At 43.2% G+C, this 1,153,433-nt stretch overlaps 4 protein-coding genes and 1 pseudogene across 5 annotated transcripts; 2 read left to right on the plus strand and 3 right to left on the minus strand.

Moving 5' to 3' along the window:
* Positions 1-5,016: 5,016 nt before the first annotated feature.
* On the minus strand, positions 5,017-84,348 carry LOC126198595 (zinc finger protein 330 homolog). Its single transcript, XM_049935045.1, has 7 exons — positions 83,939-84,348; positions 83,839-83,858; positions 26,668-26,818; positions 24,898-25,129; positions 14,378-14,542; positions 8,488-8,589; positions 5,017-5,226 (listed from the first exon to the last, which is right to left on the minus strand). Exons 1-7 carry the CDS (start codon positions 84,056-84,058, stop codon positions 5,084-5,086), a joined length of 933 nt encoding a protein of 310 aa, XP_049791002.1. The 5' UTR covers positions 84,059-84,348; the 3' UTR covers positions 5,017-5,083.
* Positions 84,349-221,727: 137,379 nt separating this feature from the next.
* On the plus strand, positions 221,728-913,999 carry LOC126198462 (protein goliath). Of its 2 annotated transcripts, XM_049934806.1 has the most exons (11): positions 221,728-222,940; positions 276,361-276,640; positions 819,622-819,757; positions 854,313-854,414; positions 896,423-896,540; positions 900,850-900,921; positions 901,362-901,444; positions 902,040-902,136; positions 908,373-908,504; positions 910,893-911,037; positions 912,340-913,999. In XM_049934806.1, the coding sequence occupies exons 1-11, from the start codon at positions 222,623-222,625 to the stop codon at positions 912,567-912,569; spliced, it is 1,713 nt and encodes a 570-aa protein (XP_049790763.1). In that variant the 5' UTR covers positions 221,728-222,622; the 3' UTR covers positions 912,570-913,999. The 2 variants fall into 2 exon arrangements, with proteins under 2 accessions (XP_049790763.1, XP_049790764.1); XM_049934807.1 differs by lacking the exon at positions 854,313-854,414.
* Positions 914,000-971,756: 57,757 nt separating this feature from the next.
* LOC126200032 (5S ribosomal RNA) lies at positions 971,757-971,873 on the minus strand (annotated as a pseudogene).
* A 5,941-nt stretch (positions 971,874-977,814) lies between these two features.
* Positions 977,815-1,070,018, minus strand: LOC126198605 (uncharacterized). The gene is made up of 7 exons (XM_049935057.1): positions 1,069,564-1,070,018; positions 1,040,655-1,041,018; positions 1,036,409-1,036,559; positions 1,013,972-1,014,128; positions 1,004,469-1,004,631; positions 981,704-981,829; positions 977,815-978,492 (listed from the first exon to the last, which is right to left on the minus strand). The coding sequence occupies exons 1-7, from the start codon at positions 1,069,693-1,069,695 to the stop codon at positions 978,305-978,307; spliced, it is 1,281 nt and encodes a 426-aa protein (XP_049791014.1). The 5' UTR covers positions 1,069,696-1,070,018; the 3' UTR covers positions 977,815-978,304.
* A 114-nt stretch (positions 1,070,019-1,070,132) lies between these two features.
* On the plus strand, positions 1,070,133-1,102,055 carry LOC126198606 (transmembrane protein 165). Its single transcript, XM_049935058.1, has 6 exons — positions 1,070,133-1,070,627; positions 1,070,707-1,070,926; positions 1,071,297-1,071,472; positions 1,090,267-1,090,455; positions 1,090,537-1,090,642; positions 1,101,352-1,102,055. Exons 1-6 carry the CDS (start codon positions 1,070,520-1,070,522, stop codon positions 1,101,423-1,101,425), a joined length of 873 nt encoding a protein of 290 aa, XP_049791015.1. The 5' UTR covers positions 1,070,133-1,070,519; the 3' UTR covers positions 1,101,426-1,102,055.
* Positions 1,102,056-1,153,433: the final 51,378 nt, after the last annotated feature.

Genomic DNA, 1,153,433 nt, shown 5'->3' on the forward strand with positions numbered 1-1,153,433 from the left:
TGGGCATCTACTCCTTGGCATACATGGGGAGTAAACGGCGCAGGCATCAGTAGAGCTATCCCTGTGTTGTCAGGGGGCTACAACCAACAGGGTACATGGCGGCCCCACCACAACGGACTGGCTACCGTGCTGGATCTTAGGTGCAAAAATGTATGAGGTCGTCGTCGCAGCGAAAAGCAACACTGCACAGTGCAGCGTGGAAATTGCACCCATGGACATATCCTTGCCCAAGAGATGGAAAACGAGCTGGACACCATTGCAACGACGAGAAAGCTGGCTAAAGGTCTCAATGCACGACAGATACAGTGCACCATGTAAGGCGCCCTTCCCCAATTGGCTCGCTCTTCGGAACAATTTAGAAAGATGGAGGTCAAACCCGAGAGGGGACCATCACATAAGGCCGAAACATTTGAGACTCCTTTTAGTCGCCTCTTACGACAGGCAGGAATACCGCGAGCCTATTCTAACCCCCGAACCCGAAGGAGGGAAACATTGTGCACATAGTGATAGTTATGCGCACCTGGTTATGTGAGGTGATGGTTCCACATCACATAAAATTATGTACAGGGATATATTTATATACGAAAGAGCTATGAGTGTTTACGGTTATGATGATGATATTACACTAGTATGTGTACATTGGAGAAGGAGAACATGTTACATCGTATACTTAAGTGTACAGAAATATATTTGGATTTGGTGTCAGTCTAACAACTATTCTCATGAATTGTAGGATAATGGGGAAAGCAGAGTATAAATAAAAGTGTAAGTGTGTGTGTGTGTGTGTGTGTGTGTGGTATATATCTCCAAGTGTGGTCTATTGGGAACATAGGACTGGAAGAATAATGGAGGACTCTAAAGGGTTAAAAAAAGTATTGAGAAGCAAGTTTAAGGAGTGAAGTAGGATCTTAATTTCTCTAAGAGGTATTTGAATTCTAGGGTACATAAAGAGGTATGCTAGGGCAATGTACTATGGAGCTTACTCAGGAAGAAGGAGGGCGTACCCAACATTGATTGAATGGAAAAGTGCAGGTAGGCAAACCCAAGAAATGCTGACCTATACTGTGTGGGCAAGGGCACCAAGAAGGGGATTGCTCTGTACCATAGTATATTAGGAATTTGTTTAACGGTGTGTACCTACCAAAATGGAAGGAGGAAGTGCTTCTATAGTATCAACCCATATGTAAGGTATATGTACTGTACCTAAAGGAAAAGGGCTGTACCGTGACAAAAGTCGCACATTTTGTGGAGATTATTCTGCGAAGTTTGAATTCTCGTTTCCATTCACATTGTTATATTTGTGTGAAGTTACATGCGTTGAAAAGAACACCTTTATTTACCCAGAGTTTCTCCAGACTGTAAAAGGTATTCAATAAATCCTTACTTAGAAAAAGTAGTGCGCGAAGTAAGAGCAAACAGCAGCATACACAGGGGTAATGCACACTTGGAATTTACAACTGGAAAGGGAACAGTAAGATTCTTGTCCTTATGACTTTTACATTGATCAGAAGGTCCATGATTATAATGCTGTTAACATGGAAAAGGAAAGAAAGCTATATATGAAGTACCCGATGCCTAGAAAAATGTTATATAAATTGATGGAAATGTAAAGTAATATTATATGAATACAATATTGATGCACATAATGAACATGTATAAAATATCATGTGTTCTAGCTAAGGGGAGGGATATGTACTGCCTCAAGAATTTCGGGGTAAATTCTAGAGACCCTCGTATTTCCACCATTTCGAACATGTGGTATTTTAGAGATGAGTGTGGTAAAGTAGAACTGGGTCTACTGCACCACAATTGTGTGTGTGTGTGTGTGTGTGTGTGTGTGTGTGTGTGTGTGTGCGTGCGTGCGTGCGTGTGTGTGTGCGTGTGTGTGTGTGTGTGTGTGTGTGCGTGTGCGTGTGCGTGTGTGTGTGTGTGTGTGTGTGTGCGCGCGCGCAGGACGGATGTGTATTGATCGGTGCGGGCAGGTAGTTGCCGAGCTCTCCTAAGAAGTTACATGACCAGCTCAAGGAATAAATGCGCCATACTCCGTGCGATGTCAAACATCATCGTGTGAACATTTGAATGTCATTGAAAGAAGAGAAGAGACAATTGCTTATTCATTCATTCTCTTACTTTCGTACGGTCTAGACAGTTGTCTTGTTAAACTTTGAGAGATTTGTAGACTGTACTTATGGAAAAATGAATGTGATAGTTTCTGATGGACCAGAAGGTGTTGAGCTTACGAAAAATATTTTAGTTTTATGCAAACTGGTATGTGTGATGAAAATACAGTGAGATTGAGTTCATAGTATTCTCGACTGTACGTAGTTATTTTAAAAGTACAAAAAATGCCTCCAAAGTAGCATCTTTTCTTTGGAGAAGAAGTTGTTCAGGACATCGCAGCTGGCTAGCATGAAAAGATGATTGGCAAAGCAACTCCAAGTAAGTTCGATAGCCAAGGGGGAGTGCGAGTATTGCACACCAGTACCACACTGCCACCCTTGATCACTGGAAACCACCAGAGAACCTAAACGAGTGTCTGCCTTCATAGCTGAGTGATCAGCTTAGATGGCCACCATACCTAGGTTTGATTCCCGATACTATAAAGGAGTTTTCCTTAGTGGGGGAGCTGGTATATGATGCACTCAGCCTCATGATACCAACAGAGGATCTGCTTGAGTGGGAAGTAGTGGCTCCAAGGTCTGGCAGTCAGCAAGACGGCCAGGAGAGAAGTGTGCTGATGACTTGCCCCTCCATACCATATTTGCATGATGCCGAATGGCACACGACAACATTGCGGCCAGTTGACATCCCTTGGGCCTTCTGGACCTGGTTGAGGAAGCTCCAAACCCTCAGTAAATGCTATCTGATGAAGTCAAATATTTAATTTCCTACATATAACACTGTATTAGGTTTCATATATGAGGCTATATTCTTTCTAGTTGTTTCAAAATGTTTAAAATACCTCAGACTTGCTAAGATAGTGTGTTCCCAGATCCACTGATGTGACCATAATATCACACAGCTTTCGTCTGTCCCAACACAGGACTCATAGAAATCCAGGACATTTGACTCATTTCAGCTTCCTGGTTATGTACTTACTCCTCTTACCAGTCTGCATCCTTCAACATATGTCTACTAAGTTTCTGTGATTCCAAAGTGATTTGCTAATATGCACAGCACAACTGCAGTTCCACTAATTGCCATTTTACTCATGTTCCTGGATATTTAAAGAACTGTAATGATCATTTTTTATTTAACAGCATAATGTTCACCTCACTAGAGACCAAAGATGGGGCATGAGAACCACAGCTGTAAACAAGCATCTGCACTAGTTGTGATGAAAACAACCTTATGTTCACATTCCCAAAAATACATGGAGGAGGCAACAGCATATTTGTAGTTTCATTAACAACTCCTGGATTCCCTAAATTTTCGAAAAGTCTATAGGATCACCAAGACATCATTAACTTTATTTCTGGAACATTTAACTAATTAACTTATCAATTTATAAGTTCACACGAAAAACGGTGTACAATATTTTCTCTGATTTTTTGCTTCATCACTCAATTATGAACTTTAAAACATGAGCTCTCCAGAAATGGCCTGTTAATAATGTGACTGTTTTAGATGGATGCAAAAGCTGTGCCTCTTCCAACACAGAGATCATATCGTCCTGAGAGTCCCGAAGTTTGCAGTTGCTAGCACTCCACACTTCTTCCAACTCAACATAATCCAGTTTAGCATCCACCCACGTCAATCTATCAAATAATATGAATTGATGTATCTTAACCACCACTATATTTCTCTTAACTCATCTCCTTCTTCCACTTTCAACTGTAATGCACTCTTTGTTGAATGTTACCATCTTTCTCCCATGTCTTATGGCACCACAAACAGTGCTTGTGTGCTTTATTTCTCTGCTTCTCTCATCTAAATTCTGTATCAGCATTCAATTATTAGCAGTTCAGTAGCACCTCAAATTACAAACAAACTTTTGCTCATCCAATGCTGAACAATGATGATGTGGTAGATTGAAAGCTACAAATGTCAGCACTCCTCATACCACAACTCTCTTACTGAATATGTCACTTTCTGTTAATTATGTAATTGGACAAAGACTCCATTTAAAAAATAATAATTATTGTATATTATGCAGTCTAATTACAAAAATAAAATGGTGGCATTCCAGTAAAGGTGCCATTATTAAAAGCAAAATCTCTGATAAGAATGATGGAGAGGACACAAATAGGGTCTTCCGTACACGAAGAACACAATTGTTGGCTAGAATGCCTTGTTTATTGTTGTGGTCTTCAGTCCTGAGACTGGTTTGATGCAGGTCTCCATGCTACTCTATCCTGTGCAAGCTTCTTCATCTCCCAGTACCTACTGCAGCCTACATCCTTCTGAATCTGCTTAGTGTATTCACCTCTTGGTCTCCCTCTACGACTTTTACCCTCCACACTGCCCTCCAATACTAAATTGGTGATCCACTGATGCCTCAGAACATGTCCTACCAACCGATCCATTCTTCTAGTCTAGTTGTGCCACAAACTCCTCTTCTCCCCAATTCTATTCAATACCTCCTCATTAGTTATGTGATCTACCCATCTAATCTTCAGCATTCTTCTGTAGCACCACATTTCAAAAGCTTCTATTCTCTTCTTGTCCAATCTATTTATCATCCTTGTTTCATTACCATACATGGCTACACTCCATACAAATACTTTCAGAAACGACTTCCTGACATTCAAATCTATACTCAATGTTATAGTGAAGAAAAATACATTTAAATTTATGAACTCCCAACATTTTTCCACTTCATCTGTTACTACTTCAGTGGCCTACGACTGGAACAACAATGGAATTCTCTTACAATTCTTCAAATTATTTCAGTAGAGAACAGTAGACAAAAACTGCAGTAATTACAGGAAGTAATAACAAAAGTAAATTAAATATAAAGCAAACAAAGGAAGCATATTCTTTGGCATCAAGAGAAAACAATAATTTTATACAAAATTTATAACAAATATATATTTGCTGGATAACTTTTACATTTCTTTATAACTGAATTTGCAAAAAAAACTCATTTGGATTTGGTATCTTGTTCTTCATCTTTTGTTTCTTCTTCACTTTCTGTATCATCATCTGATCCCTCATAATCATCATCATCATCATCGTCGTCTTCATCATCATCTTCATCATCATCATCATCATCATCAGCTGCATCTGAAAGAAAATGTATTATTTATTGTGGGCATGAATGAACATATTTTAATATTACTTCTCAATTTTCCAACTGCATCTAGTCTTCACACAAATTCAACAACCATAAAATTCTAGCAAACTATTTGTTGAGATGTTGAGTAATGTTGTTCATATTAGATATTGAGCTAATTTTTGTTCAACTTTTTAAATATGTGTAGGACAGTACAGGAGTGTTACTTTTCTTCATTAGATCACAAAACTAAACAAACAGATTCTTGCATATGTGCATATGGATAGACAACATACATCTAACTTTTGCAACTAGCAGTGTTTCATTGGGAAAAAATTTCAGATTTAGGAAAGGATGTTACAAAACAATACAGATAATGGATGGAGGGAAAAATCACTCGTAAGGCCATGTCAAAATGAATCTAAAGGTGCATAAAATTTTTGCATGTGTGTGCATGTTCCCACACACAAACTTTTTCCTTCTCTCCAATAAATCTTTTTCTTAATATTTTGCCTTTTATTTTGTTTTGAATTATGAAAGAAGCAGTCATCATTTCAAATATGTGCAAATGTATCTACAAATTTTTTGATGGCACTTGTTTTTGTTTTCTGGCAGAAAACTTGTTAATATATTTGAGTTTGAAGACAGGAGGATGTATATGGAAGTTTTGTCAGAAAGATATCAATAAAGAAAGTGCAGTGAAGGTGTCTGCTCAATAGTTCTTTGATCTAAAAGCATATTCGGCAAAATTAAAAAGCTTTGATTAACACCAATCAAGTTGTGATGATTAAAGTTACTCATCACACAGGTATGTCACTTGTGTACAGAAATTCAGTATTAAGCATTTGGGGTAAGCTCACATTGAGACCTCTCCACACTTTGAAAAATTTCTCCTGCAATTTACTTGAAAACCAGTTCTATATGAAACAGATCTAGAGGGTTTGTGGCTTTTACCAACAAATTAAATGTTGTAATAGTTTATGGAAATCATACTGGATGTAATTTAATGTCTCCAATGAACTGTATGAACTGTAATGTGGCAGCTGCTTGTCACTCCAGTTGAAAATGAAAACCGCTTGCAACCTGAGTGGACTGTTAAATTTTATGGCAACATAATGTGTGACATTTCTGGAAGCAGAACAGTGAGAGACGGTGGGCACAGACCCACTTTCCTTTGACTTCAACAGACAACCAATAAATGAGATAAATTAGGTCTTCATGGGTAGGTGTCAGAATCCAAGGGTTTGTCTTCTATTCTTACTGCCCTTAATAAAATTTTAATCTTTGCCAATGTTTTGCACATGTCAAAGATTTCAATCTGCACAGTGTTTCTGGCACACAATTTACAATAATGCAGTGACTAGTAAAGTAGTGTGGAGATGAAACTAAAATTTAGTTTGATGACTGTCCTTTTTTAAAAACCTGATGTGCATTTAATGGTCTCCTATGTGCCATGTGCATCTTCCAAAACTTTATCATTGTTCAAAACTACTACATTCTGGAATGGTATAAGCCAAAGTTTATGACCTTCCACAATAGTATTCACATTGAATCTGGCTCACAAACTTTTGCCCTTTTGTCATGTCCATAATTTCTGTAGCTGCTTTTGACTCAATACAACTTTTTTTAGAAACAGAAAAAGACAATAACTGGATCACTGTTAACTAGAATGTGGTTAGCAAGCGCCAAGAGAGACAATTATACACAGTTCTACACAGCATGAAATAAGGTGGGGGTACTATCTCACATTCACCTCCTTACTTATTCTTAAAGAAAAGGCAGTATTACTTTTCACAAAAATTCACTATCTACGAGGGCGGTTCAGAAAGTAACCTCCGATTGGTCACAGTGCGGGTTGTGGGGGGAGTAGCGACGCCATCTGTGTGTTCACGCACTCAACAGGTCAGTCGGCATCAAGCCGTGGTCGAGTGAACGTCGTACCTGCGCTAGTTTAGTTTTTGTGGCAGTTTGAAATGTGTGCTGCAATAGAAAACCCCACCAAATGTGAAGTGCGTGCTGTCATAAGGTTTTTTACAGCCAAAGGATATTCTGCAGCAGCTATTCATCGTGAGCTTTGTGCCGTGTATGGACCAAGAGTTATGAGTGAAGGAGTTGTCCGTGAATGGGTACGTTTATTTAAAAGTGGACGTGAAAATGTTCATGATGAAGAGAGGAGTGGTAGACCATCATTGGTGACTGACGAACTCGTTCAGACAGCTGATGCAAAAGTTTGTGAAAATCGACGTTTCTCAATGTCGGAGTTGTCTACTGGTTTTCCACAGATTTCTAAGACTGTCTTGTACGAGATAGTGACAGCAAGATTGGGTTACCGTAAGTTCTGTGCACGATGGGTGCCCAAAATTCTTACCGACCACCACAAAACTCAAAGAATGGCCTCTGCATTAGACTTTCTGTCACGTTACGAGGACGAAGGAGAACCATTGTTAAACAGAATCGTGACCGGTGACGAAACCTGGATTAAGTACGTGAACCCTGAGACAAAAGAACAATCAAAGATGTGGGCACATTCAAATTCGCCTACCAAACCAAGAAAAGCCTCGCAAGATTTTTCTGCCAGAAAACTGATGGCAACGGTGTTTTGGGATGCCAAAGGGGTGTTGTTGGTTGAATTCATGGAACGTGGTACGACCATTAATCAAGACGTGTACTGTGAAACAATAAAAAAGTTACGATGGGCTATACAGAACAAACGCCGTGGTATGCTGACTTCCGGTATCGTTTTTTTGCACGATAACGCCCGTCCTCACTCTGCTCGCAGAACAACAGCCCTTCTTGAGTCCTTCAAGTGGGACGTTATCAACCATCCACCTTACAGCCCAGACCTGGCGCCAAGTGATTATCACCTCTTCATGCATTTGAAGAAATGGCTCGGGTCACAGCAGTTTGATGACGACGAAGAGCTCAAAGATGCGGTCACAGGCTGGCTCCAGGCACAAGCGGGTGATTTTTATGCAGAAGGAATTTCAAAGCTTGTGAAGAGATACGATAAGTGCCTCAATCGCTATGGAGACTATGTAGAAAAATAGTGCAAAGATGTAGTTGTAAGATGTATATATTAAAATATTTTTATTTAACTTGGTGTATTTTTTTAAATCAACCGGAGGTTACTTTCTGAACGGCCCTCGTATAATTATGTTTAACAGTAAGAAAATTCAAAAATTGTATTCATCTGAAATTGCAAATAAAACTGAGTTTTGCACTAAGTTTTACACATAAGAAACACCTCCATCACAAATAAAAGAATACTTTACCTTCAGTATATCCACCGTAATAACCATTGCCTCCTTGGGTATAGTCTCCATCATCATCGTCGTCAACGGCTTGACTCTGCCGACCAAATTTGTGGCTTCTCGCTGAAAATACACCCATGTTTAAGTTGCATTAAAAACAACGAAAGAAGCAGAAAACAGTTCCCACTAAGAGAATCAGATGGGGAAAGATATATTTAACTGGAAAAATCTCATTTCGCCCCCTCCCCACCCACCACCACGTACGCGCACACAAATATTGTCAAAGCTATATTAAATTTTGTCTTCAGATTCCGTGGGACCTTCTGAGACAAAGTAATGGGACAAGTTGCTACATATAAACCTCATAAGAGTACTAAACACCGCTACAATGTAGAACAAAAGAGGTATCCTGGTGCAGAATGATGTTTACATCCCTATTTAGTGCTCAGCAGTCCCTATACACTATATAAGGATTTAACTTTATATTCCATCAAATTATTTTCTCAATATAATAGAGGGAAACATTCCACGTGGGAAAAATATATCTAAAAACAAAGATGATGTGACTTACCAAACGAAAGCGCTGGCAGGTCGATAGACACACAAACAAACACAAACACACACACACAAAATTCAAGCTTTCGCAACAAACTGTTGCCTCATCAGGAAAGAGGGGAAGGAGAGGGAAAGATGAAAGGATGTGGGTTTTAAGGGAGAGGGTAAGGAGTCATTCCAATCCCGGGAGCGGAAAGACTTACCTTAGGGGGAAAAAAGGACAGGTATACACTTGCGCACACACACACACACACACACACACACACACACACACACACACACACACACACACACACCCCATGGTGGATGTATATGTGTGTGCGCGCGCGCGCGCGCGCGCGAGAGTGTATACCTGTCCTTTTCCCCCCCTAAGGTAAGTCTTTCCGCTCCCGGGATTGGAATGGCTCCTTACCCTCTCCCTTAAAACCCACATCCTTTCATCTTTCCCTCTCCTTCCCCTCTTTCCTGATGAGGCAACAGTTTGTTGCGAAAGCTTGAATTTTGTGTGTGTGTTTGTGTTTGTTTGTGTGTCTATCGACCTGCCAGCGCTTTCATTCGGTAAGTCACATCATCTTTGTTTTTAGATATAAATTATTTTCTCATATTCAGAAAACAAAAAAGAAGTCACAGGAGTGACTAATCAATATCATGTAAGTATAAATGGTTCAAATGGCTCTGAGCACTATGGGACTGAACATCTATGGTCATCAGTCTGTAAGTATAAATAAAAGATATAAACCAGGGAAGCAATGCTGTCAAAGCCACTGCCCCCCCCCCCCCCCCCCCCCCCACCCGTTTCACACCATGCTGGTGTGAATGAAATTAATTTCCTGTTTGTTAGTACTGGACTATAACTGTGAAACAGCAGGTTTCCTAATTGTATAATTACAAACAATTTTATCTAATCACATATTTCAAGGCCTACTATTCAATTTATGACTGTCATGTAAGTGATTCAAACAAAGAATACTACATTCCAGTTCCTGATGGGCTTCCTTTGCTGTAATCAAACTGAAGATCTGAGAAGCAGTTATGTACACTATGATCTGTTCTTAATATTTTGATGGGTAAATGTGAAATTTGACAGGCACTCTGTTTTTGGTGCTCCTTCTCTCTGTACACTGTTAATGTTTTGCCTATCTCTCTGGGTTCCTGTATCTCTACTCTGTTTGCTTTGGCAGGCACAGGTGCTGATGGTGGGCACTGCATCACTGGACATCGTTTACATTGAATTGTGTGTACCTTGGGAACAGGTTTTGTCACCAAAGGAGCATAAGAAGTGGTAAAGGTTGGGTGTTTAATTGCCTTATATTCTTTCCGAGTAAGGGATTCACTTTGTCACTTATTTTTTGAATTTTATGGTCCTTAACGAATATTTGGCAGTCTCGGCTCCAGGATGGGTGGCTCCTAGAACAGTTGATACATGCTTCTGGAGATGGGCAATCAGTGCACAATAACAGGCTGCCTTTCCACATTTCCTGCCAGTTGTTTCACCTCTGCAATTCACTGGCATTTGTAACACCTCATAGGTTTAATCAAACAGTGAAAAGTCCAGGTTAGAATATCAACAACATTACGAAAAGATAGATTGCTACTCACTGTACAGGTGACATGTTGCGTGCAGACAGCTGTTGTGCCACTGTGAGGCACAGTTTGGTGGTGGCCATTCATTCTGATGGACAGATGGATGGCCATCATACCAACATAAAAGTATGTACTTGTCTGCAACTCAATGTGTTCATCTTTACAGTGAGTAGCAATCTACCCTTTCTATAATATTTTTGACACAATAAGTTTAGGCATGTAGGGTCTTAAATCTAAGTCAGAGGAACCCTGCCATGGTGTGTTCACACAGAATAGATAATTGAATGTCACAATGACAGTTGCATTACTCTCTCTCTCTCTCTCTCTCTCTCTCTCTCTCTCTCTCTCTCTCTCTCCAGTATTCTTGGTGTCCTTTGTACAACAACGACTATCCCCAGTGATGTCCATTCTTTATTCAGTTTCAATATATATCCATGTCCATAATATCACAACATTTGACCACACCCTTGCTTGAGTTGAGGGAGCTGTGCATCTCAAACCCAGCCATTAGTTTACTTCCTTAGAAGTTCCACCTGCTTTGACCTGTTAGTTTCAACCAGCAAGGAACCATTTCACTATCTTTAAGTATATTTTAAGGTGCTAACAAGCTGTTCTAAACTTTTCTGAATATAGAAAGAGGATACTTTTTCTAAAGTCTCATTCCTCTTGATCACTAATGCACATTAACACATTTTGGTTTATGACTTCTTGAGCCCCGTCACTAAAGATAACATGATCATCAGGAGTACTAGCCTCCTTCAGTCTTTTGGTTCAGTGTGTACACCCACTGTGTTCCGTTATGTTGTGGATTTGCCACAGCGTCTGCACGAACAGCTAGAGATACAAAAGTCCACCTAGGCAGAGCTCCACTTGCCTTAGAAGGCCTCACACAACTAAGGTGCAGCAATATCCCCAGGGATTGTTTTCTAATGACCATTCTACCTCAATGGCCATTCATCTCACCAGCAAGCTGCGCACTTTGAGACAGAGTTTTATTGTAAAGGTTTTTATAATCCTCATGATCCAGGCAGGTAAGCCTGTGACACACAATGTTCCACCACCACACCACATGGTGGTCAGTGAAGCTTGCCTGTAATTACTGTTATAGAGGACTGGCAGCACTCGCCAATACCCAGCTAAGGAAAATCAGGACTGCTAAACTCGTACCCAGCCACTGACGATGTGCACCCTGAGGTGCCCGCCATGTAGCGTGACCTGGGCAGCACATGTGGCTTATTGAGCGACACAGACACGGCGAGCATCAACCTCCGGTGATTGTGTAAATCACAGTTAAGCTGAAACGGATTCCTGCTGACATTGAGAAGTTAATGTCTTGGGAAGCGAGTGAGAATTCCAGGATCGATTAAAAGTCTACTGCAAGATAACCAGTTACCTACTTTAAACAATATTCTTACAGCTTACTTCTGACAAATAAATACTGTATTTAGTCTAGATGCACTGCCTAGAGGTCAAGTCCATAAGACAACGGAAAGCGAAAATCTGCAAAATCAGCTTTCAGGTCAAATCACAGAGATGTTGCTACAAACTGACCTGAGCTCCTTGGCTAGTTTGTCGGTGTGTTGACTATTTTAACTTTTTATTCAACTGAACCCAAGGAACAACAATATGGAAAGGATACATTGTTACTCACCATATGCAGGAGACACTGAGCAGCAGATATGCACAATGAAAAAGAGTGCTACAATAATTAAGCTTTCAGGCAAAGTACTACTTCAAACAAAAAAACACACTCTCTCTCTCTCTCTCTCTCTCTCTCTCTCTCTCTCTCTCTCTCTGCACCTCGTGGCAAGAAGGGCTTTTTGAAGATAAACCAATTCGGCTGTATGTACTTAATTTATAAGCATGACCAGTTTTGCAGTGTTAAAGCTTCATCATCAGTTGCAATCTGTACAAAGTGACAGACAAGAACTCATGTAAAGCAAGAAAACATAAAAAGTGAAAAGATTTACAGGATGAACATAATTGCAAAATCAAGTCAAGTTCTGAAGGAGAGAGAGAGAGAGAGAGAGAGAGAGAGAGAGAGAGACTGGGATGACCCAGTGCTCATAGTTTCATGCTAAGCCTTAAAATGGTTTTCTATTGGATTTTTTTTTTATTGGGGGGGGGGGGGGGGAATGACCCACAGTTTAAGACTGAATAATGTGGGTCTTTACCAGTATCTTTTTCAGGTACATCAGGAACTGGTGCTGATTACTTTTAAATAATCCCATAGATGATCATATACGGACAGTTTCTGACTGCTTTTTCGGTATATGGGGACCAGTCAGCTCACCTACAGAGTGGTGAGAACAATTTTGTAGTATTTTATCTGCCAGCTAGTTTGTTAGTATGAAGTTCTCACTTTAGCTTTTGTCATTCGTAGATATCATGGGACTGTATCACAGGTGCGTTCTGTGTCTTCGTAAGCTATTTAATAATTAACAACCACTATACAGGAAAAAAATTGCTGACTTTGAATGCTGGGTCATCGCATTCTCTTTTGTAGTAGAATATGACCTGATTTTCTGAGTATGTTCATCCCATAAATATTTTCATTTTTTTTCTTGCCTTACATTAGTTCTTGTCTATTACTTTGTACATACTGCACCTGATGATGTAGCTATAATGTTGTGAAACCAGCTATGTTTACAGATAAAATGCAGACAGCTGAAACAGTTTTACCTTCAAAATGATATATCTGTGCTGTAGCTGCCCCAAATATGAAGGACTTTGTCCAAAAGCTTCATTATTTTAGCAGTCTTTTTCACTGTGCGTGTCTGCGGCTTAACAGCTCCTCCATGTGGTGAGGAGCAATTTATCCTTTCCATATTGTTGTTATTCCATCTTGGACTTCCCAGTGTGTGATTTTTGACCCAAGAAACTTTACACAGGGTGTTTCATTTAGTGTCTGATCATTACTGTCTATCATTAATGCTTGTTTAGAAACACTCAGTATGGGCCTTGTGAGCTTAAGATTTAAACAGTTACCTGTGAACTACTTGTAGGCACATTCAGCTATCATGTGAACTGTGCCTGCTAAGGTTGAATCTGAACCCTTGATTAGCACACTTGTGTCTTCACCAAACATTACAGTTTTTGAACTGTCCTTTAAAGTCAATGGAAGGTCATTTATGTAGGCCACAAACAAAAGCGGTAATTCTTGCCTGTGACACAATCAGACACATTGATCTCTGTTATGGCATAATTGCAATAATAATTTAATTTGCCAAGTAGAATTACATACAATGTAACAGCTTTAAAGCAATTACTAGACAAGGGAGAAGACTACAGTAACAATCTGATATCTAAATAGATGTTCCACACGTTGAAAATCAATCAAGTGTGTGTGTGTGTGTGTGTGTGTGTGTGTGTGTGTGTGTGTGTGTGTGTGTGTGTGTGTGTGTACCTGTCCTTTTTCCCTAGGGTAAGTCTTTCCGCTCCCGGGATTGGAATGACTCCTTACCCTCTCCCTTAAAACCCACATCCTTTCGTCTTTCCCTCTCCTTCCCTCTTTCCAGATGAAGCAACCGTTGGTTGCGAAAGCTTGCATTTTGTGTGTATGTTTGTGTGTCTATCAACCTGCCAGAGCTTTCGTTTGGTAAGTCACATCATCTTTGTTTTTAGATATATTTTTCCACGTGGAATGTTTCCCTCTATTATATATATGAAGTTATGACAAAAATATTACAGGTCAGACAACACATTAACCAGGTCTGTCACAGTTATCCTTAAAGTTAAGAGACATTACAGATAGCATATACATAATACTCACTGGACATGCTGAGATCCTTGGTCTGAGATGTTTCATATCCACACTTTGGGCATGGGATTGGCTTGTTCTTCTCATACTTGAAGCCTTTCCTCCTAACATGATCCTCACAATAACAGGTTTTACAGCGAAGACATGAATACTGTCCCAGTTTATTGCACGACTGACCTAAGAAGCAATTAAAACATGCATATTTATCACTCTTAATATTTTCTCCTCTAACACTCAAGTCACTTTCCTCAACATTGTTAAAAAGCAATAGATTGCACATGATAATCAGTTGCAATGTAATGTATTAATTTTGTGTAACATTTGAAGATTGACACCACACCTTCTTGTAAGATTGGTCTTTATTTGAACACTGTTACTGTGGCTTTTCATGAAGCATTCAGAAATTTGAATAAATGAAATGAACACTATGAACTTGTTAACATTTTTGCTGAAATTTATAATAAAATATTTGTTTTCCATTACTCGGTGATTACAGACATAACATTCGTTCTCTCAATATTTCTGTGTAAAGATAAAACTGTTACTGTGATGATACAGATACAGACAAAGGTAAATGCTAGAAGACATTTACCTCTTACTTCTAATGGTGTATCATACATCAACACATATGGGTATGTGGAATGCTATTCAGCAAGGTAGGAAAAGATAGATTGTTACTTACCATAAAGATGACATGTTAAATTGTGGACAGGCACAATTAAAGGACACTTACACCAAAGCTCTCAGCCACAGCCTTCATTGGAAGAAGAGTAACACACACCATTCATTCACACAAGCATGCACACCTCACACACACATGACCACCAACTTCAGCAGCTCAGGCCAGAATGTCTGATTCTGGTCCAAGTTGCTGAAGTTGGTCATCATGTGTGCGTGAGGTGTGCCTGCTTGTGTGCTTGAATGGTGTGCATCTTGTGAAACACAGCTTGCCCTTTTCATTCATACAATATGCTGTGAACTATCAGAGCAAGACTATATGCAGGCACTCAACTCCTAAATTTGAGTGAAATCATTTGAAATTGGACCATTAAGTATAATGTTTTAAAGAAAGACATCAGCACACACAAAACAACCTCAAATACATGAATGGCTTTATGAGTTTTCGTTTGAAAGTGGAACCCTGTAATTGTCCTGGACGGCTAGTTTACCAGGGGTAAAAATAACATACAGAATGTTCCAGAGATGTGTAATACAACTAATCCTGTTCTCCATGTGTGTAAATGCTGGCAAGAAGAGTGAACAGCTGGCAGGCTGTTTGTCGATGCCACTGTTGGCATACTGAAACATGCTGTCAGTGTGACTGACTTGTGGATTCATGATGTCATGATAACTTTGACAGAATTCAAGTCTGATGCAACAGTGATGAGCTAGTTAATGCAGATGGGTAAAAGAAACATTTGTAGAATATTCAAACACATAATTAGTGGTATGTTGCTTGACTGTCAGATTGATTTGACATTTTGGTGAAACTTTACCAAATACAAATTGGAATGGGCAGGTATCAGCTGTAAGGAAAGAAAATGACCCGACTACGTAGTTGGATAGATAAAAATCTACCTACCATGTGGTGACAAGGTGGCCTTTGTTTTATGCGTGTTCTCCTGTCCACACTTGGCAAGTAGAATTTTTATCCATCCAATTACATTATATTGTTAAAAATGACTATGATTTATTGGGAGGGTTCTGAGAAACTGAATGGCACCTGTAAAGAAGACCACATAAGGACACTTGCGCAAAGCATTCATATTATTACTCAAGTGTTTGGGATTCCACTAGTCCAAATTAAAGGAAGAAGTCAAAAAGTATGCAGTATGCTGATAGACTTGTTACTGAATGGTTTTAGCTGTATAAGAGAGTTACATGATGATGTCTTTATAGAATGAGATTTTCACTCTGCAGCACAGTATGCGCTGATATGAAACTTCCTGGAAGATTAAAACTGTGTGCCGGACTGAGACTCAAACTCGGGACCTTTGCCTTTTGCAGGCAAAGGTCCTGAGTTCAAGTCTTGGTCTGGCACACAGTTTTAATCTACCAGGAAGTTTCATATCAGCACATACTCCACTGCAGAGTGAAAATCTCATTCTGGAAACATCCCCCAGGCTGTGACTAAGCCATGTCTCCGCAATATCCTTTCTTTCAGGAGTACTAGTTCAGCAAGGTTTGCAGAAGAGCTTACGTAAAGGTAGGAGATGAGGTACTGGCAGAAGGGAAGCTGTGAGGATGGGGCATGAGTTGTGCTTGGCTAGCTAGCTCAGTTGGTAGAGCACTTGCCCGCAAAAGGTAAAGGTCCTGAGTTCGAGTCTCGATCCGCCACACAGTTTTAATCTGCCAGGAAGTTTGATGTCTTTCTAGTTTTTCTTAACACTATGCCGTCTGATGACATCACAAAGGTGTTGTGCGTGAAATAGCGGTCAATGGCTGGCGACAATGCAGTGGTGTCGTGTACACAGTATCACTCAGTGGCCGGCGACAGCACGTTAGTATCTTTTGCATTCTGTTGGTGTTCTGTTTAGGTAACAATAAGTTACACACGTCAACATGCTTTTTGTTTTTATAAGTACATGTGCCCTTTCACCGCAGCAGATGAAAGAGATGATACAATTATTTATGATGAATATGTGGACATCTTGTCCAACATTCTAGATGATTTGGCCGTTTGTGAAGAAGACGTTGGATATCAAAAAAATTGAAAGTGAAGCAGAATCATATGAAGATAGTGAAATACGTCCAAGAAGAATTCCGTGAACACTACAGTAGCCAACTGACTCGTATGAATCAGACGAAAAAGACAGTGCACAGTGGTCAGACTGATTTACCGAGGACCAATAATAAATTTGAAGGAACTCCGGGTCCAAACACATCTCCCGAAGATACACAGAGCATCGAGGATATCGTAGAATTATATAATGGGAATGATCTATTTGAATATGTTAGCAACAAAACCAACGAGTACTACAGTCAAAACTGCAATACAAGGAAACTGGATAAATATAGTGCCAAATTTGTAGATGTTACAGAACCCGAACTTAGAAAATGGTTTCAGCTTTCTATCCTTATGGAAACAGTAAAAAAAAAGCAAGGATCGATGATTATTGATGAATGAATCCATTGATAGACACTCCGATATTTTGCAAAAATGTCCTGCAACCAATTCAGACAAATACTATCATTTTTGCATTTTCCCGACAACAACAATAAACCAGATAATGCTGACTGGCTTTACAAAGTGCAATTTGTAATTGATTATTTTCCCATAAAAGTTTAAAGAAACTTTTAATCTAAGTCGAAACACCTCAACTGATGAAGGAATGTTACCGTGGCATGGACAGTTAAATTTTAAAGTTTACAATCCGTCAAAAATTACAAAATATGGCATACTTTTTTGGATGCTATGCAGTTCGAGTACGGGATACATTTCCTCATTAAAGATATATTCCGGCGCTGGACCGCCGTCAGCAAAAACAGTGATGCAACTATTGACACCTTCTTATGGAAAGTGTCATCACCTCTACATGGATAATTATTATAACAGTGCAGAACTCGCAAAAAGTTACTTGAAAATAAAATTCGAGTTTGTGGAATGATAGGGCAAAATAGAGGATTTCCGGAAAAATTAAAGTGTGAAAGTGTGCAAGTGTGCAAGAGTCAATGTGTTTGAAGCTTGTCATCAATGGAAAGGTGAAGTATTCGCCCAGGTATGGAGAGCTTCGAAAGCTAAAACTATACGAATGATCTCTACAATACATAATGCCACTTTGACTAGCACTCACAGAAAATGTAGAAAAACCAGTTACACAATAAAAAAACCTGATAGTGTATTAGACTACAACAAATATATGAACGGATAGGATCGGGCAGACCAACATTTGAGTTATTACCCTATATATATAGAAAAATGATAAAATGGTCAAAAAAGATTTGTATGTACTTCTATCACTGCACATTATTTAATGCATTCTGTACATGTCAATATTTCAATACAGAACAAGAGTCTCCGATTTTACGATTTTTTATTGGAAGTGTCCGATTCGTGGATAAAAAGACCATGTGCCTGCTTCTGAGCAAAACTTGGAGGTTGCCACTACATTGTGTACGTCTCATCATGTTCTGATTGACAGACTTTACAGTCACACAAACCAACACCAGCTAATACTTATTTCCAAAACGAATAAACGAAAATGGAGAAACTGCCATGTATGTTCCAAATAAAAAAAGAAGAACAACAAACTTAATGTGCAAGTCTTGTGGAGTTGCGTTACATCTTGGAGACTGTTTTGCTGCATATCATATGAAAGAGAAATACTAAGTACCAAAGACAATGCAAATAAACAAATATATGAAACAAACAAATTTTGTATTTTTTTACGTATGCATACCTTCAACATTTTAATAAAAGTAGGGGAAGAGGGTCGAGAACTTATGAGAACTAACGATGAGATTACTAAAACTTAACAATTTATAATCTCCCAATAATGTCAAGAACGGCCGGTACCAAGCCAAGTAATCCGAATTAGTGCTGCCAGTGCCAAGCGAATACATCTGTACAAGACATGCGGACGGCAAAGTGTTAGGCCACAGCCAAACAGGTTCTATGAGCTTTGATGGAAATATGTGGAGGGAAGAAGATGAGCTTTTCAAGAAATGCAGTCACAAAGTTTAAAAAATCAGCTTTTGTGATAGACTTATGAACAATTCTACTGCATCTAACATTTATCTCACATAAGGAAAGTAAGTACAAAATAAAGGAAATTAGAATTAGCACTGGGATGTAGGGGGCTATCATCCTTTCCTCCATTTGTGAGGGAATGGTATTACTAGCAACAGTATGAACTATCCCTACAACATTCATAGCACAATGGCTTGCAGAGTACGTATGTATGTAGATACCTGTTCATTACAGCTTGAATAAAATTACTCTGTGACTGATGGATTGCAGAGGTCGGGTGGTGGTGGTGGTGTCAACATGCAGAAAGCTGATACATTTGGTAAGGCCTTGTAGGTACCTATGAAACAGGCAACACAGCAAGCATCTGGCACTCAAGAAAGAACTATGATTGGTTCATGGCTGGCCCAACTTGCTAAAGCATCAATTATCAAGTTGCTACAATCTAAGTATTGTTACATGATCTATGCAAATAATCTTCAACATTCTCATGTAGCACAAATCTCAAAACCTTATTCTTGTCTGTACTGTTTATTGCCTACATTTCACTTCAGTACAATTCTGCAGTCAACATAAAACATTTTAAAAGAGACTTCATGCAATGAAATCCATACACATTTTCTGAAAAATTCTCTTTTGAGGGAAGCTTTTCTTGCTTTTGCCAGTCTGCCGTCTATACCCTCCTTACTTCTGAAATCATCCACTATCTTGATCAGATGGAAACCCAAGCTACAACAATAAATCCTTTTATTGTTGCCAAAGTGGGTGCAGAAACATGCAATAGTAGATCATAAGTGCAAGGGGTGGGCACATGCCAGTCAGTGTCAGAAGGTGGGTGGTGGTCAGCAGCTACTGCACCGGGGCGAGGGGGGACCTCAAGCAAAAAGTGTTCTGAGCTGGAAAAACATACTGCACTGTGGGCAAACTCAAGGAAAAAGTGTTCTGAGCTGGATAAACAGACACAAACTGTTTTGCACAAATGACTTATGTGCGTTTTCTATTATTATTGGTTGGTAAAAAAGTGAAAAGTTGTCTCTGCTTTGATCAGACTGATTTCCAGCATGTTGTTGTTGTTGTTGTTGTTGTTGTGGTCTTCAGTCCTGAGACTGGTTTGATGCAGCTCTCCATGCTACTCTATCCTGTGCAAGCTTCTTCATCTCCCAGTACCTACTGCAACCTACATCCTTCTGAATCTGCTTAGTGTATTCATCTCTTGGTCTCCCTCTACGATTTTTACCCTCCACGCTGCCCTCCAATGCTAAATTTGTGATCCCTTGATGCCTCAAAACATGTCCTACCAACCGATCCCTTCTTTTAGTCAAGTTGTGCCACAAACTTCTCTTCTCCCCAATCCTATTCAATACCTCCTCATTAGTTACGTGATCTACCCATCTAATCTTAAGCATTCTCCTGTAGCACCACATTTCGAAAGCTTCTATTCTCTTCTTGTCCAAACTATTTATCGTCCATGTTTCACTTCCATACATGGCTAGACTCCATACAAATACTTTCAGAAACGACTTCCTGACACTTAAATCTATACTCGATGTTAACAAATTTCTCTTCTTCAGGAACGATTTCCTTGCCATTGCCAGTCTACATTTTATATCCTCTCTACTTCGACCATCATCAGTTATTTTACTCCCTAAATAGCAAAACTCCTTTACTACTTTAAGTGTCTCATTTCCTAATCTAATCCCTCAGCATCACCCGATTTAATTTGACTACATTCCATTATCCTCATTTTGCTTTTGTTGATGTTCATCTTATATCCTCCTTTCAAGACACTGTCCATTCCATTCAACTGCTCTTCCACGTTCTTTGCTGTCTCTGACAGAATTACAATGTCATCGGCAAACCTCAAAGTTTTTACTTCTTCTCCATGAATTTGAATACCTACTCTGAATTTTTCTTTTGTTTCCTTTACTGTTTGCTCAATATACAGATTTAATAACATCAGGGAGAGGCTACACCCCTGTCTCACTCCTTTCCCAACCACTGCTTACCTTTCATGTGCCTCGACTCTTATAACTGCCATCTGGTTTCTGTACAAATTGTAAATAGCCTTTCGCTCCCTGTATTTTACCCCTGCCACCTTCAGAATTTGAAAGAGAGTATTCCAGTTAACGTTGTCAAAAGCTTTCTCTAAGTCTACAAATGCTAGAAACGTAGGTTTGCCTTTTCTTAATCTTTCTTCTAAGATAAGTCGTAAGGTTAGTATTGCCTCACGTGTTCCAACATTTCTACGGAATCCAAACTGATCTTTCCCGAGGTCCGCTTCTACCAGTTTTTCCATTCGTCTGTAAAGAATTCGCGTTAGTATTTTGCAGCTGTGACTTATTAAACTGATAGTTCGGTAATTTTCACATCTGTCAACACCTGCTTTCTTTGGGATTGGAATTATTATATTCTTCTTGAAGTCTGTGGGTATTTCGCCTGTCTCATACATCTTGCACACCAGATGGTAGAGTTTTGTCATGACTGGCTCTCCCAAGGCCATCAGTAGTTCTAATGGAATGTTGTCTACTCCCGGGGCCTTGTTTCGACTCAGGTCTTTCAGTGCTCTGTCAAACTCTTCACGCAGTATCTTATCTCCCATTTCATCTTCATCTACATCCTCTTCCATTTCCATAAAATTGTCCTCAAGTACATCGCCCTTGTATAAACCCTCTATATACTCCTTCCACCTTTCTGCCTTCCCTTCTTTGCTTAGAACTGGGTTGCCATCTGAGCTCTTGATATTCATACAAGTGGTTCTCTTCTCTCCAAAGGTCTCTTTAATTTTCCTGTAGGCAGTATCTATCTTACCCCTAGTGACACAAGCCTCTACATCCTTACATTTGTCCTCTAGCCATCCCTGCTTAGCCATTTTGCACTTCCTGTCGATCTCATTTTTGAGACGTTTGTATTCCTTTTTGCCTGCTTCATTTACTGCATTTTTATATTTTCTCCTTTCATCAATTAAATTCAATATTTCTTCTGTTACCCAAGGATTTCTATTAGCCCTCGTCTTTTTACCTACTTGATCCTCTGCTGCCTTCACTACTTCATCCCTCAGAGCTACCCATTCTTCTTCTACTGTATTTCTTTCCCCCATTCCTGTCAATTGTTCCCTTATGCTCTCCCTGAAACTCTCTACAACCTCTGGTTCTTTCAGTTTATCCAGGTCCCATCTCCTTCCAGGTATACAACCTTCTTTTATGATTCTTGAACCAAGTGTTAGCTATGATTAAGTTATGCTCTGTGCAAAATTCTACAAGGCGGCTTCCTCTTTCATTTCTTCACCCCAATCCATATTCACCTACTATGTTTCCTTCTCTCCCTTTTCCTACTGACGAATTCCAGTCACCCATGACTATTAAATTTTCGTCTCCCTTCACTACCTGAATAATTTCTTTTATCTCGTCATACATTTCATCAATTACTTCATCATCTGCAGAGCTAGTTGGCATATAAACTTGTACTACTGTAGTAGGCACGGGCTTTGTGTCCATCTTGGCCACAATAATGCGTTCACTATGCTGTTTGTAGTAGCTAACCCGCACTCCTATTTTTTTATTCATTATTAAACCTACTCCTGCATTACCCCTATTTGATTTTGTATTTATAAATCTGTAATCACCTGACCAAAAGTCTTGTTCCTCCTGCCACCGCACTTCACTAATTCCCACTATATCTAACTTTAACCTATCCATTTCCCTTTTTAAATTTTCTAACCTACCTGCCCGATTAAGGGATCTGACATTCCACGCTCCGATCCGTAGAATGCCAGTTTTCTTTCTCCTGATAACGACGTCCTCTTGAGTAGTCCCCGCCCGGAGATCCGAATGGGGGACTATTTTACCTCCGGAATATTTTACCCAAGAGGACGCCATCATCATTTAATCATACAGTAAAGCTGCATGCCCTCGGGAAAAATTACGGCTGTAGTTTCCCCTTGCTTTCAGCCGTTCGCAGTACCAAAACAGCAAGGCCATTTTGGTTAGTGTTACAGGGACAGATCAGTCAATCATCCAGACTGTTGCCCCTGCAACTACTGAAAAGGCTGCTGCCCCTCTTCAGGAACCACATGTTTGTCTGGCCTCTCAACAGATACCCCTCCGTTGTGGTTGCACCTACGGTACGGCCATCTGTATCGCTGAGGCACGCAAGCCTCCCCACCAACGGCAAGGTCCATGGTTCATGGGGGAAGATTTCCAGCATATGGACAAAATACAGTTTAATAAACCTAGGAAGGAGTAGGTTAGAATAACTGAATTTGCATTCACACTGTGCTAAGTCTACCATTAGACCATAAGCAGATGCAGCACTAGAGCAGCTTGAACATGAAACCACACAAACTTCTGTGTCCCATATTGTTGTCAGACCACACAGAAAGCCAGACTTACGATTCGAGAGATGACAAAGTTTAATAACATCTGAAATGAACAGCATATACATAGTCATTGCAACAGCCAGCCGGGTTGCATGTCAAAGACTACACTTTCATTCCATCTTCTAACACAGTTCCAATTGGTAATGTATTTGAACCTGAAATGAAAACTAGAAAATCTCAAACTACACTATGTGATCAAAAGTATCTGGACACCCCCCAAAACATTCATTTTTCATATTAGGTGCATTGTGCTGCCACCTACTGCCAGGTACTCCATATCTGTGACCTCAGTAGTCATTAGACATCGTGAGAGAGCGGAATGGGGCGCTCAGCAGAACTCGTGGACTTTGAACGTGGTCAGGTGATTGGGTGTCACTTGTGTCATACATTTCTACGCGAGATTTCCATACTACTAAACACCCCTAGATCCACTGTTTTCGATGTGATAGTGAAGTTGAAACGTGAAGGGACATGCACAGCACAAAAGCGTACACTCAGACCTCGTCTGTTGACTGACAGACTGCCGACAGTTGAAGAGGGTCATAATGAGTAATAGGCAGACATATATCCAGACCATCACACAGGAATCCAAACTCCAACAGATTCCATAGCAAGTACTATGGCAGTTATGAGGGAGGTGAGAAAACTTGGATTTAATGGTTGAGTGGCTGCTCATAAGCCACACATCTTGCCAGTAAACGCCAAATGACGCCTCGCTTGGTGTAAGAAGGGTAAACATTGGATGACTGAACAGTGGAAAAATGTTGTGTGGAGTGACGAGTCACAGTGCACAATGTGGTGATTTGATGGCAGGGTGTGGGTATAGCGAATGACCGGTGAATGTCATCTGCTAGTGTGTGTAGTGCCAACAGTAAAATTCGGAGGCAGTGGTGTTATTGTGTGGTCGTGTTTTTCATGGAGAGGGTTTGCACCCCTTGTTTTTTTGCATGGCACTATCACAGCACAGGGCTACATTGATGTTTTAAGCACCTTCTTGCTTCCCACTGTTTAAGAGCAATTCAGGGATGGCTATTGCATCTTTCAACACAATCGAGCACTGTTAATAATGCACGGCCTGTGGTGGAGTGGTTACACGACTGTAACATCCCTGTAATGGATTGGCCTGCACAGAGTCCTGACCTGAATCCTATAGAACACCTTTGGGATGTTTTGGAATGCAGACTTCATGCCAGGCCTCACCAACAGACACAGATACCTCTCCTCAGTGCACCACTCCGTGAAGAATGGGCTGCCATTCCCTAAGAGACCTTCCAGTGCCTGATTGAATGTATGCTTGGGAGAGTGTAAGCTGTCATCAAGGCTAAGGGTGGGCCAACACAGTATTGAATTCCAGCATTACCGATGGAGGGTGCCACGAACTTTTAAGTCATTTTTAGCCAGATGTCTGGATAATTTTGGTCACATAGTGTACGATAATTTGAAAGAAGAAATATGAAATCATATACTTACATTTAAAGTTCTCCGATTCAAGAACCTGGCATGATGCTTGGTGCTCAAACTGATCATCTTCACATAAGAAGCTGCCACAGAATGAACAACAAAAGATTCGCCCACCATGATCCCAAACACTTCGTTCACACTCAATGCAAACGGCATCCTGCAGTGGACATGTGCATGCATGTGTTGTGAGGCAACGCCGCCCATGGCATACCCATGCCTCACAAAAGTCACAAATGGCTCCCTAAAAACAAATGTGAATGAAGACGAATTTTTTACAGATGAAAAAATTATAATGAAAGTGGTCAACAAAATGTAACTGCAATTAAATAAAAGCAATATGGAAAGGATACATTACAAATTACCATATTGAGGAGGTATCAAACAACACACAGGTATAATGAAAAAGACTGCTAAAATATTAACGCTTTTACACACGTGCGCGCGCACACGCACACACGCACGAATTATGTTCCTCCATGACACTAGTTTGAAAAAAATAGTGCTGCTGTATTTTGACTGGTGGATTAGACCAGAGTGGCAGTTGTGTCATGTGGTGTGGATAAAGGAAGAGAGAGCTGGGAGGCAGGAAAAGGGGTTGACGATGGGAGGCTAATGGCTTCGAGGGAGACAGCTGGTTTTCCAGCTAGGAATGTGCAAGAGAGATGGCAAGTGCATGGGCTAGGCATGTGATGCACAGTTGTTAGAGCCGGTGGGGAGCAGTGCACACTGAAGATGAGTTGAGGAAATGAACTGGAAAAAAGGGGGGGGGGGGTGGACAGAGGAAGGGGAAATTGTTGGGTGAAGCGGGTGGTGTCAGTTGGTTACTGAAGACAGAGCAGGATGATTACAGGAGTAACAGGTGTGTTGCAAGGATAATTTCCATCTGTGTATTTCAGAGAAGCTATGTTGATCATCTGGTGGCACAACATATCCATGCTCCTTTAATCGTCCTGGCCTCAATCGCTGGTAACTCACTGTTGCCACACCATCTACGCAACAGTTTCCCTTTCCTTTTCTCTGGCTTGTCGTCACCCCCCCCCTCCCCCCCTCCCACACACACACACACACACACACAAACACAAAATCTCTATCTTGAAAAAGGATTAATCCAAAAATTAGCAAGTTTTCTTTCTTTTTTGTGTGTGCCTGTCAATGATTCAAAGCTTCTGGTTTTCGGTGAGTGGTCCCTTTACACCACAGTATTTACATTCTACTAAACTTTTCTACAATGATCTGTTTGTCTTTTAACAACTTCCTAAGATTATCATTTTTGTTCTGCCTGAAAGATACACACAATGTTCTCCTTGCTGAAACTTCCTCTCTGGAGGTCCAATATCACCTGAACACACTACAAAGATATTACTTCCTAACAAAGCAATAATTTTGAAAATGGTAACAAGGAAAGCACTTGTCACTAGGATGTCTCAATTAGAAGTAACAGTATTTGTCAGACAGGCTGAGAATAGGTAAAGATATGCCTCAATTTATGTGAACTAATTGATGTCTATGACCATTAATTCGAACACAAGAAACTAATCCTATAAGCTGCAGATACACTCAAGAAGCACACACTGTGACACCCTTCACTGCACTTTTAATCTTGCTGTTGCTTGTAAATGATATGCCTGACCTCATTCTTGAATTTTAACATTGTATACAACTTAACCAAAGAATATAAGGACTGACCAGTAAAAACAGTTTTAGGAATCTCTGGGAATTAAGCAAAATATGAAATGTTCCACAGGAGATAGTGTTATTTGGAGAAACATAAAAACTTACCACCATGCCAAGGCCAGTTGTGAAAACTCCTGCGTGACGTACAACACAATCTCCAGTCTTGAGCATGCATTTTACTTTTCCACATTGGGCGCATTGGGGTAGTCTCTGGATACTTTGACAGAAGTAACAAAATGCACGGTTCTTCTGTTTCCTATAAAAAAAAGGCAAATTCATAAATTCAAAATTCACTAGCAGAAGCAAGAATCTCTCATTCTAGACAAATTATGGTCTGATATATTCTCATTTTCAATTTCTCAACCACATAGCACATTTTCTAGTACTGAAGTTATTATCGCACAGACTCTGCAAACTCAGCAGTCCAGTTTTTTAACTGGAGTTATGCCTGTTTTTGTAGCAAACAGAAATACAATGGCATGAAACCATCTAACTTCTTTTCTCCACTCAACCTCAGGTGAAACAACAAATACATTAAAGTAACAGATCTGATAAAATTTTTAACATTTGTTAGTTTGTAGGACTGTAAGGATGTTCACACACTGTAAAAACTAATATAAAATACATTATTTCTATCACATAAAAATATGTCTCTGTGGTTCTGGAAGTGAGTCACTAAAGAACATACTTACCCCACCAAAACATTCTTTTGGTGATCACAAAGAAAAATCAGGAAACTAGTTCGAATATTGGAACACATGATAGCTTTTTATAAATCTGTCTACTGAGAACAGCACAAGCATAAACACCAACTGTATCAATACAAGAAAAGTAAGACAGCTCTGGTCTCAAGGCTTTACAGTGTACCGAAGCCAGTCTTCGCAATATGCCAATATCAAGTGCTAGGCCTCATTGCCAGAACATAACTGAGCAATCAGCCTCACCAGCTGAATGTCATACAGACCAGCTGCAACACTTATTATATGCAGTCCAGTAAGACTATTTGCTACTGGTTATGTTCAGGGGGTCAAATGTAGCACTTTATAAGGGCATAATGTTGAAACCTTCTGTGCTGAATGGTACATAGTTGCAACTGGAACTGTCTTTTGCTTCTTAGATAAAAATTTTGCTCGTCATAAACATCAATGTACTGAACATGGAATCAGTATAATAATAATGGATTCATTACCCCTACCTACATAGTATAATAATACTCAGAACACCTACAAAGACAAATGCATCCATACAGTAAGGATTTGGCAAAGTACTTTGAAATGAATTAATGCTAATGTAACATCATCAGAAATTGTAACAACTGTAAAATATCTCTGAGTACGCATCTGCAGAGTCTTAAGGCACCACATAAAAGCAGTTGTAGGGAAAGCAGATGAAAGAATTTAATAAAATGTAATTCAATCACATTAAAGGTAGCTCACAAAACCTTTGTTCGGCTGATTCTTGAACACTGTTCACAAAACTGGGACCCTTATCAATTAGGATTGATAGAGAGAATCCAAAGAAGACATTTTGTCATGGAAATCTTTCATGGTCGCAAGAGATCATCAACCAACTCCAGTGATAGACAGCTCAAGACAGGTGTTTTCCATTATACTTGCTGTTAAAATTCTGAATGAGTATGACTCGAGAAGAATCGTGTATCATACCATTTCCTTCAAAATGCACCTTCGTGAAATAACCATAATGATAAAAATCAGAGAATGTGAGCTCAAGCAATGGACTGTAGGAAAAGATAGATTGCTACTTACCATAAAGAAGACACGTCAAAGTTGCAGGCAGGCACATTTACAAGACACTCAAACGTAGCTTTCCACCACAGTTTTTTTGCCTGTAAACACACACACACACACACACACACACACACACACACACACACACACACACACACACACACACAAAATCACTAAGTCCGGCATCTCGGGCCGGAATGCAACATCACATTGGATGCAAGCAGCACTCTGAAGGGGTTGGGGAAGGGGAAGGGATAGTAGTGTATGTGTGTGGGGAGAGACGAATGCTGTCTGGTGGAGTGTGCAGGGACCAGAATCCAACAGCTGCAGTGTCAGGAGGTTGTGGGGTAGGGAGGTGAGGGAAAAAGGAACAAAACACGAGAGAAACAGGTAAAGACAGTTGGATGCAGTGGCAGAGGGCTACAAATAAACAGGGTGGGAGACAAGAATGGGGAGGAGATGATAGGACATACAGGGTGGAAACAGTTGGGTGGAGGATGTGAGGACAGTATCTCACAGTAGGTTGAAGCCAGGGTAATTACGGGAGTGGAGAATGTGTTGTAAGAATAACTCCCATCTGCACAGTTCAGAAAAGCTGGTAGTGGAGGGAAGGATCCAGATGGCTTGGGTAGAGAAGCAAACATTGAAATCAAGTTTGTTGTGTTCAGCTGCATGTTGTACCACAGGGTGGTCTACTTTACCCTTGCCCACAGTATGGCTGTGGCCGTTCATCCCGGTGGATAGCTGGTTGGTAGTCATATAATATAAAAACTGTGCAATGACTGCAACAGAGCTGGTAAATGACATGGCTACTTTCATAGGTGGCCCAACCCCCGACGTGGTAGGATGAATATGTGGCAGGGCTGGAATAGGAAGTACTGGGTGGACTGGGGAGGATTTGCACCTGGGTCTTCCACAGGGATATGATCCTTGGGGCAAGAGGTTGGGATTGGGAGTAGCATGGGGATGCACTAGGATGATGTGGAAGTTGCGTGGGTGACATAATCCCACTGTAGGAGAGATGGGAAGTATCTCAGGTAGGATGTCCCTCATTTCAGGGTGCAATGAATGAAAGGTAATCAAAGCCCTGGCAAAGGATGTGGTTCAGTTGTTCCAGTCTGGGTGGCGAAGGGGAAAATTCCTTTGTGGCTGGTTTTTGGGGGTGGTGGGAGGATTGGGATTGTGAGGGAAATGGAACGGGGGATCTATTTGTGGACTAGGCCTGGGGAATAGTGCCTGTCTGTGCAGGCCTTGGTGAGACCCTCAGCATACTGCAAATTCACCGTCCCCAGGTAGCCAGACTATATAGGAGGGATTTTTTTGGTGTGAAAGAAATAACAGGTGTCAAAATGCAGGTACTGTTGGTGCTTGGTGGTTTTAATGTGGACAGAGGTGCTGATGGAGCCATCAGAGAGGAGGTGGTCAACATCTAGGTAGGTGGCATGCTGGATTGAGGAGGACAATATGAAGTGGACAGGAGAGGTGGTGTTGCGGTTGTGAAGGAACAAAGATAGAGTTTTGGCCCTGGGTTGGGATCATGAAGATATCATCAATGAACCTGAACCAGACTAGGGGTTTGGTGTTTTAGGAGGCTATGGAGGTCTCCTCTAGATGGCCCATAAAATGGTTGGCATAGAAGGGTCCCATGCGGGTGCCCATGGCTGTGCCGTGGATTTGTTTGCCGTCAATTCCTCCAACCAAAACCACCCTAATTCCAATACTGAATCCTGCCTCTTACAGTTCGTACCACCATCCAACCACAATCCCCCCCCCCCTCCCCTCCTCCTCCCCAACACCAACCTTTCAGTAGAAGAAAGAACAGCCATACATAACTTCAAAACAAATCCTGACCTAACCATTCTATCTGCAGACATAGGTTCCACCACTGTTATCATGAATCACGGTGACTACCTGGCAAAAAGCCTCTGCCAATTGTCTGGCTCCACCACCTATAAACTTTGACAGAGTGATCTCTTTCCAGAAGAGAAACAAAACCACCAATCCCTGCTTAACACCTTACACCCTTCCCAGAACATCTCATTCGAATTCTTTTCCCTCCTCACCCCTGTGACACCCCACATGCCCTTCTCCTACATTCTCCCCAAAATCCATAGACCCCACAATGCTGGATGCCCCTTTGTGGCTGGTTATTGTGCTCTCATAGAAAGAATTTTGGCACTCATTGAGCAATACCTCCAACCAACTGCCTGTATTCTAGCCTAGCATGTAAATGATACCAACCACTTCCTTCACTGATTCTCCACCATGCCTACCCCTTTACCTCCTGGATCCCCACTCGTCAATGTTGACATCGCCTCCCTATACACCAACATCCCTTATGCCCGTGGTCTTACCGCTAATGAATATTACCTCTCCCATCGTCCTTTGGACTCCAAATCCAATACCTCAATTCCTCTTACACCTTACTAACTTTATCCTAACCCATAGCAACTTCTCGTTTGAAGGGAAGGTATATAAACAAATTGGCAGCACCCACATGGCACCCTTCTATGCCAAACTTTTTATGGGCCATCTAGAGGAGACCTTCCTAGCCTCCCAAAACACCAATCCTACCCTCGTTCTGGTTCAAATGACTGAGCACTATGTGACTTAACATCTGAGGTCATCAGTCCCCTAGAACTTAGAACTACTTAAACTTAACTAACCTAAGGACATCACACACATCCATGCCTGCAGCAGGATTCAAACCTGTGACCATAGTGGTCGCGCGGTTCCAGACTGAAGCGCCTAGAACTGCTCGGCCACACCGGCTGGCCGTTCTGGTTCACTGATGCTATCTTCATGATCTGGACCCAGAGCCAAGACACATTATCTTTGTTCCTTCATGACCTCAACAACCGCTCTCCCAACCGCTTCATGTGGTCCACCTTAACCCAACGTACCACCTATCTAGATGTTGACCACCTACTCACTGATGGCTCCATCAGCGCTTCTGTCCACAATAAACCCACCAAGCACCAACAGTACCTGCATTTTGACACCTGTTATTCCTTTCACACCAAAAAATCCCTCCTATATAGCCTGGCTACCTGGGGACAGTTAATCTGCAGTATGCCGAGAGTCTCACCAAAGCCTGCACATACAGGCACTATCCCCAGGCCTAGCCAAAAATAGACCCCCGTGCCATTTCCCTCACAACCTCAATTCTCCCACCACCCCCAAAAACGTGCCATAAAGGAGTCTCCCCTTCGCCACTCAGTACCACCCAGACTGGAACAAATGAACCACATCTTTGGCAAGGGCTTTGCTTATCTATCATTGCACCCTGAAATGGGGACATCCTACCTGAGACACTTCCCACCCAACCTCCGCATCATCCTAGTCCATCCGTATGCCACTCTCAATCCCAATCCCTTGCCACAAGGATCGTATCCCTGTTGAAGACCAAGGTGCAAAACCTACCCAATCCACCCATCCAACACTTTCTATTCCAGTCCTGTCACAGGTTTATCCTACCCAATCAGGGGCTGGGCCACCTGTGAAGGCAGCCATGTCATTTACCAGCTCTGCTGCAATCATTGCACAGCTTTTTATATTGTGTGACTACCAACCACCTGCCCACCAGGATAAATGGCCACAACCAAACTGTAGCCAAGAGTAAAGTAGGTCTACCCTGTGGCACAACATGCAGCTGAACATAACACACTTGATTTCAATGGTTGCTTCACTACCCGAGCCATCTAGCCCAACTTACAGTAACATACTATCCCCACACCCTCCACCCAACAGTTTCCACCCCCCTATATTCTATCACTCCCCCTCACCCTCATCTCCCACCTTGTTTATTTGCAGCCCTCTGCAAATGCATCCACCAACCTTTCCCCGCTCCTCTCATTTTTTGTTCTTTTTTCATGCACCTCCCTGCCCCACAACATCATCACACTGCGGCTGTTGGAGACTAGTCCCTGCACACTCCACCAGACAGCATTCATCTCTCTCCCCACCTGTACACTACTATCCCTTCGTCTTCCCCACCCCCCTCTAGATTGCTGCTTGCATCCCATGTGATGTTGCATTCTGGCCCAAGATGCTGGAGTTGGCAGTCATGTGTGCATGATGTGTGCTTGCTTCTGTGTGTGTGTGTGTGTGTGTGTGTGTGTGTGTGTGTGTGTGTGTGGTGGTGTACCTGAATTACCCTGTGCTAGACACTGTAAGACAGACTGCACAGAGCAGATGTAGATGTAAATGAAGGGAGTATATTTCCTGATTAGTACAATTACAGGAATTGTAAAAAAAGATTGACATACTGCTTCTCAGAGATGAAATATTGTAACTTATTTGTTCCAGTCTTGTGGTTCAGTCTTTCAGAAAGGGACAGTTTCATTCTATTTCTAAGACTACAAGGACATGATATGCATGTTTACAGGCTAAAGTGCACTTCCAATGTCTGCAGTTCTTGTGTCACATGTAGATGTTCACAATTCATTGATGGTGGTCATAGCCAAACACAACTGATGAATCTGATTATTTCTTTCAGTAGGAGATACAAACTGACTTTTTTTATACAGAGAGTGCCAGACTAACTTTTCCTGATTTGCTCCTTAAGAACTGTCCGGTCACTTATTGATTTCTATATTTCTTTGGCGACTGAAAAAACCAAGGTGTGCTGTTGAGCTAATTTGTAACAAAGCCTGAGCTCCAGATTAGACTGAAATAGACAATCTTGTTGTGAGATGACAAAGCCAGTGAACGTATCAAAAACCCTGGTTGTGGTGAAAGACTGACCTGTAGAACAACCCAAGACCTAGGTTAGGTTGGAAAGCAACAATCTGCTTGCGAGTTACCAAAAGCAACGAATCTCAACACGAAAATAAGATTGTCATAATAGATAGATGTGTAGCACAGCCCAAGATATGCATTTGTCATTGCAGCAACCTAATTTTATGTTTTATTTTAGATTTTGCCAAAAATTCCAACTATGTGGTTGAATTCTACCCTCAGATAAATGATAAGAAATTATGAACAAGAATCCAATTGGCAAACTACATCTCTCTCAGTTCTTCATATTGGATTCCCATTATTCATCATGCAAACTGTAACCAACAGCAGTGTGGAAACGAAAAAGCCACTGACTCTGTAAGTGCACCTTTACCTATTTGCATGTTCCGAGGAAGAAATAACACTAAAAAATAAGGAAACATTACTGTCCTTTTCATCTGATACATTTTTAATTAGTAACAAAAATATTCCATAGAAAATTGTGATATACTTTTGTAATCACACTAACACTTAACTATGCATGATGTTACAACACCTTGAAATATTACTGCAACAACATACAATACAATACACTGGTTCATTTACTGAAATTACAATTTCTAAATATCTTCCAGTGCATTTACAACTTATGTACATCAACTTTCAGTTTTGAGACGTATATGGTCATTAATCTGTTAAGTTTCAGTACCCAGCCCATAGTTCTGTTGATCACTTTGAACCTTGTACTATGGACTGTGATGTGCTTTAAAATGAACCTCAGCAAAGTTATCAGAGGTACAGACTTTAATATTCATATCAAAACATTTTTCACATTAAAAACAGAGGCTGTTCTGTATTTACCACATTATTAGAAGCTACGTGTTTAAGCCACGATCACTTGTGTTGCTAGAAAATATCTAACATTTATGATTTTAGTTAAATATTCCAGCACATTTCAAAGGTAATGAACTGACGATCTATAAATGCTTTCTTTCATATCCTGTGCTTCAATTTATCTGTGACTTGACAGTCAAATTTCAACAATAGCTGGCTAGTTGTGCGCAGTGTTAGATTTTTTTCTAACACGGAAGTCTTTACGTAATAATTACCTCTCCTTTTGTAGAATACCGCCTTGCTTCACTTTTAGTCTGTTTCTTGTACTTGTAATATGTGGCTGTGTTCGTTTGTTTTCTCCTGAAAGTGGTACGTTACATCTTTTATACAAAAAGTAAGTATTCTTATAGGGTTTTACGAACTTAATTGAAGCAATTGTTTATACAGAGTACATGACATTCTCTGTCAGATATGAAAATATATAAAACTTTTCAGGGAAGAAGTCATGTCAGAGGAACAGATATTGATGTGGCTAGATGAACCACTAGACGAGGATATTTACATAGAGGGTCTGTCATCAGATACTGACGCACCCTCTGAGCATGAAGAGAGCAATACTGCAACAGATCAGACAGACAGCAAATCTGATACTTCTGCTACAGCTGTTTCTCAATATACAGATCGTGAAACCTTTCTTGGTAAGGATGGAATAACAGAATGGTTGAAGCAACATGCTCCTCCAGCAAAAACTGCCTGTCAGAATATTGTAACAGCTTCCAAGTGTGGAGGGCATTGCAAAAAATTCAAAAACAATTTTGGAACGCTGGAAATTATTTTTTCCAGATAGTGTAATTGGTCGCATTGTGGAATAGACAAACCAAGAACTTTACAGAGTGGCAGCATCTTATTCATGGAGTGCTTAAGATTGCTCAGACAGATTTTGAAGAGTTAAAAGGCACAGCATCTCAATACTGATGAACTATGGGCCACTGATGGGACTGCACTGGATTTCTTTATTGCATCGATGAGCAAATGAAGGTGCCACACACTTCTCCAAACTATATGTTTTGACGACAAATCTACGAGAGTTCAGAGAAAGGAAACAGATAATCTGGCACCTATTAGAGAAATATTTGGCAAATTTGTGGATGTTTGCAAGAAGAGCCATAGTGCTGATGCATTGGCAATGATAGATGAGATGTTAGAACCATTCCGTTGACATTGCAAATTCAGGCAGTATATAGTAAACAAGCCTGCAAAATATGACATCAAGGTATACACACTCTGTGATGCCAGAACATTTTATACGCTAAATATGGAAGTATTTGCAGGCAAACAGCCTATTGGGCCATATCAAGTACCCAATGATGCAGAGAATGTGGTGTTAGATGGATTCGACTGATGTACAAAACAGGAAGAAACGTGACGATGGACAATTATTTTACATCTATACCATGGGCTAACAAAATGTACGCCTATCATCAACTCATGGTCGTAGGTACTCTACGGAAGAATAAAAGAGAAATTCCATCGGAACTTCTGGACGTAAAGTGTAGGCAACTAAACAGCAGCATATTCATGTTTGGAGAAAAACCAAGCAACAACGACTTTATTTGCTCATACGTCCCCCTTTCCCCTAAAAAAAAAAAAAAAAAAAAAAGTTGTAATGTTATCAACCATGCACAGCAACGATGCTGTAGATGCTGGCAGTAGCGAAGTGAACAAACCTGAAGTCATTGTATTTTACAATCTCACAAAAGGAGGTGTAGATGTTGTCAACCATTTGAAATCAGAATATTCTGTTTCAAGAATAAGCAACCGCTGGCCTCTTACACTGTTTTTCAGCTTGCTGAACTTCGAAGCAATAAATGCTCAGATAATATATAAGGTAAACACAAATGACTTAATTCCACGGAGAAGATTCATCACAGAATTGATTGTGATGCTTACAAAAAGCCTACAGGATCAAATGCATGTTGACTCCGAGGACATCACTTTGCTTAAAGGAGAAAATAAAAGGTGTTGTACACATTTGAAAACTACTGCCAGCTAAAGAAGAAGAAGAAGAAGAAGAAGAAGAAGAAAATCGAGATGCCACTACTGCCCTAAAAGGAAAACCAGATTCAAACAGCATCGCTGCCATCATTGTTCCAACGCCTATCTGTAAAGAACATACAGCATCGAGTGTTCTTATTTGCCAGGAGGGTAAGTCACAAAAAGCCATATCTGAATCTGACGAGTACAAAGGAGTGTAGTTGACCTTAATTCGTCACTTGCTATAAATATTAAGAACTGCTGTTCACACAGGTGTAACTATTCAAAAGAGTTTGTGAAATCTTTGCATGTTGAAATATTTTTAAGTTTAGCAAATTACATGTTCCGTGTACCATGTTTATACTAATTTATAATGCTTTGATAATAATAAAGAAATGATTTATTGTACACTACTGGCCATTAAAATTGCTACACCACAAAGATGAAGTGCTACACACGTGCAATTGAACCAACAGGAGGAAGATGCTGTGGTATGCAAATGATTAGCTTTTCAGAGCATTCACGCAAGGTTGGCACCAGTGGTGACACCAACAACGTGCTGACATGAGGAAAGTTTCCAACCGATTTCTCGTACACAAACAGCAGTTGACTGGTGTTGCCTGGTGAAACGTTGTTGTGATGCCTCGTGTAAGGAGGAGAAATGTGTACCACCACGTTTCTGACTTTGATAAAGGTCGGATTGTAGCCTATCGTGATTGCGGTTTATCGTATCGCGACATTGCTGCTCGCATTGGTCGAGATCCAATGACTGTTAGCAGAATATGGAATCAGTGGGTTCAGGAGTGTAATACGGAACGCGGTGCTGGATCCCAACGGCCTCGTATCACTAGCAGTTGAGATGACAGGCATCTTATCCGCATGGCTGTAACGGATCATGCAGGAACATCTCGATCCCCGAGTTAACAGATGGGGACGTTTGCAAGACAACAACCATATGCACGAACAGTTCGACGACGTTTGCAGCAGCATGGACTATCAGCTCGGAGACCGTGGCTGCGGTTACCCTTGACGCTGCATGACAGACAGGAGCGCCTGCAATGGTGTACTCAACGACGAACCTGGGTGCACGAATGGCAAAACGTCATTTATTCGGATGAATCCAGGGTTTTTTTTCTTATTTTCTCTCTCTCTCTCTATCTTTTTTTTTTTTTTTTTTTTTTTTTTTTTTTTTTTTTTTTTTTTTTTTTTTTTTGAACGCACATTGGAAGCATGTATTTGTCATCACCATACTGGCGTATCACCCGGCGTGATAGTATGCGGTGCCATTGGTTACACGTCTCTGTTACCTCTTGTTCGCACTGATGGCACTTTGAACAGTGGACGTTACATTTCAGATGTGTTACGACCTGTGGCTCTACCCTTCATTCGATCCCTTCGAAACCCTACATTTCAGCAGGATAATGCATGACCACATGTCCACATGTTGCAGGTCCTGTACGGGACTCTCTGTATAAAGAAAATGTTCGACTGCTGCCCTGGCCAGCACATTCTCCAGATCTCTCACCAACTGAAAACGTCTGGTCAATGGTGGCCGAGCAACTGGCTCATCAAAATACGCCAGTCACTATTCTTGATGAACTGTGGTATCATGTTGAAGCTGCATGGGCAGCTGTACCTGTACACGCCATCCAAGCTCTGTTTGACTCAATGCCCAGGTGTACCAAGACCGTTATTACGGCCAGAGGTGGTTGTTCTGGGTACTAATTTCTCAGGATCTATGCACCCAAACTGCGTGAAAATGTAATCAAATGTCAGTTATAGTATAATATATTTGTCCAATGAATACCCGTTTATCATCTGCATTTCTTCTTGGTGTAGCAATTTTAATGGCCAGTAGTGTATAAACATGTCTGTCTGGCATAAAGAGATAAAAAATGTGCAAGATCTCATTGTTAGAAAAAATCTAACACGGGACAACGTGACAACAATATACGCGAGTAATGACACATTGATTACTATCATAATATAGAGAATATTTAGGCGCAAGAACTTTCTGTAAACTGAACAGTACTACCATTACACGGAAGTAGTTTTGTGTACAAAATATCACGTATTACAGTAGAACCAGTGGAGGTGTTAGTGTTTTGATGTGTTTGGTTGAAACTAATGAACTGCTGCTATGCTCACACTCAAAATAGCAATGTTGGTCATGCTGGAAAATACCGCAAACATCTGCGCACTTTAATAATTACAGGAAAGGACAAAATTCTGGTAATGACTGGAATTTGTAAGAACTTGGTATTACATGCTATGAGTAGATGGCACGCAACTTCTCTGCCTCAGCACAAACAATGGGTATAGAATTTACTCTAAGATCCACTGGCTAAGTTAATATTCTCAAGGTACTACGAAGAATATTAAGTTGATAGAGATTTAGGCCTTTGTCAGCAGTAGACACACACACACACACACACACACACACACACACACACACACACGTCTGCAGTAGAACCAGAAACTGTAGACAGTACAAACTGTAGTTTCAGCTCTCTGAAACTGCAGACGCGTGTGTGTGTGTGTGTGTGTGTGTGTGTGTGTGTGTGTGTGGGCGCGCGCGCAAATATTGCCAAGTTACCTTAAATGTTCAAAAAAAGCAAAATTTTGCACTTTACAAAATGCAAAAATGTTGTATGACATGTCTATGGTATGATCAGCCACAACTGCAGTAAGTACGTTTGTGCAAATGTCTGTGTTGGACAATCTGTAGGCATACAAATCGGAATGATTGCTTAGGATCAGTAATACACAAATCAGGTGGTACATTTCAGTTCAATAGTAAGATATTGCAAAAATGCAATAGGTCTACAAAGGAGATTGCTTAAAAAATACTTGCTCAAGTGAGTATAAGATTAACAGGGGGCGTGCAGCACAAATAGCCACAGGTTCATTCAAACCATGGAAGAGAATTAATGAGCTGCTCAAAAACCTGAAAAGGTAAATGCTTGAAGTCAGATGCCAACCATCCAGTGAAAGCCTACTTACAATGTTTCAATGAATGTACCCCATAGGGATTACGAAGATCAGAAGGCTAATTATGGTGTGCACTGCAGCATTAAAACACCCAATCTTCTAACCACTAAATGTGAATGGAACAAAAAGAAACTGCAATGGGAAGAACCCTCTGCCATGCACTTCATAGTGGTTTGCAGTATATACTCTTAGATGTAGCCATGGCTTCTCACCAAATCTTAAGTCTAAGAATGTCAGCACCTTCCTAAATGAGGGAATATATTCCTCAACTGAACTGTTGGAAATAGGCTGATGAATGTTAAAATAAAAATAAGTTTCTTTCTTTCTTTCTTTCCTATTCCATTCCATTAATCCAACCTCTTTAAGCACATGCTTAAGTAAACATCGTGTAAAATAATGACTACAGGAAAAAGCTGGAATGTTACAAAACAACCGATGATTTTACTTGTGAGTGCAAATAATAAGATATTCATGTCTACAATGAACAAAGTGATATCTAAACATTTTAGTGAAGGACACTGTTCTCTTGAGAAATTTCCAAATACAGATTCCTGAGAATGTTTAGGTATTTTCTTTCAGAGAGAAGTGCAGCCATCTAAGGCTGGAGATAGGATAGCCACATTGATATAACCAACGAATAAGAGTGACGAGTGGAATGGTACTGACCGAATGTGGGTGTGAGGTAAGTTGAGGTTATCTCTTGTTTCATAACTTCAAACAGGGCAATGGTTAATCGTGTGCCCTAGGATCTTAATGGAAAACTACTCAGAACTATACTGCAATGGCTACTAGAACTCATATAGCACTTTCCTATTTTGAGTACAGAGATCATAAAAGTTTCTTTCATATATCAAGATATTGCCCACTGCACAAGATTTTGTTACTTCAGAGGAGAAGGATTTCCTTGAACTACGGACAAAAAAACAAAATGTGGTACTGAGACAGAGCGAGATGGCCCTGAAAAATTACCTTAACCAACGACAATGGAATATGTCATTTCCCATGAAAAAGGGTCAGTTTTTTTTTTTTTTAATTTCAACACTGTTGGAACCTAAGAAATCACTCACTTTTTGTCACATTGTGGGGCATAAAGAAATCTCTTTGCTCTGAGTCATATGATGTCTCAGTTACTTCTTTTTGTGTCTTCAACAGTTCCACTCAGCAATCAGTGGAATTACCTTTACATTCCTGAAATTCGGAATCTCTCATGTTTTGGAGCATAGTGTGCAATGGTTTAATCATTTCAGGGTGTGAGGTTCTTGACCAACTGATTGTACCTGAAACTGTGGAGTACCATTTACAGTGTAGAGGAACACAATCCATCCTGTCATAGGACGCCTTACAGCATGTCCTCACAATTTTCGTGTGAATGGCATCTCCACCACTGTTGTTTTCACCCAGATCTGAACGATGTCTCAGTATTCAAATAATGTTTATCTTTCCCCTTCCCACAATTCTTGTCAGAGATGACACCAGAATGGAATGATATCACTTGATGGCTACTCCCTACTGAACAGTATTGAAAAACTGGAGAGTGAACTATAGGAGTAATCATTGTAATCCTATACAGTGAGGGTGCATAACTCAACAGCATGACCTTCCATATGTGGTCTAAACAGGCCGCCTCACAGCAACACAGACAGTGCAGCAAGCTCTGTACCATGTGCAAACACCTTATATAAGATGGCGCGCCATGCCCTTCGCCACTCTAATGTTTTCAAGAGTATGGAATGCTTCACTGTTAGACTGTGCCTTAATTATTCTCCAATTTGTGTGTCGCTACTTATCATCACATCATTCAGTGCGCGCGTGTGTGCGGTATTCTACTCAGCATGCTTCTTTTCACAGTTTGCTATGGCCAATATGTTGATGGATGAAATTCTTCAATCTCTTGTTGAACAGCAGCAAGCTCTCACCAGCCAGCAATAGGGTCTTTCCGTGGCACTAAACAAATTGGCAGCTTTATTGACACACCAGGGTTAGTTGCTGTTGACACAATCTCCACTGCTTCCTCCATAAAATGATACTGCAGAAGATTTGGACACATGTGAAAAATGCCTTTGGCAACCATTTACAAGCTTTTGGTGTTGCTGACCACAATGTGTACAAGGCTTTGTTTCAGTCATTGATTTCTCCTTGTGTTTATCACCTTTTGTGTGTCAGCTAATTGCTCTGTAGGAACCTGGCAGTCTCTCTTTTGACGAAATGTGTCACCTGCTCTCTATTATCATTGCAAATGCACTTATATTATTGGTGCTTGCATTGAGTTACACCACTGTCAAAGTGGTTGCAACAGTCGTACAGAGCTTAGACAGCGGAACTGCACGGGCTTAGCCATAGTTGCCAGTTTGTTACTGAAGCTCACTGGGACTCTTAAGTTTATTCGATGGTTTGTGATAGTTGCTGTTGCTTCTCTACCTCGGCCACCACCATTTAAGCTCACAGGCGAGGGCGGGCTGGAGATCGCATCACAACCCACCCACAGCCATGCAGTCGCAGTCTCTGTGCCACATGGGGGACACACTGTTTAACAGCAACAGCACTCAGTGTTGCAACAGCAGCCATGTGCTCATCTCCCATCATGCCCTTACTGCTTTGTTCAACATGAGTGGGTTATGTGCCCAAAGCTTTGGCCAACGCACAACCAATGTAAAAAAAAGGGAATATTGAATGTTTACAATTCTCAATCTCATTTACCAGACAAACATGGATGTCACTAGTGTTTCCCAAGTGATGGTAGCTCCTACCTTTATACTGAAGTACGTGTTATAGACAAGCTGTTGAGAATGCAAGTAGACACGGGTGTGGCAGTGACTTTGCTAAATTCTCAAACCTATGTGGATATTTGATCACTCGTCGTCCTCCATCCCTTGTCAGTTTTTGAGTTACAACGAACCACATATACCCATACTGGGACAGTTTATTTCTCCTGTAATGTATAAAGCACTTGTTCGACCTTTAACTTTTCTGGTGGTACATGGTACCAGCATTCAAAACTTACTTGGGTTAGACACAGTCAGAATTTTTGGATTATTTTTTTCTGGTGAAATGCATCTGGTATCACATCAAATTCCACACTAACAACTGGATGTGTTCTGGTTGGAACATTCCTCACTGTTTCCAGATGGCTTAAGCTGTGCTACCAATTTCAAGGCTAATGTCATAAAATGTCGGTGTGCCCCCCTTTTTTTTGTGCCTGCTGGATCCCAATGTTTCATGGGAGCCAGTCAATGCAGAACTTGATCGACTTACATCCTTCGGTATTGTCACACCTGTCTCCTCAAGTGAAATGTCTATTCCATTGGTAATTATTGTAAAACTTTCAGCTCTGAGGTGATTTTAAGTATGTAAATTCACATTCTGTTATTGATACCTATCACTTACATTGCCAGGATTAACTCCTAGCACAGCTTTCCAGGGGCCAATATTTTTCCAAAATAGACATGTCGGAATTCTATTTGCAACTGCTTCTGGATAGTAATTTGGAATGTGTCTTTGAAAAGAATATCCTCTTCAGATTATACCAACAGCAGTGCCTGCCATTCAGTTTCTCTAGCAACTTCGCTATTTTACAATGATTTTTGGATCAACTCATGGACTCTGTGCTGGGATGCACTAACTGCCTGGATGATATTGTGGTTTCCAGTTCTTAAACAGATTAACACTTGTGGAACATTCTTGCCTCGTTCACGGTGCCGCAGGCCATCAGGTTGATATGTAACTTAGACAAACTGCTATTTTTTCAGGTGTCAATTGTCTATCACAGTTCTGAAGTCTCTCGTGCTGGTGTCATGCCCTTGCACCAGCTTTGCTACATTCTATCAATGTCGAGGAGTAGCACGCCTTTCTCTGAAAGATTGTGTACTACCATAAATTTCTTCTTGATGTGGCCATGGTGGTTCAGCACCTTCATGCTCTCTTACGTGAAGGTGTTCCTTTTCATTGGTTGCCCACCTGCAAGCAAGCATTTACCCTGTTGAAGTCCAAATTACACTCAGCACATTGCTAGGTTACCTTCCAACCAGACCAACACCTCGTTTTGGCCGCAGACACTACTGGTATTGCCCTGGGGCTGTTCTCACACACAAAAATGTGGACGGTTCCGAATGCCCTATTGCAAACACTTCCAAAACTGTTAATCAGCCGCAACAAAGCTACTTCCACACAGAAAAAGAAGCCCTTGCTATTGTGTACGCACTCAAAAAATTTCATGTTTTCCTCTATGGTTCTAAATTTCATTTGATTACTGATCATAAATATCTAGTTTCTCTATTCTATCCTTCAGTGTCTTTTCCAGATAAAACAGTCCATTGCCTGCAATGCTAGGCTCTGCTTTTGTTGCGTTATAAGGTTCACTTATGCCCCACAGCACAACACGCTAATACAGATGCTCTTTCTTAGTTGCCAATTGGCCCCAATCTAGCATTTGATTATGATGAACTGTTATGTTTCCCATTTAGATGTCGAAGCCTGAAACACTGTGGATGATTTTCCCCATTACCAGTTCTCAGATTTTGGTGGCTGTCGCGGCCAATCCTGTCTTATGTCAGTCTGTTCAGTTTGTCCACCACAGCTGGATGGATAAACCATCATTCTGAGTGTCAGATCCTCTGCTTAATTATGATGCTCTCTGCCCCACCTCTCAGTTTTTGATGGTGTGGTACTCTTGGGTACTGAAGAGTTGGCACCCAAGGTTGTGATCCCATCTGGATAGTGGGAGGACATTATGCACCCTCTCCACCTGGACCAGTGGGGTGCTTCTCATACAATATTGCTGGTCTGCTACCACATGTTTTGGCCAGTACAGACACTGAGCTCACGAATATTGTGTTGGCCTGCCCGCAGTGTGCCACCCATCAAGTGGCACCACAGTCCTCTCTTTCTCCATGGCCCACCACTCCAGCACCCCTGGGAGCATACTCGTGCAGATTGAGTGTCCCTTCCAGTTGACACTTTCTCAAAATGTTCTTATGTGGTTCATAGTCTGTCCAAATCCACAGTGACTACGGTCCCAGTCCCTGCAAAGATTTTTTCCTTGGAAGGATAACAATATACGCTTGCGATGGATAACAGCCTTCAACTTGTGTCTCAGGTTTCTGAAGATTTTTTATAAAGAGTAGTATTTGGCATATTACAGCCCCTCCATTTCATCCTCAGTGAAATGGTGATGTGGAGGGGCTGGTCTGTACTCTCAAAACTCAGACCAAAAAATACACCTGACAATCTTCTAATGAGGAAGCTCTCAATAGGTTATTGAGCTCCTCTAGGTTCACTAGGTTCACTCCTGTTGGAGACCATAGCCCAGTGGAGCTGCTTCACAGCTGATAGCCCTATATGCTGCTTCATCTGTTTCACCCAACACCCAGTTACCTGCTGGCACTCACCTTGCAACATTTCCATCCAGGCTCCGCTGTCTGGACATAGGGTTTGGCCAGCACTGTAAGTGGATATCAGTGGTCATCCCTCATTGCTGAGGCCACCACCCATGCATCGTGCACACTTCTGATGGCTCCGTGTCTTGGCACTGCAAACAGCTCCACCCACATCTGACCGACTATATGCCACAGCTGCCTCTTCCGTCCGCACTGGCCCCTATAGAGCACCTGCCAGGTGGAATATTTAGTGACAGGCTGCCTCCATCTTCACAGTCTGTCACTGTTGCCTCTCCTACTGCTGCCTTTGTCTCCTCTGCTGCTTTCTACGCTGAGTGCCTGCATGGAGGTGGACCTGGATGTGGCACCTCAATCATCAGGTCTCTGACGGGGGAATGGACACCACGCCTGTCCATGTATACACCATTTCAGACCATATTCTCCTGCAACGGCATGGAAGCTGCTCCAGCAGTGGTCCCCTTCCAATGAAGACATGGACATCTCCACTGTGAACAGTTTTCCTCAAGGGGGAAAGAGTGCTGTAACCCAAACCTATACAGTGAGCACGCATCATTGACAGCGTGAGCCTCCATGACAAGCCTAAAGAGGCTGCCTCACAGTGGCACAGACAGTGCAGCAAACAACTGTATGTAAGCCAGTGTGTCAGGCCTTCAGGCACTCTTATGTTCTGGGATGGGCCTAAGGATATGACAGCAGACTGGAGATCCTGTTGGATTTCTGGAATGGGGTCACTGTGGCAGTGTAGCCTCTCCTGTGTCTCTTGCTCTTTCTCCTCATCTCTAAAATTCCCTGAACTTCTCCATTCTACATGCTTCCTAAAGTCCATAAACCCAACCACCCAGGCTGTCCCACTGTGGCTGGTTGCTGTTCCACCCCTGAGAGAGTCCCTAACATTAGTTCTCAGCCACTATTTAACAATATCTTTCCCAACACCTGACTGATTCCATACTACAACCTTCTTCCTGGTCACTATAATGAACTATATCCTCACCCGCAATTACTTCACCTTTGAAGGCATACCTATAAACAAATCCATTGTAGGATAATAGGCACCCACATGGCATCATTTTATGACTATGTACTCAGGTGCTGTCTAAAGGAGCCCTTCCTTACCATACAGAATCCCAAACCTGGTTCAAATTTTCTGATGACATCTTCACGATCTGGATCAAAGTTGAGGCACCTTGTCCACATTCCTTCAGAACCTAAAAACGTTCTCCCCCATTTGCTTCACCTGGTTCTCCTGTACCCAACAAGCCACCTTCCTTGATGCTGATCTCCACCTTAAAGATGGCTACATCCATCCACATCAAACCTACCAATCAACAGCAATACCACCACTTCAACAGTTCCCACTCACTCCATACCAAGAAGTCCCTTCAATACAGCCTAGCCACCTGTGCCTGTTGCATCTGTAGTGTAGCAGGACCTCTCCAAATATACCAAGGGTCTCACTGAGGCCTTCACAGACAAATTACCCTCTCAACCTCGTACAGAAAAAGGTCTTCTGTGCCTTCTCTCTCCAGCCATGCACCACCTCCCGAAGTCCCATAGTCCAGCCACAAAGGAGCAGTCTGCTCGTGACTCAATTGACCCCAAGACTGGAGCAACTGACTCATTCTCCCATAGGGTTTTGACTATCACTCATGGTCTGAAATGAGGAATATACTACCCCTATCTTTCCCACCCTTCCCACAGTGGTACTCTGCTGCTCACCAAATCTACACAAGATCCTGGTGTGTGTGTGTGTGTGTGTGTGTGTGTGTGTGTTTTTCTGTCTGCTGAAGTAAACATAGTGTAAAATAATGACTACAAGAAAAAGCTGGAATGTTACAAAACAACCGATAATGTATGTGTGTCTGGATCTGATGGGCACCCAACAGTGACGTCATCAACACCCTTACACTTATGAAAACAAATGAATGTGGAGATGAACTGAAAGTGTTGTACATGCATGCACTGGAAATGACAATACAGTCACTCTGTACCGCATGCACTCGCACATGCACTAAAACGAATTAGGAGGACTAAAAGAAAAGCACAGGGAAACATGACTGGCTGGCCACTTACAAAAAAAAATTAGGGTGAGCCAGCCACCCTTTGACACATTAAGAACATCTCCCTAAAATCTTGTTAAAAAGTTGGACAATTCACAAAACTTTAAAACTCTAACCACATTCATTTGATCATTACATAAAAAAAGACAGCAGATCCATCGGCAAATCTGCCACAGTCCACTTGTCGGCAAAAAAAATTTAGTGCGCCGTGATCTGCACACCACAAGCACCACACATTGGAGGGTCCTCTTGCTGGAGTAAGAATCCACGTGTCATAGGGCTGTGGCCTACGCGAAGATGAGTAAGAAGGACCCTGTCCCACCAATGTGGCTGGAAGGAACAACTCCATGGCCGAGTTGTGGGATTGATGACACGGAGTTTGTTATCGGTCACTGCCAGCCACTCGTCTTCCCACTGACACCTGACTTTGTACCTCAATGGCGAGGTGATAGCATGTAGGGGGATAGCACACAGAAATACCAGAGGATCACGACACACCTCCTTGGCTGCTTGATCTACCCTTTCATTCCCCACAATTCCAATGTGCCCAGGTAACCAGCAGAAAGACACCTCCTTCCCTAGTCGTCATAGTTGTAGGAGGGCATCCTGGATATTCTGGGTTATTGTATCTGCTGGGCACAAACATTAGAGAGAGTAAAGGGCACTCGGAGAATCTTAACAAACAACAGGAGAACATCTCATCTGCTCCAGTGCTCACAAGATCACATATAATTCTGCATCGAAGATGGTAAACTCTGGAGGCAGTCTGACATTGAGGACATGAGCCAGGAAAATGACAGAACAACCAACAGAGTTCCCCTGCTTAGACCCATCCATAAAAAACAACTACATGGTTGTGGTACTAAGTTAAAATATCAGAGAATATCACATTAAAAATGAAAGCAGTGGTGCTATCTCTCTTGTACTGCACAAAATCTAAAATCACCCTGGGTCACTCCAGTAACCAGGGCAGCAGCCGGTTAAAACCCTGGATTTGGGGTCATACTGGCTCCACACTGAGTGATTCCAGCACACACTGCACGCAGTACCAAATGGCATCGTGGCTCATGCACAGTTGGGAAAAAAACATTCAAGAGGTGGACTAGCAACAGTACAGTGTACAGGTGAAGTTGGCGCTGCAAGGAACTTACAAGCCAGATGCACCATGAGGAGCTGGTGCCATATGGTCAGTGGTGGTTCCCCCACCTCAGCACAGATGCTAAGTACAGGACTGGTTCAATAAGCACCCATGGCCAGCCAAATCCCCTCATGATGAACAGCATCGATGATCCACAAGTTAGAGGGCCTCACTGACTGATGCACCACGCAACCATAGTGCAGCCGTGAATGCACAAAAGCCCAATAAAACTCAAGGAGATGCACGCTGTCCGCTCCCCAAGACCTGTGGCTTAGGTACACACACACACACACACACACACACACACACACACACACACACACACATTTATCTGCAGAAAACTGGGAAGTCATCTTTGCAGCCCACTCCTCTAACCTCCACACTAAGTTGCAACTGACAGTTCGCCGTTACAACACTGGAGGAGGAACAGAAAACAGCAAAATAATCTACAAATAAAGAGCACTATACAGGACTCCTTACTGTAGATGTGATACTGTTGATGGCTAGGGCAAAGGGGGTAACACTTAAAACACTGCCCTGAGGAACACCATTCTCCTGCTCAAATTGATCAGACAGTGTGTTATCAAGCGTGGGTCCTAAAAAACCGCTGAGACCGGAAAGACCATATGAAGATGGGAAGGTGGCCACGAAAGACCATTGATGTAGTTGGGCGAGAATATAGTGTCTCCAAGAAGTATCATATGCCTTACTCAAATCTAAGAATATGCCAATACAGTGATGCTTACAGAAGAGAGTAAAATTGTTGACAGTGGACCAAAATCTTCAGAATCCACACTGAGAGCGGCTAAGGAGTTGCCTGGTCTCTAACAACCAGACCAGATGATGGTTAACCATTCGCTCCAGGGTCTTTCCCACCCAGCTCGTTAAAGCGACACTCCGATAACTACTGGGACATATGCAGTCCTTTCTTGGTTTGAGGAGAGGGATCAGAATTGCCTCCCTCTATGAGTTGGTGAAGTTGCCTGTCTGCCATATTAGATTAAAACATTCAAGGACGATTTCCTTTGATGCTGCTGGCAAATGTTGAAGCATGCAGTACCGGATTTGGTCGTGACTGGGGAATGTTCAGTCAGCATCTGAGCAATATCTCTGGGTTTTGTTTGGAGGCACCCCTGTTTCAGCACTACTGCTATTGGTAAATGGCTGCATTTACTGGAAATCCTCTGGACGGCTTCCCATACTTTTATAGAAGTGAAACAATTGACTGAGTCGAGGATAGCTTGCCATGACCTTTTCTTACTCTCCCTAATGATGCGTTGAGACTTGGCCATCGCGACTAAATGTCGAACAGCCGCACACCTTTCCTGGATCTTGGGACGGCCCTCTTCTGTCCACCAAGGTACTGGTTGCCTCCTAAGATGACCTGAGGACTGTGGGATGGAGAGGTCCGTGGCATGATGGATCACTTGTGCGATGTGGTCCACCCATCCTTGGACGCTGTCGCAGTGTCTGAACACAACCAGATGGCTGAAACATGTCCAGTTAGCCCTGCTGACCATCCACTTTGAGGGCTTAACTTCAGGTGGTGAGTCATTTAGTAGGTGAAGGCTTTTTTGTTATGGTTTTAGGGTGCAAAACTGCTATGGTCATAAGTGCCCATTCTATGGCTTAGGGAGGGGTAAAATAACCGAAAGTTAAATCAGCAGAAATGGGAGCGAAACTCAAGAAGGAGGGAAATTAAAAATGGAAGGAAATCTTAGAAAACTACTATTGGTTGATTGGTTTAAAGGCGAGAGAAGAGACCAAACTATGAGGTCATTGGTCCCTTGTTCCTAATAAAACAATGCCCCAAGTATGAGAATAAAACTGACGAAACATATAACACAAAACGGAAAGAAAGGAAAAACCACAAGAACGAAGGGAAGGCAACGAACACTAAAAGGAACGAAAGAGGACAAGAAAACAACAGAGACGTTAGAAACAGAGGAGAGTAAAACATGAAAGCAGATTACAGTGGCTGGCCAACCACGAGAATAAAAAGGGAAAGTCAGCCACTCTGCAACACATTAAAACCACCACCCTAAAAGCACTAGGGTGGAAGACACAGAGGGACACGCACTAAAACCTACATAGAAGTATAAAACCCACTCTCATGGATAAAAAGTAAAACTAAAGCTGCTGTGGAGGCATTTTCGTCCAACACCGAAGGCAGGGTGCTGGGACAGTTAAAAGTCTACCACAGAGCACCTAAAAGTGGGCAGTACAGCAAGAGGTGTACGACTGTCATTTGAGAGCCACAGCAAAACTGAGGTGGGACCTCGCAACAGAGTGGGTAACCCTGCTTTAACCACGTATGGCCAATGCGGAGCCGGCAGAGGACAACTGATTCCCTGCAAGAGGCCTGCATGGAAGACTTCCACACACTCAGTCTGCTTAATGACGCACAGTTTGTTGTGCATGCTTTTATATGCCATTCCGTCTCCCAAAGCCGGAAAACCCTGTTGTGTAAAACAGAACACAGGTAGCTTCAGAGAAGCCTATCTCCAGAAGCGGTTTCCATGTCGCCCATGTCGCCTGTTTGGCCAGCCTGTCAGCAAGTTCGTTGCCGGGGATTCTGACGTGTCCTGTGGTCCACACAAACACCACCGAACGGTGGGACTGTTCCAGGGCATAGATGGACTCCTGAATGGATGCTACCAGAGGGTGGCGAGGGTAGCACTGGTTGATAGCTTGTGGACTGCTAAATGAGTCAGTACACAGGAGAAATGACTCGCCAGGGCATGAGCAGATGTACTCAAGAGCACGAGATATGGCCGCCAGCTCTGCAGTGAAAACACTGCAGCCAACTGGCAAGGAGTGCTGCTCAATGTGTCCTCCATGAACAAATGCAAAGCCTATGTGATCATCAGCCAATGAGCTGTTGGTGTAAACCACTTCAGAGCCCTGGAACACGTCAAGAATCTAGAGGAAGTGACAGTTGAGAGCGATGTGGTTAATTGAGTCCTTAGGGCCACGCAAAAGGTCCAGACAAAGCTGCAGCCGAGGTGTACACCATGGAGGCGTACGTGAACGGACTGCAAGTAGAGATGGTAAAGGGACGAACTCCAGTTCAGAGAGCAGGGACCGCATGCGAACCGCAATCTTTAGCCCCGATCTGGACCGCCGATGCGGGAGATGGACTGCCGCGGGTGGGAAAAGGAGACGGTAATTCAGATACTCAGGGGAAATATGAATGTGTGCTGCGTAACTGGTGAGCAGTTGCGCACATCTGATCTGCAGTGGAGGGACACCAGCCTTCTCCGGTACGCTGGTCACTGGACTCTTCCTAAAAGCTCCTGTTGCTAGTCGAATCCCGCAGTGGTGCACAGGGTTGAGTAAATGCAATGCTGAGGGCACTGCCAAACCATAAACCACACTCCCTTAGTCAATACGGGATTGGACAAGGTCTCTGTAGAGCTGCAGCAGCATAGAGCGATCTGCACCCCAATTGGTGTTGCTCAGACAACAGAGAGCATTGAGGTGCTGCCAACACTTCTGCTTAAGCTGACGAAGATGAGGGAGCCAAGTCAATCAAGCGTCAAAAAACCAGCACTGGGAACTGATATGTCTCCACTACAGTGAGTCGATCATCATTACGGTAAAGTGCGGGTTCTGGATGAACAGTATGATGCTGACAGAAGTGCATGACACACGACTTTGCGGCTGAAAACTGAAAGCCGTGGGCTAGAGCCTATGACTGCGCCTTGTGGATGGTTCCCTGGAGGCGCCGCTCAGCAACAACAGTACTGGAGCAGCAGTAAGAATTGCAGATGTCGTCTGCATACAGAGAAAGTGAAACGGAGGGCCCGACAGCTGCTGCTAGACCGTTAATGGCCACTAAAAATAGAGAGAGAGACACTCAATACAGAGCCCTGCGGGACTCCATTCCCCTGGATATGGTTGGAACTATGGGAGTTACCAACTCGGACATGGAAAGTACAGAGCTACAGGAAGTTTTGGATAAAAATCGGTAGTGGTCCCCAGAGACCCCACTCATACAATGTATCAAGGATATGACGTCGCGAAGTCATGTCATATGCTTTATGTACGTCAAAAAGATGGCAATCAGGTGTTGCTGTCTGGAAAAGGCTGTTCAGATGGTAGACTCGATGGACAAAAGATTATCAGTGGTACAGTGATCCTGGCAGTAGCTTCCCGACACGGAGCCATCAAGCCACGTGACTCCAGGACCCAACCCGACCACAAAAATACCATATGTTCCAGCAGCTTACAAAGAACGCTAGTGAGGCTGATGGGCCGATAACTATCCACATCAATTGGGTTTTTACCGGGTTTGAGCACTGGAACGATGGTGCTATCCCGCCATTTTGATGGAATGATGCCATCGCACCAGATCCGGTTGAAGATGACGAGAAGATGTCGCTTGTAGTCAGATGAAAGAAGTTTAATCATCTGCCTGTGGATGCGATCAGGCCCAGGAGCTGTGTCGGGGCAATGTGCAAGGGTACTGAGGAGCTCCCACACTGTAAATGGGGAGTTATAGGATTCACTGCAACATGTAGTGAATGAGAGGACGTTCCCTTCCAGCCACCGTTTGAGCTGTTGGGGCATGGTACCCGAAAAGATGTTTGATCTATGCCCAGACTTGTGAAGGTGACATGTGGCACCCAATGGTGGAGACGTATCTCTCCCAACATTCCATCTTCCGTTGTTTGATAAGGTAGTGAACACAGACACAGAGCCGTTTAAAGGCTATAAGGTGCTCCAGGGAAGGGTGCTGCTTATGCCGCTGTAGAGCTCACCAACGCTCCTCAATTGATTCTGCCGCAGAAACAATTGTGCTAGTCACCTGCTCAACCATCACATCGATGTTACTGTGTGGGGGAGATGCAGCGATGACAGCAGAAGTAAAAGTTCCCCAGTCCGCCTGGTTCGAAGCCCATCTGGGCAGGCGTCTGTATGCCTGACGCTGGAGGAGTGACAGGAAGATGGGGAAGTGGTCACTACCACACAGGTCGTCATGTGCTCTCCAGTGGATAGATGGGAGAAGTCCTGGGCTGCAAATTGATAAATCAATGGCCGAAAACTACCATGAGCCACACTGAAATGTGTGGTGGCCCCAGAATTTAAGAGCAGAGGTCGAATTGCGACAGTAAAATTTTGACATCTCTGCCTTGGTCAGTAAGCATGATACGACACCACAAGGGGTTATGGGCGTTAAAATCTCCCAGAAGTAAGAAAGGTTTAGGGAGCTGACCAATTAGTGCAGCTAATACATTCAGGGGTACTGCACCATCTACAGGAAGATATACATTGCAGACAGTTATTTCCTGTGTCATCCTTATTCTGACAGCCTCAGCTTCAAGAGGGGTTTGAAGGGGCACATGTTCACTACAGACCTAGTTTAGGACATCAATGAAAACTCCACCTGACACTTATTATAGTCACTACGGTTCCTGTAATAGCCCTTATGGCCGCGGAGGGCAAGGGTCCGCATTGCTGGGAACCAGGTTCCCTGGAGGGCAATGCAGATAGCAGGTGTAAAGTTTAACAGTTGCCATAGCTAAGGCAGGCAGTGGAAAAAACTGCCACAATTCCACTGGAGGACGACAGTGAGACTGGTAAGGCATGGAACATTCAATGAGGCAATTTACACCTCAGAGTCACCTGCTGCCACTGATTTTTTGCTTGAGCAGTCTATATCTATTGTGTCTGAGAGTCTGGTGAGATCTAGGTCCTCAGTGGATGCTAAAATCTCCACCCCATCCTCAGCCACAGAGCTTGTAGGTAGTGGTGGTGTGGGTGCCACCACAATTTCCTTGTTCTTAGGGGGTTTTCTTTTTGGATTTCTCTTGCTGCTCCTTGGGTTTCCCTGGCTGGGAGTACTTCACTGGCTCAGTTTCTGGGACTGAGGATGAGCGTGAAGCCCTACGACCAGCTGCTTTTGGGCTCTTCAGCTGCTGGCGGGTGTCATGTTTCCCACTAGAAGAAACATGGGAACGGAGTGACCCAAGTGACCCCATCCTAGCGAGAGAAGCCGAAGAAGACTTACACTTCTCCAGCTTAGAAGTGGGGACAGACGTCCCCGATGGTAGGGGGGTGGGGGAGGGTGGGGGGAGGCGTTGCTCCCGAAGTAGGTGGTGCAGGAGCACCAGGGAGGGAAATGCCTCCCCCCCTTCCCACCATCAAGGGCACAGGTGTAGTCTTCAGGCTCTGTGAGAGGTGACCTGCATTGGCTGAATTGCCTGAATTGTTGTAGCGGCGGCTTAAGATGATGTCATACGCACAGAATGCAGGCGTACAAATTTTCTCTTAGCCTCACTTAGGTTAGTCTGTCCAGAGTCTTGTACTCCATGATTTTCCTTTCTTTCTGGGGAATCCTGCAGTCAGGCGAGCAAGGCGAATGGTGCTCTCCGCAGTTGACACAGATGGGAGGAGGGGCACATGGGGTATTGGGATGTGATGGGCATCCGCAATCTCGGCATGTGACGCTGGAAGTACAGCGGGAAGACATATGGCTGAACTTCCAGCACTTAAAGCACCACATCAGGGGAGTGATAAAGGGCTTTACATCACACTGGTTGACCATCACCTTGACTTTCTCGGGCAATGTATCACCCTCAAAGGCCAAAATGAAGGCACCGGTGGCAACCTGATTATCCTCAGACCCCGGTGGACACGCCGGATGAAATGTACACCTTGCCGCTCTAAATTGGCACGCAGCACATCGTCGGATGGCAAAAGAAGGTCTCTGTGAACTATGATACCATGGACCACATTTAAGCTCTTATGGGGTGTGATGGTTACAGAAACATCCTCCAGCTTGTCACAAGCAAATAACTCCCATGACTGAGCAGAGGATGCTGTCTTGATCAAGACTGACCCAGATCTCATTTTGGACAAGCCCTCCACCTCTCCAAACTTGTCCTCTAAATGCTCAACAAAAAACTGAAGCTTCATCGTCATGAAAGATTCTCCATCAGCTCTCGAGCATACAAGATACCGGGCCAATAAGATCTGCTGCTGTCCTCAACTTGACATTCCTCCCATGGTGTGGCCAGGGAGGGGAACGATTTGGGGTCGTACTTCTGTGCGTTGAATTGAGCTTGTGCTGCTTAGAGACAGCTGGTGTTTCACCACCAGCAATAGATGATAGACTATGCTTCATCGCGTGTCATCCACCCTGATGCCACCGACTCTGACCAGGGGCCCTCTCCAACGGTGCCACCCAGCCGCAGCAAAGGCCCGATGCCCCAGGGGATGGGCATCTACCCCTTGGCATACGTGGGGAGTTAACGGTGCAGGCATCAGCAGAGCGATCCCTGTGTGGTCGGGGGGCTAGAACCAACAGGGTACATGGCGACCCCACCACAACGGACTCACTACCGTGCTGCATATCAGGTGCAAAGAAGTCCACGGTCATCTTCGACACAGATCGACGCTGCATAGTGCATGGTGGAAAATGCACCCAGGATGGTGTCCTTGCCCAAGACATGGAGAATGGGCAGGACTGAAATGCGACGAGAAAGTGGGCTAAAGATCTCAATGCACGATGGACACGATGCACCTTGTAAGACGCCCTTCCCCAATTGGCTCGCTGTTTGCGAAAGTTTTGAAGAATGGTCAAACCCTACAGGTGACCATCACATATAAAGGCCAAAACATGTGAAACTCCTTTTAGTCGCCTCGTACAACAGGCAGGAATACCATGGGCCTATTTTAACCCCCGGAAGAGGGGGGAGGGGAGGGGGGTTGTATTCCCCAAAAAAGAGCTTCAAATGACCAATGTCATCTCATTGACACTGATGAACTCAAGGACGTTATCGGCTGAGCACATGTTATCTGCTAAAAGGGAAGATATAACAGACGACAACTGTAAACGGGCGCATAGTGGATTAAAATAGGGGCACTGAAGTGAAAGGTGTCTCACCATACACGGTTGAGAGCAGTGGACACAAAGCGGTGGAGGATCACCACTTACAAGATTGTGATGTCTAAAAAAGACTATGGCCTATCCGGAATCCAGTTAAAATTACCTCCTCTCAACAACAAGGCCACGAGCAAGAGGTCCAAGCAAAGGGAAGAGGTTTTGTCCCCCCTAATTTATTACTGAAAAGAGTAGCCGAATGTGTGTGCCATTAAAGAACAACACGATGACATAAAATGCTCTGTAGATCAGCAAAGGGAACCATGCAAACAGTGGGCCGAGGAAGAGAGACTGCAGCCTTGGCCGCTATATCACCTGCCTTGTTTCTGCGGATACCAATGTGCCCTGGGATATAGAGGAATGCCACGGAGACGCCCCCAAGTGAGCAAGTGGAGGCTGTCCTGAATCTGGTGGACCATAGGGTGGACGGGATAAAGAGCTTGGAGGTTGAGAAGAGAGTTGAGTGAATCAGAGTTCATAATATACTTAAGCTGCTTACAGTGACGGGATGTATTGGACAGCCTGGAGAACAGCATAAAGCTCCGAAGTAAAAACCGAAGCTGAAATCTATTAGGTGCGTCACCAACAATATAGGCACTCCCAACACCAAGTGTGGTCTTTGAGCCGTCAGTATACATAAATGTGGCATCCTCCATTTTGGCACATAGAGCAGCAAATGCCCGATGATAAACTATGGGGGTGGGGGGGGTTACTACCCTTGGGAAGCTGACAAACAACATGGAGAGGTCCGGGGATGAAGCCAAGGTGGCGCCACAACCCCATCTGTCAAGAAAGTCTAGGAAAGAGGAAGTAAACAATGTAACAGTTGACGGAAGCGGACACCCGGTGGTGGTAGAAAGCAAGGGCGGCCTGCATACCTTAAATCCAAGGAGGCGTCAAAAAAAATGGCATAGGTCAGATGGGCAGGCATGGAAGACAGATGACTAGCTTAACGATTCACTAGGACAGCTCGTCGATTGGACAGCGGAGGTTCAGCAGTCGCAGTGTAAAGGCTCTCCACAGGGCTGGTGTCAAAAACCTCCACACACTAAACGCAATCCACGGTGGTGGACAGAGTCGAGATGCCGAAGAATAGATGCCCGTGCAGAGGAGTAAACTGTGATTCCATAGTCCAATTTCGAGCACACTAAGGTGCGGCAGAGGAAAACCACTCGGTCCACTCCCCAGGGGGTACCACTTACAACGCAGAAGGTGTTGAGGGATCACAGACAACGAGCCGAAAGATATGAAATGTGGGAAGACTAGCACAGTTTTCTGTCAAACATAAGTCCCAAGAAATTGGCAACATCCGCGAATGGAAGGTGAACAGGGCCTAGGTGTAGGGAAGGCGGAGGAAACTCTGTGCAATGCCAAATATTTATACAGGTGGTCTAACTGGGAGAAAAGCGGAAGTTGGTTTCGATACTCCGTGAGTGGAGGCGATCGAGACATCCTTGAAGACGTCGTTCAAGAAGGCTGGTCTGTTGAGAGCTGTAGTAGATTGTAAAATTATCGACAAAGAGGGAGCCCGAGACATTGGGAAGGAGACAAACCATAATTGGATTTATGATGATGGCAAACAGTACAACACTTAGCACGGAGCCCTGGGGCATTCCGTTTTTTTTGGGAGAAAGTACGGGAGAGGGTAGGGTTGGGTTGGGTTGGGTTGGGTTGGGGAAGGAGACCAGACAGCCAGGTCATTGGTCTCATCGGATTAGGGAAGGAAGTCAGCCGTGCCCTTTCAAAGGAACCATCCCGGCATTTGCCTGGAGCAATTTAGGGAAATCGCGGAAAACCTAAACCAGGATGGCCAGAAGCGGGATTGAACAGTCGTCCTCCCGAATGCGAGTTTAGTGTCTAACCACTGTGCCACCTCGCTTGGTAAAGTACGGGAGAGAGTAGTGTTCACCCGCATCTTAAAGGTGCGCTTTGTCATAAATTCATGAATAAAAAGGGGTAGCCAACCTCAAAAGCTTCAAGAAGACAGTGCGCGGAGGATGCCCGTCCTCCAACAGGTATCGTATGCTCTCTCTCCAGATCAAAAAATATTGCTACCGTTTGGCATTTCCTGAGAATATTCTTCATGACAGAAGTGGAGAGAGCAACAAAATGGTCAACTGCAGAACGATGCTTTCGGAAGCTGCATTGGGCAGGTATAAAAAGGTTTCGGAACTCCAGCCACCAGTCTAAACAGCAATTCACCATACGCTCAAAGACCTTGCATACACTACTCATGAGACATATGGGGCAACAGCTAGGTGGAGGGGGGGGGGGGGAGGGAGATATTTGTACTTTTAAGGTTTCAGAACAGGAATGATGATAGTTCCCCATCATTTTCTGGGAAAGGTACTATCGATCCAAATTCAATTATAAAGGTGAAGGAGGTAATGCAGACTACAGTATGATAAATACAGCAACATTTGGATGTGGATGCCATCCAGTCCTGGGGTGGGAAAGTGAGAGGAAGAGTGTGTGTGTTGGAGATCCAGCACAGAGAAAACAGTATTATAGCTTTCACGATTTTGAGAGGAGAAAGCAAGAGGCTGCACTACCACTGCTCGTTTCTTTGGGAGAAAGGCTGGCAGGTAATTTGAAGAGCTCGAAATCTCAGCAAAGTGTCGACCCAATGAGTTAGAAATTGCAACTGGGTCCACTAAGGTACCATGTGTGACAGTGAGCCCAGAGATAAGGGAGAAACTAGATATGCCGGATAACCATCGAATTCGATTCCAAACTACAGAAGAGGGAGTGAAGGTGTTAAAGGAACTGGTAAATGAGTACCAGCTTGTCTTCTTGCAGTCACGGATGATGCAACATCATCGCGCACGTAATTGCTTATAGCGCATACATTCGTCCAACGTAGGATTGTGGCGGAAAACGCGAAGAGCACGTCTCCACTTGTGTATTGCGTCATGGCACGTCTCGTTCTACCAAGAAACTGGGGGGACACCAGTGCAAAGAGGAGGTACGAGGTATTGAATATTCCGCAGCTGTAAGAATAACTTCCGTATCGTGAGTGACCTGATCATCGATGCTAGGAAATTGATGGTCATTTAATGTTGCTTGAGAGGAGAAAAGTGTTCAATCAGCTTGGGAGGTGGCAGTTGTGGCTGTAAATGAAGGACACATGGAAAATGGTCACTTGAGTGTATATCAGCAAGAGTGAATCATTCAAAGCGCCGAACTAGCTGAACAGTGCCAACCGAAAGGTCCAAATGAGATAAGTTTGACATAGAGGCAGACAAAAATGTAGGTTCCCCAGTGATGAGGCAAATAAGATCCGCTTGGTGGAAGAGTTCAATCAATAGGGAGCCTTGCACACAAGGATGTGAATTTCTCCAAAGCGGGTGGTGGGCATTGAAGTCCCCTACCAGCAAATAGGAGGCAGGAGCTGACCAAGGAGATGAAGGAGATCGGGTGTTGCCATTGGTGTGGCCGATGGAATGTATAAGGTACAACGAGAGAAGGTGTATCCAGAAAGGGAAAGACATACAGTGGCATCTTGTAAGGAGCTGTTTAAGGGGATTGGGTGATAATGTACAGTATCGTGGAAAAGAAACGTAAGTCCCCTGTGTGCCAGAGTGCAATCAACAGAGGGGAGATCAAAACAGATCGATTGGAAATGAGGGAAGACAAAGGGATCATGGGGATGTAGTTTCGTTTCCCAAAGACAGAAGACGACCAGGGAGTAGGATAGTTGAAGGCAGATTGGGAAGTGATCACTGGAATGAAGGTTGCCAATGACCTCCCACTGAACAAAGCCAGTGAGGACAGGAGAACAGAAAGAGAGGTCGATGGCAGAGAATGACCCAGTAGCATTAGAGAAATGTGTATGAGTACCCATGTTGAGGATGCACAGCTCGTGAGATATCAGGGGGCCCTCCAAAACCTGAACCCAAGGGCAAGTATTGATCGAGCCCCACAGAACGAGATGAGCATTGAAGTCTCCCATGGGAGTTTTGCGATAAGATCTGTGGGAACCTCAGAGTCTATTGCATCTTTCGGAGGTAAATAGAGTGAGCAAACAGTGATCTTTCAACATACATGAATTTGAACAGCAACCACTTGCAGGTCAGTAGCCAAGAGGAGAGCAGAGGAGTGGTGTTTTTTTTTTAAGGGCGCAAAACTACTATGGTCATTAGCGCCCGGTCCGTGACTTAGGAAACAGTAAAAACCGAAAATGGAAACCAGCAGAAATTGGAACGAAACTCAAAAAATTGGAGAAACTAAAAGCAGAAGGAAAGCTTAAAAATCCACTACAGAAAGGGGTTGGTTGTCCCCAAAAAAAGCTTCAGATGACTGACGTCATTTCACTGGCACTAATAAACTCGAGAACGTGATCGGCCGAGCGCGTGTCATCTGCTAAAATTGACGATATATCAGGCGACAGCTGTAGACGGGCGCGTAACGGAGTAAAATAGGGGCACTCAATTAAAAGGTGTCTTACCGTCCACAGCTGAGAGCAGTGGGGACAGAGTGGGGGAGGATCGCCGCTTAAAAGATGTCGATGGCTAAAAAGACAGTGCCCTATCCGGAGTCTGGTTAAAATTACCTCCTCCCGACGACGCGTTCAGGAGGAAGAGGTCCAAGCACAAGAAAGAGCTTTCACGTCCCACAATTTATTATGGGGAAGTGTCGACCAATGGGCGTGCCATAAAAGAACAACTCGACGACATAAAACGCTCCGTAGATCGGTGAAGGGAATCGATTGAATAGCTGGCCGAAGAAGAGAGACAGCAGCCTTGGCCGCTATATCGGCCGCCTCATTTCCACAGATACCAACGTGTCCTGGGAGCCAGAGGAACGCCACCGAGACGCCCCCCAGGTGGAGCAAGTGCAGACAGTCCTGAATCTGGTGGACCAGAGGGTGGACAGGGTAAAGAGCTTGGAGACTGAGGAGAGAGCTGAGAGAATCTGAGCAGGTAACATACTGTATCCGCTGATGGCGGTGGATGTAGTGGACAGCCTGGAGAACAGCATAAAGCTCCGCAGTATACACCGAACACTGGTTGGGAAGCCGAAATTGATTTGGGGTGTCGCCAACAATATAGGCACTCCCTACACCAAACGATGTTTTTGAGCCATCAGTGTAAATAAATGTGGCTTCCGTCATTTGTGCACATAGAGCAGAAAATGCCAGACGATAAACAAGTGAAGGGGTACCATCCTTGGGAAACTGACAAAGGTCACGGAGCAGGCAGATCCGGGGACGGAGCCAAGGCAGTGCTGTACGCCAAGTTGTCAAGAAGGGTTTACGAAAGCTGAAGGAAAGAGAATGGAGCAGTTGACGGAAGCGGACTCCCGGTGGTAGTAGGGAGGAGGAGCGGCCTGCGTACCCTACATCAAAGGAGGCGTCGAAAAAAATGTCATGGGCTGGATTAGCAGGCATGGAAGACAGATGGCTAGCATAACGACTCAGAAGGACTGCTCGCCGATTGGACAGCGGAGGTTCAGCAGTCTCAGCATAAAGGCTTTCCACAGGGCTGGTGTAAAAAGCTCCAGACACTAAACGTAATCCATGGTGGTGGATAGAGTCGAGACGCTGAAGGATAGACGGCCGAGCAGAGGGGTAAACTATGCTTCCATAGTCCAATTTCGAGCGCACTAAGGCACGATAGAGGCGGAGAAGGACCACTCGGTCCGCTCCCCAGGAGGTACTATTCAGGACACGGAGGGTGTTGAGGGATCGCAGACAGCGAGCCGAAAGATAGGAAACGTGAGAGGACCAGCACAGTTTTCTGCCAAACATAAGACCCAAGAATTTAGCGACGTCCGAAAACGGAAGGTTGACAGGTCCTAGATGTAAGGAGGGTGGAAGAAACTCCTTATGTCGCCAAAAATTAACACAAACGGTCTCACTGGGAGAAAAACGGAAGCCGGTTTCGATGCTCCAAGAGTGGAGGCGATCAAGACATCCTTGAAGACGTCGTTCAAGAAGGCTGGTCCGTTGAGAGCTGTAATAGATCGCAAAATCGTCCACAAAGAGGGAGCCCGAGACATCAGGAAGAAGACAATCCATAATTGGATTTATGGCAATGGCAAACAGTACAACACTCAGCACGGAGCCCTGGGGTACCCGTTTTCTTGGGAGAAAGTACGGGAGAGAGTAGTGTTCACCCGCACCCTAAATGTGCGTTCTGCCATAAATTCGCGAAGAAAAAGGGGCAGCCGACCTCGAAAGCCCCAAGAGAACAGTGTGCGGAGGATGCCTGTCCTCCAACAGGTATCGTATGCCCTCTCCAGGTCAAAAAATATTGCTACTGTTTGGCGTTTCCGGAGAAAATTGTTCATGATGTAAGTGGAGAGAGCAACAAGATGGTCAACTGCAGAACGATGCTTTCGGAAACCGCATTGGGCAGGTGTTAAAAGACTGCGGGATTCCAGCCACCAAGCTGAACGGTAATTCACAATACGCTCCAAAACCTTACATACACTACTCGTGAGAGAAATGGGGCAATAGCTAGAGGGGAGATGTTTGTCCTCTCCAGGTTTCGGAACAGGAACGACGATAGCTTCCCGCCATCGTCTGGGAAAAGTATTGTCAGTCCAAAGTCGATTATAAAGGCGAAGGAGGTAACGCAGACTACGGGTTGGTAAATGCAGCAACATTTGGACGTGGATACCATCCGGTCCTGGGGCGGAGGAGCAAGAAGAAGAGAGTGCATGTTGGAGTTCCCGCATGGAGAAAACAGTATTGCAGCTTTCGCGATTTTGAGGAGAGAAAGCAAGAGGTCGCACTTCCGCTGCACGTTTCTTCGGGAGAAACGCTGGCGGGTAATTTGAAGAGCTCGAAATCTCAGCAAAGTGCTGACCCAATGAGTTAGAAATTGTGACGGGGTCCACTAATGTGTCATGCGCGACAGTGAGCCCAGAGACCGGGGAGAAACTAGGCGCGCCTGATAACCGTCGAAGCCGACTCCAAACTTCCGAGGAGGGAGTGAAGGTGTTAAATGAGCTAATAAAGAATTTCCAGCTTGCCTTCTTGCTATCGCGGATGACGCGACGGCATCATGCACGGAACTGCTTATAGCGGATACAGTTGGCCAAAGTAGGATGGTGGCGGAAACGCGAAGAGCACGTCGCCGCTCACGTATTGCATCACGGCACGCCTCGTTCCACCAAGGAACTGGGGGGTGCCGGGGCAATTCGGAGGTGCGTGGTATTGAACGTTTCACAGCTGTAAGAATAACGTCGGTAAAATGTGTGACCTCATCGTCGATGCTGGAAAAGTGACAGTCATCGAATTTCGCCAGAGACGAAAAAAGTGTCCAATCGGCTTGGGCAAACTTCCAGCGTCGAGGGCGCATACATGGCAGTTGAGGCTGCAGTCTAAGGACACATGGAAAGTGGTCACTCGAGTGTGTATCATCAAGGGCGAACCATTCGAAGCACCGAGCTAGCGGAACAGTACCGACCGAAAGGTCCCTGTGAGAGAAATTTGTCGTGGAGGCAGAGAAAAATGTAGGGACCCCAGTGTTGAGGCAAACTAGATCCGCTTGGTGGAAGACGTCTAGCAATAGTGAGCCACGTGGACAAGGATGTGGAGATCCCCAAAGCGGGTGGTGGGCATTGAAGTCCCCAACCAGCAAATAGGGGGGTGGAAGCTGACCAAGAAGATGAAGGAGATCAGCTCGTGCCATTGGTGTGGACGATGGAATGTATACAGTACAAAGAGAAAAGGTATATCCAGAAAGGGAAAGACGGACAGCGACAGCTCGGAAGGAAGTGTTTAAATGGATTGGGTGATAATGGAGAGTATCAGTGAGAAGAATCATGAGTCCTCCATGGGCTGGAGTGCCTTCAACAGAAGGGAGATAAAATCGGACGGACTGAAAATGGGGGAGAACAAAGCGGTCATGGGGACGCAGCTTTGTTTCCTGAAGACAGAAGATGACTGGCGAGTAGGATCGTAAGAGGATCGACAATTCATCCCGATTGGCTCGAATGCCGCGGATATTCCAGTGGATAATGGACATAGGGTGAACAGAAAATGGAGGAATGTGACCAAGGTTGCTGTCAACTCATCGACTGCTCAGAGCTTGCGACCGACAGCATGGAATGGCATTCAGCCGAAGGCAGAAGATTCTGATCCATAGGTTGTTCTGGAGCAGCTCCTGCCACCAGAGATCGGCCGGTTGATCGGCTGCCAGCAGTGCGCCTCTGTGACACAGAAGACGGCCGAGGGCGATTTCCGCCAGGTGGTGCTGTAGATGGGACACGCCTTGGCGGAGGAGGAGATGAACTGGGTTTCTTAGTAGCCTTCTTGGAAATATGATGTTTAGATGGAGGAGGAACCGATGGTTGTGAAGTTGGGGTATGTAAAAATTCTTCACGAGTATGCTCTTTTTTCGAAATCTTGGTGTCTGACTTGTGGGTTCGAGATTTAGCAGAACCTGACGAAGGGTGAGCCATAGAGTGGGCAGGCGAAAGAGGTGAGGTTGAACGGGCGATCTTTGCACTGGCCGATCTGACGACCGTGGCACTAAAGGTGAGGTCGCAAGTCTGCGTGGCCGCCTCCTTTGTTGGCCGAGGAGAAGCAAGGACAGTGCTGTATTTTCCTGTCTGAGACACGGTGGGCTGTCGACTGGCGAATAATTTTCGAGCAGCAAAGGTCGACACCTTTTCCTTGACTCTGATTTCTTGGATGAGCTTTTCGTCTTTAAAAACGGGGCAATCTCGAGAGGAAGCAGCGTGGTCACCCATACAGTTGGTGCAGCGAGGGGATGGAGGTGGACAAGCACCCTCATGGGCATCCTTGCCACAAGTAACACATTTGGCCGGATTGGAACAGGACTGGCTGGCGTGATTGAACCGCTGACACCGATAGCAACGCGTAGGGTTTGGGACGTAAGGGCGAACGGAAATTATCTTATAGCCTGCTTTGATTTTCGATGGGAGTTGAACTTTGTCAAATGTCAAGAAGACAGTGCGGGTTGGAATGATGTTCGTGTCAACCCTTTTCATAACTCTATGAACTGCCGTTACGCCCTGGTCAGACAGGTAGTGCTGAATTTCTTCGTCAGACAATCCATCGAGGGAGCGTGTATAAACGACTCCACCCGAGGAATTTAAAGTGCGGTGCGGTTCCACCCCGACAGGGAAGGTGTGGAGAAGTGAAGTACGCAGCAATTTTTGTGCCTGGAGGGCACTGACTGTTTCTAACAACAAGGTGCCATTCCGTAATCTGGAACAAGACTTTACAGGACCTGCAATTGTGTCGACACCTTTCTGAATAATGAAAGGGTTGACCGTGGAGAAGTCGTGACCTTCGTCAGACCGAGAAACAACAAGGAACTGTGGCAACGATGGAAGAACTGTCTGTGGCTGAGACTCAGTGAACTTACGCTTGTGAGCAGACATTGTGGAAGGTGAGGAAACCATTGTGGAAGAATCCCCCATGATTACCGGCGTCTCCGATGGCGCGCTCCTCCCTTGTGGGGGCCCTCTCTGAGGGCACTCCCACCTTAGGTGATTGTTCACACCTCAGGTCACACCTCCCGACAAACGGACGGAGGGACCAATCGCCACTTTCGGAAGGTGCCTTGGCAGCGCATTTTCTGGCAGACCGACATGACCAAGAACCAACAGAAACATCACACTGGCTCCACCAAGAGTGAGCAAGTGACAGTTTTCCTGGACCCGTTGCACTAAGGGATGGGCGGTGTACAGCGCACACAGACTTTGAAGGGCGCTGAGTGAGTCTGAGCAGAGGATACAATCGAAAAGGCTGTGTTGCTGGATGTACTCCGTGGCCTGATACAGGGTGAAGAGCTCAACTGTAAATATTGAGCAGTGTGCCAGAAGCCGATATTGAAAGACAGGGGTGCCAATTACAAAGGCACACCCGACCCCACAGTCAGTCCGAGAACCAACAGTGTATACAAAGGCACTATCACGAAGTTCCACGAGAAGGGTGTGAAACTCAAGGTATTAGACCGAGGCTGGAGTAGTGACCTTAGGAAACTAATGAAGGCCAAGGTTAACATAGGCCACTTCACAAAGCCAAGGTGGTGAACGGTTCATAGCCACTGGGAGAGGTGCAGGTAGTGTGGAATACCTGCTGAGAAGAAAGTCATGGCAGTATGACAGTGGTAGTTCAGCAGCTTCAGAATCGAGACTCTCAACCGACCTAGTGTAAAAGGCACCTGTGGCCAAACTGATGCCACAATGGTGGATAGTGTCGAGATGGCGTAAGAGGGATGGACATGCAGACGCATAAACAAAGCACCCATAGTCGAGTTTCAAAGGGACAAGGGATAGGTACAAATGGAGGAGGGTGGTTCGATTGGCACTCCAGGAAGTACCATTGAGGACACGTAGGACATTGAGGAACCGTGTACAACGGGTTGCCAGGTAAGACACATGGGAAGACCAAGAGAGAACATGAGCCCCAGGAATTTTGTAGTTTCAACGAATGGAACGGCAACAGGCCCAAAATGTAAAGATGGTGGGAGAAGCCACTTGCGTCACCAGAAATTCATGAAGACACTTTTGTTGGTGGAAAAGTGAAAGCCATTGTCGATGCTCCAGGAGTAAAGAGGATCAAGGCATCGCTGAAGACGCCGCTCAGTGAGACAGGTCTATGGAGAACTGCAATAGATGGCAAAATCGTCAACAAAAAGGGAGCCAGAGATGCCAGGCAGGAGACAAGCCATTATAGGGTTAATGGTGATAGCAAAGTCGATGACACTCAGAATGAAGCCCTGAGACACACCATTTTCTTGGATACGGGTGTCCGTCAACGCAGAACCCACATGCACCTCGAAAACTTTATCTTTCAAAAATGCCTGAAGCAAACAGGGCAGGTGGCCACGGAAGCCCCATGTCTAAAGAGTATGGAGGATACCAGTTCTCTAGCAGGTGTCTTAGGCCTTTTCCAAATCGAAAAACATGGCCAGTCTGGGATTTCCGCAGAAAACCATTCATGATATGGGTGGACAAAGTAACGAGATGGTCAACTGCAGAACGCTAAGCTTGAAATCCACACTGTGCATTCATCAGTAAATGTGAGACTCGAGCCTCCATACCAGTCGGGCATGAATCATACATTCCATCACCTTGCAAACACAGCTGGTAAGAGATGGCGTGTTAGCTAGAAGGAAGGGTTTTGTCCTTACCGAGCTTATGTGTGGGTATGACGGTGGCTTCATGTCAGCATCTGGGAAATGTGCCCTCTGCCCAGATGCAGTTGTACGTGTTAAGCAGAAAGTGCTTGCCTGCAAGAGGAAGGTGCTGCAACATCTGAATGTGGATGGTGTCTGGCCCTGGGGTGGATCATGATGAACTAGCTCCCTCATAGTAAAGGCGGCATTGTAGCACTCACGATTCAGAGAAGAGAAGGGTACTGCCCAAGCCGCCTCCGCTCGTTTTCGATGGAGGAAGGCAGGGTGACAGTGGGAAGGGCTCGAAACTTCCACAAAATAGTGGCCCAAGGTGTTGTAGGGTCCACAATAACATCGTCTGCTACTGTCAGGTCAGAAATTTGGGAACAGATCTTGGTCCCAGACAGCAGTTGGAGGTTGGCCCACACCGCTAGCTCTTTTGCTATCCCGAAGAATGCTATGACACTTTGCACGCATCTGTTTATAATTAATGCAGTTTGCCATTGTAGGATGATGGTTAAAAACGTGGATAGCACATCTCCATGCGCAAATTGCATTGCGGCATGTCTCAGTCCACCAAGGGACTGGGACACGACTTGGTAAAGAGGAAGTGCAAGGAATGGAACGTTCTGCAGAAGTAAGGATAATGTTTGTGAGATATTTCACATGGTCATCACCACTGGGGAATCTTGTTCATCGAAAGTTGCCAGAGAGGAGTAAAGCTACCAGTCAGCCATAGTAAGCTGCGATTTGGGAGGGCATGTGCATTGGATAAGAGTCAGCAAACAGATAGCGCATGGGAAATGGTCGCTCGATTAGGTGTCAGAGAGAACGGACCACTCTAGACGATGGGCAAGCTGGGCAGTGCAAAAGGATAGGTCCAAATGGGAAGAGGTGTTCGAGAAACTGGAAAGGAAAGTGGGTGTGCCAGTGTTTAGGCAGAAGGGGTTAAGTTGGTTAAGAAGGCCAGCCAAGAGGGCAACTCTCTGACAGGTCCTGAGAGAACCCCAAAGTGGATGATGCGCATTAAAGTCACCATGCAGCAAAAATGGGGGAGGTAGCTGCCCAATAAGCTGAAGGAAGGCTGCCCTGGCGACATCGAATGACAGAGAGACATAAATGGTACAGAGGGAAAAGAAATCAGGTGGGAATGGAAAAGGCGAACTGTAACAGCTTTAACATGGGTAGTCAGGGAGATGGGTTGAATATGAATGTCATCCCATATGAGCAGCATGATGCCCCCATGAGATGGAATGCCGGCCACAGGGGAAAGGTCAAAACAAATCAGTAAGAAATGCAAAAGCTCAAAGTGGTCGTGAGGGCGCAATTTCATTTCCTGAAGGCAGAGTGCAAGGGGAGGCTGTCATGCTAAAAGCTGCTGTAAATCCTCTTTGTGGGACCGAAGGCTGCAAACCTTCCATTGGAGGACAGACATGATGAGGAAGACATAAGAATGTCAACTCGATGGCCACCGAATAACAGCCGGTATAGAGTCACTACTACAGGGCACAGAAGCAGGAGGATCCCGCTCCATGGGTTCCACAGAAGCTTTGGCTTGCTTGTGCGGACAGTCTGTGGAGTCCAAAGCTCAAAAACAGTTGGTGGTGTGCACCAGCGATACGGAGGCTGGCTGGACTAAGGTACCATGGTGCGACACCGTCAAAGAGGATCTTCAAGTTGGCGAAGGAAAAGACAGTTTGCCTTTGGTGGACTTCTTCGAGCCTTTCCAGTTGGAGGAATGCTCAGGTGGTGTTTGAGCTGTAGGGACGGAGGGAGTACTACTCCTGTCTTTCCTGCCTACCGGTTGAGAAGCTGGTGGCTTCACCCCTTGAGACGAGATTGGTTGGATTAAAAGAGGAGGGAAAGGAACCAAACTACAAGGTCATCAGTCCCTTGTTCCAAATAAAACAATGCCACAAGTGTGAGAATAAAACAAACAAGATTGACAACTCAAAACCGAATGAAAGGAAAAATCACAAGAACGATGAAGGGCAACAAAAATGTAAATGGACTGGATGGTTGGTTTAAAAGAGGGGGGAAGGGCCATACTACAAGGTCATCGGTCCCTTGTTCCCAATGCCTTGCCCGCTGTTTTGACTCTTGGAAATACAAAAAAGTCGCATAGAGTGATATCTGGTGAATTAGGTGGCTGTGGTAGTACTGAAATTTGTTTTGAGGTTAAAAATTGCTGTACTGACAGCAGTATGGGATTGCACATTATTGTGATGCAGAATCCAATTATCAGCAATGTTGGCACGGACATGAAGAATTCTTTTACAAAGCCTTTCTAAAATTTATTTGTAGTAATATTGGTGAACTGTTTGTCCAGGAGGCACCCACTCTTTATGAACAATTCCCTTGGAATCAAAGAAGCACACAAGCACGTATTTCACTTTTGACTATGATATGCATTTTTTATTTTTTGGTCTGGGTGATTCCTTTGAGTACCATTGCGAACTTTGGCGTTTTGTCTCTGGATCATACTGAAAAAACCAACTTTCATCACCAGTGATAACATGGCTCAACAATTCTGGACTGATTTCCATTTGCTCTAACAGATCGGCTGCCACATTTTAACATGTTTCTCGCTGTTGTGGTGCGAGATTTTTGGGGACCATTTTTGCACAAATCTTTCTCATTACCAAGATCTTCAGTTATTATTAGACGAACCGTTTCTCGACTGATGTTGAGTTTTTCTGCAATCATTTTCATGGATAATCTTTGATCAGATTGTACAAGTTCCCGCACCGTGGCCAAGTTGACATCCGTCCGTGAGGTTGATGGTTGCCCACTGTGGTCTTCATCTTCAACATTCGTTCTGCCTTCACTAAACATTTTATGCCAACAAAAAATTTCAGCTCTAGACATAACCTCCTCTCCAAAAGCCTTCTGAAACTTACCGTAAGTTGTTGTCACGTTTTCACCCAATTTAACGCAAAAAGAAATGGCATACTGTTGCGCAATATTATGCAGTTCAATTTCCATGATGAGAGAGACAAACAAGTGTTTTATTACAGCGCAACTCACGACTGAGCAGTTGCATTGATGTGCCACTTGGACTACAAGCAGCTTATAGACCAGGGTCAAAGATATTGTGCCTACACAAGCCTGCAGGATTGCCACATCCTGCAAAGAAAATCAGTCTCATTACTTTATTGTTGCACCTCGTAACAATCGATATGTCTCCACTACAGTGAGTAGATTGTCATGAAGGTAAAGTTCTGGGTCTGGACAAATGGTACAACGCTGACAGAAGAGCATGACACACGACTTTGCGGCTGAACACTGGAAGCCGTGGGCTAGAGCCCAAGACTGCGCTTTATGGATGGCTCCCTGTAGGTGCCGCTCAGCAACACCAGTACTGGAGCAGCAGTACGAAATGCAGGAGCAGTCTGCATATAGAGAAGGTGGGACGGAGGGCCCGACAGCTGCTGCTAGACTGTTAATGGCCACTAAAAATAGAGATACACTCAATACAGAGCCCTGCGGGACGCCATTCTCCTGGACATGGATGGAACTATGGAAGGCACTAACTTGGAAATTGAAAGTATGGAGTGACAGGAAGTTTTGGATAAAAATCGGGAGCGGGCCCTGGAGACCACACTCATGCAATGTGGCAAGGATATGAAGTTCCCAAGTCATGTTTTATGCTTTACGTAAGTCTAAAAAAGACAGCAACCTGGTGATGGCATCTGGAAAAGGCTGCTCGGATGGCAGAGTCGAGGGTCACAAGATTATCAGTGGTAGAGCGACCCTGGCAGAAGCCGCCCTGACATGAAGCCAGTAGGCCACGTGACTATAGGACCCAACCCAACCCAACCCCCAACACACCATACGTTCCAACAGCTCACAAAGAATGTTGGTGAGGCTGATGGGCTGATAGCTATCCACATCAAGCGGGTTTTTACCGGGTTTGAGCATTGGAATGATGGTGATCTCCTGCCATTGCGATGGAAAGACGCCATCGCACCATATCCGGTTGAAGATGACTAAGATATGTCGCTTGTAGTCAGATGAGAGATGTTTAATCACCTGGCTGTGGATCCAATCAGGTCCAGGAGCTGTGGCAGAACAATGTGCAAGGGCACTGAGAAGCTCCCAATCTGTAAATGGGGCATTGTAGGATTCACTGTGGCGTGTAGTGAATGAGAGGACTTTCCCTTCCAGGTGCTGTTTGAGAGTGCGAAAGGCTGGGGGCTAATTCTCCAACACAGAGGCTCGAGCAAAGTCTCAGCAATCGCATTTGCGTTGGTAGATAACACGCCATTTATGGTAACACCTGGAACACCTGTTGGGGTCTGGTATCCGAAAAGACATTTGATCTTTGCCCAGAGTTGGGAAGGTGACGTATGACACCAAATGGTCGAAACATATCTCTGTAAACACTCCTGCTTCCGTCGTTTGATAAGTTGGCAAACACGGGCACGGAGCGGCAGGGAAGGGTGCCGCTTATGCCACTGTAGAGCTTGCTGATGCTCCTTAATTGCTTCACTGACTTCACGCGGCCACCAAGGGACTGTCTTACGCATCGGGCACCCTGAAGAGTGAGGGATCGCATTTTCTGCTACAGAAACAATTGTTGTAATCACCCGCTCAACCATGACATCGATGTTACCGTGTGGGGGAGATTCAATAGTGACAGCAGAGGTGAAAGTTTCCGCACTTCGCCTTGTTTAAAGCCCATCGTGGCAGGCATCCATGGGCCTGACACCGGGACAGTGACAGAAAGATGGGGAAATGGTCACTAGCACAAAGGTCATGTGCTCTCCAGTGGATAGATGGGAGAAGTCCTGGGCAGCAAATTGACAAAGCAATGGCCGAGTAGCTACCATAAGCCACACTGAAATGTGTGGTGGCCCCAGTATTTAAGAGGCAGAGGTTTCAACATCTCTGCCTTGGCCAGTAATCACAGTGCCACCCCACAAGGGGTTATGGGCGTTAAAATCTCCCAGAAGTAGTAAAGGTTTAGGGAGTTGATCAATCAGTGCAGCTAATACATTCAGGGGTACAGCACCATCTGGAGGAAGATATACATTGCAGACAGTTATTTCCTGCGTTGTCCGTATTGACAGCCACAGCCTCTGGAGGGGTTTGAAGGACACAGGTTCACTACAGACTGAGTTTAACGCATAAACACGAACTCCACCTGACACTCTATTATAGTTGCTACGGTTCCTGCAATATCCTTTATAGCCACAGAGGGCAGGGGTCCACATTGCCAGGAACCAGGTTTCCTGGAGGGCAATGCAGAAAGCAGGTTAAAGCTTAACAGTTGCCATAGCCCAGCCAGGTGGTGAAAAAAACCGCCTCAATTCCATGAGGCAGTTTACAGCTCAGGGTCACCTGTTGCCAGAGCAGTCTACATCCATTGTGTCTGAGGGTACGGTGAGATCTAGGTCCTCAGTGGACGCCAAAGTCTCCACCCCATCCTCAGACGCAGAGCTTGTAGGTAGCGGTTGTGTGGGTGCCACCACAAGTTCCTTGTTCTTAGGGATTTTCTTTTTGGATTTCTCTCACTGTTCCTTGGGTTTCCCTGGCTGGGAGGACTTAACTGGTTCAGTCTCCGGGACTGAGGATGAGCCTGAAGTCCTATGACCAGCTGCTTTTGGGCTCTTCAGCTGTTGGCAGGTGTCATCTCTCCCACTAGCAGAAACCTGGGAAGGGAGTGACTCAAGCGACCCCTTCCTATCGAGAGGAGCCGAAGAAGCCTTACGCTTCTCTGTCTCAGAAGTGGCGACTGTAATCCCCAATAGTGTGTGTGTGTGTGTGTGTGTGTGTGTGTGTGTGTGTGTGTGTGTGTGTGTGTGTATAGGCAGTGCAGGAGCAACAGGGAGGGCAGTGCCCCCCACCATCAAGGAGGCAGGTATAGTCTCACAGTTCTGAGAGGGGACAGGAATTTGAGGAACTGACGCGAGAACTGTTCTTGTAGCGATAGTGTATGTGGAGGTCATAGCCACAGGATGCAGGCGCTCACATTTCCTCTTGGCCTCTGTGAAGGTCAGACTGTCCAGGGTCTTATATTCCATGATTTTCCTCTCTTTCTGTAAAATCCTGCAGTCTGGTGAGCAAGGTGAATGATGCTCTCTGCAGTTGACACACATGGGAGAAGGGGCACGTGGAGTATTGGGATGCGATGGACTTCCACAATCTCTATAGGTGGGGCTGGATGTACAGCGGGAAGACATATGGCCGAACTTCCAGCACTGGGAGTCCTGGGGGGGTGGCGATGCCACCTTGACACTGGGCGATTTCGCAACCTCAGAGCCGAACTTGAAGGCGCATGTTTGCGTGGCTATGTCCTTCGTGCAGCGAGGGGTAACAAGAACAGAACTATTAAGTGCCAGACGGAAGAACACAGGGTTTGCGACTAGCCAATAACTTGCGAGCTACTGGGTAAGTTATTTTTTCCTTTACCTGAATCTCTTGGACTGCCCGCTCATCAAGATACACAGAGCAAAAAGAGGCGACAATCACCCTTGTGCACATCCCTACCACAGGTTACATGTTGGGCTGGGTGTCGACAAGACGTTCTGGTGTGTTGAAATGATGACACTGGTAGCAGTTTGTAATGTACGGCCGGACTGTGATAATTTCACTGCCTGCTTTGATCTTGGATGACAGCAAGGGGGAGGAAAAGAGTGCGGGTGGGCACTAAGGAGGAATCTACCTTTTTCATTACACAATGAATGGCAATGACACTCTGATCATAGAGGTAAGACTGGGTGTTGGCCTCGGTTAGACCATCGAGCAGCCTGGTGTAAATTACACCATGGGAAGAATTCAGAGTTCTATGGGCCTCGATACAAACAGGGTAGCTGTGGAGAAGCGAGGCAGCAAGCAGTTGTGCTTGAGAATCAGAAGCAGCATCCAAAAGCAAAGTGCCATTCCATAAATGAGAACAGGATTTCACAGGGCCAGCAATTGCATCAACACCTTTCTGAATAATAAATGTATTGACTGTGGCAAAGGACTGACTGTCTTCAGTACATGAGAGCATGAGGAACCGTGGTGCAGCAAGAAGGGTCATTGAATCATTAGCCTCATTACATTTACATTTCGTCAACATCGATAGGGTGTATGTTTGACTCATTGCAAGAAAATCCCCACGATTGCCAGCATCTCTGATGGCGCGCTCCTTCCAACTGGGAGCTCCCTTCACAAGGGGATGCACCCGCCTTAGGTGATTGTTCACACCTCAAGTCACACCTTCCGTATACCTGACAGAGGGACCAATCGGCAATTTGGGAAGGTTGCAGCTCAGGCAATCGCCCCTCCCTGGGCCTGGCCTATACTACGGGGTATGTGCGAACCCTACCTGTTGACCCGGGGCTGGGATTACATGTTACGCAGTAACCTGTTACGCAGTAACCTGTTACGCAGTAACCTGTTACGCATCAGACACGTGAGCCGGCCTTCAGGAGGGCACAAGGAGGAAGAAGAAAAACAGGGACCTTAAACGTCGAAGCGGAGGAACAAGAGAAGAAGAGGAACAAGAGAAGGGAAACAAAGAAAGGAAAATGGAGCAAAAAACAAAGGTGGGACTGTCCTTATGTCAGCAACAGACAATGCAGAAGATTCCGAATAATACCAGAGACATGTTCCTCAAGGGAGGAGTAAAAGAATAGCAAGAGGATTGACATGCAGCACTGAAGGGAAAAAATGCTGCAAAGGCTGGGGCCCCGTGGTAGCCAAGCATGAATCTGCCAAAGAGTGGCGAGCCCCACAGAGATAACTACCAACACATCATTTAAAACTTTATGCCCAAATGCCAGATTATATGGGGTTCAAAATTTTCAAAAAAACAAAAGGCAGTAAAATATATAAGATAGAGTTTGGTTTACTGAAAAGATTGCTCTTTACTCTTCTGGTGTAAAAGTGTTGTTATTCTGTCGATGAATTCATTGCGGACAGCTTCACATCCTGAACACAGGGATTGTATTACATGTATTATTTTATGTACATGTGTAGCTGTAACATAGAAATGTAAAATATAATTTAAACTTTTGTATTTCTCTTAAAAAAGTGAAAAAAGTTTCTTTTATAGACCTTGACATGTCTCCTGTACATCAGATCAAATGATTTGAAAATTGTATGTAATGAGATGAATAAATCACATATCACAACATCCTAAATGCCATGGCTCAAAGAAATTAGGTAGATGCAGTATTTCTTTACTTTTAAAAAACATCTTATTCTGTACTACAGCATTGTTTATCAACAAAACTATGATTACACAGGGTGTCAAACAAAATTTGTGCCTGGCTTGAGAATTAATTGGTAGGCAGAATGCAGCATGTTATCTTGGATGAAAACTCAGTAACAAAAGTAAAAGTAACTTCAGGTGTGTCCAGGAAACACATTGAGACCCTCATCATTAATTTGCATATTAATGACTAGGCAACTGTAAGCTTGTTCCGTTATTCTCTTTGCTGTCTCTGGCATGGGTGTATTTGGGCCCTTTATAATTATATTTGTGTCATCAGAAAATATCATACTTTCTGAATAGTCCCTCGGTGTCTTGGCTAAATCGTTTATGTAGATTTAGTTTAGTTTCCCCTTGCAAAATTTTGTGACATACACAATCTAAGGACTTGGCAGGAACACAGAAAATGCCAATGGGGTAATTTTCCTCGTTTAGCAACACCATATATTGCTTTTTTTCAGTAAAGACTCCTTTACAGAAGCCACGCTGAGCCACTCTGTAAATGCTGTTGTCAGAGATGTGGTTCAGTTTTCCTATTTTAAGCTACACACTCAAAAATTTTTATATCACTGGAACAAGGGAGGTGGGTTGATAATTAGAGGCAAGTTGCTCATCTGCAGTTTTATAGATAGGTGATACTACCACAATCTACAATTTGTCATGAAATACACCTTTTCTCATTGGTTGGTTCAAAGATAAACTTGAGGGGGCACTATCAACTCAGCACAAGGTTTCGGTACTTTGGTTCAAATACCATCATAAACAGAAGAGTTACTGTTTTTCAGTGGCTAATGATTTTTGTAGCCTCTCTAACAGATGATTTGGCAAAACTGGTGGTGGAGTATGCAATGCCAGTCATGGGCCTACTTTCATTGGTATATTTTTTCTCCCGTGTTTTTAGCTGCTATTAGGAAGAATTCATGGAATATAGTGACCAAGAGTTTAAATTTAACTAATCTGTGCTCACTCCTACTGCAATTAGGTTTCATTTGCATTAATGAGTTTATCATCTCATGTCTAATAATGCTCCAAATTGTCTTTGCTTTGTACTTGGAATTTTGAATTTTTTGTGCATAGGACACGGCTTCTTGTCATTCTATCACATGCTAAAGAATTTTGTACTTTTAGACCTTGATTAGAGCTAGTCCTCTGTATTAAATTATCTCATCATGGCACAAGATATTTTGACCCCTGCTATTGACACGGGATCTCAAATTGATTCTGCATTTCTAGATTTCCAAAAGGCTTTTGACACTGCACCACACAAGCAGCTTGTAATGAAATTGTGTGTTTATGGAACATCATCTCAGTTGTGTGGCTGGATTTGTGATTTCCTGTCAGAGGTGACAGGTCGTAGCAATTGATTGAAAAATCATTGAGTACAACAGAAGTGATTTCTGGCATTTCCAAGGTAGTGTTACAGGCCCTCTGCTGTTCCTTATCTATATAAATGATTTAGGACATAATCTGATCAGCCGTCTTAGGTTGTTTCAGGTGATGCTGTCATTTATCATTTTGTAAATTCATCAGAAGGTCAAAACTAATTGCAAAAAGATTTAGAAAAGATATCTGAATGGTATTTTCTGAAAGTATGTGTGTGGAATGTAGCCATGTATTATGGAAGTGAAACATGGACGATAAATAGTTTAGATAAGAAGAGAACAGAAGCTTTGAAAATGTGAGTCTACAGAAGAATGCTGAAGATTAGATGGGTTGATCATGCAAATAATGAGGAGGTACTGAAGAGAATTGGGGAGAAGAGAAATTTGTGGCACAACTTGACTAGAAGAAGGGATCGGTTGGTAGGACACATTCTGAGGCATCAAGGGATCACCAATTTACTACTGGATGGAAGCGTGGAGGGTGAAAATCTTAGAGGGAAACCTACGGATGAACACACTAAACAGATTCAGAAGGATGTGGGCTGTAGTAGTTACTCGAAGATGAAGAGGCTTGAACAGAATAGAATAGTGTGGAGAGCTGCATCAAACTTGGACTGGACTGATGACTATGATGACAACTGAATGGTGCGAAAATTGGCAATTGACCCTAAATAATGAAAAGTGTGAGGTCACCCATATAAGTGCTAAAAGGAATCCATTAAACTTTGGTTACATGATAAAATAGTCTAATCTGAAGGCTGTAAATTCAACTAAATATCTAGGAACTGCAATTATGAACAATTTAAACTGGAAAGAACACTCAGAAAACGCTGTGGGGAAGGCAAACCAAAGAGCGTGTTTTATTGGTGGAACACTTAGAAAATGTAATAGATCTATTAAAGAGCCTGCCTACAATACACTTGCCCACCCTCTTTTGGAGTACTGCTGCACAGTCTGTGAGACACATCAAGAAAGTTCAAAGAAGAGCAGCACAATTTGTATTATCATGAAAAAAAGGGGGGGGGGGGAGTGTCAAGGACACTATACAGGATTTTGGATGGACATAATTAAAACAAAGGCGTTTTTTGCTGCGGTGTAATCTTTAAGAAATTTCAGTCAACTGTCTCCTCAAAATGCGAAAATATTTTTTTGATGCCATCCTACATAGGGAGCCACAATCATCATCATAAAATAAGGGGAATCAGAGCTCACGGAAAGCTAGAGGTGTTTGTTTTTTACACGCACTGTTCGAGACTGGAATAGAGAATTATTGTGAAGGTGTTTCAATGAACCCTCTGCCAGGCACTTTAGTGTGATTTGCAGAGTATTCACGTTGATGTAGAAGTAGATGTTTGTCATCTTCCCTGCTGGCTTCCATTGAAATTGACGTAACAATGGAAATAATGTTGTGGCACTTGATATAGAGAAAACTCACTACCTGGACTGTTCAGGCAACTGCAGTCATGTTTTCTCCACACAATTCCAAATTTGTTGGCTATTACAACACACGACCAAATAACCACCCTTCAATCTAACTTGAGACTTCAGGCTACAATGAGGATCAGTCTTGTCACAGAGCCTTAATGAAATATCAGGAAGGGATAGGAGGGATCACACTATGCACAGTGAATGTAAGCCTGGAAGCCTAATTCAACATGCTGAAGGGACTGTCCCAGCAGCTACTGAGGAAAGAAGGTGCAACCACCTGCAGCTTGTGGCACACATTTGAATAATCAATGCCTGTTATCTGGGGTCTGAATTCATACTTTCATCATTCCGGCAACTGCTAGAGAGGACTGAGAAGACCAGAGTTGTGGGCGGAGTTTCAGCAAAGCTCTCAATCTGCACCCTTGTCCTCCGTAATTGATCATGGCCTGCTAGTTCTGAGCAGAGTGGAAGGCTGGAACCAGAGACTACGAAAATTTTGTAACAAGCTAGACTATGGCTTTCAGAATTTATGCCATAGGGTTGAGGACTGCAGGGGTGACATAAATGGGTCAGGGGTGCACAATGTGAAACCATTAAGTGGAGCATTTGCAGCAAAGTTGCACGAGTTTTAAGTAGTCCTAAAAAGCAGTGCAACTCCTGTAAGACTAGGTGCAGAAATCTGGTTAAAATCCGAAATTGATAGCAGTGAGATTTTTGGTGTAAATACAAGTGTACATTGAAAGGACAAACTAACTGCAAACAGAGGTGGTGTACAATAAATTTATGTAGTAGACAAAAATATAAAATCCACTGAGACAGAAGTCTGCATGTGCAATGGTTAGGGCAAGATTCATTATCGAGGTGGACATGTAATTGGATATTCTATCCACCGCCAAACTCAACTGCAGATGTAACAGAAAAGTGTCAGTTCACTAGTATGTATGTTCTCTATTCATGCTGTCATGATTGGAGGACAATTTAATAAATCAACAATTGATTGGGATGCTTACAGTTTTGTATGTGGAGGTCAAGACAAAATAGCTCACATAACATATTAAATGTCTTCTCTGAAAAGTGCTTAGAGCAGATATTTCAGAAGCCCACTCATGATGGAAATATGTTAGATCTAATGGCAACAACAGACTCACCTCTGAGGGTCTCCAAACAAAGTACTAACAGTGATTATGAAGTGGTTGAATGTGTTTAGTTATCAAAAGCCTTCAATGTCTAAATAGAGTATAAATGAAAATACAATGGTATCTGATACACAATTAAATTTGTGACTGGACTGAGGATTGCTTGGTAGGGAGATCAAAGTACATTATCTCAGAAGTTGACATAACTTCAGGCATGCTTCAAGAGCTTGGGAGCGTTGAGAGTCCTTTTGTATGTTAATGATATGGGAGACAATACTTTAATAAACTGGAACTTTTGCAGATGGTATGGTTATACAGTATGTAATGATGTATTATCTGATAAAAGCTGTGCAATTGTCTAGTCAGATCTTGTTAACATTTCAAAGTGGTACAAAGATATAACATGCACAATGTAAAATTGCACACTTCACAAAACGAAGAAAGGCATAGTCCATATCAATTCAGCCAGGCTACGAAAAACTCTTACCTTCATAGTCTCTGATGTTATTGAATTTAACATAAGTTAAAATAAGGGACTAAGTAAGGAATACTTCTTTTTTTCTCTCCAAAAAAATTTATGCTCCCCGAGATACAGTCCTCCAAAGATGAGATCGCACATAGCATTTTGAAGATGCGAATATTGGAAAAAATTTTAAATATTCTATCTCTGAAACAGTTCTAGATTTTTTTTTTTTTTTTTTTTTTTGGGAAAGATAATTGATTTACAATTACAAAGAAATTTTCTATTTGAATTATCTGTCAAAGTACTTTTACTATAGCATTCTGAACTTCTTTTGCCAATTCATACGATTTTGATTTTTTTTTCTGTTGGTTGGTACCATAAAGTTCTACATTCCCTGAAAAGGAGAGCTTCCACTTTTAGATTGAACAGGTATCATAAACAATTAAAATTTCTGCCATACATAAAACCTGTTTTACATAACAGGTTCATAAAAATCAAAACCTAGCCTTATTTAACTTAATTTTACTTTTGAAAGATGAGTAAAACACTCATTTTTCAAGCATTGTAAATGGTTCCAAAATGTATGCGAAAGGTCCAAAGACTTAAAGGTTTCCATTTATACAACTTCTGTCCACTCCGTTTTGTCCTGAAATTAGCCAGTCAATGAACTAAAAATGTGTCCAACTGCTTCAGTATCTTCCTTTGATATAGAATGATGCCGTCCTGTTGAACCAATAAGAACTGGAGCACTTACAATTTTCAAAACATTGTGAACAGGAAGGGAGCACTCATGGCATTGTTGGTGTCCTTCAGCTGGAAATCTATAGCCAGCAGCTGGTCCATGTGGTAGCATATACTTCACTACAATTTCGTTTAACTCATAACTGGTGTCTATAATCCCTGCAATCCACCAGTCACAGCCCCCCCCCCCCAAACACACACACACACACACACACACACACACACACACACACACACACACACACACACACACCAATTCTCATGTTATGAATCTGAATATTATCCTGCTGTTTCTGAGGTGTACACATACACCCATTCTCATGTTATGAATCTGAATATTATCCTGCTGTTTCTGAGGTGTTGGCCGAACAAACGAAATTTCCTCTTTCCTGCGTGCAATATAAGTTCACCCATCACCGAGTCCAAAAATGTGTCTTCTGAATTCCTTTCACAGGAGTAGTTTGTTTGGACCATTCTCCTTTTTTCTGCTCACAGAATCCTTCGATTTCCTCTTTGGACAAAAGAATGAGGGCTGTGGATGTGCAAGATTTCACGACGCTTGTAAAATCCTAAGCATTCTGAATCACAGCTGTATTTGGTCTGGAAAGATTATGTTTCATAGCATGGTGCTTCAGCAGGCCGCCTACATCATCGCAAGGCCCCTTCCCGTGACCAGTAGCACTGTATACGCAGTCATTTGGCACAAGCAACTTACTCAATTCAAACAGCTGGTAATGACTTAAAATGACTAGGAGCACCATCAGAAATAATGATGATCATCTCTGACCCTTTTTGCAGTTGAAGAATTTTGCCCATTGCTAGCAAAGCATGTGCTGCATCAAGTCCTGTGTCATCACTAATAACAGCAACACTTGTGGTATTTTTTTGAAAATATGTCACTCCCGTAAAAATTGAAACTTGTCATTACTCCAATGATATCCTCGTACTTCTTGTAGGAGAATTACAGACCAGTTCTCAGCAATATCACAGTGAAGCACTAAATACAGTTCTTCAGCCTGTACACACCCTTTCACTTCTGCAACATGATGATGTTGCAATTTCTTCAGATACTAGTGTGTTACTGCTTTCACTGGCCATTTACCAACTTCATCAATGGAACTGTCAAAGGCAACAGTTTTCTTAATTAGTTTATTTTCCTCCCATGTCGCATATGCGATTTCTGCAGAGTTATCTGCTATGTCTTCCAGGCCAAGTGTCTGTAAAGACAGTCCTCCCTTTCCAGGGCAGTCACCACTTTCTTGAAACAAACAAGTCTCTCACTTTACATCACAAACTGCTAATGACTCCACACACCCAACCAAGGTGTCATATGTCACGTGCTCCAGCATGTTCTTCAAAGGTACCACACAAAGTTCAAAATCCGCGCAGTACACACATAAACAGACATCTCTAGGTGGGTGTGGATCTACCCACTTAGGTCATAGTGCATAAAATCTTGAGCTTCCAATATGTGGAGTTGTATAGTTGCTCTTATAAATTGCATAAGGTTCTTTAATACTGTGAGTCATGTACCTCTTCACTTTCACAACTTTTTGACCTTCAACTGTTACAGTTATGGTACTTTTTTATTGGCACTCTGGTGAGAACAGTCCCATTTATCTTCTAGATAAAATGAAAGGACTATTTGAACTTTAGCTGCTTTTACGGGATGACCATAATAGGGGTCTGGTCTTCCAAAGACTCCTTTTACAGACCTCACATTTCTTGATTTGTCTACCATGTGCTTTGATACTGATGGAATGTGGTTCAACATTGTTTTCTTTGAAAATGTCTCTGGAATAATAGTTGAAACTTGCACCTTTTCACTGTAGGATGCACAATATTCCACAGCTGAATTGATATTTGTGAAAAATTCCTGGTAAGAGGTGCAAGAGTGCTTTGGTTCATTTTCTTCTGAAGACGAAATTTCTACTTTGAAGAGTGTGGTCGGTTTTGCTGTAGTGTATTCATTCACAGCTTTAATAATTTCTCTGCACTTTCTTGATGCATAAAGCTTATGACTCGACTTCACTGACCACGGTTTCTTAACAGGACTAACACCTACCTCTGTAGTTGACTGATTCAGGGTATTTAATTCTTCCTCTATTGATGCAAAATTTGCAACATCTGCACTATGGGAGGCTTCACCTTGTTCAGATACTATCATTGTTGTTATTCTGTCAAACATTTAGAACACAAAAAGTCGTCACTAGAAACATCTTCACTTTGAAACAGAGTCTTCAAATGAGAACTCTTATTCCCAACCTGAACAAAGTCTCTTTTTTTGTTTGCCTTGTGTATCACTCTTTTATGGATATACAAATAGTCAGCACACTTCACTCTTCTGTGGCCCCATTCAGAAGACATTTCAAGCACTCCTTTTCACAAAACACACTAAAACTGTGTCAACTGGCAAATTCATCATGAAAACACAGAACTCATTGATGGTCTCAGGTTTCTTAGAAGCCTCATCAGCAAACAAATTAGCACTGAATAGCTACAATATAGAAACCTGCAGTGAACAACCTCGGCAAGGAAACTGACAAGAAACTACAACAAAGTACGAAATATCTGCAACAATGAAAGTGAAAAGAAATGACTGCAACAAAGACAATAGAAATAAACATTGAAACAAAGAAATTAGTAAGAAACAATTTCAGTGAAGACACACATTACCCTGGAATGTTAAAAAAAATGATTTTTTAAAAATAAAACCTGTCCAACTTAAAGGTGGAAGCTCTCCTTTATAGAGAATATAGTACTACATAGTACTAATCAACAGAAGAAAATCCAACTTTTCTGGATTGGCATTTTGAAAAAATCTGTAAATTATTAAAAAAATTCAAAAGGTGACAGTAAAAGAACTTTGACAGAAATGTCCAAACGGAGGACAACTAATCATAAAGCATTATCTTTCAAAAAAAATCTAGGACAGCATTTAAAATTTTTTTTTCAATATTCACATCTTCAAAATGGTGTTCACAGTGTCACCTTTGGAGGTCTGTATCTCGGCGCAGGATTTTTTTTTTTTTTGAGAAAACAAAATACTACATGTTTCTTTCTTACCCCTGAATTTTAAGATATGCTAAATTTAACAACATCCGAGACTATGAAGGTAACCCACCCCCCCCCGGCTGAAGTGATACGGATTATGCCAAAAAGTAGGATCTAATGACTACTATATCACTAAAATATTACATTTGGGATCAGTCAAGTCACTCAAATATATGGATATAATAGTTTGTACAGATACAAAATGGAATGAAGACTGTTCTAGATAAGCCAAGTATAGGCAGCATCCCATCTTAGAAAATTAGGAAGGTGAACTCAAACATGGAGTTTCCGTCTGAAAATATAGTTCAAGTGCATGGGATACATACCAGATACAACCAAGAGGAGATATTGAATATATACAAAGATTAGCATGAATGGTCACACATTTGACCTACAGGAGCATGCCACAGATATGCTGAAAATTCTGAATTAACAGACGGTCTAATCTAGACACCCATTACCCTGAGAAACTAGAGATATTCTTTCCACAACTCCTGCAGACAAGATTAAATTAGTTACAGCACACAATGGGGTAATTAAGAAATCATTCTTCTTGTAACCTATTACCGGGCTGGAATAGAAAGAAACTAGTAATCAGGACTGAAGTACTCTCTACAAACCACTTCACAGTGGTTTGCATAATAGATCGAGATACGAAAGCTGTGGCATCCGCAATCCTAGGATACCTTCAATAACGATAACCATGAATAATATGAAGAAATTTGATTTGTTTCAATTTCAGCACTGAAATCTTTCGTTTCAGTGTGATAGTGTACACTACAAAATATTGGTAGCGGTAGGAGAAAAAAAACTGTTTTGAGATGATTACACCAACGAATGTAAATACAAAGAGGTTACCGTAGTTTTTACGTGCTAAGCTTAACAGCAACAGATTAGGTAACTCATGCAAAGTGTCCTAATTTGCTAAAACACTGGATGGCGTTGTTATTACAGTACATACATACCTCTTGCACCTGTCGCATTCCTGAAATTAAAAATTCTGTTTAATACTTGGTAACTAGCAGGATCAAACTGTAAAACATGTATTAAACAATTAAAACGCACCATCGCAGCATTACACGGATACTGTGCCAAGGTCATATTATCTTTTGCCGTTCGGATTTCTTTCTGTCTCATCCTTTGCTTTTCGGCTTTTTTCCGCTGACCTGTCTTCTTTTTCGGCATGTTGGACTACGCCAGACGTACTCGACTTTCTACTGTGCGAGTGAACGATTACTTACGTCGCACCAAAGCAACGTCAACCAAATCCACAGCTGTTACTCTTTAAAGATGTTCGGTCCCAGTTTCCTCAACAGCGGAACCTCTTTCCTTTACAAAAACTGTGCAGCTATATATTTGGTTTGTACTATCACAGCCCACTTTTTCGGTTGTAATACTAGGTAGGACATAACTGCCGACTTTATGTCAGCTGTAACTGTCATAAAGCCGCAGTAGTGTATAAGTGCACAGGGCAAATTCCTGTCCAGAAATATTACCTGTGACATTTCCATGGATATTAGGCTGTCGCTTTTGATGTGGAATAGCTTCGGATCCTAAGCAGAGTTAACATAATTAACGGCGCGCAATTTCAAATTATATTCCGCATTGTACTTTACATCATTTTACTAGTACCGTTGTTTGCTTACTTTGATTCCTTTAATTTCCATTACGTTTTATGGAGGCCGTGAGAAAATTCTGAATTAAATATGTATCTTCACGCGATCTGCTGCAAATAAGGTAAATGTGATGCAGGCGGAAGTTAATGGCAACATACATTTCTAATTAGCGCTTGCAGGGAGCCGAGAAGTTGATGTTTGCCTTCTGTCATACTTTTGATATAATTAACTTCAAATGAATATATATCGATAAGTAAGGATCCAAGTCATAGTCTGCCCAAGCATCCAAATCGAGGTCAATAGTAGTTTCATGAATTCAGTTTGTATTCCCTTCGTTTCTGAGTGTTTCAGCTCAATTTCTTTTTAGTTATTTCTTCAAATCAATTTAAACAATTAATGCACTCGATGCTGTCATGATTAATTTTAAAAATAACTTTTACTTTGGGGAGTGACGTGTCGGAGAAAACGTGCACTTAGCGTGTAGTAATAGGCCTACAACTTATACACTAAACTATACACAGCCAAAGATACAGAAAAGTACAATAGAAAAAGTACATCATTTCTTTCATGGAGGTGTAGTCATCACCGTAGGGAAGTTAATAGGAGTACACAAACCTGAAATGATGGTTGACAAAAGATTTTTATTGGTAATAAGCCTCCACAAGCTAAAAGCACATATTTACAATTCAATAGTCAGAGCTAGACTGCCGGAAACAAAGAATGTCTGTGTTAACCTGACTCTGGCATACATCAGAAAAGTTTCTTCGCCAGAGGTTGTTCATTTTTAATGTTTTTTGACTGTTTCACAGTATGCAGTAATCATAGAGCTCCACCCACCCCCCCTCCTCCACCATCCCTTCCCCTTCCTCCCCCCATGGTATGGAGTACAGTTGAGGGAGAATGTACTTTGCCTTCGGTCAGCCCAGAATGTAATCCCATAAAAGCCACAGAAGATGGTGGAGGGAACCGAAACAGAAGTGCTGTTCATCATCCGAACACATGGATGTGAGTGCAGCTAGGAGCAATGTTTGTTGTTTAATGTAGTGTGGTGAAGGAGCTTGAGGCTCCTCTGGCAGGTTCACGGCATTGTCTGGTGTGCGTATGAGAGGATCTTTGTTGAGGACCCAAACTAATTTCAAATGGTGAGTGGAGATCATTGTAAGATGTCATACAGTAAAATGATAAACATGTTGTCTCCCTTTAGGAGAACTTTATGTGGCCCTGGATATGATGCTGCAGTGCCAGATGCATGGTGTCATCTCTTAACATCATGGAGTCACAATGTACAAGAGCCTTTTCATGAAAAGTATTGGTGCACTGTGTCATTGTGGCAGCTGTTTGCAGGCCCATGCAATATGTTTTCATATTCTGCTGACTAGTTCCATCAACTCCAGTGCATTTGGTGGATAACAGGTTCAACAAATGCTGCCAAGAGCTGTAAGGGTTCACCATGCAATACTCTTTGACGGAAGTGTGTACACCCAACATCACCCAAGGGGAGTGTGTTGCACTATTTCCCATGTGGCACTTTAAAGCTGCCCCAAGAGTGCAAAGCCACTACTCAGCCAGCTTGTTGCTTTGGAGGTGGTAGGCAGTTATGTGAAAGCACCTGAAACCACAAGTCTGAATAGTTCTGTGAACAGTGATGACTGAAACTGACAGCCTTGGCCAGTAGTAATCACATCCTGGCAACCAAATCTAGAAATCCACAACTGTATGAATGCTTTAGTTGTTGATTCTGTGGTAATGTCTGCCAATGGTGCTGCCTCCAGCCACCATGTCATATGATCAGTCACCAAGAGAATGTGTTTGTAACCATTTGGCCCTATAAGGGTCCCAACCAAGTCTAAGTGATCATGTTGTAATCTGCCTGTTGGGATCTCAAATTGATCTTGGGTGAGGGTGGTGTGACATCCTGTTTTGCTTCTCTGACATGCTGCACATGCTTCTGTCTGTTATCACTTTAGTTGAGGGTCATACCCCTGGATAAGACAGTCAACGCAAGCAGTCAAAGACACGTTTCCGCATAATCAAAGAAACCAAAGGGTGGGCCCTGCACTGCAAAATTTTGCACAAAATCTGCTTCTCCAAGCCATGGAGTGTACAAAGTTTGAACTTGTGGCTGATGTTTGTGTTCTGTGAAAGTTCTTGAGTTTGTGGGCCTTGTTCCTGTACCACCGCAAGATCCTCATAATCTACACTTGCCAATTTATGACAGATAGCTAGTCACCATGTTTTTGGGGCCCCTGAGATGCTCTACATAAGTTGTAAACTGACTAACATAATCAAGATGTCAAAATTTCCTTGGTGAACAGTCACTGCTTGGCTTTCGTATTGCTTCTGCTAGTGGGTGGTGATCTGTGAAGATAGTCAACTGTCTAACTTCCAATTTGACCTTAAAATGGTGTATTACTTAATACACTAATAACTATACTGATAACAACTCTCAACAGAATGCTGGCTATTTGCGTTGCAAGTGCGTGAACTTCTATAAAAAAACATATTGATTATTGCTTACCATCTATGAACTGCTGCAGCACCATACTGATGACTGTATTAGCCTACTTGCATCAGCTGTGATAGAGAGTTGAGCATCAGGTTCAGGGCTTGCTAATGTGATTGTGTTGTAAGCACAGCTTGATGTCATCAAATCCATATTGCATTGCTTAGGTTCATTTCAATGGTTGTTTTTCCTGTTTGTTTTTTCCTGCAAGGAAATCAGCGAGTGGTACTAATAGTGCTGCTGCCTGAAGCAAATGACACCTGTAGAGGTTCACTGCCCCTAAAAATCTCCTTGGTTTTTGATAAGTGGAAAGTTTAGGTAGTGCTTCCAAAAGTTCTGTACATTCCTGCATGGGGTGGATGTGTGCCTGATTTACTAGGCGATCTAGGAAAATGGGTTCATGTTATCAGAGCTGGCACTTGTCTTCATTTATTACCATGCTGTGCTGTTCTAGTGTATTGAAAACCATGCAAAGGTGATCCTCATGTTCATCCAGGAAAACTGAGAAAACTAGGATGTCATCTGGGTAAGAAAAGCCAAATGAAAATTGGAGTAATGACTTGTCAATGAAGCACTGCCAGATTTGTGAGGCACTTTTTTAATCCATACGAGATAACCAAAAACTTATAGTCAGAATGGGGTGATCACAGTCATTTTTGACATGTCTTCACTCATCATAGGAATTTGCAAATATGCTTTCTTGCACTCTATTACACTGCAAATGGTGGCATCTGCTAACATATGGGAAAATGTTTGGACATCTATTTGGTACTGTATGTGCATTAAGAGACCAATAGCCCCACAAAGTTTGTATGAACTCCCTTTTATGGTACTAAATATATCAGTGAAGCCCATGAACTGTCCAATGGCCACACTATTCCCATGTGAAGTCGCTCGTCTGTCACAGTTTTAACCACACACAGTCTAACTGGCACTAGGCACCACACTTTAAAATGCTTTGGTGGTCCAGGTGTAGTGTGTACATTATGCACACTATCATGGTTGACTACACGCTGTGGACCCTGAAGTGATTGTTTGATGTAAGGTCACACAATGGAGCCACTTTCACTCTCTGAGTATGGTACTGACTTACCTGAAAATTCCATAAGGACCATGGCTGTTGTTCTTAATACAGTGTGCTGGATTACAGATTTTGCAGTTGCTGTTGTGATGTACAATGTTGCTGCTGATGCTGAAGTCTGTGGTGCTATTGCTGTTTGCATTGTAGTATCATGAGACATGCTTGCACCTTACACAATTCTTCTTCTGCTGTCTATTGAAGCTTTGAGTGCTACATTCTCCTTCTGCAAGTTGAATTCTTTCACACTTGACTGCTTTGTATCTCGTGATTGCATCTGACAGTATGCGGTTCGGTTTTCTTGCAGGAGGAGAAGTCGGTAGATTTGGTGGATGAAGCTAATGCATGAAATCAGCATTTTCGTTTACGATTTCACTTGAAGTCATTTACCTAAGGACTTTTATCATTAGATCTGGCATAAGGTGAAAATGATGAAAGAAATTCACTGCTAACATTGATTCACACATGCCTGCTTTTACGAACTGCCATGTGCACTTTGTCACCAATCTGAGCTCAACCATTAATTTGACAGTTCCAAGTTGTCTCATTATTGTGTCATTAGCTGCTTTCAGTTGTGTATGTGAAGATCCTGCTGTTGGTGGTGCTCTGCCTGGGATGACACTGACTGCCAATCCTGTATCCAGTCAGAATTACTTCTTTGACATGTGAGCAAAGATATGGACATGGGTGTTGAGCATAGGCGTAGACAAAATGGTTTGGAATTTCTTCTCATTGTGTAAGCATCTTGATTTATTGTGTGATCCAGTGTGCCTATCATGGGACACCACCGGAATTTGGGAACTCACAAGGAGTTGAACAGTTGAGCACTCTACTGCCAAAGTGTATGGAAAATAGCAAAGACAAGGCCACGCCCTTCCCCCTTCAGCTGTCATACTGTTATTGTTTCCAGTGGGAGGGGTGTCGCATGTATCTGTGGGCTGGCATTCTGCAGTCAGTTGTTGTCGGCTGTGCTTGTGCTGGCAAGGTGTCCAGTGTTGTTGCGTAGTCTGTGGCTGCCACCGCAGGGCAGCTGGTTTAAAATCCATGGCGTTTTTGTACCTTATAGGTGCTTCTTGTTGTCTCTGTTGGAATGGATAAAGCTCATCTGCCAAATTTAGCTTAATATCAGGGTCCTGTTTTCTCAAAATTAGCACCGTCTGTAGTGAGGGAGGTAATCGTAGCATCCAAATAGACCACAGTACAAATTCTGGCATGAAGCTATAGTCTACTGTTACTTGAAGATGTCTCAAAAATTGTGAAGGTGTTTGTGGGTCAATCTTCTTAAAAAAAAAAAAAGAAAAAAAAAAAATTTTTTTGCATAGCTGTTGTTTCCACACTTCAGCGAAACATTGAAAGAGCGCAGCTTTAATTGCATCATATCCGCTGGTAATGTGCAGTGCACTTATGATGTCACTTATCAAATACACAGACTCTAAGAAGTTGCTCAATAATGCTGCAAATTTTGATGTGACGTCTGTAATGCCGTGACCCTGTAGGATCATGTCGGCAATGTGGAACCATTGCCACATGGTCGAGTTGGAAAACTTGTAGTTTGGAGATCGGTCCAGTCTGAACTGAACTCCATGGGTATTATGTCCTTGACACACAGGCTCAAGCTCATCAGGTGAAAGCTCATGAGTTGTTCACGGTTTCGTAGGAACCACATTACATATTTCTGGTTGGGCTTCATAATTAATTGTGAATGGGTTGGTGTATCCAGTGACCAGCATGAATGGACCAGATAACGTGCATGAATGTCCATCATAAGCAACCAAAATGCACTACAAGAATAAACTCTGTTGCTGTGATGCATCTTGATGAATGGTATAAAATCACCTTGTAAGTCTTGTTGTTATATGTAACATTCACATCCACTGATAACCACTGACAGTATTGGACACATAACACATCGAGGTTGCACTTTCACTTTTTAGTCTTGCATCTGTGCCTGTGAAAATGTTTCACAGGTTGCACAGAAGATCAGCATTTTGCATGATTTGTCCAACATTCCATTGTCTTTGTGATTGGTACACTCTTGAGCACAGCATAGCATTATCATATGCACTTCATAGGTAAAAAACTAACAAAATTTGCTGTACTCGTAGGTCATTACTGTTATCACCACTGTAGGGAAGTTAATAGAAACGCGTGAACTTGAGATGGACTGAGCAAAGTGTCGCAGTGGTTAGCACACTGGACTCGCATTAGAGAGGATGACGGTTCAGACCTGCACCTAGCCATCCTGATTTAGGTTTTCTGTGATTTCCCTAAACCGCTTCAGGCAAATGCTGGGATGGTTTCTTTGAAACGGCGCAGCTGACTTCCTTCCCTAATCTGATGGGATCAATAATCTTGCTGTTTGGTTCCCTCTCCCAAATAAACCAACCTGAAATGATTGTTGACAAAAGATACTTTATTGCTAGTAACATGCACACTCTGGAAGAACATATTTACAACCCAATAATCAAAGCCTAACTTTTGGAAGCAAAGAAGTCTATGTTAACCTACCTCAGGACAATGTCGGAGTGGTTGCTTTGTCAGGTGTAATTAGTGCAACTACAGTGTTTTTTGACTGCCTCGCAGTCTGCTGTCTCCACAAAGGTATAATCACTTTTATGAAAAAATTATTAATTCAGTTAAAGTTTCTAACAGTTTTCAAATCCTTTGAATGTGTAAAAATTCCTTTGTTTGAGTAACTTTTGGGTTTTATTTTAGAAGAATTTTATTGAGACATGGTGTACCTGTAAAGGTAATATCTTATAAAGCTTTATATGTAGGCCTAGTTATTGTGATTTATCCAATCAAAGGATCCGAATATAGATGGAAAGCTAAATTGCGTTTTACCCTAGAAAGCTAATTGTTCAGTGGTGGAATAAAATGCAAAGGGTATAGCAGGAGTAAAACTGTTCATTTTAGTTTGCAGTTACGATTGGATTCAAATTCCACCATTAACATGAAGCTGCACATTGTTACCTGTTACATTTCCTGCTGTGGTGAAAAAGGGTGTGGATAATGCTATAGGAGATCAATAGGTTGTGTGATGGTTGACCCTGTTAATATGCAATATGATGTGACAAAATATGTCGCAGTGTACAGTAAGAATGATTGGACCTCATAAATACTCTGTAACTTATATGTGTTGTGTCGTTCTGAAATATATTTGTTAAACTTGACGTTATAACAATTGGTGATGAAGTAGTGGATTTTTCCTTTTTACCATTGAGCCATAGGGTTCCATGGCTACTGTCGAGCAACTATTGCAAAATCTCCTTGAACAGCAAACGCTTCTAACAGCGGCGATTCGCGATTTCGTCACGCCGTCAAATGCGGGGCATTTCTCGTCGTTGGCTGTACCTCCTTTTCCTCCTTACGACGAGACGGCGGAAGACTGGTCTGATTATGAAAAACGTCTTCGACAGCACTTCTTGGCATTTCATGTCACGGACGAACAACCATGTAAGTCTCTGTTCCTTTCCTGGATTTCACCTCAAATGTATCGGTTGTTGTCGCAATTGGCTCCATTGAAGGATCCTGCATCTTTGTCCTTTGCTGAAATGTGCTCACTTCTGTCTGTCTATTTTCAAAAGCAAACGCATGTGGTAGCCTCTCGTGTTGCCTTTTATCGTTGTCAAAAACAGCCACATCAATCCTATCACGCTTGGGCTGCTGAACTTCATGGCCTCAGTCGAAACTGTCAATTTGTTACTGACGTTCAAAAAGAATCCTATGCCGATTCCATGGTAAGGGATGCTATTATCTGGTCGGCGCCCGGCAAAGAAGTTCAGCAACGTGCCCTTCAGTTGGCGAATCCGACTCTAGATGAAGTTCTCTCCATTGCGCAGCCTTTTGAAATTTCTCACGCCGCTGGGGCGCAAATAGAGGCATGGGGTGATGTCGTGGAAATACAACCTCTGTGCACTGTTGACGACGCGTGCGACGCGTCCCCGCCGGCCGACGTGGCCGCAGTGCGCTCCCACGTGCAGCCTCGGCCTAGCCGTAAACAACCCGCTAAGAAACTGCAGCAAAACCCCCGGCAACTTCCTTCATGTCCGCGGAGTTTTACGAAACATTCACGCGAGGATTGTCCCCAACGTTGGGCTGTGTGTCACAATTGCAAAAAGAAAGGTCATGTGTCTTCCGTTTGCAAATCCGACCGCATACATGATCATGAACATGACGCTGATTCTGATTCTGTGTTGTCTGTCAATTGCACTTCTTCCCTTTCAGGGAAGTTATTCCTCACTGTCCAAATCCTTGGTCGAGATGTTCGCATGCAAGTGGATACCGGTTCTGCTGCCACTATAATTAATTCTCAGACGTATCTTCAGTTGGGTTCTCAACTCCTGTCACCTGTCACTCGGCAATTACGGACGTACAATAAACAGAAGATTTCTCTCTTGGGACCGTTTAATGCTGAGGTATCTTACAAACCCATCGTTCGCACTGTTCCCATATTTGTGGTCAACCAGAGAAATGCAGAAAATCGTTTTGGTTTCGATGCCTTTCGCGTTTTTGGGTTCTCCATAGATGACTCTGTCAATATTGTCTCTGATGCTATTCCTTATGCTCAACTGGATTCCTTGTCGACGACATTTTCGTCCCTTTTTTCTCCTGGGTTAGGCCGTGCAAACGACTTTGAAGCTCATATCACGCTCAAACCCACTGCTCGGCCTAAGTTTTTTCGGGCTCGGCCCATTCCTGTGGCCCTTCGTGATCGGGTAAAACGGGAGTTGGATCGTCTCACTACTTCAGGCGGCCAAAATGGAGCCCGGGCCACATCTTAAGACATCGTGGCAGACGCCTGTATGAAATCCAGATGGACACGGGTGTTGCAGTGCATCATTCGGACCAGCTTCGGCCTCGTGTGCCGGCAACGCCTGTTCCGAATGCCGCTACACCACTTTTGGCCCTACCTGACGCTCAGGATCTTGGCATCTCTCAATACTCACAACGCAGCCCTCTCACCGTCATTGCGATGCCAGCACAAGAACGGGCGCCACCAGGAGACGTGCCCATGCAGGAACCGGATGACCATCCTCTGTCAGAGCAAATCTACTCGCCTCCTCCTCCAACGGACGCCGACACATCGCCCATGTCTCCTGTCATATCAACTGGACTTGCCGCAATGGGCAGATTGGTGCAGGGGGCCCCAGCAGATTCGACCCCTACGTCTCCTGTCATCTCGACCCGTTATCATCGGGGACACTTCCGTCCGTACGGGAAGCCTCCTCCTCGAGACTTTACGGCGAGTCAAACAACGCCTATGGACGTTAGCCATCTCCAGGCCACCTCCATCAAGACCAGTGCAACAATTTCAAAGGGGGGAAAAGTGTTGTGACTCGCCGATCATTCAAAGCGCTGCCGCGCAATTACGCGCGTCCTCTACGTGCGGCGCTGTCTGCCAGCCATGCAACAGCTGCGCTACCTAAGCGGCCAGCCGAACAGCGGCCGCTAGACTGGGACTCAGTGCTCATTCGAATGCTAATGTGTACACATGTCTTGCTTGTCAACTTACTCTGTGACTTATATGTGTTGTGTCATTCTGAAATACATTTGTTAAAGTTTACGTTATAACAGAAAGTATTATTGAAACAAAACAACAGTTTTCAGAAACACATGTGTGTAGTTTCACAGCTGTTTACATAAATATTCTGTATGACTGTTCCAATGTAATTTTGATTTCAAATATATACCAAGGAGTTTAACAGTTGTGCACTCAATGTCAACAATGGATAAACTGAAAATAATATGTCAGTCTTTTCAAAACTAGTAAAGAATTCCTTAATTTCAACCATGTATTTGATAATTTAAGACACTCATTGTTTTGTAGTGTCACTTTGTTCACATCTTTTTCAGAATTTATGAGTATTATGTCATCTGCATAAAGTACAGATTTAAAATGCATGTTGTTGTGCAAGTCACTTACAAATATTACAATACAGGGTGAACATTAATAAAACCAACAAGCTGTAGGGGCAGATTTCTGGCTGGAAAAGGGGGGAAAATGTCCTATGAACTCATATCCAGAAACGCTTCATTGCCAAGGTAGGCGGCACTGACAATTTACAGGTCCTCTGACCATGTGTCTTCTGTCCCTTGTGCGCATGACTGACACAGCCTACTGTAAGCAGCAGACTGGTCCGGTATTCATGTTGGGAACAAGTCAAGATGGTGTTTGATTATGGCCAAGCAGATGGAAAATGGTTGAAAGGCAGTATGGCTATACCAAAACAAGTATCCTCACAGACACCAACCACATCACACAACATTTCAAGCTATTTTTGAGATTTTGCATGACCATAGGTCCTTTCAGACAGATGAACATGCAGGGAGGAGGTGGACTATGCATACACCAGCTTTAGAGGTCCAGGTTCTACAGGATATTGAGGCGAACCCTAGTACAAGCTCCAGATCTGGTGTATGCACAGTCCACAGCCTCCCTGCTGCATGGTCATCTATATGAAAGGACCAATAATCACACAAATGCCCAAAAAGGGCTTGAAATATTGTGTGATGTGGTTGGTGTCTGTGAGGGCACTTCTTTTGGTGTAACCATGCTGCCTCTCAACCGTTTCCATCTGCTTAGCCATACATAAACATCATCTCGGTTTGTTCCCGACATGAATACCAGACCATTCTGTTGCTTACAGTATGCTGCATCAATCGTACAGCCTGCAACATGCAAGGTACACATGGCATGTGGTCAGAGGAACTGTCATTCATCAGTGCCATCTACAGTGGCAATGATACATTTCCAGACATATGTTCATAGGACCTTTTTCCCTCCATTTGCAGTCAGAAATCCGTCCTTGCAGTTTGTTGGTTTTATTAGTGTTCACACTGTATATAAAATAGTTGGGAGCAGATGGATGTCCATGTGGTACTGTGAGGGCATGTGACATGGCATAACAAAATAATGTCCTGCCAACAGTGTTCTCTGCCGTGACAGGAACACTGCCTGTCACTTTGGTGCCCCTAGAATATGTAACTCTGTGGTAAACAGACCAGGCCATCAAGGAGATTATGAGAGGCATTTATGCACATCCTCTCAGCGGCAGCTCCCCACACAGCCTGCCTGGCATTTGGAGGAATTGACTGCCAGGCAGATGCAACACCCCTCCCTCCTTAAATAGAGATGGGACTGCCATCTCAAAGATGCATCACACACATAGCAGGAGGCTGCCCGCCAGCAGTGCTGTCTCTGTAAATGGAATGATCTACAATCAAGTTAGCAAAAGGAAAACGTTTACCTGGGAATTGACAATAAAAAATAACAAAAACTTGCATTCCATGAGCAATGAACTGAAGAAAAATAATATGAATATACACTGCTGGAAAAAAATTAGTACGCCCTTTTAGAGGTTTCAATTCACTCAAGATTTATTGCTGCAACATGCATATGGAGTACATGAAATGATTACATTTACAGATCAATAGTGTGAACAGTCCTGAGGTACCAGGTATCTACCCATACTGAAACACTGATATTAGTACATGGTGTAGTCTCCATGGGTGCCAATGCAGGCACTGACTCTGGCATCCAGTTGATCGTACAGATGGTGAATACTCTCCTGGGATATCTTATTCCACATCTGCTTCACCTGTTCATGTATTTCTGTAACAGTTGTTAGTTGACATGTTACACAAGTCACTTCTTGTCCCATAATATACCTCATGTGCTCGATTGGAAACAAGTCCGAAGATCGTGCTCACCAGGCGATTGCTGCATGGCTTGCAGAAGATGTTGAGTTTTATGGCAACGTATGGGCAAGCATCAGCTCGTTGGAACAACACATCACCTTCTTGTTGCCTGAATGGCAAAAGAGGGGCTCTAACAGTCTAACAACATTCTGCATGTAATGAGTGCTGGTGGGTGTCCCCTCCAGAAACACCAAAGGTGAACAAGAGCTGTAGCTTACCACACCTCAGACCATAAGGCCTCGGGTGGGGTCAGTGTGTCTTGAACGAATGCAGTCTACAAGACAGTGCTCACCAGGTTTACATCAAACATGTAAATGACCATTGCTTCAATGCAGGCAGAATATGATTTCATTGCTGAAGACCACAGTGTACCATTCCATCTTTTGAGTGGTCCTCTGATGGCACCAGTTGAGCTGTGCACATCAATGCCATGTCATGAATGGAAGATGGGCTAGACGTGTACATGCCTGTAGTCCCACTGCCAATAACTGGTTTGCAACAGTTGACATGCCTTGTCCTGCAAGTCCTCTTCTCACTGTGGTAGTTGCGTGATCTAGCACTGCTGCCCTTACGAAATGACAATCCGGGCCGGCATCTGTGCTGCATGGACTTCCAGAACCTTACGTAAGGGTGTACAAATGTTCATGAGATAACTGATACCAACTTTGTTGCACAACTGACACAGTACATTCAACTTGGGTGGCAACTCTCTGAAAGAACTATCCCGCCACTCAGAAGGTCACAATTTGACCCCTTTTAAATTCGCTCAATTTGCTGTACGAAGCGCAAGGACATTTCTGTGGCATGGTTGCCTCCTTGCTTCAGATGTTTACACCACACTGAGCCTTCTAGCTGTGAGCATTCCCTATTAAAGGGTATACACAGATGGCACTCTGGTAGCTATGCCACTATGCAATCTGTTGGTGGATGATGTTGAAACGATTATTAGCACATCTGCTATCACCAGGTGGCTTATGCCATCATTGGATCAAAATCAACATAGTCATTCCAGTTGTACTAATTTTTTGCCCGGCAGTTTATAAGAACATAGGAAAGTACATAACCACTGAATAAGAATGCAAGAGAGAACTAAAAAGACTGCTGAGCATGGGGTGTAGGCCCCATGACTTTTGATACACAAGAATACTACAGAAACTTTGCAAGAACTCAGCAGCACACACATGAAAATACCAAACTGAATAACTAATTAATACAAGAAAATGATCCCAACAAAACAGGTGTGCCATGCCCATGGAGCACAATAAGAGACTGCCTACACTACACTTGTCTATCCTCTTTTAGAATACTGCTACACGGTGTGGGATCCTTACCAGACAGGACTGACAGAGTACATCGAAAAAGTTCAAAGAAAGGCAACAAATTTTGTATTATCGTGGAGTAGGGGAGAGAGTGTCACTGAAATGATACAGGATTTGGGATGGACATCATTAAAACAAAGGTGTTTTTCATTGTGGAGGATCTTCTCAAGAAATTCCATTCACCAACTTTCTCCTCTGAATGTGAAAATATGCCCTGATAAAATAAGGAAAATCAGAGCTCACACAGAAAGATACAAATGTTCATTCTTTCTGCACACTATACAGGATTGGCATAATAGAGAATTGTGAAGGTGGTTCCATAAACTCCCTGCCAGGCACTTAAATGTGATTTGAAGAGTATCCATGTAGGTGTAGATGTGAATGACTGGCCACCACTTCAGGCAGTGACTGGAAAGGGCCAGGCATTGGCAGGGCTTTCAATGAAACTTCCAAGAAGATGCTACCCAGGGCCTGGTTGAACTCATGACTGGATCAATAGTGACAGTGCAAATCGTGGAACTAGTGACTAGGCCAGCAGCAACAACAACAAAAACAACAACAGGAGCATCTGTGGCAGTGCTAGTGGGAACAAACGGGCTGGCCACAGGGATGGTGGTGGCGACAGCAGCAGTTAGAGGACAGCTGCCACAGGGTCGGCACTGAACGCACAGTGTCAGGAGGGCCAGCTGGAACAGGGGCAGCAGTGAGGAAACTGATGAACAGGTGGATGATGTCACAGATGGGCCTGGCGACAGCTTGAGGACTGGCTGGAACAGAGTCAGTGATGACACAAGAGACAGCTGGGACAGGGTTGGTGACAGATGGACAAACAGTACGACCGATGTCATTGCAGGCAGACATGTCGATGATGACAGAGCCAGCCAGATAGTTTATGGACAAGATGACTGGTAGTGGCGTTGGCAGGACAGTCAAAAACATGAGGTGTGGCCAGGACGGGGCTGGCAATGGACAAACTTACGAGAAGACTGATGTCATCACAGACAGAAGTGGTGATGATAGGATGGCAGGCCGGGTCAAGGCCAGCCAGCCCAGGATCAGCGAGTTCCGGACCAGTGAAAGGCTGACATCATTGCAGACAGACTTGGTGACGACACTACGGCAGTCCGTGACAGCAACGGCACTGACAGGAGAGCTGACAGTGACGTGGCCAGCACTGACAGGGCTGATGTTGACAGTGAGAGAGTCAATATCTGATGGTGTCACAGGCACAGGCTGGGCTAAGAGTGGCAGTACTGCCACCATAGAACTCTGCAAACGGGATACAGCATGCTACATAGCATCACAACATTGTTAACAATCTGACTGAAGGGGGCCCAGCTTGCCACACATACAGAACTTGGATGCGCTGTCTGGACTCTGTTCAGGAACAAGCTCACTCGATCACTGTGGAAAAGACTGTCTGTTATTACCTAAGGGAATTATATGCAAATTGTTTGGCTGGAGGTGACTGACACAATGAAAATATACATGTAACTGTTCCACTAATGAATTATAGTCTAAATTCTCCAGGCATGAGTCGGAGAAAAACTGACAACACAAAATACAAATTTCTGCATCTGCATTGGCAAGAAAAGTAGCACTGCAATGTGCATGTTGTATGCTGTAGGCTTTAAAGTGCAACTCCAACTGTTGACAGTACAGATCCCAGTCCTCTTTTAGACCATCAAACACACAAAAAACTGGTGCAGATGCACAAGTGGTGTGATGAGATGTGGCTGTAGTAGCCAAAACCTCAGCGAGCTGAGTTACGCCCCGCTGTTCCTGCAAGCAAACAACTTGAGACAATAGCAGCTCTGATGATGAGACAGACATTATGATACACTTTAACATACAAACTTTGTATGAGAACACTGCTAGCAAATGAGAAACTTTAACCTTTCAACACTGAAAACAATGTAGACCAACAGCATGGCATTTTATTAAATCATGAAAGAGATTTTAATCTGGGATACACTTGAATGAACCACCTGAACTAAGCAGGAAAGACAACTACTACTAATAAACTTGCCACAGAGGTGGAAAACTGTACCCAGGTGTAAGAATCATGAATGCAAGGAACACTGCTCTCTGACAGGGGGAACAAAATAAATGTGAAAACACTGCCCCAGTAAAACTAATTAGCACATGATGAACAACATGAAAACAAAACCTGCTCCTGCAAAGAAGCAATACACAGAAAAACTTTGAAAACAGTCTGAAAGAAAGCTGAAACATAAAACCCGTGAGAGGTGACAATGTCAAAACACACTTTTACCTTGTTGCCATTGAAGTATGGCAGATGAGAGGAGAGAAGACAATGACGACAACAACAACAACAACAACAACAACAACAACAACAACCTGCTTTCACACATGTGGACACAGACTCATCACCAATAATTTGTGGCAGACAAGAGGAAGAGGAAACAACAGCAGTCCTGTAAACATTAAAACATAGTAACACTGCATGAAACCCTTTTCCTCACTGCCATAAAGCATCCTTGTATTGAGTAGTGATCAAAGACGCTTTTAAAAGAATAATTTTACTAAAAAAATGAAACTCAATTACAATGTCCTTGGATGAATATCCACACAACTACATACAACAGAAATATTTCTCCTGAGGAGTTTTATGTGATGTGCCTACAGAACAAACCCCATAGTCATGAGGCAGTGGTGCAAAGATCTGTGACACTATTGGGCTGGTGCTGCCAGCTTATAATGGCTGATGTGCTGCCGATGAAGAACACGATGAACGGATCGGTTCTGCCACTTATTATTATTATTCTCGAATCAGAAACATACAAATTTACAGTAGCCATACACATCAATTAATATGTACATATATATACACAAATTGTATTTATATTACATGTGCCCAGTACTTTGCAACTTCCAAGGCGCTTGGAGTGGCTTGCAGGAGATCAATCTTCGTGCAGGATGTAGGGCACAAAAGGCACTGGAGCATGTGGCTTGTGGTTTGTTCTTGTCCACAATCACAGGACGTATTTTCTGTTATGAAGCCCCATCTCTTCAGATTGTCTCTGGATCGTCCAACTCCTGATCGTAATCTGTTTAAAGATTTCCACGCCAGCCAGCTCTCATTGTGTCAAGGTGGTAGTTCTTCAGCTTCTGGCATCTGCAGGTGGGGCGTCGACTTCTTCCATAACTCCAGCCTTGCCTTCTCTGGTGAAATGGTGAGCTTCTCAGATGTTCTCAGGAAGCTCTTTCGCGATCTCAGCCATTGCTGTGGTGGATTATGTCCATGCAGTGGATGGGCACTGTCCTGTTCCACTTTCAGTCTCTCCTTGTTGGCAGCCACTGTTCTGCGTATCCATGGTGGTGCTATTCCAGCCAGGCAGTAGAGCTTATCAGTTGGGGTAGGTCTTAAGCAACCTGTGATCAACCTGCAGGTTTCGTTGAGAGCAATGTCTACTTGTCTGGCATGAGACGACCTGTACCAGACTAGAGAAGCACTGCCACTGTGGAGCAATGAGATGAAACTATTGATACTGCCAAATTGTAGTGCTGTGACTGAAATGCTGATGCGGCCAGATGGAACTTCTAGTACTGAAGACTTGAGTTGTAGGGTGTAACTGACTTCACAATGTAGCAAAATAGTGCCCTGCAGACAGTGCTCTCTGCCGCAACAGGCACACTTGCTCTGTGTGAAGTTGGTGCCCCCAGATGCTGTGGAGGTGACTAACTCTGTGGCAAATAGCCCAGGCTATACAGGGAAATTTTGATAACCATTTATGCATGTCATTCTGATGGATGGCTGCCCACACTGCCTACCTCGTAAGTGGAGGAATTAACTGTCAGACAGATACAACAAAATTTAACCTAGAAAATTAGAAAAGAAGCTGCCACTCAGTTGTATTAAATTGCTGCAGTTTACCTCTTAAAGAGAAGGATGGAAGATTGGGTTTAATATCCTGTTGACATTGAGGTCATTAGAGATGGAGCACAAGCTTGGATTATGTCAAGGGTGGGGAAGAAAATCGATTATGCCTTTTCAAGGGCACAATCCCATTATTTGCCTGGAACAATTTAGGGAAATGAGAAAAATCCTAAATCTGGATGGCCAGAGTTGGGTTTGAACTGTTGTCCTCCTGAATGTGAGTCCAGTGTGTGTGTGTATCCTGTTGGTAAGTTAATGTATATTTGTTTACTCTGATATTTTTTTGAAAGAAAAGAATTATCTGCACCTGTAAATACAGAGTCACCTTTACAGTACATTACTGTCACCCCAACTACTTTACAAATATGTTGCTCTCCAGCCTGAACAGAACTGAACTGAATTGGGAGCATACAGGGATGAGGTGGAGGGTGGAGAGAGCGTAGGGCAGTTAGGTGCAGTCAGGAGGTAAGGCAGAGGCAGTGGGCAGTGGTCGGGGGGCGGGGAGTAGTAAGAAGACTGTGGATGCACTTTTGGAATAGAAGGCTGTGTAGTGCTGAAGTGGGAGAAGGAAAGGGGATAGGTGGATGAAGGACAGTGACTAACAAAGGTTGAGGCCTCGAGGGTTACAGGAATGTAGGATATATTGCAATGTGGTTCCCATCTGCACATTTCAGAAAAGATAGTGTTGATAGGAAGGCTCCAGATGCCACAGGCTATGAGGCAGTCATGGAAACGAAGAACGTTGTATTAGGCAGCAGGCTAAGCAACCAGTGGGTCCAACCGTTTCTTGGCCACAGTTTGGCAATGGCCATTCTTGGAGACAGACAGCTTGTTGGTTGTCATGCTCACATAGAACGCACAACAGGGGTTGCAGCTTGTCTTGTAGATCACATGACTGGTTTCACAGGTAGCCCTGCCTTGATGGATAGGTGATGCTTGTAACTGGACTGGAGTAGGTAGTGGTGGGAGGATGTATGGGACAGGTCTTGCAGCTAGATGTGTAGCCATGTGTGTGTGAACTGCATTTGTGTGAATGTGTGTGTGCATGTTTTCTAATTGAGAAGAAAGCTTTCTGGCTGAAAGGTTATTTGTTTAGTAATCTTTTTATTGGAACTATATATAATGTTAGATTGAGGGAAGGTTGTACAGAGCAAGCATCTCTATAAAACCCAGTTACATTCCCTCAAAAATTATGTGCACTGATGCTGGTTCTTGATTGCACACCTTAACAGTCATACACTGCAGAATCATATGACATCTCATTTGGAAACATCCATTTCCCAGCTATCAACAAAATCTTGTGTTGTTGTACAGTTACTCAATCCCATCTCTATTTGCTTATTCTTAACAAGACTCTCATAATATCACATTACATACATCTGCTAAATAATTTTATACTCAAACACAAAAGAATAGCTGTTTGAAATAATCCACAATGGATGGCCTTTTGCACTTCTTGATATCTTTCTTCATGGACATATCTCAAAATTTACACTAATAATCTGTCATTCCTGTACTGCTGACACAGACATTTCTTTACTCCCATTAACACTGAAATCTGTCCTTCAGTATTACCTGTAGATATAAAACCATTGTCCCCCAGAAGATGTATTGCCAAAGCACATGCAATTATAAGGAGATTTATATATGGGTTAAGGATATTTGTACGTTGGTTTTGCTCATGACACAAAAAAGTCAGAGGGGCTAACCCTCTATACAATATTTGAATCTAAGCCAGGATGACACTCATATGGTCATATATATGTGGTGTTTGTTCTTTGCTTTGAGACATGCCATTGATTTAATTCAATGTTCACTAGCAGCTAATGTCATTATTCCTTTGATTAATTGTCAGTAATTGGTTTGCAACATACCGTAATACAGAGGTCCATTCTGAGAACCACTGAGATACATTATGAGCTCCTGTAGACAGCTATGTAACACCAGAATTTTTTGATAATTTGCATGTGCAGTCCATCTGAAGCTAAAAAACAAAGAAATTTTGGCCACATATTAGCGCTGTCAAGTGACATGAGAGATGCCAACTTGATCATTTCAAATATATATTATTGATATTTACTTGTAAGGGGTTAGATGGTGGGTTATTATTATAACTTATTCCAGTTGTAATAATAAATTCAAAACTATTGAAATTTACTTGTAGGGGGTTAGATGGTGGGTTATTTTGAGAAACTATTCCAGTTGTAATAATAAATTTAGAACTTTGTAATGTATTTAGGAAAACATTTTTTCAATTCAGATTTGTTTTATACAATGTGTACCAGGCAACAAGTCTGCACATTAAGCTTGTAACTGAAAGACATATTTCCACATAATGCCTTGTTAGGCTATTACTGCATTTTAATAGTTTTGGATCCCTGTCAGACTCATGTACAGCAGAAGAGTAGCTGTTCACAGTTGAGAGTAAGAATGATATGTGACTCCACTGCAAGTGAGATTAGTGTTGCATTGTGCAGTTCTTCTGGAACCGTAGCTTTCTTGGTTCGCTGACACAAACTCCAAAGTCAGCAGCATTATAACATAGCAAACTGGAACCACCCCATGTACTATGATCACATTCTGTTAGTATTTAAGTTTTTCCTTCTTTTTTTCAAGTTTCATCTAGTTATCTACTTAGTGCCTGAATGTTTCAAAACATTAATAAGGTTGTTCTTCATGTAGATTTATTATTCAGATTATGGAAACCATACTAATCAAAAGTAACTGAGAATTGAAATTATTACTATAGCCAGTAATACTAATGGGCAGTTTAGAAATAATGATACTACTCATTAAAAAGACTGCCATCTAGACTTTACAGTAACATGTTTTGATTTTCCTCAAAGCTATTAATTTAACAGATAATTAATATTAATTAATAATTTTCACTATGGCAACTGTACTCGTAAATGTATTATTCCCAGTGTAGGTGTCCAAAATGGTCCCATAATCTTTTACATTTTACTAACCCACTCTGTATTTTGTAATCCCAATTACTGTTGTAACATAAAACTAATCTAAACTTAAAAAAAAAAAAAAATGCGTGAGCTGTTTTTCAAACTATTATATACTTTCTCCAGTACTAAGATGTTCATATGCCAGTCTTTAAAAGGCCAACGCCTCCCCAAAATCTTCAGTCTAGTCTCGGAAATGTTAGCGGCAGCATCATATAGCAAGTCTGCAAAGTAAACTCTGTCCCTAGCCAGGACTATGCTAACATCTATGCAACGAGTCCAGTAAGATCCTAGTAACATGCGTATGTCTGTCACCAGTCCTCACATATTCAGTGTATCTGTGTGACTTACTTAATGTATCAAATCCAACTAACGACTGGTATTAACCTTTATAAAAACTTTTTCGAATAAATATGTGAATAATTTTGACTCTGACTATGTATTGTGTCAACTTGGACACTCATTTATTTGTGCCATTGATTAAAAGACAAAGCATATCCATCACATACATAAACTGAAGCCATTATTGTAAGCTGTTTGTTGTGCTGAAATTTAGTTGTGACTGTGTGTATTTGACCACTACCACTGATGAGAAGTAAGATGAAGATTCTTGCCTGTGTGACAGCTGTAACTGGTCATCACACTCTCTACAGTGACAATAAATGCAGGAAAAGTCACATTAATTAAAAGTTTTATGGTACACATTATTGGAATATTTTCTGCAACACTAGTTTTACAGCAATTCAACAAACATTCATCAATGATACACCAAGTGCAGAATACGAGTTTTTGGGTACAAAGTCTGTTCAAAAAATCTCAGAACATTCATAATTTCGCGCCAATGATGTATTGCAGTTGGCATCCCTGCACATGCCTGTGTTTAATGTGTACCTGCTGGAAAGTTCATTGTTGTATGTCTGTTATTATTGTTCAGTGCTCTATTGAGTAGAACATTGTGTTGCACAGTTTCTGGATTCTGAGATGGCAGTGCTAGAGGAGCAAAGTGTCCACATTAAATTTTGTGTGAAATTCAAGAAAACCTTTGCAGAAACACACCAAATTATGCAGGAAGTCTATGGTTACATTTGCTTAAGCTGTACTCAGTGTTACAAATGGTTCACATAGTTTAAAAATGGCCAGAAGAAAGTTAAAGATGACCCTTGTTCAGGATGCCCTTCGATGTCAACTGATGAAGCTCATGTCAACAACGTCAATGGAATTGTGCAAGCCAATCGAAGACTGACTGTCCGATAGATTGCAGAAGAATGTAACATTTCAGCTGGATCATGTTGTGAAATACTGACACAGCATCTTGGAATGCATAGCGCTGCCGCCAAGTTCGTGCCAAGGGTCATGAGTCAAGACCAGAAAGATCTTCGCCTTGCAATCGATGAACAGCTTTTGGACTGCACAAATGAGAATGGAAGGTCCCTTCAGAGAATCATAAATGGTGACTGGATGTGGGTCTATGGTTATTATCTTGGGTTGGAAAAGGTTTCCCAAGACCAAAGAAAACTCGACAGGTCAGGGAAAATGGCAAAGCCGTGCCAATAGTTTTCTTTGAGTCTGAAAGATTAATTCATTGTGAATTCATGAAACAGGGACAAACTATTAATTGATGGTACTATTGAGATGTGTTGCAATGCCTGCGAGAAAATGTGAGAAGGAGATGGCCTGAAATGTGGTGAGACAATTTATGGCTCTTGCATGGTGATAATGCACCTGCACTTTCATTTCTATTGGTGTGTGACTATTGTACAGAAAACGAAATCACTGTGCTGCCTCTTCCTCCATACTCTCCATACCTGGCCTTGTGGACTTTTTTCTATTTCCAGAGTTGAAAACCCAGGACTAAAGAGAAAGATTTGCAAGAATAGATGAGATAAAAGAAAATTTGCAGAAGGAGCTTCATGCAATCCAATGAGAAGCATACCAAGGCTGCTTTCAGAAGTGGAAATGGCATTGGGAGTGGTGTATCAATTGTGGAGGAGAGTATTTCAAAGGAGACCATACTCAATAAGTAAAAGGTAAGCACAGAAAAATTTTGTGGACAAAGGTCCGGAATTTTATGAACAGATCTTGTAGGTAATTTCACAGCATGCTTGCACAAGTGTGGATCTAGTTTACTTAGCCTATCCTTACCCTGCATAAGTATGTGAATTCTTTGTGCTCTTACACTTTCTGTGTTTGTCACTGACCATGTGTCTGGACACTCTGGCTAGGTTGACACCCAGTTTTTTCATAGGCACCATGCATTGTGGAATGCCATGCTACTTCCAGTCATTTTTTTGTGGTTGCTATCATCTTGCTATGTGAGAAATAGCAGTTGACAATGAGAATTTGTTCTCACAAGTACATTCATTTCCATGTTAGTGCTGTATATTGTGGCCATCAGGGCCCCATCATTTTTGGAGTGTTGGCGACAACAACTGCAAGTGCATGAGGAACAGCTGAAACAGCAACAACAATAACAACAGTTGAAACAGTAGCAACAGTAGTTGGAACAATAACACAAATGGCAACAGGAGTAGATGCAAGAGTTCATCCATTTGCTGAGCAACCATTGCCACTGGCCTCATTCCCAGGTTTTGATGAGACCACAGAAAGGTAGGAAAATTATTTCCACCATTTTAAGCTGTACTTTCCAGTAAGGCAAATCATCGAGCCTGTCAATCAGAGTGCTTTGTTACTTTTGACCATTAGTAGTTTGTATCAGGTAGTATAGAAATGGCGTTGACTTACAGACTCTGAGAATGTGTAAATTAGTAATGCACTACAACAGTGAGCAAATGCATGTGGTAGCTGCCCATTTAAAGTTCAGTCAATACCATAAGTATCCTGAGCAGTCATATGCAGCTTAGGGAGCTGACTTACAGAGGTTAGCACATATATGTAATTTTGAGCGTAAACAGTGTAGCACCTTATATGCAGATTCCGTAGTCCACAGAGTAGTGGTGGGACTGGTGCCAGAAAGAGCAGTACAGACTAAAGCATTAGTACATTTGGGTCTGGTGTTAGATGAGGTAGCACAAATTGTGAAGCTGCAGTGCAAAATGTGTTTGCAGATGAATGGCAGGTGACAAAACTTGATCAGTCATGCCAGTGGGACAGGTGACCTTTCGAGGCTGTTCAGACGTCGAGGTGTTCGGTCCACCGTAATAACAGAATGGATTCTCCTGCATCCTGGTGCCAGCCAGCTACAAAATTGAGGGCCGCAGCAGACTGCTCTCTGCCACGAGAGTCGCCCACAGAGTTTGTAGCAGGTGCAGAGCGCTGTCCTTCCAAGGCATTAGACTTGCCCCCGCAGGCACAGCAGTCTTACCTAGACTGCTGATCATTACATGTGAGGAGACAATGCCCCTGTTTCTTTGAAATATGTTGAGCCTGCTCATGCCAAGTTATTTAGCAGCTGTGTGCAGGAAACAATGGTGAACAGTGCCACAGGACAATGTTCTTGAGTTCTCAAACAAGTCCACGAGCATGTCAGTGCACCTACAGCCACATCACACTGTAGGAGACTTGGAGATAGCTGGGTGTAATGCAAAGGTTCAGTTAGACACAGAGGCCTCAATCAGTGTGATAAATTTACATACTTATCACCATTTGGGGTACCGCCTCTAACTAACCTAAGGACATCACAAACATCCATGCCCGAGGCAGGATTCGAACCTGCGACCGTAGCGCCCTTACAGCACTCAGTGTCAAGTTGCATCTTAAATAGGGCAGTGGATTCCTTTACAGGGACAACTAGTCATGGTCAAATACAAAAATGCAGAATGCCAACTCATGCTTTTGTTTGTAAATTAACTGTGGGCAGAAAACATTTTCAGATATGATGCTTTCACTGTTTTTGGATTTGAAGCACCCAATAAAATTAACCTTGCTTCTCAGGCAGTACCATTGCAAACCTTGGGTGAATTGCTGAAGTCCTTTGATCAATTTTTTGTTAGTCTCTGGGTAGAGCCACTAATTTTGAAGCTCACATGACATTAAGACCATCAGCAATTTCTAAGTTCCATCGAGCTTGCACTGTGTCGTCTGTTGTGCTAGATAAGGTGAGGGCGAAACTCGACAGATGACGTAATCTCAGAGTGATGGCATCACATAAGTATGTTAGCATAACAATAACCATTTATCATTTATTTGTAGTTTAGATCATGCAACAGTTTTTTCTCATGACTGTGGTACTCCTACTTTGGGCCATTGAAAAGCCTTCCATGTCCAGCCACCCTCCATTACTGTAACTTGTTACCCTTCCTGTTATAGTAATCTATAATATATACTTAGCATATATACTTCATTTAATGCATATAACAGAGGGAAACATTCCACGTGGAAAAAATATATCTAAAAAGAAAGATGATGAGACTTACCAAACAAAAGCGCTGGCAGGTCGATAGACACACAAACAAACACAAATATACACACAAAATTCAAGCTTTCGCAACAAACTGTTGCCTCATCAGGAAAGAGGGAAGGAGAGGGAAAGACGAAAGGATGTGGGTTTTAAGGGAGAGGGTAAGGAGTCATTCCAATCCCGGGAGCGGAAAGACTTACCTTAGGGGGAAAAAAGGACAGGTATACACTCCCACACACACACACATATCCATCCACACATACAGACACAAGCAGACATGCATGTCTGCTTGTGTCTGTATGTGTGGATGGATATGTGTGTGTGTGGGAGTGTATACCTGTCCTTTTTTCCCCCTAAGGTAAGTCTTTCCGCTCCCGGGATTGGAATGACTCCTTACCCTCTCCCTTAAAACCCACATCCTTTCGTCTTTCCCTCTCCTTCCCTCTTTCCTGATGAGGCAACAGTTTGTTGCGAAAGCTTGAATTTTGTGTGTATATTTGTGTTTGTTTGTGTGTCTATCGACCTGCCAGCGCTTTTGTTTGGTAAGTCTCATCATCTTTCATTTAATACATACTTAGATAAATTCAGATATCTATTTCCCCAGGCAGTTTCCACAACACTTATAAAATCTTTGTTTACTTCCTTTTTTGCACTCTCAAGAAATTAAGCGGTATTAGGAAATTGTGTCTGCAATTTGTAGAACCAAACAAGCTAACATAAGGGATCCAAAGGCTACACACAAGCACCTTTCAAAAAATGTTGCATTCCATTCCCTTAACGTAAATGTAACAATCCCTGCCTCCTCCAGTTCCAAGTAACATATCAATATTATTTTTCTGTTCTAGAAGATTTACTTATTTCCCTAAATTATACATTACTTATACATACTTATAAATAACTTCATACAAATTTCATCTTTTTAAAAGTTCTTCCATCTTCCTTATGGATAAAACCTTTTGCAAAAAACTTTGGAGGTAGAACAAAGATTTTCAAATTTCTTCAAATAGATTGTTGTTTCTTTGTGTTGAATATCTTCCAATCACATAGATCTCTTTTACTATAAAATACTCAAGGAATGGATTAGTCTTCAAACAGCTACTGTAGCTATTCCTTCTCCATTACCAAATATGAGATTTGATGACAATCACCCCATTTCTAGGCCTTAAAACGAAGTCTACTATTTACACAATAAACACACCTGCTCCAAAATAATGTCTTGCAATCTCCTATGCTCAACCCATGAGCAAAACTGTAACTGATTATTAGACCCATTGGCCCACAAGGCTCAATACTCGTATTCTGTCCGACTGGCCAACTTAAACTGCTTAAGCCAATGCATTCTCCTGTCCATAGTCACTGCAACCACAAGGACCATTTCCTTGCTTCCCACCATTTTATACTGCAGCAGAATTTTCACCTGTTTATCCATCCTTGAATGTTATACCTTTTTCTTCCAATCCTTCATCAGTTTTACACTTTACCTCTCTTGAGAGTCACATCTAAGAATCAAATTACTGCCTATGGAAAGCATTTGAGCCATTGTGCCTCAAGTTCCCACACTACTCAGATTTGACAACTGGTATGTATGGAACCGTTCAAAACACTCGTTCCCTAATTGAAATTATCTTGTTTAATATTATATTCCTCTGGTTACTTACTCCTGATATAACTATATCTCCTGTACAGTCATCTCCTAAAGAGAAAAACCTTATGACTGTCCCTTCACAGATTCTTTTATGTTCCCTGTATATTCTGATATTTGTCTATTTATGTTCTCTTAATTATATTTTTGTTAATTTCACCATTGGGCTATAATAATGGTTTTCCAAAGTTTCTGATTAATCTAGCAGCAGATTTCTCTAACAACTCAGTGTTACAGGTAATCAATAACTGCACCGGGGATCATTTTGCTATGTACACTTATCGACTCACATCCACTCCTCTACTTTATGTATGCACAAGGTTTTAGAATAGAATAGAGTAGAAGTTTATCGCCTTGTAACATATAATTTCAACCCATTGACTTAATGTACAGGAGACTCTTCAAAACACAAAAACTGGTTTACAATTTTCCTTATAATACCAGTAATACAATTTACAGTACTGAATAATTACTTAATTAAGCAATTAATAATTTTTCTTCAAAAGTAGCAAACTTTTAAAAGTTAAGTGTCCTAAGTACTTGCTCTCTCCTGCTCAAATTTTCAGGTTGTCATTTATGAAATCTTCTACCGAACAGTAAGTAACATTTCTGCACTAGTTTCTCTTATAAGGATTTTTTGAATGTTTCTAAATTTATGCTGAGCAATTCTCTTCCTTTCACTTTGTTATAAATTTTCATACCCATATAATGTGGAGTTTAGGCATACAGTTTTAAACAGCGAGTGGGCAGCATAAAATTATTTTAATTTCTGCTGTTGCAATCATGTTGAAAATGATTTTCTACGAATAAATCAGGGTTACTGTGTAGAAAGATAATTAGCTCATATATGCATAGTGAGGGAACCCTTAATATACTTAGACTGCTTAGGAGGGAGTGACATGATTTTCTTTGCCCTACATTGTGCATATTTCTAATGACGGTTTTCTGAAGTTTCAGTATTTGACACCTACAGTTTGAGTTACCTCAAAATACAATTCCATACCTTATTACTGACTCAAAGTAGCTGTGACACACTACTTTTCTTACGCCCATGTGGTAGCATTGCACAATATTTTCATTGCAAATGCTAAGCTATTCAATTTATTAGCAAGGTGCTATATATGTGATCCCCATGACAGATTTTTATCTAATTGCATTCCTAGGACTGAGTTCTTATCAGTGGGATGACTGGAGTGATAGCTTGTTGACTTGTCACATCGTACTGGCTATCACAATGTTATACAAATGTCCCCCACTCATGGTCAGGTTCAGCTCACGGCTTCCTCCTTTCTGTACAGACCATCCATGTATCGAGATAAAAATTGTCCACTTGATATATTTTCTAACAACCCTCTGGCAGGTTCGCCAGTTTGTAACTCCTCTCTAGCTCTCTATGCACCAAGTCTCTCATTACTAGAGAAGATAGTTACAAAATATCCTACTGCAGTATTCTTGATTGGACAGATTGCTTCTCATTTCTATAATTATCTCAGGTACAACAGTACTTGTCGGAACTGAATCATATTTGATTATGAAAGCTTTAACATGAGTGTAGGTCTTCAGTGAATTCTCAGAAGACATTAGTTTTCACAGACTTTTACTACAACAAAAGTAATATTTATGAGACCATGATAATTCAAGGTCTTTTGTTTTAGATGAAATACTTATGCATTTAGGTCTCATGAATTATCTTCAATATGTCTTATTAAATGCTAATTTTACTTTTAGTATAGGTCTGTGAATAATTTTACCGCAGGCTCATACTATGATTTACTTCATAGTTAGAATATCGCGTGTATTTTTCTTCTTCCTTTAGAAAATATTTCCCTTTTTGCTGTTTCTTTTAATTATATTGTCACATGACTGTGATCAATATTTCTTAGCGCTATTATTACCACTCTTTAAACGAAAACACCTTGTTACAAATGGAACTGTCTCAGGAATACATACATATAGATTCTTTTAAAGGCAGTTCACACTGGCCATCATGGCACTGTCATGACATGACACTGTCAGATCATGGTGTATTCACAAAGCCTGTCACATCATGTCAAATCACATGATCTCAATCCACATGGCTGCCCTCAAATGTTTTCAATATACAACAAATGATGAAGAACAAATAACAAAGACTTAGAATAACAACTGATATCAATCATGTTATTTGTATAAAAATGAGTGGGATAAGCCAGGCAGATAGAGTCCAATGCCTTAATAGGGTGTAATTTGATAACTAACTAAGAACAGGGATAAAATGGTGGTGGCAATTAGGGATAATTTGTTTTTTGATTTTTTATTTTAGATCTAGTGGTAGAACTAGGAGACAAGGTAGAACTTGTTTCCAACAAATGTATGAACTAACTAAGAATAAAGGTCTGCTTTTCATTATTATAACACAAGGAAAAGTCTGTCTAAATGTTTCTAGCCTTCATGCTAGTTTGACATTGCATAAACATAATTGGTTTCTCCACCAGTCAAATTGAAGGCCAATTTACAATGGCCGTTATGTCACATCATGTCACATCACATCTCGTCACATCATAGCATGTTAAAACAGTCCACAATGCATTTCAAATGGCGGCATTCACACTGGCTGTCACATTGTATCATGTCGCGGCAGCATCGAGAACAAAATTTTGATAGACGACATCCTCATTTGTTGTTAATCAAGTGACCCCCAAGCTCATTTCCTCTTGATACATTGCCATGATCTCATCCTTCATATTTCATTTCATCTTCCTATTAACATGTCATGGTTTTTTTGGCTGATATCAGTTGTTATTCTATGATAGATAGAGACCAGTTCATGAGCAGAGTGAGATTTGAAAAAAAAATTAAAGGACGGGGAGAAAGTGGTGGCAGCAATTAGGGATTCTTTTTTAGATCTAGTAACTGAACAACTAAAACCACTGTTCTCTAGTTCTCAGTGGTCCTGTACCTTTATAGAAATTGGATAAGTCCAAAACACTTCTAGAGAAGAAATCCTACCATTCATCCAGTTACTTAATATGTTTGGTTACTTTACTCTTCCAAAAACTTAACCATGACCAGGCCCTGATCAGAACTCCATTGAATGGAGACTAAAAGTATACTGTGGACCAAAGTCTAATACTGACTTAGTGCGACTTAGAAGAACTCATTACTGCTGACTCAAACTTCATGTGTTAGCGGCTTCTGTCCAATTACACTTCATTTCTCAATTGAAAAAAATATTGTTTGGTACAGAACCAATGATCCACTTCACTGCTAATTACACATTAAAGAAAAATGCTACAGAACTATTCAAACTACAAAAGAACAGTGTTTTTAGATCTTATAACAATAATTCTACCTTTTGCGGATGGCTGTCATCACCCATTTACACAGCCAGCTTCTCAGCTGCATGAAATGACTGTCAGCCAAGAATTTTCCACCAGGGTATTGCTCTCCTATGTCTGCAATTATGCCGCTTCTGCATTCTCTTTACATATCTACAGACCATACAAACACTAACATGTTAACATAACATTAATCATTTATCATTGGTCTGTATTTGAGATCATGCAACAATTCTTTTTCATGACAACGATCCTTCTGCTTTGGCCTATCACAAGGAGCTATTTGGCTATTAGAGGTAGGTGCCTTGCACAATTTCCTGTATGTTGCTAAATTGTCCTCCACAATATTGCATTCTACAATTAGAACCCTATTTTTGCTTTTGTGTGTGCACTGTGCATCCTGGTCTCAGACAATGGTCACCACTTACAGACAACAATCTGAAGCTTTTTGCCACCAAAATAAAGTTTATTACCTGACCACTCTGCCATTCTATCCAGCATCAATCACAGAGGTTGAATGGTTGGTCAAGACATTCAAATCATAGCTAAAGAAAACAGTCTCAGCAGTACATTGGGATGATTCCTTGTCCAGTTTTTTGGCATCTTACCAAGCAACTCTGAACTGCAAATGCAGTCTGGCTGAGATGCTGCAATGCGGTCTCTTCGGCAACTGGTGCCATGTGCCCCTTGCTCAAGGGCCATGCCACAATACTGGCAAGGTTCTGCCAAGTTGGCACACTTGTTCAAGCGAACCTTTGAATGGACGCAAAGTATTGTGGTGGAAGATATGGGGAGGCAACTTTATATGGCTTTATATAGCAGCCTCTGGCACACCAAACGTAACAAGCTACGCCTACATCAAACTTAGCAACAGGTGCCATGAATCGGACAAATAGGAGACATTAGCACAGAAGGGAAGGACCAACCAATCCTCACTCCAAACACTAACTGGCACCCGTAGATGTTCCCACTACATATGTGCTTCCTGCCATACTGTTTATGCCTGGAGAAACCCACCATCCAAGAGAACTGTTTGCCATGAGGGATCTAATGGAAGTGGAGTTCCTCCCTCCATCATCGCCACATCCAACAAAAGTTGCCTTCAGTCCCCATTAGTTCTCAACCACTGGTCTCTGGTGAAGCATCTGTATGTAAATACCCCAAGCAGAGCCCACAATGTCCCAGTGGAGGGTACCCAGCTGGGACCCTGGTGGAGATCCCAATCCCCTCTTACCCATTGATTTGGCTGTTCCGGCACAGGCCTTGACGTTTTCGTCCCTATGTACCTCTTAAAGGGGGAAGGGATTTGGTATCCCCCACCAGACTCATGTATATCAGACAAACAGTGTTCGTGGTCGAGTCAGAGTGATCTGCGACTCCACCGTAAGCTGCGTGAGTGTTGCATACATTGGGCATTCTCTGGAGTTGTACTTTCCTGGTTTGGCCATGCAGACTCCGATGTCAGTCGCATGCTTGCATGAGCCCTGGTCCTGCATACTCAGCCTACACTCTGCTTACATAAGTGTGTGAATTCTTTGCGCTATCATGCTCTTACAGTTTCTGTGTTAGTCAATGACTGTGCCTTCAGACTCTCTGTTTGTCGTTTAGATTGACACACAGTGTTTTCATGGGAGCCATGTGTTGTGGTATGCCACGCTCAACCAGAATTTTTGTAGTGGACACTACCATCCCCCTATACGAGATATAACAAATAGTGTCACAGACAATCATTTCTGGAAATGCACCATAGCTCTGTGACGAATAAAAAGTCTGCACTCCAGATTTTAGGGAAAGGTATTCAAATGAACCCTTTCTCAGCCCCCCCCCCCCGCCCCTCTTTCTTCCTGCCACTGCCAATGATATGGGAATACTATCCTTCTAAGTGGCCTGACAACCTGACAATACTGATATTTCCTTATATCGTACTATTTCTCAGGATTAATAGTGACTTTTTCTTCTCTTTTTTCATGAGAGATAATGGGACTGGGACTGTTCAATAATGTCAAATGATTCGAATCTCGTCATTGACGCGTCTGGAAATGCTGCCAAACATTCCGGCATTTCCTTAACTCTCGTAACGGCCACCACCCATGTCAAGATGTTCAGCGGCCGTGTCCCTGTGCTCGTTTGCTGTTAATCGGAAGCCTTAAATGTGCACTTGTTGAGTGTGGCAAATCGTCTTTCGTACGTCGGAAAGTTCGTCCGAGTCTATGCCGTATCCTGACATTGCAAGCAATCCTCTTATAGCTTGACCATAAAAGGAATTAATGTTTTTGGCATGAAGCTTTTAAATGTTTCGAAATTTTGAACATCGATATGAAACATTCGCAGGTGGAATTTGAGTAGAGAGTTCAGAGAAAACTACAGAATCATAAAGAAAAGCTGAAATAGCCTAGTGCTTCGGCTGGTCTTGTCCTACTGAGGCGGAAGCCTTACGTACGAGACATAATGCACCGCACGTGGCGTGTTACTTTCAGTGCTAGATGTATGTCTTCACAGCAAAGTCACGTCATGACCTTATGTAAATGTAGTGTGACTACCTGTGAAACAAGAATCCATTTTTCACAGTTTCTTTGTTAAGCTTATCTTCCGGAATAGAGCGTCGAGTGTCCATGTTTCATACATGGTGGGAAACACAGAGATGCAAGGAGATCGAGTGTGTAACGCGTACTAACTCAAAGAAGGCATTTAAAGATCAGCATTCACTTGCATTTATACTACGTACAAGCTAAAAGAAGGCATTTAAAAATCAGCAGTCACTTGCATTCACACTACGTGCAAGCTAATTTCCCAGCAACGTAGTCCGTCAGATTAACACATCAGCACATATGCAGATTTATAATGTGGGTAATACAGTCGTCTTTTCAAAATCGGAAATTGTATATTAAGGAGAAATCGCTAGAGAACTCACTTAATTTAGCAGTAATTTACACTGCAACCAGGAGCAGACAGGTATATAGAGAAACATAAAAAAGAAACAAAGAAGTATATTCAGAATAATGAGACTGCAAAACATCTCTGGTGTCTGGCGGACAGCAAGCATTTGCTTGAATGAACCGGTAAATCCCTTTACCCCTTTCTCTTCCGCCTTTGCTGACTCCTATCACCAAAAGGACAAAAATGACAGTAAAAATGAAGTAGATTGTACAGTGGGACAAAATTAGGTATGCACGGAAGTGGTAACAAGGAATGCTATTGCCCTAACATTTACGGCGAACACATTTTAAATTCACGTATACTGTGCCCTGGGCAATAATCGCCTGCCACAAGAAAAATGTATGGCGGCAGGGCTATCGTGCTAGTGAAGGGCATCCACTAGACGCGTGATAATTAGAATTCTAAACTCTTGACTCCATGTGATACCCATCACAACTGAATTCCTCAGCTTTTGCTGATCCGCCTCCAAAAGCAGTCGTGGGGCCATGCAACGGCTGACACTCTACATTTGTTTTCTGGAGGAGCGCCGTTCGAATTGCTGTCAGGCCATTCTGGTTGAGGACTCTCGTAGGTTCTGTAAATCATTTAACACGGATGACGTTACGGTTCCTTCAGTAAGGCCAAGCCGATTCCTTTCCATCCGACCAGCTGCTCCGTATTTTACGATTTCTACGCCGTAGAGTCATTATACCCCTTCCTTTGAAGAAAGCAGGCCTAGATAGCAAACGGACTGATTAACAAACCTGATTAATAACACAAAGTATCATGAGTCTTATGTTTGTGTTGGAGCCTGACTGGCAGTGGATAAATGTTCAGAATGTTGACCTCATTGAAGCCCAAGATGGCGTAACATTTACTCAGGATAATATTGTCAGTTTTGATTATTTCATCACATTATTGATTATCCTCAATATTTATTCACTCGCCAGTAAACTGTGTGTAGAAGAAAATAATTTTTTATTGTGTAGCCAGAGTTCCACTTAATTTGTTATTCCCTTGTGGGTATTGTGTGAATAATAGCTTACCTTTGATGATTGGGCGCTTATCAAAAAGTCAGTGAAGTACATTGATTCGAAGGTAGCGCAGCCCTGTTAAAGCTATGCGGAATGGATTCAAATATTTATAATCTGCATCAGCTAAGTGGACGCACAACCAGAGCAAATTGTTGATGGCAGAGCGTATTGATTCCCATTTTTCTGCTGTTCTACACGTAATGTTCACCCCTTCCGACCATTATTAATTTAAAGGTGACATAAAAACCCGAGAAAGCTACGAAACACTAATCGTGAAAAAGAAAGCTGTGCATGTTGGCAACTAAAGAGCGTGGATGCTTTAGATACGTCGCAGTCGTGCCAGCAAAGTTTGCGAAAAACAGTGGTTACAAACATTCCATTGACATTTGGAAGCTGTAGCACTGCTCACAACCCATTAGTAATTAGATGTTTTCACTAGAGTTCCATGCACGCACATACCAAGGGTAACTAAATAGGGAGCTCGCCATCAATTACAGTAGTACAGAATATCATTCGTACAGTCTATTACGCAGAGGAAAGACTCATTGTGACACTCAACTGAATGCTACACCGGACGTTGTACACTGGTTGATACCTCCCGTAGAAGGAGCTGATATATTGGTTGATGCTTCCAGGAACGTATGCTGTCGGAATTTTAACAGTAAATCACACTGCGACGAAACTCTCTAATTTTACCTTCATGGCCATCTCTCGATATATACGGGGAGGAACCAATCTACTTGTCGATGCTTCCCGTAGGAGGAGCCGATATATTGGCTGATGCTTATAGGAACGTATGGTGTCGGAATTTTAACAGTAAATCACACTGCGACGAAACAGTCTAATTTTACCTTCATGGTCATCTCGCGAGATATACGGGGAGGAACCAATCTACTGGTTGATGCTTCCCGTAGGGGGAGCCGATATATTGGCTGATGCTTATTAGGAACGTATGGTGTTGAAATTTTAAAAATAAATCACACTGTGATGTACAACGTCTCGTTGCCAACTGAATTATTAAACAAGTCTGTGACGAAATGCACTGCGAGCAGTATTCAAGTGTCGGTCGAATGACGGTTTTGTGAGCTACTTCCTTCATGGGTGAACCACAACTTCCTGAGGATTCTTCCAATGAAACTCAGTCTGGCATCTGTCTTTTCTCTGATTAGTTTTATGTGGCCGTTCGGCTTTGAATCGTTTCGTACTTGTGCTAACAGATATTTAATGGATGTGACTACTTACAGTGGTTGTTCGGCACTCTTATAATCGTACAACAACGGATCTTTCCGCCTATTTATGTGCGATGCGTTACATTTACTTATGCTGAGGATCAACTGCCACACACTGCATCAAGCGTCGATCCTCTCCATGTCTTCCTACATTTCACCGCAATTTTTTAACGCTGAGACTTTTCTATGTGCAACAGTATCATTCGCGAACAGCGTCACAGATATGCCGATGTTGTTCACCAGGTAATTAATATACAGGGTGTATCAAAAGAATCATCCGATTTGGCACGCCTATATTTATGCAGCTAGTAAACATGTACAATGAATTTTGTTTTTTTGATGAACGGGAAACTCAAAAAGTTTTTTTAAATACCTTTTCATAGGTGTTCAATATGCCCCCCTTGAGATGCACGGCATATGTCAATGCGGTATTCAAACTGTCCCCACACTGCAGCGAGCATGTCTTGAGTTACAGCTTTCACAGCTGCTGTGATGCGATTTCTCAGTTCATTCACTGTTATTGGTAACGGAGGCACATAAACAGAGTCTTTTATAACCCCCACAAGAAATAATCACATACAGTCAGGTCCTGTGACCTTGGTGGGCAGTAATGTAAGGCTGAATTATTTGGTCCAGTGCGACCGACCCATCGCCCAGTAATCCTTTGATTTAAAAATTCCCGCACTTCCAGATGCGAGTGTGGCGGTGCCCCATCTTGTTGGTAAATGAAGTCATTCGAATCAGTCTCCAACTGTGGGAAAAGAAAGTTCTCTAGCATATCGAGATATGTGCTTCCTGTAACAGTGTTCTCAGAGCATGTCAGACACTCGGGGGCAACCCACTGATTTGCCTTACCCAAACAACCTACACACACCAAAAAGGTTTTGCATCACCCCGGTTCCCAGAGCTCCTGTGGCTATTGTATCACAGACACAGTCCCTTTGACTGTTCAGAGATGTCACTGAACCCGCCAAAGATGTAAAAAACCATTCATGAGCAGCGCGTATTAGACGGAGGGTGACAGACAGCCGACCAGTTCCACCAGGAAGGAAGTACACGGTTCGTGTAGTCTGTAGTTCAACCATACCTAGACGGTCAATGCCGCGGTTCGATCGCGTCCGCGTTGTTACTTTGTGCCAGGAAGGGCTCTCAACAAGGGAAGAGTCCAGCGTCTCGGAATGAACCAAAGCGATGCTGTACGGACGTGGAGCAGATACAGAGAGACAGAAACTGTCGATGACATGCCTCGCTCAGGCCGCCCAATGGCTACTGCTGCAGTGGATGGTCGCTACCTACGGAATATGGCTCGGAGGAACCCTGACAGCAACGTCACCATGTTGAATAAAGCTTTTCGTGCAGCCACAGAACGTCGTGTTACGACTCGAACTGTGCGCAATAGGCTGCATGATGCCCAACTTCACTCCCGACTTCCACGGCGAGGTAAATCTTTGCAACCATGACACCATGCAGCGCGGTACACACGGGCCCAACAACATGCCGAATGGACTGTCAGGATTGGCATCATTCTCTTCACCGATGAGTGTCGCATATGCCTTCAACCAGACAATCGTCGGAGATGTGTTTGGAGGCAACCCGGTCAGGCTGAACGCCTTAGTCACACTGTCGAGCGAGTGCAGCAAGGTGGAGGTTCTCTGCTGTTTTGAGACGGCTGTTTTGAGGTGGCTTACGGAAGACGCCGTAAGGGCTGTACGATACGTGAACGCCATCCTCCGACCGATAGTGCAACCATATCGGCAGCGTATTGGCGAGGCATTCGTCTTCATGGGCGACAACTCGCGCCCCCATCGTGCACATCTTTTGAATGACTTCCTTCAGGATAACGACATCGCTTGACTTGAGTGGCCAGCATGTTCTCCAGACATGAACCCTATCGAACATGCCTGGGATAGATTGAAAAGCGCTGGTTATGGATGACGTGACCCACCAACCACTCTGAGGGATCTACGCCGAATAGCCGTTGAGGAGTGGGACAATCTGGACCAACAGTGCCCTGATTAACTTGTGGATAATATGCCCCGATGAATACAGGCATACAACAATGCAAGAGGATGTGCTGCTTGATATGAGAGGTACCGGTGTGTACAGCACTCTGGACCACCACCTCTGAAGGTCTTGCTGTATGGTGGTACAACATGAGCAATAGAAAGGGCGGAAATGATGTTTATGTTGATCTCTATTCCAATTTTCTGTACAGTTTCCGGATCTCTCGGAACCGAAGTGATGCAAAACCTTTTTTGCTGTGTGTATTTCTCGGAATTGTTCATCCCATCGTCTAATGTCCGCAGATCGTAGTCTAGTGGCTAGCGTTGCTGCCTCTAGATCGCAGGGTCCTGGGTTCAATTCCCGGTCGGGTTGGGGATTTTCTCTACCCAGGGAGTGGGTGCTTGTGTTGTCCTCATCATTTGATCATCATCATCATTCGTGACAGTGGCTAGATTGGTTTGTGTAAAAATTGGACTGCGTAAAAAGTTAGACTTTGTATGGGCTCTGATGACAGCGCACTTGAGCGCCCCAGAAACCAAACATCATCATCATCGTCTAATGCTCTGTGCTGTAGGAGGATCCACACCATACCTAGTACGAAAGTCACGCTGTACAGTTATTACTGACCCGCAATGCGCAAAACGCAGAACACAAAACGCTTTCTGTGTTTCGACACCATATTTACTAAAACTGAAGTGTACGGACACTGCTGCTACCTAGCGGGAACCACGTAAAACTCGAGAGTTTACTCCTTCCAACAGTACGTTGTTCACGCACGTATCTCAAATAACATAATAGTTAAGCTTTTTAAATCGGGTGATTCTTTTTGACACAGCCTGTATATTGTGAACAGTAATGTTCCTATAACATTACCGTGCGGAATAACCACAGTTACTTTTATGTCTGAAGATTTCTCTTAGTTCAGAATGACATACTGTGTTCTGTTTACTATAATCTCTTGAATCCAATGACAAAGAATTTATGATACTCCTTCCACTCGTATTGTGGTCAGTAGGTGCCTGCGGAAGTCCAGCGAACTGTTTCCAGAAGTCAAGGAATACAGTGTGAATCTAAGCACGAGACCTATTAAACATGTGCCCGGGACCTATTGCTTTCCGGGTCTCGTGGCCGGACAGAGCGAGTTGGGTTTCACACAACCGTCGTTAACGGAAATCTTGCTGATCCCTATAGAGGAGATTTTGGTCTCCAAAAAAGTCACAATACGCGCGCACAAAAGTTCTGAAACGCTACAAAGACTCGTCAGCGATATAGGCTCATAGTTCTGTGCGTCTGTTCGACGTCCCTTCTTGAAAATGATTTTTCCAATCACAAGGTACGCTTCGCTTCTACAGCATGCTATGGTAGACTGCTGTGTGGAGCAAGTTCAATACAGAATCACTGTGCAGAATAGTACAGGTATCCCATCAGTTCTTCTTGCCTTTCCTCTGTTGGGCGATTTTTATTGATTTCCTATTCCGCAGTCACTTATTACAATATCTTTAATTTTGACTTCCGTGTGGCAACTGAAACAGGGAAATACAGTACGCTCTTCCCAAGTGAAACAATTTTGGAAAAAGGGAGTTGATGTTTCAGCCTTGCCTTCGTCATCCTCCGCTTTGATACCATTATGATCACTGAGGGTCTGTGGAGATGGCTTTATCTGCGTATTGCTTTAACATAAATTCTTAAGGCTTTCTGAAATATCGGTAGACAGAATTCCACTGTCGAATTCACTGAACGCTTCACGCACATTTCTCCCTACGCTGATTTTGGCTTCCTACAAGTTTTGTTTGTTCACAAGGTTTCGGTCAGGATTTGAGAGCAGCATTCTAATTCACCTGTCGAACCACGGCGGGTCTTTCGCATTCTTGACATATTTGCTCACCACAAAGCTGTCTAAAACGTGTTACAGACTATTCTTGAACTTTGTCCATTTATACACAATATTTTCAGTCTCGGCCATGAGTATTTCATTTTCACAACTCAGTTAATATGAAATCTGTTTCTTGGCGCTCTTGCTAAGCAGAGATATCGTCCTACCTTTCTCTAAATCCCTATAGTCATCGATACTATAACGGTCTTATGTTCATTGATTTCCTCCTCTACGTTGAATTGAAAATTTCGGGTCTCTTTGGAATTAGATCTAATAATAAGATGTCATCCCCAGGGTTTTCTAGTCAACGTAATTTTCGGATAAGGCGTCTAGAACAATTACATGTGTCCTAGGAGACGGAGCACAAACTCAGATTGGGAAACGATGAGGAAATAAACGTACCGTGTCATTAACAAAGGAACCATTCCAGTATTTAATAAATTTAGCGAAACCATGGAGAAACAAAATTTTGATGGTCGGACGGCGATGTGAATGCTGTTCGTCCAGAGCGCACGTCCAGTGTGTTTATCATTGCGTTATCCCTTTCGGTAAGGAAGAGTTACATGTAAAACGCAACTATAACGGTCTTATGTTCATTGATTTCCTCCTCTACGTTGAATTGAAAATTTCGGTTCTCTTTGGAATTGCACTGCAATATAAAAAGAAATATAATCAAGTTGAGAAAGAAGGGAACATTTCTTACGAGGGGAATTACACTTAATGTAACTAGCAAGGGACTAAAATGGCATATTAATTACATTATTAAGTGCAGATGATCTCAGACATCCGCATGTACAACCAAGCCACATCTTTAATCGACTCCCCGTAAAGACTTGGGCGCTTCTTGTCAGTAGTTGAAAGAAACTCTGAATTTTCCACTAACATCAACTTTAACTGCATGCAGACCTGCACGCGAATATCCTTTTTCTCGGGAATGAACAATCTAGGAACCAATCGCGCATAAACAGGTGTTATTTGTAATTTTTCTGTCACTAACCATATTGTTACTGCCATTTACACGCCTGTGTAAAGTGACCGGCTGTACTATGCATTGTACCAATCAATAAAGATTGATCATAATTTTTTTTGACAACATACCTTTACTCATCCTCATAATTTTGATGGTTCTTCTCAAAGTAGTCTTCCATGAATGCGATGCACTTGTCCCAGCGTTTCTGCCAGTCTTCAAATACATGCTGCAAACCATTTTTTGAGAGGTCCTTCAAAATCGCCTCCGCACCTTCACCACTGCTTCTGATGATTGATAATACCTCCCACGAAGGCCTTTCTTCATGTTAAGGAATAGAAAAAAGTCACATGGGGCTAAATCCGGACTATAGAGAGGGTGAGGGATGCACTTCACGTTGATTTTTGCAAGATATCCAGCAACAACATTGGCAATATGCGGCCGCGCATTATCGTGGTGCAGCATTCAGCCTGCTTCACGGAAATGTGGTCTTTTGCGCCTGATATGGACTTGCAACGTTTTCAGGACATCCCTGTAGTATCGTCCAGTTACCGATGTGTCTGCAGGTACAACATGCTGATAAACCATTCCATCAATATCAAAGAATCAGATGACATTAACTTTCCCAGCAGAAGCAACCAGCTTTTCTGTTTGTTCTCAGGATCAAAATGATGTAGCAAACTTTCCTCAGCAGTGATTACATTTGAAAGAAACTTCCACTAACATCAACTTTAACTGCATGCATACCTGCACGCGAATGTCCTTTTTCTCGGGAATGAACCGTCTTGGAACCCATCGCACACAAACAGGTGTTATTTGTAATTTTTCTGTCACCAACGTTTGGGTGGCACCCAGTGAAATGTTCAGTATTTCAGAAAGTGATCTTAAGGTAATTCGTCGATCCTCTCTCACAATGATAGCAGCAGTGTTGATGTTTTCTTTCGTAAGAGCAGTAACTGGAGCACCGGGTCTACCAACCTTCGAAATTGATTGTCTCCCCTCTTTAAATATTTTAAACCACCTTCGAGCTGTACTGTAGGAAAGAACAGACTATCCATAGGCCCCCTGTAACATTGTATAGGCCTCAGCTGAAGATTTGTTGAGACGAAAGAAGAAAGCGGCATATTGTTCCTCGCGTTTTACCTCCATTGCAGCACTAGGCGACACTGAACATGTCTGCCTTGCCTGCCTCTCACAGGCGGGAGCCAGGAGTCCCAACAATGAAACTACTACGGCGCGTTTGTTGCACATTAAGCTAACAGTATATCATAAGTTTAAATTTTAGCGCGAAAATTATGACCATAAAAAATTATGACCATTCTTTATTGAACAGCCCTCATATGTTATCTTCCAGTGTAGAGTCCAGAAACTGCAACGCTGAGATAGTTGTTGACATGCAGATGGAAGAGAGAGAAATTTCTGTCATGGTAGAATCTTTCTTCCCGTAGTGGCCGAAGGATACTTCCTCCAACCAATGAGGTAAACACTTTGTAGAATCTCCACCTGCAGACGGTTCATTCGGGAAGGCGGGTAAGAGATATACAGCTCAATGAGTAGTCTGTGAACAATACAACCCTGATATTTACAGAAAACGTTACTTTACGGCGGGTCTGCCAAGTTAGAAGTTTCCGGTAACACGTCTCAGTACGAGATGTCTCTAATGTGCGTCTGGGAGGCGCGCCTCATTTTAGAAGCAGCAGGCTCTATTCCTACAGGTAGAAGACGTTCTCTTCGCCAGTGCTGGGCAGTAAAGGGGAGTACAGGTAGTAGTGTTAGGGTGGTGCATAAGTTCGTAGCGTTTACGTTTTGCATGTTAGTATACCGGTTGCTGTGGCTTTATTTATCGATTGTCATTTTTTTATTTGTAATTCACTGTTGCTATTTGAGTTTACATATTGTCATTTGAGGATAATGAGTGGAGATCTGGACTCTAGAAAATGTAGAGACAAGTGGAGAAATCGGAACATTTCTGACATATTCTTCCGTTTAAGTTCAGTAGAGGGGTGACATTAGCGAAGGCTGCCAGAAACATTTGCGCCGTGTATGGGGATAATGCCACTGGACAGAGCACGGCAAGCAAATGGTTTTGGCGTTTTAAGGAGGATCATTTTGTCAATAGTGACTCTCCACGTTCAGGAAGACCTTCTGGGTTTGATGAAGTGCATTAATCCAAAATGATCCACGTCATTGTACTCGAGAACTGGCACATGTAATGAACTGTGATCATTCCACCATCGTACGACATTTGCATGCAGTGTGGAAGGTTCAAAAATCGGGTGTACGGGTACCGCATGCTCTAAGCCAAAATCGCAAAAGATAATGTTATGTATCTGGTGGAACAGAGACGCTGTGGTGCATTACGAATTGCTTCCCCGAAGTGTAACAATCTCTGCTGGCGTTTACTGTCAACAACTGAGATGTCTTCGAGAGCCGGCCGCTGTGAGCGAGCGGTTCTAGGCGCTTCAGTCCGGAACTGCGCTGCTGCTACGGTCGCAAGTTCGAATCCTGCCTCGGGCATGGATGTGTATGATATCCTTAGGTTAGTTAGGTTTAAGTAGTTCTAAATCTAGGGAACTGATGACCTCAGAGGTTAAGTCCCATAGTGCTTAGAGCCATTTGAACCATTTTTTGTCTTCCAGACGAGATTCAAGAACAACGACCAGAAAGACTGCGTAAAGTGATGCTACTTCATGATAACGCCCGCCCGCATTCTGGTAGACTGACGGAAAACCACTATATAGGAATTGGGATGGAAGTCATTCCGCACCCACCTTATCCACCTGATATTAGGCTCGCGGATTTTCAACTTTTCCACTCTCTATCGAACTACCTTCAAAGAACTTCCTTTTCGTATGAAAATGCGGTGGTGGTGGTGGTGGTGGTGGTGGTTAGTGTTTAACGTCCCGTCGACAACGAGGTCATTAGAGACGGAGCGCAAGCTCGGGTTAGGGAAGGATTGGGAAGGAAATCGGCCGTGCCCTTTCAAAGGAACCATCCCGGCATTTGCCTGAAACTATTTAGGGAAATCACGGAAAACCTAAATCAGGATGGCCGGAGACGGGATTGAACCGTCGTCCTCCCGAATGCGAGTCCAGTGTGCTAACCACTGCGCCACCTCGCTCGGTTATGAAAATGCGCTTCGGGCATGGCTCGACGAGTTTTTCGCCTCAAAATCACGTGATTTCTACAGTCGCAGACTCGAAAAGTTACCCCAATTTTGGCAGACTGTTGTATATGGTGGTGAAGAATATATTATTAATGAGTAAAAACTCTGTTGTATGTATCCGGTTGTGTTTATTAAACTTATAGAAAAACGCTACGAGCTTGTGAAACAACCCAATATAAAGTTTCTAATTGCCAAAATTTGCGCTTAATCCTTAACTTAAACTCCAAAGCTCTCCGCAGGTTGTCATCGTTAGAGGGCATATGGAAACGTTGACAGTGAGGCGTCGCTAAGCTTGGCGGCGCCTTAGTACTATGAGAGAGGTGCAGGCTATGCGTCGGTGGCCGTTGTAGCCCTTTTCCTTTGCGTCATATTCAACAGCACAAACATACTCATCACAGACACAGTCTCATAAGACATGTTGGCTTATCGGTTGAGAAGACAAATCCCAAGACATCGAGAGATCGTCAGTTCGGTAATGGAAGTTAATGTGAGGAACAAAAATTGTAGGGGAAGACTAGGGATTGAGTACAGTAAGCAGGTTCGAAGTGACGTAGGTTGCAGCAGTTACGCAGATATGAATCTTGCACAGTATAGGCCAGCGTGCATAGCAGCATCAAACTAGTCTTCGAACTGAAGACCACAACAAGAGTAACAACAATATCACCTGTTCAAGCACTACGATGAAACTAGGAAAATTTGTGCTTTACGCTGAAGGATGTGTACGTGGTGTGTATCATCCGTGATTTTAATAACAAAGGGAGGAGGGAGAGAAGCAATGTATTCACTGTGTCACACACCGTACTGTGGCTTACGAATTACGTATGTAAATGTAGTCTGGCGACGCCAGTGTTTCTGAAGGACGTGGTATCATCGTGGGAGTATTACTATGCAGTCTTAAAAAGTGACGGAAGTACGGGAGGCGTTCAATAAGTAATGCAACACATTTTTTTCTTGGCCAATTTCAGTTGAAAAAATGCAGAATATGTTGTGGGACATCTTGGAATATTGCAGCTTCTGCCCCTACAGTTTCATGAAATTTCGATAGATGGGGGGGCTTATAAGTAGCCTTCAAAATAGTGTCTTTAACAGAGGTGCGTTTTAAGCAGAGAGCTGTAACTGAGTTTCTTTTAGTGGAAAACCTGAGCATCGTAGTTATTCATAGGCACTTGCAGAATGTCTGTGAAGGCCTGACAATGAACAAAAGCATGGTGAGGCGTTGAGCGAGGCGTTTGGCATCAACGGAACAAGGTGCCGCAGATCTGTCCGATCTCCCGAGTGCGGCCGGCCGCACATAATTGTGGCTCCTGCAACGGTGGTACGTGCGGACACTCTCATTCGAGGTGAACGACGAATCACAATCAAACACCTCGCTGTATAACTGGACGTTTTCTGTTGGTAGTGCTGACACACTCGTCCACCAGTTGGGGTACTTAAAGGCGTGTGTCCGCTAAGTTCCTCTCCACCTAACAGAAGAGACAGTGACAATTTTTTGCCGAACATCGTCACAAGTGATGAAATATGGGTTCATCACTTCGAATGGGTACAGAACTTCAATCCATCGAGTGGCGCCACACGACCTCTCCTCCGAAGAAAAGGTTCAAAGCGGCAAACTCAGCTGATAAAATCATGGTGACGATCTTCTGGGACTCTGAAAGGGTTATTCTGTTTTGTTTTCTCCCTCACGGTGCAATGATCAACTCTGAAGGGCTCAGGAAAATGAAGAAACAACTTCAGCGTTTTCGTCGCCACAAAAATGCTAATAAGCTTTCCTCCTCCATGACGACCAAGGCTTCACAAAAGTCTGCGCAACCGAGAGGAGCTCACAAAACTTCATTGGGCTGTTCTTCCTCATCCACCCTACAGCCCGGTTTTTGCCCCCTCCGACTTCCATCCGTTTGGCCCAATGAAGGATGAACTCCGCAGTACGTGGATAATGTGGAAGTTATTGATGCAACAAGACGTTGTATCAATGACGTCGACCGGTAGAGTGGTACCATGCGGGCATACAGGCCCTCGCAGTAAGGTGGAGTAAGGCCGTCGCATTGAACGGAGATTATGTTGAAAAATGGGGTTTTGTAGCCAAAAGAGTGGGGAATAATAAGGTGAACTGGAATCCTTAATAAAACCAACCTGCGTTCAGAAAAGAATGTGTTGCATTACTTACTGAAAGGCCCTCGTAGTAGCAGACGAAATTTTGGCATTGATGCTTGTGTATTAACGGGTAGTAGGACATCCCTTCTGACAGCTAAAGGTTTTGGTTCAAGTCCTGCTCCAGCACGAGCTCATCGGGATCCGAGACGAGACAGGTTACAGCGCCTCGGTCGTCCGACCTCTGATGCTCCACAGGCCTCCTACCTACTCGACCGCACCGCCAGCTGCGGCAGGACGTGTTTGCGCTCCGCCCCGCAGGTCTTCAGCTCTCTCGCCCGAATCCCTTTATTTGTCAAACAAGATTATCGCTGCGTCACTTCCGAGTCCCACTTTGTTTGGAACCTTACGTCACCGCCGCCGAAAGACGTGTTCAAGGTGCTGCAGGGTAACACCTCGCGAGCGGCCTCGCCTTCTGACGCCGCGTGCGAGACATCTCCGTCTGTTTCACGACCGGTTCGTTGTTACGATTTCGTGTTAAACTAGGACTCCTTTTGTTTATACTGCTTTCTGAATCATGAACTTCTCAAAACACATCTTATATGAGGAGGTACTGAACATATACGAGTTGTCTCTCCTATCAGTCGTCAGGCGCATTTTCTGGTGGTTCGGCAGATATTTGTAATTTCTTTTCTATACGGCGTATCTGTAGTCATCCTAAACAATACTGCTCATCAGGTCCTTCTTGTGACGCTCAGTGTCGACGGAAAGTGCCAGTTTGTTTCCTGTTACGAACAAAATTATTCTTAAAACGGAATTTGACGGGCCCATTCGATAGACCTGCCCCAAATAATAATAATAAATGTTCAAATATGTGTGAATTCCTAAGGGACCAAACTGCCGAGGTCATCGGTCCCTAGACTTACACACTACTTAAACTAACTTATGCTAAGAACAACAAACACATCCACGCCCGAGGGAGGACTCGGACCTCCGGCGGGAGGGGCTGCGCAATCCGTGAAATGGCGCCTCTAACTGCGCGGCCACTCCGCGCGGCTGCCCCAAATCAGTCTAGTAAGATATTCGTCTTGTCAATATGAGTTAAATGGGATAGTAAAACAGGAAGAATAACAAGTACTCCAGCAGCGACCGTACAGGACGCTGCTGCATGTCGGCAGTTGTCAGCACGGGCCAGGGCGGTGTTATCACTGCTGTGCTGGTTATTCTTCGTGTTTTACTGTCCCTATTAATACATATGATAGGACGAATATCGCACTAGACTAATTTGGGACCGCTCTATTGAAAGGTCACGTAAAATTCAGATTCAAAAATCAATTTGTTCGCAGCAGGAAACACCCGAGCATTCCGTAGACAATGCGCGTCGCATGTAAGATGTGATGAGCAGTATTTGTTTGGCTAAATCCAGCTACACACTGCAGAAAAGAAAGTGCAAATATCTGCCGAACCACGAGAGAAAACGCGCTTGGCGACTCTTAGGGGAGACACCCTGAATAATTCTCACAAAATTGGATGCCATCTAAGAAGGGTAGTCATAAAGTTTAAATTATCACCTTGAAAAAAAAATCAAGTTTCAGTCACGAAATCAGCAGATGGTGATAGCCCTTTCACCTTCAACGCGAGACTTTTTTTCCGGAGTCGTAGAATCCTCCTCCGTATTGGAAGTCCCCTGCCACACAAAGTGATTGGCCCTGCGCCTTGTTGATGCTCATAGAGAAAAATTTTAGAGATTTTTGTTAGCAACCTTTCCCCTTTTTATATTACATACAGGTAAACAGTAATCTGTCATGAAGATAAAGTGTGCAAAATTCCATCAAGATCGGAATAAAACTGTAGATTTGCATGAATTACAAACAGACAGCTCAAAGAAGCAGCATGTGAGACTGTGTCCAGTGCTGAATGAAATGGGGCCGTGTCATGTAGGAAAAAAAAAAAAAACCCTCTTGAACACTTCGTCTTCAGGTCGTCAGGGTATTTCGACAGTATGCTCCTGTGATGGTTTATCCCTTACGAGCATAATCCGTTAGCGCCACACCAAGGCAGCCCACAAACATACTCTCCTTTTCTTCCGGCTTTGATGAATCCACTTATTTCGACTTTGATATGCATCTTTGCCCCATGGTCAGGGTGATACACCCAGAAATCGTTCATTTTCATTAGACGGCTGAAGAAGACATTTGGTTACTTCACACAGCTGCAACATTTACGCTGCTGTTTCGGTTCGGAGGGCTTTTTGAATGGTTGTCGGCAGTCGCGGAACCCGGCAGGCGGCATGTTGTGCAAGACGTTGAAAGCGATACATTACTGATTTTCACTTTTTTTTCGATTGTGATACACCGTTCTTGCAGTACTAGGGCCTCCATTTCTCACGTGATCCCTGGTCCTTCACAGAGCGATTGTCTGTCACTTTGTTCTTCGTCATCCCGGTTGGTTTGATTATATTGGAAGGGCCGATGGCGCCACACTTCTCCGTCATATGATGGTGCACTGTTGCCATAAAATTTCACTACCTCATCTGGTATTGTTGCAGCGTTGTTTCGCTTCAAATGCAAGAGAGAAATTATCGCACTGCACTCCACTTTATTAATTGGAAGCATCGTTTTGTCTTGTCTACTCTAGCGGTTGCTACCTAACCGTGGGACAGGGATTTACACTGAGGAGACAAAAGTCGTGGGATACATCCTAATACCGCGTCGGACCTTCTTTCGCCCGGTGTAGTGTAGCTACTCGACGTGGCATGGACTCAACAACTCGTTGGAAGTCCCCTGCAGAAATACTGACCCGTGCTGCTTCTATAGGCATCCATAATTGCGAAAGTGTTGACGGTGCAGGATTATGTGCACGAATTGACCGCTCGATTATGTTCCATAAATGTTCCATGGGTTTCATGTCGGGCGATCTGGGTGGCCAAATCATGCGCTCGAATTGTCCAGAGTGTTCTTCAAACGCAATAATGGCTCGGTGCATTCGCACATTGTCACCCATAAGAATTCCATCGTTTTTTTGGGAACATAAAGTTCACGAATGGCTGGAAATGATCTCTAAGTAGCCGAACATAGCCATTTCCAGTCAGTAATCGCTTCTGTTTGACCAGAGGACCCAGTCCATTCCTTGTAAACACAGTCTACGCCGTTATGAAGCCACCACCAGCTTCCACAGTGCCTTGTTGACAACTTGGGTCAATGGCTTCGTGGGGTCTGCGCCAGAGTCGAACCCCACCATCAGCTCTTACCAACTGAAATCGGTATTCATCTGACCAGGCCACGATTTTCCAGTTGTCTAGCGTTCAATCGGTGTAGTCACGAGCCCTGGGGAGATGCTGCAGGCGATGTCGTGCCGTTAACAAAGGCACTCGTGTCTGTCATTTGTAGCCATAGCCCATTAACGCGACGTTTGGCCGCACTGTCTTGAAGCACACGTTTGTCGTGAGTCCCACATTTCTGCGGTTATTTCACGCAGCGTTGTTTGTCTATTAGCACTGACAAATGTACGCAAACACAGCTGCTCTCGGTGGTTAAATTAATGCCGTCGGCCACTGCTTTGTCCGAGGTGAGAGGTAATGCCTGAAATCTGCTGTTCTCAGCACACTCTTGACACTGTGGATCACGGAATATTGAATTCCCTAACGATTTCCGGAATGGAATGTTCCATGCCTCTAGTGTAGTGTCGGCAGACTTGCCAACACTACGCACACTAATTGAAAGAGGCGGCCAAGATGCACGCGCTAACTCACGAAGGATGGAGTGAGGTCTGAAACAGGATTCGTAATTAATGCTAAAAAGAAAAGCACGTAGCTCCTTGAATACTTAACTTTTAATCCATCCTTGTATACATCGTTCTTGATGAGACATCTGGAGATTGTGGCGATACAAGTGAGACTCTTTAGATACATGCAATGTTACAAATGGAGCCTTGCTAGGTCGTAGCCATGGACTTAGCTGAAGGCTATTCTAACTGTCTCTCGGCAAATGAGAGAAAGGCTTCGTCAGTGTAATCGCTAGCAAAGTCGTCGTACAACTGGGGCGAGTGCTAGTCAGTCTCTCTCGACCTGCCGTGTGGTGGCGCTCGGTCTACGATCACACAGTGGCGACACGCGGGTCCGACATGTACTAATGGACCGCGGCCGATTTAAAGCTACCACCTAGCAAGTGTGGTGTCTGGCGGTGACACCACATCTAGCTCCTACTACCGTTCCGCGTTCGAAGGGTGTTAATTGCCGTCGCGCGGCGCGGCCACAACCACATGCATCACCTACTACAGATGACAGCTCCCCTAACGCATTGCCCTTTTATACTTCGTGTACGCGATACTAGCGCCATCTGTATATGTACATATAACTATCCGATGCCTTTTGTCACTTCATTGTAAATGTGAATCAGGACTGCAGACATTTACCTGGAAACAATGAAGAAAATTAATTACATAACCATAGTTTTTTGCGAAGATGATTAAAACTCCCTGACTACCTATCGAATGCCTCGCTCATACAGCGTAATGCACAGTGCGCTAGCTTGCGAAACCGGGAGATAAACCTTTGTCAGATCGTATCTGTAAACCTCATTGGCCTAGTCTAGCACACATACCACCCTGGGTTTGGTTTTTTGATGATTTCCTATACTCATCCAGACCTGATTTTTCATTACAGTCCCACAAACGCAAATTGGGATCAGTTAAAATATGAAAACACAAACTGCAAAATTTACACTATTCACAGACGGACTGCATTTTCGGGTTTCTATCCTATCGCATTTCCAAATGAAGATTCGGCGAGAAGAATGGCACGAAGGTCAGAGAAATGTAAGAATTCTTGGTCCCTGTACGGGCAAATGTCAAGCATTTGTAGACAGTGAAACCGGGAATAGCGCTGTAAAAAGTGAAAGAGAAAAGGAACCGCGATTAGGATTTCACGTCCCACCGACGACGAGGTCATTGAAGTCGTAGCACAGGCTCGGAATTGGAGAGGAAACTGGCACTATCCTTGCAGAGGGGATTTACATAAAGCGATTTAGGGAAACCAAGGAAGTCCAAAATTTGGATACTCAAAAAGGAAATGAACCCCGTTTTCCCGAATGCGAGGCCAGTGTCTTATCCACTACGCCACCTAGTTATGCGCACCAGAGAAAGAGATATCATGTAGTATTTAGACAGCGTATGACTTTTTTGCGGTCTGGCGTGCGCTACGTGTTATAATTAAACGTTATTGTAGAACAAGAAATGCTATCGTATTGTTATTACAGTGACACGATTAAAATTTTTCAAACTAAAATATAAACAATGATTATGCTACATTCTAGTTTATTATACGAGGATTAAGTCCAAAGTAGAGATATTTTTGCCTGACAATATTACACTCTGAGACCAAATGAAAAAAGGACGCACTGCGAAGGCATTATCTGAATGGGTTGGAAGACGGTAGATGTGATGTCCGTGTACCGACTAACAAATGACTACAATTCCAGAAAAAAATGGATGATTTATTCAAGAGAAAGAGCTCGCAAATTGAGCAAGTCGATAACGCGTTGGCCCACCTCTTGCCCTTATGCAAGCAATTACTCGACTTTGCATTGATTGACGGAGTTGTTGGATGTCCTCCTGACGATCAATTTCGTGCCAAATTATGTATAACTAACGCGTGAGATAGTAAAAAATCCTGCACTGGTTGGAGAGTCCTGGCCTTAATACTTCAAACTTTCTCAGTTGGAGAGAATTCGGCGACCATGCTGGCCAATCTAGTATTTGGCAAGCACGAAGACATGCAGTAGAAATTCTCGCCTATTGAGACGTAAACCCTGAATGGCTTACCATAAAGGGCAACAAAACGGGGCGTACAATATCGTCTACGTACCGCTTAGCTATATCGGTGCCGCCGTTGCCAACCAAACGGGTCCCGCTATGAAATAAAGTGGCACTCCACATCATCACTCCCGTACGTTGGGCCGTATGGTTAAGTTGGTATACCACTACTGCCCGTGGCGCCTCCAGACACTTCCTCGCTGGTCATCGAGGCTCATTTCGAAGAAGGACTCATCGCCAAAGACAATTCTACTCCAGTCAATGAGATTCCGGACTGAAGATGTCTGGAGACGTCCAGGTCAGCGGCGAGTTACCAACCTGACTGACGCCTGCCATATGGCCCAACAACCAGTAGTGATGGTCTGGAGTGCCATTTAATTTCATAGCTGGACGCCTTTAGATGTCATTCGCAGCACTGTTACAGCACAGCGGTAAGTCGACGATATTCTACGTCCTGTTTTATTTCCCTGCACTGCGATCCATCCTCAAATATTTCAGGAAGACAATGCTCGCGAGGACACAGCGAGAGTTTTTACTGCTTGCCTTCGTGTTTACGAAACCCACCCTTGGCCAGCAAGGTAGCCGGATCTCTCCCCAAATGAGAACATTTGGAGCTACATGGGCAGGGCCCTCCATCCAGATCAGAAGTTTTACGATCTAACGCATCAGGTGGACAGAATTTGGAACGATATACCTCAGTAGGACATCCAACAAATCTGTCAATGAGTACCAAACCGAATAACAACTTGTGTAGTACTAGGAGGTGGAACAACGCGTTACTAACTTGCTCAATTTGTGAAGCTCTTTCTCTTGAATAAATCATCTAATTTTTCTGAAATTGTAATAATTTGTACGCTGCCATCCATAAGTTTGGAAACACTATGAAGCGTATTACAATGGAACAATATGGAAGTGATCTATGTGAGTTAATGGTTAGAATACGGAATAGCAAGCTCAAACAACGGTTAATAATAACACGGACAGTATTGTACATATACATACATACTGGAACATACTAGCATTGCTCCGTTTTATGTAAACCGACGTTACCTGTCCAAGCAGATCTACTAAACACGCCAGGTGGCGCGAGTAGACCGCACGGCTATGTAGAGGTACGATGTTTACATTTCTGTTCACTTGTAGTTGCGTTTGCATAAAGGTATAACACGCCGCGAAAGTAATTGAAAATGGCACCAAGGAGGCAATAGTGTCCGGCAAATAACAAAGAAATTGATGATGTCCATCAGCGGAGTTGTCAAAACCATTCACCGGCATCGAGAAACAGGCTCCTATGGAGATCGTCCTCGCTCAGGAGCACCCAGGAAAATATCAGGACGCCAGGAAAAGTATTTGGTAGTGACCAGTAAACGTAACAGATTAAAAACTGTCCGTGAACTGACTGCTGAACTAAACGCAACGAGGGATTCACCGGTGAGTGAGTCAACAGTGAGACGACGCCTGGCAAACAACTTCCGAAGTTATGTAGCAACAAGGAAATCACTGTTGCGCCCAGTTAACAAGAAGAAAAGGCTTCAGTGGGCTAAGACACACCAACATTGGACAGCAGGGGATAGGGAAAGAGTCTTATTCACTGATGAATCCAAGTTCGAAATATTTGGAAGTAAACGCCGTCAATTTGTGCCCCGTTTACCCCATGAACGCGTGAATCCTCAGTGCGTAATTCCAACTGTAAAGTACGGAGGGGGTTCTGTGATGGTATGGGGATCCTTTGGAGGGAGTAAAGTCGGAGATTTGGTGAAAATAGATGGAAAACTGAACCAAAATGATTATCATGCCAGTCTCCAGCGACAAGCTATGACATCTGGTTTGCGTCTGATTGGGAAAGGGTTTGTCTTGCAGCATGACGACTCGAAACATACGTCTCGCTTGTTTCAGAACTATGTGAAGTCTCTAGAGGTTCGTAAAATGTTGAAAAACATGGAATGGCCGCCCCAATCCCCTGATTGTAACCCAATCGAGCTGCTATGGGATGAATTGGACAGGAGGATCCGAAAACGGGAAATCATTAGTGGGTCACAATTGTGGGAGGTCCTGCAGCAAGAATGGAGATTAATTGCAACTGAAACCTTGGAAAAACTGACGCAGCGCATGCCGAGAGTGAGCAAGGCAGTGATGAGAGCAAAGGGTGGCTATTTTGAGAAATCGAAAATTTAATTTTTGCATCTTCCTGTGTATTATTTGAGCTTAATAAACATTTGGAAAACCGCAAAATGCATTTTTATACTGTATTTCCTTTCCATTGTCTATAATTACTGGGTGTTTACAAACTTATGGAGAGTAGTGTATGTCTATACATGTACATCACATCTACCGATTTCCATCTCATTCCCTAATTCCTTCATGGTGTGTCATTTTTGTTTGTTGGAGTGTATTTACCTTTATTACTCCAAAAGAAAATGCTAAATCAACAGTTCTGTTATTTTGAATATTGAATCCCTTGCAGTAACATCTCCATTACATAAAAAAGAAGCCATAGATCCCCAAAACATAGTTTTATTCAAGTATTTCACTAACAGGTGTGTGTGTGTGTGTGTGTGTGTGTGTGTGTGTGTATGTGTGTGGGCGCGCGCGCGCTCGCGTGTGCATCAGTCGCTTGTATGTAACCAGGGCAGTAAGATGGGTCAACACGATGGAAAGGAGCTGTCATGAGCTACCAAAGCAATTTCATGCAATGAACATTTAGAGTCTGAAACTTGCAAAATGCCATTGCTCACAGCGGTACATAATGCTGCACGCCTTCAGTGGTCCAAAGAACACAGAATCGGGGCAGTAACTGACTGGAGGCGTGTAGCATAGTCCAGCGTGTGATGGTTTTGACTCTTTTCAATTGATATAAGGCGTCGCGCGCACTGGTAGCCCTATGAGACGTTCAACCCGCAGTGCGTAGAGGTGTAGTTCAGGTTGCAGCTAGTTCTGCGATGCTATGAGCGTGTTTTTCATACCGTAGCTCGAGCCTACTCATTCATGTTACCAATAACATGATGCAAGCTGTTTATTTCAACATTATGATTGACAAAGTGTTACGCTTGCTTTTATATCTTCACGATGATTATGCTGTGTACAATCTTGCCTTCGAAGATAATAAGTGCCGTATACACACGTTCGTTCCTGGACTCTCTGGGCTGTTCCTGGACGTTCATGGTTTGACAGACACTCAGACATCTCCGTGTTAATTTTACACCAAATCTTTGTCTCATGTGTGAGAAGGCTATTGAATTTGCAGTAATGAAATTTCTACCAGACGTTAAGTAGCTGCTGTGCATTACACTGAACCTACAATATGTCCTTTAAGTCGCTTTTTTTAAAAAGGGGGAAAACGAAAGAATTCAAAATTTGACACATTTTTCACTTATAATTTTATTAAAAAATTTCACGCCACTTTAGGTTTCCATAGTTGAAGATGGTGCACACTAAATTACACTGAATTATCTTGTATAGGTCTTTAGAAAAAGGGTTTTTTTTTCTGGTAAAACGTGTTAGATCTGGGAAATCTCTTAAATAAAATGAGTTGAATATGAAAACTTACTTTCAGTTTATTAAAAACAGCGTGATGCATATGTTCTGTCTTCTTCTGCCTCTAGTGTGTCTCTGGCTTTGTTTTGCTACATTTCGCTAACTCTCTGGCATTTTTGTCATTACTGTAACAGATATTTCAACCACATTCTCCCCAGAAATAATCCCTAATTTTTGTAGTACCCAACACTTGGCAATATTTCCACAGTTGTATATGAGAACAGCATATGGACTCCTATTTTTAACGTCTGCGTACCAACAAATACAGTTTTTGTATAAGGTTCCAAATCAAGCTGTTCAAACACTCATTTCGATTTTGTGTTCGCCTATGCAGCAGCTCACGACTTGCAAAATCTCTAAATATTGGCTTTATAGCACCAAGTACAGCTGCTGGAAGACTAAGTTTTAAGCAAATAAGATTCTCCTCTCACATTTTAGTTATTAAACTTGTGCCATGATATGTCACCTTTTGGGCAGAGACCATAACATGGACTCTCATCTGCAAAGATTTAGAACTAAGTTGCCCAAAAATTCTGTGTTTCAAAAAAACCTGTAATTCTAATTAAAAACATCCTGTCAGGGTCACCATTTTATGGAAGATGCAGACTGACCCACTCGTGAATCTGAATTTGATAAGTACCAGCCCCAATCGGACCTGTGCATGACAGTCGGCTCCCACAAACACAGTTACCTATCCAAGGTGTGTACATCAGATCACTGTAATTCTAATAAAACCAAATTAAGACAAGTGATAAGGAAAGGTTGAATGTCAAATCTTACTGTCACAGAAAATCTGGGCGTGAGCAACAAATGCACAATGCTAAATAAAACAAATGTCCCAAACCAATTTTTCAGGAAAATGCTTTGGAGAGTATATGAACAAGATTCCAAAAAATCAAATTCCATCAAAAAATTTCATGTTTTTTTGAATCACTATCACTTATTGGTTCCCTCCCCATAGTGGTTGTAATGCTTGAGATGTTGTGTACAGTCTCCCCCCAATTGAGTACAAAGTAAAAAAACTGGTTGGAACGCAGATGGAATGTAACCACCAACACCTCCACATCTACAGAATCTAATCATCAACAGTGTACCTAAAGAAACTTGTAGGCTATCTTCCTGACTGAACTGAGGCCATTACACAGGTTAGATGCAGTCTTCCATGGTATAAGCGTGAGGTCTCCAGGGGTTGAATAATTTTTTGTCTGGTGTGCTTGTTGGCGTTCAATTAACATTCGTTACCATGCTGCAGATACTTTATTACCTAAATGGTATATCTGGTAAGTTTTAAAAAAGATAAGGACATACATAGCACATGGCACAGAAACTCCCCATGGAAATATACTCACTCATACACCGATGAGCGAAAACATCTGCTTGATAGGGCGTTGGTCCACAGTTGGAACAAAATACAGGAGCGATCTGTGTGGTGCGGATTCGACAAGTCCTTGGTAGGTTTCTGGGGGTTATGTGGACCAGAGGTCTGCGCACAGGTCATGCATTTCCCGTAAATTGCGGGTAGGTGGTTATGGGCGCGGAGCTGGCGCCCAATAGAGTTCAAGGTGTGTTTTATCAAGGTGCAGATCAGGCGAACCTATTTGTCAAGTCGTCAACGCGAATTCACTGTCACGCTCATAAAACTACTGCAGCACGATTCTGCTCTTGTAATGCAGACAGCCATATTGCTGAAAGATACCATAGCCATAGGGAAAGACGTCAAGCATGAAGGGATGCAGGTGGTCCGCAGTATGTTTACATAGTTCGCATCCGTCATGGTACCTTAGATTACTATCACAGGTCTCAGTGAAGAACAGATAAATGTCTCCCATAGCGTAATACGAGGGTCACTCCAAAAGAAATGCACACTATTTTTTTAAAAATACAGTTTTCATTCTGAATGTGTGAAAGTTTTACAGTGTGTAGATACATCCTTCCCGCTTGTTTTCATACGTAGTTCAACCTGTTCCCGTGAGTGGCGCCGTCACAGCATGTCTTCAGGATGGCTCCTACACTTGACGTTCGTCAGAAGCAACGTGCTGTCATAGAATTCCTGTGCTGTGAAAACGAGACAGTGGGAAACATCCACAAGAGGTTGAAAAAGGTGTATGGAGATGCTGCTGTAGATCGCAGTACAGTTACTCGGTGGGCAAGCAGGTTACGTGATGAAAGCGGGCACGGCAATATTGAGGATTGTCCTCGCAGCGGTAGGCCTCGTACTGCACACACTCCAGACAATGTGCAGAGAGTTAACGAATTGGTGACTGCTGACAGACGCACCACAGTGAATGAATTGTCACGCTACGTTGGGATAGGGGAAGGAAGTGTTTGCAGAATACTGAAAGTGTTGGCGTTAAAAAAAGTTTGTGCCATGTTAACAGTGGCTCACAAAGAAACAAGAAAAACGGTATGCAGCGAACTTTTGCAACAGTACGAGAATGATGGAGATGAATTTCTTGGAAGAATTGTGACAGGTGATGAAACATGGCTCCATCATTTTTCACCAGAGACGAAGAGGCAATCAACGGAGTGGCATCATGCAAATTCACCCAAGAAAAAAAATTCAAAACCACACCTTCTGCTGGAAAAGTTATGGCTGCAGTGTTTTTCGATTCCGAAGGACTCTTGCTTGTGGACATCGTGCCAAGCGGAATCACAATAAATTCTGATGCATATGTGACGACACTGAAGAAACTTCAAGCTCGACTGAGTCGTGTTCGACCACATCGGCAAAAGCAGGATGTTTTGCTGTTGCACGACAATGTATGGCCCCATGTCAGTCAAAAAACCATGCAAGCGATCACAAAACTCGGATGGACAACACTAAAACACCCGCCTTACAGTCATGACCTGCTGGCTCCATGTGACTATCATTTCTTTGGGAAACTGAAAGACTCTCTTCGTGGAACAAGGTTTGAAGATGATGACACCCTTGTGCACGCTGCCATACAATGACTCCAACAGGTTGGTCCAGAATTTTACCGTGCGGGTATACAGGCGCTGGTTCCAAGATGGCGTAAAGCAGTTGAGAGGGATGGAGATTATGTGGAGAAATGAAAATATTGTTCCTAAAGGATGTATCTACACACTGTAAAACTTTCAAACATGTAGAATAAAAGATGGCTTTAAAAAAATAGTGTACATTTCTTTTGGAGTGACCCTCGTACTATCCCCATGGGCCTGCGACTGACAGGGTGCGTTTCTTGAGTAGCCATTCGCCTGTTCAATGGAATATCCGGACACGGCCATCGACATGGTGCAACAAGAAACGTGAATTCATCCTGCCAAGTGACATCTTTCCTTGATGCACGGTCCATTGCTCACTTCAATCGTAATTGATGTCACTGGGGCAGTATGAGTACATGCAGGGGTTCACGTTGTGCGGGATCCCATTTTCATGTCTGCAGCAGCACTGTAATCTGTCGTCACGTAACGCCTCAGATCACCGCCTAACCTGCTTTACAGAGAGGGCAAGCCACTGACCTCAATGTTCCGTGATAAGGCGTCGATGTCCAACACCTTATCGCCTGCCCGTGATTTCACTCTGCCTCAACCACTTTCCACAGATGCTCACGACAGTATCACGCTACCAGCCGACCAGCTTCACCGTTTTCGAGATGTTCGCTCACAACTTTGCCAGAGTCTTTATATCTGTGGATTTCCCCATTTTTGACGCTTATCGTCGCTAGAATATTCTTTCCTTGCCGTGTTACAGAATATTCTTTCCTTACGGTGTTACACGTCCGCAACGTCACAAGGTACCATTCAGTCTCGCAGTGGACTGTGGTCATAATGTTTCGGCTCATGAATGTATGTATAGATCACAACTTTTATACAGTTCACGGAAGTAATAACAATAGAAATGGACAGGTGATCGTAAGCGCAGTGGATGCTCAAGAGGATCACAAAGACCGCAAACAAGAATAGTAGAAGTAGGTCTGAAAAACCAGTGGAATGTCCGGTCCGTACTGCCTTTCATGCTACACAGAAGTGGAAAATACACTCCTGGAAATTGAAATAAGAACACCGTGAATTCATTGTCCCAGGAAGGGGAAACTTTATTGACACATTCCTGGGGTCAGATACATCACATGATCACACTGACAGAACCACAGGCACATAGACACAGGCAACAGAGCATGCACAATGTCGGCACTAGTACAGTGTATATCCACCTTTCGCAGCAATGCAGGCTGCTATTCTCCCATGGAGACGATCGTAGAGATGCTGGATGTAGTCCTGTGGAACGGCTTGCCATGCCATTTCCACCTGGCGCCTCAGTTGGACCAGCGTTCGTGCTGGACGTGCAGCCCGCGTGAGACGACGCTTCATCCAGTCCCAAACATGCTCAATGGGGGACAGATCCGGAGATCTTGCTGGCCAGGGTAGTTGACTTACACCTTCTAGAGCACGTTGGGTGGCACGGGATACATGCGGACGTGCATTGTCCTGTTGGAACAGCAAGTTCCCTTGCCGGTCTAGGAATGGTAGAACGATGGGTTCGATGACGGTTTGGATGTACCGTGCACTATTCAGTGTCCCCTCGACGATCACCAGTGGTGTACGGCCAGTGTAGGAGATCGCTCCCCACACCATGATGCCGGGTGTTGGCCCTGTGTGCCTCGGTCGTATGCAGTCCTGATTGTGGCGCTCACCTGCACGGCGCCAAACACGCATACGACCATCATTGGCACCAAGGCAGAAGCGACTCTCATCGCTGAAGACGACACGTCTCCATTCGTCCCTCCATTCACGCCTGTCGCGACACCACTGGAGGCGGGCTGCACGATGTTGGGGCGTGAGCGGAAGACGGCCTAACGGTGTGCGGGACCGTAGCCCAGCTTCATGGAGACGGTTGCGAATGGTCCTCGCCGATACCCCAGGAGCAACAGTGTCCCTAATTTGCTGGGAAGTGGCGGTGCGGTCCCCTACGGCACTGCGTAGGATCCTACGGTCTTGGCGTGCATCCGTGCGTCGCTGCGGTCCGGTCCCAGGTCGACGGGCACGTGCACCTTCCGCCGACTGCTGGCGACAACATCGATGTACTGTGGAGACCTCACGCCCCACGTGTTGAGCAATTCGGCGGTACGTCCACCCGGCCTCCCGCATGCCCACTATACGCCCTCGCTCAAAGTCCGTCAACTGCACATACGGTTCACGTCCACGCTGTCGCGGCATGCTACCAGTGTTAAAGACTGCGATGGAGCTCCGTATGCCACGGCAAACTGGCTGACACTGACGGCGGCGGTGCACAAATGCTGCGCAGCTAGCGCCATTCGACGGCCAACACCGCGGTTCCTGGTGTGTCCGCTGTGCCGTGCGTGTGATCATTGCTTGTACAGCCCTCTCGCAGTGTCCGGAGCAAGTATGGTGGGTCTGACACACCGGTGTCAGTGTGTTCTTTTTTCCGTTTCCAGGAGTGAATATGAAGTAAAGGCATAATAACTTAGCATCCTGCAGAATCTTTGAGACAAAGATTTTTTGTAGCTATTTTATAGTTACATGCGGAGTTAAAATACTACAAGAGCTTGGAAGATACCAGGTATGGTATGACTATAACACCAAAAGAGCACGTTGATCTAAAGAGTTACTGCTACATCTACACCGCGCAACACAAAGGATCACATTTTCGAAACTCCATAATTGTCTCCCATTCCGACACATAAATTTGAAATTTGGCTCAAAGGTACGTGCAATCTTTCTCTAGAATAGTACTAAAGCCTGGCGCCCTACGACCTCACCCGCGGGATCAGCGACACAGCAAGGAGTCAACAGATGCGAAAAAAGGCTACAGCTCAGAAGTTCATGTGAGGTGTACGGCAGCACCCTTTGCACTAGTTGCAAGGGTAACAGTCTGGAAGAATGACTGAACTGGCCTTGTAATATCAATCAAAACAGCATTGCTGCGCTGGTACTGCAACGGCTAAAAGCAAGGGAAAACTACGGCCGTAACTTCTCCCGAGGGCATGCAGCTTTACTGTATGGTTAAATGATGATGGCGTCCTCATATTCCGGAGGTAAAATAGTCCCCCATTCGGATCTCCAGCCGGGGACTACTCAGGAGGACGACTTTATCAGGATAAAAAAAACTGGCGTTCTACGGATTGGAGCGCGGACTGTCAGATTCTTTAATCGGGCAGATAGGTTAGAAAATTTAAAAAGGGAAATGGATAGGTTGAAGTTAGATATAGTGGGAATTAGAGAAGTTCGGTGGCAGGACAAACAGGACTTCTGGTCATGTGAATACAGGGCTACAAATACAAAATCAAGTTGAGGTAATGCAGGAGTAGGTTTAATAATAAATAAAAAAATAGAAACGCAGATAAGCTACTACGAAGAGCATAGTGAAAGCAGTATTGTAGCCAAGATAGACACGAAACCCCCGCCTACCACAGTAGTACAAGTTTATATGCCAACTAGCTCCGCAGATGACGAAGAGATTGATGAAATGTATGATGAGATAAAAGAAATTTTCTCATAGTTAAGGGAGACGAAAATTTAACAGTCATGGAGGACTGGAATTCGATAGTAGAAAAAGGAGAGAAGGAAAAGAAGTAGGTGAATATGGACTGAGGATAAAGAATGAAACAGGAAGCCGCCTGATAGAATTTTGCGCAGAGCATAACTTAATCATTGCTAGCACTTGGTAACATGAAAGAAGGTTGCATACATGGATGCGTCCTGGAGACACCGGAAGGTTTCAGATTGGGTATATAATGGTAAGTCAGAGATTTAGGAACCATGACTTAAATTGTAAGGCATTTCCACGGGCAGTTGTGGACTCTGGCCACAATTTATTGGTTATTAACTGTAAATTAAAACAGAAGAAACTGCAAAAAGGTAGGAAGTTAAGGATATGGGACGTGGATAAACTGAAAGAACCAGAGGTTGCAGAGAGTTTCAAAGGCAGCACTGGGGAGTGATTGATATGAACTAGGGACAGAAATATAGGAGAACAAGAATGGGTAACTTTGAGAGATGAAGAAGTGAAGGCAGCAGAAGATCAAGTTGGTAAAAAGACTAGGGCTGGTAGAAATCACTGAGTAACACAACAGATATTGAATTTAACTGATGAAAGGCGAAAATATAAAACTGCGATAAATGAAGCAGACGAAAAGGAACACAAATGTCTAAAAAATGAGATTAACAGGAAGCGCAAAATAACGAAACAGGAATGGGTAGAGGACAAATGTAAGGATTTAGAAGCATATATCAGTATGTGTAAGATAGATGCCACCTGCGGAAAAATTAAAGAGACCTTTAGAGAAAAGAGAACCACCTGTATAAATATCAAGAGCATAGATGGTAAACCAGTCCTAAGCAAAGAAGGGAAAGCCGATAGGTGGAAGGAGTATATAGAGGGTCTATACAAGGGCGATGTACTTGAGGACAAAAATGGTTCAAATGGCTCTGAGCACTATGGGACTCAACTGCTGTCGTCATAAGTCCCCTAGAACTTAGAACTACTTAAACCTAACTAACCTAAGGACATCACACACACCCATGCCCGAGGCAGGATTCGAACCTGCAACCGTAGCAGTCGCACGGTTCCGGACTGCGCGCCTAGAACCGCGAGACCACCGCGGCCGGCTACTTGAGGACAATAATATGGAAATGGAAGAGGATGTAGATGAAGATGAAATGGGAGATATGATACTGCCTGAAGAGTTTGACAGAACACTGAAAGACCTGAGTCGAAACGACATTCCATTAGAACTACTGATAGCCTTGAGAGAGCCATTCATGAACAAACTCTTCCATCTGGTGGGCGAGACGTATGAAACAGGCGAAATACCCTTAGAGTTCAAGAAGAGTATAATAATTCCAGTTCCAAACGAAAGCCGATGCTAACAGGTGTGAAAATTACCGAACTATCAGTTTAATAAGTCACGGTTGCAAAATACTAACACGAATTCTTTACAGACGAATGGAAAAACTGGTAGCAGCCGACTTAGGGGAAGATCACCACGAATTCTTTACAGACGAATGGAAAAACTGGTAGCAGCCGACTTAGGGGAAGATCAGCTTGGATTCCGTAGAAATGCAGGAACTCGCGAGGCAATACTGACCCTAGGACTTATCTTAGAAGCTAGGTTAAGGAAAGGCACACCTACGTTTATAGCATTTGTAGACTTAGAGATTGCTTTTGACAATGTTAACTGGAATACTCTCTTTCAAATTCTGGAGGTTGCAGGGGTAAAATATAGGGAACGAAAGCCTGTTTATTATTTGTACAGAAAAGGCAGTTATATGACTCGATGGACATGAAAGAGAAGCAATGGTTGAGAAGGAAGTGAGACAGGATTGTCGCCTATCCCCGATGTTATTCAATCTGTAACTGAACATGCAGTAAAGGAACCAAAGAAAAGTTTGGAGTATGAATTAAAAACTTTGAAGTTTGCTGATGACATTGTAATTCTGTTGGAGACAGTAAAAGACTTGGAAGAACAGTTGAACAGAATGGCCAGTCTTGAAAGGAGGCTGTAACATGAACATAAAAAAAATCAAAACGGGGCTAATGGAATGTAGCCGAATTAAGCCAGGCGATGCTACGAGAATTAGATTAGGAAATGAGACACTTAAAGTAGTAGATGAGTGTTGCTATTTGGGCAACAAAATAACTAAGGGTGGTCGATGTAGAGAGGATATAAAATGTAGACTGGCAATGGCAAGGAAAGTGTTTCTGAAGAAGATAAATTTTTTAACATCGAGTATAGATTTTTAAGTGTCAGGAAGGCTTTTCTGAATGTATTTGCATGGAGTTTAGCCATGTACGGATGTGAAACATGGACGATAAACAGTTTACACGAGAAGAGAATATAAGCTATTGAAATGTGGTGCTACAGAAGAATGCTGAAGATTGCATAGGTAGATCACTTAACTAATAAGGAGGTACTGAACAGAATTGGGGAGAAGAGGAATTTGTGGCTCAACTTGACTAGAAGAAGGGATCGGTTGGTAGGATACGTACTGAGGCATCAAGGTATCACCAGTTTAGGGCTGGAGGGAAGCGTGGAGGGTAAAAATCATAAAGGAAGACCAAGAAATGAATACACTAAACATATTCAGAAGGATGTAGGTTGCAGTAGTTACTCGGAGATGAAGACGCTTGCACAGGATAGAGTAGCATGGAGAGCTGCATCAAACCAGTCTTTGGGCTGAAGACCACGACAACAACAACAACAACAACAACACGGTGGGTTACAGATGGCACCAAATTTCCTCACAATGCTGCACGCCACCGCGGATGTGTCACACGATGCGAAGGTCGCCATACCCCCTCTTACCCACATTTCACCCCTTCTCTTTTATGCGTTCGCGATGGAAGCCAGAACCACGACGCTCAACGTTGAAATCATGCGGTTTTCTTGTGGTTGGCTGAGACAAACATTTAAGAAAAAACCGCCTGTTAGAATCGATACGAAAAGACTTCTGAGTGTGGCATAAAGGGCGTCAATGAAATTATCCCTTCCACTGAGGTGTTAGCAATCGAAAACGGCTGTTTACAGAGCGATGAGCAACAGCACGACGTTCTTGACAATCTTTGACACTACCGACACCCCACGGACGCTTCAACCCTTCGCCGAGGACATCATGGTCGAGCAACTTCAACGAACGTGATCGCACCCCTAGGAGAGACTACTCTGTCATGTGCAGTGTGACCACAGTTTTTGCTCTAGAGTACAGAGTGGAAGCAATAGGGACCTTTCAAAACTATTCAACGAAATTTGAAAGCGGTGCTTATACTTTTTCAGGCCTCCCGTTTCGCGCCCTCCTGTGACGTGATCACAGAGGGGAGTAGCATTGACACGTGCATGTGTAAAATGGTAAAGGGTCCCTCTAAGACCGCACAGTTTGGCAACACAGTGCCACCGCACACGTTTGTTGAGTACTTTTGCCCTCGCTGGTAGGAAGGCCCTTCACATCCCTCTGACCCTGCATGCCTACTGGCAGGTGCTTAGGATCCCCTTACAGGTTTTCTCTGTACACAGGTACAAAATAAGTGCTCAACATGCATCACATGCGTGTACACACTACACCTATGTAATATATGCACCTGATGGCATTTCAGTGTAGATGAACAGTAATGTCCGACCTCTCTAGGGAATACAGTAGAGTTGTGAGCGAAGAAGAATAATGGACTGGAGAGACTACTCTGTAGTGTGCAGCGTATCGAGATTTAGGTCGGACGGGAGATGTGCTCAGATAGCCGGGTGATTAAGGCAAACGCTCACATAAAGCGGGAAATCCAGGTTCGAATCCTGGTATAGCACAAATTTTCATCTATCATCACTATCGATACCCCATTGCAGCAAAAATTCGGAAATTTGTTTCGTCAAGTGCGGTGTGTGTGTGTGTGTGTGTGTGTGTGTGTGTGTGTGATGCTCAAAAAAAGCGTCACATATTTTGAGAGGTGGTAGTACTCATTGAAGGAATGACTCACCCTTTGTAGTCTGTCAATGGGAGGGGAAATGAGTAGGCCAAGGTGTGCACATCCCACAGCATATTTCTTTACTGTGTAATGCCCAGATTATACATGCGTATAACACCTAACAGTGATGTTACAGTAAAGTTCATGGCTTCCTGTAGGCTATTTGTTCATTGCCTGCGTTATATATGTACAATGAGTCTCTTACAGTAAAGATTACAGTAGAAAATGGAGTCATTTTGGTACCTAAAAGGACTCTCACACAGACGCTAAAGACTTCCTGCAGCAATACATTCTCGTATGACAACTCACCTGAATAAATAGACGTCCTGTGTACCATATAGCGATTGTATTCAGTAGGATAAACCATCATTGTACATTTTATAAGCCTCTTGCTGACTATCAAGCCCTTGAGACAGTGTTTGCATTTGGTGGGATAAGTCATCTGAACAGATAAAGGTTCTCTCCTGTCTGTACTTCCACTGAAACTAAAACTCTTTCGTCAGCGTACTCTCTCGTCTGCTGTTGGTTAGAAAACAAAAAAATAGCGGGAAGTAATTTGACTGATTGGTTGTGTGCGCATCCTATCCCGTCCCCATGGGTTAATTCTACATCTACATATATACTCCGCTAGCCACCAAGCGGTGTGTGGAGGAGGGCACAATTCGCGCCAAAATCATATCCCCCCCCCCCCTCCTCTGTTCCACTCGCGGATCGCGCGAGGGAAAAATGACTGTCTGAACGCCTCAGTACGAGTTCTAATTTCGCTTACCTTTGAATGGTGATCATTACCCGATTTGAAAGTTGGTGGTAATAATATATGCTCTACATCATCGGCGAAGATCGGATTTCGAGATTTAGTGAGCAGCCCCTTCCGTTTAGCGCGCCGTCTATCTGCAAATGTGTCTCACTTCAAACTTTCTATAAGATTTGTAACGCTCTCGGATGGCTAAATGTACCAGTCACGAATCTTGGCGCTCTTCTTTGGACCTTCTCAATCTCTTGAATCAGACCGAACTGGTAAGGGTTCCATACAGATGAACAATACTCTGGACGAACTAACGTATTGTAAGCTATTTCCTTTGTTGAAGGACTGCATCGCTTCAGGATTCTACCAATAAACCGCAATATAGAGTTTGCCTTACCCGTTACTTGTGTAATCTGATCATTTCGAATAGTCAAACCCAGATACTTGACGGATGTTACCGCTTCCTAAGACTGGGCATTTATTTTGTACTCTTACATTAATGGGGATTGAGAGATAACTGGCAGTCATTACATCACGCATTTATTTTCTGCAAATCCTGGTTGATTTGTTCACAACTTTCGTGTGATACTTTTTTCCTGTAGACTACAGCATCAGCGGCAAACAGTCTAATGCCGCTGTCAATACCATCAACCAGATCGTTCATGTAAATCGTAAAAAGCAGCGGACCTATTACGCTGCCCTGGGGCACACCTGATGTTACGCTTGTTTCTGTTGAAGTCTCCCCATTCAGGACGACATACTGCTCTCTGTCAGAAAACTTTCTATCCAACCGCATAGTCATCGGGCAGACCGTAAGCGCGCACTTTTTGGAGCAAGTGACAGTGCGGAACTGAGTCGAACAGCTTTTGAAAGTCGAGGAATATGGCATCAACCAGGGAGCCGGTATCTAGAACCTGTTGTATATCACGCACAAAGAGGGCCAGCTGTGTCTCGCATGACCGCTGTTTCCTAAAACAGTGCTGGTTTCTGCCGATAAGCTTTTCAGAGTCTAGAAAGGTCATTATGTTGAACACAAAATATGTTCCATGATTCTACAACAACAAATCGATGTCAGTGAAATCGACCGGTAATTTTGTGCTTCCGATTTTCTACCCTTTTTATAGATTGCTATGACCTGGGCCTTCTTCCAGTCCCGTGGAACTTTCCGCTGTTCCAATGGTCTCTGTAAGATGATGGATAAGAATGGTGCTATATTTGTAGCATAGTCAACATATTATCTTAGGGGATACCGTCTGACCCAGATGCCTTCCTGGCGCCTAAGGATCTTAACTGTTTTACAATCCCAGATACACTAAACACTATGTCAACCATCCTTGCGTTTCTTCGATAATTGAAAGACAGTTGCGTCAGAATTCTTCTCTTGACTGAAAAAATGGTGGGACATCATCTCATTGGCTGATGCTCCCCTTCCACCCACACCCGAGGGTATAAATAGGCCATGCTCAACATACTGAGTTCACTTCTGTGTTACTCTATCCGTCAGTAGCAACAAACACCACAGTTATGAAGTGATCCTTTGATCAGTCTGGTGATAGCAGGGATGGGAGCAAGTAAAATCACTTGGATGGTGACAAGACTGCAAGTATGTACCTGAAACATTTCATATATGCTTGTGTTTCCTTGTATAAGCATGATCTGATGTTTTTTTTCTCTATTCTTACAGACTGCATCATACCGTCCCCTCTGACGGGAAATGACACATTAGAGCTTTAATGGCTGTGGGAGGCGGATGGTTCAGAATGTATATATATATATATATATGTATATATATGGGCAACGGCCTTGCCGCAGTGGATACACCGGTTCCCGTGAGATCACCGAAGTTAAGCACTGTCGGGCATGGCCGGCGCTTGGATGGGTGACCATCCAGCCGTCATGCGCTATTGCCATTTTTCGGGGTGCACTCAGCCTCTTGATGCCAATTGAGGAGCTACTCGACCGAATAGTAGCGGCTCCGGTCAAAGGAAACCATCATAACGATCGGGAGAGCGGTGTGCTGACCACACGCCCCTCCTATCCGCATCCTCACCTGAGGATGACACGGCGGTCGGATGGTCCCGATGGGCCACTTGTGGCCTGAAGACGAAACTTTTATAGCTTGAAGGGGGAAACCAGATCGCGTTATGGCCCGACAGATGGCGCTGCCATAGGTCAAACGGATATCAACTGCGTTTTTTTAAAATAGGAACCCCCATTTTTTATAACATATTCGTGTAGTACGTAAAGAAATATGAATGTTTTAGTTGGACCACTTTTTCGCTTCGTGATAGATGGCACTGTAATAGTCACAAACATATGGCTCACAATTTTAGACGAACAGCTGGTAACACGTAGGTTTTTTAAATTAAAATACAGAACGTAGGTACATTTGAACATTTTATTTCGGTTGTTCCAATGTGATACATGTACCTTTGTGAATTTATCATTTTTGAGAACACATGCTGTTACAGCGTGATTACCTGTAAATACCACATTAATGCAGTAAATGCTCAAAATATTGTCCATCAACCTTAATGCATTTGGCAATACGTGTAACAACATTCCTCTCAACAGCGAGTAGTTTGCCTTCCGTAATGTTCGCACATGCATTGACAATGCGCTGACGCATGTTGTCAGGCGTTGTCGTTGGATCACGATAGCAAATATCCTTCAACTTTCCCCACAGAAAGAAATCCGGGGACGTCAGATCCGGTGAACATGCTGGACATGGTATGGTGCTTCGATGTCCAATCCATGAAATATGCTATTCATTACCGCTTCAACCGCACGCGAGCTATGAGCCGGACATCAATCTTGTTGGAAGTACATCGCCATTCTGTCATGCAGTGAAACATCTTGTAATAACATCGGTAGAACGTTACGTGGGAAATCAGCATACATTACAACATTTAGATTGCCATCGATAAAATGGGGGCCAATTATCCTTCCTCCCATAATGCCGAACCATACATTAACCCTCCAAGGTCGCTGAAGTTCCACTTTCGCAACCATTGTGAATTTTCCGTTGCCCAATAGTGCATATTATGCTGGTTTACGTAACCGCTGTGGCTGATTGACGCTTCGTCGCTAAATAGAACGCGTGCAAAAAATCTGTCATCGTCTCGTAATTTCTCTTGTGCCCAGTGGCAGAACTGTACTCGACGTTCAAAGCCGTCGCCATGCAGTTCCTGGTGCACAGAAATATGGTACGGGTGCTGTCGATGTTGATGTAGCATTCTCAATACGGGCGTTTTTGAGATTCCCGATTCTCGCGCAATTTGTCTGCTACTGATGTGCGGATTAGCCTCGTCAGCAGCTAAAACACCTACTTGGGCATCATCATTTGTTGCAGGTCGTGATTGACGTTTCACATGTGGCTGAACACTTCCTGTTCCCTTAAATAACGTAACTATACGGCGAACGGTCCGGACACTTGGATGATGTCGTCCAGAATACCGAGCAGCATACATAGCACACGCCCGTTGGGCATTTTGATCACAATAGCCATACATAAACACGATATCGACCTTTTCCGCAATTAGTAAACGATCCATTTTAACACGGGTAATGTATCACAAAGCAAATACCGTCCGCACTGGCGGAATGTTACGCGATACCACGTACTTATACGTTTGTGACTATTACAGCGCCATCTATCACAAAGCGAAAAAAGTGGTTCAACTAAAACATTCATATTTCTTTACGTACTACACGAATATGTAATAAAAAATGGAGGTTCCTATTTAAAAAACGCAGTTGATATGCGTTTGACCTATGGCAGAGCCATCTAGCGGGCCAACCATAGCGCCATTTGGTTTCCCTCTTAAAGCTAGACGAATTTCGTTCTTTGTAGTTTTTTGGTTTGGTGCTTATTTCGTGAGATATTTGGCCCAGTCACTATCAATGCATGGTTTTATGCTTTTTTCCATAGAACTGTAGAACAATATTAGGGATACGCCGATGAATGAAGGTATTCTGACAGCGCCCAGTCCACTGGCTATACCAAACGAGGCCAGTCGGCCAGTTGGAGATGATGAAATACATGAGTCTCTGTCTATGTCTAAATACGTGTGTGTGTGTGTGTGTGTGTGTGTGTTTAAACATAATACGTCATCTAATGTGTGCCCCCCCCCCCCCCTGCAGTATTTATGAACATTCTCGATCTCAATGGAATGCATTTGATTGAGACCAGTCCACCAGCAGCTTTAGATCCATGTGTGTACCATGATTCTGTCTCTACATGTGTGTATGTTTATGCATGATACTTATACACTGTCGTCTGTCGTGTTTTGTAGAAATACTGAGGGCTGGTCACGTACGTGAAGGGATGCCTACGCCATGTGTCGATGACGTGCAATCCATGAATCCATTTTCGGCTCTGAGTTCTCAGGGCTGTCTCCTATGGCAGAATACATATATGCTAATTCGTATAAAAGTGTTATACTTTATGCCTGCATACATTGCTTATGGGACTTTTCTTCCGTTTGCTGGGGAGTTTAGATACGAGGTTCTACTATCTCAACCCATGACACAATTTTCTGCCTAAGATCGCAGGGATGGACTGAAATCGTAGATGGTCGAATACGTGAGTAGTAATTCGCTTAAGAGTGCTATAATTTACGCTTGCATACGAAGCTGAAGATAATTTTTCTTTCATTTCTAGGTTCTATAGATAATGATACTACGATGGAAGAATGAGTGTATGTCACAGCCGTGAACCATGCACACGATAACGATCTCCCACCCCAACCCATGATCCCATTTGTACCCTAAGCTCGCAAGGATGCAATAAAATTACAGACAAGCAAATATGTAAGTAGTAATCATACATATTTCTTCTACAATTATTATTATTATTTAGAATTTCATACATTGCTTATGAGATGCTTTTCTTGCTCTTTGGGATTGTGGATCATAAAGCGATGGAGAATATAAATCACCACACAGAACCGGATAAAATATTAATAAATATTATGACGAATTCTGATGATGAAAGGCTAATGGAGTAACATGGACGATGTTGAATTTGTACGCAAGCACCAAAAATTATTTACGCTTGCATACATTTAGGGCGAGGCTAGTCGGCAGTTAAAACTACCACAGAATACTGATCAACAGTAGCTGTCAAAGCTTCTCATATACTCTAAATATCCAAGATGAAAGCATTTCCATACGTGTGATCATGACTGCTGGTCATGCCTTCCGAATTTTGCTTGTACTTGCAGTCCAGTTGTAAACTTCTAACCTCTATTTTGTGTTGTGTGTGTGTGTGTGTGTGTGTATGTGTGTGTGTATGTGTGTGTGTATGTGTGTGTGTATGATGCTACTCTTGAGTACCATCCCATAGTTCCACTTTAAATAAGGTATCACGATGCGATCTTTATCCTTAGGGTGTTCAAATGGCTCTGAGCACTATGGGACTAACATCTGAGGTCATCAGGCCACTAGAACTTAGAACTCTTAAACCTAACTAATCAAAGGACATCACACGCATCCATGCACCGAGGCAGGATTTGAACCTGCGACTGTAGCGGTTCCAAACTGAAGCGCCTAGAACCGCTCGGACACACCGACTGGCTCCTTAGGGTGTACAAGAAACTTTGACAGCTGCTGTTGATCAGTATTCTATGGTAGTTCAAAGTGTTAACATGTCTGAACGATTTACGACTACACTGTTTGACTCTAGGCAAAGAAACAGCATTCACAATGAGTGCCAAATGCTTCTACTTTATGTAAACTATAGAACAGTTCCTGTGCTGTGTTCTGCATTGCGTCCACTCTGACCATAAGACTTTCTGCTTAGCCCCTACAACCAGTACATTCCATTCCTCCATCATGGCAGACTGCTATCCAGTTATAAAATTGAAACATGATTAAGAGTAAAACAGTGTAGCTTTTGATATGCGTCTGTGCTCTAATTGGAAGTGATCACTTAGATAACTTAGAGCACGGAAAATGGCATCGCTTTCTAATAACTGGTCACAGTTATACATTGGACATAGGTGCTTGCTTGGTGGGGCAGCCGTTCCCGGCCTCAGCCTAGGCGCCTGGCAGAGGAACGCACTCTCGTGGCTGGACTAGATAGACAGCGACTGCGGGTGATGGAGGAAAATGCGACGCATGACGGCGATGCCAAATATGTACTCTGGTAGAACCGTGTAACATATACTACTGGCCATTAAAATTGCTACACCAAGAAGAAATGCAAATGATAAACGGGTATTCATTGGACAAATATGTTATACTAGAACTGACATGTGATTACATTTTCACCCAATTTGGGCGCATAGATCCTGGGAAATCAATACCCAGAACAACTACCTCTGGCCGTAATAACGTTCTTGATACGCCTGGGCATTGAGTCAAACAGAGCTTGGATGAAGTGTACAGGTACAGCTGCCCATGCAGCTTCAACACGATACCACAGTTCATCAAGACTAGTGACTGGCGTATTGTGACGATCCAGTTACTCGGCCATCATTGACCAGACGTTTTCAATTGGTGAGAGATCTGGAGAATGTGCTGGCCAGGGCAACAGTCGAACATTTCCTGTATCCAGAAAGGCCCGTACAGGACCTGCAATATGCGGTCGTGCATTATCCTGCTGAAATGTAGGGTTTCGCAGGGATCGAATGAAGGGTAGAGCCACGGGTCGTAACAGTTCTGAAATGTAACGTCCACTGTTCAAAGTGCCAGCAATGCGAACAAGAGGTGACCGAGACGTTTAACCAATGGCACCCCATACCATCAAGCCGGGTAATACGCCAGTATGGCGATGACGAATACACGCTTCCACTGTCCGTTCACCGCGATTTTGCCAAACACGGATGCGACCATCATGATGCTGTAAACAGAACCTGGATTCATCCGAAAAAAATGATGTTTTGCCATTCGTGCACCCAGGTTCGTCGTTGAGTACACAATTGCAGGCGCTCCTGTCTGTGATGCAGTGTCAAAGGTAACCGCAGCCACCGTCTCCGAGCTGATAGTCCATCCTGCTGCAAACGTCGTCGAACTGTTCTTGGAGATGGTTGTTGTCTTGCAAACGTCCCCATCTGTTGACTCAGAGATCGAGACGTGGCAGCACGATCCGTTTCAGCCATGCGGATAAGATGCCTGTGATCTCGACTGCTAGTGATACGAGGGCGTTGGGATCCAGCACGGCGTTCCGTATTACCCTCATGAACCCACCGATTCCATATTCTGCTAACAGTCATTGGACCAACACGAGCAGCAATGTCGCGATACGATAAACCGCAATTGCGATAGGCTACAATCCGACCTTTATCAAAGTCGGAAAATGTGATAGTACGCATTTCTCCTCCTTACACGAGGCATCAAAACAACGTTTCACCAGGCAACGCTGGTCAACTGCTGTTTGTGTATGAGAAATCGGTTGGAAACTTTCCTCATGTCAGCACGTTGTAGGTGTCGCCACCGGCGCCAACCTTCTGTGAATGCTCTGAAAAGCTAATCATTTGCATATCACAGCATCTTCTTCCTGTCGGTTAAATTTCGCGTCTGTAGCACGTTATCTTCGTGGTGTAGCAATTTTAATGGCCAGTAGTGTATGAGAGAGTTGCTGAACTGGTCGACACTATTCTTGAGCTGGATCTGCAATTACTTAACAAGCCGGGCCAGATGTCAGTGTACCACATAAGACAAGCAGCAGGAACACAATGTAGTCTAGATTCAAGCACTGGGGTAGGTACATGAATCGATAACTAAATAGAAATCCTTGGGAAATACCATATAAGATTGTGATGGAAAGGATGAGAGTGCCTACTTTATAGTTAACCATCCGAAGAGATGACAAAATGACAACAAGATGGGAGGGTTCGGCCGAATACCTGGTCGCCTCCTTGTTGCCAGGAGACGTAGAGGAGAAAGCTAACTATTTATAGGGGCAGTTGGAAAGAGACGTGAATGGGCCATACAACAACGATGAAACAGCTTTTCTTTGCTCACGGCATTGTGAAACGAAGGATAGGGAAATATCCCGATCCTGACGGCCTACAGTGGGAACTAACTAACTGCATTAAAGACCAAATAGTGTCCCATCTGACCCATCTGATGAATCAGTATTCAAGACATAGTACCAACTGTCTGGTATGAGGCTGTGGCGATAGTTATTTAAAAATTGAGGGAAATCGTGCAGAACTATTTGCCTGCTGAACACTCTGGCTAAAATACAGAAACGACTCTTATGCGATAGGCTAAACGCGCACAGAGAGAGATTATTGGGCTTAATCAGACACAGTATGGGATGCTTTAACTCCGGCGACTGCAAACCGTTGGTAATAGTAGTGAGAGATACATTATTGCCATCATGATAGACCTGGCCGGTACTTTCAATAATACTTGGTGGCCGTCTTTGTTTTGTGAGGTTCAGACACTTGAAGTTATTCAAATGTTTATATAAGTTTTTCAGAGACTACTGTCGCCGTAGATTACTGACGTGGACACCTTCTGATACGACAAGCAAACTAGAAAAACCAAAAGGATGCCGCCAGCAGTCTTTATGTGGTCCTATATCCTGAGAGGACGTAATCGAGAAAATTATAGAGGAGATTGGAATGGTCGTTGACGTCTTTGCATATGCGGGTGATATCCTCATATGAAGTTTAACGGAAATTCTAGAGCTCAGACAGTGAAAAACTGTAACGCATGTCTACATCCATGATTCAGGAGTGGTACGAACAAAGTGAGAACTGTCGCAGGCGAGACTCTATACACCGCAAGTATTCAAAACTACGTATCCTTGATTACATATTCTGAACTGCAGGACAGTGGTAAACCGCTATTGGGAGATATACTTGTACGATGGTAGCACGTACAGTGCCCATCATGTCCGAAGTGTGTGAAAAAGCCTCTAAGCTCCTGCACAAAATAGCCACTATTACAACAATAAAGTTTAGGTTACCATTGAACCTAGTCAAACTTTAACATGATTCCATACTTAACTCTATTGTCTGTCTCGTTGCAAGTGTGTGGCCGTTCAAACTTCAGGAAGTGAGATCCGTTCAAATACTTCGAAGGAGGTAGCACACCGTCCTCAGAAAGCTTTCTTGTGCCTATCGGACAACGTCGGTAGAAGGTCTCTTAGTCCCGGGACACATATCTTACCATGTTTGTGTCCATAGATTCAGTACAAATGGAACGACAGATGCAGTTGTGGAGAAATGGTAACATCTGAATATGCAGTGATAGAATGCATCTATCAAAGCACCTCGCTTGATACGGAGACAGACTGTTTAAGAGGTCGTAGTTTATGTGGTTTTATACGTGACAAAGAAGCATGTACTATTCTGAATATATTCCAGGAGTGAGCACAAAAGTATATTAATCTTCAGATAGGAAGAAGCATGAAGCTAGGTAAACGTAGATTCGCTGTAGATGCAGCATCAGATGAGACAGTGGAAAAGAAAGACTGGCGTCAGCACTTGGCACGGAGCGCATGATGTTCCCTTGATGCACCATGTGCCAGATGTCTCGAGGCCTGAGTTCCTGATGTTACCAGCGGTACCAGCCTGCTGCGAACATCAGAAAAGAAATGGAAAACAGCAAGCCACGTTAAGTAATATACGATAAAAAATATGATCAGTACAGTCATCTGCCAGAAAGTAGGAAGCCGCGTTTTCCGATTCCGACGCCAGGAGCCGGAGTACTACAACACTCCGGTAAGGAGTCATGAAATAGAAGACATTAGTGAATTGTCCCTTATCAAGTGCACCTAAGACGGTAACAGGATTATCAATAATTACTATCTGTGTACGCCAGAACTATCTTACAACTTCCGTACTTTTTTCATATCATCATTACAAATTTAATGTCATCATTTTTAACGTTTATGCGTAACTAGATAATAACTTACTTTCCTCAATATCATTCTCTCTTTCCCATTGTCATTCCTCTTTCTGACCATCACTTTTAATTAATTCCTTTCCTTCATTCTAAGTATTTAAGTAGTGTACTGTTGTGTTGTATTTTGGAACTGCACAGATAACTATTTATAAAAGAATGAAACAGTTTTCTTAATTTACTATGTTTTATAATGCCTGCAGTTACTTCTAGGGTGCAGGTCATATGTAAAAAAACTAATAATTAGATAAATAAAATTCCCTAACTTACTTTCTAGAAATGTCAGGACGATACCTTTGAAAATGACACTGCTGACTTGTGCTTTGTCTCTAATGATCTCAGTGGAATGGAGATTAAACCCTAATCTTCGATTATTCCGACTTAAACTACACCTGCTGTACAGTATGCTTTGAAATTCTTACAGTTACTCTAACATTACACTCCACCACCAGTCGCGCAGCAATTGCTTTTCTATTATGAAGAACAGTTAAAATTCCACTATCCAGTTTCTTGGATGATGTAGAGAAGTTCAGCGTCATAATGACAACTAATGGATTCAACCTCCTTCGTCGATTTTCACTTTGTACTTAAGACCTCAATGGGCGTAGGAGGTGGATTCGAGCTACACACAGACGTTCTAATTTCGATTTCCCATTAATTACAATCAATGTTCAGATTGCATCGTGAGTTGTGGAATCGCCCTATACGATCCACAGCGTTTTCGCGGTGTTCATTTTCATCGCTTGGGGTATCCCAGTATGGAATAGAACTCTTCACCATCAATAACTGTCGTTTGCTGACTTGATCTAATATGAACTCTGTTTGGGAGCCAGATGCACTGTGTAACTTACAATGAACATTCTGGAGACAAGAGACAACACCTCTTCATATAAGTGTTGCCGGAAGTTATGCACAGCGGAGCAAAACAAACTGCATCCTGGAGGAGATGGGTTCAAGTCGCACTCTACGTTCTAATTTCGGTTTTCCGTTGACTCACTGCGCAACAAATTAAAGGGTCATTTTTTTGAAACCCTGTAATTGTATCCCATTGCGATGCATAAGTTTGAAATTTGGCTCAAGAATGCCTATAAATTTATTCTGTAACGGTGCAAAAGCGTGGCGCCTGTGACACCACCCTCGAACTCGGCAATGCTTCAAAGAGCAAGGTGTTGACACATGCGAAAAAAAGGCAACAGCTCAGAAGTTCATCTGAGATGTAAGGTGAGTTAATGATGTTACATTGGAACAAAATTTCACCACAATTCTGCCCAGCGCGACGGTGGACACGTCACACGATGAGAAAGTCGTTACTGCTCCTCTTACCCACGTTTCATCCCTTCTTTAGCAATCAGCGCGATGTAGCTCGAAACCGTAATATCCAGCCTGAAAATCACACTGATTTCTCATGGGTGACGGAGGAAGACATTTCAGATAAACCGCCTCTTAGAATCGGCACGAAAAAGCTAGGGGTGGCAGAAAGGGCTTTAATGAAACCATCTCTTTCCCTGGTGCGTTTTTCGCCCTGCTGTTGCGTACTCACGCGAGAGTGCAACATTAACACGTGCATGAATAAAACAGCAGAGTCTAAGACCCCACCAGTTCAGCAATGCCCTCGGTGCCACCCACGCACCTATGTTGAGCACTTTCCAAATGTATTTGTCAGAAACTTCGACACCGATGCAGCCTGGCGGCTGCTCTAGCGCCTGAAAGCAGGCAAACCCCACTCAAGTGGTGCGAAAGGGGTTGCCTAACCCTCAGGCGACAGAGAAAAGCCCAGCTAGTGTTGGCGGGTTGTTTTGTGGGAAGAGACCAAACTGCGAGGTCATCGGTCTCGTCGGATCAGGGAAGGACGGGGAAGGAAGTCGGCCGTGCCCTTTCAAAGGAGCCATACCGGCATTTGCCTGGAGCGATTTAGGGAAATCACGGGAAACCTAAATCAGGATGGCCGGACGCGGGATTGAACCGTCGTCCTCCCGAATGCGAGTCCAGTGTGCTAACCACTGCGCCACCTCGCTCGTTGGAGCCCAGCTAATTTGATGTCAAAATTTCTGAACATACATTTCTAACGTGCTCAACTAATGTGCGTGATTGGCACCGAGGATGTTGCCGAACTAGGAGGATCTTATAAGGATGCTGTGCCGTTTTATTCACACTCGCGTTAATGTTGCATTCCTGGGTGGTTACGTCACAGGAGGGCGGAAAACAGGAGGGTTGAAGAAGTGGAAGTACCCTTTGCTGCTTCGGATCACGTTCAAATGTCGCTGAATGGCTTGAACGGTCCGTAGTGGTCCCGACCAGTACATGAGGGCAAAAACAGTCTTCTCGCTCCAAAGAGGAACGATCACGTTCAATGGGGATGCAGCCCAACAATGCCCATAAACAAGAGTTGGAACGTTCGTTGGTGTCACCAGTGTCAAAGGTTGTCCTGAACATCTTCCTGTTGTTCAACCTCACAGCAAACTGTCGTTTTCGACCGCGACGTATGTGGGAATCAACGCCCCAATGAAAGGAGTGGTTTCATCGACGCCTTTATGCCGTCCCCTGAGGCCTTTTCGAGTCGACTCAGCGTCTGGGTGTCTTAAATATTTTCCTCGGCCGCCCATAAGAAAACAGCATGATTTCAGTGCTGGGTGTCTCGGTTCTAACACCCATCGCAGGACGTCATAAGAAGGGGTCAAATGTGGGTAAGAGGATCTGTGACGATGTTCTCATCGTGTGACACACCCACAGTGGTGTTAAGCAGAATTGGGGTGAAATTTGGTGCCAATGTGACATCATTAACCACCTTACAGCTTACTTGAAGTTGCGAGCAGTGGAATTTTTTCCCCGCATGTATCAACACCTTGCTGTTTGAAGAGTCGCCGAGTCAGATGCTGACGTCGCAGGGCGCCACGCTTTTGCACCATTACAGAGGAATGTTGTTGGAAACCTTGAGTCAAATTACAAACTTATAAGTCGCAATGGGAAGCAATTACGGGGTTTCGAAAAAGTGATCCTTTAATTCTGTTGCGCAGTCAGTAATCAATGTTCAGCCCGCATCGAGATTCATTGAATCATCCTATACCACGTACAATTAGCGCTTTTGTACAAATCCATCATTAGAATCAGAAATAAATACAGTGTGTAGATTGAATTCATTTCTAATTCTGATGATGGCGATCTAGACTGAATGTCAAAGTTAGCGTAAGGAGGGCTATGAGTGAAGCGTTCAGTGAATTCGAAAGTAAAATTCTATGTACTGACTTGACAGAAAATCCTAGGAAGTTCTGGTCTTACGTTAAATCAGTAAGTGGCTCGAAACAGCATATCCAGACACTCCGGGATGATGATGGCATTGAAACAGAGGATGACACGCGTAAAGCTGAAATACTAAACACCTCTTTCCAAAGCTGTTTCACAGAGGAAGACCGCACTGCAGTTCCTTCTCTAAATCCTCGCACAAACGAAAAAATGGCTGACATCGAAATAAGTGTCCAAGGAATAGAAAAGCAACTGGAATCACTCAACAGAAGAAAGTCCACTGGACCTGACGGGATACCAATTCGTTTCTACACAGAGTACACGAAAGAACTTGCCCCCCTTCTGACAGCCGTGAACCGCAAGTCTCTAGAGGAACGGAAGGTTCCAAATGATTGGAAAAGAGCACAGGTAGCCCCAGTCTTCAAGAAGGGTCGTCGAGCAGATGCGCAAAACTATAGACCTATATCTCTGACGTCGATCTGTTGTAGAATTTTAGAACATGTTTTTTGCTCGAGTATCATGTCGTTTTTGGAAACCCAGAATCTACTCTGTAAGAATCAACATGGATTCCGGGAACAGCGATCGTGTGAGACCCAACTCGCTTTAGTTGTTTATGAGACCCAGAAAATATTAGATACAGGCTCCCAGGTAGATGCTATTTTCCTTGACTTCCGGAAGGCGTTCGATACAATTCCGCACTGTCGCCTGATAAACAAAGTAAGAGCCTACGGAATATCAGACCAGCTGTGTGGCTGGATTGAAGAGTTTTTAGCAAACAGAACACAGCATGTTGTTATCAATGGAAAGACGTCTACAGACGTTAAAGTAACCTCTGGCGTGCCACAGGGGAGTGTTATGGGACCATTGCTTTTCACAATATATATAAATGACCTAGTAGATAGTGTCGGAAGTTCCATGCGGCTTTTCGCAGATGATGCTGTAGTATACAGAGAAGTTGCAGCATTAGAAAATTGTAGCAAAATGCAGGAAGATCTGCAGCGGATAGGCACTTGGTGCAGGGAGTGGCAACTGACCCTTAACATAGACAAATGTAATGTATTGCGAATACATAGAAAGAAGGATCCTTTATTGTATGATTATATGATAGCGGAACAAACACTGGTAGCAGTTACTTCTGTAAAACATCTGGGAGTATGCGTACGGAACGATTTGAAGTGGAATGATCATATAAAATTAATTGTTGGTAAGGCGGGTACCAGGTTGAGATTCATTGGGAGAGTCCTTAGAAAATGTAGTGCATCAACAAAGTAGCTGGCTTACAAAACACTCGTTCGACCTATACTTGAGTATTGCTCAACAGTGTGGGATCCGTACCAGATCGGGTTGACGGAGGAGATAGAGAAGATCCAAAGAAGAGCGGCGCGTTTCGTCACAGGGTTATTTGGTAACCGTGATAGCGTTACGGAGATGTTTAGCAAACTCAAGTGGCAGACTCTGAAAGAGAGGCGCTCTGCATCGCGGTGTAGCTTGCTCGCCAGGTTTCGAGAGGGTGCGTTTCTGGATGGGGTATCGAATATATTGCTTCCCCCTACTTATATCTCCCGAGGAGATCACGACTGTAAAATTAGAGAGATTCGAGCGCGCACGGAGGCTTTCAGACAGTCGTTCTTCCCGCGAACCATACGCGACTGGAACAGAAAAGGGAGGTAATGACAGTGGCACGTAAAGTGCCCTCCGCCACACACCGTTGGGTGGCTTGCGGAGTATAAATGTAGATGTAGATGTTGGTTCAAACTGCCAACACGATTGGTGAATGCAGCAAGAAGTTTTTATCCTATATTGTTTCCAATACTTCTCAAAAATCACCTCTAACGAGGTTCTCACGATAGGCCCTTTCACAATTGCTTGCGAAAACTCCAGTAATTGCACGAATTCAAAAGCACCACGATACATGCGTTTAGCCACGGCAATCTGATCACAAATGGGCTGAAAACTCATATCTTGCATATTATATTGAGAAGCTGCCATTCAAATGGCCAGTGCGATATGAGACGACATGTTAGACGCTGCTGCTTAACAAATGATTAACCAAATCGGGAGAACACCATCTCTTCAGAGTGGCTTCTCTCACTCTCTTTTTCATTTTTAATTCGTTACCACAACTAGTAAAGTTTTTTTAATGTTAACTTTGTATTTATTGATGGTTATGATGTATGTAGAGCCCTGACTCATGTTGATGTTAGCGTTTTGAAAGACAATTGAAATTTTTGCTGAGTGGTTCGAATCTAATGTTTTGGGAAGATCTTTCTTTCACATTAATTCAGAAAGAAAAGGGGGCGTTGTGGAGCTTCACGAGGCCTATCGATAATGGTCCATCCATTAAATATCAATTTTCTCCGTACTATGCAGTAAATGTAAGGAATTCGTATCATTTTAAAAAGCCCTTCAAAAACAAAATAAACATTACAAAAATTAATTAGTTGTAGTATAATAGCATCAGTGATTAGGTTTCTGTTATTGCCACGGCTTCAGAAGGGATACCTACAGCGCCCGTGTTTCTCCAGGACCTCCGACGTCAAAGACCTTCGACAAGAAAGTCACAGTCATCCAAAGAGAAAGCGCTGTTGAAATAAAATATTTGGCTGCACTCACGTATATGTAGTAGTATTTGATAGCTTCCATGTGCAGATGTTGAGAATAACTAGTAGGCCGTAATGTAGTCAGTTTGTACTCAAAATGATCCCTAGCGGGAAAGTTGTGACGTAGTTTCTATTTCCTTCTATTCTAGATGCTACTTGGGTGCTGAATCCGAATCTGAGGTTTGCCAACAAAATTCCGTGACGCAACATTGAAAAATGATAAAAAGGTAAAAAAAACCAGTTTTTTCCTAATAACTCGGAAACTATCAACTTTTCGTAATCCTAATTCGAAATGAAAGTATATAAAATTTCCTACAAATTTCACTATTTTGGTTTTAATCTCTGACGAACCGTTGGCACTCGAGCGCTAGTTGAAAATTGGCGTATTTCAGCTGTCTCCGCAAAAATCCACTTTTTCCGCTCCAAAACTCTGCTCACTGATATATTGCTAAAGGTTATAATTCAGTGAATTCCTTCTAGTTTTAAACTGAATACAATGTAGACTAGTTTCATCTATTATGAAAATATAACTCCGTCTTGTAAGTAATTTTGTTTGTTCTCTCCCTTCACCGGTTCGAGAACATTTTTCCACATAAGCGACTTATCGTTCGGCGCCCTCCCACTCCCTCCTTTTCCCTTGTACACTTTCACCTGTTTCATTTTTCGTTACTATTTGTGAAACGCACCGTCTACAAATCTTGCACTTGCGTGCCCCTCCCACCTAGACGCCCCAAGCCGTACACCAGAACGACATTGCTGAAGCAGGAAACATGTTTCATATGGCTCTGTATGAGAAGGCATGAGACTAGCCTGAACGATTTGAGATACAAGAAATACGTATATTCATCGTATAAAAGTAAAGCCAATATTACCCACTACTGCCCCCCCCCCCCCCTCACAGAGAATTTACTTTCAGATGCAGCAGTGGTCATACCACATTTGATGATCAACAAAGATATGCATAGGAGTGGAAGTGGAAAACAACAGGGCAGGGTCTCGTGCAAGTGCTAAACAGTTTGAACCTTGCACAGGACTCGATACTCCGACCGTATCACCAATGTCAAAACGGCTGCCAACGCAGTTGTGAATGCAGGAAGGGAGGTCTTCATTGTTCCCCCGTGCACATCGTGTGAAGGGCTGAGTCAAAACGTCGGTCCGCAGCCCGTGGTCTCGCGGTCGCGTTCTCGCTTCCCAGGCACGGGGTCTCGGGTTCGATTCCCGGCGGTGTCAGGGATTTTTCTGCCTCGAGATGACTGGGTGTCTGTGTTGTCCTCATCATTTCATCATCATTCATGAAAGTGGCGAGTTTGGACTGAGCAATGATTGGGAATTTGTACGGGCGCTGATAACCGTGTAGTTGAGCGCCGCACAAACCAAACATCATCATCATCATCACGTAGAGCCCGGAAGACAGCATTGACGCAGATGAAGAGGAGACCAAAGAAAAAGACTGAGAAGAGATTGAAGAAAGACGCTTAGGGGGAGGGTGCTATTTCTCTATCTGTTTCGTAATTATTCATCTCTCCTTGAGATATGATCACGGGTTTGTTGTTCTCTGATCATCTCTTTCATTTCCTAGATGAACAAACCCCAACACTGCAAAGATAGAATGAGCCGAACCTGTGCCACGACCCGCCGCCTTCGTAGAACCTCAACCAGGGCCCCTTAAACATGGCATACATAATTTTTGCTCGTCTAACAGTGTAATATATAACAATATGTAATACAATAATAATTTTTCAAGATTTTTTCGTTGGAATTTCAACTTCTTATAACTGAATTTGTCCAATTTCGCACTTAATTAAATAACAAACACTATGTAATTTTTGAAAAAAAAAGGACCTTCACCTTTACATACATGATCTAAATGAGGAACGTGCAGAGAACTAGGAGGAATTGTGTGATAACCTTTAATAATAAATTAGAATTTAGGAGTTAAAAGAGAGTTTTGCGGAGACAGCCGAAATACGCAAATTTTCAACTAGCGCTCGAGCCCCAGTATTTCGTGGGAGACAAAAACGTTAGCAGTGGATTTTGAGGACATTTCGTGCACTTCCGTTTCGAACGTGGAAGTTATTTACGAAAAGTTGTTACTTTTCGAGTTATAAGCAAAAAACCAACAAAACTAAGATTGTTTCTTACCTTTATTTTTTTTCAATGTTGCGTTACGAAATTTTGTTGGAAAACCTCAGAATGAGTTTAAGCACCCCAAAAAATGTAAGGAATGGAAGAAATCAAAACTACCTCAACTTTCCTGCTAAAAAGATAATTTGACTGGAGTATAAGAAATATCTGTCACGGGCCACGTCTGCAGTCAAAGCGCCTGTGTGTGCAAATCAGCACGACTGCTGAGTACAGCGTGATGCATATTCCGCACCTCGTAGGCGTTTCTAACTCACTCAGCAAGAAGAGGAATAATAGTTATTAAAACTAAGAAGTTAAAGGCGGATGCTTGAAAATACGATGATAAATGAGGTTTAGTGTGAGGAAGTCAAGCAAAATCTATCACATAACTGCAATGGGAGACTCCGCATGTTATGAGAAGTACTGAATGTCGCAAATATTTTCTGCTCATTTTCTCGACTAAGCTTCAGCGAGTAAACCTTCTTTTGGACAATCCTTCGTCTAATCAAACTGTTGACACCCACAAATTAGGAATCTGCGAAAAACTGGACGAAACAAAGTCGATTTGTAAGCGCCGCAACCGCGTACAAACCTGCGTGTTTGGCGGTTTTCTGCCCCTGCTGGTACCGTCTGGTGGCGGCCTAAAATTCAGCAGGACTCATGACAAATTAATTTCGTACACCTACACTTTCAAGAGGGTGGGAGACCCACCCTAAAAGAGTTCGGTAAAGTTACTCACCTCCTCGTTGATTCACAAACCAACCACACGAAGCGCAGCTTACGCACAGCACTTGCCCTTTCACTACACTGCACAGGTGGAGGGCGTGCTAAGTAACGTCCGACAAGTTAACAACACACTTGCGTATATTCTGAAAGTGTTTTATCCAAGCACTCAGTTGCGCTTTACGCAGTTCTGTGCACATTGATTCACTAGTGGTTATGACAAGCTATTGCCAAACCATTATTGTAGTTGTAAGCCCCGTAAACTATACAGTAGTTACGGGAGGTTTCGATTTTGATTACCAAAATTGCTCTCTTTCTAATTTAATGCCGCATTCTATTAACTAATGGAGAGTATTGAACCTAGAGGCTAATGTACCTAGCAACACACGATGTTTTTTGTTGGTACTTCAATCTACTGAATGATTTTAAAATCACATGAAGGAATGCGCACAAGAGACCACTATATGCTGTTTCTGCCATTTTATACAGTTTTGTTGTTGTTAGACATGATGTGTTTTGCACAGCATTTATAAATATTTCGCCTTCTACACATTTAAGTGCTGTTTAATAAATGAAAGCCGTTTAGAATATATTATTCATTCTTCTGGTTAAGAATTTTATGATGAGTAAATTATTTTATATTTTAAGAACTATTCATGTAACATGCGAACAGTTAAGCCATATTTCGTCGGTAAGGCACCATCTTGTACCTTGAAATAGAAGGTCTTACCACGAAAAACGTGATACTTGGAAGTGAACTCAATTTCCTTAATGTCTTAGCAATTTTACCTGTCTTGAAAATTGACATTTCTGTTAGTTTCCAACAGGTTCTACTTCAAAATGTTATTAACTTGTAACAGGTTTTTAATAAGATTTCTCCTTAATTTTATTTCACTAGGTGTTTATAAGTTTGTAGCAGAGTAATAATGTAACAGATAAATTAATTTTTTCAACTGCAACGCTTTAAAATTTCAGTCGAATATTTGTTGCCATGTACACAATAATGTTGTACTTTGGAACCTTAATTTTCTGGAGTAATTTTTTTTCGCAACTTCAGAAAAAGACTGCAGCACATAAAGAATGAGTGCCACCATTTAAACGCGGAAAAAGAAAATACATTAAACTTTTGTTACAGGGTTGGCTAGAGGCGAAAGTTTGAAAATTATACCAGCACGCAACACACTCTCCTACACATATTTTTTTGTCTGACTTATGGAAATATTTCAGAGTTCGTCCCATTGTTGGCCTGGCAGTATCACACGAGTGCGAATATATTGCTTCTAAAGTCAGTCACATTCTGTTCACCAGATGTTATTACTGTACTCGTTTTAAAAATAAGTCCCACATTTTTACACTGTTATCAACACATTAAAATTGTATTTTATTCTTAACAGTAACTCCATGTGGCTTGTATGATGCAGCAGTGCGTCGTCGAGATATAAACGCCGTCTCTCTCTGACGGAGACTGTTGACGCGCAGTCGATTAAGTTAAAACCCGGCGACAATACCCAGCTGTACTCAGCAGTATGGGCGCATAACTTCAAATGTTGAAATGATTACAGACTTCAGAATCTGTTGAAAGAAGATGGTCCAGAATTAGTGTCACTGAACAGAGGTGTGAAAATCGAACGTTTTGTGTCTAAAAGGGGGATTTTTATGGGTAACGTCGATTTGATGACATCGCCAAAAAGCTTCTTGTCTAGCCAAACCACTCATTACAAAAGAAACTTTTTTGGAGTATTACATACGCTTAAAAATACCTTACTAACGCTGTAATGAGATAAAGGCTCCAATCTAGATATGAAATTAGAGATCAAGTAAAAGAACGACTTAGGTAAACACGCTAACCCTTTGCCAGGGCCATAAATCTTACCTGGTACCCGGTACACACGAAGACAATGAAGATCTGCTGTCAGAACGAAGCAGCAGGCACTTGGATATCTGGTACAGTATTCTGAAAACACGAAAGATTTTTTCTGTTGTATTGATTAACAGAAGTTGCTGCTCTGCAATTACTCCAGCATGCTAGAAGTTCGTAAACAAGAAAAGGTATTATTTTGTATTAACATTAAGGTGAACTATTGTAAAACTTTTACCGGAAAAGAATAACAAAAATCGTTTACTTAAAATTATAAATCTAAAATCCATTTATACCACTAAAAATTTAAAAGGGCATTTCCCAACACATCCATTAACCTGCACAGTTTATGTTTCTTTCCTAAACGTTGTTCAGCTTGTTACTGTCAGTAGTACAAGGTCATTTATAAGTACTTATGAGGTTTCAGAAGACCACTGTGCGAAATCAACACGACGCATTGAAAACAGACATTCTGATATTGGCCTCTCAATACATATATTCTTTACTGTTTCTTGTTAACAATATCAGCTTATTCCCAAGAATTAGCAGCGCTCACTCAGTTAATACTAGGCAGAAAACCGATCTGCATTTGGATCGCACTTCCTTGACTCTTGTGTAGAAAAGTTTGCAATACACTACTGCATCCATTTTCAATAAGCAACCACAAGAATACAAAAAATCTTAGCAGTAATCGACGCACTTTCAAATCGAAGCTAAAGAGTTTCCTCATGGGCCACTCTTTCTATTCTGTTGAGAAGTTCCTTGAAAAATTAAGTTGATTCCCGTGTTATGTTGTTGATTTCGTTTACATAAACTTATGGCTTATCTTTTTTGGGTTCATAAACATTTTATTTTATCTGTTATTACTTTTATGTTGTAATTTCAAGTACTGCCACGTTCAATGACCTTCGAGATTTGCTCCTCAATTTAGTCCTGTGTGTTAGTGTTATGTTGTTGATTTCGTTTACATAAACTTATGGCTTATCTTTTTTGAGTTCATAAACATTTTATTTTATCTGTTATTACATTTTTGTTGTAATTTCAAGTACTGACACGTTCAATGACCTTCGAGATTTGCCCCTCAATTTAGTCCTATGTGTTAGTGTTATGTTGTTGATTTCGTTTACATAAACTTATGGCTTATCTTTTTTGAGTTCATAAACATTTTATTTTATCTGTTATTACTTTTATGTTGTAATTTCAAGTACTGCCACGTTCAATGACCTTCGAGATTTGCCCCTCAATTTAGTCCTATGTGTTAGTGTTATGTTGTTGATTTCGTTTACATAAACTTATGGCTTATCTTTTTTGAGTTCATAAACATTTTATTTTATCTGTTATTACTTTTATGTTGTAATTTCAAGTACTGCCACGTTCAATGACCTTCGAGATTTGCCCCTCAATTTAGTCCTACGGAACTAGACGTGTAAAATAAGAATAAATAAAATAGAGACATGTCAGTTGATAGAGAATCTCTCCAAGCTTTTAACTCACGTTAAATGGGTATCACTTGTGATGCGGCAAACGTCAGTACGATAGTGAAACTCTTTCCACACACGTCCGAACACATCATGGTCGATATCAACGAGCACATTAATTAACCTTTTTTACAACTCCTCAAAATTAAATGACGGTGAATGCAGGAATACACGATCTTTGACATAAACTCATAAGGAGAAATCACATGGAGCTAAGTCAGGTGACCGTGAAGGCCACTGAAGAAGACGAGCGTCATGATACGGAGTACATCCAATCCTACATTGAGGCAGTTAGGATTCAGGTAATCATGAACGTCTGAAAGTAATTTTGGCGTGCACCCTCTTTTTGAAAAATGAAGTCTTCTTTGTCTTGCTTTAATTGTGGCATAACCATGGCTGCAGTTTCTCCAGACAGACGAAACCAGTCACAGTTTTTTCCGCAAAGAAAAATGGTCCACAATTTTTTTAAAAGGCATGTCACAAAAGACGTAAACTTCAGGTGAATCACAATTGCGTTCTAGAATATCGTGTGGATGTTTCGTGCCCCAAAGATGCAAATTATGATTCACCTTTCCAGACATGTGAAACGTGACTTCGTCACTGAAAGCCAATTTCTGTGAAAACCATCTTCCTCCAGTAGCCTCTGCACGTCATTGCGAAAATCAGAACGGAGCTCATTGTCCCGAGTAGTCAGCGTATGTAACAAATGCAGCCGTTACGGTTTTACACGCTGCCATTTGCGTAGAAAGGACTACCAGTTGACTGCAGTAATAGCAGTTCTGTGCTTGCACGAGACGATTTCTTCGGGCTCGTGACGAATGATTCCTACACACGTTTCACCTCTGCTGACTGCCCCGGCCGGCCTGCTTTCTTCACACCACATAAGCAGCCAATCTCACGCGATGTGTTCTACCACTCATGGATCGCTATGTCATTTGCAGACTCACATTTACTGAACTGAAGGACAAGACGCACGCATCGTTCCATTATGCTCTCCTTCTTTTGACATGCCTTCTCCCTGGTGGTGCCCTCTGAAAGTACAACACGGCGCGTATTACGAACCGAAACTTGCAGAGATGAATTTTTCACTGATGTGTCTTTTTATGTCGTTTGGTTTACGCGCCACCATATTCTAAATCCCCAGATGTATTTATGAATATACCTATATTCTGACAGTGTTAGTGAGTCGTTGGAACACATCAAAAAAAATTTGACCGACAAAATATGTTATAATTTGAGAGCTCTCTTTGACGATACTGTTTTTAGACTATCTTCCTGTGTGAAATTCTACAGCCTACTCGTTTCCTGCTTTTTACAGTTCATTGCTAGTAATGTGAGATTCACTGACACTGATAGTGGCCACAATTTGGTTCTCACCTTAATAGAAAATATAACCTAATAGAATTTACATAATCTAAGGATTAAGGATCCACTCGCAACACACAAAAAAGTTGTGAAGAAATAAAGACCAATGTGAAGAGAGCAGAGGAAAAATTAAGTGGTAAACAGAAGCGCGTATGTAGGAAGGAACGGCTAGGCAATGAGATATTTAATAAAATGAAGAATAAGAAGAATCGAATTAAAAATAGAAGAGAAGCAAAAAAAAAAAAAATCAGACCCCACCCCCAATAGCAAGTGTGTGTACACCAATGACCATCCATCAGTTGTCAACCGCTCTGGTGGGGAAAGGGAACACCCTACCACAAGAAATTGTAATTTTTCTAAATAAAAATGTTATTTGTTGTTAATTAAACTTGGACTAGACTTTTTTCCTCTCTTTAACTTCGTGTATCTGTATTGTTGTCCTGAAGAATGCAAGAGGTAGTTACGAAGAGCTGTCTGATAAAATGAGTCGCCAACTGTCTGAAACTGTAACAGTACACTTTTATTGCAATTAGCTCCTACCAAATTAATTAGGAAACCAAAAACTAAACTAACTGAGCTGTCCTGTGAAACGTGTGTAGAGTAGTGAGTAGTGCTACAATGCGTGAGGTCACAATACGTAACTTGCAGTTTCAATACATAAAGCTAACACAAAAATACTACACAAAACTACAAATCGAATTGTGAAAGAATAAATAATGAAAATGTTTCTCTAAAAAGTTGATGTGAATTTTCGTACACAGTCTGACTAAAATTATAAACACTGAGTAATACTCATTCAAATAGAACAGTGCACTGTAAGTATACGGCTGTCTGCATAAGAAATGTAATTTGAAACAATTTTATCCAAACTGAATCCGATGATAATTTTGAAATGCAGTGCCTCGCTGTGAATGATTTAACTGTATCCTGACTGTAATGTGAAACTGACCAACTAATTTTCGTGGCTTATCTGTGGCAACGGAAACTCGGTACTGCTCGCAGTGATAAACATTAAAAATGCAGCGCAGCAGCAAACTAGCAAAAGGAAAGAAAGCATTGCGTACTTCAATGCAACGACGTGCGTTAGGTTTTACCACTGTGTTGTACAATGCGCCGTCAAACACAACCAGAAAATAAACTTCCGTAAGGAGACACTGGAACAATTTAAACTTATTAAATGATTGCAAAGAAACTAACCTTTTTTTAAGAACCATATTGTGAATAATGAAACTCATTGTCTGACTTATTCATCTTTACAATAATTTCTCCTTATTTAAAATTATGACTGCCATGAAATTAATTACTGAAATGGTAAAGGAGTGGTAAATCTATAGCTTCTGAGTGCAAGCCTTGTGACTAAACTTTCCTAATCAGTCTGAACAACGAATCTAACTAACTCAGACCAATATAGAAAGTCCTATTAAACCTTTCCGTTATCCAAACATCACAAATTACGTGTAGTAATTTAGTGCAGTAGTAGTGTAGTAAGTAGTGCAGCAACAACAGTACCTGGAAATCTTCACCTCTCAAATTAATATTTGTGCGGTTAAAGGCGCTGCAGTCTGGAACCGCGAGACCGCTACGGTCGCAGGTTCGAATCCTGCCTCGGGCATGGATGTGTGTGATGTCCTTAGGTTAGTTAGGTTTAACTAGTTCTAAGTTCTAGGGGACTAATGACCTCAGCAGTTGAGTCCCATAGTGCTCAGAGCCATTTGAACCATTTGAAATTAATATTTGCCAAAACATATTCCAAAATTTATCATCCTCTGTATCTTTATCTCCGTACTCTGCGGGCTATTTCAGACCGCTCAGTGGCATAGCAACATCTGACTCACTCGCTAGCGCAGTCGCGACAATCACTGCTGTGAAAGTTCTTACCGTCTGACTGGTGGTACGACACTAGCGTCCCTAGCGGCGAGAAAGCAGCCATAAAATTTAAGTTTTTAATTCCAGAATGAGAATCTGCCAGGAAGTTTCAAGTTTTTAATTATTTTTCAAGTTAATACGCGAAATAGATAATTTTTTCATTCCAAGTATTAGTAAATTATCAAGAGACATCAATGATCATGAAGTACATGTAAAAACAGCCAAATATCCTTGCTTCAATGACATAAGATACAAATTAATGATTAAGAAATACTTTCCAATTGTTTATAGTTGCAACTCACTCCTCTGAATACAAGATAATATAAACGCATATTTCATGTATTAGAATATTTCTTTCATTCTCTGTTCTTACTATGACAGGCACTTTTCTTGACACTTAACTTTGTAGGGAGCCTAATGTTTTACACAGTCTTACACTTCACTCAACATTCTGATACATAAATATTTTTTGTTAATGTATTTACTTTTGCTTGCAAAGAAAAATTGTTTAAGATTCTTGCCGTTCGTGGCTTATATGCAGCAACAGTTGTGGAACTGGTTTCTTCTGTGTTGGCAAACAGTTTCATTGCTTTTGTTCTTATATCATCACGTCTGCAGTGGCGGCTGCTGTGAAAGTTCACATGAAAACCCTAACTTATGACACCTTGAGCACTTACTGGTTATTTTTCTTTGAATGCTGTTAAACGTAATGTAGATGTGACCATAAAGCACATCACCGTCGATTGTGAGACTGTAGCACTTATTCATTCTTCTTACATCTGTTGATCTTATGGTGGGTCAGTTTATCTGTACTGTAGGCCCAGTTGTACGTATATCTGAGCATTCACGAGAAGCTGTCGCACAGATTTCTCTGATATTCATTTAAATATGAGGGGAGGGAGGGAGGGGAGACGATTTATGCGCCACTTTACTTGTATTAGTTTTACATACGGTAGTTCCTTCAGTGCACTTGCTGGAATTCCTCTTTACAATAGTCCACGTCTTGGCGCTTCTGCTTAGAATAACTTACGATACTGTTAACAAACCTACTAGCACGATGCATTGTAAGAAGTAACAGCTCTTAATTGTTGTTGTTGTTGTGGTCTTCAGTCCTGAGACTGGTTTGATGCAGCTCTCCATGCTACTCAATCCTGTGCAAGCTTCTTCATCTCCCAGTACCTACTGCAACCTACATCCTTCTGAATCTGCTTAGTGTATTGATCTCTTGGTCTCCCTCTACGATTTTTACCCTCCACGCTGCCCTCCAATGCTAAATTTGTGATCCCTTGATGCCTCAAAACATGTCCTACCAACCGATCCCTTCTTCTAGTCAAGTTGTGCCACAAACTTCTCTTCTCCCCAATCCTATTCAATACCTCCTCATTAGTTACGTGATCTACCCACCTTATCTTCAGCATTCTTCTGTAGCACCACATTTCGAAAGCTTCTATTCTCTTCTTGTCCAAACTGGTTATCGTCCATGTTTCACTTCCATACATGGCTACACTCCATACAAATACTTTCAGAAACGACTTCCTCACACTTAAATCTATACTCGATGTTAACAAATTTGTCTTCTTCAGAAACGATTTCCTTGCCATTGCCAGTCTACATTTTATATCCTCTCTACTTCGACCATCATCAGTTATTTTACTCCCTAAATAGCAAAACTCCTTTACTACTTTAAGTGTCTCATTTCCTAATCTAATCCCCTCAGCATCACCCGATTTAATTTGACTACATTCCATTATCCTCGTTTTGCTTTTGTTGATGTTCATCTTATATCCTCCTTTCAAGACACTGTCCATTCCGTTCAACTGCTCTTCCAAGTCCTTTGCTGTCTCTGACAGAATTATAATGTCATCGGCGAACCTCAAAGTTTTTACTTCTTCTCCATGAATTTTAATACCTACTCCGAATTTTTCTTTTGTTTCCTTTACTGCTTGCTCAATATACAGATTGAATAACATCGGGGAGAGGCTACAACCCTGTCTCACTCCTTTCCCAACCACTGCTTCCCTTTCATGCCCCTCGACTCTTATAACAGCCATCTGGTTTCTGTACAAATTGTAAATAGCCTTTCGCTCCCTGTATTTTACCCCTGCCACCTTCAGAATTTGAAATAGAGTATTCCAGTTAACGTTGTCAAAAGCTTTCTCTAAGTCTACAAATGCTACAGACGTAGGTTTGCCTTTTCTTAATCTTTCTTCTAAGATAAGTCGTAAGGTTAGTACTGCCTCACGTGTTCCAACATTTCTACGGAATCCAAACTGATCTTCCCCGAGGTCCGCTTCTACCAGTTTTTCCATTCGTCTGTAAAGAATTCGCGTTAGTATTTTGCAGCTGTGACTTATTAAACTGATAGTTCGGTAATTTTCACATCTGTCAACACCTGCTTTCTTTGGTATTGGAATTATTATATTCTTCTTGAAGTCTGTAGGTATTTCGCCTGTCTCATACACCTTGCTCACCAGATGGTAGAGTTTTGTCATGACTGGCTCTCCCAAGGCCATCAGTAGTTCTAATGGAATGTTGTCTACTCCGGGGGCCTTGTTTCGACTCAGGTCTTTCAGTGCTCTGTCAAACTCTTCACGCAGTATCTTATCTCCCATTTCATCTTCATCTACATCCTCTTCCATTTCCATAATACTGTCCTCAAGTACATCGCCCTTGTATAAACCCTCTATATACTCCTTGCACCTTTCTGCCTTCCCTTCTTTGCTTAGAACTGGGTTGCCATCTGAGCTCTTGATATTCATACAAGTGGTTCTCTTCTCTCCAAAGGTCTCTTTAATTTTCCTGTAGGCAGTATCTACCTTACCCCTAGTGAGACAAGCCTCTACATCCTTACATTTGTCCTCTAGCCATTCCTGCTTAGCCATTTTGCACTTTCTGTCGATCTCATTTTTGAGACGTTTGTATTTCCTTTTGCCTGCTTCATTTACTGCATTTTTATATTTTCTCCTTTCATCAATTAAATTCAATATTTCTTCTTTTACCCAAGGATTTCTACTAGCCCTCGTCTTTTTACCTACTTGATCCTCCGCTGCCTTCACTACTTCATCCCTCAGAGCTACCCATTCTTCTTCTACTGTATTTCTTTCCCCCATTCCTGTTAATTGTTCCCTTATGCTCTCCCTGAAACTCTCTACAACCTCTGGTTCTTTCAGTTTATCCAGGTCCCATCTCCTTAAATTCCCACCTTTTTGCAGTTTCTTCAGTTTCAATCTGCAGTTCATAACCAATAGATTGTGGTCAGAATCCACATCTGCCCCTGGAAATGTCTTTCAATTTAAAACCTGGTTCCTAAATCTCTGTCTTACCATTATATAATATATCTGATACCTATTAGTATCTCCAGGATTCTTCCAGGTATACAACCTTCTTTTATGATTCTTGAACCAAGGGTTAGCTATGATTAAGTTATGCTCTGTGCAAAATTCTACAAGGCGGCTTCCTCTTTCATTTCTTCCCCCCAATCCATATTCACCTACTATGTTTCCTTCTCTCCCTTTTCCTACTGATGAATTCCAGTCACCCATGACTATTAAATTTTCGTCTCCCTTCACTACCTGAATAATTTCTTTTAAAAAATGGTTCAAATGGCTCTGAGCACTATGGGACTCAACTGTTGTGGTCATCAGTCCCCTAGAACTTAGAACTACTGAAACCTAACTAACCTAAGAACATCACACACATCCATGCCCGAGGCAGGATTCGAACCTGCGACCGTAGCAGTCGCACGGTTCCGGACTGCGCGCCTAGAACCGTGAGACCACCGCGGCCGGCTGATTTCTTTTATCTCGTCATACATTTCATCAATTTCTTCATCATCTGCAGAGCTAGTTGGCATATAAACTTGTACTACTGTAGTAGGCATGGGCTTTGTGTCTATCTTGGCCACAATAATGCGTTCACTATGCTGTTTGTAGCAGCTAACCCGCACTCCTATTTTTTTATTCATTATTAAACCTACTCCTGCATTACCCCTATTTGATTTTGTATTTATAACCCTGTAATCACCTGACCAAAAGTCTTGTTCCTCCTGCCACCGAACTTCACTAATTCCCACTATATCTAACTTAAACCTATCCATTTCCCTTTTTAAATTTTCTAACCTACCTGCCCGATTAAGGGATCTGACATTCCACGCTCCGATCCGTAGAATGCCAGTTTTCTTTCTCCTGATAACGACGTCCTCTTGAGTAGTCCCCGCCCGGAGATCCGAATGGGGGACTATTTTACCTCCGGAATATTTTACCCAAGAGGACGCCTTCATCATTTAATCATACAGTAAAGCTGCATGTCCTCGGGAAAAATTACGGCTGTAGTTTCCCCTTGCTTTCAGCCGTTCGCAGTACCAGCACAGCAAGGCCGTTTTGGTTAATGTTACAAGTCCAGATCAGTCAATCATCCAGACTGTTGCCCCTGCAACTACTGAAAAGGCTGCTGCCCCTCTTCAGGAACCACATGTTTGTCTGGCCTCTCAACAGATACCCCTCCGTTGTGGTTGCACCTACGGTACGGCCATCTGTATCGCTGAGGCACGCAAGCCTCCCCACCAACGGCAAGGTCCATGGTTCATGGCGGAAGCTCTTAATTAAGATGTTTAATAACGGTAACAAAAAAGCAATTACAGGTATTAGAATTATTTCTTGGCATTAAACGCCACAAACTTTTAATTTTAAGCTAATTTAGCCGTCTGTGAATTAAGCCAATAGATGATTGCTCACTCTCATGGTTCAAATGGTTCTGCGCACTATGGAACTTAACTTCTGAGGTCATCAGTCCCCTAGAACTTAGAACTACTTAATAGGTTTAACCTAAGGACATCACACACATCCATGCCCGAGGCAGGATTCGAACCTGCGACTGTAGTGGTCGCGCGGTTCCAGATTGTAGCGCCTAGAACCGCTCGGCCACTCCAGTCGGCTGCTCACTCTCATGCCAACTTAAACCAACAATCTGAGTGACTTTCAGACACCTCAAGTAAGAAGTAATTATTTGACCAATGCAAGCAAGAGCACTTGACTTTATGAAACAATTCCGGATCAAGAGCACTGCCAACAGTTTAAGCCAGTTAATAGTACTCCATACGCACTCAGTAAGTCAACAGCTAATTCACAAACACCTCCTAGGTTTACGAGAAGCAATAGGTTCAGCCCACTTAACTGTACTACAATTACAAACAATTCAGTGACCATCCACCCAGATAATCTATGTAATGGTTGAGTAAAAGAAACTCCCTTTAAAGCACGAAATATCTAAAGTACGCTAAAACAACAGCAACAGCAAATGACTTTTTTTAAAGAAATATGAGCACCGTGCTAAATTTCAGCCAACTGAGGTTAACACATTTCTTAATGGACGAAAGAAACTTGAACAGTAAAACTTGGGGAAATTACTAATACCAAATCACTTAGACCAATCAGCTGTTTCGTAACCTGTACGCTCAGTAGTGCAATCCGGTTACAGAATAGTATATAACAGCGAAACTGTACCCGTACTTCTTTTGTAAATGGGCTGTGGGTCACACTAATGCGTTGAACAGCCCTTCAGCCACTAAACCAACCAAATTAACAGGTCACCGCTGTTTGTGAACACCAGTGAAAATTGGCCCTTCAGACCAGAGTATAGTACTGTCGTCGGACTCGTACTCAGCGACCAAGCGGGCACCGCACAATCACGGCGGACAAAACGCCCCTCACTGCACCGTCCGCTCGCTCTCTCACACTCTGCCAGCAGCCGCGTGGTGACCTGGCGGAGTATCCTCGCACCACCCTGGAACCAAACTTAAAGGACTCGAGAGCAACCGACATTTTTTTTCCTTTATTGTAAATCCCTTTGATACAAAGGATGGGAGGGGGGGGGGGGAAGCAGTGGCTTACAGACGCCGCTCTACGGCCAATAGTACACTCCTGGAAATGGAAAAAAGAACACATTGACACCGGTGTGTCAGACCCACCATACTTGTTCCGGACACTGCGAGAGGGCTGTACAAGCAATGATCACACGCACGGCACAGCGGACACACCAGGAACCGCGGTGTTGGCCGTCGAATGGCGCTAGCTGCGCAGCATTTGTGCACCGCCGCCGTCAGTGTCAGCCAGTTTGCCGTGGCATACGGAGCTCCATCGCAGTCTTTAACACTGGTAGCATGCCGCGACAGCGTGGACGTGAACCGTATGTGCAGTTGACGGACTTTGAGCGAGGGCGTATAGTGGGCATGCGGGAGGCCGGGTGGACGTACCGCCGAATTGCTCAACACGTGGGGCGTGAGGTCTCCACAGTACATCGATGTTGTCGCCAGTGGTCGGCGGAAGGTGCACGTGCCCGTCGACCTGGGACCGGACCGCAACGACGCACGGATGCACGCCAAGACCGTAGGATCCTACGCAGTGCCGTAGGGGACCACACCGCCACTTCCCAGCAAATTAGGGACACTGTTGCTCCTGGGGTATCGGCGAGGACCATTCGCAACCGTCTCCATGAAGCTGGGCTACGGTCCCGCACACCGTTAGGCCGTCTTCCGCTCACGCCCCAACATCGTGCAGCCCGCCTCCAGTGGTGTCGCGACAGGCGTGAATGGAGGGACGAATGGAGACGTGTCGTCTTCAGCGATGAGAGTCGCTTCTGCCTTGGTGCCAATGATGGTCGTATGCGTGTTTGGCGCCGTGCAGGTGAGCGCCACAATCAGGACTGCATACGACCGAGGCACACAGGGCCAACACCCGGCATCATGGTGTGGGGAGCGATCTCCTACACTGGCCGTACACCACTGGTGATCGTCGAGGGGACACTGAATAGTGCACGGTACATCCAAACCGTCATCGAACCCATCGTTCTACCATTCCTAGACCGGCAAGGGAACTTGCTGTCCCAACAGGACAATGCACGTCCGCATGTATCCCGTGCCACCCAACGTGCTCTAGAAGGTGTAAGTCAACTACCCTGGCCAGCAAGATCTCCGGATGTGTCCCCCATTGAGCATGTTTGGGACTGGATGAAGCGTCGTCTCACGCGGTCTGCACGTCCAGCACGAACGCTGGTCCAACTGAGGCGCCAGGTGGAAATGGCATGGCAAGCCGTTCCACAGGACTACATCCAGCATCTCTACGATCGTCTCCATGGGAGAATAGCAGCCTGCATTGCTGCGAAAGGTGGATATACACTGTACTAGTGCCGACATTGTGCATGCTCTGTTGCCTGTGTCTATGTGCTTGTGGTTCTGTCAGTGTGATCATGTGATGTATCTGACCCCAGGAATGTGTCAATAAAGTTTCCCCTTCCTGGGACAATGAATTCACGGTGTTCTTATTTCAATTTCCAGGAGTGTATAACAGAAATCGTACAGGAAGACATAACTACAGATGGACATGAATGTTAAAAACACTTGGTATACGTAAGAGTGTGATGGAGGCGTTCGATGGAAGGTACATGACACAGAAGAAAGGTTGACAGAGCACACAAACGAAGGCAGTCAGTTGTCCACCGAACGAAGGAGCATACCGAAGAGAACGCTGACGCACAGTAACGACGAAAAACACTGTTGCACAAAACACTGCCGACGATCTTCGGCGCTAAGAAAACTGAACACAAGCACAAGGACGTGGGGGGGGGGGGGGTGGGAGGTGGGAGGGGGGGGGGGCTGCCACCGCCGTGGGGCAACCGACAAGCCGCGAGCGCTTAAAATAGTCTTCCAGTCAATACCCTCAAATGGGCGTCTCTGATCGGAAGACAAAACCACGGACGACCATCAAGAGGCACTACTCTGGCCGCGAAGCCAGCGTTTACGGCTCATCAACTACAGAATACAGATATGAAGTATGACATCGAATGAAAACACAGAACTCACTGGGAGCATGCATTACCCTCCGCCACACACCGTCAGGTAGCTTGCGGAGTATGGATGTAGATGTAGATCATAAACGATATTAAGAACAATGTCCCCCTTCGTTACGTCCAGGGTACCATCATAAATAGCGGTGACTCCTGTGTAATTATTATCTATGCATAAAACTGTCATTTCTGTTCGTCTCATTGCGTATTGCTGTCAGTTGCCTTATGTACCATATTCAAGCAGTTCTTTCTATGTGTGATTTAAGTTTTATCGAGCTATGTTACGTCACAGTGACACATCATGCGAAAGTTACTTTCGTCCTTAAGTTTTGTACACCAGTGCATAAGTTAACGTCCCACTTGCAAATCAGGATAGTTTCTCCTAGACTGGAACGGTAGTCCTCGCTAGCAGAAATTCGCCGTTATACGAATTAATATTGTAAATTCCCCAATTTTGTTGGACATACATACGTTGCGAAAGTCTCTGGTTTTCTGTAGAACAAGGAGGTCGTTCGTATAGAGAGCTACTCCTACGGAACGATGGGAATTGCTGACAATAATCGCTTCCCGTTACGGTTTCAATAGTGCGGTGAAATGTACAGGAAATTTTGTATTCAGATATTCTTTCACAGAATGTCATCTGAATCCAATGTCTCAACAGGACCAAAGTGTGTTTCCAGTGCCACATAAAAAAAGGCTAAACGTTAGCTCCAAGGTGCGAGTCTATGACTGAAGAGAAGATCGTAACATGCTACTTCAGCATAAGATAGACCAAGACGAATGATAAGAGGTGAAACGAAGTTTTAGTTAGCACGTAGGCGGAATCTGGTATACAAATTACAAATTCTACGGCAGTCTTTCTTAGAAGCATGTGAAATGCATCTAGAGCTCAGCTCACGAAGCCACCGCGTATTTCTTTCTACTAGAGACGCAATAAGATTGATCGTAGCGTGTTCTGTATGTAATTTGGCGCATTTATGTTCTCAATATCGCATATTTATCGCACAACGAGATTTAATTTCTTCCTCTATGTTCTTTATTTTTCATGTATTTTACCTACACCGACAATAGTTTTCTTACAACAATGGTTTCGTTTTATGAAATGCATTTGCAAATTGCGAATACGATTGTACGACGACTGTACGATTTACTAGTAACACATGCAAATTTGTGCGGGATCGCGACTTGAACCTGGATTTCCTGCTCTACGCGAGCGATCGGTCTTAATCGCCTCAGTCATCCAATAAGCTTCCAGGACCGACAGAAACTTCCATATGTCCTAGTGCCTACGTCCCATAGTGATCGCATACAGATCGTACCATTCCAGCACAGAGAAACATTATTTTGTTCGTCAGATTACCTTGCTTTGGCATGAAATACAGGGTGTTTATAAATAAGTTATACAAAAGTAAATTGCAGGTTAGAGCATTTAAATCATAATAATTAACTGCCCAAGGATTCGCAAAAAATACCAGAGCTGAAGCACTCCTAAAAAGCAATGGAGCTCACGTAATACTAGGTACAGAAGCTGGTTAAAACCCAACATTGATTGCAGTAAGATTTTTGGGGAAATTCTAAGTGTATATCGAAAGGATGGGTTAATGGTAAATGGATGTAGTGTATTTGTCGCAGAAGACAAAAAACTCAGGTCCACCGAGCTAGACATTTAAGTTGCGTAGGAGGTTGTCTGGGCAAGACTCAATGTTGAAGATGGGTATAAAACTGTAAAGGGACAATTCTATCGTGTCTCATGCTCACTTCGAGATGTAACAGAAAGTTCACTAGTATTTAAGTTCCCCAGTCAAACTATCATAGAGGGAGAATTTAATTATCCAGCAATCAATTGTAATAAGAACAGTTTTGTAATTCGCGGGCGTGACGAGACCATCTGCAAAACATGCCAAAAGTCTTCTCTGAGAACTAACTTGACAGATTGTTCGGAAGCTCACTCATGATTGCAATATACTGGATCTGATAGCAGTAAACAGACCTGACCTCTTTAGGCAACAATGATTGCCAAAATACAAATGGCAAGGAAAATATGTAGAAGGATGTATACGTTCAGAGAGCTAGCAAAGGAGGCCGTAATGTCGTATCTCAATAAGGTACTCAAAACATTTAGCTGTGGAGAGGAGCGTACGGCAGAACTGTTATTTAGGTTTAAAAGAGTGGATGACCATGCACTTGATAGATATGTATGTAGCAGAATAGTTAGTTATGGGAGGCATGCTCCACAGTATACAGTCACTATAAAAAGCCTATATGGAAACATAGGCTGTGGCATAATAGATGTAAAACAAAGCATTGGAGCATAGATCGAGATTTGCTGTATGAAACGTTTGGTTGTGTGGATGACAATGTGTGGAGCCATCAGACCCTACTGTAGCAAAATGTAATCAAAAAAGTCTCACAAAACCCAAAGAAATTCTGTTCATGTAAAAGTGGTACCAAAGTTACTGTCCAGACACTCACAGACGAGACGGGAAATGAAACTTAGTGTAGCAAAGCAAAAACGTAAGCACTGAACTCCGTTTCCAATTGTCTCTTTACAATGGAAAATCCAGGTGTAGATCCCTAATTTACTTCTCACACCAACGCAAATATAAGTGATATTGATAGCAATGTTAGTGGTGTTAAGACATAACTGAAATCGCCACAATCAAACTAAACTCCAGGGCGTGACAGAATCCTTATCAGTTCTCGTACCAAATTTGCGGTTGATTTTTCCCCCTTTGTAACCAAAAATTATCTTAGTTCACTCGAACAAAGAACCGTGTTCAGTAGATGGAAGAAAGCACGGGTCATACCTGTTTACAATAAGGGTTGCAGAAGTAATCCACGAACCAACTGTCTACTGTCCTTGACATCCATTCGTTGTAGAATCTTAGAACTTTTATGAGCTTAAACGAGAGAAGGTATCTCGAACAGAATGACCTCTTCCACTCTAACCAATAACGAATCAGAAAACATCGATCGTGTCAAACCAATCTCGCGCTTTTCTCATATTACACCGTGAAAGCCGTAGGTGAAGGCAGTCAGATGAGTGCAGTACTTCCCGAGTACTGCCACATCTATGCGAGGTATAAAAGTGAAATTTTTCACTGGACTGAGGGTTTCTTGCTAGAGAGGAAGTAGTATGTTATCGTGGATGAGGAGTCATCGACAAATGTAGAAATAACTTAAGATGTGTTCCATGGAAGTATATTAGGACCCTTGCGGTTCATGTTGTGTATTAACGACATTTCAGAAAGTGTTAATACACTCCTGGAAATTGAAATAAGAACACCGTGAATTCATTGTCCCAGGAAGGGGAAACTTTATTGACACATTCCTGGGGTCAGATACATCACATGATCACACTGACAGAACCACAGGCACATAGACACAGGCAACAGAGCATGCACAATGTCGGCACTAGTACAGTGTATATCCACCTTTCGCAGCAATGCAGGCTGCTATTCTCCCATGGAGACGATCGTAGAGATGCTGGATGTAGTCCTGTGGAACGGCTTGCCATGCCATTTCCACCTGGCGCCTCAGTTGGACCAGCGTTCGTGCTGGACGTGCAGACCGCGTGAGACGACGCTTCATCCAGTCCCAAACATGCTCAATGGGGGACAGATCCGGAGATCTTGCTGGCCGGGGTAGTTGACTTACACCTTCTAGAGCACGTTGGGTGGCACGGGATACATGCGGACGTGCATTGTCCTGTTGGAACAGCAAGTTCCCTTGCCGGTCTAGGAATGGTAGAACGATGGGTTCGATGACGGTTTGGATGTACCGTGCACTATTCAGTGTCCCCTCGACGATCACCAGTGGTGTACGGCCAGTGTAGGAGATCGCTCCCCACACCATGATGCCGGGTGTTGGCCCTGTGTGCCTCGGTCGTATGCAGTCCTGATTGTGGCGCTTACCTGCACGGGGCCAAACACGCATACGACCATCATTGGCACCAAGGCAGAAGCGACTCTCATCGCTGAAGACGACACGTCTCCATTCGTCCCTCCATTCACGCCTGTCGCGACACCACTGGAGGCGGGCTGCACGATGTTGGGGCGTGAGCGGAAGACGGCCTAACGGTGTGCGGGACCGTAGCCCAGCTTCATGGAGACGGTTGCGAATGGTCCTCGCCGATACCCCAGGAGCAACAGTGTCCCTAATTTGCTGGGAAGTGGCGGTGCGGTCCCCTACGGCACTGCGTAGGATCCTACGGTCTTGGCGTGCATCCGTGCGTCGCTGCGGTCCGGTCCCAGGTCGACGGGCACGTGCACCTTCCGCCGACCACTGGCGACAACATCGATGTACTGTGGAGACCTCACGCCCCACGTGTTGAGCAATTCGGCGGTACGTCCACCCGGCCTCCCGCATGCCCACTATACGCCCTCGCTCAAAGTCCGTCAACTGCACATACGGTTCACGTCCACGCTGTCGCGGCATGCTACCAGTGTTAAAGACTGCGATGGAGCTCCGTATGCCACGGCAAACTGGCTGACACTGACGGCGGCGGTGCACAAATGCTGCGCAGCTAGCGCCATTCGACGGCCAACACCGCGGTTCCTGGTGTGTCTGCTGTGCCGTGCGTGTGATCATTGCTTGTACAGCCCTCTCGCAGTGTCCGGAGCAAGTATGGTGGGTCTGACACACCGGTGTCAATGTGTTCTTTTTTCCATTTCCAGGAGTGTAGTAACCTCAGACTTTCAGGTCATGCAGTTATCCATAAGGAAGTACTGTATGAGAAAAGCTGTACAAATATTTAGCTGGGACTTGATAAGATTTCAAAGTGGTGCAAAGATTGGCACCTTGATTGAAATTTTCAAAAATGTTAAATCTTGCACTTCAGAGAACGAAAAAAGATGGTTTTCTATGAGTAGAATATCAATTAGTCAGAACTGGAATTGATCAACTCGTAGAAATAAGTGGGTGTAACAATTCGTGTGGATACGAAATCGAACGATCACATAGGCCCAGTCGTAGGTAAAACAAATGTCAGACTTCGGTTCATCGGTAGAACACTAGGGTAATGTAATCAGTCTACAAAGGAGATTGCTTACAAATAACCCCTTGGCATCCATCCTAGAGTATTACTCAGTTCTGTGGGATATGTACGAAAAAGAACTAACAGAGGATATTCAATTTATACAGAGAAGGACAACATGTATGTCACAGTTTGTTTGATCCGTGGGAAGGCGTCACGGAGCTGGAGAATAAACTGAACTAGCAGACGGAAACTAGCGCGACAAAGCCTACATTCAAAGTTTCAAGAATCAGCTTTAAATAATGATCCTAGGGATCTATGTAACCATCCTGCAGGGATTGCGAAGACAAGATTAGATTAATTACGGTGTGCACAAAGACGTTTAAAAGGTCATTTTTCTCGTGCTCCGTACGTGAATGCAACAGGGGAAATCCTAATAACTGGTACAGTGGTAACTTCAGCCATGCGCTTCACAGTGGCTTCCAGAGTATCGATTTAAATGTAGAAAATTAAATTTCCCACATAAGACTGTGAGTTGACAGACTTGCATCTATAAATGATAACAGATTCAAGCAGGTAGTTGTAAGGTGTCAGGCAAATCCAACACCTTCCATGAAAACCCTGACATGATAAGCAAATCCAGTAGTATGTCACATAGCTCCGAATAAATCGTGACATTAAATTAACCAAAGTAATACGAGTAACGAGTGAGCAAATGGAATACCATAGACTAACACAAGAATGCCTAAATGCATGTCATACCTTCCCACCGTGAGACAGACGCAGTTCCGAGGGGAGAAACGAGAACAGAAGCCGAGAGCAGAACCGTGTTAAGCTAGAAGGCGATAAGGGACGGACACCCACGTCTCCAGCTAAACGCTAGGACCACCCCCCAGCCCATGTTAAAAGCTAGAGCCCTCCAGAAGAACAGTATAGATCTTACGATAACACTGAAAGGGCCACCCCAGCCGCAAGTTTTAGCGTGAGACTTTTTCGCGTCTCTGTTACGTCGGGACCACTCCCCAGCCCATGTTAAAAGATAGAGCCCTCCAGAAGAACAGTATAGATCTTACGATAACACTAAAAGGACCACACCAGCTGCAAGTTTTAGTGTGAGACTTTTTCGCGTCTCTATTACGTTGCAAACTTTAAAAACATTGACCCACCAAGAAAAGTATAACGTTTCTCATTGGATAGAATTTTTGTAGGCGGAGCTTAAGCTTAACATTGAGACCCTGATTGGTCAGATGAAAACACAGAAGATAGTTTTTTTAAACCAACTTCGGTAAATTGTAGTAAGGAGAAGTTAGAAAGGGGAGAGTTGCTCCCGAGACGGCGAGGTGAGCGGAGCTGTGCTGCCCGCCGCCCCCAGACGATCACCGACAAGGTAATGAAGGCACGCGATGCCGCATAACAGCGCGTAAAGCTTCACTCAGAACTGCAGAAGTCTCATCTGTTACACCCCCTTTTTGCGTAATACTGGTGTCGATCGTCAATTAAAGCTCATGTTGTTCACATTTGCCACTTGAAGTAAAAATCTGAAACGCGATGATTTTTCTGTTATATAGTTATCGAGAAGCCACATCAGCCACTGTAATTTACGACAAGTTAGATAAGTAATTAAAGATAATTGAGGGTCACTGTAGACCATTTTGATAGTTTTCTCTTTTGTGAAACTTAATTTAAACCTAGATTATAGATGTGATGTGGCACAGGTCATCCTTCGATCCATTGTAGAACTTGGAAACCCATTCAGGGAATATTCGTTCACATTTTTGTTGAACGCAGTTGGTTTTTACCATCCTGTATTAAAACATTTCCTTTTATCAATAGTGCAATTTATAAACAATGTTTTGTGAGTAGAATAAAATTTCCAATGGTAAACTTAACTGCTTTTTCGACGTTATTTTACCAGCTAACTAAAATAGGAAAGCCTTGTGCCCCTTCCACTAAATTTAGTTAGTATTAAGATTCTTTTACAGGGAGTGCAGTGGAGCTGACGCTGAAATCATTATTTGGTTATATCATCGCTAGTCTCACTGAACTCTTCTGAACTCTGCCGGCCGGTGTGGCCGTGCAGTTAAAGGCGCTTCAGTCTGGAACCGCGTGACCGCTACGGTCGCAGGTTCGAATCCTGCCTCGGGCATGGATGTGTGTGATGTCCTTAGGTTAGTTAGGTTTAATTAGTTCTAAGTTCTAGGCGACTGATGACCTCAGCAGTTGAGTCGCATAGTGCTCAGAGCCATTTGAACCATTTCTGAACTCTACATGTCATGTGTGGTCTGGCGTCTCCTTACCAGCAACAAGTCCCAGGTTCAAACTAGTTAATTCCCTAAAAAACACGTTCAGAGCGTCGTTGCGCGAAATTGGTAGGGAGACACGATATAGAACAAACAGAAACCATGCAGAATGTTAGATAGTTCTTAAGCCTTGTTCATTCTGGGAGTGGCGGCGGATGGGGAGGGGGGGAGGGGGGAGGGGGGAGGGGGGAGGGGGAGAACCCCGTATTGTATAATGCAGAAATTTCGTGCCTACAAACCAGTTATCACAGTCTACCAATATACTTGGCGTTACATCGAGCATATTGCGTACAGAAATGTACACACAGCCTACACTGCCATACCGAAACCGGGACTCTAGGAAATCGACGGAACACGTTAATACACGGATTAAATACGCATCCTCAAAAGAATGCTGTAAGACTTGGACGTACCATAAAGTAAGAGAGGTAATTTGTGGAAAGTGTGTCATAAGGATACAACAGCACTCAAAAGCTGGCAATCATCTACATTCGCTGTTGATCTTCTTGAGCTCTTCTCTCAAAAGACAATGGCTGAGTTACTTTTTATGACTCTTGCACACAATGGAATCTCCCTAATCCCAACAGCTGTTAACGTCGATTTTGCGTTCCAGAAATGATTGATGACAAAGAAGACTATAAAACAAGACAAAAGCATGTCTTTTCGATCTGTTTGGTCGCTGTTATCACTGACGTTGACGCAGTATTATTTAGGCTCAACAGAACTGAGCACTATTAATTTTCTCTTGATATGATTTATGAGATTCAGGAGAATCTATAAGTTATTTTGATATTCTCAAGCGAGAAAAATCCCTATTCCGAGTCTGCAGAAAGCAGTTCTGCACCCGACTGGCGCCTCAACCGACGGACGGCGCTCGCCACTATCTTTACCGCGAGGAAAACTTGTTCTTTAAGAAGCTAGATAATGGCAAGTCGGATTATACGCCTATTACGGCAAAACAGAGGATTATGCGACGAAGTTTCTTGCAGGTGTTATCGCGTCGTATTGCCGCTATTTGTCCATCCTCCCCTATGTTACTTCAGACGGTGTCGTAACTGCCGTCTGCGTCACGTCTGCTGTGTAGCGAGCTACGTTAATTTAAGTATTAACTGCATTTTTCTTACTTGTCACTTCTTCTTTCGAGTGTTTTTGCTTTTAGGAAGCTTTAATTGTCGAGTGCTAGTAATAGTGTTCCATAGATTTCGTGTTTGTTTTGAATACAGTCAGAGAGAGTCCCTTTAGTCAACCATAGTACCAGTAGTGCTAGTGTTTGTTTTCAATACAGTCCAGAGACAGGTAGTGCTATTTTCATTGTTTTCTACAAGAAGTGTCTAGTAACCACAGTTTAGTCAACAATCAGCCGCCTTTAGTGAATTAGCAGTCTAGTTAAAAGTTAATTAACTCTCTACAGTAAATTGATTTCTCAGAATGGATAGAATGTGTGACTGCTGTGTACGGACGCAGGAGGAGCTGGCCACAGTTCGCGAACAGCTGAACGTGTTGATGGCCGCGGTCAGCCGTCTTTAGGCTTCTGCCTCGGAGTGTAGCGGCAGTGGGGAGTCTGGTGCGTCGCATGGTACACCCCAGGTGTTACATGCTTCACCCACTGTCCCTGCTGTCGAGACATCTTCGCAGGTGCCGGGCGTGGTTGGGCCACCCTCTCCCCAAGGGGAGTGGGAGGTTCAGCGGCGTTCGTGGCGCACGAGGCGGAGGGTCAATGTGGAGACTGGCCGTGTGGCATCGCCCGCTCTGCCTATGAGTGGACATGTGGCCGCTCCTCCAGCAAGGTCCGAGCAGGCACTCGGGGGGAGGGGTTTATTAGTGATTGGGAGCTCCACCGTTAGGCGGGTGATGGAGCCCCTTAGGGAAATAGCGGAAAGGTCGGGGAAGAAGGCCAGTGTCTGCTTGCCTTGGGGGTCTCATCCGAGATGTGGAGGAGGCCCTGCCGGCGGCGATAGAGAGCACTGGGTGCACCCGACTGCAAATTGTTGCTCATGTCGGCACCAATGACTCCTGCTGTCTGGGTTCACAGGTCATCCTCAGTTCGTACAGGCGGTTGGCGGAGGTGGTGAAGGCGGAAAGCCTCGCTCGCTGGGTGGAATCTGAGCTAACTATTTGTAGTATCGTTCCCAGAACCGATCGCGGTCCTCTGGTTTGGAGCCGAGTGGAAGGCTTAAACCAGAGGCTCAGACGATTCTGCGGAGATCTGGGGTGCACATTTCTCGACCTCCGCTATCGGGTGGAGACATGTAGGGTCCCCCTGAATAGGTCAGGCGTGCACTACACGCAGGAAGCGGCTGCAAGGGTAGCGGAGTACGTGTGGAGTGCACATGTGGGTTTTTTAGGTTAGAGAATTCCCTCCCTAGGCACGACGCATCCTGAGACGCGGCAAGGTAGGAGTAGGCAAAATGCATCAGGGAATAACAATATTAATCTGCTAATAGTAAACTGCAGGAGCGTCTATAGAAAGGTCCCAGAACTGCTCTCATTAATAAACGGTCACAATGCCCACATAGTACTAGGGACAGAGAGTTGGCTGAAAGCAGACGTAAACAGCAATGAAATTCTAAACTCAGATTGGAATGTATACCGCAGAGACAGGCCGGAGAGTGAAGGGGGAGGCGTGTTTATAGCGATAAGAAGTGCAATAGTATCGAAGGAAATTGAAGGAGATCCGAAATGTGAAATAATTTGGATGAAGGTCACGGTTAAAGCAGGCTCAGAAATGGTAATTGGATCTCTATAGGCCCCTGGCTCAGCAGCTGTTGTGGCTGAGCACCTGAAGTATAATCTGGAAAATATTTCGAGTAGGTTTCCCCACCATGTTATAGTTCGGGGTGGAGATTTTAATTTGCCGGATACAGACTGGGAGACTCAAACATTCATAACGGGTGGTAGGGACAAAGAATCCAGTGAAATTTTTTTAAGTGCTTTATCTGAAAACTACCTTGAGCAGTTAAACAGAGAACCGACTCGTGGCGATAACCTATTAGACCTTCTGATGACAAACAGACCCGAACTATTTGAAACAGTTAACGCAGAACAGGGAATCAGCGATCATAAAGCGGTTACTGCATCGATGATTTCAGCCGTAAATAGAAATATTAAAAAAGGTAGGAAGATTTTTCTGTTTAGCAAAAGTGACAAAAAGCGGATTTCAGAGTACTTGACGGCTCAACACAAAAGTTTTGTCTCAAGTACAGATAGTGTTGAGGATCAGTGGACAAAGTTCAAAACCATCGTACAGTAGAGTTAGATGAGTATGTGCCAAGCAAGATCGTAAGAGATGGAAAAGAGCCACCGTGGTACAACAACCGAGTTAGAAAACTGCTGCGGAAGCAAAGGGAACTTCACAGCAAACATAAACATAGCCAGAGCCTTGCAGAGAAACAAAAATTACGCGAAGCGAAATGTAGTGTGAGGAGGGCTATGCAAGAGGCGTTCAATGAATTCGAAAGTAAAGTTCTATGTACTGACTTGGCAGAAAATCCTAAGAAATTTTAGTCTTATGTCAAAGCGGTAGGTGGATCAAAACAAAATGTCCAGACACTCTGTGACCAAAATGGTACTGAAACAGAGGATGACAGACTAAAGGCCGAAATACTAAATGTCTTTTTCCAAAGCTGGATCTGCAAAGGAGGATCTGCAACGAATTGACGCATGGTATAGGGAATGGAACTTGAATCTCAATGTAGACAGGTGTAATGTGCTGCGAATACATAGAAAGAAAGACCCTTTATCATTTAGCTACAATATAGCTTAAAACCATCTGATTTCTTCCTGTGGGGATATGTTAGACAATATGTTTATGTTCTTCCCTTACCTCGTGACATTGATGAACTAAACACCAGAATATCAGCTGCTGTAGCTTCAGTGACAGACGACACCTTACGCTCAGTTTGGGATGAATTCGGCTATCGGCTAGACGTCGTCCGTGCCGCCAATGGAGGACATATTGAACATTTATGATGGATTTTTATAAATTTCTGTCGTTTCTGAGTAATTAAGCATGCAATTTGTTGGTGTTAAGTCCTTCTTCCTAATAAATATTTCTGTTTAAAATCGGGTCATTCTTTTTGGGACACCCTGTACTTAGGATTAATGCGGCGGTCGATTATTGTGCTTTGCATAGTGTAAGAATCTTGAGTTAATCGAGAGGGTTGCAGAGGAAAGCAGAAACACAAAATTGAAAAAGTAAAATACTTTCCACGGAGACTACTAACGCCGATCATAGTACTTCCAGCAGTTGGGTCGGGTCTTTGGGTATTTCTAGCGATAGTTCAAATACGGTTCAAAAGTGATAAACTGAAACAATATTCGTTTATTACTGTGCAGCACCGTAACTTTATCGAGTGCGCAACTGGAAGTAAATAGCTAAATAAAGAAGGGAGGTCTGAGGAGTTACATCGTTCGGGGTATCGCGAAACTTACCAACGGCTGAGAAAATCGCAATCTTTATCGTCAAGTTTTGCTTCCCTTAGTGCCAAAGCATACGTTAAGTGCAAAAGTCCTGACACACCAGGTTGGGACATAATACGGAAAACGACGTGTGCTATCCACGATCGAGGATTATAGTGTTTGGATGTGCACGTGTACGTCAATCACCAAGGCACCTATCCAGTGCAGAACAGGGATTATTCAATTTCTCTTGATGGTATGGGCAAACATACAAAGCTCATTTCGTAGTCTGAGGCAAGGAAGGCGTATAGAGCCAAATAATGTCGACTATTTGCAACGTTTTTCACACCAACCCTGAAGAAACAGGTTGCGCCGTTCAGCTCTTCGTCAGAGACTGGCAGTAAAAATATAGCACAAACACCTGTCATTTCAAGAGCACATGTAAGAGCTAATTGACTCTACTTTTGCTATCACTCCCAAGAAAAGCACACAGCTGGTAGTAACGAAATCAAGAACTACTCTAGGAAAGGAAACTACCAACCAAACCTCCCTGTCACAGTAAGAAACAATAAACAGGCAAAACCGAGGGAAAGCAATTAAATAACATGACACTAATTTTTTTGTGTGAAGAATCCGTGTACGCTTCTGCAGATCACATGGTATTGAAGCTTGTCTGAAAGAACTTTCTAATTTGTACTGAAGCGCGTTACAGCATCTTTTTCAACTCCACGGTCATAGACGTGATCGGCGACGTGTACCGCGGTTTGGATTTAAGAATTTATTTTTGGACGGACAGTCACTTCAAAGCACGTGGCCTCCCCCCGTACGACTGTAACCTATCCACCTAAAATCTCATCTGTTGTTATCACAACGTTCAAGGCCTTCACAGATAAAACCCTTAAATTCTCCAAAAATAATATTTCTCCGGAGTAATAAGTTCAAATCGCAATACCGATCAATTGCTCAGATTAAGAGAAGTCCTCGTTTAAACATTTCTTACGAATTACTGTTCACAGTAAGATATACCATTTAGTACCTGTTGTATACGCGCACCCCCTTATCGCGAATTCGTGAAATACAGGATGGCGCACGAAATGTGTTACCATTTTGTTTTCGAATATAAACTTTATTGTCAATGCAATCTGAAAGGAACATATACTACAATGAAGAGCCGTCCATGGAGATTTGTTCTAGCTCAGCACATGCTTAATATGTCCACCATTTCGTTTCCTAACTTCCTTCAAACGAACACTGAAGTTAGCGATTACCCTACGGCACATGTCTTCCGTAATTTCACTGCAAGCTTGAAGAATAAGTCTTCTGAGCTCCATTAAATTCCACAGCTTCTTGCTACTACCTTGCCCTTCAACACGCAGTGGTTCATGCAAGATGGAGAAAGGCCACATACTGCAAACACTGTGTTGGAGTTTTTACACGAGCATTTCGACATGCGGAACATTTCACTCAGGTTTCCAGGTCGCTTCAATGACGGACGAAATTGGCCCTCCAATAGTCCAATCCATGAGACTTTTTTCTTTGGGGGTACCTAAAGGAAAAAATTTTCCCGAAACGTCCACGTGATTTAATGGAGCTCAGAAGACTTATTCTTCAAGCTTGCAGTGAAATTACGGAAAACATGTGCCGTAGGGTAATCACTAACTTCAGTGTTCGTTTGAAGGAAGTTAGGAAACGAAATGGTGGACATATTGAGCATGTGCTGACTTAGAACAAATCTCCATGGACGGCTCTTCATTGTAGTATATGTTCCTTTCAGAGTGTATTGGCAATAAAGTTTATATTCAAAAACAAAATGGTAACACATTTCGTGCGCCACCCTGTATTTCAAAATATGAAAAGATAAAAATTGACAGTCAGAACACCTCGACGGTGCCTGAAGTGTTTAGACTTAGCAGTACTCTTGTTGCTGTTTTTCTAAGTCTCTAACAGATCGCTGGAAAAACTTTTAGAAGAATAGCCCTGAAATTCAGGCACGGTAGGGAGCATTTGCCCTTTCTTCAGTTCGGACGCAATTGCTTTGCTGGTGTCGTCGTTTCGGACTCCAGTAGGCCCCATGGCCTTAGTACCTGTGTACAGCCGTATAAACATTGTTTTGATGTTCCTGTAAGTCACTGGAGTCAGAGGTTGTTCATCTCTTGTGGTCTGTCATCGAAATTTTCAAGTTTGTTAGTCTTGTGCGTCAGAAGTAAACTGGTTTTACAGGTGGCTGATGAATCTGTTTATCGTCTGCCACACTTGGTGTAAGAGAGCAGTCCCTGAGATTCCTGAGATAGCGTGGAGCTGGCGTACTGGGCAGTTCTGAAGAGGAAAAGTTGAAACTTCATCACTATGTTTTGCTCGCTCTGGAACTGATGGATGTACGTGCCAATGCCCTCGCCCTATGACAGAAAGAGTATGAATACAAGGTACAGTGTGATTCTGTAGGATGTGAGATTAAGAATGGTGTAAAGAATGCGGAGTTGTCCCAGTGTCTCCCCAAGTGCTCCAAGCTCACACCTAGGCATTCAGCCTTTCCTCGATCATGGTATGGGGAATCTACTGATTTGTGCTGCCTGGATGTCGGCAGGCAGATTCTTCTTAGGAAAATTAAGCGTCTGGTCCTTGTTTGCTTCATAGAACGATCTCAACTTGGTGGCGTTTACGCCAAGATCATCGCAGGCTCATTGGAGTTGACAGCGCTGTAGCCGTCTGTCGGAGCTGTATGAACTCAACGAGACTAAAAGAGAAAATACAACTTCCTACAGTTTGAGCATTCCCGATGGCTCAGATTACAGATCCAAAGATCTGGGATTCCATCCTCAGTTAGTTCTAAGCTTTTTTTGTCGGTCGCCTATCAGTTCTTTCACCTAAACTAACGTTTGTTAATGTGGTAAAGGCTGAGTTACACTGTGTTTTGGATTTTGTGTTAGACTGTAGGGCCTCCTATAAGTAACTGCGCAAGTTCGATTAAAGGTCAGAGGAAGGCGAGGTCGAAGCACCTCCTGTAGGATGTAGCCTTCTAAAGCACTGCAACATTCAAACCTACGTTATGGCTGATGTCAGAATTACATTACTATCATGCTGCTACCAGGTTGAATCTGTCAACCGAAAAAACTTGAAAATGTGACAGTAACTATTAAAATAAATATAATGGACAGTTAATATTGACATAAACCTAATATAATATCATTCTCCAGTCAATTAGAAATCTGTTTACATTCCTAGTTTGTGCATTTTATACATTTCACACAAATAAAATAAGTGATTGTAAGGTGGCTATAATTTCGCACCTTACGAGCACTCATCTACATACTTTGCTGTGATCTACAAGCACATTAAGCATTATTTGATAGTAATACATCGTATATATGAATATTTAAAGGAGACTGACATTGTCAAGTACGCCTTGTAAATAATTGTTAACGTTTATTGCATGAAAGGTGACGGAGTGTCTTTATTATCATACTAGTAGAGGTTTGAACGACAGTGGAAATGAAACGGCAGATGGAACTCAAGCCCTGGGTGGAAGACCCACACAGGTGTGTTGGTCCTGCTTAAACACAGGAAATAGCAAGACGGATGTCGTAGCACCTAAGAGCTGGAGCAATAGAGTCGCGACCGGCCGGTCGTGTAGCAGAACCGGAAGGATTATACTTCGGAAATTACGAAAATCTTGGACGCAGCTGAGTGGAACGAAGAAGCGGCACCTCGGAAACCATGCAGTCTGGGTTATTTCCAAGGGTTTTTACTCAGAAGCGTACCATTGTATGAGTATTGGTTTTTCCTCGCAAACTTTCCGCGCTGGACGACAAAAGACTAAAATGTGGTTGGTCGGCGTTCGGAAGAATCTGTAAAGAGGGAGAATATTCCGTGGTTTCGGGAATATGATTCGTTTTAGGAATTACGATGGTGGGGAGCCGAGACTTGCTGGGAGGCCAGCGGTGGAGAGAAGAAGGTCTTCCGTTTTGAGCTCCTGTGTGTGACGGTCGCTCAGTATCAGCTTCTTGTTGATACAGACGGACTTGCTGTCTTTGCTCTCAGGAGAGTTTATAGTTAGAACGGTTAGGCACTGTACTGTTGGGAACTTATACGATTCTGGACTTGGCCTCCGGGTTGGAAGTCGTCGTTGAGTACGCAGCGTTCAGTGACTCCTCTGCCTATACTTACGTTGAGACGTTTTCTGAACTCCGTCCTTGCTGTTGGGAGTTCGCGTTTCTCGTCTGTAGAACACAGAGAGGAGAAGACAATATTGGAGTATATTAGTCAGAGGACTGTCTTCTGCCGTCCTAGTGTTTGAAAGAGTTTTTTATTTTTTATGGTTGGAGTTCTTACATCGACGCAGACGTGTACGAGAACCAGCACGCTGACACACCAGACGCAGTACATACGGTGATATTGCTAATTGCTTTCGCTTATTAGGGGCTATAAGGCTAAACAGCTGTGATCATGTCGGATTCATTTCCACTGACGTTGCACTCCATTGTAGATCATCTTTGAAAGTAGTCTCTTCTTGTGTTTGGTTCATAGATGATGTCAGTCATTTCGCGTTATTTATATTACATCTCGCAGTCATAATAAAAGGACAGAGTTGTTCAATGGATCAGTAATTTTAGTTAGGATATATAAGCATTTGAAATGAAGATTGTTTTAATATACAATAAATGTATAAGCAGCAACAATGTTTATCATTTAGTATAATTAGTTCCCTTAACCATTCATTTCTGTTTAGGTTGGAATTTATATGTTAAAGAGTATTAAGACATCCTAAGATCTGCTTCAGGGGGTAGTCAGACAGGGTCAAATCTTCATTTTAGCGTTTATTATTTTCCGTTGGGCACATTCAATTTACGCCCGCCTGGAGTAGCATCTTGAATGATAATGACAAAGTTCATACCTGAAAGAAATACTGTGCACACAAAATGATAGTAAATGAATTGATGTAGAAATATATTGGAGGTCGGTATTACAAGATCCATATCCAGCAATTCTCTTTCTCATGGGATTCCACATTTTCTCTGTGTGGATGCAATTTTTAGTGTACTTCCATTTCTAACTTTACAATTTTAGTGGCACTCATTTGCCAATCTTCCGCATTCCACTCGATAACTCATGGCGCCCGAGGAGTTTACAGTCCCTGCAACTTACGTAGTGTCTAAGTCGTATGTCATAGTACACTAGATAACAAAAATCAAGTTTCTTGTCGCTAATCAAACTGAGTAGGAAGTATTTTCTGAGACAGTGATTTAAATAAAAATATATACACACTTTTTGCTAATCTTCGATGTTGTATCTGTTAACTTTCTGTTTTGCCTGTATAATTACAGTGAAATATTTGCTAATGTACTTAATACAAGATGTATTACTATTGATCACCAGGTGCAAAGATTTCTTAATACTATGACTGAAAAGTAGCATCCCTTATTCAAATAAATGTTTGTCAGATCATGTGTTAATACGCCCTTCTGTAGTCAGCTTTTAGATCTATCACATTTTTGTGTTCGAATACTCTCTAGATTTTCGATGTTCAAGCCGATAAGTGTCAATGTGTGGAATGTCAACTACTTTGACTAGTCCCTGACAGATCTCTTAAATTAACATTTTTTCTTTTCGCGTTGTGCCTTCCTTTTCATGTGATCTCTGAGTAACTCTTTTTTTTTTTTTCAATGAAACCGAAATGTTGGTGAAAAGGTGATCACTTCTTTTCAAAATCTATTTTTTAACACATGTAGTACCCAGCCAGACTCCATGCTAAATGACAGGCAGATATATGGACAATACCTATGCATTTCCAATGCATCTCATTCTTCCATATCTCAGATCTAAGCTGCGTCTGACAACAGACTATGTATTTTTTAGTTGGTCTATCTCTACAAAATAGCCATCAGCCAATGTGATAACGCACACTATCGTGTACAGGGTGTCTCAAAAGAAAGCTTACATTTGTAGAGCTCTCTGCGCATGCGCAACAAATCGGAGAGTGATGGGTACGCCCATCGCTTACTTGGTCTTTAGGAATTCACTCGATATGGAACGCTTCTCGGGAGCAGACCGCGAGAATTTTACAAAAGCGGGGATTCGGCGACTGTAGCAATGCGTAAATTTTGCAGTGATCGAGGCATGCATAACGTAAATGATGCTCAGGAGTTCCCCTTACCTGGAAACGGACCAAAACATCGCGGAGATCGGTTCGACGCTGGTCAAACTGAAATCCGGGCGACCAAGTTTACCAAGAACGGGAGAACTGGTGGGAGATTGGGTTCGTTGGTTTTGGGGAAGGAGACCAGACAGCGTGGTCATCGGTCTCATCGGATTAGGGAAGGATGGGGAAGGAAGTCGGCCGTGCCCTTTCAGAGGAACCATCCCGGCATTTGCCTGGAGTGATTTAGGGAAATCACGGAAAACCTAAATCAGGATGGCCGGACGCGGGATTGAACCGTCGTCCTCCCGAATGCGAGTCCAGTGTCTAACCACTGCGCCACCTCGCTCGGTACTGATGGGAGAGTGTAAATCGGTCTGTTCGTGACGATCCTAACCTCTCCATTCGTAAGCGTGCAAGTTCTTTAAGAATCAAAGCCTCAGGATGCTAGACATAGGCTATAGTTCGTTAACAATGTGACTAAGTGCCTTTCATGTAACATCTTGTTTTCTGATGAGGCTCATATTCGCCTGAACGGTCACACCAATAAGCAAAATTGCCGCTGCTTAAGTCCAAAGAATCCTAAGCAGGAGCATGAGAATCCCTTTCATTCGCCAAAAGTTACTGCAAGGGCTGCGGTCTCGGCTCCAGCAATAATTGGCCCGCACTTTGTCGAGGACGAGAGCGGCCGAGCAGTTATGAATTCGAAACTTTACGTGACGATGTTGAATGAATTTTTTGTGTCTGAATTCCATAACCTTCCTGGCTATCAGCAAAGAGCATCGTTTCAGCAAGACGAAGCCACAGCATACACGTCCAATGCATTTATACTGCGAGGAGTACGTGGAATTTTCCCTGGCAAATTGATCTCCAGGAGGGGTGACATAAATTGGCCCCCATGCAGTCCAACTGTGAACCCGATGGATTTTTTCTTATGGAGATTATCAAACCTGATGTGTATGTCAACAATACGAGCAACTGAAAGAAAATATCCGTAGCGAAGTGGCAGCCATTCCAGTGTCTACATGCTGAGCCGTCCTGAAGAATTTTGTTTCATCGTTTAAATGAGTGTCACAGACGTGTTAGGTTGTATCTGAATGACATTATTTTTAAGAAGTGAGTTCCTAAACTGTATATTTCAATAATAAATAAAGATTTTGTCGGAAAACTTCAACCTCTTTTTTATTCTGACAGATCAAATAGAAACTTCCTTTTGAGACATCCTGTGCTACGCAATGTGTATAAAAGAACAGATGTGAGCACCACACACGTGTAATCTCATCCAGTCAACTTCAGAACGCCAGTTACATGAGGCAGAACAGCATTCACATGCAGGTGTTTTACTCCCGCTCCGTTTCCACGATTATAGATGAAACTCAAGGCTGCAGACCTTCATCTCACACAAAGCTAGACCCTGATAGAAAGAAAAACACACACATATGTTCTCTTTGCGTAGCACTGGTTATCATATTGGGCATAAGATCCTGGTAATGTAGTAAAAGCTAGAATCGACTTTCAGTCTTTGCGTGAAACTGCGTAAATCAGTTACCTCTTCCTCTTTAAAATACTTTTTTTGACGGAAGTGTAATTAAGCATGGTAATTTGCCTGGTCCAAAAGATAATGGTAAAATTCACGTTTGTCAACTTTGGACACTGTTAACATATTCTATTGAATAAAGTAACTACTGATGGTACTGTGTACAACATATCCAGTAGCTGGAGTGAGGAGGCTTTCTCCATCCGGAAAATCTTACGCTGGTCTTTCTGCAGTTCTTATGAATGGATTGTGTTGGAAGCCTAGGATGTGGGAGTAGAACTGCTATGGCGAGTTTGACGCAGTTTGACCTACGCTGAACTCTCTTGCCGGCATACGTGCAACTCGGTACCATACGCATGGGGCCATACACGCGGGTTGCCTAGACGCAGGGGCGAGATGCTGTTAGTTAGGTTTAAGTAGTTCTAAGTTCTAGGAGACTGATGACCTCAGAAGTTGAGTCCCATAATGCTCAGAGCCATTTGAACCAGCCATTTAAGCATGGTGGTGGAAGTGTGATGGTGTGGGCACCCATATCATGGTATTCTGCTGGTCACATCATCACTCTCAAAGGCCATGTTACAGCCAACGACTATGTCAACATATTAGGTGATCAAGTGCACTCCATGATTCAAATGTTGTTCCCCAGCAGTGGTACCATATTTTAGGACGATAATGTACCCATTCACACAGCCAGGACCGTACAATCGTGGTGTGAGGAGTATGTAACTGAACTGCAACGTCTTTTCTGGCCAGCACTGTCCCTGGACTCGAACATAATCGAACCCATGTGGGCGGTATTTGAGCGCAGACTCCGGAGCAGATTTCCGTCTGCCTCGACAAAGGTTCCGATTGAAGAGTGGCATAATATTACACTGGAGGCTATACAATCGGTATTCCAAGAAGAATCGTAGCTGTATTACGGGCAAATGGGGGTCCAACCCATTATTAATAAACCATTCGCAAGTAAATACTGATGATCACATTATTTTGCCTATCCCCCCAACATAAATACGTATCAGATAAAAATAGGTTTACTTACAATAAAGATAAAAGAAGTTAATGTTCTATCCTACATACTATAAGTTTTTAGTTCATTCATTTTCATTACTCTTGGCCTAAATTAAGACGTGGACTATGTCAGTGCCAGAGTGTAGCTTTAAATTCAGTCGAGCCTAAAAGATCGTCGGTTTATAGTGAATCTCAATTGTCTTTCTGCAGCAGCTTCAAGTCTAGCAGCTCACACGAGTACTAAAGTATTCACTTCGTTTTGGTAGTCACGTCGTCGCGCAGATATCTGAATCTTCAACAATGGGTGCCAGACTGAATATTGACAGTAAGTGCCAATGCGATCACTGAATGCAGTAAGGTGTTTTTATGCTACATCCCTATACTTCTCAAGAATCACCTTTGTCGAGGTTTCCACAAAAGGCGCTCGACACAACGGCTTGTGAAAACTGCGTTATCAGGTTACCGCTTACACAGTGTCAGCGTACGACGATATCCGTCATTTAGTTTTGATTTGCGCCCACTATTACATTTACACCATGGTGTATTTCCATGTTTTGTGTAGGCTTTCATGATTGTTGAAGCCGTTGCTCCTGAAACATTTAATAAATTGGCTGTCTTGGTACTTATGTTCCAGCTAAACGGGTCCCTATAAGCTACCCTCTTTGGAACTCTGTTAGGTCTTTCATTGTACATCGACCTAGGCCTTTGAATGCATATACGAAGTGTGCGCTATTCGTAAACAGCCTGCAACTGATACCTAGTCCGTACTGAACACTCACAGTCCAGCGCGACACGTGCCTTACCTGCATTGTTGACCGCCAAACACAACCATCCCATTACTACCACTGTTCACATTATTTTGCCTATCCCCTGTATGTGTTTCTAGTTTTGTACGAGGGTTATCCGTAAAATAAGGTTCCCATGGCGCTACAGTCCTCAAAAGCGCTGTTTCGGTGCATCCCGCGATTCTGTAGTGTAACTTGGTTCCCCCACTCCAAATCCCCTCGCTAGCGAGCTGCCTGCGGAGCTGTCTTGGCTTGGCAGCTGTACGTAACGGATCTCCACCTTGCTTCGCTACGCTCGGTGATCCGTTTCCTGCCTGCGAAAAACATTGCACCGACAAAAATCTATTCCCAGCTATGCAAAACCAATGGAGACAAATGTATGAGCGTACAACACGTGCGCAAATGGTGCAGAGAGTTGAAAAACGGGCGTCCATGATGAGGAGCGTTCAGGACAGCCATCTGACGAAACAATCGCAAAAGTGGAGGCAGCGGTACTCACAGATCGAAGAGTGACGGTTCGTGAGGTCTCCGAAATGATTGACAAGATTTTGACGGAGCATCTAGGGTATGCTACGGTTTGCGCGAGGTGGGTACCAAAAATGTTGACCGAAGACCACAAACGTCAACGCGTTGAACCAGCCCAAGACCTTCTTCAGGATCACGGAATTCATGGTGAGGAATACCTCGATCCATCGTCACTGGAGACGAGACTTGGGTGCACTACCGCACACCCGAAACCAAAGAACAGTCCAAACAATGGAAGCACCCAGACTCGCCGAGATCGCGAAAATTCAAACAAACGCAGTGTCGGCAAAGTGATGGCAACAGTGTTTTGGGAGAGGAAGGGGGTATTGTTGTGCGAGTTCTTGCCCACCGGTACAACAATCAACGCTTCCTGGTTCTGCGAGACACTGCCAAAATTGCACCGTGCAATTCAAAACAAGAGGAGATGTATGCTGTCCAAGGGGGTGCGTTTGCATCAGGATAAGGCAGTAAATGAAGCAGGCAAAAAGGAATACAAACGTCTCAAAAATGAGATCGACAGGAAGTGCAAAATGGCTAAGCAAGGATGGCTAGAGGACAAATGTAAGGATGTAGAGGCTTATCTCACTAGGGGTAAGATAGATACTGCCTACAGGAAAATTAAAGAGACCTTTGGAGATAAGAGAACGACTTGTATGAATATCAAGAGCTCAGATGGAAACCCAGTTCTAAGCAAACAAGGGAAAGCAGAAAGGTGGAAGGAGTATACAGAGGGTCTATACAAGGGCGATGCACTTGAGGACAATATTATGGAAATGGAAGAGGATGTAGATGAAGATGAAATGGGAGATAAGATACTGCGTGAAGATTTTGACAGAGCACTGAAAGACCCGAGTCGAAACAAGGCCCCCGGAGTAGACAACATTCCATTGGAACTACTGACGGCCTTGGGAGAGCCAGTCCTGACAAAACTCTACCATCTGGTGAGCAAGATGTATGAAATAGGCGAAATAACCTCAGACTTCAAGAAGAATATAATAATTCCAATCCCAAAGAAAGCAGGTGTTGACAGATGTGAAAATTACCGAACTATCAGTTTAATAAGTCACAGCTGCAAAATACTAACACGAATTCTTTACAGACGAATGGAAAAACTAATAGAAGCCAACCTCGGGGAAGATCAGTTTGGATTCCGTAGAAACACTGGAACACGTGAGGCAATACTGACCTTACGACTTATCTTAGAAGAAAGATTAAGGAAAGGCAAACCTAAGTTTCTAGCATTTGTAGACTTAGAGAAAGCTTTTGACAATGTTGACTGGAATACTCTCTTTCAAATTCTAAAGGTGGCAGGGGTAAAATACAGGGAGCGAAAGGCTATTTACAATTTGTACAGAAACCAGATGGCAGTTATAAGAGTCGAGGGACATGAAAGGGAAGCAGTGGTTGGGAAGGGAGTAAGACAGGGTTGTAGCCTCTCCCCGATGTTATTCAATCTGTATATTGAGAAAGCAGTAAAGGAAACAAAAGAAAAATTCGGAGTAGGTATTAAAATCCATGGAGAAGAAATAAAAACTTTGAGGTTCGCCGATGACATTGTAATTCTGTCAGAGACAGCAAAGGACTTGGAAGAGCAGTTGAATGGAATGGACAGTGTCTTGAAAGGAGGATATAAGATGAACATCAACAAAAGCAAAACGAGGATAATGGAATGTAGTCGAACTAAGTCGGGTGATGCTGAGGGAATTCGATTAGGAAATGAGACACTTAAAGTAGTAAAGGAGTTTTGCTATTTGGGGAGCAAAATAACTGATAGTGGTGGAAGTAGAGAGGATATAAAATGTAGACTGGCAATGGCAAGGAAATCGTTTCTGAAGAAGAGAAATTTGTTTAACATCGAGTATAGATTTAAGTGCCAGGAAGTCATTTCTGAAAGTATTTGTATGGAGTGTAACCATGTATGGAAGTGAAACATGGACGATAAATAGTTTGGACAAGAAGAGAATAGAAGCTTTCGAAATGTGGTGCTACAGAAGAATGCTGAAGATTAGATGGGTAGATCACATAACTAATGAGGAAGTACTGAATAGGATTGGGGAGAAGAGAAGTTTGTGGCACGACCACAAGACGGGACCGGTTGGTAGGACATGTTCTGAGGCATCAGGGGATCACCAATTTAGTATTGGAGGGCAGCGTGGAGGGTAAAAATCGTAGAGGGAGACCAAGAGATGAATACACTAAGCAGATTCAGAAGGATGTAGGTTGCAGTAGGTACTGGGAGATGAAGATGCTTGCACAGGATAGAGTAGCATGGAGAGCTGCATCAAACCAGTCTCAGGACTGAAGACCACAACAACAACAAGGCTCGACCGCACACCACTAAAGCCACTAACGAACTCATCGCAAAATTTGGATGGGGTATTCTCAAACACCCACCTTACAGCCCGGACTTAGCCCCAAGTGACTACCATCTCTTCCCTGACATGAAGAAACACCTGGGTGGAACGCATTTAGGCGACAGAGAAGAGCTGGAAGAAGCGGTTCTCAGGCATCTTCGCGGCTTGGCGGCAGATTTTTTTGACTCGGGCATTCAAAAGCTCGCACACCGCTTGCAAAAATGCATTGACCTCAGTGGCGACTATATAGAAAAACAGGTTAAAGTCTGAACTTTACAAAAATGTACGTTTCGTGAAATAAACATGTTTTACAGTGTGAAAAAAAATGGGAACCTTATTTTACGGACACCCCTCGTATGTGCCGTATGGTGCATCTTTTTCCAAGAAACTAATATTATACTACGATTGTTCCATGAATCCTGAAATGTTGGCAGTGGAGAGTGAATAAGAGTAGACACCGAGGTGGGAGGCAACTAACCGACGCTGCACACGCGGACAGCGAAGTGCACTAAACACAGCTCGTGCCCAGCCGGTCGTCACCGACCGATTGACGTCACTGAAGCACCTGCGACGTCACTCCAGCACTGGACTGACATACTGCACCAGTTACCGCGCACAGACACGTCATTGGACTGAAATACCCTCTTGTCCTCGGAGCAATGAGACTGCTCAGACATTAAATTAACGCCTGGTGTACGAATAACTCCTGGGTCAATGACCGAAAATGACTTGTCTAGTTGCTTATTTAAAACGTGTAAAATTGTGTAGCCTTTTTTTTTTTGTAATACCGGTTTTAATTTACCAGTTTTAATTGCCGGAAAGTTTAAATACTTGGGAAAAATAATAACACACAACTTGAATGAGAAACCATAATGGCAGAGGAGAATAAACAACTTAATTAAAACACATCATATTACCAAGAACACATACAACAAAGTAATGCCTCTCAATAGCCACAAAACTGAAACACTACAAAATAGTCACACAGCCGTAAATAACATAAGCTAGCGAAACTATTTTTAAAACAACCAACACTGTAGCAGTAGACAGATTACTCAAAATAGAAAGAACGATAGCCAGAACACGTATAAATAACAAATACCAATAGCACGAGATTTGGAGAATAGCTTGAAATGAAACAGCTTATAAAGAAATAGAACCAGCGACAAATACAATGAGAAAGAAACGGATCTATTTCCTGAGGACAACAGATAATAGAATTAGCAGGAGAATAATTGAGAAGTTATGGAATAGAGAGAGCGGTGTTAGATATTCATAATATTGACTGAAGAGGTCCAATGTACGTCATGAAATAAATTTAAACAATATACCAATCTTGTAATTTTGTTGTATTTATAATTAGAATTACTACTCACGTAAGAAGAGCCTGTCTCATAGTTATTCAAGGGGGCAAATGTAAGACCTCAAGAATTTTTTTTTCTTTATATTTATGAAATACGAAATTAATGTCCCAGAGAGCCCACAGATGTTAATAAGTACTTGTAGTACTTTCTGCGATAATAAAGGATACTTTCTATGATAATAAATAAGGCCGCAGCTTTGCATCGTTTCCTGCGGCCAGCAAGGAGGTGCCTTGGTGTTTCGTATCGTCTCTTGTTCTTCAACCTTCACCATGTAAGCATCTATCTTCTTAGCTCTTAAGAACCACGAATATGTTTACGTACATTTAAATTAACACCTTTCAGATCTATTTATGTAACAGCCCAGACATATCCCTCTGTATTAATCTCTTGTAATTATCAGCTTTGTTTGCAGCTATTCGTGAAAGAAGTGCTGACAAGCCCGTCCTCCATTGGCGTGGTCCAAATACTGATTACCCAGTTACACAATATTTTACCATGCACCAAAGAACCTGCGGTCTCTCGGAAACGAGCCGACCGTGGTGGCCACGCGGTTCTAGGCGCTGCAGTCCGGAGCCGCGCGACTGCTACGGTCGCAGGTTCGAATCCTGCCTCGGGCATGCATGTGTGTGAAGTCCTTAGGTTAGTTAGGTTTAAGTAGTTCTAAGTTCTAAGGTACTGATGACCTCAGATGTTAAGTCCCATAGTGCTCAGAGCCATTTGAACCATTTTCTCTCGGAAACGAAGAGCGACACTGATTAAGCGTACAGGGATTGACCGATAGCGTTATGCTCTCGCCTTTTCGAAGTTACATTGGGCCTCATCTGTAATTTTGCGTTGCTCTCTAACACCAGTTTGGATTAATAGGAAATCACAAGAGGGACCAACAAGCACCGCTCGGCTTATTTCAGTTATCACAGCTGAGTTGACTTCCTGCTCGAAAGTGGTAGGTGATTAGGACTATATTCTTTGCATTCTGTATCTTCCTTCCAACTTCGCAAGCAGGCAAAGTAGCGGTTACAACTCAATCTCCGCGCTGCTGAGTGGACGTCATTTATCAGTCTCCCTCTCATACACAAGCTACCTACAAGTAGCCGGCTGAAAACTACTGTGAATGGTGTTGATTATCATCGCAAAGTAGCAGTGCTGTCGTTTCGGCTAATTTGTTAGATGACATGTTTTATGTAAAAGCTACATGTTTGAGAAGATGGAATCAACAAGAAAAGTAAAAAGTACGTAGAAAAATAAAAGCCCAACCCATTTCCTCAACATGACGCAAAAAGTCCGTCAGGTGGACAACGTTTATATAACAGACATTTGAGTGAGCAACGGGTTTTATTTTAAAATCTACATTTCGGCCTTAGCCCATTATCAAGTGTTACAATTATTAAAAAACAATAACACTTAAGTAGAACACGAGTCATTATCAGTATATGTATCTTCGCTTATATAAACCAATTTTGTCAAAACTAAACACGGGAACATTTGTGAAATAGTCCGATTTACTGGCAATTAGTACGATTTCTTCTCTTTATATCGTTACGCAATAAAATAGATAGCTGGCCGTTGTGACCGAGTGGATCTAGGCGCTTCAGTCCGGAACCCCGCGACTGCAACGGTCGCAGGTTCGAATCCTGCCTCGGGCATGGATGTGTGTGATATCCTTAGGTTATTTAGGTTTAAGTAGTTCTAAGTGTAGGGGACTGTTAACCTCAGATGTTAAGTCCCATAGTGCTTAAGGCCATTTGAACCACTTGAACCAAATTTTTGAAAAAATCTAGTTTTAGGAAAGAAAAATTCCGCGGAAAATCTTAGGGTGGAAATGCGAAAATGGAATTTGGATGAAGAAGAAATAAAAGTAAATTTGTCACTTTGCAGAAAAAAATCACAGATACAATCAGGAAATGGCGATAACAATATTAGGGTCACTTCGCAGAACGAATAACAACAGGTTCACAAAAAATATTCTGTACTTAGCTTTATCGATAAGAACAGAAATTCATGAAAACCTACAGGGAATTTGCATAGACGAAAGAACGAACCAAAATTCAGAATCATAATTAGCAATCACAAATTTGCTGATAAACCGCGCCGACAAGCTACAGGAAGAACAGGGGAAGAGATACATCAAAAGAATGAAGAGACAATGGGAGGAAAAGAGCTGCTTGGTTGGACACAACGAAAAAAGTAAAAAAAAAATGCGGTAATATTAAAGTGGTATGACGCGAAGTACTAGAGGAGCAAACGAACTTCACTCCTGAGACAGCCCACAGACCAGTGAAGATTCCACCATAGGGAAAAAGTGAAAACGTCCTCGCTAAGACACGCAAAATCTCAAAACGGACTAGCCACTACGAAGGGCTTACGAATCGTGTACATACACCAACGGAAAAATGCTCCTCTCGGAGCTCAAAAAATGCTAATATGTCCCTGTATATTTAAATATATTATATTAGCAGTTCACACAATATGCTAAAAAAACTGGTTGTTTCTCAAACTGGGGAACAATCAAGAATGGGGTGCCACAAGGTTCGGTCTTGGGTCCTCTGCTGTTCTTAATATACACTCCTGGAAATGGAAAAAAGAACATATTGACACCGGTGTGTCAGACCCACCATACTTGCTCCGGACACTGCGAGAGGGCTGTACAAGCAATGATCACACGCACGGCACAGCGGACACACCAGGAACCGCGGTGTTGGCCGTCGAATGGCTCTAGCTGCGCAGCATTTGTGCACCGCCGCCGTCAGTGTCAGCCAGTTTGCCGTGGCATACGGAGCTCCATCGCAGTCTTTAACACTGGTAGCATGCCGCGACAGCGTGGACGTGAACGGTATGTGCAGTTGACGGACTTTGAGCGAGGGCGTATAGTGGGCATGCGGGAGGCCGGGTGGACGTACCGCCGAATTGCTCAACACGTGGGGCGTGAGGTCTCCACAGTACATCGATGTTGTCGCCAGTGGTCGGCGGAAGGTGCACGTGCCCGTCGACCTGGGACCGGACCGCAGCGACGCACGGATGCACGCCAAGACCGTAGGATCCTACGCAGTGCCGTAGGGGACCGCACCGCCACTTCCCAGCAAATTAGGGACACTGTTGCTCCTGGGGTATCGGCGAGGACCATTCGCAACCGTCTCCATGAAGCTGGGCTACGGTCCCGCACACCGTTAGGCCGTCTTCCGCTCACGCCCCAACATCGTGCAGCCCGCCTCCAGTGGTGTCGCGACAGGCGTGAATGGAGGGACGAATGGAGACGTGTCGTCTTCAGCGATGAGAGTCGCTTCTGCCTTGGTGCCAATGATGGTCGTATGCGTGTTTGGCGCCGTGCAGGTGAGCGCCACAATCAGGACTGCATACGACCGAGGCACACAGGGCCAACACCCGGCATCATGGTGTGGGGAGCGATCTCCTACACTGGCCGTACACCACTGGTGATCGTCGAGGGGACACTGAATAGTGCACGGTACATCCAAACCGTCATCGAACCCATCGTTCTACCATTCCTAGACCGGCAAGGGAACTTGCTTTCCAACAGGACAATGCACGTCCGCATGTATCCCGTGCCACCCAACGTGCTCTAGAAGGTGTAAGTCAACTACCCTGGCCAGCAAGATCTCCGGATCTGTGCCCCATTGAGCATGTTTGGGACTGGATGAAGCGTCGTCTCACGCGGTCTGCACGTCCAGCACGAACGCTGGTCCAACTGAGGCGCCAGGTGGAAATGGCATGGCAAGCCGTTCCACAGGACTACATCCAGCATCTCTACGATCGTCTCCATGGGAGAATAGCAGCCTGCATTGCTGCGAAAGGTGGATATACACTGTACTAGTGCCGACATTGTGCATGCTCTGTTGCCTGTGTCTATGTGCCTGTGGTTCTGTCAGTGTGATCATGTGATGTATCTGACCCCAGGAATGTGTCAATAAAGTTTCCCCTTCCTGGGACAATGAATTCACGGTGTTCTTATTTCAATTTCCAGGAGTGTATGTTAATGACTTGCCATTCTATATTCACGAAGATGCAAAGCTGGTACTTTTTGCCGATGATACTAGTATAGCTATCACACCCAACAGACAAGAATTAACTGGTGAAATTGTAACGATGTTTTTCAGAAAATCATTAAGTGGTTCTCTGCAAATGGGCTCTCATTAAACTTTGACAAAACACAGTATATACAGTTCCACACAGTAAGTGGAATGACACCATTAATAAATATAGACTTCGATCAGAAATCGGTAGCTAAGGTAGAATATTAAAAACATCTAAGTGTATGCACTGATGAGGGGTTGAACTGGAAAAAAACACACTGAGGATCTGCTGAAACGTTTGAGTTCATCTACTTATGCTATTAGGGTCATTGCAAATTTTGGCGATATACATCTCAGTAAGTTAGCTTGCCATGCCTATTTTCATTCTCTGCTTTCGTATGGCATCATATTCTGGGGTAACTCATCACTGACAAGGAAACCTCCCCATCGCACCCCCCTCAGATATAGTTATAAGTTGGCACAGTGGATAGGCCTTGAAAAACTGAACACAGATCAATCGAGAAAACATGAGGAAGTTGTGTGGAACTATGAAAAAAATAAGCAAAATATACAAACTGAGTACTCCATGCGAAGATAGGCAACATCAAGTATACTGTGATCGCAGGAGCGCCGTGGTCTCGTGGTTAGCGTGATTAGCGTGGTTAGCGTGATCTGTGTTCAGTTTTTCAAGGCCTATCCACTGTGCCAACTTATAAATAAATCTGAGGGGGGTGCGATGGGGAGGTTTCCTTGTGAGTAAAAGAGTGTTCATTGCACAAAAGTGTGTAATCAGAATAATTGCTGGAGCTCATCCAAGATCATCCTGCAGACTTATTTAAAGAGCTAGAGATCTTCACTGTAGCCTCACAATATATACATTCACTTGTGAAATTTGTTATTAACAATCCGAAAGAATTCAAAAGTAATAGCAGTGTACATGGCTACAACACTAGGAGAAAGGATGATCTTCACTACTCAAGGTTAAATCTAACTTTGGCTCAGAAGGGGGTAAATTATGCTGCCACGAAAGTCTTTGGTCACTAACCTAATAGCATCAAAAGTGTGACAGATAGCCATATAGCATTTAAAAGGAAATTAAAAGAATTTCTTAATGGCAACTCCTTCTACTCATTAGATGTAGTAAGTGGGTAATTTCCCCAACCCCCACAAAGAAATTAAGTGTCATGTAATATCTGGTGTAATGTAATATCTTGTATAGACACCTTTTATTAACTTGACACGTTCCACATCATTACGAAGTGTCGTATTGATGATCTATGGAACAAGTACGAATCTAATCTAATCTAATCTAAAAGACTCTGGCTGAAAAGTGGTGTACCAACCGCCTCACTCTACATTCCTCAGAACCTTTAAAATTTTTTCCAAAACTTTTTGCAAGTTACCTCAAATTCCCACAGTCTCCTCTAACTGTAAGTCACTCACATCCATTAGTCCATCCCTATAAGTTGCTCCACCCCCAGTTGCCCTTTCTCACTGTCTCATTCAGTCCAAGTCATTGTCATTATCTCTTTGTGTCTCTCTGTCATTGTCTCCGGTCTCGCAGCCACAGTCCCCTTTCGTTCTGTCCTACTACGGTCTCCTCTCACTGTCACTATCTCCATCTTGTTCTCTCTTCATCTACATCTACGTGATTGCTATTCACAATAAAGTGCCTGGCAGAGGGTTCAATGAACCACCTTCAAGCTGTCTCTCTACCATTCCACTTCGAACGGCACGCGGGAAAAACGAACACTTAATTTTTTCTGTGCGAGCCCTGATTTCTCTTATTTTATCGTGATGATCATTTCTCCCTATGTAGGTGGGTGCCAACAGAATGTTTTCGCAATCGGAGGAGAAAACTGGTGATTGAAATTTCATGAGAAGATCTTGTCGCTACGAAAAACGCCTTTGTTTTAATGATTGCCACTCCAATTCACGTATCATGTCTGTGACACTATCTCCCCTACCTCGCGATAACACAAAACGAGCTGCCCTTCTTTGTACTTTTTCGATATGATACGTCGGTCTCACCTGATGTGGATCCCACACCGCACTGCAATACTCCAGAATAGGGCGGACAAGCGTGGTGTAAGCAGTCTCTTTAGTGGACCTTCTAACAACCCTTCCACAACAAAGGGCAAAAATTAATTATGGTTGTAGTGTTGCTCACGCTGCTAAATATTGCATTTTCGGTCAACAACATAGTTATATTATGTGGCAGGTGTCATTAGAGCACAGTTAATAAAGTCATTTCTTGAAATAATGGATAAACTAGGCACTCATCTTTTCGTGTTTCCGCTGGTCTCGTTGTGAACTCATAGCTCAATCGTCGAAAATCTAGGAAGTGATGATTCCAAGCTCGGATGCAAAGAGGCCTAGGTGTTATTCTGCGGTATTCGAAAGTTTTATAGATGTGTTTCATTAACTATTCTTGAAGATTAAACTTTTGCAAGTTAGCACAATGGTGATGTAAAAAAGTAATCAGCACTCCGAATTTAAGTTACACTTCTTTTTTATTACTTTTCTTGCAATATCACGTAACTCACAAAACATCACTTCACAATCTAAAATATACTTGAAAATATCTTCCTCACTGTTAAAGTTTACATTTTATAAACTGATTACAATTTGCGTCTTTTGAACATGACGTCCAAGACTTGACTCTCTCTAATAACCGCTTACACGCCCAAAAATCAGAGTTACAAGTACGACAAAGATCATAGTGACAAAAGAAAGAATACACATAAGAATAATATCATTGCAATATAAAAATATCGATGTATCAAAGTACCTCTACATTAATGAAATCAAATCTGAATGTTGTCTCAGAAATATGTTAACCACTTTACAGAAACACAGTAGAATATTGTGGGTATAGAGAGGTTGAGGTGAGGTGCCGTAATGGTTACGTAATTCAAGTACCATTACAACCTGTTGCACTTTCTAAGTGTTCTGCCAGTGAATCGCAGTCTTTGGTTTGCTCTGCCCACAATATTATCTATGTGATCGTTCCAATTTAGGTTATTTGTAATTGTAATACCTAAGTATTTAGTTGAATTTACAGCCTTTACATTTGTGTGACTTATCGCGTAATCGAAATTTAGCTGATTTCTTTTAGTACTCATGTGAATAACTTCACACTTTTCCTTATTCAGGGTCAATTGCCACTTTTCGCACCATACAGATATCTTATCTAAAACATTTTGCAAGTCGTTCTGATCATCTGATGACTTTACAAGAAGGTAAATGACAGCATCATCTGCGAAGAATCTAAGACGGCTACTCAGATTGTCTCCTATGCCGTTAATATAGACCAGGAACAATAGGGGGCCTATAACACTTCCTTGGGGAACGTTGGGTATTACTTCTGTTTCACTCGATGACTTTCCGTCTATTACTACGAACTGTGACCTTCCTGACAGGAAATCACGAATCCAGTCGCACAACTGAGGCGATAGTCCGTAGTCACGCAGTTTGGTTAGAAGACGCTTGTAAGGAACGGTGTCAAAAGCCTTCTAGAAATCTAAAAATATGGAATCAATTTGATATCCCCTATCGATAGCACTTATTACTTCATGAGTATAAAGAGCTAGTTGTGTTTCACAAGAACGATATTTTCTGAAACCGTGCTGACTATGTGTCAATAAATCGTTTTCTTCGAGGTACTTCATAAGGTTCGAATACAGTATATGTTCCAAAACCCTACTACAAATCGACGTTAGTGATATAGGCCTTTAAGCTGCTTCGTTACTCCGAGGATATCTACGTCTATGTTTCTCATCTTGGCAGTTGTTCTTGATTGGAATTCAGGAATATTTGCTTTGTCTGCCTTGGTGAAGGAGTTTCAGAAAACCTCTAATATCTCATTCCTTCCTATGGCTACTTTCTGTTCTCACTGTCACTGTATCTCTCTTTCTCGTTGTCATTGCCGTATACTCTATGTGTCATTGTCACTGACTCTCACCACTCACCGCTCACTTTTTCTTTCTCTTTATTCTCCCCCTTCGCCGGCCGGTGTGACCGAGCGGTTCTAGGCGCTTCAGTCTGGAACCGCGCTGCTGCTACGGTCGCAGGTCCGAATCCTGCCTCGGACATGGATGTGTGTGATGTCCTTAGATTAGTGTGTGATGTCCTTAGGTTTAAGTAGCTCTAAGTTCTAGGGAACGGATGACCTCGGATGTTAAGTCCCATAGTGCTCACAGCTATTTGAACCCCCCCCCCCCCCTTCACCCCCCTCCCTCTCCCGCCACTACCTCCTTCACTCTTTTCCTAGCACTGTTCTGTCAGTGTCAGCTATGTTCCACTGCCACTGTGTCCCTCTCTCTCTTTCAGATTGCCAATGTCTCCTTCGCTTTTTCTACATCACAATCACTGTCTACTATCTTTCAGAATTTAATACTTTTCCGTCTCTTTCCCACTGCTAGTATATCCTTCACTCTCAGCATAAAAAAGCGCGGAAATGTTCGCATGCCAAAATTTTTGGGAAAATTTTTGAAGTTGCTGACGGAGGTAGAATGAGGCAGCTTCTACATCACTTTTCAATCACAGCCCTTTAAATATACAAGAAGATGTTCGCACGTTTGTGATCTCATAGGAGCATTTCTCCGCTGGTTCGCTTCTTTACCCTGCTGCGGTAGGGATGTAACTCATATGAAAAGAAACATACTGGTCAATGAAATTTAGATAGTTAACCAACGTGATATTCAAATAACGCAGAACTAATTTTAAACCTCAGACGGGATTTTACGCTCGAAAAAGCTTTACATGTTCTTCAGTACTACAACATGGAGTTCCCAGATTTCTCCGTGTTACGTCACCTTATAAATTACGCTTTCGCCTAACACTGTATTTCACGTGCGTATTTTACGTGTACAAGTAAGGTACACTTGAACCTCCGTATCTCGGAAACTGATGGAGATATGAAGAAAATTTTCAAGGCTGTTCGAGAACGGGATCTTATGAATACATTGTAAAAATTACAGCCATTTGCTGTGCGTAGCCGTCTCAGAATCCACGGCTGGGTTTTGATACCCAAAATCCAGCCTTTTCTCGATAATGGACAAAGATTTTTGAAAACAGGGAGATGTCTTTGCTAGATAAATGCCTAGAAAATGTACCATTAAAATTTGAGCACTTTGCTAGGGTCATTTATTATCTAGATTTCGTCTCGTACCGTATTTGACGTGTACAAGAAGGGTTGCTTTCAATCTCTGTATATCGGAAACTGATAAAAATATCGAGTGGTTCGAGATTGGTATTTTAGGAAAACATCGTATAAATTTCAGTCATTTTCTGTGCATGGTCTTCTTGGAATCCTCAGCTAGATTTTGGTCTGCTTGTGACGGCGAAAACATAGCAAAAAACCTTTTGTTGAGGTTTTCCGAGGAACCGACCATGAACTAATGGTCCCAATGTAAGTCCCATTAAGCACATCATAGACCACATCAAATGCAAAAAGTACCGACCGATTTGTTCCATTTGTCCAAGCAGGAGGAAGTGTGTGATATTCGAACACACACCAAGCATGAAAAAAGGGAGAAGGTGTACCGAATTGTAAAAGATAAAGCAAAATGCAAACAATGGATGGTCCGAGGTTAAGATATGCAACATCGGGAGAATAGCAAGAGCAATAGTGAGAGCAGGCGAGATGCCGCACAGACTTCTCACAGAAATGAAAACAAGAAATAAACGGGTATGAACTATGTTACAACAAAGGAGTTCAAAAGACAAAACTTCCAAAACGGAACGCTAGTCATCACATGTAGTACTTACGCGGAACACATGGGAGATACGTAGGTCTAGGCAGTCCCTCCCTTACAGCTCGCTATAGCAAACGGATGTTACACAGCCACACAGACACAAATTTGAAAACAGCTAACAGACACGGCAATGATCGGACGGACAGTTCATAATTTTGAGAAAAACAAATACGTAAGTGGGGCACGAGGGAGATTTGAACACCGATCTCCCACTTCACAATCTAACACCGTGACCACACAACCGCCGGCCGCGGTGGCCGAGCGGTTCTAGGCGCTTCAGTCCGGAACCGCGAGACTGCTATGGTGGCAAGTTCGAATCCTACCTGGGGCATGGATGTGTGTGATGTCCTTAGGTTAGTTATGCTGAAGTAGTTCTAAGTTCTAAAGGACTGATGACCTCAGATGTTAAGTCCCATAGTGCTCAGAGTCATGTGAACCATTTGAATCAAAATGAAACTCTTTGGGACACAAAAGCAAGTTTTCACCACACAACCACGGCGGCCTTACCACTCAGATTTGATCGATGTTGCACATAATGAGCTTGGTACGTTCAGAGTTCTGTTTTGCTTCTTTTTTCGTAATTCAGCACACCTTCCTCTTTTCATGCTTGCTCTCTGTTCAGTTTTTGGCAGACTATCCATTGGGACATCCTACATCTACATCTACATTTATACTCCGCAAACCACCCAACGGTGTGTGGCGGAGGGCACTTTACGTGCCACTATCATTACCTCCCTTTCCTGTTCCAGTCGCGTATGGTTCGCGGGAAGAACGACTGCCGGAAAGCCTCCGTGCGCACTCGAATCTCTCTAATTTTACATTCGTGATCTCCTCGGGAGGTATAAGTAGGGGGAAGCAATATATTCGATACCTCATGCAGAAACGCACCCTCTCGAAACCTGGACAGCAAGCTACACCGCGATGCAGAGCGCCTCTCTTGCAGAGTCTGCCACTTGAGTTTGCTAAACATCTCCGTAACGCTATCACGCTTACCAAATAACCCCGTGACGAAACGCGCCGCTCTTCTTTGGATCTTCTCTATCTCCTCTGTCAACCCGACCTGGTACGGATCCCACACTGATGAGCAGTACTCAAGTATAGGTCGAACGTGTGTTTTGTAAGCCACCTCCTTTGTTGATGGACTACATTTTCTAAGGACTCTCCCAATGAATGTCAACCTGGCACCCGGCTTACCGAAAATTAATTTCATATGATCATTCCACTTCAAATCGTTCCGTACGCATACTCCCAGATATTTTACAGAAGTAACTGCTACCAGTGTTTGTTCCGCTATCATATAATCATACAATAAAGGATCCTTCTTTCTATGTATTCGCAATACTTTACATTTGTCTATGTTAAGGGTCAGTTGCCACTCCCTGCACCAAGTGCCTATCCGCTACAGATCTTCCTGCATTTCGCTGCAATTTTCTAATGCTGCAACTTCTCTGTATACTACAGCATCATCCACGAAAAGCCGTATGGAACTTCCGGCACTATATACTAGGTCATTTATATATATTGTGAAAAGCAATGGTCCCATAACACTCCCCTGTGGCACGCCAGAGGTTACTTTAACGTCTGTAGACGTCTCTCCATTGAGAACAACGTGCTGTGTTCTGTTTGCTAAAAACTGTTCAATCCAGCCACACGGTTGGTCTGATATTCCGTAGACTCTTACTTTGTTTATCAGGCGACAGTGCGGAACTGTATCGAACGCCTTCCGGAAGTCAAGGAAAATAACATCTACCTGGGAGCCTGTATCTAATATTATCTGGGTCTCATGAACAAATAAAGCGAGTTGGGTCTCACACGATCGCTGTTACCGGAATCCATGTTGATTCCTACAGAGTAGATTCTGGGTTCCAGAAATGACATGATACGCGAGCAAAAAACCTGTTCTAAAATTCTACAACAGATCGATGACAGAGATATAGGCCTATAGTTTTGCGCATCTGCTCGACGACCCTTCTTGAAGACTGGGACTACATGTGGTCTTTTCCAATCATTTGGAACCTTCCGTTCCTCTAGGGACTTGCGGTACACGACTGTTAGAAGGGGGGCAACTTCCTATCACTAAATCCGAGAGGAGTGAGATGGGGAGTTCCCTTGTAAGGCGAACCTTCTGTTGGGTATAAAAATGGTCCCCAGCCATGCAAAACACTTTGCCCTACCTTTTTATCACCAATAGAATCAGAAATACGAGCACCGGTTTTTACGCGCGGAGTTTTGGTACATGTTTGTAAGCGTGATGTCGCATGCATACCGATTTTCATTAACGACCTGGTTATACTGCCGCGTTATAATATAAAGGAGCGAAACCAATAAAATCCCAAGTCTCTGGAAAACTACCCTAATTCACCCTTTGTTTAAAAAAGGTGACAAAAGGGATGTTAACAACTATCGTGGAATATCGCTTCTCCCAGTCCCATACAAAATTCTATCAAAAGCCCTGCTCAATCGTGTATCACCAATTATAGAGGGAAAACTTGGAGAATATCAAGCTGGCTTCAGACCAGGAAGATCCTGCGCCGAACAAATTTTTAACCTCAAAACAACAATGAACTATTTATCTACAAGGAGCAAGAAATATTTCATAACATTCATTGATTTCAAAAAAGCTTATGACTCAATCGATAGGGACACACTCATCAAAACACTTCGAGAATATGAAACAGATGAAACAACAATCACCATAATCAAAGAAACATTAACAAATACAACATCAAAAGTAAAATTCCAAGGAGAAATTTCACGGCATTTCGAGGTCAAAACCGGCGTCAGACAAGGAGATGCGCTGTCCCCGGTACTCTTCAACTGTGTTCTGGATAAAGTCATAGCAGAATGGAGAAAACTCACGCAAAAACATGGAGTTGAGAAAGTCCAAATTGGAGGGAAGTGCTACAAAGCCATTGAAACCAACTGTTTTGCCTTCGTTGACGATCTCGCCTGTTTAGCTTACACACAAAAAGACACAATAAAACAAATAGAATTACTTAAAGAAACTGCTGAAAAAGCAGGCTTGCAGATTTCATTTGAAAAGACAGAAATCATTACAAATATCAAATATCCACCAAAGAAAATAACTACGAAAAGCGGGAAAATACAGGTATCTAAACATTTTAAATATCTTGGTGAACTAATTCAGCCTGTGGCAAAAGGTCATCCAGCCTGCAGGGCTAGAATACAAAAACTAGAGACAGCAACTCACTACTGCAGACAAATGTATTCAAAAAAATGTATATCCAAAAACATTAAACTCAGACACTACTAGACTGTCATTAGACCGCAGATACTATATGCATCAGAAACACTGGCAAATTTTACATACGCAGAACAGATAGAAAATCGTGAAAGAAGAATTGTGAGGACAATTCTTGGACACAGGAAAATAACATATGATCAAGGCAAGCCTGTATACAAAAAAAATGGCTCTGAGCACTATGGGACTCAACTGCTGAGGTCATTAGTCCCCTAGAACTTAGAACTAGTTAAACCTAACTAACCTAAAGACAACACAAACATCCATGCCCGAGGCAGGATTCGAACCTGCGACCGTAGCGGCCTTGCGGTTCCAGACTGCAGCGCCTTTAACCGCACGGCCACTTCGGCCGGCTGCCTGTATACAGACTAAAAAGCAACAAAGAAGTGTATACGAAGTGCAGCAAAATTACAGACGAAATTAGAAAAAGAAGATGCTCCTTTTATGCTCACATCATGAGGATGAGCCCGAATAGGCTTACAAAACAAATATTTTCGTACATCGCAAATCTAAAAAATAAAAATTTATGGTTTATCAACACAGAAAAAGATCTAAAAGAAATGGACATAGATCAGGAAACAATATTTAACAGAAACCTTTTTAGAAAAAAACTGAATTCATTCACGGGTTTCGGTGTGAAAATTAAGAAGACTTGTGGAACTAAATGGTCTGAAGAGAGAAAAGCCGCCTTCAGCGCAAGAATGAAAGAAGTGTGGACTGAGAGAAAGAAGACTTCCCAGAAGCGCAAGAAATAAGTGTTTTCACGGTCTTTAACGGCCAAATTTGTATAATAATAAATAATAATAAAGGAGTGTGACATCTGCCACGGAAGCTTGTGTGTTTATATCGTTTGTGTGTAGCATAGAGAGGCCAGCTGTCTGGCCAATCGATTCGGTGAACTAGCGCAGACAGGAAAGGGACGTGAACGTCTCGAAAATAAGATCTCCATGCGGAATGTACAAGATATGTAGACATAAAATATATACGGTACTAAGTGTGCAGGCTAGGCCCGCAAGCTATTGATCACAACTTTTCTCTTTTAGCAGGGCACCTCCGTCCGCGGGTGCCGAGAGGACGCAAGGCGCAAGGCAAATGCATCGCTTGTTATTGCAGAGGGCCGTCACCGCCTAGGTTTCTCTAGCCGCTTTGTTTGGTTGTACCGCCGGGACGCGCCGAGTGGTAGGGGGGACAGTCGGCGGTGGCGCCTCTGGCGGCGCAGGGCTGCACCAAGGCCGCGCGTGCGCGCTGACCCCGCGAGAGTCGGCTTAGCCGCTTTGTTGTGTGCCGGCCGCGGCAGCGAACAGTCGTCGCCCTGCGCTCAGCTGCGAGATCGGTGGCTCGGTGTGGTGTCTTCTGCACATCTCCGAGAGCTCCGAAGCCGTACCCCGGCGCGCTGCACTCGCGGGTCTTCCTCCCCCCAGGTCGACGCGAGACAGCCGGCAGCCTGACGCAGTGCGGCTTACGCGCATCGCCGTCGCTATATATACGGACGCCGGGCGTCGCGACGCGCCCGCCACGGCCAGACGAGAGACTGCCGTCGCTCGATCTCTCTCTCTCTGCACTCCCCGCACCGCCAACGCACTCGATTTCCTCCGCACATCCGTTTCTGTACCGGTCCGCAAGGAGAATACAGTAGACAACGGATATATCGGCCGGTAGACCTTACACACAGGTGACGGCGTCTGTCTGTTTGTGAGTGCAATATTGTGTATCATCATCTGTAGAACCCGTCCAACTCCGCACCACGTTGATCACTGTTGTCGAGCATCATTTGTACCGAACCGAAGATCAGATCCTGTTCAACTGCGTGCGAATTAGCTACGAGTCTGCAAAGGATAGAATTGCTGTGGAGACACGTTCACCCGCAAGAGTAGAAGTAATTTAAACTTACTGCCCTCCAGTGGGTCCTATAGTTTCTACTGCTACCGTCCACTTCCGACTGGCTTTCGTTGTTTGGCAGTGGTTGCGCCCGTAATATACTCAGCTGAAATCTCCACCAGTGACTGTGAAACAACAAAAGAATAACACCCCAAATCCACATTAGTGAATCAAAATTTTGTGAAGTCCAGACATAGAGAAGGTGTCATCCCGTCGACATTTGAAAGGGTGTGAGGAGCAAGCAGTGGGCTCGGGAAGAGAAGACCAGGAGAACCACCGGCGGCGCAGACTGCGTCCGCCTCCGATGCATGCCTGGTGATCGCGAGCGTCGCTGGGGCCGCGGTCTGTGCGCCATGTGGGCGTGCGCGCTGCTGCTGCCTCTCGTGGTGCGCGCCGCGTTGGCGCGCGCCTCCGCTTCCACGCCGCCTCCTCCGCCCCCGCCGCCCCCGCCTCCTGTCACGGCGGGGATCGAGCCCTCGGTGGTCGAGTGGCCGCCGCCGTCGGGCGCCGCCTCCGGCCTGGGCCCGCGACAGCACGCCCACCCCACCGACTACAGCGGGGGCGGCGGCAGCGGCGGCGCCGTGAGCTGCGGGGGCGTGCCCGCCGTCCTCAACGTGTCAGCGCAGGTGAGGAGGCACCGCATCCGGAAACTCAATTTCATCCCATTGTTATTGCAGAATCAGGCTTTGCTTTCTTATCAGTCTCCCCCCCCCCCCCGCCCCCGCCCCCAAGTCTTTAAAGCAGTGGCCGTCAAATTACGGGCCGCAAGTGTACATTAGACCAGCGGTTCTCAGCTGTATTTTATAATAATATTTATCTATACAGCGTTGATCGTAAGAATAAACCTGATGTAAACATTACACTGTCTTCTTCCGCGTTTGCTGGCACGCCATGATTTAGTTTCACGTGGAGCGGAAGCCAAGCTATCTCGAGTATAGTAAAGTACGATAATAAGAGTACGTTTGATGCTGTGCTTTACGCGCACATCGATTCGGGACAACAGGTTCACCAGCGCATTTCACTTAGACTGCACCAGCCAGGCAAGTGGTCCGACTAATTTGCAGTGATGTGGACAGTTGCAGTTAAAACGTAAAATGAGACGAGCAATGAAACAGTATAGCTTCGAACGTAATTGAATTTTTTCAACAGAATGAAATAATATATGGCAAAACTCCGACAAGACGCTTCTTAGGTGACCAGACGGAAAACATAACATGCTCTCGATCTCTGCTAACATAGTACTGTAATTAAAAACAAGAGTGATGAAAAATTCTAGCTTAAGCACAGGGAAATTTGTTTTACGTAAGTTATGTGTGACATAAAAGCGTATTGCGGGGTTTTCACCGTATAGTTATATATTGAAACAAAGTGTTAGTCATTCGTCTGGTAATCGTCCAACTCCTGCAGTATCCGACTCCGAGGAATACATTTTAGGAGCTGTTACGTTGATGACGAGGCGATAAACAGAATCCCCGAAAACATAAAAAAACCACATTTTCTCCCCTTGTTTATGACGTGCTGTTCTGCATGTCACCAGCGACGTTTGACAAAGCTTCGCCCTTTAGTTCCAATACGCCCAGTAGTTTAAATGTCTTGTCATTTCTCGCGACAAATCTCCTAACTTGGATACAGATAAATTTTGTTGGGTTCAGATAGCAGCAGTATGATGGAAATTATAAAAAATGCAGTGTTTGTACGGTGTGCTCGATATCGTGAACATTGTTTTCCGTGTTTCTCGTGTGAGATCACTTCTGTGGCATAAAACAATTGACAAATTCAAATAAGAGTATTTGATTTTTTCATTTTCCTCCCAAAAATTTAACTGTGTAATGTTTTCTTAAGCAATCTTTAAGTCTTTTGTAAATTATCGATACTTAAGAAATATTTGCAATGATAACAGAAATTTTGCTTGTGTTATATAATTGGAAACAAGACGACGAGAATTTTATATAAAATCATTAAGTATGTGTTAATTAGCACATATTTGATGACATATTTGATGAATGTCATATCTAAACGATGTAGGTACGGTATTTAAACTGAAAGAAGAAAGAAAAGCGGCACACCAAGATTCGAACTGGCGCCACAGAACATACGTTTACCACCCTTGAACGCTACTGATTCCGCCTTGCATTATATGTACACAATTGTCTAATTTTTAGTAAATATTGCTTCTCGAAAAGCTCCATAATCCATTTTCTTTGTAATCATGTGGAAAACATTGAGAACATCTAGTTTCTCACCGTTTGTAAATGTGATCCTCGTGCTTGTTTAATTACTGCGATTGCACACAATTTTTGAAATAAAAACTACGTAGCTAAAGTATGATTAAGTAAAACTTTGATGGCTTTTAATAAATTAGAATATCTCAGTTTCGTTTATAGTGATATAGTAATAAGGTATGTAACGCATAAGTTGGACCGACTTCCAAGAGCGTAACTACATTCGGGTGTGTGTGCTACGACTTTTGACCAATCATCACGTTTGTGTTTGTTTACATCAAGTTTATTCTTATGATGATGAACGAAGTATAGCAACTAGCTCGTGATGCTTCTTCAGGGTTTATTTTTCTTGTTCAGTAACAAACAAAAATTCTTACAGATACAGTGATATTTTAAGATGTGCTTCATTTTAACTGAAGTTCGTCTATTCGCCCGCGAACTTCCGTCAGTGGCAGAGTGGTATCTAGCTCGGTCACTGTAGGTTTAATAGAAATGAGAGGGGATATATATTATTGTTTGTGTTCCAGTGCTGACAACTCACTATCTTACGCATATAGCACCCACCGATCTGCTGTTGTGGTATAGGTGCCAAACAAAAGTAACATGGTTTCGTGTAGGCGCGTTTATACAGACGGTCATCTTCAAATGTGGTTCATGCTTGTAGCAAGTAATGTGAAATCAAATTAAGGATGTTGTAATCCAATGCAATGGATAAAAAAATGACATTCAAAACATTTAGTGAACATTTGTGATCGTGTCTCATATTGCAATGGCTGTTATTTACTAATATAGCGCACAAATTTACAAATGTTACCAATTAACAGTAAGAAATGTAGGGGAGAATGAAGAAAACTGGCCAATACATATCTTTTGATATGAACAGCACAGCTGCTTGTCGAGAAGTGGTCTGACGAGTTGCAATATACATCGCCACTGTTGTCAGTGAGATTGGCAGAGAGAGCTTGTTCTTTATTTTTTTTAGTAAAAGCTTTTGTTTTGAGGCATCTGACTTAAAACAATATATAATTTTTACACCTCTCTTGTATAAAGAGTAATACTTTGTTCAGTATCAATGTTTTAAGGTCTTGTGGTCTAAAAGTGCAGGTCCTTGTTACTTATTTCAGTCTGATAGTTTTTTCTATGGATCACTAACGCCGACGTAGCGTCGCATCTTGAAGAGTGGTCAAAATGTTCACGTCAGTTGGAGTTAGTTACTTCCATATATCGCGCAGAATATTACTGATCAGACTGACTTTTACATCCTTCTATATATATGCTAAGCTATCAGCCGTCATTCTATGCATTTGTGACAATTTTGAGTTAATAAAGTTATATTATTTAACATCGTCTCTATTCTATTTGGACTAATACAGAAGTCTGATTCAAAACGGTGTGCTGCAGTCGCTTGGTGTTCTATGAGATAAGATTAGTAGGGTGTGAAGATGCCTAGAAAATGTGCCCGTGAATCAGAACAACAGACATGGGATCTGGTGGCGAGGGCACCGGCTTAGGTATCGAAACTTTTTCACTATGTAAGCCTTTGGAAAAATGCATGTAGTACCAATACATTATTTACTTTTCCACGTATGTTTGGTGTGATACCATAAAATATGTAGAATCAAAACGTGATAAGCCTCCATCAATACCAACCATGGTTTGGTGAAAACTGAATTTCTCTTTCTCTTTGAGGGGCCTCTACAACCGCCAACCCCCTCCCGCCACCTTACAATGCGGCCCGAGGTGTCTTCCCCACAATGTCAGAATTGGCTCTTAAGCAAAAACGTTTGACCACCTCTGCTTTAAGGTATCTCATTCCCATGTGCGAAACAACATATCTCCCGAGAGCTGCGTGTCGATACAACTTTACAGGTACATTCACTGGTATAAGTGGTAGAAGTGAATACTGTTTGCAAAATGTGTTGCGAACACGTAACGTCTGGTGTTGAAGTTTTGCTGCACGAATAAAGAAAGTGGAGTAGGCGATAAACTTTTTTCCTTTCAGTAATTTTTGAGAACATTTCACATAGAAAAACAGCGGTCTGGCTAAATTCAACTTAAAAATGGATTGAAAACAGTTTCGACTGCAATAAATCATTTATTTACAGTGGTTAATGGTTTCGGTCAGAATGTCACCACCTGCGGTGGAGTGAATGGAGCCTGTGTTTAAGATTTCACGACGCCTCCGCCTACCTTGGTTGTAGAAATAGTCCGTAGATGGCCAAATCCTGACCGAAACCCGTAACCACTGTAAGTAAATGATTTATACCGATCGAGACTGTTTCTAATCCTGTTATAAAGTTTTTTTCCTTTCATTACTTTGTGGGGTTGTAAGCGAGAAAAATTGTGTGTAAAATATGTTGGAAGTCGCTAAGTATCCTCATTCTCAAATACTGGATGTATATAGTCAAGGTAGTTAGCAGGTCGTGAGTTACAGTTTCTAGCTGAAATATTTAACGTATTGCGTTAAATATTTTACATAAAGTTATAGCTACTAATGAGTAGGTTATTACAGCATTCTAAATTTTTCAATTCTGTCAACTAATGGATGAGATAATGAAAACAAATATTTTATTGCCGCCGGAAACGGTTAGATACACGACCTGCAATTGGGACGATGCTACGGGTTAGCCGTTTATAATATAGAAAATAATGCATTCTTCACGTTTTACAACGTGAAAGCGGACTGTAGGGGTCGCTATGTGATGTCCATCTGCATCTCCGTGACTCCTCAGCAATTAACTCTTAAGGGTTTGGCAGACGGTTCATAAAACCACTTTCAGACAATTTCTCGACCGTTCCACTGCCAAACAGCACGTGGGAAAAATAACCTCTAAAATTTTCTCATATTTTATTACGATAGACATTTCTCCCTACGTACGTGGGGGTCAACAAAATGTCTTCGCAGTCGGAGAGGAAAATTAATTCTTGGAATCTCGGTACAACGAAAAACACCTTTGTTTTAATGATTCGCGCCCCAAAACACGATATCCGCAACACCTACTCCTCTATTACACGGCAATAACGACGATCTGCCTTTCTTTGAATTTTTTCGATGTCTTCCGTCAGACATGGTTGGTAAAGTCCCCGTACTGAGCGAAGTACTCCAGAAGAGAATGGAAAAGCCTAGTATTGGAAGACTCTTTAGATTTCTTGCATCTTGTAAGTGTTCTACCGATGAAATTTAATCTTTGGTTCGCCTTCCCCATAACGTACTCTATTTAATGGTTCCAATCTAAGTTGTTCGCAACTGTAATTTCTAAGTGTTTAGTTGAATCGACAACCTTTAAATATGTTTGATATATCATATGTCGTTTGTTTTCAATAATGGTGTGGAATGCCTCACACTTTTTGTTTTTGTAGAGTCAAAATGGTTCAAATGGCTTTGAGCACTATGGGATTACGGTCGTGCGGCTCCAGACTGTAGCGCCTACAACCGCTCGGCCACTCTGGCCGGTTTTTTTTTTTAGAGTCAATTGCCACTTTTCGCACTAATCAAATATCTTGCCTAATCATTTTCCAATACGTTTCCGTCGTTTAGCGACTTTATTAGACGGTAAACAACAGCATCATCTAAGAGGGTTGTTCAGATTGTCTCATAAATCGTTTGCATTGATTAAGAACAGCAGAGGGGCTTGGGGAGCCCAGGAAATTATCTCCGTTTTACTCAGACTTTCCGTCAGTTATTACGAACGACAGGAAATCGCGAATACAGTCGCACAACTTATTGAGACGACATTGAATAGGCACGCAATTTTATTAGAAGCGGCTTGTGAGGAACGGTGTCAAAAGCCTTCTCGAAATTTGGAGATATGAAACCAGCTCGAGATCTCCAGTCGATAGCACTAATTACTTCGTGGGAATAGTGTGTCAGTTGTATTTTACAAGAACTATATTTTCTCATACCGTGCTGGGAATGCGTCAATAGACTGTTTTCTTCGAAGTATTTCATGATTTTCGAGAACAGTACAGCTTCCAAAATCCTAAGCAACAGATAAGTGGACTAATGGCTACAACCAGATTCCACATCTATACCTATGCCCTTCAGGGCACCTTATGGTGTGTGGTGGAGGGTACTTTGTCACTTCCCTCTTTCCCCGTCCCATTTGCGAATGGTGCGTGGGAGCCCTCTGTGTGAGGTCTAATGTCTAATTTTACACACTAATACTAACAATAAAGTAAAAATAACAACTATCCACTACTAATAGAGCTATGCCTTAAGAATAAATAGCGCTATTATCGATTTCGAACACGCTGGTTCATCACCAGACGGCTTATTCTGTACGTGTAATATTGGCTCACTGCTGTCGTAGCGAAATTCAGTGAGATGGTGGTGCCCTACAGAAAAAAAAACTTTAATTGGACCTAACAATAAATTAAAACATCGTAAACAACTTTTTAAATTAGTGGCTGAAATAGTTTTGTGCATCTTTCGCGAAGTAATAAGCAAGATACAATACTTTTCTGAACTTTGGAGGTACAAATAGTGCACAGCACCATACATAGGATGTTCATACAGCGAGATGGCGATTTACAGAGACAGAACTATGCCAAAGAAAGTGTCATTCAGAGAAGCTACAAAATTCTGTATTGGCTCTGTTATTCATTTGGTGTATCTATGTCTGGTAATTTTGAAAGGATCTTTTAGAGCTTCCTAACTTCTCGAAAGTCCCAAGAGGCCTAGTAGACAAAATACAGGGTGTTTCACAATTCCCATTTCGGGCTCTAGCGGTTGTAGTGGAGACTCAGTAGATAAAGCTTTGATAAGGAACCTATGTTCTGAAATGTACCACTTGAATGCAAAATAAGTCTCAAGATGGATCACTGTCAAATCTCCCGCTTCACGATACGCACACAAAGGAGACAATGAGCCCTAACCTGTCTGCCCCATTTGGCGATGTTGCTGTTCTTTTCAAAACGCGTATCTACTACTCAGACTTTCATAAAAAAAACTGTGGTGCTCATCCGTGGAGCAACTCAGTCAACCCACCTAGTTGCGAATGTGGTAGTTTTTCGCCACCGTGGTTACTGTCAGACGAAAATGGTATGTGCTAAACTAAGGCCACCCGGAAAACGTTCTCGGCACATGCGTTGTGCAACTTTACCATTAGCAAGGAAAACTCCCCTCCCCACTCCACCGAGCGAGGTGGCGCAGTGGTTAGACACTGGACTCGCATTCTGGAGGACGACGGTTCAGTCCCGCGTCCGGCCATCCTGATTTAGGTTTTCCGTGATTTCCCTAAATCGCTCCAGGCAAATGCCGGGATGGTTCCTTTGAAAGGCCGCGGCCGACTTCCTTCCCCATCCTTCCCTAATCCGATGAGACCGACGACCACGCTGTCTGGTCTCCTTCCCCAAACCAACCAACCAATCCCCTCCCCTCGGATTTAGAGGTAAGATGCCCAGCGAATAGCCTGTGAAAGACTGGAAACAGATCAAGCATGAAAACAGGAAAAAGGTATAGTGAACTGTGAAAAAAGATGCAAAATAGAAACATTGGGCGGTCCAAGATAAAATTGTGCAGCATTGACGGAAGTACTATAGTTACGATTTCGTGGTTACGTGGTCGCTTTGTTGGACTGCTCAGGGGAAGATACGTGTTCAAACCTCCTTCATGCCCCATATTGTTTTTCTCCTCGAAATTATGATCCGTCCTTCCGGTCATTGACGTGTCTGTTCGCTGTATTCAAATTAGAGTCTGTGTAGTGGTGTAACGTCCGTTCCCAACAGCGAGTTGTATGAAAGGGACCTCCAGATGCACCTACCTCCCATGTTCTGCACAAGTACCACGTGTTATCTCTTGCGTTCCGTTTTGGAAGCTTTGGCTTTTGAATTCCTTTGTTGTATCAAAGTTCACAACCGTGTATTTGTTGTCATTTCTGTGAATGGTCTGTGCAGCATATTGCCTGCTCACACTATTCATCCATATACTTGCGACGGTAATATACACATTCTTACCACATGACTCGTATTCTACAACCAATATATAGTATGACAGTTGCAAGACTACAGGAGGAGGACACCCACATGAATGACCGGAGGGAAAGTTCATAATTTTGTGAAAATAAAATGGAGGCACGAAGGAGATTTGAACAAGGATCGTCCCGCTTTGCAGTCCAACACCTTGACCACAGTACTATAAAGCCTTAGTTTCTGCAATTCGCTCAATGTTGCACATCTTCAGCTTGGATCATTGTCTGTTTCTGTTTTTGCTCCTTTCTTCACACTTCAGTACGCCTTTTTCCTCTTTTCATGCTTGATGTGTGTTTAGTTTTTGACGGGTTATCCACTGGGCCACTTTACCATTAAATCTGAGGCGGGGGCTGCGACAGGGAGTTCCCCTTGAGAGTACCCTACTGTGATTTGAAACTTACCCGATCTTTAAACTTATTTTACATCCACACGGTACATTTACAGACACGAGTTCCTTATCCAAATTTTATCTACCAAGTCTCCGCTACAACCTCTATAAGCCAGTTAGAGATTTTGCGAATCAAATCCAAATTATGTACTATTCAGTTCATTCAAATCAGTTTATGAACTATGAATCTCGATCGATTACGGTCATTAAAAACTGATAAACGTTCACGATATCTACTGAACACAAGTCGAAACGTTGAGATTTTAAGATGGCATTTTAGCCCTAACGACTCTGGTGACTTCTATTGTAACCTATATTCCGCAGAAGTGGATATTTATAATTTGAAAACGGCCGTAGTCTCTCGAAAACGGACGAGAACAAATTGAGCTTCTTGCGCCGGTGTTGTTTCGTGCCGATTTATCTATTGACAGGTGCAGTCAACGCTGGTGTTACCAAGGACAAAGTGGAGAATGATCAATATTTTCCTACGAGGAGTTTGGAACCGCGCGACCGCTACGGTCGCAGGTTCGAATCCTGCCTCGGGCATGGATGTGTGTGATGTCCTTAGGTTAGTTAGGTTTAAGTAGTTGTAAGTTCTAGGGGACTGATGACCTCAGATGTTAAGTCACATAGTGCTCAGAGCCAGAGCCTACGAGGAGGCGTCGACAAAAGCGAATATAGGAATTGACATATCACAAAGAAGTGTAACAGCACCGTTACTATTCAGTACGTACATTGTGCACAGTGTAGCACGAGCACGTCCAAATGCTTCAGAAATATCTAAGTTATCAAAAGAGTTTCGGCACGTAATTGTTAACAGGAAGAACAATTATTTTTCTCCATGGCTAAGACTCGTAACGTACTGTAGCATGTATAACTATTTAACGGTATAATGTACTATTCTTCAGTCACATAACGTTACCACTTCCGAAAAAGCTGTTTGGATATCTTTCACCGCTCATAATACGTTACAGGTGTCCACTTTACTTTTTCGCGACCCAATAGATAAAGTCGGAGAATCTCGAATTTTTCGCTTACGAAACAAGTGGAGGACGCACCTTTAGAAAATTCTTGCGAAAGTTAAATGCTTGTTTACATCATCATAACCAACTACATTGTAATGCGTAAAAAGAATCGGTATAATGAGTCACAACTATCAGATATGTTGGAGATGTGAGTGTTGAGGCCGCACAATTAGCACACCCGGTCGGGCATGCTCCACTCGCTCTCATGGTTGATGCTTCGTCCACTGTCATTGGTGCCTTACTTCAGCAACAAATTGATCAGTTATGGCAGCCCATTGCATTCTATGGTCATAAGTTGTCACCATCTCAGCAACGTTGGGCAACATATGACCGTGAACTGTGGGCCGCTTATGCGGCAGTAAAAAAATTCAGACACGCATTAGAAGGGCGACAGTTCACGATTAACACATCATAAACCGCTTACCTATGCCTTTAAGGTAATGCCAGAGAAAACATCGCCCAGGCAGCTGCGACACTTAGATTGTATCAGCCAGTTCACGACCAGCATTGTGTATGTGGAAGGGAAGCTAAATGTTCCAGCTGATGCACTTTCTCGCATAGAAGCAGTGTCCACAGTGGCAGATGACATCGCACAGGTGGAAGCAGTGACAAAGGCCATTGATTACGACGCCCTCGCGCATGCGCAACAATGTGATAGTGAGTTGCGTGATCTATTGCAACGAGAGAAAGGATTGAAGCTACAGCTCGTGACATTTCCTGAAGCAAGCATTGAGTTGTACTGTGACGTAGCAAGAGGAAAGATACGTCCATTTGTGCCACAGCAATTCAGAACACAGGCAATTGCATCAATGCACAATCTGTCACACCCAGGAGTAAGAGCCACACTCAGATTGGTCAAACAAAAATTTGTGTGGCCATGTATGCACAGTGACTGTAAAACATTTGTGAAGCATTATTGGCGTGCCAGAGGAGTAAAATCACACGGCACGTCAGGGCACCATTAGGCACATTTCTTCCACCAAATCAGCGTTTTGACCATGTGCATGTTGACATCATCGGCCCACTCTCGACATCGGATGGTTACAGTTTTTGCCTCACGGTGATTGACAGATGTACTAGGTGGCCTGAGACATTTCCAATGAAGGACATCATTGCAGAAACTATAGCTCAAACATTTTTTCGTGGTTGGATTGCCCGGTTTAGAGTTCCACTGAGAATTACAATTGATCAAGGACGACAATTTGAAGCCTACGTTTTCAAAGCATTGGCTACGTTATTAGGTACGAAACGCATACGCACCACGGCATACCACCCCGCATCAAATGGCATGGTTGAGCGTCTTCATCGACAGTTAAAGGAAGCACTGAGATGTCATGCAACACCGAATTGGACAGACACACTACCTATCATACTTTTGGGTCTACGAACGTCATTCAAAAGTGATCTGAAAGCAACAATAGCAGAACTGGTGTATGGACAAACGTTACGCCTACCTGGAGAATTTCTGCACAGCATGGCAGATGATACAATCACAGCCCCAGAATTCGCCACAAGATTAAGAGGGCATATACGCCAATTGAGACCAACAATGCCTAGAAACCAGCTTGGAAGACACTCGTTCGTGTTTGCGGAGCTAGACAAGTGCACGCATCTATTCTTACGCAATGATACTGTGTGTAAACCACTGCAGTCACCATATGACGGACCATATCTGGTAGTCAGTAGGGATACCAATACTTTCCGCATAATGATTAACTGTACACCCACCACAGTTGCAGTGGACCGTATCAAGCCTGCATTTCTGGACGCAACAGACACCACAGCTACCACTGAACACAAACCAGAGAAGACAGGAGAAGCTACAAGATGTGTTCCTGTACCCCATGAACACCACAACGCTCAGCGAACACCAGTCACTGCAACACCAAGACCGACGTCTAGGACTACTACACCACTCCCTGACACAACCACTGACACACGTGACACACCGCCAGGTTTCAAGAAAGAAGTAGTTAAAAGAGCTGGACGGCGTGTGAAATTTAATCTGCGGTATCGTTAGCATTAAAGGGGGGAGTCATGTAGTGACCCATTTCTGACAAACGATCCCTACAAGTGTACAGTGCTTCATAAACATTCCGTGAAGTGTTAATTTACGTGCAGTGATATAGTTATTCTTTGACTTAGCTTTTGTTAGTTATTCCGTGCTGTTCATGTCTACACAATTCATTCATGTGTGTAGTGTTAAGTTATTGCTAAATATATGAGGGAATAAAGGAATTGTTTTCTCCAACACCCACAGAGATATATGGACCATGAAGATAAAAGTAAGTTCTGGCTAATACGGAGGTATATCGACAGTTGTACCAGTTTATCTTCAATAAATATATTAGAGATCACCAGTGTACATTCGACAAGTATATTAAAAATAAAGTAAAATAATACTGTCCCACCAAGTGCTCTCACCGTGCGGTGGCTTACGAAGAACAAATGAAGACGTCTATAGATGTTTAACGAGAGGCATTGTCGTGATAAAACCATGGAAACGTCTATAGCAGCCTATAAAGGGAAACTAACATGTCTAGAGCACTTTGACATGTGTAAACACAATGATTTCCACCTCCCCCCCGCACCCCCGCCTCTATCAATCTCCACCCCCGCCTCTATCAATCTCCTCTTCTCATTGTCCACCTCCTCTCCCTTCCTCCTCTCTCTGTTCGTCACCTCATCACCTATTATCTCCTCTCGTTTTCTCCTTCCCTTTGTCTCCCTCCCTCCCTCCCTCCCTCCCTCCCTCTTCTCCCCTCTCCCCATGTCGTCCCGCCTTTTCTCTCTCTGTCCATCTCCTTTCTCCTCTCTATGCCCATTTCCTCCTAATCCTCTGTCCATCTCCTATTACTCCCTCTCTCTGACTTTGAACCTTGTTTATTGTTATTGGAAATTCAGGTAGTGAATGTTTACTGAGTACCCTGTAAAATTTTCAGTAAAAATGGTCAAGAACTTTTCGAAATTTTTGCTAACATTATTTCACTATTACATGTTATATATATCCGTCCAAACGTTTTGTAGAGTAACGTGTACAAAATTTACGATAAAACAGTCAAGTACTTTTGAAACTTTTGGTAACACTATTTTCCCTTTCAATATTACATTTTTATTTATATATTACATATGTTAAAATAGGTATATAAAACATGCACGTATGTGAGTGGAACGTTATGTCAAGATGTCAAGTCAGTCGGCTGATTCCTTTTCGAATTTTGCGAGCACAAATATACGTTGGCCACATTCGTTCGGTCCCCCATATTTAATAAAATGCGTGGTTATATTTTATGTTTGCTGTGGTGTCGTAATAGAAACGAAAACTAATTTTACTATGAAAGTCACATTATCACCTTCGTAGTGTATTATCTGCGTTATCAAAAGTGTCTTGCACGCATACATGCAACCGTCCCATGTTTAACGAGAGTTGATTGCCGCTTGGTGATGACCCTGCGAAACTGAAAACGGTTTATCATCAGAAATAAATGCGATTAGAATATTCGCAATTAGTTTGTTTCGTTTTAAAAATGGAACAGTTCTTCCGAAGACGTTGCCCTTCTATTAAGCTCGAGAAGACTAGTATATTGCTTAGCCCCGGCTACAAGTGTTCTGCACCGTTCGCAGCGATAGAATGAGAAATGTTTGGTTCTCATGAAGCAGGTTCCGCGGTCTAGAAAAAACTGAAAGCATCCAGATGCCAATGGTTACAGCTGTCCAGTCCACCGTGCCTTAAAAAAACGTACAAATGACGGAGTATCAATACCTAACAACCACTGTGAAAAGTAATTACCGGGATGAATACAAAAATGTAGTTATGAAGAATCAAGTAAGCATCGCCATTGTCCCAGAAACGGCTAAGGAGTAAGCTATCTGCAGAATGTAAGACTCGCTCTGTACTGCGGTCAATGCATCAGGGACTGGCGAACCAGACGCGCTGGGTTCAAGGACACCATGCTCGATGCGTGACTTGCGCGCCCAATAGAGTCCATTCCAAGGCGTCACAAATGTGGCGCTATGTTTTTTGCAATCCGATAACCATTGTGTCAAATTTATAGCATTTTTGTGCGACAGGAAACAGTCACTACTTTTAAAATTATCCGATTTCGTGTGTCAGGTTAAGTGAACCTACCGATACCAAACGCCGGCTTTGACCCGTGACGTAACGATGACGTGCCGTGTGATGTCATATGCACGCAATTTTGTCCTTACGTTATTGTGTGGGATGTATTCTGTGGCGACAGACTGATCTGTAGCCTAGCCTTAGGTCTGGATTGTGTTGAAATGTGACTGAGTCATGGAGTTTGTTTTACACACGTTGTTTTGCGATGAGTAGTTCATGCCCACAGTTTCGATGTCATGGATCAAAGCTGACGAGCGGTATCGGTGGGTACGGTACTCTTAATTATTTGATGTTATGGGTCAAAGCAGGTAGGTACTATCGGTAGGTTCAATATGTACTGAATCCGATGTTTGATCTATATTTTCGGGATCGCGAGACCGTTATATGAATAGTTGTATACATGTTCCGCAGTGACTATCACTGTCAAGGCTAGTAGCCGCACGGCGTCCCCAAAAGATCTCGGCGGTGTCGAGCCGCAATTTTACTGTTTACCTTTGCTACGACATTTGGTGTACCAGGTGCAGCGGAGGACTAACAATCGTACTACCTATCTGTGCCGGCCGGAGTGGCCGTGCGGTTCTAGGCGCTACAGTCTGGAGCAGAGCGACCGCTACGGTCGCAGGTTCGAATCCTACCTCGGGCATGGATGTGTGTGATGTCCTTAGGTTAGTTAGGTTTAAGTAGTTCTAAGTTCTAGGCGACTGATGACCTTAGAAGTTAAGTCGCATAGTTCAAATGGCTCTGAGCACTATGGGACTTAACTTCTGAGGTCATCAGTCCCCTACAACTTAGAACTACTTAAACCTAACTAACCTAAGGACATCACACACATCCATGCCCGAGGCAGGATTCGAACCTGCGACCGTAGCGGTGACGCGGTTCCAAACTGAAGCGCTTAGAACCGCACGGTCACACCGGCCGGCTAAGTCGCATAGTGCTCAGAGCCATTTGAACCTATCTGTCACTCCATATTAAGTTTTTATGTCTTTCTGTGAAAAGATTTTGACGTCTACATTTGTTTCAACAGCGTTTCTTAAAGGATTTTAAGTGTGCAGGCTTTCGCGGCCGCAATCAGTTTCCGTAAAATTCCTCTGAGGTTTCACCACTTCATAGTGTAAGAGGATGTACCAGCGTTTCGGCCTCTGTTGCAAGTGATCTTCGTCCGTCTACATCTTACAACGTGATGTGGTATGCAATCCAGGCGATTTTACAAAGTTTAGTGTCGTCTTCGGCTGGAACCAGGGTAGTATTGTGCTGCTTGGAGTCATGTGATCTTAGCTTTACGAGATTCCATTAAGTCATTGTGTACACAATTTCCCGCTATCTCTTTCCCTAGAAATGTTATAGCTCCAGAACTGTCCCTCACTTATATTAACAGCAGTGCTCTGTCCATGACATTTTCCCTTGTGCAATAGTGAACAGAACATTTCTGTGCAAGCACGAAGGCGGCGAAGGGCATGGGAGATTATCCGCTCTTTCCACTACCCCCTCCTCCCCAGAAAAATTATTTCTGTAGTGACGTTTAAAATAAGTGACTGAAGCAGTAAGTCAATGCTTTTTCTAGTTTTATCTATTCATTCGTAGCCCTTGAAAGACAGTCCATTGTGGACGAACTATTTTTTTTTACCTAACTGACAGTAAAGTAATACATACAAATCTCATACAGCCTATGCTCTCCCGATTAAGTACATCGTAGGTAGACGGGGTTTCTGTTATACAGTGGTATAATTACTATGTTTAGTATGTTGTTGGGTTAATAAACAAAGCTTTGAATTAGTTCTGAGTTCTATTTTATGTTTTCCCTCTCCGTTCATCGAACCTAATATGAATTACTCTCCCCCGACTAAAATCCCGGTAAGCTCATGTTGCTGCACACGCCAATCTCCAAATAAATGATCATATTTGAGACAAAAATTTCCGCTCAAGACCTTTTTGTACTGTTCTGTTAGATATACTATGTAAGTGAAATCTACGAACTTCATCGTAACTGTGCTTATTCTCCACAATAACGCACATCAAATGTCTACGGTTTCGGATTGAATTTTCTACTCCTTTGAGGAGGAAGGAGAGGCACACAGCAATCAGTCGTAATTCCATTAGTTTTTATTGTGCTTGCAAATATAGATTTCGGCTATGAATAGCAATCTTCAGTGCATTCGAATAACAATTCAACAAAGGCGGGGCAGTACGCGTTACTGTCTCATCGCCTATCCTTTGAGGAGTGTCGCTTTGGTATAACTCGCTGTATACAGCAAGTTACAATTGCGCGCCGAACTGGAACTCAAATTGAGAGAGAGAGAGAGATTGACCCGTTAAGACAATGGACTCAAATTCAGGCGGAAGACGGTTCAAATCGCCGCCTAGCCATCCAGATTTAGTTTTTTCGTAATTTCCCTATCTTGCTCCAGAAAAAGGCCGGAATGGTTCCTTTGAAAAGTGTACAACCGATTTCCTTCCCCATCTTTTCGTAATCCAGGCTAATGATCACGCTGTCGATGGAGCGTTCAACTCTAAACTGTCTACCTTGATTCCTTCAAACTGTGATCATGCTTCAACAGCCACGTCACCATCTGGAACTTAACCCCCAAACATCTTTCGTCGTGGAATATGAAATCGGCACTTATTAGTCGCATTACCATCGCTAGGGTTCTGTACCTTTTTCTGAGATTACGCCCCTTGTCAGCTTCAGAGTGTTGCCTGTGGAGATCGGTGATACAGTAATGTGCACAGTTTCCTCGTGAGGCGCATTCATTGCGGCAGCATGCGTCAGTGATTCCCCTCGAAGCTGCCGGCCTTAGCACGTATGCTGCGACACACAACCTCAACACTGGTGCACAGACCGCCTGGAAGCGAGCGTGTAGTAGACTTTCCTTACGTTTCTCCTGGGCTCTACGAGTAGTTGCCATCAGAGACCATGAAACTTGGTGAAGATGCTAATCTTTCTCTATATCTTCACGGTAAATGATAACAGCCAAACAGTTGCAGGATAAAGATTTATTAAAATTATTGACCACGTTTTCAGTATATGTAAATATACTTTCATCAGAAGTAAAATACACTAAAATCACATCCTGCAGTGGAGATACATAAAACAATTATGCCAAAGGCGTCGTCAGTAGTTAAAACATCATCTCCATGATGACGACGCCTTTGGCATAATTGTTTTATGTATCTCCACTGCAGGATGTGATTTTAGTGTATTTTACTTCTGATGAAGGTATATTTAGATATACCGAAACGTGATCAAGAATTTTAACAAATCTTTATCCTGCAACTGTTTGGCTGTTATCATTTACTGTGAAGAATTTCAACAGTTGCTGTTTCAGCCATGTCTAAAATCTTAAAACCTTCTCTATATGTTCACCCTTCAATGCGACACATTTTACCCAACGGTGGACGATTTGGCGGGGACTTTGGTTGTAGGAGTCTACGTCTTGGCTGTCAAGGAAACGATTTTGTGATTCTGGATATGCGTGCCATGCAATGGTTTTCATCCGAGGAAAGGTGAAGTAGTCGGTGGGTGCCATTTGAGGTAAATATGGAAGGTGCAGGTAAAATTTGATTACCAAAACAAACAGCACATGTGACTGTGTCTTGTGCAGTATGAACAGCATCGTTGTCGTGAAGCTGAAACAATCACATAGGATAGCTTTCTGCAAAGCTTCGCCTAGATAACCTCCCGTAACGTCGTCAGGATATTTCGCTAGTATGCTCCTGTGATTGTTTGCCATTTACGAGTATAATACAGCACTTCGTCTTCAGGTCACAAGTGACGCATCGGGACCATCCGACCGCCGTGTCATCCTCAGTTGAGGATGCGGATAGAAGGGGCATGTGGTCAGCACACCGCTCTCCCGGACGTTATGATGGTTTTCTGTGACCGGAGCCGCTACTGTTCGGTCGATTTGCTCCTCAATCGGCATCACGAGGCTGAGTGCACCCCGAAAAATGGCAACAGCCACGATCGACAGCGCTTTACTTCGGTGATCTCACGGGAACCGGTGTATCCACTGTGGCAAGATCGTTGCCCACGAGTATAATATAAGGGGCTGTCGAATGAACACGAGACAGATGGAAAAAGTAAATAAACTACTTATTTCAAAAATAACCGCCATAAATTCATTTATTCCACTGAGAGACTGGATGGTCAATGCCTTCATGGAAAAATGTTTACGGTTGCATTCGAAACTGATTATACCCAGGCGTGCGCCCGTTCGTCTGAAGCAAATCGGCGACCATCAATGTCTTTCTTCAGGGCTCCAAAGAAATGAAATCGTATGGGGTGAGACAGGGACTGGTATGGAGGATGTGTAAGGGCAGCATACTCGAAAGACAAGGCACGCTAGCTCCGGGAAAGTCATCACGGTCTTTTTTGTTGACTGCAAGAGCCGCTGCTCATTGACTCTTTGAAACAGAGCGGTACGTGGACACTTTGCGAAAAGTGAACGGCGCTATCAATCGCAAACGCTCAGGCATGTTCATGGATTACATGGATTACATCCGAACAAGAAGATTGATGGCTTCAACCTACCAAGAAGAGTGTGGACAGCTCTAAACCGGGTCAGAACGAGTGTTGGGAGATGTAAACACCTGATGAACAAGTGGGGCCTGGCAGACAGCGCTCTATGAGAGTGCGGTGAAATACAGACAATGGACCATCTACTCGTGTGCAAAGTGTATGGCTATGGTGGTGAACTCATGGACATACATAGACTCAGTGACTCAGCCATAGAGTGGCTCAAACACATATCTAATATAGTGTAGAATTATAGTGTTTTCTTTTTTAGTATATAGTGATAAGAATATTGTAAATTATGCCTCTGTGATGCCGAACGAGTAAATAATAAATGGATTACATCATTCTGGTGCAGGTTAACGCCCAGTCACCTGTTGCCGACGTTGCTACGATTACGCTGCAGAAGTTTCACTCACACATCCTTCATATAGGCCCGATCTCTCCCCATGCGAATTCCATATTTTTTGGAACCCTGAAGAAAGATATTCATGGCAGTCGATTTACTTCCGACGTAGACGAGCACTCCTGGATACAATCAGGTTTCCGAAGGCAACCACAAACATTTTTCTATGAAGGCACTGACTAACGCGTCTCATAGTTGGGTTAAATGTTTTATCAGCTTACTTAATTTTTTTCCATATGTTACCTTTGTTTTCATGTGATCGTCTCTCGTGTGTTAGCACCACACTATGGCAGTCACAAAGAACACTCAGCATCACCTCGCCTGATGATCGCTTAGTCTTCGCCTTCTTCGGCGATGGTGAACCCACATATTGCCACTGATTGCTTTGCCCCTTTGTTTAGGTGTCATGGAAACACAGCCATCATTCGTCTATGGTGATTACGTGGTTAAAGAAGTCCTCTGGAATGTTATCACACAGCTGCGTTTCTGCTGCTGCATCTGTGCTACAGGATTTTTGAATGGGTGTGAGCAAGCGCGGAACCCAGCGGGCAGTGACCTTTGTGGTGTTAAAAGTGTGGTCCAACATGATGAAAACTGATGTCACCTAACCACTGTGTCATATGATGAAAGTGATGATAATGAGGATGTTGAAGTGCTGGTATAGTTCATAATACGGTGTGGTGCATTTAGTATCTGCTCTTTACGTTTTGATTCTCGTTTTATATTTATTACAAACTTCACAACTGTCAAAAAGATAATATTGTCACTAGCCTACATATTGACATTAATTATAATAATATTAATTAAAATTTCGGAACTTGAAGTGGGTTCATAATTTTTATAGGACATAAAGACATAATTAAAAAAGCAAGTGAAACATATGAAACGAGTGGTTTGCCTATAAATTTGATTTTTCACGAACATTTATTTTTCTCAAAACTTTGTGTCTCTGCTTTGGGTCCTTATGGTCCTCAGTCCCCCACTTAAGGGGGAGTCAAAAGAAAATGGAACAAATTGAAAGAAGTCAGTAAACTGTTTATTATTTCAGGAGTAATCGCCGTAACTGTTGATATATATATATATCCCAGTGTGAAACAAGACGGTCAATGACTTCATGGAAAAATGTTTGCTGTTGCCTACGGAACCGTGCACCTCTTCGTCTGTAGCAAAAATACGGCTACGAATGGCTCCAAAAATAGGAGCATCGCCTGGGGAGAGATCGGGATTGTATGGAGGACGGGCCCGCCCGCGTGTTGCCAGAGTTGTTTAGAGTATCCCGCGGAAGTTTCTCTGGGAAGCCTCTACTCGTCCTTCATATAGTCTCCATCTCTCCCTATGCGATTTTCATTTTTTTGCAGTCCCGAGGGAAGGCATCATTCGTGACCGCCGATCTGCCGTGAACAATGAGGTGCACGGCTGGGTACAATCATGGTAGGGAACCGTAAACTTTCTCCCCTGAAGCTATTGACAGCCTCATTCCAGAGTGGCATAAATGTGCTGACAGTTATGGCGTTTATTTTTGAAATAATAAACAGTTTACTTGCTTATTGCCGGTCGGAGTGGCCGAGCGGTTCTAGGCGCTTCAGTCTGTACATACGAACACTCACGAAAAGCCTCGGGCATGGATGTGTGTGATGTCCTTAGGTCGGTTAGGTTTACGTAGTTCTAAGTTCTAGGGGACTGATGACCTCAGAAGTTAAGTCCCATAGTGCTCAGAGCCATTTGAACCATTTGAACTTGCTTATTTTCCATCTGCCTCGTTTTCATTTCACTGCCCCTTATACATCAGATGAGTCGCCGAAGATCCCAACTGATATTTCGTCATTTAAATAATTTATTATGTTTCACTAAATGTGTGATGCCTATCTTGGTAATGCAGCTCTTTTGAAATCAAAATTTTGTTTGTCTAAGAATCTCATTATTGCATAGGTAGCAAACACTGCTAGAGTTCGTGGCCTTCACAAAAATTTTCTAAAATGACGTAAGTAGGAACACTGACGCTCGTATTTGGAATCTGAGAGCCACATTTATATTCCACTATAAGCCACAGGCTCACGCAGCTGCAAAAGAAAATCATCAATTGAACTAAAAATATGAACTTTGCCCCGACTTTGCTCTAATGCTGTTGATATGTCAAACACACAGTCAGACTTCGAAATCCTTGTCCCCAGATAAAGCGCCATCGTCAGTCGCCTTCCTAAAAGTCAAGCGTATGCACTTAAGCTATTCATTCCTACCACTTACAATGGGTTTCGGGACAGCAGTGATTTCTATTATTCGGATTAGTGTTCCCAGAATGAGATTTTCACTCTGCAGCGGAGTGTGCGCTGATATGAAACTTCATGGCAGATTAAAACTGTGTGCCCGACCGAGACTCGAACTCGGGACCTTTGCCTTTCGCGGGCAAGTGCTCTACCAACTGAGCTACCGAAGCACGACTCACGCCCGGTACTCACAGCTTTACTTCTGCCAGTACCTCGCCTCCTACCTTCCAAACTTTACAGAAGCTCTCCTGCGAACCTTACAGAACTAGCACTCCTGAAAGAAAGGATATTGCGGAGACATGGCTTAGCCACAGCCTGGGGGATGTTTCCAGAATGAGATTTCCACTCTGCAGCGGAGTGTGCGCTTATATGAAACTTCCTGGCAGATTAAAACTGTGTGCCCGACCGAGACTCGAACTCGGGACCTTTGCCTTTCGCGGGCAAGGAGTGCTAGTTCTGCAAGGTTCGCAGGAGAGCTTCTGTAAAGTTTGGAAGGTAGGAGGCGAGGTACTGGCAGAAGTAAAGCTGTGAGTACCGGGCGTGAGTCGTGCTTCGGTAGCTCAGTTGGTAGAGCACTTGCCCGCGAAAGGCAAAGGTCCCGAGTTCGAGTCTCGGTCGGGCACACAGTTTTAATCTGCCAGGAAGTTTCGGATTAGTGTTGTTGTGACTAGAATCGGAATTTGATTTTTTGTGTGGAAAGTAGTTACTTAGCTGTTCAGCAATTACGCCGAGTCAAAATTGGGGCGTCTGTGGACTAGAAATAAAAGAAGACAAGACAAATTGCTAAAGAAATTTGATATGACACATACAAGTAACTAGCGAGGCTAATGAATTGTATACATAATCAGTTTCCATGTCTCGTGTGTTTGAAATGAACGGAAACGGTGTGATTGCTACATACGTCTCCAAGACGAATACCATCAGCCTTCGACACTGTGATTTGTTTTCACTTGAAACATGGCTTTTATTTATTTGAAGGATAAAAGTACGCTTCCAGATGCAGATTATGAAGAAGTGTGTCAGACATGAGCTGGCTGTTGGTTTTCGAAACGCAGTATCTGTTCCGAAATGTAAACTGTTTTTGAATCCCTTTATCCATTATTAATGAGTGCGATATCGGGGGAAACGCGCGATCTGACAGATGACGTCTTCACGAGTGTCTTGGCTGAGATCCGACTGATAACTTATGGCCTGTCAAGTGTCCCGTTTCTGAAAACTGTTGCTCTACTTTTTTTTTTGCCTGAAAATCGGTAGAGTAAGCTTACTGTGTGTATTACTTCCGTTTTAGTGTTGCTTAAGTGATCAGACTGCCCTGTGTCACCAAATAAAAAAAAAACGCATTCATACATACACACTCTAACATATTTTAAATTATATCGAAATAATCAGCAGCCAGTTGCATAAAAGAAATTTAATTTCTTAACCGGTTTCAGTTGCTTAGTCCCCTTCTTCAGAAAGGTATAACTATCGTAATATTTGCGAATGTCAGTGCAAAGAAACCATCTGAAGAAAAGCACTAAGCAACTGAAACGGGTTAAAGCAATTAAATTTCCTTTGTGCGACTGGCTGCTGTTTATTTTGATATATATACAGCTGCAGTTGCTGAAGGCGGATTTTTAATTTTTATCTGGGATTTCCTGCAAATTTCATTCAGCTATCAGGTGAATGCTGGAACTGAAAATGCCGCCTAAATATAACGATTTGGCAACCATTTTGTGTCATTCGAGCGTAGCTAGGATTCATTCGAAAATAACCAAATTTTGCAACAGCCCAACCAACCATGTAGATAGGTAATTAAAAACGCAAAAATAAATTAAAAAAACTTTTTCACGTACCACATCGTTTTACCATGGTCTCTTGCGATCGTAACAAGAGCACCGTGAAATCTACAGGTGGCAGCCGTTTAGAATACTTGGGGGAGAGGGGTGGGGAGGAGGGGACGGGGGAGGGGGAACGTTTAAATAAACGGTTCTGAAGTTTTGTTTCTGGCGCTACCATTACACAAAAACTTTCAGCTAACTTTAATAACTACGTCCTCTTAATCGTATACACTTTTAGTGACATTATCCACCTTTACGTAGACCCCAAGATACATATTCTTCAGCTGTTTTCTCTCCTCGACTGTTTTCTAGGGCAGGACTAGGCGGCCCCTAGTGCGGCAAAATTTTAGGGATCGCAAAGGGCGGAAAAGGTTAATTTCGAATCAAACAGCGAAAAAATTGAACAAACGAGGAAAAAAAATGAAGGGGAAAAATGAATACACTGAATTGTTTCCAAAAGCAACGGAACAGTTACTCAATATATCTTTAAGTACTTTCACGAAAGCAAACACATTGCCTTTGCCTACCTCAAAACTAATGCAGCCCCTTCTTATACGAAACGGAAACAAAAATTACATTGATTCACCGATGTCGAGCGCTGAAGCGAGGCACGTGCGCTGGCTTGCAATCGTATTGCGACTTGCCTCCATACCCATCTTCAATACCTCTTTCTGTTTTTATCTCCGCAGATCATTTGTCGAGCGTCAGTTGTGTTCAGAGGTTCTGTTGATGTTTCTAGTTCTACTGTTATTTCCTGTGGATAAGCTAAGTTTTCTACTTCTCTTTCAACACATCTAAAAGGAGTAAAACGTAAGTGCAGTTCGTCATAGCTATTCGTAGAAATGAGTTGGTGTCTGTCTGTAAGTCTGTCTCTGAGTGTCTGAGACTCGCATCACGAGAAAAGAACTACTTTGTATTTTCTCAAACAAATTAGCTACCGTTTTCTTAAAAATTGACGTAAAGGTAAGTAATAACCAGGATGAGTGTGTCATGACTCGTTTATCGACGTGACATTTTCATAGAAATTGTATACCTCGTGCTTACATTCTGTTGTCTCAGTATAATTTAGACATTAGTGCATACTGAAATCTCTCTGTTGCATACTGCATTTTGCTGACGGTCGCATTTACACAAGTAACGTGCTCAAGGATATTTCCTGCTTCAAAGCGTATTGAGACTAGGCTTCGTGTGCTTTTAAGACAAGAATTCTTAGAAGCATTCGAAATCTTGAACATTGAAACAGATTATTAACAACATTGCTGTTGTGCTTCATGACGAAGTTGTAGATGAGTTTGCCGCGTCGTTCAAAGATTTGACGACGTTTCTGATTCATTAGTCAAGTTTCAGTAAAACTCACCAGGAGCGATAACGTCGTAGAAACGCAGTGTTTATTTGAGAAGAATGTAGTAATTCCAGTTCCAAAAAAAGTAGTTGTTGACGGGTCTGAAAATTACGGAACCATCGTTTAATAAGTCATAGCTGCAAAATATTAACACGAATTCTTTACAGAAGAATGGAGAAATTGGTAGAAGCAGACCTCGGGGAAGATCAGTTTGGATTTCGTAGAAATATAGGAACACTAAAATACTGGCCCCACGACTTACGTTAGGAGATAGGCCAAGGAAAGGCAACCTACATTTATAGCATTTGTAGACTGAGTTTTTTGACAGTGTTGACTGGAATACTCTTTCAAATTCTACAGGCGGCAGGAGTAGGGAGCGAAAGGTTATTTACAATTTGAGCAGAAACCAGACGGCAGTTACAGAGAGTTGAGGAGCATGAAAGGGAGGCAGTGGTTTAAACGGGAGTGAGACAGCGTTGTGGCCTGTCCCGGATGTTACTCAGTCAGTACATTGAACAAGAAGTAACGGGAACCAAAGAAACATTTCGAGTTGGAATTAAAGTTCAGGGAGAAGAAATAAAAACGGTGAGGTTTGCGGATGACGTAATTCTGTCAGAGACAGCAAAGGACTTAGAAGAGCAGTTGAACGGAATGGACAGCGTGTTGGAACGAGGATATATGATGAACATCAACCAAAGCAAAACGAGGATAATGGAATGTAGTCAAATTAAATCGGGTGATGCTGAGGGAATTAGATTAGGAAATGAGACACTTAAAGCAGTAAAGGAGTTTTGCTATTTGGGGAGCAAAATAACTGATGATGGTCGAAGTAGAGAGGATATAAAACGTAGACTGGCAATGGCAAGGAAAGCGTTTCTGAAGAACAGAAATTTGTTAACATCGAGTATTTATTTAAATGTCAGGAAATCGTTTCTGAAAGTATTTGTATGGAGTGTAGCCATGTATGGAAGTGAAACATGGACGATAACCAGTTTGGACAAGAAGAGAATTAAAATTCATGGAGAAGAAGTAAACACTTTGAGGTTCGCCGATGACATTGTAATTCTGTCAGAGACAGCAAAGGACTTGGAAGAGCAGTTGAACGGAATGGACAGTGTCTTGAAAGGAGGATATAAGATGAACACCAACAAAAGCAAAACGAGGATAATGCAATGTAGTCGAATTAAATCAAGTGACGCAAAGGGAATCAGATTAGGAAACGAGACTCTTAAAGTAGTAGTGAGTTTTGTCCTTTGGACAGCAAAATAAAGCAGAAAGGATGTAAAATGTAGACTGGCAATAGGAAGAAAAGCATTTCTGAAGAAGAGAAATTTTTATCATCGAATATAGATTTAAGTGTTAGGAAGCCTTTTCGGAAGGTTTCTGTCCGGCGTGTAGCCATGTATGGAAGTGAAACCTGGTCCATAAAGACAAGAAGAGAATAGAAACTTTTGAAATGTGGTGCTAAAGAAGAATGCTGAAGATTAGTTGGAACGATCACTTAACGAATGAGGAAGTACAGAATAGAATTTGTGGCATAACTTGACAAAAAGATGGGGTCGCTTGATAGGTTACATTCTGAGACGCCAAGGATCACCAATTTAGTATTGAGAGGAAGTGTAGGGGGTACAAACGGTAGATGGAGACCAAGAGATGAATACTGTAAGCAGATTCAGAAAGATTTAGGTTGCAGTAGTTATTCAGAGATGAATTGGCTCGCACAGGGTAGAGCATCATGGAGAGCTGCATCAAAACAGTCTTAGAACTGAAGACCACCACCACCACAACAACAATATATTTTATAATTTAATCAAAATTTTAATTGAAATATTACCTGTGTTAATGTAAGGTACCAGAATTTGTTAGAGTTCTTTGCTGCGTATGCCCCGAGCCCTAATTGGATACCTTTTTCCATTGAACAGTTAGAATTTAAAAATGTACTAAAACGTTATAAAAAGTACTGTACTCTAAAAAATTGCCGCCTTCAGCTGCCCGGGGTGGTAACAGCCGCTGCCGGCTCCCTTGCACGTTTCATCCTTATCACCGGCCCCTCGCATCAATACACCACCAGGGCCCATTGTACCCAGCCCGACCCTGATCGTTCGCTTATTAGTTCACTTTTTTCCATTTACATAAAATAAGTAACTAAAGGCCAAATTTGTTTGCATTGGTGTATTCAATTAAGTTCCAGTATAAAATGTGCAGTACATTCTTCGTAGTTCAATTATTTTGGAAAACGTCAAAGACTGAGGACGAAAAATTAGTAATTGAGGACATTTGTTGTCCTCAGTCAGTTTTAAAAGAATTGACGACTGTGACAGAAAATGGGGAAAACTGATCACCTTAGTTTAATGATTGAAAGTATAATAGGGGATCTGCATTTATAGTGCCGCTGAGTGTTGGTGATGGTGTGCATGGGGGGAATATCGGGGAGACCGATGGTAGTAAAAAAGAGAGGACGACATTTTCAAGTTCTCGCCTAGGGCGGCAAAACACCTAGCAACTGCCCTGCTCTTTCCCAGACCAGGTTGGTCTTTAATAAACGAATAAATTGTATAATTATAGTAAATGATAAGGCTACTGACGATAAAAGTCTTGCACCGAGTAACAGATCGCAAAGAGGGCTAATATTTTAATATTAGTAATGTTTTAATCTACTGTTTTATGGATTTATGAAATTTCCTATCGAGCGGGTTTTCTAGAGCCTATGCAAGTGTACTCCTGTTTGGGAGAAGCGGGGTTTAGATCCCCATTTTCTCACATTAAAGTTTTACGCTTTTTCCTAAATCGTTTAAGGTAGTTGGTGGGTTGATTCGCTTGCAATGGTCGCGGCTGATTCCCTTTTTCTTCCTTGTCTTACTCGTACCGATTCCCGCCTCTCTCGCTTTCGTAGTCGACGGGACATTAAATATCGATATTCATTGTTTCAGTTTTTTTCTCTGTAGGATGGTGGTTCAAGTATCCTCCCCAACCAGTTCCCGTTAGTATCTCCAAAATGCTTGAGAAGATTACCAGGTTGATTTCTTTGCTGGATTCCCCATCCTTCAATCCGATCGTATGCTCCTTCCTTCCTTCCTTCCTTCCTTCCTTCCTTCCCGTTGGCTGATTCTCGAGGAAAGGAACATCACGATGTATCGCTTTGTATGTGTTTGAAATGAAACACATCGCAAAAACTATACAGACGTCGTGCTAAAATGTCAAGGCGAAGATTTCCGTCACAGCCTGTTCTTGTAAACATCACACAATGAGGTTTAGTGAGAGCCATCTACTTCTTTAACACTGTTTTTTGTCCGCTAACAATAGTAGTGCATTTGTTACTGAGCCTCTTAGCACAAATGTTAAGAGGGAAATAACTTAACAAAATTATATGTGGGAAATTCATTTATCTCATATTCTGGTGATGGCCTATGCCCGAAACGCGTAAATAAGAGAGCTTTAAGAGCAACTGGTCTCTTGTTATTAGTAGTCAAAACACGGTGATCAAGACGTACCCGGTATTCATATAATGGTGGCAGGCCTCCTGCGCGACTGTCGCAAGTTAAATTAATGTCAGTCTTCGTAGTCTATGTTTATAATCGTGCATGAGAATTAGAATTAACATGGATTTTGGAAACAACGGTCTTGTGAAACACAGATCGCTGTCTTTGACCATGTGACACAGGAGGCAGTAGGACCGGAGGCCAGGTTGATAGTATGATTCCTTGACTTCCACGTAATTACATACTCTCATCTAATGAACAAAAGACGAGAGTGCGATGTATCAGAGTTTCTAGCAAACAGCACAGAACGTCTTTCTTATCGGAGAGAAATCTCCTTGTATAAAAGTAGCTAGGGGTGTAGTCCAGACGAGTGATAAAGGGCCGTTATTGTTCATAATACACATGAATGACCTAGTTGATATCACTGGACGCTCAATGAGATTGTTCGCCGATGATGCTGTTTTACATAGGATATTTTAAAAAAGTACCTAATATTTTGTGCGGCTGTAGTACTCATCAAAACCAGAAAAATATGTCTGATAATCACAGGGGCAGCAAAAGCATCGTATCTTAAAAAAAATCAAATAGCTCTGAACACTATGGGGCTTAACATCTGAGGTCATCAGTTCCCTAAAGCTTAGAACTACTTAAACCAAACTAATCTAATGACATCACACACATCCATGCCCGAGGCAGGATTCGAACCTGCGACCGTAGCAGCAGCGTGGTTCCGGACTGAAGTGCCTAGAACCGCTCGGCCACAACGGCCGGCATCGTTTCTTAGATTTGAGGAGCTATTCCTGTGAGGGGCTCAACGTGACATCCTTTCATGACACTTGTTCATGGGTGGTGCTTGACATGAAGTCAATCCGAGGAAGTACACTCGTTTGCCCTTCGGCGTACGCAGTCGTGAAGTCTTAGAAGTACAGTAGCCGTTCATAAAGTATCGCGCAGACAAGTGGACGTCTCGCGCGTTTCGTTGCTGTCAATCATTGCACATTGGTTCCAGGATTTTCGTCCGTTAAACGTATCGCACGGGCCTCCATCTTAGGCGTACGGGACGAACGAAGCCTTCCACTTTTTACATTTCGGGTGCCAAAGAACCTATTGGCACAATAGACTGGCAAACTCTGCCGAACAGCTTATCAAGTGGTACTCTGACTCTCGCAAGTTACACTACTGGTCATTAAAATTTCTACACCAAGATGAAATGCAGATGATAAATGGGTATTCATTGGACAAATATATTATACTAGAACTGATATGTGATTACATTTTCACGGAATTTGTGTGCATAGATCCTGAGAAATCAGTACCCAGAACAACCACCTCTGGTCGTAATAAGGGCCTTGATACGCCTGGGCGTTGAGTCAAACAGCGCTTGGATAGCGTGTACAGGTACAGCTGCCGATGCAGCTTCAACACCGTACCACAGTTCATCAAGAGTAGTGACTGGCGTATTGTGACTAGCCAGTTGCTCGGCCACCATTGACCAGACGTTTTCAGTTTTTGAGAGATCTGGAGAATGTGCTGGCCAGGGCAGCAGTCGAATACCTCCTGTATCCAGAAAGGCCCGTACAGGACCTGCAACATGCGGTCGTGCATTATCCTGCTGAAATGTAGGGTTTCGCAGGGATCGAATGAAGGGTAGAGCCACGGGTCGTAACACATCCGAAATGTAACATCCGAAATGTAACATCCACTGTTCAAAGTGCCGTCAATGCGAACAAGAGGTGACCGATACGTGTAACCAATGGCACCCGATACCATCAAGCCGGGTGATACGCCAGTATGGCGATGACGAATACACGCTTCCAATGTGCGTTCACCGCGATGTCGCCAAACACGGATGCGACCATGATGATGCTGTAAACAGAACCTGGATTCATCGTAAAAAATGACGGTTTGCCATTCGTGCACCCAGGTTCGTCGTTGAGTACACCATCGCAGGCGCTCCTGTCTGTGATGAAGCGTCAAGGGTAACCGCAGCCATGGTCTCCGAGCTGATAGTCCGTGCTGCTGCAAACGTCGTCGAACTGTTCGTGCAGATGGTTGTTGTCTTGCAAACGTCCCTATCTGTTGACTCAGGGATCGAGACGTGGCTGCACGATCCGTTACAGCCGTGCGGATAAGATGCCTGTCATCTCGACTGCTCGTGATACGAGGCCGTTGGGATCCAGCATGGCGTTCCGTATTACCCTCCTGAACCCACCGATTCCATATTCTGCTAACAGTCATTGGATCTCGACCAACGCGAGCAACAATGTCGCGATACGATAAACCGCGATTGCGATAGGCTAAAATCCGACCTTTATCAAAGTCGGAAACGTGATAGTACGCATTTCTCCTCCTTACACGAGGCATCACAACAACGTTTCACCAGGCAGCGCCGGTCAACTGCTGTTGATGAGAAATCGGTTGTAAACCTTCCTCATGTCAGCACGTTGTAGCTGTTGCCAGCGGAGACAACCTTGCGTGAATGCTCTGGAAAGCTAAACATTTGCATATCACATCATCTTCTTCCTGTCGGTTAAACTGCGCGTCTGTAGCAATTCATCTTCGTGGTGTAGCAATTTTAATGGCCAGTAGTGTATTTCCATTTGCTGCCCAATAACATAAAATAGTACCTCCCATATCACATGTGGAGTAGTAAGTCCCTATTGCTAACAGAAAATAAAATTTACTGGAGCATTCATATCTACAAAGAGCACTATAACAGTTAACAAAAGAAGTTATCTGAGTAAGTAGGTGAGACACCACGACAGCTACAAGGAGGTGCATAAAATTTACTTAATTACAGAACACGACAAATCGACCAACAGAACTAACTACAGACTAACTAACTAATCGTCTTCTTCAGATGAATATGGTTTTCCTTGTCTGTCAGCCTCATTCCGTGGAGACTACATTTTACGATCACCCTTCGCAATGTTCGACTGTCCACGAGAGCCATATAAGTTAATACCGTTTTTATTTATTTATTTAAGTAATGATCGAAGCAGACGAAATGAATTAAAATTTGTGCTGCGTCTGGGACTCGACTCCGGATCTTTTTGTTTGCTAGGCAGAAATGCTAACCATTACACCACCGCAGTTCGATGGTTAACATTGTTGCGCAAACTGCCTAAGCTGAGTTCCCTTCCCAACACATACTTAAATTCATTTTTCCCTTACATATTGTTACTACTGCCAGGGCTCTCCGATATTCATTTCGTCTCAGGGAAACATTTAATTGTAAGATCTAAAAGATCACCAATGGTACAAGTACGTACACGGGATTTCAGACCCACTGATTACCAGGACCTCTGCTTCAACAGAATCACTATACGGCGGCCAGACTAAAAAAAAAATTGTTAATATGTCAGGTATGACGTCGGGCGACAGATCCATGAAGTGTTCTGAATCAACATCAACTACAAGGAGCGAGCTAGCAGCTACTTAAAACCATAAAACAGTAAGAAACACACTAACAAGGGAACCTCCCCATCGCACCCCCCTCAGATTTAGTTATAAGTTGGCACAGTTGATAGGCCTTGAAAAACTGAACACAGATCAATCGAGAAAACAGGAAGAAATTGTGTGGAACTATGGAAAAAATAAGCAAAATATGCAAACTGAATAGTTCATGCGCAAGATAGGCAACATCAAGGATAATGTAAGCTTAGGAGCGCTGTGGTCCCGTGGTTAGCGTGAGCAGCTGCGGAACAAGAGGTCTTTGGTTCAAGTATTCCCTCGAGTGAAAAGTTTACTTTCTTTATTTTGGCAAAGTTATGATCTGTCCGTTCGTTCATTGACGTCTCTGTTAACTGTAATAAGTTTAGTGTCTGTGTTTTGCGACCGCACCGCAAAACCGTGCGATTAGTAGACGAAAGGACGTGCCTCTCCAATGGGAACCGAAAACATTTGATCGCAAGGTCATAGGTCAACCGATTCCTCCACAGGAAAACACGTCTGATATATTCTATACGACACTGGTGACGGCATGTGCGTCACATGACAGGAATATGTTGTCGACCCACCTAACTTGTACACTTGGCGAATGGGTAAAAAGATTCTTCTACCTTGCCCGATTTAGGTTTTCTTGTGGATGTGATAATCACTCTCAAAAAAGTGATTGCATCGGACGGACGGACGGACAGGCAATAATTGTCTGAAAAAAAAATTAAACTTTTCAGTTGTGGGAAGACTTGAACTAAGGACTTCTCGTTCCTCAGCTGCTCACTCTAACCACGGGACCATGGCGCTCCTGCGCTCATGCTGTTCTAAATGTTGCCTATCTTACGCATGGACTACTCAGTTTGTATATTTTGCTTATTTTTTTCACAGTTCCACACAACTTGTTCCTGTTCTCTCGATTGATCTGTGTTCAGTTTTTCAAGGCCTATCCACTGTGCCAACTTATAACTAAATCTGAGGGGGGTGCGATGGGGAGGTTCCCTTGTAAGTATCCTCCGCCAAGCACCGTGGATTGTCCTAAGGACAATGAGTGCAGATGCAGATGAAGGTGTAGAAGTCACGTAGTGGTGACAGAAAAATTCTAAAATAAAATTTATGCTACACAGAAGTGTAGAGTAGCCGTCAGCGAATGCCAAACAAAGCATGTTACGCACACAAGACGTCCACGAACATACCCACAACCTCGTGACTCGACAAACCGTGACCGTGCGTGGAAAGGACACAGTGTGATAACTTGTGATACAGCACTTGTTATCTCTGACCTAGACGATGAAAGTCTTCGTTCGAGTCAGCGGCTTTGTTCGGATCATTCCGTGACGCTGTTTGATAAGATATGTGCATAACGCGGACTGATACCTTTGTTTTGTAAGCTGCGGCGTGAGATGCAGGAGAGCGTTACACCACTGCAGCGCACGTGACCACCTTGTTTTCTCTCAGTGACTCAACACAGCAGCTGATGATCGGCCAGGTCAAGTGTGTCTGCCGGCTTATCTCACCGCGACATCGACCAGATCGCTTTCGGCGCTCCGTATTCTCTCTCTTGTCTGGTTCCTACATCGTGTTACACCTTGACACACAGCGCACCACTAGTGAGGAGCGTTATAGTGAACTCACGTTGAAGTCTCTGCGACGAAATTCGCCTCATGTAAATCCTATGGGAACCATCTGGGTCGCTATCCGGGCGCCATCACCGCGTACGCAAATGAGCGGCCCATTATTTACGCGAATTACATTACCTATGCGTAGACATCTAATGTCACATACTTCCAAAAAACCTGCAACAAACTGCCGAATCTCTGATACGTAGAATCAAGGATGGATTTCTTCCAAAGACGAACAAACAATCTCTTAAGCAGATGGTCATGATGTTTTGGCCCATCAGTACAGAAACACTAACAAAATTCTATAACTCAAGAAACTATCATGCGATCATGTACCAGTGGCAACAACGATTAACAAAATAATCTTCATAAGAACTATAACAACAATAATTGCTCATCAATGGAATCGCTGCAGCCATCTAACCCAAAACAGAAATCTGAAATAATATTCAAATCAAATGGCTCTGAGCACTATAGGACTCATCATCTTAGGTCATAAGTCCCCTAGAACTTAGAACTACTTAAACCTAACTAACCTAAGGACATCACACACACGCATGCCCGAGGCAGGATTCGAACCTGCGACCGTAGCAGTCCCGCGGTTCCGGACTGCAGCGCCAGAACCGCTAGACCACTGCGGCCGGCTGAAATAATATTGATTATTACCATCATCACAACTGAAATCACGACGTTGTCAGTTGAATAGCTATCACTACCACCACCCCTCCTCCCCCCCCCCCCCTCCCGACCACCACCACAGGCAGGTTTCAACGCAAGAGGGTTTTACTAGACACTCGTCTGCCCATCATTTCCCCTAACAAGTGCATTTCAAAGTGTCTGACTCTATGCAACGCTCGCTTTTTGAATTTGGTACGATTTTTTTGTACCAGTAACTAGTTTTCGGGTCACTGCAGGCTTAATATCAGGAGGTGGTATTACAGAAATACTTGCATCTGATGTTGAACATGGCTCGGAAATTAGTTAATGGTATAATAAATTATAGAAAGTTCAGAAAGCGACTGGTTGCATTCATATCTACATAAACAACCGCGTAATGAAAGCCTGTCATGGGGCTGTAGGTGAAAAGGAACGGTCGTACCACAAAAATAACAGTGGAAGGAGCCCAAATCTGGCTCATTAATTGGAATGTATTCTGCATTTAAGATTTACACGCAAGCAGGAAAAAGAATAGTAGCGATGTAATCGGGAGGACATAGTACGATCATATTGACCATCAGGTTCCACATATGATCAAGCATAAATTAAGAATAAAAGTTACAGAATGATGTCCAGCAGGCCACTACAGCAATGAGACGGGCGAGAGAGAGAGAAATGCTAGAACTGAGTACTGTTGAAGCATGATAGTGTGTTACATGCCCGATAGACCGAGCTTCTTATATCGGTCCGGCTACTGTCATCAGTCATCTGGCAGAGTCTTCATGGAATGTGCGTGCAGCGCCTTTTATTTCATGGCGACGCACGTTATCTTGCATTTATCCAAATATGGAACTGTACTAATTGGAAGTTTCGTCCAAATTACTTCTGTTCTTGTTTTACTGAGCTCCTATGTGTACAGTGTGCATCGTAACGAATAGCGAACACTGCAGCGGGTGAAAGAATACGATAACAGAAGCATATACAGCCCAGTAAACATCAGGCCGCTAACGAGTCTTTCGCTGGATAATTGTGCATGTGCGATAACAAGCATCCACTGACTTCAGTATGAAATACTGTCCGGGTTCGATTCCCGGCGGGGTCAGGGATTTTCTCTGCCTCGTGATGACTGGGTGTTGTGTGCTGTCCTTAGGTTCGTTAGGTTTAAGTAGTTCTAAGTTCTAGGGGACTGATGACCATAGATGTTAAGTCCCATAGTGCTCAGAGCTATTTGAACCATTTTTTTTGAAATACTGTCCTAGTTACTGTAAATATATTTGAAATGTTCTCTTTTCGATTAAGTCAGTATGTAATTGGGCCTGACTTTCACCTATGTGGAATTATAACAAGAGTTATAATAATACTGCTTCAACACGTAATGATGCAATACACGCAGTACACTAAGGTGACAAGATTCGTGAGATAACGATTAGCACATATACAGGTACCGGTAGTATCGTGTACAGAAGGTGTAAAAGAGCAGTGCATTCGTGGAGCTGTCATTTGTAAGATGAAAAGGCTTTCGACCTGATTATGGCCGCACGACGGAAATGGACAGACTAAAGGTGGAATGGTAGTTTGAACTAGACGCATAGGACATTTCATTCCGAAAATGATTGGGGAATTAAATATCAGAGATCCACAGTGTCAGGAATGTACCGAAAATACCACATTTCAGGCATGACCTTTCACCAAGGAGAACGCAGCGGCCGATGGCTTTCGCTTAACGACAGAGAGCAGTGGCGATTGTGTAGAATTGTCAGTGCTAACAGACAGGCAACGCTGCGTGAAATAAGCGCAGAAATCAATTTGGGACGGACGACGAACGTGTCTGTTACGACAGTGAGACAAAATTTGGCATTATTGGACTGTGGCAGCAAGACGACCGGCAGAGGTCCTTCGCTAACAGCACATCACCTGCAGCGCCTCTCCTGGGGTCGTGACAATATCGATTGGACCTAGACGACTGGAAATCCGTGGCCTGGACAGATGAGTCCCGATTTCAGTTGGTAAGGGCTGATGGTAGGGTTCGAGTGTGGCGCTGACCCCAAGAAGCTATAGACCGTTGTCAACAAGACACTGTGAAAGCTGGTGGTGGCTCCATAATGGTGTGGGCTGTGTTTACATGAAAGAGACTGGGTCCTGTGGATGTTCGACTACTTGGAGACAATTTGCAGCCATTCATCGAAGTCATGCTCCCAAGCAACTATGGAATTTCTTCGGGCCACAGTTGTTCGCGATTGGTTTGAAGAACATTCTCGACAGTTCGATCGAATGATTTGGCCACCCAGGCCACCGGACATTAACCCCATCGAACATTTATTGGACATAATCGCGACGTCAGCTCGTGCAGAACATTCAGCACCGGCAACAGTGTCGCAATCATGGACGGCTACAGAGGCAGCACGGCTAAATACACTCCTGGAAATGGAAAAAAGAACACATTGACACCGGTGTGTCAGACCCACCATACTTGCCCCGGACACTGCGAGAGGGCTGTACAAGCAATGATCACACGCACGGCACAGCGGACACACCAGGAACCGCGGTGTTGGCCGTCGAATGGCGCTAGCTGCGCAGCATTTGTGCACCGCCGCCGTCAGTGTCAGCCAGTTTGCCGTGGCATACGGAGCTCCATCGCAGTCTTTAACACTGGTAGCATGCCGCGACAGCGTGGACGTGAACCGTATGTGCAGTTGACGGACTTTGAGCGAGGGCGTATAGTGGGCATGCGGGAGGCCGGGTGGACGTACCGCCGAATTGCTCAACACGTGGGGCGTGAGGTCTCCACAGTACATCGATGTTGTCGCCAGTGGTCGGCGGAAGGTGCACGTGCCCGTCGACCTGGGACCGGACCGCAGCGACGCACGGATGCACGCCAAGACCGTAGGATCCTACGCAGTGCCGTAGGGGACCGCACCGCCACTTCCCAGCAAATTAGGGACACTGTTGCTCCTGGGGTATCGGCGAGGACCATTCGCAACCGTCTCCATGAAGCTGGGCTACGGTCCCGCACACCGTTAGGCCGTCTTCCGCTCACGCCCCAACATCGTGCAGCCCGCCTCCAGTGGTGTCGCGACAGGCGTGAATGGAGGGACGAATGGAGACGTGTCGTCTTCAGCGATGAGAGTCGCTTCTGCCTTGGTGCCAATGATGGTCGTATGCGTGTTTGGCGCCGTGCAGGTGAGCGCCACAATCAGGACTGCATACGACCGAGGCACACAGGGCCAACACCCGGCATCATGGTGTGGGGAGCGATCTCCTACACTGGCCGTACACCACTGGTGATCGTCGAGGGGACACTGAATAGTGCACGGTACATCCAAACCGTCATCGAACCCATCGTTCTACCATTCCTAGACCGGCAAGGGAACTTGCTGTCCCAACAGGACAATGCACGTCCGCATGTATCCCGTGCCACCCAACGTGCTCTAGAAGGTGTAAGTCAACTACCCTGGCCAGCAAGATCTCCGGATGTGTCCCCCATTGAGCATGTTTGGGACTGGATGAAGCGTCGTCTCACGCGGTCTGCACGTCCAGCACGAACGCTGGTCCAACTGAGGCGCCAGGTGGAAATGGCATGGCAAGCCGTTCCACAGGACTACATCCAGCATCTCTACGATAGTCTCCATGGGAGAATAGCAGCCTGCATTGCTGCGAAAGGTGGATATACACTGTCCTAGTGCCGACATTGTGCATGCTCTGTTGCCTGTGTCTATGTGCCTGTGGTTCTGTCAGTGTGATCATGTGATGTATCTGACCCCAGGAATGTGTCAATAAAGTTTCCCCTTCCTGGGACAATGAATTCACGGTGTTCTTATTTCAATTTCCAGGAGTGTATTTCTGCAAGGGATTTTCAACGACTTTTGCGTCCATCCCGCGTCGAGTTGCTGCACTACGCCGGGCAAAAGGTCTGACACGATGTTAGGAGATATCCCATGACTTTTGTCACCCTAGTGTATGGGAGCCAGAATCGCCGAAGAACTTACGGATGTTGCTACGATGTCGATTCCTCGGTCTTAGCTACCTGAACTGTGACGATAGGCCTGTAGGAAGCGGTGGTTTCATAAAGAATTTAAAGGCAACAACGTCGGGCAGAAAGCTTTTGACAATGTTGACTGGAATACTCTCTTTCAAATTCTAGGAAGGCTATTTACAATTAGTACAGAAACCAGATGGCAGTTATAAGAGTCGAGGGGCACGAAAGGGAAGCAGTGGTTGGGAAGGGAGTGAGACAGGGTTATAGCCTCTCCCCAATGTTATTCAATCTGTATATTGAGCAAGCAGTAAAGGAAACAAAAGAAAAATTTGGACCAGGTATTAAAATCCATGGAGAAGAAATAAAAAAGTTTAAGGTTCGCCGATGACATTGTAATTCTGGCAGAGACAGCAAAGGACTTGGAAGAGCAGTTGAACGGAATGGACAGTGTCTTAAAAGGAGGGTATAAGACGAACATCAACAAAAGCAAAACGAGGATCATGGAATGTAGTCGAATTAAGTGGGGGTATGCTGAGGGAATTAGATTAGGAAATGAGACACTTAAAATAGTAAAGGAGTTTTGCTATTTGGGGAGCAAAATAACTGATGATGGTCGAAGTAGAGAGGATATAAAACGGAGACTGGCAATGGCAAGGAAAGCGTTTCTGAAGAACAGAAATTTGTTAACATCGAGTATTTATTTAAATGTCAGGAAATCGTTTCTGAAAGTATTTGTATGGAGTGTAGCCATGTATGGAAGTGAAACATGGACGATAAATAGTTTAGACAAGAAGAGAATAGAAGTTTTCGAAATGTGGCGCTACAGAAGAATGCTGAAGATTAGATGGGTAGATCACATAACTAATGAGGAGGTACTGAATAGAACTGGGGAGAAGAGGAGCTTGTGGCACAACTTGACTAGAAGAAGGGATTGTTTGGTAGGATATGTTCGGAGGCATCAAGGGATCACCAATTTAGTATTGGAGGGCAGCGTGGAGGGTAAAAATCGTAGAGGGAGACAAAGAGATGAATACACTGAACAGATTCAGAAGGATGTAGGTTGCAGTAAGTACTGGGAGATGAAGTAGCTTGCACAGGACAGGGTAGCATGGAGAGCTTCATCAAACCAGTCTCGGGACTGAAGACCACAACAACAACAACAACAACGTCGGGCAGCACAGTAAGCTAGACTCGGGAGAGGTGGTCACTATGGTGCTAGCTAGCACCAGCATAGAAGGATCAGGACGACGATGAGGAAGACGCAGGCAGCCAGTTAGGCCGCTGCTGCAGTATGTGCAAGCGGCTGCCGCTGCGGCGTTGCCATTGCCCGCTTCAGCCCTACTGCAGGGATACGCCGACCCGACCTGACGACCCAGCCGACGCTGACGAATACGGCGCGAGCTCTACGCTCCAGATTCATAAAGGAACCTAACACACTGATCTTCTTAGATTGTTTTCGTATTCGTATAGGATTTGAATGTCACTGCCTGGACATTAATTTCCTACAGCAGTACGTCAAAATAAAAAAAAAAAAGCTCCATAAAATCGCCTTTGAGGATCAGAAAATTTCCAAGCGCTGTTCGAGTATAGAATATTTCTAACGTATTAACATAGTCATCGGTAGCTGATTCGGTAGCATAAACGTCTCGTAAAGTCGCTGGATCGAATCTCGCTAGTAGCGACTTCCTTTTGTATTTTCATGTAAGTGGAATGCTAATTGCCGGCCCGAGTAGCCGAGCGGTTCTAGGCCCTTCAGCCTGGGACCGCGCGACCGCTACGGTCGCAGATTCGAATCCTGCCTCGGGTATGCATGTGTGTGATGTCCTTAGTTTAGTTAGGTTTAAGTACTAAGTTCTAGGGGACTGATGACCTCAGAAGTTAAGTCCCATAGTGCTCAGAGCCATTTGAACCATTTTTTGGGATGCTAATTAACAAATATTGAATCATATTTTTAATAAAATTAATACTTATTTTTAACTGGTCGATAAACCCGGAATTGCCAGGGTATTCATTTTGCGAATTTCCCATTAGAAACGAAAACAAAAACTGAACAGTGTTTGTGGTAAAATGCCGAAAAAATTCCTTTCCATGTATTCGGGAAAATAACTTTGAAACTATACAGAAGACGCGATGTGACATGACACTGGACTGTTTCTGTGTGCGGGGCGCAGCTGTTTCGGTTGCGTACATCCGATTTTGCAAACCTCTCTATGGCAACGCCTCTTCGTAGCTCCATAGAGGCTATTGTTATTTTCCACAACCGTTTGCGCTTCGCAGCTGAAAACTGTCAAAAGCGCTGCCAGATGACGGCGATTTCGCTAAGCTGACTTGATTGTAGGAGTGTCTTAGGAATAATAATACATACGTTAAAACTTGCAATTGCGTAGTACTCTCTCACACATCTCAGCGTTTATGACGTCATATCTCCTATTTGACATAAAATAATATAATTTTTTAGGTTCGTTCAGTGGGATATGTGGAAACCATTTGAAAATTGTGTTGCGAATAGAGTTAGTAGCACAGAAGTAATAAATTTAAACGTCATGCATTATGCGACAGCTTTTCGCGCATCACATAGTTTATGATGTCACATCACCTGAACTATGATTCATAGGCATTCCCACAGAAATTGTTACCTAACAGTAAGGAATAAGTGTCTGAGTTTGGTTGGCATCGGTCCAGTGGGTCAGGTGGTGATGTGGAACATACACGCATACATACATCCATCTCTATAATATGTATGGGTTACCAATTGCAGGATTAGCAAGTATGCACAATAAATTATAATTTGCAGGAAACATGTGAAACATGAAATAGAAAATAAAATAGTTTTTTTTTCTAGAGATTGAGAGATTGAGCAGTATTATTGATGTGTGTAATTTTTTTTTAACAATAAGATATATCGAATAGCTGTATGACATTCTAATTTATTTTCATACGACCAGTAATTAAAGATAAAATGTTACATTTATTAAAAATTATGATTCAATATTTGTTAATTAATATTTCCATTTGGTAATAAATACAGAGCATAATAAAAGTGAAGCTGCTACAAACGATAATTGCACCAACGATTTCACAATCACAAGACGAATTTGTTACACAATCGGCTGCAGGCGACTGTGGTGAACAGCTAGAAATGTTATGTACGTAACAGTGCTTGGAAGTAATTCTAATTATCAAGGCATTTTTTAGAACTGCTTTACGGAGCTGACGTCTGGACACTGAGCTTCAAATCTGATGACCAGGCTTGGCGAAATCCCAATTAGATTCCACACTGAACAGCTTACGGAACTAGTGCATTTCCTAGCTCATGTTTATCGTGTATCCCACGCACAACAAACATTCCTACCTGGCTGGAAAAGAGCACAAGTCACTGATGTCTATAAACAAAGGTAAGAGATAGGATCCACAGGAGGAGGACTTGCTGCAGGATGAGATTACTGTGCAGCACAAGATGTAGAAAAGAAAGAAGCAGTCCTGTAGCAGATGACCTGCCTGAACAATGAAGAGAACAAAACACTGCCTTGACAATTCGTAGGTACATGATGCAGGTGTAACAGCTACGGTACCACAGTGACCAGTAAGCAATCGAGGCGAGACGATACCCTACGAAGTACCTATTACTGTTACTAAAATGCCTAAACGGTCACCCCGTTATCCCGCCATAGTTGCAGAGTGGCTATGTAACGGCTTGTAAAGGCAACAGAAATTTGATGTTCATTATTTGATATAATAGTTGACTGAATTTAAATATTTAAAATACTGTCATAATGTATTCACTAAGAGCTCAAAACTTACGTTAAATGTAAATACAGTTACGCAGGTATCACAGTCGGAATCTGTTTACAGTATATCTTTCAAAAATAAACGATGTTGTCATATAGTGCCATATATTCCCGGATGTCGCGAATTCGCAGACATGATTGCAACTGTTGCAATCAAGTCTTCAAATGAACCACTTGGCACACGGCTTTGAACCCACCACGTCCAGGAATACATGTCACTGCATGACAGTATCGTCAATTTTTGAGAGATGCATATGGGGCCTGAAGATGTGGAATGCCGAAATTGGCAGTCAAAATAAAATAAAGTAACATCTCAGTTACACGGCCGTTCGCGAATTTCGTTGATAATTTCTTGACATTCGTCTGTTACTGCATCCTGGAGCATATTACTATCCACGACTGGCATGAAAATTTTCTGGCAGGGGCCTCTGCCCAAGAAGGAAAAGTGGCTCGTGTAAAATCAGCTCGAGGTTCTTTTTTATTTATTTTATTTAATTAATTAATTTATTTATTTATTTTTTCCACACACCGTTACTTGCAAACAATGGATGCAGGCGAGTAGGTAGGTTCTGTCATTCAATACTTTCGAAAGGCATCCTTCGCTTCATAACATGATAGCTACATAACCTGTATCTGGAATATCTACACAAAATGTGACATTGTATGAATTGCGGTCAGTAGAATTCAGTTCGTTATACCGGATGGCGAATGTTAAACAGACTCGACGGTGATACTATTATGTTCTCTAAGTGTACATTACCACCTCGCTAATTTTCTCCATATACATAAACGATTGGATAGGACCGGCAGTGCTTTCGGATTATTCGCTGGTAATCTTGTTCTCTATAAGAAGGTATTGTCCTTACATGACTGTAAGAAAATGCAGAATGACAGCTGCCTTCAAATAAAGAACGCGAGATAACGCCATAACAGAAAGAACCCGATAGTATCCGATGAGCAGATAAGTGGTAAACTTCTGGCGCCTGCGAACTCGCTTAAATCTCTAGGAGTAATATTACAAAGCGTAGTGGAATTGAATGTACTCGTACAATTTGTAGCAGTGAAGGCGAACGGAAAACTTAGATCGTTTATTAGGCGCAAGAGCGTGTCGGAGATGCTAAACAAACTCTAACGGCAGACGCTACAAGGCAGGCGTCTGCTTCACGGGAAGGTTTACAGATAAGATTCCGAGAATATGTGTTCCAAGAAGATTTGAATAACAAGTCGCTTCCTCCCACGTATGCTCTGCAAAATGACTGTTGTTGTTGTTGTTGTTGTGGTCTTCAGTCCTGAGACTGGTTTGATGCAGCTCTCCATGCTACTCTATCCTGTGCAAGCTTCTTCATCTCCCAGTACCTACTGCAACCTACATCCTTCTGAATCTGCTTAGTGTATTGATCTCTTGGTCTCCCTCTACGATTTTTACCCTCCACGCTGCCCTCCAATGCTAAATTTGTGATCCCTTCATGCCTCATAACATGTCCTACCAACCGATCCCTTCTTCTAGTCAAGTTGTGCCACAAACTTCTCTTCTCCCCAATCCTATTCAATACCTCCTCATCAGTTACGTCATCTACCCACCTTATCTTCAGCATTCTTCTGTAGCACCACATTTCGAAAGCTTCTATTCTCGTCTTGTCCAAACTGGTTATCGTCCATGTTTCACTTCCATACATGGCTACACTCCATACAAATACTTTCAGAAACGACTTCCTGACACTTAAATCTATATTCGATGTTAACAAATTTCTCTTCTTCAGAAACGATTTCCTTGCCATTGCCAGTCTACATTTTATATCCTCTCTACTTCGACCATCATCAGTTATTTTACTCCCTAAATAGCAAAACTCCTTTACTACTTTAAGTGTCTCATTTCCTAATCTAATCCCCTCAGCATCACCCGATTTAATTTGATTACAATCTATTATCCTCGTTTTGCTTTTGTTGATGTTCATCTTATATCCTCCTTTCAAGACACTGTCCATTCCGTTCAACTGCTCTTCCAAGTCCTTTGCTGTCTCCGACAGAATTACAATGTCATCGGCGAACCTAAAAGTTTTTACTTCTTCTCCATGAATTTTAATACCTACTCCGAATTTTTCTTTTGTTTCCTTTACTGCTTGCTCAATATACAGATTGAATAACATCGGGGAGAGGCTACAACCCTGTCTCACTCCTTTCCCAACCACTGCTTCTCTTTCATGCCCCTCGACTCTTATAACTGCCATCTGGTTTCTGTACAAATTGTAAATAGCCTTTCGCTCCCTGTATTTTGCCCCTGCCACCTTCAGAATTTGAAAGACAGTATTCCAGTTAACGTTGTCAAAAGCTTTCTCTAAGTCTACAAATGCTAGAAACGTAGCTTTGCCTTTTCTTAATCTATTTTCTAAGATAAGTCGTAGGGTCAGTATTGCCTCACGTGTTCCAACATTTCTACGGAATCCAAAGTGATCTTCCCCGAGGTCCGCTTCTACCAGTTTTTCCATTCGTCTGTAAAGAATTCGCGTTAGTATTTTGCAGCTGTGACTTATTAAACTGATAGTTCGGTAATTTTCTCATCTGTCAACACCTGCTTTGTTTGGTATTGGAATTATTATATTCTTCTTGAAGTCTGTGGGTATTTCGCCTGTCTCATACATCTTGCTCACCAGATGGTAGAGTTTTGTCATGACTGGCTCTCCCAAGGCCATCAGTAGTTCTAATGGAATGTTGTCTACTCCCGGGGCCTTGTTTCGACTCAGGTCTTTCAGTGCTCTGTCAAACTCTTCACGCAGTATCTTATCTCCCATTTCATCTTCATCTACATCCTCTTCCATTTCCATAATACTGTCCTCAAGTACATCGCCCTTGTATAAACCCTCTATATACTCCTTCCACCTTTCTGCCTTCCCTTCTTTGCTTAGAACTGGGTTGCCATCTGAGCTCTTGATATTCATACAAGTGGTTCTCTTCTCTCCAAAGGTCTCTTTAATTTTCCTGTAGGCAGTATCTATCTTACCCCTAGTGAGACAAGCCTCTACATCCTTACATTTGTCCTCTAGCCATCCCTGCTTAGCCATTTTGCACTTTCTGTCGATCTCATTTTTGAGACGTTTGTATTCCCTTTTGCCTGCTTCACGAGAAAATCAGAGAAATTACGGCAGATTGATAGTCGTCCTCCCAACATATCAGTCGTGAGTGAAGAGTGAAGGGTAAAGGCGAAATGACTTGTGGTGCCGGGAGTAATCTTGACCTCCTGAGTGCGTTGCACAAGATACAGGCTAAATGCAAATTCCACCGACAAAACTTCGGAGATCAAACACTTTCTCCATGGACGCGTACAGCATAATTACTCTTAATTACTCTACCACGCAAACACTGGGGTTTAGGGTTACACTCGTCTGGTGTGAGACGTTGCCGGCCGTGGGGGGGGGGGGGAGGAGGAGGAGGGGGGGAGTGAGTGTAGGCGTGGGGAGGGGAGGGGAGGGGAGGGGAGGGATCCACTGGGGGCCGAACCGCACAATAACCCTGGGTTCGGTGTGTATGGGAGGGGGAGGAGGGGGCAGTGGGGTGAGTGGACTGCTGTAGCCTGTTGGGTGTTGAGGACCACTGAGGGTTACGGCGGGGACGAAGCCTCTCCGTCGTTTCTAGGTCGCCAGATCCATAGAATAGGATACAATACAATACAAATTTCGGAGATTGTTCAGTGCTTTTCTGAGTATTTTAGCACAAGGGATTTGCGGCGTCTAGTGGCTCGTCATTGAGTAAAAGCGGAAAAAAATGTGTTTTATTGATGTCTGTATGCAGACTGAAGAGACGAATCAAAATTTGTAACAAGGCCGGGATTCGAAGCCGGGTCCCCTACTCACTAGGAAATTGGTTCACAACCTTTCTTAGATCATAACCCCTGAGTGCAATTAGACATTAGCTAGTACCCCCGCTCTCCTCCCCCTCCCCCCTGCCATCTGTTGCCCCCCCCTCCCCACATCATTACAAACATTACCAGCTAACTAAAGTGTTGAATGAGAGACTTTCCACGGAACACTTTATTTTTAAATGATGAAAGATATTTAGTGTGTGTGTGTGTGTGTGTGTGTGTGTGTGTGTGTGTGTCAGAGAGAGAGAGAGAGAGAGAGAGAGAGAGAGAGAGAATGAATGACAAAGGAATTCGTGGTGCATCGCAGTGCTACCCACAATTCCTTCTCAGAAAAGAAAGCTGACTATACACAGTGGGGGTACACAGTTGTTACAAAACGTACTTCCCCCAGCACTACTCCTCTCCATTGCTTCACTTTCATGAACTGCACACTGCAACCGCATTTAAAATCAACCGAGTTCAAATGTGTGCACTATACTTACTGCTCGTAAATAACTTGATTACTGCACTCCTTACTTCTGAACTGGCAGAAACTGGAGGACTTCAGGCTGTTAATGCCTTGTGTCTGACCAAAGCCATTAATAATAGTAACAATAATAATAATAACAATAATAATAATAAAGAATAGGCCTCCGGTATGTTCTGCCAGTCGTAAAAGGCGACGAAAAGAACAAACCACTAATAGGGCTAACCCCCCTTTTAGTGTGATTAGTTGGTTCAGGACAGAACTAAAGAAGCCTCGGACAAGCGCCGTCATGGTCGGGGACGACGCTTGAACCCTATGCCCGCCCACAATGGTAACGACACTGCTACCCAACTGGAAAATGATTTAAATCCAAATAGAGGTGTTTTGCAGGATATGCTTCCTGCAACCACCCTAGAAGGAAAACAAAGACAGAGGATGAGATGGTCAGATGAAGTTAATCGACACCTCATGGTCTGTTATTACCAAGCAACAAACCTAGGAACCAACACAACTGGATACAGATCACAAGTATACACAACATTTATCACCAGATACCCAGAATTAAAATTTTTAACAGAACAACGACTAGCTGATCAGATCCGTGTAATAATCAAAAATAACAGGATACCCCAGTCAGAATTAGAAAACATCAAACAACAAGTTCAACAAATACTGGAACAAAATAATGTGCAATCAGAAGAAGAAGAAAATACAGTAATGGACTCAAACATCCCAGAGCAAACAAACAAAGAACAACACGCATCAATTAAACAGTCAGAGGAAAACGAAATCTTAAGACAGCCACCAGAACAAGCACAAATAGAACACGAATTGACACACATGTTAGATATAGAAGAAAAATTTCAGCTGACATATATAGAATACAAAGACACAAATACAGACATTAGACCATTCTTGCATAGACCGCCAAATAACCCACAAGTCGAAACAACAATAAAAACTATCAACACAATCATACACAACAAAATAAATGAAAACACAACTATGGAAGAGTTAAAACTACTGGTTTATATAGGAGCACTCACTACACTAAATATACACACTAGGCAGAGATCAGAACCAACCAACACACAGAAGAAACCCACAAAACCAGCATGGCAACACAGGCTACAGATCAGAATAGAAAAACTGAGAAAAGACATCGGACAGCTAACACAATTTATAAGAAATGAAATGTCAGAAAAAAAATGAGAAAGGTTAGGTAAAATCTCACAACGAGAAGTGATAGAGCAATTAGATGAAAAGAAGCAGAAATTACAAGCATTGGCCAAACGACTTAAAAGATACAAAAAAAGTGAAAATAGAAAGAAACAAAACCAAACATTCAACACAAACCAAAAGAAATTTTACCAGACAATAGATAACACACATTAAAATAGACAATCCACCAAACATAACAGACATGGAACACTTCTGGAGCAACATATGGTCAAACCCAGTACAACATAACGGGCATGCACGGTGGATACAAGCAGAAACAGATACATACAAGATGATACCACAAATGCCTGAAGTGATAATTTTGCAACATGAAGTCACCCAAGCAATTAATTCTACTCACAATTGGAAAGCCCCTGGAAAAGATAAAATAGCAAATTTCTGGCTAAAGAAATTCACCTCAACACATTCACATTTAACTAAATTATTTAACAGTTACATTGCAGACCCATACACATTCCCTGATACACTTACACATGGAATAACTTATCTGAAACCTAAAGATCAAGCAGACACAGCGAACCCAGCTAAATATCGCCCCATAACATGCCTACCAACAATATACAAAATATTAACTTCAGTCATTACACAGAAATTAATGACACATACGACACAGAACAAAATTATAAATGAAGAACAAAAAGGCTGTTGCAAAGGAGCACGAGGATGTAAAGAGCAACTGATAATAGATGCAGAGGTGACATATCAAGCTAAAACTAAACAAAGGTCGCTACACTATGCATACATTGATTACCAAAAAGCTTTTGATAGTGTACCCCACTCATGGTTACTACAAATATTGGAAATATACAAAGTAGATCCTAAATTGATACAGTTCCTAAACACAGTAATGAAAAATTGGAAAACCACACTTAATATCCTAACAAATTCAAATAATATCACATCACAGCCAATACAGATTAAGCGTGGAATATACCAAGGAGACTCATTAAGTCCTTTCTGGTTCTGCCTTGCTCTGAACCCACTATCCAACATGCTAAATAATACAAATTATGGATACAATATTACTGGAACATACCCACACAAAATCACACATCTGCTATACATGGATGATCTAAAACTACTGGCAGCAACAAATCAGCAACTCAACCAATTACTAAAGATAACAGAAGTATTCAGCAATGATATAAGTATGGCTTTTGGAACAGACAAATGTAAGAAAAATAGCATAGTCAAGGGAAAACAAACTAAACAAGAAGCTTACATATTGGATAACCACAGCGACTGCATAGAAGCGATGGAAAAAACAGATGCCTATAAATATCTAGGATACAAACAAAAAATAGGAATAGATAATATAAATATTAAAGAAGAACTGAAAGAAAAATATAGACAAAGACTAACTAAAATACTGAAAACAGAATTGACAGCAAGAAACAAGACAAAAGCTATAAATACTTATGCTATACCAATATTGACCTACTCATTTGGAGTAGTGAAATGGAGTAACACAGACCTAGAAGCACTCAATACACTTACACGATCACAATGCCACAAATATAGAATACATCACATACATTCAGCAACTGAAAGATTCACATTAAGCAGAAAGGAAGGAGGAAGGGGATTTATCGACATAAAAAACCTACATTATGGACAGGTAGACAATTTAAGAAAATTCTTTATAGAACGAGCAGAAACTAGCAAAATACACAAAGCAATCACTCACATAAATACATCGGCTACACCACTGCAATTTCATAACCACTTCTACAGCCCTTTAGATCACATAACATCAACAGATACGAAGAAAGTAAATTGGAAAAAGAAAACACTACATGGCAAGCACCCGTATCATCTAACACAGCCACGCATCGATCAAGACACATCCAACACATGGCTAAGAAAAGGCAATATATACAATGAGACGGAAGGATTCATGATTGCAAGACAGGATCAAACAATAAACACCAGATATTACAGCAAGCATATTATTAAAGATCCCAATACCACAACAGATAAATGCAGACTTTGCAAACAACAAATAGAAACAGTAGATCACATCACAAGTGGATGTACAATACTAGCAAATACAGAATACCCCAGAAGACATGACAATGTAGCAAAAATAATACATCAACAACTTGCCATACAACATCAACTAATAAAACAACATGTTCCCACATACAAGTATGCACCACAAAATGTACTGGAGAACGATGAATACAAATTATACTGGAACAGAACCATTATAACAGATAAAACAACACCACATAACAAACCTGACATCATACTCACCAATAAAAAGAAGAAATTAACACAACTAATCGAAATATCCATATCCAATACAACAAATATACAAAAGAAAACAGGAGAAACAATTGAAAAATACATCCAACTGGCTGAGGAAGTCAAGGACATGTGGCATCAGGATAAAGTTGACATTATACCAATTATTTTATCAACTACAGGAGTCATACCACACAATATCCACCAGTACATCAATGCAATACAGCTACATCCAAACTTATATATACAACTACAGAAATCTGTAATTATTGACACTTGTTCAATTACCCGAAAGTTCTTAAATGCAATGTAACATATACCGTACAGTTAAAAGGAAGTCACGCTTGATCGAGGTCCGCGTCGCTTTCCATTTTTAACCAGACATAACGTCTGAGACAAGAAAGAAATAATAATAATAATAATAATAATAATACTGCGTACAGCTCTATAATAGCCCTTATATAGTTACTGCTGTATCGTGGTGAGGATTAATTCATTTATCTGACGAATTAAGTCAGGTGATGCTAAAGGGTATTAGATTAGGAAATGGGACGCTTAAAGTAGTAAATGAGTTTTGCTATTTGAGGAGCAAAATAACTGATGATGGTCGAAGTAGAGAGGATAATAAAATGTAGGCTGGCAATGGCAAGGAAAGCGTTTCTGAAGAAGAGAAATTTGCTAACATCGAGTATAGATTTAAGTGTCAGGAAGTCGTTGCTGAAAGTATTTGTATGGAGTGTGGCCAAATATGGAAATGAAACGTGGACGATAAATAGTTTGGACAAGAAGAGAATAGAAGCTTTCGAAATAGGGTGCTACAGAAGAATGCTGAAGATTAGGTGGGTAGATCACGGAACTAATGAGGAGGTATTGAATACAATTGGGGAGAAGAGAAATTTGTGGCAATAGTGGACTAGAAGAAGGGATCGGTTGGTAGGACATGTCCTGAGGCATCAAGGGATGACCAATTTAGTACTGGAGGGTAGAGTGGAGGGTAAAAATCATAGAGGGAGACTAAGAGATGAATACACTAAGCAGATTTAGAAGGATGTAGGTTGCAGTAGGTACTGGAAGATGAAGAAGCTTGCACAGGATAGAGTAGCATTGAGAGCTGCATCAAACCAGTCTCTGGACTGGATTCCACAACAACAACAACAACAACAACAACAACAACTGCTTTTAAGCGAGTAATGAAGCAATTTCTGGTTTACTGCAGGTACTATCGACAACTGGGAGAAGACATTTTCTTGAGGTACTTAGCATTTGTTGTGTATGTGTCTTAGTTTTATCGTCGGCGATGTGCTAAGTGCTGTGTTTATACAATGATCAGCACAAGGAATCCTTTCGTGATTTCCCACAGCCTCTATTACATTGGCACCCTAGTCGGAGAAAAAAACAAAACTGTGCAACATGTCCGGCGAAATGTCCCAATCAGCCATCCTCTCTTCAATTTCTTTCATAATATTTACTTTAGTCTTCTTAACGTCCTGGAAGTTTGTTGTAAATAAAACATTGTTCACATGGGACCAATCTATGTTAATGTAATGTGTTGTAAGCGTCAAATAGTGCACCGGATTATGCGAATCAGTCCACATATCAACTGTCGCAGCACATGTTTTATTAATAACTTCCACAATAACAGAAGGCATTATGCTGTTTCTTATTGCATCAGCTTGTTCTTTGACGTCTGCTTATAGTAGAGGGATGTGGCATGACATCTGCCACGTTAACTTCTCCGTAATGCGCACCTAGATCCATTAATTCTTGGCCTAGTTCTCTGAAACCTTCACCGGAAACAGTATTAAAAGGTCTCGTATCTTTAGCACACATTGCAACACACTTTGCTATAATACTATTTTTTTATTACTGCTGGTATCCCTGAAGTAGCTGAATCTTTGTGAGGTTTCTTGCAAATGTGTTTCTTTAAATGAGGGGTTTCCGACTGGAATGACAATAATTTGGAGCAGTTTATGCACGATACGTACCCAGTAGACGCACTGTTTTCGTCTACAACCAACAGAAATGTACTCCATACTTGGCTTTCAGACCTTCCAGTTTCTTCAATGTGTAAACGTTGGTTTCAGCCTTACATCTTACAGCACTGGCTTCCTCACGCTGCATGATTACAGAGAGAGACACACAACACACATGAGAAGCCCGTACCGGCTGTAGTCGCACACGGATAATGACACGTGTAATGTGTTTGAAGTTACGTGCTACGTGTTCGGTCACGGCTTCTATGCTCGGTCACTAGGACTCGTGCGGGCAGCCTATCCAGTTAGGGTGTGCTCGCCCCATCTCGTACACTCCTGGAAATGGAAAAAAAGAACACATTGACACCGGTGTGTCAGACCCACCATACTTGCTCCGGACACTGCGAGAGGGCTGTACAAGCAATGATCACACGCACGGCACAGCGGACACACCAGGAACCGCGGTGTTGGCCGTCGAATGGCGCTAGCTGCGCAGCATTTGTGCACCGCCGCCGTCAGTGTCAGCCAGTTTGCCGTGGCATACGGAGCTCCATCGCAGTCTTTAACACTGGTAGCATGCCGCGACAGCGTGGACGTGAACCGTATGTGCAGTTGACGGACTTTGAGCGAGGGCGTATAGTGGGCATGCGGGTGGCCGGGCGGACGTACCGCCGAATTGCTCAACACGTGGAGCGTGAGGTCTCCACAGTACATCGATGTTGTCGCCAGTGGTCGGCGGAAGGTGCACGTGCCCGTCGACCTGGGACCGGACCGCAGCGACGCACGGATGCACGCCAAGACCGTAGGATCCCACGCAGTGCCGTAGGGGACCGCACCGCCACTTCCCAGCAAATTAGGGACACTGTTGCTCCTGGGGTATCGGCGAGGACCATTCGCAACCGTCTCCATGAAGCTGGGCTACGGTCCCGCACACCGTTAGGCCGTCTTCCGCTCACGCCCCAACATCGTGCAGCCCGCCTCCAGTGGTGTCGCGACAGGCGTGAATGGAGGGACGAATGGAGACGTGTCGTCTTCAGCGATGAGAGTCGCTTCTGCCTTGGTGCCAATGATGGTCGTATGCGTGTTTGGCGCCGTGCAGGTGAGTGCCACAATCAGGACTACATACGACCGAGGCACACAGGGCCAACACCCGGCATCATGGTGTGGGGAGCGATCTCCTACACTGGCCGTACACCACTGGTGATCGTCGAGGGGACACTGAATAGTGCACGGTACATCCAAACCGTCATCGAACCCATCGTTCTACCATTCCTAGACCGGCAAGGGAACTTGCTGTTCCAACAGGACAATGCACGTCCGCATGTATCCCGTGCCACCCAACGTGCTCTAGAAGGTGTAAGTCAACTACCCTGGCCAGCAAGATCTCCGGATCTGTCCCCCATTGAGCATGTTTGGGACTGGATGAAGCGTCGTCTCACGCGGTCTGCACGTCCAGCACGAACGCTGGTCCAACTGAGGCGCCAGGTGGAAATGGCATGGCAAGCCGTTCCACAGGACTACATCCAGCATCTCTACGATCGTCTCCATGGGAGAATAGCAGCCTGCATTGCTGCGAAAGGTGGATATACACTGTACTAGTGCCGACATTGTGCATGCTCTGTTGCCTGTGTCTATGTGCCTGTGGTTCTGTCAGTGTGATCATGTGATGTATCTGACCCCAGGAATGTGTCAATAAAGTTTCCCCTTCCTGGGACAATGAATTCACGGTGTTCTTATTTCAATTTCCAGGAGTGTATTTTAGATTAGATTAGATTAATACTTGTTCCATAGATCATGAATACGACACTTCGTAATGATGTGGAACGTGTCGATTAATAAAAGATGACTGTACAAGATATTACATTACACAAAATATTGCATAACACTAATGTTAAAGATTTTTTTATTTATTTATTTTTTGCCCCCCCTCCCCTTAATTTATATCTAAAAATTCAGCCAATGAGTAGAAGGAGTTGTCATCTAGAAATTCGTTTAACTTATTTTTAAATGTTAGTTGGCTATCTGTCAGGCTTTTGATGCTGTTTGGTAGGTGACCAAAGACTTTTGTGGCAGCATAATTTACCCCTTTCTGTGCCAAAGTCAGATTTAACCCTGCATAGTGAAGATCATCCTTTCTCCTGGTGTTATAGCTATGCCCACTGCTATTACTTTTGAACTGGGCTGGATTATTAACAACAAATTTCATAAGTGAATATATGTACTGTGAGGTTACTGTGAGGATCCGTAGATCCTTAAAAAGATGTCTGCAGGATGACCGTGGGTGGGCTCCAGCAATTATTCTGATTACACGTTTTTGAGCAATGAATACTTTTCTACTCAACGATGAATTACCCCAGAATATGATGCCATACGAAAGCAGTGAATGAAAGTAGGCATAGTAAGCTAATTTACTGAGATTCTTATCACCAAAATTTGCAATAACGCTAATAGCATACGTAGCTGAACTCAGACGTTTCAGCAGACCATCAATGTGTTTCTTCCAGTTTAACCTCTCATCAATGGACACATCTCAAAATTTTGAAAATTCTACCGTAGCTACAGACTTCTGTTCAAAGTCTATATTTATTACTGGAGTTGTGCCATTTACTGTACGGAACTGTATATACGGTGTTTTATCACAATTTAAAGAGAGTCCGTTTGCTGAGAACCACTGAATAATTTTGTGAAAAACATCATTTACAATTACATCACTTAGTTCTTGGTATTTGGATGGTATTACTATACTTGTATCATCAGCAAAAAGAACTAACTTTGCATATTCATCAATGTGGAATGGTAAGTCATTAATGTATATCAAGAACAGTAAAGGACCTAAGACCGAACCCTGTGGGACCCCGTACTTGATAGCCCCCCAGTTTGAGGAATCAGCTGTTGTTTTAACATTACATGAAGCTTATCTAAAAGAATTCCATGATTTCCACAATCAAAGGCCTTTGAGAGATCACAAAAAATACCAATGGGTGATGTCCGGTTATTCAGAGCATTTAATATTTGATCAGTGAAAACGTATATAGCATTTTCTGTTGACAAGCCTTTCTGAAAACCGAACTGCTCGCTTACTCGCTTACTCGGTCATGCCCTTGTCTGCAAAGTGGCTTCACTTTGAGTTGGCACGGTAAGTATTCCGGCTGCGCTGGGTTCCCCGGCTAGTGCGGCAGTAGTGCTGTGGTGTGGTTTGTGCGGCGGCGCTGACGTGTTCTCGTTCTGTGGGCAGGGCCGCGGCGCGGTGCTGGACGCGCGCTACGTGTCGGGCGCGGGCGGGTCCGTGTCGGGCCGGCTGGTGCCGGTGCCACAGCCGTGCTCGCTGCAGCCGTCGCAGGCGCACGCGCAGCCGTGGGTGGCAGTGGCGCCGCTCACCTCGGGGGACTGCGCCCTCGCCGACAAGGTGCGCGCCGCCGCCAGGGCGGGAGCCGCCGCGCTCCTCATGTTCGGCGACGCCAGCGACGAGCGGCGGGCCGCCGACGAGGCCGCGCGCGACGCCAGACTCATGCACGGTCAGTACCCGCACACTCGCTCCGCTCTAAAAAATGTGTGTGTGAAATCTTATGGGACTCAACTGCGAAGGTCACCACTCCCTAACCGTACACACTACTTAACCTAAATTATACTAACAAGGAAACCTCCCCATCGCACCCCCCCCCCCCTCAGATTTACGAGGTGCATTCAAGTTCTAAGGCCTCCGATTTTTTTTTCTAATTAACTACGCACCCGAAATCGATGAAACTGGCGTTACTTCTCGGCGTAATCGCCCTGCAGACGTACACATTTTTCACAACGTTGACGTCATGATTCCATGGCTGCGGCGAAGGCTCATTTAGGAGTCTGTTTTGACCACTGGAAAATCGCTGAGGCAATAGCAGCACGGCTGGTGAATGTGCGGCCACGGAGAGTGTCTTTCATTGTTGGAAAAAGCCAAAAGTCACTAGGAGCCAGGTCAGGTGAGTAGGGAGCATGAGGAATAACTTCAAAGTTGTTATCACGAAGAAACTGTTGCGTATCGTTAGCTCGATGTGCGGGTGCGTTGTCTTGGTGAAACAGCACACGCGCAACCCTTCCCGGACGTTCTTGTTGCAGTGCAGGAAGGAATTTGTTCTTCAAAACATTTTCGTAGGATGCACCTGTTACCGTAGTGCCCTTTGGAACGCAATGGGTAAGGATTACGCCCTCGCTGTCCCAGAACATGGACACCATCATTTTTTCAGCACTGGCGGTTACCCGAAATTTTTTTGGTGGCGGTGAATCTGTGTGCTTCCATTGAGCTGACTGGCGCTTTGTTTCTGGATTGAAAAATGGCATCCACGTCGTATCCATTGTCACAACCGACGAAAAGAAAGTCCCGTTCGTGCTGTCGTTGCGCGTCAACATTGCTTGGCAACATGCCACACGGGCAGCCGTGTGGTCGTCCGTCAGCATTCGTGGCACCCACCTGGATGACACTTATCGCATTTTCAGGTCGTCATGCAGGATTGTGTGCACAGAACCCACAGAAATGCCAACTCTGGAGGCGATCTGTTCAACAGCCATTCGGCGATCCCCCAAAACAATTCTCTCCACTTTCTCGATCATGTCGTCAGACCGGCTTGTGCGAGCCTGAGGTTGTTTCGGTTTGTTGTCACACGATGTTCTGCCTTCATTAAACTGTCGCACCTACGAACGCACTTTCGACACATCCATAACTCCATCACCACATGTCTCCTTCAACTATCGATGAATTTCAATTGGATTCACACCACGCAAATTCAGAAAACGAATGATTGCACGCTGTTCAAGTAAGGAAAACGTCGCCATTTTAAGTATTTAAAACAGTTCTCATTCTCGCCGCTGGCGGTAAAATTCCATCTGCCGTACGGTGCTGCCATCTCTGGGACGTATTGACAATGAATGCGGCCTCATTTTAAAACAATGCACATGTTTCTATCTCTTTCCAGTCCGGAGAAAAAAAATCGGAGACCTTAGAACTTGAATGCACCTCGTAGTTACAAGCTGGCACAGTGGATAGGCCTTGTAAAACTCAACACAGATCAATCGAGAAAACAGGAAGAAGTTGTGTGGAACTATGAAAACAATAAGCAAAATATACATACTGAGTAATCCATGCGTAAGATACACAACATCAAGGATAGCGTGAGCTCAGGAGCGCCGTGGTCCCGTGGTTAGAGTGAACAGCTGAGGTACGAGAGGTCCTCGGTTCAAGTCTTCCCTGGAGTGAAAAGTTTACTTTCTCTATTTTCGCAAAGTTATGATCTGTCCGTTCGTTCATTGACGTCTCTGTTCACTGTAATAAGTTTAGTGTCTGTGTTTTGCGACCGCACCGCAAAACCGTGCGATTAGTAGACGAAAGGACGTGCCTCTCCAATGGGAACCGAAAACATTTGATCGCAAGGTCATAGGTCAACCGATTCCTCCACAGGAAAACACGTCTGATATATTCTATACGACACTGGTGACGGCATGTGCGTCACATGACAGGAATACGTTGTCGACCCACCTAACTTGTACACTTGGCGAATGGGTAAAAAGATTCTTCTACCTTGCCCGATTTAGGTTTTCTTGTGGATGTGATAATCACTCTCAAAAAAGTGATGAAAACGTAAGAGTTTGTCACATAAACTGCAACAAATGAATGCAACAGTTTCACAGTCGCACAGTTTTCCCTGTGCTCTGTCAAAACATGTGTTTTTAACGTTTTCAAATTTTTCGGCGTGTAGACCGTCAAATCCTGCATATGCCCCAGCAAATCTGAACATGTCTTGGAATTTTGGAGAGCGAAGTTGATTATGTAAAAAATTAAACTTTTCACTCCAGGGAAGACTTGAACCGAGGACCTCTCGTACCGCAGCTGCTCACTCTAACCACGGGACCACGGCACTCCTGAGCTCACGCTATCCTTGATGTTGTCTATCTTACGCATGGACTACTCAATTTGCATATTTTGCTTATTTTTTTTCATAGTTCCACACAACTTCTTCCTGTTTTTCTCGATTGATCTGTGTTCAGTTTTTCAAGGCCTATGCACTGTGCCAACTTATAACTAAATCTGAGGGGGGGGGGGGGTGCGATCACACACACACATGCCCGAGAGAGGGACTCGAACATCCGCTGGGACCAGCCATACAGTCCATGACTGCAGCGCCTTAGACCAACACCGACTCAAAGGAAGGCCTCGGCGCTTGTTCGTGACGTCACGCCAGCTGCTAGGCACAGCGAACGCCAGCTCTCTTGCAGGCATACTCATAATGGTGGTGTCTCCCTTTCTGACACAGGAAAATGTGAAACTATTGACCAACACACATTGTTCTGAGAGATTACTGCAATCAATTAATTGTGCAATTCATTACACTTCTTAACAAATAGTGCACTCCTGAACTTAAATTTCCACCTGTTTTAAGGATTGACATACAAAAACAACTTCATGGTTCAGCAGCAGCAGCAGAATACGTGCTTCTTTACCTTATTTGTAAATCTGAGGAAGTTAGTTTGTACCGGGTTGTTTTTACAAGAAACTGTTAACATATTGGTGCTCTTCTTTAGGTATCTTGGTTGACTATGGGGTGAGGAGCACTGAACGTCAATGAAATATCTTGCGATTGTACACGTTGGGGGAGGGGGTGGGCGACATAAGAAGAGGCAAAAGAGAGATACTTGTTTTATCAAATAAAATTTTTTTATCTTATAAAGTTTCTCCTTTCAGTTGCAAGAGGGGAATATTTATCTTTTCTAATGTGCATGTTTAAAAATGTTTAAGCTCATCAGTATTTTCCATGTATGAAGCTATTTTGTTTTCTGTTTAGAATTCCTTTCGTTGAAAACGACTCTAATCTAATGACTGGCAACAGTTGGACAGCCGGCCGAAGTGGCCGAGCGGTTCTGGGCGCTACAGTCTGGAACCGCGTGACCGCTACGGTCGCAGGTTCGAATCCTGCCTTGGGCATGGGTGTGTGTGGTGTCCTTAGGTTAGTTAGGTTTAAGTAGTTCTAAGTTCTAGGGGACTGATGACCTCAGAAGTCCCATAGTGCTCAGAGCCATTTTTTGAACAGCTGGACGTTTACACATGTAAATTAGTTCACATTTCCAGTGAGGATGTCAAACAAAAATAAAGAAAGAAACGAGTTACTTGTAAGGGGGTTGGGGCAAGTTTCGATAACAAAATGGATCAAGTAAAATTTCCGAAGCTTGCAATGGGGCAAAGCATCTTTTCATATTGATCTACGTTTCCTTCGACAGGATTCAGTAATACAGAACTATGATCTTCATTTGTAGCTTTACGATAGAAAATCTTTCAACTAAATAAAACTGTAGAACACGCCCGGGTTCCCGGGTTCGATTCCCGGCGGGGTCAGGGATTTTCTCTGCCTCGTGATGGCTGGGTGTTGTGTGCTGTCCTTAGGTTAGTTAGGTTTAAGTAGTTCTAAGTTCTAGGGGACTTATGACCACAGCAGTTGAGTCCCATAGTGCTCAGAGCCAAAACTGTAGAATCCAAAACAATACCAAACATTTTGTCCAAAAATAAGAGATTTATAGTGATAAGCACGCCCAGGCGTTTCTGCCTGCAACAGACCTGGCGTTCGCCGTGCCTAGCTGACGTGACATCACCAAGCGCCGAGGCCTTCCTTTGAGTCGGTGTTCCTCAGACCGCTCGGCTAATCCCACGCGGCGTTCCGCTGTAAACTCTGTCTCACGATGAAAGCTACGCGCTTAGACGGCCGATGGTATTAGTGGTGCCGATAAGAGAGAAAGTAGACAGTCAAACCAGTTGCCAGAAAAGTTTATACCTCCTACCTACCGAGGCCTACGAGAAAGACAGGCCGCGGCGAGTAACTCACGAAGGTAGGCCTGCGGCCGTTCGCTCTCTTGCTCGCTCGCTCGCTCAACTCAGCAGGCAAACTACATTTCTACACTTGTTAAGGAGAGGTTTACTATCTTTGACGCGAAAAAAATCATGTTCTCCGAGAATTTTTTTCTCGGGATGTGTTATACAGGGTGCTCCATTGATCATGACCAGGCCAAATACCTCACGAAATAAGCGTCAAACGAAAAAACTACAAAGAACGAAACTTCTCTAGCTTGAAGGGGGAAGCCAGATGGCGCTATGGTTGGCCCACTAGATGGCGCTGCCATAGGTCAAAAGGATATCAACTGCGTTTTTTAAGAAATAGGAGCCCCATTTTTTATTACATGTTCCTGTAGTACGTAAAGAAATATGAATGTTTTAGATGGACCACTTTTTTCGCTTTGTGATAGATGGCGCTGTAATTGTCACAAACGTATATGTACGTGGTATCACGTAACACCCCTCCAGTGCGGACGGTATTTGCTTCGTGATACATTACCCGTGTTAAAATGGATCGTTTACCAATTGCGGAAAAGGTCGATATCGTGTTGACGTATGGCTATTGTGATCAAAATGCCCAACGGGCGTGTGCTATGTGTGCTGCTCGGTATCCTGGACGACATCATCCAAGTGTCCGGACCGTTCGCCGGATAGTTACGTTATTTAAGGAAACAGGAAGTGTTCAGCCACATGTGAAACGTCAACCAAGACCTGCAACAATTGATGATGCCCAAGTAGGTGTTTCAGCTGCTATCGCGTCTAATCCGCACATCAGTAGCAGACAAATTGCGCGAGAATCGGGAATCTCAAAAACGTCGGTGTTGAGAATGCTACATCAACATCGATTGCACCCGTACCATATTTCTATGCACCAGGAATTGCATGGCGACGACTTTGAACGTCGTGTACAGTTCTGCCACTGGGCACAAGAGACATTACGGGACGATGACAGATTTCTTGCACGCGTTCTATTTACCAACAGCGGTAACGTAAACCGACATAATATGCACTATTGTGCAACGGAAAATCCACGATGGCTGCGACAAGTGGAACATAGCGACCTTGGCGGGTTAATGTATGGTGCGGCATTATGGGAGGAAGGATAATTGGCCCCCGTTTTATCGATGGCAATCCAAACGGTGCAATGTATGCTGATTTCCGACGTAATGTTCTACCGATGTTACTACAAGATGTTTCACTGCATGACAGAATGGCGATGTAGTTCCAACATGATGGCTGTCCGGCACATAGCTCGCGTGCGGTTGAAGCGGTATTGAATAGCATATTTCATGACTGGTGGATTGGTCGTCGAAGCATGGCCTGACAACATGCGTCAGCGCATTGTCAATGCATGTGCGAACATTACGGAAGGCGAACTACTCGCTGTTGAGAAGAATGTCGGTACACGTATTGCCAAATGCATTGAGGTTGACGGACATCATTTTGAGCATTTATTGCATTAGTGTGGTATTTACAGGTAATAACGCTGTAACAGCATGCGTTCTCAGAAATGATAGATTGACATGAGTACATGTATCACATTGGAACAACCGAAATAAAATGTTCAAACGTACCTACGTTCTGTATTTTAATTTAAAGAACCTACCTGTTACCAACTGTTCGTCTAAAATTGTGAGCCATATGTTTGTGACTGTTACAGCGCCATCTATCACAGAGCGAAAAAAGTGATCCAACTAAAACAGTCATATTTCTTTACGTACTACACGAATATGTAATAAAAATGGGGGTTCCTATTTAAAAAAACGCAGTTGATATCTGTTTGACCTGTGGCAGCGCCATCTAGTGGGTCAACCATAGCGCCATCTGGTTTCCCCCTTCAACCTAGACGAGTTTCGTTCTTTGTAGTTTTTTTCGATTGATGCTTATTTCGTGAGATATTTGGCCCGATCACTATCAATGGAGCACCGTGTAGATATCAATGTCAAATCTGGTTAAAATGTTTATTGATATTTCCTCTACAAACTGGATTTTTTCCGACCGAAAATGTCGAACAGCAAAGACGGAAGTGCCGTCGGAACGAAAAAAAATTTCGCTGTAGACCTCCACGCGCGGTATCTCACAGGTCAGCTGGCTTGTCTGAAATCAAAATTGAGTTGACGTTAGTGAAGTATATAAGATTCTTTAGGAGCTGTACCTCGCTTACGTTATTTGGACCATAGGAAAACAAAATGGCGGCCTTTTGAACAAAAACATGGTTTTGTTCATCGATTTTTCGACTTCGTCGACCAAGTAAAAATATTTATAGTTGATGGATCGGAATAAAAGTGGTACAACTCGTAGACAATTTAGTTAGCTTCGTCGGAAACAATCATGCCAATTGGTTCAATATATTTGAAGTTACCATATCGCGCGATAAAAAAAGAAAGTCATTTCGAGAAAACCGGTTTTGAAGTTTTGACTACATATAAATGCAATATTATGCAACGTACGTTCAATCTGCTATTCCGGGTACATAAACTAGTTCTTCATTTTCCTCATAGAGGGCGTTCTGCTCGATCTGGGTCATCCTGCGCTGCTCCAGAGCCGCTCGTACGGCCGTTGACAAGCGGTTTTCGACCGCTTGAATCGTGTGGTCGTCCGAATGCTTGGCGAACTGCGTCGAATAGAGTCCCAGGGTGACTTTCATCGCTGTCATGGTCTTCAGAATTGCTGAATACCCTACGTTCAAGCTGCTCACTACCAGGAAAGTCGCAATCTCCACAGTCATCGCAACAGAATGCAAATGCTTGGGGGCTAACTTCCAAACATACGTGTTCAAACTTTCATTTGAGTTTTGTGTGTTTCCTCCCAAGCACCTGTACAATAACTCGATCTCCGAAAGAAAAAAAACTGGTGCGTGGAAAAGGCCGATTTCAGGCACGTGCAATTTTTTGTTCAACCTCGAATAACAAACATTTCCTTTCCGTATTCGAAAAAACCGTTTCAGGGATGGATACTAAACACTTTTATGGATCCAAAAATGCAATTTAAAGAAAATCGATTTTTTTAAACAAAAGATAGTAAACCTCCCCTTAACTCGTAACTGGGTGTGTACGTGCAAAGGAGAATTGCATATTCTACTGCAATCCGCTGTTACGGAATCCTACTGTTATTAGTCCTGCAAACACTGGCGACGAAATGTTTTCACGATTAACAGCGTCCGAACTAAATACTCACGGGTTGGTCGCCACCACACTGTCGTGCGTTAGCTATTTCAACGATAGAGGTATTCAGTAAATGCAATGATTTGATTAGAGATTTGAAATTCCGAGAACACTGCCCTATCATTGTCATTCTAGACAAAAGAAGCATGATCTCTTAGTCATTTGTTCTTATTCGCAACACACGACCGGGAATTTACTGTAAGTGCATGATATTTCTCCGGTGTAACCGTTACTTTCTATTCTTAGGCATCTCTTGATATTATTCTGATTTTGCTCTGGTTCGTTTTAAAAGTTCCCGGAAAGAGAAGCCGATCATTAGAGTCGTTCCATATGCATAAAACTGCTGATGAATATGCAGTACTTCAATGAAACGCTCAAAGATCGCTAGCTTGCGGCCTGCTAACGAAGATCCCAATTAATGTGGTATCTGCATTTTAGACAGACTGCACCGGTTGTTTTTACAGCTTTCCCGTATAATTCATCTTCGCACACAGACTTGTGATTTTTCTTGGGTGCCCAGCAGTAAAACAATAGAGGCCAAAGCTTTAGAAACTGGTACGTTTTACTGCCCGCTGCTAAATCTGGGCTGAGCAAATAAGACTCGCTGTTTAACACATCTGGACGAGAGAAATGCATTTACATTGCATCAACAGAGGAGTAAACAAAGATTACTTAACCTCAAGGATTTAAATCATCCTCCTATTTCTTATCTTTACTTAAATTCCAACGAGAAGTAAATCTAAATAAAGCAAGGGATGTACCTGCAACACCGACTGTATTCATTCTGTGAACGCTCTCTATAAGATCTTGTCTTACGGAATAAGTTTATAACATCTTTTATTGAGTTGCTGATCTCCATAAGAAATTGGATTTAGCAACTCTTAAGGGAAAATTCAAGGTTGTTCTGCAAAATTACATAAAAAGATTGAGACTACTGTGAAACAAATTAGACACAGTGAAAATGCAGCCAAATTACTTAACAGAGGTAGCCTGTTCTTGGACCTAAGGATGCACCTGGTACGGTGTTACAGACAAGGAATCAAATTTTTACCGACGAGACTCATACATTCACGGGAACCGAGAAAGCTAAACGAAGTTGTCGGATTCCTCCGTTGGAGAAGCGTAAAAGGAAAGATAAACGTGAATTACGCCTTAGGAAAACAAGGAAAAGTTAGAAAATCGTATTATTATTATTATTATTGGTGTTGTCATCTCAAGAGCGACTTCATGCAGCCACAACGTCAGTGTATTATCACGAACAGTTTTCGTTGACCCTTATTTTGCTAGTCGTTGATTCGACTGGAGCTGAGCTGAGTTGTTAATAAGCAAAGAAACATTTCTAACCTAGGACGTATGCGTCAGCTCTCATATTGGCGGGAACATCCGAAGAACGGCGGATGTTTGAGAACCAGTTTGTCTGTTGCAACGTATACTTCCGCCCTTAAAGGGAGAAAAATGTGATGCTCATCATCATACTTCGGGAAAAAATCTTTGGGACGGAGCATGGTTAATTACAATCGAGTAGAAGTAGCTGGAGAACGGAAAGTGTTTCATCAACACCACTGTTCACAAGTATGCATGTACTCCCTTCCGGAATGTCTTCGAAGTTGTGAGCTCTTCTCTCCATCATTCGAGCTGATTCAGTCTTGTCACAATGCAGTCAAGTTTATATCAGAGTTCCACTGTTCAAAAGTCCGCTGAGGTATTTATCGGTAAATTTGGGTCCACCAACACAATGCAGAGCAGCAGATCTATACTTACGGAATTTGTATGTTTTGGTGTTAGTACAGATTCGATTTATGATTAGAACAACTGTCTGCTGGTACAGTATGAAGTACGACCGTATGTCGGGTGTAAACGCTAAGTGGCAGATAGGAATTTCCAGCAGCGTGTTATTTGGGTTTGCTTAGAACGCATTAGATCCTCATCTACAGACAATGCCTGCAGTTGTAATGCTGCTGTCCATCTGTTATTGAGGAAACTGATAGTTTGGGGCGACGTCTCATCGTCTAGTAATAACCCTGAAACTTCGATTGCATTATTATCAGTGAGCTGTTTAGAGTTGCTCGCCTTGGGAGCAGGAACATGCCGAGCGCCGAGGCACTTCCAAGTGTGGACGCGAAGAAGGCTACACAAATCAGCTCCATGAAGATCTTCGTAGATGATCCTATTGCAACGCTAGGAAATTGTAACAGAATGCGGAAAGATCTGCAGACATCCAAAGTTCGGTGCGTCGGTTGATAGACCCTAAATTTAAATAAATCCGCTGCGTCTAGACGAAAAGGCGCGTTGTCGTTTGATTGAACGACTGCAGAACGCTTGCTGGGAACAATCACACCCTTTAAATATCCGGCTGTGCGTACGAAGCGATTTAGTCGCAGGAAAGACAGACCCCAGACAGAGGTACTCACTGAAAGAATCATTAGGAACTGCAGCTATCAACGAAAGGCATTGGTTGCAAAATCCTCGTTCAGCAGACACTGACGTGTTACTCCCTAGGTATGTGTCCCTTACTAAACAGGGCCTTTCGTGTCGTCATCCCGTTATCCCCTCCTCCCCGCTCCTTCCGCCGTGATTGTCTGGATACATGTACCTCAACTACCTGCATATAGTGTTAATTATGTCAAAGTGAGAGAGAGTTTTCTAAATATTTCTGAATCAAGTAACTGAAGCGGGAATTGGGTACCAGTCCACTATTAACTTCGTGGTATGTGGGAAATTGGCCGAAAAACCACCCTGTTGTGAGAAAAAATGGGTAGCATTACTTACTGAACGTCTCTCATATAAGCAGGAAATGGTCGTAGAGTTGGTCATCCACCTCCAGTGGCAGACGACTGTTAATCTCGGTGTGCTTTACTGATGAAATTCTGAGATCCTACGTTCATAGAAAAGTCAGACAACTTACAGTCATGAGCCAAAATTTTATCAACGCCTGCTGAATAACTCGTTGGTTCATATTTGAAACACAATAAGGCAACGATTGTGTATAGCGTGTATTCGAAATGTCCTTGGTGGATTTACGGAGGAAAGTGGCACCAGATATCCACGCAAAAGTCACCATACGTTACGGATAGGTGCCTTGTGTGCAGGAAGTTGGCAGCCAGTAACGCCACAGGTATGTTCCATTGGGTTAAAATCAGGGGAATTTGGTGACCAATCTTCACTCATGCTCATAAATTAAGGATAATTTCAGTATGTGGTTCCACACAACGTGGCACTACACAAAACTGGCTAATCGGAAACACATACGACACAGATCTGTAAGTCCACAGTATTGGTGATAAGTTGAGGAAACCGTCCCGAAACACATGTGCTACAAAACGCCAATGTTTCCTGTGCATGTACCCCGACGTCAATATGGGATATGATCACCATGCACACGTACACAGGCCGCAGAACGGGTTGGCATACTCTGGATCAGGTGGTCGAGCAGCTGCTGGGTTATAGCCTCCCATTCTTGCACCAGTGCCTGTCGGAGCTCCTGAAGTGTCCTAGGAGTTTGAAGACGTGCAGCGATACGTCGACCAAGAGCATATGATGGGGTTTAGGTCTGAAGAACAGGCAGGCAACTCCATTCGCCTGATATCTTCTGTTTCATGGTACTCCTCCATGATGGCAGCTCGGTGGGGCCGTGTGTTATCATCCATTAGGAGGAAGGTGGGACCCACTGCACCCCTGAAAAGGCGGACGTACTGGTGCAAAATGACGTCCCCATACACCTGACCTGTTACAGTTCCTCTGTCAAAGACATGCAGGGACACCCAGGTCGGGACACACATTTTCAACTGTCCCCGTTGATGTATTGATGTCTATCAACGCCTGTCGACAGCTTAGGGTCTTGATTCAATTATCGTTTGATTGTGGAATATTCCCGCTTAGGCTCCTATTGTCTCATGAAGTTCCCGTAGTGTACGTGCACCAGTCATTATCCCACCCCCCACCATCAAACCACGGCCTCCATACAGGCGCCTTTCAGGGACATTAAGCGGTTGGTATCTGGTTCCTGGTTCACGGGCCAGATGAAAACCCGGTTAGAATCACTGTTCAGACTATACCTGGACTCGTACGTGAACATAACCTGGGACCACTGTTCCAATGACCATGTACTGTGTTCTTGACACCAGGCTTTACTGGCTCTCCTGTGATCAGGGGTCAGTGGAATGCACCTTGCAGATCTCCGGGTGAATAAACCATGTCTGTTCAGTCGTCTGTAGACTGTGTCTGGAGACAACTGTTCCAGTGGCTGCAGTAAGGTCCCGAACAAGGCTACCTGCAGTACCCCGTGGCCGTCTGCGAGCACTGATGGTGAGATATCGGTCTTCTTGTGGTGTTGTACACTGTGGACGTCCCGTACTGTAGCGCATGGACACGTTTTCTGTGTGCTAGAATCGTTGCCATAATCTTGAGATCACACTTTGTGGCACACGGCGGGCCAGTGCTACAACCTGCTGTGTTTGACCAGCCTCCAGTCGCCCTAGTATTCTACCCCTCATAACGTCATCAATATGTGTTCTTTGAGCCATTTTCAACACACAGTCACCATTAGCACGTCTGAAAGGTCTGCACACTTACTCGCTGTACCGTACTCTGACATGCCCCAACACACCTCTGCGTATGTGGACTGCTGCCAGCGCCACTGTGCGACGGCCGCAGGTCAAATGCACCGCATGGTTATACTCAGAGGTGATTTAAACCCGCAAACCTCCCGCCAGAGCGTTGTTTCACCATGTATCAGCATTATCCTTAATTTATGAGCATAAGTCTAGATGCAGTTTTCATCGTGCAACACTTCAACAACCAGTCGTTGAAGTACCTAGAACTGCCTTACAATATGAGTGTTGCTTCGCCGAGGTAATTGGTGAATGGTTTCAAAAACTGAGTTCTCTGCTTGTGGAGTACGTCAAGTCCTTGTATGACCTTTGTCCAGTACTTGTGGACGACGATTAGTGGTTTCCCGATGGCGTTGCGCTAGGCGACGGAAAAAAATCTTATCGGAATGGCGTCACTGAGGGTACTGTGCAGCGTGCAAACGATTCGCAGCAGCAGTGTGGTTATCGGATACATCCTGCACCAAAAGCACATCGAACTATTGGTCGTTTGTGTTCTCCATCTGGAAGTCGCCGTACAAGAACTTGACAGGACCAGTTATGGTTGTGCACTTCGCTGTTGGTAGGCACTTGCATGCAATTGTATGGATCCCATTGTCATGGGATAAGCTACTGTCATGTGACAAAACGATATATTGCTAATAAGAGACGAGAACAAGGGAACGGAGGTCTGAAAAATAAGAAAATAGGAAACTGGAGAAGATTTGAACCATAGCTCAATGATGGGCATCCCAGCGGTCCATTTTGTGAGCTACGACGGCAGGTTGACTTTGCAATGCACTTCACGATATGATAGTGTTGCAAGGTCATCATTTTCATTCATGCGTTTTTAGAACGCAGGCGATCTGATTTTGCTAAACAAACTGTTTTCTTACGTCTGGATGAGTAATCGCATGCTGAACTCAAAGTGCAGCATTTTTTTCTGCACACTGTACACTTTTCTTATCGCATCTCGTGCCCGCAACACCGCATTCAATGTCGCAGTGGGATGTGCTCCAATATTTTGGCTCATCACTGTATTAAGTCCTGCTACATACACTACTGACCATTAAAATTGCTACACCACGAAGATGACGTGCTACAGACGCGAAATTTAACCGACAGGAAGAAGATACTGTGATGTGCAAATGATTAGCTTTTCAGAGCATTCACACAAGGTTGGCGCCGGTGGCGACACCTACAACGTGCTGACATGAGGAAAGTTTCCAACTGATTTCTCATACACAAACAGCAGTTGACTGGCGTTGCCTGGTGAAACGTCGTTGTGATGCCTCGTGTAAGGAGGAGAAATGCGTACCATCACGTTTCCGACTTTGGTAAAGGTCGGATTGTAGCCTATCGCGACTGCGGTGTATTGTATTTCGACATTGTTGCTCGCGTTAGTCGAGATCCAATGACTGTTAGCAGAATATGGAATCGGTAGTTTCAGGAGGGTAATACGGAACGCCGTGCTGGATCCCAACGGCCTCGTATCACTAGCACTCGAGATGATAGGCATTTTATCCGCATGGCTGTAACGGATCGTGCAGCCACGTCTAGATCCCCGAGTCAACAGATGGGGACTTTTGCAAGACAACAACCATCTGCACGAACAGTTCGACGAAGTTTGCAGCAGCATGGACTATCAGCTCGGAGACCATGGCTGCGGTTACCCTTGACGCTGCACCACAGACAGGAGCGCCTGCGATGAACTCGACGACCAACCTGGGTGCACGAATGGCAAAACGTCATTTTTTTCGGATGAATCCAGGTTCTGTTTACAGCATCATGAAGGTCGCATCCGTGTTTGGCGACATCGCGGTGAACGCGCATTGGAAGTGTGTATTCGTCATCGCCATACTGTCGTATCACCCGGCGTGATGGTATGGGGTGCCGTTGGTTACACGTCTCGGTCACCTCTTGTTCGCATTGACGGCACTTTGAACAGTGGACGTTACATTTCAGATGTGTTACTACCCGTGGCTCTACCCTTCATTCGATCCCTGCGAAACCCTACATTTCAGCAGGATAATGCACGACCGAATGTTGCAGGTCCTGTACGGGCCTTTCTGGATACAGGAAATGTTCGACTGTTGCCCTGGCCAGCACATTCTCCAGATCTCTCACCAATTGAAAACGTCTGGTCAATGGTGGCCGAGCAACTGGCTCGTCACAATACGCCAGTCACCACTCTTGATGAACTGTGGTATCGTGTTGAAGCTGCATGGGCAGCTGTACCTGTACACGCCATCCAAGCTCTGCTTAACTCAATGCCCAGGCGTATCAAGGCCGTTATTACGGCCAGAGGTGGTTGTTCTGGGTACTGATTTCTCAGGATCTATGCACCCAAATTGCATGAAAATGTAATCACATATCAGTTCTAGTATAATATATTTGTCCAGTGAATACCCGATTATCACGTGCATTTCTGGTTGATGTAGCAATTTTAATGGCCAGTAGTGTACATCTCGCGAAATGGACGTGATAGTAAAATCGATTCAGGGTCACCAACCGGGACTTCGCAACAGTCATTTTTCTCCCGAACCACATGAGACGAGAAACTTGAGGGGAAAGGCGAGGGTGATGGCTGTTGTAAGCGAAGTACCCTCCGCCACACACAGTTCCGCGAGCTGTGGAGTGTAGGTGAAAATGTGTATTCAGGGTGACGATCAGCACGGCTTGAGCTGCATGCCATATAGTCGGTAAGCCACTTTTGGTTTATGTGGAAGGTGATGTAGGCGAGTTAGTGCTGTGAAGTATTCGACGTCAGGCGAGTGGCGTTGGAGAGCTCAGCCAGGCGTCAGCGAACGCAGCGGGAGCAGAACGGAGCGAGTAAATATAGTCTCCGCGTGGGCACTGCCTAGGCCGCGATACGCGCCGCGATGCGACGGTGGCAGCTGGAGGGGGCAGGGGAGAAGGGGACCCCGGCAACAGCGGCGGAGCAGCTGCTGCGGTGCATCTGGGCTCCCGTCGCTTGCGCTGCCCTCCCAAAGAAGTTTCCGTCACTGCCTTGTTCTTGTTTTTTTTTTTTTTTTTTCTGGGAATAGAAGTGAGGTGGGTTTTGTTTTCAGATGACAACGCTTGCATAACGTACATAAAAAAAGATCTGTTCTAACAAGCCAGGGTCTTATTTAGAATCCACAGGTCCCTTGGTTGAACCCCTGGTCCGGTCCTGCCATGGCAATTTATGTGGTAACGAATCTGTAAAAATAACATTTTAGAGCAGTTTAAAAATAAAAAGCTTGTAAGGTGTAATATTTCCTGTACAAAATTTATGGCTCAATGAACTGATGGGATGAAACTTCCTGGCAGATTAAAACTGTGTGCCGGACCGAGACTCGAACTCGGGACCTTTGCCTCTTGCGCGCAAGTGCTCTACCAACTGAGCTACCCAAGCACGACTCACGCCTCGTCCTCACACAGTTTTAATCTGCAAGGAAGTTTCGTATCAGAGCACACTCCGCTGCAGAGTGAAAATCTCATTCTGGAAATTGATGGGATATTTAAAAAAATGAAAAACGTTGGAGTTACCATAAATACTGGACGTCAACATAAATGTGGTAGGAAGAAAACCACCTACCACCGAAAGTAATTGATGTTATCAAGGTATCTTGCTAGATGGAGCAACTGCACAGTTTGTCACAGGGTCAAATACTTTTAGGCAAACTACGGCAGACATTTTGGCAACATAGAGTAGCTCTGCATAGGGGACTGCAAAGAAAACTGTAACCATAAAGGTATTCAGCACGATTTATTCACTTGCCTGTCAGCAAATACACTTTAAAAAAAGTAGGACAACAAATCGCAAAAATCAGTATTTCAAATTTAAAAATGACGACGTGTTGTAACTATAAGCAAACATGTTTGTTAGTCAAATTCAAGACGACAAATGGAACGTAAAAAAATATACACTGTCGCAAAAAATATAACAATCTCAAGGAGAAAGTCATAATACTGAAAGTCAGTTAACATGCAGTAGGTGATAACAGATTCAGGCCAAATGAAACACCTATTGAAACGTCCCCTTTGGAAAATTATAAATAACTGTGCTGATAAACCTGTTACGTTATTTGATTTTCAAACAGCTGAGCAAAACTGAACGTACTCATTTCTCTCTTTACTTATTCTGATCATCACTAAACTGACACACAATATTTTTAGTGCAACGCAATCTGACTTTCAATAATCCCCACCAAAGAGTGGCCCTGACTAACAATAACCTATGCCTTTCATGAATCACTTACCTCACAAAAATCTTCGTTACTCGAACTACTTCAATACAGCGAGCGCCACTACTGCTAGCTGTTTGTTTGTTCTCCATCAAAATCTTTCATGTGCTAACTAGGCCTATCAGTAGTTAGTGCCTTCAGTAGTTTGAATCTTTTATTTTGCTAGCAGTAGTGGCGCTCGCTGTATTGCAGTAGTTCGAGTAACGTATATATATATATATATATATATATATATATATATATATATATATATATATATATATATATATATCAGTTTATGACATCCAGTCTTACAAATTTCTTTTTTTTATGACGGACACACGTCCAGATCGTCCGCTCAAAACTCTGGCATCTCTCTCCCCACATCCACCACTGCTGGCGGCTCACCTCCAACTGCCCAACGCTACGCGCTGTTCACATCAAACAGCCCAATACTACACAAGCGAATATTCCAACAATGCAAACCAGCCACAGACTGTACACAGCACAGTCAGTGATTTTCATACAGAGCGCTATGTAGCGTTGCCGTCATAAAAACCCAAACAGCCTACTTACACTATGTGCCAGTAAAGGGTGCCTTAACACATCAATACATGGTGTACCTCCCTGTTGTTGCAACGCAGGCGTGTATTTTCGCATGCAAACAATCGTTAAGGTCCCGAATGTCATCTTGCGATGGATTGTTGCTTGTATCTTGCGCCTCTTGTTGTAATTCGGCAATGGTTTTTACAGACCCTGGAAAACGAGTAAGTTCCTGCTTCATCGTGTCCAGTACGTGTTCAATTGGCGAGGGATCTGGTGGCATTGGTGCCCAGGGCAGTTGGTGTACACCACGAAGAGCACGTTGCTTCCCACCAGCCGTATGTGGTCGTGCATTGTCCTGCTGAAGAAGCTTATTAGCTTCTTGTCGAAGAAGTGACAGTGTCACGGGGATAACAGCCTATGCAAAGTAGCGTGCACTGTTGTAACAGCAAACGTGACCGCGCATTGTAACTGATGGTCATCTCACACCATGAAACCTGTGATGGTACCTGCGTGTCGTGGGCGACTGCGCTCTTGAATAGGCATCTTACTAGGTCCAAGCAGTATAAGCGTGCGTCCACCATCGACATACATATAGAACCTAGTCTCATGACTGAAGAGAGCAGATGCCATCCCACTCTCTAGTCAACTCTTTCTCGACAGCACAGTAGCCATGCTTGGCGGTGTCCTGTTGTCAGTGATAGTCTGGACAGAGGCACACGTGATCTTAATGCTGCTAGAAGTAGATGATTCCCAATGTTCCCTGATGACACAGCACGTACAACACGTGCACGGTATTCGTACCTGTATGACGTTCGGTCAGCCACCACTGCTCGCACAATGCGTCTATCTAGAAGAACGTCTGTTGTACATAGACATCCAGAACCTGGTCTGTAGGTGTGGCAGTGTTCCACAGACCTCTGTTGAAAGCACTGGCACATCACTGATACACTGAGCCCAACATCCGTCGATACGTCCTTCCAACTTCCAGCAGGCCCACAGTGCGATCCCGTTCAAATGGCTAAAGCTTTTCGCAGTAGTACTTACTCGTCGGCGGGGCTTGGTTGTACCCTAGAATGAATGTTGCAAACGCTGTTCACCTCTAAGCTCAGCACTTTTTCTGCTTGCAGACTCGATACACAGGGTGCACACATAAGTCTTCTGAGTGCTCTCTCATCGCCGATAGCCGTCACAAATTAATGACTACAGCAGGGCTTAACAACTGGCCGGTTTTGAGCGCGAGTACTCGCGTCTGCTCACGCACGTGCTCGCGAGCAGGTGCAAAGTCACGGAGTGGGGAGGGAGGGGAAATGCGCGCGCACGTTTGAATGTGATCTCGCGTTCTTAGCAGATTTAACTAGCCTTCTGAATGCTTTGAACATTTTACTACAAGGTAAAGATCTGCTAATTACTCATTTCATAGATCGAATACGAGATTTTAAAATGAAATTGACACTTTGGGTGAGTCAGCTGGAAACAGGAAACCTAGCTCATTTTCCTAAATTATCATCCATGCAAGATGTTCACAAAGACTGTGAACGTTATTCACATAGTTTAGTTGATCAGCGCTTTCAAGGTCTGACAGCACTAGACAGTGATTTTGATCTGTTCTCTCCATATTCAGCGAATATTTAAGAGATTCGTCCTGAGCTGCAGCAAGAAGTTATTGACCTGCAGTGTGACAGAGAATACAGAGACGAATTTCAGAACGAGAAAAACATTTTGGAATTCTACAGACACTTCCCTCAGGATAGATTTCCTCGTTTGCACAAACTGGCGGCTACAATAATATCAATGTTCGGTTCCACGTATGTTTGTGAACAACTGTTCTCTGCAATGAAATGTAACAAGGCGCGCCTGAGAAACGCGTTGTCTGATCGAAATTTAAACTGCACGCTGCGCCTAAAATGCACAAGAACAATTACTCCGAACATAAACGCAATTGTAAAGGCCAAAAAGTACAAGATAACCGAGAATCCCACACTTCAGTGACACCTTTTATTGTGTAACAGTTCACAAATTAATGCGAATGTAGAGGCATACACTAAGCTAATAAAATTATGTGGCATGTGTACATTCTCCTCTATATGTTTCGTTTGTCGCAGTAATAATTCGTGAGTGATATCCCTGCAGGTGGCCGCGGATTTACATTGACTGGCGGCAGCTGTTGTGTGCCCCACGTGACTCTCCCCACTCTCCGCTCTGGTCCGGTAGTGGGGGTAGCGTGCTCGCGCTGCTCCGTGCTCGTGCCTTGCTGCTCACAGCTTGCTCCGCGAGCACGTATGTTGTGAAGCCCTGGACTACTGCATTAACGCCTCAGTATGCAGATGTTATATCCTGGTGCCACTAAGCATCTTTCCTGAGGGTGTAGCATTCTGCTTCCTGGCAGTGTATTTTTAATTTAGAACCGACAATTTCTCGCAATATCTCGTTAACGAATAACGTTATATGAAGACGATTTCCCCGCGCTTCACGGGTTCAAAAATCCGCTTGTGGAGACCGAAAGTAAAAATATTTAACAGTCCTGGCCTTGGGTGAAATGAAGTATGAAAGAAATTGGCTTTGGGCGAAATATGTCACTTCAAACTGCTTAATTTCTTTTAAATGTTCTTTTTAAAAGTCTGAGTGAGCTTGGCAAATTAATCCTACGCGATCGTCTGGAACCGAGCAAGGTGGCGGCAGTGGTTAGCACAGTCAACGCGCATTCGGGAGGACGACAGTTCAATCCCGCTCCCGGCCATCCAGATTTAAGTTTTCTGTGATTTACCTAATCTTTCTAGACAAATGCCGGGATGATTCCTTTGAAAGGGCACGGCCGTTTTCCTTCCCCATGCCTGACACAATCCGAGCTTGTGCTCCGTCTCTAATGACCTCGATGTCGACGGGACGTTAAACCCAAACTCCCTACCTTTTTTCGCGTTCGACTGGGTCCACTGCCAATTTATCGCGAGGGAATGCGAGATTTGAAAGGTAAATACTGAATCAATTCTTATCAACCGTCCACTGATAAATTCAGCCGAGTAAGTACAAGTGTGATTGTAGGGACCTTGGCGGGAGAGTCCTTTTAAGCGGTATTTTTCTCTCTCTTTCCTGTTTGGTTATCAGAAAAAGTGCGACGATCACTGTCTTAGTACCTCCGTATGCGCTCTCCCCTCTTATTTTTTTCTTGTTGTCTTTCCGCTAGATAATCGACGGAGGAATTAGTACAGCTGCACAATACATTGTTATAAGGTAAATTTTGAGAAGAGCGTCGACTTTTTGCTAAATTTTTCGCCTAAGGTACCTACTTACTACGGCACGTTACATTCTAGTTGAAGGCCTCTACATATCTTCAGTCATTTCCTTTAATCATTCCAGGTGAGGACGCTAAACACATGGGTAGTACTCAAATATGGGTAACACCTAAATCGTATTAAAAACGAAATAGGTTGGTACTTCAGGTAAAAAACAGAGGTACAGTAGCTCTGTATTACTTTTTTTATTTTATTTATTTATTTATTTTTTACTACACTACCAGTTTCGGTCAAACAGAGCATTCTCGGCACTGAAGAACCACATTAATTACTGCAGGGGGACACCACTCGTGTTACCTGACCAGTGCACCTCTGAAATGAGATGGACGTACATATCTTATAGGAGGAAGGAAAACGGCAATTAAATTGTTTCCAGAAATAACAAATATGACTAATTAAAAAAACGGAACTACAGGGTTGTCACCAGCGTTACAGAGGCCGAAGTGTTACAGTGTGGTATCTAAAAGCGTTGTAGATACGAGAAACAAAACTTCATCTACCAAACACAGCATTAAAAACCGAAGGAATAGACCGCCAGAGGTGATTTGTTTTCAAGTAAACGTAAAAATAATTAAATCATTGTTTACCATCTCCCCTCCCTACCATCTACTGTACATTGGCTACAGCCAGACACAGGTATGTAGAGTCCAGATTCAGAAATCAGTCCTAGTTTTATTACCATTCTCTTTTGCAGTGCACCCCAATAGCGTTCAGTAAATATTACCCGGGATTACAGCCATTACAGAAACAGAGGTTGTGACATCACTCCACGCAGTGCTGCCCTCACATAAAATTCCGAAATGTGAACCCTGCATGGCTATACGTACATTGTGAAGTACTTTCGGTTAGCCATAAATTGAGAAACTATTTGATGTGGTGTACTCCGTTAAGCGACTCTGGCCAAATCGTTTCGTGACAATTGCGTTGCCTTACTCATTCTTAGTCAGTTATAAATAATACACGAAGATGCGGCATACTCCAATCAGAGATACTACTATAAAGAATGCACTTGAATTTGGGATTTACAATAAATAAAATTCAATGAATACGTGCTCCAGCAGCAGTACTGTAATTAAAGTAGATCATAATAGCATTTAATTCTGCATGAATTATAAATTATGAACAGTGGCTAAAATGTTAGTTTTCCAAAATTACTTAACACGTTATACTGTGACACTAAAAATAATTAACGATTCCCTTCATAAACTAAGATTTATAAACAGTGATATGCCCATTTAAATGATGATAACTCAGAGTCGTTTTCCTGGATTGTAGTAAATTCTAAACATTGACAGGGAGGACTTATTGAGACGACTTAATGTATTTCCTCATCATACGCCGCACAGGTGGTGTGTTGATGCTGAAAGATTCGTTGTTTTCCTGCAGCAGGTGTGATGGTACTTGCATGCGGCTGTGGCTAGGGTGAACGGCACCGGGCATTAACCAGCAATGACTCTGACTGGCTGACATCATTTATACGCACGCTAAAGTCTTTACCGACCTTCCAGCAGAAACTGAAATGTCTGACATGTGTAGAGGCAGAGTATGCCACAGTAGTGGTATATCGAAAAATGTCTGTCCTGGAGTTCTGCAAAATTCACCGTGGGATTATCCTTATTTTTTTATTAGTCAGCTAGAATTCTACCACTCTGTTTGTAACTTCTGTTGATTTCGAGTAAGACCACACACACTTGCCAAGACACTCTTCCTCTAAACCTATCCCAGAGTAATTGTTAGTTGTGTAATACCGCTCTCGGAATATGCAAAATTCTGTGCCGTTGAGGTTTCATAAGTTGTGAAGCCTTTGAATCGAGCTTCAGCTCTCCCACTGAGCACTATCACCTTCTTACAGACTGAATGCAGGAGTGTCGTCCATCTTGCAACTGCAGTGGAACCCACGCAGACGCCTGGGGCCGTTGTATTCTTCCCTGTCTTCTGACTTCCTCGTGTGTAGACACATCAGTGTCTTCTTGGGACACAGCAAGGTCGCTCTTCACGACGTACAGTGTCACGTAGGTATCTGAATTTAAGGTATGCGTTCAGTATGTGAAAGCAGTTAATGAAGGCAATGGCTGCTTTAACACAACATTTAGAAATGTGATGGAGATGGTGACATAATCTCCAAGATTAGCGATGTTTTATTGAAACTCGAAACTTAGAGTCGAATTCAGTACCAGATGCTTTTAACAGCTTGCACAACGAAACTGTTTCTCGAAATCTGATAGAAAATCCAAGGAGTTCTGGTTGTACGTAAAGTACACCAACGGTAAGACACAATCAATACTTTCACTGCGCGATACCAATGGTAATATAACCGATGACAGCGCGACCAAGACGGAGTTACTGAAAAGTTTTCCGGAATTCCTTCACCTAAGAAGACGAAGTAAATATTCCAGAATTCTAATCGAGAACAGCTGCAAACTTGACTAACTTAGATTAGATACCTTCGGTGCAGTGAAGCAGTTTATATCACTTATCGTCTAATAAAGTCATCAGAAGATCAAACTCAATTGCAAAATGTCTAAATCGTGAAAAAAGTGGCAATTGTCTCTCAATAAGGAAAAGTGTGAGGTAGTCCAGATGAATACGAATACGAAAACGAAATCCTTTAAATTTTGATTACACGATAAAAGAGACAAATCTAAACGGTGCAAATTAAACTAAATACTTGGGGATTACAATTACGCGTAACTTAAACTGGAACCATCAGACGGATAATGTTGTGGAGAAACCAAACCAAAGAGTGCGAGTTATTGGCAGAACACTTAGAAGATGCGAAAGGTCTACTTTAGAGACTGCCTACACTAGGCTTGTCCGCCCTCTTTTGGACTATTGCTGTGCTGTAGGCTATCATATAGGATTGACAGAGGTCATAGAAAAAGTTCAAAGAAGGGCAGGTCGTTTTGTATTACAGCGAGAGTGTGTCGCGGACATGACAAACTAGTTGGGATTGCAAGAATGGCAATCATTAAGACGAATGCGTTTTTCGATCCGGAGAGATCTTTTTGCAAAATTTCAATCACCAACTTTCCCTCTGAATGTCAAAGTATTTTATTATTGCCTATCTACATACGGAGAAATGATCGTCATAATAGAAATGAAGTCCCATGCTTCTTGACAGAGCATAGGTAAACGATGGGGGGGATCCGCTCCACCGTACTAAGCAAGGTCCTAATGGAGGTGGTTTGTCATTGCCTTCCTCCGACAGTAACGGGGATGAATGATGATGAAGACGACACAGGTGAAAATCCCTGACCCGCCGGGAATCGAACCCGGGACCCCGTGTTCGGGAAGCGAGAACGCTACCGCGAGACCACGGGCGTCGGACATCGTCATACGAGTAATAAAATTAAAAAGAAAATCAGAGTTCTTACAGAAATATTTAAGTATTCATATTTCCGACGCGCTTTTAGATAGTTGAACGGTAGAGAAATAGCCTGAAGATGGTTCGAGAAATCCTCTGTCCGGCATTAAAGTTTGAATTGCAGAGTGTTGACAAAGATGTAAACGAAATGTATTCTTTTCGCTGGGTTTACAAATCATTCGGAGATTAAAACGACGTGACAGGAGTAATGAGTATGTTTTTTAGCTCGTTCGATGCACTTACACTTCACTATAAAATTTGTCAACGTTCACATAATTTGTTTAATGGCTATACCTGTTTCGATCGCTAGTCATTATCAATACCCCATAAATACTCGTTGGTAAACTAATAATGATTAGTCAATTGAACCTAGTCTAGGCATTAAACACATTACGTAAGCACTGATTGTAATTAACCTTACAGTTAAAAAAATGTGCTCACTTCTGTTCTCTGCCAGTAGTATGGCAAATATGAACAAATTACCTGCATTTTTTCCGCTGTCCTTAAGTGTTACGTCTTGATATGCAAATTGTGGTGGTAAAGTGTATAACAGGTTGCTTACGCTTGTACGTGCGAATTACGCGACCTGGCATACCTAAACCTGCTGTAGACCGCACAGTACCAAACGACATCCATTACTAACTTTTCGTCTGTGCTACATCGCACACGGACTCACCCGCTACACCGCGTACGATATGTGAAACATTATTATTAACGGGCTAATAAAAACGGTAAAGTTACCACCGGGCACCCAACCTTGAATAAAGTATGCTGAATCAAAAGAAAATTGAGTGCTGAATTTACTATCTTTGAGCCCATTAAACACATTTTACACCTGAACACTCCCCGTTGAAACCCTTACCGCATATGTTATTCTTTTTTGTTTGGTGCTCTCGGCACACTCTTGACACTGTGGATCTCGGAATACTGAATCCCCTAACCATTTCCGAAATGGGATATACCACGCGTCTAGCGCCATCTACCATTCCGCATTCAAAGTCTGTTAATTTCTGTCGTGCGGCCACAATCACGTCGGAAACATCTTCACAAGAATCACCTGAGCACAAATAACAGCTCTGCCAGTGCAATGCCCTGTTATGCCTCGTGTGCTCGAAACCACCACCATTTGTATGTGTGCATATCGCTGCCCCATGAAAATCGTCGCCTTAATGTAGCTTCATCTGTACGAGAATTAGTAATCGAGGTAATTTGCAATGTAATGGGTGACTGATTGAGGATTCGACCCTCCACATGTATCTGCGAAATAAGAGCTTTAGTCTCGCAACGAGTGGGGGAACTGCCAATCCCGCTTGAATGAACTAGCATTTCGATCCCTGTCACAATCTCCTGACCGGCGCTTTCTCTGATACCGTCATGTGGAGTGAAGAGCGGTTGTCCCCAGCGCTGCACCTCGCCTGTCCTCGCTGTACAGGCCGCAGTACCAGACACAGCAGCGGCTTAGCCGCAATCGCTCAGCGTCACCGCTAATACTGCCATCACGTGGCCAGATGACGCGTACAGCTGCAGATACATGGACTGCTACACACAGCGCAAAACTGCAACACTCGCTGTGCGCCACTGTTCTCCGGAAACTCACTGACGTTGTTCACCGTGAACTGCCATTCACAATTACAGTTCTGCAGTGAGCTCCTCAAAACTACGACGGTTTTAGGCTGACAACAGTACACGGTGATTCTTATACTGAGGCGCCGAAGGAACTGGTATAGGCATGCGTATTAAAATACAGAGATCTACACTGCTGGCCATTAAAATTGCGACACCACGAAGATAACGAGCTACAGACGCGAAATTTAACCGACAGGAAGAAGATGCTGTGATATGCAAATGATTAGCTTTTCAGAGCATTCACACAAGGACGGCGCCGGTGGCGACACCTACAAAGTGCTGACATGAGGAAAGTTTCCAACCGATTTCTCATACACAAACAGCAGTTGACCGGCGTTGCCTGGTGAAACGTTGTTGTGATGCCTCGTGTAACGATCAGAAATGCGTACCATCACGTTTCCGACTTTGATAAAGGTCGGATTGTAGCCTATCGCGATTGCGGTTTATCGTATCGCGACATTGCTGCTCGCGTTGGTCGAGATGGTCCAAATGGTTCAAATGGCTCTGAGCACTATGGGACTTAACATCTTAGGTCATCAGTCCCCTAGAACTTAGAACTAGTTAAACCTAACTAACCTAAGGACATCACACAAATCCATGCCCGAGGCAGGATTCGAACCTGCGACCGTAGCAGTCGCGCGGTTCCGGACTGCGCGCCTAGAACCGCGAGACCACCGCGGCCGGCTTGGTCGAGATTCATCGACTATTAGCAGAATATGGAATCGCGTGGGTTCAGTAGGGTAATACGGAATACCGTGCTGGATCCCAATGGCCTCGTATCACTAGCACTCGAGATGGCAGGCATCTTATCCGCATGTCTGTAACGGATCGTGCAGTCACGTCTCGATCCCTCAGTCAACAGATGGGGACGTTTGCAAGACAACAACCATGTGCACGTACAGTTCGCCGACGTTTGCAGTAGCATGGACTATCAGCTCGGAGACCATGGCTGCGATACCCTTGACTCTGGATCAGAGACAGGAGCGCCTACGATGGTGTACTCGATGACGAACCTGGGTGCACGAATGGCAAATCGTCATTTATTCGAATGAATCCAGGTTTTGTTTACAGCATCATGAAGGTCGCATCCGTGTTTGGCGACATCGCGGTGAACGCACATTACCATACTGGCGTATCACCCGGCGTGATGGTATGGGCTGCCATTGGTTACACCTCTCGGTCACCTTTTGTTCGCAATGACGGCACTTCGAACAGTGGACGCTACATTTCAGATGTGTTACGACCCATGGCTCTACCCTTCATTCGATCCCTGCGAAACCCTACATTTCAGCAGGATAATGCACGACCGCATGTTGTAGGTCCTGTACGGGCCTTTCTGGATACAGAAAATGTTCGACTGCTGCCCTAGCCAGCACATTCTCCAGATCTCTCTCCAATTGAAAACGTCTAGTCAAAGGTAGCCGAGCAATTGGCTCGTCACAATACGCAAGTCACTACTCTTGATGAACTGTGATATCGTGTTGAAGCTGCATGGGCAGCTGTACCTGTACACACCATCCAAGCTCTGATTGACTCAATGCCCAGGCGTATCAAGGCCGTTATTACGGCGAGAGGTGGTTGTTCTGGGTACTGATTTCTCAGGATCTATGCACCCAAATTGCGTGAAAATGTAATCACATATCAGTTCTAGTATATTTGTCCAATGAATACCCGTTTATCGTCTGCATTTCTTCTTGGTGTAGCAATTTTAATGGCCAGTAGTGTATAAACAGGCAGAATACGGCGCTGCTGTCGGGAACGCCTAAATAAGACATGTGTTTGGCGCAGTCGTTATCAGTTACTGCTGCTACAATGCCTAGTTATCATGATTTAACTGAGTTTGAATGTGGTGTTATAGTCGGCGCAAGAGTGATGGGACACAGCGTCTTCAAGGTAGCGATGAAGTGGGATTTCCCCCGTACGACAATTTTACGAATATATCGTGTATATCAGGAAACCGGTAAAACATCATATCTCCGACATCGCTGCGACCGGAAAAAGATCCTGAAGAACGGGACCAACGAGGACTGAAGAGGATCCTTCAACGTGACAGAAGTGCAACCCTTCCGCAAATTGCTGCAGATTTCAATGCTGGACCATCAACAAGTGTTAGCGTGCGAACCATTGGATGAAACATCGATATGGACGTTCGGAGCTGAATGCCCGCTCGTGTACCCTTGACGACAGGAAGACACACAGCTTTACGCTTCGCCTGGGCCCGTCAACACCGACATTGGACTGTTGAAGACTGCAAACATGTTGCCTGGTCGGACGAGTCTCGTTACTAATTCTGTCAAGCGGATGGACGTGTAAGGGAATGGAGACCACCTCACGAATCCATGGACCCTGCATTTCAGCAGGGGACTATTCAAGCCGGAGGAGGTTCTGTAATGGTGTGGAGCTTCTGCAGTTGGAGTGAGTGATGTGGGACCCGTGATACGTCCAGATGCGATTCTGACAGGTGACACGTACGTAAGCATCCTGCCTAATAACCTGCATCCATTCATGTCCATTGTGCATTTCGACGAACTTGGGCAGTTGGAATTGAAATGTGGTGCTACAGACGAATGTTGAAAATTAGGTGGACTGATAAGCTAAGGAGTGAGGAGGTTCTGCGCGCAATCGGAGAGGAAAGGAATACGTGGGAGACCCTGATACGGAGAAGGGACAGGATGATAGGACATCTGCTAAGACACCAGGGGATGAATTTCTTGGTACTAGAGGGAGCTGTAGAGAGCAAAAACTGCAGGGGAGACAGAAATTGGGATACATCCAGCAAATAATTGAGGACGTAGATTGCACGTGCTACTCTGTGATGTAGAGGTTGGCATAGGAGAGGAATTCGTGGAGGGCCGTATCATATCAGTCAGAAAACTGGTGACCCCAGGAAAAAACGTAGAAATCCTTTAGCCGGTCTGTAACGTATTAAAATACTGTCCTACATCAAACAATGTATATTTACGAGAGTGAGTCAAATGAAAACCTTAAATTTTTTTAATATTATTTATTGTGCAGAAGTGGTACAAAGCTGTATCACTTTTCAACATAATCTCCCCCACGCTCAATGCAAGTCCTCCAGCGCTTACAAAGTGCATAAATTCCTTTAGAAAAAATTCTTTTGGTATTCCGCGCAACCACTCATGCACCGCGTGGCGTATCTCTTCATAATAACGGAACTTCTTTCCTCCCATTGCGTCTTTGAGTGGTCCAAACATATGGAAATCACTTGGGGCAAGGTCTGGTGAGTATGGTGGATGAGGAGGACACTCAAAATGGAGGTCTGTGATTGTTGCGACTGTTGTACGGGCAGTGTGGGGCCTTGCATTGTCATGTTGCAAACGGACACCTGCTGACAGCAGTCCACGTCACTTTGATTTGTTTGCAGGCCGCAGATGATTTTTTAGGAGATCTGTGTATGATGTACTGGTGACAGTGGTCCCTCTAGGCATGCAATGCTCCAATAGGACGCCTTTTTCGTCCCAGAAGAGACTCAGCATAACCTTCCCTGTTGATGGTTCTGTTCGAAACTTCTTTGGATTTGGTGATGGGGAATGGCGCCATTCCTTGCTCGCTCTATTCGTTTCCGGTTGGTGGAAGTGAACCCAGGTTTCGTCCCCGGTAACGATTCTTGCAAGGAAGCCATCACCTTCTCGTTCAAAGCGCCGAAGAAGTTCTTCACAAGCATCAACACGTCGTTCTCTCATTTCAGGAGTCAGCTGCCGTGGCACCCATCTTGCAGACACTTTGTGAACCTGGAGCACATCATGCACAATGTGGTGCGCTGACCCATGACTAATCTGTAAACATGCTGCAATGTCATTCAGTGTCACTCGGCGGTTTTCCTTCACTACGGCTTCAACTGCTGCAATGTTCTGTGGAATCACAACTCGTTTTGCTTTACCTGGACGAGGAGCATCTTCCACTGAAGTCACACCACTTGCGAACTTCCTTCTCCATTCGTAGACTTGCTGCTGTGACAAACATGCATCACCGTACGGAACTTTCATTCGTCGATGAATTTCAATTGGTTTCAAACGTTCACTACGCAAAAACCGAATTACAGAACGCTGTTCTTCCCTGGTTCAAGTCGCAAGTGGGCGGTGTAGTGGTTAATAACAAAAAAAAAAAAAGAGAAGAAAAGAAAAAGTAAGGTTGAAAATGTGGTAAGAAATGGTGAATAAAAAGGGGGTTTTAAAATCGTTAATGACCGTGAAAAAAGGGAAAGAATGAAATGCAAATCGGACTTCGTATTACAGAAAAGTTATCGGACTTCGTGATTCGGAAAAGCTATTGTTGGGGTGGTCCTTGTGGCGTTTCTGAGCAAAAGTCAAACCAATTTCCACTACAAAAATTATTTGAAGGAGAACAGAGAATAACAAAATGTAACTGACAGGGGGAAATGGCGTAGATAAGAGTTCATCCTTTACCATGTTAACATGTCTTCTTTCGTGCGGCGTCCAGCTCTTCAAAAATCTCCTACTTCATTTCTGCGTGAAAAGTCTGCTCCGAAATCTTGCAGTCGTCCAGGAATCACTAATTTATACAAATCAAAATCATCTTGACACTGAATGCAATTTATTTTAAGTTGCTACTTCCATCCTCCGAATTTCATAACAACTTCCACAATACGTCTACACTTTAATAACTTTTTTCGTCTTAATCATATCATATCAAGACTAGCTAATAAGTTTTTTTTTACGTCTGAATTAAGCTTCCGCTCTCGAGAGACAAAAGACGGATAGAAAACAAAAAGGCTTACATTTTTAGTACTTTCCTTTTCTTATATATATTCTCTGCCGTCGAACGCTCATACAGCTGCGACGGTATAATTTATATCTGAGGGAACGAGTGTAGCGCGGCGAAATTCAAAGTCCCGCTACAGCGGCCATCTTTATACTGCGACGGTATGTGTGCATCTGCACGCTGTTTGTAGCACGCTTGGTTCAAATGGCTCTGCGCACTATGGAACTTGACTATGAGGTCATCAGTCCCCTTGAACTTAGAACTAGTTAAACCTAACTAACCTAAGGACATCACACACATTCATGCCCGAGGCAGGATTCGAACCTGCGACCGTACCGGTCGCACGGTTCCAGATTGTAGCGCCTAGAACCGCTCAACCACCCTGGCCGGCGTAGCATGCTTATCAACGCGGAATTTCGATTTGTTATTACAAATTTAAGGTTTTCATTTGACTCACCCTCGTAATTCATCATTCTGTCTATCGTTAGTTTCTTCGACGGGGAAAGTGTCGAAGCCCTTTCGTGGTAAGGCGTGTTGCGTGTTGGTGGCGCATGTGAAATGCGACATGGACAGTATTGCCGTCCCCAGTTGCGTCATGGCGGCGATCCTAATCAGCGATGGATCTCAGGTGCTGGAGCTACTGTACGCGGGTCGGTCCGGTATGGCGTCCGACTTCCGTCAGCCCTTGTACAGTAGCGCGCCGCAGGGGCGGGCGCGCTTTCGCTGCCTGCTCACTGCGCAACCCGCGCCGGCTATCGCAAAGCTCCCGATTCTGCGGGATTACCAAACCCAGAAACACGGCAAACCGTTCAGGCGCGCTGCCGATTAGAGCTCACCGTATCACCGAATGGCGTCACGTAGCGGCACTCGACAAGTGGTTTCCCGATTCGTTTTGTTTCTTCTCTTTTCAATTATCATTTATTTCTGCTGGTGTTTGATGTACATACCATATAGCCAGCATAGTAATACACAAGTTATTTATATGACGGTTGAAAAAATTTACACTGACATACAAGAGCACATAATACACTACTGGCCATTAAAATTGCTACACCAAGGACAAATGCAGATGATGAACGGGTATTCACTGGACAAATATATTATACTAGAACTGACATGTTGCAATTTGGGTGCAATTTGGGTGCATAGATCCTGAGAAATCAGTACCCAGAACAACCACCTCTCGCCGTAATAACGGCCTTGATACGCCTGGGCATTGAGTTAAGCAGAGCTTGGATGGCGTGTACAGGTACAGCTGCCATGCAGCTTCAACACTATACCTCAGTTCATCAAGGGTAGTGACTGGCGTATTGTGACGAGCCAGTTGCTCGGCCACCATTGACCAGACGTTTTCAATTGGTGAGAGATCTGGAGAATGCGCTGGCCAGGGCAGATGTCGAACATTTTCTGTATCCAGAAAGGTCCGTACAGGACCTACAACATGCGGTCGTGCATTATCCTACTGAAATATAGGGTTTCGCAGGGATCGAATGAAGGGTAGAGCCACGGGTCGTAACACATCTGAAATGTAACGTCCACTGTTGAAAGTGCCGTCAATGTGAACAACAGGTGACCGAGACGTTTAACCAATGGCACCCCATACCATCACGCCGGGTGATACGCCAGTATGGCGATGACGAATACACGCTTCCAATGTGCGTTCACCGCGATGTCGCCAAACACGGATGCGACCATCATGATGCTGTAAACAGTACCTGGATTCATCCGAAAAAATGACGTTTTGCCATTCGTGCACCAATTTTCGTCGTTGAGTACACCATCGCAGGCGCTCCTGTCTGTGATGAAGCGTCAAGGGTAACCGCAGCCATGGTCTCAGAGCTGATAATCCATGCTGCTGCAAACGTCATCATACTGTTCGTGCAGATGGTTGTTGTTTTGCGGACGTCACCATCTGTTGACTCAGGGATCGAGACGTGGCTGCACCATCCGTGACAACCATTCGGATAAGATGCCTGTGATCTCGACTGCTAGTGATACGAGGCCGTTGGGATCCAGCACAGCCTTCCGTATAAACCTCTTGAACCCACTGGTTCCATATTCTGCTAACAGTCATTGGATCTCGACCATCGCGAGCAGCAATGTCGCGATACGATAAACCGCAATCGCGATAGGCTACAATCCGACCTTTATCAAAGTCGGAAACGTGATGGTACGCATTTCTCCTCTTTACACGGGGCATCATAACAACGTTTATCGAGGCAACGCCGGTCAACTACTGTTTGTGTATGAGAAATCGGTTGGAATATTTCCTCATGTCAGCACGTTGTAGGTGTCGCCACCGGTGCCAACCTTGTGTGAATGCTCTGAAAAGATAATCATTTGCATATCACAGCATGTTCTTCCTGTCGGTTAAATTTCTTCGTGGTGTAGCAATTTTAATGGTCAGTGGTGTAGTTGACAACAGACCATATCAACACAGCACAGTAACAAAGGGTTATACCTATTGTGTTTCAGAAGACGTTTACATCAAAACTACAAGGTATACAGAAAACAGATACATACTGGGGTACAGAGTATCTGTCGAAGCTTTAACTCATATCACAGGTCTCTGTTTGGTCACCGTTTGTGAAGCAGCAAACGTCAACACAATCGTCAAACGTGTGCCATACACGTGACAAGATGTCTTGATCGAGATCAGCGACTGCTACGCCTGCCATATTCTGTAAAATAAAAGAAGTGCCGACTAGTTATTTGGTTATAACAAAGTTTTCAAAGCAAAAAATGAAATGATCGTATGGCATTGATGGCCGGGAGTCCCCACCTGGGGAAGGTCGGCCACCGAGGTGCAAGTCTTTTAAGTTGCATCCATGTTGGGTGACTTATTTGTCGATGTCAACACAACCACCAGTCCCCGAGTGGAGAAAATCTGACCCGGCCGGGAATCGAACCCGGACCCTCTGTATGACAATCAATCGCCCTGACCACTCAGCCAACGTGGCGTACTCTCAAAGCTAAAATACACATACGTATTTTATCATACAAAAAATTACATAGCCCCTCGTTACATTTAATAGGGTGCACAAAGTATTAATGGTGCAGCAGTACACATCTAATGATCACAAAAGTACATATTTATCATTATCAAGGACTAGTCAACCACCATCAGATTGAGTCTCATTGTATCTCACTGAATCTTTAGCACTTTTTAATAATCGAATACGACCATTTAAAAAGAGAGTGCCTGTTAACCCTAGGGGAAGCAGCTATTTCAGTTATAAGCACGATTTCAATGTTCTTTTATTTGGTCTCGTCGACACAAATTATTTTTGAATCAAAGCCGCTCGTAAAGGAACAAGGACGTCTTCAGTAACTCAAGAGTCACGGAATCATTCCTCTTCTTCCATACGTATTCGTCGGAAGTACGAATAAGTGTTTTTATTTGTTCGTGGTTTGCCTCTGTTGTTTCCAGCATGTATGTTCTGTGAGGATATTTATTTAGTTCCACTCAGCGGAATTATTGCTCTGAGCACTATTGAGACTTAACAGCTGAGGTCATCAGTCCCCTAGAACTTAGAACTACGTAAACCTAACTAACCTAAGGACATCACACACATCCATGCCCGAGGCAGGATTCGAACCTGACCGTTGTGGTCGCGCGGTTCCAGACTGAAGCGCCTAGAACCGCTCGGCCATCAGCGGAATTAACCAACGACAGACAAGGAAATGCACGGCAATGATCTTCAAATTCAAAGTGTTTCTCGTTAGTCATATTGGCCAAAGTGCTAATGCAAAGGCAAATCTTAATGCGTGAGTTGAACATCCTTCGCCGAGGAGGAGGGGAGATTCCGGCGCCTGCGCGAAGCAGAGGCATGAGTGACTTTGCACCGTTGCATGCCCTCCCTTCCACTTCATTCAACGACCACATGCATCTGTGTGCTCACAGTGTTGCTCGGGTGTCAATGCTCCTTCAGGGACTAAAGAGGTGGGAGAAATATTGCAATGAGACACAAATACGTACTTGCGGATTACGGCATCAAGCAAAGGAACTCAGTTTCTTACAAAAAATTATTGTACTTCTGCAGGGGCTCTTTTCGTAGCCCGTAAAATGTCTAGACGATACTCCACACGAGTCTATCTGCCCAGAACTATGTCTGGAGTGATGCAACCTCAATTCTTCTGCAGAAATCGCCAAGGTCACATACAGGCGAGGCATGCACAATGTTTTTGAAATTCTCTCTAAGGGAAAAATCCCGAAGGATTATGCCCAGTGATCGTGATGGGACGTGGTTGGTCCGTCATGTCCTATCCACCGCTGTGGAAATGTTCGGTCCAGAAAGTTATGAACATGTAAACTCCAGTCCGGTAGTGCACCATCGTGCAAAGAGGAAACAGTTTAGGGACAGCAGATTCCTCAAGCATTCCCAGATAAACGATTTCGAGTACTGTTTACTCGTTGAAGAAAAATCGTCCAGCTAAGCAGACTTTCACCAATGCAAACCACCCATTCATCTTTTGGGAGTCTCTGACGTTTTCCCAAAACTGTGTAGGTTTTTGAACATATGTGAATTTTGTGCCGATTAATCTTCCCACGTTTGTGGAAGGCTGATTCGCCACAAAAAACGACGTTCCTAAGTAGTTGGGGTCTGTCCGATTTGGCCAAACATCTCAGTAGCAAATTCGGGAGGAAACTGCAGGTCGTTTCGCTTTAACGCCTGCATAATTCGAGCTTTGTAAACGTTCAAGCAAAGTCGTTTGTGCAGCACTTCGTGAACTGTTGAGTGAAGCATGTTCAGCTATCGTATTGCTTGGCGACCAGATTTTGATGGGCTCCTTTGGAAGGTCTCTCAGGTTTCCTCCGCCATTTCATTATATGCGAATTTCCTGTTCAAACCTGAATGTCTGTTTACAGTCATAGTCGTTAGGAAGTTGTCATACTATGTATAAATCGTCTTAACGTCTGATGCTCCCTTTGAAATTCACATCGAAAATTTATTTGGCCAAGATAGGGCTCTTTCTTGAGCTGTAGTCATTTTGGCAATTATTAGCGCTTGAAACAAAGCAAAGGGAATCGTCTAGAAAAGTAAGATACAAAGACTTTTTTAGTTGCTGCAAGTATGTATGTCTCATACACTGCTTGACAACTGCTAAGGCATAGACACATTGCTGGAGAGGATTAATCACAAGTAATGATGGACGATATGAAACACAGTACATATGTAACAGAGGTGGAGTGGTGTATTTCTAACGAAAAATGATGCAGATTTCACCACAACGGGAAAGCAGAAAAACAGACATAAATAACGTTCATGTTTGTCACAGGTCAGACTCCCAACATAAAAGGTCCATATTGAACTCTCAGTAAAGAGTACGCCATCCTCGGGCATTAAGGAACATTTTGCACATGTTATTCATGGTGCTACGAAACTGTTGAGGAATCCTTTGGGAGATAGGATCCCACTTCTCACTCAGGGCGCTTTTCAGTTCTTGCACGGTTTAGTGACGGGGTATCCGTTGAGCATTCCAGATATTCTCTATGGGCTTTAGGTCTGGGGAGTTCGCACGGCATTTAATACCTTCAGTATCTTTACTTTCCAGCGTGTCACACCTCAGCGGTCGAGTGGCGGGCATTGCCTTCCATAAACAAAAAGTATGTACCTACTGCATACCTAAACAGACGGACACCATCCAGAATAATGTTCATGCAGTACCGTTGTGCTGTAACGGAACCTTGCTCTAAGACATGCAGCTGTGTACGGCCATTGTGCATAATACCTGCACACAACGGAACTTCTAGGGCATACCGATAACGTTCATGAACATTCAGTGGTGCGTAAAGTGTTCTGGTGGCCATTGCCGCAGTGAAGCGGGATTCGTCAGAGAACCTCACTCTGGAACACTGATCCCAACGAACACGCTCCCTACACCAACGAACACTTTATCTACAATGCCGTGTTTGAAGTGGGATGCATTTAAATAGGCTTCAGAGAACACAAATTAGCCTGATTTAATCGTCGCGACATGGTCCTGACAGCCACACGTGTACTGGTAGTGGTTGCAAGGTCTGCAGCCATCTGCGTAGGAGTGTGATGTCGCCACTAGGGCTACGTACCAATCATCTTGTGGTGTGGTGGTCCACCTACGACCATCAGCATGTTTTCGCATAGTATTTCCACCTTCATTGGCCTTTTTAATCGCTACATTACACTTCTGTGTGCTCCCATTACATTACCACAGTAGTGACACTTTGCCTGGCTTCGAGCCGTCCAACTGCTCGCCCACGATCGTAATCACTCAAATGATGTTTTGCAGACATGTTGCCTTATCAAACGGACTATCGTCAAACACCATACCGCATGAACTGTCAGATGCATACATGGCGTTCATACACGGGCTTTGCTGCCCTTAACACTTCCCGCCCTCTACATTTCCTTTCACTATCATTGGTCCTTTGCATAGAGTAAATATCCCTGGAGTGAGCATTGCATTCTGCGCATGTTTTCAACATTATACCAGGATTGTCACGTGATCTCGGGACTTCGCTGTGCCTGTGTGCTTTCTGCAGCGTTTGAAGTTTATAATACCAAGAGTTTTTGTTGTGTTTCACCGTTTGTTGATAGTGTAATAGCGATGGTGAATTACGTTGTTGCTACGGATGGAAAGAAAAATATGTGAAAGGAGGGATAGTAACTTTTCATGGATACATTCCATATAGCTCTAATTATAGTTTTCATTTTAGTAAGAGACACTGTAGACGTTAAAAAATTTCGAGACGCATTAGAATTAAGACTTGATTCTGTAGACCTATTTTTCTACGATTTTATGACTATATAATAGATATTACGGCTCGTACAAAAGCTTACAAACAATCGCTTCCTCTCGTAAATTTGCTAGTGGAACAGGAAAGGGAAAGGTTAGTTGTTTCAGTAAATACTATCCTCCATGCATTTATCAGTGACTTGTCAATTATGTATATAGATTACTCCGTCTACTATTTATTTAATGAACTGGGAGCAAGTACTTAAAATGCGTTAAATAAATACCTCAAAGTGCTACCAGTAAGAAAAATTGTGCTTTAGGTCGAAAAAACGAGAAAATAAATACGCAGAAATACAAGAAAAAAGGACGAATTAGCGGGGATATAATTGCTAATGTGTGGTAAATTCGGTGTTTTTCGGACACTTGCGAAAGTACTAACGTACTGTCAAGTCGTTTTGCAGGACTATCACTGCAAAAATGTACTTCAGGCTCTATAATACTATAAAGTGCGGTATCATACCAAAAACTACCAAAAATCGAGTGCATCTGAACTATGACACCTATCGCAAAGAAGCTGAATGTAATATGACTTGCCCTTAAAAGTTATGTAGCTGGTTTATTCCCGGTATCAAATGGATACTGTTAAAATGTCTTCGCAACATATATAAATAATCCACGACACGTACGAAAAGAATCCGTCTGTACTAGGGATGTAGCGACATTCTAAATATACAGGGCGCTATACGAACAAACACACGACGTCCAGAGATCACGTGACCAGGCCGGCAAAGTATGTTGACAACACAAAATCTGTTCTGCGCATGTGAGTGCTCACTCCAGAGATATTTACTCTATGGTCGTTTGTCCCATAGCAGCGGTCAGTTGTTCCATAGCAACTGTCGGTTGTTCCGTAGCGGCTGTCGGTTGTTCCGTAGCGGCTGTCGGTTGTTCTGCAGCAATTGACAGTAGTTCCTTAGCAAGTGTCGGTTGTTCCACAATTATTGTCAAACAGTATACTTTTGTAAATCAGGGGGGTTTCATCATGTGTATGTCTTTGTTATCCAAATAATATAGACATATGACAGTCGACTGCATGAAACACAGTTTTGTTTTTTCCTAACCAGCGGAAGCGCCACCTGGCTTCACAACGAGTACTGGTGGCGGAAGCACGCTGGCCCGTGATAAGATAAGCTCCGTTCCTGAGGCTCGTGTAGGAACGCATAAGGAGATAAGCGCTGTCAGAAGTGGTCGCTCGTATCAGGATGACGCTGTCGTGCGCGACTTATTCCTTCCTGTCTATCAGTATCAGCTGCGCGCACCGGGAACCCGTGTTCACTTTACAGCTGCTCCTGACGCTAAGTCAGTTAAAATTTTGGCCAGTGTGAACCGCTGTCGTGACGGAAGAACAAACAATGGGGTATTTTCAATGGAGTAACAGATTTGAGTGTGTCCGCGAATGGAGCCACGTCGTGTTTTCCATAAAATTTCTCTGTAAGTGTTTATTTGATAACGGAGCACCGCAACATTTCAGCATCGTCATGTAGTGAAGGAACTATCGCCTCCTTTTCATGCACCATGAGTTTTTAAATGTGACAGATATATCCTTATGGTCAGGAAACAATTTCATGCTTTGAAATTCCTTGGAATGGTTCAAATGGCTCTGAGCACTATGGGACTTAACATCTGAGGTCATCAGTCCCCTAGAACTTAGAACCACTTAAACCTAAATAACCTAAGGACATCACACACATCCATGCCCGAGGCAGGATTCGAACATGCGATCGTAGCGGTCGCGCGGTTCCAGACTGAAGCGCCTAGAACCACTCGGCTCTGAGCACCATGGCACTTAACTGCTGTGGTCATCAGTCCCCTAGAACTTAGAACTACTTAAACCTAAATAACCTAAGGAAATCACACACATCCATGCCTGAGGCACGATTCGAACCTGCGACCGTAGCGGTCGCGCGGTTCCAGACTGTAGCGCCTAGAACCGCTCGGCCACCCCGGCCGGCAGAACCGCTCGGTCCTTGGAATGTACCGGGTGATCAAAAAGTCAGTATAAATTTCAAAACTTAATAAACCACGGAATTATTTTTATTTATCGTATCCAAGACATCACCATTTTACAAAAAAAATTATATTACAATGCAAGAGAATCAGTTATAATACAATAATACATGGTTATAAGGTAAATTAACTACAATAATATAGAAAAGTATGTAACATATAATGATAAGCGCTAAGGATGCGAAACAGAGCGATTTTCATATCCCACGTGAAGCCCAATACACTGCAGCTTGAATAGCCTTCTCATTTGCTTCAAATAGGTCTTGAGTCGAACACGGGTTGTTTAGTTTCCAGCAGACCAGTAGGTGTTGTGGGTCTTGCTGTTCTCCACACTCGCAGGGCTCGTCTGCACTGATGTAGCCCCATTTTTCCAAGTTTGCTCTGCATCTTGACACGCCTGTTCGTAGTCTATTCAGGGCTTTCCATGTCGTATATGGGAGTTCAGAGCCAGCTGTGGGTTCTTCCCTGGGGCTATTCCCTGGTCTTCCTGGATCCACATTGTACCACAGCTCTTCTCGTCGTGCTCTAGGCGATAAAAGAGTTGCTTCAGTTGTTCGTAGGAAACTCTTCCTTGATTTAAGTCGGCGAGATTGAAGATTGTATCTGAACATTGGATGCCTGGGATCTGTCTCCTGTTTATGTTTCTCGATTTCTGCGGCAGTCCTTCTTCTGATGTCTGGCGGGGCTATGCCCATGAGGTGGTACAGCTGCTTTGTGGGAGTTCGGCGGAGGCATCCTGTCACGATGAGTCCAGTTTCATTCAATGCTATATTTACTTGTTCAGCGTGGGTGGAATTTTGCCAAACGTGTGCCGAGTACTCCGCAGTGGACAAACATAAAGCTAAAGCTGACGTGCGGAGAACTGTAGGTTGCGCTCCCCATCTGCTATTTGTTAGCTTGCGGATGATGTTGTTCCTGGCACTCACTTTCATCTTTGTGGCCAAACAGTGTTCCTTGTAGGTGAGAGCACGGTCAAGTTTAATCCCAAGATATTTTGGTGTGTCGCAGTGAGATAGATGTTGTCCCTTCCAGCTTATGTTGAGTTTCCTCCTTGCTTCCTTATTACGTTGGTGAAAAGCACAGACCTGGGTTTTTGCTGGGTTTGGCTTGAGGTAGTTATTATCATAATAGTCACCCAGCTTTTCAATCGCTAAAGTTAATTTACTTTCTACCTCTTCAAAGGTTTTTCCCTGGGTGGCAACGACTGTATCGTCTGCATAGATGAAGGAGCGAGCGTCCATGCTGATCGGTTGGTCATTGGTATAAATATTATACAGCAATGGGGCGAGGACGCTACCTTGAGGTAGGCCATTTTTTCTGGGTCCGCCATCGGCTCTTCTTCGACCGCAGCGTGACAAAATACCGTCTATTCTGCAACAGGCACTGGATGAGTTGCGCCAGTCGGTAGTCTTTTGTGGTGTTACATATTTTTGATATTAACTTACTGTGGTTTATGGTGTCGTAAGCTGCTGTAAGGTCGATAAAGGCTGCACCTGTAATTTGTTTCCGCTCGTATCCATCTTCTGTGTACTGTGTAAGGTTGAGGATTTGTCCGCAGCATGACCTTCCTGGGCGGAATCCTGCTTGCTCTTTAATTATATTCTTGTCTACATGTTCTGAGATGCGGTTAAGGATCATTCTTTCTAAGACTTTATAGAGCTGACAAAGCAGGGAGATAGGCCGAAAATTTTTAGGGTCTGTGGGGTTTTTTCTAGGTTTTGGTATAGCTACTATATTTGCCTTCCGCCAAGTCTCGGGGGTTTTCATTTCATGAACACATTTGTTCATCATATCTAGTAACCACCGTCTGGTAACAGGTCCGAACATTTTTATTTTTTCTGGGCGTAGATCATCTAGGCCAGCGGCTTTATTAATTTTCATTATGGAGATGGAATCTTCTAATTCTTTCAGAGTAAAGGGGGTGCCTAGGTGGTCTTTTTCTTGAGTGCCTCTTGGGTGCTTCCTGTTGGTTTTACCATTAAGTAGAAGTTGATTTGCTATTTGATTTGGTGTGACCTTATAAAAATTTTGTGTATTACATGAGGGGTCATTATTGATGTTTTTAAGAAGTTGCCAGGCCTTTCGGCTATTCTGTTTCATGTCTAGGTTTGTAATTAGATTATACCATTTCATTGTTCTTGAGGCTGATATGGCCTGGAGGAGTTCTTCTCCCGCCATAGTTGTTTCCTCTGAAAAAGGGTTTTCCTCGAAGAGCTGTTGGTAATGTTCCAGAAGAACCTTTGAGTTTCCGTCAAGTCCAGGGATATAACTAGTTCTGCAGCCTCGGGGGATATTTCTTCGGTAGACAGTTTTAACTAATTCAATGAAAGTGTCATATTTTTCCGGGCTAGCATCAAGGTTCTGCACCTCTTTGTCAAGTTCTTCAGAGAATTTGTCCCATAGGGCACGTTTAAAATTAAAACGTCTTTGGAAATGGGTGGTTGCTGGTTTAACAACTGCTTCAACCAGACATAATATAGCTCGGTGCTGTGTGTGTGGGAGGGGTTCTCCCACATCCTTCCTGGTTTGATGTGCTACGTTTTCGCTGACAAAGATGTTATCTGGATTGTATCCACGGTTCCACCTGCTGCTGTTGAAGGAATATTGAAGTTTGGGGTCGTGCATTAATTTAAGGCCAGTTGAGTCTGCCCAGGTTTCTAGGTCGTCCCCACTTTTGTCTGTGTGCCTGTACCCCCAGGCTGATCCATGACAGTTGAAGTCGCCCATTACTATTTTCGTTGGTTGTGAGTTGAAGTTGGTTGGCTCACTGAATCTGAACTCCCTGCTCGGTGGCTTATATATAGACGTCACAGTGCAGGACTGTAACTCTACAGTCAAGATTTCGATGTCTTCTTGAGATGTCAGTTCTGCAGAAATAATAACTAAGCTCATTTTGGCGAAGATTGCGCTGCCATATTGCTCGTGTGGTCTTTCAATTACTAATTTCATTCCGTGGATCTTTGGTCTTCTATTTGTGGGGCCAATGTGGGTCTCTTGGATTAGTAAGAGATCACAGTTGTGAGTTTTACATGCTACAGCAAGTAGCACTTCTTTCTCATGAGAGAGCCCTTCAGTGTTTATGGACATTATATTTAGCGCTGGCTTTGATAAAAGCCTTTTTGTGGTGTCTTGGTGTTGAAAGGATTGGCCATTAGGCACAGGCCTAACGTTGCCTGGGGTACGCCCGATCGTTGTCATGATCTTCGGGGAGGCTCCTTTCGTGTACCCCAACCACGGAATAATGTAGATAGAGAAGTAAAAATTGACACACATGCTTGGAATGACATGGGGTTTTATTAGAAGCAAAAAAAGGTTCACAAAATGTCCGACGGATGGCGCTGGACAGCAAAACGTCAGTGACTGCGCATGACAATCGTGTATAAAAGGAACTGTAATGTTTAGATGGTAGACCCCGTACTGGCCGACCGAGCACAAGGCGTAATGCTGCTGAGACAGTTCAGGAAGAACTGGAGACTGTAGCGGGTTCGTGTATGCACGGGGAAGTCAGTGCTCGTGCAGTAGCACGTCGCACCGGCATTCCATACACTACTGTTTGGTTGACACTTAGGCGTACCCTCCGATGCTATCCGTACAAAATCCATCGGCATCATGAACTGTTACCTGGCGATTTAGTGAAGCGGAGGGCATTTGCGGTGTGGGCGTTTCAAAAGATGGCGGAAGATGACAATTGGTTGAGTAACGTGTTATGGACCGACGAAGCTCATTTCACGCTCCGAGGGTCTGTCAACGCCCCCAACTGCAGAATTTGGGCTACCGAAAATCCTAGAACTGTCGTGGAAACTCCATTGCACGACGAGAAAATCACGATATGGGTTGTATTTACCACATCTACCGTTACCGGGCCTCTTTTCTTCGAGGAAATGCCTGATTCTGGTTTTGTAACTGCTACCGTGACGGGTGAGAGGTCGCCGATATGTTACAGAATCGCATCAGCCCCAGCCAAGCTGATAAACACCTGCTGGAACGTACGATGTTTATGCAGGATGGCGCTTCACCCCATATTGCTAGACGCGTGAAAGATCTCTTGCGCGCGTCGTTTGATAATGATCGTGTGCTCAGCCGCCACTTTCGTCATGCTTGGCCTCCCAGGTCCCCTGACCTCAGTCCGTGCGATTATTGGCTTTGGGGTTACCTGAAGTCGCAAGTGTATCGTGATCGACCGACATCTCTAGGGATGCTGAAAGACAACATCCGACGCTAATGCCTCACCATAACTCCGGACATGCTTTACTGTGCTGTTCACAACATTATTCCTCGACTACAGCTATTGTTGAGGAATGGTGGTGGACATATTGAGCATTTCCTGTAAAGAACATCGTCTTTGCTTTGTCTTACTTTGTTATGCTAATTATTGCTATTCTGACCAGATGAAGCGCCATCTGTCGGACAATTTTTGAACTTTTGTATTTTTTTGGGAGCTGTAGAGGGCAAAAACTGTAGAGGAAGACAGAGATTGGAATACGTCAAGCAAATAATTGAGGACGTAGGTTGCAAGTGCTACTCTGAGATGAAGAGGTTAGCACAGGAAAGGAATTCGTGGCGGGCCCATGTCATTCCAAGCATGTGCGTCAATTTTTACCCCTCTATCTACATTATTCCGTGATTTATTCAGTTTTCAAATTTATACTGACTTTTTGATTACCCGGTATTTCGTCAACTGGAATAGATTTATTGAAACAGCGACAAGCAACTCACTTTTATATGAACACGTACATGGAGAGGGGAGAGGGCAGGAGGAGATGGTTGGTTGATTTGGGGAAAGGGGGCCAAACAGCGAGGTCATCGGTCCCATCGGATTAGGAAAGGATGGGGATGGAAGTCGGCCGTGCCCTTTCAAAGTAACCATCCTGGAATCTACGTTAAATACATTAAGTGAATACGCAATTGCAAATGAGGACAACCATCGGCTATAGAATGTAATGACGACAATGAAAATTTGTGCCGGACTGGGACTCGAACCCACATACCCCGCTTATCGCGAGCTGTCACTAACCATTTGGCTACCCGTGCACGACTCACGGCCAGACCCAAACTTCGATGTGTCGTCAGTGTTCGGGTCTGACAGTAAGTTGTGCACGGGTAGCCAAATGGTTAGTGACAGCTCGCGATGAGCGGGGTATCCGGGTTCGAGTCCCAGTCCGGCACAATTTTTCATTGTCGTCATTACATTCTATAGCCAATGGTTGTCCTCATTTGCAATTGCGAATTCATTTAATATATTTCATAACGGCTATAGTTGCCGCATTGCCCACATGTCCAAAGGAGCTTTGCATCGTAATCAGAATAACACAGTCACTGCAATATCGTACCGTATATATCCCGGCATTTGCCTGAAGCGATTAACGGAAATCAAGGAAATCCTACATCTGGATGGGCGAATGCGAGTCCAGTGTGATAACCACTGCGCCATCTCGCTTGGTAAGACCGAAGTGTGATCTATTTCTGTTAGAGGAGTGGGCTGCGTATCCGAAATAATACGTCCTCAGTTGCGCCGTAGTTTAATGACTTTATTTTAGTTTGATAATCTCCTCTATAGCTTGACTGGGAGCACGCATTACATAGAATTTCCTTGAACTACACGAGCAACAAAGGATACTTCTAAGAGACTGTTTTGTACTTTACTTCCAAAATTTCAGTTTTGAATATACAATTTTACTAGATGTGTTAATTTTTCAGGAATTCCAAGTTCTTTCACTGTCGTCTATATGTAGCTTTGGTCATTACTTTCTAAAGCCTTTTTCATATCTACAAGAAATTTCTAGATTTCTTCCAGCTAGGATCAGTAAAATGAAAATATTACCTACTGTTGTCTGTTTTTTTCTAACACCAGATTTCGAATCATCCGCAATTTACAGAAGATGTAATAAAACCGCCAAATGCTGTTTCATTAAAAAATTTTATTCTTTCGACTAATTTCAGTTTTAAATGATCATGAAGTTGACAAATGTTTTCGACACAACACGGTAGACGGTTCATTGACATCAAAAGTACAGCTAGAATACACGAGTTCAGTGCACAAGGTATCATGGATTTGTACTATAGTTCACTTTGTTGAAATCAAACGAACACGTTATGAGTACACATTGTCTAGCGCAGCAATGATTCTTCGGGATATGGCTGTATCTTTGACAAAATTAGGTTTATAAACATTTCGTACGTATTATTGGTTAAAGAAATTCCCATGTATTTAATGCATATTGGCGGTTCTCTATTTTTCTAGTGTTGTGAATGAGAACATCTTCAAGTCTAATAGAATTTGCTCTCCTTAAAAAATTTTACCCATTAGTTCACGATGTTTTTCAAGTACGGATGTATAACTTTATGGAATATGGTGATTATAGCAGCTGCTACGGTCGCAGGTTCGAATCCTGCCTGGGGCATGGTTGTGTGTGATGTCCTTAGGTTAGTTAGGTTTAAGTAGTTCTAAGTTCTAGGGGACTGATGACCTCAGATGTTAAGTCCCATAGTGCTCAGAGCCATTTTGGTGATTATAGGGTAATTTTACAAGAAAGTGAGCAAGAAGTGAATTCATTAACCATAACATTGTACAACAGCTTACTTGGAACAGGACTAGAAATTAATGCCCATAAAACTAGATACTTCGTTGCCTCGTAGCAAACTGCATAGTTTCTTACATATCTTAAACACGTTTGCAGAAAAAAGACGGGAAAACACATTCTTGTAGATTCGACATTAATCAAATCAGAGATCGCCAAAATTAAAAATCTCGGATAGGAGATTTTTAAAGAAGCGGAAGCCAATTAAAAAAACAGAAAAGAAAAACTACCAATTCTGAAGTCTACGATTTATATGAAGACAAAATATCATATCCAGAATGATAGAAAGCGGATACTTTGATGAGGTAATTTATTGCCGCTGTAAGCCGTTAGATGGGGAACCTGCATCAGGGCTCGTGCTCCAGACTAGCTGTTTAGCAAACAGATAGTGCTACAATCTTCTAATTATTGATGAAGAATTCGAATTTTGAAGCTGCTCCTAAGAAATCATTTTAATAATCTAAATGTGGACCTAGCGGGGTAGCGCAGTGGTTAGTATACTGGACAGTCATTCGGGAAGACGATGGTTCAAACCCGAGCCCGGCCATCCTGATTTAGGTTTTACTTAAGGCAAATGCCGGGATGGTTCCTTCGAAAGTGCACGCCCGCTTTCCTTCACCATCATTCACTGCTCAGAGCTTGTGCCCCGTCTCTAATTTCCTCCTCCTCCTCCTCCTCCAATTGTGGTACAGTATGAGTTCTCTTCTCCAAGCACTTGGTACGTCTTCTCGAAGCGAACCTACGAAAAACTGTTCCTCATTTGCAATCTCTGTTTATAGACATGGTCAGCATCTGCGCCAAAACTAACGGGATTATGAGATTACGTGGTTGATAATGGGACACGCAGATTAGCAGATTATAACTTGTCTGCATAGAGTCCAACATAGAAAAATTATCCTAGTGGCCGTTTCTTTGGGCCGGGATTTGTCGCCGGTTTCCGACTGGCTCACAGTGAAGTGCATAACTGTGTAAGTCGAGTAACTGGTACCTGTGCGGCCGCTTCCTGTTGTCATTGTTTTCGCCAGTCTATGGGAAGATAGACAGCAGTAGGTGGGTGACGTGTTGTGGCACTGACTCACAGCAGCTTTGCGTGGGTGTCACCTCGGTTCCACAAGCTGTTCTGTTCCGTTGTGTTCTGTTCAGTGCTGTTGTTAACCGACGGGATCGCCGCGCTGTACCATTTAACACCCTTTTAGAGACAAGGTCAGGTCTAACACAGCTAATGCCTCGTCTCGCCTTGTGAAACACCCAACTGGGGGTAGCGGCTGTCGGCTTTCTAAAGATCTTCCTGTATTTTCCAGTATAGTTTTTTTTACTTGTTTCATAGATCATATTCACATAAACATTTAGATGCGGATAAATCTTTATATTTTTAACATTTTTATGCAGCGACAGCAACTGATATTGTTTATATAAGAATATACAGCCTACAGTTGCAGGTTAACATATTTTGTGTAAGTACTACACGTTGCATCCTGTAGGATGACCATATCTAATACAATTTACTAGCACTTTATAATATTAAATTTTTGCGTGTTCTGAAGAAGACGTTATTACTAACGTTGAAACCTAGGTAAACGATAAAGTTAACCTGCAACTGTAGGCTGTATATTCTTATATAAATCTTTATATACCTACACGTGGCTATTTACAAGTTTTTTTCGCTAAAAATTACTAAACATTTCTATTCAATAGTTCCTCTACGGCATAGTCAAGGAAAAACATCTTTAACTCTCATTTGAAAAAACCTCTGTTATCTGTCACACGTTTTATTTCCCCGAGTAGAATGACAAGAGTTTTATATGCATATTTCACCCCTTAATGTGCCAAAGCTGGATTCACTATAGGCAATGCAGATCATTTTTCCTTCTATTATTGTATCTGCGTTACTCTCAAACCCAGGCGAATTGTTGATAAGAAATTTCATAAGTGAATAAATGTGCTGCGAGCCTATCGTTAATATTTCCAGCTATTTAAGAGATGTCTACAAGGCATACGTGTATGAACCCCGAACGTAATTCTAATCACTTTCATTTATGCAGTGACTTCTTTTTACCTAAGAGAGGAGTTGTCTCAGAACATTATGCCATCGGTGTGGGCATCGGTAAAAATTTTTCCAAGATGGGGGAAGATTCTAAATTTTCCAATTTTGATATAACTCATATGGTGAGTTTGAAAAACGTGTGCCTCAAGAATAAACTTGGCAGGAAATACACAAAACTTGTTATATCTCCAACCATTGATATCCATTTCGTATTTTTAATGTAAGTTACTTTGATATCCTAACGATAACCATACTCAGCGTTATGTTCGAAAAGATGTACCCTTTTCGCATTAATAATAGCAATGTGGACATCGCATTTTTGATTCAAAGATCTGAAGTTACGTCCTTCTCATAATTAATCTCACAGTATCCAACGAGTTACGAAGTAAAGTTAGAAATTATCCACAAAAGTATTTATTGACATTCGTGAAACGTCAGGCTGAAACTGAACATGAAACATCTGAAAGAGAAGAGTCAGAACGACTGAGGAAATCCCTTTGATTATCAACGAAAATAACCGACAAATGATAGTTCTCGAATCGGAGAAACAGGAAATAAACTTTAAAAGAGACTTGTGTAACTGACTAGAGAAACTCCCCCCCCCCCCCCCTCTTCTCAGATTTAGAGGTAAAGTGGCCCAATGGATAGCCCATTACAAACTGAACACAGATCAAGTATGAAAACATGAAAAAGGTGTAATGAACTCTGAAAAAAGAAGCAAAATAGAAACAGTGAGCAGTCTAAGCTCAAGATTTGCTACATCGACGGAACTGTAAGAATCAGGGCGTCGTGGTTGTGTGATCACGGTGTTGGACTATAAAGCGGGAGAGGCGCGTTCAAATCCCCCTCGTGCCCCCTTTTTTCCATAAAATTATGAATTTCCCGTCCGGTCATTAGCCTGTCCGTTCTCCTGTAATATTGGCAATTGTCAAGCTACACACTGGTTATAAAATTTGAGTCATGTGGTAAGAATATATTGCCGTCGAAAGTAAATGTGATGAATAGTAAGAGCAGGCGAGATGCTGCATAGATCTCTCACAGAAATAGAAACAATAAACAGGTGTGAATTGAGTTATAACAAAGGCGTTGAAGGGTGAAAACTTCCAAAACGGAATGCATAAGTCATAACACGTGGTACTTATGTAGAACAAACAGGAGTTACGGACTTCAGGAGTTCCCTTCCTTACACCTTGCTATTGCAAACTGGCGCTACGCCATGATACAGACAGAAGTTTGAATACAAAGAACATACACGTCAATAACCGGACAGACAGTTCATAATTTCGTGGAAAAACAAAAACAAAAAAGGAAACGGCCGAGAGGGAGATTTGAACACGGATCCCCCCGCCCCCTCGTAAACACCGTGACCACATAACCATGACACCGTTGCAATCCAAATTCGCTGGATATTGCACGTCTTGAGCTTGAATCGTTCACTGTTTTATTTTTGCTGCTTTTTTCAGAGTTCGGTAAGCCTTCTTCCTGTTTCTTTGCTTGATATGTCGTCAGTTTTTGACGGGCTATCCACTGGGCCAAGTTACTAATACAGGGTTATTACAAATGATTGAAGCGATTTCACAGCTCTACAATAACTTTATTATTTGAGATATTTTCACAATGCTTTGCACACACATACAAAAACTCAAAAAGTTTTTTTAGGCATTCACAAATGTTCGATATGTGCCCCTTTAGTGATTCGGCAGACATCAAGCCGATAATAAAGTTCCTCCCACACTCGGCGCAGCATGTCCCCATCAATGAGTTCGAAAGCATCGTTGATGCGAGCTCGCAGTTCTGGCACGTTTCTTGGTAGAGGAGGTTTAAACACTTCACCATTAAGAAAAAATGTTGCTTCATCACTGAAAACAAGTTTCGCACTGAACGCATCCTCTTCCATGAGCTGTTGCAACCGCGCCGAAAATTAAAAGCGTTTGACTTTGTCATCGGGTGTCAGGGCTTGTAGCAATTGTAAACGGTAAGGCTTCTGCTTTAGCCTTTTCCGTAAGATTTTCCAAACCGTCGGCTGTGGTACGTTTAGCTCCCTGCTTGCTTTATTCGTCGACTTCCGCGGGCTACGCGTGAAACTTGCCCGCACGCGTTCAACCGTTTCTTCGCTCACTGCAGGCCGACCCGTTGATTTCCTCTTACAGAGGCATCCAGAAGCTTTAAACTGCGCATACCATCGCCGAATGGAGTTAGCAGTGGGTGGATTTTTGTTGAACTTCGTCCTGAAGTGTCGTTGCACTGTTATGACTGACTGATGTGAGTGCATTTCAAGCACGACATACGCTTCCTCGGCTCCTGTCGCCATTTTGTCTCACTGCACTCTCGAGCGCTCTGGCAGCAGAAACCTGAAGTGCGGCTTCAGCCGAACAAAACTTTATGAGTTTTTCTACGTATCTGTAGTGTGTCGTGACCATATGTCAATGAATGGAGCTACAGTGAATTTATGAAATCGCTTCAATCATTTGTAATAGACCTGTAAATCTAGGGGTGGTACGATGGGGAGTTTCCCTTGTTAGAAGCCATCTACAATTCTTTGTTTGCTTTCAAAACTTAACATTTCATGACGTTACTGGATATATTGCGTTGTTTTCACGGCTTCTACTTTCTTGCGTGAGGGAATTGTGGACTGATGACTGGTACGTAAATCAGTGTCACGTCTGTGTTGTGCGGAGTGTCTGCGCGTCAGGGTGTTGGATCGGTCCCTTTCTGCAGGTCGATCAGAGCGTTACAAGGAAGTAGCAAGGAAAAGATCGAGGGCACTATTACGACAGTGTTCTGTATAGGTTCGCATTCATATTCACTGAGGAACGGTGCCAGAACCGACGCCACATCAAGGGATCGTTCTGATTTCCATAAACAGCACAACAGCAAAAATTCAAGATACATAGTGACTGCTGAAGTCACAGTATTTCACGTCGCGGTCGGTAATGTTAAATGTGCAGCTTAGTAGAGCCGCATTCTGTAATGAATAGCGGTGGTCGTGCGGTTCTAGGCGCTGCAGTCCGGAACCGCGGGACTGCTACGGTCGCAGGTTCGAATCCTGCCTCGGGCATGGATGTGTGTGATGTCCTTAGGTTAGTTAGGTTTAAATAGTTCTAAGTTCTAGGGGACTGATGACCTCAGAAGTTAAGTCCCATAGTACTCAGAGCCATTTGAACCATTTTTTTTTTGTAATGAATAAAAATCGAGTACCCTGATTGTAGAAGGGGGCAAGTGGTCCTTCGTGCCTACCCCTCCCCCCCCCCTACCCAGCCACCCCTTGCGGACACCTGTGTCCATAATACGTGCAAATGAGTTAACATTCTGACGTCTGTATGCCCAACGTTGGTAGTTACTCTAATGGGAAAAGTAGCGGAGCGTAAGCGTTTTAACAGGATTACTATATAGTTTTTCCAGTAGATTAACGCGAAAACCTTACAAAAACTTGGAGTTACTGAGCTAAAAATGGGTCGATGCGTGTTAGGAATTGCTAGGTGAGGCAGTAGAATAAATAAACGGATTAGGGAACAGGCTGCAGTAGTCAGACACATCTGTAATGGAAGTGAAATGAAATGGAGATGGATGCGACTGTAGTCGTTGAATGATGGTAGCTGGACCAAGAAACGACTTTGTTGGATGCCAGGAGATACGAAATGGAGACGACTACCTAATGGGAAGTCGGAAGATGATACTAGAAATTATGAAGGGGGAACCAAAAGTCTGCATAGTTGAAGCCCGTAATGTATGTAAAAATTCAGAGAAGCAGTGCAAATCATGATGATGACTGCCATAACCGATACATCGTAAAAAAGTAAATGATGATTTCCGATCCCTACACTCTAATCACACAAGTAAATTATGGTTGTACAGCTTCCGGAAGAACAGCAACGCCTACGGCAGGTATGTACCATATTCCAACAGCAGACCGCGCTGCCAACATTGTGGAAGCTGACTGACTAGCACCACACAGTCACTCTCGGTCTGCCACGGCCTTGTCAAAGAGAGCGGAGCAGCGGACAGATGTTAAGAGCATTCTCTTGCCCTTGGGGTGGTATACTGTCCCTAAAAGGCGCAGGAATTAGAAATAATCAACTGCAGGAGGGTGCAGAAGGTCATGGAAACCACGGCCTTAAAGACTCACAACGTTTATCCAAAGGACATATGGTCTGTAATTGAACAAGTGTCATGATGATCTCTCCGTCGGCAAAGTATTCCGGTTTAGTCCCCCATTAAGATCTCCCGGAGGGGACGGCCAAGGGGGAGGTGTCTGTGAGAAAAAGATTGAATAACCAAAGAAGCATTCTACGAGTCGAGGCGTGTAGTGTCAGAAGTTTCAACACGATACGGAAGCTAGAAAATCTGGAAAGGGAAATTGCAAAGGCTCAATCTTCGAGTGGATACAGTGGGAATCAGTGAAGTGAAATGGAAGGAAGATGAAGATTTCTCGTCAGACGAATATCGGGTAATATCAACAACAGCAGAAAATGGTATAACTGGAGTAGGAGCCGTTATGAGTAGGAAGGTAGGCAGAGACTGAGTCACTATGAACAGTTCAGTGCTCGAGTTCTTCTCATCATAATCGCCGGCAAACCAACACCGACGACAGTAGTTCAGGTATAGATGCCGACGTGGCAAGTAGAAGAGAGAGAGAGAGAGAGAGAGAGAGAGAGAGAGAGAGAGAGAGAGAGAGAGAACGAGGCTACTGAACGGGTAATTCAGTAGGTAAAGGGAGGTGAAAATCTGATAAATATTGAGGATTGGAATGTAAGTGTAGGGGAAGAAATAGAAAAAAGCGTTAGTTGAGAATATGAGTTTGATAGCAGAAATGAGAGAGGAGAAACACTGAGTTCTGAAATAAATTTCAGATGGTAACAGCGAATACTCTGTTCAAGAATCACAAGAGGGGGAGACATGCGTGAAAAAGGCTCGGACGCACGGAAAGATCCCGGCTGAATTACATCATGGTTAGATATGGATTTTAATGCGTACCCAGGAGCAGATACAGACTCAGACCACAATTTACTAATGATGAAGAGTAGACTGAAGTTTAAGAGAATCATACGGAAGAATCAGTGTGGAAGGAATTGGAATACTGAACACTGAGGAAGGATGGGATGCGATTTAAGTTCGCTAAAAATGTGGATATTGTAATAAGGAATACCACAAGAGGCAGTTCAATTGAAGAGGCCTGGACATCTCTAAAAAGAGCAAACACGGATGTTAGAATGCCAAACAAAGGTATTGGGAAGATGACTGTGAGGAAACATTGGCTAACAGAAGTGTTCATGGAAAGGCAGGAATACAGAAATATAAATCACTCGGGGATGAAATAATTAAGGAGTACAGGGAAGTAAAGGTGAAATGACTGCAGGAAAAATGTGATGAAATAGAAAAAGAAATGATCGTCGGATGGGACGACTCAGCGTATAGACAGGTCATAACAACCTTCGGTGAAATGAAAAACAATGCCGGCAACGTTATAAGTGCAATAAGAGTTGCACTCTTAAAATGTACAGGAGAGAGCTGGTAGGTGGGAAGAGTAAATGGAAGGCTTCTGTGAGGGGCAGGATGACGTGATAGAAGCAGCAATTGGTGTCGAAAAGGGAGAGATAGGAGATCCAGTAGTAGAGTCAGAAATTAAGAGAGTTTTGGAAGACTTGAGATTAAATAAGTCAGAAGGGAGCATTCCATCGGAATCTCTAAGATTATTTGAGGAATTGGCAGTCAAACGATTGTCCAGGTCGCTGTGTAGAATCTGACGCTTGCGATATAACATCAGATTTTCGGAAAAATATCATTCATATAATCCCGAAGACAGCTGTAGCAGGTAAGTGCGAGAACTTTCGCAGAATTAGTTACAATGGTGATGCATCCAAGTGCTTGACAATAATAACTAACAGAAGAATGGAAAATAAAATTAAGGATCTGTTAGATGTCGATTTGTTTGGCTTTAGGGGAGATAAAGGCATCATAGGGGCAGCTGTGACGTTGGGCTTGACAATAGAAGCAAGACTGAAGAAAAATGAAGACGCTTTCATAGGATCTATCGGTGTGGAAGAAGCGTTCGACAACATAAGATGGTGCAAGATGTTCGTAATACCAAGAAAACTGGGTGTAAGCTACAGGGAAAAACGAATAATGCACAGTATCTAAAAGAACCAAAAGATAGAAAGACCAAGAACGAAGTGCTCGGATCAATAATGTGGTAAGACAGGAGTGCAGTCTCTTTCCCCTTCTGTTCAAACTATACATCGAAGAAGAAATGACTGAAATAAAAGAAATGTTCAAGATAGGGATTAAAATTCAGAGTGAAAGCTTATCAGTGATAACATTCGCTGATGACCTTGCTATCCATAGTGTAGGTGAAGACGAATTACAGAATCTGTTGAATGGAATGTACAATATAATGAATACAGAATGTGGATTGAGAGTAAATCGAAGAAAGATGAAAGTAATGAGATGTATCATACACGAGAACAGCGAGAAACTTAACATCAGCGCTGGCAATGACGACGTAATGAAGTTAAGGAATTCTGTTACCTGGGCAGCACAATAACAGATGACGGACGGAGCAAGGACATAAAAAGTAGACTAGCACTGTCAAAAAGGGCGTTCCCGGCCTAGAGAAGTCTGCTAATACCAAACATGTGCCTTGATTTGAGGAATAAATTTGTGAGAATGTACATTTGGAGCATAGAATTGTATAGTAGTGAAATATCCACTGTGGGGGGAAAAACCGGAACAGAAGACAATCGGAGTATTTGAGATGTGGTGCTACAGAAGAATGTTGAAAATTAGGTGGACTGATAAGGTAAGGAATGAGGAGAGGAACATACGGGAAACACTGACAAGAAGAAGGAACAGAATGAAAGGACATGCATTAAGAGACTTGCATACTACTAAAGGGAGCTGCAGAGGGTAAAAACTGTAGAGGAGGACAGATATTAGATTATACACAACAAATAATTGAAGACGTAAAATGCAGGTGCTACTCGGGGTCGAAGAGGAGGAATTCGTGGCGGGCCGCATCATGTCAGTCAGAAGACTGATGTCTCAGAAAAAAAGGCTTCATCCTCGAACGCGTTAGTTCTATGATGAATGTGCATGCAACAGCAAGTATATCCGAATACAAAAAATGGTTCAAATGGCTCTGAGCACTATGGGACTCAACATCTTAGGTCATAAGTCCCCTAGAACTTAGAACTACTTAAACCTAACTAACCTAAGGACATCACACACACCCATGCCCGAGGCAGGATTCGAACCTGCGACCGTAGCAGTCCCGCGGTTCCGGATTGCAGCGCCAGAACCGCTAGACCACCGCGGCCGGCAATATCCGAATACAGTCGCGGTGGTATATCATATCGATCACAGAGCTAAGGGCCTGCGATGAAGCCGTAGTTGCTTCCAAATTGATAGTAAATGAACGAAAAACAGTAAACAAGATGAAATGGTAAGAGAAGGTCTTTATTCTCCACAGCAAAACTCTGCTAGAATTCGGATCCTCCACTAACTTAATTTCAATACTAAACTACAGACTAAAAATAGGAAAGGAAGGAAAAAATACCGTTTCTCCGATAGCTGCATACTTAATGTTCTGCGAGTTTTCCGTTTAAGATAACTGCATGTATAATCAGTCCTTTTACATATTCATGTTTCACCTTCTCAGAATAGCTGAGTACTGCCCAATTCTTTGTCTTGTCTGTCAAAGGGAGTCTGAGGATAATATTTAAAGCTATGCACTGTTTCCTCATTCACAGTTTTCGTAGGTTCCAGGAGACATTAAAATCTCAAAACGGCGATCTCATGGAATGTGGGTGCATGATATTATGAATCATGTAGGAGCAGACTTAAAATGGAACGATGAAGACCGCAATGGAAAAGACTAGAGCAGCCCTTTATGCAGCAAAGGATGTGAGATGGCTGCTGCTGCTGATTATGATGATTATGATTTTATTTTATTTATTTAGCGTACGGCTAGCATCATGTCATACATGGAAACACTTTTTCTTTACCAATACATATAGAAAAGAAAGGCATGATTATGAGGCGATTAAATTTACAAAGCGGAAGTGGTCACAGCTTGTGTCCAACTGCTGAACATACACAACTGATGCCTTATTTGCTAAGAGGAACTCTTTCGTATCGCCAGGAAATGGTCGATTTGAGCACGTACGTATTACGTGCTGAACGGTTTGTCGTTCTGCGCCAGTCACAGTTGGACGATGCTTTTAATTCCTATCTGTGCATTGAGTCAGCACATCTTCCACTATTTTTCTTTATTCCATTGAGTGCAGACTAGATCTTGCGATGTGCTTTAAACCCTGGTGGCCTGGTCGAGATGCAAGGCATCTTCAGCTGTTCTGGTGTAATGTTGTCCTGCCATACTTCTGTCCATCGGTCTGCTGCTATTGCACCATTGTCCACGAGAGATTTTGAACCATGTAGAGGTGGTGACGGGAGCGAGTGCAGAACTGTCCTCGCGTTTAGGGAGGTAAGGATCAGCTGTTTGGGGGAGCTACATGGCTGAGAACACGCAGGTGGAAAGTCTGATTATTTCTGATTGTTCCTGTGATGATGCACGTAGTCTGGTTGAGCTGCGTATTGACGAGTCTGGTGTATGGGCTGTTGATCCAGACTGCAGCGCAATATTCTGCCACGGGGTATACCAGTCCAAGGGCAATTGACCGAACACTCAAACCTCCAGACGTTGGCCACTCAGATCAGTAACAAACGTTGTATGTCAATAGCGTATCAACTGAAACTCCGATTTAGTTAGCACTATGTGCTATCGTTCTGCAGAACGGGCGTAAACGTTAATTAGAAGTGGCATCAGAACACAGGAAAATCGTAACTGTGAGTAGTTTTTAAGTATAGCTCCGTGGGGAAACAGGTAGAGCCTTGAATCCGCGTGTCAACAGCCATGGATTCAAACACGAAAATAAAATCAAATCAATGCAATCACGACCAGAAACACGCACATGCACACACTGGAACAAAGGCTCGACAGTACACACACACACACACACACAGGAACAAAGGCTCGACAGTAATGGTTGCATACGAAGAGGTGTGACGCAAATTACATAATATAAGTTTCACGCGTAAACAGTTTAAAAAAAATTATCTATTGGGTTTAAAAGCGAAAGCTTTGGTACGAGAACCTCACACTCTACCAACGCACCGACGCAAGATCTACCAGGAATAACTCACAAATACGCTTTTCCTGCGCTTCGTAGTTCTGATGTTATTTTAATGACCGTTTACGCATGTTCTACTGGACGACAACACATAGTACGAACTACATCGGTATTTTCGTTGATACTCGATAGACATATAACGTTTGGCACCGATATCAGTGTCTTACATCTGAAAGTCTAAGGCTAAGTATTAGAACTGAAGACCCCCATGTCGTGCCACAAAGTTTCTGTAAGATGCTGTTTCTTGACTTCATCTTAGTGGCAGTTTTCAGCAAGTGCTTGTTGAAGCTAAGCGTCCTGCCAATAGTTATCTAGGGGTAACATAACTATTTCCTTTCAAAATATACCTTTATTGGCTTCTAGTTAAGATGGAAGCTGGTGACTTCTGTTTTGGCAGCACTTGGCTTAACCTCCAGTTGCGGAAGTGTTTGCCGACAATTTGTAGATCTCCAGTCAAGACAAGACTCAGCAACGCCAAGGTCTTTGTGGGTCCCATAAAGAGCCCAACCGCCAGCATATTCAAACTTACTGCCAGCATATCCAAATTTCCTTGATGTTGCTTAGGCATGTCTGCTATTTACAGAGAAAACAGAAGAGGGGAAAGCTTCATTAGAAGGCTCATCTTATTACACTAGAATTCGGAAGTTTCTATTGCTTAACATAGCATCGATGGGGTTTCCAGTTTTAAGACATGGCTTGACTCGTAAAGTTTGAATGTAACCCCTTGCTTCCACACAGTATCATAGACTGCTGTTACATCCATAAACATAGTTGAAGTCTCTTGTTTGCTTTGGAGTCCTGCTTCAACAGAAGGTGTCACTGAGAGTATCTGGCCGGTGCAGCTCCTGTTTGGACGAAATCATGCCTGTTCAGCAAGAAGGTTTCGGGAAATATTATGGCTGATTATATTATGCAGTATCTTCCCAAAAGTTTATATACTACACTAAGTAAATTAATGTGTCGGTAGCTTTGCAGTTTTTCATTTGGTTTGCCTGGTTTTAAGATGGATATGATTTTTGCTCTTGTCAGATCATGGGGAATATTACCACTTTGCAGGATACCAATAAAGAAAACTAGTAGCAAAATTTTTACGTGCTTCCCACTGTGAATTGGAATCATGAATAGAGGCCATGCAAGCCACGTACCTTTTCTGCTTTCGTTGCTTTGACAGCTGTTGTTATTTTCTCACAGCTGAATGGTCTGGATTAATATGACTCAGGTTTAGTGGCTGGTTTGAGAGCATTTAATTCATTTTTAATCTTAACTATATGTGGTCGAATGTTCGGAGTGCTAGAGGTGGTCACAATGTTACGTATTTGCTACTTGCGTGGAACTAACAGCCTCCTTCGTGCGGTCTGTTGAGTGGGGACTTCCAAGTTTTCTCAGCAAGGACCGGGCTTCTCTGCATAAGCCTAAGGCCTCAACTGTTGCAGTCGACTACGTACGACGACGATACTGTAGATGATGCAGATGACACAGAAGCCACGGAAAAATATACAGAAGAAGGAATTCTCTTACCCACTGACCCCTATTCGGTTAGCACACTGTACTCCCATTCGGGAGGACGACTGTTCAAACCCGCGTCCGGCCATCCAGATTTAGGTTCTCCGTGAGTTCCCTAAATCGTTCCAGGCCAATGGTGGGATGGTTTCTTTGAAATTCGCAGCCGATTTCCTTCCCTGTCCTTGTCGTAATCCGAGCTTGTGCTCCTCGCTAATGACCTCGATGTCGACGGCACGTTCAACCCAGTCTTCCTTCTCTTTTCCTATCCTATTGTCCTATGGCGAGTAAAAAAGGATGATCTGTGCCCATATGAACCCGCCATGAGCTCTCTCATCTGATTTAAGTGGTCCAAAGATGAAATATAATCTCAACAGGCAGTATATTAATCACTCCCTTGAAAGAGTACACTGGTCGTTTTCAGTGATGGTTTAAGACTGCTTCGTTGCGGTTACATGGCCCTTACGCTGGCGTCAGTTATGACAATGAAGCGGTGTGCTTGTGTCAATCGATTGTATCTAATGAGCAACGTAAGACGGGACAGAAAGAAAAGAGCTATCGTGATTAGACGTACTGTAAACGCACCGTTAATAATGAGATCTGAATTGTTGATGTATAAACATGACATGTCCAACGTGTCTACAGGGAACGGCATACCACTCGCAACCGTGTGTCACAACGTAAGAACAACGGCCGTAAAAAGATCCTGATTGACAGGGATAAGACATGAGTGTCACGCATTATCAGTGACAGTCAAATGGCTCTGAGCACTATGGGACTGCCGGCCGGTGTGGCCGTGCGGTCTAGGCACTTCAGTCTGGAACCGCGTGACCGCTCCGGTCGCAGGTTCGAATCCTGCCTCGGGCATGGATGTGTGTGATGTCCTTAGGTTAGATAGGTTTAAGTAGTTCTAAGTTCTAGGGGACTAATGACCACAGATGTTAAGTCCCATAGTGCTCAGAGCCACTATGGGACTTAACATCTGTGGTTATCAGTACCCTAGAACTTAGAACTGCTTAAACCTAACTAACCTAAGGACATCACACACATCCATTCCCGAGGCAGGATTCGAACCTGCGACCGTAGCAGTCGCGCGGTTCCGGACTGAGCGCCTAGAACCGCTAGACCACTGCGGCCGGCATCAGTGACAGCCTGTCTTAGTGAACGTAAGTTCATCTCAACCAGTTCTCGATCGAGCATTGCGAAGGGAACGGCATCCAATCTACATTTGAAGCGGGGTACCTAGGAAAAGGCCGTTTCTCACAGACGCTCTTAAACTGCTTGTCTTTAGTGGGGCATATAACATAAACTTGACAATACCTGACCGGAAGCGTGTAGTCGCGGTTTTGCTTCTTTTCAAGTGATGCAAGGCCGAGTGCACAGATTAAGGCACTTCGGTTCCCGCTATTTTACTACCGGAAGACGTCCTTTTCGTCTCAGGCATCTCGATTGCCGTTCTGCCTTTTTTTTTCACCTGAGAGAGGATTTCGTATATGTAAGCACTTCACTAAATCGGGCAAACGTTGATGGAGTCCAGGGCAAACAGTGATTTCACCTTCCTCATTTAAATAAACCATGAAGTCCTTTTGACCAGCATTTTGTCAGAGTGTTGAACGAACAAAACAAGCCCGTAACATGTGTCGACTGATTCCTAAAAGTCCCATTTTTAAAGTATTTAAGTGGTACCTGATATTTTAAAAGTAATAAAAATGGCTACAGAAAGCAGAAATGTATAATATTTATGTTTACGTGATGATGCAGTCTGGTGTTTTTGACAGTTCGTAAGTTTGGCCGCTGCTCTTCCGGGTGAACATACAAACTATTTTCTGCTTTCAAGGTAACGAGGAGATGTTTATATATCATCTGCACTCTCTTCAGTCTCGCTATAAAAACATATCTGGATCATGTTTGGAGAAACATAACCTGGAAGAATTACGTGCTCCCTCTAACACACTTCATACCTACTTCACTTCTGGACACAAAAATTTCAAGTCTGTCTCTTACACATGTTACAGTCTTGAACTGTTTAGTTCATGAGCTCTTGGGCTCCAGTTTGACGCTTAAATTAGAGACAGGTTAAAAATTTAAAAATTCTGATGCGAATATTTACAGGAACCGCAAAAAAGAAGAAAGAAATAAAACAAGCATCTTTCACTAAATGTAAAGTTCATGGCCGGCCGCTGTGACCGAGCGGTTCTAGGTACTTCAGTCCCGAACCGCGCGGCTGCTACGGTCGCAGGTCCGAATCCTGCCTCGGGCATGAAGGTGTCTGATGTCCTTAGGTTAGTTAGGTTTAAGTAGTTCTAAGTCTAGGGGACTGATGACCTCAGATGTTCCATAGTGCTTTTTTCTGTAATGCTTGTTGTTTACGAAGACTAACGTATCATACTTGGTAATGCTGAAAGGAAGCGTGGTGTGTTCTCTTGTCACAAGTGTCACAGCACAGAACGCTGCCTAACTGAAGCTTACTTCGTGTTCTGAATTGCAATGGAAACGTTCGACGTCTTTGCCAGAACCGTCCAACTTGATTTTCATTGGAATGGAAATAGAAGTAAATACTACCGTCGAGGAGCAGCGATGTTTCCATTTTTCTCTCTGAAATACGTCTCCATATATTCGAGTTCAGTCATTAATTTACAAAGTCTGTTTACTTACTACAGACCACATACTGTAGAAGTCTGTTTGATAGAAGACAAATGCTCAAATTTATCAGTCTTCATTTTCTTGCGACAAAGATCACAAAAAAATTTCAAACGAAAATTATCAGTTTCGATCAGTCAGCTGTCATGACACTGTCCACACGGACATATGCAGCTACTTCTGTTAACAACGTTACGGAAATCTTACGTCATCGCATGCAGCAACGGCATTTAGACAGTGTGAGGACCCCTAGTTGATCCAAGCTTGTAGCTGTTTCTAGAAATGTTTTTGTGATTGTTACCGCAAGAAAAATATTTAGTCTATCCTTTTGTAATATGGCATTTTTTAAAAATCATCTACTTCATCTACATGTACTTTCGGCGCCTTCCGTAATCTTATCTATTGCTAACTTGCTTATCCAGACGCCGTGAGATCGATTTCCACTGAATTTACAAAGTCGCCATGGCGACCTCGAAAGTTTTTTTCCGAACAAAAGACTACCTCATCCACTCACAGGCGCTTTTTTAGAAGATTAATCTTTTAGTGTTTTGTTGTCTGATAATGTAATGATCACTACATCAAAGATCCAAACAGCTGATGCTTTTTTTTTTTTTTTTTTTTTTTTTTTTTTTTTTTTTTTTTTACTGTACGCTGTCAGAAGAGCCTTGTCACCTACATACGCTGCTTCTACAAATGCACCAAAAGCGTATTAGGAAAAGGGTATAGCGAAGTTGTTCTGCAAAAATTCTTTGCGGAGATGAGTAAAGAATTCTCTTGCAACCAACTAATCTGTATGCCATTCACAGTTTTTCACTTGCTTATTCCGTGAAATTCTATGGTTTCTACAGTATAAGGAATGTGGTTACTATGTCTCATATTTTAATAACCAACAAATTTGCCCATTCGTATCCAATGATACGATGTTTCTGACGAATTTTTCTGTGGTAGATAAACTTTGTATGGACAAGTTAAAATAACGGACTTACAGATTCTGGAGACTCGGCATGTTTGCTGTTCGTGGATATGGTACAAAAAGTTCCCGACTGTCAGGGTGTAGAAGATCCGGCTTGTGGACTATCAGTACATAGTCCGGCGATTTATATCATACGACGAATATTTTAGTTTAGAATTCAAATTTATGCTCTGAAAACGCAGATAACGAAACCATCAGTAAATGGTTAAATAGCAGTGCGTCTGAACCAGGATTTGAACAGCTAGGTGACGCGGATATAGTGAGAAAAGGGTGTTCGGTAGAGGAAGAGAGCGACAGACGAGGGGATCGAGGAGCCAGTTATCACACAAACGAAGACAGTGAAATTCGTTATCTGTAATTAGAGTACGCAAGAAAAAGTTCGTTTGACCATACCAAATGAAGTGTGTGAAAAACAAAAACACAAAAAATTGACGCTTGTTTCCCGAAAGTGAACTGGAAAACAAGTGATACGATATATACAGGGTGAGTCGCCTAACATTACCGCTGGATATATTTCGTAAACCACATCAAATACTGACGAATCGATTCCACAGACCGAACGTGAGGAGAGGGGCTAGTGTAATTGGTTAATACAAACCATACCAAAATGCACGGAAGTATGTTTTTAACACAAACCTACGTATATATATATATATATATATATATATATATATATATATATATATATATATATATATATATATATATATATATATAAAGGCTTGTGTGTGTACGTACTGGTGAATCTGTCGTCAATTCGCTAGGACAATTCGGGATGTTTGGAAACGGGTACAAAAGGCGAATACAAAGGCTTTGGAAAGGCAGGAAGACGCAGTAAAGCGGAAAGGGAGTTTACCGCAGTATAATTTGCTGTCAAGACCCTATACGCAAAAAGGGAAAACGAAGAAGTTCCACACGAGGTATCAAGGGCCATACCAAGTTGTTGAAACCACATCCCCCGTTAGTGTTAAGCTTCAGCTACCAACTAGAACGACGGTAGTACACATTGGGCGGTTACGGCCATTTAAGGGTTGCCCGGATCTGATTCCAGGAGTGTCACAGGAAGGAAAGAGGAAGAAAGAGAGAGTGAAGAGAGGTGCTAAGCACGGAGAAAACCAGGAAGATAGAGTACAGCATGAAGCAACATATGCTTTGCGATCTAGAAAGGAGTAGCGTATTTGTAGTTTCTTTTTGTTTTCTTGTCATGCGTAGAGTAATTAGGCATTGTATTTTATGTGTGTGTTCGAGTATTGTGAGCCTGCTAGGGGCAACAGTCTTTTTGAAGATGGAGGAAGGGTGATGGTGATCCCTGTACTCAGGTCACTGAAAAGGGAAGTGTAGCGTCTGACGTATGTGGAGTGTTGTTGGAGGAGAAATCAAACACAGTTCTGGAGAAATAAATGCGTCAGAGTAAATTTTGCAGCAAAGCCGTAATATGTGTTGAACGATGTCAGAGTCGTACTGTCAGACTTTTCTCCGTCACCACCAACTCCCACCAACTCGTGGTTGTGCTGCTAGTAAGGGAGTTTGGTCGCGGTGAGTGGCAGTGGGTGAGTGTGGCGATCGAAAATCAGCGAATTATCGAGCAATAAATATTCTTAGAAAAGGTTATATACTCTGTGACTTACGGACTTTACCGTACATGTGAAAATGCATTTACTGTTTAATTCATCCGTAATAATGATACTTGAGCGGTTTCGTCGTTCAGACTTTAATAACGACATTTAATACCATACAGATTAGTTTTTGATCTCTCTGCGCTTTTTCATCAATCACACTTCACCGCCGATGAAAAGAGAAAGAAAAGCTCCACATAGACTGTAAGATAAAAATACTCGTAAATAACAGATGAGTAATCGAGAAATACACTACGGTGGTTTCAGATAAACATTACGCTTATTCTTAGTATGTATAATATTTTTCATAATTTAGCGCATTTACGTCGCTTATTCTTCTTTTGCAAATTACTTTTGCATGTAATTAGACTAGTATTGGCCCCGTGCTGTTATCCGCTATTAAATATGTCTGTGTAACGTAATATTAATGCCAATATGTATGGAAGATGGTGAGGACTGAACAAGCGAGTACATTCACTAATACGGTAAAGTTGGAAAGTCATAGAGAATATAGCTTTTTCTAAGAGAACTAAGTTGTACACATCACGCGTTACATTGAGATAGCTGCCAACAGCAATCACCCACTTCCACCCACCACAGTATGGATGAAACACGTTGACGACTCTATTTTCATATGTACGGTAAAGTTCGTAACTCATTATTTAGCTTTATCTAAGACTATTTATTGCTCCGTGTTTCGTGGATGTTTGTCCTCCACATTCACCCACTGCGACCAAATTAGCTTACTAACAGAATAACTGTACTCATAATATCTTTTGTGAGATGTACGTCTGTACGTGTCTCGTATCTAGAAAGGTACGCGTGCCTTCCCGCGTGCCATATATTCTTATCGGGGCAACGCCTGATTTCTAAGCTAATTCTGTATATACGTTGACAGCTTCGACGAGTTACGCGTAAATACTACGAGGTGCATTCAAGTTCTAAGGCCTCCGATTTTTTTTCTCTGGACTGAAAAGAGATAGAAACATGCGCATTGTTTTAAAATGAGGCCGCGTTCATTGTCAATATGTCCCAGAGATGGCAGCACGGTATGGCAGATGGAATTTTACCGCCAGCGGCGAGAATGAGAACTGTTTTAAATACTTAAAATGGCGACATTTTTCCTTACTTGAACAGCGTGCAATCATTCGTTTTCTGAATTTGCGTGGTGTGAAACCAATTGAAATTCATCGACAGTTGAAGGAGGCATCTGGTGATGAGTTATGGATGTGTCGAAAGTGCGTTCATGGGTGCGACAGTTTAATGAAGGCAGAACATCATGTGACAACAAACCGAAACAACCTCAGGCTCGCACAAGCCGGTCTGACGACATGATCGAGAAAGTGGAGAGAATTGTTTTGGGGGATCGCCGAATGACTGTTGAACAGATCGCCTCCAGAGTTGGCATTTCTGTGGGTTCTGTGCACACAATCCTGCATGACGACCTGAAAATGCGAAAAGTGTCATCCAGGTGGGTGTCACGAATGCTGACGGACGACCACACGGCTGCCCGTGTGGCATGTTGCCAAGCAATGTTGACGTGCAATGACAGCACGAATGGGACTTTCTTTTCGTCGGTTGTGACAATGGATGAGATGTGGATGCCATTTTTCAATCCAGAAACAAAGCGCCAGTCAGCTCAATGGAATCACACAGATTCACCGCCACCAAAAAAATTTCGGGTAACCGCCAGTGCTGAAAAAACGATGGTGTCCATGTTCTGGGACAGCGAGGGCGTAATCCTTACTCATTGCGTTCCAAAGGGCACTACGGTAACAGGTGCATTTTACGAAAATGTTTTGAAGAACAAATTCCTTCCTGCACTGCAACAAAAACGTCCGGGAAGGGCTGCCCGTGTGCTGTTTCACCAAGACAACGCACTCGCACATCGAGCTAACGTTACGCAACAGTTTCTTCGTGATAACAACTTTGAAGTGATTCCTCATGCTCCCTACTCACCTGACCTGGCTCCTAGTGACTTTTGGCTTTTTCCAACAAAGAAAGACACTCTCCGTGGCTGCACATTCACCAGCCGTGCTGCTATTGCCTCAGCGATTTTCCAGTGGTCAAAACAGACTCCTAAAGAAGCCTTCGCCGCTCCCATGGAATCATGGCGTCAGCGTTGTGAAAAATGTGTACGTCTGCAGGGCGATTACGTCGAGAAGTAACGCCAGTTTCATCGATTTCGGGTGAGTAGTTAATTAGAAAAAAAAAATCGGAGGCCTTAGAACTTGAATGCACCTCGTATAGTAGGGTTTCAACTGTGAAATCTGGTATATGTTTGAACTCTGGAAAATATGTTTCCTGTAAAAAAAAAAAATTGTATTTTGGATCAGCCGTGTGCTTCTGTTATCCTTTCAGCCTCCGAAACACATTAACCGGAATAGCAGTGAGGCTTCTGTACTTATATCCATAATAAAAAAAAAATTAAGACTTTATAACATTAACTGACTCTCCTGTTGGTATTTAGCAAAATGTGACCACAATATAAAATAGGAAGCACTTTTCTAACGTTCTGTATAATTACATTTTTTTGATCACGAACGACTTTCGGCTTGTTAGCCCATCGTCAGGTGAGAACTGAATGTCACAAACACAAATAAAATGACGTGCGACTCGTGCAGATATTACTTATACAGAAGACACAAAAGTTACAAAACTGATGACATGTGGAGTAGTCACAATGGCTTTATTGGAAAATGTAAACTTTCGCGGCCGGAAATGTAACAATTAATAAAAGTTCGGGGCTGCTATGTTGTGATCGAATGGATTTTACAAAAAAATGTTAAAATGTTTGTGAATTCCTAAGGGACCAAACTGCTGAGGTCATCGGTCCTTAGACTTACACACTACTTAAACTAAGTTACGCTAAGAACAACACACCCACCCATGCCCGAGGGAGGACTCGAACCTCCGGCGGGAGAGCCCCCGCAATCCGTGACTTGGCGCCTGAAGCCGCGCGGCGGATTTCACATTAAAATCCAACGTTTCGTCCTTGTGTGCGGAGGACGCTTTGAAGGGGGAACGTAACTTCTTTGAAAGTCAGATTCACACCCTGGCTCGCTACTGACTGCAGCAAAATTCCGCTTCCGCGAACGACGTGACGACACGTGTTTTGAGTACCCGAGCGCAATCGGCCGTTGTCGATTGCCGCCATCCGCTGTTGCTATCACCCCACGGTGAAAGACCGGTACACATCATCTTCAGCGCCGGATTCCAGATGCCATTCAGTTTCACACCCTTCTTCTTCCTTACTGAATTTCCTGTGGTGTTTTACAATCTATATGGCGTCTCTATATAGCCTTTCATGGTATTCAGTTGTGGCTGCCAGTACTTGAGTCCTATCAAAATGAATGTGGTGGTCGCCTGGCTGCAAATCATGTTCCGCAACAGCTCATCTGTCAATCTCCTGTCTTCTGCAGTTGCCCTTGTGCTCTTGTAGTCGACAACGGAATTAATAGCGTGGAACATTTTACTAATTGAAAGGATTTATTATCTTTTTATTTCATAGAAAAGTCATTAAATGGTTCAGATGGCTCTGAGCACTATAGGACTTAACATCGGAGGTCATCAGTCCCCTAGAATTTATTACTACTTAAACCTAACCTAACCTAAGGACACCACACACGTCGATGCCCGAGGCAGGATTCGAACCTGCGACCGTAGCAGTCGCGAGGTTCCAGACTGAAGCGCCTAGAACCGCTCGGCCACAGCAGCCTGCAAAAGTGGTTATATTTAGCTGAAAATGAAGTGTAAAATGTAATACTTCCTTTGTAAACACTCTGTATGGCATCATTTTAGTATGTTGTGTGTAGGTAATAGCTATGTAAGCCGAACGTCGTTTGATCTTTGTTTGCGATCTACATCTACATCCATACTCTGCAAGCCACCTGACGGTGTGTGGCGGAGGGTACTTTGAGTACCTCTATCGGTTCTCCCTTCAATTTCAGTCTCGTATTGTTCGCGGAAAGAAAGATTGTTAGTATGCCTCTGTGTGGGCTCTAATCTCTCTGATTCAATCCTCATGGTCTCTTCGCGAGATATACGTAGGAGGGAGCAAGATACTGCTTGACTCCTTGGTGAAGGTATGTTCTCGAAACTTTAACAAAAGCCCGTACCGAGCTACCGAGCGTCTCTCCTGCAGAGTCTTCCACTGAAGTTTATCATCTCCGTAACGCTTTCGCGATTACTAAATGATCCTGTAACGAAGCGCGCTGCTCTCTGTTGGATGTTCTCTATATCCTCTATCAACCCCACCTGGTACGGATCCCATACAGGTGAGCAATATTCGAGCAGTGGGCGAACAAGTGCACTGTAACCTACTTCCTTTGTTTTCGGATTGCATTTCCGTAGGATACTTCCAATGAATCTGTCTGGCATCTGCTTTACCGACGATCAACTTTATATGATCATTATATTTTAAATCACTCCTAATGCCTACTCCCAGGCTCTGAGAAGCCGAAAGCCGGTTCGCAACCAAATAAATAAAATTTTGCGGAACACCAGGAAAGTGTTTTACATTTAATGTTATTATAAGATACTCTGCAAGTATGCTGACGTTATACATCGAATAACTTGGCGAAACAGGCGACGGTATAACGAGCAGAATAATCAGCTGCAAATAGCGAACACGTTTGTCTATCTTCAATACGAAGAATGTCGCGCCACGGTTAAATAAAATCATTGTCTTGAGTAATGCCCAAATATCTGAGCGCGGCTTAATCACCGTAGAAGACTGGATACTGAAGTCGTCTGCTCGTCTCCCGTGACGACCAGCTGACTCCCATTCCCATCCTGACAAGCGCGTGCCCCTTACGTGTTGGCACTGCGCAGTGGACGCAACCAAGGGTTACCTCAGGCTGTTGAGACACGCCTGCCAAGAGCTCCTTGGTATGCTGTAAGAGCCACGGTCAGCCTTTCACTCCCTCCTGCAGCACGAATTGCGCTAAGCGCTCGTGCACTGCTAAGTCCTCGCCATTTGCTCCCGTGGGGAAGTGAGGCAGTCTCTATCTCTTGCATTGACCCCAACTTGTGCGTGTCACGTCACCTGTGAAATCGTGCACCGTGCATACCTGTGTGAAGTCTTTTGTTGTATTTGTGTTGTTATGGAGAAACATGGAAATGTAAATAAGAGAAACCGCGTGACCTGATTCCACCTTACAGCCCATCCCTCTCGAAAGCGACCACAGGATTGGCGACGCCGAAAATGACAACGAAATATCGGAAATACCGATATTATGACAAATGATAGCGATATTCACACATCGATATTGTTGTTTTGTTGTTCTGGTCTTCAGTCCTGAGACTGGTTTGATGCAGCTCTCCATGCTACTCTATCCTCTGCAAGCTTCTTCATCTTCCCGTACCTACTGCAACCTACATCCTTCTGAATCTGCTTGGTGTATTCATCTCTTCGTCTCCCTCTACGATTTTTACCCTCCACGCTGCCCTCCAATACTACATTGGTGATCCCTTGATGCCTCAGAACATGTCCTACCAACCGATCCCTTCTTCTAGTCAAGTTGTGTCACAAACATCGATATTATGCTGTCAATTTATCGACCACATAGACACGTTTACAATACATCGAGATTTTGTGAGTTGTTAGTTGTTTTCACGCATCCTGCCAAGTAAACATAGCAAAATGAAGATTGAATATATCGTCTGGGTCAAAATTTCAACTATCACTGCGTTAGTAGCTCAGTTTTATTGTGTGTAATATTTAATGGAGGTAATTTTCTTTTCTTTATTTACCCTATCAAGGTAACCCTTTAACTAGGTACACCATTCTTCTTTGTTATTTGGTATACAAATTAAAACCATTGTTTTGTTTCTTTACGTATATTTTGGTTTGAAGTTATTTAATTTTTGTATTTCAGAACTGTAACTTTTGTTCTTTGTGCTTTTCGTTTAAATAATTAAATATAATGCTCTCATTCAATATATCAGTATGTTTTATTTAATTAATATTAATTGATTACTCTAATTTACGTATCAGTTCATTAAAAGTATTTCAAAACGAAGATTCATTGAGTATCTTATTGCTGATAACACCTCGGGTCATCTATATAACATGAACGATATTATCTGCTAGTGAATTCATTATGAATTCTTGGTAATCTAGATACGTTACACACTTTCCTATCTCTCATTCCAAATAAAAATTGAACAATTCGATTGATAACCGAATTTGCACAGCCGACTAAGAACGGTACCGCTGTATCGCAACCCATCGAGTGGATAACTATCCTACTAACATGTTGACAAATATTCTTCTGCGTTTATTCATAGCATATACGATCAAATCCATGTCGCTGATGTGACGTGTGTGTGTGTGGGGGGGGGGGGGGGGAGGGGGAGGATTTTTGGATTTGATGCTCCTTGTAGCAACTGCTACACAATTTTCAAAATGTCTGCAAACATGAATAACTTGAAATTACACATGAAACTTTACAAATTAGATGACAGTGGTTGATGAAAAGCGCTTATCAAGGGCGATCATATGAACTGTAATGGATCATTACAAACTACTGGATGACAATATGACCTCATAAAACTCCTATGGTGCGTCTACACCTACCGTCTGAATTAAACAATTCAATTACCAAAATTTGGAGAAGTTCGAATATTTCTTCAGGTTCATCAACCATGTACATGGGGCAGCCCGTGATCAAGAGCCAAAAATCGTCTAATAATCACTCTCACAACGAAGAAAAATGGACCTCCTGCAGAATTTAGAATAAAAATTGACAGCACTTTTGAATATCGTTTCTGCATGTCAATGTGTAGAGATGATAAATAGAACTTATGAAAATGTTAATGTGATACGACATCGTTTTCAGCCGCCGCGTGTAAACATTTTGATGAATAATCGACCCTAGCGACATATCCGTTCACGATAAGGAGCTTTGCGTGTAGTTATCCTTACTTATTTGCCCATGTTTACGTTAATCTTTAGTTGACGCTCACATAAGCGTTGTTCTACGTTTTTTCGAGCTCACATTTCTTCTTGGGGAAACTATTTCAGTAAAAGTGAGAGCATAGACGGCTATGAGACTTGAGGCAGGCCGTATTATCCAGCAAGCTATTTGTGTACTTAGTGGGCAGTATCAATCGCAGTGCAGGAATAAGGCTACTTTCGATCCCGGCTTGTGTTCCTGATGAGAAGACATACAGAAAACCCTTAGTTGGGGTGTACATTCCAGTCGCGTATCTGGCAACGACTCTTCTGTTGCAGATCAACTGTGTGGAGAGTAATGGAAGTAAGTGGGAGGGATGGGGTTGAGGGACAGAACTGTCTGGAAGATTGTGTTACCAGAAAAGGTTGAAATTGTCATAACTAGCATATGGTCGAAGTATTTCGCCCAGTTCAGCTGTCCATCACCCTCTCCCTCGTCACAATTAAATAACTTCCGAAACAGAGAAATTTGAAATGGAGTGTTGTGTTTGTTGACGAAGCCGTATTGACAGTTTACTTGCGGTGAATTGGAGAAATCACGAAAAGAAAAACAATAAAACACTTCTCACTGAGGAGGAAAGCCATGACGGACATCGTCAAGCAACTGGTTGAGTTTCTCTGTCTTCGTCACGTTCCTGATCAACATTTCCTTACATAGGAAAAAAGGTACATAAGAAGCATCGTTTTTTACGTTTCGTCCCCATCTAGCGGACTGCTGCGTTGGTTGAAATAGTGCCTGTTTCACCAATAGCTATAGGCAAGGGCCAATACCGTTTCAGCAGCAGCCCAGGACGTATTCGGTTGTGCGCGTCTGATGTTGTTGCTATGTTTATAAGCTCCCTAATTGGTTAAATAGGCACCGAGTGTGGTGGTGCAGTGGTTAGCACCTTGGACTAGCATTTGGAGGGGGGGGGGAGGGAGAGATAATGGTTGAGATCCGCGTCCGGAAAGCCTTTCTGTGATTTCGCTAAGTTGCTACGGACGAATTCCGATATGATTCGTCTGAAAGAACTCGGCCGGCTTCCTTCGCCATATATGAAAAAACCCGCTCTTTTGCTCCGTGTTTAATGACCTCGATGTCGGCGCGGTCTTGAAACTGAATCTCCTTTCTTTCTGCTTATAAAAGCATAGTGTTTGCTGTTCCCTATTCGCCCTGGTACGACAGTAAACCGTTCTTGGCTGGTGCACTATGTGCCTGAAACTCACGCGATGCGTATTCGAAGTAAAGTGCACTGGCTCTCACAATTTAGAAACTGTGAGAACATCTGTAGAAGACAGTTCTTTAAAGTCGCTCACCTTTCCGTTGATTCATACACTCCTGGAAATGGAAAAAAGAACACATTGACACCGGTGTGTCAGACCCACCATACTTGCTCCGGACACTGCGAGAGGGCTGTACAAGCAATGATCACACGCACGGCACAGCGGACACACCAGGAACCGCGGTGTTGGCCGTCGAATGGCGCTAGCTGCGCAGCATTTGTGCACCGCCGCCGTCAGTGTCAGCCAGTTTGCCGTGGCATACGGAGCTCCATCGCAGTCTTTAACACTGGTAGCATGCCGCGACAGCGTGGACGTGAACCGTATGTGCAGTTGACGGACTTTGAGCGAGGGCGTATAGTGGGCATGCGGGAGGCCGGGTGGACGTACCGCCGAATTGCTCAACACGTGGGGCGTGAGGTCTCCACAGTACATCGATGTTGTCGCCAGTGGTCGGCGGAAGGTGCACGTGCCCGTCGACCTGGGACCGGACCGCAGCGACGCACGGATGCACGCCAAGACCGTAGGATCCTACGCAGTGCCGTAGGGGACCGCACCGCCACTTCCCAGCAAATTAGGGACACTGTTGCTCCTGGGGTATCGGCGAGGACCATTCGCAACCGTCTCCATGAAGCTGGGCTACGGTCCCGCACACCGTTAGGCCGTCTTCCGCTCACGTCCCAACATCGTGCAGCCCGCCTCCAGTGGTGTCGCGACAGGCGTGAATGGAGGGACGAATGGAGACGTGTCGTCTTCAGCGATGAGAGTCGCTTCTGCCTTGGTGCCAATGATGGTCGTATGCGTGTTTGGCGCCGTGCAGGTGAGCGCCACAATCAGGACTGCATACGACCGAGGCACACAGGGCCAACACCCGGCATCATGGTGTGGGGAGCGATCTCCTACACTGGCCGTACACCACTGGTGATCGTCGAGGGGACACTGAATAGTGCACGGTACATCCAAACCGTCATCGAACCCATCGTTCTACCATTCCTAGACCGGCAAGGGAACTTGCTGTTCCAACAGGACAATGCACGTCCGCATGTATCCCGTGCCACCCAACGTGCTCTAGAAGGTGTAAGTCAACTACCCTGGCCAGCAAGATCTCCGGATCTGTCCCCCATTGAGCATGTTTGGGACTGGATGAAGCGTCGTCTCACGCGGTCTGCACGTCCAGCACGAACGCTGGTCCAACTGAGGCGCCAGGTGGAAATGGCATGGCAAGCCGTTCCACAGGACTACATCCAGCATCTCTACGATCGTCTCCATGGGAGAATAGCAGCCTGCATTGCTGCGAAAGGTGGATATACAGTGTACTAGTGCCGACATTGTGCATGCTCTGTTGCCTGTGTCTATGTGCCTGTGGTTCTGTCAGTGTGATCATGTGATGTATCTGACCCCAGGAATGTGTCAATAAAGTTTCCCCTTCCTGGGACAATGAATTCACGGTGTTCTTATTTCAATTTCCAGGAGTGTAGTTCATCCACTAGGGTCCTCGGCTTCGTGGGGTCTGTGCCACACTCGAACGCTACCATCGTATGTTAGCAACTGAAATCGGGTCTCATTTGACCAGGTCACGGTTTTCCAGTTGTCTAGTGTCCAGTGTATGTGGGCACGAGCCCAGAAGAGGCGCTGCAGGCGTTGTTTTGCTGTTAGCAAAGGCAATCGCGTCGGTGGTCTGCTGTCGTAGCCCATTAAAGTCAAATTTCGCCGCACTGCCGTAACGGATACATTCGTCGTACTTCCAAATTGATTTGTGCGGTTATTTCATGCAGTGGTGCTTGTGTTTTAGCAATGGCAACTCTATTCAAACGCCGCTTCTCTCGGTTCATAAGTGAAGGCCGTTTGCCACTGCGTTGTCCGTGGTGAGCGATGATGCCTGAAATTTTGTATTCTCTTCACACTCCTGACTTCGTGAATCTCGGAATACTGAATTCCCCAACGATTTCAGAAACGGAGTTTTCCATGCGTCTAGCTCCAACTGCCACCCCGCGATCACAGTCTGTTAATTGCCGTCGTGCGGCCATAATTACGTCGGAAACTTTTTCGCGTAAATCATCTGAGTAGAAATGACGCCTTCACAAATGAACTATCGCTTTATACCTTGTGTATGCGACACTGTCGCGATCTCTATATGGGTACATCGCTGTCCTGTGACTTTGTCAGCTCAGTGCATTACGAGGCAGTTTCTTTCCATTCAAGAAAGAAGCTCTGATACAAAGGCTTGTTTACGCTCCTCCGTGGCAGATGTAATGTTATCTGCACGATTTCTCGACGGAGTCGCTGAGATGCTTGAACTGGCAGATGCTCGAAAACAGACGCGAACTATCACGCGAAAGTCTACTTTCAGAATTTTAAGAGAAAAAAAAGCAGTATTACGGGGAGAATCTAGGAATATACGACAAACCTTTACGACTGCTGTTGCTGGAACAGAGAAGAGATTAATTACAGCGAGCGCAGAAGCGTTTAAGCAATCATACTTCCCCGGCTCCATACTAGAATGTAACGGAGATAAACCGTAATATGTGGTGGAATGGGAAACATCCTCTGCCATGCATCTTACAATGGGTTTGAAGACTATACCGCCGGCCGGGGTGGCCGACGGTTCTAGGCGCTACAGTCTGGAACCGCGCGGCCACTACGGCCGCAGGTTCGAATCCTGCCTCGGGCATGGATGTGTGTGATGTCCTTAGGTTGGTTAGGTTTAAGTACTTCTAAGTCCCATAGTGCTCAGAGCCATTTGAACCATTTTTGAAGACTATACCGGGTGGCCCTTCTAGCAATACCACCACTTGCAAAGTAGGTTAGAAATCAGATTAATAATGTTGCTCACGCACCATATGTTCGCTCTATCGGGCAACAACAAAGTTATTGACTGTGGATGGTATCGTCAGAATGGAAATAATGAGGTCACTGTAAAAAAGTCATTAATTTGACACTTATCTTGAATGGATTCCCACATAGATTTCGTCGAAGTTGTTATGGCTCATCTTGTTGATTCTAGTGTGATTCCACTTTGACTGCTAGAAGGTCGAGATCTGTATTTTAGCAATATTTGAAGACCTAACAAATGCGTTTTTCAGGAAATTCTTTATGATCAAACAATCCCAGATCAGAACAATGGTATGGCAGAAGTAATTTTTGCCTTGGTGTTCACGATGCACATTTTTATTAAACTTCTTGTAAATTCACATATACTTCTTCTTAATTGTCACATCATCAAGAAAACAGTTTTGTATCAATCTTCTGTATTTAATTTTCGCTTTAACGAAACATAAGACTAAACTGTTCTTTTACAAAGCGAAATAACAACTTAACTTCTGCCAAAGTGAAACAAAGACTGCTCTGTGCGCATTCGCGCCAAAACGGTTACAAGTAAGTCAAAGATTATGACACTCTCACAGAAATGAATACACACAAGAACCATATCACTGTAATATATCGATACATCGGAGTACCTATACATTAATAAAACCAAATGTGAATATTGTCACAAAAATATGTCTGTTACTTAGCAGAAAAGTAGTATCGAGAACTGGGGTTGGAGTGCCGTACTGGTCACGTAAATAGAGAACCATTCATCCTGTTATGGGTAGTTAGGGGCAGTTTCTCTGGAGTTTCGGCAGGTTTCAGCAGTTTCGTCCTTGCGATATGTAGGTGTTCATTCTTTCCGCGCGCTATACAAGATCGGAATAATAGAGAATTGTGAAGATGGTTCGATGAACCCTCTGCCAGGCAGTTAAATGTGATTTGCAGAGTATCCATGTAGATGTAGATCAGCTCAAACAAATCCTGGTCACCACGTCTTTCATGCGGCTATCGTCGACGGAATAATCGAGATTTTACACGCCCATTCGATAGAGCGCTACCAGATTAGTCTAGCGCGTTATTCGTTTTACCGATAAATGTTAACAGGAGCACTAACACACGAAGAATAATCAGCACTCCAGCAGCAACGGAGCGGAGTGCTTCTGCATGGCGGCAGCAGTGAGCACGCACGACCCAGGGTGGTACTGTCGCTTTCCAAGTACTCGGTATTCCTTGTGTTTTTCTGTTCCTGTTTATACATATGTCCGCAGCTCGTGGTCTTGTTAGCGTTCTCGCTTCCCGCGCACGGCGTCCCGGGTCAGGGATTTTCTCTGCCTCGAGATGACTGGGTTTTGTTGTGTTGCCTTCATCATCATCATCATCATCATCATCATCATCATCATCATCATCATCGTCATTCATCCCCATTACGGTCGCAGGAAGGCAATGGCAAACCACCTCCGCTACAACCTTGCCTAGTCGGCGGTGCGGGTCTCCCGCATCGTACCCTAGCTCCTAGGAGTATGGGATCTCATCATCATCATTTATACATATCGCTAAAATGAATAACGCATAAGACTAATATGGTAGAGCTCTGTCGACTGGACATGTAAAATTTCAGTTCAAAAATTATTTTGTTTGTAGCCCAAAGGATGGGGCGCCTCCACGCCCACACCAACGTGGTGACCAAACCAAAATTTCTACTGTCACCTCCGTATAACATGTTAGGTTTTGAATAAGGAGTCACAGGATGCGCGATGTGATGTTATCCATGGGTCTGGGTATGATTACTCATTGACATGGTCCATCAGGAGATAGAAAGTGGACGAAAGCGATCGAAGGGCAGAGGAAAAAAGTGACAAGGCAAGCGCCAAGGGAAAACAAACCTCTGCGACAGTAGGACGGGTAGTAAGGGCAGTAGCGGCTTGCTATCTGCGACAGTACATGCAAGGTGTGGTTATGTTAGTGCGAGGTATCGTGCATCGTTACCCTTGTCCTTGCGGAAGCTCGTTGTGGGCTTGCTGCAGTTGCTGCGTCCCTGCAACAGTTCAAGGTCGTCATACATAAGTGGGCGATCGGACATATATCGGCTCACAGACAGTGTAGGGTGTGTGTGTGTGTGTGTGTGTGTGTGTGTGTGTGTGTGTGTGTGTGGCTGGCTGGTTTGCGTGCTGTGTACAGTACGGTTTCCCTGCGGTTGCCAGTTTTTCGGCGGGTCGAGCATTTACATCTACATTTATAACTCCGCAAGCCACCCAACGGTGTGTGGCGGAGCATCTGGGGTTACCAGTAGTAGCTGTGTTACAGGGGCTCGCCAGCACTGTCGTGTTAGCCAGTAGTGTTTTTGGTCTATTATGTTTCCATCTATGGCTGTGTTCGTAGTTACCCACAGGAAGGATAAACGGGTTGCGCGAGTGTCTCGTGTTATGGTACAGTCGTGTGGTGAGTTTTTGGAATACCTGCAAGATGGTATCTAGCCGACATTCCCGGTGAAGGTCCGCGGAGCATTGCTTATGATTCTGAGTACTATATTCTGTATGAGCTGCAGACGGCCCAGGCGTGTGGGCGCAGCGTATCCCCAGACAAAAAAATGGCTCTGAGCACTATGGGACTTAACTTCTAAGGTCATCAGTCCCCTAGAACTTAGAACTACTTAAACCTAACTAACCTAAGGACATCACACACATCCATGCCCGAGGCAGGATTCGAACCTGCGACCGTAGCGTATCCCCAGACAGGGGCTGCGAACGTCATCAGCGGTCGAATAAGTGTCATGTACATGGACCTAGACAACCTTCCTATTCAGTGTGCTACGCCTGTTAAGGAAACGTATTGGGCGTGCATGTAGTGTTATTGAGTTGCAGTGCTGATGTTTGCGCAGTAGTTTCGGTCTTATAGTGAACAGGACGGCTTCGCACTTTCACTGACGTTGAGCGGCGTAAGAAAGGCGTGATGAGCAGGTCTTGTTTCGGCTGACTCCACCTAAACGTCGCAAAAACAAAATTGCAAATATCTGCCGAAGCACCAGAGAAAATGCTCCTGACGACTGTTAGGGGACACGATGTAGATGTATACATAGAGGGACCACAGCAGTCCTAGTTTCCTCCCTCAACACTCATTCTACATCCACAGATCTACATCCAAGTCTGTTCCCAACAAACCAACTCACGGTGTGCCGTGGAGGGTACTCTATGTACCAGTATTAATAATCCCTCTTCCGGTTCCAGTCTCGACTGGTTTGGGGGCAGAAAGATTGCCGGTAAGACTCCGTGTGGACTCGGATTTCACCAATTTAACTATATGAAGATGCTATATTCATGGTCTCTGCGCGGGATATTCGTGAGAGGAAGCATTAGGTTGGCCAGCTCTTCTAGGACCGCACGCTCTCGGTATTTCAGCAGTAGACCATATCGTGATGCAGAACGACTCTCTTGCAGCGTCTTCCACTGAAGTTGAGTGTTTTGTGAGCTACTTCCCCTGTTGATGGTCTACATTTCCCGGGAATTGAATCTATCTGTCATCTGCCTCACGCGTGTTAACTTTATGCGGGCGTTCCATTTCAAATCGCTGCCTATGCACATTTCTAGATGTCTTATGGACGTAATTGCTTCCACTAATTGTTCTGTAACAGTGCAATCATACAATAAAGAGACTTTCTCTCTATGTATTCGCAGTACGATACATTTGTTTGAGAGTCAATTGGTATTCCCTGCACCAAGCATCGATCCTCTGCTGTTCTTCCTGCATTTCGTTACAATTTTGTAGCACTACAGCTTCTGTGTATACAACAGCATTATGCCTTACGGAACATTCGACGTCTCCTACTAGGCCATTTTTTTAATACATTTTGTGAGAGAATGGTCCTATAACACTCCCTTAAGGGCACGCCCGAAGTTACTTCTATGTCCGAAGACTTCTCTTCGTTCAGAATGACATTCTGTTCGCTAAAAACTCTTCACTACAATCCCACAGTTAACCCGATATTTCATACGCTCGTATTCTATTGATTACACGGTAATGCGGAACTGTGTCGAACGCCTTACGGACCTCATGGGACACGCCCTCTACTGCTTTCTGGCTCTCGAGGATGAACAAAGCGAGCTGGCTTCCACATGACGGTTGTTTTAGAAACCCATGTTGACTCCCACAGAGGAGATTTTCGGTCTCCAGAAATATCATAATACACGAGCATAAAACTTGTTTCAAAATGCTACAACAGACCGATGTCAGACACATTGGCCTATGAAATGATGATTAAATCAATACCCAAAGCTGTCGACAGGCGTTGATGTACATCAACGGGGACAGTTGAAAATGTGTGCCCCGACCGGGACTCGAACCCGGGATCTCCTGCTTACATGGCAGACGCTCTATCAATCTGAGCCACCGAGGGCACAGAGGACAGTGTGACTGCAGGGATTTATCCCTTGCACACTCCCCGTGAGACCCACATTTCCAACTTCGGACATGTCCGAAAGAACAGATAGCACCTTCATACAGTTACGGCTAACCGGCCATTGACCACCTCCTGTGCTGGATGCACACGCATTGCCCAAACACTTACGGGACTCAGATTGTCTGTCGCGAGTAATGAGTGTAATGGGCAGGGGCACTATGAATGTAGTGTGTGGACATTAAGTTGGGAATGTGGCTCTCACGGGGAGCGAGCAAGGGATAAAGCCCTGCAGCCGCACTGCCCTCTGTGCCCTCGGTGGCTCAGATGGATAGAGCGTCTGCCATGTAAGTAGGAGATCCCGGGTTCGAGTCCAGGTCTGGGCACACATTTTCAACTGTCCCCGTTGGTGTATATCAACGCCTGTCGACAGCTTAGGGTCTTGATTTAATTATCATTTCATTCTAAGAGAGCTGCATGGTCACCGATTGTATCTGTTCTTTCGGACATGTCCGAAAGAACAGATACCATTTTCATACATAGCCCTATAGTTTTGTGCGTCTGTTCGACGACCCTTCTTGAAATTCTAAAGATGTTGTGAGTCTGTTTTCGTTCGGTGTTACGTTTCTTTCTTCCTGCTACTCAGACAAATCAAAATTTTCAACATTATTGCTTATCTCTACAGTGAGCTGAATGAAACTGTGACAATCTGTATTACATTTACCTGCCACAATACCGTAGATATCTCGCATTTTTCTAGTCTGACAGAGAACGCACGCAGAAATTAGAATCCCGGTGTAGATACAATCAATCTTGTATTTACATCTACATGATTACGTGTGGCAGTTCACAATTGCGTGTCTAGTAGAGGTTTCATCGAACCACCACCTAGCTTCTTCATTTCTGTTGCCATACTGCCCGTAGTTGCTTTACAATTCTTGAGGGTATTTTTGTTCTTTCGTTGCAACTACAAAAATGCGTGATTTTGTTTTCATCAGACGCGTTCCGCTTTATTGAGGTACAGCATCATCAGTGGTGGTGATTTTCGTTTGATTTCCGTTTACATCGCGAAATGCTGTCTGCTAGCACATCGCTGATGGTTTTTCTGCATTGTTGTTGTTGTGGTCTTCAGTCCTGAGACTGGTTTGATGCAGCTCTCCATGCTACTCTATCCTGTGCAAGCTTCTTCATCTCCCAGTACCTACTGCAACCTACATCCTTCTGAATCTGCTTAGTGTATTGATCTCTTGGTCTCCCTCTACGATTTTTACCCTCCACGCTGCCCTCCAATGCTAAATTTGTGATCCCTTGATGCCTCAAAATATGTCCTACCAACCGATCCCTTCTTCTAGTCAAGTTGTGCCACAAACTTCTCTTCTCCCCAATCCTATTCAATACCTCCTCATTAGTTACGTCATCTAACCACCTTATCTTCAGCATTCTTCTGTAGCACCACATTTCGAAAGCTTCTATTCTCTTCTTGTCCAAACTGGTTATCGTCCATGTTTCACTTCCATACATGGCTACACTCCATACAAATACTTTCAGAAACGACTTCCTGACACTTAAATCTATACTCGATGTATAGACACTCATAATTTAGGCCTAATTTTCAGTCATTCTACAGCACTATGCATTTCTTACACTATGTCATCAAAAGTATCCGGACACCTGCTTGAAAATGATCTACAAGTTCGTGGCGCTCTCCATCTGTAATGCTGGAATTCAGTATGATGTTGGCCCACCCTTAGCCTTGATGACAGCTTCCACTCTCTCAGGAATACGTTTAATCAGGTTGTGGAAAGTTTCTTGGGGAATGGCAGTCCATTCTTCACGGAGTGCTGCAATGAGGAGAGATATCAATGTCGGTCGGTGAGCCCTGGCACGAAGTCGACGTTCCAAAACATCCCAAAGGTGTTCTATAGGATTCAGGTCAGGACTCTGTGCAGCCTAGTCCATTACAGGGATGTTATTGTCGTGTAATCACTCCGCCACAGGCCGTGCATTATGAACAGGTGCTCGATCGTGTTGAAAGATGCAATCGCCATCGCCGAATTGCTCTTCAACAGTGGGAAGCAAGAAGGTGCTTAAAACATGATTGTAGGCCTGTGCTCTGATAGTGCCACGCATAACAAGAGGTGTATGCCCCCTCCATGAAAAACACGACCGCATCATAACACCACCTCCTCCGAATTTTACTGTTGGCACTACACACGCTGGCAGATGGAGGTCACCGGGCATTCACCATACCCACACCCCGCCATCGGATCGCCACATCGTGTACCGTGATTCGGCACTCCACACAACGTTTTTCCACTGTTCAATCATCCAATGATTAAGCTCCTTACACCAACCGAGGCGTCGTTTGGCATTTACCGGCGTGGTGTGTGGCTTATGAGCAGCCGCTCGACCATGAAATAAAAGTTTTCTCACCTCCCACCTAAATATCATAGTATTTGAAATCGATCCTGATGCAGTTGGGAATTCCTGCGTGATGGTCTGGATAGACGTCTTCCTATTACACATTACGACCCTGTTCAACTGTCGGCGGTCTCTGTCAGTCAACAGACGAGGTCCGCCAGTACGCTTTTGTGCTGTACGTGCCCCTTCACGCTTCCACTTCACTATCACATCGGAAACAGTGGACCTAGGGATGTTTAGGAGTGTGGAAATCTCGCATATAGACGTATGACACAAGTGACACACAATCACCTGACCACGTTCGAAGTCCGTAAGTTCCGCGGAGCGCCCCGTTCTGCTCTCTCATGATGTCTAATGACTTCTGAAGTCATTGATGTGAGGTACCTGGCAGTAGGTGGCAGCACAATGCACCTAATATGAAAAACATATGTTTTTGTGGGTGTCCGGATACTTTTGATCAGATAGTGTACGTTTTTACAGCACACTTTTACACACACCTGTCTGTAAAAGTGTTCCGTGAAAAATATAACTACTAAGCAAAACGCGTCTGGTGCAAAAAATAACGCATTTTTGTAGTTTCAACGACAGAACAAAAAAGCCATCTAGCTATTTCTCTACCGTTTCTCTCTCGAACAGGGCGCGCAAGAAACTAATCTTTCCGTGCGAGCTCTGTTTTCTCTTATTTTATTACAACGATCGTTTTTCCCAATGTGGGTGGGCGCCAACAAATGTTTTTGGTGATCGAAATATCACGAGAAGATCCCGCCGGAACTAAAAACGCCCTTGTTTTAATGATTGCCACCTCAATTCGCTTATTATATCGCGGAAATTTCTCCCCTATTTCACGATAATACAAAACGAGCTGCACTTCTTTGAACTTTTTCGATGTCCTCGGTCAATCGTAGATGATGCGGATCCCACACCGCGCGGCAGTACTTCGGAAGAGGGTGGACAAGCGTAAGCGTGGTGTAAGCTGTTCCTTAGTAGACCTGTTGTATGTTTTAAGTGATCTGCCAATAAATCACAGTCTTTGGTTTGCTTTCCCCGCAACAGTATCTGTGTGATCGTTCCAATTTAATTTGTAATCCCTAAGCATTCAACAGATCTTTGTCATTACCGTGTAACCGAAATTTAGCGGAATTCCTGTTATTGAGATGTGGATGAACTCGTACTTCCCATTATTTGGAGTCACTTGCCACTTCTCGCACCACACAGACATCTTGTCTAAATCTTTTATTAATTGATTTTGATCATCTGTCGACGCTACAAGACGGTAAGCGCCATTATTATCTGAAAACAATCTCAGAGGGCTCCTCAGATTGTCTGCTAAGTCGTTTATGTACATCGGGAAGAGCAGAGTGCCTATAACACTTCCTTGGGAGACACCACTTGTTTGTTTTATTTGTAGACTTTCCGTCAGTTACTACGATCTGTAACCTTCAGCAGCATAATGCGCGACCGCATGTTGTAGGTCCTGTACGGGCCTTTCTGGATACAGAAAATGTTAGACTGCTGTCCTGGCCAGCACATTCTCCAGATCTCTCACCAATTGAAAACTTGTCAGGTGGCCGACCAACTGGCTCGTCACAATACGCCAGTCACTGCTCTTGATGAACTGTGGTATCGTGTTGAAGCTACATGGGAAGCTGTACCTGTAGACGCCATCCAAGCTCTGTTTGACTCAATGCTGAGGCGTATCAAGGCCGTTATTACGGCCAGAGGTGTTTGTTGTGGGTACTGATTTCTCAGGACCTATGCACCCAAATTGCGTGAAAATGTAATCACATGTCAGTTCTAGTACAATATATTTGTCCAATGAATACCCACCCGTTTATCGTCTGCGTTTCTTCTTGGAGTATCAGTTTTAATGGCCATTATTGTAAATATGGAGCTATGTATCAACATACTCTGAAATGAACCTGACTGGTATACAGTCTGGGCAGGAGTCCTTGACTATATTAAATGATTTGAGCTGTTTAGCCATACCGAAGGTAACTACATCTAAGTTCCTCATGTTGACAGTTGTTATTGATTCGAATTCTGGACTCTAAAGTGCGCGAATATACTACCAAACACCGGATACAGCACGGTGCTTTACCAGGAATCTACGTGTTGTTTCAATTGTTCATCCAGCCAGGTAACTGCAAATCATTGCCGACTCTGTTATGAGTCTGTATCCGTGATCTCAAAGTACGTATTTTCACTGTGAATGCTGAGTACGCTGAGATATCTGCACGCGACATCTGCTCCTTTCTCCGAGTGTGAACAACTTTGCCCTTGGTGCGGAGTTTCTCCGGAACTACGGGGCTAAGCACGCCCGCAGGCACCCTCAAGTCGCGCCCTGTCTCCAGGGCTACGTTACGTCAGACGGCAAACACAGGCGTGCGGCTGGGTAGTCGCGAAGGACAACACGCGCCCGCCTGCCGGGTCTCACTGCTCACATTCTCTGCAAGGCTGCACTCGATGCACAGTTCTGTCAGTTCTAAACTGCGTTCTCCAAATTCTGTAGTTGTGTAATTAGATGCAAATGTAAACGAATTACAAAATCGCGTATGTTTTTAGAAAGTCATATGAATTCTTCCTAAATGAATTGTGTAGCTGCATGAATATTTATCATAGCGGTCTGTTTTACCTATCACTGAGCAGAGTTATGAATAAATTTATAAGAATATAGTCGGATACCTGAAAATCAACACTTCCATATACACTACTGGCCATTAAAATTGCTACACCAAGAAGAAATGCAGATGATAAACGGCTATTCATTGGACAAATATATTATACTAGAACTGACATGTGATTACATTTTCACGCAATTTAGGTGCATAGATCCTGAGAAATCAGTACCCAGAACAACCACATCTGGCCGTAATAACGGCCTTGATGCGCCTGGGCATCGAGTCAAACAGAGCTTGGATGGCGTCTACAGGTACAGCTGTCCATGCAGCTTCAACACGATACCACAGTTCATCAAGAGTAGTGACGGGCATATTGCGACGAGCCAGTTGCTCGGCCACCATTGACCAGACGTTTTCAATTGGTGAGAGATCTAGAGAATGTGCTGGCCAGGGCAGCAGTCGAACATTTTCTGTATCCAGAAAGGCCGGTACGGGACCTGCAAACCGCGGTCGTGCATTATCCTGCTGAAATGTGGGGTTTCGCAGGGATCGAATGAAGGGTAGAGCCACGGGTCGTATCACATCTGAAATGTAACGTCCTCTGTTCAAAGTGCCGTCAGTGCGAACAAGAGGTGACTGAGACGTGTAACCAGTGGCACCCCATACCATCTCGCCGGGTGGTACGCCAGTATGGCGATGACGAATACACGCTTCCAATGTGAATTCACCGCGATGTCGCCAAACACGGATGCGACCATCATGATGCTGTAAACAGAACCTGGATTCATCGTAAAAAATGACGGTTTGCCATTCGTGCACCCAGGTTCGTCATCGAGTACACCATCGCAGGCGCTCCTGTCTGTGATGCAGCGTGAAGGGTAACCGTAGCCATGGTCTCCGAGCTGATAGTCCATGCTGCTGCAAACGTCGTCGAACTGTTCGCGCAGATGGTTGTTGTCTTGCAAACGTTCCCATCTGTTGACTCAGGGATCGAGACGTGGCTGCACGATCCGTTACAGCCATGCGGCTAAGATGCCTGTCATTTCGACTGCTAATGATACGAGGCCGTTGAGATCCAGCACGGCGTTCCGTATTACCCTCCTGAACCACCCCGATTCCGTATTCTGCTAACAGTCATTGGATCTCGACCAACGCGAGCAGCAATGTCGCGATACGATAAACCGCAATCGCGATAGGCTACAATCCGTCCTTTATCAAAGTCGGAAACGTGATGGTACGCATTTCTCCTCCTTACCGAGGCATCACAACAACGTTTCATCAGGCAACGCCGGTCAACTGCTGTTTGTGTATGGGAAATCGGTTGGAATCTTTCCTCATATCAGCACGTTGTAGGTGTCGCCACCGGCGCCAACCTTGTGTGATTGCTCTGAAAAGCTAGTCATTTGTATATCACAGCATCTTCTTCCTGTCGGTTAAATTTCGCAACTGTAGGTGTAGCAATTTTAATGGCCAGTAGTGTAACTTACGCAATGTAAGCAGCGCACAGCAAGAACGTTGTCTGGAGGCATGAATGTTGTGCGTTTCGTATCGAATTGGCTTTTGGAATGACATCTCACTGCAATTATGGGTCTACATCGTGATAAGAGTAATATGTTCACAATCAGTATAAATAGATTATGTGCTGTATCTCTCTCTCTCTCTCTCTCTCTCTCTAGCCGGCCTTTGTGGCCGAGAGGTTCTAGGCACTTCAGTCTGGAACCACGCTGCTGCCAGGTCGCAGGTTCGAATCTAGTCTCGGGCATGGATGTGTGTGATGTCCTTAGGTTTATTAGGTTTAACGAGTTCTAAGTCTAGGGGACTGACACACACACACACACACACACACACACACAGAGAGAGAGAGAGAGAGAGAGAGAGAGAGAGAGAGAGAGAGAGGGCTGGGGGGGGGGAGGGGTGGAGGTTCAGTATGTATCGGAAGTTGGCCGAGAGATCATAAACGAGCCACAAGAAGAAACAACGCATGATGTATACGTTCAGCTCGTGTGACAGCATTCTTCTCTTGCGAAGCTTAGTACGCAGTGTGACGCATGTTGAGATTCATAGCCACAATTATCTGTCATGGACTCTTTATGGCAGACTACTACTTCGTGCCACGCAAAGAATCGCGTCCACATCTAGGTTTGATTCAAAGAAGACAGAGATCTTAAAGCTGAGTCATTTGCTGCGCTGCTGAAAGAACGCACTGAATGTAAACGAAGCAAAGTTGTTGAAGTAGTTTTTTCGGAAAACCTTAACCTTATAGGATAAAAAATAAAGTACCACGTATTTTTGATTCACACGTTTTTTCACAGTGCAATTATCTCAAACGATTGCAGGGAAACTGTTCGTTAAATATTTTTGATTATTGATGTTGTAAGTCTCACATCGCAGCCTGGTGGTGAGGCATATTGGCAGATTTGGTCACATTTGTTACGATACTTCAAAGCTGAACAACTCACTGCTCGTTCCTCGAAGAATTTTTAGTGAATTATAGTGTGAATTGCAATTGCTAATCCGAGGGAAGAAGACATTGGCAGTCCGAAATTATCGTCATATTTCGAAATGCATATTTCGACATTACGTATTAAGAGGAGAATGCTAGGTTACAAGACAGAGGGGGGAAAAAGTGACCAGCCACATTCGATCCCACAAACTTTCGGTTTCGAGCCAGACGTTGTAGTGCTAGGTCACCATAGCAGATATGAATTTGGTTTCTCTTCCTGCTTTCTCATGGCACTGCTTCTCCCTCCAGTTACGGCGGCTGTTGACTAGATGGCAATGGCATCGTTTTCACAACTTAACTTGAAATCGTTACCAGCCAGACAATTTGTACAAAATATTTATAATTTATATATAAAAACCTCCCCGTAAATCTGTGTATCTGTTAGTCGAAACCGGATCAAAATCTCTATAGCAGTTCCAGACATTAGCCTGCATATATACACTGATCAGCTAGAACATTGACACTGCCCTACTATCGATATAAACCTGTCCAGGCCACAGCAGCGTCACGTGGCGAGGAACAACTGCTGGTCAGACACATGCGTGCTGCATGTAGTACCAGTGAGCGTGACGTCCATGTGTAGAATGGGGAAGGCGCGCAATCCATCTGTATTTGACCTAGGGCGGATTGTGATGGCCCGCAGCATTTCGGAAACTGCACGACTTGTCGAGTAGTCGAGTAGTGCTGTGGTGAGTGTCCTCAACACGTGGCGAAACCAGGGAGAAACCACGTCCAGATGTCTTGGGGTTGGACGGCCACCCCACATTACACATTTCGGACGTCGTAGGCTGGGCAGACTGGTAAAACAGGACAGGTGGAGAACTGTGGCGGACCTAACATCAGACTTCAGTGCTGGGCAGAGCACACAGGTGTATTTGGACACACAGGTGTATTTGGACGCACAGGTGTATCTGGACGCACAGGTGTATCTGGACGCACAGGTGTATCTGGACGCACAGGTGTATCTGGACGCACAGGTGTATCTGGACGCACAGGTGTATCTGGACGCACAGGTGTATCTGGACGCACAGGTGTATCTGGACGCACAGGTGTATCTGGACGCACAGGTGTATCTGGACGCACAGGTGTATCTGGACGCACAGGTGTATCTGGACGCACAGGTGTATCTGGACGCACAGGTGTATCTGGACGCACAGGTGTATCTGGACGCACAGGTGTATCTGGACACACAGTGTACCGGACACACAGTGTACCGGACACACAGTGTACCGGACACTCTTAATGATGGGCCTCCGCAGCTGATGATCCATGCATGTGCCAATGTTAACACGACGTCGTCGGCAACTACGACTAAAATGAGCAGGTGACCATCGGCACTGTACGCTGGCGCAGTGGCAGAGCGTTGCATGATCTAATGGATGTCGATACCTTCTTCACCACGCTGATAGGAGACCGCGAATCCGTTGTCTTCCAGGAGGACAGCTCCTTGACACCTGTACTGCGGGATGGAGACAAGCTGGCGGCGGCTCCATTACGCTCTGGGGAACATTCACGTGGGCATACTTGGTTCCAATGGAGCTCGTGCAAGGCACCGTAACAGCAAAGGAGTATCGTACAGTGGTTGCATGCCACGTACAGCCGTTAACGACGATCATGTTTCCCGACAACAGTCACATTTTTCAACAAGATAATGCCCCAGTCACAAGGCTGTGAGTGTGATGGAGTGGTTCGAGAAACAGTGGTGAATTCCAATTGATGTACTGTACCCGATCGATGACATCTGGAATGTGACTGAACGTGGTGCCAGACCTCAAGGCATCCCTCCCTGGAATGTACAGGAATTACGTGACGTGTGTGTGTGTGTGTGTGTGTGTGTGTGTGTGTGTGTGTGTGTGTGTGTGGGCGCGCGCGCGCGCAGATGTAGTGCCAACTCCCTCCCGACCTAACAAGGCCTCATTGCTTCCATGCCGCGACGCGTTGTCGCTGTTATTCGTGCCAAAGGTGGCCATACTGGCTATTACCTAGATGGTCATAATGCTCTGACTGATCAGTGTAGATGGAAGCGAGCAGGCGACTTCAGTTTATATCGAAAAACTTTTGTTTAGTCTATAGTCGCAGTTCATTTATTTTGCCTACTGGCTACCGGTTTCGGTACACAGTACTGTCGTCAGACCATCCACTGGCAGTGTGTTTGTTCTTGAGAAGCGAATGTGACGACTGGGTGCCAGGGGATGGATTGAGGATGGTACTCTGTTCCGCAACCGATAGCCAGTATGCAAAATAAATAAACTGCGACTATACAGAGGGGTCCAAAAAAATGTATCCACTGTTTAAAAGTCCATAACTTACAAACTAATTGACGGAGTTGTCTCATTTTTGGTGAAAGTGTAGCTTAAACTCCAACTTAAAGATATCACTGTAGGACTTCGAAAAAGTCACAATTAACATCCACAAACAAACGATGCCACCAAACTACAGCTTGAACTACTGACTGCAACGTGTTCAGTTGGATATTTGCACATGAATGTACGATGGATTCTCGAAGTTCATCCAATGTGCGTGGCTTTTGTCGATAAACGACGTCCTTTAGTGCTCCCCACAGGTAAAAGTCCAGAGGAGTTAGGTCTGCGGAACGTGGTGGATACTCCACAGCACCTCTACGGCCTATCCATCTTCCTGGTAGATTTTCGTCGAGATACGCCCTAACACGATTTTGGTAGTAAGCTGGGGCACCATCTTGTTGAAAGTAAACTCTTCTGCCTCCATACAAGTCTCGAATGTCAGGTACAATGGATGTCTGAAGCTTCTGAAGGTACACCTCACCGGTAATTCTGCCGTCAAAGAAGAATGGCCCAGTCAAGCACCGGTAAGACAACCCACACCACACATTTACTCCTGGCAAATTCACGGCTTTGTCTACATGGACGTTCGGATTTTCGGCGGTCCAGTAGATGCAATTGTGGCGATTTACTGTAAGATTGAGTTTGCACTGTGCCTCATCAGACCACACAATCATCTCTGCAAACTCTTCATCGTTGAGCACCATGTTAGTAAACTACTCGCAATACTCCATTCTACGATCTGGGTCGTCCTCGTTCTTTGCGTGTAGCAATCGTGGGATGTAGCACTTCCACTTTGCTGTCTTCAAAATACCTCCAACACTTGAACGACTCACTCCAGTTTCACGGTCACACTGTCTCACAGACTTCTGTGGTGATCGAATTGTTGTAACACACGACGGGAGTTAGCTGGACTTGTTCCTGTTATAGGTCGTCCAGATCGTTGTTTGTGTACATCTTTAACACAGCCTTCGGCTTCAAATTTGTCTCGAATGCGACGAATCGTTAAACGTGTCGGTAGCTCTGTTTGATACTCATTTCGCCATTGCCGTTGAACCTCATTAATGTTTTCGTACTTAAAATACAACATCAAAACTGACTTCATTTCATCAAATGTAAGCGTTGCGCCAGCCATGTTCACTCGAGTAACTAGGTGCAACTCAGAACGAAACACTATCTGGCGACTGTCATCTGACAAAACAAAACAACGCAATACAACGCTTGTGTGGCGATTGCCGGAAGTACAATCTATCACACTACCAAAGATGAGACAACTCTGTCAATTAGTTTGCCAGTTGTGGATTTTCAGACAGTGGATACATTTTTTGGACCCCTCTGTAGACTAAATAAAACTTTTTCAGTAATGTACTAGTCGCTGTTCCACTGAAACTGTCGGTAATATGTTTAGTTTACATATATAGATATGACGAACATAGTCAGCTCCTACTTGGGTCGCTTTAGAGGAGCGGAAAATTCAAAAGGTGGGTAGATCTAAATATCTGATAGAAATGGTTGTAAGTGGTCTCACAGGGAAGAGCTGTGGGAGTTAAACAAGTAGAACTTAAGATACAAACTCACAGTGAACATCTACAAAAAAGAATCTTTCGATCACTGCAAAATTTCGACACAACCAGTGGCCAGTCGTGAAGAAGTAGTCTAAAACCTGTAAGAAAAGAATTGCCTTACGAGGCTACAACTTGTGGAATGAAGGATTTCTTAGGAGGATACTGGGACTTCGAGAGGTGAGCGTATCGAGGATTATATACTCCGACAGAGGGGGCATTGGAACACCATCTGGAAAATGCGGACTATGTTCTTCGGACACTTAGAATGGTCAATTGGATGTTGACACTTCAGATATTGAACACTTCAAATACTGAAACATCTTGTCAGCGGGAGACCAAAGCATGCTGGATCCAAGAGTCACAAAGGGTTTTGGAAGAAATGAGAATACAGGAAACAAATTCACCACAGAGTGACTCAAAACAATGAGATCGCCGCTGGATTCTAAACCGCAGAACAAAAACGTCAAGGGGAGTTGGGACCTTCAGAACCCCTCTCACACCGAACCAGGGTTTTATAAGCAAAAACCTCTGACGTTACAGATTAAGTAATGACAAAGATTATAAATCTATAAATAATAATAGTAAAAGAAGTGAAATGATGGTTTGGACCAGATTTGCAAAGGACGTCTGAAAAGGAATAACTGTGGCTGGGAATTAATAATAATGACAATCATCTACTACTACTACTTAATAATAATAATAATAATAATAATAATAATAAAGAAGAACTAAAAGAAAAATATAGACAAAGACTAACAATAATACTGAAAACAGAATTGACCGCAAGAAACAAGACAAAAGCTATAAATACTTATGCTATACCAATATTGACCTACTCATTTGGAGTAGTGAAATGGAGTAACACAGACCTAGAAGCACTCAATACACTTACACGATCGCAATGCCACAAATATAGAATACATCACATACATTCAGCAACTGAAAGATTCACATTAAGCAGAAAGGAAGGAGGAAGGGGATTTATCGACATAAAAAACCTACATTATGGACAGGTAGACAATTTAAGAAAATTCTTTATAGAACGAGCAGAAACTAGCAAAATACACAAAGCAATCACTCATATAAATACATCGGCTACACCACTGCAATTTCATAACCACTTCTACAACCCTTTCGATCACATAACATCAACAGATACGAAGAAAGTAAATTGGAAAAAGAAAACACTTCATGGCAAGCACCCGTATCATCTAACACAGCCACACATCGATCAAGACGCATCCAACACATGGCTAAGAAAAGGCAATATATACAGTGAGACGGAAGGATTCATGATTGCAATACAGGATCAAACAATAAACACCAGATATTACAGCAAGCATATTATTAAAGATCCCAATACCACAACAAATAAATGCAGACTTTGCAAACAACAAATAGAAACAGTAGATCACATCACAAGTGGATGTACAATACTAGCAAATACAGAATACCCCAGAAGACATGACAATGTAGCAAAAATAATACATCAACAGCTTGCCTTACAACATAAACTTATAAAACAACATGTTCCCACATACAAGTATGCTCCACAAAATGTACTGGAGAACGATGAATACAAATTATACTGGAACAGAACCATTATAACAGATAAAACAACACCACATAACAAACCTGACATCATACTCACCAATAAAAAGAAGAAATTAACACAACTAATCGAAATATCCATACCCAATACAACAAATATACAGAAGAAAACAGGAGAAAAAAATTGAAAAATACATCCAACTGGCTGAGGAAGTCAAGGACATGTGGCATCAGGATAAAGTTGACATTATACCAATTATACTATCAACTACAGGAGTCATACCACACAATATCCACCAGTACATCAATGCAATACAGCTACATCCAAACTTATATATACAACTACAGAAATCTGTAATTATTGACACTTGTTCAATTACCCGAAAGTTCCTAAATGCAATGTAACATATCCGTACAGTTAAAAGGAAGTCACGCTTGATCAAGGTCCGCGTCACCTTCCATTTTTAACCAGACATAACGTCTGAGACAAGAAAGAAATAATAACAATAATAATAATAATAATAATAATAATAATAATAATAGAAGCACTCACAGTAGAAATACTAATGTTGTCATAAGTAAGAGCACAAAAAAAATTACAGAATAGAAAGTTCTAAGAGACAGAAATCTGTTAGATTGAGTCAGCCAGGGACGTGGTGGCATAGGAAATACGTGGTGCGGACGTAATCGTTGTTTCAGGAGATAGGTCACTAGCAGTCTTTTGAAGCTGGATCTGTCATTCAGTTATCTGATATTGTGCAGCAGCTAATTGCAAAGTCAGGTTCCCTTTTCGGAAGTGGGTTTAGAGAAGGATGTAGTGGACCAGCGGAAAGACTGAGAATCAAATCAATGACAAAAATGAATGTTTGTAAAGGTAAATAGTATATCAAATTTTTACTGGAGAACTCTTGCAAAGGAAGGTATTTAAAACTTAAGTTTTGAATGTAATAAGGCATTATTGAGCCTACAGCCAAACTGTAACTACTCTAGTCAGATCTGATTGGCGTGATTCTTGATACAACAGCTCTGCATCGGATCATTTCTCCGCGTACAACAATCTGACGTAGGAAAAAAAATTTAAACCTGCAAACAAATGACTCAGAATTCCTGAGATCGCTTCTATTTTTAGACAGGCGTACTGTGATGTGTATTTCCTCAGCATCTGTGCTTGATAAACTTCTGCAGAGTTTTCCGATCCCTGGAACTGATACTGTTATCTGTGGCTATCAGAACCTAGGCATTCCAGACATACGCGTAACATTACAAAAGCCGCGGAAATTCCCTGAAACTGCGGATTCACTAACAGGGTTTCAAGGAGTGTACTCTGCTGAACACCGAACAGTACAAATAGTATCTTTTTCCGTGAGCCGGCGTCCGTATTTCGCAGAAAGCAAACAAGCGCTACTGTTCTTTGTGGTGTGAATGTTGCGTCACTACTTGCAGGCACACGCCATGGTCACACTTCTGTGGTTGTTGTCACTCACACACCGCGACGGATACGTCTGTATGACAGGAATGCTAGCAGTAAACAAACAGCTTGATGCGCATCTCCGTAACAATACTACAGAATGCTGTTGCTTCTGTGTTTTATCACACACTTCAGACAAAGCAGTTTCGTTCTCCCCCGTGTAGTTCTGCGACCACGACGTCCTACGACCGTTCTACTCCTCGAAACAGTAAACATCTATAGTCTGCAAATCACTGTAAAGTGTACGACAGAAATCGCTTTCTTTTAATAGGCTACGTCAAGGATTCTTTCCGATCCGTTTGCAGACAGCGCGGGAAAACAGTGCTTATGTATTTCTGTGTGAGCTCCTACCTCTACCTTTTTTTCTTATTACTTATTTGCAGTCTCAACGGCAAGTTCTGTACGGGGTTGAACAGCGGTCCTACATTCTTTCTTCAAAGTGAAGATGAGCTTCAGTGATTTTTCGTGAGACATTAGGCATCTTTCTTTTCAGTAACTGGTATTTTTAATTTTGCAGCATTTCTGCAACTCTCTCCCTTAATCTAAATATTTTTCGACTAATCGCACCACCATCCTTTGTACACTATCTGATCAAACGTATCAGGACACCCTTATGAGATGAGGAATTGACCACAAGATGTCACGAGGGACGGACCAGTACCAGTATAAATGGAGGGGGGAGGGGGGAGGGGAAGAGTAATGTGTTGTCGGTAAAGAAGCAGTAACACCAGAATGAGTCCGCAACGAGAACTCAGCGACTTCGAAAGCAGAGGAGTCATTGAATGTCACCTGAGTAACAAAACCATCAGGAACATTTCAGCCCTTCTAAAGATACCCAAGTCAACTGCTGGTGATGCATCTGTGAAGTAGATACGCGAGGAATTAACCACAGCTGTGCCAAAACCATGCAGCCTACATGTACGAGGTCTGTTTAAAAAATTTTGTTACTTTGGTTCAAATGGCTCTGAGCACTATGGGACTTAACATCGGAGGTCATCAGTCCCCTAGAACTTAGAACTACTTAAACCTAACTAACCTAAGGACATCACACACATCCAAGCCAGAGGCAGGATTCGAACCTGCGACCGTAGCAGTCGCGCGGTTCTGGACTGAAACGCCTAGAACCTTTTGTAATTTTGTCCACAAATTTTTTTCTACGCTTACCTTTTACTTATTGCGCATAGTGTCTTTCGAAATACTCTCCTCCACAATTGATACACCGCTCCCAACGGCGTTTCCACTTCCGGAAGCAGTCTCGGTAGGCCTTTAGTTGGATGGCGTAGAGCGCCGTCTGCGAATTTTCTTTTATCGCCTCTACCGTTGCAAGTCTTAGTCCTTTCAACGGTGTTTTCAACTTTGGAAGTAGAAAAAGTTCGCATGGGCCACGTCTGCAGAGTACGGAGGATATGAGGCAGCAGTGATTTCGTTATTTGTTCAATAGTCACGTACCAACGGGTATGAATGGGTCTGGTGCGTTATCATGATGCAAGAGCCGTGAATTGTCTCGTCACATTTCAGGCCGTTTCCTTCTCACATTTTCTCGCAGGCGTCACAACATGTCCCGATAGTAGCATCGATTAAAGAGTTTGTTCCTGGGGCACCAATTCATGATGAACTAATTCTTCAAAGTCAAAGAAAACTATCAGCATGGCTTTGGCATTTTTGCTGACCTGACGAGTTTTTTTAGTGTTGGAGAACCTTTCCGGACCCACTGTGAAGACTGAACCTTGGTCTCAACATCGTAACCGTAGGCCCACGTCTCATCACCAGTTACATCACCACAGGAAGATCTCGTTATCATTGGCGCGATCCAAAAGTTCTTCACAGATTGCGAGGCGAAGGTCTTTCTGGTCTTGACTTGTGAGCTGGGGACGAACTTGGCAACACGATGCATTCCAAGACGCTGTGTCAGGATTTCTGCAGTCTCTCGGACAGTCGGTCTTCGAATGGCACGTACAGTTTTGTTGACGTTCCTGACACGAGAATAGTCGGTAGACGTCGAAGGGCTTCCTCAACGAGGGTCACATTTAACTTTCGTCTGGCCATTTTTAAACCGTGTGAACCATTCCTAAAACCTTTATGGCATAAGCACTCATCACTATAGCCTTCCTGGATCATTTGGCGTGAGTTTCACGCAAAATTTATTGCAGACGCGTTGATTCTTTAACTCTGCCATCTCGACATTCGCAAACTATGCGACACATCGTTCTACTCAATACAGTACTGAACAGTAACTAACAGACATATGAAAATGGAACTTCCGGCAGTTACACATAAATGTATGCAGCCATGCCAACCGCATTTCGCTCCAACAGACCACTGGCACGAAATTACCAATGTTCCAGAATGAACAGACCTCTGCAGTCAATACCAAGCGACGCTTGACGTGGCATGGTGTAAAGAACGACGCCATCGGACAGTGAATGACTGGATGAATCACGCTATAGCATGTTTATATCCGATGTAAGGGGTTTGGATTCGGCGAATGTCTGGAGAATGTTGCCTTCAGTCGTGTGTAATGCCAACATTGAGGTACGGAGGAGGTGGTGGTAGCGCATGGTGGTGTTTTTTGTGGTTAGTGTGTGTTCCCCTCATTGCGCTTAAGAAAACGCAAAATGCGGAAGGATGTAGAAATATTTTATAGGGTAGCGTACTTGGTACAGTAGGGGAACAGGATGGATTGTATTAGTATGAAAATGCACGTGGTCATAAGCTAGCATCTGTGAGACAATGGTTTGTGGACATTCTTGAAATGGACTGGCCTGCCCAGAATCCCGAACTGAACGCAATCGAACACCTTTGAGATGATCAAAATATCCACGGGTGTACTGCCGGTCTTCAGTGTCCAACGGGCACAATATTTCGGCGTTCATACATGTCGCCATCATCAGGTGAACTGACGGACTGAGCTCCTGTGAACGTGCCGGCACGGAGATCCGTACGCTAAGGCGGCTCAGAGCAGCTCTGAGGTGGCTTGCGGAGTATAAATGTAGTTGTAGATGTAGAATCGTCGACAATGGTTAGACAGCCGTTTGAAAACATCTTTGCTAGGTAGGTTTCCAACAGGGTAGCCATGATGTGTGCTTACGTTGGATTGGCTGATGTTTCACGTGTATCCTACCTCTCTCACCTGTTTGGAGTCTCATCCAAGTGCCCGTGAGTGTGAAGAGCAACATGGCTGAGTACACGTTTGCAGAATACATCGACATCTCCCTTCGGTACGGCGAAGCTCACGGTAGTGGAAGAGCTGCTCGTCGGCTTTATCAAGATTGTTATGCGCAACGTCCGACTCCATCGCATACCGTTTTCGCCTCAGTTATGCAACGGCTAAGGGAAAGGGTAGTGTAGAACCGCGATTTATCGCTGAACGCAATGCGACGCCATTAAAGAGCGGTCCGTGTCTCCCACACTCCACACTAGGACTGTTGATATTTTTAAAAGTATAGGGAATCCGATATATCAGATGGTTCAAATGGCTCTAAGCACTATGGAACTTAACATCTGAGGTCATCAGTCCCCTAGAACTTAGACCTACTGAAACCTACCTAACCTAAGGACATCTCACACATCCATGCCCGAGGCAGGATTCAAACCTGCGACCGCAGCGGTCGCGCGGTTCCAGACTGTAGCGCCTAGAACCGCTCGGCCACTCCGGCCGGCGCGAGAGTGAAATGTACAAATGTGTGTGAAATCTTATGGGACTTACCTGCTAAGGTCATCAGTCCCTAAGCTTACACACTACTTAACCTAAATTACCCTAAGGACAAACACACACACACACACACACACACACGCCCGAGGGAGGACTCGAACCTCCGCTAGGACCAGCCGCACAGTCCGTGACTGCAGCGCCTCAGACCGCTCGGCTAATCCCGCGCGGCGGCGCGAGTGAGAAGCTGGCCCGCAGTTGCATATGCGTATCACCTTATGCAAATAATAATTCCAGTCTTAATGAATTTGCATATACCGATATTAAACGCCGAAGATAGAATATTTATTCTCAAACGCGCGTTAGGTGTAGTTAAATAAATGTTTGTGATCAGGTGACCGATAGTTGATTGTATTATGTTATGGACTAAATTAGGGCTCCTACTAAGACTTATAGATAGTCATTTTTCTTGCCATATATCTGCAAAGTAGAGCAAGAAAGAAGGAAATGACTACTAGCGGTACGTGGTACCCTTGGCCAAGCATCGTATGATGGTTTGCTGAGTACTTTTGTAGATGTAGAACTCAGGGCTATGTTTTCAAGATGCGCTTACTTGTTCAGAACAGTAATCTGCAATGTTTTATAGAAGATTTACAGACATCAGAACCACGGAGCAACAAAGCTGTATCGTGAGCTCTGAAAGATTTTCATGCACTGTATTAGGCGAGAATGTTAAAAGGGTCTGCTCAGAGAGACAGAACACGATGGACTGTACCGTCTTTCATGTAAACACAATCCTCTGATATTCATTACTACACACTTCAGCAGTAGTACATACACAGTGCTGAATTTAATAAAATAAACCCTTACGGGAGTTTTATCTACATATCGTTTAAGTAAATATCTTCAGAGCCAAAAACTGGCAACAAACTGCTATCCTCCGAGATTATGGCACACTTCAGTGCTTTAACAGATCGATAACATCTTGTTTACTTCTCATGTTGCACGCCTGCAAGGCGAATGACACTGACATAAAATCTTCTGGAGTTTGACGCCTCTCAAAGTCGATAAGGTACCAGTCTATAACCCTTTCTGTGGCAGTTAGAGACAGCTCCACTAATTGCGTTTTCTGTTGCCTCACTCCTCCAGACAAGTATACATAACATTTACGGTTACGACTTGGGAAGGTCTTCTCTTGCCTGCATATGACTAAGACAGACAGTAGTCATGTCGTTTCGTGCCTCGGTTGGCAAGCTCGTAACCGCCGCGTTCCCTGAGCTTCGGCTCAGTTACGTATTGCCGTGTTTCGTAACTAAAAGTCGGATGCCGTGTCGCCGAAAGAAACCCCTCGTACCTCGTATTGCACACCCGCTGTCGAGAATAGCGCAGTTTCGCGTTTTTAGGTCTTCTTCGCGAGTGCAATCGTGTTACTTGTCGCCTTCCCTCACACGCTACCGTGCCTTTGTTTACTTCCTTGTAGGAGGAGAGCGGCTTCATGAGGAACGCACAAACATGATACTTCGCTATACCGTACTATTAGCCTATTAGAAAGGCAGGTAGATTAGGGTTTAACGAAGCATCGACGTTGTGGTCATAAGAGGCGGAGCACAGTGCGAAATTTCACTGTCCACAGATGGTCAAACAAGTTTAAACTCTAGACTGAGAATAGACGGAAGGCTTTCCTGCAAGTATCAGTTTCAAGATGATGTGCATATACTGAATGCTGCTACAGTCACTATTAGCTGCAGTGCCCAGCGTTGCCCGTGATGATAAACACACAAAGTGATTGGACTTGTGCGTTGTTGATACTAATAGCGAATGTAAGGTTGATAAACTTCGATGGGAACTAAATAATTTTCTATTAGCATTTCTAATCCATTTCTTGAAGCAACTTCTTTTTCATTTGTGGTAAGTTCCTATGGGGCCAAACTGCTGAGGTCATCGGTCCCTAGGCATACACTCACTACTTAAACTAACCTACACTAAGGACAACACACACACATCCATGCCCGAGGGAGGACTCGAACCTCCGACGGGGTGAGCGCGCGAACTGTGGCAAGGCGCCCAAGACCGCGCGGCTATCCCGTGTGGCAAAGCAACTTTTCGCAAACTTTATATTTTCCCTTCATGAATACACGATTAGTTGCGCCATCTGTTGTTACATTTTGTGATAAGTATCTGATTGTGTTTTTGCACAATTCGTCTTCTATTGTTTCAATTCACTCTCCACTGTGTCAAGTAGGGCTGTGTTTGAGCACGACTCGAACTGTTCGAATAATGTACGTCACTGTTGAGGATATCTCGGGTTGTGATCGATATTTTGATCGGCTGTCGATCTAGTGATTTTTGTTGCCACTATATCCACGACCTGCCTTAGCGTATGTATGGCACTGTGGATGTTAATAATAAAAATAACTGTGAAAGAAGGAATAAAATATCTTCAATCGTATATGTCGTATGTAACAACGGCAACTAATCACTAAATAAGAGTTTGCAATCACGTTTCTGCCAAATTCTCGAGCTTTCGCTCGTCCCGCGATCTGGTGACGTCAGATGGTACAACCTCCAAGGTGGGTATTGCCGCTGTAATTTATTCTCGCGATAGGAATTACAAACACTTTACCACGATATATTTTATTGTTAAGCAATTAATTTACCAATAATTTTCCACATTGTTTCATCTCAATGTATAACTTTGAAGGCAGTTAGCTAAGAACTTCGAAGTAAATCGGTCAAGTACTTTTAGAGATGTTTGGTAACAATGTTTCCCGAAAATGTGAACGAAACTGGCCAAGAACTTCGACATTTTTGGCAACAACCCCCTTCATGCACTGAAGAACCAAAGAAACTGGTACAACCTGCCTAATATAGTTAGTGCCGTAAAACGACGTGGCATGGACTCACTAATGTCTGAAGTAGTGCTGCATGGAATTGACACTATGAATCCCGCAGGGCTGTTCGTAAATCCGTAAGAGTACGAGGGTTGGAGATCTCTTCTGAACAGCACGCTGCAAGACATCCCAAATATGCCCAATAACGGTCATGTCCGGGGAGTTTGGTGGTCAGATATGGTGTTTCAACTCAGAATAGCGTTCCTGGAGCCACTCTGTAGCAATTCTGGACATGTGGAGTGTCGCATTGGCCTACTGGAATTGCCCAAGTCTGTTGGAATGCACAATGGATATAAACGGATGCAGGTAATCATATAGGATGCTTACGTACGTGTCACGTGTCTGTCGTATCTAGACGTGCCAGGGGTCCCATATCACTCCAACTGCACACGCCCCACACCGTTACAGAGCCTCCACCAGCTTCAACAAGCTCCTGCTGACATGCAGGGTCCGTGGATTCATGAGGTAGTCTCCATACTCGTTCACGTCCATCCGCTTGATACAATTTGAAACGACTCGTCCGATTAGGCAACATGTTTCCAGTCATCAACCATCCACTGTCGGTGTTGACAGACGTGTCGAGGCGTATAGCTTTGTGTCGTGCAGTCATCAAGGGTACACGAGTGGGCCTTCGGCTCCGAAAACCCATATCGATGATGTTTCGTTGAATTGTTCGCACGCTGACTCTTGTTGATGCCTCAGAATTGAAATCTGCAGCAATTCGCGGAACGGTTGCACTTCAGTCACGTTGAACGATTCTCTCCGGTCGTTATGGGTCCCGTTCTTGCAGGATCTTCTTCCGGCCGCAGCGACGTCGGAGATTTGATGTTTTACCGGATTCCTGATATTCACGGTACACTCGTGAAATGGTCGTCCGGGAAAATCTCCACTCCACTTCACTACCTCGGAGATGCTGTGTCCCATCACTTCTGCGCGCCGACTATAACACCACGTTGAAATTCACATAAATCTTGGTAACCTGCCATAGTAGCAGCCGTAACCGATCTCATAATTGCGCCGGACCCTTGTTATTTTATATAGGCGTTGCCGACCGCAGCGTCGTATCTGCCTATTTACGTATCTCTGTATCTGATTACGCATGCCTATACCAGTTTCTTTGGCGCTTCAGCGTATTACATACATACATGTTTTAAGTCAGATTACGAAAGCTTATGTAGACAGGAAACGTCAGTTTGTCTTGAACGTAAAGTGTAAAAAATTTCATAAAGATTGGAATAAAACTGTGAATTACAAACAAAGAAGTGAACAGTCTTCTTTAGATATGTTGACGAGAAATAGATAAGAATAATCACCATTGTCTCTGACACTGAAACACGAAGGCTTTGTAACGCTGCGCTTTTGGCACACGATACTCCTTAAAGCCTGTACTATGGTAAGTTGACGGGCTTCACCTTATGAGAAAGGATTTTTGTATAGAAATTGACCGCGTGTACCTGAATGGAGGCAAATCAGACTTACTCTCTCTTTGTAATAACAATGGTACGTCAAGCAAGTTCGAAATGCAACTACACGTCAGTACGGACAAGAAACAGCACAGAAGATGCTACAAATTTGTTAATAATACGGTCGCCAGCCTAATTAGGCATTAACTGAGTTTCTTCCCGGTACAAGTTGATGTACGTTCATGCAAAACAACACGTAATAACACTGCATAATATGGTAAATTTTAGGACCACAAAATCTACTGAACTGATAATTTCACTTTTTGTACTAATATGGATAAACCATAAATACATGACACCACACTGTAATGTTTACTACAAAACTTCGTACTGTCTATTGATCTGATTAAAATCGGGCATAGGTTACCCTAGAAATAGCACTTTCGAAACACACACACAATGTCAATTTTGATAAAGGTAAAACACTGATAAATTTTGGTTTCTATTTTGGCTTTGACTTTGCTGGTCAAATCAGTTTAGAACACTTCAGAATTCAAATGAATAAAAAGGGGGGGAGGACCCTGAAACTGTTATGATCACTGTATTAAAACAATTAATTACTGAAATCATTATGCCCTCAAGATTTCCAATATATGATTTACTACTCTTTTTGTCTTATTTCCTGCTCATTTAAATACCATTATATCTGTCTCGAAATAATTAAGCTTCATTACTAAATCAATATCAAAATTATCTCCCAACTTTATCAGACCTTTGTTATTCGTCTATTAGTTCATTAACAAAAAAGTTCTTTAAACATCATCCTAACATAGCTAGGTCTGCAGGTAATTATTATTAACACAAACTTTAATTTTTCATCTCGGGACACTCGGATTGCACAACATTTGGAAAGGACCCTGGCTAGGTTAGTTGTGAGGATAATTAAATGATAGGACAGTTCTGGTAAAATTTAAGTTGTTATTGAACAGTATGGAACAATAGTAACATTGGTCCACACGAATACAGTACTAAAGGTTTCAACCTGTTCGTATCGATGCGGCGGTGGGCGGGCGGCGAGATGGCGAGCACAGAGCACACATACAACCACAGCAATGGCTCTTGATGTATCGGCACTTCTTCTTAGCGTCGCAATACTTTTCCATTTAGTGCCTATGGAATTTTGCCATGCTGTAAGGGCGTTGGGACGGCTTATCCGAGGCTCAATGAAACTGCGTCTTACAGGAGAGCCCCCTCGATCCAGAACGTGTTGCTCAGACCAATGCCCAACTCCGACTACTACTGCTGAGCCCGTTATGCCGTGCAGCGCCCGTGTGCATTTTCCCGCGCTCGCCTGCCATCCACCTTTTACCGCTCCCTACAGACAGGGTATTCACCAGAGGTTTTGCATTCTACATATCCTAATACATTGCCTACGTATGGACCAGACGCACAATTACAATTTTAACATCTTACAACAGTTTCAACGTTTCTTACATTTCAATTCTGTTACAATATTGGTTGACATTTGACGTAAGCATTAATATTCACATCGAAATTTGTTTACAGTTTTCTTAACACTATGACATGAAAAAAAAAAAAAGAAATGAAATCAGAACATCGATTACACTAATTTATCGAAAATTCAGAAGAGAAAAAAACATTTATATGTACAATAGTACAGCCGGCCGAAGTGGCCGTGCGGTTAAAGGCGCTGCAGTCTGGAACCGCAAGACCGCTACGGTCGCAGGTTCGAATCCTGCCTCGGGCATGGATGTTTGTGATGTCCTTAGGTTAGTTAGGTTTAACTAGTTCTAAGTTCTAGGGGACTAATGACCTCAGCAGTTGAGTCCCATAGTGCTCAGAGCCATTTGAACCAAGCCATACAATAGTACAGCGTTGTTGTTGTTACAGCTTGTTTTCGTTGCTTACCTTAACTTAATTATTTCGTATGGTTTCACATTCTCAGAAACTGTGTTAACCTAGAAAAAGGGCTGCCAGACTGATCTGCGGTGTTACTTCGAGAACTTCGTGCAGGCGGTTGTTTAGTTATCTCCGAAGTCCAACTCTGGCATGTCTGTACATGCAGGATGTCCAGAAACAGTCTGAAGAGCTCGTGAGGGTTTTGCAGGGTAGGTTGTGCTGAGAAATAACTGTTGAGACAAAAATTGGAAGCGTAGTCCTGTTCTGGGTTAATTATTGTTGAAGTTAGCCAGTCAGGCCTTTGCGCGCGCAAATTCAAACAGCCCGCCAGATACAATTAGTGGCAGTTGTTCTCATAACATAGAAATGACAGCTCTCGAGACTGCTCTGCCTGTGGCTCGGGTTCGATCATTACTACCATCCCATGTCCAATTTTTTATCGCTTTCTTGTTTGGTTTTAAGAAACCAAACGAAGAACAGGAGGATAGCGTGAATTTTCGCTTATCGTACACCACTCAAGGATTATATATAAAATGGAACACCCATAGCCGTCCTTATGATGTTATTTATTATATTGCTACCAGTTTCGGTGATTCAGTACACCATCTTCGGGCCTCAACTGACGTTGATTGGGTTAACTCCAATCGTATACTCGATTCATCAGTGGCCAAGATCTATGAACAAGTTTTCGCATTCTGCCGTCTGTGTCTGTTAGCCCCCTCAGTTTCAATTAAGGCGGGAAGATGGTGTCCTGAAGCACCGATTCTGGTAGCGATATAATAAACATCATAAGGAAGGCTGTAGGTGTTCCATTTTATTACATAAGTGAACGGCCGAAGTCCCTCAAACCTCCAATCAGAAGGATGGACATAAAAAAACTCGTGGATTAGGTCTTGGGCCTTTTCCGACTGGCTTACAGCTCACTGCTGCCTGCCAGATAATACGTGGAGCGATCTGTGTTCTTAGTACGTGCTACGACCATCTCACCAATCCCTTGCGTCGGTATTACCAGTACATGAATCCCGGGTTACCTCGTGTAGCGAGTTACGCCGTCCCTTACCGTAATAGGGTCGCTCCAAAAGAAACACACTATTTCTTTAAAAATCCATCTTTTATTATACATGTTTCAAAGTTGTACAGTGTGTAGATACATCCTTTAGGAACAATATTTTCGCCGCCCGTTGTGGCCGAGCGGTTCTAGGCGCTGCAGTCTGGAACCGCGCTACCGCTACGGTCGCAGGTTCGAATCCTGCCTCGGACATGGGTGTGTGTGATGTCCTTAGGTTAGTTAGGTTTAAGTAGTTCTAAGTTCTAGGGGACTGATGACCTCAGATGTTAAGTCCCATAGTGCTCAGAGCCATTTGAACCATATGAACAATATTTTCATTTCTCCACATAATTTCCATCCCTCTCAACTGCTTTACGTCATCCTGGAACCAGCGCCTGTATACCCGCACGGTAAAATTCTGGACCAACCTGTTGGAGCCACTGTTTGGCAGCGTGGACAAGTGAGTCACCATCTTCAAATCTTGTTCCACGAAGAGAGTCTTTCAGTTTCCCAAAGAGATGATAGTCACATGGAGCCAGGCCAGGACTGTAAGGCGGGTGTTTGTGTTGTCCATCCGAGTTTTGTGATCGCTTCCATGGTTTTTTCACCGACATGTGGCCGTGCATTGTCGTGCAACAGCAAAACATCCTGCTTTTGCCGATGTGGTCGAAAACGACTCAGTCGAGCTCGAAGTTTCTTCAGTGCCGTCACACATGCATCAGAATTTATGGTGGTTCCACTTGGCATGATGTCCACAAGGAAGAGTTCTTCGGAATCGAGAACCACCGTAGCCATAACTTTTCCAGGAGAAGGTGTGGTTTTGAATTTTTTTTTCTTTTGTGAATTTGCATGATGCCTCTCCATTGATTGCCTCTTCGTCTCTGGTGAAAAATGATGGAGACATGTTTCATCACCTGTCACAATTCTTCCAAGAAATTAATCTCCACCATTCTCGTATTGTTCCAAAATTTCGCTGCGTACTTTTTCTTGTTTCTTTGTGAGCCACTGTCAACATCCTGGGAACCCACCTGGCACAAAGGTTTTTTAACGCCAACACTTTCAGTATTCCGCAAACACTTCCTTCCCCTATCCCAACGTAGCGTGACAGTTCGTTCACTGTGATGCGTCTGTCAGCAGTCACCAATTCGTTAACTCTCTGCACATTGTCTGGAGTGTGTGCAGTACGAGGCCTGCCGCTGCGAGAACAATCCTCAATATTGCCGTGCCCGCTTTCATCACGTAATCTGATTGCCCACCGACAGCAGCATCTCCATACACCTTTCTCAACCTTTTGTGGATGTTTCCCACTGTCTCGTTTTCACAGCACAGGAATTCTATGACAGCAAGTTGCTTGTGATGAACGTAAAGTGTAGCAGCCATGTCGAAGACATGCTATGACGGCGCCACTCACGGGAACAGGTTGAACTAAGTTTGAAAACAAGCGGGAAGGATGTATCTACACACCGTAACACTTTCGCGCATGCAGAATGAAAACTGTATTTTTACAAAAATAGTGTGCATTTCTTTTGGAGTGACCCTCGTATCTTCGACCAACTCCGCACTCATGTTTGCTGAAGCATGGCCATCGATCTCAGCGTCTGTCCTCATCTTTTTGAAGTTTGTTCGAGACGGCTGCCGAGAGCAGCGGACGGTGAACGATGGAGGCGGCGCGGCCACGCCTCTCGTGCGCCGGGAACGCCTCTCAGCGCACAGAAGCGACGGGTAGCGCCCTGGCTGGCGGAAAGGTCGGGGGTCAGCTGCAGGGCCTCGGTATTTACGATACGCCGTGGCCAAGGCTCCGCTGCGCCGCGGCCCTCGCTTAATGTGTCGAGGACGGTCAGCTCGCGACACCTGACGCGGAAGCCAACCAGGGGCGGCCGGTAACGTCGCCGTTTTCACTGGCTGTTTCACACTGCTCCTTCCGCATCACGGCCAGTGTACCCACGACTTCTTTTCTGTAACATACAACTGTTTGAATATTGGTTTTGGTTCATAAATCGCTAATGAAGTACACTGCTGACATCGAAAATGCAACACCTTCCAACGAGGGAAACTCGCCATCCCTACCCCCTTAAATGGCTCAGTGGACACACCTTCAAAAACTGAACACACATCAAGCAAGAAAACAGGAAGAAGGCGTACTACAGTGTGGAAAGAGAAGCAACATACAAACAGTGAAAGGTCGAAGTTTAAAATGTGCAACATCGAGTGAATTGGCTTAGCGACGTCGAGGTGGTTATGTGGTCACGGTGTTAAACTGCCAAGGGAAAGATCTGTGTTCAAATCTCAAAAAGAAAAAAATGGCTCTGAGCACTATGGGACTAAACTTCTAAGGTCATCAGTCCCCTCGAACTTAGAACTAATTAAACCTAACTAACCTAAGGACATCACACACATCCATGCCCGAAGCAGGATTCGAACCTGCGACCGTAGCGGTCGCGCGGCTCCAGACTGCAGCGCCTTTAACCGCACGGCCACTCCGGCCGGCGTTCAAATCTCCCTCGTACCACCCCCCCCTCCCCTTTCTTTTACAACATTATGAACTGTGGGTCTGGTCACTGACGTGTCTGTTCGCTGTATTCGGATTTGTACCTGTGTCGTAATGTAACATCCGTTTGTAGTAGCCAGTTGTGCAGAAGGGACCTCCAGACGTACGTTCCTCCTATTTGTACTACACAAGTACCACACGTTATGACTCTTACCCTCCGTTTTGGAAGTTTTGACTCTTGGATTGCTTTGTTGTGACATAATTCACACCCCTTTCATATGTTTGTATTTTTTCAGTTTTGTGAGAAGTGTACGCGGCATTTCGCCTGCTCTCACTATTCATCACATTTACTTGCGACGGTAATATATTCTTACCACATGACTCATATTCTCTAATCAATGTGTAAATGGCTCTCAGCACTATGGGACTTAACTTCTGAGGTCATCAGTCGCCTATAACTTAGAACTAATTAAACCTAACTAACCTATGGACATCACACACATCCATGCCGAGGCACATCCATGTCGCTCGGTTCCAGACTGTAGCGCCTAGAACCGCACGGCCACTCTGGCCGGCTAATCAATGTGTAGTATGACAATTGGCAAGCCTACAGGAGGAGGATAGACACGTCAATGACCGGACAGAACGTGCACAATTTTATGAAAAAATGGGGCACGAGGGAGATTTGAACGCGGGTCTTCCGCTTTCCGGGCTATCAACGTGAACACACAACCACGACGCCGTGGTTCTTGCGATTCCCTCGATGTTGCACATCTTAATCTTGGACCTTTCATTGTTTCTATTTTGCTTCTTTCTTTACAGTTCCGTATACCTTCTTTCTGTATCGTGCTTGTTCTGTCTTCAGTTCTTGATGGCCCATCCACTGCCCCATTTGACCACAAAATCTGGGGAGGGGGAGTGTGTGCGAATGGCAGTTTCCCTTGTAAGCGGCATGCAACAAATGTCAAATTGGCTATGCAGGGTGAGTGAAAAAGGAATTCACAGCTTTCGAATGATACAGAAATTTATTCAGATAACTTACAGAAACAGTAGGTGTGTCATTTTATAGCAAGCATCCCCAAATTTGATTCACGTAGTGCATCTGAACCCCATTCCGTCACGAGGAGCGCTAGCCTTGTGCAGTCAAAATGACTACCTCCACCGGTGCGAAGCCTGTCCACTGTGTGTTTTGGTTTCATACAACGAACTCTGCGACAACTGTTCGGCGTACATTTCGCACCGAATATGCTAAGAACCTCCAAGCAGCCCTAAATTTGCTCATGGCCCAAGACTTTTGTTGTGACCCAGATACACGTTCGTGACAGCCCCAAAGGTAGTGTGTTTTGTGCCCTTAGCACACAGAAAGCGGACAGCTTTTTCTTCTTCATCGAGAAAACGCTCATTGTCATAATTCCACAGATCGATGAAGATGACCGAGATGGCATGGTTTACTACCAGCAAGATGGTGCATCACCTCTCTTCCGCACGGAAGTTGGAGGTTTCCTCGATAATCGCTTTCCAGGTCGAAGGATTGGCTGTATCTCGCTCCCCAGACTTCAAACCACTGGATTTCTTTCTCTCGGTCTTGATTAAAGACCTGTGCATTGTGGCGGAACCGGTTTATAGTATTTCGTGACTTTAATTACTTATAAATGATATTTCAGGTAGATCAAATATAAACCAGTTACCTATTGTCAGCGTAACAATTCGTTTGATCTCGAAAATGATTATCCCGGCTAATATTTTTTTCACTCTGGTAAAGAAATCTCCCCTCGACGTTGTGAAGAAATGTTGTCTGTAAAGTTGTGTGAGTGGCAATAAATTGCATGTCAATTATCAGGTTTTACACAACTGTTACTTAAGATGGATGCACTTTCCTCTAGCAAAAGGAACATTTAGTCACAAAATACTACCCGCGCACAACACTGACGTATGTCTCCTATTAAAATATTTCATATAAATCGTCCGAAGTCATTAGGCTTCAAACATCTGCAAATAAGAAATTGATATTACGTAACGTGCTGTGAGCACTATTTTTAAAGATTGAATCTGAGTTGAATTGTGTCTTTTAAAGTAGATTCGGGACCACCGGTGCACATTTACTTCCATTCATTTATATCTAACAACATTTATGCTTGTTGAAATTCTCGATTTCGTGCTAAGATTGCAGCAGACAGACGATAGTCAATTTGTCTATTGTTAGTCTCGATTCCTTTTATATCAAGTTAAAATATTTAGATAAAAGTCTTTAAGCCTTTTGCTTTCTATTCTTTACCATTTAAAATTACCCTCAATGAAAACTACTTCATATTTTTTTTATACCAGCTACTACTAAACTCCGCTGTAAGTTACTAGCGCTAAGGGCTGCGATCTTAATTGCGGAGCTGAAATTTAACACTTAAAATCATTAATTACATTGGATTACAATTGAAATAAATACAAATCCACATCTAGACAATAGCGACTCTATTTCTCAAATAATAATTAACAATATAGTTACAGGCTTTCTCTTTACAGCCCGCACACATCTCACGTCCGAACAGTTCATCGGTTAGCACAGGGAGCACAACTGAACCACAATTATCACAGATAACAAAAAGATTATAATTGTCGTTGTCTATTAATGTAGTTCTCTGATAATAGTTTTAATTCACACAGAAATTAAATTATTATAGAAACAATGAAATAATTATCCGTCATTTTTACACGATACAGTCTTTTTTATACGTAGTACCGCTAATATTTGTTTAAGTTTGTACACTTCGTTCATTTTAACATCTTGTGGCTATAACATAGCGTCATGGATATTACACCATGTTCCTCCCTTACCAAACACTTCAGCCGACATGAGAAATTCAGATCTACGCTGCCGTTGCCCAAGTTACGCCCAATTTGCTGGAACGAGTGTGGGGAGAAATCGATTACCGGTGGGTAGTGTGCCGCACCACAAATGGTAGTCACATATAACTAAAATGACACTTTACACTTTCATCCAAGATTTGAGGTTGTTTGCTACAAAATGACACGTCTACCGATTCTGCAAGTTATCTCCATTAATTTCTGTGTCCCTTTTCATTCAACCTGTCTAAGGAAATATTAACCTCAGGTTTCTCCCTCAGAAATCAGATTTGAATGTCGGTACTTTCTGAATAAATCGTGTTTTGCTTGGTCTAACAAGGGCAGGTCTCGACATTCGGGTCCCGGATTTTCTCCAAACTTTGTACACATTTAATAATCCTTTAGTAGAACATAATGTGCAAGTAATAAGGCGTACTGGTTAGGTAATTTCGAGAAAATTGCAAGAGAAGCTTCACACTCCAGTGATGGACCGGTGCGTTGCAACCCTGAAAACGAGCTAGCGGCGGTCATGTGGTTTGCCTTTAAGCTCCACAATCTGTGGATTGCTGGATCGAACCTCGCTCATGTTCTTCTCTTTGAAATTTATAATTTTTTCAACACTAGTCGTATTATATATATATATATATATATATATATATATATATATATATATATATATATATATATATATATAGGGTGTTTCAAAAATGACCGGTATATTTGAAACGGCAATAAAAACTAAACGAGCAGCGATAGAAATACACCGTTTGTTGCAATATGCTTGGGACAACAGTACATTTTCAGGCGGACAAACTTTCGAAATTACAGTAGTTACAATTTTCAACAACAGATGGCGCTGCAAGTGATGTGAAAGATATAGAAGACAACGCAGTCTGTGGGTGCGCCATTCTGTACGTCGTCTTTCTGCTGTAAGCGTGTGCTGTTCACAACGTGCAAGTGTGCTGTAGACAACATGGTTTATTCCTTAGAACAGAGGATTTTTCTGGTGTTGGAATTCCACCGCCTAGAACACAGTGTTGTTGCAACAAGACGAAGTTTTCAACGGAGGTTCAATGTAACCAAAGGACCGGAAAGCGATACAATAAAGGATCTGTTTGAAAAATTTCAACGGACTGGGAACGTGACGGATGAACGTGCTGGAAAGGTAGGGCGACCGCGTACGGCAACCACAGAGGGCAACGCGCAGCTAGTGCAGCAGGTGATCCAACAGCGGCCTCGGGTTTCCGTTCGCCGTGTTGCAGCTGCGGTCCAAATGACGCCAACGTCCACGTGTCGTCTCATGCGCCAGAGTTTACACCTCTATCCATACAAAATTCAAACGCGGCAACCCCTCAGCGCCGCTAACATTGCTGCACGAGAGACATTCGCTAACGATATAGTGCACAGGGTTGATGACGGCGATATGCATGTGGGCAGCATTTGGTTTACTGACGAAGCTTATTTTTACCTGGACGGCTTCGTCAATAAACAGAACTGGCGCATATGGGGAACCGAAAAGCCCCATGTTGCAGTCCCATCGTCCCTGCATCCTCAAAAAGTACTGGTCTGGGCCGTCATTTCTTCCAAAGGAATCATTGGCCCATTTTTCAGATCCGAAACGATTACTGCATCACGCTATCTGGACTTTCTTCGTGAATTTGTGGCGGTACAAACTGCCTTAGACGACACTGCGAACACCTCGTGGTTTATGCAAGATGGTGCCCGGCCACATCGCACGGCCGACGTCTTTAATTTCCTGAATGAATATTTCGATGATCGTGTGATTGCTTTGGGCTATCCGAAACATACAGGAGGCGGCGTGGATTGGCCTCCCTATTCGCCAGACATGAACCCCTGTGACTTCTTTCTGTGGGGACACTTGAAAGACCAGGTGTACCGCCAGAATCCAGAAACAATTGAACAGCTGAAGCAGTACATCTCGTCTGCATGTGAAGCCATTCCGCCAGACACGTTGTCAAAGGTTTCGGGTAATTTCATTCAGAGACTACGCCATATTATTGCTGCGCATGGTGGATGTGTGGAAAATATCGTACTATAGAGTTTCCCAGACCGCAGCGCCATCTTTTGTTGAAAATTGTAACTACCGTAATTTCGAAAGTTTGTCTGCCTGAAAATGTACTGTTGTCCCAAGCATATTGCAACAAACGGTGTATTTCTATCGCTGCTCGTTTAGTTTTTATTGCCGTTTCAAATATACCGGTCATTTTTGAAACACCCTATATATATATATATATATATATATATATATATATATATATATATATATGAAAGGTAATACGATAAAATGACACGTTTATTTGCATGGATATTTATTAAATTTCCAGTGCCATTTAGCCATTTACTAATTAAAGTTAAAAAATTTTAGACATGGAAAACATTAAGTGAGACGGCATCTACTACGTTCAATGAATGCCGTTTTCCCCTCAAGCACAAACAACATTCAGAGTTTTCGAGACAAAACAAAGCGCTTTAACATTTTGAAAAATTCCTCTTTCTTACGACAACTTGGATGGAAACCACGCGTAACGCAACACCTTTGTAAATATCGCTATCGCAAATTGGAGATGTACGACTGAATATATTTTAACAGCATCTTGACGAGAAGGAATTTCTCGTTCGTTGTAAATTACAGTTGTGGGCCCAACGGCAGAACTGGACATGGTAGCGGCACCTGTGCCGGTTCTCAAATGGCTCTGAGCACTATGGGACTTAACTGCTGTGGTCATCAGTCCCCTAGAACTTAGAACTACTTAAACCTAACTAACCTAAGGACATCACACACATCCATGCCCGAGGCAGGATTCGAACCTGTGACCGTAGCGGTCACGCGGTTCCAGACTGAAGCGCCTAGAACCGTCGGCCACAACGGTTGGTCCGGTTCTCATAATCTTGGTATTTCTTTACTAATTGGTAGTGGTTATTCATCGTGTCATCGTTAATATTGGTTTCTTTCTGATCTAAGGGTGTGGTAATTATTAATTTTCTTTGTGAGGAGATGGCATAATTTACTGTCTTTAAAGTTTGTCGTGGAACAGGGTTCGTCTTGGAACTGAATATTTCGTAGTATCTTTCTTTAACTTTGATGGATTAATCAATGAATAAAGACGATAATCTTTAAACAAGTACTGTCCATGTTAATTGTTCACTCTTGCAAGTAAGTGAAATTCACATCAAAAATCATTTTTGCGAGTTATTTTAAAGTCATTGCTCATTCATGCATGCCGGTAGCATTCATCTCATGCTACGTGTGGAGAACTCTACGTCATAGTGACATAACGCTACGTCATCCTAACGAAAATAACCTAAATCGACTACACGAGTACGTGTATCGATCTTTGCTGTTGTACCACAGAGGCTGCACCGATAACGTGAAAGCTAAATGTAAATAGACGTGTACAAACGAAGTGACAGCTGTTGTGTGGTATGCCCATCTCAGTCGAATTAGTTATCAAGCTTGAATCCCAACAATTTTGGTTCTTATTGTGTGTGTCTTGACGTAATGAATATCTGAACGAAGGAACCATAACAATAACGAAAGTCAAAAATAGCGTCTAGTCATTTTTTTAAAAGAATCCGATTAATTGTGCATAAATCATGTGGATAGAAACGTGAATTAGAGAGAAATGAGAGTGTTTCGTATTTTTATAAAAGCCAATGGATTGTACATAATTCTTCTGGGCAGAAACGTTAAATTGAGAAATTAATGCGGTTCCAAAGACAATTCCGAATGTTGCTGGAATTTTAATTTTGCCTTCATGCTGTAGATCACACAAACTTTTGCTCTTCAGAAATAAATTATTTCTGATGATTATAATGTACTGACCTGTTATAACACATGTCATTATTTTTCTTCATATGTTGTATACTGTGAAAAAGCAATGACATGCAAGTCACATTTACCAGCGTTTTAAGCAGTTGAAAGCAGTGAGTGCTGTTGCTACTTTTTGTACTTTTTGTATGACTCTTAGGCAATATGGAAATAGCTATAGTAATCGTGCCAAACACCCCCAAAATTTATACCATGTCTATTGACAGAATAAACAAACATAGTATTCAAAAAAAAATGGCTCTGAACACTATGGGACTTAACATCTGAGGTTATCAGTCCCCTAGAACTTAGAACTAGTTAAACCTAACGAACCTAAGGACATCACACTCATCCATGCCCGAGGCAGGATTCGAACCTGCGACCGTAGCGGTCTCGCGGTTCCAGACTGCAGCGCCAGAACCGCGCGGCCACTTCGGCCGGCAAACATAGTATTCCACCCTCGCATATGAAACATCACTAAGTGCTGCTAAAAACTGGGCTGTTGAGGTTATTTTGTCAAGTAGCTCACCCATTGTGACAGTCAGTGTTAAACATCATTTGGAAACTGCTAGGAAACGGACTTTTTTACAGTTGATACTGCTTAAATATTAAAATGTAACAACTGTAGACGAAATATCAGTTTTTTCACAGTTATAAACAGGTTACATTGTACGTTATAATCATCAGCAATAATTTATTTCTGAAGAGCAAAATTTTCTGAGTTGATCTGCAACATGAAATCAAAATGAAAATTCCAGCAACATTCGGAATTATCTTTGGAATCCACTTTAATTTCTCGGTTTAATGTTTCTGCCCAGAAGAATTATGCACAATCCATTGGCTTTTATAAAAACACGAAACACTTTAATTTCTCCCTATTCCACGTTTCTATCCATTGGCTTTTATAAAAACACGAAACACTTTAATTTCTCCCTATTCCACGTTTCTGTCCACATGATTTATGCACAATTAGTCAGATTTTCTTTTTAATGACTACACGCTGTTTGAGACTTTCGTTGTGGTTGTGGTTCCTTCGTTCAGATATTCGTTATGTTCATGAAACACACAATAATATCCCACATTCTTGGGATTAGAGCTTAATAATTAATTATTTCACGTTTCTGTCCACATGTTTTATGGACGATGCATCGGATTTAAAAAAATGACTGCGAGCGTTTATTTTTTTCTTTCGTTATGGTTCCTTCGCTCAGCCATTCATTATGTTCAAGAAACACACAATAACATCCAAAATTGTTGGGATCACAGGCTAGTAGCTAATTCAGCTGGGCTGAACATAGTACACAACTGCTGTAACTTGTTTCTACACATGTATTTACATTTAGCTTTCACGCTACCGTGCAACCTCTGGGGTACAACTGCAATGATCGAAATGCGTACTCATGAAGACGATTTAGGTTAATTTACGTAACGATGACGTAGCGTTACGTCACCATGAGGTAGGGCTCTCCTCACCTAGCGTGAGATGAATGCTACTCATTAATGCTGGCAATCAAAGATCCTATGCCTATGTTAATTTTCGTTCAATTTGATGAAAAAATGACGATCACTGTGCTGCTTAATGTAGCAATTGAAAACTATGAAAGTTTTCAAAGTTCCAGCTTCGAGTTAATTCCTATCCACTGAAAAACTCTATTTCATTCCCTAAATTAACTTAAAAAATTTTAATTATCAGTTCCTGATAATAAAAAAAACTTTACTCTCCCACAAAGATAATTAATTACTTTCACAGAAGGTGGAAGTACTTCTGAAATTAAAGTTTTGAATACTTTCACTCTGTATATTTTCACAAGTAAACGCTCACACAAACTAACGCAATACAGACAAGATGAGCTGAAACAAAATGAGAAAAGGAGAGCGAGACACTATTCTCTCGACTATTAGACTTATACAGATGTTGACGTAACTATAACTTCTTACCTTAAGGTGATTATTCTGAAATAAATGACAGTTACACAAATATATGTACGACATTATTTAAAATCATAGCTTATGGCCGTATAAGAGTGGCTTCACACCATATCGTCTTTTCAGAAGAATCCTGCTTCTGCGTATAGCATCACAATATGCAAATCCATGTGTGGAAGCTCTGAGTAGATCGTATTCGTCACTGTCGTATGGGCCAAGTATCTGGAATGTTGCTATGGCGTGCCGTTGGATACACAACACGGTCACCTCATGCTCGCATACCCTGCTTTGCCCCATTATGTTATTTTTCAACAAGATACCGCGAGACCGCCTGTTGCCCTTTCTGTTACACCGCACCTCGATACAGATGGTCGTCGACTGTTGTCCTGGTCAGCACGTTCTCCAGATCTCTCACCCACTGGAAACATCAGGTCGAAGGTCGCCGAGAAACTGACATGACGTCACTCACAAGCGTCTAAGGATTGATGTTCTCTGTTATAGAGAGCAAGGGGCTGGAATGACATGTCACCCATGCTCAGTTCGACTCCGTGCACAGCCGGCTTAGATCCGCTGTTGCTGCCAGAGGTGACATCTCTGCGTACTAAATTTCGCGCTCTCGCTCTGTATGACCCCAGATCACCTACACTTTGTCTAATTATGCTTTCTTTCGACGATACTGTATACCCACAGTAAGGAAAATTTCGTTACCATATGTTTTCCCCGTCGTATTAATGGCGGACAGTGGATATATAATTATATTCCAAAAAAAAAGATTAAATTTCTTTTCAAAAGAAGACTTGAAATAAGAGACACAGAGATAATTTTTGTCTCTTTTTACAATGTTAAATCTAGAGCGCGAATGTTATATTACCCTCAGAAATGGCCGGTTAATATCGGCAGTGATAAAATATAGCTATAACGCTGGTGCATCATACAGAGCCGATTTAAACCTTCTGATACAACCTGCAACCCCACAGTTACGCGTTGCTGGTAGCTCGGGCAACATCTACAAGCTACGTTAGTAATGCCCCATAGTTATGTGTGTCCCCCACAACCCGTGGGCGCCGCTTTTGTGCTGTGGAACTTCGCTATATTAGTCGCAAAACTATTACTGTGTATTAATTAAATTGCAATGTAATAATATGTGTAATACCATTATATAGTACTGCGAAGGACATATAACAGGGAGTTTCCACATTTAAGTAAAAAGCAACTAGGAAAATTACATTTTTTTTCTTTTAGGTCTGAACTTTTTGTGTAAAACTTATCAGTTTTTGAAACTTCCTGGCAGATTACAACTGTGTGCCGGACCGAGACTCTAACTCGGGACCTTTGCCTTTCGCGGGCAAGTGATCTACCATCTGAGGAACCCAAGCACGACTGACGCCCCGTCCTCACAGCTTTACTTCCGCCAGTACCTCGTCTCCTACTTTCCAAACTCCTACTTTCCATATCTGTTTTTCTTTTATCGAAGTGTGGTAACTCATGGTTACACTGAAAACGATCTTCCTGTCTCGTCCTCGAAGCTTCCAGAGGGTAGCGCTAAGTCCCAAGCGCAGCCGCACCCAGAATCCACATACTTGTGGCGCGAGAGACAAATTGCGCGGTATAATACTACGCAGATGTTTACTGGCGCACCCAGATTAATCACCTGTACGGTTGCAGTATTTAATCAGTCTATATAAGAGTCGCCAGCCTAGCTTTGACCCGCGAGATGGGGTTAAAATTGTCAGTACTCCTATACCAGTAAACACACTCTGTAGCAAAGCAGCTACTTTCAAAAGACTGATATCCGACCACTAGACTGGACAACGAACATCACAAACAGCCGTACACAGCTTCCAACAGCTTTCTGAAAACTCATACCGATAATACCCTCTACAAACAAAACAGCTCAACAGCTCGGTGTTAAAAAGGAAGAAGAAACCACTGAGAACCGCAGCTTCCTCTCGAACAAATCGAATTTGTTGCCATCAATTCTCGCCAACTCCGCCTCTTTCATTACAGGTTCTATGTCCTGCTACGCGGCTTCCTTCTGGTGAGCGCATGTACGCTCCGTAGAAAATCGGCAGATCAAGCTGAATTCTACGCCCGCACAGTGAAGAATTGTCATTTTAGCGAGCTACAAATCTGTTCCACGAAATTGTTTTTGACATCCATGCCTTTCAGCCAGTCAACCTCAAGAGGAGAATGCAGGTGTTGCCATTCTCCTTTTCCTCCTCCCACCAGTAGCTTGCCTGCTGACTGCCACGGCATTTCGACAGTTTATTGGGTTCAAATGGCTCTGAGCACTATGGGACTCAACTGCTGAGGTCATTAGTCCCCTAGAACTTAGAACTAGTTAAACCTAACTAACCTAAGGACATCACAAACATCCATGCCCGAGGCAGGATTCGAACCTGCGACCGTAGCGGTCTTGCGGTTCCAGACTGCAGCGCCTTTAACCGCACGGCCACTTCGGCCGGCTGACAGTTTATTACCAGCACGAACTGGAAAGCACCTGTCATCACGGGAAATTCGCCAGCCCATGTCAGCATAGTAGGTCCCGACTGCAACCCATTTAGTAGGATTATGGAAAGATCGAACCATAATCTTGAGGAAGGGCAAAAGTCCCTTGTCCCCTGGTGTTCACAATACTCGGGAGGTCAAGCCTAAGGCTGTGGGCATCCGGGTTGAGTTGACTGACGTTGACGTTGCACCCTACGAGTTTTGTGACGTCATTACCTGCTATTTTACGTTGAGGAGCCGTTTCGTCATGTGAAACACAAAATACGTTCTGCGACATTTCGGCGACGTGTCACGTAAAGTTGAACCAATAGGAAGCAAGAACGTTTCCTACGTCACAAGCAGAAAGCTTCCGGCCCGCAGAAATCAAGACGACACTTCGTTTTTGTTGTGTTCAGTAGAAGCCCATAGTCGGTGGGTTTTATGTTATATCTTAATGCTCGTGAACATAAACTGTTTGTTAAGCTCTAGCACATGGAATGTCTCGAGAACGAATCGTTATTGATACGATTTGTTGTGTTAAAACGATGAGAAACGTCTTGGTGGTGATGAAAGTATTTTCGTATTTACGTATTATTGCGTTATAACTCGCGTGTTACGGCAGCAAGCGGTTTTAAGGCACGGCATTTTGAAGATTCATGAAAAATCTGTCGTGCTTGTTGGATTTGTTATAATTAAAAGTAAATTAATAACATTTCGACGATTAAAGTCTGTAAAAGACTCTAATACACAATACAAAGTCGTTTATTACGAAGTTTTGTAGTTGGTAGACGCACTACGTTCCAGAGCAGAGGTTGTGTCAGTAAAGAATTGGAGACTTCCCGTATTTGATTTTTTTGCCCCCTTCACGTTTTCTAAAAGGTTGTGAGACTTTCTTACGCAATTAATAGAATTTCTGTAGCACTTGATCTTACACAAATAAAAGTACACTATCAGGAGCGAGTTTGCTCGGTTTGGTGAATTTTCATAAGTTGATGTCCTAACTGACTGGACATGTATCTTTCCTTTTTGTCTTACTACATGTTCACGTATACTAAAGTTTTTATTAATGTATGCCACAGACAGTACAACATGACCAGCATGCTGACAATGGAAGAAATGTGCGTTTTAATGCAGCTAACGTAAGAATTTTACGCGTGTCCACTTTCGTGAACAAACTGTATGGTTTGCTAACCAAATAAAGCCGAGAGCTGCCGCTGGAAAGCTCTGAGAGCCCAAAATCACGTTAACCAGATCCTCTCGTGTGCCGACGGCGCTGTTTCTGGTGACGCTGGTTATCCCGTATGCGTGCACACCAACGTTAGCTGTCTCTTCCCGTGTGCCGACGGCTTAAGACTCAGTCAGGAGTAATACGTCACAACATGGCCATCTGAACTATAAATCCTGACTCAGAGTCTTCGACGAATGTGGGCATCTGACTGGTACCTAAAATCGACTGAAAAGTATGCCAGAGTCTCGTTGTGTTGAAATAATGTGCGCTTTGTATTATCAGTGAAATAACTTCCTTGAGGTGTGGGAGGACATGGCTAAGGAGTTATTCCTACGTACAGGGGTTGGACAAAACTATGGAAACATGAGACGTGCATGCTTGAATATAAATTCAGGTCCTGGCCAAGCCTGCAAGTATTGTATATGACCACCAGCGGGACCTGTGCAATGTCCTCAACACCTTCCAAGTGTCATTCGTGAGCATAACAGTGTTCTGTGCGTAGTTGTGAGTGCATTACATAGGACCTCAGCGAATTCGAACGTGGGCACATCCTTGATGCTCGTACAATGGGCTCTTCTGAAATCAAGATAGCCGATGTGTTTGGTGTTTCAAGAGGCACCGTGTCGAGGATTTATACCTCATACAGGGAGCATGGATAAACGTCATTCGTTAAGTCACAATACGGACGAAAGTGCATGAATAATCGTGACAGACAATGACTGAAGAGGACTGTGAGAAATAATAATAAGAGGACAATAGCTGCGGAACTCACTGCTGACGTGAATGTCGCACTCGTGATTTCTATCACCACTAAAATAACATGAAGGGTGCTTCTTAAGCAGGGAACCGCAGGGCGAGCTGGAAATCCAGAACCACTCATCGGTGAGGTAAATGCCAGTAAATGGAAAACGTGAAGCCATAAAACCAGGATTACGGAGCAGTGGAAGAAACTCCTATGGTCGGATGAGTCTTGTTGATCACTTGCTCCAACTCGTGGCTGACTTTGTCCCAAGAGCGTAACGTGGAGTGGATTGGGTGGTGATTTGGTTAGCGATATTGTGCTATTCTATGTGACCCATGCTTACTCTGCAAGGTCACATTGCTGCAAGGGTTATGCGACCGATATGGCTGATGAGGTCCAGCCCATGGAACATTGTTTGTTACCCAATGTTGGCCCTGCGTCCTAAGACTACAGGGCCCCTGCTAACACAGCTATGATCCTCCAGGGCTGGTTGTCTGATCACGAGGATGAATTGTCTTATCTGCCCTGGCCACCAGTCACCAGATTGCAATATTATAGAGCCTTTGTGGTCTAATTTGGAGAGAAGCGTGCATGATCGCTATCCATCTCCATCATCATTATCTAAACTTACCACTATCTTGCAAAAGATATGGTATAAGATTCGCTTGAAAGCCATACAGGACTGTATTTATCCATTCCGAGACGACTGAAAGCTGTTTCGAACGGCAAGGGGTTTCCTACACCCTGTTAGGCATGGTAAAGTGTTTCGTATTTAGTGTTTCCATATTTTTCTCAAACCCCTATAACTTGCGGCAGACCTAGGGCCCAACATATCAGACTTTTAAGCTAACATATCTAACCACTTCTGAAGATATGTCTGCAGAATTCCCTTCCGCCATCTGCAATTTCTTCTTTTGCATTCATAAATACTGCCATGAAGCAGATTTTGAGACACAAGGATGTTTTCAAAAAATTGTTTGCAGTGGTTGGTCTATGTAAATGGTAATAGTTCGCAGCTGCTGTTCTTAAATTTAGAATTCTTGTTCACATGAACTTTCAGCTACCGAAGCAGATAAAAATCAGAGTCCAGTAATCAGAATGATATTTTTCACTCTGCAGCGGAGTGTGTGCTGATATGAAACTTCCTGGCAGATTAAAATTGTGTGCCGGACCGAGACTGGAACTCGGGAGCTTTGCCTTTCGCGGGCAAGTGCTCTACCATCTGAGCTACCCAAGCACGACTCACGCCCCGTCCTCACAGCTTTACTTCTGCCAGTACCTCGTTTCCTACCTTCCAAACTTTACAGAAGCTCTCCTGCGAACATTGCAGAACTAGCACTCCTGAAAGAATTGTCCGGCACATAGTTTTAATCTTCCAGGAAGTTTCATATCAGCGCACACTCCGCTGCAGAGTGAAAATCTCATTCTGGAAACATCCCCAAGGCTGTGGCTAAGCCATGTCTCCGCAATATCCTTTCTTTCAGGAGTGCTAGTTCTGCAAGGTTCGCAGAAGAGCTTCTGTAAAGTTTGGAAGGTAGGAGAAGAGCTACTGGCAGAAGTAAAGCTGTGAGGACGGGGCGTGACTCGTGCTTGGGTAGCTTAGATGGTAGAGCACTTGCCCGCGAAAGGCAAAGGTCCCGAGTTCCAGTCTCTGTCCGGCTCACGGTTTTAATCTGCCAGGAAGTTACAGAGTCCAGTAATGTCTGTCGATTTTGGAGACGACAAATACGTCTAATGCTTCGCGTGTCGATACACGTAAAACGGCTGGTAGAGAAATAAAGCATTGGTCCTTAGGAACATTTTCACAATATTCAGGCAGAGCAATTATTTCCTACTAGGTATATATTACTGTACACAACCTGCACCTGTCGGATAAAACGTATTGCACCAATCACTATCGGTATCTTCTACAACATGATTTATGATAAGGACACGTGTTGTTGACTGGTTACAAGATGAAGTCATGTAGCGTGAATTCAGTTTGCAGTTAGTAGTTCTTGATGTGAAAAGTGAAGGAACTGTGCATGTACGCCATGTGAATCGAGAAGGCTCAAATTCGGTTAACTAACGGTTTTCCTATTGATGTATTCTTCTCACTTTGTAAGACATTTTCCTCGTGTTGTCAAAAACGGACCTAATGTCACACTGAGAACCCGAAAACACAGTGGCACTCTTATTACAATAATTTTCATTCATTGATCGCATATGTACTTTATGATGGTTATTGGTTTCTATGTTAGCCGTTTTCAGATCAATTTTTTCACTGCTCAATATGAAATGTAGCACGTCGTAAGATTTTATATACAACATGTACACGTCACAATTTAAGTGAGTGAGAATAATTCAAGTAATTTGAATTCTACCTTAACTGCACGAGGAAACAGAATGGTGGCTGTAACTGTTATGACATACAGTTACATGAATATATGAACACCTTGTATATTTGATAAGTTGCGTATCCTAAGATAGTACTGGACTTCGACATTTATACGACACTTCTCTGTTTCAGGTCAGTATGCACGGCGATAGTATCTCACCGTACTGTAAGTAACCACCAGTTAAGACACAATAGCGACAGACGGTCGATGATCGCGATATAACGAAGCCAGCCCCTTTATTCCTTAAATCTTTATAAATAGTTTGACTTAAAGTAACTATTCTTGACTGAAGTAACCTGCATGCTCTTTCTTCCAATTACGCACGTCATGTCTTCGTTTGTGACATATTTTCTTTTTCGCAGTAAATTACTGCGTAGACAATTATTTTTTTCCGCGTTGGATTTGACATTGAAGGTGGAAGTGCAAGCTCATATGCGTGAAATATTTTGTAATTATAGAGCTGTTTCAAAGCGTGGTCAATTCGAAGCTTGCCTTTGAACTTCCTGATAAGGTATTGCACCATCATTTTATGTTACAATTATTTAGATAGAAAGTATGGTACGTGAAGTGTTTCCTCTGGTATACACCTTTCCTTCTGAAAGGGTTGGTAACACTGAGTGGTAGAGATGGACCTCTGACCAGAAAGAGCAACGCATGAACACGATAGTGCAACTCAACGTTTAGTATCCATTTGCAGGAAAAATGTCGGTAAGAAATCCCGTCAAGTGAACCACGAGCTGTAATCCGCTTCGTACTTGCAGTAAGAATAAAACCTACTACAATTTTCTCGCGAATAAAAGTGGTTTGCGACGAAGGTGTTATGAACACAACGAGTGTGTAAGTGGTGTAGAGTGCTTAGTCGAGGCAGAACAAATGTTCATGACGAACAGAGTAATGGAAGACCTTCCATTTTGACAAATTAGCGCAAAACATCGAGGAAACGGTCCGCGAAGACCACCGATTGACAGTGGATGAAATTTCTGCAATGTTTCCACAATTCCACAGAACTCTCTTCTACGAGACGCTCGCAGAAACCCCGGGATACCGGAAACTGTACTCAAAATGAGTCACAAAACGACTGACTCAGCAGCACAAGTAAAATCGGGTCAGTTGCGCCCGCGGGTTTCTTGAGAACGATTTGAATTACTGGAATATGAAGATTTTTTGAGCTCTATTGTGGCTGGAGATGAAACGTGGGTGATTCACTACACGCCTGAGACGAAAAGACAGTCATCGCAGTGGAGTCACATACATTCCCTATGTGCCAAAAAATTCAAAATCATAATTTAGTGAAAAAAAATCATGGCCTCAGTGTTTTGGGACCGAAAAGACATACACTACTGGCCATTAACATTGCTACACCAAGAAGAAATGCAGATGATAAACGGGTATTCATTGGACAAATATATTATACTAGAACTGACATGTGATTACATTTTCACGCAATTTGGGTGCATAGATCCTGAGAAATCAGAACCCAGAGCAGCCACCTCTGGCCGTAATAACGGATTTGATACGCCTGGGCATTGAGTCAGAGCTTGGATCGCGTGTACAGGTACAGCTGCCCATGCAGCTTCAACACGATACCACAGTTCATCAAGAGTAGTGACTGGCGTATTGTGACGAGCCAGTTACTCGGCCACCATTGACCAGACGTTTTCAATTGGTGAGAGATCTGGAGAATGTGCTGGCCAGGGCAGCAGTCGAACATTTTCTGTATTCAGAAAGGCCCGTACAGGACCTGCAACATGCGGTCGTACATTATCCTGCTGAAATGTAGGGTTTCGCAGGAATCGAATGAAGGGTAGAGCCACGGGTCGTAACACATCTGAAATGTAACGTCCACTGTTCAAAGTGCAGTTAATGCGAACAAGAGGTGACCGAGACGTGTAACCAACGGCACCCCATACCATCACGCCGGGTGATACGACAGTATGGCGATGATGAATACACGCTTCCAATGTGTGTTCACCGCGATGTAGCCAAACACGGATGCGACCTTCATGATGCTGTAAACAGAACCTGGATTCATCCGAAAAAATTACGTTTTGCCATTCGTGCACCCAGATTCGTCGTTGAGTACACCATCGCAGGCGCTCCTGTCTGTGATGCAGTGTCAAGGGTAACCGCAGCCATGGTCTCCGAGCTGATAGTCCATGCTGCTGCAAACGTCGTCGAACTGTTCGTGCAGATGGTTGTTGTCTTGCAAACGTCCCCATCTGTTGACTCAGGGATCGAGACGTGGCTGCACGATCCGTTACATCCATGCGGCTAAGATGCCTGTCATCTCGACTGCTAGTGATACGAGGCCGTTGGGATGCAGCACAGCGTTCCGTATTACCCCTCCTGAACCCACCTATTCCATATTCTGCTAAAAGTCATTTGATCTCGACTAACGCGAGCAGCAATGTCGCGATACGATAAACCTAAATCGCGATAGGCTACAATCCGATCTTTATCAAAGTCGTAAACGTGATGGTACGCATTTCTCCTCCTTACACGAGACATCACAGCAACGTTTCACCAGGCAACGCCGGTCAACTGCTGTTCGTGTATGAGAAATCGGTTGTAAACTTTCCTCATGTCAGCACGTTGTAGGTGTCGCCACCGGCGCCAACATTGTGTGAATGCTGTGAATAGCTAATCATTTGCATATCACAGCATCTTCTTCCTGTTCAACGCACAAATGTATTGTTACACGCTAAAAAAAAATCTCAAGAGGACATTGAAAACAAAAGGAAGAGAATGCTGAGAAGAGCAGCGTGCTTCTTGCATGACAACGCCTGTCCTCACACAGCTTTAGCCACCAACTCCTTCTTGGATTAATTTGGTTGGCATGTTTTGAACCACCCCATTATTGCCTCGGGAAGGCGCCTTAAGATCATCTTTTCACCTCCCTGAAGGCAGGCATGAGTGGAATTAAATTTTCAAACGATGAGCAGGTGAAGAAACAGGTTCTGAAGAGGAAAGAAAGAGCTGGAGGGAGAATTCTTAGGGGAGGACGTAAAGCAACTTGTGCCACGGCTCACCGCATGCATTGCATGGAATTGCGATTATGTGGAAAAATAGTCAACAACTGTACCAACGATATCCACGAATTCTTTTTCAAATACACTTTTTCTAAAAACATACAAGAAATCTAGTTGTCTTAGTTTCTGAAGATGCCTCGTACAACGCGGAAGTTGCTACTGTGCCTAAAGAAGGAATTTTCTAGATAAAGGACAGGAGTCGATTTCTTAACATACCTGACCTGTGGAGTGAAGAACAGAAGTGGGACGCCACTTCTAAAACTGAACAAGTGACGCAAGGTAAAGAGGCCGGCTCATCGTGTGTTTACTAGTTGCGTAGTCAGTCGTTCGCCGGGCTGTTTTGCGCACCGTTAGTAGTCAGACAAGCGAGTGTGCTCTGTAGCCTCGTTCTGCAGACGTGGTAATCAGACTGCCCACCGTTTGGGATAGCGGGCCGCACGTCTCCTAAGTAGGGAGACAGCAAGACGTACTGTAAATTGTGTCGACACTGGAGTCTTCAGAAGTGGGCCCTCTCACACCGTATTGTGACAGAGATGATTCGCTTTCCTCAGTATTTGGTGTCAGTGTCACGTGGCACTGACAGTACCATTCTGTGAAACATCGGAAATTATTTATTTAATCTGATGCGATTAGGACCTTCACACCAGGCCTTACATCGGACCACGTTTCACTCGTACAGTATCTATTACATCACAGTTACGCAAGAAATAACAATTGTATTATGACAGATAATATTAAAATTAATTCTCTATAGTGACAATACAGGGTGGTCCTTTGATCGTGACCGGCCAAATGTCTCACAAAATAAGCGTCAAACGAAAAAACTACAGACAACGAAACTTGCCTAGCTTGAAGGGGGAAACCAGGTGGCACTCTGGTTGGCTCGCTAGATGGCGCTGCCATAGCTCAAACGGATATCAACTGCGTTTTTTAAAAATAGGAACCCCTATTTTTATTACATATTCGTGTAGTACGTGAAGAAATATGAATGTTTTAGTTGGACCACATTTTTCGCTTTGTGATAGATGGTGCTGTAGTAGTCACAAACATATGGCTCACAATTTTAGACGAATAGTTGGTAACAGGTAGGTTTTTTAAATTAAAATACAGAACGTAGGTACGTTTGAACATTTTATTTCGGTTGTTCCAATGTGATACATGTACCTTTGTGAACTTATCATTCCTGAGAACGCATACTGTTACAGCGTGATTACCTGTAAATACCACATTAATGCAATAAATGTTCAAACTGATGACCGTCAACCTCAATGCATTTGGCAATACGTGTAACGACATTCCTATCAACAGCGAGTAGTTCACCTTCCGTAATGTTCGCACATGCACTGACAATGCGCTGACGCATGTTGTCAGGCGTTGTCGGTGGATCACGATAGCAGACATCCTTTAACTTTCCCCATAGATAGAAATCCGGGGACTTCAGATCCTGTCAACGTGCGGGCCATAGTATGGTGCTTCGACGACCAATCCACCTGTCATGAAATATGCTATTCAATACCGCTTCAAGCGCACGCGAGCTATGTGCCGGACATCCATCATGTTGGAAGTACATCGGCATTCTGTGATGCAGTGAAACATCTTGTAGCAACATCGGTAGAACATTACGTGGGAAATCAGCATACATTGCACCATTTAGATTGCCATCGATAAAATGGGGACCATTTATCCTTCCTCCCATAATGCCGCACCATACATTAACTCGCCAAGGTCGCTGCTGTTCCACTTGTCGCAGCCATCGTGGATTTTTCGTTGCTAAATAGTGCATATTATGCCGATTTACGTTACCGCTGTTGGTGAATGACGCTTCGTCGCTAAATAGAACGCGTGCAAAAAATCTGTCATCGTCCCGTAATTTCTCTTGTGCCCAGTGGCAGAACTGGACACGACGATCAAAGTCTTCGCCATGCAATTCCTGGTGCATAGAAATATGGTACGGGTGCAATCGATGTTGATGTAGCATTCTCAACACCGACGTTTTTGAGATTCCCGATTCTCGCGCAATTTGTCTGCTACTGATGTGCGGATTAGCCGCGACAACAGCTAAAACACCTACTTGGGCATCGTCATTTGTTGCAGGTTGTGGTTGACGTTTCACATGTGGCTGAACACTTCCTGTTTCCTTAAATAACGTGACCATCCGGCGAACGTTCCGGACACTTGGATGATGTTGTCCAGGATACCGAGCAGCATACATAGCACACGCCCGTTGGGTATAGTGATCACAATAGCCATACATCAACACGATATCGACCTTTTCCGCAGTTGGTAAACGGTCCACTTTCACACCGGTAATGTATCACGAAAATACCGTCCGCACTGGCGGAATGTTACTTGATACCACGTACTTATACGTTTGTGACTACTACAGCGCCATCTATCACAAAGCAAAAAAATTCGTCCAACTAAAACATTCATATTTCTTTACGTACTAGACGAATATGTAACAAAAAGTGGGGGTTCCTTTTTAAAAAACGCAGTTGATATCCGTTTGACTTACGGCAGCGCCATCTAGCGGGCCAACCATAGCGCCATCTGGTTTCCCCCTTGAAGCTAGACGAGTTTCGTTCTTTGTAGTTTTTTCGTTTGATGTTTATTTTTTCAGATATTTGGCCCGGTCAGTATCAATGGACCACCCTGTATAGGTAAATACTGACTATGAACTGCTACAGTTAATACTGGCTGTACCAGGGTATCGAGGGTGTGCACGTACAATGGTTATAATTACTGGTGATTCAGTAGATATGTCATTAACTGTCTTCTGAAGCTGGAGTCATTATTCATTTCTCTAATATACCGCGAGATGTTAATCCAGAGTTGGATTCCTGCTGCTGAGGAGGACTTCGGTAAAGTGGCAGAACGATGAAGTGTGACAAAGGATTTTGCTCTGAAGCGAACGGGTGTTCCTGCCATGCCATTCAGACAAGAGCGTTAAGGTCGAGCAGAGCTATGGAGGCAGTATACGTTGATAAGACAGTGGAGGAGACAGAGGGTATGGAAATCTCGAGGCTTGTCTGCAGGCAGCCAGGATACCTGAACATATGATGGGGGGTATGATCAAAGAGTCGAACATCACAGATGTAACGAACACAGGCATTCATAACCAGTTTCAGGTGCCGTGAGCTTTCCAGAGAAAGACCTTGAAGGATGACATTAGCTGTACTAAATAGCTGGAAGTAAAAGTGTTCATACAAGATTCTTTTTAACATCTAGACAGAAGAGCTTTTTATATTTTTGTGGGGCATAGAGAGATGCTGATGCCTTCCTGTGCATTTGTTACGTGCTCTGTCCAATTTAGACTTTCGTCTGTTATTACTACTAGGCTCTTTGCTGAACCAGAGAAGTTGTTATTTGTCTCGTTTGGGGTTAAAGATGGTAGGGATTCCGATAATTCGGTTTAATGAGCCTGGAATGACCAGGCATTACCGCTTGGATTTTGGATGGATTGAGTTTTAATTCAATATCCTACGCCGATTTTATAGTCCACACAGATCGGTATTGAGATTATCGATTGCTGTTTTCAGATTTACTTGTTTTGCACTTTGGGAAATTAGACTGTAAATGGTTATCGACTACTTGGTCCATTTTAAGCATCTACTTTTACTTCATTCATCATCTCAGTCTAGTTGATAGTACACTTGCTCTGCATTTCCAGTGCCTGCTTTCGGTTCGGATTGGTTTTCACCGATCCCCTTTCTTGATTTCCTTTGAAGATGACGTCTTTCCATCTGATCCGGGCACTCCTTCGCGTTACGTGTCGCCTTTTACTGCACCTTTCTGTCAAGCGACATTCTGCCTTATGGGTTCCTCATGACATATCCTACCAGATTAAATGTTCTCTCATTTGATTTCCGTTACTGACCTGTGAATACCGTTCCAGAAACTCTTTATCTTCTTTTTAGGGTTCCGTGCGTCATTCGGTAAAGACGGAACCCTTACAGGATCACTTTGTTGTGTTTCTGTTCTCCTATTGAGACCTCTTTTTCTCTGGAACGGGAAGAAGTATCAAGTTGAAATTTACGTCAAATATTAAGGTCTACGGACCCATGGAGATGTAAAAACTTTAAGCTTCCAAGTCAATGCAATGCCTCGATACTGCCATTTATGTCTTATATTTAGATACTCGCAAACTCGCTCATCAAAACATATAGATGAACTATCTATATGCATAACTAGCGAAACCATTCCGTCGTTGTCCTAACTGTGTGTATTTATTTACCTCGGAAGTATAAAAAAGGATGATCTGTATGTAATCTATAATCAATAATTCGTTGCAGGAAAATGCGGAAAAATGAAATATGGTTCATGCGGATGAAATTCCATTACTTTTATTGATATAAACTAATTACATATGATGAGGCATCCAAAGATAGTTTAGTTGTGTGTGACACAAATTTCTTTCACGTGTAATAAAAAAAGTATGGAATGTCATTCGCTTATAAACAAAAGAAGAATCGTTGTTCGCTTATAAACAAAAGAAGAATCGTTGTTCATATCGGCGTCGAGCACTCAACAAAATGAAAATGGTATTCCACATCAAATTCAATCATCAATTACTAATCATAGTCACAATCACTATTTGTTATAGAGTACTGAGGCGTAGATACGATTTTGCGATCCATTGAACGATATAGAAGCTGGTGTGTTTCAGCTCCATGTAGTGGCGAGTTACAACAACGTGGATAGCGCGCAAATATTCTCCGTGCTCGAACACGTATGAATACCAATTTTCATGGCGAGAACGGTTGAATTATGTAGATGATGATATGCTGCAGTGCCATTTAGAGGCGAGTTAAGGAACAGTGGCTAGCAGAAAACCCTTCTCCATAAAAAAATACGTGTATGTGCCAACTTTCATGGTGATTGATCTAACGGTGTCGAAGTCTGAAATTTCAAACAGATGTACAATCAGCCATTTTTATGCATACGATTAACTTTTTACGGAACCCTTACAGCCGTGTCCGTAATAGATGATCTCCACGTTTGAGATTCAGGACCTCCTACGGGATCAAATATCTTTCTTAGGTTATTGTCATAGGCTGACAATTTGTGTGTGATTGTTCCTTGTAGTTTGACCAAGATGTAGACAAGACTAAAAAATGATCTGTTGGATGCTGATAGAGTAGGTAAGGTGGAGTACTATTACTAATTTTTACCTAGTTGCAAATTTTGGAATTTTTCTTGCTCTTTTCTGATACTGGGTCTCGGAGACGTGGCGTAGTGGTTCAGATTTACGCTACCATGGTTTTCCCAAGCAGTGCAAGGCAAATTCCAGGATAATTCCTCTGAGAAAGATACGACAGAATTCCTTCCCCAATACGAGCTTGTACTCCGTCTCTAATGACCTTTTCGTAGACGGGATATTTATATTAACTAAACAGCTAACCAGGGCACGGTACCAGTCGCCGGTTGCCTATCTCACTGCTTCCAGGACCAATAAGAATTATTTTCAATACTTCGTACAGTTATTGACAGAATCTAAAAATTTAAAATGCTGTCATAATCTACTCATTAAGAGGTATAATTTCACTTTAAAGATTTAACACAACAACACATGTGTTAAAATTAGAAACTGTGTATGTCTCTTGTGACAGCTGAATTCACGGCGCGCAAATTATCCGGACTATATTCACCCAATATTTGAGACTGAGAGCACTTAGCTACTTCCAATAAACATCACACTTCAAACCATTTCGAAACCTTTACTCGCTCACCCCCCCCCCCCCCCCCCTCAAAAATAATGAAAGGAAAAAAGTTTATCACTCCCTACATTTTCGCTTTTCGTTCAGTCAGACTTCAGCATCAAATAAATGACGTTTTAATTTGTTACATCTTCGCTACGTACTCTATTTGCAAAGCATTCTGCACAGTATCCAAATATACCACCGAATTCACCTAAAAATATTATTCAGGAGATATGATGATTTATACATAGGAGCTCTATTCTTTAAAGAATACGTGGTAAATTAACTCTAATCTTCCTCCCATTCTTTTCTTCTAATGAGTAGCCTGTTCAGAATTCCTGCAAAAGATAATACTTTACAGGAAGTATGTTGTAAACATGTATCAGCTAGCTGCACTTGCCTTACGGAGAACTGAAAGTCGTGTAATACACGTGGTATGGATTATCTGTTTGTATTGCCAGATGCTCAAAAAAATATCTTCGCGGAACAGGTGTGTGCCAGTGTAAAATTTCTATAACATGTCACCATGTTGACTCACGGCAAAAAGGCAATCTGCCTGTGATGTGTTTCCACAAAATGCACGCTAGTGTTCTGCTATCGTTTTTTCAGTTTGTTTGTGGAGAATATCACCAGTGAAAGAAAATCGAAATAAAGCTACAGCCGGATAAATGTGCGTGTATGTATGTATGTACGACATCTCCTAAACCACTCTACCGATTTCGACAAAACTTGGTACATATACCACGTACTATCTGAAAAGAATCGCTGTGGCGGTAAGGACCACTTACTTATCAAATGGGTGGTGTGTTGGGAGTGAAAAAGCAGTGTAGCCAACGACGCTCGAATACTCAAACTTTAGTCATCCAGTATTTAAGAATGAGAGCTCTTAGTGACTTGTAGCAAACTTTGCAAGTAATTTCAAATCTTTACGAAACTTTTTCTAGCTGGCAATTCCCACAAAATGATGACGGCAAAAAGGTTTATCGCTTCCTACATTTGCACTGTTCATACACTGTCGCGCGAAGCATGGCATTTTATTACTTCTTTAGTACCATATCACTCGCGAGACGTTTTGCATGCAGCATTCACTTATACCTCTGAATTTACTAGCAAAATTATATCAGAGCACGACACACAGGTCAAGAGATATGACGTTAGCAACACTGAGAGGCGTGAAGAACTGCCGCATCGTGCAAGACATTTAAATTTATTACTTCCTTGCTACTAACTCTGTTCGCGACACTTTTCTAACGCACTATCCACTTCAGTCACTGAATGGTTCAAATGGCTCTGAGCACTATGGGACTTAACATCTGAGGTCATCAGTCCCCTAGAACATAGAACTACTTAAACCTAACTAACCTAAGGACATCACACACAGCCATGCCCGAGGCAGGATTCGAACCTGCGACCGTAGCGGTCGCGCGGTTCCGGACTGAAGCGCCTAGAACCGCTCGGCCACACCGGCCGGCAGCAGACCCTTGTTTTCCCTAAATGTGCACGAAGCAGGTCAGAAACGCATGCATGAAATAAATGGTCAAGAGTCCGCCTACCGCCAACGCGCTGCCGGGCGTGGTTTTCCGAAGCCCGGTGTCGGACACGTGGCTTTCCCTCACGTGGGCGGTCGCTGTGACCGGCGAGCACAAGCCGTGGGCGTCAGACACGGCCAGCTAGCTAATCCTCTTACCACCAGGCGGGTGGGTCGGGCCGGCCCGTGTCGGCGGTTGCTACGTGTCTCGAGGCCGGCGCACGGCGCCGCCAAACTTTAAGGCGGACTACTGTGGGGAGGTTTCGACGTTTTGCTAATCAGAGCGAGTGTCTTTCCGTCCAACACACGTACTCGAACGTGATACCAGCGCATTAAAATCGCGTTCGCAGAAATCTTACGTCGTGGGGGAATTCCCCACACATTGTCTTGCGTTTGTTAAGTAGCAAACTACTGTTGTCATAAACACAACACAAGAGCACCTGTAATGTTATTGTGTTTAGTAGGAAGCGGTATATTGTGTTAATTTTGTTAGCGGAATCTGTGTAGCCAGACGGCCACAACAATCGCACATCCCAGTTCAAGCCTGGCTTTCTAATGGGTTACAAGAGCAGCAAACAATTGATTTTCAGTGTTTCATCTAATTACGGACCGAATTAAACAACTTAAAATATTCTCGTACTGTTCTCATTAAGAGGTATATTCTTACGTTAAAGGTTTAACACAATAAATGAAGTGTTAAAGTTACGAACTCTGCATATGTCTTGACGCAGCGTACCTCAGAGCACTCAAATTTCCCAGACTATATTTATCCAGTATTTGAGGAAGACAGCACTCGGAGACCCCTAACAAACTTAACATACAATTTCAAACCTTTTCGAAGTTTTTTCTCGCTTACACCCCTCCCCCATAAAATGATGAAAGGAAAAAATAGTTATGAATGAAGACTGGGTCCGCCGTTTTGCAAGAGCCCAAATTATTGTTTCCCTTTAAACCCAAACAGCCGGTCGCGGTGGCCGAGCGATTCTAGGCGCTTCGGTCCGGACCCGCACTACTACTATGGTCGCAGGTTCGAATCCTGCCTCGGGCATGGATGTGTGTGATGTCCTTAGGTTAGTTAGGTTTAAGTAGTTCTAAGTCTAGGGGACTGATGACCTCAGATATTAAGTCACGTAGTGCTTAGAGCCATTTGAACCATTTTAAACCCAAACACGTTTCACTACACTTGTTGCATTCTCAGTTTTTTTTTCTGTCACACTTCAGGACGGTTCAAATACTACAATGGTAAGGCAAAAACGGGTGTATGACACAATTTTTACCTGAACAGATATTTTAAAGATTGAATTATGAACAAAAATTCAATGCATCTACATCTACATCTACATTTATACTCCGCAAGCCACCCAACGGTGTGTGGCGGAGGGCACTTTACTTGCCACTGTCATTACCTCCCTTTCCTGTTCCAGTCGCGTATGGTTCGCGGGAAGAACGACTGTCTGAAAGCCTCCGTGCGCGCTCTAATCTCTCTAATTTTACATTCGTGATCTCCTCGGGAGGTATAAGTAGGGGGAAGCAATATATTCGATACCTCATCCAGAAACGCACCCTCTCGAAACCTGGCGAGCAAGCTACACCGCGATGCAGAGCGCCTCTCTTGCAGAGTCTGCCACTTGAGTTTATTAAACATCTCCGTAACGCTATCACGGTTACCAAATAACCCTGTGACGAAACGCGCCGCTCTTCTTTGGATCTTCTCTATCTCCTCCGTCAACCAGATCTGGTACGGATCCCACACTGATGAGCAATACTCAAGTATAGGTCGAACGAGTGTTTTGTAAGCCACCTCCTTTGTTGATGGACTACATTTTCTAAGCACTCTCCCAATGAATCTCAACCTGGTACCCGCCTTACCAACAATTAATTTTATATGATCATTCCACTTCAAATCGTTCCGCACGCATACTCCCAGATATTTTACAGAAGTAACTGCTACCAGTGTTTGTTCCGCTATCATATAATCATATAATCATACAATAAAGGATCCTTCTTTCTATGTATTCGCAATACATTACATTTGTCTATGTTAAGGGACAGTTGCCACTCCCTGCACCAAGTGCCTATCCGCTGCAGATCTTCCTGCATTTCGCTACAATTTTCTAATGCTGCAACTTCTCTGTATACTACAGCATCATGCGCGAAAAGCCGCATAGAACTTCCGACACTATCTACCTCATGTTTGCAAATGACATGGAGTACTAATTTAGATCTGTGGTCACAGGACACACACAGGATTTAAAATCTACGGTAAAGTGCATATAATTTAAATAACAACAAAATTATGCGTAACATATTTCTCAACCCAAACATAACCCGTACGCCAGTGTTTCAGAAAAATAAAAGACAAATCAACTGAGAATACTACAACTATGGTGAAACTGTTTGGGTGTTAAAAGCAAAGCGATAACTTGTGTACTTGCAAACAGGCGGACGCATCCTTATTGGTTCACTATTATTTTCTGCAAGCACGGGAACTAAGCTTAAAACTCCAATATGAAAGGAAAACGGTTCTCCGTTACTGCATTTTCCCTGTTCATGTAGCACGATTTTAGCAGTAGACATAAAGTTGTAATTCACTACATTCTTACCGCTGTATTCGTTCCCCATTTTGTAGACATACATCACTCCCTATACCTATAACATTATATCATTGAACGACACATAATTTAGCAGAAAAACCAGCTTTTCAGAAGATTGTTGGCTTTGAATGTTTCATTAGTCTAAGGATGAATAATTCAAAATTAATAAAACCGACATAATCAGGGCTTCGCCTCTTAAACCATAAGGCTTTTGCATGATTAATGTCAACATTTAACGTAGTAATAAATTTATTAAGTAACTTGGCATTTCAAGCTGTTTTATAGAAGAGAGTTGGATTCCTTAAATAACGGGGGGTGGGGAGTTACCCATTAAGTTATAAATAAAAATAAAAGTGTTGCCTCCCTGTTTTCTATATGTCTTAGAGACGACAATGTGTCAGGTATTACATATTATTATTCCCTCTTTACAGATTAATTTTGGTCCAGGTTAATTTTATGCAACGCCTTTCAAGTTGTAACTGGTGGTCACCAATACGGTGGTGAAGAAGAACGCCAGGAACCAGGGATGTCTGTGTGGGAGGTAGTTGGCGGTTAGAACCAGATGGGTAGTGGCAACCTAACACATCTGGAGAGTTACCTCAGAACTCGCTTGTAAGAAGGACAAGCATCTTGTCGGAACGACCAATTAGAGTGACAGCAGAAGATAGTTCCTACACTGACAGTTTATTTCCTTGGTGGTTTTCAAACAGAACACAGTAAGATCACTCAGCCTCACTCTTTCCGGGGTCCTGGAACAGCCAACACGGAGCCTACGTGTATTCAGCGCCCATCACAGAGCGACTCGTAGTAGGTGTCATTTTAGCGAAGGTTTGGCTCTAAGCCTCACAATTTTATAGGAGCGGCGAGAACCGTTGTAAATCGAGTAAAACGTCATTATACTCCACACTTTTGATCTTCACTGCTATTATTTCTCTCTCTCTCTCTCTCTCTCTCTCTCTCTCTCTCTCTCTCTCTCTACCATATAGTGGTTTACATAACATCATTTCGTAACTGTAATTTCTATTTGATGCTTGATAAATGTGGGACCTAATACTAGATACAAGTGCACTCTTTCCTTCCAATTTTAGTGCTCAACATTCGTTTTGCTGTTTGTAAATTTGAAATACAAAATACGCTTAATTAATGAGTCAAGTTTTGGTTGCTCACATTGTTATGATTATTGTGCTTAGGCCATTCCCGTTCACCTACATCTGCATGATAGTTTTTGATTAATCGATGTTCAAATTTACTGCTTGATTCACGTCGAAAATCGAACCAAATTCATCGAAGGTCACACGGCACAGCATCACCTTCTTTCGGCTGCACTTGTTAGAGGAAGTGGAGGTGTGGGCAAGGTGTACAACTACTACTTCTCACTATTCTATCCAGTTTATATGAATGGACTGTGATTAATGTTATCAAACAGGGACTACTTATTCGTTCATTCGTTCAAAGAGACTGCTTACACTACGCTTGTCCGTCCATTTCTGGAGTACTGCTGTACAGTGTGGGATCCCCATCAGGTAGGACTGACGGATGACATCGAAATAGTTCAAAGAAGGGCAGCTAGTTTTGTATTGTCGCGAAATAGGGGAGATAGTGCCACAGACATGATACGTGAATTGGAGTGGCAATCATTAAAACAAAGGCGTTTTTCTTTGCGACGGAATCTTCTCATGAAATTTCAATCACCAGTTTTCTCCTCCGATTGCGAAAACATTCTGTTGGCACCTATCTACATAGGGAGAAATGATCATCACGATAAAACAAGAGAAAACAGGGCTCGCACAGAAAAAATTAAGTGCTCGTTTCTCCCGCGCGCCGTTCTAGAGTGGAACTGTAAAGAGACAGCTTGAAGGTGGTTCATTCAATCCTCTGCGAGGCACTTTACTGTCAATAGCAGAGTAATCAAGTTTAGTAGATGTAGGTTTTACTGTCCTTCCATTCGCAGTCGCGGTAGGTTCGTGTGTATGCACTGCTTATGCAATTACAAAAGACGTTTTCTTCAACATCACATTACTGAAACAGTTTCCTTCTTTATTAATGAAAAGCCGCAGCAAAATGTTTCGGAATCTTCTCAGCATCTAGCCATTGAACAGAAAGGGGAGAATTCTTGTACAAAGAAGTTTAAGCGGACCTGGTCGTCATGATCTGTAGCTTTTATTAGTATTTTGAAAGTTAATGATTCAAAAACTTTAATAGATATTGGAATGAAACTTTAACCAAATAATTAGCGCATTGTGACCTATATGAGAAAAAATTTAAAAACTGTGGAATACGTAGTGAATGAATTTTTATCTTTTTTTATTTTTGTTTTACGTTCTGAATTACGTGTAATAGTACTTCCACTCTATTAAAAATAAAAGGTCAAAACAAACTTTATTCTTTTAATTATTAACTTTTAGAAACAATAAACTAGGAATATTTACCAGTTTATCGTTTTGTGTATTTAAGAAGTGTTTTTTTGGAAGTCAATTTTTTCTCCTAGTAATTTAAGAACGTATGGCATGCTCCAGCTTAAAATATTTAATACACCGTCCAATAATGTGGTTCACTGTCCAGGCAAATACTATATTACTATTCAAGCAAAATTTGGTTTTTGCAGCTGACCCTCCCCCTCCCCCTCCCCCCCCCCTCCACCCCCCCTTGTCAAGCGTTCAGCAGGTTTTCAGCTTCAGCTTCAGCGGCACCTTGCCTGTCCACTTGTAGCAGCCCACTTTTCATGTTGTCCCCATTTTCGATGGCTACTCTGGTCAGTGCTTTTCATCGCTTGTTACTCCAGTAAAACATGATGGTGTCCACCACACCAATCGTAACAGCTGAGTTGCGAACAAAAACACGAACGCTCGCGAAAACATGAGTAAACTCAAATAATCTACTTGTACCGACAGGAAGATCGATTCCAGATTAGATTAGATTAGTACTTGTTCCATAGATCATGAATACGACACTTCGTAATGATGTGGAACGTGTCAGGTTAATAAAAGGTGTATGTACAAGATATTACATTACACAAAATATTAATGACACTTTTTTGTGGGGGTTGGGGAAATTACCCACTTCCTACATCCAAAAATTCATCTAATGAGTAGAAGGAGTTGTCATTAAGAAATTCTTTTAATTTCGTTTTAAATGCTATATGGCTATCTGTCAGACTTTTGACGCTATTAGGTAAGTGACCAAAGACAATAAATCTTTGCTCACAGTACAGCCGATATCTACAAAGATATTAAACAAGAGTTGCTATGGAAACAGAGGCTCCAAAATTAAATAATGATGCATTGTAGGCAAGGTTTTGTGTTTGGCAGTAGTGTGACAGCTAGGCATTCACACGCCGCATTGCTTTAGAAAGGCATTTGCTCACAGTACAGCCGATATCTACAAAGATATTAAACAAGAGTTGCTATGGAAACAGAGGCTCCAAAATTAAATAATGATGCATTGTAAGCAAGGTTTTGTGTTTGGCAGTAGTGTGACAGCTAGGCATTCACACGCCGCATTGCTTTAGAAAGACATTTAAGCACGAAAATGATGATGGACTATACATCAGGAAGAATCAGTGTTTTATCAAACAAAAAAATCTATTGTTGGGCCCTCATGTCGTCCAGGTCCCCTTAATATGTTATGTAATGGATACTATACAACAGAACCTGACGGCTCCGGCAGATGAGTGTTAAAGTCAATATGGGGCGTAAGGCAGGGTTCAATCTGTGTATCGAATAAAAAATGAAGCAATTAAAAGTTTCAGAACTGAGATAAAGATCTGGGTCGAAGGATGTTGTTGTTGTTGTTGTTGTTGTTGTTGTTGTTGTGGTCTTCAGTCGTGAGACTGGTTTAATGCAGCTCTCCATGCTACTCTATCTTGTGCAAGCTTCTTCATCTCCCAGTACGTACTGCAGCCTACATCCTTCTGAATCTGCTTAGTGTATTCATCTCTTGGTGTCTCTCTACGATTTTTACCCTCCACGCTGCCCTCCAATAGTAAATTGGTGATCCCTTGATGCCTTAGAACATGTCCTACAAACCGATCCCTTCTTTTAGTCAAGTTGTGCTACAAACGCCTCTTCTCCCCAATACTATTCAGTACCTCCTCATTAGTTATGTTCCACGCTCCGATCCCTAGAACGTCAGTTTTCTTTCTCCTGATAACGACGTCCCCCTGAGTAGTCCCCGCCCGGAGATCCGAATGGGGGAATATTTTACCTCCGGAATATTTTACCCACGAGGGCGCCATCATCATTTATCCATACAGTAAAGCTGCATGCCCTCGGGAAAAATTACGGCCGTATCAATGATGAATTCGCTGATGACATTGCTATCACCTGTAAAAGTGAGGAAATAGTCTGAGATCTATTGAATGAAATGAACACACTACTGAGAACGGAGCTTAGCCGAAACGAGATTAACGATAAACATCGGGTAGTCTTCTGCTACCTTGGACTCAAAATAACGCATCACGGACGAAGCACCATAGATATAAGAAATAGTCTTTCACGGGCAATGAGGACATTCCCTGCTAATATAGGCTTTAATTGACGAAGACATCCCTGAGAATGTTCCCCTGCACCACAGCGTAGTATTGTATGGAGGCGAATCAACGACTGCGAGAAAACTATAAAAGATGAGATTCGAAGTATATGATGTGTGATTTTACGGAAGGACGCATAAAATTACTTGGACTGATAAAAAAGAAGGAAGCTCTCAACAGAATCGGCTAAGACAGTAATGCGTTGAAAACACTGGCTAGAAGAACGGATAGAATGACGGGAAGTGTGGTTAGCATGTTAGGAAATACTTTCCGTGGTGTTACAGGGAGCCGTAGAGGGTGAAAACTGAAGGGGTGACAAAGAGATTGAGATGTATACAACAAACAATGTAGGACGTTGGCTGTAAGTGCTACTCTGAGATGAAGAGGCGGGTCACTTCAGACGAAAAAAGAGAAAAAAAGCAGCAATTACTCGTTGTCTGTCACTCTCTGCCCATTCCCTCTTTTTTTAAATTGTTCTTTCGCTTTATTTCGCTGTCATCTGTTTGCCGCCAGCTGTATTTTACTCTGCCAACTGTTCGACGCAGACGCTATGCAGTGATAAAAATGCAGTTTTGTAAACGAGCCTTTCATTTAGCTTCCAAACACAAACATAATATCTGAAATGGGTTTCTCTTTGCCCAGTTACATTACTGTTGGCAATTTTTACACATCTGGTTAAAAATGCTTTTGTAGTGAAACAGTTAATCAGTACAACACTCGAACTTTTTATTTTAATTTAATGCGGTCGAGCGGCAGGCAAATGTTAAAATGATAAATGCCAGTGGGTGAAACGAGGATCTGTAATTTGTTAACCTCTACCTGTCGACATATCTACATGCTAGAGGCGTGGCAACCGCAACTAGGGTCATTGTGGAAATGTTATGTGCGTCACACAGCACTAGACGTAGATCAAATTGGAGAAACATAGTGATTAAGACCATCACACTTCCCCTATTGAGATCTGTTTTATAAAAAAGGTCACACAATTCGGTCATGTGTTACGTTGGTCAACAGACGTTGTGAAATATTAACTGTGTAGAATGATGAAGCAGTGCATTGTCCCGTCGTAATCGATACTTCTATTTCCTACTGTCTCGCAAAGTCGCCAGCGTAAATAGTCAATTCTCATTAGACTCGTCTGTAATTAATTGTCGTGATTGTAAATCTCAATACAGAATGAAGAAAGAAGGTAGAGTATCTGAGTTTGTCATACTGAATGCAGTTTACTCTGAACAGTGCGTCATATTATTGTCTGGAGCCAACTTCTTATCACTTCCAGTGTGTAAAGCAAACTCTTGTAATCGACGCTTACCTAAGCAGTCGTAATCAAGATAAGAGTAAGTAACCGCAACCTTTCAGGCATTATCTGTTATGTTTGTGTCGATAATGGACTGCAGCCAGTTCGTTTCAGCTGTGTATACTGTGCATTTATGAATGCATGCCATAAGACATACACCTGTCAATGTTTTGCGTTGTTTTATTGAATTTCTTCATGACGATGTCATGTCGGAGGTGTCGGTAAAACTCAGTCAATTATCCAGACATGTCATGCAAATTGAGTCGTTCATACGGCCTTTATTCTCCCAAATACATAGATCACGTTCAGTGGGTGTCACAGCAAGACCTCTTGATTTCTGGAAATTCTTCGGTTAATTAACAACAGAATCACCGCGATAAAATGTGACATGTTTTTATTATTACTTTTTCGTCACACATTTCCAAATCATATGGCATTTAACAACTGCTTAAGAGCGAGTATTCACAGGGAGCTAGAGAGAGTGATTCTAACATTAGAAACAAGAGCGTGCTAAGCGAAGACAATAGTGGGCGAAATTTCACGTAAGAAAAACTAGAATAGAAGTGTTGCGCTGTAACACCACCTTTATCCTCGCAAAAACGTAGCCCCCATTGACAGGGTAACACAGCAAGATCACTAATATTCTAGCGACTCTTCATCTCACTGCCAGTTGCCACTCCTGCCGTGTTGCCACAGTAAAACAAAAGTAAGTTACTACTTTGAAGACAAAAATGAATACGCACCCTGTACTATATTACGACTGTGGAGATTAACCCACGTATCTTACAGCTTGCAGCTGCAAAGAGAAAATCTTACTATTGTGTCGTTACCGAGTCATTCAAGCATAATTTCATACTGTAACGTGAATATAATTTTCTGGTTGTCCCAGAAACTTAAGATGAAAATTGTAGAAACGATGAACTTGCGAAACTGAAAATTTTAAGGCAGGAAGCAGTGGATGGAAATGAATATTTCAGTCGCTACGAGATCTTGAAAGACGTCGTGTGCGCTCGCTCGAGTGTTTGTACTCGTAAACTGGTTATGTTTCATAACAAAGCAACTAGCTGCTGCATCGACGCCGGTTACGCTACCTTGCAAACCGGTACGCTGTCATTTGTGATGTATCTATTGTGGAATTCACCACTGTTTACCGTTCATGACTTGTTGTCGGAGATGGAATTCTCGTTACAGGAACTCGCAGAGATGCAATTGATATATGGTGCAGCAGAATAAAGTGCCCGTAAAGCCGATCGAATGCACAGAGAAAAGTTTCGCAACGGGCGTCGTTATGATTGGAAGAAATTTATTTCCGTGGATAAAAACTTCGGTGGAACTGAATCTCTTAAGTACCCGAAAGCTGGACAAGCTTCTCGGCAACAAATCTTCACCTAGTAGCATTTCAGGAGAATGTTTTGGGATCGTGTGGCCGAAGATTCATCGACAAACATACGTCGATCTGCACGTGAAATGGCCGGCCGATGTGGCCGAGCAGTTCTAGGCGCTACAGTCTGGAACAGCGCGACCGCTACGGTTGCAGGTTCGAATCCTGCCTCGGGCATGGTTGTGTGTGATGTCCTTAGGTTAGTTGGGTTTATGTAATTCTAAGTTCTAGGGGACTGATGACGTCAAATGCTCAGAGCCATTTGAACCATTTTTTGCACGTGAAATGCACGGTTGGAAGAATACAACGTGGAGAGTACCGGTGGAACAGTAAGTACACATCTGTCATAGACGACGTGTGAAACCAGTAGGGATAAATGATTTTGAATCCGAAGTTCAGTTCTGTCACTGGACAAAACAGAGCTGTGCTGCTGAAACTAACTAATTGCGATGGCATGATAAAAAGAAATTCCTCCAAACTTTTTATGTGAAAACTCCTAAAGCTTTCTTATGTAAAACAAACGTTATTAATATTGTACATTTTTATTCTTCGCGCCTGTATATTTGCTGCCGCCTGGCACTAGAGGGGTCCGAATTGTAGCGTGTATTGTGGCGGTGTCCAATGGAACTACGAGGGGCGTTTGAAAAGTCCGTGCCAAGTCCAAGAGATGGCACCACCAGTGCGTATCGAGGTAATGTTTAGTTATTAGCATCTTTGGAATGAACGCACTCAAAGTTTCAACTATATTGTTCTATTTCTTTGTGTTACGCCTTCGTGTGAATCAAAGAAGTCGATTGATTGTCAAAAAATGGATGAAAAAGAATTTCGTGTCGTGATTAAACATTACTTTATAACTGGTTTCAAAATTTTCGGAGTGGCCATATGGGCACAAGTGAGGCTGAACGTTCTGAACGCTCTGTGGAGGTTACGACTCCAGAAATCATTGATAAAATCCATGATATGGTGATGGATGACAGAAGAGTTAAGGTGAACGAGATTGGTAGTACTGTGGGCATCCCGAATGAACGGGTACATACAGGGTGTTTCAAAAATGACCGGTATATTTGAAACGGCAATAAAAACTAAACGAGCAGCGATAGAAATACACCGTTTGTTGCAATATGCTTGGGACAACAGTACATTTTCAGGCGGACAAACTTTCGAAATTACAGTAGTTACAATTTTCAACAACAGATGGCGCTGCAAGTGATGTGAAAGATATAGAAGACAACGCAGTCTGTGGGTGCGCCATTCTGTACGTCGTCTTTCTGCTGTAAGCGTGTGCTGTTCACAACGTGCAAGTGTGCTGTAGACAACATGGTTTATTCCTTAGAACAGAGGATTTTTCTGGTGTTGGAATTCCACCGCCTAGAACACAGTGTTGTTGCAACAAGACGAAGTTTTCAACGGAGGTTTAATGTAACCAAAGGACCGAAAAGCGATACAATAAAGGATCTGTTTGAAAAATTTCAACGGACTGGGAACGTGACGGATGAACGTGCTGGAAAGGTAGGGCGACCGCGTACGGCAACCACAGAGGGCAACGCGCAGCTAGTGCAGCAGGTGATCCAACAGCGGCCTCGGGTTTCCGTTCGCCGTGTTGCAGCTGCGGTCCAAATGACGGCAACGTCCTCGTATCGTCTCATGCGCCAGAGTTTACACCTCTATCCATACAAAATTCAAACGCGGCAACCCCTCAGCGCCGCTAACATTGCTGCACGAGAGACATTCGCTAACGATATAGTGCACAGGATTGATGACGGCGATATGCATGTGGGCAGCATTTGGTTTACTGACGAAGCTTATTTTTACCTGGACGGCTTCGTCAATAAACAGAACTGTCGCATATGGGGAACCGAAAAGCCCCATGTTGCAGTCCCATCGTCCCTGCATCCTCAAAAAGTACTGGTCTGGGCCGCCATTTCTTCCAAAGGAATCATTGGCCCATTTTTCAGATCCGAAACGATTACTGCATCACGCTATCTGGACATTCTTCGTGAATTTGTGGCGGTACAAACTGCCTTAGACGACACTGCGAACACCTCGTGGTTTATGCAAGATGGTGCCCGGCCACATCGCACGGCCGACGTCTTTAATTTCCTGAATGAATATTTCGATGATCGTGTGATTGCTTTGGGCTATCCGAAACATACAGGAGGCGGCGTGGATTGGCCTCCCTATTCGCCAGACATGAACCCCTGTGACTTCTTTCTGTGCGGACACTTGAAAGACCAGGTGTACCGCCAGAATCCAGAAACAATTGAACAGCTGAAGCAGTACATCTCATCTGCATGTTAAGCCATTCCGCCAGACACGTTGTCAAAGGTTTCGGGTAATTTCATTCAGAGACTACGCCATATTATTGCTACGCATGGTGGATATGTGGAAAATATCGTACTATAGAGTTTCCCAGACCGCAGCGCCATCTGTTGTTGAAAAGTGTAACTACTGTAATTTTGAAAGTTTGTCTGCCTGAAAATGTACTGTTGTCCCAAGCATATTGCAACAAACGGTGTATTTCTATCGCTGCTCGTTTAGTTTTTATTGCCGTTTCAAATATACCGGTCATTTTTGAAACACCCTGTAATATTTTGCATAAACATTTGGACATGAGAAAGCTATCCGCAAGATGGGTTCCGCGACTGCTCACGCTTGACGAAAAACGGCGTCGTGTGAAGTGTTGCAAGGATGGTTTGCAGCTGTTCAGGAAGAATCCGGAGGACTTAACGCGTCGTTTCGTCACTGTGGATGAAACATGGATACATTACTATACTCCTGGGACCAAACAACAATCTAAACAATGAGTTACCAAGGGAAAATCAGTACCAAAAAAGGGGAAGGCCATTCCTTCCGCCAGAAAGGTTATGGCGACTGTCTTTTGGGATTCCCAAGGGATAATCCTCATCGCCTCTCTGGAAAAGGGTAAAACTATTACAAGAGCATCGTTATTGGACGGTTTGAAAACCGAGCTGCAAGAAAAACGCCGGCGATTGGACAGCAAAAAAGTCCTTTTTCCATCACGACAATGCACCAGCACACACCTCAGCAGTTGTGGTCACAAGATTTATGGAAACAGAATTGCAACTCGTTTCACATCCGCCCTATTCTCCAGACTTGGCTCCCTCGGACTACTATTTGTTCCCCAATCTGAAGAAATGGCTGGCGGGACAAAGATTTTATTCAAACGAGGAGATGATTGCAGCAACTAATAGCTATTTTGCAGACTTGGACAATTCCTATTATTCGGAAGGGATCAACGAATTAGAACAGCGTTGGATGAAGTGTGTAAAAGGAGACTATGTCGAAAAAGGAAGAAGGTTTACCCCAAACACGTAAGTAGTTTTTATTTTTGCACAGACTTTTCAAACCCCCCTCGTATGTTGGTGCGAGAGAAACAGTGTGCTGTAATAGAGTTTCTAATTCGAGCAGTTTGTCCACACGAGGCGCGCCCTGCCTTTAAGCACGACAGTGCCACAGCACACACGATCGCTGCGAGATCTACAACAATCAGATTCCTTGGGCTCACTGTCATAGATAGTCCTCCATATGATCCCGAGTTGTCACCATCCGATTTTCATCTGTTCACAAAACACCTTCGAAGACTTCAATTTGATAGCGATGAAGCGGTGCAAGCAAAGGTGAGAATGCGGCTCCGTCAACAGAGTTAACATTCTACAGTGACGGTATCAACAAACCTGTCTCTCGTTGGGCGAAATGTGTTCGTCGCTAGGGTGACTATGTTGAGAAATAGCCATGTATACACGAAGAATAAAGATGTAGAATGATAATTACGTTTGTTTCATCTAAAAAGTTTGTAAGTTTTCACATAAGAAATTCAGAGGTATTACTTTTAAGCATATCCCCGTACGCTCTGATAAAACGTAAACTCTCTAAAACTGTGCCTGATCAGTGCTGTTTTTCGATTTTGGTGAGCGGTGGTCTGTTACTGACAGAGAAAACGTTAGTTCTTGGTTTGCAGATTCCGGCTCAGCAGAAGATATCACAATCTTAGTCGAACTTATTAGTGTGAAATGCGCCGTCTAAGTTTGTTTGTCACGAAACATTTTTTTCTCGGAGATTTTTATAACTGATAAGTCTGATAAATACGCCATCGTAATACTGATGCGGCTTAAGAAACTCTGCCTTGGTATCATCACTAATGTTTTCGTGTCAGGAATTTTGACACAGAGGTACTCGGCTGATCGATAGTACAATAGTACAACTGCTTCTCTCTCTCTCTCTCTCTCTCTCTCTCTCTCTCTCTCTCTCTCTCTCTCTCTCTCTCCCCCCCCCCCCCGCCCCTCCCTCCCTTTGCGTCTGATCATTACAGCTAAACGATGGACGTCTTTTTTCACTTGTTTCTGTTACTTAAAATATTCTACGATTTTATCAATTCTCGCTAGTTCGGTACTTTATGCCAATGAATATTTTATTTGAGACTTCTTTTCTAAATTGGCACCCACTTCAGCTGCATCAGATCGTGTCTTTGAGCTACACTCTGTAGAATTTAGCTCTTGGCTCACATCCGACACTGGACTGTTCTACAAGGAACAGCAAAGTGGGAGAGGTGACTCTGTTATGTAACACCATGTCCATTAATATACAAACGCAACGAGTAAAAGGAAATTCCACGAACATTTTAGCGAAACAGAATGCACCTAATCTCTTGACGATAGCGTTTTTCGAACGTGAAGTGTCAGGGAAAGTACTGGGGCACAGTATTTAACTGTTTATGGGTAAAGGCAAGAAACAATATCATATGTATCGAACAAACAAAATCAATATCAGGGCAAGCGAATGGAAGGCTTAGATTTGTTGGTAATGTTCTGGGAAAGTGAAGTGCATCTATAATGGAAATTAATTGACACATTATCATTTTATTCCTACTCATGCAACTACACTTAAAAACAATTTTTTTTTTTTTTTTACTGAAACTTCCTGGCAGATTAAAACTGTGTGCCGGACCGAGTCTCGAACTCGGGACTTTTGCCTTTCGCGGGCAAGTGCTCTACCAACTGAGCTATCCATGCCCCGTCCTCCGCCAGTACCTCGTCTCCTACCTTCCAAACTTCACAGAAGCTCTCCTGCGAACCTTGCAGAACTAGTACTCCTGGAAGAAAGGATATTGCGGAGACATGGCTTAGCTACAGCCTGGGGGATGTTTCTAGAATGAATTTTTTTACTAGCTACCATTTTTTAAGTAGAAATTCTCAGTCATCAATGGAAGAGAGTTAGTTGTCCAGGAAAAATGATTTTAAATTAGATTTAAAACTTGCTCCGCTGTCAGGCATTATATGTTATTGGGCAAATGATAACATTTTTTATAATTTTTATTGCTTCATACTGAATTCCTGTCTGGATCACTGAGAGGTTTAACAATGGGTAATAAAAGTCATTTTTCCCCTCTAGTGTTGTAGGTATCACTGTTCTTCTCAAATTGTGATGGATTATTTATGACGAATTTCATTAGCGAACGCAGTTAAAATGCCTAATTCCTTCAAGCGGTACCTACATGACGTCAGTGGGTGAATACCACATGTTATTCTTACTGCTCGTTTTTGTGGAATCAATACTTTCTAAGTGATGAGCAATCACAGAAAATTATTCTGTGCGGCATTACTGAGAGGGAATGTGCAGAATATGTCAGGAGGCTGATATGTTGATATGTTTCCAACATTAGTAATTATACGAGGACCAAAAGAAGCTGAACTTAATTGCGTGAGTGGTCAGCAATATGCTTCCTTCAGTTCAGGTTTTCATCAGTATTTACATGCCAAAATTTGGAGCATTCTATCCTACTTACTGATTCCTGCTCGTGTGCTACATCAGTTGTTGTACAGAACTGAATATAGCGTGGTTTTTCAAAATTCAGGGGAGTCTGTTTTCAAAGAATCACTTAGTAATTCTTTGGAAAATATCATTTGCCATCTCTTCTGTTGCTTCCTCTCTAATGGAATTTATTCTAACGATAATATCGCCAGCAAAAGGTACAAATTTTGCTTGTTGAATATTAAGTGAAAAGTCATTCACATATGTAAGGAATAGAAGTGGACCCAGAATTGAACCCTGTGGGACTCCCTTTGTCACTTTCACCCCTGTCACTGAACTTTTCTAGCTTTCCGGCACTGTCCGAGTTATCGTCACGTCAAAAAGCGTCAGACTTGAAGCAGGTGGACCGCAACTGGTGGTGTTTTCACACGGTATCTTTCGATTAGTAGGTTTCTTTATAGCTGTTGCGAAGTGAGGTAGCCACTTCTAGTTAGCAGGTTGACGATGACGGACGCAACTCGGAAGCGACAGCTCACGCTGGTGGTGTTACGGTACTGGAGGCCCACGACGCAGTAACACAGTTACCCCGGAATGAGGCCTGCAAACTTTGGAGGGCTCCCAGTAAACGGGTCCGTACTGACGCAGGCGGAAGCTGCGCGCGGCAAAACAAGGGGATCATCTGTATGTTGCCCGCAGCGCCGCGCCGCGCCGGGGAAACCGGGACGGGTTGCGCAACCCATTGTTCGCTCTTCGCAGGCGGTCAGGTTCGAGGCCCACTATCAACTGTGCCGCTCGGTGGCTTCCGCGACCCGCTCAGGCGAAAACACGGTGAGCTCTCCTATCGCTACCTGGCATGTGGGACAGTCGTGGGTCCGGGGAGAGGGCCAGTGGGGGTCATGGCCCCGCCCCTTCTCCCCCCCCCCCCACCCAGAATAGAATAGAAGAAGCGTTTATACACAGACAGAAAAAAATCCAAACACCAGAAAGTAATTTACTAAACACAGCCTTCCGAAATGCCTTTACAAAAGACGAAGTAAATATTCCAGAATTCGAATCGAGAGCAGCTGCCAACATGAGTAATGTAGAAGTCAATATCCTCGGAGTAGTGAAGCAACTCAAATCACTTAATAAAAGCAAGTCTTCTGGTCCAGACTGTATACCAATTAGGTTCCTTTCGGAGTATGCTGATGCATTAGCTCCATACTTAACAATCATATACAACGGTTCGCTCGACGAAAGATCCGTACCCAAACACTGGAAAGTTGCACAGGTCACACCAATATTTGAGAAAGGTAGCAGGACTAATCCACTAAATTACAGGCCCATACCGTTAACGTCGATATGCAGCAGGATTTTAGAACATATATTGTGTTTGAACATTATGAATGACCTCGAAGGAAACGGTCTATTGACACAGTCAACATGGGTTTAGAAAACATCGTTCCTGTGAAACACAACTAGCTCTTTATTCACATGAAGTGTTGAGTGCTATTGTCAAGGGATTTCAGATCGATTCGGTATTCCTGGATTTCCGGAAGGCTTTTGACGCTGTACCACACAAGCGGCTCGTAGTAAAATTGTGTACTTATGGAATATCGTATCAGTTATGTGACTGAATTTGCGATTTCCTGTCAGAGGGGTCACAGTTCGTAGTAATTGACGGAAAGTCATCGAGTAAAACAGAAGCGATTTCTGGCGTTACCCAAGGTAGTGTTATAGGCCCTATGCTGTTCGTTATCTGTATAAACGATTTGAGAGACAATGTGAGCAGCCGTCTTTGGTTGTTTGCAGATGACACTGTCGTTTATCGACTAATAAAGTCATCAGAAGATCAAAATAAACTGCAAAACGATTTAGAAAAACTATCTGAATGGTGCGAAAAGTGACAGTTGACCCTAAATAACGAAAAGTGTGAGGTCATCCACATGAGTGCTAAAAGGAACTCGTTAAACTTCGGTTACACGATAAATCAGTCTAATCTAAAAGCCGAAAATTCAACTAAATACCTAGGTATTACAATTACGAACAACTTAAATTGGAAGGAACACACAGAAAATGTTGTGGGGAAGGCTAACCCAAGACTGCGTTTTATTGGCAGGACACTTAAAAAATGTAACAGACCTACTAAGAAGACTGCCTACACTACGCTTGTCCGTCCTCTTTTAGAATACTGCTGCGCGGTGTGAGATCCTTACCAGGTAGGACTGACGGAGTACATCGAAAAAGTTCAAAGAAAGGCAGCACGTTTTGTATTATCGCGAAATATGGGAGAGAGTGTCACAGAAATGATACAGGATTTGGGCTGGAGATCGTTAAAGAAAGGCGTTTTTCGTTGCGACGGAATCTTCTCACGAAATCCCAATCACCAACTTTCTCCTCCGAATGCGAAAATATTTTGTTGACATCGACCTACATAGGGCGGAACGATCACCACGATAAAATAAGGAAAATCAGAGCTCGCACGGAAAGATATAGGTGTTCATTCTTTCCGCGCGCTATACGAGATTGGAATAATAGAGAATTGTGAAGGTGGTTCGATGAACCCTCTGCCAGGCACTTAAATGTGATTTGCAGAGTATCCATGTAGATGTAGATGAATTAATACAGAATAATGAAATTTCGGGAATGCATGTGTCTGGGTAACATTCTTAAGTGATTAACATTGCAAGAATACAGGTTAATGTTTTGTTTTGTTTTATGGTGCAAAAACAACTAGGGTCATACGCACCCATGTCAAAACTGTAGAACACGAAGACAAAGATAGGAAATAAAAACTACTACACGTCAATCCCAATCGTCGGAAGAGAAGACAGTTAAACAGGGACGTGGAGAAAGGTTTATAAAGTGCGCCATAGAGAAACGGAGGTCGAGAACTAAAAATTAAATGACCTTCGCCACATTGCTGCGACGGATAAAAAGTAAAACTTGGTCGACAGCCCGCGTGTCGTTCGCTAAAACGTCCGGTAACTCAGACGGCAAACACAAACGAGGACGTAAGCGGTTTAAGAGCATTCAGTCAGGAAATGGCAGACCGTCAAAAATTGAGCGCAGGTGTAATGTAGGCCGTCTCTTTAGTGGGTTTGTCGCATCTTCTAAGTGTTCTGCCAATAAAGCACAAGTCTTTGTTTCACCTTACCCACAATATTATCTATGTGGTCTTTCCAATTTAAGTTGCTCGTAATTGTAATTCCTCGGTATTTAGTTGAATCGACAGCCCTTAGATTTGTGCGATTTATCGTATACCCAAAATTTACCGGATTTCTTTTAGCACTCATGTGGATGACCTCGCACTTTTCTTTGTTTAGTGCCAATTGCCACTTTTCGTATCATACAGAAATTCTCTCTAGATCATTTTGTAATTACAATTGATCGTCTGATGATTTTACTAGACGGTACATTACAGCGTCATCTGCAAACAATCTAAGGTGGCTGCTCAGATTATCACCTAGATCATTTATATAAATCAGAAACAGCAGAGGGCCTATGACACTACCATGCGGAACGCCAGATATCACTTCAGTTCTACTCGATAATTTACCATCTATCACTACGAACTGTGACCTCTCTGAGACGAAATCACGAATCCAGTCACACAACTGAGACGATACTCCATATGCACGGAATCTGATTAATAGTCGCTTGTGAGGAACGGTATCAAAAGCCTTCCAAGTCTAGGAACATGGAATCGATCTGAGATCCCTTGTCGACAGCACTCATTACTTCATGGGAATAAAGAGCTAGCTGTGTTGCACAAGAACGATATTTTCTGAATTCCTTTTAGTCATGTATCAATAAATCATTTTCTTCAAGGTGATCCATAATGTTAGAGTACAGTATGTGCTCCAAAATTCTACTGCAAATTGAGGTCAGTGATATGGGTCTGTAATTCAATGGGTTACTACCATTTCCTTTCTCAAATATTGGTGTGACCTATGCTACTTTCCAGTCTTTAGGAACAGACCTTTCGTCAAGTGAGCGGTTGTATATGATTGCTAAGAAAGGCGCTGTTGTGTTTGCATACTCTGAAACGAACCTGGTTGGTATACCAACTAGACCGGAAGACTGACATTGATTTGAGTTGTTTCGCAACACCAAAGATATCTACTTTTATGTCACTCATGCTAACAGCTGTTCTTGAAGCAACCAATTTGTAATAGTTTGTTGTGTCTCTGTGGTGCCAACTAGTGCTTACATTGCTGCTTCAGACGCAGTACGATGAACGGCAGCCATACGCCGAGCAAGATGGTTTTACCTCTCGGTAGTGCCACGTGGCAGCCCGGAGTCCGATCTTCGTGCGACTGAACATTCTCGTAACCGCAGCTGCCAGCGATCATGTACAATGGCTCCATTCCTGCCAACTCTTTTTGCATTATCGCAGAAGGAACATCCAGCTTCTCGTAGCCCTATTACACGATTTCGTTCAGACACGGTGAGATGTTGATAATGGCATCTTTGTCACCATAAATCATTCTTCACTAACATCAAACCTCACGCCCCATCCCAAAGATAACTAACGCTCACGACACTTACAGCGTGTATTAGTAGCAAACCTGATTTGCATCCTCATAGTGGCGCTACTAGGGTGACCCGCCAGAGTAGCCGAGAGCGCTAACGCGCTGCTTCCTGGACTCGGGTAGGCGCGCCGGCCCCGGATCGAATCAGCCCGGCGGATTGACGACGAGAGCCGGTGTGCCGGCCAGCCTGGATGTGGTTTTTAGGCGGTTTTCCACATCCTGCTAGGTGAATACCGGGCTGGTCCCCACGTTCCGCCTCAAGTTACACAGCTCGCAGACATCTGAACACATTCACACTATTTCATGGATTCCACTAGACACAGACAGTTGGGGTATGTTAATTCCGTCCTCGGGGGTACGGGGTGGCGGCAGGAAGGGCATCCGGCCATCCCTTAAACTTAACATGCCAAATCCGATTAACCATGGCCGTCCCTGCGTAGCACCGGGACAAGGCGTAAGCGAGCGAGCGATCGATCGATCGATCGATAGATAGATAGATAGATAGTGGCGCTACTAGGGTCACTTTTATGCGACTGGCGCGAAATTTGAATATATATCATATTTCAAATGCAAAAAAACCCCTACCAACTTTCGTTTATCTCGCACAATTTCTTCTTGGTGTTGTTTCGTCAGTGTATCGTTATATGAATCATATTCCGCAGTTATCCATCGGAGATTAAAGTAGCGTAAAAGCATAGTCACGTAAATGATCATTTTCGTAAAAGAAGATGAATTCTAAGTCTTACAAGCTACGTTTAACACACAATACTTTTCAGTTGTTTGCGTGAGGTCGTGCCCACGCGCATTGCCTTGCTCCCTTATCTGCAACATTCCAGCCAGGTTGACGATACATGTTGTCAACAAGAAACCGAACAAGTTCCGTGAGTCCACAGGCAGCACCGGGAAACCGCAAGAAGTTGAGTAAAGCCGGTTTTATTTGGGTCGCAAACCACATAGTTTGTTTATGAAGATAGGTGGGCATAAAATGCCTTCAGTAGCTCTCTTAAAAGTGACGTTTACTCCATTGTCCAAATGATAGTCAAGCTATGTCTGTAGTAAACATAAATAAAAACTTCAGTATCCAAGAATATGCTAAAAGGCCGTCTTGCTCACTTGTACGGGCTGCTTCTACTCTTCCCAACATTGGGTTGCCCTGCCGTCACACCGATGCAGGCTAATTTTTAAAACATGGCTCTCTAACTACATGAGCCACCCTCCAGCAATTTTTACGATATTAATGGAACACATTTTGATTATCCTCCGTTCGCAAATGTAATGTACAAAATATCCACTGATTAATATTTCTTGACTTAGAGTGATGACCACACCTATGACCTTTTAACACTGTTGCACCTGATGATGGGCTTTAGGGCTCGAAACCGTTCGTGTTTCAATAAAACAATTTTACCAGCTGTTAGCGGAATTATTCTTAACATCAAGCAAAAAAATGGTTCAGAGCACTATGGGACTTAACATCTGAGGTCATCAGTCCCCTAGACTGTGAACTAGTTAAACCTAACTAACCTAAGGACATCACACACATCCATAACCGAGGCAGAATTCGAACCTGCGACCGTAGCAGCAGCGCGGTTTCGGACTGAAGCGCCTAGAACCGCTCGGTCACAACGGCCGGTATGAAGCAAAAAGGAAAGTTGCATGTCGTGTAAGTGACATCAGCTTATCCAGTTTTATTGACCACTGACAGCATTTACAAAGGAATAGGCTTATTCCTATAGGTAATTAAAGACAGTTACCAACATATTTACTTCCACGCGTAGGCTTTTAGACTTATCTTGAATTTTGGAACTTTACCAAATCGGACGAATTTACTCCTGAGAGACAGCGCACTAATATTTACGTGACGTAGAGTATTACAGAAACTACTTCTATTAATTTAATAAGAAAGTCACACAACCTTTTAGAAAACGCGAACGTGAAAAAAAATAATGAATATAGCGGGACGTGAAACCGCTACAGAATGCTTCATATCTCGGCGCCTCCGTGAACTATATTACGCTGAATCTCAGCAGTGAGCGATCTTGTATTTTTAATCGCCGACATGTTGCTAATTGGCATTTAATTACACCGAAGTTTACCAAGAAAGGCGAGTTTTTAATTAATGCTCCGTGTGCCGATTCCTTGAAACGGCGTACTTTCATAACGTCCATAAAACGGAAACAAGTAAGTACGAAAATTCTTTAAGCGCCAAGATGAGGTTTTCATTTTATTACAACAAATCGTATCAAATGGTTCAAATGGCTCTGAGCACTATGGGACTTAACATGTATGGTCATCAGTCCCCTAGAACTTAGAACTACTTAAACCTAACTAACCTAAGGACAGCACACAGCACCCAGTCATCACGAGGCAGAGAAAATCCCTGACTCCGAATCGTACCAAGAACGACACTTGTTCGAGATATCCTCAGTGCGATGGTACTTTGAAACAGCGTATATACACAGGGTCTACGTTCTAAGAAATTGGCCGAGTGGTTCTAGGCGCTTCAGTCTGGACCGCGCGACCGCTACGGTCGCAGGTTCGAATCCTGCCTCGGGCATGGATGTGTGTGATGTCCTTAGGTTAGTTAGGTTTAAGTAGTTCTAAGTTCTTGGGGACGGATGACCACAGCTGTTAAGTCCCATAGTACTCAGAGCCATTTGTGAAGTAGAAAGTTTTCTTGCCTTTTACTGGTTGTTCTTTACGTGGCACGTACAAATTTTGGGATATATACTTTTCTGAATTACCATTTCTTGCTAAAGCAATGTACTATTGACCGATGGAAACACATTACTGTTATTGCAATAAAACGTGTATTTTATGGCAATTAAAAATTACTTATAATTCTACTTACTTATTTTTATAAGTGGTGTTTGACTATTGTAAATAGAAACGAAACGGGCGGCTGGACAAAAATGAAACAAGTAAATAATCCTAGAAACGTACACTGATCACCCACATCATTAGGATCACCTACTCAATAGCCGGTATATCCACCTCTGGCACGGATAACAGCATCGATCCATCGTGGTGTGGAAGCAATGAGGCCTTGGTAGGTCACTGCAGGGAGATTCCACCACATCAGTACACACAAGTCACCTAATTCCTGTAAATTTCGGGGAGGGGGGCGATGTGGTCTTGATACTATGTTCATTCCCATCCCAGATGTGTGCGATCGGGTTCAGATCTGGCGAGTGGGGGGGGGGGGGGAGCACATCAATTGGATCTCGCCACTCTGTTCCTCGAACGACTCCGTCACACTCCTGGCCTTTTCACATGGCGCGTTATCCTATTGAAAAATGCCACTCCTTCCCGAAAACATGAAGGGGTTTATGTGGTCTGCAATCAGTGTACGATACTTCTTGGCCGTCTTGGTGCCTTGAACGAGCTCCACTGGACTCCTGGATGTCCAAGTGAATCTTCCACAGAGTATTATAGAGCCGCCGACAGCTTGTACAGGTCTCAAGGAGCTGTTTGCCAGGAAGACGACGGATTCGCGCTCCGCCCCTCCCCCCCTCCCTCTCCCATCGGCATGATGGAGGAAGTATCTGGATTCATCAGACAATGCAACGCTTTGCCACTGTGCCGACGTCCAGTGTCTATTTCGGTCGTAGCTGTCGATGTCGTGGTGTTAAGACTGGCACATGCATGGGTAGTCGGCTGCAGAGGCCCATCGTTAGGACTGTTCGGCGCACTGTGTGTCCAGATACACTTGTACTCTGCCCATCATTAAAGTCCTATGTTAGTTCCGCCACAGATCGCCACTTGTCCTGTTTTACCAGTCTGCTCAGCCTACGACGTCCGACATCTGCCCAACCCCACGACGTCTGGATGCGGTTTCACCTTGGTTTCGCTACGTGTTGAAGACACCACAGCACTCCTCGAACGCATGACAAGTTGTGCAGTTTCCGAAATGCTCGTACCGAGCCTCTTGGCCATCACAATCAGCCGTCAGTCAAATTGAGACGCATCGCACGCCTTCCCCATTCCACACACGGACAGCGCGCTCACTTCACTGCTATCGCCTGGACGGGTTTATATTGATAGTAGGTGGTGTTCATAACGTTCTGGCTGATCAGCGTAATTATGGAAACCGTTGGTACATCGATACGCCGTTTTTATAGTGCAGCACAAGCTAATCGACTATTTGGATGACGTTCCTTATTGTGAAAGAGTGCCTATGTGGTACATGCATGATGATGTATCGGCACACATCTCACGTGATTGTTCGGGAATAGGTAGCACGAATTTTGGAGGACAAGTGTAACGGTCATGGCCTCGTAGTTTCCTCGACTTCTCGACTTAAGCCCGTTGGATTTTTTTGTGTGGGGATATTTAAAAGCTTCGTTGTATTCCAGTCCTGTTGATAATGAACACAAACGCATTGTGGACAGTTGTCAGTGCATTCGGAACACACCTGGGATATTTCAGCGAGTATGGGCGTCGATGAGGAGACGTGCTTAAGGAACGGTGGAAATGTGCTTGTCCTCAAGTGAATATCTGCAGCTGGTGTACTCGGGGACTGTATTATAAGATGTTCATGTAATCAGTCGTAATAAGTCGTATCGGGAATACCGACGGTTCTGGGCCTACGCTTATTAGGATCGCTTCCTTGTTTCATTGCCCTATACTCGCCTGTAGTAGTCAATCACACTGTACATTTTATTGTTGTTATTAGTAAGATCGTATACATCTGTGGCACGTCACATGTTTAGGGATACTGGCAAGTTATATTTGGGAGGGGAGGGGGAGGGATAGAGACATTAGCTAATTGTAACTCCCACCCAACGACCTGAATCAAAACCTGGATTCGTCATTGATCTGTTTGGGGCCCCAGGAGACTTTCTGGACCACCAGCCTCGGACTAATGCTGCTCTCTGAACTGTATTACAGGGCGTACGTTAAAAAGAATGCAACCCTACTCTGATCTCTGAAGCAGGCTACACCTCTGATGTTAAATATCACTTTCAGTACTGAACGAATCCACTACACTGAACGTGTGTTACAACATGGAGGTTCGAAAAACTTAAATTTGGAAAATTCCTTTCCCCGCTGCTGTTCGTGGTTGTAAGTGACAGGTACATTTTTAGGTAGACCTCAGTTATTTGTAAAACGATCTTGGGCGTTTTATGGTTCTTGTTGGAATACAATGAGGTGTGGAAGAATGCTTTTCGCAAATTCAGACTGCAAAAATCCGTTAACCATTCTTTTAAACATCTTAACGTCTTTTGCAAAATGAAGCACCACGCGCTTTACTGGGTGCCATTGGAAATTCGATGTGAGGAAGTGCGACGTTCGAGAAGTGAATGCTGACGCAGTTCAAATCAGCCGCCCACTGAGAAATTCAGACGTCGACTAAACCCATATAAATAATTGTCTGTGTCTTTTACGACTATAAGGTGACCCGCAATTTACTATTAAAATAGACTATTTTATTTTAAATTTTAGTGCTTTAGATGCCTTTGTGGTGCAAGTTGCACGCTGCAGGGTAGATAGCCACACGCAAATGTGGCGCTGCTCTCAGGTTTCCTCTACGTGATTGACTAATGGCGAGCTTTCTCGCGTCCAGCCGAACTGTTGATTCGATTTTTCCGTACGATATTTCGACGTCCAACCCATCGTCTTTTTCAAGTGCTGTCAGCTGTGTGCCCGCTGTCTGGACTCCAGCCAGGCTGTGATCTATTGTTGTTATCTTCCCGCTATTTATAGGCGAGTTTCATTCCCGGTTCCCGCTATGCCTCGCACTTTTATTCTCTAAAACGCACATCTCTTCATCGTTCTCTAGCTCTAATGGACAAGATGGCACAAGAGATCTTAATAAATGGGGTTCGCTATTTACAGGTATTTACAAATAATGAGTCAGTGCCCCACATAAGCTTTTATGATATGTTCGACACCACAGATTCTCTTATTTTATTTTATTTTTTGTATAATGTTTGTATTTATAACAGTTTACCACTATCATTTATCCTTACTGTCTTAGATACAAAGATAATTGCTTAGCCGTCGAAAACAGGCAACAGAACTATATCTTGCTATCATGAGATACACAAATTGATATTACGGATAATTGTAAAAACTGCGGGAGGCTCAATGGCGTAGTGGAGGTCCTTCAGTGAAACGCCGCTTCGATTACCTGCGTGTCCCTAATCTACCCCATTTATCCAACCGGAGAAAGTGGACCTTCAGTTGAACTTGGAATTTGCTCATGAATCAGTCCTGGCGATGCCGCACATCTTTGAGAGGTGAAGACAGATTAAACGCAGACTGAAAATCCAATCCCACGACTTATCGACGTCCAGGTACGTTTTTTACCGCAAGACCACCAGGCCGGATTACTTTGAAGATGCACTCGTTTATATGGTTCAAATAGCTCTGAGCACTATGCGACTTAACTTCTGACGTCATCAGTCGCCTAGAACTTAGAACTAATTAAACCTAACTAACCTAAGGACATCACACACATCGATGCCAGAGGCAGGATTCGAACCTGCAACCGTAGCGGTCGCTCGGCTCCAGACTGTAACGCCTAGAACCGCACGGCCACTCCGACCGGCTACTCGTTTATAGTCTGTCTCTGTAGCCGGAGACACGGCAGAGCTGTGGCGCTCGTCTCGAGGGTAGGCCGGTTCGAAATCCTTGAGTTGAAAAATCTTCACTGCCAGCATTTGGCCAGGAAAGTGAGAAGCGGTGTTGGCGCAAAATTCCTCATCACGAATGTTCTGGACTGAATTCCAAACCTACGCGCAGCGTCTCGTGAAGTGAGGGCATGAGACACAGTTGATGGTGATTCGTCCAGCGTATAGGAACGTTAGATTTTGCGGCCCCCTTTGTGCTGTTGGAGAGAAACAGGCTATGTGCCGGTACCGGATTTCACCCTCTTTCTCCCCTTAAGGCCAGGTTCTCATTCAAATGAGCAAAAAGCTGGGAAAGTTTGGAAATTATTTTGAGACAATGAAAAGAGATAGGATGTTTGGGGATTATGATTGAGGGTACTTTGAACTTTATTTTAGATTTTCAATACAAAACAGAAAAGAAAATGGTGCCTGTAATTATGATTTGATCAGGAGCGTGCAAGTCTGAAGCATGCAGACTTCGTGCACAGGAACCGCTCAGGAGTTATCTCAAATCGAAAATGGATAACGTCAGTCGACACTACGTTTAAATTTGTGGGAGCTTGTACCTAACCGCAATGAAAACACCTCAAATTTAACGATATGGTGCTAACTCGAACTTTGAGTTCGATGATTTTTTCATTCATTATGGCATTACAAGAAATAGTTAATACTAACAAATTTCATGTATTATAAGTGTAAGCTCCCAAAGAAAGTGCTTACTTTTCGGTGGTCAAAGGCAGAGGTTAATAGGTTGAATCGTTTTTATTTGGTGCTGAACGCAGATTTGAAAAATTGTGTCTCGACAAAAACATGCTTAAAGTTTAGGAAAAACTTCTATATGTATAGGTTCAATTTGCATACAAACTTCGTTATATATTTTTGATGTTGCTGAGTACAACTCTGAAGTTAGATTTTCAAAATTAAAAATGACTATCCAATATGGCGGACCAAAAACTGTTTTGACCACTATTGACCAAAATTAGACCAAAAAAAGTGTTCTCGTTGCTTATATTTAGTCTGCGATTCCAGGACCGTGGCCGGCCGGAGTGGCCGAGCGGTTGTAGGCGCTACAGTCTGGAACCGCGCGATCGCTACGTTCGCAGGCTCGAGTCCTGCCTCGGGCATGGATGTGTGTGATGTCCTTAGGTTAGTTAGGTTTAAGTAGTTCTAAGTTCTGGGGGACTAATGACCACAGCAGTTAAGTGCCATAGTGCTCAGAGCCATTTTGAGCCAGGACCGTGTATCACTTCATCTAACTCGAATTGTTCCTGGAGAGCAAGTCCCTCGTTCTTCTTGGCGAGTAAAGCCGGTGTGTCTGACCTGGATATGCTGCGTTCAGCAGCCTGCACAAGTTGCTCGGCAGCTTTTTCGGTGAATATGTTTGCCTGAATATTGTAGTATAAATCATTTTGTGAACGTGAGTCACGGCACGATAAATTTTCTACCTAAGCCGGGCGTCTCCGGCTAAGAGCGACCCACGGCGGCCGTGACACTGCTTCGAATAATGGGCTGAAGAAACTTTTGCAGCGCATGGATTAAAAAACCTTTTCGGTCCAACATTCTAGACACATATACCTTTCAAAAAATGCAATAAAATCGAATTTTCAATCATTTTTAATGAGAACCCGGCCTTTATCCATAAAAGAACACACAGAAAAAGCGCTGATCAATCATCCCCACGGCACGCAGACAGACACTTCATAACAAGTCGGAGGAAGGCAAAGGCAACCCCCGCCCCCCCTGCCATTGGGACGTAGCCCAGGACGGCAAAGCAGCGTTCCTGCAACTGCACCCCTATACTCTGTTCCCTGAGTATGGGGCATCAGTGCAAACAAGAGATGTGTCTGTCAGGTGACTGGCATAGGGGTGGCGCTTATCGCTGTAACAACCAGTTTTCGGTTGCAGCGGAGTCTTCCATGCCAGTTTAGCGCAACTATTAAAACCGCTCAAAATAACCTGTTTCTCGAATAGCTGATTTTCGTTTTCTTATTCCTTTTATTTCCTGCAATAAACGAATTAATCGAACAAAGGTTGAATAATGTTGACTCTCTGTTTTAAGACAAGTGGAATCAAGATATTAAAGTAAATAGGCAAGGAAAATAAAACTTAGTCCGTCCAATGTACACAGCTTTTCTCGAGAACTGATAAAATACAACAAAAACCATGAGTATTCTGTTGATTCTAATTTTTTTGAACCTCTGCTCAAAAATCATTTTGTAATCGGAGATCGTATCAGTATTTGCTGAAGGATGAAAACAGAGGCTGAAGAATTCTGTTTTTCGTGTTAATTTGTCCGTTTTCAAGGGCTACAAGCAGGTAAAGATTATTATGTAGACACAGGCAGCGGATCAGTTGCTTTCTATTTTTATTGTACACTATGAATGACTTGTTAATTTAATACTGTTACGATAATTTCCATACTCTTTTATTATTTCCCGGAAATGGCACAGAAATCTTTAATCTTTTAAAGGAAATGAAGCACTGTACCTCACTGCTATGTCACTTCACAAAAATATTTCCAGATTAGGGTTGGTGCCTTCTGTAAAGCAACTCACATTCGGCAAGTCTTGGATATTGTACATACACGCGTACCTTGAGCCACGATACACGGCAGCAGCGACATTATCGTCTCAACAATGCGATAGCAGTTCTTATGCCGTGTTTTTGCTGGTTTTTCCTGTCGGCATTGTTATTAAAATAGCATTAATCTGTCTTCCCATTTTCTATACTAAAGCAATATTTCAAAGAAATGTAAATTTGACGAATAAAAATTACTCGCTCTTTTAAAAAAGATTTACTTGAAAACCGAAAATGTAGCACTGCTGCTGTGGCTAATGGACATTTCGGAGGTTTTATTCGGTTGTCAGTAAAAAATAAAAGCTTATTACAACGAATCCAAACAAGTACCGAAAATACCGGTGATTCAAAACTAAACTACCGGTATCGGTTTGAACCGGTCGGTTTCTCCCATCCCTAGTATGAGGGGTGAGGTGGCTGCCGCCATCACGTGACCGGCGACGCACGTGTGCGGCCGGCTGGCTGTGGAAGCCGCAGTGCAGCACAAGCCAGCAGCAGCAGCAGTAGCAGCGGCCGTGGCCTTGGCAACCGCTCTGCTCTCCCTTCCGGGAGCCAGCACCGGCACGTGCTCGCCGCTGTCCCGACACCCACAGTCCGATTAATATTACTTCGTACTTCACGTCTGTCACTTACCGCTACGGCGTTGCCATATCGGCTGCCGCTCGGCCGTACGTGACACACAAATATGGCGGGTCATTTAACAAATGGTTCAAATGGCTCTGAGCACTATGGGACTCAACTGCTGAGGTCATTAGTCCCCTAGAACTTAGAACTAGTTAAACCTAACTAACCTAAGGACATCACAAACATCCATGCCCGGGGCAGGATTCGAACCTGCGACCGTAGCGGTCTTGCGGTTCCAGACTGCAGCGCCTTTAACCGCACGGCCACTTCGGCCGGCGTCATTTAACAAATGCTGTTAATGCGAAATGCGGAGCACTGTCGGAAATGACCAGTGCGAGAAATTCAGTTGAATGAGTCTGATAGTTGGTCCAATGTTTCTTGTTAATGAGCTCTGAAAAGAACTGTTTCTGCTACTGTACCAACACTTCCAGCAAAGTGGTGACCCAGAGATAGCTACGGAACTATTGTCCAGCTTGGACATGTCTCGGAGGCAGAAATGGGCAGAAACAGTCGAAAATATGGACTTTACCCACTCGAGAAGGAAAGCGTGGCGTCTTCTGAGAAAACTGGGAGGAAGTGCACCAGCATGCAGAAAAAATTCCGCAGACCAAATTCCTTCCCACATTATTACTACCTCAAGAGTACCTCCTGACAAGAAACATACAAGACATATCAGACGACAGCTTCGTGACCTGAAAAAGAAGGCATCTCCCTCATCTGAGTATACCCATCCCTTCACAGTTTCAGACATTGACTCTGGACTGAAGGACCTCAAACCTCTTAAGGTGCCTGGATTCGATGGTATCCATCCAGAATTCCTGATCCATATGGGAGGAAAAGCTAAGAAATGGCTGGCAGAATTCTTCACTGACATCCTGCTGACTGGTCAACTTCCATCGGAGTTTAAAAAGGCGAAGATAATATCTGTTCTGAAACCTGGCAAACCCAGCAATAAGGTAGAAAACTATCGCCCCATTTCCCTACTCAGCTGCTGCTACAAGCTTTTTGAAAGGCTAATATATAACAGAATAAGCAGCGCTATCTTAGAGAACGTTCCAGTTCATCAGGCAGGCTCCAGACCAGGGCGTAGCTGCTGCGGCCAACTATTGTCTCTCACATCATTCATAGAGTCAGGATACCAAATGAAGCAGAAAACATCTGTGGCATTTGTTGATCTAACTGCCGCCTTCGACACTGTGTGCAGGGAAGGCCTTATCTACAAATTTCTCCGCGCCATACCCTGCAGAACAATGGCTGGACCGATTAACAGCATGCTAAGTGATCGGAAGTTCCAGGTAATCAGTGGAAGCAACATAAGTAAGGAGAGGAAGCTGAACAACGGATTGCCTCAAGGATCAGTTCTCTCACCCTTACTGTTCAACCTATATCTATCTGATCTACCTGACGCTTCGTCCAGAAAATACTGCTGTGCCGATGACCTGGCTCTAGCCGTAAAACACCAGAAAATGAAGACAATAGAAGAGATTCTAGCCAATGACCTGTCTGCATTAGATAATCAAAATCTGGAGACTCCAACCCAGTGTGAGTAAAACAGAAGTGTGTTGCTTCCATCTAAATAACAGGTTGGCGAACGTAAAACTGGAAGTAAGTTTCAGAGGCAAAATTCTTCGTTATAATTGGAACCCAAAATATCTTGGTGTCATCCTGGATCGTACACTATGCTTCAGACAACACCTTCTGAATTTACCTCAAAAGCTGAGGACTCGAAACAACATCCTCCATAAGCTATGCGGAACTACCTGGGCATCTTCAGCAACCACCCTGCGATCTTCAGCTCTGGGCTTGGTGTGCTCAAGTGCTGAGTACTGTGCACCTGTTTGAATGAACAGTCATCATACAAGGATTGTTGATACCCAGCTGAATACGACAATGCGCATAATATCTGGCGCAATCAGATCTCCAGTTTATTGGCTTCCACTGTTAACCGGTATAATGCCTCTTGATCTACGCAGATGTACTGCCCTTATGAGAGAATTCTACAAGCTCTCCAGGAATTCTAACCTATCCGTGCATAGCGACCTGCCACTTTTAAATCGCAAGAGACTGAAATCACGGCATCCAACTCTGTGCGATGCTGCTGACATGGTTGCTAAGAATTTCAAACCTCCTGAAGAATGGAAAGGTCGGTGGGAAGCAGTGACAGGTGTGTACCTGCATAACATCTTCTCAGGTGCTAAACTTCCAAGTGGATTCGACTTACCACGCAAGACCTGGACTACTCTCAACAGAATCCGTATCGGCCATGGCCGATGCAGGGATGCTCTCTTTAAGTGGAAGGAGCTGCCTGATCCAGCTTGTGACTGCGGGGCTCCATACCAGACTGTTCACCACATTGCAGGATTCGAACCTATCACTGCTAGCAACTCCAGATGCAGTGCGCTGGATTGAAGGACTGGATATTCGGTTGTAAAGACAAATTTAAGTTTCTTGTGTGTCAATATGTACATATGTATAGGTAATTTAATTTCATGATATGTCTGTATTAGCCATACGCTAAATAAATAATAAACTGCGAGAAATGTCGGAAATGGAAGAAGACGCTTTGTAGACAGGTGGTTTTAAGGGACGGATGACTGCGTTGCGTCAGGCGATTAGTTTTGTGGACTTGAATTTAAACTCGTGTCCTAAGTCTTAACCACAACCTCGTGATTTGCGATGTATCCGAGAAAACGGCGGCAATAATCTGCAGCAGAACTAAAATCATAATAATTTTCTTCACGGCGATTAAAGCCAACTAAAATTAAAACAAAAAAATACGAGTTTCTGCGCTAAAAGCAAACTGTGATTTCTCGCTATCATTCGGTACCTGAACCTATTCTCACACAGACTACTCGAGTTGCCGCGTTACCAACACACGACCATTCCTCATTGGCACTTGGCTGCTGACTAGGCGACAAAGGGAGGAAAATAAGAACAAAAAAATCTCAATACGATGATGATAATGACTTGGCGAAGAATTAAAATTAACAAAAATAAATTTAAAACAATTAACTAAATAAAAATAATAAATTCTTTTGATTAGATTCAGAAATAAAAAAAGATACATTTGACAAGATTCGAAGCTCCTACCTCCAGTACGGTAGGTTAATACGGTAACCCTTGCACTACGCTACAACACTGAGTTCAGTAGTTACATTTATGACTGTTGTGCCCCAGGCGCAACGATGACTTGAAGTCTTCAAAAATTCGGCTTCACGCAATGTCGTTCGAAGCTTACCTAATGTAAGCCGACTTCTGTGATTCTGATAACTCTGTATGTGACGGTCAATCGCGTCTTGAGGAAATGTATCCGGTAGCGTTTAGTTAGTGCTGTGTATGAAACATGTGTATTGCATTAGAGTCCTTGTGTATAATATCGGTATGTTGTTTTTGGTGTGATTATCATCTGTGATGAATTACGAAATAATTTCTAGATCCAAACATGTCAAGAAAGAATGCCGGGTAAGAAATTGGATGCGAACTGACCAATTCATGTGGCAGTCTGCAAACGGCGAACGATTTGGGCATGACGTCCAGCGCTCTGATACGAGGAAACCATCTCCAACGAGTGAAGTGTCAACTATCAAGTAATTTTAATCAGACTATAGGCACCTGGGAACTACGGCACCTGTTATCGCAGCATCCCAGGATCTCAACCAGGCGGCCGGGGTGACCGAGCGATTCTAGACGCTACAGTCTGGAACCGCGCGACCGCCACGGTTGCAGGTTCGAATCCTGCCTCGGGCATGGATGTGTGTCATGTCCTTAGGTTAGTTAGATTTAAGTGGTTCTAAGTTCTAGGGGACTGATGACCTCAGAAGGTAAGTCCCATAGTGCTCAGAGCCATTTGAACCATTTTTGATCTCAACCAGTGCTTCGTCCAACGGGCTCAGATTTTCGCCATACGCTTTTCTTGCTGTTGTGCTCCTTTTACCGTACCAGGCTGATTAGACACACATTCTTATGGGTAAGGAATAACTATTTCTCTTTGTTGCATGCACCATGCTCTACGTTGTATTTATTACTTTCAAAGTAGCTGACCAGTTTCGCTTGGCCTTTGTTTCCCATTTCTTTCTGAACTAGAAAACAATATACTGTTCATCATGAGATTATATTACGTAATCGAAGTATGTTCTTATAAACTCAATTTGGTGTTTTGCGTCCGGATGCAAAGACGAATAAGTTCTGTTGTTGTCCAACACGCGAACACGCTACGTGTAGATGACCGTGTGAGAAACAAGAGTCTTTCAAATTGACTTCTCAACATTCGAATGTCTTTGCCCTTGCGCTTTATTGATAATAATGCTGTGCGTTAACCTGGTCAGACTAGTAAACAGTGATCAACTGTTAATTGCCCCTCCGTGGTATGAATCTGTTCGCAACGTTAACGCCGATTAAAGTTTTAATACGAATGTGTACACTCCCTAGCACAGTTTTTATAGATCGACGACCTAATTTATATTACGATATCACGGGAGCGTATTGGTCATTGTTTTTTTTACCTTACTATAACGATTGCATATTTCACCTAGCACGACGCTGTGAATACTTTTATGAACTCGACGATGGTCAAATGACTGAGACGGCTTGTATAAAGTATTTTACCAGCAGATCAAGGCGGTAATATGACATTTTGCAAATTTGTAATAGCTGCGGAGCACCACCTCCTGGTTGTATATTAATGACATAACTTAATTTTTTCGCACACATTGGTAGCAGTTACAATATTACTAATATTACAAGGTGTATCAAAAAGAATCATCCGATTTGGCACGTCTACATTTCTGAAACTAATAAATATATAGAACGAATTTTGTTTTTTGATGAACGGGAAACTGTTTTATCCATAGCTTTTCATAGGTCTTCAATAAGCCCCCCTTGAGATGCACGGCACATGTCAACACGGTATTCAAACTGTTCCCACACTGCAGCGAGCATGTCTCGAGTTACAGCTACCACAGCTGCTGTTATGCGATGTCTCAGTTCATTCATTGTTGCTGGTAACGGAGGCACATAGCCTTCTATAAACCCCAACAAGAAATAATCACATAAAGTTAGGTCTTGTGACTCTGGAGGCCAGTAATGTAAGGCAGAATCATTTGGTCTAGTGCGTCCGATCCATAGTTCAGCATTCCTTTGATTTAAGAATTCCCGCACTTCCAGATGCCAGTGTGGCGGTGCCCCATCCTGTTGGTAAATGAAGTCGTTCGAATCAGTCACCCACTGTGGGGGAAAAAAAGCTCTCAAGCACATCGAGAAATGTGCTTCTTGTAACAGTGTTCTCAGCAAAGTAAAATTGACCATACATCTTTTCCCGTGAAGCTGCACAAAACACATTAAATTTTGTAGAGTCTCTCTCATGTTGTACAACTTCATGCGCTTGTTCCATTCCCCATATTCTCACATTATGACGGTTCACCTTTCCATTTAAATGGAATGTTGCCTCGTCACTAAACACTAAGTGTGGAACAAAATTGCCATCCTCCATCTTGTCGAACAAAATTACAGAGCTCCACACGTTGTTGTCATCCACACAAAGAGCTTGCAGTAGCTGAATTTTGTACGTTTTCATTTGTAAACGCCGACGCAACTCACGCCAGAGGGACATCGGGGGCATGTTGAGCTGTCGAGCTGCCCGGCGATCGGAATTCTGCGGACTCCTTGTGATACTTTGGCCCTGTGATCTGCCTTTACACAGACAAGCTGTTTCTCGGAATAGTTCATGCCATCGTCTAATGCTCTGTGTTGTAGGAGCAGCCTCACCATATCTAGTACGAAAGTCACGCTGAACAATTATTACTGTCCCACACTGCGCAAAACGCAGAACACGCTTTCTGTTGTCCCGACACCATTTTTACTACAGCTACAAGTGGGCGTACACTGCTACTACCTAGAGGGAACCACGTAAAACTCGAGAGTTTGCTCTTTCCAGAAGTACGTTGTTCACGCACATATCTCAAATAACATAATAGTTATGATTTTTTAAAAATCGGATGATTCTTGTTGTTACACCCTTTATTATATTACGATTTTTTTAAATACTGAGTTTAATATTAGCTGTGGAAGTTAATTTCTGATATCTGCTTTAAATATTCCCGATTGAAATTAATTTCACTCCCCAAAAGACATTTAATCTGCTTTAAATATTCTTGATTGAAATTTATAACTCCCCAAAAGACATTTACTGTTTGTTAAACAGTTGGTACGCAATATTACAAAACTTTTAATCACGTCTGCTGGTGACAAAGCTTCTGAAATGATAAAACAGTGCATAGAAAATGTTTACTTGCTTATTAATTGCTTTTCTTTCCGCCGTCCAGCATCAGATTTCATGGAAGCGACGAGAATGTTGACCGACGGCATTGTTGAGAGGCCAGTGATCGTTCCCGAAATCAAGCAGTTTGCGTAATTACATTGCCTGGATACTGATAGAAAAGATTGGTAAAAGAGCTCTCAGCGATGCTGAAATAAAAGCTTGATAAAGTAGCTTGCGGCTGTGGCCACCAAACAATTCGTCGGCAACTCTCCTCCGCTGCCGGCTGGAAAAGTTCCAAAATGCGGCATAATAAATTGAGATGTGCCATTAATGGAAGAGGAAAGTATAGGTTTCTTGATTCAAACACGGCTGTTACCATTAAATTAAGGTAATTATTTAACCAATATATACAGATACGAGAGCGACACTTATATGTGTTGAGACAGCAATCAGTAACAAACGAGAGAGGAAAAGAGAAAGAGAGAGAGAGAGAGAGAGAGAGAGAGAGAGAGAGAGAGAGAGAGAGAGAGAGCTGCTTTTATTCAGTCAAAACAAATTAGGGCGACTGCTTTCAGCTTGCTTTACAGTGTGTCTTATAAAGTTTTAATATATAAACACTTCTTTGGGACATCCGTTCAAAAACAGTAAAAAATACGTTTTTATATTAAAATATGACCATTCTCCTTATTTTACAGATCTATTTATTCTTATTTTATTCTTAATTTTATTCTTAATGTCTTTTAGCGTTAATTAGACGTTTGGGGTACATATTTTATTAATTACCCAGAAAGTAACATTTCACAGTGATCACTGCGGCTGACTGCCTTGTGTGGGACCCAGATTCAGTTCCCGGTACTGCCAGGGATTTTTCCTTGGTGGGAGGACTGGAACAGGGTCCATTCAGCCTCGTAATGCCAATAGAGGAGCTACCTGAGTGCGAGGTAGCGGCTCCAAGGTGTGCAAAACCAAGGATCGGGAGAGCGGTGTGCTGATCCCCGCGTCCTCTATATGGAATCCGAGTGACTCCATTGGCTCAGGATGAGACGGCGGCCGGTCGCTCCCGGTTGGTCCGTCTGAGACCATAACGGCGGTGCTTTCTTTCTTTTTTGATGTGATGATTGGAATTTTATAACTACACTTCGTATTCATCTGTGCTCCCCATCAAATTAAGAATTACTGCACGATATTCCACTTGATTAATCATTCTAGCGGTGTGCTACGGAAATGCGGCGTTGGGATATCAATGCCAACCAACTTTACAGACCATGTACCCGCGAAGAACGAAAACTTTATCACCAACTTTGTTTTTTCGAAGTGATAATTATACATCTGGATATTGAGCAAGCAGTAAAGGAAACAAAATAAAAATTCAGAGTAGGTATTAAAATCCATGGAGAAGAAATAAAAACTTTGAGGTTTGCCGATGACATTGTAATTCTGTCAGAGACAGCAAAGGACTTGAAAGAGCAGTTGAAACGAAATTGACAGTGTCTTGAAAGGGAGGATATAAGATGAACATCAACAAAAGCAAAACGAGGATAATGGAATGTAGTCGAATTAAATCGGGTGATGCTGAGGGAATTAGATTAGGAAATGAGACGCTTAAATGAGTTTTGCTATTTGGGCAGCAAAACAACTGATGATGGTCGAAGTAGAGAGGATATAAAATGTAGACTGGAAATGGCAAGGAAAGCGTTTCTGAAGAAGAGAAATTTGTTAACATCGAGTATAGATTTAAGTGTCAGGAAGTCGTTTCTGAAAATATTTGTATGGAGTGTAGCCATGTATGGAAGTGAAACATGGACGATAAATAGTTTGGACAAGAAGAGAATAGAAGCTTTCGAAATGTGGTGCTACAGAATAATGCTGAAGATTAGATAGGTAGATCACATAACTAATGAGGAGATATTGAATAGAATTGGGGTGCAGAGGAGTTTGTGGCACAACTTGACTAGAAGAAGGGATCGGTTGGTAGGACATGTTCTGAGACATCGAGGGATCTCTAATTTAGTATTGGTGGGCAGCGTGGAGGGTAATAATCGTAGAGGGAGACCAAGAGATGAATACAGTAAGCAGCTTCAAAAGGGTGTAGGTTGCAGTAGGTACTGGGAGATGAAGAAGCTTGCACAGGCTAGAGTAGCATGGAGAGCTGCATCAAACGAGTCTCAGGACTGAAGACCTCAACAACAACAATTACACATTTGTGACTACATATCGTATCCATCTTGGTTGGCCAACTGGCTTTAGCGGCATCCGCCCACTGAAGTAAATAAGAGTGGCCTTCGGGGTGCGTGAGAGGTGTCTAGCTTTCCCGTCCTTCAGGGTACCCAGAACCATTGAAGTGCTGGTCGCTGCACGTAACTCGTGTCACACTATACATGTGAAGTCATCTGATTTTCCTAAACAAATTGCTTTATGTAGTTGAAGGAAAGCTACATCTGCCTCTGTAGTCAGTTTGTTAGTAAACTTTTTCTTTCGCGTAAAAAAAATAAAAACCATTGTTTTGGGATTCGCGTGTTCTCCGCCAAGCAGTGTTTCTAATTATATTTTGAGGAAATTATTCGATAGGAAAATATTATTTTTCCACATCTAATAACCACACATTGCAGCTTGATAATGAGTTTTTTTTTCTTTTCGTTATGGCACATAATTATTGTGAAACTTCAAAGTAAAGTACAACACTGCACATATTTTGAAAAATTTGCAGTGAAAAATGTAGTAGCAGGCCAGTTTAGCTTCAAATGGCTCTGAGCACTATGGGACTTAACTTCTGAGGTCATCAGTCCTCTAGAACTTAGAACTACTTAAACCTAACTAACCTAAGGACATCACACACATCCATGCCCGAGGCAGGATTCGAACCTGCGACCGTAGCGGTCGCGCAAAATGGTTCAAATGGCTCTGAGCACTATGGGACTCAACTGCTGAGGTCATTAGTCCCCTAGAACTTAGAACTAGTTAAACCTAACTAACCTAAGGACATCACAAACATCCATGCCCGAGGCAGGATTCGAACCTGCGACCGTAGCGGTCTTGCGGTTCCAGACTGCAGCGCCTTTAACCGCACGGCCACTTCGGCCGGCGCGGTCGCGCAGTTCCAGATTGAACCACGGCCGGCGCCAGTTTAGGTTTGGTGCGTTTTATACCCGTCATTGATGCGTACGGAATGTAGCTAAGATAGCGAAATTATTGTTAACGGTGGAAGGAGAGTCATACCTCTTTCCATCCTCGAAAAAAATACGTGAGATATGTTAGAGATTGTTGGCACCTAAGCGCTAGTGACGCGGCCGGTCCCGTTTTCTCTGTGGAGTGAGGAGCTGTCGCATATTTCTCTTCTTTGTATACTGCCGATACGAACGGAAGCTGGAAGCAAAAGAAAAACTTTGTGAAATAACGCTGTCTGTACGTTTTCCCGGTCTACGTTGCCTGGTTTCAGGAAACAATATTGCCTATATTTTTTGTTCAAAACGTTACCTGTAGCATCGGATTTATTCACTCATTTATGTGTAACCTGTTCACTTTACAATTGCCATTTCAGTAGAGCGTGCTGCAAACTGTTGATACATTCTGCTATTTGTTGTTAGACTAGTGTTATAACTGCACTGTATGAAAATGTAACACAGTTACTGAACTGTGCTTGGTACACATGCGGCAAATAAGACAAACATACATTCTGTTAACTCATACTTTTACAGAAAAGATCGAAAAACGTAATAGGAACATAAGCTTGTTTTACGGTTGAACAATTTAACTGTACGTGTAAGATATAGCGGTGCTTTCGCTTTCAGTATTATCTTCTTCAGAAGGGCGTCACTATGTAATAACTGAAGCGAACGTGTAATACATTTGCTGTTAATACATTCTTCTGCAGAGAAGCCTAGGAAATTAAATAAAATTGTTGTTTTACGATATAAAAACTGAGTTGGGGTTCAGATCATAGTTGTAGGTTTCTTCGCACCCTTCTCGTTTTCTCTCATTGCTCGAAGAAAACGTGCAGAGCACGTTATAATGTTCCCCCTTTCAACCAGAAATGTTCTGCTTTTTACATTTTTTTTAAAACGAAACAAACATTTCGGTTTCTCTTCTGGACAGAACTGAATTGCATTAGTTATCAACACGTTTCCATCCAAGCGTACTTTGCGATAGCTTATACACTCCTGGAAATTGAAATAAGAACACCGTGAATTCATTGTCCCAGGAAGGGGAAACTGTATTGACACATTCCTGGGGTCAGATACATCACATGATCACACTGACAGAACCACAGGCACATAGACACAGGCAACAGAGCATGCACAATGTCGGCACTAGTACAGTGTATATCCACCTTTCGCAGCAATGCAGGCTGCTATTCTCCCATGGAGACGATCGTAGAGATGCTGGATGTAGTCCTGTGGAACGGCTTGCCATGCCATTTCCACCTGGCGCCTCAGTTGGACCAGCGTTCGTGCTGGACGTGCAGACCGCGTGAGACGACGCTTCATCCAGTCCCAAACATGCTCAATGGGGGACACATCCGGAGATCTTGCTGGCCAGGGTAGTTGACTTACACCTTCTAGAGCATGTTGGGTGGCACGGGATACATGCGGACGTGCATTGTCCTGTTGGAACAGCAAGTTCCCTTGCCGGTCTAGGAATGGTAGAACGATGGGTTCGATGACGGTTTGGACGTACCGTGCACTATTCAGTGTCCCCTCGACGATCACCAGTGGTGTACGGCCAGTGTAGGAGATCGCTCCCTACACCATGATGCCGGGTGTTGGCCCTGTGTGCCTCGGTCGTATGCAGTCCTGATTGTGGCGCTCACCTGCACGGCGCCAAACACGCATACGACCATCATTGGCACCAAGGCAGAAGCGACTCTCATCGCTGAAGACGACACGTCTCCATTCGTCCCTCCATTCACGCCTGTCGCGACACCACTGGAGGCGGGCTGCACGATGTTGGGGCGTGAGCGGAAGACGGCCTAACGGTGTGCGGGACCGTAGCCCAGCTTCATGGAGACGGTTGCGAATGGTCCTCGCCGATACCCCAGGAGCAACAGTGTCCCTAATTTGCTGGGAAGTGGCGGTGCGGTCCCCTACGGCACTGCGTAGGATCCTACGGTCTTGGCGTGCATCCGTGCGTCGCTGCGGTCCGGTCCCAGGTCGACGGGCACGTGCACCTTCCGCCGACCACTGGCGACAACATCGATGTACTGTGGAGACCTCACGCCCCACGTGTTGAGCAATTCGGCGGTACGTCCACCCGGCCTCCCGCATGCCCACTATACGCCCTCGCTCAAAGTCCGTCAACTGCACATACGGTTCACGTCCACGCTGTCGCGGCATGCTACCAGTGTTAAAGACTGCGATGGAGCTCCGTATGCCACGGCAAACTGGCTGACACTGACGGCGGCGGTGCACAAATGCTGCGCAGCTAGCGCCATTCGACGGCCAACACCGCGGTTCCTGGTGTGTCCGCTGTGCCGTGCGTGTGATCATTGCTTGTACAGCCCTCTCGCAGTGTCCGGAGCAAGTATGGTGGGTCTGACACACCGGTGTCAATGTGTTCTTTTTTCCATTTCGAGGAGTGTATTTGCATGATGACCATCCGTTTAAGCAGACGCTAAGAATACACAGAAGTAGTAACACACTATAACTACAACGCGATTGTACAATGCCGAGCGACGAGTCATTCCAGTAATGTCTAGTATTGTCGGACGCCTTTGGTGCCATCTGTATATGGCCAAAGTCTAGTTCCGCATTCTGCCGTCGGCAACTGTAAAATGAACAGATTATAATTAACTGGAAAACTGACAAATCTAAACCAAACCCCATAGCAAGGGGAGATGTAGTGAGTAAACAAGGAAAACAGCAATTAGACTGGTGCTGCGCTAGGCGCTATAGTTCGAGGGGTCGGAGCACACGCGCTCCACTCCGTCCGTCCTCTGCTTACTTCTATGCTCTGTGCACCAGCCGTGATGATGATGGAAACAGGTAGCAAAAACATGTTGGAGGGGCCTGGTGCAAATCCTGGACAGATACTTTCTGCTGGCATCTGTAGCTTCGGTGCTGGCTGAGCTCGAAAGTGAAGAGGGGGGGGGGGGGGGGCGGCAACTGGATACGCCGCCCACCCCTAGCCGTCGCTTGCCTGCTGAAATTTCAGACCCAGCTGCGGCCCGAGGTCGCGTTCCCAAACACGCCGACCTCCCTCTGCTCGTCTCGTCTGCTGAGAGCTATAATCCCTTTCTCTTACGAAAGATTCTGATGTACGTTAGCTTGCCCAAAAGCTAACGTAATGTAGGACATGATTCAAATGGCTCTGAGCACTATGCGACTTCACTTCTGAGGTCATCAGTCCCCTAGAACTTGTAACTAATTAAACCTAACTAACCTAAGGACATCACACACATCCATGCCCGAGGCAAGATTCGAACCTGCCACCGTAGCGGTCGCTCGGTTCCAGAATGTAGTGCCTAGAACCGCACGGCCACTCCGGCCGGCGACATGATTCAGAGAGTGACCCATTTGATAAATGCAATGAAAGAAAGCTTCTTGTTCACTAAAAGAGTCGCCATTTATTAGAGTCTTCCATCGAAACCGACATCGTATTACGCAGCAGGCATTAAATGCATCCGTGCTCGCGACTGATAGATGGACGTAAGCGTCCTTCACTAATTAACAATGACGTTCGGCGTGTCTGATCACAGTAGATATCCTCCAGTTTGCAGCGAGAGGAATCATATTACTCAACTCTTCCTGAGAATTAACTTCCTCACCAATAGGCACCCATCTATTGACTTAAAACGAATGCTAATCTTCTGACATACATGAAATTAGTGTGCACACATTTTTCTGAAGCTCTGCAGCTGTTTCCAATTTTGTTTTGATTAATTTATATATCACTCCTACAGACTCTTGGACATCAACATACCGTTCTTAATGTGATGAGGATCCAATCAAGTTTTAATCGCACCACACCCAGACACAGAAGATCTAAAGTAATCAGTCTAAGTCATCAGGCCATGGAAATTTCAAAAACGAAACATTTTACAGCTGGGCACAGTGAGACCCTATGTCACAGTGAAGGACTTATCGATAATTTCTTAAAGCACAACTAGCATGCTCTGTGAATATAAATATTGTCCTCCCTTACTCCGGCATCCGAAAGAATGATAAAAATTTTGATGCGACAAGGAAATGGTTGAGACAAAAGTTTTTTAGTTCCAAAGGCCCTAACTACTCATACGACTGTAAAACGCTTGAATTACATATTAAAAATCTACTGTTCGCTGGTACTCTTTTGCGCGCAGAATACCAGTGTGACAAGAACTCTTCTGTAGGCATGACAAGAAATTAGCGTAAATTCTGTGTTGCTGTATATGGTCGTTTGACTGGCGGGCGGCCTGCAAGTTTACTCCACTCTCCGTAGAGAATGGCGTAAACATGAAGTATTTCTAATCAATAACATTTTTCTGGGTTTGTGACCGCATTGTCAATATGTAAAATTACCTACGTTCCGGTCACTGTTGCAAGTGACTTCCTTCGGGGTGTTTTGTTTTAAACGGGAAACAAAAAACACCATGAAGAAGGCCACTTCCAACAGTGACCGAAACGTCGGTAGTTTTACATACTGACAAAGCGGTCGCCAGCTCAGAAAATTTTTGTTGAGTGTGACAATGGCCGCGGAAGGCTACGTTTGTATGAAGTATTTCTATTACTGGCACAGCGGCGTTAGTTTCCTAGAAGATATGCTGCTTTAGCACAAAAGAACTGCAGCTTACTTTTTTAAAAATACTAGTGATCGTTGTATTTTTTAGGCTAACTCATTGAAGTGATTTTCGGTAATGTAAGCAGGTAGCGGTTTTGGAAGCAAACACATTTTGCCCGACCGATATTCTTGTTTCATTGTAACTAATTTAATTTTTGCAGATGACAGAAAAGGTACAACACCGTACACAATCTGCATTTCTGAAATTGATGTTGTTTGCGAGTTACCCAAGTTTTAGACGTTTCGGAAGATTCAGAGTAGTATTAAACACATAAGGAAGAGATTTTTGAAGATCGTTGGCGAAGTTAGCTTCAGTACCTTAGTTACGGCACGCACGCGCACGCACGTACAGGGCTATTACAAATGATTGAAGCGATTTCATAAATTCACTGTAGCTCCATTCATTGACATATGGTCACGACACACTACAGATACGTAGAAAAACTCATAAAGTTTTGTTCGGCTGAAGCCGCACTTAAGGTTTCTGCCGCCAGAGCGCTCGAGAGCGCAGTGAGACAAAATGGCGACAGGAGCCGAGAAAGCGTATGTCGTGCTTGAAATGCACTCACATCAGTCAGTCATAACAGTGCAACGACACTTCAGGACGAAGTTCAACAAAGATCCGCCAACTGCTAACTCCATTCGGCGATGGTATGCGCAGTTTAAAGCTTCTGGATGCCTCTGTAAGGGGAAATCAACGGGTCGGCCTGCAGTGAGCGAAGAAACGATTGAACGCGTGAGGGCAAGTTTCACGCGTAGCCCGCGGAAGTCGACGAATAAAGCAAGCAGGGAGCTAAACGTACCACAGCCGACGGTTTGGAAAATCTTACGGAAAAGGCTAAAGCAGAAGCCTTACGGTTTACAATTGCTACAAGCCCTGACACCCGATGACAAAGTCAAACGCTTTGAATTTTCGGCGCGGTTCCAACAGCTCATGGAAGAGCATGCGTTCAGTGCGAAATTTGTTTTCAGTGATGAAGCAACATTTTTTCTTAATGGTGAACAGACACAATGTGCGAATCTGGGCGGTAGAGAATCCTCACGCATTCGTGCAGCAAATTCGCAATTCACCAAAAGTTAACGTGTTTTGTGCAATCTCACGGTTTAAAGTTCATGGCCCCTTTTTCTTCTGCCGAAAAAACGTTACAGGACACGTGTATCTGGACATGCTGGAAAATTGGCTCATGCCACAACTGGAGACCGACAGCGCCGACTTCATCTTTCAACAGGATGGTGCTCCACCGCACTTCCATAATGAAGTTCGGCATTTCTTAAACAGGAGATTGGAAAACCGATGTATCGGTCGTGGTGGAGATCATGATCAGCAATTCATGTCTTGGCCTCCACGCTCTCCCGACTTAACCCCATGCGATTTCTTTCTGTGGGGTTATGTGAAAGATTCAGTGTTTAAACCTCCTCTACCAAGAAACGTGCCAGAACTGCGAGCTCGCATCAACGATGCTTTCGAACTCATTGATGGGGACATGCTGCGCCGAGTGTGAGAGGAACTTGATTATCGGCTTGATGTCTGCCGAATCACTAAAGGGGCACATATCGAACATTTGTGAATGCCTAAAACAACTTTTTGAGTTTTTGTATGTGTGTGCAAAGCATTGTGAAAATATTTCAAGTAATAAAGTTATTGTAGAGCTGTGAAATCGCTTCAATCATTTGTAATAACCCTGTATAAGACAGTGGCACATCTAACGCGACAGTCAGTACTGTTGTTGACAGTATTGTTCTATATTGCCAGCGAACACTGTGACCACGTTAGGGAAATTGAAAGGAGGAGGTAACGAGTGGTTGAGCTGGTAACATGGGGGTCAGACACCGGTCAGCGAGACGTACCGACGGGTCTGGCGCCGCCGGATAATCACACACACGATGCCGCCTGCTTTGAAGCTGGCGCCTACCGAGCCCTGCCGTATATGCTTAGCACACACAACGCTAGCTGCTTCAAGCTTTACATCCGTGCTCGGTGTTTCAAGTGTAAGACGCGCAGCGCGGCAGTTCTGGTACGCCACACATCGACAGACACCAGACTTAATCCTGCGTTCACAGTGGCACCGACTAAGATCGTCAGACATCGTCGCCAGGAGTAAAATAACACCCTTCATGTGTGAGAGGAGGGAAGCATTTTAATTACCACTGACGCTCAGTGTGAATAAAATAGTTTTCAGTTCTATCTACACTGAAGCACCAAGGAAAGTGGTATAGGCATGCTTATTCAAATACAGAGATATGTAAACAGATAGAATACGGCGCTGTGGTCGGCAACGCCTAAATAAGACGACAAGTGTCTGGCGCAGTTGTTATATGGGTTACTGCTACTACAATGCCAGGTTATCACAATTTAAGTGGGTTTGAACTTGCTGTTGTATTCGGCGCACGAGTGACGGGACACAGCATCTCTGATGTAGCGATGGAGTGGGGATTTTGCCGTACGACCATTTCACGAGTGTTCCGTGAATATCAGAAGTCCGGTAAACCATCAAATCTCCGACATCGCTACGGCCGGAAAATCCTGCTAGAACGGGACCAACGACGACTGAAGAGAATCGTTCAACGTGACAGAAGTGCAACTCTTCCGCAAATTGTTGCAAAAAATGGTTCAAATGGCTCTGAGCACTATGCGACTCAACTGCTTAGGTCATCAGTCGCCTAGAACTTAGAACTAATTAAACCTAACTAACCTAAGGACATCAAACACATCCATGCCCGAGGCAGGATTCGAACCTGCGGCCGTAGCGGTCGCTCGGTTCCAGACTGTAGCGCCTTTAACCGCACGGCCACTCCGGCCGGCGCAAATTGTTGCAGATTTCAGTGTTGGGCAATCAGTAAGTGGCAGCGTGCGAACCATTTAACGAAACATCATCGATATGGGTTTTCGGAACCGAAGGTCACTAGTGTACCCTTGATGACTGCATTATACAAAGCGTTACGCCTCGCCTGTGTCCGTCAACACTGACATTGGTTTGTTGATAACTGGAAACATGTTGCCTCCTCCGATGAGTCTCGTTTCGAATTGTATCGAGTGGATGGACGTATACGGGTATGGAGACAACCTCATGAATCCATGGACCCTGCATGTCAGCAGCGGACTGTTATAGCTGGTGGAGGCTCTGTAATGGTGTGCAGCGTGTGCGGTTGGAGTGACACGGGACCCGTGATACGTATAGGTACGACTCGGACAGGCGACACTATGTAGGCATCCATTCACGTCCATTGTGCGTTCCGACAGACTTGGGCAGCTCTACCAGGACAACGCGACACCCCACACGTCGAGAACTGCTACAGAGTGGCTCCAGGAACACTCTTCTGAGTTTAAACACTTCCTCTGGCCACAAAACTCCCCACACATGAACATTGTTGAGCATATCTGGAATGCCTTGCAACATGCTGTTCGGAAGAGATCTCCACCCCCTCGTACGCTTATGGATTTATGGACAGCCCTGCAGGATTCATGATGTCAATTCCCTCCAGCACTACTTCAGACAGTAGTGGAGACCATGCGACGTGGTGTTTCGGCACTTCTACGTGCTAGCGGAGGCCCTACACGGTATTAGGCAGGTGTAGCAGTTTCTTTGGATGTTCAGTGTATTATTCAATTTTGGTCTACCTCTTGCACAATGGAAACACCGTAACACTGACCTTGTTTTGAAAGCGCGTCGTATTTGTCGAGGGACTGATAAGTTTGAATTTAGTCCCTTTAATCTACCAACCAACCAGCATTTGCTAAGCTACAACTAACTGGTGAGATTCGCCTGGTGCAATGCGCTCTCTTTTTAAAAAACGCAAAGCGTACTTCGTTCATAATAAATCTGAATAAATAAAATTTATAACTCATATCTTTGGCAAGGGCTTTTGATGAGGACCATGACTTGGGATAGGTTATAACATGAAATGTAATTAGTTTTCTGATAAGAAAAGTCTGTTGAAAAATTCTCTTTCTTTATTTCATAAACATTAACATACACAAAAACTGCAGTTCTTGAATGGACAAACGTAAGTAGTCTTTAACATCAAATAAGAGCTTTACAAGAATGCAGCTTGTAAATATAACATTAAATATTCGAAAGTCATTCCTACCCCCAATTAAAAATTGAAAAATACGCATGGCTGTTAATCTCTCCCTATAGTCAAATCTCTGGATGTCTGAACCAGGAATGCGTAACTACAAGCTGCCGCAATAAAGTACAAAGCCGGAAATCAATTACCTTAAATTAAATATACTTGTATTACCCATCAAAATAAACATGATAAAATGTTCTTCTCAATATGCTTCAATGTCTTTCCTCATCTCAAAGCAGCAGTCAATCAACGCGTTCCACTTCCTCAGAATGTAACTGCAACCGTGCCGCTCGGCCTATGCAGTACTACTACTCGACTACTCTCTCTCTCTCTTTTTCTCTTTAGCTCACGATTAACAGCGCGCATATCATCTCCTGCGCGTCTTCCAGAGCAGAAATAGTCCAAGCAAACCTCTAGGCGACTGAGCCAGGCACTTGTCTGATACAGGCATTGCCGACCGCAGCGCCATATTCTGCTTGTTTATATATCTCTGTATGTCTATACCAGTTTCATTGGCGCTTCAGCGTAAAAAGAGGATAATGAGTTTTTCCAGGGCCAGTTCACCAGTATAAAGGTATAATGATTCACAGTGTTGAATTCAGACAGTATTCTTCCCGTTACGAATATTTAAACAGATAGGCACTTTCAAGTTACTTTTTCGCAGTCAGATTTTGCAACACATTCGCGCAATCGAATTCTTCTGTTCAGAGTTAAAGAATTCCTATTTTGAAAGTTGAATTAAGATCGCTTACCCTGCCAGCAAGCAAAACTTTTACTAGATAACAACAATAATATTTTTATTAAGACAACTTTCAAAAATACTGGTCGCTTTGAAGCGCTGTAGGTAAAGTGGTCAGGTGAGCAGCCAGCTGTGGCGTAAGTGATGAAAATGAAGTTTTGTGTGTGTGTGTGTGTGTGTGTGTGTGTGTGTGTGTGTGTGTGTGTCGGTTGTATAGAATTGGCACAGTAAGATGGTCGACGTGAAGACGTGACAGAATGGCAGCTTCTGTTTGGACGTGCCAGGACCACACGGTTAATGAAACTTCCTCCTGATTAGTTGATGTATCAACGGGACTCCTCAAAGTATGTACAAGGATTAATGCACCGTTCGCAGCGATGTAACAGGGCGTAAGAGCTGTGGTCGTAAAAGTATCGCAGCCGACAGGTACCGGGGAGGCGAGTCTTACGCCTTATCAGTTACAGTCGGTTTCAGAACCGGAATTACTGGTGACAGAGAATGTAGTCAGCGAGACCGTTTCTGGGCAGCAGACTGAGGCTGGATTAGAGTCGGCTGCTCGATCAGCTACCCTGAGTGACTGCCCGGTGCCGCGTATGCGGCGGCGTCTATTCTGAGCCGTGTTTGTTTACAGGGCAGGTCCTCGCGCCGAGTGCCCATGTGTGCCATGCTGGGGGCCAGCTAGCGAGGCCTCTCTGGCCTGCATCGCTTCTCGTATACAGACTCAAAACTGTCGGCGGCTGGTGTCACATTCGTTCCTCTTCCGCGACAGAAGGCAAGTTTACCAGGCCCACTCTCTTCGCCGTTCGCTGGCGTATCGCCCAGGCTGCTACTCCTAATCCCTCCCTGTCAAACAAAAGCATGCTTTAACAGCTTTGATTTCGTTACGAGAAAAATCCATTACTTCGTCCATCTTTGCAAGCAGCTTTATGCGTATCGTGAGCAACATCGTACAGCCTTGTACAGCACTAAATCTGGCTAAGCACAACAAAAATTTGTGGAACTTCATTGTAAATGACCATCAGCTGTGCATTTTTGCACTCAGTGCTACCGGCTTCCATCAGTACAGCATGCAAAGCGTACCCAGCTTGTCACTACGGCATTGTAGGTTGAAAAACATATTTTTTGTTACAATAAATAACCCCCAAAAGACACAAGTGTGTAGGAGACGCAATAAAGACGGTCATACATTTGGCTGGAGCGATTTAGGGAAAACATGGAAAACCTAGATCTGGATGGCCGGACGTGATTTGGACCGTAATTCGAGTAAGTGTGCTTATCACTGCGCCACCTCGCGTGGTATTAGGAAATAACACTAGAAGTAGTGGATGAGTTTTCTTATTTAGCAGCAAAATAATTAATGATGGCCGAAATAGAGAGGATATAAAACGTAGCCTGGCAATAGCAAGGAAACACTTTCGGCAAAAGACAAATTCGGTAACATGGTGTAGCATTACACGGGTAATCGTCCATGTAGCCCTCGAAATCTTGTGTGGATGTCCATTACAGTCGGATATGCCTTGTGTGACGTGAGAGTAGGAGAGTCAAAACAGGTAGTAACCCATGACGTCATCTCAAGTCGAGATTTTTGTTGTTGTGAAATCTTTGCTGAGTGACTGACACTGTATACATGTAAATCATTTCTAAATTTTATTAGTTATTTATGGAGTGAAGAATTTAATTAAGTACAATACGTTTTAGGATCAATAGGTAATGAGTATTTATGAGATGGATGTAAATGTGTTTTGACATAGCAGATCGCAATGCTGCGTTATGTGTGGTGTTTTTTCTCTTTGAGAAGGATGATACCTTCTGAGTTGAGTTGCTCGAGTGCGAAAAGTCGTAATCGAGTGCAGGTCCTCTGTAATTTTTATGAATGGGCATAGAACTGATAATTCACAAGCCGGAGTTGGTTTAGAAAATATTCTATGGAACCACTGCCAAACTTTGTTACAAACAAATCGCGCGCGGACTCTGAAATATCGGCGCGAAGTTTGAGATACGCGGTAGCTATCGCGGGTTATAGTCGCTTGAGGGATTAAGTGACACTGACCATGATTTATTGACATAACTTAATAATAATTATCAAAGAATTATCGGAAGGGATAGTAAGAGTTCTTGATGCTTAAAGCAAGTGTGAGCTGATTTACTGTTTGAATACGACAGATATTAATCACGGAATAGTCAGCTAGTTGATACATTTCTTAGCAGCCCTTAAACAGATTCTGATAGTTACCGGAACGATCATTTCAGTGACCACTACACACACACACACACACACACACACACACACACACACACCCACACCAGAAAACTGACTACCCTTGTTGTGGATGACATTTGGAACGGATGAGTTTTGTTTCAGCTCCTTGGGATCAATAAACTTCATCCGAAGTTGAAACTTTACAAACTGTGTCGTGTTCCTTCAGTTTGGTAGAACGATAGACATTATAGTCTACACTACTATTTACCTTTTTTTAAAAAAGAGAGCACTTACCTTTTTCTTTCAGAGGAATGTGCTTCAGTCATCAAACTTCTAAAAACGGAGATTAGGGTGACACACATAGCGCTATCAACCACACACATGTGCCCCCCTTTTTCCCTCCCTTGTGTAGAAAACTCTGAGATATAGCCGCGGTACGACGAAGGAAGAAGGAAGAGGAGAAGAGAGAGAAGAAAAGGAAGAGAGGCCCCAAGAGGGGAGGTCACAATGGAATACAAATTTAAGTTTTAGGGTATTGGTCTGGAATTCAGCCTTCTACGGAGGTGAAGTGTGGACGGTAAGAAGTCAAGACGAGAACAGAAGCTTTTTGGATGTGGCCCTATAGAAGAGTGCTGGAGAGCAGACGGGTAGATCGAAGCACCAGTGCGGAGGTACTGAATCGTACTGGAGAAAAAGGAATTTACTGCACAACTTAACTAAAAGAAGGGGTCGGTTGATAGGACACATCCTCGGACATCAAGGAATCGTCAATTTGGTGATGGAGGAAAATATACGGGCTAAAAACTGTCGATTGAGACCAAGGCTTGAATACGGTAAGTAGATTCGGAAGGATGTAGGCTGTAGGTAGTTATTCGGAGTTCAGGCTTGCACAGGATTGAGCAGCATGGAGAGCTGTATAAAATCAGTGTTCTGACTGAACTACACAACTGCTCCTACAATGAAAGAATATTAGGTTGGTACATAAGTTTGTGGTGTTTTTATTTTGCATGTTGGTATTCCGGTTGCTACGGGTTTGTTTTTCGATAGTTTTATTTGTAGTTTATTGCTAGTTGAGTTTGCATATTGTCATTTTGTCATGTGGAGATAGTGAGCACAGCTATGGACGCTAGAAAATGGAGTGCCAAGTGGAGAAATCGGGTAATATCCGACGTATTCTTGTGTTCGAGTTCAGTAGACGGGTAACAACAGCGGAGGTAGCCAGAAACGCTGCGCTGTGTGGGAATAATACTATCGGACAGAGTGGGGCAACAAAGTGGTTTTCTCGTTCTAGTGAGGATTATGTTGACGTTACTGACCACCCATGTTCAGGAAGACCTACGGGCGTTTGATGAACATCGTTTAAACGCATTAGTCCACAATGGTACACGTCAGTGCACTCGAGAAGTGGCAGATGTAATGATCTGTGATCATTCCATCTTCGTCCGACGTTCGCGTTCAGAAATTGGGCGTACGCATACTGCATGCTTTACTCCAAATCACAAAAATCAGCAGGTGACCATGTGTTCATCTCTGCTTGCTCGTCATCAACTGGCTAGTAACTACACCGACCGTTCCTACCCTGTATCGTTGCTGGCGACGAGAAATGGTGTCTTTACGGTAACATGAGGAAAAGAAATAAATGATTGAGCACAAACAAAGCAGCAACGCCCCATGAAAGGACGTGCGCTCATCCGCAAAAGATTATGTTACACTTGTGGTGGAACAGCGACGGTGTTGTGTACTACGAATTGCTTCCCCGAAGTTTATCACTGCTGACATTTATTCTCAACTGCAACGTCTTGCAGACGACCAGGAAGACTGCGTGAAGTGATGCAACTCCACGATAACGCACGCCCGCATTCTGCTAGTCTGACAAAAAACACTGTACATGAAGAGGGGTGGGAAGTCATTCCGCGCCCACATTATTCACTTTATCTTGCGCCCTCAGATTTTCACTTTTTCCACTTTTCCACTCTCTATCAAAAACCTTCAAGGAACTTCCTTTCCGGATGAAAATGCGCTCCGAACATGACTCGACGAATTCTTCGCTTCGGAACAAGGTGATTTCTACAGTCGCGGAATCGAAAAAATACCCCAGAGTTGGTAGACTGTTTTAAAGTAGTGAAGGAGTACGTACTCTATTACTGATGACTGAAGCCTCTGTTATGTGTATCTGTTGCGCTTATTAGACCTTTGGAAAATCGTTATGAACTTATGTACCAACCCAACATTTCCGAAAGTGTCCAAGTCAGAAACTCGTAGTAAATGTTCAAAATGTCCTCAGTTTGCTTCTAAACAACCACAAACAACAACAACAACAACAACAACAACAACAACAACAAAATTTGAGGGAATCATAATCATTCTGGTATAATTCAGAAGAGACGCCGGCAACAGTTTGATTGTGTTAGCTGGAATTATATGTGACTGACAGCATGATATATTAGTGCAGCAAGCTTTACGGCTACTATCTACTAGCACTTTAATCATAACGTTCCTCCCAAGCTGCCACAGGATGTGTTACAGCGTATAACAGGAAGTATGCTGTTTATGCATGAAGTACGCCAACAAAGTTCAGGAATGATTTCCAAGATGCACTGGACGATTTTGTTGACACTTCCGTGGCCACTTGTTCACGAATTGTCTTTTGGCTTCTCTTTCGAGATATCCTGCCGATGCTTGTTTATTATTTAACAGACGTCGGCCGAGGATCCCAAGACACAAGGCAACAGGCAATGGCTCTCACTGGACTGTATTTTTCACGAGTTAGGTGAAAGGAGGCTAGTACCATGGTGTGAACATTTCTCTGATCTCAGTCCTCTGGATTTTTATCTGACAGGTGATGTAAAACGGTTTAATTATCAGACAATCCTGATGCAGATACTCTTCAACATGTGGAGAAAGCCTGAGAGACCACTCCGCAACGAACGGGAGTGTTTTAAGGGTCGCTTCATTCCATGATCGCACGAGTGTTGTCATGTATGTAAGAAGAAGAGGTGATTCTGAACATCTGGAATTTGGTTCTTGAGAATTTTGTAAGATACTCTTTTATTAATTACTCAAAAACGAAGAATCTAGTTACAAATGTTTATCTGGACTTTTTTCTTCATTTGGTGTGTGCATCCGCCTCGAAAGTATGTAGAAATGTGTCTTCTATATCCAGTAAGATTATAGCAAACATATTCGATAAACAAGCAGAAATGCGAAAAACATGAAACTCAAAGAACGGACATACTTTCCATGGGCCAGCTAGGCTGTGACGGAACCACAGGAGCATGTACTCGGAACGGTGCCAGCTTCCATTTGATAGGGAACTGCATGCAATGAATGTTGGCCTTCAGCCATCCTGAAGTAGAATACGATATTGCAGTTTCTGTGTTGTTAGGAACGATGTAATGTTCCTTCAGACAGGCACACATGTCCGAAGGAACAGACACTGCGTCTACTACAGCCGTTATGAAATACGTGAAATGTATCGCAGTTTCGAATATGATCAACCATCAGCTGTGTAAGGGAATGACGGCAATGAAAATTTATGCCGGGCCGGCACTCGAACCCAGGTTTCCCGCGGTCGCCTTAACCACTACCCGCGCACGACTCGGCCAGACCCAAACTTCCGTAAGTCGTTACTTCGCTCCAACCTGCACTCGTACAGACTTTATGTAATTTCCATACAGGAGAGGAAATTTTATTTGAAAGTAGCTGCCCGGTGTCTGGATAGATATATTTCAGTGCCCGTGTTATTAAGAAATACGATGCATTGTCCCTCTGGACATGCACGTGTACACGAGTACAGATTGTGACGCAGCAACGACGACACACAAGACGTTTAGGTCTGGTCACGGGTTACGGTAACCGCTCGATGAGGCGGGAAATCTAGGTTCGAGTCACGTCCCGGCATAAATTTTCACTGACATCACTCCCTTACACAGGTGATCGTTGTTCTTATTCGCAACTGCGAATACGTTATATATATATATATATATATATATATATATATATATATATATATATATATATACTCCTGGAAATGGAAAAAAGAACACATTGACACCGGTGTGTCAGACCCACCATACTTGCTCCGGACACTGCGAGAGGGCTGTACAAGCAATGATCACACGCACGGCACAGCGGACACACCAGGAACCGCGGTGTTGGCCGTCGAATGGCGCTAGCTGCGCAGCATTTGTGCACCGCCGCCGTCAGTGTCAGCCAGTTTGCCGTGGCATACGGAGCTCCATCGCAGTCTTTAACACTGGTAGCATGCCGCGACAGCGTGGACGTGAACCGTATGTGCAGTTGACGGACTTTGAGCGAGGGCGTATAGTGGGCATGCGGGAGGCCGGGTGGACGTACCGCCGAATTGCTCAACACGTGGGGCGTGAGGTCTCCACAGTACATCGATGTTGTCGCCAGTGGTCGGCGGAAGGTGCACGTGCCCGTCGACCTGGGACCGGACCGCAGCGACGCACGGATGCACGCCAAGACCGTAGGATCCTACGCAGTGCCGTAGGGGACCGCACCGCCACTTCCCAGCAAATTAGGGACACTGTTGCTCCTGGGGTATCGGCGAGGACCATTCGCAACCGTCTCCATGAAGCTGGGCTACGGTCCCGCACACCGTTAGGCCGTCTTCCGCTCACGCCCCAACATCGTGCAGCCCGCCTCCAGTGGTGTCGCGACAGGCGTGAATGGAGGGACGAATGGAGACGTGTCGTCTTCAGCGATGAGAGTCGCTTCTGCCTTGGTGCCAATGATGGTCGTATGCGTGTTTGGCGCCGTGCAGGTGAGCGCCACAATCAGGACTGCATACGACCGAGGCACACAGGGCCAACACCCGGCATCATGGTGTGGGGAGCGATCTCCTACACTGGCCGTACACCACTGGTGATCGTCGAGGGGACACTGAATAGTGCACGGTACATCCAAACCGTCATCGAACCCATCGTTCTACCATTCCTAGACCGGCAAGGGAACTTGCTGTTCCAACAGGACAATGCACGTCCGCATGTATCCCGTGCCACCCAACGTGCTCTAGAAGGTGTAAGTCAACTACCCTGGCCAGCAAGATCTCCGGATCTGTCCCCCATTGAGCATGTTTGGGACTGGATGAAGCGTCGTCTCACGCGGTCTGCACGTCCAGCACGAACGCTGGTCCAACTGAGGCGCCAGGTGGAAATGGCATGGCAAGCCGTTCCACAGGACTACATCCAGCATCTCTACGATCGTCTCCATGGGAGAATAGCAGCCTGCATTGCTGCGAAAGGTGGATATACACTGTACTAGTGCCGACATTGTGCATGCTCTGTTGCCTGTGTCTATGTGCCTGTGGTTCTGTCAGTGTGATCATGTGATGTATCTGACCCCAGGAATGTGTCAATAAAGTTTCCCCTTCCTGGGACAATGAATTCACGGTGTTCTTATTTCAATTTCCAGGAGTGTATGTATATATATATATATATATATATATATATATATATATATATATATATATATATATATATGGAAAAGAATAATCAACAGGATCCATCTCAGAGTACAACAAGTTGAAATCACGCCTGCACCCAGACAACCTGTATGTTAACCATGTGCTACTGGGAACTGCATAAACACTATCTGGAAAATGTGCATATGCTCATTTATGAACGAATAGCTTAGGATGACGTGTATCGAGAGGCTCATCGTTTCGGAACTTCGAGGTAGTTAGAGTACAAACGACGATTCGATAAGGATAGGGAAGCAAAGTGGCCCCCGCCCATTTTAAAGAATAAAACTATGGGAAACGTAATTCAAGGTGATTGGTCGAGGATCTGAATCCGGTGCCTCCCTAATACCAATCTTGTATCTTAACCAATGTGTCTTCTTAATCAGTCAAGAAACAGCGTCTGATGTAGTGGAATTGTTCATATCAACTCTGTATAACCGAGTAATTATGGTTTAAATATAGATTTTATGACAGGTTTATGAGACTATGGAGCTGCATTCCTCTTGTCACAGCCTTTCGTTTCCACTTATACAGGGTGGTCCATTGATCGTGACCGGGCCAAATATGTCACGAAATAAGCGTCAAACGAAAAAACTACAAAGAACGAAACTCGTCTAGCTTGAAGGGGGAAACCAGCTGGCGCTATGGTTGGCGCGATAGATGGCGCTGCCATAGGGCAAACGGATATAAACTGCGTTTTTTAAAATAGGAAACCCCATTTTTTATTACATATTACTGTAGTGCGTAAAGAAATATGAATGTTTTAGTAGGACCACTTTTTTCGCTTTGTGATAGATGGCGCTTTAATAGTGACAGAGTTATGGCTCACAATTTTAGACGAACAGTTGGTAACAGGTAGGTTTTTAAAATTAAAATCCAGAACGTAGGTACGTTTGACCATTTTATTTCGGTTGTTCCAATGTGATACATGTACCTTTATGAACTTATCATTTCTGAGAACGCATGCTGTTACAGCGTGATTACCTGTATATACCACATTAATACTTTGGCAATACGTGTAACGACATTCCTCTCAACAGCGAGTAGTTCGCCTTCCGTAATGTTCGCACATGCATTGACAATGCACTGACGCATGATGCTGTCAGCCGTTGTCGGTGGATCACGATAGCAAATATCCTTCAACTTTCCCCACAAAAAGAAATCCGGGGACGTCAGATTCGGTGAACGTCCGGGCCATGCTATGGTGCTTCGACGACCAATCCACCTGTCATGAAATATGCTATTCAATACCGCTTCAACCGCACGCGAGCTATGTGCCGGACATCCATCATGTTGGAAGTACATCACCATTCTGTCATGCAGTGAAACATCTTGTACTAACATCGGTAGAACATTACGTAGGAAATCAGCATACATTGCACCATTTAGATTGCCATCTATGAAATGGGGGCCAATTGTCCTTCTTCTCATAATGCCGCACCATACATTAACCCGCCAAGGTCGCTGATGTTCCACTTGTCGCAGCCATGGTGGATTTTCCGTTGCCCAGTAGTGGATATTATGCCGATTTACTTCACCGCTGTTGGTGAATGACGCTTCGTCGCTAAATAAAATCTGTCATCCTTCCGTAATTTCTCTTGTACCCAGTGGCAGAACTGTACACGACGTTCAAAGTCGTCGCCATGCATTTACTGGTGCAATCGATGTTGACGTAGCACTGTCAACACCGACGTTTTTGAGATTCCAGATTCTCGCGCAATTTTTCTGCTACTGATGTGCGGATTAGCCACGACAGCAGCTAAAACACCTACTTGGGCATCATCATTTGTTGCAAGTAGTGGTTGACGTTTCACATGTGGCTGAACACTTCCTGCTTCCTTAAATGACGTAACTATCCGGACACTTGGCTGACGTCGTCCAGGATACCGAGCAGCATACATAGCACACGTCCGTTGGGCATTTTGATCACAATAGCCATACATCAACACGATATCTACCTTTTCCGCAATTGGTAAACGGTCCGTTTTAACACGGGTAATGTATCACGGAGCAAATCCCGTCCGCACTGGTGGAATGTTGCGTGACTATTACAGCGACATCTATCACAAAGCGAAAAAAGTGGTCCAACTAAAACATTCATATTTCTTTATGTACTACACGAATATGTAATAAAAAATGGGGGTTCCTCTTTAGAAAAACGCAGTTGATATCCGTTTCACCTATGGCAGCGCCATCTATCGGGCCAACCATAGCACCATCTTGTTTCCCCTTTCAAGCTAGACGAGTTTCGTTCTTTGTAGTTTTTTTGTGAGATATTTGGCCCGGTCTCTATCATTGGACCGCCCTGTACATTTATGGGAGGCTACTGGCATGTGGCAGCCAGAGGGGTACACTCCAGATGTGTATGCAGTTAACTGGTGACTCCCATAACGCAGAGAGATGCAGTCCACTATCTGTTCCCAGCACTGGACTAAAGTGATGCTGTAGTACGACAAATGGTAGCCAGCCAGACAAACTGTATTGCGCTTCACTGCTCTCCGCCGAACAGGACGTCGTACTGGAATACTAGTCGTTCCGTATCGTAATTTACTACAATGTCGACTTCGGATTGAGCACTTTACCTTGACGTCAAGCTGTGAAGGAGAGGTCGCCCAAGTATGCGTCACGTATTTTCTAACGCGAGGCAGTTCGCTTGAGCTCCCGAAGGTCAAGAACGACCTGTTGCGGCGTAAATCGCACCACGTCCTGACACTCAAGGATCATGCGTTGCTCTCCGTGGGCGCCGATGGAGAACTGGGACACTTTTTCACGGCTAGCCGTGGGCAAACTCGCACGCCTGCTCATGCTACTCTTATTATGCGGTATTCTCCGTTGACCGAAGCGGCACATACTATCAATTCTCCGTTACGTTTGAGCGCTCGTGCTAGTTAACGCCTGCAACCGTGATGAGTACGTATTCCCGTCGTTTGGGTTGTTCACTGTGTGCTAGCTATTCCAGACACAGAAGAGACGTCCATACCAGTAACAGTGAAACTTCTAGGCACTAGCACTCGTGATTCTCAAGGTCGTTACCAAACTGTCCACCATGTGGATGAACATGCTGGGATCACATTATGCGATGGGAAATTTAATGGAGTATTTATTTACACGTAATTATTGTTTACCTTTCGTCTCTTCCTAGGTATGAAACTTCCTGGCAGATTAAAAGTGTGTGCCGCACCGAGACTCGAACTAGGGACCTTAGCCTTTCTGGGCAAGTGCTCTACCATCTGAGCTACCCAAGCACGACTCATGACCCGTCCTCACAACTTTAATTCTGCCAGTACCTCGTCTCCTATACCTCGTCTCCTACCTTCCAAACATCACAGATGCTCTCCCGCAGACCTAGCACTCCTGGAAAAATGGTGCGGAGACATAGCTTAGCCACAGCCTGGGGGATGTTTCCAGATCGAAATTTTCACTCTGCAGCAGATGTGCGCAGAAATGAAACTTCCTGGCGGACTAAAACTGTGTACCGGACCGAGACTCGAACTCGGAACCTTAGCCTCTCATTCTGGAAACATCCCCCAGGCTGAGGCTAAGCCATGTCTCGGCAATATCCTTTCTTCCAGGAGTGCTAGCTCTGCAAGATCTGCAGGAGAGCTTCTGTGAAGTTTGGAAGGTAGGAGACGAGGTACTGGCAGAATTACAGCTGGGAGGACGCGTCGTGAGTCGTGCTTGGATGCTCAGATGGTAGAGCACTTGCCCGCGAAAAGCAAAGGTCCCGAGTTCGTGTCTCGGTCCGCACACTGTTTTAATCTGTCAGGAAGTTTCATATAAGCGCACACGCCGCTGCAGAGTGAAAATTTCATTCCGTGTACGTAATACTTAATGCGTTTAAATGTTTTAATAAAAAGAAGTAACCCAACGATCAGGCTCAGAGAACGTGGTGCTGACCGGCGACCGTGTTATCCTAAGCCATATATTGTCATTTGGATGCTGTGTGGAGGGACATGGGGTCAGCGCATCAATCTCCAGGCCGTATACACCTTTCCAGACACTGGGGCTTTCATTTATCATTCACGTAGCCCCCAGCTGGACTCACGAAATTGAAAGCATCACGCTTCAGGTCTCTCAGTTGGTAAGAATCCCTGGTACTACCGGGAACTGACCTAGTACCGGGAACTGAACTAGAGTCCTTCCGTATGTGAATGGCAGCTGTCCATTCACATACGGAAGTTCACTAAATGTTTCAGTTATTTCATTATAAGGCTGCTTTACAAAGGAAAGATAAAATAAATATGAAAGAAGAGAATGAGAGATTACATTTTAAGAAAGTAAATCTGTCTACTCACTAGGGATTGGCCCTTTGTCTCGCAGATATGTACACATACGGAATCTGAAGTGTTGATGACTGGAAACACATTGCCTGGTCAGACGAGTCTCGTTTCAAATTGCTTCGAGCGGATGGACGTGTACGGGTATGGAGACAACCTTATGAATCCATGAACTGTTCAAGCTGGTGGAGGCTTTGTAATGGTGAGGGGCGTGTGCAGTTAGTGATACGGGACCCCTGATACGTCTAGATACGACTGTGACAGATGCCACGTACGTAAACATCCTGCATGTTCACCTGCATCCATTCATGTCCATTGTGCATTCAGACGGACTTGAGCAATTCCAGCAGGACAATGCGACACCCTACACGTCGAAAATTGCTGCAGAGTTGCTCCAGGAACACTCTTCTGAGCTTAAACACTTCCGCTGGCCACCAAACTCCCCACACACGAACATTATTGAGCATATCTGGGATGCCTTACAACCTTCTGTTCAGAAGAGATCTCCACCCCCGTCGTACTCTTACGGATTTATGGACAGCTCTGCAGGATTCATGGTGTCAGTTCCCTCCAGCACTACTTCAGACATTAGTTGAGTCCATGCCAAGTCGTGTTTCGCCGCTTCTGCGTACTCGCGGGGGCCCTAAACGATATTAGGCAGGTGTACCAGTTTCTTTGACTCTTCAGTGTAAAACTGCTTAGCGACTACTTACATATTACGTAATGAAAGCCAGTTAAAATGTACCGTTTACCCATAAAAAAACTTTTCTATAACATTACCTTCATATATTCGATGGATATTATAGACTATATGTAAGCAATAAAAATTTAAGTCTTCGTTCCCGTGCAAGCTGGATACGTGGCTCAACGTTGCAAAACAACCAGGTGGCCGTGAGTGCCACTGGTGAACGTAGAGTATCGATAAAAACCTTCTGGCACAAACTCTAAGAATGAAACATAACTTTACGTAATGTCATGCTGTCCCTTCTGTTGTTGATGCTGAATCGTCGCGACCGCAACCTTGCTCGGTCTCTGAACAGCAATACTTTTTGTAGGAATGGGTAATGAAATAATTACTGTTCATTTCTTTCCCCGGAATGGAGCTTCCCCATTTTCGCAAGGACGTTATTTCGGTTTTTCATTTCGTGACTGATGAATCGACGCGTTTCTCGACTAAATTCTACTCTCCTTCCGTGGTCTCTAGGGTCACCTTAAGTAAACTCGTGGTATTTTTCTTGTGGGATAACAATGACGAGTGTCTGTTCGTTCCTCCCGTTTAAGCCTACAGCGTATTAGTCTCGTATTTTCAGTGGAATCGTCTTAAACGTTTGTGATTGTCAGCGTCAATCGTTTGGCAGAAAACTTAAACGGCTAATCAGTGCCTCTTACAATAGCATACAAAGTACACATGCAGAAGTTTGTTGATTTCGTATGGGTGCCCTTTATTGCAGTTTGCAGCACTGTCTTTCAGTCTCGATCACTTTTACTTTTTAAACGTTTCCGATCTTCTTATATTGTACACACTGTCTGAGAGCAGCGATGCCTTTAGTTACCGCTTCTTCTTTTCTTCTTAGCAGAAAATTAGTTCATTTAATTAAGTTATTAATGGAGGAGCTTTGCACAACAATTACTTAAAAAGCTCTCTATTTTTCAGCGCTGGTTAGATAGTACTTGAGTTTCAAATATAAATTAGGTTGTAAAATATAATCTGCTTTCATGTTCCTTAAAATAAGTAATAATCTTCTGAGGAGCTCTCACATTGATCTCGTTCGTTGATTATAAATTTTAATCGATTGAACAGACTGCCAAACAATTTGTATCATAATCTTCCCACTGAAACCGATACATACAAATTCAAAGTTTTAAGCAGAAACAGACGTAATACTCGTATATTCCATCCTGAAGCGACACTAAGTACTAGATTTTTGGGTACCTAGTTAGATTGTTTATTAGATTGGTTATTACTTGCTCATACATCATTCAATTTTACCTCCTGCAGAACGTCAGAAACGTGTGCAGATGTACTGCCATTTATGGGCAAGTAAGAGCGCGTTTGGCATTACACTGTACAGAAGGAAATTAGGAAGCGAGTTTGTTGACGAATGCAATAGTCATGTGTGCATGTATGTTGTAACAAAGTGTTCCAGTAAAATAGAACTTATCACAAACATCGTACGTGTCTTTGGAAGGTGGACTTCTGATACGTCTCACAGGGTAAGGTGGGGCTAAATGAATAATTTCAACTTGGTGGGTAGTAAATATTTTATTACGCGTGTTAAATTATAATGCTGTATAGATCATCGTTATTAAGTTTTGTGTGATATAACTACATTGCTTCAAAATCTATTCTTATTCACTGTAAACAACAAAATTTAAAGTGTTGAAAGAATGAAAAAATTAAAAAATTGCGGGGATATCTGAGTTGTAATTTGATATACGTGAATCAATGTAAACTGTTATACGATTACAGCAACACGGAAGATTACGCTTTTTAACTGTTCCAGTCGTTAGATGCATTTCCCGCTCCGTAATTATTTATGACCAGTAGCGCCCACACACATTTCTTGAAACCACGCCTTGCAATTATCACACCTGGTACAGTCCCCTTTCTTCACAGATCTAGGCTCGTAAAATCAGATGATGCAGAAATCACAACGTACGTTTTCTTCCTCCGACTCAACGTCAAGTGGTGACGAAGATGAATCCTTATCTGGATTTGAAGGTTTCTCTTTCAACATCCAGCACATTTATGCAAACCTTGACTTTCTTTGTTTGGGAGTTTTCGAAATGCAACTTTCTCTTCCCTCTCGTAAGATTGAGACGAAATGGTGAAGTTAGATGGCAAACTGATTATTTTCCCTCGCTTCGCACGTGTGGGTAGGGTCGACAAAACAGAAGAATGATATTACTGAGCTCTAACATTCCGAATGTCTTGGAGGATTAGGGGTTGATGGGCCTGGGTTTACTTGTGATTCGGTGGAAACAGAACGGGACTAATAATTAGGGAATGTGAACGAAGGAAAGAATTTATGGTTGGCTTTTTGTTGGTCTTGGAAGGGAAAATTCTCGTCCTCTCAAATCCCTTCACAGAAAATCCTACATTAGATTCACGTCTCAAGATGACGTCTAAAATTTTACGAAAGGTAAATTTTGTAATGGAAGCTGAGGAATTGTTGTGTATAATTAGGCCACATGATCACTTTAATAAAGAAGAAATAATACGTATTATATTCCGATTCACAAAGCTCCACGAAGATTGATTCGCATACCCCCATGCTCTTATTTTTTAAATGTTAGGAGTCCCTCAAATTTATAACAAATGTCACTAGTTGTTCTGTTGACTGACCTGGTGGATCCTATACAACTGGTAACGGAAAGATTTATAACTACCATTCATGCATTTCAACAACAGACCTTATTTTAAACAGACTTAATATCGCATGCCGGATTGTTATAAGCAGTACTCTTACCTCTTCTATTTGTTTCTGGATTAAATATATTCGGAAAAAGCTGCTTTCCACTTGTTCAAGAGTTGTCTAACAGGAACGTAATGGCGCCCGAGATGCGCACGTGGGATAAGAAGTAAGACATTTTCATATTTCTATCCATGTAGCCCCGTGTTCAGAAAAACCTACCCTACTGAGAAATCAAAGGTCAAGTTAAAAGTGCCAGGCCAGACTTCGAACCCATAAACCCGGATTTCGCCACCGTACGATTCCAGCTATTCGAGTACATCTCAAGGACCGGATCAGCTTGTCCCCAGATCAGCAAACAACTGTTAATTTACTACCAATGGCCATCGGAACGTTACTGCTCTAAACATAAAAACATGCCGTCTTAGTGAAATCATTTCCGTTCAGAAGTTGATGACATGGATGTCGAGGTAGACTATATTTGAACAATAAAATCATCTTGCTGTCTTTTCGGTGTATTAGCGGTAAGAATATGGCAAAAGTTAGAACTCACGGCAAATACGGCCACATGAGTGATGAAGCGCAAAGGGTACCCCATACCTCTAACATAGAAAAAACGCTGATCGTAGAGGATCCAAAACTGAGTACTTTGTAATGAGTAATTAAAGCTCGGAAGTGGATATTCTTTTGTTTTTAGAAAATGTCCGAAACAAAATGGGAGGAACATAAAGCGAAGGAAGAAACGAAATGAAACTTCACGGGTCTAGAGTGTTGTGATGTTATTTCAGTGATTATAAAATATTCAAATTGACAAAGAACTTTGTAGCATGAACCCATTTATCAGGATGACGTTCTACCCCCTCCGGCCTGAACTCATTCACTAATTCCCTAGGGAAGGGTGTCATAAAGCCGTTATATCCTGTCCTGTTATCCAGATGTTGGTACTTGGAAGGAGTTGACGTCTGAGCTGGTCACCCACGTGTTCTGTCGGGGCAGATGTGGGGATGTTGCTGGCCACGGAACTACTTCAACATCATGCTGACAGTTCGACACACGTGCCATGGATGGACCGTTGTCCTGTTAAAATGGCACCACGATACTGAAGCTAGAGATGTACCGCATGAGGACTCAGGATGTCCGTGACGTATGGTTATGCCGCTACAGTTCCCTCAGTCACTAGCGGTCACGATCTGAACCCATACTCGATGGCTCCCCACATCATGACGTCGGAGATAACACCGCTGTGGCTCTCAAAAACACTGGAAGACTGGGACGTCTCCCCAGATCGCTGACATTCTCGCCGACAGTCATCATCTTGTGCAGTGCAGCACCGCGACTCATCGCTGAACGGAATGCCTCACCATTCGTCAGCAGTCCATGCTTCCAAATCTGGCCACCACTCCAAATTCAGTCGTTCTTGTTGTTGTGTTACCAGCAGCCGTCCATACGACTGTAATTCGCTTTAGTCCGGCTGCTGGTAGTCTCCGACCAATGGCACAGAATGTTCACTATGTTGCAGGGAGTCCATTACTTGTTCTCGGGTGGCAGCTGCGGATGTGAGGGGGTTGGTGCACAATACAGCGATCCACTCTTGTGATGGTAAGACTTGATCGCCCGGAACCTTGACGAGTATACCTGTCCTCACGTTCCAATGCAGCCTAACATTGGTTCACTGTAACATCCGAATGCTATACGTATCTGAATATTGCATGATTCGACCAGCTGTCCAAACTGACGCCAACAATAAGGCCCACTTCAAACTCTGGGTCATCTACTCCTGACAGTCTCCCACGAGTGCGTGTGTTCTTCACGGTGGTCACACAATATTGCTGTTCACGTCTGTTACGTTTCCTACCTGATAACTGCACTAAACACGAATAAAACTGTTGTGATCTCGGGGCAATTATAATAATTTACGTACCAGACGATGGCGTGTTCGTGTACGAAATTACGTTGACATCCTACCAAGTTTTCTGTCCTTCACTTCTTTTTCCCAGCAGGCAACGTATATTATAGCAAAAACTCGAGCACACTTAACAAGTAGTCAAAGTGACGCCAGGAACTTCAGTGTGTTGTCATCAACTCTGTGTTTAAAAATCTTTTTGCCTCATTACTTGTGTACGTTGTTTGTAATATGGATGTAATTACGGCTCCACCAATTCTGTCCACACGGCACTCATCAAAGTCACATTTTACGTTCTTGTTAACAGGTTGATGAAACTTCTTCCTCACCGTCCAGTACCATCTGCTCCGATTCTACTTGCGTCGAGAACACCGTCCAGCTCTATGTGGGTTTAACAACCTAGTTTCTATACAGGCGATAAATTAGCATGACGACTATTGCAAAACATTCTTTTGCACATTCGTTCGGATTTGCCCGCTCTACATCCTGCTGCACCACATCTTAAATGCATCTATGCAAATTTCTGTATCTAGTATGCTGCATGTTTGACAACCAGTCATGAGCTGTACGCAGCAGTAAACTGTATCATGCACACATCATAAACTATTGCGGATTTTTTTTCCGTCAAGATAGCACCTCCACCGTCGATGCAACAGACAGCTGTTTGCTATGAAACAACAGAATTTTACAAAGACGTCATATCCGCTGAAAAATTCATTTCCAACCATTGATTTATGAACTCAAAATTTTATGTAAAAATGTAAATGTATGTCGTTGTTGGTTGAGGTATCTTACGGGTTGGGCCGGAAAGGGTGTTCTTCCTACACGCTCATTCGCCTCTTCCCTTGCCGATATTTGAGATGTGTCCTACGTGTATCTGTAGCACATAGATGAGCGTAATGGATACGTGGATAGGATAGTGTTGTACTTGTAGTCGATGGTGACGAGATGGTGGTGACGACGACGACAGGGGGGAGGGTGAAACCCGGTGTTGTCACATGTCACACTGCGAAGAGGTTTGGAATTTAATTCAGATCATTGGCGTAAAGAGTGGTGATTAGGAAGTTCACCCTATCGAATCTCCTCCCGTTGGCAGCCAAATGCACGCAGCGAAATTCTCATACATCACCAGGATTCGAACCGGCTTACCGCAGAGTCGAACGCCACCACACAGGTGTGCGTCAGAGATCTCGGCTACGTACGAGGGTCAGTTTTTAGTTTTGACCCTAAAGACCAACGAGAAAAAATGTTTGTTACGTAGTAGCGATTGTTATTTTTCTTCACTTGCAGGCTACCTTCAGTAGACAGTCTCTCAGCCCACTGCGCCCGATTAGGGTGAAACGAATGGTATGTCTCGCACGGAGAAGTAGTCACTGTGACGTAAATATCGGGATACAAATTTTTCGTAGCGTTTCTTGCTGACTTCACCAGATTTCACGCACTTGCCACGTAGCTTCTACTTGCTGGTGCAGTCCTCTCACGTTTGCGTCCTTGTGATAATCCGACGAACACTCGAAGCTCTAGAGTTACATGCGAAAGCTGTTGCGGTCAGTCCAACGTCATACTTCGACCTCGAAACAAGTCCCTGGCTGTGCCCAAGCCATTTTTCCGCGATGTACTTTCCTCCAGGACTGCAAATCGAGCAAGGTATGCAGAAAAGCTGTTGTGTAAATTGAAATGTAGGCGAGTAGTGTTGGCAGAGCTGAAACTGAAAGATCGGCCGGTGATTCGTGCCTGGTTAGCTCAGTCGGTAAAAGTGTTGCCAGCAGAAGGAAAAATTCTACACTGGAGTCTCGGTCAGGTACAGGGTTTCAATATTCCAGGGACTATCACATGTACGAAATAGCAATATTAAGAAGTAAGATGCAATATTCCTTCGAATATGCATACATGTCCGAAGGAACATTACATCGTATTATTTCGTATTTATTTGCCAATACTAGGTTTTCGGATTTTAATAAATACGTCCTTTCTGAACAGAAATGTGCGTAAGGCACGAGTGCAGGTTGTGACAAAAAAAGGACGACGACACTTGAAACTTTGGGTCTGGCCATGATTCGTGCACGGATAGCCGAAGCGCTTAAGGCGATCGCTCGGGTTAAGCCAGAAATCCATGTTAGTCGCAGGCCGGCACAAATTGTCGTGGTTCACATTCGCAACTGCGAATACATTTCCTGTGTTAACATATTTCGTTGCTTGAGTGGCACGCCGAACAAGTTTTTCGGTATATATATATATATATATATATATATAACAGTAAAAGATTGTATATAAACTATTTATGTTAAAGGTAAGCACACAGGCTTTTCAAGCTCTGCGCCAGTGTTTGAATACAACATGATTGACAGGTCCGCCTTCTAGCAAATCGAAATTATATTTTTGTACATGTTTACATTATTATTGGCGGAGAGCAGCGGTGCGCTTTTCTTTTAACGATAAAATGTATTACCTTCAATTTTCACAGAAAATTTTCAGCGGTTAAGCCTTACAGATTTATCAGTGTTCTGGTAGACTCTTACACAGATGTCGACTCTCGCACATCTAGACGCAGCCTTAGATCAAAAATTAACCGTGACTGATCAGTCGAAACCAGTTTAGCAATTGAGAGTACTGATCGCAATTAACTTTACTGTGTATATTTTCATTTATGCAACCTTGTATTATCAATGTTGTGGGCGTTTATTTCTTACGAAAATATAGCGGCGGAAATTCTCTCAATTTGTAATATGGGAACACTGCGTTATTGCTATTGTTTACATGACGTTTGTCTATTACTCGTATCAACCTTGTCTTTCGATTACATTTACTTTTCTCTTCATCTGTCTGTCCATTTCAGCCTCCTATCTCTAATAAAGCCAGCACGCCATCTAGAACACTCTAGTTTGTGCGTTGTTTACCGTAGCATGTAGATTCAGTATGTGAAGTGCTATTTAGCTGATGATGGTATGTGACAATGGACCGGGACCTCACCATCCAAGCACGGCTCAGGGAGAGAGTCGTAGCTTCAAAAAATGGCATCAGAGACCGAAATCAGTTAGTTGTGGGACACCTATAGAGTTTTACCAAACAATAAAGGCCAAATAAAGGAAAAATGACACTTATCAAAAATTTTGTACAGACTGCGGACACAGTTTGAACAGATTACCATGATTTCAACTTGCAAGGCGGCTCTCCATATTTGAATCCTCGTCTGATAAAGTGTTTTAACTTTTCACATACTGTAATCAGAGAGTCTACTCCATGTACAACAAGAGAATCGTCCAACGGTACTGTTTCAATCCCTGTAGTTAGACGCCAGTTTTTAAGTGAAATTGTCTGATCATATGTTACTTGCTGTTTTAGTTCCAAGGCAAATGTTACCTCAACGGCAAACATCCGTAACACAAGTACCGGCCACGAGAGGCGAAAGTGTTTTTCAAAATGGTTTAAATGGCTCTGAGCACTATGGGACTTAACATCTGAGATCATCAGTCCCCCATAACTTAGAACTACTTCAACCTAACTAACCTAAGGACATCACACACATCCATGCCCGAGGTAGGATTCGAACCTGCGACCTAGCGGTCGCGAGGTTCCAGACTGAAGCGCCAAGAACCGCTCGGTCACATCGGCGGGCGAAAGTGTTTTTGGTAGACGTATTCCATAGGCCGCCTGCTTGCTTATGCTTATAGTTTTGCTGGCAAAATTTGTGCTATGTGGCCTTTTTACGCGGTCGGATACATTTTTGAGGCAAGGCGTTCACATGATACAAAATGCTTTGGGTCTGACTGTAGTCAGGGCATTGTATGTGCACGATGCGACGCGTGGTTCATGTTATGAGTGTGTGGTTGAATAGGAACCGAGAAACCAATCAAATCTTATTTCAAACTGTTTGCGGATGACGCTAGAAAATTGTAACGTAATGCACATACGCGAAGTATTAACACAAAATAAACAGTTGCTCAATGGCCAAATAAATATTGGAAACCAGACTCTATATAAAATAACTGATGAAATTACATGAAAAAGAAAAGAGCCTTTTTCCATCCTTCACCCCCCTCCTTCTCTCTCTCTCTCTCTCTCTCTCTCTCTCTCTATCTCTCTCTCCCCCCCCTCTCTCCCCCCCCTCTCCCCCCCCCCCCCTCTCCCACCCAACACTCGCCCCATTCCCGATTCCATATCATTTCTTGCGGCTGACCACCCCCTGCAGAGTATCGAGTGACTCCACATCGATCGGCATATAACGTATTGCGCAAACAGGTGGAAGAAGCCATTATTGGTGATAAGCTATTAATGACAAATCATTGGAAACAATAACAAGTGTAAAATATCTCGATCCGAATCTATTACTTGAACTACCCCATACAACTAGCTAGCTGTGTAAAAATCAGATGCAAGACTGAGATTCATTTGGAGAATCCTAAGGAAATATCATTCAATCATGCTATTGTAAAGGGAGGTTATTGTAAATTATTTGTGTGTGTTGGACTTGAGCAGAAATGCTTCCCCTAACATTGTACGCCCTACAGTGTGGTGTGTCCGAAGAGATGTGACTTAATCGGCAGACCTGGTGAGTGACCTGCTTTCTAGCTCTGTACTGAACTCGCGTGAGATGAACAAATATCTTTTTATATTTAACAAATTTTCATGATACTATAGCGTCAGAAAAGGGCAATCCTTGTATCTGCCACAATGCCAGACAGTGATTAATTTACTTGAAACCTGCTGCAATTCTAATTAGATGTCGTAAATAACTTTCCCCTAATAGTAGTAAAGCTTCGGTGAAACTTGGCTTGGCTGTCAGAGCAAGAGACATTGTAGCAACTTTCCAACCGTGAAGGTACAAAATTTAGAGACAGTGTTCTATCGTCTTCAACAGCCTTCTTGGGAACACGAACTCGAGGCTGTGAATGAGTCTGCGTGACATGGATGAAACTACTGAATATGGATAGGAAGGCTTTCCCTTGTGAGCGGGATGCCGGCTATATGCGGTCGTCGAGAAGCAGGTGGCTAGGCCCAGAGGACGCAGGCGAATGGGCCGTCTGTGTCAGGGAGAACGCTCACAAGGGCACGTGACGCATGAGAGAGAGAGAGAGAGAGAGAGAGAGAGAGAGAGAGAGAGAGAGAGACTACCGGTCAGAAGCTTTCGATCACCCTTGATAAAAATTATATGCTTTATTTCAATGTACAAAGACACTGTACATACTACGTAGACCAATAAAATGAATATCTTTAAATATAATACAATATGGCTTAGATTTTAGCCTCATCAAAGTATGCTCTTTTTGACTCAGATGAGCTGCACAAACTCTTGACATTCTAGAGATAAGATTTTGTAGTGCTTTTTGCAGATACTGCAGTTCAACACGCTTGTAAATTATTCCATAGAGCTTCAACATCAGAGGGCCTCATTTTCCTGACCTCCCTGTCAAGTTTATCCAATAGGAGTTCAACGGGCCTTATCAGGTGACTGACTTGACCAAATGATCATCTTTATTTCTCCGAATTTCCCTTTTATGTTGACAAACCCTCTGCACAAGTCAGTAGCATGCTTGGAATCATTGTCCTGCTGCAGAACAAACCCACGAACGATAAGCTTCTTGCGAGATGGAACTACATTGCTGATCATTATCCTGTTTTCCATTAATTCTCATTATATCACCGGCTTTATCAACCGTAAAACATACCCATACCATGACCAACCCGCCACCATGCTTCTCCGCTGACGTCATACACTGAGTCTTTATACGTTCTGCACGAGGTCGACGAACATATTATACATTCAACAAAGGCTTCCAAATATTTATAACTTAGATTATTCTGTGAATGCAACCATCTTAGGTGATGGCATGACAGAGCTGTTGTGGATACTGATCAGCGCCCCTCCAGGCAAACAACCATTCAAATACACAACAGAGACGGTTAGTCTTTGCATGTTCATGCTTATTTTGTTATCAGAAAGGGGATATGAACAGAATATTCAAAACGAATCCCTGTTTCAACCGTCCGCAGCTCGTGGTCGTGCGGTAGCGTTCTCGCGTCCCACGCCCGGGTTCCCGGGTTAAATTCCCGGCGGGGTCAGGAATTTTCTCTGCCTCGTGATGACTGGGTGTTGTGTGATGTCCTTAGGTTAGTTAGGTTTAAGTAGTTCTAAGTTATAGGGGACTGATGACCTCAGCAGTTAAGTCCCATAGTGCTCAGAGCCATTTGAACCTGTTTCAACCTCCAATCCATAACTGTGATAGGTGATCGAAAACCTTTGACTAGCAGCGTAACTTCTCCTCCAGAATACATTTATGCCTGATTACAGAACGATTTCGTTCGATACAGAAACGTAATTATAGAACAAAAGAAGCGCTGTAGCTAGAAATTAATGTACTAGAAAATACGAATTTAATACCATCGGGAAACTCTATTTAATTTCCGATTGGAAGTATAGAGGTCGCGGACTCCAATTCAATTGAAATGTTTGAGACGTAGCGTTTCGGTCTAATACGGTATAATATTGTAATTATTTTCTGAATTCTTTCAAACGGCGGTGTTGGTACACTGCGAATTTGCATTTGCACATAGTGTTTCAAATTTAACTGAAATGCGTAATTATGTTTCTCAATTCCAACAATTTAAAATCGCTATATGAATAGTCAAAATGAGGTGAAAGAAATGTAGTAAACATCACTCACGGATCAGGCTCCAGGCCTGTTCCGACTGCTGCCTACAAGGCAGTACGAGGAACGACAAAAGATCGACATGTCGCCAGTCCCTCCAGCTATTATTGTCGGTAGATGAATCCTGATTCTACCGCTGCTTCTTTATTCAAGCAGCTCATCATTTTGCCTCGCGAGGTTGAGAGGAGGTACTGGGAATCTAACGCGGGTACTTCCACGCCGAAGGCTGCGACGATAAACATTCGGCAACGGGAGCGGTCAAAATGAGGAAAAAATAAAAATTCGGATCCCATATTGGTAAGGACTTTATAAAAGACTATAGCTGTCATTATTTTACTGTCTCCAGACACCAAAATTTTAACCAAAGTTATGTTCTATTTAAAAATATCGAATGATAATTGGATTTCGTGTCAAACTATGTAAATAAGCTTTACTGGAAATCTGAAATGTCTATCGTTATAAAAGCACTACAGAATTTTAAGAGCATGAGTTAGATTATCCCAAACTGAAGCTCCCTTATAACGACTGGCGTATCACTGGTAGGCAATGAAAATTTCGTAACTCCATTTTGTTAAATTTTAGAGGAGAAGCAAAAACGATTTCTTATAAATAATATAAAGTGATACGTATGAAGCTGCTACACGTGTAACTATGTATCAGAAGTTTGATAGTTGACAGATTACAGAAATCCAGCAGTTCAAATCCCTCTTTGAGTTACTGGTTATTGGAATTACGAGGTTTTCACAGACAGATGAAGTTATCAGGTTTTCGTTGTCTACCATCGACATTTTTTTTAAGTAAACGTTTCTAGCGGCTGATTCTGCAGGACTGGTTTACATAAAACCAAGACAATGCCCTTATTCAGCGATAGGGATTGTCGTTACAACCGCGTGAATATATGCAACTCTTTTTGAGCCAGACTACCACAGAACGGTGGACGCGGTCAGGTGAGATCGTGAAATTAAGAGCCACATCCTAGTAGCTTCTTCTTTATTGGATCTTGTAAATTATCCTGGCAAATCTACGTAAAAATACAGTTTTTCATAAAGTTTGGATGAGTTTGAAAACATATAACCTGAAAGCGCCTCGGAAATTTTCATCTATCATGTCATTTGTCGCGAGCAAACTCAACATTCGTAATGTTTCTGGTAAACTATAGTATGTATTATACAATGTGAGTAATTTCATTAGTAATTTTTCACTAAGAAAAGTAGTAATTGTCTTCAATTAAGTTACACAATCACGGCGAACTTCGAGCTTCGTCCTGTCTTATCAGACGATTTTTGCTACTCCATACACCAATGATTTTAAATGTAGTTAGCAACAAGACGCGAAACAGTAATAATTTCTGCCATAACAAGAAAAATCTCCAGTGATTCGAAATTGCACTACTGTAAACAGCTGGAGCAAGCACGATAAGAAGTTGGAAAAATTTGAAGAATGCAAATCTGAGAACCACCTTTCTTCGGTTTATAGTGTTAGTAATCAGATAATACATCATTAGCCTTGCAAACAATCTAGAAGATGAGACAGATTTCGAGTGGTATAATGTGTGTTTGCGCCTTACGTTCTTTTTGTGGAATATCAGTGATAAATCGCATTTTTTTCGTGATGTCGTTTAAATACCTTGGCGTTAGAGTGAGATACGGCCACGTTAGTCTCATCCGAACGAAGATAAATGGAAAACTGCGAGTCACTGAGAGGATTCCAAAGAGATAGTATAGCTTACGAGAGACTGTTTTGATGTATTGTTCATATCTCTGGAGCGGAATACCAAGATTTAGACAAAAGCTAGATGCTTTAATTTAATTCATTTGCAGGAGAGCATTACGAATATATTCACCAGAGACTAATACGAAACAAGGCGTTGTAGGTCACATAAATTGTACTTTACAGAATCTCATACCGTACCTTCACGAGGGAGTCTGAGAAATCACTGTTCTGCTTACTGTGGCAAATTGACGGTAACATGAGAGGACTTCAAAAAATAGGTTACACTTTATTATGGTGGGCCTAGTAACTTGTGTTGAGTGCTGCTCTGCACTTCAAGTGACACAGACGCGAAATCAGTTCAAAAAATTCCAGAACATTCGTAATTTCGCGCCAATTGTTTATTGGAGCGAAATTTGATTGGCATCCTTGCAAACACCTGTGTTTAATATGTAACTGCCGCAAGTTTCACTGTCGTATGTCTGTTAGTTATTGTTCAGTACTATATTGAGTCGCACAGTTTGTGAATTTCGAGATGGCGGGGCTAGAGGAGCTACACGTCTGCATTACATTATGCGTGAAACTCAAGAAAACCGTTACAGAGAGAAGACACCAAATGATCCAGGAAGTCTACAGTGATGAGAGCTTACGCCGTACTCGGTGTTTCTTATGGTTCACACGTTTTAAAAATGGTCGGAGGTAAGTTAAACATGACTCTCGTTCAGGACGCTCTTCGACGTCTACCAACGACGCTCATGAGCCACGAACGTCAACGAAACTTGTGAGTGCCAAACGAAGACTGACTATCCGAGAGAATCCAGAAGAATGTAACATTTCAGTTGGATCACGTCACGAAATCTTGACACAGCATCTTGGAATCTGTCGTGTTGCCACCAAGTTGGTCCCACGGCTTGTGAGTCAAGACCAGAAAGTCTTTCGCCTCGCAATCTGTGAAGAGCTTTTGCATCGTGGAAATGAGGACGAGATGTTCCTTAAGAGAATCATAACTGCTGATGAGACGTGGGTCTACGGTTATGATGTTGAGACTTAGGAAGGACAAAGATTTGCAACGATAGCCGAGACAAAAGAAAATTTGCAGACGGCGCTTCGCGCCATCCAGCTAGAGGCGTACCAAACCTCTTCCACAAGAGGAAACGGCGTTGGCAGTGGCGTATCAACTGTGGAGGGGAGTATTTCCAAGAATACCATGCACAATAAGTAAAAGGCAGGGATAGAAAAATTTTGTGGAGAAACTTTCGGAATTTTTTGAACTGACCTTGTACGTGACACTATATTTCGACGTTGTCACCATGTCTCTGGAAACAGCGTTCCGCAAGTTTTACCAGTCGTGCAGTTCGTCGATGATAAAAATCTGGCCTAGCCCCACGGAGCCGTTCGAGAATGGCTGTGTGTACAACTCTATCGTTGAAAAATCTCTTTCCTACCACGTGTTCTTTCTGCTAGCGCCGCGCGGGGTAAGAGCGTGGTCTCAGACGCCTTGCCACGGTCGGCGCGGCTCCCCCCCTCCCCCCCCCCCCCCGTCAGAGGTTCGAGTCCTCCATCGAGCATGAGTGTGTGTGTCGTCCTTAGCGTAAGTTAGTTTGAGTTAGATTAAGCCTAGGTACCGATTACTCAGCAGTTTGGTCCCTTAGGAACTTACTACAAATTTTCAACTTGCCGGAAAGATGGAAATCGCATTGTGTAAGATATGGACTTCCTGATCAGCACCACCAACATCTGTGCGGCCTTGATTAAATTGTGGGCTCCATATCACTACGGTTGGACGTGACGTTGCATTTGGTACATATGCCGCCAGAATATGACGGTGACTGCCCAATTTAGTCGTTCCGCCTACAAGAATAGTACTGTCCCGCGTGCGTCAACTTTGGAGTACACTTCCAGTTGTCGCGGCGTTTAAGTCGCACTCTTGTGACGCACCTGTTATCCGTACTGCAGATAACCGGGAATATTTACTCTCTCCTGACAATGATCTACCTCTGTTGCGCAACGGTATTAACATGGGACGACATGTGTAACCCACTTTTTGAAGTCCATATATAAAAAATTAAAGGGACTAGGGCAGATATAACGTACAGGCAACCGTCACTCCGCGAAGCAGACAAGCAATCCTGGTCCCACGATGACACGTCAGCATACAATCATGTGTTCTTTGAAGTAAAAACACTCAGACGTATGATTCTTATTTCGCAGTTTTAAACATGGCTGTTACTCAGCAACTGTATACTACTTTCAACATAAGATTATACGGCCAACCGGTTGCACATAACTCGTAGGTTAATTGAGCAAGGTTTCGACACCTACTGCGCACAAATGTCTTCATCAGAATGAAATTTTGATAAATCTTAAAATTACATTGCTAAAAAGCAATGGTCAGAAATTAGAGCTACTATGCTCAAGTCAAAAGTGAAAATAAAACGTTCTAGCCTTTGCCACGTGTGCCCAGCTGAGAACTTCATCAGACATGAGCATAGTTGCTTTAAATTCTGACCACTGCTTTTTAGCAATGTAATTTCACCATTTATCAGTTTCTTTCTGATGAAGACGCATTCGTGCTTAGTAGGTGTCGAAAAGGTCATTGTACCTACCAGTTATGTGCAACCGGTTGGCTGTATAATGCTATGTTCATTCTTTTTTCGTACTTACGAGGGTTGGAACTTAGAAATGGCAACTATTTATTCACAATCGATACGAAAGTGTTACATGTTTGCACCTGTTACTGTCCTTCAAAGTAGTCAGCAGCGTTGTGTAGAACCCGTTGCCAGCGATGTGGAAGGCGTAGTATACCGTTAGCAGAGCCTGTTCTGTTGGTGGTGCGAATGGAGCGAATGGAGCCTGTCGAATCTCTGGAACAGTTCTGAAGCGAATGCCACGAAGTGGTTCCTTCATCTTCGGAATCAAATCAAAATCACAAGGACTTAAGTCGTATTACTGTTCGTTTTTGGAGCATCACCTGTGATCAGCTTTGCGAAAGAAGCGGCGACACTTTCTGCGCAACCCACCCATCATTTTGCACGACAATGCGCGGGCGCATACAGCGCAAGCTGTGGCTGCTCTGTTCGGTCGATGCGACTGGCAAGTACTGTACCATCCAGCATACCCCCCGGACTTAAGTCCTTGTGACTTTGATTTGATTCCGAAGATGAAGGAACCACTTCGTGGCATTCACTTCAGAACTGTTCCAGAGATTCGACCGGCAATAGGCCGCTCCATTCGCACCATCAACAGAACAGGCTATGCTAGGCTGGTGACTACTTTGAAGGACAGTAAAAGGTGCAAACACGTAACTCTTTTGTATCGGTTGTGAATCAATAGCTGCCACTATTTAAGTTCCAACCCTCGTATATTCCGCTGTGCGTGAATTGCGTGGTAGGGGTATTTCCCAGCAAAACGCTCCAAAATATGTGCATAATACTGAAATATACAGACACAGCGTTGGCTGGTTAGTCAGTTACGTAGCGCACTTCAGGAAACAGCAGCGAACCAGACGGCCCACAAGTGTATTCGCGGTGAAGTGAGTGGCATTTTAATTCTACGTCCCGAAGTGATGGTGGTCGCTAGAGTAGCACCGCTACTCTTCTTGAAGAATGACCGGGAAGGAAATAGACAGTGGTCTGGTCTTGAGAACTATCCCAGAATTCGATAGAAGCGATCAGAGGAAACCATGGGAAACCTATATCACGACGACTGGACGCGGATTCTAACTCTGGTCCCCCTCCCCCCCCCCCCCCCCCCGAATACATGTTATTTTCCTTAAACCACTGCGCCAACGTGGACAGCGAAAGTGCAGAGTGTAGGCACAAATGTGAACAACCATACGATGAGGGACAAACTAACTCATTGTACGAAAAACAAAATGGTGTTGCAATTGACTCAGTAATAAACTCGTGTTGATGCAATAATCTCCCGACTCCAGCGACGTTTCCGCTAGAAGATGATGGAAACTAACTTACTGAATAACAGCTAATGAACCAAAGAGCATAAATAAAACTGGAAGCAACTTCACGCGATACTGGCTGAGACCACTGCTTAGAATGGGTTTACGGATATAATACAGCCACTTGATAAAAGAAGAAGTCTCTGGAAATATTACAAATTGTCTAGGTAGTATCACTCATGTTGAATGTAAAAGTATTAGTTCAAACATGATTTTCTGTAAAAGGTGGACACAGGTAGAGAGATAGAGACAGTCTTTACTTGATTTCTGGATGGCGTTCAAAAGCATATCACACTGTTAACGGACGTCATTTGTAGCATATTATCAAGTAATATATATGATTGGCTAATGGAGTTCTTGACGAGCAGAATCCAGTATGCTGCCACGTACTAGGAGTGACAAACCGAGGGCATGACAACATGAAAGATATGTCTGAAAAGTCTGCGCGAAGAATCGTGTTTTTTTTTTTTTGGGGGGGGGGGGAGGTAGCGAGGGATCATCTGTGCGTTAGTTCCCTAAAGTTGCTAGTTGCTCGCAATTACGCTTTTTACCTGAAAACGCTGTCAAGATATCGCGAAGATTATCTGTGCCGCTTGACGATCTCCACAATAATTCTACTCGAACAGTCCACGGGTGTATTGCCGGTCCATAATGTCCAATGTGCACAATTTTGGGAAGCGTCAAAGACGATCTCGGTTTGCGGAAGGCCGACGTATACCAGATTCCGTGTCAATGTGGTAAGACTTATATTCGACAGACAGTGTGCACCATCGAAGATCGTTGCCGAGAACATCAGAGGCACACTCGACATCGGTACCCCAACAAGTGAGCGGTCGCACAGCATTATTTGTCCGAAAATCACGAAATGGACTAACATCACACCAGGGTTCTGGCACAGACATCGTAATACTGGGACAGCGTCGTTAGAGAGGCTATCGAAACTCGTGCCAGGGGCGGACTCATCAACCGACATTGCGGCTACAACCTCAACAGGGCATGGGAACCAGCATTGAGTCTAACTAAAAAGACGCTCAGCAAAGGAAACGAACGGGCGACTAGGGCGGACGAGGCAGTTACACAGACGCCACCACAGACGCCGACGCCAACAACTCACCGACCGCTGACGCGCGGGCGCGGACCGCGGAGAGAACACCTCGCGAACGGAGGGTATTTAAGACGGCAGCCCACCCTCAGGAGTTCAGTTTGTCAGCGCACCTGATGATGGCGACATGTCGGATCGCCGAAATATTGTGAACGTTGGACACTATGGACCGGCAGTACACCCGTGGACTGTTCGAGCAAGAAAAACGCCGGGAGAAACTGAAGAATCACAACAATAATTCTACTGATTCCATGTTCTTTGCTGGCCGCAGATGAGGTATTTGCATTTAAAGCTCGTTAATACTGAAAAGGCCAGTGACAAAGTGGGTTTCGCGCGGCTGCTTAGCACGTCTACCACGACCAGTGGAGTGACGCGGATTTGTTTATATTTCGATTATAGCACCTCAGTGTTCCCAGCTGTAGGTAGTCCCTAACCAGAACTTCTTTTTTTTTCCATCAGTCTACTGACTGGTTTGATGCGGCCCGCCACGAATTCCTTTCCTGTGCTAACCTCTTCATCTCAGAGTAGCACTTGCAACCTACGTCCTCAATTATTTGCTTGACGTATTCCAATCTCTGTCTTCCTCTACAGTTTTTGCCCACTACAGCTCCCTCTAGTACCATGGAAGTCATTCCCTCATGTCTTAGCAGATGTCCTATCATCCTGTCCCTTCTTATCAGTGTTTTCCACATATTCCTTTCCTCTCCGATTCTGCATAGAACCACCTCATTCCTTACCTTATCAGTCCACCTAATTTTCAACATTCGTCTATAGCACCACATCTCTAATGCTTCGATTCTCTTCTGTTCCGGTTTTCCCACAGTCCATGTTTCACTACCATACAATGCTGTACTCCAGACGTACATCCTAAGAAATTTCTTCCTCAAATTAAGGCCGGTATTTGATATTAGTAGACTTCTCTTGGCCAGAAATGCCTTTTTTGCCATAGCGAGTCTGCTTTTGATGTCCTCCTTGCTCCGTCCGTCATTGGTTATTTTACTGCCTAGGTAGCAGAATTCCTTAACTTCATTGACTTCGTGACCATCAATCCTGATGTTAAGTTTCTCGCTGTTCTCATTTCTACTACTTCTCATTACCTTCGTCTTTCTCCGATTTACTCTCAAACCATACTGTGTACTCATTAGACTGTTCATTCCGTTCAGCAGATCATTTAATTCTTCTTCACTTTCACTCAGGATAGCAATGTCATCAGTGAATCGTATCATTGATATCCTTTCACCTTGTATTTTAATTCCACTCCTGAACCTTTCTTTTATTTCCATCATTGCTTCCTAGATGTACAGATTGAAGAGTAGGGGCGAAAGGCTACAGCCTTGTCTTACACCCTTCTTAATACGAGCACTTCGTTCTTGATCGTCCACTCTTATTATTCCCTCTTGGTTGTTGTACGTATTGTATATGACCCGTCTCTCCCTATAGCTTACCCCTACATTTTTCAGAATCTCGAACAGCATGCACCATTTTATATTGTCGAACGCTTTTTCCAGGTCGACAAATCCTATGAAAGTGTCTTGGTTTTTCTTTAGCCTTGATTCCATTATTAGCCGTAACGTTAGAATTGCCTCTCTCGTCCCTTTACTTTTCCTAAAGCCAAACTCATCGTCACCTAGCGCATTCTCAATTTTCTTTTCCATTCTTCTGCATATTATTCTTGTAAGCAGCTTCGATGTATGAGCTGTTAAGCTGATTGTGCGATAATTCTCGCACTTGCCGTCTTCGGAATTGTGTGGATGATGCTTTTCCGAAAGTCAGATGGTATGTCGCCAGAGTCATATATTCTACACACAAACGTGAATAGTCGTTTTGTTGCCACTTCCCCCAATGATTTTAGAAATTCTGATGGAATGTTAGCTATCCCTTTGCCTTATTTGACCGTAAGTCCTCCAAAGCTCTTTTAAATTCCGATTCTAATACTGGATCCCCTATCTCTTCTAAATCGACTCCTGTTTCTTCTTCTATCACATCAGACAAATCTTCACCCTCATAGAGGCTTTCAATGTATTCTTTCCACCTATCTGCTCTCTCCTCTGCATTTAACAGTGGAATTCCCGTTGCACTCTTAATGTTACCACCGTTGCTTTTAATGTCACCAAAGGTTGTTTTGACTTTCCTGTATGCTGAGTCTGTCCTTCCGATAACCATATCTTTTTCGATGTCTTCACATTTTTCCTGCAGCCATTTCGTCTTAGCTTCCCTGTACTTCCTGTTTATTTCATTCCTCAGCAACTTGTATTTCTGTATTCCTGATTTTCACGGAACATGTTTGTACTTCCTCCTTTCACCAATCAACTGAAGTATTTCTTCTGTTACCCATGGTTTCTTCGCAGCTACCTTCTTTGTACCAATGTTTTCCTTCCCAACTTCTGTGATGACCCTTTTTAGAGATGTCCATTCCTCTTCAACTGTACTGCCTACTGCGCTATTCCTTATTGTTGTATCTATAGCGTTAGAGAACTTCAAACGTATCTCGTCATTCCTTAGTACTTCCGTATCCCACTTCTTTGCGTATTGATTCTTCCTGACTAATGTCTTGAACTTCAGCCTACTCTTCATCACTACTATATTGTGATCTGAGTCTATATGTGCTCCTGGGTACGCCTTACAATCCAGTATCTGATTTCGGAATCTCTGTCTGACCATGATGTAATCTAATTGAAATCTTCCCGTATCTCCCGGCCTTTTCCAAGTATACCTCCTCCTCTTGTGATTCTTGAACAGGGTATTCGCTATTACTAGCTGAAACTTGTTACAGAACTCAATTAGTCTTTCTCCTCTTTCATTCCTCGTCCCAAGCCCATATTCTCCTGTAACCTTTTCTGCTACTCCTTCCCCTGCAACTGCATTCCAGTCGCCCATGACTATTAGATTTTCGTCCCCCTTTACATAGTGCATTACCCTTTCAATATCCTCATACACTTTCTCTACCTGTTCATCTTCAGCTTGCGACGTCGGCATGTATACCTGAACTATCGTTGTCGGTGTTGGTCTGCTGTCGATTCTGATTAGAACAACCCGGTCACTGAACTGTTCACAGTAACACACCCTCTGCCCTACCTTCCTATTCATAACGAATCCTACACCTGTTATACCTTCCTTCCACTTCACTTCACTTACCCCTACTATATCTAGATTGAGCCTTTGCATTTCCCTTTTCAGATTTTCTAGTTTCCCTACGACGTTCAAGCTTCTGACATTCCACGCCCCGACTCGTAGAACGTTATCCTTTCGTTGATTATTCAATCTTTTTCTCTTGGTACTTCCCCCTTGGCAGTCCCCTCCCGGAGATCCGAATGGGGGACTATTCCGGAATCTCTTGCCAATGGAGAGATCATCATGACACTTCTTCAATTACAAGCCACATGTCCTGTGGATACACGTTACGTGTCTTTAATGCAGTGGTTTCCATTGCCTTCTGCATCCTCATGTCGTTGATCATTGCTGATTCTTCCGCCTTAAGGGGCAATTTCCCACCCCTAGGACAAGAGAGTGCCCTGAACCTCTATCCGCTCCTCCGCCCTGACAAGGCCGTTGGCAGAATGAGGCTGACTTCTTATGCCGGAAGTCTTCGGCCGCCAATGCTGATTATTTATCAAAATTTAGGCAGTGGCGGGGATCGAACCCGGGACCGAAGACGTTTTGATTATGAATCAAAGATGCTACCCCTAGACCACGGGTCTTATTATCCGTCTCCAATGACCTCGTTGTCGACGGGACGTTACACACTAATCCTCGGTTGAGGATCCACGACGCATACAATCTGATCAAGCTGGTCCCACAGATCCTCGACTGGGCTTTAATCGTGGGACTTTGATGGTCAGGGAAGTACGGTTAAGACATCATGGTGCTCTTCGAACCACGCACGTTCACTGTGAGCTGTGTGACAGGTATCATTGTCCTGCCGGTAGATGCCATCGTGCCGATGAAAAACTACATGTAGGGCTGGACATGGGGCCCCAAAGGTGATGCATACTAGTCATGACCCACTGTACCTTCCAGAATGGTGACATCACCTGGGAATACCACGGAAACATTCTGAGACCATAATTCTCCCTCCTCCGGTCTGGACCCTTCCGGCCATTGTTGCAGTATGTTTGCTTCCAGACGTTTCACCTCTTGCACCTCAACGGTCATTCTTCGATGGAGCATAAAACTCGATTCATCTGAAAAGGCCACGTGTCGCAACTCAGTAGAGTCCAGTTGCGGTATTGGCGTGCGAATTTTAGCCTTCGTCGCCGATGAAAAGCAGTCGGCATTGGTACATGAACCAGGCGCCTCCTGTAGAGGCCCGTACGTAGCAACTTTCGCTAAGCGGTCGTTGAGGAGACACTGTTGGTAGCCCCTTGGTTTATCTGGACGGTCAGTTGATCAACAGTTGCATGTCTCTTCACCCGTATACATCCTCGCAGCCGTCATTCACCCTTGTCATCTATGACCCTTGGTACACCACATTTCCCTCTACACAGGTTTTGGATAGCGCCATTCACAGTGTACCTTAACCACGGCCGCATGCGAACGGTTTTCAAACATTTCGGAAACGCTTCCACCCTTTGACCGAAAGCTAATGATCATGCTCCTCTGAACGTCAGACAGACCGACCCCATTTCCTCATTACGGCAACGACCGTATTATTTTGCGCATCCCCCGACAAGCTTTACATACTCTCCACTACTACTGCTGCCACCTGCTGTCTTTAAGTGGTGACATCGAAGATAGGCGGTGGTCAGATTAACATGACTGGTCCGTGAACATCTACCTATACAGTCCGCAAGCGAGCGTAAAGTGCAAGACCGAGGGTAATTCGTACCAGTATTTTCTGTCATATTCTATTCGCTTATTGAGCAAGGGAAAAGACACAGTTCTTACACATCAGTATGCCCCTTATCTTCTCATTTTCTTTTCCAAGCCGAAAAGAATAGACGTACCATGAACGTTTGGAGCATTATGGGCAGTGCCTTCCGACCAGCTCGGGATTTTGACGATCTAAAGCCCCAGCTGAGCAAAAGTATGCCCTATATGCCTAGGGGGCCATCTAACAATTCTCAAAGGCTTTTGGGTGTGTAACTCATGGAATACTTAAAGATAAGCTCAAGTACTATGGTATGAATGGGACAGCGCTCAAATGGTTTAAATCATACCTAACTGGAAGAGTGCAGAAAGTTGAAATAAGCAGTTCACATAATATGCAACAAACTAGTGGTTTCTCAAACTGGGGAACAATCAAGAATGGGGTGCCGCAAGGCTCGGTCTTGGGCACTCTGCTGTTATTAAGATTATATATATGACTTGCCATTCTATATTCACCAAGATGCAAAGCTGGTACTTTTTGTCAATGATACAAGTACAGCTATCACACCCAACAGACAAGAATTAACTGGTGGAATGGTAAACGATGTTTTTCAGAAAATCATTAAGTGGTTCTCTGCAAATGGGCTCTCATTAAACTTTGACAAAACACAGTATATACAGTTCCACACAGTAAATGGAATGACACCATTAATAAATATAGACGTCGATCAGAAATCGGTAGCTGAGGTAGAATATTCAAAATTTCTAGGTGTATGCATTGATGAGGAATTGAACTGGAAAAAACACACTGAAGATCTGCTGAAACGTTTGAGTTCAGCTACTTATGCCATTAGGGTCATTGCAAATTTTGGCGATATACATCTCAGTAAATTTAGCTTACCACGCCTATTTTCACTCTCTGCTTTCTTATGGCTTCATATACTGGGGTAACCCATCATTTAGTAAAAGAGTGTTCATTGCACAAAAGCGTGTAATCAGAATAGTTGCTGGAGCTCATCCAAGATCATCCTGCAGACACTTATTTAAAGAGCTAGGGATCTTCACTGTAGCCTCACAATATATATATTCACTTATGCAATTTGTTATTAACAATCCGGACGAATTCAAAAGTAATAGCAGTATACATGGCTGCAACACTAGGAGAAAGTATGATCTTCACTACTCAAGGTTAAATTTAACTTTGGCTCAGAAGGGTGTAAATTATGCTGCCACATAAGTCTTTGGTCACTTACCTAATAACATCAAAAGTCTGACAGATAGCCATATAGCATTTAAAAGGAAATTAAAAGAATTTCTGAATGGCAATTCCTTTTACTCATTACATGAATTTTTGGATATAGTAAGTGGGTAATTTTCCCAAACCCCACAAAAAAATTGTCATATTATATCTTCTGTAGACACCTTTTATTAACCTGACACATTCCACTCGTTCCACATCATTACGAAGTGTCGTATTCATGATCTGTGGAACAAGTACTAATCTAATCTATCAATCAACGCCAAGTCAAACAACTGTGTGTATAAAGGGCAGAGGGGTGTTTTTCTAAGTGTACGGTGGTGGCATTTTAATAATAACAGGTCCTCTAAAACGGGGTTTCGCAAGAACTAAGTCGGCTAATTTCAAAGATTCCCATTGAAAGTCCCCGAGCATTTCTGTTACACTTTGGTTCGGGCTATACCGATCTGTTATGACATTAACAGCGCGTTTCTGAATTCATTCTGTCTGTTGGCATGCCTGCTTGATAAAAGCTACAAACTGAGGAACAATATTTAGGATCGATCGTACTTAAGTCCTGTATACGATTTCTTTTACAGGTGCACTGGACTTTCCTAGAAGCTTTCCAACAGATCTAAGATTTCCATTCGTTTGTTCTGGTACTGATTTTAAGTGATCACCCCATTTCAAATAGCATCTCGGTATTATCCCCAAATACTTATACGATGGGATGTGTTTAATATGTTTAGCAAACTTACAATCTGACACTGTCTTATTCTTCTCTCTTTGTTATAGGTTACTTGAAACTCAGCGCTAACACGCCTCTCAATACCGCAGTTACTACAACACACCACTGTAACGCTACTGTAGAGAAAGTGATGCCATGTGACAACCGGAGTACGCGATATTCTCGCTCCGAGCTGATTTGTGCAACAGGTGTAACTTATTCTTCTGGTTCACTATGTGGTATCGTTGCTGCGGATAATGGTCTTTTCAGTGAAAGTTGTAACTGAAAGATGAGGCCGGTTCTCTCCCAAAACGGACACTACAATGACTGGATGGCAAAGTAGTTGTCGATAGGTGATCTCTGTTCACTAAATAAGTAAAGAGGTCGCAGATCGGTTGTTAAGGATTTATCCTCACCCAGCAAGCGCGCTCCGCTTTCCTTAACGTCCGACCCTGGGGAGTCGAGGCCGTTGAGCGTCCAATGTCACAGGCTGACCTCCGAGGCAACTACTGGCACCGCGCCCCAGCTAATGATTCTCTCTCTCTCTCTCTCTCTCTCTCTCTCTCTCCCCCTCTCCCTCTCCCCCCCTCTCCCCCCTCTCTCTCCCCCTCCCCCACCTTCTAACCCTCCCTCTCCTTCCCCCCTCTCCTGTTATTGTACACTACTATGCATCACTTTTTCCCTGACCTTGTCTCGAACGCTTTTCTAGCTGACTGGAACCTCGATTGACTGGGAGAAATGGAATATTATTTTATTGTTGTACCTGTGGGTTTGATAGTGTCGGTACATACCTCTAAAGGCCTGCCGAAATATACATCTCTTTGAAGAGAAACCAACGTAATACCGGGTGTAATTAATGTTTGGAACCTACGACAGTCTGCAGAACACAGTGTAACAGTGGTTAAGGTTGTGGACTCGTATTCGAGAACGACGACGTCCCCGTCAGGTTCTGTTCGTTTGCGTTCCCCTAAGTCCTCCAAGACTATTACCTGCATAGCTTCTCAAAAAATACCTGGCCGATTTCCGTCGTCATTCAGTACAGAGTTATGCTGTGTCCAATGATCTTGATGTATACATGACGTTAAACTTCTTTTTTCCGTTGCCCCATGATACGAGTTAGAGTCCATGACAGACAGCATTACATGCCAAGAATTTGTATCTCTTATGGCCGTGGACGAAAACACGAATCGTTTCTCGTTCCAGAATTCATTTCCAGATAACAGTCAGCTGATCCAGTCAGCTGTTGGTAACAGCTGACCAGGGTGTTACGATGGCCCTTTACAGGGAGGCTAAAAAAAAAAAAAAAAAAAAAAAAAAAAAGGCCTTACGCTATCACGAACAATGACCAAACATAATACAAAATTTCAGTTTTATTCAAAGAACGTAACAGGCTGTCACCTGATGCTTCCTTCGCTTTAAACTCGACGTTGAATGTATTGCTGATCCACACTACTGGACTACCATCATCTTCTTTTCGAGACTTACTAGTCGAATTTATGTTGTTTGGAAGAGGAGAACCTACAGACACTTGAGATAAGTAGCCATAGCTAAAGATAGATCTAAAGGTCGGATCTGGTGTTTGTTCGCTATGGCACTCAACGATCTACACTCGTTACAGTTCTCCAGCGTCACGCCGAAACGGCGCACGGATATGTTCGCTCCAATTATGGCCACACGGGGCAGGCTAGGGCGCCTCTCAGTTCGAGCGTCCTGTGCCTGTCTTTAGTCGCATACGACCCTCTTTCATCCAGCGGTTCCAATTCTGTGGCAGTCAAACTGCCACGGTGTGACATTCATTTCCTGGGGGCCAATACTTCCACCCAGTTCCAAATAGCTCAGATTCTGGCATTGCCTCTTTCGACGTGACTGGGCGTAGTGACACTTGCTTTTCGGTTGGTCTGACAGCTCGTAAACTTGACCTTCCCCACCGAACAGAATTAACTCTCTACTTGTAAAACTTGATCAAAAATTTGAATAAAATAATTCGCATATACTCAGGATGACGGTAACTGTTGAAGAAAATGCCAGTAGATCAAGTGATGCAATTGAACTTTATACGATAGATGAGGCTCATGACAGTACACAGATGATTTCAGAATTAAAACAATCAACGTGACCTCTGAGTTTAGTACCTTGTCTAACTCCCAATTTCTGCAATCAAAATCTCTAAACTTCCTGTCCTAGGTAGTAGTATTCCAGCGAAATGTCTCTTAAAATCGTTTGGTTGCGAGTGCAGGAAGTGTCAACAGTGGCAAATGAAGGCCCGCGGGAACAGCTCTCAACCAGTAGCACGGCAGACAGCTCAATAGGCGACAAGAACCATTACGTTCCCCTGCGAACGTAAAGGGTGCTGCCTTTTTCGAATAATTCTTGCATCTCCTTCACCCACAACGGTCATTCTACAAGTCATGGCAACTATAGTATATGTTGCGATAATGCGACAAATGAGAATTCTGCAATGTACACTGAAACGCCGCGGCAGTGTCTGTCGGAATACCGTGCCCTTTTCTGGAGCCCTAGTTTATGTCGGCAAAGGTTGAAATGAAACACGCGCATTGGACCTCTGTGTAGTCGCCCAGTGCACACAAACAGCGTTACCAACGATGGGGAAGGCGTTGTATTCCATTGACACTGTCATCATTGTGTGCCACCTGTCACCGAATTGCCGTGAGGACAAACGCCCTGTTTGCAAATCGCCTCCCAGGTAATGAGTTCCTCAGTTTTGGAATGAGGTCGAACTCGTATGGACCAAGGTCTGATGATTAGGGTGAGTGGGGGAGAATCCATCTTGTAGTACGACAAACTTCATACTGAATATTTCAGACGTTGGCACCGAGCCATCCTCGCATGCGGTCGCAATCGGTCGGTTGCTTTTGGTAATGGTTGCCACAGGCTTTTGAGGGCACACTCATGTTCAGAACGAGTAGAGATAGAACTTTCATATTCACAGGACAGTACATGTAAATTAGCTTGTACTGTAGAAATGCTTAGCATTCGAATCATGTCGGTACGCGGGTTCAGGGTCAACATCAATATCGCGGCGCAGCACCACCTACCGGTAAAATGTGTGTGCTGCTCTCGTTGTTACTATAAACCAAAGGTAATGGATCAGTGTGACGTGAGCAGACGTGCAGGATGCCACGGAGAATATACGCGAACCGTACTATCATATCAGTGAGTTTGAAAGAGGGCACATTATTGCCATGAGAGAATGTGATGCGTCCATCCGGGAGACCGCTGCTCGTGTGGGACGAACAGCAGCAAATAGACTGCATTCGCTCAAGACATACAGCGCCAACTCAAGGCCTTATGGAGCGGAGTGATATTGGGTACAACCACAAATCACAGTTGGTTCGTGTCCTGGGCGATGTGACCAGTGTGACGTACGTGGGACGTGTTTCGGCAGAGCAACAGGCCTGCGCCGAATGGTTCACGGAAGGCCGTAGAACACGACGAGATGGCTCTGGTCGCGCCACCCCTTTGGAACCAGGTGAATTCAAATGTTCAAATGTGTGTGAAATCTTATGGGACTTAACTGCTAAGGTCATCAGTCCCTGAGCTTACACACTATCCTAAGGACAAACACACACACCCATGCCCGAGGGAGGACTCGAAACTCCGCCAGGACCAGCCGCACGGTCCATGACGGCGGTAGATGAATTCAGAGTGATTGGCTATACCGCAAGATGTCATTCGCGCCTTATACGCGTCTATATCATAACGCACGTAACGGATTATCAGGGCCCATGGCAGACCCTGTGCCTACTAGGCAACAGGACACATGCTGAACCGAGGTGACTGAAATGCTAACCATGTACGTGTTCTGTGGATATGAACGTCATATCACTAGTTCAAGATGTTCTGTCTTTTCTGAAGATGAGTGTACTTGCTGCAGTTACAGTGATGCCACCCATTCGGTCCATATACCGTAGTTGTCATAACCCTCGTGTTTGGCCAGGTTTGTCTTCCACGTGGAGGCGCCTTGAGATCAGGTCCCTCTACACTCGATACAGTTCGCCAGCGCGAAGCCGAAACCGTGTACGAATATGTTCGCTCCGTTATGGCCACACGGGCAAGGTAGGGCTCATCTCAGTTCGAAGGTCCTGTACCGTCTTTAGCCATTTGCGATCCTGTTTCATCCACCGGTTCCAAACACAGATCACCATCGTAGAAGAAAGTTCCATGCGGGTCCACTGCCACGGTGTGACAAATCCACTTCCTGGAGACCCAAAATTCTACCTCGTTCCAAATCACTCACATTCTGATATTGCCTCTTTTGACATAACTGTGCGTACTAAAATTTCTTTTTGCTTGCTTTGACGGTTCTACTGAATGTAGGCGGTGTAAATTGGACCTTCTCGACCGAACAAGGTGTCGCAGCGGGTCACTCGCATTGGGAGGGCCATTGTTCAGTTCTCCGTCCGGAGTAGTGATGAAGGCCGAGTGAAACACGCTATTACGGCCCTGTCACATGATGCACCGTTAAATTCAGTCACGTGATATGACACTATTTCTGTCGGTGTTACTCCATCCTCCCCCACTATCGTCACAGCGTAACCGCATCCATATTTGAGGTCACTTGGTTAGATGCTATCTGACTGGGTCTATCAATCAACCGTTCAGCACCGCTGTCCTGTCGACCAGATTTAGATTTTCAGTGGTGTCCCTAAATCGCTCAAGGCAAACGCTGCTATGGTTTTTCTGAAAAAAAGGGACACTTTCGATTTCCTTCCCGATGCATTTTCAATCCGCTTTGTGCTCCGTCTACAAGGCTCTGTTCTCGACTGGACGTTAAACTACAGGCTTCCGTCGTTAGTTTCTGACATTACCCAGACGTACAACGTAGAACACTGTTGGCTTACGAGAACTCTACACAATCTTGTTGTTACATTCATTCCGTTTTTGGATCAGTTAGGTTTCTGGGTGTTGTAATTTTCACTATCGTGGGTATAGGTAAGTTCTTACAGAGGTGTCGCTGTCTTTTGGAAAGCCTACAGTTGACGAATGTTGAGAAAAACACCACAGTTGTTACTTTAGGTTCTAGCTGCATCGGTTTCATTGTGTACGAACATCCTTCGGTGACCTGCAGTTCAACAAGACACAGATTAGGTTAAAATCTACTAAAACATTAATATAGTGTGTCTATAGACTCCCGTTGTGATTTCAAAAATCATAGCTTGTAAACTATTAGAGCATTGTGGTTTGTTGTAAAAAGTGTAGCACCTCCTAAAGTTTGCTTGTTGTGCGATAATTTCAGTGTATGGCCCACTTGTCGCTTGTAGAACTTAAAGGTGATATTCCAGTTCTGCCCATGTTAGGAGTCAGCATTGCAGCATCAACAGTTCTAATTGCTTTATTGGTTCGTGCACGAAGGGAAGCAACGTCAGTGGCTGGTGTTGTGTACACGCGATCCTTGACGTAACTCCACAAAAAGAAGTCTAATGGCGTGAATCGGTGGAAGAGGGGAGGGGGAGGGCGTGTGATAGGACCATCACTACACTTTGAACCACCTGATTACGCTTATTTTTTCCGTTGGTACCATCCCATAGCGAGGGCGATTATTCGCACTATCGTTGTCACAGATTTGGATTGTGCATACCATGTGACACATTGCGCCTTCTCTTGGTCTTTCGCCATTTTGGTGCACTTAAAGTCAAATTTTCAACAAAATACAAAGGATAATAGTTTTGAAACGTGCTAAATGTTTTACAACAAGCGACGATTCTCTGTCTCTAATGGTATCCAAGTTATGATTTGTTGAAATGATAGCGGGACTAAGGACATCCTGTATGATCGAACATTCATCAAGAGATTTCGTAAATATTGGATTGGTGCATACGTTCTACATCTACATGCATCTACATCTATACTCCGCAAGCAACCTGACGGTGTGTGGCGGAGGGTACCCTGAGTACCTCTATCGGTTCTCCCTTCTATTCCAGTCTCGTATCGTTCGTGGAAAGAAGGATTGTCGGTATGCTTCTGTGTGGGCTCTAGTCTCTCTGATTTTATCCTCATGGTCTCTTCGCGAGATATATGTAGGAGGGAGCAATATACTGCTTGACTCTTCGGTGAAGGTATGTTCTCGAAACTTTAACAAAAGCCCGTACCGAGCTACTGAGCGTCTCTCCCGCAGAGTCTTCCACTGGAGTTTATCCATCATCTCCGTAACGCTTTCGCGATTACTAAATGATCCTGTAACGAAGCGCGCTGCTCTCCGTTGGATCTTCTCTATCTCTTCTATCAACCCTATCTGGTACGGATCCCACACTGCTGAGCAGTATTCAAGCAGTGGGCGAACAAGCGTACTGTAACCTACTTCCTTTGTTTTCGGTTTTCATTTCCTTAGGATTCTTCCAATGAATCTGTCTAGCATCTGCTTTACCGACGATCAACTTTATATGATCATTCCATTTTAGATCACTCCTAATGCGTACTCCCAGATAATTTATGGAATTAACTGCTTCCAGTTGCTGACCTGCTATTTTATAGCTAAATGGTAAGGGATCTATCTTTCTATGTATTCGCAGCACATTACACTTGTCTACATTGAGATTGAATTGCCATTCCCTGCACCATGCGTCAATTCGCTGCAGATCCTCCTGCATTTCAGTACAATTTTCCATTGTTACAACCTCTTGATGCACCACAGCATCATCTGCAAAAAGCCTCAGTGAACTTCCGATGTCATCCACAAGGTCATTTATGTATATTGTGAATAGCAACGGTCCTATGACACTACCCTGCGGCACACCTGAAATCACTGTTACTTCGGAAGACTTCTCTCCATTGAGAATGACATGCTGCGTTCTGTTATCTAGGAACTCTTCAATCCAATCACACAATTGGTCTGATAGTCCATATGCTCTTACTTTGTTATTGTTTGCGTTATTGTTTTGTATGTTGATATTGTTGCTGGTAACGAGAGATGATGTCCTTATGCTAATACAAGGAAAAGAAAGAAATGGTTGAGCCCAATAAAGCAGCAATTTCACGTACGAAGACGTGCGCTTATCCACAAAAGATTATGTTATGCATCTGGTTGAACAGCGTCGGTGTGGTGTACTACGAATTGCTTCTCCGATGTGTAACCATCACTGCTGACACTATTGTCAACAACTGAGGCGTCTTGCAAACACAATACAAGAGCAACGACCAGGAAGACTGCTTGAAGTGATGGTACTCCGATAACATCTGCCCGCATCCTGCAAGACTGACAAAAAACACTATACACAAGTTGGGTTGAGGAGTCATTTCGCAACCACTCTGTTCACCTGATCTTGCGCCCTCAGATTTTCACCCTTTGCGCTCTCTACCGAACAAAATCCGAGGAACTTCCTTTCTGGATGAAAATGCGCTCCAAACGCGGCTCGACGAGTTCTTCGCCTCAGAACCACGTGATTTCTACAGTCGCGATATCGGAAACCTAAAACAGCGTTGCCAGATTGCTGTAAATTGTAATGAAGGAGAATATATTACTGACGACTTAAGTCTCTCTTATCTGTACCTGATGTGTTTAATAAACTTGTGCAAAAACGCTACGAACTTATAAACCAATCCAATAATTCATAAAAATGGTAGAAATGGGCCGGTTTCATGGCTTATAATGGTTAATCACCAAATAAAACATTGAAAGATACGTGTTGAAATACAAGTATAATGCATTACTGGGTTGAGTGCCTCGTATAAGCACAGCCAGAGCAGTACGTGGTCGAACAGAGCAACATACTGCGCTGTACTGGACTGGTTAAGCAGGTCCGCTAAACGCTTGTTTGAAACGATTTGTGATGTCTTAACGTCAAAATGTCGCGTCAGTAGGTGCCAAGCAGGGCATATACGAAAACTGCGCCTAGTAAAATTTTCGCCCATACAGAAATCTGTGAAATGAGCGACCAGTATTCCTTTACATTACCTGCTCACTGAGTGACGACGTACCTGCACCCTCACGTCCTTGTCCACCAGAAACGCTGCTTACGCCCGCATTGAGGTGCTGTGCCGCCCTGCAAATGACCATCAACGTAAACATACTGCTGCCGTAATAAGATCGCCACCAATGGTGTACATAACGTTCTGCGACATTCCCTCTTACATACGCATGTTGCACGAGTTCTACGTATTTTGACGTTTTAGCCCTCCTTTTTCTTCTCCTACGATGAACAGGGTGTTACAAAAAGGTACGGCCAAACTTTCAGGAAACATTCCTCACACACAAACAAAGAAAATATGTTATGTGGACATGTGTCCGGAAACGCTTACTTTCCATGTTAGAACTCATTTTATTACTTCTCTTCAAATCACATTAATCATGCAATGGAAACACACAGCAACAGAACGTACCAGCGTGACTTCAAACACTTTGTTACAGGAAATGTTCAAAATGTCCTCCGTTAGCGAGGATACATACATCCACCCTCCGTCGCATGGAATCCCTGATACGCTGATGCAGCCCTGGAGAATGGCGTATTGTATCACATCTGTCCACAATACGAGCACGAAGAGCCTCTACATTTGGTACCGGGGTTGCGTAGATAAGAGCTTTCAAATTCCCCCATAAATGAAAGTCAAGAGGGTTGAGGTCAGGACAGCGTGGAGGCCATGGAATTGGTCCGCCTCTACCAATCCATCGGTCACCGAAACTGTTGTTGAGAAGCGTACGAACACTTCGACTGAAATGTGCAGGAGCACCATCGTGCATGAACCACATGATGTGTCGTACTTGTAAAGGCACAGGTAGAGTATCCCGTATGAAATCATGATAACGTGCTCCATTGAGCGTAGGTGGAAGGACATGGGGCCCAATCAAGACATCACCAACAAAGCCTACCCAAATGTTCACAGAAAATCTGAGTTGATGACGTGATTGCACAATTGCGTGCGGATTCTCGTCAGCCCACACATGTTGATTGTGAAAATTTACAATTTGATCCCGTTGGAATGAAGCCTCATCCGTAAAGAGAACATTTGCACTGAAATTATGATTGACACATTGTTGGATGAACCATTCGCAGAAATGTACCCGTGGAGGCCAATCAGCTGCTGATAGTGCCTGCACACGATGTACATGGTACGGAAACAACTGGTTCTCCCGTAGCACTCCTCTCCATACAGTGACGTGGTCAACGTTACCTTGTACAGCAGCAACTTCTCTGACGCTGACGTTAGGGTTATCGTCAACTGCACGAAGAATTGCCTCTTCCATTGCAGGTGTCCTCGTCGTTCTAGGTCTTCCCCAGTCGCGAGTCATAGGCTGGAATGTTCCGTGCTCCCTAAGATGCCGATCAATTGCTTCCAACGTTTTCCTGTCGGGACACCTTCGTTCTGGAAATCTGTCTCGATAAAAACGTACCGCGCCACGGCTATTGCCCCGTGCTAATCCATACATCAAATGGGCATCTGGCAACTCCGCATTTGTAAACATTGCACTGACTGCAAAATCGCGTTCGTGATGAACACTAACCTGTTGATGCTACGAACTGATGTGCTTGATGCTAGTACTGTAGAGCAACGAGTCGCATGTCAACACAAGCACCGAAGTCAACATTACCTTCCTTCAATTGGGCCAACTGGCGGTGAATCGAGGAAGAACAGTACAGTACATACTGATCTCTAACATGGAAATTAAGCGTTTCCGGACACATGTCCACATAACATCTTTTCTTTATTTGTGTGTGAAGAATGTTTCCTGGAAGTTTGCCCCCCTACCTTTTTGTAACACCCTGTATACTCTGCCGTAGCACGAAGACCTATGTGGCACTGTGACGTTAAAATTTTTGTTCGTTATTGCTTATGTTATTTTATAATGCATATGCTCTATCTTTTTCAAGAATATCTTACTTGATATTCAGTTCTGTAATACTCGTATATCTTCCACTTGGAATTAACGGCGAAGGTATGCAGGATTATAACAATAAAGTAAATTGTTTACATCTTTTGAGATCACTTATGGAGGAAGCGCACATTTATTTACTTAACCAAACTGATCTGATAACGGGTTTGAGGCCCTCTCTTACATCGGACCTGAGTTTCACACATACAATACCATTTTTCCATCGTAGCTACCTAAGAAATAACAATTTCAATATGACAACTGATACTAAAATGAATGAGATTTTCACTCTGCAGCGGAGTGTGCGCTGATATGAAACCTCCTGACAGATTAAAACTGTGTGCCGGACCGAGACTCGAACTCGGGACCTTTGCCTTACGCGGGCGAGTGCTCTAGCAACTGAGCTACCCAAGCACGACTCACGACCCGTCCTCACAGCTTTAATTCCGCCAGTCTCACTCCGCTGCAGAGTGAAAATCTCATTCTGGAATCATCGCCTAGGCTGTGGCTAAGCCATGTCTCTGCAGTATCCTTTCTTCCAGGAGTGCTAGTTCTGCAAGGTATGTAGAAGAGCTTCTGCGAAGTTTGGAAGGTTGGAGACGAGGTACTGGCGGAATTAAAGCTGTGAGGACGGGTCGTGAGTCGTGCTTGGGTAGGTCAGTTGGTAGAGCACTTGCTCGCGAAAGGCAAAGGTCCCGAGTTCGAGTCTCGGCCCGGCACACAGTTTTAATCTGTCAGGAAGATACTAAAATGATCTGAAAGTCTGAAGTGACGGTGTGATTAAGTTATACTGCCTGTGAACGAATAATGTTAATACTAGCAGTACTTGGACTGCTGCAGCTGCTGACACTGGTAGCGACAATAGTAATTACAATAATAATGACAATAATAACAATAATGATAACGATAATGATGATGAGAGATAAAAGAATTATTTATAGGTATATAAAAAAGGTGTTTCCTGATATAGCGAGTTCTGGAGAAAAAGAAATTTAAGGAGACTGCATCGGCTAAGAATACTGGGAAATTTTTGAAGCAGAGTCACTAGCAAGTGACCTTTATAAGTGCACTTAAAATAATAGCTGTGATGGTTTTCTTAACATTCATATTAACATGTTGTGGAAGCACCACAGCATGATCAAGCATATTTCCTACGGGTTTCGTCTGTATGGAAGCAGAGTGAGATTTCAAAGTAAGATTGGAGTCGGAGGCAATGAATTCTTCTAACCTGTTCCGCGATGCGGCGCTGGCACGGATTTCGGAGGCCAGCTGGGAGTAGCGAGTGGGCGACACTTACGCGACAGCCTCGGAGCGAGGCACGTCTGGCACCCTGCCGTCGGCTACCGTCTCATCCCGCCACGGCCGATCCGCTTCGGCGCCAGGAGTGAGCCGCTGGGTCGAGTGGGCAGGAGGCAATAAACAGGCTGTCGCCGCACGGAAGCTGCAAGGCGGTCGGCGGTCACAAGTAGCGTAAGGCGTGTTCTTGTTCCAGAAAACAACCGCACTGTCTAGTTCATTCAACAGCTCCTGCATTACTTACTCATCTTTACGGAGGATGGCAATGCATAAGTGAATCTTATCACTGATATCTTTTCATTGCGAATTCTACACACATCGTGAACCTTTCTTTTACTTCCGTCATTGCTCCTTCGATGTGTAGATTGAACAATAGGGGCCAAGGGCGGCTTCCCTATCTTCCACCACTATTTAATCTGAACAGTTCCTTCTTGGTTTCCCGTTCTCATTGTTCCCTTTTCTTTGTTGTTGTGGTCTTAGTCCAGAGACTGGTTTGATGCAGCTCTCCATGCTACTCTATCCTGCGCAAGCTTCTTGATCTCCCAGTACCTACTGCAACCTACATCCTTCTGAATCTGTTTTGTGTATTCATCTCTTGGTCTCCCTCTACGATTTTTACCCTCCACGCTGCCCTCCAATGCTAAATTTGTGATCCCTCGATGCCTCAAAACATGTCCTACCAACCGATCCCTTCTTCTAGTCAAGTTGTGCCACAAATTTCTTTCTATACAATACCTCCTTATTAGTTATGTGATCTACCATCTGACCTTCAAGAGTCTTCTATAGCACCATATTTCAAAAGCTTCTAATCTGTTTTCGTCTAAACTATTTATCTTCCACGTTTCACTTCCATACATGGCTACACTCCACACAAATACTTTCAGAAACGACTTCCTGACACTTAAATCTATACTCGATGTTAACAAATTTTTCTTCTTCAGAAACGCTTTTCTTGCCACTGCCAGTCTACATTTTATATCCTCTCTACTTCTTTTCCTTTCTTTCTTGTACTTTCCTTTCTTGTACTTTCCTTTCTTGTACTTTCCTTTCTTGTACCTTTCTCTCTTGTACCTTTCTCTCTTGTACCTTTCTCTCTTGTACCTTTCTCTCTTGTACCTTTCTCTCTCGTACCTTTCTCTCTCGTACCTTTCTCTCTCGTACCTTTCTCTCTCGTACCTTTCTCTCTCGTACCTTTCTCTCTCGTACCTTTCTCTCTCGTACCTTTCTCTCTCGTACCTTTCTCTCTCGTACCTTTCTCTCTCGTACCTTTCTCTCTCGTACCTTTCTCTCTCGTACCTTTCTCTCTCGTACCTTTCTCTGTCGTACCTTTCTCTGTCGTACCTTTCTCTGTCGTACCTTTCTCTGTCGTACCTTTCTCTGTCGTACCTTTCTCTGTCGTACCTTTCTCTGTCGCACCTTTCTCTGTCGCACCTTTCCCTGTCGCACCTTTCCCTGTCGCACCTTTCCCTGTCGCACCTTTCCCTCTCGCACCTTTCCCTCTCGCACCTTTCCCTCTCGCACCTTTCCCTCTCGCACCTTTCCCTCTCGCACCTTTCCCTCTCGCACCTTTCCCTCTCGCACCTTTCCCTCTCGCACCTTTCCCTCTCGCACCTTTCCCTCTCGCACCTTTCCCTCTCGCACCTTTCCCTCTCGCACCTTTCCCTCTCGCACCTTTCCCTCTCGCACCTTTCCCTCTCGCACCTTTCCCTCTCGCACCTTTCCCTCTCGCACCTTTCCCTCTCGCACCTTTCCCTCTCGCACCTTTCCCTCTCGCACCTTTCCCTCTCGCACCTTTCCCTCTCGCACCTTTCCCTCTCGCACCTTTCCCTCTCGCACCTTTCCCTCTCGCACCTTTCCCTCTCGCACCTTTCCCTCTCGCACCTTTCCCTCTCGCACTTTTCTTTCTTGTATGTAAATTGAGAGGTGACAAAAATCATGGGATAGCGATGTGCACATATACAGATGGCGGCAGTATCAAGTATCACGTAAAAGGGCAGTGCACTGGCCGAGCTGTCATTTGCACTCAGGTGACTCAAGTGAAAAGTTGTCCGACATGATTAAGGCCGCACGACTGGAATTAACAAACTTTGAATTCGGAATAGTAGTTTTGGAGCTAGAAACATGGGACATTGTGTTTTGGAAATCATTAGGCATTTCAGTATTCCGAGATCCACAGTGTCAAGAGTGTGCTGGGAATACCACATTTCAAGGCCCACCCGGTTAGCCGAGCGGTCTAACGCACGGATTTCCGGAGTGGGAAGGAGCGCCTGGTCCCCGACACGAATCCGGCCGGCGGACTTGTGTCGAGGTCCTGTGAGCCGGCCAGACTGTGGATGGTTTTTAGGTGGTTTTCCATCTGCCTCCGCGAATGCGGGCTGGCTCCCCTTATTCCGCCTCAGCTACACTATATCGGCGATTGCTGTGCAACAAGTTCTTCACGTAAGCCTATACCACCATTACTCTACCACGCAAACATAGGGGTTACACTCGTCTGGTGTGAGACGTTCCCTGGGGGGTCCACCGGGTGCCGAACCGCACAATAACCCTGGGTTCGGTGTGGGGCGACGGAGGGGTGAAGTGGACTGCAGTAGTCGTCGTGGGGTTGTGGACCACTGCGGCTGCGGCGGGTACGGAGCCTCTCTGTCGTTTCTAGGTCCCCGGTTCACATGCAACATACCACATTTCAAGCATTACCTCTCACCACGGACGACGCAGTGGCCGACGGACTTCACTTAAACGACCGAGTGCAGCAGCGTTTGCGTACAGTCATCAGTGCTAATACACAAACAATACTGCGCGAAGTAATTACAGAAATCAGTGTAGGATGTACGACGAACGTATCCGTTAGGGCAGTGCAGCAGAATTTGGTGTTAAAGCGCAATGGCACCAGGCGGCTGAAGCGAGTCCTTTGCTAAAAGTACGACGTCATCTCCAGCACCTCTCTTGGGCTCGTACCATATCGGTTGGACCCTAGCTGAAAACCATGACTTGGTCAGATGAGTGCCGATTTCAGTTGTTAGGAGCTGAAGACAGGGTTCGAATGTGGTGCAGACCCCATGAAGCCATGAACCCAGGTTGCCAGTAAGGCACTGTGCAAGCCGGTGGCTGTTCCAAATGGTATGGACAGCGTTTACATAAAATGGATTGGGTCATCTGGTCCATCTGAACCGATCGCTGACTAGAAATAGTTATGTTCCACTTTCTGGAGACCATTTGCAATCATGGTCTTCATGTTCCCAAACAACGATGGAATTCTTATGGATGCCAGTGCGCCATATCACTGGGCCACAATTCTTCGCGATTAGTTCGAACAAAATTCTGGACTGTTCGAGTGAATGATTTGGCCACCCACATCGCCAGACATTCATCCCATAAAACATTTGTGGGACTAGTCGAGAGGTCAATTCGAGCACAAAGTCGTACACCTGCATCACTTTCTCAGTTATGGACTACTGTAGAGGCAGCTTGCAACGACTTGTCCAGGCCACATCTAGTTGCTGCATTATGCCAGGCAAAACAAAAGTAATCCTGACACAATATTAGGAGGCGTCTCATGACTTTTGTCACCTCGGCGAATATTACCCTTCTTTCCATACAGTTTACTTCTATTTCCCCGAGAATTATGAATTTCTTACAAAATTTTACATCGTCAAACACATTTTCTAGCCCAACGGATCCTATCAGCGTGTCTTGGTTTTTCGTAAGTTTTGTTTCCATTAATAAGCGCTACGTCAAAACTTGTTACTCTGGTGTCTTGCCTTTGCTAAAGTCAAACTTAGAGTCATCTTACAGATTCTCAACTTTCTGTTCCAAGAAATAAAACTAAAATAAAAATAAAATGAAGTGGTATCACTATCCAATATAATTCAAGTTTTTCTCTGCATTTTTAAAGGTGACAAACTTTAACGTTTCTAGAATGCTGATCGTGAACATGGTCATTGAGAACTTCAGTTTTTGCGAATTTCCATAAAAGCGTTTTAATCTCTTTACCTCGCTGTTTTTCTTGGAAGGAAGGTCGCTGAAGGTAGACACAACAACGCTTTCCTAACCTCATCAATGGCCTTGCCAGATATCGTTTCCATTTTTGCCTTGCGCGGTTGGTAGGTCAACTACACTCAGACATAAGCAGTCTAGAGGAAAGGGAAAAAAATGAACTTATTACTCGAAGAGCACCAATGCAAAAGTAATAAAACTCTGTCATGGACATACGTAAAATTCGAATATTTTCTGACAGCTTCGTAGCGGTAACTCACTCTTACGACTGCCGTAATGTACAGTATATAAAAGATTACGCTGTCTCGTTGCTGGTATTGGGTGCAAATCGCGTAATGGTAATTCACGTATTTTGGTAGTTGAGCTGAGAAAAGTGAACAGTCAGTGTATAAATGTCAGCGGTTCTGTTGAATATACGTAGATTAACTGTTTCGGTTTCGGGATGAGTATAATGCCCAGAAATCGGTAAACTGCTAATTATTATTGACATCACTGATTCTCATGGCCTAACTATTTGATAGCTGGTCGCCGTTAAATCGAGAAAAACATTTTGTGTATGCTCTCAACGAAGAGAAGTTAGTAACGAATTGCAGTTTGTCTGCGACGAGCTATTAAAGTTGAGAGAACCGTGGCAGAAATAGCTCTGCAAATTATTTTCTCATCTTGCTTGGGACCGTAAAACTTATTACCTGTAAATCTGCTGCAAGAGAGTAGCAATTCCTCAGATATTGTTAGCTCTGTGCAATTCTCTGAAAACAGTTAGTTATCAGTAATCATTTTGGACATTTGTGGTAAGAACTATGGGACCAAACTGCTGAGTTCATCGGTCCCTAGGCTTACGCACTACTTAATCTAACTTTAATTTACGCTAAGGACAACACACACGCCCATGCCCGAGAGAGGACTCGAACCTCCGACGGGGGGAGCCGCGCGAACCGTGACAAGACGCCCGAGACCGCACGGCTGCCCCTGCGCGGTTTCCAGTAATAAGACAATGCCTAAAAATGCTGAGTTACTTCAAATATTCAGCCATAACACGTAACTACTGCCAGAAGCATACTTGCAACAACGATTAGTACATAAAATAATTTATTCTTTTCCTTGATATATAGGAGTTTGGTTACTTGCGATACGATATGCGCGAATATTTCCTACTCAGAATTTGTGTTGCTCGTTGAAATTTACTAATCATCCGCGCCCTAGTGCGAACTACGTCACAATTCCAAAACAAAAACAAAATAAATGTTTCGTCAACTATTTTGGATGTTCTCTGAATTTATCATCTCAGTAATATGCAAACATTAATAACTCCTCACCCCAGGAAAAATTTAGTAATTCTCTGGAGGCAAAAAAGCACTTTCTGGTCTCAATTAAAAGAAATTATTTAAAAGGAAGGACTCGCTTTCGGCTTTCGCCCGGTTCAAATAGAATCACGTCTGCGTCACAGTGGCTTTTAATGGAAAACTGGGTCGAACTAGAAGCACTTCCCCCTATCAGGACAATTACAGCAGTATAATGCTGATACCTGCGGAAATTTTCGCCCTGAATCATACTGGAGTATTCTGGACAGCATTCATTATTCCGTGGAAAAAGGCGCAATTTTCACTTGCAGCTTCAGCCACCGGCAGTTGATAGCTTCGGGCACCCCCGGCGTACTCGAGCTAACTTCGTAAAACCCATTGAAAGTAACGATGTATGTTAACATGCATCATGGATATATTTCTTACTGGGTGGAGCACGAATAGTTCACACACTTTAAGACTGAATAAAAATTGTACCTCTTGTTATATTTCATTCAAATTTCGCTCCCACGTTTGTTTCATGGAAATGCCGTTAGAGGTCGTCTTGCTGCAAATGTCGCCAGTCCCTTGTTTCGAAGTTGGCGTTTCGCAGTGGCCGAGCATTGACGCATATCTGTTCACTAGCGTGTCAAGGCACTTCTCCTTGAGGCTGAATTGAAAAGTATCACATTAACGCAAAGAATGTTTAGGGGAATATTCCACACGCTTTGGGCTCCATCAAAGAACACAATTCTCCGATTAATGAAAAAACTTGAAGGCAGTTTATTCGAAGGGAAACGACCTCGCTTACTGACTGTTCGTTCTCTGAAAACATTGCAGCGCTGTTATACGAGTTGCCATTCAACGAAATCCAAACTGTTTATTCATTAGTAATTGCAAGAAACATGACCAGAATTTTTCAAATTTCAAAACACTGTAGTTTCTCCATACACAGTGCCCTACAGATTAAGAACATCGATTGTTTTTTGATTTCAGATCAGATTAGCAAAAGGCAAGGTTTCCGTCATAGACACACCCCGTTTTGGACAGAGTAACTGTAACTTTTTACATGAGGGGCTTCATGATTACTGAATTTCCAGAACGAAATTTTCACTCTGCAGCAGAGTGTGCGCTGGTATGAAACTTCCTGGCAGATTAAAACTGTGTGCCGGACCGAGACTCGAACTTTGGACCTTTGCCTTTCGCGGGCAAGTGCTCTACCATCTGAGCTACCCAAGCACGACTCGTCCTCGTCTCGGCCCTGCACACAGTTTTAATCTGCTAGCAAGTTTTATATCAGCGCACACTCCGCTGCAGAATGAAAATTTCATTCTGTTAACATTCCCCCTGCTGTGGCAAAGCCATATCTTCGCATTATCCTTTCTTCCAGAGGTGCTAGTTCTGCAAGGTTTGCAGGAGAGCTTCTGTGAAGTTTGGAAGGTAGGAGACGAGGTACTGGTAGGAATTAAAGCTGAGAGGACGGGTCGTGAGTCGTGCTTGGGTAGCTCAGATGGTAGAGCACTTACCCGCGAAAGGCAAAGGTCCCAAGTTCGAGTCTCGGTCCGGCAAACAGTTTTAATCTGCCAGGAAGTTTCATGACTGAATTGCTTTTAAAAAAATCAGAAAATGTTGTTCAAGAATCAATAAATAATGTGGAAAAGATTCACATTGATTGCTTAATTAATGTACTGATCTGATTAGTCAGAGGTTTCCAGTGGTTATCGGGGCTTAGGAACCAGTAGTAGGTGCGCCGTGGGACGGTGCACGGCGCGTGGATCTCCTTGCAGTCCGCTGCGCGAGTGCTGTGCGATACGGGAGCTGCTCGCGACTGAATTTTACGATGGCCGTCGCCAAGGCGAACGGCATAAAATGCGCTGCTAGCGGCGCTAAAAGGAAACTGTGTCGCCTCACCGAGGCTTTTGGACGGTGGCACAAGCCCTGCTGCCGTTTCACGGACGCCAGGGAGACGGGTACGAATTTCCGATAAAGTGTCGATGGGCCCGTGCGTCAAAGCCCCTTGGCTGTCGCTGACAAAGTTCAGAGATTGCGAGTGACAGATTTACGTTCCAGAGTTGAGATACTTCCGATGATAAAGTTATCTGAGACTCTGAATCACGTCATTCTGTTACTCTGTCGCGCATTTCATCCGACATGTAGCTGGTTCTTCTCTAGAAAGTGTACTATATGAGGTTGTAACCTCCCCACAAAAATAAAATAATATTATGAATAATATCCTCATTTAGTGTATTCTCCCAAAAAATAAATTCAGTAACCTGGTAATAATACAATGTGAGTAACCTCTCAATTAAATTATTGTCGCTCACATATAACCTTTCAATAACTGACTGTGAATTTAAACTGGTATATTTTGGACGTCAGCCGTGCTGCGCCATGGCCCTGAAAGATCATTCTGAAAAAATTGAAAATTATTACCTCAATTAGGTCGCCGAATAACGCATATATATATTTGCTCTTACAATAAATTTTTCTGGCACAGCCCTGTGCAATGCTGGCCGATAGATTTGTCATTTACTCGTACAAAAGGAAACAACTGATTTTTCTTTTCAATAATCGGGATGACCAAGGATTGGAGAAATTAGTAAATTCTTTAAATTGAAATGAATGACCGTCAAAAGTTATTTTTTATGAGAAAGATTATTATTAAGAGATTTTTTAAACATTTACTTGCGACTTGATATAACAATACTACATATGCGCGAGGCTGCTTTTACCTTATACAATAATGCTCAGGCTCTGCCATCGCTGCCCCACGACCGGCCCAGCCAACACGATACACCAGACTGCTCGCTAGCAACAACTTACTGCTACTGCTACACAGTTCCTACTGCAGTCAACACTGCTCTTTGGTCTCAGATTCTCTTATATCTTACATATCGCAGGCAGCGCGTGAGCAATCCATCGAAATTACATCTGCTCGAGTGCGCTAGCAACAAATTCTTTAATCATGGACCTCTTACAAGGTCTGTTCAAAACTTCCGGAACATTTGTGATTTCACACCACTGGTGTGTTGGAGCGAAGGTTGGCATCCCTACACACGCCTGTGTTTAACGAGTAACTGCCGGGAAATTCATTGTTGTATGTCTGTTAGTTATTCTTGAATGTTGAATTGATTAGAACGTTGTGTGGTACACTTTGGAAATTTTGAGGGTAGAGTTAAAGAATCAACGCGTCTGAAACTTCCTGGCAGATTAAAACTGTGTGTCGGACCGAGACTCGAACTCGGGACCTTTGCCTTTCGCAGTATCTAGTCTCCTACCTTCCAAACTTCACAGAAGCTCTCCTGCGAACCTTGCAGAACTGGCACTCCTGGAAGAAAGGATATTGCGGAGACATGGCTTAGCCACAGCCTGGGGGATGTTTCCAGAATGAGAATTTCCACTCTGCAGCGGAGTGTGCGCTGATATGAAACTTCCTGTCTGATTAAAACTGTGTGCCGGACCAAGATTCGAACTCTGGACCTTTGCCTTTCGCGGGAAAATGCTCTACCATCTGAGCTACCCAAGCACGACTCACGCCCCATCCTCACAGCTTTATTTCTTCCAGTATCTCGTCTCCTACCTTCCAAACTTCATTCTAGAATCAACGCGTCTGCATTAAATTTTGCGCGAAACTCAGAAAACCTTTACAGACACACATCACATGAAGCAGGAATGCTCCGGTGACGAGTGAGTGCTTAAGCCGTACTCGGTCTTAACACGGTTTTAAAATGGCCGGACGGAAGTTCAAGATGACCCTCGTTCACGACGCCTACAGACGATGCTCACGGCAGGAACGTCACCGAAATTCGTGTCACAGCGACAAACCGTTAATCGGTGGTGCTGTCGGGACGGCCTGCGAACAAAATGGGAGAAGGAAACTGCCTGAAATATGGCGAGACAATTCATGGCTATTGCATCTCGGTAACACACCCGCACATTCATCCCTATTGGTGCGTGACTATTGCACAAAAAACGAAATCAGTGTACTGCCTTATCCTCCGTACATTCTAGACCTGGCCCCTGCGGACTCTTCTTTATTTACAATGTTGAAAATCGCGCTGGAAGGACGAAGATTTGCAACGATAGACCAGATAAAGGAATATTTGCAGACTGCGCTTTGCACGATCCAGCAAGAAGCGTACGAAGGCTGCTTCGTGGAAATGGAAACGGCATTGGGGGCGGTTTATCAATTTTGTAGGAGAGTATTTCGAAGGTAACCATGCACAATTAAGAAAAAGTAAGCGTGGAAAAAACTTTGTCGACAAGGTTTCAGAATTTCCTGAACAGACCTCGTATAGACTGATTCTCAAAAGAAATGCGTTATAAAGACTTGTACGGCCATTCCCAGGCTATGCATATGTGTCCCCCCGCAAGTAACTTAGCATTCAATCTTCAAAAAAAAAAATGGCTCTGAGCACTATGGGACTTAACATCTCAGGTCATCAGTCCCCTAGAACTTAAAACTACTTAAACCTAACTAACCTAAGGACATCACACACATCCATGCCCGAGGCAGGACTCGAACCTGCAACCGTAGCGGTCGCGCAGTTCCAGACTGAAGCTCCTAGAACCGCTCGGCTACATCGGGCGGCATTCAATCTTCATTAAACCTTTTGCACTTACTTGTAAAAGTATCCACCAAGAACATGTAAAACAGGCTGTAATATCTTATGTTCAGAAATTGTTAGGCGTAGTATGAGTTTCCAACATGAACTGAATTCAGTGCTCGGTTGTAAAAATTACATATCTCTCGTATTATGCGTTACCCACTAGAATTATGCAAAGTAGGCTACCTTGTGTACATTTTCATAGCCCAAATCGGCAATTATAGTGAAACACCCCAAAATGACCTTTCTCAAAAGCATTTTTATCATTAATTGCACCCTAACTTGTTCATACGCCTCATCCTCATTATGTTTCGTTAGAGGCAAAGTTAGTGAAGTTATAAGCTATCTAGTACCGAATTGTATGTACTGTGTCGAACCACACACAATAAAATGTTATCAACTCCGTAAGTTTAATTTGGTGTCCCCAATATTATAGGGAGAGTCATTATGGATATAGGAATTAGTGACCAAAAGGTCTTTGTAGCAGAACTGAGTACCGTAACAACCGAATCCACCAAAAATAAACGCAAAATATATCCGTTCAGAAACAAGGTAAAAATAAATTTGATGTCTTTCTAAGAGTGAGTTTCCACTGCTTCCAGTCGCACTAGGTTAGCTTTGACCAGACGTGATTTAAATTCAAGGAAAATAGTATCGACGGCAGTCGAGTGATATATACCAAATGAATTAATAGGATATGCTACTGATCCCCGATGGTACACAAGGTCAGAACACTGTTGCAAAAGCAACGAAAATGGAGCATGCCAAATTTGAAAGAACGCAGAAGTCCCCACAGAAATCCCCAAGACTGGCGAAGTTTTACAGAAACTTGAAATTTAGCACGATCTTCAATGCAACAAAAGTTTGCACAATGAAACTCGTCTCGAAATCTGGCAGAGGATCCAAAGTAGAGTTACTGAACACGGTTTTCCGAAATTATTTCACCACAGGAGACGAAGTAAATATTGCACAACTCGAATCAAAAACAACTGCCCACATGAGTAACTTAGAGGCAGATATCCTCAGTGTAGCGAAGCAGCTTAAATTACTTCATGAAGGCAAGGTCTCCAGTCCAGATTGTGTACCAGTTAGGTTCCTTTCAAAGTATGCTGATACAATAACTCGATACTTAGCAGTCATATACAACAGCTCGCTAGTCGCTACCTAAAGATTGGAAAGTTGCACAGGTCGTGCCAGTAGTCAAGACTGGTAACAGGATTGATCGCCTGAGAATATATACCCATACCACTAACGTCGATTGGCAGTAGGATTTTAGAACATATACTGAGATCAACAATTATGAATTACATCTAAGAAAGCAATTTATTGACAAACAGCCACCACCGATTCAGAAAACATCGTTGCTCTTTATTCTGACGAATTATTGAGTTCTATGACGGGGGATGACAAACTTATTCCATATTTTTAGGTTTCCAGAAGGCTTCTGACACCGCTCTGACAAGCGGCTTCTGATAAAATTGCGTGACTATGGAATATCGCCTCAGTTGTGCTACTGGATTCGTGTGTTAGCAAATTATGCTGCTTTTTACCGTTTTGTAAAGTCATCACATTATCAAAACCAATTACAAAATGTCTTAGACACTACGTATATAGTGGCGAAAAGTGCAATTGACTCTAAATAATGAAAAGTGTGAAGTCATCCACATGTTTACTACAAGGCATCCGCCAAATTTTGGTTACGGGATAAGTCCCACAAATCTAAAGGCTGTGAATTCAACTAAGTACTTAGGAATTACAATTACGAATAACTAAAACTGCAACGACCACATAAATAATGTTATGGGCAAAGCAAACCAAACCAAAGACTGCGATTTATTGTTAGAACACCTAGAAAATGCAAAAGGTCTACTAAAGAGACCGCTTACACAACACTTGTTCGTCCTCTTATGCAGTATTGCTGCACGGTGTGGGATCTGCATCAGATATGATTGACGGAGGACATCGGAAAAGTTCAAAAGAGTTCAGCTCGTTTGTATTATCGCGAAATAGCGGTAAGAAAGCCACGGAAATTATACAGGAATTCTGGGGGGCAATGATTAAAACAAATGCGTTTTTCGTTACGGAAGGATCTTCTCGTGAAAGTTCAATCGCCAACTTTCTCCTCAGAATGTGAAAATATTTTGTTGGTGCCCACTTACATAGGAAGGAATGATAGTCATAATATAATAAGACAAATCAGAGCACGCACAGAAAGATTTGTTTTATTTTTCTCGCGCGCTGTTCGAGAGTTGAACGGTAGAGAAAGGTTTGAAGCTAGTTCCATGAATCTTTTGCCAGGAACTTAATTATGAATTGTAGAGTACTTATGTGGATGCAGATGTAGACTTTGGATGCATCGGGTGAATTTAATGTGGTTCTCTTATTATTGAAAAAGGATATACAGGGTGTTACAAAAAGGTACGGCCAAACTTTCAGGAAACATTCCTCACACACAAATAAAGAAAAGATGTTATGTGGACATGTGTCCGGAAACGCTTACTTTCATGTTAGAGCTCATTTTATTACTTCTCTTCAAATCACATTAATCATGGAACGGAAACACACAGCAACAGAACGTACCAGCGTGAATTCAAACACTTTGTTACAGCAAATGTTCAAAATGTCCTCCGTTAGCGAGGATACATGCATCCACCCTCCGTAGCATGGAATCCCTGATGCGCTGATGCAGCCCTGGAGAATGGCGTATTGTATCACAGCCGTCCACAATACGAACACGAAGAGTCTACATTTGGTACCGGGGTTGCGTAGACAAGAGCTTTCAAATGCCCCCATAAGTGAAAGTCAAGAGGCTTGAGGTCAGGAGTGCTAGTTCTGCAAGGTGTGGAGGAGAGCTTCTGCGAAGTTTGGAAGGTAGACGAGGTACTGGCGGAATTAAAGCTGTGAGGACGGGGCGTGAGTCGTGCTTGGGTAGCTCATTTGGTAGAGCACTTGCCCGCGAAAGGCAAAGTTCCCGAGCTCGAGTCTCAGTCCGGCACACAGTTTTAATCTGCCAGGAAGTTTCAAAACTAATCTGCTTTCAGAAAAAAAGTGTAGCTTTACTTGCTGAACCCCCCTTGTAGAACAATCTTTTGGAGAAAAAATGTTGGGTACAGACTCACGCATCCCAGCTGGAATTGGTCCGCCTCTACCAATCCATCGGTCACCGAAACTGTTGTTGAGAAGCGTACGAACACTTCGACTGAAATGTGCAGGAGCTCCATCGTGCTTGAACCACATGTTGTGTCGTACTTGTAAAGGCACATTTTCTAGCAGCACAGGTAGAGTATCCCGTATGAAATCATGATAACGTGCTCCATTGAGCGTAGGTGGAAGAACATCGGGCCCAATCAAGACATCATCAACAATGTCTACCCAAACGTACACAGAAAATGTGTGTTGATGACGTGATTGCACAACTGCGTGCGGATTCTCGTCACCCCACACATGTTGATTCTGAAAATTTACAATTTGATCACGTTGGAATGAAGCCTCTTCCGTAAAGAGAACATTTGCACTGAAATTATGATTGACACATTGTTGGATGAACCATTCGCAGAAATGTACCCGTGGAGGCCAATCAGCTGCTGATAGTGCCTGCACACGATGTACATGGTACGGAAACAACTGGTTCTCCCGTAGCACTCTCCATACAGTGACGTGGTCAACGTTACCTTGTACAGCAGCAACTTCTCTGACGCTGACGTTAGGGTTATCGTCAACTGCACGAAGAATTGCCTCTTCCATTGCAGGTGTCCTCGTCGTTCTAGGCCTTCCCCAGTCGCGAGTCATAGGTTAGAATGTTCCGTGCTCCCTAAGACGCCGATCATTTGCTTCGAACGTCTTCCTGTCGGGACACCTTCGTTCTGGAAACCTGTCTCGATACAAACGTACGGCGCCACGGCTATTGCCCCGCGCTAATCCATACATCACATGGGCATCTGCCAACCCCGCAGTTGTAAACATTGCACTGACTGCAAAACCACGTTCGTGGTGAACACTAACCTGTTGATGCTACGAACTGATGTGTTTGATGCTAGTACTGTAGAGCAATGAGTCGCATGTCAACACAAGCACCGAAGTCAACATTACCTTCCTTCAATTGGGCCAACTGGCGGTGAATCAAGGAAGTACAGTACATGCTGACGATACTGAAATGAGCTCTAACTTGGAAATTTAGCGTTTCCGAACACATGTCCACATAACATCTTTTCAATATTTGTGTGTGAGGAATGTTTCCTGAAAGTTTGGCCGTACCTTTTTGTAACACCCTGTATACCTGCTTCATCCACATCAGACAGCAGGTCATTTTACGGGAGAGCAATATTAAAATTTTGGATTTCAGTCAGAGAACGATGGTTCATCTTGCAGTGTTGTGTAAACGATTAACGCAGTGATATGCTAAGAGTCGGCTACATACGGGGGAAATTATGATCAGTGTGACTTCGTATCTTATTTTGCAGAAAAGCTTAACCATGACGTTTAATGATCAATAATATTAGCATCGGTAATAAATAGCAACAAGTAAAGTATCCTAGTTTGTCGATTAATTCATATCACGCTCCTGTACCTCTCTACCCATGAGCTAGTGCAATCAAAAGTCGAAGTGAATAGAAGTGCGACCAGACTGAGGCCTTTCCACCTACAGAAATCCAAAGACAGAAAATGAGACTACTTTCGAAGTTGAAAAGAGAATGCAGTAATCATGTGACACATTTCTGTTCAGAGTTTCATTGCAGCAAACTACTTGGTATCACAGTTGTTGTTGCATCCGACATTGCTCTGTGAGCAACCTGAGAACCGGTCGCGTTCCACACCGATGACATCATTGGCACAAACAAATGGCCCATGCTGATTGGAGGGTATAAATGGGCATGGATCTGCGAGACTTCCCGGACGACTCAGAGCAGGTGGCAGTAGACACTCGGCGCTTTTGAGGCAGCATTCCTCAACTCCCGCCTTTACCGGACCTCACTCAAGGTGACAGCGAGTATCACACTTATCAGATCGTAAGGCCAGGCTGTTAAAATTCCCAGCGAGGACGTGAAGTTCACCTTGACAGCCTTGTTCTCAATTATCCTTGCAGAGAAACCTACTAAATTTGGGGCCGACTAACGACGCTGGATTTAGCTGGGTGAGGAAGAGTGACACTTTGTCAATCTACGTCCACATCTATATTTCGCAAATCACCTTAGAGTATGACGAAAAGTACTTCGCGTACCACTATAACATCCCACCTTCCTCATCCCGTTACGAATGATGTGCAGGAAGAACTGCTGATTGAAAGCTTTCGTATGAGCCGTACTCTACAGTTTTACCTACATCGTCTTATCGTGATATACGTACTGGATGAAGCAATATGCTGTTTGACTCTTCTCGGAATTTCATTAGTAAATCACACTGTTATGTACAATGCCTCTCTTGCAGCGTCTGTATGACGCTGGTATATACAGGGTATACCAGGAGAAATGGTTAGTATTCAGGAATATAACGACAACGATCGAAACAAAATGTCCGCTAAACGTAGACTCTAAAATCGATATCCTTAGAGCTGTGAGCACTTCACCATCTTGGATACTATGAAACAAATCTCTTCTACTGCGAGAGCCAATCTCTCTGGACTGATATTGTTTTCTCCATTGTGCAACCGCATTTTAGATAATGATATTTTTTAGCTTGCGTATGACGACCCGTCACCACCTGGTGACATGCATTTCCTTCTTTCATGTTGGGGCTTCAGGACCATTTTATTTCACCTTTCGGAAAGGTTTTTATGACCAGCTAGGATGCGTGAGCCTGTACCCAACATTTTTTTCTCCAAAATATTGTTCTACAAGGGGGTTCAGCAAGTAAAGCTACACTTTTTTTTCTGAAAGCAGATTAGTTTTGAAACTTCCTGGCAGATTAAAACTATGTGCCGGACTGAGACTCGAGCTCGGGAACTTTGCCTTTCGCGGGCAAGTGCTCTACCAAATGAGCTACCCAAGCACGACTCACGCCCCGTCCTCACAGCTTTAATTCCGCCAGTACCTCGTCTACCTTCCAAACTTCGCAGAAGCTCTCCTCCACACCTTGCAGAACTAGCACTCCTGGAAGAAAGGATATAGCGGAGACATGGCTTAGCCACAGCCTAGGGGATGTTTCCAGAATGAAATTTTCACTCTTCAGTGGAGTGTGCGCTGATGTGAAACTTCCTGGCAGATTAAAACTGTGTGCCGGACCGAGACCCGAGTTCGAGTCTCGGTCCGGCACACAGTTTTAATCCACCAGGAAGTTTCATATCAGCGCACACTCCGCTGCAGAGTGAAAAATCTCATTCTAGATTTGTTTTATTCAGGGTTCCAATTCACCTTACTATTCCCCACTCTTTCGGCTGCAAAACCCTATTTTTCAACGTAATCTCTGTTTAATGTGACGGCCTTTCCTCACCTTACTCGGAAGGCGTGATCGCCCTCACGGTACCACTCCACTTATCGATGTCTTGCTGCATTAATAACCTCCCAATTATTCCCAGACCGCTTCCCGTGGAGTGCATCCTTCATTGGATCAAACAGAGGGACTTCGAAAGGTACGAGATCCGGGCTGTATGGTAGATAAGGAAGAACAGTCCAATGAAGTTTTATTGGCTCCTCTCTGCTGTGCACCCTTGTTTGAGGCCTTGCCTTATCACTGAGAACAAGTTAGTTTGAATTTTGGTGCCGAAGAACACGCAGAAGTCGTTTCTTCAGTTTCCTGAGGGTAACACAATACACTACAGATTTGATCGTTGCACGACGAGGAACGACATCAAGCACAATGATCCCTACAGAATCCCAGAAGACCCCACTCCATGAATTGCCGCTTTGTTTTCAGTTCGAAGTGATGAACTAATGTTTCATCACCTATGACGATGTTCGACAACGAACTGTCACGATCAGCCTCGTAACACGCAAGCACCTCCGCACAGATAGTTCTTCCTTGCTCCTCGTTACGGTCTTCTGTTAGACGTCGTGGAAGCCAGCGGGGACACACCTTTGAGTACATCAACTGGTAGACGAGTGTGTCAGTACTACCAAGAGGCCGGCCGGAGTGGCCGTGCGGTTCTAGGGGCTACAGTCTGGAACCGACCGACCGCTACGGTCGCAGGTTCCAATCTTGCCTCGGGCATGGATGTGTGTGATGTCCTTAGGTTAGTTAGGTTTAATTAGTTCTAAGTTCTAGGCGACTGTCAGAAGTCGCATAGTGCTCAGAGCCATTTGAACCACTACCAAGAGACAAATCCAGCTCAGCAGCGATGTATTTGATTGCGAATCGTCGATGATCTCGAATGAGAGTGGCAGTGTGTTCCAACATTGCAGGAGTAACAGCTGTGCGCAAGCGGCCAGAATTCGGGATATCGGAAAGGTTTGCGGGAGCCTGTTGCGATGATTGTGTGGTTCGTTCACTGCCAGCTCTCCTTACACATTCTGCAAGCGACTATGAACACCTCCGATGCTCTGCAAAAAAGAACTCTTTTTGGAACGTAGGTCAGTTGCGAGGTGCCGGGGCTAGCAGTGTATTTAACACTAAATTCTTCTAGAATCTACATATGTAAATGATGCTCTAAGCCCCCCTATTCTAACTCCGACTTTTTCTGTTGCACAAGGATTAAAAAAAAACGCGAACTGACTCTAATCAACCCTGCCAGTGGAGTAGAAGAGAGTTTGGCACCTGCAATAATTTAATTTAATAAATAAGTTAAATAAACGAAGGTTTCATTAACATAGTGAGGAATGATAGGGTTGCTCTACCGATTAACAGAATGAAAGTTCTGTCCAAAATAACAATATGATTTATTAACACTAAACACAAAATAATAAACAAAAACACATGAAACATTTACCATACATCAAATTGGCTCAAATTGGATACTCAAACAAATGCGGTGAATGTGAAGTTGTCCCTAAACTAGATTGTGAGGATTATGACGAAGTGGTATCTAGAGCCAATTCCTTGCAACTCAAATCTTAAGAGAAAACACATAGCCAACCCAACATTAATTGCTGCTACCCAAGACAGAACAAAGTTAGAAAAAGACGAACAGGCGCGCTCTGCTGAGCTCTGATTATCACCTAGGAAAATCCCTATCTGCCGGTGCTGCGGACATACATTACCAATCTGTCTTCTTAACTGCAAGAACACGATTTGGCGTACCGGAGGCGATGGCTGGTTTTGGGGGATTAAAGGGACCAGACTGCTGCGGTCATCGGTCCCTTGCTCCAAAATTTAAAAACACTCACAAAGAATAAAAACGGACAATGGAAAAAAGACAGACGACACGGGACAAGAGAAACTTAGAGAAAGACCACAGAGTGTGACGGTGGTTGGCCAACCATAGAAACAAAAAAGGAAAAGCCAGCCATCCAGAAACACATTAAAAAAATCAGACTAAAATCGTAGGCCATAGACCAGAATCAACACAAAGAGACAAACACTTACATTAAGCGATAAAAGCCTCCTGGCCGAATAAAACGCAAAACTAAGTCCGTCATGGCAGTGTCATCTGTTACAATTGCAGGGAGCGTATCAGGCAGCGCTAACGTCTGCCTGAGCACAGCGAAAACGCGACACTCCTACACGATTTGGCGTACCGGAGGCGACGGCTGGTTGTTTCGACGTCCTCGACCGAAAGGCGAGAGCCGACTACCACTAGAGCACCCGTATATGCCGAACACCGAACATTCCCGCCCCCACGACAGTGGCCGTGGTTAAACGTTCCAATCAGCAACTCGAAAACCGGCGGAAAATTCCACTCCATTGCCGGAGCACTACCATTCCACCAATGGAGATTCTTGGCGCCAATTTCTGCGCTGATTTTGCTACGTCACGGAGCTATGCCCTGAGCAAGCCAATCACAGTTACTATTTTGCAGAAAGCGCGGGAATTTTCCCGCCACAACTGCCTGGGTACACAAGTCATTCCCACGCCTCGCTGGTAGCCCGCCAGAAAGTGTTTTCGCTAAGTTTCTGCGAAGTAACAGAACCTCTAGCCCAGCCGCTACTTCAGGCCCCTCCGGGCGTGTCTTTTGACAATGTCGGCGTCTGGAAAGCATTCACTCGACTCCCTCACACCCTTTCAAAATCAGCAGAGCCCGCCTGTCACCGGACCACCCGGGTGACGAGAGACGCTGCGTGGGAAGTCCGCGTGTGAAGGAATAGCAACTTTCCACCGCATGCAATTAGAGAGGAGAATCGTAAGATAGAAATATGAGAGGGGGCTCATGCCACCTCTCACAGTTACAGCTGCCATTCTGAAGGCTACGTATAGCGCCACCACCTATCGGAACTTCGTGACACTATAGGGGCTCAAGCCGGAATATTCCACGATGTCCCACAACAAATACCGCGTTTTTTCAACCGAAATTGTGTGAGAAAAAATAGTGTTGCGTTACGCATTGAACGCGCCTTGAATTTAGACGAACGTCTTAGGAACTTCAAATCGACGACCTGTAAATGGTTCTGGACAAAGCGTCCAGCGTGGTAGATGTTTACCATCGAACAGCTTCGGCCCAGAGCGCTGTGTGGCGCCATTGCGCGCACGTGGTTGGCTGGCGACGTTCCTAATCGGGCAGTTCTCATGCGCCGGCGTCGCCCCCAGGTCCGGGTCCCAGCAGGGGCGCGGGCTGATCGCCATGCGGCTACTGCCTGCGACTCCTCCGCTTCCGGCCGCCGGCCTCCGACGGAAGGACACGACCGCCGCGCTTCGCATGCGTCCTATCTCTATCTGAGCGGGAAGCGATGCGCTGACGGCCACGCCCTGATACGCACCCCGCTGCCATCCGTCTTCTTGCTATTGTTGAAAGAGCGTTTTCTTGTCTGTGTCGCTGCCCGATAAGTGTTATCCAGTCCCCAGCAGAGGCCAACCGGCACGGAAATCTACATCGGCCTAACTTTTCCACCTCGGGTAGGAAACTTTTGAAACGGTAACGGAATTTGTAGTGGAGTAATCCACTAAATTACAGGCCCATATCGTTAACGTCGATATGCAGCAGAATTTTAGAACATATATTGTGTTCCAACATTATGAATTACCTTTAAGGTTCAAATGATTCTGAGCACTATGGGACTTAACTTCTGAGGACATCAGTCCCTTAGAACTTAGAGCTACTTAAACCTAACTAACCTAAGGACATCACACACATCCATGCCCGAGGGAGGATTCGAACCAGCGACCGTAGCGGTCGCGCGGTTCCAGACTGTAGCGCCTAGAACCGCTCGGCCGGCAGCAGCGCATTGGGCACACTCGGCTGGCGCATGGCCACTTATTGCGTCGAGAGGACGCCCCCTCTGTGTCGCTGCGGCTCCGTTTTGTCTGTGGTCCACATTTTGTAGGAGTGTCGCCTTTTCACTGTGCTCAGGCAGACGTTAGCGCTGCCTGATGCGCTCCCTGCAATTTTAACAGATGACACTGCCATGACGGACTTAGATTTGCGTTTTATTCGGGCAGGGGGCTTTTATCGCTTAATGTAAGTGTTTGTCTCTTTGTGTTGATTCTGGTCTATGGCCTACGATTTTAGTCTGATTTTTTAAATGTGTTTCTGGGTGGCTGGCTTTTCCTTCTTTGTTTCTATGGTTGGCCAACCACCGTCACACTCTGTGGTCTTTGTCTAAGTTTCTCTTGTCCTGTGTCGTCTGTCTTTTTTCCACTGTCCGTTTTTATTCTTTGTGAGTGTTTTTAAATTTTGGAACAAGGGACCGATGACCGCAGCAGTCTGGTCCCTTTAATCCCCCAAAACCAACCAACCAACCGCCCGGCCGGCCAATTACCTCGAAGGAAACGGTCTATTGACACACAGTCAACATGAGTTTAGAAAACATCGTTCCTGTGAAACACAACACACATGAAGTGCTCAGTGATATTGACAAGGAATTTCAGATCGATTACGTATTCCTGGATTTCCGGAAGGCTTTTGACACTATACCACACAAGCGGCTCGTAGTAAAATTGGGTGCTTATGGAATATCGTCTCAGTTATGTGACTGGATTTGTGATATCCTGTCAGAGAGGTCACAGTTCGTAGTAATTGACGGAAAGTCGTCGAGTAAAACAGAAGTGATTTCAGTCGTTCCCCAAGGTAGTGTTATGGGCCCCGATCGATTTGGGAGACAGAGGAGCCGTCTTCGGTTGTTTGCAGATGACGCTGTCGTTCATCGATTAATAAAGTCATCAGCAAATCGAAACAAACTGCAAAACGATTTAGAAAAAAGATCTGAATGGTGCGAAAAGTGGCAGTTGACCCTGAATAACGAAAAGTGCGAGGTCATCCACATGAGTGCTAAAAGGAACTCGTTAAACTTCGGTTACACGATAAGTCAGTCTAATCTAAAAGCCGAAAATTCAAGTAAATACGTAGGTATTACAATTACGAACAACTTAAATTGGAAAGAACACACAGAAAATGTTGTGGGGAAGGCTAACCAAAAGCTGCGTTTCATTGGCTGGACACTTGAAAAATGTACCAGACCTACTAAGGAGACTGCCTACACTACGCTTGTACGTCCTGTTTTAGAATACTGCTGCGCGGTGTGGGATCCTTACCAGGTAGGACTGACCGAGTACATCGAAAAAGTTCAAAGACAGGCAGCAAGTTTTGTATTATCGCGAAATATGGGAGGGAGTGTCACAGAAATGATACAGGATTTTGGCTGGAAATCATTAAAAGAAAGGCGTTTTTCGTTGCAACGGAATCTTCTCACGAAATTCCAATCAACAACTTTCTGCTCCAAATGTGAAAATATTTTGTTAACACCGACGTACATAGGGCGGAACGATCACCACAATAAAATAAGGGAAATCAGAGCTCGTACGGAAAGATATAGGTGTTCATTCTTTCCGCGCGCTATACGAGATTGGAATAATAGACAATTGTGAAAGCGGTTCGATGACCTCTCTGCCAGGCACTTAAATGTGATTTGCAGAGTATCCATGTAGATGTACGTGGAAACTTTACGGACTGGCCTCCTTCGATTTCCTCCACACCTACAGAGTCTGAAGCTAAGTGAGCGACATAAATTTCCTAAAACAATACAGTGCATTTGTCGAAAACATTCGAAAGAAAGTTGTTGTTCTCCTTGTTGTAACACACAGGGAACTCCAAGAATTTTATGCCTACAAAATACCTTCTTTTTCGTAATTGTCATACGTCTGTTAGTAATGTTCAGCCTCACATATAATTCTATTAACAGACGAGGCTCGCATAATTGTGCTGGTGCGTAAGTTCGTAGCGTTTTTCCGTAAGTTTAATAAACACAACGAAGACTTTAATAATCAATATTGTACTGTCCTTGATTATTTAAAATGGTTCAAATGGCTCTGAGCACTATGGGACTCAACTGCTGTGGTCATAAGTCCCCTAGAACTTAGAACTACTTAAACCTAACTAACCTAAGGACAGCACACAACACCCAGCCATCACGAGGCAGAGAAAATCCCTGACCCCGCCGGGAATCGAACCCGGGAACCCGGGCGTGGGAAGCGAGAACGCTACCGCACGACCACGAGATGCGGGCTTGATTATTTACAACAGCATACTAACGCCGGTTTAAATCTTCGATTCCGCGACGATAGAAATTACGTGGTTTTGAGGCAAAGAGCTCGTCGAGCCATGTTCGAAGCGCATTTTCATCCGGAAAGGAAGTCCCTTGAAGTTTGTTCGATAGAGAGCGAGAAAGTTGAAAAACCCACCAGGGTAGCCGAGAGCGCTAATGCGCTGCGTCCTGGACTCGGGTAGGCGCGCCGGCCCCGGATCTAATCCGCCGGCGGATTAACGACGAGGGCCGGTGTGCCGGCCACAGCCTGGATGTGGTTTTTAGGCGGTTTTCCACATCCCGCTAGCTGAATAGCGGGCTGGTCCCCACGTTCCGCCTCAGTTACACGCGTCGCAGACATTTGGAACACGTTCGCACTATTTCACGATTTACACTAGACGCAGACAGCTGGGGTACACTGATTCCGTCCCTGGGGGGGTATAGGGTGGCGGCAGGAAGGGCATCCGGCCACCCCTACAACTAACCTTGCCAAATCCGTTCTAACCACGCCGACCCTGCGATCGCTGCGGGACTATGGCGAAAGCGAAAGAAAGAAAGAAAGAAGGAGCGAGAGAGGTGAAAAGCTGAGGGCGCAAATTCAGATGAATAAGGCGGATGCGGAATGACTTCCCAACCCACCACCTGTATAGCGTTTTTTTGTCAGTGTAGCAGAATGCGGGCTGCTCACTTCAAGGAGCGCTTTTAGTCGTTCTTCTTGGATTGAGTCTGCACGCCGTCTCAGTTGTTGACAATAAATAACAATGTTGATGGTTACACCTCTGGGAAGCAATTCGTGGTACAGCATTTGTTGTACTATTCGTGGTACAACCATTCCTTGCTTTTCCTTATGCTATCATAGAGACACCTTTTTTCGTCACGAGTAACGATACAGGATACGGATGGTCGGTGTTGTTCACGAGCCAATTGATGACGTGAAAGCAGAGATGCACATACGAGGTGCGGCTAGAAAAAAACCGGACTGATGCTGGAAAAAACATTTATTTACAATTATTTACAATTTCATGTTATCTCCTTCAATGTACTCTCCTCCTCGGTCTCTACACCGCTCCATACGAATTTTCCACTGTTCATAGCAATGCTGCAGATCATTTTCGGTAAGTCCATACATTACTTCCGTCGCTTTTTCTTTTACTGCTTCAACAGTCTCAAATCTAGTTCCTTTCAAAGCTGACTTGACTTTAGGGAAAAGAAAAAAGTCACAGGGGGCCAAATAAGGTGAGTAGGGTGGATGATCTAAGATGGGAATGTTGTGTTTTGCCAAAAACGTCTTCACTGACAACGCACTGTGAGCTGGGGCATTGTCTTGGTGAAGGATCCATGACTTTTTTCTCCACAAATCGTTCCGTTTTCTCCGTACTCGCTCACGTAGGGTAGCCAGGACGCTAATGTAGTAATGCTGATTCACTGTTTGTCCCTCTGGTACCCAATCAATGTGCACAATCCCTTTGATGTCAAAAAAACAATCATCATTGCCTTGAATTTCGATTTTGACATTCGTGCTTTTTTTGTCGTGGAGAACCAGGAGTTTTCCAATGCATCGATTGGCGTTTAATTTCGGGATCGTAAGTAAAAAACCACGATTCATCGCAAGTAATAACATTTTGTAAGAAGGTGGGATCACTTTCAATGTTTTCCAGGATGTCAGAACAAATCATTCTTCGGCGTTCCTTCTGTTCAATTGTGAGACACTTTGGACCATTTTTGAACACCTTTGCTCATGTTGAAACTTTCATGAAGAATCTGCCTAACACTTTCCTTGTCAACTCCTGTTAACTCAGACACTGCTCTGATTGTTAAACGGCGATCTTGTCGAACAAGTTTACCGATTTTTTCAATGTTTGCATCAGTTTTTGCTGACAATGGTCTGCCAGTGCGAGTGTCATCACTGGTGTCTTCGCGGCCATCTTTAAATCGTTTAAACCACTCAAACACTTGTGTTCGCGATAAACAATCATCGCCGTACACTTGTTGTAACATTACAAACGTTTCACTTGCAGATTTTCCTAGTTTGAAACAAAATTTGATGTTAACACGCTGTTCTTTCTGTACACTCAACATTTTCCGACGCACAGACAAAACGTCAACTACTTAAAACAGACGCCATGGGCAGACTGAGTGCATGAGGCAGATGAAACTCGAGCAGTAGGCGGAGCGAGAGTCACGTGACAGGCCACGCGACTTTCAGCCTTATTGCATTCGTTTTATTGTTTCACCAGTACTAGTCCGGTTTTTTTCTAGCCACACCTCGTATGACCACCCCCTGATTTTTACGATTTTTGGCTTAGAGCATGTGGTATCCACAAACCAGATTTTTTGAACCTTTGCATGCAAATGTCGCACAATGGTGGAATGTTTACAGTAAATCACATTTGAAAGTCCTCGAGTACTCTGACGTCTATCATTGTGGATTAATAAGTTACAAACGACCTTCGTCAAAGCCCGCAGGTCCTCCTGAACGTAGGGAGTTATTAATGCGAAAGCGACCCTCCTTCAAACGAGAAATCCATTTTATTGCCTTGCTGTATCCAAATGCATTACTGCACATTATACACGCCGCAAATGTTTCTGGCTACGTTCGCTGCTGTCACCACTCTATTGAACTCAAACAGAAGAATATGTCGAAAATGTTCGGATTTCCCCACTTGGCACACCATTTTCTAGCGTCTACATCTCCACACACTATCTCCAAATGACAAAATGTAAACTCAAATAGCAAAAGTGAACTACAAATAAAAAATGGCAGTTGATAAATAAGCTCATAGCAACCGGAATACCAACATGCAAAAAAATAATGCAACGAACTTATGCGCCAACTTAATATATAAAGCTATTGTAACAAGTAAAGCTCTCTGCGTCCCGAAACATGTTTTCTTCGTCGTAGGGTTACAAAGCAGCGGCACAACAATAAGACCACCTCATCCATTACCTGTGTGTTTCTGATTGTACTTGCGCGTTAGTCGCCAGTTTTAAGTATGAAGACAAAATATTGATCCTGCGTGATGGCGCGAAATAAAATTGTTGCAATTGCGCACATTTAAAAGGTTGGGACGATAGCCGTGTTTCGCTATAAGTTTGTCGCTTTTATTTGTGAGTCGGGGAGCGAGATGGTTGTCTTGTCTTAAACAGGAAATCGATGGAAACCACTGTTAATAAGTGAGCCGTCTGACGACTAGAACAAAATGGTTCGAATGGCTCTGAGCACTATGGGACTCAACGTTTGAGGTCATCAGTCCCCTAGAACTTAGAACTACTTAAACCTAACTAAGGACATCACACACATCCATGCCCGAGGCAGGATTCGAACCTGCGACCGTAGCGGCCGCGGGGTTCCAGACTGTAGCGCCTAGAACCGCTCGGCCACTCGGGCCGGCGTGATTTGATGACTATCCATTTAGATGTAAACTGTCTGCCAGGGACTCGAATTCGACTCATGGTCTGTATCTTGTTCACGAAAAGGTGTTAGTGTTGTTATAAACCACAGACATACGCACTGTAATTCCTCTGCGCCGTCTTAGGCACAAAGGTTTCAAAAAAGACATGAAGCATGTTGTGATAGCATAAAACGGTAAATGTGAGACACATCGGAGGTAACGAGTGAACTATTACGCTAGAATGGAGGGAGCCAACCTGGCTATGTGCGGTGTTGAGGCCACGGTACACAGTTTACAGTCCAGCTGCTTCCGACCTTGGCGAACTTGCTACGGTATCCTCCCGCTTAGGAAACTGACCTCGTCAGCCACAAACAAGTAGCCCCTCCCACAAAACGACATTGTACGCTCTCATAATACATGTAACAGAAACTCCGTGCCGGCAGACAGATAGCGTGATGCAGGAGCTATTTCTGTTCAGGAGTCTTGCATAGGTCACCGCCATATTCACCTCATAACCCTAATACGAATCTACAGGCGAACGCTTTCCTGAGCGCATGCTTGCAAAGTCTTGCCACGCGTCCACACACTTTTCGTCACACCATTTCTTATTATGATCGCGCCATGTATGCTCACTCCCAGGGACGCCACAATTCTCATGGCAACTATACCGCTGGTTTGCGTAAGGTGATTTGCAGAGGTGACGGGGTCTGGTAAATAGACGTCACGAACTGCTACTAGGTATGAAGAGGTTGACACAGGACAGGAATTTGTGGTAGGTGCAAGAAACCAGTCAGAAGACATAAAAAGAATAAAGCAAAATAAAATAGAAATGTAAGGCATATTTCTAGTGGCGTCACTACACCTGATGTAGGTGTGGAGCGCCCGACGTCCAGTCGCCGAGTGTGCTGAGCGAGCTTTCGTTTACACTGGGTTTAAGCTTACGACGAAATGAGTAATGAAGGGCTCTCCAAGGCCCGACCGTGCCAGTGCGTGCAGAAACTGTGGTGGAAGCGGCTGCCGGTTTCTGTCGTCGGCGGGCTAGGCGTCACCTCGCAGCGCGCCCGGCCAAGGTCCCGTCCACTACACGGGGGGGCCGGGGCGGCGCCGTTTGCTGCCGGCGCCTGCCCTTGCGTCGCTCTGTTACTGTGTGGCCGACACGCCAATGCCGCGCCCTCCTTACCGTGGCAGGCCGCACTCAGCGCGCACCGCACGTCCCGATTAATCCACTCATTACTGTCCGTCTCCCGTACCGTCTGCCAGCACGATTCTGTTCACAAACATAAACCTCACGTTTCAAGATCTACATCCACATCTACATGATTACTCTGCAATTCACATTTAAGTGCTTCGCAGAGGGTTCATCGAACCACAATCATAACTATCTCTCTACCATTCCACTCCCGAACAGCGCGCGGGAAAAACGAACACCTAAACCTTTCTGTTCGAGCTATGATTCCTCTTATTTTATTTTGATGATTGTTCCTATGTAGGTTGGGCTCAACAAAATATTTTCGCATTCGGAAGAGAAAGTTGGTGACTGAAATTTCGTAAATAGATCTCGCCGTGACGAAAAACGTCTTTGCTTTAATGACTTCCATCCAAACTCGCGTATCATATCTACAAAACGAGCTGCCCTTTTTTGCACCCTTTCGATGTCCTCCGTCAATCCCACCTGGTAAGGATCCCACACCGCGCAGCAATATTCTAACAGAGGACGAACGAGTGTAGTGTAAGCTGTCTATTTAGTGGACTTGTTGCATCTTCTAAGTGTCCTGCCAATGAAACGCAACCTCTGGCTCGCCTTCCCCACAATATTATCTATGAGGTCTTTCCAACTTAAGTTGTTTGTAATTTTAACACCTAGGTACTTATATACGAAGACAGTAACTTGTTCTCGAAAGAACAGTTACTGTTGATGACCGTGCAGCTTTTCCCTGGAATAAATGATGACTAACTGACAACCTCAGCTGCCGACAGGTGTTGTTGTTATACCTCGATGTGGACAGCTGAAATTGCGTGCCCCGACCGGGACTCGAACCCGGGATCTCTTGCTTACATGGCAGACGCTCTATCCATCTGAGCCACCGAGGACACAGATGAATAGCGCGACTGCAGGGCCTTATCCCTTGCACGCTTCCCATGAGACTCACATTCCCAACTGTCCACAATTCTGCATATGTATTGTACCTTATAGACATTTGCCCACCCACTCACTACTCGCGCACGCTTTGGCGATTCCCGTAAGAGTTTGGGCAACCTGTCCGCATTCGCACAAATGAAGGTCAATGGCTGGGTAGCCTTTAACTATATACACAAAGACAGTAACTTGTTCTCGAAAGGATAAGTCCCTGCAGTCGCGCTATTCATCTGTGTCCTCGGTGGCTCAGATGGATAGAGCGTCTGCCATGTAAGCAGGAGATCCCGGGTTCGAGTCCCGGTCGGGGCACGCATTTTCAGCTGTCCACATCGAGGTATGACAACAGCTGAGGTTGTCAGTTAGTCATCATTTAACCCAGGTACTTACTTGAATTGACAGCCTTGAGAATTGTACTATTTATCGAGTAATCGAATTCCAACGGATTTCTTTCGGAACTAATGTGGATCACCTCACACTTTTCGTTATTTAGCGTCAACTGCCACCTGCCACACCATACAGAAATCTTTTCTAAATCGCTTTGCAACTGATACTGGTCTTCGGATAACCTTACTAGACGGTAAATTACAGCATCATCTGCGAACATTGCATTGCGTGGGAAAACGAATCTAGTCTACGAAAACAAGTGGTTCCCACACACACTCGCGCGCAACAAAGTTAGCAGCTAACTATGTACACTGACGGACAACAATCGCAACGCCAAGAAATAATTAATGTAGAGTAATGAAACAAAGCAGGTGTTGACAGATGTGAAAATTACCGAACTGTCAGTTTAATAAGTCACAGCTGCAAAATACTAACGCGAATTCTTTACAGACGAATGGAAAAACTGGTAGAAGCCAACCTCGGGGAAGATCAGTTTGGATTCCGTAGAAATGTTGGAACACGTGAGGCAATACTAACCTTACGACTTATCTTAGAAGAAAGATTAAGAAAAGGCAAACCTACGTTTCTAGCATTTGCAGATTTAGAGAAAGCTTTTGACAATGTTCATTGGAATGCTCTCTTTCAAATTCTGAAGGTGGTAGGGGTAAAATACAGGGACCGAAAGGCTATTTACAATTTGTACAGAAAGCAGATGACAGTTATAAGAGTCGACGGGCATGAAAGGGAATCAGTTGTTGGGAAGGGAGTGAAACAGGGTTGTAGCCTCTCCCCGATGCTATTCAATCTGTATATTGAGCAAGCAATAAAGGAAACAAAAGAAAAGGTCGGAGTAGGTATTAAAATCCATGGAGAAGAAATTAAAACTTTGAGGTTCGCCGATGACACTGTAATTCTGTCAGACAGCAAAGGACTTGGAAGAGCAGTTGAACGGAATGGACAGTGTCTTGAAAGGAGGGTATAAGATGAACAACAGAAGCAAAACGAGGATAATGGAATGTAGTCGAATTAAGTCGGGTGATGCTGAGGGAATTAGGTTAGGAAATGAGACACTTAAAGTAGTAAAGGAGTTTTGCTATTTGGGGAGCAAAATAACTGATGGTGGTCGAAGTAGAGAGGATATAAAATCTAGACTAGCAATGGCAAGGAAAGCGTTTCTGAAGAAGAGAAATTTGTTAACATCGAGTATAGATTTAAGTGTCAGGAAGTCGTTTCTGAAAGTATTTGTATGGAGTGTAACCATGTATGGAAGTTGTGGCACAACTTGACTAGAAGAAGGGATCGGTTGGTAGGGCATATTCTGAGGCATCGAGGGATCACCAATGTAGTACTGGAGGGCAGCGTGGAGGGTAAAAATTGTAGAGGGAGACCAAGAGATGAATACACTAAGCAGATTCAGAAGGATGTAGGCTGCAGTAGGTACTGTGAGATGAAGAAGCTTGCACAGGATAGAGTAGCATGGAGAGCTGCATCAAACCGGTGTCAGGACTGATGACCACAACTACAACAACAACAATGAAATTTCGGTAGTTGTTAGGTAACGGTAACGTACTGCATGTAAGAGTGTGACCCTGCAAGATCGCAGGTTAATGTAAGAGCGAAATTAGCCACTGCAAGTGTGAAACGCTGGTACGTTAATAACTGGTGTACCGCCAGAATGTTGAATGCAAGCGTCCAAACACTGTTTCAGAAGCTGCGACATTGTCGCGAAAAAACAGTGACCGGTATATGTAATAAGTGTCCTTTAATTTACGTCTATGGTCACAAACTTTTTGTTAACAGATTACCGGTTTCGGTCTTTAATGACCATCATCAGATCTGCAGCAAAAATGGGAAAAACGTAAATACACTCGCAAACTGTCTACAGCTTAAGAACAATACATAGACCATAACGAAAAGTAGTACTGACAAAATTTACATTTGTGCGCTTTAAATATGAAGAGGCATACTTGTTTGCCGGCCTGTGTGGCCGAGCCGTTCTAGGCGTTTCAGTCTGGAACCGTGCGACCGCTACGGTCGCAGGTTCGAATCCTGCCTCGGGCATGGATGTGTGTGTTTGTCCTTACGTTAGGTGGTTTAAGTAGTTCTGAGTTCTAGGGGACTGATGACCTCAGATGTTAAATCCCATAGTGCTCAGAGCCATTTGTCATAAATTTTTCTATTCCTTTTTTATTACTGTAATGCCTTTTATACGTTATAAGCTTGTTACAAGCTTCAACTATTGTATCCCTCTTTATTTTCGCTGTTTCTATTAATTATTAAAAACTAGCATATACCGACATTAGCGACATCTGGTGAACTTACAACACAAACATCTTGTGGCTACTGTACGGCAGCTTGTTTTAAGCAATAGTGCTATTTATATGATGCTGGTGCTGATTCCGCATTTAACATTTGACGATGCCACTATGGCTGCAGTACATTAGGTCTTGGTTTTTATGAAACAGGTATGCCTCTTCATATTTAAAGCGCACAAATGTAAATTTTGTCAGTACTACTTTTCATTATGGTCTATGTATTGTTCTTAAGCTGTAGTCAGTTTGCGAGTATGTTTATGTTTTTCCCATTTTTGCTGCAGATCTGATGATGGTTATTTAAGACCGAAACCGGTAATCTGTTAACAAAAGCCATGCGGGATTAGTCGAGCGGTTTAGGGAGCTGCAGTCATGGACTGTCCGGCTGGTCCCGGCGGAGGTTAGAGTCCTCCCTGGGGCATGGGCGTGTGTGTTTGTCCTTAGGATAGTTTAGGTTAAGTAGTGTGTAAGCTTAGGGACTGATGACCTTAGCAGTTAAGTCCCATAAGATTTCACACACATTTGAACATTTTTTGTTAACAAAAAGTTTGTGACCATAGACGTAAATTAAACTTATTGCAAACACTGTGTTCTATCGGTTCTGGATGTCAGTTTGTGGAATAGAATTCCACGCCTGTTACACTTGATCCGTCAGTAGAGGACGGTTAATTTTGGTTGTGGATGACGCTGCAGTAGTCGTCTGATGCTGTCCCAAATGTCTTCGATTGGAGACAGATCTGGCGATCGAGCAAGCCAAGGCACTCTGTGGAGCATTTTGGGGTCCTACAGCGGTACGTGGGCGAGCGTTATCCTGTTGGAAAACACCCCTTGGAATGCTGTTCGTAAATAACAGCACAATAGATCGAATCACCAGACTGACGATCAAATTTGCGATCAGCGTGCGTGGGATAACCAAGAGAATCATCCTCCTGTTGTACGAAATCGCACCCCCAGGCCATAACTCAATGTGTAGTCGAAGTGTGTCAGCACGCACACGGGTTGGTTGCAGGGCCTAGACTGGCCTCCTCCTAACCAACACACGGCCATCACTGGCACCGAGGCAGAGCCGGATTTAATCAGAAAACATAAACCACAAACGCGAGTTTTTCAAGTTTGCTTGAGAACTGCGTCGTACTGACATAGGAAACTGATGCCCTCTGCAATCTGAAGCTTCCCACAGACCACAGATATGCCTGTTTGCTGCAAATTCTCACAAATTCCTTTCCACTGTTGCGCAATGGGTGAAGTAAGTTGCCAAGGAATTTTGTGAAACGGGTGAGCAGGTGTTACAGGTGTGTGGACAGCAGTGTGTGAGCCTGCAAGTTTGCCCGGTGGCGCGTGGCCTTGCTTTTCCATTCTGTCGAGCAGCGACGGAGGACTCGAGCTCTCGTGCCGCTTAATGCCAGCCACGCCTGCCCTTCGCTAATCGCGGCCTCGCAATCCATTAGGCTGAGCGCCTCATTAACGGGACACTTCCGAGGAGAGACTTTAAATCACTAAACACCATCCTTCCTCTATATAACCCTTACACACTGGATTAATTACTCGCTGCTATTCGACCCAGACATTATGTCACTGAAAAATGATAGACAAAACGTACAAAAGAAAAGTATCAGTAGTATCAGAACGAAAACTTAGAAATAGGGAATTTTTTTCAAAACTATTTAACTCCCTTACACTAGGTTACCGTGTCCGTGACTGTAATACATATGGTTACAGTGTAACGTAACTGTTCAGAGTACATATAAATGAACTACATGATAACGTCGGAAGCTCTAGTGGGATGTTCGTGGACGACACTTCAGTGTGCAGAGAAGTTACAACGCCAGTAAAATGTAGTGAAATGCAGGATGACAGAGAATCGATGCGTGGTGCACAGGTCAAGAGGTGATCCTTACCATAAGGGAATGTACACTGAGATGATAAAAGTGAAGGGATAGCGACATGCACGTACAAATATGACAGTAGTATCGCGTGCACAAGGTATAAAAGAGCAGTGCATTGGCGGAGCCGTCATTTGTACTCGTTGATTCAGGTGAAAAGGTTTCTGACGTGAATATGGCCGCACGACGGCAATTAGCAGACTTTGAACGCGGAATGGCAGTTGGAGCTAGACGCGTGGGACATTCCATTTCGGAAATCTTTAGGATTAAATATTTCGAGACCCACAGTGTCAAGAGTGAGCGAGAATACCAAATTACAGGCGTTACCTCTCACCTCGAGCAGCGCAGTGGCCGGCGGCCTTCACTTAACGACCGAGAGCAGCAGTGCTTGCGTGAAGTTGTCAGTGCTAACAGACAAGCAACACTGTGTGAAATAACCTCTGAAATCAATGTGGGACTTACGATCAACGTTTACGTTAGCACAAGGCGGCGAAATTTGGTGTTAATGGCTACGGCAGTGGACGGTTAATGGGACTGCCTTTCCTAACAGCACCACATCGTCTGCTGTCCCTTCCACCGGAGGTTCGAGTCCTCCCTCGGGCGTGTGTGTGTGTGTGTGTGTGTGTGTGTGTGTGTGTGTGTGTGTGTGTGTGTGTGTGTTGTTGTTGTTGTTGTTAGCATAAGTTAGTTTAAGTAGTGTGTAAGTCTAGGGACCGATGACCTTAGCAGTTTGGTCCCTTAGGAATTCACACACATTTGAACTTTTTTTTTCCCCTGCAGTGCCTCTCCTGGGCTCGTGATCATATTAGTTGGACACTCTACGATTGGAAAACTGTGGCCTGGTCACGTCACGGAGATGCTCTGACCAAATCGTAGTGGCAACGTTACAACAGAGGCGTTGTGTATTGCTGTGTGGTTTAGTGTCAAAATTACGGGACCGTACGTTCATAGAAGATTCAGCCAACAGATTGCTTCCTCGCACGAAAAGACTGTGAGGGCAAAATTAAGATGATTTAACTCATACGGTGGCTTACAACATTTCTTCCTGTGCACATTCGCGTCTCTAAGAAGAAAGTGTGGGCGGGAGTGAGTTATAATGGTACACGAAGTACGCTCCCACGATTCCTACACAAACACACGCAGTACGGCGATGTAGAAAACTCATGCGAGAACTAATCTAATTGGTATCGTGACCTGTACGGGATCTTTTGTCGTGTAATACTTTGTACAGTACTTTTTGCTTGCTTATGATACCTGTAGAATATTTCGAGATCGTGCGAAAATTAATGCCTCCGAAATTTTTGTGAAAACCATTGAACCTTTTTAAACAAAACAAATATTATTAACGTTCTACACATTTATTCTTCATATCTGCATATTTATTTCTCAACATAGTACCCTGGCTCATTTCTCCCTAGTAGAGACCAGTTTGCTGATACTGTCATTGTAGAATGTTTGACTTAGTTTACGGAGCCACGACCTCATTCCTCCTTGCACCGTTTCATCTCTATCAACGTGAAACCCACGAAGGTGTTCTTTACGTTTCAGAAACGGATGAAAATCGCGTGGGGCCAAGTCGGGACTCTATGCAGGATGATCGATGACACTAAGGCGTCGGATTGTTGCAGATGTCGCAGCGCAGGTGTTTGGTCTGGCAATCTCGTGCTGAAGGAGACGGAGCTCCATGTGTGGACAAACTCTTCAAATTCGAAAATAGATTACAGCACGCACCGGCAGTTTACAGACCACCACGTTATAATTCGGAGCGCACTAGCGACAGAGAGCTGCAAATACACTCGTGCTCATAAATAAAGGATAATGCTGATACATGGTGAAACAACGCTCTGGTGGGCGGTTTGCGGGTTAAAATCACCTCGGGGTATGACCATGCGGTGCATTTGACCTGCGGTTGTCGCACGGTGGCGCTGGCAGCAGTCCACATATACAGAGGTGTTCAAATGGTTCAAATGGCTCTGAGCACTATGGGACTCAACTCCTGAGGTCATCAGTCCCCTAAGAATTACTTAAACCTACCTAACCTAAGGAAATCACACACATCCATGCCCGAGGCAGGATTCGAACCTGCGACCGTAGCGGTATCGCGGTTCCAGACTGTAGCGCCTAGACCCGCATGGCCACTCCGGCCGGCTTACAGAGGTGTGTTGGTGCATGTCAGAGTACGGTGAGCATACGTTTTCAGATGTGCTAATGGTGACTGTGTGTTGAAAATGGCTCAAAGAACACATATTGATGACGTTATGAGGGGTAGAATACTAGGGTGAATGGAGGCTGGTCAAACACAGCAGGTCGTAGTACCGGCCCTCCGTGTGCCACAAAGTGTGATCTCAAGATTATGGCAACGATTCTAGCAGACAGAAAACGTGTCCATGCGCTACAGTACGGGACATCCACAGTGTACAACACCACAAGAAGACCGATATCTCATCAGTGCCCACAGACGGCCACGGAATACTGCAGATAGCCTTGTTCGGGACCTTACTGCAGCCACTGGAACAGTTGTCTCCAGACACAGTCTACAGACGACTGAACAGACATGGTTTATTCACCCGGAGACCTGTAAGGTGCATTCCACTGATCCCAGGTCACAGGAGAGCCCGTAAAGCCTGGTGTCAAGAACACAGTACATGGTCATTGAAACAGTGGTCCCAGGTTATGTTCACGGATGAGTCTAGGTATAGTCTGAACAGTGGTTCTCGCCGGGTTTTCATCTGGCGGGAACCAGGAACCAGATACCAACCCCTTAATTTCCTTGAAAGGGACCTGTATGGAGTTCGTGGTTTGATGGTGTGGGGTGGGATTATGGTTGGTGCACATACACCCCTGCATGTCTCTGACAGAGGAACAGGTCAGGTGTATCGGGACGTCATTTTTCATCAGTATGTCCGCCTTTTCAGGGGTGCAGTGGGTCCCACCTTCCTCCTGATGGATCCCACCGAGCTACCATCGTGGAGGAGCACCTTGAAACAGAAGATATCTAGCGAATGGTGTGGCCTGCCTGTTCTCCAGACCTAAACCCCATCGAGCTCGTGTGGGATGCTCTTGGTCGACGTAACGCTGCATGTCTTCAAACCCCTAGGACACTTCAGGAACTCCGACAGGCACTGGTGCAAGAATGGGAGGCTATACCCCAGCAGCTGCTCGACCACCTGATCCAGAGTATCCCATATTGATGTCGGGGTACATGCGCAGGAAACAGTGGCGTATTGTAGCACATGTGTTTCGGGACGGTTTCCTCAACTTATCACCTATACCGTGGACTTACAGATCTGTGTCGTGTGTGTTCCCTATGTGCCTATGCTATTAGCGCTAGTTTTGTGAAGTGCCAAGTTGTGCGGCACCACGTTTTGCAATTATCCTTATTTTATGAGCATGAATGTATTTTGACATGAATAATAATGATGCAGAATATTAATAACGTTTGTTTTATTTAAAAAATCCTTACGAATTTTCATTATAAAAAATTCGGAAGCACGTCCTCGTGTTTTCAAACAGTAATTATGTTTGAAATGCTGTTCCGTTGGATCTCCCAACAATTTCTGGTCGTCCGACGAATCTGCAGCCGCCAGTGACAGAGTGAGTTCACTGCTACTCGTACCTAAGTTTCCCACGTTGGAAGTGTCGACCTCGCTGCCACAGAATAGACAGTACATAGAAACGAAAGCAGGGGGCGGGTCCTCTGATTTGTGTGTCAAGCTTTCCCTCGAAACAGAAGTAATTTAACCGACTAAACGCAGACTTCTACGAGAGAGAACGCAAATGAAACAAGAGGTGACAAATCTTTAGTTAAAAATTTATAGGATAAGCTTTTAAATTGGTTAATGTTCACATGTGCAAGCTGTGAACTGCCACTGCTTTTAGCTTCAGATGACAATGAAGCTAAGCTACTTTATTTTGTAAATATTGCAGTAGTTTCATTGCCGGCCGAGGTGGCCGAGCGTTCCTAGACGCTTCAGTCTGGAACCGCGCGACTGCTACGGTCGCAGGTTCGAATCCTGCCTCGGGCATGGATGTGTGTGATGTCCTTAGGTTAGTTAGGTTTAAGTATTTCTAAGTTCTAGGGGACTGATGACCTCAGATGTTAAGTCCCATAGTGCTCAGAGCCACCATTTGTTTTTGAGCGCCGGCCGAAGTGGCCGTGCGGTTAAAGGCGCTGCAGTCTGGAACCGCAAGGCCGCTACGGTCGCAGGTTCGAATCCTGCCTCGGGCATGGATATTTGTGATGTCCTTAGGTTAGTTAGGTTTAACTAGTTCTAAGTTCTAGGGGACTAATGACCTCAGCAGTTGAGTCCCATAGTGCTCAGAGCCATTTGAACCATTTGTTTTTGAGCAATTTCATTTTCTTTCCTAATTTTTCTTTACTGGGACCGTCTATTGATAAAACAACTTCTGTTCCAACGAAAACAGCTGTTTTGTGACTCTCTCAAGGACTTCGTGTTTTTATCAGTGATGGAATTTTCATTCATATTTTGAACCTTTAAGTAACACGCAGGTATTACTTTAAATGAAGACAATGAGCTGCATTAAAATTTAAGTTATACAAATGTTTTCAGTTAGGCGCAAACGCTTCGAAGCCATGGAGCCAAGTTGGCAGCAAGACACTGCGCAAGCTGGTGGTGGCTCCATAATGGTGTGGGCTGTGCGTACTCGGAATGGACTGGGTCCTCTGGTCCAACTGAACTGATCATTGACTGGGTATTGTTGTGTTCGGCTACCTGGAGACCATTTTCAGCCATTCATGGACTTCATGTTCCCAAACAACGATGGATTTTTTATGGCTGACAATACAGCATGTCACTGGTCCACAATTGTTCTCGACTGGTTTGAAGAACATTCACAGTTTGAACTAATGATTTGGCCACCAACACTGTCCGATATGAATACCATCGAACATTTATGGAACATATAGAGAGGTCAGTTCGTGCACAAAATCCTGCACCGGGAACACTTTTGCCCTTATGGCCTGTTATACAGGGTGTTACAAAAAGGTACGGCCAAACTTTCAGGAAACATTTCTCACACACAAATAAAGGAAAGATGTTATGTGGACATGTGTCCGGAAACGCTTGATTTCCATGTTAGAGCTCATTTTAGTTTCGTCTGTATGTACTGTACTACCTCGATTCACCGCCAGTTGGCCCAATTGAAGGAAGGTATTGTTGAACATGTGCCTTTATAAGTACGACACAACATGTGGTTCATGCACGATGGAGTTCCTGCACATTTCAGTCGAAGTGTTCGTACGCTTCTCAACACCAGATTCGGTGAGCGATGGATTGGTAGAGGCGGACCAATTCCATGGCCTCCACGCTCTCCTGACCTCAACCCTCTTGACTTTCATTTATGGGGGCATTTGAAAGCTCTTGTCTACGCAACCCCGGTACCAAATGTAGAGACTCTTCGTGCTCGTGATGTGGACGGCTGTGATACAATACGCCATTCTCCAGGGCTGCATCAGCGCATCAGGGATTCCATGCAACGGAGGGTGGATGCATATATCCTCGCTAACGGAGGACATTTTGAACATTTCCTGTAACAAAGTGAAGTCACGCTGGTACGTTCTGTTGCTGTGTGTTTCCATTCCATTATTAATGTGATTTGAAGAGAAGTAATAAAATGAGCTCTAACACGGAAAGTAAGCGTTTCCGGACACATGTCCACATAACATATTTTCTTTCTTTGTGTGTGAGGAATGTTTCCTGAAAGTTTGGCCGTACCTTTTTGTAACACCCTGTAGAGGCAGTACGGTTAAGTATTTCTGCAGGGGAATACCAACGACTTGAGTTCATGCCACATCGAGATCCTGCACTACGCCAGGCAGAAGGTGATGCGGCACCATGTTATGAGGTATCCAATGACTTCTGTCACTTTAGTGCAATTTCCAACTTTCAGCTTACATCAAACAAGTATTTACTTTTACGTAAGTCGTTCACCTTCGGCGTCAGACACAGATGATTACTCAGTTTCAATATGGCAGACTTCACGCATGCGCACTGTAAATTTTGGCGTATTCCATTCCGTATACTCTCTGTTCTCTGTTGCTGCGTCGGACCGTCAGGAGAGGGAGGTATGCGGGCTTGGATGCTACCGTGCGGCTTTTGGCTGCACCTCATCTTGCTCGGGAGATTGAGCAGCCGCTCGCCTTGGTAGCAGGCAGCAAATCGCTGGCGGCCTGATTTCGGGGAGCCACATCTCTCACCGCACTGCCTTGCAGTACGGCCTCGCTTCCTAGTCTTGTTTCCTGTGGCCTCCAGAGGTGTGGCAAGCGAATGCGTCTGCCGTTTTCCTCTCAGATCAAGGACAATACGTGTACCACGTCTCTCTGGAGATTTTTTTCTCGACAAGAAGCTGGCCTTCGACCTCCTTGTACATCCTATTCAACGAATACAGCCGCGAGTGACCATGGTAACCTGAAAACCAAAATATGATTATGTTGCCATTTTGCTCCTTCGCTGGCTGAGGAAGTACGCAGAGATCCTCCCCGTTCTGTCACTTAGAAAGAAATAACTTAAAATATTTCAGCACTATATTCAATACGATATTTAGTATCAGTATCTGTATTTAAAATACCCCGATATTATCGGAACAAAGGTATGAATACAGGTACAAATTAAAATGATCATGGTGATTCTAAATATGAAAATCAGAATAGCCATTTCAAAGAGAATTATTTAGTAGGGCTATATTCTCTTTTGGAAAATATATATACACTATGTGATCAAAAGTATCGAGACACTTAGCTGAAAATGACTTAAAAGTTTGTGGCGCTCTCCATGGGTAATGCTGGAGTTCAATATGGTGTTGGCCCACCGTTAGCCTCGATGACAGTTTACACTCTCGCAGGCATACGTTCAATCAGCAATCAGGCTCTGAGCACTATGGGACTTAACGTCTGAGGTCATCAGTCCCCTAGAACTTAGAACTACTTAAACCTAACTAACCTAAGGACATCACACACATCCATGCCCGAGGCAGGATTCGAACCTGCCACCATAGCGGTCGCGCGGTTCCAGACAAGCGCCTAGAACCGCTCGGCCACACCGACCGGCAGCAATCAGGTGCTGGAAGGTTTCTTGATGAATGGCAGCCCAGTCATCACGGAGTGCTGCGCTGAGGAGGGGTATCGGTCTGTGACGCCTGGCACGAAGTCGGCGTTCCAAAACATCCCAAAGGTGTTCTACAGGATACAGGTGAGGACTCTGTGCAAGCCAGTCCATAACAGGGGCGTTACCGTCGTGTAACCACTTTGCCACAGGCCGTGCATTATGAACAGGTGCTCGATCGTGTTGAAAGATCCAATCCTCATCCACGAATTTATTTTCAATAGTGGGACTGACTTTTACTGTTAGCACTACACACTTTGGCAGACGACGTTCACCGGGAATTCGCCATACCCACACCCTGCCATCGGATTGCCACATTGTGTACCGTGATTCGTCACTCCACACATCGTTTTTCCACAGTTACGCTCATTACACGAAACGAGGCGTCGTTTGGCATTTACCGGCGTGGTGTGTGGCTTATGAGCAGCCGCTCGACCATGAAATCCAAGTTTTCTCATCTGTCACCTAACTGTCATAGCACTTGCAGTGGCTCCTGATGCAGTTTGGAATTCCTGTGTGATGGTCTGGATAGATGTCTTCCTATTACACATTACGACCCTCTTCAACTGTCGGCGGTCTCTGTCGGTCAACAGACGAGGTCGGCCTGTACGCTTTTGTGCTGTACATGTCCCTTCACGTTTTAACTTCACTGTCACATCGAAAACAGTGGATCTAGGGATGTTGAGGAGTGTGGAAATCTCACGTACATACGTATGACACGTGTGACATCCAATCACCTGACCACCTTCAAAGTCGGCGAGTTCCGCGGAGCGCCCCCATTCTGCTCTCTGACGATGTCTAATGAGTACGGAGGTCGCCGATATGCAGTACCTGGCATTAGGTGGCAGCACAATGCACCTAGTATGAAAAACGTATGTTTTTGGGGACTGTCCGCATACTTTTGATCAGATAGTGTATGCTGAGTTGACGTAAGTCATGGGATACCTATCAGTAGCGTGTCGAATCTCCTTTAGCCTGGCGTAGTGCAGCAACTCGACGTGGCATGGACTCAACAACTCGTTGAAAGTGCCCTGCAGAAATGCTGAACCGTACTGCCTCTATAAATTGCAGAAGTGTTCCCTATGCAGGATTTTGTGCACGAGCTGACCTCTCCATTATGTTCTATAAATGTTCGATGAGATTCATTTCGGTCGATCTGGGTGGCCAAATCATTCGCTCGAATTGTCCAGAATGTTCTCCAAACCAGTCGTGAACATTTGTGGAGCAGTGACATGAATGACTGCAAATGGTCTCCAAGTAGCCGAGCATACCAACTTGCATTCAACGATCGGTCCAGTTGGACTAGAGGGCCCAGTTCATTCCACCCCAACACAGCCCACACCATTATGGAACCACCATTAGCTTTCACAGTGCCTTGTTTACAACTCGAGTCCACGAAGTGGGGTCCGCGTAATACTCGAACCCTTCCGTCAGCTTTTATCAACTGAAATCAGGAGTCATCTGACCGGAACGTGGTTTCCCAATCGTCTAGGGTCCAACCGAAATGGTCTCGAGCCCAGGAGAGACCCTGCAGGCGATGTTGTGCTGTTAGCAAAGGTACTCGCATCGGTCGTCTGCTGCCATGGCCCATGAAAGCCATATTTCGCCGTACCGTAATAGCGGATACGTTTGTCATACGCCCTGCGTTGATTTCGGCTGTTATTTCAAGCAGTGTTGCTTGTCTGTTAGCACCGACAACTCGACTACGCAAACGCCGCTGCTCTCGATCTTCAAGTGGAGGCCTGCGGTCAGCACGCAGTCCGTGGCGAGAAGTAATGGCTTAAATTCGGCATTCTCGGGGCACTCTTGGCACTGTGGATCTCGGAATATTGAATTCCCTAACGATTTCCGAGATGGAATGTCCCATTCGTCTATCTCCAACTACTATTTCCGTAATGAGATTTTCACTCTGCAGCGGAGTGTGCGCTGATACGAAACTTCCTGGCAGATTAAAACTGTGTGTCCGACCGAGACTCGAACTCGGGACCTTTGCCTTTCGCGGGCAAGTGCTGTACCATCTGAGCTTCGTTCGCTCTACCATCTGCTTGGTTCGCAGGAGAGCTTCTGTAAAGTTTGGAAGGTAGGAGACGAGATACTGGCAGAAGTAAAGCTGTGAGGACCGGGCGTGAGTCGTGCTTCGGTTGCTCAGATGGTAGAGCACTCGCCCGCGAAAGGCAAAGGTCCCGAGTTCGAGTCTCGGTCGGGCACACAGTTTTAATCTGCCAGGAAGTTTCATATCAGCGCACACTCCGCTGCAGAGTGAAAATCTCATTCTGGAAACATCCCCCAGGCTGTGGCTAAGCCATGTCTCTGCAGTATCCTTTCTTTCAGGAGTGCTAGTTCTGCAAGGTTCGCAGGAGAGCTTCTGTAAAGTTTGGAAGGTAGGAGACGAGATACTGGCAGAAGCTGTGAGGACCGGGCGTGAGTCGTGCTTCGGTTGCGCAGATGGTAGAGCACTTGCCCGCGAAAGGCAAAGGTCCCGAGTTCGAGTCTCGGTCGGGCACACAGTTTTAATCTGCCAGGAAGTTACTATTTCCGTGTTCAAAGGCTGTTAATTCCCGTCTTGCGACCGTAACTAAGTCGAAACCTTTTTCACATGAATTGTCTGAACAACCGACAGCTCCGCCAATGCACTACCCTATTATATCTTGTGTACGCGATACTCCTGTATCTGTATATGTGCATATCTTTCAGTCGATGAAGTATATTTACGTATACGCCCTAAAGATTATGTAACGGTGCTTACGTGAGACACCGATTTATTTATATAATACGTTATTCACATAACTGTTACTAAAACACACGGATATTTTTGAAATCGGATTGATAGTTGTAAGATCGTTGTATTTTTATGTTCTGTGTGACGTTCAGAATTCCCATTCAAACTGCACATGGTACTGTTTCATGAGTGTGTGTACATGAATACAGTGTGTTTCGCAGGAAATATAGGAAGGTTAGTTTCCTTAGTGCTTCTGGCCGGATGTAACGTTCAAATAATGTGGTAACACTTTTATTCTCACAAACACTTTCATGTCGTGCACCTTTATATTTTAGATGAGGTCGTTTGGCGGCTCTTTCTTATGGGTCCTCATCCTCCATCGGCTCCTTTCTCCCCCTCCCCCCTTCGTTTTTCCTCTCCTTCCCCCCTTTTTATTTTCCCATCATCTGTCCAGTTTCCCCCCACCTGCCCTCGGCTGTGGTATGTCATATTTGGCAACTTTTAGTGCAGTGTTCAAGTGAATGTTCAGTGTTGTTCGTCTTTCGAAAGTGTTGCGAACAGAAATCATGCTGTCGCTGGGTGTGAATTTTATGTCTCTTGCGAACAGAAACTAGACTGTCGCCGTGTTTTTTAATTGTCTATTTATTTTACCTTTCTGCTTCGTATGTATTTTATTAGCATCATCATCCCTTTGTTCGATGTTTTAAGTTCCACGATTTTTCCGCCATGTTACCATTTAAGTCTGCGATTTTATCGCCTGTTTTTACTATATATTATCTTTATCTTTTTAAAACAAATTCTGTAGGCTGAAGATTGGCGTACTAAGCTGCTGCCAGCCCGCCCTCTTCGGGGGGAATCGAAACTCAATAAAGAAAAAAAAATAATAATTTGACGACTGCACTTCACCCAATTATGCATGACACGCGATTTTTAATGTAACCACATACGGTACAGTATGTATGTTACAGCATATTATTTTTGTGTCATGCTACGTCCAATGTAAGTTATATGATTAGCTAATTTTTGCTGTGGTGTGTTGCTATGTTTTCAGGCGCACTTGAGAGTGGGCAGTGCCCGAAACCGGTAGTATAAAAAATAAGAAAAATTGTATACACAATTTGGTGGAAAGATGACGTTCTTCAAAAGTATGTTTAGGACATAGCGTTGTGTGGAAGTGAATCGTGGACTGTGGGAAAACCGGAAAAAGAGAGTCGCAGCGTCTGAGATGTGGTGCTATAGAAAGATGCTGAAAATTACCTGCACAGATAAGATAAAAAATCAGGTTTTCCCGTATTCTGCATGAGGAGAGGAACATATGGAAATCGTTGACAACAAGAGGGGACAGAAAACTAGGACATCCAGGAATAACTCCCATGGTACTTAAAGGAGCTGTAGACATTAGAAAGTACAAGTGAAAGAGATAGGAAATATTCAACAAATAATTGAGTGCAGGTGCTACTCGGAGATGAAGAAGAGAGGATTTCATGGCAGGCTGCATCAAACGAGTCACAAGAGTGATGACAAAAAAAGATGTAGAGTGTACAATGATATAGCCAGTGGATGGGGCTGGATGCCATCGGTGGCGGCCTTCCCTTGGCTGTGAGTGCAGGGGCACCTCGTAACGCACGCTGGCGCACGCACACAAGGCTCCTGGTGCTTGGCTGGGCGCCTTTCACCGCGCTGTTTGTGCACACGCCCGTACTCAAGGCCCCCCAGCGGCCCAACGCCGCACTGCCGCGGCCTTGGCGCCCCAGGTTCCAAACAGACGCAACTCCCGCCTCTGACAAATCGGATCCGCTCTCGCGGAGCAAAAGTCAAGCCGCTTGCGCACTCTGTAGCACCGCGCGGTTTCGACCGCCGGGATAATTTTATCCGCTTGTCTGTACTGGCAGTGAGCTAGTGCAGGCAGCTACCTATAGTAAGTTTTAGGAACGAGATTTGAGTAAGAGTCCAGAATCTAATGTCGTAGTCGATGGCATCGCCTGTGATTGGCAGTGACACAGATGTCATCGACTTCGCTCTATTTTACACATAAAATATATGTATACTGTAGGCCGGTGGTCGTCGAACTTCTATGCTCAAGAATCAGTACTGAAGTTTTGTGAGGCAGCGCTTCGGGCCGCGTATCTACCTGTCTTATTATTAATTGGTAACTTGTGAGCCCCCATTACATTGGCTACAGTAAGAGAGCGGTAAGTTGGCCGCCGGCTCCCAAAGTACTGATCGTTAAGTCGGCACCATTTGGAACACTTTGTGTCGACTGTTTTCTTGTTACAGATCACTGCCACCCTCAGCGACTCCAAAGTTATGACACTCTTAATTGTCTGACGAAGTGTTGTTGTGTTTGTGTGCGCGTATGATTAATTAAATAATTAATAATATCAATTGTACTTATATTTAAATGCATTATACAATGAGATAAGATCACAAATGTTTTGAATGCCGTTTTTCTTCCACTCATTACGTTGCATTCCAGTAACCGTCTTTAACTTCATATTCCTTGCTATAAATATGCACCGCATTTGAAGATGGCCGTCTCTGAAATGCGCATTCACGAATCCATTTAATTTCCGTGTCCGAAATTATACCATAGCAGCTGATCGGTACGAGTCGCGTACGCCTTGAGTTGTTACTGCTGGAAGAGGATCCTCACGTCCTCTAACGCCGCAATCGCCTCGCTATTTACTCCTCTGCCCCTGTGGTAAGCAATCAACTAGTTACCTCACATACGAGTTCACCAATGTAAATTAAAATTAAGCATATCTTAAAACAGGACTGCAATCTTATAACGTTTTATTTGCCAGTATCACGAGGAAGGATACAACGATTATTAGTTTCGAACAATTAAATGGCCATCTTCGGATCACACAGTAGATTATTGAACCAGGATATTTTGTCACAATCATGTTAAAATTTTAACTCAAAATTTGTAGTTACGCATTTGTAAACACAAATTTTATGTTAATTTGGAAACACGATTGTGATAAAGCGTCTAGCTTTCATAACCTGTACGATCTAAAGATGGGTATTTAACTGGTTGAAACTTGTAATTGTTGTTTTCTTCCTTGCGATCTTGGCAAATAAAACGTTTTCCAGGAGAAGACTGCAACCCTATGTTTAAGATCGTATCCTATAAGCTGAAAATGTCAGATAATTATCACATTTTATAATATTGCTGCCCGCATCTCGTGGTCGTGCGGTAGCGTTCTCGCTTCCCACGCCCGGGTTCCCGGGTTCGATTCCCGGCGGGGTCAGGGATTTTCTCTGCCTCGTGATGGCTGGGTGTTGTGTGCTGTCCCTAGGTTAGTTAGGTTTAAGTAGTTCTAAGTTCTAGGGGACTTATGACCACAGCAGTTGAGTCCCATAGTGCTCAGAGCCATTTGAACCATTTTTTTATAATATTGCTGCCTCCGTATTTATTTTAGCTTGTTACTGAGTAGGAAACACTTTTAAGAAACTCTTAACATAAAACACGGTTGAGAACCATGTGCCGCTCTAAAACCTGATTCAGTTTAACGACCACTGTCCCAGGCTTTCATATTTTTGTCTGGGAAACATTGTTCCAGAATAAGAGCAATAATTCTCACCCACTGATTCTGACAAAGGTTTTTCGCTCATAAGGAAGATAACTGAATTGGGAATCCCCTTCCAAATGGGACTTTCTCTCTCCCACTACCTGCGTGTCTGATATCTACCTGAAACACACTGAATCTTCGAGAAGTACTACGAGCCCACTGTGCCTTTAGGGTTAATGCATGGCGAGTAACGTAAGACGTAACACCTCCTTTATTTCGTGAACGGTTCCAGGTATCGAAACGAGTTTTTCTGCGAACGATAGTACGCTAATGCGCATGTGTTTTGTTACGTGATAGTCTGAATTCTCGTATCGATCGATATATTGAAGCAAGTATCATTTTTTAATCGACGGGAATTTGCTGTTGCGTTGCAAACAGGCCCTTGCCGGGCTACGTCCTTATATCAAACCTTTCGACTGTTTACTTCGCTGCACTGCAGAACTACCAGCAACTGTGTCGCCTGTCGACACATCATTTCTGCTTCAGCATTCCTTGCATGTAGACAAGTACACCAATGAGGAAAAGTTAGACTAGTTACTTTTATAAGGCTATTGTCAAAGAAATGCTGTAAAACGGTACGGCGGTATAGGAATATCTACCTCGATCGCCTTTGCCCATCGCGCCAGGAGCTTGCACGAATTACTACGTCACTAGTGCGTACAGCAGCTTCAGCGTCGAACAGTGGACGAGGACGAAGACTGCAAGTGACAGAGCAGATGAAGACCCTGTTCTGGCTACGACGCTTGTCAGTTCGCATGGTGGCACCGGACATGTTGCCAAGGAATACTGGATCAGGCAGTCGAGTGTTGTTCGCATCTTGCATCGACAGAAATCCCATCCTAACAACGTCTCACTACATCAGGTTCCATCCTAACAACGTCTCACTACATCAGGCACTCAGAGTAGGTGATTTCAAAAGTAGTGTATAATTCTGCCAGTTTGCTCTGCAATACCAGTGAGACAACACTACGTTTTCCAGTGTGTACTCTTTACCCACGAAACAATGTTTTCAAACCTCGGTAGTGTAAATTTACATAACATACACTACTGGGCAGCTGAAAATGCACGCTGGCTTCGTTAGGTACAACACAAACGACAGTGGACGGTAAACGTTTGATGCAGCATCATAGGAAAATCCATTGTAGGACCTTACATCATCCCAGGGGCATTAAGTGGAAATAAATACGCACATCTTCTTATGAATGTCCTACATGTTCTTCTAAAAGAGTTGCCACTGGATAAGTGACAACGTATGTGGTACCTGTTGTGTTGGCTGAAGAGCCAACACCGTTTTACTAGGGGAGGCCGAAATGCACGCGTTTTAGCTCACGCAGGCTGGCGTGAGGAGGGAAGAACTATACTGACGTGAGGTCTGGAACATGACAAGGAATTAGAATTCAGAAAGCGGACGTAATTAGTTTGATACTTAACTTTAATCCCTTAATGATGAACGTCGCTCTTGACTTATCTGATCAGAATACATTCATAGCAACTGAATATGGCGCCTTGCTAGGTCGTAGCAAATGACGTTGCTGAAGGCTATGCTAAACTGTCGTCTCTGCAAATGAGAGCGAATGTAGACTGTGAATAATCGCTGGCAAAGTCGGCTGTACAACTGGGGCGAGTGCTAGGGAGTCTCTCTAGACTAGACCTGCCGTTTGGCGGCGCTCGGTCTGCAATCACTGATAGTGGCGACACGCGGGTCCGACGTGTACTAACGGACCGCGGCCGATTTAAAGGCTACCACCTAGAAAGTGTGGTGTCTGGCGGTGACACCACAGTACCAACCCGACGGATGCGCAGCTCACTCTTGTGTCTGAGGTGAACGTCTTAGCTGAACACTGTGTCGCAATGCCGTAGACTCAATGACCTGCTGAGAGCTCAGTTACGTCCGTGCATAACTGAAAAGGAAGATGGTGGTACTCTCGAATGTCATCTGATATACCCGTCTCCAGTAGGAATAAAGTGCATGCTAAACATGACCGCTATATCCGACGCTCTAATCACCTCAGAAAATAGGAGACGGCTGAGAACTTAAGAATTCAGCGACGGACTACAACGCAGATCTTTTTTCGTCGGTATCTTTCGTATGGGAAATACAGAAAAATTTTCACTTCTGGACTGCGCATTTCTTGATAGGTAATCCACAGCACGCCGTCCAAGCGAAATAATTTTGGGTGTATAACAGACATATGCGCTATGGACAAATACGGGGTGTTCAAAAAGTCTCTCCGCAGTGCCGTATGATTGTTAGCCGCGCATGCCGTATGACTGTTCGCCTGCCTGGGCTTTTCAACGAAACAATAAACTCACAACGATACTGCAGTGATATTCTGTACCCACTCATAGGAGAACTTGGGTTAAGTGAAATACTGAACGGTTATTTTCAACAAGATGGTGCAACCGCGCATACAGCTCGCGTTTCAATGTCACTGCTTGCTGGTGTTTTTGGTGATCGCATAATTTCACAGTGACTTTGGCCTCCACGATCGTCTGACCTAACACCACCTGACTTTTTCTTCTGGGGTGCAGCGAAAGTAACTGTCTATAAAAACCGTCCAAAATCAATCGATGAATTGAAAACTGCAATATCCACTATTACTGCTTCTGTTACAGAAGAAATATTACAGCTTGTGTTTGGAAACATGATCAGACGAATTGAATTGTGTATTCAACAACAGGGGGGACACTTTCAACATTTAATGGGAAAATTTGTAAGTAAAAATGAATATTCAATAAATTAATAACTCGTATTTCACTGAGTTTCATTTCGGTACAGTCACTGCGGCATACGGCACGCGCTGCTAAGTCATACTCCCCGTACTTTTCATGTTAATATATAACATAACTTTCTGGAAAACGACGCAGTAAGCAATGAGGGAAAATTCTCCGACACACACCAGACCTTATCTCTATTGAGTGGCAAAAAGCGGCTATGCATGTGGCCGGGAAGAAGTTAGTTGAAGTTATAGCAAATGATACGCTTTTGTTCATTGGCGGTGTACTGGGAAACTGCCGTTTATCTGTGAAATAAATGTTATATCGGTATAAATTCGTACCTAATATGTTTTGAAACGCCACGCATAAAAAAGGAATTTTCAGGTCCTCATACCTCGGGTTACGTCGGCCGTTGGTGGCCGAGCGGTTCTAGGCGCTTCAGTCTGGAACCTCGCGACCACTACGGTCGCAGGTTCGAATCCTGCCTCGGGCATGGATGTGTGAGATGTCCTAGGTCAGTTACGTTTAAGCAGTTCTAAGTTCTAGGGGACTGATGACCTCAGATGTTAAGTCCCATAGTGCTCAGAGCAATTTGAAATTTTTAAACGTGTCTGAGATCTTATGGGACTTGACTGCTAAGGTCATCAGTCCCTAATCTTACACATTACTTAACGTAAATTATCCTAAGGACAAACGCACACACCCATGCCCGAGGGAGGACTCGAACCTCCGCCTGGACCAGCCGCACAGTCCATGACTGCAGCGCCCTAGATCGCTCGACTAATCCCGCGCGGCGCCAATTTGAACCTCGGGTTACATTGGTGATGGTCAAGTGTTTTTGAATAGTCCTTGGGCTAGGGACCATTTGTATACCCAACAGAAGGATTGTCTTAGTGTCATTATGCTGCAATACAGGGCCAGACTATGAATAGTACGCACTTCCTTCTACTTAGGCAAATGGAGCAAATCGGTTGGTCCTTTTGCATTTGGTGTGCTCTACGGTGAGCTTTATGGAACTTATAGTGGCACCATTAATTCATGGGCGGTTTCTCGGAAAACCACAAGAAATGGTTTTTTTACTATGATAAAATCTTCTCTGGCTGACAGGCGAGTCAAAGCGTCGTTTCTCCGGCAACGCTTCAACAAGTTTCTTACTTGCCATCTTCGGACCATCTTCGCCGGAAGATGGCAAGTACGAAACGAGCTGAAACGTTGCCGGAGAACAACGCTTTGACTCGGCTGACAACCACAGAAGATTTTATCACCGAGATTCGCCGAGAAAGCCTGCATTCTATGAGAAAGAGAAAACGGAAGTGGGTGAGATCCAGTGATACTGAGAAACAGTATATGACAACGAAAAGAGAGAGATAGCGACAAGAATAGAGAGAGCAGCAGCAGGGAGGAAGGAACGAGATATTAGCAGGAAGAGAGAGAAGAGGGAGTCAGTGACAGAGGAGCAGTGGTTGTAGGACAGAACGAAGAGGACTTGGCTGTGACACAGGACAAACACAAAGAGATAATGAGTTGGGCTTAATGAGTGAGTGAGAAAGGGCAACTAGGAGTGGATGAGTTTGAGTGACTGGCAGCGATGGACTAGTGCGTGTAAGTGACAATTGGGGAGCTTGTGGGAGTTTGAGGTGAGTCGAATGTTAAAAAAAGCCAAAACTTTTGGGAAATTTTAAAGGCGCTGGGGAAGGTAGAATGGGGCATCTGGTACCCCAATTTTCAGTCAGTCTTTTAAATAAACAGGAACATACTTGCATTTTAGGAGCAATTTTCCGATGGTCAAATTCTTGATCGAGTGACACTTCAGTATTTCTCTCGGATGTGGACACTGTATCAGGCTATAGAAAAAGCACAAATGAAGTGCGTATCAGATTTGTTTGACTGTGGTGAGAGAGACATTAAAATATTATATAGCAGTCACTTTCATCTAATATGTCTAATAGCTTGCCAGACTGTAATGTTGAAAGGTCTCTGTTGGATTCCTTTCATGTTGATTTCTTAAATCTGTTGTCATTTACGGCATAAATTCCTCTTCTAAATTTACTGTGGCGTTTCTGACTATCTGGGAGGAGACTGAGCAGTGGAATGTGTTACTTTTACACATAAACAAGAACGATCTGTCACACTGCTACACTTTAAAACACAGTTTATATGTAATTCATGCCACACGGTCTCATACGGAACCTACATCCACTTTCTTTTATATACTGTATATGATAAGATACTGTCATCCCCCTTCCCTTCTGTGTGAGAGGATGAATGAGCAAATGTATTTCTAGTTGCATGCTTGAGGGTAGCAGACAAGCCTGTCTGCTAGAGAACAGTAGGGCCAACGTCGGAACAGATAGCTACGCTTTCTAAAAGCAGAGAGGTTTCTATTCTTAGTATGGTCCTATCCGTCCCTTGTCATGTTGGTATAGGAAGCTGCCTCTCTGGTGACTTCCGTTTTGTATACGGAAGCACCCTTGGTAGGAGCCCAGGTCAGTCGGTCCGCGGCGAGCGTCTGAAGTGGTAAGATCTCCGGCTAAGCGTGTGTTTGCTAAGTCCGTAGGACAATGGATTTCGTAAGTTCAGCCTAACTGAAAATTTAACCACCTTTATTTCAGGTTTAGCTCTAAAATATCTAATGTTATCTTAAATTGCAATGCAGTGTAATTCGAGTGTGAAGTTCAGAATATATTCCGGTAGTTGCTTTGTCACTACTTTGTGAGAAAAGTGGAACCACGTGTTGATCAGTAACTCTAACTAAGTTCATCAATCTTAAATGCGAATGTGCGTGAGATTATAACATCTCGTCTTGACAATATTTTTCAATATAGCAACTTTTCTTTATGTTATGTTATTGGGGTGTACTTTGTGAGACCAGTACCACGTGCTTATACAATTGTTTGACACATCAGGTTAATAGTAAGACGATAGTAACCAGTTACAGGTTTTTCTTTTGTAAATTGCTTTTCGATCTAATTTATTTTAATTATCAAAATTATTGTGGAGTTACACTCTTTGTGTAAACCAAGTTGACCACGTGAAGCATGTGGTGTAAGCATCAAAGTAGCCGTCAGCTATTCTTTTCAGGAAGATTTCACAGAGAGTTAGTATGAATTTAGTATACCAGTGTGTGGTAATTTCATGACGGACAGGATTGCGCTACGAACGTAACTTCTTTGGGTGGAAATTGAATCGGTTGGTTGTGGTTAATTTCCTGTTGGATATGTTACAACGTTCTTCGTGTGTTATTTTATGAATGCAGTGTTGTATGTAGTCTCCCAATCTTGGCTCCCTATTCGATGTGTTCCGTAAGATTACAAACTCACATTTTCACAGTCCTAAATAAGGCACCAGCTTAGTTATGACTCAAGTTTAATATGCTGAAATTTCAATGATCAATGTTAAAATAAATTTCCAAATATAAACTGATTTATTTCTTTTTATTTAAATTCTCTTTATATATATATATATATATATATATATATATATATATATATATATATATATATATATATATAAAATCACCGGTTGTCGTATGACTATTAAAAGATTATAATTAATGTTAGTCTGGTTGGGAATTTGGTAAGCTAGACTGGACACCTGGTGAAACAGTTGCACCGTAATGCAAGTTTAACTTCCCCACGTAGCATACAGCTTTTAACCCGCTTTTATTGTTTATCAGTACCGCTTTCATAACAAATTAATGCAACAACGTTACAATGTGTCTAAAAACTACGTAGAACCTTTTAGATTTTAGAGTAGAATGCTTGAATATTCTATACCCCCATATATCGACCCTGTAGAGACGGTGAGGATAAAATTCAGTGACAGCTCGCAGAAACGCATACAGTTGTGATCAGTATATTTCCCACACTGCGTCCGTGAATGAAATGGGACAAAACCTTCACACAGGTTACAATAAAAAGTCTGTCTACCAAGTACTGTACTTTGTGTGGTGAACTATGCTGAGCACTGTCGGCCAAATCATTTCGACAAACAAATTTTCCTCACGTAGGCTACGCAGCCCGGAATTCGGATTGCAGTTTTGTTTACCTGTTCCGGTTGGGAAGAAGTTCAACCTCGACACGCTCAGCGTCAAAACAGCCGTTGGAGGGTGGTGTCCGTCAGATCCCTTTAGAGGTCGCCTACGAACCTCCGCTTGAGGCCACATGTATAGAAACTTGTTGTTGCCGACGTGTTTAGAGGAACAGAACATAAATTTGAAGGTGTTGGGAGATACAGTGACCCTAACCTTACACAATCGTTCTGAGATTATAATGGAGAAAATTAAATAGATCTTGATTAATCTAAATGTGGTTGATAAGAGTAGATTTGAAACGTCCTTCCATCCCTCTGACTACGATTGCGAGTCTTCTCTGGTTTTCACGAAGCCAATAGTTCATGTCAGAACATACTGAGAGGAAGGTGTCTTAAGTGTACATCGACAGGGCAATGAAAACACTGAATTTAAGACACGCTCACTTGCATTTTATTTTCAAAGGGAGTCGAGAGGCTGCGACTTAGAAAATCGGCGTCGCATTGGGAAATAGTTGCGGATGTCAGTTTTTGCGGTAGAGTCGATAATTGGCTTGCCGGACGATTGCTAAATAGTGGTACAACACAATGTTGTAGGCAAAAACAGGGAAAAATGGAAGTCCTTCGGACATTTTCTGAGTACAGACGCGTAAAAAAAGTAATAGAGCAAATGTTTGTTCGAATAAGAATGTGGCATGAGTTGATTGCACATCCCCATCTTGTGCTACAACTACTTGATCATCAGCAAACAATAAATTATGTAGGTAAACTGCATCTCTTATTTATAATCCCATACTATTACATTTACGAGACCATGTTGTAAATAATGATGGTGACGTGGGACAGCCCTGTAAAAGGCCTTTGCTTGTTCTAAATTTCTGTGAAAGTTTATTATCAACTGTCACTTGGCACATATTACCTTTATACATCGTATTATTTTAATCAAGGAAGGGTTTATGTTTGCCATATGTAGTGCACTCCAAAGTACTTTTCTTGGAACAGTATCATACGATTTTTCTAGATCTAAGAAAATTAATCCTATATTTTGTGATTTTTCCCTATGTTTTTCCAAAATCTGTCGTAATGTGAAAATATGGTCTACAAATGATCTCCCACAAGTGAAACCACATTGTTCTTCTTGGGTTCTAAAATTTTTTTCCAGTTCGTTTTTAATTACTTTCGCAAAAATTTTCATTAATGTGTTTGTAACACAAATTCCTCGATAGTTTGAACAAATTTTGCGATCTCCTTTCTTAAATATGGTATTAATGTAACCTAGCTTCATCTCGTTGGGTATCGAATCTCCATGTGTCATTTTGTTGAAGAGCTATGTTACCAGTTTCACAATTTTGTCACCACCATGTTTCAGACACTCCAGAGTTATATTGCCTGGTCCAGGTGATTTACCATTCTTCCCTGTTCTCAAGGCCTGAAGTACTTCACTTCCTAAAATCTGGATCTCATCATCTTCATGTCCATTTTCTTCCATTGTTCCTTCTTCTAGATATTCTTCTCTGTCCTCATTTAATAGTTTTTACAAAACTTGGGGTTTGAAGATTAATTACCAAAAAAACAGAATACTTGACTAATGATTCAGATGAGGAAAGATAAATTGAAGGAAAGAAAATCAAAAAGATAAACACTTTCTGTTACTTGGGATCCATTTTAGAAATCGATGGAAAATCAGAGTCAGAAATCAATAACAGAATGAGTAGCGGACGGAAGGTCATTGGGATGCTTAACTCAGTCTTATGGAGCAGGAATGTAATGAGCAGAACTAAAAAATTTACAAATCTATATTAGAGAGTGTTGTTCTGTATGGAACGGAGACCTGGACAATTAACCTGAAGCACATTAAAAAATTACAAGCCCTAGATGTGGAATTCTGGAGAAGATCGGCAAGACTCTCCAGGAAAGAGAAGATAAGGAACACCGATGTTATTCAGGATAATGGAAATAAAAGAAAGAATATATGACGTAATGGACAGTAAGAAATTACAGTGGTACGGGCATGTACGACGAATGGAGGAAACCAGAACATCAAAATTTATACTGGAGGGGGAACAGGAGGGTAGAAGAAGAGGAGGTCGACCTATAACCAGCTGGCCCCAAAATGTACAGCACACAATGAGGAGAATGGGCGCAGAGGAAGAGGACACACAGGATCGAAACACCTGGAGGAATATTTTGAAAATATAGTTTAAGAATGTTTATTCTTTGTATGGTAGTTTCAGAGTAAATTATTATGTTGGAGAAAAGCTCAAAATAAAAATAAAAATGTGGCCTGAGTCTGAATGATAAGCAGTTCGATAACGAAAACGGGTGACAATATCTACAGTAGGTTGTGGGATTATTGGGGTGGCATTATAAGCGGTACAACAATATGCAGATAACACTGCTTAGAGTTGAAGAACGATGTGGTCACGCATTGGACGCAGTTCAGCAAAATAAGCATCCGCTGCGAATACCTGCCATTCCGCGCTATTGTTCTGTTACAGTGTACGCTAATATCTCACATGAAAACTGTACACCGCTCTACAAGCGTGGATTATAACAAAGAGCTAAAAAGCAATTAACTATATTCGACAAAAAGATTCGAGATAAACTTCTCGAACTTGTCAAATCGTTTAGATATTTAGAGGTAATTTTTTATGTATGTTTAATTAACTTCTTCCCCGTAACTTCCTGTGTATGGAAACGTCGCATGTATTTCACACACACAAGTATATTTAACATACACTCTAACAAAGCTGATACTGAGCGACCGTCACAAATGGGCGCTCAAAAACGGAAGACCTCTTCCTCTCCACTGCTGGCTTTCCAGCAAAATTCGGCTCCCCTCTCTCGTAACTGCAAGGGCGAATCATCTTCCTCGTTCCTCTCAGCTGCGTCCAAGATGTGCAGAATCCCCAGTTATCCTTCCAGCCTATCTACAATACCGACCGGCCGCGACTCTCTTGTGCTCCAGCGCTCAGGTGCCCCAACGTCCGTCTTGCTACTGCCTTTGTTTAAGCAGGACCAACACACCTGTGTGGGCCTTCCACCCAGGGCTTGAATTCCGCCTGCCGTTTCATCTCCACTGGCGTTCCAATGTCTACTAGTATAGGCAATCATTCATTACGCCATTTCGATAATAAAGACACTCCGTCACCTTTCACGCAACGGTGTTAACAATTATTTACAAGGTGCACGTGACAATGTCAGTCTCTTTAAATATTCATATATAGGATGTACCATCTATCAAATTATACCTAATTGTTGATGTAGATCACGGCAAAGTATGTAGATGAGTGCTTGTAAGGTGCGAAATTATAGCCACCTTACAACATAAAGTAAAGAAGATTAAAGGTTAATTAAAGGTTAATTTCCCTTCTACAAAACAAACACACACACACACACACACTAACAAACATGTAGATATGTTTAGTCTATCTTTTGAGTTGTTGTTGTTGTGTTCTTCAGTCCTGAGACTGGTTTGATGCAGCTCTCCATACTACTCTATCCTGTGCAAGCTTCTTCATCTCCCAGTACTTACTGCAACCTATATCCTTCTGAATCTGCTTAGTGTATTCATCTCTTGGTCTCCCTCTACGATCAGTAAAGGTGCCTGCCCTCGGGAAAAATTACGGCTGTAGTTTCCCCTTGCTTTCAGCCGTTCGCAGTACCAGCACAGCAAGGCCGCTTTGGTTAGTGTTACGAGGCCAGATCAGTTAATCATCCAGACTGTTGCCCCTGCAACTACTGAAAAGGCTGCTGCCGCTCTTCAGGAACCACACGTTTGTCTGGCCTCTCAACAGATACCCCTCCGTTGTGGTTGCACCTACGGTACGGCTATCTGTATCGCTGAGTCACGCAAGCCTCCCCACCAACGGCAAGTTAGGTGGGAGCAGTCGCAGTTGAAGGGGAAAATAGAAGAGGTGGGGAAGCAAGCCAAGTACGCAGCGCCTCAGCAAGTACCGCGGCCGCGAAGACTGCACTAGACCTCCAGGTGGCAGAAGCGGGCTTGATTACGGGCAGGTGAAGTTTACATATACACACTTATACTCAAAAGATTTGAGTATAAGTGTGTATATGTAAACTTCACCTACAGTTTCTCTCAGATAGCGCTATCAAATTTCTTTTCAAAATCAAAATCCTTACTTTGTGACTGAACATACTCCAGTACAATGATATACACAGGTAGGCAGAAAAACTTGCATCGGTTCCTTATAGCTGGGCGTAGATACAGTGAAGGAGTAAGTTAGGTGTGAGCGGTCGCAGTTGAAGGGGAAAATAGAAGAGGTGGGGAAGCAAGCCAAGTACGCAGCGCCTCAGCAAGTACCGCGGCCGCGAAGACTGCGCTAGACCTCCAGGTGGCAGAAGCGGGCTTGATTACGGGCAGTTGGCCAAAGCCGTCGACTGCAACTGCGCCAAGAGACCCCGCTGCTCTGCGTCGTCGAATGCCGGCCTCTAAATGGGGCGCGCCGCTGCAGGTGCCAGGACGTCTGTCACACCGCGCGGCGCTGAAAGTTTCTGCAATGCGGTAGTCGGCAGTGGTTCCTGCAAGACACGCCTAAAGTACTCACTACAGGCTGTCCTCTGGCAGAGTGCCTACCGAGTATATTTCAGAATAGGAGAAAGCGATTGTAAGCAGATTTTCAAATATTATAAAATTTATCTGAATTTTTTAAAGAATTATGTATTTTCTCATATGCATTTATAATAATTTTTTTTTTCACAAACTCCGACATAGTCGCGTATATGAACAGTTATCCAATACTGTCAATTCTTCTATTTTTTATTTTTTTTATTCCGGTCTTTGATCACAATATCAATTCTTTTGACCGGTTTCAGTCAGTAATGACCATCCTCAGATCTTTTCTACACCATGTCCTAAAGTGATAAGGCCGTAAAGGCATCGTCAAAACACATAAATATACTCAGCACAGCATCGTCACATAGATCTAAAATAAGGTGTAGATCTATGTCACGATGCTGTGCTGAGTATATTTATATGTTTTGACGATGGCTTTACGGCCTTATCACTTTAGGACATGGTGTAGAAAAGATCTGAGGATGGTCATTACTGTCTGAAACCAATCATCGTCAAAAGAATAGATATTGTGATCAAAGACTAGAATAAAAAAACATTTAACATTCTTTTACAGAGTGATGAGCAGTTTTGGTAGCTTAACTACCATCTTCAGATTACAAATTATAAATGCAACTAGCATTGTACGAGGGTTGACTGAAATGTAATGTCTCCACCTTCGTAACTCTTCAACAGTTGGCAGCATTGGTATATGCGGCAGGTACTGGCTTGTTCCGTAGTCTCTTTTCTACAGCTCTAGTTGGCAGGAACCCTTAGCATTGAACGCTTGTGTTGTTACAGTGTAAAGTATGGAACTTTGCGCAGACGGTTGGTCAATGCGATTTAAGCAACGTGCAGTCATTGAATTCTTCACAGCAGAAGGTGTCAACCCAAAGAAGAGAATGAAAACAGTTTATGGTGATCGTATTTATGCGAGTGCTGTGCGTCGTTGGGCGAGTAAGTTTAATGATGATGAGGCGGGAACATCTGACCTGCGTGACAAACAGAGTTGGACGTCCTGTGACAGCAGCCATCGTGTTTCACAAGCAAAATGTTGACAGATTGATTCAGGACGATCGTCGTATCACTCAGAGAGAAGCTGCAAGCACAATCGGCATTTCACAAGAATGTGTGGGTCACATTATTGCTTTGCTTGGCTGTCGGAAGATCTGTGCGCGATGGGTACCCCGGATGCTGACTCCTGAAATGAAAGCGCACAGAGTCGGGAACTCCTCGCGTTACGAGAATGAAGACGCACAGTACTCACATCAACACAATCACCAGAAATTGCTTTCGTTCTCTGATGAATCTCCTTTGGGGTGACACCTTCTGCTGTCAAGAATTCAATGACTGCACGTTGCTTAAATCGCATTGACCGACCGTCTGCGAACAGTTCTATACTTTCCACTGTAACAACACAAGCGTTCAATGCTAACAAGGGAACCTCCCCATCGCACCCCCCTCAGATTTAGTTGTAAGTTGGCACAGTGGATAGGCCTTGATAAACTGAACACAGATCAATTGAGAAAACAGGAAGACGTTGTGTGGAACTGTGAAAAAATAAGCAAAATATACAAACTGAGTAGTCCATGGGCCACATAAGCAACATAAGCAACATAATGGACGAAATGAGATTAGGAGCGCCGTGGTCCCGCGGTAGCGTGAGCAGCTGCTGAACGAGAGGTCCTTGGTTCAAGTCTTCCCTCGAATGAAAATTTTACTTTCTTTATTTTTGCATAGTTATTATCTGTCCGTTCGTTCATTGACATCTCTGTTCACTGTAATAAGTGTCTGTGTCTGTGTTTTGCGACCGCATCGCAAAACCGTGCGATTAGTAGACGAAAGGACGTGCCTCTCCAATGGGAACAGAAAACATTTGATCGCAAGGTCATAGGTCAACCGATTCCTCCACAGAAAAACACATCTGATATATTCTATACGACACTGGTGACGGCATGTGCGTCACATGACAGGAATATGTTGTCGACCCACCTAACTTGTACACTTGGCGAATGGGTAAAAAGATTCTTCTACCTTGCTCGATTTAGATTTTCTTGTGGATGTGATAATCACTCCCAAAAAAGTGATGAAAACATAAGAGTTTGTCACATAAACTGAAAATAAAAAATTAAACTTTTCACTCGATGGAAGATTTGAACCAAGGACCTTTCGTTCCGCAGCTGCTCACGTTACCACGAGACAACGGCGCTCCTGCGTTCCCATCGTCCTTAATGTTGCTTATCTTCCGTTGAACTACTCAGTTTGCATATTTTGCTTATTTTTTCACAGTTCTACATAACTTCTTCCTGTTTTCTCAATTGATCTGTGTTCAGTTTTTCAAGGCCTATCCACTGTGCCAACTTATAATTAAATCTGAGGGGGGTGCGATGGGGAGGTTCCCTTGTAAGGCTTCCTGCCAACTAGAGCTGTAGAAAAGAGACTACGGAACAAGCCGGTACCTGCCGCTTATACCAATGCTGCCAACTGTTGAAGAGTTACAAAGGTGAAGTCATTACTTTTCAGTCAACCCTCGTACACCACCATTGCATTGTCCACAACATTCTCATTTTAAATCTTCAGATAAAATCAGTTACGTTTAGCCACGATATCTGTGAGAGCAATTGAAACATACAACCTGTCTAGCACTGTAATTTTTTTTAAATCAGTGAACCGTCTATCTATTTTCGTTACAATCAGTAACTGCAGCTTTGACGCTTATAGTGCTGTAAGTGCAACTACCAGTGTACAACACCCTTGCATCGTCCATAACATTTTTATTTTAAAATCTTCAGGTAAAATCTGCCATGTGCCATCTGTGGACATGCATCTTTACTGTTTGGGTAAGTTGCCCAGAGTGACGATATTTTATATACATACTTTTAGTTTTGACTTAAACTACAGCTACATGGCAAATCACTGTTTGCAGTTACTGACAGTAACGAAAATAATTACATAGACGTTTCGATCAATAAAATTTTTACAACGATGTACAGGCTCTTTGTTCCAGTTTCTGTTAGTAGATACAGTGGCTGAATGTAGCAGATTTTACCCGAAGATTTAAAATAAAAATGTTATGGACGATGCAAGGGTGTTGTGTACAGGTAGTTGCATTTATAATACTACATGTAATACGAAGATGGTAGTAAAGCTACCAAAACTGGTCATCGCTTTGCAAAATTTTTTTGTGTGAAGTACGACCTAGGCATTACATAGAAATTTTTGAAAATTTTTATTGAAAAGTTTTATAGAAGGTTTTTAAAATTTTTATAATTTTATATCTGATAAGAATGTCTTCAGTCTCTATCCGTCGGTTCTGATAAATATGTTCCACAGTTCAACGTCTACATCTGTATTCTGCAAACCACTGAAGTGCATGACAGAAAGTACTTACATTGTTCAAGTGGTTCAAATGGCTCTGAGCACTATGGGACAGCTGAGGTCATCAGTCCCCTAGAACTAGTTTAAACCTAAGTAACCTAAGGACATCACACACATCCATGCCCGAGGCAGGATTCGAACCTGCGACCGTAGCGGTCGCGCGGTTCCAGACTGAAGCGCCTAGAACCGCTCGGCCACTCCTGCCGGCCACTTACATTGTGTCAGATACTAGGTCTTCTTCCAGTTTTATTCGCTCATTGAGCTTGGGAAGAACAATTGCTTATATGCATCTCTGCGCTGTAATTAGCCTAAACTGTCTTCGTACTCCCTACGGGAATGACGTGCAGGGTGTCATACAACACTCCTAGCTTCCTCGCTTAATACTGGTTCTGGAACTTTGTAACCAGGTTTTGGCAGGATAGTCGGTGTCTATCCGTGACACTGTCCCATGAAACAAGCAAATCTGTGAGGCTGTGACTATTCGTGTTGTTCTTCTTTATATATGTTCAATATCCCCCATTTGCTCAAGTTGATATAAGTCCACGCTTATGTTTTGCAAACAATCTCCTTTATAGACTGATTGAAGCTTCCCAGCATTCTTACCAATGAACCAATGAACCGAAGTCTGTCGCATGCTTTGAACTACGAATGACCCTACGTGATCTTCTGTTACATGTCCCTACAAATCCTTACACCGGCGTTTTTTTATATGTGCAGTTTTGAAGCAAGTTGCCGGCCGAAGTGGCCGTGCGGTTAAAGGCGCTGCAGTCTGGAACCGCAAGACCGCTACGGTCGCAGGTTCGAATCCTGCCTCGGGCATGGATGTTTGTGCTGTCCTTAGGTTAGTTAGGTTTAACTAGTTCTAAGTTCTAGGGGACTAATGACCTCAGCAGTTGAGTCCCATAGTGCTCAGAGCCATTTGAACCATTTTGAAGCAAGTTGCCAATATTTACACCATATTGAAGTCTTCTCAAGATACGATTAAATATTTGTGTAACTTGTTTCACACCGTACTTCATTATACCTAACTGCGTTATCAGCAACAAGGCTTCTTGTTCAACATAGTACTCGGTTTCCAGTGACGTCGATGTCGGCCAGGTGTTAAATTACGTACTTTCTTTTATTTGCTTAGCCCATCTTTTGTGTTTTCGTTTGAAAGGTGGCTTTAGCATACTACTCTTTTATTAACACTCCCCCCGCTCCCCCCCAAAAAATGTTTTATAACACCCGTATAACTCGCCATCGTACGCTCGTGCGGTAGCGCTAGGCTCGGAGGTAGCCGATTCGATTCAAATGGAACTAATTTTCGTCGCTCTTGTTTGGTTGGCAAGGGGAGGAGAGGGGCTGGCGAATGTTTTACGGATCACCAGACGTTCCACCAGTGTCCTGTGCTAAATTCCAGACCCCTCTGCAGTGCCTCATGGAGTGTGAGCCTGTTACCCTGTGCATGCTGATCCTTTCGTTGAATGTGGACATTAAGCTCGGCGGTCCCGTTGTTAATCCAGAGGAGTAGGCTCTATCACAGCGTCAGGTTCTCTCTCTCTCTCTCTCTCTCTCTCTCTCTCTCTCTCTCTCACACACACACACACACACACACACACACAGACTACACAGGTACATACATAACTGATCGGAGGATGACAGCGGCAAAAACCCCTCCCCTAGGTTCTTGCCAAAGACGGAAATGCGTCTGTCCTGCATCTTTACAAAGCGCGTTTACTCTTCTGACCAGAGGAAGTCGTTGCATACATTTTCTTTTATAATAGAGGTGAATGTAGACCTGCACCCTCGCAAGGGAAGTACTTCAACGCGAAAGGCTAGAACTGAGCGGAAGGCTAGAACTGAATAATTATTACGAGCGCTGTTGTGGCTGACAATTCGCAATTTTTCACAAACACGACTTTTATTGATGTAAGTTCACAAGGTTGATGACAGAACAACAAGCGAAAGGTAACAATAACGATGCCAGTAAAAGTTTCCTAATTTAGGCAAAGTAAAGTTCACTTCTAATTTTCCATTAAGGTTCGTGGTCTCACACACACACACACACACACACACACACACACACACACACACACACACACACACACAATAGTAACAGTCCAGATACGAAGACGTTATCTTCAACGGTCGCAGTAGACGAGGTCGGCATCTGGCGTGAGATGAACTTCGGGGCTGGTTCTAGTCCCTAAATAGCTGTCTCCAGCGAATCAGGTTTTGACGTACTGATAATTCATGCAGGCCGTGGCTCGAGCTCCCCCTGCAGGAAGTAGTGCTCGGAATGTGTGTTTCCATTATCTTGTATGTAAATAGCCGGTGTTTACCATGGTGCTTTTGGTACTCCTTGGGCATAGACAACCTCGTCCTCTGTGGTGTTATATGGGTTGCCGGCCCTCAGAGGCTACCTTGGCTTCGGTATAAAAAGCGCTATTTTTTCCTTTTTTTTTAAAAAAAAGAGCTCCGATCGGTCGCGAAAATGAAGCCACATTAAAAATCCCACGAATTTTTGCGCACATGTATTGAGCGATGTCTCTAATATGCCCGTCGATCGCGTCACGTCGAACTTTTCAAATGATCCATAGAAGTGTGAAACGCGTGCTGTCATTCAGTTCCTTCATGCTGTGGGGGTTCCGCCTGATTTCATGCAACCCACATAAATCATCTGTCGTGCATGACAGCAATGTGCGGCAGCGGTTCAGGAAGTTTGAAGCAGGACGCAGGCAGCTAAGGAAGGAGGCGAGTGGCAATCGATGATCTTGTTCAGCGAGCGGACCAGGCGATTCTAAAAAAGTCGTCTACAAAAGTCGATTAAGAACAAGCCAAGAGGAATGTTGTCCTTCCTCATGATAGCAAAGACATTCCTGCGGTGTTTTCCATGGGAAGTGTTTGATCGTCCAGCATACTGCCCGGATTTGACTGCCTTTGATTTTGATCTCGTTGCTCACACGAACCTCCGGGTATGGGGACAGTATTTTCGCACGGGCAACGATCTGCAGACCAGCGTCGAGAATTGGAAGAAAACACAAGCGGCTGCCTTCTATGATGGAGGTAACGGAAAGTTGGTACAATGTGTGGGGTCCACTTGTACGTGGAGCCCGATTTTGTAATATAATTCATGAAAAATGACCTGAAACGGTTGTCATATGTAGAAGAAATTGTACCTTTGACACCACTGAACCAAAGATGTTGCCTCAGTGGCAGAATAGATTGTAAGTAGGAGTGTACGGAGCGCAGTGGCAGTTGCCGTTGCACTATGTCATAGATAGGATGTAAGACTTAAAGCTAGTGGCTAGCTGTGAGAATTTAGTTGTTTGTTTATAGACGCAGCACAATACTAAAAAAAACTCATCTTCACTCGAACAGGCCACGAAGCCCCAACGGTACCGACCGGCCGCCGTGTCGTCCTCAGGCGACAGGCAACACTGGTTGCGGATACGGAGGGGCATGTGGTCAGCACACCACTCTCCCGGCCGTGTGTCAGTTTACAAGACCGGAGCCGCTACTTGTCAATGAAGTAGCTCCTCAGTTTGCCTCACAAGGACTGAGTGCACCCCGATTGCCAACAGCGCTGGACAAACTGGACGGTCACCCATTCAAGTGCTCGCCAAGCCCGACAGCGCTTAGTATCGATGACATGACGGGAAACAGTGTCACTAATGCGACAAGGCCTTTGGCGACGCAGTATAATACAGTTTTTATAAAATGAAGTGATGGATGATATTGTTTGTGCTCACACAGAGCCAGTAAACGTTAGGTCGTAGTTACTTCTATAAACGTATAAAGTATCTATTATTAACTTGTGAGGCTATAAAATTATCAAGAATTGAAGTGATACTGATCGTTAACAAATATTGACCATTGTCCATGGCAATTATAGAATAATAATGAATTTATACTGTAACTCAAAGGGAAAGCAACTGGAACAAATTTGTGCGGTAATGAAATTTTGTATATTTAGTTTTAAGTATGCAGCAACACGTTATGTGAATTTGGCTGAATTTTACAATACTGACCCTTGAATGTAGGAACCAAGTATTTTCCATCAGATTCACTGTATGGGTCGATTAGGAGTGTTTTTTAATCCTGATACAGACAAGTTAAATTTTGGAATCTATTTTGTTAAACCATGTCAGACTTTTTCTCGTGTAACAATCCAAGTGTTTTGACTTAAGACAGTAAGTGAGAATTGTAGAGCAGTTGAGAAGTTCACTGGTTTTGAAGTTAATGTAAAATGTTTCATATCAGATTTTGTGAAGGTGAAACTTTATTTTGAATACAATTTTCAAACTGAAGCATTCTGTCTTAGCATGTCCCATTATCAGTACCTCAACCTCTTCCATGCCGTGTTTATTTAAATCCAATGAACATTTTTCTAAAAGAAATCATTTTTCAGTCATAATCAGAAAAATATTAATGCTCCAGAATCAGAAAAGTATGAACGATTGTAACAGTTTCAATGCGGGCAGCATTGCACAGAGCTGAGGCAATATCCAGTATTATCTCTGTACATTTGCAAGGTTATTCATTTATCAGCCAATCTACTGATACTATTTGTAAGAAGGTATTTTACGGCCGGTATTGCACTTTGCTGTGTTAAGATTGGATATTTTCTGTGCCTACCGTGGAGAGAACAGAATACCAAGATTACATGCGTTGCGACCCTAGAGCTAAGGAAAATTTATTTCTTTGCTTATTTGCACAGGGAATTTTGTCAGTTTATTGTACGGGGCCATAGAACTCGGTGCTCACGAGTCTGTGTAAATTTCAGAGGGACTGATTTCATTATGGGCATTGCGTATTGGTTTTCCAGTTGTTTAATTTTTTTGGATTACAATAAAACTGATTAAGCACACCATTTGCTCAACAACACATCACACAGTAAATTTGCATAGCACAACACATTATGCATTTCATATTCATTGGTAAACACACACATCAATTTTTTAAAGAACGTTACAACAACACTACGACAGATGTCAAAGTGGGAGCGGCGACTATGCAGAGAAGTTGCCGGAAGTTGAAGCTATATGTTGCAAATAAAACTATTATGAGTTTCACTGTGGTTTCCGTTTAGCGACCAGTCGTACAGTGAAAAAAAATGGGCCTCGTATTTTGAAGTACAGAGATATAACTTATTCATACAACCACCCACCAAGGTTATTGATCTGTAATACTCTGCACTTGCGTATGGCCTGTGCTTGAAGGTTAAAGAATCTAAAGACTACGTAAGCACAGGCCTCTGGAGGAACAATACCGAGTACCAGACAATAGTGACCTCATGACCACAACCGTCATAAACGAAGTATTGTTTCGCAGTACTTAAACAGTCATATTTCTCAAAATAGGGGCCGTTATGGTGCCATACGTTCTTCCCTTCTTCGCCATTGAAGTCTAAATCTGGGGTTTCATTTAGCTCATTAAAACAGTGGAATGGTGCAGCTCATGGTTAAGATCCGGATTATATGATCACAGTAACTTTTGGTAATGAACTATTGCAGTGTGGACACCGAAAATGATGTAGAACGTCCATATGATGTCCTACTTCCATTTCGCTCTCACGCATCCAAAGAAATTTGGAACTGAATAATGTTTCCAGTACAGTGAAGCAGTTATGGCAGCCAAGGAATTGTGACTCACAGACCACTCAGAATCTCACTTCCGGGATGAAATCAAATCACTGGAAGATTGGTGAACAAACTTTGAAGTCAGCTCCAAGAATATAATCTTTCAGGCCGAAAGTTTTTTTCCATGCCCCACTGTGAAATAACGTAAAGTCTGTACATTCTCCGGAGGTAAACTATGTAGAGACACGCGTGTCGAGCAGGAATGCAGAGGATGTTCCTAGTGCCAAGCGACACAGGCTCTGAGTCACGTGCTGTGGTAACGTGGCCGTACTTTCGTGAACGATAGGTGAGGGAGGTGAGAGAGTACTTTCCAGCCCTGGGAATTCATTCGAGTGACCTGCTGCTGAAGTTTCGTCGATCCGCGCCGCCATCGTTTACCTCGTTAATGTCGCCCTTGTAACCCACATCCTGCACGCACATATTATGTTTGCTGTAGTTCTCTCGACTTACATTTCCGTTCCTGGCATTGTTGTTACTGCATCAAACGCTGAGAAGAACGTATCGTAACCCGCAAAAATTTTTAACATCTTATTCCTTCCATTGTGTCTGTCTTCTAATTTTTGTTTCTCCTTTTGTTGCAGGTGAGTTTCCAGAGTAACAGTCCTGTCATATTCAGAAGACATCTATGTAAGTAACTTCATATACAAGAACTACATGTTATACACTGACCAGCCAGAACATCGTCACCGACCTATTACCGACACAAACACTTCCAGGCGATAGCAGCGTCACCTGGCATGGAATGACTGCTAGTCAGACACACGCACGGTGCATGTAGTATCAGTAAACTTGCTGTCCGAGTGTAGAATGGGGAAGGCGGGCGATCTATCTGTGACGGAGGGCAGATTGTGATGGCCCAGAGGCTCGGCACGTCGGAAACTGCTCGACTTATCGGGCGTTCGAGGAGAATCTGTTATTCAAAAACAGTCTTATTCGCATTTATTATTATTATACTGCCAACCGGTTTCAACCCGACGTAGGGGTCATCTTCTGGACGTTTACACCATTGGTCGACTGCTGGTGGTGTCGCTCCTGTCTACGTAACGGCAGGAAACTATGTAGACAGGAGTGACACGACAGCAGTCGACCAATGGTGTAAACGCCCAGAAGATGACCCCTACGTCGGGTTGAAACCGGTTGACGGTATAATAATAATAAATGCGATTAAGACTGTATTTGAATAATTGATTAATCATATTAATCACTGCTTCATCTCCACAACCATGTTGTCCAAAAATCTACATTCGAGGAGAATTGTGGTGTCTTCAACACGTAGCGAAACCAAGGTGAAACCGCATCCAGACGTCGTGGGGTTCGGCAGCCACCCCTCATTACAGTTGTCGGACGTCGTAGTCTGGGCAGACTGGTAATACAGGTAAGGCGGCGAACTGTGGGGGAACTATCAGATTTAATGCTGGGCAGAGTACAAGTGTGTGTGAACATACAGTGCACCGAATACTCCTAACGATGTGCCTCCGCAGGCGACGATCCATGCATGTGCCAATGTTAACACCACGACGTTGGGAGCTACGAATGAAATGGGCACGTGACCATCGCCACAGTGGCAGACCGTTGCATGGTTTGATGGATCCCGATACCTTCTTCATCATGCGAATGGTAGCGCCTTGACACCTATACTGCACGACGGAGACACGCTGGCGACGGCTCCATTATCCTCTAGCGAACATTCACATTGGCTTTAATGGGTCCAGTGGAGCTCGTGCAGGGCACCATTAATTGTTGCAGACAACGTGCGCCCCTTCGTGACGATCATGTTCCCCGACGGCAGTGACATTTTTCAACAAGATAATGCGCCATATCATAAGGCCAGGAGTGTGATGGAATTATTCGAGAAACACAGTGACGAGCTCCAATTGATATGCTACTCCCCCCCCCCCCCCCCCAAATCTCCAGATCTGAACTCGATCGAACACGGATGGGATTGAACGTGGCGTCAGAGCTCATCGCCATCCTCCCTGGAATTTACCGGAATTAGGTGACTTGTGTGTGCAGATGTGGTGCCAACTCCCTGCTGCGACCTACCAAGGCCTCACTGCTTTCATTCCATGGCTCGTCACCTCTGTTATCCGTGCCAAAGGTGGATATACTGCTATTAGGTGGGTGGTCATAATGTTCTTATAGTCAGTGTATATAACTATGTTCATTACATGCAGCTAGCAGTGGATGAGCAGGATAACTTTCGGTTAGCAGCATCTACACAGTTACAGACCGAAGTTAATCTTATCTGATTTACTCGTGTTATTTCATACACTCCTGGAAATTGAAATAAGAACACCGTGAATTCATTGTCCCAGGAAGGGGAAACTTTATTGACACATACCTGGGGTCAGATACATCACATGATCACACTGACAGAACCACAGGCACATAGACACAGGCAACAGAGCATGCACAATGTCGGCACTAGTACAGTGTATATCCACCTTTCGCAGCAATGCAGGCTGCTATTCTCCCATGGAGACGATCGTAGAGATGCTGGATGTAGTCCTGTGGAACGGCTTGCCATGCCATTTCCACCTGGCGCCTCAGTTGGACCAGCGTTCGTGCTGGACGTGCAGACCGCGTGAGACGACGCTTCATCCAGTCCCAAACATGCTCAATGGGGGACAGATCCGGAGATCGTGCTGGCCAGGGTAGTTGACTTACACCTTCTAGAGCACGTTGGGTTGCACGGGATACATGCGGACGTGCATTGTCCTGTTGGAACAGCAAGTTCCCTTGCCGGTCTAGGAATGGTAGAACGATGGGTTCGATGACGGTTTGGATGTACCGTGCACTATTCAGTGTCCCCTCGACGATCACCAGTGGTGTACGGCCAGTGTAGGAGATCGCTCCCCACACCATGATGCCGGGTGTTGGCCCTGTGTGCCTCGGTCGTATGCAGTCCTGATTGTGGCGCTCACCTGCACGGCGCCAAACACGCATACGACCATCATTGGCACCAAGGCAGAAGCGACTCTCATCGCTGAAGACGACACGTCTCCATTCGTCCCTCCATTCACGCCTGTCGCGACACCACTGGAGGCGGGCTGCACGATGTTGGGGCGTGAGCGGAAGACGGCCTAACGGTGTGCGGGACCGTAGCCCAGCTTCATGGAGACGGTTGCGAATGGTCCTCGCCGATACCCCAGGAGCAACAGTGTCCCTAATTTGCTGGGAAGTGGCGGTGCGGTCCCCTACGGTACTGCGTAGGATCCTACGGTCTTGGCGTGCATCTGTGCGTCGCTGCGGTCCGGTCCCAGGTCGACGGGCACGTGCACCTTCCGCCGACCACTGGCGACAACATCGATGTACTGTGGAGACCTCACGCCGCACATGTTGAGCAATTCGGCGGTACGTCCACCCGGCCTCCCGCATGCCCACTATACGCCCTCGCTCAAAGTCCGTCAACTGCACATACGGTTCACGTCCACGCTGTCGAGGCATGCTACCAGTGTTAAAGACTGCGATGGAGCTCCGTATGCCACGGCAAACTGGCTGACACTGACGGCGGCGGTGCACAAATGCTGCGCAGCTAGCGCCATTCGACGGCCAACACCGCGGTTCCTGGTGTGTCCGCTGTGCCGTGCGTGTGATCATTGCTTGTACAGCCCTCTCGCAGTGTCCGGAGCAAGTATGGTGGGTCTGACACACCGGTGTCAATGTGTTCTTTTTTTTCCATTTCCAGGAGTGTATTTTTACAACGAATTACGTTATGAAAATCATGTCGGAAATACAGGTGTTTAATCTCCTCCCTAAACAGATGTTGGACACACCTTGCTGAGAATGCCGTTCGTTAAGACCTCGTCAGCGGAAAGTTGAACCATAATATTCGCTCCTTCCTTCCTTTTACTTGCGCAGGACACACGAAATTTGTGACTAATATGTAAATATTAAAATTACGTACATAGGCTGTTGTGATACCGAAATCAACATTAATGGTTATTTCTGGATACGTTATCTCCTCGAGTTAATTTCCAAGACAACGCATTAAAAATTTAAGATAATTCCTATTTATTATTCCGATCCAGTTGCACATTTTTAATTAGATTACAAGTTTCGATCTCTCTGGATCATTTTCAGAACTAAGTAGTTGCGTTGGCAACCCGTCTTGTCCACTCAGAATCATCCTTAGAGTACTGTGGTTCTGAGTAAATAAGACGGGTTGCTGACGCAACTACTTAGTTCTGAAGATGATCCAGAGAGATCGAGACCGAAACTTGTAAGCTAATTAAAAATGTGCAAGTGAGACGGAACAGTAAATGAGAATTATCTTAAATATCTATACACTTGCTGGGTCTCTCAAGATGATTGTCAACTATAGTGAATTAATAATTAATAAGATTGTTAATTAAATCAATTTTTAATGTCAAAAGCTGATGCGTCCATATGGGAGACCCAGCATATTCTAATCTGAAACAAATTTCACGTAATGTGAAAATTTGAATGTAGTCGAAGATGGATATGCGAGTTTTTGAGAGATCATGAATTTTTATCGCTTAAAGAATTTTCTCATTAAGAGTGTTTCATATTTTTGGAGTTTCAAAAATGGATTGAGTTTTTCGTTGAGGGAACACGGTGTTTGCAGATATTAAAAGAAGCTTAGAACTACATGTTTTCGAGACCATGTCTACTCTGTTTCGTAATCAAAGGAGCAGCAGGAAGCAGAAATTTCTAGTAGATGTATTATTGATAACTTAGATCTGCATTTCTAGTCCACAAGTCACCTTATGGTGTGTGGCAGACGGTACTTTATGTAGAACTTTCACTTCCCCCCACCCCTCTCCCCCTTTCTTGATCCAGTAACGAACGGTCCGAGGGAATTAGAACTATTGGTAAGCCTCCCTGTGGGCTCGAATGTCTCTAATTTTAAATTAATGATATTTTCGCGAGATAGAAAGGGCATTCAAAACGTTTTGCACAGTCGTCTGTAATATTTTTTTTTTTTTTTTTTTTTTTTTTTTTTTTTTTTTTTTTTTTTTTGCAGGAGCAGAATGAAATTGTGAACATACGTGGAACATTTAGCTATACATTGAGCCTACGCTATGTAGCCTCCATCAGCTGTGACGCATCTGGCCCAACGTTTTTTCCATGATGTAAATGCACTTTGGTAAAATTCTGGGGATTGACTTTTACACCATCACTTGACACAGAAAATAAGTACTTTCTCACTATCAAATATTTTACTGCGCAGGTGGACCTTCAGACGACCAAAGAGGTAAAAATCAGAAGGAGCCAAGTCCGGACTGTAGGGAGGATGAGGAACAATTTTCCAACCCATTTTCCTGATTTTCTTCTGCTTCATTATGGCTGTATGGTGTTTGGCATTGTCATGGTGTAGTCTGATGAGCTGACCCTGAAGCTGTGGTGGTCTGTGGGTCTTGATGGCACGTCGCATCTTGTCCATTGACAAACAGTAACGGTCCTGGTTAATTGTGGTTCCAAAAAGTCAATGAAAATGACACCACACTGATCCCAGGAGGAGGAGGCCATCACATTTCGGCCTGCTGTTCGTGAAAGTCTTGGTTTCTTCTTCCTAGGGGAACCTGGATGACGCCACTCCATGTATTGGGTTTTGCTCCCACGTTCGGACAAAAAAAAACTATGTTTCATCCTGGATAATGACGCCGTCAAAACAGTTTCCACTCTTCAGCAAAGGTCTTCATGAGATCCTCGCATACATTCTTCCTCATCGTTTTCATTTCTGTTGTCAGTAATCTAGGTACCCAACGCGCACAGATTTTTCTGTACCCTAGTGACTGAACCAGTGATACAACACTACCCAACTACAAACGAGTCATTTCATCAAGCTGTCGTGTCGTCACACATCTGTCATTATGGATGATTTGGCCAATGGTTTCCTTATTAACATCACTCACTGCCGTCGATGGTCTACCGCATGGTGGGTTGTCCAGTAGAGAGAAATCACCTTCTTTAAGCCTCTGCAACCACCGCTGGATACTGATGCGATCCACGGTGTCCTCCCCATAAACAGGGAGCAACTTCCCGTGAATCGATGTTGCAGAGTCATCGCCGGTCTTGAAGAGGAACTCCATCACCGACCGTTGTCGCAACCTGACATCTACTTCACGATCCATTATGGCTCTCCTGTAAAGAAAAGAAAATACTTTTATATACCAAATTATGGCTAAATGTTCCAAGTATGTTCACAAAAAAATTCATTCTCCTCCTGCAAAAAATATTAGAGACGACTGTGCAAAAGTTTTTGAATGCCCTTATGTGGCAGGAAGTGATATACTGATTGACTCTTCCAGGAACATGCATTCCAGGAATTATCACAGTAAACCACACCGTTATGTACAATGCATTTGTTGTTGTGTCTGCCACAGGAGTAGGCTGAACATCACTGTGACATTAAATGAACCTTTAACGAAATGCATTGCTCTTCTTTGGATTGTCCCTATTTCCCCTATCAGTCTTATCTATTACGGACCTCGTACAGACGTGCAATATCCAAGTACTGGTCGAACAATGATTTTGTAAGCGAGCTTCCGTGTGGGTGGATTACACTTCCTGAAGGTTCTTCCAAAGAAATCTGTCTGAAATATGCCAGATAGGGTGTTCGGCTATCTCGGAAACACATTTTGTGCTTACTTCTCAATGCGAATTCCAAATTTATGAATCTTTTCGGTCCCTCTTTCAAGTTCGTGTGAAAGTAAACACGTAAGTAACAGCGAGGCAGTAGAGGGAAACACTTCGGTAATCGCTTGATTGTGGTAACACAGCAGTCTGGTAGTCATGTGATGTTCGTCGAGCAGCTATCGTGCTGCTGCCAGGTTGTATTCATCGGCTGCTTCGGCCTCACCTGGGCCGGCTTGGGCTGAAGGAAGCTCCTTGGCATGCTAAATGTACCCTTTTCCACGACCATGGTCGCAAGTCAACCGGCAAAGACCATCGATAGGCGAAGGCGATGCGTCCCTCTCAGACGACTACGTGATGTAACGCTCTGCAAGTCAGCTACGAGCGACTTCACCCAAATACGTTGTGTTTGCAGTCTTTGTAAATGTTTTGACGTCGCTGATCTGTGCTTCCTGAGACACCAGAGCTAGCCGTGCCACGCCATTTCTCAGAAGGAATATCTTTTTCCACCAGTGGTAGAGCCTCCTGAACCGTGATTTTACTTTCAAAACTTTTTCTTAAGAATTTACTTTATTTACTAGCGATTCATCAAAAACATTAACACATTTAATCACACTATGTGAGCGTGGAAGTAGTTGCCAGGGAGTAACTGATGAAATCAAAATGAAATTGCTTTTAACAAATGGGAATTTTATTAGTAAAAGCCTTTTTTTTAAGAAACAGATTTAAAATTATAAGCAGAAAGCACCCTCTAAATATCAAGTTACAATTTATTCAGAGGCAGAAAGAAACAAATTTTTGAGTGTATGAGCTTTCGGGCTGAGAACCTTACCGCTCCCTTTTGACACGGCCGTAGTTACGACCGCTCACAACAACCTCTGAAAGACTACACAGGTGCAAATCTGCAACACACCAGATTACCTTAAAGTAAAAGTTTTAACAATTCACACAAGCACACAAATTATGCACCCCGTAGGAGGGATGGAAATGGTACAAAACACTAAAATTAAAAGATTAACTTGCCACCGAAGGTGCAACTTGATGTTATCTTCTAAGAAAAGTCTTGCGGTGGAAGGGTGGCAACTTTATATACTAAAATGACCATGTAAATAAAAGACTATGAAATGCAATCTCTCATAAAATTATAAAAGGTTGGCGAAACATGCTGTATAGTACACATATACCTCCTCTCAAGATGATAGGCAACATATATCAGGAATTAGGCCGTTACACTTCAAGCAATAAATTCGTTAACACCCCGAATCCGACAAACATGACAGAGGCAGCTATTAACGTACGGCAGATAGGTAGGGCGATTACCGAACAACCCGAACCGCAGGTTGCTCTAACCCGCCCCTACTCCACAAGGGAAAAACGGACCACCCAATTCATAAATAACCACCTTCCCGCAGATGGGCAAACGAAGAAGAATGGTGGGACGACCCCAAAACAAAGCGGCTGGTGACCTCACCAAGAAAACAAGTAGAATTTAACAAGTAAATGAAACAACATATCTCCAATCACTTAACTTCTATAAACTACGATTTCTGGCGAAGACCTGGCGCAGCACCCCCAACGCTCTCCCGATCAGTCCGCTGCCAGCCGCTTCAACGGACGCAGGAAGGCGCGCCGATCTCCCCGGCGTCGCAGCTCGCACCGGCCAGACCAATGTCGTGGGTTCTGTTGCTCTCGTGTCGGCCGCGAAGCCACTACCCCTCTCTATACGGCGCGGCCCACTTGACTCACGTGGCGACCTCACATCCACCGACGCTCAAGGCGGACAAGTCATCTTGTGTCTCAGTGCGCGACCGACCAACCGATCGATCCAACCGCCAATGACCGTTGCCTGAGCAACTCGAGCAGACTGGCGGCCTAACGCGCAGACTCAGATGCAGGAACTAAGCCCCCGACCGGGCGACCACTCGTTGAGTTCTCTCACTGCGTCACAAATTCGGACGAGAGACAGACCCCAGACTGACCAATTGGCGAGCTCATAGCGTCCCTTAAATGCGCGTGAACAGGCAACCTTTCCCCTTTCCCACCAGAGGGAGACACCAAAACTGCGATTGCCACAGCGGCGCCACCGCCAGAAACGGAGGGCGACTGCTTCACACTACGCGCTACGGCGCGCTCTTCAAAACAGCAATTTTTACCACGGCTCACCTCCTACTGCTATTTTAAACTTCTTACTTTTTTTCAGTTTATCGGAGGTTCTCTTTCACTTTTACAGTTCGCTACCTTGCATATTGCGTCTGAAAAAAGCGCTTAGAGCTTTTTTCTCCATCAGTTGCCACGTGACATGCGTCCACTATTGCCTCCGCTCGTGGTCGCGCGGTAGCGTTCTCGCTTCCCGCGCTCGGGTTCCCGGGTTCGATTCCCGGCGGGGTCAGGGATTTTCTCTGCCTCGTGATGACTGGGTGTTGTGTGATGTCCTTAGGTTAGTAGTTCTAAGTTCTAGGGCACTGATGACCATAGATGTTGTCCCATAGTGCTCAGAGCCATTTGAACCAACTATTGCCTCCCGTGATAGAACGATGTAGGGAGTATACGGCAGACAAAACAGTGAGCTGGACTTTAACTGTCCTTCAGGCTATTAGTATCCGGCAATCTCTCGTATTCCAACACATGCTGACACTAAAAATAGAGGAATGCAGTTGATCGTACAGATTATAGTTGGAAACACCGATATATTTGCAGTTAAATAATACCGGTGGATCTTACACAACCAGATTAACAGAGTTTCTCGTATAGAATTATAACGCGCAACAGGTTAGCCAACTGTTGCGAATGAATCTTGGTACTACATGTTGCCATTTAGCGTGCATCGATGGAACGTTACCACCAAACAGCATGTTGTAAACAACCAGCTGAGAGCCAGCAGAACGCTGTAAGACGTTTGATGTGTGAGTGGTCACAGTAACCACGGCGGTCAATGTGTGCCCGGTTTACGGTTCGTGTCATTCACGGCTGAGGTGGCCGTTGGGCGCAGGGGTCCCACACGTTCCGCAACCTGCGAGGCAGCAACCGGGCACGCAAATCCGGCGCCTCGCGGCAGCCCCTTATCGCCACCGGCGCTGCTCCACACGGGCTGCTATCGCCGCGACCTACATCCACGTTTGCTTTGTTGCTTCGCGTCTGCCAGTTCACTCACCCCAGCGTAACAAACAAACGCGGCGTGTGCCAGCTAACGCGATGTTGGAAGCGCCACTCCTCGCCATCCATTCTCCCGCTACCGTATCTCCTCGCATTAAAAGCTACTTTAAGAAAAGTAGAACGCACACTCTAAGTTTTCTGTGACGGCTGGGCTACGCAACTGCTCCAGTTTCGACGTCTGTGGGGGCAATTCCAAGTACAATGTTTTTTCCAAAAACTGGGGCAAAAACATTCGCAATACTGTAGTCACTCAGTCACTCCAGAAAGCTTTTCGTAATTTCCACATTAGCTGATGAAATCATCACTACAGTGTAAGGAAAGGAATTGTCAATAATTTTCTTATTTTTGGGAGTCGCCGTCACGTATCATTGTCTAAAGAACAACAGTTTCGCCGGTTCTACATCTAAGTCTACATTTACATGACTACTCTGTAATTCTCGCTGAAGTGTTTGGCAGGGGGATGATACAGCCACTTTCAGACTCTTTCTCGACTCTTCCACTCCCGTACAGCACGAGAGAAAAATGAGCACTTACAAGTTTCCCAGCTTCATTTGATTTTTCTTATTTTAATACGAAAAACATTTTTCTCTACTTAGGTGGGAGTAAACACTAAATCATCTGTTTCATAACAATATGAAACGAACTGCCGTTCTTTGAAGTTTTTCAAAGTCTCCTTTTAATTTTAGTCTCCTAAATCGTTTGTGTAGATGAGGAACACCAGAGGGCCTATAACACTTTGTTGGGGACTCCAGATATCCTTTCTGTTTTGCTAGATGATTTCCCGTTAGTTACTACGACGTGTGATGTTCCTAATGGAAAATAACGTATCCAGTGGCACGACTGAAACGACACTTCTTACGCAGGCACTTTGGTTAGAAGCCGCTTGTGAGGAACGGTGTCAAAAGCCTTCTGGAAACCTGGACTGTTTCCTTGTTTTTCTAGTTTTTCATCTTTTTTTGCTATTTTGAATTTACAGTATTTTCGGCGTTACAGTCATTTTCAAGTGAATTTGCAGTTAACATATCTATTCTACCATTAGTTCCTTATCACATCACAATTTACACCATTAAACGTGGTATAGCGTATTCTGTCAAAAGCTAAGGTGCCATTATTATGCTATGTTACTTAGTTACTTCGTACGTCATAGCATGTGTCCCCCACATAATATGAAACATCTGACCGTACAGCGAACATCACGTCAACTCTACTTATATGGCTTTTGAAAACCTTAACCCTCGTGCAGCAGTCGGCAATTTCACTCTAGTTTCCTTAACAGATGTAATTTGGAATGACATTATTGTGTTCACATATTTTATTGGAGCTAATACACTGGTTTACTTTCGATAACTTCTTTGGGTGAAAAGCTATTTCCGACTCTCTCTCTCTCTCTCTCTCTCTCTCTCTCTCTCTCTCTGTATCCCCTTAACTCCATTTCCCAATTGGCCGTTCTTTGAAGTTTCCTCCGAAACATCGTAACACAACACACACACACAAATGTCATATTAACAAATGTAAATCCACCTGATGATGGAGGTTTAAACCTTTGAAACGCGTCGTGGGTATAAATAAACGGTGACGTAACAGTAAACTTGTTGTTTCATTTAAGGGCAGATTATTATTGCTTAGAGTATCTCGAAAACGGCGAAGCTGGCCGAATGTTCACGTGCTACTGTAGTGAACATCTTCGGAAAGAGGTAGGACGGCAGTGAAACTACAACTATCCACTAAATGGTTGGACGTCCGTGACTGTTCACGGAATGTGAGGTTCGGAGGCTCGTCTACTCTGTAAGGTAAGGTAAGGTAGATGCTGAACTGTGTCATCTCTACAGGCAGAGCACAATGTTGGTGCACGCACAAGTATTTCTGAGCACACCCTTTACCGTACATTATCGAACGTGGAGCTCCAGAACTGGCCAAACCCTATGGGTTCACATGATGACCCAATTACATTTTCAGTTACCATTGCAGCGGGCACGGAACGACCGGGATTCGACTGTCGATCAATTGAAACGTGTCGGCTCTTCGCGTGAATCACATTTTTGCTATGGTCGTCTCCGCAAACGCCATCATCGAGTCGAACGGTGGCTCGAAGAAGACACACCGACAGCTGCGAACCACATGCATCTATTCATGCTTGATGGCTTCCACAAAGGCGATATCATCTTTCAGCAGTATAACTGTGCGACTCTCTGAGCCAGAGCCGTTCTACAGTGATTTGAGGAGAATTATAGTGAACTCACGCTGATGTTTCTGCAACCTATGAAACCCGTCTAGGTCGCTATTGGGCGCCATCACCGCATACGCAAAACAGCTACCCGTTGTTTACGCGAATTACATGACCTGTGCGTATACATGTAATTCCCCACAATTTGCATAAACCTACCAACAAACTGCCGGATCCGTGATACGTAGAATCATTGATGAATTTCGTTCCAACGTTCCAAACACGGACAAACAAGCCATTAAGCAGGTGGTCACAATGTTTTGGCTTATTAGTATGTATTATTTTTAAAACGCATTTATTCTTTACATTTAACATAGTAAATAATTTTTGACCGCTCCGCGCTCTTGTAAAATATTCTTATGTACAGTTTTATGTCTTCTTAATTTCAAGTAATGCATGTAAGCCAAGTTTAGTGGCTCTCATAGGCACGTCTTGCTGTTTAAATTCTTGCCAAGGTCGTGTTCGCCAGCCGCTGACATTTACTTCGCCTGATATTGGCAGCGACATGGGTACACTGCACGTACCGAGCAAGTCATTGACTTTGTTCTGCCTACCCATAACTACTGCTGCACGAAGACTAGGCTTTCATATTATCTGCGTGTCACATATCACCCTAGAATGAATTAAATATATAGGGTGGCCGACGGGAAGTAGTAGATTTTCATTTACTTACTAAGATGTTTAGCGTACACTTACGACAATATACCTTAGAGATAACTGACATTATCACTACTAAAAAACCAAAAACAAGCCTATTTTTAAACATTATATCATACTAATGCCTTACATCATTGTCCATACGTTTCTGATGACGTTCGCGGAAGCTGCTCATTACATTCTCAATCATTTCTTAACCCTTTAGTGACCAATGGGAACTATAGTTCCCACTTATTTGTTTTCGCTGTAAGATCAGTGGTAATCCATGTTCCCACTTCTAACTTGTGCTACCATCTCTGTTAGTGTGTGCTCGCTATGTGTAGATTGTCGACGGTTAGGCGAAAGCTGTTCTACTACTACCTTGTGAGTCAATCAATGCAGAAGCGCAGTTCCCGCGTGAGAACGAACCACTGTTTCGACCGCTACAGCGTTTTTTGGATAGTGTGCTTTCCTTTTGCGTGTGAAGTGACTTGTTTTGTATTTGTCTACATCTATATTTATGAGGGAGATAGTGTTCGTGTATATTTGCTGGATATGACTGAAAATTCCATAAATATTACAAGGTAAGTTAGTGGAAGCAGAGGTGAAGTATTCTGCCCATTGGCTGTGGCAGAGTATAATAAAATAATGGCAGGAGTGGATAGATTTGATCAGCTGCGTGAACGGTATACTGTAGGCCGTCGTTCATGGAAGTGGTGGCACAAACTCTTTTTCTTTCTTGTGCATTTGGCAGTTGTCAATTCCTACGTTATGTGGAAGCTACAGAAGACAGAAGCAGACCAACTAACATTTAGATTGCCCTTGGCAAGGAAGCTTATCTCTGGCTTCTCAAGTCGTAAGAGAAGAGGAAGGCCTGTTCATTTTCAAACACCAAAAAGAGTTGTGTCTGGAGTACCAGATGAAATTTGTCTGGAGGAACTCATTTCCCTACAAAATGTACAACAAACGGAAGATGCCGCCAATGTAGCACCAAGAACAAAGAAAAGAGAACAAAAATAATGTGTAGCAACTGTCGTGTACCTTTGTATGTAGCACCATGCTTCTCTAAGTTCCATAGTACATCACCTTAGTGAACTCAAAGGACAGTATGAACTAATACAAACATAAATGTAATGTTTAACATGTTTTTGTACTAAAAAATAAAGGAAATATTTTTTTTAATTAGCAAGTGAAGTTACTCCAGAGTTCCCACTAATTTTTTTATACTCGTAGGCTAAACTCTCACTTTCAAGATTTAAACTATGATTTTATGAACGGTTACTTAGCCCAATAAAGTGTTCATAAAAAGTCTGCAACTTCCAGAAATAATTTGGTCACTAAAGGGTTAATGAATGGCACCTAACTGTTCTCGGATTTGGTTCAAAAATGGTTCAAATGGCTCTGAGCACTATGGGACTCAACATCTTAGGTCATAAGTCCCCTAGAACTTAGAACTACTTAAACCTAACTAACCTAAGGACATCACACACACCCATGCCCGAGGCAGGATTCGAACCTGCGACCGTAGCAGTCCCACTCTCGGATTTGGCTTTAGACTTATCAGTCTTATGTAGTCGACATGAAAAAGAGCTTTGCTCCACGAAAAAAGTCAAGGGCTGAAAGATCAGGTGATCTCGCCGACCATGGCGTATCATCGAATAGCGAGAGTAATCGAAGTTGAAAGTTGTGCCTCACTGTAATCACTGAATTACGGGTCATATGGGCTTTAACCCCATCTTGCTGAAGCCATATTGCTTTTAGACGGCAGTGTCTCTGCAGCTGTGGAATGAAGAACGTCTTAATCATAGCAGCATGCCGCTCGGAACTAAACTCGCTGGTCGGCCATCATTGTCGTCAAAATAATATGGCCCACGATTCCAATGGACTGTACAGTAGCACACCGAATGACAACCTTTGGACTACATTTGTCTATTTCATGATTGGATGGGATGTTCTTATCCGAGTAATATTGGAAATTTTGTTTCTTGACGAGCACATTAAAATAGAAATTTGCCTCATCAGACACAATAACAAGATAAACCAGAAATCCGTCATCCTGGTCTTTTCTATCTAGCACTATTGAGCCTATTCACTTTACCTCCCGGCTGTAACTGTTGATCCACTAGTTATTTATAAGAATGAATCTTTCAAGCCTGTTTCAAAATCCTTTGTAAATCAGTATGACGGATTCTGGAATGTAGACGAACACATCGCTATGGGCTTCGTTGCAGAGCTGCGCGAATTAGTCGGTTGCTTTCCTTAAGCTTGACAGAACGCATCCCAAGCTATTGTGTTTTATCCACCTCTATGCTGCCCTTCTGCCTGGAACACGGAAATGGCGGTCGCTTCCACGGCGCATTGCGCGCGATACAGCCCCAGTCCTACGCAAAGGACGGAACTCCGCCACTGCCTCAGTACACACCTGTGCAACTGAATGGCATGTTGTGTTGCTCCTATTAGATGCGGTAGAGGACTCGAGCACATCTATATCTTAGCATGGTGGTTAGGTGAAAGTGTGCTATTTCCCGTCGACCAGCCAGTAGTTCAAATTCCCCCTCACCTCTCCTGTTTTCGCGATGTTTCCCTTGGTTTTAAGGTAAACCTGGAACTGGAAATTCCCTTCCAGATATTCTCGATTTGTTCTGTCGTAGCTTGCCTGGTATTCGGATAAAAGAGCCCTGACTTGAGACTGGACCAGGACTCCTAACGTCCGCTCTATCTTCGAGGGTAGAGAATAAGGAAGTAAAACCACTCACTGGTAGGAGCTTGATACAAATCTTGTTTTGACGCAGCCTTACACCAAGAACTGTTCATAATATTGCTCGTAAATTTTATGTAGTCTAGCGTGATATTTATTTATTTTATCAACGTAATGTCTTTATGTGTCTACTTTTAATACAGTTCGCACCTAATTTTTGTATGGGTGTTTGAAATGAGAACTCGAAACAGATTCTAACATTGAAACAGTTTACGGTGATGCTGGCCTGCAATATACTTTGTTGTTAACAACAATGATGACAATGGGTCTACTTTGATGCAAAACACTTTTATTTATTTTCTTCTCAAACTAGCTTCAGCGACAATATCGCCATCAACAGTGAGGTTTTTATCCTAAAAACGTCGTTGTAAACGTTAGATAACACTATACATGTGTACTGTTTGGTTCCTAACATTGTATTCTGTAAACAATTTTATAACACCTTATTTATTTTAAGTAACGTCATGCTTTCTACTTTTGCTGCCGCTATTTCCGGCATGTTTCCTGTGTTTTGTTGCCATTTTTTCGGCGGTCAGCACGTCATCTGCAATCTTCTTACAGTTGTCAACACCTTTCACCCACACTGAGACAGATTCTGATTCATTTATTTTACGACGATTCCTGGTCCTGAGACCCAAAGGCATAGTCGACATGTAATACGATGAACCCTTATCTCTGTTGTAAACTTCACAAATCTGAAATGTCCGATAAGCGATGACATGACGTGAATTGAAATTATCCAGCCCTTTTACTTTATCGACTTTTGGCCCACGTACAAGAGCAACGGTGACCCAGCCGTTACCGTGTTCGTTCGTATCCTTCTTAGCGAGAGTGAAGTTCAAAACTCCACCGCAAAACAGCGACGGACCATGCAAGATGACTTGGGCGCCTACGAAATCTTTGGTAGTAATAGAAATGTTGTCTTCAGGTATTGCTTTTAAAACTGAAAGACGCGAACGCCTACTCATAAAATAACGCGGCATGCCGCACGTGCAGCAGCATCTAGATAGATTAGTTATGCCGCGTTATTTTAGGAGGAGTAGACATTCGCGTCTTACAGTTTTTAAAACAATAGACAACATTTCTATTACTACCAAGGATTTCATAGTCACCCAAGTCATCTTGCACGGTGCATCGGTGTTTTGCGGTGGAGTTTTGAACTTCACTCTCACTAACAAAGATACAAACGAACACGGTAACGGTTGGGTCACCGTTGCTCTTGTACGTGGGCCAAAAGTCGATAAAGTAAAAGGGCTGGATAATTTCAATTCACGTCATGTCATCGCTTATCGGACATTTCAGATTTGTGAAGTTTACAACAGAGATAAGGGTTCACCGTATTACATGTCGATTACGCCTTTGGGTCTCAGGACCAGGAATCGTCGTAAAATAAATGAATCAGAATCTGTCTCAGTGTGGGTGAAAGGTGTTGACAACTGCAAAAAGATCGCACTCGTTGGTGATCTGACTCATTATTATAGAAATTAAATAAAGTTCCCTTCCTTATCCTTAGTCCTTAATTATTAAAAAAACTACACATTGATCTTTCCAAAAGCCGAGAAGCGATTCTTCTTGGTGTTGTAGCTCTCTGGGGCACCCTGTGATGCTAAATGCTCACTAATATTTGTTCACATGTTCGGAAATCTCGTCTGGAAAGTTCTGTAGCTGGTTGCCTATCTGCCGCGCCAGGCCGTCTCTAGTTTTAACAAGACGGCCGTACTTCTAAAATCAAAACTTCCGGTCTGTTATTAACAGACATGGAAAAGTAAATTTATATAAGTCAGCGTTATACTGTTGTGAATTGCATTAGTGTTGTGGACACAGTTTTGGTGTGCACTTAGCTGTTACGTAATTTGTCATGTATTCGCGTTCGTTGCTCGGGTTGCAGTTGTCTTTACACTTTGGTCATAATTCACAACATTATGCCATGTTGCTGTTCGTGTGTGTTGCGAGAATGCGTGGCATATGACGAGAAGGTTTTGAAAATCGTAGCGGGAGTTTCACTGCTGCTGTCCAACAGTAGTAACATGGAAAGCATGAACATGCCTCACAAAGAGATATGAACACACGACACAACGTTCAGCATGGCGCTCATAAAGTCTCCGTTATCGCGTTTGGTTCGGTGATAACTGGGCAGTAACGACGAAAGTTCATTGCGCCGCAGCCTCTTCGCTATTTAGCGACCTGTAGGAGAGAAACGCACTAGCTGGCTGACTGCAGGGCTCGGGTGCAGCGAGGCGCGATCCCAACACCGACGGTCGTCCGCCTGTCGGCCCCTGCGGATCTCGAGACAGGGCGAAGCGGTGCAGGGGAGCGTGGCGTAACGAGAGCGAGACGAGCCGAGCCGAGCCGGCGGGCCAACACGTGCGCCGTATCGACCTCTCGAAAGAGCTGCGTTGCGACCGGCGCTGCGTGGGCAGCTGCGAGGGAACGCCGGGCTGCGGGCTGCGTGGGACCGGGAGGCTGCCAGGAGCCGTGCAGTCCTAGCGCGACGAGGCCTTCACACCAGGCGATACTCGCCGCCAGCTTCCGAGCCCACGCCGGCGGTCGCAGCTTGCACGTTGCGTAAGCAAAGCAGCAGACATCCAAACCCCCTCCCCACCTGTCTGGGCTTGTTTACGTTTTATGGGAGAAGAAGCAATACGGGGATGAAAGAAAGGTTCATGGGTGGGATTAAAATTCAGAGTGGAAGGATATCGGTCAGGAGTTTCGCTGACGACCTTGCTACCTTCAGTGAAAATGAAAAATTGCAGGACCTGTTGAAAGGAATAACAATCTAATGAGCACATACTACGGATCAACAGTTAAAAAACCGGACAAGCACAACAAGGACTTGTGATCTGAGGATAGTGTACAAACTTGACTATGTACAGGGTGGTTCATTGGTCGTGACCGGGCCAAATATCTCACGAAATAAGCGTGAAACAAAAAACCACAAAGGACGAAACTTGTCTACCTTGAAGGAGGAAACCAGATGGCACTATGGTTGGCCCGCTAGGTGGCGCTGCCATAGGTCAAACGGGTATCAACTGCGTTTTTTAAATAGAAACCCCCATTTTTATTCCATATTCGTGTAGTACGTAAAGAAACATGAATGTTTTAGTTGGACCACTTTTTTCGCTTTGTAATAGACGACGCTGTAATAGTCACAAACATATGGCTCACAATTTTAGACGACCAGTTGGTGACAGGTAGCTTTTTTAAATTAAAATACATAACGTAGGTAGTTTGAACATTTTATTTCGGTTGTTCCAATTTGATACGTATATCTTTGTGAACTTACCATTTCTGAGAACGAATGCTGTTACAGCGTGATTACCTGTAAATACCACATTAATGCAATACATGCTCAAAATAATGTCCGTCGACCTCAATGCATTTGGCACTACGTGTAACGACATTCCTCTCAACTGCGAGTAGTTCGCCTTCCGTAATGTTTGCACATGCATTGACAATGTGCTGACGCACGTTGTCAGGCGTTGTCGGTGGATCACGATAGCAAATATCCTTCAACTTTCCCCACAGAAAGAAATCCGGGGACGTCAGATCCGGTGAACGTGGGGGCCATGATATGGTGCTTCGACGACCAATCCACCTGTCATGAAATATGCTATTCAATACCGCTTCAACCGCACGCGATCTATGTGCCGGACATCCATCATGTTGGAAGTACATCGCCATTCTGTCATGCAGTGAAACATCTTGTAGTAACATCGGTAGAACATTACGTAGGAAATCAGCATACATTGCACCATTTAGATTGGCATCGATAAAATGGGGGACAATTATCCTTCCTCCCATAATGCCGCACCATACATTAACCCGCCAAAGTCGTTACTTGTCGCAGCCATCGTGGATTTTCCGTTGCCCAATAGTGTATATTATGCCGGTTAACGTTACCGCTGCTCGTGAACGAACCTTAATCGCTAAATAGAAAGCGTGCAAAATCTGTCATCGTCCCGTAATTTCTCGTAGCCATGCAATTCCTGGTGCGTAGAAATACGGTACGGGTGCAATCGATGTTGATGTAGCATTCTCAACACCGACGTTTTTGAGATTCTCGATTCTCGCGCAATTTGTCTGCTACTGATGTGCGGATTAGCCGCGACAGCAGCTGAAACACCTAATTGGTCATCATCATTTGTTGCACGTCGTGGTTCGCGTTTCACATGTGGCTGAACACTTCCTGTTTCCTTAAATAACGTAACTATCCGGCGAACGGTCCCGACACTTTTATGTCGTCGTCTCGGAGACCGAGCAACATCCATAGCACACGTCCGTTGGGCATTTTCATCACAATAGCCATACATCAACACGAAATAGACCTTTTCCGCAATTGGCAAACGGTCCATTTTAACACAGGTAATGTATCACGAAGCATATACCGTCCGCACTGGCGGAATGTTAAGTGATACCACGTACTTATACGTTTGTGACTATTACAGCGCCATCTATCACAAAGCGAAAAAAGTGGTCCAACTAAAACATTAATATTTCTTTACGTACTACACGAATATGTAATAAAAATGGCGGTTCCTATTAAAAAAAAGCGCAGTTGATATCCGTTTGACCTATGGCAGCGCCATCTGGTTTCCCCTTCAAGCTAGACGAGTTTCGTTCATTGTAGTTTTTTCGTTTGATGCTTATTTCGTGAGATATTTGACCCGGTCACTATCACTGGACCACCCTGTATATAAATAGTAATGATAATTCAGAGTCTAAATTAGCAGAATATCGAGCAGGATTCAGACAGAACAGGTCACGTCCAGAACAAATTTTTAACTTCAGAACCACACTCCAAACGCGATCCCTCAGTAAAAAGCGTTAAGTACGCACATTTTTAGATTTCGAAAGGCGCGCGACTCAGTAGACAGGACATCACTATTCCAGATTTTAGAAGAGGTGGGACTAGTTCTTAATACACGGGAACTCATAAAACGAACGCTAACTGACACGAAATCTAAAGTAAAATTTATGGATTAGATCTCAGAACTCTCTTGAACTTTCAAACAGGTGTAAGATAAGGAGATGACTCTCTCCCATTCTGTTCGACGTCGTCGCAGACAAGGTTATGAAAGAAGGGAGAAAGAACTCAAGTAACGTGGGTTTTGGAAGCCAATCCTATTTGCATTTGCAGACTACCTTCCGATGCATGCAGAGGAAGAAGAGACTGCAGTCAAACAGCTCGAGATACTTAAGGAATGTGCAGAAGAAGTAGGGTGACAAACTACATTCCAGAGAAATGAATTCTTATGTTCAAAGACAGTAGTAGTCGAGTTTTGCCTGATGATGATGTTTGGTTTGTGGGGCGCTCAACTTCCTGGTTATCAGCGCCCGTACAAACTCCCAACCTTTGCACAGTCCAATCTCGCCACTTTCATGAACGTTGAAGAAATTATGAGGACAACACACTCATCCATTCTTCTCGAGGCAGGTGAAAATCCCTGACCGCGCTAGGAATCGAACCCCGGACCCCGAGTTTTGCCGTATGGGCAACAGAATGAAATGACGTTTTCAGAAGTAAAGAGGATATAGAATATAGACCGCCAACACCGAGAAAAGCTTTCCTGGAAAGGAGAAACATGTTTTCGTCGTGATAAATTTAGATGTTAGGAAGTGAAATGTATGCGAAAGCAGTAAGACAAGAAAAGAGAATTTTTTGAAGTCTGCTGGTACAGAATAATACTGAAGATCAGTTGGGTAAATCGGATGACTAACGAAGACGTAATGAATCGGTCTTGTGAGAGAACAACTTTATGGAACAATTTAACAAAAATAAGGTATAAGTTGATGAAACACATCTTATGACACCAAAGGGATAATTAATTTTATGGTGGAGGGTAGTGTGGGAGGTAAAGATTACAGAAGGACGATAATCTTAAAGTATTTATTTATTTATTTATTTATTTGTTATTGCTCGCAACCTTGAGGCCCGCCATTTACAATCTAATGCGGGTCGTATTTGCCTATAGCTACAGAAAATTGGATACAATTCTGATTTGATTCATGATCTGAAATGTTGTTGTAAACATTTACACTAATTGGTAAATTAAATATAAAATAAAAAATCACTCAATATTATTAAGTCATGGTACTACATTTGTTGATCATTTACACTTATTAATTAAATTATTAATTAAAAATAAAATATATTTAATTAAAAAAAATTATGATTCAATATTTGTTAATGAACATGTCCATTTGATATCAAACATACCATTTATAAACTAAAAGTAAAAAAAAAAAATTGCTACTACCTTGGTTCGAACTAAGGACCTCACGAATACAAGACATTTATGTTACTCTTCGTTTTATGTGCTGCTATGTTTTGTACTCTCTTTTTCCACGGGGTGAGATCGAAGTGAGACAGAAGCCGTTTGATTAACCCGTTTATGTATTGTGAATATGATCAAAAGTATGTAAACAACTTTAGTCTTAATACCAACAGCTTTCTGCAGTTGATACTGTAGTAGTTCTGCTGTTGTACAACAGAGTGGCATAGAGCGCAGTAATTTAGCCGAGTATGGTGGTCTGATCTGATCTGGCGCACTGGACGCAGTAATTCGGGAGTTGCATGTCGCGCTTCTGGTTCAGCGAGCTTTCCGCTCTATATCGAGCCGTGCAGGCGTTCCCTGAATCCTCTATTTCAGCTGTTGCTTCGCCATCGACAAACAAAACTCTGAACACCCCTGCAGCAACAAAAGTAAACCAAGCGTCGCACAGTTCTGTTGTTTACAGATAATGTTTTAAACTCCACAGGAGACCGACTCAGTGAAACAAGGAAATACAGTTAATCGTACGCGAATTGCTGTAAACCGCTGCCGTTGCATTTCCTGCTAGATTAAAGTACGCAGACCGGCCATTCTATTGCTTGTTCCATGGCTAGAACAATACTCCAGAGAGAAATACTGCATTTCTGTTCCATTTGTTGGCGTAAATAAAGATACCTCCCGTTAAGGACCACATATTTAGGTCATTCTTTTCCTAGAAAGACAAGCCAAAACAAAACTGTTACTAAGAGAATCACGTGCTTCATGTAGATAATTTCTCGTTGTAGGTACATCGATGTGTACTACTTGAAAATAACTTTGACGTTATACTCACACACTCTTAAACTTGAAGCTTTTCAACATTATCATGGAATTCAGCGGGACCCCATCTGCGTTCTAAGTTGCGTGAGGTAAAACATGTCGCCCATACATCCACAGTATTATTGTTCTATTTCCAAGGCAAACAATTAATTTCATTCGTTTGAGGTTGTACAAGTTTTGTATTAATCCGTAATCTAGTATGCAAAGAAATAAAATTTGGTAGTTTTTCCCCTTGTATATATTTTTAAATATTTTTATTATGTGGCGAGTAGTTGCCCAACTTTCACAATCTGCTTTACTATTAACAACTAAAAAAATAGTTGACAAGATTTTAAGGCTGAACGGTGGCAAATATTAAAAAAAAAATAAAAACAGCATTCACTATTGCTTTCAAGTTTAGAAGAGATCAGCTTCGCAAGAAGGATCTGCATCAGCTATCGCTGCATCAGCTATCGCACTAATTTAGCAAGAATCCACCTAAATGAAACACAGTTACCCGCAAACGTACCATTGCAGGATGCTTCATTTAGTAACATCCCCTTCGATGTCTTTTTTTCCCTAGCACAAATGAAACTATTGACTTCCTAAAGATTTATAGTGACCCCGTAAGCTGTAAAGACAATTTCACCCAATTGTATTTGTAACTCTAATTAGATTCCTAGTTAAAATAAGTTGATCATATAGTTCTCGTACTCTCTACGTGGCTCTACGTGTCAGCCAGCAAAAGACCTGAGCGCCACGGGGTATTTGCACCGAGGGGTATTTGCACCGAGGGGTATTTGCACCGAGTTACATATGCATTTGCTTGCATAAGCTAGGTCAAAACTATACCTCTGCTTGTATACTGCTTATGTGAAGCAATATTTCTCAGCAGTCCTCGAAGACGGTGACTAATGGATATTTACCAACAACAAAATATGTTGTTAATGTGAAAGTAGAGAAGAATACAGTTCAGGCATATCACCTCATTTTCAAAAACCAAAAAGGAGGTAAAGCATTTACAGTTCTAATAAGAAATTACTACGTCCAAAGGTGCTTATGACCTGCTCAACTTTGGGAAAGTAACGTGTATTAAGTAGGCGCATAATAGCGGCCATGCAGAATGCTCTTAGAAACGGTTTTGTAATTGTTAAAGTACTATGTGTTAGTTAAGCAAAGAAAATACAAACAGTAAATGAAATATGCTTTTAGGATCTGGTAGACAAAACACAAGGATAAGTGACATGAGCGCCCTTTGGCTTGGAGACACAGGTAGTGCATATACCTATCTAAGGCAAATAATGTTTGATGAACAGTGCATATGCAACGATATAACAGAATAACGGTTATACAGAATTCCGTCATGCAGATTCTCTGCCCAATTACCAGAAGAAATGTGTTGTTGTCTAGGAGGGAAAAGAACTTGCGTATGTTAGAATGTTGTGCCTTAAGGTTGCATCGTGGTCATTGGAATGGAAAGGAGAGCAAAGTAACCTGATGAAGATAGAATGAAGACAAATGTGGTCGTCTTTCTTTGGACAACAGCTGCCCAATCAGGCAAGCTGCCGAACAGTAGCTCGGAAGGAACATGCAGGTATGTCAAAGACTTCACATCCGTTACAGGAATAATATGATAAAATCTGAGTGGGGAACATTCCCAGTTACAATGTTATCATTGGTAGCATGTCACACTGGCGCTAGCCTATTTGCATACAGACACTACGTCACGGAGAAAACAGCAGCGGGCGTTCGAAACGTCGTAACTAAAGTAAAGGGTAAAGCAGCAGACAGCAAATCAAAACATACGAGGACGGTATGACAATTCTGGAACATTTTTATTAAAGATTTCAAAATGGCTCTAAGCACTATGGGACTTAACATCTGAGGTCATCAGTCCCCTAGACTTAAGAACTACTTAAACCTAACGAACCTAAGGACATCACACATATCCATGCCCGAGGCAGGATTCGAACCTGGGACCATAGCAACAACGCGATTTCGGACTGAAGCGTCTAGAACCGCTCGGCCACACCGACCGGCATTAAAGATTTGAACATTTTTGTTGCCCCTTCATGGTTGGTAAGCTTGATTATTCCAAGGACCGCATAAAGAATTGCAAGAACATATAGCTTACAGTTCATTGACGTCAGGCGTCTCAACTGGTTAGTGTGTAGACTGCGATGGAAATTGGAGAAAACCGAATTTCGTGCTGTTATTACACATTTCCATATGAAGGGTTTGACTACCGCACAAATCGAAACAGAATTCGATGAAATTCTCTCTAACTCTGCACCATTATTGAAGACCGTTTATTTTCGGAATGAATTCAAGCGTGGTCGGACAAGCACCGAAGACGACGAACGCTCCGGTCGGCCGGTGTGGCCGTGCGGTTCTAGGCGCTTCAGTCTGGAACCGCGCGACTGCTACGGTCGCAGGTTCGAATCCTGCCTCGGGCATGGATGTGTGTGATGTCCGTAGGTTAGTTAGGTTTAAATAGTTCTAAGTTCTAGGGGACTGATGACCTCAGATGTTAAGTCCCATAGTGCTCAGAGCCATTTGAACCAATCGCTCCGGCCGTCCAATTGAGGTCACCATACAGGAACCCATTGACAAAATCCATGATATGGTAATGCAAGACCGGCGAATAAAACTTCGTGACATTGCTGAGACTGTACACATTTCAACGAGTGAGTCCACAATATCCAGCACGAAGAATTGGCTATGAAGAAGCTGTGTGTGAGGCAGGTACCTCCACTGGTCACGACCGACCAAAAGCACATCCCGCACAAGATTTCAACAGAATGTCTGGTGATGTAAATCTTAATCCACAAGACATTTTGCCCCGATTTTTGATTCTTCATGAAACCTGGACTCAACGCTGCACACCAGAGTCAAAACGGCAGTCAAACCAATGGACAAAGGCTATTGAAAATGCACCAAAGGAGACAAAGATGACTTTGTCTGCTGGTGATGGCCTCTGTTTTTTTTCCATTCTCAAAGAATAATCCTTATAGATTACTTGGAAAAGGTCAGAACCGTAAGTGGAACTTATCATGCTTCATTGTTGGATCGTCTGAAACTTGCGTTGAATGAAAGAAGGAAAGGTTGGCACACAAAAAGTGCTCTTTCACCGGGATAATGCACCATCCGAAACATCAGCAGTAACAATGGCGAAAGTGCATGAATTGGGCTTTGAACTGCTTCCTCCGCCATCCTATTCACCAAACTTGACCCCAAGCGACTTCTTACTGTTCTCTTACTCGAAATTTTGGGTTGCTGGAAAGAAATTTTCGTCAAATGGAAGTATAATAACATTCAACAAGTATTTTGGATAGCTTGACAGAACCCAATTTTCCAATGGGATGAAAAAGCTGGAGGATCGCTGGACCTTGTGTACATCCCTCAACAAAGAAGTGCCGAGAAATAAGATGAGTTGTTTACGAAACATTTTTTTCCTTGCTTTTTTTTTTACCGGACTTACCGGACCACTCTCACACGCGGTTAGAATTCTCAGTCTAGCATATACTAAAGAAAAGGAAAAAAGAAAATGACAAAAGAAAAGAAAGAAATGTCAAATGTGTGTGAATACCTAGGGGACCAAACTGTTGAGGTCATCAGTCCCTAGTCTTACACACTACTTAAACTAATTTATGCTAAGAACAACACACACACACCCATGCCCGAGGCAGGACTCAAACCTCCGGTGGGAAAAGAAATGGATGTGAGGGGAGGTAGACTAGAAGAAAAGAGCGTAAAAGGGATTCTGCATGGGGTACATTGTAAGTTGGGTTAGCTCAAGACGAAAATTGGGCCTTGGCAGCTCTTGGCTGCCACATTACAGTACTTGTAGCGGGGCGGTTCTGCCGACGATGGAGGTTTTGCTCCAACTGCCTCCGGTCGAAAGGAAAGACAAGAATTTCAAATACAATGAGCGAGATGAGTGTTTTCTCTGTTCCCATTAGAAGTTTCTGATAAAAAACCTACAACTAACTTTATTTCATGTGTGTGCGCTTCAGAGAGATTAAGAATCCGAGGAAGGGTAAAGTCTTCAAAATCTATTTCTACATCTTTTGAATATATACTTTCGAAATCATGATACTGAATTCTGTACACTGACCCGATATTTTGCAGAATTGCGCTGAATTTATCTGAGATGATGAAACGATTAGAAGCATGTGTATTGTCTATCTCGCATAGCGTGAGATACAGCGATCACAAAAAATCTCGGATTGACCGCAGAGTACCACGTTTCGTGGCGCTCGTGAAAAAACACAGCGTCAACCTAACCAGCGAGAAAAAGTCAGAAAGCATGATCAGGGACAAACACAGAACTGAGAGAGCGCGTCAGCGCGAAGTATTCACACACGAATCCAAGCTAGCGTAGACGGATGCAAACAAGAGCCCCGGCCAAAGTGCTACTCGACCACGATATAACTGCACTTGTCCTCTGGTGGCCGGTATCGGATACCTTTCGGAAACATTCGGTGAAGTTTCAGTAAACAATGCCAGTGCTGGTTAAGGAAGACGTATGACACTGTGAATGTTTTCAGGACACTTGGGCATACACTATCAAGTGGTTCAGCGTGTTCTCGTGAAATATCACGATAAGCGGAACGAAGCGCTTTCACTACCAGGTGGAATACTATTGTGGTCGACTAATAACATGCGACTGACTTCGGAGTCAGCGAGGTCGCAACCGGAAAGATAGGACTCCAAAAGCACCATCCAGTGTACACGACACTCACCTCACTTACGGTGGAGTCCCAGATCGCTGCGACTTTCGAGCGCACCCAGCACCTCGACCGATATACATGGGTCTGGCGGGGATACGAGAATGTGGAATAGTTCAAAAATGATTCAAATGGCTCTAAGACATATGGGACTTAACATCTGAGGTCATCAGTCCCCTAGACTTAGAACTACTTAAACCTAACTAACCTAAGGGCATCACACACATCCATACCCGAGGCAGGGTTCGAACCTGCGACCGTAGCAGCAGCGCGATGCCGGACTGAAGCGCCTAGAACCGCTCGGTCACAACGGCCAACTGTGAAATAGTCTTTTGATCGCTATCAAATGTGAATGATCAGGAATACCTCTACATCTACATGGATATTCTGCAAATCACATGTAAGTTCCTGGCAGAGGGTTCATCGAACCACCTTCACAATTCTCTATTATTCCAATCTCGTATAGCGCGCGGAAAGAATGAACACCTTATCTTTCCGTAGGAGCTCTGATTTCCCTTATTTTATCGTGGTGATAGTTTCTCCCTATGTAGGTCGGTGTCAACAAAATATTTTCGCATTCGGTGGATAAAGTTGGTGATTGGAAATTCGTGAGGAGATTCCATCGCAACGAAAAACGCCTTTCTTTTAACGATTTCCAGCCCAAATCCTGTATCATTTCTGTGACACTCTCTCCCATATTTCGCGATAATACAAAACGTGCTGCCGTTCTTTGAACTTTTTCGATGTACTCCGTCAGTCCTATCTGGTAAGGATCCCACACCACGCAGCAGTATTCTAAAACAGGACGTACAAGCGTAGTGTAGGCAGTGTCCTTAGTACGTCTGTTAAATTTTCCAAGTGTCCTGCCAATATAACGCAGTCTTTGGTTAGCCTTCCCCACAACATTTTCTGTGTGTTCTTTCCAATTTAAGTTGTTCGTAATTGTAATACCTAGGTATTTAGTTGAATTTACGGGTTTTAGATTAGACTGATTTGTCGTGTAATCGAAGTTTGAGTTCCTTTTAGCACTCATGTGGATGACCTCACACTTTTCGTTATTCAGGGTCAACTGCCACTTTTTGCACCATTCAGATATCTTTTCTAAATCGTTTTGCCGTCTGTTTTGATCTTCTGATGGCTTTATTAGTCGATAAACGACAGCGTCATCTGCAAACAACCGAAGACGGCTGCTCAGATTGCCTCCCAAATCGTTTATATTGATAAGGAGCAGCAAAGGGCCTATTACACTACCTTGGGGAACGCCAAAAATTACTTCTGTTTTACTCGATGACTTTTCGTCAGTTACTACGAACTGTGACCTCTCTGACAGGAAATCACAAATCCAGTCACATAGCTGAGACGATATTCCATAAGCACGCAGTTTCACTACGAGCCGCTTGTGTGGAACAGTATCAAAAGCGTTCCGGATATCCAGAAATACGGAATCGATCTGAAATCGCTTGTCAATATCACTCAACACTTCATGTGAATAAAGAGCTAGTTGTGTTTCCCAGGAACGATGTTTTCTAAACCCATGTCGACTGTGTGTCAAAAGTTTGCTACTGCAAAATAAATGAAGCAATGAGAATGAAATACCAATATTTTTTCCTTACATAATAAGAGCAACCCACGAACTAAATCTAGTGTTCAAAAATATAGCATGAAATCATCAAAGAAAAAGACTGATTTCATGGCTTTAATAAAATCGCAAACCAGTGAACGCGTAGCATACTGTAGCTCTTTGGGATGCTACTTAACTGAATATCGAAGGTAAGACATAAAAAAAGGAGCAACGTAATTTTCAGTATACCGGGTGTCTCTTCTAATAGTCGTCAGACGCATTTTATCTGCTGTTCCGGCAGATATCTGCAATTGAGGTTTTGCAATGTGAAGCTGGAGTCAATCCAAACAAAACGCGAATCACGACTTTCATGCAGCCCCCAGTGTCGGCGGAAGGCATCGGTTTCTTTCACGTTACAGACAAAGTAACTTTTCATACGGATTTTTGCGTGCTCGTTCGATAGAGCTCTTACAGATTAGGCTAGTGCTATATTCGATTTATCGATGCGTATTAACAGGGGCAGTAAAGCACGAAGAATAGCCAGTACTATAGCAGAGACATCACCGCCCTGTCCCGTGCTGACTACTGCCGCCATGCAGAAGCGCTACTCAGTCTGTGCTGGAGTACTGGCTATTCTTCGTGTTTTACTGCCCCTGTTAATACACATCGATAAAACGAATGTAGCACTAGACTAATCTGTAAGCGCTCTATCGAATGGGCACATAAAATTCCGCTTTAAAAATAATTTTGTCTGTAATGGGGAGAAGCAAGGTTACCCAAGAGACTCATGGGTTCAGCAATAGAGGGTAGGAGTAGCCGTGGTAGACCAAGGAGAAGGTACGTGGCTTCGGTTAAGAATGATTTTGAAGTAATAGGCTTAACATCAGAAGAGGCACCAATGTTAGCACTGAATAGGGGATCATGGAGGAATTTTATAAGGGGGACTATGCTCCAGACTGTACTCTGAAAGGCATAATCAGTCTTAGATGATGATGCAATGGGAAACAAACCAACACTGTCCATCACTGGGCGTCGCATGAAAGATGTGACAAGCGGTATTTGTTTGGGCTGACTCCAGCTATACTTAGCAAAAATAAAGTCGCAAATATCTGTCTAAACACTAGAGAAAATGGGCCTGACGACTCTTAGGAAAGACACATTTATATGGGAAAATACGTTGGAATATTAAAATTAAGACCATAACAGATATAAAATTGTGTAAACAGTGAGAACGCATACGATAGTTAACGGTTGTGAAAACTCTTCGCATAAGGATAAATCCAATATAGACACAGCAGAAATATGGCAAATTTAAAGGCTGCACTCGACAAATCAGATTCAGGAATATAACGATTCGACAAGAACTGATCAAATATGATGTAACTGACAAAATACAGTAATGATGTACAATAAAATGCAAAAATCATTTGCAAAAAACAGATAACAACAACGAAGCTAGTTGTGTTATATACTCGTAATCCAACGAAAAGGCGGGTATAATGAGACCACGCGAAACATAAGACGAAGTGCGAGGCTGGAACAGACAACTGGCTCGTTGCTGTGGTCTTGTGGAAGAAGATAAAGAAGAAGGAAAAATATTTTGTTTTCTCTTCTCATTCACTGTCTTTAAAATAGGAGTAATAAGTGTCTATTCCGCTCAGACAACGCGTGAAGCGAGTGACATTTATCCCTAATACTGTCTCCACCCGTAGAAAATATTGCTTTAGTCAGACCAAATTTTAATGAGACTCTATGATCCATGGAATTATTTACGGGTAAGTTACATAGTTTTCTCCCGGGTCTAGGTGATCGTTGAAGATAATTGGTTTGTTTACCGAAGCCTTTTATTTTAGAATGAAATGATAATTAAATCGACAGCATAGCTGCAAACAGGCGTTGACAAACATCATTGGGGACATCTTGGTTCAAAATGGTTCAAATGGCTCTGAGCACTATGGGACTTAACATCTGAGGTCATCAGTCCCCTAGAACTTAGAACTACTTAAACCTAACTAACCTAAGGACATGACTAACATCCATGCCCGAGGCAGGATTCGAACCTGCGACCGTAGCAGTCGCGCGGTTCCGAACTGAAGCGCCTAGAACCGCTCGGCCACCGCGACCGGCGGACATGTTGGAAATGGAATTTTTTTCTCCATTTTGTTCGTTGTTGATTGTTGTGTTTGTTCGTTGCGGACGTCAAATGACATCCGGTTAAGTTCGTTTGTTGATCGTTTCACTGAGTTTTTTTTTATTACAGAGGCCAACCAGCTCTCTGAGCTACCGTGCCGTCATCTGAGCCACCGAGGGCACGGAGGATAGTGCGCCTGCAGGGACTTAACCCTTGCACGCTCCCCGTGAGACCCACATTCTCAACATATCCACAACACTACATTGGTAGTGCGCCTAAAACATGTTTGCCCATCGCACTCATCCCTCATGGCAGATTAATCTACCAAGTCCCGTACGAGTTGGGGCATAGTGTGTGCGTTCGCTCAAGAAAGTCAATGGCCGGGTAGCCATATTTTAACTATATATGAAGGTAGTATCTGTTACCGAAAGAACAGATACCATTGATGACCGTGCAGCTTCTCTAGAATGAAATGATAATTAATTCGACAGCCTAGCTGCAAACAGGCGTGCAAGGGGTAAGTCCCTGCAGGCGCGCTTTCCTCTGTGTCCTCGGTGGCTCAGATGGATAGAACGTCTGCTGTGTAAGCAGGAGATCCTGAGTTAGAGTCCCGGTCGGGGCACACATTTTCAACATGTCCCCAATGATGTATATCAACGCCTGTTTGCAGCTAGGGTGTCGATTTAATTATCATTTCATTCTAGAGAAGCTGCACGCTCATCAATGGTATCTGTTCCTTCGGGAACAGATACTACCTTCATATATAGTTTTATTTTAGAACTGTCTTTTTCTAATTAAAAGAGAGTAAATCGCAAGTTAAACACTGTGTAGTGAACTTTCCCCTTAAACGTATAAATAGCCGACGTGGAAACTATGATTTCAACGTTTAACAAACCCACATCTGTGAAGAAAAATTGCAAATAATTCAATCAACTCCTTTACTTTTTGTTCCACAGCCAATGTGATGTTGTTGCTTTTTAAAACTGTGGGTCCATTGGCACACAAAATTTCGTCAAAAATGAAATGTATTTGCTTGTCTCGATTTGGCTTAGAGGCCATTTTCAAGGGATACAAGTAACCAGCCCAATATACAATTGCTACAATGCTGGGAATAAAACACTTTCTTAAAAAATTTATTGGCATTCAGGACGTACCCATACAGTCGTCTCAGCAGTGTGTACGAGAGTGAGGGTAAAACAACATCCAGTTACCGAGCGGAGAAAATCTCCGACGCGGACGGGATTCGAGCCCGGACCCCTTTGATTAGCAATCCGCCATGCTGATCGCGCTGCTACCAAGGCGAACTAACTACTGGTCTACCTTTGCCACTAGCGTAATAACCCTCTACCGCCACGTCTGTAATACGCAGGGATCTCCTCCGTGACATTAGTGGTATGAAGTCATTGAGAACTGAAGGCTGTTCCGAAGCACGACCCGCATCTACTCAAGGGTTTAGCATATTTCCTGACTGTTAAAGCATGAACTTGCCAAAAACCGAATGCGGGAAGTAAACTGAAGGCAGGCACGCAAGGGGTCGTCTTCCCACTCGCCGCAGCGCGACGGCAGACGACAAAGCTCTGGAGCAATTCCAGCCAGCCCACGTGCAGAGATTTCCGAAGAACGCTGCGTGCCAGGAACTCGCATTCTGGTGACCTCGACCCCTGAAGACGTCACAGGTCAGCGGCCAGTCAACGCGAGACCGCTGCTGCGTATCATGGTCACACCACCAATAGAAGGCTATTCCTATCTTTTGTACGACAACATGCCGACTTTATTTGGTAGCAGTCTTACAGCTAATATTCTGTAAGGGCTGACAGGCAAGTGACTTCTATTTTCATGTAGCATGGGAAGCAGTACTGTTCCAGCACGTTGGTGTGGTTAGACCTAAGATAGGCAGAAACACACATAGCTTCTCGTTCACCTAAGTATCTGTTCAAAATGACCGTTGGAATTAAAAAATCTCTTAGCAGTACCAGTGGTGTTGTTTGTTCGAGAGGAGCGACGAATCTCTGTAACAGTTCTGAAGCGAACGCCATGGAATACTTTCTTCATTTTACAAGAGAACCTCCCCATCGCACCCCCTCAGATTTAGTTATAAGTTGGCACAGTGGATAGGCCTTGAAAAACTGAACAAAGATCAATCGAGAAAACAGGAAGAAGTTGTGTGCAACTATGAAAAAAATAAGCAAAATATACAAACTGAGTAGTCCATCCGCAAGACAGCCAACATCAAGGATAGTGTGAGCTCAGGAGCGCCGTGGTCCCGTGGTTAGCGTGAGCACTTGCGGAACGAGAGGTCCTTGGTTCAAGTCCTCCCTCGAGTGAAAAGTTCAATTTTTTATTTTCAGACAATTATCTGTCCGTCCGTCCGTCCGTCCGTCCGTCCGTCCGACGCGAGGTAACTGCGCCGTAGTATGGGGACGCATAATCAACTTCGCTCTCCAAAATACCAGGACAAAAATGGCTCTGAGCACTATGGGACTCAACTGCTGTGGTCATAAGTCCCCTAGAACTTAGAACTACTTAAACCTAACTAACCTAAGGACAGCACACAACACCCAGCCATCACGAGGCAGAGAAAATCCCTGACCCCGACGGGAATCGAACCCGGGAACCCGGGCGTGGGATACCAGGACATGTTCAGATTTACTTGGACATATGCAGGATTTGACGGTCTACACACGGAAAAATTTGAAAACGTTAAAAACATATGTTTTGACAGAGCCCAGGGAAAACTGTGCGACTGTGAAACTGTTGCATTCATTTGTTGCAGTTTATGTGACACACTCTTATGTTTTCATCACTTTTTTGGGAGTGATTATCACATCCACAAGAAAACCTAAATCGGGCAAGGTAGAAGAATCTTTTTACCCATTCGCCAAGTGTACAAGTTAGGTGGGTCGACAACATATTCCTGTCATGTGACGCACATGCAGTCACCAGTGTCGTATAGAATATATCAGATGTTTTCCTGTGGAGGAATCGGTTGACCAATGACTTTGCGATCAAATGTTTCCGGTTCCCATTGGTGAGGCACGTCCTTTCATTTACTAATCGCACGGATTTGCGGTGCGGTCGCAAAACACAGATACTAAACTTATTACAGTGAACAGAGACGTAAATGAACGAACGGACAGATCATAACTTTGCGAAAATAAAGTAAACTTTTCACTCCAGGGAAGACTTGAACCAAGGACCTCTCGTTCCGCAGCTGCTCATGCTAACCACGGGACTACGGCGCTCCTGAGCTCACATTATCCTTGATATTGCCTATCTTGCGCATGGGCTACTCAGATTGTATATTTTGCTTATTTTTTTAATAGTTCCACACAACTTCTTCCTGTTATCTCGATTGATCTGTGTTCAGTTTTTCAAAGCCTATCCACTGTGCCAACTTATAACTAAATCTGAGGGGAGGGGGGGGGGCGATGGCGAGGTTCCCCTGTCGGGAATCAAGTGACAAGGCTTAAGACCGGGGAGTGTGGCGGTTGGTACAGCACTTCCCAGCCCCATCAATCGATCGATCGAACGAATCTCACAATTTGCGCCATATGCGTCCGAGCATTGTCCTGCAAAATGATGGGCGGGTCCTGCGGAAATCTAATCTGGTTGCATGCTGTTTCCAAAAATGACGCTCGTGGAGCAAACTGTGACTGATTTTGTCAACGGAACTGGCGCTGCTACTTTTATCCTACGATCTCCACATCGCTGGCAAAGGGGTTATATATAATGCAGCTTCCTGACAGATTAAATCTGTGTGCCGGACCGAGACTCGAACTCTGGACCTTTGCCTTTCGCGGACAAGTGCTCTACCATCTGAGCTACCCAAGCACGACTCACGACCCGTCCTCACAGCTTCAATTCTGCCAGTACCTCGCCTCCTACCTTCCAAACTTCACAGAAGCTCTTCTGCGAACCTTGCCGAACTAGCCCTCCTGGAAGAAAGGAAATTGCGGAGACATGGCTTAGCCACAGCCTAGCAGATGTTTCCAGAATGAGATTTTCACTCTGCAGCGTAGTGTGTGCTGATATGATACTTCCTGACAGATTAAAACTGTGTGCCGGGCCGAGACTCGAACTCGGGACCTTGGCTTTCGCGGGGAAGTTCTGTACCAACTGAGCTACCCAAGCACGACTCATATATAATGCTGGTCGCTACTGTGAAGAACAGTGAAACTTTGACACGTGTGTCTGTCTTGCATAAGGTACAAGTAAACAGTTGCCACTATTAAAGTTACAATCCTTGTAGAAAAGAAAATTGACAAAAATCGGCAAAAACTCGGCGTTCGGTGATATCTCAACTGCCAAACAACTTTCTGTAGATTTCTCAACTCATTTAACATGAAATCGCGACTAAACATTTAGGTACTAATTGTTCTGTGTTCGTTGGGTTCCAACACTACTTTCTGAGAACTACGAAACTCAACAGATCGCTGCTACTCTGTACTTATATTTTCGTTTGAATACGAAACGAGATGACTTGGTGAACAGAAAGGCAAACAATGACAAGTGATGGGTTCCCTATCCTAAAGCGAACACAAAACAGCAGTCAGTTGTGTAAAATAGCTTTCCCTTGTAAAAAAAAAAAGTTTCATGATTCAGTAAGTAAATTAAAAAAAGGTTTAATAAACCTTTTCTCTCTACATATGTTGACTGAAGCCCCTTGCTCGCTTATTGTTACATGGCCGGGCTACTCTGAGGAACTACTGTAGAGATTTTGATACGTTCTTGGAATTTCCAGGAGCAATATCTTGTCAATATCGGAATCGATAACATAAAAAATAGTTGAAATTCTCTATTCCCAGGATGGATCATAATTAAGTTAGAACGGAATACTCTGTCCGCGAGTAGGACTCGCTGTTGCCTTTTTTTCCCCTTAACATTTCTTCCTCTTCATATGTATTGGAAAGTGGCTTAGCTCCAAACGATTTGATTCTGAAAAATAGGAGAATTATCGAAATAGTGTTTACCACGAGCATGTCCCCTTATGAATAATTTGGTAAAAAATATTATAGAAGTTCCTTTTGTATCCCGCCTGGTAGGCGGCGCGTGAGTCTGCTCCTGTTAACTGAAGGGTAGGCCGAATGTAGGAAGTGAGTAGGAGCAGGAAAAGTCGAAATGCTTCGGTACTGCGTTTAACTTTACAGAATATTTAATAGAGAATAGTAGTCAATGACATACGTAACTTTGCACTGAAGAGCACGTAGGTGTGAAGCTGGATAGGCATCAACGCTAATAGCCACTAGCAGTTGGTTCAAATGGTTCAAATGGCTCTGAGCACTATGGGACTTAACATCTATGGTCATCAGTCCCCTAGAACGTAGAACTACTTAAACCTAACTAACCTAAGGACAACACACACATCCATGCCCGAGGCAGGATTCGAACCTGCGACCGTAGCGGTCACGCGGTTCCATACTGAAGCACCTAGAACCGCACGGCCACACCGGCCGGCCCACTAGCAGTTGGACAAACTATCATTCAAGTAACTGAAGTAACAAAGTCTGTAATGGCTAGCCCCCTATGAAGTAGAAACTTAGTTGCTAGGTCGTCTGCTCGTGATCAAATGGGCTGAATCCAGAGCAGCGCTCGTAGAGCTGCACAGCGCCTGCTAAAGGGCGCTGTCGTCGGTGTCGTAGTGCCAACCTACGAAATTGTACCTAGGCCGTGGCATCTTAGAAGGGGAGGCCGCCAATTGTGAAATTCAGAATCGATTCATACTGCGCATAATAAAAGCTCATGGCCACAGGTGTAATGTGGCAAAGCGCCAAGATGCACTTCTCAGCCTTTGTCGAGAAAATCGACAGTTAAAAGAAACCGTTGCCGTGAAATACTCTCTACGATTAATAATTTTCTACAGCGTCGTGGCGCAGCGGTAAGCGCTCGGGTTCGTAATCCGAAGGTCGCCGGATCGAATCTCGCGCCATGCAACCGTTTTTTTGTATTTGTTTTTAGTAATTCATATATATATATATATATATATATATATATATATATATATATATATATATATATATATATATTCCCGGCAATCAGTTGCAACAATTATGCATATTATAAGTTGTTGAAAGTCGTTTGTCGTGCAAAAACTGGCGACTTCGAACATCATTATGTTTTCCGCAAACAAAGTTGTATTTCACAAATGTTATTAATTGTCTTCATAATGTTAACCACGTATAGTTAACGGAAGACGTAGAAACGGTATTCCGAAACGAATACGTGTAGCGTAAGTCAAACGTTCGAATTAGAATAGAGACCCCACGAACACAAATTTGCTGCGGCATGTATGAAATATAAACTCCGTTACTCACTCGTTACACTTGAAGGACAGATGTTGAATGGGCCGAAACGAGCCGCCGCATAACAGCGTAGTTGCCTGCTAACTTCGAAAGAAGGTAGATGCGGTCCCTAGCGCAACTTATGATATCGTCGAAAATCAGTGCGGACCGGAGAGCTTTGATACACCCTGTTAAAAAAACGGGAAAATGGAGGCGGTGCAATTGGAGAGCGGTCCGGCTTCACCAGTATGCATAAGCAATTCATGAATAGTATATATATATATATATATATATATATATATATATATATATATATATATATATATACACAAAAAACTAATAATAAAAAAAATTGCATGGCGGGAGACTCGATCCGGCGACCTTCGGATTACGAACCCGAGCGCTTACCGCTGCGCCACGACGCTGTAGAAAATTATTAATCGTAGAGAGTATTTCACCGCAACGGTTTCTTTTCACTGTCGATTTTCTCGACAACGGCTGAGAAGTGCATCTTGGGTGCTTTGCCACATTACACCTCTGGCCATGAGCTTTTCTTATGCGCAGTATGAATCCAATCTGAATTTCAGAATGGGCGGCCTCCCCTTGTTAGCTATCGATACCACAGTTCCTATGGGACCAAACTGCTGAGGTCATCAGTCCTTATGCTTTCACACTACTTAATCTAACTTAAACTAACTTACGCTAAGGACAACACACACACCCATGCCCGAGGGAGGACTCGAACCTCCGACAGGGGGAGCCGCGCGAAGCGTGGCAAGGCGCCATAGACCGCGCGGCTAACCCGCGCGGAAATAATTTAAAACGACGACATTATTTCAGTCGAACCAAATTAGGCATTTGCGACAAAATTATCACAGGAAAGGCCAGCTGACAAACACTTTCGTCGTCGTCGTTCTGAGCGTTGCGAGATAAGTGAAGCAGAGACAGCGGAGGCGGATTTCGCTGCCGGAGTCTATCCAGCTATCGGATCCAGCGGCGTTTCCCCGCCCGGCGGTTTCGCCTGCAGACACGCTTTTAGTTTCCCGATTCGCTCGCCCCACCGCGACGGTGCAAGTTTCATATTGGCGCCGCCTGTTTGTCAACACAGGTTTCGCCAGGCCAGGATCTCCACAGTTTCTGCAGTGACCGGGTTCTAGCGGCTTTCTGTCAACAAAAACTTGTCACAGCGACCGAGCCGAAGTGCGTTACTGCTAGACCCAGTTAACTTTAACATAGCTGACTGACTGCAGAAGAGCAGTAAGCTTTATCGCTGTACGAAATATGTCCAAAATTGTAGTCATATACAGCGGATATTCGCAGTCGCCACTACGAATTAATCAGCCTTTGCTCTTCTACAAAACCAAGACAAGTTTGTCGATCGCTGTCCGAAAGATCTCCTTTACTGGACATAAAGTTCGTCTTTTGTGCAATGGTTGTTTTTTTTATGTAAACGCAAACATGTTTCAGCCCTTTTACGTCGTCGTCAGTGAGTATTCTTTATTCAGTTCTGTAAAATGAAAACTTGTTTTAAATAATAATTATTCTAATAAAATAAGCCGTAAAACGGCTTGTGTCTGTTATTATCTTAATTTACTACATCATTGGGTTATGTAGGACCCTGTGTACATCACTGGATATTGGTAGTTTGTCATTTGTAATTAAAAGATGTTACTGTGAATGTGGTTAGCGAGTTTAACGAATCAGTATCTCCAAGCGTAATTGTTTTGCGCGATAATACATTCATAGTGATTAGTTAACTCGGCAACCAAACTCTCTGTAACATCACTTTGACTGCCAATCCCGTCAGTTGACTGGACGCAAAAATTTCGGTAGACTGATTATTCGGTCATTTGACGGTGTACGATTTTACCAGAATTCTAAAATGACGTTTATTGATGGTTCGATCGGTCTTCATTGTGTTTCGAGGTACGTGTAGTTTCTAAAGCAGCCATAAAAATGACCGAAACTCTAAGAAACAGCAAGGTTTACGTTGTCAAAAGTCAAAGTGTTAATTGCAGATCGAGAGCTAGAATATGTAATAATTTATCTTCTACATAACCCAATAATGTAGTAAATTAATGATGGAAACTGATTTAGACTTGATTTCGTTAAAATAATTGTTACTTAAAACATATTTACATTTTACAGAACTATAAAGGATAGTCACTGAAGATGCCACAAAGGTACTGAAACGTGTTTGGGTTTATAACAGGCGGACTAAATTTTTTTTCTCCAAACGCGGCTACTGCAAGAGCTGCAGAACCAAATTATGAAAAAACTTCCTACTTTTGGATGGTCTGAAGGGGAAATTCGCAGTTGCCGCGCTCGTGTATCACGTCCTGTTAGCAACTTGTTCTTCCAGGAAGCGAATACTCGTACGAGTTGATGTCTAATTCCATTGAGAACCGTGTGCACCGCGACTGTATTATTGTCAATACATTTTGGATAAATGGCAGCATCTTACTCTTACGAGTGTTACTATTCAGCAAGGAACTAACTAAAGGAAGTCTACTAGTTATTTTGAGTTCACACCTGATCACAGTGATGCAAAGGCAATGAGAAGGATCGCTGACTCGTCAAACTCAGACGTAGCATGAGAAGGAAACATCCAGTGACAACAAAAGAAATTACGATTCAGTAATGTGAATCTTGAACGTCAGATGCATTGCTAAGGCTCAGCAAGCAGCCGGAAAGCTGAACAGCGAGCGCTTGTGTTGACTGGATGCAACTTATTTGGCGACAAACGTAGCTGCCAGGGAGCTTCATGTAGTATGACTTTATTCAACGACTACTTCCGATAGCATTATCATCTATTAACACATGTTGGTTTATAAAGTCTGTTTATAAAGACGTTGTGTTAATACAAGGGTCATTTCAAAAATAATGTACGCCGTAAAATTATGGTACAAAGTTTATTTCAGAATTCGACTTTACAGACATTCAGTGGAATTTCCATTGTCGTCAATAACAGCCACTCAGCGTATCAGCAAGTCTTATATTCTCGTTAGGACGCCATCCTTGTTTCCATCCATAATTCTCCAAACCTCTGGGTACTGGTTCGGCAATATGCGGTCGTGCATTGTCATGCAGAATGAGCATTCCAGCTGCGAAACAGTCGGGCCTTCTGCGGCTAATCTTTGGTCGCAAAATATTTCGCAGAAAGTCTTTGTTACAATGGTTTCCAGAGGCACTTTATTTCTATCACTCCATTCTTGTCGTAAGCTACACTCCTGGAAATTGAAATAAGAACACCGTGAATTCATTGTCCCAGGAAGGGGAAACTTTATTGACACATTCCTGGGGTCAGATACATCACATGATCACACTGACAGAACCACAGGCACATAGACACAGGCAACAGAGCATGCACAATGTCGGCACTAGTACAGTGTATATCCACCTTTCGCAGCAATGCAGGCTGCTATTCTCCCATGGAGACGATCGTAGAGATGCTGGATGTAGTCCTGTGGAACGGCTTGCCATGCCATTTCCACCTGGCGCCTCAGTTGAACCAGCGTTCGTGCTGGACGTGCAGACCGCGTGAGACGACGCTTCATCCAGTCCCAAACATGCTCAATGGGGGACAGATCCGGAGATCTTGCTGGCCAGGGTAGTTGACTTACACCTTCTAGAGCACGTTGGGTGGCACGGGATACATGCGGACGTGCATTGTCCTGTTGGAACAGCAAGTTCCCTTGCCGGTCTAGGAATGGTAGAACGATGGGTTCGATGACGGTTTGGATGTACCGTGCACTATTCAGTGTCCCCTCGACGATCACCAGTGGTGTACGGCCAGTGTAGGAGATCGCTCCCCACACCATGATGCCGGGTGTTGGCCCTGTGTGCCTCGGTCGTATGCAGTCCTGATTGTGGCGCTCACCTGCACGGCGCCAAACACGCATACGACCATCATTGGCACCAAGACAGAAGCGACTCTCATCGCTGAAGACGACACGTCTCCATTCGTCCCTCCATTCACGCCTGTCGCGACACCACTGGAGGCGGGCTGCACGATGTTGGGGCGTGAGCGGAAGACGGCCTAACGGTGTGCGGGACCGTAGCCCAGCTTCATGGAGACGGTTGCGAATGGTCCTCGCCGATACCCCAGGAGCAACAGTGTCCCTAATTTGCTGGGAAGTGGCGGTGCGGTCCCCTACGGCACTGCGTAGGATCCTACGGTCTTGGCGTGCATCCGTGCGTCGCTGCGGTCCGGTCCCAGGTCGACGGGCACGTGCACCTTCCGCCGACCACTGGCGACAACATCGATGTACTGTGGAGACCTCACGCCCCACGTGTTGAGCAATTCGGCGGTACGTCCACCCGGCCTCCCGCATGCCCACTATACGCCCTCGCTCAAAGTCCGTCAACTGCACATACGGTTCACGTCCACGCTGTCGCGGCATGCTACCAGTGTTAAAGACTGCGATGGAGCTCCGTATGCCACGGCAAACTGGCTGACACTGACGGCGGCGGTGCACAAATGCTGCGCAGCTAGCGCCATTCGACGGCCAACACCACGGTTCCTGGTGTGTCCGCTGTGCCGTGCGTGTGATCATTGCTTGTACAGCCCTCTCGCAGTGTCCGGAGCAAGTATGGTGGGTCTGACACACCGGTGTCAATGTGTTCTTTTTTCCATTTCCAGGAGTGTACATACAGTAACACATTGCAATTTCCACAATAAAAATATTTCGACACACACAAATTTGTATCGCTGTTAGATACCCAGTTCACTGTTCAGGCTGTAAGTTTCAGAATGTTACTGTATCCTCAAAGATTTAGTCTTTTGGATCATTGTTGAATGTTGAGTCGATGCTCTCTTCTGCTGCTCTTGAGGCCTGTCTACGATACATCCGCAGGTGCAGGAATGCTCTATATCTAGCGTGGTATGTTCGAATCCTGTTTAGTCGGCACCAAATGCTCATGGAGGGACCAGACCCTCAAGCTTGTCTAAGATCAGATCCTAGAACTGATCTAATGGTGTCTTCATAGCCATTACGATGAAATCAGGGTTCCGTACTTTGACGCTGCTACAGGACAGATCGGAATGTCATACCGTAACTGTTATGGCTCTTAGCGTCGGCTGCAGGCGATGTGTCCCCGTGTGGTAGACACTTGCACAAAATACAGTTCTGTCCAGGAAAGCCTTCACGGGAACTGAAGCATAAATGAATCACGGATTGGGTAAATAAACATCACTGTAAAATAGGTATACGGAGTGGCCGTGCGGTTAAAGGCGCTGCAGTCTGGAACCGCAAGACCGCTGCGGTCGCAGGTTCGAATCCTGCCTCGGGCATGGATGTTTGTGATGTCCTTAGGTTAGTTAGGTTTAACTAGTTCTAAGTTCTAGGGGACTAATGACCTCAGAAGTTGAGTCCCATAGTGCTCAGAGCCATTTGAACCAGCCAAAATAGGTATATTGTAAATAATCAGCTTATACGTTGAAGGTCAGCATGTGGTGTAGTACAAAGTCCTTTGCCCACTAATGGAGTTCACACGAAGAATTGTAAGTTTCTGTACAGTAGTTCTGTTGTGCCTGACTGGAGTCAAAGCTCCACAAACTACTGTCCTATCCGCGGACTGTCGTCTCTGAGGCGAGGTAAACAATGAATGACTGTGTATGCCACTACTACTAAGTGGCTACGCTGGCGTCGTCGTGATGATGATGATGATGATGATGATGATGATGATGATAATGATGTTGGTCCCCGGGGAGAGAAAGAAAATCCCCGGCCGGGAATCGAACCCGGGACCCCGTGATCCAGAGACAACAACGTTAGCCACTAGACCACGATCTGCGGACGCCGTCGTGATACAGAACTATGACTCGAAGAGTGACGACTACTGGGACTTTATTGGCTGTAGCCCGAAGAGTATAACTGGGCCTGCCGTTGCAGACGGCGCCTCTACAGGATGTTTCAAAAATGACCGGTATATTTGAAACGGCAATAAACACTAAACGAGCAGCGATAGAAATACACCGTTTGTTGCAATATGCTTGGGACAACAGTACATTTTCAGGCGGACAAACTTTCGAAATTACAGTAGTTACAATTTTCAACAACAGATGGCGCTGCAAGTGATGTGGAAGATATAGAAGACAACGCAGTCTGTGGGTGCGCCATTCTGTACGTCGTCTTTCTGCTGTAAGCGTGTGCTGTTCACAACGTGCAAGTGTGCTGTAGACAACATGGTTTATTCCTTAGAACAGAGGATTTTTCTGGTGTTGGAATTCCACCGCCTAGAACACAGTGTTGTTGCAACAAGACGAAGTTTTCAACGGAGGTTTAATGTAACCAAAGGACCGAAAAGCGATACAATAAAGGATCTGTTTGAAAAATTTCAACGGACTGGGAACGTGACGGATGAACGTGCTGGAAAGGGTAGGGCGACCGCGTACGGCAACCACAGAGGGCAACGCGCAGCTAGTGCAGCAGGTGATCCAACAGCGGCCTCGGGTTTCCGTTCGCCGTGTTGCAGCTGCGGTCCAAATGACGCCAACGTCCACGTATCGTCTCTTGCGCCAGAGTTTACACCTCTATCCATACAAAATTCAAACGCGGCAACCCCTCAGCGCCGCTACCATTGCTGCACGAGAGACATTCGCTAACGATATAGTGCACAGGATTGATGACGGCGATATGCATGTGGGCAGCATTTGATTTACTGACGAAGCTAATCTTTACCTGGACGGCTTCGTCAATAAACAGAACTGGCGCATATGGGGAACCGAAAAGCCCCATGTTGCAGTCCCATCGTCCCTGCATCCTCAAAACGTACTGGTCTGGGCCGCCATTTCTTCCAAAGGAATCATTGGCCCATTTTTCAGATCCGAAACGATTACTGCATCACGCTATCTGGACATTCTTCGTGAATTTGTGGCTGTACAAACTGCCTTAGACGACACTGCGAACACCTCGTGGTTTATGCAAGATGGTGCCCGGCCACATCGCACGGCCGACGTCTTTAATTTCCTGAATGAATATTTCGATGATCGTGTGATTGCTTTGGGCTATCCGAAACATACAGGAGGCGGCGTGGATTGGCCTCCCTATTCGCCAGACATGAACCCCTGTGACTTCTTTCTGTGGGGACACTTGAAAGACCAGGTGTACCGCCAGAATCCAGAAACAATTGAACAGCTGAAGCAGTACATCTCATCTGCATGTGAAGCCATTCCGCCAGACACGTTGTCAAAGGTTTCGGGTAATTTCATTCAGAGACTACGCCATATTATTGCTACGCATGGTGGATATGTGGAAAATATCGTACTATAGTGTTTCCCAGATCGCAGCGCCGTCTGTTGTTGAAAATTGTAACTACTGTAATTTCGAAAGTTTGTCTGCCTGAAAATGTACTGTTGTCCCAAGCATATTGCAACAAACGGTGTATTTCTATCGCTGCTCGTTTAGTTTTTATTGCCGTTTCAAATATATCGGTCATTTTTGAAACACCCTGTATATACGGTCGAGTCTTGCACCCTGGTGGCGCTGTATGAACCTGGAGCCGCTCGTTACAGTAGTGACCGCTGGTGGATGGCCGCTACACTGGTGCTGCCAACTTCGGAGTCTTCGACGACGACAGCCCCCTGTGTGTTATCAAAGGTGCAACGACACCACAGTAACTGATGAATCGGAAGTGTTATTTGGAACGTGGGACTGTGACACTTCTTGCATTACTTAGTGGTCACTTACGGGGCGTCAGCTCTGGTGAAGTGATATCTGGAAGTGTATGGAGCCAAGGTGCCGGAGTGAGAGCGGAGAGTAGCCAAGCTGCACGGTGGTGCTCCCTGGGCAACGCGCTGCAAGAGCAGTTCAGCAAGAAGTCTACTCATGCGGTGACAGCACCAAACCCATGGCCCTCCACGTTCATTGTGCAAGAATTGTGATTAGCTCGTGTGCAGACACCTGCTTTTGTCTCCCGCGTAGCTGTGAGATCAACGTCTGTGAATCCTTTCTGCTGCAATCGTAAAGGGGAGGCAAATTCTTTCTGTTGCAGTAGTAAAGGGGAGGCGAGGAAGGAAGTAGGGAATTCAGGGTTTAACATTCTGTCGACGACTGACCATTGAAATCTGAGCACAGACTAGGATTGTGGGAAAGATACAAAAGGAAATTGACCGTGTCGTTTTGAAAAGATTGGTTGGTTGATTTGGGGGAGGGTACCAAACAACGAGGTCATCGGTCCCATTGGATTAGAGATGGATGGGGAAGAAAGTCGGCCGAGCCTTTCCAAAGGAGCCATCCAGGCATTTGCCTAAGCGATTTAGGGAAATCACGGAAAACCTGTCCGCTCTTGGTAGCTGAGTTGTCAGCGCGACGGAATGTCATGCCTAACGGCCTGGGTTCTTTTCCCGGCTGGGTCGGAGATTTTATCCCCTTAGGACTGGGTGTTGTGTTGTCCTAATCATCATCGTTTCATCCCCATCGACACGCAAGTCGCCGAAGTGGCGTCACATCGAAAGACTTGCACCAGGATCTAACATTCTGCGTGGTGTCTGTTGTTCTATGTCGTGTCTCCCTACCACTTTCGCGCAACGACGCTCTGAGCGTGTTTTTTAGGGAATTGACTAGTTTGAACCTGGGACCTGTTGCTGGTAAGGAGACGCCAGACCACACATGACATGTAGAATTCAGAAGAGTTCAGTGAGACTAGCGATGATATAACCAAATACTTAATGATTTCAGCGTCAGCTCCACTGCACTCCCTGTAAAAGAATCTTAATACTAACTAAATTTAGTGGAAGGGGTTCAAGGCTTTCCTATTTTTGGTTAGCTGGTAAAATAACGTCGAAAAAGCAGTTAAGTTTACCATTGGAAATTTTATTCTACTCACAAAACATTCTTTATAAATTGCACTATTGATAAAAGTAAATATTTTAATACAGGATGATAAAAACCAACTGCGTTCAACAAAAATGTGAACGAATATTCCCTGAATGGGTTTCCAAGTTCTACAATGGATCGAAGGATGACCTATGCCATATCACATCTATAATCTAGGTTTAAATTAAGTTTCACAAAAGAGAAAACTATCAAAATGGTCTACAGTGACCCTCAATTATCTTTAATTACTTATCTAACTTGTCGTAAATTACAGTGGCTGATGTGGCTTCTCAATAATTATACAACAGAAAAATCATCGCGTTTCAGATTTTAACTTACGTAGCAAATGTGAATATCATGACCTTCAATTGACGATCGACACTAATATTACGTAAAACGGGGGTGTAACAGATGAGACTTCTGCAGTTCTGAGTGAAGCCTTATACGCTGTTATGCGGCATCGCGTGCGTTCATTACCTTGTCGTTGGTTAGGCAGTGTCAGGGGGCGTCGGGTGACGCAGCTCCATCCAGCTCGCCGTGTCGGAAGCGACTCTTTTCTAACTTCTCCTTACTACAATTTACCGAAGTTGGTTTTAAAAAAAACTGTCTGGCTCTGGTTTCATCTGACCAATCAGGGTCTCAATGTTAACCTTAAGCCCCGCCTACAAAAATTCTGTCTATCCAATGAGAAACGTTATACTTTTCGTGGTGGGGCAATGTTTTTAAAGTCTGCAACGTAACAGAGACGCGAAAAAGTCTCACGCTAAAACTTGCGGCTGGTGTGGCCCTTTTAGTGTTATCGTAAGATCTATACTGTTCTTCTGGATGGCTCTATCTTTTAACATGGGCTGGGGGTGGTCCTGACGTAACAGAAACGCGAAAAAGTCTCACGCTAAAACTTGCGGCTGGTGTGGCCCTTTTAGTGTTATCGTAAGATCTATACTGTTCTTCTGGAGGGCTCTAGCTTTTAACATGGGCTGGGGGGTGGTCCTGTCGGTTAGCTGGCGACGTGGGGGTCCGTCCCTTATCGTAGGGCCTTCTAGCTTAACTCGGTTCTGCTCTCGGCTTCTGTTCTCGTTTCTCGCCTCGGAAATGCGTGTCTCACGGTGGGAAGGTATGATATGCATTTAGGCATTCTTGTGTTAGTCTGTGGTATTCCATTTGCCCACTCGTTACTCGTATTACTTTGGTTAATTTAATGTCACGATTTATTCGGAGCTATGTGACATACTACTGGATTTGCTTATCATGTCAGGGTTTTCATGGAAGGTGTTGGATTTGCCTGACACCTTACATATCACCACCCTTCGAACTTAATTTTTGCACTGAAGATAGGCAATGATTGAATCGTTGTCTAAGCCAGTCAAAAATTATTCCTGTATCTAAATTTTGTTCCTACTGTTCAGCCACGTTATTCTGGTTCTATGCTAGTTACGGGAGGCCCTAGTCACACCAAAAACCTAAATCAGGATAGCCGGACGCGGGTGTGAAGAGTGATCCTCCCGAATGCGAGTCCAGTAGAAAAAGAAAATCACAGAATGTCTAAATCTGGATGACCGGACAGGGACTTGAACGACCGCCCTCTGGTGTAGTTATTACTGCCCCGCCTCCACTGTCATAAAGGGGAAGTTGTTCTCCGTTTTGTCACTAAGGAGTGACAGACAATTTTGCTAGTATTCTGAAAAACGACAGACCGGGGAGAACATTTTACTTCCGCTCGTTTGGGTGTGGAGAAATGAAAGAAGACGGTCTGACTTAGCGAAGAGCAGCAGTGCGAGACGGAGCGGTTTGTCGGCCCGTTACGTGGCGTTGGCCTATCTCTCACAGACACAGGTGCCGGACACTGACCCACACGTGCCTCTGCGGCTACCAGGTGCATACAGTACGCGCGATGCGGCTGCAAGCCGAAGTAGTCGTCACATCGGCAGGGAGGGTCTTTGATTTTACTCTAGTACTATCTGCTCTCAGAGACCTGTTACCTGCCTGGCTGCGACAGACCTCGCACTGCTGTACTCTGTCCTTCGTTCGACCTACTCTGGTGACCCATGATATACCTATCTACTTCTATTATGTCCTGATCTTCAGCATAAGGCTACAGTGGAAGGTGTAAGTAGGCTGTTTAGGTTTTTATGTTGGTAACGCCACGTAGTGCTCTGTATGAAAATCGCTGACTGCTCTGTGTGCAGTCCGTGGCTGGTTCGACTCATTGTTGGAATATTCGCTAGTGTAGCCTTGGGCATTTGGATGTGAACAGCGCGTAGCGTTGGGCAGTTGGAGGTGAGCCGCCAGCAGTGGTGGATGTGGGGAGATAGAGGTGCCAGAGTTTTGAGCAGACGTTTACTTGGATGTCACAAAAATATATACTTCTGAGCGCTATTAAGGTAAATACAGTGTCTGTTCTCTATCAAAATCTTTAATTTGCTAACTATGCCTATCAGTAGTTAGTGCCTTCAGTAGTTAGAATCTTTTATTTAGCTGGCAGTATTGGTGCTCGCTGTATTGCAGTAGCCGGCCGTTGTGGCCGAGCGGTTCTAGGCGCTTCAGTCTGGAACCGCTCGACCGCTACGGTCGCAGGTTCGAATCCTGCCTCGGGCGTGGATGTGTGTGATGTCCTTAGGTTAGTTAGGTTTAAGTAGTTCTAAGTTCTAGGGGACTGGTGACCTCAGATGTTAAGTCCGATAGTGCTCAGAGCCGTTTGAACCATTTTGTATTGCAGTAGTTCGAGTAACGAAGATTTTTGTGAGGTAAGTGATTCATGAAAGGTATAGGTTATTGTTAGTCAGGGCCATTCTTTTGTAGGGATTATTGAAAGATTGCGTTGCGCTAAAAAATTTTATGTGTCAGTTTAGTGACGATCAGAATAAGTAAAGAGAGAGCTGTCTGAGTACGTTCAGTTTTATTCAGCTGTCTTAGTATCAAATTACGTAAAATTTACCATCACAGTAATTCATAATTTTTCTAATGGGACGTTTCAAAGGATATCAACTGTACTGCCTCTGTCGCATGTCCCAGATATTGACCGAATTGGAAGCTGTCGTTTTTCGTCGCTCTTCCCGTAAACAGACTAACTGCCTTAGGTAGTACTCTCTACCATACAATATACGGTGGCTTGCAGCTTGTACACAGAGGTGACAAAAGTCATGGGATACCTCGTAACATCGTGTCGGACCTCTTTTTGCCCGGCGTAGTGCAGCAGCTCGGCGTGGCATGGACTCAACAAGTCGTTGGAAGACCCTGCAGAAATAATGAACGGTGCTGCGTCTGTAGCCGGCCATAACTGCGGAAGGTTTGCCGGTGCAGGATTTTCTGCACAAACTGACCTCTAGATTGTGTCCCCTAAGTGTTCAATAGGATTCATGTCTGGCGATACGGGTGGCCAAATCATTCACTCGAACTGTCCAGAATGTTCTTCAAAACAATAGCGAACACGTGTGGCCCGGTGACATGACATCATTGTTTGGCAATATGAAGTCCATGGATGACTGCAAATGGTGTCCAAGTAGCCAAACACAACCATTCGCCGTCAGTGATCGGTTCAGTTGGACCAGAGGACCCAGTGCATGCCACGTAAACATAGCCCACACCATTATGGAGCCACCATCAGTGTGCACAGTGGCCTGGTGACAACTCGGGTTCATGGCTTCGTGTCGTCCGCACCACACTCGAATTCTATCATTGTTCTGTTGTTGTGGTCTTCAGTCCTGAGACTGGTTTGATGCAGCTCTCCATGCTACTCTATCCTGTGCAAGCTTCTTCATCTCCCAGTACCTACTGCAACCTACATCCTTCTGAATCTGCTTAGTGTATTCATCTCTTGGTCTCCCCTACGATTTTTACCCTCCACGCTGCCCTCCAATACTAAATTGGTGATCCCTTGATGCCTCAGAACATGTCCCACCAACCCATCCCTTCTTCTAGTCAAGTTGTGCCACAAATTTCTCTTCTCCCCAATTCTATTCAATACCTCCTCATTAGTTATGTGGTCTACCCATCGAATCTTCAGCATTCTTCTGTAGCACCACATTTCGAAAGCTTCTATTCTCTTCTTGTCCAAACTATTTACCGTCCATGTTTCACTTCCATACATGGCTACACTCCGTACAAATACTTTCAGAAATGACTTCCTGACACTTAAATCTATATTCGATGTTAACAAATTTTCTTCTTCAGAAACGCTTTCCTTGCCATTGCCAGTCTACATTTTATATCCTCTCTACTTCTACCATCATCAGTTATTTTGCTCCCCAAATAGCAAAACTCCTAGCTCTTACCAACTGCAGGGCACGCACTGCAGGTGATGTCGCGCTGTTAGCAAAGCCACTCACGTCGGTCGTCAGCTGGTATAGCCCACTGACGCCAAATTTCGCAGCACTGTAGTAGTACGTACATTCGTCGTGCGTCCGACCTTGATTTCTTTTGTTGTTTCACGCTGTGTGGCTTGTCCGTTAGCACTGACAACTCTACGCAAATGACGCTGTTGTCGGTCGCTAAGTGAAGGCCGCCGGCCGTTCCGTTGTGCGTGGTGAATGCTCAAGTGTAACTGACAAAGACCTGTAATTCCCCTACTTCTTGGGGGTTAGGCATTGTGAAACTGAAGGGAACAGTAGCCTTCCCCAGTATCTATTCTTCCCGTTGACAGTTTTTAATATTCATGTATTGCTAGCACTCTGCCTCTGATACTTGTACCCAGTTAGCACTAAGGTCGTAGATACTTCAACTTTCAAAAGTACTAGTGCATACGAGAATTTCTGCCGCTTCTTTCAGTATAGAAGCGCTCTGTATGATGATAATTTCTAAGTTGCACTTAACGGCGTTTCGTAAAGTTGTTTCCGCTAGCGCTGACTTTTCCAGCTTTCTGATTTTGAATTGCTGTTTCGTCTGCACTACGTAACTTTCGCCGCATTCACGTGGCACGTTTCGTAAACCTGATACTCTCGAGTGAAGGTCTTATTTCACCAAACACAGCATTTCCTTAATTTTGATGCCGTATTTACCTGGCAATCGTCCCCTCTTGCTCGAGAGCCGCAGACTGAGCGGAATGCTATCAGTTTACCTTTCGCTGTTGGCTGCACGTATTTGTTCCTTTTTTCAGCCGTGAACGGGAAACTTATTTGGTGCTGTTTACATTCGTTTCTCTTGAACATACCCTTTAAATGTTTAATTTCACATTCCAGATTTTCATGATATGATACCCTCTGAGCTCCTTATACAAGATGTTCCAAACATTTAGGGTCAAAATTATGCAAGCTGCATAGGATCCTAAACTGCTTTGCGATAAAGAACGAAGCGCAGTAGAAACTGGAGAGAATCCTAGCTGACTATCTCATTGTACGGCGGGCGGTAGGAGTGTTTGACAGCGTGTGACAAAATTTCATTCGTGTTTGCAATGGAAAAGCGGTGACCACTTCAGACATTCGTTATGAGCTTAATTTACTCCTGTGAAGAGTCAGTTGTTCATCTCAGTAGAGAATTAAATATTAAAATCCAGCAATTAGTTTCTTCTCTAAAAGTAATCGGTTTAGAATTCTCTGCCATCTGTGTCAGTTAGACCTTTAAGGTCTGAGAGAGTCCTTACGAAACCGCTCAGGATGTAGTCCTTCTATGCTGGTTGGTAGAAACTGCAGTAATCTATATAAAAGTCGTGCATCTGTCGCAATGTCCAGTTGGCTGCTCGACTTCCTTTCAGTAAATATGTCCAAGCGTAGAACCTGTGTTCCTTCTCTGTTTTCATCGTGAACATGTTTGGATGTATTCAATTCACGTGATCTAATAAATGATGCGACGAGTCCATTGTGTGAGTCCAGGTGAAGAATGCGTCGTCCACTTCAAATATTTTTCGTTGGAAAGCAAAAGTTTGAAGGCCATTTTGTAATAGATATTATTTCGGTGTTTGGTAAATCCGTTCACGAGATCAGTCGCAGTCCCTACGATGTACAGGGTGGGTATAATTAAACTTTCGCTACTTTAAAGCGCCCTGTGAAAAACAACCTATCATAGGACTATGAAGCACTTTCAAGGACATGCGGAAGAGAAACAACGAATAAACCATTTAAAGAAACACATGAGAGGCTAATATCTGTCAATTGTGTACCATGTTTACGTTCCAGGCTACGAACCTTGCCCGATGTGACAACCATCTCCATCTAACACAGCGCAGTGCCGCACTAGAGATTGCTCTGCTGATGACCGAAAGAATTGTTCGCAGCACTTTTGGAACGGTGTACCATGTGTCGTGACACAGCTCCTGCATTGCTCTAACATCGCACATTGCGTCCCGCATTCTCATCCATTGCTGTGGTCTTCAGTCCTGACACTGGTTTGATGCAGCTCTCCATGCTACTCTATCCTGTGCAAGCCTCTTCATCTCCCGGTACCTACTGCAGCCTACATCCTTCTGAATCTGCTTAGTGTATTCATCTCTTGGTCTCCTACGATTTTTACCCTCCACCCTGCCCTCCAGTACTAAATTGGTGATCCCTTGATGCCTCAGAACATGTCCTACCAACCGATCCCTTCTTCTTGTCAAGTTGTGCCACAAACTCCTCTTCTCCCCAATTCTATTCAATACCTCCTCATTAGTTATGTGATCTACCCATCTAATCTTCAGCATTCTTCTGTAGCACCACATTTCGAAAGCTTCTATTCTCTTCTTGTCTAAACTATTTATCGTCCATGTTTCACTTCCATGCATGGTTACAGTCCATACAAATACTTTCAGAAACGACTTGCTGACACTTAAATCAATATTCGATGTTAACAAATTTCTCTTCAGAAACGCTTTCCTTGCCATTGCCAGTCTACATTTTATATCCTCTCTACTTCGACCATCATCAGTTATCTTGCTCCCCAAATAGCAAAACTCCTTTACTACTTTAAGTGTCTCATTTCCTAATCTAATTCCCTCAGCAACACCCGACTTAATTCGACTACATTCCATTATCCTCGTTTTGCTTTTGTTGATGTTCATATTATACCCCCCTTTCAAGACACTGTCCACTCCGTTCAACTGCTCTTCCAAGTCGTTTGCTGTCTCTGATAGAATTACAATGTCATCGGCGAACCTCAAAGTTTTTATTTCTTCTCCATAGATTTTAATACCTTCTCCGAACTTTTCTTTTGTTTCCTTTACTCCTTGCTCAATATACAGATTGAATAGCATCAGGGAGAGGCTACAACCCTGTCTCACTCCCTTACCAACCACTGCTTCCCTTTCATGTCCCTCGACTCTTATAACTGCCATCTGGTTTCTGTACAAATTGTAAATAGCCTTTCGCTCCCTGTATTTTACCCCTGCCGCCTTCAGAATTTGAATTCTCATCCATGGCAACAGTAATTTCTTGAACAATTTTTGACGCAATTGGCCGTCGGCCTCTCACGAGAACATTTCCCAAATCGCCAGTTCATTCGAACTTTTGATTCATGTTCTACAGCCCCGATGTGGAAGGGGGCTCTCTCCGTATTCCTTTAATTCGTCGATAAACGCGAAGAGAAGCACACTATTGGTGTTGTTTTGGTAAAACAACTTTACGAGTAAAGCTCTGCTCAGCTTGTCCAGACCCATGTAGACTGTTCGAAAGTGAAATGCACATGATGACGTCACCGTACCGCCTAATCACAAGCCATCACACCGACACTACTATCGGCATACATCCTGTAGTGCACACTTTGAACATCATTCTTATGGAGTTGGACACCAATACGGTAAATAGCTTTCAGAAACACTAGCGCAAGTAGCGAAAGTTTGATTATAACCACCCTGCATGTCGACTTCACGCTAAACACCGAGTCACGTCCTGAGCAGCAGCCTCGAGCACAGTTCGGCGAAACAAATCCCATGTAGTGTAAAACATGGTCCTCACTGCGACAGGTGTTGCGCGAGGCCGGTTCGCTTTGACGGAGAGCCTTAGTTGGGTTTTGGGCGCGCATTAGTGTGTCTCGTTTTCCTCGTTTCGCATGGTTTAAAAGTTCGTTATTTAATAAGTCGTGCGACACAATGAAACACGACGAAAACATCCATCTCATTGAATTGTACAAAAACCATTCGCTTTTGTTGGAAGCCAAAGAAAACACCCATCCCAATCAGCACAAAGTGAGAATTTGTGGAAGGGAATACGGATGAGCCTTCAAAAGCCACACTCTACATTTGAAAAATGCGTAATGTCTGTTGGAATCACCGGGAATGTATTCTACTTGCTGTGAAATATAGCTAAAGGTATGAGTCATAGTTTTTAGCTTTCCACATTCCTGAAGTTCTTCAGTCAGTGCATCATAATTACTAATATTTCTAAAGATGTCAACATGTAAGCGTTTCACAATGCCGAAACTGCTGTCGACTAACCTCTGATCATCGTCAACTAGAAGCACATGCTGTAAGTATTGACATAACGTCTCCGCTGCGTGTCAACATAAAAACTGCTGGCATAGTCCCTGACATAGTGCTCCTTGACATTTTAAAGAGATGCTGTAAACATTCGTATGAATCACTTGTCTCGATGGATTCCGATATCAGAACCAGATTTCCTTGGAGAGTCTACTTCTCTCAGCTTCGTATCAATTTTTATCTCGATTTTCTCACTTGCTAGTGATACAAGACATTCACATCGCCTGCAGTCGCGAAGATGATGTTCCTGATGTCATCTTCAGTGCGATTCACTGCCATTTTGGTCATTAGCTAGTTACAATATTCACTACATGGTCAAAAGTTTCCGGACATTGGTAGAGGACATTAATATGGGTGTCTTCAACCGCCACCCTTCGGCCGTAAGGCGGCTTGAACTTCGTTGAGAACACTTTGAATAAGTGAAACTTCGTGGCAGATTAAAACTGTGTGCGGACCGAGACTCGAACTCGGGACCTTTGCCTTTCGCGGAAAAGTGCCCTACCATCTGACCTACCCAAGCATGACTCACGCCCCGTCCTCACAGCTTTACTTCTGCCAGTACCTCGTCTCCTACTTTCCAAACTTCACAGAAGCTCTCCTGCGAACCTTGCTGAACTAGCACTCCTGGAAGAAGGGATATTTCGGAGACATGGCTTAGCCACAGCCTGGGGGATGTTTCCAGAATGACATTTTCACTCTGCAGCGGAGTGTGCGCTGATATGAAACTTCCTGGCAGATTAAAGCTTTGTGCCGGACCGAGACTCGAACTCGGGACATTTGCCTTTCGCTGGCAAGTGCTCTAACATCTGAGCTAGTCGTGCTTGGGTAGCTGCCAGGAAGTTTCACATCAGCGCACACTTTGCTGCAGAGTGAAAATATCATTCTGGACTTTCAATAAGTGTCTGAATGTCTGTAGAGGAATGTCACCCCATTCTTCCGTAATGTAATCCTCAACAGCCGAAACCAGAGAAAGTATTAAAGTTGGGCGCTGGGTTCAGGAGAGGATTAGATATTCTAACACCACTGATGTACCCTGAAGTCCAGGTCAAGGCTCTGGACAGGCCAGTCCATTTCAGGAATGTTATTGTCCACAAAGCATTGCGTCACGGAGGCTACTTTGAGAGGGTGCATTGTCATGCTGATAAATCAGTCATCGTCTCCGAACTGTTCCTCTACCGTAATCAGTACACAATATTGTAGAATGTGCTCATGTCCTGCCGCATTTAGCGCAATAAGGGCTCGACACCCTTTATTCTTTCTTCTTCTTTATCGTCGCCTTATCCCACGTCACGTAGGGTCGGCGTTTCTCTTCTAGATCCTTCCTCCATAGTACTCTATCCATCACCTCTTCCTTCTTCTACCCTTTCTCCCTTAGGTCCCCGGATATCTTATCCCTCCACCTCGTCTTCGGTCTTCTTCTCGCTCCTTCAATCTTTATATCTTCAACTCTGTTTCCGATATACTCTTCCCCTTTTCTCTGTAAGTGTCTGTACCACCTTAGTCTGCTCTGTTGTATCTTTTTCCCCACGGGTCCCACTTTCACAGCTCCTCTAACAAATTCATTTCTATCCTGTCCTGCCGTGTTACCCCACACATCCAACTCAGCATCCTCATTTCCGCCACTTCCATCTTCCTTTCCCGGGCTACTATGATTGGCCATGTCTTTGCACCGTATATCATAGCAGGCCTTACCACCGACTTGTATACTTTCCCTTTCAACCCAGTGCTCACCTTCCTGTCACACAACACTCCACTCATTTTCCTCCAGTTGTTCCAACCGCACTTTACTCGGTGTTGTATCTCGCTTTCCAGTCCTCCGTCCCTCTGTATGTACGATTCCAGGTATTTAAAATTGCAGACCGATTTCAGCTCATCATCCTGGATCTTGCAAGACCTCATCTGCACATCCTTCAGTGCTAACTATTCTGACTTTGACACCCTAACCACGCAAAACAGCCCAGTGCTATAACACCATTTCTTCTGCGCTTCACAACTGACACTACACGTAATGGCAGGTAATGTTACCGAGGCATTCGTCAACCCCAAAACCCTTCCAGCGGATTTCCACGGGGTATTGAGTGATTTATCACACCAAAAAACTCGATTCCAGTCATCCACTGTCCACTGTCTCTACACCACCTCAAGCCCTGCTTAGCATTCACTACAGAAATGAGTGGCTCATATGGGCCTACTAGACCTTTGTACCCCATTCTCTTTAATTCCCTACATACCGTCACTGGCCTGGCTGGACTGCTGGTACACTTTGGAGCTCACGAGTCATTCCTTCCACTGATTTTACGGGATTTATACAGTCATCCTCCGCAGTACTCGATGATCCCCGCCGTCAGCGCATGAGGTCTACCTCGTCTTGATTGGACTGTGATTTTCCCCCTCGCGTCAACACTGGACGATGACGTCGCCAACAGTCGATTTGGGCAGCTTTAGAACGGTTGAAATGTCCCTGGCGGATTTGTTACTTAGGCAACATTCAATGACCAGTCGTCGTTCGAAGTCGGTGTGCTCTCCTGGCTGGTCCATGACTGTATTAATGCATCTCTGCTGACAACCCAATACTCCCTGCCTCCTTTTATAATGGCGGGTCGCCTCTCTGACATCTAGCGGTCGATTCCGCATTATGTAGGGATCAGATACTGTCGGCAACGGAATAATTCCCAGCGGCGACCTAGTTTCCTTTCCTTCTTCCTTGATACTACACCATCGTCATGGAGGCTGTTTTGGTTGCATCAGCCGGAGGCACGGCAGGACGAGCCGACGTGATTGTGTCACACAAATTGAGGACTCTCCCTTTCCGTGCCTGTTTCGTGCAACTTTACGCTCTGTATAAATCAAAGGGTGAGACAACCGCCTTAGGTAACAGCCTCGCGTAACTGATTCACGAGTTACGACTAAGTCCCGCGCAACGTTAAGGTACCTTTTATCGATACACAGCAAAGGATGATGGCAGGATGACAAACATGTAAGCCTTGCTCGTTAGAGATCGGCGAAGATAACAGCACACCGACGCACTGATGCGCTTGGCAAGGGTTTCCGCCCGCAGCGCCAGGTGCGACGCGCCAGAAGCGCAAACAGCAGCGGTCCGGTTGTAGCCTCCGTCCGCCCGGACGGCGGGCGTAGGACGGCGAACTCTGATGCAACGTGGCCGTGAGTCAGGCCGCCGGCCAGCCAGCTGGGAGGATTCTCCGCTGCAACTGTATTGTGGGCTTCGCGTGAGCCGGCCATTAAGCAGGAATAACGATCAGATGCGCAGGGCGCACAACTTTCGTGCGGCGTAAGGTTTTGACATTAAGTGAATGGCAGGACATGGTTAGTACAGTCAGATCTCGTCCAAAAGTACTATGGATTTTGCGCACACGTTTTTTGGGCATCTAAATTACATTCGTTATCTGGAATGAACTTCGATGAAAATTTTGTTTGCATCAAGTGTCTCGGCTTGTATGTCGGCAATTTTTTATTAAGATTGTTTAACAAGCGTTCGCCTGTGGCTTCGCCTGTGTATATGTTCGACACAAATTGCACACATACACACCACCACCTCTTCTCCTCCCCCTCCCCCTCCCCCTCCCCCTCCTCCTCCTCCTCCTCCTCTCTGTGTCCACCTCTGTCTGGATCATCCTTCCACCTCTCTTGACTGTCTCCTCCTTTCCAATCTTTCTCTCTCTTCACCTCGTCCTTCCCCCTCTCTTTGTCCATCTCATCCTTCCACCTCTCTCTGACCATATCCTCCTCCCCCACTCTCTATTCATCTCCTCCTGCCCCTCTTCCTTTTCCCCTTGCCAAATACCCCTGTATGCCTTCCCCCTGCCTTCTCCATCCCCCCTTCTTCTCCATCTCTCTCCCCATCTCCATACATCCTCCTACACCTCTCTGTCCTCCTCCTCCACCACCACCACCACCACCACCACCACCACCACACTGTCTCTGACCATCTCTTCTTCCCTCCTCACCATGGCTGCCCCCTTTTTCCCCTCTCTTTCCCCCCTTCTTTATTTCTCTCTGTCCACCCCCTCTTGCCTCCTCTCCCTGTCCACCTGCTCCTGCCCCCTCTCTACACCCATACCCTCCATTATCCCTCTCAGCCTTCACCCAGCTGTGCCCATTTGCATATGTAGCCCCTGCAAAACAGATCAATAAAGCAGGCCGACTCTACTCACGACATGTCTATAGTGCAGGGCAGCCTCCATGTCGGGGGCTGGAAAACTGTTTTTTGTTCCTGATCTCTGGACTGCTCTGCAAAGCAGCTCGATAAGGTAGGTCAGTACTATTCCCACACAACAAATCTGCTGGCCGGTGTGGCCGTGCGGTTCTAGGCGCTTCAGTCTGGAACTGCGTGACTGCTACGGTCGCAGGTTCTAGGCGACTGATGACCTCAGAAGTTCAGTCACATAGTGCTCAGAGCCATTTGAACCAACAAACCTGTTGTGCAGAGCAGCCTATATGACAGGGTCTAAAAACATTTTTTGCCCATATTTCCACTCCTGTTGCAGCTAAGGGGCTATAAATCACAGAGTCCCGATTCTTGTGAAGTTTTTAATTTATACACCAAATGTCATTGAAATCGATCCACAGTTTGGAAGGAGATTCTGAACATACATACATACCCCCTGTTTATACCTCCTAGACTTTTTCCCCATAACGTAACCTAAATACCTACAGTTCGCCGCTTTACCTCCGAGGATGTCTCCCGCAGTCGGAGACGAAACGTCAGGAGACAGTTTTATACTTCGACGACGGTCTATCAGCCCGGAAGTTTTAAGTGAAGTAAATACATCTATGTCATGTATAATGCACACATCGTTTCATCCCTATATCTTGGTCCATTACCTCCTCTCTCTGCCTACCACCTCCTCCCTCTCTATTCCAGTCTAGTCCTCCCCTCTCTACCCATCAACTTATCCCCCTGTGCCCATCTCCTCCTCCCCTGTTCCCTCTGTCCATCAATTCCTCTCACACTCTCCTTGTCCATCGCCTCATAAGCTCCTATCTCACCATCCAGCCTCTCCCAATCCCACTCTCACACTCTGTCTATTCCTTCCTCTATCCTCTCTGCAGTACCTGCAAAACATGCTGCTAAGGCTGGACAATTCTATTCAAACACAACCATCATGCATGCCAGCCCACATATACGGGGCTAGAAAACCGTTTCCTGACGCTGAATGTAGGCTGCCCTGCAATGCAGGTCGATCAGGCAGGTTGATACTACTCCCACACAATAAATGTGTCATTTGGAAGAGCCTGTATAGCAAGGGCCTAAAAACTATACATGGAGTCGACCAAGATATCTGTAAATAGTATATTATTTATACGAAAACCTATTTTTTAAGTTTTGTACTGAAGTCAATCGCATTTCTGAGTCTCTGTTTTAATAAATTATTCTGTGGTGGCACTGTAACATGGGTTTCTAGTATACCAAAGTAAAATTGTCCCAAAAGCATCAAATTTTGGGATATGACATACTTCACAGTATTCTTAGCAACGAAATTCTTCCATTTCTACTTTCAGGTCAAATCTTTTTAATCTTTGATCATCCTTAGAGACACTAACATATTAATCACATACAATGTTTCTCTACCTCATTGGGACTGTAAGGTGGTGTGGTCTCCTGACCTTCATTTCTTACATATTCAGCATATCGACGTTTCATTCGAGCCCAAAGTCGATAGGGTGGAGTCAATTTTACATATTTCCACTTAATCGATGTGCAAATTTAATAAATAAATCGCAAATGCAAACGGAGTTTAAAAAGTCGAGGCTGGCGTACACAACCATTCAGGACACGACGGCCACAGGAGTTTTTGTTTGGCGGAGACAACCAGCCCGCTGGAAAGTCCGTAGGAGGGTGGGTTAGCACGCAGATGCTCCGGCATGCTGACCACCCAGGGACGAAAATAGTTTCTTGCCAGAGAAAAGGGATAATGGCCTGTGTGTTCACATTAAAAGCAAATCCCGCTGTATTGTTTCGGAGATCCTCAGCATACGCATTTTTCACAGACATAATGCGCAGTTTCAGAGTTCTCAGAGGTGGACAGTAAATGCCTAATGCAGATGCTATATATTTCCAAATTGGTTGGCTTAAACGGAGCGCCATTCTCCCATTTGCAAGAGTAACGCTGATTGGCGGATTATTTCTGATGCAATGAGCTGGAGGAGTGAGGGAAAGACAACAGATGATATACCCTTTCGCTTTTTGCGTGGAAAGGCGTTGTTCTGGTGACGCTCTTGAAGCGGGAGCGAGTGCGCTCGTGCATGCATGCAGAGAGTGAGGAACAAAGTCTCTACTCAGTACTGCACTGAGAGCACCTCTGTCACTAGCGAATCGGAGTGATACTCTATACTGAGTCACTTGCGATAAAGCGTTTGTTCACTTTGTTGGCCGCAACACTTAATATGCTGTGTGAACACAAACAGAGTATTAGTTAGTGCCTGCGAGTGAACATTAAGTGAAACTGTGGTGGACTGGTTATCTGATCGGTGTACCACGCCAATATTTAGACTAGGGGCAGAAAGGAGTCCTTGACTTCACCAAGGTGTAGTGAGAGTTCGATTGGCGAAGGTCAATCCAGATAGAAAGAGAGAGTTCTGTTATTTTTCAGTGGCAAACGACGCAGGTTGGGTTCAAATGGCTCTGAGCACTATGGGACTCAACTGCTGAGGTCATTAGTCCCCTAGAACTTAGAACTAGTTAAACCTAACTAACCTAAGGACATCACACACATCCATGCCCGAGGCAAGATTCGAACCTGCGACCGTAGCAGTCGCGCGGTTCCGGACTGCGCGCCTAGAACCGCTAGGAACGACGCAGGCAGCAGTCATCGTAGCTCATGGTATTGTGCACTACAATGTTGGAAAGTCCCATCTTTCCTTCATTAGAAATAACATACTTCATTCGTGTCACTCCATTACATCACTCAAGCAACAACCTTGACCGTACTTAGAAAAATTCAATCGGATAATTATTCTAGTTTAGTAGGTGTGGCTCTCAGCCATTCTGCTGAGTAAATAACTTTCTTAAAGGAAAAGGGATAAAAGAGCTTTCCCACACTTTGTAGATAAATTTCATTAACAGGATTCCTATCCATAAGAGGTAACTTCCTATTCCAAAAAGAACCCGGAAATTTGAGTATCAGTTTATAAATAAACGTTTCACTTGATTTTCTCAGATTTTGCAATAAATAATATTTTCCGTTCATATAATGTTTTTCTTACACTAACTAGCAATACTCCAGTATCAAAATATCCCACTAGTTACGTAAGAAAATAGAATATATTTGTGTCTTTTCCCTTACAACGGACGCCTCCAGAAGATATTTATTGCTGAAAGTTTTTCAGGCATTTCTTTTTGGTATGTTAGGAGCGTCTGTCTGACTTCTGTAGTAGTGTGCGGTGGAAATTGCTTCTTGCAGGAGCCAAAGGGTACTTGTCAGATCAATACATTGCTCAACTCGTCATCATAACACCCACAAACTGACAGGACTAGTAGTACAGTTTCCTATTCGAACTACTATAAAATTAGCCCAATAGTTTGAATATCTGTGTAATCCTTGCATAATGACTTAGATTGTAATATTCAAATCCTATCTGCAGGTGAATGTTGATCAGACTTTATATACATTTAACAGATTGACTGCCAACATACTCCTGCACTATCGAATTTATTTAGCACTTGCCTGGCAAATATATGGCCATATACTTGCACAAATTAGCCTCTTGTTATTAATCCTTTATTATTCTGTGTCTCGACATTTCTGAACACACAAAGTGCCTCTTACTAGTATGATACTTATTATTAGATCTTGTGATACTTATGTAGGAAAAGAAACATTTCCTCCTTTGACAAATTTTGATTTATGATCATAGCAGTAGCAATTATTCACTGTTGCTGTTACTGATAAATATATGTGTGGAAACTAGATAAAATGTGTAAATACAGTTATTAATTATACATCATTTCATATGACTAAAAGTAACAGGTACTATGTTTCAGTTGATGTGCATGCCAGTGAGGTTAAATAGCAATGTTCTGCCATACAAACAAGTCAGTTCGTTTCGAAGTGTTCAGCAGGACGGTGGAAACACATTCATGTTGAATGTCACATGCCATGAGTAAGCAGCTATAAGTTGTGGTACCACATATTGATACCAGCCCATGGGCGTTGCGAAATTGGACAATGGAATTGCTAGTTTCCATCAGATGCTGCCAACACTGTGATCTGGCAGATGCAATGGGACACGTCCATTGAGGCACACCTCCAGCAGCACTGGACTACCAGTGCCCCCATCTGTAGCAATCAATATAGGATGGCTAGCAGCAGCCACACTGTCAGCTCGCACTTGGAGTCTCTTCATTAGGACACCATCATTTTTGCTTACTTTATGGGAGCCTCTTCCTTGTGGACATCGTGGTAGTTGGACTCTGTTTCTCACTGCATTATTTGTGATGAGTCTTTGTACACTTGAAGAAATAAAAGTTAAGAAAATCTTCTGTTTGTTGTATTATCTTGCTGGCTAATTATATCTGCTACTGTCCAGCTTTCCTAAGATGACAGTTGCCACTCCACTCTGTAGCCCACATCTCCTTACCTTTGTGTATGCAGTCGCACATAGTATAAGTGTGATCATTTGGAGCTATCATGTTCAATGCAACTTCCACATATGAGACACCAAGTAGCAATCTGTGTTCTACATTTGTTCAACTAAGGAGTGAAGCTGTCCATCTGCAGACAGCCAATGTTAATGTGCTGTTTGAACGTTTCTAGTCCAATGGTGAGACCCTGAACACGCATTCAGCAGGATGGAGGCCTACATCCCCACATCAGTCCTTAAGGGATCACAGTTTCCTGGCCTGATCTACCTTCCTCCCCCCTCCCCCCCCCCTCTCCATCACTGTAGTTGTCATCCTCACTTCTAACATGCCACAGATGCCTATGATTTTAATAACAGAATACACAAAATGTTTTAGTATATTAATAGATTCTTTACATCAGTGCTTGGTAAATCACTGTGGTATAGACTGGTTTGATGCAGCTCTCCATGCTACTCTATCCTGTGCAAGCTTCTTCATCTCCCAGTACCTACTGCAACCTACGTCCTTCTGAATCTGTTCACTGTATTCATCTCTTGGCCTCCCTTCACGCTGCCCTCCAATACTAAGTTGGTGATCCCTTGATGCCTCAGAACATGTCCTACCAATCGATCCCTTCTTCTAGTCAAGTTGTGCCACAAATTTCTCTTCTCCCCAACTCTCTTCAATACCTCCTCATTAGTTATGTGATCTACCCATCTAATCTTCAGCATTCTTCTGTGGCATTACACTACGAAAGCTTCTATTCTCTTCTTGTCTAAACTATTTATCGTCCACGTTTCACTTCCATACATGGCTTCACTTTATACAAATTCTTTCAGAGACGGCTTCCTGACACTTAAATCTATACTCGATGTTAACAAATTTCTCTTCTTCATAAACGCCTTCCTTGCCATTGCCACTCTACATTTTATATCCTCTCTACTTCGACCATCATCAGTTATTTTGCTCCCCAAATAGCAAAACTCCTTTACTACTTTAAGTGTCTCATTTCCTAATATAATTCCCTCAGCATCACCCGACTAAATTCGACTACATTCCATTATCCTTGTTTTGCTTTTGTTGATGTTCATCTTATATCCTCCTTTCAAGACACTGTCCATTCCGTTCAACTGCTCTTCCAAGTCCTTTGCTGTCTCTGACAGAATTACAATGTCATCGGCCAACCTCAAAGTTTTTATTTCTTCTCCATGGATTTTAATTCCTCCTCCGAATTTTTCTTTTGTTTCCTTCACTGCTTGCTCAATACACAGATTGAATAACATCTGGGATAGGCTACAACCCTGCCTCACTCCCTTCCCAATCACTGCTTCCCTTTCATGTCCCTCGACTCTTATAACTGCCATCTGGTTTCTGTACAAATTGTAAATAGCCTTTCTCTCCCTGTATTTTACCCCTGCCACATTTAGATTTTGAAAGAGAGTATTCCAGTCAACATTGTGAAAAGCTTTCTCTAAGTCTACAAATGCTAGAAATGTAGTTTTGCCTTTCCTTAATCTATTTTCTAAGATAAGTCGTAGGGTCAGTATTGCTTCACGTGTTCCTATATTTCTACGGAATCCAAACTGATCTTCACCGAGATCGGCTTCTACCAGTTTTTCCATTCATCTGTAAAGAATTCCTGTTACTATTTTGGAGCCGCGACTTATTAAGCTGATAGTTCGGTAATTTTCACATCTGTCAACACCTGCTTTCTTTGGGATTGGAATTATTATATTCTTCTTGATTGTTGAGGGAATTTCGCCTGTCTCATACATCTTGCATAGCATATACTATCTGCTCAAAAGGATACGGTGATCTAGTAGTGGACAGGTCATGTCATGAACTACTATGGTCTCTCACCACCTTACGTTCAAAAAAAAGAAGTTCAAATGTGTGTGAAATCTTATGGGACTTAACTGCTAAGGTCATCAGTCCCTAAGCTTACACCGAGCGAGGTGGCGCAGTGGTTAGCACACTGGACTCGCATTCGGGAGGACGACGGTTCAATCCCGCGTCCGGCCATCCTGATTTAGGTTTTCCGTGATTTCCCTAAATCGCTTTAGGCAAATGCCGGGATGGTTCCTCTGAAAGGGCACGGCCGACTTCCTTCCCCGTCCTTCCCTAATCCGATGAGACTGATGACCTCGCTGTTTGGTCTCTTCCCCCAACCAACCAACCAACCCTAAGCTTACACACTACTTAACCTAAATTATCCTAAGGACAAACACACACACACACACACACACACACACACACACACACACACACACACACACACATACCCGAAGGAGGACACGAACCTCTGCCGGGACCGTCCGCACAGCCCTTGACTGCAGCGCCTCAGACCCCTCGGCTAATCCCGCGCGGCCCACCTTACGTGGATCCGCAGCTGTTTCCGTGAGTGCCCCTAATCACTCTAGGTAAGGAGACTGTCACTTTGAAAAGGATACGTGCGTATTCATCCCCCTTCTTTCCCCCGAGCCCGGAATGGCTCCGTCCCTAGTACCTCACTGTACATGGGGTCTAAAACGGTAATGCTCGTTCCTTCTTTCGGTCACTCTCTCACCTTGGCCACGTCCCGCCACAACGCGGCGCGCCTTGGCCGGTCGCTGCGCTGTGTGTTGTGAGAGCCGGCGGCCGGCAGGCGGCCAGCGGAGTATTTCGGACGGAGACGTTTTTAGATGGCAGCAGACAACGGCGCGGCCGGAATGCGCGGTCGGCACGGACGTCTGTGGCGGCCACCCAGAACTGGGGCGCCCACCAGCCACTACTCGCCGCAGCTGCGTCCTCACGTCTCACTACTGGCGTTGTCGTTACTGTCGTCGTCGTCGGCGGCGTTATGGTGGTGGTGGTGGTGGTGGTGGTGGTGGCAGCAGCAGCTGCGCCCTCACGTCTCACTAGTGGCTTTGTCGTCGTCGTCGTCGTCGTCGTCGTGGTGGCAGCTGCGTCCTCACATCTCACTACTGGCGTTGTTGTTACTGTCGTCGTCGGCGTCATGGTGGTGGTGGTGGCAGCAGAAGCTGCGCCCTCACGTCTCACTACTGGCGTTGTCGTTGTCGTTGTCGTTGTCGTCGTCGTGGTGGTGGTGGTGGTGGTGGTGGCGGCAGAAGCTGCGCCCTCACGTCTCACTACTGGCGTTGTCGTTGTCGTTGTCGTTGTCGTTGTCGTCGTGGTGGTGGTGGTGGTGGTGGTGGTGGTGGTGGTGGTGGTGGCAGCAGCAGCTGCGCCCTCACGTCTCACTACTGGCGTTGTCGTCGTTGTCGTCGCTTTCGTCGTGGTGGTGGTGGTGGTGGTGGTGGTGGTGGCAGCAGCAGCTGCGCCCTCACGTCTCACTAGTGGCTTTGTCATCGTCGTCGTCGTCGTCGTCGTCGTCGTCGTCGTCGTGGCAGCTGCGTCCTCACATCTCACTACTGGCGTTGTTGTTACTGTCGTCGTCGGCGTCATGGTGGTGGTGGTGGCAGCAGAAGCTGCGCCCTCACGTCTCACTACTGGCGTTGTCGTTGTCGTTGTCGTTGTCGTCGTTGTGGTGGTGGTGGTGGTGGTGGCAGCAGAAGCTGCGCCCTCACGTCTCACTACTGGCGTTGTCGTTGTCGTTGTCGTTGTCGTCGTGGTGGTGGTGGTGGTGGTGGTGGTGGTGGTGGTGGTGGTGGTGGTGGTGGTGGTGGTGGTGGCAGCAGCAGCTGCGCCCTCACGTCTCACTACTGGCGTTGTCGTCGTTGTCGTCGTTGTCGTCGCTTTCGTCGTGGTGGTGGTGGTGGTGGTGGTGGTGGTGGTGGTGGTGGTGGTGGTGGTGGTGGTGGTGGTGGTGGCAGCTGCGTCCTCAAGTCTCACTACTGGCGCTGTTGTTACCGTCGTCGTCGTCGTGGTGATGGTGGCAGTGGCAGCAGCTGCGCCCTCACGTCTCACTAGCGTCGTCGTTGTGGTGGTGGTGGTGGCGGCGGTGGCGGCGGCGGCGGCGGCTTTCGCACCAAAGACTTGTTTGATGCAGCTGCACATCAATCTATCCAATCCATCCTGTGCAGCCCTCTCCGTCACTGAATAACTACTGCAACTCGCATCCATTTGAATCTTGTTACCGCCGCGCGGGATTAGCCGAGCGGTCTACGGCGCTACAGTCATAGACTGTGCGGCTAATCCCGGTGGAGGTTCGAGTCCTCCCTCGGGCGTGGGTGTATGTCCTTAGGATAATTTAGGTTAAGTAGTGTGTAAGCTTAGGGACTGATGACCTTAGCAGTTAACTCCCATAAGATTTCACACACGTTTGAACAATCTTGTTACCATATTCATCCCTTCGCCTCCCTCTGCAATTTCACTTCCCACTCTTTCCTCCATTACCACACTGATGATTCTTTGATGTCTCAGGATGTGTCCTGTCAACTCATCTCTCCTTTTAATCAAATTGAGCCATAAATTTCTTTCTTTTCCAATTCTATTCAGTGCCTCTTCTTAATTATTCTGTTGTGATTCTTATCTTCAGCATTCTTCTGTAGCACCAAATTCCAAAAGCTTCAGTTCTCTTCTTGTGTGAACCGCTTATCGTCCACGTCCAGCACCTCCCAAAAAAAGAGCCTGTGCACGTAGTGCGTGACGTCACAACGTGTCGTCTTACGTAGGCAACGGAGGAGTTTTCGCATTGCACACTATTTTTAGTATTAGCATTGCACGCTGTTTATTATTATTGAACTCGTTCGTGAGTGTAATTACTACATCTACTACATCTACATTTATACTCCGCAAGCCACCCAACGGTGTGTGGCGGAGGGCACTTTACGTGCCACTGTCATTACCTCCCTTTCCTGTTCCAGTCGCATATGGTTCGCGGGAAGAACGACTGCCGGAAAGCCTCCGTGCGCGTTCGAATCTCTCTAATTTTACATTCGTGACATCCTCGGGAGGTATAAGTAGGGGGAAGCAATATATTCGATACCTCATCTAGAAACGCACCCTCTCGAAACCTGGACAGCAAGCTACACCGCGATGCAGAGCGCCTCTCTTGCAGAATCTGCCACTTGAGTTAGCTAAGCATCTCCGTAACGCTATCACACTTACCAAATAACCCTGTGAGGAAACGCGCCGCTCTTCTTTGGATCTTGTCTATCTCCTCTGTCAACCCAACCTGGTACGGATCCCACACTGATGAGCAATACTCAAGTATAGGTCGAACGAGTGTTCTGTAAGCCACTACGTGACTGAACGTTTCGCATACGCAGTCTGTTCGGAAATTTCCTTTAGAAACTTCTCGGACTTGTGGAGGGGAGTATGTACATAATATTTTGAATAAGAACCCGTGTCAGGAAACGTACCGTTTCCATGCTACAGCCGTTTGAAAACGTGTTTACCAGGTAGGTATGCACCAGGGTAGTCATGGTAGGAGGTGGTTACGTCGGCTCGCCTGATGTCATTTTACGCTATCCTAGCTCTCTGACTTGGTTCGAATCTCATTCACGTGTCTGTGAGTCTTAGAGCAGCATGGTCGAGTGCACGTTTGCAAAACTCACCAACATGATCCTTCTGAATGGCGAAGCTCAGGTTAATGGAAGATCTGCTCGTCGCCTTTATAAAAATCGTTATCCTTAACGTCCGACGCCATCGCATAAACTGTTTGCCACAATTATGCATCGGTTTCGAGAAAGGCGTGACTGTAGTGCTCCAAGGAGACGCCGCATGCCCTAATTAACTGTAACCAGCAGTGTTTGTGAAAATTGATTACGTTTCATTTTTGTTTCTGTAGTTCCTACTGAATGGTATTGTAAAACAAGTGATGTACCGGGCCACAGCTAGTAAATTACTTGTAAAGGTGGTCGCGTTGCTATCATGTTCTGAAATGGTTGTAGCGAGGAAACGGTGCGTTTCCGGACATGGTTTCCAATAAAATCCTGCCCGCTCACTCCCGCCTATAAGTCCTAGATGTCGGTGATGAGAATTTCCAAGCACCCTGAGTTTGTAAAGAATCTTCTGTGGTAATTGATATCTCTTTGTTATATGTTTTATAGTCTACTGTTTTTCCTTCATTGTTGGCGGTGTTTGGAGTCGGAAAAAAAACATTGTTGCCCATTTACCTTTCGCGATTTCTCAGTTATTATAAATTAAAAGTTGCTTTCACAGTACTCTAAGTGTAGTTTCATCTGTTCCACACTCAGCGCTAGTGCAGACATGTGTCCTTTTTTTTCTTTTTTCTGGTTCCAACTTCCACTGACAATGAGAGAAAAACAACGGACTATAAACATATAACCAAGAGGAACAGACACCAGTGACCACCACAGAAGATCCGTAATAAATGTGTGCGAAACGCGTCTTGTGAAAAGCTTATTTTAAACTGCAGTAATCTTAAGACGTGAAAAACCAATAAATGCTTTATGGAAGCCTTCTCTTAAATTGCAGTAAGCTTAACAGGGAGAAAAAACAATAATTTATTCATAACATCTTCTGCTAAGATTGCCGTGCAGATAATCGTACAACATCATTTTGTTCTGAAACCATTCGAATGTACTGAGCAGTATGTTGCAAATAATACAGTGATGTCGTTTCAAAGGAGAGAGTTAAAATCGATTTGTTCGCGAATTTTTGACTTTGCGGTCCTTCTACCGGACGGACCGCGCTGGGTCCGACTAGGCGACCTCGGACTATGAGCGCGACGTCACAGACCGGTGCACAGGTTTTCTTTTTTTAGGAGGTGCTGCCACGTTCCACTTTCATACAAGGCTACACTCCATATAAAGAACTTCAGAAAAGACTTCGTAATATTGAAATTTATTCCTCGTTTTGAGAAATCCTTTTCGTGCTATATAGAGAGTCAAACCTTCCCGTCTCCTCTCTCTCTCTTTGTTTGTTACGCATCCTCCCCTTCTACAACATCCTATGAAACCTTCCCTTAGCATTTCTATCTCTTGCTTAATAATAACAAATGAAATCTTCCCTTTGAAATTTAAAAGTGATTTTCTGATTATTTCGACTAAACATAGAATGTGTCGTCGTCGTGGCCCTCAGTCGTTATCTCCAATAACCCAAAACTGTTCCTTACCTTTTTTACTGTTACTGGATCGCATCTGACTGCTACATCGAACTGCGACATGAATATACTTACTCTGTTTTACTATATTTCTATAGCTGCTGATGGTCTGTCAAATGAGTGGCTGTATTTATTACCAAAGCTGACGTTATTCTTTAATAGCAAAGCTGACGTTATTTTTAAATAATTTGACTGACGTTACGTAATTCATAGTTAAATTTTTTCTTGACAACAATAAAATTTTGCGGGTTTTACGTTGATGGTTTTTTTTAGATGGGTTGTAATCAGTAATGCAATATTGCTGGCAAAAATTAATTATATTCTGAATGAAATGATTTTACAAACGTTCAAATGGGACTTACTTTTTATAATAATCTTACAACTAGCATTGCGCAAACATACCTTCAGTAGTCTTGAGTTTCGCAAAAAATTAATTCAATAATATTAGTTCCTCTTATGATAATAGTTAGCTGATGTCCCTGTACATCCGTTTATGTTGTTTGTTGTTGTGGTCTTCAGTCCTGAGACTGGTTTGATGCAGCTCTCCATGCTACTCTATCCTGTGCAAGCTTTTTCATCTCCCAGTACCTACTGCAACCTACATCCTTCTGAATCTGCTTACTGTATTCATCTCTTGGTCTCCCTCTACGATTTTTACCCTCCACGCTGCCCTCCAATACTAAATTGGTGATCCCTTGATGCCTCAGAACATGTCCTACCAACCGATCCCTTCTTCTGGTCAAGTTGTGCCACAAACTTCTCCCCAATCCTATTCAATACTTCCTCATTAGTTATGTGATCTACCCATCTAATCTTCAGCATTCTTCTGTAGCACCACATTTCGAAAGCTTCTATTCTCTTCTTGTCCAAAGTATTTATCGTCCATGTTTCACTTCCATACATGGCTACACTCCATACAAATACTTTCAGAAACGAGTTCCTGACACTTAAATCTATACTCGATGTTAACAAATTTCTCTTCTTCAGAAACGCTTTCCTTGCCATTGCCAGTCTACATTTTATATCCTCTCTACTTCGACCATCATCAGTTATTTTGCTCCCCAAATAGCAAAACTCCTTTACTACTTTAAGTGTCTCATTTCCTAATATAATTCCCTCAGCATCACCCGACTTCATTAGACTACATTCCATTATCCTTGTTTTGCTTTTGTTGATGTTCATCTTATATCCTCCTCTCAAGACACTGTCCATTCCATTCAACTACTCTTCCAAGTCCTTTGCTATCTCTGACAGAATTACAATGTCATCGGCGAACCTCAAAGTTTTTATTTCTTCTCCATGGATTTTAATACCTACTCCGAATTTTTCTTTTGTTTCCTTTACTGCTTGCTCAATATACAGATTGAACAACATCGGGGAGAGGCTACAACCCTGTCTCACTCCCTTCCCAACCACTGCTTCCCTTTCATGTCCCTCGACTCTTATAACTGCCATCTGGTTTCTGTACAAATTGTAAATAGCCTTTCGCTCCCTGTATTTTACCCCTGCCACCTTTAGAATTTGAAAGAGAGTATTCCAGTCAACATTGTGAAAAGCTTTCTCTAAGTCTACAAATGCTAGAAACGTAGGTTTGCCTTTCCTTAATCTTTCTTCTAAGATAAGTCGTAAGGTCAGTATTGCCTCACGTGTTCCAATATTTCTACGGAATCCAAACTGATCTTCCCCGAGGTTGGCTTCTACTAGTTTTTCCATTCGTCTGTAAAGAATTCGTGTTAGTATTTTGCAGCTGTGACATCCGTTTATAATCTCTTGTAAATCGTAGCTAGTCGCTGACAGGCACACCGCTCCTCTCAACCTCTCGCTTCAGACCTGCTACCGACTCGCTTCACATCTCGCTTACTACTGACTTCCTACGAACGCTAAAGTGCGGTCTCTCCTGCCAACAATGCTTTCTGGTGCAGACAATCCCTGCTACCATTACAAAATGTATAAATGCGCGGACTTTCCCGCTGTTTTCTTAAAATGTATACAAACGCTGTCTCTCCTGCCCTTTTTAAAATTATATCAATGTGCGGTCTCTCTTGCCAACAATACTTCGGTGCAGACATTCCCTGCTACCACAATTATTTCCAACATGACAAATAATAATTATTCCTACTTAATCCTATTAATAAAATATAAACATCTTTCATAAATTGTGGTTTGGCAATAGACAATAGAAATATACACGTCTTACACCAGTTCGCATTATATACTCTTTCTACTTCGGCAATACTAAGTTGTTCTGCTACCCAGGTAGGAAAACTCATCTACTACGTCTAGTGCCTCACTCCCTAATCTAATCGAGCAGCATCTGGTTTAATTCTACTACATTCCATTACTCTTGTTTTACGTTTCTTGATATTCATCTTTTAACCTCTTTTCAAGTTTCTGCACACCCTATGCAACTTTATGATGAGTGTCCCGTCCCTAATCTACTGTTGTTGTTGTTGTTATTGCTATTGTCTTCAATCCAAAGACAGGTTTGATGCGGCTCACCATGCTACTCCAACCCGTCCATGCCTCTTCATCTCAGAGTATCTACTGCAACCTACATCCTTTTGAATCTAGTTACTGCATTCACCTCATAGCCTCTCTCTACGAATTTTATCCCCTAAGCTTCCTTCCAGTACTAAATTGGTGATCCCTTGATACCTCGGACTGTGTCCTACCAACCGATCCCTTCGTCTAGTCAAGTTGTGCCACAAACTCATCTTCTCCCCAATTCTATTCAATACCTCCTCATTAGTTATATGATCTACCCATCTAATCTTCATCATTCTTCTGTAGCACCACATTTCGAAGCTTCTATTCTCTTCTTGTCCAAACTATTTAACGTCCATGTTTCACTTCCATACATGGCTACACTCCATACAAATACTTTCAGAAACGACTTCCTGACACTTAAATCTATACTCGATGTTAACAAATTTCTCTTCTTCAGAAACGCTTTCATTGCCATTGCCAGTCTACATTTTTATTCCTCTCTATTTCGACCTTCAGTAGTTATTTAGCTTCCCAAATAGCAAAACTCATCTACTCCTTTAAGTGTCTTATTTCCTAATCTAATTCCCTTAGCATCACCCGACTTAATTCCACTACATTTCATTATCCTTGTTTTGCTTTTGTTGTTGATCATCTTATATCCTCCTTTCAAGACATTGTCCATTCCGTTCAACTGCTCTTCCAGGTCCTTTGCTGTCTCTGACAGAATTACAATGTCATCGACAAACGTCAAGGTTTTTATTTCTTGTCCTTGGACTTCAATTCCTACTCCAAATTTTTCATTTGTTTTCTTTACCGATTATTATCAATATACAGATTGAATAACATCGGAGATAGGTTACAACCCTGTCTCACTCCCTTCTCAACTATTGCTTCCCTTTCGTGCCCCTCGACTTTGATTGCCTTCTGGTTTCTGTACAAATTGTAAATAGCCTTTTGCTTCCTCTATTTTACCCCTGCCACCTTTAGAATTTGAAAGGGAGTATTCCAGTCAACATTGTCAAAAGCTTTCTGTAAGTCTACAGATGCTATAAACATAGCTTTGCCTTTCCTTAACCCATTTTCTATGAGAAGTCGTAGGGTCAGTATTGCCTCGCGTGTTCCTACATTTCTGCGGAATCCAAACTGACCTTCCTTCTACCAGTTTTTCCATTCTTCAGTACAGGATTAATGTTAGTACTTTGCAGCCGTGACTAATCAAACTGAAAGCTCGGTAATTTTCACACCAATCAGCACCTGCTTTCTTTGGAGTTGGAATTATTATATTCTTCTTGAAGTCTGAGGGTATTTCGCCTGTCTCGTACACCTTGCTCACCAAATGGAAGAGTTTTGTCATGGCTGGCCCTCCCGATGACATCAGTAGCCCTAACAGAACGTTGTCTACTTCGGCAACTTGTTTCGACTGAAGCCTTTCATGCTTTGTCAAATTCTTCACGAAGTATCATATCTCCCATCTACATCACCTTCCATTTCCATAATAATGCCCTCAAACACCTGACTTGCATAGACCCTCTATACACTGCTTCCCCATTCCTGCTTTCAGTTCTTTGCTTAGGACGGGTTTTCCATCTGAGCTCTTGATATTCATACAGGTGCTTCTGTTTTCGCTAAAGGTCTCCCTGATTTTCCTGTAGGCGGAATCTATCTTACCCCTAATGATATATCCTTCTACATCCTTATTTTTGTCTTGTAGCCATTCCTGCTTAGCCCGTTTGGCCTTCCTGTCGATCTCATTTTTTAGACGTTTGTATTCCCTTTCTCCTCCTTCATGTATTGCATTTTGATATTTTCTCCTTTCATCGATTAAATTCAATATCTCTTTTGTTACCCAAGGATTTCTCCTAGACCTCGTCTCTTTACCTACCTGATCCTTTGCTGCCTTCACAGATCTACTGACCTAAGACAGAAGGTCGAAAGTGTCATAATGCAGGTGTAGTGTCTCGCGCATAAAAAGAGACAGCGCCTCTCCATTAACTGGAGTTGTCTGGCGGCGGAGGCACGGGAACAAAGCAATGACTCACCTGCGTGACTGATAGCCGGGTTGAGACTGCTCGAACTTGAGACACGACCGTGCGGCTCTGGAGTTTCTCCGCGTCGTGCGGCCCCCCAAGTTGTGAAACTGCTCAGACACCAACAACTCCCTGATTTCTTTCAGTGTGGACATCAACACGCAGACTCGCTCTCACTAATCTCATTTCACTTCTAATTTATTTTACTCTTGATACAAAACATAATTCACGATGGCTGCGACAAGTGGAACATCAGTGACCTTGGCGGGTTAATGTGTGGTGCGGCATTATGGGAGGAAGGATGATTGGCCCACATTTTATCGATGGCAGTCTAAATGGTGCATTATATTCTGATTTCCTACGTAATGTTCTACCGATGTTACTACAAGATGTTTCACTGCATGACAGAATGGCGATGAACTTACAACATTAAGGATGTCCGGTACATAGCTCGCGTGCGGTTGAAGCGGTATTGAATAGCATATTTCATGACAGGTGGATTGGTCGTCGAAGCACCATACCATGGCCCGCACGTTCACCGGATCTGACGTCCCCGGATTTCTTTCTGTGAGGAAAGTTGGATATTTGCTATCGTGATCCACCGACAACGCCTGACAACATGCGTCAGCGCATCGTCAATGCAAGTGCGAACATTAAGAAAGGCGAACTACTCGCTGTTGAGAGGAATGTCGTTACACATATTGTCAAATGCATTGAGGTTGAGAGATCATTTTGAGCATTTATTGCATTAATGTGGTATTTACAGGTAATCACGCTGTAACAGCATGCGTTCTCAGAGGTACATGTATCACATTGGAACAACCGAATTAAATGTTCAAACGTACCTACGTTCTGTTCTTTAGTTTAAAAAACCTACCTGTTACCAACTGCTCGTCTAAAATTGTGAGCCATATATTTGTGACTATTACAGCGCCATCTATCACAAAGCGAAAAAAGTGGTCCAACTAAAACATTCATATTTCTTTACGTACTACACGAATATGGAATAAAAATGGGTGTTCCTATTTTAAAAAAACGCAGTTGATATCCGTTTGACCTATGGCAGCGCCATATAGCGGACCAACTTTAGCGCCATCTGGTTTCCCCCTTCAAGCTAGACAAGTTTCGTTCTTTGTAGTTTTTTCGTTTGATGCTTATTTCGTGAGATATTTGGCCCGGTCACGATCAATGGACCACCCCGTATATGTGCTGGATAATGAAGGGCTAGTCACACCGTGATAAGTTAACGATATCACCACAGCCTTCTGTGGTACATGCATTAGGTATATTCGAGAGTGGTGAGAACCATTTCTGGAATCCTCTTTAGCCAATAGAGTGGATTGCCCTAATCAAACTATCAGTTGGATTATTGTTGAAGAATTGTATAGTTTTGTAAAATCTGTTGTCATGAGTTTCAGTCTAGATGAGGAAGAACTATTTGACGAGTACTGTTGTGAAAGTAATACCGTGAAGGTGAACTGATTGACTGGAATATGAATTCAAATATTACAGTTAGGTGAAAAAATACAGAAATTTTTTCCTCATTTTCATAGTTAGTGACTTATTAGAGGCTTGGTAGAAATTTCACTGGCTAATCCAGGTTCTAACGCATATACCTAAAGATTGTTTTCGCTAATTAAAGCTTGGTGGACATGAAAAAAAGGCTCAAGTTAGAAAAAGTAAAAGCTTTGACAATTATAAAAAACAACCGGACAAGTGCAAGTAGGATACACGCTCTAAGACTTTCACACAAACTTAATTATGTGGATAGCTACTTCGTCTACAGGTTTTGATAAGTGATTTTGTGATTATCAAAATGTGTGACATAAATGACGTGTCTTTGACTGCATTTACCTAGAAGTTTAAAATTTTTGAAATGCCAAGGGGCCATAGATCTTACTATTTGACATAAATTTCAACTTGACACCTCTATGCGTTCCAGAGAAAAAGGGGGTCTCAAGAGGCGGACAGACAGACAAACGGACAACAAAACGATACTATAAGGGTTCCGTTTTTACCGATTGACTTACGAAACCCTTAAAATTTGTCATCCCTTGTTTGGGCTTCTACAATTCGATACTAAATGAAAATAGTAGAATAAATACACACCACTAAAAAGTACTGCTCAAGCACCAGTGAGTCTGCATCGTCATCTAGAATGTAAAATGAGTTAAATTTGTATTTACATCCATCCCTATCACAGAAACAATAAAAATCGTAGAACAAAATCTCACATCTTACAGCAACCTCACCACAGAAGCAATAAAAGACTGAGAACCAAACAAAACTACTTTCAGTTCGAGAATGAATATTATCTACAAACTGATGGACTGCCAATGGGATCCCCAATATCAGGAACATCAGCACACATTTTCATCAGTCACCTAGAAAATCAAATATTTGAAAAGATAACCACTAATGAAAGTTTCAAAATCATATATTGGAACAGATATGTGGATGACCTTATTTGTCTGGTAGATGAGCCAATTGAAGAAATAGATGAATCCACTCAGAATCAACAAAGCACATCAGAACATAAAATTCACACTTGAAAAAGAAAATCAAATAAATTCTCTTGACATAACATAAAAAAGGAAATAGCAAACATACATTTAACATTTCTAGAAAACTGACAGCCACAGACACAGTAATACATTCCACATTTAATCATCCCCCCAACCAGAAGCTGGCAGCGCTAAGACATATGTTACATAGATTAAACAGAATCCCACTCAACAAGAGAAATTATGGAAAAGAAATCAGTGCAGTCATACAAATAGCTAGGAACAATGGGTATGACACACATGTAGTACAAATGCTCAAGCAAAAAATAAAAACACAAATACATAACAAAAGCAACACTTCCAAAATACAAGGTAACTCACAAGCTGCAAATTTACAAAGACACACAATGGCAACATCACACAGAAAAGAACCAGATGGTTCACTATGACTGACACACACAAATTAGATGTGCTAAATAGACAGGGCTTCCAAACAGCGTATAAGACTGGGCAAATACTCCAATCACACCTAAGCCAACCAACTACCAAGAGGGATAAAATCCAACGATCAGGAATATCTAAAGTTGAATGCCAAAGCCACGATGCAGTATACATATGCATGACATGCAGGAATTTTAAAACACGGTACAAAGAACATACCAGCTGTTGGAAGTACGAAACAAACCATTCCACATTTGCAGAACATTTAAAACGCCATAACCACCATCGTACAAACATGGAACAAGAAATGAAAATAATGAGAATAAGCAACCACGACAAACATCTTATACAAATGCAAGGAAACTTCCACATACAGAAAGCCATCGCTGAAAACAAACATGTGACAAATGAGCGCACACACACACACACACACACACACACACACACACACACACACACACACACACACACACACACAGGGGGAGAGAGAGAGGGAGAGAGAGATCACAGATCAAAAATACACTTGAAAGTTGGCAATAACATTCGATCTTTGGCAATAACATCCGACAGTCGGTAACACAAACCAAAATATTGCATCAAAACAAGTGTTCAGTTCCTAGTGCTGTGAAATGTGGTACAAAAACCCCAAGTGGCAATTATAAGAAGAGGAACGGGACCAAAAATGGAACAGAAAAGTAATATGTAGAAAATCGTCCACGCAACCTGTAAAATATTACTTCATCATAGCAGAAACCAACCACCAGACCCTAAATCGCTCCAGGCAAATACCAGGATGGTTCCTTTCAGAGGGCACGGCCGACTTCCTTCCCCATCCTTCCCTAATCCAATGAGACTGTTGACCTCGCTGTCTGGTCTCCTCCCCAAAACAACCCCCCCCTCCCACACACACACACACACACACACACACACACACACACACACACACACACACACACAAAACCACCAGAACTGATTATAACCTATAGGTACATTGCCCCAAAATGTAAACTAAATAGTTAAAATATGTACATACTCCAGGACACTGCAGATGGCTTGCAGACAATTAAGGCGAAACGTGTATGGCACGAAGATTTTGTGTTTCATTCAGTTGTAGTCAGACAGTCCAAAAAGTAAAAATTATCGATGTACCGTAATGTACGAGGGCAGTTCAATAAGTAATGCAACACATTTTTTTTCTGAAACAGGGTTTGTTTTATTCAGCATTGAAATACACCAGGTTATTCCCCAATCTTTTAGCTACACAACACTATTTTTCAACGTAATCTACATTCAATGCTACGGCCTTACGCCACCTTGAAATGAGGGCCTGTATGCCTGCACGGTACCATTCCACTGGTCGATGTCGGAGCCAACGTCGTACTGCATCAATAACTTCTTCATCATCCGCGTAGTGCGTCCCACGGATTGCGTCCTTCATTGGGCCAAACATGTGGAAATCCGACGGTGCGAGATCGGGGCTGTAGGGTGCATGAGGAAGAACAGTCCACTGAAGTTTTGTGAGCTCCTCTCGAGTGCGAAGACTTGTGTGAGGTCTTGCGTTGTCATGAAGAAGGAGAAGTTCGTTCTGATTTTTGTGCCTACGAACACGCTGAAGTCGTTTCTTCAATTTCTGAAGAGTAGCACAATACACTTCAGAGTTGATCGTTTGACCATGGGGAAGGACATCGAACAGAATAACCCCTTCAGCATCCCAGAAGACTGTAACCATGACTTTACCGGCTGAGGGTATGGCTTTAAACTTTTTCTTGGTAGGGGAGTGGGTGTGGCGCCACTCCATTGATTGCCGTTTTGTTTCAGGTTCGAAGTGATGAACCCATGTTTCATAGCCTGTAACAATCTTTGACAAGAAATTGTCATCCTCAGCCACATGACGAGCAAGCAATTCCGCACAGATGGTTCTCCTTTGCTCTTTATGGTGTTCGGTTAGACAACGAGGGACCCAGCGGGAACAAACCTTTGAATATCCCAACTGGTGAACAATTGTGACAGCACTACCAACAGAGATGTCAAGTTGAGCACTGAGTTGTTTGATGGTGATCCGTCGATCATCTCGAACGAGTGTGTTCGCACGCTCCGCCATTGCAGGAGTCACAGCTGTGCACGGCCGGCCCGCACGCGGGAGATCAGTCTTGCTTGACTTTGCGGCGATGATGACACACGCTTTGCCCAACGACTCACCGTGCTTTTGTCCACTGCCAGATCACCGTAGACATTCTGCAAGCGCCTATGAATATCTGAGATGCCCTGGTTTTCCGCCAAAAGAAACTCGATCACTGCCCGTTGTTTGCAACGCACATCCGTTACAGACGCCATTTTAACAGCTCCGTACAGCGCTGCCACCTGTCGGAAGTCAATGAAACTATACGAGACGAAGCGGGAATGTTTGAAAATATTCCACAAGAAATTTCCGGTTTTTCCAACCAAAATTGGCCGAGAAAAAAAATGTGTTGCATTACTTATTGAACTGCCTTCGTATATGCGATGTTGTTGTTAACCCCTTGTCAGTGGTGTGCTAGATTTTGTAAAAATAAATTGATATTAAGCCCATACTGGCGTTAATTTTATGCTGAAGTAATATTTACTCATTCCTCCAGAATTTTCGCGCACTATTTTGAAAACGTCCTGATGCGGTGAAAAATAAAATGGGAAAGTTTAGCGTCAACTGCCAATATCTACGTTTTCTGCCATTTCTGTTTTCCTGTTTGAGGACTTTATAACTGGAAGACTCTCTTTCAAATTCTGAAGGTGGCAGGGGTAAAGTACAAGGAGCGAAAGGCTATTTACAATTTGTACAGAAACCAGATGGCAGTTATGAGTCGAGGGCATGAAAGGGAAGCAGTGGTTGGGAAGGGAGTGAGACAGGGTTGTAGCCTCTCCCCGATGTTCAATCTGTATATTGAGCAAGCAGTAAAGGAACAAAAGAAAAATTCGGAGTAGGAATTAAAATCCATGGAGAAGAAATAAAAACTTTGAGGTTCGCCGATGACACTGTAATTCTGTCAGAGAGAGAAAATGACCTGGAAGAGCAGCTGAACGGAATAGACAATGTCTTGAAAGGAGGATATAAGATGAACATAAACAGAAGCAATGGAATGTAGTCGGATTAAATCGGGTGATGCTGAGGGAATTAGATTAGGAAATGAGAGGCTTAAAGTAGTAACTGATGATGGTCGAAGTAGAAAGGATATAAAATGTAGACTGGCAATGGCAAGGAAAGCATTTCTGAAGAACAGAAATTTGTTAACATCGAGTATAGATTTGAATGTCAGGATGTTGTTTCTGAAAGTATTTGTATGGAGTGTAGCCGTGTATGGAAGTGAAACGTGGACGACAAATAGTTTGGACAAGAAGAGAATAGAAGCTTTCGAAATGTGGTGCTACAGAAGAATGCTGAAGATTAGATGGGTAGATCACATAACTAATGAGGAGGTATTGAATAGAATTGGAGAGAAGAGAATTTGTGGCACAACTTGACTACAAGAAGGGATTGGTTGGTAGAGCATATTGGCTCTGAGCACTATGGGACTTAATATCTGAGGTCATTAGTCCCCTAGAACTTAGAACTAGTTAAACCTAACTAACCTAAGGACATCACACACATCCATGCCCGAGGCAGGATTCGAACCTGCGACCGTAGCGGTCTCGCGGTTCCAGACTGCAGCGCTTAGAACCGCACGGCCACTTCGGCCGGCTGGTAGAGCATATTCTGAGGCATCAAGGGATCACCAATTTAGTATTGGAGGGCAGCGTGGAGGGTAAAAATCGTAGAGGGAGACAGAGATGAATACACTAAACAGATTCAGAAGGGCGTATATTGCAGTAGGTACTGGGAGATGAAGTAGCTTGCACAGGATAGAGTAGCATGGAGAGCTGCAGCAAACCAGTCTCTGGAATCTCTGGATTGAAGACCACAACAACAACAACAACAACAACAACAAGTATGATTGCCGGACTCGTAGATCGTGATCGAGATGGACGCACCAATGTGGTTTGGCGACCGCACCGTGAAAGGGGGTGGGGGAAGGAGAGAAGTTGTATGTACTTTGCGTATGTGTTTACGTTGTTTGTACTAGGAGGAAAGTGTGACCGTTTTCCTCGTCCAGTTGTGTTGATGCTTTCGAAGCTTACCGATCTCCGATATCATTCCCTCACACAGCTACTCGCCTGCTCTTGGTTTTTCTCTCGATTTGCGTTGTGGCTTTCGTGGTTTTCTCATTTTTGATTCCTCTCGGTTTTTCGCTTTCAGAATTGTGTTCTCTTTTTGGTGTCGACCGCACTCGTTTCGGTCTAGCACCAGGATCGTCTGTTACTAAAAGGGCGTACGTTTTCTGACACAGGAAGCCATATTTGAAGTACAGACGCTGCATACGCAGCGCCTGCGGTAGACGTGGCCGCAGCACACAGGTGGATGTGCTGTCATTTGTCTCAGTCACGGACAGTGCGTGTCGTGGTCGATACTCGCCCGGAGGAGTCGACGGGCGACGGGGGGCGGGGCTGTGCGTCTGGCGGCTGCCCAGTGTCACGAACAGCTGAGTTCAGCGGGGGGAGGGGTCTCTGGAGGGGGGGAGGAGGGGTGGAGGGGAGGGGCGGAACTTGTAGGCGAGGTCAGACGGGCGCGGGTTCGACGCTCGGAAGGGCTTTGTCTGGCCGCAGAAGGTGGCTTCGGCACGAATCTACGTCGCTCAGTTACGTTTGTTGTGGGTCACCGGAGAAAAGCCGCGTCAGTGGCTCAACCGTATGTTATTGGCGTTGTGCTAAATGTTACGAGATAGTGGAGTGTTGTGTTTGTAGCTTCGAAGAAAGGAGAATAATGGTTTAACAGAGAAGGCGTACTGGCGTGCGGAAACTTAGTGACTGTGCTATAATTTTTGAAATTATACAGGGTGGCGCAGTTAAAAGCAGCTCCCCTTCCCTTTGAATACGAATTCAATAATTCAACTTCTGAAATAGAATAAACAGTTAAAACCGTGGGCAGTTATATGCAATAATACACTACTGGCCTTTAAAATTGCTACCCCACGAAGATGACGTGCTACAGACGCGAAATTTAACCGACAGGAAGAAGATGCTGTGATATGCAAATAAGCCTTTCAGAGCATTCACACAAGGCTGGTGCCGGTGGCGACACCTACAACGTGCTGACATGAGGAACGTTTCCAACCGATTTCTCATACACAAACAGCAGTTGACCGGCGTTGCCTGGTGAAACGTTGTTGTGATGCCTCGTGTAAGGAGGAGAAATGCGTACCATCACGTTTCCGACTTTGATAAAGGCCGGATTGTAGCCTATCGCGATTGCGGTTTATTGTATCGCGACATTGCTGCTCGCGTTGGTCGAGATCCAATTACTGTTAGCAGAATATGGAATTGGTGGGTTCAGGAGGGTAATACGGAACGCCGTGCTGGATCCCAACGGCCTCTTATCACTAGCAGTCGAGATGACAGGCACCTTATCAGCATGGCTGTAACGGATCGTGCAGCCACGTCTCGATCGCTGAGTCAACAGATGGGAACGTTTGCGAGACAACAACCATCTGCGCGAACAGTTCGACAACGTTTGCAGCAACATGGACTATCAGCTTGGAGACCATGGCTGCGGTTACTCTTGACGCTGCATCACAGACAACAGCGCCTGCGATGGTGTACTCAACGCCCGAACCTCGGTGCACGAATGGCAAAACGTCATTTTTTCGGATGAATCCAGGTTCTGTTTACAGCATCGTGATGGTCGCATCCGTGTTTGGCGAGATCGCGGTGAACGCACATTGGAAGCGTGTATTCGTCATCGCCATACTGGCGTATCGCCCGGCGTGATGGTATGGGGTGCCACTGGTTACACGTCTCTGTCATCTCTTGTTCGCACTGACGACACTTTGAACAGTGGACTTTACATTTCGGATGTGTTACGACCCGTGGCTCTACCCTTCATTCGATCCCTGCGAAACCCTACATTTCAGCAGGATAATGCACGACCGCATGTTGCGGGTCCTGTACGGGTCTTTCTGGATACAGAAAATGTTCGACTGCTGCCCTGGCGAGCACATTCTTCAGATCTATCACCAACTGAAAAAGTCTGGTCAATGGTGGCCGAGCAACTGGCTCGTCACAATACACCAGTCACTACTCTTGATGAACTGTGCTATCGTGTTGAAGCTGCATGGGCAGCTGTACCTGTACACGCCATCCAAGTTCTGTTTGACTCAATGCCCAGACGTATCGAGGCCGCTATTACGGCCAGAGGTGATTGTTCTGGGTACTGATTTCTCAGGATCTATGTACCTAAATTGTGGGAAAATGTAATCACATGTCAATTCTAGTATAATATATTTGTCCAATGAATACTCGTTTATTATCTGCATTTCTTCTTGGTGTAGCAATTTTAATGGCCAGTAGTGTAGGTTGTTAGCATTCTTCTGTGACGATTTCAGTTTATTTCAGCAGTGAAATTAGACGTTTCTCTTTACTGTCTGCAAAATGACTTACTCAGTCGAAGAAAGAATTGAAATCTTGAAGCATATGTGAAAACAGGTCAGATTCAGGGAACTCACGAAATTTTCGAGGTCAAGTATCCGGATAGAAAACTACCAGCAAAGAGAGCAATGAAGAGTCTGTATAAAAATTGCCGCACCTACTGATCTGTGCAACATGTAAAATGACAAAGAATTACTTCAGTTCGTACACCATAAGTTATTACAGACATTCACCAAAGAACAATTTGTAATTTTTTTGCCTGTGGGGACATTTGAAGAGCAAGTTCTGGCGAACAAATCGACACACAACACAGGAACTAAAAGACATCAGCCGTGAAGTTGCCTCCATCGGTATCCGACTTTTCGCCAGGTGTATCTGAATATGCTTAGACGTGCACAGCGGTGTATTGATGTTGCAGGGGGTCACTTTCAGCATCTTCTATTAATGTATTTTTCATTGTATTTTGCACTGTAAATAAATGTTAGGTCCATTACAGCTCTTCGTTCCTGAAATTTCACTGCAATTTCTTTATACCGGGTGATCAAAAAGTCAGTATAAATTTGAAAACTGAATAAATCACGGAATAATGTTGATAGAGAGGTACAAATTGACACACATGCTTGGAATGCCCTGGGGTTTTATTAGAACCAAAAAGATACAAAAGTTCATCTGATCAGAATAACATTAATTACCATAACAAAGTAAGACAAAGCAAAGATGATGTTCTTTACAGGAAATGCTCAATATGTCCACCATCATTCCTCAACAATAGCTGTAGTCGAGGAATAATGTTGTTAACAGCACTGTAAAGCATGTCCGGAGTTATGGTGAGGTATTGGCGTCGGATATTGTCTTTCAGCATCCCTAGAGATGTCGGTCGATCACGAAACACTTGCGACTTCAGGTAATCCCGAAGCCAATAATCGCACGGACTAAGGTCTGGGGACCTGGGAGGCCAAGCATGACGAAAGTGGCGGCTGAGCACACAATCATCCAAGTATCTGTGTCAATTATTACCTCTCTATCTACATTATTCCGTGTTTTATTAAGTTTTCAAATTTATTCTGACTTTTTGATCACCCGGTACTTACACGGACTACTTGTATCTGCCCAACCCTTTGCATTTCAGCCTCAAGTCACTCAAATGTTGTCATTGCCATTTTAGACTTATCACCTGTTCATCGTAGTAACGAACACTTGTTTCAGTATGCCTGTTTAATGCGGACTTCCGTCCGCTAGCTACTAGTTTGCTACTCTCGGATAGGTGTCATCATTCTAGTGAACGTGTTGCTTATAAACATTAGTAGCTCAGCAATTCTTTACTAGTTTTCACATTTAGAATGCTATCTCTCGCAATCAGCTTTATATTACGACTCTTTCTAATCTTATATTTGCGATACAGCAGTTAACAACTTCATTATATTGCATAGTTAATCGCAGCCTTCAGTCCACACCATTAGAGCACAGTTTTGTTTGCGTTGCCTGTTTGTACTGTAAGCCACTCACCAGGAGCGTTCAGTTGCCCAGTAATTGTTGTGACGCATTCATGAACGTATAGTTGTTTACAGAAATTAGTTTCATTTATGATTTAGTATCGCAGTAGTTTCCTACCTCCTTTTCCTTTCTTTTTAAGTACATTATCTGACGATGACTGATAATGCAGTAGAAGGCCGATTATCCGGGTTAGAGTTCACAACAGACCATCCGGATTATCGAAAATTCAGAAAAAACAGGACAAGTGCGAGTCATACGCGCACTCTGAGAGTTCAGTACAAATTTAATTACGTATATAGATAATTTTAACTTCACGTGGCTCAATGGGCTGGTGCTAGTCTTTCACTGTGGAAAGATTGTTTTCGCTGATGTCGGCCCAGTGAATTGATGAAAGAAATTGACTGCTGCCAGGGACTGTGGAATCAATCTTAATCAGGTTAACAACAAGCTGACTTGCAGGGAGTTTTATAAATCCGTAAAAGGCAAAGACGACTTGTTGAAAGGTGAAATCCTCCGAAAAATATAGTGTACCAACTACTTCTGCCGCAACAAGTTCTATGTAGTTGTGTTCTAAATAAAAAGTAATTTATTGAATAAATTTTTATTTCATTTCTACACTTCTACCTCAGTGTCCCAAGGAGGTCGCCAGAAAAATGGTTCAAATGGCTCTGAGCACTATGGGACTTAACTGCTGAGGTTATCAGTCCCCTAGAACTTAGAACTACTTAAACCTAACTAACCTAAGAACAGCATACACATCCATGCCCGAGGCAGGATTCGAACCTGCGACCGTAGCGGTAGCGCGGTTCCAGACTGTAGCGCCTAGAACCGCTCGGCCACTCCGGCCGGCTAGGAGGTCGCAGCTAGATATGGCAATCCTAAAGAAACACATATGTTACATACTGGTAAACACATAAATTATACATTATTTTCACGTAAGTTTTGAATAGGTACTGAAAAAAAAATAAACTCTTGAGTTTTGTGCACTGAAATAATCAGTAAGTCTATTTTGAGCCAGTTTCGTACGTCTTTTTTGAGCCAGTTTCGTACGTCTTTTCTGTGCAGAAGGTCCCGGAAGCGTTTCACCAGCAGTAGTTCGGCCGAAATTGTTTGTGCCTGACATTCAGGTAGACCGTTACTTTGTGCAGCTGTGTTGTTCCCTCTATATGTGTAATAAAGTATTTAGATTGAGCGCATACTGCATCACTTACTGATGACGTATCCCACTCGTAATCAATCTCGGCAGGCTGTGAAATCAGGATTACAATTAGAAAGCTTCTTGTTTAAACTTACCGATTTTTCATGCATTAACGGGCTTGTAATGAGAACTATACCTTTTCCCTTTGCACTAAACCACATGAAAAGTGCGTCATCTAGCAACTCATTTGTTTTCTTCCTGTCCCGTGACTCTTTAAAAAGTCTTTATCATTTTAAAGCAAAAATCCTCATTTTATTTCCTGGTACTCTTTGAATCTGACACAGTCGAAGTTCCATCACCAAATTCAGCAGCAATCTTCAACAATTCTGGTTTATCCATCACATGCGGTGCATCCAGCTTTTTGTTATGTCTTTGGCGCCATTCTGCACTCTCAACAAACATAGGCAATACATTACTGAACAGCTGAGCGTGAACGTGTTGACATCGCGTCAGGATCCTTGTAAGGCAAAAGAATAAATTTAAATTTAATCATCGTCCTGTCGATGAAGCAGTTACTTGAGACGGTGCACGGATGAGGTTTGCGAGGGGATGTGGAAAGCAATCAGCTGTGTCCTTTTCGAAGGCACTGCCCTGGCATTTGCAGCGAAAACAAGTAAAACCGAAGTCAGGTTGACCTGTCGGTGATTTGAGCCGATGCTCACATGCAGCTCGACAGTAAGCAGAAGAGATTGACGTAAGTAAATCTTTGACATGGAATTTTGAAATGGATGAATAGAATGCACTGTGTCTTCACGAGACCAGTTCGGTTCTTTTGTAGGTACGCATCGAGGACAACAACGTTGTGCCGCATTAGACCAGCTGTAGGCTTGTCATCTGGCTGGTCCTACGTAACCGAATAAACAATGTTTGATAAACAATAGATTCTCAAATGAAAACTGAAATTGTTCTGTTTTTTCTTTGTAACTCTCAACCTGATCCTCTGAACTGTACCATTAATCATTATTGTTTTGATAACAATCAATGAATTATTTATCTCGCTGCATGTAACCAATAAGCAATAGTGACAATCAGTATCTACAAATGCTGTTCACAAAAATTATTCGTTTTGTAATGAATTAGGCGGCTGGGGTGGCCGAACGGTCCTAGGCGCTTCAGCCCGGAACCGCGTGACCGCTACGGTCGCAGGTTCGAATGCTGCCCCGGGCATGGGTGTGTGTGATGTCCTTAGGTTAGTTAGGTTTAAGTAGTTCAAAGTTCTAGGGGACTGATGACCTCAGAAGTTAAGTCCCATAGCGCTCAGAGCCATTTGTAATGAATTAGTTTTACATTACGTAGCATAGCATGCATAACAACAAACGTGTGCCGCATTGTACACTGCATAATTCGGATTCTTCAGGCTGTTAATTCCACTGTATATAGTAGTACTATCCAAAATTTGCTAATTAATCTTGTCTCTAAATTAAGCTGCCGAGTTGCAATACATGTTTTATTGGACCGAATTCAGCACTTTCCGTAGTGGAAGTGTTTCATGTTAGGCTGAAAACACCACAATAGTTCAGAGTTATGCAACTAAACGGCTGCAACGACTTAAAATGTTACGACTACTCTGGCATTCTGGGACAAGGGAGGAAGTTCCCAAATTCTAAAGCATTTCGGTTGTCCTCAACAAATTCTTCTGATAAGATTGCAGAGAAGAATATTGGGTTGTGTTTTCACGACCGAACGTTAACGTTTTCAAATGAAAGCGGAAAGAATTATAGTGTTCGCAATTGTATGGCAAACACTCAATAGTGGCTAGCGGAGGATCAGCACAGAGACAGTGGTACAAAAAAGTTGCTTCTCTAGAAGGGGCTTAATGAGATTAAAGGGCACCCTTCCCCCCCTTCCTTCAACTACGTATAATGACTGAACATGAAAGCTGCCCATCAGCTGACTGGCTGCTCCCCGCGGCCGCGCCCGATGCGCTTTCGAACGCTGCCAGCGGCAGACTAAAGCTTTGGCCTACGAGCCTTTCGTCACGTTGCGGGCCCCCTCCCCCCACCACTCCCTCCCGCGGCCACTTGCCATTGGTTCAGCGAGAGCTGACCTCCAGCTCAACAGCTGCTGCAACGGCCGTCGTTGGCAGCAGACAATCGCGTGTTGCAAAGGTACGTTGTGTATTTTGGGATAATTGAGCCTTACTGCACTTGGATTGTTTCCACGTTCAGGGGAGGTATAGCGCTCAACCCAACGGCGCAATCGTAATGGCTGCCACAGGAAAGGCGCTCGTGTTTGCTCCCATTAGTGTAATATTATCTGATTTTCCGTACAAACTTTTACGTCAAGTACATTGTCTTGTCGCACATATTGATGAGCATTGTCACCAGAATCCACATATCCTTCATTTATACAAATTTGGATCCAAACTGACGTAGGTGCGACACCATATAGTGTGAATGCTATATTAAACAGTTTGCGAAGCGATAATAAAAAATGCAGCTGTGGGCGAAAAAAAAGAGACCAAGTTAAGAGCATCTTGGTAGATTACAATGAAATGAACACCCTTAGCTGCGTACAGGCGTTGACATACGTCAACGGGGACAGATGAAAATGTATGCCCCGACCGGGACTCGAACCCGGGATCTCCAGCTTACATGGCAGACGGTCTATCCATCTGAGCCACCCACATTGGTAGATGTTGAGATGTGTACCTAGCCACTTCTTGTGAAGTGGATGAAATAAAATTTCAGCGTATCGCACGATGTCACTCAAACGGTTTTTAGATTTCTAATGAAACAAACATGTCATCAAGTCCTAAGTAACGACAAACAGTGTCAGGTGTGATAGTGCGACGTGCTGTTTTTCAAGTGTTAAGCGGTATCGCCTGCTGCTGCTGCTGTTTCAGGCTAATGATGTTAATACTGTGCAGAAATGTAGGAAAGATAAATCGCCAAAACTGTTCCACAATCATGTACATGGTTTCTAAATTTTGTTCTCACTGCGTCTCCCGACAGACGTCACGTTGGGAATATTCGTGCAGTGAGAACATATCAGTTGAATGGCGACTACTTGAAACTCGTCTATTAATGTAAAAAAGAAAAAAAGGCAACAACACCGAACAAGCATCGTGTTTGCTTCGTGCACATGTGTCACTAACGACAATAATGTTTTCTTTTCTTCAAAAGTAATGCTATAATGTCAAAAGACTTTCTGAACTGATTTAAACTGTAAACCGCTAGAGCCGAGCAGGGTACAGTGCAGTAACGTGGAAGTTGTAAAACATGCATGGTACAAAAGTATTCGGTACTCTGAGTCACAGCTGATTGGTCAGCACTGAGAATAACAAATGGGTAACGAAAACTTATGCCTCAGAAGGTGACCTACCAACCGACCCCTTCTTTTAGACAAGTTCTGCCACAAATTTCTTTTCTTCCCATTTCGATTGAGTACCTCCTCACTAGTTACGTGATCTACCCAGCTTATCTCCATCAGTCTTCAACAGCTTCCATTCTCTTCTTATTTCAGCTGCTTGTTCTACACGCTTCATTGCGTAGAAGGCTACGCTCCAGATAGATACCTTAATAACGAACTCCCAAACATTTAAATTTGTATTAGATGTTAAAAAATTCCTCTTTTTCAGAAGTGCTTTCCTCACTTTCAAGGGTACAGAATCATTATTTCGGTTCTAGTGAAGGAACCGTTACTCGATTAGAAAAATGTGATTTACAATAGCTCTGTTACTGGTTACTGCCCAGTCTCAAATCAATGTACTCCCAATAAATGAAATTCTACAGAAATACCTGATGTGACAATCAACACAAAAGTTTATTCGATTACCAATGCAGCGTAGATATCCAAACTTTTTCAAAAGTGAACTCTGTGTGGTATGTTGTTGTTGTTGCTGTTGTGGTCTTCAGTCCTGAGACTGGTTTGATGCAGCTCTCCATGCTACTCTATCCTGTGTAAGCTTCTTCATCTCCCAGTACCTACTGCAACCTACATCCATCTGAATCTGCTTAGTGTATTCATCTCTTGGTCTCCCTCTACGATTTTTACCCTCTACGCTGCCCTCGAATACTAGATTGGTGATCCCTCGATGTCTCAGAAAATGTCCTGCCAACCGATCCCTTCTTCTAGTCAAGCTGTGCCACAAGCTCCTCTTCTCCCCAATTCTATTCAATACCTCCTCATTAGTTGCGTGATCTACCCATCTAATCTTCAGCATTCTTCTGTAGCACCACATTTCGAAAGCTTCTATTCTCTTTTTTGTCTAAACTATTTATAGTCCACGTTTCAGTTCCATACATGGTTACACTCTATACAAATACTTTCAGAAACGACTTCCTGACACTTAAATGTATACTCGAAGTTAACAAATTTCTCTTCTTCCGAAACGCTTTCCTTGCCATTGCCAGTCTACATTTTATATCCTCTCTACTTCGACCATCATCAGTTATTTTGCTCCCCAAATAGCAAAACTCTTTTACTACTTTGTCTCATTTCCTAATATAATTTTCTCAGCATCACCCGACTTAATTCGACTACATTCCATTATCCTCGTTTTGTTTTTGTTGATGTTCATCTTATATCATCCTTTCAAGACACTGTCCATTCTGTTCAACTGCTCTTCCAAGTCCTTTGCTGTCTGACAGAATTACAATGTCATCGGCGAACCTCAAGTTTTTATTTCTTCTCCATGGATTTTAATACCTGCTCCAAATTTTTCTTTTGTTTCCTTTACTGCTTGCTCGATATACAGATTGAATAACATTGGGGACAGGCTACAACACTGTCTCACTCCCTTCGCAACCACTGCTTCCCTTTCATGCCCCTCAACTCATAACTGCCACCTGGTTTCTGTACAAATTGTAAATAGCCTTTCGCTTCCTGTATTTTAACCCTGCCACCTTCAGAATTTGAAAGAGCGTATTCCAGTCAACATTGTCAAAAGCTTTCCCTAAGGCTACAAATGCTAGAAACGTAGGTTTGCCTTTCCTTAATCTATTTTCGAAGATAAGCTGCAGGGTCAGTATTGCCTGACGTGTTGCAACATTTCTACGGAATGAATCTTCCAGTAATCTTCGTAACATAGACGTGTCTACGTATTAACCACAACTGTATGATGGTTTGTAAACGACAGAGAACACAGACAGTGCTCTTTGCTTTGTTTCATATTCCATCTGTGTAGTCTCCGACGGAGTCAAGATAGTGCAGGGTAAAAGGCGGCACAATTGATACAGCTCTTTAATAATTTCGAAACAGTCCATAAATATTTTCCTATCTCGACGAGATATGTGCAGGTCGCAGGCACTTGGCATAGTTAAAGTCATATTGTCGTAACTATTGGAACACAAACATTCAGGTACGGGAGCTCCCAGGCTATCCTGCACGTGCCCAATGTATCTGTGTTTCCTCGGAAATAACAAAGACGCCGCAGTGGGGACGTGCTGCGTAGCCTGGGAGCCGTGAATTGAGGGCGTGGCGCACGGGTGCCAGGTGGTGTGCACGTGTCGACCTTGGCTGACCTTGGAGGGCGCCTGTGACGTCACCACGCAACAGCGTGAGTCTGGTCGACTGTTTTTGACTGGTGGACCGATCGCCGCAGGGTGCGCTGCGCTGGTCCTGGGCGCGCACAAACGCTATCGCTTTGTTTAAGAAATTATTGTAGTCTGGACTCTATCTATCCTCTCAGAGGTATTTCACACACAACGAGTATAAGCTATCATCGAAGATTATTGGTTGCAGTGAGTTTATTAGGAAACGTTTCATGTGATTTCACAATGCTGCGTAAATTTATCACTAGGACATATTTTTATAGGAATGTAGCGTATATGTTCAATGGGTACAACCGACTTACAAGGGGAAGCCACGACGTTTGGAACGCGGATTTACTGCAGACTTCGCACATTCGTAGTACTCCATGAGGACAACAAAATGTGTAAGCAGTAGCGCGTACTTCTCAAGCGTTATTGAGAAAATCGCAAGATAATTTCGGTCGTCAAATACATACCTGTGCTTGGCCGTTTTTACCATGAAGCGGCGGCAACCGAGGTAGTTAGCGTTCAAGCCCCGTAATCACGGGATCGATGGATCGAGTCCCGTTCGTCAGTTTTTTTTAATTTCTAACGCAGTAATTTTCTTTACTATTTATATTACAATTGATATAATGGGAAAAATACGTGTAATCGAATGAACTTTTATTAAATTTACAATTTTATATGGCAGTCTACAAATTTTTGCTATCACAAATAATATAAAATTCATAACTATCGACTAGTAAACGACCAAACGCATAAATTGATTCTGAAAATGTATGCTTGTCCGTGATTTGAGAAATCCGTTATATCTGGAAGGAGCTCTAAACGACTTGTTACCTCCAAGTTTTGACCGGCACAAGAAAATTGTTAAAATGGCTCCGAGCACTATGGGACTTAACTTCTAAGGTCATCAGTCCCTTAGAACTCAGAACTACTCAAACCTAACTAACCTAAGGACATCACATACATCCATGCCCGAGGCAGGATTCGAACCTGCGACCGTAGCGGCCACGCGGTTCCAGACTGTAGCGCCTTTAACCGCTTGTCCACCACGGCCGGCTTTGACCGGCACAGACTGCTTTCGAAAGATGTACAATTAATCGTCGCTTTCGACTTTACGATTACAAGTTAAACGGCACCAGCTGAATAAATGCTATTTTTCTGAATACGCAAGGTCTTTTGAGGTTTTCCTTGGAAAAACAAACCTCGCTAACATTTTAAAAAACCTCTCTTTCAGACGATAATTTGGAAGCAAACCATGCATAACGCAGGATTTCCTTACATATCGGCGCTGATAATTGGTCATGCAGTATCGACTATATTTTGATAGCGTCTTCACGAGAAGCAATTTCTCGTTCTTTTTTGATTAAATACGAACAATTTTGAAGACACGGACAAGCATACATTTTCAGTATCACTTATGCGTTTGGTCATTTACTAGTCGATACATGTGAATATTATATTATTTGTGATAATAAAAATTTGTAGACTACCAAATAACACTGTAAATTTAATAAAAGTTCATTCGATTACATGTAATTTTCCTATTACATCAATTGTAATATAAATAGTAAAGAAAATTACTCTATTAGAAATTAAAAAAACTGACGAACGGGACTCGATTCATCGAGCCAGCGATTACGGGGCTGCTGCCACTTCGTGGTAAAAATGGCCACGCACAGGTATATATTTGACGACCGAAATTACCTTGCGATTTTCTCAATAACGCTTGAGAAGTACGCGCTACTTCTTACATATTTTGTTGTCCTCATGGGGTACTACGAGTGTGCGAAGTTTGCAGTAAATCCGTGTTCCAAAGGTCGTGATCTCCCCTTGTTAGTTGATATTTCGAAAGGACACGGTACGTTTTCTGTAGGGCGATGTCTTCTGTACTAAAGGCGTTCGAAGTACCCTCCTGTTTCTACTAATCTACTGACGAAGCAAGCATCATTTCTTACCCTTGGAGTCATCTTTTTTCCTATACAGTATTGTTCTACTACGGTATTGCTTCTGAATGATTTCCGCCTCCTTACACGAAAAAAATCTGCCTCTATAGCTAAACTGTTAGAGTGTGAGCCTGCTTCACTCGTACCGCCAAGAAACTTCTATCGATGGAAATTGTCGTATGTAATAGCAAGTAAATTACATTAGAAGCTCTGCTGTTCCACAGTAACAGAGCAATGTATTCTCATTTGTTTACTGCATTCTGTAGATCGTAATAGCAAAATAGTGATATATTTCATAGTAACGAAGATGTAGTGCTCATAGCTCATAAGGTGTGCTCATGTTTACTGGACCTTGTTTTGTTTTGGTCCGTACTTCCTACTCTCAAAATATGGAATCTACATCTACGTGATTACTCTGCTATTCACAATAAAGTGCCTGGCAGAGGGTTCAATGAACTACCTTCATGCTGTCTGTCCACCATTCCACTCTCAAACGGCACGCAGGGAAAAACGAGCACTTAAATTTTTCTGTGCGAGCCCTGATTTCTCCTATTTTATCGTGACGATCATTTCTCCCTATGTAGGTGGGTGCCAACAGAATGTTTTCGCAATCGGAGGAGGAAACAGGTGATTGAAATTTCATACGGTCCCGTCGCAACGAAAAACGCCTTTGTTTTAATGATTGCCACTCCGATCATGTCTGTGACACTATCTCCCCTATTTCGCGATAATGCAAAATGAGCTGCCCTTCTTTGTACTTTTTCGATGTCATCCGTCAGTCCCACCTCATGCGGATCCCACACCGCACAGCAGTACTCCAGAATAGGGCGAACAAGCGTAGTGTAAGCAGTCTCTTTGGTAGACCTGTAGAACCTTCTAAGTGTTCTGCCAATGAATCGCAGTCTTTGGTTTGCTCTACCCACAATATTATCTATGTGATCGTTCCAATTTAGGTTATTTGTAATTGTAGTCCCTAAGTATTTAGTTGAATTTACAGCCTTCAGATTTGTGTTACTTATCACGTAATCGAAATTCAGCTGATTTCTTTTAGTACTCATGTGAATAACTTCACGCTTTTCTTTATTCAGGGTCAACTGCCACTTTTCGCACCATACAGATATCTTATCTAAACCATTTTGCAAGTCGTTTTGATCATCTGATGACTTTACAAGACGGTAAATGACAGCATCATCTGCAAACAATCTAAGACGGCTACTCAGATTGTCTCCTATGTCGTTAAAATAGATCAGGAACGATAGAGGGCCTATAACACTTCCTTGGGGAACGCCGGATATTACTTCTGTTTTACTCGATGACTTTCCGTCTATTACTACGAACTGTGAGCTTTCTGACAGGAAATCACGAATCCAGTCGCACAACTGAGGCGATACTCCATAGGCACGCAGTTCGGGTAGAAGACGCTTGTGTGGAACGGTGTCGAAAGCCTTCTGGAAATCTAAAAATATGGAATCAATTTGACATTCCCTGTCGATAGCACTTATTACCTCGTGAGTATAAAGAGGTAGTTGTGTTTCACAAGAACGATATTTTCTTAATCCGTGCTGACTATATGTCAATAAATCGTTTTCTTCGAGGTACTTCATAATGTTCGAATACAGTATATTGTGAGCAGTAATTACACTGCATTGGGGTACAGCTGAAGTCACTTTAACGACTGAAGATTTTTTCACCCTTAAGAATGAAATACTGCGTTTTGTTTGTAGGGGAATCTTCAGTGCTATCACAAAGATGGCTTGATATTCCCTACACGCGGATTTTGTTCATTAGGCGACAGTACAGAACTGCATTGAGCAGTTTCCTAAAGTCAAGGAATACCGCATGAACATGCGCGTTGTATAACGTGATGATGCATTAATCGAACAGACTGTATGGTGGCATATGTTGTTCGCCTTACACGGTGGGAATATTTTTTAATGAATCTGATTTTTGTAATTATCGCGGCTAAAGTTAACGGTAATCTTCGGCGAAATTTCGTTTCCGAAGAGTAGGTCCTATGTCGCTTACACACGATCATCACATTTCATAAAAGAATTGATAGAAGCTTCATGCATCACACATTATAAACAAATATTTGAACTTTCTTACATTTTATCAAGGTAAAAAGCTTTAAGTATTCTGACTTAAATATCTCAGTGATAGTTTGACGAATCACAAACGCGATCTTTCACTCGTATCTCTCTTTTTTAATTTCACATAGTAACTATAGCACATGAAACGTACAGGCAGTTAACTCATAATCTAAGTGAGCAACGCAGTAGGCAAACCCCTAATAAGCCAAATCGCAGCGAAGAACGATAGCAAAGACTTTTTTTAGTTTCTTCAGTCTGTGTTATCAGTTCTTGAAACCCAGCGAGTGGCTAATAATTATACAGCATCCCACACTAGATCTGCCCGAATATAACTACTTTGGAGTTCATGATGACACTCATTCCACAAGACTTACTGCAAACGTGACGTCATTTTGACGTCACGCGCAGTATCGACGACCGCAGCGTTCGATACAGGCCTCTCACAAGCGTTGATGCACGCATGTCGGAGATTTTTAAAAAAACGCTTCATTCTTAGTAGAATTTATTATTATTGTTATTGTTATTATTATTATTATTATTATTATTATTATTATTATTATTATTATTATTATTGTTATTGTTATCTTTCCTTTCTCAGACCTTAGGACTGGTTAAAAATGAAAAGTGACGCGGACCTTGATCAAGCGTGACTTCCTTTTAACTGTACTGTATATGTTACATTGCATTTAGGAACTTTCGGGTAATTGAACATGTGTCAATAATTACAGATTTCTGTGGTTGTATATATAAGTTTGGATGTAGCTGTATTGCGTTGATATACTGGTGGATATTGTGTGGTATGACTCATGTAGTTGACAGTATAATTGGTATAATGTCAACTTTATCCTGATGCCACATATCCTTGACTTCCTCAGCCAGTTGGATGTATTTTTCAATTTTTTCTCCTGTTTTCTTCTGTATATTTGTTGTATTGGGTATGGATATTTCGATTAGTTGTGTTGATTTCTTCTTTTTATTGGTGAGTATGACGTCAGGTTTGTTATGTGGTGTTGTTTTATCTGTTATAATGGTTCTGTTCCAGTATAATTTGTATTCATCATTCTCCAGTACATTTTGTGATGCATACTTGTATGTGGGAACATGTTGTTTTATTAGTTTATGTTGTATGGCAAGTTGTTGATGTATTATTTTTGCTACATTGTCATGTCTTCTGGGGTATTCTGTATTTGCTAGTATTGTACATCCGCTTGTTATGTGATATACTGTTTCTATTTGTTGTTTGCAAAGTCTGCATTTATCTGTTGTGGTATTGGGATCTTTAATAATATGCTTGCTGTAATATCTGGTGTTTATTGTTTGATCCTGTATTGCAATCATAAACTCTTCCGTCTCACTGTATATATTGCCCTTTTGTTAGCCATGTGTTGGATGCGTCTTGATCGATGTGTGGCTGTGTTAGATGATACGGCTGCTTGACTATGTAGTATTTTCTTTTTCCAATTTACTTTCTTCGTACCTGTTGATGTTATGTGATCTAAAGGGTTGTAGAAGTGGTTATGAAATTGCAATGGTGTAGCTGATGTATTTATATGAGTGATTGCTTTGTGTATTTTGCTAGTTTCTGCTCGCTCTATAAAGAATTTTCTTAAATTGTCTACCTGTCCATAATGTAGGTTTTTTATGTCGATAAATCCCCTTCCTCCTTTCTTTCTGCTTAATGTGAATCTTTCTGTTGCTGAATGTATGTGATGTATTCTATATTTCTGGCATTGTGATCGTGTAAGTGTATTGAGTGCTTCTAGGTCTGTGTTACTCCATTTCACTACTCCAAATAAGTAGGTCAATATTGCTATAGCATAAGTATTTATAGCTTTTGTCTTGTTTCTTGCTGTCAATTCTGTTTTCAGTATTTTTGTTAGTCTTTGTCCATATTTTTCTTTTAGTTCTTCCTATTTTTTGTCTGTATCCTAGATATTTATAGGCATCTGCTTTTTCCATCGCTTCTATGCAGTCGCTGTGGTTATCCAATATGTAATCTTCTTGTTTAGTGTGTTTTCCCTTGACTATGCTATTTTTCTTACATTTGTCTGTTCCGAAAGCCATATTTATATCATTGCTGAATACTTCTGTTATCTTTAGTACTTGGTTGAGTTGTTGATTTGCTGCTGCCAGTAGTTTTAGATCATCCATGTATAGCAAATGTGTGATTTTGTGTGGGTATGTTCCAGTAATATTGTATCCATAATTTGCATTATTTAACATGTTGGATAGTGGGTTCAGAGCAAGGCAGAACCAGAAAGGACTTAATGAGTCTCCTTGGTATATTCCACGCTTAATCTGTATTGACTGTGATGTGATATTATTTGAATTTGTTTGGATATTAAGTGTGGTTTTCCAATTTTTCATTGCTATGTTTAGGAACTGTATCAATGTAGGATCTACATTGTATATTTCCAATATCTGTAGTAACCATGAGTGAGGTACACTATCAAAAGCTTTTTGGTAATCAATGTATGCGTAGTATAGTGACCTTTGGTTAGTTTTAGCTTGATATGTCACCTCTGCATCTATTATCAGTTGCTCTTTACATCCTCGTGCTCCTTTGCAACAGTCTTTTTGTTCTTCATTTATAATTTTGTTCTGTGTTGTATGTCATTAATTTCTGTGTAATGACTGAAGATAATATTTTGTGTATTGTTGGTAGGCATGTTATGGGGCGATATTTTGCTGGGTTTGCTGTGTCTGCTTGATCTTTAGGTTTCAGATAAGTTATTCCATGTGTAAGTGTATCAGGGAATGTGTATGGGTCTGCAATGAAACTGTTAAATAATTTAGTTAGATGTGAATGTGTTGAAGTGAACTTCTTTAGCCAGAAATTTGCTATTTTATCTTTTCCAGGGGCTTTCCAATTGTGTGTAGAATTAATTGCTCGGGTGACTTCATGTTGCAAAATTATCACTTCAGGCATTTGTGGTATCATCTTGTATGTGTCTGTTTCTGCTTGTATCCACCGTGCATGCGTGTTATGTTGTACCGGGTTTGACCATATGTTGCTCCAGAAGTGTTCCATGTCTGTTATGTTTTGTGGGTTGTCTATTTTAATGTGTGTGTTATGTATTGTCTGATAAAATTTCTTTTGGTTTGTGTTGAATGTTTGGTTTTGTTTCCTTCTATTTTCACTTGTTTTGCATCTTCTAAGTCGTTTGGCCAATGCTTGTAATTTCTGCTTCTTTTCATCTAATTGCTCTATCGCTTCTTGTTGTAAGATTTTACCTAACCTTTTTCGTTTTTTGTCTGATATTTCATTTCTTATAAATTGTGTTAGCTGTCCGATGTCTTTTCTCAGTTTTTCTATTCTGATCTGTAGCCTGTGTTGCCATGCTGGTTTTGTGGGTTTCTTCTGTGTGTTGGTTTGTTCTGATCGCTGCCTAGTGTGTATATTTAGTGTAGTGAGTGCTCCTATATAAACCAGTAGTTGTAACTCTTCCATAATTGTATTTTCATTTATTTTGTTGTGTATGATTGTGTTGATAGTCGTTATTGTTGTTTCGACTTGTGGGTTATTTGGTGGTCTATGCAAGAATGGTCTAATGTCTGTATTTGTGTCTTTGTATTCTATATATGCCAGCTGGAATTTTTCTTCTATATCCAACATGTGTGTCACTTCGTGTTCTATTTGTGCTTGTTCTGGTGGCTGTCTTAAGATTTCGTTTTCCTCTGATTGTTTAATTGATGCGTGGTGTTCTTTGTTTGTTTGCTCTGGGATGTTTGAGTCAATTACTGTATTTTCTTCTTCTTCTGATTGCACATTATTTTGTTCCAGTATTTGTTGTACTTGTTGTTTGATGTTTTCTAATTCTGACTGGGGTATCCTGTTATTTTTGATTATTACACGGATCTGATCAACTAGTCGTTGTTCTGTTAAAAATTTTAATTCTGGATATCTGGTAATAAATTTTGTGTATACTTGTGATCTTTATCCAGTTGTGTTGGTTCCTTAGTTTGTTGCTTGGTAATAACAGAAAATGAGGTGTCGATTAACTTCATCTGACCATCTCATCCTCTGTCTTTGTTTTCCTCCTAGAGTGGTTGCAGGAAGCATATCCTGCAAAACACTTCTGTTTGGATTTAAATCATTTTCCGTGTGGCTAGCAGTGTCGTTATCATTGTGGACGGGCATAGGGTTCAAGCGTCGTCCCCGACCATGACAGCGCTTGTCCGAGGCTTCATTAGTTCTGTACTGAACCAACTAATCACACTAAAAGGGGGGTTAGCCCTATTAGTGGTTTGTTCTTTTCGTCGCCTTTTACGACTGGCAGAACATACCGAAGGCCTATTCTTTTCCCGGGCCTCCACGGGGTTTATTATTATTATTATTATTATTATTATTATTATTATTAATCAACGGCCACATAATGATTTATCAAAGGTTAATGCTTTCATATAAGAATGCTTTCTCAGGAGAGAGTTGTTAACTTCAATAATTTACAAGTTAAGCATGAAACACGCTCGTATTATAACTTGAAATATGCCGTTTCAAGGTACGGCGCATTGTCCTGATACGAGTGTAGTGGATAATGTCGCGGTTTACGGAATCGAAGGCTGCAGGTTCGCGTCCTGCTACATGTATTTTTTTTTTCCATCTTAGCATTGTTAATACATTCTGGGATTTTCTTGTGGATGTAATACAAGTATGGTCTGCAATATTCTACGTTAAGATATCCGTATGATTACAGAACTAAGGATAAAATAAATATTTGGCTGTTTATTTCCGTATAAATGGCAATTTCCGAGTGTGTGGTTAGGCAGGAACCTGAGAGGACAGCTTACATTGTGTAGTGAAACGAATAGCAATAACATTCATATTCTCCTTTTCATAAAGTCTATAGAAATTTCTGCGGTTGTCGATATTGCGTGCGGCGTCACAATGGCGTCAGGTTTGCAGAAAGTCTTGTGAAATGAGTGTTAACCACGACTACAAACAGAGATAAAACAATAGCGCAACGTGCAAAATCATAAATGATACGTTATAGCCGTATCTACTACCTCCTGGATCTCGTGAACAAGCAGAGCGAGTTGGGATTCGCACGGTCTTCGTTTGCGGAATCCACTTTGAATCTCTGTAATAAGCCAGCATAAAACGTGCTCCAAAATTCCACATCGAATATGGAGCCGTGAGAGGTGGAACAGTAATTGCGCTCGGCTCACCTTTGTAAAATGTGATCTATCAATCAGAGCACACGGAGAACACGACCGGACATTAAAGTTAAAGAGGACATGATCTGCGAAGCACTAGCACCGTGTTGTGACGTCGGCACGCGGTCTCCGGGGCCAACGAGATATACGGGCCTGCAACGAACTTCTGACGTCACACTACTCGCCTTGTCCGCCACACCTCGCAAGCGCTCGGCTCCGTGCAGGGCTCACGGGAAATCAATGTTTAATTGAAAAGATGCCACCTAAAGGTCATAATTTTGTCGTATTTTATCGGGAACGTCCATACTTTTAAACATGCAGTCAAGAATTACTAAACTCGTTTGAAATAGTTGCTCGCTCCCCGCCGGAGACGGCACCTGGCCCTTGTACGAGGGGCGTTTGGAAAGTCCATGCAAAGTCCGAGAGATGGCACCACCGGCTCGTATCGGGGTCATGTTTAGTTAGTAGCATCTTTGGAAAGAACGTACACCAAGTTTCAGCCATATTGGGCTTTGTGTTTGGCATTCTTGTGAATCAAGGAAGTCGAGTGATTGTCAAAAAATGGACGAAGAAGAACTTCGTGTGGTGATTAAACATTACTTTATGAAAGGCATAACGCCTCAGGAGACTAAAGAGAAGCTTGATAAACACTATGGTGACTCTGCACTTTCGATTAGAATTATTTACAAGCGGTTTCAAAATTTTCGGAGTGGACATGTGAGCACAAGTGATGCTGAACGTTCTGGACGCCCTGTGCAAGTTAAGACTCCAGAAATCTTTGATAAAATCCATGATATGGTGATGGATGACAGAAGACTTAAGGTGTGTCAAATTGCTAGTGCTGTGGGCATCTCGAATGAACGGGTACATAATATTTTGCATAAACATTTGTACATGAGGAAGGTCAGAAAGATTATGGCGACTGTCGTTTGGGATTCGCAAGGGGTAATCCTCATCGACTATCTGGAAAAGTGTAACACTATTACAGGTGCATATCATTCATAGTTATTGGACCGTTTGAAAACCGAGCTGCAAGAAAAACGCCGGCGATTGGACCGCAAAAAGTCCTTTTCCATCACGACAATGCACCAGCACACACCTCAGCAGTTGTGGTTGCAAAATTAATGGAAATAGGGTTCCACCTCGTTTCACATCCCCCCTATTCTCAAGACTTAGCTCCCTCGGACTACTATTTGTTCCCCATTTTGAAGAAATGGCTGGCGGGACAAAGATTTTATTCAAACGAGGAGGTGATTGCAGCAACTAATAGCTATTTTGCAGACTTGGACAATTCCTATCATTCGGAAGGGATCAACAAAGTAGAACAGCGTTGGACGAAGTGTACAAGTCTAACAAGGGGAGGCCGCCAATTGTGAAATTCAGATTCGATTCATACTGCGCATAATAAAAGCTCATGGCCAGAGGTGTAATGTGGCAAAGCACCAAGATGCACTTCTCAGCCGTTGTCGAGAAAATCGAGTTAAAAGAAACCGTTGCGGTGAAATATTCTCTACGATTAACAATTTTCTACAGCGTCGTGGCGCAGCGGTAAGCGCTCGGGTTCGTAATCCGGAGGTCGCCGGATCGAATCCCGCGCCACGCAACTTTTTTTCATTATTAGTTTTTTGTAACTCAAATATATATACATAACTATTAATGAATTGCTTATGCATGTTGATGAAGCCGGATCGCTCTCCAATTGCACCGCCTCCATTTTTCCGTTTGTTTAACAGGGTGTACCAAAACTCTCACGTCCGCACTTATTTTCGACGATGTTATAAGTTGCGCTAGGGACCGCATCTACCTTCTTTCGAAGTTAGCAGGCAACTACGCTGTTATGCGGCGGCTCGTTTCGGCCCATTCCACATCTGTCCATCAAGTGTAACGAGCGAGTAACGGAGTTTATATTTCATACCTGCCACAGCAAATTTGTGTTCGTGGGGTCTCTATTCTAATTCGAACGTTTTACTTACGCTATACGTATTCGTTTCGGAATATCGTTTCTACGTCTTCCGTTAACTATACGTGGTTAACATTATGAAGACAATTAATAACATTTGTGAAATACAACTTTGTTTGCGGAAAACATAATGATGTTCGAAGTCGCCAGTTTTTCCACGACAAACGACTTTCAACAACTTATTATATGCATAATTGTTGCAACTGATTGCCGGGAATTATATATATATATATATATATATATATATATATATATATATATATATATTTGAATTACAAAAAACAAATACTAAAAAAAAGGTTGCATGGCGCGAGAATCGATCCGGCGACCTTCGGATTACAAACCCGAGCGCTTACCGCTGCGCCACGACGCTGTAGAAAATTATTTATCGTAGAGAGTATTTCACCGCAACGGTTTCTTTTAACTGACGATTTTCTCGACAACGGCTGAGAAGTGCATCTTGGTGCTTTGCCACATTACACCTCTGGCCATGAGCTTTTATTATGCGCAGTACGAATCGAATCTGAATTTCACAATTGGCGGCCTCCCCTTGTAAAAGGAGACTATGTCGAAAAATAAAAAAAGTATACCCCAAACACATAAGTAGTTTTTATTTTTGCACGGACTTTTCAAACGCCCCTCGCAAGACCTGCACTGTCACGTGCTGTGACGCAGGCCTATCTTTCTCTTGAACCTCGGAAGTTCTTCGTGGTCAACGATAAACACAGGCAGAGGGCACGCCAGTGTGACGTCAGCGATGTAGTGTTCGCGGCCAACGGTACATGCTTACCAAATCCCTTTGGTCAAATCTTTGATAGTTCAGTAGGGAAGTTTTTATCAAATATCTTTGATAAAAGTTAGGGCGAGCGCCTAACTTTGATTAACGTTCGCCATTGTATAGATATCGCTTCGCTTCCTTTAGTGGGCTTAAGCTACAAAACGATGTATATTTGGTGCGTAGCTACCGCCACAGTGGTCATTGCAAAGTATGAAGAATACGAAATTCTTCACAACACAAAGAATGCTGACTACAAAAACAGTGATAAGCGGCTAGAACCTTATGAAGAAATAGCTGCAGCAATAAAAAAATGGTTCAAATGGCTCTGAGCACTATGGGACTCAACTGCTGAGGTCATTAGTCCCCTAGAACTTAGAACTAGTTAAACCTAACTAACCTAAGGACATCACAAACATCCATGCCCGAGGCAGGATTCGAACCTGCGACCATAGCGGTCTTGCGGTTCCAGACTGCAGCGCCTTTAACCGCACGGCCACTTAGGCCGGCGCTGCAGCAATAAGCTGCATTCGAAGTGGCTGCACTGCGGATGATGATAAGCTTACATATATAAAGAAAGGATATGGAAGAGATGTGAAAAGCCAAGTGAGTATTTATTGGTACTCTAAATAACATAACTTAACCTTTATAAATTCCTCCCTTGATGCTTTGCATAAAGGTTCACAGGTTTCTGGAATAATACGTAAAATGGCACACTGTGGGATTCGAATATTATATTGCGAACTGGAATGGCTGTCGACCGCTGCCAAAATTTTTAGCCCAATGCTAAAAAAATGGTTCAAATGGCTCTGAGCACTATGGGACTTAACGTCTATGGTCATCAGCCCCCTAGAACTTAGAACTACTTAAACCTAACTAACCTAAGGACATCATACAACACCCAGTCATCACGAGGCAGAGAAAATCCCTGACGCCGCCGGGAATCGAACCCGGGCGCGGGAAGCGAGAACGCTACCGCACGACCACGAGCTGCGGACTAACCTAATGCTGAGACGATCTTTAGCAGAAATAGTATCATGTTTTAAAAATGAAACACTGCACTAGTTACGTATTTTTTCACAGTTTGCGCGATGATTCGCGAGAATTTAATCTGATTATCAAGTACAATCATTTACCTAGGTATTTTATGTGATGGTTCAAAAAGCTGCACAAAAGAAGTCTGCCCGACTGCAGTGAAGCATAAAAAACTCAACTGTAGGGCTAGAGAAGTAGAACACCACAGAAGCAAACACCATATAAAATACCGGTGTGAATATTTCCTCTCGACAATGAGAATAATTTCTCGAAACGCTTCAATTTAAGCATGGAAAATATGTAGCTATTGCAGCGTTCTATAATTTAAATTATAAATGACAGAGCTGTGCGCTTTCCAAAAACATCGGTTATGTTGAATGAAGCTAGGAAGTGGCGTTTTTTAAATGAGTAACGTGTGTGTAAATATGAGGAACCACTTTATAATGAGGGCAAATCGAAATGTCTGTTCGCACACTATCAAATAATTTTTGTGTTGTTCTTTACGACTTCGCCGTGTAGCTCACGAAAAAATTTCTAGTGAATACTTCCAGCTTCTCCTCTCGCTATTTACCCACAATCACCCACATTTCTCTTTTTTATCAAGTAATGCGCTCACCACCAACATATGTTGTTGTACACGGGTTTAACTGTTCAGTAATCATTACCGAACAACTATGAAGAAATATTTTTCGATCGCGTAATAGCTCCAGCGAAGTATTTGAACAAAGAAGTCTGACGAAATCTTTGCCAAAGATCATTATCAAACATCTACAGTGTAATGCCGGCCTTGTCCCTATGTGGCGTTGCCTCAGGCTTAACGCGTTTGTGTCGCCTGGCAGTTAACGCATTGCTGACGTCACATTAGGGTTAACGGTTATCGATGAAACAACCGCTTTAGGTTATATCTGTTTTTTCCACACCATTTTAACATAACTGTTAAAGTAACACGTTCCTGATACAGCAGCTTATCGGCTTTATATTCCTGTCATTTCCTGTAATAACCGTAGAAATCGAACGACAGATGAAATTTTGACTCCCTCAGTTTCAAAAAACACAGAATGAAATATTAAATTAAATAGGCAAACAAAAGGAAGCGTAGTCCATAGAGCTTTCGCTGCTTTTCTCGAAAAGTAATGAGTAGCTGAATATTACAAAAAATCATCACTCTGTTCAAAATCCACGTTGTAATCGTGGAAATGCCGCCATTTGGGCATTATGAATAGTCAGTGCTAAAGGGCGATAACTGAGGTTGCAGAAATCTGTTTTTCGTGTTCATTTGTCCGTTTTCAACGGCTACGTAAAAACATACTATCTAGACTCAGGCAGCACAACACCTACTTTCTATTTTTATTGTATACTATGAATGAATTATTTATAGCATTTGTAGACTTAGAGAAAGCTTTTGACAATGTTGACTGGAATACTCTCTTTCAAATTCTGAAGGTGGCAGGGGTAAAATACAGGGAGAGAAAGGCTATTTACAATTTATACAGAAACCAAATGGCTGTTACAAGAGTCAAGGGGCATGAAAGGGAAGCAGTAGTTGGGAAGGGAGTGAGACAGGGTTGTAGCTTCTCCCCGATGTTATTCAATCTGTATACTGAGCAAGCAGTAAAGTAAAGAAAAGAAAAATGCGGAGTGGGTATTAAAATCCATGGAGAAGAAATAAAAACTTTGTGGTTCGCCGATGACATTGTAATTCTGCCAGAGACAGCAAAGGACCTGGAAGAACAGCTGAACGGAATGGACAGTGTCTTGAAAGGAGGATCTAAGATGAGCATCAACAAAAGCAAAACGAGGATAATGGAATGTAGTCGAATTAAGTCGGGTGATGCTGAGGGAATTAGATTAGAAAATGAGACAAAGTAGTGAAGGAGTTTTGCTATTTGGGGAGAAATATAACTGATGATGGTCGAAGTAGAGAGGCTATAAAATGTAGACTGGCAATGGCAAGGAAAGCGTTTCTGAAGAAGAGAAATTTGTTAACATCGAGTATAGATTTAAGTGTCGCGAAGTCCTTTCTGAAAGTATTTGTATGGAGTGTAGCCATGTATGGAAGTGAAACATGGACGATGAATAGTTTAGACAAAAAGAGAATAGAAGCTTTCGAAATGTGGTGCTGCTGAAGAATGATGAAGATAAGATGGGTAGATCACATAACTAATGCGGAGGTATTGAATAGAATTAGGGAGATGAGAAATTTGTGGCACAACTTGACTAGAAGAAGGGATCGGTTGGTAGGACATGCTCTGAGGCATCAAGGGATCACCAATTTAGTATTGGAGGGCAGCGTGGAGGGTAAAAATCGTAGAGGGAGACCAAGAGATGGATACACTAAACAGATTCAGAAGGATGTTGGTTACAGTAGGTACTGGGAGATGAAGAAGCTTGCACAGGATAGATTAGCATGGAGAGCTGCATCAAAGCAGTCTCAGGAGTGAAGACCACAACAACATGAATGAATTGCTGTTAAGTTTTCAATTTATTACTGTTACCATAATTTCTTTCCTCGTTTATTATTTCACAGAGATGGGAGACAAATCTTTAATCTTTTAAAGCAAATGAAGCCTTATGCTGTATTGCTACGTCACTTCGTAAAACATTTCCGGACTTTAGGTTGGCGCCATTCTGCAATAGAACGGATGTCTGGCGACGACAGCGAGAAACTACCATGTAGACCAGGGGGGGCGGCAAGTCTTACACACAGCCCGTACCTCAAGCCACGACACGACCACATGACCATTTACGGTCTCAGTAACGCTGTACCAGTTCGTACGCTGTATGTTTGTTGCTCGCTGACCGCTTTTCCTATTTTTGATAATAACGCAATATCTCAACCCAATGCCAATTTTACGAATAAAAATTACTCCCTTTTTTTTTAAAAAAAGGTTTATTTTAAAACGAAAAGTTTTAGCACTGTTGCTATGGCTAACTGAGATTTCGGTTTGGTCCGCAGCCTGTGGTCTCGAGGTAGCGTTCTCGCTTCCCGAGCACAGGGTCCCGGGTTCGATTCCCGGCGGGGTCAGGGATTTTCACCTGCCTCGAAATGACAGGGTGTTGTTGTGTCATCTTCATCATCATTCATCCCCATTACGTTCGGAGGAAGGCAATGGCAAACCACCTTTACTAGGAACTTTGCTAGTACTGCTGTGCGGGTCTTCCGCATCGCTCCCTTACGCTCTGTCAAGGAGTAAGGGACTTGAAACTTGCTGACAGATTAAAACTGTGTGCCAGGCTGAGACTCGAAATCGGGACCTGTGCTTTTCGCGGGCAATTGCTCTACCAACTGAGCTACCCAAGCACGACTCACGCCCCGCCCTCACAGCTTTACATCTGCCAGTACCTCGTCGCCTACCTTCCAAACACAGTTTTAATCTGCCAGGAAGTTTCGCATCAGCGCACACTCCGCTGCAGAGTGAAAATCTCAGTATGGGACTTTATCATCACCACCACTCGGTTATTAGTAAAAAATGAAAAATACCTGTTATAACCGAGACCAAACAAATTCCGAAAAAATCTGTCATTCAGAACTACAAATCCGGTATCGGTCTTAACTGATCGGTTTTTCCCATCCCTACGTCACACAGACGTGCGCTCAGGCCAGTGTTTACGGTTGGCCTGACGGCCTGTTGAGGAAGAGCAGTTTGGCGCCGGGTGTTGTGAGGTGAGGTGAGGTGAGGTGCGGCGAGCCAGTTATCGACCTGGTGCACGCTATTTTAGCGCCAGCCGAGGCCGCAGCCACAGGTTGGAGTTTAATGCTACCCAGATGCGCGTGTCTTCCGCTCATAGCCATCGGCCTCATTCACCTCAGGCCCAGCTCGGCACGTCAGGGGGGCGTTCACCTCACGCTCACTACTCCCTCATCCCAATTCATTCTTCCTCATATTTTAGTTCTCCTCGATTCGTCTGAGTTAGACTTTATCCATCGGAAAGTTCGTAGCCTTTGTCGACCTAGAAAAAGCATTCGGTAACGAAAACTGATGCAATACATTTTTTTCTGAAAGCAGGTTAGTTTCATTCAGCATTCCAATACACCATACTACACCCCATCGTTTTTGCTACAAAACCGTATTTTTCAGCATAATCTCCGTTCAATGCAACGGCCTTACGCCACCTTAGTGGCAGGGCCTGTGTGCCCGCATATTGCCACTCTAATGGTCTACCTCAGAGCCAACGTCTTGCAGCATCCATAACCTTCACGTCATCCAACTACTGCTTCCTGCCAAAAATGTGTCCTTCATTGGGCCAAAAAGGTGGAAGTCGGAATATACAGTATCCAGGCCTTAGGGTGGATGACGAAGAACCGTCGAATAAAGTTTTGTGAGCTCCTCTCGGATGTGCAAACTTGTATGAGGCTTCGTGCTGTCATTGAGTAGGAGAAGTCGACCAACTCGAATGAGAGCGTCCGCACGTTCGAACATTGTAGGAGTCACAGCTGTGTGGGCCGACCGCCATGCGGGACATCTGACAGTTTTGCACTCTGTACGCAGCTCTGCGTCGCCTAGCTACAGGCAGAAGCCTGACGTTTGGTGCGCTAAGACGGCCCGCGAAGTTCGTGTGTGGTACTACTACGATTTTCCGAACGAAATGACGTTGTTAGCTTTACGAAGTGGTTTAAACGAGTTCTCCAGCTGAGCAAATACATTCGTGCTACTTGTGTTTAACACGTAGAATGTACAATCATCTAGTGAGAACAACATGAAGTTTCATACACACACGTTTAAAGCAAACTCTAGTTTTCGTAAGAACGCTTAAATGGATACACACACTTATCAATGACAAATAGCTCGTTGTGCTTATAAGGGCACTTATTTCACGAGAATATTATTCGAAGAAAATGTGAAGTTGATCAGAACACCTCATTGAGCTATGTTTGTTCATAAGATTTACGAAACCCCTCAAAATATGTATAAACTATTTAAATACTACCGGTATTCCGGATAAGACAAACTGTAATGTAATTATATACGCTTATGAAAGGTACAGAAGCAAAAACATTTACGATGTTTCTGGTTACGCTTGCATTGATACATATTCTTTTGCTTGTATCTTCCTCTGCTGTAGCGAAAAGTTACAGCCAAACACATGTATTCACCGTTATGTCAAAACTCTAAATGTAACGTAGTTACATCAGCATCTGCCCTTTTCTTACGACTGTTTTACTAGTAGATAAACAGTTGTTGCCGGCCGAAGTGGCCGTGCGGCTAAAGGCGCTGCAGTCTGGAACCGCAAGACCGCTACGGTCGCAGGTTCGAATCCTGCCTCGGGCATGGATGTTTGTGATGTCCTTAGGTTAGTTAGGTTTAACTAGTTCTAAGTTCTAGGGGACTAATGACCTCAGCAGTTGAGTCCCATAGTGCTCAGAGCCTTTTGAACCATTTTTAAACAGTTGTTTACACGTCCTTTGCGCTCGCTGCCATATTGCGATTCTGAAATGCTGGCGTCAGAAACACCAATGATACTAAATACGGTATTGCGAGTCTAGTTTTGTATATGTGCGCGTACCTAACAAACATGTGCTACCTGCGCAAAAAAAAAAAAAAATCTTCGGATGTGTGTGAACTCCTAAGGGATCAAACTGCTGAGGTCACCGGTCCCTAGACTTACACACTAGCTAGCTACACTACCTGATGCTAAGAACAACACACACACACACACACACACACACACACACACACACACACACACACACACACACGGCGGAGGGAGGACTAGAACCTCTGGCGGGAGGGGCAGCGCAGTCCGTGACATGGCACCACAAACCGCGCGACCCAACGCAAACAAAGGCCTCGCCACGGAAGGCTCTGAGCACTATGGGACTTAACATCTGAGGTCATTAGTCCCTAAAACTTAGAACTACTTAAACCTAACTAACCTAAGGACATCGCACACATCCATGCCCCAGGCAGGATTCAAAGCTGCGATCGTAGCGGTCGCGCGGTTCCAGACTGAAGCGCCTAGAACCGCTTGGCCACCAGCGGCCGGCGCCACGGAAGGGAAATGTCCTCTTCAGTCCCTGCGTCCAGCCACCTGGACGTTACATCTCTAATTTTCTTTTTGTGCGTCTACAGTTTTTTCTACACTACAACCACGTGTTCAGTACACTAGACATTTTGCTGTAGCCCGAACATTTTTTCCTCAGGGGTATTTGGTTTTTGCTGTTGGCTACACTGAATGTTCCATTCACGGCATCATGGTGGCACAAAGAAGTGGCCTGTAAGAGACTTCTTCCATTTCGTTGACTTGGCGATTATGAATTTGTGGACTGAGTACAGAAACGATCAACAGGTATCTGCTAGCAAGAAATCAATCGGGCATCTATTGGATTTTAAGATTTATGTTGGTGAATCTCTGAATTCAGCTGCAACTGTAGCATGACAGGACATGTACTCTTTACACTCTGAATCTCAATCTCATAATGAAGCTCTTAGAAAGCACACAGAGGTAATTCAAATTCAAACAAGAAAAGCGAGAGTAGACATTTGTCTCTCTGCACAATTAAACACAAAAATAAATGGATAACATGCCGAAACATGGGCTGTGAAGCTAAAACAAGTTCATATGCTCCGAATGCCAAGCAGTTCTGTGTATCACTAATGAGAGAAAATATTTCTTTGACTTCCACAACTGAAAAGTGATTGCAGTGTTCTATCAGCATTTCAGAAATATTGATGATTTAAACTGCTTTTCTCGTGTCGTACCTTTGTAATACTTTGTAAGCAGCGTATTTAAATGTTAAATATTAAATAAATATTAAAACACGTAAATTTATAGCATTAATTTCATGGTCATATATCATGATTAGTCGCTTTGAGTCCCAGTGAACAGCCAGTTGGACACAGGAAAATCTCTATCCGGATGAGCAGTAACAAAAGAATACCATTATAAAGTTCATTTATGACATCCGCATGCTAACCCTTATGAAAAGATAATTGAAATAATGGAAAAGTTTTGCCGGCTGGGCAAAAAAACCCCGCCAGGCGGTTGCGTTAAGAGTTGATTGCCCTGCATGGTAAGAAGGAATCGCAAAGTTGTAATTATCACCTCCAAAAAAAGTTACGTAATTAATTTTTCTCTGTTTGTCGTGACATGTCTGCAGTCCTGGCACACAGCGAAATCCTCGCATCTCAGCGCCGCACCACTCCGGCGGTGGAGGCAAAACAAATGCTCAACCCACTGATAAGGCGGAGAAGGACCACATCGTTTTGTTGTAGGGTAGGGATAGGAGAAAGCAACCGGTTAAAACCGATGCCGGTCTTTTAATTCTGAATAATCGGTATTTTTCGGAGTATGTTTGGGCTCGGTTACAACAAGTATTACTTACTTTTTACTAATTTTTTTACTGATAGCCGAGTAAGAAACGAAATATTAGCTATACCAGCACTGCTAAAAATTTTCGTTTTTAAATGAACTTTTTTTAAAAGGGGAATAATTTTTGTCGTAAAATTTGCATTGGTTTGAAGCACTTGTGTTATTATAGCAAACGGGAGAAGCGATCTGTGCTATTTTAACAGCAATGACGACAGAAACGAGCAACAAAAACACATGGCCTAAGAATTGGTACAGCATTCCTGAGACGGATGTGAACTATGTTACAACAAAGGAATTAGAGAGTTAAAACTTCCAAAACTTAGCGGAAGGGCCATAACATGTGGTACTTGTGTAGAAAAAATAAGAGGTACGTGCGTCTGGACGTCTCTTCCTTACACCTTGCTGCTGCAAACGGACGTTACACAGCGAACAGACACGTCAATGACCAGATGGATGGATCATGATTTTGCGAGAGAAAGGTGACGATGGGGATTTGAACACGGATCTGCTCCTCGCAGTCAAACACAGTGACCACATGACCACGACGCCGTGGGTATGCTATTTCGCACGATGTTACACATCTTGAGCTTGAACCGTTGACTGTTTCTATTTTGCTTCTTTTTTCACTGTTCAATAGACCTTTTCCTGTTCTCGTGCTTGATCTTTGTGCAGTTTTTGACTTGCTGTCCACTGAACCATCTTACCACTAAATCTGAGGAGGTTGCCATTGGAAGTTTCCAGCCGGCGGGTGTGGCCGAGCGGTTCTAGGCGCTTCAGTCTGGAACCACGCGACCTGCTACGGTCGCAGGTTCGAATCCTGCCTCGGGCATGGATGTGTGTGGTGTCCTTAGGTTAGTTAGGTTTAAGTAGTTCTAGGATACTGATGGCCTCAGATGTTGAGTCCCATAGTGCTACATCTACATCCATACTCCGCAAGCCACCTGACGGTGTGTGGCGGAGGGTACCTTGAGTACCTCTATCGGTTCTCCCTTCTATTCCAGTCTCGTATTGTTCGTGGAAAGAAGGATTGTCGGTATGCTTCTGTGTGGGCTCTAATCTCTCTGATTTTATCTTCACGGACTCTTCGCGAGATATACGTAGGAGGGAGCAATATACTGCTTCACTCTTCGGTGAAGGTACGTTCCCGAAACTTCAACAAAAGCCCGTACCGAGCTACTGAGCGTCTCTCCTGCAGAGTCTTCCACTGGAGTTTATCTATCATCTCCGTAACGCTTTCGCGATTACTAAATGATCCTGTAACGAAGCGCGCTGCTCTCCGTTGGATCTTCTCTATTCTATCAACCCAATCTGGTACGGATCCCACACTGCTGAGCAGTATTCAAGCAGTGGGCGAACAAGCGTACAGTAACCTACTTCCTTTGTTTTCGGTTTTCATTTCCTTAGGATTCTTCCAACGAATCTGTCTGACATCTGCTTTACCAACGATCAACTTTATATGATCATTCCATTTTAGATCACTCCTAATACCTACTCCCAGACAATTTATGGAATTAACTGCTTCCAGTTGCTGACCTATTTTGTAGCTAAATGATAAGGGATCTATCTTTCTATGTATTCGCAGCACATTACACTTGTCTACATTGAGATTCAATTGCCATTCCCTGCACCATTCATCAATTCGCTGCAGATCCTCCTGCATTTCAGTACAATTTTCCATTGTTACAACCCCTCGAGATACCACAGCATCTTCAAATGCTCAGAGCCATTTGAACCATTTGGAAGTTTCCTTTGTCAGTGAGCTTCTCCTCTGAATTTTGTAATTGTAAAATGTGAGCATATGACACCAGCTCACGGCTGAATCAATGCCTGCCACGGGTTGCGTGGTACCGGAATATTTCGTGAAGTGTCGGGATGCTGTAAGACCGCATTCGCTCACAGTAATATGGGTATACTGATCTGATGCCGGCGAAATTAGCGAGAACAAAGGTCAAGAAGCAGGGAGAAGCGGCTGGGCTGGCGAAAGCGGCGGTACGCGGTTGGGACGGCGCGACTCTTTAGCGGCGACGCGAGGTCGATGCGACGCGGGGGCGGTTCCGCGCTGGCGGGCTGCAGTTCAATTAAAGGCCGGATCGATGGGCAGGTCAGCCGCGGGCGGGCCGCGCCGCTCGGCCCGCCACAAAAAGTGTAATCACTGAGCCAAATGGCTCTATTCTGGCGCGCTGACCGCCGGCGTCTCTGCCCATCTGTCCGCCGAGTGCCGAACCGCGCGCTATGCCCAGATTTCGGCGACTGTGTTCTCTTCGTCTCGCCAAGGTAAGCACCACCTCCTTCAAGGCTGTTACGGTCAGATAAGGCACAGGGCCGCTCGTTATTGCACTGACGGAAAAAAAATCGGAACACCAAAAACGTATCAGGTTACCTTCCATTCGGAAAGTGGATGCACTCAGCGACTGTATGTGACATAAATTAGAGTGTGCAGCAGTCAGTCGTCCTTCTTAAATTTTATTATGCAAATCCAGATTTCGGCTAGTAGCTAGCCATTCTCAATGGGCTATTTTTTATTCTCATTGCATGTAAGTCCCTGTTGTTCTGGCGTCAGTCACAGTTCTTTGACACCCGAACAACAGGGACTTACATGCATTGAGAATAAAAAATAGCCCATTGAGAATGGCTAGCTACTAGCCGAAATCTGGATTTGCATAATAAAATCTAAGAAGGACGACTGATTGCTGCACTCTATAATTTATAAACAAAACAAAAATTAATGTAGAATAACGAAATTTCGAGAATCCATTTGTCTAGGTAACGTATTTATATAATTAACATTGCAAGATCACATGTTAAGTGCGAAATAAGTCACTGCAAATGTGAAATGCTGGTACATTAACAAGCGGTGCAACCGCCAGAACGTTGAATGGTAGCATGCAAACGTGTATGCATATCAGTTTGTGGGATGTAGTTTTTTTGCGTTTTGCACTTGTTCCGTCAATACAGGGATGGTTAATGTTGGGTATGGATGACTATGGAGATGTCGGCTGAAGACGCCCTGTATGTCCTCGACTGGAGGCAGATCTGGTGATGGAGCAGGCCAAGATAACATGTCGACACTGTGTAGACCGTGTTGGGTTACAAGAGCGGTATATGGGCGAGCGTTATCCTGTTGGAAAACACCCCTTCGAATGCTGTTCGTGAATGACAGCACAACAGGTCGAATCACCAGACTGACATAGAAATTTGCAATCAGGGTGCGTGGGATAACCACAAGAGTGCTCCCGCTGTCGTACGAAATCGCAACCCAGACCAGAACTTCAGGTGTAGGGCCAGCGTCTCTATCACGCAGACAGCTTGATTCCAGGCCCTCACCTGGCCTAACCAGCACACGGCCGAGGCAGAACCAGCTTTCATCAGAAAACAAAACGGTCCTGCACCCGGTCCTCCAGTACGCTCTCGCTTGGCACAACTGAAGAAACAACGGTGGTTTTTGTCTCAGTGGAATGCTCGCTACAATACGTCTGGCACGGAGCTGCCCTTGAAGTAACCAATTTGTAACAGTTCGTTGTGTCACTGTGGTGTCATACGCTGCTCAAATGGCAGCTGCAGATGCAGTACGACGTGCCACAGTCATACGCCGAACACGATGCTCTCCCCTCTCGGTAGTGGCACCTGGCAGTCCAGAGCCCGGTACCCCGCTGCCAGCAGTCATGTGCAGTGGCTACATTCCTGCCAAGTATTTCCGCAAAATCACAGAAGGAATCTCCAGCTTCTCGTAGCCCTTCTGCGCGACTTCATTGATAAATGCGACTTTATCACCTTAGACGCGTTCTTGACTAACATCAACTAACCCTCACAACGGTTACAACGTGTGTTTAAAGCAAACCTTATTTGCATCCTTATAGCGCCGTTACTAGCGCCACTCTTACGCGACTGGCACGAAACCTGAATAGGCATCATCTTTTAGGTGTAGAAAGGCGCTCACCAATCTCGCAACTTAATATACACTCCTGGAAATGGAAAAAAGAACACATTGACACCGGTGTGTCAGACCCAACATACTTGCTCCGGACACTGCGAGAGGGCTGTACAAGCAATGATCACACGCACGGCACAGCGGACACACCAGGTACCGCGGTGTTGGCCGTCGAATGGCGCTAGCTGCGCAGCATTTGTGCACCGCCGCCGTCAGTGTCAGCCAGTTTGCCGTGGCATACGGAGCTCCATCGCAGTCTTTAACACTGGTAGCATGCCGCGACAGCGTGGACGTCAACCATATGTGCAGTTGACGGACTTTGAGCGAGGGCGTATAGTGGGCATGCGGGAGGCCGGGTGGACGTACCGCCGAATTGCTCAACACGTGGAGCGTGAGGTCTCCACAGTACATCGATGTTGTCGCCAGTGGTCGGCGGAAGGTGCACGTGCCCGTCGACCTGGGACCGGACCGCAGCGACGCACGGATGCACGCCAAGACCGTAGGATCCTACGCAGTGCCGTAGGGGACCGCACCGCCACTTCCCAGCAAATTAGGGACACTGTTGCTCCTGGGGTATCGGCGAGGACCATTCGCAACCGTCTCCATGAAGCTGGGCTACGGTCCCGCACACCGTTAGGCCGTCTTCCGCTCACGCCCCAACATCGTGCAGCCCGCCTCCAGTGGTGTCGCGACAGGCGTGAATGGAGGGACGAATGGAGACGTGTCGTCTTCAGCGATGAGAGTCGCTTCTGCCTTGGTGCCAATGATGGTAGTATGCGTGTTTGGCGCCGTGCAGGTGAGCGCCACAATCAGGACTGCATACGACCGAGGCACACAGGGCCAACACCCGGCATCATGGTGTGGGGAGCGATCTCCTACACTGGCCGTACACCACTGGTGATCGTCGAGGGGACACTGAATAGTGCACGGTACATCCAAACCGTCATCGAACCCATCATTCTACCATTCCTAGACCGGCAAGGGAACTTGCTGTTCCAACAGGACAATGCACGTCCGCATGTATCCCGTGCCACCCAACGTGCTCTAGAAGGTGTAAGTCAACTACCCTGGCCAGCAAGATCTCCGGATCTGTCCCCCATTGAGCATGTTTGGGACTGGATGAAGCGTCGTCTCACGCGGTCTGCACGTCCAGCACGAACGCTGGTCCAACTGAGGCGCCAGGTGGAAATGGCATGGCAAGCCGTTCCACAGGACTACATCCAGCATCTCTACGATCGTCTCCATGGGAGAATAGCAGCCTGCATTGCTGCGAAAGGTGGATATACACTGTACTAGTGCCGACATTGTGCATGCTCTGTTGTCTGTGTCTATGTGCCTGTGGTTCTGTCAGTGTGATCATGTGATTTATCTGACCCCAGGAATGTGTCAATAAAGTTTCCCCTTCCTGGGACAATGAATTCACGGTGTTCTTATTTCAATTTCCAGGAGTGTAGTAAGGCCGCGATAAGTTCGCCTCCGGTTCCCACGTATTGATCGTTAAAAGTTGACACTTTATTTGGAGGGACAATTGGTTTTTTTTTTTTCGTTTTTCCTCCAGGGTTTGTGCTCTATTTAGCCGTCAAGAACACATGTTCACACAAATGCATAACTGTACAAAGAAAATACAAAAATGCATATTTACAGAATGGAAATCTCAAGCTTTTATCACAGAAAATGTACAACAAACAGACTGATAAGTAAACTGGACATATTTATGTAATCAGATCTACTTCTCACGTTTAATGATAACTGATACAGAGAAATGAAAACATTAATCCTGCGGATTTTTCCCTATACTCTTAAGAAAATTGTCAATCACTTTCTACAGACGAACGTCTTTAGAAACCAAAAGAGAATACTCTGATTGAGGGAGAAGGTAACCCATATTCATCAAAGTTCTCAGAAATTTCGATCGTTCGTTGTCAGATTTGGAACACGAAAACAAAATATAGTTTACAATAGACTCTGACTCCGAATATCACTCACGGGCAAGGGAATCTTAAATGTTGATTCTACAGAGATGTAAAGGAAACGAGGCATGGTTAAAGCGGAGTCTAATGATGGTGGAAATCGTAGATCGGTCCAAATACGTTGCCGTAAACCAAAGCTTTGTAGTAATTTGAGGTTTTAATGGCACATAGTCTCAATCTTTCGTCTCTTGGTACGTATTCCACATCTCTTGCCATAGCTGTTTTGCGTGGCTCTTGTCGACACTGTTCTCTGCTTCAGATTGTTGCCACCCTCACCAGCTCCAAGTTGTTACACTGTAATTGCCTAACGAAGCGTTGCTGGGTTGCCTGTGTGAGCAGATTATTGATTAATAACATTAATTCTACTTACATCTAATGCATTATGCAATAACAGACACGATCTCAAATGTTTACTAAATGCCGGCAGAGGTGGCCGAGCGGTTCTTGGCGCTACAGTCTGGAACCACGCGAACGCTACGGTCACAGGTTCGAATCCTGCCTCGGGCATGGATGTGTGTGATGTCCTTAGGTCAGTTAGGTTTAAGTAGTTCTAAGTTCTAGGGGACTGATGACCTCAGGTGTTATGTCCCATAGTGCTCAGAGCCATTTGAACCATTTGTTTACCAAATATTTTAAATTTCATTTTTCTTCTACTCATTACGTTGTATTTCAACAGCACTAATATACTATTATATTCCTTGCTACAAATAAGTGTCGCATTTGAAGATCACTCTCTCAGTAATGCACATCCACAAATCCATAATAAACGTCAAATTAATTAATAATCTGCTCACATAGGCAACACAACAACGCTTCGTTAGGCAATTACAGTGTAACAACTTGGAGCTGGTGAGGGTGGCAACAATCTGAAGCAGAGAACAGTCGACAAGAGCCACGCAAAACAGCTCCTCTACCCCTGAGATAAATGACCACCTTTACGCAGCTCAAGACCAGGCTGACCAACGTCAATTAAAATTAAGTACATCTTAAAATATTACTGTCTCTCTAAGTATTTTTGTTTGTTACTGAGCAAGAAAACTACACTCTTAAGAAGCTCTTATAGTTAATTGTCGTTTTTGGATTCGGCTGTTGGTTGCTAGATACATATTATTATAACATACGGTTTAGGAGAGTGGATTGAGCGAAGATGTGATTCCGACCGCAGTTTGACGAGCACTAATCTAAATTGTCGGGAGACTGAACGAATGACTGAAGGCTGTCATATTAATGTTAGCTGCGAATTCCATAACATTCGGAAAATGCGTGAAATTACTGTCCTGGAGTTGATTTTTCTGTATCTGCAATTCCATGCGCAAATTTTAGAAAACAGAGATGCAATTAACTGACCTTTTCCCTTCAAAGAAGCATCGAGAGTATTCAAATGACTCGTAATTTCAGTAACAAATGCTAGGTTAGAAATCCATTGAGAGTCAGAAAGCTCAAGAACAGACCTTCCTTTCATATACATATAAAGGTTTACCTGGTCAAAAAAAGGAGGAAATGTTCAAGCGCTTTACCCCTACTTACCCATCTAACCTGACAAAAATAGAGTACACCATTGAAATCAGATTCCAGTGAATTCATCAACTCTCGAAACTGTGATTCGATCCTGCAGATCGTATGAAATTTATAGTCCTAACAATAACATTTATGACCATGTCAAATTGCACAATCTTGGCACAAAGTGCCTCTTGATGAATCACACAATGCACTGAGTGAGATTTCTGTTCTGGATTCGACTTAGCTTTTAGATGTCCCCACAGATCCAATATTTCAGCCAGCCATATTTTGGACGCCCTCAGTGGCAAAGGAAACGAGGTTATTCCCGGGCTGATCCGTATGATCAAGAGCGTGTTCAACAGCACAAAATATTCTTGCCGTTCAACATCTGCACTAAGGTCATCTAAATTGTATGGCGAGACAGACAAATTGCACTAAATTGCGGTTTACTTGGGGTACATATGGATCCACTGGCAACGTCGCGACATTCTTTAACAAATGCCCAAGTGGAGTATGATCGAAGTTCCCGAGCAGTTAAGTGAGCAGTTTTAAATCTCACCCTTGCTGGACTTATGTTTGTACCTTAAAATACCTACAAATAAAATTGTTGGGTAATTAAGATTGTAATTTTACTTTAATAATATTGATAGCTGATATCAACTTAATTGAAATAAAAGAGCATACCTCATTGTCGCCGCGCGGGTAGCCGTGCTGTCTGAGGCGGCTTGCCATGGTTCGCGCGGCTTCCCCAGTCGGAGGTCCTCCCTGGGGCATGGGTGTGTGCGTTGTCCTTAGCATAAGCTAGTTTAAGTTAGATTAAGTAGTGTGTAAGCCTAGGGACCGATGACCTCAGCAGTTTGGTCCCATAGAAGCGTACCACAAATTTCCAGTTTTTTTTCCCTCATTCTCGGCGGATTCTTTTAACTTTGCAATTAGTTGTAAGCGCTAGTCTCCCTGAACATCGTTATTCAAGGCATGTTTTAAACAGTAGTGTTGCTCAAAGTTATATTCTTTTGCTTTAACGGAATGTTCGCGTATTAAACATTTAGCACGTTCTCCAATTTGCAGAAAAACCCAGTGCACTTTCCATTGGGATTCTTGTTGCATGCTGTTTGCACTACCACGTGGTCTCTTCTCAGCTGGATCCATGTTCATAGCACCTGCTGTCATTGCAACGAGTCAACAGGTTTGCTTACTCAGCTAAGACTGATAACACGCGACTGCTCAGCCCGCTCGCCGTGCGTGTACTGAGAGGGCGCGCACTAGGCAAAAGTTCCGGGTTTGAGCAAGCCTGCTGTAGAGGGTAAAAAAAGAGTTGCGCTCTGTGAGAACGACGATTCGGCTAGTTTCGGTGCCGTGCAGAAATGATGTAGTAAATGATAGGATTACCGGTATTATTGGTGGTAACATTTATACGAACGAACTTAAATGAATGTGTGAGAGAGAAACTGGGAGCCCACGCCTCCTCTCTGTTTCTTCTTTGTTTGTCTTTCGCATAATTATAATATCACGTCGTTCAGCGTTACTGAATTCTGTATTTTATATCCTTAAAAAATATGAACTGCATTTTAGATTTAATACAAATCAATTGGCCACCCAGATTCTGGGATCTTATGCAACTGAAGTAGTGAGTTTTGATGCAGGTACTGTTTACTTGCAGAAATGTAAAGAATATGTATGTAATTATTGTTGTCATTTTTTCTCAGCAGAACGTTGTTCATCATGATCAAAGGTAACAGTCTACTGTTATTATTGATAAGTGCGAAAGTTGTTCAGCAATAACAGAAATATTATCTACAAGCTCGACGAAGTACTGAAGCGGTTTGATGTGTCTTTGTTCTCCCTCCTTTTTTTCTACTTTACCCTTATTTGAGGAGTATGCCTTTTCTGGCGTTATGATAAATCTATATTGTTTTTATTATTATTACAACGCGTTAAAAATATACAATTTTCGTATAAAACCTGAATTAAACGTTGGCCTTTTCCGTTTCGCTTTAAATACTGTTTATTTTTAAGTAACAGACAGGAGGATTGCTTTGTAAAACAAAAATGTTCCGAACATTGTGTGGCCCTTTATATATCCTCTGCTGGTTTCTAGATGGATCACCGCATCCGGTTTCAAGGGAAATTTAGTAAGACTGTTCGCATACGCCAACAAACCGAGCGAAATGAAGTAACGCCCAATAGACATGCAACACACCTAACGTTCAGGTAACGCGGGTACAGTCTTAGCTGACCAAAGCTACTAGGAAGACTGTCGTAGTCTACGCTTACTTACGATGACTTACGGTAGTTTTACAACTCTAGTAAAAAGTGGAGAGGAAGGCAGAGATTGGAAATCATTCAACAAATAATTGAGGATGTTGGGTGTAGGTACTAGCCTGATATGAAGGAACTGGCACAACAGAGGAAGTCGTGAGGGGCCGCATCAGTCCAGTCAGAAGTCTGATGACGCCCAGCTCTCCCGGGCTTCCTCATACACTACTGGCCATTAAAATTGCTACACCAAGAAGAAATCCAGATGATAAACGGGTATTCATTGGACAAATATATTATACTAGAACTGACATGTGATTACAATTTTACGCAATTTGTGTGCATAGATCCTGAGAAATCAGTACCCAGAACAACCACCACTGGCCGCAATAGCGGCCTTGATACGCCTGACCATTGAGTCAAACAGAGCTTGGATGGCGTGTACAGGTACAGCTGCCCATGCAGCTTCAACACGATACCACAGCTCATGAAGAGTAGTGACTGGCGTATTGTGACGAGCCAGTTGCTCGGCCACCATTGACCAGACGTTTTCAATTGGTGAGAGATCTGAAGAATGTGCTGACCAAGGCAAAAGTCGAACTATTCTGTATCCAGAAAGGCCCGTACAGGACCTTCAACATGCGGTCGTGCATTGTCCTTCTGAAATGTAGGTTTTCGCAGGGATCGAATGAAGGGTAGAGCCATGGGGTCGTAACACATCTGAAATGTAACATCCGCTGTCCAAAGTGCCGTCAATGCGAACAAGAGGTGACCGAGACGTGTAACCAACGGAACCCCATACCATCACACCGGGTGATACGCCAGTATGGCGATGACGAACACACGCTTCCAATGTGCGTTCACCGCGATGTCGCCAAACAGGGATGCGACCATCATGATGCTGTAAACAGAACCTCGATTCATCCGAAAAAATGACGTTTTATCATTCGTGCACCCAGGTTCGTCGTTGAGTACACCATCGCAGGCGCTCGTGTCTGTGATGCAGCGTCAAGGGTAACCGCAGCCATGGTCTCCGAGCTGATAGTCCATGCTGATGCAAACATCGTCGAACTGTTCGTGCAGATGGTTGTTGTCTTGCAAACGTCCCATCTGTTGACTCAGGGATCGAGACGTGGCTGCACGATCCGTTACAGCCATGCGGATAAGATGCCTGTCATGTCGACTGCTAGTGATACAAGGCCGTTGGGATCCAGCACGGCGTCCCCTATTACTCTCCTGAACCCACCGATTCCGTATTCCGGTAACAGTCATTGGATCTCGACCACCGCGAGCAGCAATGTCGCGATGCGATAAACCGCAATGGCGATAGGCTACAATCTGACCTTTATCAAGGTAGGAAAGGTGATGGTACGCATTTCTCCTCCTTACACGAGGCATCACAAGAACGTTTCACCAGGCAACGCCGGTCAACTGCTGTTTGTGTATGAGAAATCGGTTGGAAACTTTCATCATGTCAGCACGTTGTAGGTGTCGCCACCGGCGCCAACCTTGTGTGAATGCTCTGAAAAGCTAATCATTTACATATCACAGCATCTTCTTCCTGTCGGTTAAATTTCGCGTCTGTAGCGCGTCATCGTCGTGGTGTAGCAATTTTAATGGCCAGTAGTGTATTTCCAGATCCTGGAGAAACCAATTCTCATTCAAGTAAATCCTCAGTCTGGCTCACAGTGCTGAGTGCACCCTTTCTAATACGGGAATTGAGCTTGGGTCCTGCGCATGAGCCGGCCGCGGTGGCCGTGCGGTTCTGGCGCTGCAGTCCGGAACTGCGGGACTGCTACGGTCGCAGGTTCGAATCCTGCCTCGGGCATGGGTGTGTGTGATGTTCTTAGGTTAGTTAGGTTTAAGTAGTTCTAAGTTCTAGGGGACTTATGACCTAAGATGTTGAGTCCCATAGTGCTCAGAGCCATTTGAACCATTTTTGAACCTGCGCATGAGAGGTACTCAACTACACTGCTGGTATATTGAAGGTTCCTAAATGTTGCTGGAGCGTGAGAGATGAGGACGAAGATGGGGAGATGCGGAGATGGGGCAGGAGCAGCTGAGCGACCGCGAGGTGCAGCGGGGCGTGGAAATGCAACAGGAATAGCACGGCAGCCGTGAGGCCTCTTCATTACGGGGTCTGCCGGCAGGGACCGGCGTGTTGCTTAATTGGAACAGGCCGCCGGCCAAGCGGGCGGCGAGAGGCGTTGGCCCGCGGGGGGGGGGGGGGGGGGCGGAGGGGGGGCACGCATGGGACGGGGATGGGACTCGACGAGCGAACATCGCCAGCCGGCACCGGCACTACCGGCTGATAACGGCTGCACGAGCCACGCCGAGGGCGTAAACAAATGCCGCGCGTCGCCTGTCAGCGGAGCTGCGCGTGCCACATTATGATTGCAAAGGTAGCGCCACATCGCTTTCCCCTCAGATTTAGTGGTGAAATGGGCCAATAGACAGCCCGTCAAATACTGAACACAGATCAAGCATGAAAACAGGAAAAACGTGAAATAAAGTGTGAAAAAAAAGCAAAATAGAAACAGTGAACGGTCCAAGCTCAAGCTGTGTGTTATCGAGCACACTAACAATATGTGTGAAGCAAAATTGCTGCTTACCATATAGCGGAGATAATAATAATGAGCGTATGGCATTGCTGGCCGGGAGACCCCTCGCCGGGCGGTTCGGCCGCCGCTCCACAAGTTCTTTAACGCCACTACGGCGACTTGCGAGTGAATGAGGATGAAAAATGATGGAAGACACACAACGCCCATCATCTCGAGGCATAGAAAATCCCTGACCCCGCCGGGAATCGAACCCGGGACCCCGTGCGCGGGAAGCGAGAACGCTACCGCAAGACCACGAGCCGCGGACATAGCGAAGTTGCTGAGTGCAGATAGGCACAACAAAAAGACTCTCACAATTAAAGATTTCAGCCATTAAGGCCATCGTCATATGAGAAAAGGACAAGCTGAGTTTCGCAGTGACTGAGGGCTTTTTGTTGTGCCTATCTGCGACTGAGCATCTCCGCTACATGGTGAGTACCAACTTTCCTCCTCATATATTGTTACATTCCATCCCTGATTTTCCATTGTTTGATCGAGCAAACTCAGTCACATTGTCTGGGTTATGCCGTCACGGTGTTTAATTATAAAGACCCGTCAGGACAGCCGAGAGCTCTGACGCACTGCTTCCTGGACTCGGGTAGGCGCGTCGGTTCCGGATCGAATCCGCCCGGCGGATTAACGACGAGGGCCCGTGTGCCGGCCAGCCTGGATGTGGTTTTTAGGCGGTTTTCCACATCCCGCTGGGTGAATACCGGGCTGGTCCCCACGTTCCGCCTCAGTTCCACGACTCGCCGACATCTGAACACGTTCGCACTATTCCATGAATTACACTACATGTAGACAGCTGGAGTTCACTAATTCCGTCCCAGGGGGTACGGGGTGGCGACAGGAAGGGCATCCGGCCACCCCTTCATCCTAACCTTGCCAACTCCATTCCTAACAATGCCGACCCTGCGTCAGTGCGGGACATGGCGCTCGTGAAAGAAAGAAGAAAGAAAGGTGTTTAACTACGAAGTGGGAGACCCGTGTTCAAATCTCCATCCTGCCCACATTCCCGCCCCCTCCCCCTCACAAAATTATAAACTGGTCATATGGTCATTGACTGTTCGCTGTGTTCAAATCTGTGCCTATATCGTCATGTAACGTCCGTTTGTAATAGCGAGGTGTAATGAAAGGATCTCCAAAATTACGTACCTTCTATTTTTTCTACGAGAGTATCATATGTTATGACTCTTGCCTTCCATTCTGGAAGTGTTGACTCTTGAATTCTTTTGTTGTAACGTACTTCACACCCGTTTCTTCGTTGCTTTCATTCCAGTGAGAGGTCTATGCAGCGTCTCGCCTGCTATCACTATTCATCACATTTACTTGCGACGGTAATATATTCTTACCACATGACTCATAGTCTGTAATCAAAGTATAGTAATACAACTACCAAGACTACAGAAGAAAAATAGACACGCCAATGACCGGACGGGAATTTCATAATTTTGTGAAAAAAAAAATTAGCTCACGAGGGAGATTTGAACACAGATCACCCGCTTTGCAGTCCAACACCGTAGTTCTTGCAATTTGTTTGATGTTGCACATCTTGAGCTTCGGCCTTTAACTGTCTCTATTTTGCTTCTTTTTTCACAGTTCATTGCACCTTCATCCAGTTTTCCATGCTTGATCAGAGTTCATTTTATGACAGGCTATCCACTGGGCCATTTCACTAAATTTGTTTCGCTTGTTAGCACACAGCTGCTGTCTGCAGTCGCACGTCAGGATGGAATCCCATTTCGGTATTATAAACAGTACTCTACGGCATTGACCCCTTACTTAGCTTGCATTTATCGCGAATCTCTGGCCCAACGCTAATTCCCAGGCGACTGGAAAAAAGCTCAGGTGCCTTCCGTATTTAAGAAAGGTAAAATAATGGACCCGATAATTAAAGGCCAATACCCCCAACACCGGTCTACTGCAGGATCTTTGAAAGTATTATCAGTTCGAATGTAAGAACTTTTCTTGAAAGCGAGCACCTTATGTCCACAAATCAGTGCGGTTTTAGAAAGCATCGCTCGTGTGAAACTCGGCCTGTGCTTTTCTCACATGATGGTTGCGAACTACGGACGAAGTGCAACAGGCAGATCCCATATTTCTAGATTTTCGAAAAGCATTTGACACGATACTCCACTGCAGATTGTTAACGAAGTTACAAGCATGTGGAATATGTTCGAGATATGAGAGGCTGGCAGACTTAAGTAATAAAACATAGAATGTTGGCGTCGACGGCTGTTGCTCTTCAGAGACAAATGCATCGTCAGAAGTGCCCAAGGGAAGTGTGATAGGACAGGACTGTTATCTGTATACATAAGTGATCAGGCGGACAGGGTGGACAGCAATCTGGGTGATGGTGTTGTGGTGTACGGTAAGGCGTCGAAGCTGAGCGACTGTAGAAGGATACAAGATGACTTAGCCAAAATTTGTAGTTGATTTGATCAATGGCAGCTAGCTGTAAATGTGGAAAACGATAAGTTAATATGAATGAATAGGAAAAATAAACTCAGAGTGTTTGTGTGCAACATTAGCAGTATCGTGTTTGACACAGTCGCGTCGTTTAAATATCTGAACGTAACATTGGAAAACGATATGAAATGAAATGGAAAGGGCATGATAGAACTGTGGTAGGAAAAACGCTTGGTCCACTTCGGTTAATTGGCAGAATTTTGGGAGAGTGTGGTTCATCCGTAATGGAGATGACATGTAGGAGTCTACTGCGACCTACTCTTGAGTGCTGCTCGAGTATTAGGGATCCGCACCACGTCGGATTAAAGTAAGACATGGAAGTAATTCAGAGATCAGCTGCTAGATTTGCTACCGGTAGTTTCGAACAACACGCAGGTGTTAAGGACATGCTTCGGGAACTCAAATGGGAATTCCTGGTGGGAAGGCGACGTTCTATTCTAGGAACATTATTGACAACAATTGGAGAACAAACATTTCAAGCTGACTGAAGAACGTTGCCACTGCCGCCAACATACATTTCGCGTAAGCCCACGAAGATAAGATACGAGAAACTATGGCTCATGCGGAGGCATACGGACAGGAGTTTTTCCCCTCACTCTGTTTGCGAGTGAAGCGGTAAGGGAAATGACTAACGGTTGTACAGGGTACCCTCCGCCTCACACCGTACGGTGGCTTGAGGAGTATGTAAGTAGATTTCGATGTAGGACAGTAAATGTTTTAGGTGGTGATTAATTCGAATAAAACATTGCACGTAATATGGGTGCAATTTTTATCATTTATAGAGATACAGCTATAAGGCACAACTGGATATATTAAGCGAGACGAAAACTCGCACATCTTAAGCAATGACAAGTGATTAAGTTCAGAATTGATTCTCTTCAGAATTGATTCTCTTGACAACGTCAACACACATCCAAGCTGTCTTGCCATTCTTCTATGTGGACAGCACTACTCATAACAATCAAAATGACAATACGTCTCTTGTGTTTTGTTTTTCTTTGTAGCCCGAGCCTTTCAACCATGCTCGCAAACGAAAGTCCAGAGGTGTAACATCTGGGGACCTTGGTGGCCAACAACGTTTATGAGGTTAAATGGATATAATGTTAGGTGTTTACAGCTAATATCAATGATGGAGCAATGTACATCTGGTAACTGTTATTCCGGTTTCGCAAATGCATAGCTTAGATGGTTTTCGGACCCGATGATGGTCTGATGTATAGACTGAAATCCAACGTCTGTAATAAAATATATTGTTACAACTATGCAGTTCTTAACTTTAAAACTATTGTTCGATAGGTGTGCCTCTGGAAACGTGTTAGAGACAAATGCTATCTCTCGTTACCGAAACCTTTCTGTTTCACATGAAAATGGCCTCTAGTGTCGAAATTGTCCCGTCGGGATGTAAGAACAAGTTTTAAATTTTGATAAAAGCCTACAGTCCTGACAGAACCATTGTTTCAACATTTAAGAAACCTGTCTGGGATACATAAATTAATATTTAATTTTTGAAACCAAATGCACATCTCCCGCCACTCGAGGATCGAGTGGAACGTTTATTCACTCTGTCCACCTGCGAACCGCATAAACTTCATGTAAATTTTAATCGTGTGTATTCATATCTGAGCCGGCCGCGGTGGCCGAGAGATTCTAGGCGCTTTAGTCCGGAACCGCGCGACTGTTACGGTAGCAGGTTCAAATCCTGTCTCGGGCGTGGATGTTAGATAGGTTTAAGTAGTTCTAAGTTCTAGGGGACTGATGACCTCAGAGGTTAAGTCCCATAGTGCTTAGAGTCATTTGAACCATTTTTTTATTCATGTCTGAACTGTGAGTTTTGGGCTCTGAAATAGAACTAACCAGCTCGGCATTTACGTACATGAGTAGAGTAGCTCGTTTGAAAATAATACTTAGGTTGCTGTAGCACTAATACGGTGCGGGTTACTTGCTTGCTTCTATCTTTCAGGAGGAGGGGGGGGGGGAGGGGCGAGAGGGCGACAGAATGAAAAATGTTGTTTGTACGTTTTCACTAGTCATTAGACTTTTTTCTTTTTTTGCGTGTCTCCAATTACAACTTTTTTCTGTAGGTATTAGGCATCTCTCTCTCTCTCTCTCTCTCTCTCTCTCTCTCTCTCTCTCTCTCTCTCTCACACACACACACACACACACACACACACACACACAGAGAGAGAGAGAGAGAGAGAGAGAGAGAGAGAGAGAGAGATAGTAAATCCAATTAACGGTTGATTATTGACGAGGATGGCCGGGTATTAACATCCACAAACTGGAGGCGAGCAAGGCCCAGCTTGATCCGATGATCGGATTAAGGACCGAGCTTCCGCTACTGTTACTCGGCACCACGTGGTCTTCCAGCGACTTTCAACATCTGCTGTTCTACACACGCCGTACAAACACGCCTAGTGAAACGACCCGACGGTGGAAGATTACACGGCATACGAATACGTCAGCTGGTAGCTCCCGAACACTTGTGTTCGAAAAAGCCTTGCAGTTGTAGGATTCACAGTTTTGGTTTTCCACACATCATCATATCTTAAAGACGTAACGACACCGAAGTCAGCTACGGTGTGATTTAAATTAGTTGCCAATTCACGTTTAAGGTGAAAAGTAGCGGGTTGTCGCAACAGGCACTGTTTACAGGCAGCCACCACAGCGCTATAGTCTCCGTGGTCATAAAAAATCTCTTTAAAACCTCTAGCTCGTTTAAAAACACTTAAAATATCAGAATGGTATAGATCCAGTATAGGTTTTTTTTTTTCCGGCGATTACCAATCTACCTCGCTCGGAAACGGATGTTTCAAAAGTTGTCAATCGCATTCCGGTTTCGGTGTAGAAGCTTCGAGAATCCGCGATTTTTTTGTTAAAGTTTTTACGACAATAAACTCCTAACAAGTATGAAGTTGAAAGTTGCTGTCCGCTACAAAAATTGTGTAAAATTTCTAAAACTAACATTTGGCATAGATCTCCATAGTGTCTCTAAAAACGTCTAATTAATGACTAATTTCAGTTGTGTGTTTTCTTAAAATATGAAATTTGTGTACCCAGGAAAGTATCATACTTGAGGACTGGCAAATAATGTTTTGCACAGCAACAATGGGACACAATGAGAGCAGACAGTCAGCTTCTCATTGGTGTATTGGCGACGGGAGCACTCCAGACCGCTAAGCTGTCAAATGCCGGCTAATTTAAAGAGGGCTAAAGTCGAATATGTGTCCCCAGTGTCACTGCTTTGTTTAACATTTCATGATGGCTTAAAAGCAAAAACTGCTTAATTGTTCAAATTAGCTAATATGTGAGCAAGACTGGGTATTCTACCATTTATTTAGATATAGGGGTCAGGTCTATCCGAAAAGCCGAAACGATCTAATCTCCCATGTCCCCATGGCTCATTGCGCGCCTAAAGCCACTGATAAATCCAGAAGCTTAACCCTCGTGTGTTATCATCAAGAATGCTGGCAGGACGGACATTATGTGCCTCTTTATACTGGTTGCGCTGCTCATAGTCTCATTTTTCTTAACGTTTCCTACATTTGGAATATTACCCGCTAGAAAGATACCCGCGGTATTTTTGTTTTAGCTGTTTCGAGCAGTATTTGGAGCTCGGACATGAACATGGGCTGGCTGTCACTTGCGCAATTTGAAGTCATTGTCGGCGTTTCATGGAAAACACATTTTACAGGACAAACACGGCGGTTATAGCGATCGCTTTTATGGTGTTTAAAGGAAGGAAGATCAGAGCGTAACGTCCCTTCGAGAGAGCGGTCATTAGAGACGAAGCGCAAGCTCGGATTTCGAAAAGACGGGGAAGGAAATCGATGGTGCCCTTTTAAAGGAACCATCCCGGCATTTTCCTGGAGCGATTTAGGGAAATCAGGAAAAACCTAAATCTGGATGGCCGGACGGGGATTTGAACCATCGCCCTCCCAAATGCGAGTCCAATGTGCTAACTTTTTCGCCACCTCTTTAAAGTTTGGATGTTCATGCCAGCTTACCTACATTCATACTCTGCAAGCCGGCATACAGTGCATGGCAAAGGTTACCTTTTTCTGCTGCTATTCATTCCCTTTTCTGTTCCGTTCGCAAATGGAACAAGGGGAAAAACAACTGACCTACCTTAAGAGCCCTGATATTGCTTATGTTGTCTTCCTGATCCTTGCGTGAGATGTACGTTGTTGCCGGTAGAATAGTTCTACAGTCTGTCTCAGATGCCGGTTCTCTAAATTTTCTCAACAGCTTTATGCGAAAAGCATGTTTTCTTCCCTCATGGAATTCCTGCTCGTATTCACGTAGTATTTATGTAAGGTTTGCGCGATGATCGAGCCTACCTGTAACAAATCTAGCAGCGCGCCTCTGAGTTGCACCCATGTCTGCTTCAAAGAACCTGGTGGGGATTCCAAACACTCGAGCAGTGCTCAAGACTGGGTCGCATAAGTATTCATTATGTGGTCTTCTTTACATGAGCTACAGTTTCACAGAATCCTCCCAATAAAGTGAAGTCGGCCGTTCGCTTTCACCACGTCCGAACTTACGTGCTCGTTCCATTTGACATTTCGCGTTGCAACTTTTCGTTTGGATATTTAATCGACGTGACTGTGTCAAACAGCACATCAATAAACTCAGGATTGTTTCTGCTGCTCACGTGCATTAATTTAAATTTGTCCACATTCAGAGCAAGCTACCATTCATCACTAACTAAAGTAGTTAGGCCTCGGAACGCTCAACGCTGCCGACCACGACCGCTGTGTCATCCTCAGCCCACAGGCGTCACTGGATGCGGATATGGAGGGGCATGTGGTCAGCACACCGCTCTCCGGACGTCGTGACTTTTCGTGACCGGAGCCGCCACTTATTCGTCAAGTAGCTCCTCAGTTGGCCTCAAAAGGGCTGAGTGCACCCATCTTGCCAACAGTGCTCGGCAGACCCGGACCGTCACTCACACAAGTACTAACCAAGCCCGACAGCGCGACTTCGATGTCCTGATACGTACCGCTTTTACCACTGCGGCAAGGCCATTGACCACCATTCACCACGCCAAATAGAAAAATGTCCAATGCTTCCTTTGTCCTCCTACATTCACTCAAAGATGACACGTTACCGTGCATTACAGCGTCATCAGCAAACAGTCACAGGCTGCTTCTCTTCCTATCTGTCGGGTCATTTATGTATACAGATAACAAGAGCGATCATGCCACAAGTTTCTGGGACACTCCGGTGAAAACTCCATCCAGGACAACGTTCTGGGTTTTACTATTTAAAAATTCAGGCTACTCGAATATTTGGGAACCAGTTCAATGTGCTCGAACCTCTGTTAACAGTTCCAATTGTGTCACTGTGACAAAACATTTTCGGAAATCTAGGACAACAAAAGCTATCTGTTTCCTCTCATCCATGGTTTCCAGGATACCAAGCGAGAACGGGTCAAACTCAGTTTATTACGAGATACTTTTTACATACAATGTAGTGGAAATTTATGATATCTGAATTTACACCATGCTCAAGAATTATGGCAGAAACTGACGTTAAGGATATTAGTACGTTATTTTGCTGGTCTGCTCGTTACTACTGTCCTCAACCTCCCGCCTCCTGCACTGACACTGACGCCCCCCGCACCCACACATCCACACTGATGCCCCCGCACCCACACACAGACCCACAATGACGCCACCGCAGACACACACACACACACACACACACACACACTCTCTCTCTCTCTCTCTCTCTCTCTCTCTCTCTCCGCCCCTCCCCCGCCACACACATACACACACTCCCCCTCTCCCCCTCCCCCCTCTCCCCTTCTCCCCTTCTCCCTCTCTCCATCCCTCTCTCACCCCTCTCTCACCCTCTCTCACCCTCTCTCCTCCTCTCTCCCTCTCCGCCCGCCCCCCCCCCCCACCACACACACACACACACACACACACACATACACTGAAGAGACAGCGGCAGCCGTGGAGCCGTGGGCTCGTTATCTCGCCTTTGGCAGCTCGGCGCGCTCTCCCCTTTCCAGGCGACGAATGCCAGAATAAATAAGCCTGTCTCGCCAGCGCCGGAATGGTGGTAATGCGTAGAGCAGCCGCTGTATTATGACAGTTCTCTCGGTCTACTTTGTAAGTGGCAGTTGCCGGTAACAGGAGTAACCGCTGTCGTGTGGCGCACATGGCAAATACCTGAGCCGAAAGTAAGATGTATGCTTCCCACATCTGTTGAATGACGCTGCAAACTAGACGCTCGAGGTAGATTCACAGGCATTCAGTTAATTAACGCGGCTCGCACACACTCCGCAGCTTCTGCTGCTCAACACACTACCTCCGCAACTGGCAGCTGACCTGTGTCGTTCTCTTGGTCACTCGCCACAACACATCAGAAGCTATGTACATATTGTAGTCATGTAGCTACGTTAAGTTTAGGAACACTATCACATATTTGTGACAAAACTAGCTGAGAAACCTGGCGTTGCCCAGATATTTATTTATAGCACTGCATCCAAGCCCTTGCCACGCAGCGTCTGGCCCTGTGCTTAATGTTTATCACGTCACACCCCCTGAACTATCTGTCGTACAGTTATACAGGGTGATTCAAAAAGAATACCACAACTTTAGGAATTTAAAACTCTGCAACGACAAAAGGCAGAGCTAAGCACTATCTGTCGGCGAATTAAGGGAGCTATAAAGTTTCATTTAGTTGTACATTGGTTCGCTTGAGGCGCTGTTGACTAGGCGTCAGCGTCAGTTGATGCTAAGATGGCGACCGCTCAACAGAAAGCTTTTTGTGTTATTGAGTACGGCAGAAGTGAATCGAAGACAGTTGTTCAGCGTGCATTTCGAACGAAGTACGGTGTTAAACCTCCTGATAGGTGGTGTATTAAACGTAGGTATAAACAGTTTACAGAGAATGGGTGTTTGTGCAAAGGGAAAAGTTCTGGACGGCCGAGAACGAGTGATGAAAATGTAGCACGCATCCAGCAAGCATTTGTTCGCAGCCCAGGAAAATCGACTCGCAGAGCTAGCAGAGAGCTGCAAATTCCACAATCAACTGTATGGAGAGTCCTACGAAAAAGGTTAGTTATGAAACCTGAACGTCAACTACCCGAGGCGATGGATCGGCCGCCAGGCAGCCCATGACGGAGCACTTCATCACTGGCCTCCAAGAAGCCCTGATCTTACCCCCTGCGATTTTTTCTTATGGGGGTATGTTAAGGATATGGTGTTTCGGCCACCTCTCCCAGCCACCATTGATGATTTGAAACGAGAAGTAACAGCAGCTATCCAAACTGTTACGCCTGATATGCTACAGAGAGTGTGGAACGAGTTGGAGTATCGGGTTGATATTGCTCGTGTGTCTGGAGGGGGCCATATTGAACATCTCTGAACTTGTTTTTGAGTGAAAAAAAACCTTTTTAAATACTCTTTGTAATGATGTATAACAGAAGGTTATATTATGTTTCTTTCATTAAATACACATTTTTAAAGTTGTGGTATTCTTTTTGAATCACCCTGTATAATTTTGTAGGTACATTCAGCGGGATATGCGGATACTGTCTGCAACATATCTTGCGAATGGAGTTGGTAACAACAAAGTAATGAATTTAAAGGCATATACGGTGCGGCAGTTTTTCACGCATCTCACTGTTTATGATGTTTCTCCTCAGCTGTATGCCGAATAATACGTGGATACCACCGATGAAATTTTATTGCGAACAGAGTTAGTAGCAAAAAAGTAATAAATTTAAACTTCCTGCATGATGGGTCAGTTTTTGGCGCATGCCATTGTTTATGGCGTCATATCTCCTGAACTATGTATCATACAGTGATAATTCTGCAGTTATCTGTGCATACTGTCTGTAAAATGTGTCGCAAATACACTCAGCAGTAAGAAAGTAATAAATCAATCTTCATTCCTCATGCGGTACTTTTACTGCGTGATCAGCTGAAGAACAGTTAGAGATATACACTTTGCCCTTCATCATTTCACACGGGTTGTCTGCCAGAAAAAAATTCGCAAAGGCTTGAAATTAAGTGTAAAGTTTGTTGCAAGTCGCTAAGTGCTCTCAGTCTCAAATACTGAATGAATAAAGTCTTCAAAATACTTATGGATTTGCAAAAAACTAGTTTACTACCGGTATCTTAAATACCCTAACTGACAGAAGGATGACGAAAAATTATATCAAGAAGGGACAGTATTTAACAACGAACTTCAATTGAAGTACTTTTATCCGGAGGATATACAGGACGTACATAAAGTCCGGGAACACTTTCAATTATTTATTGCACAAGAACTAAACATTGTACAACTGTCATAAATATTTCATTTTGAAGAGAAACTCTGAAAGTTTCTTTTTTTAAAAAAAAAATTCGATATGCGAACCATGAGTGACCGAGCAGACGTCAATACGGTAATCGATTTCTTGCCATACCCGTCCCACCATGGCGTTGTCGACTACGGAAGTCGCTTCCCACATTCTCTCCCGCAGCTCAGCTACATCACGTGGTAGAGGCGGTACATACACCAGATCTTTAATATGTCCCCACGGAAAAAAGTGACATGAAGTGAGATCTGGTGAACGGGGAAGCCATTTCATAAAACAGCTGTCCCCGCACCTGAACTCGCCATGTTTGCGACTAGCACTTACTATCGGCAAATTACCAAACCAAGCGAAGGCGGTATAGATGAAAGAAAAAAAAAATTTCAGTGTTTCTCTTCAAAATGACATGTGTTATATCGGTACAATGTTTGGTTCTTGTGCAATAAATAACTGAAAGTGTTCCCGGACTTTATGTACACCCTTTATTTAAGCTAACGATAATATTTAAGATTTATAGGAAACACACTTCAGTAATTGCACTCCACTCATTATGCCACTGCGCAATTTTGCTATGGATGATTAACTGTGTTTGTTTGGTTTTCTTGGTTGTTTCTTTTTATGAAACCAGAACCGACACTATTTAGTCACACGTAAGAATCTGTTTATACTCTTTTTAAAGTTACAAATATGTAAATGTAAGGGTGAGCCGATTCAAACACAAACTAAATACGAGAATGAAAACCGCCACACGGATTTATCCTCCAAAGCGCCGATAACTCGTCAACCTGAAGGGCAACTTGTGGAATTCGGGTACGGGAATTAGTGAATCCTTCCTCGACCTTTTCTAATTGTTCGTTTCCATCCGGTTACTTAGTTGCCGTTAGTTACATGTTTTGTACGTCAGTTGCGCGTTTTCTATCCTAATGATGTGGAACGAATCAAATTACGGGTTTCGCGTGCATAACTGTCTGTGTTTTTGAGAGGATTTGAGCCATTTACAACATATTAAATAGCACAGAGGCTTAAATTTAATTAAATATCAACATATTTTTTATTCCTCACTACTCACGTTACAAGTGACACACTAATGTAACAATTTTACCGGATTTTTCAACTATACATCTCTCGCTGCTGCTGCTACTGTTTTTATTGTCGTCTTCAGTCTAAAGATTAGTTTGATGCAACTCTCTACGCTAACCATGTGTAAAGCCCTTCATCTCTGCAAAACTACTGCAACTTACATCCATCTGAACCAGCAGTCAAGTATTGGTCTTCCTTAAAGATTTTTGCTCCCCCCTCGCTGCCGTCCCAAAATAAAATGACGATTCTCTTACGCCTCAGGATCTGTCGTATGAATCCCTACTTTTAGTAAAGTTCTTTTTTCCACGACTTGATTCAGTAGTGGCTCATAAATTCACCGATTTACTCATCTAATCTTCACCGTTCTTTTGTAACACACTTTTCAGAAGTTCCTACTGTATTTTTGTCTCAACTGCAGCTTTACTTCTATATAAGGCCACACTCCAAGCAAATGCCTTCAGAAAGTACTACTTGACATTTAAATTTAGACTGAATATTAACAAATTTCTGTTATCACTATTGCCGATCCGCACTTTATATCCTCTCTACATCGCTCATTTCCACTTATTTTGCTGCCCAATTAGCAAAACTCGCCTACTTCTTTTTGTATTTCATTTCTTAATGTAATAAGCTTAGCCCAAGAACACCCTTATCTCTAGGCAATATAACATTATATACTGGTGAACGCAATCTCCCATTTGTAAAAAAATCTACGATTCTTTTTTACAAGTACCACATAATGTGGACAATTCACAATCTCTGCTGATTCTTAAAAAATTGAGAACCTTCGGCCGAAAAGAATATGTTGTTCAGTTTCCCCAGCTCACTTACGCAGTGGGTGGTGCTACTTCACTCCTGTGCGTGTCTCACACATTGCACATTAGGTAATCGACGTCCATAATCTGGTGTTTAACCTTGTTGTTATTACTAGTTAGATCTTGGGTTCGATTCCACATATGGAAGTTTAGGTTTTTCTAGCGATGCAAATCGAGAAGCCCCTTGATTGAAGAAATTTGAATCCTTTCATAAGGTTTGCATCGGACAGTAGACTACACAACATTTCCAGACACGCCATGTAAGTCATTACCTATGTTTTATGTACCTTTTATGTTGAAGGGACTCATAACATTGTTACCTGGTAAGTATGTGGCAAGCAGTGATCAAATGTTTACAAGCAGGCGGCGACGGGTTCCATTAAATAATATTCAGAAAAGCCGGGGCAATCAACATTTCTCGTAATTACACAAACTTTAAGGACAAGGGTGACAGTCTAATTTCCGTTCACTCGTTCTCTTCCTTTCCCATCTCTTGTTATATTTGGGAGACCGGCATGGAATGCGAAAGTTACTCGCTAAATTAGCCTGCACTGTTATCTACTGCTTTGGGGTCTTAGAGCTCCATTTCCTGGCTTACAGCTGTCTTTCCGGTGACTTATTAAAATGTACCTGAGTCGTCTTGGAGCGTAAGAACGCCTGACTTTCACCTTTGTTGCTTTTAAGTGCTGTCGCAGGGTTTTAGTTGTTTTTTTCCCGACCATCTCGTTTACTTTTGTTTTTCTTTTTCTGCGAGAGATTTGTGTTCTTTCATCCCAGGCTAACTCTTTCTAAAGAAATTCGCCACTTTTCCGCTTTTTACTCTTTCGAAGCCTGCTACTGAGTATAATGATGATAATGTTTAGTTTTCTCATCCAAATACCCGGGTGCAGTAGCGAATGGAGAAGAAAATTCTAGCCAGGGCAAAGTCAGCAAAAAAAAAAAAAAGTTAAAATGGCTCTGAGCACATCTGAGGTCATCAGTCCCCTAGAACTTGCAGATTCTTTGACACTGATTGGTAACATGTTTCCTGTTAATATCACTGCTTTGTTCAGGCACGCTCTTTCCTCAACTTATTTTATGAAACTTCCTGGCAGATTAAAACTGTGTGCCCGACCGAGACTCGAACTCGGGACCTTTGCCTTTCGCGGGCAAGTGCTCTACCAACTGAGCTACCGAAGCACGACAGAAGTAAAGCTGTGAGTACCGGGCGTGAGTCGTGCTTCGGTAGCTCAGTTGGTAGAGCACTTGCCCGCGAAAGGCAAAGGTCCCTAGTTCGAGTCTCGGTCGGGCACACAGTTTTAATCTGACAGGAAGTTTCATATCAGCGCACACTCCGCTGCAGAGTGAAAATCTCATTCTGGAAACTTATTTTATGTTTAATCAAGAATATTTTGAACAGACTGACGGTGTCGCCATGGGTAGCCGCCTGTCTCCTTTGGTGGCCAACCTTTTTATGGAGGATTTTGAAGAGAGAGCGCTTGAATCAGCTGCCCTGAAACCAACAGTTTTTTGGCGGTATGTGGATGACACTTTCATAGTGTGGCCTCATGGAGAAGATAAATTAATGGAGTTTCTACATCACCATTCATAGCAACATCCTATTCACCATGGAAATAGAGAAAGATGGTTGTTTGCCTTTCTTGGATGTCCTGGTTCGAAAGAAGAATAATGGTTCTCTAGGGCATTCAGTTAACCGGAAACCCACTCATACTGATTTGTACCTGCAAGCATCGAGTTGCCATCACCCATCGCAAACCATGAGTTTGCTTAAAACACTTGTTCGTAGAGCTCATACTGTCTCAGATCTAGATAGCTTACCTCAAGAAGTATTCAGCAAAAATGGGTATTCCATCCGGCAGATTAAAAGGGCACTAACAGTTACAACTAAGAAGCAGAAAGTGAGTAAAGAGGAGAACATGCCGGAAGAATCTTTAGCTTTTCTTCCTTTCGTTGGCAACACTTCGTTTAAAAAAGCAGGAATTCTCCGAAAATTTCAGGTAAAAGTGGTTTTCCGCCCACCATCTAAGATTGCAGATCTTGTCGGATCAGTTAAGGACAATCTGTTACTACGAAAGGCCGGAATTTAGAAGATACCGTGTCAATGTGGTATGGCTTACATAGTTCAAACCACATGCACCGTGAAAGAACGCTGCACTGAACATCAACGTTACACCCGGCTTTTGCAGCCAAGCAAGTCCGCTATTGCTGAACATTGTATTTCTACTGGACATTCATTGGAGTATGAGAAAACAATGATTTTGTACACTGCAACGTCTTTCTGGGACTCCATTATTAAAGAATCCGTAGAAATATGACTGGCGGAAAATCTGTTAAACCGTGACAGCGGCTACCAGCTGGACAGTGCATGGAATCCCATCATGTCCACGATTTGCTCAAATCGGCCGGCCGCTGGTGGCCGAGCGGTTCTGGCGCTACAGTCTGGAACCGCGCGACCGCTACGGTCGCAGGTTCGAATCCTGCCTCGGGCATGGATGTGTGTGTTGTCCTTAGGTTAGTTAGGTTTAAGTAGTTCTAAGTTCTAGGGGACTTATGACCTCAGCAGTTGAGTCCCATAGTGCTCAGAGCCATTTGAACCATTTTTGCTCAAATCGAAGACGACAGAGTGCGTCGACGGCCGTGGCAAACAGCAACGCAGAGGGCGACTGAGTTCCGCTATTCCACTAGCGAGGGCGCTGCCGGCGGGCAGTGTGCTTCATCTATCAAGTTTTCGACGCATGCGCAGAATAGTTACAGTACGCTATATATTGCGGAACGGAGGACGTTTTCGCCCCCACCCTACAGCGCTCCCAACACCTTCTCCAATCCCATCTTGACCGGTTCACCGCTTGGTGCAACCAGTGGTTGCTCAAGGTCAAACCCTCCAAAACCCAGGCGATCATTGTAGGCAAAACCACCCCTTCCTTCCGCCTCCTTGATTTCTATCTCACCATCTATGGCCGTCCTATCGCCCTCACTCCCACCCTTAAGTACCTTGGCGTCACCCTCGACCGTCGCCTCTCCTGGACTCCCCACCTCCGGACAATCCAAGCCGAGGCACGGTCCCGACTCAGTCTCCTCAAGCTCCTCTCCGGCCGTACGTGGGGTCTGGACCGCTCCACCATCCTCCACACCTATAAATCCCTCATCCGCCCTATCCTCTGTTATGCCCATCTGGCTTGGATCTCCGCCCCCCCCCCCTTCCTTTTATAAATCCCTCCAAATAATTGAACGTCATGCTCTCCGCCTCGCCTATCGCATCCGTCTCCCCTCCCCCACGCGGATCCTGTACGATCTCATCCCCTTCCCCCACCTCCTCCTTTTCCTTGAAAGGATACGGATCCAGTACACCTCCCGCAAACACGATCCTGCTCACCCGCTCGTCTCCCCGATCCTCTCCCACCCCCGCCCGCTGCTGCGCCTGTATTCGCACGTCCCACCCGGTCTCCATCTCTCCACCCTCCTTACCCTCTCCCAAGGTGGCTTCCGCCAGCTCCCCCTCCCTGATGATGCCCTCCTCCCCTCCATCTACCCCTCCTACCAACTTTGATCCTCCCGCCCTCCTCCTGTGCTTGCTCCTCTGGGCACCCTCCCTCCCTTCTCTCCCTTTTCCCTCCCTCCTCCCTTTCTCCCCCATCCTCCCCTGGGCCTCCCCTCCTCTGTCCCTCTCCTCCTGCCCCAATCTCCTCAGCCATTGGCATCCTTTTTCTCCCCTCTCCCCCACCTCACCACTGTTCCCCTCTTGGCAGGTCCCCGGACTCGCACACACTAAGTGGACATTCGCGCGCCGGAGATCACCACCATCAGTGTTTCGTGTGTGCCGTCATGTTTTAGTGTTCAGTGTTCACCGTCACACTCCATCGTTCACCAGTGCCATCGTCTTCTTCAGTGTTTGTGTGTCGTATCAACAGTATGCAGTGTGGATTATCGCCGAGTGTGAACGGCTCCGTGTTTGTCTTTATGTGTCTACTGTTTTATTGCCCACCGTTCTGTAACTTATGTGTCTTCTCAGTGTTTCTTCTCCTTGTGTATCCTCTGGCTGAAGAGCGGCGTAGAATGCTGCTGCCAGCCTGCCTGTTGTACGGGTTTAAAATAACAATAAAGAAAAAAGAAAAAAAAAGACGTTTTCGCCGCAACACGGCCCCTGGTCGCGACTGTGTCACCTACCGTCACCTTTGAGAAAGCCCCTATTCCTTCCTGACTGTCCTCGCCCATCTCTATAATGTCATCCTCTCTACTGGCTTCTACCCTGACCAGTGGAAGACCTCCCGCGTCCTCTTATTCCTCAAACACAACAAACCCCCTTCTGCCGCCTCTTCCTATCGTCCCATCTGCCTCACCTCCGTCTTCAGTAAGGTCTTTGAATCCTTCCTCTCCCACCGTATCCATCAGCACCTTGCTCAACACCACCTCCTCCCCCTTACCCAGTGTGGCTTCCGACCCTCCTTCTCTGCTGAAGACCAACTCCTCAACCTTGTTCACCTTCTGTCCCTCCAGCTCAACTCCCGTCGCTCCGCCACTTTTGTTTCCCTTGACCTCCAAAATGCCTATGACCGTGTATGGCATCCCGGTCTCCTCTTTAAACTCCAAACCTACGCCCTGCCTATCAGTTTTGTCTGTCTGGTCGCTTCCTTCCTCTCGCACCATCCTTCCTATGTCACCCTGCACAACACCAACTCCCGTATCTTTTATCCCACGGCTGGCGTCCCCCAGGGTTCTGTCCTCTCCCCTCTCCTTTATCTCTTGTATACAGCTGATATGCCCAAGCCACCCCCACCAGTCCACCTTCTCCAGTATGCTGATGACACCGCCTTCCTGGCTCTCTATCCTACCCTTCAACCGTCTCAACGTACCCTCCAAACCCACCTGCACAAGTTCACCACTTGGTGTAACCAGTGGTTCCTCCGTCTCAACCCCTCCAAAACCCAGGCAATCATCATAGGCCACACCACTCGCTCCTTTCGCCTCCATGATTTCTACCTCACCCTTTATGGTCGTCCCATCCAGCTCACCCCCACCCTGAAATACCTTGGCCTCGCCCTCGACCGACCCCTCATCTCTAGACCATCCAGCAGAAAGCCCATTCCCGCCTCCACCTTCTGAAACTCCTGTCTGGCTGGACATGGGGATTGCATCCTTCTACCATCCTCCACACCTACAAATCCCTCATCCGTCCTATCCTCTGTGATACCAGTGTTGCCTGGATCTCCGCCCCCACCCGCTTTTACAAGGCCCTCCAAATCCTTGAACGCCATGCACTCCGCCTTGCCTTCCGTATCCGCCTTCCTTCCCCCACACGGCTCCAGTATGAACTGATCCCCTTCCCCCACCTCCTCCTGTTCCTCCAACATCTCCACATTCTTTACATTGTCCGCAGGCTCGATCCCCCCCCCCCACCCTCTGGTTTCCTCCTTCCTCTCCACCCCCCCCCCCGCCCGTTGCCGCGCCTCTATCGCTGTATCCCTCCCTCTCTCCACCTCCACACCCTCCATCTCCTTCATCATCGCAATTTCCAACGCCTCCTCCTCCCGGATGACGAACTTCGCCGTGACATCTACCCTTCCTTCCAACTATAACCTGGCCTTGTTCCCCCCCCCCTCCCCAGGGCCCCCTTTTTCCTCTTCCCTCCTTCTCCCAGAGCAGCTTTTCCTCCTTCCCTCCACCCCTCCCCCGAGACCCTGCACGCCGTACTTGCCTCTTTCCTTCCCACATCCCTCCCTACCTGGCCCTCTTCAGCGCGCCCCCCGCTCATCTCCCCCATCTCTTCCCCTCCCTCCCTCCCTCCCTTCTTCCGGTCTCCCTCATCTCCTTGCACCTGGTAGATCCTCTGTTTTGATCATCGTCAGTGAGCCACATCAGTGTTGTGTTTAGTGCTGCTTCTCCTGTGTGACAAGAGGTGTGATTTTAATTGTGTACTGCCTTGAGGTTCGCCGTCAGTGTTTGTTATGTGCTACGCCATCCGTCGATACCTTTTATGCTCCAGTCATACTGTGCCTTGTGTTCTTTCAATTGTCGCAGTGTGAGGCTTTTTGTGTGTGCTACTTTTAAACAATTTTTTATCTCCATTTTACAGTCACCCCGTTTTTTGTCTATTGCCTTCCATGATGTTCCCCCTTTTTTTATATCTATGTTCACCATATTCTCTCCTTTGTTATTTTTAAATGTCTTCTATTGTTTGTTGTATGTCTTTCGGCTGAAGAGCAGCGCATATGCTGCTGCCAGCCCGCCCCGATGGGGAATTGAAAAACAATAAAGAAAAAAAAAGTTTTCGCCAGTCTGCGACGGCTCACCTGAAGATGACTGGCAGGTGCCCAGTTGAAATATCGTGCGAAGTATTGACCGACGACCGGCTGCAAGCCCGAAATTTGTTTGAACAGGCGAAACTACTTTCGTCCAGCCACAACGATGGGTTCTTGGATTGCTCTGGGGAGGGGGGGAGGGGAGGGGAGGCTCATCGCACTAGAACACATGCAATATTAGTTCACTTTATTACATAAATGAATAAAAGATTTACTTAAACTTGACAAAGTTCTTTGGCACGGACTGGATGATTTACAACTGTCATGGACTTGCGAAGCATCACTTGATGCACAGATTGACAGACTGTTCTCTTGCATTACAATGTTCCACCGTGAAATGAATAGGTCCCTCAGAATCGTTAACTATCACGTTCTACTCAACGATGTTCACTACTGTAGCTGAGGTCTCGAACTGGGGGGCGAGCTCTTGCATGCTCAACACTATATTGACCGCAGTGTGAGGGTTTGCTGTTGCTAAGAGGGAGGTGTGGACTGCTGGAGAAGTTGATGCAGAGGACGAAGTCGTTGCTGACTGCATCAAACCAGTCAGAAGATTGATGATCAACAAAACGAAGCTACAGGACGCCACAGTTCATATCTTTATGTAATACTTTGTATTCCTCATATTCTAAACGATGCAGTGACTGCTATAGGACACTTTTCGTTACGTTGTTCCAAGTTCAGTGTCGTCCCTGTGAAGAGAGCTTTCCATCATACACATCATTTCTGAATAGGTTTATGGCTCTCCAGATTTTTGCAAAGTGGTCGAAACCATGTGGTTGAAAAGATGATTCAGAAAAGATTCATTTATTGTGCAGCTCGTAAATTCCCCCCACTCTTTTCGCTGTGCATTGAAGTGCAAAATGACTGGAGCTAGAAGCTGTTCCCAAATAATTTGTCGTGATTTTACTCTGCTTTCATGCTGAAACATCGCTTGTTGTACTGTCAAGTTTCAGATACTTCCCATTCTTGAAGTTGTCTTCAGTGTTCCAAAGGTACATCTCGTTTCCTTCGGTCTGACGAGTGCCAGAACAGGATGGATTTAGTCTGCACAGATTTCACGCGCTGATTTCAACATTACGTCGAGGTCAGTGAGTAAGGACTTTGAGTCCCACCAGGGAAACGGTAACAACTCTTTCGTAACACACCTGCTCCCCTATCACATGTTGTGTAAGTTCTAGATGTAACGGTTTCTTATTTACTCGAATCCATGGTCTCTGGAGGAGTTCCGCGTATGAATTGAAGGGAAATTAAAGTGTGATCGTCTGTACCTTTTGTCATGATTTTAAAAGAAATAATCTATTCTGTTGTGTTACCAAATATATTTTACTTCATCATTGGAAAATGGAAATGCCGTGTGGCTAGGGCCTCCCGTCGGGTAGACCGTTCGCCTGGTGCAAGTCTGTCGAGCTGACGCCACTACGGCGACTTGCGTGTCGATGGGGATGAAATGATGATGAGGACAACATAATACCCAGTCCCTGAGCGCAGAAAATCTCCGACCCAGCCGGGAATCGAACCCGGGCCGTTAGGCATGACATTCAGTCGCGCTGACCACTCAACTACCAGGGGCGGACACTTCATCATTAAAAACACCTAGTTTATATCGTTTCTCAGTTCTGTCGAGTTCAGCAGTTTTTCAATTATGTTTATGACTAACACCCTACGTCAACTTTAATTTTGGACAAATTCGTCATCCTCAGTCTTCCTATTGCATTCTCGTCCTGGTCACCAAGGAAGCCCTTAAAGTCTTAATGAGGCATTACAATTCAGATACGCCCTCTTCATCGCCTTGAATTTCTCTGTTTGTAAGTTTCGCTATTCCTGGGTTGGTAAGCATCAAAATCTGCTGCAAATATTAGTTAAACGCTACTATGGAAGCTATTTATGTGGAGAAGAATTTAGTAGGTAACCCATGTTGAGAACGTATGCTACATTACTTATTGCAATTGTAAACAATACACTTACGTGCAGGATTTTCAGGGAAAAGAACCCAGGTTTAGACACTATCTCATTTCGAGAAAGTCGTCCATTTTTAACTTTGAAACACACGAAGAGCTACACGCACACACACTTTACATGTTTTTGACTGGACGAATTGAGTCTAGCGCAAATTCACAAATATTCAATACACCCCCGTCCCCTCCCCAGTCACAACCCAAACTTGCTGGGATCTAGCAGCAAAGATCAGAGGTATCGAAGTGTTACCCACTCGGCCAATGAATAAAGGAAAAAAAGAAAAACAACCAAACTAACAGCAATAGTAAACAATTTTTATAAGGGAACATAGTGTAATACCTATATGCATCGTGTTTTACATTCAATTCATAAAAAATTAATAACACGTAATTAAACTAAAAGTAAAGTAACGCCTGAAAAGACCTTCACTAACTGCTTCATGCAGTACTCCACCCCTAGTACTATCAGCGCATTCATTTTTTCTCCATTGAATCGTAGATACCAAAGGAACACACAGCTCAAATTGCCAGCTAATATCCGACTAAAGATAACAACTATCTGACAAGCGACTAAACTCATCGGCGGCCATTTGGTAATTGCGTGATCAACTGTTACATTTCGTAATCATAAAACGCAAACAAATTGCAGGTGCAAATTGAAATTGATGCTGTATCGATTACATTTAATTTAGAAATAAAATTATTTTCTTACATTCCAGAACATTATCTTACAATCAGACAAAATCATTTCATCACATGCTCAGTATACGGTGAGCGCATATCGTATTTCAGAGGCAGCAGTTCGAAGAGTACTCAGATGAAAGAAAATAAGAAGCAGTCAGTTAAGAAAAATATGTGTCATAGGTATTATCCGCGCACGAACATTCAACAACAGACACATGTGTTACGTGCCCTGCAAAGTTACTGTCGACAAATTCGCTTTCCTGCGCTCCATGCATAGAGTAAATATCTCTGTAGTGAGCACTCACATGCGCAGAACAGATTTTGTGTTGTCAACATACATTGCCGGCCTGGTCACGTGATCTCGGGACGTCGTGTGTTTGTTCGTATAGCGCCCTGTATATTTAGAATGTCACTACATCCCTAGTACAGACGGATTCTTTTCGTACGTGTCGTGGATTATTTATATATGTTGCGAAGACATTTTAACAGTATCCATTTGATACCGGGAATAAACCAGCTACGTAACTTTTAAGGGCAAGTGATATTACATTCAGCTTCTTTGCGATAGGTGTCATAGTTCAGATGCACTCGATTTTTTGTAGTTTTTGGTATGATACCGCACTTTATAGTATTACAGAGCCTGAAGTACATTTTTGCAGTGATAGTCCTGCAAAACGACTTGACAGTACGTTAGTACTATCGCAAGTGTTCGAAAAACACCGAATTTAACACACATTAGCGATTATATCCCTGATAATTCGTCCTTTTTTCTTGTATTTCTGCGTATTTATTTTCTCGTTTTTGCGACCTAAAGCACAATTTTTCTTACTGGTGGCACTTTGAGGTATTTATTTAACGCATTTTAAGTACTTGCTCCCAGTTCATTAAATAAATAGTAGACGGAGTAATCTATATACATAATTGACAAGTCACTGATAAATGCATGGAGGATAGTATGTACTGAAACAACTAACCTTCCCTTTCCTGTTCCACTAGAAAATTTACGAGAGGAAGCGATTGTTTGTAAGCTTTTGTACGAGCCGTAATATCTATTATATAGTCATAAAATCGTACAAAAATAGGTCTACAGAATCAAGTCTTAATTATAATGCGTCTCGAAATTTTTAAACGTATACAGTGTCTCTTACTAAAATGAAAACTATAATTAGAGCTATATGGAATGTACCCATGAAAAGTTACTATCCCTCCTTTCACATATTTTTCTTTCCATCCGTAGCAACAACGTAATTCACCATCGCTATTACACTACCAACAAACGATGAAACACAACAAAAACTCTTGGTATTATAAACTTCAAACGGTGCAGAAAGCACACAGGCACAGCGAAGTCCCGAGATCACGTGACAATCCTGGTTTAATGTTGACAACATGCGCAGAACGCAATGCTCAGTCCAGAGATATTTACTCTATGGCTCCATGAAAGGTCCACTCGATCCCCTTGGTAAGTTCGATTGCAGTGCAACCATCTCACCCAAACGTTTTGCTGGTGCTAGGTGATGACCTGTATGAAGTTAGTCAAGCATTTTTATCGCTTTTGTCAAAAAAAATCCGTCGTTGACCCAATGAATTCCGTCGTCCGGACTGGTACTCCACTCACTTAGAGGACAATTTCATTTTCACTTTCTATGAATTTGGCCAATTTCAGCCAAGACAGGTGATGTGTTCCTGGACTCGTCACTATTCGAAATAGTAACATGCCTTGTAGCGTGTTTGCATTTTCTTCACTTAACGCAGAAACTTTTTATTGAAACAACTGAAAATTCGTGGCTCCAAACGAGTCATACTATTGTAAATGTGGCATTCAAATTAAAATTGGCAGCCGTGTTGTGGGATTCCAGATACAGTACATACTTGTTTACGTAAATCCAACATTGTGCTGGAATCAGGAACTCAATATAGGCCTATTTGCATTTTACTAATTGAAGACTCCGTTAGAGTTGCAAATAATACTTTTATTAGTGACTAATTTCGAACTTCTCGATCATTCTCAAACCATTACCTGTATTGGAAGATACAATGTTATTAACAAAACATGAAATACAAACATTCTGTCTGCAAAGCTTACAGCTGTGCAATATATCTTTTGTGACGAACCAGCATTTGTAATGTTTAACTGTACATAATACATTTGTTTTTACATCAGATCAATATAACAAATGTTACTTGACTGTGTTACGGTTACCTTGATGCATTTAAGATTCACTGCGCGTCTTTTAATTCACATAAAATCTGAGTCACCTTCTTTTGTTTATTGTGTGTCCATATGCTCTCTCTCTCTCTCTCAGAAATCACAATAATACAACTAAATACATACATGCTGTATTGGTAAGTGCCTCAGACTGTTTTATGAATTACTGCTCTTTTCAAAAATGGTTCATGATTCATTAAAGATGTTAGGTTATGACGTATCGTAATTTATAAAATGGTCTGAGACTTATACCAATGCAGCATCTATTTAGTATTTAGTTGTAACATTGTTATCTCTGAGAGACAGAGCATATCGACACACAATAAACAAATAAACAGAGGGTGACTGTCAAATTTTTATGTCTAACGAAGTAAAGACGCCTATCGAAGTCTGAATGTATCAAGACAATGGTAACAGTCAAGTAACATTCATTATACTGACATGACGTGAAAGCAAATGTATTATGTAAAGCGAAACATTACAAATGTAGGTATGTCGCAGAAGATTTAGTGCGCCGCTGTTATCTGTGCACAGAAAATGTTCGTATTGCATGTTTTGTCAAAAACATTGTATCTTCCAACATAGATAATGGTTTGAGAATGAACGAAAAGTTCGAATCTAGTCACTAGTAAAAATTTCATTTGAAACTCTGACGGATACCTCAATTAGCGAATTACTCGTTTTCTCGTCATGACTTCATAGTCCGCTGTGTTGTGCCTGTTTCGAGCGAACCAGCAACGTCTGTGCATGTGTTTTTCCACAGCGACGAATGGCTGGCGAGCCGCCAGCTGTGTTTGGCGATGCTCGGCTGTTCAGACACTCAACCTTCCCAGAGGCTTCTTGGCTATGCGTTGTTCTGCAAGGGCACACAGGTTATCTCGAGCAATCGGTTCAAGACCGACAGACATCGCAGCTCGTGCAATTTGTTAGGATGACGAAAACGAAACACAGCGTGGGTGCCTATATCAGCGCTTAAAGACATTAAATATTCGAATTCGTACACTTCTACAAAAAATAGCACAGGCGAAAAGAGGACATTTCAGACCAAAGAAAGTCTGCTAGTATCGAACATAGGCCTTAATTTGAGGAATACATTCCTGAGAATGTACATTTGGAGTTCAGCAGTGTAAGTGAACCGTGGAATGTGATTAAAAGAGGAAGAGAATTGAAGCGTTTGAGAGGTGATCCCATAGAAATATGAAAATTACGTGGGCTGATAAGAAATGAGGGGGCTCTTCACAGAATCGACGAGGAGAGGAACCTGTGGAAAACATTCACAAGAAGAAGGGACGGGATAATAGGACATGTCTTAAGATATCAGGAATTCCATGGCACTAACTGTAGGAGAAGGCAGAAATTGGAATACGTCCAACAAATATAAGTCGTCGTAGGGTGCAGTGCTTCTCTGAGGTGATCTTCCACAATTTTTTAAAAGTATGTCCCCAAGCGCCCCACTGAGCGAAGTAAGTTGACAAAGTGTGCATTCCAATCTAACAGATATGAAATACCATTGCTTTCCTCTCTCTTCCTTTGCTGGCAACTCTGCTAAAGTATGCAGTTGTCCTTCTCTACTGCTTGGAAAGTAATCAGTTGAATTTGTGCTGGTGGTTCAAATGGCTCTGAGCACTATGCGACTTAACTGCTGGTGGTTCTAAATACTTAAATGAGGACATTTAACGCAAAAAATATTTAGTATGTTTCCTTTTGGAAAATAGAAATATGGAGAACAACTCCGCACAAGCAGGACTTCGTATAGTTAAACTTTTCTGTGTGTTAAATGTATTGATTTTTTGAAATCAGTCTCGACGTTTAGACGAAGGTAACAATCCGAGAAGATAGCCTCACTAATAAACCTCAAATTTACTCGCCCAAAATTTGAACTGCAAAGACAAGATTTTACATAAAATCTTGAATAATTTCACACACCTTGTAGATTAGCATATACGTCACGTAATAATAATAATAAATGTCCAGTCTTGAGATGTTAAATTAAAATTAATGTTCCATACCATTTCCATAGTGATACGTTCAGACTCTTAAGGTACCTTCACGCCGCAGCTCCAAGAACCTCGATTGACAACTGTTTCCATCTCTTATATAACATGAGGACAGTAAGCCACACTTTGCGGTCATGCACCATCTTGTATCTTCAAACATGAGGTGATCTTTTACCATGGAGCATGTGATATTTGTAAATTAACTGAGCTTCGTTAATGCTTTAATAATTTTATCTGTTTTCAAGGTATAAATTTGTGTTAGTTTTTAGAAGCTACAATTTCAAAACGTATTTAACTTGTAACTGATTTCTGTTAATAATATTGCTTAATTTGATTTCGCTTACTGATTACTATTACGTGATAGAGTAATAACGTAACAGGCAGACTAATAAATACAGTATTGACGACATTTTATCGATTGCAATGCTTTTAAATTTCAATAGAATGTGTGTTTCTAAGCACGTGACCATACTGTACACTGAGGTGACTAGTCATGTGATAAACACGTGCACCTCGTACAGATAGCACGGTAGTAACGCGTACACCAAATATAGTAGGGCAGTACACTTGCGGAGCTGTCGTTTTGTGCTCAGCTTATTCATGTGAAAACGTTTCCGAGGAGATTTTGGTCGTACGTCGGGAATTAAGACTTTGAACGCTGAATAGTAGTTGGAGCTAGACGCATGTGAAATACAATTTCGGAAATCGTTAGGAAATTCAATATTTCGAGACTACAGTGTAAGAGTATGCCAAGAACACGAAATTTCAGGCATTATCTCTTACCATGGATAACAGCCTTCACTTAACGACCGAAAGTAGCGACGTTTGCGTAGAGTTGTCAGTGCTAACAGACTAGTAACAGTACGTGAAATAACCGCAGAAATCAATGTGGGACGTAAGTCGAATGTACCCGTTAGGACAGTGCGGCGAAATTTTTGCGTTAATCGGTTATGGCAGCAAACGACCACCGCGAGTGCCTTTGATAGCAGCACGATATTGACAGCTCTTCTCCTGGGCATGTGACCATTTCGGTTGGACCCTAGACGAAGGAAAACCGTGACCTAGTCCAACTTTCAATTGGTAAGAGTTGATGGTATGGTTCGATTGTGGCTCAGACCCGACGAAGCCATGGACCCAAGTTGCCAACAAGGCACTGTGTAAGCTGGTGGTGGTTCCTTAATGTTGTTGGCTGTGCCTACGTGGGATGGACTGGGTCATTGACTGGAAATGGTAACGTTCAGCGTCTTGGAGAGCATTTACAGTCATTCAAGGACTTCATGTTCCCAAACAACGATGGAATTTGTAAATAATAGATTTCAGCTATCAGTCGTCCTTTTGAAATTTTATTGGCAGATCTAGATTTCAGTTAGAAACTAGCCATCTTCAATGCACTATAATTTTTGATCAATGCATGTAATGCCTGTTGGTCGGGCTTCGTTCGCAGTTCATTGAATATTCACTTTTCAATGAACTGTGAACGAAGCCCGACCAACAGGCATTACATGCATTGATCAAAAATTATAGTGCATTGAAGATGGCTAGTTTCTAACTGAAATCTAGATCTGCCAATAAAATTTCAAAAGGACGACTGATAGCTGAAATCTATTATTTACCAGTCAATAACAGTCGCTGCGCCGAGCATAAGGCTGGCTCTGAGCACTATGCGACTTAACATCCTATGTCATCAGTCCCCTAGAACTTAGAACTACTTAAACCTAACTAACCTAAGGACATCACACACATCCATGCCCGAGGCAGGATTCGAACCTGCGACCGTAGCGGTCGCGCGGTTCCAGACTGTAGCACCTAGAACCGCTCGGCCAAATCGGCCGGCCCGGGCATAAGGAGCTCCGACACGATATTAGGAGGTATCCCATGACTTTTGTAGCCTCAGTGTGGTTAAATGTCTCGTAGTAATTACATAAAAAAGGCTGCAGCACATAAAAATTGAATGCCATCATTTAAAAATGGAATAAGAAAATGTATTGACCTTTTATTAGAGAGCTAGCTACAGCCGGAAGTCTGAAAAGTGTTCCATGGTGTAACACTCTCCCCTACTCAGCGGAATGATACTAAAATATTTTCATGTTATCGCGCAATATGTCCTGTAGCATCTACATGGCGCAATTTAGCAACCGACGTTTAGCGCTCTTGGCTGGCAAACTGATGCAAAACTGCGGATAACTCCCCATTCGTGGCGGGCCGCATCATACTAGTCAGAATAATGACTAAAAAAAAATACCCATACGAGAGCAGAAAGATGGCACTGACTTCCCCGCACGCTGTTCAGACTACGGCGGAGGATGCTTTTCCACACACTGCTGCGCAAGCGAATGGCGGGAGTGTGAACAGGATGCGGATAGAAAAGCCAGTTTCTATACTACTACGAGGACCGTTTGAAAAGTCCGTTCAAAAATAAAAACTACTTATGTGTTTGGGGTAACCGTTTTTTTATTTTTCGACGTAGTCTCCTTTTAGACTTATACACTTCGTCCAACGCTGTTCTAATTTGTTGATCCCTACCGAATAATAGGAATTGTCCAAGTCTGCAAAATAGCTATTACTTGCTGCAATCACCACCTCGTTTGAATAAAACCTTTGTCCCGCCAGCCATTTCTTCAGATTGGGGAACAAATAGTAGTCAGACGGAGCCAAATCTGGAGAACAGGTGGGATCTGAAACGAGTTGGAATCGTGTTTCCATTAATTTTGCGACCACAACTGTTTTTTTGCGGTCCAATCGCCGGCGTTTTTCTTGCAGCTCGGTTTTCAAACGGTCCAGTAACGATGAATAATATGCACCTGTAATAGTTCTACCCTTTTCCAGATAGTCTATGAGGATTATCCCTTGCGAATCCCAAGAGACAGTCGCCAAAACCTTTCCGGCCGAATAAATGCTCTTCGCCTTTTTTGGTGCAGATTCTCCCTTGGTAACCTATTGTTTAGATTGTTGTTTGGTCTCAGGAGTATAGTAATGTATCCATGTTTCATCCACAGTAATGAAACGACTCTTAAAATACTGCGGATTCTTCCTGAACAGCTGCAAACCATCCTAGCAACACTTTTGGTCAAGCGTGAGCAATCGCGAAACCCATCTGGCGGATAGCTTTCTCAAGTCCAAATGTTTATGCAAAATATTATGTACCCGTTCATTCGAGATGCCCACACCATTAGCAATCTCAGGCACCTTATCTCTTCTGTTATCCATCACCATATCATGGATTTTATCAATGATTTCTGGTGTCCTAACTTCCACAGGGCGTCCAGAACGTTCATCATCACTTGTGCCCATATGGCCACTTCAAATGGTTCAGAGCACTATGGCCACTCCGAAATTTTTGAAACTACTTATAAACTGTTATAATCGAAGATGCAGTCACCGTAATGTTTATCAAGCTTCTCTTGAGTCTCCTGACGCGTTATGCCTTTCATAAAGTAATGTTTAATCACCACACGAAGTTCTTTTTCGTCCATTTTTTGACAGTCACTCGACTTCCTTGATTCACACGAATGCCAAACACAAAGAAATAGACCAATATGGCTGAAACTTGGTGTGCGTTCTTTCCAAAGATGCTACTAACTAAACATGACCTCGATACGCGCCGGTGGTACCATCTCTCGGACTTTACACGGACTTTTCAAACGCCCCTCGTACAAACCGGATTATTAGAAATTTGTCAGCCCTTTCATACGAAATTAATGAAATCTCTTTCTTTGTTCTCCACAGGAGGCAAATATCCGTTGATAATGAAAAGGGTACAGAAAATGCTGACGTAGAGTTCGGCACACTTGTTCGTTCTACTCAGTTTGTCTACTTGTAGCTCCACTTTCTAGCGACCAAAGGATGTCTTCCGCGCTATTCACTTTTTGTTCATTAACGTGCTCAAAGGAAATGTCATCTGAGAAGAGCACCAGTCTCTCAGAGTTAATTGGAAACACGAACCCAATACTCTGTGACTACAAAGCAACACTGTTCGCGTGAGAAGGCAATCAGGCCCTGCAAAGGAGTTTGCGTCCACGGAAACATTCGTACCAGCGAATAGTGGTGATAAAGTAAAATCGGATTGCCTAGTTCTAACCATTTGCGACAGGCAGCTGTAATTTTTTATGGATATTAATTGTGTCACATAGAGTAAAAACTGTGCATCTACTCTGCAGACACAATTAAGTGCTTGACAGAGGGTTCATCGAACAACCTTCAAGTTATTTAAAATTTTTGATAACATTGTCGGAGGACAGCGATCTTGTAAACTATATAAAATTAGTGAAAAACAGTCTATAACGCAATTGTTATTTTATTTAAAATGACCGGTTTCCGCCTAGTCTTAGGCCATCCTCAGGATAGCGCCATCAGCTGAAGTTGACAATGTTCAGAACAGTCAGTAGTCCCAGTTGTTGATACTTTCGCAGTTTCAAATGGCTCTAAGCACTATGGGCTTAACATCGGAGGTCATCAGTCCACTACACTTAGAACTACTTAAACCTAACTAACCTAAGGACATCACACACATCCATGCCCGAGGCAGGATTCGAAACTGCGACCGTAACAGCAGCGTGGTTGCAGACTGAAGCGCCTAGAACCGCTCGGTCACATCGGCCGGCTTTCGCAGTTTCAACGACTGACATCTACTGTCTGTTCTGGACATCGTCAACTTCAGCTGATGGCGCTTTCTGAAGATGCCCTAAGACTAGACCGAAATTGATCATTTTAAGTAAAATAACCATTGCGTTCTAGATTGTTTTTCACTAATTTTCAAGTTATTTGCCTACCGTTCTACTCTCGAACAGCGAGCGGGAAAAATGAGCGAACACCCATATCTTCCCGTGCGAGCTCTAATTACGTGATGATCATTTCTCCCTATATAATCTGGCGGCGACAAAATAAACAAAATATTTTCAGGCCCTGTGGAGAAAGTTGCAGACTGATATTTCATGAGCAGACCCTGCCGCAACGGATTTTTATTTATTTATTTATTTTTTAATGATTGCCAGCCCAATTCACTTATCACATCCGTGGAACACTCTCCCCTACTTCGCGATAATACAAAACGAACTGTCCTTCTATAGACTTTCCCGATGTCCTCCGTCAATCCTATCTGTTGCGGATCCCACACTGCACAGCACTAAAGAGGATGGACAAGCGTAGTGTAAGCCGTCTCTTTAATAGACCTGTTGCATTTTCTTAGTGTTCTGCCAATAAATCGCAGTCTTTGGTTCGCTTTCTCCAGAACATTATTTATCTGATCTTTCCTACTGAAGTTATTCGTAATTTTAACATCATTTCGTCGTTACGTTTTACACACTGTATCATGAAGGTATCAAGTTACGTTTTTCAGTATCTTTCACATGTATCGCGCTTATATAGACCATGAACAAGAAACTGGTCAAATAGCAGGTTGTGCAGAAGCACTAAAGCTACATTCTTACCACACAGCATCCATGAATGGAACAAGAAGAGATCTCGATATGTGTTAGAACAAAAAGAAATCTCCGCGACACAGTTAGCGGTGGGTAGCAGAACTAGTAGGTGCCAGTAAATGTAGACATTTTACTGACGTAACGAGGCTGTTTGCACTAGAACAACCGGCTAGCGTGCCACCTTAGCGGCAGAGATATGTGACCTCCAACACCAGAACCGGTCTCGTTCCCCGCGTGTGTCCTTGCAACAGTCGGTCGTTACTGTCCTTTTATTTTGCCCCGGGCGTCACTTATCTCTCCGGAATCTGCACTCGCCGTCGATTGTCCACTAGGGAACTCATTGCAAAGACCCCGTTGGAGCTTCTCTGTAGTTCGTGTGGACCTTGGCAGAGGAACTACACTGCAATCTTCTGTCAGTACTCTCAAGCAGCATCGTACTGGTTAAAGAAAGAGAATCAGTAGAAAGTGAAGGACATCGTTGGCAAGCCAGTAGTCTGTAAGGCAGTAACTGGAGGAGGCACAAGATTGGAGTGAGAGCAGACATATTGCATGGACAAGGGAGTTCAGCTGATGATACATATGAGAGAAAGTAACACCACAGCTGTATCTTGAGAATGTCTTTATTCTGTCACACGACTAGTTTCGGCGTCACATTACCGCGATTCTCAGGCCCCACCCCTGCCAAAAGAGTGTTTTGCTTCCTTGGCGCATTTACTGTGGGACCCTTTTTACTAGCACACGTGGGGAAGCTTTCATGAGTCTGCACTCGACACCGTGTTTTCTCCAACGCATTGGAGAAAACATGGTGTCCAGTACAGAATAGAGCCACAGGACGTCGTGTTACGACTCAAACTGTGCGCAGTAGGCTGCATGATGCACAACTTCACTCCCGACGCGCATGGCAAGGTCCATCTTTGCAACCACAACACTATGCAGCGCAGTATAGATGGGCCCAATTACATGCCGAATGGACTGTTCAGGATTGGCATCACGTTCTCTTCGGCGATGAGTGTCGCATATGCCTTCAACCAGACTATCGTCGGAGACGTGTTTGGAGGCAACCCGGTCAGGCTGGACGCCTTAGACACACTGTCCAGCGGGTGCAGCAAGGTGGAGGTTCCCAGCTGTATTGGGGTGGCATTATGTGGGGCCGACGTACGCAGCTGGTGATCATGGAAGGCGCCGTAACTGCTGTACGATACATAAACGCCATCCTTCGACCGATAGTGCAGCCATATCGGCAGCATATTTGGTGGCATTCGTCTTCATGGACGACGATTAGCGCCCCCTCATGCACATCTTCTGAATGACTTTCTTCAGGATAACGACATCGCTCGACTAGAGTGGCCAGCATGTTCTCCAGACATGAATCCTACCGAACATGCCTGGGGTAGACTGAAAAGGGCTTGCGTCAATGCAAGAGGACGTGCTACTGGGTATTAGAGGTACAGGTGTGTACATCAATCTGGACCCCCACCTCTGTAGGTCTCGCTGTATGGTGGTACAACGAGCAATGTGTGGTTTTCATGAGCAATAAAATTGGCGGAAATGACGTTTATGTTGATCTCTATTCCAGTTTTCTGTACAGATTCCGGAACTCTCGGAATCGAGTTGATGCAAAACTCTTTTTGATGCGTGTATTTACCCGCTGCCTAAACTGATACACGTCGTGAAAGAAATATACTATTTACGTTAGTGTATTATCTTCCTAAAGCAGAGTCATATGATTCTAGACATATTCTTCCTGTTTCTTTAAATATTGCAATCATAGACACTCGCAGTCCCTGAAGTCATAAGAATATAATACATACTGACAATCCATTAGTTTATGTTGCTGTTCCCATGCTACATGCTTTACCAGCATTTGCAATGTCTGCACTCTACGTTTCCTAATTTATACTCCGATCTGTCAGTCGTCAAGAAAGCGGAACGAGGATATTTTCAACGCAGGTCTGACCAGTGTTGAATTGTGGATGAGTTTGCAAAGCGAATTCAAAGGAGTCTATGACAAATTTTCTATGGCGTATGAAAAACGTGGCTGGCAGTGATAGGGAAGGGAGAGTTTCTTTCTGATCGTGGCCAGGGATGTTAGAACTGCCGTATTATACAAAGGCTGCGGCAAACGGCAAAATGTGGCACATGCAGTTTAGCTGCACTTCACTGATCACGAGTCCATCACTTGAATGGTGTCGCGATCGTTGCTGCTCCACGAACAGGCTTCACACCGCACACGATGTTAACGACTGCTTTGATGACACGAAATGTGAACGTTAATTCAAGCTTGCTAACTAATATGGCGTACAGTCACGGGCTGTTCCCGCGGTGGGGCTAGGCGAACTCGCAAGCGATAAGCTAATCTCGTGAACTTGCACGTGAGGTCTCTAAGGACTTGTGTATGCGTTGCGAATGACTCTAGTGTCATCAACACAGACAGTCATTGTTTGCAATGTTTCAGTTTTGCTTGACTGTGTCTCATTCTGGTTTTTCTATGTCTGTTTCACATTTCATTTATTGGTGGTTTGTCTGAACATTTTGCCACACAGACAGGTCTTTGAAAGTTTTGCAGCAGTCATACTACCATTTCTTTCCAAATACAGTAGAAGCCCGATATGCCGCGATCCGAAATATCACGGATATAACACGGTATAAAGTATGTCCCCCAAAATTAAATATCATTTGTGAATGATTTTTGCACTCCCAGTATATTTTATAAACTTGAAAACATACTTATTACAGTCTGAATGTAACCTTGCTGCAGTGTAATTTATTGCTGCAACCTCCAAGATCTCTAAACAATAACCAAAATAGATGCATGTAATTAAACTCAACCTTTCGTTTGTTTTATCAACAGATCAGGACTTCTGCTGGGCAGAAGCTCTGAATACACAATTTGCGGTTAACACTGTGATTCAGTCAACAAAGTGACTATGCAACACACTTTGCAATAATCTGAATGAATACAGGCATCATGTGGATCATAAATTATTCATTCATTGTCTTGATTTCTGTGTGCTTGTTGCGATGTCATAGAAACGGAAAGCATATTGCGTGAGCTATAAACTAAAAATTATTTACTGTGTGAAGAATGGTGAAAGTATAGCAAGGTTATCAAGCGAGTGTACCTGAAAGAATGAACAGCGACTGGGTGAAAAAAGTGAATAAACGTAGACGTTTTGTAAACAAGTTGAAAGTGATATAGGAATGGGTCGCAAAAGTTGCTAATTAGGAAAAGGCAGTAAACTTGACGAATGTCCTTAGTGTTGGTTTTTAATAAAGTAATGTGAAGATTAAGATGTGCCGGTTTCCTGGCCAAATGTTAAAGCCAAAACTGAAAATTTTCTCTCTGATTTCATGGCAAAAAAGATTTTATAGCTTTCTATAGACAATTCTCAAGATCCAAATTTGCCACCTAACTCTCCAAACTCTTAAAACAGTGAATCTGTTTCACAGTTTCCTGAAATTATATATAAAGTAATGGTAGATGCAAATTTAAATGATCATCGTCAAGTGTATAATTGTGATGAAACGGCGCTTTCTTATCGATTGGTTTCAACCAGAACTTTCGATGAAAAAGGAAGAGGAAGGAAAATAAATCAGTAAATAAGACGGTTAGAATAATGGCATACTGCAGCTTGCAGTCAGTGTTGTAAATTACCGTACTTTATTTGATAGTATACTTACTGAAACTCGTGTTATTTTTCTGTCGACATTTGAGAGAAATTTGTGTAACTGCTGAATCGTATTTGGAAAGTTATGGAAATGTTTTGCTTCTAATGTTTTTTTTTTTTTTAATTTAAATACAGTTCAGTATAGTATGTATAATACTGCATTCCGCGTTTTTCCCAACTTTCCATATGTATTTTATTACACGATTCATTTCCGATATACCGCGGGTACGCTATAACGTGGGAGTAAAGCATGTCCATCGACAGCCTCGTTATATCGGGCTTCTACCGTAATTTCAATTCCATACTTATTAATTTTACCCGTCGGAAACAGACATCAAACTACACTCCAGGAAATGGAAAAAAGAACACATTGACACCGGTGTGTCAGACCCACCATACTTGCTCCGGACACTGCGAGAGGGCTGTACAAGCAATGATCACACGCACGGCACAGCGGACACACCAGGAACCGCGGTGTTGGCCGTCGAATGGCGCTAGCTGCGCAGCATTTGTGCACCGCCGCCGTCAGTGTCAGCCAGTTTGCCGTGGCATACGGAGCTCCATCGCAGTCTTTAACACTGGTAGCATGCCGCGACAGCGTGGACGTGAACCGTATGTGCAGTTGACGGACTTTGAGCGAGGGCATATAGTGGGCATGCGGGAGGCTGGGTGGACGTACCGCCGAATTGCTCAACACGTGGGGCGTGAGGTCTCCACAGTACATCGATGTTGTCACCAGTGGTCGGCGGAAGGTGCACGTGCCCGTCGACCTGGGACCGGACCGCAGCGACGCACGGATGCACGCCAAGACCGTAGGATCCTACGCAGTGCCGTAGGGGACCGCACCGCCACTTCCCAGCAAATTAGGGACACTGTTGCTCCTGGGGTATCGGCGAGGACCATTCGCAACCGTCTCCATGAAGCTGGGCTACGGTCCCGCACACCGTTAGGCCGTCTTCCGCTCACGCCCCAACATCGTGCAGCCCGCCTCCAGTGGTGTCGCGACAGGCGTGAATGGAGGGACGAATGGAGACGTGTCGTCTTCAGCGATGAGAGTCGCTTCTGCCTTGGTGCCAATGATGGTCGTATGCGTGTTTGGCGCCGTGCAGGTGAGCGCCACAATCAGGACTGCATACGACCGAGGCACACAGGGCCAACACCCGGCATCATGGTGTGGGGAGCGATCTCCTACACTGGCCGTACACCACTGGTGATCGTCGAGGGGACACTGAATAGTGCACGGTACATCCAAACCGTCATCGAACCCATCGTTCTACCATTCCTAGACCGGCAAGGGAACTTGCTGTTCCAACAGGGCAATGCACGTCCGCATGTATCCCGTGCCACCCAACGTGCTCTAGAAGGTGTAAGTCAACTACCCTGGCCAGCAAGATCTCCGGATCTGTCCCCAATTGAGCATGTTTGAGACTGGATGAAGCGTCGTTTCACGCGGTCTGCACGTCCAGCACGAACGCTGGTCCAACTGAGGCGCCAGGTGGAAATGGCATGGCAAGCCGTTCCACAGGACTACATCCAGCATCTCTACGATCGTCTCCATGGGAGAATAGCAGCCTGCATTGCTGCGAAAGGTGGATATACACTGTACTAGTGCCGACATTGTGCATGCTCTGTTGCCTGTGTCTATGTGCCTGTGGTTCTGTCAGTGTGATCATGTGATGTATCTGACCCCAGGAATGTGTCAATAAAGTTTCCCCTTCCTGGGACAATGAATTCACGGTGTTCTTATTTCAATTTCCAGGAGTGTATATTCACTTCGATAAGGGCACGGTCAAACAGTTCCGTCACGCACTCACGACCACTGTTTCCAATGTAGTGGGAGATTCTATGAATAAATAGACTGGGTCGCCCTCTACCTTCATATACCGCTAATCTATACAGGATGTTTCAAAGCCTTTGTGCCCAAAGTATAGGGAGCGAGAAATCACGTCATGGGAAGTATTGTTAGACAGAAAATGTTCGCGGAAGCTTCCCAACGACGTAAGGTGTCCTTATACTGAACTCGCCGGCCCTGGGCGAGATGTTTCGCCGTCCCAATAGGATCTACTAATCAGATATGCTGCATATTACTTCACCCAGTAAACTGATAGTGATTCTCAACCAGAAAACCTTAAGAAAGAGCATTTCTGAGCGGAGAAGGTTATTTTAGAATTGAAGCAGGAATTTTTCTGAGCCTACCGTCTTCCACGTGGAGCAGATGACTGCGTGATACGCAACACACATTGCGCACAAACGTCGCTATCTGCCTACGCCCTGTCTCCCTTCAGGAACAACGTGTGTTAAACAACACTTGGTGCCGCCGTGCATTGTCAATGAAGATTTTTTGTCTCTCAGAAAACTAGTTCTCCATGACATGATCTATCGTCCCTTGACCTTTGTCACAAAGACTTTGAAAACACCCTTTATGTGGAACACTTTGAGGAACTCGAAATACAAGGCGTTCTACAGATGTGTGGACGACACATTCGTGGTCTGGCCGCATCTTGAATGAAACATACATGAGTTCCCACGTCACCTTAACAGCATACACGAAAACCATGCAGTTGGAGAAAAATGGATGCCTTAGTCTTATTGTATTTCGTTGAATGTCCCATGGAAATGCAATGTTCTGCCACTGCTGATTTTAAAGGTTGCCGCAGATGGGTGTGTCTTTCATTTTCTGCACTGCGTTCCTGGACCGTTCGTGTCGACTGAGATATATATATATATATGCAGAGTCACACTCACAGGGAATTTTATAAAACCCGCCTTCCTCAATTCTAAATCGTCTTTAACGGATCCGACTAATGCCCTGCTCTTTGCTGGAGGGCGGAAGGTGACCTTAAAATTTTAGCACCGGTCTCCACCTTCTGGGACTCTGTAACTAAACAATCCGTGCAAATACGTCTTGCTGATAATTTAATGAATCGTGATAACGGCTTTCAACTGGATGAAAATGGGAATCCAATTATTATAATTATGCCGTCACAACGGAATCGACAAGCTCAGTCGATACTCTATTAGTTTGTACTTACTTCACCACTGAGGTCAGCACACACAACCTGGCTGCCTTGCGCATGTCACCTCCTAACGCATGCGCCGTAAATTGCCAGTGCGATTCGTATGCGCGGAATTCTCTATAAATATCACGACTGCATCAGGTGTCTCAGTAATTCGTCTATTCACTTGAGGATGGCCGGACGTCTCTGGGCCGAAATATCGTGACAGAATGTTGATGGGATCCGGCTGCAAACCCGAAAATTACTGGAGAGAAAAAAATCATATGCTGCTTGATTAAGTAAAACGGAACTGACAGTCAAGCACAACACTGTCTATTCAGTTCCTTTAATGCAAGCAAATCTATTCATCTTCATTAGAATTTCCCCCCAGCGATCCGGGAAGGAACTTTGTGAATGATATGGCGCCATTGCTTTCTGACCTGGTATAGCGTTTCTCTCTCCATGGCATTCCACGTTACTGCTCACCACTTGAGACCTGCGTTAACCTTGTCTGTCCATGTCTTCCTAGGCCGCCCAATCGGTCTTTTTCCTGGTACCTCCGTTCCAAAATACACTCCTGGAAATGGAAAAAAGAACACATTGACACCGGTGTGTCAGACCCACCATACTTGCTCCGGACACTACGAGAGGGCTGTACAAGCAATGATCACACGCACGGCACAGCGGACACACCAGGAACCGCGGTGTTGGCCGTCGAATGGCGCTAGCTGCGCAGCATTTGTGCACCGCCGCCGTCAGTGTCAGCCAGTTTGCCGTGGCATACGGAGCTCCATCGCAGTCTTTAACACTGGTAGCATGCCGCGACAGCGTGGACGTGAACCGTATGTGCAGTTGACGGACTTTGAGCGAGGGCGTATAGTGGGCATGCGGGAGGCCGGGTGGACGTACCGCCGAATTGCTCAACACGTGGGGCGTGAGGTCTCCACAGTACATCGATGTTGTCGCCAGTGGTCGGCGGAAGGTGCACGTGCCCGTCGACCTGGGACCGGACCGCAGCGACGCACGGATGCACGCCAAGACCGTAGGATCCTACGCAGTGCCGTAGGGGACCGCACCGCCACTTCCCAGCAAATTAGGGACACTGTTGCTCCTGGGGTATCGGCGAGGACCATTCGCAACCGTCTCCATGAAGCTGGGCTACGGTCCCGCACACCGTTAGGCCGTCTTCCGCTCACGCCCCAACATCGTGCAGCCCGCCTCCAGTGGTGTCGCGACAGGCGTGAATGGAGGGACGAATGGAGACGTGTCGTCTTCAGCGATGAGAGTTGCTTCTGCCTTGGTGCCAATGATGGTCGTATGCGTGTTTGGCGCCGTGCAGGTGAGCGCCACAATCGGGACTGCATACGACCGAGACACACAGGGCCAACACCCGGCATCATGGTGTGGGGAGCGATCTCCTACACTGGCCGTACACCACTGGTGATCGTCGAGGGGACACTGAATAGTGCACGGTACATCCAAACCGTCATCGAACCCATCGTTCTACCATTCCTAGACCGGCAAGGTAACTTGCTGTTCCAACAGGACAATGCACGTCCGCATGTATCCCGTGCCACCCAACGTGCTCTAGAAGGTGTAAGTCAACTACCCTGGCCAGCAAGATCTCCGGATCTGTCCCCCATTGAGCATGTTTGGGACTGGATGAAGCGTCGTCTCACGCGGTCTGCACGTCCAGCACGAACGCTGGTCCAACTGAGGCGCCAGGTGGAAATGGGATGGCAAGCCGTTCCACAGGACTACATCCAGCATCTCTACGATCGTCTCCATGGGAGAATAGCAGCCTGCTTTGCTGCGAAAGGTGGATATACACTGTACTAGTGCCGACATTGTGCATGCTCTGTTGCCTGTGTGTATGTGCCTGTGGTTCTGTCAGTGTGATCATGTGATGTATCTGACCCCAGGAATGTGTCAATAAAGTTTCCCCTTCCTGGGACAATGAATTCACGGTGTTCTTATTTCAATTTCCAGGAGTGTACTTACGTGGCGCATTCGCTTCACACGACCTAACCACTTCAGTCTTGGAGCGATCATTGTTTCCTCCATGGTCAAGATCACCTGCAGGTCTCGCCTTACATATTCGTTCCTGACTCTGTCTCCCTTGGTTTTTTGTAGAGCTGATAAGGAACTTCATTCCACATGATTTTATCTGACTACCTTCTCTCCTATTTATGAAACATGTCTCCAGACTACACGTCATGACTGACGGGAGACAGGTTTTATGCATGGTGTGTTTAGGTCTTCAAGAGACTCCTTTGTCCCTAGTTAGGTTTCGTACATGGTGGAAGAAGTTGGCTGCTTTTGCTGCTCTGTCAAAAACTTTCAGTTTGGCACTTCCATTACTTGATATGACACTACCCAGATAACTGAAACTTCTCACACATTCAACCTCCCCTCCTTCCAGTATGGTGTTACAGGGTATGGGTGTCTACTGATCTTCATTGGCAGGGTGTTGCTCTTGGTCACAATCAACATGAATTCTTTATATTTTGTATTCCAGTAATCCAGTCTTCTCTGAGCCTTCATTTCCGTCTCTCCCCAAATGGTGATGTTATCAGAAAAAGGCAAAAGCACTGAGATCTTCATTTACTGTTTCCTTAATTAGTTTCATGATTGAGTCCATCAGTGAAATGAAGAGTAACAGGGAAAGTGAAATGTCTTGCTGAACACGTCTCTTTGCCTTAAATCATTTTGAACTTCCACTCCGTACCCTGCTTTCACAAAACTTTAGACAGCATCGAACTGTTTTAATTAAAGAATCGGGAACATTATATTTTCTCAAACATCCCCATAGTTTTCCCCTTGGTACACTGTAGTATTCTTTTTCCAGATCTACGAACATTATCATATCCTTTCAGTTTTTGCAATACTTCTCCATTAGCTGACGGAGGGAAAGAATGAGGTCATCGTTCCATGTTACTTCCGAATCAATGCTTTTGTTCCTGAAACTGATATTGTAGGATTCTGCTGAGTCTCTTTTCGACGATCTTTCCCACAATCCGTTAATTGTGTACTCATAACAGATGCAATATCTATTGTCCCCGACTCCGAGCAAGGTTACACGCTACTCCATAAGACAATGTCTGTCAGCGACACTAATTTACTCGTCCTCCACCAGCCGATAGCTGGAACAATAGAACAGCCTGTGTTGTTACATACTGATAGACAATTCGACGCGCTCTGCTGACACTGCCGTCTTTCACTATTCTTGTCACTGCCGTGCGGTTGCTGTGTCATAGTTCTGTAACATGTTTTTGTTCTCAAATGACATACATGTATGGCTTTACCTGGTGAGTGGATATGCTACGGTACGGAATATATGACAGTTTCTTTAGAGAATACCTTCTATTGTGCATTGCATCCTGTGCTGATGGGAGTTCGATATCAATGATGTCATACAATTCACGGTATCATTATCGTTGCACTGCTGAAACGATATAATCTTCACTTGAGTGTACTTGCACACGTATTAAGGCTATGTGGTTCTTGAGAAACTCTGTTGGGTAAATTTAGAGAAGCAATGTTCAAGGAAGACTGTGCGACTATTCTTCTGCCATCATCGCATAACCCACGTGCGAGCATGAGAATAAGATACGGTAGGTTAGAGAGCATTCAACGCCGTAAATACTTTTCCCCTCTCTCAACAAGCGAACGTAATAGGACAAAAAATCGCTAATACTGGTAGCAGATGGCTCAAATGGCTTTGAGCACTATGGGACTTAACATCTGAGGTCATCAGTCCCCTAGAACTTAGAACTACTTAAACCTAACTAACCTAAGGACATCACACACATCCATGCCCGAGGCAGGATGCGAACCTGATACCGTAGCGGTCGTGCGGTTCCAGACTGAAGCGCCTAGAACCGCTCGGCCACACCGGCCGGCCTGGTAGCAGAGCTCTCTGCCATGCTGTGCACACCGATTCTCAGGGAAAAATATATATAGGTATAGAAGAATAGATTTGCATATAATTGATACTCACATAGTCCAGGGCACTCTGATACGATATCTAAGCTTCCTGCATGTGTCGCAGTGTCTCTTCTCCGCAACCGAATGACGAGATCATGGAATACAATTAGGAACAGATAGCATCAGCAGCAGGGGAAATGTGAGTGGTCGACAATCGTGTTGACATAGTCTAAACTTTCCTTCTGATGTCTGTCCTGTCAAGTGATCAATATGGACGCCCCCTAAAGTGCAGTACTGCCAAACCGACCTACTCACATCCAATAGCAGATGTGTCGAGCATTCTCTTGGAAGACGGTATACCGTGACAATATCATCGACGCTGTCAAACGAAGCCATTATCAAATCGCCAAACTCGCTCTCCTTGCTCAGCCACGCACATTGCACTCTCAATTGACGCTGCAGGGAGAACAACCATTCTACTACTTACACATGTGTAACACGTGGAAACCAGTTCGATTTAGTTGCTGGTGGATCTTTCGGGTTGTATGGTCGTGATCCATCCACCTTCTTCGTTCCTGACGTTTCGCCCAGAGCTTCTTTGGACATCTTCACAGGTAGTCCTGGTACTACAGATTGACGGGTCGGAGTACAAGTCTGGAAACGTAAACTGCAGATACCGTAAATGCTAGAGAAGCTTGTGGCATGGGAACATCAATTTGTGTTGACCGCCAGGTGGCGAAAGCAGAACCTCAAACGCCGTGTGTCTGGCCTGTGCTGGAGGTAAGCATTCATCATTACGCATGCGGCAGTCAACATGTCAAACTAATTTATCAGCAGAGCACATACAGTAAATAATATGCGGATCGCGAGTGCCTGATTCGAAAACTCCAGTAGCTAGAGAGACAGGAAGAAAGTGTTTACAATCAGACGGCTGTGTATTCGAAAGATATGCTACTGTCGATTACTGCAGTTTCTGACAGTCACGACGTGCATGAATGAAATGCATGTGGTGAGCAAGAAAGTAACATATGGCAGCAAGAAATACGCGACTGTGGCGGCTGTCAGCGGACAAAGTGCTGGACGCCGGCCAGACAGCAGATCCCGTCAAGGTCGCCAGTCCCGGCGCACAGTACTGCCGGCTGCGGCGAGGGCGGTCCGCATGCTGAGCAGTCCAGTGTCACGCGCCTCCCACGCCCTGACTCCCAGCCTCACAGACTCGACCTCTTAAGGCCAGAGCCTCCAGAGCTCCATGCAGCTGCTCATACAGTGAAGACTTTCACGACTGCTTCTCTTAGTTGCCGGGGAATCTTCCTGGTTGTATGGTCGCCGTGCGAAAAACTTTTTCGTTCCTTTTATGGATGTACATCTTACTGTATGAACGAGGGACTTCAGCTGATGATATACAGGGTGTTACAAAAAGGTACGGCCAAACTTTCAGGAAAGATTCCTCAAACACAAATAAAGAAAAGATGTTATCTGGACAAGTGTCCGGAAACGCTTAATTTCCATGCTAGAGCTCATTTTAGTTTCGTCAGTATGTTGTATCACGTTGGAATGAAGACTCGTCAGAAAAGGGAACATTTTCACTGAAATGAGGATTGACACATTGTTGGATGAACCATTCGCAGCAGTGTACCTGTGGAGGCCAATCAGCTGCTGATAGTGGCTGCACATGCTGTTCATGGTACGGAAACAACTGGTTCTCCCGTAGCACTCTCCATACAGTGACGTGGTCAACGTTACCTTGTACAGCAGCAACTTCTCTGACGCTGACATTAGGATTATCGTCAACTGCACGAAGAATTGCCTCGTCCATTGCATGTGTCCTCGTCGTTCTAGGTCTTCTCCAGTCGCGAGTCATAGGCTGGAATGTTCCGTGCTCCCTAAGATGTCGATCAATTGCTTCGAACGTCTTCCTGTCGGGACACCTTCGTTCTGGAAATCTGTCTCGATACAAACGTACCGCGCCACGGGTATTGCCCCGTGCTAATCCATACATCAAATGGGCATCTGCCAACTCCGCATTTGTAAACATTGCACTGACTGCAAAACCACGTTCGTGATGAACACTAACCTGTTGGTGCTACGTACTGATGTGCTTGATGCTAGTACTGTAGAGCAATGAGTCGCATGTCAACACAAGCACATTACCTTCCTTCAATAGGGCCAACTGGCGGTGAATCGAGGAAGTACAGTACATACTGACGAAACTAAAATGAGCTCTAACATGGAAATTAAGCGTTTCCGGACACATGTCCACATAACATCTTTTCTTTATTTGTCTTTGAGGAATGTTTCCTGAAAGTTTGGCCGTACCTTTTTGTAACACCCTGTATATATGAGAAAAAGTACCACCACAGCTGTCTTTATTCCATTGCACGACTAGTTTCGGCAGCACGTTACCGCCATTCTCAGGCCCTGTTTATCAAACAACAACTACACAGTGCCAATATTTGAAAATTAAACATCTACACTGAAGCGCGAAAGAAACTGGTATAGGCGTAAATATTAAAATACAGAGATCTGTAAGCAGGAAGAATAGTGCGCTACGGTCGGCAACGCCATTATAAGACGAAAAGTGCCTGGCACAGTTGTTAGATCGGTTACTGCTGCTACAATGGCGGTTTATCAAGATTTAAGTGAGTCTGAATGTGGCGTTGCCGCGCGGGATTAGCCGAGCGGTTTGGGGCGCTGCAGTCATGGACTGTGCGGCTCGTCCCGGCAGAGGTTCGAGTTCTCCCTCAGGCATGGGTGTGTGTGTTTGTCCTTAGGATAATTTAGGTTAAGTAGTGTGTAAGCTTAGGGACTGATGACCTTAGCAGTTAAGTCCCATGAGATTTCACAAACATTTGAACTTTTTTTTATGTGGTGTTATATTCGGCGCACGAGCGATGGGACACAGCGTCTCCGAGGTAGCGATGAAGTGGAGATTTTCCCGTACGAACATTTCATGACTGTACCGTGAATATCAAGAATTCGGTAAAACATCAAATCTCTTTCATCGCTGAGGCCGGAAAAAAGGCCTGCAAGAACGGGATCAACGACGACTGAAGAGAATCGTTCAACGTGACAGAAGTGCAATCCTTGCGCAAATTGCTGCAGATTTCAATGCTGGACCATCAACAAGTGTCAGCGTGTGAACTATTCAACGAAACATCGATATGTGCTCTCTTGATGGCTGCATGACACAAAGCTTTACGCGATCACGGTTATTTGCACAGTCTATTGAGGGGGGGGGGGGGGGGGGTGTAAGGTTAAACACTCATGGAGGCATAGTTCTATGCAAGGGTGCCTGGACGAAATATTTTGTGCACATACATTTGACATTTGAGAAGTTTGATGAACTAGTTACAATTAAACAAATGATGTGAATACTGTTGTTTGTTATGCATATAAATTAGTTCAAAAATGGTTCAAATGGCTCTGAGCACTATGGGACTTAACATCTACGGTCATCAGTCCCCTAGAACTTAGAACTACTTAAACCTAACTAACCTAAGGACATCACACAACACCCAGCCATCACGAGGCAGAGAAAATCCCTGACCTCGCCGGGAATCGAACCCGGGAACCCGGGCGTGGGAAGCGAGAACGCTACCGCACGACCACGAGATGCGGGCTATAAATTAGTTATCTACAAGTTTTTTCTCGCCAATTGGCGTGTCCTACAACATTTTCTCTCTTCTGTTGCAGGTGAGTGAGAGAAATTTGCGGTTGCCTGGACTGTCTCTTCCCTCTGGTGCAACTGGAGGTACAGTAACGCACGTTCAAAACACACGGTTCTGATCAAATCATACCACGTAATTTTCTTCTGATTCTGCAGTCCCCGTTTCCTCTGTCGCTCCTTTGTCGCTAGCTGGTAAAGCCTTTGTGTTGACTCCCTAAATCGTTCTCTCACTACGCGATTCCTACAGCCTGGAACGTACTAAAATATCCACTCTACAGAAAAACGTAACTGTGGTTAGCTGATATCAGCAAGCTTTTTCAGCAATGTTGTTACTGCTGATCTAATGGTTTTTTTTCCTCTCTAGCAGTTCTTGGAGTCTTAGTGACTGCCCGTCAAACTACCGAGGATGAGTGCACAACTGAACGTCCGTTCTAACAGATTTCATTTGTAGATGATGCTCCAGTTACTAGACCACTGGCAGGTAGAGTGTTGGTTGTAGTTAAGACATGATAATACACTCAAAGAAAGAAAAGGGACGCATCACGAAGGAATTATCCGAATGTGACGGAAATTAATAGATTTGATGTACATATACAGACAAACAAAGATTACAGTTTCAGAAAAGTTGCATGATTTATTCAAGAGAGATGGCTACACATGTAAAGAAAGTCAGTAACATGTTGCTTCATTTCTGACCCTTACGCAAGCAGATATTTTTTGGCTTAGCATTGATTGATAAAGTTGATGGATGTCTTCCAACGGATATCGTGACAAATTCTGTCCAATTGGCGCATAAGATACTCAGAATCCTGAGCTGGTTGGAGTCCCTGCCCATGATCCTCCAAAGTACTGTGCTACATTTGTTAGCCCTGTATTTACCAATACTTGTAATTTTTCCTTTAGGCATGGTCAGTTTCCTGAGCGATTAAAGTACTCAGTAGTAAAGCCGCTTTATAAAAAGGGAGAAAGGGATAATGTAGATAATTTTAGACCTATTTCTATGCCATCAGTGTTTGCAAAAGTTATTGAAATGGCTGTGTATGTAAATTGATCGTTTTCTATCATACGATTTGCTACCAAATGTACAGTTGGGCTTTAGAAGTCGTTTAACAACTGAAAATGCTATATTCTCTTTTCTCTGAGAGGTATTGGATGGCCTAAACAAAAAATTTTGAACGCTTGGCGTATTTTTTGATTTAACTAAGGCATTTGATTGTGTTGATCACAAAATATTGCTCCACAAGTTGGACCATTACGGAATACGGGTAGTAGCTAACAATTGGTTCACCTCTAACTTTAGCAACAGGAAGCAGAAGGTCATTATTCATAATTTTGATAACGGCTGTGATGTGCGGTCTGAGTGGGGTACTGTCAAAAGGGGTGTTGCCCCCGGGATCAGTGTTTGGCCACTCCTGTTCCTTATTTATATAAATGATATGCTCTCTAGTATTACGGCTAACTCTAAAACATTTCTGTTATCTGATGACACTAACTTGGTGGTCAAGGATGTTGTGTGCAACATTGGCTCGGTTTCAAATAGTGCAGTACATGACCTAAGTTCATGGCTTGTAGAAATTAAACTAGCGCAAAATCACAGTAAGACTCAGTTTTTACAGTTTCTAACACACAATTCACCAAAACCTGTCGCTTTAATTTCACAGAACGGGCATATGATTAGTGAAACTGAACAGCTCAAATTTCTAGGTGTTCAGATAGATAGTAAGCTGTCGTGGAAAGCCCACGTTCAGGTTCTTGTTCAAAGACTTAATACTTTTACTATTTTACTATTCGAACGGTATCAGAAGTGAGTAATCGTTCGACACGAAAGTTAGTCTACTTTGCTTATTTTCACTCGCTTATGTCGTATGGTATTATATTGTGGGGTAACTCTTCCCATTCTAAAAGGATATATATATATATTCGTTACTGTCTTTTCTTGTTAACAATATTAGCTTATCCCCAAGAATAAGCAGCTTTTAATACTCGGCAGAAATCAAACCTGCATGTGGATAGGACCTCCTTAACTATTGTGCAAAAATGTGTGCAGTATACTGCTGTATCCATTTTCAATAAGTTACCACTCGAATTCAGAAATCTTAGCAGTAATCCACTCGCTTTCAAATCGAAACTGAAGAGTTTCCTCATGGGTCACTCCTTCTATTCTGTTGATGAGTTCCTTGAGAAATTAAGCTGATTCTTATTGTATTGTTGATTGCGTTTACTTAAACTTATGGAAAGACTTTTTTCGGGTTCATAAACATATATTTTTATCTGTTATTACTTGTAATCTGTAATTTCATGTACTGACGCGTTCCACGACCTAGGAGATTGGCTCCTCAATTTGGTGCTACGGAACTTGACGTGTAAATAAATAAATAAATAAATAACGTTCTCAATTTGGGAGAGATCCGACCACCTTTCAGGTCAAAGTAGGGTTTAGCAAGCACGAAGACAAGCGGTAGAAACTCTCGCCATGTGCGGGCGGCCATTATCTTGTTGAAATGTGAGCACAGGAAGGCTTGCCATTAAGGGCAGAAAAACAGTGCGTAGAATAACGTCGACGTACAGCTATACTGTAAGGGTGCCGTGCACGATAGACAAAGCGTTCTTTTATGAAGAGAAATGGCAACCCGGGCCATCACTCATGGTTGCCGAGTCGTGCGGTGGGCGGTTGGTATCCCACCGCTCTCTAGGGCGTCTCCAGAGACGTCTTCGACCTCGAATCTCGTTGATTGGATAAGAATTGTCTTCAGGGTTGATTCTATCTTTGAACTGAGCCCCGGTGACCAGTGAAAATGTGTCTGGGTACGCCTCAGACTATGATGGGATCCCAAGCTGACTGTCGCCAGCCATATGGTGCGACTACCAGGAGTGATGGTCCGGGAACCCTTTGGTTGTCACCATGAGTTTGCAGTTGAGAACATGAATACTTGGTACAGGCACAGTCTTCTTCATTATTAACTGTGCATTACGTTTCGAGATAGCGAGTCTCATCGCGAAACAGCTAAAGAAGTAGGATAAGGCGAAAACTGGAGCGCACATTGGTTGTCTGCTACCATAAAATGTACCTTTCATGCAAATCAGTACGCCAACATATACTGGATGTATCATAATTAATGGCCTAAACGCATACAGTTGAAAGTACACGATACTAGAAGCAAAAAAGTCGGTAAACGTAGGGTCGAAAATGCGTACCTTAAGAGATACGATCAATTTTTCATCTTCGATACTGTGAAACAAATCTCTTCTACTGCAAATTCTTTGCTTTCCACATTTTGGGAACTGGTGGTATGGACCAAAAGAAGAAAAAAAATCCAGGAAAATGTGCTCTAAAATACGTTCCTTAAGAGCTATGATAATGGAATGTAGTCTAAGTCGGGTGATGCTGAGGGAATTAGATTAGGAAATGAGACACTTAAAGTAGTAAAGGAGTTTTGCTATTTGGGGAGCAAAATAACTGATGATGGTCGAAGTAGAGAGGATATAAAATGTAGACTGGCAATGGCAAGGAAAGCGTTTCTGAAGAAGAGAAATTTGTTAACATCGAGTATAGATTTAAGTGTCAGGAAGTCATTTCTGAAAGTATTTGTATGGAGTGTAGCCATGTATGGAAGTGAAACATGGACGATAAATAGTTTGGACAAGAAGAGAATAGAAGCTTTCGAAATGTGGTGCTACAGAAGAATGCTGAAGATTAGATGGGTAGGTCACATAACTAATGAGGAGGTATTGAATAGGATTGGGGAGAAGAGAAGTTTGTGGCACAACTTGACCAGAAGAAGGGATCGGTTGGTAGGACATGTTCTGAGGCATCAAGGGATCACCAATTTAGTATTGGAGGGCAGCGTGGAGGGTAAAAATCGTAGAGGGAGACCAAGAGATCAATACACTAAGCAGATTCAGAAGGATGTAGGTTGCAGTAGGTACTGGGAGATGAAAAAGCTTGCACAGGATAGAGTAGCATGGAGAGCTGCATCAAACCAGTCTCAGGACTGAAGACCACAACAACAACAAGAGCTATGAGCACTTGTTCATCTTTGCTACTTTGAAATCCAACTCTTCTAATGATCAAGTGCTCGTAACTTTTAAGGTATGCGTTTTAGAGCACATGTTTGCTTGGACATTTTTTTCTTACGAGGGTGAGTCACATGAAAACTTTAAATATATATTTTTAAATATTATTTGTTGTGCAGAAGTGGTACAAAGAGCTGTATCACTTTTCAACATTATCCCCCCCCCCCCCCACGCTCAAAGCAAATCCTCCATCGCTTACAAAGTGCATAAATTCCTTTAGAAAAAAAATTCTCTTGGTAGTCCGCGCTACCACTCATGCACCGCGTGGCGTACCTCTTCATCAGAACGCAACTTCTTTCCTACCATTACGTCTTTGAGTGGTCCAAACATATGGAAATCACTTGGGGCAAGTTCTGGTGAGTATGGTGGATGAGGAAGACACTCAAAATGCAGGTCTGTGATTGTTGCAACTGTTGTACGGGAAGTGTGGGGCCTTGCTTTGTCATGTTGCAAAAGGACACCTGCTGACAGCAATCCACGTCGCTTTGATTTGATTGCAGGCCGCAGATGATTTTTTAGGAGATCTGTGTATGATGCACTGGTGACAGTGGTCCCTCTAGGCATGTAATGCTCCAAAATTACGCCTTTTTCGTCCCAACAGAGTGTCAGCATAACCTTCACTGCTGATGGTTCTGTTCGAAACTTCTTTGGTTTTAGTGATGAGGAATGACGCCATTCCTTGTTCGCTCTCTTCGTTTCCGGTTGGTGGAAGTGAACGCAGGTTTCGTCCCCAGTAACGATTCATGCAAGTAAGCCATCACATTCTCGTTCAAAGCGCCGAAGTAGTTCTTCACAAGCATCAACACGTCGTTCTCTTATTTCAGGAGTCAGCCGCAGTGGCACCCATCTTGTAGACACTTTGGGAAACTGGAGCATATCGTGCAGAATGTGGTGAGCTGACCAATGACTAATGTGTAAACATGCTGCAAAGTCATTCAGTGTCACTCGGCGGTTTTCCTTCAGTACGGCTTCAACTGCTGTAATGTTCTGTGGAGTCACAACTCGTTGTGGCTGACCTGGATGAGGAGCGTCTTCCACTGAAGTCACACCATTTCCAAACTTCCTACTCCATTCGTAGACTTGCTGCTGTGACAAACATGCATCACCGTACTGAACCTTCATTCGTCGATGAATTTCAATAGATTTCACACCTTCACTACGCAGAAACCGAATAACCGAACGCTGTTCTTCCCTGGTGCAAATCGCAAATGGGGCCATCTTTATACTGATACTACGACGGTATGTGTGCATCTGCACCATGCTGCCTCCTACAGGCCATTCTGCACGCTGTTTGTAGCACGCTTACCGACTTACAGGATAACGATGCGAAATTTCGGTTTGTTATTACAAATTTAAGGTTTTCATTTGACTCACCCTCGTAGTTTGGTCTACACTACCACTTCCCGAAAAATGTGGAAAAGCAAAGAACTTGCAGTATAAGAGATTTGTTTCACAATATCGAAAATTAAAAATTGCTCGTAGCATTTTCGACCCTACGTTTACTGAAGACTTTTTTTGCCTCTAGTATCGTGTCCTTTCAAAAGTATGCGTTTACACCATTAATTATGATACACCCTGTACACCAGACAAGTTTTCTCCCTAACTTGTCAAGTGTTTAGTTTCCGAGAGCTGTCCTTTCTGAGACACTTAAAAATATTTCTTGTGCAGCACAGTAACATGCATGTTGCTAACGCAGGACACATGTGGATTTAGCCGTGTTAAGGTAAGAATAGCTACCTGTAGTCAGTCATTACGTGCATGGAAAGAGAAATTTTTTGAATTAACGACCGTTGGCGCTTAATTTTGTCACTTTCAACTATTCGCTAGATGACTGTGAAGGAGTTTTTTTCATTGACGTTTCCCGTCAGTTAATCTTGCCGATTGTAATCCCTCCGCGCATTCCACGTATGGCCCATCCACTTAACAGGATTACATTTGAAAATCACTGTATTCGAGTTCCACATCTATTCTATTCAGTTACCTGACTTTCCAGGCACTTCGCAGTTCAGTGAACATTAATCAGTGGTAAAGCGCAACCACTGAAACATCGTGCCTCGGTTACTTCACGGAGCTGCACCGAGCAAAATGGCGCAACACTGGACTCGAATTCGAGAGGGCGACGTTTCAAATCCCAATCCTACTATGCAGATTTAAGTTTTCCGCGATTATCCTAAATCGCTTGAAAAGGCACGGCCGATTTCCTTCTTCCATCCGGGAGTCTGCCCCTTCTGTAGTCGATGGGAGGTTAGGCCGTATTCTTACTTTTAGTGCATTTGCCCAACTCCAGATAATCAGTTCCTCCCCGTTTGTGGAAATTCTGCTAGCACCTAAAGTAACTTCTCTGAGTTCTCGCAAAGCTTTGCTAATGCGGAAAGTAGCAATCTGAGGTCGTATCCATACATATTACAGAAATGGTTGGACGAATGCAGACCGGTCAGAAGCAGTCTGGAGAGCTTGTAAGGATGTTGCAGGGTAGCTTGATCTGAGAAATAATTGTTAAGAAAATAATTCGATACGCTGCCCGGTTTCTGAGTTAATTAGCATTGACGTTAACCAGTCACGCCGTTGCGCGCGCAAACTCAAGCACCCCGCCAGACACAATTAGTGTCAATTATTCTCATACTGTAAATGAAAACGCACTAGATCGCTCAGCCTTTGGCTCGGGTTCGATCCTTCCCACTGCCCCGTGTCTAATTTTTCTATAGCTCTCTTGCCCAGTTTTAGGGAACCAAACGAAGAACACGTTTGGCGACACTGTCTCTGGTGGGCCGCTTGAATTTGCGCTGTCAGTGGCCTGGTTCAAATGGCTCTGAGCACTATGTGACTTAACTTCTGAGGCCATCAGTCCCCTAGAACTTAGAACTACTTAAACCTAACTAACCTAAGGACATCACACACACCCATGCCCGAGGCAGGATTCGAACCTGCGACCGTAGCGGTCACGCGGTTCCAGACTGAAGCGCCTAGAACCGCACGGCCACACCGGCCGGCTCAGTAGCCTGATTGGCTAACTTCACTGCTAGTTAACCCTAAAAAGGTGCAACGGCATCATTGGCCGACTTCAATGCTAATTAACTCGGAAACGGGGCAACATATCGAATTTATTTCAACATTTATTTCTCAGCACAACCTACTCCGAAACACCCTTACAAGCCTTTCAGACTGTTTCTGACCACCCCGTATACGTACCACGTTCCTCCTAAACTACCGGACCGACTTCAACCAAACTTGGTACACGTATCACTTACCGCCTGAAAAACATCGCAGTGGGGAATAATAACCACCTCCCTATCAAAAGGGTTGGGAGTTGTGCAAAACCGTTTTAGACCACGGCGCACGAATACCCATGCTTTAGTCTCCAGTATTTGAGAAAGAGACAGCTCATAAACTTGCAACAAACTTTGCACACACTTTCAGACCTTTCTCAAACTTTTTCTCGCTGTCTACCCAACAATGAACCCACCTGGTGAAAGGAAAAAAATAATCATTGCTCACTATATCATCGCTCTTCATGCAGTAAAAGCGCCGCATGATGCGTTTGTTTTAATTTATTACTTCTTTACTATTAATGATATTCGCGACACATTTCACAGACAGTATCCACGTACGTCGCTGAATGAACCTACAAAAGTATATCGTTGTACGTCACTTAGTTTAGGAGATGTGACGTCAAATGCTGACATGCGTGAAAAATTTTATCACGTATGACGTTTCATTTCTATTTATTACTTCTTTACTACTGACTGTACTCACAACACCTTTCGCAGACAGCAGCCATCTATACCACTGGATATATCTGGAGAATTATATCATTGTGCAGCAGACATTTCAAGAGATACGATGTCATAAACGTTGAGCTGAGTGAAAATGAAACTGCAGGGCAAAATTCGCTAGGAATACAGGTGAAATATGTGTAGAGATATGTGTGACGTATGTTAAATATATGTGAAATATATTTGACAAGTGTGTACGCGGGCAAAGCCACGGATAAAAAGCTCATCCTAAAGCCCTGCAACGGTTTCAACCAAATTTGGTACACATATTAGATGCAATCTGGAAAGAAATACTGTAGGGTAAGAAACAACAGCCTCGTATTTCGGAAAGCGAGATAAAGTGGAGAGAGAAGGGGGGAGGAGATGGACAGACAGTGAGGGGGAAGGAGGAGATGATGGACAGAGGCAGGAGAGGAGGAGATGGACAAAGAGAGGAGATGGACAGAGAGAAGGGGAGAGCATGTGGTGAAGAGAGAGAGGTGGCAGGAGATGGGGGTGGGGTGGGAGGGGGAGCAGAGAGAGAGAGAGAGAGAGAGAGAGAGAGAGAGGCGGGGAGGAGTTAAGCAAAGGGGGAGAAGCAGATTCACTGGGGGAGGAAGAGGGTAGGGAAGGGGAGTGGAGGGATTGAAGAGGTGACAGAGAGAGGGGGTGGAGCAGGAGACGGGCAGAGAAAGGGAGACAAAGGAGATGGAGTAATAAAAGATTGGAATAAATACATACACAGGAAACACCGGGTACCCCTAGTACTAGATCCCTGATAAAATCCAGTTAAGGGTTTGCAACTTGGAGCTCTTGTTTTCATCTCGCATTAGAATAATTACGCCTCAGTTTTTCTCAAGGCTTCACTTGTATCACTTTAGTGACCTATCTGACTGAAGGAATTGTGCGACTTCACGAAAATTGGTAGGCGTGTTTCTACACCAGAAATATGTCTACTATCACACTAGCCGTAGAAGAGTGTGGGCTAGCAGCGCCACTATGAGGATGTAAATCAGATTTGCTTTAAATACGAGGGTAATCCCAAAAGTAAGGTCTCCTATTTTTTTATAAGTACATAGACCTGTTTATTTCTACAATGGTTTACATCAGTTTACAGCTTGAACATCCGACATAATCACCATTTCTGTCGATGCATATTTGTAGACGCTGTGGCAGTTTTTGTGTGCCCATGTCATACCAGCTCGCCGCCATGCTGATCAAAAAGTTAATGAACCTCTTCTGTCACGTCGTCGTCGGAGCTGAATCGCTTTCCGGCCAAATGTTATTTTAACCTAGGGAACAGGTGATAGTCACTGGGCGCCAAGTCAGGACTATAGGGTGGGTGGGTGACTATATTCCACTGAAACTATTGCAGGAGAGCAACGGTTTGCCGAGCGATGTGTGGGCGAGCGTTGTCATGGAGAATGTGTACGCACTTGCTCAACATTCCTCTTCTCCGGTTCTGAATTGCCCGTTTGAGTTTTTTCAGAGTCTTACAGTAGCTGTCAGCGTTAATTGTGGTCCCAGTGATACAGCTCCGACGACGAGGTGAAAGAAGAGGTTCATAACTTTCTGAACAGCATGGCGGCGATCTGTTATGGCATGGGCATACAAAAAGTGCCACAGCGTCTACAAAAATTCATCGACAGAAATGGTAATTATGTCGAAAAACAGCTGAAAGTTCAAGCTGTAAACTGATGTAAACTGATGTAAACTATTGTAGAAATAAACAGGTCTGTTACTCATAAAAAAAATAATAATAGGAGACCTGACTTTTGGGCCGGCCGGTGTGGCCATGCGGTTCTAGGCGCTTCAGTCTGGAACCGTGTGACCGCTACGGTCGCAGGTTCGAATCCTGCCTCGGGCGTGGACGTGTGTGATGTTCTTAGGTTAGTTAGGTTTAAGTAGTTCTAAGTTCTAGGGGACTGATGACCACAGAAGTTTAAGTCCCATACTGCTCAGAGCCATTTTGAACCTTACTTTTGGGATTACGCTCGTACATGCTGTAACGGTCGTGAGCGTTAGTTACCTTTGGGACTGGACGTGGTGAGTTGATGTTAGTCAAGAATGCCTTTAAGGCGACAAAGACGCCATTATAAACACCTCACTGAGTTTAAATGTGGTCGTGCAATAGGGCTACGACAAGCTGGATGCTCCTTCTGTGACACTGCAAAAAGACTTAGCAGAGATGTAGCCATTGTAGTTGACAAAAATATACGCTCGGAAGAAAATATGGCTCCGAACTGCCACGTGGCACGACGAGAGGGGAAACTAACATCTTCGGCGTGTGGCTCTGGCGCATCTTACTGCATCTACACTAGCAATTTGAGCAGCAGCTTGGCACCACAGTGACCCAACGAACTGTTACAAATCGGTTACTTCAAGGACAGCTCCGAGGCAGACTTCCTGCAGCGTTCATTTCAGTGACCCTAAACCATAGCCATTTGCAACTGCAGCGGTGTAAAGCGAGAGCTCCTCGGAGAGCAGGGTGAAGGTCTGTTGTGTTTCTGATGAAATCTGGTTCTGCCTCGGTGCCTGTAAAGGCCGTATGGTGGTTAGGAGGCAGCCAATTGAGGACCTGCAACTAACCTGTCTGCATGCTAGACATACTGGAGGTAGACCTCGAGTTACGGTGTGAGGCGAGATCTTGTATGATAGCAGGGGCACACCCGTCTTTATCCCACGCACCCTGACTTCAAATTTGTACCTCAGTCTGGTTATTTGACTTCTTGCGTTGTCATTCATGAACAGCATTCGAGAATGTGTTTTCCAACAGGATTACGCTCGTCCACATACCACTGTTCTAACCCATGTTCTGCAGTGTGTCGACATGTTGCCTTGGCCTACTCGATCACGAAATCTGTCTCCAGTTGAGCACATATGGAACATCATCGGACGACAACTCCAGCGTCATCGGCAAACAGCATTAATCGTCACTGCATTGACCGAGCAGGTGTAACAGGCCTGGAACTCCATCCCACAAACTGACATCCAGCACCTTTACAACACAATGCATGCATGCTTGCATTCAACACCGGTTTTTAATGTATCAGTATTCCACATTTGGAATGGCTTATCTCGCATTTTGACTGGAATACTCTCTTTCACATTCTAAAGGTGGCAGGGGTAAAATACAGGGACCGAAAGGCTATTTACAATTTGTACAGAAACCAGATGGCAGTTATAAGAGTCGAGGGGCATGAATGGGAAGCAGTGGTGGGAAAGGAGTGAGACAGGGTTGTAGCCTCTCCCCGATGTTATTCAATCTGTATATTGAGCAAGCAGTAAAGGAAACAAAAGAAAAATTCGGAGTAGGTATTAAAATTCATGGAGAAGAAGTAAAAACTTTGAGGTTCGCCGATGACATTGTAATTCTGTCAGAGACAGCAAAGGACTTGGAAGAGCAGTTGAACGGAATGGACAGTGTCTTGAAAGGAGGATATAAGATGAACATCAACAAAAGCAAAACGAGGATAATGGAATGTAGTCAAATTAAATCGGGTGATGCTGAGGGAATTAGATTAAGAAATGAGACACTTAAAGTAGTAAAGGAGTTTTGCTATTTAGGGAGTAAAATAACTGATGATGGTCGAAGTAGAGAGGATATAAAATGTAAACTGGCAATGGCAAGGAAATCGTTTCTGAAGAAGAGAAATTTGTTAACATCGAGTATAGATTTAAGTGTGAGGAAGTCGTTTCTGAAAGTATTTGTATGGAGTGTAGCCATGTATGGAAGTGAAACATGGACGATAACTAGTATGGACAAGAAGAGAATAGAAGCTTTCGAAATGTGGTGCTACAGAAGAATGCTGAAGATAAGGTGGGTAGATCACGTAACTAATGAGGAGGTATTGAATAGAATTGGGGAGGAGTTTGTGGCACAACTTGACTAGAAGAAGGGATCGGTTGGTAGGACATGTTTTGAGGCATCAAGGGATCACAAATTTAGCATTGGAGGGCAGCGTGGAGGGTAAAAATCGTAGAGGGAGACCAAGAGATGAATACACTAAGCAGATTCAGAAGGATGTAGGTTGCAGTAGGTACTGGGAGATGAAGAAGCTTGCACAGGATAGCATAGCATGGAGAGCTGCATCAAACCAGTCTCAGGACTGAAGACCACAACAACAACAACAACAACAACATATCTCGCATTTACATTAACCTGTGATCTTGCAATGTTAATGAGTTAAATATGATATCTAGAATAATGTGATTTGCTTAAAAACGGTCCAAGTAAGATATCTGACACCAAGAGCGTCAACGACGTAATATGGAAGTAAGTCTTACGACAAATATATAAGGTGACCATATTTTCTAGACTCAGATTCGGGACATTAACATATTTCCTAGGCCCAAATCCGGGACACATTAAAAATTTTGCAAAATAGGCTATATTTATTTATTTATTATATGAGAAGAAGGTTTCAATTAAATGTAATAAATTCAAAATATCAATTACATTTGTTACAAAGAAAAGCACATTTACATTCTATTAATACCTTCTAAGATGAATGAGTGTGATCAGGGTAACTGTATTTATCAGTGCTGTGAATTTTCAAGAATTGTTTTAACTCTTGAGGGAAGGAACTGGTCTTCAATTTTGGACTGCAATGTAGTTTTCAACTTACTAATACAATCAGCCACTTCAAATATAGTGACTGTCTGTCCTTCAACTTTTTTAACGCACACAGGTGACAAATGGTAGTATTCTAGAGACCAGTATACACTGCGTTGGCGACGCCAAAGTCGACGAGAGCGTACATTACTGTTCGAGTTACTTTGTATTTCGTCTGCATGTTTGCCATAAAACCTCCTCTGCCTCTTCCATGGCTATCAGAAAATATGCAGATTTCTGCCTTCTTCTGTTCGAGTTACGGTTAGAACCGTTTCGACTGCGCGAATGCGTTCGAGTGCGACTTTTTCCCAGTTGCCGTGGTCTCTGACTGCCCATTAGCTGTTAGAGCTGCGGCCAACACGTGTTTGCACAGTAGAAACAGTTTGATAACGGTTTCGACAATTTGTCGTACCCTCTTGTCAAACAATTTCCCATCATAACTAAAACTAATAATAAAATATACCGATACAGGTGAAATGAATGTCTAATTCGGGACAAATTGGGTCATGATTGTTAATTTCGGGACAAACAGGTGTCCCGAATTACCTTTGAAAAAACTTGGGACAGACACACAAAAATCGGGACTGTTCCCAAAAAAACGGGACGGATAGTCACCTTACAAATATACAGAATAATTGTTTATTACGAAAACTCACAGATATATGATCTAAATACCGTACTATATGTTGCAGAGTGCTTGAAAATGGCATTTGAGCCGGAATAGGCCTATAGCCAATGAAAATAAAGTCACAATAATAAAAACAGCTACACAAAATAGCGTTTTGGCTTAATGTACACACAAAACGAATGTTGTTTCTGTGCATTGCTATAGAAAGCCCCTGCTTACTTTAGGGCTTCTTAATTGAATAATTATTTTTATGTTATATGACTTTCAATTTGTTGGCAGAACTGATGACGTCTTCGTCTCTTGTAACATTCGTGTTTTACGTAATATACGCCCCACTGCGGCTCTAAAATCTACAGCTTCGACAATCAGTAATATCTGTGCGACAGAGCTACTAGTTATGGAAGACTTAAGACCCGTTCATCCCATGTAATTTTGTTTCTGATTGCTCCTTTAGTTCTTTCATATTCTCAGCTACTATACATGTGTAGCAAATTTCAAATATTTCGCTGATTTCCTCTCTCCACATACCACAGACTTATCGTGTGATACTAAAGAAATTGTCAGTTGTTTTCAGTGAGGAGGGTGGGAACCTTTCGTTATAGCTTCTCCTTTTACAAAACCCCTGCAAGTTCCGATAGCAGAAGTGCTACCCCATGTCCGCCGCCAGGGAACTGTGTATTGCCACAGTCGCGATCATAAGTATCTTTCGCCGACAACGTACCCGAATGGCAAAGTGAGCAACACTTCTTTCTTCTCGAATTTGTCAATAAACGTGAGCTCGGACACTGTAGCGAGAGTTTTCCTCTAGTATTACGTGTGTGTTCCGTCAACAAGTACATCAAGGTGAAGAAATGCATTACAAGAAGAGGTTGTTTCCGAACCACGCTTTAGCTATATGAAGCAATTCAGAGGCGGGCAGCTAGATTTGTTACCGGTGCGTTCTAACAACACGTGAGTGTTACGGAGATGCTTCGGGAACTCAAGTGGGAATCCCTGGAGGGAAGGCGACGTTCTTTTCGACAAAAACTACTGAGAAAATCTAGAGAACCGACGTTTGAAGCTTACTGCCGAACGATTCTACTGACGTGAAAATGCATTGCGTTTAAGGACCACGAAGATAAAATTCGAGAAATAAGGGCTCATACGGAGGCATACGAGGGGCGTTTGAAAAGTCCGTGCAAAGTCCGAGAGATGGCACCACCGGCGGTATCGAGGTATGTTTAGTTAGTAGCGTCTTTGGAAAGAAGGCACACCAAGTTTCAGCCATATTGATCTATTTCTTAGTGTTTGGTATTCGTGTGAATCGAGGAAATCGAGCGATTGTCAAAAAATAGACGAAGAAGAATTTCGTGTGGTGATTAAACACTACTTTATGGAAGGCAAAACGCCTCAGGAGACTCAAGAGAAGCTTGATAAATGTTTCGGTGGCTCTGCACCTTCGATTAGAACAGTTTATAAGTGGTTTCAAAATTTTCGTAGTAGCCATATGGGCACAAGCGATGTTCAACGTTCTGGACGCCCTGTGGAAGTTACGACTCCAGAAATCATTGATAAAATCCATGATATGGTGATGGATGACAGAAGAGTTAAGGTTCGTGAGATTGCTAGTGCTGTGGGCATCTCGAATGAACGGGTACATAATATTTTGCATAAACATTTGGACATGAGAAAGCTATCCACAAGATGGGTTCTGCGATTGATCACGCTTGACCAAAAACTGAATTGTGTGAAGTGTTGCAAGGATCGTATCAGGAAGAAACCGCAGGACTTTAAGCGTCGTTTCGTCATATTGGATGAAACATGAATACATTACTATACTCCTGAGACAAAAAAAACAATCTAAACAATGGGTTACCAAGGGAAAATCTGCACCAAAAAAGGCGAAGACCATTCCTCCCGCCAGAAAGGTTATGGCGACTGTCTTTTGGGATTCGCAAGGGATAATCCTCATCGACTATCTGGAAAAGGGTAAAACTATTACAGGTGCATATTATTCATAGTTATTGGACGGTTTGAAAACCGATCTGCAAGAAAAACGCCGGCGATTCGACCGCAAAAAAGTCCTTTTCCATCACGACAATGCACCAGCACACACTTCAGCAGTTGTGGTCGCAAAATTAATGGAAATAGGACTCCAACTCGTTTCGCATCCCCTCCATTTTCGGACTACTATTTGGTCCCCAATTTGAAGAAATTGCTGGCGAGACAAAGATTTTATTCAAGGAGGTGATTGCAGCAACAAATAGCTATTTTGCAGACTTCGACAATTCCTATTATTCGGAAGGGATCAACAAATTAGAATAGCGTTGGACGAAGTGTGTAAGTCTAAAGGGAGACTATGTAGAAAAATAAAAAAAGGTTCACCCCCAAACACGTAAGTAGTTTTTGTGTTTGCACGGACTTTTCAAACGCCCCTCGTCTAGTCAGTCGTTTTTGCTTCGCTCTGTTTACGAGTGGAACAGGAAAGAAAAGACTAGCAGTGGTACCGGGTACTCTCCGCCGCGTACCGTAAGGTGGCTTACAGAGTATCTATGTAGATGTAGATGTAGATGAAGAGGTAACAAGGGGCTGCATTGTCTGTGTGTCGGGATTCGGTGGCCCGATAGAAGCTACTTGCGTCAGAAGTAACTATAAAAAAGTGAATCAGGAGAGGCTATTATTGTTTGCCGACCTCTTCGTGTTGTTTACTCCCGTCGCCGCGAACCTGCAAGAAAACAGTCTATTGTATTTCACTGAGAAATACTCGTTGCGTTCCTTCTCAGTGCTTACAAGTTAGCGTAGACTTCGGACACTCGTTAAAAACTTCCGTTCTCGGGCGAAACTGTCTTTCTGAGCTCCAAATCACATTATTACATCATCATTCGGTGCAAGATTAAGCATCTACGGAACGTGTTCGTTTTTCCCACGCGCTGTTCTAGAGTGTAACGATAGAGAGATAGTGGTTCGATGAACACTCCGTCAGGTACTTGAGTGTGAATTCCAGGATATTCATGGAAGTGTAAATGAATTAGGAAATCCCTCGTGGCAGTTCAAGAAGCTGAGTTGAGAGCAGTGTGTGTTGTTGAAAACGTTATCCAGAACCTAACTGTAGCGCTCCACGCCAAAAATGTCGCGCAAAGATTCCTTTCAACTTGAATGTACATGTGTAACAAAGACCCTCGGAGCGAAACTCTCTCGATTAATCTACACTCATGCTCATAAATTAAGGATAATGCTGATACATGGTGAAACAACGCTCTGGTGGGCGGTTTGCGGGTTTAAATCACCTCGGGGAATGACCATGTGGTGCATTTGACCTGCAGTCGTCGCACGGTGGCGCTGGCAACAGTCCACATACGCAAAAGTGTGTTGGTGCATGTCAGAGTACGGTGCAGCGAGTAAGTGTTCAGACGTGCTAATGGTGACTGTGTGTTGAAAATGGCTCAAATAACACGTATTGATGACGTTATGAGGGGTAGAATACTAGGGCGACTGGAGGCTGGTCAAACACAGCAGGTCGTAGCACGGGCGCTCCGTGTGCCACAAAGTGTGATCTCAAGATTATGGCAACAATTCCAGCAGACAGGAAACGTGTCCAGACGCTACAGTACGGGACGTCCACAGTGTACAACACCACAAGAAGACCGATATCTCACCATCAGTGCCCACAGACGGCCACGGAATACTGCAGGTACCCTTGCTCAGGACCTCACCGCAGCCACTGGAACAGTTGTCTCCAGACACACAGTCTGCTGACGACTGAACAGACTGTTTATTCGCCCGGAGACCTACAAGGTGCATTCCACTGACCCCTGGTCACAGGAGAGCCAGTAAAGCCTGAGGTCAAGAACGCTGTACATGGTCATTGGAACAGTGGTCCCAGGTTATGTTTACGGACGAGTCCAGGTATAGTCTGAACAGTGATTCTAGCCGGGTTTTCATCTGGCGTCAACCAGGAACCATATACCAACCCCTTAATGTCCTTGAAAGGGACCTGTATGGAGGTCGTTGTTTGTTGGTGTGGGGTGGGATTGAGAAGTACACGTACACTCCTGCATGTCTTTGACAGAGTGACAGGTCAGGTGTATCAGGACGTCATTTTGCACCAGTATCTCCGCCTTTTCAGGGGTGCAGCGGGTCCCACCTTTCTCCTGATGGATGATAACGCACGGCCCTACCGAGCTGCCATCGTGCAGGAGTACCTTGAAACAGAAGATATCAAGCGAATAGAGTGGCCTGTCTGTTCTCCAGACATCGAGCACGTCTGGCATGCTTTTGGTCGACGTATCGCTGCACGTCTTCAAACCCCTAGAACACTTCAGGAACTCCGACAGGCACTGGTGCAAGAATGGGAGGCTACACCCCAGCAGCTGCTCGACCACCTGATCCAGAGTATGCAAACCCGTTGTGCGGCCTCTGTACGTGTGCATGGTGATCATATCCCATATTGATGTCGGGGTACATGCACAGGAAACATTGGCGTTTTGTAGCACATGTGTTTCGGTACGGTTTTCTCAAAATGGTTCAAATGGCTCTGAGTACTTGGGACTTAACATCTGAGGTCATCAGTCCCCTAGAACTTTGAACTACTTAAACCTAACTAACCTAAGGACATCACACACATCCATGCCCGACGCAGGATTCGAACCTGCGACCGTAGCAGTCGCGCTGTCCCGGACTGAAGCGCCTAGAACCGCTCGGCCACCGCGGCCTGCGCGGTTTTCTCAACTTATCGCCAATACCGTGGACTTACCGACCTGTGTCGTGTGTGTTCCCTATGTGCCTATGCTATTAGCGCCAGTTTTGTGTAGTGCCACGTTGTGAAGCACTACAATCTGCAATTATCCTTAATTTATGAGCACGAGTGTAGTAGAAAACTCCATTCCACGACATCAATTTTACCTCTTCCCGAGTTTGGACGCGCTGCCTGGCTTTTATGATGTTTGGCCTGGAGTAAGCTGGTATCGATCTGGCGCATCCAAGCTGTGATTGCACGAAATGACGTCCACACGGACCGCTACTTCCGTGAAGATTGGCGCGGCGCCCTATAAACAGGAAGGCTAGCGCACGGCCTGCGCCAGCGAGCTCAAGTCTCTAATTCATCCGGGCTCCCTCTCTTCAGTCTTCCCCTATCCCCTCTCTCTCCCCCCTCACACCGGCACCCTCACCGCCACACCACTGCTGTGGCAACGCCCTGGAGATTATAAACGACTCTTACGCTTCTTGCTGTCACCACAAATAAGCAGTGCTTATGCCGCAAATGTAACACTCGCTTTATTTATCTCATGTACCAAGTGACCACAGTAAAATTGCCCAGAAAAATGAACGCCAAGCACCAATTACGCAACAGTTGATCAAAGTACTGATGAATATTTCAGATGCATATTGCGTTCTGAATTGAATTGCCGGCAGAATGAAGATACGCAGCTCTATCTGAAAGCTTTAACTCAGGCAGTACAACTTTTTAATAGTAGTGAAGATGTACGTCTATTCTGATAATGTTATGACACGATGGCCTTTTTATTTTTCTCTTGGACAACTATGTGTTGGCATTCTTCGGGACTTAGCTCCAACGTTTCTTTCACTTAAACACGGGCGTTTAAGTTTTTCTGATTTATTTCGAACCTTCACTAATTATCACTACGCTGTAGAGACTGCATTGTCACGAAATGCCGAAAACATTTTTCGAAATAGATTTATTTGGGGCATCCCGTGCATCGAACCAGAGGTCTCGCCCTAATAGTCAGACTGTGTCTTTTATGGCAAAATATATTTCGAAGTAGTCCCGTGTAATTTCAGTGCACACTGAACAGCTTCCTTGCAGCGAGTAATCCACTTCTGGAATGTCTGTAAAATAACCTTTGCTTCAGCAGGGGAGGGGCGGAAGAGACATCGGTCTTACCTGACCCATTTATAGTTTCCATAAACGCTTCGTTGGGCTCAACATATTTTCGAGCCACAAAACTTCTTTTCCTGTAGGAATAGGTGCAAGTAAGATAACGTTTAATCTGGTAAATAATGTGGAACTTCGAATCCATCGGTTTTCTCATCACGAAAGCACCTTTGCGACAGGTGCTCTGTTAAGGTGAAATCTGGTGTTCTTTTTCTTTTGAGGTGGTAGCCTCCACAGTGTTCCCTCCAGCCGCTGTACATATAAGATATAAACAGGAACTACATGTTTATCCAGCCTAACATTGGACAATCTCGGAATATATGTCAGAGCTTACCAAAGCGGAATGTAGATGCTGCCATCATTCGTTCTAGTGGTGAAAGACCTTTTTTTTTTTTTTGTCAAAGTGCACCTATATTTCGAAGTGGTCCCAAATAATTTCAGTGCATTCTGTAGGATTACAGCTTCTTTGCTGCGAGTAGTCAACTTCCGGGAAATATTTGTGAAAGAGTGTTTTGTCGGAGGAGGAGGGGGGGGGCGGAAAAGGTTCTCAAAGCCGTGGGTAGCCGAAATGGTTTTAACGATCAAATAAACCCACCTCCAGTGATATTATACTTAAAAGTGACTAGACAATTCTATTACGCAGGCTGCTAGCAAAAAATAAAGTTAGTTTTGTGTTCCGTCTGTCTGATTTTTATCGTCCTAAAGAATGTAAAAGTTATTTTGCTGTGCCCTGTGTTTTGACAGCATTTCTCTTTGAACTGGTAGCATCGGCAAGTATAGGGCAATATGACAAACACAGAACCACACACGAATCTCGAAATTCCTCCTAAATACCCGACATAGTTGTCCCTCGCTTAATTTCGTGGTTTTCGTACTCCAGTCCTGGCGTGGATGATTCTTTCGAAAAATCATGCAACTGATTTCATCATGAGCTTTTGTTAAGCAGAATTCGAGCTCGGTCCTCATTTACCGCGCTGTTGTGGTATGTTAAACTCTTGTAAACAGAGAGAGAGAGAGCCGTCAAATTAACACCAGCGTCAGCCGTCCACTGTTCAAATGGTTCAAATGCCTCTGACAAGGGAACCTCCCCATCGCACCCCCCTCAGATTTAGTTATAAGTTGGCACAGTGGATAGGCCTTGAAAACCTGAACACAGATCAATCGAGAAAACAGGAAGAAGTTGTGTGGAACTATAAAAAAATAAGCAAAATATACAAACTGAGTAGTCCACGCTAACATAGGCAACATCAAGGATAATTTGAGCTCAGGAGCGCCGTGGTCCCGTGGTTAGCGTGAGCAGCTGCGGAACGAGAGGTCCTTGGTTCAAGTCTCCCCTCGAGCGAAAAATTTTTTCTTTATTTTCGCAAAGTTATGATCTGTCCATTCGTTCAGTGAAGTCTCTGTTCACTGTAATAAGTTTAGTGTCTGTGTTTTGCGACCGCACCGCAAAACCGTGCGATTAGTAGACGAAAGGACGTGCCTCTCCAATGAGAACCGAAAACATTTGATCGCAAGGTCATAGGTCAACCGATTCCTCCACAGGAAAACACGTCTGATATATTCTATACGACACTGGTGACGGAATGTGCGTCACATGACAGGAATATGTTGTCGACCCACCTAACTTGTACACTTGGCGAATGGGTAAAAAGATTCTTCTACGTTGCCCGATTTAGGTTTTCTTGTGGATGTGATAATCACTCCCAAAAAAGTGATGAAAACATAAGAGTGTGTCACATAAACTGCAACAAATGAATGCAACAGTTTCACAGTCACACAGTTTTCTCTGTGCTCTGTCAAAATATGTTTTTAACGTTTTCAAATTTTTCCGTGTGTAAACCGTCAAATCCTGCATATGTCCAAGCAAATCTGAACATGTCCTGGAATTTTGGAGAGCGAAGTTCAAAAAAATGGTTCAAATGGCTCTGAGCACTATGGGACTTAACTTCTAAGGTCATTAGTCCCCTAGAACTTAGAACTACTTAAACCTAACTAACCTAAGGACATCACACACATCCATGCCCGAGGCAGGATTCGAACCTGCGACCGTAGCGGTCGCGCGGTTCCAGACTGTAGCGCCTAGAACCGCTCGGCCACCCCGGCCGGCCAGAGCGAAGTTAATTATGTGTGAGTGCCTGAACTTTGATAATTGTCTGAAAATAAAAAATTAAACTTTTCGCACGAAGGAAGACTTGAACCAAGGACCTCTCGTTCCGCAGCTGCTCACGCTAACCACGGGACCACGGCGCTCCTGAATTTTGTCTATCCTTGATGTTGCCTGTCTTGCGCATGGACTAATCAGTTTGTATATTTTGCTTATTTTTTCATAGTTCCACACAACTTCTTCCTGTTTTCTCGATTGATTTGTGTTCAGTTTTTCAAGGTCTATCCACTGTGGCAACTTATAACTAAATCTGAGGGAGGTGCGATGGGGAGGTTCCCTTGTGAGCACTATGGGACTTAACTTCTGAGGTCATCAGTCCCCTAGAACTTAGAACTACTTAAACCTAACTAACCTAAGGCCATCTCACACATCCATGCCCGAGGCAGGATTCGAGCCTGCGACCGTAGCAGTCGCGCGGTTCCAGACTGAAGCGCCTAGAACCGCTCGGCCACAGCGGCCGGCAGCCGTACTGTTTCCTCTGTTATATTTATACTGGTTGTACGTTTAGTTGCAGTTTGTACTCTTCGCTGGTTATCCACTTGGACGCCATATGCAAATGCAGCTGATTAGGACGACTAATCTCCAGTTACATAAATGCGGGCTTGTTCCACTGTCATGACACAACACGTGCACAATGACACCCAACCTTGTAGGCGGGGAGGGGGGGGAGGGGGGGGGAGGAGCGAGCGTGGCAAGTAGGATGGATGGAGGAAACAGCACAGTTTCGTACGAAATAAAACTCAAACACAAATGATAACTATGTATAATAATGACCAAACATACTAATGATACCACTCCATAATAGGTACGTACTACTTAAAATGTTCTTCTCTGAGAGAATATAGTTTGTATAAAACTTGTACATATCAAGTTGGCGCCAGGCAGGTACCGTTTAGTTATATAAAAAAAAAATTCTGTTCATGTTTTAGAAGTTTATTTACTGTCTGCTGCAGAACTTTTTTGTCGCTCTAAATGACGAAATGAGCCGCTGGGGAATGTAGAAAAATGGCCTTCCCGAAGGAAGTATGCTGGCTCCGATATTATATAACATATACGGGGTTATTCAACTGTGTTCTTCAAAAATAAAGCGTGAGGTTTTCATATTTTCTCGCCCGCTACACGCGAACTATTAGTCCTACGCCGGCCGCGGTGGTCTCGCGGTTCTAGGCGCGCAGTCCGGAATCGTGCGACTGCTACGGTCGCAGGTTCGAATCCTGCCTCGGGCATGGCTGTGTGTGATGTCCTTAGGTTAGTTAGGTTTAAGTAGTTCTAAGTTCTAGGGGACTGATGACCACAGCAGTTGAGTCCCATAGTGCTCAGAGCCATTTTTTTATTAGTCCTACAGAAATATTGACAGGATGTTTTGTAGGAAATTTAATGTAGTTAAATTTTGTACGGGGATACTTTCTCCCGAGAGAGAGTAGTTTTCGAGTTTTTCAAGACAAAAGTATAAAAAATGACTTTCAAACGCACCCCGCTCCCACACTCAGACCCCGCCGGTCAGGATTTCTAATATCTTGTTCATGCCACTCACTCCTACCACCTTACAAAAATTGGCGTCTGCACGAATTATTTCTCACTTTCAATATTTTTTGGTCTTCTTTGACTGGCTTTACCACGCCACCGGCTTAGTCGGAGACTTACAAATTGCCAAACTGACATTTTTGTAAATTTTCCCTAACAATTTTGTGAATTTTATCAGCCCTAATTAAACAGTTACATCGTTGTATTGTTTCGATACATTAGTCCCATTTTAAGGGGTTAGAATTGCTTTCAAGGCGGACAGCAAATTAGGACAGAGGATAAGGCATAACATCGACACAGATGAGAATTGGATGAGGAAATCCGTAGTGTATGAAGTAAAATGTCAGGATTGTGGAGCGAGATATGTGGAAGAGACGGGACGGAATTTTAAAGTTATATTTAAAGAGCGTAATAATAGAGAGAACGACTCGTCAGCTGTAGCAAAGCGTCTCAAGAACGAGCAGCATTCGTCGGTGGATATAAAGGAAAGCCTGAGGGTGTTGTTCGTGGAAGAAAAGGGGTGATTGCTATCAAATTTAGAAGAGGTAGAGATTTATTGTTCCTTGAAAGAGGTGTGGCGTCGGCGTTCTAAATGAGAGGACGGAAGTGTCTAAAGGGTATTTGTGGGCACAGTATAGCGATATCCTACTTAAGAAGCAGCCACAAACATATTTTACTTAGAGACATACAATTTATGTATGCTATTTCCGTCAGATTGCAGCGTAGAGGTGGTTTTAAGTTAGAGTGTGCTGGACCAGACAGGCATTTCTCAAAGATTTTATGACAGACAATAGTATCTTTGGTACTCAGCATTAGACTTTAAGTAAATATCATCGTTTGCAGTTGCTCGCAGCGGCTTTCAGTTTGCAACTGTACCTCGGGAACGATGGATGCACCGGCTGTGACCTTTTTATGTTTTGAGTTGACAATGCACGTGTGCTGCTTGTTTTTGTGACGAGGCCGAATGGCACAAATAATTTTTAACGTACGTTATAACTCAGGACGTCTGTAATCCTTATATGTCATATGAGGAGAATTGTTTTATCTGGTTTCCTTGTTTTTATCACTTCAAAATGGAATAAAGTTATCCCGAAGCATGTTGTAGCTATAATCATACGATTTACAACTGGGCTGAATATTCCACAATATTGCTTTAATAACTGTTGTATGACGGCTTCACATCAGTTATACTAGAGAAAAACCCGTGAATTGAAGGTTCAACTCTGCTGGAAGCTTTTACAGCCTAGCAGGGCCGCATTTAATCGCAGGCTCAAATGGCTCTGAGCACTGTAGGACTGAACATCTGAGGTCATCAGTCCCCTAGACTTAGAACTACTTAAACCTAACTAACCTAAGGACATCACACACAGCCATGCCCGAGGTAGGATTCGAACCTGCGACTGTAGTAGCAGCAGCGCGGTTTCGGACTAGAGCGCCTAGAACCGCTCTGTCACAACGGCCGGCTTTAATCGCAGGCTGTCTAGGCATTTTACGCTACTGGGCCAACGGGGAAAGACTTTTGTAGCTGTATATTAAATACCTGAGCCACTGACAACTTTAATGATGAGCAGTGAACTTAATTCTTATTTCTGGTGTTTTATGTGTGCAATTATTTACGACAAATTTCTTCGTAAAACACATGTGCTGTGAAGGTACGATTCGAACGCCTAACTCATTGGACAGGATCCTAGAATATGTGTGCGTGTGAACCTCAACTGTTAGTTTTAAGGTTCGATTTTGTGAAATTAATGCCTCTCTTCTAAGTGATGAGTTTTCTCAAAAGATTTTATCACAAGACATGACTGAATGCGTGGTGAATACGATAAGACCATTATTTCTTTGTCCAAAACTAAACTTATGCCATAATCAAACTTAGCCGTTTGAGAACCTGCATAACGTATTTTAGTAAGTTTATTTTCTAGTCGCTTTGTACATCCAAAAATTTGTTGCGTTCCGCCTTGCTCCCTTACTCTAGCTTATGTGCTAAATCAGTCGTTGATGCTCTTCCAGTTGATGTACGGAGTTGAATAATCCTGCTTGTCCTCCAGCCTCGGTCGTAATGAATAAACAGCTGCAAGGACAGAGTTTCACAACTGAGAAAGAACCCGTCGCCGTTTCTTTGGAAGCTATAAACGGTACTGAAATAAGGATGTGACGCGAGAACCTTGTAAATTGTTCCTGCAAATGCAAAAGTGAACCGCCGGTTAGTAAGAAGCTAGGTACTTTCTATATACCCTTCTTAGAAAAACCAACAATAACGTTTCAGTTAGTATTCAAATGTAATTTATTTCTTTACGTGTACCTTTCGTTTTATAATACATCCTTCATATCATATCTGTTACATAATTTTTTTAAGCAAAGCGGAAATGAATATCTATGAAATTTTGATGTCCTTTAATATAAGTGAAATAAGATGCTTGTTAAATAATGGCAACTGTTGATAGTTATCAAAGACACGAAAGATTTTCGGTATCTATTCCAGTATTAAATTAAACCGATTTCTAAGTTACAATTAGAGACTGGCTCACGTAGATAATTTATTTACCGGTCGCAGCCCTCGAAGTGGAGCCCGTAATGGATCAAAGGGCTATTGAGATTAAGTGTGTGAGCATTCATACCTGGTGATGCGCTTCTGTGTGCAACACAGATCTATACATAAGAGAAAAAGAATTTGTTAGCAGGAAGTGGAGAATATATGAAACCTAATCCTGATTTTCGGTAATTCGCAAAGATTACTTTACAGAACAGGTGAAAGATGTAGGTATAAGGTTTTAAACTTACAACTATTTTTCGAAAATCACTTGACAAAGCGTTGAGCAGAAGAGCGTTTAGCATTATAAGCTGGCATCCGCAGCTACAACTTCGGTTCACTCCCTTAGAGTAATGAAGAGCTCGTGTTAATACTTTAGCGCGCCAGAAGGAAATGTTTAGTCTCCTGAGAGAACTCGGCACTCACAGCGTTTGCTACAATTCACTGAGAATGACATAAGCGTAAATCCATACACTTGAAACCTGAAGGGTTACCGTTTCAGTACTGCAGAAGTGAATCCATCTTTTAATGCTTCAGACTTTGTGATAGATCTTATTTCAGTTTAGCCATAAAGTATGTCATTTAATAAGTATCGGAACACGGGGGGGGGGGGGGGTGGCAAACATGCAGTACGAACACGCCCGTGCCAAATAAGAGATATATACGAAAAGAAAGCTGAACATATATATGTATTCTAATATTTCCTTAAGCAGATATGAAATTTCCACTCTTCAAGCAACTGTCTCTTTCGGGACGTGATTCTGGGTAGACGTATTGCGTGTAAGTCAGACAAAAATATATATATTTGTGTAAAAGTTTTTACAATATATCTTCTAGAAAGGGAGACAGTCTCTTTTATTTCTAAATTGCTCAACAGAAATTAGGAAAAGAATTGCAATGGCAAAAGAAGGATTCAAGAGGAAACAGAAAGTACTTTGTGGACCACTGAGGAAAAGACTTGCCAAAAGCTACATCTGTAGCGTTGCACTATATGGTGCAGAGATCTGGACATTGAGGAAGGAAGATGAAAGAAGACTGGAGGCACTAGAGATGTGGATATGGAGAATAATGGAAAAAGCGAAATGGGAAGACCGAGTAATGAAAGAAGAAGTATTAAGAAGAGTTGGAGAAGAAAGAAACATCCTTAAACTCATCAGAAAGAGAGAACAACTGGATTGGACATTGCTTGAGGAGGGACTGTTTATTGAAGGGAAAAGGGGAAAGAGGAAAAAGAAGATATCAAATGCTGGACAATATCAAAGTAGGCAAATATTCAGAAATGAAAAGACTGGTTATGGATAGACAAAAGTGGAAGAGGCTTAACCCATGACAAGACCTGCCGTAAGGCAAAATACCATACATATCGTGCTGAAAACTATACCTGGATACCCCGTAGCGTGCAAACTTCGGAACACACGGTGACATTCCTCATGATTCTATTATACCGCAGTGTTTATCACGGAGCTAGACGCTACATCCTCTCCTTCTTCAAGAAAGAAGGGGTAAATGTAACTTTGTTAAAAGGAGAGTTAATATAAGAATCAATTTAGACTGTTACAGTGGTGCTCGTAGCGAGAGACTGTGGAGAAAGTACCCGCCAGCCACACACCTCGAAATAATCCACATTATTCGCTGCTCCGTACGGCGCCGTAAAAAAGGCTAGTATAACCCAACGTACGTAATAGTTAGAATGAGTGATCTTCAGTTTCATTTTGTTTCCATCATCATTTGTAATAGTAAATGCTCCTGTCAGTGTGAACAGTATTCTCAACTCAAGCACAACTGTTACAGTAATTACAACTAGATGGCGCGATGTTCTTGTTTAGTGAAGAATCGTGTATGCTAGTGGTCATTCACCGAAAGGCTACGCATTCACATCCCGCTGGGAAGTCGAAAAGGGAAATGGGATACCCCCAGGGTTGCCGTACTCCGTCCTCCGAGACTACCGCTGTTTGCGAGCAGAAGTTTCCTAATAAAGACGATCCAGCGAACCACTGGCCGTAAAGTGCACATCGCTGTCCCCTACCGCTTGCGGTGGCCGATAGGTCGTAAGCTCCAATTCCGGAAATATTGAGCACCGCCACAACTGAGCGATCCCCTACAAGGCATCCACTGTTGCAAAACTTCGACAGGTTACGCATAAGTGTATACGGTCATTCTTGTCGGGTTAAGTATTTCAGTCTACTTTACAAATCCGAAATTTTGTTTGTCTATGTATAGTAACAAATAAAATGGCATGCAACAGAGGCAACCCCATGCTTGAATCGGTACGCACGCGACAGCACGCGCTACCTAATGTACTCCACAACGCCGCGTATAAAAGTGGAATTTTTCCGGTGCTCATTCCTCGGTTTCTATTGGTGATGGAAAGGGAGAGCCAAGTGTTACGGATAGGCTTTGGGCTTGGTACTTTTTGCATTCCCAACGGAAGCATCGTCTTACTGTAATTACGCTACAGTACAGGGTCGAATTTTGAATATTACACTAGGCAAATGGAAAAAATCGGTTGGTTCTTCCCGCGTTACATGTGTTCTATGGTGCGAGTTAAGAGGCTTATGGGGGCACCATTTAGTTTATGGTGGTTCCTGAGAAAATTCAATAAAAACAGTTTTTCGGTACCGAAACCGAGTCGTGGGTTCCAAGAGAGCTAAGCATAGCAAATGGCAGAAATTTTCTCAGTGCATTCCTAAGATCCCGATCTCAAACAATATTAAAAATTCTCGTGATGTCTTTATCCGTTTCCGAGAAAGAGAGGTTAAAGTTGTCCTAGTTACTGCGCGACCGCTACGGTCGCAGGTTCGAATCCTGCCTCGGACATGGATGTGTGTGATGTCCTTAGGTTAGTTAGGTTTAAGTAGGCCTAAGTTCTAGGGGACTGATGACCTCAGCAGTTAAGTCCCATAGTGTTCAGAGCCATTTGAACCATTTGTCTTACTTGTACATGTAAAATACACTGCGAAATCCAGCGTGAGGCAAAAACGTAGTTTATAAAGTGACGAAATATGCTGTAAAGTGTCTCCTTTATCATCAGAAGGGCTTTTAAAGCCCGATGTTGTATTATTGAAGCACATGCATATTTTTTGTGCACATAAAATCCAGTCTGAGGTGAAAAATTAGTTTTGCGTTATTTCAGTTTCACTTAAGGGGCTCCGGAACGCCCTATACTTGCAATGTTAAAATAACGCTTATAAATTACATCTTTCCTCACAAAGTATTTGAGGTAGGAAGTTGAACTTTTTACAGATTATTTATTGGAATATGGGCTACAACTTAACACAGGGATTTTACAAAATTTTAGTTCAGTTATTAAAGATGATTTTTTTTTCAATTGTAATGAAAATTCACAACTTTTTTGCAATTTTTTATTTATATATTCAAAAATATAATTTTTTTTGGAAAAAAGGCTGTGTTAAATTATGCAGAAGCTACTGTGTAACATTTACTGAAAGTTTGAAACAAATATGTTTGGAAGATCCTTAGAAAACATGTAATTAGTATGAGAAAATAAAAGTTTTGGGAATCGAGCGACAAAGATTGGATTAACTTTTTAGTGCATTCCAGGTCCATAGGATGGATTATCTTCATCCTCTGTAAACTCCTCCTCCAGCTTCCTCTTGTTCCTCCTCCTGTTTACTCTTGCTTGTATTTCTAGACTCTTTACAGCCCTGTCTGCAGCCCGAAGGCGTTCCTTGTCTAAAGCAAGCATCGCTCGTACCATGTTAGAACCTATCTTCATTCCCATATTTCTAAATACCTTGCACCTTACAATGTTGCCATCATTGGAAGTCGCAACAGCATCATACACACCAAAGTGAAGTGTTTCTATTCCAACAAATACAGTCTTGGGGATTCTCGACCATATAACACTATTTACACTTTCATTGGGGTTTTGAGTTTTTACGTGAATACACTTTTTCAACAGTTCAGGTGCTGCTAAGTCTCTGAAAATAGGTTTTATCACCTCCATTATTGCATGAGGCAGACTATGCTTATGAGTGTACACTTCACCAGTTAGCAATCCTTTGTTATATTTACACCAACTGTCTTCTTCTTTGGGACACAAGCTATGTTGGGGATTTTCATTGTCTTTATTGTTTACAGTAATAACACATACCTTTGGCTTTCCAACATTTCTCCTTTTCTTAAAAGCCTTCAGAGGATTACTAATAACTTTACTTCAACAAAACAGAGACTCAAGAAACAGAATTAATTACGAATATTTTCGAGATAACGACAGAGTAAATAAACATGAAACAATCGACAATCACACCAGCGATATATATTGAACCATCACAGGTTAGCCACAACACATACTTTATCTCACATCACTAAAATGTACCTGATGAACATGGACGTTAATAATAACACCATTTGACAGCAGTTTAACAGCGCCACAGTGGGTCACGCCCATGTAGAATACATTTCAAAAAAAAATTAAAAATAGTTGTCGTCTTCGGAATTGAATAAATTATATATCTATTAAAAGGTAATAGTCTGCAGATTCTGAAAACGCAAAAAAGTAAAAATTGAACTTTTCATGATTTTGAGCCTTTCCAGAGCCCCTTAAGTAAACTGACAATATTTTATTGGCTTATAAAGTTCATTTCATATGTGTGACACGGCCTCCTGTGGCAGGGAGAAGAAAAGAACCAGCCGGGAAATGCTCGTATCGGAGCACCAGAAAGGTGTTTATACTCCTAGGGTACCAGCTGCCTCATTCTACATTCCTGAGCACCTGAAAAGTCCCCTTTTGAACAATTTTACAAGACTGTGCTTAACCTGACACACAATATTTATAGCGCAACGCAATCTGACTTTCCACACACAATATTTTGTTAACGCAACGCAATCTGACTTTCAAAATTCTCTACAAGAGAATGGCCCTGACTAACATTACAAAAAACAAAGCTCCGTCTTTAGGCCACAAGTGGCCCTTCCGGGACCGTCCGGCCGCCGTGTCATCTTCCGAGGAGGATGCGGATAAGGAGGGGCGTGTGGTCAGCACACCGCACTCCCGACCGTTAGGACGGTATTCTTTGACCGAAGCCGCTACTAATCGGTCGAGTAGCTCCTCAATTGGCATCACGAGGCTGAGTGCACCCCGAAAAATGGCAACAGCACATGGCGGCAGGATGGTGACCCATCCAAGCGCCGGCCACGCCCGACAGCGCTTAACTTCGGTGATCTCACGGGAACCGGTGTAGCCACTGCGGCAAGGCCGTTGCCTTCTGACTAACATTAACCTGTACTTTTCAGAAATCACTTACCTCACAAAAATCTTGGTTACTCCCACTACTGCAATACAGCAAGCGCCACTACTGCCAGCTAAATAAAAGATTCAAACTATGGAAGGCACTAACTACTGATAGGGATAGTTAGCAAATGAAAGATATTAATAGAGAACAAACAATGTATTTACCTTGATATCATGACAAATTACAAAACTCCGCCATCTCTCTCCCCACATCCACCACTGCTGGCGGCTCACCTCCAACTGCCCAGCGCTACGCGCTGTTCACAGCCAGCTGCCTAACACTACAATGGTTGAGTATTACAACAATGCAAAGCAGCCACAGACTGCACACGGCACAGCCGGTGATTTTCATACTGAGGTGGCGTTATCAATAAAAAAACCTAAACAGCCTACTTACACACCTTAAAAAATTGTCAAACTTTGGCGTGCGAACATATTCGCGATTTTTTTATGCTGAGAGAGAAGAAGACAATGGCAGAGGGAAAGAGACGGAAAAGTAATAAATACTGGAAGGTAGTCCAGCGTGAGGCAAAAACGTAGTTTATAAAGTGACGAAATATGCTGTAAAGTGTCATTGCTCATGCACATACTGAACATGAACAAGATTCACCCAGAGCCCGCCTGTTTTGTGCGATATCCCACTTACCTGTTTACTGCCCTTTCTTCTTGACGGAAACACTGTTATCGATCAGCAGTATGTTGCTCTGTTAAAAAAACTAGTTGTTTCCGACACTGAGCGAGAACAACTTCATTTTTCAGAAAGACTGGGCATCCCCTCTTGCAGTCGCCAAGTGCTTGAATATCTGAATGAAATTCTACCGAGACGTTTGACTGGTACTCCACTTTTCATTCAGAGCCTTTTAAATTTAAAACAGGAGCATATTAGCCTTTTTTGTGCTCTGACAGGAGCACTTTTCCGCTGCCAAGTGAGTGATTATCCATTTCAGTGTAACCACACAAAATAAGTAAAAGTAACGCCATTTACAATCTGTATATAAGGAACGGGTTTGACTCAGAAACCGCATTTGAATGTTTGTTATTTACGAGAAGACGGTGGCACGCCTCAGGAGGAGGAGGAGAATCTACCAACACGCATTGGAATTCGAGAGCCTGTCAAGGCTGCAGTTTATCGTTTTGTAGTATTTCTGATCTCATTGCTCAGGTATCCACGAGTGGCACACGAAAATGGAATCGATGGGTTCGCTAGGGTCATACTCAACCTCATGCAGTATCTAAGTGAGCATACGAGGCAAGCGCCCAAGAGGACAGGCGATGTGCAGAAACGTGCAGCCACGTCACTTTCGGAGCATTGGCACAGGAGTGAAACAATTTCATCTTTTCAAAAGAACCCTGGTTGTGCCTACGGCATTACGATGGACGAATCCGTGTGTCGAGTCTCTGCGCAGAACGAAAGTTGCCAGACTGCATTCGTCATCGCCATATGATCTCAACACTTGACGCGATGTAGTGAGGTGCCAGTCAGTACACAACACGACCATCTCTGGTTTGCTTGGTCAGTAATTTCCACAGCAGCCTTTACATAAGGTTTTCAAAAAGAATGTACGTATTAAAAAGATTTATGTCGTCAAAACTATCGATCGCTGCTCGGTTATTGAAGGAACGAATACATTGTCTTGTTTGTATTCACTGCCGCTAGATGTCTGTGTTAATGCACAGCGAAATGCATAGCTACAACACTACAAGAAAGGATGACATTCACTATTCTGGACTAAATCTCACTTTGGCACAGAAAGGCGTGAATTATGCTGCCACAAAAATCTTTGGTCATTTGCCAAATGGTATTAAAAGTCTGACAGATAGGCAACCAACATTTGAAAGCAAATTAAAATAATTTCTGAACGACAACTCCTTCTATTCAATAGATGAATTCTTATATATGAAGTAGTAACTGAAAAAAAAAATTATTTTGTATAAAGAAAACTTTTGTTAAAGTGACACGTTCCACATCATTACGAAATGTATTCATGATCTATGGCACAAGGATTTATGTATGTATGTATGCATGCATGCTTGTGATACCGTCACATGTTGCAAAATGACTACTCCTCAGAAGAAATCGTTTTGCGTTCTCGAGTTTTCGAAGTGGACTTCCGTGATTACAGTACAAAGACGTTTCAGGTTGAGGCACCAACCTACTCCAAACCGATGGAACATTCGCAAACGGTATCGGCAGTCTAGACGTAGGATGTGTATGTAAAGTAACGAGTACTGGACGCCCTCGCGGTTTCAACGAAAATGTCACACGACTTTAAACTACTTGCCAACAAAAGCGACTCGTCGAGCCTACAACAACAATTTGGCGTGTTTGAGACGTCGGTTGCTGATGAAGCCGTGTAAGTTACAGCTGTCACAGGCTCTACGTCATGACGATAAAAGCAAACGTGCAAAATTTTCTGAGGAGCCTTAGAATGCTATTGACACTGCGTCGTGTTGAGTGATGAAGCGACTTTTCACCCTAAACAGAACCCACATGCACATACTGAACATGAACGAGATTCACCCAGAGTCCGCCTGTTTTGTGCGATATCCCACTTACCTGTTTACTGCCCTTTCTTCTTGACGGAAACACTGTTATCGATCAGCAGTATGTTGCTCTGTTACAAAACTAGTTGTTTCCGACACTGAGCGAGAACAACTTCATTTTTCAGAAAGACTGGACATCCCCTCTTGCAGTCGCCAAGCGCTTGAATATCTGAATGAAATTCTACAGAGCCGTTTGACTGGTCATCAGACAGCCGGCGATTTAGCGCATCTTAGCTGGCCTCCACAGTCACCGGGTTTGACGCCCTGTGACTTCTTCCTGTGGGGTCTCATTAACGACAACGTTTATGTATCAACACTACAACAGAGCCGGGAAGAGTTGAAGAACCGGATCCGTAACATCAGTGACGATGGACATGCTTACCCGAGTATGGGAGGAATTCGAGCATCGGTGTGATATTGTTGATATCGCTGGTGGAGAACATATTGAACATCCGTAATCTAAACTTGAGAGATTAGCAAATATGTGTACCAAGTTTCATATTTCAATGTCTTAGAGTTTAGTAAATGTATCCGTTCGAAATACGTATATTTTTTTTGAAACATCCTGTATTTCTGGCGTGTTGAGGCCGGTGGGTGTGCCCTGTCCCTGAGGTCTGCGTGACGTAATCTTTCAACAAGATAACCAAGGTCTGATGCTGCCCGTGTTACCCTTACCTACCTCGATACAGAGGCGTTGGACTCTTGCCCTGTCAGCACTAGGACTGCTGATATTTTAAAAAATATTGGCGACTGATATATCGATACTTAAAACTAAATCGTTACCCGGGTGCGATATATCGAAAAAGTTATCGATATGTCGATATACACAAAGAAAAAAATTTATATAAAACTTTGAACATAGCTGCTAAGGTTCAGTGACCGTGTCAGAATTATATTGTAACAAATAAGCCCTCGGTCACAAATATTAAGTCAAAATTGACCAGGTTTCGACGCTACTATGAGCGTCGTCTTCAGAATTAGACTAACTGTTCTAAAACATATTAAGTATATAATACATTAATAAAATTAAAGTTTGTACTGACTGGAAAAAAATGCGGTACTTACAAGTCACATATTAAAAAAGATCTAAGCCGGGAAGGCGACGTCATGAATAGTTGTAAGTAAGATGGCGTGCCGCTAAGGGCTGCTCGTACTTTAGTGAACAAGGGTTGCAACAAGACTCTCCATACCCGTACACGTCCATCCGCTCGATACAGTTTGAAACGAGACTCGTCCGACCAGGCAACATGTTTCCAGTCATCAACAGTCCAACGTCGATGTTGACGGGCCCAGGCGAGGCGTAAACGTTTGTGTTGTCCAGTCATCAAGCGTACACGAGTGGGACTTCGGCTCCGATGTTTCGTTGAATGGTTCGCACGCCAACACTTGTTGATGCCCCAGCATTGAAATCTACAGCAATTTACGGAAGGGTTGCACTTCTGTCTCGTTGAACGATTCTCATCAGTCGTCGTTGGTCCCGTTCTTGCAGGATCTTTTTCCGGCCGCCGCGATGTCGGAGATTTGGTGTACTATCGGATTCATGATATTCACGGTACACTCGTGAAATCGTCGTACGGGGAAAAGCCCCATTCATCGCTACCTCGGAGATGCTGTGTCCCATTCGTGTGCCGATTGTAACACCACGTTCAAACACTTAAATCTTAATAACCTGCCTTTGTAGCAGCAGTAACCGATCTAACAACTGCGCCAGACACTTGTTGTCTTATGTAAGCGTTACCGACCGCAGCGCCTTTTTCTGCCTCTTTACATATCTCTGTATTTGAACACGCATGCACATAAGTTTCCTTGGCGCTTCAGTGTAGGTTAGGCCTGTAACGATAGATTCTGCGGTTGGTAGTGGCGCAGAAAACATTATGTTTCGGAGTATCACATCCGTATTCCAGAGAGACAAGTGAATTTTGTGTCTCCCACATTCTCAAATTATGCTTATTAACTTTGCCACTTAAGTGAAATGTGGCTTCGTCCGAGAACACAAGTATGTTTGCGAAACCATTCACCTCTATCTGTGCTCGCAGATCAATGCAATAATCGTCTCTGTTTATTGGCTGGTTTTAGCGCCTGAAACATTTGAATTCTGCGAGCTATGAACTGCAACAACACACGGCACAAATTAGATCGCACATATTTACTTCTCTGCTAGCACTACATGAACTCTGTTTGGGACTTTCTTCGTAAATAGCACTTCATTCTCGAAGGTTGGCCATTCTGTGGTTTTCTTCTTGCTTATGCATCCTGTCTCCTCGGATTGCTTTGCCCGTCTAGGAATGTTATGACTGTGTGATGGCACATTGTCAAACCTGGCCCGAAAATATCTTTGGACACAGATTTTTTTGTTTATTTATTTGCAACATGCTCCTGTGCAGCATTTGTATTACTACATGTATGTATATTGTGTGTGTAATGTTTGTGTTGTGATGATGATGATGATGATGATGATGATGATGATGAAAGATGGGAGGGGGTGAAACTCGGTGCCGGTACATGTGCTGCTCCTCGCGAATAGCAACATAGGTGCCTCAGAGCTTGATGTCCCAGTCCAACGGACGAATCTCCATAAACAGTGTCACATGCCCTCAGTTTATGCGGTTTGGTATTTAAACTGGGACACTGGTGCAAAGTCTGGGGATCGGGAACTTTATGCCACCACTCTTGTCCCCTTTCCGGTCAAGTACTAGCACTGAAATTTTTTCCACCACCAGAATTCGAACTGGCTTACCTCGGGTCTAGCACCATTACACAAGTGTGCATTAGTGACCTCGGCCCAGGAGGCGGGTTTGGACAACTATTTTCGACATTTTTTTTTGCGTAATCTGTGACACAATACTCCATCTCTATCGCGAATGCTACAATTGTGAATACTAACGCCAGCGGTAAACAACAGCGGTGACTTTATATTGTTTCATTGTCGCCACTCTAAATTGCGGGAGCTAACCTGTCAGTCTACATGCGCATTTCTGAAATAAAGTCATTACTGTAGTCACAGCAATACTTTCTTTCTGCCCCATTCATTTTGTTTTGCCTATATTTCTAAATTCATTAAATCATGAAAAAGGGATCGCCAGTAGTGAAGTTTCTGTTACTACCTTCTTTGGTCCTTAATTTGTTTAATTTACGCTAAATGCTTAGCTCTGATGGTCTTATTTGTTGTTTTTTTCTGTGTTAAATCTCTCGTCTCTTCTCTATGAAAATTAATTTTCTTTGTGAATTTCTTTTCTGTTTCCTTTTCTGCTTGCTCAGTCTACAGTTTCAATAACATGAGGGGTAGGCTGTTACTCGACCTCATTCCATTATCAACTACTATACTCCTTTCATGTCCCTCGACTTTTATACATTCTATTTAGTTCCTGAACAAGCTGCAGATAACCTGTCACTCCCCGTGTTTTATCCCTGCTACCTCCAGAATTTCAAAGAGTGCATTCCGGCCAACATTGTCAGTTAAGTCCTTGGTTTATACAAAGCGAAAGCGCCAATCCACGTTAGGCGACCGCGCTAAACTAGAAATACTGGCTGCTGGGCCGTACACTGCGGGGACAAGAGAGAAACTATTAACGAGTTGAACCGCTCGAGCTTAGGGCAGGCTCGCCGGTATGTAATTTAAAGTTAAGTTTCTGGTCGCGAGTTCCGCACAATGGGTTTAGCGTGAGCGACCGGCACACGCCAGAGTGGAGCTCTGTGGAGGCAGCCGTCGGAACTGTGTTTTGCAAACTGTCTATTCGATTGAACAGAGACTGCAACGTTACGGCGCACCCAGAAGGAAGTTACGAAAACAAAATCTTTATCTTGTCCTGAGCATCTGTATTTTACTTGCGGCGGTATTAGCTATAGTTTTTGACAAGTTTACCTCTTCCCATCGTCAGGACTGAAGTTCTCTTGACGGACTTCTGAAATTCTCTCCCGTCATTTGAACAGTAAATAATAATTACTTAAATAAACAACTTTTTAATGTAACCCCTTTTTTTAAACGGACTAAAATGTACTTCAAAATGGATAACAAAAAGTCTCGACCGCAAAAACATTTATTTCGGTGGTAACCGGTTTAGATCAGTATTTGACCACCGTCAGACGTTCATAACACGATGGTAGGCGGTGCGGTGAATGGGGGCGGGTGTTGTGGCTCCACGAATATCAGCCGCTCAAAGCTGAGGATGGTTAAATACTGACCGAAACTGGTTACCATCAAAATAAATATATTTTCGGTCGAGACTGTCTGTAATCCTTTTTTAAGGTACTTTTAGCCAGACCGCTGTTTCTCCACGAGAAATTTTCTCAAAAATTAGGGACTAAAAAGTATAAAAATAAATTCTCCTAGCCCCACACAGATTCCCAAAACGATACGGAGTCCTAGAAAATTGTGCTCGTCAATTTTGAATAGCTATGACAACACTTGTAAAATTTAAAACGAAAAGCCGCGCGGGATTAGCCGAGCGGTCTCAGGCGCTGCAGTCATGGACTGTGCGGCTGGTCCCGGCGGAGGTTCGAGTCCTCCCTTGGGCATGGGCGTGTGTGTTTGTCCTTAGGATAATTTAGGTTAAGTAGTGTGTAAGCTTAGGGACTGATGACCTTAACAGTTAAGTCCCATAAGATTTCACGCACATTTGAACATTTAAAACGAAAGACGTGGGGCGCATGAAACAGATAACTGATGCGTCAGTAGTTAAAATAATTCACTAACTGTTTCACTTGCACTGCAAATAATATGAAATGTGCGATTTTTCTCAGCGACAGCTAATCTCCTCATTCCTTACTATTATCTGTCCATGCGCCCCATATTTTTCGTTTTATATTTAACAGATATTGTTATAGCTATTAGAAATTTTCAGGACTATCTGTAAGGGGCTAGTAGAAATTATCTTATACGTTTTATTCTGTTCTAAAAAAGTGTGACATTAAAAAAGTATGTAAACAATTATTTTCTGCTTTTTACCATTGTGTGTGTGAAATATGTCAATCGATTTGGAACATTTTAATGAGATTACAACAGAGGTAAGTCTCAGATTTATATCGGTTTATTTTCACATGAGTCAACAAATATACTGTTTCCTTCTACTTATATCCCGCGAGAAGACCGTAAAGATAAAAGTCAGAGAGAATCGAGATCACACGGAGGCTGACTAGCAATGGTGTTTACTACGAAACATTCGCGACTGGAACAGGACAAGAGGGAGATAACAGAGGTACTGAAAGTATTCTCCACAACACACCAGACACGAAAGCCAGTTAATATTACGTTGTTGTCACCCGGTTCTGAGCTATGTTGAGAATCTTAAAGTCCATAGATCATACGCAGGTTAGTTTCAAATCAACTGGAAAATATTTACCAGACAGACAGACAAGATAGCGACCTATTAGAAATGTGTTTATCACTTACCGTGAGGAGAAAGGAAAAGAAGGAAGATTAGGGTTTAGCAACCCGTCGAAGTCGAGGTCATTAGGGATGGGGCACAGGCCTGTGTAGGATAAGTAGTAGTAAGGAAATCAGAAGTGGCATTTTCAAAGGAACCATACCCCAGTCACAGTAACTGGTCGGGGTAATTCAGGGGCAGCCAGAATTTGGATTGGTTGACGAGAGTTCCTCCAAAATACAAGCAATGTGTCGAAACGATTTCCTTGGTATCGAGGGAGGAATCGTGTGTGGTGTTGCAGGCAACTGATAGCAACCGTGGCAACTGTCACATTTTCCAACTTATTATGTGTTTTGCATTTACGTATTGGGATACATTTTTCACGTCTTTCTGTCTAGTTTCTGTTAAATCGTGTTTAAAGTTTTTTTTTATTTTCTATTTCCTTACTTCTGGAGGAGAATTTTATTGGCGTGTCCTTACCTGATGAAGTATACGTTCCGCAGTTACACTTACCTTAAGCGATCAGACCCAGGGACCGGCGCAGCTACAAAAACTTCTGTCACCAGTCACATAGGTTCGATTCCCGATCCGGCTCACAGTTTTAATCTGCCAGGAAGTTTCAGATCAGCATAAACTCCGCTGTAAAGTTAAAATTCTTTCTCGGTGTAACTGCAGTGCTTAGAAGGCGCAAAAACACGTTTTTCGTATTTTCGTGTAAATAAAGTACGAAGTAAGTACATAAGTATAAAACTTTTTCTGTTTTGACAGACAGCTACGAGGAGACTACATTCTAGTTCGAGCGTAACCTGTGGGCAGGAAACACTCGTCTACATGAGGTTTACCGCATGTTATCAGACGATGCGGATGCATCCAGGCGCTGTGTTTGACTTTGTCCCTCACTTCTGCTTTCTTTTTCTGTGCAGACCGACGTGTGTTACAGTTACTCTGTTGCCAGTCCTATTATACCGCCTGTGTAGCGTCACTAATTGTTGTTGCATTACAATAGGACTGTTAACATACGGGAGATGAAGTAGTTAAGAAAAATGTTGGGAAAGTGAAATTAACAAAGTTTCTGGCGACAGCATTTAAATATTGCGAGCGTGACTTGCTGACTGCTTAGGAAGCGAGCAGATGGACAGTACGATCGTGAATAAATCTCATTATTCATGGATATATATGTTCCATCTTAGCAACTAAATGAAAGCCAGTTTGTTTTTTGCCAGACGCTTTTCGCTTCTTTTATTTATGAAGCACCTTCAATGGCCTCTACAAGGTGATTCTTATTAACGTTTAAAAAACGCTGAGACAAGTAGTTGACACATGGGACCGAAAATGTCGGGAAACACCCGAACATAGGATAACAAATGTTGAACGTAAGTCACATGCAAAACTCGGGGGGTATTTTCGAGCGCGTTTGTGAAGGGATGACTGAGCGATGCAATATCTGCATTCAAGCAAACAGTGAAAATTTAGAACACCTTTTGTAACTGTGGTCTGTTATAACTGTAGAAGTTACAAAATTATTGCCTTCACTATAGCCAAGCAAAAACTGGTTTTTTTTGTTTATTTTTTTTTTTAGTCTCTTTCCTTACCCCCTTCCCTTCCTTTCCTTTTTATTTACAGACATTATGTAGTAAAGAAAACGTAGGTCATATGGTCATGTACTGCTAATGACGCAATTCGGAAGCTACTCATTTATTTGTGACGCAATACGGTTGGTTCTTCTTGTACTGTACTTTGCAATAAACCAGTGGAGACTAAGAGACCGGTACATAAATTAATACTTCAATGCAAACACACAGGCATCGAACCCTGAACCTCACACGCCAAAGTCTGGCACATAGGCGCGGAGCCACACCGACGTGAATATTTGACTTGGGTTGGAATAATCATGTACGAGAGCCCAACAGTCTCAACCGCTGCACGTGCGGCGAGCTATGACCTATGGTGACAAGTTCAACATTTTTCATCTACTTTTGGATATTTCCCGCTATTTGCAGCCCCCATGTGTCTTATATTAAATTACTTGTCTCAGCGTCATCTACGTTGCTTAGAAGATTTTTAAACGTTGATGAGAATCACCCTGTCTGTAATAAACGTATCATGTAGTAGTTAAAACTATGTTACTTCTTCATAAAGCGCATATATGTAAGATCACTGAAGATGCAGACTGTCGTATACATCAGTCGTCAGTAACAGCGGTTCTTCTTTAACGTTTTTTCTGATTGTCATTGTAACTGGTTGTGACATTGATACATGTCACGTAATTGGTTCACGATTACCTGTTGAGGAACCAACGTAAAATACTGTCGAAGAGGAGCAACACCAAACCATCCACTTTGGTATTCTTGTTAGTGCTCCTCCTCTAAGCTCGAAAACCGAGCAGCGACATCGTCATCTTAAATTTCATTTTTTTCGGAAATGAACCTCCATCATCAAATTTCCTGGCAGATTAAACCTATGTGCCGAAACAAGACTAGAACTCGGGACCTTTCCCTTTCGCGGGCAAGTGCTCTCAACTGAGCTATCCAAGCACGATTCACGCCCCGTCCTCACACCTTTACTTCCACCAGTTCCTCGTCTCCTACATTCCAAACTTCAAAGAAATTCTTCTGCGGGACTTGGAAGACTAGCACTCCTGGAAGGAGGGATATTGCGGAGACATGGCTTAGCCACAGCCTGGGGGATGTTTTCATAATGAGAGTTTCATTCTGCGGCGAAGTGTGTGCTGATATGAAACTCTCTGGCAGATTAAAACTTGTACCGGGCCGAGACTCAAACCCAAGACCTTTGCCCTTCACAGGCAAGTTCTCTACCGACTGAGCTACCAAAGCAAGATTCACGATGCGTCATCACAGTTTTACTTCTCTCAGTACCTCACCTGCCAAACCTCACAGAAGCTCTCTTGGGAAACTTGCAAGAGTAGCATCCTGGAAGAAAGAATATAGTAGAGATACGGATTAGCAACAACGTGGGCGATGATTCCAGAGCCAGATTTTCCCTCTGCGGGTGAGTGGGTGCTGATACGAAACTTGCTACCCGATTAACACTGTGGCCCGACCGAGATTCGAACACGGGACCTCTGCCTTCCGCGTGAAAGTACTCAAGTGCTTGGGTAGCTCACCTGGTAAGCACTTCCCCGCGAAAGGCAAAGGTTCCGAGTTCGAGTCGCAGTCCGGCACACCGTTTTAATGTGCTAGGACATTTCGTAACAACGCACACTGCGTTGCAGAGTGAAAATCTCATTCTGGAACCTCCATCACACCGTATGACGTGTAAGGCATTTAAAACAGTCGACACTAGCGCTCAGCGGACGTTTACGGCCACGGGGAGGCGGGAAACTACCGGCGTGCAGCATTACCACGGGACGTTTGTAGTGGGCGCAGTGCCGTTTCATTTGCATTTCCTGGCGCTGCGGCCTTCGCTAACTGTCACGACAAGGCTGGGTCAGCGGAGGTACTGCAAGGCATTATGGCGCTGCCGGCAGGGCTTCTACTGTTAGCTTACGTAAAGTGGATCGGCGGTGGCAGCAGCCAAGGCTGCGTGCAGCCTGTTCCGCATCAGCAGTCGGTTTTTCTCTCCAGGGGCTTCCATTGTATACTGTGGCAGAGGACTACACCAAGGACCGAAGGAACACCCTTTAGGTTTTAACCAGAATAAGCAACGGAGTTATGAACCTCAGTTCAACGCTGGTGAAGCTGGAAATATTAGACGGGGCACACGCATCTGCTCTAATGCGGTCGAAACGATTGACCTACGCGACTACGTTTACATCTGCATTACGAGGGGCGTTCAATAAGTAACGTAACACATATTTTTTTGGCCAGTTAAGAATGGAAAAAATGGGGAATTTGTTGTGGAACATCGTGGAATATTTCCGCTTCAGCCCCTGCAGTTTCATGGGATTGCACTACTGGCCATTAAAATTGCTACACCACGATGATGACGTGCTACAGACGCGAAATTTAACCGAGAGGAAGAAGATGCTGTGATATGCAAATGATTCGCTTTTCAGAGCATTCACAAAAGGTTGGCGCCGGTGGCGATACCTACAACGTGCTGACACGAGGAAGGTTTCGAACCGATTTCTCATACACAAACAGCAGTTGACCGGCGTTGCCTGGTGAAACGTTGTTGTGACGCCTCGTGTAAGGAGAAATGCGTACCATCACGTTTCCGACTTTGATAAAGGTCGGATTGTAGCCTATCGCGATTGCTGTTTATCGTATCGCGACATTGCTGCTCGCGTTGGTCGAGATCCAATAACTGTTAGCAGAATGTGGAATCGGTGGGTTCAGGAGGGTAATACGGAACGCTGGGCTGGATCCTAACGGCCTCATATCACTAGCAGTCGAGATGACAGGCATCTTATCCGCATGGCTGTTACGGATCTTGCAGCCGCGTCTCGATACCTGAGCCAACAGATAGGGACGTTTGAAAGACAACAGCCATCTGCACGAACAGTTCGACGACGTTTGCAGCAGCACGGACTATCAGCTCTGAGACCACGGCTGCGGTTACCCTTGACGCTGCAGCACAGACAGGAACGTCTGCGATGGTGTACTCAACGACGAACCTGGGTGCACGAATGGCAAAACGTCATTTTTTCGGATGAATCCAGGTTCTGTTTACAGTATCATGATGGTCGCATCCGTGTTTGGCGACATTGCGGTGAACGCACATTGGAAGCGTGTATTCGTCATCGCCATACTGGCGTACCACTCGGCGTGATGGTATGGGATGCCATTGGTTACATGTCTCGGTCGCCTCTTGTCCGCGTTGACGGCACTCTGAACAGTGGACGTTACATTTCAGATGTGTTACGACCCCATGGCTCTACCCTTCATTCAGTCCCTGAGGAACCCTACATTTCAGCAGGATAATGCACGACCGCATGTTGCAGGTCCTGTACGGGCCTTTCTGGATACAGAAAATGTTCGACTGCTGCCCTGGCCAGCACATTCTTCAGATTTCTCACCAATTGAAAACGTCTGGTCAATGGTGGCCGAACAACTGGCTCGTCATAATACGCCAGTCACTACTCTTGATGAACTGTGGCATCCTGTTGAAGCTGCATGGGCAGCTGTACCTGTACACGCCATCCAAGCTCTTTTTGACTCAATGCCCAGGTGTATAAAGGCCGTTATTACACCCAGAGGTGGTTGTTCTGGGTACTGATTCCTTTAGGATCTATGCACCCAAACTGCGTGAAAATGTAATCACATGTCAGTTCTAGTATAATATATTTGTCCAATGAATACCGGTTTATCATCTGCATTTCTTCTTGGTGTAGCAATTTTAATGGCCAGTAGTGTACGATCGGTGGCAGCGCTGAACGTAGCGTTAAAAATGCTGTCTTTAACGGAGGTCGCCGCGCAGGATTAACCGAGCGGTCTAAGGTGCTGTAGTCATGGACTGTGCGGCTGGTCCCGGCAGAGGTTCGAGTCCTCCCTCGGGGATGGGTGTGTGTGTTAGGATAATTTAGGTTAAGTAATGTGTAAGTTTAGCGACTGATGACCTTAGCAGTTAAGTCCCATAAGATTTCACACACATTTGAACATTTTTAGCGGAGGTGCGTTCTAAGCAGATAGCTGTCACTGAATTTCTTTTAGCGGCAAAACAGGGCATTGCAGATATTCATAGGCGCTTGCAGAATGTCTACGGAGACCTGGCAGTGAACAAAAGCACGGTGAGTCGTTGGGCGGAGCGTCGTATCTTCATCGCAACTTACGAAGAGTACGCTCTGCGGGAAGCAGTACATGAATGGTAGGGAGGATATTGATGCGGCAAGATGTTGGCTCCGATTTATAGAGTCCCCCCAAGTAAGGTGGGCTAAGGCCGTGGCGTTGAACGGAGATTGTGTTGTAAAACAGGGTTTTGTAGCCAAAAGATTGAGGAATCAAGCGTAGTATCTCCGGAAAAAAAGGGTTCCATTACTTATTGAATGCCCCTCTTACTAAATGACTGCGTGTCTAATGGCTTTTATGGGCAACATAAATTTGATATTCAGTACATCACATAATTACTGAACATATTTTAAAATTTAAAATCCTGTCATCATCTACTCATTAAGAGCTGTAATCTTACGTTAAATGTTTAACACAAAACGGCAAATATTAATATTGGGAACTGTGTGTACGTCTTAAAGTATCATAACTCACGGCGCTCGGATTACCCAGACTATACTCAGTCAATATTGGAGGTTGCGAGCACATGATGACTTCCAACAAACTAGAAACTTTCTCCCGTTGATTCACCCGATGCGTTGCGCGAAGTCGGCTGGGGTTTTGGGGGTGTGGGGCACGGCAGGCCAAACCTCTCTCTCTCTCTCTCTCTCTCTCTCTCTCTCTCTCTCTCTCCATCTCCATCTCCCACACCTGCCTTCTATATAGCAGTGTTAGGACATATTCTACAATCTAAACAGCACGTCTAGGAAGTTGATCGCTCTATCACACCAGTAGCTTCACATCTCGTCCGCAGATCGTTTAGAATGCATTCCGGAAAACGGACACTGATTTGAACACCTCACCACATTCCGCCACCAGAACATCCATATGAATACAGCTTATTGCCTCCAACCCTTAACCTTTGAGTGTTTTTAGCTCCTCACACGAAATTAATTGAAAGTTTATTTACTCTGAGTCAGTAAACACATCAGTTAAATAACAGGAAGAAATAACATCCTAGTTAAAAAATTATAACGCGTTGCTGCAGCTCTCTGGAAAATAACAAGCCGAGTATATTTATAACTCCACAAAAAGAGTAACGTTTATTACGTTTACCTCTCTAAATAAATATTACTTTCACTTAATATTTTGTAAGTTACAGAGAAACACATCTCCTATGAAACATGTGATAATTCAAAATGTTCAAATGTGAGTTCCTAAGGGACCAAACTGCTGAGGTCAGCCGGCCAGTGTGGCCGAGCGGTTCTAGGCGCTCCAGTCTGGAACCGCGCGACCGCTACGGTCGCAGGTTTGAATCCTGCCTCGGGAATGGATGTGTGTGATGTCCTTAGGTTAGTTAGGTTTAAGTAGTTCTAAGTTCTCGGGGACTGCTGACTTCAGATGTTAAGTCCCATAGTGCTCAGAGCCATTTGGTTCGACGGAAGAGGCCAAGCCAGTTGCTTTGCTACCATACCGTGCAGCAACTACTAAAAAGGCAGGACGCGAGCTGAAGAGATATGAACTGAGTGTGTTCCGGCCCGCCACCAGCATAAGAGATGTGTTACGCCCCGGTAAAGACAACAAAGTTCCTGCCGCGTGCGCCGTCCCCTGTGAATGTGGTAGCTTTTATACAGATCAAACTATTCGCACTAGTACCGAGCGCACACACACACACACACGCACCAACAATGCATTTTCGTAAGGCGCCAGCAATTTCACTGTGTAGCAAGGTGCCTTCTCTACCTCCATTTCGAGGTTACTTTACTTTGCAAACATGTGCACACTTCAAATTCGAACGAAGTAGGAAGGAAAAGGAAGGTTGATTTCGTATCCCATCGACGACAAAGTTGTTAGAGATGGAGTTCAAGCGCACTGGGAATGGATGGGGAGGTACTGTCCATACCCTTCTCATCGGAACCATCCTGAAATTTTTTCTTAAGCAACCTATGGAAACCGCCAAAACAAACTGGATAACTAGATGGTTGGTTGAACCACCGTCATCCGGAATGCTAGGCCAGTGTCTTATCGTCGCGCCATCTCTCTCGGTAAATAAGTGAGTGGTTCCTCTATGAAATCATAGCAGCTTTAAGTCAGTTACGAGGAACAAATTTCAGAAATCTGCGCCGAGAAACACTTTTTACCTTTTTTATTGTCACTGTGTTTGCAATATGAACCAGTAGTGACAGAATTTCCAACCACGGGACTAGCTTCACTGAGCAATATGGTTGAGATCCATGCTAAAGTGGCTCTTTTAAAAAATGCAAAGCGTCCATTAAGTGCTTGGTCACTAACAATCTAAATATCGACGGGGCTCAAATCTCCGATTTTGTGAAGAAACTATGAAAAAACTGTCATCATCCATCGCAAGGACATTGTCTTTCCGCTGCTGCTTCTATGAAACGGTTCTCAGCAATGGCAAAAGCCAGTCGTAAAAGTATTTGTGCTAGCAACAGTGGCTTGTTACTTGGCTATAAGTGTACACTATAATTGGTGTTTTTCTCAGGCCAGTCTGAGAAACAGTGAAAGTTCCGTGAAATGAGTGTGGCCTAAATTACGGAAAACCACAAGTAACGTAACTCTACGTTTCATCACTCACTTGAGAACAAAGTGGCCGATCGTCAACCCTGCTGCCATTATTCCTCAAATATACAGCTGCAGACAGTCTGAGGTACTAAAAACCTCTCCCTCCATTACTGGATCGGCAGAACTATCACGAATATCTGCCAAGGGTAGCAATTATAACGCGCAAAATAGAAGCCAAGTAACAGTTTACCATCAATAAAATTAACAACGTCAGCAAGCCCATTTCCCCTTGATTCCACGTCAGTGTGGACTCGTTGGTGGGCATTGCATGCCCAGGATCCGCTTTCGTGTTAAACAGTGTTATAAGAAACCTTATAACGCTAGTCATCACTTTCTGTTTCATGAAGCAGCCTCAGTTTAACTCGCGCTCATCACATGTTACACGGCAAAAAATTAAATTAGTACGTGTGTGTGTGTGTGTGTGTGTGTGTGTGTGTGTGTGTGTGTGTGTGTGTGTGTGTGTTGGACGGCGGGGGGGGGGGGGGGGGGGGGAGTGGCAGACCGCGAGGGGAACGCAACAGGTGTAATTGTGTGTGGCAACCGATTTTTCCGCGTTACAGAATCCGATGCCCTTCAGTGGCGCAAAGAAACCTTATAAAGAGAGGCGATAAAAAATTTAAACTTCGAGTCCCAGCGAAGATTACTCCTCACACTTTCTTAAGAATGAATTACATTATACAAGTAAAATTAAGACTGAAGACGAGATCTGTACAATTGCTAAACGCCTCGAACGACCTAGGATACGAGAGCGAGGTGAAAAGTCTGACATACGCATTGTGTAGATATCCATTTTGACATTATTTTCTCGGTACCTGTCGCGAAATAGCGTCAGTCAACCGCGGACGAATTCTACGGAATAGATTTTGAAGGTTCATTCAAATGTACTGACTGGAACACTGTGCTGTCGGCTAATTCCTTGTTCTGTACCATTCAACACGAACGAAAATTCATCCAAAGTAAGTGAAAAAGTCTGCTGGTTCATTCTTTACAGTTAAGAAACGGACGGATGAATTAAAGTGAGGCAGAAGTTGATACATGTGAATATTTGCCCCAGAATTATAACTATTGGTGAAACTGAGAGAATCAGCGCAATACGGTGTTGAAGAATCGACGGTTCATGGTGTTGCAGCAACTGATGCCATAGACATATCATAAGAAAGTGTATACCACCTTCAAATTAAGAATTAACTATGATATATCTTCGAGCAAGAAGGGCGTCGCATCAGTTGAATTTTGACTAAATGCAAAGCTCATCAGTGTTTCAACCGGGTTGACAGGAATTCAGCTGATATTGCGCTTGGGTCTGATACCGTGGACGAGACATCATTTATATCTTTGATGCTACAAATGGAACTAAAAAACACAGTAGGTTGAAGCCGATGCCCATACACCTGAAACGCAAATGTGCTTTCACGTGTAGAAAAGGCTTTGACCTGTGTTCTGGATACAAGAGGTGATATTCTTATTTGTTTCTATATAAAGAGAGAAATACTCAGTGACACCTACTGCAGAAGCGTTCGGAATCAAGTTATTGCTGATAAAAGGACTGGATTGCAAAAAAAGAAATCAGCGATCATCCCAAAGTAGACTATCTGCACAGTTAAGTGCTTTCACAAATCCCTGTCATGATACCGAATACGTAGTGACCGAAGCTAAGTGTTGGTGTACAGTAGATGGCGCGTAGATCCCTTTGCCCCGTACGGTGTGCAAACCGAAGTTACTTCCTCAATCGGTCTCGTACATTAGACATAGAGTTGGAGGATAGCAGCGTTATGGCGTGGTCTAACCAACCTGAAAAGTTTCTAGTTTTGTGCGAAAAGAATAGTACGAGATTTGACAATATATATTTATACAAAGTATCTCTTTCCCCACCCCCCACCCCCTACCAGACTGATGCACTAATTACATGGTTATAGCATCTCTTGTCCATTTAATAGCGAATTAATTGATGGATCGCGAAACCAGTTCTAAACAACATTCTTGGGGTCTTCAGCCGCATCGAAATAACGGATCTTCATGTGTTCGAAGGACTCATTTCGGGTTAAAGACGGGGGGTGGGTGTGGGGTCAAGTCGATTAAATTAAACTACAATCTCAGGGTCTTCCATTTGGCAGACACTACTTTAGCAGCGTGCGAAGGTGTCTTGTTCTACAGCAGAAGACCCTTCCCTTTTATGAACTTTCTATACAGCGTTTCGTCTCTTCTAGCGTTTCTTCTCATACATCTGGTCTAGACGAATGCAGTTCTAGGCGCTGCAGTCTGGAGTCACGCGACCGCCATGGTCGCAGGTTCGAATCCTGCCTCGGGCATGGATGTGTGTGATGTCATAAGGTTAATTAGGTTTAAGTAGTTCTTAGTTCTAGGGGACTGATGACCTCGGATGTCCCATAGTGCTCAGAGCCATTTGAGCCATTCGAGACGAATGGTATAATACTGTCCGGGCTACAGCACAGACTTAGGTAAATATCGCACCAACAGAATGAATACTGTCTTCGTCCCACAAAACGGACACCAAGGCTCATTTTGCTGATGCCTTGGTGCTGAATCGTTTTGGCTGCGTGGACTAATTGTTGCCTCATTTCTTTGATTGTTCGTTGCTTTCGTGTTCAGAAATGTAGAGCCAGATTTCATCTTCGGTCATTAACCTAGCCACAAAGTTCTTTGCAGCATGAAAACGGGCCTGGTCGTCTCACCTTGAGTTCAAATATTTCGGCACCCTTTTCGCTGATAGCTTGCTGATGTCTAGGATGTTGTTAATGCTGAGAACAGCAAGGGTCCCTGGAGATTTCCAGTATTTCGGCTACCTGTCCGGCGAATATTTACCGGTCTTCAGCAATCAGATTATGAACAACATCGCGTGTTGCCGGATATGTTGTGTGTCGGTAGTGCATAGTCTTGAAACAAGACATAAACTTTTTGAAATGGCCAGGCCACCAGTCTTCCAGCGTCCGTGACATCTTAATGTGAATGTCATTTCCAGACATTCCCTGGAGAAATAAAAACTCCGTGGCATCCCGTATCTCGATAGACGTCAAACCTGCTTGTGCTTCTCTGAACTCACGTTGTAATTAAAAATAAAAATAGTTATCAGACTTATTTGCACAGTTACGTAACAAGATACATAGCTTCCTTTTTGCGAGTTCCACTGAAAGCAGCCGGAGGCAGGAACTTTCAGTCCCCTCTCCCCCCCCCCTCCCCCTCACGTAAACCGGCCTGGGATGTTCTTGACTGGGTTAATTATAGGTTGCGTTACGAGTGTGGCAAGAAGACGGGCGGGGTCACGTGCGTCCAGTCTGCAGGTGAGAGCTTTGGCCTTGGAAGACTTGTTTACACTTGTTGTTCGGCACGCTGCACGCGCCGCTACACGCCAGGGCCGCGGCAGGAGGGATCTCGATGCGAGCATAGACAATGACTACTACTTACAGTGTCTACAGCCCTTTGTACACGATAGACTATATTCGAGGCAAGTGCGTCTACTGCAGCGCCCCTGGTGTTTTATTTTCGTACTGAGTCCCGTCTGTTTCGAGTGGTCATTTGCGTTCACACGTCAGCGCCAAAAATGCCGGTGTTGACAGAGCTATCTGCTGTGCAGTTTGGCTTCTGAATGGTGAAAATGAGGTTATGAGGGACTAGAGTTTTATGAAAAAATCGAAATATAGAAACAAAGTGTAGAACGAGAAATGACAATAGAGGTTATTAATGACCAAAGCAGAATGCGTACTGGAAGTTCTTGTCAAAGGATGTGTAGTCTACACTCCTGAGAACGGAAAGAATAGGAAAAGTGTCACCAAACATTTCAGAACATACACGTTTATTTTCTCGAGAAAGTACGACCTTGCAAACACATTAGACTATGTGTAGTAATCAGCAAATAGCACCTTTTGCTTAATTCTTTGTACCTTTTTTCTTGTTGAGTGCAAAATAATAAAGAAAATTATTGTTCTTCGTTGCAACACGTTTATCTATTTACGTTCTTATCTATGCGTCGTGTAGACTCTTTCTCTGTAAAATGTAAATACTTTTTGCTTTCAGACATTTCGTCTCTGTTGTAGAAGAGCACTGGTAGGGAAAAAATACCGGGACACTATATGACTTTTCAGTGTGCCAAGAAAACAAAGTAAACAACACAAAGATTAAGAAGACACGAAAGCACAAAATCCATTTCTGTAATAGGAACGAGCTCGACCACAGTAGGTTGTAACTTCCGATGTTAGCACACGCCGCCATAGTCTCTTGCCCCTGCGCATGCAAATAGTGCAGCATACTCGGATATTTAGAACTTCACACTCGGTACAGTCTATAAATCATTGACGTCATACACATAATCGTGTCGCGGTTGGTTGCTGATTTAGACGCAGGCACGAAAGGCTCGCGCTCTCAGAGTAGTCGATTTTGACCAGAAATTCGCTCGTGTAAAACGGGCTTAAGTGTGTCATGAGGAGTAGATCGGTAGTTTTGGTACACTACATAAATGACATAGTAAATGATAGGATTACGGTTAGTTTTGATAGTACTGCAAGGAAAAAAGAAACATAAACGAATGTGTGAGACAGAAACTGGGAGCCTCTTTGTTTGTTTGTTTTCCACGTAAGTAGAACAGCACGTCGTTCAGTGTTATTACATTGTGTGCTTCAGATCCTTACAAAATATACACTGTTGTTTACGAGTAATGAAAATTAGTTGATTTAACGTACATTCCTTTTTATGAGTAATAAAAATTAATTGATCGCATAGCTTCTACGCTTTTGTGCAACAGTAGCAATTACTTTTGATGGAAGTGCAGTTTACATGCACAAACGTAAAAAATCTATATAATTACTAGATTAGCGACAGTTGTTCACGCGCGTTGACTGTATGGTCTGCATAGACGTTTTTTGTTTTTTTGAAAGCCATTTTTTGTTGTTCACTAATTGCAACACATTCTAAACTTTTCACGCTAGTTAAGTCGATAGAAGCATGGTATTTTCCGAATGTACCTCTGGCCAAAAAACGATTGTGGTAGCTGGAGGCCAACGTTTTTGTAAGTCACGCATCTTGCGTTCTTGTGGGGAAGTGAAATACCAATTTTCATAGATTCAGCTTTAAAGATTTTTTAATGTAACGAAACATTTTCTTAAAAGTTTTCGTCAGCTGTTTCACCCCAATATGAATTTAATTTCCAAAAAAAAGTAAAGCAAGTATTTGTTTATTTGTAACCGAGAAGTGAAATACCAATTTTCATGGATGTTGCTTTAAAAATACTGTTATAGTTCTTTAACAATTTATTTTAAAAACTTTCACGCACTGTTTCAGCCCCATAGGGGTTGAATTTCCAAAAGTACCGAAATAAATATTTCTGACGAAGAAACAAAATACCAATTTTCGTAGCTCTAGTTTCAAAATTATCTTAATAGCAACTTATATCCCCAAAGTCTTTCCCTGCTGTTGTGACCGAGCGGTTCTAGACGCTTCAGTCCGGAACCGCGCTGCTGCTACGGTCGCAGGTTTGATTCTGCCTCGGGCATGGATGTGTGTGATGTCCTTAGGTTAGTTAGGTTTAAGTAGTTCTAAGTTCTAGGGGACTGATGATCTCACATGTTAAGTCCCATAGTGCTTGGAGCTATTTGAACCAACCCCAAAACCTTTCATCCCGTATTTCATCCCTTTAGGGAAGGAATATCGAAAAAATCTTTCTTTAACGAGGCCTACAGTATAACATGAACGACCTGTGCAAAGTTCAAGTTTGTATCATCAGTGGTTTGAGCTGGGCGATGATGAATAAATGAGTCAGTCACTCGATGAATTATATATATATATATATATATATATATATATATATATATATTCCTGGAAATTGAAATAAGAACACCGTGAATTCATTGTCCCAGGAAGGGGAAACTTTATTGACACATTCCTGGGGTCAGATACATCACATGATCACACTGACAGAACCGCAGGCACATAGACACAGGCAACAGAGCATGCACAATGTCGGCACTAGTACAGTGTATATCCACCTTTCGCAGCAATGCAGGCTGCTATTCTCCCATGGAGACGATTGTAGAGATGCTGGATGTAGTCCTGTGGAACGGCTTGCCATGCCATTTCCACCTGGCGCCTCAGTTGGACCAGCGTTCGTGCTGGACGTGCAGACCGCATGAGACGACGCTTCATCCAGTCCCAAACATGCTCAATGGGGGACAGATCCGGAGATCTTGCTGGCCAGGGTAGTTGACTTACACCTTCTAGAGCACGTTGGGTGGCACAGGATACATGCGGACGTGCATTGTCCTGTTGGAACAGCAAGTTCCCTTGCCGGTCTAGGAATGGTAGAACGATGGGTTCGATGACGGTTTGGATGTACCGTGCACTATTCAGTGTCCCCTCGACGATCATCAGTGGTGTACGGCCAGTGTAGGAGATCGCTCCCCACACCATGATGCCGGGTGTTGGCCCTGTGTGCCTCGGTCGTATGCAGTCCTGATTGTGGCGCTCACCTGCACGGCGCAAAACACGCATACGACCATCATTGGCACCAAGGCAGAAGCGACTCTCATCGCTGAAGACGACACGTCTCCATTCGTCCCTCCACTCACGCCTGTCGCGACACCACTGGAGGCGGGCTGCACGATGTTGGGGCGTGAGCGGAAGACGGCCTAACGGTGTGTGGGACCGTAGCCCAGCTTCATGGAGACGGTTGCGAATGGTCCTCGCCGATACCCCAGGAGCAAGTGTCCCTAATTTGCTGGGAAGTGGCGGTGCGGTCCCCTACGGCACTGCGTAGGATCCTACGGTCTTGGCGTGCATCCGTGCGTCGCTGCGGTCCGGTCCCAGGTCGACGGGCACGTGCACCTTCCGCCGACCACTGGCGACAACATCGATGTACTGTGGAGACCTCACGCCCCACGTGTTGAGCAATTCGGCGGTACGTCCACCCGGCCTCCCGCATGCCCACTATACGCCCTCGCTCAAAGTCCGTCAACTGCACATACGGTTCACGTCCACGCTGTCGCGGCATGCTACCAGTGTTAGACTGCGATGGAGCTCCGTATGCCACGGCAAACCGGCTGACACTGACGGCGGCGGTGCACAAATGCTGCGCAGCTAGCGCCATTCGACGGCCAACACCGCGGTTTCTGGTGTGTCCGCTGTGCCGTGCGTGTGATCATTGCTTGTACAGCCCTCTCACAGTGTCCGGAGCAAGTATGGTGGGTCTGACACACCGGTGTCAATGTGTTCTTTTTTCCATTTCCAGGAGTGTATATATATATATATATATATATATATATATATATATATATATATATATATATATATATATATATATATATATAATTACTTTGTACTCAATAGAACGTTCTTCGTCTTGATCAAAGGCAAGAGTTACCTTTCGACAGTTGCTTATGAAGGCCAGAAACATGTTTATTCAAGCTCGACGAAGTATTGAAGCGATGTTTGATAAGTTTTTGTTTTGCGTTTTGTTATTTTACCCTCTTTTGAGGAAATTTCGTTTTCTAGAGCTACGTATATGATAAGCGTGTATTTTTTTATTTGTGCTACAACATCCCTCTGTTTCACGTGACAAATCAACAATTTTCTGGTAAAACCTGAATTAAACATTGACAGTTTAATTTTTGCTATAAACACTTTTTATTTGTAACAGACAGGAGGATAATTATGTAGCACAAAAATATTCCGTAGGTTAACCCGCTCTTTATATATCGTCACTCCGTTTCTAGACGGTTCACTGCTTCCGGTTTCTAGGAGAATTCGTTAGACACTGATCACATACGCAAACAAAGCGATCGAAATGAGGTAACGCCCGATAGGTTTGCAACACACCTAACGTGCATGTAAAGGAGTTAAGACCTTAACTGGTAAAGGCGGTTAGGAGAACTACAGTAGTCCACATTTATTAACTGTAGCCTATGGTTGTTCTGCAACTCTTCTTACGAGCCACGTGAAGGTGGAACGACACGACGGGAGCTACAGCGGTCACAGAGGGTTTATGACTTCTACCATGACTAGCGTCAAATGGGTCAGATGAAACTTAGCCTGTCACCGCATTGACTCTCGTTTGAAACGCATTCTGCTGCACTGAGTCGGACACACGGAACGCGCATTTAACGTGACGCCAGCTGTGGAGAGCAGCCAGTTGCAATCCAGACAAACTTGCCGCCCCAGCCAGCGTTTTCACAGTGTGTCAGACGTGCGGTGTCATTCATCCGATTTTACAATATTATATACATTCTACCACAAAAAACGGCGCACCGCGAAGGGATTATTTGAATGGGACGGAAACAGGTAGATATGAAGTACATATACAATCAAACAAGTGATTACAGTTTCAGCAAAATTTGGTGATTTATTCACGAGAAAGAGGTTCACAGATTGAGTAAGTCAATAATGTGTCGGTCAAGCTCTGACTATTACACAAGCAGTCACTGACAGAGTTGTCCGGTGTCCTCCTCAGAGATTCGTGTCAAATTCTGTTAAGCTGGCGCATTAAATTGTCAAAATCCGGAGCTGGTTGGAAGGCAGTGCCCGTATTCCTGCAAACATTCTCAACAGCGGAGAGATTCGGCGATCTTGTTGGCCAAGATAGGGTTTGGCAAGCACGAAGACAAACAGTAGAAACTCTATCCACGTGCGGGCGGGCATTATCTTGCCGAAAGGTAAGGCCAGAATGGCTTGGCATGAAAGGCAACAGAACGGGGTGCACAGTGTCGTCGACTTACTGCTGTGCTGTAAGGGTTCCGCGTATGACAGCCAAAGGGATCCTGCTACCCAGATCATTACTCTTGGTTGTCGGTCAATACGGCGAGCGACTGTCAGGTTGGTATCCCACCGCGGTCCGGGGCCTGGAATCTGATTGACTGAAGCAGAATGGCCTTTAGTCATGCGTCCAGCTTGGAACTGAGCCCCGATGATCAACGAAGACGTGTCTGGAGATGGTCTGGACAGTGGTGGGATACCAACCTGACTGTCGCCCGCCATGGTGCCCCATAACCAAGAGTGATGGTCTGGGTGCCATTTCATTTCGTAGCAGGAGCCTCTGGTTGTTATCCCCTTCACCGTTACAGTCAACTATATTCTACGCCCCGTTTGTTGGCCTTCGTGGCAAGCCATTCTGGGCTTACGTTTCAGCAAGATAATGCCCGCTCGCAAATGGCAAGAGTCTCTGCTGTTTGGTTTCATACTCGTTTTCCCTACGTTGGCCAGCAAAGTCACCGGATATCTCCTCAACTGAGAACGTTGGAGCATTATGGGTATGATCCTCCAACCATAACGGGATTTTGACGATCTACTGCTCCAACTGTACAGAATTTGGTCGCCGGCCGCTGTGGCAGGGCGGTTCTAGGCACTTCATCCCGGAACCGCGCTGCTGCTACGGTCGCAGGTTCGAGTCCTGCCTCGGGCATGGATGTGTGTGATGTCCTTAGGTTAGTTAGGTTTAAGTAGTTGTAAGTCTAGGGGACTGATGACCTCAGATGTTAAGTCCCATAGTGCTGAGAGCCATTTTTTTGAAGAATTTGGCTCGATAATCCTCAGGAGGATTTCCAACAACTCTCATCAGTCAGTGCCAAGTCGAATAACTTGCATAAGAACCAGAGGTGCACCAACGCTTCATTGACTTGCTCAATTTGTGAAGTTCTTTCTGTTGTATAAACCGTCCAGTTTTTCTGAAACTGTTTGTCTGCACATGCATATCACTTCTACCGATTCCGTCCCATTCGCACAAGTCCTTCGTGATGCGTCGTTTCGTATTTTTTGTCTTCTACGTGAAAGCATATATAGACTTGAAGTGGATTACAAAGTATTTATTTTCAAACCAACCATTGTGTTCCATTACTTATTGAACGCTTCTCGTAATACTGGTGGGCAAGAATAAGAGGGGAAATCTGCCATGGAAGGAGCCATCTGATTTATTGCTTTACTAATTAATAGAACTCAACCCATCTCAGCACGAACAGAATAACATTTAAATCCTCCTCTCACCAAAGGGTGACGCAAAATAAACGAGACTGTTCCCATTATTAAGGAAGTGCTTGTAGCGGAGGGCCAGCGCGTTTCTCGACCCTGAACCGTTTCCTTACTCGTGATAAGTTTCATCAAAATTAGTCATCTCAGTAGCAGTGGAGGAACAGTTTAGTACGGACGTGTTCTTGCACTCTGCTAATGACTGAAAATAGCAAAGCTCTTGTGCAGTCTTACGGTAAAGACACGTGAAATGTTTGCAGCAGAGGATGAAACTAGTGCAGACATGTGCCTACACAATCTCGGGCACCCACTATCTCGTCCCAAACAAATTTACTAACGTACAAAGTGTTGGACAGATTGCTCTCGACTTCATTCTGAAGGCCATTACACATTTTATTAACATTCTAGCCATGTGACATGCTGTCCTGTTGTACTTTCTGTGGTAAGAAGAGTGCTGTCTCTCTCCAGTTGAGCAGCTGTGTCGTTTTGAAGGCGACCACCAATAACTGAAGATATTTGCTAAGTACCACAGGGATCGATATTGGGCCTGCTCTTGTTCTTGTTATATACACGGTGTAACAAAACTACACCGAGAAGCTTTAGAGGATTGTACAGAGAGTATTTAGCAATAAATTCAGCATGGAAACCCATGTCAGGGAACGTAATGCGACGACTCGATAGCGTGTCGAAGATAGAGCGGCCAACGCCTGGCGCTAGGCCACCCGTTTATCAGCCTGCTGACGCCTCCGTCTTCACTGCGCTACGCGGCCTCTAAGGTATTGGCGCGTTGAAGACACTACCCAGCTTTCTGCGAGGAATTCGGCCTACAGTCTGTCAGTGCTACAACTGATGTTTGCTGCCGAAGCAGCAGGCGTTCTCCTTTGTAGCTCCCCCCTGCGGGTTCGGGGGTTAGACTAGGCCCGCGGTATTCCTGCCTGTCGTAAGAGGCGACTAAAAGGAGTCTCAAATGTTTCGGCCTTATGTGTTGGTCCCCTCTCGGGTTTGACCTTCATCTTTCTAAATTGTTCCGAAGAGCGAGCCAATTGGGGAAGGGCGCCTTACATGGTGCACTGTATTTGTCGTGCATTGAGACCTTTAGCCGGCTTTCTCGTCGCTGCAATGGTGTCCAGCTCGTTTTCCATCTCTTGGGCGAGGATACGTCCCTGGGTGCCATTACCACGCTGCACTGTGCAGTGTTGCTTTTCGCTGCGACGACGACCTCATACATTTTTGCACCTAAGATCCAGCACAGTAGCCAGTCCGTTGTGGTGGGGCCGCCATGTACCCTGTTGGTTGTAGCCCCCTGACAACACAGGGATCGCTCCGCTGATGCCTGCGCCGTTTACTCCCCATGTATGCCAAGGAGTAGATGCCCATCTCCCTGGGGCATCAGGACTCCCGGCAATGGCCATCCTGCCACGTGGCCCTTGCTGTGGCTGGCTGGCGCCCATGGGGAGGGCCCTTGGTCGGAGTAGGTGGCATCAGGGTGATGACACGCAATGAAGTGTGGCACATCATCTCTTGCTGGTGGCCAGCCACCAGCAGTCTCTAAGCGTTCGAGGGCTCATTTTAAAGGTAACGTTTATGACCCAAAATCGTTCCCATCCCTGGCCACACCATGGGAGGAACGGAAGGCAATGAATGACAGTGACACGTATTCGCCCAGGTATCTCGTCTGTCCCAGAGCTGATGGGGAATCCTTTGTATCCGTGAAGCCTCAGTTCTTTGTAGAGCATTTAGAGGACAAGTATGGGGAGGTGGAGGGCTTGTCCAAAATGCGCTTTGGGTCAGTTTTGATAAAAACGACATCCTCCGCCCAGTCACGCAGGTTACTTGCTTGTGACAAGTTGGGGGATGTTAACGTTACCATCACACCACATAAGAGTTTAAATATGGTCCAGGGTGTTATTTTCCATAGGGACCTTCTTTTGCAGTCTGATGACGAGCTGCGCGCCAACTTAGAGCGTAGAAGCGTTCATTTTGTCCGGCGCGTTCATCGGGGTCCGAGGGACAATCAGGTTGCTACCAGTGCCTTCATCTTGGCCTTCGAGGGTGATATATTACCGGAAAAGGTCAAGGTGATGGTCTACCGTTGTGGCGTCAAGCCCTATATCCCTCCCCCGATGCGGTGCTTTAAGTGCTGGAAGTTCGGCCATATGTCTTCCCCCTGCACTTCCAGCCTTACATGTCGAGATTGCGGACGCCCATCTCATCCCGATACTCCATGTGCTCCGCCTCCCATCTGTGTCAACTGTGGAGAGCCTCATTCACCTTGCTCGCCAGACTGCAGGATCTTACAGAAAGAACGCAAAATCATGGAATATAAGACCCTGGACCGACTGACTTACACTGAGGCTAAGCGGAAATTTGAACGGCTACATCCCGTGCGCATGATGGCATCTTATGCCTCAACTGTCACTCCTGCTCCAGCTCCTTTAGCTGCACCACAAACAGTCAGCTCTCAGAGTCAGAGGACCTCACCTGCCCCCTTGACGATGGCGGCCCCTTCTCTCGCTGTTGCTCCCACACAATCTACCTCGGGAGGAGCACCCACTAAACCAACGGGGACACCAGTCCCCACTTCTAAGCCGGAGAAGCGTAAGTCTTCTTCGGCTTCTCTCGCTCGGAAGGGATCCCTTGGGTCACTCCCTTCCCAGGTTCCTACCAGCGGCACAGCAGACACCAACCAGTGGCTGAAGAAGCCACAGGTCGCTGGTCGTCGAGCTTCGCGATCATCTTCGGTCCCGGAGACTGACTCCAATAAGCCCTCTCAACAACGGCAACCAAAGGAACAGCGAGAGAAAACGACATTGAAGACCCGTAAGACCAAGGCACCTGCGGTGGCACCTACTCCACCGCTACCTACACGCTCTGCGTCTGAGGATGAGGTGGAGATTCTTGCGTCCGCTGAGGACCTCGATCTCGCCGGTCCCTCAGACGCAATGGATAGCACATGCATGGGTGCTCCATCGGAGGCAGCAGGTGACCCAGCGGCGTAATCTGCCTTCCCAGTCCCGTCACGCCTTTCTCAGCCATGGACAATATCATCCTCCAGTGGAACTGCAGCGGTTTCTTCCACCATCTAGCTGAGCTCCGACAACTTATCCTTCACCCTTTCTTCTGCATTGCTCTTCAGGAAACTTGGTTTCCAGCAATGCGAACCCCCGCCCTCCGTGGCTATCGGGGTTATTATACGAACCGGGCAGCTTATGAAAGGGTGTCTGGTGGCGTCTGCATATATGTCCTTAACTCTCTTCACAGCGAGTCTATCCCTCTACAAACAGCTTTAGAGGCTGTCGCTGTTCGGGTGTGGACGCCACAGGCTGTTACCGTCTGCAGTCTTTACCTTCCACCGGATGGTGATGTCGCGCAGCATGTCCTGGCTGCGCTGATAGCCCAATTGCCGCCACCTTTCTTATTACTGGGCGACTTCAACGCCCATAACTCTCTGTGGGATGGGTCAGTGGCGACAGGTCGAGGCGCCACCATTGAGCATTTATTGGCACAGCTCGATCTTTCGCTGTTAAATGATGGTTCCTTCACACGCTTCAGTGTGGCACATGGCACGTACTCCGCCATTGACCTTTCGATCTGCAGCCCTAGCCTCTTACCATCTGTCCAATGGAGAGTGCATGACGACCTGTGTGGTAGTGACCATTTTCCAATCTTTCTGTCACTGCCACAGCGTTAGTCTTCTGGGCGCCCTTACAGGTGGGCAATGAATAAGGCTGACTGGGACTTGTTTTCCTCCACTGCCGCTATTGAGCCTCTCTCTAGTGATGACATTGATGCGGTGGTTCAATCGGTCACCATTGGCATCGTTACTGCCACCGAATCTTCCATTCCCCGTTCTTCTGGGTCCCCTCAGCGGCGGACTGTGCCTTGGTGGTCGCCTGAGATCGCTGAGGCGATTCATGATCGCCGGCGGGCGCTACAGCGTCGCAGGCGACATCCCTGCATTGAACACCTCATCACCTTCAAACGGCTGCGTGCACGGGCCCGCCGCCTTATCCGCCGAAGCAAGCAGGAGTGCTGGGAGCGGTATGTGTCCACCATTGGCCTCCATGTCTCTCCATCGCAGGTCTGGGCCAAGATCCGACGCCTCTATGGCTATCGGACCCCTGTCAGCGTCCCTGCGCTCTCACTGAATGGAGCAGTTTGTACAGACTCCGACGAAATTGCCAACAGCTTGGCAGAGCATTTTGCTCTGAGTTCCGCTTCTTCCAATTACCCACTGGCCTTCCGTTCCATTAAAGAGCGGATGGAACGTTGGAGCCTTTCTTTTCGCACCCACCATTCTGAATCCTATAATGCTCCATTCAGTGAGTGGGAATTTCACAGTGCCCTTGCCGCTTGCCCTGATACCGCTCCTGGGCCAGATCGCATCCACTGTCAGATGCTGAAACACCTTTCAGTGGACTGCAAGCGACGCCTCCTCGACCTTTACAACCGTCTCTGGGTCGAGGGTGAGTTTCCGTCGCAATGGCGGGAAAGCATTGTCATCCCCGTTTTGAAACCGGGCAAGAGCCCTTTGGAGGTGGACAGCTACCGCCCCATTAGCCTCACCAACGTTCTTTGCAAGCTTCTCGAACGGATGGTGAGCAGACGCTTGAATTGGGTACTGGAGTCTCGGGGCCTTCTGGCTCCGTCTCAGGGTGGGTTCCGTAAAGGTCGCTCCGCCACCGACAATCTGGTGAGTCTGGAGTCGGCCATCCGTACTGCCTTTCCCCGCCGTCAGCACCTGGTCGCTGTCTTTTTCGACATGCGGAAGGCGTACGATACGACATGGCCTCATCACATACTTTCTACGCTTCATGGACGGGGTCTTCGGGGCCCTCTGCCGATCTTTATCCGAAATTTTCTGTCGTATCGTATCTTCCGCGTGCAAGTCGCGGCCTCTCATAGTTCCTCCCGAGTCCAGGAGAACGGGGTACCACAGGGATCTGTCCTCAGTGTCTGCCTGTTTTTAATCGCAATAAACGGGCTCGCTGCAGCGGTGGAAAATTCTGTCTCCGCTTCCCTGTATGCTGACGACTTCTGCCTTTACTACAGCTCTACTGGCATTGCAGCTGTTGAACGTCAGCTACAGGGCGCTATCGGCAAGGCGCAGTCTTGGGCTGTAGTGCACGGTTTTCAGTTTTCGGCTGCCAAGACCCGCGTTATGCATTTCTGCCGGCGCCGAACAGTCCATCCTGAGCCGCGGCTTTATCTTGACGACGAACTTCTTGCTGTGGTGGAGACCCACAGGTTTTTGGGGGTCGTTTTTGATGCTCGGTTGACTTGGCTGCCTCATATTCGGCAGCTTAAACAGGCGTGTTGGAGGCATCTAAATGCTCTGAGATGCTTGAGCTACACCAGCTGGGGGCGCCGACCGATCTACCCTGTTACGGCTCTACCAGGCGTTAATCCAGTCCCGTCTGGATTATGGGAGCCTGGCTTATGGCTCAGCATCCCCATCTGCGTTGCGGGTGCTGGACCCAATACTACACAGCGGGATACGACTGGCCACTGGTGCCTTCCGGACCAGCCCTGTGGACAGCGTACTTGTGGAGGCTGGTGTCCCTCCACTGCGATTGAGGCGCCAACATTTACTGGCCGCTTATGCTGCCCACGTTTTTAGCTTGCCCGGGCATCCAAACTATCGTCTCCTGTTCCCGCAATCGGTCGTCCATCTGCCAGTACGTCGGCCCCGGTCAGGCTGTACGATCGCGGTCCGCGTCAAAGAACTTCTCTCCGGGCTTCGGGTTTTCACTGTTCCACCTCCTTTCCGGGCCACTTTGCGTACACCCCCATGGTGTGTTCCTCGCCCTTTCCTTCGGCTCGACTTGGCACAGGGCCCGAAGGACTCAGTCCCTCCAGAGGCCTTCCACCGCCGCTTTTATTCCATCCTGGCCACGTATCAGGGCTCTGACATTGTTTACACTGACGGTTCGATGGTTGCTGGTCGTGTCGGTTATGCGCTAACTCTAGGGGACCATTCCGAACAACGTTCCTTGCCGGCTGGCTGCAGCGTTTACACTGCTGAGCTGGTCGCCATCTTTCGAGCCCTAGAGTATATCCGCTCCTGCTCAGGTGAGTCCTTCGTGATCTGTAGCGATTCCCTGAGCGGTTTACGGGCTCTTGACCAGTATTTCCCTCATTCTCGTCTGGTGATGGCTATCCAGGAGTCCCTGCATACTCTTGCCCGTTGCGGCCGCTGTGTGGTCTTTGTGTGGACCCCAGGTCATGTCGGTATCCCGGGCAATGAACATGTCGACCGCCTGGCGAAAGAGGCCACCAGTCAACCATCTCTGGATGTTGGCCTCCCAGAGCCTGATTTGAGGGCAGTCTTACGCCGCAAAGTTTTTGCGCTATGGGACGATGAATGGCGCGAACTGACAATGCGTAATAAATTCCGTGCTGTCAAGGAGACGACAGCTGTGAGGCGGTCATCCCTGCGAGCCAATCGCAGGGACTCAATAGTCCTTTGCCGGCTCCGCAATGGCCACTCCCGGCTGCCACACAGTTATGTACTGCGCCGGGAGGACCCTCCTTTATGTCACTGTGGGGCGGCTTTGACAGTGGCCCACATTTTGTTGGCCTGCCCCCTTTTAGCTGTGGTCAGGCAGACATTTGCACTGCCTGATACGCTCCCTGCCCTTTTAACTGATGACCCTGCTATGGCTGGCTTAGTTTTACGTTTTATTCGGGCAGGGGGTTTTTATCATTTAATATGAGTGTTTGTTTTATTTTATTGTTTTGTGTTGATTCTGGCATTTGGCCTACGGTTTTAAACTGAGTTTATAATGTGTTCTCGGTGGTTGGCTTTTCCTTTTTTATTCTATGGTCGGCCAACCACCGCCACACTCCGTGTGATTTTAATTTGTTGTGTCTGTTCTTTGTCTGAGTTTTTCTTGTCGTGTGTTGTCTGATGTCTCTCTTATCCGTTTTTTCCCTCTCTGTGTGGTAGTTTTTAAGTTTTGGAACAAGGGATCGATGACCGTTGCAGTCTGGTCCCTTTAACCCCACAAACAAACCCTTTGTAGCTCCAACGCTCTGCGGCGTCGATAGAAGACTTTTATCGTTCGTCTCCTCAATTTCTAAGTGCCACAGAGATCGATACTGAGTTCACTCTTGCTCTTGTTATAAACAGGTTTTGTTTCAAAGAGACTCTCTACAACTCTTACAAGTTGGTCGGTACATTTTTGTTACATCCTGTAGAAATTATCTGCCAAAAAGTGGAAATACACAGACGGAAAAAAAATCTCAACACCAAAAATAATTAATGTAGATAATTTAATTTAGGAAATGTACTACTGGCCATTAAAATTGCTACAGACGCGAAATTTAACCGACAGGAAGAAGATGCTGTGATATGCAAATGATTAGCTTTTCAGAGCATTCACAAAGATTGGAGCCGGTGGCGACACCTACAACGTGCTGACATGAGGAAATCTTCCAACCGATTTCTCATAGACAAACAGCGGTTGACCGACGTTGCCAGGTGAAACGTAGTTGTGATGTCTCGTGTAAGGAGGAGAAATGCGTACCATCACGTTTCCGACTTTGATAAAGATCGGATTGTAGCCTATCGCGATTGCGGTTTATCGTATCGCGACATTGCTGCTCACGTTGGGCGAGATCCAATAACTGTTAGCAGAATATGGAATCGGTGGGTTCAGGAGGGTAATGCGGAACGCCGTGCTGGATCCCAACGGCCTCGTATCACTAGCAGTCGAGATGACAGGCATCTTATCCGCATGGCTGTAACGGATCGTGCAGCCACGTCTCGATCCCTGAGTCAACAGATCGGGACGTTTGCAAGATAACAACCATCTGCACGAACAGTTCGACGATGTTTGCAGCAGCACAGACTATCATCTCGGAGACCATGGCTGCAGTTATCCTTGACGCTGCATCACAGACGGGAGCGCCTGCGATGGTGTACTCAACGACGAACCTGGGTGCACGAATGGCAAAACGTCATTTTTTTGGATGAATCGAGGTTCTGTTTACAGCATCATGATGGTCGCATCCGTGTTTGGCGACATCGCGGTGAACGCACATTGGAAGCGTGTATTCGTCATCGCCATACTGGCGTATCACCCGGCGTGATGGTATGGGGTGCCATTGGTTAGACGTCTCGGTCACCTCTTGTTCGCATTGACGGCACTTTGAACAGTGGACGTTGCATTTCAGATATGTTACGACCCGCGACTCTACCCTTCATTCGATCCCTGCGAAACCCTACATTTCAGCAGGATAACGCACGACCGCATTTCTGGATACAGAAAATGTTCCACTGCTGCACTGGCCAGCACATTCTCCAGATCTCTCACCAATTGAAAACGTCTGGTCAATGGTGGCCCAGCAACTGGCTCGTCACAATACGCCAATCACTACTCTTGTTGAACTGTGGTATCGTGTTGAAGCTGCATGGGCAGCTGTACCTGTACACGCCATCCAAGCTCTGACTCAATGCCCAGACGTATCAAGGCCGTTATTACGGCCAGAGATGGTTGTTCTGGGTACTGATTTCTCTGGATCTATGCACCCAAATTGCGTGAAAATGTAATCACATGTCAGTTCTAGTATAATATATTTGTCCAATGAGTACCAATTTATCATCTGCATTTCTTCTTGGTGTAGCAATTTTAATGGCCAGTAGTGTACATTTGTCTCGGTAACATATGTAAGTGATTAACATTGCAAGATCACAGGTTAATGTGAGCGCGAGATAAGCCATTGCAAATGTTGAATGCAAGCTTGCAAACGTGTAAGCATTGTGTTGTACAGATGCTGGGATGTAGTTCCATGCCTGTCGCACTTGGTCGGTCAGTACAGGGACAGTTAATGCTGGTTGTCGATGACGCTGGAGTTGTCGTCGAATGATTTCCCATATGTGCTCGACTGGAGGCAGATTTGGTGATGGAGCTGGCAAAGGAAACATGTAGACATTCTGTAGAGCACATGAGGTTACAACAGGGGTATATGGGTGAGCGTTATCTTGTTGGTAAACGCCCCCCCTAGAATGCTGTTCATGAATGGCCGCATAACAAGTCGACGTACAGATTTGCAGTCAAGGTACGTGAGATAGCCACGAGAGTGCTCTTGTTGGCCTATGAAATCGCACCCCAGATCGTAACTCCAGTTGTACATCCAGTGTGGCTAACACGCAGACAGATTGCTTGTAGGCCTCATCCGGCGTCCTTCTAACCAAAGCACGGCCATCACTGGTGCCGAGGCTGAACAAGTTTTCATTAGTAAGCATAACAGACCTCCGTCCTGCTCTATAACGAGGACTAGCTTGACGCCATTGAAATCGCAAATGGCAGTGGTTTGAGGTCAGTGAAATTCACGCTACAGGTCGTCTGGTTCAGAGCTGTCTACATCTAAATCTACATGGTTACTCTGCAATTCACACTTAAGTGCCTGGCAGAGGATTCATCGAACCATTTTCATACTACTTCTCTGCCATTCATCTCTCGAATGGCGTGTGTGTAAAAGGAACACCTAAATCTTTTCGTTAGAGCTCTGATTTCTCTTATTTTATTACGATGATCATTTCTCCCTACTTAGGTGGGTGTCAACAAAATATTTTCGCATTTGAAAGAGGAAGTTGGCGATTTAAATCTCGCCGCAAAGAAAACCATATTTCTTTCAGTGACTGACACCCCAACTCGCATATCATATGAGTGACACTCTCACCCCTATTGCGCGATAACACGAAACGAGCTACCATTCTTTGCACTTTTTCGATGTCCTCCGTCAATTCTACCTGTAAAGGATCCCACACCGCGCAGCACTATTCCAGCAGAGGACTGACAAGTGTAATGTAGGCTCTCTCTTTAGTGGATTTGTCGCATCTTCTCAGTGTTCTGCCAACAAAGCGCAGTCTTTGTTCCGCCTTCGCCACAATATTATCTATGTGGGCTTCCCAATTTAAGTTGCTCATAATTGTAATTTTATTTTAGTCGAATTGACAGCCCCTAGATTTGTGCGATTAATCGCATACCCAAAATTTATCGGATTTCTTTTAATACCTATGTTGATGACTTCGCACTTTTCTTTGTTTAGTGCAAATTGCTACTTTTCGCACCATACAGATTTTCTCTCTAGATCATTTTGTACTTAGAATTGATCGTCTGATGAGTTTACTAGACGGTAAATTACAGCGTCATCTGCAAACAATCTAAGGGGGCTGCTCTGATCAGCACCTAGATCATTTATATAAATCAGGAACTACCTTGCGGAATGCCAGATATCACATATCCGCAGCAGTAACTACGACCACACGTTTTCACTTTGCGTATATTGCTGAAACCCTGCTCCATAAATTATTACTAGACCACAAGTTATTTTGGATGCTATGAAGAGATTAAAAATGTAAGTAGATGACTATTATATAAAAAACTTACTTCGATTAGATTACAGTAAGTTAAGTGTAGCAGTTAAAAGCAGTCCACATATTCAGTGTTGCGCGAAAACTCCACGAGAAACTTTCTTAAAAAATGGTACAAATGGCTCTGAGCACTATGTGACTTAACTTCTGAGGTCATCAGTCGCCTAGAACTTAGAACTAACTAACCTAAGGACATCACACACATCCATGCCCGAGGCAGGATTCGAACCTGCGACTGTAGCGGTCGCTCGGATCCGGACTGTAGCGCCTAGAACCGCACGGCCACACCGGCCGGCAAACTTTCTTAAATATGCAATAATATGTTTTGGGTGGCAAAACTGAAATTACAATTTGATACCGAAGCTAGAGAAAGGTATATGTGAACTACTTCCTGAAACAAATCATCTACGTGCAAATAATTTGGTACTGAATCATGTTGGAGTTAGAAGGCCCTGTTGCTGTTCTCTTCATATTTGTTTTTAAAAACCGAACTTCGTAAAGCTGAAAATTCAGGAGCATTTTTTTTATTGGCTGTATGTGCCAGCATATGTTACATACATTACAGACTTTCATTTATTGCTATGCATAAAAATAAAAGTATTATGTTTATTATTTAAATTTAAGTAGGGATAAAAGAACATTCAGCGGAAGTACGTTTAGGGAGGAACCAAACTTCAGCGCAGCTGGCATACTTGGCCGTGTGATAACCTTTACATTTTACGCAGTACCCTCGAAATCGATGCAGAAAACATCGATTCTGCTAATCAATTCGCTGCGCGCTCAGGCGCTTGTTTTGCGGGAAACGAATAGTATCCGAAACCAGGAATTCTATCTTGTTACACGGAATGTGTTACGGTTAGTTCCGTTCCAGTCAAGTTTGTGTAAGATGTTTACGACACAACGAGGAACAAGACACCGCTCTGATGCAAGGCGTAGAATTAATTTTGTACATGGGCTACAAACGGCTGTTAAATCCGCTCGAATTAGAATATCACGACACCCATAGACAGTATAATCCAATTTTTTTTCACAATTCAAACATGAAAGCATTACTTACAGCTATTAGAAAGAAAAAATATCATACGGTCGCAGGTTCGAATCCTGCCTCGGGCATGGATGTGTGTGATGTCCTTAGGTTAGTTAGGTTTAAGTAGTTCTAAGTTCTAGGGGACTGATGACCACAGATGTTAAGTCCCATAGTGCTCAGAGCCAAAAAAATATCATAAGCTACACCTACGAAATGCGCCATACCATTTTTAGGTAAAACAAGAAGTCTTAAACGCTGGCTACACTATGTGTGTTTTCACTTCAATAGTCACAATAACATATTTTAATTTGGTGTATACCGTAACAGGGACAAAACACGCATAAGGGGTGCACTTTTTCCATTTTACATGTACAAAACTACATCACATAGAGCTTTCCCCACATGAATGTGTGGAACATATCATGCTATACAAGGTGATTCAGCTGTCTCCTACCGCTGCCGTCTAATGCAACCCGCAATGTAATATCTGGCCTTTAAAAACCACTCGCGAGGTTTTCGTATACTCTCTCTCCCGCTACCCGCAAACTATTAGTCATACAGGAAAAACTAACAAGGCTTTTTTTTTATAGGAGATTTAATGTAGTTAAATTTTGTGCTGGGAACTGTTTTCGCTGGAGGCCATTGTTTTCGCGTATTTCCAAAAAAAAAAGTACAAAAATTATCCCAGACAAACCTCCGCCCCACACTCATTCCTAACCAGTCAGGATTTCTAGTACGGCACTCTCTTCAACAATTGTACAAAAATTTTACGACTACACGAGGTTTCCGATATTTGACCTTTTTTACTGTCTACTGTTTGGACTATTACGCCATCAGCATAGTCGGCTATTTCGTTAGCATTATTAATTTAAACGTGCCCGTGAGGACAATGAAATAAAAACGACGTTTGTAAACGTTAAGCTAAAACTAATTACGTTGACACTTCGATCCAATCTTAGCCCTTATAAAAACAGAGTTTTGTAGTCAGAAGCCCCGACGAATACAAAGATGTAATTCGTTATTTTATTCTGTTGATATTCACAAAACTGTTAGGTAAAATTTACACAAATGTCTGGACTAAATCGGTGGCTTAATTCGGCCAGATTATGAACCCAAAAAAGGTCGAATGTGCGAAATAATCTTTGCACTAGCAAATTGTTGTACAGTGGTAGGCGGGAGTGCGATGAACGATATGCTAGAAATACTGACCGAGTGGGAAGGTGAGCGAGAGACTGGGGTGGAAGGTCATTTTGTAAGTTTTTCGTGAATAACTCGAAAAGTACGGCCTCTGGCGAAAACTTACGGAGCTAAAAAAATTTACGACAGCAAATTTCCTTAAAGAAAAAGACCTGTTTACTTCCAGGATGAGATTTTCAGTCTGCAGCGGAGTGTGCACTGATACGAAACTTCCTGGCAGGTTAAAACTGTGTGCCGGACCGAGACTCGAACTTTCTTCCAGCAGTGCTAGTTCTGCAAGGTTCGCAGGAGAGCTTCTGTGATGTTTGGAAAGCAGGAGACGAGATACTGGCTTAAGTGAAGCTATGAGGACAAGGCGTGAGACGTGCTTGGGTAGCTCAGATGGTAGAGCACTTGCCCGCGAAAGGCAAAGGTATCGAGTTCGAGTCTCGGTTCGGCACACAGTTTTAATCTGCCAGGAAGTTTCACCTGTTCACTTGTTCTGTAGGGCTAATAATTTTCGATTAGCGAGCGCGAGAATATAAAAATTTCGGGCGTGGTTTTTGAATGTCAGATACAACATTGCGGATTGCATAAAACGGCAGCGGAAGGGGCAGACGAATCAGATTGTATGCATATCAATTTTTTCCTTGATGTAGTATGATAATGCCCAAAGAGGCGAAATTAGCTAACTGCTAAATTATGAAATACATTGATTATTTGAAAATGAAGGAACAGTCTATGCAGAAAAATGACTTCCTTCAAGAAATTCACAGCTGTCATGGACACACAAACGTATACAAAAGAGTAATTCTTTCCCAAAATATAAATATATTGTTCTGAGATAAGTAGCGTTTCACACCCGTGCTTTTAGGTCACCTTAATATTCACATTATTAAAAGTGAAGCGTAAGGACGGAGTACCTACGACATGAATGTCAATGTACATCCTTTATCTTAAGTAATGAGTGTATAAAGGTAACTTACAAATCGTGGTATGAAACACTACATACATTAAACAAAATACTTATAATTTCGAAAAGAATCATTTCTTTTTAGGCCACTGAAGATGCCTAAAACAGTTATGTGAGACATTTTTAGTTAAAAACTAAAATCCAGTTGAACAAAACGAGCAAAAGCTATTGTCATACTCAGGTACCACCGAGTCAGCTAGTGAGGGAGAGTGGCTGCGGCCGGCCACTGTGGCCGAGCGGTTCTAGGCATTTCAATCCGGAACCGCGCGGCTACTACAGTCGCAGGTTCGAATCCTGCCTCGGGCATGGATGTGTGCGATGTCCTTAGGTTAGTTAGGTTTAAGTAGTTCTAGGGGACTGATGACCTCAGACGTTAAGTCCCATGGTGCTTAGAGCCATTTTTTTGAGAGTGGGTGTAAAAACTCACAGTAAGTGGTGGAAATTCACTAAAATTTGTACTTCATTTTGCTTAGTGCTGCGGGATGAAATTCCAGAAGAACAATATTTACACGCGAAATTGTATTACGTAGCAGGGGGCGGTCACTTTGGTGGTTCCAACCGTGATCGTCCACTCTTCTTTACTTCTTGATGCAATAATTACCAACAGCCGTATGTATTGTAGAAATTGATTTTAATTTATGAACTTCTATGTGCTACCAGTTTCGGCATTGCATTGATGCCATCTTCAGGCCTCACTCGTCATAATGCCGAAACTGGTAGCACATAGAAGTTCATGAGATAAAATAAAATTCTACAATACATACGGCTGTTGGTAAATTATTGCATCAAGAAGTTCATGCCAGCCATCGTCCCAAGACTGTTCTTTACTGTCGCTGCGAGCATGCACACATCTCGTCGTGAAGAATACAACGTGGTTGTAATTATGTAAAGGGACTGATTTTCTCTCTCTCTCTCTCTCTCTCTCTCTCTCTCTCTCTCTCTCTCTCTCTCTCTCCCCCTCTCCCTCTCCACGAGCACCTATCGCAAAAGTAACACCCAGATGACTAGTACGCATCGGTGCTATAAATGGAAGAGACTTGGTTTGTTAGAGAGAAGTACATCGCCAGCCATTAAGAGGAAATGCGCCTGCAAGCAACCCGACCTGCAGGTTCTTCACTCACCCGACTTCTGCCTTTTCCGAGAAACTGCAGGCGGATCACGTCAGCTGCGCCGTGCTATAAACGACATGACGTCCGCGCGGAAATGAGGAAGGCCCTGCACGGTGAGGAGGCGGTTGGAGGGTTGCTGTCAGCTGCTTCCTGGTGTGAAGTAAAAGCGCTCTTAACATGTCACTTTCTCAACTATAACACCATGCTTGCTGCGGGTAACAGTATTTGGTTTTGAGAAGGCTGAATCCCCCTCCTCCCCACATCAGGACTTACGTTTCACTGACGTATGTACACTTGAAGATGTGATTTGAAATCACGAAACAGGTCATGTTCCTGTAAAAGTTCACCTATAGCTGAAAGCGGTTTATTTCAGAAAACATAACAATTATTGCAGAATGTCAAATCAAACGTTTTTCAGCCGAGCCGTCTAGTTTCCAAACTTATTTTCTTTGGCAACCAGTTTCGGCGATTTACTATGCCATCTTCAGGCCCCCTGACCGACGTGTAGGAAGATTCCAACCTCGGCGCCGGTCAAAATAGGGGCCAGACTGGTATCTGTAGATTTATGCTTGATACAGCGATCAGTTCAACCATCATCTACCGATGGCGTAGTAAATCGCTGAAACTAGTAGCCAAATAAAATAACAGTTTGGAAATTACACGGCTGAAAGGTGTGGTTTAACATTCTGTACTGAATAGCCGAGTCCCATCTGAAAAGATGGACATACAGATAACAATTATTGGTCAGGCATCTCAGACATACTCGAGAAGTGTATTAATGGCTTAGAAATAAATTACCGTCATAGGACAGAAATAACTAAAATCTTATCAACGAGATGGTTCTCAACTGCATACTCGTAAATTTAGTTATTAGGGTCAGTTGTAATATTTTAAACGCACTGTTACTGACAGATTGTCAATAGACTGGAAAGCGTATAGGGATGTAGTGCGTGGTAGAGAACAGAGTAAGTGTGTAAAGGCAAAATTGATCTTTAAAAGTGGAATGATAAAAACGATTTGTCTGTAATTTCTGTGTTAATTTTAAATAATTGGATGTGTTCGGTGTAACACCTACTGTATAACTATTAAGAAGGCAAATAACATGCCAAATATTATAAATTAGAAAATGAAAAAGAATTGTATCTAGACCCGGACTCGAACTCGCGTATTGCAATGCAAAATTCTCCTCAGGGTACTAACTGTGCAGCACAGTTACACAGTTGTGAATGGAGATACTTGTCGCTTACACCATTGCAATGTTGCCAAATTGCCTTTCATTGACGTACATTTTATACCGAAAATGTGGACTGGACGAAATTTTGGTAGAGATATTCTCGTGCTGTTAACATGCAAGGAATTGCACCGTCGTATCCGAGTTTTGGTTCACCCTGTATATATGTGTGAAGTGAATATGAGCCGCTGAGAATCAAAGTGGTCTAACTCAAAAAATTTTAGTTCGTGAGTTATACTACTCAGTTTACTCACAATGCATGGGAATTTACTGTGGAGAAGTGGTAGAACGATAACTCCAAACGGAGCCACTTGAGAGCTCCGAATGGTTTCTCCCTCTCACGGTAGATGATGATTGTTTGGTTTGCAGGGCGCTCAACTGCGTGGTCATCAGCGTCCGTACAAAGTCCCAATTTTTACGCAGTCCAATTTTTTTCACATTCCAGTCTAGCCACTGTCACGAATGATGAAAATGAAATCATCAGGACAACACAAACGCCCAGTCCCCGGGAATCGAACCCGGGACCCCGTGATCCAGAGGCAGCAACACTAGCCACTAGACCACGAACTGCGGACTCTCACGGCAGAGTGAAGTGCGTTCGCGGGGATAGTGGCATAAGTCAAGCGGCAAGACCACGTGGTTTTGTTTCTCTGTGTTATTTTAAGTGTTTATTTACTCACTAAAAGTCATTCTAACAGTGCTAGTAAGTATTAGCATTGGTTTCTTTCTTTAGAGTTGTGGTATCCAGATGTTATTAAAACAGAAATCGTCTTTATATGGGAAGTTTGCACTCCATGTTGAAGTCTGGTTTAAAGCCTAAACGAATCAAGCAGTAAGGTCTCACATTAAATAGATAAGCCATAAAACTCGTGCCTCTCAACAGTGCTGTGCGACCTATCACCGAGGCAAAAAACGTTAGAACACTTCTCCTGTACATCCCTCTGGTGCACCACGTTTTCTTCAGCCAACTGGCAACTGGCAAGTTCGGCTCAGGAATCTGGACCTGGACATGTTGACTCTTTGGCAGACGAAGATAACGTGGAAGGAGAAATCGAGTAAACAGACATGCTCCATTATAAAGTCTCTTGAAATAACAGCAGGACAAGAATCATATTTTAAGAAATTTCGAAATTTAGCAACAACAAATTATTTATAATCCGTAGATGAACGCAAAGCTGAACTATTAGACAGACTCAGTAGGAAGCATTCTAATAATTAAGAACAATACTGCTATTATTTTAAGTCAATTTGTGAGAGAAAAGTTCATAATGGGGGCAATAAGTGCAGACACATTTACTGCTTCACATTATGTTTATGTTTTATAAATAAATTGCAATTATGGAGATTAAAAGACAGCGTATTGCTTCTCAGACATTCAAGTTAACCAAAATGTTCATAAGAAGAGTGGTGCAACTCGAGTTCTACCACTTTATCTTTCATTATGAGTAAATTTCTGAGAGGAAAAGTGGTACTCCAACTTTTAGGGACTATAAAAACCTCCGAATAACACCTGTTTCCCAAGGAAGGCGCCGGTATCGAAAGGCACCTTCAGTAGTACAGAGTTCGAGTGTATTCACTTATTGGAAGGGTTTCAACTTTACATCCCTTTCCACATAGCTCTCTGTTTACACACTTCTGTAACTTCATTCAGTAATTCCGAAACATATTCAACAACGGGTGAGAGCAAGACGTCGCCGTGGTATCAGCTATTTACTTCACATAATTTCCTGCACAGGCACGAGGCAGACGAAGCGTTTTACATGCAACAGCGGCGAACATCACACATTTCCTCCCTCACGCCATAGACAAATCTCAACTTCAATGGCCAGTAACAAGAACCTAAAGATTCCCTCGCAACAGAAAAGCGCCCAGAACACAGCAGTGCACCACCGCGATACCAAATCCGAGGTCCCATCAAGTCACTGCCGGGATCTCTCGCTGACCCTGCCCATAGCGTACAGGCGTCGTACCACAGGCCTCACGGTAGACGTCAACAAGCCACCTCCGACCCTGCGAATATCCACTCCCCTGTCTCATTTCTCCCTCCGTTAACCATCCGACCACCGGCCTGAATCCCCGAAGGCAAAGATGGCGACCCTATAATCGATAGCAACGATGCCATTCTAAGTGCGAGAACACTGGCGCCGGCCGCACCATGGCTCAAACGTAATTATAATATTTTATTTGTACATTTCATCAAATGAATCACGATTTATTGTAAAGCATGAATTTACGTTAAACGAAACGCAGAACGTTTCATTTCTTAAAAGTGGGAAAAATTGAGTTATACCAAATTGGCTCTCAGCAGCTCATGCAGGGTGACAATTACTGAACTGCCGGCCGTAGTGGCCTTGCGGTTCTAGGCGCTGCAGTCTGGAACCGCGAGATCGCTACGGTCGCAGGTTCGAATCCTGCCTCGGGAATGGGTGTGTGTGATGTCCTTAGGTTAGTTAGGTTTAACTAGTTCTAAGTTCTAGGGGACTAATGACCTGAGAAGTTGAGTCCCATAGTGCTCAGAGCCAATTACTGAACTATGTAAAATAAAATCGCTATAACTTCTGAACGGTTTGTGTTAAGACGTTCAAACTGCACAGTTTGCCGCGGGGTATGATGGTAACTAGTGTGCGCGTGCATGGTATGATTTAGCGACGAACGCCCTGTTTCGTTTGAATGGGTTCGTCAGTAAGCAAAACTGGCGCATTTGGGGGACTGAGAATCCATATTTCGAGATCGAAAATCTCTTTACTCTCGACGGCTGACTGTGTGGTGTGCAGTGTCCAGTCAAGGAACAGTCGGTGCGATATGCGATATTCTTTGAGGGCACGGCGACTACCGAACGGTACGTGAAGGTTTTAGAAGATGATTTCGTCCGTATTACTCAAAGAAATTCCGATTTCGACAAGATGCGGTTCATGCAAGACGGAGTTCAACCCCACAGAAGCAGGAGAGAGTTTGATAACCTGTAGGAGCACTATGGGGACCATATTCTGGCCCTGGCATGGACCTCGATTGGCCGCCATAGTCTCCATGTTTGAAAACATGCTATTGCTTTTTGTGGGGCTGTATAGAAGACAAGGTGTACAGCAACAACCCCAAAACTATTGCTGAGCTCAAAACACCCATTCAGGAGCATCGATGTTCCGACACTTCAGCGGGTCATACAGAACTTCGCTATTCGTCTGCGCCATATCAGCGCCAATGACGGCAGGCATATCGAAAATGTCATAACCTAAATCCGAATATCTGTAATGACGTTTACATGATGAATAAAGTGTGTGCACGCCGTAGCTTGAAACTACACTACTGGCCATTAAAATTGCTACACCACCAAGACGACGCGCTACAGACGCGAAATTTAACCGGCAGGAAGACGATGCTGTGATACGTAAATGATTAGCTTTTCAGAGCATTCACACAAGGTTGGCGCCGGTGGCGACACCTACGACGTGCTGACATGAGAGACGTTTCCAACCGATTTCTCATACACAAACAGCAGTTGACCGGCGTTTCCTGGTGGAACTTTGTTGTGAATCCTCGTGTAAGGAGGAGAAATGCATACCATCACGTTTCCGACTTTGACAAAGGCCCGATTGTAGCCTATCGAGATTGCGGTTTATCGTATCGCGACATTGCTGCTCGCGTTGGTCGAGATGCAATGACTGTTAGGAGAATATGGAATCGGTGGGTTTAGGAGGGTAATACGGAACGCCGTGCTGGATCCCAACGGCCTCGTATCACTAGCAGTCGAGATGACAGGCATCTTATCCGCATGGCTGTAAAAGATCGTGCAGCCACGTCTCGATCCCTGGGTCAACAGATGGGGACGTTTGCAAGACAACAACCATCCGCACGAACAGTTCGACGACGTTTGTAGCAGCACGTAGTATCAGCTCGGAGACCACGGCTGCGGTTACCCTTGACGCTGCATCACACTCAGGAGCGCCTGCGATGGTGTGCTCAACGACGAACCTAGGTGCACGAATGGCAAAACGACATTTTTTCCGATGAATCGAGGTTCTGTTTACAGCATCATGATGGTCGCATCCGTGTTTGGCGACATCGCGGTGAACGCACATTGGAAGCGTGTATTCGTCATCGCCATACTGGCGTATCACCCGGCGTGATGGTATGGGGTGCCATTGGTTACACATCTCGGTCACCTCTTGTTCGCATTGACGGCACTTTGAACAGTGGACTTTACATTTCAAATGTGTTACGACCCGTGGCTCTACCCTTAATTCGATCCCTGCGAAACCCTACATTTCAGCAGGATAACGCACGAGTGCATTTCTGGATACAGAAAATGTTCGACTGCTCCACTGGCCAGCACATTCTCCAGATCTCTCACCAATTGAAAACGTCTGGTCAGTGGTGGCCGAGCAACTGGTTCGTCACAAAACTCCAGCCACTACTCTTGATGAACTGTGATATCGTGTTGAAGCTGCATGGGCAGCTGTACCTGTACACGCCATCCATGCTCTCTTGACTCAATGCCCAGGCGTATCAAGGCCGTTATTACGGCCAGAGGTGGTTGTTTTGGGTACTGATTTCTCAGGATCTGTGCAGCCAAATTGCGTGAAAATGTAATCACATGTCAGTTCTAGTGTAATATATTTATCCAATGAATACCCGTTTATCATCTGCATTTCTTCTTGATGTAGCAATTTTAATGGTCAGTAGTGTAATTTACATTTTTTTTTTCACATAGTTCAGTAATTGTCGCCCTGTATGCAAAGCCACAGGGCTGAAAGTCGGTTTGAAGCAAAGTTGATAGTGACACTACCAGGTTGTTGTTGTTGTTGTGCAGGCAACACGAGCGCCGTGGTAGCGGGCCGGTCTGCAGGGGAGGAGATCGTGCGCCTGGCGCGCAACTACTCTGCCGTCTTCCTGTCCATGGCGCCCGCCGCGCCTTGCACGCGCACCTACGGCGCCGCCGTCAACAGGTGCGTACGCCGCCTGCCTCGCAGTTCTTACTGGAGCGGCCCAGAGTGATTTTAGATTAGGTGCAGTACAAGAGAGATTGCACTCCTGCCACCGCTTGTAATGCAACATTTTCTGCCATTTTATCTGAGCACCACGACTTTGTAGCTATTTTTACGGATGGGTCGAAGCAAGGGGACTCCTTTGGTTGCTCTGTTGTTTTTCCGGATCGTGTCGTCAAGGGTTCGACTGCCCCAGACTTTTACGATGCAGAATTGTCTGCGATCTTGCGGGCTGGAGCAGATGATACATTCTTCCTGTCCTGAATTCCTTGTCTCTTCCGATTCACTAAGTGCCCTTCACTCATTGCAACGTTTGTATAAAGCAGATAAAATAGTCCAGACCATCCAGGATGCCCTCCTCCAACTACAGCGACTGGGGAAGGTGGTGGCTTTCTGCTGGGTTCCGGGGCACGTCGGCGTTGCTGGGAACGAAAGGGCAGATCGCGTAGCCAAGGAGGCGTGTCTCGATCCGCAAGTATTTCAGTGTGCTATCTCTGTTTCTGAAGAAGAAAAATTTGTTAACGTCGAGTATAGATTTAAATGTCAGGAAGTCGTTTCTAAAAGTATTTGTATGGAGTGTAGCCATGTATTGAAGTGAAACGTGGATGATAAATAGCTTAGACAAGAACAGAATAGAAGCTTTCGAAATGTGGTGCTACAGAAGAATGCTGAAGATTAGATGGGTAGATCACATAACTAATGAGGAGGTATTGAATAGAATTGGGGAGGAGAGGAGCTTGTGGCACAACTTGACTAGAAGAGGGGATCAGTTGGTAGGACATGTTCTGAGACATCGAGGGATCACCAATTTGGTATTGGAGGGCAGCGTGGAGGGTAAAAATCGTAGAGGGAGACCAAGAGATGAATACACTAAGCAGATTCAGAAGGATGTAGGTTGCAGTAGGTACTGGGAGATGAAGAAGCTTGCACAGGATAGAGTAGCATGGAGAGCTGCATCAAACCAGTCTCAGGTCTGAAGACCACAACAACAGCAACAACAACAACATCTCTGTGCACGCACTCACCTCGCTGTTGAGTTGAAGACCATAGCACGTGTGTGGTGTACCTCCTTCCAGCCCCGTAGATGGGAAGAGGTTCTCCTCACTCGGCTGCGGATAGGCCACAGTCCTTTGACGCATGGCTTCCTGCTCCGGCCAGAGAACCCTCCAATGTGTGGTGCTTGTGGCGTCCAGGTCACTGTGCGCTACGTTTTATTGGATTGCCTTTTATTTTCTGACCAGCGGACCACGGCTCCCTTGCCAACGAATCTGCCATCTCTTTTAAGAAACACTCGGACGAATGTGGTTAAAGTTTTAAAGTTCTGCGCCTTGTCAATTGTTTTTACAAAGATTTGAGGGAGAGGGTGTTAATTTGCTCACTGTGTGACAAGCTTGCCCATATTTTATGTAAGTCGCCAGCCAATGACACTTTCCTCTGGCATTCTTGCTGCTGCTTTTTCGCTTTCCTTACGTTTTACTTTCTTATGTAGCATTTTCCTTCTTTTCCTGCTTTCTTTGCGTGTTTGCTTCGGTTTTATTAGGTCTGCCCACATTCGTTTCTTTCAATGTGTGTCAGGGCGCTGATGACCTCGACGTTGAGCGCCCAGAAGCCCCAAAACACACACACACACACTTTTATCGTTGCTTAGCAACAGCAGTATCCTAGTGCACTGTCTCCAGACTGCATTTTCTCAACAATCTGAACTATAGACACGGCCCTACCAAGAACTAACTCGATCACGTGACTAGTGTAGCCATCTTCTCGTTCAAATTAGTGGGCGCCTTTACGGTGCACACAAAACGACTCAGACCGTAGCTTTGCAGACGGCTCGGCAGAGGCCAGCTGTATTGCGTGGGATCAATTTTGAGCGACCACCTCGCAAAAGGGGCGGTGAATCTCGTTAGCTATAGCATATGCGCAAACGATCGTGTTAACCCCCTTATGACCAATAATTCAAGAAATATAGACGTACAAAGTCAGTAGTTTCTCAGTAGAGAACCGAAAAAGAAACAGGAACAAGCTAAACACCTCATAAAACAAGAAACGGGTAAAAATGTAGCCAAGATAGACACGAAGCCCATGCCTACCACAGTAGTACAAGTTTATAAGCCAACTAGTTGTGCAGGTGACGAAGAGATTGAAGAAATGTATGATGCGATAAAAGGAAGTATTCAGATAGTTAAGAGAGACGAAAATTTAGTAGTCATGGGGCACTGGAATTCGATAGTAGGAAAAGGAAGAGAAGGAAAAATAGTAGGAGAATATGAGGTGGAGGGGTAAAGAATGGAGGAAGCCGCCTGGTAGAATTTTGGATAGAGCACAACGTAATCACAGGATGCTGTAATTGTGGTCTTCAGTCCTGAGACTGGTTTGATGTAGTTCTCCATGCACAACAGTAAAGCTGCATGCCCTCGGGAAAAATTACGGCCGTAGTTTCCCCTTGCTTTCAGCCGTTCGCAGTACCAGCACAACAAGGCCGTTTTGGTTAGTGTTAGAAGGCCAGATCAGTCAATCATCCAGACTGTTGCCCCTGCAACTACTGAAAAGGCTGCTGCCCCTCTTCAGGAACCATACGTTTGTCTGGCCTCTCAACAGATACCCCTCCGTTGTGGTTGCACCTACGGACGGCCATCTGTATCGCTGAGACGCGCAAGCCTCCCCACCCTAGGAAAGGTCAATGGTTCACAGGTAACATTTGGTCTAAGAATCATGAAAGATGGTTGTATACGTGGATGAGGCCTGGAGACACCGGAAGGATTCAGATAGCGCTATTTTGTCGAAAGACGACATGTTGAGAAACGTGGCTGTTGTACTTAAGGTTTATAATTTATATAAAAAACAGCTACCAGCCACATGTATGGTTTAAAAAGGTTTATTATCTTCAGACCATGACCGGTTTCGGATTTTCCTTTACAAATCCATCTTCAGATGGCAGATTACACGCATTCTTAGTTGGACCTAGTTTTGTTTGTGTTATTCGTTTGCTGCACTGGGAAAGAAAAGAAATATTTTGTTGTCATATCGGTAATGGTATTTTTACGAAAGATTTACTTCTTTTACAAGATCTAATTGCTCATGAGATGGTTTTTATAAACATTAGTAAACTTGCAGGTTAGTGTACTTACGAGCTGTGTAGTTCTGCCTGACGAAATATTCGTGCGTTTATGTTTTCGAACGCAAGCTTCATACACTTTTCAATATGCACTATGTGAGTACTATTCCAGTCAATGGGCGTCACTTTTAACCTCATCATTTTAATTACACACGCAGCACACACGAATAACGTTTACAAAACGTGGCCCAGCTTCACATTACAACCAAGAAACAACGTTTGCAAAGAGCTTACAGTCATAACAATGTTAACTTACAGATGCTGTATGGTCGATATGGGTACAGTAAAATATCTCTTTGCTATTGTATGAAATTAATCTAAAATGGAATAAATAAAATTATATAGAAATAAGATTACAAACATTATATGTAGTACAGAATTACTGTGTGTTACTAATTAGTTGTTACAAAAGTAGGAGATAAATTCAATATATGACATAATATGCAATGCACATGTTTTCATTATGCAATTTTATCAATGACATATAAGCAGCTTTTGGGGCCTGTATACTGAATGTTTTTGATGGAATATTAGGCTTAAGTTATTTTAAAAAAAGTGAAAGCTTCTTCAAAGTTATTTAGGAAGGGTGTGTTAACTGACTCTGTCTGTTCATTCAAAATGAGATCAGGGAACCTGTTTTTATGTGTATGAATCTCAATCTCCTCTAGGAGATTCAATGTGAAACCTTTGTCTTTGAGGTGTAATATCTGCAGATTGTTTTCTATATTCTCAACTGTATGATTGTTTTCTGCAAGATGGGTGGCAAATGCAGATTTGCTTAGGTTTTTCAGACGTAGGGCATCAAGGTGTTCCTTGAATCTTGTTTCAAAAGCTCTACCTGTTTGGCCAATGTAGAATTTAGGACAGTTGTTACACTTGAGTTTATAAATTCCAGATCTTTTATGGGGTATGCTATTGTGTGGGAGTGAGTGTATGACTCTTTGTTGGAGTTTGTTATTGGTAGAGAAACTGATTTTGACATTCTTTTTCTTGAATAAGTTGGAAATTTTATATGAAAGTGGGCCTATATATGGTAGGGCTACATATTTTACTGATTTTTTGTCTTTCATAGTTATTGTGGCTGTTGCTTGTTGCAAAGACTTATTGCTAGCAATTTTTACTTTTGTTTTTTGAGAGAGTGTGTCTATGATTGAAGCATCATAGCCATTATTTTGGGCAATTGATTTGATTATGCTGATTTCTTTGTGCTGTTCAGTGGGGGTGAGGGGGACTTTATGCATACGATGTAGCATTGACCGGAAGTTAGCCATCTTATGTTGGTTCGGGTGGCAGGATGTGTTACTGATGGTAACATCTGTGGTTGTTGGTTTTCGAAAGATACCAAAATGGTGTTTGTTATGTATGCTTGATATTTTGAGATCCAGAAAATTGATGCTATTATTTATTTCATGCTCCACTGTAAATTTGATGTTGTTGTGTAATTTGCTCAGATCTTCAGCTAAGGCATCAATTTCGCTGCTGTTACCATCAAAAAGTAATAGAGTGTCATCTACGTATCTCTTGTAGTAAATTATTTTACTGTTCATTTGGTTATTAGATGAGAAGAACTTTTGCTCAAGATGGTTAATGTAAATATCGGCTAATAATCCAGCAAGACTGCTACCCATTGCAAGGCCATCATTTTGTTTATAGACTTTATTATTGAAGGTGAAGTAATTATTAGACAAAATGAGTGTGAGGATCTCTATTAACTCATATATTTCTGGTAGATTGATCTTTTTGTGTTTTAAAAGGTTACTTTTTATTATGTTAATTGTTTCATCTACTGGGATTCAAAGTTATGTTAAAGTTAAGGTCAATAGTCAAACAAAAGCTGCTAAGCTTGCTAAAGTAAAATGTGAAACTATTTGGATAAAAACAGAAATCAAATTACAATATAAGAAGAAAGATAAGCTGAATAAATCTATGTACAAGCTGCATTTACAATTAGGAAATAATCTCACACCTCTACAGTTCATGTATGTAACACACCATATTAATCATGCCCTTAGCAGAGAACAACAACAAATCTCCTCTAGGCACAAGAAGAAGTTAAAATCCCTCATTCAACTCAAATTAAAGGAACCACTTAACATTGGTGAACAGCAGAAGCACATATTCTATAACAGAGTGGTAAACACAACAGATATTTCTTTCAATCCCAATGAACTTAACCTCTTAGATAAAGGCTTCAAGCATAATATTGCCCCAAGATTAAGTAATAAGAACATAAAAGACCTAATAGCAGCTACAAAACTGGCATGTGACACTGCCAAACTTAAGCCTAATGAGAAAAATGCGTTGGCATATAAAGCCAACAAACTCATCACTAAACACATGCTTTCAAAAAATAATATAATTAATAATGAACAAAAAACTTTTAAAGATATCAATGATAAACTTACTGCTAACAAAGCTCTCATGGTAAAGGCTGATAAAGGAAATTCAGTAGTTGTTTTGTATGAATCAGAATACATTGATAAAACTCTTGAATTTTTTCAGTCCAATAACTTCACAGAACTAGAATCCGACCCCACAACAAGATTTCAAGCTAAACTTCGTAAATTACTCAACAGCTTTGAATCCCTTTTAAATAAATATGAAATTCGGGACTGCATTACCATGAATCCAACTGCACCGAAACTTCGGTCACAGCCTAAGATCCACAAAGAAAATTCCCCCATACGCCCTGTGGTGAACTCAAGAAACAGCCCAGCATACTACATAAGCAGGAAATTGAAGGATCTCCTTACCACTTACTACATGTTCGAACATAGTTATACAGTTAAAAACACAATGGACCTTATAGAACATATCAAAGACATCCACATACCACCAACAGCTAGATTTGCCTCACTAGATATTGTAAACCTATACACTAACATCCCAGTAGATGAAACAATTAACATAATAAAAAGTAACCTTTTAAAACACAAAAAGATCAATCTACCAGAAATATATGAGTTAATAGAGATCCTCACACTCATTTTGTCTAATAATTACTTCACCTTCAATAATAAAGTCTATAAACAAAATGATGGCCTTGCAATGGGTAGCAGTCTTGCTGGATTATTAGCCGATATTTACATTAACCATCTTGAGCAAAAGTTCTTCTCATCTAATAACCAAATGAACAGTAAAATAATTTACTACAAGAGATACGTAGATGACACTCTATTACTTTTTGATGGTAACAGCAGCGAAATTGATGCCTTAGCTGAAGATCTGAGCAAATTACACAACAACATCAAATTTACAGTGGAGCATGAAATAAATAATAGCATCAATTTTCTGGATCTCAAAATATCAAGCATACATAACAAACACCATTTTGGTATCTTTCGAAAACCAACAACCACAGATGTTACCATCAGTAACACATCCTGCCACCCGAACCAACATAAGATGGCTAACTTCCGGTCAATGCTACATCGTATGCATAAAGTCCCCCTCACCCCCACTGAACAGCACAAAGAAATCAGCATAATCAAATCAATTGCCCAAAATAATGGCTATGATGCTTCAATCATAGACACACTCTCTCAAAAAACAAAAGTAAAAATTGCTAGCAATAAGTCTTTGCAACAAGCAACAGCCACAATAACTATGAAAGACAAAAAATCAGTAAAATATGTAGCCCTACCATATATAGGCCCACTTTCATATAAAATTTCCAACTTATTCAAGAAAAAGAATGTCAAAATCAGTTTCTCTACCAATAACAAACTCCAACAAAGAGTCATACACTCACTCCCACACAATAGCATACCCCATAAAAGATCTGGAATTTATAAACTCAAGTGTAACAACTGTCCTAAATTCTACATTGGCCAAACAGGTAGAGCTTTTGAAACAAGATTCAAGGAACACCTTGATGCCCTACGTCTGAAAAACCTAAGCAAATCTGCATTTGCCACCCATCTTGCAGAAAACAATCATACAGTTGAGAATATAGAAAACAATCTGCAGATATTACACCTCAAAGACAAAGGTTTCACATTGAATCTCCTAGAGGAGATTGAGATTCATACACATAAAAACAGGTTCCCTGATCTCATTTTGAATGAACAGACAGAGTCAGTTAACACACCCTTCCTAAATAACTTTGAAGAAGCTTTCACTTTTTTTAAAATAACTTAAGCCTAATATTCCATCAAAAACATTCAGTATACAGGCCCCAAAAGCTGCTTATATGTCATTGATAAAATTGCATAATGAAAACATGTGCATTGCATATTATGTCATATATTGAATTTATCTCCTACTTTTGTAACAACTAATTAGTAACACACAGTAATTCTGTACTACATATAATGTTTGTAATCTTATTTCTATATAATTTTATTTATTCCATTTTAGATTAATTTCATACAATAGCAAAGAGATATTTTACTGTACCCATATCGACCATACAGCATCTGTAAGTTAACATTGTTATGACTGTAAGCTCTTTGCAAACGTTGTTTCTTGGTTGTAATGTGAAGCTGGGCCACGTTTTGTAAACGTTATTCGTGTGTGCTGCGTGTGTAATTAAAATGATGAGGTTAAAAGTGACGCCCATTGACTGGAATAGTACTCACATAGTGCATATTGAAAAGTGTATGAAGCTTGCGTTCGAAAACATAAACGCACGAATATTTCGTCAGGCAGAACTACACAGCTCGTAAGTACACTAACCTGCAAGTTTACTAATGTTTATAAAAACCATCTCATGAGCAATTAGATCTTGTAAAAGAAGTAAATCTTTCGTAAAAATACCATTACCGATATGACAACAAAATATTTCTTTTCTTTCCCAGTGCAGCAAACGAATAACACAAACAAAACTAGGTCCAACTAAGAATGCGTGTAATCTGCCATCTGAAGATGGATTTGTAAAGGAAAATCCGAAACCGGTCATGGTCTGAAGATAATAAACCTTTTTAAACCATACATGTGGCTGGTAGCTGTTTTTTATATAAATTATAAACCTTAGGATTCAGATAGATTATATAATGGTAAGACAGAGATTTAGAACTGAAACCATATCAATTTTCGTCTCTCCAGTTGGTCACAATATTGTGTAGCCGTGTCTACTGGACTGCTGAATTCATACATCCGTAACAGCATTTGGTGATGCTTTCTACCCCCTTAAGGTTTTAAATTGTAAGACATTTCCAGAGACAGATACGGACTCTGACCACAATTCATTGGTTAAGTACTGTTGATTAAAACTGAAGAAACTGCAGAAAGGTAGGAATTTAAGGAGACGGGACCTGGATAAACTGAAAGAACCAGAGTTTGTTGAGGGTTTGAGAGAGCGTTAGAGAACGATTGAAAAGAACTGTGGAAAGGGATACCGTAGAAGAATAATGGTTAGCGTTGAGAGATGAAATAGTGAAGGCAACAGAGGATCAAGTGGGTAAAAAGACGAGGTCTAGTAGAAATCCTTGCGTAATACGAGATATGTTGAATTTAATTGATGAAAGGAGAAAATATAAAAATGCAATAAATGAAGCAGGCAAAAAGGAATACAAACGTCTCAAAAATGAGATCGACAGGAAGTGCAAGTTGGCTAAGGAATGGGCCGATCTATGAAAAATGGCGGTACTGGATGACTAAAAATCTGTCACCTTTCCAGCAGCGCAATGTGGCGACCGGCGATTTACCTAAATTCTATTAGAGATCCTTTCTTGCGTTAGTTACATTAGTTACTAATAACTTAATGTGTTTCGTATAATATCAACGTGTTTATTGATAAATTAAGACTCTCCACAGGTGTCTGCAAAACGTGTCGCCACAGATTTTAAAACGGCGTTGCGGAAAAATCGACATAAATTTCTGGAGCAGCATGTACTCAGAAAAATAGAAGGTACCTTTAAGCTACCGTTATGCTGCACTGAATCATTCCCTCATGGTTGTATTTCTTTTAGAAATTCTGCCTCTAACCATGCTCAAACTCATTACAAATGAGTCGACAGACATTCCGTAGTATTCTAAGAACTTGTCTGGATTAGCGTTCGGTTTGCTTGTTGGAGCAGTCGCGCTAAACCCAGTATTTTTTTTCACGTCTTCGTTGTCGATGCCTGTTCACAACCATCGCAGCAGATAATGCAGGGACCACATTCTTATTTAGCAAAATTCAGTTCGTAGTTAATACTAACTGTGCACAGTGAACGTTGCCAAATCTTATACCGAGACACATCTGATCGTAATTCCTGGGCTTCAAGCTGCGTGAGAGAACCGCACATGCGGCCACCACTGAAAGTGCAGCGCGTTTTGTGTGAAACAAGAGCAGCTGTGTGAAAAACATACTTGTGTGGGCGTAGGCCGTTAACATCAGCACATTTACTGACGAACACATGCAGGAAGGAGTGTTAGTGTAGACGGAGGTGCAGGAATGTGCAAACAAAATGTTGAAAGTTGAGTAAGTCGAAATTACGAAATTTACGGCACGAAAGACAAAATGCTGAGCGGATTGAGACAAAAGTATCTAACCCAAAGAAACGAAGCGAAGTGCACAGTATATACAATGAGGGGACAAAGCTCTTGGAGCAGAGAGATGCACGTACACAGATGGCGATGGAACGGCATACACAAGGTATAAAAGGGCAGTGCTTTGGCGGAGCTGTCATTTGTACTCAGGTGATTCATGTGGAAATGATTCCGACGAGATTATGGCCGGACGGCGGGAATTAACAAATTTTAAACGCGGAATGGTAGTTGGGGCTAGATGCACGAGACATTCCAATTGCTAGGGAATTCAGCATTCAGAGATCCACAGTGACAAGAGTGTGCCGAGAATACCAAATTTCAGGCGGTACCTCTCGCCACGGACCACGCAGTGGCCGATGGCTTTCACTTAACGACCGAGAGCAGCGGCGTTTGCGCAGAGTTGTCAGTGCTAACAGACAAGCAGCTCTGCGTGACATAACCACAGAAATCAATGTGGGACATTGTTGTTATTGTGGTCTTCAGTACTGAGACTGGTTTGATGCAGCTCTCCATGCTACTCTATACTGTGCAAGCTTCTTCATCTCCCAGTACCTACTGCAACCTACATCCTTCTGAATCCGCTTAGTGTATTCATCTCTTGGTCTCCTTCTATGATTTTTACCCTCCACGCTGTCCTCCAATGCTAAATCTGTGATCCCTTGATGCCTCAGAACATTTCCTACCAACCGGTCCCTTCTTATTGTCAAGGTGTGCTACAAACTCCTCTTCTCCCCAATTCTATTCAATACCTCCTCATTAGTTATGTGATCTACCCATCTAATCTTCAGCATTCTTCTGTAGCACCACATTTCGAAAGCTTCTATTCTCTTCTTGTCCAAACTAATTATCGTCCATGTTTCACTTCCATACATGGCTACACTACCCACAAATACTTTCAGAAACGACTTCCTGACACTTAAATCTATACTCGATGTTAATAAATTTCTCTTCTTCAGTAACGCTTTCCTTGCCATTGCCAGTCTACATTTTATATCCTCTCTACTTCGACCATCAGTTATTTTGCTCCCCAAATAGCAAAACTCCTTTACTACTTTAAGTGTCTCATTTCCTAATCTAATTCCCTCAGCATCACCCGACTTAATTCGACTACATTCCATTATCCTCGTTTTGCTTTTGTTCATCTTATATCCTCCTTTCACGACACTGTCCATTCCGTTCAACTGCTCTTCCAAGTCCTTTGCTGTCTCTGACAATTATAATGTCATCGGCGAACCTCAAAGGGACATACGATAGACGTATCCCTTAGGACAGTGTTGTGATATTTGGCGTTAGTGGGCTATGGCAACAGACGACCGACACGAGTACATTGCAAACAGCAGTACATCGCCTGCAGCGCCTGTCCCGGACTCGTAATCGTATCGGTTGGACCCTAGGCGACTGGAAACCCGCTGAGCTTATAAAAAAATTTGTATCATCGAGACATTTCCAAATTCTCAAGAGTAAACAAACCCGTTTTCTTAATCTATTATGATGAGCGCTTTCAAAACTTCTGAGTCCGAAAGCTTTGTTGCAAAGAATTTGTTTTCTTTTTAAACCCACCCCCTGTATTCTACTCTATTTCTATCGAAATAGTTTTTGTGTGTGCTGCATAGGTATTGTTAACTCCAGATTCAAGAAAAGATGCAACACAACATTTAAAAGGACTTAAATTGACACTCTACAAGGAAGAGCAGCCACCTGACGATGGAGCCACGCGATTCAAAATGTCGTAGTGTATATTTAAACATCCGCCGGACCACCGTGTTCAGTTATTGCAACGGTAACAGAGATGTGCGTAACATGTGCTTCTCTTTTCTCTCTCCGAGTGGGGCGCGGCCTTTATTTTAGGAGCTCCAGAGCCGGCTGTAACTCGTGTGTTCGCCACAGGGGGAGAACTGAGCTCTCAGCGGTGGTCTCGCGGCTTCCTTGCAGCGATGCCGCCCTGTCGCAATCGCAGCTGGGCGCCTGCGGCCCCACGCTGTGATGTACGGGCTCTCAGCGGCGAGGCGGGAGCCGTGGGGGGATAACAGGAGGAGGCACCACTTACATCTGGCGGGACACGCTCCAGCTAACATGTTGTGGTTTCTATCTGGGACGAAGGACAAGGTTGTCCTTGGAGCACTTCACATACAGTTTACAAGAGTCTGCGTTTACAGCAAATAGTCCACACTGAATCTAACACGTTTTAGTTTCTGAGACGAAGCAAAATGTCGCCCCAGGAATATACACTCCTGGAAATGGAAAAAAGAACACATTGACACCGGTGTGTCAGACCCACCATACTTGCTCCGGACACTGCGAGAGGGCTGTACAAGCAATGATCACACGCACGGCACAGCGGACACACCAGGAACCGCGGTGTTGGCCGTCGAATGGCGCTAGCTGCGCAGCATTTGTGCACCGCCGCCGTCAGTGTCAGCCAGTTTGCCGTGGCATACGGAGCTCCATCGCAGTCTTTAACACTGGTAGCATGCCGCGACAGCGTGGACGTGAACCGTATGTGCAGTTGACGGACTTTGAGCGAGGGCGTATAGTGGGCATGCGGGAGGCCGGGTGGACGTACCGCCGAATTGCTCAACACGTGGGGCGTGAGGTCTCCACAGTACATCGATGTTGTCGCCAGTGGTCGGCAGAAGGTGCACGTGCCCGTCGACCTGGGACCGGACCGCAGCGACGCACGGATGCACGCCAAGACCGTAGGATCCTACGCAGTGCCGTAGGGGACCGCACCGCCACTTCCCAGCAAATTAGGGACACTGTTGCTCCTGGGGTATCGGCGAGGACCATTCGCAACCGTCTCCATGAAGCTGGGCTACGGTCCCGCACACCGTTAGGCCGTCTTCCGCTCACGCCCCAACATCGTGCAGCCCGCCTCCAGTGGTGTCGCGACAGGCGTGAATGGAGGGACGAATGGAGACGTGTCGTCTTCAGCGATGAGAGTAACTTCTGCCTTGGTGCCAATGATGGTCGTATGCGTGTTTGGCGCCGTGCAGATGAGCGCCACAATCAGGACTGCATACGACCGAGGCACACAGGACCAACACCCGGCATCATGGTGTGGGGAGCGATCTCCTACACTGGCCGTACACCACTGGTGATCGTCGAGGGGACACTGAATAGTGCACGGTACATCCAAACCGTCATCGAACCCATCGTTCTACCATTCCTAGACCGGCAAGGGAACTTCCTGTTCCAACAGGACAATGCACGTCCGCATGTATCCCGTGCCACCCAACGTGCTCTAGAAGGTGTAAGTCAACTACCCTGGCCAGCAAGCTCTCCGGATCTGTCCCCCATTGAGCATGTTTGGGACTGGATGAAGCGTCGTCTCACGCGGTCTGCACGTCCAGCACGAACGCTGGTCCAACTGAGGCGCCTAGGTGGAAATGGCATGGCAAGCCGTTCCACAGGACTACATCCAGCATCTCTACGATCGTCTCCATGGGAGAATAGCAGCCTGCATTGCTGCGAAAGGTGGATATACACTGTACTAGTGCCGACATTGTGCATGCTCTGTTGCCTGTGTCTATGTGCCTGTGGTTCTGTCAGTGTGATCATGTGATGTATCTGACCCCAGGAATGTGTCAATAAAGTTTCCCCTTCCTGGGACAATGAATTCACGGTGTTCTTATTTCAATTTCCAGGAGTGTAGTTCACCAGTATCTCGGTTTACAGGTCTGCTAGGAGAACTACCATAGTCCACCCTTATTTACGGTAGTCCATGGCAGCCAAAGATACGCTACTGGCCATTAAAATTGCTACACAACAAAGATGACGTACTACAGACGCGAAATTTAACTGACAGGAAGAAGATGCTGTGATATGCAAATGATTAGCTTTTCAGAGCGCCGGTGGCGACACCTGCAACGTGCTGACATGAGGAAAGTTTCCAACCGATTTCTCGTACACAAACAGCAGTTGACCGGCGTTGCCTGGTGAAACGTTCTTGTGATGCCTCGTGTAAGGAGGAGGAATGCGTACCATCACGTTTCCGACTTTGTTAAAGGTCGGATTGTAGCCTATTGCGATTACGGTTTATCGTATCGCGACATTGCTGCTCGTCTTGGTCGAGATCCAATGACTGTTAGCAGAATATGGAATCGGTGGGTTCAGGAGGGTAATACGGAATGCCGTGCTGGATCCCAACGGCCTCGTATCACTAGCAGTCGAGGTGACAGCCATCTTATCCGCATGGCTTTAACGGATCGTGCAGTCACGTCTCGATCCCTGAGTCAACAGATGGGGACGTTTGCAAGACAACAACCATCTGCACGAACAGTTCGACGACGTTTGCAGCAGCATGGACTATCACCTCGGAGACCATTGCTGCAGTTACCCTTGACGCTGGTGTACTCGACGACGAACCTGGCAAAACGTCATTTTTTCGTATGAATCCAGGTTCTGTTTACAGCATCATGATGGTCGCATCCGTGTTTGGCGACATCGCGGTGAACACACATTGGAAGCGTGGATTCGTCATCGCCATACTGGCGTATCACCCGGCGTGATGGTACAGGGTGCCATTGGTTACACGTCTTTGTTCGCATTGACGGCACTTTGAACAGTGGACGTTACATTTCAGATGTGTCACGACCCGTGGCTCTGCGCTTCATTCGATCCCTGCGAAACCTTTCATTTCAGCAGGATAATGCACGACCGTATGTTGCAGGTCCTGTACGGGCATTTCTGGATACAGAAAATGTTCGTCTGCTGCCCTGGCCAGCACATTCTCCAGATCTCTCACCAACTGAAAACTTCTGGTCAATGGTGGCCGAGCAACTGGCTCGTCACAATACGCCAGTCACTACTCTTGATGAACTCTGGTATCGTGTTGAAGCTGCATGGGCAGGTGTACCTGTAGACGCCATCTAAGCTCTGTTTGACACAATGCCCAGGCGTATCAAGGCCGTTATTACGGCCAGAGGTGGTTGTTCTGTGTACTGATATCTCAGGACCTATGCACCCAAACTGCGTGAAAATGTAATCACGTATCAGTTCTAGTATAATATATGTGTCCAATGAATACCCGTTTATCATCTGCATTTCTTCTTGGTGTAGCAATTTTAATGGCCAGTAGTGTAGTTTTAGATCTGTACTTCACACCTGACCAAGAAATCTAGGGAAGTTGTCGAATATCGTGTAAGAACGTACTTACACGATATTCGACAACTTCCCTAAATGTCTTGGTCAGGTGTGAAGTAGAGTTGTAAAACTATCGTAGACCATCATAGACTACCACAAGTAGGTGCAGACTATGGTAATTTTACTATCAGCTTTGGCCAGTTTTGGTCATACCCACGTTACCTGTATGTTTGACGTGTTGCATACCTATGGGGCGTTACCTCAAAACTATCTCTTACTTTACGTAAGCGAACATTGTCGCTATATATTCTTCTAAAAAGCGGAAGTGGTGATTCGTATTGAAACTGCGGGACGAGTAACCTACGGAACATTTTTGTTCCGCAGAGCTATCGTCCTGTCTGTTACTTAAGAATAAACAGTATTCACAGCAAAACTGAAACTGTCAATGGTTAATTCAGGTTTTATTCGAAGATTGTTTATTTGTAACGTGAAACAGACGGGTGTAGTAGTAATAATAAAGAAAACAATCCAGATCTATCATATAGCGCAAGAAAATGCAATATCCCAACAAAAAGATAAAATAAAAAATGCAAAACAAAAATATATCAAACACTGCTTCAATACTTCTTCGAACTTACATAAAACACGTTTCTGTTATTCATAAGCAACTGTCGCATTTATCAGTAATAAAAGGAAACTCTTGCTTTCGATCATAATGAACGTTTTATTGAGCACAGAATAACAACAAAAAACTGTATCCACTGTTTAGAAGTCCATAACTTGCAAACTAATTGACGGAGTTGTCTCATTTTTGGTGAAAGTGTAGCTTAAACTCCAACTTAAAGATATCACTGTAGGTGTTCGAAATGGTCATCAGTAACATCCACACACAAACGATGCCGCCAAACTGCAGCTTGAACTACTGACTGCAACGCGTTCAGTTGGATATTTGCACATGAATGTATGATGGATTCTCGAAGTTCATCCAATGTGCGTGGCTTTTGTCGATAAACGACGTCCTTTAGTGTTCCCCACAGGTAAAAGTCCAGAGGAGTTAGGTCTGGGGAACGTGGTGGATTCTCCACAGCACCTCTACGACCTATCCATCTTCCTGGTAGATTTTCGTCGAGATACGCCCTAACACGATTTTGGTAGTAAGCTGGGGCACCATCATGTTACAAGTAAACTCTTCCGTCTGCGTACAAGTCTCGGATGGCAGGTAAAATGGATGTCTGAAGCTTCAGAAGGTACACCTAACCGGTAACTGTGCCGCCAAAGAAGAATGGCCCAATCAAGCCCCGGTAAGACAACCCACACCACACATTTACTCCTGGCACGCCTTTGTCTACATCGACGTTCGGATTTTCGGCGGCCTAGTAGATGCAATTGTGGCGATTTACTGTATCATTGAGTTTGAACTGTGCCTCATCAGACCACACAATCATCTCTGCAAACTCTTCATCGTTGAGCACCATGTTAGTAAACTACTCGCAGTACTTCATTCTACGATCTGGGTCGTCCTCGTTCATTGCGTGTAGCAATCGTGGGATGTAGCACTTCCACTTTGCTGTCTTCAAAATTCGCCGAACACTTGAGCGACTCACTCCAGTTTCACGGGCACACTGTCTCTCAGACTTCTGTGGTGAGCGAGTGAATTGTTGTAACACACGACGGGAGTTAGCTGGACTTGTTACCGTTATGGGTCGTCCAGATCGTTGTTTGCGTACATCTTTAACACAGCCATCGGCTTCAAATTTGTCTCGAATGCGACGAATCGTTAAACGTGTCGGTGGCTCTGTTTCATACTCATTTTGCCATTGCCGTTGAACGTCATTAATGTTTTCGTACTTAAAATACCACTTCAAAACTGACTTCCTTTCATCGAATGTAAGCCTTGCGCCAGCCATGTTTAATCGAGTAACTAGGTGCAACTAAGAAGAAAACACTGACTATCTGGCGACTGTCATCTTGCAAAACAAAACAACACAATAAAACGCTTGTGTGGCGATTGCCGGAACTACAAACTAATACACTACCGAAGACGAGACAACTCCGTCAATTGGTTTGCCAATTATGGACTTCTAAACATTGGATACATTTTTTTGGACCCCTCTGTATATATCTGTGCATTTAAACCGTAGTTGAATCAAAAGTAATTGCTCTGGCTACTCAAAAGAACAGAAGTTACGCAAGCAACTAATTTTTGCAATTTATTTTCTTTAAGGATACGAAATACACAATGAACTAAAAAAAAGTTGTCGGCTCCCATTTTCTCTCTTATACGTCCATTTATGTTTCTTTACCTTCCAGTTCAACCAAGAGTACCAGTAATCCTACGTTTACTACATCGTTTATATAGTGTACCATAACTATCGAACTGTTGTTTTGGCAGAGCGCAAATCTAGTGTCAAGTACTGCGTTGCTCGCTGCATGGACTACAACCAAACCGCCGAGTCAGTAGCTCAGCGTGTTCGATCAGATTGGTGGCTGGCGTCTGTAATAGAAAATAAAAGTGATCAACAACTAACTTCAACGGATGTCATGTGACGTTCGCTACGTCCAAGTACAATGCACAATAAAGAACAAAATGCAAAGAAAAAAAATCTGTGAACGGTTCACGCTGCGCGCCGCCCTAGCGACCGTTCTCCTGCGCGGTAAACAGCAAAACTGGCAACAGAAATTCAAATGTGGCAGAATAGCACGTTATAAAAGATCTGTAATAACAATATTTAAAAATATTAAGCACCTTGTATTTAAATGTTTTAGTTACGACAGGCCTTTTGCAATGTGGTGATTTTTATCCACACGACAACTTGGAGTGATGTTCAATGTAAAATGGACAAGTTTCATAACAAAAAGATTTTTCAGACATGAAGATGACGGCAAAGTCTGTCGAAACCGATTGTCGTAAATAAATATCTTTTGCGATCTATGCTGTTGAATTTTTTACCAACTAAAACAGATCGTTCTTTGAGTACTATCAAAATGAGAAAATTGAATCACAAAATTTAGGATTATTTGGTTATCTTTCATCAGCTTTGGTATCTTATTTCTTCCATAGCGAATTTGATGTTCTCTCGATGTATCAGGCCACGGTGGCTATTGCACATCGTCATTGTTTGAAAGCATTGACTTTGAAAATTATACTGACTTGCATGTGGCAAAAAGTATGAAATCGTACTTGGTCTCAAAAAATGCAAAGGCTCAACTCTGTATGTGCTTGTCGTTAAAACGACCCGACGTCATAAGCTATCCGCACTTCTGCTTCCAAACAATGTCTGCACAGTCCTGATACAGAGATCTGAAACGTTAAAACTCGTAAATCAGATTAAAATACATGGTTCCAAAGGACCCTGCGAATGACTGCAGATACTTTTGTAAGAAATTAACGCGTTATTCAGTAATAGCTACTAACTAAACAATTACAGAGCAGTGTGACACACACACACACACACACACACACACACACACACACACACACACGTGCAGCCGGCCGCGGTGGTCTAGCGGTTCTAGGCGCTCAGTCCGGAACCGCGCGGCTGCTACGGTCGCAGGTTCGAATCCTGCCTCGGGCATGGATGTGTGTGATGTCCTTAGGTTAGTTAGGTTTAAGTAGTTCTAAGTTCTAGGGGACTGATGACCACAGATGTTAAGTCCCATAGTGCTCAGAGCCATTTGAACACACGTGCTCAAGGGTGGACTCGAACCTCCGACGGGGAAAGCCGCGCGAACCGTGACAAAGTGCCCTGAGACCACGCGGCTACCCCGCTTGGCTATACGAGAAGAGCAAGACCTCACTTCCCTACTTTCGATTTAAAAAGTTAATCACATTTAAATATAATTTTTGTTGGTTTTCGCTGTACAAAATCTGCGAATTAAATTTATTTTCCCCTGAATACCACTACCTTTATATTTTCCGACATAGCTCTCGTATAGCACTATCATTTCATCTCAATATAGATAAATGAAATTTTACACGTTTTTGTATGTACAAGATTCGTTTGACAATAACAGGAAGTGAACCTGGGACACCTCGCGACGCCTCTTCGCCCCCTCCCCTCCCCCCCCCCCCCTTCCGCATCGCAGTTCAGCCGCGCTCAGTGCTCAGCTACAGAGACAAACATGAACACGAGTTGTATTAAACACTAATGTTTGGTGTTAAATATAACCCAGTCCGCTATTTAGTAACTTACAAATGCAAAAAACAGACCATGTACACATAGCCTGTAAACTAACTCGTTCACGTCATTTCGATAAAAATCGCTCAAATATTTCACGGGACATGTAGCTAATTATAGCTAACCAGCACAGTAAATTCAAGTGCGTCCATTTGCATACCTGATTGGACATTGCGTATTTTAATTATTCACGCTGTGGGCAGTTGACATCCGTACCAACTCACAGTACCTGCTTGTTATTTATATGCAGTTGTCTCGTGGGTTCTGGGAACGCATGTGCAACGACTTGGCCGGTGGGATAACGGCTGGCTCCCGAGGTTCGCCCTCGACTTCGACCCTCGCCATCGCTTTACGTTCTCGCTCGGTCGCTTTTGTTCCATTGTTAGCGCCAGTCTGGACCCAGCGCTTTCCCGCTGTGACTATTCTTACTTCATTACGTTACATAAAACAAAAACCTGAGCAAGAGACTGCACCGTCTCGAGGACGTTCGCTGAGCCTAAGAAACACAGACAAAGGAAGGGGACGAAGATTAGGAGGGCTTCATGTTCTGTCGACGCGGTCATTTGAGGCGGAGCACAAATACGCCTCGGAGAAGGATAAGGAAGGAAACAGGATCGGTTAGTCAGAGCAACAATGTTTTAACTCGTAGCTTCCCAGGTCATTTTTTGGTCACACATTGTCCAAGGTGCTGTCTGAGTGACCGCTGTATTTACATAACCATAAAAACAGCATTCACCAATTTCAGTGGAACAATTCAGGTTTTATATAAAAGTTTACATCAGTACCAAACAAAAAACATGCATCTAGATAGATTTTAAAGTTAATTTTTAAGAAAAAAAAAACGCATTTAAACGAGAAACTACACACCGTGGCCGGCTCACTTTGTTCACTTGTTTCATTCAAGGAATTCACAAGTGGCTCTTTCGCACTGTTCCTATACTGTATTATGTTCACTTTCAATTTCGTTGTCAGTATCTGATCCAACATCGCTTCCTAAACTACCCTCAAATCATTTTGAAACAGTATTATCCCCAAAAACAGGGTCCATTAAACATGAACAGTAGACGTATACCTGGGTTACTGAATCCATAACGTTAAATCTCAGGTGCGGCCTGAGAGACCGCTAGCACGAAAGAAGCAATAACAGTATAGGTCCACATTATATCCAAGCAACTACTGACAAAGGAAACCACAGCAGATTCGGAAAAGAGCAACTAGAGAAGGCTGTAATCCCCTACCCCACCCCTATATATTAGCTACACAGTAACAATAAACGCTAGTGGTCTGTGAGACCGCGCCTTGGACATTAAGGGCTAACACGTTCGTACAGCACGGTTTGTTCGTTGACATGCAACAGACTTGACATTCCCTCTACTGCAGCGTCATTTCTGGAGCCGCCAGGCTCGGAACGCTCTATTTGCCGTGCCGATTCACGTTTTATGGGAACACGTGGAGCTATTAACGTTGTCGCACGGTGCTTTACGTCCGTCCTCGTTACGAGAGAATCCTATCGTCTGCCGCCCCGGTAGCTGCGCGCTCAGCGCGGCAGATTGCAAACCGAAGGGGCCCTGGTTCAGTTCCCGGCCGGGTCGGAGATCTTCTCCGCCCTGGGATTGGGTGTTGTGTTTTCCTTACGTTAATATCGTCATAATTGACATTCCACATTTGAGATGACTGTAAGAGCACGTCTCGAAAGCCAATCCTACTTTCTTGTAAACAAATCGACTTTCAATCTGTTTATGTGAAACCGGGCATCGTCTTCAATTGATGAAAACTGAAAAGTCACACCTCCAGTGAAACTGGTTCAACAAGCGCATGGTCGCACCTTTTCATCGGTAACGTTACTTATACATAGCCTTCAGTGAATATAAAAGGAACACTCAAGGTTATCTCCCCCTTTTGAGTTTCGGTTGACAATGATACAGCTCTGTCACCAACGTACTTTCAAATGAAGACTACTTTTGCTACATCGATTTTTATTTGCTTTCTCATCATCAAAGCTCAGCAGTTTAGGAATTTTCTATTGAGACGCATTTTAACTTTATTCACAAAGCATAAGCAGTGGTCATTTTGTAAACACAGTACACTGAGGTAATAAAAGTGATGGGATAGCGATATGCACATATTATACAGATGGCAGTAGTATCGCGTACACAAGGTCGAAAATACAATGCATTGGTGGAGCTGTAATTTGTACTCGAGTGATTCATGTAAAAAGGTTTCCTATGTGATTATACCCGCATGGCGGGAATTAAAAGACTTTGAACCGGAAACGTCTAATGTAAAACATTCTTTAATTGCGGTATGATGAAGATCAAAAAAAGAAAGCTGTGCAACCCCTACAGCAGAAGATGGTGATACATACATACACGTCAGTGCGCTATTCACTCATTATCTTCGCGACGGGCATTCAGGAATTTTCCGGAGATGACTATAGAGGATCTGAGTGCTTAGACATCGTTGTCAGCCTCTTATAAATGAGCACACGGACATTTTCGGTAATGCTGGCGCTTTTCGCAGCACGAGTTTTCGTGAATTTTAGGACTTTCATGTCAGAAACTGAAAGTTATATAAATATACAACAGAGGGCGAAGAAGCCGGGGGTGGATTACATATATAGGAGGAAATAGATTTAGTAAGCTAAGCAACTTCTAGCATGAGTATTACAAAAGAATTACATTGCAACTTCTATAATACAACTGAATATTCTTACTTCAATAACTAATCTGAAAATCGGCAGCAAATTTCCGTAGTTATATACGTACTATTTTATATGTTCTGTAATCTTTCTCCACTCATTACGATATGTTTTACCAATGATCCGTGAAATACGTAATTAACTACCTATCTATCCAGTGCTCTGTATTAGACAGAGGTGGATTAGAAGAAGTAGTGGACATCTTTATTCACGTGTAGGAAACGTATCATGTGTACCTCATAGTATCACTGGAAATTAGTAGATAACACCGGGGGAAAAGTACAGGGTGTCCGAAAAGTCTTTCCCTGATTACATAAATTGATAACTCAAGCTAGAAGTAAGATACAAATATGAAACTTGTGTAATTGTTTACAAACTATCAAAGTTTTTTTTCACACATCAGTAAACTTCCACTTCCATTGTTGCCCAGTGACAGTACACGTCGATATGACTTTGCATCGAAATGCTATCACGTACTGAGGACGATGATGGTTATCTCAGACGAATTGCCTTTTCCGACGAAGCGCCCTTTTCTGTCAGTGGAGTAGTGAATCACCATAATGTGCGCCTTTGGGGTTCACAACGCACTGGCGAGGTCATGGAGTGCACCAGAGGCAGTCCAAAAGTGAATATTTGGTGCGCGCTATTGCACGATCGAATTATCGGGCCATTCTTCTTCGCTGAGGCTACCATCACATCTGCAGTGTATCTGGACATGTTGCAATTGTATGCTGTTCCTCGGCTGCTTCAGTATCACCCTGATGTCTTGTTTCAGCAAGACGGTGCACCGCCCCATTGGGGTTTGAACGTCCGTGCCTATCTCGATATGACCTTTCCTGGGCGATGGATTGGTCGTGATGGGCCAACGGTTTGGCCTCCAAGCTCTCCTGACATAACCCCACTAGACTTCTTTTTATGGGGCTATGTCAAGGACGAGGTCTACCGAATACGTGTACCAGATCTTGAAACCCTGTGGCAACGGATAACCACAGTCGTTGAATCGATCCCTCCAGTGATGTTGGCTAATGTGTGGACAGAAATTGAATATCGCCTAGATGTGCTACGTGCTACCAAGGGTGCTCATGTGGATGTTTACTGATGTGTGCAAAAACTTTCGGTCGCAGGTTCGAATCCTGCCCCGGGCATGGATGTGTGTGATGTCCTTAGGTTAGGTAGGTTTAATTAGTTCTAAGTTCTAGGGGACTGATGACCTCAGAAGTTAAGTCCCATTTTTTTGGAAAAAACTTTGATAGATTGTAAACAATTGGACACCAGTTTCACATTTGTATCTTACTTCTAGCGTGGGTTATCAATTTATGTAATCAGGGAAAGACTTTTCGGACACCCTGTACAATGGAACGCCTCGAAGTTTTAATAATGCTTATTTTGCTTGCATTTGTGCTATATTTCCTGACGCTCAAACACGAACGTGTCGATATACCGCGGAGATGTACAGCGCTTCTCTTTCGTCTGTTTCCCTGTTAACATTACGAAGATGAGAATGGTACATAAGTGCTGCCCAGTCGCGCGCGTTAAAAATTTCTAAGAATGGGGCAGGGAGATAGGCTGCAGCACGATGGCAGCAATCAGCAAAAACTGTATACGCTGCGTCGGGATTATAAAGGGAACATCCGCACAGCCACGGACTATTCCGTCTTACGGTCACGAGAGTCGCTCTACGACGTCATTTCTTTATAGAGATCGAGGAATAATCTCAGCTGAGAGTGGTTTTCAAGTCTGAAAGCTTCTGTTGCAAGTTAAGGAGCCAGGACGAAAGCCGTAAATGACAAGACGACGCCTGCACTCCAGAACTTTGTAGACGGAAGGGCTCAGACTCCGACGCAGAGTATTTTAGCAAACGTAAGGACCCGTGCTTTATGCTACGTAGTAACTATTCAGTACGTAAAAACATTCTAACGTAGGAGAAAGGTGGCAGTGTTGATATCCCGCCACTTTTCGGTGACTGTCACAAATAGTCACCGAGCGAGGTGGCGCAGTGGTTAGCACACTGGACTCGCATTCGGGAGGACTACGGTTCAATCCCGCGTCCGGCCATCCTGATTTAGGTTTTCCGTGATTTCCCTAAATCGCTCGAGGCAAATGCCGGGATGGTTCCTGTGAAAGGGCACGGCCGAATTCCTTCCCTAATCCGACGAGACCGATGACCTCGTAGTTTGGTCTCTTCCCCCAAAACAACCAACCAACCAACCACACATAGTCTTCTGGCGAAGTGCGTTACGCAACTGTAAACGCCGCGGAATTCCAACACTGCCGTCTCGTTGAAACCCGAAAGCTTTTCTCAAGCAGTAAACATCGGCAGGTTTTGCATTCAGTCTTTACACGCATACTTAGGAAGGAAATTCGTGGCAAAAGATCATCTTTGAAGTATGCCGGGACACAGTTTCATCCGGAAGCGAAGCGCTCTTCTCGGAAGATGAAGCTGCGACACTTTACGAGAACTTATGGGCTATTTTAAGTAGACATCTTCATTTTTAGCACAATTTCTCTTTAAGGCTTTAGCTCCTTTCTCGGCAGCACTGAAGACCAAGTTTTTATTTTCTTTTTAATTGCTTCCAATGCTGTTTGTGACCTACGCTCTTCAAGAGCCCTTCTTTTTAACGTTATGCAGTATTACGTTTGCTACAGTCGCGATAGTCTTTACTTCCGACGCCAGAGAGAAACGGCTTTTATTCACAGTGTTCAGTTAAAATGCTTGGCTTTGCTCCAAGTCGCAATATTCTGTCTTCGTTTTCTACATGTACATCGATACTCTGAAAATCACATTTAAGTGCCTGGCAGAGGGTTCATCGAACCATCTTCATAATTCTCTATTATTCCAATCTCGTATAGCGCGCGGAAACAATGAACACCTATATCTTTCCGTAAAAGCTCTGATTTCCCTTATTTTGTCGTGGTGATCGTTCCGCTCTATGTAGGTCAGTGTCAACAAAATATTTTCGCATTCGGAGGAGAAAAATGGTGATTGGAATTTCGTGAGAAGTTTTCGTCGCAACGAAAAACGCCTTTCTTTTAACGATTTCCAGCCCAAATCATGTATCATTTTAGTGACACTCTCTCCCATATCCTACCCCCATGAACCATGGACCTTGCCGTTGGTGGGGAAGCTTGCGTGCCTCAGCGATACAGATGGCCGTAACGTAGGTGCAACCACAACGGAGGGGTATCTGTTGAGAGGCGAGACAAACGTGTGGTTCCTGAAGAGGGGCAGCAGCCTTTTCAGTAGTTGCAGGGGCAACAGTCTGGATGATTGATTGATTTGGCCTTGCAACACTAACCAAAACGGCCTTGCTGTGCTGGTACTTTGAACGGCTGAAAGCAAGGGGAAACTACAGCCGTAATTTTTCCCGAGGGCATGCAGCTTTACTGTATGGTTCAATGATGATGGCGTCCTCTTGGGTAAAATATTCCGGAGGTAAAATAGTCCCCCATTCGGATCTCCGGGCGGGGACTACTCAAGAGGACGTCGTTATCAGGAGAAAGAAAACTGGTGTTCCACGGATCGGAGCGTGGAATCTCAGATCCCTTAATCGGGCAGGTAAGTTAGAAAATTTAAAAAGGGAAATGGATAGGTTAAAGTTAGATATAGTGGGAATTAGTGAAGTTCGGTGGCAGGAGGAACAAGACTTTTGGTCAGGTGATTACAGGGTTATAAATACAAAATCAAATAGGGGTAATGCAAGAGTAGGTTAATAATGAATAAAAAAAATAGGAGTGCGGGTTAGCTACTACAAACAACATAGTGAACGCATTATTGTGGCCAAGATAGACACAAAGCCCATGCCTACTACAGTAGTACAAGTTTATATGCCAACTAGCTCTGCAGATGATGAAGAAATAGATGAAATGTATGACGAGATAAAAGAAATTATTCAGGTAGTGAAGGGAGACGAAAATTTAATAGTCTTGGGTGACTGGAATTCGTCAGTAGGAAAAGGTTCAAATGGCTCTGAGCACTACGGGACTCAACTGCTGTGGTCATAAGTCCCCTAGAACTTAGAACTACTTAAACCTAACTAACCTAAGGACATCACACACATCCATGCCCGAGGCAGGATTCGAACCTGCGACCGTAGCGGTCGCACGGTTCCGGACTGCGCGCCTAGAACCGCGAGACCACCGCGGCCGGCTGAAAAGGGAGAGAAGGAAACATAGTAGGTGAATATGGATTGGGGGGAAGGAATGAAAGAGGAAGCCGCCTTGTAGAATTTTGCACAGAGCATAACTTAATCATAGCTAACACTTGGTTCAAGAATCATGAAAGGAGGCTGTATACATGGAAGAAGCCTGGAGATACTGACAGGTTTCAGATAGATTACATAATGGTAAGACAGAGATTTAGGAACCAGGTTTTAAATTGTAAGACATTTCCTGGGGCAGATGTGGATTCTGACCACAATCTATTGGTTATGAACTGTAGATTGAAACTGAAGAAACTGCAAAAAGGTGGGAATTTAAGGAGATGGGACCTGGATAAACTGAAAGAACCAGAGGTTGTAGAGAGTTTCAGGGAGAGCATAAGGGAACAATTGACAGGAATGGGGGAAAGAAATACAGTAGAAGAATAATGGGTAGCTTTGAGGGATGAAATAGTGAAGGCAGCAGAGGATCAAATAGGTAAAAAGACGAGGGCTAGTTGAAACCCTCGGATAACAGAAGAAATATTGAATTTAATTGATGAAAGTAGAAAATATAAAAATGCAGTAAATGAAGCAGGCAAAAAGGAATACAAACGCCTCAAAAATTATATCGACAGGAAGTGCAAAATGGCTAAGCAGGGATGACTAGAAGACCAATGTTAGGATGTAGAGGCTTATCTCACAAGGGGTAAGATAGATACTGCCTACAGGAAAATTAAAGAGACCTTTGGAGAAAGGAGAACCACTTGCATGAATATCAAGAGCTCAGATGGAAACCCAGTTCTAAGCAAAGAAGGGAAAGCAGATAGGTGGAAGGAGTATATAGAGGGTCTATACAAGGGTGATGTACTTGAGGACAAAATTATGGAAGTGGAACAGGATGTAGATGAAGATGAAATGGGAGATACGATACTGCGTGAAGAGTTTGACAGAGCACTGAAAGACCTGAGTAGAAACAAGGCCCCCAGAGTAGACAATATTCCATTAGAACTACTGACAGCTTTGGGAGAGCCAGTCCTGACAAAACTCTACCATCTAGTGAGCAAGATGTATGAGACAGGCGAAATACCCTCAGACTTCAAGAAGAATATAATAATTCCAATCCCAAAGAAAGCAGGTGTTGACAAATGTGAAAATTACCGAACTATCAGTTTAATAAGTCACAGATACAAAATACTAACGCGAATTCTTTACAGACGAATGGAAAAACTGATTGAAGCCGACCTCGGGGAAGATCAGTTTGGATTGCGTAAAAATGTTGGAACACGTGAGGCAATACTGACCCTACGACTTCTCTTAGAAGAAAGATTAAGGAAATCAAACCTACGTTTCTAGCATTTGTAGACTTAGAGATAGCTTTTGACAATGCTGATTGGAATACTCTCTTTCAAATTCGGAAGGTTGCAGGGGTAAAATACAGGGAGCGAAAGGCTATTTACAATTGGTACAGAAAGCAGATGGCAGTCATACGAGTCGAGGGGTATGAAAGGGAAGCAGTGGTTGGGAAGGGAGTGAGACAGGGTTGTAGCCTATCCCCGATGTTATTCAATCTGTATATTGAGCAAGCAGTAAAGGAAACAAAAGAAAACTTCGGAGTAGGTATTAAAGTCCATGGAGAAGAAATAAAAACTTTGAGGTTCGCCGATGAAGAGCAGTTGAACGGAATGGACAGTGTCTTGTAAGGAGGGTATAAGACGAACAGCAACAAAAGCAAGAAGAGGATAATGGGATATAGTCGAATTAAGTCGGGTGATGCTGAGGGAATTAGATTAGGAAATGAGACATTTATAGTAGTAAAGGAGTTTTGCTATTTGGGGAGCAAAATAACTGATGATGGTCGAAGTAGGGAGGATATAAAATGTAGACTGGCAATGGCAAGGAAAGCGTTTGTGAAGAAGAGAAGTTTGTTAACATCGAGTATAGATTTAAATGTCAGAAGTCTTTTCTGAAAGTATTTGTATGGAGTGTAGGCATGTATGGAAGTGAAACATGGACGATAAATATTTTTGTAAAAATACAGTGAAAGTTTTACGGTGTGTAGATACATCCTTCCTGCTTGTTTTCAAACTTAGTTCAACCTGTTCCCGTGAGTGGCGCCGTCACAGCATGTCTTCAAGAAGGCTGCTACACTTTACGTTCGTCAGAAGAAACGTGCTGTCATAGAATTCCTGTGCTGTGAAAACGAGACAGTGGGAAACATCCACAAAACGTTGAGAACGGTGTATGGAGATGCTTCTGTCGGTGGGCAATCAGATTACGTGATGAAAGCGGGCACGGCAATATTGAGGATTGTCCTCGCAGTGGTAGGCCTCGTACTACACACACTCCAGGCAATGTGCAGAGAGTTAACGAATTGGTGACTGCTGACAGACGCATCACAGTGGACGAATTGTCACGCTACGCTGAGATAGGGGGAGGAAGTGTTTGCAGAATACTGAAAGTGTTGACGTTAAAAAAGGTTTGTGCCAGGTGGGTTCTCAGGATGTTGACAGTGGCTCACAAAGAAACAAGAAAAACGGCATGCAGCGAACTTTTGGAACAGTACGAGAATGGTGGAGATGAATTTCTTGGAAGAATTGTAACAGGTGATGAAACATGGCTCCATCATTTTTCACCAGAGACGAAGAGGCAATCAGTGGAGTAGCATCATGCAAATTTACTCAAGGAAAAGAAATTCAAAGCCACACCTTCTGCTGGAAAAGTTATGGTTACGGTTTTTTTTTTTTTTTTTTTTCGATTCCGAAGGACTCTTGCTTGTAGACATCGAGCCAAGTGGAACCACCATAAATTCTGATGCATATGTGACGACACTGAAGAAACTTCAAGCTCGACTGAGTCGTGTTCGACCACATCGGCAAAAGCAGGATGTTTTGCTGTTGCACGACAATGCACGGCCACATGTCAGTCAAATAACCATGGAAGCGATCACAAAACTCGGATGGACAGCACTGAAACACCCGCCTTACAGTCCTGACCTGTCTCCATATGACTCTCTTCGTGTAACAAGGTTTGAAGATGATGACTCCCTTGCGCACGCTGCCAAACAGTGGCTCCAACAGGTTGGTCAAGAATTTTACCGTGTGGGTATACAGGCGCTGGTTCCAAGATGGCGTAAGGTAGTTGAGAGGGATGGAAATTATGTAGAGAAATGAAAATATTGTTCCTATAGGATGTATCTACACACTGTAAAACTTGCAAACATGTAGAATAAGAGATGGATTGTAAAAACAATAGTGTGCATTTCTTTTGGAGTGACCCTCGTATATCAATGCTCAAAGTGTACTCGAGATACATGAATGTTTCCGACATTGAAACGTGTGCTTTCAAACACATGGGATGAGTTCACAGATATCTGAGTGGCTCGAAGACATCTTAACAAAGAGAACCCATTGTGTTGTACTCGACGGCGAGTGTTCACCAGAGGCAAGGGTATCGTCAGGAGTGCCCCAGAGAAGTGTGATAGGATCGCTGTTGTTCTCTGTATACATAAATTATTTGGCGGACAGGGTGGGTAGCAATCTGCGGTTGTTTGCTGATGAAGCCGTGGTGTACGGTAAGGTGTCGAAGTTGAGTGACTGTAGGAGAATGCCGGCCGCGGTTGTCTAGCGGTTCTAGGCGCTCAGTCCGGAGCCACGCGACCGCTACGGTCGCAGGTTCGAATCCTGCCTCGGGCATGGATGTGTGTGATGTCCTTAGGTTAGTTAGGTTTAACTAGTTCTAAGTTCTAGGGGACTAATGACCACAGATGTTAAGTCCCATAGTGCTCAGAGCCATTTGAACCATTTTGTAGGAGAATACAAGACAAAATCTTCAGTTAGTGTGATGAATGGTAGCTAGCCCTAAATTTGGAAAAACGTAAGTTGATGCGGATGAATAGGAAGAGCAAACTAGTTATGATGGGATACAGTATTACGAGTGTCGCGCCTGACACAAAAATTTGGAAATTTGTGGTAAATTCCTATGGGACCAAACTGCTGAGGTCGTCAGTCCATAGGCTTACAAACTACTTAATCTAACTAGAATTAACTTACGCTAAGGACCACACGCACACGCACACGCACACGCACACACACGCCCGAGGGAAGAGTCGAAGCTTCGATGGGGGGAGCTATGCGAACCGTGGCAAGGCGCCTTCGATCACGTTTGACGCAGTCAATTCGTTTAAATATCAGGGCGTAACGTTGCAAAGCGATATGCGATGGAGCGAGAATGTGAGAACTGTGGTAGTTTAGCAAAGAGTAAAGAACCGCATATAGGACGCTGGTGCGACCAATTCTTGAGTACTGCTCGAGCGTTTGGGACCCGTACCAGGTTGGACTGAAGAAAGACATCGAAGCAGTTCAAAAGCGGGTTGCTAGATTTATTACCTGTAGGTTCGAGCAACACGTAAGTGTCACCGAGATGCTTCGGGAACTCAAATGGGAATCCCGGGAGGGAAGGCGACGTTCTTTTCCAGAAATATACTATTGAGAAAATTTATAGAACCGGAATTTGAAGCTGACTGCCGAACGATTCTACTGCCACCAGCATGTTGTTGTTGTGGTCTTCAGTCCCGAGACTGGTTTGATGCAGCTCTCCGTGCTACTCTATCCTGTGCAAACTTCATCATCTCCCAGTACGTACTGCAGCCTACATCCTTCTGAATCTGCTTAGTGTATTCATCTCTTGCTCTCCCTCTACGATTTTTACCCTCCACGCTGCCCTCCAATACTAAACTGGTGATCCCTTGATGCCTCAGAACATGTCCTACCAACCGATCCCTTCTTCTTGTCAAGTTGTGCCACAGACTCCTCTTCTCCCCAATCCTATTCAATACCTCCTCATTAGTTACGTGATCTACCCATCTAATCTTCAGCATTCTTCTGTAGCACCACATTTCGAAAGCTTCTATTCTCTTTTTGTCCAAACTATTTATCGTCCATGTTTCACTTCCATACATGGCTACACTCCATACAAATACTTTCAGAAACGACTTCCTGACACTTAAATCTATACTCGATGTTAACAAATTTCTCTTCTTCCGAAACGCTTTCCTTGCCATTGCCAGTCTACATTTTATATCCTCTCTACTTCGACCATCATCAGTTATTTTGCTCCCCAAATAGCAAAACTCCTTTACTACTTTAAGTGTCTCATTTCCTAATCTAATACCCATAATTCCCATCATGCCCGGCAGCCAACAGTGCAATTTAAATGTCGTAAAGCAAACCGTTCAGAACTTACGAGGATTTTATTTCATATACCGTAGTTCAGTAATTGTTACCCTGTATAATTAAGGCGAGGACGACCAGTGAGGCCCCTCTAGTGTGTGTGTGTGTGTGTGTGTGTGTGTGTGTGTGTGTGTGTGTGTGTCTTTAGCGTAAGTTAGTTTGTGTGTAAGTCTGAGGGCCGATAACCTCAGCAGTTTGGTCCCTTAGGAGTACACACACATTTGAGCGACTAATGATACCTTCAGCACAGATGCCTGTATTGCAGCAACGTTACTGCAATATTGCCGGCAATACTGTTCCTGCTACACACTGCCGTAAAATGTGCCCGATATAAATGCACCTTTCGACCGCTAAAAGTGAAGCAGACGAGTCCGAGTACGTAATTTCCGGCCGCTTTGTCGCTAGTCCGCGAGCCGGTGCTACACAGTAGTGGCAACACCGTCGTGGAGACACCTTACAGGGAAACCAGATAAAAAGACTGTGAAGTCATCCTGAAAGTGGCTGACGCATCGTTCCGGGCGGTCGCTGCGGCTACAGCTGCGATTGTCCGCCGGCGACGCCGGAACCTATGGGCGCTCTTGTGTAAGCGCGGCTTACCGTCCTCTGGAGCAGCGGGGCGGGCCGCTGGACCTGTGTCAGCGACATCAAAGGCGCCACCGGCTCAAAGAACAAGGCGGCGCTCCAACAATAAAACATTCCGGTTACTGTGGGAATCTGGTCTGGCCGAGTGAAGGTGTGCCGCTTCCTGTGTCGTCTGCACTTCAACCGCCAGAGGAAGCCCAACACAGGACATGTTTCAAGACACCAGAGAATAATATCGATAATACTGCAAAAAGCCGTGGAGAACGAAAATTGAAAGTGAAGACCGAGACTCGAAAGTGCGACTTGTGTTCAAGAAATAACGTGAATTTGCTTTTGAAAGATTTTTGCCTACGCCAGTGTTACTTTACTGGCAAGGGCCTTATCGACCATACGCCTGCTCTATGAGCCTCTTCCACTTCTGCCTGTCCAATGCGCTGTTTGTCCAGTTGCTGTTGCTGTTCATCCTAGTTGTGTCCTCCCGAATGTTATCCCGCCATCTGATTCTGGGTCTTCCCCTTCCTCTCGTTCCATCTATTGTTCTGCTGAATGCCATTCTAGATAGTCTATTCTCTGTCATTCTTGCTATATGGGCTTCCCAATTCAACCTTCTCTTGAACGCTTCGACGATCTTACGGTGTTTCTACAACCCTCTTAATTCTTCATTTCTTCTTATTCTCCATTTCATGTTATTTTCGTCGTATACAGGTCCAAAAATTTTCCTTAGTACTTTTCTTTCGAATATTAACAGTTTTTCTTCATCTTTCTTTCTAAGAGGAAGTACTTGTTCTTAGCTGATTTTCCTTCCATCGATTGGGCTTAGCGTGTAGTCGCTTTTAACTCATTTTTCGCCTTAGTGTTCCAAGGTTCTGACATGGGCGCGTATGACTTTGTTTTTAACGCCCTATCTACTATCCAAAGTGACCCTGATTTCTACAACATGTGTTTCATACAAGACGGAGCTCGACACCATCGAAGAAGGAGAGTGTTTGGTGTCCTGGAGGAGCACTTTTTTGGGACCGCATTCTGGCTCTGGAGTACCCAGGAGGCTATATTAAAGACAGGGTGTTATCCCCTTTAAATAATCTTCATTAGACATTACGCTTTTTCTAGTGCCCGAAAAACTTCTGTAACTCGATCGTCGGGACAGCTTTTAGCTTTCCCAGCGATGAGTTTTTGATCTTCTTAACGTTTGAAAAATGACGGTCCATTATTTTTTAGAACAAAAATGTTATTTCGTGCCGTGTCTGTCGAATATGGTAGCTGAAGCATCATTACAGTATTATTTTTGGACAAAAATCATCGAATAAGGAACAAAGTGTGAGCAGGTTCATTATTGTGGTTGAAACATCATGAATTGTTTCGGCAGAAATACTTCATTTTTCAGGCAGACGGCGTGGAATGTCTATTCCTTATTGAACGTTTCATTTTATGTTAAGAGCTCATGGTGCACTACACCACAAAAATCGAATAAAATAACATGCATAACTTTTACATTTAACAGCACTTAGCCGGCCGCTGTGGTCGAGCGGTTCTAGGCACTTCAGTCCGGAACCACCCTGCTGCTACGGTCGCAGGTTCGAATCCTGCCTCGGGCATGGATGTGTGTGATGTCCTTAGGTTAGTTAGGTTTAAGTAGTTGTAAGTCTAGGGGAGTGATGACCTCAGATGTTAAGTCCCATAGTGCTCAGAGCCATTTGAACCATTTTGAACTCTCATTCGAGGTGATCGACAGATAACAAAGAACTCGCTGCACAACAGGACATCTCTGTTGGTAACAAAATCAGTTACCTGCAACTGTCCTTGAGATGTTTGTTTATTGAAACATGTACTGTTTCGTTAGTCAACAATGAGTTTTCTTAAATCTAATCATCACAAGAACAAGGAATAACCATAATTTTTGTAATGTTAAAAAACTATATTTAATTACAATTTATTTCCTTCAACAATATAACCACATGTGCAACCAAATCATAACACAAAACACGTCAAATTACAGTCCCGACTCCTTACATGCATTTCTTTCAAATTCCAACCATCCCCCACTTCCTCTGTACTCTATAGTTGAGCTTCTCTGTCCGCTTCGTGAGGACAAGAAGCCAATCGTATTCAGTTTATTGTCCGGTACTACCCTCCACCGACGAAAGCGGAATCCATCCTCGCGACGTCCAAATGTCTTAATCAGTTCGAAGTGGCTTGTGGAATATACACAGATGCAGGCAATTTGGTCTTTATGTAGTAGTAAATGTTTAGTTTGAGTTACTGCTCAACCGCAGAAATCATGTTTTATCATCTTTACCTCAGCTCCCTAGTTGGTAATACATGAGTACACTGAGAGTTATTGAGATCCGCAGGATGGCTCGTTCTCCACTGTTGTGTTGCGTCTTTGCGATTGAGAGTGGTATTGTGTACTGTAGTGTGTGTATGAAACTGGGGACCTAGAAACGACGGAGAGGCTTCGTCCCGCCGTGGCCTTCAGCGGTTCACAACCCCACAACAGGCTTCAGCAGTCCACTCACATCACCGCCGCCCCACACCGAACCCAGGGTTCAGCCCCCAGTGGACCCCTCCCCCCCCCCTTCCCGTCCCCGGGAACGTCTCATACCAGACGAGTGTAAACCCAAATGTTTGCTTGGTAGAATAATTATGGTGTACGCGTACGTGTAGACAGTGTTTGCGTAGAAATCGCCAACATAGGGCAACTGAGGCAGAATAAGGGGAACCAGCCCGCATTCGCCGAGGCAGATGGAAAACCGCCATAAAAACCATCCACAGGCTGGCCGGCTCACCGGACCTCGAAACTAATCCGCCTGGCGGATTCGTGCCGGGGACCGGCACGCCTTCCCGCTCGGGAAGCAGCGCGTCAGACCGCGCGGCTAGCCGGGCGGGCGAGGGTGGTGTTAGTTCGTTTCACAGTTGATTTCCACGTATATCAATATTTTCGGCCGATGTTGGAACGTATTAGGGAGGAAAAGTCTGTGATGGCGACTGATTGATGTGTTCTTTCTTCTGTTAACGCGGCGCAGCGAGGACGCGTCCGGCGGCGGCGGGACGGGAAGCCTGTTCCTCGTAAACTCCAGGTTCACCATTTGCAACACGGAGCTGCCGGCTTACAAGTGTGTCCACCTGTAAGTACAGCACGCCGGGTCCCTAGGCAGCCTGAACCCGTTCTCCGCTAGGACTCGGGCGCAAGTTTGCATGACCGCTTAAGAAGCGCCGGCCTTGTAGGGCGTTTCGTAACCGTGCGTACCCGCGAATGCCTGCAGTAGCTAGGCCTTGCATTCCGCTAGGGAAGGACGTACAGACCGCTGCTTGCTACCTTACGCTGCTCGGAATATTTCCGGTGCTTGTTGGAGGGCTTACTACCGAACTTCCCAGCGCATCGCGGCTCGGCAAGCCTCTTAGAGAGCTACAAGTAGTACCGTAGAGGCGCAACCATTGTCTGCCGTGTCTTTAATTTTTTCCATTTATAATTTGTACCCATATAGCTTACTTCCGGCAAGTGAGACAGTATGACAACTCCACAGATCGAGAACGGAACGCTCCTGGGTGTAAATGGCAATACCCCGAATTTTCGATAAATTAGCTTTGCGGTATTCGATACTGAAGATAAATCACATTGAGAGTGATCGAACTATCAGATATTCGAAATGTCAAAAAGAGTGATTACCCAAACTTGTTCTGTGTGAGATCTGTCATTGTTGACGTACACAATAGTTTTTGTAGAATGAAGGCTTTCACGACCGGGTGACATGGCTGTTGATATACTTTCCGGGATGTGAGGTCGTGGTCCAAGAACTTTTCTGCTCCTTACGTTTCGTCCAGGACTGCGCTGGACTTCCTCAGAGGCGCTGCTCCGCTGAGTCTTGCCGGCAAGACTCAGCGGAGCAGCGCCTCTGAGGAAGTCCAGCGCAGTCCTGGACGAAACGTAAGGAGCAGAAAAGTTCTTGGACCACGACCTCACATCCCGGAAAGTATATCAACAGCCACAATAATTTTGTCAAGAAATTTGTTTAATTTTTATAAAAAAATTACACTGATGGAGGAAATCGTGACACCAAAAAATAATCTAGAGTAATGAAATTTCGGGAATATATTTGTGTAGGTAAGATATTTAAGTGATTACCATTGCAAGATCATTGGTTAATGTAAGCGCGAAATAAGCCATTGCAAATGTGAAGTTGTGGGACATTCCAGAATGAGATTTTCACTCTGCTCCGGAGTGTGCGCTGATATGCAACTTCCAGGCAGATTAAAACTATGTGCCGGACCGAGACTCGAACTCGGGACCCTGGCCTTTCGCGGGCAAGTGCTCTACTAACTGGCAGAAGTAAAGCTGTGGGGACGAGGCGTGATTCGTGCTTGGGTAACTCAGTTGGTAGAGCACTTGCCCGCGAAAGGCAAAGGTCCCGAGTTCGAGTCTCGGTCCGGCACACAGTGTTAATTTGTGGGACACTGATAATCGCTGTAACCACCAGAATGTTGAATGCGAGCATCCAGACGTGCATGCATTACGTTGAACGGGTACCGGATGTAAGTTTGGGAGATGGAGTTCCATGCCTGTTGCATTTGACCAGTCAATAAAAGGACGGTTAATGCCGTTTGTGGATGAAGCTGGATTTATCGTCCGATAATGTCCGTTATGTGCTCGATTAGATACAGAACTGGTGATCGAGCAGGCCAAGGTGAAAAAAAAAATGGTTCAAATGGCTCTGAGCACTATGGGACTTAACTTCTAAGGTCATCAGTCCCCTAGAACTTAGAACTACTTAAACCTAACTAACTTAAGGACATCACACACATCCATGCCCGAGGCAGGATTCGAACCTGCGACCGTAGCGGTCACGCGGTTCCAGACTGTAGCGCCTTTAACCGCTTGGCCACACCGGCCGGCAGGCCAAGGTGACATGTCGACACACTGTAGAACATGTTGGATTACAACAGCGGCGGGGACAGATGACCTCAGATGTTAAGTCCCATAGTGATCAGAGCCATTTGAACAACAGCGGCATGTGGACGAGCGTTATCCTATTGAAAAACACCCCCTGAAATGCTGTTCATCAAAGGCAGTACAACAAGTTGTATCACCAGACTGACGTCTGGGTGCGTGGGATAATCACGAGAATTCTCCTGCTGTCATACGAAATCACATCCCAGATCATAAGTCCAGGTGTAGGTCCAGTATATCTAGTACGTTGACAGGTTGGGTGCAAGTCCTCAACTGGCCTCCTCCTAATCAACACACGGACATTAATGGCACCAGCTATCAGCTATCATCACAAAACAGACCTCCACCAGTCTCTCCAATGAGCTCTCGCTTGACCACTGAAGTCGCAAATGGCGGTGGTTTGGGGTCAGTGGAATGCATACTACAATGCGTCTGGCTTGGAGCTGTTCTTGAAGTAAGCGATTTGTAACGGTTGTATGATTATATGATAGCTGGCCAAACACTGGTAGCAGTTACTTCTGTAAAATATCTGGGAGTATGCGTGCGGAACGATTTGAAGTGGAATGATCATATAAAATTAATTGTTGGTAAGGCGGATGCCAGGTTGAGATTCATTGGGAGAGTCCTTAGAAAATGTAGTCCATCAACAAAGGAGGTGGTTTACAAAACACTCGTTCGACCTATACTCGAGTATTGCTCATCAGTTTGGCATCCGTACCAGGTCGGGTTGACAGAGGAGATAGAGAGGATCCAAAGAAGAGCGGCGCGTTTCGTCACAGGGTTATTTGGTAAGCGTGATAGCGTTACGGAGATGTTTAGCAAACTCAAGTGACAGACTCTGCAAGAGAGGCGCTCTGCATCGCGGTGTAGCTTGCTGTCCAGGTTTCGAGAGGGTGCGTTTTTGGATGAGGTATCGAAAATATATTGCTTCCCTCTACTTATACCTCCCGAGGAGATCACGAATGTAAAATTAGAGAAATTCGAGCGCGCACGGAGGCTTTCCGGCAGTCGTTCTTCCAGCGAACCATACACGACTGGAACAGGAAAGGGAGGTAATGACAGTGGCACGTAAAGTGCCCTCCGCCACACACCGTTGGGTGGCTTTCGGAGTGTAAATGTAGATGTAGATAGATGTAGATGTTTCACTGCTGCTGCTCAAATTGCTGCTGCAGAGGAGAACCACCAACAGTTGTGGAGCGTCAAGCCTTCTACGTCGAATACGGCATTTCTGGTGTATGTAGACAAATCAGTGTGGCCGTGGCCTTCGTCTGTGTGAGACCTGTTATTTTGTTTCGACGGAAAAATGATAAGTGTAATTATAGAGCAATTAACTGTCGTGAAGTTACTCATGAAACCCCGTAAAACTGCTACGGAAACCTATCTGTTGCTATAAGAAGTGTATGGCGAAGATTGTTTATCCCGTGCGCGAGTTTTCGAGTGCTTCAAACGCTTTCAAGATTGCCCGGGACACACCTCAACAATATCTACTTTTTTTAAAATATTTTTGTCAGTTTGTAATCAGATTCGATATGACCGTCGGTTGAGTATTCGATCGATTGCTCAAACTGTAGCAATTGACAAAAAACGCCCAAGGCAAATTTTATACAACCAAATGAAAGTAAGAAAAGTGCTTACGAAACTGGTGCCAAAAATTCTCACGATTGAACATAAAGAAGCTTGTGAAAATGTTTGTACTGACACTTCGAATACCACTGAAAATGGTTCTAATTTCTTGGAAAGAGTGATAGCATGTGACGAATCTCGGTTTTACACTTATGATCCAGAAACTACGCGACAGTCCATGCACTGGAAGGGTCTAGTTTCACCGAGAGCGAAAAAAGCTCGGATGAGCAAACCAAGATTCAAAGCGATGAAGATTTTTTTCGATATTCTTAGAATTATGTATCTTCACTGGGTGCCTGAATGTCAAATTATTAATTAATGTTACTACCTTGAGGTTTTTATTCAACTCCTTGAGAAAATAAGGGAAAAATGAACCGCATTGTGGAAGAACAAGTAATGGCTTATGCATCAAGACAACGCAGCGGCTCATACCATATTGTCTCTTAAGACGTTTCTAGCGAACTGCAGCGTCGCAGTGTTGGACCACCCACCTTATTCACATGACCTAGCACCACGTGTGATTTATTTTTTCCCCAAAGTCAAATCTGCATTAAAAGGAACAAGATTTCAGTCCGTTGAAGCAGTGAAAGAAAAAGCGTCACTAGTCATCAAAGAGCTCACAGATGGATACGTCCAGCATTATTTCCATCAGTGGAAAATACGCATGGAGTATTGTAGGGGTAGAGGAGAGGAGAGTACTGAGAATGACAATAAGTAAATATATGTATGTTTTGAAATAAAATTTTACAGCAATAGTCCTGTTGTTTTATAGCTAAATCTTGTTTACCAGGAGAAAACAGTTCTTCTAAACTGAAAATAGTATTTGAAAATCAGCAATATTAACAGTTTTTCAAAAACCTACCCAGCATCCGTGATCGATGTTGGCTCAAAGGAGTGAAATTCAAAAATGCTGTCATTTTCAAAATACTAAAAAAAATACGAATCGAAAACTAGGCTCGTTTTTACAAGAAAATTGAAAATGTAACACTCATTTTTAAGACTGAAAAAAACCCAATTTTTCGTTCATATAGGAAGCCAATTTTTTCTGTTGTATGTGTGTTACCTACACCTCTTTTTTTGCATAGAATGTGATTTACACTTACAAGTGAATAATACCTACTTCCCACATCTTTAGGACTGACAACTCCAAGAAGTAGGTACGACAAGAGCTTGGAGTCAAGAGTTTTTTTCTTCTTGGCGGGATATTAATACCAGCCTTCGAAAATAGCCTCTCAGCTAACACAGATGTCACAACAACACTGACGTACAGCCTTACTAAAATATAAAGCGTCGGGTGTACATTCTTGAGATCTTCCCAAAGCTCCAATGGATTCGCTCCGTTTCAAGTAAATGGATATTTCTGCAGAATCTCTGTAAGCAGCACAAGACAAAGACACCCTCCCCCACCACCACCACCACCACCACCACCACCACCACCACCACCACCACCACACCATTTTCTTGATTACGTTCCGTTCGAGTGTCTTGTGATGTTACCATGTATCTGATGGTTCTCATCTCCCAAATTTTCAACGTTTTGCCGCAAATGCTACTGTGTTGTTGTGGTCTTCAGTCCAAAGACAGGTTTGAGGCAGCTCTCCATGCTACTCTATCCTGTTCAAGCCTCTTCATCTCCGAGTAACTACTGCAACCTACATCCTTGTGAATCTGCTTAAGTGCATTCATCTCTTGGCCTCCTCCTACGATTTGTACCTCCAATACGATATGCTATGCTAAGCATCAGTTCTACCGTTTATTTATAAATTGTTTCTGCGTATTACTTTTGCAATCCATGCCTTCGTATACTAGCCTAGTAAAGTGCCCATATTAATTAAGATGCGATATGTTATCCCATCAACTAAATGTAATTTTATAAACATTATCTTACGTAAGCAAACTCCAATTTGAATTAACTACAACTGAATTTATAAGGAAGTTCCATTTAACATTGCCTAGTGTCCTGTTGTTGCTCCTTGGTGTTTGTGTGACATAGTTGACTCCACCTGTAATTCATTAATTGTGTAGTCTAAGTTTTTATATTTTTATTCCTCGCGAAAAGCATAACTTCAGATTGGTCTACACTGAAAGCTTTTGTAGTTACAATTTTTGCACTAAACTGCTATTTCGCCAGATTCTGTACGTCGCTGCATACAATTATCATCACCCAATATCTTATCACAGATAACTGTATCATTTGACGAAAGAATGCGTCACCTGCCACTTCATTTAGCTTATTACATGACATGATAATGCTGGACCACTTCCGAAATTATTTCTATGCATGACTGCACGTCTAGCCTAACAGTTTACGTTCTCTAAATCAAGAAATCACACACCAGTTTGCCAACATGGTCAGGTGTTCCACACGTATTTCCTATGAAGGGCGTTGATACATTAGTTAATCAAATGCTTTACGAAAATGTGTAACCAAAGATTTCACTTGTCTGTTCAGCGCCCTTTGTGAATCATGTGAGTTGATCTGCATTTGCTCATTGTTTTGGAGTTCAGGCTGGTCGCCATGGAGAAGCTCGTTATGTTTCTGACAGCCATATATCGCTCGATTCAAGAAAGCGGCACGTGTAATGTGACACGTGAAATATTGTCAGTTGAAGATAGTGGCCATGATAAACGGAGGCAAAATTTAGGGCGTTGTGCGTTATTAAATGCCCAGTTGACACTCAAGAAAGTTGGCTTTCTTCGGTATATGAGGATAAGAACTATGGCCGCCGCGAACGTTTAGGAGTAAATTTCTCTGTCGTACTTTCGGTGACACACTGGAGGCCTGTAATTATTTTAAACTACTGACAGTGAAGCGAAGGATATCGCACTTCGTTGGGAATTGTAGCGGCAATTCACATCACCTAAAGAGTACGAGTGACAAAACTACAGGGCTCTAACGAATTAACTTTAACGCAGCCCATCCCGTAATTGAAGTGGTCCCTGGAAAGCTGTCTGGAAGGTGCATCACGAATATTATTCTCTCTGCTGTGGAAAACGGACGTTGACGAGAGGCCTCGTAGCGCTGTCTCTGTAACATTCGAATTTATTAGTGAGCTGAATATTTATTTAGAAAGGTAAACGCAAGAAACTTTACTCTTTCCGTGGCGTTCTGAGTATAATTTATTTAGTTATTTCCCACAGAGTTATTAAGTGAGCTGCTGAAAGGAGTGCCCATTTTCCTCAACTCACAAGGGTAGGCCACGCCGTTCGTATCACAGATTTACTTCAGACTTTGTACACGCTTAGTAGGCCATTAAAACAACATAGTGTGCAATTAGTAATATGCACTGCTCCGGCAATTTCGAGAAAATTGCAAGAGAAGTTTTACTCGTGTATTATGTAACTGAAGTATCTGCGCGAAGGTACCGTCGCCAGACATCATTGTGGTCAAACTGTCCAGTAAAGAAAAGAGCGAAGGAGATTTTTGGAAGTACATCTCCGACCAGCATCACAAGCTACTAAGCTTGACTAATTATTATGATACATACGCCAACTTTCACAGAAGAACCGTCATGTGAACTCCAATTTTCGATGATAATTTGATCTTTGAAAAACACATACGATCAAATGAGAGAAAATTTGGAATACATTTCACATAAATTTTCTCAGCATGTTATAGTCTTAGGTGGAGATTTCAATTTAGCAGATATAGACTGGAACACTCAGATGTTTAGGACGGGTGGTAGGGACAGAGCATCGAGTGACATTATACTGAGTGCACTATCCGAAAATTACCTCGAGCAATTAAACAGAGAACCAACTCGTGAAGATAACATCTCGGACCTACTGATAACAAACAGACCCGAACTTTTCGACTCTGTAGGTGCAGAACAGGGAATCAGTGATCATATGGCCGTTGCAGCATCCCTGAATATGGAAGTTAATAGGAATATAAAAAAAGGGAGGAAGGTTTATCTGTTTAGCAAGAGTAATAGAAGGCAGATTTCAGACTACCTAACAGATCAAAACGAAAATTTCTGTTCCGGCACTGACAATGTTGAGCGTTTATGGAAAAAGTTCAAGGCAATCGTAAAACGCGTTTTAGACAGGTACGTGCCGAGTAAAACTGTGAGGGACGGGAAAAACCCACCGTGGTTCAACAACAAAGTTAGGAAACTACTGCGAAAGCAAAGAGAGCTTCACTCCAAGTTTAAACGCAGCCAGAACCTCTCAAACAGAAGCTAAACGATGTTAAAGTTAGCGTAAGGAGGGCTATGCGTGAAGCGTTCAGTGAATTCGAAAGTAAAATTCTATGTACCGACTTGACAGAAAATCCTAGGAAGTTCTGGTCTTACGTTAAATCAGTAAGTGGCTCGAAACAGCATATCCAGACACTCCGGGATGATGATGGCATTGAAACAGAGGATGACACGCGTAAAGCTGAAATACTAAACACCTTTTTCCAAAGCTGTTTCACAGAGGAAGACCGCACTGCAGTTCCTTCTCTAAATCCTCGCACAAACGAAAAAATGGCTGACATCGAAATAAGTGTCCAAGGAATAGAAAAGCAACTGGAATCACTCAACAGAGGAAAGTCCACTGGACCTGACGGGATACCAGTTCGATTCTACACAGAGTACGCGAAAGAACTTGCCCCCCTTCTAACAGCCGTGTACTGCAAGTCTCTAGAGGAACGGAAGGTTCCAAATGATTGGAAAAGAGCACAGGTAGTCCCAGTCTTCAAGAAGGGTCGTCGAGCAGATGCGCAAAACTATAGACCTATATCTCTGACGTCGATCTGTTGTAGAATTTTAGAACATGTTTTTTGCTCGAGTATCATGTCGTTTTTGGAAACCCAGAATCTACTCTGTAGGAATCAACATGGATTCCGGAAACAGCGATCATGTGAGACCCAACTCGCTTTATTTGTTCATGAGACCCAGAAAATATTAGATACAGGCTCCCAGGTAGATGCTATTTTCCTTGACTTCCGGAAGGCGTTCGATACAGTTCCGCACTGTCGCCTGATAAACAAAGTAAGAGCCTACGGAATATCAGGCCAGCTGTGTGACTGAATTGAAGAGTTTTTAGCAAACAGAACACAGCATGTTGTTCTCAATGGAGAGACGTCTGCAGACGTTAAGGTAACCTCTGGCGTGCCACAGGGGAGTGTTATGGGACCATTGCTTTTCACAATATATATAAATGACCTAGTAGATAGTGTCGGAAGTTCCATGCGGCTTTTCGCGGTTGATGCTGTAGTATACAGGGAAGTTGCAGCATTAGAAAATTGTAGCGAAATGCAGGAAGATCTGCAGCGGATAGGCACTTGGTGCAGGGAGTGGCAACTGACCCTTAACATAGATAAATGTAATGTATTGCGAATACATAGAAAGAAGGATCCTTTATTGTATGATTATATGATAGCGGAACAAACACTGGTAGCAGTTACTTCTGTAAAATATCTGGTAGTATGCGTGCGGAACGATTTGAAGTGGAATGATCACATAAAATTAATTGTTGGTAAGGCGGGTACCAGGTTGAGATTCATTGGGAGAGTCCTTAGAAAATGTAGTCCATCAACAAAGGAGGTGGCTTACAAAACACTCGTTCGACCTATACTTGAGTATTGCTCATCAGTGTGGGATCCGTACCAGATCGGGTTGATGGAGGAGATGGAGAAGATCCAAAGAAGAGCGGCGCGTTTCGCCACACGGTTATTTGGTAAGCGTGATAGCGTTACGGAGATGTTTAGCAAACTCAAGTGGCAGACTCTGCAAGAGAGGCGCTCTGCATCGCGGTGTAGCTTGCTCGCCAGGTTTCGAGAGGGTGCGTTTCTGGATGAGGTATCGAATATATTGCTTCCCCCTACTTATACCTCCCGAGGAGATCACGAATGTAAAATTAGAGAAATTCGAGCGCGCACGGAGGCTTTCAGACAGTCGTTCTTCCCGCGAACCATACGCGACTGGAACAGAAAATGGAGGTAATGACAGTGGCACGTAAAGTGCCCTCCGCCACACACCGTTGGGTGGCTTGCGGAGTATAAATGTAGATGTAGATGTAGATGACGAACATCACTCTCTGGTCTAGACTTGGATTTCTTCTAAAATGTCAAGGAACCTGTAATTAATTTTAGTTTGAAACTTCCTGGCAGATTAAAACTGTGTGCCCGACCGAGACTCGAACTCGGGACCTTTGCCTTTCGCGGGCAAGTGCTCTACCATCTGAGCTACCGAAGCACGACTCACGCCCGGTACTCACAGCTTTACTTCTGCCAGTATCTCGATCTCATTCTGGTAATTTTAGTTTGTTTTAATACTTTTAAATGTCAGTTGAAAATTATGTAATACTGTAGAATGTTATGACCAATAAATTGAAAAAAAAAGGCGGTTAGCGTCCGCACGTTGCAAGCGGGTCATGCACGAGGCGACGGTTCGAATCCCCCATCAACCACTTTTTAATATACCGGGTGATCAAAAAGTCAGTATAAATGCCGGCCGAAGTGGCCGTGCGGTTAAAGGCGCTGCAGTCTGGAACCGCAAGACCGCTACGGTCGCAGGTTCGAATCCTGCCTCGGGCATGGATGTTTGTGATGTCCTTAGGTTAGTTAGGTTTAACTAGTTCTAAGTTCTAGGGGACTGGTGACCTCAGCAGTTGAGTCCCATAGTGCTCAGAGCCATTTCAACCATTTTTCAGTATAAATTTGAAAACTGAATAAATCACGGAATAATGTAGATAGAGAGGTACAAATTGACACACACGCTTGGAATGAGATGGGGTTTTGTTAGAACCAAAAAATACAAACGTTCAAAAAATGTCCGACAGATGGTGCTTCATCTAATCAGAATAGCAATAATTAGCGTAACAAAGTAAGACAAAGCAAAGGTGATGTTCTTTACAGGAAATGCTCAATATGTCCACCATCATTCCTCAAACATAGCTGTAGTCGATGATTAATGTTGTGAACAGCACTGTAAAGCATGTCCGGAGTTATGGCGAGGCATTGGCGTTGATGTTGTCTTTCAGCATCCCTAGAGATGTCGGTCGATCACGATACATTTGCGACTTCAGGTAACCCCAAAGCCAATAATCGCACGGACTGAGGTCTGGGAACCTGAGAAGCCAATATCTACATTACTCCGTGGTTTATTAAGTTTTAAAATTTATACTGACTTTTTGATCACCCGGTGTATATTTCCCTTCACCGGTCACATTATGTAATTTATAGCATTTGAGTGGTAATAAAAAAAACGCATCCATTTTCATGAAGTTGTACTGAATTTCATACGTTATTTGACTATTTACTATTTGTAATTCAAAGACGAGAGACAGGCTTGGAAAGCCCAAGTCAAACCGCGATAACTAATGACGCGAATGACGTTGTAGAATGGTATTTGTCATACGACCGTGGAAAACATAACTGAAACTTTATGCAGATACACGTGGTTATTTTCATTATATTATCTGTCAAATGTCATATAATAAATAAAATAACCAGTGATGAAAAAAATAGGTTAATAACTAATTCTGATTAGGAGTCGAGCCGTCGCCTCATATACACGTTCGTATTTTGAGAAAAAACACCTACCACTTTTCATTTATGTCGCACCAACTCCTTGGTGCTGCGATTTTTTTCCGTCAGTGTAGATGTACGGTGCTTTGAAGTGGCAGGCTGGTATTTTGATTAACCACAGATGCATTGAGTACCGGTACTGCCAGGAATATTTTCTTGGTTTGGGGCTGGTACGGGGTGCACTCAGCCTCCTGAGGCCAACAGGAGCTGCTTGACAAATTCGTGGCGGTTCCAAGGTCAAGAAACCTGACAACGCCCGGTAGTGCGGTGTGCTGGCCACAAGTCACTCCATACCGCTTCGGATGACGACACTGACAGAGGCTGACATGGCGGTAGGTGGGGCCAGGTTGGCCCGTCTAGGACCAGAACGCGCAACCCTACCTTCACATACACAGAGTAATCGAGGGGTCTCTCTCTCTCTCTCTCTCTCTCTCTCTCTCTCTCTCTCTCTCTCTCTCTCTCTTTTTAGTGAGATAGTGGGAGAAATGACAACACTCTCACAATATTTTAGCATCTAACGGACACTTAGTTCCCAGTTTATCTGGAATCCCGCTGTCTCGACGCTGTGTTCTAAAATATGCTGATGAATCCTTGAAAAGGCACAGGGATGGAACTAAATTTTTTTTATACCGAATTATCTCTCATGAATAGAAGGATCACAAACCTCACGAAAGCGAAAACCACAGTCGACAATTTTTTTGCAAATTCATATTTTTAAACTGTGGACAATGAATTAATGGTATGGAATAACACGAGGATGTCATATACTCAAATTGATGTTTTTGTAGACGAGGCATTACAGTATCAGATAGATAATACATCGAGAAGTTGCAAAGATGCGACAGTGTTTCGAACTCGTCACCTTCACAGAGGCCATCCGCTTAGAGACCTCGTCAATTATGTTGGATCGCGCATTCGTCTTCTAACACTAGAGAGCCGGCTGTTGTGGCCGAACGGTTCAAGGCACTTCAGCCTGAAACCGCGCTGCTGCTACGGTCGCAGGTTCGAATCCTGCCTCGGGCATGGATGTGTGAGATGTCCTTAGGTTAGTTAGGTTTAAGTAGTTCTAAGTCTACGGGACTGATGACCTCAGATGTTAAGTCCCATAGTGCTTAGAGCAGTTTGAACCATTTTCTAACACTAGAGTGTACCCTGTCAAATGTTCTCTCGAAATTCAGTTACAAAAAAAAGGGCAGGATGACTATATTAACCCCCAGCCACTGCGACCCCTGAATTGCGTTGCTATCCATGTTAGTAGCGCGACTTTCTCTTTCCTGGTCGTCAGTAAGTAGACAGATTGCGCAGAGTGCATTCAGACGTAAGCCGTGCCCTTGGAAGCTGCGCTCCAAAGAAGGTACGACTGCTTTGACTAACTGCGCTCGAGCTTTAGAGTCTCACCGCACGCCAAGAAGAGTTTAGTCATTAAAGGAGATGTAGTTGTAGGAAGTATCCTGTCTGACTTATTTAATGCTATACCAAGATAGTGGGCATCTGCTGACGAATATACTTTACTGTTTGCGGAAGCTCCAACGCCCGAAAGGAATAGTCTCAGTTACACCAAAGTCGGAAAACATGTACGTATAACAGACAAATCCTGATAAGTACACTACTGGCCATTAAAATTGCTATACCAAGAAGAAATGCAGATGATAAACGGGTATTCATTCGACAAATATATTATACTAGAACTGACATGTGATTACATTTTCACTCAATTTGGGTGCATAGATCCTGAGAAATCAGTACCCAGAACCACCACCTCGGCCGTAATAACGGCCTTGATACGTCTGGGCATTGAGTCAAACAGAACTTGGATGGCGTGTATAGGTACAGCTGGCCATGCAGCTTCAACACGATACCACAGTTCATAAAGAGTAGTTACTGGCGTATTGTGACGAGCCACGTGCTCGATCACCATTGACCAGACGTTTTCAATTGGTAAGAGATCTGGAGAATGTGCTGGCCAGGGCAGCAGTCGAACATTTTCTGTATTCAGAAAGGCCCGTACAGGACCTGCAACATGCGATCGTGCGTTATCCTGCTGAAATGTAGGGTTTCGCAGGGATCGAATGAAGGGTAGAGCCACGGGTTGTAACACATCTGAAATGCAACGTCCACTGTTCAAAGTGCCGTCAATGCGAACAAGAGGTGATCGAGACGTGTAACCAATGACACCCCATACCATCACGCCGGGTGATACGTCAATATGGCGATGACGAATATACGCTTCCAATGTGCGTTCACCGTGATGTCGCCAAACACGGATGCGACCATCATGATATTGTAAACAGAACCTGGATTCATCCGAAAAAATGACGTTTTGCCATTCGTGCACCCAGGTTCGTCGTTGAGTACACCATCGCAGGCGCTCCTGTCTGTGATGCAGCGTCAAGGGTAACCGCAGCCATGGTCTCCGAGGTGATAGTCCATGCAGCTGCAAACGTCGTCGAACTGTTCGTGCAGATGGTTGTTGTCTTGCAAACGTCCCCATCTGTTGACTCAGGGATCGAGGCGTGGTTGCACGATTCATTACCGCCATGCAGATAAGATGCCTGTCATCTCGACTGCTTGTGATACGAGGCCGTTGGGATCCAGCACGGCGTTCCGTATTACCCTCCTGAACCCCCTGATTCCATATTCTACTAACAGTCATTGGATCCCGACCAACACGAGCAGCAATGTCGCGATACGATAAACCGCAATCGCGATAGGCTACAATCCGACCTCTATGAATGTCGGAAACGTGATGGTACACATTTCTCCTCCTTACACGAGGCACCACAACAACGTTTCACCAGGCAACGCCGGTCATCTGCTGTTTGTGTATGAGAAATCGGTTGGAAACTTTCCTCATGTCAGCACGTTGTAGGTGTCGCCACCGGCGCCAACCTTGTGTGAATGCTCTGAAAAGCTAATCATTTGCATATCACAGCATCTTCTTCCCGTCGGTTAAATTTCGCGTCTGTAGCACGTCATCTTCGTGGTGTAGCAATTTTAATGGCCGGTAGTGTAGTTAAGGCTGCAGAGAGGTGGCATGCACGTAGACCCAGCATCGCCGTCTATTGTGTGCTGTCCCTTCTCTACGTACTGGAGTCCTTCCCTTTACCACCTCTACTTGCGGTCCGTTCACGTACTCCTCCATGGTGTACGCCTCGGCCGCAGCTTCGTCTGGACCTTTCACGTGGCCCTAAGGACTCCATTAACCCTGGGGCTCTCCGGTGTCACTCCCTCTCGATTCTTGACGTGTTACGGGGCTCTGAAGTGGTGTACACCGACGGCTCGATGGTTGAAGGTCGCGTTGGCTTTGCCTACGTGCACGGCGGCCATATTGAACAGCATTTCTTACCCGATGGCTGCAGAGTATTCACTGCAGAGCTGGTGGCCATTTCTTCATACTTCAGTATGTCCGTTCATACCCTGGGGAGTATTTTATGTACTGACTCCTTGAGCAGCCTGAAAATTATCGACCAGTGCTACCCTCCATCAAGGAGTCCATCTATGCCCTGGAACGATCCAGTCGTTCAGTGGTGTTCGTCTGGACCCCTGGTCACGTCGGAATCCGAGGAAATGAACTTGCTGACAGGCTGGCGAAACAGGCTATACGGAAATCACTTCTGGAGGTCGACATCCCCGCAACTGACCTACGTTCGTTATTACGCCGCAAGGTTTTTTAACTTTGGGCGACGGAATGACAAAATCTCAGGACTCACAACAAACTGCGAGCCATTAAGGGGACTACGAATGTGTGGAAGTCCTCGATGAGGGCGTCTCGCAGGGACTCTTGTTCTGACTCATTTGGCCATTTGGCCATGCATGGGCGACCCACGGCTACCGCCTGCGCCGTGAAGATCCACCTCAGAGTCGGTGCGGCGCCCGGTTGACAGTGGCCATATTCTTCTGCTATGTCCTTCTTTGGCTGCCCTGCGACTTCGGTTGCCAGACTCGTTATCGTTGATTATAGCAGACAACGCCTCATCGGCTGATTTGGCTTTACGTTTCATCCGTAAGGGTGGGTTTTATCATTCGATCTGAGTTTTAGCGCCTGTCCTTTGTCCGTCTGTCCCCTCCACGTGATTTTAGGGTGAAGCTTTTAATGTGTTGCAGGGTGGCTGGCGTTTCCTTTTTATTTTCGTGGTCGGCCAGCCACTGTAATCTGCTTCCTTGTTTTACTCTCTTCTGTTTCTTGCATTTCTCTGTTGTTCTATCCTCTTTTGTTCCTTTTAGTGTTCGTTGCCTTTCCTTCGTTCTTGTCTTTTCTTTCTTTCCGTTTTGTGTTATATGTGTCGTCTATTTTATTCTCATACTTGTGGCATTGTTTTATTAGGAACAAGGGACCGATGACCTCGTAGTTTGGTCCTTTTCCCCCTCTTTTAAACCAACCACAAGTCAGCGTTACATTACGCTCAGTCGGTGCAGAGCCATAAAACGAAGTGGAAACGTGCAAGCAAGTACAAGCATGCCTCGTCCACATCAAATAGCGCAATATCAGCATGTCAGCTCGGACAGACAGAATGATTGGTTACCGGGAAACAGGTTTGTCGTGCCGTGACATTGCGGTCTGTACAGAGCCCGCTGTTACAACTCTGTTGCGTGTGTGAAACCAGTGGATGAAAAAGGGTCGTACACAGCGACGAGCACGTACTGGACTTCACAATGCGACCACAGCGCTGGATGTCCGCCATTTTGTCCCCGTAACCATGACAGACAGAACAGCTCCGTCCACAGTGTTGGCTTGACGTTAGAGCATTGCAACGATTCGCGACATGTCCGGCATGACTATTCGACGCGGGCTGCTGAAGACTGAACCCGTAGCACGTGCGGTATTGTGTAAGCTTCCACTGACTGGAAACCATCAACGCCTTAGACTGTAGTGTGCACTGGCGTGTTGCGTGGTAACATATAGTGTTTTCGGACAAGTCTCGCTTCAATTTGTTCTACAATGATGGCCCTATACGTGTTGGACGCTACCCTGGTGAGCTTAATCGGTTAGAGTGCAGTGGTTAGCTGTATAGCGGACAAACGCCAGGTTGTTGATTTGGTGCGCCCCTGGCTGTAACATGACATCTCGCCTGCTAAGTACTGTTATGTTTGCAATGTAAACAGCAACCGTTACATCAAAGGGATTTTAGAGCCCGAGGCACTACCCCTCCTGCATGCTCCACATGTCATATTTCAGCAGGAAAATGCCTGGTCACATGTGACAATTAATGTGCAAGCCTGCTTCGAAATACAACGAGAACCAGTGGTTGCCTGGCCTGCACGTTAGCTGACATGTCGCCCACCCAACGTTTCTGGGTTATGGTCGGTCGCCAACTTGTTCGCTCTGGTCCTCCTGAAACCACTGTCGATGCTTTGTGGACGCGCCTACAAAACCCCTTGACGGGTATTCGCTAGCAGCGTTTCCAGGCCCTCTTTGATTCCACGCCGCGACATCAAGAAGTTCTTCCTGCGACACGTTGCGGTTTCACATCACTCTGGATTGTCACAGTCAATGTGCATATACACTTCTGCAGTTTCCATCGTTTTATAACATGACCACGTGATGCGCTACATGAGGGCGAAGCTGCCTTTGTCCGCCCCAAGAAGTTAATTACATATTTATTTCATCTACTGGTATTTTAAGGGAGTAGATAATGACGGGTCCGATTAAAAACAGCGAATTTTATCTGATCTCAAACTGTACAGTTTATTACAAAAATCATTACTCATTTCAAACACTTTTAAATACTAAAGGTTTCAGGAATTACTGCAACCAACCGCCGTTTTTTCTTTAATTTTTATTTATTCGTGACCGGTTTCGAATCGCCTGGTTTGGAGCATTGTGGGGGTCGTGTATCTGTGGCAAATATAGAGACAAAAAAGTGAGCACTGTATGTGGGAAGAATATTAAGATTGTAAGATTAATTTGATGGTATTACGCACTGTTTTTATTCTTGCTGCCAGCACTGCTCTGGAAAACATAATGTATGCTTCCCAGTATCGTTAAATATCAAGTGAAACAGACACTTTTCCACCTATGGCGACTCCCACATACTTTACAAAATATAAACAAACCAAAGAGTTTGGCTGTTGTCTCAAAAGAGTTTTGTGGAGGCAGACTTTTTCTTCGCCCATTTTTCGTTTTGTCTGGCATTAGTAATAAAATATATATTTATTACATTACTTTCTTTATCCACGACAAAGTGTTTAGGACAATATTTCTGGTAGTGAAGGTATGTTTGGCATGCTTCTCATTGCTCAATAAAGAGGATAGTATGCATATCGGGTGGGGTGAGTGGCAAGGGGGGTGGAGGGAGGGAGGGAGGGAAGGAAGGGGGGAGACAGAGAGAGAGAGAGAGAGAGAGAGAGAGAGGAGGCAGTGAGATTTTGTGTGTGTGTGTGTGTGTGTGTGTGTGTGTGTAGAGAGAGATGTGTGTGTAGGTGTGGTATGAGCGAGACGGAGAATGGGTACGGGAGTGGATGAGTACAGTATTTATTAGTTTTTCAGATTTTAGAAGAATGGGTTGTTTGCTTAATCAATTTGTTCATTTAGGATGGTGTGGGGTGTTTTATTGTTATGCATGAAAATTTCTAGTTGTTCCAAGAGGTCCATTTTTATTCCTTTGTCTACAATGTGTAGAATGTGGAGGTTGGTTTTTATATCTCTGATTGAATGACTATTTTGGGCTAGATGGGCTGCAAAAGTGGATTTATTTAAATTATTTAAACAGAGTGCATCAGTGTGATCTTTGTATCGGAGCTCAAAATTTCTTCTTGTCTGTCCTATGTAGTAGCAAGAACAGCTGTCACAAGTTAATTTGTATATACCTGATCTGTGATACAGTGGGCTGATTGTTTTAATGTTTTGAATTATTTGATTTGTATTCTGTTGTTTCTTTGGAAACTGATTTTGACTTTGTGTGGTTTGAATAGTTTTGCACGTTGATAAGATACATTACCAAGGAAAGGCATACAGGCATATTTAGTTTCTTCTGGTGCTGAGGAAAGGTTTGTTGATGGTTTTTGCTTAGTTTTCATTTTTGCATCTAGTTTGTCAACTATGGTTGGGTCATAAGCATTGTTATACAATTGTATAACAATGTATACACTAGATGCAAAAATGACAATTGTTTTTAAAACGTTTGGTCCCTTGGTTTTTACAGCAGGTTCAGCATGAATTTTGTTTACACGGTGTGCTGATCTGAAAATTGTTAGTTTATGCTCATCTGGGTGACATGATGTATTATTTATAACAACATTTGTTGTGACGGGTTTCCTGTAAATTTTGAAATTGAGTTTGGTGTTGTGATATGTTATGTTTAAGTCAAGAAAATTAATTCCTTTTTGTGTTTGGTGTTCAACTATAAACCGTATTTTGGGATGTATATTATTTAGTTTATTACGTATGCCACACAAAACGCAAGATGAGCAAAGAAAATCTCTGCCTCCGAGACAACAACAGCCGCACACTTTGGTTTGACCTGTTTCACTTGATATTTAACGATACTGGAAAGCATACATTATATTTTCCAGAGCAGTGCTTGCTATTTTCCAGAGCAGTGCTTGCAGCAAGAATAAAAACAGTGAGCAATACCATCAAATTAATCTTACAATCTTAATATTCTTCCCACGTACAGTGCTCACTTTTTCGTCTCTATATTTGCCACAGATGCACGACCCCCACAATACTCCAAACTAAATTGTATCATCTGAAGATGAATCGCCAGGCGATTCGTAACCAGTCATGAATAAATAAAAATTGAGGAAAAAACGGCGATTGGTTGCAGTACTCCCTGAAATCTTTAACAAGACAGTCGCAGTGTTCCAAATCCAGAAAGGATAAACGATTTACTTTTAAATACTCTCGGTGTGGGCAATATTCGGCATGCCACCGTATGACATAAATCGTTTCACACTGAAACCTTGAACTGAATAGAACACGGCGTGAATAATTAAATCCGAAAGCATATTTGGAAGAATGTTGGAGCAATGTCGGCACGCTCATCGTGTGAACTCAACTGCCCATCTAGCACTGCACTGACTTCACCGCCAGACCCCCACGCTAAGCGCTCCTGCACAGCAACAGCAACCACTACTACTGAAACCACTATCAGCGGGCAGCGATTACTCTGGAATGCTGAACTCAGCTAAGCTAGCAGTAGTTACATTAACGTAACATACACTATGCGATCAAGCAATAGGTCACAAAGAATGACAAATACCCTGACGGTAAAAAAATCGCAACACCAAATAATAATTAATGTAGAGTGATGAAATTTCGGGATTACATTTGTACAGGTAATAGATTTAAGTATGTATATAGTTAAGGCTCACTGGCCATTTGACCATCTTCTTCTATGCGGATGCACAAACAGTGCCCGAACTCTTACGGGAATCGGCAAAAAGCCGCGAGTAATGAGTATAATGGGTTGGGGCACTATGAATATAGTGCGGGACAATAAGATGGGAATGTGGGTCTCACGGGAGGCTTGCCAGAGATAAGTCCCTGCAGTCACACTATCCTCTGTTCATCAGTGGCTCAGATGGGTAGAGCGTCTGCCATGTAAGCAGGCGATCCCGGGTTCGAGTCCCAGTCGGGGCACACATTTTCAACTGTCCCCGTTGACGTATATCAACACCTGTATGCAGCTAGGGGTATTCATTTCATTGTAATTTCATAGATTTAAGTGATTAACATTGTAAGATCACAGGTTAATGTAAGCGCGAGATAAGCTGTTTCAAATGTAAAATGCATTAATAATCGGTGTAGTCGCTAGAATGTGAATGCAAGCATGCAAACGAGTATTCATTGTGTTGTCCAGCTGGCGGAAGTCAGTTTGTGGGTTGGTGTTCCATGCCTGGTGCAATTGGTTGATCAGTAAAGGGATGGTTCATGGCGTTTGTGGATGACGCTGGAGTTGTCATCCGATGATGTCCCACATGTGCTCGATTGGAGACAGATCTCGGGATCGAGCTGGCCGACGCAACGTGCCGACACTGTGTAAAACATGTTGGGTTACAACAGCGGTATGTAAGTGTGCGTTATCCTGTTGGAAAATACCCCCTGGAATTCTGTTCATGAATGGCGGCACAACAGGTCGAATCGCCAGATTGACGCATAAATGTGCAGTAAGGCTGCGTGTGAAACCCACGCAAGTGCTCCTGCTGTCGTACAAAATCGCACCCCAGACCGTAACTCCAGGTGTCGGTCCAGTTTGTCTAGCGATGCAGACAGGCTGTTTACAGGTCCTCAACTGGCCGCCTCCTTAACCGACACGGCCATCACTGGCACCCAGGCATAATCAGCTTTCATCAGGAAACACAACAGAGCTCCACCCGGCCCTCCAGTGAGCTGTCGCTTGATACCACTGAAGTTGCAAATGGTAGTGGTTTGGAGTCTGGCTCGGACTTTCCAGTCCGCAGTCTCGCGGTCGCGTTCTCGCTTCCCGAGCAATGAGTCCCGGGTTCGATTCCCGACGGGTGAGGGATTTTCACCTGCCTCGAGATGACTGGGTGTTTGTGTTGTTTACATTTACATTTATATTCCGCAAGCCACCCAACGTTGTGTGGCGGAGGGCACTTTACGTGCCACTATCACTACCTCCCTTTCCTGTTCCAGTCGCGTATGGTTCGCGGGAAGAACGACTGCCGCAAAGCCTACGTGCGCGATCGAATCTCTCTAATTTTACATTCGTGATCTCCTCGGGAGGTATAAGTAGGGGGAAGCAATACAGGGTGATTCAAAAAGAATACCACAACTTTAAAAATGTGTATTTAATGAAAGAAACATAATATAACCTTCTGTTATACATCATTACAAAGAGTATTTAAAAAGGTTTTTTTTCACTCAAAAACAAGTTCAGAGATGTTCAATATGGCCCCCTCCAGACACACGAGCAATATCAACCCGATACTCCAACTCGTTCCACACTCTCTGTAGCATATCAGGCGTAACAGTTTGGATAGCTGCTGTTATTTCTCGTTTCAAATCATCAATGGTAGTTGGGAGAGGTGGCCGAAACACCATATCCTTAACATACCCCCATAAGAAAAAATCGCAGGGGGGTAAGATCAGGGCTTCTTGGAGGCCAGTGATGAAGCGCTCTGTCACGGGCTGCCTGGCGGCCGATCCATCGCCTCGGGTAGTTGACGTTCAGGTTTCATAACTAACCTTTTTCGTAGGACTCTCCATACAGATGATTGTGGAATTTGCAGCTCTCTGCTAGCTCTGCGAGTCTATTTTCCTGGGTTGCGAACAAATGCTTGCTGGATGCGTGCTACATTTTCATCACTCGTTCTCGGCTGTCCAGAACTTTTCCCTTTGCACAAACACCCATTCTCTGTAAACTGTTTATACCAACGTTTAATACACCACCTATCAGGAGGTTTAACACCATACTTCGTTCGAAATGCACGCTGAACAACTGTCGTCGATTCACTTCTGCCGTACTCAATAACACAAAAAGCTTTCTGTTGAGCGGTCGCCATCTTAGCATCAACTGACGCTGACGCCTAGTCAACAGCGCCTCAAGCGAACAAATGTACAACTAAATGAAACTTTATAGCTCCCTTAATTCGCCGACAGATAGTGCTTAGCTCTGCCTTTTGTCGTTGCAGAGTTTTAAATTCCTAAAGTTGTGGTATTCTTTTTGAATCACCCTGTATATTCGATACCTCATCCAGAAATTTGGCGCAGTGGTTAGACACTGGACTCGCATTCGGGAGGACGACGGTTCAATCCCGCGTCCGGCCATCCTGATTTAGGTTTTCCGTGATTTCCCTAAATCGCTCCAGGCAAATGCCGGGATGGTTCCTTTCAAAGGGCACGGCCGAATTCCTTCCCCGTCCTTCACTAATCCGAAAAGACCGATGACCTCGATGTCTGGTCTCCTTCCCCAAAAACAACCAACCAACCAACCAGAAACGCACCCTCTCGAAACCTGGACAGCAAGCTACACCGCGATGCAGAGCGCCTCTCTTGCAGCGTCTGCCACTTGAGTTTGCTAAACATCTCCGTAACGCTATCACGCTTACCAAATAACCCTGTGACGAAACGCGCCGCTCTTCTTTGGATCTTGTCTAACATCTCCGTAACGCTATCACGCTTACCAAATAACCCTGTGACGAAACGCGCCGCTCTTTTTTTGGATCTTCTCTATCTCCTCTGTCAACCCGACCTGGTGCGGATCCCACACTGATGAGCAATACTCAAGTATAGGTCGAACGAGTGTTTTGTAAGCCACCTCCTTTGTTGATGGCCTACATTTTCTAAGGACTCTCCCAATGAATGTCAACCTGGCACCCGCCTTACCAACAATTAATTTTATATGATAATTCTACTTCAAATCGTTCCGCACGCATACTCCCAGATATTTTACAGAAGTAACTGCTACCAGTGTTTGTTCCGCTATCATACAATCATACAATAAAGAATCCCTCTTTCTATGTATTCGCAATACATTACATTTGTCTATGTTACGGGTCAGTTGCCACTCCCTGCAGCAAGTGCCTATCCGCTGCAGATGTTCCTGTATCTCGCTGCAATTTTCTAATGCTGCAACTTCTCTGTATACTACAGCATCATCCGCGAAACATTTCATCATCATTCATGTAAGTGGCGAGATTCTACTGAGCAAAGGTTGGGAATTTGTACGGGTGCTGATAACTGCGCAGTTGAGAGTCCCACAAACCAATCATAATCATCATCATCATCGGAGCTTTCCTTCAAGTAATGATTTCTAACAGTTAGTAGTGTCACTATGGTGCCAGCTGCTGCTCAAATTGCAGCTGAAGGTGGAGATACGGTGCGCTAGAGCCGTACGCGGAACAGGTGGTCTTCCATTTCGGTAGTGCCACTTGGCCATCCGGAGTCCCGTCCTTTTGTATCGTACATTCTCGTAACCACCACTGCCAGCAATCGTGTACAGTGGCTAATGCCTGCCAAGCCTTGCTGCAATATCGCAGAAGCAGCATCCAGATTCTGCAGCCTATTACACGACTTCGTTCGAACTCAGTGAGCTGTTGATAATGGTGTCTTTGTAGCCTTAAAGGCATCCTCGACTAACATTAACTCACCATGTCCAATTTCAAAGGTAACTAACGCTCACGACCATTAAAGTGTGTACTTAAAGCAAACCCGATTTTCAACCTCATAGTGGCGCAGCTCTTAAGCGAATGGCACAAAATTTGAATAATCATCATCTTTCAGAAGCAGAAACACGCCTACCAACTTTCATTTATGTCGCACAGTTCCTTATTGGCGTTGCAATTTTTTTCCGTCGGTGTATATTGACGTGGGAGGATATAGGATCCTCACAACTTCTACAATCTCATGTCCCAAATCTATGGAATAAATATCATTGTAAGAACATGTCTCCTACTTGGTGCTGCAGTTTTCAAAAACAGTAGTGTTTTCTGTTTTTATGCACTGCGACGCGAACCTTTGAGCCCCTGCGGCAATAGACTTCGGTACCGACTTACAGCTTAGGCCTCCCGGTTTCGTTCTCTCCCACACATATTAGTCACAACAACAAACATTTGTTCTGTCCTTCATGGATTCGTTCTGGATGATCTCTCAAAACAGAGGACGTACTGAGCCAATAGTGGGATTCCAAAACCCTGTTGCTCGCATTCTTGTATTCTGGCCAACATTCCTTCTGCTGCACCCTTCCGTAGTGTGTCGGGATTAGTCCCGTTGCATATCGTCGGTATTCGCTGTCGAGAGACTAATATACTAACATTCCAAGAGACTCGAAGTACCGTTTCATTACTGTGAGAAACGTCACTTGCATTTTTCCTTCCACGCACGCTGTTCTGTGTTCGACTCTGGGCGAAACGGTAGTTTTCGTATTTCTCCGATTTTGACTCAGAGTAACGGAAAACTATGTGGGAATTGTCTTCAACCCACGTACTTCTATACAAAATTATGAGTTCGATTATAAAATTAAATTGTGATCTGAGGTGAGTGAACGGATAGTTATATTTTAAATTGACTCATTGACTCGTAAATTGATTCATCATATGACTTCACCTTAAACGTAATTTAGTATGTTTTCTCAAAAAAAATAGTTCAAATGGCTCTGAGCACTATGAGACCTAAAATCTGAGGTAATGAGTCCCCTCGTACTTAGGTTAGTTAGGTGTAAGTAGTTCTAAAGACATCACACGCATCCATGCCCGGGGCAGGATTCGAACCTGCGACCGTGGCGGTCGCGCGGTTCCAGACTGAAGCGCCTAGAACTGATCGGCCACAACGGCCGGCTACATTTTCTCATTGTGTATAGCTGAAAAGAGGTAAATTGTGGATTTTTTCAGTGAAGATCCCCCGGAAGCAAAAAAAGTGTGATTTATGTCGACAGTCGTATTCAGTAAGAAAGGAGTCCATTGAAAATCTGGGAAAAAAAGTTAACGAAACATCCAGCTACCCGTTATAGTTAATTTCCATCGGAGCATCTACATTTTAAACAGTTTTCTACACTACCGCTGCCACTAGAAGCCAAGTGAAATAGTAGCGAAAGTTGCGAGCGACGAATACTTTGTAATGAGTATGTATCTAGACAGTACCGAATACAGACAATATAAAATTGAGTCGTTACTTTTACAGCACTAGTCGAGAACAGGCCGCCATCTGGTATGTCTTACAAGACATAAGTTTTGATCACCAGGATTGCAGCTCATGAGAACACTACGTCTACCTTTTACTGCCAGATTTGAACTACTTCTGTGCGCCTGCCACAATAGCTACGCATAGCTAAAGGACGCTTCGTTTATTGCTTACTCTCTTGAAACAACAGACCTCTTCCATGGAGGGAAAAAAAGAAGGGAGGTGGCACTACAGACTTACGCTGTATGTTGTCTTGAAGCCAGAGTGGGCGCCATTTTAAGTAGTCCAAAACATTAGCAGACTACTGTTTACGAGTGCTTCTTGATCATTATTTCTGTCATGCGTGGGCAATAACTGTTTTAAATACTAAAAATTATAGAGCTTACACGAACAGAGCTTAGTGTCAGCCCGCATCTCGTGGTCGTGCGGGTTCCCGGGTTCGATTCCCGGCGGGGTCAGGGATTTTCTCTGCCTCGTGATGGCTGGGTGTTGTGTGATGTCCTTAGGTTAGTTAGGTTTACGTAGTTCTAAGTTCTAGGGGACTGATGACCATAGATGTTAAGTCCCATAGTGCTCAGAGCCATTTGAGCTTAGTGTCAGAAAGGCAATTTCTCTAGTAATACGATACACTCAGTGACGTCACATGGAAGCATCACCACGGTGAACTAGGGGGTATGAATGCGGTGAATCTAATGTTTTGGGCTAGTTAAGATGACGGATATTGGCTTCAAGTTTCTGACTATTGTCACCTCCCCTCTTTTTTTTTACCTCCGTGACCTCTTCGGTGGCTTACGACACAACACTGGCAGTTATTGAACTACATAGGCATCAGATCCAAGCAATACTTCCACAATAACTAAGTTTAAGCATATCTGCACGTCAACACCTAATCGGTCTCCTCCCTTCCTGGTATTTTCCTATTTTTTTTCTTTCCTTTCTCTTCCCTTTCTTCCCTTTGAATCCTAAAAGGTAAATTTCTGTTTATACTTTCTTCCAGGCACGTACAGGTTTTCCTCTAGATTTGTTAAATTTTAAAAACGATATCCAGTAGTTATTCTCCAGTGAAGAATAAGATTTACTTTATTTCACATATACAAAAAGATTTTGCTTTACATGTAGAATCTTGTTTTCAAGAATATTTTAGATAGTAGAAAGGCTTTAGTCGTAAACAAGTTAATTTCCAAAATAATTTCCAGTGTACAAGAAGATTTATTGTTTCCAAAAGCATTGTAGTTATCCAAGATATTTTTTTTTCTGAAAAGACTTTAGTTTTCAAGCAGAATTTTATTTTCCTACGAAAGCTTTAGTTTCGAAGAGGAATCTGGGTTTTCAATAAAGTTTTTTTGCTTCCAGGAGGAATTTTAGTTTTCTATAATATTTTTGTAAATCTCCTTGAGAAGACAATTTGTTTATATGCAGTCACTGGCGAAGGTGACAGAAGCGGAGGATGCAGGAAAAAAAAGAATATCTCAGCAGTCAGAATGCCCAACTGCTGTATGTTGTGGACACTGGTTCGTTCCCCAGCGATTTTCCTTGGGGGGGGGGGGGGGGGGGGGAATTGATAAGCGATACACTAATGTTCATGAGGCCAATTGAAAAGCAACTTGAATGAACAATGTGGGCTCCAAGGTTAGGAAAGCTAAATATTCCTTGGACAGGTACTAACCATACGCACCTCTGTAGCACATCGGACATGTCTGGTCAGCATCAAGTGATAATCAGGACTTGAACGCCGAGTGAGATGCTCTCCTTATGCCTCGTACTACCATAGCTGTCCGGATCACACAAGTAATGTCAAGGCTCGAAATATTTGCGAAAAACTTTAAATTTGGTATAAGTGTTCAAGTTTTTCATAAACATTTCCAACATCCAGATTATTTGTGTATTCCTGATAGATATGTTAGTAGGAGGTACTTGCAGAATAACCCACTCCGCTTTCAGAGTACTCCATCGTTTTAATATGAAATGCCATGTGGTTTCAACAATGTAGGTGTCTTTCGCCGACGTGAGGAAGGATCTCCCGGATAGGGACAACTGCAGTGATTTGCGACTGTTTGCTGACGACGCTGCAGTGTACGAGGAAGTGTCTTATTTGAGTGACGGTAAGATGATACACGATGGCTTGGGAGAATGCCTACTTGGTTCGATGAATGGTAGCTTGCTCTAGACGGGCAAAAATTTGAAGTTAATCCAAATGAGTAGGGGCAGCACCACTGTACTGTTCGAATACAATATTTGTGGTATGCTGCTAGACAGAGTCGCATCGATTAACTATCTAGGCAGAACGTTACAGAACGACATGAAATGGAACGAGCACGTAAGGTCGGTTGCGGGGAAGGCGAACAAAAAAAATGGTTCAAATGGCTCTGAGCACTATGGGACTCAACATCTGAGGTCATAAGTCCCCTAGAACTTAGAACTATTTAAACCTAACTAACCTAAGGACATCACACACATCCATGCCCCAGGCAGGATTCGAACCTGCGACCGTAGCGGTCACGCGGTTCCAGACTGATGCGCCTAGAACCGCACGGCCACACCGGCCGGCGAAGGCAAACAGTCGACTTTGGTTTGTTGGGAGAAATTGAGGAAGGTGCAGCTCAACTAAAGAGGCGACTGCGTGCAAAAAAACTTGTACGACCTGTGTTTGAGTACCGCTCTAATGTTTGGGATCCCTGCGGGGTCTGATTAAAGGAAAACAGAAGGATTTCACAGGCGTGCTGCTAGATTTGCTACTGGTAGGTTCGAGTAAAACTCCAGTATTACGGTAATGCTCCTTGAACTCAAGTAGGAACCCCCTGGAGGAAAAGTGATGTTCTCTTCATGAAACGCTATTGAGCAGTTTAGAGAACCGACATTTTGAGACAGACTGCAGAACGATCCTACTGCCACCAACATACATCTCGCGCAAGTATCGCGAAAACGAGACTAGAGAAGTGTGGCCGTGTGGAGATATAGACAGTCGTTTCTGCCTTGCTCCACTTGCGAGTGGAACAGGAAAGGTAGTGGCTTACGGAGCATGTATGTAGATGTAGGAAGATTGAGATGGACATCAAAGCTGTAAACACCACAATAGGGACTGCTCTGTCCGCCGTGATCGTCCTGTAAATTCCGTTTTTTTTTTTTTTTCTTCCCTCCATGAAGTATCGATGATCGCTTCAAATTGCCCAGCTGACAGCTAACTCATATTTATCAATCTGGAATCCAAATACGATTTCCACAAGCAGAGAAGGTTAATAAGACTGAAGAACATAATGAACAGCCGGCCGATGTGGCCGAGCTGTTCTAGGCGCTTCAGTGTGGAACCGCGCGACCGCTACGGTCGCAGGTTCGAATCCTGCGTCGGGCATGGATGTGTGTGATGTCCTTAGGTTAGTTAGGTTTAAGTAGTTCTAAGTCTAGGGGACTGATGACCTCAGATGTTAAGTCCCATAGTGCTCAGAGCCATTTGAACCATAATGAACAACGCAACCAGTATAAACAGACAAACAATGTCCTTTCTGCTCCACGGCCAGTATTTGTGGTGGTAACATACCTGTTGTTATCAGTGCCTTAGCTTCGTGAACAGGAAGTGGAGGAGATTAGTGTTCAACGTCCCGTCAACCATGAGATCATTAGAGTAGGAGCACAAGCTCGGATTAGGGAACCATCCCAGCATTTGCCTTAGGCGATTTCGGGAAATCACGGAAAACCTAAATCTGGATGGCCGGACGCGGGTTTGAACCGTGGTCCTCCCGAATGTGAGCCAATGTACTAACCACTGCGATACCTCGCTCCGTTTTTAGGTTCGTTTTTGCTTTCGGGGGCAGTGGTACAAGGTACCCTCCCCCATGCACCGTATGGTCGGGTTGCGGAGTCTATATGTAGACGTAAAAGGTAGGTAGTTTGGGGTTCAGCTGAAGGTCGACGATGTGTTCGTTAGAGGCGGGGAGTATCGTACAGGGCAAGGCTGAGAAAGGAATTTGTCCGTGTTCTTTTTACACAAAGGAGATCAATGTTCGTCCTAGTCGATATGGGGGCAACCACAGAATACCTCATTCAATATGGTCAGACAGTATTCGAATGCTATGCCAATAAGCTGCTACGTTTCGCCCGGTTCGCTGCGCTTCGTTTCAACATTTACATGCAAGAAGGCCATCAAGTTATGCGCTTGCAGTCTGTGGCGCCTGCTGCAGCTTTCGCGGTGGACTCGTCATAGCCGCGCGTGCAGGAAATAGCCGCAAACGCCCACGTGCCGCGTCGCGTGCGCGGCCTGGGAAAGTGGTCGTGGTCAGCGACCGGTTTCGCTGACGAACCGCACGCGTTCTTCCGCGTTCTTGGAATCGTTCCAATTAAAACGTGACACTGTTACAGCGCCGAATCAATTGATTTTTGGTTCCACTGCGTCCTTGAAGCTATACCCCCACGATATCACATGCTCCCACAGTGTACGTAGCGTGCTACGTGTTATTGGTTCAACACTCACTTTTTCGTGTATTTCATGTGTCATTACGCGTCGCAGTGCTCGTTATTTTGTATTGCTGTCCATAATGCGCCTAAAGCCGTCGGCACACGGTCCGTGCATCCGAACGTTGAGCGTTGAGAGTGCCGAGTTCCTGACGTCATAGCGTGGAATAGCACGTTCGGGAGTCTTTCCGAACGTGCAGAGCAATATCTGGCATGTCAGATATTCTGAACGTGCGTCTTAACGTTGACCAATGAGATGGCACAACGCCACCTACGTCACACGCACGCCGTCTCCCTTCAGTACAGAGTTGTGAGGCGCCATATTGGCATTCATTTCAAGCCTATATGTATATTTGCCGTTTCTGAGCACCAGCAAATTGAGAATCACTGGAAAACCCATTGTTAACTGTGTAATTCGTTCCAATAAAGTAATGAGAAACATCATATTCGTGGCAAAAGAATTATTGTAACTTGCGTATTATGAGAGTAGCTATTTGAAGGCAGCGACACACTGAAGATCCACCCAAAACGCATTGTTCTTGGTACAATTTGTTATAATTATATTGCAATTAGTAACATATCTACGATTAAAGTTTTCAGCAAGGCCTAGTACACTATTATGAAGTGCGAAGGGTGTGTCGTTGGTTCAGTGTAACGCGTAGCGTCAGTTATCTGTATTAAGTTGTTTGATGGGGCGGTGGTTCGCATCTTCACACTTTCAAAAATTTTTTCCCTAACATTCACTTTTTATTAGGTTCTGATACTTTATTATTAGTTTAATATAAGTATATACTATAATATTTGATGTTATGTAAATATAAGTTCACCTTTTTTCTTTTGAGGGGTGACTTTGTTCAATTGACTTAATCTACTGGACAGCTTGCGCTACTTGTATAAAGATATTTTGCTCCTTTTTCTTTTACGCTTCGTAATTCACATGTTGCAAAGATTCTGCTGCTGGACAGGAACAGTGATCAAGTAAGACTGACCTTGGGGTTTTACTAAAATGTAGGAATGACGAAATAATGTTTATCTTATGCAGAGAAGTATTCCAAATTTGTACCGCACTATTTGTAATGGCACTTTTATAAGCCTGCGTCCTTATTGATTGGACATGGTATTTTCCTTTTCGTGGACGATGGAGGAATGTGCGTTTTAATGGAGCTAACGTGGGAATTTTAAGCGCGCCTGTTGAGTAAACAGTGTGATTTACGAACTAGAAACATCCCTCAACTGCCGCTGGAGTGCATTGCGATCGCGTATGCCACGTTGGGGCCCACGTACCGTATGCACAAGTCGCATCGTTCATGAGCGTTCAGCAGCACGTTGAACTTGGCATTCTCAGCGTTAACGTTCGACAGCACGGTCCGTGTGCCGACGGCTTGAAGGCCAAATTGGTCGCGTTGTGACAGTTGTGTATCGCCGCCTTGTAGTAGTCGACCACAATATAGTAGCACGGGGGGGGGGGGGGGGGAGGGGGGGCGCTTCGGTCAGCTTATCTTAAGTCAGCGCGTAATCGGGGTTGACAGTTCAAGCACGACTGATCTGAAAGCATTGAGAATGCGATGTAATAAAATGCGAAGCGCCAGAGGATGTGAACTGATTCAACACCATTGTGTACTGCGTACGGTAAAGAAACAGTTCGGAGGCGATGATTATATCAGCTTGGACTTCTGAGCTGTGGCCTTTTTTCGCATGTTGTTGTTTGAAGCATCGCTAGGCACGAGGGTGATATGGCAGGGCGCCATGGTGGTGCACCATAACAGAAGAAGGCTGTAAGCACCATTGGGTCAAATTTCAAAATAATGCGTCGCCATAGGAGAGGATTACGGCGTTTCGAAAAATGATACTTTTTTACGTAATGTATAATGGTCCGGAGGTAAGCTAATGAGAAAATGATGTAGCAATTACATCCCACGTTTCGGATAAACAGCTCACAGCAAAATCGTTTTCGCACCTTACCAATGTATTTGTAGACGGACACTATAAAAATCTAGAGTTGTATTTTATACAATGGTGTTGAAAATATTACGATGAGTGGTTTTCTCATAACGATAGTCCTTCACCATTAATGCACAGCAAGCATTATATCCATTCTAAATGCTTCGGCCTTAAATACGTGTCTGTGACGAAATGTTAAATCCCTACAACATACGAGAGGCGTTTGAAAAGTGCGTGCAAAGTCAGAGAGATGACACCACCGGCGCGTATCGAGGTCATGTTTAGTTAGTAGCATCTTTGGAAAGAACGCACACCATGTTCCAGCCATATTGGTCTATTTATTTGTGCTTGGCATTCGTGTGAATCAAGGATGTCGAGTGACTGTCAAAAAATGGACGAAAAAGAATTTCGTATGCTGATTAAACATTACTTTATGAAAGGAAAAACGCCTCGGTAGACTAGAGAGAAGCTTGATAAACATTACGGTGACTCTGCACCTTCCATTAGAACAGTGTATAAGTGGTTTCAAAATTTTCGGAGTGGCCATATGGGCACAGGTGATGCTGAACGTTTTGGGCGCCCTGTGGAGGTTACAACTACAGAAATCATTGATAAAATCCATGATATGGTGATGGATGACCGAAGAGTTAAGGTGTGTGAGATTGCTAATGTTGTGGGCATCTCGAATGAACGGGTACATAATATTTTGCATAAACATTTGGACATCAGAAAGCTATCCGTAAGATGGGTTCCGCGATTGCTCACACTTGACCAAAAACGGAACTGTGTGAAGTGTTGCAAGGATGGTACCAGGAAGAATCCGCAGAACTTTAAGCGGCGTTTCGTCATGGTGGATGAAACATGAATACATTACTATACTCCTGAGACAAAAAAAAAACAATCTAAACAATTGGTTACCAAGGGAGAATCTGCACCAAAAAAGGCGAAGACCAGTCCTTCGGCAGGAAAGGTTATGGCGACTGTCTTTTGGGAATCGCATGGGAAAATCCTCATCTACTATCTGGAAAAGGGTAAAACCATTACAGGTGCATATTATTCATTGCTATTGGACCGTTTCAAAACCAAGCTGCAAGCAAAACGCCGGCGATTGCACCGCAAAAAAAAAGGCCCTTTCCATCAACTCAGCAGTTGTGGTCGCAAAATTAATGGAAATAGGATTCCAACTCGTTTCACCCCCCCCCCCCCCACCCCCCACCCCCTATTCTCCAGACTTGGCTCCCTCAGACAAATATTTGTTCCCCAACTTGAAAAAAGTGGTTCAAATGGCTCTGAGCACGATGGAACTTAACATCTGAGGTCATCAGACCCCTAGAACTTAGAACTACTGAAACCTAACTAACCTAAGGACATCACACACATCCATGCCTGAGGCAGGATTCGAACCTGCGACCGTAGCAGTCGCGTGGTTCCAGACCGAAGCGCCTAGAACCGCTTGGCCACCGCGGCCGGCGCCCCAATTTGAAGAAATGGCTGGCGGGACAAAGATTTTATTCAAACGAGGAAGTGATTGCAGCAACTAATAAGTATTTTGCAGAATTGGCCAATTCCTATTATTCGGAAGGGTTCAACAAATTAGAACAGCGTTGGACGAAGTGTATAAGTCTAAAAGGAGACTATGTCGAAAAATAAAAAAAGGTTTACCCCAAACACGTAAGTAGTTTTTATTTTTGCACGGACTTTTCAAACGCTCCTCGTAGAAAAAAAGTCAAATGTAGATTAGTGGCACAACTTGAGTTACAGATCTGTTGTGTCCTTGAATTGTCCGTGCGCTACGCCCCGAAGCCACCGACCCACTGAAACCTTGAATTCTGTCTCGTTGCGCGGCTTGTTAAAGCGTTACTGGCGTACCCAAAGAACCGGGTTTGAATACCGCCCTATTGCACAGCTTTCATCAGCCGGGAAGTTATTTTTACAGCAGACACTCCGCTACTGAGTGAAAGTACGATTCCGGAGACTGGAAGCTGGTCTCGCGTTAAAGGCACGACTCGGCCATCGGTCTACGGTCGCAGCCTCGCGTTCGCTGAACGCAGACGCAGTGTTGCCAAAAGCGCGGCGCAAGAAGTCTGAGCTTTTGTCGCTTCCCGCTCCCTGCCACATGTACCGACAGCCTGTTACACGAAATGCAGGGTCAGACGTGTTATGATGGTTCATCACTGAACCGTGTACCCGACACTGTTTTGTACGTGATCCGGTAGTCAAGAGACCATACTGAAGGACTGCACCAACAATAATGGCAGCGTGCATTTGTTTTCGTTGTGCCCAGCTAGGAATCGTGTTTGAAATCAAGCACATTTTTTTGTCTTCCCAGTATCTCTAAATCCTTTTACTTTGTTACTCCTTTTGTTCTTTAGCGCATCCTGTAGCTTGTCGAACTGGCTCCTCAGCGTATTCATTATTGGTAATTGTGGCTCGGTATTTTGTTCTGACTTGAAAGATTTCCTCATGTATGTCAGTTTCCTTTAGATCTCCATGCATTTCAGTTAGCCAGTTGCATTTATTCTTTATAGATGAAGCTAAATTCTGTATTTTCTTTGAGAACCTTTTGTTATTCATTTTGTGTTAGTGTCTAGAAAACTGTGATCACCGTTTCCTGATTGTATCTGTGATTTCCCTTATGTAGCGTAACAGATTTGCTTTGATTTCTTCTTTATCCACATTCAATTTTCGTAGGATTTTTATCTGATATATAAGAAACTATCAGCCTCGATTGCGGTAATGAAACCAACCTTTACCTAGGTTTCAGCCCACATAATTGAACCTTCTTCAGAAGATATACCTGAATCTATAATTTGTCTAAGAGGGCATGGTCTAGAAATAAAACAGCCTGAATAGGCATAGTCACATTTTAAAAATGCGGCATATACGTGCTAAGTCAACACAAAGACTTAAGCTCTGGCGTGCGCCTCATCTTCATGGACGCCGTGCAGTGGGCCTCGGGAGCTCACGTGAAACTAAGTAGGACTATACAACGCTCTGCAAAACAACGTGGCGGGGAACATTGTGCATGTCTGAGACCATGACTGCCAAAGGTAAAAGACCAACGCAGTTATATCTTAAAACAAATAACTTACAGAAAGGTTGAGAATCTCAAACGTAAAGCCTCTGCACCAGGTTATAACTAAAATGTAACAAACTATGCATGGATTCATATAAGTTGGAACACACTACCCGACTTAACACTATTAGAATATATTGGCCCTTTCACAACGAATGCTGCATAACGCACCCATCGTTATTAATGAAAGATGACATAGGACATAAAACAGCGAAACTGTAGTTTGTAATTGGCATAATGCTGTAATCTCGGTTATCCTGTACGCAGATGGTCGAGTAGGTGTTTTTATCAGTTAATGTAGATATACTTCTTATTGGTGACGCCCACTGAATGAAGAATATTATCAAGATTAATTTTTTATCGTATTACTAAAAATACGAACGAACAACGCCACTTCATCACCGTGTAATAGCAAACGACCAGCATAGATCAAATTATGGCTCTGAGCACTATGGGACTTGACATCTGAGGTCATCAGTCCCCTAGAACTTAGAACTACTTAAACCTAACTAACCTAAGGACATCACACACATCCATGCCCGAGGCAGGATTCGAACCTGCGACCGTAGCAGTCGCGCGGTTCCGGACTAAAGCGCCTAGAACCGCACGGCCACCGCGGCCGGCATAGATCAAATTATGTTTCACGTGTAAGAAATATGGTAATTGCGTGAACGGACGTGCAACGCCCTTTCATCGCCCTTATACTCTGTCGACCGACTACGCGCTACAAAAGAGAATTATCGCCTCTTATATTAAAGGCTATTGTTAAATAGATATGATAAAACGTACTTGACACGAAAAGAGACATAGGAAAGTGTCCATAAAAAAAAATTCCTATATGTGCGACACATCCTAGAATATTGATCAGGTGTGTTGGACCCGTACGAGCCGGCCGTGTGGCCGAGCGGTTCTAGGCGCTACAGTCTGGAACCGCGCGACCACTACGGTCGCAGGTTTGAATCCTGCCTCGGGCATGGCTGTGTGTGATGTCCTTAGGTTAGTTAGGTTTAAGTAGTTCTAAGTTCTAGGGGACTGATGACCTCAGATGTTAAGTCCCATAGTGCTCAGAGCCATTTTGACCCGTACGAAGTAGGACTGGCAGGGGATATTGAACGTATATACAGAAAAGGGCAGGACGGGTGATTACAGATTTGGGACAGTATTACTGAGATGTTGAGGGAACTGAACCGGCAGACTCTTAAAGCTATACGGAAACTGTACTGAGAAAGTCTGCTAACAACATTTCAAGAACAGGCTCTAAAATACAACTCAAGGAATATACTACAACCTGCCCCCCCCCCCCCACACACACACACACATATCCGTCCCATAAGATCCTGAGAATAAGATTAGATTCAGTACACAGCGGCATTCGAACAATCGTTTTCCCCGCGCTCCATACGTGACTAGCACGGGAAAAAGCCGCCATAACCGCTAGAATGCCATGCATTTCGCAGTTCGTGGAGTATAGACCTAGATGTAGATGTCTCGCTTCACACCCATGCAATTCTCGTCGAATAAGTATAGAACGCCGGCCGGGGTGGCCGAGCGGTTCTAGGCGCTACAGTCTGGAACCGCGCGACCGCTACGGTCGCAGGTTCGAATGCTGCCTCGGCCATGGATGTCTGTGATGTCCTTAGGTTAGTTCGGTTTAAGTAGTTCTAAGTTCTAGGGGACTGATGACCTCAGAAGTTAAGTCCCATAGTGCTCAGAGCCATTTTTGAAGTATAGAACTGAACATCAGCGCACTAGAAGTTGTTGTCGCCGGTGCTGAAGCTGTGTTCGGAACATTACGGGTTCTATTTAGACGCGAGCGCTGCTGACCGAGAACTAGCTCGCTCGCTGACCTTTCAGGAAGCCCCAAAGGGCAGCGAGCAGAGCGCTGTGCAGCGACAGGAGCGTGTTTGTCGTCGCTGCTGCCCGTCCCCAACCTGCACAACTTCCCTTTCTGTCACCTGCGAAAGGGTGAACCGCCTGCCAAGCGTGTTGCGAATCTACCAGGTGTTAGTAGGTTAGTGCACAAGTCTGTAGCGCTTTTTCACGAGTTCAATAAACACAAGAGATACACCTATTAGAGACTTCACTCATCAATAATGTATTATCCTTCGCTATTTACAACAGTCTGTCAACGCTCGGGATACTGTTCCATTCCGCGACTGCAGAAATCACGTGGTTTTAAGGCGAAGTGTTCGTCGAGCCACGTTCGGAGCGCGTTTTCATTCGGAGAGGGAGTTCCTTGAAGATGGTTCGATAGAGAGCGGAAAAGGTGAAAATCTGAGGGCGCAAGATCAAGTGAATAAGGTGGGCGCGGGATGACTTCCCAACCCCACTCTTGTATAGTGTTTTTTGTCTGTCTAGCAGAATGCGGGCGGGCGTTATTGTGGAGTAGTATTACTTAACGGAGTCTCCCTGGTCGTTGCTCTCGGACTGCGTATGCAAAAAGTCTCAGTTGTTGACAATAAATGCCGGCCGGTGTGGCTGAGCGGTTCTAGGCGCTACAGTCTGGAACCGCGGACTACGGTCGCAGGTTCGAATCCTGCCTCGAGCATGGATGTGTGTGATGTACTTAGGTTAGTTAGGTTTACGTAGTTCTAAGTTCTAAGGGACTGATGACCTCAGATGTTGAGTCCCATAGTTCTCAGAGCCATTTGAACCATTTTTTGACAATAAATGTCAACAGTGGTGGTTACACCTCAGGGAAGCAGTTCGTAGTACACACACTGTTGGTGTTCCATCAGATGCTCAACATTATCTTATGTGGATGCGAGCAAGTCTTTGTACGGGGATATAAGAACCTTCAACATCGCAGTGCGTCAGCAATCGTTGGTTAACATATTAAAAAACAAGAAACCCGCCTCGACTGCGAAAAAAAGCTCCTAGTGTTAACCTAGGTTTCGGCGTAGATAACTACACCTTCTTCAGAACAATAAAACCCCCAAGTGCCTAATCATTGACAAAGGTCTTCTTAGGCACTTGTGGGTTTTATGTTCTGAAGAAGGTGTGGTTATCTACGCCGAAACCTAGGTTAACACTAGGTGCTTTTTTTCGCAGTCGAGGCGGGTTTCTAGTTTTTTAATATATTTGTACGGGGAGTTGCTACTTTCTTTGGATTCAACCATTCCTTTCTCTTCCTTATGTCGGCATAAAGACACAGTTTCTCGTCAACAATAATGATGCAAGATAGGAATTGTCGGTATTGTTCAACAGGTGCACCTGTTGATTCTTGTGCTTTTGGCTTAGAACATGCATTGCCCATACACCCGTCTTTTGAACCTTCCCCATAGCATTCAAATGTCGCACGATGGTGAAATGATCACAATTCATCACATTTTCCATTTCTCGAGTACACTGACGTGGATCATTTTGGATTAATGCGTTTAATCGAACTTCATCAAATGCCGAAAAATCTTCCTGAACGTCGAGAGTCGTTAACGTCCGCTGATGACCGCGCAGCTGAGCGCCCCACAAACCAAACATCATAATCATCTTTAATATCAAAACCATCCTCCTTAAAACGGGAAACCATCTATTGAACTCAATATGTCGGAAATTTTCCTATTTCTCCATTTGGCACTACATTTTCTAGAGTCCACAGCTCCACTCCCCATATTCACACAAATGGAAATGTGTGCGTAGGGCCTCCCTTCGGATAGACCGTTCGCCAGGTGCATGTCTTTCGATTTGACGCCACTTCGGCGACTCGCGACTCGATGGGGATGAAATGATGATGATTAGGACAACACAACACCCAGTCTCTGAGCGGAGAAAATCTCCGACCCTGCCGGGAATCGAACCTGGGCCCTTGGGATTGACATTCTGTCGCGCTGACCACTCAGCTGCCGGGGGCGGACACCATGTTCACAAGCAACAGTGAACTAAAAATGAGAAATGACAATCGATAAATAATCCCATAGCTATCGGAATACCAACATACAAAACAAAAAAGGTGCGAAATTGTGCACCAACTTGATCACGTACAGTAGTTGGTGATTGGCTGGTAAGAGCGCCATTGGATGCGGTGTGGACGGGCGTGTGGTCGGCTCACTGCTCTCGGTGCATTGGAGACGCTACTATCCAGGCAGATACCCGCTCGATTGGCCAAAAGAGACTAAGCGTACCCCTTTTCAATCCTTCCATTAAGTAAAATTCTGTGGCATTAAAATTTCTCTCAAACACGATCTCTGTTTGACAAACACGTCGAATAAGGCTGTACCCTCTAAATACAAACGTTGATATAAATGTGGCGTATTGCCGAGACTTTAATAATGGACACTGTTGCCCACAAATACTTTACGACATCAATACATTGATTTGTTTTTAATGTAATAAGAGCGGAAACGGTCACTGTTTCTAGTGTGGGGGATTGGGGGGGGGGGGGGCAGTATATCCAGTCTGTGGCAACTTTTAAACATTGCAACACTTGTATTTTGTGCTATTACGAGAGTTGTGTTGCTTCAGGATGGTTTGGACAACAGTAATCACACTAATGGAACAAGGAATGAGGCAGATGGACGTCGCTGTGAGCCAAACTGATGTGTCTAGAATCTGGAATAAGTTTCTAGAGACAAGATCAACTGAAGATCGTCACAGAAATGGCTGCGGCAGAAAAAGAACAGTTGTTTAGCACTTATACCTGCATATAAAAGCAAGCAGAAATCCTCAACACAATACTGCATGTCTGTAGTGGCAGTTCCAAACAGCTATAGGAGTGCAAGTGTCAACACAAACAATATGCAGTAGCCTCCATGAGCAGGGAGACAGAAGATATCTCGAGGCTCCTCCTCTAAATCAGGTGTGGAGAGGGGCTCTTGTTGCATGGACATGAAACCATTCTTTGTGGGATAGGCAGCAGTGGGACACAACACTCTTTCCTGATGAGACCCATATCAGTCTCTGACCTGACAATACTGATACTCGTGTGTGGAGGCAACGAGGGCAACATTTACACTCTAATTGTATCACAGGCATCCACCCTTATTGTGACAGTTCAGTCGTGTTTGGGTTGGAATCATCTATGTCCGCAGGCTACACCTCGCGCCAACATATGGGATGACGACTGGTGAGAAGTATCGAAATTAAATCCTTGCACGCATTGTGGCTTCATTTGGTAAACATACTGGAGTGGGATTCACCCTGTCATCACGACCTTGTGAATACCTTCTTAATTGAGCATAAGACCAGTCAGATGAAATGGCCTCCATACTGTACAGATCGTACTAGCACTGAGGATGTGTGGACCATGCTAAAATGAGCAGTTTTCAGTCATTTTTCCCCACCAGAGATCTTAAAGGGCCTCATAGAGACCGGTGTGGAAGAATGGGACAATGACCCACAGGCTTATCTGCACAATTTGCTAAGGAGATGCCAAACTGCATTGAAAAGTCTCTACAGTTACAAGGAGCACTAATTGGTTCATAAACAATGTGTTATACAAGATGACAGTCAGAAGAAATTGTAGTGTCTGCAATGGAATCTTTTGTAACGGTTTGTTCTTGCTTTTTGTTTGTGTTTATCAAATGGAATGACAGTAGCTGACATAACAAAATCAGTTTTGTTTTCTATCATGTCCAGTATTTGACAATAAAGCAATATGCAACATTTATTTTTAGCGCTATATTTGACAAAACTATCAGAGCCTGGTGAAAAATAATGCCTCCAAAGTTTTTTGGTGAAAATTCTTGGAGCTTCTAAATGGAACAAATGTTACTAACAATCTACATTTTTATTCTTCATGTCTACATGTTTTTCAATATAGTCACCCTAGCAACAAACTCATTTCTCCCAACGAGAGGCCAATTTGTTGATACTATCACTGTAGAATGTTTTACTCTGTTGACAAAGCCACAACCTCCCCTCCGCTTGCACCACTTCACTGATATCGTTACTTTTGGAAATAGGATGGGGCCAAGTAGGGACTGTACATGGGGTGACTAATGACAGTGAACCCAAGGCATTGGATTGTTGGAGATGTCACAGCACTTGTGTGTTGTCTGGCATTGTTATGCCGCAGATGAGGGTGCTCCTTGTGTGGACAAATACTTATAATTCGAAACTTTATCAGCAAATTGATTCTCGTGCACCGCTATGTTACAGGCTATAATTCGGAGATCTCTAATTGCAAAGGGCTGCAAATATGTAGACACAAAAAATAAAGAAGTAGAATGTTAATAATATTCTTTCATTTAAAAAGTTTAAGAATTTTCACATACAACATTTGGAGGCATTACAATTCAGCACTCCCTTGTAGTAAAGTTTGACAAATTGTTTTATCATGTATGGGGTCCTTAACAGTAAGATGTACACTCTCACAATAGACATTTGTATTACTTATTAAACTGGTGACTTGTTGAAGCTAAATATTCAGTGTGAAATAATTTTCAGAATTCAGGGCACATAGGAAATATTTATGTAATGTTCTCATCTGTGAAATACCTTGAATTATTAATAAAATGCTGTTGTGACTGATGGATATTCAGATTTAGGTATCTTATTTCAGGAAGCCATTTCCAAATTTTCTATAACCAAGTGGATGAGAGGGGGCGAGTATTTAGGCAAGACCTGAGGTAGAGAAGGGAACATTATAAGCTCAACATTCTTAGTTGACAGACAGATTGCTATTAGGAGTGTCACATGCTCTCAGTCCATGAGACAATACTGGTACAGCCATCTATTCTTTTAAGTCAGTGTACACAAAGCACTCACACCTTTTGAAGAAAAGGTATCTCCCAAAATTTAATGCCATGCAACTCTACTTTCTACCCTGAGCAGGAAGTCTCACTCTCATTTCTTCCTTCTGTGCTTTTCAGTAAGGGTGATAGAGTGAAGTGATGTAACCATGTGTCAGGTTACAAACTGTAGAGACACTCTACAGAAAACAATTACCGTATAGTATCACCTCTCAGTGAGCACAGAGAAAGACTTCTTGTAATTTATCATCTGATGCAAATGATAGTGCTGCAAGCGATGCTGGATACAGTGAGCACACAAACATAATCTATGGGCACGAAGGGAGTCAAGTCAGTACCCATTATGTCTGTGGTGTGATCTTGGTGTAATCCAGCCCACCACATGCCACACTCTGGGCATAAATTGGGAGCTGCACCAGTTTCACAACAGTCAGACATTGTTCCTGATGAAGGTGGAGTCAGTCATCAAAAGATTAGGATTTTATCAAAATTTGACGTGGTAAGTGCACCAAAAACATTTTATTCAAGGGCTCTATTGTGAAAGACCTTGTAGCCATATCGTATAGTCTGTTTACCAAGAACAACCACAAGTAGTAATGAAATCATGTAATTAAGGGCATTAACAACCTATCAATTGGCAAACTATAACCATACTATATTTCTAACAAAGACAACCAAAAATGAACAACAATGTTAAAAGAAGGCAAAGTAAACCTCTTAGGCTGAATTTCAGTCTTATCTTAGACTTCAAACTCTTTGGTGACAATTGGTTACGTTAATTATGAGTATAATTCTCCCTGAATTGTGTGTAATTTTCAACTTTCAGCAGTCCAAGACAGAATAAATAGAATCCTGACCTTGATCCTGTTATGAATAGGCATATGACAATTAGTATCAATCATTTAGCATTACCTTGGGATGTATGTCTGTATGTTTACTTGACATGATTGTGTTTAGTTGCTGTTCTTAAGCATAGTGTATAAACCTTGAATTGTGAACTACAGTTAAGTGTTCTACAAAGTCTCATCAATCTATATATACCCTGCCATTCTTTAGTTGGTAACTTTATTATTGTTATCATCATCATCATCATCATCATCATAGTATATAAGATTTGTATCTGCCAAAAAAAATGCTATTTGTTTGATTACCAAAAAGCATCCTTTTATTTTATCACAAACATAGGGTCCAAATTAAGAATGCGGTAATTATAACTTACTTACAGGCTAGAAATGCTATGACTACTTGTGAAATAAATTTACAGTTGACATTTGTAAAGCAGACCAATTTAGTGAGCATGTTGCTGGTGTTTCTGCAGGACATCGGTGCTGTTCGTGTCCATCTCATTTGTGGTACTGATGATCATCTCACTGGCATGGCTGGTCTTCTACTACGTGCAGCGTTTCCGTTATATCCATGCCAAGGACCGTCTCTCAGTAAGTCTGACTCAGCAATGAGAATGCTCGTAAAAATTGCATATATTATTTGAAGAATGGGCTCTAAATAGGCACGAGGCATGAGCTGCGAATTTTCATTTCTAATTCAAAGAATCATTTTTTAATATTATGAGATTGTTACAGGACAACTGAATATTAGCAGAGAAGCTATTTTTGCACATCATCACTTAAAAATCATATCAATTGATTGGATAGATGCAGACAAATTAAAGTTAATGCTATATTACTGTAAGTCAGTATAAAGAATGTATTCATTGTATTTCACAAATCTTGAAGGAGAGCCTTGAGGGATGGAGTGATTCAAGCTACACATTAACAGTCAGAAGCAAACACTGAAGGTTACTTCTGTAAAGTGTAATAACAATGTTATGATATGTGCTAATCTATTCACATTGATAATAATCTGTATTATTTTTAGATTATTTTAAAAACATTAAAAGCCACTGCTCTTCCTCTTACACTTCTCAGCTGCTGTTTACTGTTCAGAAAACACTATCAGCTGTCTACAAGCCAGAAGAGTTAAGAATCTGTTTAATATGAGCATTAGTCCTAACTAGTATTTATATCCCTGAGTCCAAATACTCGTATGAATTAAGGAAAGAGTGGCTTTGGTTTTGAATAACTGGGAATTTTCAATTTCCTACCTGGTGTCTTCCCCTTGGCAACTTACTAAAGACATTTACAGAAGAACATCTCTAGATATTTAGGTGCAAAGCTGACAAAAATAAGTCCTTTGCTTAACTTATCCATATGTTTGAACTATCTCAGTTTGTTTTCCATCTGAATGTCTGAGTTTCGTTTAGAATGTGCCCATTGATCAGTAATTCTTACATCTGTTATCACTACCATATGTCTGAGACGGCGCAATAGAGTTTTCTAAGATGAAGACTCAGGATGGTCGGCCGGAGTGGCCGAGCGGTTCTAGGCGCTACAGTCTGGAACCGCGCGACCGCTACGGTCGCAGGTTTGAATCCTGCCTCGGGCATGGATGTGTGTGATGTCCTTAGGTTGGTTAGGTTTAAGTAGTTCTGAGTTCTAGGGGACTGATGACCTTAGCAGTTAAGTCCCATAGTGCTCAGAGCCATTTGAACCATTTGACTCAGGATGACCATTGTATATCATCGTAAGCCTTTTCCTCTACTCTCCTGGGGAGTGTATCTATACAAAAAAGGTAAGCCTGTTCCAGGCCCTAGATTTTACAAGGGGACCATTAGACCTGCTATTCATGGATTTTGATGAGTCTTTAAGTATGTTGTAGAGGGACTTGTCCTGAGAACCTGGCTACTAAGTTTTCACACAATGGCCTCTTGTTTTGGAGAAAAATCAATGTTGAAGTTCTGTGAGTGCCTTCTATCCCTGTAATGTCAGTCATATCTCAACCAAGCAGAAGTAGTGGAGTGGCTAAGGTTCAGGGCCATCATATTGGTTGTACACATTTGAATCCTTTACTGTGTACAAGTTTAAATCCCATACCATGTTCACTATGTCACATAACTGTTATCTTTCATTGAATAAATAACGAGAAAACAAGTACAACCTATGCAGTCAAAATGTATGGGTGTGTACATTGCCTCAAAGTTGCTAGGGGCAGTAATCTACATCTTCATCTATATGCCACAATCAACCTTAGAATGTGTGTAGAGAATGGCATCATCACTTTCATGTCTGTAGTTAAACATGATTAAAGAGTGATGCATGTTTTTTTTGGTACTGTAATGTAATGATTCCAACTAATCTTAAAACTTAAGATGGCTTGGCACTTGCAGAGAAATTATTACAGCTGAATGCTGCATTTTACGAGAGCAATGTGATAGCTAGATTGGCGAGTGAATTTAGATCAGGGCTTCAATATCAACAAAAAGATTCAAGAGCAAGCAATTACCATTAAAAGCTCAACTTCAGTCTAGAGATCTCCAGTAACTTTTATGCTTTCAAAACTCTGGTAAAAAAAGCATAGACTCACCCCAATTAGATCACAAGTGCAAATTATACCTACAGCAGAAAATAGACAAAAAAATCTAATTGCCAAGTAATAGTGGGATAGGAATGTTAAAAATGTCTCTTCTTTGGGCTCTCTGCCAAAATATCTGGGTAAATAGTGTGATTATTGGGACCACAGAAAATAATTTGCCCAGAAACTTCAATTATGCAACTGGGAAGGATATGTAGTGCACCAATGGGAATATTCCTTATTAGTGTGAAGATCACTTGTTGAGTTGTATCAAGCACTGGATGTAGCACTCGACATGGGAGAAAACATTAATGCTGCACTTTGAGAATCAGACGGGAGGGGGAAGGGGGGGAGGGGGGGATGGAGGAGGCATTAATGTATGGACATGACTGATGGACTTTTCCTGACTCCACTATATCTTGTGCTGCAAAATCTAACTGCTTCTGACATGAAGCTACTTACACAGTTAACTGGCAGAAACATTTTGGTTGGTCAATGCTGTATACATCATGTTTAGATGAGCATATTAATTAAAATGGGTGAATTTCTAAAAGCAATACAGAAAAATGAAACATTAAATGATATATCAGCAGAGGTGTCATTAGAACAATGATGGAAATTTTGACAGATACAAGTTGTTATAAAATCATTGTAAAAGTAGAAAAAGATTATAGGGATTAGGTAGATACAAAGAGAGCAGGGTTAGTCTCGTACCATGTAAATTATTAAGTTTCATGTTACCCAGCTCTTTGAATGGTATGCTGTAACAGTGGTTCTGGACACACACAAGCTATTAATACTGATCCTCATTCTGAGGGAGCATTCACAATAATTGTATTTAGAAAATTTAAGGTTGATATTCTGTCAGAATGTGTTGTCATCAGATGTAGAGGCTATTGGGTTATTTTTCACAGTGAAGTTTCCAGGGCGGGTAGAATAGTGTAGATCAATCTTCACTGACAACTTGGTAACTTATGCTTAGATCCAACTGATTTCAAACATTCTGAAATCAAAATGATCTTAGAGGTTTATGTGACAAAGACAGTTAAATGCTAATGACAAGATATACTGGTAAAGTAGGTTTTACAATACAGAACATTCAGTCAAATGAGAATCATTAAAAATGACTCAGAGACAGTTTACAGAAAGAAATATGAGGAAAGGTTTATGAAGTGGACACTTCAGATTAGAAACTTAAATATGCACCTGCATCTTGTGAAAGCTAGTTTCCCTTAAAGCAGGACCGATGACCTCGCTGTTTGGTCCCCTCCCCCAAACCAACCAACCAACCCACCTTAAAGCAGGTGAAAGTAAAATTTAAGAGAACCAAGGAGGAAGGACGTGAGTTTGAACTATATTGTTTTGCTTCTGCTTTGTAGAGATGGGAAGCTGTGTGGATTTCCAATATTGCAACAACACCAATAGTTTTACATTTGTCATCAATTTTTATAGCTCCTAATAACAACAGTCCACAAACACATAGCAAACCTTGCTATTTCCATGATGCACACTTCCTACTGTTAGAGAATCTCAATTTGACCTTTTTCAAGGTCACTCCAATCAACAACTTTCTGCAAATTTTGCACAAGGATCAAAATGAAAGATTTCCCTATATCTTATCTCTACCACCTATTAAGTGTCTTTCATACAATGTGACATATCCTCCAAGTGACATTCCCTTGATAGAAAAATGATACTGGCTCAACAATGTAAATTACTGTTGATTGCAATATTTTGATGTGGGATGGGTCCACAGGATCATGTAATTATTAAAATGGACATTTCCATTCAAGACTGTCAAGCATATCAATTTTTGTTTATTGTGTTGATGAGTAATATTCAAAATTGTAATCATAATAAATATATGTTGAATATAGACTATTGACATTTTGTTGCATGACCACTGTCATTACATGAGTAGTAAAGATCAACACTTGTAAATTTAAGGGAAAAAAGTTAAAGTTATACTTCCTCTGTGAATTTCTCTTTAACTGCATCCATAAAATCTTTCCAATACTCATTTCAATACTTTGTTCATCTCCAACAAATTTCTGGGAAGAAATTCTTGTTGAGGGTTATTTTCAACTTCTGAGGCATGAATCGTTATATGAAATGACTACTAATTACTAGTACACAGGGTTCTAAAATTCTGATTCCTTCTTAATATTCTGAAGTTTAAAATAGGATCAAATAGTAACGAAGTGCATTTGTTTCAGGGCTATATGTATTTGTAAGCTCCCAGTAAAGAAATAACTTCCCAATAACAAATCTAACCTTCATGATTCACTTCAAAGGCGACAAATTATGATTTACACAGCTTTTTATATGCTGTTACAGAGGCGGCTCTGCAGTGCAGCAAAGAAGGCATTGTCTAAGATACCAACAAAGAACATCAAATCAGAAGACAAGGTATGAATAAATAGCTAATAACCAACGAACTCACTGTTTTCATAGATCAAGATGACATTTGATAATACTGGAGTGTTGCTACTGCCTGAAAACAGATTCAGCAGTGAACAACAACTAAAATTATCAAACATAATGCTAACTTCACACTTGCTCTGTATGCCATGTGAATATTTCAGCAATGTATGTTTTCCCACAGTAATGCTCTTTTTCAAAGGCATTTAACTTATTGTTCTTATTAATGTACCAGGCTGCATTAATATGGAATTATATCTAAAACTACTTCAGCAATTAAAACTCAATCTTCCGAAACATTCAGTGGTTTATTTTTCACTGGTACAGGTCAGTTTTGAGAAAGTAGATAAGGATTTGTAAAACCTTTTATTAACTAAAGCTTTTTTCATTTCTGATACAAACTAAACAATTTCATCACTTGTTTACAGGAAATCCAAGGGGATGGTGAATGCTGTGCTGTGTGCATTGAACCATACAAGATCTCAGATGTTCTGAGAATCTTGCCATGCAGGTACGAACCCCAGTTTTACTGTCATATAAATTCTTAGAAAAAATATACAAAAATGAGAACAGCCGACCATTCACTTGCAGGTGACTGAGGTGTAGCATGTAACAAACACATACTTAATAATGCACAGATTTCACCAGCTTTCAGTATATCACTCTTTTAAAATTTAAGTATGCACTCTCAAACACACAGTCACACAAATGCACCCTTCTGCAGCACTGCCAGTTTCCTGATGTGCACACTGCTCAGAAGTGTAGCTGTTGTCCCTAGCGGAGCCTGTAATGAACAGCAAGGGGATATAATGTTTCTATAGAGCACTGTGTCATGTCATTTGATGCCTGTCTTGTATGAATACACAATCTCTGGAAAAATCACATTAGCAGGCAACGGGCAGACATCAGACTGGTAGCAGACATACATGGGCTAACGCTGATATACAATACCTTCACTGGAATTTTTGTTTCACAGCCCTAGTATTTTTCCATCTATCTATGCTAGCAATGTCATTATCTTGGAACTGAATCTGCTATGCATTTGTATGGTACAAAATTTTGTCCGATTTTACTTCTGTTGTTGTTAATGATTTTGTTGTTCACAGGCACGAGTTTCATAAGTCATGCATCGATCCCTGGCTGCTGGAGCACCGTACGTGTCCCATGTGCAAGATGGATATTCTGAAGCACTACGGCTTTGTGGTGAGAGCTAGTTAATTCACTTTCACTTTCAAAAACTAATCTGAATAGTCACAATACATGAGAAAAAGAAATTCTGAGAATGGAACTTAACTGCCATACAAATACCTACACAATTAACCATTTGCCTTATTCTGTGGAAATTTGCTTTCCCATCCGTACCCAACTGAGCTAATGTTCTGTCCATAATAACACTGATATTGATGAGATATTAAACTCTAACCTTCCTCACTGTACTCCTCCTTTACACACATTTGACTAAGTCTGATTGTCGTTACTCTGTTAGTACAATAAGTGGCATGTAAACATCACAAAGAATTGTTAGTAGAGTCATGCAGATATATTGTGATAAATGTATTGTTAGAAGATCATTATAGTAGCTCACAAGAAAATAAGTTAGTATTTCTAAGGACAGTAGGGTAGTTTGAAAAGTTTGTGGAACGACACAAGATGTCAATGGTAGTGCAATGAGGTTCCGATTTAATAACTGGTTATCCTTTACAAGTAAATACAGGATGCATCAGTGCTCTGGATATATATCTGTTGTTGTTTCCATGTAGCACTTTGTGAAGATGGAAAAAAAATCGAGATTTCAACAATGAGTAAGTACTCTATAGCCCGCCCGGTTGACCGTGCGTTAGGGCGGCAAGGAGCGCCTGGTCCCCAGCACGAATCTGCCTGGCGGATTTGTGTCGAGGTCAGTCTGTGGATGGTTTTTAGGCTGTTTTCCATCTGCCTCGGTGAATGCAGGCTGGTTCCCCTTATTCCGCCTCAGTTACACTATGTCGGCGATTGCTGCGCAAACAAGTTCTCCATGTACACGTACACGTACACGTACACGTACATGTACACCACCATTACTCTACCACGCAAACATAGGGGCTACACTCGTCTGGTGTGAGATGTTCCCTGGGGGGTCCACACCGCACAATAACCCTGGGTTCGATGTGGGGGTGGCAGAGTGGTGAAGTGGACTTCAGTAGTCGTCGTGGGGTTGTGAACCACTGCGGCTGCGGTGGGGACGGAGCCTCTCCATCATTTCTAGGTCCCCGGTTAACATAAAATACAAAACATACATACAATGCAAGTACTTTATAAAGAAAGGTACGAAAGCAAAGGAAATTTATGTCAATTTTCAGAACACACTGGCGGACTCGCTCCTTCGTATTCAACTGCTGTCTGGTGGACAAACGAGTTTAAATCTGACCAGGAGAGCTTAGATGATGGTCTACATAGTGCTTGGCTAAAATGTAGCACTACCCTAGAAATTTTTGCAAAAGTGCATAAAGTGTTCAAGAAGGGTCACCAACAGAAAGTGCAAGAAGTTGCTGAAGCTGTAGGTATGTCATTTGAACATACATATCACATTTTAACAGAGGGAATGGATATAAGAAAATTGTCTGGTAGATGGGTGCTGCGACTCTTAACATAGGATCAGCAACACACAAGAATGGAAATGTCTGAACAATGTTTGGCCCATTTTTATAACAACCAACAAGAGTTTTGTGTCAGTTTATGAATACAGATGAAACCTTGGCTCACAACTGTAGTCCAGAGACAAAACAACAGCCAATGCAGTGGAAAACTGTTGATTCAACACAACCACTACCACCACCACCACCACCACCACCAAAGACAGAAAAGTCAGTTTGGGTAGCTGGAAAAGTCGTGGCATCAGTTTTCTGGGATACAAATGGAATTGTGCTGATAGATTACCTTCACACTGATCAAACAATTACAAGACAGTACTACACTAACCTGCCAGATCAAGTACAGCAAAACAAAAGGTAGAAATGGTCAGGTTTGGCAAGGAAGAAAGTCATCTTTCATCAAGACAATGCACACACATACAAAAGTGTCATTGCCAAAGCAAAAATACATGAACTAAGATACTGATTATTGGGTGCAGCATGCTGGGACATGACTTTCACAGCCAGAACCTGATTTAGTTGCATGACTCCCTGCAGTAGTTTCTAGATTTGCTACTCCCATAACTGAATGACTTGAGGCAAGGACAGCTCTGCCAGTAGGAAAACATGATAATGTAAAAGAATGCTGAAACTGTATGCGAAAATACACAGCAAATCTGGGAATTTGAACTGTCACAGAAATATGGAAAAAGCACTAAATAAACACTAAAAACAGTGCAAACCAACTAAGAGAATACGGTTTCCACACACGTGAATGGAAAACAACCAGCCTTATTTGCCTGATTTGGACCTATTAGACTCTCACCTCTTCCCAAAGCTCAAAATTTTTTTAAGTGGATAGAGATTCTCTTTAAACGGAGAACTAAGAACCAAAGTTGATGGGTATTTTGCAGGCTTGGAGGAATTTAATTTCTGAGATGGAATAAAGGCAATGGACCATCACTGCACAAAGTGCATTGATTCAGAGGGAGATTAAACTGAAAAATAATAAAAAAAAAGTTCCACTGAGGTAAGTCAATTCTTTCTATTCTGTTCCTAGAACTTTTCAAACTACCTCCATATTAACACATTTAAAGCCTCGTTTATTACATTTGCAATTACCAGTAAGTACTTAAAGAACTAGTATTTATTTACCTTATTCCATGCCGCAATCATGGACTAATTGAAGTTCCATGAATTGTAGAGGGAATAAGGTTAGGTTAGTGTTGTTTAACGTCCCGTCGACAACGAGGTCATTAGAGACGGAGCGCAAGCTCGGGTTAGGGAAGGATGGGAAGGAAATCGGCCGTGCCCTTTCAAAGGAACCATCCCGGCATTTGCCTGAAACGATTTAGGGAAATCACGGAAAACCTAAATCAGGATGACTGGAGATGGGATTGAACCATCATCCTCCCGAATGCGAGTCCAATGTGCTAACCACTGCGCCACCTCGCTCGGTATAGAGGGAATAAGAACGATTTTTCTGGTAAAGGTAAAAGCAAAATACAATAATATACGAACAAAATGAACTAGTCATGTAATAAGGTGGTGAGGAGGGGAAAAGGGGGGAGGGAGTGAGAAGAAGAAATAAAACTCTAATTAACTTTATACCATGCAGAAACAGAAAGCAATGTTATTTCTCATAAAAGAATGGTAAAACATTTTAAAGTAATGGCTTTAGAAGTTTAGATATCCTTCTGTACTTTTATTCTCCAAAAAAAAGTTATATAAATCTATTAAATGTGGTAGACAAAGTGATAGAACATTCAGAAATTTGTACTGTCATGATGTGTAAGAAACAGACGTGGGAAAAAAAATTTAAAGATTGAAGTGCAGCAAATATTTGAAATTGTTAGAAGTTAGATGTAATTTAATAGTTTCCTAGCATATATCTTTGCTTTTCTTGAAGATTCTGCTAAACTGTATCATAGTAATCCCATGAATCCACATCACACAACAGCCAGGAAATTTTTCAGTTGTTAGAAGTTAATAAAACATTGGTAGATACAAGTATCTCAAAGGATGAAATGAAATGAAAAACTAAATGAAAGGTAGATTATAGTTCAAATCTCCATTGATGATGAGATCATTAAAGATGTAGTACTATAACTATACAGTTAAGGGAAAGGAAATCAGCAGTAGTCTATTCAATGGAACCATGCCATCAAACACCTGTAGAAAGGGAAATAAGGGCCATAACATACATGAAGTTAAATAAACAATGAAGAAGACTAGAGAGGGTAGAGGGAGAGGGGGAGAGGAGGACAAATGAGGTAGAAGGTAGATACAGGAAGTTGGAAGAGAGGGAGAAATAGTGGTGGGTGTTGGAGGCAGGGAGAAGAGAGATAAAAATCTCTGGGGCAAATGTGTAAGAGATCAAACCTGAAAGGGTTGTGGGACCAAAGAGGCTTATTGGAAGGACACGGGACAGTTCTCACTATCTAATGTTCAGTTGAAGGTAATGGGGATGGGAGGGAATGTGACAGCAGGGTCCAGATGGAAGAAGCTGTTGAATTTGACCACATTGGGCCAAGTACCACATGCAGATGTCCTGATCTGTTCAATGATATGAATGTTGAAAGTGACACAGTTCTTAGTCTGAACAGTTCTGTCTGCTGTAATAAATATTGAGATCATTAGGTTTACTTTATGTTGACGATGAGAGATTAAGTGTTCAGTTGTTATCTGTTGCATGGGCAATATTGATGAAGAGAGATGTGGCACCAGTGGTGATAACCACCTGCTCAGGACAAGTAGATCCATAAAATAATTGACATTTTTATAATATGATATTGAGAAATTCTTACAGCTTCCCAAGTAAGCAGGATGCCTAGTTTTAAGATTTTGGAAGGCAGTTACTAGGATGAGAAGGAGGTGGTGTAGATTGCAGCATACTGTTCTGAGGGCCAGAGACTTTATGATTTGTTTTTTAATCTTTGTGACCAATGCAGGTGAATCTTTCTGGAAGACTGTGTAGGTTGGTATCTCAGAAAGTGACCTTATCAATTGCCAATACAGTAACAACTTCACTGCTGGTAGAATTATGATACTCATTAGATTTCAACAAATTAATGACTTGTTGAATGATATGCAACCTATGGGAGAATATGTCTGACGTATATTGTAGAGTTTTCTGAAGGAGGGTGGAGATACGAAGCTAGATGTTGGAAATTACTGGGAAGCCCATAATGGATGACTCCACCAAAGAGGTGATGAATAACATGAGAGATGGAGGATGACACAGTTTCAGACAATGCTCAGACTATGAATTATATATTAAAGGTCTATGACCATAATTACCTTGTTAAATTTAGAATGGAGCTGGATGTGAAGCCTATACACACTGCAGACAATTCATCAGAGACAAATGACTCTGAAGGGAGATCTGTAACTGTACTGGGGTTGTTTTGTTGCTCTTCTAGAATTCCTTCAATCTAAATGACAGAGGAAGTTCGAATCCAGCAGTTCTCATGAGGAGGACAATTTCACATTTAAAATATTTCATCTGTAATTCAGATTAAGAGCACTGCCCTATTATTTCCATAATAATTTGAAAATGATGTTATTCAGTGGTGCTCGGCCAATAGAAAAAAACGTATAAATTAGACAGAGGAGATTAATCTGTAAGATGTTTGCAAGAAGTGTATAAATCAAAGATTTAGTGGTAGGAAGGTGACTATTGTACTTGGAATCGAAAACCCAGTTGGTGAAAGGAAAGTCTGTTTTCATAAATATCTGCTTATTATGGCAAGAATATGCATCTTTGGAGTTATAAGGGATAACACATAACAAAGGCAGCAAGATAGACAATCTCAATAAAACCACTAAGAAACCAAACACTTTTCCCATTTCACTGCTTTCTTATGATGTCTTTTCACAGATAAATTGCTTGTTTTATTAAGGCAATCCTTGATAGTGTAGTGAGGTGTGGACCACTGAGTTTGACTGGCATAGATACAGCACCTGCAGCAGATGAATGGCGTCAGTCAGTTGGTGACCCAGGTCGGGATGGCAGGCAAGGAGACCCGGTGTCAGAGCTTTCACCAATGCAGCACAGTGGCAAACTTGCTAGTTTCGCATCATTTGGCTCCACACAGCTTCATGAGGCATGCTTCTACTCTCCTAACTGTGACTGCAATGGGCCAGCATGTGACTCCAGCGACTGATAATGGTGGCCCAGGGATGGGCGCATAACTGGTGACTTGGAGACAGCGGCAGATGCTGATGGACCCCAGAGGTCAGAGCTGAGAGGTCATTAGCTCAATTCCCAGTCCATCCAGGCTGTGGCCAGACCCTGGCAGCATCCTGATGAAATGCCAGATGGGTGTTGGCAGTATCATGGTAGAAGCAAACACAAAGTGAATGCAGATTCAAACCCGGCATTGTCAACATGCCCATCCTGGATAGATAGCCAGCTTTTATGTAAGAAAAGGGAAGTCCTGTTGCAATTGAGGTCACATATGTGGCCTACCAAGTGCTGTTGAAATGTCTTGAAATGCCGGATATTGCCCCAGCATCTTGGGTGTGGTTGCAGAGCTGCTGGCATGGCGTAAGAGCTCATGGGTGTTGGGAAATGTTCACATTTCGGTATGGCTTGTGCCCATGCAGCTACAGTAGCATACAATCTTCTTATTATACATAGAGCAGCCCTTTTGCTACAGGGCACAGCAAGCAGTGTATAATGTTAGCACAGTCACTTGTTCAACAGCATCATGTCAGCAGTTGGGTCTCCGATACTTATTTCATTATACATAATAAATAATGTTATTTTTCATAGTTTGTGTGTTCAGAACAATAATGACTATAATGTCTCACCAAATAAAATTGCAGTTTACAGGAAGCCAAGAGAGCATACTGCACATGGAAATTGAGGAAGTGGTGGGTCTCGGAGCATCAAGTGGTCATGACAATGACATTGAGAGCCTCAACGGTTCACCACAGCTGAGACCAGCAAATCGCACTGTAAGTTTACATCACATATTACGATGTAGATTATGAATGTGAGACCTGAACCTTAATTCCATCTTCAGTAGGCCAGTGAAATGATCTGGTCACAATCTAGCTGTCCCCACAAACACCACTTCAGTCTAAACCTAAAGTAACTCATTGTTACCCTCGGGCAGATATTTAAATTTCTCAGTCTCTTCACAAATTTGTTTGGTGGTCAATGCTTCAACTTTTAGTGATAAGTGATTCCATTAGCTATTCATGAAGTATTGGAGCTGCAGAAGCCACCAATGTTCATTGTTAATGTCCACATCCTGTGTAGTGAATGTCATGTTCATGGAATGTCAGCATGCAGTCAAGAAATAGCCAATGTTATACACTGAGGTGAGACCTCCTAATATTGTGTTGGACCTCCTTTTGCCTGGTGTAGTGCAGAAACTCAAAATGGCACGACCTCAACACGTCGTCAGAAGTCCCCTGCAGAAATATTGAGCCACGTTGTGTCTATAGCCATTCATAATTGTGAAAGTGTTACCAGTGCAGGATTTTGTGCACAAACTGACCTCTTAATTATGTCCCATAAACTTTTGATGGGATTCATGTTGAGTGAATTGGGTGGCCAAACAATTCCTCAAACTGTCCAGAATGTTCTTCAAACCAACTATGAACAATTGTGGCCCAGTGACATGGCAGTGTCATCCATGAAAATTCCATGATTGTTTGGGAGCATGAAGTCCATGAATGGTTGCAACTGGTCTCAAAGTAACCAATCACAACCATATACAGTCAGTGATCAGTTCAGTTGGATCAGAAGACCCAGTCCATTCCATGTAAACAAAGCCCACATCGTTATGGAACCACCCCCAGCTTGCACAGTGCATTGTTGACAACTTGGGTCCATGACTTCGTGGGGCCTGTGGCACATTCAAACCTTACCATCAGCTCTTACCAGGTCATGGTTTTACAGTCATCTATGGTCCAATCAATATGATCACGAGCCCAGGAGAGATGCTGCAGGTGATGTTGCACTGTTAGCAAAGTCACGTCTGTTAGCACTGACAACTATATGCAAAAACTGCTGCCCTTGGTCATTAAATGAAAGTCATCAGCCACTGTGTTGTCTATGGCGAGAGGCAATGCCTGAAATTTGGTATTCTTGCCACTCTTCTGATATTGTGGATCACGGAATATTGAATTTGCTAATGATTTCCAAAATGGAATGTCCCATATACCTAGCTCCAACTACCATACTACATTCAAAGTCCGTTAACTCCAATTGTGTGGCCATAATCTGATCAGAAACCTTTTCATGTGAATCACCTGAGTACAAATGTCAGCTCTGCCACAGTGGTACCCTTTTGTACCTTGTGTACAAGATACTACTGCTATCTGTCTATGTGCGTATTGCTATCCCAAGACTTTTGTCACCTCAGTGTAAAGTCAAGAAATCTTTACTGGATTCTGCTTCTCTTATCTGTCAAAGTTTGAACTAACTAGCTCACTAATGTGTGTACGATTTAAAATAATGATACTTTTAAAGCTTTGTGATAGTTACACAAATATGAACCACTAGATCCTACTTGAAGAATTTGATGCAAAACATAGTTACTTGGAAATATGCTTTGTGTTATGTATGTGCAACTATTGCTGGGCTAAGAAAAAGTGGTTAGTTTAGAAGTCCAGTAAAGCCAGTAAAAATTGGAAATTGCTGTAAAGAGAAACTGACTTTAAGAAAATGGAGTCTTGGGATAGCAATACGCACATAGACAGATAGCAGTAGTATCTTGTACACAAGGTACAAAAGGATACCACTATGGCAGAGGTGATTCACATGAAAAGGTTTCTGGTCAGATTATGGCCACACAATTGGAGTTAACAGACTTTGAATGTAGTATGGTAGTTGGAGCTAGGTATATGGGACATTCCATTTTGGAAATCATTAGCGAATTCAATATTCCGTGATCCACAATGTCAGAAGAGTGGCAAGAATACCAAATTTCAGGCATTGCCTCTCACCATAGACAACACAGCGGCTGATGACTTTCATTTAATGACCAAGGGCAGCAGTTTTTGCATATCTTTCAGTCAAAATTTTGTTATGCTAGAATAGATAGATCCATGATCATAAGATCCTCAAGTTTGAAGAAGAACATCATGTAAAAACAAATATATAAAACACACACACACACACACACACACACACACACACACACACACACACACACACACACACTCACACAAAAATGATGGTCCGCAACTCCACTATTTCTTTGTATGTATAAAATAGCAAGGCAGAAAATATAGTTCACCAAAAATGCACTAGGTAAATAGGTGGAATAACTTTCGAGTCATTCATAATTTTTCTTCTCTTAATAAAGCCTATATATTTGTTCTTACTTTTAGATGTCAGCCCCACCTTCACCAAACCTGGGCAGCCACAGCAGTGGAGCATCATCACCAACTGAACTCAGCCCTGCTCTGAGTGTGGGGCCTCGGTTTGCTTCTTCCAGCCGTGGAAGTGGTGTGCCTGTTCGTGCCTCACGCCCAGGTATGCTATGCACGACAAAACATAATCTGTGTCTTGCCACAAACTCTTTCCTGGCCATAAATTGTTGTGATTACAATGCACAGGGTTAATCTAATAAATATTGAGACTGAAAGTAACCCCATTCTAGTAGTATTCAGCGCCATTTGAAAGGCTTTTAAAACATTCCTTTGACACAAGTGTTGTTTTAGTGTAGATTTGTACCATATGGAAATGCCATAAAATATTGCATGTTGATGACCTCTCAGTTGCTATTGATTCTTATATTTTAAATATTTTATAAAATTTCTTGTATTATTTTTAGCAAAAATACCGTTTTTCTCCTGTGTGTGTAAACTATGAAGTGCTACCATTCAAGTACTTACTCAGTTAACAACATATTTTGTTAGTCTTAAAATTGTTAACATAATATATTATATAATATTTGTGAAACTTTCCCAAAATATATTCGGAAAGCCATCACAAAACCTGTACCAACCACATCATATCACTAAACTTATCCTATGCCTCATTGTTGTTATGAACATAAAAAGTGGAAAGAGGACCAATGATGTAGTACACTATACTATTAGAGGTGGAGGAAAAAGTTTGCTTGGATGTGAATGAGAGAAAGAATCAGCAATCATCTATTTAAAGGAACCATATTGAAATTTCTCTGAAGTGACTGGATGATTCCAGCGAAAACCTAAATCTGATGGTGAAGTATAGAGTTGAGAGCTGCTCTTCCTAAATGAGAGCCCATGCAATTAATGTAAATGTGTGGTGTCTGTTCTTTCAGACCTTTAATTGATTCTCCTCAATGGGCAATGAATCCACCATCTTCAGAGCCAATTATGTTCGACCTCCTGTGGGAATCTCAAAGTAGCAACCATGGAGGACACAGCTGAGGACTGCAGATAGGTGGCGACACTAGGTGGGAATATGGGTGGGCCAGGAAGTGTGCCAAGACTGTCCACACAATTGCGATAAACATTGTGTCTGGGTGCTGCAGTGGTTAACGTATCTGCCTAGTAAGCAAGTGATCCCAGATTTGGATCGTAGTCCATCACAGATTTTCATTCGTCACTACTGATTCTGTATAATGTCCCAATGCAGCTGACAGGAATAGTTTGTACCCTTCCCTTCCCTTCATCCCCCCTCCCCCCTTCTGTCTTCAATTTACATAATATGTATAACTGCTGCTGATTCTGTGAGGTATCTGCTCTGTTCCATTCATATAAATTACACTTCATTCTCTTTGTTTCCTACAATTCCTCCCAAAGAAAAAGAAAATAATGCACAAGATTTCTCTTTCTTTGTCTGCAGTTGGGGGAGCAGTGCCAAGAGACCAGGTGTGCAGCAACTGCGGATCTGGCCTGGCAAAGCCACTCGCTACTGACTGTGGTACCAATACAAGTGTGACATCTGTCAACATAGACTCCTGTATTATGAATGTGTGCGACACTCCTGAGACTGATGATGTGGATGGTACTCAGCTGGATAACACATTGGGCAGCAGGACAAGCCCACACCACTCCAGTGCCACACACAAGTGAAGACAACCAGCAACTGTGAAGAACTGACTATTTAGCACATTGCTGACTCCTTTCAACCTTTACCCAGTATTTATTTTTTGTGAAATGAAAGACTACTTACTTTAATCTAAGTTCAATGAACTTGTTAGGCACCTATAAAGAATTTGCGTATTTTCAAATACTCATTGTATAAATAAACACACTCTGTAAATTTATGACTCAAAACTTAATCGAGTAAGTGATGGGTCTGTGTTACAGTTTCATGATTTTCTCATGAGAATAAACTCAATAAACTGTGAGAATATTTAAACTAATGAATGTTGTTGAAATCCAGATGCCGTAAAAGAAGACACATGAGTGTTTCTTCACATATTCATAATCTACTTGTTATAGTTTCTGTGTTAGAATGCCAATAAAAAAGTCTCATGAATATTTCTCATATTGTTGTGTCATGCATGTATGGCAATATCAGTCACTAGTTTGTGTTTTGAACATTTTTTTTTAGTCTTTCATGACAGTCATCTTTAATTTATTACTGTGAGCCTTTGTTGTGTTTTTATTTTTATTAACACAGACAGTTTAGCACATCTTTTAGAGTTGCTGAACACCGTGTATTATTTCTCACAGTCATCACCGGTAATGTAGGAAACAAAGTGTGTAAGAAGGTGTTCTTAGATTTATGGCTGCATAGTTTCACTTAATATGTGTGATGATTTAGAAAGCAATTTGCTTTCAGTCTTCACAAAACAGTAAACAGTTGTTAGTTTCTGAAATCTGATATACACACTGCAAGATGACATGACAAGAACTGGAGAATATTTCACTGTGTTAACATGTGAAAACTTCAGTTGCAACAGCTTGTATGTTAATATAGAATAAATGTCGTGGATTTTTTAAACAAAACTAATAAATGTGGTTGCAATGACTTATTTTTTTCTGTCCCTGTGAAAATGTTTGGGATATCAAATTACAGTCACTGAAATAAAAAATATGTTAAATTATTTTTACAGCATGAGAGAATTTTACAATACAGTAACGAAAATCACCCACAGCAAGTTTATGAAAACAATATATCTTACATGTCCTAGCTTGGGATATGCTGACCTCACAGTCACTGTAGCTGTGATCTACAGAGGTGAATGCTCTCACCATATACCCTACTGTTCCTCATATATGTACTTACCTTGACAGTGAACTTTTTTTGTTATTCGCAAATATGTTAATGTAAGTTAACCTTAGAGTAATAATTGTATATATGTTTTAGTTGAGTGCAGCAGATTTCATTATTTAAACAAATGGATCTCACTTGTTTGTACTTAGTCTGAATGTACTAGAAGATGTGTCCTTTTTTAAAACCCTTACAAAATAGTAAAACTGACATTTTTATCCATACTGTACCTTTCACATCCCATGAAAAATGTAAAAATAAATATTATGCATTCCAGCAGATACTTTCTTGACTACTTTTTTGTGATAATCTATTTTTGAAGTGAAAGATCCCAACCCCCTTTTTCCAATCTTATGAATGTAAATAAAATAAAAGAGAAGGCAAAAAACACACACACAAATTTGTTGTACAATTCTTGAAATCAAGAAGAATTTTAAGTCGCAGTGAACAAGTCAAAGATCTCAATAGCAAAGGAATTAAGTATCATACAGGACTTCTTTTGCTTAATGATTGTTTACCACTAGTGATGACTCTATGTATGTGTCATTAATCTCTGCCCAAACTCTTTACCTTTAAATATGTCTACTTGTGTCTGATATGTGTGGATGGATATGTGTGTGTGTGCGAGTGTATACCTGTCCTTTTTTGTCATTCCAATCCCGGGAGTGGAAAGACTTACCTTAGGGGGAAAAAAGGACGGGTACACACACACACACACACACACACACACACACACACACACACACACACACAAAAGCAGATATATATATATATATATATATATATATATATATATATATATATATATATATAACAGGGATAGTGTGACTTACCGAACGAAGGTGCTGGCGAGTCGATGGACGCACAAGCGGGCACAGACATACACGCAGAATTCAAGCTTTCGCGGCGGGCGGTTTCTTCGTCGGGAGGGGGGGTGGGGTGGTGGGGGAGAGGGGGGGCGGATGTGGGTTTTGGGGGAGAGGGTGGGGAGTCGTTCCGGTCCCGGGAGGGGGGAGGACTTGCCTTGGGGGGGGAGGCGGGGGGGGGGGGGGGTGCGGTCGCGCACGCACATATATATTAGAGCACTTGCCCATGAAAGGCAAAGGTCCCGAGTTCGAGTCTCGGTCTGGCACACAGTTTTAATCTGCCAGGATAGGATTAGGAAAAGGGATGTGTTCAAAAAAAGGTATCCAGAACCCTGGTTCAAGGGAGACTTACTGGACGGGACCTTCTCATCCTGATTGGTCTTCCTCCCATGACCCAGGGTTCTGGGCAAGTTTTCTGAGCCCTCCCCATTTCCCAAGCCTCATCAGTCCTTTGCCTTAATCCCTCTTCTTACCCCTTAAACTCTTCTGCTAGAAGAAGGAGCCACTGGCTCCAAAAGCTTGCACATTTCTTTAACTTTTATGTGTGTCTCATTGACCATTCTGGTGTGGCAATAAAAGACAGCAAGACTGCTGTGTGGAGGAAACAGTAATAAGCATCTCTGGCATAGAGAAACAACAGAAAGAATTGAAAGTGAGTAAGTCACTAGGTCCTGATGGAATTCCAATTCAGTTTAACAAAGAGTACTCTACAGCATTGGTCCACTACTTAGCTGGCATTTATTCCAAATCTCCCACCGAACACGAAGTCCCAAGTGACCAAGAAAATATGCATGTGACTCCTTTATACAAGAAGAGTAACGGAACCACAAAATTACAGGCCAATATTGTTAACATAGTTTTGCTGCAGAATACTCAAACATATTCTAAGTTTGAATATAATAAATTATAATAAATTTTCTTGAGAGGGAAGAGGTTTTGCCGACAAATCAGTACAGTTTTAGAAAGCATCACTAATGCAATACTCAGCTTGTCCTTCTCTCGCATGATATCCTACAAACTGTGGTCGGAGGGCAAAAGGCATTCGACACAGTGCCACACTGTTGACCGTTAATGAAGGTAAAAGCATATGGATTTGGTTCCCAGATACGTGAGTGTCTCTAAGATTTCTTAAGAAATAGAACCCCATATGCTGTCCTCGATAGTGAGTGTTCATCAGAGAGAAAGTATCATCAGGAGTGCCCCAGGGAAGTGTGACAGGACCACTGGTATTTTCTATACACACACACAAATGATCTGACTGACAGGGTGAACAGTAATTTGTGGTTGTTTGCTGGTGATGCTGTGGTGTATGGGAAGTGTCAGCATTAAGTGATGGCAGGAGGATACAAGATGATTTAGGCAAAAATTCTAGTTGGTATGATCAATGGCAGCTAGCTCTGATTGTAGAAAAATGTAATTTAAGGCAGATGAGTAGGAGAAACAAATCCATAATGAAACTTCCTGGCAGATTAAAACTGTGTGCCGGACCGAGACTCGAACTCGGGACCTTTGCCTTTCACGGGCAAGTGCTCTACGAAATGAGCTACCAAAGCACGACTCATGCCCTGTCCTCACAGCCTTACTTCTGCCAGTACCTCGTCTCCTACCTTCCAAACTTCTGAAATCCATAATGTTTTAATACAGCATTAATAGTGTGCTGCTTGACACAGTCACATCTATTAAATACCTACACATAATGTTGCAAAGCAATATGAAATGGAATGAGCATATAAGGATTGTAGAAGGGAATGCAAATGGTTAATTTCAGTTTATTGGGAGAATCTTAGATAAATGTGGTTCTTCTGCAAGAGAGACTGCACAGAGGACACTAGTGTAACCCACTGTTGGGTACTGTTCGAGTGGTTCAGATATGCACCAGGTCAAGTTAATGGAAGACATCAAAGCAATTGGAGACAGTCTGCTGGATTTGTTTACCATTCGGCTCAAACAACACACAAATATCACGGAGATGCTTCGGGAACAGAAATGGGACTCACTGTAGGGAAGGCAAAGTTCTTTTCGAGAAACACTATTAAGAAAATTTGAAGCTGACTGCAGAGCAATTCTAATGCCACCACTGAACATTACACATAAGGACCATGAAGATAAGATTAGAGAGATTAGGGCTTGTACAGATGCATATAGACAGACATTTTTCACTCGCTCTATTTGTGAGTGGAACAAATGGTTCAAATGGCTCTGAGCACTATGGGACTTAACATCTGAGGTCATCAGTCCCCTAGACTTAGAGCTATCTAAAACCTAACTAACCTAAGGACATCACACACACCCATGCCAGAGGCAGGATTCGAACCTGCGACTGTAGTGGTTCCAGACTGAGGCGCCTAGAACTGCTCGGCCACACCGGTCGGCTGTGAATGGAATAGGCAAGTAAATGACAGGTAGTGGTACAGGGTACATTTCACACACAGCATACAGTGGCTTGTGGGGTATGCATATAGATGTAGGTGTTTCCTCCTGCTGCTGCTTAGTAAGTAGATATCCAATTATATGAGGGGCATTTAATAACCAATGTGACACTTTTTTTTCTATACCAATTTTAGTTGAAAAATATGTGGAATTTGTTGTTAAACATCATGCTGTATTTCCACTTCAGTCTGTATTGTTTCATGAAGTTCTGGTAGGTGGTGACACCATAGATAGCCTTCAAAATGACATTTGTAATGGAGGTAGGTTGCAATCAGAGTGCTGTCACTGAGTTTGTTTTAGCAGAAAACAGCATTGCACATATTCATAGGTGCTTGAAAAATTTCTATGGATATGTGGCGGTGAATAAAAGCATGGTGAGCCGTTGGGCAATGTGTCTGTCATCATTGCAACAAGGTCACCTTCCAATCTCCTGCATGCCAGCTGACTGCATATAGCTGTGCCTCCTGCAATGTTGGAACCTGTAGACACTCTCATTTGAGGTGATTGACAGATCACAAACATCTCTGTTGTTAGTGCTGATACACTTGTCCATCAGTTGGGGTGTTCAAAGTGTGTGCCTGTTAGGTTCTTCATCACCTAACAGAAGACCGTAAAGAGCAACAAAGGACCAACTGTGTGGAATAACTTGCATGTCAAAAGACCTATCATGAAAATTTTTTGTTGAGCATTGTCACAGGTGATGAAATGTGGGTTCATCATTTTGAACCAGAAACAAAATAGCAATCCATGGAGTGGTGCCACACCGCCTCTCCTCTGAAGAAAATGTTCAAAGTCACTCTCTCAGTTGATAAAGTCATGGCAATGGTCTTCTGAGGCTCCAAAGGGGTTATTCTGTTTGATGTCCTCCCTCATGGTGCAATAATAAATTCTGAAGTCTGTTGTGCTACCATCATTAAACTGAATAAATGACTCAGCATGTTCATTTCCCCACAAAAATACAAACTAACTTCTCCTTCTCCATGACAATGCATGGTCTCATACAAGCCTGCACACCCAAGAAGAGCTCGCTAAACTTCATCTGACTTTTCTTTCTCATCCTCTCTACAGCCCAGACCTCACACTTTCTGACTTCCATCAGTTTCATCCAATGAAGGGTGCACTCTGCAGGAAGCAGTACCTGGATGATGGAGAGGTTATTGATGCAGTAAGATGTTGGCTCCAAAAAAGTGTTGCATTACTTACTGAATATTATTACATTGTATTATACAAGGGTCATTCAGTAAGTCATTGCCCACATTAAAAAAAAAGCCACTAATACACATAGACAAACATCCTTGTTGGTGCTTCACATTTGATGTTCATTCTGTGCGCCAGTGAAGTTTCGAAACATTCTGGTAGATGGCAGAGCCATAGTACAGCATCAGAATGGCATCTACATACGACTCAAGTTACAAGCAGCATGCTGTTATTGAATTCTTGTGTGAAGAAATAGAAACCATGGTGAACACCAACAAACATATGTGTGCAGTGTATGGTGATGCTGCAGTTGACAGGAGTACAGATGGGAGGTGGGTAAAGAAAGTTACAGGCTCTAGAATTGCAGAAAGAGCTCCATGATTAGCCGTCACCAAATTGGGTTGGACATCATTGCCTCATCCACCCTGCAGTCCAGACCTGGCACCCTTGGGCTTCCATCTCTTTGGGCCACTTAAAGATTCACTAAGGGGAACACATTTGAAGATGATGAGAGTGTCAGTCATGCAGTGAAAACATAGCTGTGCCTACAGCACAAGAACTTTTACCAACAGGGAATACATGCTCTTCCACAATGTTGGTGTATGGCCATAGAATGTGATGGAGACTATGTAGAAAAATAGAACATGGACAAGACACATTGTCATATATTGTCACCAAATTCTAACTCTTAACAAATAACACATAATGAGGAAAAAAGTTGGCGCATTACTTATTGAATGACCCTCGTATTTTCAAAGATGGTTATTTATATTGATAGAAAGCTTTATCAGCTTTATATTACAATTCCATTGGAGTATTAATTGGGATAAACACTATAATCCAACTTGTTCAATAGCTATTGTAATTTATATATAAAAGTGATAGTGAAGATGAAAAGCTATTTTTATGTACCCAAAAAAATGGAGTGTGTCTTCAGCCTTCTATCTCTTATAAAACAAACTGACATGAGAAGCAGGCAAGAGGGTCAGAACATATCTCAATCAATAGGAGAAAGTCCTATTGAGGGGAAAAAAATAAATGCACAAAAGATGAATATCAGATGTAAATGTATTTGAGACATTCGAATGACCTCAGTGCGACCATCTACCACCTTAATTCATTTCCATTCATCCAATGTGTTCCAAAGATATCATCAAGAAGGAGAACATTTTTGGGATGTGCAATTAGTCAAGGTAGACATTAACAAAAGACAAAAAACTTTTACAAACTTCATCTGTGCAATGGGTTAACATTAAACTATCACTATATTTGAATTGAACTAAACTCCATGAAAGAAAATGAGTGGTATCAGTGAGGATGAAATAAAAGGAGATGCAATGACACAAAAGGTTATCAGTGAAAACTGTTCAGAAATGCTTAACCTACGCGCGCGCGCGCGCGCGCGCGCGCGCGCGCACACACACACACACACACACACACACACACACACACACACACACACACACACACACAAAATCTTCATGGCCTTGAGGCCGCAACAAGTCGTCATATATCTATGAACATTCAGCGAAGAACCTCTTAGCAATAGTTAATGAATATGTAACCACTTGGCAAAGTGGAAGCTTGAGAAGATTATCTATTCTTATCACCATGAGCAATACGTTTGTACAATGACAGCTAATTGCAAAGGCCTGAGGTAGTGGTGGACTAAGGAGAAAGGGGATGAAGTGGGTGGCCTGTACCAAGACCCTGGTCCTGTGGGGGAGGGGGGCCTCCAAATTATGAGGGATTCAAGAATTGGAGGCCATCCCATGACCAAATCATTTTTAATCAAATCACAAACAATGCCAAAATATTTTTAGTAAATAAGAAGCAGTTTGCAGTTTGATGTCCCACATGTACGCAAAATAAAAAAATAAGTACCTACTTACCTATTATCAGGCCATGGGAACTGCCAATGGGCGTATTCAGAATTTTTGTAAAATGTTGCATGAAACTTAAAAACTGTAGAATGACAACCTGTTAAATGCAGCAATTCAACTTTTTTTTTACCTATGCCATCTACAGAAGTGTACATAAGTATGCTTTAACCCCTTCAGACCCTTCGGTAACAATTGTGTACATTAAATTTTACTACCTCTTAGTTGAAACAGAAATATTCTTCCAGTGGAAAGCTTATTTACACATTCGTGGTTGCCCCATCTTCTTATCATGTACAAGAACTGCAAACTGTTGGGCTTCACTTTAAAAATATCAACAAATCAATGTAGCAGTGACCACCAGCTTGTGACCGCCAGAATACACAGAAGTGGTTGGCTATTTATATTTCACTGTATGATTGAACATTATTATTAATGTTATTTTAAATGATGATTACCGAATGATCACTGAGTCATCAGTTTACTTATTACAACAGAAAATATTTGAAAATTAGTTATTTTAATCCAGAAGAAGAAGCCAAGTGCATGAAGTATATTTTGAAAACGAGTACATATTATTGTATACATCTTGCACCAAAATCATTAAAAAAATCACCTAAGATCATTACAGCAGAAAGAAAAATTTTCCTTCCACCAGAAATAACTCGGGTCTGAAAGGGTTAAAAACTATCCACTTAAGCACAGTAAAGATCTTTGCAGTGATTTATTAATTTTCTAGCTGATGTTTAAGTTTTAAAAATTATTTTTCAAAGGATATTATTATTAATATAGTTTATTTTATGAATACAAAAATCCAACTATATGAACTAGAGTTAAGTCACCACGATATTGTGTTAATATTTATCTAGTTATAATTACTGCCTTAAAGGGGTGCACCACACACGCTCTATGGCAATTTCTGCCTGAAAAATAAATAATAGATCTGAATAATGAAGAAATTATATGATGATTTCTTTCATAAAAGGAACAATACACCTATTAAAGACTAGCAATGAGTGTGATCAATTACAATGTAACTTGTAACTTGTTAGCAGACCAAATGAAGATAGCAGCCACTAAAGAGCTTCCCTTCCATTTACACTTGTAAAACTCTTGGGTGCGTATCCGTCAGAATGGGAAAACCCACACAATCCACTTTTGCTTTCACTCTAGCATACCTTGAGTTCTGCGTTAACTTCATTTCACTTTCATAAAGCACAGTTAGAAATGCTACATAATTAATGTAATTTTTTCTTCGATTTTTGTTGTTGCATGTTAAGTGAGTTTAAACATTGATTGCATTATTGTTTATCTGATTAGGTTATTATTATATCTAAATTTTCTACTACACACTATATGGATCAGAAATGCAAAGAAACTTAAAAGTTCTACAATACTTTGAAAACACTGGAGTCTTTCTTTACACTTTTTAGAGAAAATAAAAAACACTGCTGTAATATCAAAATGTGTCACAAATTGTAGAATTATTATGTTTAACAAACAAATAACTGTTTATCAAATAGTAGATAGAAACAATTTTTTATCCACTGAAAAAAATTGGCTTTATCAGCCACAACATAAATACTGTGCACAACATTCATTTGAAAATGACCATGCATTTGTGATAATGATGGCACATATCAACTCTCTATTATGAGCCTACGGGATACATGAAGAGAAAAAAAATTACTACTAACAGTCTGTCACCAAAATAACCCAGTGATTTTTTAGTGAAAAGGATACTCCCAAGTGTCTCTTAGAAAAGAATGCTAAGAAAATCAAAGATGAAGATGCTAAATCACTCGCTGGATCTTTATCTAAACACCTTTCCACTCATGAAGAAAATAAAGATGGAAAAGTGAAGAGTAATCAAACTGTTGAATCTGGCTATGGCGTAGAGATAGTTATTGATGCTGAGACTACCAACACAGTTGAAAAGCATACTGCACATGATTTTAATGAAGATTTTGGCATAAGTGACCCTGAAAAAAGGATGATAATATATAGTAATCATGAAGAAATTACTGAGAATGAATGTATTTCTAAGTCCTCTTCATCCTATGATACTCCAAATTGGGCAGTGTACATGTCAGAAATATGATTATTGAAATGGGGGTTCATTAGATGTAAATGGGGGTCCACAAGAGTAGGTCTCATTTGGGCAGGTCACAACCAAAACTCTGAATTCTTCTCACAGAGCTGAAGCTTACTCCTGTGTACAGCACTGTTCATCTCATTGGCTAAGAGAGATTGTGGAGCAACTCATTATTTTTGCCCTCCTCCTCTCCATAAAGAACTACACTTTGCACTTTTTCAAGGAGAGGGAAGAGTATTTGGCACACCCATGAAGAGCCAGGAATCACTTCAATACTCATCGAGAAATTATTAACTTGTCATGCATCACAACATGGCATAACAGTCACTTCACAATGGCAGCATAAACAAGGTTGTGTGTTACATCACTGAGGCTGGAATTGACTAGACACAAAACATGAGTGGGACAAAGTTGACAGACCTGCAGACCTAGAACGAAGTAGTACTCATTCCTCTTTGTGAACAGACTATAACTGCATACCATAAACATTAAAGAGAATCAATGTCATGTTGTTTGGAAGTGCTAGAAAAAAATATGTAAAATATTATTATTATTTTTATCAGATTTTCTTTTTATAGTTTCTATGATTGCATAAACACTGAAGAGCCAAAGAAACTGGTACACCTTCCTAATAACATGTAGGGCCCCCACAAAGCATGCAGAAATGCCACAACATAACATGGTATGGCTAGCATGACAGTCAAGAATGTTAGAGCAGAGAGGCCTGTGAGACGACATCATCCAATAGTATGCAGACTGACCCCTCTCTAGGACAACAACAGAACAGCAGCGGCATCTACATGAAGAGGACATAAGAGCCATGGTCACGGCCCAGTTAAAGACCAGCCACTCTATGAGCTTATATAGCAGTGACTTAGGAAATGTATTTCTTCTCTTGTGTTACAAGTTTTATATACTGATGAGACTTCTTATTTATCTGTTGCCATTTGCTTGCGACCCATCATTGCAAATTCTCAGAGTTAAGTATTACCAATTACATTACTGTAATAAAATCCCATCAATATGATTTGCTTGAACTGTTGTCTAGGGATCCGAGAAAGCAGGTTTCTTAGGCACCCTATATTAGACAACTGGGCAGGGCACAACATTGGCGACAACTATTATATTCGGTTCATACTGAATGGTGCACAAATTGCAGCTCCACTGCATCGCTTGCATCACAGTAATGTCCTCTTTATTTGGACAGATGAGTGCCAAGAAGCTTTTCAAAAACTTGGAGATGCATTGATCAGTGATCGCTGCTTAGTTCGCTTTGATCCAGACAAACCAGCTGTGTTGCAAGCTGACGCCTCTTCTTACAGAATCAGTGCTGTGCTTTCACACACAATTGCTGATCAAGACAGATCTATTGAATTCCCATCAAAAGTGTGGTCCAATGCTCACTGTAACTATTCACAAATAGAGAAAGAGGCATTGGCTATTGTGTATGGTGTCACAAAATTCCACCACTATCTGTATGACAGAAAATTCTACTTAGTAACAGATCACAAGCCATTGCAGTTGTTGTTTCATCCGACGAAGCCGGTTCCTGTATGAACTGTCCAAAAATTGCAACGATGGACTTTGTTGCAGTCTCAATACCAGTACGAGATTGTGTATCATCTGACGGCTAAACATGGTAATGCAGACGCACTTTCACATCTTCCGATTGGCCCTGATATAGACTTTGGTGCTTCTGCTTCATCTTGTTGTCACATCAGTGCTCAGGATTCTGAATTGCATCAGTCCTTTCTGCTGTACTATAAGAAAATAGCACAGGTCACAGAAGTTGATTCAGATTTGAACATTTTGCTAAAATACATTCGCACGTTTTGGCCTTGTTCATTGCATAGTATAAAGAACTCTGTAGTGTGCCAATACTTTGCATGTCGGCATAGCTGTGCTATACAGAAAGGTGTGATTGTTGTTCAGAATGACAGTGGACAGTCAAGTGTGTTGATCCCTAAAGCTTTGCAAAAAGAAGTGTTGCAGTTATTTCACCAAGGACACTGGGAAATTGTTCATATGAAACAGTTAGTGTGTTGACACTGTAGTTGCCAAGGTATGGGCACCCAAATAGAACAGATGACATCACAGTGTCATGCATGTGTGGAAAATCAGTCTGCTCCACCACAAAAATTCTCTGCTTGGCCTAAGTTGCAGTCACCATGGCAACGTGTGCACACGGACTTTGTCAGATCTTTTTGGAACATTCGTTGGTTGATTATCGTTGACAGGTATAACAAGTTTCCTTTTGCTGTGTCAATGAACTTGACAATGTCATGTAGCACAATCCAGGTGTTGTCCTCTATTTTTTGCCTTGAAGGGTTTGTCTGAAGTTATAGTGTCAGACAAGGGCTCTCAGTTGACATCAAATGAATTTGAAACAATCTGCAAATGTAATGGCATACAGCATCTAACTAGTGCACCATTCCATCTACAGTGAAACTGCAAAGCGGAACATTTTGTCCAAACCTTCAAACAGCAGATGGCCAAACATTGCTCTGCACACACATGAGAACAAGCACTACAATTGTTTCTTGCCTCCTGTTGTTCGCATCCACGAGATGAACCATCGCCGGCAGAATTGGTTCACGGCTGCCGCCATCGAACACTGCTCCACCTTCTTCACCCTCTTCAGCATCTGGCGTCAAAGGAAGGCCACAAGTATCACTTCATGCTGCATGATATTGTGTTTTACAGCATTTTTAGTGGCAGCAAATGATGGGCATGAGGCGAGATAATACATCGACTTGGTGCATGCATGTATCTGATGGATTGCAGTACTGACATCACAATCAAATTCGCCACTCTCATCTGAACGGTGATCCTTCTGTCTCTCTTCCCCCAGATTCGTGGACCCTGAGGACAGCGCAGCCACAGTAGCCAGCAGAGGGTGTCATCACAACACCGCGGGACACCAACCAATGGAGACAGAGCCTTTGTCTCCTCTCGTCCTACCGATGGAGCTGGACCTGCTCGCTCTGCAGCAGCCGATGCCTTCTACATCTGGTTATGGGCCTCAGGAGATGGACGCATACCCTTCTGGTCATTTTCCAGGGGATGTTTCCGCAAAGACGAAGGCCGGATGGCGGGCTACGACCTGGAGTCTGATGTCCCCTGCAGCCATAGCTTCTGGTCCAGCACAGCATCCACACTCTCACCTCCCTCCCCCTATTGTAGAACTCTCTATAAGACAATGGTCCATTGATTTGGAAGGGAGGAATGTTCCAGTGTAACATCAAGCACTTGCACGACGGTGAAGAACTTTAGAGCAGAGAGAGAGCTGTGAGACAACATCAGCCAGTAGTATGCTGACTGACCCATCTTTAGAATGACAATGAGACAGCAGCGGCATCTACACAAAGAGGACATAAGTGCCATGGCTGCAGCCCAGTTGTAGACCAGCCGTTCTACGAGCATCTATATGTGTGACTTAGGAAATGTATTTCTTCTCTTGTGTCATGAATTGTATATATGGATCAGACCTGTCTGTCGCCATTTGCTTGTGACCCATCATTGTAAATGCTCAATGTTATTGTCAATTATCTTACTGTAATAAAATCTCATTAATACGATTTGCTTGAATTGTTGTCTAGTGAACCGAGAAAGCAGGTTTCCTAGGCACCCTATACTAGACGAGTGGGCAGGACACAACAGTATCACTGGAGGGAACTGACACCATGAATCCTGCAGGGTTGTCCATAAATCCGTAAGAGTAGAGGGGCTGAAAATATCTTCAGAACAGCATATTGCAAGGCATCCCAGATATGTTCAATAATGTTCAAGTCTGGGGAGTTTGGTGGCCAGCGGAAGTGTTTAAACTCAGAAGAGTGTTCCTGGAACCAGTCTGTAGCCACTCTCGATGTGTGGGTTGTTGCATTGTCCTGCTGGAATTGCCCAAGTCCATCAGAATGCACAATGGACATGAATGGATTCAGGTGATCAGACAGGATGCTTACGTACATGTCACCTGTCAGAGTCATATCTAGACGTATCAGGGGTCCCATATCACTCCAACTGCACACACCCTGCAGTATTACAGAGCCTCCACCAGCTTAAACAGTCCTCTGCTGACATGCAAGGTCCATGGATTCATGAGGTTGTCTCCATACCTGTAAACATCCATCCACTTGATACAATTAGAAACGAGACTCGTCTGACCAGGCAACATGTTTTCAGTCATCAACAGTCCAATGTTGGTATTGACAGGCCAAAGCGAGGTGCAAAGCTTTGTTTCATGCAATCATCAAGGGTACACGAGTGGGCCCTCGGCTCCGAAAGCCCATACCAATGATGTTTCATTGAATGGTTCTCATGCTGACTCTTGTTGTTGGCCCAGCATTGAAATCTGTAGCAATTTGGACAAGGATTGCACTTCTGTCATGTTGAACGATTCTCTTCAGTTGTCATTAGTCTCGTTCTTGCAGGATCTTTTTCTGGCCCCAGAGATGTCGGAGATTTTATGTTTTGCCAGATTCCTGATATTCACAGTACACTCGTGAAATGGTCATACAGGAAAATTGCCACTCCATCACTATCTCTGAGATGCTGTGTTCCATCACTGTGCACTGACTATAACTAAGTTCAGACTCACTTAAATCTTGATAACCTGCCACTGTAGCAGCAGTAACTGATCTAACAACTGCACCAGACACTTGTTGTCTTATAAAGGCATGCTGACCACAGTGCTGTATTCTGCCTGCTTACATGTCTCTATATTTGAGTATGCATGCCTGTACCAGTTTCTTTGGTGCTTCAGGGTAGAACCACCAATCATAACTAGGGGTTGAGAAGGCTGATTTTGATTGCTATGTTTTATCTTATTTACCTAAATATCTTAATTTTACTCCACAGGATACTGATAGTAAACATGGCTGAATCTAAAAAGAAATGTAGACATCAGTTGTAGTTTGGCTTCATTCCATCATTGTCCTTTATACAACAATGTGTGAACCAGTGATTCTATGAAACCACGAAGCTTGAGGATCACCCTAAGAAGGTGATTGAAGTACTTTCAAATTCTTGAAGAGAAAATTCAAGAGAGATTCACGGCAGATAGTATGTTCACTTCGATGCCATAGAGAGATGATGATGGTTTGCAGGCGGCAGGCGCCTTACAATATCTTGCTACTTATAGTAAAATGTGGAAAACTGCATACTATTGGGCAAAAGTTAATTTTTATAGCCACTGAAGAGGCTTTAAAAACTGTTCAACATAAACCTACATGTGATATACTCAAAAGAATTACTTCCAGCAACAACACAGTTCAAAGACATAATGATGAAATGAGTTACAATATCAAAAGCACCTTACATAATTATTTGCAAATGATCCATTTATCCATAAAAGGAATGAGTAAATTTTATGTGGTGATGAAGCATTACTATTGGCATGAATCTGTTTCGTTATCTACTAAGAAATCCACAAAAAACTGCTCTTCACGAGAACTGTGACAACAGGCACTAAAAGCAAATCAGTGTTTAATGTTTTGAAAGATTCTTTTGTGGGAAAAGTGATTCCATTATCAAATATAATAGCAGAGGCAGCAAATGGAGCACCTGCAATGACAGGATGCGATCTTGGGTTTATAAGTCATTTAAAACAATATGCGCGCAGGGTATCTACAATACACTACATCATTCATCGACAAAATTTAACTGCTAAACATCAGATTGGTAGGCTACAATAATCTCTTCAATTTGTCACTGATGTAGTAAACAAAATTCAAAACAATGTGTTAAATACTAGATTATTTGCACAGTCTTGTTAAGAAAATGATGAGAACTTTTATCTATTACTCCTTCATGCTGAAGGTGTAAGATCTTTCTCACTTTTGAAACTTTTTTTGGAGCTTTTGGATGTTAAAGATCTAATTTTAAAAGAAAATTTAATTACGTGGAAAATAGACATTGCTTAGCTAACAGATTTGTTTACTAAATTTAATGAGGTTAACTTGCATTTACAAGGTCACAGTCTAAATTTAATAAAGCAAATCCCATCATTTCAGCTTTCATTGCCAGATTTAAACCAATGAAGCAAAATATTGGATGGTGCAAATTGTTTCAGTTCCTCAAATTTCATTGCATTGCTCATGACAGAGCAACTTAAGAAAACTGCCTCAATGGAAGCAAACCACAGGCATGGATCTCGCGGGTTGAAGGGGGGCAAATGAGCAGTAGCGCAACCAGGGTGAGGGTCTGCAGAGTCGGCTTGTGCTGGGTGCGCTGCCCCATTTGTCAGCTGAGCTAAGTGGCTCTGTAGTGCTGACAGTTGCGTGTGGAGTTCCAATACCTCCGAAGTGCTCATAGGTGCTGGGTCAGGAGGGGTAATGGATGAGGGACGAGAACATGTGGCAGTGACACTGCGACTTAACCATGCCAGCGGTGTGTTGCAGTAAGCAGGATGGTGCTGGCAAGCAAAGTTTTGGAGAAAAAGGTAGGCGGAACACACACGGCATGGGCCACACAATACAAATTCTGCCATGTGTTGTTGTGGGACTGGGTGTTCAGCATGCTGCACGATAACACTGTGGCTTGCCTGGGCTCGCATCTGTCAGCTGTGAGAGGGGTGTGGTGGTGCACACCATGGGATGGCATGTGTGGAGGGGTGCAGGGAGGGTTGTGTAAGGGGAATTGTTGTGCATGCAAAGGGAGGGCATTTGTGGAGGATTGTGGGAGAGGAGTGGTGATGCGTGTGGAGGGGTGGCATGTGTGGATTGTTGTGGGAGGGTGGAGAAGGCAAGTAGAGGGTGGGGGTGCAAGCAGGATGCGGTTGGCCGACCTAATGGGAACTGATTTTGCAACCATGTTGGTTGTGCTGTTCGGGATACTGAAAAAGGAAAACCAGGGTGTTTCGGTAATGAGACTTAGCACCTTGGTTTAGATTTATGTTCCCTTCTATACTCCTAAGGAGCATACATGCCTAAGTGGTGTCCTAGTTTAAAAAAATGAAAGTAAATGACAGAGTGTGATGGAAGAGCCACACGGGGTGCTTCTATCATATTAACCCAAAAGCTAACAACCACAGTAGGATTCAACACTCATACCTCTTACTCAAGGAGGGCTCTCTCTTGGGATGTCTGCTCTGGAGCAGGTGGACCACAAATGGGCTACAGCCTTTGTTCGGTACTGTCTGGTAGTGCAGGAAAATCCACTTCAATGCCTCCCTTGGAAGCAAAGGGGTGCCAAAATGACCAGGGACAGAACAGCAATACATCCGCCTAGTAATCCTGGTGTGCACTGCACTTCACTGCACTATTTGCACTACACTGTGTGCAGTATTCCAATTCCTGATACCGGGAGGATGAACCAAGCATCAGGGTTTGTACAACCGTAGTCAATGGAAGCACTGGGAGACGCAGTTCTGAAAGGTGGCATGGAAAAAAATGGTAGCAGTCCTCTTGTTAAACAAACTGCAACAGAACACTAACACCAAGTGGGGGATAAGAATTCTGCAGTTCACGCATGCCCCGGCAAAATGCGGCAGATGATGTGAGCCACATGATGTTGCATGGGCCAGCTGCCGAGAGCACAGCCGGTAATGTTGCCTCTTCAGTGCGGAACAAGAGACTGCTTGAGCAACAGTTCGGTGTGCCTCATGTCCGGAAAGAGTGGCCATCTAAGTTCTTCCTCCAGTGGAAGTGACCAACGAGGGTGTTGGGGAGCTGGTTTCTGATCTACACAGCCTGTCGTCTGCTGCTACAGTCAGAGGCGATGGAAGGAGTTGTCACAAGTTATATTTATTCTTCTTGTCTTCTATTTACAGACAGAAATTATTTGTAGAAGCAACATGAAAAAGTTCGAAATGGTTGTCTGATACTTGCCAGAGAGCTCATTACAATTCTGTTCAAGACGTAAAATAAAATGCAAAAACAACTGCAAGCACTTTGCAAGATAAGCTAAATCTATCCAAGGCAAACCTGGATATGAGATCTGCAGCAAGCTTATGCGATATGTGTGCAAGTTACATGTGATTTTGTCTTGTCGGAGGAAGGCAATGGCAAACCACCTCCACTAGGACCTTGTCTAGCATGGCGGTGCGGGTCTCCCGCATCGTTCCCCTACGCTCCGTCACGGAGTATGGGACTTCATCATCATCATCATCATCATCATCATCATCATCATCAACCTATAATTAGTTTTGGCAGTAGTAAATTTAGACCAACAATATCTAGTCTCAGAAAAATAAATAAATAAATAAATAAATAAAATAAAGTGCTGAACTGCTAGTGATGGAACAAACTACAATTACAGACAATGCTCTTACTTTTAGCACTAAAAAAATCAATGTTTTGGGCATTAACATTGACCAACAAGGAGGATGGAAAATAAAACAATGCTGTGTTGGATCATCAATTTAAAAAGTCCAATTTTTGAATGCATAGACCAGTTTATACAACAACTGTCACAATAATACACAGCCATGAAGAAAATCATGAAACTTTTCCAAACTGTTGAAACAAAATTTATCCTTGAAGCTTCTGCTGTTGACCTGGTTGTAGAAATTTACACTGATATTGATACGGAGTGCAGAAGTAAGAAATGAAAAGGTACTACAGTCATCTACATGCAGTTGATATTAGTGTGGGTGTTCTTGTTCGACGGACAGCCCAAGAAGTCCTCCAGTTTATAAATAAGGGGAACTTCAGTGAATCATAAACCTGTATACCACTTAGAATACTTTTTGATCATCTGTGTCTCAGTTGCACCAAGCAAGAGTTTCTCTAAGCTGAAACTAATAACAAATTATCTTCATTCTATGACGTATCAAGAATAACTAGCCAAGCTCTCCATTTTATAAACTGAAAGAAAAGTTTCAAATGGGGGGAATAGATTTCTATGACATTACTGTGAATTTTGTAACAAAAAGGCATGAAAACATGTCCTATAATATCAGTAACAATACTATCTCATACTAAGGCTACAGAGGAACTGATATTATAATTATACAAGCTTTGTTTCCAGACATATATGAGGGTTGTACCAAAAGTAAGATTCCCTCATCCTTGAGGGAAGGTGCTAGGCTAAATCCGATGACAGTGTTGTGCGCAGTGGTTCCCCCCCTCTTGAGCCCACCTGTGTACGATTCGCTACATTGCTCAGTGTTGGCTCCGCAGCCGTCAGAGATGGAAGTGTTGATTGCCGCTTCTGCCAAGTGTGAGGTTCGAGCAGTAATCTGGTTTCTCCATGCCAGGAAGTTACCGCCTGTGGAGATTCATCAGCAACTGACTGAAGTTTATGGTGAAGAGTGCATGTCCTTTCAGCATGCCCACAAATGGTGCAGGGCTTTTGCTGAGAGTCGCACAGAAGTTCACAATGAAGAATGGAGTAGAAGACCGCCGGTTTCAGATGCGATTGTCCAGAAGATCAACAGTCAGCTGCTCAAAGATCGGAGGGTCACTGGCCAGGTGTGAGGTTCGAGCAGTAATCTGGTTTCTCCATGCCAGGAAGTTACCGCCCGTGGAGATTCATCAGCAACTGACTGAAGTTTATGGTGAAGAGTGCATGTCCTTTCAGCATGCCCACAAATGGTGCAGGGCTTTTGCTGAGAGTCGCACAGAAGTTCACAATGAAGAATGGAGTAGGAGACCACCGGTTTCAGATGCGATTGTCCAGAAGATCAACAGTCAGCTGCTCAAAGATCGGAGGGTCACTGTCCGTGAAGTTGTTAAACACATTCCTGAAGCTCCCCATGGTACAATTGAAAGAACTTTAACAGAAACGTTGGGTTATTGCAAGGTGTGCGCTCGCTGGGTCCCCTGGATACTGACTGATGGTCTCAAGGAGCAATGTCTTGACTGTGCTCGCATGTTTCTTCATCAATGCGAGGGGGCGAGGCAACAAGGAGAAGTTGTTGGACTCTACTGTCATGAGAGATGAAACACGGGTGTTTCATTGCATCCCTGAAACAAAACAACAATCTTGTCAGTGGTGTCACTCCAGTTCACTGCCACCAAAGAACTTCAAACAAACGCAGTCGGCAAGAAAGGTTATGGCGACTGTGTTTTGGGATCGGAAGGGGTTACTTCTCATCGATTTCATGCAACCTGGGATGACAAAAAAAAAAAAAAAAAAAAAAAAAAATCAGACAGATACTGTGAAACATTGGCCAAACTACTGTGAGCAATCCAGAATCGCTGGAAAGGACAACTGAAGGAGGGAGTAGTGCTTCTTCATGGCAACACTTGACCCCACGCCACTCGTCAAACACAGGAGCTTTTGAAGAAATTTGGGTGGACTGTTATGCCCCATCCCCCGTACAGCCTGGACTTAGCCCCCAGTGATTAGCACCTCTTCCCCAAGCTAAAGGAACACTCAGATGGCAAACACTTCAAGAGCAATGATGAAGTCCAAGCAGAGGTCACACACTTTCTCAACGGGTTGGCAGGAGACTTCTTCAACTTAGGAACACAAAAGCTGGAGCACTGTCTTCAAAAATGTGCTGAAAAAATGGAGACTATGTTTAAAAATAGACAAAAGTGTCAGCTTTTCAATGACGTATAAATTAATAAAAATAAACAATGTTTTCTATTTGTAAAAAATATGGGAACCTTACTTTTGGTACAACCCTCATAAAATAAAAGGTAATTTTCTTATTCTATTCTTCATTATTTCTTTGGACTCTACCTTATGGTTGCTGTGCTAAAAGCTGATTGAAATTCTAAGTTGAAGCTGAAAAGATGAATTAAAATTTGTGCCACGGCGGGGACTCGAACCAAATAATTTAAAGTCATTTCTTTAGCTTCGATTATTATCAAAATAAAGTTGAGACTCGCATGTCTCAAGGAAATTGTTATTCCATCAGATCAAGAGAATAGCTGCTGAGGTACAGGCAGGATTTCCTCATTACATACAAAGCTGGGGTGCTATTCCCATAACAGAGAGCCTTGGTAATAGTGATGATTTAAGAAGGGGGACAGCGGACTGGAGGCGTGAACTGAAGCACGCTGTTCACGAACATATACGCCCCTTCAGAAATGGAAAATAAAACAACTACAGCTAGATTTTTCAAACAAGGTGTCTGTACTCTAATTAACAAAAACTTCGATAACCTAGTGCTTGGAGGTGACTTCAATTGCGTTGTGGCGAAGGAAGATCAGATACCAACAGCCAATATGTGAGTAGAATTAGACGAAATAATCAGAAAAATGAAAATCAGAGACGTGTGGAGAATGAAATATCCACACACAACTGAGTTCACCTTTTTCTACAGAAACGGAAAGTGTAGGCTCGACAGGATATAAGTTTCCAAAAAGTTATCAAAAGCTATAGAAACAGTAGAAATTAAGCCCATAGTCTTTTTGGGCCATAACTGCCAAATTACAAAAGTACTCCTCCCAGAATGGAAGAAAGATCAACGCAAAAGCTTCTGGAAAATATCCACCAACAATTTAAAAGACATACCACTTCGCAAGGAAATCACTGACATGTGGACAGAATGTTTGAGAAAAAAATCAAACACACAATCATACATAGAATGGTGGGTAAAACACACAGAACTGTCGCTACGAAAAACGATCATAAAGTACAGTGCAGAAAAAGCAATGTGGAAGAAATGGACCGCTGACTTCTACACACAATGCATGAAAGACGAAATAAACGCCCAGACAGATTATCACACAACCCTCTTGACAAAATTAAGGCGCATAAAAACAAAACTAGCAAACATGCAGAAAGGACAAACTGAAGGAATAAAAAGAAGAAGACAGCCCTTATGGACAGTGGAAGAAGAACCGGTCACATTTCACCATATACACAGAATAATCTTAAGGACACAACAAAAACAAATCAAACACCTGCAGAAAGAAGACAGAAACACCACAGAAGCTCCTGAAGAGATCCTGAAGCTTGTACACGAGTATTTCAGCCAACTCTTCAAGTGAGAAGAAGTGAGCAAAGCAGCAACAGATACCCTACTCCACAACTTGCCGGACGTCCTGAGAGACACAGACAAGGCGGAGCTGGTGGCAAACATGGAAAAAGCTGACTTACACAACATTTCAAATCCAGTGCGGTTGGAAAAGCCCCAGCAATGGACAGAATTGCAACCGAATTCTACATCCAATACTGGGACATAATCAGCGACACGATCACTGAAGTCGTCAACGGTATAATACAGGGAGAGAAACTGCCAGAAGACTTCACAGTGGGAAACATAATACTAATCCCAAAGAAAGATGCGCCCCAGAAAGTGGACGATTACCGCTCCAACACACTTCTGAATACAGAGACTTCATCACCATTACAGCAGCAAATAAATCAGAAGCTGCGGTAATATTGATAGACCTCCATAAAGGATTTGACCGCCTAGACCACGATTTCCTATTCAAAACGATGGAAAAATATGGCCTCGGCAAACCATTCATTAAAATCATTAAGAACATCCTAAGGAGTGCCACATCATAGGTGTTGGTAAACGGCTGAAATACGAAAACCATCAAAAAACAGAGATCAGTAAGACAAGGATGTCCCCTCTCGATGAGTTTGTTCACCACTGCACTGGACCTTCTTCTAAGAAAAATAGAAGACACCATAGCAGGAAACACATTGCTTGGCACCACACTGAAATGCAAAGCGTACGCTGACGATGTTGGTTTCTTCGTGGGAGACAGAGAAAACCTCAACAAAATACACCAAGTCCTTCAAACATTTGCGCAAGCAGCAGGAGGCGAAATAAACAATAACGAAACTGCCCTACTACCAATTGGCAACAAAAAGATACACGACAGAAGTACCTGGTACAAGGTTGTCAAAACACACAAGTGCCTAGGGCTGAAACTACACTTGTGTCCAATGAAAATGGTGGCACAAAATTGGAGGGAAGTGCTGCACACGATAACATGTCTCACCAGAACAAATGGCAATAGAGAGCTGGACCTATTCCAGAAGGCGAGGCTCATTAACGAGCAACTCCTGTCCAAAGTATGGTTCCTAGCGCAAGTGCCCCACCCGCCAAAGGAAACAGCAAGGTCAATTGAAGGTGCAATACATTACCTCCTCTGGCGCTGAGAAATTTTCAAAGTGCAGCGTTTCACGTGCACGCTAGGCATCCACGAAGGAGTAGGAGGCCTGATTGACGTCCAGAGAAAATGCGCCGCACTGCTGATACACTGCTTGAATACCATGGCAAAGGAGAACCCAAAAAGCCTCACAGCTGCCCTGATAAATAGGTATCAACCAGCCTCAGAAGAAGCACCAGTAAATGTATCAGCAGTACCCTACAAATTAAAATACCTCAAAGAATACTTCATCCAAAAAGGTTACGTACTAGACACACCATAAGGCCCAAGAAGGAGGACGACCAAAAAGCTCTACGTGGAACTGAGAGGAGAAGGGATGGAACAAGACTGAATCAAAGAAACCCGTGCACAACTGGAGACAAGTGTGGCTCAACCTTCACAAAAGCACTCTCAATACAAATGTCTAAGCAATGTGGTACAAAGCAATAAACAACACTGACCCACAAATGAAAGGTTAGCAGCAATTCATCTCAGACCATCAGGAAAATGTCAGACCTGTAATGCGAACGATACCTTGGAACATCGTTTCTAATGCGGAGAAACAAAACAAATATGGGAGATATGTAAAACTGTGCTGGTACTGATAAACAGAAGTACACCTGAAAGGATAAATATTGAACGATTAACCACCCTGGACATAAAACCATTCCCCAGACCAAAGAAACAAACCACCACTTGGATTTTAGGTCAAACAGTGTATGCAGTAATAGAACAAAACCAAGAAGATGTCATGGAATACCTCTCGTACTTACGGGAGGAAAACAATAAGGCCATGAGATCCAAAAGGTACAACACAGAATTCTCAAACTTCCTCAGAATCGCCATAGAAGCAGCCTTCAAGAGAGCCGTGCCAGCCTGACCTGCGTGGACGGATCCCAGCTGAGGGAGGGCAGCGGCCCACGGCGACGCCCACCGCCGCTGCAGTCCACGCCGGGCCTACCAGCCATCCCAGAAAAACTGTAAAAGTGCTTGTGTGACGTTCTCTTTAAGTGTCAAGTGCAGTGTTCCTTTGTGTTCAGTGTTACATCAATGCCCTTTCTGGAAATAGTTAAAGTGAAAGCAAAAGCAACAATCACCCTTCTTACACCAAACCAATAATAAGCACATAATCAACTGCCAATATTGTTCACATTTATCACTGCCAAAAACTTATAATTAAAAATGGTCAAGTCCATTATCATGACACCGAAAGACTCAAACTCGACAAAAATTTAAATACAAATAGAAAAGATTTTAGAAATGAAATAAACAAACCCAACACAGTAATGCAATAAAAACAATAACTATGAAAATGGAAAATTGAAAACGAAGTGTAATGAATTTTAAACTTTACGTTATATCTACTATATACCTCTGAATTGAATAAAGGTTTATGTATTGTTTAAAACAAAAATAAAAAAAAGGTTCAAGTCCTGGCTGTGGTAGAAATTTTAATTAATTTCTGCAGCTTCTATCTAAAATTCTAAGTTGCTCATCTATGTCTTTATGTATGTATATTACAATTTCTAGAGCATAAAGCACACACATTATATTTTTTTGTCACCTATTACATCTATATTATTCATTTTTTAACAAAATGTGCATTACAATTAGATCAATTTCCTCATTTATTTTTGACACCCCAGGCCTACGACAGGTTTAGTTTGTCACTAGCCTGGGGTTGTTTTATGATGAATGTGATTACAACTGAAAATATGAAGAATCCAACCAAATAATATGCAAGAGCAAACTTTAGTGAAACTGGTCGGCAAAGCAAAAAATGCAGGATGTCTTGAACATTCTGAACGTATGTAGACAGTGAGTGCAGAGTTTCTTTTCATACATTCACTCACATTTCACATTCTGTAAATCCCACCATGAAGGAAAGCCTCCAGGAAGTGGAACAAGTGCAGTTATACATTACCAGGCAGAAGCAACCTCTGCTGGCTTCTTCTGTGAAGTATACTGACAGCAAATTATGAGTAGTGCCAATCTATTTACACCGATAATAATTATCAATGGCCAGCAATAAAACAATAATCATGTTATGACTATTACTTTACAGGTGTACACTGCTGTCCATTAAAACTGCAACATGACAACAGCATGTAACAAATGTCAAACTGACATAAAGTGTGCCACACACTCTTGTATATGCAAATGATCATCTACATGAAGTAGATAGTATTAACACAGTCTCCATCATGAGTATAATGAAAGATTAAGCATGGATTTCTGATTCACAAACTGTGTTTCAGTGTTGGCTGCTTGTAAGAAGTTGATGTTGCGCCAAGTGTATGGAGGAGAAACATCAACCAGCCAAGTTGGAATTCAATAATGGCAGGATTGTAGTCTACTGAGAGTGTGATTTGTTGTTCCACAATACTGCCAGTCACATCGATTGGGACCCAATGACTGTCATTCAGATGTGGAATTGATAGATTCAGGGAGCCATAAACACCATGCAGGTTCTCAACAGCTCCATACAACTACTGCCCAAGAGGAGAGACATATTGTTCACTCAGGTGTGCAGGATTGTAGTCGTCACATACCTTGAGTCCCAAAATAAGTTTGTTTATACTTGACTTGGAAGCAGAGAGAATTGTGCTGATAGTGGTGCACCAAATGACAACACTGGAGGCAAGTGTGGCACCATGTAATATTTTCAGACAAGCCTGGTTCTGCCTATATCACTGCGATCCACATATCGGTGAGTGGAGGCTCCAAGAAAACAAGCACTGCCAGACTGGTTTCATCACCAGTACACAGACCCAGCACACGGCACAGAGGTATGGGGTGCCACTGGGAGCACAACACGATCAACTCTGGTTCCCATGGACTGTATTTTGGACAACAGATATTAGATTTTGTTGTGTTAAGGTCACTGGCTGTGACATCTCTATTATGTTATCTTTCTGAAAGAGTCATTGTTGCTGCCAGAAGTGGTAGCTCTGTCTACCAAATTTTACATCCGGTATACAGGGAACAAAAAGTTATCTGCATCTTATATAGAAACCAAGCTACAGTTATAAGAGTCGAAGGACATGAAAGGGAAGCAGAGGTTGAGGAGAGAGTGAGATAGGGTTGCAACCTCTTTCCAATGTTGTTCAGTCTGTAATTGCAGCCATACCACAGAGAAATTTTGAGAAGGAATTAAAGTTCGCAGGAGAGCTTCTGTTAAGTTTGGAAGGTAGGAGACGAGGTACTGGCAGAAGTAAAGCTGTGAGTACCGGGCGTGAGTCGTGCTTCGGTAGCTCAGTTGGTAGAGCACTTGCCCGCGAAAGGCAAAGGTCCCGAGTTCGAGTCTCGGTCGGGCACACAGTTTTAATCTGCCAGGAAGTTTTAACAGTTAATTCTGTCAAAGGCAGCAAAGGATTTAGAATAGCAGTTGAATGGAAGAGATAGTGTCTTGAAAAGAGGTTATAAGATGAACACCAGCAAAAGTGAAATAAGGTAAATGGAATGTAGCCAAACTAAATCAGGTGATGATCATGGCAAAGTAAGTATAGCTGTATGAGTAATGCAAGCACGTAGATGCATGTGTAACTATGGCAACAGTAGATACTACCCACAGAAAGATTTAAGAGATCTTTGGACAAAAGCAGAGCAGATGCACGAATATCAAGCAATCATATGGCAAGCCAGTACTGAAGAAGGAAGAAAGGAAGATCAGTCTTTAAAGTTCCATTGACATTGGGGTCATTATATGGAGCACAAGCTCAGAATGTATCAAAAATATGAAAGGAAACCTGCCATGCGATTTCAAAGGAACCATCTTAGTGTGGCTGGAGAAATTTACAGAAATCATGAAAAACCTAAATCTGGATGGCCGGATGCGAATCGGAACTGTAATCCTCCCATATGTGAATCCAGTGTGGCCAATACTAAAGATACAAGAGAAAGCTGAAGAAAGCCCTAGCTTACTTATTTGTTACATAGTTTAATTCTTAATTTCTTTGCGTGTTTTTGGGTACTTGCATTGTTTAATTCATAAATTTTGGGCGTATTATAGTATTTGAGAGTTTTAGCATCACGCTTTAGTACCTGAATAGTGTAAATTCACATAGTCGTCTGTCTTCTGTTTTTGTTTTGAACAGACAGTGTCGGTTGGTCACAGCCAGTGTGCTCCCTGCCGCCGTTGGATAAGCAGCTGCAGCAGCAAGTCATATACCCCTAGCTTACTTACTTGTTACATAGTTTAATTCTTAATTTCTTTGCGTGTTTTTGGGTACTTCCATTGTTTAATTCATAAATTTCAGGCATATTATAGTATTTGAGAGTTGTAGCATCACGCTTTAGTGTTTACTTCGTAGATTCTTACTTAAATTGCGTGTGAGTGTCGTATAGGAGGTGTAATTTCGAGATTTAGTTACTGTAATCATAAATTCAGGCAGATTGTAGCGCAGTCATTAGGCATTTATACAGGTTAGTTTATACATTCTTTGCATGTTTCCCTTGTGTTATCTAGGCACGGACTCATGTTTCAGTAACTGTTGTTCAACATCAATTAGAATGGACAGGGACTGTGATTGCTGTGTTCGGATGAGGGCTGAGTTGGCATCCCTTCGCTCACAGCTGCAAGCGGCGCTGACTTCGGTCGTGCAGCTTGAGGCTGTTGCCAATGGGCACCAATGTGGGGAGCCAGACTTGGGTATCACGGGGATGTCAACCTCGTCCCATCTGTCCCCAGATTGGTCTGCCGCTGTGGTTGCCCACAGTGGGGCTGAGCCCTCGCCTGTGGTTGATTGGGAGGTCGTTCCAAGGTGTGGCAGGCAGCAAAAGACGTCCCCGGAGGCTGATCAGAAAGCCTCCCCGGTGCGTCTGACAAACAGGTTTCAGGCACTGTCTCTGGCTGAGCCAGATGCAGCTGCCTGCTCTGTTTCAGAGGATTATTCTCAGCCTTCAAGGTCCGGGCAATCACAGAGGGTGGGCTTATTGGTAGTTGGGAGCTCCAATGTTAGGCGCGTAATGGGGCCCCTTAGGGATATGGCGGCTAAGGAGGGGAAGAAATCCAATGTGCACTCCGTGTGCATTCCGGGTGGAGTCATTCCTGATGTGGAAAGGGTCCTACCGGATGCCATGAAGAGCACAGGGTGCAGCCAGCTGCAGGTGGTGGCACATGTCGGCACTAATGACGTGTGTCGCTTTGGATCTGAGGAAATTCTCTCTGGATTCCAGCGGCTATCTGATTTGGTGAAGGCTGCCGGTCTTGCTTATGAGATGAAGGCAGAGCTCACCATCTGCAGCATCGTTGACAGAACCGTCTGTGGACCTTTGGTGCAGAGCCGGGTGGAGGGTCTGAATCAGAGGCTCAGACGGTTTTGCGACCATGTTGGCTGCAGATTCCTTGACTTGCGCCATAGGGTGGTGGGGTTTCGGGTTCCGCTGAATAGGTTAGGAGTTCACTACACTTAGCTGGCGGCTACACGGGTAGCGGAGGCTGTGTGGCGTGGACTGGGCAGTTTTTTAGGTTAGAAGGCCTCGGGAAAGTACGGGGTGGGCTGCAATCTCAAAGGGTGCATGGCAAATACAGGACGTGCTTGGATCAAGGAACAGTTGGAATTGTAGTTGTAAATTGTTGTAGTTGTGCTGGGAAAGTCCCTGAGCTTCAAGCGCTAATAGAAAGCACAGAAGCTGAAATCGTTATAGGTACAGAAAGCTGGCTAAAGCCTGAAATAAGTTCTGCAGAAATTTTTATGGTGTTCAGGAAAGACAGATTAGGCAGAATTGGTGGTGGAGTGTTTGTGTCTGTCAGTAGTGGTTTATCTTGTAGTGAAGTTCAAGTAGATACTCCGTGCGAATTGGTATGGGTGGAGGTTATACTTAACAGCCGAACTAAGATAATAATTGGCTCCTTCTACCGACCCCCAGACTCCGATGATTTAGTTGCTGAACAGTTCAGAGAAAACTTGAGTCTCGTAACAAATAAATACCCCACTCATACGGTTATAGTTGGTGGGGACTTCAACCTTCCCTCCATATGTTGGCAAAAATACTTGTTCAAAACCAGTGGTAGGCAGAAAACATCTTCCGAGATTGTCCTAAATGCTTTCTCCAAAATTATTTCGAGCAGTTAGCCCACGAACCCACGCAAATTGTAAATGGTTGCGAAAACACACTTGACCTCGTAGCCACAAACAATTTAGAGCTGATAGAGAGCATCATGACTGATACAGGGATTAGTGATCACAAGGTCATTGTAGCTAGGCTCAATACCATTTCTTCCAAATCCACCAGAAACAAACGCAAAATAATTTTATTTAAAAAAGTGGATAAAGTGTCACTAGAAGCCTTCCTAAGAGACAATCTCCATTCCTTCCGAACTGACTATGCAAATGTAGACGAGATGTGGCTCAAATTCAAAGATATAGTAGCAACAGCAATTGAGAGATTCATACCTCATAAATTGGTAAGAGATGGAACTGATCCCCTGTGGTACACAAAACAGGTCCGAACTCTGTTGCAGAGGCAACAGAAAAAGCATGCGGAGTTCAGAAGAACGCGAAATCCCGAAGATTGGCTAAAATTTACAGACGCGCGAAATTTGGCATGGACTTCAATGCGAGATGCCTTTAATAGGTTCCACAATGAAACATTGTCTCGAAATTTGGTAGAAAATCCGAAGAAATTCTGGTCATATGTAAAGTACACAAGCGGCAAGACGCAGTCAATACCTTCGCTGCACAGTGCCGATGGTACTGTTACCGACGACTGTGCCACTAAAGCGGAGATATTGAACGCAGTTTTCCAAAATTCCTTCACCAGGGAAGACGAATGGAATATTCCAGAATTTGAAACATGAACGGCTGCTAGCATGAGTTTCTTAGAAGTAGATACCTTAGGGGTTGCGAAGCAACTCAAATCGCTTGATACAGGCAAGTCTTCAGGTCCAGATTGTATACCGATTAGGTTCCTTTCAGATTACGCTGATACAATAGCTCCCTACTTAGCAATCACATACAACCGCTTGTTCACCGATAGATCTGTACCTACAGATCGGAAAATTGCGCAGGTCGCATCGGTGTTTAAGAAGGGTAGTAGGAGTAATCCATCAAACTACAGACCTATATCATTGACGTCGGTTTGCAGTAGAGTTTTGGAGCACATACTGTATTCAAACATTATGAATCACCTCGAAGGGAACAATCTATTGATATGTAATCAGCATCGTTTCAGAAAACCTCATTCTTGTGCAACGCAGATAGCTCTTTATTCGCACGAAGTAATGGCCGCTATCGACAGGGGATCTCAAGTTGATTCCATATTTCTAGATTTCCGGAAAGTTTTTGACACCGTTCCTCACAAGCGACTTCTAATCAAGCTGTGGGCCTATGGGGTATCATCTCAGTTGTGCGACTGGATTCGTAATTTCCTGTCAGGAAGATCGCAGTTCGTAGTAATAGAAGGCAAATCATTGAGTAAAACTGAAGTGGTATCAGGTGTTCCCCAGGGAAGTGTTGTGGGACCTCTGCTGTTCCTGATCTACACTCCTGGAAATGGAAAAAAGAACACATTGACACCGGTGTGTCAGACCCACCATACTTGCTCCGGACACTGCGAGAGGGCTGTACAAGCAATGATCACACGCACGGCACAGCGGACACACCAGGAACCGCGGTGTTGGCCGTCGAATGGCGCTAGCTGCGCAGCATTTGTGCACCGCCGCCGTCAGTGTCAGCCAGTTTGCCGTGGCATACGGAGCTCCATCGCAGTCTTTAACACTGGTAGCATGCCGCGACAGCGTGGACGTGAACCGTATGTGCAGTTGACGGACTTTGAGCGAGGGCGTATAGTGGGCATGCGGGAGGCCGGGTGGACGTACCGCCGAATTGCTCAACACGTGGGGCGTGAGGTCTCCACAGTACATCGATGTTGTCGCCAGTGGTCGGCGGAAGGTGCACGTGCCCGTCGACCTGGGACCGGACCGCAGCGACGCACGGATGCACGCCAAGACCGTAGGATCCTACGCAGTGCCGTAGGGGACCGCACCGCCACTTCCCAGCAAATTAGGGACACTGTTGCTCCTGGGGTATCGGCGAGGACCATTCGCAACCGTCTCCATGAAGCTGGGCTACGGTCCCGCACACCGTTAGGCCGTCTTCCGCTCACGCCCCAACATCGTGCAGCCTGCCTCCAGTGGTGTAGCGACAGGCGTGAATGGAGGGACGAATGGAGACGTGTCGTCTTCAGCGATGAGAGTCGCTTCTGCCTTGGTGCCAATGATGGTCGTATGCGTGTTTGGCGCCGTGCAGGTGAGCGCCACAATCAGGACTGCATACGACCGAGGCACACAGGGCCAACACCCGGCATCATGGTGTGGGGAGCGATCTCCTACACTGGCCATACACCACTGGTGATCGTAGAGGGGACACTGAATAGTGCACGGTACATCCAAACCGTCATCGAACCCATCGTTCTACCATTCCTAGACCGGCAAGGGAACTTGCTGTTCCAACAGGACAATGCACGTCCGCATGTATCCCGTGCCACCCAACATGCTCTAGAAGGTGTAAGTCAACTACCCTGGCCAGCAAGATCTCCGGATCTGTCCCCCATTGAGCATGTTTGGGACTGGATGAAGCGTCGTCTCACGCGGTCTGCACGTCCAGCACGAACGCTGGTCCAACTGAGGCGCCAGGTGGAAATGGCATGGCAAGCCGTTCCACAGGACTACATCCAGCATCTCTACGATCGTCTCCATGGGAGAATAGCAGCCTGTATTGCTGCGAAAGGTGGATATACACTGTACTAGTGCCGACATTGTGCATGCTCTGTTGCCTGTGTCTATGTGCCTGTGGTTCTGTCAGTGTGATCATGTGATGTATCTGACCCCAGGAATGTGTCAATAAAGTTTCCCCTTCCTGGGACAATGAATTCACGGTGTTCTTATTTCAATTTCCAGGAGTGTATATAAATGACCTGGGTGACAATCTGAGCAGTTCTCTTAGGTTGTTCGCAGATGATGCTGTAATTTACCGTCTAGTAAGGTCATCCGAAGACCAGTATCAGTTGCAAAGCGATTTAGAAAAGATTGCTGTATGGTGTGGCAGGTGGCAGTTGACGCTAAATAACGAAAAGTGTGAGGTGATCCACATGAGTTCCAAAAGAAATCCATTGGAATTCGATTACTCGATAAATAGTACAATTCTCAAGGCTGTCAATTCAACTAAGTACCTGGGTGTTAAAATTAAAAACAACTTCAGTTGGAAAGACCACATAGATAATATTGTGGGGAAGGCGAGCCAAAGGTTGCATTTCATTGGCAGGACACTTAGAAGATGCAACACGTCCACTAAAGAGACAGCTTACACTACACTCGTTCGTCCTCTGTTAGAATATTGCTGCACAGTGTGGGATCCTTACCAGGTGGGACTGACGGAGGACATCGAAAGGGTGCAAAAAAGGGAAGCTCGTTTTGTATTATCACGTAATAGGGGAGAGAGTGTGGCAGATATGATACACAAATTGGGATGGAAGTCATTAAAGCAAAGACGTTTTTCATCGCGGCGAGATCTATTTACGAAATTTCAGTCACCAACTTTCTCTTCCGAATGCGAAAATATTTTGTTGAGCCCAACCTGCATAGGTAGGAATGATCATCAAAATAAAATAAGAGAAATCAGAGCTCGAACAGGAAGGTTTAGGTGTTCGTTTTTCCCGTGCGCTGTTCAGGAGTGGAATGGCAGAGAGATAGTATGATTGTGGTTCGATGAACCCTCTGCCAAGCACTTAAATGTGAATTGCAGAGTAGTCATGTAGATGTAGTAGATGTAGAAAGATGGAAAGAAAATATAGAGGGGCTCTACAGGGGAAATGAAATTAACAGCAATATTATAGAAAAGGAAGAGGAAGTAGATCAAGATAAGCTATGAGATGCAAAACTGCGTGAAGAATCTGACAAAGTACTGAAAAAGCTATGTTGAAATAAGGCCCCTGAAGTGGGTGACATTCATGCAGAATTATTGAGATCCTTGAGAGAGTCAGCCATGACTAAACTATCCCATCTGGTGTGCAAGCTACAATGAGACAGGCAAAATAGCCTAAGATTTCAAGAAGAATGTAATAATCCCAGTTCCAAAGTGGGCTGGTAATAACAGGTGTGAATATTACTGAACTATTAGTTTAATAAGACATACTTCAAGAAGACAGACAAGTATTGTTTACAGAGGAATGGAAAAACTGGTAAAAGCTAACCTCATGAAAGCTCAGTTTGGGTTCTGGAGAAATATAGGAACATTTGCTGCAATATGACTTATCTTAGAAGACAGCCTGAAGAAAGGCAAACTTACATTTATAGCATTTGTAGATTTAGGGGAAGCTTTTGGCAATGTTGACTAGAAAACACTGTCTGAAATTATGAAGGTAACAGGAATAAAATACAGGAAGTAAAAATTCATTTACAATCTATACAGAAACCAGAATGCATTTATAACAGTCAAAGCACCTGAAAGAGAAGCGGTAGTTTAGAAGGAAGTGGAGGGTTGTCGTCTGTTCCCTATGTTATTCAGTCTGTATACTGAATAAGCCAAGGAAGGCAAGGAGAAATTTGGGGAGAGAATTAAAGTTCAAGGAGAAGGAATAAAAATTTGAGGTTTACCAATGGCATTGTAATTCTATCAGAGACAGCAGAGGATTCAGAGTAGCTGTTGAGTAGATTGGAAAGTGTCTTGAAAAGGGGTTATAAGATGAACATCTACAACAGTGAAACAAGGTGAAACTAAATCATGTGATGTTGAAGGTATTAGATTAGGAAATGAGACACTTAAAGAAGTAAACTAGTTTTGTCATTTGGACAGCAAAACAACTGTCAGCAGGCGAAGCAGCAAGATGTAAAATGCAGAATGGCTATAGCACAAAAAGGATTTCTCAAAAGAGGAATTCGTTAACATTGACCTTTCCTGAAGGTGTGTGTCTGGAGTGTAGTCTTATATGGAAGTGAAACATGGACAATAAACAACCAAGGCAAAAAGAGAATAGAAGCTTTTGAACTGTGTTGCTACGAAAGAGAGTAGAGGCTGGGCTCTGAGCACTATGGGACTTAACATCTATGGTCATCAGTCCCCTAGAACTTAGAACTGCTGAAACCTAACTAACCTAAGGACATCACACAACACCCAGTCATCACGAGGTAGAGAAAATCCCTGACCCCGCCGGGAACTGAACCCGGGAACCCGAGAGTGTAGAGGTATTGCATTGAATTGGGGAGGAAAGAAATTTTGGCACAATTTGACTAAAAGAAAGGATCGGTCGAGACAACACATTCTGAGGCATCACCAAAACTGTCCTTTTGGTATTGGAGGGGGAGAGAGAGAGAGAGAGAGAGACAGAGAGAGAGAGAGAGAGAGAGAGAGAGAGAGAGAGTGTGGAGACCTACACCGAATCAGTCTTCAGGCTGAGGACACAACAACAACAACAACGACATACACCCAAATCACCTACAAATTTAATCATGTATTCTTTGTACAATACTGTACAAGCAGAACATGTACAATTTTGTTATTTATTACCCTTCCTGGTATTGCAGTTTTATTAGCCAGCAGTCTCTATTGGAAGAAAAAGGTATACTTTGAAAAATCATTGTTCCTTCTCCTATACTTTTCAGCTGTTATTGTTTTGTGATACATCACACAAAGCATTCTATAACATTACACAGACCACTATATCAGTCTGTATACTGACAAAGCCAAGATATATTTAATTCCAATATTACATTCCCATGTGCAAATGTTCTGATAAATTGCTGAAAAAATAGCTAATGGCATAGTCTTTTACTTTGTTTTTGATTATTCAGGGATTTTCAATTTACTGCCTGATGTCTACTAGCAATCTGTAACAGGCCTTTGAACCAGAGTATAAAACTTACTTATAAATGCTGCAGATGTCTGCATAGTGTATATGGACATTATTTTTACTATATTATAGTGGTTGTGAATTTCACTATTCATTCTAAAAACAAAGATGATGTAACTTACCAAACAAAAGTGTTGGCATGTTTATAGACACACAAGCAAACACAAACACACACACAAAATTCAAGCTTTCGCAACCAACAGTTGCTTCATCAGGAAAGAGGGAAGGAGAGGGAAAGACAAAAGGATGTGGATTTTAATGGAGAGGGTAAGGAGTCATTCCAATCCCGGGAGCGGAAAGACTTACCTTAGGGTGGAAAAAGGACGGGTATACACTCGCACACACACACATGTCCATCCGCACATATACAGACACAAGCAGACATTTGTAAAGGCAAAGAGTTTGGGCAGAGATGTCAATCGAGGCGGAGGTACAGAGGCAAAGATGTTGTTCAATGACAGGTGGGGTATGAGCAATGGCAACTTGAAATTAACAGAGGTTGAGGCCTGGTGGGTAACGGGAAGAGAGGATATACTGAAGGGCAAGTTCTCTGGAGTTCTGACAGGTTGGTGTTAGTGGGAAGTATCCAGATAACCCAGATGGTGTAACACTGTGCCAAGATGTGCTGGCCATGCACCAAGGCATGTTTAGCCACAGGGTGATCCTCATTACCAACAAACACTGTCTGCCTGTGTCCATTCATGCGGATGGACAGTTTGTTGCTGGTCATTCCAACATAGAAAGCTTCACAGTGTAGGCAGGTCAGTTGGTAAATCATGTGGGTGCTTTCACACGTGGCTCTGCCTTTGATTGTGTACACCTTCCGGGTTACAGGACTGGAGTAGGTGGTGGTGGGAGGGTGCATGGGACAGGTTTTACACAGGGGGCGGTTTCAAGGGAAGGAGCCAGAGGGTAGGGAAGGTGGTTTGGGGATTTCATAGGGATGAACCAAGAGGTTACGAAGGTTAGGTGGACGGTAGAAAGACACTCTTGGTGGAGTGGGGAGGATTTCATGAAGGATGGATCTCATTTCAGGGCAGGATTTGAGGAAGTCGTATCCCTGCTGGAGAGCCACATTCAGAGTCTGATCCAGTCCCGGAAAGTATCCTGTCACAAGTGGGGCACTTTTGGGGTTCTTCTGTGGGTGGTTCTGGGTTTGAGGGGATGAGGAAGTGGCTCTGGTAATTTGCTTCTGTACCAGGTCAGGAGGGTAGTTGCGGGATGTGAAAGCTGTTTTCAGGTTGTTGGTATAGCGGTTCAGGGATTCCGGACTGGAGCAGATTCATTTGCCACGAAGATCTAGGCTGTAGGGAAGGGACTGTTTGATGTGGAATGGGTGGCAGCTGTCATAATGGAGGTTCTGTTGCTTGTTGGTGGGTTTGATGTGGACGGATGTGTGAAGCCGGCCATTGGACAGATGGAGGTCAACATCAAGGAAAGTGGCATGGGATTTGGAGTAGGACCAGGTGAATCTGATGGAACCAAAGGAGTTGAGGTTGGAGAGGAAATTCTGGAGTTCTTCTTCACTGTGAGTCCAGATCATGAAGATGTCATCAATAAATCTGTACCAAACTTTGGGTTGGCAGGCCTGGGTAACCAAGAAGGCTTCCTCTAAGCGACCCATAACTAGGTTGGCGTACGAGGGGGCCATCCTGGTACCCATGGCTGTTCCATTTCATTGTTGGTATGTCTGGCCTTCAAAAGTGAAGAAGTTGTGAGTCAGGATGAAGCTGGATAAGGTAATGAGGGATACGACTTCCTCAAATCCTGCCCTGAAATGAGATCCATCCTTCATGAAATCCTCCCCACTCCACCAAGAGTGTCTTTCCGCCGTCCACCTAACCTTCGTAACCTCTTGGTTCATCCCTATGAAATCCCCAAACCACCTTCCCTACCCTCTGGCTCCTACCCTTGTAACCGCCCCTGGTGTAAAACCTATCCCATGCACCCTCCCACCACCACCTACTCCAGTCCTGTAACCCGGAAGGTGTACACAATCAAAGGCAGAGCCACGTGTGAAAGCACCCATGTGATTTACCAACTGACCTGCCTACACTGTGAAGCTTTCTATGTGGGAATGACCAGCAACAAACTGTCCATTCGCATGAATGGACACAGGCAGACAGTGTTTGTTGGTAATGAGGATCGCCCTGTGGCTAAACATGCCTTGGTGCACGGCCAGCACATCTTGGCACAGTGTTACACCATCTGGGTTATCTGGATACTTCCCTCTAACACCAACCTGTCAGAACTCCGGAGATGGGAACTTGCCCTTCAGTATATCCTCTCTTCCCGTTACCCACCAGGCCTCAACCTCCGCTAATTTCAAGTTGCCACTGCTCATACCTCACCTGTCATTCAACATCTTTGCCTCTGTACTTTCACCTCGACTGACATCTCTGCCCAAACTCTTTGCCTTTACAAATGTCTGCTTGTGCCTGTATATGTGCGGATGGATATGTGTGTGTCCAAGTGTATACCTGTCCTTTTTTCCCCCTAAGGCAAGTGTTTCCACTCCCGGGATTGGAATGACTCCTTACCCTCTCCATTAAAACCCACATCCTTTCGTCTTTCCCTCTCCTTCCCTCTTTCCTGATGAAGCAACCGTTGGTTGCAAAAGCTTGAATTTTGTGTGTGTTTGTGTGTCTATCATCATGCCAACGCTTTCGTTTGGTAAGTTACATCATCTTTGTTTTTAGATATATTTTTCCCACGTGGAATGTTTCCCTCTATTATATTCACTATTCATTCTCATTTTCAGCCACAAATATCCCTAGGCAGAATACAAACTGGCATGTTAAGTGTAAGAATCCCTAGATTTGTAAAGCATCTTCTGCAAGATGTTGGGCTATCAGCTGTAATTAATATTCTTGTTGCAGACTTCTGTGGAATAAATACCCCCCCCCCCCCCCCCCCCCACTTTTTTGTTGCAGTTCAGATTTTTAAGTGTAAAGTACACAGAAATGAGCTTTTTGGTTAAATTATCCATTAACTGGTGCCACCTAAGTTCATTATCCATCAGAATGCCCAGAAATTTCACACGCAAGGCCTTGACCTCTAGTTTGGGTACCTGCAAGACTTTCAGCTTTTTTCTTTTTTTGGAACACTACAATGTAAGTTTTTGTAACAATAAGAATTAAGCTGTTTCCTGTGAACCAGTTGTAAGAGTATTCCATTATTGTCTTAGTTTATTAACACTTAATGTGCAGACGACATAATATTATAGCGCTTGTGGGAAATGAGGATGTGTGGCAGATTTTATATTACATCACACTAGTAACAGTGATCTTCCATGGCTTTGAACATATTTTTACAGCCCCTAGAATCATCTGTGGGGTCTGCAGGCTTCATAGATGACAGTAGCGGTATCACTTCAACAATTCATCATTTTTGCAACCTTTATTTTCTCTTGTTTTGTAGGCACTAGGTGATGTTCTCTCTGTTTTGTGTGCTGTTCTGTTGGAAATGTGTAGTAAAGAGGAGAAACATTTGGAGAAAATGTTTAACAAAGCCCTTGACGAGTCCACAGACAATGAAAATGAAATATTTGGTGATGATTCAGATTACATGTCATCTGAAAATTGTAGTAATTCTATACTTTTTTTTAATTTTATTTATTATTATTATTTTTTAAGAAGAAGTAGAAGAAGAAGAAGAAGATTTGTTGCACAGTTATGAAGGATTGTCCTTCAGGTAGGCCTACATCAGGAAATGAATGTGTGCGTAAGAGTCCAGTGAATGTAATGTTGGACTGTGTATCCTCCCATGTTTCCATTTGCATCACACTATATTCCACCGTGAATGCAAAATTTTGCTTTGATATTGTGTTTTTATTGTTTCTTTAGATGTAAATTGGCTGCAAAAAATGTAAACAGAAAGATCACATGTGTCCTTACATTCTGAACATTAGAGTCCCTTTCAATTTTTTCTGTGATGTTTACTGTTGGGCTGAGGTTTCATCTGTGTATTTAACACTGGCAATACCAAAATATGTGTCTTTGAAGCAGAAAGTCCAATAAACCTAAAAATGTTTTAAAATTACAACTGAATGTTTGAACAAACAAAATATAACTTTAAACAAACCAGATATTTTAGCCACTCCACAGGTAATGGCAAATACCTAAGAGACCAGCACCTAAAGTGTTACTGTGTACACTTTTAACATTAGTAAACATTACAGTTTTAAAAAATTCCTCCAATGTCTCAGAAGATAATTTATTTACAACAAAAACAGGAGCGGGCCAAGCATTCGGCACTGCATCACACCATATTTAATGTTTCTGGATCTGTTTCTCATTGCAAACATATCATTTGTTAATGTGATCTTCCATTTTCTGTTGTTCAGACTCCATTCTTGCAAAAGGGAATGGCTTTAATGCACCATACTATTATTGTTTCCCTATATGATCTACCACTTGCGCCCCAAGGTTAAACTGTTATTTTTGAGGGGATTTCAATAAGTAATGCAGCATGATTTTTTCTTCACTTCATCCCCTATAGTTTCATAAAATTCTGATATGTGTGGGCCTATACATAGCCTTCAAACCAACATCTGTAATGGAGGTGTGTTCCAAGCTGAGATCTGTTACTGAGTTTCTTTTGGCGGAAAACTAGAGTGTCATATATATTTATAGCCACTTGCAGAATGTATATGGAGACCCGGATGTGAACAAATGCATGGCGAGTCATTGGGCAAGACGTCTGTCACCATCGCACAAGATCATGCAAACCTGCCCAGTCTCCCGTGTGCTAGCCAGCTGCACACAGCTGAGACTCCTGCAGTGTTGAAATGTGCAGACATCCTCATTCAAGGTGATTGCCAGATCAGAATCAAAACACCTAGCTCCTTCTCTGGATGTCTCTGTTGGTAGGGCTGACACATTCAACCACCAGCTAGGATACTCAAAGGTTTGTGCCTACTGGGTTTCTCACTAAGTAACAGAAGACCATAAGGAGCAACGAAGGACCATTTGCGTGGAATTTTCTAAGTGTTACAATAGTGATCATGCCAATTTTTTGTTGAACATCGCCATAGGCAATGAAACACAGGTTCATCACTTCAAACTGGAAACAAAATGGCAATCCGTGGAGTGGCACCACACCATCTCTCCTCCACAGAAAATGTTCAAAGCCACACCCTTAGCTCCTAAAGGTGTGTTGATGCTCTTCTGGGACTCTGGGTTATTCTGTTTGATGTCCTCCCTCATTGTCAACTATCAACTCTGACCTGTAATGACTTCAACATTTCCATCACCACAAAAATGCAAAAGAACTTCTCCTTCACCATGACAATGTAAGGCCTCATACAAGTCTTTGCACCTGAGAGATGCTCACAACGTTCATTGGGCTGTTCTTCCAAATCTTACACCTTCCAACTTCTATCTGGCCCAATGAAGGATACACTCCACAGGAAGCAGTACTGGAATGATGGGAAGGTTACTGATGCTGCACTAACTTGGCTCCGACGTCGGCCAGCAGTGTGGTACCATACGAGCATAGAGGCTCTTCTAGTAAGGTGTAAGACTGTCACGGTGAATGGAGATAATGTTGAAAAATGGGGTATTGTGGACAAAAGAGTGGGGGAATAATGTGGAGTATTGGAATACTGCATAAAACCAAACTGCTTTCAATAAAACAATGCATTGCATTATTTATTGCATGCCCCTCCTATAAAGAAATGTTAATTCTGAAAGTCGTGTGTATGCGCCATCACAAAAGCTATCTCTTGGAGGTAATGAGGCACGAACCACTTGTGAACCAGCAAATAGCACAACATAAAAAACACTAAATTTTCAGATGACGGGAGAAGCTGACAGAATACATGTCACTCATAGCTCACTAGTTTACTTAAGGAAAAGAGTTTGACGTGACCGAGTAGAAAATTGCAAAATGTGCCAGAAAAAGAAGTAAATAAATTTGTGACTCTTTGCGACATACCTACCACAGAAAAGATCACAGTTGTCTTGTAACGTATGGAGTGCCAGACATCTTGTTCTCTGCATACGTGTAGAGATTTCTAGCTCTCAATGCATGTGAGTAGTCAATGCAGAGAACATGGTGTGTCCGGATGAATATCTGCCACTTTTAACATTCCTACCTGACTCTCATTCAGGTATAAGCTACCTCCATTCCAAAGTTAATCCAAATCCATCCAGCCACTTCAGCATGAAAGAGTAACAAACATACTAACTTGACAGAGAAAGAAAATAAGCAATTTATAGTTTGCTACAGTGCCAATTTTATAATATCTGTATTGCAACATGGCATCGGGGGCCTACCACATTCTATATGTAAACACATGATGCCTCTCGGCCATGCAGCATATAAATGAGACTGTTGTTGTGAGTCTTCAAATGTCTCAGAAGCTATAAGATACACTTGATGCTCAGCAAATAAAATGTAATTGGCTTATTTGGAAGTATGGATTAAACACTATTAAGATTGTGTAAGTATTATATTAATTACATTGAATCATATTATGTAGGACATTGAATGACAAAAGCACTTTCACAGATAGGATACAGTTCAAAAGTCAAAAAGTAAATAGCTTTTTCTGAGAGTAATTATTGTTCCACATTTCGCATTATGTTCTTCAAATCAATAAATATCATGTAGTACACACTTTTAAAAGTAGTGTATTTGTTAATTCAGGGTTTAAACTAATTCCATTCCAAATCTGTCCAGCTGTGAAGGAGTAACTTTTCTTTCTTTATTTATTTATTTTATGGCCTACATTGGACAACTTTAAATTAATATTATGAACTAGATTCTTCTGTTTTGTGTTGACCCAATACTTTTTCATTCTTTCAGATCGTGCCCTTCTCTCCCCATCCGAAATCACCCTTCCTATTCTATGTTTGTTAATTTTTATTGGTAGTGTGATATGTTTGTCCTGAAGTACCTTGAATGTGTCTGTCTTGCCTTTCAAATCCTCCATTGTAATCTGTAATTTCATCTGGAATTGGTTTTGTAGTAGTTTTCACCAATGGAACTTAGTAGATCCTTTTGATATTACTGCTTTGTTCTTCTTATGTTTTTGAGGTTAGTTGCATTTTCTTCTGTTTTGTGAGACTGAAATTTTGTCCATGCTTTATGTCTTTCATCGTGCATTCCTTCACATTCTGCAGTCCACAACACATGCTCCTTACATTGATTTACTGGGGCTGATTCTTCAGTATGCTGTTTCAAAATTGGCATCAGTTCCTCAAGATTATCAGTTACTATCCTATTTTGTGTGTTTTTCTGATATTTGTCATTTTTGATTAATTTATGTGGGTCATACTTTCTTTTATCTTGAATTGTTCGCTTTCCTTTTTTCCTTAATGGGGAGAACTCGATTTTGATTTTGACAAAAAAATGATCTGAACTGGTGTCTGTTCTCTGAGTAATTTAACATTTCAAATTTCTTTCTGAAAGAATTTGTCCATGCAGACATGGTCCAGATGCCACTCTTCTCTTGTCCAATCAGGATGTTTCCACTTCATAAATTTGCTAGTTTAAAAAAAAAATAGGTAGATTTAGAGGTGAGCCCATGTTCTGCAAATTTCATTGAGTCTTTGTCCATTTCCATTAATTTGTTTATGTGGAACCCATTTTCCAACTATATCTCTGTACTCCTTTTCCTTTCCCAGATGGGCATTAAAATCTCCTATTAAGATCTTTACATTGTTTTTATGGACTTGATTTATTGTCTGATCCAAAAGATCCCAGAAATTTTCTACTTCTACCATAGTTTGTGTTAGAAAATTTTTCTCACTGGTAGAGGCAAGGGCACTTATGGTGGTATAGATCTTGTTTGTGGTTTTCAGTTGTGATTCGTGGAGAAATAACTTTAAATTCAGTTATTGAATGTATCAGAATTGTGGGTACTGTTTCGTAACTCTTTTTCCTAGTTTTCCATTGTAAATTTTATATCCCTGAGATTCAAAAGGATCTTTTGTTGTATTTCTCATTTCTTGGAGACTTCTATTTTGATGTTTTGTCCCTCCAATTCATTTGTGAAGTTTTTGAGCTTTCCAGTTTTCAGTAATGAATTTATGTTCTGTATTGCAATGTATGAAATAAGTTTATGTTGTATTTTGGCATTAAGCAGTTGATGAGAGTTGGGCAATTTCAAATGCTCTGATTCATTTGAGTATTCTAGTTGGCTACCCACTGAATCCAATGCAACCTTCTACTTCCCTACAGGGGTGGACGGTGGAAATAGTTCTATAAAAGACCTTTTCCTGTTTGACTGTCAGAGGCTATCAACCTAGAGTGAAGCAAGCTCCATGTTTCAACTATGGTTGAGAGCCATGTTGTTGTTGTTGTTGTTGTGGTCTTCAGTTCTGAGACTGGTTTGATGCAGCTCTCCATGCTACTCTATCCTGTGCAAGCTTCTTCATCTCCCAGTACCCACTGCAACCTACATCATTCTGAATCTGCCTAGTGTATTGATCTCTTGGTCTCCCTCTATGATTTTTACCCTCCACGCTGCCCTCCAATGCTAAATTTGTGATCCCTTGATGCCTCAAAACATGTCCTACCAACCGATCCCTTCTTCTAGTCAAGTTGTGCCACAAACTTCTCTTCTCCCCAATCCTATTCAATACCTCCTCATTAGTTACGTGATCTACCCACCTTATCTTCAGCATTCTTCTGTAGCGCCACATTTCGAAAGCTTCTATTATCTTCTTGTCCAAACTATTTATCGTCCATGTTTCACTTCCATACATGGCTACACTCCATACAAATACTTTCAGAAACGACTTCTTGACACTTAAATCTATACTCGATGTTAACAAATTTCTCTTCTTCAGAAACGATTTCCTTGCCATTGCCAGTCTACATTTTATATCCTCTCTACTTCGACCATCATCAGTTATTTTACTCCCTAAATAGCAAAACTCCTTTACTACTTTAAGTGTCTCATTTCCTAATCTAATCCCCTCAGCATCACCCGATTTAATTTGACTACATTCCATTATCCTCGTTTTGCTTTTGTTGATGTTCATCTTACATCCTCCTTTCAAGACATAGAGGATATTAATCAGCCACCACCAACATATGGAACAGACGTGGTTGGTGTACCACCACTGACATAGAGGGTGAGTCACTAACTATTGCCACCAAGAATAACTCTGAAAGTATGATAGCAGCTGAAAAGTTTGTGGGACAATTATTGCATGGGACATACATGAATAATATGACGTTGGTTTTTTTTTTTTTTTATAGGTGGAGACATGTCAGAGATATGAAGGTTAATTTTGTTTTCTTAAACGGGATGCTATAGTTTGGTAATTACTTTCTGATAGCGGTTATCGAGACGAAACCAGTGATGTGTAACAGTAAGGTCTTTGAAGGCCAACAAAGGTCAAAAAGATGGCATGAACATCCATTTACAGATGGTGTTTGAAGTGATGACCATTGATATCAATGCAGTGCTGCAATCATCTTATCATGGACTGAGTGGTAATCCTTATCACTTTGGCACTTATTGAAGCACATGCTCTGACAATTCTCTCTCATATATCATGCAAATAGTAAATATTTGCCAAATACGGCGTATCCATCTAATGTGGCACTGACTTGTAAACCGCATTCGATAGTTTCAGATACAACACTAATAGGAATGGTAAGACTAGCATTGTCAAATCAAGCAAATGTGAATGATGCATTCCTTCAAAGAAAAAAGTTGATATGCTTCTCATTTATGGAGAATGCCAACAAAATTCAGTGCAAGCTAGAGACTTATACTCTGAAAGATATCCTCAACATACTCACCTTATATGTTGTGCATTTAAATATGTGTATGATAAATTGAGAGCAACTGGATCTTTAACGCATTGGCAAAGGAAAATTACTAATGAGGAAACGGTAATTGGCACTCTTGCCACTGTGGTTCGAGATCATTGTGTTAGTTCGGTCAAATTGTAAGGGCCTCTGGCATGAGCCAGAGTAGTGTAGTTCATGTTCTGCATCGCCATAAATATCATCCTTACCACACAGAATCCACCAAGAATTAACTGGTATTGATTGTGTGTGTCACATTGAATTCTGCTGATGGGCTCAACTTCAGATTGATGGATGACACATTTCTTAATTTGATTTTAATTACTGACGAGGCTACATTCACAAACCATGGAAATGTTTCTTACATAACATGCATTATTGGGCAACTGAAAATCCATGTTGGCTGCAGCAAGTTGTACACAAAAAACCACGGTCGGTGAACGTATGGTATGAGATTCTGGAGGCCAGAATTATAGGCCCCTATTTCAACAAAGGAAATCTTAATGGTAGGAATTAAACCAAATTCCTGCAAGAAATATTAGGTCTGTTATTGGAAGAAATACCTTTATGAATAACGAACAGAATGTGGTATCAGCACGATGGGTGTCCGGTACATTTTTCACTGATGGCTAGAAATGAGATGCAGAGACATTTCCCAAATCGTTGGATTGGACGTGGAGGAGATGTGTTGTGGCCGGCTTGTTCACCAAACTTGACACCTCTGGATTTTTTCTTGAGGGTTTCATAAAAGACGTTGTTTATAAAGATGTTCCAACTACACCTGAAGATATGTGAGAGAGAATTGTCAGAGCATGTGCTTCGATACGTGTGGTATGATAAGGAATACCACTCAGTCCATGATAAGAAGATTGCAGCACTGCATTGATACCAATGGTCGTCACTTTGAACGCCTTCTGTAAATGGACATTCACATCACCTTTGTGACCTCCAAAGACCTTATTGTTACACATCACTGGATTTGCCTCGATAGCCGCTATCAGAAAATAAGTACCAAACTATAGTATCCCATTTAAAAAATCAAAGTTGACCTTCATATCTCTTAAGTGACCTCACCTAGCAACAAAAAAACCATCATATTATGGCCCCCGTTGTCCCATGCAACATTTGTCCCAGAAACGTTTCAGCTCCTATCATATTTTTGGAGTTATTCTTGGTGGCAATAGTTAATGACTCACCTTGTATATAATATGCTAATACACTCACACACAAACTTTGGAATTTATAGCAGATACAGTCAACGACCTTGACAAAACTACATAAAATGCCAACAAGATAATTTTTCTTGATAGTTGTGTGTGTGTATACATACATTTTTTTAAACGAAATGTCTATCATCTTTTTGAAATTTGAGAGATGTCCAGTGTGCGATTTGCAGGGGGGGGGGGGGGATGAGGGGGATTTCCCCCCCTCTGCATCAGACCATCCCCTCCTCTGGTTTCAGTTTATGCATCCCAACCTGGGATGTTTGTTTCCCACGCACTGGAGTAAAACTTTACATATAATTTAAATTTGTGGAGCCGAACACTGAAAGTTTTTAATAAGTCTTACTATTAATATGTTTCAGTTTTCTATCATCAGAATAAGTACAACTTTTCACAAATGTGCCTCTACTTTTTGAATTCCCCTCGTATAACTGTACCCGTATGTGGACGATTTTGTAAATAAGCTTTACCTATAATGTACATTTAAAGATATAACAAGGGATGGCTTTTCTGATAGTGCATATGCATCAATAGTGAGTTTCGGCATTAACATCCATTTATAAATAGCTGTTTAACCATGCGTAACGCCACGGTCCAAGCTAGTAACATATATAATTCTACTAACCCCCTAAGACATTACCCCCCCCCCCACTGGTAAAAGCACAAATCGCACCCTGGAGATATCTGAAACATTCACAGTCATCGTGTTTGACAATTCGCGCACAGCAAATGTCGTTTAACAGTTACAAACAATTTTTGGTTGAGCGAACGTGTTATATTGGCTGCAAAGAACCTTGATGTTAACGAAATGAATTTTCAGTTTCAAAATATGATACCTGGCGAATTGATCACATACAAGTCGGTTTATTCCGTTACTAACCAAGATGATGTAGTCAACTACCCTACGGAATTTTTAAATTCGCTGGATTTGCCCGGATTACCGCCACCCGATCTGCAATTAAGTCGGATCGGCAATCATTATGTTGCGAAAGGTAAACCAGCCAAGTCTTTGTAATGGCACCCGGCTTGTGGTGAAGAAATTAAAGAACAACGTAATCGAAGCCACAATTTTAAAAGGAAAGTACAAAGGTGAAGACAGTTTAATTCCATGTATCACTATGATTCCGACCAACATGCCATTCGACTTTACACGGTTATAATTTCCAGAGCAGCTTGCATTTGCCATGTCGATAGATAAATCGCAAGGGCAGTCGTTATATGTTTGTGGCATCAATCTTGAAAATCATGTTTTTCATATGTCCAATTTTATGTCGCGTAGTCCTCTGTCGAGACACCTTCAACATCATTTGTTTACGCACCAGAAAACAAAACTATCAATGCTGCGTATCAAAAAGTATTACAATAAATGCTACCTAGCAATAAACTTTGACACTGCTTCACTGATTACCACAAAAGTTGACAGATATGTATGAGTTTTCATAGATAGGTGAAGCGGAGATGAACTGAGGTGGCGGAGTCCAACAGAGAGAGGACGAGGAGAAGGATAGAGGGTGGGGGGAGATGGGCCAATGGATGGGGAGGGGGGGGAGGTGAACAGAGAGATAGTGGGAGAGGAATAAATGGATAGAGAGAAAATAGGGGAGGGAAGATGGCCTACGAGAGTATGGAATAAATGAAGATGGACTACGAAGCTAGTTGTCAAATATTAAAGGATTTCTTCGAGACTTCACAATCTCTCAATACTGAATATTCTCAATTCGAACCACCATCAGATTACATCTCAAACAGGTTTGTGTAGCAAGCAGAACAGTCACTGAAAATGGAGCTCCTTTGTACACTAAAAGCTACAGATAACCACCAGGTTCGTAGATAACAGGGAGGGGGGGAGGGGGAGGGGTTCCCCCCCCCCCCTCCCGCGGGGCCCATGAACATAGTGTTTTTGTTTTAGTGGAACGCAATGCAGTCTGTGTTGCAGTTTTCAACGTTGAAACGGATGGATATTTGTACTAAAGAAGTGAACCTCCACCCCCCAAAAAGAAGATTGGTACCTTCCCCAGAAGAACAAATCATCTACGCCCCTGATAACCACTGTACTGCAATGAGAACCAAATTAAGATTTTGGAAGTCTAGATTCTTTAACTTTAGTTATGTTTCAGCCAAGTATGAAACAAGTTATACAAATATTTAACTACTTTTCCAGGATGTATTTTACTGGTTCTGTGAATTCATTCGAAGTTGGCAAAATCATTCTAAATTGCCAAAATGCATTTTAACAAAATCGAAGCACTTGTTTCGTATTCAGTTCGTCTAAAAACTGTAGTACTGGGAATACAATGGCGACTCTGAGCCATTTTTCACGGCGTCATGAGAGTCCAGACTTGTAGTCTAGGTCTGCGTCATGAGGGACCATAGTTCGGACCCTCATGATGCAGATTTAGATGACGAGTGTTTACTTGCATGATGCAAACCTAAACGACGACTGTAGACCCTCATAACACAGACCTAAACGACGAGTCTGAAACCTCATGACGCAGACGTAGACGTAGATGCCGTGGAGAGTGGCTCAGAGTTTTCATTATATTCCTACTACAATACATTCGTGGAAAAAGACGCTCTTCATTTTAAAAGCATTTGTAGTGCCCAGGTCTTCAGCATCTTGATCCTGCTTGTGGGATTACCTTTAATATAGAAATGCAAGAATAAAATTACATTTCGCAGTGTGTGTGGAACTCAACAAAATAAATTGTAATTTGAACTCATAATGTCTATTGCCTTAATCCACAAATGAATATTTTATTTTGCAGAACATTTTTCAATATAAAATATTTACAAATTTTCCTTCAGTACCCATGAAAGTATTATTTAGGCCAAACCAGATACTCCTAAAAATATTTGGCTACTTTTGCCAACACAAGTAACAGAAAACGGTTTACAAACAATAATAAATCTACTTGTGAGGATTGAAATCAATAAGTTTAGTCTAAGATAAAAATTAACTGTATGCATTACAAAATTTCTATCTCTGAAATTGACGCCCAGAAAGCACAAGAAAGAAAACTGCACTCTTAATTAGTAAATTTGCACTCGAACTCATAGTTTTCTGTTTAATGTACTACTGTATTCTTAATGTGTCTGCTGATTGGTGTTTGAATTAATTATGACGAGATCGTTAAGTCTGTCTACATTAAGACGTGATAGTTTTTCGCTAATTAGGTTTCCAGCGCAACTAAAAATTCTCTCACTAGAGGCATTAGTGGCTGGGTTATTTAACCCTCCTAATACCGTGGGGTCTATAATGACCCCAGGCCGAAATTTTCTGTAAAATATACCCAATTTCCTATTCTCAAAAAGTATGAAAAATTCAGACTTTTCCTGAATTAAGTAATGGGTTCGTAATATATTAATACAATTTTTTGAAAATATTTAGTTTTGCCGAAAATCAAGAGAGAACCACTGAATACCATTGGCGTTCAATGCGACCCCATTTCTCTCTTGCGGTTTGTTACCCAATAATGCTGCATTGAATCTCTATTGCCGGCCGCTGGTGGCCGAGCGGTTCTGGCGCTACAGTCTGGAACCGCGCGACCGCTACGGTCGCAGGTTCGAATCCTGCCTCGGGCATGGATGTGTGTGTTGTCCTTAGGTTAGTTAGGTTTAAGTAGTTCTAAGTTCTAGGGGACTTATGACCTCAGCAGTTGAGTCCCATAGTACTCAGAGCCATTTGAACCATTTTTTGAATCTTTATTCTTGTAAATATTGTTGTGACGTGTGATTGTTGACAATACTTTATAAGCCGACAGTTATTTGTTCCATACAAGTTTATACTACTATTGTGTGTGTTGCACTTAGTGGAAAATGTCTCGTCACCTTTCCGAAGACGAAGTGCTTGAAATATTACTGCAGGATAATCCTCTATCTGGAGAGTCAAATAGTGATATCAGCGATATAGTTTCTGATTTCTCACGCAGCGATGGAGAAATTGACGTCTTAGAAGAGAATATTCCTCAATCAGACGGAAGTTCAGAAGATTTGGACAGCGCAGATGTCCAGCCTGAACAGGAAGTAACACATATTTCTGGCTGTTATATGTAAGTACACATCGTATTTTTGTAAATGTGCGTTTGGGTCTAGCACCAAGATATACCCTTTGTATTTTTTTTAGGTCTAAAAACAAAGAAGAATTGTGGCACAAACTCGAGTTGAGAAGAGCTTGTGGAAGAGAAGATAGATGGAACATAATGCGAGTAAAGCCAGGCCCAACAAAATTCGCAATGAAAAATGTAGACTCCATAGAATCAGCTTCTCAGTTGTTTCTTAGGAGATACATTGTTGATGTAATTCTAAAGTGGACTAACAAAGAGGGTAGTCTTGTTTACGGTAGTAAATGGAAACCAGTAGATACCATTGACCTGAAGTGGTTTATCGGTGTCTTGATCCTAGCAGGTGCTTACAAGGCCCATAATGAAGCAGTTACACATCTGTGGAACAAAGAGGATAGTAGACCCACTTTTAGTGAAGCGATGGCTAGAAATCGCTTTATGCAAATTTCAAGGTGCATCCAATTTGATGATGCAGATGTGAGACGTCACAACCATGGTCCTGACAAGCTGGCTCCCATTAGAGAAATATTTGAAATGTGGGTACACACATTTCAAGAGCTTATGTTCCTCACAGCAACAATTGATGAACAACTTGTGGCATTTCGTGGTAGATGTCCATTTCGACAACATATTCCATCAAAACCAGGAAAATCTGGGTTGAAATTGTGGGCTGCATGTGATAGTGCAACGTCTTACATCCTCAATCTCCAAGCTTACACTGGTCGACAAAAAAATGAATCTCGTGAAGTTGGTCAAGGCAAGAGAGTTGCTTTAGATATGGTGAAAGGCTTAGAAAACAGTGGCAGAAATGTAACAACTGACAATTTTTTCACTAGCCACAGTTTGGCGAGAGAACTCCTGAAGATCAATCTCACACTCTTAGGAACAATTAGAAAAAATAAAGAACTACCAAAAGCTTTCACTCAGACCAAAGGTCGAGTCAAATATTCATCTATTTTTGGATTCCAAGAGCATGCTTCAATTGTTTCATATTGTCCGAAAAATGTAAATGTTGTAACTTTGCTCAGTACAATGCATTGAAGGAAGGAAGTGAAAGATTGTGAAAGATGCAAGCCAGTAATGATTCTGGATTATAATAAAACAAAATCAGGAGTAGATACTATGGACAAACTGGTTAGAACATACACTTCAAAGAGGATGAGCAGAAGGTGGCCAATGGTATTATTTTACAACATGATTGATATCAGTGCACTGAATGCATATATAATATGGCTACATCTTACACCAGACTGGGCAGAAAGGACCAACTACAAGAGATGGGCATTTATCATAGAATTAGGAAAGCAGCTCGTCGGAATAAAGCCAGACAGAATTATTTCCCCAGTACTTCCATCAACAGTACAGACAAAAAAAGAGGAATGTGTCCTTTTTTAAAAGGTCTGAAGATAGAAAATTCACAAATAAATGTTCAAAATGTGGATATTCTGTGTGTAAAAACCACTCTGCAATTTATTGCTGTAAGTGTAATGCGTCATAAATGTCAATTCGGGATTTAATCAAAAATGTTTGTAGTTTCATGAGAATCGTTTGTAAATTATTCGGAAGTAAATAATTAAAAAAAATGCATTTTAATTTAATGTAATGTCACTGACATCATGTTTTAGATTGAAGAAAAAATAAGGAAAGTGATTTTGTACTACCATTATTAAAACTATCTTTAATAAAAAATAAATTCCGTTGGGGTCACTAAAGACCCCAATGGTACTCAGTGTAACAAAAAATACTCGGTATTAGAAGGGTTAATATTTTTCTTGCCACACACGCAAGTCCAGGAAGTCGTTGCGAGTTATTTTTCCACCACTGTAGGATATCTCCCTCGTGCACACAGTGTTCTTGCAAGTATCTGCTGACTTCATCATGTAGGAGAGGAGACTCTTCGGCCCAGTCCTCAAATTTCACCATTTTGTACGGTCCTGGATTTGTTTCTTGGGTGCTGTGATTGGGCACTTGTACTGAAACTATACAGGTTCCAATTAATATTTGCAGAATAATGTGAAGATGGTACTACACATAGTTGAAATGATAATACACTCCTGGAAATTGAAATAAGAACACCGTGAATTCATTGTTCCAGGAAGGGGAAACTTTATTGACACATTCCTGGGGTCAGATACATCACATGATCACACTGACAGAACCACAGGCACATAGACACAGGCAACAGAGCATGCACAATGTCGGCACTAGTACAGTGTATATCCACCTTTCGCAGCAATGCAGGCTGCTATTCTCCCATGGAGACGATCGTAGGGATGCTGGATGTAGTCCAGTGGAACGGCTTGCCATGCCATTTCCACCTGGCGCCTCAGTTGGGCCAGCGTTCGTGCTGGACGTGCAGACCGCGTGAGACGACGCTTCATCCAGTCCCAAACATGCTCAATGGGGGACAGATCCGGAGATCTTGCTGGCCAGGGTAGTTGACTTACACCTTCTAGAGCACGTTGGGTGGCACGGGATACATGCGGACGTGCATTGTCCTGTTGGAACAGCAAGTTCCCTTGCCGGTCTAGGAATGGTAGAACGATGGGTTCGATGACGGTTTGGATGTACCGTGCACTATTCAGTGTCCCCTCGACGATCACCAGTGGTGTACGGCCAGTGTAGGAGATCGCTCCCCACACCATGATGCCGGGTGTTGGCCCTGTGTGCCTCGGTCGTATGCAGTCCTGATTGTGGCGCTCACCTGCACGGCGCCAAACACGCATACGACCATCATTGGCACCAAGGCAGAAGCGGCTCTCATCGCTGAAGACGACACGTCTCCATTCGTCCCTCCATTCACGCCTGTCGCGACACCACTGGAGGCGGGCTGCACGATGTTGGGGCGTGAGCGGAAGACGGCCTAACGGTGTGCGGGACCGTAGCCCAGCTTCATGGAGACGGTTGCGAATGGTCCTCGCCGATACCCCAGGAGCAACAGTGTCCCTAATTTGATGGGAAGTGGCGGTGCGGTCCCCTACGGCACTGCGTAGGATCCTACGGTCTTGGCGTGCATCCGTGCGTCGCTGCGGTCCGGTCCCAGGTCGACGGGCACGTGCACCTTCCGCCGACCACTGGCGACAACATCGATGTACTGTGGAGACCTCACGCCCCACGTGTTGAGCAATTCGGCGGTACGTCCACCCGGCCTCCCGCATGCCCACTATACGCCCTCGCTCAAAGTCCGTCAACTGCACATACGGTTCACGTCCACGCTGTCGCGGCATGCTACCAGTGTTAAAGACTGCGATGGAGCTCCGTATGCCACGGCAAACTGGCTGACACTGACGGCGGCGGTGCACAAATGCTGCGCAGCTAGCGCCATTCGACGGCCAACACCGCGGTTCCTGGTGTGTCCGCTGTGCCGTGCGTGTGATCATTGCTTGTACAGCCCTCTCGCAGTGTCCGAAGCACGTATGGTGGGTCTGACACACCGGTGTCAATGTGTTCTTTTTTCCATTTCCAGGAGTGTAGTTTTTAGGCAATGTTATCATTTATCGTTCAATAAAGTCACCAGAAGATCAAAACTAACTGCAGGACGATTTAAATAAGATTATATTTTTGGTGTGAAAATTAGCAGTTGGCTATAAATAATGAAAAGAGTGAGGTTATCCGTGTGTGTACTAAACTAAGTCCGTTAAACTTCGTTTACAAGATCAACCAGTCAAATCTAAAGGCTGTAGATTCTACTTAATACTTCTGATTAAAATTACGACCTACTTAAATAGGAATGGACACACAGAAAATGTTGTAGGCATTTTAATGACAAAACACTCTTTTTGGAGCATTGCTACGCAGTTGGAGAGCCTTTTCTGGTACGATTGATGGAGGAGGCCGAAAGAGTCTAAAGAAGGGCAGCTCGTTTGGTATTATCGTGAAACAGGGGAAAGAGTGTCGCGGAAATTATACAGGAGTTGGGGTGGGAATCATTACAACAATGGCGTTTTTTGATGTGGCGCGATCTATATATGAAATTTCGATCACCAACTTACACCTCCGAATTCGAAGATATATTGTTGAGTCCCATCTACATTGGAAGAAATGATCATCAGCATAAAATACAAAAAAGCAGCGCTCAGACGGAGATATGTAGGTGTTTTATCCCGCGCGAAATTCGCGAATAGGAGACAAATAAGTTGAAAGTAGTTCGATGAACCCTCAACCCAGCACTTGTGTGTGACTTGCAGAGTACCCATGTACATGTAGATGAAGAATATATGCATTATTTTAGGAGCTTACCTTCAGCACACATCTGTCGTGCTGCTTGGTAAACATCAATTTTTTCATCCTTGGTTAACTTTCTTAATGTGCGGTAGTTAGGCATCATAAACGTTGCAATTTTATGCAACATACTAACGCACATTTTCTGTTCTAGGAAGGCACCGGCAACTTGTTTCAAAGGTTTCATGTCCTGAAAATACATTTTATCAACATACATATTTCACAAGTGGTTCCATAATATTCGGATGGAATAAAATTACAAACCTCTTCATCGTTATCCCGTACAGTACAGTGAGCTTTTAAGACATAAAACCACGGTAGAATTAAATGTAGGGTTGGCTCCTTGTCACCCTCTAGATCAACTGTGGCTTCTTTAAACGGCTTAAGAAATGCTATAAGCTGGCCAGTTATATGGTGGTCATAACCCAGCATCTTATCCGAGGCACCTTCGTTACGTAAGACAGCCTTCACTGAATCAATCTGAGAATGGGCTGATACAAGCATGTCAAAATAACTATTCCGAGTTGAAACCCATTGCTTTAAACATGAGTTCAGTCTCACACAGAGACCTCTTCTCTTGAAGTAGGAAACCGTATCCCGTACTGTATTAAGAATGGCTAATATATTTGGAACATTTTCTTTCAAAAACTGTTCGCTCAGAACATGTTTCAAGACTGTGTTTATACTATGAGCCATGCATGGAAGACGCTGATATATTTCGAGAGCTTTGACCATAGTTTTTAAGCGATCTTCCATCTCGTTTCGAATATTCGAGCCGGTTTTTGGGCAGTCAGGAAACGCAGAGCACATATTTATTCAAACACCAGTCTGAATTTATGTAATGCACTGTCACGGACATGTAATGCACCCCTTTGTAATTGTCTGTCCATAGATCAATTGTACTGGCACATATACCAGAACGAAACGCATGCACTATATCTGGGAGCATTTTGCTGCGCACTTTATCAGCTAAGGTTTGAACTTTCCTAGCTACTGTCACTCGGGAAGGCATAATATTTTTAATATCAACTGAGCCATATTTTTTTACCTATGTCGATCAGTGTCTGCCCTAAATTAAGAAATCCTTCTCCCTCTATACTGCTAAATGGTCTCAGGTCCTTAGCACATATTTCGACGCACTTTTCGGCCACTAAATCTTTGTCCTCTTTAAGATATTTACGGAGTGAGGGAACTACTTGTCAAATTTGCACACACGTCGTAACATACTCGAGGTTCCCGAATAAGTACTTAAGAGCTTTTTACATAGTTTGCATTGAGACATACCTACCGATTTATTTGAAGCGGCCTCATAAAAACACGAAAACGTTTCCCATGCAGCACTTGTGCGCTGTTTCGTTACCAGCATGTATTCTCTAGTTGTCAATTTTTTTTTCAATCTCACTGAATTTCAACCTATTCATTGTGCTGCCCCCACCGTTGCGATAAATGAACTGCGGGCTAACTGCCTGGCTACTCTAGTCACGGTAGCTTGACAGCGCAACCTGTTGTCAGGCGCAGCAAGTGAGCGGGTCCCGTGAAGCTTGGCAGGCCTGCGGGAACCCAGGTAGCCCGGGCTTGCGGGAGCCCAAGTCGGTCGCATTACCCACAATGCCTCAGTACACGCGCATTCTTGTGTTTACGTCGCGGCAGGCAGACCTGCATGAATAGTTGCAGAGGAGCTAGGGGCAAGCAGGCTGCAAGGGGAATTTGTACACCTCTAGTCAGAAGTCTCCTCCTCATTATGGCCAACTGGCTAAGACTTTTGTTATGAACCACACCGCTCAGTCCCAGCAAACACTACATTTGAGACACGGCACTGGTTATGAAGATAACTCAAGGGTGGCACTATAAACTCAGCATATGAATAGAGAATCTTAGAAATAATACCATCACAACCAGAATAGCTGCACCTTTTTTCTGCTCTCTCTCTATCAGATGATTTGGCAAAACTGCTGACTAGTGGTGGTGTATGCAATGCCTGTCACAGTAAATCTAATGGATTTGTCATTTTCAGTCTCTATGTTTTCATCCATTGTTCAGAAGAATTACGGGTTTTAGTAGTGAATGATTTGAATTTCAAATCCTCTCACTGGTTGCTACTGTAATCAGGAAGTTGAATATAATTTGCTGCACCAAGTTTTCATTTTATGCAATAATGCTCCAAAGTGTACTCACCTCATTCCTGGAATTTTTTGTGCATAGTACATCATTTTTGCCTATTTGATAACACAATAACAACTCTGCATTACTGCTTGTATTGCACTTGTCTTTCTATACTAAGCTAGTTTTCTGCATTAAATAAGCTTTCCTAGCCCAAGATACTTCGATCTCAGACATTAGCTACTCTCGGCCCTGGCTTCCAATGTCATTTTCCCTGACCCATTATGAAGGAAAACTTGACACATACTTTTGCAGAAATTTTTTAAGAAATATTTAAATTTCTAATCTACTTTGAGCCCCTGGTGAACATAATCCTATTTTTCATACTGTGAGTTCTTCCAGAAAAGTGAAATTGTGTCAGTATTTACAGACCAATGAAATTTTACTTTCCCCTTCCTAGTATTAGTAGGACCTGACTGGCAGGGTTGTTTTATTGCTGTCATTTGATCATTATTGTCGGATACACTATTTATTATTGTAGTCTGACAATCACTATTTTCATGCGCAGACAACACCAACCTCAGTATAAACCAATAAATGCTACACAAAAGGACAATTCAAGCTTTTTGCCTTTTTCTATATCCTCATTATGACATGGAAGTATTTCACCATATTACATCTACTTCTAATGACTTAGTGAATATCTTGAGCATTATAGAGAGGAAACTGATAGGTCCATAGACTTTTTGTGATTTGCTGGTCTCTGTTCTTCTGAAGTACAAGAACAATAGTTGCATATGCAGCATACAGTGAATGCTTTTTAAGTGAAGAGAACCAACAAAACTGTTTTACACATAGTCAGCGAACAAAGAACTGGATTTTAGAGAACTAGATTTGAGGCTACAGTCTCTGAGGAAGCACACATAAGTTGTTTTTCAAAAGAACTCTCTTGAAGCCATATGCACCTGAAGGCAAAAGCATGTGAGCCTTACGGACTTACTGTGCTTCATACCACCAATTCACCATCCATTTTACACAAAGCTACCTCGAGAGCCAAAATGGTCATCAAAAACATCATCAGTGCTAACATGCACAATATGGTGGAGAGCTACTCAGAAAGGTAGATGCTTTACAGATGGACAGTTTTGTAGTTTGTACAAATTTTTTTGGAGAAGTACTACTGACTTTGTATTATGATATGATACAGCTCAGCAGGGATTTCTATGTCGAACAATGAATAACAGTTCCTCAATGGATTTTTTTTCTCTAGAAAACAGAAATGCAAGCTTTCTCCCTATCCTGCCAGGTTTTATAGCGATTGTAAATTTTATACATATGTTTAAGTAATTTGTAGTAATATAGTGCTTTTGCTGAACAGCCTCTTGATATATTTTAACTTGTTCCAGGAATATTTTGTTTCACTGTAACTTGATATATTTGTAGTTTTCTCAGGATGATGCTGTAGGTAGTGTTTTGTTTCTATATGGAGAAGAGAAAGTGATGCCCATCACTGACATCTTGTCATAGCATTTATGCAATAGTTGCTTAAATGGCGCCAATGTGTTTCGTTACATTTGTGGGACATACATTGTGCTTAAACAATGAAGAAACATCATAGAATTTTCACATGAAGTTTGGTGACCAGGATAAAACACTCACACTGTATACAGTGTGTAGCACATGTAATGAAGGTAAGGTTACAGATGAATGGCAAGGGAAAAAGCATGCCGTTTGGCATACTCGTGGTGTGGAAGGAACCCTTGAATCACAGTGATGACTGCTGTTTTTGTCAAGTGAAACCTTATTGCACAAGGAACAAGAAGAGTCTAGTGCATCTCAATATATGATCCACTATGAGACCTGTGCCTCATGACTTTACTCTACCCACATCCTCCCCACCAGTAGCACATCAAACAACAAGCACTCTGTCAGACAGTAATAAAAATGCTATATCACATTTAGATAGTGATGATTTTGAGCCCAGTGATAGTGCTGCCGCACCAGAGTTACTTACACAGCCAAAACTTAATGACTTGATTAGTGAACTGAACTAATCAAAAGAAAGTGCAGGAGCATTAGGTCCAAGAATCAAATTCAAAAATATGCTTGCACTTGGGACAACTTCTGTATGGGTCACAAAAACAGAAAAGGATATCATATCATGTGATGTTTAAAGCTTTCCCGGCATACTGATTGTTCCATAAAAACACGGGAGAATTGCCAGATATCAGTAACATCCTGCCACGATATTTCAGCACAGAGTCTTCTGGCCATCTTCAGGTGAGTGCCACTGTAGTAGTACTGGCGAGTACGCACTGAGCTCCGCTATTTAAAGCCGTACTGAAGTGAAAATGCGCGTGCGCTGCTCAGCGTGCGCATTCATAACAGCTCCGTGCGCTGCGCCTCGCACCCTCCACGGTGAAAGCCTGGTGTATCGGTATCAGGTCGATTTCCATCTTTATGCAGATAATTACGTCGACTAGGAAGTTTCTCTATAACAGGATTCCAAGCAGAGTTTAGCTGACAACCGCTATCTCGATTGATGAGAGTCTCGTTGTCAGACAATCTTATTTCCACAGATTCATTGATAATTGAGCTCCAAAAGTTTGATGTATGGGCCAAAATTTTTGTGTCGTCGTAATTCATGGAATGGTCTGTGGAAATACATGTTCGGCGATTGCGGACTTGGTGAGTTGGAGAAGGCGAGTATGCCGTTGGTGTTCCACAATGCGTTCCTGCACAGTTCGTGTTGTTTGCCCTATATATGATTTGCCGCATTCACACGGAATTTTGTAAACACCTGATTTACGCAGGCCCAGGTCGTCTTTAACGGATCCCAGCAGTGATGAAATTTTGGAAGGAGGGCGAAAGATGACTCTCACTTGATACTTTCTCAATATTCTGCCTATCTGTGAAGAAATATTCCCAATAAATGGTTGATAAACAGTCAACCTGAAGGCCTCTTCCTCTTCCTCTTCCTTGTTCCGTCGTTTGTAGGTCTTCATCACTCTGTTCACTTGCCTAGGTGAAAAGCCATTCTTCAAAAATACTTTTTGCCGGTGTTCCAGTTCTGCTTGAAGACTGTCGGCATCAGAGAAAACTTTAGATGATGCGACTGTGTGTGTGCTAGCACAAACAAACAAGCACTCCGTCTTCAGGCCACAAGTGGCCCATCGGGACCATCAGACCACCGTGTCATCCTCAGTTGAGGATGCGGATAGGAGGGGTGTGTGGTCAGCACACCGCTCTCCCGGTCGTTATGATTGTTTTCTTTGACCGGAGCCACTACTATTCGGTAGAGTAGCTCCTCAATTGGCATCACGAGGCTGAGTGCACCCTGAAAAATGGCAACAGTGCGTGGCGGCTGGATGGTCACCCATCCAAGTGCCGGCCACGCCCGACAGCGCTTAACTTCGGTGATCTCACGGGAACCGGTGTATCCACTGCGGCAAGGCCGTTGCCTGTCTGTGCTAGCAAAAGGACTGAATTTTGCTCCCACACCTGTTTCACTGCCACTAGTGGATTTCATCAGAGCCATCGAAGAAGCTGTACCCAGTCTTGATACAGATGAAGCGGAGGAAGTTCGTCGAGAGTCTTGCCGTGTATTGACCAGGGGTGCACCAATGAAGAGTAACATCTCGCCCATGGAGAGAATAGCCCTCCGTAACTTACGAGCAGATGTGGATACAGTAGTCTTAAAATCTGGCAAAGGAAACGCTACTGTCCTCATACCAAGGGATGACTATATTAATAAGATCAATGTTTTATTATGTGATTCAACGTATCACAAAATTGATAAGGATCCCACGAGCCGAGTGGTGCGAAAAACAGCAGAACTTTTATCAAATAGTTCTCTACCGAAGGAGGTCATCAAGAGACTGAAACCAAACAGTTCAGTTCCACCTAGGCTATATGGACTGCCTAAGATCCACAAGGAAAATGTGCCATTACGTCCAATTGTGAGTAACATTGGAGCAGCCACCTACGACCTAGCAAAATTCTTGGCATCTTTGCTCAAACCAATGATAGGCAAGTGTGCACATCACATAAAGAATTCTGGTGATTTTATCAGTTGACTTCAGTCACTACAACTGCAAAGTAACGACTTATTGGTCAGTCTTGATGTGCTTTCACTTTTCACAAAGGTGCCTCTGGTGGACTCACTACACCTCATTGGCAATATGTTTGGTGCAGACATTACACCGTTGTTTGAGTACACTCTCTCCTCTACGTATTTTATATTTAACAACAAATTTAACGAACAATCTGACGGTGTCGCCATGGGGAGTCCTTTGTCTCCCCTGGTGGCCAATCTTTTTATGGAGGATTTTAAGGAGAGAACACTCGACTCTGCCACTTTTAAACCGACAGTATTTTGGTGGTACGTTGACGACACTTTTATAGTGTGGCCTCATGGTCTGGACCGTCTCCATACATGAAAACATAAAGTTTACCATGGAGATAGAGAAAGATGGTAGTTGCCATTTTTAGATGTCTTGGTACGACGGAAGAGTGATGGCACACTTGGTCACTCGGTGTACAGAAAGCCCACTCATACAGACCTGTATCTGCAAGCTACTAGTTGCCACCATCCAGCACAAACAATGGGCGTTCTCAAAACCTTGATCCACCGTGCCCATACTATCTCTGACACCAACAGTCTTCAAGCGGAACTGGAACACCGGCAAAAAGTATTTTTGAAGAATGGCTTTTCACCTAGGCAAGTGAACAGAGTGATGAAGACCTACAAACGATGGAACAAGGAAGAGGAAGAGGAAGAGGAAGAGGCCTTCAGGTCGACTGTTTATCAACCATTTATTGGGAATATTTCTTCACAGATAGGCAGAATATTGAGAAAGTATCAAGTGAGAGTCATCTTTCGCCCTCCTTCCAAAATTTCATCACTGCTGGGATCCGTTAAAGACGACCTGGGCCTGCGTAAATCAGGTGTTTACAAAATTCCGTGTGAATGCGGCAAATCATATATAGGGCAAACAACACGAACTGTGCAGGAATGCATTGTGGGACACCAACGGCATACTCGCCTTCTCCAACTCACCAAGTCCGCAATCGCCGAACATGTATTTCCACAGACCATTCCATGAATTACGACGACACAAAAATTTTGGCCCATACATCAAACTTTTGGAGCTCAATTATCAATGAATCTGTGGAAATAAGATTGTCTGACAACGAGACTCTCATCAATCGAGATAGCGGTTGTCAGCTAAACTCTGCTTGGAATCCTGTTATAGAGAAACTTCCTAGTCGACGTAATTATCTGCATAAAGATGGAAATCGACCTGATACCGATACACCAGGCTTTCACCGTGGAGGGTGCGAGGCGCAGCGCACGGAGCTGTTATGAATGCGCACGCTGAGCAGCGCACGCGCATTTTCACTTCAGTACAGCTTTAAATAGCGGAGCTCAGTGCGTACTCGCCAGTACTACTACAGTGGTACTCACCTGAAGATGGCCAGAAGACTCTGTGCTGAAATATCGTGGCAGGACGTTACTGATATTCGGCAGTTCTCCCGTGTTTTTATGGAACAACGATATCATATCTTTCTTCTCTAAACACCATGGTTCACTGCAATGAGATACCAGGACTGGTAGAGTGGCTCAGTGTGAACTATCAAGCCTCTTAGTGGTCGCTTTATTGATTCCTCGCAATCTAGTTTTAAAGGTTTGTTATTCCACAATGGAAATCTCGTCGGATCTATTTCTGTTGCTCTTTCTATTCACATGAACGAAACTTATGAAAATGTTATGTATATGCTTTTTGGGTAACCACTTGAGTCCATATTACAAGGAAATGGTTAAAAAAGCACTGGAAACTTTCTAAGTTCATGGCTGCAACATGAGTGTTAAATTGTATTTTTACATTTTCACACAGATCATTTTCCTCACAATTTTGCAGTTTACAGTGAGGAACATGGTACATTGAAAGACATTGAAAAAAGGTATTATGGAGGTTGGACCATTAATCTGATGCCCGACTATTTGAAACCTGAATGTGTCTCTTATTACATTATTTTTCAACTGTAAGTTATCGATAGTTCTGAATAATGCTTTTTAAGAAATAATATAATTGACAACATATGACCCATAATTAAAAATGTATGTGAAAGCATAAACTACTGCTCCCATTTCCAAGAAAATGAGAAATGAATGTAAGAAACTGATAACACATTCACTTTAAGTGGCTCAAAAGTAGGACAAAACATTATGCAAAACCAAAACATTGTTTAAAAGATTTTAAAATGCAGAGCTGAGATATTATTCGGACAGCAGAAAGGCCTAAAAGTGGAATAATCACATAAAACTGTTTGTAGGAGAAGATGATGTCAGGTTGAGCTTCATTGGAAGAGTCTTAAGGAATTCATCGTCAAAAGAAGTGGCTTACAAAACACTTGTAAGACCAATTCTGGAACACTGTTCATCAGTCTGGAATACTTACCAGGTTGGATTAATAAAAGAGAAAGAAAAGATGCAACAAGAATGACATGTGGGCATTTAGGACCGTATCTGTGACCATCACAGCATTTACGAAGAAGCCAGCCAATAGAGGAAGTCTGCTCCGGATCCAGTACCGCTCACCATTCTGCCACTGCTGCCACCAGGGACCCTGCTTGTGGGCCAGTTGGTATTCTGTAAGACTCACTTGGCAAGTCTGTAGAGACTGTGAACTTGTACATACTGTAACTTAAGTGTTAATCTATTCTAATGTGCTCTGCTCAAGGAGTGTGAGGACTTAAACATTTGGTAGTCAACTAGTGGAGAATGAACTCTGACTGTGAAAGCCTTCCTTTTGTTGTTCTAACTACTTGGATTTAGTTGTGAACTTATTTCCCTGTTAAGAAAAAATTTCAAAATTTGTTACTTGCTTCTTTGACAGTCAACAAAGTCCATTTGTGTTGAATTTATTATGTTCTTAAATATAGATGAACTACATGCTCATGTGTTTCTTGTTGAAGTGTTCAAAGTTCAGGATACTTCAAGTGAGCAGCAAACGACATCATGTTGCCAACAATGGGAATGTATATAGTACACTTTGCCTTTCAGGAACATCTACCACATTTAAACTGCAGTTTACTTGAATCCATTTGCAGTCAGAACTGAATTGACTTTAAAATTGGAGAGATACACTACTACAGCATTCATTTCTGCAGGAGATGGTAAAGGTCTAGATAGGGGCCACTGGAGTACTCGAGTGTTTTGCACTGCAATGTTGTTGATGCTCACCATGCATATGATGGGATGAAAGGGGGTGTGTCATCTTCTGGTTCTATGCAGCCAATGAGAGAGTGGCAGGCAGACAATAAGTTTGAAAGCAAGAGGCATTGTAGCATTTCACATGTCAGCACAGAAGTGAAATCCAGTATGTATTCAGATAAAAACAGCTGTGTTTTCAGGCCCACAAGGTAACCACAGCTTCAAAAACTCCAACATCTTCAGAAAAAACCAACACATTTTTGTGACAATGAAGATATAAATTTTAGAGCTACGCTATTAGGATGACGATTAAAAAATATGACAGATGATAGGGTTAGTAAGTGAAAAATGTAGACAATAAAACAGTCCACAAAATTATGTAAACCATTTCTATTCATTTATTTTATTTCCCCTTGTATTTTGAAAATGCATCAATCAATAAAGGGCATAAATTTGGAATATGTATAATGTTAACATTTTATTCATATACTTTATGTCAATAAAAAAGTTCGTAATTTTGATTAGTCCGAATATGTTAAAAATAAATTTTTCTCGAAAAGCCGGGTGAAAAAAAGGGGATCATCTTATAATCAGGGTTGTTTTATACTCGGGTAAATATGGTGTGTTCAATATCATTTTGAGGAGTCCCTGAACCTGGAGCAAGAGGCACATATTCATTTGATTTCAGTACTCGACATAAATAATCAGTGTGAATTAAAGTGGAAACTGAATGATATTGGATTAAACAGAACTTCATTTCTGCAAAATAAGCTAAAGTATACTTACCTCCTTTGTCCATTGTGGTTTTGGCTTAGCTTTATGTACATCAGTTTATTCTGTGGTCAGGCACCATCATACTTATTTGAAGTTTGAAATAATGGCTGTATTTATGTCTGAGTGCATATCTGTATTTATAATTTTTGCTTGAAAATGAGCAATACTCGAAATTGCAATTACAATAAATTAAAAAAAATTGGCACTCATAAGTGGTAATTACCATGTTTAATAATTACATGGAGGCTATAGACCATTCCCACATCAAACTACTAAATACGTATACATTGTTTAAATTGTTTATGCAATCTTTTTTCACACATTATAATTTTTATTGTGAATATGATCTTTGGAAAACGTAAGTAACTAACAGACCTTGATCTTTGTCTCACCTTCTCCCCACAATAGGTGGATCCCTTTCAACCTTGGGTCTGTGTGAACTGCCCCTCATTTCTAATCTACCAACTACCTATTTCTGTGGCAGGAACTAACAGTTCTGAAAGGTGGAACAGCTTTTCTACATTTACAGGTGTCCAACAGGAATTTAGCCTCCTGAAGGTAAGCTTTTGCCAGCCATTCTGTCTCCTTGTAATTTTAGTTTTCCCCCACGTGAGTTTTCCTTGTGATACAACTAACTTTACACAGTCATTTTGCTGCTTTTTGTTTACTGATGTCTTTGGTGATCTGGAAACTATAAACATGATGAAAATTTCCATATAAATCATTTCAGACAATTCTTTCATTGGCCTATTAATGATATTTATGAATGGATGGTAGCAAACACCACTAGGCTTTCTAAAATTGAATGAAGCAATTTCTGTTGCTGTGAGAAAAAGGAGATACATTACTGCTGGATAAACCACATACACCATTTAACTTCATTTCAAGTAATTTGGAGTACTAACATGCTTTTTAATTTATTAGTTCAGTGTTTCCGTATCATTTTCTCCAACTTGCTTGCTTATGTTAATAACCTGCATGCTACTAATTGTCTTTCAATACAGTTTCCAATTGCTTTTCCCTTTTCTTGATTGTAGTCTACAGATATTCTATACTGACTCGGTAATCATTCTACTTGACCAAATTTTTTTGAAATTTCATCCCCCTCTAGCAAACTTCTGCAATGTGTGCGACTCCCAAAGAGTTTTCTGTGAGCTGAAATCGGCATATTTAATTCAAATGCATAATCAATCACTGAAATTTGAACTCTTTGTTTATGTGTGCATCAATGAAGATGGTTATGAAAATATAGAGACAGAATTAAATATGTCAGTGTTTGTCTTACATACAAAGCCATCACAAATCAGTTACATACACATTCTTTAAAAATAAAAATAAAGCAATTTTCAAAAGCAGCAGCTATTTTGTATAAAGTTCCTAAATATCTCACATCCATCATTTAAAAAAAAAAAAAAAAGAAACACCAACTTTGGTGAGATGCTACAAAGAAAATATTGAGCATAGTGCTTTCTCTCCCAGGCAAAGATACAGATTTATTAGAGAGGATAGACTCAGGGGGAAAGGAGCAAACAGACAATATTACCTTACTTTTATTGTGCTGTTAGGCTGGTCTCTGTATTGACATATTTTCTTAGCACCATATTATAAAAAAAATAAAAATAAAAAAAAGGACAACTTTTCTTTAAAACACACACAAACAAACTCTCTCTCTCTCTCTCTCTCTCTCTCTCTCTCTCTCTCTCTCTCACACACACACACACACACACACACACACACAGACAAATTCAGTAAAAAAAGACCATTAAGAACAAAAACATTCTTCTGGAATAAATAATCTTGACTAATAAGTTTAAGGGAACACTGAATCATCTCACAGACAGAGAAAATAATTACAGAACGTCTTAACTGATAGTCCCTTTGAGCTTACGGGTACTGTACATACTTAATACACAAGATTAACACAATAAACATTTTTCAAAGTTCCTACTACTATTGCAGTGCAGGTGTCGTACTCAACTATGTCAAGAGCTGAAACAGGACTATGCTGGAATGAAAAGCGCCTGTGGTGGTTTTTTAAATCCAAATTCAACAGATCTTCTGGATCCTTAAACAAATAAAGAATTACATCACCTGAAAAAAGAAATAAAGAAATGATACAATATCTTTCAAGGTGACATAAATATTAAGCACATTTCTGTATTAAGAACATATACACCACAACAGGACATGGAACTACTGAAAGAAAACAACTATAAAAAGGAAGTGAAATAAAAAAAAAAAAAAAACCAAACATAAGTGTGTGTGAGTATATCATATTTAAAGGTATAAGATAGGTCTGAGAATGCTACTCCAAAAGGAAATATGGAAATGTCTGCAATAGCATGACTGGAAAAACTGCCCAGAGGTGGCAGTAAAAGTTGTGACAAAGAAAATCAAAATGTGCCACAAATATAGCTGACTATGCAAGAGAACATAATAATATGTAACGTGAAATTGCTGTAAGTGTAACTCTGTCACAGTTTACATCTGCTAACATATCCACAAAAATCTTCCAACTATGACAGGTTAACCATGGGTAGGGTTATTGAAAGTCCTGCAGTCACATACAAATTCTTGAAGTGTCAGTTTGCCCGCCAAGCTGAAAGAATAATGAACTGATGGAATGTAGACAATTGCTTCAGGCCACGTGAAACACCCAACTAAATATTTGTCTACACCTTGCAACATGAGATTTGACTAAATAAACACTAATAAGAACCTAACACTCTAACTGCATCTACTAATCTTTGTTTAGGACCAATACTTTGCAGAACCACAGAAATGAAAATAGGTTAGTGTACTTGGAAGAGAAATCAAAGTAGACCAAATGGTATATAGAAGGATTATCAGAAGTATGGCAAAAAATGAAGACCAAACAAAATTAAAATGAGGACAACCGCTTTACTACAGAAGAACAGAATAATAAGGAAAGTCAGGTTTAGGCTTTGATGTAAACAAGCAAATTTAAGGTCTGTGCACCAATATGCTCACCTTTTGATGAGGATAGACAAGATTTCTACAAAGAGTTATAATAATTGCTAAATGGATCTATCAAACTACAGGATGCTAATGGGAGATTTTAATGTGAAAGCAAGAGCAAAACAGAAGGAAAATTTGTCCACTGCAAGCTTTGTACCAAGAATCACAGAGATCATACATTAGTAGAATTTGCCATGAACGTGTTTGCTCTAACACAATGTTCCAGACAGGGGAAAAAGTACTTGGCAAATATTAAACAGAATTAAAAGTGAAACTGATTATATTTCATCAACCAATAAAGAAACTGTAGAAGATATATCAGTCTTATACCACTTTTGAACTGCAAGTTGTCATAGACTCTGTAATGTGTCTGTATAATGACAGCTGAAGACAAGGAAAGGATTTATCTCGCTGATCAATGACAACCCAACGTGTGCTGCAAGTGCCACTGTAGTTCGTTTGTAATTTAATGAAAAGCCAAAGGTCTCTCTAATGACCATAAATATTATTATCCTGTGGGACACAGTTTCACAAAATCTGGGAGAGTGTTGGTTATTAGATGTGTGGTCCAGTCCAGCCCAGTTGTGTCATATTAGCTCAAAGTATGGAAGCTATGTAATGAATGACGTCACCAACAATGATTGCTGTACTGATACCCCTATAAACGTTCACCTGTAAATGTTTTTCTTGCCTTCAAGTCAATTACAAAGTAGCATCCCATAACCCCCCCTCCCAACCCACATTATCATCAACAGAATGAGTGTATTATTGTTTTTATACAATAGTTTATGATGGAAAGATATCAGCTATTTTGATGTAAGCAATTCATAGCTACTCTTTGCAAAACTACTTAGAACTTTACTATCATGATTTACATATGTTCCAAAATGGATCGGTCATGTCAAATTAACAGCACTTATGAGGTATACTAGTTATATTACTGTCACTTGTACCAATACAATGATATATGCAATAGTGTTGGATTTTTTTTCTTCTCTCAGATGCAGAAGTTTGTGTTAACAACACTCTCTGACTACATCCTTACTCATTTCCTGGCATAGCATTGGTGCACCCCTGATCTGAGCAGTCAATGACCTCCACCAGATTATTACAAGGGTGACGACCGCAAATGTTACTTGACCTGTTGTGTCTTGCACTGCAAGCCTAGGTTCACCTAACGTATATTTATTACTGCTGAGACAATCTAGTCTGGGCTTGCATGTCCAGCTGAAGCCAGGGTGGACACCGGACATGGTTATGGCCACAGAGGGCATCAAATGTCTGATGTTGTGGCAGGACCAAATCAGATCTATCACCATAGAAATCAACTCTGGGCATGCACCAAAAGAATACTACATACCCAGTTACAATGACTGTGATACTGAGTCGCTCCCAAACTGAGCTCACACCTGACACAACAATGAGACATCAAGAGATTACCAACACTGATAGTTATTAATGAAGCTAATGATACTCTGAAAGTAACACCAGATGGTGTATAAAGTCATTCAAGCAAGAAGTAAGGCTAGTGCCTCAAGAGAAATGGTTGAAGTTGGAAGAAAAATAATACAAAAGGATCCTTCAAAATTATTTACAGAATGTCAGCAGTAGAAGGCAATTCTCCAAAACTGGAACAATATTGCAATTATTCTATTTCACACTAAAGGATAAGGAGAAGAAATAAAACATCACAGACATATGTCTCCTCCCAGTATTGCACAACATATTCACTAAAATGACCACTAACGGCATAGGGAAAGCATCAGATCGCAGTCATGCAAAGGAACAAGCTTGTTTTTGAAGTCATGCAGCACAATGGACTGTTTTCAAGTTGTGAATGGAATTATGGAACAGAACAATGAATATGAATATACATTTTGTATGAATTCAAGATTTTAAGACAGTTTTTGACTCAATTATGCCAGTACACTGAAGAATATATACAATAAAGTTAAAGTTCTATCAGTCTTCATCATGATAGCAGATAATTCAAAACTGAAAGAGGAAACTTCGAATGAAGATTCCATGCCACAAAAACTACTATCCAGAGCAATAGTGGAAAATTTCGAACTAAAAACCGGAGGAAAGAAGATGGACTACTAGTTAATGGAATATATCTGAACTACCTTTCTTTTGCTGAAGGTACTTTACTGCTTGTCTTTAATGCAGGTAAACTTCAACATCTAATGGAAAAAATTAACAAGCTGGCTGCCAGTACAACATATTCTGCTACCAAATCTGCCATGATTAGCTTTCCAAGCATTAAAAATAAATAAAAAGTACTGAATCAATGATTACATAACGTGTGTGTTGTTTACGTTACCTGATTCCATTCCAAGGAAAAGTATGTTTCCATACAGTAATATTGTCACAGGATAAGAACGCAGATCTTGCATTGTATTATACTGGACAGCCTTGTTGTCTACAGCAACATATATTGTGTGCCCACCTGAAAGACAGAACAAGCAAATGTGAATATTCAGAGGATACCGTGACATTTTTGTTTACAATAACATGTCAGAAAGTGGTACTAAAATGATGTACTGCTAACATTCTGACAAACAACTATAAGTGTTTAAAAATCAGTATCTGTGATTAGTATGCATAAATTAGATTTTGTAGTATGTGAACTATGCTGATCTTGAAAATTAGTAAATTGTTTGTAAAACTGACCCTTACAGAAGAAAGAGAGTTTTGACAATCTCATATTTTGAATTTTTTTTTTCAAATTATGAGGCTATATGTTGTTAATGTTATTGATCATTGAGCCGTGCTGTGGCTCGTGTTGGTGCCAGACCGTATCATTTAGTTGGCACGGTTGCATTGTTTGTCTTCTTCTTGTGTTCACTGGTGCCACTCGGTTTCATAAGTGTTGCCTATCTGCTAGTGGCAGCAGCAGTGCTTATCAATATGTAGTTCTGCTGCCCTCGTTTTTCTTCTGTGTGGTGTGAGTGTGGAGTTCAGTTGGGGACACAGGGGCAGCGAGGTCTGCACAGAGCGACAACACGCCTGGAACCGCTGGTGGCGTGTACGGACTGCCGGATCGAAGGGCAGTGGTCACGAGGGTGCACGACCTCGTCGAAACCGGATCCTGCATGTTTAAGTTGAGTGCATTGCAATTCACATAGAGCAACCTCCACCACTGTGAAATCTTGTCACTCCCCAGTGACTCTGGTTTGTGTCGCTGCTCGTAGTGTCACCGAGGTGAAAAGCAGCGAGTGGAGTACCTGGGGAAGGCGGATCTGATTGGCCTTTCTGAACTCCTAATTACTATTTATGATTTTCGCTTCTTACATACAGATGGAAACCCAGTACTAAGCAAAGAAGGGAAAGCAAGCAGAAAGGTGGAAGGAGAATATAGAGAGTCTATACAAGGGCGATGTTCTTAAGGACAATATTATAGAAATGGAAGAGAATGTAGATGAAGATGAAATGGGAGATATGATATTGCAAGAAGAGTTTGACAGAGCACTGAAAGACCTAAGTCAAAACAAGGCTCCGGGAGTAGACAACATCCCATTAGAACTAATGACAGCCTTGGGAGAGCCAGGCGTAACAAAACTCTACCATTTAGTGAGCAAGATCTATGAGACAGGCGAAATACCCTCAGACCTCAAGAAGAATATAATAATTCCAATCCCAAAGAAAGCAGGTGTTGACACATCTGAAAATTACTGAACTATCAGTTTAATAAGCCACGGCTGCCAAATACTAACACGAATTCTTCACAGACGAATGGAAAAACTGGTAAAAGCCGACCTCAGGGAAGAACAGTTTGGATTCTGCAGAAATGTTGGAACACGTGAGGCAATACTGACCCTACGACTTATCTTAGAAGCTAGATTAAGAAACGGCAAACCTATATTTCTAGCATTTGTAGACTTAGAGAAAGCTTTTGACAATGTTGAGTGGAATACTCTCTTTCAAATTCTGAAGGTGGCAGGAGTAAAACACAGGGAGCAAAAGGCTATTTACAATTTGTACAGAAACCAGATGGCAGTTATAAGAGTCAAGGGGCATGAAAGGGAAGCAGTGGTTGGGAAGGGAGCGAGACAGGGTTGTAGCCCATCCCCAATGTTATTCAATCTGTATATTGAGCAAGCAGTAAAGGAAACAAAAGAAAAATATGGAGTAGGTATTAAAATCCATGGAGAAGAAATAAAAACTTTGAGGTTCGCCGATGACATTGTAATCCTGTCAGAGACAGCAAAGGACCTGGAAGAGCAGCTGAATGGAATGGACAATGTCTTGAAAGGAGGATATAAGATGAACATAAACAAAAGCAAAATGAGGATAATGGAATGTAGTCAAATTAAATTGGGTGATGCTGCCGGAATTAGATTAGGAAATGAGACACTTAATGTAGTAAAGGAGTTTTGCTATTTGGGGAGCAAAGCAACTGATGATGGTCGAAGTAGAGAGGGTATAAAATGTAGACTGGCAATGGCAAGGAAAGCTTTTCTGAAGAAGAGAAATTTGTTAACATCAAGTTTAGATTTAAATGTCAGGAAGTCGTTTCTGAAAGTATTTGTATGAAGTGTAGCCATGTATGGAAGTTAAACGTGGACGATAAATAGTTTAGACAAGAAGAGAATAGAAGCTTTCGAAATCTGATGCTAAAGAAGAATGCTGAAGATTAGATGGGTGGAGATCACATAACTAATGAAGAGGTATTGAATAGAATTGGAGAGAAGAGAAATTTGTGGCACAACTTGACTAAAAGAAGGGATTAGTTGGTAGGGCATATTCTGAGGCATCAAGGGATCACCAATTTAGTATGGGAGGCAGTGTGGATGGTAAAAATCGTAGAGGGAGACCAAGGGATGAGTACACTAAACAGATTCAGAAGGATGTAGGTTGCAGTAGGTACTGGGAGATGAAGAAGCTTGCAGAGGATAGAGTAGCATGGAGAGCTGCATCAAACCAGTCTCTGGACTGAAGACCACAACAACAACAACAACAACAACAACATTGTTAAGTTCAACCAGCAGTACTTTTCTGTCTTGTGGTCGCTAATGCCCCAGTTATCTGCCCTGGGGGCTAGTGCATGTAATGGCAGTGTACATTTCCTCACCTTGCCACCGGTCTGGTGAGGCATGTAAGCTTGACAGCTTCTTGATTGTAGTTTGGATGGTGTCTTCTACCTTAGTGGTAGTCATTCCTTCTTGTTCCGGGCGCTCTAAGCACAGTATTCTGCGGGCAGAGCCCAGACCGCCGGTTCCGGCTTTGGCATAATTTTACACCTTGCATTTGTTTTGTTGGATGTCAGGTAGCCTCATCAAGATTATCATTAGTCACTCGTTAGACTGCCACTAGTTCCAGTTACCATCTTGTGATCTGAATGCAACTCCTGGCTGCCTTTCTTTTCACTCGTGAAAGTGTTTTTTGTGTGACCTACTCAGAGGTCGATTCCTGGAACACCGTCTGTCACTGGCCCTTGTGTCTTATTTTATTATTGTATTATTAAGTTACATCATTTGTCTCACCTGTTGTTTGTATTTACATTAACTTTTGCTATGCCATTCACTATTTGGCAGTATATTTGTTAAATTTTTATAACTGCCATTTTTGAGTTAAAGGCCTTCAGCCGTGATTGTGGTTACTTGCTTTAAAATTCTGATTGTGACCACAATGGCTTGTTTCCAAAAATTATTTGTTGTCTTTATTTTATGTATGTTTGTTAAATTTTTTTAATAATTGCCATTTTGGGCATTAAAGGCCTTCAGCCATGATAGTGGTTATTTGCCTTAAAAATCCTGATTGTCTTCAAAATTATTGGCTGTCTGTATTTTATGTATTTGTTAAATTTTAAATAATTAGCATTTTTAGCATTAAAGGCCTTCAGCCGTGATTTTGGTTATGTGCCTTAAAATTCTGATTGCAACCTCACTGGCTTGTTTTCAAAAATTATTTATTAAAATAAATGGGTGAAATTGCAAAGCAAACCAATAGTAATTGATTCGGGCCCCGTCCACAATCGTATCCCATTCCTGCCTTCCTTAATTACCATGTTTCGATCATTAACAAATAAAAATAAAAGTGTGAGGATATACATCACTTGCTTCTGCACTTTTGCTGAGACATCTTGAATAAGGCATGTTTATCACTGTCATCTCCACTTTTCCATCATCAGAATACTACATGACATACTGTGATAATAGTGATAGGATAGGTATCTGATATAACAAAGCATCTGTTCTGATACATAATTTGGCACAGCAAAACTTCAAAACTGAAAAATTATTTCTGAAGGAAGACCGAGTTGCACAGCTTAATTTAATAATTCAATATTTGTAATCAGAAGATTGCTGAGCAGACAGATCTCTCCACACTGCCCTATCAAAAGGATATAATGAAATCACTATCTGAAATACTTCTGCAATATTATGAACCTATTAGAAACATTCTTTGTTCTGTGAGCTGGAAAATTATCCACCTGAATCTCTGATTATTCTGAGAAAACATGACATGCATAAAGTAGAGAAATATTCCACAAACAGCCTACATTAAGTGTCATTTATAGGAGGGTCAATAATTCAATTCAACACGTCACAACTAAAGAATACGGAAAAACCAAACAGAGGAAAATTCGGACAGGAGAACAACAATATGAATTAGGCCAAATTGCTGCTCACCACCTAGAGGAGGTACTGAGAGGCAACAGGCACATTTAAAAGTACGTTGAAAAGTAGACTAAGCTGTCAGACTAAGAATTTCATCAGATTTAGAAAAAACACACTTACACACATTCATGGCACCATCCCATGCCAACCTATTCATGTTGCAGTGGTACGCGCAAAAGCTGGGACCCAATGCTGAACACTACACGCTTGCCGACATCTGCAAGCTCAGCACTTACACCATGCCAGCAGCTCCACAACCATAACCCTGATGCTGGGGCAATAACCAACATTTTGAGACATTTTGATGGTGCTTGGCAGACCAAATATGATGTCTCAACTGCAAGACGACCTGCCTTGTTTTTTTATAAAAGCCAGGATGTCGACATAGCTGGGCTTCAAATTGGTGGCTGCTGTGTATTGGATACTGCTGTAAAGCCATCAATGTTCTTCCTGCGTAAGGCCAGTGCAGGATGGGATGAGTGTGGAACCAATGCTCTTCTTGCCGCTAAGCTGCCTGCCACTCACTACAGCTGGGCAGGATGTAACTGCTCTGTCAGCAGCATAACAAAGGCGTAAAGCTGCCCCGTGTGTGACACAGCACTACCGAGGTATGCCAGTCATGCAAGATGCTGGCACTACTGGGGCAGCAGTTACAGCCATCCTTGTGACACTGCTTCTTGCCACTGTGGACAGTAAGAATAATGACTGATCATGCAGATGAAACATGGAAGGTGTAGGTCAACACTGGGCAACGTCACTGGACAGAGGTGCACACCTGTACCTTCTGTAGCTTCCTGGAGCCATCTGACTTCTTGCTGGAGCCACTTTCTCCTTGTATTGTCCTCTCAAAAGCCTTGCCAGTACACTGAACCCACAATACCCCAGTGGTAGAGCCATTACCATCCTCACCACTAGAAAAACAGCTTTTTCACTCCTCTGTTCTAGTCATTCTACCCCGACCTGCTACAGTGTGCTGTCTGAAGGTATCCTCACTAACTACCCAGGATCCCGAAACCCTCGCCTTATTCATATTCACTGATGACATCTTCCTGACTGGACTGAGGACATTCTATCCACATCTCATCCCACCAAACCACTTTCCTGGGTTTCGACATCTGCCTCAAACATGTCTCCATCGGTACCTCTGTCCACATCAAACCTACCAACCACCAACAATACCTCCATTTCAACAGCTACTGTCAATTCCACACCAAGAAGTCCCTTCCATACAATCTGGTCACCCATGGAACATGGTTGTTACACTAGCAAATATGCTGAGGTTTTAGCAGAGATCTTCACACAGCAAACTTATCCTCCATATATTGTTGATTAATAGACCTTGTTTCCCCAGCCACCTACCATCCCTCATCCCTCACATACGCAATGACCGGCCACAAACGAGTGCCCCCCCCCCCTCCGCCTCCCCTCGTGACTAAGTACCACCCAGGACTGGAGCAGCTGAATCACATTCTCTGTCAGGGTTTCAACCTTCTCTCATCGTGCTCTGAGATGACAAATATCCTCCCCATCCCTCACCAAATGGATAAGTGGATTTCCACTACCCACCCATGGATTTCCACTACCCACCCAAACTACTGCTTTCCCATCCCTATTTCAACCCTGCTTCCAATCTCTTGCCCCATTCCTCAGATCCCTGAAAAAGACCTAGAGCCAAGGCCTTCCCCACACGTCATCCCATTACGCCCTACTCCACTCCTGTCACAGGTATTTCCCATCCCATCAAAGGCACAGCCACCTTTGAAAGCAGCCATGGGGTCTACCAACTTAGCCACAACCAATTGTAGCACTTTAAATATCAGCAGCTTCCCGTAAACAGTCATATCAATAATAATTAAAGCAATATAGTCATGTAATTTAATTTTTGATATAATAATTAGTTCAGATTTTTTAAAAAGAACTTTTTGATTGCATTTTATGTTTCATTGCATTGGAAATAAAGAAGAGCTATTAATAACTTTCTCTGGTACACGAGTTAACTGCTCCCAAAGTATCAGCTTGATTAACATGGACTTACTTAACTTACAAGTCCTTTCATTCCAATCACTAGACACATAGGCCTTTGATGAAGCATTGTCAGTGGAATCAGTTTTGTGCCATTCCCTTCACTTCTCCCCGTGTCCTTCCCACACCTGTTGCTTCTCTCTACAGTGTCCTCTTCCACATTACCCTTGGCCTTCCTCTTCTGCAATGGCCTCGGGATTCCAATTCACAGCTTATTTCCCTACTGCCATCTGATTTTTGCACAGCCCGTGTCCAACCTATTTCTATTTTCTTGCCTTTATCTGTACATGCACAGGCCTCAGAGCTCTTCACTGGATATTGTATCTGGCAAAAATACCAAAGAACTATGAATAACTTCTCCAGGTACATGAGTCAATATAACCGAAGTTTCAGGTTGACAGTTTTAGATGTTAATTTAATTACAACCAACAAGATGATGGCTAATGAGAAGTGACCAATGCCCAGTTTGAAAGTGGCTCATCTGTTAAAAACTCCTCACCAGCATGCACAGTGAGTGCCAACTGAACGCCTCGACAATGGCCTGGTATGAGCTTAAATGGTGGGTACAGGTACTATCGCCAAGGTCACTAGAAAGTTGGTAACATGCAGACTTAGACTGTCTCACAGTTTTTCTCAAACCAAGCTAATAAAACTGGGAGCATTTCTCATCTCATTCTCACTCAGTTTCTTCTTCTCTTCCGGATCAGTTCATGGCAGACATGAGTTACCCTGTAGAGAACTTACTGGATGGACCATTAGAATAACAGGGTGTCCATCTTTGTCTGCTTTACATAAAAATGGTAAGCAAGTGTTGGCAAGGTTGGAAAGCCATGAATTCCTTGGTCCATTAATCACTGTTGTACAGAATATTAATTTTCACTAACTGTACTGTGAGTTATTTATATTCACTGTCACTGACACAGCAGCAATGCAGGTGTGGCCATTTCCTCTTGACAACCATTTCCTCTTGACAACTTGTAGCCCAGCCGGGTATAGAATGTATGTCGGGAGTTCCTTGAGAGGCCACCTTGTTTTTTCCAACCTTTTCTATATACTTCGGCCTAGCATATTAATCTCACAGGGCATTACAGTGTGTTCTTCAAATCTGAGACTATGGTCAGAAACAACAATTAGGGTTCTCATTACCTTATCTGTGATAGGGACAGTTACTATTCTAAACTGTTAATTGGCTGGGCTCCACGGTCACACTTTGATCATTCCAGTGACTTGCAGAGAGAGATAAGAACACCAGTCTCGCTCATGGTGCTTCAATTAAGCTCGCAACTGCAGCATTATCCCCAGAACAGATTGTGGCCCCCTGTTCATAGTCAGATTGGAGGCCTGAACCAGAGACTTTGACGGTTCTGTGACAAGCTAGGCTGTGACTTCCTAGACTTAAGACATAGGGTTGAGAATTGTAGTGCCCCCAATTAAATAGATCAGGTGTGCACTACACATCGGAGGCAGCTAACCAAGTGGGGTGCGCACAAGATTTTTTTTTTTAGATTAGGCAACTCTCCATTCAGTCCAGCTAATGATAGCTGTGGGAAACCCAGAAGTATCAGTGTACAATTCAAAGAAATTTCTCACACGGGTGAGACTATTAAAATACACTGCTGGAGCATTTGCAACAAAGTGCCAGAGTGTGAAGCGCTCATGAAAAGCAGTGAAGCTCACATAATACTAGGTACAGAAAGCTGGTTGAAGGCTGAAACTGATAGCAATGAGATTTTTGGGGAAGGTTTAAGGTTATCTTGAAAAAGAATAGGCAAATGGGAAATGGAACTGGTGTATTTGTTGCAATGGACAAAAACCTCATATCCACCGACACAGAAGATTGAGAGATTGGCCAAGACTCGGTTGTGAAGGAAGTGTCTGGTCAGCAGCACAAGATCAATGATATAGTCAGTTTGTAATAAAAATATTTCTGTTACTGATAAATCAGATATATGTACAGTATTTAACAATAACTTTCTGAGCATTGCTAGTGAATTAAATAAAAATTTAGTTTCTACAGGGAATCATACAACTCTCTCGGCAAAAGGTTTTCCGAGATTGACATCTAAAATACTCCTCTGTGATACAGACAAGGGTGAGATTGAGTCAATAATTAAATCACTGAAGACTAAGGACTCTCACGGATATGATGCAGTGCCTAGCAGGATATTAAAGTGCTGTGCTGCACATGTTAGCCCTGTATTTAGCCATATTTGTAATTTTTCCTTTAGGAATAGTCAGTTTCCTGAACCATTAAAGTACTCAGTAGTAAAGCCACTTCATAAAAAGGAAGAAAGGGATAATGTAGACTTATTTCTATGCCATCAGTGTTTTCTAAAGTTATTGAAAAGGCTGTGTAAGTACAGCTAATTGATCATTTTATATCACATGATTTGCTATCAAGTGTACAGTTTGGTTTTATAAGTCGTTTAACAACTGAAGATACTATATTCTCTTTTCTCTGTGAGGTACTGGATGGGTTAAAGAGAAGGTTTCGAATGCTAGGCATATTTTTTGATTTAACTAAGGCGTTTGATTGTGTTGATCACAAAATATTGCTCCAGAAGTTGCACCATTACAGAATACGGGAAGTAGCTCACAATTGGTTCACCTCTTACTTTAACAACAGACAGCAAAAGGTCATTATTCACAGTGTTGAGATTGGTTGTGACGTGGAGTCTGAATGGGGTACAGTCAAGTGGGGGTGCTCCAGGGATCAGTGTTGGGGCAACTCATGTTCCTTATTTATATAAATGATATGCACTCTAGTATTATGGGTAACTCTAAATATTTCTGTTTGATTATGACACTAGCTTAGTAGTAAAGGATGTTGTGTGCAACATTGGCTCGGTTTCAAATAGTGCACTTAATGATTTAAGTTCATGGCTTGTAGAAAATAAACTAACAGTTTTTACAGTTTCTAACGTACAGTTCAACAAAACCTGTTGTTTCAGTTTCACAGAATGGGCATATGATTAGTGAAACTGGACAGTTCAAATTTCTACGTGTTCAGATTGATAGTAAACTGTCGTGGAAAGCCCAAGTTCAGGATTTTGTTCGAACAGTACCTGAAGTGAGTGATCGTTTGACATGAAAATTAGTCAACTTTGCTCATTTTCATTTGCTTATGTCATATGGTATTATATTTTGGAGTAACTATTCCCATTCTAAAAGGATATTTTTGGCTCAGAAATGGGCAGTTTGGGCAATAAGTGGTGTAAGTTCACGATCATCTTGTCGACCCCTGTTCACGAGTATAGGTATTTTGACATTGGTCTTTCAATACATACATTCCTTACTGTCATTTCTTGTTAACAATATTAGCTTATTCCCAAGAGTAAGCAACTTGCACTCAGTTAATATCGGAAGAAATCAAACCTGCATTTGGATTGGACTTCCTTAACTCTTGTGCAGAAAGGTGTGCAGTATACTGCTGCAGCCATTTTCCAATAAGCTACCACTAGAATACAAAAATTTTAGCAGTAATCCAAGCACTTTCAAATCAAAACTGAAGAGTTTCCTCATGGGTCACTCCTTCTATTCTGCCAAGGAGTTCTTTGAAAAATTAAGCTGATTCTTGTTGAATTGTTGATTGTGTTTACTTAAACTTATGGCTTGACTTTTTTCAGGTTTATGAACATTTTATTTTTATCTGTTATTACTTTCATATTGTAATTTCATGTACTGACACATTCCATGACCTTGGAGATTTGCTCCTCAATTTCGTTCTACGGAACTTGACATGTAAATAAAATAAAAAAATAAAGTATGAAGGGTGTGCAAAAAATTATAATAGGGTCCTTCTATCAACCACCACATCTCCTTATGATGTAACCAAAAACTTTGGAGAAAACACCAGTTCGCTTGTAGATAAGTTCACTAATGATACTGTAATCATTGGAGCAGACTTTAAAAATCCAACAATCAATTGGGATAGTTATAGTTTTGTTAGTGGGGGCATGACAGGACACCATGTGAAGCTTTACTAAATGCCTTCTTGGTAAACTACTGAGAAAAGATAGTTCAGAATCCCACTCATGATGGAAATACATTAGATCTAATGGCAACAAACATACTTGATCTCTTTGAGGAAGTCCACATCGAAATGGGAATCGGTGAACAAGAGGCAACTATAGCAAAAATGATTACCACAACAGAAAGAGAAACTAAAACAAGTAGAAAAATTTGTATGTTCAGCAAACTAGACAGAGAAACAATAGTACCACACCTCAATGAGGAACTTGAAACTTTTAGCTCAGGACAGAAGCTTGAAGAGGAACTATGACAAGTTCAAAAGGACAACTGACCATACACTGGACAGATATGTATCTAGTAGGACAGTTCATAATGGGAGAGACCCTCTATGGTATGGTGTCAGTGTAAAGAACCATGTGAGGAAAGAGGGGATACACCATAATAGGTATAAAACATAGCATAGGGCTAGAGAGAGAGAGAGAGAGAGAGAGAGAGAGAGAGAGAGAGAGAGAGAGATATGCTGAACTAAACATGCTTGGCAGTCATGAGAGAAATGTGTGACCTCTTCAGTGACTACCATAACAGCAGAACATTGTCAAATGATATTTCACAAAACCAAACATAATTCTAGTCATATGTAAAGGCTGTTAGTGGCACCAAAGTTAGAGTACAGTCACTCCTGGGTGAGATTGGAATTGAAGTTGATAGAAGCAAAGCAATAACACAACTGCTTAACTCTGTTTTAAAATTTTCCTTTACAAAGGGAAACCCATGAGTGTTGCCCCAACTTAATTATTGTTCCACTTAAAAGATGAGCGAATAAATATTAGTGTCAGTAGCGTTGAGAAACAACTGAAACTATTAAAACTGAACAAAGCCCCAGGGCACGATGGAATCCCTATCAGATATTATACCCAATTCACAGCTGAGTTAGTCCCTCTGTCAATTATGATCTATTGTAGATCCATTGAGCAAAAACTGTGCCCCACAGTTGGAGGACAGCACAGGTCACACCTGTCTATAGGAAAGGTAGCAAAAGTGATCCACAAAACTACTGACCTTTACATCCATTTGTTATAGAATCTTAGAAGATATTCTGAACTCAAACATAATGATGTATCTCAAACAGAATGACCTCCTCTGTGTCAAACACCATGAATTTTGAAAACACAGATCATGTGAAACTTAACTCGCACTTTCTCACGACAGCCTGAAAGCCATGGACCAAGGCAGTCAAGTAGGTCAATATTTCTTGATTTCCAAAAAGCATTTGACTCAGTACCACACCTACACTTATTATAAAAAGTACAATCATACAGGGTATCAGAAGAAATATGTGACTGAACTGAGGATTTCTTGGTAGGGAGGATGCAGCATGTTATCTTGGATGGTGGTTATCGATGGATGTAGAACTACCCCAAGGAAGTATGTTGGGTCTCTTGCTGCTCATGTTTTATATTAACACTCTTGCAGACAATACTAACAGTAATCTCAGACTTTCCACAGATGATGCAATTATCTACAATGAAATACTGTCTGAATGAAGTTGTAAAAATATTCAGTCAGATTTTGATAAGATTTCAAAGTGGTGCAATGACTGGCAGCTTGCTTTAAATGTTCAAAAATGTAAAATTGTGCACTTTACAAACCAAAAAGCACAGTATTCTATGAATATAATATTTCATGAGTACAGCATGTAACAGACTCTGGTTTATTGGTGGAATACTAGGGAAATACAATTAGTCCACATAGGAAATTGCTTACAAATTACTTGAGCAACCCATCCTAGAACACTGCTCAGGTATGTGGGACCAATACCAAATAGGACTGGCAGGGGATATTGAACGTATACCGAGAAGGGCAGCACAAATGGTCACAGGTTTGCTTCATCCACAGGAGAACATTACTGAGATGTTGAAAGAACTAAACTGGCCAACACTTGAACATAGATGGGAACTATCTATAGAAAGTATACTCATAAAGTTTCAAGAGCCAGCTTTAAATGATGACTCTATGAATATACTACAAGCACCTACATATTGACCCCATAGCGATCCCGAGGATAAGATTAGATTAAGCATGCACAGAGGATTTTAAACAGTCATTTTTCCTGTGCTCAATATGTGAATGAAATGGGGGGGGGGGGGGGAAAGTCCTAATAATTGGTTCAGAGGGACATACACTCTGCATTGCCCTTCACAGTGGCTTGCAGAATATTGACATATATGTGGACGTTGAGGAGCAAGTTGGAAATAATCCATCTGTTATGCGAATAAGAAATCATTTTCGTGCAACTCTTCGTGTTAACAAAAGTGCCACTCACAATGACACAGGGTAGTCAATTTCAATTGCTGGTTAGAGACTTTCAATGTTCGCTGTTGAGTCACAGCAATCAGGAGATTCCAGTAAATGGACAATTTTCAACAGACGACACGTACAAAGAATTTACAAAACAGGCTACATCCATAGTTGTAAATAAAAATAAATATAATAATTAGGGAAATTTCAACAGTACAATAAAGAGAATGCTTTATTGATCTTCCTCTCTTAATAAAGTGTTACTCAACATGATGCACAATCTCCAGCTGAGAAACTACATAGCACACTACACTGTACATTAATGACAATTTTAAAGCCACTTGTATATCCATAAGCTGTATTTTGCCAACAGTGAAAACAATTTTTTTATTTTTTTATTAATTGAATGATTTGGTACTCATTGCAATATACAAGTATGGGAAAAAGACATGACTACCACGCATAGTCATAGAGCAGCTCAATCAGCACTGCAATGTTTAAAAAGTAAATGTCCAAATGTTATTGCAAATGTTAACATACATCTTTCAAACAAGCACCATCAAATATTCAATAATATTTGCAGCTTCATGGCTACAGGCTCGTGTGCCAGCACAGAGGCAATGGTGGACAAGACTACCTGCTTGGTGTAATTACAGATAAACTCTACTTCCATGCCACATCCATCAGCACTTGATAATCATATGCCCATAATGTTGTCAGCCACCTGGGAGATTGCTGTACCTGAACCACTCACTCAGTTCCTTCAGACTGCCCAGTTCCTACAGTGCAGCAGTTCTGGTAATTACGCTACAGAACACAGTTTCACGAGTTCCATTCATAAGGCTACAGTTATGACTTAGCAATCATTATTTGCAGAGTAATAAGAACAGTCAAATATGAGTGTCTGCATGGTAATTTTAGTCACAGCAACAATATCATACACTGCCAAGAACCAGCAAAGTTAGGGATTGCACTTCAAGTCTCATGCATCAAATTACTACCAAAGTTAGGTAAATTGTGTGGTCTCACTGTTAAGAACTGTTATTAATTATGTCTTATTGTGTAACCACATTTCTGTTCCAGTATTACCTTGTCAAGCAAGGTTTAACAGGATGGCTACACAGATTTGGGTGCGGAAATCCCTAAGAATTACAGGTTGATGATATCATAAAAAGTTGCTGAGAAATAATCGGGGGGGGGGGGGGGGGGTGAGGGAAATGGGTAGTGTATCTCACATTATAAAAATGACTCTCTTTTCCTCACAGCTGCGACATATTAGCCAATAAGCAGAAGTTTAACAGTGGTTTTTTGAGTTATATAGAATATTCAATATAATGAATATTCTTTGACATATATATTATTTTAAAATTTGAGAGTTATAAAGCTCAATAAAATTAAATTACAATACTAAGTTAATACAGAATTCCCTGAGGTTTTCCCTGAATTTTCCTTGTAAGTCTAATTCCACGAGAATTTCAGATTTTCCAGAAAAATCACCACGCTTGTTTGCATACCAACATCTTTTAAGAGAGCTCTAGAAATATGTTTTCTGCTACCATGGAGGTTTGGGCTGAAGTTATATTAACATTCAGCTCCAATATACCCTATATATATATACAAGTAGAAAAACAGTGCTTGCAGTCACCTACGGAATAAGAAAATTTTGTTTTCATATTTACGTAACTAATGCCACGCTGAAAACTGTATATAGCTATTTTGGTCACTGCACCTCCATATGTGAAGAAACTCTATTGAGGAAACTGTTAATACACTCACTGAGAACATAATAAAATTTTTAAATAAATAAATATTAGGTTGAGATCTTCTGACCTAGCAAAGACATTTGAATGCTCAAATCACAATACTCTACTAAAGCAATTTAAGTATTTATGAGGTACATAATGCAGGACAAGCTTGGTCTAGTGCCTATTTCAGAAACAGAGAGCAGTAATTTATTACATTTGAGTAACGTGAATAGGGAAGCAGAATCATTTTCTTGGGAAAAAAATCACAATGGGTGTTTCACAGGATTCAATTGTGGTACTATTAATGTTCTTGCCCTATATTAGTAATCTACTACTTTAGTTAAATAAGCAGAAAAATTGCTCCTTTTTGCAAACAATACAAACATTATTGGCGAGTTGATCAATGGGGCACCCACAGGGAAAATACTAAATGATGTATTTGTGAAAGTTATTGGTTTTTTACACATGGAGCAGCTTTAAAAAATATAAAAAAAAGGCAGCTCATTCATTTTCTAACTGTCAAATATATGCACCTACTATGAATGCAGTTCACCTACAAAAAATAATAAACAAGGTAGAAAGCTGTAAGTTCATGGGTGTGCATACTAATAAAAACTTAAATTGGAAAAACCAGAGTATATCTGATGAGACCTTTAGAGGCACCTACTTTTGCCATAAGAATAATTGCTAACTTCAGGAACAGAAATCAGCAAGTTAACATACTTTACATATTTTCAGTCGCTGATGTTTTATAGCGTAATATTCAGTGTTAACTCCTTCAATACTCACTTAGGCAAAAGGTACTGCCCAAAAATGATTAATTAGAATTACATATCCATATCACACACATATACCACAGTGATCACTGTCCTGAATGGGCTCCCAGGTCTGGGTCCATCATTCCTGCAAGCTGGGGCCAGCATCTCCTCATACCTAAAGTTCGAGGTAGCTGCTCAGTCAGCTTCACAACCAACTGCAGCCTCAATTGCCCACAACCCTCTACAACCATTTCTGGCAGTTATAGTACATCATCATCATCATCTACTCTTTCTGGCAGCATCACAGCACAATAACCTGTGTCCCTGTATGCAACTGAAGTACCAAATGAAGCCTATATGGTGTAATCTGGCTCCCACTGTCAACACAGTCACTGCCTCCAGCCACCAAGTCAACTACACTGATTTGTTCTGCAGCTGCAGACCATATAATGCTTGTGCACCCCCAGACCTTCCACATTGTGACACTGTTGCAGGTTCACATCATAAGGACCTACATCTGGTTGAGATCAACCTATGTTTACTTTCTGACATGTAAATCAAAGCCCCATCCTTTCTGACATGTAAATCGAAGCCCCATCAGTAGTTTCTCAAATTCACAACTCCTGCGGATATACTTATCATCAGCGTTTCAGGTCTGTGGCTTCTTATGTTGGCCAAGGTTATCTTAAAAGATTTGAATAACAAACAAAAACTTTATGTAATACTTGTTTCTTATTATTAGGCTGCAGCAGAAATAAAACCATGTATCTGTTGCACTTCAATACGGCTGCCGTCAGAGTTTCTCAGAGATGAACAAACAGTGCCACGTGAAACTGTCATACTGTCATGAACCAAACTAAACCTGTTGCTCCAGTCACTCTGTTGCTCACTGCAGTAACACACTACCTTCATTACTGCTGCCTTTTTTTTTTTTTAATTATGGTGGCTTGTGGCAACATTTTAATGTCATCAACCAAGCCATATCTATGAATTATAAAACATTTTTAGAATCAAATGGACTTTTATACAATTTCAAAATATACTGAAAGGCAATATTGAGCATGATTCAGTGCATCCAAATAGTATTTAGGGATCCTCATAGACTGTTAGCTGCGTTCGCATGCAAATATTTTTTGTGGTATGTCGACTGAACTAAGTTGAATGGGAATAGAAGGGCTACAAACATACTAAAGTGAAAATAAAAGTGTCTAAATAACATTGAACAGAACGTGATTGCTATGTGTATCAAATGAATTCACTGGACTAGTAAACACAAATCTGTATCCAGCCTTTTTCAAGGCATAGTATTTTGGTAGTGGTGGTGGTGGTGGTTAGTGTTTAACGTCCCATCGACAACGAGGTCATTAGAGACGGAGTGCAAGCTCGGTTTAGGGAAGGACTGGGAAAGAAATCGGCCGTGCCCTTTCAAAGGAACCATCCCGGCATTTGCCTGAAACGATTTAGGGAAATCACGGAAAACCTAAATCAGGATGGCTGGAGACGGGATTGAACCGTCGTCCTCCCGAATGCGAGTCCAGTGTGCTAACCACTGCGCCACCTCGCTCGGTACTTTCGGTAGTTACTTATGCATTTTTATTTATGTTTTAATTAATTAAAACATCATCCTTTAGAAGAAACAAGTTATTTTTCTCAAGCTGTTTTGATCTAATACTTTGACTGCGATATCTCAACTGATAAAAAAAAAATGCTTTTTGAAGACAGTGTCAAAAAAGAAGTTGAACAATGCTGATATTGCTATGCCCCACAAAACCTGTAATGTCAGTGCAAATAAGAGGTGGTTCTGACTTTCAATAAATGTTATTAATGTTGAATATGATGGAAGCTGATAACATAAACTTAAGTAAAAAGACTGGTATGAAAAAGAGATGGATAATTTCAAGCAATTTTACGTTGTCACCAAAAGGGTCCGTTATATTGCACTAGAAGCAATTTTTACTATGTGAAAACTTAGTTTATGATCAGCAAAGAGCCTTCTATCTGAAACATTCGATTAAGTGCAGACTGAATGCTTGTAGTCGACCTCAGATTGACAAAAAGAGTGGTGAATTCAAAAGAATTATACCACCTGGTCATCTCAGTAACGAATACTTAAAGTATGTCTCCCTTTCATTGTCAATCCCACTGTACAACAGACAATAATGGTTAACAGAGGGGACAGCCTGTAACAGAATAAATCTGGGACTGACATTCAACAGACCATCTACATGCATCACATAGGACTTGTATCGGTGTATTATTAGTTGGCTTGGACTTCTTTTCACTCAATACATTCTATGTTGTTGTTATTGTGGTCTTCAGTTCTGAGACTGGTTTGATGCAGCTCTCCATGCTACTCTATCCTGTGCAAGCTTCTTCATCTCCCAGTACCTACTGCAACCTACATCCTTCTGAATCTGCTTAGTGTATTCATCTCTTGGTCTCCCTCTACGATTTTTACCCTCCACGCTGCCCTCCAATGCTAAATTTGTGATCCCTTGATGCCTTAAAACATGTCCTACCAACCGATCCCTTCTTCTAGTCAAGTTGTGCCACAAACTTCTCTTCTACCCAATCCTATTCAATACCTCCTCATTAGTTACGTGATCTACCCACATGTCCTACCAACCGATCCCTTCTTCTAGTCAAGTTGTGCCACAAACTTCTCTTCTCCCCAATCCTATTCAATACCTCCTCATTAGTTACGTGATCTACCCACCCTATCTTCAGCATTTCGAAAGCTTCTATTCTCTTCTTGTCCAAACTGGTTATTGTCCATGTTTCACTTCCATACATGGCTACACTCCGTACAAATACTTTCAGAAACGACTTCCTGACACTTAAATCTATACTCGATGTTAACAAATTTCCCTTCTTCAGAAACGATTTCCTTGCCATTGCCAGTCTACATTTTATATCCTCACTACTTCGACCATCATCAGTTATTTTGCTCCCCAAATAGCAAAACTCCTTTACTACATTAAGTGTCTCATTTCCTAATCTAATCCCCTCAGCATCACCCGATTTAATTTGACTACATTCCATTATCCTCGTTTTGCTTTTGTTGATGTTCATCTTATATCCTCCTTTCAAGACACTGTCCATTCCGTTCAACTGCTCTTCCAAGTCCTTTGCTGTCTCTGACAGAATTACAATATCATCGGCGAACCTCAAAGTTTTTACTTCTTCTCCATGAATTTTAATACCTACTCCGAATTTTTCTTTTGTTTCCTTTACTGCTTGCTCAATATACAGATTGAATAACATTGGGGAGAGGCTACAACCCTGTCTCACTCCTTTCCCAACCACTGCTTCCCTTTCATGCCCCTCGACTCTTATAACTGCCATCTGGTTTCTGTACGAATTGTAAATAGCCTTTCGCTCCCTGTATTTTACCCCTACCACCTTCAGAATTTGAAAGAGAGTATTCCAGTTAATGTTGTCAAAAGCTTTCTCTAAGTCTACCAATGCTAGAAATGTAGGTTTGCCTTTTCTTAATCTTTCTTCTAAGATAAGTCGTAAGGTTAGTATTGCCTCACGTGTTCTAACATTTCTACGGAATCCAAGCTGATCTTCCCCGAGGTCTGCTTCTACCAGTTTTTCCATTCGTCTGTAAAGAATTCCCGTTAGTATTTTGCAGCTGTGACTTATTAAACTGATAGTTCGGTAATTTTCACATCTGTCAACACCTGCTTTCTTTGGGATTGGAATTATTATATTCTTCTTGAAGTCTGTGGGTATTTCGCCTGTCTCATACATCTTGCTCACCAGATGGTAGAGTTTTGCCATGACTGGCTCTCCCAAGGCCATCAGTAGTTCTAATGGAATGTTGTCTACTCCCGGGGCCTTGTTTCGACTCAGGTCTTTCAGTGCTCTGTCAAACTCTTCATGCAGTATCTTATCTCCCATTTCATCTTCATCTACATCCTCTTCCATTTCCATAATATTGTCCTCAAGTACATCGCCCTTGTATAAACCCTCTATATACTCCTTCCACCTTTCTGCCTTCCCTTCTTTGCTTAGAACTGGGTTGCCATCTGAGCTCTTGATATTCATACAAGTGGTTCTCTTCTCTCCAAAGGTCTCTTTAATTTTCCTGTAGGCAGTATCTATCTTACCCCTAGTGAGACAAGCCTCTACATCCTTACATTTGTCCTCTAGCCATCCCTGCTTAGCCATTTTGCACTTCCTGTCGATCTCATTTTTGAGACGTTTGTATTCCTTTTTGCCTGCTTCATTTACTGCATTTTTATATTTTCTCCTTTCATCAATTAAATTCAATATTTCTTCTGTTACCCAAGGATTTCTATTAGCCCTCATCTTTTTACCTACTTGATCCTCTGCTGCCTTCACTACTTCATCCCTCAGAGCTACCCATTCTTCTTCTACTGTATTTCTTTCCCTCATTCCTGTCAATTGTTCCCTTATGCTCTCCCTGAAACTCTCTACAACCTCTGGTTCTTTCAGTTTATCCAGGTCCCATCTCCTTAAATTCCCACCTTATTGCAGTTTCTTCAGTTTCAATCTGCAGTTCATAACCAATAGATTGTGGTCAGAATCCACATCTGCCCCTGGAAATGTCTTACAAGTTAAAACCTGGTTGCTAAATCTCTGTCTTACCATTATATAATCTATCTGATACCTTTTAGTATCTCCAGGATTCTTCCAGGTATACAACCTTCTTTTATGATTCTTGAACCAAGTGTTAGCTATGATTAAGTTATGCTCTGTGCAAAATTCTACAAGGCGGCTTCCTCTTTCATTTCTTCCCCCCAATCCATATTCACCTACTATGTTTCCTTCTCTCCCTTTTCCTACTACCGAATTCCAGTCACCCATGACTATTAAATTTTCGTCTCCCTTCACTACCTGAATAATTTCTTTTATCTCGTCATACATTTCATCAATTTCTTCATCATCTGCAGAGCTAGTTGGCATATAAACTTGTACTACTGTAGTAGGCATGGGCTTTTGTGTCTATCTTGGCCACAATAATGCGTTCACTATGCTGTTTGTAGTAGCTTACCCGCACTCCTTTTGTTTTATTCATTATTAAACCTACTCCTGCATTACCCCTATTTGATTTTGTATTTATAACCCTGTAATCACCTGACCAAAAGTCTTGTTCCTCCTGCCACCGAACTTCACTAATTCCCACTATATCTAACTTTAACCTATCCATTTCCCTTTTTAAATTTTCTAACCTACCTGCCCGATTAAGGGATCTGACATTCCACGCTCCGATCCATAGAATGCCAGTTTTCTTTCTCCTGATAACAACGTCCTCTTGAGTAGTCCCCGCCCGGAGATCCAAATGGGGGACTATTTTACCTCCGGAATATTTTACCCAAGAGGACGCCATCATCATTTAATCATACAGTAAAGCTGCATGTCCTCGGGAAAAATTACGGCTGTAGTTTCCCCTTGCTTTCAGCCGTTTGCAGTACCAGCACAGCAAGGCCGTTTTGGTTAATGTTACAAGGCCAGATCAGTCAATCATCCAGACTGTTGCCCCTGCAACTACTGAAAAGGCTGCTGCCCCTCTTCAGGAACCACATGTTTGTCTGGCCTCTCAACAGATACCCCTCCGTTGTGGTTGCACCTACGGTACGGCCATCTGTATCGCTGAGGCACGCAAGCCTCCCCAACGGCAAGGTCCATGGTTCATGGGGGGGACATTCTATGTACTGTATGCAATTCCTTTGTTGATAGATTATGGCAATTCCTGTTTTAAAACTATGTCTACAAGTACACTGAACTGTTCAGTTACTACCAATAATCTTACTTGAACTGATATGCAAGTGTTCATGCATGTTGTCCACCACCAGTTCTTACCTTCTATGATCAGTAAATGGTTGTCTGATCGGAAATTAGAAAAAGTTTAGATTATATTCTTGTACAATGCTTTTTCAGATTTAATTTTGTAATATGTGCCAAATAAATGCAGTTCAGGAAGTAGTCCACAAAATAATACACGGATGTGCCCAAGAAACTGGTATAGGCATGTGTATTCAAATACAGAAATACGTAAACAAGCTGAATATGGTGCTATGGTCAGCAATGCCTATATAAGACAACAAGTTTCTGGTGCAATTGTTAGATTGGTTGCTGCTGCTACAATGGCAGGTTATCAAGATTTATCTGTATTTCAATGTGATGTTACAGTCAGCAGATGAGCAATGGGACACAGCATCTCTGAGGTAGCGATGAAGTGGGGATTTTTCTATATGGTCATTTCACGAGTGTGCTGTAAATAACAGGAATCCGGTAAAACATCAAATCTCCAACATCACTGCAGCTGGAAAAAGATCCTGCAAGAACGGGACCAACGATGACTGAAGAGAATCGTTCAGTGTAACAGAAGTGCAACTCTTCTGCAAATTGCAACAGATTTCAACGCTGGGCCATAAACAACTGTCAATGTGTGAACCATTCAATCAAACATCATCGATATGGGCTTTCGGAGCCGATGGCCCACGCATGTACCCTGGATGACTGCACGACACACAGCTTTATGCCTCGCCTGGGCCTGTGAACATCGACACTGGACTGTTGATGACTGGAAACATGTTGCCTGGTCGGACGAGTCTCGTTTCAAATTGTATTGAGTGGATCAATGTGTACGGGTATGGAGACAACCTCATGAATCCACGGAAGCCTGGATGGCAGCAGGGGACTGTTCAAGCTGGTGGAGGCTCTGTAATGGTGTGGGACTTGTGCAGTTGAAATGGGACCCATGATACATGTAGACATGACTCTGATAGGTGACACATACATAAGCATCCTGTCTAATCACCTGCATCCATTTGTGTCCATTGTGCATTCCGACAGACTTGGGAAAGTTCAGCAGGACAATGCCACACCCCCACATCCAGAAACACTCTTCTGAATTTAAACACTTCCACTGGCCACCAAACTCCCCAGGCACCAACACTACTGAGCATATCTGGGATGCCTTGCAACGTGCTGTTCAGAAGAGATTTCCACCCCCTCTTACTCTTACGGATTTATGGAAAGCCCTGCAGGATTCATTGTGTCAGTTCCCTCTGACAGTACTTCAGACATTAGTCGAGTCCATGCCATGTCGTGTTGCGGCACTTCTGTGTGCTCGTGGTGCCCCTACACGATATTAGGTAGGTGTACCAGTTTCTTTGGCTGTTCAGTGTACGTATCTATTGAAAGCCTGCAAAGTTTCATGCCTGTCTTACGATTCATGAGTTTTTTTACTTGTGTTTGATGCAGGCAATTAACTTGTCAAATTAATAACTTTATATATCTAAAAACAAAGATGATGTGACTTACCGAACGAAAGCGCTGGCAGGTCGATAGACACACAAACAAACACAAACACACACACAAAATTCAGGCTTTCGCAACAAACTGTTGCCTCATCGAATTTTGTGTGTGTGTTTGTGTGTCTATCGACCTGCCAGCGCTTTCGTTCGGTAAGTCACATCATCTTTGTTTTTAGATATATTTTTCCCACGTGGAATGTTTCCCTCTAATTATATTAATAACTTTATATTATTCAAATAAATATCTTTCAGTTATTTGTATGGATAAATAAAGTAATAATGCACAACAAACATAAGACTACAAAAAAGCACCACTATTTAAATACAATGCTCAAGTATCACGGAATAATTGCTAAGAATGAACTGTAAATGTCTAACTTGTTATCCATGTGTATATATTGTCCCTCCATGCATGTGCTTCGAGCATCTGGCACTCAGTTACACCTTCAAAGTGCACAAAATCTTCATCTAGTACAGCCAAATCACCTGGACATATTTTGTCCCTCCAGAAACGTCTTGCATCGACACTGAGTCCTGAAAACTAATCAGCAATTTCTGTAAGACGTGACAAATAAGTTAAAAGAAGTTAATAACATTTCAGATACTATTCCCTAACATAAATATAGTGGAAGCGACACCATCTGACTGAGGCTTAGAAGCTAACATGAAGGATGAATAAACATTTCAAGAGAATAAATTACAGTTCATTGTGTGTTCTGCTAGAATTACACCATATTTACACCACAGTCATACCTAGCCACCAGCAAGGTTGAACCACCTGAAAATGTCCGACAGTTGCTTCGAGGAAATATTGTGGAATTTGCACAACGTGATCCAGTGGCAAACCCGTGAAGACTATTTACAACACATCTGCCGGGAAAGCTTGAAGAGTCAATAAGAAAATTGTCACAAAGAAAAGTACAGCACCTTCATGCTTTCAAATCTCAAGCATTTTCAAAGCAAGGGCATATAGGCAGGCAAGAGTATTGCTGTAGGGTAGGTAATGAACACTTGAAAGAGGTAAAAAAAAACCTACTGCAACATATATAGTCAGATAACCAAATTCATGAAATGAAATTCATTGTTATTAGAAAACGGATCACAGTATAATTTGGTCAAATGGTTTTACTTTCAAAACTAATTCCTGCAGATTAGGTTTCACAGTTTCGTACAATTCAAGAAATACTTTTTTTACTCCACAAGATGTAATTTACTTTGGAGTAAAAATGTTTCCAAATGGCTAAGACACCTGAAATGAACATGCCCTAAAGCTACAGAGCATGTTACTAGAAGAAGCAACTTTAGCAACAGTTACCATCCTTGTTGTTGTTGTTGTGGTCTTCAGTCCTGAGACTGGTTTGATGCAGCTCTCCATGCTACTCTATCCTGTACAAGCTTCTTCATCTCCCAGTACCTACTGCAACCTACATCCTTCTGAATCTGCTTAGAGTATGCATCTCTTGGTCTCCCCCTACGATTTTTACCCTCCACGCTGCCCTCCAATACTAAATTGGTGATCCCTTGATGTCTCAGAACATGTCATACCAACCGATCCCTTCTTCTGGTCAAGTTGTGCCACAAACTCCTCTTCTCCCAAATCCTATTCAGTACCTCCTCATTAGTTATGTGATCTACCCATCTAATCTTCAGCATTCTTCTGTAGCACCACATTTCGAAAGCTTCTATTCTCTTCTTGTCCAAACTATTTATCGTCCATGTTTCACTTCCATACATGGTTACACTCCATACAAATACTTTCAGAAAAGACTTCCTGACACTTAAATCTATACTCGATGTTAACAAATTTCTCTTCTTCAGAAACGCTTTCCTTGCCATTGCCAGTCTACATTTTATATCCTCTCTACTTCGACCATCATCAGTTATTTTGCTCCCCAAATAGCAAAACTCCTTTACTACTTTAAGTGTCTCATTTCCTAATCTAATACCCTCAACATCACCCGACTTAATTTGACTACATTCCATTATCCTCGTTTTGCTTTTGTTGATGTTCATCTTATATCCTCCCTTCAAGACACCATCCATTCCGTTCAACTGCTCTTCCAAGTCCTTTGCTGTCTCTGACAGAATTACAATGTCATCGGCGAACCTCAAAGTTTTTATTTCTTCTCCATGGATTTTAATACCTACTCTGAATTTTTCTTTTGTTTACTTTACTGCTTGCTCAATATACAGATTGAAAAACATCGGGGATAGGCTACAACCCTGTCTTACTCCCTTCCCAACCACTGCTTCCTTTTCATGTCCCTCGACTCTTATAACTGCCATCTGGTTTCTGTACAAATTGTAAATAGCCTTTCGTTCCCTGTATTTTACCCCTGCCACCTTTAGAATTTGAAAGAGAGCATTCCAGTCAACATTGTCAAAAGCTTTCTCTAAGTCTACCAATGCTAGAAATGTAGGTTTGCCTTTCCTTAATCTTTCTTCTAAGATAAGTCGTAAGGTCAGTATTGCCTCACGTGTTCCAGTATTTCTACGGAATCCAAACTGATCTTCCCCGAGGTCGGCTTCTACTAGTTTTTCCATTCGTCTGTAAAGAATTCGTGTTAGTATTTTGCAGCTGTGGCTTATTAAACTGATTGTTCGGTAATTCTCACATCTGTCAACACCTACTTTCTTTGGGATTGGAATTATTATATTCTTCTTGAAGTCTGAGGGTATTTCGCCTGTTTCATACATCTTGCTCACCAGATGGTAGAGTTTTGTCAGGACTGGCTCTCCCAAGGCCGTCAGTAGTTCCAATGGAATGTTGTCTACTCCGGGGGCCTTGTTTCGACTCAGGTCTTTCAGTGCTCTGTCAAACTCTTCACGCAGTATCGTATCTCCCATTTCATCTTCATCTACATCCTCTTCCATTTCTATAATATTTTCCTCAAGTACATCGCCCTTGTATAGACCCTCTATATACTCCTTCCACCTTTCTGCTTTCCCTTCTTTGCTTAGAACTGGGTTTCCATCTGAGCTCTTGATGTTCATACAAGTGGTTCTCTTATCTCCAAAGGTCTCTTTAATTTTCCTGTAGGCAGTATCTATCTTACCCCTAGTGAGATAAGCCTCTACATCCTTACATTTGTCCTCTAGCCATCCCTGCTTAGCCATTTTGCACTTCCTGTCGATCTCATTTTTGAGACGTTTGTATTCCTTTTTGCCTGCTTCATTTACTGCATTTTTATATTTTCTCCTTTCATCAATTAAATTCAATATTTCTTCTGTTACCCAAGGATTTCTATTAGCCCTCATCTTTTTACCTACTTGATCCTCTGCTGCCTTCACTACTTCATCCCTCAGAGCTACCCATTCTTCTTCTACTGTATTTCTTTCCCTCATTCCTGTCAATTGTTCCCTTATGCTCTCCCTGAAACTCTCTACAACCTCTGGTTCTTTCAGTTTATCCAGGTCCCATCTCCTTAAATTCCCACCTTTTTGCAGTTTCTTCAGTTTTAATCTACAGGTCATAACCAATAGATTGTGGTCAGAGTCCAGATCTGCCCCTGGAAATGTCTTACAATTTAAAACCTGGTTCCTAAATCTCTGTCTTACCATTATATAATCTATCTGATACCTTTTAGTATCTCCAGGGTTCTTCCATGTATACAACCTTCTATCATGATTCTTAAACCAAGTGTTAGCTATGATTAAGTTGTGCTCTGTGCAAAATTCTACCAGGCGGCTTCCTCTTTCATTTCTTAGCCCCAATCCATATTCACCTACTACGTTTCCTTCTCTCCCTTTTCCTACACTCGAATTCCAGTCACCCATGACTATTAAATTTTCGTCTCCCTTCACTATCTGAATAATTTCTTTTATTTCATCATACATTTCTTCAATTTCTTCGTCATCTGCAGAGCTAGTTGGCATATCCTTACGTTAATTAAATTGCAAAGATAATTAATTATGTCTCATATTAAATGGTCACACAGTTGAAAGACCAATGTTACAGCAAATCCTGCTTTTGCACAATGAAATATTATCTGGTAATGCACAGTGGTTGATAGGAGAAGAATTATGATATTACATTTCTGACCTTAAATGGTGGTCATCACACACTGATTATAGAGAGAAAAAAAAAACACGGCTGTGTCTCATGAAACATTCATTCCTGTTTATGAAATTAAAATGAAACTACAGGGACCACACTTCAAAAAATTAGTAGATGATCTCTGATCAACAAACTAAAAAGGGAGAACAACTTGACTCAATCAATATCATTTACAGAGGTAGTGATGCTTCTTTTTTAAGGATGTATGGCAAAATTGTTATCAGAACTCCAGCTGCATAAATTATTTCATGAGAACACCAAATCACGCATAAGTCAATACATGTTTCTGCTCATTATGAAGTGATTACTGAAGAATGAAAAGCTGACAGGAGAACCATTGTATTTCCACAGCACAATTAGGAAACTGGAAAAATGCTGATGTAATGTACCAAGACCATATCTTTCCACAACAGCCACAGTTGCTTATCTCCTAAACTCTGATATCAGGCAGGATATCCTAGTTTTCCTTTCAATTGCTAACACAATACTGCCTTCAAAGGTGAAGAAAGTTTCTGAGAGATTTAAACTAAACAACTGGTGAAAATCTGAAGCCATACCTGTGTCTTTCACAGGCATCACTTACTAACTGAGCCATTGGAACACCTGATATGGACTAAAGGAGTGAGGTGAAATAAAAACCCTAATTCTGACAATAAAACGTATCTTGTGTGAAAGTTTTTGTAGGACATAAATATTTGTGGATTAAAGGAGAGCACTCACCTAAAAGAAGAAGCACTGAGATGTTGATAGGCACACACAAAAGAAAGAAGACTTGCTAGTTTTTGGAATTATACTTCAGCAAATTAGAGTAAAATACACACAGAAAAATGTGTGTGTGAAATCTTATGGGACTTAACTGCTAAGGTCATCAGTCCCTAAGCTTACACACTACTTAACCTAAATTACCCTAAGGACAAATACACACACCCATGCCCGAGGGAGGACTCGAACCTCCGTCGGGACCAGCCGCACAGTCCATGACTGCAGCGCCTTAGACCGCTCGGCTAATCCTGTGCGGCATACACAAAGAAAACACACACACACACACACACAGGATGGAGTAACATGGAGAGGCTGCACCAAACCCATCTTCAGACTGAACACCACAACAATGACAACACTCAAATATAGCACAGTTCTTTCTTTTCAGATGGACATCTTACAAATTGTCAAAGTACGTGAACTGTAGATAACATGGTAGACTTACAAATGAACCTAAAAGACAGAGCAAAAAATGACAACTTCCAGGACTTGTTTAAGATAGCAAATATAGTGGAAAAACTTCAAAACAATTGCCCCATTGGTACTGATATGTTACAGGCTGTGAACATAAACCATATGACAAGAACAGTACTTGACACAGAACAACTGAAAAGGAGCCCTGGCCACCCACCAAATACATGGATTAGGATCCTTAAGAATGGCCTCAAATTGATGGGACTGCATCATGATATGACACAAATTCAGGGTGATTATAATTAAAGTTTCAGTTTCAAAACGTTGTAAAGGAAGAACCACTGCTTTGAATGACTCAGATTTGAATGGAATATTATCGAAACTTTATGAGGGGGGAAAAAATTCCCCACTAGATGGTGCTGTTAGCGTCATAACATAAATGGGTTCGGCAGATGAATCGCAATATGATGATATGGTGTAACTTGTGCAGTAAACCAACAATATTGTGCAATGCACATGACTGCGTAAGTTTGGCATTCAACAGCTGTGGCATTGTTAGTTAGGTAAGCCCATCCATCATGGAAAGGCTGCAATGCATCGGACAGGAAAAATCAGTTTTTAATTGCCCTGTGGCCAAAAACCACATAAAAAAGCAACAATGGAATTGGTTTTTCATTCTCATGAAACAGGCACAAGACATATTCAATATGCTGTGCACCACTTTCTGCCAAAAGCAGAAATCAGAAACAGCATGTTCAACAATAGATTGGAGTGTCACATTCAGTGTTGTGCATTGCATGCCTTTAATTCTATGTTTGTAATTACAGTAACAAACACAGCATCTTTCGAATAACCCCAAAGCCAGAAGTCACACAGAATAAAAATCAAGTGATGTGGACAGTCTTCAGGCTGTAGGGAAATAATTCTGTTCGAACAGGCCTCAGAACGCCCAATGGTACCAACCAACTGCAGAGCCTTCCTCTGCTGACAGATGTCAATGGATGCAAATATGTGGTCAGCACACCATTGTTCCGGCTGTCGTCAGTTTCTGTGACCAGAGCTGCAACTTCCCAGTCAAGTAGCTCATCAACTGACCTCACAAGGGCTGAGTGCATCCCACTTGCCAACAGCACTTGGCAGACCCAGACGGTGGCCCATCCAAGTGCTAGCCCAGCACAACACTGCTTATCTTTGGTGATCTAATGGGAACTGGTGTTCCCACTGCAGCAAGGCCATTGGATCTCTAGGGAGATGATGGCTGATAACTCTAGCAGTTACAAAGCGTCTCTGCAGCATCTGCTTCACTGGCTGTGAAATGTGCAAAGGAGCACCATCCTGCATAAAAATGATCTCATCCGTGCATCACGCTGTTGAAAGGTTGGAATGATGTTGATGTGCAAAATGCTCTCACAGCATTTACCAGTGATGGTACAAGTAAGAGAATTCATCTCTTCAAAAAAATAGGCCATTCAATAAATGATGCCACCAACCTGCACCATACAGTTATGTGTGAAATGAAGTGGTATTGTTTGATGTGCAAGCAGATTTTTCTTTCCCATACTCCTCGTCTGTCAATAGACTGTTCCTTGGCCATTCACAGTCCACTTCCATGTGAACAAGAAATTCTAAAGAAAATTTTTGTCTTATTGGCAGTCAGTGCATGAAGCACCTCCTGAACACATTCGCAGAGCGTTTGAATCTGGAACTTTAATTATAATCAACCGGTTCATTCAAATTGGCATAACAAGACTAGGAAGACAGATCCTGAGTGACACAGGAAATAAGTCATGGAAGAAGAAGATGATGAAGGAGGAGTCTTTCAAATGGTAATCAGTATCATACAATAATGTTGACTAATATGAAAGATAAGGTGATACAGGATATCCTCTGAACATATGACCAGTTTGAAGATATGTTGAAGGATAGAACAGTGAGTGTTTGTCAGAAACAAAGATATGTTTAATATGCACCAAGGATGCACAATACTGATAGTCATAATCTCAATATATACAAATCACTTTTACTGACAACGTTGTTTGCTGGAAATACAGTGTGTCCCAAGTGGAATGGTCAATTTTCACAGATATGACAGGAATTTTCATTTGAAGTAAAAAACTTCTGAAGGATGCTATTCCAAAGATAGAACACATTTAAGGGACATTTGTTTTTACGCTAGTGGCATGCATGTGTGTCTTACCCACCCAACCTCTTTGATGTTTTACTCTACCCCAACCTATGTTGCTGCTGTCAACCTCTTTGCATGGGATGTCTTTCTGCCACTAAACTAGCCCACGGAACATGCAACATGGTGTGCTGTGAGTGAATTTTTGGGAGCGACTGATAGTGAATCAGTGAGAAGCATAGGGTAACTGTGTTTGTACATGTACTGGTTAAAATGATACACATCTACACTAATGAAGAATATGCAGATGTGGTGTATGTTATGGCTACTACAATGGTAGAGTTCCTGTTTATTGTCAAAGAATACTGTTGATGCTTTCTGACAAGTTGAATTCCTGATTGTAGAGTGTTTACCAGAGTTATCAGAACATTGTTTGAAACATATATTCTTCGAAGTTCCCATTTTTCTTCTCAATGTTTAATTCAACAACTTGTGCATGAACTGCAACACATTGTTGAAACAGTGTAGCGTAGTCCTACTACCAGCATGGGGTGATGTTCTGCAAATAGCAATGTCCCGTGTACACATGTATGGCGAACATTAAATGCAAAAAAAAAAAAAAAAAAAAAAAAAAAAAAAAAAAAAAAAAAAAAAAAACTTGTACCCACTTCACATACAGCATGCCTTCTGCCACTGGTTAAATGACAATAATCATTTGCTTCCATTAATAGTATTTACTGATGATGCAATACTTGACACAGAATGGAATCAACAACACACATAACAATCATCGATGGTTGCAGAAAACTCGAAATGATACAGTGGAAACCAACTTCCAAGATCATTTTTTGATCATATTTGGTGCTACATGATTGGTAACATAGTGATAGGTCTACCTATTTTAGAAGAGCAAATGATGGGACACAACTACTTGCATTTTTTGTAAAATTTGTTTGTTGAAAAGCTTGAGGACATTGATTTGGCCACAATGACTGCAATGTACTTTCAGCCCCAACACGTTTTACCAGACTGCATTTACCCTAATTGCTAGTTGATCATAGTGGTACAATTAATTGGCCACCATCATCATCAGATCTTATGCCATTAGATTTTTGTTTATGGGGCTTGATGAGGTCGACGAGTACAAACGAAAAGTGAATGTGTGATATGAACTGGACGGTTGCATCCTGGACACTGCTGCCCTCATTAGAGAATGAACAGTGGCACTCAGCCAAGCAACACAACTTGTTCTCCCAAGAGTGCACAAGTGCAATGAATTTGATGGTGGGATATTCAAACATTTATTGTGAACTGTACAACAGCTGTAATGTGGTGTGTACAATAATGCTTAGCAGTGTGTTAAAAACACTTATTTTGTAAAATGCATGTTGTAGGGTTTACTAACTGTTGTACATGTGTAAACTTGACACTGTATTGAATAACACAGAAAATAAACAACAATGAACATTAAATGTGTTCTATTCCCGAAACCATTTGGAACAGGGCATATGTCCATACGAGGGTTTTTGCATCACATGATCTTTCCTGTCACATCCAAGAATATTGACAATTTCTCCTGGATCCTGTATATTACCATCTAGGGAGGTTTAGTATGGCTAACATCAAATTTTTATTTGATGCACAGAATTGGAGATCACTTTATATGTGAACAAGTGTAATATAATGAAAAAAATCCAGAAGTATCTGATAACAATGTTAGTGGAAAACATTTCTGTACTGTCACAGCAAGTAAGCATATGGGGAGAACTTTATAAAGCAATGTAAGATTTATTACAAAGTGAGTGGGATGTTTCCCATTACTTACCTTCAAAAAGAACAGCCTACAGTACTGCAAACAGTAGCATTTCAAAAATAAAACAGCAAAATATAATATTCCCAAGTTTTGGCAGAACTTGTTCCTTCTGCAGGGAGGAACAAAGGTTTTATTAAGGAAGACTGGAAAAGTAGCACTGATCACTTGGGCATTCAGTTAATAAGGCCCCATCTGTTGTGAGGGGGGAAGGGAGGTACAGAAAAAGGCATCAGAGAGCATAGGAGGCATTAAACACTGTGCTAGCTTCAATTCAGAAATGATAAATGGGACAGAGTCAGAATTAAAAATAAATTCTGAGAGGAAGCAAAAAAGAGAAATGGAAAGAATAATTAATTAAGGAATAGAAAGGAAAGGGGGGGGGGGGGATGAAAATAAATGTATTCTAACACCAGATATTACAAAAGGGGGGCGGGCACTTTACTGACACAATTGTTGTCAGATTCACCTTTTTTGTGCCTGTAACTTTTTCAGTAACACATAGAATGCAATATGGTGTGTTTATTGCAAAGGGAAAAAAAATTCAAATTGTGATCCACATATGTGATGCTGTCTAAAACAAGTGGCCGTCACAGGGAAAAGTTGCAAAAACAGTTGAACCTATTTCAGCCAGTACCCAAGTAATCTTTATAGCATCATACACTAAAACTTATTATTATCTATACATTATCTGACAATCAGCAATTTACACTAACCTTATACCTCCAGATACTGATGGCACACACTGGCAGCTGTTGGAATGCAACTGTTGCTATCAACAATGGTGGCTCCTTGTCAAACTCTAAAGAGCAAATTTTCCACAATGAAACAATATCATCCAATGACAGTACTGCAAACATTTCCTTGTAAGATCTGTGAAGGAAAAACAGACTGCCATTCAATGGAAAAAAAAAGACAAAACACCTTCTATAATACATGGGTATCATCAAAGATGTGCATTTCTTACTGCGGGGAAAAAAAGGTCAATGTAAATGAGAAGCTGACACAGAATAACATATTACATACAAATACATGTTCCACATCATTACGAAGTGTCGTATTCATGGTCTATGGAACAAGTATTAATCTAATCTAATCTAATCTACGATTTTCCATAAAGTAAGTTATCAGAATGCAAAAAAATATTGCTTCAAAGTGAGAATAACAAAGAGCAGACAATGGAGCTTTATGTAAAACAAAGGAAAGGCTATCATTCACCAATAGTGGACTGATGTGTTTCTAAGTGCCACACATCAGTCGGTTGTAATTGAGTGGTTGTCTTTCCCTGACATTACATATTATTCTATGAAGGAATTTTCATTGTTAGTAGACAATGGACTTATGTGTCCACTGTAAAAAAATAGAGGAGCAGTAGTGAACTCAACAATATTTGGAGTTACATCTGTCACTGACAACTGACTCTTGAAATGAAATGCTGCAAACTGATTTTTGTAGGGTATTTGTCACATATATGCAAGCAAAGTACATATTTTATTAATACTGAGCAGATGACAACACCATGAGATCTGCAGAAATGGCATAATTTTGCTGTACTCTGAGATCGCCTTGTGGTGTGCACTTCATTTGCAAACAGAAATCCCTGAAACACTTGATGGACATTGTAGATATCCTCTCATCTTGAAAGGCACTAATGGGAATAATTTTCATGTTACTATATGCCTGGAGCCTCCCGAATTAGTGGCACGCACTGCAGGTGATTCCTTAGGTCACCAGTAATTTTCATGGCTTACTTGTTACAAGAGGTAACAATCTGCTTTAAAATCTTCTTATCTCTATCAGTAAGTTTACCATTTCTTCCAGTACCGTATTTAATCAAGTTTTCCTACAATGTAGTGTAGTATCTTTTCAATAGCAAAGATTACATAGCCAACAGTGAGATGTACAAAATTACCTGTACTTATTGAGAAAAGTTTTGTATTGCTCAATCAGGCAGAGACATAGCAACTAGCTGAGCTGAACATGAACGCAGCTCGAGATAGCAGAATTCTGACTCCACACGTTTGCTAAGCATTCACTGAGTGACAGCCGCAGCTACCAGCCACAGTCCAATGTACTCCACTCAGCAAACAACAGTCCAAAACTTAACCTCGCGTTTTTACAGTTTGTTCCCTTTATCTTTATTTACTACTTAACTTTAACATTCGTAATTGCATTGCCACTGCAGTGCCCAAGATTACATTTACTCTGTTTCATTCCTCACTCTTAATGTGTAACATCTTTTTAAAGTTTTTCAAGAATATTGTACCTTCTTTGACCACAATCGCAGGTGAAAATCTGATGATGGCCTTGTAAGCCAGATAGAAAGCCACAAAGTAAAAAAATGAGAGTATTGTAGTCAGCCCCTACAATCACCAACATTACCCCATGTCCTGTGGGTTGTCTGCTTGATTGATTTTTTATAGGTTCATTTTATCATACACCATAAATTGTACAAAAGATATTAGACAGGCCAAAGAAAAACTGCAGTAATTCATAATACTAGCAAATAGTATGCAAATTAAAATTAGGTACCTATTCTTACAATTTAAAAAATAACTTTTTTGTTACATAATTGGAAATTGTTTTACAGAATAGAAACAGTGCTTTATTAGAAATGCCTTTAGTTTAACTTTAATTATTGGAGAGTTAGTAATTTTTATTTCCTCTAGTATCTTATTGTGTAGTATTATATCAATGTTAACTTTGCTCCTCCAATAGGCTGTTGTTCTGTGATATTTTTAGTGTATATCTTACTTCCCTCTGATACAATAGTTGTGCACATATTTGTTCTGTAGTAGTTTGCGTGTTTTCAACAGGTAGTCTCTAGTGAACAAGATAGTTTCATAAGTGAATAAGCTTAGAACATTCAAAATACCATGCTCAGCAAAATGAGATTTACATAACCCCATCTTTTTGAGACCATAAATTATTCTTATAACCCTTTTTTGCATTCTAAAAACCTTTTTTACTGTGAGTTGAGTGTCCCCAGATAATGGTTCCATGTCAAAACAGTGAGTGGAACTGCACATAGTATGCCTGCCAGTACTGTCATTTTGCTTGTTGTCCGCTTTATTATTCTTAGACCAGAATACATGGATGAGAGTTTCCTAGACAAGTTATTTATTTGTGTGTCTTGCTGAACCCACAGACCCAAAAATTTTGTGAGGCTTTTATTTTCTAGAGCATCATTTTTTAATCGTGCTCGAATAGATATTTCATTAGATGGAGGAAATAACTGAAAGTTGACACATGCAGTTTTTTTTTTCAGTATTTACAATGGGTTTGTTTTTGGTGAACCACTCAGAAAGTATTTTCATAAAACTTTCTGCTGTTGACTGCAACGTTTCTGGGCTGGATCGAGTAAGCAATATGCTGGTCTCATTAGCAAATACGAGTAGGATGGTTTTTTGGGAACTCATATACTCAACAAAGTCATCTACATAAATCAAGAAGAGTAATGGATGTAAAACTGAGCCCTGCAGTATGCCATATTTTGTCAGTAATTGGCTGCAAAGGAAGCAGTTGTTTCTTGTTTTATTCTTAGGCTTCAATTCATATTGAACTGCCAAAGGCTCCAGTTTCCTGCACAACTGTGAGCACACCACTGACAGTGGCATGATGATTGTGGAACTATTTTGCCAAAGGCTCCAGTTTCTCATGCAACTGTGTGGACACCACTGACAGTGGTGTCATTATTGTGGAACTGTTTTCTCAATCTGCGATCACGTGTCTACACATATCTGCACGCGCACCATCCATGGAGGTGCTGTGAGCACAGTCACATGATTACGCACACATCGGCGCCAGTTTGTCACCTCTGCATCAGCATACCCCATCAGCATCATTTGCATCCCAGGTTGAATTGGTGCTCGAGTGCTGCCTTCCAGCTGCCATTCGTGCCACCATTGCCCAGAGCAACAACTCCCACACTCGCACCACCGCATCCGAGGTGGTTGCCGCTGATCAAGAGCTGCTTCGTCAACAGCTACCAATACCTGCCAATGCTACTGCTGGCTCATCGAGCTACCAATGCTGCCATTCTCACCGCACACCATTTGTGCACCTCTCACTGCAGCGACAATCATTGCCGTGGCCTGCTGAGCTTCGCTGGATGCCAGCTGTGTCTTCATTATAGCATCATGCTGGCACCAGACCAGATCCAGGAGAGCCTTCAACATTGTGATGCCGTATGTTGTGTTATTGTTAACCTTGTGTAATAAACCATTGCAGATGTCATTGGGACTCGGTGTTTACTTCCTGCACTCATGCCAAAGTGCAAGGCTGCAAAAGACAGCAAATTTTATTCATGCATGAAATGACCTTCTTGTAGTCAAAAAATTCGAACTCAGTGTAAATACTAAATACAAATTATTCAGAAATTTTCCTTGAAAATACAAGAAAACGTCTTGTATATTTATCTGACTATTCAGCTCCAGTCCCAGAAGTGAGTCAACAATCAGAGAGATGCCAAATATTTTTGATGATATTGCCAAGTCTCAACTATTCCAGGAGTAGGAAGAAATTATTGGATTATGTTTCATGTTCACCTTCAGACCTGTTCAACACCCCTGAGTGTCCTCCTTCTCAGTGGAATCTACAGAACATAATGAATGGATGAATGGCAGCCCAATCTGACTGGTCCTTGATGGTCTTGGACTACCAGATGCTCACTTGAGGGCAGGTGTCGTTCAACACACCTACAGTAAACACCATTGTGTTTTCCTCCAGTTCTACATGATGTTATTGTATATATGTGTACAGCGCAATCCTTTGTAAATATTGAAAATACAAGTAAAATCCCTGTAATTTCTGTGATTGTGTTGTTATATTCAATAATATTCAGTAATAAAGGTATAACTGAGTCGTAAAATTTATCAACAATGAAGACTCTTGTGAAAAATTTTTGTAATGTGCCATTCTAATGGCAAGGATAGTTTAGGCATTTGTCTAGTATTGCAAAATATCAAGTGGCAGTCAGCATCTCAGCTTTCAGCAGCTGCAATGTGTCACTAACAAGCACAAAGTGTGAGGTGTTGCTAGTGTTTCACAAGTGAACAGCATATGGAAAGGAGTCTGCAAAATTGTCTTTTAATTTTGGAAAAAACCATGGAGTACGAGCTAACTGTAAAAAGTAAACCCCAACATGTTAGTCACAATTTGTTGCGGAGCCATACACACTGCAATCATTCAACAGTAGCTGTAAGTTACCTACTTTTAATACAAGCAGATAAAATTCTAATCCACTGAATGGCTCAATTTACTGATTTCATTTTCATAAATTTGTCTTGCTATCTGTGTAAGAGGATCTTAACAGCATCCCACGGTCAGTCACAGTTTCGTGAAAGTGCTAGTCCATGTAAAATACATGTGAATCCTACTACTGAAACAACTAATAGCCAGCAAAATTCAGAACTGTGAAAGGATTGCAGTGAATTAATTATTTAACTAATTGCCGCACACTGAACATAAAACGATCAGTATTTTGGCATTTCCAAAGGCACTGCAAACAATAAGATTTATTATACAATTATCTGCAGACTGCATAATTAACTTACATACTATGACAATGAACTTTGTACTCATTTTCGTATCAAGTGTAGCATCAGAACAGACAACTCTGCTCTTAAAGTCGCCTACATACATACTCTGCAAACTACCACATGGTGCATTGCAGGAGTACTTTCTGCCACTACTAGTCATCCTCTTTACAGTTTCACTCATAATCAGATAGACAAATGACTGCCTATATGCTTCCATACAAGCCCCATTTTCTCTTATCTTGTCTCCAAATTCCTTATGTAAAATGTACACCGATCAACCAGAACATTATGACCACTTACAGGGCGACATACTGTAGCATGGAAGCAATGAGGCCTTGGTTGGTCACTGGAGAGAGTTGGCACCACACCTGCACACATTAAGTTGCCTATTCCCATATATTCCGGGGAAGGGGCCGATGAGCTCTGACGCCATGTTCAATCCCAGATGTATTTGTTCAGGTTCAGATCTGGCGAGTTGGGGGCCACCACATAACTGGAACTCACCATTGTGTTCCTCAAACCACTCCATCACTCTCCTGGCCTTGTGACATAGCACATTATCTTGCCGAAAAATGCCACTGCCATTGGGAAACGTGATCCGTCATGAAGGGGTGTATGTGGTCCGCAACCAGTCTACAATAATTCTTGGCCGTCATGGTGCCTTGCACAAGGCCCACTGAACCCATGGATGCCCATGTGAATGTGCCCCAGAGTATAATGGAACTGCCACCAGCTTGTCTCTGTCTCGCAGTATAGGTGTCAACGAGCTTTTCCCCTGGAAGAAGACAGATTCGTGACCTCCCATCGGCACGCTGAAGAAGGTACTGGGATTCATCTGCTATCTTCCATTCATCACACCAACTAGAAACTCTGTCTAAGTCACCGCATACCCTCCTACACTCAGTCAATGACAACACATTCTTGTACACTGCAGCATCATCAGAAAACAGTTGCAGATTGCTGTCCCCCTGTCCACCAGATTATTTACTTATCTACAGAACATGGACGATCCTGTCACACCTCCCTGAGGCACTCCCGATGATACCCTTGTCTCTGATGTACACCTGCCATCCAGAACTGGGTTATATTACTGAAGAAGTCTTCGAGTTACTCACATACTGGGAACCTATTCTGTAAGCCACACCTTCCCTAACAGTCTACGGTGGGGCATTGCGTAAAATGCTTTCTGAAAATTTAAGAATATTGCATCTACCTGTTGCCCTTCATCTATAGTTTGCAGGATATTGTGACAGGAAAGGCCAGGCTTCTTGTGGAAGCTTTTCCATCTCAAGAAAATTTATAATATTCAAACATAGAACATGCTCAATAATTTTGCAGTAAATCATAGTGTTAAGGATACTGGTCTGTGATACTATAGGTCCATTCTTTTACTTTCCTTACATGGAGAACTCCCCTATGATATCTCCCAATCTCTTTGCACTTTGCCCTAGGTGAGAGATTCACATTAAGTGCAAATTAAGTAAGGGGCCAGTGCTGTATAGTACTCAGTGTAAAAATGAACTGGTGTTTCATCTGAACCTGGTGACTATTTGTTTTCAACTCCTTCACTTGCTTCTTGATGCCAGGGAGGCTTATTTCTACGTCCTCGTTACGGGAGTCCATGTGACAGACAAACAATGGTGTGTGTGTACGATCTTATGCGTGCACCATTTTTTATACATGAAATTTAAAACTTCAGCTTTCCTTTCACTGTCTTCTATTACCACACAAGAATGGATGACGAGTGACTCAACAGAAGCCTTTGGTGCAATTACTGACTTTACATAGCACCAGAATTTTCTTGGGTTCTGGACGAGATCTTTTGCTCGTGTGACAGTGGATGTTGTTGTATGCTTCACACATCGATCTTTTTATAGGCACATAAATTTCTAAAACTTTTGCCTTTGACATTCCCATGTTTGTTTTTGAACAGAGAGTGCAATGATCTGTTTCCTTAGCAATTTCCTAATATCCTAATTAAACCTTGGTGGTTCTTCTTCAGCCTTAATCCACCTACTTGGCACCTACTTCTCCACAGCACAATTTATAATCAGGTTAAACTTTGCCTATAATTCTTTTATGTCCATCAAAACGTAACTAAATGATGTTCATTCTAAGTAGGAGCCTAAAAATTGCTTATCTGCCCTTTCCAGCATAAAAACTCTCCTAGGCTTCATGATGGATTATTAAATTTAATAACCATTATTATTATGAGAACATAATGATCACTTATCCAAGTATCTACATGGACACTGTTTATAAAGTTAGGCATGTTGTAGCTACAAGTTCTAAAATATTTCGATTGCATGTGGGTTGTCAAACTAGCTGTTCAAGACAGATATTGGAAAATGTTTTCAGAACTATTTCAAAAGTTGTCTGTCTGTACCATCAGCAATGAATCCATAGATGTCCCAATCTACAACTGGTAGGTTAAAGTCACCTCAAACTAATATTGTGTGATTAGGGTATTTCTATCCTACTGTGTGTAGATGTCTTTTCAGTGATTCTACAACTGTTAGGGGCTGGTAAAAGCATCTGATGATGAACTTGACTTCATCTAGTCCATTCACTTGCAGCCAGATAACTTCACAGTAAGTCCCAATTTCAACCTGTACAGGCACAATATTTTTGTCAATTGCAATGAAAATGCCCCCTCCTATGATGTCTAACCTCTCTTTCAGAGCTTTCCCCTACAGATTTTTATCGAGCTATTGGTTCTGAAAACAATTTTAGCACAACAGCTTGGGTGCAGGGTAGCAATTTCAGGAACTTTGTTATAAATGACTTGGCAATTTAATGTTTAAATTTTGACATTTTAAGTGTCCTTACTTTGAATGCCACCTGATTTTGCTCTCCATGTATCAATTGATCAGCTTTCATAGAGGACCTAAAAGCTATCATTTGCCTTAAAAAATGTGCACTCAGTGAGTACTCTGGTACTTGGGTAGCTGCTTGCTCTATGTACACTGTGTAGTGCTCCCCTGACCAGTCTAGAAATCTGGAACCAAGCCAGCAGAGAACTGACAGACACTCTGGTTGAGACCTTTCACTTGGCTCCAAATCAAAGGATCCAGATTAATTCTGTGTACAATACGGTAAACTGTAAGCTCTGCTTACACCCCATGAGTGAGATCATTAGTCTTCACCACTTCCACCTGCCACTCTACGAACTGAGGATGGTCCCTGAATCCTAGCGACAGGTGTCACTAGTGTCAACATGGGGCATGACTTGAATGTAACTGTAATCTGCAACCTCAATAGCTGCACGCAAGGCCTCTTCTACATCTTGGTTGAGGCCCACTGGCAGACATATCAAGCACACATTGGATTTCTTTCCAACCCCGTGTACTATCTCCAAAAGGGCTACATAATGCACTTAACATTGGAACTCCTGAAATAACTAGCTGCCCCCCCTCCCACCGTGTGCCTGCTTGGACCCTGCTGAAGAGGCAGCCAGATGTATATTCACACAATGAACAGGTGAGGCCATACAGCCAGAACCCCATATGGTCTATCCACCTCAAACGCCAAGAACATGTAACAACCTGCCACTCTGCTTTGACCCACATCAGGTGAACTGTAAGGTGCCTTAGTAACACAGCTCATGGGTGAAACAAGCAACACCTGAGGTGTCTAATGTGATGTGCCAGTTTCTTTGCCACTGGTACACTCCAATGCAGCACCCTGCAGATGGTCGAACATGGCCAACAACAACTTCAGCTGTTCGCACACTGCAGCTAGCTCCTCCTGCATCTGCAAACAGGATGCGTGTTCCTTATCCATCTTACAACTAAAATTTGAATGAAAAACATCTGCAAACAGGATGCGTGTTCCTTATCCATCTTACAACTAAAATTTGAATGAAAAACACAAGGTAAGTAAAGAAGATAAAAATGAACCTTTCTCTCTTTCTGACAAGGATTTGCTCTATCACACTCAAAAACATATTTGGAACATGTCTCAGCATTTGCCATTTGCTTTTGCCTTTCTGTATTATCTGCTAATATCATATACACACACAGAATATAAATCACTTGAAAATGACCATTTGGGTGACTGGCTACAGTGGTAAATATAGCATCATATTAAAATAACATACGACATCAAGAGAATGCTAACTTCTTTTAATTTTGTAACACATTAGTCTATTTATAACTGAATACATGATGACTTTGTGGAACCATTATCAATATTAGTAGGCTGCAAATAACACAGTATGGATCAGCTGCTATTATTTATTCAGATAATGAGTATTGAATAATCATTAGCCATACTGGCAAATTAGTTTTCCATCACTGTGTTATAATAAAAGATTCGAATGCAACACAATAGCCAAAATGTGGATTATTAACCTAGAACAGTTATTTATCAACAATGAATTTTAATTTACTAAACTACTATTGACAATATTCTGATAGGAGCACACCCTGTCATTTCCAAGGCATAACTGCTGCAAGTAAGTGCAATGCAAAGGAAAACTTCTGTTTGCAGAGAAACTTCAGAAAGAGAACACACACACACACACACACACACACACACACACACAGTGAACACTAGTGCCATCACACATACAAACAAAAAACAACATAATGAGTTACCAGTAGTGAAATTAATAATCATCTATTGAGATAGCTGTCCCTCTGTTTTTCAACAAGGGTGAGAGCAGGATTCCATGCAGAATTTAAACAAAAACCACCATCTCTATTTATAAAGTTACTTCCTAACTTAATTTCAACTGTTTCCTTCATAACAATATCCCAGTAGCCAGAGATGCATGCCAAAAGCTCCATGTTGTTATATTCCATAGGCTGACCAGTGTCAAGACAATGTTTTGCAATGTCTTTTGTAAGCTTGTGTGACACTTATGCTCAGTACACCAGTCCTCCACAGCCCTGATAGTCTGACCAATACGCAACAAGCCACAACTGTAAGGAATACAGCAGACACAATCTATCACAAACCAAGATCACCCTTCATAGAACCTAAAAGGCCCATGATCTTAGATGGTGGTTGAAAAACACTTCGTATTTCCAAAAATTTGACCAGTCCTGTTATAAATGCACCCCGCATGACACAAAAAGGCCGTACCACCTCTATATTATCATAACTCACTTGGTGCATAATTGGTCGATAGTGCAGTGCACATGTGATTTGTCTCTCACCACGTACTATCAACCTTCCTCATGGCCAACACATCAAGGAAGGGAAGACAACCATCATTTTCCACCTCCATCATGAAACAAATATTTGGATGGATTGACTTCAAGAGTTCCAAGAAGCTGCTCAGATTCTCACTGCCATGAGGCCAAACAACAAAAGTATCACCTACTTATCTGGAAAAAACATGCAGGTTTCAAAGCTACCCACTACAGGCATGTACCTCACAGTCTCCCTAAAAACAAACTGGCAATAATAGGTGACAACAGACTGTCCATCACAACTCCATCTGTCTGCTCGTATTAGTCATTAGATAAAAAGTATATGGAAGTCAACACATGTCAAAATAGGTTTGTTAATTCAACACCAAACCTAACCTCAATCAACCATGACAAATTATACAGAGGAACACAAGTGAAGAGAGAACCACATCGAAACTTATTAGAATCTCAAGTCATTGAAACGCATTCCCTCTTATCAATGCAAGAAATCTGCTGAGTTCTTAACAAGATGCTCACACCGATCCAGATCTACTACTTGACTCAACAGACTAACATGGCATTTTGCTACATGATATGTCGGAGCACCAGTGTTACTCACAATGGAACAAAGAGGAATCCCTTCCTTGAGGACAATAGGAAGGTCATATAACTTACGGTGAACAGGGCAATAACAACTACGGTGCTTGAAAGTCTTCTGTGACAATGAACTTTTCTTCAAGAAGCTGTTAGTCTTTTCCTTAATACTTTTTGTGGGGTCAGCACCGATCCTGAGATATGCTGAATCACACAGTACACGCTGCATCTTCCGAATATAGTCCTGCTTGTCCAAAACAGTGGTAGCATCACCCTTGTCTACAGGTAAAATAACAATATATGTATAAACTTGTGAACATAAACTAGTCCTCTCAGCTGCTGTGATACTAATCTTGGGTGGACATTCCCCAGTCAACACGTGACATGCCTCCCTCTTAGCATTGTCTGCAACATCAGACGTTAGTTAAAAAATAGCCAGCTGAACAGAATTAATAAAATCAACCACTGGTGAATACTTGGCTGTCAGTGCCAAATTTAAACCTCTCCTGACATGTATAAAGCTGTGGCACCAAAAGCTTTCTCGGAGAGATTTATAACAAGACATTGAGGTACAGTATTAGACTCAAAACCATGGTAACATCCAAACTTCGCTAAAGTAAGAGCCAAAATTTTTGAAGCAGTCGGTAAATGGAGCTGAAACAATTCCTGAGAAACAAAATACAACTGTTGACAAGTGTAACGGATCCTACCACAAGCAACAGCTAGGCCAGCTTGTTGCTTGATGTGATTGACGAAATTTGAACTTTGCGTGGTTCAGTGTCTAATACTATATCTTGATGTCCTATGATAAATATCTTGTGGGGGAAGCTTTTGACAACATAGTTTTATCTGTGCTAGCGAAAGGTTTAAATTTTTCAATAAGCACCCATGTTTTGGCTAGTGGTTGATTTTACGAGTTTGGTTGAACAGGTGGTCTTTAAACTACCTCCTGATGTTGCAGTAGAGGTTTGTTGACTGAGGCATGTCCACACAAGAGTAATACCACAGCAGCTGAGAGGGCTACTTTATGTTGATGTGGATGTTGTTATTATACCTGCAGAAAAAGGAGATGATATCATTATTTTGGACAAGCAGGATTACACTCAAAAGACAGAGCATTTATGGTCTGATTCAGCTTATTGCAGGATCAGTACTGACTCCACAAAAAGTACTGAGAGAAAGACTAACAGCCTCTTGACAAAAATTTCATTGTCACGGAAGACTTTCAAGGATTTTAATTGTTACTGTGCTGTTCACCCTCAGTTATGTGGCCTTCCTATTGTCCTCAAGGAAGGGGTTCTTCTTTGTCCCATTGTAACACTTATGCTCCGACGTATCAACCAGTAAAATGCCTTGCTACTCTGTTGAGTCAAATAGTAGGTCTATATTGGTGTGAGCAACTTGTTAAGAACTCAGCAGATTTCTTAAATTGATAAAGGGGAATACGTTTCAGTGACTCTGATATTCTAATAAGTTTTGATGTGATGTCCCTCTTCACTCGTATTCCTCTGTATGATTTGTTATGGTCAATTGATGTTAGGTTTGGTGTTGAATTAACAAACCTATTTTGACATGTGTTGACTTCCACTTACTTTTCATCCAATGAATAGTACGACCACACAGATGGAGTTGCGATGGACAGTCTGTTGTCACCTATTATTGCCAATTTGCTTAAGGGAGACTGTAAGGAATATGCCTTGTAGTGGGCAGCTTTGAAACCTGCATGTTTTTCCAGATATGTAGGTGATACTTTTGTTGTTTGGTCTCATGGCAGCAAGAACTTGAGCTACTTTTTAGAACTCTTGAATTCAATCCACCCAAATATTTGTTTCATGACGGAGGTGGAAAATGATGGTTGTCTTCCGTTCCTTTATGTGTTGGCCATGAGGAAGGTTGATGGTACATTGGGACAAGCCACTTATATGAAACCTACTCATACGGGCTTGTATCTGCAGGCCAATAATTGTCACGGCCCAGATCAGCATGAAGGAATACTTCGTGTCTTGGCTCACAGGACCCATGTCATCTCGAAGCCTGAGAGTTGTCAGCTGAGTTGACCCATCTTGAGGTCACTGTTCATCAGAATGATTATAGCGAGAGAGAGACCAAATGTGCACTGTACTATCGACCAATTACGTACCATCTTGATGCAATAATTTACCAACAGCTGTATGTATTGTAGAAATTTATTTTATTTTATGAACTTCTATGTGCTACCAGTTTCAGCATTATATTGATGCCAAAACTGGTAGCACATAGAAGTTCATAAAATAAAATAAATTTCTACAATACATACGGCTGTTGGTAAATTATTGCGTCAAGAAGTTCATGCCAGCCATCATCCCACGATCCATAATGGATAAACGAAGAATTACATACCAGGTGAGCGACGATAACACAGAGGTGGTATGGCCTTTTTGTCTTATTCAAGGAGCATTTCTAACAAAATTGGTCAGATTTTATGGAAATATGAGGTGAAATGTGTTTTTCAATCATTATCTAAGAGTGTGGTCCTCTTAGGTTCCATAAAGGGTGATCCGTCTGGTGGATTAGTGTCAAGGTCCGGTGTGCTACCAGTCTGTGGATGGGTTTTAAGGCAGTTTTCCATCTTCCTCACTGAAAGCGAGCTGGTTCCCCTTATTCTGTTTCAGTTACACTGTGTCGGCGATTGCTGCGCAAACACTGTCTCCACGTTCGCGTACACCATAATTACTCTACCACGCAAACATTTGGGTTTACACTCGTCTGGTGTGAGATGTTCCCAGGAGGGTTCACTGGGGGCTGAACTGCACTGTCCTCTCCATCATTTCTAGGTCCCCAGTTCAATTCAATACATTACAATATAAGGGTGATCTTGGTTAGTGTTATGTGGTGTCTACTGTATTCCTTACAGTTGTGGCTTGTTGTATATTGGTCAGACTATAAGCCTGGGGAGGACTGGTGTACTAAGCATAAGTGTCACACATGAGTACAATAGCCGAGCAAATCCGCCACTGCAGAACACTGTCTTTGTACTGGTCCTCCTAAGGAATATAACAACACACAGTTTCTGACATGCACCTCCGGCTATTCAGATAGAGTTATTAAGGAAACATATGAAATTAAGTTAGCAAGTAACATTATAAATAGGTGTGGTGAGTTTTCCTTAAACTCTGCAAAAAAGAGAACAAAGTTAATGTTACCTCACCCAGCAATTATTAATTTCACTGTTGATAACTTTTGATGTTGGGCATTTTTGGTTTGTGTTATGATGCTAATGTTTACAGCGTGTGAACGTGTTATCTTCCAAAATTTCTTTGCAAACTGAGGTTTTAAATTCCCTTGCACACCTCTTACTTGCAGCAGTTAAGCCTTGAAAATCGCAAAATATCGGTGGTTGTCAATAACATCACACAGCTGCATTCCCATGAGTTATTTGGACATTGTATCCATTGGAAAGTCTTGCAACGTTGGTACACCTTCTCGAGATAAGAACCCTAGTTAGAATAGGACTGTAAAATTACTGTATGCATACTGTTAATTTTCAAAGCCTTTTAGTGAACTCTGTACATACATAAAATCCTTTATTAGCTTGTAAAAACCATATTATGTAAAATGCTTGTAACAGAATGATAACAACAGCTTGACACAAAATACCATGCACCACTGCGGTCACCACTGTTTTATAATACATGCTGAAATGTGCAGGTAAACGTTCAAACTCTGGCACAATTGTTGCTCTGATTTCTCTCAGATTCAATGAAATATAAATGAGTAAGGCACCCGACAACAACCATAAAAGCATTAAGTAATCAATCATCACTTCCCACCCACAATTTCAATGGTCATCTGAGCCAGCTTCTGCTTGATGTTGTGTTGCTAAATTGCTGATTTAAACTAGTCACTTGACATGTAGGGGTCTAGACTGATCCCGCCACATCAATACACCACTGCGAGCCTGGCAGTCAGCTCCAATTGTGTTGCCACTTTCACTGCTTAAACCATGTGCCAACCAGTCCTCTGTGACCCCTATAATAAGAGATTAGGGTGACTTTTAAATTTACATGCCTTACAACTTGAGAGGAAACTAGTCAAAAGAGGGAAACACGATTGCACAAACCTAGGACACTTTCAAAAAGTGTGTGTACTATGAGGGAATATTTTGAGAGAGAGTAGGTTTTAGGAGCGCCTCTTGTTTGTTTGGATAACATGGTGGAGCAAACTGCAGTTGCTGTACAGATCAGCAAATGATCAGTAATAAGAATTGGCAAGGAAAAGTTTGTGGAAGAAGAATTAGATGAGACATCTAAATTTGCGATGCCTGGGAAAAAGGGATGACTCGAGGGGAAGATCACCAAACTTGACTCTTTTCAAACAGATGCAATTTGTCATGAAATACATGCATATTTTTCAAGGAAAGAGGATCTGACACTTAGAAAGCTATATGCCACCCCTGTAATGGCAGACCTGTTTCAAAGCAGTAAATCACCTTTGCTATTAGTTGTTACATAGTCATGATTCCACTGTAAATCGATTTCTTTCAGCAAGTTATTAATGGAATGTCAACATATAAAAGCTTGGCATTGTCATTTTCTTGGCAAACTAGTAATGACAAATTCTGATGACATTGTTTAGCTTGATAAAACATAGGTGAATGCAGGACAGAGTTTAAAAAACCAATGGACAACTGATGCCATTAGCAGTAGTACGGCAGCTCCAATCAGCAGAAGGCAAGAATAATTGCAGTGCATACCAGAAAGTCAAAAAGTTTAAATTTCTAATTGCCTGTGGTTATCCAGTTCAAATAAGACCTCCAACTGCCATGAAGAGAAGCAGTAGGGGAAATATTTTTGTGAAATGCTCTGAAGACTGTGTTTTGAAACATAATGAAAAACTCCATAAATGTTATGGATAACAAAGGCCCTTCCATCATTCAGTTCTACAAGATAAGGTTCCCAGATAGGTAAAGAGGTAAAAAGACATTGTTTGCTGGCCGGAGAAATGTAAAATGCAGTTTGACAGTAAGTTGAAAAGTGCAGAATTATTAGAAACTGTGTCACAACAGAAGCCTAAGTATCCAGTTTACCTTGTGGATGAAATGGAAAAAAAAAAAAAAATAAAAAAATAAAGGCACAAAGTGCTCAGACTATCTTTCTACCATTGTCATTTGGCCTGGCTCAAATGCCATATTGGTACAGAAATTTAAAAAGCAATTTGGCTGAAAGAAGCAATTGAAAAAGTGAGACCAGAAGACTCCCAAAAAGTAGTGAATTATGTGAAATGAGTGATATAGCAAGCACTTAATAATGAAGGTATACTACAACAGTGCTGAAGACTTCATTATATTTGTCACAAAGAGTAGGACCTGACTCTAACCCTGAGTCTGAATTAAGCAGCATATCCTCACTGTCTGACTAGCATATAATGTACTTTAATGAACATCTTACTTCCATTAAATCTTGTGTTTGTGAATTTATTTTGACCAATTCCTCATTCATATTGTGAGACTAAGGAACGCTGTTCAACTAGCTGCCATCACCTCCTTATGGTAAGTCAGACAGCACTTGGTCTTTCAGGAATCATCAGGAAAAAAAAAAAAATGCTGAGAGTTCAGTGGTTTTTGAGATGATATGAGCCCGCCATATGAGTCCTCTTACTTAGGTGTAGGATATTTGAATGGAGGTGCAAAAATGGGGTCATGTGGTGCACTGAGGAGTTACTGAGACATCATTCAACCAACAGTCAATCGTTTCTGAGAGCTTCACAATCACTTGTCTTTTTCCCAGTGCAGCCTAGCGGTGGCCAAGCTGAGCCCAAGCTGTGTGGAGGTACAGGATAGTGCATTAATGCCTGGCAAGAGATCAGTCGGAGCGGCCCCTGGCATTGTCTAAGGTCAGTGTTGCAGCCTCGTCTTAGGAGGGTTCAGTGACCGACATGTCTCTGGTGTCTGGTGTGGCTGTAGACATCTCTCAGAGCCTCAGTGCTCTCACTGAGTGTAGCTAGGCATAGGCTCGACCCTAGAAATCTGAGTGCTGCTGTTGCTGGCTGTCAAGATGGCGTGTCGATGGAAGACCTTACAGCAACACGGCGAACAGCCCAAAAGTTGGTCCCAGCACACAGCTGGTAAGGAAGTACTTGGACTGCCCAGGGTCTGGCACTCACCTTCAGGTGTGACCAACAAAAATGCAGCTCACAAAGTTGAAGTTCCCTCCACAGCCGGAGGGCTGCAGAAATTGTGGCAGTAAATTCTATGCTAGAAGTGGCTGGCAACACTTTGACGTATTCGTGGAGTCATCCTGCAGCCAGTAGAGGTGTCCTTCCATTGGTATCAGTGATGCCACACTCTGAGCACTAGTGGAAGGAAGGCAAAGGTTTTATAGCTGTAGATGACATGATGTGCCAACACTGATGACTAAGTGCGCTCCCATTTTCCCAATGTGCTGCTGTTCTTTGTTGGCCTATTGCTTAGCTTCAGAGCATTTTTTTAATGCAAAGTTTGCAACCCAAAAGGTGTTCTTGCATCATCCCTTGTATATTTACAACACATTGCCCAGTTGAAAAAAAAAAAAAAAGGTTCAAATGGCTCTGAGCACTATGGGACTTAACTTCTGAGGTCATCGGTCCCCTAGAACTTAGAACTACTTAAACCTAACTAACCTAAGGACATCACACACATCCATGCCCGAGGCAGGATTCGAACCTGCGACCGAAGCAGTCGCGCGGTTCCAGACTGTAGCGCCTAGAATCGCTCGGCCACCCCAGCCGACCTTGCCCTGTTGAAAGAATAGGTTTCTGTCTGCTCTGAATTTTTTGTCAAGATGCTGAATTAGGTGTTCCTGATGCTCCCTCCCCCTCAGTCTGACAATGAGCTCCATGATTGTTTGTACTTTGCTTCTTTTGAGTGCTGACAATGGTTACATCATTGTTGTGTACTTGAGAGGCATGCTCCACTTAGCATTGTCCCAGTCAGTTTCACCAAAATTTTATTTCTCACTTAATTACTATTGTGTTGTGTAACATTCCCCCACTCCTTTACAAAATTTGGCTAGAATTTTTACACTTTACCAACTAATACACATTTTCCATTAACTCACCCTTCCTGGGATATCTCCCTTCTAAAATTGAAGCTAATTTCACAAGTCATAATCCCCTTCAGATATTACACTAATTCCTAGTCATATTTTATGGCTTCTGTCTTTGCCTGCCTGGAGGTTTTTTTAGCCAACTGTTTTAGTACATCATCTGGGACTATGTATTTGAAACAAAAGTTTCCCCTGTGTTTGCTCAAAATACCCAGTCTCAAAACTATTTCTAGTACGACCAGATACAACATATTGGTTGGTAGCTCCACTTACCTCTCTTAAATTACAGCTATTCACAGATTGACTAAACATTGCAATGCCTTTCCTTTTCAAAACAAACTTTGTTGTGTCCTTGGCGCTTTACTGTGCACAATGCATCTTAGTGATGCCATACTCAGTTTAAGTGATTCTTCTTTCACGATAACAGAATCTTGCATTGTTGTCTCACTTGTAGCTGTCTCCTTCTGGTGAAACAATGTCTTGCCAAATTTGACTGTGCTTTAAAGGACAATTATGCAGCTTTTTCTCTTACCCTCATTACTTACATCATTGTAAGCATTGTCAAATTCACCCTGAACCTCAGACATACATTCCTGAAAGGAATAGTATTTGTCAAGTCACTCATTAGCCTTACAAGCATTTCCCCCTTGCTTCTCTCCTCTCCTCCCTCCTTTGGAGAAGATGGCACCATTAGAAATGGTGGTAAATCAACATCCTTTGGAAACAAATGTACCTGCACTCCTCCTTTATCCTAAACATTTGTAGCACAACTAACATCATCAAAAGCTTTCTGCACATTTTTCCATAGTACCTACTTTAATATCACCATCTGCAGTTCCACTGTGCAGGAAATAAAAATCAGTGACACATGTACTTTCATTACCACCGACACAGACTTCGTGACCTCAAAACAACAATCATTATCACCCAGTGGTGTAGATACTACTGCACCTAAATGAATATTACCCACATTGCTATTCATACGGCCCACGCTTACGTTGTTTGCCACTGCCACATTTTCAAAACTGTTGGAGCTGATACCCCTATATTACTTTCTTTAACCGCATCTGCACACAAATAGTATCTTCTAATTCCTAATCTTCCCATTCATGAAATTGTCTATCCAGTCGTTCAATTCCATCCTACTAACAACCAAAATGTGCACATGCTCAAAAATTCATGTTCCTTATTATTCACTGTGCCAAGCAAGCAACAAACTGTCTCTGCACCCATCCTTGCAGTGTACTATTTTGTTGAGAATGGCCTCTAGTGATCAAGGCACCCTAATTCCTGTTTAACAAATGCTTCTTTTTACTGCACTTATCCTCCTTTCTACTTTTGCAGTCAAGTGCCTTATGCCCAATCTCACTACATTCAAAGTGCTGTGACTGTCGACACTGGATCTTCACATGGCCACCCCATGCACATCTACAGCATTTGATGTCAGATGAGAAGACACCAATGTCACCCGTTTCTGAGTCACAATATCCATTTCTTCCAGCTGCGTAGCAATCCTGATACCCGAGATCAATCACCACCCAGCATGACATACCCACTGAAATACCCCTTACGAATACAATCAAGGCCCTATTTTCTGCTTCTGGCAAGAGGGTTCTATCTGTCTCTGCACTGTGCATTAATTCGTAAGTCTGTGAATTCACCATACTAATTCTGTCAGAGAATGCCACTACTGAGTCATTGTGCCTCTATTTTAATCCCATGAGCTTTTCCCTGAAAAATCTGGCACTATTTTGCTCACAATAGCATTGTGTAAGACCTTCAGTCAGCTGGTCAAATGTCGGTGCTTTACCAAGGGTATCATGGTATGTGACATTGTTTTAGAGTCACCCAGAACCATAACTTAGCTGCAGACAGATACATCGCATTGGACCAAGTCGATAACTGAGATGCTTCCTTCACAATCATCCATAAAGGCTGGTACATCCTCGGATTTTTTCCCAGAAAAGGGCATAATGAGACTATCTGCTGCAGGAGAAAAGGATGGAATAGGTCAAGTAACCAAAGTCTTGGTATCCCCTCCTTGTGCTTGTGTCAGCCCAATTGCTGCAAGTAATGATTCAAGTTTCCTTTGCATTTCTTCACTAGCCTGGCTCTGTTCTGTTTTATCCTGGAGCAGCATGGCTACCTGATTTTTCAAAACATCAACGGTTTTGCTCAAAGTTACTGAACACATTTCACATCATTGTGAAACCTTCATTTTCAACTACACCTCAGAACAAGTGGGATGCCTTTATACCAACACAATATTAATAAACAAAAATAACTGCGTCATCAATCTTTCCTATGCATCACAGCCCAGCAGGATTCAGTGCACTGCCATGCTTCATGGCCAAAACTTCTAAAGTTTTGCATTTTACTGGCATTGCCCTGGTAAACGGAAATTCATGCCTTGTTAAATTATAATACTGGCACCTAGTTGGCCTTAAGTATTCTTCCTTACAGATACTGAAGAACTGTGGTAGGTCTACAGGTTCCTGTGGTCTAAACAATGTTGCTTTCAAATTCTTATGCAGATCCTTCTAACTCAACATTGCCCCAAAACTAAATAAAATAGGCCAACAAAAACTGGTAACTCACTGCACCGCATAATGGCAGGTGTCGATGGCTGCTGATATGCAGATGTGGTTCCTCAACAGCGGCGACAGCCGATGTCAACACTTCTGACACCAAATTTGTAGACACCCGCCATATGCAGCCTTCTTTATGGATGTAGGATAGTTGAGTGGAGGTGGGGAGGTGAGGTCCTGTGGTGTGCTGAGGCTCTAATGAGACATCATTCAACTGAGTCATTTATTTCTGAGAGTTTTACAATCACTCTGTTTTCTTCCCAGTGCAGCCCAGCAGCAGCCATGCCGAGTCTATGTTGCATGGAGTCACAAGACAGCACATCAGCACCTGGCGAGAAATCTGCTGGTGCACCCCTGGCATTATCTCAGGCCAGTGGCACGGTCTAGTCCTAGGAGGGTACGGTGGCCAGCGCATCTCTGCAACCTGGCGTGACTGTGAGGGCCTGCCGCAGCCTCAGTGTTCTCACTGAATGTAGCCATGCTTAGGATCGGCCCCAGAAATATGCAAGCCCTTTTTTGGTTGTCAAGAGTGTGTGTACACGGAAGACCCAACAGCAACACGGAGGGCAGCCCCAGCGTACAGCCGGTAAGGCAGTACTTGGACTGCCCAGGAATGGTGCATAAGCACCCTGCTCTCAAATTGAACAGTTTGTAGATGGACAGATTGGTTCTTCATTCATGAAAGATCAGCCTGGGCCTCATCCTTGGGTAATCACTGGTGTGTCTGTAGTTCCCTCCACAGCTGGATGGCTGCAGATTCGTAGTAGAAGATTCCAAGCTGGCAGCGAGTCGTATTCACCGGTCATCCTCTGAGCACGAGTGGAAGAAAGATGAAGGTTTTATAGCTGTACATGAGAAGATGCCCCCTTACTGGTAACCGAATGTAGCCCCTTTGACAGAACAGCATTGCATCTGCTCTACACTTGTTGTCAAGGTGCTGACTCAGGTGTTCCTGACGCTCTCCCTCCCACAGTCGAAGGCAATGAACTTCCTGCTTGTTTGTACTTCAGATCTGCTGACTGTTGACACTGGTTACGCCACTGTTAAGTACTCGACAGGTTGTCCCAGTTGGTCTCAACAAAATTTTATTCATCACTTAATTTCTAACATGCTGTGCAACAACAGCAAAACAGGCTTAGAAGAAAGACAGCTCACGTCACTTTTGCACTATCCAACAGGCACTTATAACCTGTTCATGCAATATAAAAAACTGAATTATTTTGTAAAACTATGATGCGAACATTTTAGGCTAGGCTTTTTTGTGACTGTTATTGCTATAAAACAAAACAACAAGTTTATTGTTACCAGTCACTGTTTGTTTATATCCTCAATGCATTTCGAAGTTTACATGTGATGTATTACGATAGAGAAAGGAACATGTGACCACTGAAGACACTGCCACAAGTTTCCCCAAAATTGTAACACAACACACACATATGTCAGACAAACATGTGTAAATCCATCTAATAATGGAGGTTTAAACCTTCAAAACATGTTGTGGATATAAATAAACAGTGACTCGTAACAGTAAGTTGGTTGTTTCATTCGAAACTATGATGCCTTGTACAGTTGACTCCTGTGTTCTACCTCTTTTGATGTCAGTTAACTGTCTTCCCACGTTAAGTTGATAATACTTGTTTCCCTGATGATTTAAGATTGAAACAAGCCTACAATAGCACAAAAAAAAGTTACTGATATGGCAGTTTTTTTCTGCATTAATCATTATTGTAATGAATCACACAGGTACAGTTGGTCCAAGTATTTAATGTGGAATGAACTATTAACCGATCACAGGCACAGGCCAACAAGAAGATACTACCACAAAATTCTTATTTAAATTAGAATCTTGTGACTAACAATATGAGTTTTTGTGGCAATTAACAAATCTACTCCATGTCTGCAGCAATACCTAGATACAACAATGATGACATCGCCAACAATAATGAATATAAGTAGTATTTTTAGTGGTCATTTTAATGAGATATGCAAAAAATAATTTTTTTAGAGCTCAGTTTATTGTAATGTCTGGAGAACATGTTAACTGCAACTAATTCATAATAGGCGTGAATGATTGCACTCATATACCACTTATTGTAAAAACAGATTTATGTCACAAAGCACTGTGGTCACTGCATTTCTTTGAAACATCACTGTAAATGCAGAAGCAAAATGGAAAAGAAAACCTTTTAGTAATATGTGAGCTGATGAACTTAACTAGGCGATCTTCCTTACCTCACCATACAGGTCTGCATCAGATGACATGTCAGTGACCAGCTTGTAAATCCAGTCTCTAAGTTAATAATTTTGATACTACGGTCCTTAGAGGTAGAAATTAACAGGTTGTGTCTCACATCCCATTTTGTATTCTGGATGAACAAGTTACCTGTAGAACTTTCAGTAGTTAAGAATACAAAGATTAATACAACATGCATAAATACTAAAATCGAACAAAAGTTAGAGACAATGAGGCAGGTACCAACTATACAATGTTCTAGAAGTTAGCAATCTCTAAATTTTGAACTTACGGAAGAGGTGAAAAATCCAACAAGATTCAGTGTCTAGTTTCCAGAACCATTCAAGCAATCTCTTACCCCAGAAGAAAGAAATGATAGAAAACTGGAAAAGAAACAATGTAAAGGAGAGAAGATAAAACCCAAAAAATCCACTAATGTGTACAGACCGAAGCAAAGGAAAAACCCACAAACCACAAGTGACACAGAGAGAGAGAGAGAGAGAGAGAGAGAGAGAGAGAGAGAGACTGCAGTAAAGGACGTCACCATATCAGCCATGATTAAAATTCCAGAATGTTACTATTGAGCTTCAGGTAATCCACAGGTCATAGATGAAAACTAACATAAAAAAGAATTAATGTCTGTTGAGGGGAATGAAAGATGCAGGAAGACAAAAGAATAGTGAAAAGCTTACAAAGAATGCAGGTGACATGAGAAGGAAAAGCTTTGCTAAAAGATACCAATAATCCAAAAGGAAGATGCACGCACGCCATAAGACTGAATGAGGATGGAAAACAAAAGAAAGAAAACTATGTGAAATTCAAATAAGAAGGAGGGGGAAAACATTATTAGAGATCTAGTTAATGCACAAGATGAGGAGCATGCCGTGGAGCTGTTTATCATCCATGAAATGGAGATCCATATGACTTAGTGATGAAACAAAATCATAGGTCCTCATTATTATTTCCCAGGAATGTTCAGGTGCAAGATATTGCAAGTACAAACACTTGTCTTCATTCATTTTAACCAAGACTTGATGGCAGTCAAATCAGAATGGAACACTAGTCAAACCATGCACAGTTGTTAACTGATAACAAACACGTACATACTCTCAGTCTTGGCTACATAAATTTTGTCACTGGAGGGAAAGTTGATTGATTTTAAAGTATTCATTCAGCAAGTTCTTTCTTTGGCACATCAGATCATTAATTATTGATTGTTAGCTACGGTAAGAGAGGTAGCATACAGGTTTATCACACTGGACTCTCTCATTCATGAGGAATGGTGTTCAAATCCTCACACGGAACCCCCCACCCCCCTCCTCCCAGCAGAAAAAAAGCTCTTAAAGTGATGTTAGATTATAGCCCTTGAAGAAGGTGAAGACATTTTCCTGTTCCAGTCATGGCTAATATGAATTTGTGTCATGTCTCTATGATCTCATTTACAATGGCTCATTCCTTTCACTTATCAATAGTGTAGTATGGAAAATGAATACTTTTCTTGCAGAGATTTGTGACAAGTTATAATTTCATGCCAGACCAAGACTTGAATATAGTCTGGCAGGGAATTTTAACTTGTCATGAGTATTCATCACAATGGATACCGTTCTCAATATTAAACAAACAAAGGACTGTGAAACTGTATTAGATTTGTAATAAATACTGCTGCATGTACTTATGTAAAAACAAGTTAGCTTCGAGTACTACAAGTTTTCATCACATCACCTCATGGCATTGATCATCATATCATACTATGACTTGTCCAATATTGTAATGAACCTGTTTCATACATCACCATGTGCATGCCTTATTTTATTCATGTTATAATATGGCATGATACGAGCAAAACTCACAATTTTGTCTCCAAGTAAACTCAAAATGGTAATTTCTGTGATATGACTATACATAAGATCCATAATCCATAACACTCCTGATAATAGGATCTATATCAGATGAAATACATCTGCCCACTACAAACTTCAAAGGTGTACTGGAGGAGTGGTGGGGTGAGTGGAGGAATGTAATACAATTTATTGGAGCAAAGCATGTGTATCATTATAAATGCAATATTATCTTCATAAAAAGATGTGGAAAGAAACTTGGCTAATTCTTCTTTAGAAATTTACCCATAAATACTAATATTTTTATTCCAACAATATGAAAAGATTTGGTTGCTACTCACCACATGAGGAAGTGTTGAGTCACAGAGAGGCAAAATGAAAAAGACTGTTAAACATTTAAGCTTTTGGGCAAATAAGTCCTGTTTCCAAAACAGAAATCACATGGACATTCACACAAAAACAACTCTCTCTCTCTCTGTCTCTCTCTCTCACACACACACACACACACACACACACACACACACACACACACACAGGCGCAGCCACTGTCTCCGGGCACAGGGAACCCACTCTGTCCAAAAGCTTAAATGTTTAGCAGTCTTCTTCATTGTGCCTGTACATGAGTCAATGCTTCCTCTATGTGGCAAGTAGCAATCTATCCTCTTCATACAGTTGCTCCGGACACTGCGAGAGGGCTGTACAAGCAATGATCACACGCACGGCACAGCGGACACACCATGAACCGCGGTGTTGACCGTCGAATGGCGCTAGCTGCGCAGCATTTGTGCACCGCCGCCGTCAGTGTCAGCCAGTTTGCCGTGGCATACGGAGCTCCATCGCAGTCTTTAACACTGGTAGCATGCCGCGACAGCGTGGACGTGAACCGTTTGTGCAGTTGACGGACTTTGAGCGAGGGCGTATAGTGGGCATGCGGGAGGCCGGGTGGACGTACCGCCGAATTGCTCAACACGTGGGGCGTGAGGTCTCCACAGTACATCGATGTTGTCGCCAGTGGTCGGCGGAAGGTGCACGTGCCCGTCGACCTGGGACCGGACCGCAGCGACGCACGGATGCACGCCAAGACCGTAGGATCCTACGTAGTGCCGTAGGGGACCGCACCGCCACTTCCCAGCAAATTAGGGACACTGTTGCTCCTGGGGTATCGGCGAGGACCATTCGCAACCGTCTCCATGAAGCTGGGCTACGGTCCCGCACACCGTTAGGCCGTCTTCCGCTCACGCCCCAACATCGTGCAGCCCGCCTCCAGTGGTGTCGCGACAGGCGTGAATGGAGGGACGAATGGAGACGTGTCGTCTTCAGCGATGAGAGTCGCTTCTGCCTTGGTGCCAATGATGGTCGTATGCGTGTTTGGCGCCGTGCAGGTGAGCGCCACAATCAGGACTGCATACGACCGAGGCACACAGGGACAACACCCGGCATCATGGTGTGGGGAGCGATCTCCTACACTGGCCGTACACCACTGGTGATCGTCGAGGGGACACTGAATAGTGCACGGTACATCCAAACCGTCATCGAACCCATCGTTCTACCATTCCTAGACCGGCAAGGCAACTTGCTGTTCCAACAGGACAATGCACGTCCACATGTATCCCGTGCCACCCAACGTGCTCTAGAAGGTGTAAGTCAACTACCCTGGCCAGCAAGATCTCCGGATCTGTCCCCCATTGAGCATGTTTGGGACTGGATGAAGCGTCGTCTCACGCGGTCTGCACGTCCAGCACGAACGCTGGTCCAACTGAGGCGCCAGGTGGAAATGGCATGGCAAGCCGTTCCACAGGACTACATCCAGCATCTCTACGATCGTCTCCATGGGAGAATAGCAGCCTGCATTGCTGCGAAAGGTGGATATACACTGTACTAGTGCCGACATTGTGCATGCTCTGTTGCCTGTGTCTATGTGCCTGTGGTTCTGTCAGTGTGATCATGTGATGTATCTGACCCCAGGAATGTGTCAATAAAGTTTCCCCTTCCTGGGACAATGAATTCACGGTGTTCTTATTTCAATTTCCAGGAGTGTATTTTGACATGGGATACGAGGATTAAAGTATTTGAACTGTTTGATTATTAGGGAGACAAACTCTTGAGAAATTAAGTTTTTATCTTCTGTTGTATGCTATTTCTGAGGTGATGATTATCTCTGCTTATGCTAGGCACTTCAAAGCACTGGGCTGAAAAATATTACAAAAGCAACCAAAAAATCAAAAGTCCCAAAACAAATTAATTGTCTAAGGCTATTTCCACATTTACCTCACATGTGAGGGCCTATGGGAGTAGCTGGTGACAAAGAAATGTTGAAACCATAAGCATAAACTATTCTGTGAACATACACAAACACATACAACCATAACATAATGAGTGTTCACAAAATTATAATCAGTGAACCAACCTTTTGGATTATATATCATAAGTCCCAAATCTGTAACAGCACGTGCATGATGGAATACTCCTCCCAAAAAGCCACTGAATCGACTCCAAAATTTGATGCTGCCATCCTTATGCCCAGTTACAATACAAGAACCTGAGGCCTTCACACTCGTGACCCACTCAAGTCTCTCCTCGGATGAGAAAACAGATCTTACAGTGCAAGGTGTCTTTTTCTTCCTCATCCACCTGCGCCATGCTTTATAAACACAATGCCAGTTAGTCTCTGTACCACAGTGGGACCATCCTGGGTATAAATTACTTGTGATTTCTTCAAGAACCTCATTTGGTATTTCTTTTTCACAGCATTTCTGCCAAATACTGGTCCTCTGTACAAAAATAATTAATCAGCAGGATACACTAAAAATAAAAAGTAATTTGAGGAAATGCAACAACTTACCTACAGATGAATTATGAGCGGTGCATAAACAGATGTAAAAGATGAGAAAATCACATTAGTTTAAGATATTTTTATATTATTTTTGTGACTCCTCCCTAACACCCCGCTCCCTCAACCCACCCGCCCATTTACACACACACACGATTTGCATTTAAAAATTGTTAGATGCAGTCCAGTAAGGTTTCTGCTTGGACGGAGTAATAGTATAAAAAGTGTGTTGAAGTTAGGAGCCTATGGAACCAGGAAAATCGAAGATCCTTGTGAGACCGGATTTTAACTAGGGCAAAAGTGTGTTTTCTGACCAGGCAGAGATATAATGACAAGTGTATAAACTGGAATTGGTTGGAGAAAAAATGTCACCAGGCAGGGATTAAAAATGAAAGTAGCCATAAAGAAAGTAACTTTCCAAAAGAAAAGAGCATTGTGTTAATAAGCAGAGAAGGGCTTCAGATGGATAATGAAGTGGATAGAGTAGTGTAAAATGTGTACACTGTAAAAGAGGAGGAAATGTTTGTATTCGAAAATATACTACCTCGAAGCTGCGTATGCAATAGTAATTAAATATGTGCAACTGAAAAGTTGGAGACTGCAGTGACAACTATGGCTGTGTTACACATTGTGCACCCACAGGAGTAAAGAATGCTATGGTTGTGTTGTTTAATTCTTCAGCATGATTATGTGATCTTTGAAATGTGTCACCAGTCATTTATCTGCAGGTAGTGGTTTCATTCTCTCAGGATTTATCTGCTGTTTTAATTGCAGAAATCCAGACATAGAATAAACACTATGAATATCTCTTACACAACAGAAAAGTGAGGCGTATGAATATAATAATAATAATAACAACAACAACAATAGTAACATATATGTGCCTGAAACAGAAACTGGTTTATAGCACTTTTATAAGAAAGTCTAACAAGCTACATAGATGATAATTGGCAGATTAAGTGGCAATCAATCATTATTTACTTAAAAATTTTCCTTATAAAATTTGTGTACAATTGTTTCAATGAAAGGATTTTGTGTAATTTCAAACACAGGAACAAACTCCTTTGACACAAACATACTGTTTACAAAGCAGTGGCAGGGGAACACACACACACACACACACACACACACACACACACATACACACACACACACACAAAAGGATTTAACTCTTACAAGCTTTCAGAGCCAGTGGCTTCTGGCAGAAGAGTTGAAGGGGAAGGTAGAGGGATGAAAGAAAAGGACTGGAGAGGTTTACGGAAAGAGCTAAAGTTCAGAAAAGCCACCCAGAACCCCGGGTCAAGGGGGACTAACATTTGCGATGAGAAGGAAAGACTGATTGTTCAGAACTGCACTGGATGAGATTTGAAAACCTGAGAGCTTAAAGGTGGAAGACAGGGTAATATGCAAAACAGAGATTAGTACTAAAACATCGTGCATTGTATGTAACAGAGGTGGGAGGGGGGACGGTGAAAAATAAACAAGTCACAAAATGAAAGATGTAGAAAACTAAAACAGAGAGAAGAAAGAAGTAGTTACTGTGAATAAATGATGAGACACAAGGAATTAACGTAAATTAAGGCCAGGTGGGTGGCGAGAACAAAGGACATGTTGTAGTGCTAGTTCCTGCCTGTGGAATTCTGAGAAACTGGTTTCTGTGGAAAGAATCCAGATGGTGCGAGTGGTGAAACAGGCACTGAGGTCACGATTGTCATGTTGTACAGGATGCTCTGCAACAGGATATTGTGTGTTGCCTGTATAGATCCTCTACCTATGCCCATTCATCCTGACTGATAACTGGGTGGTAATCATGCTGATGTAAAAGGCCAAACAGTGTTTACATAACAGCTGGTATATGGCATGTATTGTGTCACAGGTGGCTCTCCCTTTGATAGTATATGTTTTACCAGTTACAGGGCTGGAATAGGTGTTGGAAGGAAGGTGCATAGGGAAAGTCTTGCACTGGGGATGGTCATAGGGGTAGGAGCCAAAGGGTAGGGAGATGAGAGCAGAAGGAGCACAGTGTCTGAAAAGGATAATGCAGAGATCTGGGTGTGGTGGGCAAAATCTCAGACAGAATGGATCTCAGTTCAGGGCAAGATTTTAGGAAGTCATGGCCTTGTCTAAGTAGCTGATTGATACATTCGAGACCAGGATAATACTGGGTGACTAGTGGTGTGCTCTGAAGTTGTTTTTTTGGAGGGACTGCTCTGAAGTTGTTTTTTGGAGGGATCAGCAGTACCAGGATTGGATGTGATGGCCTGGAAATTTGATTTTGAACTAGGCTGTTGGGATAATTACATCCAGTGAAGGCTGAAGTGAGAGTTGTGGTGTATTGCTGTATAGTGTCTGCATCCGAACAAATATGTTTGCCTTGAATGCAAATGCTGTATGAGAGGGGACATTTGACATGGAAAGGATGGCAACTGTAGTATGTTTGATGTAGACAGAAGTGTGCAGCTGGCCTTCAGTGAGGATGTGGTCAACATCAAGGACAGTGGCATGGGATTTGGAATAGGATCATGTGAACTTCAACTGGGAAAAGTTATTTAGAGATTCCAGGAATTTTAACAGGTCAGCCTCACCATTAGTCCATATGGCGAAAATGTTATGAATGTATCTAACCAAAACCAAGGGCTGAATGCTTATGGTTCCCAGGAAAGCCCCTCCAAGCAACCCATGAAAAGGTTGGCACAGGAAGAAGCCATCCTGGTTCCCCTGGCCATACCCCTGATCTGTTTATATTTCTGCCTCTCAAAGGTGAAGTAATTGTTGGTAAGTACAAAGTTGATTAAGGTGAGCAAGAAGGATGTCATAGGCTTGGAATCAGGTGGGCATTGACTGAGGAAATGTTCAGCAGCAGACAGACCATGTATGTGGGGGATGTTGGTATAGAGGGAGATGGCGGCAAGCATGGCTTTCAGACGATATAGGAAATGGTTGGTATCTTTAATATAGGTTGGTATCTTTATACTATGGGTTGCAGGTTTTGATCAACTAAGGTTTGGTGGGTTCTTTGAAGCCAGCAACCACAGGACAGCCTGGATGATTGGGTTTGTGGATCTTAGGAAGAAAGTAAAAGGTGGGGGTGCATAATTTGGGTGGGGTAAGAAGTTCTGTGGATTGAGGCGTAAGTACTTGTGAGGGGCCTGAGGTTTTTAGGATGGACTGCAGGTCAGTTTGAATCACAGGGATGGGATCTTAATGACAGATGCTGCATGTACAGGTGTCAGACAGCTGGTGTAGACCTTCACTAACTGTTGGTCAAGTACCGCAGTGGTAGATCCTTTGTCTGCTGGGACAATAATTGTGGAGTTCTCAGCTTTTAGGGAATGCAAAGCCTGAAGTTCTTCTGAGGAGAGGTTAGGGTCATGTTGTAGGGACCTGAGGAAGGATGTGAAGCAATGCTGGATGTGAGGAATTCTTGGAAGGCCTGTAAAAGTTGATTCTGAGGTAGTGGGTGTGGGTCAATTGGGATCATGGTCGAAACTGTTCAAGGCAGGGTTCAATGTCAGACTTGCTATTGGAAAGGTTTTGGGGTTGGGTTGCAAAGTGATATTTCCAGTGGACATTACGTGCAAAGGAAAGTATGCCCTTTACCAGAGCAGCATGGTTAAATGCAAATTTATTTATTCAATTCTTATTTATACAAGTCTCTTGTAGACACAAATCTTGAAAAAAATAAATAAATAGATACTATCTGGAATAACTGTAGATACAAAATACAGTGCACAATGTGAACTCAGTGCACCATGACGATGCTGACTGCTGCAAGTTAGTCATCACATAATGAAAATGACAAAAAAAACTAGTGGTAAATAAAAGATAAACTGTAAATGAAAAGAAAGAAAACAATCACATATACAATATGCACTGAGGCAACACGTTATGGGGTACCTCCTTTTTACTGGCTTACTGCAGCAACTCAGTGTGGCATGGACTCAGCAAGTTGTTGGAAGCCCCTGCAGAAATACTGAACCACGCTGCCTCTACAGCCATCCATAATTGCAAAAGTATTTCTGGTACAGGATTTTGAGAATGAAATGATCTCTTGATTATGATCCATAAACATTTGATGGGATTGATGTTGGGCGATCTGGGTGGCCATATCATTCTCTTGAATTGATCAGAATGTTCTTAAAACCAATCACGAACAATTGTGGCCCTGTGTCATGGCACATTGTCATCCTTAAAAATGTCATTGTTCTTTGGGAATATGAAGTCCAAGAATGGCTGCAAATGGTCTCCAAGTAGCTGAATGTAACTTTTTCCCATCAATGATAAGTTCAGTTGGACCAGACGACCAGTTGATTCCGTGTAAACACAGCCCACTCCATTATGGAGCCACCACTAGCTTGCTCAATGCCTTGTTGACAACCTGATTCCATGGTTTTGTGCGCTCTTCATCACACTCGAACCCTACCATCAGATCTTACTGGCTGAAACCAGGACTCATTTTACCAGATCACAGTTTTCCAGTCATCTAGTGTTTAAGTGATATGGCCACGAGCCCAGGTGTGCACTGCAGGCAATGTCATGCTGTTAGCAAAGGCACTCGCATCTGTTGGCTGCAGCATTAGCCCATTATCACCAAATTGTGTCGCATTGACCACATGGATATGTATGTCGTACGTCCCACATTGAATCCATACAGTGCTGCTCGTCTTTCAGCACGGTATGCGGACACTGCTGCTCTCAGTTGTTAAGTGAAGGCGGTCACCCACTGTGTTGTCTGTGGTGAGAGTTAACACCAGAAATTTGGTGTCCTTGACACACTCTTGACACTGTCGATCTCGAGCTATTGAATTCTCTAATGATTTCCAAAATGGAACGCCCCATGCATCTAGCTCCAACTACCATTCTGCATTCAAGGTCTGTTAAATCCCATCATGCAGCCATGATCGTGACAGAAACCTTTTCACGTGAATCACCTGAGTACAAATGGCAGCTCTGCCAATGCCCTCCCATTTTATACTTTGTGTACACTCTACTACTGTCAGCCGTATATGTGCATATCACTATCCCATGACTTTTGTCAACTCAATGTACAATTTATTGACAATAATATGGAAAGGACAGATTGCTACTCACAAAAAAAAAAAGGAAAGAGAGAGAGAGAGAGAAATAAAAATATATATGTGCTAAACAAGTAAGCTTCTGGCCAAGAGGCCCTATTCTGAAGTACATGCATGACTGTGCATGATGGAAGGTGAAAGGATAGCAGGGTAGGGGTGGGGGACAAAAAGAGTGCTGGTTGTGGAAGCATATAGAGACGTGGTGGGGAGAGGGTACGGTAACTAGGTGCAGCGCACATGATCACATTAATGGTTTCACAGGTTGCCCTCCCTTTGATGCCTTGAACTGGACTTGAGTAGTTGGTGGTGGGAGGATGTATCGGACAGGTCTTGCACCTAGGTCTACTACAGGGATATGAGCCATGAGGCAAGGGATTGGGAGCAGAGGTGGAGTAGGGATCCCTGCTCCACCCAGTCTCCTAACCACTTAATGGACCTAGATGCAAGACCTGTCCCACGCATCCCTACTCCATCCATGCTCCTAAGTCCTTACCTTATGGCTTATATCCCTGTAACAGAGTTAGATGCAAGATCTGTCACACACATCCCTACTCTACCCCTGCGCCTAAGCCCTTATCTCATGGCTCATATCCCTGTAACAGACCTAGATGCATGACCTGTCCCACACACCCCTACTCCACCCCTGTTCCTAACCCCTTACCTCATGGCTCATTTCCCAGCAACAGACCTAGATGCAAGACCTGTCCCACGCATCCCTACTTCACCCTTGCTCCTAATCCATTACCTCATGGACCATATCCCTGTAACAGACCTAAATGCAAGACCTGACCCAAGTGTCCCTACTCTACCTTGCTCCTAAGCCCTTACTTTAATGGCTCATTCCCCTGTAATAGACCTAGATGAAGACCTGTCCCACATGTGTCTTCTCCACTCCTGCTCCTAACCCCTTACCTCACAGCTCATATCCTTGTTAATAGACCTAGATGCAACACCTGTCCCACACATCCTCCCATCACCACCTACTCCAGTCTGGTCACAAGTATCACTATTCCCATCATAGGCAGGGCTACCTGTGAAAGTAGTTGTGTGATCTACATGCCAAGCTGCAACCACTGTCCTGCATTCATCCCTGTCTATACACGTGAATAGCCACTGACAAACTGTGACCAAGAAACAGCTGGACTACCCAGTTGCTGAGCATGCTGCCCAACAAAACTTTCTTCACTTCAATGACTGCTTCAAAGCCTGCGAAATTTGGATCCTTCTTATCAACACCAGATTTTCTGAGTTGTGCTAGTGAGAACTCTCCCTGCAATATATCCTACGTTCCCATAACTACCCCGGTCTCAACCTTCGTTAGCCACTGACCTTCACCCACCTATCCCCCTTCCTGCTCCCACTTCATCACAACACAGCCTTCTATTTCACCAACACACACAGCATCTTTTTACTTCTCTCCTCCCCCCCCCCCTTTCCCCCTCGTCACCCACAAAATCCACCTACCGACTGTGACTGTCCCTTCCCATCCATGTCCCAGCCTCCTCCTTACGCCCACCACCTAGACTGCTTCTCTCATCATGGTGCAGTTGCTCGCAGTCTGGCCTCAGCAGCCACAGTTGTCATATATACAGGCTGGTCCATCTGAAGTTTTGGATGAGATTATTCGAAAACTATACATTGGGTAAAAATAGTGGGTAAGACAAGTTTGTAAGCTCAAAGGGAGACATCAAATGATACTACACATGACCTCCAGCCCCCGCCCCCTTGGGTGGGGCGAGAGGCAACTTTTAAATCTTAAATGGAAACACCCATTTTTTTTATTGCAGATTCGGATTCTCCATAAAAAAGTAATCAACTTTTGTCTGAAACATTTTTTTAAACCATTGACAGATGGCGCTGAAATAGAGAAAAATTAAAGTTGGCAAAGAACTCTGATTTACTTAGAATTATCTGAGACAGAAGCATCAAATCGATAAAAAATGTGCACCAATTCTTTTGTTACGCCAAATTAAGCTATTTTTGTACAAAATTTACTGTACCCTTCTTTTAGTGTAACTCAGGAACAACAAAATGGACGCTGTAGAATGACGTTCCCATGGGGTGCTTCATTAGTGTGAGTTCCCTTGCCTCTTACATGTTGGGGTGCTTCATTAGTGTGAGTCCCCTTGCCTCTCACATGTTGGGGTGCTTAATTAATGAAATTAGACATGGTGAAATTGTTCAAAATTATCCCCATTTCCTTCAATGCATAAAGTCAATGGTCTGCAAAAGCTGTCCACAGTTTTGAGCAGCACATCCCGTGGTATGGCTGCACATGCTCTTCAAATGCATTGCTCCATATCGTTTTGGGTTGTGGGCTGTCTGTCATAAACAATATTTTTTACATAATCCCACAAGAAAGTATCAGGAGATGTTAGGTTTGGTGAACGTGGAGGCCACTGAATTGGTCCACTGCGTCCTATCCACTGACCAGGGTACCGTAAATTTAAAACGTTCCACACATTTTTAGCATGATGGGGAGCAGCTCTGTCCTGTTGGAACCACATTTGTTGCCTAGTTTCTAAATCAACTCTTTCATTAGCTCCAACAAATCATCGCGGAGAAGTTGTAAATAAGATTCCCTAGTAACATTTCAGTCAAAAAAATATGGTCCTATTAAGTAACTGTTTAAAATTCCACACCAGACCATTAATGACCATTTGTGTTGATTGTCAACGGGTCGGTGCCAGTGTGGATTGACAGGGGACCAATAATGACAATCATGACGATTTAATTTGGCATTGTTTTTGAATGTGGCTTCATCGGTGAACATAACGTATCTAAAAAAATCATTGTCACCTCTTATCATTTCCAAGGCCCATTGGCAGAAATGCACGCATATTTGCATATCTTTCAGTGTTAATGCCTGTGTCAGTGTGATATGATACGCATGATGCTGATGTGCCTTCAAAATCCTGAAAACAGTTGATTTCGGTATTCCAGTTTGTCTCTGAATCACACGACTACCCATTTTGGGATCCAGTTGAACACAGACAAGAACGGTAAGGGTACAAGCATCATTTTCATTGTATTCGCGATGACGAGGTGGACAGTGCATGTATCCATTTCGAGCTCATTGAGTGCAATTAATAATGTTTTCACTTAGATGTCATCTGTTTGGGAAATGATCTGCATACAATTGCGCAGCTGCATTGTAATTGCTATGGCATTAAAATTAACATCATATAAACAATCTCTGTAGGAGAATATGATGATGTCCCATACTCCGAGGAGCGTAGGGGACGATGCGGGAGACCCGCACTGCCGTACTAGGCAAAGTCCTAGTGGAGGTGGTTTGCCATTGCCTTCCTCCGACTGTAATGGAGATGAATGATGATAATGAAAATGACAACAACAACACACAGTCATCTCAAGGCAGGAAAAATCTCTGACCCCGCCGGGAATCGAACTCAGGACCCTGTGAGCGGGAAGCGAGAATGCTACCGCAAGACCACGAGCTGCGAACTGTAGGAGGATAGTGAACCATGTTTCGCTAAAGAATAATTTACTTTCATCAGCTGATGTTTATGGTTCACAATCTGAAAGTGAAGTGACGTCTGATCGCATTTCACCGACCTTTATACTGAGCCATAGTTCGCAGTTTGGCCATGGTAGCGCCACAGATTACTTTTTTATGGAGAATTCGAATCTGCATCCATTTAGGATTTAAAAGTTGCCCCCCGCCCCACCCAAAGGGGCAGGGCTCGAGGTCACATGTAGTACAATTTGATGTCCCCCTTTGAGCTCACGAACTTGTCTTACCCACTATTTTTACCTGATGTACAGTTTTCGAGATAATCTCATCCGAAACTTCAGATGGACCACCCTGTATGTGAGTGTGTGTGTTACTTACTTCAGAAGAAAGCCTTTTGGCTGAAAGCTTACTTGTTTAGCAATACTTCTGCTGTGCCTTTCTCTGACTAAATAGCTCCAGTATACAGTGAGTAGCAATGTACTCTTTTCATAATTTTGTCATTATTCCATCCTGGATTTTACATTGTTTGATACAATTTATTGAGTAGGGTAGTAGAACAGGATGTAGGTACAAAGCAATCAATGCATCTGTGAGTAACAAGGTGGACAGAACCATTTATTGTATGTTTCATGTTTCTACCTTCTTCATTTATTTCAAAACTTCAGACTTTCAAAAATCTTCAAGTAAAAGTCTTGGCACTTCTTTTGCAATTTTCTATTTCTGTTATCATTTTCTTGTGTACCTGTCAGGCAGTGGCCTTTTGTACTTCCTGACATTGGGCCATGACATTGTGGTAATCATTGTGGATCTTGGAGAATGTTGAAACAATATTATGGTCAATTTCATTTATACCAGTGTCAAAACAATCAAGAAATATGTTTTAATGCATAGCATTGCAAGAAATCTACAGTGCGTAGAAATGTAAGAAGCCACAACTGCAACCAAGACTAAACTGATAATATACCACCAACCGAAGATTTCATTTACTGGCCATGTTCCTCCACAGTATATGTTTTATCAACAGTCTACAAGTGACTGTAATTATATTACAAACATGTCATTCAAAGATATACCGTACTAAACAGAGTGGAGATGGTTGGCACACGGTGTCAAGCTTGGGCATTAAAGCACCTGTCAGTTCCTCATGACAGTGAAAACATTAATTACAAAGTGTTTCACAAATATTGTGAACAAGACAGAAAGCAAATTCCTCAAAAATTAGAAATACAGCTTCCATTGATTTTTGTAGCTGTAGTGAATATTTCCATCTTGAAGTTAATACCATCACTAAACAGAGAAACTTAGTATCCTGCAACATCAATATCAATGAGTCACAATTGTGTATCTCATCTTAGATTACTGCCCAAGTGTGTAGCATCCATACAAAATAGGACTACCAATGGATACTGACTGTACACAAAGAAAGGCAGCATGAATGGTCACAGGTCTGTTTGGCTCATGGGAGAGTATCATGGACATGCTGAAACATCCCGAACTGGAAGGCACTTGAAGACAAATGTAAATTGTCCTGCTAAAAGCCTACTTTAACAAGTACAAGAATCAATATTAAGTGAAAAATTTAGAAATGTACTTTGGCACCCTATGCACAACTGCTGAAAGGATCACAAAGACAAGCATGGACTAATTACAGCACCCACAAAGGCATTTAACGCTTCATATGTGAATGGAATGGGAAGAAACCCTAAAATGTGGCACAATGCTAAGCACTCTCTGGCATGCACTTCACAGTCTGTAGGGTATGCATGTTGAAGTATGGATTTTTGATTCCGTATCATGAGGTGAGGGAGTTTTTGAGGCTGTGGTAAGTGCAGTAGGTCTGTAAAGCAGAGTTTATAGGGATGTGGGGGAGGTTTGAAGACTGTTGTAGATGTAGTGGATAATGATAGTCCAAGGTGGGAGTAGGAGGTGAACAGGTTGTGGAGTTTTTTGATGTTGTGCATGCTGTTCCTGGAGGACAAGAGTTTGTGAGAGATGTGATACAATAATTTGGGATTGTACAGCATGAGAATTTTACAGATGGAGAGGAGGTGTTGCAAAGAGGTTTGGGCCTGATTTACATGGTTTTGTCGGACTAGGTTGGTGAGGGCAAAAGCCTGGTGGAATCTGGAGGTCATTATTGATGGATGGGTGCAGCCCGAGATGGGTAATTTGAAGGAACGGCCATTTGGGGGATCCCATGACACAGACAACAACGCAGGAACAGTATGTAGGACTGGGTTCTGGCTAAAGATAAGGAAACTTTTGTATATTGGTGCAGATGGAAGAAGCAAGGATCTAAGGCAGTGAATTAAAATGTGTAAAAATACATAAATAACATAGAAATATGTGCATAAAATATGCAAAACTATGTGGAAACAAATCACAAAAGGACGAAATGGATGAATAATGGGGACAACAGATTAAACCTGAGGGAGTAGACGATAGTGGAATGTGAAAACGGACCGAAATAAATGTGAAAACACAATGAGATTATATATATATATATATATATATATATATATATATATATATATATATATATATATATATATATATATATAGGGAAACATTCCACGTGGGAAAAAAATATCTAAAAACAAAGATGATGTGACTTACCAAATGAAAGTGCTGGCACGTCGAAACAAACACAAACACACACACCAAATTCAAGCTTTCGCAACAAACTGTTGCCTCATCAGGAAAGAGGGAAGGAGAGGGAAAGACGAAAGGATGTGGGTTTTAAGGGAGAGGGTAAGGAGTCATTCCAATCCTGGGAGCGGAAAGACTTACCTTAGGGGGAAAAAAGGACGGGTATACACTCGCACACACACACATATCCATCCACACATATACACACACAAGCAGACATCTCACAAGCAGACATATTTATGTCTGCTTGTGTCTGTACATGTGTGGATGGATATGTGTGTGTGTGTGTGCGAGTGTATACCCGTCCTTTTTTCCCCCTAAGGTAAGTCTTTCCGCTCCCGGGATTGGAATGACTCCTTACCCTCTCCCTTAAAACCCACATCCTTTCGTCTTTCCCTCTCCTTCCCTCTTTCCTGACGAAGCTAGAATTTCGTGTGTATGGTTGTGTGTGTATCGACCTGCCAGCACTGAGGGAAACATTCCACGTGGAAAAAATATATCTAAAAAGAAAGATGATGAGACTTACCAAACAAAAGCGCTGGCAGGTCGATAGACACACAAAAAAACACAAATATACACACAATATTCAAGCTTTCGCAACAAACTGTTGCCTCATCAGGAAAGAGGGGAAGGAGAGGGAAAGACGAAAGGATGTGGGTTTTAAGGGAGAGGGTAAGGAGTCATTCCAATCCCGGGAGCGGAAAGACTTACCTTAGGGGGAAAAAAGGACGGGTATACACTCGCACACACACACATATCCATCCACACATATACAGACACAAGCAGACATATTCAAAGACCTATAAATATGTCTGCTTGTGTCTGTATATGTGTGGATGATATGTGTGTGTGTGAGTGTATACCCGTCCTTTTTTTCCCCCTAAGTTAAGTCTTTCCGCTCCTGGGATTGGGATGACTCCTTACCCTCTCCCTTAAAACCCACATCCTTTCGTCTTTCCCTCTCCTTCCCCTCTTTACTGATGAGGCAACAGTTTGTTGCGAATTTTGTGTGTATACACACACACACACACACACACACACACACACACACACACACACACACACACACACACACACACACTCTCCATCAACCTCCTGGCCCCACCGACACCCCGCACCCCTACCTTCTTCCTAAAATCCACAAACCCAATCATCCCGGCCGCCCCATTGTAGCTGGTTACCAAGCCCCCACAGAACGTATCTCTGCCTACGTAGATCAACACCTTCAACCCATTACATGCAGTCTCCCATCCTTCATCAAAGACACCAACCACTTTCTCGAACGCCTGGAATCCTTACCCAATCTGTTACCCCCAGAAACCATCCTTGTAACCATTGACGCCACTTCCTTATACACAAATATTCCGCACGTCCAGGGCCTTGCTGCGATGGAGCATTTCCTTTCACGACGATCACCTGCCACCCTACCTAAAACCTCTTTCCTCATCACCTTAGCCAGCTTCATCCTGACCCACAACTTCTTCACTTTTGAAGGCCAGACATACCAACAATTAAAGGGAACAGCCATGGGTACCAGGATGGCCCCCTCGTACGCCAACCTATTCATGGGTCACTTAGAGGAAGCCTTCTTGGTTACCCAGGCCTACCAACCCAAAGTTTGGTACAGATTTATTGATGACATCTTCATGATCTGGACTCACAGTGAAGAAGAACTCCAGAATTTCCTCTCCAACCTCAACTCCTTTGGTTCCATCAGATTCACCTGGTCCTACTCCAAATCCCATGCCACTTTCCTTGACGTTGACCTCCACCTGTCCAATGACCAGCTTCACACGTCCGTCCACATCAAACCCACCAACAAGCAACAGTACCTCCATTGTGACAGCTGCCACCCATTCCACATCAAACGGTCCCTTCCCTACAGCCTAGGTCTTCGTGGCAAACGAATCTGCTCCAGTCCGGAATCCCTGAACCATTACACCAACAACCTGACAACAGCTTTCGCATCTCGCAACTACCCTCCCGACCTGGTACAGAAACAAATAACCAGAGCCACTTCCTCATCCCCTCAAACCCAGAATCCCCCACAGAAGAACCACAAAAGTGCCCCACTTGTGACAGGATACTTTCCGGGACTGGACCAGACTCTGAATGTGGCTCTCCAGCAGGGATACGACTTCCTCAAATCCTGCCCTGAAATGAGATCCATCCTTCATGAAATCCTCCCCACTCCACCAAGAGTGTCTTTCCGCCGTCCACCTAACCTTCGTACCCTGTTAGTTCATCCCTATGAAATCCCCAAACCACCTTCCCTACCCTCTGGCTCCTATCCTTGTAACCGCCCCCGGTGTAAAACCTGTCCCATGCACCCTCCCACCACCACCTACTCCAGTCCTGTAACCCGGAAGGTGTACACGATTAAAGGCAGAGCCACATGTGAAAGCACCCACGTGATTTACCAACTGGCCTGCCTACACTGTGATGCATTCTAGACCTGCCTACACTGTGATGCATTCTATGTGGGAATGACCAGCAAGAAACTGTCCATTCACATGAATGGACACAGGCAGACAGTGTTTGTTGGTAATGAGGATCACCCTGTGGCTAAACATGCCTCGGTGCACGGCCAGCACATCTTGGCACAGTGTTACACCGTCCGGGTTATCTGGATACTTCCCACCAACACCAACCTATCTGAACTCCGGAGATGGGAACTTGCTCTTCAATATATCCTCTCTTCCCGTTACCCACCAGGCCTCAATCTACGCTAATTTCAAGTTGCCGCCCCTCATACCTCACCTGTCATTCAACATCATCTTTGCCTCTTCACTTCCGCCTCGACTGACATCTCTGCCCAAACTCTTTGTCTTTAAATATGTCTGCTTGTGTCTGTATATGTGTGGATGGATATGTGTCTGTGCGCGAGTGTATACCTGTCCTTTTTTCCCCCTAAGGTAAGTCTTTCCGCTCCCAGGATTGGAATGACTCCTTACCCTCTCCCTTAAAACCCACATCCTTTCGTCTTTCCCTCTCCTTCCCTCTTTCCTGATGAGGCAACAGTTTGTTGCGAAAGCTTGAATTTTGTGTGTGTGTTTGTGTGTCTATCGACCTGCCAGCGCTTTTGTTCGGTAAGTCACATCATCTTTGTATATATATATATATATATATATATATATATATATATATATATATATATATATATATATATATATATATACCCTTTATTTTTGACTTGTACATTGTCCTCTCTGTTAATTCTAAGTTCAAAGGTTTCCAAAAAAAAAAAAAAAAAACTTTCATTTGTTGTAAACATGTTACTGCTGATTTTCTTTTTGTTATGTTTTGCTGATTTTCCTTTTGTTATGTTTTGCTAACTCTCCATTGACTAGTAAACCTGGGTGACATTCCTAATCAATTTCTGAATAGGGTCTCTAATATTCTCCAAATCTGTAGATGATACACTGGCAAGCATAGCCACCATCTGCCAAGGAGAGAGATGCTGTCCACAGCGGCATCACTCCCTGCAGACAGATAGCCACAAGACATCACATGACTATGCTGTGTAACTGCAATGGCTCACTTTAACACCATTGCTTGAGTTTACGGGTCAGGTCCGTATACTGTCGGACTCAGTCGGTCATTTGCTTTATTTAGTCATTACTGCCATGCTTACACATTACTTAGGACTCTGACTCAGACGGTATTTTCGTTTTTTTATACTGCTTGTCTATATTGCCAGGGAAATGTGTTCAATGTTACAACGGCACATATTTACTACAATGTCTCCATTATAACTATGGATTCAGCTGACATCTCCTTAAGTACTGTGGCCAGTATTACAACACATCAGAAACAGTATGATGTTCAGGTCACAACAACATATTTGGTTACCTTCATACTCAGAATGGTCATTTGTGGTATAACTACTCTATTGGATTTTTATGCTGTTTTTGTGAGTGACTATCATTTGAATAAATGGCATGTTGATTCCCTGTAAAGCAAGAGCACTCATACGATAGTTTGAAGGGGGACAGGGGAGAGGACTAGACCTTGGGGTATCCAGTATTTTTAATATTTCTGAAGACAAGTGGCAGCTTGTAAGCAGACATAAAGAAGTTCCAGTCTGACCCTGCATAACACCAACTTTTAAATAATTTTCTTTAAAGAGCTCCTCCTGAAAAACACTACATTTTTTCCCTGAGAGCTGGGGGAGGGAAAGAAGAGGCATGACCTCCACCCCCCCCCCATTCCTGCGTATGGGCACCCTTGTTATAAAAGGGATTTATGGAGTAAGGTACGGAATTATACATCCAGCCTTACCGTAGTCTATACAGCAAAAGAGATAAGCTTAGGAACAGTACCAGCGGCAGCAAATAAAAGTGTTGCAGTTACCAATAAACTGAAGAATAGTTTCATCAGCAACAAATCAAAAACTGCTACAACAATTAAATATTTAAGAACAATGGCATAAGCAGTTCTTACCGTCACAGGCAGTAGTGATGTTTCAACCTGCTCTGCCAGTATTTACTCCGTTCAATGAAGTTTCGGAGGAATAGGGGGTCTATCTTCAGCAGTTGCAGCAACATTTTCAAGACTTTCACATAATCTCACCTGATTAACAATATGCTCTTTTTCTATCTTGATCTTCTCCAGCAACATACTTTTTTCCTATCACGATCTTCTCCGAATTGTGAAAACTGAAGCCACTTAATGAACTCATTTCTTATAGTTTCTCCAAAATTTGAGAGCTGGTGACTGCACATTTTGCACAAAAAAAGTTGTGATTGCTAGAATATAAAACTTCCTGGCAGATTAAAACTGTGTGCCCGACCGAGACTCGAACTCGGGACCTTTGCCTTTCGCGGGCAAGTGCTCTACCAACTGAGCTACCGAAACACGACTCACGCCCGGTACTCACAGCTTTAGTTCTGCCAGTACCTCGTCTCCTACCTTCCAAACTTTACAGAAGCTCTCCTGCGAAACTTGCAGAACTAGCACTCCTGAAAGAAAGGGTATTGCTACGCTATCAATAATTCTTTTAATATTCTTATAGTTGCTCCTGAAAGGGTGACATGCTTGTGAGTTCATAATTATGTTTCTATACAATGTTCTGGAATGGTATATACAATTGTCTCAAAACAGAGTCATTTGGTTTGTATGAGGCAGGGGAAAGGAATGGAGTGAAATCTCAGTATAACAACAGTAATGTGAGTGCATATTCCTCTCTTCTTCTTTCCTTCAACAGCTCTTCTTTGCAGGACAGTCCTCTTCAATATATGTCTCAAGCTAAGACATTTACTTCATTCTTATCATTTTTATTTATTACTTCTCTTTCTTCTAATCTCAAACATAATTCTTCATTCCACATTCTTAGTTAGTTCAAATTTAATTATTCTGCTCTACATCCACTATTCAAAACTGTTAAGGTACTTTGCTCCTCTTACTTGTCTGTCCATAATTATTCACTGCTGTCAACAAACCTTTCTCCAAAAGCCCTTTAACCTCCATCTTCTTTCCTCGCAACCAAACTTCTAAGCACATAAGAGATTTTACTCGTTACTGGGACATTTTGATGAAACCTGCGTGTGTGTTGATTCTCATCAATTTGGTTTTTTCTACATTTATTTAATTCTACACTCTTTTTCATACTTTTACTAAGTCCACTCAATCATAAATTGTAGTTCTTCCTCCGATTCTGAAAACGCTGCTTGATTATCTGCGTATTTCATTGTCTTTATCTTTCTCCTCGTCCTATTATACCTCTAGTTTTTCTCAGTGCTTTATCTGTTAGTTTCTCAACATATGAAATGAACAGATTGCTGCTCAGCACAAAGAGGATGTGGAGAGTGGTAAGCAGGCACATTTAAATAAATGACTGCTAGAAATCATCAGGTTTCAGTCTAAGTCCTTTCCCAAATATAACTCCCCCCACTCTCTCTCTATCTCTCTCTCACACACACACACACTGTGACTGTCACCTCCTGCAAAGATCAGACTTTTTCATCAATGTGCCTTCTCTATGTGGGTAGCAGCAATCTATCCATTACATATTGTTCAAGCAATGGAAACTCCAGGTAGGAATATCAACAATGTAAAAAAGATAGGCTGCTATTTACCATAAAAAAAGACACATTAAGTTGCAGACAGGCACAATGAAAGACACTTACATAAAGATTTCGGCCACAGCCTTCATCAGCAAAAGAGAAACACACCGTTCATACACACAAGCAAGCACACCTCACGCACACATGCCAGCCGAGTAGTTGGAGTTGGCAGTCGTGTGTGCTTTCTTGTGTGTATGAACTGCACTTGTTTCTCATTTGCCGACGAAGGCTGTAGCCGAAATCTTTATGTAAGTGTCTTTTAATTATGCCTATCTGCAACTTAATGTGTTTTCTTAATGGCAAGTGGCAAACTATCTTTCCTAAGTTGTTGACATTCCATATTTTTGTTATTCCATCCTGAATTTTTCATTTTTTAATTTCTCAACGAGGCCAGCCTGGCCTCGGCAGCCAGGGACAATGGTCGCGTGTGCGTGTGTATTGTCTAACTAAAAAGAAGGCCTTTGGCTGAAAGCCTATTTGTTTAGCAGTCTATTTGTTGCACCTGTCCATGACACACCACCACTATATGGGGAGTAATAATCTATCCTTTTCATCTGGGATTTTCCACTGTTTCATTTTACCTCTTCCAATACCCATCTGATATGTTTTTTCAATCCTTAATACCACTTTTTGTCTGATGTGCAGATCCTTTGTCAGTCTATTGATCTTCCTGCCTATATCATCATATTTTAAATTTTTCAGGGCAACACCTCAAGGAAAGAAGACTGAGGTTCAACATACTGTCAACAATGAGGCCATTAGAGGCATTGGGAAAAGATGAGGCACCATCCATGCATTCAGCTTAAGTGATTTATGGAAAGCACAGAAAACAGAATCTGGATGGCTGGACAGATATTTTAATTGCCATTCTCCCAAATAACAGTCTGGAGTCATATCACTGCACCACCTCACCCAGTGCATACACCGGTCATCTCAATTACATATCTTTTGCAGCCAATGAAACAGACGTATATAACTCTGTTAAATTTTAGCATTCTTGGTTGTATTGTCCATTGAAATTCAATGGAAACTTGTGATCCTTTTTCGTTCCTCATTGCAAACTCACTCTTGCCCACATGTCCATTAATTTTTAAACTTTCTGCATACAGGCCCACAGTATGACTTTTGTAATGTGGTATAAAAAAATTAATTGTCATACAATTTTCACATTCTTCAGAACTATGTTTCTCAGGTAAAGGAAATGCAATGGTTTTAACTAAATCTTTAGGCAAAATGTCCTTGTCACATACCAAACCAGACAATGATACTTTTAAGAACTTTGTTTTCCATTTTTTCTGTTTCTGTATGTACACTTGGACTGATTGCAATACTAGTATCATCTGCAAAAAGAACTAATTCTGCTAGTTTTATACAAGATGGAAGATTGTTTACATATATGAGGAACAGTAATGGACCTAAGATTGAACTTGGGGAACCCCATATGTGATTTCTCCCCAGACAGAATTACATCCCTAGACTATATTGCTCGAATTGATAAGTACAACTTTTTGCATTCTTTTGGTTAGATATGACATTATCTGTTGGTTGTCTCTGGCATCAAGCCAGTAAAATGTTAATTTATATTTAAGAAACAATTATTAAATGCATTTGCTACCTGTGACTCATCATTTATAGCCCTTCCGTTCAATACTGCTGTTGTACTGTTCTGTGGCTGGTTCTCCTGTCTCCCACTTCTCTACATTACATATTGCCTTAAGTCTGTTGTTGGAAGTACTGATTTCTGATGTTCCGTGCATGTTCTTTGATTTTTTTTAATAACATTTCTTAGTAGTTTTGAGTATTTTTTGTAGTGTGCAACTAAAGCGGGATCCCTACTTGTTCTTGCCAAAAGATACATTTCCCTTTTCCTTTCACAAGATACTTTAACCCCTCTAGTGAACAATAGTTTTTTACCTGGATATTTAGTGTCCTTTCTGATTAGCTTACACAGATAGCTACTTTCAAATATTGATATCAATTCATGATGGAACAGACTAAATTTTATGTTACAATTTGGTCCATTATAAAGTATATCTCATGTCATCTCCTGTAAACTATTCCTTACAACATTTGTCCTGGAGTCATTAATTATTCTAACTGATTTCTACTGAGGAGTATCCATACCGCAAGGCATTAAGTTATTTATCCTAACTAACTGTGCATCATGATCAGAGCACCATTTGTTACTGGATAAACAGTTATCTTCTTACTCTCAGCTTCATCAAAGAAAACATTATCAATTAGGGTCCTACTGTCTTTATCATCTCGTGTTGGAAAGTTAATTAACAAGACCACATTGTAGAATCCAAATAGTTTCCATAACATTTTTCCATCAGAATCCTTTAGAAAATCTCCACTGAAGTCACTACAGACTATTAACTGCTGATTCCAAAAGTGACTCTCTGAAATTATAGTCACAGGATACCACGTTTTGTTTTGTTTTGTGAAGTGCAAAATGTGTATGTTTTCCTTCTTTTTCCGAAGAAGGCTTTGGCCCAATGCTTAGTGTGCAACAGCATTTTTGTTGTGCCTGTATGAAACTCAATGTGTCACTTTTACAGTGAGCAGCAATCTATGCTTTTCATAGCTGTTGATATTCCAACCAGAACTTTCCATTGTTTGACATCTATATTGTTGTCACATGTTAAATGAAACTAAATAAGTATGGAGGAAAATTAAATGGAACCTAAACACTGATAAAGTATTCAAAAAACTAGTTCAGTCGGCACAGCAGTTAGAAAAATCTCTAATCATTTTGACTTAGAGAGAAAATGCAAATGTATCTGGTATGCACCTTTCAATACCAGTCAATACCTGAAAGTAATATAGTATACGAACAGCAGCCAAGCAAGATGATTAGTAAACAGTTTTGGAAAGTAATTGATTTTCCACTAATTTACTGATCAGCACACATCTTTGGTGTATCTGCTGACTTCAAAAATTGCATCAGTCTTTTTCCTATAAAGAAATGACTATGCTATTAATGTGGTAATGGAAAGACATGGTGGAATAATTAATTCTCTCTCTCTCTCTCTCAGCTACATTCCCCAGCTGCCTTACACTGAGCTGCTGGCACTACAACTTGACTGGGTAGTTGAATTGCTATGCTGGCACAACTGGCACGATGTAGTAACCAAAACAGTGCAACTGTTTGTGTGTCAGTCAACGAGTCAATAACTCTACTATTTAGTGAGTAGGTATCTTTAGTACAAAAAACCTTTTTTTCACATTTTATCTGATCTTTCCATTACCACATTATATAGGCTGGTAGTGAATCTTCTTTTTCTTTCTTTTTTGGGTTAGGGGTCTGTGTTTTTTTCCCAACCATGGGAAATACATATCTGTTTAAGAGACCTGCAGTAAATTATAGTACTCGTAGTTGGAAATATGCTGAAGCATCATCCAGTTGATACCACAGGTGTTGTCTTGTTCGTAGGGGCATATCATCCAGTAGTGTTGTAAGCATATGTTCTAAGAAATACAGGTAATCCACATCCAACAATTCTGTCCTCCAGTATGAATGGGCCAAACAATACATCACTGAGAATACCAGCCTATACGTTAACACTGAATCACATCTAGAATCAGGCAGAATGAGACACAACTTACACATCTATGCTGATGAGAATCCTTGTGTAACTTTTTCCTATGGTATCAACTAGATAGTGCTCCAGCACGTTCCTGATTATGAGTAAGACAATAGCTGGATGACTATTTTTCCAGCCACATGGATCGGAAGGGGGTCCCTGATATGACACAACCAACTGGACCTCTTTCTCTGGAGTTTCCTCAAAGAGATAGTGTGCAGACCAGAAACAACAAGGAAAGAAGAGCAAAGATTCACATTGTGACAGTGGTGATACGCCAGCAGGAATTTGGTAACTTACAATGTGAGATCAAGTGGTGTGCTGAGGCTTGTATTCATGCGAGAGAGGGACATTTCAAGCATCTGCCCCCACATGACAAAGATAAAACAAGGAGAGTGTCACATATTAATACAATATATATGTAACTCAAAAATGATAATGAATACGGAAAACTTTATTAATTTTTCTTGCAAATAAGGTCCTCTTATCATTTCATCAAGGGTTGAGCTTACCTTCTGATACATCCTGTATTGCAGTTTCTGTCTTATAAACAAGTGCCTGGAAACTAATTTTTGTACCATAACAGTCTCATTTATTGTGGTTTTGAGGCAATTGCTATAACAATATTTTGCTACAATAGTTAATAAGAACTACATGTGATGCCTTTCTGATAGCTGGGCATGTTTCAATTAACACCTGCAGAATTAACTGACACTGGTACAGTTAGTGTGACCATGACAAGTCTTTAGCCTGTTAAATCTACAATTTTCTTCAGAATACGCTTATTCTTTTCAAAACTCATTTATTCTTTTAAATCAGCATGTGGCTTCTTGCTATCCCCTGAATACGTAAGTATACTATGTACCCATTCTGCATTGTAACTTTTAATGGGGGCTGCTACGAGCAGTGGAATCAATGGACACTCGATGACCTCGGACATGTACCAGTATTGATTTTTTGCTAATCACTGTGAACCTTGCTCTGTTAACAATATTATGTGTGGTAGTGTTGTAGTAGAAACATAAAGCAAGTATGTGCTGCTCACAATGTTTCCAAGAGGACCACTAAAAGTGCCAAGATACAACTTTCAAGTATTCGGTATTGGTATCATCATTTAATTTTCTTTGTTAATGCATGGTTAATTACATGAATTGCAGCATTTGTATATATAAGGAGTCTACTTATGATGTATTTCACAGCTGTATCTTTCAGTGACTAATGCAATTTCATGATGTTGATGTTTTAGGATACTGCTACAGCTTTGTGTGTCCTGCCTACAGACAGTACAAAAATTCTCAATCCTTTCACTTTACTGACCAATTGTTAGTTTTATCAAATCAGGAATTGGACAAAAATATGGTAAAACAAAAAGAAATGCATACTTGAACATAAATGCAGGTCTAGTCAGCCTGCAGGTTGTACTCTTGTACTTGACCACGACCAGTACCTGTGCAATGTCTTCCATGTTGCAAATGTTATAGTTAGAACAGTGTTTGTGTACTTGTGAGTACATTATGTCAAAGCTAAGTGCATTTGAATGCAGGCAAATTGTTGGTGCCTTATGGTGGGCGCTTCCATAACTAAGGTAGCAAAAGTGTTTGCTATTTTGAGAGGCACCACATCAACGCTTTATACCGCATACAGGGAAAGGAGAAAAACATTATCAGCTAAGTCACAATGTGGAAAAGAGTGATGAGTGATGATGACGGATGCTCACAGAAGATCATAAATTAGAGGATGGTGGCAGCAGAACTGAATGTCGCACTCACGAGCCCTGTCAGCACCAAAACAACACAAATGGAGCTCCATAAGCAGAGAATTGCGGGTGAGCTGTATTTTCAAAACCACTCATCAGCAATGCAAATGTCCATAAAGGAAAAACATGGTGCCGAAGCCATAAAACCTAAACTATGGAGCAGTGGAAGAATTTCATTTGGTCAAATGAGTCTTGTTTCACATTGTTTCCAAGTTCTGGCCAAGTTTACGTCCAAAGAGTAAAACATGGTGGGAATTCAGATATGATTTGAACAGTCATATCAAGGTAGTCCATGGGTCTCATGGTGATGCTGTGTGTCCAAGACGAAATGGCCCCTGTTCACACAGTTTGCATCATACAGGACTAGTTTTGTGAGAATGAGGATGAAGTGTCACATGTCCCCTGACCACCACTGTCATCAGATCTCAATATTATTTAGCTTTTGTGGTCTGCTTTGGAGAGAAGGATGCATCATCACTATCCACTTCCATTATCATTATCTGGACTTGCCACTGATTTGGAGGAAGATTGGTATAAGGTTCCCTTGAAAATCATATGACATCTATATTTATCCATTCCAAGATGACTGTAAGTTGTTTTGAATACTCAACAGTTTTCCTATACAATACTGTGCTTAAGTGTGAGTAGCTGTTTCATATCTCATTTGGACTATACTGTGTCAAATGCTAACTGTCTTGTGGTGTGATCTTCCATTGATGGCCTACCCAAATTTGGAAACCATATTACATGAATGCCCCCGAATGAACCATGGACCTTGCCGTTGGTGGGGAGGCTTGCGTGCCTCAGCGATACAGATAGCCGTACCATAGGTGCAACCACAACGGAGGGGTATCTGTTGAGAGGCCAGACAAATGTGTGGTTCCTGAAGAGGGGCAGCAGCCTTTTCAGTAGTTGCAAGGGCAACAGCCTGGATGATTGACTGATCTGGCCTTGTAACACTAACCAAAACGGCCTTGCTGTGCTGGTACTGCGAACGGCTGAAAGCAAGGGGAAACTACAGCCGTAATTTTTCCCAAGGGCATGCAGCTTTACTGTATGGTTAAATGATGATGGCGTCCTCTTTGGTAAAATATTCCGGAGGTAAAATAGTCCCCCATTCGGATCTCCGGGCGGGGACTACTCAGGAGGATGTCGTTATCAGGAGAAACAAAACTGGCGTTCTACGGATCGGAGCGTGGAATGTCAGATCCCTTAATTGGGCAGGTAGGTTAGAAAATTTAAAAAGGGAAATGGATAGCTTAAAGTTAGATATAGTGGGAATTAGTGAAGTTCGGTGGAAGGAGGAACAAGACTTCTGGTCAGGTGACTACAGGGTTATAAACACAAAGTCAAATAGGGGTAATGCAGGAGTAGGTTTAATAATGAATAGGAAAATAGGAATGCGGGTAAGCTACTACAAACAGCATAGTGAACGCATTATTGTGGCCAAGATAGATACGAAGCACACGCCTACTACAGTAGTACAAGTTTATATGCAGATGACGAAGAAATTGCTGAAATGTATGATGAAATAAAAGAAATTATTCAGATTGTGAAGGGAGACGAAAATTTAATAGTCATGGGTGACTGGAATTCGGCAGTAGGAAAAGGCAGAGAAGGAAACGTAGTAGGTCAATTTGGATTGGGGGTAAGAAACGAAAGAGGAAGCCGTCTGGTAGAATTTTGCAAAGAGCACAACTTAATCATAGCTAACACTTGGTTCAAGAATCATGAAAGAAGGTTGTATACATGGAAGAAACCTGGAGATACTGACAGGTTTCAGATAGATTATATAATGGTAAGACAGAGATTTAGGAACCAGGTTTTAAATTGTAACACATTTCCAGGGGCAGATGTGGATTCGGACCACAATCTGTTGGTTATGACCTGTAGATTAAAACTGAAGAAACTGCAAAAAGGTGGGAATTTAAGGAGATGGGACCTGGATAAGCTGACTAAACCAGAGGTTGTACAGAGTCTCAAGGAGAGCATAAGGGAACAATTGACAGGAATGGGGGAAAGAAATACAGTAGAAGAAGAATGGGTAGCTTTGAGGGATGAAGTAGTGAAGGCAGCAGAGGATCAAGTGGGTAAAAAGACGAGGGCTAGTAGAAATCCTTGGGTGACAGAAGAAATACTGAATTTAATTGATGACAGGAGAAAATATAAAAATGCAGTAAATGAAGCAGGCAAAAAGGAATACAAACGTCTCAAAAATGACATCGACAGGAAGTACAAAATGGCTAAGCAGGCATGGCTAGAGGACAAATGTAAGGATGTAGAGGCATATATCACTAGGGGTAAGATAGATACTGCCTACAGGAAAATTAAAGAGACCTTTGGAGAAAAGAGAACTACCTGTATGAATATCAAGAGCTCATGTGGAAAACCGGTTCTAAACAAAGAAGGGAAAGCAGAAAGTTGGAAGGAGTATATAAAAAGGTCTATACAAGGGCGATGTACTTGAGGGTAATATTATGGAAATGGAAGAAGATGTAGATGAAGATGAAATGGGAGATATGATACTGCGTGAAGAGTCTGACAGTGCACTGAAAGATCTAAGTTGAAACAAGGCTCTGGGAGTAGACAACATCCCATTAGAACTACTGATACATTGGGAGAGCCAACCACAACAAAACTCTACCATCTGGTGAGCAAGATGTATGAGACAGGCAATATACCCTCCGACTTCAAGAAGAATATAGTAATTCCAACTGCAAAGAAAGCACGTGTTGACAAGTGTGAAAATTACCGAACTATCAGTTTAATAAGTCATGGCTGCAAAATACTGACACGAATTCTGTACAGATGAATAGAAAAACTGGTAGAAGCCGACCTCAGGGAAGATCAGTTTGGATTCCGTCGAAATGTTGGAACATGTGAGGCAATACTGACCCTACGACTTATCTTAGAAGATAGATTGAGGAAACGCAAACCTAGTTTCCTAGCATTTGTAGACTTAGAGAAAGCTTTTGACATTGTTGACTGAAATACTCTTTTTCAATTTCTGAAGGTGGCATGGGTCAAATACGGGGAGCAAAAGGCTATTTATAATTTGTACAGAAACCAGATGGCAGTTATAAGAGTTGAGGGGCATGAAAGGGAAGCAGTGGTTGGGAATGGAGTGAGACAGGGTTGTAGCCTATCCCCGATGTTATTCAATCTCTATATTGAGCAAGCAGTGAATGAGACAAAAGAAAAGTTCAGAATAGGAATTAAAATCAATCAAGAAGAAATAAAAATTTTGAGGTTTGCTGATGACATTGTAATTCTGTAAAAGACAGATGTCCATCTTATATCCTTCTTTCAAGACACTGTCCATTCCGTTGAGCTGCTCTTCCAGGTCCTTAGCTGTCTCTGACAGAATTGCAATGTCATCGGTGAACCTCAAAGTTTTTATTTCTTCTCCATGGATTTTAATACCTACCCCGAATTTTTGTTTTGTTTCCTTTACTGCTTGCTCAATATACAGATTGAATAACATCGGGGAGAGGCTACAACCCCACTGCTTCCCTTTCATGCCTCTCGACTCTTATAACAGCCATTTGGTTAGTGTACAAATTGTAAATAGCCTTTCACTCCCTGTATTTTACCCCCGCCACCTTCAGAATTTGAAAGAGAGTATTCCAGTCAACATTGTCAAAAGCTTTCTCTACGTCTACAAATGCTAGAAACGTAGGTTTGCCTTTCCTTAATCTATTTTCTAAGATAAGTCGTAGGGTCAGTATTGCCTCACGTGTTCCAGTATTTGTTCGGAATCCAAACTGATCTTCCCCGAGGTCGGCTTCTACCAGTTTTTTCATTCGTCTGTAAAGAATTCGCGCTAGTATTTTGCAGCCGTGACTTATTAAAGTGATAGTTCGGTAATTTTCACATCTGTCAACACCTGCTTTCTTTGGGATTGGAATTATTATATTCTTCTTGAAACTTGATCCTAAGGTAACTAAATTATTAGATATTATAGTTCAGGAGCTGCAGATCATAATCACTCATTTCCATGAATTTCCGTTTATTGCTGCTCAGCTTAAAAGGTAAGAAGATCTTAGGCTAGCCAATTTTCCCATATTTCCCCTGTAGCAAACTTCACAAAACAGCGCAAAATAATGGACGTCACACCAGCAGTATGAGAAGTACCATATATAGCCCTCGATCCCTCTCGTAGAATTATTTGTTCTGTTTTGCTCCTGTCGTCCAGCGCAGTAGTTTGCCGGAGCTCGGGTAGCCGTGTTTGTCTTGGTGGCAGCCCACCCCCCTCCCCCCACAGGGCTCGTTTATCCGCGAGATCTCCTGGTCGGTAACCCCTTTCCAACTCTCTGGGAAGCTCTCGCAGCTGCAAGTTGCTCTGCAAACAGACGAGTGGGGTGGAAAACGAGGAGCGCGGGGGAGATCAGATCGATCAACTCATCCCGGCAAGTAGGAGCGCAGGCTGACAGCCTCGCCTCGCTGGAAGCTCTCTGCAGCCTCCGACTCCGAGGTGAGCTGAACTGAGGTGAGGAAACGGCCAGACTCCGAAAGCAGCCTCAGAGTTAGCAGTATCAGGAGCAGGGTCCGCCGTACTTCTTTTGGGTTGTCACAGCAAAGCTTCTGGAGTCAGTCCCACATAAGAGGTACTCAAGGTACCCTCCGCCACGCACCGTCAGGTGGCTTGCGGAGTATGGATGTAGATGTAGATGAAAGGACCTGAAGAGCAGTTGAACGGAATGGACAGTGTCTTGAAAGGAGGATATAAGAAGAACATCAACAAAACAAAATGAGGATAATGGAATGTAGCTGCATTATATCAGGTGATGCTGAGGGAATTAGTTTAGGGAATGAGACACTTAAAGTAGTAAATGAGTTTTGCTATTTGGGGAGCAAAATAACTGATGATGGTGGAAGTAGAGAGGATATAAAATGTAGACTGGCAATGGTAAGGAAAGCATTTCTGAAGAAGAGAAATTTGTTAACATTGAGTATAGATTTTAAGTGAAGTCCTTTCTAAAAGTATTTGTATGGAGTGTTGCCATGTATGGAAGTGAAACAAGGACAATTAATAGTTTAGACAAGAAGAGACTAGAAGCTTTCAAAGTGTGGTGCTACAGAAGAATGCTGAAGATTAGATGGGTAGATCACACAACTAATGAGGAGGTATTGAATATAGAAGAGGAGTTTGTGGCACAACTTGACTAGAAGAAGGGATCGGTTGGTAGGACATATTCTGAGGCATCAAGGTATCATCAATTTAGTATTGGATTGCAGCGTGTAGGGTAAAAATCGTAGAGAGAGTCCAAGGGGTGAATACACTAAGCAGATTCAGAAGGATGTAGATTGCAGTAGTTGTTCAGAGATGAAGAACCTTGCACAGGATAGAGTAGCATGGAGAGCTGCATCAAACCAGCCTCTGGACTGAAGACTATAACAACAGCTCCATCTACATTTCAGTGGCAAACAGTCAACAACATTCTGAGCTGAGGTACGAAATAAACTATACACGATGTTCACAGCGATGCCTACATCAAAACTCTGGGTCCAATACTGGTGAGCAGTCTTTCTGGCGACTGACTTTCATTCAGACGTCTGAGCTTTGCTTGTAAAGTTTTCCTCAAGCACAAATGACCATTTAAATGCCTATAACGTAAGTTTCATTATGCATAGTTGCTGTCATCCAAATGAACAAATCCACATTGGTGTGCAGGCACTGCACTTCAAATATATTGCAATGCTATGACTACAACACAGTTCGTCTAAAAACATTCCAAATAACAGTAAACGTCATATACTAACGAGTTGAAACGATATGGCAGTTGAAGTTCGTGAACTGTATAACTTGGCTGAAGTAAATAACGAGCATATAATTGGCTAATTTCTAACATAAGTGTGTATCCTGGAAGCACACTTACTTCGTACATATCACGCAGAACTTCATTCCATGCTGCACAAACTTGTTGTGCTCTACTGAGAGAGACTCCGTCCAAATGACTGAATATAATTTCCAGGATATCTCTCTGCATGTACCACAGCGTTTCCTCCATTTCAATAGTGCTTTTCCGTTAATGTCAATATTTCGTACACACTTGCAAATGTTTGACGCCAGACAAGACTTAATAACTAGTTGACAATCTACACTGTGCGCAATTTACATGGATCTTCTTGATGGTCAACAATAACGTTACACAACACAGTGAACACAGTATCCAAACAATCCTTCACCGGTGGCACAGTTTACTACCAACAAAACCAAACAAAACATAAATTCACTCAGCTGACAGCGCAGTGCTGACAATAGACGAAATAGAAATGAGTGGAAAGATCCAACGGCTCCGATTAAACTCTAAGTATTGAAAAATGAACTATAATAAACATGTTATCACAATAAGGTACTCGTAACTGAAGTGAACTGTTATCGCATCGCCTCGTGTCGTTATCTTTCAGAGTGTTTAGCCTACGGCGCTACATCGCCTAAGACGACACTCGAAGTGTTGAACGTATCCCGAATGCCTTGTCGACACTCGACAGTATCGAAGACAGAATTGTGACGGGGCGCCGAAAGTGATCCAAGTTGTACACACGCAATTAAACATGGGTTTTGTGCACTGGAGGTGATAATGAATGCGTCCGTAAGGCAATAATGAGGTTTATTATTACAAATTACCTACTAACATAGAGTAAATGAAAAAGACTGAGACAGCTTACACTGTGTGCAACGCTAGCAGACACTTTAGCTTTGAAAGCCAAACATTTGTTTGTGTTTGATTTTTCGTGCCCAAGCAGTATCAAATGATTCGTAATTCCGTACAGCACTAGTGAATTGCAAATCTTCCTTATCGGCCGAAGTAATTATTTAGCGTAAAGAAACATGACTTCCTCAATTAAAAGAATATTGTGTGTCGTCTTAATCGTCGTGGCATTAACACGTGCAGAAAAAGAACCTGTCGATGTGGAACAACCAATTAGTCCTCAATCAGTAAGTAAATTTATAATGAAGTACTGCTACTCTTGTCTTTTTATCACTGTTGTGAAACTGATTTTTCCTCCTTTTCCAGAAAGCCCGTGACAATGCTGAAGCTCACACTCAAAGTGGCAGCGAAAAAACTACAAATCTCGGATTCATACACGCATTTATTGCGTCAATATCAGTTATTATTGTCTCCGAATTGGGCGACAAAACATTTTTCATCGCAGCTATCATGGCAATGAGACATCCACGCCTTACAGTATTTCTGGGTGCTATTTCAGCATTAATACTTATGACTATTTTATCAGGTTATTAGTTCTTTTCTTTATTTTGTTTAGTAATATGGATTCAGTTTAGTGCAGAGATCTTTCTGTCAATAACTTGGTTTATATCGCTGTGTTCTTTTGCGTTATGGCTTTTCAGTTGGTCGCTCAATACCACTTGTAGCTGTGTTTCAGTACACAGACATGGAATATATTTTGCAAATATAACCCCTCAAATTTTTAATGCTGTCAGTATGGTCACCGCCTCCGATGTGCGTAGATTAAATTTCCACTTACTTTAGAATATAATAGGTCCTTAGCGGCCATAGCTTTGGTACAGCACATATTACAAATAGATAATTAATAGTGTGCTTTATGAATAGTTAATTAACTTTTTGCTTTGTAAATGTTACAGCTGTTTTTGGTCTTGCTGCAACAATTATCCCCCGTGCCTACACATACTACATTTCGACAGCATTATTTTTGTTGTTTGGGCTCAAGATGCTGAAGGAAGGTTATTACATGTCGCCTAATGAAGGACAGGAAGAGTTTGAGGAAGTGCAGTCCGATATACGAAAAAGAGAAGATGAGGTGAGTCATATTAAATGGGTTGGAAATGAAGATTCTTCTGCTGAAGTTTACAACTACCTCCCACCCCCTCCCCCCGATGGTGCCTGGAATGTATGATTAAGAACAAGTGTGTTATTACTTTCAACAATAAAAACTAATCACTTATCTTAACCCATCCATCTCCAGCCCAACGATTAAAGGAATAAATAAATATACTCACAATTCAGCTGTTCCACCATCTCCCAGGTGGTCTTTGTAAAGTCTTACCTATTCTTAGATTACATGGGCTTTGACAGTATTACAGTGAGGATTCCATACCAAATAATAGTAGCCTAAAGTAGTTTAGCAAAATATTTGAATTCTCCTATCGCAAAGGTCTTAAATATTTTCTGAACTATGTTAGTGTCAGCTTTCACTGTTATATGAAATTTATGCATAACATTTTTTTTTGAATGCTTATTGCAGAGTAGGCTGTAGCAAAGTTCTCAATTATGCTATTCTGATTTGACCAGTTAAGTCACTGTGAACATTATCTTTGGAATTATTTTATTTTATTGTTTACATTTGTCGTCTGACCATTCAGCACAACACTATACAACATATAAGACACATTATAGTTATAATTCATACACACACACATGTATGTGTCGACGGCTGTTAGTGGCAACAAAATTGGTATCCAGTTACTCACGCATTAGACAGGAACTGAAATTGAGAGTAGCAGAGTAAAAGCAGGAATGCTAAACTCTAGTCTTGTACCAGTGAAAACATGATTGAAACAGACAATGTTGCTGAGTATGCTTCTCCTGTAACTATAAAATCTGCTGTAGATCCCTTGAACAAAAAACCCTTGCCTAGTAGTTGGAACAAAGGACAGGTCATACCTGTCTACAGGAAGGGTACCGCTGTAGAACATCCTTGACATCTATTTGTTGTAGCGTCTTAGAACATAGGCCTATTATGAGCTAAAACGAATTGAAGTATCTCAGAGTGACCGCCTCCATGCCAACCAGTATGAATTCTGAAAACATTGATCATGTGAAACCCCGCACACACTTTTCTCCTGACTTACTGGAAGTTTAGGATCAAGGCAGGCAGGTAGATGCAGTACTTCTTGATTTCTGAAAAACATTTGTCTTAGTGGGAAATATGGAAGCGTCCGATCCCGCCCGTCTGCTTTGACCAATGACGTCACAAATATGGCGGAAACAAAAACAAACACACACACTTTCCACAAGAAGCCTAATGACACTAACGGGACAAGCGCGGCAAATGGGGTGTTTTGGGTGGGGGGCAAACTAAATATACACAAATTTAGACGCCTTGCGTAGCTACAACGTGTAAGTGAAGACAGCCATGCATGAATATCCACCCACCTCCCCAGGGGTTGTAACCCCTGCAACCCATAGAAGATAAAGATGCTTCAGTAGCTGATTAGTGTTTTTGTCTTTTTTTAAAAAAAATCTCATGGGATAGAACGAACAGATCAGAAAGATAAATATAATAAACTAAAACAGAAATTGGAGGAAACAGATAATTAAAATAAGTAATAAGTGTTTTTAAATTAAAAAAAAAAAAATAGAACGAACAGATGAGAAAAGTAAATAAAATAAGATAAAACAGAACTGGAGACAGCCACACTCAAACCAAACTCCGCGCCGTCATGACGTCACACATGACAACACCCTTACGTCACGGGTCAAAGCTGACGCGTGGGATCGGACGCTTCTGTCGACCCGTCCTAGTGCTAAATCTACGCTTATCAAAAGTATGACTGAATGGGGTATCAAGTGAAATTTGTGACTGGATCGAGGATTTTTTGGCAGAAAGGATGCAGCAAGTTTTCTTGGATCGAATGTCATCAATAGATAAGGAAATAACTTCAGGTGTTCCCCAGGGAAGCAAGTTGGGACCATTGCTGTTCATATTGCGTGTTAATGACCTTGTGAACAGTATTAATTGTAATTCCAGAATTTTTGAAAGCAATGCAGTTATCTATAATGAAGTACTGTTTGAAAGAAGTTGTGCATGTATTTTGTCAGATCTTAATAAGATTTCAAAGTGGTGCAAAGAGTTTCAACTTGCCTTAAGTCTTCATAAATGTAAAATTGTGCACTTCATAAAGTGAAAAAACATAATAGCCTATGATAATACCAGTGAGCCACAGTTGGAATCAGTCGATGCATACAAATACCTGGGTGTAGCAGTTATGTTATTATGAAAAGAATAGATAGCTACTCTTCCTGTAGTGGGGATATTGAGCCACAGACAGGCACAATAAAAAGATTGCTAAAGAAGTAAGCTATCAGACAAAAGGTCTTTTTCGGAAGTAAAAAAAAACACACACACACACACACACACACACACACACACACACACACACACACACACACACACCGTGCAAACATAACTCAGGCCACTGAGGCTCGACCTTGCTGACCAGGCAAGGTGGGGCTCTGTGTGTGTGTGTGTGTGTGTGTGTGTGTGTGTGTGTGTGTGTGTGTTGGTCTACTTAAGGAAAAGGCCTTTTGTCCAAAAGCTTACTTGTTTAGCGCGCTTTTTGTTATGCCTGTCTGCGACTCAACATTTCCACCATATAGTAAGTAGCAATCTATCCTTTTCGTAATATTGTCAGTATTCCATCCTGGAGTTTCCATTGTTTATGTGTAACAATCTTTAGGTAGATGAAATGTAAAGATCACATAGTCTTAGGTAAAGCAGGTGGCAGATGATGGTGTATTGGTAGGATGCTAGAGAAATGCAATCTGACTACGAAGGATATTGTAGTAACACTGTTCACGTTTACGTCGCACTTCACTTAGCGTAGACCGGGACTGTCTCCTAGTCATGCCCGATGTTAACTGCCTGGGCACGGCCCGTGCTGCCGGAGTTGTTGTTGTTGTTGTCATGCCGGCAGAGGTCGCGTCCAAGTTCTCGCGTGCCCTCTGGTGGACGGCACTCTACTTGCGGCAACTACTGTCCGTGACGCGCCGTGCCAATGTGCGCCTCCCGCGATCTTTCTGGTGGCTACTACACTCCTCCTCCTTCGGGGGGTGAAGCCACTGTGATCCACTGCGTCGGAAGGTGGAGCGTCGGGCAGGAGCGATGACCTCCACATCCATGGGATGGCCGGAGTCGAGGGGATCTGCCAACCCTCGAGCTGGAACCTTCGAATACGGCTGGAAGTGACCCACACGAAGAGGTCCCCGTCGTCCCCCAACCGGAGCTCGGGACAGAACGGGTGACAAGCTGTCGAACTCCGGATCCCGTTCCACCTCGGGAGGGGCAAGACCCAGTGGTGGGGACGAAGGGGAAGGGACAACCACAGGTGAACTAGCCCCCTGAGAAACCGAACCTGCTAGGGGGGCCGGCTCTCGCTGGGGCCTCTCGAATGATGGCGATGCCGGTACTGGATCTACTGGAGGCTGCCAAGGCCGAGAACCGTCGCAGTGCGGCAGAGTCACAGCGGGGAGAGGAGGTAACGTCCCCTGTGAAACCACTACAGGTGCCGGCAATGGGGAAGCCGGTGTCCGAGAGGTCGGAGGGTGGGTGCCCGACCGTGGACGTAGCTGATTTTGGTGACGACGTACCACCCGATCCCCCGCCTGCAAGGTATAGAGCCGGCGGCCATTTCGGCGCAGGACCACCGCCGGTATCCAACGTGGATTGCGACCAAACCCACGGGCCCAGACCGACATACCCAGCGGAAAACCAGGTACTCCGTTGTGTGAAGACTGGCGAGGACCAGGCCGGAGGAGGTGCAGCAGAGTCCTAGATTGACGCCCATGGAGGAGCTCTGCGGGGCTGCGGTCGCCCATTGGTGTGGTCCGGTATGCCGTCAAGAAAAACGTCAAGGCATCCTCTGCAGGAAATTCGTGCACATACTTTTTCATCTGCGTCTTAAATGTGCGCACCATGCGCTCGGCTTCCCCATTCGATTGTGGATGGAAGGGGGGAGAGCAAACGTGCCGAATACCGAAGCGCCTACAAAAATCCTGGAAGGTCTGCGAAATAAACTGCGGTCCATTGTCTGAGACCAGGGTGATTGGCAGACCTTCCACAGAAAAGATTTTTGCTAGTGCCTGGATGGCAACTTCTGAAGTGGTTGAGGAGCAGCGAACCACATATGGGAATCAGGAATAAGCATCAATGACAATGAGCCAAAAGCCATTGAGAAACGGGCCCGCAAAATCGATGTGAACACGTTCCCATGCTTGGGTTGGCGGCGGCCATGAAGAGGACGCTGCCCTGGGAGATGCTTGTTGGCTCGCGCACTGGGAACAGGCGGCCACCAAGTGCTCAATTTCTCTGTCAATACCGGGCCAGTACACATGTCGGCGAGCCAAGGTTTTAGTACGGGAAACACCCCAGTGCCCCGCATGTAATAACGTGAGGACCTCCCTTCGTAAACCTGCAGGAACAACCACGCGGGGAGCTGTATCATCGGTAGCCAGAAGGAGAACTCCTTCCAAGACCGAGAGGCGGTCTCGTAGAAGAAAATAATTACGAAGAGGGTCCGAGGCCCGGCCCGGAGGGCGGGAGGACCACCCCTGCTGAATGAGGCGAACTACTTGCCGGAGAACCGGGTCAGCCGCCGTTTCCCTGGCGACTCGAGAACTAGTGATCGGAAAGCCATCAACTGCTTGGCGGGATGCCACATCCAAATGAAAACACATAATCTCCTCTCGATCGAACGTAGGATCCGGGCCCACCGGAAGACGGGAAAGAGCGTCGGCGTTGGCATGCTGTCCTGTAGGGCGAAAATGTATGTCATAATGGTACTTAGAGAGGAACAAGGCCCAGCGCTGTAGTCTGTGGGCCGCCCTATCCGGAATCTGAGAGGCGGGGCCAAATAACGATATTAACGGCTTATGGTCCGTGATTAACTGAAACTTCGTGCCGTACAAGAAAGGGTGAAACTTGGTAACAGCGTAGACAATGGCCAAAGCCTCTTTTTCCACCTGGGAGTAATGGGCCTGCGCGGGACTAAGCGTTTTAGACGCAAACGCCAGTGGTTCCTCGGAACCGTCTGCGTTGCGATGGGCCAGGACCGCCCCCACCCCATACTGCGAAGCATCTGTAGCCAGGACCAACTGCTTACGGGGATCAAAAGTAGCCAAACAAGGGGCTGAAGTGAGGAGGCCCTTCAACGCGGTGAACGCTCGCTCGCATGCAGGCGACCAATCAAAAGGAACACCCTTGTGCAGAAGGCAGTACAGGGGGTGGGCTATAGTGGAAGCCCTGGGAATGAACCGGTGGTAATAGGCTGTCTTGCCTAAAAAAGCTTGTAACTCTTTCAGCGAAGTGGGCCGAGGAAGGTTGACGATACCTTGGACCAAACTTCCTAGTGGTTGGATGCCATGCCGAGATATGGTGTAGCCCACATACTCAATGGACGGTTGGAAGAAGGTTGATTTATGCAGGTTGCAACGCAAGCCCACAGACCTGAATTTGCGAAAGAGGGTGCGAAGGTTTTGCAAGTGTTCCTTCGTGCTGCGGCCTGTGACAATTATGTCATCCAGGTAATTAATACAATGAGGGATTGTCGACGTGACATGCTCAAGATAACGCTGGAATATCGCCGGGGCACTGGATATTCCAAAAGCCAACCGCTGGTATTGGTAAAGGCCAAACGGGGTGTTGACGACTGCCAGCCGTTTGGAGTCCTCATCAAGTGGTATCTGATGATAAGCCTCCGACAGATCGATTTTCGAAAAATATTGGCCTCCCGCCACGGCGGAGAACAATTCATCAGCACGAGGCAAAGGATAGGTGTCCACCACCAATTGGGAATTAATGGTGGCCTTGAAATCGCCACAAAGACGTAAGTTTCCCGAGGGCTTCTTGACAATAACAAGGGGCGAAGCCCACTCACTGGAAGAAACGGGAAGAACGACCCCTAGGGCTGTCAGCCGGTCTAGCTCTTCCTTTACCTGAGGGCGGAGAGCCAAGGGGATCTGTCTCGCGCGTAGAAAACGCGGGCGAGCCGACGCCTTCAACGTTAAGTGAGCTTCAAAATCGGAAACACGCCCCAGGCCCTCCTCAAAAATATCTGGAAAGTCTGAGATCAAAGATTCCAATGAGTGATAGGGAACGTCTTCGGAGACCAACTGTATGGTGTCAGCAATAGAAAAACCGAAAGCTTGAAAGGCATCCAGGCCAAAAAGGTTAGCGGAGCTCGCATCACTGACAACAATAAAAGTAATAGGCCGAGTGACTGATTTGTAAGTCACGTCGGTAGTGAATTGACCCAGTAGGGGAATGAACTGTTTACCATAACCGCGTAGACGCCGGTAAACTGGCGCCAACGGGGGCGATCCAAGGTCAGAATAAGTTTTTGCATTCAACAGCGAAACTGCCGCGCCCGTATCTACTTGCAGTTGTAACCGGCGCGAACGAACCGACACCTCGATAAAGAGTTTGTGGGCCGATGCGTCGGGAGCCTGGCCCGATGAAACTTCCTGAATGTCAACGTCCATGTCCGCTGCACTTGCTTCCTTCGATGCTTTGGAGGCTGAGCGGCAAACTTTAGCAATGTGACCTTTTTTATTACATTTGCGACAAACGGCCCAACGCTGGGGGCACTCTGACCGATCGTGATGTATATAGCACGACGCACAGGACGGCAACAGGGGCCGGCGGCCGGAATTCTGTTTACGCACCGTGCGGGAGCGACCGTAACGGCCGGATTGTACCGCTCGCACGTCGTCCACCCCGGACACAGTGGACGCGGCCGCGCCACCCTGAACCTCCGCGACGTCGCACCACGCTTCCAGCTGTTGACCTGCCGTGTGAGAGACTTCGTACGATTGAGCGATGGACAGTACTTCCTCGAGGGAAGGGTCTTCTAACTGCAGGGCCCGTTGCCGGACCTCCCTATCAGGGGCCGAACGAACAATGGCGTCGCGTACCATAACGTGGGCATACGACTCTCGCAACTGCTCCGTGACAAAATGACACTTGCGACTAAGACCGTGCAGGGTTGCGGCCCACGCCCGGTAAGACTGATGGGGCTGTTTCTTGCATTGATAGAACTCGACCCTAGCCGCCACAACATGCGTGCGGCGGCGATAATATGAAGACAGCAACGAACACAATGCGTCAAAAGTCAAGGACGAGGGTTCCTGCAATGGCGCTAGCTGCCGCAAAACGTGATACAGCGAGGGAGATATCCAAGACAAGAAGAGAGCACGACATACCTCCGCATCGGCGACATGAAACGCCTGGAAATGCTGCCGAAGGCGATGTTCATATGCGTCCCAATCCTCCGCAGTCTCGTCATACGGGGGAAAGGGAGGAGGGAACTGCGCCGGAGCAGACGGCGTGGAAAGCAACGCCGGAAGCACTTGTTTCATGGTGGCCATGAGTTCCCTCTGCTGCGCAACCAAAACTCGCACCAAATCCTCCATGCCGAGGAGAAACTGCGAAACTGGAACAATGACGCAACACGCGAAAGAACGACCCTACTCGTCGCCAATTGTGTAGTAACACTGTTCACGTTTACGTCGCACTTCACTTAGCGTAGACCGGGACTGTCTCCTAGGCATGCCCGATGTTAACTGCCTGGGCACGGCCCGTGCTGCCGGAGTTGTTGTTGTTGTTGTCATGCCGGCAGAGGTCGCGTCCAAGTTCTCGCGTGCCCTCTGGTGGACGGCACTCTACTTGCAGCAACTACTGTCCGTGACGCGCCGTGCCAATGTGCGCCTCCCGCGATCTTTCTGGTGGCTACTACAGATATTGCATACAAAACACTTGTGCAATCCATCGTAGCGTACTGTGGGGAAGTAGTCCAAATAGGACTGACAGCAGATATTGAATATTTATAAAGAAGGGCAGCATTAATGGTCATAGGTTCTTTCGACCGTTGGGGAGAATGTCACAGAGATGCTGAAAGTACTCTACTGATAGATGCTTGAAATAGATGCAAACTATCCCAAGAAAATCTACTTACAGAGTTTCTAGAATCAACTTTAAGTGATGAATCTATAAATATGTTACAATCTTCTATGTGGCACTCAAAGGGATCACGAAGACAAGATGAAACAAGTTACCACACACAGAAGCATTTAAGCAATCATTCGTCCTGGACCCCGTTTGTGAATGAAATGAGGGAAAAACCGTAATAAGTGGTAGAATGGGAAGTATAGTCTGTCATGGACTTCATAGTGGTTTACAAAGTACAGTTTTAGACTTGGATGTGATGTATACAAACTTGGATTGAAAATTATGTTGATAAACTGATTTGTACCATAGGGTGAGGTCTAGGGTAGGTTTCAGGTTGGAAGATTGACTGAGAGTTGGCTAAACCAGTGAGTGTGTCATGAAAACAAGCAATTTCTTTTACATTAAGATTGTGACTACAGATTTATCTGCAGTCTTTATTAGTTTGGAAGACCATAGTTTGGCTGTAAGTTTGACAGAACCAACTGATTTTAATATGTACAGTCTGTATGCTGTAGTTGCATTTGCATTCCACTGAACTACCTTGTTCCCCCATTGTTATCTGATTATTTTGAAGTTTTGAATATATCTGGAGGCATGACTAAAGTGCACTTACAGTGTACCAGGCTCTCCTGCTGTGTATTGCCATTGTCAATTTGTTTTGATCAGTCGTAGCAATCAGATGATAGTATATACACAGAAGCGCCAAAGAAACTGGTATTCAAGTACAGAGACACGTAAACAGGCAGAATATGGCACTGCGGTCGGCAATGCCTATATAAGACAACTAGTGTCTGGTGCAGTTATTAGATTGATTACTGCTGCTACAATGGCAGGTTATCAAAATTTAAGGGAGTTTATAGTCAGCGCACAGCGATGGGACACAGCATCTCTGAAGTAGCGATGAAGTGGGGATTTTCCCATATGACCATTTCACGATTGTACTGTGAATCTCCGACATCACTGTGGCTGGAAAAAGATCCTGCAAGAACGGGACCAATGACGAATGAAGAGTCATTCAACACGGCAGAAGTTCAACCCTTCCACAAATTGTGCCAGATTGCAATGCTGGGCCATCAACAAATGTCAGCATGTGAACCATTCAGCAAAACATTACTGATATGAACTTTCAGAGCTGAAGGCGCACTCGCGTACCTTTTATTACTGCACAACACAAAGCTTTACACCTCGTCTGGGCGCGTCAACACCAACATTGGACTGTTGATGACTGGAAACATGTTGCCTCGTCAGACAAGTAACGTTTCAAATTGTATTGAGCGGATGGACTTGTACGGGTATGGAGACAACCTCGTGAATCCATAAACCCTGCATGTCAGCAGGGGACTGTTAAAGCTGGTGGGGGCACTGGAATGGTGTGGGGACCTCTGATATGTCTAGATAAGACTCTTGACAGGTGATACGTATGTAAGCATCCTGCATCATGATGTCCATTGTGCATTCCGATGGACTTGGGCAATTCCAGCAAGACAGTGTGACTCCCTGCACATCCAGAATTGCTACAAAGTGGCTCCAGGAACACTCTTCTGAGTTTAAACACTTCCGCTGGTCACCAAAGTCTCCAGACATGAACATTATTGAGCATGTCTGGGATGCCTTGCAACATGCTGTTCAGAAGAGCACTAGGTGCTGGATTCATGGAGTCAGTTTCCTCCAGCACTACTTCAGACATTAGTAGAGTCAATGTCATATTGTGCTTCGACAGTTCTGCATGCTCATGGGGACCCTACACGATATTAGGCAGGAGTACCAGTTTCTTTGGCTCTTCAGTGTAGTAGCCACTGAGAATTGGTGAATATAATGATATCTTTCAGCGGAAGATAAGTATAGATGACATTTTTTTCAATGTGGATAGTGGGAGGAAAACTAGATGTGCAGACAGACTGACTTTTAATGAAGCCTGAGCTGTATTTTAGGTTGGGATGTGATCGTTTCCTTGAGAGTTTGTGAAGCCAACAAATATAAATGGAAAAAAGTCTAGTTGTGCCGATGGACTGACCAGTAGCGAATCCCATTGTGTCAGTTAGGTTGGAATGTGACAGTTTTGTTGTGAATTACCAAAGCCAACAGATCTCAATATGAGAATACAAGTGTCATAATAGATTGTTGCATAGTGTCTCCCGAGATACATGTTCGTCATTTGGAGTAACCCACTTGTATGTCTTATTTCTAATTTTGCTGAAAGTTCAGACGATGTGGTTTAATTTAAACTAATAGAACAAGATGTCAGCTAACATTATTTATGAACCAGTGGAAATTATGAATGAGCATTTGGATTGGCTGCCAACTTATGATTCATTGAGTTCACTTCCCACCATTCATTGTGCAAACAGTTACCAGTAACCAACTGCGGCACACAATGAAATAGCCATATACGCTATATGTGCACTACCACCAAGGGCATTAATAATAATAATAAAAAAACACCACATCCCCTGTAGGGGTCCCAGTTCCTTGATAGTTAAGATATACAGTTGTATATCTCTGTAGTAACCATATAGTGCTGACAGATTTTATCATATTCTACACTAACTCAAAGGTTACACTTAGGTATTTTGCCTCTGTTGCTATTATTAGTCTCCATTATCTTCATGTATTAATGTTCATTGCATTAAATCCACTTACACTGACAGTAAGTTGTTCGACTTTATAATAAGTGTAAATTTTTTTGTAACCATTCTTACACCTATAGTAGAGACTGAGGGAAGAGATACCTGACTGTTGAAGTGGGCCTGAAGTGAACATCTACCTCAACTGATCGTGTAACAAGATTTTGTATGGCAGTGCCTTAGTGTTGCTGCATTTCTGTAGGTGACTATTATTTCTGTCTGCAGCCATTTGTGCTTTGAGGTGAAAGCCATCAACAGTGCTGCCAGCTATCAGAGATTTCACTGACTGACTGTACTAAAGTAACAATTATACTACTTTGCTGTAGGAGACCTATAGAATGTAATTGCTTCCAAGTAATTTGAGACTGTCACTGATTGTTTCCTTCTCTGTAGAGATGTGCAGATTTTAAACTTACGAAGAAATGCTTATATTTTGTACCCATTATGAGTAAACATGTTAACATAGTGAAATAAGATCCTGCAGAGATGTGTATTTTGCTCTGTCTTCTTTTGGAAACTTTGAGAGTTATTTTACCCTATGCAAAGCTTTCGTTACTATTATATCCTACATTCTCCACTTGTGAAGATAATGGTGTTGCACTTACAGCAGAGAAAGTGTAGTGTGCTATTTTGCTCCTAGTCTTTTGCCCTTTTCTTTTTCATTTGAGAAGTGGAACAACAAGGTTCAAATGCAAGACTTCGTGTCTGTGTAAAAGCAGTTGTCATTTTCCATCTCCATTTTGGCTGTGTATAGATTTTGATCTAGGAAAGTTAAACTTACCCTTCAAGCATCTTAAAATAAAACAACTAGTCCAGCCCCAAGAATACAGAGAATGTGCTTGTAAATTCTCTATGAATCATTCTATAAATAGGGAATGAATAGTCTTCAGTAACACATGATATTGGGAATGCGGGCAAATATTCATCTACGGGTGCTTTTTTTTTTTTTACATAGATATGTTCAAGGAATGAAACCCCATGACCAGGAAGGAGAAGAATCCTCAAGTGATGGTATAGGTACTGATCTCTACATAACACAAGAATTTCTGTTGGTTATGTGACTGACAGCACCTAACACTCTACAGAGCATGACATCAGAGGCCCCTCCAGCACCAACAGTAGGATCTTATGGATCAAACTTGCAAAAATGCATTAGGTTGAATGTTGCTCTCATGTGTTGTTGGGATACTATTTGTTATCTTCCTAGTATATAGTAAGCTTACTCACTGCCTCTGTTATTCCTCAAGTCATTGTCCGTCGGTGTTACTAATTTACTTATTCTCCACTGGCCTATAGATAGAACAGTATAGCAGGCTACATTATTGTGTATAATGTACCATTTAACACATTTTGCTGAAGATGCTGTTTTGCACTCTTTTTGTCACTTACTGCATACCCCCCCCCCCCCCCCCCGCTCTCCCTGCAGGTTCGGGGGTAAGAATAGGCCCGAGGTATTCTCTGCCTGTAGTAAGAGGTGACTAAAAGGAGTCTCACATGTTTCGGCCTTTATGTGATGGTCCCCTGTAGGGTTTGACCTCCATTTTCCAAAATTTTCCCGAAGAGGGAGTGAATTGGGGAAGGGCACCTTACCTGGTGCATCGTTTCCATCATGTGCTGAGATGTATCGCATCCTTTGTCGACATGGATCTGCACTTGTGCTCATTCTCCAACTGTTGGGTGAGGTCACCCTCCTGGGTGCATATTTTTCCATCAACTGTGCAGTACAGTTTTCTATGCTGACTTTACCTTAATGACTATCCACTCACTGTAGTAGAGACATCAATTCTTAGGACTGGTGTTCGACACCCGGTTGACTTGGCTTCCTCACCTTCGTCAGCTTAAGTGGAAGTGCTGGCAGCACCTCAATACCCTCCACTTCCTGAGCAACACCATTTGGTGTGCAGATCGCTCTATGCTGCTGCAGCTTTACAGAGCCCTTGTTGACTATGGGAGTCTAGTTTATGGTTTGGCAGCACCGTTAGTGTAGTGTTTACTTGACCCAGTGCACCAATGTGGTGTTCGCCTAGCAACAGGAGCTTTTGGGACAATTCCGGTGACCAGCGTCCAAGTGGAAGCCGGAGTGCCTCCATTGCAGGTTAAGTGTGCACAACTGCTGGCCAGTTACATAGCATACATTCGTAGTTCTCCTGCGCATCCGAATCACATTCTCCTTTTGCCACCCACGGCTGTTCATCTCCCACATCGGCGGCCCAGGTCTGCGCTTCCAATTGCAGTTTGTGTCCGATTCTTTCTTTCTGAACTGGAGCCCTTGCCTTGACCACCTATACTTGAGGTCCATTCATGTACACCTCCATGGTGTACACCTAGGCCCTGCGGCTCTCCACTGCCATTTCCTTTCGATTCTTGACGAGTACTGAGGCCACACCGATGGCTCGATGGCTGATGCTCATGTCGGCTTCGCATATGTCCATGGAGGGCACATTGAACAGCATTCCTTGCCCAATGGCTGCAGTGTATTCACTGCAGAGCTGGTGGCCATCTCTTGTGCAATTCAGTATATCCGTTCATGCCCTGGGGAATCGTTTCTTCCGTGTACTGACTCCTTGAGCAGCCTACAAGCTATCGACCAGTGCTACCCTCACCGTCCTTTGGTGGCGTCCATCCAGGAGTCCATCTGTGCCCTGGACCAGTCCTGTCGTTCAGTTGTTTTTGTGTGGACCCCAGGACACGTCGGCATCCCAGGCAACGAACTTGCAGACAGGCTGGCCAAAAAGGCTGCGCGGAAACCTCTTCTGGAGATGGGCATCTCTTAACCTGTCCTGCTTTCTGACCTACGCCATAGGGTTTTTGGGCTTTGGGAGATGGAATGGCGTAACAGTACACACAACAAACTGCACGTCATTAAGGAGACTACAAATGTGTGGAAGTCTTCCATGCAGACCTCTCACAGGGAATCAGTTGTCCTCTGCCGGCTCCGCATTGGCCACGTTTGGGCGGCCCACAGTTACCTCTTGTGCCGTGAAGACTCGCCTCAGTGTCGGTACGGCGCCCTGTTAACGGTGGCCCATATTCTGTTGCACTGCCCCACTTTGACTGCCCTTTGACGAAATCTTGTGTTACTGGACTCATTGCCGCTCAATTTATCTGACAACTCCTCATTGGCTGATTTAGTTCTACGTTTTATTTGTGAGGGTTAGTTTTATCATTTGATCTAAGTTTAAGCCCATGTCCTTTGTCTATCTGTGCCCTCTACCCTAGTGCTTTTAGGGTGGAAGTTTTAATGTGTTGCAGAGTGGCTGGCTACTCCTTTTTATTCTCGTGGTTGACCAGCCACTGTAATCTGTGTGCTTGTTTTACTCTCTTCTGTTTCTAGCATCTCTCTGTTGTTTTCTTGTCCTCCTTTGTTCCTTTTAGTGTTTGTTGCCTTTCCTTCGTTCTTGTGATTTTTCCTTTCTTTCCATTTTGTGTTGTGTGTCTCGTCTGTTTTATTCTCACACTTGTGGCAGTTTTATTAGGAACAAGGGACCAATGACCTCGTAGTTTGGTCCCTTCCCCTCTCTTTTAAACCAACCAAGATGTACAGTATTTTTCGCCTGACTCTGTTTCCACATGCACTGCAGATCAAAATGTTTAATGTTGAGTATTTCAAATATTGTATCCAATCTTGTTGTAGGCTGCTTTTTGATTCTGTTGCATCCACTATCTATAGAGAGCCCAACTTGTACAGTTTTTACTTTGAATTTCTCTTTGTACACTTTCATAAATGACCTTACTTGGTCAGATTTACTATATGATCCCTAGTTATTACTACAAAATGATGTATATTACGCATTTCTATAGCCGTTAATATTGGGACTTCCCCCGAGTCGTGATTTTGTAATGGTGAACTGCTTTTAATGTGAACTTCCTGGAAGGTTTTAAAACCTGACTGTACCGTGACTCGAACTTGGGACCTAGGCGTTGCCCACAGGTTAGAGTCCTGGACTAGTACACTGTATTAATGTGCCAGGAAGTTACAAACCAATACACACTCTTCTGCAGAGTGAAAATTCATTCTGATTTTGATATAATTTTATCCATGTAGTTGTTTAGTAGGAGGCTTCAGTGGTGGCACAGTTATCTTTCCCACCTGGACCACCTTTCACTGCCTAATGACACTGGCATTGGTAGCTAGTGTTAAACATAGATTTTATACTACTCACGGAAAAGTCACAATAACAACATCTTCTGCGGTGATGTTGTAATCCTGCAACAGGGCACGTGAACTTTTCTATTGAACCGTTGTATAAATTGATGAGCCACTTCAACTCCAAATAACCTCACCTTAAGATAACTTGCAGCTGCCTCATGGAACTATTGCCACAAGTTGTGCAGCATGAAATGTGGAGTAGTGGTTAGTCTCACTGGCTGGCATGCTGTGATTTGTAAGTTCAGATCTGATCACCAGCAAATATTTGTTACTTAGTATTTACAGTATAAGGAAAAGATAAATTGTTACTTAGCATAAAGTTGCAGATAGGCCCCATAGCCACCATCTACAGCATCTCAGACCAGAATGCAACTGTCATAGAATGGAAGCCGCAATCTGGAGGGGGCAGGAAAGGGATAGCAGGCTACGGATGAGGGTAGTGAAGAGTGCTGTCTGGTGGGTTGTGCAGGAGCTAGAAAGTCAACAGGCGCAGCTTCAGAAAGCTGTGGGAGGGAAGGGGGAATGGGGAGTGAAAATGGGAAGTAGTGAGGAAGGGGAAAGACAGGTAGGTGGATTGGCAGAGGGTGGCACACAGAGGCTGGGAGATGAGAAGAGAGAGGAGATGATATGATAAAGGAGGTGCAAACTGTTGGGCAGAGGGTGTGGGGGAACTGTAGATTACCGTAGTTTGAGGCTGGGATAATTTCGGGAGCAGAGAAAGTGTTGTAAGGATAACTTGCTTCTGCACAGTTCTGAAATCCTAGTGATAGAGGGGATCAATTGCAAAAAGCTGTTTGGGCTTACAGAGAGATGTACATACCATTGATGATCATAAACGTCACAGATTGTCAAGGAGAAGATTGAATAACTAATTGTCATGAGCAGACACAAAGCATTCTGAAAGACATGTGCATTGCAACATCCAAAACAGTCCAGCAACGACAGCTTGATACCATTAACAAAGAACCATGCTCCATACCACTACAGAAAGCACAACAGAGGAAGCTACTATTGAACTGCCAATAGGATCTGGCCTGATGTAGGAACAGTGTCAGCATCTGCTAGCCGTTCTGTGCCAATTTTCTGGTACTTTCAAATCCAGAGTGGAGAAAAGACAAACCACGCTGCCTATAGTAAAACAATGTATCAACACTGGGGATCATCCACCAGTTAGCCAGCACTTGTATTGAACAACGCATAATTCAGGAAGAAGTGAGAATATGCTGCAAGATGACATCATTGAACATTCAGAGTGGAATGTCTTCTTCTTGTGAAGAAGGAACATACATGGCACTTCTGTGTTGACTGCCGAGTGCTGAACAGAATCGCAAAAATGGATGGTTACTCATTGCTGCATGCTGGTGGCACCATAGACTACTTGAGGAGCAAGGTATTTCCCAATGATGGGCTTGGAGACGGACCACTGGCAAGTTGGGATTGACGAGGCTGACTGGGAAAAGGCTGCCTTCATAACTTCTGATGGCCTCCATTAGCTCAAAGTTATGCTGCTTGGAATATTTAAAGCTCCAGTTACTTATGCATGTATGATGAGGAACTTGCTTCAACACTTCAAGTTAACGACATGTCTTTGCTATCTGGATGATATTGTCATTTTTTAAAGACATTTGAAGAACATCTAAGCCACCTGACAGCTGTGTTGAAGTGCCTTCAGACTGCAGGACTCTGCCTGAATCTGAAATAGTGTCTCTTCGCCAACCACAAAGTAAAATTCTTGGGGCAGCTAGCAAAGAGGAGTGGAATTGTCACTATCAGAGAAAATGAAAGTAGTCACAGATTTTCCGACTCATCAACAAATTCTTGATGTGTGCAGTATCCTCATAATGTGCTCTCACTGCCACCAATTTATAAAGGACTTCTGTATCAAGGCAAGAACTACTGTTGGGAAGTGCCAAATTTTGCTTGAAAGAGGTGCAAGAAAAATCTTTCTTTGTCCATAAGGATACGCTAGCAGCTTCTCCTGTCCCAGACATGTGTGACAAGAATGCTGAGACAGAACTTCATTTTAACAGTAACGGTTGTGAGGCTAGTGTGCAGTTTTAGTGTAAATTCAAGAAAGTGATAGCTCTTGCTTCCAGAACACACTCAAATTTCAAGATGAACTACTCTGCAACTGAGAAAAAGTGCTATGCAATTGTTTGGGCCATTGTAAAGTTCTGGCCAGATTTATTTGTCAAACCATTCACAATAGACAAGCTGTTGTTCTCTGTGCTGTCTTACTAGCCTAAAGGATCCATCAGTCAGCAAGTGATAAGGGTACTGAGGCGTCAAGACTACTATGTCACAGTAGTATAAAAAAGTGGATGCAAACATATGACACCAGCTGCCTTTCGCGAAATTCTTTGGTGGAACACAACACTGTGAATGGAATCTCAGTCGTCTCTACATTAAATCACATTGCTGCTGAACAGAGGGAAGATCCAGTATTGATAAAAATCATAGAAGCCTTGAAGGGAAACTGACCAGAGAGTAATTCCAATTATTAAACCAAACATTGTATAAGAGGACCTATGATCCAGTGAAGTGTAAATGATTGCACATCATCCCAGCTCATCTACTGCCAGCTTTCCTAACGTATTTCCATGGCACTCCAACATCTGGTCACCTCAGATTCATGAAGATTCTAGACGGAATCAGATGCAGATCTCTGCCAGTATTTTACACTATGTGAGCCACTGTAAGTACTGCCGGCAGCAGAGCACATGCCAAAATTATCTTTGGGGATCTGATACTAACTGCGCCTGCAGCTGGCGTCATTCCACCATATTGGAGTCGACCTCTGGGGGAGGTTCCAGAAGTCGACAAATGGTAATTGATGCTGATTTCCACTGACTACCTCACTCATTACACTATCACAACAGATGTGCTGATTGCTGAAGCTCTGTAAACTGCAAGGTTCCTTGTAGAAGATGACATTTGGAGCAAGGAGTCACCCATTTAACAATCTCGGATTACAGAAAAGTTATCCATTTGAGATTTTTGTCACAAGATAACAACTGCCTATGACCCACAGAAGAATGACCTCAAAGAATGCTTTAATAAGATATTGGCAGATATGCTCTTAATATACGTTGATGTCGAACAGAGAGGCTAGGATACAGTACTGACCACTGTGACATTCGCATACAACACAGTGAAGCAGTACACTACAGGTATCACACTATTCTTCCTGCTCCATGGCCATGAGGCCAAAATTACAATGTATGTACTGTTTTTATTTCAACTGGGTGACTATGTTAAGAATCTCATCACCAGCAGTGAAGAAGCAAGAGAACTGTCTCGTGTACTGTGTTTGGACTTTCTGTAAAAGGACTGAAAGGTCTATAATGCTAAGCACCCGCCAGTGGGATACAGCCCGGGAGATTTGTATGGATTTTTAAGCCACTGCAGAAAGTGGGACTACAGAAATTCCTAAAGTGCTACTCTTTTTGTCGCTTGTTGGACGTCAAGTACGAAGTTGAGGATTATGACCTTTCATGAAGGAAAGAAAATGCCCAGGGATGTTGTCAGTGTCGCCGTGTGAAGTCCTGATGTGCAGATCAACACTGGATCAATGATACTTCGGGCCTGCTCAATACACAAGTTTTACTAAGTAAAATCACTTCACTTTCACATTTGTTAATCATTGATCTCCCTCATCTTGCCTGCTGTGTTTTTCATGATACTTGGGGATTTGCTAATTGTAGGCTGATTGGCCTCCTTTCCTGTAACCCTTTTGTGTTTGTTAACAAGTAACCCTAAATTCAAAAAATATATTTGTTACATAACTTATCCATACCTGTGTATGAATCCAGTTAAAGGGAAGAAATTTTTCTATGTGTAGTTGATTGTAATTTCTGTTTAATCTCTCAACAAAGATGAATGATACAACTTCTTATTTGATCTGTTGAATCTGGATGAACCTAAAATTTCACTTCTGCTTGTGTTGTTTACTTTCATGTACCATTTGATGTTTAAATATGTTATGACACACAGTAATGATTATTAAAATCTAATACTGTTAACATTTTTTTGAAAAATCTGGACAGATATAAAAAATTGTTGAATTGATGTTACATGAATCCTTTTGTTTGTTCAAGTATGAGAAAGAAGCTGCTGCATCACTTGTTCAGGATCCTGAATCAGGAGTTATAAGAAAGTCAGCCAAACCAGGCAGAAGTGTTCTGCATTTCATTTCACGGATTTTTCTGCAGTCTTTCACTCTCACATTCGTCGCAGAATGGGGTGATCGTTCCCAGTTGACCACTATCATCCTTGCTGCAAGAGAAGTATGTTCTGATGTTATGTTCTCATGTGTGACTGAGTGATGTAGAATTTTTTAATCTAATTTATAACTTTATTTTTTATAGGATGTAGTTGGTGTAACAATTGGTGGAATTTTTGGTCACGCAATTTGTACAGGATTGGCTGTCCTTGGTGGAAGAATGATTGCACAGAAGATTTCTGTGAGGACAGGTATGAAGTTTCATTAATAATTTGTGTACATCTGTATAAGTAGGGTTAGTGAATTTGTAATATTGTGAAAATTTATCCACCCATTTTTTACCACATAATGTAATGAGCCTTATTATTGGGAAAACATTAATGCTTGAGTTGGGTTGCTGTTAATTTTCAGGAAAGTGGTTGGATAATCACAGTTTTAAACTTTTATACCATTCAAGTTTCACCCAAGAGAGTGGAATGTGTGCATTTGTGTTATTTTAGCTTGTGTGTTACAAATGAAGTTCCATAACCTGCCGGAAAGTCGTGAGTGAAATACGAATAATGGAGGGAGTGAAGGCAACCACTCGAGCAGTTGAATAATTGATAGGCACATAAATGAGATGGAAATTGTTGCTAGGCTTCTTCCTCGGAGCTGACCAACAAAAGTACACATATGCACGTACGTGGCTACATTGTCCCATTGTTGTAGCCTGACTGGGAAGAGGGTTATGTTGAATGGAGATGATGAGAGGAACAAGGAGGGAAGGCGAGGCAAACCCAGTGGAGGTGATGGGTGCAGGTGCAACTGGAGACTGAAGCCAGGAGGATTGTCTCCCACATCAATCCATTAATCCTCATCAATGTTGTTCTCCCCACAGCTTCCCTCTTACTTTGTTCTGTCTACAATCCTCCAGCCCCTACCCTCCCCTCCAAAATATATCTTCACAACAGTATAAACACAAGTTTACTTAAACAGTATATTATGTACCTCTGTATCAAATGACACGTGTCCATTGTAGTAGATTGGCTATGATGTCAAAATCGATATTGGTCTAGAAAACGTAGAACTCTGTGGATATTTGTAACCAAGTGTACGTGATTGTGGTAGGATATAACATATGTCCTACCTCGCTGTGCAAAGGTAATCATGCATACAGCTCTCAAATGGTAAAATGTGACATTTCCTGGTCATATTGGACATTACTGTTACAGAATGTAAATATGAGGCTGGCGGGTAGGCCAAACAGTCTATCTTCTAAGTCTCTTGTTATTCCTGAGATCATATCTAGATATATCTATGACATGTACTCAAAAATGTATTAAATACTGTGCTTGGACAATTAGTATGTAAAAGTAGAATGTATAAAGCAGATATATGTAGAATATATACATCTTGTTAAGTATCATGATCAACAAATTAAATAATAATGGAAATTTCCGAATGGAGCAATATGTAAAATAAGAAAAAGACAATCAATCACCTACAGTGGACCAATGGGTGAAGTGCCCCCCCCCCCCCCCCACACACACACACGTAAAAAGAAATAGAATTTGCCATAGCTTTCAAGCTTTCTCTAGCAAATAATGCACACATTCACACACACAACCACACAGACACCCAAATGCACACTCTTGCAGCCATGGAGATTCATACTTCATCATATTAAGTAAGATGAACATAATGCAGAAGCTGTGTCTACTGTCAACCTCATTCTTATACTCAACTTCAGAGTGAAAGGTTCATTTAGGTAAGTTAGATAAGATATTCACACGTTGCACAACAACCCCATCAGGTGCTTTAAATATGTTGGGGTAGCCAGTCATAGCTAACCTGCAGGTCCTAAAAAGCTGGTGGTCACAAATTAATGACGACAAAAGTGATAAAAAGTTACCAGGTTTAATTACTTACTGCATTCAATCACTGTTTCATAAATTATTTATTCCATTGGTGAGCACTGCCTTCTGGATGTATCCAGATGGCATCACTAAGAAAACAGCTCGTGTTAAAAACATTACTACCAGTTCTTACCATACTTCAGTGTTTAAGTACTTTCAGTGATAATGATATTCATGGTGTGAGCAACTTTCAGGGCCAGCAACTGTAACTTGAGACAGGAGAACAAGTACACTGTCCAGTCGCATTAATGTGACCACCTGTCAAAAGCATTGAATAACTATCTTTTATAGGGCAGACCACTGTGAGACATGCAGCAAGAGTGTCAGTGTGGTGCTGGAATCTGACAGGAATGTGGAGCCATGCTGACTCCACTGCCGTGGCTAGCTGCGTTAGGTTTCTTGGTTCAGGATCCATGGCGCACACACAACCCGATCGAGATGATCCCACAGATTCTCGATTGGGAGCTTGGTGACCAGGAGAGTATGGCCAACTCATCCCAGTGCTCTTCCAACATGCATGTACACTGTGAGTTGTGTGACACGTTGAGTAGTTCTGCTGATAGATGCCATTGTGCCAAGCAAAAACAAACTGTATGTAGAGGTGGACATAGTACCCGAGGATAGAAGCATACTTATATTGATCCAATGTGCCTTCCAGAATAACGAGACCGTCCAGGGAATGCCAGAAAAACATTCCCCAGATCTTAATGCTCCCTTGATGTTGCAGGTTGTTTGCTTTCAGAAATTTCATGCTATATGTGCCAACGGCCGTCTGTCTGATGGAGCACAAAATGTGATTCATCTGAAATGACCACCTGTCACCACTCAGTGGGCATCCAGTTGCAGTATTGGATGCATATTTCAGCCTTTGTTGCCGATTCACAGCATGAGCGAGGCACCTGCTGTGTAGACCCACACGCAGTGGCATTCACTGAACAATTGCTGAGGATACACTGGTGGTAACACCTTGGTTCATCTGGTTGGTCAGTTGCTCAACAGTTAAACATCTATTTGCCCACACACATATCTGTAGGGATCATTCACCCATTATCTACGGCCCGTGGAGTATCACAATTGCCTTGGCACTGGTTTTGGGTAGCACCATTTTTCCATGCACAGTATACTTTAACCACAGCAACACACAAACAGTTTACAAACTTAGCCATTTCAGAAGTGCTTCCACCCGTGGCCCTAATGCCACTGATCATACCCTTGTAGACTTCATATAGATCGCTCTGTTACCCCATTATGATAATTATGGAACTGTTTTCTGCTGCTTCAGATATGCTTTATATACCCTCCACTGCTAACACTGCCATCTGGTGTCTGTGAGCAGTTATTACACTTTGATGTTGAACACAGGTGGTGGTCACATTAATGTGACTGAGCTGTGTATTTCAGGCACAGATTGTACAAGGCGATGGTTTCAAAACTCATATTTTCAACACTGATGAATTCTCTGAGAAAATTTGTACACTTTTGAAAAACAAACCATTTGAAAAGTAATGCATAAAATGATTTGTATACAATTAATAGAAATGTGAATTGTATTCTAATTAGAAGGTTATTGAAGGGCAATGCAAGGGAAATGGACTTGAAGAGAACATAGCAGAAATGAAAGAGGAAGTAAGTGAACATAAAAGGGGAGATATGATACTGTGGAAGAGGAAAGAAAACCCTCACAAAGCTCTGAGAGTCCTAAGTGGGGCAGATGACATTCCCTCAGAATTATTGAGGTCCTTCACAGGGACTGCCCTAAAGAAACTGTTCAAACTTGTCTGAAAGATATGAAATGTCAAAATATTGTCAGACAAGAAGAAGAATATATTATATATTATTTCCAATGCCAAAGAGGCAAGTGATGACAGGGATGAGTACTACTGAGCCATCACTTTAATAAGTCAAGGTTGTAAAGCTCTGACACAAATTATTTACAAAAGAATGGGAAAAAAATGTTAGAAGCCAATCTTGGGGAAGACCAGTTTGGATTCCAGAGAACTGTTGGAACATGCGAGGCAGTAGTGACCCTACAACTTTTCATAGGTTAAGGAAATGCAAACTTACATTTTTAGTATTTGTAGATTTGGAGAAAGCTTTTGACAATTTTGACAAAATGACTTGCAGAGTCACGATGAAAAGACAGTTACAGTTTAGCTTTCAGCCAAGCCTTCTTCACAAAAGAACACACACACACACACACACACACACACACACACACACACACACACACAGATTTGAACATGCAAAGTACACAAACAAATCTGTGGCACAACCATCCATGAGCACCTGCGTGGCACCCTCCCATGTCAGCCTGTTTATGACCGTTTAGAGGAAACCTTCCTAGCCTCCCACAACACCAAACTCCTGGTGTGTTTCAGGTTTATTGATGATATCTTCATGATCTGGACTGAGGGCCAAGACATCCGATCTGTGTTCATCCATAACCTCAACAACTTCTCACTTCACCTGGTCGTTGTAACAAGAACTCCCTTGCCTAGTATATTGAAGGTCTCACCAGGGCCTTCACAGACAGGCACTATCCCCCAGACCTAGTCCGCATATACAACCTGTGTCATTTCCCCACACACACCCAATCCTTCACCTCCCAAGAACCAGCTAAAATGGAGTCCCTCCTTAGTCACCCAGTACCACTACATACTGGAACAACCAAACCATATCCTTCACCAGGGCTTTGATTACCTATCATGATGCCCTGAAATGAGGGACATCTACCCGAGATCCTTCCGACCCCTCGTAAAGTGGTGTTCTGTTGGCCACTCAGCCTCCACACCATCCTTGTCCATTCCTACGCCACTCCCAAACCCAACACCTTGTGACAAGGGTCATATCCCTGTGTATGTTCCAGGTGCAAGACCTGCCCAATCCACCCATGCAAAACTTCCCATTCCAGCCCTGTCATAGGCTTAGCCTACCCCATCAGATGCCAGGCTACCTGTGAAAGCAGCCATGACATACTAGTTCCGCTGCCAACATTAGCCATACTGATATAACTATAAACCAGCTGTCCAGCAGGATGAATTGCCCACTACCAAACTATAGCCAAGAGCATGGTAGACCACCCTGTGGCACAACATACAGCTGAACACAACACACTTGATTTCAGTTGCTGCTTCACAACCCAGGCCATCTGGATCCTCCCATCCACCACCAGCTTTTCTGACCTTGCAGATGGGAATATGGGAATGATCCTTACAACATGTTCTACTCTCCTGAAATTATCCCAGCCCTAACCTACAGTAGTCTTCTGTCTCTGTACCTTCCATACATCTATCCAACAGTTTCACCCCTTTTGTCCTATCACGTCCTTGTTCATGTCCTCCCACCCTCATTGTGTGCCAACCTCAACCAACAACACATTCGCTCATCTTTTGTGTGCGTGTTTCTTTTCTGAAGAAGTGTGTGCGTGTGCATGTTTCTTTACTGAAGAAGGCTTTGGCCAAAACCTGAAAGGTTCATTGCGCCTGTCTGCAACTCGACGTGTCATCTTTATGGTGAGTAACAGCCCTTCATGTTCGTAATATTGTTGATATTGCAACATAGTTTCCATTGTTATTAAACAAAAATACTAATTTTAGAATTATTAATCCAGGTTAGTATAAATGTAGTTTAAATACTGTTTGTAAGTGTTCACATTTGCATGTAACAGTGTCTTCCTATTCAATTCTGCATTTGCCATTCCTTGAAATGCATTGCCTAACTGCATGCACATCAGGTAGGAATAAATATTGTCCACCAATTCATACATTACAACTAACTACGTGCTGATTTTGTCATCTATTAAATTGTACAACTTTGAGAATTTTCCCCTCAATAGTTGTGCGTTATTGTTTGTCGTGGCTTCTTTCCTTCTTCATTGGTTCTTCTGTGTTCCAGTAACTTTTTGTTGGAATTGTACATATAAAAAATAATATTCATTGACTTGTTGTTGGATAAATGAATTGTAGTCATTATTATTATTTAAATTTTAGTTCTGTATCACATACTGAATCCGAAGATTATTTTGGTCCCATCACAGTTGTTAAATCTTACGTTGTCTTCAACCATTGGAAAATCCAGGATGCAATAACAATATTTTGGAAAGGAAAGTTGCTGCTCAGCATACAATGGAGATGCTGAGTTACAGATAGATACAATAAAAGACTGTCACAATAAAAGATTTCGGCCATCAAATGCCTTTGTTGAAAATAGACACACACACACACACACACACACACACACATACACATATGCAAATGCAACTCACACACACACAAGACTGTATGTAGCCTCTGGCAGCTGAAGCCACACTGCGAGCAACAGCAGCAGTGCATGATGAGAGTGGCAACTGGGTGGGGGTAAGTAGGAGGCTGGGTTGAGGAGGGAGAGGGATAGCAGGGTATGAGTGGGGAACAGTGAAGTGCTACTGGGGAACACCCAATGATATGAGATGGAGAGAGGGTAGGGCAGCTAGCTGCAGTCAGGTGGTTGAATTGAGAGGGGGGGGGGGGATGGGGTTGTGGAAAAGGAGAGAAGTAAAAATACTTGGTGCATTGGTGGAATGAGAGTTGTGTAGTGCTGGAATGGGAACAGGCAAGGGACTGGATGGGTGAGAAAAATGACTAACAAAGGTTGAGGCCAGGAGGATTATGGGACCATAGCGAGAGTTCCCACCTGCACAAATCAGAAAAGCTGGTGTTGGTGGGAAGGGTCCATATGACACAGGCTGTGAAACAGTCGTTGAAATGAAAGATGTCGTATTCTGCAGCGTGCTCAGCAACATGGTGGTCACTTGTTTCTTGACCACAGTTTGTTAGTGGCCATTCATGTGGACAGACTGCTTGTTGGTTGTCAAGCCCACATAGAATGCAGCATAGTGGTTGCAGCTTAGCTTGTAAATTACATGACTGGTTTCACAGGTGATGTTTGTGATGGGACTGGAGTAGGTGATGGTGGGAGGACGTATGGGACAGGTCTTGCATCTAGGTCTGTTACGGGGATATGAGTCATGAGGTAAGGGATTGGAAGCACAGGTTGTGTAGTGATGGACAAGTATATTGTGCAGGTTCGGTGGATGTAAGGATATCACTGTGGGAGGGGTGGGTAGGATAGTGGGCAGAACATTTGTCATTTCAGGGCATGACAATAGGTAGTCGAAACCCTGGCAGAGAATGTAGTTCAGTTGCTCCAATCGTGGTTGTTACTGAGTTACGAAGGGAATGCTCATTTGTGGCCAGACAGTTTGGCTTTGGAAGGTTGTGGCAGACTGGAAAGATAAGGCACAGGAGATCTGTTTTTGTAGAAGGTTGGGAGGATAATCATGGCCTGTGAAGGCCTCAATTAGACCTTTGGTATATATCGAGAGGGACGGCTCATCACTGCAGATGTGACGACCACAGATGGCTAGACTGTATGGAAGAAACTTCTTGGCATGGAACAGGTGGCAGCTGTCGAAGTGGTGGTATTGCATGTGGTTATCAGGTTTGATATGGACAGAGGTACTGATGTAGCCATCTTAGAGGTGGAGGTCAACATCTAGTAAGGTGGTTTGTTGGGTTGAGTAGGACTATGTGAGACAAATGGGAGAGAAGCTGTTGTGGTTCTGGAGGAATGTGGATAGGGTGTCTTCACCCTCAATCCAGATCGCAAAGATGTCATTGGTGAATCTGAGCCAGGTGAGGGGTTTAGGATTCTGGGTGTTCAGGAAGAATTCCCTGAGATGGCCCATGAAGTTGACATAGGATGATGCCATGTGGGTGACCATAGCCACACCCTGGATTTGTTTGTAGGTAATACCTTCAAAGGAGAAGTAGTTGTGGGTGAGCATATAATTGGTCATGGTGACTAGGAACGGTTAGTTTGGAATCCATTGGGCATTGGGAAAGGTAGTGTTCAACAGCTGCAAGGCCGTGGGCATTGCGGATGTTGTTGTAAAGGGAGGTGGCATCAGTAGTGACAAGCAGGGCACATTGTGGTAAAGGGTCAGGAACTGTGATATTCAATGGAGGAAATGGTTGGTATATTTTACATAGGACGGTAGGTTCCCGGTAATAGGCTGAAGGTGTTTGTCTATGAGAGCAGAGATTCTCTCAGTGGGGGCACAGTAACAGGCCACAATGGGGCATTCTGGGTGGTTGGGTTTATGGACTTTAGGAAGCATGTTGAAGGTAGGAGTGCTAGGAGTGGTAGGGGTGAGCAGAGAGATGGACTCCAGGGATAGGCTCTGGGATTGGCCTAAGGATTTCAGGAGAGACTGGAGATCCTGCTGAATTTCTGGAATGGGGTCACTGGCAAGGTTTGTAGATGGATGCATCTGACAGCTGGCAGTGTCCTACCAGGTAATCCTTGCAGTTCAAAACAACAGTGGTGGAGCCTCTTTGTTTGCAGGTAAGATCATAAGGTCAGGATCAGTTTTTAGATGGAGGATTGCAGTTCTTTCTGCAGATGTAAGGTCGGTTTGCATGTTGAGGGATTTGGGGAGTCATGTTGAGGTGAGGTTCAAGTTTAAGAAATTCTGGAATGTTAACGGAGTGATTTGGGGGCAGTGGGAGTGGATCACAGTTGGATGGAGGAGTGAACTGAGTCAGGCAGGGTTCAACATTGGTCTTTGGTTGAGTCTGATTGGTAGGGTTGGTGGTGAAAATGTGTTTCCTCTGTAGGGACTGGGAGAGGGAGAGAAGGTCTTCAACAAGTCGTGCATGATTGAATTTGGAAGTGGGGCCAAAGGTGAGACTTGGGATAAGGCTTCTGGAGGAAAGGTTAATGTGTTTCAGGTCTGTTAAGGTTCTGGATTCTGTGCAGTGGTGGGAGGGAGTTTTGAAGAGTGGGTAAATGTAGTAGGTCTGCGAGACAGGGTTTGTCAGCTATGAGGGGATGTGGTGGAGGTTTGGAGGTTGTTGCTGGGGTGGTGGAAAGTGGTACTTCAAAGTGGGATTAAGAAGTGAGCAGGATGGAGAGTTTTTTGAGGTGTTTTTGTGAATTTACGCTAGTTCCTGGAGGGCAAGAGTTGCATTGTGTGTTATGGGTTCCAGGAATTTGGGATTGCATAGCAGGAGTGTTTTATGGATGGAGAGAAGGTACTGCAAGGGAAGTAGACCATTCACTTCCCTACAACAGTCTTCACATGCTCATTCCCATGCATTGCAACATTATGCCCAGATATTTAAATGATTGTGTGTGTCAAGTAGGATATACTAATGCTCTGTCTGAATATTATAGGTTTGTTTTTCCTACTCATCTGCATTAACTTACATTTTTCTACGTTTAAATCTAGCTGTCATTCATCAAAACAATTAGAAGTTTTGTCTGTCATCTTGTATCTTCCTGCAGACACTCAATGACGATACCTTCCCGTGCACCAGAGCATCATCAACAAACAGCCGCAAATTGCTGCTTGCCCATCTGTCATGTCATTTATGTATATAGAGTTTAAGAACAGTCCTGCCACACTTCTCTAGAGCACTCGTGATGATAACCTTGTGTCTGACGTACACTTGCTCTCACAAGTCTCTCTTGTCACAACAAGGGGAGGTACAATGCACTACAAAGGTTATCTACAATTTGTACATAATGGTGTCTGAAGTTGTAAGAGTTAAAAGATAAGAAAGGGAAGTAGTTGCTGAGAAGAGAGTGAGATGGGGTGATATCCCTATCTCCATTGTTGTTCACTCTGTACAATGAGCAAGCAGTAAAGGAAATCATTCAAAATTTGAGAAACATCATCATACAACATTTTACCTTCATATTTCTCTTTTAGTACCTTCTGGCTATACAGTATAGATTACAAGGGAAGAAATGGTCACTTAGATTCACTTGGCACTGCAGAGTGTAAACAGGTGGAATGAGTATCCTGTTCAGAGATTCGTCCATAGGATAACTGTTAATGAAATGGGTGCCACAGTTGCTCGCATTTGACTGTCAGTAGTAGGGTCGAGTTATTTCCCTTCAGTATGTGCACATGCTAATGTGTAATCCATATGAATTATGTGGTGCCACATCATTGTTCATGTTACCTAACTTCATTCCCAAGCCAAGGAACAATTCAAAGCGCAGTGGCTTTTCCTCTTTGAGTGTGAAATAGAGAAAATAAAAAATTTGCTGGTTAAAGTGTATTGAATGACTGTGTCCTATTACTGAAAAAATTAAGAGGTTTGGAGAGTAAAGAAATTAATTTATGTAGAAAGCAAAATTATTTCCTGTATACTGAGCATTATATTTATTGGAAAGTGTGGATCTGTGTATCGTTTCATTGTACTGCGTTTGTAAAGTATCAAGACTCACTGATGAAAAATCCACCCATTCTCCAATTAGTGGGAGTATTTTTTGTTCAGGTAATTCTGCCATGTCAAATGGGTTATAACTGGTAGAAAGCAGATTTATTGAATACAGAGGCTGCCAGTGAAGTTTGCTGCTTTCAGTGTCATGTGGGACCCAGTCAGTGATGCCTACAGTTAACACTAATAATATTCTGCTCTCCCTTTTGGATGTAGTATGATAGGAGTTTCCTGTGTTGTATTAGATTTCTGTGATGATATTCTGGACAGAACTTGAACAAGTCTAGGTTGGTCGTCGAGAATGGAGCACACCGTTTCAGCATCTGATTAGGCAAAGAAAGAGGGGGGGGGGGACTGGGGTTGGGTGCATGCAGTCACATACTTTCTGATTCGTTTTTCTTCTGTAGGAGATTGAATTATGTGCAGAGATCATCTGTGTGCAAGCATCTGACAAATTTTGGAATTAATTGAGTTACAAACTGAGACAGTTATTTTTATTTTCACATTTACACCATGAACGCACAGCCTTGCCTTCCTGATATATCCACTCATTTCAAGGAAGTCAGCAAACAGCAGTTGCTCACATACAACAAAGAATACTCGATCCATGTGCCTCTTGTATGGGTCAACTCTGATGATATACATTAATGTTAATGTATCAAAGAATGCACAGTGCTGTTGAACATTTTGTTGAAAGTTCAGGGATGAGTATTTTGTCATTTGAGGACTGTGTGTCATATCTGTTACATAATTTGCAGATTTCATGTGAATTTATTAATGATTTTTCTGTTACAGTTACCCTACTCGGTGGAGTTGTGTTCCTGTTCTTTGGAATCCTGTCGTTATTTTTCGACCCAAATGCGCAGTGAGAGCCAAAAATGGTTAAATCACCAAGTAACAATTGAGGGTGGAGGAACTGAGGGCTCATGTTGAAGTGTGTGTGTGTGTGTGTGTGTGTGTGTGTGTGTGTGTGTGTGTGTGAATAAGAGTATGCAGTATTAGCTGAGAAATCATTTTTTCAAAGAGGTCCGTGTTTCAATGTGATATTATATCTGTTACAAAATATTGGTGGAGAAACTATTTTTTTCTTTCTTTTTTAAGTTTTGATAACTAAGGCTATTTTTATAAATACCATGTATGGAAAGCTTAAGACGTAGCACACTATTTGTGCTAGTTATCTGATATCCCAGAAATGGCAGTGCAGAGTCAGACCGTGAAAAAATACATTATTTCTTAGAATGAGACCTTTCTAAGTTTTTCTCATGTGGTTTTGTCAGATAATGTTTTTAAATCATTGTCACGCCATTTCATAATCATACAATTACTTCACTATATATGTGTATTTATTTTAGTAGTTTAGAGTATCATGTACAAAATAATTTTTAAAATGAAAGTAAATGTTTTATGTGATATTCACACAGTCTTAGTGTTAATAGAATCTGAACAAATAAGTATTTATTTATTTGTTGCCCTTCAAGAGGTGTGTTTTATGTTCCTCTGTGTTGAAGATTAATAAACATTGTATAAGAAAGTTTACTTATCATTACATATCTGGAAATGTATCTTGTATTTTTGATGAAATTAGCATTTATTTTTGGCCAATATAGAATCTACTTTTTTGAATGATCAGGCATGTAAATGAAAAGAATTCTAATCCCCTCCTTCCATCCTGCTTACTAATGTTACAACTTGCTGTTGGCAATTGCTTCATTAACTACTACTCTTTGATCAATCTCTTTTTAGTTAACAAATAGACCCGATATTCTAAAAATAGCAAATGTGAAAGTAATTCTACTTACGCAGTTTTGAAGTAAACTGTGTAACTGATGAGTAGCATATGTAAATTTCTGCATTAGAAGACATTCAAAATACTTCAAATAGAATTATTTTTCTACAGTTATCTTCACATTTGCTTCTATCTACAGCAATCTACCAACAAGAGACACCAGTGAAACTATATTTTTTGCATGTTTACATTAAAGTTGCCTAAACGATGCTATAACTTCACACACAGTAGGCATGGTGCATAACACCGTCCGCACGTCTTGTACATATGTATTCGCTAGGCGCTGGCAGTGCTAATACGGATTACTTGGCTTGGCGGTGGCCGTTCTTGGCATTAGTTCTCATAAGTTCACAACCCTGTTCCCCTACTTTCATAAAATTTTGAAGATTTACATATGTAAATAAATACAAAATTTGTTTGTTTCATATATTTGTTTATTTTCATTGTCTTTGGTACTTAGTATTTCTCTTTCATATGATATGCAGCAAAACAGTCTCCAAGATGTAACGCAACTCCACAAGACTTGCACATTAAGTTTGTTGTTCTCCTTTTTTTGTTTTTGGAACATACATTGCAGTTCCTTCGTTTTCATTTATTTGTTTCGAAAATAAGTATTAGCTGGTGTTGCTTTATGTGACCGGAAAGCCTGTCAGCCAGATCATGATGAGAGGTGCGCGACGTAGTGGCAACCCCCAAGTTTTGCTCAGAAGCAGGTACATGGTCTTTTATCCACAAATCAGACACTTTCAATAAAAAAAATCGTGAAATTGGAGACTCTTGTGGACCAAGTACGGAACACATTAAATAATGCAAAATTAAAGAGGTACATGCTGACCTTTTTGACCATTTTATAGTTTTTCTGTATGTAGGGTAATAATTCAAATATTGGTCTGCCCGATGCACTCTTTTCATGTATTTGTTGTAGTCTAATACACTTTCAGGTTTTTTTTTTAATTGTGTAATTGGTTTTTCTATATTTTCTTTGAGTGTCAGTCAAAGTGACATTATGTATTGTAGAGATCATTTGTATCATTTTAGTTTTCAAAGCTCTCCATACCTATGCAAGGACTTCACTTTTCCATTGATGATAAGCTTCAAACACATTGACTCTTGCGCACTTTAATTTTTCCGGAAGTCCTCTATTTTGATTTGTCGTTCCACAAACTCGAATTTTCTTTTCAAGTAACTTCTCTGCAAGTTCTACACTGTTATAATAATTATCCATGCAGAGGTGGTGCCACTTGCCATAAGAAGGTGTCAATAGTTCCATCACTGTTTTTGCTAAAGTCTTTCCAGCACCAGAATATATCTTGAATGAGGTAATGTATCCTGTACTTGAATCAGAGAGGATCCGAAATAGTATGCCATATTTTGTAATTTTCAATGGATTGTAAACTTTAAAATTTAACCGTCCACACCACGGTATCATTCCTTCATCAACTGAGATGTTTTGACTTACATTAAAGGTTTCTTTAAACTTTTTGGAAAAATAATCAGTTACAAATTGCACTTTGAAAAGCCGGTCGGCATTATCTGGGTTATTATTGTTGTCGGAAAAATGTAAACATTCACCTGCAGGAACTAAAGCGATTTTGAACTATTAATGATAAAATAGTTAATCTGGATACACTCTATGCATATATAAATTAAAGTCCCCAGCCACTATTTGTGTCTGTTTGGGCTAATCTTAGGAACTACTGTAGGGACTTTGATTCATGAGGAAGGTTTGTTGCCACAGGAGGCAGACACAAGGCCAGCCCGAGTTACTGTTACCAGGAGGCCAGGTAAGCAACCACTGACTTCCTAAATGATCTCCACTGCAGGATGTATTAGATACTGGGCTGTTAAGAACAGATATTTTGATGTGAAGTTAATGTTTGAGATATGAAGGACAATACAGGAAAAGGTCATACACAAAATGTAGCCCAGCTAGCGCTGAAGTCTTGCGGCCTCACAATGGCTGTAGCTCACGCCAGACTCCGTTGCATTTGGGTGGACCACACTGTACTGGTGGTATAGTTGGGCAGCTGGCAAGTGGCAGTAGTTCTTTCTGAAATGACCCTGCAAGTGGACAGACCAGGTGACATGGTAGCTCACAGCTCTCATCATTGCCGTGAGGTGTCACTCCAAACGCCAATTAAATATGGAACGGTAAAATTCGTGCCTCCTGAGAACTTTTCTGGCATGTGCTAATGAAATTGTTTAAGTTGGGTGAAACTGATGATATTCAATTACCTAATGTTGTTCTCTAAATTTCAGTCATAACTCTATGTAGTGGCTCCTAAACAAAATTACCACTATGCCAGAGAAATCATCTGTCTGTACATACTTAGTGCCAGCCATGGGAAGCCGGGGCAGGTTGCTAATTTTGTATAAAACTGACGTTACGCCATTGCTGTTCTGCCTTCATTCCTTCCCACTGTGGTTCTGCAAGTAGGTTTAGTTCGAGAATCGTGGCACTGCGGTCACTTCCTACTTGTAGACTCATTCCCTTGTGCTAAAGCATGCAGGAGCATAAAGCCATCATGTAGCATTCGAGGTGAGTGTATAGTCTTGCTGTTTTAGTATAGCATGTCTTCTTCTTTTTTCCCCTCCTTCCTCCTTGTCGTTTCTGTTATCTGCAACATTGGCATTGTTTGGGTTGAAGCAATGTTAGCTGTGGTGTCTACTGACAGGGTGAAAAGACTGACTCTCGAGGTCAGGTGGGCACTCATGAAACTGTTTTTTTGTAATACTATGGAGGGTAAGATGAAAATTAAGTGAGACAGTGTGTAAAATTCCAAATTTACTCCGTAAGAGGATGAGTGACATCTGGAAGAAGTCTGATGCTATAATCGACACTACAGATGGAAAACATACAATATTTGTCCAAGGCAAAGAGATAGTTACATTCTTAATTGCATAGCTTCTCTGACCAAATACAGTTGACATAAAAGTTTTCTGGGTATGGTACACATCATATAAAAACTCTTACAGGTGAAACCAACGTTTTTCAGCCTCTTCCTGGGTCTACTTGTGTGTGTTTTTGTATCCAGAGTCACTTATTTGTAATGAATCATTATACCATAATTTAAAAAAAATATGTTTGGTCACATGAAGTGGGAGAAGTGTGAATTTTATTGTAATATATTACCGAGGTGTAGGGAATGGGGATGTGTTGTTTTCTATCGCTTCTTGCAATGTGTCCCATGATTGGTAGTCATCAGCAAATGAGGTGCCGGCTCCCATTTTCCTCCTGCTGTATGCTCACTGCACAGCAGCAGTTGCTTGCCAGTAGTTCTCATGTTGCGTTTTAGTGCAGCCTGTTGGGCTCTGATGGCTAGCAGGTGGGATGGGGCAAATCTGAGTCCATCCTCTACTCATGTTGTTAGGGTATTTTCGTATTTGAATGACTTCTCTTATCTCGCATTTCACCATTCCCAGCTGCTTGGCAAATATGTAGATTTCATTAAAGTTTATTTCCTTGCTGCACTCTTTCTGATGTTTGGCCATTGTGGATTTGTTGTCCTGTACAAAATTGGCTGTAACGCTTGTGCTCTTGTATGCATTTGCTACTGGCTTGCTGGTCTTACCGATGTATACTTCTCCACATTCTCATTCCATCTTGGATTCACTTGCTTTGTGCATAGCATCTACCTTGTCCTTGGTGGAGCCTAGCACATCCTGGATCTTGCAACTGCTGTTGAAGAGAGACTAGACACCAACCCGGTGAAGGTGTTTACCGGTCTGGTTAGTGACATTCTTAACATAGGGTAAGCATGCTGTTGGCTATAGTTTGTCGATTTCGAGCCCCTCTTTGCTTTCTTTTATTCATTGCCATGGCTGCGTGTATCAATTTATGGTTACAACCGTTGACCAAGAATACTATTTGCAGCCTTTTGAGCTCTGGTGTTATGTAGTGTGTGTGAATAGTCGGAAGAAGAAATTTAAGCTGCTAAAAAAGATGACACACAACACTAAGCTTCAACTGGGTGCATCTTGAACAGTGATAAACCTCTCATATCATTCTATCAGCACTGTGGCTAAATAAGCTATGGCTATGGGACAAGACTTCACTGTACAACAGAGAAAATTCCTACAGAAAAAACCATCGAGTATGTGCAAGCAGCATCTGGCATATGTGTATAATAGTAACTGACAAATTTGTGCAAGAAACCATACCAGTTTCACTATGTGCCAAGCCATCAAAGCACAATCTTAGCTGTGAGGAAAGGGCAACTATTACAGAACTCGTCATATTGCATGCAGATAATGGCAATTCTACTGTCATCTTGGACACTGTGCAGTATGAAGACAAGATGAGAGACTAATTAAATGATCCCATCTACAATGACATGAGGGTGGACCCCATTGCTAAGATAGTTCAAAAGATGCAGACCTCAGTGAAGTATTCAAGAATTGATGCTGACACAGCCAAGGAACTCTCCCAGAATTCCAGTTCCTCCTCGAATTTATGTAGTGCCCAAAATACATAAATAAGGCCTTTCTCCGTTGCTGATAATGAATGGGATCAACTCATTTATGTACAATGTGGCAAAGTACACTGAAGAGCCAAAGATCCTGAAACACCTGTGTAATATCGTGTAGGGCCCAACGAGCATGCAAAAGTGCTACAACACGACATGGCATGGACTAGACTAATGTCTGAAGTAGTGCTGGAGGGAACAGACACCATGAATCCTGCAATCCATAAGTCCGTAAGAGTATGAGGGGATGGAGATCCCTTCTGAACAGCACTTTGCAAGGTATCCCAGATATGCTCAATGATGTTCATGTCTGGAAAGTTCGGTGGCCAGCAGAAGTGTTTAAACTCGGAAGATTGTTCCTGGAGCCACTCTGTAACAATTCTGGACATGTGGGGTGTCACATTGTCCTTCTGGAATCACCCAAGTCCGTCGGAATGGACAATGGACATGAATGGACGCAGGTGATCAAACAGAATGCTTACATACGTGTCACCTGTCAGTCATGTCTAGACATATCAGGGCTCACATATCACTCCAACTACACACCCCCCACACAATTAGAGCCTCCACCAGCTTGAACAGTCCCCTGCTGACGTGCAGGGTCCATGGACTCATGAGGTTGTCTCCATACCTGTAAATATCCATCTGCTTGATATAATTTGAAATGAGACTCATCTGACCAAGCAATATGTTTCCAGTCATTAACATTCCAATGTCGGTGTTGAGGGGCCCAGAGGAGGTGTAAAGCTTTGTTTAGTGCGGTCATCGAGGATACACGAGAGGGCCTTGGCCTCCGAAAGGCCATATCGACGATGTTTCGTTGAATGGTTCACACGCTGATGCTTGTTGATGGTCCAGCATTGAAATCTGCAGCAATTTGTGGAAGGGTTGCACGTCTGTCTGTTGACTGATTTTCTTCAGTAGCTGTTGGCCCCATTCTTGCAGGATCTTTTTCTGGCAGCAGCAATGTCAGAGATTTGGTGACTTATCGGATTCCTGATATGCACAGTACAATCGTGAGACGGAGCTACACAGGTTTCACGAATATTTGAGCAAACTGCACGGGAAAATCCAGTTCATGCTCAAAGCAGAGGAGTATGGTGCAACTACATTCCTAGACTTGAGAGTAGGAGGTCAACAGATTACACACTGCATACAATCAGAAGCCTACTCATACAGAGAGGTATTTGCATGCCCAGTCCAACCGTCACCCAGCACAGAACAACTCAGTCATCCATTATCTGACTATTCATGTGCAACACTTAAGTGATACCCACAACATAGCACCTGAACTCAAAAGACTACAAACAGAGCTCTTGACCAATGGTTGTAACCATAAATCGACCCACACGGCCATGACAAAGAGCAAAAGGAAGCAAGATAGGCTGGAAATCGACAAACTGCAGCCAGCAGTGTGGGTACCCCATGTTAAAATGTCACAGACCAGATTGTTAAACACATTTATCGGGTTAGTGTCCCACGTGTCTTGTACAGCAGTTGCAGGATCCAGGATGTGTTAGGCTCCAACTAGAACAAGATAGATGCTATGCACACGGGATGTGTGACCAAGGTGGAATGAGAATGTGTGGAAGGATCCATCGGTGAGGCCAGTAGCAACACACACTCAGAAGCACGAGTGCTACATTTGACTTGCGCAGCCCTGACACAGTGTAATAGAAGGCAGGACCCAGCGTGTATGTGGTCGTACAGACACACTCGAATTTCTCAAAAATATCTGCAAGAAAGTGAACACCATTATCCGTATAAAGCTTTGTAAACCGCATAAATTTGAGATGATGAATTCCTACTAAAGATTCACTGCATGCTTGTACTCTGCATCAATTACGGAATTGCCGGTAAGGTTACTGGCAAATGTGGCTATGTCAGACTGTGGTTTTATTGAGTCCCTCCATCAAATTCAGATATTCATATGAGAAGATCCTTTTCTTTGTCATGAGCTGAAACTTTGCACCATTGGGATGTGCAGTGCTAGTGTGATACATATCCTCCTGACACATTGTCTCGGAAAGTTTCTGAAATGGTGCATGCAGATATTGAAGTGAGTTGTTTAGGAAGCAGAACATAATGTTATCGGTGTTTTGCTTGGAGAATGAGATGTATTTTTCAACAGAATCAGGCAGGACACCAACCTTGTCATTCTCCAAGCTGAAATCAGCCATGTGCTCGATGAGGAAGTGATTGTCATCCCACTCAAATCGTGGAAGAAAATAGGTATGTGGTGTGGTAGTCAGTATTTTAAGTTGCATGAATTGTGTGTCATGTGGCAGAAATCCCCATTAGATGACAGTGATCTCTTCTTTTCTATATAACAATAGCCAACAGCATTCTTATATAAGGTGTCATTCTCCTGTGATTTGGTCCTGGAAATACTGGTGTGGGAAATCCAATTAACATTCCATGGAAGTCATTTGAGCTCAGCAGGATTATCCCTGATGTATGAATCAACATGTCTTGGGTCATATGTGCATACTACCTGGTGCACCGCCATATATGGTATGTGCTGCTCTGTAAAGATACTATGGGGGCCAGTGGGATCATCCTCACATTGTATCATAGGAGCTAGAAGGCACTTGAAGTCAGTGTGTATAACAAAAGGGGAATGCTTCTGATGGTGGGCACTTTTAAATTTTAAGAACTTGTCTGCTTTGGTAGGCATTTCCACATGTTTTGATTTCTGTGTAGAGCAGTCTATCAGATGCTTGGCTAAATACTCACTTGTAGAAAATGGTTTGAAACATCTAGGGCAAAAATGCCTTGCACTATCATGTTTTGACAATTGGAAGGAAAGTAGTTTGGACATGTTTTTGATTCATATGTATTGTTGATTCTCTCCCTTTGGAAAGGTAGAGAGGTCCAATGACTTTATAATTTTTCTCTTTCTTTTCGTGCACATTGTGCTCTTTTTAATGATTGCTTTCTTCAGGCCATAAATGTGAGCTGATATGTGCAGATTCTGCCTCTCAAATTTAGGTATGTCCTCAAGTTTAAGGGCAAGACCATGCAAAGCAAAATTCGTCTTCAAGATTTTGAACCCTTTTTAGCAACTGTGTTCTCTGTTCCAGAGATATAGCTGGCCCCTCCATTTAATGGATCATATACAAGTTAGTGGACACCCAAGTGGAGTACAAGGCTCAGTGGCTTACCAGAATCTCTCTTTTGCATATTGGAAAACTGGCCCAGTATGGCACTCAAGGTAAATGTTTGGGACCACTCAGTAATTAAAACACCTCGCAATATCATGCTTTTCCCCCCTGAATGTGGACAATGGTTTTCTCTGCCATACCATTACCATCTTGTTTCATGGGGTGTGTTAGTTCACAACATATGATGATGATGATGATCATCATCATCATCATCAAAGTTTCCTAGAAGCATAAAACATCTTATAAGCAATACATGCAAATTAAATTATTATTACTTCACATGAATCAACACTTACATATTCGTCCATTGACAACTGAAGGCATTCCCCATGAAATATCTGGGTGAGAATAGCCTGTAAACTGTATCGTAATGTTCTAGGTCAGTAGTTATAGCCTCAACCCATTCCAATCTCTCACTATCAAACTGTCTAGAACAAGAATGTCTGGTAAGTAGTCAAGTATAAATTATTATTAGCACTTTTTATGTGAATTAGCATTCACCTATTCATATATTGACAGTTGAAGCCATTCTGCAGGAACTCCAAGTGGAAGTCCCCTAGGAACAAAAAACGACATATTACAAGTAGTGTTTGCAAGTGTAAATTATTATTATTATTATTATTATTATTATTATTATTGTTGTTGTTGTTGTTTTTGTTGTTGTTATTGTAGAAACACTTCTATTCTGAATTAAGACATACATATTGGAGCCTCATAGGACATGTGCCCAGTGTTTTCAAGTACAGCCAGCAGGCTAGATTCACATACTTGCTTAAGGCCTAATTGACTGAAAAACCTCGTGAAAGAAAAAATGTTTCAAGTGTATAATATATATACATGTACAGAGAGATATATGTTAATACCAATTTAACCTTCTGCAGCGGATTCATTTGGACTGTGTGGACATGTAGTAATGATGTCATTCAATAGTCGTAGAATAAACAGTAAAATGGTGTACAATACTATAACCTTATATGTAATACGTGGATACATGCCACTGCACCAAGCCACTTGTGTGCTACACTTAGAATATTCTGCATGTGGAATTTGCACATGCTGGCCACTAGAAGCTGCATGCGGTCTGTCACATGAATTGTGAACACGGCACGGCATCTGCAGCACAGTCTACCAGAGTCCTCTTGTTTATAAGTGCACTTGCCCTCATATTATGTTCATACTACTTGTTAGGAACTGCTTGTATCAGTACCTGGATTTTTTCTGTGGTTGTGTGTGTGTTACCAAGTGTTGCTTGCTTGTATGTGGAAGAAAAATAAACTTTGGTTCATTGTGGCCATGTTGTTGTTTGTGTCTTACAGTAAAATGCAGTTGGTGATGAGTGTAGTGTTCACTTCCACATTCTCAATCTACTTGGTTGTTCCTTAGGCTCTTCTATCCATCGAGGCAGTGCTCCACTCTCTCCCTGGGCAGTAGCAGGCTCTTACGGTTTCTATCATGAACTTGTCAGCCACATTGACTATGCAGACTTCCACACCATCAGTGTGCTTGTCACCCTTTACTCCTTATGATAACACTGCTAATGAGTAGAAAGCTTACAAGAAACAGCTTTGGCAATATTTCCTCACTTTTGGTGTCACTGATGCAAACATGTTTAAGGCTTTCCTCCTTTCTTGGATTTCTCCTTGGATCTACCAGTTGTTGTGTCAGTTAGCTCATCTCCAGGAACCTGCATCACTTTCTTTTGGTATAATGTTTAACTAGTTGTCAGATTATCACCATGAATGCACATATCACTGCAGCGTTTGTAGAGTTCTATCATCATCATAAACAGCCCCACCAGTCCTTCTGGGCTTGGGTGGCCAAACTCCACAGCCTCAGTCACAAGTGTCAGTTTGTTACCGATCCTCCTCATGATTCCTATGCTGGTTTTATAGACCATGATACCATCATTTGCTTGGCTCCTGACAAGGACATGCACCAATGCACACTACAGTGCAAGAATCTATCTTTGACTGAGGTGTTAAATATTGCTCAGTCTTTCGAGGTATCTCATGCTGCTGGTGATCAGATTGAGGCTTAGTGTGACATTGCCATGGTGGCTCCTGTTGTTGGGCATCTCTCAGTTCGTGAGGGGAGGACAACGAACAACCACATCAATGTCAGTCCTCTGTGTTCATGTCTTGCCCGTACTGTTTTGTGCAACATGACAGGACCGCATGCTGAGTGACTTGCAACAACTGTAGGAAAAAAAACGATACACAGTGTCTGTGTATCGTTTCCAGGCCCCTCCTGTGGATGAATATTAACTGTTTGTATCCAGTGCTTACAAATCATAACAAACTGTTCATCAAAGTACGAGTGATGGACAAAGTACTCAGAATACAAGTGGACATGGATGCAGCCTGACTTTACTAAACTCACAAACTTACGTGGATTTGGGATCTCTGCCATTGTCTCTAGTTACTTGATGTTTGATGAGTTACAAGAAGTTGCATACTGCTATTTTGGGCCTGTTTATGGTTTCCACTCTGCTTAAGTCTGTGGTTCGTTCCTTGACTTTTTTGATAGTGGATCATGCTAGTACTGATAATTTGTTGAGTTTGTTTTAATGCTGTTGGTTTTTTCAGTTCAGATACAGTGCAACTCATTTCCAACCGGGCCCCTTACCAATCGTCAGATTCTCTGTGTTCTGGGTTCTCATCTCTTTTCTCAGATGAGTTAGGTTGTGCCACTACTTTTGTGGCCCACACCTGAAACCTACTGTGCAGCCATGCTTTTTCTGGGTGTGCCCTATTCAAGTGTCTTTGTGTCATCAAGTGAAATCAGAATAGGACAGGCTGATGTAGTTGGCAGTCATACAGCCTATTACACCAAGAGAGTGGCTACCCCATTTGTGCCTTTTAAAAGACTGACCAGTCAGCTTCACTTCTGCAGTGCCTTTAAAGTTTCAGTTAACACTCAGTCTACAGTTGACATCTATCCATTGCCCTGTCCAGATGAGTTATTGGCTAAACTCATCGGGGGCCAGTTTCTTTCCAAAACTGATTAACCTGAAGCCTATTCACAGGTTCTGTTAGAGGAGGATTCTAAATGACTCCTTCTGCTTACCATGCCCCAGTTTCTTTCCAAAACTGATTAACCTGAAGTCTATTCACAGGTTCCGTTAGAGGAGAATTCTAAATGACTCCTTCTGCTTACCATGCCCTTTGGGTTGTACCAATATCAATGCCTTCCATTCAGTAGCACCTGGCTGTATTTCACTATTTCCTGGAACAATTGATGATGTCCTTTGCAGGGTGTATGAACTATCTTGATGACATCATCATGACTGGTGCATCCACAGAAGAGCATTTATGTAACTTAGGCACCTCATTAACGGTCTTACATACTATAGGGTTAAAATGCAACTTGGCCCAGTCACATGTTTTTCAGCCGTTGTGTATTTGGAGTTTGAGGTTTTTTGGGATGGTGTTAAGCCTTTACATCAGGGGCGGGCATGAATCCTGCACATGTGCGGTGCACTTGCACGCGTGCAGTTAACAAGTGTTCCGCGTGCACACAGGGGCAAGCTGGCCACCCGCTTATCTCCCATCCCCACCATACCTTCTGTCCGCTCCTTCCTCTGTAATGCGTTTTGTTTCCTAGCTTGCTTTATTGAGTGAATGAATAAGGTTAGTAGGAGTGCTTGAAGGAAATCATGGTTTGAAAGAGTACCTATTACCTACGATACGTTTTATTTAATTATCGCAGGTGGAGTTTACAATACGTTTAATATATGGAACAAAATTTCTACATACAGACAAACACAAACAGTTACGTAAATTTTCATCACTGATGTTTGCTCTTAACCCAGACTTATTAATTCAGCAAATGGTTTTCCAGCTCTCGCTATATTAAGTACAGTCTTATAACTTGCACATACCGCTGGGCTATTATTGTTGTCGTCCTGAAAACTTGAAAACAGTGCTCCATAAAATTTTCAATCAGTTAGATGAGAGACATGACGAGAGGAAGTCGCAGATCTCTCGTGACAACAGCAACTACGACAAATTCAAATGGCTCTGAGCACTATGGGACTTAACTGCTGTGGTCATCAGTCCCCCAGAACTTAGAACTACTTAAACCTAACTAACCTAAGGACATCACACACATCCATGCCCGAGGCAGGATTCGAACCTGCGACCATAGCGGTCGCGTGGTTCCAGACTGTATTGCCTAGAACCGCTTGGCCACTCCGGCCGGCCAACTACGACAGATTCATCTGGTATCGTCAGATCGCTCTTCTTAAGCTCAGTCAATTCCCCATCCGCTCAGAATCCAACAATAAATTGTACTCGTCCTTGTGAAATTTATTATAATGGCTTTCAATACTTAACTTCCGCTGACCAGCAAGAATGCTGCCACATATTAAACATTTCGAATTTTCACGTTTTTGCACAAAGAAAAAATGATTCTCCCATTACTTTTAAAAAGATAGCAAATCTCCACTTCTCCATTTCTTGAAATACAACGTTCACTACATAGTGCTCGCTTCGCATCAACGTCTGCAGCTTAGCCTGGCACTACACTGCCGCAACTTGCCGGCTGTCACCACAGCCCCGGTCGACACCTGCACGCGAGCAGCACACGTGCAGCGCTGTGCGCTCATGAGCTGCGTGCAATGTTTGCCCGCCCCTGCTTTACATCATCATGTCACTGTGGTCACAGCTCTGCTTTGCTCTACAAATTACAAATAACTCCAATTTTTAGATGAAATTGCTTAGTATCACAAACTTATTCTAAATGCAGCCACATTGGCCTATCTCCTCCATGAGTTGCTCCACAAGAATATTCCTTTTCTGTGAATGCTGTCCTGCGAGCTCAGTTTTACATTTTTGAAATCGAAATTACATTCCGCTCCTTATTTGGCTACTTTCCATCATCATCACCAGTTGGTTTTGGCTATGGATGCCTCTCCATGTGGACTCAGGACTGTTCTTGCACATCAATATGAGGATGGTTCCAAACATCCGATTGCTTACACATCAAAAATGTTCAGCTCTGCTCACCAGCACTACTCCCTAGTTGAAAGGGAAGTACTTGCTATCATCTGCGAACTCAAATCATCTGCTCATTACTGACCACAAGCTCATGGTTTCATTGTGTAACCTTTCTGCTTCATTCACTGACAAAGCAGCAAATTGCCTCCAGTGTTGGACCTTGTTTCTGTCACGCTACAACTATGAAATACATTTTCATCCTACCATACAACATGCCAATGCCAATGAATTGTCCCGGCTTCTGATGGGGCAGGATCCTACTTTTGATCAGGATGAATCCCTTTGTTGTTATGTAGATGTTGAGATGCAACATACAGTGGAAGAGTTTCCTGTTACAGGCTTCAGCTTTGATGTCAGTTTTGCATCAAGTTGTTCGCCTCATTCAGTTTAGTCAGCCAGACAGGCATCAGGGCAGGGCTTCTGATCATTTGCGTAACAATTTTGATCACTGACTTTCAGTATTTGAAGGTACTGTTCCCTTAGCTGTGGACAGGCTATCACATAGGGTTGTGATCCCGGCCGTCCTACAGTGGGATTGCTTCAGCTCCTACATCAGGTATGTTGAGGGGGTCTTGTATATTAAGTTACTGGCTCAGCATGGATGATGACATTGTACATCTTATCACGGCCTGCTCTCAGAGTGCTACCCAACAGGCAGCACCATGGGCAATGCTCTCTCTGTGGCTTGCATCGTAGTGCCCATGTTGATTTTGGAGGACCCCTCCTAAATTCTTCCTGATTGTTAGTTGTCTATGCTTTCTCTAAATTTCTGTACATTATCTGCCGTTCTGTGATGTCAGCTGTGGCTATGATTCAGGCCCTCTCCAATTTTTTTTTCTATTGAAGGATTGCCTTATAAGCTTGTGAAAGTTAACTTTCCACAGTTTACGTCTCAGGCTTTCCATGATTTTTGCACTCGTCAATGCATCCACCGTGTGACTGTTCCTCCTTTCCACCCCCAATCTAGGTAGAATGTCTTGCCCATCTCTTCAAGGTTCACTGAAGACTCTTACATGGATGATGCCCTGTCACGCTTCTTGATTTCCTACAGGTTAATGCTGATGGGGGATCGGATTTTGGCTGAGGTGCTCCTTGATCACCACCCACACACTCTCCTGATCTGCTCATACTGCCCTACCAAATCCCATCTGCATGACCTTCACTGTGGTTCACTCCTGGCTCCACGGTCTGGGCTCAGGAAGTCACCTGCCAACTGTACTGGATTCCAGCCATGTTCCACAGCTGCCAAGGCCACCGATTCTGTGTGGTGCATGCCAGTGGTGGGCTGGTGGCATGCCATCACAACCAGTTGCATTCTTGTACACAGCAGTGGCTGTGGGTCTGATGCCTCTGCCACCTCCTGGCATCGTGGGGTGCCCCTGCTGCAACGCAACACCTGCTCTCCTTGTGGATGTTACTGCCTCCTGCCTCTCCAGTGCCCCGGCACCTGCTGCTGGGCCTTTCCGCAATTCTTCACTGCCACTGGCAATTCCATCCACCGCTGGCTGGGCTGGTACCTTCGGGCCTTTTGACAACGGTGTCTGTTGTACCCCCAACCAAGGGGCCGTGCCTTCACCATCATTCACACTTGCACTATGCTGAGGAACCCGACATTGAGGTGCTACAAGCACCCTTGTCACTGGTCTCTTTTATGGTACTTTGAATTCTCAGCCTTGCCACTTCCACCCATACTCAACAGTTCCAGCCCAGAATCTCCTTCTGTCACTGCCAATGCCATCATCACCTGCTGCATCCATTGCATAGGCCATGGATGTTTCGACAGTTGTCCTGACATCCACTTCAGTGGAGCAACCTTCCCCCAAGGGGTGGGGGGTGCTATAACCCTGGTGCTATAACTCTCTATGTAATACGTGGATACACACTGCAGCACCAGGCTGCCGGCATGCTACATTTTAAATGTTCTGCCGACGGTATCTGTGTGGGCTGGTCACGAGAGGCCAGCTGCGGTGGGCCGCATGGCTTTCTTATATCAGCTTCTGCTTGTGCACAGATAACTTTCCACAGTTTATATCTCAGGCTTTCCATGATTTTTGCGCTCATCATTGCATCCACCATGTGTCTGATCCTGCTTTCCATCCCCAGTCTAGGTAGAGTTTGGATTGTTTCTGTGCTTGTGGTTGTGTTCTCAAATTTTGTTCTCTTTCATGTGGAAGAAGAATAAACTTTTGTTTGTTGTGGCCATGCAATACATTAACCACTGTAAAACTACTTACAAATATATACATAAAGACATGGAATTCTGAAAAGTTGTTCCAACTTCATAAGTAATGTCCGTAGGGACATATGTAATGTATCACAGTGAATATTTCCAGACAGGTTAAAATACATATTTATTAAACATATTCTTAGGAAATGTGACAAGAAAGATATAAAAAATTATTGTCCGATATCCTTACTGACATATCTATCCAAAATATTTGAAAACTGAATGTACTCAGGGGTACTCTCACATTTAAGTAGAAACAATTTTCTTAACAAATCAGATTCCAGAAGGGTAGTTCGACTGAGAATGCTATTTATACATTCACTCAACAAATAGAACAACACTCAAATAATAAAATGTGGTAGATTGGTATCTTTTGTGAGCTTTCCAAGGCATTTGATTGCGTCCATCGTGTTACACTCTTAGAAAAACTAAAATTTTATCAAACTTATGACTTTACACCCTCCACCACACACCGTCAGGTGGCTTACGGAGTATGGATGTAGATGTAGATGTAGAATTAATAGAACTCTTAGAAACTAAGTATAGTCATAATCATTATCTATAACCTCAGTCGTCTTTTCTGTAGTACTACTGCAAGATAGTGGTGGTGATAGGCTGTCATCAGTTATGTAAAATGCAGTACTTCATGTCTATGTATGAAAAAAAAGAACACACATGCACATATAATGTGTTAGATTTAGTTGCGTACCTCCAACATAGGCATCCGAACAAGAGTATTTACCACTCACCCAGAGTGCTCTCTCCAATCTTGTCAGTGCTAGTAGGCAGTCTGAAACTGAAATGAGTGTAGCTAGCACAATTGTGGCTTATGCAGGGTGTTACAAAAAGGTGCAGCCAGACTTTCAGGAAACATTCCTCACACACAAATAAAGAAAAGATGTTATGTGGACATGTGTCCGGAAACGCTTAATTTCCATGTTAGAGCTCATTTTAGTTTCGTCAGTATGTTCTTCCACCTACGCTCAATGGAGCATGTTATCATGATTTCATACGGGATACTCTACCTCTGCTGCTAGAACATATGCCTTTACAAGTACAACACAACATGTGGTTCAGGCACGATGGAGTTCCTGCACATTTCAGTCGAAGTGTTCGTACGCTTCTCAACAACAGATTCGGTGACCGATGGACTGGTAGAGGCGGACCAATTCCCTGGCCTCCAAGCTCTCCTGACCTCAACCCTCTTGACTTTCATTTATGGGGGCATTTGAAAGCTCTTGTCTATGCAACCCCGGTACCAAATGTAGAGACTCTTCGTGCTCATATTGTGGATGGCTGTGATACAATACGGCATTCTCCAGGGCTGCATCAGCGCATCAGGAATTCCATGTGACGGAGGGTGGATGCATGAATCCTCGTTAACAGAGGACATTTTGAACATTTCCTGTAACAAAGTGTTTGAAGTCACGCTGGTACGTTCTGTTGCTGTGTGTTTCCATTCCATAATTAATGTGGTTTGAAGAGAAGTAATAAAATGAGCTCTAACATGGAAAGTAAGCGTTTCCGGACACATGTCCACATAACATATTTTCTTTATTTGTGTGTGAGGAATGTTTCCTGAAAGTTTGGCCGTACCTTTTTGTAACACCCTGTATATATGTTTGCCCTGTGGGTGTGGTTGGTGAATACAGGTCCATGCTTATGTGTTCACAGGGACAAATGGAACAGATTCCCACCAAAATTATAATACTTCATGGTAACAAATCTACATCTCATTAGAATGAAATACTTTATTGTGTTGTCATGGGAAATGAAAGCAATAGATGAAAGCAATAGTTTATGTACCCATCAAAGTATAAGAAAACTTATCACAGTGCAGTGTATTCATGTTCTTAAATCGAGAAAAAATGTGTTAGAGAAGGTTGTGGGTGGCTTCTATCTGTTATGCGTGTCTTCCGACTATTGACAGAAATCTGATTACATGGAATGTATGTCTGTAACAAATCTGTGGTGATATCAAAAACTCATAATTGCTTTTGATGTGTGACAGTTGTTTCTCATTAAGCTACAGCATCTGGTTACATGATAGGCCCACCTACTACATGCTCCAGAGTGGCAGCTGTTGAACACGATACCAAGTTAGAACAGTCTGGAGTTATCTCTTTCCAGTGGTCGTGACCAATTGCAGCTTCATGTAGGCACTCACAAGCAGTGGTTGCCTCTAGCCATCTACCATTGCTGCAGCCATGCTGTTAGAAGCAGCGATCACACCAGCACCCAGATATGACCGCCATCAGTCGTGACCTGGCAATACCGAAATCATGTTGGTGTCCCAGTTATATTCATTCCTATTTTTTGCACTCACTTTGTGATACAAGATCATATATTTGTTATGAAATACCAAACTATTCTACTTTTCCAGCAGTCATTAACATGAGTGCAAAGGAAAAAGAGCTGTAGTTTAAGATGGTCTATAATTTTATTCACATGATGGTTGCCTGGAGTTTTGCTTATCGTTCAGTGCATGTTGTGTCTTGGAAGGACGCCACATGCAATTACTGTTGATTCCAGAGATGAATCAAGAAACTGAGTAATATTCTCTCACCTGTACTTGATGACTCTCATAGATAGCGCATCTGGGTGAAGTTTCATAGATACTATGAATAAATTGTTAACTGTATGACATGTTCAACCCTTTGGAGGAGGAGGATGAGGATGAAAAAATAATAATACATCACATTTTTATAAGAAACCATTTATTTATCACCCAATTTAAAAGTAACTTTCCATTTTCTGGAGCACACATAAAATGATTTTCATCTCCATAGCTCTTCGGCTATCGCGGGGAAAGGACGCCCGTACAATTTGAGGTTCCGGATTGCTGCATTCTTGTAGATACTGCACATCCGTGAACTCTTCTCATAACCTTTGACGTAGATAATCATGACTTGTGGCCCAGTATTCAAAACAACGTCACCATATCTTCATAAGACATGCTCAGGTCCCATTGTATTGTATGATGAAAACGTGCACAGTCTGTAATGTTTTGGCACACTTCACATCACTGAAAGGCTTTGGAAAAGCAATATTTATGGAGACTATCATTATTACATGTCCTCTGTTTGTGAATGAAATAAGTGCAATATCCTGTCCACACTTTGAGATGTCATTGTGAAATGTTTAAATGTGAGTGGCAAATAATTAATAACATGGTCATGTGCTACCTAAGTGAAGGCTGCACTGGCAGAGAGGAAATTTGTTGAAAGTGTTCTAATTGTATTCTGGCATCTCCCAGGTAAGACTGAATTATTTTGTTCTGTTTTGAGCAATCTATGATGCTGACTGGCACCAAATCGCTATATTTCCATGGAGTAAGGAGGCACCCTTCCTTCTCTTTAACGCCTTCATAGTAAGAATGGTAGAACTTTTCATACATGTTGTATGTAGACTGTATACATTCTGTGTCCAGTCTAGTAGAAAGTTGTCATATTGATAACACTCTGAGTTAAGACAGACTTCAACATTAGTTAAAATTACAGTTGTCGATATGATAGAATCATTTCCCAGATTTCCTTCCCTCTTGGTTTGGAATGCTACTGTAATGAACTGTGTGTTTCTATTTGAATTGAAGTTTTTTTGAATGTGGACAGTAGCATGGGATGTCAAAGAGCCCAGCCAAATGGAAAGTTAAGACAGGTGGCTACCTGCATGTAGAACTTCCAGAAGTCTCAAGTGTTCCTCATCTGTTACAGTGACGTGAGGCATTTTCCATATCAAAATGGTTCAAATGGCTGTGAGCACTATGGGACTCAACATCTGAGGTCATAAGTCCCCTTTTTCCATATCATTTTATCACTGAGAATCTTATTCACTTGAGTGCCTCCTTGGGTACTTTGAAGTACCCCATCAGAAGTTTAAGAGGTATTCATCACGGAATCAGTTCTGCTCCACTGTTGTCACATTCTCGGGTTCATCTATGAACCATTCTGTGTTTTTTCAACCATTCAAGTCTGAAGCCAATGCAGAAACATATGTGTATGTTTTAATGGTAGTTGTTATCCCTACATTGTGAGTGCAGGCAATCTCCATCACCTTCAGCTCACATCTTATTCCTTGAAACAGGAATTCTAAAGCATTATGTGTAAGCTTCGATGCCACTGGAGTGTTGCCATCCTTTTTCTGAAATTTCCTGTCCATTTATAGGAAGCCCATGCATGGGATGGTTAAAGTGACCTGATGCTGGTTGACAATGCCGATTTCATTATTTTTATTAAATGTTGCTGAAGTGTAGGGCTTGTGTGAAAAGTATTCCTGGCAAATAATTTGGTCACATGGGACATAACATAAGGGAGCTGTTATTTGAGTGATGTCATTACGAGGTTTCAAGCCCAGTGATTTAGTTCTTCTGTGTTATGATATTGTGTCTTCATTGAAAAGTGGTACACTGATGACTGTGTGCATTGGTTTTGGACCTTACACCTATCCTGCTTTAGGTGAAGGTGTACTATGATATCCTCACCACGAAAGTTGACTAGGCGCAATGCTTGGATAGTCACTGGAAGGTATACTGGGTTGTTGGGCATCTCAACAGTCTTATATCCTGGATCGACTGCAGGGAAAAATCCATAAATTGTATGAATCAGTTTGTTGTTGAAATATGCATTTATTGTGATATTATACTCTACAAGAATTGCACTGGATTGTAGGATATCCACCAGCTGAGCTAACTGGTAAAATTTATTGTAACTCTTCCCCAAAATGTGACTTTTTGAGAAGCCTAGTAGCAGTCCTATTGAAACTTCCTGGATAAAATCATTTGTGACCTTTGTAGTCCTTGTTTCCAATTTAAGCATATTAACATTTGGATGTAGCACAATCCCTTTTACTTATGTTTTAAAAATGCTTTTAAATTATCATTATCATATGCACCAGATGGTATTTCCACAGCTTTTCTTTACCATCAGTTTCTAGATGTAGGTTTTTATTTTCCTTTGTGATATTAGTAATGCTGTTATACTGTACATCTTGAGACCAATCAGCACAATACTCCAGTCCCCTTGCTTCAGTAGACTGGTGGAGAGTAACTCATGTGTAGAACATGATTGCTCTTTTAAAATTGGAATGTACTTCATCACATCTAAACCTCAACTGATATATTGGTATGCACAGCACTTGTTTTTATGCACTTGTCTGGAGGAACATGAGGCAAAAATGGTCAGACAATTATGCATCAAAGTTTTGTAGAACACATGATTGCTGGTATACTATTGGTGCAATTCTTCTGGCAGTTGCGAGTTACCAAATGAGTTGAAATAGTATGCATTACTATGTTTTTTTAATTTTATTTATTTATTTAAAATATGGAACCTAGTGAGTTTGAGGTCCTCCTGCAAGATCTAAATTCACAATCAACATTCTTTAGATTTCCACATATTTTGACAATGTATTCTGAATGACTCCTTTTATTTTGAAAGCATTTTTAAATAATCTGTTGGGTAGTATGGCAAGGAGTTTTTTTTGTGTGTGAATAGTCCAACCATTTTCCTGTGTGCTTTTAAGTAAAGTCCTTTTCCGATAACCATGATTCCATCATCTTGTTGTGTCTGCTCACCTCATCAAATTGTTCCTGCACACTTTTCACATTTTTCCCTGTCCTGGCAACATCTGCCACCCCTCTGGCTAAAGAGCCAGTCGATGAAAGACCCGCCAGTGTAGGAATTGGAAATAGAATAATTCCACCAGAACCTTAGGAATTTTAGTCTTCTTTTTCCTCTTCTTAATCCCCCTTTCTGCTTCAGAACACTTTTAGCCACTGAGAACACTAATTGGATGCAATTTTTAAATATCCCACGCCTTTTTTGTTCTACATCTTTCGAGTGCATTGAGTAAGGTTAATAACTTGTTGAGAATTTACTTCCAACCTCAATTTAAGTTTGGTGCACATTGTTTTATGAGCTGCAATATGCTGCCCTATGCCAATATCTCTTCTTCTGTGTTTTTCTCTATATTTGTCATCTACAATTCAACCTGCAATGTGACATTCTGGTAAACCTTTCTTTGTAGAGTATGAAATATTATGTTCCTTGAACACCTCAGCCAACTGAGTCATCCCTGATCACCACAGGGCAGTCATTTTTCAAGTGTTGTTCCCAGTCCACATTAGTTATGCACAGGAATATGCATTTCCATTGGCAGCTTATCGAGAACACTGCCACCACTTTGTAGCATTACTAACCTGATGCTGCTTGTCTCAATCTTGGTAATGATCTTCTGTCCATGGATGAAATGAAGCTGAAAAAATCTTAGTGGCTGTCACAAGGTTTCCACTACATAATGTACACAACTCAACAATTTTAGTTTCACTGATTAACACTTATTTGTCTTAAGCAGACATCATTGAGTTGATGGCCAGTTTTTCATATATAAAAGGAATAATTAGCACTCACATGAGGACAGATCCTACAGTACCTAACTTTCACAGTTCAGTGCTGAAGTTAATTGGTCCACTGCAGCACCAAAAGCACGGTTCACATTTATATAAAATAGATGCAGTTTGTATGAACAAGGGAAAGTCCCATCACACTCCCCTCAGATTTAGTGGTAAGAGGACCCAGTAGACAACCTGTCAAAAACTGAACACAGGAAACCGAATCCTCCAGCAGAAAACAAGTCTGCTATGCCATACACGGCTTTAGTAACAGTATTTGTGTCATGTGATAGGAATCTCTTATCGACGCACCTAATTCGTATGACTGGTAAGAGAATGAAATTTGCCTCCTTGCCTTATATAGATGTACATATGAATGTGAATGTGATCACTCCCAAGGAAATGATGAAAACATGATTGTGTGTCACATAAGCTGCAACAAATGAATGCAACAGTTTCACAATAACAGTTTCTCTGTGCTCTGTCAAAATACATGTTTTTAACATTTTTGAACGTGCGTTCTATTTTGGAAATTTTTACTCTTTAATTCCTTTGTTGTACAATGATGGCCACCCATTTATTTGTTGTTTTCATTTCTGTGAGACATCTATGTGGTATCTCGCCTGCTTTGTGTGTGTGTGTGTGGGGGGGGGGGGGGGGACAAGGGAGTTTTGAACACAGCTCCACGGCTCTCCCGTTTGGCTATCATACCCGGGGGGGGGGGGGGGGGGGGAAGGACAAGGGAGTTTTGAACACGGCTCCACGGCTCTCCCGTTTGGCTATCATACCCCAGGACCACTCACCCACGATCTTGTTACTATAGAAGGCTGCTTTTTTTGCACTTCTTCATGTGAGGCTATTCACTATTTCTATTTTTCTGTTTTTCTCAATTCAGTACACATTCTTCCTGTTTTCATGCTTGATCTATGTTCAGTTTTTGGCAGGCTATCCACTGGGCCATATTACCACTAAATCTGAGAGGGGTATGATGGGGGTTTCCCTTGTAAGCACTCTCTTGTAGTAATTTATCAGAGTACCATACATTGTGGCAATTCAATTAACTAGTTTGTAATGACCATCACTGTGTTCAACAATACCTCACTTCAATGACAATGACATGCCACACTTATGGTAATCACAACATAGTCCATCAAAAATGTCCATTAATTTACTCAAAAGTTATCATTAGAGTTCATGAATTTCACAGTGACCAGTACTCATATTTTGGTGTACAGAATGAATATACTTGTGCATGACTCAACAACAAGAGCACACTTGAACATAGGGGTTAGTGAACTTAAAAACCACAATCTGCCAGTTTTAGGTGGCATCCAACTACTTATAGATGGGCAAAGAACGAACTGTTATTTTGAAAACAATATAATGCTGTAAAATGGCTAGGCTGGATTTTATGGTTTTTGATGTACTACACGAACTATTGTGATTTTGATTTGCAGAAAATGTTGTTGGTCCGGAATTTAGAAAAATGCAGGGACACTTCTTCTTATGCAATATGAAGTCCATTATTTACATATTTTAGTGCCATATTGAAAATTATTGTAAATTACATGATATTGTTAATTACTGAGTTGATTAATCAATGCTGTATGTCATGTTGTATAGAAAAATTAAGGTAAAAAAATCTAGCCAAAGTTTGGAATCTAACAGTGGGTATGACAATATATAAGATGGGAACTGTAGCTGTGTATGAACTTGAATGTTAATTATCTCTTCAATCAGTTAGTTTTTCATATAACTCAAAATACATGGAGGTGGGAATGCCTAGCTTTCTGTTGGTGTGGGTCATTATATGGAATTATACTGATTTGCTCACAAAGTTTTTCATGTATTTAACTATAGTGCTAACTTTAATTAGTGTGGTTTTTAGTTAACATGCTTTATAATGGTATAAATGGAATCAGTCAATCTTCTGACTGTTTTGATACATCCCATCACAAATTCCTCTCTTGTGCCAACCTCTTCATCTCAGAGTAGCACTTGCAACACGTCCTCAATTATTTGCTGGATGTATTCCAATCTCTGCCTTTCCCTACAACTTTGGCCTCTACAATTCTATGACTCCTGACCCTATGACTCACCTTATAAGACAGGCTAAGGAAAGGCAAACTACGTCTGTAGTGTTTGTAGACTTAGAGAAAACTTTTGACAATGCTGATTGGAATACTCTCTTTCAAATTCAGAAGCTGGTAGGGGTAAAATACATGGAGTGAAAGGCTATTTACAATTTGTACAGTAACCAAATGGCAGTTATAAGAGTCAAGGGGCACAAAAGGGAAACAGTGATTGAGAAGGGAGTGAGACAGGTTTGTGGCCTACCCCCGATGTTATTCAGTCTGTATATTGAGTGAACAAAAGAAAAATTTGGAGTTGGAATTAAAACCTGTGGAGAAAAATTGAAAACTTTGAGGTTGCTGACAATATTGTAATTCTGTCAGAGACAGCAAAGGACCTGGAAGAGCAGTTGAACGAAATGGACAGTGTCTTGAAAGGAGGATATAAGGTGAACATCAACAAAACCAAAACGAGAGTAACGGAATGTTGTTGAAGTAAATCAGTTGGCGCTGAGTAAATTAGATTAGGAAATGAGACACTTAAAGTAGTAGATGAATTTTGCTATCTGGGAAGTAAAATAACTGATGATCGTCAAAGTAGAGAGGATATAAAATGTAGACTGGCTATGGCAAGGAAAGCGTTTCCAGATAAGAGAAATTTGTTAACATTGAGTATACATTTAAGTGGCAGGAAGCCCTTTCTGAAAGTATTTGTGTGGAGTGTTGCTATGTATGGAAATGAAATACGAACATTAAATAATTTAGACAAGAAGAGAACAGAAGCTTTTGAAACATGGCGCTGCAGAAGAATGCTGAAGATTAGATGGGTATATCACATAACTAATGAGGTGGTACTGAATAGAATTGGGGAGCAGAGGAATTTGTGGCACAACTTGACTAGAGGAAGGGGTCAGTTGGTAGGACACATTCTGAGGGATCGAGGGATCACCAGTTTAGTGTTGGGGTGAAGCACAGAGGGAGATCAAGAGATCAATACATTAAGAAGATTGTGAAGGATGTAGGTTGTAGTAGTTACTCAGAGATGAAGAGGCTTACACAGGATAGAGTATCATGGAGAGCTACATCACATCAGTCTCTGGACTAAAGACCACAACAATAACAACAACAACAACAACCACAAGAGCTCCGTCTTGTAATGGAAGTCATTCCCTGAGGTCTTAACAGATGTCCTATCATCCTGTGCCTTGTCCTTGTCAGTGTTTGCCACATATTCCTTTCCTCTCCGATCCTGTGCAAAACCTCTTCATTAATTACCTTATCAGTCCACCTAATTTTCAACATTCATCTCTAGCACCACATCTCAAATGCTTTGATTCTCTTCTGTTCCAGTTCCCTTACAGTCCATGTGTCACTACCATACAATGCTGTGCTCAATGTATACATTCTCAGAAATTTCTTCCTCACATTATGGCCAATGTTTTATACTAGTAGTCTTCTGTTGGCCAGGAATGCCCTTTTTGACAGTGCTAGTCTGCTTTTTATGTCTTCCGTGCACCATTTGTCATTGGTTATTGGTTATTTTGCTGCATAGGTAGCAGAATCCTTAGCGTCATCTACTTCATGACCTTCAATCCTAATGCTAAGTTTCTTGCTGTTCTCATTTCTGCTACTTCTCATTACTTTCGTCTTTCTTTGATTTACTCTCAGTTCATATTCTGTACTCAGTAGACTGTTCATTCCACTGAGGAGATCATGTAATTCTTCTTCACTTTAATAGCAATGCCATCAGTGAGTCATATCATTAATATCCTTTCACCTTGAATTTTAATCCCACTCCTGAACCTTTCTTTCATTTCCATCATTGTTTCTTCGATGTACAGATTAAACAGTGGGGGTGAAAGACTATGTCCCTATCTTACACTCTTTTTAATCTGAGCACTTTGTTCTTGGTTAGTCCCTCTTATTATTCTCTCTTGTCTCTTCCACAAATTGTATATTAGATGTCTCTCCCAACAGCTTACCCCTATTTTAATCAGAATTTCAAACATCTTGCAGCATTTTGCATTGTTGAACGCATTGTCCAGGTTGATAAAACCTATGGAATCAGTACAATCAAAATAAGAATATTAATATTAAATTCAAGTGAAATTTAGTCTAAATAAGTATGTATGTGGAGGAAACTGGATTGGCTAAAGCCTTGAATTGGCTGGAGAGTGGGAGAAAAACTCGGAATTGTTTAAGAGCTCCAGGCCTAGGTGTAACAATTTGTTGATGTTATGAAACTTTTGCATGGTGGGGAGATTGTTGACTTGCTAACAAATAGATGATTGACCTACAACAGCTGTTGCCAGTGGCACTCTACAGTTGCGTCAACTTGTCAAGTAGAGAACAAACTCAGATACTAACAAACCACAGAGAGGACACATAATATCACTTTTGGTATAAGATAGACTTCTGAGCAGTCCTCGAGAGACAGCACATGACACTTCTTTGTGGTCCTCAAAAGAAGGAAGACTTCATTTCAATTCTCAAAGGAGAATACTTTACTTAGAGACTTCAACTGATGTGTGTCAGTCTGCCAGCCCTGGATCTGCGATGGTTTTGAACCGGGGCAAAAATTTGACAGTGGCCCCCTAGATCTGCGACTGTATTCTGTGGTAAACTTGAAGGCTCAGTTGTATCCTCATACCTGGTCAGATGGCAGCTGGCATGTAAGCGGGTGGTGGCAGGTGTCTGGTGGTCACTGTGGGGAAAGGAAACACTCAAGCATAAACTGTTTTGACCTTGATGCAGCCACAAACTCTTTTACGGAACATTTTGCTGGTGGGTTAGCAAATGAATCAAATTATATTTTACGTTACATCAAAGTGATACGTTTTGCAGAAAGGCAAAACACGGTTTAAAAAATAAAGTAATTGGACTCGAACTTGTGACTTTGTGTCTACATTGCATGTTGTTTACCGCCAGACCACAAGCAGATACAATACTGTAACATCTTAAGCAGAAGACGACATTTCCATCAGAAAATTCCACATCTTACAGTGCTACCAGATCATGCAGATGGCCGGACTTAGAATTCTTAGAGCTAGTCAGTTTTGTTAGCAATTTAGGTGGTTGACTGGGGCTTAGTCTCTGCTACAGTCAGCTGGTGATCAGATTTTATGTCTGACTGTACGTTCAAAACAGAGAAATCATCTGAGATATGCCAATTGGTAGTACGGAATTGGCCCGGTAAGATGGGTTGAAGTGGAAACGTGACGGATTGGCAGAAACGAGGTATTGTGTTTGGAAGTGCGCACATATACCGGGTAATCAAAAAGTCAGTATAAATTTGAAAACTGAATAAATCACGGAATAATGTAGATAGAGAGGTACAAATTGAGGCACATGTTTGGAATGACATGGGGTTTTATTAGAACCAAAAAATACAAAAGTTCAAAAAATGTCCGACAGATGGCGCTTCATCTGACCAGAATAGCAATAATTAGCATAATAAAGTAAGACAAAGCAAAGATGATGATCTTTACAGGAAATGCTCAATATGTCCACCATCATTCCTCAACAATAGCTGTAGTCGAGGAATAATGTTGTGAACAGCACTGTAAAGCATGTCTGGAGTTATGGTGAGGCATTGGCGTCGGATGTTGTCTTTCGGCATCCCTAGAGATGTCGGTCGATCGCGATACACTTGCGACTTCAGGTAACCCCAAAACGAATAATCGCACGGACTGAGGTCTGGGGGCCTGGAAGGCCAAGCATGACGAAAGTGGCGGCTGAGCACACGATCATCACCAAACGATGCGTGCAAGAGATCTTTCACGCGTCTTTGTCTTTTTTTTTCCTTATAAAACCCCATGTCATTCCAATCATGTGTGTCAATTTTTACCCCTCTATCTACATTATTCCGTGGTTTATTAAGTTTTCAAATTTATACTGACTTTTTTATCACCCGGTACATCATGAATGGAATGGCAACATTTGTTGGTGCCTCAAAGCAGATTTTCCAGTGTATCTACAAAAGATAGGTACTACATATATCTATGGAAGATAGTGTACTAAACACAGTCATACAACAGCATAAGAACATTGCTCGTGAAAAGAGCCTATCCTACAGAAGCTGGAGACGAGTATTGTGCACTGAAAGTGACGGTCAGTTTCAAACAACACAGTAACTGGGCAGTAGCTGATTGAAGACGTGTGGGTGTGACTTGATGAGTCGTGATTTGGCTCCATTTTCAAATGACGGAAAGCATTGAGTGTACCAATGTCCCAATGAGGCTTTCAATCTGCCTTGGATGAAAGCAGTAGGTCAGTCTAGAAGTGGTTATGCAATATTTTTGCGGTATATTTTGTACCGTGACTTGGGCCCACTCATTTAGATTTGAAAATGGTGCAAGGACTAGCAAATTGCTTTAAATGTTCAGAAATGTAAAATTGTTCACGTCACAAAGCGAAAAAACGTAGTGTTTAATGACTACAATATCAAAGAATCACATTTCGAATTGGCCAATCCCTACAAATACCTGGATGTAACACACTAAAGGGATATGAAATGGAATGATCACATAGACACAGTCATGGGAAAAGGAGGTGGTAGACTTCAGCTGGTTGGTAGAATATGGGGGAAGTTGGTAGAATATGGGGGAAGTACAATCAATCTACAAAGGAGAGTGCTTAAAATCACTTGTGTGACTGACTCTAGAATATAGCTCAAGTGTGTGGGACCCATACCAGATGGGGTTAACAAGGGATATTGAACACGTACAGAGAAGGGTAGCACAAATGGTCACAGATTTGTTTAATCCGTGGGAGGGTGTCACGGAAATACCGAAGGAACTGAACTGGAAGACCCTTGAAGATATATGCAAACTGTCCGGACGCAGGCTACTTACTAACAAGGGAACCTCCCCATCGCTCCCCCCTCAGATTTAGTTATAAGTTGGCACAGTAGATAGGCCTTGAAAAACTGAACACAGATCAATCGAGAAAACAGGAAGAAGTTGTGTGGAACTATGAAAAAATAAGAAAAATAAACAAACTGAGTAGTCCATGCGCAACATATGCAACATCAAGGAGATAGTGAGCTCTGGAGAGCGGTGGTCCCGTAGTTAGCGTGAGCAGCTGTAGAACGAGAGGTCCTTGGTTCAAGTCTTCCTTGGAGTGAAATTTTATTTTCTTTATTTTCCCATAGTTATGATCTGTCCGTTCGTTCATTGACGTCTCTGTTCACTGTAATAAGTTTAGTGTCTGTGTTTTGCGACCGCACCGCAAAACCGTGCGATTAGTCGACGAAAGCACGTGCCTCTTCAATGGGAACCGAAAACATTTGATCGCAAGGTCATAGGTCAACCGATTCCTCCACAGGAAAACACGTCTGATATATTCTATACGACACAAGTGGTGGCATGTGCGTCACATGACAGGAATATGTTGTCGACCCACCTAACCTGTACACTTGGCGAATGGGTAAAAAGATTCTTCTACCTTGCCCGATTTAGGTTTTCTTGTTGATGTGATAATCACTCCCAAAAAAGTGATGAAAACACAAAGAGTTTGTGACATAAACTGTAAATAAAAAATTAAAAGTTTTCACTCGAGCGAAGACTTGAACCAAGGACCTCTCCTTCCGCAGCTGCTCACCCTAACCACGGGACCGCTCTCCAGAGCTCACTATCACCTTATTGTTGCATATGTTGCGCATGGACTACTCAGTTTGTATATTTTGCTTATTTTTTCATAGTTCCACACAACTTCTTCCTGTTTTCTCGATTGATCTGTGTTCAGTTTTCAAGGCCTATCCACTGTGCCAACTTATAATTAAATCTGAGGGGGGTGCGATGGGGAGGTTCCCTTGTAAGTTTCAGGGACTGGCGTTAAATAACAACTCCAGTAATATACTACAACTTATTGTCCACGTAGGGATCGTGAGGACATGATTAGATTAATCATAGTACACACAGAGGCATTTAAACAATCATTTTTCCATAACTCAATACGTGAATAACAAGTATGATGGAACATAAGCTCTGTCATGCATTCACAATGGTTCGCAGAGAATAGATGTAGATTTAGGTTGTCGTGAATATGAACCAGGATGTTTCTTTTACCATTCAGGGCGACTGCGCATCGCCCCTCCTCCTAAATCTTCATGATAACTATGCTACGAACACTCCCATCTTCCAAGATGACGACAGCCGTGATCACAGGCTGCACCCACACGTTGCTGGTTTTTCAGGTACGCTATCACATCTCGAGTGGCCCGCTACCGCTAAATCACCCGACCTTAATCCCATATAAGATGTTTAGGACTGATAGGAATAGCGGGTGAACATAGCAATCAATATCTCCGCAATCTGGTAACTCAACGGGATTAAAGTGTCATTTCAGCTGGACATGGCATACCTGAAGAAATTTATGGACACTCTTCCTCGCCGAATTACGGCTATTTTTAAGGTTAGGATCGGTGTGATGTGCATGAGCGTGACGTATCATGGGGATAGCTATTTTTTGGTGCCGTGTGCTTACAACTGATGTGACAGGATTGTGTCATTATGGAAATCAAACAATGGTTGTCTAAAATTACACAGCAGCGACAATTACATACTATGCTTCACGTCACAAGAACGAGAATAGTCATTGAATTTGACCTTGTGCCGTACGATTATTCTAAGAGGCTCTGTTACTGCGCAGTTTAAACATGCTGTGCAATGGCCTTCACAGTTTCCGTTCAGTCATCGGCCTGTAATTACTGGAATATCGGAATTACGTGATCTCTTAATAACAGTTGTCTAAGGTTTGATACTGCTCATGCATTCTAGGCAAAATTACACAGCCTTGGGCTATCACAATGCTTCAGTATGAGCACAGTACAACAGCGTGCGATTTGCAGGGGGGTGGGGGGGGGGATTTCCCCCTCTCTGCATCATACCATCCCCTCCTCTGGCTGTAGTTTATGCATCCCAACCTGGGATGTTTATTTCCCACGCACTGGAGTGAAACTTTACATATAACACTGAAAGTTTTTAATACAGTCTTACTATTAATACTATTAATATGTTTGCTTATTAATTTTGAAAAAGTGTTATGTAGTAGTTAAGCATTTCAAAACATTTAGAACTAAATCATCATTGTCATGTTGTCTTTGTTGCTTTCGTCTAAGGTGCGTCATCCGTTTACTTGCGAGCTTGCGAGGGAAGTAGTGTGGCAGTCATACCGCAGCAGTCGTACCGCAGAGTTGGGTGAGCTGGGGGCTGAAAGTCCCACCCACAGGGTGGTGACCGGCCCGGTACCTGTGCGAACATTTACCGTTAGGCCACCTTTTGGCAACGGTATGGAGCGGACTAACGCGCCTGGGACGAATGCACACATTACTAAATAACGCACCGTCGTCTGCTTCTAGTTCCAGGGTGCGATTTGTGCTTCTACCAGTGGGGGGGATATCTTAGGGGGTTACTAGAATTATATATGTTACTAACTTGGACCGTCGCGTTACGCATGGTTAAACAGCTATTTATAAATAGATGTTAATGCCGAAACTCACTATTGACGCGTATGCACTATCAGAAAAGCCATCCCTTGTTATAGCTTTAAAAGTATATTACAGGTAAAGCTTATTTACAAAATCATCTACATACGGATACAGATATACGAGGGGAATTCAAAACGTTGAGGCACATTTGTGAAAAGTTGTACTTATTCTGATGATAGGAAACTGAAACATATTAATAGTGTTAATAGTAAGACTTATTAAAAACTTTCAGTGTTCGGCTCTACAAATTTACATTATATGTAAAGTTTTACTCCAGTGCGTGGGAAATAAACATCCCAGGTTGGGATGCATAAACTCAAACCAGAGGAGGGGATGGTCTGATGCAGAGGGGGGGAAATCTCCCCATCCCCCCCTGCAAATCGCACACTGTCTAGTTCCTAGGATACTATTTCGTGGACCTTCTTTAAATACGCTTCTCTTCCACCATCGTTTTCTTTTCCTTTGGTTTTCATTTCCGTTGTTAGCTGCATGTGCAAGTACCAAGTAGGCCGCCGCTGCGATCACTTTATCATCCATTATACTGCAAGACCGACACACGTGTGGCACAAATTCTGTTGCTTTGGTATAAATTAATCTGCCGCATGCAACGTACGCCTCAAGATGTTGCCTGTTGTAGCATGCTACAAGACGACACGCCACATTTCCGTAATTCCACAATGTTGCAAGACGTCGCCCCCGCGTAAACGAGGCTTTAGAGCCAGGTCTGTATTGTATGATGGATGTGATGTGTTGCGTACGAAACTAAAACCTGCAATCAGATCCAAACGTCGTGGAAAACTGTGAAGAGGTGTCATCCTGCAGCAAGATAACGCTCGCCCATATTCTGCCAAACGGACAGCCGACGCAATAAAGGAGTTGAGATTCGAGGTGCTGGAACATCCACCATACAGTACAGACCTGGCTCCAAGCGATTTTCACATGTTTGGACCCTTAACGGAAGCACTACAGGGAAGAAGATTTGAAAGTGATGAAAACGTCATTGCTGCGGCGCAAAATTGGTTACAAATGCAACCGAAAAACGTATTTTCTGATGAAATAAAAAAAAAATCGTAAAACGTCGGGAAAACTGCATTGAAGTCCAGGGAGGTTACGTAGAAAAATAACGCATGTTTCAGTTTTCTATCATCAGAATAAGTACAGCGTTTCACAAATGTGTCTTTACTTTTTGAATTCCCCTCGTATGCCTGTATGTAGATGATTTTGTAAAAAAGCTTTACCTATAATGTACTTTTAAAGATATAACAGGGGATGGCTTTTCTGATGGTGCATACGCGTGAATAGTGAGTTTCGGCATTAACATCTATTTATAAATAACTGTTTAACCATGGGTAACGCCACGGTCCAAACTAGTAACATATGTAATTATACTAACCCCCTAAGACATCCCCCCCACTGGTACAAGCACAAATCGCACACTGCGGTACAAACAACTCACGCTCGTGCTGGCCGCCACAAAGCTACCGCCTCAGTTGTCACTCTCCGTCCGCGTTTGACCTACTGTCACTATTATTGTGCTCTGGTTTAAGTATTACCGTAGGCATCCGGAAGGTTGGACAGCAGGGGGCAGTTTTGCTCCCTTCTGCAATCTTGGGTACGTAATTTGTATTCATTTCAAAATTCTACACCTACGTCTTCATTCGTGCTCTGCAAATAACTATGAATGCGGTACGTCTCACTGTACCAGTTGCCAGGGCTTCTTCCCGTTCGGTTCACATATGGAGCGCAGAAGAAATGCTTGCTTAATCCCTTGCTGTACCACTTAGTTCGATAAGACCCGTGCCCAAACGATTGCAGACGGCTTGTGTGTAACGGGCCAGCATGGTGAGCGAGACAGTCGCAATACAAGCCGACATGAGAATACCTGTTACCTAGCTACACGTTTATTTGTTTCACGTGAAGCTGCTCTTGCAGACTTCTACACTAATTTAATTCTTGTGCCTTTTTTATATATGTCTTTGCATCTTTGCACTACAATATTTTAACAATACTTCCAGATGTAAATATAAATTTTTAAACACAAACAATACTTTAATAGAAATTATAATATCCTTGGGCGTCTTCAGGTGTGACTTCTTCGGAGCGAATGTAATAACAAGACGCCTAAACGTGAATATTGTCAATAAAAATTTAACTGCAAGAAGAAAAGCTCCCCTTCAACGAATTTTTAATCGGAAAATACCCACAACTCTAAAAATTAATAGTCCTGCACGCCATGGTACTTTCGGAAGCAATGTGGTAGATGTAACGCCACTACACGCAGCGTGTATTCCCACGTCGTCTCGCAACGTAGGCCTACTTTGTGTTTCATGCAATCTTTGCACAGTCTTATCATGTTTTTAAGGTGTCGGATCGATATGTCTCCGAAAATGGGCTGAATATTGCACTTGGAGTCGAATAGGTGTTTCATCTAGTGATAGTTTTCCACGTTTTTCGTAGTCTGGCAGCTGGACATCGTTTAACATTACCTTTGCTATATTTATTCGGTAATCAACATATGTATCCTTTTTCTGTGTGTTGTTTTTTTTAATGATGTAGTAATGAAAAACTAAAGTTTGGCGCGACGGTTCACACGAGCGTGACTCGTGATGTTTACGTTTGGTCCTCAATTTTTTTCCACGAGTCGGACTCGTCAAAGTGCATGCTGTAAATGGTCTATTATTATCATTGCGATCTCCATGGGAGCGACATGTAGGAACTGTAGAATAGTCCTCTAGGACAGGTTTGCAATGTCTCTATTTCACAATATCTGAAAATTACTATATAATGTCCTTCGACTGCTGACGATCTACAGCTGTCTTAAATGGGTGAAGTGCTGTTCAAATGGTTAGCGACATGTGAAAATTTGTGCCGCACCACCACTCGAACCCGGATTTGCCGCTTATCGCGAGCGGTTGCATTGCCTACGGTTATTCGTACACGCTTCCCGGACTGACCCAAACCTCCATATGTTATGGTGTCCACGTCATATGCTGTCACACCTGCCATGTGATTCCAACGCAGGGAGAGAAAATGTTATTCTTGTCGGGTTTGCCTTGCCGGGAATGTGATACATGTTTGTAATTCTGTATTTCACAGTGTCTGAACATCATTATGCAGTGCCCTTCGGACAATTGTAAGTATTTCCGAGCATTTGCCAGTTCAGTGTTTTCAGTATCTCTTTGATGCACTCCCATACGTCAAACGAACCTGTGACCATTCGGGGTGGTTCTTTGTATGCATTCCATATCCCCTGGTAGGTCTATTTGCTACTAGTCCCACACACTTAAGTAATATTCTAAGGGGGTTGCACAAGTGTTTTGTAAGTATTCTCCTTTGTCGACTTGTTGTATATCCCTCTATTGTCTACCAATATACACAAGTTTGCCACCTGCTTTACCTACGAATGAGCGTAAGTGATCGCTTCATTTCATGTCCCTAAAAATTGTCGCACCATGTGTTTGTATGAGTTGATCAATTTTATCTGTTAACTTATTAATATTTTACTCATAGGATACAGCGCTTTACGTTCTGCGAAGCTCACAATTTTACATTTCTGGACTTTTGAATCAAGTTCATAGTCTTTGAACCACTTTCAAATCTTATCAAGATCTGACTGAATATTAGGCATCTCTTTTCAAAGTACATCATTAGAGGTAACTGTAACATCGGTGAAAAATCTGAGGATACTATTGACATTGTCTGCAAGGACATTAACCTTGCATTGCTGCTGTGTTCACTTGTATCATCTTTGCTATGATGAGTCTCTCAGACCTAGTTTACTTCTCTCTTCTATTTATTTACTGATTGTGACTACAAAAACGCATGACATTGAGTTATGTTGTGTATACGAGGGTTGGAACTTTAATAGTGGCAACTATTTATTTACAGCTCGTTCAAAATAGACAGGTGTTTCAAAGTTTAACTGACCATCAAAGTAGTCACCAGCAATGAGTATAACCCATTGCCAGCGATGTTGAAGTCGTAAGATACTCTTAGCAGTGCCAGTTGTGTTGACAGTTCGAGAGGCGCGGTCTATTGCCCTACGAGTTTGTAGCAGTTCTGAAGCGAATGCCGTGAAGTGTTTCCTTCAGTTTAGAAATCGAGTTGAACTTACTAGGGCTTAAGTCAGGGGAGTGCAATAGGTGGTATAGCACTTAGCAACCCCATCAATCAAACAAATCAGTAACAGCTTGCACTGTACGTTCTTGAGCATTGTCCAGCAAAATGATGGTTAGATCCTGCAGAAAGTGTCATCATTTCCGTCTCTAAGCTGATCGTAGGTTGTGTTCCAAAAATGAACAGCATAGAGACAGAAGTGATGACACTTTTGCAGGACCTGACCATAATTTTGCAGGACAATGCTCAAGCACGTACGGTGCAAGCTGTTACTGATTTGTTTGACTGATGGGGCTGCTAAGTGCTATACCACCTACTGCACTCCCCTGACTTAAGCCCTCGTAAGTTCAACTCGATTTCTAAACTAAGGAGACACTTCACGGCATTCGTTTCAGAACTAAATTCGTCGGGCAATATAGCGCGCCGCTCGAGCTGTCAACACAACTGGCACCGCTAAGAGTATCCTACGACTTCCACATAGCTGGCAAGGGGTTATACACAGTGCTGGTGACTACTTTGAAGGCCAGTAAAACTTTGAAACACGTATCTATTTTGTACGAGCCGGAAGTAAATAGTCGCCACTATCAAAGTTCCAACCCTCGTATTAAAGTAGGCAAGACCGCTTTTCTTTGGATTTGAGTAAATTTTTTTTTTTGTTGACACAACCTTTTCACAACATTAGCTATGTGGTCACTCAGCTTATAGGTTCGTTCCAGTTACTCTCCTTAATAAACTTCCAACTTTGAGGTATAAGCTGCCGGCCGCTGTGACCGAGCGGTTCTAGGCGTTTCATTCCGGAACCGCTCAGCTGCTAGGGTCGCAGGTTCGAATCCTGCCTCGGGCATGGATGTGTGTGATGTCCTTTGGTTAGTTGTGTTTAAGTAGTTCTAAGTCTAGGGGACTGATGACCTCAGATGTTAAGTCCGATAGTGCTTAGAGCCATTTTTGAGGTATAAGCTGTTCTTGGATCATGTACATTGAACGCTTTCATTCAATATTTACCAGGTTTGGAAGGAATGAAGATTCGAAACTACATCATCCTCGAAATTTTACAAGCATATCATCTGCAGTCACTTATTCTGGAAGAGGATAGTGTGCCGATCACTTTTTAGTGAACAAATCAATTTTGTTTCATCTTTCCATCTCTCGGGCGTAGTTGACACTGTCCCATAAGCCTGAACCTCTGTGAGTTCACTGTAGAATAGAATGTTTCTAATCCTGTACCATCTCTGTCCCAGAGTACTTCCACCAATATACATCAAACCAAAAAAGGCTCCAATTTCAACTCTTTCTAATGAATGAAGCACAGTGTAGAGGGGGTATTTAGGATTATCAGACTTGATGCGTAGATTAATTACACATCATTGCTTCACCTATTATTTCATGAACGAAATACAAAAGCCATGTTTCTGTTTCTGTCTTTTTTTCTTTTCTTCGCAGTTCTCGTCATATCTGGAATATGATACGATAGTTCTGATATGAGGATATGGAATGTCTTTCATCAATGAAGTATGGTCATCCTTACAAAAAAATATTATTATTCTGATTCGCGTCAATGTCATCCACACTTCCTTCATATTCTGTATCGTGTTCACTAATATGTGGTGCAATGTCTGAGTCTACAATTTCTTCAGCTGATTCTTCACTAACCATTTTATTCAGCAATGCATACTTACACAGGTCTTTTGTTTCATCTATTTTTCGCCCACTCCTGGAATTCAGAGTTTTCAATGTGTGCTAAAATGGTATTTGTGTTATGATACCACCATTGCTACTCTGGGTCCCGTAGAACCACCAAGTAGTTCCCTCCTTGCTACCGTTCGTTCTGGCAGACCCAAATGTGTTAAAATCACTCTTAGACAATAGGTTTCAACCAAAACTCAACAATCAAATTTCAGAACGATGAAAGATAAGAAGGTAAACAAAACACGGCACGGGTTCAGTGTTGTAAACCTAATAAAAGCTAACCATCAGCATAGCTCTGGGTATGGGAGACCCAGCAGTAGCAATGGAAGGTCAATATACACTGTTAAGCCAGAACATTGCGAGCCTCTATCGATATAAAGCCGTCAAGGCGAGAGCAGCGTCACCTGGCGAGGAATGACAGCTAGACACACACACACACACACACACACACACACACACACACACACACACACACACACACGCATGGTGCGTGTGAGCGTACTGTCTGCGTGTAGATGCGCGCTCTATCTGAATTTGGCCGATGGCAGAATGTGATGGCGCGGAGACTCAACACGAACATTTCGGAAGGTGCAAGATCTGTCGGGTGTCGAAGAGTCCTATGGCGAGTGTCTTCAACACGTAGCGAAACCAAGGTGGAACGACGTTCAGACTTCGTGGGGTTGGGCAGCCACCCCTCATTATAGATGTTGGACATCGTAGGTTTGGCAGATCGGTAAAACAGGAAAGGGGCGAACTGTGGCGGAACTAACATCAGATATTAATGCTGGGCAGAGCACAAGTACGTCTGAACACACAGTGCACCGAACACTGCTAACAAATGGGCCTCCACAGCCGACGACTCACCCATGTGCCAATGTTTACAGAACATTGGCAACTACCACTGGAATGGGCACATGACCATTGGCTGTGGATATTAGTGGAGTGGCAGGGCGTTGCATTATCTGATGAATTCCGATACTTTCTTCACTAAGCTGATGGGAGGACGCAAATCCGTCGTCTTGCGGGGGAACAGCACCTTGCCACCTATACTGTGGGACAGAGACAAGCTAGCGGTGGCTCCTGTATGCTCTGGGGAACATTCACATGGGCATCCATGGGTCCACTGGAACTCTTGCAAGGCGCCATGACAGCCAAAAAGTATCGTACACTCTGGTTGCAGACCATGTACTCCTCCATGTTTCCCGACAGTAGTGGCATTTATTACAGTGACGAGTTCCAGTTGATGTGCTCCCCCCCCCTCCCCCCCCCCAGACTCGTCAAATCTAAAACCGATCAAACACATCTCGGATGTGTCTGAATGTGGCGTCAGAGGTCATTGCCGGCCCCCTCACCGGAATTAGGTGACTTGGGTGATGACAACTCATTCCAGCAATCTATCAAGGCCACACTGGCACGACGCGTCGCAGTTGTTATCCGCGCAAAGATGAACGTACCGGCTATTAGGTAGGTGGTTACAATGTTCTGGCGATCTGTTTGTATAACTAGATATGTCGGCCACCCACGTGTACGCCATCTTCGATAGAAAGCCGTTGCTCCGGAGTCCCGCTGGAAACTGATGCCAAGGCTGCATATCGTCCTGCCACACTGAAGAGCCAAAGAAACTAGTACACCTGGCCAACATCGTGTAGCGTCCCCGCGAACAGGCAGAAGTGCCTCAACACGACGTGACATGGACTTGACTAATGTCTGAAGTAGTGCTGGAGGGAACTGACACCATGAATCCTGCGGACTGTTCATAAATCCGTAAGAGTACGAGGGGATGGAGATCTCTTCTGGACGGCACGTTGCAAGGCATTCGAGATATGCACAATACTGTTCATGTCTGGGAAGTCTGGTAGCCATCGGAAGTGTTGAACCTCAGGGGGGTGTACCTCGAGACACTCTGTAGCAATTCTGGACGTGAGGGGTGTCGCATTGTCCTGCTGTAATTGCCCAAGTCCGTCTTAATGCACAATGGACATGAATGGATGCAGGTGATCAGACAGGATGCTTACGGACGTGTCACCTGTCAGAGTCGTATCTAGACATATCGGGGGTCCCATATCACACGCCCCACACCATTACACAGTTTTCACCAGCTTCAGCAGTCCCCTGCTGACATGCAGGGTCCATTGATTCATGAAGTTGTCTCCATACACGTACACGTCCATCTGCTCGATACAATTTGAAATGAGACTCGTCCGAGCAGGCAACATGTTTCCAGTCATTAATGTCGGTGCTAACGGGCTCAGGCGAGCCGTAGAGCTGTGTGTCGTGCAGTCATCAAGGGTACACGAGTGGGTCTTCGGCTCCGAAAGTCCATATCGATGATGTTTCGTTGAATGGTTCGCACACTGACTTTGTTGATGGTCCAGCACTGAAATCTGCAGCAATTAGCGGAATGGTTGCACTTTGTCACGTTGAACGATTCTCTTCAGTCGTTGTCGGCTCCGTTCTTGCAGGATCTTTTTCCGGCCGCAGCGATGTAATAGATTTGATGTTTTACCGGATTCCTGATATTCACGGTACACTTGTGAAATGATCGTACGGGAAAATTCCCACTTTATCGCTACCTCGGAGATGCTGTGTCCCATCGCTCGTGCGCCGACTATAGCACCACGTTCAAACTCACTTGTAGCAGCAGTAAGCGATCCAACAACTGCGCCAGAAATCTTGTTGAAATATAATGTTACAGAGATTTCGCAGGTAAGCCACAACCGCCAGTCTCTACATTTCAGAAACTTGTCAGTTGTTTTACCGGCTGTGGGAACTAGAAGTGATTGTGATGTGTAGCGAATGACAGCTCATCCATCAGGCAGGTGCCGACCCCATATGACGATGCCAAATGTAATCTGACAATGTCGATTCTTCGAAGAACCTCCACACACGGATGCGTCCATCGTGATGCTGTGCCCAGAAACAAGACTTATCTGAAAATATGTTGTGGTGGCTGTCCTATGTCCAGTGGTGTTACGAGCCCTCTGTAAGAACGTCTCTGTCTGCCGCAACAATGGTCGCTGTGCTGGCAGGCGGTGGGTGATCTTGGAGGTATAATGTGGGGAATCGTCATAGACCTGAAGCCGACGTCCGCCCACTGGACTCGCATTCGGGAGGACGACGGTTCAATCCCGTCTCCGGCCATCCGGATTTAGGTTTTCCGTGATTTCCCTAAATCGTTTCAGGCAAATGCCGGGATGGTTCCTTTGAAAGGGCACGGCCGATTTCCTTCCCAATCCTTCCCTAACCCGAGCTTGCACTCCGTCTCTAATGACTTCGTTGTCGACGGGACGTTAAACACTAACCACCACCACCGACGTCCGCCATATTAGTAGACCCTAACATTAGTTTCGTGTGGAAGTGTTTTGATCAAAAATGCCAGCTTGCAGGATTCACAGGGGTAATAGTCGTTCTGATTATCGCATAAAGAGGGCCGGCCATGGCGTGCCAAACTTCACGTAGGCGTGTGGGCCGCGAGCGGGCCACGGGTAGGCCTATCTCGTCTTTTCCCGGAAGTACTCCGTGCAGAGGAGCATATCATTTAGTACTGTGCTGTGGCATTTTTCGGTCGTCTCTCTCCAGTACGGCAGAATCGTGGTTGAGCGCTGTTTACCCTTCTCTGTTTATTCGCAGTATGAAGGACGTTCACGACTCCCGTGGATATTTGCTCAAAAAGAGGCAATGCAGCGACCTGTCATCACAAACCTCAAAAATGAATGGAAATCGCAAGACAGAGGGAAGAGTATTGTCAGTGTCACATAAGCAACGTGTACCTCAAATTTGCTATGAAACGATATTATAATACCATACGGATACAATTTAAAGATTCAATTGACAATGAAAGAGCAAAATATTTCAACGGTCGACAGACAGAATGGATTGCAACCCTCGCTTTTTAAGTGGACTTGTCTGCATAGCGTCCACGGTAAGACACTGCAAGGAGAGAAAGAACTTCTTTCTGACTGAATGCGGGTGCACTTAAAAAGAAAATCGCGTTATAGAAGGAACACATTCTGACAAACGCGGTCCAGTTCCCTAAGCTCACTGCCGTTAAAAAAAAAAGCGAGGTCTGAAGAATCTATTGTGGCCTGTAAAGAATTACAGGATAATTACCTACACGTTTTGAGGGCACTTTCAATTTTACATCTATTATATGAATGCGTGGTGTCTGTTCTCTCGGACATGTCCAAAAGAACAGACACCATGCAGAATCCGCAGCTGTGAAACATTATATGTAAATTGAAGGGGATCAATGCTGTCAGCTGCAGCGGAACATTACGTGGAATCAGCAGTGACGAGTGAAAACGTGTACCGGACCGGGAATCGAACCCGTGATCTTCTGCTTACTAGGCAGGCTCGTATCCGGGACACAGCGATATCTCGGCACGCTTCACAGCCGATCCACACTCCCCCTGAGCGCCAGCTATCCGCAGCCCCTGTCCATAATACTCTCGTTCGCTACTGGAAGACGAAATGATTCTCTCGAATTATCCAGAATGTTCTTCAAACCAATCGCGAACAGCTGTGGACCCGTGATATTGTGCTTTGTCATCCACAAAAATTCCATCGTTGTTTGGGAATATGAAGTCGACGAATGGCTGAATGGCTGCAAATTGTCTCCAAGTAGCTGAACATCAAGAGCGCCCAGTCCATTCTATGTAAACACCGCCTACACTGTCAAGGAGCCACCACCAGCTTGCACAATGCCTTGCTGTCAATTTGGGTCCATGGCTTCGTGGGGTCTGCACCGCAAGCGAATCCTACCATCAGTTCTTACTAACTGAAATTAGGACTCATCTATCCAGCCGCAGTTTTCCAGTAGTCTAGCGACCAACCGATATGGTCACGAGCCCGATCTTGTGCTGTTAGCAAAGGTACTCACGTCGGTTGTCCGCTATGTTGCGGCCACATGTAGTAAGCGTTGCTTCACACAGTGGAGAATGGCAAAACAGAGGCATGCCGGTGACCGAGGTGTTGCGAAGCAGGCAAGCACAGGCTGACGCAAGGACGAACACAGACCGAGTGCCGAGCAAAGCCTGGAGAGTGCTGAGTAAGGGGAAGTGAGGCCAGCACGCTAAGTTACCCTGCAATATACTGTACGAATAATAACAAAAAGCTACCACCGAAGGTAAAAAACGTCCTCCTGCCAGATATGAATAGTGGAGTGCAGGCAGCAACAGACAGAAGCCAATAGGAAGTACACTCCTGGAAACTGAAATAAGAGCACCGTGAATTCATTGTCCCACGAAGGGGAAACTTTATTCACACATTCCTGGGGTCAGATACATCACATGATCACACTGACAGAACCACAGGCACATAGACACAGGCAACAGAGCATGCACAATGTCGGCACTAGTACAGTGTATATCCACATTTCGCAGCAATGCAGGCTGCTATTCTCCCATGGAGACGATCGTAGAGATGCTGGATGTAGTCCTGTGGAACGGCTTGCCATGCCATTTCCACCTGGCGCCTCAGTTGGACCAGCGTTCGTGCTGGACGTGCAGACCGCGTGAGACGACGCTTCATCCAGTCCCAAACATGCTCAATGGGGGACAGATCCGGAGATCTTGCTGGCCAGGGTAGTTGACTTACACCTTCTAGAGCACGTTGGGTGGCACGGGATACATGCGGACGTGCATTGTCCTGTTGGAACAGCAAGTTCCCTTGCCGGTCTAGGAATGGTAGAACGATGGGTTCGATGACGGTTTGGATGTACCGTGCACTATTCAGTGTCCCCTCGACGATCACCAGTGGTGTACGGCCAGTGTAGGAGATCGCTCCCCACACCATGATGCCGGGTGTTGGCCCTGTGTGCCACGGTCATATGCAGTCCTGATTGTGGCGCTCACCTGCACGGCGCCAAACACGCATACGACCATCATTGGCACCAAGGCAGAAGCGACTCTCATCGCTGAAGACGACACGTCTCCATTCGTCCCTCCATTCACGCCTGTCGCGACACCACTGGAGGCGGGCTGCACGATGTTGGGGCGTGAGCGGAAGACGGCCTAACGGTGTGCGGGACCGTAGCCCAGCTTCATGGAGACGGTTGCGAATGGTCCTCGCCGATACCCCAGGAGCAACAGTGTCCCTAATTTGCTGGGAAGTGGCGGTGCGGTCCCCTACGGCACTGCGTAGGATCCTACGGTCTTGGCGTGCATCCGTGCGTCGCTGCGGTCCGGTCCCAGATCGACGGGCACGTGCACCTTCCACCGACCACTGGCGACAACATCGATGTACTGTGGAGACCTCACGCCCCACGTGTTGAGCAATTCGGCGGTACGTCCACCCGGCCTCCCGCATGCCCACTATACGCCCTCGCTCAAAGTCCGTCAACTGCACATACGGTTCACGTCCACGCTGTCGCGGCATGCTACCAGTGTTAAAGACTGCGATGGAGCTCCGTATGCCACGGCAAACTGGCTGACACTGACGGCGGCGGTGCACAAATGCTGCGCAGCTAGCGCCATTCGACGGCCAACACCGCGGTTCCTGGTGTGTCCGCTGTGCCATGCGTGTGATCATTGCTTGTACAGCCCTCTCGCAGTGTCCGGAGCAAGTATGGTGGGTCTGACACACCGGTGTCAATGTGTTCTTTTTTCCATTTCCAGGAGTGTAGTTAGGATCTAAGGACGGACGTGGTCTGTGTCCGAATGTTCTATCTTCGTAGGTTGCGATTCCGGAAGTCTGTTCCAGCTCGCAGGAGTCATCCGTTCGCCGCCAGATGTCAACTTCAGCTCTGGAGTTCGGCCCGAGTTCGATCGGCACCATGGGTGACTAACTACAGCGAGAACTTCCAGCAGGACTGGCCACAGCGCAGTCTCGGTCACAGGCGCCGCCGGGGACTGACGCCCGGACTTCACGGCAACCCGGCACCACGGCGCGTGGTCCGTCCATGATGGCACCTCGCGGACATCGCGACTGACGGCTTCCCAGCCGCCTGTGCAGCAGGCGTTGGCAGCTGACCTCACGGCGACGCGGCTCCGTGGGCGTGCCCGTACTGGGGCGCCGAGTGGCGACGAGTTCATCTCAACCACAGGGCATCCTGGCTTCAGCGGAGCACTGGTGGCCTGAGGCTCCCGAGTGCGATCAGCGGGGCGCGTTGCGCGCATTGTCAGAGAATCTACACAGCAGCAGCCAGGCGGAGGGATCTGCAGGGCTGGGCAGTGACGACGAGGGAGAAATTGTAAAGAAAGTTCAATAAATAATTGTAAAACTCCACGCTGTCTCAGTCTTTGGTGCAGCCACAGTGTCTGCTGCTAACAAATGGTGCAGAAGTCGTAACAGCTACTATAGACCATTGACACCAAATTTCGCCTCTCTGGCTGACGGATACGTTAGTCGTATGTCCAGATTGATTTCTTCGTTTATTTCGCCCAGTGTTGCTTATCTGTTAGCGCTGATAACTCTACGCAAACGTCGCTGCTCTCCGTCGTTAAGTGAAGGCCGTCGGCCACTGCGTTGTCCATAGTGATAGGTGACACCTGAAGGAGAACAGATTTGTGACTCTGAAGAAAGGTTACAAGCAGTCACGGCTGGTCTGAAGGTGCCACATACATTCCGTACATCACAAACCACCAACCATACGTACTAGATATTGCTATGAAAAAGAACCTGGATTCCAGCCTTCATTTACAAAGCATTGATGGTCTTACCTCTGATCCCAACCCTGTGATTGGTTACATCGCAAGGGCAATGCTGATGCCTGATTTAAAAAAGAAGACCATCACTGAATGGAATCACTTCTCTAGATGGCTGAACAACAAGACAATGCCTTCAGTCGGTATTTACTCACCTGCAGCAATTGTTGTAGCAATAAAAACACTTACCGGAACGAGCGAGGTGGCGCAGTGGCTAGCACACTGGACTCGCATTCGGGAGGACGACGGTTCAATACCGTGTCCGGCCATCCTGATTTAGGTTTTCCATGATTTCCCTAAATCGCTCCAGGCTAATGCCGGGATGGTTCCTTAGAAAGGGCACGGCCGACTTCCTTTCCCAATCTGATGAGACCGATGACCTTGCTGTCTGGTCTCCTCCCCCAAAACAACCCCCACAACTTACAGGAAAAATTACAAAGGCATATACGAGGGCAGTTCAATAAGTAATGCAACACATTTTTTTTTCTGAAACAGGGGTTGTTTTATTCAGCATTGAAATACACCAGGTTATTCCCCAATCTTTTAGCTACACAACACTATTTTTCAACGTAATCTCCATTCAATGCTACGGCCTTACACCACCTTGAAATGAGGGCCTGTATGCCTGCACGGTACCATTCCACTGGTCGATGTCGGAGCCAACGTCGTACTGCATCAATAACTTCTTCATCATCCGCGTAGTGCGTCCCACGGATTGCGTCCTTCATTGGGCTAAACATATGGAAATCCGACGGTGCGAGATTGGGGCTGCAGGGTGCATGAGGAAGAACAGTCCACTGAAGTTTTGTGAGCTCCTCTCGGGTGCGAAGACTTGTTGAGGTCTTGCGTTGTCATGAAGAAGGAGAAGTTCGTTCTGATTTTTGTGCCTACGAACACGCTGAAGTCGTTTCTTCAATTTCTGAAGAGTAGCACAATACACTTCAGAGTTGATCGTTTGACCATGGGGAAGGACATCGAACAGAATAACCCCTTCAGCGTCCCAGAAGACTGTAACCATGACTTTACCGGCTGAGGGTATGGCTTTAAACTTTTTCTTGGTAGGGGAGTGGGTGTGGCGCCACTCCATTGATTGCCGTTTTGTTTCAGGTTCGAAGTGATGAACCCATGTTTCATCGCCTGTAACAATCTTTGACAAGAAATTGTCACCCTCAGCCACATGACGAGCAAGCAATTCCGCACAGATGGTTCTCCTTTGCTCTTTATGGTGTTCGGTTAGACAACGAGGGACCCGGCGGGAACAAACCTTTGAATATCCCAACTGGTGAACAATTGTGACAGCACTACCAACAGAGATGTCAAGTTGAGCACTGAGTTGTTTGATGGTGATCCGTCGATCATCTCGAACGAGTGTGTTCGCACGCTCCGCCATTGCAGGAGTCACAGCTGTGCACGGCCGGCCCGCACGCGGGAGATCAGACAGTCTTGCTTGACCTTGCGGCGATGATGACACACGCTTTGCCCAACGATTCACCGTGCTTTTGTCCACTGCCAGATCACCGTAGACATTCTGCAAGCGCCTATGAATATCTGAGATGCCCTGGTTTTCCGCCAAAAGAAACTCGATCACTGCCCGTTGTTTGCAACGCACATCCGTTACAGACGCCATTTTAACAGCTCCGTACAGCGCTGCCACCTGTCGGAAGTCAATGAAACTATACGAGAGGAAGCGGGAATGTTTGAAAATATTCCACAAGAAATTTCCGGTTTTTTCAACCAAAATTGGCCGAGAAAAAAAATGTGTTGCATTACTTATTGAACTGCCCTCGTAAAAAGCGTCTACGACAGTATTATTCCCAGGATCCAACCGCGAATCTTTGCCACCAGCTCTCCAATGTCTTAAATACCTGAAAAATCAAGCCCAAAAAAGATAGCAAATACACAGGAACCCTGCTTACCGCCGCACTATGAAGCAACTGTCACGAGAACTACGATGCAGAGAACTCTAATGGAGGAGCGAAAGGTGGGAAGATGAGTCAACTCCAGCTAAGATCCAGAAATAATTGGAAACTCATCCGCAACCTGCGAAACCCGAATCCACGGAAGACAGCACTTACAAATTACCATGAATTGGTTTAAGGCTCATTAGGAAAAGCTGAACTTTTCGCTACAACGTATGAGGATCAGAACACCTTGAATCAAGACCGTCAGCTAAATAATGATGCAGACTACGAAGAACAGGTCCACACAAAGAACCTCACCACAGCAAGATCAACCAGCATTGGCGACGCCTACAGAAGTTAGAAACGTGATAAAATACCTGGGCATACATTCAGCACCAGCGTAACGAATGAACAGATTAAAGCCGGCCGCGGTGGTCTCGCGGTTCTAGGCGCGCAGTCCGGAACCGTGCGACTGCTGCGGTCGCAGGTTCGAATCCTGCCTCGGGCATGGATGTGTGTGATGTCCTTAGGTTAGTTAGGTTTAAGTAGTTCTAAGTTCTAGGGGACTGATGACCACAGCAGTTGAGTCCCATAGTGCTCAGAGCCATTTTTTGGACAGATTAAACATCTACAACGTAAGCAATAGTACTCCTTACAAGGATATTTAACAGCTACTTGCTCAATTGCTATTATCCAATTGCCTGGAACACAACTAAAATTATCCCACTTCTGAAACCTGGAAGGACCACATGCAGCCCTAGAACTAAAGACCGATCACCCTTCTACCAATGTTGTTAACGTATTGGAAAGAAAAGTTCTTGCTAGAATACGCCCTATGCTGGCGGAAGACAACGTCATACATACTGAGCAGTTCGCATTTCGGTAGACACTTTCCGCTGAATTACAACTCCTACGAATCAGTGAACATATCATCCACAACATCTACAGGACGCATTACGTAACAGCAACCTTTCTCGACTTGGAAAAAAACATTTGCTAAAGTATGGCGAGAGAAATTTGCAGCGGGGAGGGGTTTGGTTGGTTCTGAGCACTATGGGACTCAACTGCTGAGGTCATTAGTCCCCTAGAACTTAGAACTAGTTAAACCTAATTAACCTAAGGACATCACACACATCCATGCCCGAGGCAGGATTCGAACCTGCGACCGTAGCGGTCTCGCGGTTCCAGACTGCAGCGCCAGAACCGCGCGGCCACTTCGGCCGGCCAAAAGGGGAGGGGTTTGTTTGTTTGTTTTCGTTACGTCGTTGTAACTGTGGAGTCTGTAAATTAGAATTCACCTACCTCAGAACAGCGTCTGCTCGATGTCCCTTCACTCAGCAACGTAGATACTTAGAAGATGATGTAAAAGCAGCGTTGATAAAAAGCACCATCTAATATCCACACTAACTGAGGCCGCGCAACTCTAGTTATGAAAGAAAGTTCTGTAGAAAAACTGTCATTCAGTTTTATCGGACAGTAAGAAAATGGATTGGCTTCTGGAAAATAATGTCCAAAATTTCCACACAAAAATGTTTATTTTGTCCTTGATAGCCGAAAATAGGTACTGTTCAGTCCACATTTAAACTATTGGCTATTTTCCTCCAGTTCACAACTCATACACACATTGCACACGCAAGCAGCCAGAAATCTGTCCAAACTCGACCTGAATTAAACAACGTTTTTCACAGTCATTAATTTCACCACTAATTTGAGTCATTCAATTCGGTCCTTCTTGTGGATTTCTAAGAAAGAAACTGCTCGCCAAAAATGCTCAGTGGTTGAATACTGAAACATGCCACGCTGGTATTATGGAGGTCAATATTTAACACGCGAATACCTGTCCAACAGATTGAGTCAAAATCTCTGACATTTCGCCAAGCAGTCCTCAACAGCAACTGCTACCGACTTAGCTCACCAATATCTCAAACACCAAGAAATTCTTCATCTTACACATTATTTTGACTGTCACTAGTAACACCACCGTCCGCATTCAAAGCTAGCGAGTGACTTACTTCTTGGAGCCTCACTCCCAATATAACTATCAGGTAACTAGCGGGAACCGTCTCAATTCTGATTGGCTGACCATACTCGCTGCCAATCAGAATGCTCGCTCATGATCATACTCGCGCCAAAACTGGCCTGCATCAATCCTTATAGTCAGACGCATTTTCGACAATCTGACATGCAAATATTAAAGTAATGTTTAATAAACGAAAATGAAACGACAATAATTCTGGAAATATTCTTTAGATACAGATTTTACTCCAGCTGACTTTCTGGCTGCTCTGTTACAATAGCAATCACACCTAGACATACATCATCAGAAAAGTGAGTAAATCCCCTAGGATCATTTTCCCACGCCAGGCTTGTGTAACTCTTGCAGGTTAAATAAGACGGTATATAATGTAACATTGAAATTAAACGAATGTCCCACATACACACTCTCATTTAGTCGCATTTACTTCCGCAACCATATTAGACACAAATAATAACTTAGTCTGATTTTTATATTACAAAAACCAAAAATAATTAAACTTTTAATATGAAAATCTCAATTAATTAATTCTGCACACTGAGAGTTCGGTTTATGTTTTCCAATTACACCAAAATATTTCCTAACAATCTTCCCTAAGTGTCGGGTTTTTTACTTTTTAGTAATTTAAATTCCGAAACTATGATAATTACAATGTTGAAATTTTTATACAATCTTCTCCTGAATAACAAAAGGTAGTGTACCGATTTTGAAAATGACTGAATAATATTTAATATCATTTATTTGGGTTCTTATAGGTGGTGAAATGTACGTGTCCAGTGAATAGCTTTCTCACGGCAGGCAGTGACAAATGCTCGTGTGTGTCTTGGTCAGACCGCTAGATGTCAGCCCCTGAAGCAAGCTATCCTAAACAAACGTTCGCCCGGAACATCTTGCGACGCTCCACGCTACAAACTGATCACGAAGCTCCACGCATCAAGTAACTTACCTGATTGCTGCATCAAACTACTCGACCATTACCTAACCGAGAGGAAGTTCTACATTTCCATTGATGGGAAACGATCAGAGGCCAAACATTTGCAAGAAGGAATCCAACAAGACTCCGTCCTTTCACCACTTTTGTTCAGTATTATGTGAACGACCTGCCATTTCTACAACACACGCTGTTAGCTCAATTTGCAGGTGATCTAGTTTTTCTGATCACATCGTGACAACTGAATACTGCGATAAGGAGACTACAGAATCAACTGGACGTCACAGAAGGTTGGCTGGTATGCAACAGAATAAAAGTAAATGCTGGTAAAACAAAAGCTATACTTTTCACCAGACGCAGACATATATTGAACGAGAGACTAACACTGAAGACTGCAGAAATAAGCTGTGTTAACTCCACGAAATACCTTGGTCTGATTTTAGATAAAAAGCTTCTTTATAAGGAGCACATCACGCAGAAGAAAAGCAAAGTGATTAAAACTATATACATTCTGTACCCGCTACTCAAAAGCGAAGACTTCAATATTAAAACCAAACTGTGCATATGACTTGCCATATTACGACTTATGATGATCTACGGCTGTTCAACTCCTGGGAACTGCCAATAAAGCAAAATATAAAGGTGCTACAAACGCTTCAAAACCTCTGGCTTCGATTAGTTCTCAAAGCACCTCGATGGACTAAGACACAGCACCTCCATGAAGAGGAACAAATTTGTTAACATACCAAAAATTGGTAGACAAAATAAATCTTCTACGTCCAAATTCCAGACACCTGTTGTTGTGGTCTTCAGTCCTGAGACTGGTTTGATGCAGCTCTCCATGCTACTCTATCCTGTGCAAGCTTCTTCATCTCCCAGTACCTACTGCAACCTACATCCTTCTGAATCTGCTTAGTGTATTCATCTCTTGGTCTCCCTCTACGATTTTTACCCTCCACGCTGCCCTCCGATGCTAAATTTGTGATCCCTTGATGCCTCAAAACAAGTCCTACCAACCGATCCCTTCTTCTAGTCAAGTTGTGCCACAAACTTCTCTTCTCACCAATCATATTCAATACCTCCTCATTAGTTACGTGATCTACCCACCTTATCTTCAGCATTCTTCTGTAGCACCACATTTCAAAAGCTTCTATTCTCTTCTTGTCCAAACTATTTATCGTCCATGTTTCACTTCCATACATGGCTACACTCCATACAAATACTTTCAGAAACGACTTCCTGACACTTAAATCTATACTCGATGTTAACAAATTTCTCTTCTTCAGAAACGATTTCCTTGCCATTGCCAGTCTACATTTTATATCCCCTCTACTTCGACCATCATCAGTTATTTTGCTCCCTAAATAGCAAAACTCCTTTACTACTTTAAGTGTCTCATTTCCTAATCTAATCCCCTGAGCATCACCAGATTTAATTTGACTACATTCCATTATCCTCGATTTGCTTTTGTTGATGTTCATTTTATATCCTCCTTTCAAGACACTGTCCATTCCGTTCAACTGCTCTTCCAAGTCCTTTGCTGTCTCTGACAGAATTACAATGTCATCGGCGAACCTCAAAGTTTTTACTTCTTCTCCATGAATTTTAATACCTACTCCGAATTTTTCTTTTGTTTCCTTTACTGCTTGCTCAATATACAAATTGAATAACATCGGGGAGAGGCTACAACCCTGTCTCACTCCTTTCCCAACCACTGCTTCCCTTTCATGCCACTCGACTCTTATAACTGCCATCTGGTTTCTGTACAAATTGTAAATAGCCTTTCGCTCCCTGTATTTTACGCCTGCCACCTTCAGAATTTGAAAGAGAGTATTTCAGTTAACGTTGTCAAAAGCTTTCTCTAAGTCTACAAATGCTAGAAACGTAGGTTTGCCTTTTCTTAATCTTTCTTCTAAGATAAGTCGTAAGGTTAGTATTGCCTCACGTGTTCCAACATTTCCACGAAATCCAAACTG

Source organism: Schistocerca nitens, chromosome 8 (assembly GCF_023898315.1).
Source record: "Schistocerca nitens isolate TAMUIC-IGC-003100 chromosome 8, iqSchNite1.1, whole genome shotgun sequence".
In the NCBI taxonomy this organism is placed as follows: domain Eukaryota; kingdom Metazoa; phylum Arthropoda; class Insecta; order Orthoptera; family Acrididae; genus Schistocerca; species Schistocerca nitens.

What these genes read in the sequence shown, in the direction of transcription:
- LOC126198605 (XM_049935057.1), bottom strand. Translation starts at nt 1,069,695, where the DNA reads ATGGAGGAAACGCTGTGGTACATGCAGAGAGATATCCTGGAAATTATA. An exon ending in TATGATATATAATCCAAAAG is followed by an intron (nt 1,036,560 to 1,040,654) that starts GTTGGTTCACTG and finishes AAAGTTCTACAG; the next exon opens with GTAACTTGTTCATCCAGAAT. An exon ending in ATGCAGACCTGTATGGTGAG is followed by an intron (nt 1,014,129 to 1,036,408) that starts GTAAGGAAGATC and finishes TTTCCTTCACAG; the next exon opens with ATCTTACAAGGAAATGTTTG.
- LOC126198462 (XM_049934806.1), top strand. Translation starts at nt 222,623, where the DNA reads ATGCCTGGTGATCGCGAGCGTCGCTGGGGCCGCGGTCTGTGCGCCATG. An exon ending in TGAGACCAGCAAATCGCACT is followed by an intron (nt 908,505 to 910,892) that starts GTAAGTTTACAT and finishes TCTTACTTTTAG; the next exon opens with ATGTCAGCCCCACCTTCACC. An exon ending in TGTTCGTGCCTCACGCCCAG is followed by an intron (nt 911,038 to 912,339) that starts GTATGCTATGCA and finishes CTTTGTCTGCAG; the next exon opens with TTGGGGGAGCAGTGCCAAGA.
- LOC126198606 (XM_049935058.1), top strand. Translation starts at nt 1,070,520, where the DNA reads ATGACTTCCTCAATTAAAAGAATATTGTGTGTCGTCTTAATCGTCGTG. An exon ending in TACGAAAAAGAGAAGATGAG is followed by an intron (nt 1,071,473 to 1,090,266) that starts GTGAGTCATATT and finishes TGTTTGTTCAAG; the next exon opens with TATGAGAAAGAAGCTGCTGC. An exon ending in TCATCCTTGCTGCAAGAGAA is followed by an intron (nt 1,090,456 to 1,090,536) that starts GTATGTTCTGAT and finishes TATTTTTTATAG; the next exon opens with GATGTAGTTGGTGTAACAAT.
- LOC126198595 (XM_049935045.1), bottom strand. Translation starts at nt 84,058, where the DNA reads ATGCCGAAAAAGAAGACAGGTCAGCGGAAAAAAGCCGAAAAGCAAAGG. An exon ending in CAACTGGCCTTGGCATGGTG is followed by an intron (nt 25,130 to 26,667) that starts GTAAGTTTTTAT and finishes ATTTGTTTTTAG; the next exon opens with GGAGCCATTTGTGACTTTTG. An exon ending in TGAATCGGAGAACTTTAAAT is followed by an intron (nt 14,543 to 24,897) that starts GTAAGTATATGA and finishes ATTGCTTCTTAG; the next exon opens with GTCAGTCGTGCAATAAACTG.